At 40.2% G+C, this 985,507-nt stretch overlaps 1 protein-coding gene and 1 long non-coding RNA gene across 2 annotated transcripts; both read right to left on the bottom strand.

Annotated features, from left to right (window-relative positions):
- Positions 1-15,277: 15,277 nt before the first annotated feature.
- On the bottom strand, positions 15,278-526,881 carry SYT14 (synaptotagmin 14). Its single transcript, XM_053712745.1, has 6 exons — positions 525,912-526,881; positions 519,876-520,070; positions 236,996-237,267; positions 201,270-201,722; positions 110,617-110,806; positions 15,278-15,591 (listed from the first exon to the last, which is right to left on the bottom strand). The coding sequence occupies exons 1-6, from the start codon at positions 526,879-526,881 to the stop codon at positions 15,278-15,280; spliced, it is 2,394 nt and encodes a 797-aa protein (XP_053568720.1).
- A 252,134-nt stretch (positions 526,882-779,015) lies between these two features.
- LOC128655787 (uncharacterized) lies at positions 779,016-779,474 on the bottom strand. Its single transcript, XR_008401905.1, has 3 exons — positions 779,356-779,474; positions 779,189-779,254; positions 779,016-779,107 (listed from the first exon to the last, which is right to left on the bottom strand). It is a non-coding gene; the product is annotated as an uncharacterized LOC128655787 (long non-coding RNA).
- Positions 779,475-985,507: the final 206,033 nt, after the last annotated feature.

The raw sequence follows: 985,507 nt of genomic DNA, 5'->3' as shown, positions 1-985,507 counted from the left end.
GTAGAAAAATGTAGAAAAAATGTGTAACCTTGCAAAAAATGTGAGAATCCTCCAGTTTATGTGGCAAAAAGTGAGTATTCAAGGTGATTAAAAAAGTGTCCAATGTGATATAGTGATTTCTGTGCAATGAAGTTGTAGCTCAGTATGATCCAATCAAAAACCAAATAACATTGTGCAAAAACCTGTAAAGAAAACAAACAATACTATAATATATACAAACTGTTAAGTGGGTATATCAGTATTATGCTTACTCAAATCAGTCGACGCGTTTCGGCCACTTACTCCTGGCCTTTATCAAGACTAACATTGTGAGTAAGCTGAGAGAATTTATAGGAGCTGTTGCTAATGTTTGGGCGCCAAAAAGCTAGTAGGCCACGCCCCCTTCCTGTTAGGTGCATTGTGGGTATGGGCAAAAGTTTAGTTTTAAAATGTACTCTTAAAAGATCAAAATATTAATTTATGAGTCTTAACTATTATTGTGTTCTTGGGGCCATTTCAATTTGGGCTATTTGCTTTGTCTATGTGCCCTTAGTTGGCATCCTAAGTATGATAAATTTGTATTCCACCTACACTTCCGGTTTCGCTAGTGTTTGTCATGTTTACTTCCGGTTTTTCTAATGTTGGCTCATATCCTGTGGGTTAGTGATGCTATCATACTTCGATAGCTATCTATTTAGGTATTGACCTAACTCCCTTTGTATATCATATGGCGACTACTTTATCTTTTAGCTAAAGCTGCCTTTACTTTCATTCTTTCTCTTTATTACCTCTGTTCGGCACATATTTATACTTCCGGTTAGCGCATATTAGCACTTCCGGTTTCGCTATGTCATAGCACTTCCGGTTTCTGTTGTTTTCCGGTATCGTGATTGTCTAATACTTCCGGTTTCGATAGGTTACACTACCACACAGAGACTAATGTGAGAATAAATCTAAGCTGCCTATTAATAAGTGCTGGATATATGGCGGTATGTTTGGGTACATGAGTGAATATTGTGATGTAACCAAATCCAAGTACCTATGGTATAGTTTGTGTTACCATACTCAGACTCGAGTAAATTAGTAAAACAATTTTAAATTATTTAAAATAATTTAAAATAAAATAATATAAGATAATTAAAATATTAAAATAATCTAAATAATCCAAAATACAGTTCATCAAAAATACAATAAAAATACAATCGGGTTACATGGAATAAGATAAAATAAAATGAAATCAGGATAACACTGATACTAATAGAATGCCATATGGAACTGGCTATGGTAACACAAACTATACCATAGGTACTTGGATTTGGTTACATCACAATATTCACTCATGTACCCAAACATACCGCCATATATCCAGCACTTATTAATAGGCAGCTTAGATTTATTCTCACATTAGTCCCTATCGAAACCGGAAGTATTAGACAATCACGATACCGGAAAACAACAGAAACCGGAAGTGCTATGACATAGCGAAACCGGAAGTGCTAATATGCGCTAACCGGAAGTATAAATATGTGCCGAACAGAGGTAATAAAGAGAAAGAATGAAAGTAAAGGCAGCTTTAGCTAAAAGATAAAGTAGTCGCCATATGATATACAAAGGGAGTTAGGTCAATACCTAAATAGATAGCTATCGAAGTATGATAGCATCACTAACCCACAGGATATGAGCCAACATTAGAAAAACCGGAAGTAAACATGACAAACACTAGCGAAACCGGAAGTGTAGGTGGAATACAAATTTATCATACTTAGGATGCCAACTAAGGGCACATAGACAAAGCAAATAGCCCAAATTGAAATGGCCCCAAGAACACAATAATAGTTAAGACTCATAAATTAATATTTTGATCTTTTAAGAGTACATTTTAAAACTAAACTTTTGCCCATACCCACAATGCACCTAACAGGAAGGGGGCGTGGCCTACTAGCTTTTTGGCGCCCAAACATTAGCAACAGCTCCTATAAATTCTCTCAGCTTACTCACAATGTTAGTCTTGATAAAGGCCAGGAGTACATGGCCGAAACGCGTCGACTGATTTGAGTAAGCATAATACTGATATACCCACTTAACAGTTTGTATATATTATAGTATTGTTTGTTTTCTTTACAGGTTTTTGCACAATGTTATTTGGTTTTTGATTGGATCATACTGAGCTACAACTTCATTGCACAGAAATCACTATATCACATTGGACACTTTTTTAATCACCTTGAATACTCACTTTTTGCCACATAAACTGGAGGATTCTCACATTTTTTGCAAGGTTACACATTTTTTCTACATTTTTCTACATTTTTTCTACATTTTTTTCCCCTTTTTTTCACATTAAGTGATCACACATTTTTGGATTTTCCATTTTCTCACCATTTCAGGCACAGGACACACACTGCTTTGGAATTATTTCAGAATTGGTCACGGACAGAGACACTAATTTTTTTTTTGCCATATTGTGATTTAATTGGACAAATATAACCATAAGAACATTTACCACCATCTGGACTGTTTCTAAATAAACTACTCCAATTAGGACACGTGGCCTAATTAGGATACTTGGTCTATAAGATCAATTATTGCAAAAAGGTTTTTATTGTGCATTCCCATTTTTTGCATTTATTTTATTGTAACATGGATCCATGATTTTATATGATTGTTATTTTTATTTCTATTTTTAGGACTGTGTATGTTTTTAAGTAGATCTGAGATATTTTAACATTTTTGTGTGGATTAAACATTGATATACATTCTTAAAGTTTACAACTAATTTATAGTTATTATACTATTTGTACATATGTATTTATATGTGTACAGGGAGTGCAGAATTATTAGGCAAATGAGTATTTTGACCACATCATCCTCTTTATGCATGTTGTCTTACTCCAAGCTGTATAGGCTCGAAAGTCTACTACCAATTAAGCATATTAGGTGATGTGCATCTCTGTAATGAGAAGGGGTGTGGTCTAATGACATCAACACCCTATATCAGGTGTGCATAATTATTAGGCAACTTCCTTTCCTTTGGCAAAATGGGTCAAAAGAAGGACTTGACAGGCTCAGAAAAGTCAAAAAGAGTGAGATATCTTGCAGAGGGATGCAGCACTCTTAAAATTGCAAAGCTTCTGAAGCGTGATCATCGAACAATCAAGCGTTTCATTCAAAATAGTCAACAGGGTCGCAAGAAGCGTGTGGAAAAACCAAGGCGCAAAATAACTGCCCATGAACTGAGAAAAGTCAAGCGTGCAGCTGCCAAGATGCCACGAGTTTGGCCATATTTCAGAGCTGCAACATCCCTGGAGTGCTCAAAAGCACAAGGTGTGCAATACTCAGAGACATGGCCAAGGTAAGAAAGGCTGAAAGACGACCACCACTGAACAAGACACACAAGCTGAAACGTCAAGACTGGGCCAAGAAATATCTCAAGACTGATTTTTCTAAGGTTTTATGGACTGATGAAATGAGAGTGAGTCTTGATGGGCCAGATGGATGGGCCCGTGGCTGGATTGGTAAAGGGCAGAGAGCTCCAGTCCGACTCAGACGCCAGCAAGGTGGAGGTGGAGTACTGGTTTGGGCTGGTATCATCAAAGATGAGCTTGTGGGGCCTTTTCAGGTTGAGGATGGAGTCAAGCTCAACTCCCAGTCCTACTGCCAGTTTCTGGAAGACACCTTCTTCAAGCAGTGGTACCGGAAGAAGTCTGCATCCTTCAAGAAAAACATGATTTTCATGCAGGACAATGCTCCATCACACGCGTCCAAGTACTCCACAGCTGGCAAGAAAGGGTATAAAAGAAGAAAATCTAATGACATGGCCTCCTTGTTCACCTGATCTGAACCCCATTGAGAACCTGTGGTCCATCATCAAATGTGAGATTTACAAGGAGGGAAAACAGTACACCTATCTGAACAGTGTCTGGGAGGCTGTGGTTGCTGCTGCACGCAATGTTGATGGTGAACAGATCAAAACACTGACAGAATCCATGGATGGCAGGCTTTTGAGTGTCCTTGCAAAGAAAGGTGGCTATATTGGTCACTGATTTGTTTTTGTTTTGTTTTTGAATGTCAGAAATGTATATTTGTGAATGTTGAGATGTTATATTGGTTTCACTGGTAAAAATAAATAATTGAAATGGGTATATATTTGTTTTTTGTTAAGTTGCCTAATAATTATGCACAGTAATAGTCACCTGCACACACAGATATCCCCCTAAAATAGCTATAACTAAAAACAAACTAAAAACTACTTCCAAAAATATTCAGCTTTGATATTAATGAGTTTTTTGGGTTCATTGAGAACATGGTTGTTGTTCAATAATAAAATTAATCCTCAAAAATACAACTTGCCTAATAATTCTGCACTCCCTGTATATATCTCTGTAAATATATATACATATAAATACATATGTACACATATATAGACATAAATATATATACATACATATACATCTTTAAACATGTATATTTATGTATCTCAATGTTAAAACCCTTAGCCTGCCTGAGATCTCATATGTTTGAGCCCTTATAACATTTTTGTGCAATATTTAAAAAAAATATTTTTTATTAGATGGTGTTATTGTGAGTGTAACTGTAATTTGTAATGTATTTTTAAAGTGTTTTGTGACACTTTTTTGTTTTGCGAAAGTTAACCACAGCTCTGAGGACGCACTAACCTGATGAGCTTTAACTTGAATTGCGCTTACTTTCAACTTGTAATACGAGTGCAATTTAACCTGCATGCAAACGATTGCCAAAATCCGATATTGCTCGCGCAAACGTTTGCACTCCACTTGGCCCTAAATATTTTTGGGTAATGTTATAACAAAATCAATGAACAAATCATTATGGAATAATTAAATATTTCTTGTTTAACATGTAAATATCTGAGTTTTTTTTTTTTTTAGAACTAATGCACTTTTGAAGATGTCAGATGCACACAAAGAAATGAAAACACTTAAACCAAATTTAACACAACTGGAAACATAAGTGCATAGTATGAAATAATTGCATGACATGTGAGTAACGTGACAAGGTTTATATTTGGAGTTCTGACCCATAATCAAAAAAGGCAACAGTGCTGCTTTAGTTTAACTTGACATTACATATTGTACAATCATATGTGACAATCATAATGCTGTACATTCTAAAATGCTCAGAAACCGAACAAAAAAACACACATACTAATCAAGATTCTGACATGACTTGCCACAAGTACACCAAAAAAACTGAGTATGCTGTCTGACATGACTTGCCACAAGTACACCAAACAAATGAGAGTATTGTCTGACATGACTTGCGACAAGAACACCAAACAAATGAGAGTATTGTCTGACATGACTAGCCCCAAGTACACCAAACAACTATCTGACATGACATACCAAAAGTACACCAAATAACTGAGTGTATTGTCTGACATGACTTGCCACAAGTACATCATACAACTAAATGCATTGTTTTATATGGCTTTCCATGAGTAGACCAAACAACTGAATGTATTGTCTAACATGACTTGCCACAAGTACACCATACAACTAACAAGTGCATCAAACAGTTGAGTATTCTCTCACATGACTTGCCCCAAGTGCACAAAACAACTCAGTGTGTTATCCGACATGACTTGCCACAAGAACACCAAACAAATGAGAGTATTGTCTGACATGACTTGCCCCAAGTACACCAAACAAATGAGAGTATTGTCTGACATGACTTGCGACAAGAACACCAAACAACTGAGTGTACTGTCTGACATGACTAGACACAGGTACACCAAATAATTAAGTGTATTTCCTGACATTATACAACTGAGTGTACTGTTAGACATGACTTGCCACAAGTACATTAAACAACTGAGTGTAATGTTTACATGACTTGCCAGAAGGGCATCCAACAACCAAAGTAGCCCAAAAGTGCTTGCTATAAGTTTGGAAGTCATGATTATTTTATAACCTGTAAACACACACACACGCACACCCACACACCCCATCTGTACTAATGCAATCATGTATGTGATTAGTTCAGAACCATGTTATTTAGGCTAGGTAAATGCAACTCTAGTCAGTCATGATTGGATTTGAATATTTTCTATACAGAGATTTACAGGGACATCTATAGTAATACAATTCTCTGATGTATTGGAGCATTTTATTATTGTACTGCTATGTCCATTCAACCAAGTATATAATTAAATTACAATAAGTTAAAGACATTTGAGGACCAGTGATGTATAGTAATCATTTAGGTTATTTAAAGCTTCAAGAACTGGAAAAATATCAAGAAAAGCTTCCTAAAGAAAGTTATACAAACCTACAGCTAAGGCATTAATTTGACATAGTCCTTCATTTTGAAGGAAGCATTTAATTATTTTTCATTTTGTTAAAATAATCCTAGATCATTATCTTAAACATAAACATACAGGTTAAGGGGCCTATCTATCAAGCTCCGAATGGAGCTTGATGGCCCGTGTTTCTGGCGAGTCTTCAGACTCGCCAGAATCAGCAGTTATGAAGCAGCGGTCTAAAGACCGCTGCTCCATAACCCTGTCCGCCTGCTCTGAGCAGGCAGACAGGAATCGCCACAATTCAACACGATCGAATGCGATCGGGTTGATTGACACCTCCCTGCTGGCGGCCGATTGGTACTCTTGTGAGCTGCTGGTGCAATGCTGAATACGGAGAGCGTATTGCTCTCCGCATTCAGCGAGGTCTTGAGGACCTGATCCGCACTGTCGGATCAGGTCCGCAAGACCTTTAATAAATAGAGGCCTAAGGCTGCAGCTTTCGTTCTCTTAGATGCAAACATTGGTTTATTTCATGGTCTGGCAACCAGCATTATGCTACGTGATTTAGGCCAACTTCAAACTAACTACAATAAAACAATTATTCCCAAGAGACACATCATAAACAATTTATAACATCAGTTTTTGTTTGTGGGTGACATGACTACAAGAATAAAAAAATTGGTCATAATTTCAATACAAAAAATAAATAAATCTATATTGTCTCTCATTGTGGGATGTTTAAAGTACCAGCATGCAAACAGAATCTTTTATTTGCAAAAAAATAACTGCACATACTACCAGCAAGTCCAACCCTTGTGTGGTCAACACTGAACCATTGAGTGGAATGTGATGAGACTTACAAAATGTGCTAACAACAATATGAACTCTCTTGTACAGCACATCTACACTAAAGTGTTTCACCATTGTGCAGACAATTTTACTAAACATATAAGAATATTCTACAAAACGTGCCTGGACTGTTTAATTTACACATTCCCTAAGTATTTCATAAAGTTCTTTGAGCTCAATATAAGGCTATGATCCTGTGATGTTTCCTTGTGCTTTAAAAAAAACAAAAAAAAAACAGAATTTATGCTTACCTGATAAATTTCTTTCTTTTGCGATGTACTGAGCCCACGGATTCATCCTAACTTGTAGGATATTGTCCTTCCTGACAGGAAGTAGCAAAGAGAGCACCACAGTAGAGCTGTCTATATAGCTCCCCCCTTAACTCCACCCCCCAGTAATTCGACCGAAGGCCAAGGAAGAAAAGGAGAAACTATAAGGTGCAGAGGTGACTGAAGTTTACATAAAAAATACTATCTGTCTTGAATAGACAGGGCGGGCCGTGGACTCGGTACATTGCAAAAGAAAAATAATTTATCAGGTAAGCATAAATTCTGTTTTCTTTTGCAAGATGTACCGAGTCCACGGATTCATCCTAACTTGTGGGATACCAATACCAAAGCTTTAGGACACGGATGAAGGGAGGGACAAGACAGGAACCTAAACGGAAGGCACCACTGCTTGCAAAACCTTTCTCCCAAAAATAGCCTCAGAAGAAGCAAAAGTATCAAATTTGTAAAATTTGGAAAAGGTATGAAGCAAAGACCAAGTCGCAGCCTTACAAATCTGTTCAACAGAAGCATAATTTTTAAAAGCCCATGTGGAAGCCACCGCTCTAGTGGAGTGAGCTGTAATTCTTTCAGGAGGCTGCTGTCCAGCAGTCTCATAAGCCAAACGGATGATGCTTTTGAGCCAAAAGGAAAGAGAAGTAGCCGTAGCCTTTTGACCTCTACGCTTTCCAGCACAGACAACAAACAAAGAAGATGATTGGCGAAAATCTTTGGTTGCCTGAAAATAAAACTTCAAGGCACGAACTACGTCCAGGTTGTGCAACAGACGGTCCTTCTTAGAAGAAGGATTAGGACACAGAGAAGGAACAACAATTTCCTGATTGATATTCCTGTTAGAAACAACCTTAGGGAGGAACCCAGGTTTGGTACGCAAAACCACCTTATCAGTATGGAAAACAAGATAAGGCGAGTCACATTGTAATGCAGATAGTTCAGAAACTCTTTGAGCTGAAGAGATAGCAACTAGAAACAGAACTTTCCAAGATAGAAGCTTAATATCTATGGAATGCATGGGTTCAAACGGAACCCCCTGAAGAACTTTAAGAACTAAATTGAGACTCCATGGAGGAGCAACAGGTACAAACACAGGCTTAATTCTAACTAAAGCCTGACAAAAAGCCTGAACGTCTGGGACATCTGCCAGACGCTTGTGCAACAGAATAGACAAAGCAGATATCTGTCCCTTTAAGGAACTAGCGGACAATCCTTTCTCCAATCCTTCTTGGAGAAAAGACAAAATCCTAGGAATCCTGATCTTACTCCATGAGTAGCCTTTGGATTCACACCAAAAAAGATATTTACGCCATATCTTATGATAGATCCTCCTGGTGACAGGCTTTCGAGCCTGAATCAAGGTATCTATGACCGACTCAGAGAAACCCCGCTTTGATAAAATCAAGCGTTCAATCTGAATCAAAAGGTCCCGTCTCAGTGGCAGAGTCCATGGTGGCAGAGATGACATGTCCACCAGGTCTGCATACCAAGTCCTGTGTGGCCACGCAGGCGCTATCAAAATCACTGAAGCTCTCTCCTGTTTGATTCTGGCAATCAGATGCGGAAGGAGAGGGAATGGTGGAAACACATAAGCCAGGTTGAACGACCAGGGTACTGCTAGAGCATCTATCAGTACTGCCTGAGGATCCCTTGACCTGGATCCGTAACAAGGAAGTTTGGCGTTCTGACGAAACGCCATCAGATCCAATTCTGGTGTGCCCCATAGCTGAACCAGTTGAGCAAACACCTCCAGATGGCGCTCCCACTCCCCCGGATGAAAAGTCTGACGACTTAGAAAATCTGCCTCCCAGTTCTCCACCCCTGGGATATAGATCGCTGATAGATGACAAGAGTGAGTCTCTGCCCATCGGATTATCCTGGAAACTTCTATCATCGCCAAGGAACTCCTTGTTCCCTGATGATTGATATAAGCTACAATCGTGATGTTGTCCGACTGAAACCTGATGAATCCGGCCGAAGCCAGCTGAGGCCACGCCTGAAGAGCATTGAATATCGCTCTTAATTCCAGAATATTTATCGGTAGTCCACAAACCCTGAGCTTTCAGGGAATTCCAGACTGCACCCCAGCCCAGTAGGCTGGCGTCCGTCGTCACAATAACCCACGCTGGCCTGCGGAAACACATTCCCCTGGACAGGTGATCCTGTGACAACCACAAAAGAAGAGAGTCTCTTGTCTCTTGATCCAGATTTATCTGAGGAGATAAATCTGCATAATCCCCATTCCACTGTTTGAGCATGCATAGTTGCAGTGGTCTGAGATGCAAGCGAGCAAACAGAACTATGTCCATTGCCGCTACCATAAGTCCGATTACCTCCATACACTGAGTCACTGACGGCCGAGGAATTTAATGAAGAGCTCAGCAGGTGGTTAAAATCTTTGATTTCCTGACCTCCGTAAGAAATATTTTCATGTCCACCGAATCTATCAGAGTTCCCAGGATTGGAACTCTTGCGAGAGGAATAAGAGAACTCTTTTTCACGTTCACCTTCCACCCATGAGATCTTAAAAAGGCCAACACTAAGTCCGTGTGAGACTTGGCAAGTTGGAAAGTCGACGCTTTAATTAAGATGTCGTCTAGAAAAGGCGCCACTGCTATGCCCCTCGGCCTTAGGACCGCCAGAAGGGACCCTAGCACCTTTGTGAAGATTCTTGGCGCCATGGCAAACCCGAAGGCAAGAGCCACAAACTGGTAATGCCTGTCCAGAAAGGCAAACCTGAGGAACTGGTGATGATCTTTGTGGATAGGAATGTGTAGATACGCATCCTTTAGATCCACGGTAGTCATATATTGACCCTCCTGGATCATTGGTAAAATAGTCTGAATGGTCTCCATCTTGAAGAATGGAACTCTTAGGAATTGGTTTAGGATCTTGAGATCTAGAATTGGTCTGAAGGTTCCCTCTTTTTTGGGAACCACAAACAGATTGGAGTAGAAACCTTGCCCCTGTTCTGTTTTCGGAACTGTGCAGATCACTCCCATGGTAAAAATTTCTTCTACACAGCGTAAGAACGCCTCTCTTTTTGTCTGGTTTACAGACAATCGAGAAAGATGGAACCTCCCCCTTGGAGGAGAATTTTTGAAATCTAGGAGATACCCCTGGGTTACAATTTCTACGGCCCAGGAGTCCTGAACGTCTCTTGCCCAGGCCTGAGCAAAGAGAGAAAGTCTGCCCCCTACTTGATCTGGTCCCAGATCGGGGGCTACCCCTTCATGCTGTCTTAGTGGCAGCAGCAGGCTTTTTGGCCTGTTTACCCTTGTTCCAAGCCTGGTTAGGTCTCCAGGTTGGCTTGGATTGAGCAAAGTTCCCCTCTTGCTGTGCAGCAGGGGAAGAGGAAGCGGGACCACCCTTGAAGTTTCAAAAGGAACAAAAATTATTTTGTTTGGTCCTTGTCTTATTTTACTTATCTTGAGGGAGGGCATGACCCTTCCCTCCAGTGATGTCTGAAATGATCTCTTTCAGTGCAGTCCCGAATAGGGTCTTACCTTTGAAAGGGATATTCATAAGCTTAGATTTAGATGACACATCAGCTGACCAGGACTTAAGCCATAACGCTCTTCGCGCTAAAATGGCAAAACCTGAATTCTTTGCCGCTAACTTAGCAGGATGAAAAGTGGCGTCTGTAATAAAAGAATTAGCCAACTTAAGGGCCTTAATTCTGTCCAAAATATCATCTAGTGGGGTCTCCATCTGAAGAGTCTCTTCTAGAGCCTCAAACCAAAAAGCAGCTGCAGTGGTTACCGGAACAATGCACGCTATAGGTTGAAGAAGAAAACCCTGATGAACAAAAATTTTCTTTAGGAGACACTCTAACTTTTTATCCATAGGATCAATGAAAGCACAACTCTCTTAAATAGGTATAGTTGTACGCTTAGCCAGAGTAGAAATAGCACCCTCCACCTTAGGGACCGTTTCTGCCATGAGTCCTTTATGGTGTCAGAAATGGGGAACATTTTCTTAAAAACAGGAGGGGGACCTGGTCTATCCCACTCCTTAGTAACAATGTCCGAAATCCTCTTAGGGATCGGAAAAACATCAGTGTAAACAGGAACCTCTAAATATTTGTCCATTTTACACAATTTCTCTGGAACGACAATAGGGTCACAATCATCCAGAGTAGCTAAAACCTCCCTGAGCAATAAACAGAGGTGCTCTAGCTTAAATTTAAATGCCGTCATATCTGAATCTGTCTGAGGGAACATCTTTCCTGAATCAGAAATCTCTCCCTCAGACAGCAAATCCCTCATCCCTACCTCAGAACATTGTGAGGGAATATCGGATACGGCTACTAAAGCGTCAGAAGGCTCAGCATTTGTTCTTAACCCAGAGCTACTGCGCTTCCCTTGCAACACTGGCAGTTTATATAAAACCTCTGTGAGGGTAGTATTCATAACTGAAGCCATATCTTGCAAGGTGAAAGAATTAGACGCACTAGAAGTACTTGGCGTCGCTTGTGCGGGCGTAACTGGTTGTGACACTTGGGGAGAACTAGATGGCGAAACCTGATTTACTTCTGTCTGAGAATCATTTAATACCAAATTCTTATAAGTCAAAATATGCTGTTTGCAATTTATAGACATATCAGTACAATTGGGACACATTCTTAGAGGGGGTTCCACAATGGCTTCTAAACAAATTGAACAATGAGTTTCCTCAGTGTCAGACATGTTTAACAGGCTAGTAATGAAGCAAGAAAGCTTGGAAAACACTTTATTTAATGAAAAAAACACAATTTGCAAAAACGGTACTGCACCTTTAAGAGAAAAAAAGGTATACACAACAGTGTACCCACTAAGCTTTAGAAGGATTGCACCACAAGAAAAAAGGCAATAGACCCCCAAATGAAAAAAAACAGATTGATAAGTGTCTAAAACCGGTTAAAACCCCCTAAAGCACCTTGCCACAGCTCTGCTGTGGCCCTACCTGCCCTTAGGAAGCGATAATATGGGGTTTAAAGCTTCAATTAGTCCCTCAGAAGACTCTCAGGACCTCAGGAGAAGTTGCTTGCTGGGGCCTACACAAAACTAACAAACCCTGCCTGAAAGCCATGTGGGTTATAAACAACCCCAAAGAACCCTCAAGCAAATGTCCCATAAAACAGAAAATGTTACTCCCAGACACAAAAACGTTTGTCCCAAATTCACATAACAAACTGAGTGCCCACAAAAAATTAACCCTTTATGCAAGCTAGTAAAAACCTCTGATAACACTAGGATTGCTGCTTATCCTTCCCCTAATGGGGACACTGTCAGCCTTTCTGAGTTAACACAGTCTCTGCAGAAAATATGACTGAACATACCTCATTGCTGTATAGCAAGAAACTGTTCCTCACACTGAAGTTTTCCTGTACTCCTCAGCTCATGTGGGAACAGCAGTGGACCTTAGTTACAAATGCTAAGATCATTATCCTCCAGTCAGAAATCTTCATCTATGTCCTGCCTGAGAGTAAATACTACAACACCGGTACCATTTAAAAATAACAAACACTTGATTGAAGATAAAATAAAACTAACAGTTTAACACCTCTTCTCTTTACTCTTCCTGCTTAGAGCCAGCAAAGAGAATGACTGGGGGGTGGAGTTAAGGGGGGAGCTATATAGACAGCTCTGCTGTGGTGCTCTCTTTGCTACTTCCTGTCAGGAAGGACAATATCCCACAAGTTAGGATGAATCCGTGGACTTGGTACATCTTGCAAAAGAAAATATATTTTCTACGGTTGTGCTGAACACAACTGGTGCCAAATTTATTTCATATTTTGAGTACAATATTTTCAATACTATGATGTCTTTGTGCCAGGCAGTTGATCCAGTAATGATCCCTCATTTACACTGTCTTTTTTTCTCTCAATAGCTTGAATATCACCTAATGTATATACATTTCTGTTGGGTAACTGAGTATAAGTTGTTCACTGGAAGAACGAATAACAATCCCAATAAGTAACTCTCCATTGCTAATAAACCTGGGGACAATATATATATATATATATATATATATACATACACACAAACACATGTGCATACAGTGGGTATTGAAAATAAATCACACCTTTGAAAATAATCACATTTTGTTGCTTTGCAGCCTTAAATAAAGACATACACAGTTTTTGTTTATCCAGTTGTAATTACTCAGTGCAACTTATAACATCCAAGTGAAAGATAGAACACCAACATGTCAGGCAAACATAAATAGAATTCAAAAACAGAATCACTGAGTTGCAAAAAGGATCACCCCCTTGTGTCAGTATTTTGTTGAATCACCTTTTGCTTTAATTACAGCCTTTAGTCTGTTGGGATATGTCTCTACTAACTTTGTACATCTATACTGTGCAATATTTGCCCACTCTTCTTTGCAGCACTGCTCCAGTTCTGTTACATTTGATAGTGACCGACGTGGACTGCAGTCTTCAATTCATGCCAGATATTCAATGGGGTTTAAGTCTGGGCTCTGATTAGGCCATGCAAGAACATTCACCTTTTGTGGTCATTTTTGCTGTGTGCTTTGGGTCATTGTCATGTTGGAAGGTAAATCTTCTTGCCACGTCTGTGTTGTACCAAATACCTTCCACTTCTTAATAATAGACACTGTGCTTCTAGGCATTGATAAGGGGGCCTATATCAAGCTCCGTATGGAGCTTGAGGGCCCATGATTCTAAAGACTGCTGCTTCATAACCTGTCCTCCTGCTCTGAGGAGGCGGAGAGAAATCGCCGCAATTCAACACGATCGAATACGATCGGGTTGATTGACACCCCCCTGCTAGCAGCCGATTGGCCGCGAATCTGTGGGGGGCGGCGTTGCACCAGCAGTTCACAAGAGCTGCTGGTGCAATGCTGAATGCAGAGAGCGTATTGCACTCCGCATTTAGCGATGTCTGTCGGACATGATCTGCTGATCGGAAAATGTCGGACAGACACATAATAAATAGGCCCCAAAGCCTTTTATATTTTCTTGTCTCCATCTCCTGACTTGTGCCTGTCCACAATATTATCCGGAGATCTTTTGACAGTTCCTTGCCACCCATAGTTGGTTGATTGCTTCAGTTGCAGTTGAAGGTCAAATGGCTTTGTATGTGCCATTGAGAAGGTGATTAGCTACACCTGATTGAGTTTACAAGTAATTTTAGAAGGGGGTGATCCTTTTTTGTGATTCTGTTTTTGAATCGTCTTTATTTTTGCCTTATATGTTGGTGTTATATCTTTCACTTGGCTGTTATAAGTTGCACTGCGTAATTACAACTGGATAAACAAAAACTGTGTCTGTCTTTATTTCAGGCTGCAAAGCAACAAAATGTGATCATTTTCAAATGGGGGTGATTGTTTTCAATACCCACTGTATACTAATGTTTCCATATATATGCATATTAATCCTCATTCATATAGATCTTAGACTTTCTTTTGGCGCAACCATTTCAGTCAAAGTTTGATCCTTAAGAAACACTGCATACATTTTCTTACAAATGCAATTGTGTGGTTTTTAATATAGGTATAAAATTGTTTTAAGGCTCAGGTTTGTAATAATAATTGTCCTGTTGGTTTCTTGACTAATAATCTGGGTGTTTTTATTCTCTCTCTCAAAACCCTCGTGCGGAGAAGGGATTCATTTGTGAGACCTGTGTATCAAATAATTGTATAAACCAAAAAAGCACCTAAAGAAGTGATTTGTAACTAGAATTACAGTTCCACATGGCTCACTTCTCTTTTTACAGAGACACAAAAATATAAATTGCAGTAGTAAACATCCTCTTCTCTGGTGCACACTGAGTAGTCTCTGCATGTCAAACATATTATCTTTGAGCAGGTGGCTAAATTAGATCTGGTCTTTCAAATCAGGGATGATTTCTCTTGAGTCAGAAGAGACTCCTGAACACAATTAAGATTCCAGCAGTGTATGCCATCTACATACTTGCTGTCCTTTGGACTCTTTCATTTCAGTCCAGTGATTAAGCTCTTCATCTCCTGAGCTGTTCAGACCTAACGATATCCAGCCTATCATTTCCCTGCGTTTCATGCTGCGTTTATTATAGACAGACAATATGAGAGTCACGTCGGAGAGCTGGAACAGTGCTACTTGAAAAATGAAGGTTTCTTTGTACAAGGGATTCGGCTGGCCCCGACGGACGGATGTCTTACATTTTGACATTTCTTGTCCCATGGAATTCAGTAGAGTTAACTTTACGTAGGTATCTGCAAAATGAAATATAAAGTTTAGCAAATAAGCAAGATTTTGTGTATGCAGATATATTAACAGAAAAGGATATGATGTATACCAATTTAGTCTCAATCTCATACTGTTCAGATCTGAGAATGATAAGTTTATAATTTAAGCATAAATAAAATATGATCATTTATATGTTTTGCCTTACGTGTTTAGTATTAAAGGTATACATCATAATCCTTTTGCTTACCTTAATCTTTTGCACTAAGCCAAATAATATAGCAATACTAACACAGAGCAAGCGCTGTCTAGTCACAACACTTGAAGCATATTAATGACTTTTTGGAGAAAAAAACAAAACAAAAACAAGAGGAAATGAGAATAATTGATGTAAAGGGAAAAAAAAGAAAGGAACAACATTACGATGATGACATAAAAAAAGCGGAGGATGGTATACCAAATATAACAATAAAAGGAAATCTCTGCATGGATGTGGTTCATCTGCACAGATCTTTATTTAAAGTGATATGAAACCCAAAATCTTTCTTTCCAGATTCTAGTAGAACATACAATTTAAAATAACTTTCCATTATTATATTTGCTTCATTCTCTTGGTATCCTTTTTTTGAAGCAGCAATGCACTACTGGGAGATAGATGAGCACTTTGGGTGAGTTAATGAGCAGAGGCATATGTGTGCAGCCACCAACCCACAGGTAGCACACAGCAGTCATTGCTTATCCTGAGCATACCTAGGTATGCTTTGAAACAAAGGACCACAAGAGAACAAAGAAAATTAGATAATAAAAGTAAATTGGAAAGCTGTTTCAAATCACATGCACTATCTAAATCATGAAAGTTTAATTTTGACTTTACTGTCCCCTTAAGGAAATTTTGTCTGGAGTGAGACATCACAAGACTGTTGCAGAATACAATTGTAATGAATTTGTTTCCCATTTCAGTTTTTTTTCAGGCTGGAATACATCTAAATGTGATTATAAAAATTGGATACATATTTGACACATCTGCTGTAATTATCAAAAAGTAATTAGTAATATTCTAATAATAGTAAAACCATTAGAACAGTCAGTCGTACAACACTGATCAGTTTTCACTACCAGATTTCTCCATTGCCTACGCTGATTCATTTACCACTATATATAATAAAAAAGAAACTGGAAGACTGTAGACACCTGAATTTTGCTCACTGTCCCTACTGTATATACTGAGTTTTTATATCTAGAAGCTATCACTGGTAGGTTTGCTAAGGGAATTACATGCTCAGAAAATGTATATTTTTTAATGCTGCATTAGTGGAATGCCATTGGTCTTTACTAAGGGGACATTGTACTCAAACTTACACAGGTCAAAGATATTTAAGGAAATAAAATGTTACTTCTATTTTAATTTCAATGGAAGCTAATTCTGCAGTATTGGTTTCATACGTCCTATTAGTGCTCACTGGCTAGCACAATTACCTCTGCTTTACTGGGGGAAAGATGGACACGCCTCTTCACATATGATAAAGAAGTTATGATTTACTTAAAGGGACACTGTACCCAAATTTTTTCTTTTGTGATTCAGATAGAGCATGACATTTTAAGCAACTTTCTAATTTACTCCTATTATCAAATTTTCTTCATTCTCTTGGTATCTTTATTTGAAATGCAAGAAAGTAAGTTTAGATGCCGGCCCATTTTTTGTGATCAACCTGAGTTGTTCTTGCTGATTGGTGGATAAACTCATCCACCAATAAAAAAAATGCTGTCCAGAGTTCTGAATAAAAAAAAAAGCTTAGATGTCTTCTTTTTAAAATAAAGATAGCAAGAGAACGAAGAAAAATTGAAAATAGGAATAAATTAGAAAGTGGCTTAAAATTGCATGCTCTATCTGAATCATGAAAGAAAAAAATTGGGTTCAGTGTCCCTTTAAGACAGGAACATGAGACTTTCAAGAAAAAAAAACTGAAATATAATTTGAAATGTCCTCTTGTCAGGCAGTATTACTGGAATGAGGGGGGTAGCGCTATGTAGTATTAAGGTGCGCTATGGACTGTGCAGTTAGAGAAAGAGCTGTGTAAATTAGCACTAAAGGTAGTGTGCTTCAGAGGAAGGCTATATATGTGCAATGTGTATCAGTGGTGGCGATAAACATAGTGCAGGCTGGGAGTTTGATGATGATCCTGGTAGCCATGCTTATCTTAGCATTTTAAAGGGGCATGAAACTCAATTTTTTTCTTTCATGATTAAGAAAAAGCATACAGTTTTAAACAACTTTCCGATTGACTTATTTTATCTAACTTGCTTGGTTTTCTTGCTTTCCTTTGTTGAAAAGCATACCTAGGTAGGCTCAGGAGCAACTTCTGGGAGCTAGCTGCTGATTGGTGGCTACACATATATGCCTGTCGTCATTGGTTCACCTGATGTGTTCAGCTAGCTCCCAGTAGTGAAATGCTGCTCTTAGGGTAATAGAAGTAAATTGGAATGTTGTTTAAAAATTAAATTTATGCTTACCTGATAAATTTCTTTCTTTCTGGATATGGTGAGTCCACGGCTTCATCAATTACTGTTGGGAATATCACTCCTGGCCAGCAGGAGAGGCAAAGAGCACCACAGACAGTATCACTTCCCTTCCCACAAACCCCAGTCATTCGACCGAAGGTAATGGAGAAAAAAGGAGTAACACAAAGGTGTAGAGGTACCTGAGGTTTAGACAAAAATAACTGTCTTGAAATAAAGGGCGAGGCTGTGGACTCACCATATCCAGAAAGAAAGAAATTTATCAGGTAAGCATAAATTTTGTTTTCTTTCCTAAGACATGGTGAGTCCACGGCTTCATCAATTACTGTTGGGAACCAATACCCAAGCTAAAGGACACAGATGAATAGGGAGGGACAAGACAGGCAGACCTAAACAGAAGGCACCACTGCTTGAATAACCTTTCTCCCAAAAGAAGCCTCAGCCGAAGCAAAACTCTAAAATTTATAAAATTTGTAACAAGTATGTAAGGAAGACCAAGCTGCAGCCTTGCAAATCTGTTCAACAGAAGCTTCATTCTTGAAAGCCCAAGAAGAAAAGACAGCCCTAGCGGAATGATCCGTAATTCTCTCAGAAGGCTGCTGACCGGCAGTCTCCTAAGCAAAACGAATTATACTTCTCAACCAGACAGAAAGAGGAAAAGCAGAAGCTTTCTGACCTTAACGTTTCCCAGAAACAAACAAACAGGAAAATCCTTAGTCGCCTGTAAATAAAATATCAAAGCACTCACAACATCCAAGTTGTGCAACAAAAACATAATTTATGCTTCAAGAAAAAATGTAGCAAAGTCCCAGTTGTGGATAAATAAAAACAGAACTTTATTAGTATCGGATTAAAACATGGAAAAATGTTTGTAAAAACCTAGAAAGGTCTAACGCGTTTCGGCTAGCTCTTGCCGTAATCATAGACCATGTCTAATGTGTGTTTTACAGAGGCTTAAATAGGTGTCGAATTACATGTGAACCCAAATCAGCTGAATACTTAACCCTATCTAGCAATATGGAAAGCTGCTCTCCATGGTAGACTGTTCACCATATCTGAGATACAATCTCTCTTTATCTTAATCAATTAATTAACTCCATATATGTGTCTAGGAATATGTTACATATAAATATATACAATTATCCTTAACTCTCATATTATTAACAACGTTTACATTCTATGAGAATATATAATCAACTAATAAATTTTAGTATGTTATATATATAAATGATCTGTTGAATATTGTATTGTAGCAAAATTTAACTTATAGATATTCTTATTACAGAAAATACACTTAGATGAATATTGGAGGTTATAAACAAAACAGAACATGGGTAATAATCTACAACATAGGGGACCATATAGCATATGCAGATATGTGAACATACAGACTGGATACTTATAGTGAACTTTCTTATTCAAACAAAATTTTTGTATATACCAGTAATTATTATAGGTCTAGATGAATATACACATATCATGAAACTTTTTGTTTTGTAATTTAAATAACTATTCCCAAAAATTTACCAGATCGAATTCTGAATTAAAACCGTTAGGAATCTGGGTTTTTAGTCTAAAGATCCAATAGACTTCCTGTCTACCTAATGTTTGCGACCTATCTCCTCCTCTAGGTGGAGTTTTAATTGCTTCTATTATATTCCAACTAAACGAATGAACTGACTGGTTATGGACCTCAATAAAATGACGACTTAGCTCAGAACAGGGAATTTTGTTTCTTATATCTCCCAGATGTTCTCTGATACGTGTCCTTATATCCCGTGTAGTGAGTCCTACGTACTGACCCTTGCATAAATTACATTCTACCAAGTATATCACAAAATTTGAGCTACAATTATGACAACCATGTATCTGAAAGGTTTCTCCTGTTGTATATGATTTGAATGTGCTAGTAACATTATGGTAGTCGCAGGCTTTACAGCGAGTGCTGCCACATCTATAGCTGCCATTACATCGTAGCCATGAGCTTCCATTGGTTTGTATCTGTGTATTCTTTAGCACACTAGGTGAGAGTGAATTAGCAAGTGTATCATTTTTCTTATAGACAAATTTACATCCGTCACCAATTACTTCTTTCAATACTTCATCCCCATACAAGATAGGGAGGTATTTCTTTACAATATTGCATATATCATTGTATTGATTCGAATACTTGGTGACGAATGTAGGTCTATTATCTGTTTTGTCCTTCCTTTTAGGGGATAGTAAATCCTCTCTGTTGTATCTATCAACTTCTTTTTTAATTTTTATAACCTCAGTTTTAGAGTAACCTCTGGCTATTAGCCTATGTGCTAATTCTTCACTTTCTTTAATGTAATCATTATTAAGTGAACAATTACGTTTAACTCTCATCATCTGTCCTTTAATAATGCCTTTAAAGACATGTTTTGGATGTCCACTGGTAGCATAAAGCAGTGCATTACCTGCTATGGGTTTACGGTAAAGCGCTGTGTTTACAGAGTTGGATTTAGAATTCCCATATAGTGTAATGTCTAAGAAATTTATCTCTATTTTATTCCATTCTTTAGTGAAGTTTAATCCCATTTTATTATTATTTAGATGTTGAACAAATTTATCAGCTGATATTTCATCTGTCTTCCAAACTATTATAAGGTCGTCAATAAACCTATTATATTGAATTATATGTTCACGGTAGGGATTTGTATCACCATAAATGTAGGTTTCTTCAAACCAACCCATCACGAGATTTGCGTATGAGGGCGCAAATTTCGCCCCCATCGCCGTCCCTTGTTTTTGTATATAGTGATCATTTCCAAACACAAAACTATTATGTTCTAACAGAAACCTAATAATTTTAAGTACATAGTTTTTAAAGTCTGCATTTAAATTACCATCTTTGTCTAAATAAAACTCTATTGCTGATAAGCCTACAGAGTGTGGTATTGAGGAATATAACGATGTGGCATCTACTGTGAGCCAACTATAGTTATCCTTCCAAGTGAAGTTCTTAAAGATATTGAGTATGTGGGTAGTATCTTTTACATAGCTGTTTAATTTAAGGACATATGGCTGCAGTATGTCATCGACCCATTCGGACAAATGTTCAAGCAGGGAGCCATTGCCCGACACAATGGGTCTCCCCTTGACATTCTCAAGCCCTTTATGAGTCTTTGGTAGATGATAAAACGCAGCAGTCCTTGGATGTTCAACATATAAATATTCAAATGTGGATTGATCTATAAACCCATGTCTTCTACCTTCACTCAAGATCTTAAATAGACGTCTCTGAAACTCTATTCGTGGATTGTGACTAACTTTTTCATAGACATTGGTATCATCCAACTGTCTGTGTGCCTCAGCTATATACCAGGTTTTGTCACAGACCACTATGCTGCTGCCTTTATCAGCCCGTTTTATCACGATACTTTCATTTTTCTCTAGGGCTACCAATGCCTCTCTTTCTTTTTTTGTCAAATTGTTTATCTTATTCGCTTTCCCTGTTTTTTGCTGATGTAAAGTAGTCAGATCCTCCACAACTCTCTTCTGAAATAGTTCAAGGGGTTTACCTCTGGACTGTAAAGGATAAAATCTGGATTTACATTTAAAACCCACATGCTTATCTTTACTTTCCTCTTCGATTGAGGGTAAATTTCCTTCAGATATTAACTGTTCTAGATCATTGCATACGCAAAGGTCCTGAAAAGTTAAATTATTTATCCTGTCACTTATTGTAATATCATTCTCATTAGATCTTGTAACATTATTTTCTTTATTTTCTTTAAGAAAATGTTTCTTTAGTGTAAGCGATCTAACAAATTTATTAGTATCTAAAATAGTCTGAAAGAGAACAAAATCCCTAGATGGACAAAAATTAAGTCCATAACTCAGGACCTTACTTTCAGTCTTACTCAGACTATAACTAGATATATTAATTACTGTGTTTAGACATACTTCCGATTGCTTTTGTTTTTGTTTTTGTTTTCTCTTGTGGGGTACCTTTCTTGTTTTTTCTTCTCTACCAAATCTTGTTTTATTTGTGTTGTTAATGTTCCCCCTCCCTTGGGTATGCCTGAATCCTCCCGAAAAACCTCTGTGGATCTTTTGTCTTTAGGTTTTGCTCCCTGTTCATTGATATACAATATTGTGCCCCCTGCTTGGATATTTTCATTTAAATGAGTATTCATATCTGTTGTTACTTCTAGATTAGTACTTGACTCAATTGGTGTATTATCCCAATCGGATGCTGAACTCCCCTCTGAATTTGAAAAGTCTGTCCCTGAGGCAGAACCTTCTTCGTCAGTGAAATTACTATTATCAGTATTAAATCGTACTTTTTTCTTCCAACGTCTATTTTTCTTGTGTGTTAGTGTGCCCTCATTAGTTATATCTTCCTTTATGTGAGCTGTACTTTTGTCTTGTGTCTGTATGGAGTTTTTTAAGTTAGTCTGTATTGCCCTTCTAAACTTCCTTCGCCACACATAAACTGTTTTATTGGCATAATCCTTACTATCTCTTTGATATTTTATGTATTTAGTGTTCATTATATTGTGTTTGGTAGCTTCGATTGTCTCTTGTAGTATGGTATCAAACTTTACATATTTATCATCATGTCTGAATTTGCTTAATTCCTTTTGTAGTACACAAATTTCTTCTCTATATTTAGATATTAAAGCAGTCTTATGTTTAATTAGAAGTCCCATCAGTCTAATGGAGCACTCCGTTAGAATGTCATTCCACTCTGATATAAAGTCCTGGTCATCTGTCTCGAATGTGGGGAACTTTTGTAATCTTAACCCACGAGGTATCATTCCTTTAGCAATATATTTAGTGAATGTCCAATTGTCCATGCGGAGTCTAAGTTCTTTTAGTTTATAATCCTCAAGCATAGAAAACAGGTCACCCAGTCCAGCATTTTTAATGCAAACTTTAGATAGATCCTCCAATTCTATATCATCCAAATCCCAATCATCATCAGTGCATAAAGAATAGTATTGTTTGTCAGCTGCTAGCTCCATTTTAAAGCCAGTATGGGTTTAGTAAAGAGGCTGTTAGATAGAAAGAATATATACGTAGATAATTTCTCTTTTATCTTTAACTTTATCTATAATCGGCTGAGCATATATTTTTTGCTCAGCCGATTATAGATAAAGTTAAAGATAAAAGAAAGAGAAATTATCTACGTATATATTCTTTCTATCTAACAGCCTCTTTACTAAACCCATACTGGCTTTAAAATGGAGCTAGCAGCTGACAAACAATACTATTCTTTATGCACTGATGATGATTGGGATTTGGATGATATAGAATTGGAGGATCTATCTAAAGTTTGCATTAAAAATGCTGGACTGGGTGACCTGTTTTCTATGCTTGAGGATTATAAACTAAAAGAACTTAGACTCCGCATGGACAATTGGACATTCACTAAATATATTGCTAAAGGAATGATACCTCGTGGGTTAAGATTACAAAAGTTCCCCACATTCGAGACAGATGACCAGGACTTTATATCAGAGTGGAATGACATTCTAACGGAGTGCTCCATTAGACTGATGGGACTTCTAATTAAACATAAGACTGCTTTAATATCTAAATATAGAGAAGAAATTTGTGTACTACAAAAGGAATTAAGCAAATTCAGACATGATGATAAATATGTAAAGTTTGATACCATACTACAAGAGACAATCGAAGCTACCAAACGCAATATAATGAACACTAAATACATAAAATATCAAAGAGATAGTAAGGATTATGCCAATAAAACAATTTATGTGTGGCGAAGGAAGTTTAGAAGGGCAATACAGACTAACTTAAAAAACTCCATACAGACACAAGACAAAAGTACAGCTCACATAAAGGAAGATATAACTAATGAGGGCACACTAACACACAAGAAAAATAGACGTTGGAAGAAAAAAGTACGATTTAATACTGATAATAGTAATTTCACTGACGAAGAAGGTTCTGCCTCAGGGACAGACTTTTCAAATTCAGAGGGGAGTTCAGCATCCGATTGGGATAATACACCAATTGAGTCAAGTACTAATCTAGAAGTAACAACAGATATGAATACTCATTTAAATGAAAATATCCAAGCAGGGGGCACAATATTGTATATCAATGAACAGGGAGCAAAACCTAAAGACAAAAGATCCACAGAGGTTTTTCGGGAGGATTCAGGCATACCCAAGGGAGGGGGAACATTAACAACACAAATAAAACAAGATTTGGTAGAGAAGAAAAAACAAGAAAGGTACCCCACAAGAGAAAACAAAAACAAAAGCAATCGGAAGTATGTCTAAACACAGTAATTAATATATCTAGTTATAGTCTGAGTAAGACTGAAAGTAAGGTCCTGAGTTATGGACTTAATTTTTGTCCATCTAGGGATTTTGTTCTCTTTCAGACTATTTTAGATATTAATAAATTTGTTAGATCGCTTACACTAAAGAAACATTTTCTTAAAGAAAATAAAGAAAATAATGTTACAAGATCTAATGAGAATGATATTACAATAAGTGACAGGATAAATAATTTAACTTTTCAGGACCTTTGCGTATGCAATGATCTAGAACAGTTAATATCTGAAGGAAATTTACCCTCAATCGAAGAGGAAAGTAAAGATAAGCATGTGGGTTTTAAATGTAAATCCAGATTTTATCCTTTACAGTCCAGAGGTAAACCCCTTGAACTATTTCAGAAGAGAGTTGTGGAGGATCTGACTACTTTACATCAGCAAAAAACAGGGAAAGCGAATAAGATAAACAATTTGACAAAAAAAGAAAGAAAGGCATTGGTAGCCCTAGAGAAAAATGAAAGTATCGTGATAAAACGGGCTGATAAAGGCAGCAGCATAGTGGTCTGTGACAAAACCTGGTATATAGCTGAGGCACACAGACAGTTGGATGATACCAATGTCTATGAAAAAGTTAGTCACAATCCACGAATAGAGTTTCAGAGACGTCTATTTAAGATCTTGAGTGAAGGTAGAAGACATGGGTTTATAGATCAATCCACATTTGAATATTTATATGTTGAACATCCAAGGACTGCTGCGTTTTATCATCTACCAAAGACTCATAAAGGGCTTGAGAATGTCAAGGGGAGACCCATTGTGTCGGGCAATGGCTCCCTGCTTGAACATTTGTCCGAATGGGTCGATGACATACTGCAGCCATATGTCCTTAAATTAAACAGCTATGTAAAAGATACTACCCACATACTCAATATCTTTAAGAACTTCACTTGGAAGGATAACTATAGTTGGCTCACAGTAGATGCCACATCGTTATATTCCTCAATACCACACTCTGTAGGCTTATCAGCAATAGAGTTTTATTTAGACAAAGATGGTAATTTAAATGCAGACTTTAAAAACTATGTACTTAAAATTATTAGGTTTCTGTTAGAACATAATAGTTTTGTGTTTGGAAATGATCACTATATACAAAAACAAGGGACGGCGATGGGGGCGAAATTTGCGCCCTCATACGCAAATCTCGTGATGGGTTGGTTTGAAGAAACCTACATTTATGGTGATACAAATCCCTACCGTGAACATATAATTCAATATAATAGGTTTATTGACGACCTTATAATAGTTTGGAAGACAGATGAAATATCAGCTGATAAATTTGTTCAACATCTAAATAATAATAAAATGGGATTAAACTTCACTAAAGAATGGAATAAAATAGAGATAAATTTCTTAGACATTACACTATATGGGAATTCTAAATCCAACTCTGTAAACACAGCGCTTTACCGTAAACCCATAGCAGGTAATGCACTGCTTTATGCTACCAGTGGACATCCAAAACATGTCTTTAAAGGCATTATTAAAGGACAGATGATGAGAGTTAAACGTAATTGTTCACTTAATAATGATTACATTAAAGAAAGTGAAGAATTAGCACATAGGCTAATAGCCAGAGGTTACTCTAAAACTGAGGTTATAAAAATTAAAAAAGAAGTTGATAGATACAACAGAGAGGATTTACTATCCCCTAAAAGGAAGGACAAAACAGATAATAGACCTACATTCGTCACCAAGTATTCGAATCAATACAATGATATATGCAATATTGTAAAGAAATACCTCCCTATCTTGTATGGGGATGAAGTATTGAAAGAAGTAATTGGTGACGGATGTAAATTTGTCTATAAGAAAAATGATACACTTGCTAATTCACTCTCACCTAGTGTGCTAAAGAATACACAGATACAAACCAATGGAAGCTCATGGCTACGATGTAATGGCAGCTATAGATGTGGCAGCACTCGCTGTAAAGCCTGCGACTACCATTATGTTACTAGCACATTCAAATCATATACAACAGGAGAAACCTTTCAGATACATGGTTGTCATAATTGTAGCTCAAATTTTGTGATATACTTGGTAGAATGTAATTTATGCAAGGGTCAGTACGTAGGACTCACTACACGGGATATAAGGACACGTATCAGAGAACATCTGGGAGATATAAGAAACAAAATTCCCTGTTCTGAGCTAAGTCGTCATTTTATTGAGGTCCATAACCAGTCAGTTCATTCGTTTAGTTGGAATATAATAGAAGCAATTAAAACTCCACCTAGAGGAGGAGATAGGTCGCAAACATTAGGTAGACAGGAAGTCTATTGGATCTTTAGACTAAAAACCCAGATTCCTAACGGTTTTAATTCAGAATTCGATCTGGTAAATTTTTGGGAATAGTTATTTAAATTACAAAACAAAAAGTTTCATGATATGTGTATATTCATCTAGACCTATAATAATTACTGGTATATACAAAAATTTTGTTTGAATAAGAAAGTTCACTATAAGTATCCAGTCTGTATGTTCACATATCTGCATATGCTATATGGTCCCCTATGTTGTAGATTATTACCCATGTTCTGTTTTGTTTATAACCTCCAATATTCATCTAAGTGTATTTTCTGTAATAAGAATATCTATAAGTTAAATTTTGCTACAATACAATATTCAACAGATCATTTATATATATAACATACTAAAGTTTATTAGTTGATTATATATTCTCATAGAATGTAAACGTTGTTAATAATATGAGAGTTAAGGATAATTGTATATATTTATATGTAACATATTCCTAGACACATATATGGAGTTAATTAATTGATTAAGATAAAGAGAGATTGTATCTCAGATATGGTGAACAGTCTACCATGGAGAGCAGCTTTCCATATTGCTAGATAGGGTTAAGTATTCAGCTGATTTGGGTTCACATGTAATTCGACACCTATTTAAGCCTCTGTAAAACACACATTAGACATGGTCTATGATTACGGCAAGAGCTAGCCGAAACGCGTTAGACCTTTCTAGGTTTTTACAAACATTTTTCCATGTTTTAATCCGATACTAATAAAGTTCTGTTTTTATTTATCCACAACTGGGACTTTGCTACATTTTTTCTTGATACTTTCTTTGAGAGTAGAGGAACTCTCTTCATTAAGTCCCAGAGTATATCGGCATACAGAGGAGCATTGGCCTATTCAAAGGCACGGATTGGATACAGACCGGTGAGAATGTGAAGGAGGTTCTGACGTCACATCCGATCGGTAAGTCCCGCACACGCTTGCAGTGGAACCGGAGTTGGAGAGAGAGTGATGGTCGTGCTTCACAGCGTGACTACCCTTTCGTCTACACAGAGGTGAGCCTAGCCGAGAGAAGTGGAAGACTTCCGCCTTCACGGAAAGGTAAAGAAGGGCTAAGGTGAATGCGAGTGTGCGGGTGAAGTATGTGATAAGACCGCCGTGTCAAGTGTTTGTTACAAATTGCTAGATTGCATTAATCTCACCTGTGCATCGTTATATGTATCCTTATATGTATCCTGGTATACACTATTCCGATGCTTACAAAGTATTTTATCCACTGGGCAGCGTTATACAAACTTTGTCATAATAATTTATGCTTACCTGATAAATTTATTTCTCTTGTAGTGTATCCAGTCCACGGATCATCCATTACTTATGGGATATTCTCCTTCCCAACAGGAAGTTGCAAGAGGATCACCCACAGCAGAGCTGCTATATAGCTCCTCCCCTCACTGCCATATCCAGTCATTCGACCGAAACAAGACGAGAAAGGAGAAACCATAGGGTGCAGTGGTGACTGTAGTTTAATTAAAATTTAGACCTGCCTTAAAAGGACAGGGCGGGCCGTGGACTGGATACACTACAAGAGAAATAAATTTATCAGGTAAGCATAAATTATGTTTTCTCTTGTTAAGTGTATCCAGTCCACGGATCATCCATTACTAATGGGATACCAATACCAAAGCTAAAGTACACGGATGATGGGAGGGACAAGGCAGGATTAAACGGAAGGAACCACTGCCTGAAGAACCTTTCTCCCAAAAACAGCCTCCGAAGAAGCAAAAGTATCAAATTTGTAAAATTTTGAAAAGGTGTGAAGCGAAGACCAAATCGCAGCCTTGCAAATCTGTTCAACAGAGGCCTCATTTTTAAAGGCCCAGGTGGAAGCCACAGCTCTAGTAGAATGAGCTGTAATCCTTTCAGGGGGCTGCTGTCCAGCAGTCTCATAGGCTAAGCAAATTATGCTCCGAAGCCAAAAGGAAGGAGAGGTTGCCGAAGCTTTTTGACCTCTCCTCTGTCCAGAGTAAACGACAAACAGGGAAGATGTTTGGCGAAAATCTTTAGTAGCTTGTAAGTAAAACTTCAAGGCACGGACTACGACCAGATTATGTAAGAGACGTTCCTTCTTTGAAGAAGGATTAGGACACAATGATGGAACAACAATCTCTTGATTGATATTCTTGTTAGAAACCTCCTTAGGTAAAAACCCAGGTTTGGTACGCAGAACTACCTTATCTGCATGAAAAATCAGATAAGGAGAATCACATTGTAAGGCAGATAGCTCAGAGACTCTTCGAGCCGAAGAAATAGCCATCAAAAACAGAACTTTCCAAGATAAAAGTTTAATATCAATGGAATGAAGGGGTTCAAACGGAACTCCTTGAAGAACTTTAAGAACCAAGTTTAAGCTCCACGGGGGAGCAACAGTTTTAAACACAGGCTTAATTGTAACCAAAGCCTGGACGTCTGGAACCTCTGCCAAACGCTTGTGCAAAAGAATAGACAGAGCAGAAATCTGTCCTTTTAAAGAACTAGCTGATAATCCTTTGTCCAAACCCTCTTGGAGAAAGGACAATATCCTAGGAATCCTAACCTTACTCCATGAGTAATTCTTGGATTCACACCAATAAAGATATTTATGCCATATCTTATGGTAGATTTTTCTGGTGACAGGCTTTCGTGCCTGTATTAAGGTATCAATGACTGACTCGGAGAAGCCACGCCTTGATAGGATCAAGCGTTCAATCTCCATGCAGTCAGTCTCAGAGAAATTAGATTTGGATGATTGAAAGGACCTTGTATTAGAAGGTCCTGCCTCAGAGGCAGAGTCCATGGTGGAAAGGATGACATGTCCACTAGGTCTGCATACCAGGTCCTGCGTGGCCACGCAGGCGCTATCAGAATCACCGATGCTCTCTCCTGCTTGATTTTGGCAATCAGTCGAGGGAGCAGAGGAAACGGTGGAAACACATAAGCCAGGTTGAAGAACCAAGGCGCTGCTAGAGCATCTATCAGCGTCGCTTCTGGGTCCCTGGACCTGGATTCGTAACAAGGAAGCTTGGCGTTCTGGCGAGACGCCATGAGATCCAACTCTGGTTTGCCCCAACGATGAATAAATTGAGCAAACACCTCCGGATGGAGTTCCCACTCCCCCGGATGAAAAGTCTGACGACTTAGAAAATCCACCTCCCAGTTCTCTACGCCTGGGATATGGATCGCTGACAGGTGGCAAGAGTGAGTCTCCGCCCAGCGAATTATCTTTGAGACTTCTAACATCGCTAGGGAACTCCTTGTTCCCCCTTGATGGTTGATGTAAGCCACAGTCGTGATGTTGTCCGACTGAAATCTGATGAACCTCAGTGTTGCTAACTGAGGCCAAGCCAGAAGAGCATTTAATATTGCTCTTAACTCCAGAATATTTATTGGGAGGAGTTTCTCCTCCTGAGTCCACGATCCCTGAGCCTTCAGGGAGTTCCAGACTGCACCCCAACCTAGAAGGCTGGCATCTGTTGTTACAATCGTCCAATCTGGCCTGCGAAAGGACATACCCTTGGACAGATGGACCCGAGATAGCCACCAGAGAAGAGAATCTCTGGTCTCTTGATCCAGTTTTAGTAGAGGGGACAAATCTGAGTAATCCCCATTCCACTGACTTAGAATGCATAATTGCAGCGGTCTGAGATGCAGGGGCGCAAATGGCACTATGTCCATTGCCGCTACCATTAAGCCGATTACTTCCATGCACTGAGCCACTGACGGGCGTGGAATGGAATGAAGGACACGGCAAGCATTTAGAAGTTTTGATAACCTGGACTCCGTCAGGTAAATTTTCATCTCTACAGAATCTATAAGAGTCCCTAGGAAGGTGACTCTTGTGAGTGGGGATAGAGAACTCTTTTCCACGTTCACTTTCCACCCATGCGACCTCAGAAATGCCAGAACTATCTCTGTATGAGACTTGGCAATTTGAAAGCTTGACGCCTGTATCAGGATGTCGTCTAGATACGGAGCCACCGCTATGCCTTGCGGTCTTAGAACCTCTAGAAGTGAGCCCAGAACCTTTGTAAAGATTCTCGGGGCTGTAGCTACAAATTGGTAATGCCTGTCTAGAAAGGCAAACCTTAGGAACCGATGATGATCTTTGTAAATCGGTATGTGAAGGTAGGCATCCTTTAAGTCCACTGTGGTCATGTACTGACCAACTTGGATCATGGGTAGGATGGTCCGAATAGTTTCCATTTTGAATGATGGAACTCTGAGGAATTTGTTTAAGATCTTTAGATCCAAGATTGGTCTGAAGGTTCCCTCTTTCTTGGGAACCACAAACAGATTTGAATAAAACCCCTGTCCCTGTTCCGTCCGCGGAACTGGATGGATCACTCCCATTACTAGGAGGTCTTGCACACAGCTTAGGAATGCCTCTTTCTTTATCTGGTTTGCTGATAACCTTGAAAGATGAAATCTCCCTTGTGGAGGAGAAGCTTTGAAGTCCAGAAGATATCCCTGAGATATGATCTCCAACGCCCAGGGATCCTGAAAATCTCTTGCCCACGCCTGGGCGAAGAGAGAAAGTCTGCCCCCCACTAGATCCGTTTCCGGATAGGGGGCCGTTCCTTCATGCTGTCTTGGGGGCAGCAGCAGGTTTTCTGGCCTGCTTGCCCTTGTTCCAGGACTGGTTAGGTTTCCAGGCCTGTCTGGAATGAGCAACAGTTCCCTCTTGTTTTGAAGCGGAGGAAGTTGATGCTGCTCCTGCCTTGAAATTTCAAAAGGCACGAAAATTAGACTGTTTGGCCTTTGATTTGGCCCTGTCCTGAGGAAGGGTATGACCCTTGCCTCCAGTGATGTCAGCAATAATTTCCTTCAAGCCAGGCCAGAATAAGGTCTGCCCCTTGAAAGGAATGTTGAGTAACTTAGACTTTGAAGTCACGTCAGCTCACCAGGATTTAAGCCATAGCGCCCTACGCGCCTGAATGGCGAATCCGGAATTCTTAGCCGTTAGTTTAGTCAAATGAACAATGGCATCAGAAACAAATTGGTTAGCTAGCTTAAGCGTTCTAAGCTTGTCAATAATTTCCTCCAATGGAGCTGCATGGATGGCCTCTTCCAGGGCCTCAAATCAGAATGCTGCTGCAGCCGTGACATGCGCAATGCATGCAAGGGGCTGCAAAATAAAACCTTGTTGAATAAACATTTTCTTAAGGTAACCCTCTAATTTTTTATCCATTGGATCTGAAAAAGCACAACTGTCCTCAACCGGGATAGTGGTACGCTTTGCTAAAGTAGAAACTGCTCCCTCCACCTTAGGGACCATCTGCCATAAGTCCCGTGTAGTGGCGTCTATTGGAAACATTTTTCTAAATATAGCAGGTGGGGAAAAGGGCACACCAGGTCTAACCCACTCCTTGCTAATAATTTCTGTAAGCCTTTTAGGTATAGGAAAAACGTCAGTACACACCGGCACCGCATAGTATCTATCCAGCCTACACAATTTCTCTGGAATTGCAACTGTGTTACAGTCATTCAGAGCAGCTAATACCTCCCCAAGCAATACACGGAGGTTCTCAAGCTTAAATTTAAAATTAGAAATCTCTGAATCAGGTTTCCCCGAGTCAGAGATGTCACCCACAGAATGAAGCTCACCGTCCTCATGTTCTGCATACTGTGACGCAGTATCAGACATGGCTCTCACAGCATTTGCGCGCTCTGTATCTCTCCTAACCCCAGAGCTATCGCGCTTGCCTCTTAATTCAGGCAATCTAGATAATACCTCTGACAGGGTATTATTCATGATTGCAGCCATGTCCTGCAAGGTAATCGCTATGGGCGTCCCTGATGTAATTGGCGCCATATTAGCGTGCGTCCCCTGAGCGGGAGGCGAAGGGTCTGACACGTGGGGAGAGTTAGTCGGCATAACTTCCCCCTCGACAGAACCCTCTGGTGATAATTCTTTTATAGATAAAGACTGATCTTTACTGTTTAAGGTGAAATCAATACATTTAGTACACATTCTCCTATGGGGCTCCACCATGGCTTTCAAACATAATGAACAAGTAGGTTCCTCTGTATCAGACATGTTTAAACAGACTAGCAATGAGACTAGCAAGCTTGGAAAACACTTAAAACAAGTTTACAAGCAATATAAAAAACGTTACTGCACCTTTAAGAAACACAAATTTTGTCCAAATTTGAAATAACAGTGAAAAAAGGCAGTTACACCAACGAAATTTTTACAGTGTATGTAACAAGTTAGCAGAGCATTGCACCCACTTGCAAATGGATGATTAACCCCTTAATACCAAAAACGGAATAACAAATGACAAAAACTTTTTTAAACAGTCACAACAACTGCCACAGCTCTACTGTGGCTTTTTACCTCCCTCAATACGACTTTTGAAGCCTTTTGAGCCTTTCAGAGAAGTCCTGGAACATGCAGGAAGAAGCTGGATGTCTGTGTCTGTAATTTTTGCTGTGCAAAAAAGCGCTAAAATAGGCCCCTCCCACTCATATTACAACAGTGGAAAGCCTCCAAGAACTGTTTCTAGGCAAAATTCAATCCAGCCATGTGGAAAAAACTAGGCCCCAATAAGTTTTATCACCAAACATATATAAAAAACGATTAAACATGCCAGCAAACGTTTTAAAATACACTTTTATAAGAGTATGTATCTCTATTAATAAGCCTGATACCAGTCGCTATCACTGCATTTAAGGCTTTACTTACATTACTTCGGTATCAGCAGCATTTTCTAGCAAATTCCATCCCTAGAAAAATATTTTAACTGCACATACCTTATTGCAGGAAAACCTGCACGCTATTCCCCCTCTGAAGTTACCTTACTCCTCAGAATATGTGAGAACAGCAAAGGATCTTAGTTACTTCTGCTAAGATCATAGAAAACGCAGGCAGATTCTTCTTCCAAATACTGCCTGAGATAAACAGTACACTCCGGTACCATTTAAAAATAACAAACTTTTGATTGAAGAAATAAATTAAGTATAAAACACCACAGTCCTCTTACGACCTCCATCTTAGTTGAGAGTTGCAAGAGAATGACTGGATATGGCAGTGAGGGGAGGAGCTATATAGCAGCTCTGCTGTGGGTGATCCTCTTGCAACTTCCTGTTGGGAAGGAGAATATCCCATAAGTAATGGATGATCCGTGGACTGGATACACTTAACAAGAGAAACATTCTTTATGAGGAGAAGAAGAACTAGGACATAGAGAAGGAATGACAATTTCCTGATTAATATTTCTGTCCGAAAACACTTTAGGAAGGAAACCTAACTTAGTACGCATAATAGCCTTATCGTCATGAAAGATAAAATAAGGCAAATCACACTGTAAAACTGAGAGTTCCGACACTCTCCGAGCAGAAGAGATAGCAATAATAAAACAAAAACTTCCAAGATAACAACATAATATCTATGGAATGCAATGGCCTCTAGTTATCAAGCCGTCCACTTTCTTGCATTCAACGGCACCAATACGCTTGCCTAAGATCGCCTAACATCGCTGCCGCGGACCTGAATACGTTCGCTAAATTTATCAAGAAAGCTGTCAAAAAGCCGCGCACCAAGTACGGTGCGATGAGCAGTGGACTGTTGATAACTAACAGTCATCGGTCTCACTGCTCTTCGGTTTATTTGCAGCTTTCTTGCTATACTGTCACTAAGCACCCACACTATACTATACTGTTTTACCCCCTAAACCGCCGCTCCTGGAGCCCCCTGCAACTAAATAAAGTTATTAACCCCTAAACCGCCACTCCCGGACCCCGCCGCAACTATAATAAATGTATTAACCCCTAAACCGCTGCTCCCGGACCCCGCCGCCACCTACATTATACCTATTAACCCCTAATCTGCTGCCCCCTATACCGCCGCCACCTACATAAAGTTATTAACCCCTATCCTGCCAATCCCGGACCCCGCCGCAACTAAATAAATTGTTTAACCCCTAAACCGCCGCTCCTGGAGCCCACAGGCACCTACATTATATTTATTAACCCCTAATCTGCCCCCCCTACACCGCCGCCACTATAATAAACATATTAACCCCTAAAGTCTAACCCTAACTCCCCCCCTAACTTAAATATAATTTAAAATAAAATAAAATTACTACAAAATAAAATTACAAAATAAAATTACTACAATTAAATAAATTATTCCTATTTAAAACTAAATACTTACCTGTAAAATAAACCATAAGATAGCTACAATATAACTAAGTTACATTGTAGCTAGCTTAAAGGGACAGTATACACTCATTTTCATATAACTGCATGTAATAGACACTACTATAAAGAATAAGACGCACAGATACTGATATAAAAATCCAGTATAAAATGGTTTAAAAACGTACTTAGAAGCTTTCAGTTTAGCTCTGTTGAAAAAGCAGTTGGAAAGCCCACTACAAGTGGGAAATAAGACACTCCCCCCCTCCCCCTTCTTTTGCATATGAAAAGACCATTTACACAAACAGGAGCAAGCTGGAGAAGGTAGCTGACGGTATTCAAATAAAACTTTGGGGCTTGGTTAGGAGTCTGAAAATCAGAGCAATGTTCTTTAAAAATAAGCAAAATTATACATTTAAAAAAAAAAAAAAAACTTTATGGGCTTTATAAATAGATCATCTACAAAACATTTATGCAAAGAAAAAATGAGTGTATAATTGCCCTTTAAGGTTTATTTTTATTTTACAGGCAACTTTGTATTTATTTTAACTAGGTACAATAGTTATTAAATAGTTATTAACTATTTAATAACTACCTAGCTAAAATAAATATAAAGTACCTGTAAAATAAATCCTAACATAAGTTACAATTACACCTAACACTACACTATCATTAAAATAATTAAAATAACTACAGTTAAATAAAACTAATTACAATTAAATAAAATTAATTAGTTCAAAAACAAACACTAAATTACAGAAAATAAAAAAATAATTACAAGAATTTTAAACTAATTACACCTAATCTAATTCCCCTAATAAAATAAAAAAGCCCCCCAAAATAATAAAAATCCCTACCCTATGCTAAATTACAAATAGCCCTTAAAAGGTCTTTTTGGGGGGCATTTCCCAAAGTAATCAGCTCTTTTACCTGTAAAAAATAATACAATAACCCCAACATTAAAACCCAACAACCACAGACCCAACCCTACTCTAAAACCCACCCAATCCCCCCTTAATAAAACCTAACACTAACCCCTTGAAGATCACCCTACCTTGAGCCGTCTTCACCCAGCTGGGCACAAGTGGACCTCCAGAGGGGCAGAAGTCTTCATCCGATCCGGGTAGTAGAGGACCTTCAGACGGGCAGAAGACTTTATCCAGACGGCATCTTCTATCTTCATCCATCCGGAGCGGGTCCATCTTCAAGCCAGCCGACGCAGAGCATCCTCGTCTTCCGATGACTCCCGACGAATGAAGGTTCCTTTTAATGACGTCATCCAAGATGGCGTCCCTTGAATTCCGATTGGCTGATAGGCTTCTATCCGCCAATCGGAATTAAGGTAGGAAAAATCCTATTGGCTGATGCAATCAGCCAATAGGATTGAAGTTCAATCCTATTGGCTGATCCAATCAGCCAATAGGATTGAGCTTGCATTCTATTGGCTGATTGGAACAGCCAATAGAATGCGAGCTCAATTCTATTGGCTGATTGCATCGGCCAATAGGAATTTTCCTACCTTAATTCCGATTGGCTGATAGAATCCTATCAGCCAATCGGAATTCAAGGGACGCCATCTTGGATGACGTCATTTAAAGGAACCTTCATTCGTCGGGAGTCGTCAGAAGAAGAGGATGCTCCGCGTCGGCTGGCTTGAAGATGGACCTGCTCCGCTCCAGATGGATGAAGATAGAAGATGCCGCCTGGATGAAGCCTTCTGCCCGGATCGGATGAAGACTTCTGCCCCTCTGGAGGTCCACTTGTGCCCGGCTGGGTGAAGACGGCTCAAGGTAGGGTGATTTTCAAGGGGTTAGTGTTAGGTTTTATTAAGGGGGGATTGGGTGGGTTTTAGAGTAGGGTTGGGTGTGTGGGTGGTGGATTTTAATGTTGGGGGGGTATTGTATTTTTTTTACAGGTAAAAGAGCTGATTACTTTGGGGCAATCCCCCGCAAAAAGCCCTTTTAAGGGCTATTTGTAATTTAGTATAGGGTAGGGATTTTTATTATTTTGGGGGGCTTTTTTATTTTATTAGGGGGATTAGATTAGGTATAATTAGTTTAAAATTCTTGTAATAATTTTTTTATTTTCTGTAATTTAGTGTTTTTTTTTTGTACTTTAGTTAATTTTATTTAATTGTAATTAGTTTTATTTAATTGTAGTTATTTTATTGAATTATTTTAATGATAGTGTAGTGTTAGGTGTAATTGTAACTTAAAGGCAAGGTAAACTTGAGCGCACTCGTTAACTAACTCGTAAAGTACATAAAAAATTAGCCCAAGTTTCATTCATCATTTTCCATATATGTGTTTCTATTACCGCAATTCTTACTTTGAAAGCTGCATCCGACAACAATTTCTCGTCAGCCCGACTTTTGGTTAAGAATGATTGACAGTTGACTAATACTGTGTCCTCCAATCAGTGTTTTCTCCCCATGGTGGTCTACACAGCATATTCTACGTCATACGAGCGCAGAGCGCATGCGTCCGACTCAAATCTTATACTGTACACTATTCAACGTGCTTGTTCATGAGACGCGCATGCTCCGTGATACCTACACTGTACTTGGATCAAACAGCTGCACAGAGATCGATCTCTTTACTAGTGAGTAAACGCAATTAGATACTTGTTGCGTTTGACATGTAGATTTATAAGATAAATGAAAACTAATATTGACAGCTGCGAATATGAAAATGTAACCGTGTACGCGCAAAATGCTGACGACGATAGCAGGTGGGTCGGGTCTCTAAGATGATACACATAAAAGTGGTAGTACAAGCGGGGAGGAGTTTGAGAAGAAACTGTAGGGATAAAAAAACTTATTTTTCTAAAAAACAATAATTGGAAACATTATAAAAACTTAGCGACTGCATAGCATTGTTAATGAGCAAACTATAGGTGTTTTCATATGGAGCTAACTTTACCTTTACTTTAAGTTAGGTTTTATTTTACAGGTACTTTTGTATTTATTTTAACTAGGTAGTTATTAAATAGTTAATAACTATTTAATAACTATTCTACCTAGTTAAAATAAATACAAAGTTGCCTGTAAAATAAAAAAAAAATCCTAAGACAGCTACAATGCAACTATTAGTTATATTGTAGCTATCTTAGGGTTTATTTTACAGGTAAGTATTTATTTTTAAATAGTAATAATATAGTTAATTATAGTAATATTTATTTAGAGTTATTTAAATTATATTTAAGTTAGGGGGGTGTTAAGGTTAGACTTAGGTTTAGGGGTTAATATGTTTATTATAGTGGCGGCGGTGTAGGGGGGGGCAGATTAGGGGTTAATAAATATAATGTAGGTGGCGGTGGGCTCCGGGATCGGCAGTTTAGGGGTTAATCAATTTATTTAGGTGTGGCGGGGGCCGGGATCGGCAGGATAGGGGTTAAGAACTTTAAGTAGGTGGTGGCAGATTAGGAGTTAATAGGTATAATGTAGGTGGCGGCGGAGTCCGGGAGCGGCGGCTTAGGGGTTAATACATTTATTAGAGTTGTGGCGGGGTCCGGGAGCAGCGGTTTAGGGGTCAATAAGTTTATTGAGTTGCGGCGGGGTCCGGGAACGGCAGATTAGGGGTTAATAAGTATAATGTAGGTTGCGGCGGTGTAGGGGGGGCAGATTAGGGGTGTTTAGACTCGGGTATATGTTAGGGTGTTAGGTTTAGACATTTACCATAGGAATCAATGGGATATCGGGCAGCAGCGAACATAAGCTTTCACTGCTGTCTGACTCCCATTGATTCCTATGGCATCCCCGCCTCCAGGGCGGCGGATTGAAAACCTGGGCCGGAAAAGTGGCAAGCGTACCTGGTAGTTCTTTGATAACTTCCAAAAGTAGTCCGATTGTGCTGAACTTGCGTTCGTAACATCTGGAGTGACGTAATCATTGATCTGTGTCGGACTGAGTCCGGCGGATCGTATGTTACGTCACTAAATTCTACTTTTGCCGGTCTGTAGGGTTCGATAACTACGGCGAATCAGGCTCACCACAAATACGCTGCGGAATTACAGCGTATTTGTGGTTGACAGCTTGATAAATAGAGGCCAATGGCTCAAACAGAGCCTGCTGCAAAACTTTAAGAACAAGGTTAAGGCTCCAAGCAAGAGCAACAGATTTAAACACAGGCAACCAGGGTCTGACAAAAAAGGTTACACGTCTGCCACATCCGCCAGACACTTGTGTAGAAAAGATAATGCAGAAATCTGACCCTTCAGAGAACTGACTGACAAACCATCCTCCAGACCGTCCCGGAGAAGGGCAAAACCCCTAAGAATCCTGACCCTACTTCCAAGAGTAGTCCATGGATTCACACCAATCAGGGAATTTACACCATACCTTATGGTAAAAGTTACCAGTAACAGATTTGCAAGCCTGAATCATGGTCTCAAAGACCGATTCAGAAAAACCACACTTAGACAGAACTAAGCATACAATCTCCAAGCAGAAAGCTTCAGAGAAACGAAAACTGGATGAAAAAATGGACCCTAAATAAAAAGGTCCTTCCTCAGGAACAACCACCAAAGTGGAAGAAATGCTGTACATCTCCACTAGGTCTGAATACCAGATCCTGCGAGACTATGCAGGAACCATTAAAATACCAAAGCTCACTCCCATTTGATAAGAGTAATGACTGTTGGAAGGAGAGCAATCAGACTGAAAATCCAAAAAACCGCCAGGGTATTTAGCAGAGCAGCCTCCTAAACATAACTTGGAAGCTTGACGTATCGCCATCTCCAACTCAAGCACCCCCCATTTGAGGGTTAACCTGGAGAACACCTCCGGAGGAAGCGCTCACTCCCCAGAATGAAAAAACATAATTTATATAAAAAATAAAATAGGATGGGTCTCATAAACTCTTGCCACTATGAAAGAAATTAATTTATCAGGTAAGTTCTTACATAAATTATGTTTTCTTTCATGTAAGTGGCAAGAGTCCATGAGCTAGTGACGTATGGGATATAATACCCAAGATGTGGACATCCACGAGTCACTAGAGAGGGAGGGTTTAAAATAACTGCTAAATCAGCTGAGAAATTAAATCCAAAAAAATAATTGTTTTCTTTTAAAAATTTAAAAAAAAACTAAAATCAAAGGCACTATAATCAAACTGAGACAACTGCCTGAAGAACCTTTCTACCAAAGGCTGCTTCCGAAGAAGCAAACACATCAAAATGGTAAAATTTAGTAAAAGTATGCAAAGAAGACCAAGTTGCTGCTTTAAAAATTTGATCAACTGAAGCTTCATTCTTAAAAGCCCAAGAAGTGGCAACTGATCTAGTAGAATGAGCTGTAATTCTATGAGGCGGAGACTGCCCTGCCTCCAAATTAACTTTGTGAATCAAAAGTTTCAACCAAGATGCCAGAGAAATGGCAGAGGTTTTCTGACCTTTACTGGAGCCAGAAAAAATAACAAATAGATTAGAAGTCTTTCTGAAATCTTTAGTAGCCTCAACATAATATTTCAAAGCTCTTACCACATCCAAAGAATGTACAGACCTTTCAAGAGTATTCTTAGGAATAGGACACAAGGCAGGAACAACAATTTCCCTATTAATGTTGTTAGAATTCACAACTTTAGGCAAAAATTTAAATGAAGTCCGCAAAACAACTTTATCTTGATCGAAAATCAGATAAGGACACTCACAAGAGAGAGCAGATAATTCAGAAACTCTTCTAGCTGAAGAGAAGGCCACAAGAAATAACACTTTCCAAGAAAGTAATTTAATATCCAATGAATGCATAGGCTCAAAAGGAGGACCCTGTAAAATCTTCAAAACCAAATTGTGACTCCAAGGAGGAGAAATAGATTTAATAATGGGTTTGATACAAATCGAAGCCTGAACAAAACAGTGAATATCAGGAAGTTTAGCAATCTTTCTATGAAATAAGACAGAAAGAGCATAACATTTGTCCTTTCAAAGTATTTGCAGACAAACCCTTATCCAAACCATCCTGAAGAAACTGTAAAATCCTAGGAATTGTGGAGCAATGCCAAGAATAATTATGAGTGGAAAACCATAAAATATAGGTTTTCCAAACCCGATGATTAATTTTCCTTGAAACAGTATTATGAGCCTGTATCATAGTGCTAATCACTGAGTCAGAGAAACCTCTATGACTAAGCACTAAGCGTTCAATTTCCATACCTTCAAATTTAGAGAGTTGAGATCCTGATGGAAAAACAGCCCTTGAGACAGAAGGTCTGACCTTAAAGGAAGTGGCCAAGGCTGGCAACTGGACATCCGGACAAGATCCGTATACCAAAACCTGTGAGGCCATGCTGGTGCTATCAGAAACACATAAGATTGTTCCATTATGATCTTGGAGATCACCCTTGGAAGAAGAACCAAAGGTGGAAAAATGTAAGCAGGTTGGTAAAACCAAGGAACTGCTAAAGCATCCATAATCTCCGCCTGAGGATCCCTGTAAAGGTATCTGGGTAGCTTCTTGTTTAGACGAGAAGCCATCAGATCTATTTCTGGAAGACCCCACATCTGTACAAGATGAGAAAACACACCTGGATGTAAAGTCTGACAGCTGAGATAATCTGCTTTCCAATTGTATACACCTCGGATATGGATCACAGAAATTTGACAAGAGTTGGATTCTGCCCAAGAAAGTATCCAAGATACTTCCTTCATTGCTGAAGGACTACGAGTCCCTCCTTGATGATTGACATATGCCACTGTTGTGATAAAGTTCTCTCTTCAATAGAGGCCACATCTAAAGAGCTCTGAAAATAGCACAGAGTTATAAAATATTGATTGGTAACCTCACCTCTTGAGGATTCCAAACCCCTTGTGCTGTCAGAGACCTTCAGACAGCTCCCCAACCTGTGAGACTTGCATCTGTTGTGATCACAGTCCAGGTAGGACGAACAAATGAGGCCCCTTGAACAATAAGGTGATGGTCTAACCACCAATTCAGAGAGAGTTGAGTGTTGGGACTTAAGTATATAAGTTGTGATATCTGAGTATAATCCCTGCACCATTGGTGAAACATGCAAAGCTGTAGAGGCCTCATATGAAAACGAGCAAAGGGGATCGCGTCCGATGCTGTCATGAGACCTAAAACTTCCATGCACATAGCCACTGAAGGGAATGATAGAGCCTGAAGGTTTAGAAAAGCTAAAACTAACTTAATTTGTCTCTTGTCTGTCAGAGAAAGTCATGGACACTGAATCTATCTGGTAACCTAAAATGGTGACCCTTGTCTGAGGAATCAAGAAACTCTTTTGTAAATTTATCCTCCAACAATATTTGTTGTTTCGTGTGAGATTCTGCTAAATGATAAGATTGAGCCAAGTACCAAGATATCGTCCAAATAAGGAAACACCACAATACCCTGCTCTCTGATTACAGATAGAAGGGCACCGAGAACCTTTGAAAATATTCTCGGAGCTGTCGCTAGGCCAAACAGAAGAGCGACAAATTGGTAATGCTTGTCTAGAAAAGAGAATCTCAGAAAACGATAGTGGTCTGGATGAATTGGAATGTGAAGATAACCGTCCTGTAAGTCTATTGTGGACATGAAATGACCATGCTGAACAAAAGGCAGAATAGTCCTTATAGTCAACATCTTGAAAGCTGGGACTCTTGCAAAACGATTTAACAATTTCAGATCCAGAATTGGTCTGAACGAATCTTCTTTCTTTGGGACAATGAATAGAATTGAATAAAAACCCAAACCCCGTTCCTGCAGAGGAACTGGAACAATTACCCCTGAAAACTCTACGTCCGAAACACATTTCCGAAAAGCCTGAGCCTTCACAGGGTTTGTTGGAACATGATAAAGAAAAAATCTTCCAATGGGCGGTCTTATTCTGAAACCTATTCGATACCCCTAAGAAACAATATTCTGAATCCACTGATTTTTAACAGAAACTGTCCAAATGTGTTGAAATAATTTAAATCTGCCCCCCACCAGTTGAACTGGTTTGAGGGCCACACCTTCATGCAGTCTTAGGGGCTGGATTTGGTTTTTTATAAGGCTTGGATTTATTCCAATTTGGAGATGGTCTCCAATTAGAGCCAGAGGCCTTAGGGGAAGGAGAGGTATTTTGTTCTCCATTCTGATGAAAGGAACGAAAATGATTGGGAGCTTTAAATTTACCCTTAGATTTCTTATCTTGGGGCAGAAAAACTCCCTTTCCCCCGGTGATAGTGGAGATATTAGAATCCAATTGAGAACCAAATAAATTACTACCCTGAAATGATAAAGATAGTAATCTAGATTTAGACACCATATCAGCATTCCAAGAATTAAGCCATAAAGCTCTTCTAGTAAGAATAGCTAAAGACATAGGTTTAATATCAATCTTAATGACATCAAATATAGCATCACAAATGAAATTATTAGCATGTTAAAGTAAAATAACAATGCTAGACAGTTCAGGATCTGTTAACTGTTTAGCTAAACTGTCCAACCAAAAAACAGAATTTATGCTTACCTGATAAATTACTTTCTCCAACGGTGTGTCCGGTCCACGGCGTCATCCTTACTTGTGGGATATCTCTTCCCCAACAGGAAATGGCAAAGAGTCCCAGCAAAGCTGGCCATATAGTCATTCGACCGACGGACAGGAGGAAATATATAGGAGAAACCATATGGTACCGTGGTGACTGTAGTTAGAGAAAATAATTCATCAGACATGATTAAAAAACCAGGGCGGGCCGTGGACCGGACACACCGTTGGAGAAAGTAATTTATCAGGTAAGCATAAATTCTGTTTTCTCCAACATTGGTGTGTCCGGTCCACGGCGTCATCCTTACTTGTGGGAACCAATACCAAAGCTTTAGGACACGGATGAAGGGAGGGAGCAAATCAGGTTACCTAAATGGAAGGCACCACGGCTTGCAAAACCTTTCTCCCAAAAATAGCCTCCGAAGAAGCAAAAGTATCAAATTTGTAAAATTTGGCAAAAGTGTGCAGTGAAGACCAAGTCGCTGCCTTACATATCTGGTCAACAGAAGCCTCGTTCTTGAAGGCCCATGTGGAAGCCACAGCCCTAGTGGAGTGAGCTGTGATTCTTTCAGGAGGCTGCCGTCCGGCAGTCTCATAAGCCAATCGGATGATGCTTTTAAGCCAAAAGGAAAGAGAGGTAGAAGTCGCTTTTTGACCTCTCCTTTTACCAGAATAAACAACAAACAAGGAAGATGTTTGTCTGAAATCTTTTGTAGCCTCTAAATAGAATTTTAGAGCACGGACTACGTCCAAATTGTGTAACAAACGTTCCTTCTTTGAAACTGGATTCCGGCATAAAGAAGGTACAACTATCTCCTGGTTAATATTTTTGTTAGAAACAACCTTAGGAAGAAAACCAGGCTTAGTACGCAAAACCACCTTATCTGCATGGAACACCAGATAGGGCGGAGAACACTGCAGAGCAGATAACTCTGAAACTCTTCTAGCAGAAGAAATTGCAAACAAAAACAAAACTTTCCAAGATAGTAACTTAATATCTATGGAATGTAAAGGTTCAAACGGAACCCCTTGAAGAACTGAAAGAACTAGATTTAGACTCCAGGGAGGAGTCAAAGGTCTGTAAACAGGCTTGATCCTAACCAGAGCCTGAACAAATGCTTGAACATCTGGCACAGCTGCCAGTCTTTTGTGTAGTAAGACAGATAAAGCAGAGATCTGTCCCTTTAGAGAACTTGCAGATAATCCTTTCTCCAAACCTTCTAGTAGAAAGGAGAGAATCTTAGGAATTTTTATCTTATTCCATGGGAATTCTTTGGATTCACACCAACAGATATATCTTTTCCATATTTTATGGTAAATCTTTCTAGTTACCGGTTTTCTGGCCTGAACCAGAGTATCTATCACAGAATCTGAAAACCCACGCTTCGATAGAATCAAGCGTTAAATCTCCAAGCCGTCAGCTGGAGGGAGACCAGATTTGGATGTTCGAATGGACCCTGAACAAGAAGGTCCTGTCTCAAAGGTAGCTTCCATGGTGGAACCGATGACATATTCACCAGGTCTGCATACCAAGTCCTGCGTGGCCACGCAGGAGCTATCAAGATCACTGAGGCCCTCTCCTGATTGATCCTGGCTACCAGCCTGGGAATGAGAGGAAACGGTGGAAATACATAAGCTAGGTTGAAGGTCCAAGGTGCTACTAGTGCATCTACTAGAGTCGCCTTGGGATCCCTGGATCTGGACCCGTAGCAAGGAACCTTGAAGTTCTGACGAGACACCATCAGATCCATGTCTGGAATGCCCCATAATTGAGTTATTTGGGCAAAGATCTCCGGATGGAGTTCCCACTCCCCCGGATGGAATGTCTGACGACTCAGAAAATCCGCCTCCCAGTTTTCCACACCTGGGATGTGGATCTCAGACAGGTGGCAGGAGTGATCCTCCGCCCATTGAATTATTTTGGTCACTTCTTCCATCGCCAGGGAACTCCTTGTTCCCCCCTGATGATTGATATACGCAACGGTCGTCATGTTGTCTGATTGGAACCTTATGAATCTGGCCTTTGCTAGTTGAGGCCAAGCCCTGAGAGCATTGAATATCACTCTCAGTTCCAGAATGTTTATCGGGAGAAGAGACTCTTCCCGAGACCATAGACCCTGAGCTTTCAGGGATTCCCAGACCGCGCCCCAGCCCACTAGACTGGCGTCGGTCGTGACAATAACCCACTCTGGTCTGCGGAAGCTCATTCCCTGGGACAGATGGTCCAGGGTCAGCCACCAACGGAGTGAATCTCTGGTCTTCTGATCTACTTGAATCACTGGAGACAAGTCTGTATAGTCCCCATTCCACTGTTTGAGCATGCACAGTTGTAATGGTCTTAGATGAATTCGTGCAAAAGGAACTATGTCCATTGCTGCAATCATCAACCCTACTACTTCCATGCACTGCGCTATGGAAGGACGAGGAACAGAATGAAGAACTTGACAAGTGCTTAGAAGTTTTGACTTTCTGACCTCTGTCAGAAAAATCCTCATTTCTAAAGAATCTATTATTGTTCCCAAGAAGGGAACTCTTGTCGACGGAGACAGAGAACTTTTTTCTATGTTCACCTTCCATCCGTGTGATCTGAGAAAGGCCAGAACGATGTCTGTATGAGCCTTTGCTTTTGACAGGGACGACGCTTGTATTAGAATGTCGTCCAAGTAAGGTACTACTGCAATGCCCCTCGGTCTTAGAACCGCTAGAAGGGACCCTAGTACCTTTGTGAAAATCCTTGGAGCAGTGGCTAACCCGAATGGGAGGGCCACAAACTGGTAATGCTTGTCCAGAAAAGCGAACCTTAGGAACTGATGATGTTCTTTGTGGATAGGAATATGTAGGTACGCATCCTTTAGATCCACGGTAGTCATAAATTGACTTTCCTGGATAGTGGGTAGAATCGTTCGAATGGTTTCCATCTTGAACGATGGTACCCTGAGAAATTTGTTTAGGATCTTCAAATCCAAAATTGGTCTGAAAATTCCGTCTTTTTTGGGAACTACGAATAGATTGGAATAAAATCCCATTCCTTGTTCCTTTATTGGAACTGGGTGTATCACTCCCATCTTTAACAGGTCTTCTACACAATGTAAGAACGCCTGTCTCTTTATTTGGTTTGAGGATAAGTGAGACATGTGGAACCTTCCCCTTGGGGGTAGTTCCCTGAATTCCAGGAGATAACCCTGAGAAACTATTTCTAGCAATTTCAACAATAGCAAAATGAGATGCACAGACAGCCGGTGGTAAGTTCCAGTTTCTTTTTATTGCAAATAAAAACTCTTTGTCCCAACAAGGGTATAGGATAGAACTATTTCTAGGGATCCTGAACATCTCTTGCCCAAGCCTGAGCAAAGAGAGAGAGTCTGCCCCCCACTAGATCCGGTCCCGGATCGGGGGCTACTCCTTCATGCTGTTTTTTTAGCAGCGGCAGGCTTCTTGGCCTGCTTATCCTTGTTCCAGCCTTGCATCGGTTTCCAGGCTGGTTTGGGTTGTGAGGCATTACCCTCTTGCTTAGAGGATGCAGAATTAGAGGCCTGTCCGTTCCTGAAAATTGCGAAAGGAACGAAAATTAGACTTATTTTTGGCCTTGAAAGGCCTATCTTGTGGAAGGGCGTGGCCCTTTCCCCCAGTGATGTCTGAAATAATCTCTTTCAATTCTGGTCCAAATAGAGTTTTACCTTTGAAAGGGATGTTAAGCAATTTTGTCTTGGATGACACATCCGCTGACCAAGACTTTAGCCAAAGCGCTCTGCGCGCCACGATAGCAAACCCTGAATTTTTCGCCGCTAATCTAGCTAATTGCAAAGCGGCATCTAAAATAAAAGAGTTAGCCAACTTAAGTGCGTGAACTCTGTCCATAACCTCCTCATATGGAGTCTCTCTACTAAGTGAGTTTTCTAGTTCCTCGAACCAAAACCACGCTGCTGTAGTGACAGGAACAATGCACGAAATGGGTTGTAGAAGGTAACCTTGCTGTACAAAAATCTTTTTAAGCAAACCCTCCAATTTTTTATCCATAGGATCTTTGAAAGCACAACTATCTTCTATAGGAATAGTAGTGCGTTTGTTTAGAGTAGAAACTGCCCCCTCGACCTTAGGGACTGTCTGCCATAAGTCCTTTCTGGGGTCGACCATAGGAAATAATTTCTTAAATATAGGGGGGGGGGAACAAAAGGTATGCCGGGCTTTTCCCACTCCTTATTCACTATGTCCACCACCCGCTTGGGTATAGGAAAAGCGTTGGGGTGCACCGGAACCTCTAGGAACTTGTCCATCTTGCATAATTTCTCTGGAATGACCAAGTTGTCACAATCATCCAGAGTAGATAACACCTCCTTAAGCAGTGCGCGGAGATGTTCTAATTTAAATTTAAATGTCACAACATCAGGTTCAGCTTGTTGAGAAATTTTTCCTGAATCTGAAATTTCCCCATCTGACAAAACCTCCCTCATGGCCCCTTCAGATTGGTGTGAGGGTATGACAGAACAATTATCATCAGCGCCCTCCTGCTCTTCAGTGTTTAAAACAGAGCAATCGCGCTTTCTCTGATAAGTAGGCATTTTGGATAAAATATTTGCTATGGAGTTATCCATTACAGCCGTTAATTGTTGCATGGTAATAAGCATTGGCGCGCTAGATGTACTAGGGGCCTCCTGTGTGGGCAAAACTGGTGTAGACACAGTAGGAGATGATGTAGTATCATGTTTACTCCCCTCATCTGAGGAATCATCTTGGGCAATTTCATTATCTGTGGCAGTACTGTCCTTACTTTGTTTGGACGCTATGGCACAATTATCACATAAATTTAAATGGGGAGACACATTGGCTTTCATACATATAGAACATAGCTTATCCGAAGGCACAGACATGTTAAACAGGCTTAAACTTGTCAACAATGCACAAAAAAACGTTTTAAAACAAAACCGTTACTGTCTCTTTAAATTTTAAACAGAAAACACTTTATTACTGAATATGTGAAAAAGTATGAAGGAATTGTTCAAAAATTACCAAAATTTCACCACAGTGTCTTAAAGCATTAAGAGTATTGCACACCAAATTTCAGAGCTTTAACCCTTAAAATAACGGAACCGGAGCCGTTTACAAATTTAACCCCTATACAGTCCCAGCTATAGCCTTTGCTGAGACCTAACCAAGCCCAGAGGGGAATACGATACCAATTGACGCCTTCTAGAAGCTTTTCCAGCAAATTTCAGATCCTCACACATGCATCTGCATGCCCTGCTCTCAAAAAACAACTGCGCAGTAATGGCGCGAAAATGAGGCTCAGACTACAACTAGGAAGGCCCCCTGACTGGAAAAGGTGTCTAACATAGTGCCTGCCGTTTAATAAACGTTCCCCAAGTTTATAAATGCGAATTTTCAGCATAAATATGAATAAAATGCCCAAATAAAGCAATCGATTTAGCCCATAAAAATGTCTACCAGTTTTTTAGCCCATATTAAGCCCTTTATTCTGTTTGTTTGACTAAGAAAATGGCTTACCGGTCCCCATGAGGGGAAATGACAGCCTTCCAGCATTACATGGTCTTGTTAGAAATATGGCTAGTCATACCTTAAGCAGAAAAGTCTGCTAACTGTTTCCCCCAACTGAAGTTACTTCATCTCAACAGTCCTATGTGGAAACAGCAATCTATTTTAGTTACTGTCTGCTAAAATCATCTTCCTCTCACAAACAGAATTCTTCATCCTTTTCTGTTTCAGAGTAAATAGTACATACCAGCACTATTTTAAAATAACAAACACTTGATAGAAGAATAAAAACTACATTTAAACACCAAAAAACTCTTAACCATCTCCGTGGAGATGTTGCCTGTGCAACGGCAAAGAGAATGACTGGGGTGGGCGGAGCCTAGGAGGGACTATATGGCCAGCTTTGCTGGGACTCTTTGCCATTTCCTGTTGGGGAAGAGATATCCCACAAGTAAGGATGACGCCATGGACCGGACACACCAATGTTGGAGAAAGTTGAAGCAGCAGCAACATCAGCCATAGAAATAGCAGGTTTAAGAATATAGCCAGTATGTAAATATGCTTTTCTAAGATAGGATTCGGTTTTCCTATCTAAAGGAGCCTTAAAGGAAGTACTATCTTCCATAGGAATAGTAGTACGTTTAGCAAGAGTAGAAATAGCCCCATCAACTTTAGGGACTTTTCCCCAAAACTCTAACTTAGCCACAGGTAAAGGATATAGCTTTTTAAACCTAGAAGAAGGGTTAAAAGTAGCACCAAGTTTAGACCATTCTTTAGTAAACATATGAGAGATAGCATCTGGAATAGAAAAAACTTCAGGAGTAACCTCAGAAGTTTTAAAAACAGAATTCAAACATTGGCTATTCTTGTTATCAACAGGACTAAATTCCCCAATACCCAAAGTAAACAATACTTCCTTTAATAAAGAATGAATATATTCAATGTTAAAAAGAAAGGTTGATTTATCAATTTCAGTTCCTGAAGTAGGATCCTCTGAGCCAGAGAAATCCTCATCAGCAGAAGATACTTCAGTATGCTGTCGATCAATACAAACTTCATCAGATTTATGAGAAGTTAGGAGAGACCTTTTACGTTTATTATAAGGCAGAATAGCAGTCATATCCTTCTCTATGGCTGCAGCAATATCATTTTTCATATCTACATAAATATCATATACATTAGACTGTGAAGGATTAACAGTAGATGTATTTGTACTTCTAGAAACATTATCAGCATGTAATTATTTTTCATAACAAGTGCCACATATCTGAGCTGAAGAAGTAGGATCAGCTAATTTACAACATACACACTTAGCTTTGGTAGAATTGTGTTCAGGCAGCTTAGTTCCTACAGTAACATCATAGGCAAGATCAGTTTGAGACATCTTGCAAAATGTAACAAAAAAGAAAAAAATATCTAATTTCCTCAAAATAGTAGTTTCAGGAATGGGAAAAAATGCTTATGATACTTTTTTTATACAAAAGTAAAATCAAAAGCCCTAGCCCTCTATGAATCAAATGATAGCAGAGATCAAAAGAGGGAGAGACTTCATATAACAAAGCTTAACAAATGAAATGAAGCGACTCGCTTCATAACAGGCGCGACTTTGCGCCAAAAAAAATGCGTCCAGAAAGTCGCAAGAAATGACGCGACTCGCGTCACGGCAGATGTGACGGCAAAAAAAGTTGCAATAAAAAGTAACATTCTGCATCATCGCGAGCCTAAGCCCACGAAAATTTTGAGAAAACAGACTCCAAGTTACAGCTAACTGGAACCCCAGGTAAGCCTTAAAACTCCCATAAACATAATTTCCATGCTGAAACTGTTAGACTGCAAAGGGAAATACACAGACCTGACTCATGGCAAATATATACAATATACATATAAAACTTTATAAGATAAACTGCCAAACATAGCTGAGAGTGTCTTAAAAAATGATATATACTTACCCGAAGACACCCATTCACATATAGCAGACAGTCAAACCAGTACTGAAACATATCAGCAGAGGTAATGGTAGAGGAGTATAATGTCGATCTGTAAAGGGAGGAAGCAGATGAATCCCTGCGACCGATTTACAGAGAGTCTTAGAATAGATTTCCCATAGGTGAAAACATGGCATCATCAGGCAATACTCCCTTCACATCCCTCAAACACTGTACTTTGAGAGGAACTGGGCTTCAATATGCTTAGAAGCGCCTATCACAGAAGAAAATCAAGCACAACTTGCATCACCACCTCAATGAGAGGCAAAGTTTGTAAAACTAAGGTATGAGTGAGGTGGGAGGTGTATTTATAGGCATTTTGAGGTTTGGGAAACTTTGCCCCCTCCTGGTAGGAATGTATATCCCATACGTCACTAGCACATAGACTCTTGCCACTTACATGAAAGAAATCTGACTGTTCAAGAAGTCCGCTTCTGGTATTCACACTTGAAATGTGAATAGAGGATAAACAACAAATGTGAGCGTCAGCCCACTGAACAATCTACGCCAATCATGGCAAAAGAACTCCAGGTTCCTCCTTTCAGATGGTTAATGTAAACCACTGAGATGAAATTGTTTAACTAGAACCTGAAAAACCGGTTAAGACAACAGAAGCCAAGCCATCAAAGCATTGAAGATCGCTCTCCACTCCAAGATGGTTCTAGGGAGAGCAGGTTCCTCCCAAGTCCATAGTCACCAACCCAACAGGCTAGCGACTGTGGTCACTATTACTCAGGAAGGGCTCCGAGACAGAAGCTCCTGAGAAAACCAAAAAATTCTGAAGAATGCGAGTAACTATCCCGCTACCTCTTGCAAGCAAAGCAAGCGCTCGACCACTAATTCCCCTCTTTGATCCACAGGGAGGAATCTTAAGTCGATAGATCTAGATCTATTCTCCGAGACAAAGCCCAAGATCCCCAATTCACTATCTGAACATGCATAACAGCAGACTCTCAGATGGAATCAAGCAAAGGGATGATGTCCCATGAAGCAACCATCAGACCAATTACCTCCATACATTAAGCCACTGAGGGCCCAACAGAAGAGTGCAGAAAGAGGCAAAAGGAAAGAATCCTTGATTTTCTGATCTCTGGCAAAAAGTCAGAGACAGGGAAACTAAAATGGATACTTGGAAAACTACCCCTGTGATTGGAACAAGGGAACACATTTTCAGATTCACTTCCCATCCATGGGAATGAAGAAAAGACAACAAGATTTCAGAATGAAAGAGCTTGTTGAAAATATGGCGCCTGAATCCCTAAGGAAGGGCACTACAGCAATTCCTTGACACCTGATCACTGCTAAAATAGCCCCCTCTGAGAACCGTGGCAAGGCCAAAGGGAAGAGCCACAAACTGAAAGAATTTGACAGAAAGGCAAAACTCAAGGACTTGAAAATACGCGTCCTCCAGGTCTACTGTCACCATTAACTGATCCTCCTAGATCAAGGAAGAATGGAACCACAAGTTTCCATGTGAAGGACGGTACCCTGAGACAACTTGATGAGACACTTTAGGTCTACCATAGGGCGAAAAATTCCCTCTTTTTCGGGAACCACGAACAGGAAGGAATAGAATCCTAGGCCCTGATCACTTACAGGAACTGGCTATCATTCACAGGGCACAGAGGCCCCAAAACGCACTTCAAAAATGTCTCACTATTATCTGGCCTGCAGATAAAATGAGAGTTGGAGCCTGCCTCTGCGAGGAAAGGTAAGAATTCTATGTTCCGTAACCTATCTGGGACATCTCGTATCCATGTTTGAAGACAGAGATATTCTGTCCCCTACCTGGACCGATCCCGGTTTGAGAGCAAACTCCTTTAGGATTATTCATCCTTCCTTGTGGTAGAAAAGACCTTTTTCCACCCATATATATTAAATATTCCTGTCAGATCAGGACCAAACAGGGTCTTACCCTTGTAAGGAAGCGCCAGAAGCTTAGACTCAAAGGAAAAATCCACTGACCATGAATATAGCCACAAAGCCCCGCGGGCTAGTACAGAGATGCCAGATATCTTAGCTCCCAGCTGAAAAACTTGCATGGTAGCATCAGAAATAGAAGAATTGGCTAGCTCAAGAGCCTTAATTCTGAACTGGATCTCCTCCAAGGAGTCTCTTACCAAATAGAAAGCAGACAAGACATTGCACCAATAAGATGCCGTACTTGACACAGTGGCAATACAAACTTCCATGTAAACTTTCAGCTTAAGCAGGAAGTGGTTAGCACAGCTCACACAGGCGTCTCCAGGGACCAACAGCATACCCCAATTGGAAATATAGGCTCCACGGACTGCTGAAACGGAAGAGGTGCTCACCATATGAGGAAAGTCACTCCAATGAAGCAGAAAAAAGGAAAAGGCGACACTCCAGGCTTGTGAAAAAAACAGAATGTTTATTCCAAATACACAGTCGCTACACACTTGGACACCAAACATGTAACGGAAGAAGGGGGCTTAGTCCATTGATCCTGAAAAGAACAGCAATCCTCTCTAGGAATCGTAGTTCTCTTAGCCAGAGTAGAAAAAAAACAAACTTACTCTTAAGACACTGTGCGCCACAATATTTAATCGAGACGGAGACAGAAAAATCTTTGTAAGGACAGGGGAAGGGGAAAAAGTGAATCCCTAACTTATCCCATGTCCATGAAACATCTCCTAGCACGTACAGGAAAACACTTACACAAAGGAAGTAACCTCAGTCAACTATTTAATTTGACTAAGAGTTCTGAGTTAATAACAACAGACGTGTCTGAGTCGCTCTAATAGCTAAAAAAAACTCCTTTTAACAACACACAAGGTGATTAAGCATACATCTGAAGATAGCCCCTTCAGCATCAGATGAAGGAATTAAACTGTCCGAATCTGAGATTTTACCCTCAGACGCTACCAACATATCCTCCTCATCAGACTTATGAGGAAGGACAACCGGTGTAGCCGTAGATGGAACAGAAACCTTACTATCTGAATCTCTTATATTCCTTTTGCTATTTCCCATTAGCATAGGGAGGGCAGATAATGCTGCAGAGATCACAGAAGATACCTGAGCAAAAATAAATCTGCAAGCAAACAAGATCCTCCTGGAGACTGAGAAGGAAACGCAGGGCACTGTTTGTGACGCGATAAGGCTAGGGACATGTAAAGAGAAACTGTGGTATTGCCTAACAGTATCATCCTGAGAGACAAAATATGAGTCACCATTTGAAATAATATGGGAGCCGAGCTCAAACCAAAAATTAAAATAATGCTGACACTGTAAATGTACTAGCAATAAACCCAAGAACATGACAGACTAGCTTTAGACCTAAACCAAAACTAATAAGGTCTATAAGCAAATAAAACATAGAGCAAAAATGATATACCAATATATAGATCATTCACTGTGATATTTGGTATAAATTTATTAAAAACTTGCTCAATAAAATGTGCCTTTCAATGTAAGCATAAAAACATTGCACTTAGAAAACAGAAACGATTTCCTTTAGAAATGTTCCTGTAATAAATGCGATGGTTAATTCTATTCAACCATACAAACTGAGCCCGCCTCGATGAATAGCCCGTATCGCCTCTCCTTTCTGAGACGGAAAAAGAATCAGAGAAATGGTGTCGCTCCGATCTCCATTAGGAGAAGGAGGCGGAGTCACAAAACAAGGCGTGCAATGTCGGAGTCCTTTTACAATAACAAAGAGCTTCTTCTTTCAGAAAGGCATTCAATATACATTGAAAGTGAACTCAAAAAGTAAATAAAAACAGAGTCTTAGTCCCTTTTTCACAAAGAACTTCTGACCGCATCTGTCTTAATACCGCTCCCGGAGCGTTACTCTTTTCTGCAGAAGCAGAAATCTTAAGGGACAGCCCAAACTTATTAAAAAAACAAAACTGCTCTGCCATTCTGATCTCTTAAAGATAAAATAGCTTACAAGGGCTAGTTAAGTAGACGAACAAACTTAATTGCGATAGGGCATTAACAAACCCACATAGCAAACACACAGGTTAACCCCTTGACGATCTAACCATTATCAATGTCTCTCTCACAAACAATATAAAGTGACTGCCCCCTGCCCTGAAAGATATCCATACTAAGGATATACTATGTCCCAAAGATCTGCAGAATCTGATAAAGTGCCACATCTCTATCCTAGAAGACAGAAAGGCACTTACCTGCATCTAGCCGTCTGGCAGGATGACAGCTTACCCGGAGTGAGAGGAAGCCACTCCTCACAGAGGCCTGTAAAAAAATAAAGAACCAAGTAAACCTACTCTGTCTTATTATACTAGGGCAGCAGAGTGTTAGGAAAACACAGCAAGGCCCACCTTACAAGTTCCTAACTGATTTAAAGTCACCACTGCCCTACTGAAGAGACTGACGTGGAGTACAGCTATACCCAGATTTGAGGAGGAAAGATCAGAGTAAACCTACTCCGGCTTTCAACTAGTTAAAATCTTGCTTGAAGTAGAGAAATTCAATTTTCTTCAGACACCAAAAATGTCACCTCCTCCTTGCACCGAAGGCAAAGAGAATGACTGGGGTTTGTGGGAAGGGAAGTGATACTTAACAGTTTATGTGGTGTTGAGTGATATTCCCAACAGTAATTGATTAAGCCGTGGACTCACCATATTTTAGGAAAGAAATTATATTCTCTGTCTGAAGCATGGAAGAAAATATTTGTGTTTCATGCCCCTTTAACATTATAATTCAATAAAGATGACATATTTGAACGTTGACTGCATCCTTATTTTTGATAGTGTTTGTTAGACTTAAATATGTAATGGCCAATATCCTAACACATGATGTGCACAAACCATTATTTTAGAGTCCTTAATAGAAGCATATTAATATTTATGAATTTAATAGTCATAAATGTATATATTTCCTAAAAATCTCCAGTAGCACCAGATTTAGGTAAAGTTGCAGGGTTAAACAATAAAAGTCAGTTAGAAAGTTGGTTAAAATAGTATGCTTCATCTGAATTATTAAAGAAATTTGTTGTATTTCATGTCCCTTTAAATGATGACAATGAGAGTAATTTATTAGGACCTTCCTCTGCAAAACTTCAATGGGGCCTATCTATCAAGCTCCGTAAGGAGCTTGACGGCCCGTGTTTCTGGCGAGTCTTCAAACTCGCCAGAAACAGCAGTTATGAAGCAGCGGTCACAAAGACCGCTGCTCCATAACCCTATCCGCCTGCTCTGAACAGGTGGACAGGAATCGCAACAATTCAACCCGATCGAGTACGATCGGGTTGATTAACACCCCCTGCTGGCGGCCCATTGGTCGGGAGTCTGCAGGGGGCGGCGATGCACCAGCAGCTCTTGTGAGCTGCTGGTGCAATGTTAAATGCGGAGAGCGTATTGCTCTCCGCATTCAGCGATGTCTTGCGGACCTGATCCGCACTGTCGGATCAGGTCCACAAAACATTTCTTGGATATAGTTTCTTTTATAATAAAATATTTACTTTAACTATATTTGCTCCATATATAAGCTCTAAAAGCATTAAAGAAGTGAAAGTGCAGAAATAACAAAATATAGGCATTGTATAGCTCATCACAAAAGGCATTATGGTAACTCCTGCACCTAAGACACTGATGATAGATACAAGGAATATGTTTTGCTCAAATAAAGCAAAACATTATAAATGTTTCATAAACCCCTTGTGATAGAGATTGTAAATACTGCTCCAACCATAGGCAGGCAGCTTTATTTAATGCATTAATCATCATAATAAACATTTATTGCTGGGTACATCAGGGACATATGTCAAGTAAACAAATTTCAGTATATTTGTAATTCTTCTTGGTCATATTCAACCAATATTATACAAATGAACAATAAAATATGCCAGTTCATTTTGTACTTGACAGAAGATAATTAGGTGGAAGGATCACAATTTAGAAATATAAATATGAAACTGTAATGCAATACCTTTCATTTATCAAACTCATCATTGACATTTGACAGGTTAGAAGACAAATCTATATTTTACACATATGATCTGGCTTTAAAAACAAAATGTATGTAAAAATTATTTTTTATTGGAATGATGATGGTCCACAGTCTCCATAACATATGGGATATATTTTCTGCCACAAGGAGGAGCTCAAGAACCCATATCAGAGCATAAAATCCCTCCCACCTCCATTTTCTCTCTTAGTTTAACGCATAGCAGAGTAAAGTATAGGAAACATATAAGTAGGAAAAACAATGCAGGGTCTGTTGTGGTGTCATTAGAACTGTCACCCAAAAATTTTAACGGACAGGGCATGTGGACCATCATCATTCCAAAAGAGAAGAATTTATCAGATAAGCATAAATTTTGTCTTCTTTCGTAAAATGATGATGGTCCACAGTCCTCCATAACATTTGGGATTAATAGCTAAGCAGATGGTTTATGTTACGGAAAGGGTGGAACAATTTTTTCCTGCAGTTCCTATTTAGCTGACACTGCATGCTGAAGGACTTTCCTGCCAAAAGCTGCTTGTGTAGGAGCTAAAACATCAAAACAATAACATTTGGAAAAAGTATGCAGAGAAGACCATGTGACAGCTTTGCATGTCTGCTCCAAAGATGCATCATTTTTAAAAGCCCTCGATTTTACAACTGCTCTTGTAGAAAGAGTTATGATATGCTTAGGAGGCGACTATCTCACCACCAACTAAGCCTTGTGAATCACTTCTTTAAGCCAAGAAGCCAATGCTACCTTAGCAACAGTAGCTCCTTAGAGTTAGAAGGATCTGGACACAATGAAGGAATAACAATTTCTTGATTGATATTTTCCGTAGAAACTACCTTAGGATGGAAATCACATTTGGTACGAAGTAAAGCCTTATCCTTGTGAATTATTACAAATGGAAAATCACAAGACAGTGCTAACAATTCAGAAACTCTCCTTGCAGAAGAGATTGTTAACATAAAAAGTACTTTACTAGATGACAGAATGATGTCAATGGAAAGCATTGGTTCATAGGGAGAACCTTGTAATACGGTAAGAAATTGATTCAAATTCCAGGGTGAGAAACAGGTTTAACAACTGGCCTAATTTGAACTAACATCTGGAAAAAAGTCTCAACATCAGGAAGTTTAGCTAACTTCTTATGAAAAAGAAGCGATAAACCATAAATTTGGAACTTTAGGATACTATCGGACAAACCATTGTCAAGTCCATCTTGTAAAAATTGAAGAATTTGAGGAATCCTACTATAAGGATCAACTAGAGTGAGGATTTGGAACACAACTGCAGTACTTAAGAATTATTTGGAATGTCTCACTTAACTGGTTCAAAGTCCTCTATGAGTAAAAAGGAAGTCTTAACAGTCAAAGTGATTATGCTCAGATTGTATATATATAGTAGTCAAACCACACAGAAGATTCTGTAGGAGAGTATAGGCGATCTTATCACAGTTTTAGCCAAGAAATACTAGGACACTGAATGTCTGTATTTGTAACAGTTCATAAGGGCACAACACCTCGATATAACCGGAGTATGTGGAGTACTAATAAACTCAGTTTATAAGTGGAAAACAGCAAAGGTATTCATGCAAGCAGATAAAACAATACAGGATACAGTCGTTGGTATTGTATAGCTGTTTATCGGTACCTGTTTGTTTCCAAGTGTCAGGGATAAGCGTCTTCCTCGTGAACTGTGCACTGAGCTGTGGAACTGATGCCGGAGAAACCGGAAGTGACGTCACGCTGCAGCGGAGTGGATTAGAGCTGACAGGCAGCGTTAGCTAACAGAAGGGAGAAAAGCTGGTACAAACAGTAAGTGCGATAATCTTCAATGAAGTAGTTGAATGAATTTTACCCCACTGAGAAAGGCTTAGTAAACCTTGATTGTTTGTCCAAGTAGTGGCTGTTAGCTGAGTCCGGTGAACTTTAGAATTCGGTCTGGATGACAGAGTATAAGATCTTTGGTATCTGTGGAGAGCAGTTAGAGAAGGCTTGTTATTCTACTAAGTAACACTTCAATACTAAGCACCGCTTGAATAGTGCACAGGTGTCTTAAAGGGGCCATATCCAATCAGGAGGAAGTGGGCGTAAATGGGAGGTGTAGTAAGAAGGAGAAACCTGACAGTACCCCCTCAACAAGGGAGCTGTCCCACAGCGGCAGGACCCGGGCGATCAGGATGGCGTCGGTGAAACAAAGACAAAAGTCGGGGGGAATTGAGATTAGCAAGAGGCTCCCATGAATCCTCGTCACTGGAAAAGTTCTTCCACCTAACTAGATACTGTAAAACACCATTTGAGTATCTAGAATCTATGATAGAATCCACCTCATAATCATCGTCCGCAAGGGGAGCAGAAACGGGTGGTAGTAGGACTTGATCGTTCCTAGTGCGTATATAGGGTTTCAAGAGCGAAACGTGAAACGTTGGATGGATCCTGAGAGCAGGAGGGAGTTGCAACCTGACAGCATTGTCATTTATAACTTTCTGGACCGGGAAAGGCCCAATAAAGAGGCTGGCCATCTTTTTGGAAGGTATTTGCAGTCTCAAGTTCTTAGTGGAGAGCCAAACAAGATCTCCTACTGAGTATTGAGGGGGTTTCCTTCGTCTGAGATCGTAATAATGTTTCTGACCCTTCTGAGCTTCCAAGATGTTTTGTCGAATTGTATCAAAGTTACGTTGCAGTGAATCATGTAACTCATCAAGTGAAGGGGAGTCCAGAGAGCGAAGAGATGATAAGCTGAAATCTGGGTGGTATGCATAGTTTGCAAAAAATGGTGTCATTTTGGTGGAAGACTGGACAGAGTTATTGTAAGCGAATTCGGCCATGGAGAGATACTTAGCCCAGTCGGTCTGATGGTAAGAGCAATAACATCTCAGGTAATGTTCGAGCCACTGATTCAACCTTTCTGCTTGGCCATTAGTTTGAGGGTGAAAAGCAGTGGTGTAGCGATGATCGATCTGGGTCAGTTCACAGAGTTTAGACCAAAACTTAGAGGTAAATTGTGATCCTCTATCTGTTGTTAACATGGGTGGTATGCCATGTAGCTTAATGATGTGGTCGATGAAGAGGGTAGCTGTTTCAGATGAGGTAGGTACTTTATGGAAGGGAACAAAATGGGCCATTTTTGTAAAAAGATCAATGACCACAAGAATAGTATTTTGAGAATTAGATGGCGGTAGATCGACTATAAAATCCATGGAGACGTGATGCCAAGGTTTGGTAGCTACTGGTAAAGGCATGAGCAAGCCAAAAGGTGGTTTACGTTCAGGTTTGCAAGTGGCACAGGTTCTACAAGTGGTGACATAATCGTATACAGAGGCTTTCATCTTTGGCCACCAGAAGGTTCTACTAATCAATTCTAGAGTCCGACGAACCCCAGGGTGACCAGCTAAAGGAGAGTCGTGGTAAGTCTGTATCAATGGGGATCTCATCTCCGGAGGTAGAAAAATCTTCTTGCCGTGGTAGATAATTCCAGCAGATTTCAATAGATTAGGTAAGGGTGGTGTTGTTTGTTCTTTGCAGTAATTCCGTAACTCTGTGAGGATGGAAGTTGTGAGACCAAGGAAACAGTCGGGGGAGACAATCTCCTTTCTTAAAGGGTAGTCATTCGGTTTTTCTGGTAAACGGGATAAGGCATCAGCTTTCGCGTTCTTGTGAGCAGGCCTATAAATAATGTTGAAGTTGAAACGGTCAAAATATAGGCTCCAACGGACCTGTCTAGCAGAGAGAGTTTTGTTGGATTGAAGGTACTGAAGGTTTTTGTGATCAGTGTAAATATTAATGGGTATATTGGTTCCCTCAAGGAGATGTCTCCAATGTTCCAGAGAGCGGCGAATAGCCAGGAGCTCCTTGTCCCCAATAGCATAATTCCTTTCTGCTGGAGACATAACTTTTGAATAGAAAGATATAGGATGTAATGGTTCTGTGAGTGACTTTTGTTGTGAAAGCACAGCACCAATAGCAAAATCAGAAGAGTCCACTTCCAGGGTATATTGGTAGAGAGGGTTAGGAAATTGCAAGATCGGAGCTGTAGTAAATCTAGTTTTAAGGTACTGGAAGGCTGTATCTGCGTCAGGAGCCCAGGAGAATGTGGTTGTGGATCCAGTGAGGGCTGTTAAGGGTCTCACGATCTTAGAAAAGTCCTTAATAAACTTCCTATAGTAATTGGAGAAACCAAGGAAGCGTTGTAAGTCCTTTTTAGAGGTGGGTGTTGGCCAGTGTAGAACTGCATCCACCTTTTCTTTCTGCATTTTTATACCAGAGGGTGAAATATCATAGCCGAGAAAAGAAACCTGGTCAGTATGGAAGTTACATTTTTCAAGTTTTGCGTAAAGTTTGTGTGCTCTGAGTCTAGAAAGAACTAGACGCACATGTCTGACATGTTCTTGAGGAGTCCTTGAGTATATGAGTATGTCGTCGAGGTATATTACTAGACATATGTCTAGCAAGTCACGGAACACATCGTTGATAAAGAATTGAAAGGTGGCAGGGGCATTGCAGAGGCCGAACGGCATTACCAGATATTCAAAAAGACCGTATCTGGTCCTGAATGCCGTCAGCCACTCATGCCCCTGTTTAATCCTGATGAGATTATACGCCCCTCTTAAATCAAGTTTAGTGAATATCCTGGCCTCTGAGAGTCTTTCAATCATCTCCGGGATTAAGGGTAGTGGATAACGGTTTTTGATTGTGCACTTATTAAGTTCACGGTAGTCTATGATTGGTCTAAGAGTGGAGTCTTTGTTACGTACGAAGAAAAAACCTGCCCCTGCTGGGGAGGAGGAAGGTCTAATAAAACCTTTTTTGAGATTTTCTTCTAAGTAAAGCTTGAGGTGCTCGAGTTCTGGGTTGCTTAATGGATAAAGGTGGCCAACAGGAATCCGAGCACCAGGTTGAAGGTCAATAGGGCAATCATATGCCCTATGTGGAGGGAGGTTTTCAGCCTCCTTCTTACTAAAAACATCACTAAAATCATGGTACTGTGATGGTAAACTGTCAGCCAGTGTGGTAGAAAGTAGCAAAAATGAAGGAGGGAAACAGGTATCTTTGCAGTAAACAGAATCAAATTTTATTTGGAAAGGAAACCAAATGATACTTGGGTTATGGAGTTGTAACCAATTCAACCCCAAAACCACAGAAAAATGCGGGGAGGGTAAAACATCAAAGGACAATTTTTCTATATGACCAGAAATGTTAACCAATAAAGGAACAGTCTCGTATCTTATGGGACCGGAAAACATAAAGGAACCATCAATGACTTTGATGGGTATAGGAGTCTTCTTGAGGATCAGAGGGATTTTGTTCTTTTCACAGAATACGTGATCCATATAATTTGCAGAAGCTCCAGAATCTATTATGGCATCATCAATCGTCTGTAGGCTTTGCTCCAGCTGTAAGGAGAGAGATATAGTGCAGTAAGTAGGTTTCATTTGAGGTTGTAAGGAAGAGATTAAACAATCAGACTTACGTTTCTTGTTCTTGCAGAGAATAGAACAGTCCTGCACAGAATGGGAGGAGCTAGCGCAATACATACAGAGGTTTTTAAGCCTTCTGCGTTGTTTTTCCTCTGGTGTGAGTGGACCCCTCAGGAAACCTATCTCCATGGGTTCAACTTGAACCTTAGGACTTGGGGAGGTGGAGGGGTTTGAGGGTTGATAAGAGAGCTTTGTCTTTGAATCTGTGGCATACTTCTCTGCCTTACGTTCGCGTAAGCGACGATCAATCTGTATAGCTGTTTTCATGAAGAGATCAAGTGTTGCAGGCAATTCAATTCTGGCAAATTTGTCTTTTAATTGTTCTGACAGTCCCAAACGGAATTGGTTCCTGAGAGCAATGGGGTTCCAGAGAGAGTCAGTGGCGAATTGTTTAAAGTCTGAAATGTACTCTTCCACTGGTCTCTTACCCTGTTTGAGGTTCCTGAGGTTTGTTTCGGCAGTAAGCTGAATATCTGTGTCTTGGAACAACTCATCCATTGCAGAAATGAAATCATCCAAGGAGCCTAATATAGGATCTTGGGTCTCTAGGAATTTGTCAGCCCAGGTTCTAGGATCCCCCCTGAGGAAGGAGATAGTAGTCATGACTTTCACTCTCTCAGTGGGGTAAGTTTTAGGCCTCATAGTGAAAAGAAGGTAGCAGGCATTTTTAAATTGCCTGTAATTTTTACGATTGCCAGAAAATAAATCAGGGAAAGGAATCTGTGGTTCTATAATCCCTTCAGTCTGAGTAGCTTTTACAGCTATAGATTCTTTTATAATGTTTCTCAAAGTTGCATTTTCAATTTGCAGGTCATGCAATCCCTGAGCTAATTGATCAACTTTTTGAGTTAAGTTGTAAACAATCTGGCGTAGGTCTGCTGGTTCCATTTTGCTAAAGGGCTTAGTATTATATATTAGGATCAACTAGAGTGAGGATTTGGAACACAACTGCAGTACTTAAGAATTATTTGGAATGTCTCACTTAACTGGTTCAAAGTCCTCTATGAGTGAAAAGGAAGTCTTAACAGTCAAAGTGATTATGCTCAGATTGTATATATATAGTAGTCAAACCACACAGAAGAATCTGTAGGAGAGTATAGGCGATCTTATCACAGTTTTAGCCAAGAAATACTAGGACACTGAATGTCTGTATTTGTAACAGTTCATAAGGGCACAACACCTCGATATAACCGGAGTATGTGGAGTACTAATAAACTCAGTTTATAAGTGGAAAACAGCAAAGGTATTCATGCAAGCAGATAAAACAATACAGGATACAGTCGTTGGTATTGTATAGCTGTTTATCGGTACCTGTTTGTTTCCAAGTGTCAGGGATAAGCGTCTTCCTCGTGAACTGTGCACTGAGCTGTGGAACTGATGCCGGAGAAACCGGAAGTGACGTCACGCTGCAGCGGAGTGGATTAGAGCTGACAGGCAGCGTTAGCTAACAGAAGGGAGAAAAGCTGGTACAAACAGTAAGTGCGATAATCTTCAATGAAGTAGTTGAATGAATTTTACCCCACTGAGAAAGGCTTAGTAAACCTTGATTGTTTGTCCAAGTAGTGGCTGTTAGCTGAGTCCGGTGAACTTTAGAATTCGGTCTGGATGACAGAGTATAAGATCTTTGGTATCTGTGGAGAGCAGTTAGAGAAGGCTTGTTATTCTACTAAGTAACACTTCAATACTAAGCACCGCTTGAATAGTGCACAGGTGTCTTAAAGGGGCCATATCCAATCAGGAGGAAGTGGGCGTAAATGGGAGGTGTAGTAAGAAGGAGAAACCTGACACCTACAGGAATACCAAGAAAATAATTTTGGTAGAGCACCACTCAAAATAGGCCTTTCAAATGTTGTGATAAATCTTTTGTGTCACAGGCTTTATAGTTTGTATAAGAGATTAAATGACCAAATCTGAGAAACTTCTATGTCTCAAAACTAGGCTTTCAAACTCCACGCCGTTACATTTAGAGATTTGAGATCCTAATGGAAAAGAGGACCTTGCGACAATAGGTCTTGTCTTAGAGGTAAACTCCATGGAAGAGATGAGGACATCTGCAGTAAATCCACATACCATGTCCTGCAGGGCCAGGCTGGAACAATTAAGATAACTGATGCTGACTCCTGTCTGATCTGAGCAATGACTCTTGGGAAGAAGAACAAGCAGAGGAAACAGGTATGCTGGATTAAAATCCCATGGACATTCAAAGGTGTCTATCATGTGAGCCTTTGAGTTTCTTGATTACAAAATATATAAATAGTGGGTGCCCTTGGATAGTATCCAACCAATATATAGTCTAACAATATGTGTGGTATACCAAACCAAATTAATAATAAAAATTAAAATTCTCAATATAGTAAAATCTTATAGGTACATATCTGAAACCAGAGAGTATGTTGTTATAATATAGTGTATAATTACACTGTTAGATCAACGTCCCAAATGATGATATTAGTGGGTGTATGAGTACTCCTCAAGCGCAGTGACTAGTTGTAGGTCCAGGCAGCCATCTGTGAAGGATCAGGTCACGATCCAGGTTCAGCAATCTGTGGATAACATAGGGAAACAGAAGCGCCACATGGCCTAGTATTGTCTAACTCAATGGCAAATTCTAATGTGATATAATACACTCACATTTGATAAAGCACCTTTGTAGTGTGGATAGAGCAGGCTGGGATCAAACAGTCACCCAGCAGACTGGCCTTTGGCGAAGATTCAGTAGTCTCTAAATGAGGTTAAAGCAGAAAAATGCCAATATGGCCTAGTATTGTTTGGCTCAATGATTAATAATGATACAAGTGGAGTTTCTGCTTTAACCTCATTTAGAGACTAATGAATCTTCGCCAGAGGCCAGTCTGCTGGGTGACTGTTTGATCCCAGCCTGCTCTATCCGCACTACAAAGGTGTTTTATCAAATGTGAGTGTATTATATCACATTAGAATTTGCCATTGAGTTAGACAATACTAGGCCATGTGGCGCTTCTGTTTCCCTATTTTGAGTCTCTTGATGTTGTACAATACCTTGGAAACTTGTGAGAGGCAATCAGATCTATGTTCTGCAAGCTCCATTTGATCACTAAGGGATTAAAAGTGTCCTGATGGACAGACCACTCTCTAGGATGGACCAATTGACTGCTGAGATAATCCATCTCCCAGTTGTGAAGACCTGGTATATAAATTGCCGATAGGAAGAAATGATTTCTCTCTGCCTAAGACAAAGTCTCGAGATACTTCCTGCATGGATAGTGGACTGCAGGACCCCTATTGATGATTTATGTAGGCCACCGCTGTGATATTATTCGACTGGAAATGGATAAACTTTTCCTCCTTCAATAGGGGCTAGCTCTGAAGAGTCCGAAAAATCTCTCAAAGTTTCAGAATGTTAATTGGGTGCCCCAATGGTCAAATAAAGATTCTGTGTCCCCATGAAAAAGATTGTTTGACGGAGAAATCTAAAGCAATCTGTTATTCCAAATGAAGATAATTATTTTACCACTGAGTTAGCATAGACAAATAAAGAGATCTTCAGTGAAAAGGGGTAAAAGAAAAAATGCATCTAAATCAGTTACCATAAGAACCATAATCTCCATGCACTGAGTTGCTAATTGAAATGGAGTATTTTGTAGGGAGAGACATGCCTTCTTAATCTTTACTTTGCGAAGTTCCTTCAGGAACTAGATGCATAAGAATTGAGTCTATTATGACTCCAATAAATGCTACCCTTATAGCAGGATATAATGAGCTTTTAGGTACATTTATTCTCCGACCATTGTCTTGAAGAAAAATAGAAGCTTGGAAGTATGAGCAATAGTTAGTGACAGGGAATAGGCTTGCACTAGTATGTCGTCCAGGTACGGTGCAACTGTAATGCCCTGACTTCTTAACACCACTAAGATTGTACCCAACTCAGAGTGGCAAACTGGCAGTGTTTTGCAGATATGCAAACCTCAGGAGCTGAAAGTGATCCCTGTGTGTAGGGATGCACAGATATGCATCATTGAGGTCTATAGTAGCCATAAACTGACCCTTTTGGATAAAGGATAACATTGTCCATAATGTTCTCATTATTCACATATATAGCCTGTCATATGGCCTTACTCAGGGCCGCCACTAGGAATTTTGGGGCCCCTGACTTAACCATTGATCAGGCCCCCCCCCTTGACATGTGCAATATTTGACCAAGTGACTAAAACGTATATGCACTTTATTCTTGAGTGTCTATTAAAACTTGGAAATATTGTAAAGGTAGTAACATACAAACACACAGACACACTCACACACTGAAACACACACACACACTCACACATAGGGATTCACATATAGACACTCTAGCAGACACGCAAAGAAACACACAAATACACTCAGACACAGACACTCAGCACTTGATTACATTGACCTGACAAGTAATGAGGTAGACTACAGTTTTGTAAAAAAAAGGAGATTTAGAAAACAAAATATGGAGTTCTGATTATCATTTTGTAAAGGAAGATGCCAACTAAATGATGACAACAGCATGCAGTGGCTGAAAGGAAGGGCCCTGAACTGCTTTAAATGGTGGATTGGTGACTTCCGTAAAGGTCTCATTAGTCTCAAAGTCTATAGAAAGATGTGAATAATCAGTAGTAAGGTCAACATGTCCTAAAAAGGAACAGACAATGGACACACATACACACAAATTCAAACTTGCACATACACCCAAGGAAACACCGACAGAGACAGCCTCAGAAAACACACAAAGACATACACACACGCACACAGAGACACCCACAGAAAACACAAAAAGACATACACACACAGAGAGACAACCACATAAAACACAGAAAGACATACATACACACACCCTGAGACATCCACAGAAAACACACAAAGACATACACACACCCTCACAGCGACATCCACAGAAAACACAGACATATATACAAACACATCCTCACAGAGACATCCACAGAAAACACAGACATACAAACCCACCCTCACAGAGGCATCCAGAGAAAATACACAAAGGCAAACATACACACACCCTCGCAGAGACACCCATAGAAAAAGCTCAAAGACATATGCACATACCTTCACAGACATCCACAGAAAATGCACAAAGACATACACACCCACCCTCACAGAGGGACCTACAGAAAAAAATACATACACACTCATAGAGACACAAACCAAAACACAAAGACATAAACACAGACACCCACAGAAACACTCACAGGAGGAAACATTTATGCACCTTGCATCCCCTAAATCAACAGTGTGTGACATGCATGATAAAAAAATGCAGAAATTAAGAGATCGCTTTTTAAAGAATCATATTTGTAAATGTGTAAACAAAAATAATTCTGTGAATTCAAAATTGTACATTAATGATCTGGGTAGATGGCTCGATGAAGAAAAGTACTTTCAAAAGGTTGACATATGTTTGTTTGTTTTTTCCCCATTTTTCCCAACCAAGAGCACCACTTCAAATATAGTGTACAAATGTTCCCATCTGTCAGCTGTACTTATGGATTTTGAAAATGCTGTACTCTATATGGTCTTGGTGGAACCATAAGCTGTTGTACTCATACCATTAGATCTGGTTAAATGCAGGATTTAGGCTTGTTGGTATGTATTTCAAAATTAAGTCAGCTGTAGTGTAAACTAAACAGTTTTAAGTTAACCTGTCTCATTTCAAACACTGAGCAATCTTCTGAGTCTGAGAGTATAATATTTTTCATGCAGATGTAAAAATCTTAGCTAAAATGCATCCTTGCATCTGGAAAGTCCTTGCCTAAAGGGGCAGTAAACTGGAATGTAATTAATATATATATAAATAAAAAATGCATATCTGCGAAAAGGGCACCTACCATTTGTGTATTGAGGAGGAAACATTTCTGCATGGTCCCACCAAACAACTACTACCACACTGAAGTTACAATCTGAAATTGCACAAAGAACTAAAAAACAGAATTTATGTTTACCTGATAAATTTCTTTCTCCAACGGTGTGTCCGGTCCACGGCTTCATCCTTACTTGTGGGATATTCTCTTCCCCTACAGGAAATGGCAAAGAGAGCACACAGCAAGAGCTGTCCATATAGCCCCCCTCTGGCTCCGCCCCCCAGTCATTCGACCGACGGTTAGGAGAAAAATGAGAAACTATAGGGTGCCGTGGTGACTGTAGTGTATAAAGAAAGAAATTTTTCAAACCTGATTAAAAACCAGGGCGGGCCGTGGACCGGACACACCGTTGGAGAAAGAAATTTATCAGGTAAACATAAATTCTGTTTTCTCCAACATTGGTGTGTCCGGTCCACGGCTTCATCCTTACTTGTGGGAACCAATACCAAAGCTTTAGGACACGGATGAAGGGAGGGAGCAAACCAGGTTACCTAAACGGAAGGCACCACGGCTTGCAAAACCTTTCTCCCAAAAATAGCCTCCGAAGAAGCATAAGTATCGAATTTGTAAAATTTGGCAAAAGTATGCAGAGAAGACCAAGTCGCTGCCTTACAGATCTGATCAACAGAAGCCTCGTTCTTGAAGGCCCATGTGGAAGCCACAGCTCTAGTAGAATGAGCTGTAATTCGTTCAGGAGGCTGCCGTCCGGCAGTCTCATAAGCCAATCGGATGATGCTTTTCAGCCAAAAAGAAAGAGAGGTAGCAGTAGCTTTCTGCCCTCTCCTCTTACCAGAATACACAACAAACAAGGATGATGTCAGTCTGAAATCCTTTGTTGCTTCTAAATAGAACTTTAAAGCACGGACCACATCTAGATTGTGTAACAAACGTTCCTTCTTTGAAACTGGATTCGGACACAGAGAAGGAACAACAATTTCCTGGTTAATATTCCTGTTAGAAACGACCTTTGGAAGAAAACCAGGCTTGGTACGTAAAACTACCTTATCTGTATGGAAAATCAGATAGGGAGAAGTACACTGCAAAGCAGATAATTCAGAAACTCTTCTAGCAGAAGAAATAGCAACCAAAAACAGAACTTTCCAAGATAGTAACTTAATATCTATGGAATGCATGGGTTCAAAAGGAACCCCCTGAAGAACTGAAAGAACCAAGTTTAGACTCCATGGAGGAGTCATAGGTCTATAGACAGGCTTGATCCTGACTAACGCCTGTACATCTGGCACGGCTGCCAGACGTTTGTGCAACAAAACCGACAGAGCAGATATCTGTCCTTTTAGAGAACTAGCTGACAAACCTTTATCCAAGCCCTCTTGGAGAAAGGAAAGTATCCTTGGAATTTTAATTTTACTCCAAGAGTATCCCTTGGATCTGCACCAACAGATATATTTTTGCCATATCTTATGGTAAATTTTCCTAGTCACAGGCTTGCTGGCCTGAACCAGAGTATCTATAACCGAGTCAGAAAACCCACGCTTAGATAGAATCAAGCGTTCAATTTCCAAGCAGTCAGTTGGAGAGAGACTAGATTTGGATGTTCGAATGGACCTTGTACTAGAAGATCCTGCCTCAAAGGTAGCTTCCATGGTGGAGCCGATGACATATTCACCAGGTCTGCATACCAAGTCCTGCGTGGCCACGCAGGAGCTATTAGAATCACAGAGGCCTGCTCCTGTTTGATCCTGGCTACAAGCCTGGGAAGGAGAGGGAACGGTGGAAACACATAAGCTAGGTTGAACGACCAAGGCGCCACTAATGCATCCACCAGTGTCGCCTTGGGATCCCTGGATCTGGACCTGTATCGAGGAACCTTGGCGTTCTGGCGAGACGCCATCAGATCCAAAAAGGGAACTCTTGTTGACGGGGACAGGGAACTCTTTTCTACGTTCACCTTCCACCCGTGAGATCTGAGAAAGGCTAGAACAATGTCTGTATGAGCCTTTGCTTTGGAAAGAGACGACGCTTGGATTAGAATGTCGTCTAGATAAGGTGCTACAGCAATGCCCCTCTGTCTTAGTACCGCTAGAAGGGACCATTTTGAATGATGGAACTTTGAGGAATTTGTTTAGAATTTTTAAATCCAGAATTGGCCTGAAAGTTCCCTCCTTTTTGGGAACTACAAATAGGTTTCAGTAAAACCCCTGACCTTGTTCCGTTAAAGGAACTGGGTGAATCACTCCCATCTTCACTAGGTCTCCTACACAGTGTAAGAATGCCTGTCTCTTTATCTGGTCTAAAGATAAGCGAGACATGTGGAACCTTCCCCTCGGGGGAAGTTCCTTGAACTCTAGAAGATACCCCTGAGACACTATGTCTAGTGCCCAGGGATACGGAACATCTCTTGCCCAAGCCTGAGCAAAGAGAGAGAGTCTGCCCCCTACTAGATCTGGTCCCGGATCGGGGGCTACCCCTTCATGCTGTCTTGGTAGCAGCAGCAGGCTTTTTGGCCTGTTTACCCTTGTTCCAGCCTTGCAATGGTTTCCATGCTGGTTTAGGCGGGGAAGTGTTGCCTTCTTGTCTGGAGGCCGCAGAGTTAGGATTCGGTCCGTTGCGAAAGGAACGAAAATTAGATTTGTTCTTAGCCTTGAAAGGCCTATCCTGTGGGAGGGCATGTCCCTTTCCACCAGTAATGTCTGAAATAATCTCTTTCAATTCCGGCCCGAAAAGGGTCTTACCCTTGAAAGGAATATTAAGACATTTATTCTTGGATGACACATCCGCCGACCAGGATTTTAGCCAAAGCGCTCTGCGCGCCACTATTGCAAAACCTGAATTTTTCGCCGCTAACTTAGCCAATTGGAAAGCGGCATCCAAAATAAAGGAATTAGCCAACTTTAGTGCGTGAATTCTGTCCATTACTTCATCATATGGAGTCTCTTTTTGGAGCGAATTTTCTAGTTCCTCGAACCAAAAATACGCTGCCGTGGTGACAGGAATAATGCACGAGATTGGTTGAAGAAGGAAACCTTGGTGAACAAATATCTTTTTTAGCAATCCTTCCAATTTTTTATCCATAGGATCTTTGAAAGCGCAACTGTCCTCAATAGGAATAGTTGTGCGCTTAGCTAACGTTGACACTGCCCCCTCAACCTTAGGAACCGTTTGCCATGCGTCCCTTCTGGGGTCGACAATGGGGAACATTTTCTTGAATATAGGAGGTGGAACAAAAGGAATACCTGGCTTTTCCCACTCCTTAGTCACTATGTCCGCCACCCGCTTGGGTATCGGAAAAGCATCAGCGTGCACTGGGACCTCTAAGAATTTGTCCATCTTGCACAATTTCTCTGGAATTACCAAAGAATCACAGTCATCAAGAGTAGTTAGGACCTCCTTAAGCAGGGCGCGGACATGTTCTAACTTAAATTTAAATGTTACGATATCAGTGTCTGCCTGCTGAGAAACTTTTCCTGAATCAGAAATTTCCCCCTCAGACAGACCCTCCCTCACTGCCAATTCAGATTGATGTGAGGGTATAACTGATAAATTGTCCTCAGCGCCAACCTGCTCATCTTATGTATTTAAAACTGAGCAATCACGCTTTCTAGGGTAGGATGGCAGTTTGGATAATAGATTTGCTATAGAATTATCCATTACTGCAGTTAATTGCTGCATAGTAACCAGCATTGGCGCGCTAGATGAACTAGGTATCGCTTGCGCAGGCAAATCTGGTGTTGACACAGAAGGAGCGGATGATGAACTATCCCCACTACCTTCATTAGAAGAATCATCTTGGGCAATCTTATTAAATGTGACAGTACTGTCCTTACTTTGTTTGGACGCTATGACACAATTTGCGCATACATTAATAGGGGGAACCACCTTGGCTTCCATACACACAGAACATAAGCTATCTGAAGGTATAGACATGTTAGACAGAATTTGGCAGGCTAATAATGCAATAAAAGCGTTTTTAAAGAAAAGCGTTACTGTCCCTTTAAATAATAAACAAGCACACTTTATTTCTGATATTTTGAAAAACTATGAAGGCAATGTCCGATTTTTACAAAATTTGCACCCCAGAGTCCTAATGCCTTGAAAGTATTGCACACCAAGTTTCAAGACTTTAACCCTTAAAATGAGCAAACCGGAGCTATTTGTTCAATTCAACAATTTTAGTACACTGCAATCACTGCCACAGCCTTGCTGCGGCTTTTTACCTTCCCTGAGAGTTATTCAGCACTAAAATAAACCTTCCCGAGTCCGTTTTTGTAGCCACAGGACCCCTCACATGAAGCTGCATGCACTGCCATGGAAGTAAACTGCGCAATTGAGTCGCGAAAACGGGGCCTCTTTCCTCTGCATACCAGAGTGAAGGGGCCTTTCTGACTGAAATAGTAGTCTAACTAAATGCCAGGCGAATAAAAACGTTCCCAAAAGTGCTTTTAATTACACAAAACACTCTAAATGCCATCTAAATATGAAATAAATCAACCGATTTAGCCCGCAATAGTGTCAACCAGTATAGAGCCCATTTATAAGCCTTAATCTGTTATGAGTCTAAGAAAATGGCTTACTTACCCCTTAAGGGAAAACTGACAGTCTTCTAGCATTAACATGTCTTGTTAGAAATATGACTGATCATACCTGAAGCAGATAAGCCTGCAAACTGTTCCCTCCAACTGAAGTTCTCTGGTTTCAACAGCCCTGCGTGGGAACAGCAATGGATTTTAGTTACTACTGCTAAAATCATATTCCTCTTTAACAGAAATCTTCTTCATTTTCTGTTGTAGAGTAAATAGTACAAACCGGCACTATTTTAAAATAACAAACTCTTGATAGAAGAAATAAAAAACTACATACTCTTTACCATCCCCGTGGAGATGCTACTTGTTCAGAGCGGCAAAGAGAATGACTGGGGGGCGGAGCCAGAGGGGGGGCTATATGGACAGCTCTTGCTGTGTGCTCTCTTTGCCATTTCCTGTAGACGAAGAGAATATCCCACAAGTAAGGATGAAGCCGTGGACCGGACACACCAATGTTGGAGAAAAACATTTGCTAAGTAAGTCCTACCTCCTCTGCAAATGAAAGTGATCTGCCGTCTGACTCAGACACACACTGTACAAACAAAGTGCCAAGTCTGTCTCACACTGTGCATAGTGGTTTAGTGCACACTCAGAAATCCTCTCAAATGCTTATACTTTACTCCTTGTAATAACATTTCCCATGCTCAATTAGCACTCTGCTGTACTACCCACTGGTGGCTGTCATTGGGCCCCTGACAGGAGTCACCCCTGTCACCCCTTGATGGCTGCCCTGGCCTTACTGACTAGAGAAGCACCACATATAGACTAAGAAGTCCACAGTAGATACTTGTAAATTCATGTAGAGAATAAGCAGAAACTTTGTATACTTACAAAGTGTATACACAAGTGTATACACATTGTTAATGAAAATATTTATAATTAATGTTCAGTATCTGTTAGATAAAACGTATGGGTATATATATAAATTACTCATATAATAGGTATAAAAGAGATACCAATAGATCATATCTCTAAAGGATCTCCACTGTCAATGAAAATATTAATGATCAATGTTCAGTATTGCATAATATAACTTTTGTGCATAGATATAAATTACACATAATATAGGTATAAAAAGAGATACCTATAGATTTTATCTCTAAAATATCTCCACTGTTGTACTAAAATACAGAGAAATCCTGTATGACTGCTTTTGGAATTAAACATGCAGAGTAAAATGCATGGCAGGTATATACCTAGAGGAGCATACATTATAGTATTGTGTACACTAATAGCATAGAACATATAGTGTCTTGCATATCTACAGAGACAGACATTCTGGCGAGACGCCATCAGATCCATATCTGGAATGCCCCATAGTTGAGTTAACTGGGCAAAAACCTCCGGGTGGAGTTCCCACTCCCCCGGATGAAAAGTCTGACAACTCAAATAATCCGCCTCCCAGTTGTCCACTCCTGGGATGTGAATTGCAGATAGGTGGCAGGAGTGATCCTCCGCCCATTTGATGATCTTGGATACCTCTCTCATCACCAAGGAACTCTTTGTTCCCCCCTGATGATTGATGTACGCTACAGTCGTCATGTTGTCCGACTGGAACCTTATGAATTTGGCCTTTGCTAGGTGAGGCCAAGCCAGGAGCGCATTGAATATCGCTCTCAGTTCTAAAATGTTTATCGGAAGAAGAGACTCTTCTCGAGACCATAGACCTTGAGCTTTCAGAGAGTCCCAGACCGCACCCCATCCTAAGAGACTGGCGTCGGTCGTGACAATGACCCACTCTGGTCTGCGGAAACTCATCCTCTGAGACAGGTGATCGTGAGACAACCACCAGCGGAGAGAATCCCTGGTTACCTGGTCTACTTGAATCTGGGGAGACAAGTCTGCATAGTCCCCATTCCACTGATTGAGCATGCACAGTTGTAATGGTCTTAGATGAATTCGAGCAAAAGGAACTATGTCCATTGCTGCAACCATTAATCCTACTACTTCCATGCACTGAGCTATGGAAGGCTGAACAATAGAGTGAAGAACTTGACAAGTGTTTAGAAGCTTTAACTTTCTGACCTCTGTCAGGAAGATCTTCATTTCTACAGAATCTATTATTGTTCCCAAAAAGGGAACTCTTGTTGACGGGGACAGGGAACTCTTTTCTACGTTCACCTTCCACCCGTGAGATCTGAGAAAGGCTAGAACAATGTCTGTATGAGCCTTTGCTTTGGAAAGAGACGACGCTTGGATTAGAATGTCGTCTAGATAAGGTGCTACAGCAATGCCCCTCGGTCTTAGTACCGCTAGAAGGGACCATTTTGAATGATGGAACTTTGAGGAATTTGTTTAGAATTTTTAAATCCAGAATTGGCCTGAAAGTTCCCTCCTTTTTGGGAACTACAAATAGGTTTCAGTAAAACCCCTGACCTTGTTCCGTTAAAGGAACTGGGTGAATCACTCCCATCTTCACTAGGTCTCCTACACAGTGTAAGAATGCCTGTCTCTTTATCTGGTCTAAAGATAAGCGAGACATGTGGAACCTTCCCCTCGGGGGAAGTTCCTTGAACTCTAGAAGATACCCCTGAGACACTATGTCTAGTGCCCAGGGATACGGAACATCTCTTGCCCAAGCCTGAGCAAAGAGAGAGAGTCTGCCCCCTACTAGATCTGGTCCCGGATCGGGGGCTACCCCTTCATGCTGTCTTGGTAGCAGCAGCAGGCTTTTTGGCCTGTTTACCCTTGTTCCAGCCTTGCAATGGTTTCCATGCTGGTTTAGGCGGGGAAGTGTTGCCTTCTTGTCTGGAGGCCGCAGAGATAGGATTCGGTCCGTTGCGAAAGGAACGAAAATTAGATTTGTTCTTAGCCTTGAAAGGCCTATCCTGTGGGAGGGCATGTCCCTTTCCACCAGTAATGTCTGAAATAATCTCTTTCAATTCCGGCCCGAAAAGGGTCTTACCCTTGAAAGGAATATTAAGACATTTATTCTTGGATGACACATCCGCCGACCAGGATTTTAGCCAAAGCGCTCTGCGCGCCACTATTGCAAAACCTGAATTTTTCGCCGCTAACTTAGCCAATTGGAAAGCGGCATCCAAAATAAAGGAATTAGCCAACTTTAGTGCGTGAATTCTGTCCATTACTTCATCATATGGAGTCTCTTTTTGGAGCGAATTTTCTAGTTCCTCGAACCAAAAATACGCTGCCGTGGTGACAGGAATAATGCACGAGATTGGTTGAAGAAGGAAACCTTGGTGAACAAATATCTTTTTTAGCAATCCTTCCAATTTTTTATCCATAGGATCTTTGAAAGCGCAACTGTCCTCAATAGGAATAGTTGTGCGCTTAGCTAACGTTGACACTGCCCCCTCAACCTTAGGAACCGTTTGCCATGCGTCCCTTCTGGGGTCGACAATGGGGAACATTTTCTTGAATATAGGAGGTGGAACAAAAGGAATACCTGGCTTTTCCCACTCCTTAGTCACTATGTCCGCCACCCGCTTGGGTATCGGAAAAGCATCAGCGTGCACTGGGACCTCTAAGAATTTGTCCATCTTGCACAATTTCTCTGGAATTACCAAAGAATCACAGTCATCAAGAGTAGTTAGGACCTCCTTAAGCAGGGCGCGGACATGTTCTAACTTAAATTTAAATGTTACGATATCAGTGTCTGCCTGCTGAGAAACTTTTCCTGAATCAGAAATTTCCCCCTCAGACAGACCCTCCCTCACTGCCAATTCAGATTGATGTGAGGGTATAACTGATAAATTGTCCTCAGCGCCAACCTGCTCATCTTATGTATTTAAAACTGAGCAATCACGCTTTCTAGGGTAGGATGGCAGTTTGGATAATAGATTTGCTATAGAATTATCCATTACTGCAGTTAATTGCTGCATAGTAACCAGCATTGGCGCGCTAGATGAACTAGGTATCGCTTGCGCAGGCAAATCTGGTGTTGACACAGAAGGAGCGGATGATGAACTATCCCCACTACCTTCATTAGAAGAATCATCTTGGGCAATCTTATTAAATGTGACAGTACTGTCCTTACTTTGTTTGGACGCTATGACACAATTTGCGCATACATTAATAGGGGGAACCACCTTGGCTTCCATACACACAGAACATAAGCTATCTGAAGGTATAGACATGTTAGACAGAATTTGGCAGGCTAATAATGCAATAAAAGCGTTTTTAAAGAAAAGCGTTACTGTCCCTTTAAATAATAAACAAGCACACTTTATTTCTGATATTTTGAAAAACTATGAAGGCAATGTCCGATTTTTACAAAATTTGCACCCCAGAGTCCTAATGCCTTGAAAGTATTGCACACCAAGTTTCAAGACTTTAACCCTTAAAATGAGCAAACCGGAGCTATTTGTTCAATTCAACAATTTTAGTACACTACAATCACTGCCACAGCCTTGCTGCGGCTTTTTACCTTCCCTGAGAGTTATTCAGCACTAAAATAAACCTTCCCGAGTCCGTTTTTGTAGCCACAGGACCCCTCACATGAAGCTGCATGCACTGCCATGGAAGTAAACTGCGCAATTGAGGCGCGAAAACGGGGCCTCTTTCCTCTGCATACCAGAGTGAAGGGGCCTTTCTGACTGAAATAGTAGTCTAACTAAATGCCAGGCGAATAAAAACGTTCCCAAAAGTGCTTTTAATTATACAAAACACTCTAAATGCCATCTAAATATGAAATAAATCAACCGATTTAGCCCGCAATAGTGTCAACCAGTATAGAGCCCATTTATAAGCCTTAATCTGTTATGAGTCTAAGAAAATGGCTTACTTACCCCTTAAGGGAAAACTGACAGTCTTCTAGCATTAACATGTCTTGTTAGAAATATGACTGATCATACCTGAAGCAGATAAGCCTGCAAACTGTTCCCCCCAACTGAAGTTCTCTGGTTTCAACAGCCCTGCGTGGGAACAGCAATGGATTTTAGTTACTACTGCTAAAATCATATTCCTCTTTAACAGAAATCTTCTTCATTTTCTGTTGTAGAGTAAATAGTACAAACCGGCACTATTTTAAAATAACAAACTCTTGATAGAAGAAATAAAAAACTACATACTCTTTACCATCCCCGTGGAGATGCTACTTGTTCAGAGCGGCAAAGAGAATGACTGGGGGGCGGAGCCAGAGGGGGGGCTATATGGACAGCTCTTGCTGTGTGCTCTCTTTGCCATTTCCTGTAGACGAAGAGAATATCCCACAAGTAAGGATGAAGCCGTGGACCGGACACACCAATGTTGGAGAAAAACATTTGCTAAGTAAGTCCTACCTCCTCTGCAAATGAAAGTGATCTGCCGTCTGACTCAGACACACACTGTACAAACAAAGTGCCAAGTCTGTCTCACACTGTGCATAGTGGTTTAGTGCACACTCAGAAATCCTCTCAAATGCTTATACTTTACTCCTTGTAATAACATTTCCCATGCTCAATTAGCACTCTGCTGTACTACCCACTGGTGGCTGTCATTGGGCCCCTGACAGGAGTCACCCCTGTCACCCCCTGATGGCTGCCCTGGCCTTACTGACTAGAGAAGCACCACATATAGACTAAGAAGTCCACAGTAGATACTTGTAAATTCATGTAGAGAATAAGCAGAAACTTTGTATACTTACAAAGTGTATACACAAGTGTATACACATTGTTAATGAAAATATTTATAATTAATGTTCAGTATCTGTTAGATAAAACGTATGGGTATATATATAAATTACTCATATAATAGGTATAAAAGAGATACCAATAGATCATATCTCTAAAGGATCTCCACTGTCAATGAAAATATTAATGATCAATGTTCAGTATTGCATAATATAACTTTTGTGCATAGATATAAATTACACATAATATAGGTATAAAAAGAGATACCTATAGATTTTATCTCTAAAATATCTCCACTGTTGTACTAAAATACAGAGAAATCCTGTATGACTGCTTTTGGAATTAAACATGCAGAGTAAAATGCATGGCAGGTATATACCTAGAGGAGCATACATTATAGTATTGTGTACACTAATAGCATAGAACATATAGTGTCTTGCATATCTACAGAGACAGACATTCTGACAATCTAAAAATTATTATATGTATTACTACACATCCAATAAACAAACAACTTATAGTACATCATCTGAAGTACATCAGTGCAAATAACATTTAAGAGCATAAAATTGACAACAGTATGTAAAATGCAGACTGACATAAAAACTATCTGTTTACATCCCCTGGAAATGATGGGAGTACAATGCCTAATTGACTTATAAAGAATAATTAATGGCGCAGATAGTTATAATAAATGATAATGGCACCATATGTCATTATGTTCAGTACAATATATAATTGCACATATTATAGTAAATTGTGTACACAATAGCTCACATAAGAATTTGCTGAGGTGTACAGCTGTGTAAAGGTTATCAAATCTAAACCCTTAGTATTAACCCCAGCCTAATTTACAAGTGATATACACAAAAAAGTCCGGAGCGGCAGCAATTTAAAAGCACAAAAGTTTATTCAAAATCTTCATAAAACAACGTGAACACATAGCAACAATACATGTGCCCTTCAACTCTAGACAAAGCTTACGCGTTTCGGCAGTGGTGCCATACTCATAGCTCTATACTTCCTCTAGTGCTCATGGGCTATTTAAAGGAAATAAAAATTATTTCACAAGCTGCAGGTCATTCATTAATTAACAACCTAATTACACATTGCTCTTAAAGGTACATACAAATAGCAGTTCAATAGTATATAACCTTTATGTGTTACAGTTGTAAATTCAAGAAAATGTTATACGCTGTGACAGTATGGTCTGTAATTGCTCCAATTCTTAAACTTAAATTAACTTGTTTGGTTTGTAATACGGCTCTCAATAATGGATGGATAAACTCCTTATTTACCATTTATCAAATAACTAAAAAACATTGAAGTTCAAACTTAAACTTTCCCATAGTATTTAGTAATGGTAAATTGTGAAACGAAGGTTAGATGTGCCATTAGTAGTGCACAACCATTTGTGTGCCATGGTATAGACTTAGGCTCTAAACCCTTTGCTAAAAGATATGATATCCTCACTTTTTCATTTGGAATACAGATGTGATGCACATTTTATAGTTTGGCATTATTTTCCATACCCCTGTCTATGTTTTCTCTACTTTACTTTGTTATATACATATCTATTAGTCTTACTCACTAACTATATAGATAGTATGTAGCTAGTCCACAAATAATTAATACATCTGTTTATCCCCATAAAAATTGAGTAGCCTAAACCTATAGTTATTATTTTTCTTTTTCATTTTTTATTATTTATTATTGTTTATTACAACTTAAGTGGTAATATATTCAGAATGATTATTACTTGGTATTGAATATTGAATGGACAAATCCCCTCACTCCCATTAATTCCCAAAATTTATCAGGTCATATGAAGAGTTTAGACCTGACGGAAACCTTGTTTGTAATTGAAATATCCAGTACACCTCCCTCTTTGCCAAGGCATGGTCTCTGTCCCTCCCCCCCCTCCAACACTTACTGTCTCGATTATATTCCACTTGAAGCTTTTAGCATGTTTGTTGTGGACCCTATTAAAGTGCTGGACCAGGGGAGTGGTTAGAGTACCATTCCTGATATTTGTGAGGTGTTCTCTTATCCGAGAGCGTGTCTCCCTTGACGTCATGCCAACATACTGTAAATGGCAGTCTATACAACTTGCCAAATAAATAGTATATGTGTTCCTACAGTTCATACACTTAGGATGACTGTACGTCCTGTGAGTGGCTTCACTGCTGAAGCCCTCTCCCAATTTCAAATGTTTGCATGTTTTGTGAGTGGAATTGCTATACTTTTAGACGCCTTTGAACCTAAGCCAAGAGCTCCGGTCCTCCCTCAGTTGGGATTTAAATTGTGTCGGTGCCAGAATATAACCTACAGTAATTCCCTTTCTAAAGGCGCATTTGCACCCTTTCTGAACTGTACCTGCCAAAATATTGTCTGCTGCCAATAGTCTAAAGTGTTTTCGTATATGACAGATTTCATGGTACTGTGTGCTGTAGTCTGTTATAAAGAATTTGCCTCTACTATAATTTTCCTCTGACTTCCTTGTTTTGAATTTGCTCAGGAGATTATGTTTATCTGTCAATGTAACCTCCTTTCTAGTGCTTGTGATCACTTGTGGTTTATAACCCCTAGCCTTCAAGCGTTCAGTCAATTGGTCCGCATGTGCCTCGTACTGTTGTTGTGTACTGCAATTTCTTTTCAGCCTGACAAATTGGCCCTGTGCTACTGATCTAAATACTTGTTGTGGATGACTGCTCCTGGAGTGGAGAAGTGTATTTCCAGTGATTGGTTTTCTATAGACTTCTGTTTCCACCCCAACACCTGGTACTCCCTTGAGAGTCAAGTCTATAAAAATTATACTTGTCTGGCCAATCTCAAAAGTGAACTCTAGTCCAATGTCATTATTATTTAGCCAATCCCCAAACTCTTTTGTTGAGTCACTCGTCCCCCTCCACACCAGGAGCAGATCATCAATGTAGCGCTTGTATAGCCAGATATTCTGCCTGAAGGGGTTTCCATCCCCATAGATGCAGGACCGTTCCCATCACCCCAAAATAATTGTGTCTGAGTAAGAATTTAGCAATTCTCAGAGAAAAGTTTACAAATTCATCTGTGTAGACAGCGTTTCTGTAAAGAAAGAATTTAAGGGGCTCTAGGTATAGATACATCTATGGTTAACCACATGTCACATTCCTCCCATTGCATATCAAGCATGAGGTTTAGTACATGCGTAGTGTCCTATAGGAAACTAGTTAGATTATTAACTAGGGGTTGCAGAATGCTGTCCAACCATTGTGACAGTATTTCTAAAAGTGACTCAATACCACTCACGATGGGTCTACCTGTGACCCCTCCAGAAAAATAAGAAAAAGTAAATTTATGCTTACCTGACAAATTAATTTCTTCTATGGTACGACGAGTACACGGATTCATCCTTTACTTGTGGGATATTATCCTCCTGCTAACAGGAAGTGGCAAAGAGCACCACAGCAGAGCTGTCTATATAGCTCCTCCCTTAGCTCCACCCCCCAGTCATTCGACCAAAGGTACAGGAAGAAAAAGGAGAAACTAAAAGGTGCAGAGGTGACTGAAGTTTAAAATCAAAAAATATAATCTGTCTTAAAATGACAGGGCGGGCCGTGGACTTGTCGTACCATAGAAGAAATTAATTTATCAGGTAAGCATAAATTTACTTTTCTTCTATAAGGTACGATGAGTCCACGGATTCATCCTTTACTTGTGGGATACAATACCAAAGCTACAGGACACGGATGAATGGGAGGGACAACACAGATGGTTAAACAGAAGGCACCACTGCTTGAAGAACTTTTCTCCCAAAAATAGCCTCCGAAGAAGCAAAAGTATCAAATTTGTAAAATTTGGAAAAGGTATGAAGCGAAGACCAAGTCGCAGCCTTACAAATCTGTTCAACAGAAGCATCATTTTTAAAAGCCCATGTGGAAGCCACCGCTCTAGTAGAGTGAGCTGTAATCCTTTCAGGAGGCTGCTGTCCAGCAGTCTCATATGCCAAACGGATGATGCTTTTCAGCCAAAAATAAAGAGAGGTAGCCGTAGCTTTTTGACCTCTACGTTTTCCAGAATAGACAACAAACAAAGAAGATGTTTGACGGAAATCCTTCGTTGCTTGCAAGTAAAACTTCAAAGCACGAACCATGTCCAAGTTGTGCAACAGACGCTCCTTCCTAGAGGAAGGATTAGGACACAGAGAAGGAACAACAATTTCCTGATTGATATTCCTATTAGTAACAACCTTAGGAAGGAATCCAGGTTTGGTACACAAAACCACCTTATCAGCATGGAAAACAAGATAAGGCGAGTCGCATTGTAACGCAGATAGTTCAGAAACTCTTCGAGCCAAAGAGATAGCAACTAAAAACAGAACTTTCCAAGATAGAAACTTAATATCTATGGAATGCATAGGTTCAAACGGAACCCCTTGAAGAACTTTAAGAACTAAATTCAGACTCCATGGCGGAGCAACAGGTTTAAACACAGGCTTGATTCTAACTAAAGCCTGACAGAACGACTGAACGTCTGGAACATCTGCCAGACGCTTGTGCAGTAGAATTGATAAAGCCGATATCTGTCCCTTTAAGGAACTAGCTGATAGCCCCTTCTCCAATCCTTCTTGGAGAAAGGACAAAATCCTAGGAATTCTGATCTTACTCCATGAGTAGCCTTTGGATTCGCACCATAAAGATATTTACGCCATATCTTATGATAAATTTTCCTAGTGACAGGCTTTCAAGCCTGAATCAAGGTATCTATGACGGACTCAGAGAAACCCCGCTTGGATAAAATCAAGCGTTCAATCTCCAAGCAGTCAACCGCAGAGAAACTAGATTTGAATGCTGGAACGGACCTTGAATCAGAAGGTCCTGTCTCAGTGGCAGAGTCCATGGTGGAAGAGATGACATGTCCACCAGGTCTGCATACCAAGTCCTGCGTGGCCACGCAGGTGCTATCAAAATCACCTAAGTCTGCAATCAAATGAGGAAGGAGAGGAAATGGTGGAAACACATAAGCCAGGTTGAACGACCAGGGTACTGCTAGAGCATCTATCAGTACTGCCTGAGGATCCCTTGACCTGGACCCGTAACAAGGAAGTTTGGCGTTCTGACGAGACGCCATCAGATCCAATTCTGGTGTGCCCCATTGCTGAATCAATTGTGCAAACACCTACGGATGGAGTTCCCACTCCCCCGGATGAAAAGTCTGACGACTTAGAAAATCCGCTTCCCAGTTCTCCACTCCTGGGATATAGATTGCTGATAGATGGCAAGAGTGAGTCTCTGCCCATCTAATTATTTTGGTAACCTCTATCATCGCTAGATAACTCTTTGTTCCCCCCTGATGATTGATATATGCTACAGTCGTGATATTGTCTGACTGGAATCTTATGAATCTGGCCGAAGCCAGGTGAGGCCACGCCTGAAGCGCGTTGAATATCGCTCTCAGTTCTAGAATATTTATCGGGAGGAGAGCCTCCTCCTGAGTCCACAAACCCTGTGCTTTCAGGGAATTCCAATAGGCTGGCGTCCGTCGTCACTATGACCCATGCTGGCCTGCAGAAACACATTCCCTGGGACAGATGATCCAGTGACAACCACCAAAGAAGAGAGTCTCTGGTCTCTTGATCCAGATTTATCTGAGGAGATAAATCTGCATAATCCCCATTCCACTGTTTGAGCATGCATAGTTGCAGTGGTCTGAGATGCAAGCGAGCAAACGGAACTATGTCCATTGCCGCTACCATTAGTCCGATTACCTCCATACACTGAGCCACTGACGGCCGAGGAATGGAATAAAGAGCTCGGCAGGTGGTTAAAATCTTTGATTTCCTGACCTCCGTCAGAAAAATTTTCATGTCCACCGAATCTATCAGAGTTCCCAGGAATGGAACTCTTGTGAGAGGGATAAGTGAACTCTTTTTTACGTTCACCTTCCACCTGTGAGATCTTAGAAAAGCCAACATGATGTCCGTGTGAGATTTGACTAGTTGTTAAGTCGACGCCTGAATTAAGATATCGTCCAGATAAGGCGCCACTGCTATGCCCCGCGGCCTTAGAACCGGCAGAAGGGACCCTAGCACCTTTGTGAAAATTCTGGGAGCTGTGGCCAACCCGAAGGGAAGAGTCACAAACTGGTAATGCTTGTCCAGAAAGGCGAACCTGAGGAACTGGTGATGATCTTTGTGGATAGGGATGTGTAGATACGCATCCTTTAAGTCCATGGTGGTCATATATTGACCCTCCTGGATCATTGGTAAAATAGTCCGAATGGTCTCCATCTTGAAGGATCGGACTCTGAGGAATTTGTTTAGGATCTTGAGATCTAAAATTGGTCTGAAGGTTCCCTCTTTTTTGGGAACCACAAACAGATTGGAGTAGAACCCCTGCCCCTGTTCTGTTTTCGGAACTGAGCAGATTACTCCCATGGTATATAGGTCTTCTACACAGCGTAAGAATGCCTCTCTTTTTGTCTGGTTTACAGACAATTGAGAAAGATGGAATCTCCCCCTTGGAGGAGAATCTTTGAAATCTAGAAGATACACTGGGTTACGATTTCTAAAGCCCAGGAGTCCTGAACGTCTCTTGCCCAAGCCTGAGCAAAGAGAGAAAGTCTGCCCCCTACTAGATCCGGTCCCGGATCGGGGGCTACCCCTTCATGCTGTCTTGGTTGCAGCAGCGGGCTTCTTGGCCTGTTTACCTTTGTTCCAAGTCTGGTTAGGTCTCCAGACTGACTTGGATTGAGCAAAATTCCCCTCTTGCTTTGCAGCAGGGGAAGAGGTAGAGGGACCACCTTTGAAGTTTCGAAAGGAACGAAAATTATTTTGTTTGGTCCTCATCTTATTTGTCTTATCCTGAGGAAGGGCATGGCCTTTCCCTCCAGTGATGTCTGAAATGATCTCTTTCAGTTCAGGCCCGAATAGGGTCTTACCCTTGAAAGGGATGGCTAAAAGCTTAGATTTTGATGACACATCAGCAGACCAGGACTTAAGCCATAACGCTCTACGCGCTAAAATGGCAAAACGTGAATTCTTTGCCACTAATTTAGCCAGTTGAAAAGCGGCATCTGTAATGAAAGAATTAGCTAGCTTGAGAGCCCTAATTCTATCCAGAATATCATCTAATGGGGTCTCAACCTGAAGAGCCTCCTCCAGAGCCTCGAACCAAAAAGCAGCTGCAGTAGTTACGGGAACAATGTACGCTATAGGTTGGAGTAGAAAACCCTTATGAACAAATATTTTCTTTAGGAGACCCTCTAATTTTTTATCCATAGGATCTTTGAAAGCACAACTGTCCTCAATAGGTATAGTTGTACGCTTAGCCAGGGTAGAAATAGCTCCCTCCACCTCAGGGACCGTCTGCCACGAGTCTCGCATGGTGTCTGATATGGTAAACATTTTCTTAAAAGTAGGAGGGGGAGCGAACGGAATACCTGGTCTATCCCACTCCTTAGTAACAATGTCCGAAATCCTCTTAGGGACCGAAAAAACATCAGTGTAAGCAGGAACCTCTAGAAATCTGTCCATTTTACACAATTTCTCTGGAACTACAATAGGGTCACAATCATCCAGAGTCGCTAAAACCTCCCTGAGCAATAAGCGGAGGTGTTCTAGTTTAAATTTAAAAGCCATCATATCTGAGTCTGTCTGAGGGAACATCTTTCCTGAATCAGAAATCTCTCCCTCAGACAGCAAATCCCTCACCCCCAACTCAGAACATTGTGAGGGTACATCGGATATGGCTAAGAAAGCGTCAGAGGGCTCAGCATTTGTTCTCACACCAGACCTACTGCGCTTCCCCTGCAACCCGGGCAGCTTAGATAAAACCTCAGTGAGGGTAGTATTCATAACTGCGGCCATATCTTGCAGGGTGAAAGAATTAGACGCACTAGAAGTACTTGGCGTTAATGGTTGTGACACTTGGGGAGAATTAGATGGCATAACCTGATTCCCTTCTGACTGAGAATCATCCTGCGACATACTTTTAGTAGCTAAAATATGGTCTTTGCAATTTATTGACCTTTCAGTGCATGAGGGACACATTCTAAGTAGGGGTTCCACAATGGCTTCTAAACATATTGAACAATGACTTTCCTCAATGTCAGACACGTTGAACAGGCTAGTAATGACTACAAATAAGCATGAAAACACTTTATTTAGTGAAAAAAACAACAATCTTAAAAAACGGTACTGCGCCTTTAAGAGAAAAAAAGCATACACGTTCTGCAAAACTGCTTTAAAATTCACCAAATTTTTCAAATTTTTTATAGCAGACTCAATATGTGTAGTTAAGTTTGCCCCACAAGAAAATTTAACATTTAACCATTTATTGTGCAAACCGGATTGAATTAAGGCCTAAATCCGGAAAAAAACACCCCCAGCACCTTGCCACAGCCCTGCTGTGGTGCCTACCTGACCTCAGGGATTGTAAATATGGGGTTAAAGCTTCGATTTGGCCCAAAACATCCACAAGGGCCCTCAGGAGTTGGAGCTTGCTGCTTGCTAAGTGAAAACAACTGCGCATCTGAGGCGCAAAAATAGGCCCCGCCCATCTCACTCGATGTCTCTACAGCCTCAAAGAACCGCACCAGAGCGGTTTTAAACTAGCCATGTGGGTTCTGAGACCCAAAAAATAAGCCAAGTGTACCCTCAATAAAGTTGCCCAAAAAACGTTATTGCCCACAAAACGTTAAAAGCACTCCCAGTTCAGAAAATGTTTGCCCACAAACATTCAAAACTCAGTGTCAACCATTTTTTAATTAGCCCCTTATGCAAGCTTAGTAATGCCTTTCTATAGCTATTAGGATTACTGCTTACCCTTACCCTCATGGGGATACTGTCAGCCTTTCTGAAATACACAGTCTCTCCAGAAAAAAATGATTGAACATACCTCACTGCTATATAGCATGAAAACGTTCCTCACACTGAAGTTTCCTGTACTCCTCAGCCTCTGTGGGAACAGCACTGGATCTTAGTTACAAATGCTAAGATCATCATCCTCCAGGCAGAAGTCTTCATCCATCTGCTGCCTGAGAGTAAATAGTACACACCGGTACCATTTAAAACAAAAAACTCTTGCTTGAAAAAATTAAAAACTAATATTTTATCACCTCTTTCACTTTATCCTTCCTAGTACTTAGAGTAGGCAAAGAGAATGACTAGGGGGTGGAGCTAAGGGAGGCGCTATATAGACAGCTCTGCTGTGGTGCTCTTTGCCACTTCCTGTTAGCAGGAGGATAATATCCCACAAGTAAAGGATGAATCCGTGGACTCGTTGTACCTTATAGAAGAAAATAATAACTATAGGTTTAGGCTACTCAATTTTTATGGGGATAAACAGATATATTAATTATTTGTGGACTAGCTACATACTATTTATATAGTTAGTGAGTAAGACTAATAGATATGTATATAATAAAGTAAAGTAGAGAAAACATAGACAGTGGTATGGAAAAACCCTTTAATGCCAAACTATAAAATGTGCATCACATCTGTATAGTCCAAGTGATGATATCATATTTTTAGCAAAGGGATTTGAGCCTAAGTCTATACCATTGCACACAAATGGTTGTGCTCTACTAATGGGACATTTAACCTTTGTTTCACAATTTACCATTACTATATACTATGGGAAAGTTTAAGTTTGAACTTCAATGTATTTTAGTTATTTGATAAATGGTAAGTAAGAAGTTTATCCATCCATTATTGAGAGCCATATTACGAACCAAACAAGTTAATTTAAGTTTAAGAATTGGAGCAATTACAGATCATACTGTCACAGCGTATAACCTTTTCTTGAATTTACAACTGTAACACATAAAGGCTAAATACTATTGAACTGCTATTTGTATGTACCTTCAAGAGCGATGTGTAATTAGGTTGTTAATTAATGAATGACCCGCAGCTTGTGAAATAATTTTTATTTCCTTTAAATAGCCCATGAGGTATAGAGCTATGAGTACGGGTACTGTACGGCACCTCTGCCGAAACACATAAGCTTTGTCTAGAGCTGAAGGGCACATGTATTGTTGCTATGTGTTCACGTTGTTTTATGAAGCTTTTGGATAAACTTTTGTGCTTTAAAGTTGCTGCCGCTCCGGACTTTTTTGTGTATATCCTTGAGGTCATTTGGGAGTTTGGGCAGCACTATTTTCTGGAAGGTGTGCAAATTGACTCTTTGGAAATCCCTCGACTGGGCACTGGTTTATCACGGAGCACTTAACATCCTTGGTTTATTCCTTACCCCCTTACCAGACATACACAAACAATAAAATTGGTAGAGAAAATTCTACACTAAGCTTAAGAAAACTCCTATGACACATTATTACATGCTCTTAGGTTTCAAGTAACTCCTTGAAAGGAGAAATCGTTACAAAAATTAATTACTCATTGGGCTCCATGTACTAAGCTGTCTGCGAGGTCTTCGTGACTATTTCCGTCTAAATTTCTGCGTGCGGATCAATAACCGTATGTACTATGCCACAAATCCATTGAAAACCTTACAATAACATATGTCGAGCGAACTTGTCCGCAACTCTTGAATTCTGGTCTTTTTTGTAGCTCGAAAATACTCGCTCAACATAATCTCGCACAAAACAGTAATTACTAAACTATCTATTTATACGCTCGTGAATTTCTCCGCACCTACCTCGTTAAAAATCCCTCGCCAGCTAATAGGTGGCGAGCACCATAATAAACAATAGGGTCTATAAGATCAACGCCTACAACTGATTTAAAAGAGGTGTACAATTGAATCGTTACTCACTTTTGATCCTGTTAGCCATGGAGACACTTCTTCAACTGTATATTATTCGTCTGATGCAAATCAGGGGTAGAAGGCAAATTCGTCAACCAGTCAGCAGTAATAGGCCTAGATTTTACATAATCAAAATTGTCGCCAATAAAAATTGATTTGCCAAAATATCTTTAAATAATAAATATTTTGATAAACCGACTCTACTGGATAATTACAATATGATCATCATTCAAATTAAATAATAGTAATTAGATTAATGTTTTACCTCTTAGGTCGCTATCACAATCATCTGTGATCCCGACGATTACATAACATACGTTATTTGGTAAGCTATACAAAAATCTAGCAGTAATAGGCCTAGATTTTACATAATCCAAATTGTCGCCAATAAAAATTGATTTGCCCAAATATCTTTAAATGATAAATATTTTGATAAACAGACTCTACTGGATAATTACAATATGATCATCATTTAATTTAAATAATATTAATTAGATTAATGTTTTACCTCTTAGGTCGCTATCACAATCAATCAAGTTTGGGAACTATGCAGTCTGACAAAATTTATAAATTCTACTATATATAGTGCTGCAATATGTTCTCGCAACAAATCTGACGTTTCTGACACCTTACAGTCACGTGGGACAAACATGACTGACAAGTTGTAAGCGATTAATAGTACATTCGCAAATAGCGAGGCGTCATATGTATGAATCATTCGCCAGTGCTCGATGCGGATTAGACGCGCCATTTTTTGGGATAGTTTTTAGTATATATGGCGGACGGGCAACATCTCGCTAGCTGCGAGTTCAAGCGAGTCGAGAAGACACGTTGTCAGCGAGAAAATTGACGCTTTAGTACATGGAGCCCAAGTAGCTTTTAGAAAATACAGCCCTATAATTTCCTGAGCATATTTCTGCCTAGTAACAACCCCTGAGTGGAGAGTAAGGCCTGGGACACTAAGGGGGCGGGGCTACCACGGTAGAGAAGCCAGTTTACCTCAGAAAAAGCTTGAAAGACATTTTGAGTGTAATAAAATTCTATATTGTGCAGCAAGCATATTAAAATTATATAATGTGCACCAATCATAACAAATACTCTTCCCTCATAACAACATGCTCTTCTGCACAACCAGAGATTCCTCTATTGATAAGCTAACTGCACTGAGCAGTTAATGGTTGTCTTAAAGGGCCAGGGAACTATTTTCTAAAAAGTGCTATAAATATATCCTCAGAGTAGCTAAAGGGCTGTGAAGTGCAACAGTGTTACTTGTCCCTGATAAAAATAGGGTAGGTAGAGAATTGAAAATAAATAAATAAAAAAAGTGTGTCATGAGGAGAGCAAGCTAAGTCTCCTGGTTATGCTGTACTTGTCAGAGAACCTACAAATAGTATCTGGGCTGTGTTTGTGTTGTGTAAAGTCACTTACCTTACGCAGCACCCCTCCACTGGTTTACTAGCATGAGAAATCCTTTGCAATCCAGCTGTAGCAGTATCCAGCAAAGAGCCCATCCAGTGCAGGTATCGAGTATCGCAGGATTGCAGTAGGAAATACCTGTGTCCCTCAGGGGGAGGTTAGGGACGAGTCCCTGTGATGCCTGAGGGTAGTTATGGCTGAAATCCGTTAGGAAAATGCTGTGCACATAACATGGTATTCCTATGTACCTGTATCATTCAGCTGCTGTGAAGAGTCTTTTTTGTAAATGATACTCCTCAGGGACTCTGGGTCTCCCAATTTGTAATCTTTAAGCAAGTAGCTGGAACAACCTCTATTTTCAACTATCTCCTACAAGGCCAAGAACAAAACTGAGAGAAAGAAGGCAGGTGGGATGGATTTTAAGCTCTGATATGGGTTATTGACCTCCACCTAGTAGCAGGAAATATATTGCATATGTTATTTAAGACTGTAGACCATAATCATTTTATGAAAGAAATAATACCCACAGAATATTTATTTAATATACAGGATTTTAGTAAAAGCAAGTTTATGTTTTACAAATTGATTTAGAATCCATTATATCAATTTCCATTATGTAATAAATAGTTTAGCACTATAAACTTCAGTGTTCTCCCCAGGACCTATTTAATAGGTAAACCAACCTGCTAATTTTACTGCCCACCCGGCTAAAATTTAACCTGATGTTAAGCTAAAATGAGCTAATGTGATTTTTTTTCTAATGTCTACTGCATAAATGATCATTAAATCAATTTATGTCAAATGATGTAGTTAATTTGTGCTTTGAACAGCTTAAGTAACATTCATAAATAAAAATATATATAATATTACAGTCCCTACCCGGATAATTTATAAAGCCACTCAGCTACCAAAAAGTTCTGTTGTGAACACTGAACTTAATATTTAGCCCCAGCCTTTGATGATATCAAACTAATATTTTTGAGGTTTGACAAATTACAAGGGGCATGAAACACAATTGTTTTCTTTCATGATTCAGACATAACAGAGCATACCATTTTAAACAACTTTCCAATTTACTTCTATTATCTAATTTCTTTAATTCTCTTGGTATCCTTTGTTGAAGGAGCTGTAATGCACTATTGGGGGTTAGCTGAAAGCCAATGACAAGATGCATATATGTGCAGTCAACAATCAGCAGCTTTTGAGCATACCGAGGTATACTTTTAAATAAAGAATAAAAATAGAAGGAAACAAACTAGATTATCAAAATAAAGTGTAAAGTTATTTAAAATTGCCTACTCTATCAGAATCCGGAAAGAAAGAATTTCTATTTCATGGCCCTTCAATTATAATTTGGAAATATTCTGCATAATGTATACCATCATCCATTCACAGAAATTAGTTCTGCTACCACATTTAAGAGACATACATTTTTGTGGGGGGGGGAGGGGAATGGAATATATGGTGGACAGCTTTACTGCGAGCAATTATTCCTCGGCATGGTAACATCCAAGTTTAGCTCTAAAAACTCACCTCGAATAATATAAACCTGTCCACCTATCAAGTGCTTAAGACAACAGAACAGTCCGCCTGACAACAGAAGGTGGAAAGCAGAAAAGGAAAATAATGACAGTACTTGGGTGAGAAAGGGTTAAAGGTTAAAGTTGAACTCATTCAGCCCTAAATAGGCTTGCAGTGCAATATAAGCCTATTAGGTGATGAAAAAGATAAAAGGAAAACAAACAATATCACATTGTTGCTAGTGGAAAAAAAAGACTTTTAGGTAAAGTTGATAAAAGAAAAACCTTTCACATACTGTTAATGTAAAGATGGTAATTCAAACTAATTACAAATATTATTAGAAATATAATCATTTGATTTATCATTAACATAAAGGAAATAATAACACGTATCCTGCATTTCATATACAAAATTAGCAAATGTGTTCATGGTAGAAAGTTTAGTCAATAACTAATATCTAGTTGGAATGAGTCACCAGAATTTGAATGTATCAGATATTAACATACATTATATGCAAGTCTATATCATTTAAATTAAAGGGACACTGAACCCACATTTTTCTTTAATGATTCAGATAGAGAATGCAATTTTTAGCAACTTTCTAATTTACTCCTATTATCAATTTTTCTTTGTTCTCTTGGTATCTTTATTTGAAAAAGCATGAATATAAGAATAGGAGCCGGCCCATCTTTGGTTCAGCACCCTTGATAACGCTTGCTGATTGGTGGCTACATTTAGCCACCAATCAGTAAGTGCTACCCAGGCGCTGAAACAAAAATGGGGCGGCTTGTAAGCTTACATTCCTGCTTTTTCAAATAAAGATACCAAGTGAATGAAGAAAATTTGATAATAGGAATAAATTAGAAAGTTGCTTAAAATTGCATGCTCTATCTGAATCATTAAAGAAAAAATGTTGGTTCAGTATCCATTTAAATATCAATATGTGACAAATCAGTATTTACAATCATGCATGATGCAATGTACATTTTGGATAATTAGAAAGTCTCTTTTTTGCCTCAGAATTGACTTAATTTATACAATACAATTACAAAAAAAACCAGTCAATGTGCCAAGTAATAATTTTAGTATTAAATCAACCTCAAATTAAATTTAACTGGATGTAAATTGCGGTATTAAATTCAATGTTCTGAGTTTAAATAATTTTGTACTAGTCATGGCGCCATTTCTGTATCAGCAACACAAAAAATACGCAAAGTATTCCATCAGTTAGTATCTGTACATGGTTCCAGATGATGTTGAGTGTCACAAATAATACCACAGGGTTGAGCTCTTTAGATTAAAGGGACATGAAACACAAAATTTTTCTTTCATGATTCAGATTGAGAATACAATTTTTAACAACTTTCTAATTTACTTCTATTATCTAATCTGTTTCATTTTTTTGGTATCATTTGTTGAAGGAGCAGCAATGCACTAATGGTTTCTAACTGAACACTTACAGGCCCATTTATCAAGCTCCGTATGGAGCTTGAAGGGCCGTGTTTCTGGCGAGTCTTCAGACTCGCCAGAAACACAAGTTATGAAGCAGCGGTCTAAAGACCGCTGCTTCATAACCCTGTCCGCCTGCTCTGAGCAGGCGGACAGGAACCGCCGGAAATCAACCCGATCGAATACGATCGGGTTGATTGACAGCTCCCTGCTGGCGGCCGATTGGCCGCGAGTCAGCAGGGGGCGGCGTTGCACCAGCAGCTCTTGTGAGCTGCTGGTGCAATGTTAAATGTGGAGAGCGTATTGCTCTCCGCATTTAGCGAGGTCTTGCGGACCTGATCCGCAGTGTCGGATCAGGTCCGCAAGCCCTTTGATAAATGGGCCCCATGGATGAGCCAATCACAATCAATATAAATATATGCAGCCACCAATCAACAGCTAGAACCTAGGTTCTCTGCTGCCCCTGAGCTTGCCTAGATAAACCTTTCAGCAAAGGATAACAAGAGAATGAAGCAAATTAAATAGAAGTAAATTGGAAAGTTTTTAAAGTTGTAATATCTATCTGAATCGTGAAAGAACATTTTTTGGGTTTCATGTCCCTTCAAATCTGATAAAGAGATAGTTGAATGCATACTAGAAAAGATGGATAACTTTCCTACAACTGCCTATCAGATTTATCTTCAAAATGAAAGAAGGAAATGATGACTGGGAATCTCTACAAACACATATACAATAGATGATACCACTCAAAACATGAGGTCACCCATACGCTGTTTTGACTTTGAAAGATGGAGACAGTCTATATCACATCCCCTTTTCCAACCCCCTGGTCCGGTATCTCACCATCTTCCCCACATACCCTAAATCTAACATTCTTCCCATCCTTTTCATCTGTCACTCTACCATTTTGCTTCCTTTGCTATTTCTTTTTCTTACTTCCTTGATCACTTCTCTCTAAGTTCTATAACTGCTTTATAAGTTGCCAATAAGATATCTGAGCCAGAGATGTGTATACTGTACTTCCAGTACTTGATTTTTAGCATTGGCTTTAGTTTATGCTTCTATACTCAACTACGATGAAACATCTCTTCATTTATTATCAGAACACTAATGAAAATCATATGGCATATTAAGCAAAACATGTGGATTTCTTTCTGTATTTCTTATTTGTTTGTTTCAAAGACCAATAAAAATTATATATATATATATATATATATATATATATATATATATATATATATATATTAATTAAGGAAATGATGATTATATTCTGTTTTATACCTATCTGTCTAACATACACTATACAGTCAGGAATTTTTATTTATATATAAAAGTAGTAGAAAAAATGTTTTCAAAAACTGATTCACAATACAGAGTGGGTATATATTGGGGGAATCAACATGTAATGTGTATTTTCTACTAGTTTACATTGACAATCCAAAATACAAAAAAGCTGCTTAGCATAAAAAAAAAAACAAATAAACCCCCAACTTAAATTGTTACAAATATGAAGCTCATTTCATCAAGCATAAAAGCACAGAAAAGAGAAATTCTAATGATAGCATAAAATACATTTGCATTACTGTACTGGCAAGCGGGATGGAACACTAATATTACTTGTGTGCAATTCATATAGCTTGTATTTCTGCGCTCAACAACAAGTCATTCGTTAATACATACTGTGCAATCTTTAGTATAGTGCACGCTACAGTAATAATGATGTATAGAACAAATGCCTCTACTAGGGGCCACACTAAAGTTATCAGATAACAAAATAGTGCAAAGCTGCTTTACCGTAAAACTTCCACTCAGACAAAGGAGTTTTGTTTGTGTATTTTTTTGCTAAATATATTTTCCATGTTAGTTTAATTGTAAATATTGAATTTAACATACAGAGGATATAAAAAGTCTAAACAACCATTATGAAATTGCAGGGTTTTAAAATGTAAAGACAGAAATAATAGCAATATAAATGAAGACTTTTTCCATCTGTAATGTGAGCTTCCCACAAACAATCCTCCAGAGAAAAAACAAATAATTAATTATATGGAACATTTTAAATAAATATAACAAAAATTCACCACTTTGATACGTAAGTGCACACCCCGCCAAACTAATAACTTGTGGAAGCAGCGTTTGCATTTATTACATCAGAAAGTCTTTGTGAATAAGCCTTTATTAACTTTGCATAAAAGTTCTTTCAAATTGTGAGGGGTTCTCCTGTGTATAGTTCTCATTAGGGCGCCGATGATCGAAAGTGCTACGAGGTAACAAAATATTCCAAAGGAAAAAAAAATGTATTTTTAAAAATAAAAAACACACCCCATAAAAACGCTAACTAACCCCAAAACTCACTGTTGGAAAATCCGGCTCCTCTTGATCCGACATTGGGCCCTCTTCGTACCAACTCCAGGTGCCCATCTTCGCGCCACCTCTGTTCCGCATCTTCTTTTCTTCAGGCTCTCTTCTACAAGCCCTGGCCTTCATGCGGTCACCGCCGCACACTGAAATATATATAGGGGGTACCGCTTAGTCCTGATTGGCTGATTTTAAATCATTCAATCCATATTTTAATTCTAATCATCCAATGGAAAAGGGAATTTAGAATTTAAATTTAAAAATACTCTTGCTATTGGCTGATTAAAATCAGCCAGTAGGGATTGACTGATTTAAAATCAGCCAATCGGGATTAAGTGGTACCCTTATATATAGGGGTTCCGTGCTTCTGGAATTTCAGTGTGCATGACCGCATGAAGACCAGAGCTCATGGAAGAGTGCCAAAAAAAAGAAAATGCGGAACTGAAGTGGAGGAAGAGGCCGCCAAAATCTGCTTCCACTGCCGTGAAGACGGGTCCCCGGTGCCAGGACAAAGAGGGCCTGACATGGATGAAGTCTTTATTAACTTTGCATATCTAGAATTTGGAATTTTATCCCATTCTTCTTTGCAAAAAAAGTTCAAGTTCCTTCAATTTGTGAGGGGATCTCCTGTGTACAGTTCTCATTAAGGCCCTGATGATCGAAAGTGCTATGAGACGGCAAAATATTCCAAAGGATCCGCCGCTATAGCAGCATTGCTGAGAGGCATTTACTATACATGTCATTTGTCGGCAATGCTGGATAACACCCAGCATCACCGGCCATATTGGCAATGTATAGTAAAAAAATCCTTTGAAATATAACTACGGTGTGCCTAACCACTAATCCTAATACCCTAAACTGAAGTACCCCATGATCACAAATTAAAATTACACTAATAAATACCAAAACCACCACTAACCCACCACAAGTACCATCTTATTAACCTCTAAAGCGCCACATACCCATCACAGATATCTATAAACTTTTAAACCCTATATCGCCACATACCCACTGCAAGTATCTAAACTATTAACCTCTATACCGCCACTTACCTACCGCAAGTATCTTAATTATTAACCCCTATACTGCCACTAGCCCACTGCAAGTACTATCCTATTAACCCCTATACCGCCACATACCCTAAGGTCAAACTAACCGAACCTACTCTACCTAACAACTAACCCCCCCCTCTAAACTAAACCCCCTAACTTACTTAAAAAAAAAGTTACAAAAAATATTCAACCTAAACCACCACAACCCCAAACACAATCTAAACCTACTCTACCTAACCCCCCTCTCTAAACTAAACCCCCGTTACAATAAAAAAAAAAAATCTAAGTTACAAAAAATAATAAACTACAGTATCCAAAATAAAAACCCACCATTATACCAAACACTAATCTACATGTCCCACAAAATAAAAAACAAAAAAAAAACAAAAAAAACTCCTAAACACTAACACTAAAATAAATTAGAATAGCCCTTAAGCTCTTTTACACCGAAAATCAATTAACACCCCCCTCTACAATAAAAATAACCCCCCAAAATAACAAAATCTACCTAAAAAAAAACCTCTACTAGAAAATAAAAGTAAAAATAAAAAAAAAAACACCCAAAAAACCCCTAACTAAACCGAAAAGTTGTACTCACCGTTGGAAAATCTGACTCCTCTTGATCCAATGTTGGGTCCTCTTCGTTCTGGCTCCACTGAGGCGGATTTGGCTGCCTCTCCCATTGCCTCCGCTCTGCATCTTCATCTCTTTGGCTCTCTTCCACGAGCCCTGGTCTTCATGTGGTCACGGATGCACACTGAAATTTCCGAAGCGCAGAACCCCTATATATCCGCTGAATAGGATATACCTGGATACACAGGAGACAGCGGTGAGTTTACACTACCCCAAAGACGCGATTGTATTCGCCGAGGGGATCTAACACAAAGGAGGAGACAGAACACAAAACTAACTTACCGCCACCCTTAAACCCAAACAGGACTGTGGATCTAAGGTGAAATACAGTACACTAACCATCATACTCACCCTCCAGATTTGAAGGATTATATCTACCCAGTGCAATATCTGTACTTTTGCACACTCATCCCTTTGTAACTTGGAGACTGATTTTTAAATTGTGACTTTGTTTCATGCGCATGAACGTTTTACATATACTACATTTTAATTTCGGAGATGTCCCAATGAAGTAGTATGTTTGAAGGATGCGTGCTGTTGTAGTAACATATTAGCAATATTAAAATCATTTTATCCAATTTCTTGCATTTAGCTTAATTCAGCCAATATGGATTAATATTCACCATACAAACTAATCCTTTCTTTATACCATCTGTGCTTCTGTTAGCACTGTTTCTATGTTTGTTTTTAATATTTACTAAGTTGATTTAGAGGGGTCACTGGGAGACAGCAGGATTTGTTATGGCTGGGCGCTCTCATCCTTTTTCTATATTCACTTTATTGGCTTTGAACCAAAAAAATCTTTTACAATTTAGGCAGAGAAGTTCAACCTGCCAGAAATAACTCCTTCAGTGTTGCTGTTGGTCTCTTGTTAAACTAAGTTTTCTCCTCGTCGTCTCAAAAATGTTGGAGGGTCCCCCTGATCTCTGTGGTGCCACATTTTCTCTACTTACTGATGATGGTTTTGACAGTGCTGCATGGTACATCCAGGGCCTTCAATATTCTTTTATATCCCTATCCTGATTGGTACTTTTTAACAATTAATTCTTGCAGTTTCTTTAGCAACTCTTTGCGGACCATGGCTCTCCCAGTACGATGCAACCCCAAACATTGAGGCAAATCCTACAGCAACAGCTGACTTTTATATGGGTTTAATCAGAATCCCTTTCATTGATGGCAAGTTTATTCTATTTTCATACAGGCATGATTGAAAATGTGATTGGTTAACTGCGAACACAGCTAGTGCCCCCAATATTATGGCTTTTCAAAGGGTGTTGTATTATTGTTTTTATTCAAAATGTTCCTAATAATAAACTACTTGTTTTGTTTCTCTGGATTTTTGTTTGTTGGAAAAAGGCTAACATTTAAATTGTCGTTATGTTTGTCTTTACATTTTAAAAACCTGCAATTTCATAACAGTGTGTAAACTTTTTGTATCCACTGTACATATACCTGCATACACCCCTGAACCTTTCCCTTCCCATCCCAACTTGTGATACCTCATATGCCAATACCCTATTCCCAACTCCTAAACCTTTATTAAGCGTTAGTTCACCCTCTATCCATTTATTGCTATATCATTTTAAGGTCTAGCAGAGTGCACAACAGCAAGCTTTAACCCTTTCACTACCGGGACAACCAGACAAAAACTTGGCCAAAATATCACTCCATTTAAACAGAAATAGAGCCTTGTTTTTTTTTATTTACCTATCAAACATTTCTATATATATTATTTTTTTTAAAAAAAACAATTTTATTGAAGTTGTGAGGAAAAGTAACATACAAGATTCATCCATAAACAATAATTACATCAGAGCAAGATATACATTGCTATCACACAACGATTATCAAATAGAACAAAGGTTGTGGCTTCACATATCAATTCTATGTTCTTATAGAGGAATATGCATAGGTAATAATAAAAAGTATTTAGCTAGGAAGAGATAGGAGCCACAATTATAGGGTATAAAGCTATGTCTCATATTTTAATTGTTTGTATGAAGGTAATGGAATCTACAGTGTGAGATTAACATGCAGAAATTAAATCACAAATCGTGCCTTAATAAGGTGTAAGAAAAGGGTTTGGACTAAATAAAATGGAACTTCAGTTTATATTATATGGCAAATGTTCAGCACATCGACAGAGGTGACACTCTTTAACCTATCTAATCTAATAATGTCAAGATGTGGGGAGTTGGCTTTTGTCTTGGCCACTCTTGGGCCGTAGTATATGGGTGGGGGGGAGGTAGTTCAGCAGGCATAAGCTGCTCAAAATGGAGGGGAGGAGAGGTGGAGCCTTCTAGGATAAAACAGTAATGAGGGGAGTGAGAGGAGGGCATATGGTATGAATAGAGGGGTGGTTATTTCTAAGGATAGGCATCTGTAGAGAGGTAGAAAGACAACTTGTTATTTAAAGTAGAACCTCTCAATGTATTACCTAGACCAGAACCTCAATCAGGGCAAAGACATTGCAAACTGTCATATACTAAAATAGGATACATCTCAAGATTAGGGATCATAGAGTTATTTATACTGACATACGGAGCATGGTACATATCTAAATATAACACTAGATCTTAGAGCTGGCGCTTACAGTGTGAGATGTGGTGGGCGGCTATCTATGCATTATAATAAGTGAAAAGTTTACCTTGTAGTATATACATGTCACTGTGAAGTTATTGTATTCAACTAGACAATACAAGGATATGAAAATTGCAAGATATCTATTAAAATATATAGTAACCTATCATAACTAATACACAACTAAAGCATAATTATAATAGCTATATTTAACATATTGTTAACAAAATTATTGCTATTTAGCCCAACCCAAACTTTAAAACTGTTTGCCCCAATAAAAGTTTATCGGATCATAGGGTCATCATAAATACAGACAGTGTATTTGAGCTATTGAGAAGGAACTTTAAAAAAAATAAAATAAGGCTTAATAGTTTGGTTAGATCAACCCTATTCCAACTCTAAGGACAATGAGCCCTTCACTACTGGTGCAGGAATAATACTTAAACTGAAAGCTTAGTTGAGTACTGCCTACCTATTCTACTTCTGAGCTCAAATATAAATATATGAATCCTTAAATAAATAGAAGTATGGGAGTTTAGAACTAACCAACCTTCCTTACAAGAGTGTGATATATGGTTCCCAAAGAGTACCTAAGATAAATAAAAGATAACAAATAAAAGAACCACTAAATCATATTAAGACTATACACGTATATTCAGCTAAACGCCACATCAATCCCTGTAACCTGCTATACTGTATATAGAGTGGGCACATACAATAGTGAGGTAAGGTACCTATAGAAATAAAATAGAAAGCTAAACGTTATCTGCACCCATAAAGAAAGTTACAGTATATGTGGTAAGTAAGACTCAAGTATAACCCAGGAGAAGGTAATATTATGATTTTGGTAGCCCTATAGTTAACTTGAGCATTTTAGCTGTGTACTGGTATAGATTGGTACTAGTGAAGATACTTATATCTGTTAAGAGATATATGTTACACAAAAGGATATGAGTATCTGTTAAAAGAGCTCTCCAAACACCTGAGTTAGGTTACTATGAGCCCAAACAATTAACTAATATGTGCCTTAGTTAAAGAAAAATAGTCATATTGACAAATAATGTTTAAAGCACTGAGGATTCTGTTTTTTGGGACACAGCATGTAGAGTTATAGGCAATAGATAAAGCAGAGTCTATGTTATCAAATGGGGTTGTTGTCATAATAGACCCAAATATCCATAGTCAAGCATGGGAGACAGAATGTTAAGTCAGAGTTCGAAAGTTCTCCAGCACAACAAGTGTTAGGATCTCCCCTCCACAACTGAATGCTATGTTGATTTACCCCACTCCAGACTTGGTTATAGGTGCAGAGATTCACTGTGTGAGTAGGGGAAACATATATTCCAGTACCCTTATTGAATAGGAAATGTCTACCAAGCCCATAGCCATCTGGGACTCAATGCTCCTTCAATCTGTGATTTAGGTGTCACAATGTCGTAGGACAGTGCAGGCAAATTAAATGGTTTGTTCGGTTGAACAGGTAGATGATGCAGAAAAACTGATGGAATTCCACGACCATCCTCTGTTCCTTAATGGGAGCTTTGTCAAGTTCAAGCTCTATCCATTGTGGGTATTGTAACTCATGTGAAGCCTCATTGTGCAAATTATCTGAAGGTAATCCGGTGGCAGGCAGAAGCACATCCACACAATCTGCATGGTGCCGATCTAGGGGAACGGATAAATCATTCAGTAGGGAAATAATGTGCTCTATTTCAACTAAGGAGTCTGAGTGGGCCTGGTGAGTGGTAAGATATTTTTTGCTCTGTGCTGAGATTTTTAGTGAAATACTTATAATCCCTTTTGATTACCTGCGGTCTGAAGGCGGCTCCAGAGCTGTGTTGTAAGGTCTACTGATCCTAAGACCAGGTCTGTGTCTCAATGTGGAAGAGGAGCAAGGGTGGTGGACCCTAGGTAATGTGGGTGATGGGGCCTCTAAAAGCTTCTCTCCAATCTGGACCGTGCCAGATCACGCTATGTGTTGGGAGAAAGTAGCAATCATGTGGTTCAGGGAGTGGTAGTTGTCTCCTCTTTACTTCGTTCACAGGTACTGCAGCATGTAGAAGAATTGCTGACTCACTAGGGCACAATCGTTTGCGGCCTAGGTCATGTGATCGACTTCACCAGCTTAGGATGTAGGGAGCCGGGAGCGCTGGCCTGTGTCGGAAGGGCTGGATCAGTCTCCAAAGCGAGTCGCTATATCAGGTAAGGGTATAGAGAAGGGTGATGCGATTTCACCTATTCAAAATTACTGGAGTTTTCTTGTTTGTTGGAAGTGCGCCATCTGGGCCTGTAGGCCAGTGAGTATATAGTTGGTGTACTCGATCAAAAGAAACAGATAGAGGTCCTCAAAGTTGTCTCCACAGATGGTAGAGGTATTTCAGGCAGGATCTGGAGAATAAGTGGTGTTTGGTAGCTCTCTAGGTACGGTTTACTTAGTAATAATTACAGAGCTGTGGCAGACTCCGCCCCCTATATATATATTTTTAAGACGACACCCCAAGGTATTGATCTAGGCCCATTTTGGTATATTTCATGCCACCATTTCACCGCCAAATGCAATACAAAAAATTGTACTTTTTTCACAAACTTTGGGTGTCTCACAGAAATTATTTACATAATGCTTGTGCAATCATAGCACAAATGTTTGTAAAAGTTTCTCTGGGATCCACTTTGTTCAGAAATAGCAGACATATATGGCTTTGCCATTGTTTTTTGGTAATTAGAAGGCCGCTAATTGCAGCTGCGCACCACACTTCTATTATTCCCGGCAGTGAAGGGGTTAATGAGTTAGCTTAAAAGGTTAATTTTAGCTTTAGTGTAGAGATTAGCCTCCACCTGACATTCCCCACCCCCTGATCCCTCCCAAACAGTTCTCTTCTCTCCCCCACTGGTAACCCCCCATCTTAGGTACTGGCAGACAGTATGCCAGTATGAAAAAATAAGTCTTTTTTTTTATTAAATAATTTTTTTTTAATTAATTTTTATATTTTCTGCAGTGTAGGATCCCCACTTAGCCCCCAATCTCCCTGATCCCCCCCAAACAGCTCTCTAACTCTCCCTATCATCCTCCATCTTAGGTACTGGCAGTACCTAAAAACTGAAAAAAATATTCAATTTTTTTTAAATATTATTTTTTATCTCCCTTTCTGTAGCGCAGTGTCCCCCCACCCCACCCATGATCTTTTTGTTAGGGGACCCCCACCACCCAGATCCCCTTTTATGCAGTATAGCTGCCCCATCCCTCCCTGTCCTTTTAGTTTTATTTTTTCCGTAGGTAGGGTCCTCCCACTCACTTCTTCCCGCCTCCCCATTTAGACCGCCCACCCTCCTCCCACCTTCACCTCCCGCAGGCAACAGCAGCGATCATTTCAGACGGTGACACACACAGTGTCACCTTCTGTAACGATCAGGCATCTGTCCTCATATGAAGCCGGAACACTGATCACGCTCCGGCTCCATATTAGGCAGATGCCTGAAGCTTCAGGAGCTCCAGATCTCAGCTGTAACTTAACAGCCGAGAGTGCTGGAGCACCCTGAAGCGACGACGTGTATATATACGTTGTGCGATACAATAGCCAAAGTACCGCACAACATATACGTCGTATTGGGTGAAGGGGTTAAGAGTTAACAGGACATTTAAGTCAAAACCGAAAGGCACATAGATGAATGACATCTTTGTATAGAAACATATTTACAATACAAAGGTATTGGCAAAAATGCTTATAGTAAAAGTTATCACTGTTTTAGTGTTAGCATTTTTCTCTGCATGTGCATGTGTAGCATAGCTAGATATTCTCAGTGCACCAGCATTTTAAATAATGAAGCTGCTTAGAGAGGCAGTGGGGCTTGTATCATGTAAGCAATGATGCAAATTGAGTCATTACCAGAAGATACAAGAACCTTAGGCTTTCTGGGCAAGTGCTGTATTTAAAATTCTGGTATATGGAGCATACTTAAGTATACTCTATAAACAGCTATATAAATTCAGTAGAAGCATTTTTTCTAATACATGTATATTGCAAAAATGCATCTGTTCAAAACTGAAATGCACCCGTGTGCAATTTTGTCTGGAATGTCCCTTTAATAGAAGGTATTAAGAAGTGTTAAATGAGAAAGCACCACTTTCAAAACTTAATCAACAACTTGTAATATGAGCACAATGAGCGCTAGTACTGGTTATGCACTTGAAAGTATAGGGTGTGCTAATTATCAGCTAGATTACAAGTTGTGCGTTAGGGTAAAAAAGCAGCGTTAAGAGGTCCTAACGCTGCTTTTTTAGGCCCGCTGCTATTACGAGTCTTGAAGGTTTAGGTGTACCGCACACTTCTTTGGCCTTACCGCAAAACGATTTACGTAAACTCCATAAAGTCTTTTTTCTATGGGACTTCCATAGCGCTGATATTATGAGTCTGTCCTGGGAGGCCAAAAAGTGAGCGGTACAGCCTACCCTGTCAAGAGTCCTAAAGCATTTAAAAGTCAGTAGTTAAGAGTTTTATGGTACAACGCCGTAACATAAAACTCATAACTAAAGTGCTAAAAAGTACACTAACACCCATAAACTACCTATTAACCCCTAAACCGAGGCTCTCCCGCATCGCAAACACTATAATAACATTTTAACCCCTAATCTGCCGCTCTGGACACCGCCGCCACCTACATTATATTTATGAACCCCTAATCTGCTGTCCCCAACATCGCCGACACCTACATTATATTTAATAACAACCTAATCTGCCGCCCCCAATGTCGCCGCAACCTACCTACACTTTTTAACCCCTAATCTGTCGCCCCCAATGTCGCTGTCAACATAATAAACATAATAACCCCTAAACCGCCGCACTCCCGCCTCCCAAAATTTAGTTAAATATTATTAACCCCTAATCTGCTGTCCCTAATATTGCCGCCACCTACCTACATTTATTAACCTCTAATCTGCCGCCCCCAACATCACCGCCACTATATTAAAGTTATTAACCCCTAAACCTAAGTCTAACCCTAACACCCCCTAACTTAAATATAATTTAAATAAATCTAAATAAAATTACTATCATTAACTACATTATTCCTATTTAAAACTAAATACTTACCTATAAAATAAACCCTAAGCTAGCTACACTATAACTAATAGTTACATTGTAGATATCTTAGGGTTTATTTTTATTTTACAGGCAAGTTTGTATTTATTTTAACTAGGTAGAATAGTTATTAAATAGTTATTAACTATTTATTAACTATCTAGCTAAAATAAAGACAGATTTACCGGTAAAATAAAACCTAACCTAAGTTATACTAACACCTAACACTACAATATAATAAAATTAAATACAATTACCTAAATTAAATTAGCTAAAGTACAAAAAAACAACACTAAATTACATAAAATAATAAACAAATTACAGATATTTAAACTAATTACACCTAATCTAATAGCCCTATTAAAATAAAAAAGCCCCCCCCAAATAAAACAAAACCTAGCCTAAACTAAACTACCAATAGCCCTTAAAAGGGCCTTTTGCGGGGCAATGCCCCAAAGTAATCAGCTCTTTTACCTGTAAAGAAAATATACAAACAACACCCCAACAGTAAAACCCACCACCCACACAACCAACCCCCTAAATAAAATACTATCTAAAAAAAACTAAGCTCCCCATTGCCCTGAAAAAGGCATTTGGATGGGCATTGCACTTAAAAGGGCAGTTAGCTCTTTTGCCGCCCAAACCCTAACCTAAAAATAAAACCCACACAATACACCCTTAAAAAACCCTAACACTAAGCCCCTGAAGATCGACTTACCGGGAGACGTCTTCATTCAAGCCAGGCCGAAGTCCTCAACGAAGGGAGAAGTCTTTATCCAAGCCGGGAGAAGTGGTCCTACAGACAGGCAGAAGTTTTCATCCAAGCCGGGCAGAAGTGGTCCTCCAGACGGGCAGAAGTCTTCATCTTCTATCTTCATCCATTCGGCACAGAGCTGGTCCATCTTCAAGACATCCGACGCGGAGCATCCTCTTCATCCGACGACTAAAGCTGAATGAAGGTACCTTTAAATGACGTCATCCAAGATGGCGTCCCTTAGATTCCGATTGGCTGATTTCTATCAGCCAATTGGAATTAAGGTAGAAAAAATCTGATTGGCTGATGTAGTTAATGGTAGGAATTATTAAGATTTATTTAAATTATATTTAAGTTAGTAGGAATTATTTAGATTTATTTAAATTATATTTAAGTTAGTGGGTGTTAGGTTTAGGGGTTAATAACTTTAAAATAGTGGCGGCGACGTTGGGGCGGCAGATTAGGGGTTAATAAATAGTATGTAGGTGTCGGCGATGTTGGGGGCAGCAGATTAGGGGTTAATAAGTGTAAGATTAGGGGTGTTTAGACTCAAGGTTCATGTTAGGTGTAGACATAACTTTTATTTCCCCATAGGAATCAATGGGGCTGCATTAGTGAGTTTTACGCAGTTTTTGCAGGTGTTAGACTTTTTTTTCAGTCGGCTCTCCCCGTTGATTCCTATGGGGAAATCGTGCACGAGCACGTTACACCAGCTCACCGCTGACTTAAGCAGCGCTGGTATTGTGCGGTAATGAGCAAAATTTTGCTCAACGCTCACTTCTTGTCTTTTAACGACGGGTTTCTGAAAACGCGTAATACCAGCGCTGCATGTAAGTGAGCGGTGAGGGAAAACTGCTTGTTAGCACCGCACAGCTCAAAACGAGAAACTCGTAATCTAGCCGTATGTTAAAATGCAACTAACAACTGCCCCGAAAAATAATATGCCTTGCGCAATCAGTATCTCTTCAATTGCAATCTGGTCTTATCTATTTAACCAAAAGAGGTTAATCACATAGCTAAAGTCCTGATCTAGAGCTGCAAGGACTGATTTAGAGCATGCCATTTTTCTTTTACAATATCCCTTTAAAGTGAATGTAAATTTTCAGCAATGAGTGCTCGGTTTTTAAAAATACTTTTAAAAACGGGGGCACTTTCATTGATGAAAGTTTACATTGCACCAGATTTGTAGAAAAACTTAGGGGCCTAGTTATCAAGCCGTCAACCTCAAATATGCTGCGTATTCCGCAGCGTATTTGTGGCGAGGCTGATACGCCTTAGTTATCAAAGGCTCGAGACCGGCAAAAGTAGAATTTTGTGACGTAAGCTTCGATCCGCCGGACTCAGTCCGACACAGATCGATTCTTACGTCACTCCAGATGTTCCGCACACAAGTGCGGCACATTCTCACTACTTTTGCTAGCTATCAAAAAACTAGCAGGTACGCTCGGCACTTTTACGGCCCAGCGTACCTGGTTTTCAAAGCGCCAGCCTGGAGGCGGCGGATCCCATAGGAATCAATGGGAGTCTGACCATAGCGAAAGTACAAGTTCGCTGCTGACAGACATCCCATTGATTTCTATGGGAGCTGTCTACACCTAACACCCTAACATGTACCCCGAGTCTAAACACCACTAATCTGACCCCCCCTACACCGCCGCAACTAAATAAAGTTATTACCCCCTAAACCGCCGCTCCCGGAGCCCACCGCAAGCTACTCTATACATATTAACCCCTAAACCGCCGCTCCCGGAGCCCACCGCAACTATAATAAATGTATTAACCCCTAAACCGCCGCTCCCTGAACCCGCCGCAACCTATATTAAATGTATTAACCCCTATCCTGCCCCCCCTACACCGTCGCCACCTATAATACATTTATTAACCCCTAATCTGCCCCCCCTACACCGTCGCCACCAATAATAAATTTATTAACCCCTATCCTGCCCCCCACTACGCCGCCGCCACTGTAATAAAATTATTAACCCCTAAACCTAACCCTAACCCTAACGCCCCCTAACTTCCCTAACTGATCGGAACAGCCAATAGAATGCGAACTCAATCTGATTGGCTGATTCCATCAGCCAATCAGATTTTCCTACCTTAATTCCGATTGGCTGATAGAATCCTATCAGCCAATCGGAATTGAGGGGACGCCATCTTGGATGACGTCCCTTAAAGGAGCCGTCATTCGTCGTAGTCCGTCGGTGAAGAAGGTGGTTCCGCGTCGGCGGAAGGAAGATTCAAGACCCGGCTTGGAAGATGACTTCGCCCGGATAGAAGACCTCTTCAGCGCCTCTTTGAAGATGACATCGGCCGGATCGAAGACTTCTTCAGCGCCGCCTGGATGATGACTTCATCGGATGGAAGATTTCTTCAGCGCCGCTTGGAGGATTAACTTCTTCCGCTCCGGATGTCCTCTTCAGTTCCATCGGTGGCTCGGCTGAGTGAAGACGACTCAAGGTAGGATGATCTTCAGGGGATTAGTGTTAGGTTTTTGTAAGGGGGGTTTGGGTTAGATTAGGGGTATGTGGGTGGTGGGTTTTAATGTTGGGGGGGGTTGTATTTTTATTTTACAGGCAAAAGAGCTGAACTTTTTGGGGCATGCCCCCACAAATGGCCCTTTTAAGGGCTGGTAAGGTAAAAGAGCTTTGAAATTTATGTAATTTAGAATAGGGTAGGGATTTTTTTTATTTTGGGGGGGTTTGTTATTTTATTAGGGGGCTTAGATTAGGTGTAAGTAACTTAAAATTGTTGTAATATTTTTAACATGTTTGTAACTTAATTTTTTATTTTTTGTAACTTAGCTTTTTTATTTTTTGTACTTTAGTTAGTTTATGTAATTGTATTTCATTGTAGTTCTTTGTAGGTAGTTTATTTAGTTAATTTAATGATAGTGTAGTATTAGGTTTAATTGTAACTTAAGTTAGGATTTATTTTACAGGTAATTTTATATTTCTTTTAGCTAGGTAGTTATTAAATAGTTAATAACTATTTAATAACTATTCTAACTAGCTAAAATAAATACAAAGTTACCTGTAAAATAAATATAAATCCTAAGATAGCTAGAATATAATTATTAATTATATTGTAGCTATCTTAGGGTTTATTTTACAGGTAAGTATTTAGTTTAAATAGGAATAATTTATTAAAGTATAGTGTAGTGTTAGGTGTAATTGTAACTTAGGTTAGGATTTATTTCACAGGTACATTTCTCTTTATTTTAGCTAGGTAAGCTATTAAATAGTTAATAACTATTTAATAGTTATTGTACATGGTTAAAATAAATTGAAAGGTACCTGTAAAATAAAAATAAATCCTAAGATAGCTAGAATATAATTATTATTTATATTGTAGCTATATTAGGGTTTATTTTAAAGGTAAGTATTTAGTTTTAAATAGGATTCATTTAGTTAATAAGAGTTAATTTATTTAGATTTATTTAATTAATATTTAAGTTAGGGGGGCGTTATGGTTAGGGTTAGACTTAGGTTTAGGGGTTAATCATTTTATTACAGTGGCGGCGGCGTAGTGGGGGGCAGGATAGGGGTTAATAAATTTATTATAGGTTGCGGCGGGTTCATGGAGCGGCGGTTTAGGGGTTAAACTATTTATTTAGTTGCGGAGAGGTGCGGGATCAGCAGGATAGGGGTTAATAATTTTATAATAGAGGGCGACGGTATAGGGGGGGCAGGATAGGGGTTACTAGGTATAATGTAGGTGGCAGCGGTGTCCGGGAGAGGCGGTTTAGGGGTTAATACATTTATCAGAGTTGCGGCAGGGTCTAGGAGCGGCGGTTTAGGGGTTAGTAACTTTATTGAGTTGCGGGGTGCTCCGGGGGCGCCGGTATAGGGGGTAGAACAGTGCAGTTTAGTGTGAGTGCTTAGTGACAGGCTAGCAATAAAGCTGGGAAAAAGCCGAAGGGCAGCGAGATCGGATGAGTGATAACTGTCACAGTCCGCTGCTCATCGCCCCGCGGCTTTTTGACAGCTTTATTTGATAACTTAGGCGTATTTTTTCAGGTCCGCGGCGGCGAAGGTAGGCGAGCTTAGGCGGACGTATTGGGCCGGCGAAGCCAGAAAAGTAGACGGCTTGATAACTAGCCCCCTTACTGTTTACTTCTCCAAAACCAGATTGCCGATCTCAGCCTCAGTTCCTCTGTACTGACGTCAGAAATTACAAAACCGCCAGAGCGTCCATCTCGTGATGCTCGGCTGTGATTGAAGGAAGCCGGTTTCGTCATTGCTGTGTTTGTACAGCAGGAAGAAGGCGGCGGGGGCTCGGCGATCCGGTTTGGGAGAAGTAAAAGGTAAGTATTTCTACAAATCCTGTGCAAAGTAAACTTTCATCAATGAAAGTGCCCCTGTTTTAAAAAGTATTTTTAAAAGCCGGGCACTCATTGCTGAAAATTGACATTCACTTTACGTAATGTCCAAAATTGGTTATGGTGGGATAAATAAAACATTACTACCTAACATAATGGTTAATAGCACATTTACTAAAATACCTGCAAACACCCTAATAATCTTTTGTAAATCACGAAAAAGAATTGTAATTTTTAACTTTTGCAATTGGAATAAATTAATTTTGTTAAGCCAATATTAAGCATTAATATACCTGGCTAAATTAATTATATGTTCATAGAAATGCTAAATATTAAAAAAACACTAAACATTTGTCTTTAAATATTCAGCTACACTAGTTTACAGCATCTGAATGTCACTGGCAGGTGCTCAAATTAAATGCTTTAGTTTTACGGATGTACATAGCCAGCATTAGGCTGTATTCCTCAAAGTGCTTATTCTCATTACAGTACATGAAAACAGAAAAGGTTTTTACTCACTGGGCGGTCTGTTTGCTGACAGATTTTTGAAGTGGCTCCCTTTTATCACTTCTGCTGAGAGTCTTCCAGTGGTGGCATTATAAAGAAGGCCGATAAGGATTTCGGGAGCTGAGCCGTGGGCCAGTGATTGACAGGAGGAGGTGCTTTCTGTGCATGACATTTCTGACATGCTCATTTGAGAATCACAACCCTGAAAGAATAAATAAATCTTAAGGAAACTGCTTATAAAAGAAACATAAAATAATGTGCACAAGAAAATGAATGAAATATAATCAGATTTCTTTTAGTATCTACACTGCATAAATACCAGCATATACTGATTGTAAAACATTGCTGTATACAAGGTGTCTTATCAGCGCAGAAGAAATGTTAGATGTTTCATGAGTTGAGATATAAAAGCTTTCTGCACTGCAAGCACAATAAACACAAAACAAGGCCCCCCCCCCCAACTCAGTAACACTATTTCTGGCTTGTAATTTAAGATTAAATCACCTGCCAAATGTAAGAATACCTTGGGGCCTAGTTATCAACGTGTCTACTTTACCTGCCTTTGCCGGCCCAATACGCCCGCCTAAGCTCGCCTACCATCGCCGCCGCGGACCTGAAAAATTTCGCCTAAGTTATCAATAAAGCTGTCAAAAAGCCGCGCACCAAGTACGGGGCGATGAGCAGCGGACTGTGATAGTTATCACTCATCCGATCTCGCTGCTCTTCGGCTTTTTGACAGCTTTATTGCTAGCCTGTCACTAAGCACCCACACTAACTACACTGTTCTACCCCCTATACCGGCGCCCCCCGCAACTAAATAAAGTTATTAACCCCTAAACCGCCGCTCCCGGACACCGCTGCAACTAAATAAAGTTATTAACCCCTAAACCGCCGCTCCCAGACACCGCCGCCACCTACATTATACCTAGTAACCCCTATCCTGCCCCCCCTATACCGCCGCCACCTATAATAAAGTTATTAACCCCTATCCTGCGGATCCCGGACCTCGCCGCAACTAAATAAATAGTTTAACCCCTAAACCGCCGCTCCCGGACCCCGCCGCAACCTATAAAAAACTTATTAACCCCTACACCGTCGCCACCTATAATAAATTTATTAACCCCTATCCTGCCCCCCCTACACCGCCGCCACTGTAATAAAATTATTAACCCCTAAACCTAAGTCTAACACTAACCCTAACACCCCCCTAACTTAAATATTAATTAAATACATCTAAATAATATTTCTCTTATTAACTAAATTAATCCTATTTAAAACTAAATACTTACCTTTAAAATAAACCCTAATATAGCTACAATATAAATAATAATTATATTGTAGCTATCTTAGGATTTATTTTTATTTTACAGGCAACTTTCAATTTATTTTAACTAGGTACAATAGCTATTAAATAGTTAATAACCGCTCCGCGTCGGCTCGTCTGAAGATGGCTCTGCTCCGGATGGATGAAGATTGAAGACACCGCATAGATGAAGACTTCTATCGGATGGAAGACCTTTTCAGCGCCGCCTGGATGTTGACTTCAATTGGGTTAGTGTTAGACTTAGGTTTAGGGGTTAATAATTTTATTACAGTGGCGACGGTGTAGGGGGGGCAGGATAGCGGTTAATAGGTATAATGTAGGTGGCGGCGGGGTCCGGGAGTGGCGGTTTGGGGGTTAATACATATATTATAGTTGCGGCGGGGACCGGCGGTTTAGGGGTTAACATATTTATTATAGCTTGCGGTGGGCTCCGGGAGCGGCGGTTTAGGGGGTAAACACTTTATTTAGTTGCGGCGGTGTAGGGGGGGACAGATTAGGGGTGTTTAGACTCAGGGTACATGTTAGGGTGTTAGGTGTAGACATCTCCCATAGGAATCAATGGGATGTCTGGCAGTAGCGAACATGAACTTTCACTATGGTTAGACTCCCATTGATTCCTATGAGATCCGCCGCCACCAGGGCGGCGGTTTGAAAACCAGGTACGCTGGGCCGGAAAAGTGCCGAGCGTACCTGCTAGTTTTTTGATAACTAGCAAAAGTAGTCAGATTGTACCGAACTTGTGTGCGGAACATCTGTTGTGACGTAAGAATCGATCTGTGTCGGACTGAGTCCATCACAAAATTCTACTTTTGCCGGTGTCCAGGGCTTGATGACTAAGGCGAATCAGCCTCGCCACAAAAACGCTGCAGAATTCCAGCGTATTTGAGGTTGACGGCTTGATAACTAGGCCCCCTTGAGAGTAAGTGGCTCAAATTACGGAGGAATACTCTGTACGTGCATAATTCAGCCTGTGTGTTAAAAACAATAAACACATTTCTCAGTTCACAGGTTGATTCAGCATTTTAATTTCAGTTATGATTTTTTTATTAATATTTTTCACCACTGCAACAACAAAATTTATGCTTGCCTGATAAATTATTTTATTTCCTGGCATGGAGAGTCCACAAATCCATTCAATTACTAGTAGAAATTCAAGTCCTGGCTACCAGGTGGAAGCAAAAAACACCCCAGCAAAGCTTCAAGTATCCTCCCACAATCCCCAGTCATTCAGCCGAGGAATCATGGAAAGAGAAGAGGACACAAAGGGTATAGAGGTGCCTGAGGTTTAGAAAATGACAAAAGCAGGCTTAATATTAAAATAAGGGCAGGTCGTTGGACTCTCCATGCCAGGAAAGAAAATCATTTCTGTGAAGAAGGATAAGGATAGAACGAAGGGCCGACAATTTCTTGGTTAATATTGCGGTCTGAAACCACCTTAGGAAATAATCCTAATTTAGTCTGAAGGACCGCCTTATCCACATGAAAAACATAATTTATGCTTACCTGATGAATTTATTTCTCTTGTAGTGTATCCAGTCCACGGATCATCCATTACTTATGGGATATTCTCCTTCCCAACAGGAAGTTGCAAGAGGATCACCCACAGCAGAGCTGCTATATAGCTCCTCCCCTCACTGCCATATCCAGTCATTTGACCGAAACAAGACGAGAAAGGAGAAACCATAGGGCGAAGTGGTGACCATAGTTTAATTAAAATTTAGACCTGCCTTAAAAGGACAGGGCGGGCCGTGGACTGGATACAGTACAAGAGAAATAAATTTATCAGGTAAGCATAAATTATGTTTTCTCTTGTTAAGTGTATCCAGTCCACGGATCATCCATTACTTATGGGATACCAATACCAAAGCTAAAGTACACGGATGATGGGAGGAACAAGGCAGGATTAAACGGAAGGAACCACTGCCTGAAGAACCTTTCTCCCAAAAACAGCTTCCGAAGAAGCAAAAGTATCAAATTTGTAAAATTTTGAAAAGGTGTGAAGCGAAGACCAAGTCGCAGCCTTGCAAATCTGTTCAACAGAGGCCTCATTTTTAAAGGCCCAGGTGGAAGCCACAGCTCTAGTAGAATGAGCTGTAATCCTTTCAGGGGGCTGCTGTCCAGCAGTCACATAGGCTAAGCGAATTATGTTCCGGAGCCAAAAGGAAAGAGAGGTTGCCGAAGCTTTTTGACCTCTCCTCTGTCCAGAGTAAACGACAAACAGGGAAGATGTTTGGCGAAAATCTTTAGTAGCTTGTAAGTAAAACTTCAAGGCACGGACTACGTCCAGATTATGTAAGAGACGTTCCTTCTTTGAAGAAGGATTAGGACACAATGATGGAACAATAATCTCTTGATTGATATTCTTGTTAGAAACCACCTTAGGTAAAACCCAGGTTTGGTACGCAGAACTACCTTATCTGCATGAAAAATCAGATATGGAGAATCACATTGTAAGGCAGATAGCTCAGAGACTCTTCGAGCCGAGGAAATAGCCATCAAAAACAGAACTTTCCAAGATAAAAGTTTAATATCAATGGAATGAAGGGGTTCAAACGGAACTCCTTGAAGAACTTTAAGAACCAAGTTTAAGCTCCACGGGGGAGCAACAGTTTTAAACACAGGCTTAATTCTAACCAAAGCCTGACAAAATGCCTGGACGTCTGGAACCTCTGCCAGACGCTTGTGCAAAAGAATAGACAGAGCAGAAATCTGTCCTTTTAAAGAACTAGCTGATAATCCTATGTCCAAACCCTCTTGGAGAAAGGACAATATCCTAGGAATCCTAACCTTACTCCATGAGTAATTCTTGGATTCACACCAAGATAGATATTTACGCCATATCTTATGGTAGATTTTCCTGGCGACAGGCTTTCGTGCCTGTATTAAGGTATCAATGACTGTCTCGGAGAAGCCACGCCTTGATAGAATCAAGCGTTCAATCTCCATGCAGTCAGTCTCAGAGAAATTAGATTTGGATGATTGAAAGGACCTTGTATTAGAAGGTCCTGCCTCAGAGGCAGAGTCCTGGTGGAAAGGATGACATGTCCACTAGGTCTGCATACCAGGTCCTGCGTGGCCACGCAGGCGCTATCAGAATCACCGATGCTCTCTCCTGCTTGATTTTGGCAATCAGTCGAGGGAGCAGAGGAAACGGTGGAAACACATAAGCCAGGTTGAAGAACCAAGGAGCTGCTAGAGCATCTATCAGCGTTGCTCCCGGGTCCCTGGACCTGGATCCGTAACAAGGAAGCTTGGCGTTCTGGCGAGACGCCATGAGATCCAGTTCTGGTTTGCCCCAACGATGGATCAGTTGAGCAAACACCTCCGGATGGAGTTCCCACTCCCCCGGATGAAAAGTCTGACGACTTAGAAAATCCGCCTCCCAGTTCTCTACGCCTGGGATGTGGATCGCTGACAGATGGCAAGAGTGAGACTCTGCCCAGCAAATTATCTTTGAGACTTCTAACATCGCTAGGGAACTCCTGGTTCCCCCTTGATGGTTGATGTAAGCCACAGTCGTGATGTTGTCCGACTGAAATCTGATGAACCTCAGTGTTGCTAACTGAGGCCAAGCTAGAAGAGCATTGAATATTGCTCTTAACTCCAGAATATTTATTGGGAGGAGTTTCTCCTCCTGAGTCCACGATCCCTGAGCCTTCAGGGAGTTCCAGACTGCGCCCCAACCTAGAAGGCTGGCATCTGTTGTTACAATCGTCCAATCTGGCCTGCGAAAGGTCATACCCTTGGACAGATGGACCCGAGATAGCCACCAGAGAAGAGAATCTCTGGTCTCTTGATCCAGATTTAGTAGAGGGGACAAATCTGAGTAATCCCCATTCCACTGACTTAGCATGCATAACTGCAGCGGTCTGAGATGAAGGCGCGCAAATGGCACTATGTCCATTGCCGCTACCATTAAGCCGATTACATCCATGCACTGAACCACTGACGGACGTGGAATGGAATGAAGGACACGGCAAGCATTTAGAAGTTTTGATAACCTGGACTCCGTCAGGTAAATTTTCATCTCTACAGAATCTATAAGAGTCCCTAGGAAGGTGACTCTTGTGAGTGGGGATAGAGAACTCTTTTCCACGTTCACTTTCCACCCATGCGACCTCAGAAATGCCAGAACTATCTTTGTATGAGACTTGGCAATTTGAAAGCTTGACGCCTGTATCAGGATGTCATCTAGATACGGAGCCACCGCTATGCCTCGTGGTTTTAGAACCGCCAGAAGTGAGCCCAGAACCTTTGTAAAGATTCTCGGGGCTGTGGCCAACCCGAAGGGAAGAGCTACAAATTGGTAATGCCTGTCTAGAAAGGCAAACCCTAGGAACCGATGATAATCTTTGTGAATCGGTATGTGAAGGTAGGCATCCTTTAGGTCCACTGTGGTCATGTACTGACCCTCTTGGATCATGGGTAGGATGGTCCGAATAGTTTCCATTTTGAATGATGGAACTCTGAGGAATTTGTTTAAGATCTTTAGATCCAAGATTGGTCTGAAGGTTCCCTCTTTCTTGGGAACCACAAACAGATTTGAATAAAACCCCTGTCCCTGTTCCGTCCGCGGAACTGGATGGATCACTCCCATTACTAAGAGGTCTTGCACACAGCTTAGGAATGCCTCTTTCTTTATCTGGTTTGCTGATAACCTTGAAAGATGAAATCTCCCTTGTGGAGGAGAAGCTTTGAAGTCCAGAAGATATCCCTGAGATATGATCTCCAACGCCCAGGGATCCTGAACATCTCTTGCCCACGCCTGGGTGAAGAGAGAAAGTCTGCCCCCCACTAGATCCGTTTCCGGATAGGGGGCCGTTCCTTCATGCTGTCTTGGGGGCAGCAGCAGGTTTTCTGGCCTGCTTGCCCTTGTTCCAGGACTGGTTAGGTTTCCAGGCCTGTCTGGAATGAGCAACAGTTCCTTCTTGTTTTGAAGCGGAGGAAGTTGATGCTGCTCCTGCCTTGAAATTTCGAAAGGCACGAAAAACATAATTTATGCTTACCTGATAAATTTATTTCTCTTGTAGTGTAGTCAGTCCACGGGTCATCCATTACTTATGGAATATATCTCTTCCTAACAGGAAGCTGCAAGAGGATCACCCAAGCAGAGCTGCTATATAGCTCCTCCCCTCACATGTCATATTCAGTCATTCGACCAAAACCAGACGAGAAAGGAGAAACCATAGGGTGCAGTGGTGACTGGAGTTTAATTAAAATTTAGATCTGCCTTAAAGACAGGGCGGGCCGTGGACTGACTACACTACAAGAGAAATACATTTATCAGGTAAGCATAAATTATGTTTTCTCTTGTTAAGTGTAGTCAGTCCACGGGTCATCCATTACTTATGGAATACCAATACCAAAGCTAAAGTACACTGATGAAGGGAGGGACAAGGCAGGAACATTAAACAGAAGGAACCACTGCCTGAAGTACCTTTCTCCCAAAAATAGCCTCCGAAGAAGCAAAAGTGTCAAATTTGTAAATTTTTGAAAAAGTGTAAAGTGAAGACCAAGTTGCAGCCTTGCAAATCTGTTCAACAGAGGCCTCATTTTTAAAGGCCCAGGTGGAAGCCACAGCTCTAGTAGAATGAGCTGTAATCCTTTCAGGAGGCTGCTGTCCAGCAGTCTCATAGGCTAAACGTATTATGCTACGAAGCCAAAAAGAGAGAGAGGTAGCCGAAGCCTTTTGACCTCTTCTCTGTCCAGAGTAAACGACAAACAGGGAAGAAGTTTGACGAAAATCTTTAGTTGCCTGCAAATAGAACTTCAGGGCACGGACTACGTCCAGATTATGCAAAAGTCGTTCCTTCTTTGAAGAAGGGTTAGGACACAGTGATGGAACAACAATCTCTTGATTGATATTCCTGTTAGTAACTACCTTAGGTAAGAACCCAGGTTTAGTACGCAGAACTACCTTGTCTGAATGAAAAATCAGATAAGGAGAATCACAATGTAAGGCAGATAACTCAGAGACTCTTCGAGCCGAGGAAATAGCCATCAAAAAAAGAACCTTCCAGGATAACAGCTTGATATCAATGGAATGAAGGGGTTCAAATGGAACGCCTTGAAGAACGTTAAGAACTAAGTTTAAGCTCCACGGCGGAGTAACAGTCTTAAACACAGGCTTAATCCTAGCTAAAGCCTGACAAAAAGCCTGAACGTCTGGAACTTCAGCCAGACGTTTGTGTAGAAGAATAGACAGAGCAGAAATCTGTCCCTTTAACGAACTAGCAGATAAGCCCTTTTCTAAACCCTCTTGTAGAAAGGACAATATCCTAGGAATCCTAACCTTACTCCATGAGTAACACTTGGATTCGCACCAATATAAATATTTACGCCATATCTTATGGTAAATTTTTCTGGTAACAGGCTTCCTAGCCTGTATTAAGGTATCAATAACCGACTCCGAGAAGCCACGCTTTGATAGAATCAAGCGTTCAATCTCCATGCAGTCAGCCTCAGTGAAATTAGATTTGGATGGTTGAAAGGACCCTGAATTAGAAGGTCCTGTCTCAGAGGCAGAGACCACGGTGGACAGGACGACATGTCCACTAGGTCTGCATACCAGGTCCTGCGTGGCCACGCAGGCGCTATCAGAATCACCGAAGCTCTCTCCTGTTTGATCTTGGCAATCAAACGAGGAAGCATCGGAAATGGTGGAAACACATAAGCCATGTTGAAGACCCAAGGGGCTGTCAGAGCATCTATCAGCACCGCTCCCGGGTCCCTGGACCTGGATCCGTAACAAGGAAGCTTGGCGTTCTGGCGAGACGCAATGAGATCCAGATCTGGTTTGCCCCAACGATGAATCAGTTGAGCAAAGACCTCCGGATGAAGTTCCCACTCCCCCGGATGAAAAGTCTGGCGACTTAGAAAATCCGCCTCCCAGTTCTCCACGCCTGGGATGTAAATCGCTGACAGGTGGCAAGAGTGAGACTCTGCCCAGCGAATTATCTTTGAGACTTCCAACATCGCTAGGGAACTTCTGGTTCCCCCTTGATAGTTGATGTAAGCCACAGTCGTGATGTTGTCCGACTGAAATCTGATGAACCTCAGAGTTGCTAACTGAGGCCAAGCTAGGAGAGCATTGAATATTGCTCTTAATTCCAGAATATTTATTGGGAGGAGTTTCTCCTCCTGAGTCCATAATCCCTGAGCCTTCAGGGAGTTCCAGACTGCGCCCCAGCCTAGAAGGCTGGCGTCTGTTGTTACAATCGTCCAATCTGGCCTGCGAAAGGTCATCCCCTTGGACAGATGTGGCCAAGAAAGCCACCATAGAAGAGAATCTCTGGTCTCTTGATCCAGATTTAGTAGGGGGGGACAAATCTGAGTAATCCCCGTTCCACTGACTTAGCATGCACAATTGCAGCGGTCTGAGATGCAGGCGCGCAAATGGTACTATGTCCATTGCCGCTACCATTAAGCCGATTACTTCCATGCACTGAGCTACTGACGGGTGTGGAATGGAATGAAGGACACGGCAAGCATTTAGAAGTTTTGATAACCTGGCCTCTGTCAGGTAAATTTTCATCTCTACAGAATCTATAAGAGTCCCTAGAAAGGGAACCCTTGTAAGTGGTAATAGAGAACTCTTTTCCACGTTCACCTTCCACCCATGCGACCTCAGAAATGCCAGAACTATCTCTGTATGAGACTTGGCAGTTTGAAAACTTGACGCTTGTATCAGAATGTCGTCTAGGTACGGAGTCACCGCTATGCCTCGTGGTCTTAGTACCGCCAGAAGTGAGCCCAGAACTTTTGTAAAGATTCTTGGAGCCGTAGCTAATCCGAAGGGAAGAGCTACAAACTGGTAATGCCTGTCTAGGAAAGCAAATCTTAGGTACCGATAATGATCCTTGTGAATCGGTATGTGAAGGTAGGCATCCTTTAAGTCCACTGTGGTCATGTACTGACCCTCTTGGATCATGGGAAGGATGGTTCGAATAGTTTCCATTTTGAATGATGGAACTCTTAGGAATTTGTTTAGGATTTTTAAGTCCAAGATTGGTCTGAAGGTTCCCTCTTTCTTGGGAACCACAAATAGATTTGAATAGAATCCTTGCCCGTGTTCCGTCCGCGGAACTGGGTGGATCACCCCCATTAGTAAGAGGTCTTGTACACAGCGTAGAAACGCCTCTTTCTTTATTTGGTTTGCTGATAACCTTGAAAGATGAAATCTCCCTCGTGGAGGAGAAGTTTTGAAGTTCAGGAGATATCCCTGAGATATGATCTCCAATGCCCAGGGATCCTGGACATCTCTTGCCCAAGCCTGGGCGAAGAGAGAAAGTCTGCCCCCCACTAGATCCGTTTCCGGATAGGGGGCCCTCTCTTCATGCTGTCTTAGGGGCAGCAGCAGGTTTCTTGGCTTGCTTGCCCTTGTTCCAGGACTGGTTAACTTTCCAGCCCTGCCTGTAACGAGCAACAGCTCCTTCCTGTTTTGGAGCGGAGGAAGTTGATGCTGCTCCTGCCTTGAAGTTACGAAAGGCACGAAAATTAGACTGTTTGGCCTTTGATTTGGCCCTGTCCTGAGGTAGAGCATGGCCCTTACCTCCCGTAATGTCAGCTATAATTTCTTTCAAGCCGGGCCCGAATAAGGTCTGCCATTTGAAAGGAATATTAAGCAATTTAGATTTAGAAGTCACGTCAGCTGACCAGGATTTAAGCCATAGCGCTCTGCGCGCTTGGATGGCGAATCCGGAGTTCTTAGCCGTAAGTTTGGTTAAATGTACGACGGCATCAGAAACAAATGCGTTAGCTAGCTTAAGTGCTTTAAGCTTGTTCATAATTTCATCCAATGGAGCTGTGCGAATGGCCTCTTCCAGAGACTCAAACCAGAATGCCGCCGCAGCAGTGACAGGCGCAATGCATGCAAGGGGCTGTAAGATAAAACCTTGTTGAACAAACATTTTCTTAAGGTAACCCTCTAATTTCTTATCCATTGGATCTGAAAAGGCACAACTATCCTCCACCGGGATAGTGGTACGCTTAGCTAAAGTAGAAACTGCTCCCTCCACCTTAGGGACCGTCTGCCATAAGTCTCGTGTGTTGGCGTCTATAGGAAACATTTTCCTAAATATGGGAGGAGGGGAAAAAGGCACACCAGGTCTATCCCACTCCTTGCTAATAATCTCTGTAAGCCTTTTAGGTATAGGAAACACGTCAGTACACACCGGTACTGCATAGTATCTATCCAACCTACATAATTTTTCTGGAATTGCAACCTTGTTACAATCATTCAGAGCCGCTAATACCTCCCCTAGCAATATGCGGAGGTTCTCAAGCTTAAATTTAAAATTAGAAATCTCTGAATCCAGTCTCCCTGCATCAGATCCGTCACCCACAGAATGAAGCTCTCCGTCTTCATGTTCTGCAAACTGTGACGCAGTATCTGACATGGCTCTCACCTCATCCGCGCGCTCTGTCCTTAACCCAGAGCTATCGCGCTTGCCTCTTAATTCTGGCAATTTAGATAATACTTCTGTCATAACAGTAGCCATGTCTTGCAAAGTGATTTGTAAGGGCCTCCCTGATGTACTTGGCGCCACAAAATCACGCACCTCCTGAGCGGGAGGCGAAGGTACTGACACGTGAGGAGAGTTAGTCGGCATAACTTCCCCCTCGTTGTCTGGTGATAATTTCTTTACATGTAAAGATTGACTTTTATTTAAAGTAACATCAATGCAATTAGTACACAAATTTCTATTGGGCTCCACATTGGCCTTTAAACATAGTGAACAAAGATGTCTGTGTCAGACATGTTTAAACAGACTAGAAATGAGACTAGCAAGCTTGGAAATACTTTTCTAAATAAATTTACAAGCAATATAAAAAACGCTACTGTGCCTTTAAGAAGCACAAAAAGCTGTCACAGTTGAAATAACAATGAACCAAAATAGTTATAGCAACCAATTTTTCACAGTAAATGTATTAAGTTAGCAAAGGATTGCACCCACCAGCAAATGGATGATTAACCCCTTAATACCCAAAAACGGATAACAATTTAATAATTAACGTTTTTATCATAGTCAAAACACACTGTCACAGGTCTGCTGTGACTGATTACCTCCCTCAAAATGAATTTTGAAGACCCCTGAGCTCTCTAGAGACGATCTGAATCATGGAGGATGAAGTAGACAGATTGTGACTGAATTTTTACTGCGCAAAAAAGCGCTAAAATAGGCCCCTCCCACTCATATTACAACAGTGGGGAAGCTCAGATAACTGTTTCTATGCAGAAAACAAAGATGGCCATGTGGTAAAAATCATGCCCCAATAAGTTTTATCACCAAGTACCTCACAAAAAACGATTAACATGCCAGTAAACGTTTTAAACATACATTTGAAAAGTTATGAAGTGTTATTAATAAGCCTGCTACCAGTCGCTTTTACTGCAGTTAAGGCTCATACATTATTTCAGTATTAACAGTATTTTCAGAGTCAATTCCATTCCTTAGAAAAATATATTCAGTGTACACACACTCATCAGCCTAATACCAGTCGCTATCACTGCATTTAAGGCTGAACTTACGTTACATTGGTATCAGCAGTATTTTCTCAGTCAATTCCATTCCTCAGAAAAATAATTTACTGCACATACCTCATTTGCAGGGGGGCCCTGCATGCTATTCCCCTTTTCTGAAGTTACCTCACTCCTCAGATGAGAACAGCCAGTGGATCTTAGTTACGTCTGCTAAGATCATAGAAAACGCAGGCAGATTCTTCTTCTAATGCTGCCTGAGAACAAACAGCACACTCCGGTGCCATTTAAAATAACAAACTTTTGATTGAAGAAATAAACTAAGTTAAAAAACACCACAGACCTCTCACAGCGACCTATCTTTAGTTAGGCTGCAAGAGAATGACTGAATATGACATGTGAGGGGAGGAGCTATATAGCAGCTCTGCTTGGGTGATCCTCTTGCAGCTTCCTGTTAGGAAGAGATATATTCCATAAGTAATGGATGACCCGTGGACTGACTACACTTAACAAGAGAAATTAGACTGTTTGGCCTTTGATTTGGCCCTGTCCTGAGGAAGGGTATGACCCTTGCCTCCAGTAATGTCAGCAATAATTTCCTTCAAGCCAGGCCCGAATAAGGTCTGCCCCTTGAAAAGAATGTTGAGTAACTTAGACTATGAAGTCACGTCAGCTGACCAGGATTTAAGCCATAGCGCCCTACGCGCCTGGATGGCGAATCCAGAATTCTTAGCCGTTAGTTTAGTCAAATGAACAATGGCATCAGAAACAAATGAGTTAGCTAGCTTAAGCGTTCTAAGCTTGTCAATAATTTCCTCCAATGGAGCTGTATGGATGGCCTCTTCCAGGGCCTCAAACCAGAATGCCACCGCAGCAGTGACAGGCGCAATGCATGCAAGGGGCTGCAAAATAAAACCTTGTTGAATAAACACTTTCTTAAGGTAACCCTCTAATTTTTTATCCATTGGATCTGAAAAAGCACAACTGTCCTCAACCGGGATAGTGGTACGCTTTGCTAAAGTAGAAACTGCTCCCTCCACCTTAGGGACCGTCTGCCATAAGTCCCGTGTAGTGGCATCTATTGGAAACATTTTTCTAAATATAGGAGGTGGGGAAAAGGGCACACCGGGTCTATACCACTCCTTGCTAATAATTTCTGTAAGCCTTTTAGGTATAGGAAAAACGTCAGTACACACCGGCACCACATAGTATCTATCCAGCCTACACAATTTCTCTGGAATTGCAACTGTGTTACAGTCATTCAGAGCAGCTAATACCTCCCCAAGCAAAACACGGAGGTTCTCAAGCTTAAATTTAAAATTAGAAATCTCTGAATCAGGTTTCCCTGAGTCAGAGATGTCACCCACAGAATGAAGCTCTCCGTCCTCATGTTCTGCATACTGTGACGCAGTATCAGACATGGCTCTTACAGCATTTGCGTGCTCTGTATCTCTCCTAACCCCAGAGCTATCGCGCTTGCCTCTTAATTCAGGCAATCTAGATAATACCTCTGACAGGGTATTATTCATGATTGCAGCCATGTCCTGCAAGGTAATCGCTATGGGCATCCCTGATGTAATTGGCGCCATATTAGCGTGCGTCCCCTGAGCGGGAGGCGAAGGGTCTGACACGTGGGGAGAGTTAGTCGGCATAACTTCCCCCTCAACAGAACCCTCTGGTGATAATTCTTTTATAGATAAAGACTGATCTTTACTGTTTAAGGTGAAATCAATACATTTAGTACACATTCTCCTATGGGGCTCCACCATGGCTTTCAAACATAATGAACAAGTAGGTTCCTCTGTATCAGACATGTTTAAACAGACTAGCAATGAGACTAGCAAGCTTGGAAAAACACTTAAAACAAGTTTACAAGCAATATAAAAAAACGTTACTGCGCCTTTAAGAAACACAAATTTTGTCCAAATTTGAAATAACAGTGAAAAAAGGCAATAACACTAACGAAATTTTTACAGTGTATGTAACAAGTTAGCAGAGCATTGCACCCACTTGCAAATGGATGATTAACCCCTAAAAACGGAATAACAAATGACAAAAATGTTTTTTAAACAGTCACAACAACTGCCACAGCTCTACTGTGGCTTTTTACCTCCCTCAATACGACTTTTGAAGCCTTTTGAGCCCTTCAGAGAAGTCCTGGAACATGCAGGAAGAAGCTGGATGTCTGTGTCTGTAATTTTTGCTGCGCAAAAAAGCGCTAAAATAGGCCCCTCCCACTCATATTACAACAGTGGAAAGCCTCCAGGAACTGTTTCTAGGCAAAATTCAAGCCAGCCATGTGGAAAAAACTAGGCCCCAATAAGTTTTATCACCAAACATATATAAAAAACGATTAAACATGCCAGCAAACGTTTTAAAATACACTTTTATAAGAGTATGTATCTCTAATAATAAGCCTAATTACTTCGGTATCAGCAGCATTTTCTAGCAAATTCCATCCCTAGAAAAATATTTTAACTGCACATACCTTATTGCAGGAAAACCTGCACGCTATTCCCCCTCTGAAGTTACCTCACTCCTCAGAATATGTGAGAACAGCAAAGGATCTTAGTTACTTCTGCTAAGATTATAGAAAACGCAGGCAGATTCTTCTTCCAAATACTGCCTGAGATAAACAGTACGCTCCGGTACCATTTAAAAATAACAAACTTTTGATTGAAGAAATAAACTAAGTATAAAACACCACAATCCTCTTACGACCTCCATCTTATTTGAGAGTTGCAAGAGAATGACTGGATATGGCAGTGAGGGGAGGAGCTATATAGCAGCTCTACTGTGGGTGATCCTCTTACAACTTCCTGTTGGGAAGGAGAATATCCCATAAGTAATGGATGATCCGTGGACTGGATACACTTAACAAGAGAAAATAAGATAGGGAGGGACACACTGTAGAGCCAAAAGCTCTGAGACTCTACGAGCAGACAAAATAGCCAGAAGAAACAAAACTTTCCAAGACAACAATTTAATATCAACAGAATGCATAGGCTCAAACGGAGCCAGCTGCAGAACCCTAAGAACAAGAGTAAGGCTCCATGGAGGAGCAATTGTCCTAAACACAGGGCCTGATTCTGACCAAGGCCTGAACAAAGGATTGAACATCTGGCAAGATTGCTAGACTCTTTTGCAAGAGAATTGACAGGGTCGAAATCTGACCCTTTAAAATACTGACTGATAAACCCTTCTCCAGTCTGATAAACCAGACTTAACTCAGTTGAGGCCAAGCCGACAGAGCACTGAAGATTGCTCTTAACTCTAAGATATTTATTGGAAGAGAAGACTCCTTCTGAGTCCAAAGACCCTGAGCTCTCAAGGAACTCCAAACTGCTCCAGAGCCCGACAGGCTGGCATCCGTGGTCGGCATCTGTGGTCACAATCTCCAAAAATGATCTCAGGAAGCATGTGCCCTAGTACAAATGATCCTGGGAGATCCCCCTTGTCTGAGTGTCTAGCACTATCCTCAGAGAGGTCGGAGTGGTCTCAGTTCCATTGTCTGAGCATGCATAACTGTAGATGTACACAGTAACAGGAGCGGCCGCGCCGAGCTCACTTGTCGGCGTCCAGTAACAGGCTCAGACGGATGATGTCATAGGCGCTTCCATAGCAGCAACTAAATACTTACACACACGGTGACAGGGTGCAATGCCCGAAAAGCAACAAATCAATTGCCATAACAATCCAAGCGAAAAAAGAGAGGTCCGGCAGCACAGCAGTAAAATAGATATGCTTTATTCTTCACTCAGGGCACATAGGTACAACAAAGAATAAACGTCTATGTTGTACCTGTGTGCCCTGAGTGAAGAATAAAGCTTATCTATTTTACTGCTGTGCTGCCGGACCTCTCTTTTTTCGCTTGGATAACTGTAGATGTCTCAGATGGAAGCGAGCAAATGGAATAATGTCCATGGATGCCACCATAAGACCAATTACTTCTATACATACTGCCACTGATGGAAGGAAAGAGGACTGAAGAGAACGACAGGAAGCAAAAAGTTTGGATTTTCTGACCTCCGTCAAGAAAATCTTCATAGTCTTTGATTGTCCCCAGAAAACATACCCTGGTACTCGTCACCAAGGAACTTTTCCCTAGATTCACCTTCCACCCGTGAGAGCGGAGAATCGACAACAGAGAATCTGTATGGGATCTTGCTAAATGAAAAGATGGCGCCTGAACCAAGATATCGTCCAGGAAAGGTGCCACTGCAATTCCTAGTGATCTGGCCACAGCCAGAAGAGCCTCTAGAATCTTCATAAAGATTTGAGGGGCAGAGGAAAAACCGCAGGAACTTGAAATGTTCCCTGTGGATAGGCACATTAAGGTACGCTTCCTTCAGGTCTATGGTAGTCATGAATTGACCCTCCTGAACTAGAGGGAAAATAGATCGGATAGTCTCCATTTTGAAGGACGGAACCTTGAGAAATTTGTTTAGACACTTGAGGTCTAGAATAGGTCAAAAATGTTCCTCTTTCTTGGGAACCACAAAAAGATTGAAATAAAATCCCTGATCTGCTAGAGGAACTGGGACAATCACTCCCAGAGAAGTTAGATCCTTTACACAGTTTAAAAAAGCCTCTATTTTTATCTGGTTTACAGATAATCTTGAGAAAGATCTTGGAGAAATTTGCCCCAGGGGGACAGGATTTGAATCCTATCTTGTATCCCTGGGAGACTATTTCCAATGCCCAAGGATCTGGGACATCGCAAATCCAAGCCTGCTGAAAAAGGAAAGCCTGCCCCCTACTTGATCCAGAACTTGATCGGGGGAGGCCCCTTCATGCTGATTTAGCATCAGCGGAAGGCTTCCTGGATTGCTTACCCTTATTTCAAGGCTGGCTAGATCTCCATGAGGTCTTGGTTTGCTCAGGTTTAGACTAAGAAGGAACTAAGAAGGAACAAAAATTAGAAGTCTGGTGACCCTTGGGTCTACCCTTCTTATCCTGCGACAAAAAGGCTTCCTTTACCCCAATAACCATGGAAATGATCTCCATCAGACCAAGACCAAATAAAATCTTACCCTTAAAGGGTAGAGACAGAAGTGTCACATCGCAGATCAAGATTTTAACCATTGGGCTCTGCGGGCTAGAATCGCAAAACTAGACATTTTGGGTCCCAGCCTAATCACCTGCATGCTGGCATCACATATAAAAGTATTAGCCAGCTTTAGAGCCTTAATCCTATCCTGGATCTCCACTATAGTGGTCTCCTCTGAAATTAGGTGAGATAAGGAGTCACACCAATGAGAGTCTGCCCCAGCAACTGTCGCAATACTAGCAACTGGTTGCCATCGCAAACCCTGATGAAGGAACATCTTTCTTAAAAAAAACTCCAGTTTCTAATCCATAGGGTCCCTAAAGGAGGAACTATCCTCAAGAGGAATAGTGGTTCTCTTGGCTAAGGTGGATATAAGGCCCTCTACTTTAGGAACAGTGCGCCAACAGCAACAGTAAACATCTTTTTAAACACAGGAGACGGGGAAAAGGGGAACAGACAGCTTCTCCCATTACTGAGATATAATTTATTTAGGCAAGAGGAACAAAATTATTATTTTTTATTAAAGTACCTCCACCTTTACATCCCAGCAAAGCTGGAGAAACACACCCCACTGTGCAAAAAGAACGATCCTCTTCAAACTGCAGATCATAGAAAGCTGCAAACATCACTGAGAAGAGACAGCAGAAAAATGATCAAACACTGTAAAAATCTGCCCTGTCCCCTTGTTCACCCGGCTTCTGACAAACACAGCCGACTCAGTAACTAACCACTCAGCGGAAGTAAGCTGAGCAGTCACATGAACGCAATATTTTTAAAAGTGCGATCTGGAGGTACAAACACGGGAAAAAAGAACCGCAATACCTCTTTAAAGAAAAAGTACCCTGAAACAAACAAGAGTAAACTGTGACAAACATAACCCCATATAGCCAAAATAAAGAGTTTTTCTCTCACCTATGAGAGCAGTGCCCTGATGTGCTGCCCAAAATAAATCCCCCAATTAAAGGGATATCCAGTCCAATAAGGATCCACCTTTGTTCTCTTTATGTCCTTTAAATCCTTTTTTTTTTTAAAAGGAAATATCCTAAATGCTGCATCCTTCTCACCTAGAAGGCAAAAGCACTTATCTGTGGATCCACTGTAAGGCAGATACAGCAACAGGTGTGACAGATTCAGCTGACTTCTGATATGGACCTGTAGAGTAGACAAAGAAAAAACAGAGTAACCAACTCTGGTTTTCTATATAGGGGTAGCATAAATGTTGGAAGTTAAGCAAAGACTAGAGGTAAGAGGATTACATGGACACAGCATAGCCCCAATCCTTGCTTGCAGGGAAAAGTACCCATTAAAGGATTAACACGTTTTACTTATTCAGACACCATCTTCACACACCACCTTTGATGTACACAGGCAAAGAATTCCTGGGGATTGTGGGAAGTGGGAGGATACTTGAAGCTTTGCTGGATGTTCTTGGCCTCCACCTGGTGGCCAGGAGTTGAATTCCCACTAGTAATTGAATGGAATTGTGGACTCGCCATGACTTTGGAAAGAAAAAAGAAAGATAGTGTAGACAGAGAGATAAGCATAGTCCCCTCAATCTACCTTGAACAAGGAGTTGGCAAATATTGCTGTAAAGTCAGTGCACTTTACCACCAACTAATGGAGTGCTCCTAATGGCAATCATTCTTTAACCCTCCCTGAAGGTACACTGGTGGCAGCCCAGGGTGTCTGATGCGGATGTGGCTAGTGTTACTGCTAGTGGTGGTGCAGAGGCAGGCACCTGATGGTAAAGGCTGTGTTCCTGTAAGGTAATTCTAAGGTAGCAGTTGTACTTGACTGGTGTAGAATGACTGCAGGCAACTTCCACCACAGTGTTAAAGCACCATCTTAAACAAGATATAGTGTGAAGTGATTCCTGGTGGCATTCTAAGTTGTGATGTAGTAACACTTGTCCGGAAGCTCAAGGAGCAGCTAAAAGGTCTCATGTGAGAGCATCTGGAGAAATTCCCTACTGTGGCTACTGTGTGTGATCCAAGAAGTTAACAGAAAATTGCTGTCCTTAATAATAGCCTGGCAACTTGAGGGACAAACTGATTAGCATGGTGCATGCTGTCCAAGAAAAGGAGGGCATGCTATTTGAAAGAAAAGTGCAACAGCAGTAAACAGATTTTGCATCTTGTGCTGTGTAGCTGCATTTTAGGTAGAGGTATTAGACTGTTTGGTGGAACTAACTGTAGCCACCTCAAGAAACAAAAGTAGTGTCCCTACAGTAAAGCCACTGAGCTATTAGGATGACAATAGGATTGTGTGGCCTGCCGCTGCTGCTCCTTCTAGATTTCCCTACTGCTGTGGTGAAATTAAGCGTATTTAAAAGCCCCCTCCTTTATCTCTGCTGCCGCACTCCTAGACACCACTGCTACTGCTGCAGTAAAATCTGCAACTTTATAGCAAACCGCATAGGTCCTATATTAATGTTTTGCACTTTTTAAAAGCAGACGGCACCTTTTGGTAGCAGCCCTTTCTTGTTTTTGTGGCACAAATCAGCACAAACAAATGGTATATTTGTTTTTAAAATTGAATAACATGGGGTGCAAAGTGTGCGGGGTTTCATTAAAAAACGAACGCAATATCTCCTAAACCAAACTTGCACAAAGGTTTATTTTTGCGTCACAAATCAGCACAAACACAGCACAAACCAATGGTGTATTTGTTTTAAAATTGAATAACATGGGGTGCAAAGTGGGATGGGTTTTTAGCAATTATAATGCACAAATTTCTCCTAAACCAAATCGGCACAAACGTTCATTTTTGCGGCACAAATCAGCACAAACGCAGCACAAACAAATGGTATATATTTGTTCTTAAAATTGAATAACATGGGGTGCAAAGTGGGCGGTGTTTCATAAAAAAATAATGCGCAATTTCTTCGAAACCAAACCGGCACAAACGTGATCATGTCTAGTATAGCTGGTGAGGTGGAAATAAATAGGGCTTAGCATACCTTTAAGTTGTAGCATCCAATTTTGTTAATTATGTAATTATTCAGCTAAATTGATGCCACCCTATAAGAATATTACAAAATAAATAGAAAATGATCATGAGGTAATAAACGTGAAACTATTCACTCAATCGTTACCTATTTTAAACATAACAGAATTGGGGGAAAAACCAACACAAAAGATTGTCATTATGTAAGAACGGAACTTGCAAAGTAGATTTAATGGCTTACCAAAATGCTGTATTTCAAAGCAGCAATTGTAACCGAATTTCATTCATAGTTCACTATAAGAGTTTTTGTATACCTACAAGGTCATTAGTCATAAATCAAGCTCTGTAATGTGATGCTGGGGGGAAAAAAACATTTTATGTCTATAGCTCGATATGAGTTTTATTTTGGAAACAAGAAAACTGAACTCACTGATAACTGCCACTTTTTAATCCCACCATCATAAGAACATACTCAGTTATCTTTCTTTTTGTACAAAACCCTACTTGTTATAAAGCCGTTGATTTGCCTACTCACACAGTGTGACGGCTTTTTCTATTCTGCAGACAAAACCCTTTCAATTCATATTCAAGCTGTACATTAAGTAAAAAAAAAACCTTGTATTTACATGAAAACGAGCATGGAACAATCAATTTCCACCTTCATTTTCAGGTCTGACTAATTATCGGTTAACTTTACAGCCTCACAATCAGACCCGATTTGAAGGTATGCTAAACATTTTTTTTTGTACATCTGGATGTATTTTTTAGCCTGAAAACAAAGCAAGCTATTGTATGCACTGTGACATGTGGAGTTTAAAGAAAAAAAACTGTCCATGGGGGGTGCTTGGCTAATCTTGCATCAACATTTTCCATAAATTATTCAGACCACAGCTCTCATTTCATGTGGTTACCATACATGTTTAGATTACAAAGAGACCAACAATAATAATAAAAAAAAATCTTTAGAGTTAAAAAATAAAACTGCTACAGGCCCATTTATCAAGCTCCGTATGGAGCTTGAAGGGCCGTGTTTCTGGCGAGTCTTCAGACTCGCCAGAAACACAAGTTATGAAGCAGCGGTCTAAAGACCGCTGCTTCATAACCCTGTCCGCCTGCTCTGAGCAGGCGGACAGGAACCGCCGGAAATCAACCCGATCGAATACGATCGGGTTGATTGACAGCTCCCTGCTGGCGGCCGATTGGCCGCGAGTCAGCAGGGGGCGGCGTTGCACCAGCAGCTCTTGTGAGCTGCTGGTGCAATGTTAAATGTGGAGAGCGTATTGCTCTCCGCATTTAGCGAGGTCTTGCGGACCTGATCCGCAGTGTCGGATCAGGTCCGCAAGCCCTTTGATAAATGGGCCCCTTAGAGTTAAAAAAACAACTATTACTCCACATATTCTAAAAAAATGGTTTATTAATTCACACAAATGTACTTCCTAAATGAATATGAAACAAAAAAAAATATTTTTGTGATTCAGACAGAGCATTCCATTTAAAAAAAGTTTACAATTTACTTTGCTCCTATGATATTCTGTGCTGAAGAGATACCTAGGTAGGCATCTGGAGCACTACATGACAGGAAATAGTGCTGCCCTCTAGTGCTCCAGAAAAGGGTCGGCTCCTAAGCATACGTCTCTGCTTCTCAACAAAAGATACCAAGAGAACGAAGACAAATTGCTAATAGGAGTAAAATAGAAAGTTGTTTAAAATAACATGCTCTGTCTAAATCGTGAAAGAAAAATATTTGGTTTCATATCCCTTTAATGATTTTCTGTATGTACTTTATCAAAGAGAACAAATATCAAGGGTTAAAACAGTGTGGAGACAGAAGATTGAAAAACAAATAATACAGACAGTTTATGGCTTTACCAGCATCTATAGATCTGTGACACCATACACACTAGTATGTCACTGCATCTAGATGAGCTAGGGTTTTAAATGAGTGTGAAAATCTGTAAAACTCAACATAACCTAATTTATTATGTACATTTTTCTACTTAAAGGGACACTAAACCCAATTTTTTTATTTCATGATTCAGATACAGCATACAATTTTAAACAACTTTCTAATTTACTCCTATTATCAATTTTTCTTCATTCTCTTGCTATCTTTATTTAAAAAGCAGGAATGTGACGCATAGGAGTTGGCCCATTTTTGGTTGAGAACCTGGGTTATGCTTGCTTATTGATGGGTAAATGTAAGCCTCCAATAAGCAAGCGCTATCCATGGTGCTGAACGTAAAATGGGCTGGCTGTCCCTTGAAATGCTTTAGGCTAACTCAATACTATATTAATATATAACACTTTTCATGCATACTTATTTATTTATATTTATTTATAAACTAAATACAATTATTTCAGATATGTTAAGTCACTTGATTTTAATATTAAAGGGATATTCCAGCCTAAAGGTGCACTGAGAATATCTAGCTATGCTTCACATGCACCTGCAGAGAAAAAACATAATTTATGCTTACCTGATAAATTTATTTCTCTTGTATTGTATTCAGTCCACGGATCATCCATTACTTATGGGATATATTCCCTTCCCAACAGGAAGTTGCAAGAGGATCACCCAAAGCAGAGCTGCTATATAGCTCCTCCCCTCCACGTCATATCCAGTCATTCGACCGAAACAAGACAAGAAAGGAGAAACCATAGGGAGCAGTGGTGACTGGAGTTTTAATTAAAATTTAGATCTGCCTTAAAAAAGACAGGGCGGGCCGTGGACTGAATACACTACAAGAGAAATAAATTTATCAGGTAAGCATAAATTATGTTTTCTCTTGTTAAGTGTATTCAGTCCACGGATTATCCATTACTTATGGGATACCAATACCAAAGCTAAAGTACACGGATGATGGGAGGGACAAGGCAGGAACTTAAACGGAAGGAACCACTGCCTGTAGAACCTTTCTCCCAAAAATAGCCTCCGAAGAAGCAAAAGTGTCAAATTTGTAACATTTTGAAAAAGTGTGAAGCGAAGACCAAGTTGCAGCCTTGCAAATCTGTTCAACAGAGGCCTCATTCTTAAAGGCCCAGGTGGAAACCACAGCTCTAGTGGAATGAGCTGTAATTCTTTCAGGGGGCTGCTGTCCAGCAGTCTCATAGGCTAAACGTATTATGCTACGAAGCCAAAAGGAGAGAGAGGTTGCCGAAGCTTTTTGACCTCTCCTCTGTCCAGAGTACACAACAAACAGGGAAGTTTGACGAAATTCTTTAGTTGCCTGTAAATAGAACTTCAGGGCACGGACTACGTCCAGATTATGCAAAAGTCGTTCCTTCTTTGAAGAAGGATTAGGACATAATGATGGAACAACAATCTCCTGATTGATATTCCTGTTAGAAACTACCTTAGGTAAAAACCCAGGTTTAGTACGCAGAACTACCTTGTCTGAATGGAAAATCAGATAAGGAGAATCACAATGTAAGGCAGATAACTCAGAGACTCTTCGAGCCAAGGAAATAGCCATCAAAAACAGAACTTTCCAAGATAAAAGCTTAATATCAATGGAATGAAGGGGTTCAAACGGAACCCCTTGAAGAACTTTAAGAACCAAGTTTAAGCTCCACGGAGGAGCAACAGTCTTAAACACAGGCTTAATCCTAGCCAAAGCCTGACAAAAAGCCTGGACGTCTGGAACTTCTGCCAGACGTTTGTGTAAGAGAATAGACAGAGCAGAAATCTGTCCCTTTAACGAACTAGCAGATAAGCCCTTTTCTAAACCCTCTTGTAGAAAGGACAAAATCCTAGGAATCCTAACCTTACTCCATGAGTAACTCTTGGATTCGCACCAATATAAATATTTACGCCATATCTTATGGTAAATTTTTCTGGTAACAGGCTTCCGTGCCTGTATTAAGGTATCAATAACTGACTCCAAGAAGCCACGCTTTGATAGGATCAAGCGTTCAATCTCCATGCAGTCAGCCTCAGAGAAATTAGATTTGGATGGTTGAAAGGACCTTGTATTAGAAGGTCCTGCCTCAGAGGCAGAGACCATGGTGGACAGGACGACATGTCCACTAGGTCTGCATACCAGGTCCTGCGTGGCCACGCAGGCGCTATCAGAATCACTGATGCTCTCTCCTGTTTGATCTTGGCAATCAGTCGAGGTAGCAGCGGAAATGGTGGAAACACATAAGTCATGTTGAAAACCCAAGGGGCTGCCAGAGCATCTATCAGCGCCGATCCCGGGTCCCTGGACCTGGATCCGTAACAAGGAAGCTTGGCGTTCTGGCGAGACGCCATGAGATAAAGTTCTGGTTTGCCCCAACGATGAATCAGTTGAGCGAAGACCTCCGGATGAAGTTCCCACTCCCTCGGATGAAAAGACTGGCGACTTAGAAAGTCCGCCTCCCAGTTCTCCACGCCTGGGATGTAGATCGCTGACAGGTGGCAAGAGTGAGACTCTGCCCAGCGAATTATCTTGGAGACTTCTAACATCGCTAGGGAACTCCTGGTTCCCCCTTGATGGTTGATGTAAGCCACAGTCGTGATGTTGTCCGACTGAAATCTGATGAACCTCAGTGTTGCTAACTGAGGCCAAGCTAGAAGAGCATTGAATATTGCTCTCAACTCCAGAATATTTATTGGGAGGAGTTTCTCCTCCTGAGTCCATAATCCCTGAGCCTTCAGGGAGTTCCAGACTGCGCCCCAACCTAGAAGGCTGGCATCTGTTGTTACAATCGTCCAATCTGGCCTGCGAAAGGTCATCCCCTTGGACAGATGGACCCGAGAAAGCCACCAGAGAAGAGAATCTCTGGTCTCTTGATCCAGATTTAGTAGAGGGGACAAATCTGAGTAATCCCCATTCCACTGACTTAGCATGCATAATTGCAATGGTCTGAGATGCAGGCGCGCAAATGGTACTATGTCCATTGCCGCTACCATTAAGCCGATTACTTCCATGCACTGAGCTACTGACGGGAGTGGAATGGAATGAAGGACACGGCAAGCATTCAGAAGCTTTGATAACCTGGACTCCGTCAGGTAAATCTTCATCTCTATAGAATCTATAAGAGTCCCCAGGAAGGGAACTCTTGTGAGTGGTAATAGAGAACTCTTTTCCACGTTCACCTTCCACCCATGCGACCTCAGAAATGCCAGAACTATCTCTGTATGAGACTTGGCAATTTGAAAACTTGACGCTTGTATCAGAATGTCGTCTAGGTACGGAGCCACCGCTATGCCTCGCGGTCTTAGCACCGCCAGAAGTGAGCCCAGAACCTTTGTAAAAATTCTCGGGGCCGTAGCTAACCCGAACGGAAGAGCTACAAACTGGTAATGCCTGTCTAGAAAGGCAAATCTTAGGTACCGATAATGATCTTTGTGAATCGGTATGTGAAGGTAGGCATCCTTTAAGTCCACTGTGGTTATGTATTGATCCTCTTGGATCATGGGTAGGATGGTTCGAATAGTTTCCATTTTGAATGATGGAACTCTTAGGAATTTGTTTAAGAGGTCCATTGGTCTGAAGGTTCCCTCTTTCTTGGGAACCACAAACAGATTTGAATAAAAACCTTGCCCTTGTTCCGTCCGCGGAACTGGGTGGATCACCCCCATTACTAAGAGGTCTTGTACACAGCGTAGAAATGCCTCTTTCTTTAGTTGGTTTGCTGATAACCTTGAAAGATGAAATCTCCCTTGTGGAGGAGAAGCTTTGAAGTCCAGAAGATATCCCTGAGATATGATCTCCAACGCCCAGGGATCCTGGACATCTCTTGCCCAAGCCTGGGCGAAGCAAGAAAGTCTGCCCCCCACTAGATCCGTTTCTGGATAGGGGGCCCTCTCTACATGCTGTCTTAGGGGCAGAAGTAGGTTTTCTGGCCTGCTTGCCCTTGTTCCAGGACTGGTTAGCTTTCCAGCCCTGTCTGTAACGAGCAACAGTTCCTTCCTGTTTTGGAGTGGAGGAAGTTGATGCTGCTCCTGCCTTGAAGTTACGAAAGGCACGAAAATTAGACTGTTTGGCCTTTGATTTGGCCCTGTCCTGAGGAAGAGTATGACCCTTACCTCCAGTAATGTCAGCAATAATTTCTTTCAAGCCGGGCCCGAATAAGGTCTGCCCTTTGAAAGGAATATTAAGCAATTTAGATTTAGAAGTCACGTCAGCTGACCGGGATTTAAGCCATAGCGCTCTGCGCGCCTGGATGGCGAATCCGGAGTTCTTAGCCGTTAGTTTTGTTAAATGTACAACGGCATCAGAAACAAATGCGTTAGCTAGCTTAAGTGCTTTAAGCTTGTCCATAATCTCATCCAATGGAGCTGTGCGAATGGCCTCTTGCAGAGACTCAAACCAGAATGCCGCAGCAGCAGTGACAGGCGCAATGCATGCAAGGGGCTGTAAGATAAAACCTTGTTGAACAAACATTTTCTTAAGGTAACCTTCTAATTTTTTATCCATTGGATCCGAAAAAGCACAACTATCCTCCACCGGGATAGTGGTACGTTTAGCTAAAGTAGAAACTGCTCCCTCCACCTTAGGGACCGTCTGCCATAAGTCTCGTGTGGTGGCGTCTATTGGAAACATTTTCCTAAATATCGGAGGAGGGGAAAAGGGCACACCGGGTCTATCCCACTCCTTGCTAATAATCTCTGTAAGCCTTTTAGGTATAGGAAAAATGTCAGTACACACCGGCACCGCATAGTATCTATCCAGCCTACATAATTTATCTGGAATTGCAACCGTGTTACAATCATTCAGAGCCGCTAATACCTCCCCTAACAATACACGGAGGTTCTCAAGCTTAAATTTAAAATTAGAAATTTCTGAATCCGGTCTCCCTGGATCAGATCCGTCACCCACAGAATGAAGCTCTCCGTCCTCATGTTCTGCAAATTGTGATGCAGTATCGGACATGGCTCTCACATCATCAGCGCGCTCTGTCCTTAACCCAGAGATATCGCGCTTGCCTCTTAATTCTGGCAATTTAGATAATACCTATGTTATAACAGCAGCCATGTCTTGCAAAGTGATTTCTATGGGCCTCTCTGATGTACTTGGCGCCACAATATCACGCGCCTCCTGAGCGGGAGGCGAAGGTACTGACACGTGAGGAGAGTTAGTCGGCATAACTTCCCCCTCGTTGTCTGGTGATAATTTCTTTACAGATAAAGACTGACTTTTATTTAAAGTGATATCAATACATTTAGTACACATATTTCTATGGGGCTCCACATTGGCCTTCAAACATAGTGAACAAACAGATTCATCTGTGTCAGACATGTTTAAACAGACTAGCAATGAGACTAGCAAGCTTGGAAAATCCTTTCAAATAAGTTTACAAGCAATATAAAAAACGCTACTGCGCCTTTAAGAAGCACAAAAAACTGTCACAGTTGAAATAACAATGAACCAAATCAGTTATAGCAACCAAATTTTCACAGTAAATGTATTAAGTTAGCAAAGTATTGCACCCACTAGCAAATGGATGATTAACCCCTTAATACCCAAAACGGATAATCAATTTAACAATTAACGTTTTTATCACAGTCAAACACACTGTCACAGGTCTGCTGTGACTGATTACCTCCCTCAAAATGAATTTTGAAGACCCCTGAGCTCTCTAGAGACGTCCTGGATCAAGGAGGAAGAAGCAGGAAGACTGTGACTGAATTTTTACTGCGCAAAAAAGCGCTAAAATAGGCCCCTCCCACTCATATTACAACAGTGGGAAAACTCAGTTAACCTTCTATGCAGAAATATACGTCAGCCATGTGGAAAAAATCATGCCCCAAAAGATTTATCACCAAACTACCTCACAAAAACGAATAACATGCCAGTAATTGTTTTAAACATACATTTTAAAAGTTATGTAGTGTTATCAATAAGCCTGCTACCAGTCGCTTCTACTGCAGTTAAGGCTCATATATTACTTCAGTATTAACAGCATTTTCTTAGTCAAATTCCATTCCTTAGAAAATTACTTTACTGCACATACATTCATCAGCCTGATACCAGTCACTACTACTACATTTAAGGCTGTACTTACATTACATCGGTATCAGCAGTATTTTCTAGTCAATTCCATTCCTTAGAAAAATATTTTACTGCACATACCTCATCTGCAGGGAACCCTGCATGCTATTCCCTTTCTGAAGTTACCCCACTCCTCAGAATGTACGAGAACAGCCAGTGGATCTTAGTTACTTCTGATAAGATCATAGAAAACGCAGGCAGATTCTTCTTCTAAATACTGCCTGAGAGAAAAACAGCACACTCCGGTGCCATTTAAAATAACAAACTTTTGATTGAAGAAATAATTAAGTATAAAAACTCCACACTCCTCTCACACCTTCCTACTATGTTGAGAGTCGCAAGAGAATGACTGGGTATGACGTGGAGGGGAGGAGCTATATAGCAGCTCTGCTTTGGGTGATCCTCTTGCAACTTCCTGTTGGGAAGGGAATATATCCCATAAGTAATGGATGATCCGTGGGCTGAATACACTTAACAAGAGAAATACTAACACTAAAACAGTGATAACTTTTACTAGAAGCATTTTTGCCAATACATGTAACATATATATATATGTTTCCATTCAAAAATGTAATAAATCTATGTGCATTTAAATTATGACTGGAATCTCCCTTTAAAGGGACAGTCTAGTCAAAAAATAAAACTTTCATAATTCAGATAGGGCATGTTATTTCAAACAACTTTTCTCCAACATTGGTGTGTCCGGTCCACGGCGTCATCCATTACTTGTGGGATATTCTCCTCCCCTACAGGGAAAGGCAAGGAGAGCACACAGCAAGAGCTGTCCATATAGCTCCCCCTCTGGCTCCGCCCCCCAGTCATTCTCCTTGCCGCTCTGAACAAGTAGCATCTCCACGGGGATGGTGAGGAGTTTGTGGTGTTAGTTGTAGTTTTTTATTTCTTCTATCAAGAGTTTGTTATTTTAAAATAGTGCTGGTATGTACTATTTACTCTGAAACAGAAAGAGATGAAGAGTTCTGTTTAAAAGAGGAGTATGATTTTAGAAGCAGTAACTAAAATCGATTACTGTTACCACACAGGACTGTTGAGATGAGAGAACTTCAGTTGGGGGGAACAGTTTGCAGACTTTTCTGCTCAAGGTATGACTAGCCATTTTCTAACAAGACTGTGTAATGCTGGAAGGCTGTATTTTTTCCCTCATGGGGATCGGTAAGCCATTTTCTTAGACTTAGAAAGAATAAAGGGCTTATTATGGGCTATTAACTGGTGGACACTCTTAAAGGGACATTATACACTCATTTTTTCTTTGCATAAATGTTTTGTAGATAATCTATTTATATAGTCCATAAAGTTTTTTTTTTAATTAATGTATAGTTTTGCTTATTTTTAAATAACATTGCTCTGATTTTCAGACTCCTAACCAAGCCCCAAAGTTTTATGTGAATACGCTCGACTACCTACTCCAGCTTGCTCCTGTTTGTGCAAAGGGTCTTTTCATATGCAAAAGAAGGGGGAGGGGGGTGTCTTATTTGCCACTTGCAGTGGGCTTTCCAGCTACCTTTTCAACAGAGCCAAAGTGACAGCTTCTAAGTAAGTTTTTAAACAGTTTTATACTGGATTTTTATATCAGTATCTGTGCATATTATTCTTTATAGTAGTGTCTATTACATGCAGTTATATGAAAAACATAATTTATGTAAGAAATTACCTGATAAATTCATTTCTTTCATATTAGCAAGAGTCCATGAGCTAGTGACGTATGGGATATACATTCCTACCAGGAGGGGCAAAGTTTCCCAAACCTCAAAATGCCTATAAATACACCCCTCACCACACCCACAATTCAGTTTAACGAATAGCCAAGAAGTGGGGTGATAAAAAAGTGCGAAAGCATATAAAATAAGGAATTGGAATAATTGTGCTTTATACAAAAAAATCATAACCACCACAAAAAAGGGCGGGCCTCATGGACTCTTGCTAATATGAAAGAAATGAATTTATCAGGTAAGTTCTTACATAAATTATGTTTTCTTTCATGTAATTAGCAAGAGTCCATGAGCTAGTGACGTATGGGATAATGATTACCCAAGATGTGGATCTTTCCACACAAGAGTCACTAGAGAGGGAGGGATAAAATAAAGACAGCCAATTCCTGCTGAAAATAATCCACACCCAAAATAAAGTTTAATGAAAAACATAAGCAGAAGATTCAAACTGAAACCGCTGCCTGAAGTACTTTTCTACCAAAAACTGCTTCAGAAGAAGAAAATACATCAAAATGGTAGAATTTAGTAAAAGTATGCAAAGAGGACCAAGTTGCTGCTTTGCAAATCTGATCAACCGAAGCTTCATTCCTAAACGCCCAGGAAGTAGAAACTGACCTAGTAGAATGAGCTGTAATCCTTTGAGGCGGAGTTTTACCCGACTCAACATAGGCAAGATGAATTAAAGATTTCAACCAAGATGCCAAAGAAATGGCAGAAGCTTTCTGGCCTTTTCTAGAACCGGAAAAGATGACAAATAGACTAGAAGTCTTTCGGAAAGATTTAGTAGCTTCAACATAATATTTCAAAGCTCTAACAACATCCAAAGAATGCAACGATTTCTCCTTAGAATTCTTAGGATTAGGACATAATGAAGGAACCACAATTTCTCTACTAATGTTGTTGGAATTCACAACTTTAGGTAAAAATTCAAAAGAAGTTTGCAACACCGCCTTATCCTGATGAAAAATCAGAAAAGGAGACTCACAAGAAAGAGCAGATAATTCAGAAACTCTTCTGGCAGAAGAGATGGCCAAAAGGAACAAAACTTTCCAAGAAAGTAATTTAATGTCCAATGAATGCATAGGTTCAAATGGAGGAGCTTGAAGAGCCCCCAGAACCAAATTCAAACTCCAAGGAGGAGAAATTGACTTAATGACAGGTTTTATACGAACCAAAGCTTGTACAAAACAATGAATATCAGGAAGAATAGCAATCTTTCTGTGAAAAAGAACAGAAAGAGCAGAGATTTGTCCTTTCAAGGAACTTGCGGACAAACCCTTATCTAAACCATCCTGAAGAAACTGTAATATTCTCGGTATTCTAAAAGAATGCCAAGAAAAATGATGAGAAAGACACCAAGAAATATAAGTCTTCCAGACTCTATAATATATCTCTCTAGATACAGATTTACGAGCCTGTAACATAGTATTAATCACAGAGTCAGAGAAACCTCTTTGACCAAGAATCAAGCGTTCAATCTCCATACCTTTAATTTTAAGGATTTGAGATCCTGATGGAAAAAAGGACCTTGAGACAGAAGGTCTGGTCTTAACGGAAGAGTCCACGGTTGGCAAGAGGCCATCCGGACAAGATCCGCATACCAAAACCTGTGAGGCCATGCCGGAGCTACCAGCAGAACAAACGAGCATTCCTTCAGAATCTTGGAGATTACTCTTGGAAGAAGAACTAGAGGCGGAAAGATATAGGCAGGATGATACTTCCAAGGAAGTGATAATGCATCCACTGCCTCTGCCTGAGGATCCCGGGATCTGGACAGATACCTGGGAAGTCTCTTGTTTAGATGAGAGGCCATCAGATCTATTTCTGGAAGTTCCCACATTTGAACAAATTGAAGAAATACCTCTGGGTGAAGAGACCATTCGCCCGGATGCAACGTTTGGCGACTGAGATAATCCGCTTCCCAATTGTCTATACCTGGGATATGAACCGCAGAGATTAGACAGGAGCTGGATTCCGCCCAAACCAAAATTCGAGATACTTCTTTCATAGCCAGAGGACTGTGAGTCCCTCCTTGATGATTGATGTATGCCACAGTTGTGACATTGTCTGTCTGAAAACAAATGAACGATTCTCTCTTCAGAAGAGGCCAAAACTGAAGAGCTCTGAAAATTGCACGGAGTTCCAAAATATTGATCGGTAATCTCACCTCCTGAGATTCCCAAACTCCTTGTGCCGTCAGAGATCCCCACACAGCTCCCCAACCTGTGAGACTTGCATCTGTTGAAATTACAGTCCAGGTCGGAAGCACAAAAGAAGCCCCCTGAATTAAACGATGGTGATCTGTCCACCACGTTAGAGAGTGTCGAACATTCGGTTTTAAAGATATTAATTGAGATATCTTTGTGTAATCCTTGCACCATTGATTCAGCATACAGAGCTGAAGAGGTCGCATGTGAAAACGAGCAAAGGGGATCGTGTCCGATGCAGCAGTCATAAGACCTAGAATTTCCATGCATAAGGCTACCGAAGGGAATGATTGTGACTGAAGGTTTCGACAAGCTGCAATCAATTTTAGACGTCTCTTGTCTGTTAAAGACAGAGTCATGGACACTGAATCTATCTGGAAACCCAGAAAGGTTACCCTTGTCTGAGGAATCAAAGAACTTTTTGGTAAATTGATCCTCCAACCATGATCTTGAAGAAACAACACAAGTCGATTCGTATGAGATTCTGCTAAATGTAAAGACTGAGCAAGTACCAAGATATCGTCCAAATAAGGAAATACCACAATACCCTGTTCTCTGATTACAGACAGAAGGGCACCGAGAACCTTTGAAAAAATTCTTGGAGCTGTAGCTAGGCCAAACGGTAGAGCCACAAACTGGTAATGCTTGTCCAGAAAAGAGAATCTCAGGAACTGATAGTGATCTGGATGAATCGGAATATGCAGATATGCATCCTGTAAATCTATTGTGGACATATAATTCCCTTGCTGAACAAAGGGCAAGATAGTCCTTACAGTTACCATCTTGAACGTTGGTATCCTTACATAATGATTCAATATTTTTAGATCCAGAACTGGTCTGAAGGAATTCTCCTTCTTTGGTACAATGAAGAGATTTGAATAAAACCCCATCCCCTGTTCCGGAACTGGAACTGGCATAATTACTCCAGCCAACTCTAGATCTGAAACACAATTCAGAAATGCTTGAGCTTTCACTGGATTTACTGGGACACGGGAAAGAAAAAATCTCTTTGCAGGAGGTCTCATCTTGAAACCAATTCTGTACCCTTCTGAAACAATGTTCTGAATCCAAAGATTGTGAACAGAATTGATCCAAATTTCTTTGAAAAAACGTAACCTGCCCCCTACCAGCTGAGCTGGAATGAGGGCCGCACCTTCATGTGGACTTAGAAGCAGGCTTTGCCTTTCTAGCAGGCTTGGATTTATTCCAGACTGGAGATGGTTTCCAAACTGAAACTGCTCCTGAGGACGAAGGATCAGGCTTTTGTTCTTTGTTGAAACGAAAGGAACGAAAACGATTATTAGCCCTGTTTTTACCTTTAGATTTTTTATCCTGTGGTAAAAAAGTTCCTTTCCCACCAGTAACAGTTGAGATAATAGAATCCAACTGAGAACCAAATAATTTGTTACCCTGGAAAGAAATGGAAAGTAGAGTTGATTTAGAAGCCATATCAGCATTCCAAGTCTTAAGCCATAAAGCTCTTCTAGCTAAAATAGCTAGAGACATAAACCTGACATCAACTCTAATAATATCAAAAATGGCATCACAAATAAAATTATTAGCATGCTGAAGAAGAAGAATAATATCATGAGAATCATGATTTGCTACTTGTTGCGCTAAAGTTTCCAACCAAAAAGTTGAAGCTGCAGCAACATCAGCTAATGATATAGCAGGCCTAAGAAGATTACCTGAACACAGATAAGCTTTTCTTAGAAAGGATTCAATTTTCCTATCTAAAGGATCTTTAAACGAAGTACCATCTGACGTAGGAATGGTAGTACGTTTAGCAAGGGTAGAAATAGCCCCATCAACTTTAGGGATTTTGTCCCAAAATTCTAACCTGTCAGACGGTACAGGATATAATTGCTTAAAACGTTTAGAAGGAGTAAATGAATTACCCAATTTATCCCATTCTTTGGAAATTACTGCAGAAATAGCATTAGGAACAGGAAAAACTTCTGAAATAACCACAGGAGATTTAAATACCTTATCTAAACGTTTAGAATTAGTATCAAGAGGACCAGAATCCTCTATTTCTAAAGCAATTAATACTTCTTTAAGTAAAGAACGAATAAATTCCATGAGGATTTATCAGCATCAATCTCTGAAACAGAATCCTCTGAACCAGAAGAGTCATCAGAATCAGAATGATGATGTTCATTTAAAAATTCATCTGTAGGGAGAGAAGTTTTAAAAGATTTTTTACGTTTACTAGAAGGAGAAATAACAGACATAGCCTTCTTGATGGATTCAGAAACAAAATCTCTTATGTTATCAGGAACATTCTGCACCTTAGATGTTGAAGGAACTGCAACAGACAATGGTACATTACTAAAGGAAATATTATCTGCATTAACAAGTTTGTCATGACAATTAATACAAACAACAGCCGGAGGAATAGCTACCAAAAGTTTACAGCAGATACACTTAGCTTTGGTAGATCCAGCACTAGACAGCGATTTTCCTGTAGTATCTTCTGACTCAGATGCAACGTGAGACATCTTGCAATATGTAAGAGAAAAAACAACATATAAAGCAAAATAGATCAAATTCCTTATATGACAGTTTCAGGAATGGGAAAAAATGCCAAAGAACAAGCTTCTAGCAACCAGAAGCAATGAAAAATGAGACTTAAATAATGTGGAGACAAAAGCGACGCCCATATTTTTTAGCGCCAAATCCACATTATTTGGCGCCTAAATGCTTTTGGCGCCAAAATGACGCCACATCCGGAACGCCGACATTTTTGGCGCAAAATAACGTCAAAAAATGACGCAACTTCCGGCGACACGTATGACGCCGGAAACGGAAAATAATTTTTGCGCCAAAAAAGTCCGCGCCAAGAATGACGCAATAAAATGAAGCATTTTCAGCCCCCGCGAGCCTAACAGCCCACAGGGAAAAAAGAGTCAAATTTTTGAAGGTAAGAAAAAATGAATAATTCAAATGCATAATCCCAAATATGAAACTGACTGTCTGAAAAATAAGGAAAGTTGAACATTCTGAGTCAAGGCAAATAAATGTTTGAATACATATATTTAGAACTTTATAAACAAAGTGCCCAACCATAGCTTAGAGTGTCACAGAAAATAAGATTTACTTACCCCAGGACACTCATCTACATGTTTGTAGAAAGCCAAACCAGTACTGAAACGAGAATCAGTAGAGGTAATGGTATATAAATAAGAGTATATCGTCGATCTGAAAAGGGAGGTAAGAGATGAATCTCTACGACCGATAACAGAGAACCTATGAAATAGACCCCGTAGAAGGAGATCACTGCATTCAAATAGGCAATACTCTCCTCACATCCCTCTGACATTCACTGCACGCTGAGAGGAAAACCCTGCTCCAACTTGCTGCGGAGCGCATATCAACGTAGAATCTAGCACAAACTTACTTCACCACCTCCATCGGAGGCAAAGTTTGTAAAACTGAATTGTGGGTGTGGTGAGGGGTGTATTTATAGGCATTTTGAGGTTTGGGAAACTTTGCCCCTCCTGGTAGGAATGTATATCCCATATGTCACTAGCTCATGGACTCTTGCTAATTACATGAAAGAAATGAGTGTATACTGTCCCTTTAAGGGCTAAATAGATTGTTTATTTAAGTTTTTATTTAAAGTTTGAAGTGGATTTCACACTTTTATTGTTTGGGGAACGTTTTTTATCACCAGGCACTAGTTTAGACACCTTCCCAGTCAGGAAGGGCCTTTCACTGTATTAGGCAGAGCCTCATTTTCGCGCCATTATTGCACAGTTTCTTTTAAGTACAGTGCATGCAGATGCATGTGAGAGGGTCTGGTGTCCACTGAAAAAGTTCCTAGAAGGCTTGAAATACCCCCCTGGGATAGTTGAAGTCACAACAAAGGCTGTGGCTGGGACTGGGTTAAAATTGCAAACGGCTCCGGTTTCCGCATTTTAAGGGTTAACAGCTTGAAAATTGGGGTGCAATACTTTGAATGCATTAAGACACTGTGGTGAAAATTTGGTAAAGATTGGATAATTCCTTCATAGTTTTTCACATATTCAGTAATAAAGTGTGCCCTGTTTAACATTTATAGAGACAGTAACGGTTTTGTTTTAAAACGGTTTTTGTACTTTATTAACCAGTTTAAGCCTGTTTAACATGTCTGTGCCTTCTGATAGAGCATGTTCTGTATGTATGGAAGCCAATGTGGCTCCCCCTTCAAATATATGTGATAATTGTGCCATAGCGTCCAAACACAGTAAGGACAGTATTGTCACAAATAGTAAGGTTGCCCAGGATGATTCCTCAGATGAAGGAAGTAGGGATAGTTCTACATCTTCTCCTTCTGTGTCTATACCAGTTATGCCCGCGCAGGCGACCCCTAGTACTTCTAGCGCGCCAATGCTTGTTACTATGCAACAATTGACGGCAATAATGGATAACTCCATAGCTAATATTTTATCCAAAATGCCAGCATTTCAGAGAAAGCGCGATTGCTCTGTTTTAAACACTGTAGAGCAGGAGGGCGCTGATGATAATTTTTCTGTCATACCCTCACACCAGTCTGAAGTGGCAGTGAGGGAGGGTTTCTCAGATGGAGAAATTTCTGATACTGGAAGAATTTCTCAGCAGGCAGAACCTGATGTTGTGACATTTAAATTTAAATCAGAGCATCTCCGCGCATTACTTAAGGAGGTGCTATCTACTCTGGATGATTGTGACAATCTGGTCATCCCAGAAAACTTGTGCAAGATGGACAAGTTCCTAGAGGTCCCGGTGCACCCTGATGCCTTTCCGATACCTAAACGGGTGGCGGACATAGTAAATAAGGAGTGGGAGAAGCCAGGCATACCTTTTGTCCCTCCTCCTATATTTAAGAAATTGTTCCCTATGGTCGACCCCAGGAAGGACATATGGCAAACAGTCCCTAAGGTCGAGGGGGGCGGTTTCTACACTAGCCAAACGCACGACCATTCCCATTGAGGACAATTGTGCTTTCAAAGATCCTATGGATAAAAAATTGGAGGGTTTGCTTAAAAAGATTTTTGTACAGCAAGGTTATCTCCTTCAACCTATTTCGTGCATTATTCCTGTCACTACAGCGGCGTGGTTCTGGTTCGAGGAACTGGAAAAGTCGCTCAGTAGGGAGACTCCGTATGAGGAAGTCATGGACAGAATTCACGCACTTAAGTTAGCTAATTCCTTTATTTTAGACGCCGCTTTGCAGTTAGCGAGATTAGCGGCGAAAAATTCAGGGTTTGCAATTGTGGCGCGCAGAGCGCTCTGGCTAAAGTCTTGGTCGGCGGATGTATCTTCCAAGACAAAATTGCTTAATATCCCTTTCAAAGGTAAGACCCTTTTTGGGCCAGAATTGAAAGAAATTATTTCAGACATCACTGGGGGAAAGGGCCATGCCCTCCCACAGGATAGGCCTTTCAAGGCTAAGAATAAGTCCAATTTTCGTTCCTTTCGCAATTTCAGGAACGGACCGGCTTCTAACTCGGCAGCCTCTAGACAAGAGGGTAACACTTCCCAGACTAAACCAGCTTGGAAACCAATGCAAGGCTGGAATAACGGTAAACAGGCCAAGAAGCCTGCTGCTGCTACCAAGACAGCATGAAGGGGTAGCCCCCGATCCGGGACCGGATCTAGTAGGGGACAGACTCTCTCTCTTTGCTCAGGCTTGGGCAAGAGATGTCCAGGATCCCTGGACACTAGAAATAGTCTCTCAGGGTTATCTTCTAGAATTCAAGGAACTACCCCCAAGGGGAAGGTTCCACATTTCTCACTTATCTTCAAACCAAATAAGTAGACAGGCATTCTTACATTGTGTAGAAGACCTGTTAAAGATGGGAGTGATACACCAAGTTCCAACTGTGGAACAAGGTCAGGGGTTTTTACTCAAATCTGTTTGAAGTTCCCAAAGAAGAGGGAACTTTCAGACCAATTCTGGATTTAAAAATTCTAAACAAATTTCTCAGAGTTCCATCATTCAAAATGGAAACCATTCGAACAATTTTACCTACAATCCAGGAGGGTCAATATATGACTACCGTGGATTTAAAGGATGCGTATCTACATATTCCTATCCACAAAGATCATCATCAGTTCCTAAGGTTCGCCTTTCTGGACAAACATTATCAGTTCGTGGCTCTCCCATTCGGACTAGCCACTGCTCCCAGAATATTCACAAAGGTGCTCGGGTCCCTTCTAGCGGTTCCAAGACCAAGGGGCATTGCAGTGGCACCTTATCTGGACGACATTCTAATTCAAGCGTCGTCTCTTTCCAAGGCAAAGGCTCATACAGACATTGTTCTAGCCTTTCTCAGATCTCACGGGTGGAAGGTGAACGTAGAAAAGAGTTCCCTGTCTCCGTCGACAAGAGTTCCCTTTTTGGGAACAATAATAGATTCTTTTGAAATGAAGATCTTCCTGACAGAAGTCAGAAAGTCAAAGCTTCTAAACGCTTGTCAAGTTCTTCTCTCTATTCTGCAGCCTTCCATAGCTCAGTGCATGGAAGTAGTAGGGTTGATGGTTGCAGCAATGGACATAGTTCCTTTTGCTCAAATTCATCTAAGACCATTACAACTGTGCATGCTCCAGTAGACAGGATCACCTGTCTCAGGGAATGAGTTTCTGCAGACCAAAGTGGGTCATTGTCACGACCGACGCCAGTCTATCAGGCTGGGGCGTGATCTGGGATTCCCTGAAAACTCAGGGTTTATGGTCTCGGGAAGAGTCTCTTCTCCCGATCAACATCCTGGAACTGAGAGCGATATTCAATGCTCTCCGTGCTTGACCTCATCTAGCGAAGGCCGGATACATAAGATTCCAGTCAGATAACATGATGACTGTAGCTTACATCAACCATCAGGGAGGAACAAGGAGTTCCTTGGTGATGAGAGAGGTATCCAAGATCATCAAATGGGCGGAGGATCACTCCTGCCACCTATCTGCAATCCACATCCCAGGAGTAGACAACCGGGAGGCGGATTATCTGAGTCGTCAGATTTTCTATCCGGGGGAGTGGGAACTCCACCCGGAGGTGTTTGCCCAGTTGACTCAATTATGGGGCATTCCAGACATGGATCTGATGGCGTCTCGTCAGAACTTCAAGGTTCCTTGCTACGGGTCCAGATCCAGGGATCCCAAGGCCACTCTAGTGGATGCATTAGTGGCGCCTTGGTCGTTCAACCTAGCTTATGCGTTTCCACCGTTCCCTCTCCTTCCCAGGCTTGTAGCCAGGATCAAACAGGAGAAGGCCTTGGTGATTCTGATAGCTCCTGCGTGGCCGCGCAGGACTTGGTATGCAGACCTGGTGAATATGTCATCAGCTCCACCATGGAAGCTACCTTTGAGACAGGATCTTCTAGTACAAGGTCCATTCGAACATCCACATCTAATTTCTCTGCAGCTGACTGCTTGGAAATTGAACGTTTGATTTTATCCAAGCGTGGGTTTTCAGATTCAGTGATAGATACTCTGGTCCAAGCCAGAAAACCTGTGTCTAGAAAGATTTACCATAAAATATGGAAAAGATATATCTGTTGGTGTGAATCCAAGGGATTCTCCTGGAGTAAGATTAAAATTCCTAAGATCCTCTCCTTTCTCCAAGAAGGTTTGGATAAGGGATTGTCAGCGAGTTCTCTAAAAGGACAGATTTCTGCTTTATCTGTCTTGTTATACAAACGACTGGCAGCTGTGCCAGAGGTACAAGCTTTTGTACAGGCTTTGGTCAGAATCAAACCTGTTTACAGACCCTTGACTCCTCCTTGGAGTCAAGGGTCTCCATAGATATCAAGTTCCATAGATATCAAGTACTATCTTGGAAAGGTCTGTTTTTGGTTGCTATTTCTTCTGCTAGAAGAGTTTCTGAATTATCTGCTTTGCAGTGTGATCCACCCTATCTGGTGTTCCATTCAGATAAGGTTATTTTGCGTACCAAGCCTGGTTTTCTTCCAAAAGTTGTTTCCAACAAGAATATTAACCAGGAAATAGTTGTTCCTTCTCTGTGCCCGAATCCAGTTTCAAAGAAGGAACGTTTGTTACACAATTTAGATGTAGTCCGTGCTTTAAAGTTCTATTTAGAAGCAACAAAGAATTTTAGACAAACCTCATCCTTGTTTGTCGTTTACTCTAGTAAGAGGAGAGGACAAAAAGCTATTGCTACCTCTCTTTCTTTCTGGCTGAAAAGCATTATCTGATTGGCTTATGAGACTGCCGGACGACAGCCTCCTGAACGAATCACAGCTCACTCCACTAGGGCTGTGGCTTCCACATGGGCCTTCAAGAACAAGGCTTCTGTTAATCAGATTTGTAAGGCAGCGACTTGGTCTTCTCTGCACACTTTTGCCAAATTTTACAAATTTTATATTTTTGCTTCTTCTGAGGCTGTTTTTGGGAGAAAGGTTTTGCAAGCCGTGGTGCCTTCTGTTTAGGTAACCTGATTTGCTCCCTCCCTTCATCCGTGTCCTAAAGCTTTGGTATTGGTTCCCACAAGTAATGGATGACGCCGTGGACCGGACACACCAATGTTGGAGAAAACAGAATTTATGCTTACCTGATAAATTACTTTCTCCAACGGTGTGTCCGGTCCACGGCCCGCCCTGGTTTTTTAATCAGATTTGAAATTTTTTTCTTTTTCTTTATACACTACAGTCACCACGGCACCCTATAGTTTCTCCTTTTTCTCCTAACCGTCGGTCGAATGACTGGGGGGCGGAGCCAGAGGGGGAGCTATATGGACAGCTCTTGCTGTGTGCTCTCCTTGCCTTTCCCTGTAGGGGAGGAGAATATCCCACAAGTAATGGATGACGCCGTGGACCGGACACACCGTTGGAGAAAGTAATTTATCAGGTAAGCATAAATTCTGTTTTCAATTTACTTTTATCATCAATTTTGCTTTGTTCTTTTGGTATTCTTAGTTGAAAGCTAAACTTAGGTAGGCTCATATGCGAATTTTTTAGCCCTTGAAGGCCAATGCATTTTTACATTTTTTCACAACTAGAGGGCGTAAGTTCATGTGTGCCATATAGATAACAATGTGCTCCCGCCCGTGGAGTTACCTAAGAGTCAGCACTGATTGGCTAAAATGCAAGTCTGTCAAAATAATTGAAAAAAGGGGGCAGTCTGCAGAGGCTTAGATACAAGGAAATCAGAGAGGTAAAAAGTGTATTAATATAACTGTGTTGGTTATGCACAAGTGTGGAATGCGTAATAAAGGGATTATCTATGTTTTTAAACATTAGAATTCTGGTGTAGACTGTCCCTTTAAGAACTAGATGACGAGTGGCACGCTATCAGTTTTATGCTCGTATTACAAGTTGAAAGTAAACGTGATTGCTTTAGCCCAATTCTAGTTAATGTGTGTTGGGTTAGCACAACCTAAGAGCTCTGGTTAACTGTTTAGCAAAACAAAAAAGTGTCACCAAACATATAAAAATACATTACAAAGTACACTTACACCCATAATAACACTATCTAAAACAAATTATATTAAAAAAAAAATATGGGCCACAAAAGATATGAGCTCTCAGGTGTTATAAAAAAAAAAGGCAGACAAAGAGCTTTAACTTAGAGAGACATACAAATACATATCTAAATATTTATATGCATGTTATATGTCTATATATGTGAACATATGTATTTATGTGTATATATGTCTGTAAATATATATGTACACACACATATATATATATATATATATATGTGTGTGTGTGTGTGTGTGTGCATTGGAGCCCTTTGCAGTTAAGAAGATGAAAACATATAAAAACATATTTATGATATATATATGTATTTATGAAGAAATAGAACATTCTTTTATGTGAAGAACATAGGAATTTTAAATATTCATATTTTCATGTCGGATTAGCAAACTTGAGAATATGGTATTGGGTTTGTGCATGAGTAGGGTGTTAGGGACGAGATTACATATGAGGCGCAAGTCTAGTGGTGTATTTATGTTTTGTGCTGCCTTAGGCACTCAAAATTCTGCCTCCCCCCTTCAAAGGTTTTAGGCCTTTTTTCCACTTAATATTTTTTTGGGTCAGTGTGTAAAAACAGAATTTATGCTTACCTGATAAATTACTTTCTCCAACGGTGTGTCCGGTCCACGGCGTCATCCATTACTTGTGGGAATATTCTCTTCCCCAACAGGAAATGGCAAAGAGCACAGCAAAAGCTGTCCATATAGCCCCTCCTCAGGCTCCGCCCCCCAGTCATTCGACCGACGGTTAGGAGAAAAAAAGGAGAAACTATAGGGTGCCGTGGTGACTGTAGTGTATAGAGAAATACATTTTTCAAACCTGATTAAAAAAACAGGGCGGGCCGTGGACCGGACACACCGTTGGAGAAAGTAATTTATCAGGTAAGCATAAATTCTGTTTTCTCCAACATTGGTGTGTCCGGTCCACGGCGTCATCTATTACTTGTGGGAACCAATACCAAAGCTTTAGGACACGGATGAAGGGAGGGAGCAAATCAGGTTACCTAAATGGAAGGCACCACGGCTTGCAAAACCTTTCTCCCAAAAATAGCCTCCGAAGAAGCATAAGTATCAAATTTGTAGAATTTGGCAAAAGTGTGCAGAGAAGACCAAGTCGCTGCCTTACATATCTGGTCAACAGAAGCCTCGTTCTTGAAGGCCCATGTGGAAGCCACAGCCCTAGTAGAGTGAGCTGTGATTCGTTCAGGAGGCTGCCGTCCGGCAATCTCATAAGCCAATCGAATAAAGCTTTTCAGCCAGAAAGAAAGAGAGGTAGCAGTAGCTTTTTGTCCTCTCCTCTTACCAGAGTAAACGACAAACAAAGATGAGGTTTGTCTAAAATCCTATGTTGCTTCTAAATAGAACTTTAAAGCACGAACTACATCTAAATTGTGTAACAAACGTTCCTTCTTTGAAACTGGATTCGGACACAGAGAAAGAGCAACTATTTCCTGGTTAATATTCTTGTTGGAAACAACTTTTGGAAGAAAACCAGGCTTAGTACGCAAAACAACCTTATCTGAATGGAACACCAAAGCAGATAATTCAGAAACTCTTCTAGCAGAAGAAATAGCAACCAAAAACAGAACTTTCCAAGATAGTAACTTGATATCTATGGAATGTAAAGGTTCAAACGGAACCCCTTGAAGAACTGAAAGAACTAAATTTAGACTCCAAGGAGGAGTCATGGGTCTGTAGACAGGCTTGATTCTGACTAAAGCCTGTACAAAAGCTTGTACATCTGGCACAGCTGCCAGTCGTTTGTGTAACAAGACAGATAAAGCAGAAATCTGTCCCTTTGGAGAACTCGCTGACAACCCTTTATCCAAACCCTCTTGGAGAAAGGAAAGAATCTTAGGAATTTTAATTTTACTCCAGGAGAATCCCTTGGATTCATACCAACAGATATATTTTTTCCATATTTTATGGTAAATCTTTCTAGTCACAGGTTTTCTGGCTTGGACCAGAGTATCTATCACTGAATTTGAAAATCCACGCTTGGATAAAATCAAGCGTTCAATTTCCAAGCAGTCAGCTGCAGAGAAACTAGATTTGGATGTTCGAATGGACCTTGTACTAGAAGATCCTGTCTCAAAGGTAGCTTCCATGGTGGAGCCGATGACATAGTCACCAGGTCTGCATACAAGTCCTGCGTGGCCACGCAGGAGCTATCAGAATCACTGAGGCCTTCTCCTGTTTGATCCTGGCTACGAGCCTGGGAAGGAGAGGAAACGGTGGAAACACATAAGCTAGGTTGAACGACCAAGGCGCCACTAATGCATCCACTAGAATCGCCTTGGGATCCCTGGATCTGGACCCGTAGCAAGGAACCTTGAAGTTCTGACGGGATGCCATCAGATCCATGTCTGGAATGCCCCATAATTGGGTTAACTGGGCAAAGACCTCCGGATGGAGTTCCCACTCCCCCGGATGGAAAGTCTGACGACTCAAATAATCCGCCTCCCAGTTGTCCACTCCTGGGATATGAATTGCAGATAGGTGGCAGGAGTGATCCTCCGCCCATTTGATGATCTTGGATACCTCTCTCATCGCCAAGGAACTCTTTGTTCCTCCCTGATGGTTGATGTAAGCTACAGTCGTCATGTTGTCCGACTGGAATCTTATGAATCCGGCCTTCGCTAGTTGAAGCCAAGCCCGGAGCGCATTGAATATCGCTCTCAGTTCCAGGATGTTTATCGGGAGAAGGGACTCTTCCCGAGACCATAGACCCTGAGCTTTCAGGGAGTCCCAGACCGTGCCCCAGCCTAATAGACTGGCGTCGGTCGTTACAATGACCCACTCTGGTCTGTGGAAACTCATTCCCTGAGACAGGTGATCCTGAGTCAACCACCAACGGAGTGAGTCTCTGGTTACCTGGACTACTTGAATCTGGGGAGACAAGTCTGCATAGTCCCCATTCCACTGATTGAGCATGCACAGTTGTAATGGTCTTAGATGAATTCGAGCAAAAGGAACTATGTCCATTGCTGCAACCATCAATCCTACTACTTCCATGCACTGAGCTATGGAAGGCTGCAGAATAGAGTGAAGAACTTGACAAGCGTTTAGAAGCTTTGACTTTCTGACCTCTGTCAGGAAGATCTTCTTTTCTAAAGAATCTATTATTGTTCCCAAGAAGGGGACTCTTGTTGACGGAGACAGGGAACTCTTTTCTACGTTCACCTTCCACCCGTGAGATCTGAGAAAGGCTAGAACAATGTCTGTATGAGCCTTTGCCTTGGAAAGAGACGACGCTTGAATTAGAATGTCGTCTAGATAAGGTGCCACTGCAATGCCCCTCGGTCTTAGAACCGCTAGAAGGGACCCTAGCACCTTTGTGAAAATTCTGGGAGCAGTGGCTAAACCGAATGGAAGAGCCACAAACTGGTAATGTTTGTCCAGAAAGGCGAACCTTAGGAACTGATGATGATCTTTGTGGATAGGAATATGTAGGTACGCATCCTTTAAATCCACGGTAGTCATATATTGACCCTCCTGGATTGTAGGTAAAATTGTTCGAATGGTTTCCATTTTGAACGATGGAACTCTGAGAAATTTGTTTAGAATTTTTAAATACAGAATTGGTCTGAAAGAGTATATAAAAAACTTAAATAAAGCAATCGAATTAGCCCACAAGTGTGTCAACCAGTGTATAGCCCATAATAAGCCTTCATTCTGTTAAGAGTCTAAGAAAATGGCTTACCGATCCCCAAGAGGGAAAATGACAGTCTTCTAGCATTACACAGTCTTGTTAGAAAATGGACTAGTCATACCTTGAGCAGAAAAGTCTGCTAACTGTTCCCCCCAACTGAAGTTCTCTGGGCTCAACAGTCCTGCGTGGGAACAGCAATTGATTTTAGTTACTGCTGCTAAAATCATACTCCTCTTTTAAACAGAACTCTTCATTCCTTTCTGTTTTAGAGTAAATAGTACAACCAGCACTATTTTAAAATAACAAACTCTTGATAGCAGAATAAAAAACTACAACTAAACACCACATACTCTTCACCATCTCCGTGGAGATGCTACTTGTTCAGAGCGGCAAAGAGAATGACTGGGGAGCGGAGCCTGAGGAGGGGCTATATGGACAGCTTTTGCTGTGCTCTTTGCCATTTCCTGTTGGGGAAGAGAATATTCCCACAAGTAATGGATGACGCCGTGTACCGGACACACCAATGTTGGAGAAATGTTTTTGTTTTGTTTGTTTTTTCATAACAATTCAAAAGAAAATGGGCTAGCAAAACACTTGCATACAGGTAGGTTGAATTGCTTGCATCTCATACCCTTTTCTCCCTGAGAGAAGGGAGAGAAAAGAAGGGGAGGGGGTAAAGGGGAGGGAAAGGAAAGCAGGAAGGGAGGGAGAGAGAGAGAGAGAGAGAGAGAAGAGAAAAGTGGTGAGGAAAAGAAGGGAGGGAGTGTAACATATCTCAGCCTAATGTCACTATCCCTTTAAGAAATCCTTCTCTGACTGCTGCATTTGGGCAGTATTCACATTCAGCTTGCCTGCCTGCCTGATTAATCATTCATGCACCTGATTACCTCAGCCTCTTTTTAAGCCTTCTCAGGTCTAATGTGCCTTGCATTAACATTGAAGTTGTGATCCTGAACAACAGAGGTCTGTGACTGTTTCCTGTATGAATTTACCAACTATTTTCAACCTACAGCATTTTCTATTCCAATGCCTAAAATCATCAAATTGCAAGTATCCAAATAATTCCATTTTCTGTTTCCTGGACACTGCTACTTAACAAACTCAGAACTTTATTATAAATCAAGCATACTTTTGGTTATCATCACTCTCTAATTACAACAGCATCCTACTCAGAACTTTATAACTATTTCTCTGCTACAAGTTGTCATTGCTGAAATATCCTGCTGCAAATATGTTAACATATTCTGAACTCTGCATCTATGTGTTCAATTAAAAGCTTTCCTGTGATTCTCCAATATATGTTCAAACAGTAATTGATGCCTTAAACTTAACTTTCACCTGTGCTGCTCTGCTAATTACTGACATACAGCTCTTTATAATAATATGTACTGTGAACCTGCAACAAACCAAGTTTGCATCTAAATGCACAAACAGTAATTAATGCCTAAACTTGCAGCTTGTCTAAGTACCTGTGCAGCTGTGCTTTAACTCTGACATACAGCTTTATATAATATTATGTACTGTGAACCTGCAACAATCCTTAGTTTGCATCTAAGTGTCAATCTTTTACCAGATTACTCTGAAGCCTGAACATTCCACTTTGCTATATTTTTCTCTCATTGTATCCTGCAGTTACTTCTATTAACTAACTATAAGTCACAGTGAACTCAGAATATATTGTATACAAATGTTGCACTCTCCATTTATTCTACAATAACTTCTAGCAACTATGAATCACAGAATATCATCTATCCACATCCAGGATACTCTTCCCCGGGTCAGGGGTCGGTGTCTTCAAATCCCTACCACTGCCCCGAGGGTCTGTGTCCTGAGGGCATGTACACCGGATCATGACAGAATGTTAATGCCTAAAAAAGGGATCCGCAGTGGTAGTGGATGCACCGACCCTCAAAGGAAAATAAAAAATTACAACATATCTCAGACCCAAGCAATCCCTAAAGGAAAAACAGAAGATTTTCAAACTTTAAAAAATTTAAAGACACAGTACTCCCATTCTAGACAATCCTCTACTCATGTTCGTGGTTACCATTTTGGTGAAACTGATCCTGAATCTGACTATGAAAATGAAGAGGATTTAACCATAGCTTCAGCAGAAAAAATTCAGATTTTTAAAGATTTAAAGAGACAGAACCACTTTTCTAAAATGTCATCTGTTCCTCAATTTCATGCTTACCATTTTGGTGAAACTGATCCTGAATCTGACATTGAAAACGAAGAGGATTTAACCATAGCTTCAGCAGAAAAAATTCAGATTTTCAAAGATTTAAAGAGACAGAACCACTATTCTAGAATTTCATCTGTTCCTCATGTTCGTGATTTCCATTTTGGTGAAACTGATTCTGAGTCTGACTATGTAGCTGAAGAGGATGCATTCATAGATTCAGCAGAAAAAATTCAGACCTTTAAAGATTTAAAGAGACAGGACTACTGTTCCAGAAAACCATCTACTCCTTCTGTTTGTGATTCCTATCCTGGTGATACTGATTCTGAGTCTGAATATGTCAACAAGGAGGATGACTTCACAGACCCAGCTGAACTGGCATTAGACTGGTATGAGCGCAACTTTAATTCGCCACAAACTCAGACAAAACCTCAACCTATTGGCTATAATGACATCCTTGGTTGTTATATTTACAATATGGATGATACAGACAGCTCCCATCATGAAACCTCTCATGGGAATACTGTTCTTCCTATTTCTGATATTACAATGGATTTGTTAGATTGGACAGATTCAGAGCTGGAAGAAAAGACATCTGGTTTACAGACTGCTGTTTGGAGAAAAGGTCCCCTCAACTACTATGCTGATTTATCACATCAGAATTATGCATCCAGTGATGAAGAGGATTTCTGTTCTCAACCTTACTACAAGCCACAATGGCAACAACCTAAGAAGCCTCATACTGGGAAGAAAGATCAGTTATCTAAGCTCTCTAAGAAAAAGAAGAAGAAGAAGAAAATCTTTCAGCCTACAGAAAATCAGAAGTGCAAAGAGGAAACTCAGCCTGAATCTCCTGTTTTAGTTTCTGTTGTACCAGACCCTCTCTTGCCTCATGACACTGTCAACACCGAGCTGGATGATGTCTCTAGTCACCATCTGTCTGTTCTTAAAGCATCTAATGGTATCTCTTCTCAGACTCTACAACAACTACAAACACTATTTCCAACTATTGATTTCTTGCATCCCTCTCATGCTGCCTCAATACCTGTAAACCCTGTGCTAGAAGCAAAAGATAATTCTGTTCCAGATATACAACCTTTCAGTTTACCAGAGATAATCCCTGGAGAATTTAGCTCTGATATTCAAACTCAAATAAGAATGCCTGCTGAACTCCAGATAACTTCTCAGTCAGAATCTTGTGTCACAATTCCTCCGCATCTACCTGAGTGTGGCATATTTCAGTACACTTCACCTTCTCAAAATTCTTCTGTTATTGCATCTAAGAAATTGTTTCCCTTGGGAGATACTTTGCATCAACCTACATTTTCTACTACATCAGTTTCCTGTACAGGAATTCCTGATACTCAATCCTGTGAGGACAACTTTGAACCAAGTTCGCAAGTGGACATTCTTGAACCTGAAACTTGTACAAAAGTTCTTCAAGAAGATTCCCCTGTGCCCATTCCTGTTCCTGTTTTCCATGATTATACTACTAAACCTGACATCAAGGTGGACTCTCGTGTTTTTGACCCTGGTATGGGTATTCCTTTGTTTAACCCAGAAATGGGTGTAATAATACTTGATCCTGAAGATAGCCATGCCCTCTACTCAGAAGCGAGTATGGTTCTTGGCTCTAAAGTGGGTCTTGTTAATTCTTCGTTTATGAACCCTGAAGAAAGCCTTGCCCTCTGCTCAGAAGAGAGTATGGTTCCTGGCTCTAAAGTGGGTTCTTTTTCTTTCTCTATAGTTGAACCTTGCCCTGGCATGGGCATTCCTTCACCTGATCCTACTGAGGATATTCCTGAACCTTGCCCAGATGTGGGTACTTCTGAACATTGCCCTGGCATGGGCATTCCTTCACCTGATCCTACTGAGGATATGACTGAACCTTGCCCAGATGTGGGTATTCCTGAACCTTGCCCTGGTGTGGACATTCATATACCTATTCTTAGTGAGAACACTTTTGATTCTGAATCCAGTAAGGAGACATTTCATTTTGAATTAGAAGATGGCAAGAACTGGACAAATCTTGCACTCTACACTCCTATCTCCTATTTTGAAGAAAGCCCTGCTATTGCGTTAGAAGTGGCTATAGCTTTTTCTTTTGGAGTATATCTAATCCTCAGCCAAGAGGTTAATTCTGAGGATACTCAAATCTCTGACCCAAAGGTGGTTAATCTGGTTATCAATCCAGAATGCTGCATCTCTATTTCTGAAGCTGAGGAAAGCCTATTCATATCTCTAGGACTGGCTGCCTTTTCATTGCTATGTACATGGTCATCTATCATAAAGAACATCCACCTGTCTACCCTCAGGATGATTCTGTGGTAGGAAGCTCATTGTATGTTACGTTCATGCATTCTCACGATGACTACAAAAAAGTTGACTTCAAGTTTTGCTCTCATCATTGTCAAAATCTTTTGATACCTGAATTACATGGCCTTTACTTCGTCATTCAACTTTTTCAAGAGATCTCCAACCCTCCTTTCTTGATTTCCGATTGGACTCACTACCTCCATACACCTACTACCTATTCTCCATATCAATTTTGTTCTCTCTCCTTTTCGATTGTATTGGGCGCCCGGAGGTCGCCTTTAAGGAGGGGAATCTGTAACATATCTCAGCCTAATGTCACTATCCCTTTAAGAAATCCTTCTCTGACTGCTGCATTTGGGCAGTATTCACATTCAGCTTGCCTGCCTGCCTGATTAATCATTCATGCACCTGATTACCTCAGCCTCTTTTTAAGCCTTCTCAGGTCTAATGTGCCTTGCATTAACATTGAAGTTGTGATCCTGAACAACAGAGGTCTGTGACTGTTTCCTGTATGAATTTACCAACTATTTTCAACCTACAGCATTTTCTATTCCAATGCCTAAAATCATCAAATCACAAGTATCCAAATAATTCCATTTTCTGTTTCCTGGATACTGCTACTTAACAAACTCAGAACTTTATTATAAATCAAGCATACTTTTGGTTATCATCACTCTCTAATTACAACAGCATCCTACTCAGAACTTTATAACTATTTCTCTGCTACAAGTTGTCATTGCTGAAATATCCTGCTGCAAATATGTTAACATATTCTGAACTCTGCATCTATGTGTTCAATTAAAAGCTTTCCTGTGATTCTCCAATATATGTTCAAACAGTAATTGATGCCTTAAACTTAACTTTCACCTGTGCTGCTCTGCTAATTACTGACATACAGCTCTTTATAATAATATGTACTGTGAACCTGCAACAAACCAAGTTTGCATCTAAATGCACAAACAGTAATTAATGCCTAAACTTGCAGCTTGTCTAAGTACCTGTGCAGCTGTGCTTTAACTCTGACATACAGCTTTATATAATATTATGTACTGTGAACCTGCAACAATCCTTAGTTTGCATCTAAGTGTCAATCTTTTACCAGATTACTCTGAAGCCTGAACATTCCACTTTGCTATATTTTTCTCTCATTGTATCCTGCAGTTACTTCTATTAACTAACTATAAGTCACAGTGAACTAAGAATATATTGTATACAAATGTTGCACTCTCCATTTATTCTACAATAACTTCTAGCAACTATGAATCACAGAATATCATCTATCCACGTCCAGGATACTCTTCCCCGGGTCAGGGGTCGGTGTCTTCAAATCCCTACCACTGCCCCGAGGGTCTGTGTCCTGAGCGCATGTACACCGGATCATGAAAGGGAGAGAGAGAGAGAAGAGAAAAGTGGTGAGGAAAAGAAGGGAGCAAGGGAGGGAGGGAAAGAAGGGAGGGAGGCAAAGAAGGGAGGGAGGGAAAGAAGGGAGGGAGTTGAGGGAGAGAGTGAGATGAGGGAGGAAGGGAGTGAGAAAGGGAAAGAAGGGAGAGAGGAATGGAGGGAAAGAAGAATACACTTTGAAATAATCACTGCCCTTCACATGCAACAGCACACATTAATTACCATTATTCAAGTAATTAAACTTTTTAAGTGTCCATTTACTATTTACTCCATGGGTTCATTAATGCAGAGAAAGCTAGCTATTAGTAGCTAACATACATTAGCAATGAAAGCTTATGATTAGACATCACAAGCTGATCTAAGCAGTGCATCCAGTCTGTTAGTTACTAAGACCTGCAATAAGCACTGCGCTCGCAGACCCACCACAGCAGACAAGGGGAGGCAGCATATCGGCACAAGGTCTTCTCCTCCAGCCTCACCTTGTTAGCATATCCCCTGGCAAGTTTCTCACCAAGAACGCTTCCACTGCAAAAATGCTGGTGGCTCTAAATGAAGCAACGGTTTAAAGGAGCACTCCCTGCGAAGAGCGACCTTAATCAGCGCATGTGCTTTGTCTTCTCTGTAAAAGCCTGCACTTTATTGCTCACTGTACTGTGTGCTGGCTTTTAGAGAGATGTGCTGCCCCTCCCAAATCTGCTGACCTAGGCACCGGCCTTGTTGGCCTAGGCCATAATACGCCCCTGGGCACAACTGCTAAAACCTGCATCGCCTGTAATTTCACCTCACACATCGGGGAATCACATATATGGTGACGGCAGTTCATAAACTGCCGTAAGTCGAATAAACTAGCAATGTCCAGAAATGTGAGTAAATACATATTTCTGGAGTCGCCAGTGACTTCCGGCACTTTAAAAACTGTCGGCACATAAAAAAACAACCCCACAAAACAGTTAAATATCCATAAAATTCTAACACGCCTCCCAAAAATAAATCTGACACATCAAAACCCTTATATCCGCAATTCGCAACTAATAATAAAAGTAAACCTCTAAACCGTCAACCCCCCACAATACAATATACCTAAATGAACTATTAAATCCTATTAACCCCTAATCCGCCATTCACCCACATTGCATTATACCTTATAAAAGTATTAACCCCTAAATTCGCCAACCCCAACATCGCAAATCTTCCTAATAAATCTATTAACCCCTAAACCGCCAACCTCCCAAAACGCAAATAACTAATTAAATTACTAAGCCCCCTACCCTAACACCCCCTAAATTAACCCCAATTAGCTTAAATTAAAAAATACTAAACTACAATTAAAATAAAAAAAACTAACATTACTTTTAAAATAAAAAAAACTAAATTTAAATTAATCTACAATTACAAAAAATAAAAAAAGTCTAACATTACAGAAAATAATAAACCAAATGATCAATTTTTTTTAAATTAAACAATCCCTATCGCATAGATTACGAGTTTTGAGCGCTATAGGGAAATTAACGAACGCAACAAAAGTGGCGTTATTAAAAAGCGCTGCCATTAAAAAACAGACTTGTGCGGGCGATATGGGGTTTTTAAGCTCCATACCGCACCAAAAACAAGCGCTGATTTGACATGCTCGTGCATGCTTTCCCCATAGACATCAATGGGAAGAGCAGGTCAGAAAAAACCTAACACCTGCGATTGTGGAAAGAAAAGCTCCGTAACGCAGCCCTATTGATGTTTATTGGGAAAAAGAAAATAAAGTTTAAACCTAACACCCTAACATAAACCCTGAGTCTAAACACACCTAAATCTGCTGCCCCAGACGCCTGCCTACAGTTATTAACCCCTAATCTGCCGCTCCTGATATCGCCGCCACCTAAATAAAGCTATTAACCCCTAAACCTCTGGCCTCCCACATCATTACCACTAAATAAACCTATTAACCCCTAAACCGCCAGCCCCCGCATCGCAACAACCTAAATTAAACTATTAACCCCTACACCTACCCCTAAACCTAACACCCCCTAACTTTAACATAATTAAAATAGATCTAAATTAAACTTACAATTATTAACTAAATAATACCTAAATACATACTTATCTGTGAAATAAAACCTAAGCTAGCTACAATATAACTAAAAGTTATATTGTAGCTAGCTTAGGTTTTATTTTTATTTCACAGGTACATTTTTATTTTTTTTAACGAGGCAGACTAGTTAGTTAAAAGTTATTAACTATTTAATAACTACCTAGTTAAAATAAATACAAACGTACCTGAGAAAAAAAAACTAAACTACCTTTCACTAAAACCTAAAATTACAAAAAAAACTACCATTACAAACAATAAAAAAACCTATCATTACAAAAACAAACAAACAAAATTATCCAAAATAATACAAATTATTCCTATTCTAATACCTTTTTTTAAAAAAAAAAAAAAACCCCACCCCAAAATAAAAAATCCTAATCTAAAATAAACTACCAAGGGCCCTTAAAAGGGCCTTTTGGGGGGCCCTTAAAAGGGCCTTGTGTAGGGCACTGCCCTAAAGATAATAGCTCTTTTCCTACAAAAGAAAAACAAACACCCCCTAAAAAAATACATTACACAAAATAACAAACAAATTATTAAAAATAATACAAATTATTCCAATTCTAATACCCATTTTAAAAAAAACACCCCAAAATAAGAAACCTAATCTAGAATACACTACCAATGGCCCTTAAAAGGGCCTTTGTAGGGCATTGCCCTAAAGATAGCAGCTCTTTTTCTGAAAAAAAAAGTACTGACGTTATGTTACAGGCTAAAAGGCTTGCGGTACACCTATACCGACAAGACTTATAATGGCTGCGTTAGGGAAAATTATGCGTTATGGGCCACAATCTAAAAAAAAACTTAATAAAAAATAAAAAAAACTAACTCTAACTCCCCAAAAGTTATGTTTAAACCTAACACCCTAGCATAAAAACCACGTCTAAACACCCCTAATCTGCTGCCCCTAACATCGCCTCCACCTACATTAGTTATTAACCTCTAATCTGCCGTCCCTAACATCGCCGCCACCTACAGTACAGTTATTAACCCCTAATCTGCTGCCCCTAACATCGCCGCCACCAACCTACACTGGATGAAGATAGAAAATGCCTTCTGGATGAATATTTTTGCCTGCTTGGATGAGGACTTGAGGATGGACCCGCTCCGCGCCGGATGAAGATAGAAAATGCCTTCTGGATGAATATTTTTGCCCGCTTGGATGAGGACTTCACCGGCTGGATGAGGATGTCCAGTCTTCGAAAACTGTAAATGGATTGTCGGGGGTTAGTGTTAGGTTTTTTTAAGGGTTTATTGGGTGGGTTTTATTTTTAGCTTAGGGTTTGGGCACCGTAAAAGAGCTAAATGCCCCTTTAAGGGCAATGCCCATCCAAATGTCCTTTTTAGGACAATGGTTGGCTTAGGTTTATTTAGATAGTTTTATTTGGGGGGGTTGGGTGGGTGGTGGGTTTTACTGTTGGGAGGGTGTTTGTAATTTTATTGCCAGGTAACAGAGCTGTTATCTTTGGGGCAATGCCCCGCAAAAGGCCATTTTACGAGAAATTGGCAGTTTAGTGTAGGCTAGGGGTTTTATTATTTTGGGGGGGATTTTCTATTTTGATAGGGCTATTAGATTAGGAGAAATTCGTTTTTTTGTTTGTTGATAATTTAGTTTTTTATTTTGTGTAATTTAGTGGGGGGTTTTGTTTGTAATTTAGATAATTGTATTTGATTAATTTAATTTATTTGATTTGATTGTAATGTTAGGTTTTATTGTAAGGCAGGTTAGGTTTTATTTTACAGGTGAATTTGTATTTGTTTTAACTAGGTAGTTAGTAAATAGTTAATAACTATTTACTAACTAGCCTACCTAGTTAAAATAAATACAAACTTACCTGTGAAATAAAAATAAAACTAAGATAGCTAAAATATAACTATTAGTTATATTGTAGCTCGCTTAGGTTTTTTTTACAGGTAAGTTTGTATTTAGTTTTAAATAGGAATTATTTAGGTAATAATTGTAAAGTTTATTTAGCTTTATTTTAATTATATTTAAGTTAGGGGGTGTTAGGGTTAGACTTATGCTTAGGGTTACGTTAGGGTTAGGTGTTAATATATTTATGTAGTGATGTGGGAGGCCAGAGGTTTAGGGGTTAATAGTTTAATTTAGTATATTTCGTTGTGGGGGGCTTGCGGTTTAGTGGTTAATAGGTTTATTATAGCGGCGGTGTGGGCAGACGGCAGATTAGGGGTTCATAATATTTAAGTAGTGTTTGCAATGCGGGAGGGTGGCGGTTTAGGGGTTAATAGGTTTATTATAGTGGCAACAAGATGTGGAACTCCACGCAAGAGTCACTAGAGAGGGAGGGATAAAAAATAAACAACAGCCAAATGCTGAAAAAATAATCCACAACTCAGTTATTCTTATGAAAAAAAAGAAAAACTAAAAATAGCAGCAGAAGAATCAAACTGAAACAGCTGCCTGAAGAACTTTTCTACCAAAAACTGCTTCAGAAGAAGCAAATACATCAAAACGGTAGAATTTAGTAAATATATGCAAGAGGACCAAGTCGCTGCTTTGCAAATCTGATCAACTGAAGCTTCATTCTTAAAAGCCCACAAAGTGGAGACTGATCTAGTAGAATGAGCTGTAATTCTCTGAGGCGGGGCTTGACCCGACGCCAAATAAGCTTGATGAATCAGAAGCTTTAACGAAGAGGCCAAGGAAATAGCAGAGGCCTTCTGACCTTTCCTAGGACCAGAAAATATAACAAATAGACTAGAAGTCTTCCTGAAATCTTTAGTAGCTTCAACGTAATATTTCAAAGCTCTTACCACATCCAAAGAATGTAAGGATCTTTCCAAAGGATTCTTAGGATTAGGACACAAGGAAGGGACAACAATTTCTCTACTAATGTTGTTAGAATTCACAACCTTAGGTAAAAATTCAAATAAAGTCAGCAAAACCGCCTTATCCTGATGAAAAATCAGAAAAGGAGATTCACAAGAAAGAGCAGATAGCTCAGAAACTCTTCTAGCAGAAGAGATGGCTAAAAGGAACAACACTTTCCAAGAAAGTAGTTTAATGTCCAAAGAGTGCATAGGCTCAAACGGAGGAGCCTGTAACGCCTTCAAAACCAAATTAAGACTCCAAGGAGGAGAAATTGATTTAATGACGGGCTTAATACGAATTAAAGCCTGTACAAAACAGTGAATATCAGGAAGTGTAGCAATCTTTCTGTGAAATAAAACTGAAAGAGCAGAGATTTGTCCCTTCAAGGAACTTGCAGACAAACCCCTATCCAAACTATCCTGGAGAAACTGTAAAATTCTAGGAATTCTAAAAGAATGCCAAGAGAATTTATGAGAAGAACACCATGAAATGTAAATCTTCCAAACTCGATAATAAATCTTCCTAGAGACAGATTTACGAGCTTGTAACATAGTATTAATTAAGTATGACTTAATACTAAGCGTTCAATTTCCATACCTTCACATTTAATGATTTGAGATCCTGATGGAAAAACGGACCTTGAGACAGTAGGACCGGCCTTAACGGAAGTGGTCAAGGTTGGCAACTGGACATCCGAACAAGATCCGCATACCAAAACCTGTGGGGCCATGCTGGAGCCACCAGCAACACAAACGATTGTTCCATGATGATCTTGGAGATCAGTCTCGGAAGAAGAAATAGAGGCGGGAAGATATAAGCAGGTTGATAACACCAAGAAAGTGTCAGCGCATCCACTGCTTCCGCCTGAGAATCCCTGGACAGGTATCTGGGAAGTTTCTTGTTTAGATGAGAAGCCATCAGATCTATTTCTGGAAGACGCCACATCTGAACAATCTGAGAAAACACATCCGGATGGAGAGACCACTCCCCTGGATGTAAAGTCTGATGGCTGAGATAATCCGCCTCCCAATTGTCTACACCTGGGATATGAACCGCAGAAATTAGACAAGAGCTGGATTCCGCCCAAACAAGTATCCGAGATACTTCTTTCATAGCTAGGGGACTGTGAGTCCCACCCTGCTGATTGACATATGCCATCGTTGTGATATTGTCTGTCTGGAAACAAATGAACGGTTCTCTCTTCCACAGAGGCCAAAACTGAAGAGCTCTGAGAATTGCACGGAGTTCTAAAATATTGATTGGTAATCTCGCCTCTTGAGATTTCCAAACTCCTTGTGCTGTCAGAGATCCTCAGACAGCTCCCCAACCTGAAAGACTTGCATCTGTGATCACAGTCCAGGTTGGCCGAACAAAAGAGGCCCCTTGAACTAAACGCTGGTGATTTAACCACCACGTCAGAGAGTGTCGAACATTGGGATTTAAGGATATTAATTGTGATATATTTGTATAATCCCGGCACCATTGATTCAGCATGCAAAGCTGGAGAGGTCTCATATGAAAATGAGCAAAAGGAATCACGTCCGATGCTGCAGTCATGAGGCCTAAAACTTCCATGCACATAGCCACTGAAGGGAATGACTGAGACTGAAGGTGCCGACATGCTGCAACCAATTTCAAACGTCTCTTGTCTGTTAGAGACAGAGTCATGGACACTGAATCTATCTGGAAACCTAAAAAGGTGACCCTTGTTTGAGGAATCAAAAAACATTTTGGTAAATTGATCCTCCAACCATGTTTTCGAAGAAACAACACAAGTTGATTTGTGTGAGATTCTGCAGAACGTAAAGACTGAGCTAGTACCAAGATATTGTCCAAATAAGGAAACGCTGCAATACCATGTTCTTTGATTACAGAGAGTAGGGCACCCAGAACCTTTGAAAAAATTCTTGGAGCTGTTGCTAAGCCAAATGGAAGAGCAACAAATTGGTAATGCTTGTCTAGAAAAGAGAATCTCAGGAACTGATAATGTTCTGGATGAATCGGAATATGAAGGTAAGCATCCTGCAAGTCTATTGTAGACATATAATGTCCTTGCTGAACAAAAGGCAGAATAGTCCTTATAGTCACCATCTTGAAAGTTGGTACTCTTACATAACGATTCAAAATTTTCAGATCCAGAACTGGTCTGAATGAATTTTCTTTCTTCGGGACAATGAATAGATTTGAATAAAATCCCAGGCCTTGTTCCTGAAAGGGAACCGGCATGATAACCCCTGAAACCTCCAGATCTGAAACACACTTCAGGAAAGCCTGAGCTTTTACTGGATTCACTGGGATGCGTGAGAGAAAAAAATCTTCTAACAGGAGGTCTTACTCTGAATCCTATTTGATACCCCTGAAAGACAATGCTCTGAATCCATTGATTTTGGACAGAATTTGCCCAAACATTCTTGAAAAACCTTAATGTGCCCCCTACCAGCTGAACTGGAATGAGGGCCGCACCTTCATGCGGACTTAGGGGCTGACTTTGGTTTCTTAAAAGACTTGGATTTATTCCAATTTGAGGAAGGCTTCCAATTGGAAACAGATTCCTTGGGGGAAGGATTAGGTTTTTGTTCCTTATTTTGACGAAAGGAACGAAAACGATTAGAAGCCTTAGATTTACCATTAGGTTTTTTATCCTGAGGCAAAAAAACTCCTTTCCCCCCAGTAACAGTTGAAATAATAGAATCCAACTGAGAACCAAATAAATAATTACCTTGGAAAGAAAGAGATAGCAATCTAGACTTAGATGTCATATCAGCATTCCAAGATTTAAGTCACAAAGCTCTTTTAGCTAAAATAGCTAAAGACATGGATCTAACATCAATTTTAACAATATCAAAAATATCATCACAAATAAAATGATTAGCATGTTGCAGTAAGCGAACAATGCTAGATATGTCAGAATCCAATTCTTGTTGCGCTAAATTCTCAAACCAAAAAGTTGAAGCAGCTGCAACATCAGCCAAAGTAATTGAAGGCCTAAGAAGATGACCTGAATATAAATAGGCTTTCTTTAGATAAGATTCAAGCTTCCTATCTAAAGGATCTTTAAAGGAAGTACTATCTTCCATAGGAATAGTGGTTCGTTTAGCAAGAGTAGAAATAGCCCCATCAACTTTGGGGATCTTTCCCAAAACTCTATTGCATTTGCTGGTAAAGGATACAATTTTTTAAACCTTGCAGAAGGATTAAAAGGAGTACCTGGCTTATTCCATTCCTTAGAAATCATGTCAGAAATAGCATCAGGAATAGAAAAAACATCTGGAGTAACCACAGTAGGCTTAAAAACAGCATTTAAACGTTTACTGGTTTTAATATCAAGAGGACTAGCTTCCTCAATATCCAAAGTAATTAACACTTCTTTTAACAAAGAACGCATATACTCTATTTTAAATAAATAAGTAGATTTGTCAGTGTCAATGTCTGAGGAAGGATCTTCTGAATCAGATAGATCCTCATCAGAGGTGGATAATTCATTATGCTGTCGGTCATTTGAAATTTCATCAACTTTATGAGAAGTTTTAAAAGACCTCTTATGCTTATTAGAAGGTGGAAATGCAGACAAAGGGGGGTAGTTATCAACGTGTCTACTTTTCCTGCCTTCGCCGGCCCAATACGCCCGCCTAAGCTCGCCTCACATCGCCGCCGCGGACCTGCAAAAATTCGCCTAAGTTATGAAAAAAGCTGTCAAAAAGCCGCACACCAAGTACGGGGCGATGAGAAGCGGACTGTGAGAGTTATCACTCATCCGATCTCGCTGCTCTTCGGCTTTTTTACAGCTTTCTTGCTAGCCTGTCACTAAGCACCCACACTAACTACACTGTTCTACCCCCTATACCGGCACCCCCGGAGCCTCCCGCAACTAAATAAAGTTACTAACCCCTAAACCGCCACTCCTAGACCCCGCCGCAACTCTTATAAATGTAGTAACCCCTAAAACGCCGCTCCTAGACCCCGCCGCAACTCTTATAAATGTATTAACCCCTAAACCGCTGCTCCCGGACATCGCTGCCACCTACATTATACCTAGTAACCCCTATCCTGCCCCCCCTATACCGTCGCCCTCTATAATTAAGTTATTAACCCCAATCCTGCTGATCCCGCACCTCGCCGCAACTAAATAGTTTAACCCCTAAACCGCCGCTCCCTGACCCCGCCGCAACCTATATTAAATTTATTAACCCCTATCCTGCCCCCTACACCGTCGCCACCTATAATAAATTTATTAACCCCATCCTGCCCCCCACTACACCGCCGCCACTGTAATAAAATTATTAACCCCTAAACCTAAGTCTAACACTAACCCTAACACCCCCTAACTTAAATATTAATTAAATAAATCTAAATAATATTTCTATTATGAACTAAATTAATCCTGTTTAAAACTAAATACTTACCTATAAAATAAACCCTAATATAGCTACAGTATAACTAATAATTATATTGTAGCTATCTTAGGATTTATTTTTATTTTACAGGCAACTTTGTATTTATTTTAACTAGGTACAATAGCTATTAAATAGTTATTAACTATTTAATAGCTTACCTAGCTAAAATAAAGAGAAATTAACCTGTAAAATAAAAACTAACCTAAGTTACAATTACACCTAACACTACACTATACTTAAATAAATTATTCCTATTTAAAACTAAATACTTACCTGTAAAATAAACCCTAAGATAGCTACAATGTAATTAATAATTACATTGTAGCTATCTTAGGATTTATATTTATTTTACAGGTAACTTTGTATTTATTTTAGCTAGTTAGAATAGTTATTAAATAGTTATTAAATATTTAATAACTACCTAGCTAAAAGAAATACAAAATTACCTGTAAAATAAATCCTAACCTAAGTTACAATTAAACCTAACACTACACTATCATTAAATAAATTAAATAAATTAACTACAAATAACTACAATTAAATACAATTACATAAACTAACTAAAGTACAAAAAATAAAAAAAAACTAAGTTACAAAAAATAAAAAAAATAAGTTACAAACATTTTAAAAATATTACAACAATTTTAAGCTACTTACACCTAATCTAAGCCCCCTAATAAAATAACAAACCCCCCCCAAAATAAAAAAATGCCCTACCCTATTCTAAATTAAAAAAGTTCAAAGCTCTTTTACCTTACCAGCCCTTAAAAGGGCCTTTTGTGGGGCATGCACAGCTCTTTTGCCTGTAAAAGAAAAATACAACCCCCCCAACATTAAAACCCACCACCCACATACCCCTAATCTAACCCAAACCCCCCTTAAAATAACCTAACACTAATCCCCTGAAGATCATCCTACCTTGAGTCGTCTTCACTCAGCCGAGCAGCGATGGAACCGAAGAGGAGATCCGGAGAGGCAGAAGTCATCATCCAAGGGGCGCTGAAGAAATCTTCCATCCGATGAAGTGATCCTCCAGTCGGCGCTGAAGAAGTCTTCCATCCAGGCGATGTCATCTTCCAAGAGGCGCTGAAGAAGTCTTCTATCCGGGCGATGTCATCTTCCAAGCCGGGTCTTCAATCTTCATCCCGCCGACGCAGAACATCCTTCTTTACCGACGGACTACCGACGAATGAAGGCTCCTTTAAGGGACGTCATACAAGATGGCGTCCCTTCAATTCCGATTGGCTGATAGGATTCTATCAGCCAATCGGAATTAAGGTAGGAAAAATCTGATTGGCTGATTGAATCAGCCAATCAGATTCAAGTTCAATCCGATTGGCTGATCCAATCAGCCAATCAGATTGAGCTCGCATTCTATTGGCTGATCGGAACAATCGGATTGAACTTGAATCTGATTGGCTTACCCCAGGTAAGAAAAATATTTCTCAATATTAACTTTCCCAAATATGAAACTGACAATCTGCAAAAGGAAATACATGAACCTGACTCATGGCAAATATAAGTACAATACATATATTTAGAACTTTATATAAATGCATAAAGTGCCAAACCATAGCTGAGGTGTCTAAGAAATAAAAACATACTTACCAAAAGACACCCATCCACATATAGCAGATAGCCAAACCAGTACTGAAACAGTTATCAGTAGAGGTAATGGTATATGAGAGTATATCGTCGATCTGAAAAGGGAGGTATGAGATGAATCTCTACGACCGATAACAGAGAACCTATGAAAAAGACCCCCGTTAGGAAAATCATTGCATTCAATAGGTAATACTCTCTATGTCCCTCTGACATTCGCTGTGCTCTGAGAGGAATCGGGCTTCAAAATGCTGAGAAGCGCATGTCCATGTAGAAATCTTAGCACTAACTTACTTCACCACCTCCATAGGAGGCAAAGTTTGTAAAACTGAATTGTGGGTGTGGTGAGGGGTGTATTTATAGGCATTTTGAGATTTGGGAAACTTTGCCCCTCCTGGTAGGATTGTATATCCCATACGACAGTCACTAGCTCATGGACTCTTGCCAATTACATGAAAAAAAGTATATTGCAAATATGTTTTACTACATATAATTAAACATTTTATATTACACTCTCAAAATGTTTAATGTTCATTTAACGTCTCTTTACAATGGGATGTGGCTACTGAGTAAATTGTGAAGTAAAGCATCTTCCTTTTTTTTACATAGAGATGTTCATGTGATATTTTCTAGTCAAATAAGTAATTCGGCATTTGCGCCTTTATGGATATATGAAACCTTGTGAGATTATAGTGAAATTTGCTTATGGGTAAAGTCCATTTATCAGGTATTAAAATGTAGTAATAAAAAAGTATATGCTCTCAAAATTAGCTTTACCTGTTTATTTTTTTCCTATTGCAGAAGATAAAGCAACATTGAAAACAGTAAAACATTTCTTTGGAAAACATAATTTATGCTTACCTGATAAATTTATTTCTCTTGTAGTGTATCCAGTCCACGGATCATCCATTACTTATGGAATATATTCTCCTTCCCAACAGGAAGTTGCAAGAGTCCACCCACAGCAAAGCTGCTATATAGCTCCTCCCCTAACTGCCATATTCAGTCATTCGACCGAAAACATGTAGAGAAAGGAAAAAACCATAGGGTGCAGTGGTGACTGTAGTTCAAATGAAAAAAATTACCTGCCTTAAAGTGACAGGGCGGGCCGTGGACTGGATACACTACAAGAGAAATAAATTTATCAGGTAAGCATAAATTATGTTTTCTCTTGTTAAGTGTATCCAGTCCACGGATCATCCATTACTTATGGAATACCAATACCAAAGCTAAAGTACACGGATGATGGGAGGGACAAGGCAGGTACTTAAACGGAAGTTACCACTGCCTGTAAGAAACCCTTTCTCCCAAAAATAGCCTCCGAAGAAGCAAGGTATCAAATTTGAAAAAGTATGAAGCGCAGACCAAGACTCCGTCTTGTAAATCTGTTCCACAGAAGCCACATTTAAAAAAGGCCCAAGTGAAAACCACAGCTCTAGTAGAATGAGCTGTAATCCCTTCAGGAGGCTGCTGTCCAGCAGTCTCATAAGCTAAATTAATTATGCTTTTTAACCAAAAAGACAGAGAGGCTGCCGAAGTCTTTTGACCTCTCCTCTGTCCAGAATAGACAACAAACAAGGTGAACGTTTGATGAAAACTGTAGTAGCTTGTAAGTAAAACTTTAAAGCACAAACCACGTCCAATATTGTGTAATAGACGTTCCTTCTTTGAGGAAGGATTAGGATACAAGCATGGAACAACTATCTCTTGAGTGATGTTCTTGTTAGATACCACCTTAGGAAAAAAAACCAGGTTGGTACGCAGGACTACCTTATCTGTACGAAGGACCAGATAAGGAGAATCACATTGTAACACAGATAACTTGGAGACTCTACGAGTCGAGGAAATAGCTACCCAAAAGGAACTTTCCAAGATAAAGATTGATATCTATGGAACAAAAAAGGTTCAAACGGAACTTCTTGAAGAACCTTAAGAACCAGGTTTAAGCTCCATGGTGGAGCAACAGTTTTAAACACAGGCTTGGATCTAACCAAAGCCTGACCAAATGCCTGAACGTCTAGAATACCTGCCAGACGCTTGTGCAAAAAAATAGACAGAGTAAAAATCTGTCCCTTTTAAGGAATTAGCTGACAACCCTTTTCTCCAAAACATCTTGGAGAAAAGATAATATCCTGGGAATCCAGACTTTACTCCATGAATAACCCTTGGATTCATAACAATCAGATATTTACACCATATCTATGTTCAATTTCCCTAGAGACAGGCTTTCATGTCTGTATTAAGGTATCAATGGCTGACTCGGAGAAGCCATGCTTTGATAACATCAAGCGTTCAGTCTCCAGGCAGTCCATCTCAGATTGATTCTATTTAGAAGGTTGAAAGGACCCTGAGGTAGAGGGACCTGTCTCAGAAGCAGAGACCGTGATGGAAAGGATGACATGTCCACCAGATCTGTATACCAGGTCCTGCGTGGCTACGCAGGCGCTGTCAAAAACACCAAAGCCCTCTCCTGCTTGGTCTTGACCTCCGGAGGAAATCCCACTCCCCCAGAAGAAAAGTCTGACGACTTAGAAAATCCACCTCCCAGTTCTCAACACCTGGGATATGGATAGCTGATAGACATGAGTGAGTCTCTGTCCAGTGAATTATTATAAGACTTCTAACATCGCTAGGGAACTTCTGTTCCCCATTGATGGCTGATGTAAGCCACAGTCGTGTATATTGTCCGATTGAGTATGATGTACCTCAGAGTTGCTAACTGAGGCCAAGTCTGAAGAGCATGGAATATCACTCCCAGTTCCAGAATATTTATTAGAAGAAGGGTCTCCTCCTAAGTCCACTATCCCTGAGCCTTCAGGGAGTTCCAGACTGCATCCCAACCTAAAAGGCTGGCATCTATTGTAACAATTGTCCCATCTGACCTGCGGAAGGTCATACCCTTGGACAGATGGACCTGATATAGTCACCAGAGAAGAGAATCTCTGGTCTCTTGGTCCAGGTTAAACAGGGGAACAAATCTGTGTAATCCCCGTTCCTCTGACTGAGCATGCATAGTTGCAGCGGTCTGAAATGTAGACGTGCAAACGGTACTATGTCCCTTGCCGCTACCATTAAGCCGATTTCATTCATGTACTGAGCTACCGAAGGGCGCGGATGGGATGAAAAACACGGCAGAAATTTAGAAACTTTGACAATCTGGACTCCGTCAGGTAAATTTTCATTTCTACAGAATCTATCAGAGTCCCTAGGAGGGAAAACCTTGAGATTGGGGATAGAAAACTCTATCCTTGTTCACTTTCCACCCATGTGATCTCAGAAATGCCAGTACTACGTCCGTATGAGACTTGGCAATTTGGATGTTTGACGCCTGTATCAGGATGTCGTCTAAATAAGGGGCCACTTCTATGCCCCGCGGCCTAAGGACCGCCAAAGCGACCCCAGAACCTCCATAAAGATTCTTGGGGCTGTAGATATCCCAAAGGAAAGAGCTACAAACTGGTAATGCCTGTCTAGAAAGGAAAACCTGAAAAAACGAAGGTGATCTTTATGCATCCCAATGTGAGGATAAGCATCCTTCAAATCCATTGTAGTCCTCTATTGACTCTCCTGGATCATAGTTAAGATGGTACGAATAGTTTCCATCTGAAATGACGGAATTCTGAGGAATTTGTTTAAGATCTTTAGATCCAAAATAGGTCTGAAGGTTCCCTCACCTTGGGAACCACAAACAGATTTGAGTAAAAACTCTGTCCCTGTTCCTCTCTTGGAACTGGATGGATCTCGTACACAATGTAAGAATGCCTCCTTCTTTATCTGGAATCTTTATCTGGAATCTTTGAAATCCAGAAGATATCTCTGGGATATAAATTCCAATGCCTAGGGATCCTGGGCATCTCTTGCCCACGCCTGGGCGAAGAATGAAAGTCTGCCCCCTATAGGATCCGTTACCGGATAGGGGTCCATTCCTTCATGCTGCCTTAGAGGTAGCAGCAGGCTCCTTGGCCTGCTTATCTTTGTTCCAGGTCCGATTGTCTCCAGACCGCCTTGGACTGAGCAAAAATTAGACCTTTTTTGGCCCTTGATTTGGACCTATCCTGAGGAAGGGCATGACCTTTTCCTCCAGTGATATAAGCAATAATCTCCTTCAAACCAGGCCCGATAGGGTCTGCCCCTTGAAGGGAAGTTAAATAGTTTATTTATTAAAGTCACGACAGCTGACCATGATATAAGTCATGGCGCTCTGCGCGCCAGTATAGTAAAAAACAGAATTCTTAGCCGTTAGTCTAGTCAAATGAACAAAGGCATCAGAAAACAAAGGAATTGGCTAGCATAAGCTTGTCAAATATATTCATCCAATGGAGTCGCTAACTGTAAAGCCTCATCAAGAGACTCAACCCAGAACGCCGCAGCAGCAGTGACAGAAGCAATGTATGCAAGGGGCTGCAGGATAAAAACCCTGTTGAATAAACATTTTTTATCCATTGGATCTAAAAAGCACAACTGTCCTCGCCAGAGGTAGTGGTACGCTTAGCTAGAGTAGAAACTCTTCTCTCCACCTTAGGAACTGTCTGCCAGAAGTCCCGTGTGGCGGTAACTATTAGAAAACATTCTTCTAAAAAATAGGAGGGGAAGAGAACGGCACACCTGGTCTATCCCATTCCTTATTAAAACATTTTTTAGTAAACCTCTTTAGGTATTGGAAAAACATCAGTACACACTGGCACTGCATATTATTTATCCAGTCTACACAATTTCTCTGGCCCTGCGATTGTACACATTCATTCAGAGCAGCCAAAGCCTCCCTGAGCGACAAGTGGAGGTTCTCAAGCATAAATTTTAAATGTAGAAATATCAGAATCAGGTTAAATCATCTTCCCTGAGTCAAAAAAATCACCCACAGACTAAGCATATTGTGAGGTAGTATCATACATGGTTCTTAAAGCGTCTGTATGCTCTGTATCTACCCCCAGAGCTATCTGCTTTCCTTTAATTTCAGGTAGTCTGACTAATACTGCTGCCAGAGTATTATTCACCACCTTTGCCATGTCTTGTAAAATAAACGCTATGGGCGCCCTTGATGTACTTGGAGCCATTTGAGTGTGAGTCCCTGAAGCGGGAGTCGAAGGGTCTGACACGTGGGGAGAGTTAGTCGGCATAACTTTCCCCTCGACAGAATCCCCTGGTAAAATAAACGCTATGGGTGCCCTTGATGTACTTGGCGCCATTTGAGCGTGAGTCCCTAAAGCGGGAGTCAAAAGGTCTGACACGTGGGGAGAGTTAGTCGGCATAACTACCCCCACGACAGAATCCACTGGTGATGTTTTTAAAAAACAAAAAATGATCTTTATTGTTTAACATGAAATCAGTACATCTGGTACACATTCTAAGATGGGGTTCCACCATGGCTTTAAAACATAATGAACACAGAGCTTCCTCTATGTCAGACATGTTAAAACAGACTAATAATGAGACTAGTAAGCTTGGAAAACACTTTAAATCAAGTTAAAAAGCAAATATATAAAACGTTACTGTGCCTTTAAGAGAAACAAATTTTGTCAAAATTTGAAAAACAGTGAAAAAAGACAGTAAAACAAACGAAATTTTTACAGTACATGTAATAAGGTAACAGAGCATTGCACCCACTTGCCAATGGATGATTAACCCCTTAATGCAAAAAACAGATAAAAAAAAACAAACATAGACGTTTTTAAAAACAGACACAACAAAACTGCCACAGCAGAGCTGTGGATTACCTTCCCTATAAACGATTTTGGAAGTCTTTTTAGCCCTTTAGAAAAGTCCTGTAGTATTCATGGGACTGCTGAGGGAATCTGGATGATTCATTTTGTAATTTTAACTGCGCAAAAAAGCGCTAATTAGGCCCCTCCCACTCATATTACAACAGTGGGAAGCTTCAGTTAACTGTTTCTATGCAAAATTTAAGCCAGCCATGTGGAAAAAACTTAGGCCCCAATAAGTTTCATCACCAAACATATGTTAAAAAACGATTAAACATGCCAGCAAACGTTTTAAAACACATTTTTACAAGAGTATGTATCTCTATTAATAAGCCTGATACCAGTCGCTTTTACTGCATTTAAGGCTATACCAACATTACAGTATTATCACCAATGTACGTTAAAAAACGATTAAACATGCCAGCAAACGTTTTAAAACACATTTTTATAAGAGTATGTATCTCTATTAATAAGCCTGATACCAGTCGCTATCGCTGCATTTAAGGCTTTACTTACATTACTTCGGTATCAGCAGTATTTTCTAGAAAAATATTTTACTGCACATACCTTATCTGCAGGAAAACCTGCACGCCATTCCCCCTCTGAAGTACCTCACTCCTCAGAATGTGTGAGAACAGCAAATGGATCTTAGTTACGTCTGCTAAGATCATAGAAAAACGCAGGCAGATTCTTCTTCCAAATACTGCCTGAGAAAAACAGCACACTCCGGTGCCATTTAAAAATAACAAACTTTTGATTGAAGAATAAACTAAGTATAAATCACCACAGACTCTCACAACCTCCTATCTATGTTGAGGCTTGCAAGAGAATGACTGAATATGGCAGTTAGGGGTGGACTCTTGCAACTTCCTGTTGGGAAGGAGAATATATTCCATAAGTAATGGATGATCCGTGGACTGGATACACTTAACAAGAGAAATATTGATTGTTTTTTACCATGTAAAAAAAAGGTAAAACATTTTTCTTGCGATCTTTCATGAACATTTTTTGCAGTAGATGTATCTCAAATATCCATATTGGAAGGTGCATTGTTTTCAAATTGAAGTATCTCAAAAAGTATTCAACCAATTTCATGACTCAACTAGAGCATTCATTTTTAAGAACTTTTCAATTTACTTATATTATTAAATGTGCTTTATTCTCTTGGTATCCTTTGTTGAAGGAGAAGCAATACACTACTGGGAGTAGCTGAACAATCTGGTGAGCAAATTACAAGAGGCATATATGTGCAGCCACTAATTAGCAGCTAGCTCCCAGTAGTGCCTTGCTGCTGCTGAGGCTACCTAAGTATGCTTTCAAACAAAAGATACAAACATAAAAAACCCGCAAATGAGGTAATAGTAGTAAACTGTTAAAAAAAATATTAAAATTGCATGCTCTATTTGAATCATCAACAATTAATTTTGAAGTCACGGTCCCTTTAAATGCCACAATTGATAGAAAGTTCACATTCGTTCTATAGAAACATTCACATGGCAGAATAATTATCTGAGAAAGGACAATCAATCATATAATCCTTCATACCTTTTTTTGAGATTTTGGGGAAAGACTCAATTTCAAGAACACTTTTCCACAAAAATCTCTATAGACATTGCATAGAAAGCGTAGATGCTGAAGACAGTGGCAGTTCCAGTAACCAATTAACTGGTGTTCTAGAGGTGTTATAGGGCAGGGTCACAGGTGTTTCAGTGTGGAGTTGGGTGGTCAAGGAGCATTACTGGGAGATATGGTGCATGGAAATATTGGTTTTAGAATAGTTGTTATAATTACAAGTCAATGCTAATAACAGTATACATTGCAATTTTTTTGAAAAAATGTTTACTGTTCCTTTAATACATTTTTTGTGTAACATTCCCATAAAGTAGTGGTATCCAACTTTAAATGAGCCTTATTGTATTTTATTCTTTAATATTCCACTTTAAGCCAGACAGCAATGATCTAGTCATACAGAAGAGCTTGGAACCAACTTCTGTTGCACAAATAAACAGATGGATAAGCATTGTGAGTTAAGAACTGGGATAGACAGAAACGTCTCACAAAATGGTAAAATAGAATATAAGCAGCTTGGGGTACATGTTACCTGTGAAAGTGCTACAAAATATCTCCAAAGACCACACACGTACACAATGAAGTCTTGGGATGTGGGGAAGGCACTGTAGGGCTCTTAACACTAGGCTGGACAGACATAGGTTAAAGATCCAAAAAAGTGGCAGCAATCAGGTTTATTAATAATAAATGCACAGGTACAGAAAACAACGTTTTGGGAGTGCTCCCTTATTCATGCTATCACACAAAATGATTATCATCATCTATTTATACATAAGAACCAGGTTAATTCAAAATGGCACCTATTGGTGGCGCTATATAGATGATATCTTCGCCATATGGTTGGGCGACGTTGGAACCCTAATGGCTTTTGTTAATGACTTAAAAAGCACCACCAGTCATGTAAAATGTAAACTAACTTGGAGTAAGGAGAATATAGTCTTTTTAGACACTAAATATATCAAAACTGGTGGATCTCTAAAAGTTGATTTATACAAAAAGGAGACAGACCGTAATTGCCTTTTACGTTATAATAGTGCTCACCACCCCTCACTACTAAAAGCTTTACCCGTAGTCAATTCCTAAGAGTTTGAAGGATAATATCTGACAATAATTTGCTTAATATCAGACTTAAAGAAATGGGTAATAGATTTCTGGACAAGGGCTACCCACTATCTATCATTAACAAGTAGATGGAATTTGTTTTATCTATCCCAAGAGAGACTTTATTAAGTTAAAATTTAATACAACGTATAATTAGAAAACATTGGGGTGTTTTATTTCAAAGCTTCCTCATGCTTGCATATAAAACTGGATTGAACATTCAGCAACAACTTATTAGATCAGACATTGGCTCAAATAAAAGAATGAAGGATGCTATCCATGTTTAAGATGTTCTTGTTGTAGCAATATGATTAAAGGTTCTGTGTTTTATCATCCCACTACTGGGAATAAATATTCTATCAGAGGGTATCATACTTGTCAAACCTAATTTGTTGTCTATATGATCAAATGCCTAAGTGGGTGGAGCTATGAGGGCGAGATGTCGAGAAAATATCTGTGATAGAATAATAGAACATAAAAGCAACATTAGAACTAAAAATGAGCTAGCTCCTGTGGCGCACCGTTTACTAAAGATGGGCCATGCAATTAGTTAAGATTGCAAATTATTGACTATATTCCTAGGCCCCGCAGAGGAGGTGAAAGAAAACTCATATTTAAACAGCAAGAATCCTTTTGGATCCATAAACTAGGAACAATGTAACCAGTTGGGTTAAACAGAGATTGGCATCTTTCAGTTTTCTTTTGAATCCTTGAGAAAAAAAATTCTACAATTTTTCCTACAATTTCTTTTTTACAACTTTTTTTTATAATTTTTTCTATAGTATTTATAATGTTTGAAATATTCATAGTATCTAAAAGATTAGAATGAATTAGTCTAATAAAATCAATATGTATTGAATGGATAGTAAGATCATTTTTGCATTTCCTAAAGTGGGATAGGTAGGCTTCAATTCAAAGTAGATAGGAGAAATATGTCATCTACTTATGATTTCTTCTTGTAATTTTTGTAATTTGTCAGTGTACATTTTTGCCTTTAAGAAGGGTCAGTAAAGAGTTAATATATTGCACTTTCTAGCACCACCTAGTGGTGCTTATGTATAAATAGATTGTTAATCATTTTGTGTGATAGCATGAATAAGGGAGTAATCAGGAAATGTTGCTTTTTGTACTTGTGCGTTTATAATTAATAAACCTGATTGCTGCCACTTTCTTGGATCTTTGGCTACTTTCTGCAGGGGGATATGAGTGGTTCCCTTATGTGGCTTGCAATTGCCTAGTGTGCTGGACTGACTTCTTGATTTTCAGACATGGGTTAAAGCAATGTGAGGGACCTGGAAAGTCATTTAAACCTTATCTCATTTTCCGATTGCAGATTATGTTAATTGCATCTTTGCTGTTCTACAGCATAGCAAACATATCCTTTAACCATAAAGTATTAATGTAGCAGCTTTAGATGGGGAATATTATTTGTGTTTGCCTAATCAGTCACAATCTTGCTGCATCACTCCAGGAATAATACTGAAATTCAAAAATGATTTGATTTATTGATAGAGAATCAGTTTACGAAATTCTTCAATCCAGAATTTATTTCCTGTAGGTACACAATGAGATTCTTTTTCTGATGAATTTGAATTGATCCTTTTAAGAAACTGCATGATAACCTATGTGTTGTCATCATATCCTCTAATGGAGTCTCAACCTGAAGAGCCTCTTCCAGAGTCTCGAACCAAAAGGACGCTGCAGTAGTTACAGGAACAATGCACGCTATAGGTTGGAGAAGAAAACCTTGATGAACAAATATTTTCTTCAGGAGACCCTCTAAATTTTTTTCCATAGGATCTTTGAAAGCACAACTGTTCTCAATAGGTATAGTTGTACGCTTAGCCAGGGTAGAAATAGCTCCCTCCACCTTAGGGACCGTCTGCCACGAGTCCCGCCCGGCGTCTGATATGGGAAACATTTTCTTAAAAGTAGGAGGGGGAGCGAACGGAATACCTGGTCTATCCCACTAATTAGTAACAATGTCCGAAATACTCTTAGGGACCGGAAAAACATCAGTGTAGGCAGGAACCTCTAGGAATTTGTCCATTTTACACGATTTTTCTGGAACTACAATAGGGTCACAATCATCAAGAGTGGCTAAAACCTCCCTGAGCAATAAGCGGAGGTGTTCTAGCTTAAATTTAAAAGCCGTCATATCTGAATCTGTCTGAGGGAAAATATTTTCAGAAATCTCTCCCTCAGCCAGCAAATCCCTCACTTCAGAACATTGTGAGGGTACATCGGATATAGCTAATAAAGCGTCAGAGGGCTAAGCGTATGTTCTCACACCAGACCTACTGCGCTTCCCCTGCAACCCCGGCAGCTTACATAAAACCTCAGTGAGGGTAGTATTCATAACTGCGGCCATATCTTGCAGGGTGAAAGAATTAGACGCACTAGAAGTACTTGGCGTCGTTTGTGCGGGCGTTAACGGTTGTGACACTTGGGGAGAATTAGATGGCATAACCTGATTCTCTTCTGACTGAGAATCATCCTGCGACATACTTTTAGTAGCTAAAATATGTTCTTTACAATTTATTGACCTTTCAGTGCATGAGGGACACATTCTAAGTGGAGGTTCCACAATGGCTTCTAACCATATTGAACATTGACTTTCCTCAATGTCAGACATGTTGAACAGGCTAGTAATGACTACAAACAAGCATGAAAACACTTTATTTAGTGAAAAAAATAACAATATTAAAAAACGGTACTGCACCTTTAAGAGAAAAAAAGCATACACGTTCTGCAAAACAGCCTAAACATGCATCAAATTTTTCAAAATTTTGTATGTAGACCCACTATAGGTAGTTAAGATTGCACCACAATTTTTTTTTAACAATTAACCCCTTAATGTCCAAACCGGATCGAAAATAGGCCCAGATCCGAAAAAAGACCCCTCAGCACCTTGCCACAGCCCTGCTGTGGCCCCACCTGCCCTCAGGGATCTTAAGTGTGGGGTAAAAGCTTCGATTTGGCCCAAAACATACACCAGGGCCCTCAGGAGTTAGAGCTTGCTGCTTGCTGACAAACTAACTGCGCATCTGGGGCGCGAAAATAGGCCCCGCCCATCTCACTCGATGTTTCCTGAGCCTCAAAGAACCGCATAAGAGCGGTTATAACTAGCCATGTGGGTTCCAAGACCCAAAAGTTAAGCCATGTGTGCCCTATTAAAGTTGCCCAAAACGTTTATTGCCCACAAAAACGTTAAAGCACTCCCATCCAAAAAACGTTTGCTCACAAACATTTTACATTCAGTGTCAACCATATATGTAATTGGCCCCATATGCAAGCTAAGTAATGCCCTTCTTTTAGCTCTAGGATTACTGCTTACCCTTACCCTCCTGGGTATAATGTCAGCCTTTCTGAAATACACAGTCTCTCCAGAAAAAATAACACTGAACATACCTCATTGCTGCATAGCATGAAACCGTTCCTCATACTGAAGTTTCCTGTACTCCTCAGCCTCTGTGGGAACAACAATGGACCTTAGTTACAAATGCTAAGATCATCATCCTCCAGGCAGCAGTCTTCATCCATCTGCTGCCTGAGAGTAAATAGTACAAACCGGTACCATTTAAAAATAACAAACTCTTGATTGAAGAAATTAAAAACTAATATTTTATCACCTCTTTCACTTTGCCTACTCTAAGTACTAGGAAGGGTAAAGAGAATGACTGGGGGTGGAGCTAAGGGAGGAGCTATATAGACAGCTCTGCTGTGGTGCTCTTTGCCACTTCCTGTAGGGAAGGATAATATCCCACAAGTAAAGGATGAATCCGTGGACTTGTCTTACCTTTATAGAAGAAAGACAAAATTCTAGGAATCCTGACCCTACTCCAAGAGTAGCCCTTACATTCACACCAATATAGGTATTTACACCATACCTTATAGCAAATTTTTCGAGTAACAGGCTTGCTAGCCTGGATCATGGTCTCAATGACCATGGTACTGCACCTTTAAGAGAAAAAAAGCATACACGTTCTGCAAAACAGCCTAAACATGCATCAAATTTTTCAAAATTTTGTATGTAGACCCACTATAGGTAGTTAAGATTGCACCACAATTTTTTTTTAACAATTAACCCCTTAATGTCCAAACCGGATCGAAAATAGGCCCAGATCCGAAAAAAGACCCCTCAGCACCTTGCCACAGCCCTGCTGTGGCCCCACCTGCCCTCAGGGATCTTAAGTGTGGGGTAAAAGCTTCGATTTGGCCCAAAACATACACCAGGGCCCTCAGGAGTTAGAGCTTGCTGCTTGCTGACAAACTAACTGCGCATCTGGGGCGCGAAAATAGGCCCCGCCCATCTCACTCGATGTTTCCTGAGCCTCAAAGAACCGCATAAGAGCGGTTATAACTAGCCATGTGGGTTCCAAGACCCAAAAGTTAAGCCATGTGTGCCCTATTAAAGTTGCCCAAAACGTTTATTGCCCACAAAAACGTTAAAGCACTCCCATCCAAAAAACGTTTGCTCACAAACATTTTACATTCAGTGTCAACCATATATGTAATTGGCCCCATATGCAAGCTAAGTAATGCCCTTCTTTTAGCTCTAGGATTACTGCTTACCCTTACCCTCCTGGGTATAATGTCAGCCTTTCTGAAATACACAGTCTCTCCAGAAAAAATAACACTGAACATACCTCATTGCTGCATAGCATGAAACCGTTCCTCATACTGAAGTTTCCTGTACTCCTCAGCCTCTGTGGGAACAACAATGGACCTTAGTTACAAATGCTAAGATCATCATCCTCCAGGCAGCAGTCTTCATCCATCTGCTGCCTGAGAGTAAATAGTACAAACCGGTACCATTTAAAAATAACAAACTCTTGATTGAAGAAATTAAAAACTAATATTTTATCACCTCTTTCACTTTGCCTACTCTAAGTACTAGGAAGGGTAAAGAGAATGACTGGGGGTGGAGCTAAGGGAGGAGCTATATAGACAGCTCTGCTGTGGTGCTCTTTGCCACTTCCTGTAGGGAAGGATAATATCCCACAAGTAAAGGATGAATCCGTGGACTTGTCTTACCTTTATAGAAGAAAGACAAAATTCTAGGAATCCTGACCCTACTCCAAGAGTAGCCCTTACATTCACACCAATATAGGTATTTACACCATACCTTATAGCAAATTTTTCGAGTAACAGGCTTGCTAGCCTGGATCATGGTCTCAATGACCGACTCAGAAAACCCACGCTTAGCCAAAAATAAGCGTTCAATCTCCAAGCAGTCAGCTTCAGAGAAACGAGATTTGGATGGAGGAACGGACCCTGAGTTAGAAGGTTCTTCCTCAGAGGCCACCTCTAAGGTGGCAGTGATGACATCTTCACTAGATCTGCATAACAGATCCTGCAAAACCATGCAGGAGCTATTAGAATTACCAATGCTCTCTCCTGTGATACGAGCAATGACTCGTGGAAGGAGCGCAACCTGAGGAAACAGGTATGTTAGACCAAACAAAGTTTAAGAAATAGACAATGGCACCACCCTTATTAATTCGAGGGGACACTATATTTAGATATAAATAATTTCATATATTATCTTAATATATAGAATGTGTATAGGTGCTGAGTATGAAAGAGAAACATAGACAAGAAGAATTCCAGCAAGAAAGCTGGACAGGATACTAATCACTCTGCCCTCGTACATCTGGGCTTAGTGTATATAGGTTTTAAAACATATCAACTTTATTAGTTATATTTAAAAAGGGTAACACACAATAAAATCAGTTGCAGCAAGTAAAAGTGGATTTCAACCAAAAGAGGTAGATAGTAGAAAATTGTGATTTCTTATTTAGAATTATTATTCAGGTATTATCTACGGCATACAGGGGATTCATGGTAAACCTTAACAATGAAAGGTATGTTTATGATCTACTGTGGGCTATATCCCAGAACAATTCTACCAAGGAAATGCCTGCTCAGGAATTAAGTGAATGTGTTTATACCACTGGTCACTTTACAGTTAAATATTACATAATATAGTATGTTGGTTATATATGATACCTTACACACTGCGTGAGCTTTGCACTTCTATATACATGTTAATGAATTGTTAGTGTGCCCTTAGATCATGCTTAAAGGATATTCTCCACAGGCTAAAGGTATATAATGGCTATAATTTGTACAGCCTACTATAGAATATAAAGTGAAACGTTATGTGTAAATGGTAACATAAACTTTACCATGAATTCAGAGCATGGAGTTACTGTGTACCTAAACAATGGCAACTAACTTTGTATCAATTATCGTCAATGGATAATAAAGTTGCATGTCATTTGCCTGGTGTTTGATTTCTAAATAGCTTCCACTAGAGTATAATATTCTTAGTGGTTATAAAATTATACACTGTATATTAGAGTATTACACAGATTAATGTTATAACTGGGTATAATACTTTGTGCGCTATATATAGTATGCACCTAAATGTGAGTTGCTCAGGGAATATAAATATACCCCTGGATCAAACTCAGGCAATCATCTCCACAGGTTAGAAGTATGTATTAGCCATAATATACAGCCCAAAGTGAGATGCTAGACCAAACACCCAAGGAACCGCCAGAGCATCTATCAGAGCTGCCTGCGGATGTCTTGACTTTGAATCGTACCTTGGAAGCTTGGCGTTCTGCCGAGACGCCATCAGATCCAACTCCGGCACCCCCCATTTGAGAGTTAACCTGGAGAACAACTCCGGATGGAGAGCCCACTTCTCGGGATAAAAAGTCTGCTCAGGAAATCCGCTTCCAAGTTGTCCACTCCTGGAATGTGGATGGCAGATAGACAACAATTGTGAGCTTCCACACACTGAATAATCCGAGACACCTCTTTCATGGATAAGAAACTCTAAGTACCTCCCTGGTGGTTGATGTAAGCCACTGAGGTTATGTTGTCCGACTGGAACCTGATAAACCGGGCTAAGGACAATTGTGGCCAAGCCATCAGAGCATTGTAAATCGCTCTCAACTTCAAGATGTTTATGGGGAGAGCAGACTCCTCCCGAGTCTACAGTCCCTGTGCCTTTAACGAGTCCCAGACTGCTCCCCAGCCTAGCAGACTTGCGTCCGTGGTCACAATCACCCAGAAAGGTCTCCAGAAGCATGTGCCCTGAGACAGATGGTCTTGAGAAAGCCACCACGGGAGAGAGTCTCTTGTTGACTGGTCTAGATCTATCCTCTGAAACAGATCCAAATGGTCTCCGTTCCATTGTCTGAGCATGCATAACTGCAGAGCTCTCAAATGGAATTGAGCAAAGGGAATGATGTCCATGGAAGCGACCATCACATCAATTACCTCCATACATTGAGCTATTGACGGCAGAACAGTAGACAGAAGAGAGAGGCAAGAAGAAAGAATCTTGGATTTTCTGACCTCCGTCAGAAAAAATTTCATAGATAGGGAATCTATTATTGTCCCTCAGAAAACCACCCTTGTAGCTGGAACAAGGGAACTCTTTTACAGATTCACTTTCCATCCATGGGAACATAGAAAAGGCAACAAGATTTCTGTATGTGAGTTTGCTTGTTGAAAATATGGCGCCTGAACCATTATGTCGTCCAGGTAAGGCAACACTGCAATACCCCGAGACCTGATCATTGCCAAGAGAGCCTCCAAAATCTTTGAGAAATTTCTGGGAGCTGTGGCAAGGCCAAACAGAAGAGCCACAAACTGAAAGTGTTTCTCTAGAAAGGCGAATCTAAGGAACTTTTGATGATCCCTGTGGATAGGAATATGAAGATACGCATCCTACAGGTCTATGGTCGTCATGAACTGTCCCTCTTGGACCAAAGGAAGAATGGAACAAATAGTTGCATTTTGAAGGACAATACCCTGAGAAACTTGTTGAGGCACTTAAGGTCTAAAATGGGTCAAAAAGTTCCCTCTTTTTCGGGAACCAAGAACAGATTTGAATAGAGTCCTAGACCCGATTGACAAAACAGGGAAAGTCTGCCCCCCACTTGATCCGATCCCGGATTGGGGGCCGACCCTTCATGCTGACTTAGACTCAGCTGAGGGTTTCTTTGATTGCTTTCCCTTATTCCAAGACTGATTGGGCTTCCAAGACGACTTGGACTGCTCCTGCTTGGAAGAGGGAGAAGAAGACTTTTGACCTATGAAGTTACGAAAGGAACGAAAATTACTTTGACGTCCTTTAGGTCTGTTCTTCTTGTCTTGTGGTAGAAAATACCCTTTTCCACCTGTAATATCAAAAATTATTACTGCCAAACCAGGTCCAAACAAGGTTTTACCCTTGTAAGGAAGCGCCAGAAGCTTGGACTTGGAGGTAACATCAGCTGACCAAGATTTTAGCCTCAACGCCCTGCTGGCTAGGACGGTGAAGCCAGGCATCTTGGCTTCCAGTCTAATAACTTGCATGTTAGCATCAGAAATAAAGGTATTGGCTAGTTTAAGAGCCTTAATCCTCTAAAGCCCTTAAGAGGGCGAAACGCGTCGGCTGTGAAGGCAGGACTACTTTTTGGCATATGTGCAATACATCTACTACCTTTGGATTCCTTTAACTTAACCCGGGTTATAAGAAATTGGAACTTGTTTTCTTATTTGGAACTTTTAATATATGCTTTGTGGTTTGAATGAAGTTGGAATATTCACCACAGTGCCTACCTTTCTACAACATCTATCTACAATACCTCTATACACCCTTGCATGCATCTTAGCACTAAGTGCAGGGTGGATGTGAGAGAATAGCACCGGTGAATGTTACAATAAACGCAAAGCTCTGGCCGCTTCCCTTTGCCGGAACTCTATTCAGTGACGTCAGACGCCGAGAAACCCCAGTCGGATCTACTCGAGGGGGATACCGAACAGGGAAGGTGTGCTGCAGACGATCAGGAGATCTTGGGTAAAGTAAATTGCCAAGAACTTTAATCCTAATAACTTTGTAAATATGCTGGTCATTTATTTCTCTTGAGGAAGTGTGGAGTTTTCAGAATACATTTAACCGGCAGATCTACCTTATTAACTCTCTTTGGCAGCCTGGTGGTATTTATATTCATCAATTTCATGGGCTCTTACTGTACTTTATTTTAACTATTTGTTTTAGAGCCGATAACTTAGTGTGCAATATAATTTTATAAATTCTACATATAGCGGTTCTTATTAGGATCTCCTGTTTTATATGTCCTATAAGATTTTTTTACAGTGTCATTTGGGGAGACGTCCCTTTTATGTTATATTTATATGTTATAATAAATTGTATATATTTTTTAAGTGAGTGAGTACCTTTGGCTTTGTTTTAGCACTTCCCTTTAAACCCTTTTTCTCTTTTAAATTTCTAGATTTCCTCTTGCGCTTCCCCAACATGGGAAAAGCAAATAAAGCCGCTGATACCACAGACGATACTTGAGCAGCAAAATTTGATGGCAAATAAATTCCTCCAGGAGGTTGAGAGGAACTGCAGGGCACTGTATATGACACCACTGAGGCTTGGGACGTCTGAGGAAAAAGCTGTGGCATTGCCTGAACAGCATTATCCTGAGAGACATTAGGTTCAGAAAAAAGAAGTTTATCTTTACATTTCAATGTCTTTTCTAAACATGAGGAACAAAATTGCATAGAGATAACAATTTGGGCCTCTAGACACAATAAGCATTTATTCATAAAAGCTGACTCCTGTTCCATATCCATAAAAGACATGGTCCCCCAAAAATAGTTGGAATGACACAAGAATGAAAACTGACACTGTCACTTTAAGAAAAAAATGTAAGAATAATTTTCCCCCAGGGAATCAAACTTCAGGTTTTTTGTTAAACTGTTAAAAGACCACCTTCACACCTCAGATAGACTGAGGTGCTCTTACCTGACCCCTCTGAGAAAAACAAAATTAAACTGCAGCAGAAAGATTTCAGAGCACTCTGGAAACAGCTGAGACACAAACCGCTGCTCCGTTTATACACTGTAAGTGGAAGTGCAGCAAGTCACGTGATCGGCCAAAGGAAAACTGCTCCACACACAAAAGCGCGCGTTCCTCAATATAACTGACAGAGGTGGCAAATACCAGAAGCGTAACTCTAGATAAAAGCTTATAACTTAACGATCCTAGTGAGAATCGTTCTCTGTAAGAGTGTGCTGCTAAACTTGAAAGTGCCTAAAAAACAAATTATGCTTACCAGATAATTTAATTTCCTTCTGTATAAGGAGAGTCCACAGCATCATTCCTTACTGTTGGGAATAACTGAACCTGACACCAGAAAGAGGCAAAGACACCCCAGCCAAAGCCTTCAATACATCTCCCACTTCCTCCAGTCATTCTGCAGAGGGAACAAAGAACAGTAGGATAAATTTTAGGGTATATATGGTGCCAGAAGAAAAACATAATTTAGAGGGTCGTCCATTGGAGAACACGGGCGGGGGCCGTGGACTCTCCTTATACAGAAGGAAATTAAATTATCTGGTAAGCATAATTGATGTTTTCCTTCTTAATATAAGGAGAGTCCACGGCCTAATTCCTTAATGTTGGGAAAACAATACCCAAGCTCTAGAGGACACTGAATGATAACGGGAGGGAAAAAAAGAGAAGCGGACCCTAATCTGAGGGCACCACAGCCTTCAAAACCTTTCTCCCGAAAGCTGCTTCAGCGGAATCAAAAACATCAAACTTGTAAAATTTTAAAAAAAAGTATGTAAGGAGGACCAGGTAGCCGCCTTACAAATCTGATCCATAGAGGCCTCGTTCTTAAAGGCCCAAGAGGAAGCCACTGCTCTAGTAGAATGAGCCATAATCCTCTGAGGAGGTTTATGTCCTGCTGTCTCAAAAGCTAAGCGGATAACACTCCTTAACCAAAAAAGATAAGGAAGTCGAAGAGACCTTCTGACCCTTACGCTTCCCGGAATAGAACACAAACAAGGAAGAAGTTTGTCTAAAATCCTTAGTAGCCTGAAGATAGAACTTCAAGGTGCGAACCACGTCCAAATTATGAAGCAAATATTCCTTCGCAGAAGGAGGATTGGGGCACAAGGAAGGAACCACAATCTCTTGATTGATGTTGCGGTCTGACACAACCTTAGGAAGAAAACCTAACTTAGTACGTAGGACAGCCTTATCAGAATGGAACACCAGATAAGAAGGCTGACATTGCAAGGCAGCAATCTGGAAGCAATATCCAGTAGACAAAGAACCTTACAGGACAACAATTTAATGTCAACTTCATGAATAGGCTCAAACGGAGCCCATTGCAAAACCTTAAGAACAAGATTTAGAGTCCAAGGAGGAGCATTCTATCTAAACACAGGTCTGATCCTAGTCAGAGCCTTAACAAAAGGACTGTACATTTGGAACCTCCGCAAGGGTCGAAATCTGTCCCTGCAGGGAACTGGCAGAAAGGCCCTTCTCCAGTCCATCCTGGAGAAACGATAGGATCCAAGCAACTTTAACTTTATGCCAGGAAAATCCACGCTCTTCACACCAGAATAAGTAGGTTCTCCACACCTTATGATAGATGCGACGAGCAACCAGTTACAAGCTTGAATGAGAGTATCAATAACTCTCTCAGAAAAACCTCTCTTGGCTAGGACTAAGCGTTTAATCTCCACGCAGTCAGCCTCAGAGAATCTAGATTTTGATGAACAAAAGGACCTTGTTCCAGCAGATCCCTACAACAAGATAACTTCCACGGAGGAGATGACATCCCCACCAGATCCGCAAACCACATCCTTCGCGGCCATGATGGAGCAATCAGTATCACTGATGCCTGCTCCTGCCTGATGCGGACCACTACACGAGGAAGGAGTGGTAACGCGGGAAACGGTAAATTAGACTGAACCTCCAAGGCACTGCTAATGCATCTATTAGCCCCGTCTGAGGATCCCTGGACCTTGACCCATATCTGGGTAGCTTGGTATTGAGACGGGACGCCATGAGATCTATCTCCGGCATCCCCCACCTGTTGCATATGTCCGCAAACACTTCAGAATGGAGAGACCATTCCCCCGGATGGAAGGATTATCTGCTGAGAAAATCCGTTTTCCAGTTGTCCCCACACGGAATGTGGATCTCTGACAGCGAACAGCTGTGGGCCTCTGCCCACTCCAGAATCTGAGATACTTCCCTCATTACTAGGGAGCTTCTCGTTCCCCCCTGGTGGTTGGTGTAAGCCACCAAGGTTATATTGTCTGATTGGAATCTGATAAACTGGGACGAACCCAAAAGGGGCCAAGCCTTCAGAGCATTGAAGATTGACCAAAGTTCCAGAATTGATCGGGCCCTGCGGCTTCTTGACACCCCAAACATCTCCCCACCTTGATAGACTTGGATCCGTAGTCACAATCTCCCAGGATGGTCTTAAGAAGGATGTCCCTCAGGATAGATGATCTGGATAGAGCCACCAAGAGAGCAATTCTTTTGATCGGTTGTCCAGAGAAATCTGTTTAGACAGATCCGAATGATCACCGTTCCACTGCCGCAGCATGCACAGTTGCAACGGTCTGAGACGGAACCTGGCAAAGGGAATGATGTCCATGCTGTACACCATGAGACCAATCATCTTTATACACTGAGCTACAGAGGGCCTTAAGGAGGTCCGGATGGCAAGACATGCCAAAGCTAGCTTGCAACATTTCTGGTCTGTTAGAAATATCCTCATGGATATGGAGTCTATTATAGTACCCAGGAATTCCACCCTGGGTTTATCTTCCATCCATGAGATCAAAGAAGAGAGAATAGATTCCGAATGGTCCTCCGCCAGACGAAAAGATGGTGCTTGTACCAGAATATCTTCCAAGTAGGGAGCTACTGCTATACCCCGGGATCTGGCAATGGCTAGAAGAGCCCTAGAACCTTCGTAAAAATTCTTGGAGCAATAGCTAGAGCAAACGGAAGTGCAATGAACTGGAAGTGCTGTTCCAGGAACGCAAACCTTAAGAACTGGAAGTGTTCCTTGTGGATTGGAACGTGAAGGTAAGCATCTTTCAGATCTATAGTGGTCATGAACTGTCCTTCCTGAACTAAGGGAATGATGAACCTCATCATCTCCATCTTGAACAAGGGAACATTTAGAAATTTGTTTAAGCACTTTAGGTCCAGAATCAGGCGGAAAGTTCCCTCCTTCTTTAGGACCATGAAAAGGTTTCAATAGTATCCCAAACCTCTTTCTGCGATAGGCACAGGGACAATGACTCCTAAGAAGGACAGATCCTGCACGCACCCCAGAAAGGCTTCCCTCTTTTCTGGTCTGGAAGACAGGATTGAGAGGAGAAATCTGCCCCTGGGTGGATGAGACTTGAAGCCTATCTTGTATCCCTGAGCTTTGACCTCCAGGAACCATGGATCCTGCACGTCCCTGAACCAAGTGTCTGAAAAGAGCGACAGTCTGCCCCTACACAACCCAGAGCTGGTTCGGTGGCAGCCCCTTCATGCCGATTTAGTCTCGGCGGGCTTCTTGCTCTGCTTGGACTTATTCCAGGACTGAGCCGGCTTCCAAGTACTCTGGGTTTGCTCAGGCTTAGCAGAGGACTGCTGTCGTTGGGATTTATCAGAACAAAAGGAACGAAAATTAGAAACTTGGCCCTTAGACTTGTTCTTTTTATCTTGCGGTAGGAAGGTACCCTTGCCCCCAGTAACCGTGGAGATAATGGAGTCCAGGCCTGGACCAAATAAAATCTTTCCCTTAAAGGGGAGAGAAAGAAGTCTGGATTTTAAGTCATATCCACAGACCAGGACTTCAGCCAGAGTGCCCGACGGGCCTGAACCGAAAAGCCAGAAGCCTTAGCATTTAGGCAAATAATCTGCATGTTTGCATCACAGATAAAAGAATTAGCAATTCTCAAGGCCTTAATTCTTTCCTGGATAACGTCGATGGGACCCTTCACCTCGATTAGATCTGATAAGGAGTCGCACCAGTAGGTAGTTGCTTCAGCAGCTGCTGCCGGTTGAAACAAATATGCCGTATGTTGAAACATTTTTCTTAGAAGAGTTTCCTTTATTTTATCCATCGACTCTCTGAACGACGGGCTATCCTTAAGCGGGATAGTAGTGCGTTTGGCAAGTGTGGAGATAGCGCCATCCACGTTAGGGACGGAACCTCACAACTCCAATTGAGAGTCCGGGAATAATTTTTTTAAAGGAAGACAAAGGGGATAAGGAAGATCCAATTCTGTCCGATTCATTCTTAATAATGTTCGCCATCTTTACAGGCATAAGAAAAGTTAAAGGCACTACCCTGTCCACGTAAACTCTAATTTAGGAATTAAAGATTCATTAGGCAGCTTAGCCTCTGGAACCTCTAATGTAGACAGGATTTCCTTTAGAAGAAAAAGTAAGTGTTCAATCTTAAATCTAAAGGCTCATTCCTCCGCAGCAGGAGGCTTAGAGGGGCAGCAGACTCTGTCCCAGAAAGTTCATCCTTTGAAGCCTCAGAGTGCAACTCATCCTTGGATAACTGAGACAGAGCAGTAAATTCCAATAAATTACATGTTGAGCCTGTGGCAAGAGAGCTATGTTTAACCTTTAACTTGCGTTTAGCAGGGTGAGGTAAAGCACTGAGGGCCGCAGACACTGACGTTTGTAACTGTGCGGTAAAATCTGGCGGTAAAGTGCCCCCTAAAGATGGAGGATTAAGAGTGCTACGGGAAGCTGCATGTGTAGAAGGAGATGAATGTTGGGTATGCACCTCACGGGATGGTGAGTCCTCAGAGGTGGACGGCCCAGTGGTACAAAAAGGGTTAACCTTCTTTGACCGAATAACGTTGTCAAGATATGTGGAACATAACTGAGAGGGTGGGCATACCAAAGCCTCCTCACAATATAAACAGGTATTACTATTTGGAACAGAGGGAGTACCCTCTAATATATCAGAATCCACCATAGCTTAAGATAATAACAGAAGGACACAGAAAATAAATGATCTTTATTTTTTAAAAACGTCACCTTTATACTCCCAAAGGATGGGGCACTCACCACCTCCAAGACCCAGACAATACAGAGAAATAGCGTCTTCTCCTAAAAGCTACATGGTGCTCAAGGTAGGACCACCCCTGCTATGAGAAAAGGCGTGCCAAGCTACAAGCTGCACATCACTCAAAGTGAAAGTAAAAACCTGTGTGTTCCAGCCGCATAACAGTCTATGAGCCCAATAAAATCTCACGCATAAAGGAGCATAAAATCAAAGCATCACATTTGATTAATCCCCACTGTTCAATAATCCCCCTCAGGAGATATTAAGCCATGATTCTATTAAGATAAAAGGAGCCACACTGTGACCCTGTCTTCTAGCGTTTTCAACATATGAAAAAATGAAAACGATCTTACCAGAATCCATGCTGTGGAACAGAAACACAGCCTCTCAAGTGTGACAGTCTTGTAGCATCGCTCCTGACATGGACTTGAGTGAGAAAACAAGCAGGCAGTCAACACTGATTGCTTAGGAGTTGCTAGCAGGCAGTCTGGATGGTTTCGTAGAAAGACTCTACCTACATCTCCAGACTCTAACTTTCGTGTCACTGAGAGGCTGACAAGGCTACTTAAAACTCCAGTCCCATATCGAAGGGCAGATACCCCTCCTAAGGAACTACTCCAAATCTTCTGACACTTCTCTGCCATCCTCCTGTGACGAAAGGCAAAGAATGACTAGGGGATTGGGGAAGTGGGAGAGGTATTTAAGCCTTTGGCTGGGGTGTCTTTGCCTCCTCCTGGTGGCCAGGTTTCAGTATTTCCCAACAGTAAGGAATGATGCAGTGAACTCTCCTTATATTAAGACGGAAATAAACTGAAAGTACAGCCGTTGACACTAAAGATCAAAAAGAGTCACATGATAAAAATATAAATTAAATAGGTTAATCCTCCCCACACAATGAAAGATATTAACCATTAAGTCTCTGTCACATAAGTGCCTGTATTCTGCCAAGTTTAAATCCTTAACAAAGGATAAGTGTGTCCCAATAAAATATTGCCACCATATTCTGTGAAATGCAAGCCTCCAGTACCTAGAAGACAAAGCACTTACTGCTGTCCGGCAGGAAGACCGCTCACAAGGCGTGAAAGGACACATACTCCTTACAGAGACGTGTAGAAAAAAGAAAGAACAGAGTCACCCACTCTGGCTTTCTATGACAAAATGTTAGGAAACAAAGTAAGAACCTCCTAACTGCTTTAAAGCAACTACTACTCTACTGAAGAGATTGACGTGGACTCAGCTAAACCCAAATCCTTGCTTGCAGGGAAAAGTACCCAAAAAGGAATTAATTTCTTCAGACACCAAACTTCACCTCCTCCTTTGACAGAGGCAAAGAGAATGACTGGGGATTATGGGTAGGGGAGTGACATTTTGCCTCCTCCTGCTAGCCAGGAGTGATATGCCCACTAGTAATTGGAATTATGTAGTGGACTCTCCATATCTTAAGAAAGAAAAGGATTTTTTATTCCATCCAAGGCATCTTAAACAGATGATGCTTTGGTTCCAACCTAAATCATGTCACATATAAATATATTAACACCCAACTACATAAAGCCCTTAGGTTCCTCCTACTTAACCTTTGCACAAAAACAGAAAAATAGAAATTTTGAGTGGTGTATAGTTCACCTCTCAATTAATAGGAAGTTAATTTGTTTGTTTTTTATATTTTATGTTGACCAGGATTACATTCCCACTAGATTTATATAGGAATTAGCATTAAAACATTTGTTATTTTTTAAATAATTTACGGTTTTATGGTAGCTGCTATTTGGAGTCTTTTTAACTTTAATATCATATCTTAACGTTTACCTAAAATGGAGTACTAGGCTAAAACTTTTACCCAAGTTACTATTCAACATCTTTATCCAGATCATTTTATTTAATATCTGTGTTTCGATCCTAGACATTTACAGGCATATGTAAGTATGCATATGATGTGTTTATTTTGTGCATTAAAGATAACTATGTATTTCTGTGAGAATATATTTACCAACTACATTCTCAATAATTATTGATATATTAGCTTTTTCAAGTCACACCATGTCAGCTGTAATTTATCCAACACTTATTTACATAGTTATTCAGTTTTAGGGTAAATGCTTTGTAAATGTGTTTATTCTGCTACATTATATTTAGGTTAGATTGGAGCATGATGTGACTTTATACCCTTGTCTCCTGTGCTAGTAATAATCTTCTCTGCCTGGGAAAGCATTATTATTTTATTTGAAAATGTGTTTAAAACCTTCATACAGCTGAAAACATTCTTTACCTACAGAGTTTATTGCCTTGTAAGATCAAATGCACAACTTCCTTCAGACTTAATATACCGAAGCTTGGAATTAAGTATCCTTGAATTTGGAAGATGTTTTACTAATTGTGAAAAAAACATAGATAAACACAATAATCTAAGTTCTCAATTAAATGCGAAAAGAAGGGGAATTTCTCGGTTCAGTAAAATAACTGCAAAAGTACTTAAATTTGATAACAAAATGTTGATTATTTTAAGAAAGAAGCTCAGGGTTGACCTATTTTTTAAATTTGATTTAAGACAATTATTTTACTATAAATGTCCTACTTTTCTATAAGAATGTCTAATGCCTATATTTATCATTGCACAAGCAAATGCTTTTGCAGCCACGCCCCTTGATGTTACTTTACCTATTGTATAAGAGCAGGGCTTGTCAATCATCCCAGTCGGATCTGTCCAGGATTATTTAAATCTGCCACCATTGAGCGGGCAGAAAGGTTAAAAGGGACATTCCAGCCAAAACAGAAATCTACATGGATGCATTTCAGTTTTGAATAGAAGCATTTTTGAAATATACTTGTATTAGCAAAAAAAGGCTATAGCTACGTTTCAAATTGTATTTAATTATACATCATGCACCAGCATTTTAAACCAGCACTTGCTCAGAGAGCCTAAAGTGCTTGTACAACTGGGAAATTGCTCAATTTGTTGATAGCTGATATGATACAAGCCCCACTGGCAGTCTTAGCAGTTGCAGAACTTAAAATGCTGGTGCACTGAGAATATCTAGCTATGCTTCACATGCACGTGCAGAGAAAAATGTTAACACTAAAACACTGATAACTTTTACTGGAAGCATTTTTGCAAATACGTTTCTATTCTAAGATGTAATTCATATATCTACATTTAAATTTTGACTAGAATGTCCCTTTAATTAGAAGAGGTCTCACACAAGCCTGCACTGATGGGGCTCAAAAGCTGGATACACAGCTTAATAAATGGAGCCTATACACACAAACACTTAAAGTGACAGTAAAGTCATTAAGCTTTCATGATTTAGACAGAACATACAATTTTAAACAACTTTCCAATTTACCTCTATTATTTAATTTGCTTCCATCTCTTATTATCCTTTGCTGAAAGGTTTATCTAGGAAAGCTCAGGAGTAGCAAAGAACCTGGGTTCTAGCTGCTGATTGGTGCCTGCATATATACACCGATTGTCATTGGCTCACTCATGTGTTCAATTAGAAACCAGTAGTGCATTGCTGCTTCTTTAACAAATGCTGCCAAGAGAATTAAACAAATTTGATAATAGAAGTAAACAGGAAAGTTGTTTAAAATTATATGTTCTACCTAAATCACAAAATAGATTTTTTGGGTTTTATGTACCTTTAAGCTACACGAGTTGTGAAAGTCTTTACTAATGCATTTCTCAACTCTAGTCAAGTATGTCCTTCCTTGGGCTGTTCATTGTGATTAAATCCCTGAGCCCAGACAAGGAATTCTTCATATCTGGCCTGTTGGGGTGCTTGAAGATTAGAGAACATCTGGACGACAATCTATTGGCTAAACCATAAAATTGATACATCTCTGCAAAACGCGTAAGCCTTACTGATTAATGACAGTGATGTATTGTCTTTCCATTAGCACCGCTTAGCATAAAACAACTGTCCTGTGGACATTTCTCTATCACATATGTTTGTATCTTGTATTGTGTGTAACATAACATATAAAACACAAAACAATGGCTCCATACTACTGGATTAGGTCATAGGAGCGTGAAACCCTACACAGTACAAGTCATTTGTTTTTCACAAAGGAATGCTGCTAACAATGTATGCATATCTCTGCTGAAAATACATACATTGGGAGAAATAATCGAGCATTTAAGGATTTTTTTGTTCTATATAGAAAATAAAATTTTAATATGAAATACATGTTTTATCATTAAAAAATATTAAATATAGAACTGCTGGTGCAATGATAAATGCCAACAGCGCATATGCAGCGGACATGATACGCTGCATCATGTCTGCTCGCACTATGATAAATCTACCCCCAAGACTTAACAATGCTATTCCTGATCATTGCTTTCACAGTCGAGTGAGCCATTTAGAACTGTCCCAACTTTATCATTTACTTCTATTATCTAATTTGCTTCGTCCTCTTGCAATTCTTTGTTGAAAAAAAAACCTAGGTAGGCTCGGAAGCAGAAAGCACTACTGGGAGCTAGCTGCTGATTGGTAGCTGCACATATATGCCTCTTTTCATTGGTTTATGTTATGTGTTCAGCTAGCTCACAGTAGCGCATTGCTGCTTCTTCAACTAAGGATACCAACAGAACAAAGCAAAAATTATAGTAGAAGTAAATTGGAAGTTGGTTAAATTTGTATGCTCTTTCTGAATCAGGAAATAAAGAGTTTTGTGTTTCATGCTTCTTTAAGCAACCAATACAAAACATTATTCTGTGTATCATTCTAAAGCTTACCTTTGCTTGAAGTTGCTACTAATATTGTTGCAGACACTGCTGCCATAGAGTGCTAGAGACATGCACACTCCCAAGCTTCTTTAGCCTACCTGGGTTTACTCTAAAACAAAGTGTACCAAGAGAACAAAGCATATGTAACAATAGATGCAATCTGGAAGGTTGTGTAAAGCTGCATGCTCTATGTAAAATATTCCTATGTAAAACTTTCCTGGTCTAGGTAGAACATGAGAATTTAAACAACCTTCAAATTTACTTTTGTTTACAAACGTCTTTTGTTCTCTTGGTATCCTTTGATGAAAATCTAGGTAGGCTCATAGGAGCATGCATGTGTCTTTAGAAGTCTATAGCAGCAGTGTTTGCAACAATGTATAACTGCTAACAAACAATGTTCAAAACACTGCTGCCATGGAGGCCTATTTATTAAAGGTCTGTCGGACCTGATCCGGACAGTGCGGATCAGGTCCGACAGACCTCGCTGAATGCGGATTCAGCATTGCACCAGGAGCTCTTGTGAGCTGCTGGTGCAACACCGCCCCCCCCCCCCAGATTCGCAACCAATCGGCTGCCAGCAGGGGGTGTCAATCAACCCGATCGTACTCGATCGGGTTGAATTGTGGCGATGTCTGTCCGTCTGCTTAGAGCAGGCTGACAGGGTTATGGAGCAGCGGTCTTTAGACCGCTGCTTCACAACTGCTGTTTCTGGCGAGCCTGCAGGATTGCCAGAAACACGGGCCCTCAAGCTCCGTTCGGAGCTTGATAAATGGGCCTCATAGAGTTTGAAAGAAATGTGCACACTCCTGAGCTGCCATAGAAATGTGCACACTCCTGAGCTCCTATAAACTCTTCAACAAAAGATACAAAGAGAACAAAACTTTTGTCAATAGAAGTGAAATGGAAAGTTTTTTTTAAATGACATATTCTATCCGATTCATGAAAGTATCATTTTGATTTTACCGTCACTTTTAACTTCAGTGCCCCTTTAATTGTTGACATTATAAAGTGATTTTTAAACTACTTACGGAGATGCTGTAAGCAGAATCTAATACCACAGGGACAGACAGCTTTCCTTGAAGATTCAGCTTTGTTAGGTAGAATATTTTTTCACCAACTATCCTCTCTTTTTTCATGCGACGTACAAGATACAGTCGAAATCGCACTGCATAATTTGCAATCATTTCCGACTCTATGTGATTAAACTTGAAGGTTTCTGTGAAAATAGGGCAGGGTCCCCTTTGGATTCCAGTTTTTGCCCTTTGCTTCTTCATAGGTAACAATACAAGGTGGACTTGCCAAGAGTTACAATTCCCAGTCCTGTTATGAGTGGGCAGGTCTGTAACAGCTGTCACGGTAACTACAAGTTTCTGTTCTTGTGAATCATAGTCAAAAGTTACATCCAATGTGCCATATTTAGCTACTGGCTCTGGATCAAAAGATTTAGGAAGCTGTGAAGATGATCCTCTGGCTGACATATTCTACAGAAAAAAATAAGAATGCATGAATTTATTTATTACACTTGCTGTCAGATCTATATGGAAATTAACAGTTATTCCAGTGTGTAAGGAAATGTGCATGAAATTATTATTAAGTCTGAGTAAGTTGACAGTTTGTATTGTTAAATACATTATGTCTGAACAGTCTTAAAAACAATCGGATAACAATGACCAAATTGTAAGACCTTTGAATAAAACTGCAATCATTTTCTAAATATAGTGAAGTTTAGAATATATTATAGCATATTTTCCTTAACCTAAGAAAATGACAGATTCGACTAAGAAGACCCTAAATTTGTAATGTTGCCTCAGGAATTTTCATAACACTTGTTATTTGATGAATATTAAGCAATTGTGTGGTAGTTTAGTGAGACTGTAGTAATAGTATAAAGCTACAACAGAATCAGCCCTATTGCATGGTTTGTGTATTTTGTTCATATGTGCTATATAGTAGCTACAATTATCCTTACTGGTACAGTTGAAAAACATCTGTATTTTCATTTTTAAAATATTTACATGAAAAACATCAGCATTTCAATTTTAAAATACTTACATGCATGTATTTCAAACAGGAAAACAATTTGCTCACCCAGGCCTCGATCCGATATGCAGCGTCGCCCGCAAAAGGCGTCGACGCCAAATTTTGTGCTGGTTTGGTATTACATATACGGCGTAACATAGAAGTTACGCTCGTATATTTCTGCCTTCGGCCATAGTTTTTTGGCCCATAGACAGGTATACCAAACCAGCGCAGTTTGGTATCCAATATACAGCGTAAGGACTTAAGTGGAGAAAATGGAGAAATCTTACTCCATTTTCACCTCGCCACAAATTGCAGGCGTAGTAAGCCTTACGCTGTGTATTGGAGCCCTGTAACTCCCTAAACTACCTGCAAAATAAAACCTAACACCTAACGCATGCGCAATGTTTATCTACCTGTCAACCGCGAACTGCAAAATAAAACCTAACACCTAACGCATGCGCAATGTCTATCTACCTGCCAACTGCGATCCCCCGCCGCAATCCCTAATAAAGTATTTAACCCCTAAACTGCCGCTCCCGGACCCTGCCGCCACCTACATTAACTACCCCCTAATGTGAGCCCCTTACTCCGCCGCCACCTACATTACCTACCCCCTAATGTGAGCCCCTTACACCACCAGCTATATTAAAATTATTAACCCCTAATCTAATCCCCCTACCCCGCCGCCAGCTATATTAAAATTATTAACCCCTAATTTAATCCCCCTACACCGCCGCCAGCTATATTAAATTAATTAACCACTAAAATACTAAAATATCCCTACCACTAAACCTAAGTCTAACCCTACAAATAGCCCTGAAAAGGGCTTTTTGCGTGGCATTACCCCAAAGTAAACAGCTCTATTGCCAGCCCTTAAAAGGGCCTTTTGCGGGCCGTTGCCCTAAAGTAATCAGCTCTTTTACCTGCCCTTAAAAGGGCTTTTTGCGGGCATTGTCACAAAGTAATCAGCTCTTTTGTCTGTAATCTAAATCCCACTACACCGCCGCCACTTATAATAAATGTATTACCCCCTAATCTAATCCCCCTACACCGCCGCCACCTATATTAAAATTATTAAACCCTAATCTAATCCCCCTACACCGCCGCCACCTATATTTACTATATTAACCCTAATTATATTAGGGTTAATATAGTTAATATACGCCTAGATTTAGAGTTTGGCGGAAACCGTCAAAATCAGCGTTAGAGGCTCCTAACGCTGGTTTTTACCGCCCGCTGGTATTTAGAGTCGTGTAGGTAAGGGTCTAACGCTCACTTTGCAGCCGCGACTTTTCCATACCGCAGATCCCCTTACGTCATTTGCGTATCCTATCTTTTCAATGGGATCTTTCTAACGCTGGTATTTAGAGTCGTGGCTGAAGTGAGCGTTAGAAATCTAACGACAAAACTCCAGCCGCAGAAAAAAGTCAGGAGTTAAGAGCTTTCTGGGCTAACGCAGGTTCATAAAGCTCTTAACTACTGTGCTCTAAAGTACACTAACACCCATAAACTACCTATGCACCCCTAAACCGAGGCCCCCCCCACATCGCCGCCACTCTATTAAAATTTTTTAACCCCTAATCTGCCGACCGCACACCGCCGCCACCTACGTTATCCCTATGTACCCCTAATATGCTGCCCCTAATACCGCCGACACCTACATAATATTTATTAACCCCTAATCTGCCACCCCCAACGTCGCCTCCACCTACCTACACTTATTAACCCCTAATCTGCCGACCGGACCTCACCGCTACTATAATAAATGTATTAACCCCTAATGCGCCTCACTCCCGCCTCAATAACCCTATAATAAATAGTATTAACCCCTAATCTTCCCTCCCTAACATCGCCGCCACCTAACTTCAAGCATTAACCCCTAATCTGCCGACCGGACCTCACCGCTACTCTAATACATTTTTTAACCCCTAAAGCTAATTCTAACCCTAACCCTAACACCCCCCTAAGTTAAATATAATTTTTATCTAACAAAATAAATTAACTCTTATTAAAGAAATTATTCCTATTTAAAGATAAATACTTACCTGTAAAATAAACCCTAATATATCTACAATATAAATTATAATTATATTGTATCTATTTTAGGATTAATATTTATTTTACAGGCAACTTTGTATTTATTTTAACCAGGTACAATAGCTATTAAATAGTTAAATAACTATTTAATAGCTACCTAGTTAAAATAATTGCAAAATTACCTGTAAAATAAATCCTAACCTAAGTTACAATTAAACCTAACACTACACTATCAATAAATTAATTAAATAAAATACCTACAATTATCTAGGTTGTTAAAAGAGCTTTTCAATTTTTATTTTAGAATAGGGTAGGGCATTTTTTTATTTTGGGGGGCTTTGTTATTTTATTAGGGGGCTTAGAGTAGGTGTAATTAGCTTAAAATTGTTGTAATATTTTTATAATGTTTGTAAATTATTTTTTTATTTTTTGTAACTTAGTTCTTTTTTTATTTTTTGTACTTTAGTTAGTGCATTTATTTGTAGGTATTTGTATTTATTTTATTTATTAATAGTGTAGTGTTTAATTGTAATTTAGGTTAGGATTTATTTTACAGGTAATTTTGTAATTATTTTAACTAGGTAGCTATTAAATAGTTATTAACTATTTAATAGCTATTGTACCTGGTTAAAATAAATACAAAGTTGCCTGTAAAATAAATATTAATCCTAAAATAGCTACAATATAATTATTATTTATATTGTAGCTATATTATGGTTTATTTTAAAGGTAAGTATTTAGCTTTAAATAGGAATAATTTATTTAATAAGATTTATTTTATTTCATTAGATAAAAATTATATTTAACTTAGGGGGGTGTTAGGGTTAGGGTTAGACTTAGCTTTAGGGGTTAATAAATTTATTAGAGTAGCGGTGAGGTCCGGTCGGCAGATAAAGGGGTTAATAATTGTAGGTAAGGTAGCGGCAACGTTGGGGGGGCAGATTAGGGGTTAATAAATATTATGTAGGTGTCGGCTGTGTTGGGGCAGCAGATTAGGGGTACATAGGGATAATGCAGGTTGCGGCGGTGTGCGGTCGGCAGATTAGGGGTTAAAAAAATTTAATAGAGTGGCGGCGATGTGGGGGGGCCTCGGTTTAGGGGTACATAGGTCGTTTATGGGTGTTAGTGTATTTTAGAGCACAGTAGTTAAGAGCTTTATGAACCGGCATTAGCCCAGAAAGCTCTTAACTCCTGGCTTTTCTCTGCGGAGGGAGTTTTGTCGTTAGATTTCTAACGCTCACTTCAGCCAAGACTCTAAATACCGGCGTTAGAAAGATCCCATTGAAAAGATAGGATAGGCAATTGGCGTAGGGGGATCTGCGGTATGGAAAAGTCGCGGCTGGAAAGTGAGCGTTAGACCCTTTCCTGACTGACTCTAAATACCAGCGGGCGGCAAAAACCAGCGTTAGGACGGCTAACGCAGAACTCTAAATCTAGGCGAATATTAACTATATTAACCCTAATATAATTAGGGTTAATATATATGATATAATAAATATATTAACCCTAATATAATTAGGGTTAATATAGTTAATATATATATAATATAATAACTATCGGCTAGATTTAGAGTTTTGTCGGTAACGACCCGCATAGCTAACGCATGCTTTTTTTCCCCCGCATCTTTTAAATACCGCTGGTATTTAGAGTTCACAGAATGGCTGCGTTTTCAGTGCGTTAGGCTCCAAAAAGGGAGCGTAGAGCATAATTTACCGCCACTGCAACTCTCGATACCAGCGGTGCTTACGGACGCGGCCAGCTTCAAAAACGTGCTTGTTCACGATATCCCCATAGGAAACAATGGGGCAGTTTGAGCTGAAAAAAAACCTAACACCTGCAAAAAAGCAGCGTTAAGCTCCTAACGCAGCCCCATTGTTTCCTATTGGGAAACACTTCCTAAATCTGCACCTAACACTCTAACATGTACCCCGAGTCTAAATACCCCTAACCTTACACTTATTAACCCCTAATCTGCCGCCCCCGCTATCGCTGACACCTGCATATTTTTTTTAACCCCTAATCTGCCGCTCCGTACACCGCCGCAACCTACATTATACCTTTGTACCCCTAATCTACTGCCCCTAACACCGCCGACTCCTATATTATATTTATTAACCCCTAATATGCCGCCCCCAACGTCGCCTCCACCTACCTACAATAATTAACCCCTAATCTGCCGACCGGACCGGACCTCACCGCTACTATAATAAATGTATTAACCCCTAAAGCTAACTCTAACCCGTACCCTAACACCCCCCCTAAGTTAAATATAATTTAAATCTAACGAAATAAACTAACTCTTATTAAATAAATTATTCCTATTTAAAGCTATATACTTACCTGTAAAATAAACCCTAATATATCTACAATATAAATTATAATTATATTGTAGCTATTTTAGGATTAATATTTATTTTACAGGCAACTTTGTATTTATTTTAATCATGTACAATAGCTATTAAATAGTTAATAACTATTTAATAGCTACCTAGTTAAAATAATTACAAAATTACCTGTAAAATAAATCCTAACCTAAGTTACAATTAAACCTAACACTACACTATCAATAAATTAATTAAATACAATACCTACAAATAAATACAATTAAATAAACTAACTAAAGTACAAAAATAAAAAAGAACTAAGTTACAAAAAATAAAAAAATATTTACAAACAATAGAAAAATATTACAACAATTTTAAACTAATTACACCTACTCTAAGCCCCCTAATAAAATAACAAAGACCCCCAAAATAAAAAAAATGCCCTACCCTATTCTAAAATTAAAATAGAGAAGCTCTTTTACCTTAACAGCCCTGAAAAGGGCCCTTTTGCGGGGCATGCCCCAAAGAATTCAGCTCTTTTGCCTGTAAAAAAAAAAACCATACAATACCCCCCCCCCAACATTACAACCCACCACCCACATACCCCTAATCTAACCCAAACCCCCCTTAAATAAACCTAACACTAAGCCCCTGAAGATCTCCCTAGCTTGTCTTCACCACGCCGGGTTCACCGATCGATCCAGAAGAGCCTCCGATGTCTTGATCCAAGCCCAAGCGGGGGGCTGAAGATGTCCATGATCCGACTGAAGTCTTCATCCAAGCGGGAGCTGAAGAGGTCTATGATCGGGCTGAAGTCTTCATCCAAGCGGGAGCTGAAGAGGTCCATGATCGGGCTGAAGTCTTCTATCAAGCGGCATCTTCAATCTTCTTTCTTCCGGATCCATGGTCATCCCGCCGACTTCACCACGCCGGGAGTTTGTCGTGGAGGAAGGATGTTCCGCGTCAGCGGGATGACCATGGATCCGGAAGAAAGAAGATTGAAGATGCCGCTTGATAGAAGACTTCAGCCGGATGATGGACCTCTTCAGCCCCCGCTTGGATGAAGACTTCAGCCGGATGATGGACCTCTTCAGCCCCCGCTTGGATGAAGACTTCAGCCGGATGATGGACCTCTTCAGCCCCCGCTTGGATGAAGACATCGCACGGACAGGAGGAAGACTTCGGACTCTCTTCTGGACGGATCGGTGATACCTGGCGTGGTGAAGATAAGGTAGGAAGATCTTCAGGGGCTTAGTGTTAGGTTTATTTAAGGGGGGTTTGGTTTAGATTAGGGGTATGTGGGTGGTGGGTTGTAACGTTGGGGGGGTATTGTATGTTTTTTTTACAGGCAAAAGAGCAGAATTCTTTGGGGCATGCCCAGCAAAAGGCCCTTTTAAGGGCTGGTAAGGTAAAAGAGCTTTTCAATTTTTATTTTAGAATAGGGTAGGGCATTTTTTTATTTTGGGGGGCTTTGTTATTTTATTAGGGGGCTTAGAGTAGGTGTAATTAGCTTAAAATTGTAATATTTTTATAATGTTTGTAAATTATTTTTTTATTTTTTGTAACTTAGTTCTTTTTTTATTTTTTGTACTTTAGTTAGTGTATTTATTTGTAGGTATTTGTATTTAATTTATTTATTGATAGTGTAGTGTTAGGTTTAATAGTAACTTAGGTTAGGTTTTATTTTACAGGTAATTTTGTAATTATTTTAACTAGGTAGCTATTAAATAGTTATTAACTATTTAATAGCTATTGTACCTGGTTAAAATAAATACAAGTTGCCTGTAAAATAAATATTAATCCTAAAATAGCTACAATATAATTATTATTTATATTGTAGCTATATTAGGGTTTATTTTACAGGTAAGTATTTAGCTTTAAATAGGAATAATTTATTTAATAAGATTTATTTTATTTCATTAGATAAAAATTATATTTAACGTAGGGGGGTGTTAGGGTTAGGGTTAGACTTAGCTTTAGGGGTTAATACATTTATTATTTACAGGTAACTTGGTATTTATTTTAACTAGGTACAATAGCTATTAAATAGTTAATAACTATTTAATAGCTACCTAGTTAAAATAATTACCAATTTACCTGTAAAATAAATCCTAACTTAAGTTACAAATACACCTACACTATCAATAAATTAAATAAACTACAAATATCTAAACTAAAATACAATTAAATACACTAAACTAAATTACAAAAAAAAACAAACACTAAATTACAAAAAATAAAAAATGATTACAAGAATTTTAAGCTACTTATACCTAATCTAAGCCCCCTAATAAAATAATAAAGCCCCCCAAAATAAAAAAAAATGCCCTACCCTATTCTAAATTAAAAAGTAACCAGCTCTTTTACCAGCCCTTAAAAGGGCTTCTTGCAGGGCATTTCCCCAAAGTAATCAGCTCTTTTGCCTGTAAAAAAAAAACGCAATACCACCCCCCAACATTACAACCCACCACCCACATACCCCTAAACTCTAAACCCACCCAACCCCCCCTTAAAAAACCTAACACTAACCCCCAGAAGATCTCCCTACCTTGAGTCGTCTTCACCCAGCCGGGCCGAACTCTTCATCCAGATGTGGTCCTCCATCCCGGCGATGTCTTCATCCAAGTGGCAAAGAAGAGATCTTCCATCCCGGTGATGTCTTCATCCAAGCAGCAAAGAAGAGGTCTTCCATCCCGGCGATGTCTTCATCCAAGCAGCAAAGAAGAGGTCCTCCATCGGGGCGAAGTCTTCCTCCAAGAGGCATCTTCAATCTTCTTTCTTCCGACGCGGAACATCCAGCTGGCCCGACGACTGAAAGACGAATGAAGTTTCCTTTAAATTACGTCATCCAAGATGGCGTCCCTCGAATTCCGATTGGCTGATAGGATTCTATCAGCCATTCGGAATTAAGGTAAGAAAATCAGATTCAAGTTCAATCCGATTGGCTGATCCAATCAGCCAATCAGATTGAGCTCGCATTCTATTCGCTGATAACATTGAGGTCAGCCACGTGAAGCTCCTAGGAGTCAGCACTGATTGGCTACAAATGCAAGTCTGTCAAAAGAACTGAAATAAGGTGGATGTTGGCAGAGGCTTAGATACAAGGTAACCACAGAGGTAAAAAGTAACTTTATATAACAGTGTTGGTTATGCAAAACAGGGGAATGGGAAATAAAGGGATTATATATCTTTTTAAACAACAACAATTCTGGAGTAGACTGTCCTTTTAATATAACTATGTTGGTTATGCAAAACTGGGGAATGGATAATAAAGTGATTAACTATCTTTTTAAACAATAACAATTCTGGAGTAGACTGTCCCTTTAAGGGAGGCTTCACTCTAGAAAACGATATAAAGGTACATTAAGAAAATACCCTAATTTATTAGAACATTTTCTTATCGCCCTATTGCTTACATACAACTTTGAAGTTGGCTCCAGAGCAGCACTAGTTGTCCGCAGTGGTTGTGTTCAGTTCCAAAATCACCAGTGGGAAACATATGTAAAATCTTAGGGGCCGATTTATCATGTGTCTGGCGACCGTGTTTATCATTGCACAAGCAGTTCTGGTGTACTGCTTCTGCAATGCTGCCCCCTGCAGATTTGCAGCCAATCGGCCGCTAACAGGGAGTGTCAATCAACCCGATCGTATGCAATCGGGCAGATGTCTGTCCGCCGTCTCAGAGGCGGCATACGAGTTAAGGAGCAGCGGTTTTAAGACAGCTGCTTCTTAACTCCTGTTTCCGGTGAGCCTCATGTATTTGGCCTCATTCGGGCCATGATAAATTGGCCCCATAATGCTTTGAAGGCAATTGCGCAATAAGATAATGTACTAGACAGCTTTCCTACTGCATCTTTATGCCACTTTAAAGTGTACTCACATTTCTGCTATTATCCATACAAGAAAGAAACATTAAAACCTGTTGAAAATTTTCTTTATGCATAGTAAATGCTTTTTAAATAGTAGATTTAAGCTAATACAGCAGCATCTGCTTTATACTTTCTTCTAATTGGTTGATAGGTGCTTACTTCCTGCAAATGCTCATGATAGGTAGAATTAGCATAAGCACAATGTTCACAAATACTGCTGTATTAACATCAGGTTATATTGTTTTTACTAGGGATGGGCGAATGTTTTGCAATATTGAAAAATGAAGCTAATTTTAACACATTTGTTTGTTCATTTCCAATTTTGAATGTTTGTACAACATTCTAACATTTGTTTAATGAAATAGTATGTTGAATGCTTTCTTTAAATGTAATTTTCATATTGAATTTTTCTAATAAATCAATTTGCATTATACAATAGTCGAATTAAAAAAATTCGAATCGATACAGTTAAAATAGTATTTCTAATGCTCTCTTTAAATTTAATATTCAAATTATGCAATATTCTAATTAGAAAAATATGAACCCGTATCTATTATGTATCAATTTACTAAATTCCCTACCGCATGAACTTTAGAACTTCTAAAAAAAAGTATTTGTTAAATCGAATGTTAAATTAGAAATTTTGAAAGTAGAAATTCAATATAATTATGAATATTCGAAAACGAAAGTAACATTCATAAACCGGAAATAAAATTTGATTACAGAATTTCGATTGTCCAAAACTAATCTTCACAGGACTATTCATTTTACCAAATGAATTGCACTATCAGCACATTTGCACATGCCTATTTTTTACCTCACTGCTTTCTGCTAAGAAAAACAAAATTTATGCTTACCTGATAAATTTATTTCTCTTGTGGTGTATCCAGTCCACGGATTCATCCATTACTTGTGGGATATTCTCCTTCCCAACAGGAAGCTGCAAGAGGATCACCCACAGCAGAGCTGTCTATATAGCTCCCCCCCTAACTGCCACCTCCCAGTCATTCGACCAAAGACAAGCAAGAGAAAGGAGAAACTATAGGGTGTAGTGGTGACTGTAGTTTAAAAAATAAAAAACACCTGCCTTAAAATGACAGGGCGGGCCGTGGACTGGATACACCACAAGAGAAATAAATTTATCAGGTAAGCATAAATTTTGTTTTCTCTTGTAAGGTGTATCCAGTCCACGGATTCATCCATTACTTGTGGGATACCAATACCAAAGCTATAGGACACGGATGAAGGGAGGGACAAGGCAGGCGCTTAAACGGAAGGCACCACTGCCTGTAAGACCTTTCTCCCAAAAATAGCCTCCGAAGAAGCAAAAGTATCAAATTTGTAGAATTTAGAAAAAGTATGAAGCGAAGACCAAGTCGCCGCCTTACAAATCTGTTCCACAGAAGCCTCATTTTTAAAAGCCCATGTGGAAGCCATCGCTCTAGTGGAATGAGCTGTAATTCTTTCAGGAGGCTGCTGGCCAGCAGTCTCATAAGCTAAGTGCATTATACTTCTTAACCAAAAAAGAAAGAGAAGTTGCTGAAGCCTTTTGGCCTCTCCTCTGTCCAGAGTAGACAACAAACAATGCAGATGTTTGATGAAAATCTTTAGTAGCTTGTAAATAAAACTTTAAAGCACGAACCACATCAAGATTGTGTAATAGACGTTCCTTCTTTGAAGAAGGATTAGGACACAGTGACGGAACAACAATCTCCTGATTGATATTCTTATTAGATACCACATTAGGAAGAAACCCAGGTTTGGTACGCAAAACTACCTTACCTGCATGGAAGATCAGATAAGGGGAATCACACTGTAAGGAAGATAACTCTGAAACTCTTCGAGCCGAAGAGATAGCTACCAAAAACAGAACTTTCCAAGATAAAAGCTTGATATTTATGGAATGCAGAGGTTCAAACGGAACCCCTTGAAGAACTTTAAGAACTAAATTTAAACTCCATGGCGGAGCAACAGGTTTAAACACAGGCTTGATTCTAACTAAAGCCTGACAAAACGCCTGAACGTCTGGAACATCCGCCAGATGCTTGTTCAAAAGAATAGACAGAGCAGAAATCTGTCCCTTTAAGGAACTAGCTGACAATCCCTTCTCCAATCCTTCTTGGAGAAAAGACAATATCCTGGGAATCCTGACTTTGATCCATGAGTAACCCTTGGATTCACACCAATGAAGATATTTACACCATATCTTATGATCCTGGTGACAGGCTTTCGAGCCTGAATTAAGGTATCAATGACCGACTCGGAAAAACCACGCTTTGATAAAATCAAGCGTTCAATCTCCAAGCAGTCAGACGCAGAGAAATTAGATTTGGATGTTTGAAGGGACCTTGAAGTAGAAGGTCCTGCCTCAGCGGCAGAGTCCAAGGTGGAAAGGATGACATGTCCACCAGATCTGCATACCAAGTCCTGCGTGGCCACGCAGGAGCTATCAAAATCACCGAAGCTCTCTCCTGCTTGATCTTGGCAATCAGCCGAGGGAGCAGAGGAAACGGTGGAAACACATAAGCCAGGCTGAAGAACCAGGGCGCTGCTAGAGCATCAGCGCTGCCTGGGGATCCCTTGACCTGGACCCGTAACAAGGAAGTTTGGCGTTCTGACGAGACGCCATGAGATCCAGTTCTCTACTCCTGGGATATGGATAGCTGAGAGATGGCAAGAGTGAACCTCTGCCCATAGAATTATCTTTGAAACCTCCAACATTGCCAGGGGGCTCCTTGTTCCCCCCTGATGGTTGATATAGGCTACAGTCGTGATGTCGTCTGACTGAAATCTGATGAACCTGACCGCAGCTAGCTGAGGCCAAGCCTGAAGAGCATTGAATATCGCTCTTAGTTCCAGAATGTTTATCGGGAGGAGTGCCTCCTCCTGAGTCCACGAGCCCTGAGCCTTCAGGGAGTTCCAGACTGCACCCCAGCCCAGAAGGCTGGCATCTGTCGTTACTATAGTCCAATCTGGCCTGCGGAAGCTCATCCCCTTGGACAGATGGACCCGAGATAGCCACCAGAGAAGAGAATCCCTGGTTTCTTGATCCAGATTTAGTAGAGAGGACAAATCTGTGTAATCCCCATTCCACTGACTGAGCATGCAAAGTTGCAGCGGTCTGAGATGTAGGCGGGCAAACGGTACTATGTCCATTGCTGCTACCATTAAACCGATTACTTCCATACACTGAACCACTGAAGGGCGAGAAGTGGAATAAAAAACACGGCAAGAGTCTAGAAGTTTTGACAATCTGGCCTTTGTTAGGTAAATCTTCATTTCTACCGAATCTATCAGAGTCCCTAGGAATGAAACTTTTGTTAGAGGTGATACAGAACTCTTTCCTTCGTTCACCTTCCACCCATGGGACCTTAGAAATGCCAGCACAATGTCCGTGTGGGACCTGGCAATTTGAAAAGTCGACGCCTGTATCAGAATGTCATCTAAGTATGGGGCTACTGCTATACCCCGCGGCCTTAGGACCGCTAGAAGGGACCCTAGAACCTTTGTAAAGATTATTGGTGCCGTGGCCAACCCGAAGGGAAGAGCCACAAACTGGTAGTGCCTATCTAGAAAGGCAAACCTGAGAAAACGATGATAATCTTTGTGTATCGGGAGGTGAAGATAAGCATCCTTTAAGTCTACGGTAGTCATATATTGACCCTCCTGGATCATAGGAAGGATGGTTCGAATAGTCTCCATCTTGAAGGATGGGACTCTGAGAAATTTGTTTAAGATCTTGAGATCTAAGATTGGTCTGAATGTTCCCTCTTTTTTGAGAACTACAAACAGATTTGAATAGAAGTCCTGACCCTGTTCCTCCTGCGGAACTGGGTGGATCACTCCCATAACTAGGAGGTCTTGAACACAATGTAAGAATGCCTCTTTCTTTATCTGGTTTGCAGATAAAAGTGACAGATGAAATCTCCCTCTTGGGGGAGAGGTTTTGAATTCCAGAAGATAATCCTTGGACACAATTTCCAATGCCCAGGGATCCTGGACATCTCTTGCCCAAGCCTGGGCGAAGAGAGAGAGTCTGCCCCCTACTTTTTGGCCTGTTTCCCCTTGTTCCAAGCCTGGTTAGGTCTCCAGACCGGCTTAGACTGGGCAAAAGTTCCCTCTTGTTTTGTGTTAGAGGAAGTTGAAGCTGCGCCACTCTTGAAGTTTCGAAAGGGCCGAAAACTAGACTGTTTGGTCCTTAATTTGTTGGACCTATCTTGAGGAAGGGCATGACCTTTTCCTCCAGTGATGTCAGAAATGATCTCCTTCAGTCCAGGCCTGAATAGGGTCTGTCCTTTGAAGGGAATGTTGAGAAGTTTCGACTTTGAAGTCAAGTCAGCTGACCAGGATTTAAGCCATAGCGCCCTACGCGCCTGAATAGCAAAAACATAATTTATGCTTACCTGATAAATTCCTTTCTTCTGTTGTGTGATCAGTCCACGGGTCATCATTACTTCTGGGATATTATCTGCTCCCCTACAGGAAGTGCAAGAGGATTCACCCAGCAGAGTTGCTATATAGCTCCTCCCCTCTACGTCACCTCCAGTCATTCGACCAAAGACCAACGAGAAAGGAGAAACCAAGGGTGTAGTGGTGACTGAATTATAATTTAAAAAATATGTACCTGCCTTAAAAAACAGGGCGGGCCGTGGACTGATCATACAACAGAAGAAAGGAATTTATCAGGTAAGCATAAATTATGTTTTCTTCTGTTATGTGTGATCAGTCCACGGGTCATCATTACTTCTGGGATACCAATACCAAAAAATCAAGCGTTCAATCTCCAAGCAGTCAGACGCAGAGAAATTAGATTTGGATGTTTGAAGGGACCTTGAAGTAGAAGGTCCTGCCTCAGCGGCAGAGTCCAAGGTGGAAAGGATGACATGTCCACCAGATCTGCATACCAAGTCCTGCGTGGCCACGCAGGAGCTATCAAAATCACCGAAGCTCTCTCCTGCTTGATCTTGGCAATCAGCCGAGGGAGCAGAGGAAACGGTGGAAACACATAAGCCAGGCTGAAGAACCAGGGCGCTGCTAGAGCATCAGCGCTGCCTGGGGATCCCTTGACCTGGACCCGTAACAAGGAAGTTTGGCGTTCTGACGAGACGCCATGAGATCCAGTTCTCTACTCCTGGGATATGGATAGCTGAGAGATGGCAAGAGTGAACCTCTGCCCATAGAATTATCTTTGAAACCTCCAACATTGCCAGGGGGCTCCTTGTTCCCCCCTGATGGTTGATATAGGCTACAGTCGTGATGTCGTCTGACTGAAATCTGATGAACCTGACCGCAGCTAGCTGAGGCCAAGCCTGAAGAGCATTGAATATCGCTCTTAGTTCCAGAATGTTTATCGGGAGGAGTGCCTCCTCCTGAGTCCACGAGCCCTGAGCCTTCAGGGAGTTCCAGACTGCACCCCAGCCCAGAAGGCTGGCATCTGTCGTTACTATAGTCCAATCTGGCCTGCGGAAGCTCATCCCCTTGGACAGATGGACCCGAGATAGCCACCAGAGAAGAGAATCCCTGGTTTCTTGATCCAGATTTAGTAGAGAGGACAAATCTGTGTAATCCCCATTCCACTGACTGAGCATGCAAAGTTGCAGCGGTCTGAGATGTAGGCGGGCAAACGGTACTATGTCCATTGCTGCTACCATTAAACCGATTACTTCCATACACTGAACCACTGAAGGGCGAGAAGTGGAATAAAAAAACACGGCAAGAGTCTAGAAGTTTTGACAATCTGGCCTTTGTTAGGTAAATCTTCATTTCTACCGAATCTATCAGAGTCCCTAGGAATGAAACTTTTGTTAGAGGTGATACAGAACTCTTTCCTTCGTTCACCTTCCACCCATGGGACCTTAGAAATGCCAGCACAATGTCCGTGTGGGACCTGGCAATTTGAAAAGTCGACGCCTGTATCAGAATGTCATCTAAGTATGGGGCTACTGCTATACCCCGCGGCCTTAGGACCGCTAGAAGGGACCCTAGAACCTTTGTAAAGATTATTGGTGCCGTGGCCAACCCGAAGGGAAGAGCCACAAACTGGTAGTGCCTATCTAGAAAGGCAAACCTGAGAAAACGATGATAATCTTTGTGTATCGGGAGGTGAAGATAAGCATCCTTTAAGTCTACGGTAGTCATATATTGACCCTCCTGGATCATAGGAAGGATGGTTCGAATAGTCTCCATCTTGAAGGATGGGACTCTGAGAAATTTGTTTAAGATCTTGAGATCTAAGATTGGTCTGAATGTTCCCTCTTTTTTGAGAACTACAAACAGATTTGAATAGAAGTCCTGACCCTGTTCCTCCTGCGGAACTGGGTGGATCACTCCCATAACTAGGAGGTCTTGAACACAATGTAAGAATGCCTCTTTCTTTATCTGGTTTGCAGATAAAAGTGACAGATGAAATCTCCCTCTTGGGGGAGAGGTTTTGAATTCCAGAAGATAACCCTTGGACACAATTTCCAATGCCCAGGGATCCTGGACATCTCTTGCCCAAGCCTGGGCGAAGAGAGAGAGTCTGCCCCCTACTTTTTGGCCTGTTTCCCCTTGTTCCAAGCCTGGTTAGGTCTCCAGACCGGCTTAGACTGGGCAAAAGTTCCCTCTTGTTTTGTGTTAGAGGAAGTTGAAGCTGCGCCACTCTTGAAGTTTCGAAAGGGCCGAAAACTAGACTGTTTGGTCCTTAATTTGTTGGACCTATCTTGAGGAAGGGCATGACCTTTTCCTCCAGTGATGTCAGAAATGATCTCCTTCAGTCCAGGCCTGAATAGGGTCTGTCCTTTGAAGGGAATGTTGAGAAGTTTCGACTTTGAAGTCAAGTCAGCTGACCAGGATTTAAGCCATAGCGCCCTACGCGCCTGAATAGCAAAAACATAATTTATGCTTACCTGATAAATTCCTTTCTTCTGTTGTGTGATCAGTCCACGGGTCATCATTACTTCTGGGATATTATCTGCTCCCCTACAGGAAGTGCAAGAGGATTCACCCAGCAGAGTTGCTATATAGCTCCTCCCCTCTACGTCACCTCCAGTCATTCGACCAAAGACCAACGAGAAAGGAGAAACCAAGGGTGTAGTGGTGACTGAATTATAATTTAAAAAATATGTACCTGCCTTAAAAAACAGGGCGGGCCGTGGACTGATCACACAACAGAAGAAAGGAATTTATCAGGTAAGCATAAATTATGTTTTCTTCTGTTATGTGTGATCAGTCCACGGGTCATCATTACTTCTGGGATACCAATACCAAAGCAAAAGTACACGGATGACGGGAGGGATAGGCAGGCTCATTATACAGAAGGAACCACTGCCTGAAGAACCTTTCTCCCAAAAATAGCCTCCGAAGAAGCAAAAGTGTCAAATTTGTAAAATTTGGAAAAAGTATGAAGCGAAGACCAAGTTGCAGCCTTGCAAATCTGTTCAACAGAGGCCTCATTCTTAAAGGCCCAAGTGGAAGCCACAGCTCTAGTGGAATGAGCTGTAATTCTTTCAGGAGGCTGCTGTCCAGCAGTCTCATAGGCTAAACGTATTATGCTACGAAGCCAAAAAGAGAGAGAGGTAGCAGAAGCTTTTTGACCTCTCCTCTGTCCAGAATAAACGACAAACAGGGAAGAAGTTTGGCGAAAATCTTTAGTTGCCTGCAAGTAGAACTTGAGGGCACGAACTACATCCAGATTGTGTAGAAGACGTTCCTTCTTTGAAGAAGGATTTGGACACAAGGATGGAACAACAATCTCTTGATTGATATTCCTGTTAGTGACTACCTTAGGTAAGAACCCAGGTTTAGTACGCAGAACTACCTTGTCTGAGTGAAAGATCAGATAAGGAGAATCACAATGTAGGGCTGATAACTCAGAGACTCTTCGAGCCGAGGAAATAGCCATTAAAAATAGAACTTTCCAAGATAACAATTTTATATCAATGGAATGAAGGGGTTCAAACGGAACACCCTGTAAAACGTTAAGAACTAAGTTTAAACTCCAAGGCGTAGCAACAGTTTTAAACACAGGCTTGATCCTAGCTAAAGCCTGACAAAAGGCCTGGATGTCTGAATTTTCTGACAGACGCCTGTGTAACAAGATGGACAGAGCTGAGATCTGTCCCTTTAATGAGCTAGCCGATAAACCCTTTTCTAAACCTTCTTGTAGAAAAGACAATATTCTAGGAATCCTAACCTTACTCCAGGAGTAATCTTTGGATTCACACCAGTATAGGTATTTACGCCATATTTTATGGTAAATCTTTCTGGTAACAGGCTTCCTAGCCTGTATCAGGGTATCAATAACCGACTCAGAAAACCCACGTTTTGATAAAATCAAGCGTTCAATGTCCAAGCAGTCAGCTTCAGAGAAGTTAGACTTTGATGTTTGAATGGACCCTGAATCAGAAGGTCCTGTCTTAGAGGTAGAGACCAAGGCGGACAGGATGACATGTCCACTAGATCTGCATACCAAGTCCTGCGCGGCCATGCAGGCGCTATTAGAATCACTGATGCTCTCTCCTGTTTGATTTTGGCAATCAATCGAGGAAGCAGTGGGAAGGGTGGAAACACATAAGCCATCCTGAAGTTCCAAGGTGCTGTCAAAGCATCTATCAGAACCGCTCCCGGATCCCTGGATCTGGATCCGTAGCGAGGAAGTTTGGCGTTCTGGCGAGACGCCATGAGATCTATCTCTGGTTTGCCCCAACGTTGAAGTATTTGGGCAAAGACCTCCGGATGAAGTTCCCACTCCCCCGGATGAAGAGTCTGGCGACTCAAGAAATCCGCCTCCCAGTTCTCCACTCCCGGGATGTGGATTGCTGATAGGTGGCAAGAGTGAGACTCTGCCCAGCGAATTATCTTTGATACTTCTATCATTGCTAGGGAGCTTCTTGTCCCTCCTTGATGGTTGATGTAAGCTACAGTCGTGATGTTGTCCGACTGAAACCTGATGAACCCCCGAGTCTTTAACTGGGGCCAAGCTAGAAGGGCATTGAGAACTGCTCTCAATTCCAGAATGTTTATTGGCAGGAGACTTTCCTCCTGACTCCATTGTCCCTGAGCCTTCAGAGAATTCCAGACAGCGCCCCAACCTAGAAGGCTGGCGTCTGTTGTTACAATTGTCCAGTCCGGCCTGCTGAACGGCATCCCCCTGGACAGATGTGGCCGAGAAAGCCACCATAGAAGAGAGTTTCTGGTCTCTTGATCCAGATTCAGAGTGGGGGACAAATCTGAGTAATCCCCATTCCACTGACTCAGCATACACAATTGCAGCGGTCTGAGATGTAGGCGTGCAAAGGGAACTATGTCCATTGCTGCTACCATTAAGCCGATCACCTCCATGCATTGAGCTACTGACGGGAGTTGAATGGAATGAAGGACACGGCATGCATTTAGAAGCTTTGTTAATCTGTCTTCTGTCAGATAAATCCTCATTTCTACAGAATCTATAAGAGTCCCCAAGAATGGCACTCTTGTGAGGGGAAAGAGAGAACTCTTCTTTTCGTTCACCTTCCATCCATGCGACCTTAGAAATGCCAGAACTAACTCTGTATGAGACTTGGCAGTTTGAAAGCTTGAAGCTTGTATCAGAATGTCGTCTAGGTACGGAGCTACCGAAATTCCTCGCGGTCTTAGAACCGCCAGAAGGGCACCCAGAACCTTTGTAAAGATTCTTGGAGCCGTAGCCAATCCGAATGGAAGGGCTACAAACTGGTAATGCCTGTTTAAGAAGGCAAACCTTAGATACCGGTAATGATCTTTGTGAATCGGTATGTGAAGATAAGCATCCTTTAAATCCACTGTGGTCATGTACTGACCCTCTTGGATCATGGGTAAGATTGTCCGAATAGTTTCCATTTTGAACGATGGAACTCTTAAGAATTTGTTTAGGATCTTTAAATCCAAGATTGGCCTGAAAGTTCCCTCTTTTTTGGGAACCACAAACAGGTTTGAGTAAAACCCTTGTCCTTGTTCCGACCGCGGAACCGGATGGATCACTCCCATTAATAATAGATCTTGTACACAGCGTAGAAACGCGTCCTTCTTTATTTGGTTTGTTGACAACCTTGACAGATGAAATCTCCCTCTTGGGGGAGAGAATTTGAAGTCTAGAAGGTATCCCTGAGATATGATCTCTAGCGCCCAGGGATCCTGGACATCTCTTGCCCAAGCCTGGGCGAAGAGAGAGAGTCTGCCCCCCACTAGATCCGGTCCCGGATCGGGGGCCCTCGGTTCATGCTGTCTTTGAGGCAGCAGCAGGTTTACTGGCCTGCTTGCCCTTGTTCCAGGACTGGTTAGGCTTCCAGCCTTGTCTGTAACGAGCAACAGCTCCTCCCTGTTTTGGTGCAGTGGAGGTTGGCGCTGCTCCTGCTTTGAAATTCCGAAAGGGACGAAAATTAGACTGTCTAGCCTTAGCTTTGGCTTTGTCTTGAGGTAGAGCGTGGCCCTTACCTCCTGTAATGTCAGCAATAATTTCTTTCAAACCGGGCCCAAATAAAGTTTGCCCCTTGAAAGGTATATTAAGTAATTTGGACTTAGAAGTTACATCAGCCGACCAGGATTTTAGCCACAGCGCCCTGCGTGCCTGAATGGCGAATCCTGAATTCTTAGCCGTAAGTTTGGTTAAATGTACTACGGCCTCCGAAATGAATGAATTAGCTAGTTTAAGGACTCTAAGCCTGTCCGTAATGTCGTCCAGCGTAGCTGAACTAAGGTTCTCTTCTAGAGACTCAATCCAAAATGCTGCCGCAGCCGTAATCGGCGCGATGCATGCAAGGGGTTGTAATATAAAACCTTGTTGAACAAACATTTTCTTAAGGTAACCCTCTAATTTTTTATCCATAGGATCTGAAAAAGCACAGCTATCCTCCACCGGGATAGTGGTACGCTTAGCTAAAGTAGAAACTGCTCCCTCCACCTTAGGGACCGCTTGCCATAAGTCCCGTGTGGTGGCGTCTATTGGAAACATCTTTCTAAATATTGGAGGGGGTGAGAACGGCACACCGGGTCTATCCCACTCCTTAGTAACAATTTCAGTTAATCTCTTAGGTATAGGAAAAACGTCAGTACTCGCCGGGTACCGCAAAGTATTTATCCAACCTACACATTTTCTCTGGTATTGCAACAGCGTTACAATCGTTGAGAGCTGCTAAGACCTCCCCTAGTAATACACGGAGGTTTTCCAATTTAAATTTAAAATTTGAAATATCTGAATCCAATCTGTTTGGATCAGAACCGTCACCTACAGAATGAAGCTCTCCGTCCTCATGCTCTGCAAGCTGTGACGCAGTATCAGACATGGCCCTAGAATTATCAGCGCACTCTGTTCTCACCCCAGAGTGATCACGCTTGCCTCTTAGTTCTGGTAATTTAGCCAAAACTTCAGTCATAACAGTAGCCATATCTTGTAATGTTATCTGTAATGGCTGCCCAGATGTACTAGGCGCCATAATATCACGCACCTCCCGGGCGGGAGATGCAGGTACTGACACGTGAGGCGAGTTAGTCGGCATAACTCTCCCCTCGCTGTTTGGTGAAATTTGTTCAATTTGTACAGATTGGCTTTTATTTAAGGTAGCATCAATACAGTTAGTACATAAATTTCTATTGGGCTCCACCTTGGCATTGGAACAAATGACACAGGTATCTTCCTCTGAATCAGACATGTTTAACACACTAGCAATAAACATGCAACTCGGTTACAATTTTATCTAATAAAAACGTACTGTGCCTCAGAAGCACTAAACGATTAAATGACAGTTGAAATAATGAACTGAAAAAAACAGTTATAGCATCACTCTTAACAAACAACACAACTTTTTAGCAAGGGTTTGTTCCCATTAGTAAAATAACACTAATTAAATTTTTAAACATAAAAATTACAGAGCAACGTTTTAAATCACAGTCACTATATAAATCTCACAGCTCTGCTGAGAGAATCTACTTCCCTTCAAAGAAGTTTGAAGACCCCTGAGTTCTGTCAGAGATGAACCGGATCATGCAGAAAATATAAGTGTAACTGACTGGAAATTTTTTGATGCGTAGCAAAGAGCGCCAAAAAACGGCCCCTCCCCCTCACACACAGCAGTGAGAGAGAAACGAAACTGTCATAATCAAAACAAGCAAACTGCCAAGTGGAAAAATAATGCCCAAACATTTATTCACTCAGTACCTCAGAAATGCAAACGATTCTACATTCCAGCAAAAACGTTTAACATGAAATAAATACCTATTAAAAGGTTTAATGTACTTTTACAGAGTAATTCCGGTGAAATACCATCCCCAGAATACTGAAGTGTAGAGTATACATACATGTCATTATAACGGTATAGCAGGATTTTCTCATCAATTCCATTCAGAAAATAAAAACTGCTACATACCTCAATGCAGATTCAACTGCCCGCTGTCCCCTGATCTGAAGCTTTTACCTCCCTCAGATGGCCGAGAAACAGCAATATGATCTTAACTACTCCGGTTAAAATCATAAGAAAAACTCTGGTAGATTCTTCTTCAAACTCTGCCAGAGAAGTAATAACACGCTCCGGTGCTATTGTAAAATAACAAACTTTTGATTGAAGTTATAAAAACTAAGTATAATCACCATAGTCCTCTCACACCTCCTATCTAGTCTTTGGGTGCAAGAGAATGACTGGAGGTGACGTAGAGGGGAGGAGCTATATAGCAACTCTGCTGGGTGAATCCTCTTGCACTTCCTGTAGGGGAGCAGATAATATCCCAGAAGTAATGATGACCCGTGGACTGATCACACATAACAGAAGAAACCTGAATTTTTAGCCGTTAGTTTGGTTAAATGAACAACGGCGTCAGAAACAAATGAATTGGCTAGCTTAAGAGCCTTAAGCTTGTCAATAATATCTTCCAACGGGGTTTCAACCTGTAGAGCCTCCTCTAGAGACTCAAACCAGAAAGCCGCAGCAGCAGTGACTGGGGCAATGCATGCAAGAGGCTGGAGAATAAAACCTTGTTGAATAAAAATTTTCTTAAGGTAACCATCTAATTTTTTATCCATTGGATCTAGAAAAGCACAACTGTCCTCGGCAGGGATAGTGGTACGCTTAGCAAGAGTAGAAACTGCTCCCTCCACCTTAGGGACCGTCTGCCTTAAGTCCCGTGTAGCGGCATCTATAGGAAACATCTTTTTAAAAACAGGAGGGGGAGAGAACGGTACACCTGGTCTATCCCATTCCTTAGTAATAATTTCAGAAAACCTTTTAGGGATTGGAAAAACATCAGTGTAAGTAGGTACTGCATAGTATTTATCCAATCTACATAATTTCTCTGGGACTACAATAGTGTCACAGTCATCCAGAGTTGCTAAGACCTCCCTGAGCAATACGTGTTGGTGCTCAAGCTTAAATTTAAATGTAGACATATCAGAATCAGGTTGAAGTATCTTCCCTGAATCAGAAAAATCACCCACAGATTGAAGCTCCCCTGCTTCAGCTTCAGTACACTGTGAGGGTGTATCAGACATAGCCACTAAAGCGTCAGAGAGCTCTGTATTTATTCTAGTCCCAGAGCTGTCTCGCTTTCCTTGCAATCCTGGCAGTTTAGATAATACCTCTGTAAGGGTATGATTCATTACTGCCGCCATGTCTTGCAAGGTATACGCAATGGGCGCGCTAGATGTACTTGGCGTCCCCTGAGCGGGATTTATAGGTTCTGACACGTGGGGAGAGTTAGATGGCATAACTTCCTCCTTGTCAATTTCTTCTGGTGATAAATTTTTTAAAGCCAGAATATGGTCTTTGTAATCTATAGTAAAATCAGTGCATTTGGTACACATTCTAAGAGGGGGTTCCACAATGGCTTCCAAACATAATGAACAATGAGTTTCCTCTAAGTTAGACATATTTAAACAGACTAGTAATGAGACCAGCAAGCTTGGAAAACACTTAAACGGTACTGTGCCTTTAAGAGAAAAAAACAATCACAGAAACTGCAAAACAGTGGAAAAAGCAGTAAATTTTACGAAATTTTTTACAGTGTGTATAATAAACTGAAATAGCATTGCACCCACTTGCAAATGGATGATTAACACCTTAGTTTCAAAACCGGATAAAAAAAACATAATTTATGCTTACCTGATAAATTTATTTCTCTTGTAGTGTATCCAGTCCACGGATCATCCATTACTTGTGGGATATTCTCCTTCCCAACAGGAAGTTGCAAGAGGATCACCCACAGCAGAGCTGCTATATAGCTCCTCCCCTCACTGCCATATCCAGTCATTCGATCGAAACAAGCCAAGAAAGGAGAAACCATAGGGTGCAGTGGTGACTGTAGTTTAATTAAAATTTAGACCTGCCTGAAAAGGACAGGGCGGGCCGTGGACTGGATACACTACAAGAGAAATAAATTTATCAGGTAAGCATAAATTATGTTTTCTCTTGTTAAGTGTATCCAGTCCACGGATCATCCATTACTTGTGGGATACCAATACCAAAGCTAAAGTACACGGATGATGGGAGGGACAAGGCAGGAACTTAAACGGAAGGAACCACTGCCTGTAGAACCTTTCTCCCAAAAACAGCCTCCGAAGAAGCAAAAGTATCAAATTTGGAAAATTTGGAAAAAGTATGAAGTGAAGACCAAGTCGCAGCCTTGCAAATCTGTTCAACAGAGGCCTCATTTTTAAAGGCCCAGGTGGAAGCCACAGCTCTAGTAGAATGAGCTGTAATCCTTTCAGAAGGCTGCTGTCCAGCAGTCTCATAGGCTAAACGGATTATACTCCGAAGCCAAAAAGAAAGAGAGGATGCCGAGGCCTTTTGACCTCTCCTCTGTCCAGAGTAAACAACAAACAGGTTAGATGTTTGGCGAAAATCTTTAGTAGCCTGTAAGTAAAACTTCAAGGCACGGACTACGTCTAGATTATGCAAAAGACGTTCCTTCTTTGAAGAAGGATTAGGACATAATGATGGAACAACAATCTCTTGATTGATATTCTTGTTAGAAACCACCTTAGGAAAAAACCCAGGTTTTGTACGCAGAACAACTTTATCTGAATAAAAATCAGATAAGGAGAATCACAATGTAAGGCAGATAACTCCGAGACTCTTCGAGCTGAGGAAATAGCCATCAGAAAAAGAACTTTCCATGATAGAAGTTTGATATCAATAGAATGAAGGGGTTCAAACGGAACCCCTTGAAGAACTTTAAGAACCAAGTTTAAGCTCCATGGAGGAGCAACAGGTTTAAACACAGGCTTAATTCTAACTAAAGCCTGAGAAAATGCCTGAACGTCTGGAACTTCTGCCAGAAGCTTGTGTAAAAGAATAGACAGAGCAGAAATCTTTCCCTTTAAAGAACTAGCTGATAGTCCTTTGTCCAAACCTTCTTGGAGGAAGGACAATATCCTAGGAATCCTAACCCTACTCCATGAGTAATTCTTGGATTCACACCAATGAAGATATTTACGCCATATCTTGTGGTAAATTTTCCTGGTGACAGGCTTTCGTGCCTGTATTAAGGTATCAATTACTGACTCGGAGAAGCCACGCTTTGATAGGATCAAGCGTTCAATCTCCATGCAGTCAGTCTCAGAGAAAGTAGATTCGGATGATTGAAAGGACCTTGTATTAGAAGGTCTTGTCTCAGAGGCAGAGTCCATGGTGGAAAGGATGACATGTCCACTAGGTCTTCATACCAGGTCCTGCGTGGCCACGCAGGCGCTATCAATATCACCGATGCTCTCTCCTGTTTGATTTTGGCAATCAGATGAGGGAGCAGAGGAAACGGTGGAAACACATAAGCCAGGCTGAAGAACCAAGGCGCTGCTAGAGCATCTATCAGTGCCGCTTCTGGGTCCCTGGACCTGGATCAATAACAAGGAAGCTTGGCGTTCTGGCGAGACGCCATGAGATCCAATTCTGGTTTGCCCCAACGGAGAACCAATTGAGCAAACACCTCCGGATGGAGTTCCCACTCCCCCGGATGAAAAGTCTGACGACTTAGAAAATCCACCTCCCAGTTCTCTACACCTGGGATATGGATCGCTGACAGGTGGCAAGAGTGAGTCTCTGCCCAGCAAATTATCTTGGAGACTTCTGACATCGCTAGGGAACTCCTGGTTCCCCCTTGATGGTTGATGTAAGCCACAGTTGTGATGTTGTCCGACTGAAATCTGATGAACCTCACTGTTGCTAACTGAGGCCAAGCTAGAAGAGCATTGAATATTGCTCTTAACTCCAGAATATTTATTGGGAGGAATTTCTCCTCCTGAGTCCATGAACCCTGAGCCTTCATTGAGTTCCAGACTGCACCCCAACCTAGAAGGCTGGCATCTGTTGTTACAATTGTCCAATCTGGTCTGCGAAAGGTCATACCCTTGGACAGATGGACCCGAGATAACCACCAGAGAAGAGAATCTCTGGTTTCCTGATCCAGATTTAGTAGAGGGGACAAATATGTGTAATCCCCATTCCACTGACTGAGCATGCATAATTGCAGCGGTCTGAGATGCAGGCGCGCAAATGGCACTATGTCCATCTCCGCTACCATTAAGCCGATTACTTCCATGCACTGAGCCACTGTGGGGCGCGGAATGGAGTGAAGAACACGGCAAGCATTTAGAAGTTTTGATAACCTGGACTCCGTCGGGTAAATTTTCATTTCTACAGAATCTATTAGAGTCCCTAGGAAGGAAACCCTTGTGAGAGGAGATAGAGAACTCTTTTCTTCATTCACTTTCCACCCATGCGACCTCAGGAATGCCAGAACTATCTCTGTATGAGATTTGGCAATTTGAAAGCTTGACGCCTGTATCAGGATGTCGTCCAGGTAAGGAGCCACCGCTATGCCTCGCGGTCTTAGGACCGCCAGAAGTGAGCCCAGAACCTTTGTAAAAATTCTTGGGGCTGTAGCCAACCCGAATGGAAGAGCTACAAATTGGTAATGCCTGTCTAGAAAGGCAAACCTCAGGAACTGATGATGATTCTTGTGAATCGGAATGTGAAGGTAGGCATCCCTTAAGTCCACTGTGGTCATGTACTGACCCTCTTGGATCATGGGTAAAATGGTTCGAATAGTTTCCATCTTGAATGACGGAACTCTGAGGAATTTGTTTAGGATCTTTAAATACAAAATTGGTCTGAAGGTTCCCTCTTTTTTGGGAACCACAAACAGATTTGAATAAAACCCCTGTCCTTGTTCCGTCCGGAACTGGATGGATCACTCCCATTACAAAGAGGTCTTGTACGCAGCTTAGGAATGCCTCTTTCTTTATCTGGCTTGCAGATAATCTTGAAAGGTGAAATCTCCCTTGTGGAGGAGAAGCTTTGAAGTCCAGAATATATCCCTGAGATATGATCTCCAACGCCCAGGGATCCTGAACATCTCTTGCCCACGCCTGGGCGAAGAGACAGAGTCTGCCCCCTACTAGATCCGTTGTCGGAAAGGGGGCCGCTCCTTCATGCTGTCTTAGAGGCAGCAGCAGGCTTTCTGGCCTGCTTGCCCTTGTTCCAGGACTGGTTAGGTTTCCAGGCCTGCTTGGATTGAGCAAAAGTTCCCTCTTGTTTTGAAGCAGAGGAAGTTGATGCTGCACCTGCCTTGAAATTTCGAAAGGCACGAAAATTAGACTGTTTGGCCCTTGATTTGGCCCTGTCCTGAGGAAGGGTATGACCCTTACCTCCAGTAATGTCAGCAATAATTTCTTTCAAACCAGGCCCGAATAAGGTCTGCCCCTTGAAAGGAATGTTGAGTAATTTATACTTTGAAGTCACATCAGCTGACCAGGATTTAAGCCATAGCGCCCTACGCGCCTGTATGGCGAATCCGGAATTCTTAGCCGTTAGTTTAGTCAAATGAACAATGGCATCAGAAACAAATGAGTTAGCTAGCTTAAGTGTTCTAAGCTTGTCAATAATTTCAGTCAATGGAGCTGTATGGATGGCCTCTTCCAGGGCCTCAAACCAGAACGCCGCGTAATGCATGCAAGGGGCTGTAAAATAAAACCTTGTTGAATAAACATTTTCTTAAGGTAACCCTCTAATTTTTTATCCATTGGATCTGAAAAAGCACAACTGTCCTCAACCGGGATAGTGGTACGCTTTGCTAAAGTAGAAACTGCTCCCTCCACCTTAGGGACTGTCTGCCATAAGTCTCATGTAGTGGCATCTATTGGAAACATTTTTCTAAATATAGGAGGTGGGGAAAAGGGCACACCGGGTCTATCCCACTCCTTAGTAATAATTTCTGTAAGCCTTTTAGGTATTGGAAAAACATCAGTACTCACCGGCACTGCATAGTATTTATCCTGCCTACACAATTTCTCTGGCACTGCAATTGTGTCACAGTCATTCAGAGCAGCTAATACCTCCGCAAGCAATACCCGGAGGTTCTCAAGCTTAAATTTAAAATTAGAAATCTCTGTATCAGGTCCCCCTTATTCAGAGACGTCACCCACAGACTGAAGCTCTCCGTCCTCAGGTTCTGCATATTGTGACGCAGTATCAGACATGGCTCTTACAGCATCTACGCGCTCTGTATCTCGTCTAACCCCAGAGCTATCGCGCTTGCCTCTCAATTCAGGCAATCTGGATAATACCTCTGACAGGGTATTATTCATGATTGCAGCCATGTCCTGCAAAGTAATCGCTATGGGTGTCCCTGATGTACTTGGCGCCATATTAGCGTGCGTCCCTTGAGCGGGAGGCGAAGGGTCCAACACGTGGGGAGAGTTAGTCGGCATAACTTCCCCCTCGACAGACCCCTCTGGTGACAATTCTTTTATAGATAAAGACTGATCTTTACTGTTTAAGGTGAAATCAATACATTTTAGTACACATTCTCCTATGGGGCTCCACCATGGCTTTTAAACATAATGAACAAGTAGTGTCCTCTGTGTCAGACATGTTTGTACAGACTAGCAATGAGACTAGCAAGCTTGGAAAACACTTTGAATCAAGTTAACAAGCAATATAAAAAAACGTTACTGTGCCTTTAAGAGAAACAAATTTTGACAAAATTTGAAATAACAGTGAAAAAAGGCAGTTACACAAACGAAATTTTTACAGTGTATGTAACAAGTTAGAAGAGCATTGCACCCACTTGCAAATGGATGATTAACCCCTTAATACAAAAAACGGAATAATAAATGAGAAAAACGTTTTTAAACACAGCCACAACAACTGCCACAGTTCTACTGTGGTTGTTACCCTCCTCAAACCCGACTTTTGAAGCCTTTTGAGCCCTTCAGAGATGTCATGTATCATGCAGAAGGAAGCTGAGTGTCTCTGTCTGTAATTCTAGCTGTGCAGAAAAGCGCTAAAATAGGCCCCTCCCACTCATATTACAACAGTGGAAAGCCTCAGGAAACTGTTTCTAGGCAAAAATCAAGCCAGCCATGTGGAAAAAAACTAGGCCCCAATAAGTTTTGTCACCAAACATATATAAAAACGATTAACATGCCAGCAAACGTTTTATATTACATTTTTATAAGAGTATGTATCTTTAACATATTGGTGAAATTAAAATGGCATACGGCAATATTGCACTAAGGCGCACCAAGATGGAGAATCTGATTAAAAGCACAGCCACCCAGGAAAGCACACAGGATGACATTATACATCTTTTTGCTAGTAAGGAGAAATTGAGTATCAAAGAGTTGCGACTTTGGTGGGAAATAGAATTCTTGCAACTATATATTAATGAGAACAAAGTTCCAAGAGGACTAAGAATGAAAAAGTATCCAGCCAATGAGAGAGAGGATATAACATTCATGGATGATGAGACTCTCACCAAATGCTCACTGATACTCATGGGTAAACTACTTAATAAAAAGAAAGGAGAGAGAGAAACAGTGCTTATGGAACTAACAAATCTACAGGAAAAAATAGAACTAACCAAACATGACACAAGATTCGAAGCATTCGATAAACAATTTAATGAAACATTGGAGAAATTGGATAAAGAAATCATGGACAGAAAGATTGGCAAGTATCAACGTGATTGTAAGGACTATGAACTAAACATAGTTTACAGTTGGAATACGAGTAACAAAGGCTCTTCTGATAAAAAGAAGGGAAGAAGACAAAGATTCAAGAATAAAAAAAAGAATCAAGAAAAAGATAGAGTCACTTTTAGTGAGAGTAGCGTAAGCACAGAATGCTCCCTAAGTATAACTGGAGACCAATCGTCTGCTTCAGAGTCGGAACAGGGAAGAACCCCAGATAGATTGAACATAGTGGATAACAATGAAATTACAACCACTATTCAACATAAAAGTGAGGGTCTGGGAGCAAAACCAAAGGAGAACACACTTTTCTGATTTGGTAAAACAGGACTCTACTACATTGGCGGGTAAAAACACAGGAGCTGACCCAAGTACATCTACATCAAGATACCCTAGCAGAGCTAACAGAGAGTCAAAAAACGGGAAGAATCAGAGGGGAAGAATGTGATAAATCTTTCAAGTACACCTCTGACGAATGAACAACAAAGAGTCTTAGTTAAAGGACTTGGGTTTGCACCCACCTATGACTTTGATTTGTTTGATGTACTCCTGGATTTAAATAAATTCATGAGAAAAGTGACATTGAAAAAACATTTTTCTGAAATAAATATAAGTGAACAGATTGCCCAGTTGGATAATGATGTAGAAAGTTTGCATAGCAATAACACTGTATTTAGTGATATTGAAAATATGAATTTTGGTGAATTATGTGATTTAACTAGCTTAGCAACATTGCATAGAGATAGCATTAGATGTGGAGAGACACAACATGTCCCCAAAAGTAATATTAAATATACAAACAAACATTTCTACCCTTCACAGTCTAGAGGTGACAATATAGAACTATTCCATACCATTGTTGAACAGGAATTGACTAAGCTCTATGACTGTGAAAGAGAGAAACATCAGAAAACTAGAAGATTTGATAATAATTTATCTGGAAAAGAGTGGCGGGCATTACAAGAATTAAAATTGAATAAAAATCTGGTTATTACCAATTCAGATAAGGGTGGGTCTATAGTGGTCCAAGACAGGACTTCTTATGAAATGGAGGCCCTCACCCAATTAAATGACAGTGACACCTATAGATTACTTACGTTTAATCCCACTACTAAATTTGTCAAAGAATTAGAAAGTATCCTGGAAGAAGGGGTAAGACTGGGTATCCTTAATGAAAAAACTACAGATACACTGCTAGTGAAATTCCCTGTCATTTCTACCTTTAAACACTTACCAAAAGTACACAAAAATCCCTCTAAGCCACCAGGCAGACCCATCATTTCCACAATTGGAACGCTAGGTGAAAAATTAGGAGCATGGGTAGATGAATTTTTGCAGCCCACCGTAACTAATATGCCAGGCTATTTACGTGATACAAAACAATTGCTCAGAAAACTTGAGGGTTTAAAACTAGATGATACATGTCTCTTTCTCACCATAGACGTAGTTTCATTATACTCCTGTATTCCACATAGTCAAGGCTTATTAGCCTTGGAAGAGACATTAAAGTTTTACACAAATTTTGACATTGTCTTCATTAGTTATTTGGTTGATGTTGTTGGCTATTTATTAACCCATAATTACTTTGTTTTTGAAGGCAAGATTTATTTACAGCATAGGGGCACAGCTATGGGGGCGAAATTCGCCCCCTCATATGCTAACATATACCTTAGCTACTTTGAGTTGTTTAAAATATTTGATGACCTTAACTACTTTAAGGACAATATTACATTTTACACCAGATTTATCGATGATGTGTTGATAATCTGGCAGGGGGATGTGTCACAAATTGATGAGTTTGTTAAATCATTGAATAACAACAGCATGAATCTTAAATTTACCTATAGTTGGAGTAAAGAAAACATTAGTTTTCTAGACCTAATGATAAAAGTAGAGGGAGAAGGTAAGACAGTGGCAATGGAGGCATTTAGAAAGAAAATAGCTGGCAATACCATCTTGAGAGCAGAGTCTAACCATCCTAAACACTTAAAAATGGCCATTCCCAAAGGCCAATTTATGAGGCTACGTAGGAACTGTAGTGATATTAAGGATTATGATAAGCATGCAGATCTCCTAAAAACACGTCTTGTAAAGAGAGGGTATAACAAAAATCTCTTACTGACTACACAAGAGAATGTTAGGTTAATGGATAGGAATGACTTACTTCAGGACAAATACAAGCATAGGCCTAGAACTAAGGACTCTGAAGAGACTATTGTGTTTTCTACACAATATAGTCAACAGTATAATAAAATATGCAATATAGTCAAAAGATACCTTCCGATTTTGGAGAAAGAACCCACACTAACCAATATTTCTACCAATGGTGTTAAATTTGTTTCTAGAAGGGCTAAAACGTTGGGCCAATATGTCAATAGGAATTTTTCAGAATTAGATACACAATCCACGTCTAGTACAGAAAGCTGGCTTAGATCTAAGACGGGGACCTTTAAATGTGGAGTTAGACCTTGTAAGTCTTGTCAATATGTAAAACCAGGTGAATTTTTTGTGTCTCACATTACTAAATGTGAATTCCGAATTTTTAGACATTTTACTTGTCAGTCTGACTATGTGGTCTACTTGATCTCTTGCAAAATGTGTGGCTGCCAATATACAGGAAGAACTATAAGACCCATAGAAGATCGTATACGTGAACGTATTTTGTCATTAGAAGCTTTGGAGCCAAAAACTCCTGTGGCCAAGCATTTTGCGAGACATCGAGTAGGCCAATCATATACTAAAACCATGCTTGAACAGATTCTATCGCTTTTTCAATTTCAAGTAATTGATAGAATTCCAAAACGTAATACAGGGGGAGATAGATTAGCCAAACTGAACAAAAAAGAAGCCTTCTGGATCTTTAAATTAGAAACAGGTAGTCCTAAGGGAATGAATAAAATTTGGGATCTTAAACTGTATACTGGTATATAGACTTAATCTTAGTAATGAAGAATCACACCTTATTGAGGGCCTCCAATACTTACCCTTATCTTTAAACCTTAGTACCATTAAACCTGTAACGAAACCGTTGTGGTATAAAATAGCGTAATATATAGCGTATAAAAATTAGTACAAATAACATTGTATAAAAATCTCTGCCACTCTGTTTCATATGTGTTAAAAAAACAGCGTTAAACAGAATGTACTAAGATATTGCTATATATATATTCACTCTCTAATAAATACTAACACATATAGCTTACCCTAGTAATTGAATAGTGTAAACATTACTCCTTACTAGGAATTTAGAATTGTATATGAATGTTTTTATTTTTCATTTCTAATTATCTATGTTCTTATTTGAGTATGTAAATATGTCTCTTTGGTCGGTAATAATATGGCCCCTTTGTCCCTTAAGATAAATGGATATCTATCTATCAACAACATATCACACATTGTTGTGAAAGTTAAAATGTGACTAAGTGTCTAAGGGGTTAAATTAACTTTACCGGTATAAAGGGCAGTACAGGGAATCAGCTGCTATCCCTGATGAAGTGCTTTTTGTAGCAGGAAACGCGTCGGAGAGCAGCCTCTCCTGTGTGCTTGGGTGTATATACTATGATGTGTGCTTTATATTTTTAAACTGTATCCAATAAATTGTTGTTTTAACTATCTATCTACAGTGCAGCCTGCAATCCTTTCCATCAAATTGGTTCACTTGTATCTCTGTTAATAAGCCTGATACCAGTCGCTATTAAATCACTGCATTTAGGCTTAACTTACATTAATCCGGTATCAGCAGCATTTTTCTAGCAAATTCCATCCCTAGAAATATGTTAACTGCACATACCTTATTGCAGGAAAACCTGCATGCCATTCCCCCTCTGAAGTTACCTCACTCCTCAGAATATGTGAGAAAGGCAGTGGATCTTGGTTACTTCTGCTAAGATCATAGAAATCACAGGCAGATTCTTCTTCTAATGCTGCCTGAGATGAAACAGTACAATGCATGCAAGGGGCTGTAAAATAAAACCTTGTTGAATAAACATTTTCTTAAGGTAACCCTCTAATATTTATCTGCACAGAAAAGCACTAAAATAGGCCCTTCCCACTCATATTCCCTAGAAAAATATTAACTGCACATACCTTATTGCAGGAAAACCTGCACGCCATTCCCTCTCTGAAGTTACCTCACTCCTCAGAATATGTGAGAACAGCAATGGATCTTAGTTACTTCTGCTAAGATCATAGAAATCACAGGCAAATTCTTCTTCTAATGCTGCCTGAGATGAAACAGTACACTCCGGTACTATTTAAAAATAACAAACTTTTGATTGAAGTTAAAAAACTAACTATAATACACCACTCTCCTCTTACTACGTCCATCTTTGTTGAGAGTTGCAAGAGAATGACTGGATATGGCAGTGAGGGGAGGAGCTATATAGCAGCTCTGCTGTGGGTGATCCTCTTGCAACTTCCTGTTGGGAAGGAGAATATCACTCAAGTAATGGATGATCCGTGGACTGGATACACTTAACAAGAGAAAATGATATAAACGTTTTTAAACAGTCACAACCAACTGCCACAGCTCTGCTGTGGCCCTACCTGCCCATACAACGACTTTGGAAGGCACAAAAACCCTTTAGAGAGGTCCAATATGTTCAGGGGACTCCTTCAGGGAAGCTGGATGTCTCAAGCTGCAAAAACTACTGCACCTGTACTCACAGTGAGAGGACCTTAAAAAACTATCCCTAGGCAAAATCTAGTCAGCCATGTGGAAAAAACTGGGCCCCAGAATAAAGTTTTATCACCAATATGTAATAAACGTTTAAATACCTCAAGCAAATGTTATATCTATTCAGTAATGGGAGTAAATAACAAAAATATTACCCTTTACAGCAAGCATGATACCAGTCGTTATTAAATCACTGTAATCAGGCTTACCTTAAATAAATCCGGTATTGTCAGCATTTTCTAGCTTATTCATCTCTCTAGAAAAATTTAAAACTGCACATACCTCAGAGCAGGAGACCCTGCACGCTATTCCCCCAGCTAAAGTTACCCATCTCTTCAGTTATGTGTGAGAACAGCAGTGGATCTTAGTTACAAGCTGCTAAGATCATCAAAAACCACAGACAGACTCTTCTTCAACTTTCTGCCTGAGGCTAAAATAGTACAACTCCGGTACCATTTGAAAATAATAAACTTTTGATTGAAGATAAACTACATTAATGCACCACATCTCTCTAGCTACTTCCCTTGTTGAGAGCTGCAAGAGAATGACTGGGAGGTGGCAGTTAGGGGAGGAGCTATATAGACAGCTCTGCTGTGGGTGATCCTCTTGCAGCTTCCTGTTGGGAAGGAGAATATCCCACAAGTAAGGGATGAATCCGTGGACTGGATACACCTTACAAGAGAAACAGAAACACTAACCCCTGTAGTCAGAGACACTAGTGAGGCCTCATGTCACACTCACATGATATCAGTGCAGGCAGTGGCAGGTCAACATTTTTTATTTGAAGCTGGCCCCCCCACCTTCAAGGGCCCAGTCGCAGTTGTGTCCTCTGCACCCCCTGTAGTTTCACCCCTGTATGTACAATTTTGTTAAGCACGATATTAATACGTTCTGATAAGATCTTACTAAGTATTTGTACGTTGGTATTTTAGAGAGATATAGGTCTGTAATGGGGTCGTCTGTGGATTTATTGGGTTTCAGTACAGCATCAATTAGGCTTAACTAATTAAAACAGTGTTGAACAATATTGGGAGGTCTGGAGGGCACTAATGAAGAGTCTAGGGTGGGATGCATAGTGACATTGAAGCTGCCTGCCAGAATCAGTGTTTCATTTCTTTATTAGAGGACTAGTGAAAGGAGTCCTCTAAAGAAATGGGTCCTGTTGGTGCTGGGGGCATATACATTTACTAAGGTAACTAGTCTGTTAAACATCAATTCCACTAAAATCAGAATTCTTCCCTCCATATCAGATATCGTATTGAGAATTTGAAAAGGTAAATGTTTATGAATAAGTATTCTAACTCCATTTTTTCCTATTATATAACTTGGAAAACCTGATCGTGAATCCTCTGGAAATTAATTTAGGCTCGGCTGAATATTTTTGACAAATGGAACTCTACATTTTTACAGCTGCTGCACCGCTATATATTATTCCTGAGTTTATACATAATAATAAATAATAAATAATAAACTGAGTAAAAAACAAACTGCAGTACTGTAAAGCTTCCAATGTCTGATCTGTGAGTGTTCACCACCTGTCAAAGGTTGCAAGAATACTTAAGCTCCAAGATTGTGGTGCCCAGTATGAAGATGCAGAGCTTCACTAACCGGCACTTGTAAGGGGTTAAAACAAGATAATGGCTTTAATGAGAGCTACAGAGAGCACTGCTGGATCCGAGGAAGAAAAGCAATAGCAATGTCCCTTTCAGACAAAATCCCTGCATGCCGAATCATTTTCTAAATGACCCTTGGAAAATGCGTCAAAGTAATAAAATAAAACAACAACCACAAATCTAAGCATTAGCAAACAACCAATCATTGTAAGGATGGTAACTACAAATCTCAGGTTACTGTGCACTGATATTATTATACTTACTTCTGGACTAAGAACTGCAGTGCTATCACTGGGTACATCCTCTTCATACACTTTGTTCTGGAAACTTTCAATTTCATGCCCAGTGCTTCCCTCACTGGGACATTTAGTATAAGAGTATCTGGGGCTATTGCTACATTGAGAGAGTTCACATTTACTGTCCCCAATATCTGAGAGAGTACATGAAAGGTGAGGAGAGCCGCTGTCATCCTGGTATGGAGGGGGCTGCAGTTCATCCAATGGTGGCGTCCTCCTCATTCTCTGAATGCAGTTTGCTGTAAAATATTGAAATGTTAGCAGTCATTTCCACCAACTAGATGCAGACTGTAATTTTTAATTATATGTGTTAACTTCTATGACAGAACCAAGATACTCCCTGAAAAACAGGCTTACATTTTAATGAAAGCGTATGGATTTTCCTTGACCATATGATGGCAGCGTTTCCAAGATTCACATATGTAGAAATTAAGTGCAGTGCCTCTCCACGATCACTGAACCATTTCTGGATGTTTGCAATCAGCAGAAGCTGAGACGGCAGCCCCATAGGTTAAAGAGGAGGATCTTCTCGATTAGTCAACCTTCCCCCTTTGATTAATCTGAACCAGAAGTTATACGCAGCCTTCCTGTACAAATATGGAGGAAGGTTTTTCTGTGCATCACCACTAAGGCAAAGTCCAGCGACACTGAATGTTTCAATCATAAAAGACCTTTATTATTCATATTAGAGCCATGCCATAAACAGTGTTTCAGGCTACAAGCCCTAATCATGTATGCTTTTTCACATCTCTATTTAAATAGCTCTCTTAGCTCCTCCAAATGAGTGGATCTTTGCACTCATAGTGGTCACAATGAATTTATATACTTGTACACATGAATTATGTGGATATAAAGGGATATGAAACCCAAATTTTCTCTTTCATGATTCAAATGGAGCATGCAATTTTAAGCAACGTTCTAATGGGCTGGCTCCTAAGCTTTTATCCATGCTTTTTCAAATAAATATTTCAAGAGAACAAAGAAAAATTTAAAATAGGAGTAAATTAGAAAGTTGCTTAAAACTGCATGCTCTATCCGAATCATAAAAGAAAAAAATGTGGGTTTAGTATCCCTTTAAGGATTGATTTTGAATCTTATATAAAAATAATTTTTGCTGATTTTATATTGTATATGATTTTTACTTTGGTACCTACAGGGTTAATTCACATGTACAAGTGTATACATTCATTGTGACCACTAGATGGCAATAAAAAAATGTGAAGCTTCACTCATTCAGAGAAGCTAGGAGATTCAATGTCAAAAAGCATACATGATTAAGGGCTTGTAGCCTGAAATATATATATATATATATATATATATTATATATATATATATACTGTATATATATATATATAGCATGGCCCTAAGATTAATAATAACATTCGGTGCTGCTGGACTTTGCTGTGTGTTTCCAACATGGGCTGCCATAGTGTTCATGGACAGAAAAGCCTTCCTCCATATTTGTACAGGAAGGCTGCGTATAACTTCTGGTACAGATTAACCAAGGGGGGAAGGTTGAGAAGCACCTCCTTTTTAACCTATGGTGTTGCCGGCTCAGCTTCTACTTATTGCAAACATCCAGAAATGGTGCAGTTGAGATGGGGGGCATCCAGCAAGATCTAGTTATGCCCCTGATTTTTGCTGGCTGTTAAGTCTAATATACATTTGTCAAAACAAGATGTAATGCATGATTATTAAAGGGACAGTAAACCTTAAAAATAATGTTATATAATTCTGCACATAGTGCAGAATTATATAACATTATATTAGCCAAACCTTATAAAACCTAATGTACCCTTTTAATTTTTTTAAAAAAACGCTGTTTTACAGACCCGCTCTCTGTACTCTGCTGAGCGGGTCTGTTATATTCACACAGCGCATCGGGCCAGCTGTATAGTCACAGCCTGGCCCGACCGCGCCATAAGACTAAGTGCAGCTCGCTCCTGCTCTGTCTGACAGCTCTGACTTATGGCGCGGTCGGGCCGGGCTGTGACTATACAGCTGGCCCGATGCGCTGTGTGAATATAACAGACCCGCTCAGCAGAGTACAGAGAGCGGGTCTGTAAAACAACGTTTTTTTAAAAAAATTAAAAGGGTACAATAGGTTTTATAAGGTTTGGCTAATATAATGTTATATAATTCTGCACTATGTGCAGCATTACATAACATTATTTTTAAGGTTTACCGACACTTTAACTACTTTTGCCATTATTTCTATTTAACGGGATATGAAACCCACATTTTTTCAATCATGATTCAGACAGCGCATACAATTTTAAACACATTTCTAATTTACTTTATAAATGTTTCTTCATTCTCTTTGTATCTTCGTTGAAAATCAGGAATGTATGCTTAGGAGCTGGCCCATTTCTAGAGCACTATATGGCAACAGTTTTGCAAGAATGTTATCCATTTGCAAGAACGCTAGAAGGCAACACTATTTCCTGCCACTTAGTGCTCCAGATGGCTACCTAAGAAGTAAATTGGAAACTTTTTTAAAATGGTATACTCTGAATCCCAAAAGAAAATGTTTGAGTTTCATATCCCTTTAAGTATAATAACAAAATGATCTATTTACATCAGTAACATATACTGTAACCAAACAATAAGGTTATTTTTGAAAAGAAGAAACCCAACCTCAGAAAATATTCACCAGATACCTCTGAAACAGTGAAAAGTTCATATGAATAAATACATCACGCAAACAAATATGTGAAATTCAAGACAATGAACTAACGACAGAATACACACACAACTCTTGTTTGCATTGTCATTTTGTGCTAGCTTGAGAAAGGGGAAAGTTGCCCCGAAACCTTGCTCTTTCAATAAAGGTGTCCCATTTGGGAGTGCTACCTTATACTGTGTTCTTTGGACTCATATAACTCTTGTCATGATACCAGAAAATGAGTCAAGTTTAAATCTCTGTCTAGGCCCCTGGGGGTGTCAGAAATGTGAATAAAAACAAACAGCAATTAAAATAACATTATTATATTATAAATATTATTATACAGCATATTAAAATCCATAAAATATATTTTGTAATTGAAAACACCCAACTGCAAAACAAATTCTATAAATATAAAATATATTTTTTAATCTAGAAAGTATTTTTTTCCTCTGAACTGTGATGACTTGTCAAGCCTGCTGAGTCATGCAACTATCACTGTTGATTGGATCAGCAGCAGTCTCAGCTCATGTCCAGCAGTGCTCTGCGGGTCCTGAGCTGGATTTTAATTCTGTGGTTAACCCCTTTGCATGGCTTAAACAAAGAGCCTTACGGTGTCTCTAGTGTTAAAATGGCATGTTAATTATGCTTCCTATTTGCAATATTGAAATATATATGTTTTTTTTTATTTACTCTGCTTGGTGTGGTTAAAAATGAAAATCTGTATCCAAGGTATGCTGCAAAATGCTGCCAATTGCCAGTACCAGCTACATATTAAATAGTAATTGCTTAAAGTGAAGGTCAATTTAGATGAATCGGTGCCAGGTTTTTAATAATACTATTAAAAACCAGGGCACTTTAATTCATCAAAATTGACATTTCACTTTTTTTTCCCAAAAACGTATCTTTTAATCCTGACAGCCACTCCAGCGATTCCCCCGGTCGCCGGGAGCCTCTTCATATGTCAGAAATGACGAATCCGGCTTCCTCCAATCACGGCTTTCCCCCCAGGGGAATCATGGCCTGAGGCAACGCCGTGATTGGAGAAAGCCAGATTCGTCATTTTGGACCCGCAAAGAGGGCTTGCGACGGGCAGAGGAAGCGCTGCAGCGGCTGTCAGGATTAAAAAGGTAAGTTTTTGAAGAAAACAAGTGAAATATCAATTTTGATGGATTAAAGTGCCCTTGCTTTTAATAGCATTATTAAAATCTGGGCACGATTCATCTTAAGTGACCTTCACTTTAAAGTAGTGTACAAACTTGTATACAGTTAGACATTATAAGCCACATCTAGGGAGATAAAACAGACATCCCCACCAGGGTTTTTATGTACTTAGCACATGCAGTTATGCATATCATAAAAAAGAAGCAGTTTAAATGCTTTAAAATATTTCTAATGTGTGTAGATCTTTTGCAATTTTGTTTTCATTGCTGATACACACTATTTATATATAGAAAAAATTACTTTAAAATCATGCTGTGAGGCCTTAAATAAACTTCAGGAGTTTGTAAGCAAGATGTCTACAGTTTTATATCTTCAATAAAATTATGTAGTTTTTTCCCCATTATTTTTAAAATATGTATTCATCATGTTTACATCAATGCATTCAATTTCATGTAATTGTTTCCAGAGACTGATGGTTCACAGAATCTGAAGGGAATGGGTGACCGAGAGAACAAGGGAATCACAAGCCATACAGATGAAGTTTAAAGGGGACAGTCTAGTCCAGAATGTTTATTGTTTAAAAAGATAGATAATCCCTTTATTACCCACTAGGAAATAACCCTGACTAGAGGGCAGTCTATGTTTAAAAAATATAAACCCCCCAAGCTAAAGTTACAAAAAATAAACAAAGCTATCCAAAATAAAAATTGTAAATCTAAACTAATACCCTTATAAAAATAAAAAATCCCCCCAAAATAAAAACACCCCCTTAGCTAATACTAAACTACCAATAGCCATTAAAAGGGCCTTCTATAGGGCATTGCCCTACGTTAAACAGCTCTTTTACCTCTAAAAAATACTAAGTCCCCCCTAACAGTAAAAAAACCCCACCCACCAAAAAGAACTGCCCTTTAACATGTAAAAAATACTAAGTCCTCCCTAACAGTAAAAATCCCCCACCCACCAAACCCCCCAAAATAAAAAAAAGTAACACTAAAAAAAACTAAACTACCCATTGCCTCTAAAGGGGCATTTGTATGGGCATTGCCCTTAAAATGGCATTCAGCTCTTTTACTGCCCTTAAAAGGGCATTCAGGTCTTTTTCAAGACCCAAATAAACCTAATCTAAAAAAAAAATACCCCAAAAATTAAAAAGCCTAAACCTAATCCCCAAATAGGTACTCACTGTTCCTGAAGTCTGGAGGGAAAGGTCTTCTTCCAGACGGATCCATCATCTTCTAGCTTCATCCAGAGTGAAGGCGGCACGGAGCAGAGGTGCTGAGCTGTGTTCCTGATGCCTTGAACCTCAACGGTGGTCCTCAACGGCAGTGGTCCTTGGCAGCGGCATTGAGGCTCCTCTTCATCCGATGTCCATTGTAGACTGAAGATTAAATGCAAGGTACCGCAATCAATTTGGGGTACCTTGCATTCCTATTGGCTGAGATTTTGAAATCAGCCAATAGGATTAGAGCTACTGAAATCCTACTCGCTGTTCAAATCAGCCAATAAGATTTCAGTAGCTCTCATCCTATTGGCTGATTTCAAAATAAGAATGCGAGGTAACCCGATAAATATGGGGTGAATCGAATATATAGAGGCGCTGATCTTGAATCTCGTGTATATGGACGTACACACTGAAGAAAGAAAAACTTGGCTTGTGATTTGCAGAAGTTAACAACAAATTAATGTGCAGTATACTCACTCCGAAAAATTCAGAGTTCAGCTTCTTCGAAAGGTTTTTCTGTCTCAACTTTCCCAATTTCCACACTGTGTTTGTGTCTGTGGATAATGAAAATTGCACTGCAGGTAATTGAATCTTTTGCTTGATAAAAAGTGCAATATACTCACTCCGATAAATTTCGGAATCCGGCTCCTCAGAACGTATTGTGTAGTTTGAAATTACTTCCAAAAAGGCAGCAAAAATACTTGTTGTGGTAAAAAACAAATATTTATTAAAACATAATAAAATGCTCTTATTTATCTTGGCTCTACGCGTTTCAACGACAGTGTCGTCTTTTTCAAGAGCAGTAAAAACAATTGGAAGTGCTGCCTTTGGAGTGTTAACAGGTGTATTTATACAGGTAATCATTGTTCCTGTTCCGGTGGTAAACACCGGAATAGGACTCACAAATAAAACATTTTAATTTTGTATTTATTCCAATCCAATTGTGTTTTGAGAATGATATTTATTTATTTTGTATTTAAGCTTTTGGCGCTTAAACTCTCAATAATTTTTCAAATTGGATTGGTATAAATGAAAAAAAGCCTTTTTGGCCAATCAGAGGGGAGAAAAATAAAGTTCCCTTTCAAGTCCTGGTTTTAAGCAGTTTCTTTTCAGGTCCGCCAGATGATGCGTGGTCATATGTTCTCATCAATCGGGTAGAGAGCGTTGTTTTCAATGCTTCGTATGTAAAGGCCTAAGCTCCGGTTTGTCCAATGAGTTCCGTGTCACATGTCTCGGATTGACCAATCTCTCTGTGAGCGACATTTTACTATGTTCCATTGATAGCCAGTATTTTGGATTCTCTAGGGAGTATGTAATGAAAAGTGCAAGTCACTTTGAATCATATATATTACAGACATAGACAACTTCGTGACAATATTTCACAAAAATCTTGGGTTACAACCTTTTCAATTTCTTTTGAATATTAATTAGTGCAACATGCACTCGAATATCGATGTTGCCATCAAATGTATAAACTTTGCCATCAAATATGAATTTTAAATATAAATTTCGCCATCAAGTATAAATTTTGCCATCAAATATAAATTTTGCCATCAAATATAAATTTATCTTCACATATAATTTCTGAACAGAATCACAGTAATATTGTGTATGTAATTGGGATAAATATTAGACTATTTGAAATATAATGAAACCTAAACAGAATAAAATAATTTATTAAATATATTAAATATAAAATAAAATAAAATAAAATGAAAATAAAATAAATTATATGAACGCTGCCACTCTAATATCTTTATTTAAACCATAATGTCCATATGTTTTTAATGTGTGTATCCACCATAATTCTCTTCTATTGAGTTCTTTTTCTATCTCTCCCCCTCTCCAGTGTAATGAAACCTTCTCTATACCTATCCATGATAGATGTTTTTTATCGTATAGAGGACAATTATTATAGTGTAAAGGGACACCATGATCTTCTTTTTCTTTTTCAATTTTATTAAGGTGTTCTAATATACGAGTTTTAGCAAATCTTGAAGTTTGTCCTAAATATTGAATCTGACAATTACACTGAAGTAAATATATTATATTTTTGGTTTTGCAAGTGATGAAATCTTTTATTGTGTATGATTTATTTTTTACTGAAGAAGTGAATGTCTTATGTGTCTTTTTAGTATAATTGCATGCTTTACAATGTCCACATGTATAAAATCCTGTTAAATTGGCAATTTGGATAGGTTTAGGTGGCTTCATCCCCTTGATAAGGGAAGGTGCCAATTTTTGTTTGAAGTTTGTTCCCTTCCTGAAAGTTATCAAAGGTTTGTTTGGAATGATATTATTTAAGTATTCATCATTTTTTAGAACATTCCAATGTTGATTTATAATATGTTTGATCTGTTTGTGTCCACTATTGTATGTGGTAATGAATCTTGGAAAATTTGGATTATTGGTACTTTTTTTGTCAGTGTTCAGTATTAAAGAATCTCGATTCCTGTTTCCCACTTCAACTCTATCTTGTTCTAATGTGTTGCTGTCATAGCCTTTTTGCTCAAATCTTTCTTTAATTATCTTAGATTGGGTATTGAAATCATCTGTGGTATCACAATTTCTTCGTATACGGAGAAATTGTCCTTTAGGGATTGCTTTTAGCCAGGTTGGATGGTGTTCACTGTCTCTCCTTATATAAGTGTTCATGTCACAGCTTTTGAAAAAGGTCCTAGTGTGTATATTTCCTGCTTCAACAAAAATTGTTAAGTCTAGAAAATTAATGTGAGTTTTATTGAATTCAGGTGTTAGTATTATACCCATATTATTTTCATTCAGATAAGAGACAAAGTTATTTGATGCAGTCTCGTCCTTGTTCCAAATACATAGAACATCATCTATGTAGCGCCGCCAGGACACCAGGCCCACCCCAGCCACGCCACATGACCATACATAAGTGTGTTCAAAGTGGTCCATGTAAATATTGGCGTAGCTTGGGGCGAATCTGGTGCCCATGGCGGTGCCACATATCTGAAGATACTGTTTATTATCGAACCAAAAGAAATTATGTTTCAAAATGAACTCTATTGATATTAAAATAAATTCTAGTAATTCTATAGATAAATTTTCATCTTGTTCAAGTTTCCATTTTATGGCTGCTATACCTTTTTTGTGATCAATGATGGAGTATAAAGATGTTACATCCATTGTTAGCATGCATTCAATCTTCAGTGTGCAACGGACATTTGCATAAAGAGGAGCCCCCACGCCGACGAGGACCACCGATGAGGATCCAGGCATCGGGAACACAGCTCTGCACCTCTGCTCCACGCCGCCTTCACTCCGGATGAAGATATAAGATGATGGATCCGTCTGGAAGAAGACCTTCTCTGTCGGACTTCAGGAACAGTGAGTACCTATTTGGGGCTTAGGTTAAGGCTTTTTTATTTTAATTTTTGGGGTAGTTTTTTTTTTTTTTAGATTAGGTTTTTTTGGGGCTTGAAAAAGACCTGAATGCCCTTTTAAGGGCAGTAAAAGAGCTGAATGCCCTTTTAAGGGCAATGCCCATACAAATGCCCCTTTAGGGGCAATGGGTAGTTTAGTTTTTTAGTGTTAGGTTTTTTATTTTGGGGAGTAAGGTGGGTGGGGTGTTTTTACTGTTAGGGGGGACTTAGTATTTTTAGAGGTAAAAGAGCTGTTTAACTTAGGGCAATGCCCTACAAAAGGCCCTTTTAAGGGCTATTGGTAGTTTATATTAGGGGGTGTTTTTATTTGGGGGGGGGGCTTTTTTATTTTCATAGGGATTAGGGTTAAAAAAAAAATATTTTTGATCATTTTGTTTATTTTTTTCTGTAATGTTAGACTTTTTTATTTTTTGTAATTTAATGTAAGTTTTTTTTTAATTTTAATTGTAATTTAGTAGTAATTGGGGTTAATTTAGGGGGTGTTAGGTTAGGGGGCTTAGTAATTAAATTGCAGCTAGATTACGAGTTTTACGTTATGGGGGGTAGTTATCAAGCCGTCTACTTTTCTGGCTTCGCCGGCCCAATACGTCCGCCTAAGCTCGCCTACCTTCGCCGCCGCGGACCTGAAAAAATACGCCTAAGTTATCAAATAAAGCTGTCAAAAAGCCGCGGGGCGATGAGCAGCGGACTGTGACAGTTATCACTCATCCGATCTCGCTGCCCTTCGGCTTTTTCCCAGCTTTATTGCTAGCCTGTCACTAAGCACTCACACTAAACTGCACTGTTCTACCCCCTATACCGGCGCCCCCGGAGCCCCCCGCAACTAAATAAAGTTACTAACCCCTAAACCGCCGCTCCTAGACCCTGCCGCAAGTCTTATAAATGTATTAACCCCTAAACCGCCGCTCCTAGACCCTGCCGCAAGTCTTATAAATGTATTAACCCCTAAACCGCCGCTCCTAGACCCTGCCGCAACTCTTATAAATGTATTAACCCCTAAACCGCCGCTCCTAGACCCTGCCGCAAGTCTTATAAATGTATTAACCCCTAAACTGCCGCTCCCGGACACCGCTGCCACCTACATTATACCTAGTAACCCCTATCCTGCCCCCCTTATACCGTCGCCCTCTATTATAAAATTATTAACCCCTATCCTGCTGATCCCGCACCTCTCCGCAACTAAATAAATAGTTTAACCCCTAAACCGCCGCTCCATGAACCCGCCGCAACCTATATTAAACCTATTAACCCCTATCCTGCCCCCCCTACACCGTCGCCACCTATAATAAATTTATTAACCCCTAATCTGCCCCCCCTACACCGTCGCCACCTATAATAAATTTATTAACCCCTATCCTGCCCCCCACTACGCCGCCGCCACTGTAATAAAATGATTAACCCCTAAACCTAAGTCTAACCCTAACCCTAACGCCCCCCTAACTTAAATATTAATTAAATAAATCTAAATAAATTAACTCTTATTAACTAAATGAATCCTATTTAAAACTAAATACTTACCTTTAAAATAAACCCTAATATAGCTACAATATAAATAATAATTATATTCTAGCTATCTTAGGATTTATATTTATTTTACAGGTAACTTTCAATTTATTTTAACCATGTACAATAACTATTAAATAGTTATTAACTATTTAATAGCTTACCTAGCTAAAATAAAGAGAAATGTACCTGTGAAATAAATCCTAACCTAAGTTACAATTACACCTAACACTACACTATACTTTAATAAATTATTCCTATTTAAAAATAAATACTTACCTGTAAAATAAACCCTAAGATAGCTACAATGTAATTAATAATTATATTATAGCTATCTTAGGATTTATATTTATTTTACAGGTAACTTTGTATTTATTTTAGCTAGTTAGAATAGTTATTAAATAGTTATTAACTATTTAATAACTACCTAGCTAAAAGAAATACAAAATTACCTGTAAAATAAATCCTAACCTAAGTTACAATTAAACCTAATACTACACTATCATTAAATTAACTAAATAAACTACCTACAAATAACTACAATTAAATACAATTACATAAACTAACTAAAGTACAAAAAATAAAAAATGAAGTTACAAACATGTTAAAAATATTACAACAATTTTAAGCTACTTACACCTAATCTAAGCCCCCTAATAAAATAACAAACCCCCCCAAAATAAAAAAAATCCCTACCCTATTCTAAATTAAATAAATTTCAAAGCTCTTTTACCTTACCAGCCCTTAAAAGGGCCATTTGTGGGGGCATGCCCCAAAAAGTTCAGCTCTTTTGCCTGTAAAAGAAAAATACAACCCCCCCCCCAACATTAAAACCCACCACCCACATACCCCTAATCTAACCCAAACCCCCCTTACAAAAACCTAACACTAATCCCCCGAAGATCATCCTACCTTGAGCCGTCTTCACTCAGCCGAGCAGCGATGGAACTGAAGAGGACATCCGGAGTGGAAGAAGTTAATCCTCCAAGCGGCGCTGAAGAAATCTTCCATCCGATGAAGTCATCATCCAGGCGGCGCTGAAGAAGTCTTCGATCCGGCCGATGTCATCTTCAAAGAGGCGCTGAAGAGGTCTTCTATCCGGGCGAAGTCATCTTCCAAGCCGGGTCTTGAATCTTCCTTCCGCCGACGCGGAACCACCTTCTTCACCGACGGACTACGACGAATGACGGCTCCTTTAAGGGACGTCATCCAAGATGGCGTCCCCTCAATTCCGATTGGCTGATAGGATTCTATCAGCCAATCGGAATTAAGGTAGGAAAATCTGATTGGCTGATGGAATCAGCCAATCAGATTCAAGTTCAATCCGATTGGCTGATCCAATCAGCCAATCAGATTGAGCTCGCATTCTATTGGCTGATCGGAACAGCCAATAGAATGCGAGCTCAATCTGATTGGCTGATTCCATCAGCCAATCAGATTTTTCCTACCTTAATTCCGATTGGCTGATAGAATCCTATCAGCCAATCGGAATTGAGGGGACGCCATCTTGGATGACGTCCCTTAAAGGAGCCGTCATTCGTCGTAGTCCGTCGGTGAAGAAGGTGGTTCCGCGTCGGCGGAAGGAAGATTCAAGACCCGGCTTGGAAGATGACTTCGCCCGGATAGAAGACCTCTTCAGCGCCTCTTTGAAGATGACATCGGCCGGATCGAAGACTTCTTCAGCGCCGCCTGGATGATGACTTCATCGGATGGAAGATTTCTTCAGCGCCGCTTGGAGGATTAACTTCTTCCGCTCCGGATGTCCTCTTCAGTTCCATCGCTGCTCGGCTGAGTGAAGACGGCTCAAGGTAGGATTATCTTCAGGGGATTAGTGTTAGGTTTTTGTAAGGGGGTTTGGGTTAGATTAGGGGTATGTGGGTGGTGGGTTTTAATGTTGGGGGGGGGGTTGTATTTTTCTTTTACAGGCAAAAGAGCTGAACTTTTTGGGGCATGCCCCCACAAATGGCCCTTTTAAGGGCTGGTAAGGTAAAAGAGCTTTGAAATTTATTTAATTTAGAATAGGGTAGGGATTTTTTTTATTTTGGGGGGGTTGTTATTTTATTAGGGGGCTTAGATTAGGTGTAAGTAGCTTAAAATTGTTGTAATATTTTTAACATGTTTGTAACTTACTTTTTTATTTTTTGTAACTTAGCTTTTTTTATTTTTTGTACTTTAGTTAGTTTATGTAATTGTATTTAATTGTAGTTATTTGTAGGTAGTTTATTTAGTTAATTTAATGATAGTGTAGTATTAGGTTTAATTGTAACTTAGGTTAGGATTTATTTTACAGGTAATTTTGTATTTCTTTTAGCTAGGTAGTTATTAAATAGTTAATAACTATTTAATAACTATTCTAACTAGCTAAAATAAATACAAAGTTACCTGTAAAATAAATATAAATCCTAAGATAGCTATAATATAATTATTAATTACATTGTAGCTATCTTAGGGTTTATTTTACAGGTAAGTATTTATTTTTAAATAGGAATAATTTATTAAAGTATAGTGTAGTGTTAGGTGTAATCGTAACTTAGGTTAGGATTTATTTCACAGGTACATTTCTCTTTATATTAGCTAGGTAAGCTATTAAATAGTTAATAACTATTTAATAGTTATTGTACATGGTTAAAATAAATTGAAAGTTACCTGTAAAATAAATATAAATCCTAAGATAGCTAGAATATAATTATTATTTATATTGTAGCTATATTAGGGTTTATTTTAAAGGTAAGTATTTAGTTTTAAATAGAATTCATTTAGTTAATAAGAGTTAATTTATTTAGATTTATTTAATTAATATTTAAGTTAGGGGGGCGTTAGGGTTAGGGTTAGACTTAGGTTTAGGGGTTAATAATTTTATTACAGTGGCGGCGGCGTAGTGGGGGGCAGGATAGGGGTTAATAAATTTATTATAGGTGGCGACGGTGTAGGGGGGGCAGGATAGGGGTTAATACATTTAATATAGGTTGCGGCGGGTTCAGGGAGCGGCGGTTTAGGGGTTAATACATTTATTATAGTTGCGGTGGGCTCCGGGAGCGGCGGTTTAGGGGTTAATATGTATAGAGTAGCTTGCGGTGGGCTCCGGGAGCGGCGGTTTAGGGGGTAATAACTTTATTTAGTTGCGGCGGTGTAGGGGGGGTCAGATTAGTGGTGTTTAGACTCGGGGTACATGTTAGGGTGTTAGGTGTAGACAGCTCCCATAGGAATCAATGGGATGTCCGTCAGCAGCGAACTTGTACTTTCGCTATGGTCAGACTCCCATTGATTCCTATGGGATCCGCCGCCTCCAGGGGTGGCGGATTGAAAACCAGGTACACTGGGCCGTAAAAGTGCCGAGCGTACCTGCTAGTTTTATGATAGCTAGCAAAAGTAGTGAGAATGTGCCGCACTTGTGTGCGGAACATCTGGAGTGACGTAAGAATCGATCTGTGTCGGACTGAGTCCGGCGGATCGATGCTTACGTCACAAAATTCTACTTTTGCCGGTCTCGAGCCTTTGATAACTAAGGCGAATCAGCCTCGCCACAAATACGCTGCGGAATTCCAGCGTATTTGAGGTTGACGGCTTGATAACTAGGCCCCTTTGAGTGAAAAAGCATCGTTATGCTTCATAACGATGCTTTTTCCCTAACGCCGCTATTACAAGCCTTGTCAGAATAGGTGTACCGCACACCTTTTTGGCCGTCACGCAACGTCAGTACCGTACTTTTAAAACAGTCCTTTTTCAATGGGACTCCCATAGGGCCGGTATTACGAGTTTGCCTGGGAGGCCAAAAAAGTGAGAGGTACAGCCTAAAATGACAAGATCCGTACCGCCATCTAAAGTCAGCAGTTATGAGTTTTATGCTACAAAGCTCTAGCATAAAACTCATAACTAAACTGTTAAAAAGTACACTAACACCCATAAACTACCTATTAACCCCTAAACTGAGGCCCTCCCACATCGCAAATACTAAAATAAAATTATTAACCCCTAATCTGCCGCTCAGGACATCGCCGCCACTTAAAAAATGTATTAACCCCTATTCCGCCACTCCCCGACATCGTCGCCACTATAATAAACCTATTAACCCCTAAACCACCGCCCTCACGCATCGCAAATACACTTTAAAGATTATTAACCCCTAATCTGCCGTCCGCCCACACAGCCGCAATAATAAACCTATTAACCACTAAACCGCAAGCCTCCCACAATGAAATATAAATAAAATAAACTATTAACCCCTAAACCGCAAGCCTCCCACAATGAAATATAAATAAAATAAACTATTAACCCCTAAACCTCTGGCCTCCCACATCACTACATAAATATATTAACCCCTAAACCTAACCCGAACCCTAACGTAACCCTAAGCCTCAGTCTAACCCTAACACCCCCTAACTTAAATATAATTAAAATAAATCTAAATAAAACTTACAATTATTACCTAAATAATTCCTATTTAAAACTAAATACTTACCTATAAAATAAAACCTAAGCTAGCTACAAAATAAATAATAGTTACATTGTATCTAGCTTAGGTTTTATTTTTATTTCAGGTAAGTTTGTATTTATTTTAACTAGGTAGACTACTTAGTAAATAGTTATTAACTATTTACTAACTAACTAGATAAAATAAATACAAAGTTAACTGTAAAATAAAACCTAACCTGCCTTATACTAAAACCTAACATTACAATAAAATAAAATAAATTAATAAAATACAATTATCTACATAAAAAACAAAATGATCAAAAATTAAAACGAATTACTCCTAATCTAAATGCCCTATCATAATAAAAAAGCCCCCACCCCCAATAAAAAAACCCTAGCCTACACTAAACTGCCAATGGCCCTTAAAAGGGCTTTTGTAGGACATTGCCCCAAAGAAATCAGCTTTTTTACCTGTAAAAAAAAATACAAACAACCCCCAAAAGTAAAACCCACCACCCACACAACCAAACCCCCCAAATAAAATCCTATCTAAATAAACCTAAGCTAACCATTGCCCTGAAAAGGGCATTTGGATGGGCTAAAAAGGGTATTTAGCTCTTTTACATTGCCCAAACCCTAAGCTAAAAATAAAACCCACCCAATAAACCCTTAAAAAAACCTAACATTAACCCCCCCTGACGATTCACTTACATTTTTCTAAGACCCGACATCCATCCTCATCCAGGCGGCAGAAGTCTTCATCCAAGCAGGCAGAAGTTCTCATCGAAGCCGGCAGAAGTCTTCATCCAAGCCGGCAGAAGTCTTCATCCAAGCCGGCAGAAGTCTTCATCCAAGCCGGCAGAAGTCTTCATCCAAGGGGGCAGAAGTCTTCATCCAAGGGGGCAGAAGTCTTCATCCAAGCAGGCAGAAGTCTTCATCCAAGCGGGCAGAAGTCTTCATCCAAGTGGGCAGAAGTCTTCATCCAAGCGGGCAGAAGTCTTCATCCAGAGGGCATCTTCTATCTTCATCCATCCAGCGCGGAGCGGGTCCATCTTCAAGACATCCGGCGCAGAGCATCCTCTTCTTCTGATGGTCGCTGAAGACAGAAGTTTCCCTTTAAGTGACGTCATCCAAGATGGCGTCCCTTACATTCCAATTGGCTGATAGAAAAAAAAGAGGATGCTCCGTGCCGGATGTCTTGAAGATGGACCCGCTCCGCGCCGGATGGATGAAGATAGAAGATGTCGTCTGGATGAAGACTTCTGCCTGCTTGGATGAAGACTTCTGCCCTCTTGGATGAGGATGGATGTCCGGTCTTCGAAAACTGTAAGTGGATCGTCGGGGGTTAGTGTTAGTTTTTTTAAGGATTTATTGGGTGGGTTTTATTTTTAGCTTAGGGTTTGGGCAAAGTAAAAGAGCTAAATGCAATGCCCATCCAAATGCCCTTTTCAGGGCAATGGTTAGCTTAGGTTTATTTAGATAGAATTTTATTTGGGGGGTTTGGTTGTGTGGGTGGTGGGTTTTACTGTTAGGGGGTGTTTGTATTTTTTTTTACAGGTAAAAGAGCTGATTTCTTTGGGGCAATGCCCCGCAAAAGACCCTTTGAAGGGCCATTGGTAGTTTAGTGTAGGCTAGGGTTTTTTTTTTATTTTGGGGGGGCTTTTTTATTTTGATAGGGCTATTATTATTATTTTTGATCATTTTGTTTTTTATTTTGTGTAATTTAGTGGGGGTTTTTTATTTGTAATGTAGATAATTGTATGTTATTAATTTAATTTATTTTATTGTAATGTTAGGTTTTAGTGTAAGGCAGGTTAGTTTTTATTTTACAGGTAACTTTGTATTTATTTTAGCTAGGTAGTTATTAAATAGTTAATAACCATCTACTAACTAGTCTACCTAGTTACAATAAATACAAATTTGCCTGTGAAATTAAAATAAAACATAAGCTAGCTACAATATAACAATTAGTTATACTGTAGCTAGCTTAGGTTTTTTTTTTAAAGGTAAGTATTTAGTTTTAAATAGGAATTATTTAGGTAATAATTGTAAGTTTTATTTAGATTTATTTTAATTATATTTAAGTTAGGGGGGTTAGGGTTAGACTTGGGGTCACGTTAGGGTTATGCTTAGGGTTAGGTTTAGGGGTTAATATATTTATTTAGTGTTAGTGATGTTGGAGGCCAGAGGCTTAGGGGTTAATAACTTTAGTATAGTGGCTGCGACATTGGGGACGGCAGATTAGGGGTTAATAACTGTAATGTAGGGGCGGCAATATCAGGAGTGGCAGATTAGGGGTTAATAAGTGTATTTAGGTGGCGGCGATGTTAGGGGCAGCAGATTAGGGGTTAATAAGTGTATTTAGGTGACGGAGATATCGGAAGTGGCAGATTAGGGGTTAATAACATTATGTAGGTTGCAGCGATGTTGGGGCAGAAGATTAGGGGTTAATAACATTATGTAGGTGGCGGCGATGTTAGGGGCAGAAGGTTAAGGGTTAATAACATTATGTAGGTTGCGGCGATGTCGGGGGCGGCAGATTAGGGGTGTTCAGACGTGGTTTTTATGTTAGGGTGTTAGGTTTAAACATAACTTTTTCTGTCCCCATAAACATCAATGGGGCTGCATTACGGAGCTTTCTTTTCCGCAATCGCAGGTGTTAGCCTTTTTTTTGCCAGCTCTCCCCATTGATGTCTATGGGGAAATCGTGCCCGAGCACGTCAAAACACTGCTTGTATTTGGGTGAGGTATGGAGCTCAACGCCACCATATCGCCCATGCAAGCCAGGTTTTTAAAAACCTGTAATAGCAGGTGAAATAACGGAGGTGAAATAGCGCCGCTTTTGTGGCGCTCGTTAATTTCCCTATAGCCCTGAAAACTCGTAATCTAGCTGTTAGTTATTTGCGTTGTGGGGGGGTTGGCAGTATAGGAATTAATATATTAATTAGGGTTATTGCGATGTGGGGGTTTGGCGGTTTAGGAGTTAATTAGGTTGATTGCGATGTGGGGGGTTGGGAGTTTAGGGGTTAGTATTTTAATTATGTTATTTGCGGTTTAGGGGTTAATAACTATTATTTTGAGATGTGGGGGTTGACGGTTTAGATGTCTGTTAATACTTTGTGCGGGAGGTTAGTTTTTTTTGTTATACTTTGTGTGGGCGGGTACGTGTTTATTTTTATTTCTTACGGGTGGTTACGTGTTTTTTAGTCATTTCGTGCGGGCGGTTGCCATTTTCGGAATCCACTTGGATGCAGCATCACTGCATCCAGGTGGATTCTTTTAGCTGCGCACACAGCCAACACTCTTTTGGCTGCCTTGCAGCCAACATTCCTTTGAGGGTGAGTGCGCAACTGGCGACGGACGCGTTACAAGCACGATTATAGTATAGATGCCCCAGTTTTGCATAACCAACACTTATATTAATACAATTTTTACCTCTGTGATTACCCTGTATATAAGCCTCTGCAGACTGCTCCCTTATATCAGTGCTTTTGACAGACATTCATTTTAGCCAATCAGTGCTGATGACCTGGACCACAGAGAAACCGTTACGTCTCCCGCAAATGCCAATAAGGAAAGAGGAAGTTGAAGAGGCCACACCCAGTCACATGGAGTGCCATGCAGGACTGCCCCTGCACTATAGAGAAAATGCGCCAAAAAAAGGCTGCGTCGATCTTCATCTGACTGTTCACAGATTGCTAGAGCCTCATCTCACACATGACGTAGCATTAACACAATAAAGATATTATGCACAAATCCCCCCTGTTCAATAATCCCCTTTCCAGGGATATTAACCCTAGATTATATTAGAAAAAAGGAGACACACTGTGAACCTGTCTTCTTGCGTTATCATATGTGTATAAATGAAACAATCTTACCAGAATCTATGCCGTGGAACAGGAACACGGCCCTTCAAGCATGACAGGTTAGTAGAATCGCTCCTGACATGGACTTCAGTGAATAAAGGCAGGAAGCGAAACTCGTCAACGCTGATTGCCAAGGAGCTGTTAACATGAGTCGGGATGGTTTTGCAGAGACGAAACTCCCTGCATCTCCGGACTCTAACTTTCGTCCATGCTCTTACTAAGAGGCTGACAGGATTACTTAAAATGCCAGTCCCATTTCGAAGAGTACTACCCTCCATAAGAGACTACTCCGAATCTTCCGACACTTCTCTGCCAACCTCCTGTGATGAAAGGCAAAGAATGACTGGGGGATGAGGGGAGTGGGCGAGGTATTTAAGCCTTTGGCTGGGGTGTCTTTGCCTCCTCCTGGTGGCTAGGTTCTTATTTCCCACAAGTAATAAATGAAGCAGTGGACTCTCCTCCCATTAAGATGGAAAAAGGGATTATCTATCTTTTTAAACAATAAAAATTCTGGTGTAGACTGTCCCTTTAAATAACTCTACGGGAGTGAGCACAATGTTATCTAAATGACACACATGAACTAGCAGTGTCTAACTGTCAAAATGCACTGAGATTAGAAGTGGCCTTCAAGGGCTTAGAAATTAGCACATGAGCCAACCTAGGTTTAGCTTTCAACTAAGAATACCAAGAGAACAAAGCAAATTTGATGATAAAAGTAAATTGGAAAGTGGTTTAAAATTGCATGCCCTATCTGAATCATGAAAGTTTAATTTTGACTAGATTGTTCCATTAGTTTCCAATTTAGCAAACACAGACTGAGGTCTCTCTTCCTGGTGAAGATAATATTCAGAACATAATGAATTTGAATTTAGAGGTTCCAATCTACAGTATACATTTAAATTGCAGTATTGATAAAAAAAAAACAGTATTGGCTTAAATCTCAAACTAAATCCAAAATAACAACAGGTGCTCCTGAAAACTTTGCTGTCTTCTTTTATAAGCAGCTAAAGGATACTCAAGAATCTATCGCCTTGATTACGAGTTTTGCCGTAACAGGGGTGCGGTGCTAATTTGCAGTTTATTCTCACTTACCTGCAGCACTGGTATTACGGGTTTTTATCAACCCGGCATTAACAGGCAAGAAGTGAGCGTAGAGCAAAATTGAGCTCCACACTACACTCCAATACCAGCGCTGCTTAAGTCAGCGGTGAGCTGGTTATACGTGCTCGTGCACGATTTCCCCATAGACATCAATGGGGAGAGCCGGATTTTATGAACCCCGAGTTTAAACACCCATAATCTCACACTTATTAACCCCTAATCTGCCCCCCCCCGACATCGCCGACACTTACATTATACTTATTAACCCCTAATCTACTGCTCCGGACATCGCCACCACTATAATAAACATATTAACCCCTAAACCGCCGCACTGTCGCATCACGAACATTAGTTAAATATTAGCCCCTAATCTGCCGCCCCTAACATCGCCGCCACCTATCTACATTTATTAACCCTTAATCTGCTGCCCCAACGTCGCCGCCACTATACTAAATGTATTAACCCCTAAACCTAAGTCTAACTCTAACCCTAACACCCACTAACTTAAATATAATTTAAATAAATCTAAATAAAACCTACTATTATTACCTAAATAATTCCTATTTAAAACTAAATACTTACCTGTAAAATAAACCCTAAGGTAGCTACAATATAACTAATAGTTACATTGTATCTAGTTTAGGGTTTATTTTTATTTTACAGGGAAGTTTGTATTTATTTTATCTAGGTAGAATAGTTTTCTAAATAGTTATTAACTATTTACTAACTACCTAGCTAAAATAAATCACATACAATTAGCTAAATTACAAAAAACAAAACAAAACACTAAATTACAGAAAATAAAAAACAAATTACAAGATCTTTAAACTAATTACACCTAATCTAATAGCCCTATCAAAATAAAAAAGCCCCCCCAAAATAAAAAACCCTAGCCTACAATAAACTACCAATGGCCTTTTGTGGGGCATTGCCCCAAAGAAATCAGCTCTTTTACCTGTAAAAAAAAATACACACAACCCCCCCAACAGTAAAACCCACCACCCACACAACCAACCCCCCAAATAAAATCCTAACTAAAAAAACCTAAGCTCCCCATTGTCCTAAAAAGGGCATTTGTATGGGCATTGCCCTTAAAAGGGAATTTAGCTCCATTGCAGCCCAAAGCCATAACCTAAAAATAAAACCCACCCAATACACACTTAAAAAATCCTAACACTAACCCCCGAAGATCCACTTACCGGGAGAAGTCTTCATCCAAGCGGCAAGATGTCCTCAACGAAGTCAGCAGAAGTGGTCCTCCAGACGGGCAGAAGTGGTCCTCCAGACGGCATCTTCCGATGCGGAGCGGGTCCATCTTCAAGACATCAGGTGCAGAGCATCCTCTTCCAACGACGACTACCCGACAAATGAAGGTACCTTTAAGTGATATCATCCAAGATGGCGTCCCTTAGATTCCGATTGGCTGATAGAATTCTATCAGCCAATCGAAATTAAGGTTGAAAAAATCCTATTGGCTGATGCAATCAGCCAATAGGATTGAGCTTGCATTCAGACAGAGCAGGAGCGAGCTGCACTTAGTGTTATGGAGCGGTCGGGCCGGGCTGTGACTATACAGCTGGCCCGATGCGCTGTGTAAAAAAAAACAGACCCGCTCAGCAGAGTACAGAGAGCGGGTCTGTAAAACGGGCATATTTTAAAAAAATTAAAAGGGAAAAAAAGGTTTTATAACCATAGCACTAAAATAATGTTATATAATTCTGCACTATGTGCAGAATTATATAACATTATTTTTTAGGTTTACTGTCCCTTTAAAGGAACACTAAACCCAAAAGTTTTCTTTCATGATTCAGATAGAGAATACAATTTTAAACAACATTCTAATTCACTTCTATTTTCTAATTTGCTTCATTCTTTAGATATCCTTTGTTGAAGAAATAGCAATGCATATGGGTGAGCCAATCACACAAGACATCTATGTGCAGCCACCAATCAGCAGCTACTGAGCCTATCTAGATATGCTTTTCAGCAAAGGATATAAAGCGAATGAAGCAAGCGGAGCCATCCTGGAGTGTCCTCTTCATACCGTCACTGCCGTACACTGAAGTTGAATGTAAGGTAGCCGTTTCAAAATGGCATACCTTGCATTCCTATTGGCTAGTTTGATTCTTCAAATTCAAATCAGCCAATAGGATTTCAGTAGCTCATCCTATTGGCTGGTTTGAATCTGAATCAAATCAGCCAATAGGAATGTAAGGTACGCCATTTTGAAATGGCTACCTTGCATTCAACTTCAGTGTACGTCGGTGACCTATGCAGAGGACGCTCCATGCAGGATGTCTTCGGTTTCCAGGATGGCTCCACTCCGTGCCGCTGGGATGAAGATTAAAGAAGCCCCTGGGATGGATGAAGATATCGTCGCTAGATGAAGACTTCTCGCCGCCTGGATAGAGATGGATGTCCTGACTTCAGGAACCGTGAGTAGATATTCTGGGGTTTGTGTTAGGGTTTTTTTTTTTGTTTGTTTGTTTTTTGGGTGGTTTTTTTTTTTAGATTAGGGCTTTGGGCTATTTTAAAAGAGCTCAATGACTTTTTATTTTGGGGGGTTGGTTGGGTGGTGGATTTTACTGTTGGGGGGATTTTGTATATTTTTTACAGGTAAAAGAGCTGTTTAACTTAGGGCAATGCCCTATGGGTAGTTTATTGTAGGCTAGGGGGTGTTTTTATTTTGGGGGGCTTTTTTATTTTTTTTAGGGCTTTTAGATTAAGTATAATTGTTTTTATTTTTGATAATGTTTTTTTTTTTTAAAGCTTAGTTTCTTTCATGTAATTAGCAAGAGTCCATGAGCTAGTGACGTATGGGATATACATTCCTACCAGGAGGGGCAAAGTTTCCCAAACCTCAAAATGCCTATAAATACACCCCTCACCACACCCACAATTCAGTTTTACAAACTTTGCCTCCTATGGAGGTGGTGAAGTAAGTTTGTGCTAGATTCTACGTTGATATGCGCTCCGCAGCAAGTTGGAGCCCGGTTTTCCTCTCAGCGTGCAGTGAATGTCAGAGGGATGTGAGGAGAGTATTGCCTATTTGAATGCAGTGATCTCCTTCTACGGGGTCTATTTCATAGGTTCTCTGTTATCGGTCGTAGAGATTCATCTCTTACCTCCCTTTTCAGATCGACGATATACTCTTATTTATATACCATTACCTCTACTGATTCTCGTTTCAGTACTGGTTTGGCTTTCTACAAACATGTAGATGAGTGTCCTGGGGTAAGTAAATCTTATTTTCTGTGACACTCTAAGCTATGGTTGGGCACTTTGTTTATAAAGTTCTAAATATATGTATTCAAACATTTATTTGCCTTGACTCAGAATGTTCAACATTCCTTATTTTCAGACAGTCAGTTTCATATTTGGGATAATGCATTTGAATGAATCATTTTTTCTTACCTTCAAAAATTTGACTCTTTTTTCCCTGTGGGCTGTTAGGCTCGCGGGGGCTGAAAATGCTTCATTTTATTGCGTCATTCTTGGCGCGGACTTTTTTGGCGCAAAAAATCTTTTCCGTTTCCGGCGTCATACGTATCGCCGGAAGTTGCGTCATTTTTTGACGTTATTTTGCGCCAAAAATGTCGGCGTTCCGGAAGTGGCGTCATTTTTGGCGCCAAAAGCATTTAGGCGCCAAATAATGTGGGCGTCTTATTTGGCGCTAAAAAAATTTGGGCGTCGCTTTTGTCTCCACATTATTTAAGTCTCATTTTTTCATTGCTTCTGGTTGCTAGAAGCTTGTTCTTTGGCATTTTTTCCCATTCCTGAAACTGTCATTTAAGGAATTTGATCAATTTTGCTTTATATGTTGTTTTTTCTCTTACATATTGCAAGATGTCTCACGTTGCATCTGAGTCAGAAGATACTTCAGGAAAATCGCTGTCTAGTGCTGGACCTACCAAAGCTAAGTGTATCTGCTGTAAACTTTTGGTAGCTATTCCTCCGGCTGTTGTTTGTATTAATTGTCATGACAAACTTGTTAATGCAGATAATATTTCCTTTAGTAAAGTACCATTGCCTGTTGCAGTTCCTTCAACATCTAAGGTGCAGAATATTCCTGATAACATAAGAGATTTTGTTTCTGAATCCATCAAGAAGGCTATGTCTGTTATTTTTCCTTCTAGTAAACATAAAAAATCTTTTAAAACTTCTCTCCCTACAGATGAATTTTTAAATGAACATCATCATTCTGATTCTGATGATTCTTCTGGTTCAGAGGATTCTGTCTCAGAGATTGATGCTGATAAATCTTCATATTTATTTAAAATGGAATTTATTCGTTCTTTACTTAAAGAAGTACTAATTGCTTTAGAAATAGAGGATTCTGGTCCTCTTGATACTAATTCTAAACGTTTAGATAAGGTATTTAAATCTCCTGTGGTTATTCCAGAAGTTTTTCCTGTTCCTAATGCTATTTCTGAAGTAATTTCCAAAGAATGGGATAAATTGGGTAATTCATTTACTCCTTCTAAACGTTTTAAGCGATTATATCCTGTGCCGTCTGACAGATTAGAATTTTGGGACAAAATCCCTAGAGTTGATGGGGCTATTTCTACCCTTGCTAAACGTACTACTATTCCTACGTCAGATGGTACTTCCTTTAAGGATCCTTTAGATAGAAAAATTGAATCCTTTCTAAGAAAAGCTTATCTGTGTTCAGGTAATCTTCTTAGACCTGCTATATCATTGGCTGATGTTGCTGCAGCTTCAACTTTTTGGTTGGAAACTTTAGCGCAACAAGTAACAGATCATGATTCTCATAATATTATTCTTCTTCTTCAGCATGCTAATAATTTTATCTGTGATGCCATTTTTGATATTATTAGAGTTGATGTCAGGTTTATGTCTCTAGCTATTTTAGCTAGAAGAGCTTTATGGCTTAAGACTTGGAATGCTGATATGGCTTCTAAATCAACTCTACTTTCCATTTCTTTCCAGGGTAACAAATTATTTGGTTCTCAGTTGGATTCTATTATCTCAACTGTTACTGGTGGGAAAGGAACTTTTTTACCACAGGATAAAAAATCTAAGGGTAAAAACAGTGCTAATAATCGTTTTCGTTCCTTTCGTTTCAACAAAGAACAAAAGCCTGATCCTTCATCCTCAGGAGCAGTTTCAGTTTGGAAACCATCTCCAGTCTGGAATAAATCCAAGCCTGCTAGAAAGGCAAAGCCTGCTTCTAAGTCCACATGAAGGTGCGGCCCTCATTCCAGCTCAGCTGGTAGGGGGCAGGTTACGTTTTTTCAAAGAAATTTGGTTCAATTCTGTTCACAATCTTTGGATTCAGAATATTGTTTCAGAAGGGTACAGAATTGGTTTCAAGATGAGACCTCCTGCAAAGAGATTTTTTCTTTCCCGTGTCCCAGTAAATCCAGTGAAAGCTCAAGCATTTCTGAATTGTGTTTCAGATCTAGAGTTGGCGGGAGTAATTATGCCAGTTCCAGTTCCGGAACAGGGGATGGGGTTTTATTCAAATCTCTTCATTGTACCAAAGAAGGAGAATTCCTTCAGACCAGTTCTGGATCTAAAAATATTGAATCGTTATGTAAGGATACCTACGTTCAAAATGGTAACTGTAAGGACTATCTTGCCTTTTGTTCAGCAAGGGCATTATATGTCCACGATAGATTTACAGGATGCATATCTGCATATTCCGATTCATCCAGATCATTATCAGTTCCTGAGATTCTCTTTTCTGGACAAGCATTACCAGTTTGTGGCTCTGCCGTTTGGCCTAGCTACAGCTCCAAGAATTTTTACAAAGGTTCTCGGTGCCCTTCTGTCTGTAATCAGAGAACAGGGTATTGTGGTATTTCCTTATTTGGACGATATCTTGGTACTTGCTCAGTCTTTACATTTAGCAGAATCTCATACGAATCGACTTGTGTTGTTTCTTCAAGATCATGGTTGGAGGATCAATTTACCAAAAAGTTCATTGATTCCTCAGACAAGGGTGACCTTTCTGGGTTTCCAGATAGATTCAGTGTCCATGACTCTGTCTTTAACAGACAAGAGACGTCTAAAATTGATTTCAGCTTGTCGAAACCTTCAGTCACAATCATTCCCTTCGGTAGCCTTATGCATGGAAATTCTAGGTCTTATGACTGCTGCATCGGACGCGATCCCCTTTGCCCGTTTTCACATGCGACCTCTACAGCTCTGTATGCTGATTCAATGGTGCAAGGATTACACAAAGATATCTCAAATAATATCTTTAAAACCGATTGTACGACACTCTCTAACGTGGTGGACAGATCACCATCGTTTAATTCAGGGGGCTTCTTTTGTGCTTCCGACCTGGACTGTAATTTCAACAGATGCAAGTCTCACGGGTTGGGGAGCAGTGTGGGGATCTCTGACGGCACAAGGAGTTTGGGAATCTCAGGAGGTGAGATTACCGATCAATATTTTGGAACTCCGTGCAATTTTCAGAGCTCTTCAGTCTTGGCCTCTTCTGAAGAGAGAATCGTTCATTTGTTTTCAGACAGACAATGTCACAACTGTGGCATACATCAATCATCAAGGAGGGACTCACAGTCCTCTGGCTATGAAAGAAGTATCTCGAATTCTGGTTTGGGCGGAATCCAGCTCCTGTCTAATCTCTGCGGTTCATATCCCAGGTATAGACAATTGGGAAGCGGATTATCTCAGTCGCCAAACATTGCATCCGGGCGAATGGTCTCTTCACCCAGAGGTATTTCTTCAGATTGTTCAAATGTGGGAACTTCCATAAATAGATCTGATGGTGTCTCATCTAAACAAGAAACTTCCCAGGTATCTGTCCAGATCCCGGGATCCTCAGGCGGAGGCAGTGGATGCATTATCACTTCCTTGGAAGTATCATCCTGCCTATATCTTTCCGCCTCTAGTTCTTCTTCCAAGAGTAATCTCCAAGATTCTGAAGGAATGCTCGTTTGTTCTGCTGGTAGCTCCGGCATGGCCTCACAGGTTTTGGTATGCGGATCTGGTCCGGATGGCCTCTTGCCAACCGTGGACTCTTCCGTTAAGACCAGACCTTCTGTCGCAAGGTCCTTTTTTCCATCAGGATCTGAAATCCTTAAATTTAAAGGTATGGAGATTGAACGCTTGATTCTTGGTCAAAGAGGTTTCTCTGACTCTGTGATTAATACTATGTTACAGGCGCGTAAATCTGTATCTAGAGAGATATATTATAGAGTCTGGAAGACTTATATTTCTTGGTGTCTTTCTCATCATTTTTCTTGGCATTCTTTTAGAATACCGAGAATTTTACAGTTTCTTCAGGATGGTTTAGATAAGGGTTTGTCCGCAAGTTCCTTGAAAGGTCAAATCTCTGCTCTTTCTGTTCTTTTTCACAGAAAGATTGCTATTCTTCCTGATATTCATTGTTTTGTACAAGCTTTGGTTCGTATAAAACCTGTCATTAAGTCAATTTCTCCTCCTTGGAGTTTGAATTTGGTTCTGGGGGCTCTTCAAGCTCCTCCGTTTGAACCTATGCATTCATTGGACATTAAATTACTTTCTTGGAAAGTTTTGTTCCTTTTGGCAATCTCTTCTGCCAGAAGAGTTTCTGAATTATCTGCTCTTTCTTGTGAGTCTCCTTTTCTGATTTTTCATCAGGATAAGGCGGTGTTGCGAACTTCTTTTGATTTTTTACCTAAAGTTGTGAATTCCAACAACATTAGTAGAGAAATTGTGGTTCCTTCATTATGTCCTAATCCTAAGAATTCTAAGGAGAAATCGTTGCATTCTTTGGATGTTGTTAGAGCTTTGAAATATTATGTTGAAGCTACTAAGTCTTTCCGTAAGACTTCTAGTCTATTTGTTATCTTTTCCGGTTCTAGAAAAGGCCAGAAAGCTTCTGCCATTTCTTTGGCATCTTGGTTGAAATCTTTAATTCATCTTGCCTATGTTGAGTCGGGTAAAACTCCGCCTCAAAGGATTACAGCTCATTCTACTAGGTCAGTTTCTACTTCCTGGGCGTTTAGGAATGAAGCTTCGATTGATCAGATTTGCAAAGCAGCAACTTGGTCCTCTTTGCATACTTTTACTAAATTCTACCATTTTGATGTATTTTCTTCTTCTGAAGCAGTTTTTGGTAGAAAAGTACTTCAGGCAGCGGTTTCAGTTTGAATCTTCTGCTTATGTTTTTCATTAAACTTTATTTTGGGTGTGGATTATTTTCAGTAGGAATTGGCTGTCTTTATTTTATCCCTCCCTCTCTAGTGACTCTTGTGTGGAAAGATCCACATCTTGGGTAATCATTATCCCATACGTCACTAGCTCATGGACTCTTGCTAATTACATGAAAGAAAACATAATTTATGTAAGAACTTACCTGATAAATTCATTTCTTTCATATTAGCAAGAGTCCATGAGGCCCGCCCTTTTTTTGTGGTGGTTATGATTTTTGTATAAAGCACAATTATTCCAATTCCTTATTTTATATGCTTTTGCACTTTTTTATCACCCCACTTCTTGGCTATTCGTTAAACTGAATTGTGGGTGTGGTGAGGGGTGTATTTATAGGCATTTTGAGGTTTGGGAAACTTTGCCCCTCCTGGTAGGAATGTATATCCCATACGTCACTAGCTCATGGACTCTTGCTAATATGAAAGAAATGAATTTATCAGGTAAGTTCTTACATAAATTATGTTGTTTTTTATTTTTTGAAATTTTAGATTTTTTAATGTTTTTCTTAGAAGTTAGGTTTTTTAAAATTTGTAATTTAGATTTTTTAATTGGTAGTTATTTTAATTTTATTAGAATAGTTGCTAGGTTAATTTATAGTTTAAACTTAGTTTTTTTTTTTAATTTCACAGGTAAGTTTTTATTTATTTTAAGATAGTGATATTGTAATTTTAATTTAAAATTAGGGGGATGTTAGGTTTAGGGGTTAATAGATTAGTGTTTTGAGATGTGGGGGGCTGGCGGTTTAGGGGTTATTAGGTTTATTTAGTAGTGGCGATGTGGGGGGCTGGCGGTTTAGGGGTTAATAGGTTTATTTAGTGGCGGTGATGTGGGAGGCTGGAGGTTTAGGGGTTAATAACTTTATTATAGTGTCGTTGAGCGGCGGATTAGGAGTTAATAGCTTTATTATAGTGTCAGCAAAGACGGGGAGCGGCGGAATAGGGGTTAATAACTTTATTATAGTGGCGGCAATGTGGGGATTGGCGGGATAGGGGTTAATAACTTTATTAAGGTTTCGGCGATGTTGGGGACGGCAGATTAGGGGTGTTTAGACTTGGGGTTTATGTTACATTTAAACGTAACTTTTTTTCCGCCATAGACATCAATGGGGTTGCGTTACAAAGATTTTTCATTCCGCACTTCAGGTGTTAAAAAAATAAACAAAATTATCAAAAATAAAAAAAAATAAACCTAATCCCTACGGAAAAAAAAGCCCCACCCAAATAAAAACACCACCTAATCTAAACTAAACTACCAATAGCCCTTAAAAGGGCCCTTTGTAGGGCCCTAAATTAAACAGCTCTTTTACATGTAAAAAATACTCCCTAACAGTAAAAACCAAAACCTAAACTACCTAAAGGGGCATTGCTATGGGCATTCAGCTCTTTTACTGCCCTTTAAAGGGAAATCTGCTCTTTTACAGCCCAATCTAAAAAAAAAAGCAACCTGAAAAAAAAAAGCCTAAGACTAAGCCCCAAATAAGGCTGCTCCATCATCTTCTATCTTCATCCGAAGCGAAGGCAGCGCGGAGCAGAGGTGCAGAACTGGCTTCCCCGTTGCGCGGATCCTCAGCGGTGGTCCTCAGCGGCGGTCCTCAGCAGCGTGGAGGCTCCTTTTCATGTGATCGTTCACCGCGCACTGAAGATTGAATGCAAGGTACCCCATTTATATTGGGGTACTATGCATTCCTATTGGCTGAAATTTTGAAATCAGCTAATAGGATGAGAGCTACTGAAATCTGATTGGCTGATTTGAATAGCCAATAGGATTTCAGTAGCTCTAATCCTATTAGCCGATTCCAAAATTTCAGCCAATAGGAATGCAAGGTACCCCAATTTGAATGCGGTACCTTCCATTCAATTTTTAGTGTACGACTGAGATCGGATGAAGAAGAGCCTCCACGCCACTGAGGACCGCCACCGCTGAAGATCGCCGCTCCGGATCCCCACATCGGGAAAAGAAAATGTATGCTTACCTGATAAATTTGTTTCTTTCTTGATACGGTGAGTCCACGGATCATCATATATACTATTGGGAATATCACTCCTGACCAGCAGGAGGAGGCAAAGAGCACCACAGCAAAGCTGTTAAATACCACTCCCTTACCCACAATCCCCAGTCATTCGACCAAATGGAAAGAAAGTAATATAAGGTGCAGAGGTGCCTGAGGTTTATAAAAAAAAATTCTGTCTGAAAATACAGAAGTGTGTAAAGATGACCAAATGGCAGCCTTGCAAATCTGATCTACAGAAGCACCATTTTTGAAAGCCCAAGTAGAAGAAACAGCCCTCGTGGAATGAGTCGTGATTTTCTCAGGAGGCCGCTGACCAGCAGTCTCATATGCCAAGCAAATAATACTCCTCAACCAAAAAGAAAGAGAAGTAGCCGTATCTTTCTGACCTTTACGCTTCCCAGAAAAAACAACAAATAAAGAAGAAGACTGGCAAAAATCCTTAGTCGTCTGCAAATAATATTTCAATGCACGAACTACATCCAGGTTGTGCAACAAACGTTCCTTATGAGAAGAAGGATTAGGACACAAAGAAGGAACAACAATTTCTTGATTAATATTCTTATCAGAAACAACCTTGGGAAGAAAACCTAGAGAAGTATTCAGTACTACCTTATCAGAATGAAAAATAAGAAAAGGAGACTCCACCTGTAACGCTGAAAGCTCCGAAACTCTTTGAGCCGAAGACATAGTAACCAAAAACAAAACCTTCCAGGTTAACAACTTAATATCCAAATAATGCATAGGCTCAAACGGAGCCTGTTGGAGAACTCTAAGAACTAAATTAAGACTCCAAGGAGGAGTCACAAACTTAAACATAGGCCGGATTCTAACCAACGCTTGAAAAAAAGACTGAACGTCTGGCACATCCACCAGATTTTGTGCAACAAAATAGACAAAGCAGAAATTTGACCCTTCAGGGTACTTGCAGATAAACCCTTCTCCAGACCCTCCTGGAGAAAAGAAAAAATCCTCGGAATCCTGATTCTACTCCAAGAGTAGCCTTTGGATTCACACCAATACAGATATTTACGCCATATCTTATAATAGATCTATCTAGTCACAGACTTACGCGCCTGAATCATAGTCTCAATAACCGACTCAGAAAACCCACGCATAGATAAAATCAAGCGTTCAATCTCCAAGCAGTCAGCTTCAGAGAAACGAGATTTGGATAAAGGAAGGGCACCTAAAGTAGAAGGTCCTTCCTGAACGGAAGACTCCAAGGAGATACCAGATCCTGCGAGGCCACTCCGGAACAATGAGAATCACTGACGCTCTCTTGTCGAATCCGAGCAATGACCCGAGGAAGAAGGGCAAATGGAGGAAACATGTATGCCGGACTGAACTTCCAAGGAACTGCTAGAGCATCTATCAGTACAGCCTGAGGATCCCTTGACCTTGATCCATACTTCGGGAGCTCAGCATTCTGACGAGATGCCATGAGATCCAACTCCGGCTGCCCCATCTGAGAATCCCACTCCCCGGATGAAAAGTCTGTCTGCTCAGAAAATCTGCTTCCCACTTGTCCACCCCTGGGATGTGAATTGCAGACAGACATCAGTTGTGGGTCTCCGCCCACTGAATAAGCTTGGCTACCTCTGTCATGGCCAAGGAACTCTGAGTTCCTCCCTGATGATTGATGTAAGCCACTGACGTTATGTTGTCCGACTGAAACCCGATAAACTGGACTGAAGCTAGCGGAGGCCAGGACAAAAGAGCATTGAAGATTGCCCTCAGCTCTAGGATATTTATGGGAAGAACAGACTCCTCCTGAGTGATGCACCCTGAGCCTTCAACGAACCACAGACAGCTCCCCAACCCAGCAGACTGGCACCCGTGGTCACGATCACCCAGGTAGGCACACACAGAAGAGAATCTCTTACAGCCTTATCTAGAAAAATCTTTAGGGACAGATCCATATAATCCCTGTTCCACTGTCTGAGCATGCATAACTGCACAGGACTGAGATGGAATCGAGCAAACGGAATGATGTCCATTACGGAAACCATCAGACCAATAACCTCCATAAAGTGAACAGAATACTCCAGAGAAGCAGCAACTTAAAAGCATAAAGTTATATTCAATTCTTCTTAAAACATGAACAAATGCACAACAACAACACACGTGCCCTTTAGCTCCTAACCAAGCTTACGCATTTCGGCAGTAGTGCTGTACTCATAGCTCTATATCTCCTCTGTTACTCATGGGCCATTTAAAGAAAATAAAAATATTTCATACGCTGTAGGGCATTAATTAATAAACAACTTAATTAACGTTGCGTTTAAGGGTACATAGCTATAATGATAGCAATTCAATCATTCTTAACCCTTACATGATGTGATAGTTCATTATAAAATTTAGTATACATTGTAGCAATTTGGCCCATAGAAAACTGTTGCCTTATAAACTCAACCTAAATTGACCTGATAGACCTTACATTATATACATACAATGCTGACCTTTTGACATTTAAATAATGCAATTAAAAATTCAGAAATGCAAGCAATTACAACAAAAATTGAAGCAAGGATTAATCATACAATTTGTTGTTTCTACATTCTTATAAACCTTAGTACTGCTTAAACGTAAACTCAATTGTTATTCAGACTGTCTAACATTGAAAGTAATGTCATCTAAAACCTTTAGAGGCATTTATGTGTGATTCAAAAGCAGAACAGAATGTGCAAATGGTAACATGTAACTTATGGCAACATGATAACATGTGACTTATCATACATACAGATTACTCGATTTAAATAAAGCAGCAACAAATACTCGAAGCTGGCTCCACTGGACATAGTTCATCTACTGTAGTTGCACTTTAAATCCTGGAACACAGTCATAGTAATAATGATGCCGTTAAACCTAAATCTTGGCTCTATGTACTCCAAATTAACTCACTCATAAGAACGTGGTGTATAGTTAACAAACACTAGAGCCATTTGAATATGGCTTCCCTACTGGGGAAGCGGTAAGAGATTAACAACTAAATTTGCCAGTATGTCATATCATATTAGTAGACTGGAAAGATTACAAAGGTTTAACTATACATCATTACTATGTCTATTAATCCTCATGGTACTTGTGTTCCTTGAACCCTGCATCTTTCTATTTTTACAGATTTGATAGAGTTTTGGTTCATTCGTTCAACTCATGCTTTAATTTTATTACTCAATTCCAAAAATGTATCAGGTCATATGAGGAATTAAGACGAGACGGAAACCTAGTTTGTAGTTGGAATATCCAGAACACCTCCCTCTTTGCCAGGGCTTGGTCTCTTTCCCCCCCCTCTTCTTCCAACACTTACTGTCTCAATTATGGTCCATTTCAAACTTTTAGCATTCTTATTATGGACCCTATTAAAATGTTGCACAAGGGGGGTAAGTCAAAGTACCATCCCTGATATTGGAGAGGTGTTCCCTTATCCGTGAGCGTGTCTCCCTTGACGTCATGCAAACATATTGTAGATGGCAGTCAATGCAACTTGCCAGATATACTGTATATGTACTTCTACAATTCATACATTTAGCGTGATTGTATGTCTTATGGGTGGCTTTACTTCTGAAACCTTCTCCCACTGTCAAGTGTTCACATGCTTTACAAGTAAAATTGCTACAATTGTAAACGCCTTTGAACCTGAGCCAAGAGCTTGAGTCTTCTCTTTGTTGAGATTTAAGTTAAATCGGTGACAAAATATTCCCTATAGTGCACCCTTTTTGTACTGTATCTGCCAAGGTACTACTGTATCTGCCAAGGAACTATCACATCATGTAAGGGTTAAGAATGATTGAATTGCTATCATTATAGCTATGAACCCTTAAGAGCAACGTTAATTAAGTTGTTAATTAATTAATGCCCTACAGCGTATGAAATGTTTTTATTAGTGATGCACCGAAATGGAAATTCTGGACCGAAACCGAATCCGAAAATCCAGGATGCACTTGGCCGAAAACCGAAACAGATACCGAAAATGTATTTTTTCAAATTATTTTCAAATTATTTTTTTTTAGTTTTTTTTTTTGCATAATTAGAGCCAATAAAAAAAGCCCACACTTTTATTGAAAGTAGCACACTAAAATTGGACAAAAATATCTTAAAACAATAATATGCTACACAATAATTTTACCAAAAAAAAAAAAAACAGGCAAAAAATAATGCCATTTTCGACCAAAATGTTTCTGCGACCCAAATTTTGGTGCATCCCTACTTAAAACAATTATAAATATCAATATACTGTATTATTCTTTATTTAGTTCTATGTAACATAATCATATTTAACAGGGGTTTTTTTTACCAATTATCAAAATAAAGTATAGTCCTAGAAAACTCATTATATGCATAACAGTAAGTGAAGTAATAAACTTAAACAGCAGCTCTAGGCTAGCATCAAATTTGAAATATGCTACACAATAATTTTACCGAAACTAACAGGCAAAAAAACCGAAAACCGAAATAGCCAAAAATGCCATTTTCGGCCGAAACTTTCTGCGGCCGAAATTTCGGTGCATCCCTAGTTTTTATTTTCTTTAAATAGCCCATGAGTAGAAGAGGAGATATAGAGCTATGGGTACGGCACTACTGCTGAAACGGGTGAGCTTGGTTAGGAGCTGAAAGGCACGTGTTGTTGTTGTGCATTTGTTCATGTTTAAAAAAGAATTGAATAAAATTTTGTGCTTTTAAGTTGCTGCTTCTCCAGACTATTCTGTTCACTCTGGGGCTGCTTTGGAGTTTTAGCAGCATTGTTTTCCTGGAAGGTGGACAAAATTTTGTAATTGGAGTTCTCCCACTGGGCACTGGCCTATCACGGAGCGTTTTGGCATCCTTGACACTTGACTGCCTGGAAGCCGGCCCACGTGTGTCTCTCTGTGTCACGTCTAGAGCCAAGGAGAGTGGATCTGTATCGGCATCCGAGCTGCAAACGATTTGGGCGGAAGGTTTGTGGGAGCGGTATGACTCCAAGCCTGAACAGCCGAAAATTCCATCCTTTCTAAGCCTAGAAGAGAGGTCTCCCAAAAGGCAGTCTCGTATTGACAGACAAGAGAGTGGCCGTGAAGAGAGGAGGTAAATAGGATTTAAGTACCTTCATTATCACTACGGGACTCTATCCAATCAGTGGCAACAGGTGCATGGAAGGTCTCCCCGCACAGGGGAACATGTGTTGTTTCAATAACCTCCATACACTGGACCATCGACAGCCGAGAAGAGGACTGAAGAGCAAGGCACGAATTGAACAGTTTTGATTTTCTTGCCTCCGTCAAAAAAATACAGGGCGGGCCGTGGACTCACCGTGTCAAGAAAGAAACAAATTTATCAGGTAAGCATGAATTTTCTTTTCTTTTCTTTCTAATGACACAATGACTATTGGGAATCAATACTCAAGCTAGAGGACACGGATGATAAGGGAGAGACAAGACAGTTAGCCTAAACAGAAGGCACCACTGCTTGAAGAACCTTTCTCCCCAAAAGAAGCCTCAGCTGAAGAAAAAGAATCAAATTTATAAAATTTAGAAAAAGTGTGTAAAGATGACCAAATGGCAGCCTTGCAAATCTGATCTACAGAAGCACCATTTTTGAAAGCCCAAGTAGAAGAAACAGCCCTCGTGGAATGAGTCGTGATTTTCTCAGGAGGCCGCTGACCAGCAGTCTCATATGCCAAGCAAATAATACTCCTCAACCAAAAAGAAAGAGAAGTAGCCGTATCTTTCTGACCTTTACGCTTCCCAGAAAAAACAACAAATAAAGAAGAAGACTGGCAAAAATCCTTAGTCGTCTGCAAATAATATTTCAATGCACGAACTACATCCAGGTTGTGCAACAAACGTTCCTTATGAGAAGAAGGATTAGGACACAAAGAAGGAACAAAAATTTCTTGATTAATATTCTTATCAGAAACAACCTTGGGAAGAAAACCTAGAGAAGTATTCAGTACTACCTTATCAGAATGAAAAATAAGAAAAGGAGACTCCCCCTGCAACGCTGAAAGCTCCGAAACTCTTTGAGCCGAAGACATAGTAACCAAAAACAAAACCTTCCAGGTTAACAACTTAATATCCAAATAATGCATAGGCTCAAACGGAGCCTGTTGGAGAACTCTAAGAACTAAATTAAGACTCCAAGGAGTAGTCATAAACTTAAACATAGGCCGGATTCTAACCAACGCTTGAAAAAAAGACTGAACGTCTGGCACATCCACCAGATTTTGTGCAACAAAATAGACAAAGCAGAAATTTGACCCTTCAGGGTACTTGCAGATAAACCCTTCTCCAGACCCTCCTGGAGAAAAGAAAAAATCCTCGGAATCCTGATTCTACTCCAAGAGTAGCCTTTGGATTCACACCAATACAGATATTTACGCCATATCTTATAATAGATCTATCTAGTCACAGACTTACGCGCCTGAATCATAGTCTCAATAACCGACTCAGAAAACCCACGCATAGATAAAATCAAGCGTTCAATCTCCAAGAAGTCAGCTTCAGAGAAACGAGATTTGGATAAAGGAAGGGCACCTAAAGTAGAAGGTCCTTCCTGAACGGAAAACTCCAAGGAGATACCAGATCCTGCGAGGCCACTCCGGAACAATGAGAATCACTGACGCTCTCTTGTCGAATCCGAGCAATGACCCGAGGAAGAAGGGCAAATGGAGGAAACATGTATGCCGGACTGAACTTCCAAGGAACTCCTAGAGCATCTATTAGTACAGCCTGAGGATCCCTTGACCTTGATCCATACTTCGGGAGCTCAGCATTCTGACGAGATGCCATGAGATCCAACTCCGGCTGCCCCATCTGAGAATCCCACTCCCCGGATGAAAAGTCTGTCTGCTCAGAAAATCTGCTTCCCACTTGTCCACCCCTGGGATGTGAATTGCAGACAGACATCAGTTGTGGGTCTCCGCCCACTGAATAAGCTTGGCTACCTCTGTCATGGCCAAGGAACTCTGAGTTCCTCCCTGATGATTGATGTAAGCCACTGACGTTATGTTGTCCGACTGAAACCCGATAAACTGGACTGAAGCTAGCGGAGGCCAGGACAGAAGAGCATTGAAGATTGCCCTCAGCTCTAGGATATTTATGGGAAGAACAGACTCCTCCTGAGTGATGCACCCTGAGCCTTCAACAAACCACAGACAGCTCCCCAACCAAGCAGACTGGCACCCGTGGTCACGATCACCCAGGTAGGCACACACAGAAGAGAATCTCTTACAGCCTTATCTAGAAAAATCTTTAGGGACAGATCCATATAATCCCTGTTCCACTGTCTGAGCATGCATAACTGCACAGGACTGAGATGGAATCGAGCAAACGGAATGATGTCCATTACGGAAACCATCAGACCAATAACCTCCATAAAGTGAACAGAATACTCCAGAGAAGCAGCAACTTAAAAGCATAAAGTTATATTCAATTCTTCTTAAAACATGAACAAATGCACAACAACAACACACGTGCCCTTTAGCTCCTAACCAAGCTTACGCATTTCGGCAGTAGTGCCGTACTCATAGCTCTATATCTCCTCTGCTACTCATGGGCCATTTAAAGAAAATAAAAACATTTCATACGCTGTAGGGCATTAATTAATAAACAACTTAATTAACGTTGCGTTTAAGGGTACATAGCTATAATGATAGCAATTCAATCATTCTTAACCCTTACATGATGTGATAGTTCATTATAAAATTTAGTATACATTGTAGCAATTTGGCCCATAGAAAACTGTTGCCTTATAAACTCAACCTAAATTGACCTGATAGACCTTACATTATATACATACAATGCTGACCTTTTGACATTTAAATAATGCAATTAAAAATTCAGAAATGCAAGCAATTACAACAAAAATTGAAGCAAGGATTAATCATACAATTTGTTGTTTCTACATTCTTATAAACCTTAGTACTGCTTAAACGTAAACTCAATTGTTATTCAGACTGTCTAACATTGAAAGTAATGTCATCTAAAACCTTTAGAGGCATTTATGTGTGATTCAAAAGCAGAACAGAATGTGCAAATGGTAACATGTAACTTATGGCAACATGATAACATGTGACTTATCATACTCGAAGCTGGCTCCACTGGACATAGTTCATCTACTGTAGTTGCACTTTAAATCCTGGAACACAGTCATAGTAATAATGATGCCGTTAAACCTAAATCTTGGCTCTATGTACTCCAAATTAACTCACTCATAAGAACGTGGTGTATAGTTAACAAACACTAGAGCCATTTGAATATGGCTTCCCTACTGGGGAAGCGGTAAGAGATTAACAACTAAATTTGCCAGTATGTCATATCATATTAGTAGACTGGAAAGATTACAAAGGTTTAACTATACATCATTACTATGTCTATTAATCCTCATGGTACTTGTGTTCCTTGAACCCTGCATCTTTCTATTTTTACAGATTTGATAGAGTTTTGGTTCATTCGTTCAACTCATGCTTTAATTTTATTACTCAATTCCAAAAATGTATCAGGTCATATGAGGAATTAAGACGAGACGGAAACCTAGTTTGTAGTTGGAATATCCAGAACACCTCCCTCTTTGCCAGGGCTTGGTCTCTTTCCCCCCCTCTTCTTCCAACACTTACTGTCTCAATTATGGTCCATTTCAAACTTTTAGCATTCTTATTATGGACCCTATTAAAATGTTGCACAAGGGGGGTAAGTCAAAGTACCATCCCTGATATTGGAGAGGTGTTCCCTTATCCGTGAGCGTGTCTCCCTTGACGTCATGCAAACATATTGTAGATGGCAGTCAATGCAACTTGCCAGATATACTGTATATGTACTTCTACAATTCATACATTTAGCGTGATTGTATGTCTTATGGGTGGCTTTACTTCTGAAACCTTCTCCCACTGTCAAGTGTTCACATGCTTTACAAGTAAAATTGCTACAATTGTAAACGCCTTTGAACCTGAGCCAAGAGCTTGAGTCTTCTCTTTGTTGAGATTTAAGTTAAATCGGTGACAAAATATTCCCTATAGTGCACCCTTTTTGTACTGTATCTGCCAAGGTACTACTGTATCTGCCAAGGAACTATCACATCATGTAAGGGTTAAGAATGATTGAATTGCTATCATTATAGCTATGAACCCTTAAGAGCAACGTTAATTAAGTTGTTAATTAATTAATGCCCTACAGCGTATGAAATGTTTTTATTTTCTTTAAATAGCCCATGAGTAGAAGAGGAGATATAGAGCTATGGGTACGGCACTACTGCTGAAACGCGTGAGCTTGGTTAGGAGCTGAAGGGCACGTGTTGTTGTTGTGCATTTGTTCATGTTTAAAAAAGAATTGAATAAAAATTTGTGCTTTTAAGTTGCTGCTTCTCCAGACTATTCTGTTCACTCTGGGGCTGCTTTGGAGTTTTAGCAGCATTGTTTTCCTGGAAGGTGGACAAAATTTTGTAATTGGAGTTCTCCCACTGGGCACTGGCCTATCACGGAGCGTTTTGGCATCCTTGACACTTGACTGCCTGGAAGCCGGCCCACGTGTGTCTCTCTGTGTCACGTCTAGAGCCAAGGAGAGTGGATCTGTATCGGCATCCGAGCCGCAAACGATTTGGGCGGAAGGTTTGTGGGAGCGGTATGACTCCAAGCCTGAACAGCCGAAAATTCCATCCTTTCTAAGCCTAGAAGAGAGGTCTCCCAAAAGACAGTCTCGTATTGACAGACAAGAGAGTGGCCGTGAAGAGAGGAGGTAAATAGGATTTAAGTACCTTCATTATCACTACGGGACTCTATCCAATCAGTGGCAACAGGTGCATGGAAGGTCTCCCCGCACAGGGGAACATGTGTTGTTTCAATAACCTCCATACACTGGACCATCGACAGCCGAGAAGAGGACTGAAGAGCAAGGCACGAATTTAACAGTTTTGATTTTCTTGCCTCCGTCAAAAAAATCTTCATCTCTAGAGAATCTATAATGGTTCCCAAGAATACCACTTTTGTAGCCGGAATCAAGGAACTTTTTCCTAAATTCACCTTCCAACCGTGGGAGCGCAGAAAAGACAACAACAACTCTGTGTGGGAGGTTGCTAGTTGAAAAGATGGCGCTTGAACTAGAATGTTGTCCAGATAAGGCACCACCGCAACGCCCTGAAATCTGAGCACCACCAGCAATACTCCCAGGACCTTTGAGAACACCCTGGGAGCTGTTGCAATACCAAAAGGGCCACAAACTGAAAATGCTTGCCTAGGAAAGCAAATCTCAGAAACTTGTGATGGCCCTTGTGGATGGGAATATGCAGATAGTCATCCTTCAGATCTACTGTTGTCATGAATTGACCCTCTTTAACCAGAGGAAGAATGGACCGAATAGTTTCCATCTTGAAAGACGGAACTCTGAGAAACTTGTTTACACTCTTGAGCTCTAGAATAGGTCTGAAAGTTCTCTCACATGTCGGAAAGATCCTGAACACAACCTAAGAATGCCTTTCTTTTTATCTGGTCTACAGATAACTTGGAGAGAAGAAACCTGCTCCTGGGAGGAAAAGTTCTGAACTCTAGTTTGTATCCCTGGGACACAATATCTACCACCCAGGGATCTGGAACATCTCAAACCCAGGCTTGAGCGGACAATGAAAGCCTGCTCCCCACATGATCCATTCCCGGATCGGGGGCAGACCCTTCATGCTGACTTTGAGTCACCAGGCTTCTTAGATTGCTTTCCTTTGCTCCAGGACTTATAGGACTTCCAAGAAGGCTTGGACTGATCCTGCTTGGAGGAGGAAGAGGAAGACTTACCAGAGAAGTTACGAAAGGAACGAAAATTGCTCTGATGACACTTCTGCTTATTTCTCTTATCCTGAGGGAGAGAATGTCCCTTCCCTCCTGTAATATCAGAATCAATCTTAGCCTAATCCGGACCAAACAAGGTCTTACCCTTATAAGGGATGGATAAAAGCTTGGATTTAGATTATACATCCGCAGACCAGGACTTTAACCATAAGGCCCTGCGCACCAAAACAGCAAAGCCAGAAATCTTTGCTCCCATCTTGATGACCTGTAAAGAAGCATCCGCAATAAAAGAATTAGCCACATTTAAAGCCTTAATTATATCCTGAATCTCCTCAAGAGGAGTATCTGCTGAATAGAATCAGACAAAGCATCAAACCAATATGCAGGCGTACTGGTAACTGTAGCAATACACACAGCAGGCTGCCACTGGAACCCCTGGTGAACATACATCCTTTAAGTAAAGCCTCCAACTTCTTATCAATGGGATCCTTAAAAGAACAACTATCCTCAATAGGAATAGTGGTCCTCTTGGCCAAAGTGGAAATAGCTCCCTCTACCTTAGGAACCATCTGCCAAGATTAGTTAATAGAATCCGCAATAGGAAACATCTACCTAAAAATTGGAGAAAGGGAAAAAAGAAAATGTATGCTTACCTGATAAATCTATTTCTTTTTTGACACGATGAGTCCACGGATCATCTTAATTACTAATGGGATATTCACCTCCTGGTCAGCTGGGGGCGGCAAAAAGCACCACAGCAGAGTTGTTAAATAGCTCCTCCCTTGCCTCCCACTCCAGTCATTCGACCAAAGTTAAGGAAAGAAAGGAAAAGCCTAGGTGCAGAGGTGTCTGACGTTTATAATAACCAACAAACCTGTCTTACAAGAACAGGGCAGGCCGTGGACTCATCGTGTCAAAAAAGAAATACATTTATCAGGTAAGCATAAATTTTCTTTTCTTTTTTAAGACACAATGAGTCCACGGATCATCTTAATTTCTAATGGTATCCAATACCAATGCTAGAGTACACAGATGATACGGGAGTGTCAGGGTGCCAGGAATCATACTGAGACGAGAAGTGCAAAAATAATCACACCTTTATTAATAGCAAAAAATAATAAAAAGTCCACAAGTCAAATAACAAGCCAGGAGTCAAAACCAGAGCTGGTAGTCAGACTAGCCGAGTCAGGAGCCAAAGCGAATAGTCAGACGAGCTGGAATCAGAAACAAGGAAAACAGCAGAGTCAGGAACAAGCCAGGGATCATAAACCAGGAAGGACGTCAGGCAGCCAGGTAATAAACAGGAGCTCTCACAAACAGGTCTGAGACAACGCAAAGGCAAAGCATTCTGAACAGAGGCCCTTTAAATAATAAGTGATGACATCACAATTCTGAGACTGCATCCTGTCTCACATGGATGATGCAAACCAGTCTGGCCATAAAAGGAAGTGAAGGAAATGAGCAGCATCCCCCACAATGCACCATAGTCAGGAAGAGAGGTGAGTAAAATAGCTGCCAGCAGCACATGGCAAACACAACAGGGGAAAAACCCTGACAGTACCCTCCCCTCAATGACCCCTCCCCCGCAGAGGACAAAAGGCTTATTGGGGAAACGGGCATGGAAGGTACGGAGGAGGGCGGGAGCATGAACATCAGAGGAGGGAACCCATGAACGCTCCTCCGGACCGTAGCCCCTCCAGTGAACCAAATACTGTACACGGCCCCTGGACATACGAGAGTCAATAATGCTGCTGACCTCATACTCCTCATGGTTGTCAACAAAGATAGGATGGGGACGAGGCAACACAGTGGTAAACCGATTACAAATCAATGGTTTCAAGAGGGAGACATGAAAAACATTGCGCATAGCAGGAGGAAGGTGAAGAGTGTAGGCCACAGGATTAACCCGTCAGAGTATTCGAAAAGGACCAACATAACGGGGAGCGAATTTATTGGAAGGCACACAAAGGTTCAAGTTGCGGGAGGACAGTCAAACTCTCTCACCAACCTGGTAGGAAGGTGCGGGCAGATGCCTACGATCAGCCTGGAACTTTTGGTGCTGCATAGAACGATGAAGGCAATCCTGAACCTGCACCCACGTGGAATGGAGTTGCCGGAGATGCTCCTCCAAAGCCAGAATACCCTGATACATGAATGAATCAGGCAACAAGGATGGTTGAAACCCATAATTCGCCATGAATGGGGATAACTTGGAGGAAGCATTAATAGCACTATTATGAGCAAACTCTGCCCAAGGTAACAGTTCAGACCAATTATTGTGGTGATCTGAGACATAGCAACAGAGGAACTGTTCCAGAGCTTGATTAGACCGTTCCGCAGCCCCATTGGATTGAGGGTGATATGCCGAGGAGAAGGAAAGCTGGAGCACAAAAGGAACGCCAAACTCTGGTGACAAACTGGCTACCCTAGTCCGACACTATCTCCTTGGGTAACCCATGTAAACGGAAGACCTCCCAGGCAAAAATTGAAGCAAGCTCCTGAGCGGTAGGCAGCTTCATCAAGGGAATGCAATGTGACATTTTAGAAAAACGGTCAACTACCATAAGGATAACAGTATTGCCATTGGAAACAGGGAGCTTGACAATGAAGTCCATGGAAAGATGTGTCCAAGGACGCTCACCATTAGCAATAGGTTGAAGAAGACCCACAGGAAGACGTCGAGGAGTCTTATTCTTTGCACAAACTGAGCAGGAGGCAACATATGCAGCAACATCAGAACGAAGACCTGGCCACCAGAATTGTAAAGTGACAGACCAAATCATTTAGTTCTTGCCTGGGTGACCTGCGGCTTTAGGATAGTGGTAAGTGTGCAAAAGTTTAGTTTGAAGATTCTCAGGAACAAAACACTTACCACTAGGTTTCTCAGGAGGTGCATTGGTTTGTGCAGCCAGGATCTCTTCCCCCAAGGGAGAAGTCAAATTAGTACGTATGGTAGCCAAAATATGGTCAGGAGGTATAACAAGAGTAGGTACAGACTCCTCCTTGGACAGAGCCGAAAATTGTCGAGAGAGGGCATCAGCCCTAACATTCTTACTACCAGGCCTGTCGGGGCGACAAAAGTTTGGCTTCAGATAGATAAGTTAAATTCTTGTGGTCAGTAAGAATGAGCACTGGCACGCTAGTACCCTCGAGAAGATGCCTCCATTCCTTGAGTGCCAAAATTATGGCCAGTAATTCCCTGTCGCCAATTTCATAATTGCACTCCGCTGGAGACAATTTCTTAGAGAAGAAACCACACGAATGCAAGGAACCGTCAGGCATAGGACGTTGAGACAAGAGGGCACCTACTCCAGTCTCAGACGCATCGACCTCAAGAACGAAAGGCAGGACAGGGTTAGGATGAGCCAGAACTGGAGCGGCAGCAAAGGCAGTCTTAAGACTATCAAAGGCCTTAATGGCAGAAGGTGACCAATGGAGTGGATCATTCTCTTTACGGGTCATGTCTGTGATAGGTTTAACTAAGGAAGAAAAGTTTTTAATAAACTTTCTATAGTAATTGGCGAAACCCAAAACATGTTGAATAGACCGAAGACCAACTGGGCGAGGCCACTGCAGAACTGCAGATAACTTGTCAGGACCTAGGAAGGTTACTTGAGTCTGATGGAACTCACATTTCTCAAGTTTACAAAACAGGCCGTTCTCGCGTAATCTCTGAAGAACCCGTGTAACATCAGAACGATGAGCCTCAAGTGTGGATGAGTGTATGAGGATGTCGTCTAAGTACACCACAACACACTGTTGCAACATATCTCGTAGGACATCATTAATAAATTCCTGAAAAACAGCAGGAGCAATACATAGGCCAAAGGGCATTACAAGATACTCATAATGCCCACTCCTGGTGTTAAATGCTGTTTCCCATTCGTGACCTTCCTTGATCCTAACGAGATTGTACGTTCCTCTCAAATCAAGTTTAGTAAAGATCGTAGCTCCCTTGAGGTGGTCAAAGAGTTCCGTAATGAATGGAATAGGGTAAGCATTCTAAATGGTAAGACGATTAAGACCCCTATAATCAATGCATCGTCTTAACTCGCCACCCTTTTTCTTCACAAAGAAGAAGCCAGCCCCTGCAGGAGAGCAGGATTTGCGGATGATCCCCCGCGACAGAGCATCGGCAACATACTCCTCCATAGCACAATTCTCTGCAACAGACAGAGGGTACACCCGGCCCCGAGGAGGAATGGCTCCGGGTTGCAGGTCTATGGCACAATCGTAAGACCGGTGAGGAGGCAACGTACCGGCACGCACCTTGTCAAACATGTCTAGGAACTCTCGGTACTCCTCTGGCAATTGAGATACCGAAGAAGTGCACAAGACTTTAACTGGTTTCCGAAGACAAGTGGAAATATATTGCAGGGACCACGACAAAATTTCGGACCTGCGCCAGTCGAGACTGGGATTGTGCTTTTGGAGCCAGGGATAACCCAGAACAACTGGAAAATGCGGAGAGTTTATCACCTGGAACTGGAGGGTTTCAAAATGGAGAGCACCAACAGCCATGGACAACGGAGCAGTGTCGTGAGTAACGAGTGCGGGCTGAAGGGGCCTACCATCAATGGCCTCAATAGCAAGCAAAACGAACTGAGGCAAAACAGGAATGGAGTGCCTTGATACAAAAGCACTGTCAATGAAATATCCCGCAGCACCGGAGTCAACAAGAGCCAAGAGTGACTATGGAGGAGTCCACCCAGGGAAGGACAAGCGTGACCAAAGGTTTTTACTTAAGCGGTTCCGGGGACGAGGATAAACCACCCAAGGTCTGCCCCCGACAGGACCTTAGGTGTGAGCGTTTCCCGGCCGTGTAGGACAAGACTTCAAAAGGTGGCCCTGTAACCCACAAGAGAGGCAGAGCCCCTCCCTCCTCCTAAAGGCCCTCTCCTCCGCGGAGAGACACGTGAATCCCAACTGCATTGGCTCAGCAGTACCTGGTGACTCGGGACCAGGAGGCATGGGAGGAGAGGGAGGCATGGGTGGGAACGAACACGTAGGAGACAACGGAATAAGAGGCTTCTGCAAGCGCAAGGGCCTCTCTCTGAGTCTGATGTCAATTAGGTTCAATAAAGACACCAATGCCTCGAGATCCTCTGGTAAATCTCTGGCAGCAACTTCGTCTTTAATCGCATCAGAGAGCCCATGAAAGAAGGCGGCAACAAGGGCTTCATTGTTCCAACCTACCTCTGCGCAAGCGTACGGAACTCAATAGCATACTGAGCAACAGATCTTGTACCTTGCTGAATGGACATGAGTCGTTTAGCAGCAGAGGAGGAGCAAGCCGGAACATCAAATACCCTTCGAAAGGAAGCCACAAATTCAGGGTAATTTGAAATCACAGGTTTATTAGTCTCCCACAAGGGATTAGCCCAGGCAAGAGCTGTGTCAGAGAGTAACGAGATGAGAAATTCTACCTTAGCTCTGTCAGAGGGAAACGCCTGAGGTAACATCTCAAAGTAAATGCCCACCTTGTTCAAAAACCCTCTGCACTGAATAGGATCGCCTCCATATCGCTGAGGTAGAGGTGCAGAACCGGACATGCTCCTGGTAGGACTAGGTGCAGCAGCGGAAACAGGAGCAGCCATAACTTGCGGGACACTTTGGTCCAAATGTGCAGTGCAAGTCAGCAGGGTTTGCAGGGTTAGTGAAAATTGATCCAAGCGCTGATCCTGTACATCCATCCTGGAAATTATGGCAGGTAAAGGTGGATAATTAGAAGCATCAGGATTCATGGCCTTTGCGTAATGTCAGGGTGCCAGGAATCAGACTGAGATGAGAAGTGCAAAAATAATCACACCTTTATTAATAGCAAAAAATAATAAAAAGTCCACAAGTCAAATAACAAGCCAGGAGTCAAAACCAGAGCTGGTAGTCAGACTAGCCGAGTCAGGAGCCAAAACGAATAGTCAGACGAGCCGGAATCAGGAACAAGGAAAACAGCAGAGTTAGGAACAAGCCAGGGATCAGGAACCAGGAAGGACATCAGGCAGCCAGGTAATACACAGGAGCTCTCACAAACAGGTCTGAGACAACGCAAAGGCAAAGTATACTGAACAGAGGCCCTTTAAATAAGTGATGACATCACAATTCTGAGACTCCATTCTGTCTCACATGGATGATGCAAACCAGTCTGGCCATAAAAGGAAGTGCAGGAAATGAGCAGCATCCCCCACAATGCACCATAGTCAGGAAGAGAGGTGAGTAAAATGGCTGCCAGCAGCACATGGCAAACACAACAGGGGAAAAACCCTGACAGGGAGGGACAAGACAGAGAATCTAAACAGAAGGCACCACTGCTTGAAGAACCTTTCTCCCAAAAGCAGCCTCAGCCGAGGCAAAAGTGTCAAATTTATAGAATTTTGAAAAAGTGTGAAGAGAGGACCAAGTTGCAGCCTTGCAAATCTGTTCCACAGAAGCTTCATTTTTGGATGCCCATGAGGAAGCAACAGCCCTCGTGGAATGAGCTGTAATTCTCTCAGGAGGCTGCTGTCCAGCAGTCTCATAAGCAAATCGTATGATACTTTTCAGCCAAAGAGAAAGAGAAGTTGCTGTAGCTTTCTGTCCCTTACAAAGAAGATGACTGACGAAAGTCCTTAGTCGTCTGCAAGTAAAACTTTAAAGTACGGACCACATCCAAATTGTGTAAAAGACGTTCCTTCTGAGAAGAAGGATTAGGACACAAAGAAGGAACAACAATATCCTGATTAATGTTCCTGTCAGAAACAACCTTAGGAAGAAATCCTTACTTAGTACGTAAAACTACCTTGTCTGAATGGAAAATAAGGTAAGGCGAATCGTACTGTAACGCCGAGAGCTCTGATACTCTACGAGTAGAGGAAATAGCAACAAGAAATAAAACCTTCCAAGATAATAACTTAATATCTAAGGAATGCATAGGCTCAAATGGAGTCCCTTGAAGAACTTTGAGAACAAGATTAAGACTCCATGGAGGAGTAACTGGTTTAAACACAGGCCTGATCCTAACTAAGGCCTGACAAAAAGATTGAACATCTGGAACATCCGCCAGACGATTGTCACGGACCATGTGTTCCCAGACAGCACCTCAGAAAATGTGGAGTGAATAACTTCCTGACCGAAGCGCAAGAGAATTGGCGCAAAGTCGGAAGCACCGCCCTTCGTGGGCGTATCACATCAGCAGGAAAAACACAGTTCCGTTTTAACACCTAAGTACACTATAACTGTTAGCAAAGGGTAATTGAATAAAGTGAAACCACCAGAGCAATGATCCCCAGCCCCAGTGCCTGCACCTATATGTTGTCTCAACACTTCTCCAGAGTAGAAGAGTCCTTTGTGTCCCAATATAAGTGCCTTTCCAATTGCACTTAAAGTGTCAGTAAACATTAAGAATAATGTTATATGATTCTGCACATAGTGCAGAATTATATAACATTATATTTGCGCAACCTTTATAAAACAAAATTTCCCCTTTGAATTTTTAAAAAAAACTGCTGTTTTACAGACCCGCTCTCTGTGATCTGCTGAGCGGGTCTGTTTTTTTCAAACAGCACATCGGGCCAGCTGTATAGTCACCAGAGCAGGAGCGAGCTGCACTTAGTGCTATGGCGCGGTCGGGCCTGGCTGTGACTATACAGCTGGCCCGATGCGCTGTTTGAAAAAAACAGACCCGCTCAGCAGGGTCTGTAAAACAGCAGGGTTTTTTTAAAATTCAAAGGGGAAATTTTGTTTAATAAAGGTTGCGCTTATATAATGTTATATAATTCTGCACTATGTGCAGAATTATATAACATTATTTTTAAGGTTTACTGTCCCTTTAATAACAATAATGGTGTGCTTACTCCTTCCTGGGTCCCCCCAGAAAATATATAAAGTAGCACTTACCTTAACTTCTGCCTGACAGCTAGGCAGCTTACAGGCTTAGGAGGTCCTCTCCCTCTCATTGACCTGTGGAAAAAGAGGCATGCTGAGTAATCTTTCTCCTCAGACTAAGGCATACAGGGCAGCAAGAATATATGGGAGGCGAGAATTATGTCCCACAAGTTCCCATTGCTCTAAAGCCACCAAAGCTCTACTGAAGAGACTGATATGGATTATGGCTACACTCTAGGACAAAGCAGCACAATCTTGCACTACTTTAAAATAATAAACTCTTGGTTAAAAATCTATTCTAACACTTCACTTTACCACTTCCTATCACTAACGTAGGCAAAGAGAATGACTAGAGTGGGAGGGAGGAGCTATTTAACAGCTCTGCTGTGGTGCTCTTTGCCGCCTCCTGCTGACCAGGAGGTGAATATCCCTATAGTAATTAAGATGATCCGTGGACTCATCGTGTCTTAAAAAAGAAAAGGAATTCCAGGCTTCTCCCATTCCAGTGAAATAATTTCTGAAACACGATCTGGAACAGGAAAAACTTCCGCCATGGAAGGAACTTCAAAAAACGTTTAGTAAAAGTTTACTAGCCTTCTTGGGAGTAACTATGACAGTCGAGTCAGAGTCATCCAAAGTAGCCAAAACCTCCTTAAGTAACAAACGGAGGTGCTCCAGCTTAAATCTGAAAGAAACCACCTCAGAATCAGCAGAAGGAATTACACTACAAGAAACATTTGACATAACTTCAACAGAGTCAGAAACCTTATACTTCCTTTAGTGCTTCCCCTGCAATACAGGAAAAGCAGACAAAGCCTTAGATACAGCAGAGGATATGTGAGTAGCCATATCCTGCAAAGAAAAACCAACCTGAGACGAAACGCAGGGCACTGCATGAGAAGAGGATTGAGATTGGGATGTTTGGGGAGAAAGCTGTGCTACAGCTTGAACAGGAGACTCCTCAACAACATTCTTCTTAGAAAATGAAGGCTCTGAATCAAAATGCCTATCCCTGTAATGTAATGTTCTCTCTATACATGAGGAACAAAAAGGGATAGGAGGCTCCACATTACCATCTAGACGTAGATTGCAAGTAACAGCTTGCAAGTCCTCTTGGTCCATCTCAAAGACACAAGTCTAAAATAAAAAACATAATTTATGTAAGAACTTACCTGATAATTTCATTTCTTTCTTATTAGCAAGTGTCCATGAGCTAGTGACGTATGGGATATACATTCCTACCAGGAGGGGCAAAGTTTCCCAAACCTCAAAATGCCTATAAATACACCCCTCACCACATTCACAATTCAGTTTAACGAATAGCCAAGAAGTGGGGTGATAAGAAAGGAGCGAAAGCATCAAATAAGGAATTGGAATAATTGTGCTTTATACAAAAAAATCATAACCACCACAAAAAGGGGTGGGCCTCATGGACTCTTGCTAATATGAAAGAAATGAATTTATCAGGTAAGTTCTTACATAAATTATGTTTTCTTTCATGTAATTAGCAAGAGTCCATGAGCTAGTGACGTATGGGATAATAAATACCCAAGATGTGGAACTTCCACGCAAGAGTCACTAGAGAGGGAGGGATAAAATAAAGACAGCCAATTCCACTGATAAATAATCCACAACCCAAAACAAAAGTTTTAATCTTAATAATGAAAAAAACTGAAATTATAAGCAGAAGAATCAAACTGAAACAGCTGCCTGAAGTACTTTTCTACCAAAAACTGCTTCAGAAGAGGAAAACACATCAAAATGTTAGAATTTAGTAAAAGTATGCAAAGAAGACCAAGTTGCTGCTTTTGCAAATCTGATCAACAGAAGCTTCATTCCTAAACGCCCAGGAAGTAGAAACTGACCTAGTAGAATGAGCTGTAATCCTTTGAGGCGGAGTTTTACCCGACTCAACATAAGCATGATGAATCAAAGACATCAACCAAGACCCCAAAGAAATGGAGGAGGCCTTCTGACCTTTCCAGGAACCAGAAAATATAACAAATAGACTAGAGGTCTTTCTAAAATCTTTAGTAGCTTCAACATAATATTTTAAAGCTCTTACTACATCCAACGAATGTAAAGATTTCTCCAGAGAATTCTTAGGATTAGGACATAATGAAGGAACAACAATTTCTCTACTAATGTTGTTAGAATTCACAACCTTAGGTAAAAATTTAAATGAAGTCCGCAACACCGCCTTATCCTGATGAAAAATCAGAAAAGGAGATTCACAAGAAAGAGCAGATAACTCAGAAACTCTTCTAGCAGAAGAGATGGCCAAAAGGAACAGAACTTTCCAAGAAAGTAATTTAATATCCAGAGAATGCATAGGTTCAAACGGAGGAGCTTGTAAAGCCCTCAGAACCAAATTAAGACTCCAAGGAGGAGAAATTGACTTAATGACAGGTTTTACACAAGCCAAAGCCTGTACAAAACAATGAATATCAGGAAGATTAGCAATCTTTCTATGAAAAAGAACACAAAGAGCAGAAATTTGTCCTTTCAAGGAACTTGCAGACAAACCTTTATCCAAACCATCCTGAAGAAACTGTAAAATTCTAGGAATTCTAAAAGAATGCCAGGAAAATTTATGAGAAGAACACCAAGAAATGTAAGTCTTCCAGACTCGATAATAAATCTTCCTAGACACAGATTTACGAGCCTGTAACATAGTATTAATTACTGAGTCAGAGAAACCTCTATGACTAAGAATCAAGCGTTCAATCTCCATACCTTCAAATTTAATGATTTGAGATCCTGATGGAAAAAAGGGCCTTGAGATAGAAGGTCTGGTCTTAACGGAAGAGTCCAAGGTTGGCAAGTAGCCATCCGAACAAGATCCGCATACCAAAACCTGTGAGGCCATGCTGGAGCCACCAGCAGTACAAACGAACATTCCTTTAGAATTTTGGAAATCACTCTTGGAAGAAGAACTAGAGGCGGAAAGATATAGGCAGGATGATAATTCCAAGGAAGCGACAACGCGTCCACTGCCTCCGCCTGAGGATCCCTGGATCTGGACAGATACTTGGGAAGTTTCTTGTTTAGATGAGAAGCCATCAGATCTATTTATGGAAATCCCCAGATTTGAACAATCTGAAGAAATACCTCTGGGTGAAGAGACCATTCGCCCGGATCTAACGTCTGGCAACTGAGATAATCCGCTTCCCAATTGTCTGCACCTGAGATGTGAACCGCAGAAATTAGACAAGAGCTGGATTCCGCCCATACAAGTATCCGAGATACTTCTTTCATAGCCTGAGGACTGTGAGTCCCCCCTTGATGATTGACATATGCCACGGTTGTGACATTGTCCGTCTGAAAACAAATGAACGATTCTTTCTTTAGAAGAGGCCAGAACTGAAGAGCTCTGAAAATCGCACGGAGTTCCAAAATGTTGATTGGTAATCTCACCTCCTGAGATTCCCAAACCCCCAGCGCTGTCAGAGATCTCCATACAGCTCCCCAACCTGTTAGACTCGCATCTGTTGAGATCACAGTCCAGGTTGGAAGAACAAAAGAAGCCCCTTGGACTAAACGATGGTGATCTGTCCACCATGTCAGAGAGTGTCGTACATTCGGATTTAAGGATATCAATTGTGATATCTTTGTATAATCTCTGCACCACTGGTTCAGCATACAAAGCTGAAGAGGTCGCATGTGAAAACGAGCAAAGGGGATCGCGTCCGATGCAGCAGTCATGAGACCTAGAATTTCCATGCATAAAGCTACCGAAGGCAATGATTGAGACTGAAGGTTTCGACAAGCTGAAACCAATTTCAGACGTCTCTTTTCTGTTAGAGACAAGGTCATGAACACTGAATCTATTTGGAAACCTAAAAAGGTTACTTTTGCCTGAGGAATCAATGAACTCTTTGGTAAATTGATCCTCCAACCATGTTTTTGAAGAAACGACACAAGTCGATTCATATGAGATTCTGCAGAATGTGAAGACTGAGCAAGTACCAAGATATCGTCCAAATAAGGAAATACCGCAATACCCTGTTCTCTGATTACAGATAGAAGGGCACCGAGAACCTTTGAAAAGATCCTTGGAGCTGTCGCTAGGCCAAACGGCAGGGCCACAAACTGGTAATGCTTGTCTAGAAAAGAGAATCTAAGAAACTGAAAATGATTTGGATGAATCGGAATATGAAGATATGCATCCTGTAAATCTATTGTAGACATATAATGCCCTTGCTGAACCAAAGGCAGAATAGTCCTTATAGTTACCATTTTGAATGTTGGTATCCTTACATAACGATTCAATATTTTTAGATCCAGAACTGGTCTGAAGGAATTCTCCTTCTTTGGTACAATGAATAGATTTGAGTAAAACCCCAGACCCTGTTCCAGAACTGGAACTGGCACAATTACTCCAGCCAATTCTAGATCTGAAACACATTTCAGAAATGCCTGAGCCTTCAATGGGTTTATTGGAATGCGAGAGAGAAAAAATCTTCTCGCAGGCGGCCTTACCTTGAAACCTATTCTGTACCCTTGTGAAACAATGTTCTGAATCCAAAGACTGTGAATCGAATTGATCCAAATATCTTTGAAAAATCGTAACCTGCCCCCTACCAGCTGAGCTGGAATAAGGGCCGCACCTTCATGTGGACTTGGGAGCTGGCTTTGGCTTTCTAAAAGGTTTGGATTTATTCCAGACTGGAGATGGTTTCCAAACAGAAACCGTTCCTTTAGGGGAAGGGTCAGGCTTTTGTTCCTTATTCTGACGAAAGGAATGAAAACCATTAGCAGCCCTATATTTACCTTTAGATTTTTTTGTCCTGAGGCAAAAAAGTTCCTTTCCCCCCAGTAACAGTTGAAATAATAGAATCCAACTGAGAACCAAATAATTTATTACCTTGGAAAGAAAGAGAAAGCAAAGTTGACTTAGAAGACATATCTGCATTCTAAGTTTTAAGCCATAAAGCTCTTCTAGCTAAAATAGCTAAAGACATATACCTGACATCAACTCTAATGATATCAAAGATGGCATCACAGACAAAGTTATTAGCATGTTGAAGAAGTTTAACAATGCTATGAGTATTATGATCTGACACTTGTTGCGCTAAAGCCTCCAACCAAAAATTTGAAGCTGCTGCAACATCAGCCAAAGATATAGCAGGTCTAAGTAAATTACCTGAAAATAAATAAGCTTTTCTTAAAAAAGATTCAATTTTCCTATCTATCGGCTAGATTCAGAGTTTTGTCGGTAAGGACCCGCGTATCTAACGCTGGCTTTTTTCTGGCCGCACCTTTAAAATAACTCTGGTATTGAGAGTCCACAGAATGGCTGCGTTAGGCTCCAAAAAAGGAGCGTAGAGCATATTTAACGCAACTTCAACTCTCGATACCAGAGTTGCTTACGGACGCGGCCAGCCTCAAAAACGTGCTCGTGCACGATTCCCCCATAGGAAACAATGGGGCTGTTTGAGCTGAAAAAAAACCTAACACCTGCAAAAAAGCCGTGTTCAGCTCCTAACGCAGCCCCATTGTTTGCTATGGGGAAACACTTCCTACGTCTGCACCTAACACCCTAACATGTACCCCGAGTCTAAACACCCCATACCTTACACTTATTAACCCCTATTCTGCCGCCCCCGCTATCGCTGACCCCTGTATATTATTTTTAACCCCTAATCTGCCGCTCCGTAAACCGCCGCTACTTACATTATCCCTATGTACCCCTAATCTGCTGCCCCTAACACCGCCGACCCCTATATTATATTTATTAACCCCTAATCTGCCCCCCACGTCGCCTCCACCTGCCTACACTTATTAACCCCTAATCTGCCAACCGGACCGCACTGCTATTATAATAAAGTTATTAACCCCTAATCCGCCTCACTAACCCTATAATAAATAGTATTAACCCCTAATCTGCCCTCCCTAACATCGCCAACACCTAACTTCAATTATTAACCCCTAATCTGCCGACCGGAGCTCACCGCTATTCTAATAAATGTATTACCCCCTAAAGCTAAGTCTAACCCTAACACTAACACCCCCCTAAGTTAAATATAATTTACATCTAACGAAATTAATTAACTCTTCTTAAATAAATTATTCCTATTTAAAGCTAAATACTTACCTGTAAAATAAATCCTAATATAGCTACAATATAAATTATAATTATATTATAGCTATTTTAGGATTAATATTTATTTTACAGGTAACTTTGTATTTATTTTAACCAGGTACAATAGCTATTAAATAGTTAAGAACTATTTAATAGCTAAAATAGTTAAAATAATTACAAATTTACTTGTAAAATAAATCCTAACCTAAGTTACAATTAAACCTAACACTACACTATCAATAAATAAATTAAATACAATTCCTACAAATAACTACAATGAAATAAACTAACTAAAGTACAAAAAATAAAAAAGAACTAAGTTACAAAAAATAAAAAAATATTTACAAACATAAGAAAAATATTACAACAATTTTAAACTAATTACACCTACTCTAAGCCCCCTAATAAAATAACAAAGCCCCCCAAAATAAAAAAATGCCCTACCCTATTCTAAATTACTAAAATTCAAAGCTCTTTTACCTTACCAGCCCTGAACAGGGCCCTTTGCGGGGCATGTCCCAAGAAGTTCAGCTCTTTTGCCTGTAAAAAAAAACATACAATACCCCCCCCCCCAACATTACAACCCACCACCCACATACCCCTAATCTAACCCAAACCTCCCTTAAATAAACCTAACACTAAGCCCCTGAAGATCTTCCTACCTTATCTTTACCATACCAGGTTCACCGATCGATCCAGAAGAGCTCCTCCGATGTCCTGATCCAAGCCCAAGCGGGGGGCTGAAGAGGTCCATGATCCGGCTGAAGTCTTCTATCAACGGCATCTTCAATCTTCTTTCTTCGGGAGCCATCATCTTCCATCCGACGCGGAACATCCTCTTCTCCCGACGCCTACTAGCCGAATGACGGTTCCTTTAAATGACGTCATCCAAGATGGCGTCCCTCGAATTCCGATTGGCTGATAGGATTCTATCAGCCAATCGGAATTAAGGTAGGAATATTCTGATTGGCTGATGGAATCAGCCAATCAGAATCAAGTTCAATCCGATTGGCTGATTCAATCAGCCAATCAGATTGAGCTCGCATTCTATTGGCTGTTCCGATCAGCCAATAGAATGCGAGCTCAATCTGATTGGCTGATAGGATCAGCCAATCGGATTGAACTTGATTCTGATTGGCTGATTCCATCAGCCAATCAGAATTTTCCTACCTTAATTCCGATTGGCTGATAGAATCCTATCAGCCAATCGGAATTCGAGGGACGCCATCTTGGATGACATCATTTAAAGGAACCGTCATTCGGCTAGTAGGCGTCGGGAGAAGAGGATGTTCCGCGTCGGATGGAAGATGATGGCTCCCGAAGAAAGAAGATTGAAGATGCCGTTGATAGAAGACTTCATCCGGATCATGGACCTCTTCAGCTCCCGCTTGGATGAAGACTTCAGCCGGATCATGGACTTCTTCAGCTCCCGCTTGGATGATGACTTCAGCCGGATCATGGACCTCTTCAGCCCCCCGCTTGGGCTTGGATCAGGACATCGAAGGAGCTCTTCTGGATCGATCGGTGAACCTGGTATGGTGAAGATAAGGTAGGAAGATCTTCAGGGGCTTAGTGTTAGGTTTATTTAAGGGGGGTTTGGGTTAGATTAGGGGTATGTGGGTGGTGGGTTGTAATGTTGGGGGGGGGGTATTGTATGTTTTTTTTTACAGGCAAAAGAGCTGAACTTCTTGGGGCATACCCCGCAAAGGGCCCTGTTCAGGGCTGGTAAGGTAAAAGAGCTTTGAACTTTAGTAATTTAGAATAGGGTAGGGCATTTTTTTATTTTGGGGGGCTTTGTTATTTTATTAGGGGGCTTAGAGTAGGTGTAATTAGTTTAAAATTGTTGTAATATTTTTCTTATGTTTGTAAATATTTTTTTATTTTTTGTAACTTAGTTCTTTTTTATTTTTTGTACTTTAGTTAGTTTATTTCATTGTAGTTATTTGTAGGTATTGTATTTAATTAATTTATTGATAGTGTAGTGTTAGGTTTAATTGTAGGTAATTGTAGGTATTTTATTTAATTAATTTATTGATAGTGTAGTGTTAGGTTTAATTGTAACTTAGGTTAGGATTTATTTTACAGGTAATTTTGTAATTATTTTAACTAGGTAGCTATTAAATAGTTCTTAACTATTTAATAGCTATTGTACCTGGTTAAAATAAATACAAAGTTACCTGTAAAATAAATATAAATCCTAAAATAGCTATAATATAAATATAATTTATATTGTAGCTATATTAGGATTTATTTTACAGGTAAGTATTTAGCTTTAAATAGGAATAATTTATTTAATAAGAGTTAATTAATTTCGTTAGATTTAAATTATATTTAACTTAGGGGGGGTGTTAGTGTTAGGGTTAGACTTAGCTTTAGGGGTTAATGTTTGAAGTTAGGTGTCGGCGATGTTAGGGAGGGCAGATTAGGGGTTAATACTATTTATTATAGGGTTAGTGAGGCGGATTAGGGGTTAATAACTTTATTATAATAGCGGTGCGGTCCGGTCAGCAGATTAGGGGTTAATAAGTGTAGGCAAGTGGAGGCGACGTTGAGGGCGGCAGATTAGGGGTTAATAAATATAATATAGGGGTCGGCGGTGTTAGGGGCAGCAGATTAGGGGTACATAGCTATAATGTAGGTGGCGGCGCTTTGCGGTCGACAGATTAGGGGTTAATTATTGTAGGTAGCTGGCGGCGATGTTGTGGGGGGCAGGTTAGGGGTTAATAAATATAATACAGGGGTCGGCGGTGTTAGGGGCAGCAGATTAGGGGTACATAAATATAACGTAGGTGGCGGTCGGCAGATTAGGGGTTAAAAAAAATTAATCGAGTGGCAGCGATGTGGGGGGACCTCGGTTTAGGGGTACATAGGTAGTTTATGGGTGTTAGTGTACTTTAGAGCACAGTAGTTAAGAGCTTTATGAACCGGCGTTAGCCCAGAAAGCTCTTAACTACTGACTTTTTTCTGCGGCTGGAGTTTTGTCGTTAGATTTCTAACGCTCACTTCAGATACGACTCTAAATACCGGAGTTAGAAAGATCCCATTGAAAAGATAGGATACGCAAATGACGTAAGGAGATCTGCGGTATGGAAAAGTCGCGGCTGAAAAGTGAGCGTTAGACCCTTTTTTGAGTGACTCCAAATACCGGCGGTAGCCTAAAACCAGCGTTAGGAGCCTCTAACGCTGGTTTTCACGGCTACCGCCAAACTCCAAATCTAGGCCTATAGGATCTTTAAACGAAGTGCTATCTGCCGTAGGAATAGTAGTACGTTTAGCAAGAGTAGAGATAGCCTCATCAACTTTAGGGATTTTGTCCCAAAACTCTAATCTGTCAGATGGCACAGGGTACAATTTCTTAAACCTTTGAGAAGGAGTAAATGAAGTACCCAGATTATTCCATTCCCTAGAAATTTCTTCAGAAATAGCATCAGGGACAGGAAAAACTTCTGGAATAACTATAGGAGGTTTAAAAAACAAATTTAAATGCTTAGTAGATTTAGTATCAAGAGGACTAGATTCCTCCATCTCCAAAGCGATTAAAACTTCTTTAAGTAAAGAGCGAATAAATTCCATTTTAAATAAATATGAAGATTTATCAGTGTCAATATCTGAGACAGAATCTTCTGAACCAGATAAATCATCATCAGAAACAGACAAGTCAGAATGATGATGGTCACTTAAAAATTAATCTGAAATATGAGAAGTTTTAAAAGACCTTTTACGTTTACTGGAAGGAGGAATAACAGACATAGCCTTCCTAATAGATTTAGAAACAAATTCTTTTATATTAACAGGAACATCCTGAGTATTAGATGTTGGGGGAACAGCAACAGGTAATGGAATATTACTAATGGAAATACTATCTGCATTAGCAAGTTTATCATGACATTCATCACAAACTACAGCCGGAGGAACAGTTACCACAAGTTTACAACAAATTAACTTAACTTTGGTAGAACCAGCATCAGGCATTGTCTTTCCAGAATTAGATTCTGATCCAGGGTCAATTTGAGACATCTTGCAATATGTAAAAGAAAAAACAACATATAAAGCAAAACTTATCAAATTCCTTAAATGACAGTTTCAGGAATGGGAAAAAATGCCAATGAACAAGCCTCTAGCAACCAGAAGCAATGAAAAATGAGACTGAAATAATGTGAAAAAAAGGTGGAGACAAGAATGACTCCCACATTTTTTTAGCGCCAAAAAAGACGCCCACATTATTGGCGCCTAAAATTGTTTGGCGCCAAGAATGACGCCACATCCGGTGACGCCGACATTTTTGGCGCAAAAACGTAAAAAAATGAGGCAATCACGAACAACTTCCGTCAACAAGTATGACGCCGGAAATGACAAAAAATTTTTTTGCGCCAAATAAGTCAGCGCCAAGAATGACGCAATAAATTGAAGCATTTTCAGCCCCCGCGAGCCTAACAGCCCACAGGGAAAAAAAAGTCAATTGAAACAATTTTTAAGGTAAGAAAAAAATTGATTATTCATATGCATTATCCCAAATAATGAAACTGTCTGAAATAAGGAATATTGATCATCCTGAATCATGGCAAACATAAGTTTAAAGACATATATTTAGAACTTTATAAATAAAGTGCCCAACCATAGCTTAGAGTGTCACAAAAAATAAGATTTACTTACCCCAGGACACTCATCTACATATAGTAGAAAGCCAAACCAGTACTGAAACGAGAATCAGTAGAGGTAATGGTATATAAGAGTATATCGTCGATCTGAAAAGGGAGGTAAGAAATGAATCTCTACGACCGATAACAGAGAACCTATGAAATAGATCCCGTAGAAGGACACCATTGAATTCAAATAGGCAATACTCTCTTCACATCCCTCTGACATTCACTGCACTCTGAGAGGAAAACCGGGCTCCAGCCTGCTGCGAAGAGCATATCAACGTAGAATCTAGCACAAACTTACTTCACCACCTCCACGGGAGGCAAAGTTTGTAAAACTGAATTGTGGGTGTGGTGAGGGGTGTATTTATAGGTGTATTTATAGGCATTTTGAGGTTTGGGAAACTTTGCCCCTCCTGGTAGGAATGTATATCCCATACGTCACTAGCTCATGGACTCTTGCTAATTACATGAAAGAAATAAAAATTTTGATTTTTTTTTATATTAAAATAAAAACCGTTGTTATCCCTTTAAGAAGAAAAACTGAAATGCATTAAAACACCAAACAATGAACCCAGGACCCCTGCAGCACACCTCAACAAAACCTTTCTGAGGTGCTTACCTTACCTCCTCCCATCGAAACAAACAAATCAATCCAGACCTCTGCAGCTCCTAAGAACTAAAGGAAGAGTGCACGAAAACTCGCGCCAAGGAAACTCTACCCAACTTGGGCGTGCCTCACCACCTCCTGGCATTATTCCAAACAACCGCCGGGAGAAACAGAAAGAGCGTAACACGCTAAAAACGAGCAGGCCGTAAATTAAAAAAACAGAGCCAAAATAAGGAGAGCTAAAACAGCACTCCTAACAGAGCCGTCCTCTCACAGTGCCCTACACACAAAACAATCACTGCCATATTAAAAAACATGCACATAAACAGGAAAAAAAACTAATTAACCCCATAAGTGCCAAAAAGATTTCTGAGCTCCTCCATCAGAAAAACAAAACTAGCACTTACCTCCATCACAGTCTGCCCGGCAGCAGGGCAGCTCACAAGGTTTGAAAGGCTTCATCCCTCACATGGACCTGTGGAAAAACAAAAAAGACTAAGTAAACCTACTTAGGCTTTTGAAAATAAGTGCAGCAAAAAAACTGATAGGGAGGCACAGTGGGGATTATACCCCACAAGTTCCCAAATGCTTAAAAGCCACCACTGCTCTACTGAAGAGACTGACATGGACTACAGCTACACCCCAGGAAAACAGAGCAAACCTGCTTTACTTAAAAATAGCAAACTCTTGATTGAAGAATCAGACACCTAACTTTACCCCTTCTTGCAAATGATACAAGCAAAGAGAATGACTGGGGGTTGTGGGTAAGGGAGCGGTATTTAACAGCTTTGCTGTGGTGCTCTTTGCCTCCTGCTGGTCAGGAGTGATATTCCCAATAGTAATTATGATGATCCGTGGGCTCACCGCGTCATTAGAAAGAAAGACCGCTACACACCTCCGTGCCGCCTTCGCTCCAGATGAAGATAAAAAATTATAGAGATGCCTGGAAGAAGACCATCACCGCCGGATTTCAGGAACGGTGAGTACCTATTTAGGGCTTAGTCTTTTTTTTAGATTAGGATTTTTTGGGCTGTAAAAGAGCTGATTGCCATTTAAAGGGCAGTAAAAGAGCTTAATGTCCCAATGCTCATACAAATGCCCCTTTAAGGGCAAAGGGTAGCTTAGGGTTTTTATACAGTTTTTTTTTTTAAATTTAGGGGGTTGGTTGGGTGGGGGTAATTGGTAATTTTGTTTAGGTAAAAGAGCTGTTTCTTTTAGGGCAATGTCCTGCAAAAGCCCTATTGGTAGTTTAGTAATAGATTAGGGGGTGCTTTTATTATGGGGGATATTTTTTATAGGGGTATTAGGGTATAGGGGTATTAGTTTAGGATTACATTTTGTTTATTTTTTGTTTGTAATATTCTTTGGGGCTTGTATTTTTTTTAAAAATAGACTGCCTTCTGGGCAGGCTTATCGCCAAGTTTAAAATAAATGCATTTAATGATAATCTGTGCAATAAAAATTGAACATTTTTAATACTAACTTTAGCTTAATATTGGCTATTTAGGCGGGTGGCCAATAAAATCCGCTGGGTGGTGGACCCGCTAATAAGATCTTGGAGAGAATGCTGCATGAGGTGACATACTGAATATATCTATAGCCAATAGGCAGAGGGAAATATATTAGTAATATGCAGAATGTGTGTGTATGCCAGAAGGCATGCACTGGCACCTGGCAACACAAATGAATTTTGAAAAAATGTTTCCAGGCAACAGAAAGTTATATCATTTTAGAACTCTAAAGGAAAGATGTAATTAGGTCAATAAGTACTATAACATTATTTTTGTTACAAAAAAGTATGTTCACAATATGTTTGAGAAATGATTTTCAAAGCAAATCCCTCATGCCCCCCCCAAATAAAAAGTTAATAGTTAAAGAAATACAGTGCATCATGCACAAAAAGTAAACTTTATTCAAATGTTTTCAGATATATATAATTTAAAAGGACATTTTAGTGCTAAAGCTGCATTCTCATTTGTTAGAGATAGAGTCATTTTTGTACTGTCAATGCCCCAACTCTATACATTTAACATATGCAAAGGTGACACAAAGTTAAAGTCCTGTTTAAAAGCCACAGAGTGAAATAGGCAGCTGCATGACCCCACCAACCAATGGCTGAAGCCATCCGAATTGGGCATTAACTATGGGTTGATCACAATCTTTTAGAAAAATGTATCAAATGATTTATCTATGAATGTCTCCATAGACTTTTATGGTGTTTTTCTGTTGATAATCATTAGATAAGTTGCGCTAAAGGATTGGAATCGACCCCTATGTGTTTCACCCATTTGTGGCTGTCAAGTTGCATGTTTGAAGCTCCAACTCTATGGGCAAGATTACATATGCGGCTTCGCCCGCAAAAGCAGGAGATGCCGAGTTAATGGCGGATTAGGGGTTAATATACTTTATTAGTTATTGCGGTGGGGGATTGCGGTTGACAGGTAGATAGATATTGCGCATGCGTTAGGTGTTAGTTAATATTTTCAGGGAGTTACGGTGCTCACATACTCAGCACAAGGCTTGTTGCACCTGCCTTTGTGTGGCGAGGTGACAAAATGTCTCCAATTTCGCCGCGTAAGTCCTTGCGCTGAATATGTGATACCGATTTGCGACAAGGTTCTATGTTAGCTTATGGGAGTAAAAATTGCGGCCGATGGGAGAAATATACGTGCCGCATTTATATGCGGCACTGTATATGTGATACCAAAACCACGGGAAAACCGGCATTGCCTGCTTTTGCGGGCGAAGCCGCATATGTAAACCCCGCCGCAACTCTAATAAATGTATTAACCCCTAAACCGACGCTCCCGGATCCCACCGCCACCTACATTATACTTCCGCCCCCTAAAGTTATTAACCCCTATCCTGCCGCTCCCGGACCCCGCAGCAACTAAATAAATTGTTTAACCCCTAAACCGCCGCTCCCAGAGCTCACCGCCACCTACATTATATTTGTTAACCCCTAATCTGCCCCCTCTACACCGCTGCCACTATAATAAACATATTAACCCCTAAACCTAAGTCTAACCCTAAACCTAACACCCACTAACTTAAATATAATTTAAATAAATCTAAATAAATATTCCTATAATTAACTAAATTATTCCTATTTAAAACTAAATACTTACCTATAAAATAAACCCTAAACTAGCTACAATATAAATAATAATTACATTGTATCTAGTATAGGGTTTATTTTTATTTTACAGGCAACTTTGTATTTATTTTCACTAGGTACAATAGTTATTAAATAGTTATTAACTATCTAATAGCTACCTAGTTAAAATAAATACAAAAGTACCTGTAAAATAAAACCTAACCTAAGTTACAATTACACCTAACACTACACTATAATTAAATAAATTCCCTAAATTAATTACAATTAAATGAAATTAACTAAAGTACAAACCCCCCCCCACTAAATTACAGAAAATAATAAACAAATTACAAGAATTTTAAACTAATTACACCTAATCTAATCCCCCTAATAAAATAAAAAAGACCCCCAAAATAATAAAAAGCCCTACCCTACACTAAATTACAAATAGCCCTTAAAAGGGCCTTTTGCATGGCATTGCCCCAAAGTAATCATCTCTTTTACCTGTAAAAAAAAATGACAATACCCCCCCAACATTAAAACCCACCACCCACACACCCAACCCTACTCTAAAACCCACCCAATCCCCCCTTAAAAAAACCTAACACTAACCCCCTGAAGATCACCCTACCTTGAGACGTCTTCACCCAACCGGGCCGAAGTCCTCAACGAAGCCGGGGCAGAAGTGGTCCTCCAGACGGGCAGAAGTCTTCATCCGGGCGGCATCTTCTATCTTCATCCATCTGGAGCGGAGCGGGTCCATCTTCAAGACATCCGACGCGGAGCATCCTTCCAGGCCGACGACTACCCGACGAATGAATATTCCTTTAAATGACGTAATCCAAGATGGTGTCCCTTGAATTCCGATTGGCTGATAGAAATCAGCCAATCGGAATTCAAGGTAGGAAAAATCATATTGGCTGATGCAATCAGCCAATAGGATTGAAGTTCAATCCTTTTGGCTGATTCAATCAGCCAATAGGATTGAGCTCGCATTCTATTGGCTGATTGGAACAGCCAATACAATGCAAGCTCAATCCTATTGGCTGATTGCATCATCCAATAGGATTTTTCCTACCTTAATTCCGATTGGCTGATAGAATTCTATCAGCCAATCGGAATTCAAGGGACGCCATCTTGGATGATGTCATTTAAAGGAATATTCATTCGTCGGGTAGGCCCGGTTGGGTGAAGACTTCTCAAGGTAGGGTGATCTTCAGGGGGTTGGTGTTAGGTTTTTTTAAGGGGGGATTGGGTGGGTTTTAGAGTAGGGTTGGGTGTGTGGGTGGTGGGTTTTAATGTTGGGGGGTATTGTCTTTTTTTTACAGGTAAAAGAGCTGATTACTTTGGAGCAATGCCCCGCAAAAAGCCCTTTTAAGGGCTATTTGTAATTTAGTATAGGGTAGGGCTTTTTATTATTTTGGGGGGCTTTTTTATTTTATTAGGGGGATTAGATTAGGTGTAATTAGTTTAAAATTCTTGTAATTATTTTATTATTTTCTGTAATTTAGTGGTTTTTTTTTTTTACTTTAGTTAATTTTATTTAATTGTAGTTAATTTAGGGAATTTATTTAATTATAGTGTAGTGTTAGGTGTAATTGTAACATAGGTTAGGTTTTATTTTATAGGTACTTTTGTATTTATTTTAACTAGGTAGCTATTAAATAGTTAATAACTATTTAATAACTATAGTACCTAGTTAAAATAAATACAAAGTTGCCTGTAAAATAAAAATAATCCCTAAACTAGATACAATGTAATTATTAGTTATATTGTAGCTAGTTTAGGGTTTATTTTATAGGTATTTAGTTTTAAATAGGAATAATTTAGTTAATGATAGTAATTTTATTTAGATTTATTTAAATTATATTTAAGTTAGTGGGTGTTAGGTTTAGGGTTAGACTTAGGTTTAGGGGTTAATATGTTTATTATCGTGGCAGCGGTGTGGGGGGCAGATTAGGGGTTAATAAATATAATGTAGGTGGCGGTGGGCTCCGGGAGCAGCGGTTTAGGGGTTAAAAATGTATTTAGTTGTGGCGGGGTCCGGGAGCGGCAGGATAGGGGTTAATAACTTTATGTAGGTGGCGGCGGTATAGGGGGCGGCAGATTAGGGGTTAATATGTATAATGTAGGTGGTGGTGGGCTCCGGGAGCGGTGGTTTAGGGGTTAAACACTTTATATAGTTGTGGCGGGCTCCGGGAGCGGCGGTTTAGGCGTTAATAAATTTAATGTAGGTGGCGGCAGTGTAGGGGGGGGGGCAGATTAGGGGTGTTTAGACTTGGGGTACATGTTAGGGTGTTAGGTGTAGACATACCATAGAAATCAATGGGATATTGGGCAGCAGCGAACATGAGCTTTCGCTGCTTTCAGACTCCCATTGATTCCTATGGCATCTGCCGCTTCCAGGGCGGCGGATTGAAAACCAGGTACGTTGGGCCGGAAAAGTGGCGAGCGTACCTGCTAGTTATTTGATAACTAGCAAAATTAGTCAGATTGTGCCAAACTTGCGTTCGGAACATCTGTAGTGACGTAAGCATCAATCTGTGTCGACTGAGTCCGGCGGATCGTATGTTAGGTCACTATATTCTACTTTTGCCGGTCTGTAAGGTTTGATAACTAAGGCGAATCAGGCTCGCCACAAATACGCTGCGGAATTCCAGTGTATTTGCGGTTGACGGCTTGATAACTAGAGGCTACTGTATTCACTGGGTCTAGGTGAGAAATAAAGATAGAGGAATTAATTACCCATGATAAGTGTGAAAAGCATAGAAATTTGACCATAAGCATGGCAGATCAAACTTGTATAATGTCAATGACATTTTGCAAGAAGTGCACTGAATACCCCTACAAGTCCAATAATTACTAATTTTACATCACATTACTGACAACTTTTATTTTCATTATTAATGTGACATGAAATTACTGTCAAATCCTATTTCCTCACATTTTAGCATGGAAATGTGACACTGTTTGTGCTAGCAAGAAAGTATCTGAGATATTCATCTAAATTGGATGGTGCCCAACTCCCAGAAGCTGATAGTTCAATGTGATGTGCACACAGGAGAATTTAAAGGGACAGTGTATTGTTAAATGTCTCCTATTAAAGGGATATGAAACCCGTTTTTTGTCATGATTCATATAGAGCCTGCAGTTTTAAGCAACTTTCTAATTTACCCCTATTATCAATTTTTCTTCGCTCTCTTGGTATCTTTATTTGAAAAAGAAGAAATTTAAGTTTAGGAGCCAGACCATTTTTTGGTTAGCACCTGGCTAGCGCTGTCTGGCTGATTGGTGGCTAAATGTAGCCACCAATCAGCAAGCACAACCTAGGTGCTGGGTGAAAAATGGGCCGTCTTCTAAGCTTACATTATTTCTTTTTCAAATAAAGATAGCAAGAGAACAAAGAAAAAATGATAATAGGAGTCAATTAGAAAAGTTGCTTAAAACTGCAGGCTCTATCAGAATCATGGAAGAAAAAACTTGGGTTTCATATCCCTTTAAAAGCTAGATTACAAGTGGTGCGTTAATTTATTGCAATTGGCAGAAAACTTAATTAGTGCTCTGAAAATTAACCAGATATCAGATCTCTGGTAAATTTTCAAAATGTGCTCCAATTGCCCCCAAAATACAGTGAAGTGTAGTTAATAATAAAAAAATGTACAACTGAGGGGCTAAAGTGAGCAGGTGTGGGGTGAAAAGTGCCTTTACATTGAGGTCTATGGGGACTGTGTGTTTCCTGTAAATATATATGTATATGCTTACATACATATATGTGTATATTCACATATAAACACATCAATATGTATATATTCATATACATAAATATTTAACCTTTGCTGCCAATAGCTGCACAACTTAACCCCTTCGCTACGCTAGGTTCTCATGCCGTGTCTCAAAAAACAAATCAACCCTAAGAAAAGAGCGGGGGCTCGTTGACTCTCACCACCATGAAAGAAAGGAATTTATCAGGTATGAATGGTTTTCTTTCATGCAGGTGGTGAGAGTCCACGAGTAATAACATAAAGGGAGGGATTTAAAAAACACATATTTTTAAAATAAATCCACAACGCCAATAAAAAAAAATTGAATTCACTTAAAATAAAACAGGCAAAATGCTGCTTCAGAAGAAGCAAAAACATCAAAATGAAAGAATTTTGTAAAAAAATGCAAAGAAGAGCAAGTAGCTGCCTTGCGAATCCGATCAACTGAATCTTCATTCTTGAAAGACCAAGAAGTGGCAATTTACCTAGTAGAGTGAGCAGTAATCCGATGCGGTGGAGGCAGACCTGCCTCAAAGTAAGCCTTGTGAATCAAAAGTTTCAACCAAGTGGCCAAAGAAACAGTAGAAGCTTTCTGACCCTTCCTAGGACTAGAAGAAAAGAATCAACAAGCTAGAAGTTTGTCCTTAGTAGCATCAATTTAATATTTCAATGCTCTAACGACATACAAAGAATGCAAAGATCTCTAAGCATTCTTAGAGGGACACAAAGAAGGAACAACTAACAATCCCTCTACTAATGAATACTGCTCTGAGAGATATTAGTGCACAATAGTGGTAATATTTTTATCTACTTGTAATCTTTTCCCGATTGTATTGGAAAGTACATCTATATGTTTATTCTAGCAATTGAAAATGAAAGTTTAAAGGGACACAAAACCCAAAAATATTTCTTTCAAAATTCAGAAACATACAGTTTTAAACACTTTCCATTTTATTTCTATGATCAAATTTTGCTTCACTTTTGTTGGTATGCTTTTTTTTTTTTTTTTGAAGGAGCAGAAAAGCACTACTGGTAGATAGCTAAACATATCTCTTAGCCAATGACAACAGGCATACATGATCAGCCACCAATCAGCAGCTAGCTCCCAACTCCTGAGCCTACCTAGCTGCTAAAAGAAAACAGCAAATGAGATAATAGAAGTAAATTGAAAAGTTGTTTAAAACTGTATGCTGTATATCATTGTTTCCAGACCGTGGCCCTCAAGTAACCCCAACAGGCCAGGTTTTCAATATAGCTGAACCAGAGCACAGGTGAAATAGTCAGTTGATGGGTGAAAGCAGGTTAGTAACCATGGTTACTGATCAGCTGATTACTTCATCTGTGTACTGGTTCAGCTATTATTAAAACCTGGCCAGTTGGGGTTACTTGAGGACCGCGGTTCAGAAACACTGCTCTATATGAATCATGAAAGAAAAATTTTGGGTTTCATGTACCTTCAAGTATTGAGCTGTGTGTATAGCATAAGAGATGAGTTGGGTTTTCCAAGGGAAAAACAGCTATTTGAAATAAAAAAAAAACAGACCAGGATATAATGATGCCTACAGAGCAAGACTCTTGTGAAGTGTTGCAATAAATTAACATGCAGCCTGAGTGTGAAAGCTTTCCAAATAGTAACACCTTATTTACCACAATTGTTTTTTCAATAGCCAAACACTCCTCCACTTTGGTACCTCTACTGGGAAATGCATTTCAAGGCAAACATACACATGCTAAATCACTTGAAACTGATGCAGTATAACTGTAAAAAGCTGATAGGAAAATATCACCTGAGCATCACTATGTAAAAAAGGAAGATATTTTACCTCACAATCTCCTCAGCTCAGCATAGTAAGTTCTGTGTAAAAAGTTATACTTCACCTGCTCCCAGCTGCAGGTAAAAAAAATAAAAAAATGAAGAAATGAACAGCAGCCAATCAGCATCAGCAGTGCTGAGGTCATGAACTCTTACTGTGATCTCATGAGATTTGACTTAACTCTCATGAGAGTTCATAGTAAGCTTCCTTTACCTGATTGGTGAAATAATATGAGAGTTCACGAGGCTCATCCTTTCAGCTGTCCCAGGACAGACACACTAAAATGCTGCTTAGAAATCCTTTACAATGGCAGGTGGCTACTGAGGAACTTTTGAGGTAAAATATCTTTCTTTTTTACATAGAGTTGTTCAGGAAATATTTTCTAGTCATCTTTTTACAGCTATGCTGCATCACTTTCAAGTGTTTAAACATTTGGGTATTATGATCCTTTAAAAAGGGACATTCTAACGTCCTACTTGATATACAATAAAGAAGCTCCAATTGATCTTAACCTAAATTCCATTGAAAATGTGACCCATTTAAACAAGCAATGATAGCCCTGATTAATGTTTCTAGCCAGAAATGTATCTAAGCCATTTTTAAATATATCCAAGGTATTGGCATTCACTACCTCCTTAGGCAATGAGTTCCACAATTTGATTGCTCTTACAGTGAAAATAACATTTACGTTGCTGGAGATTAAATCTCCTTTCCTCCAGTCTTAAATTGTGACCTCTTGTCACAAACAAGAGAGCTTCTGCCAATTCTGTATATTGTCCATGAATATATTTATATAAAGTAATTATATCACTTCTCAACCGCGTTTTTTCTAGGGAAAACAGACCCAGTTTGGCTAATCTCTCCTTATAGTTTAAATTATCCATTCCCCTTATTAGTTTTGTGGCCTCTCTCTTTTCTAACTCTGCAATGTCTTTTTGAGATTGGTCCCCAGAACTGCACTCCATACTCAAGGTGAGGTTTTACCATCAATTTATATAGTGACAGAATTATGCTTTCTTCCTTTGCATCAATGCCTTTTAATACATGCTAGTATCTTATAAGCCTTAGAAGATGCTGCCCTGCATTGTGCGCCCACCTTTAGCTTACTACCTATTACTACTCACAAATCCCTTTCCTCCTCTGTTTTGCTAAGTCTAGTTCCATTTAAATAATAGGTTGCCTGCTTATTTTTTACTTCCAAATATAGAACCTTATATTTTCCATTTACCAGCCCATTCTTCCAATTTATGTAAATGCCCTTTGCAAAGCAATTTCTCCCTTGCACTGACCTAATGACCTTACATAACTTTGTATCATCTTCAAAAATAGAGATGTCGCTATTTAATCCTTGCTCCAAGTCTATTGATATCAGACTAACTGGTCTATAGCTTCCTGGATCAGCCCTGCTTCCCTTTTAAAAAAGTGGCACCACATCAGCTTTATGCCAGTCCTGGGGTACTATATCCGAGAATAATAAGTCTTGAAAAATAAAAAGTAGAGGTTTAACAGTCCTAAATTCTCCTAAAACCCTTGGGTGTATTCCATTTGTACCTGGAGTTTAATTTACCTTAATTAGGGTGGCCATATTTTGGCGCTTTAAAAAGGGGCACATATGAAAAAGGCATATGTCAGGGTTGTTTTCAGGGCTGTTTAAAGAAATGTTGTGTACAAGAATCCTAACATATGTATTTTTCATATGTGTCCCTTTTTATAGTGCCAATATGGTCAACCTAACCTTAATGTTATCCATTTTTTTCCTGATATCATCTAGAAATAACCCAGTTATTGGTATGGGCTTGTATGTTCTAGCTTGTTCAATATATCTCCCATTGGTTCCTCAGCCTTCTCCCTGTCATTGTTAGCAATGCTACCCTTTTCACAATTTACATTGTACTTATATTTTCCTTTGCAATTAATCTTCTATTTTCAATTTTGGCTAATTTGATTATTTTCTTACATGTTTTGTTACATTCTTTATATAGGGCTAGATAAGTGGTATTGTATCTAGTGCTCCCGCTTAAGAGTAAACTTCACTAGAAGTAAGCTTTTTGAGTGCGTCGGGTAGAACATGTATTACAAGCTAACTTCCAGACTTTGGATATCAGGACCACATTCACCCTATGGACATCAATGCAGAGCATAGAAGAAAAAAACACTTATTGCTTGTGTGCTAACCTGACAGGAGTTAAATATTTTATTTTTATTGTAAATACATATTTCTATATATAGAGATTTCTATATATAGCTGTTTTTTTTATTAAAGTCGTAGGCAGTGGGAATTCCCTCTGATGAATGTTAACATTTTCTTTAAAGGGAAGAAATAAAGTAATATTTATTTTTAGTTTTAATTTGGGGAATTTACATCTGATCTAGGGTCCACGCACGCAACTCTCAAGAGCTGAGTTTGCTCAACCAAAAGAGTGATTCACTCACATTTCCATTTGCACTTTGTTACATCCCCCAACTTTTGGGAAAATTCAGAGCTGACAATGATACTTGCCATATCGGGGGGAAATAAGGCAAAGTCAGTTGCTGGTTCTGGTTTACATAGGATAGTGTATAGTGTCAATGCTCTCGCTCCTCCCCTTATATGCTATAGCACCCCACTTGAGAGGCCTGCATCACACTTTGAAAAACACTGCTTAAATAGAAATATATATTTAATAATAATAATAAAAAAAAATCCTATGTAAAGAACATTTTAGGTCTAACGCAGTGTCAGGCTAGCGCACATAAAATCTTAGTTATCTTAAGGCGCATTATTGAAATATTACATATAAAATATTAAAAAATAATAATTCAATATTATTATATTTACAGTATAGTGCTACCATTTAGTGCTCTTGCAAATGGATCACATTCTTGCAAAACTGCTGCCATCTAGTGCACCTGAAATGGGCGGCTTTGAAGCTTACGCCCCTGTTTTACAAACAAAAATATACCAAGAGAATGAAGAAAAATTGATAATAGAAGTAAAATTAGAAAGTTGATTAAAATCCCATGCCCTATCTAAATTAATAAATAAAAGTGTTGGGTTTCATATTTCTTGGTTAAGTCTTGTTTGAACCCTTGTAACACTGCTTATCGCAAGCTATTTCAAACATGACTTGATCACTGTTACCCAAATGCTCTTTGACTTCTTCTATGTTTGATATTATTTCTGGATTTATTTGATAGCACTAAATACAATATAGCTTTATTTCTAAAAGGTTCCTCTGTTAATTGTGACATGAAGTTATCTTTGAGAGCATTTAAAAAATATATGATCCCTTAGCTGTATCGCTAGTTTCATTGGCCCAGTTTATTTTATTTTAGGGTAGTTAAAATCTCCCATAATTACAACACTGGTATTATTAAAAGCTTTTCTTATTTGTATTAGCAGTTGAATTTACTCCAGGTCACAAAATTTAGGGGGCCTGTAGCATGTTCCTAGTAAAAACAGAATTTATGCTTACCTGATAAATTACTTTCTCCAACGGTGTGTCCGGTCCACGGTGTCATCCATTACTTGTGGGATATTCTCCTCCCCCACAGGGAAAGGCAAGGAGAGCACACAGCAAGAGCTGTCCATATAGTCCCTCCCAGGCTCCGCCCCCCCAGTCATTCGACCGACGGTTAGGAGAAAAAAAGGAGAAACTATAGTGTGCCGTGGTGACTGTAGTGTATAGAGAAAGAAATTCTTCAAACCTGATTAAAAAACCAGGGCGGGCCGTGGACCGGACACACCGTTGGAGAAAGTAATTTATCAGGTAAGCATAAATTCTGTTTTCTCCAACATTGGTGTGTCCGGTCCACTGTGTCATCCATTACTTGTGGGAACCAATACCAAAGCTTTAGGACACGGATGAAGGGAGGGAGCAAATCAGGTTACCTAAACAGAAGGCACCACGGCTTGCAAAACCTTTCTCCCAAAAATAGCCCCCGAAGAAGCAAAAGTATCAAATTTGTAGAATTTGGACAAAGTGTGCAGAGAAGACCAGGTCTTACATATCTGATCAACAGAAGCCTCGTTCTTGAAGGCCCATGTGGAAGCCACAGCCCTAGTAGAGTGAGCTGTGATTCGTTCAGGAGGCTGCCGTCCGGCAGTCTCGTAAGCCAATCGTATGATGCTTTTCAGCCAAAAGGAAAGAGAGGTAGCAGTAGCTTTTTTGACCTCTACTCTTGCCAGAATAAACTACAAACAGAGAAGACGTTTGTCTGAAATCCTTTGTTGCTTCTAAATAGAACTTTAAAGCACGGACTACATCTAAATTGTGTAACAAGCGTTCCTTCTTTGAAACTGGATTCGGACACAAAGAAGGCACAACTATTTCCTGGTTAATATTCTTGTTGGAAACAACCTTTGGAGGGAAACCAGGTTTAGTACGCAAAACAACCTTACCTGAATGGAACACCAGATAGGGCGGATTACACTGCAGAGCAGATAATTCAGAAACTCTTCTAGCAGAAGAATAGCAACCAAAAACAGAACTTTCCAAGATAACAACTTGATATCTATGGAATGTAAGGGTTAAAACGGAACCCCTTGAAGAACTGAAAGAACCAAATTTAGACTCCAGGGAGGAGTCAAGGGTCTGTAAACAGGCTTGATCCTGACCAAAGCCTGAACAAAAGCTTGAACATCTGGCACAGCTGCCAGTCGTTTGTGTAACAAGACAGATAAAGCAGAAATCTGTCCTTTTAGAGAACTCGCTGATAATCCCTTATCCAAACCTTCTTGGAGAAAGGAAAGGATCCTAGGAATTTTAATCTTACTCCATGAGAATCCCTTGGATTCACACCAACAGATATATCTTTTTCATATTTTATGGTAATCTTTCTAGTCACAGGTTTTCTGGCTTGTACCAGAGTATCTATCACAGAATCTGAAAACCCACGCTTAGACAAAATCAAGCGTTCAATTTCCAAGCAGTCAGCTGGAGAGAAACTAGATTTGGATGTTCGAATGGACCTTGTACTAGAAGATCCTGTCTCAAAGGTAGCTTCCATGGTGGAGCCGATGACATATTCACCAGGTCTGCATACCAAGTCCTGCATGGCCACGCAGGAGCTATCAAAATCACAGAGGCCTTCTCCTGTTTGATCCTGGCTACCAGCCTGGGAATGAGAAGGAACGGTGGAAACGCATAAGCTAGGTTGAAAGTCCAAGGCGCCACTAATGCATCCACTAGAGTCGCCTTGGGATCCCTGGATCTGGACCCGTAGCAAGGAACCTTGAAGTTCTGATGAGACGCCATCAGATCCATGTCTGGAATGCCCCATAATTGGGTCAACTGGGCAAACACCTCCGGGTGGAGTTCCCACTCCCCCGGATGAAAGGTCTGACGACTCAGATAATCCGCCTCCCAGTTTTCCACTCCTGGGATGTGGATCGCAGACAGGTGGTAGGAGTGATCCTCCGCCCATTTGATGATCTTGGTCACCTCTCTCATCGCCAGGGAACTCCTTGTTCCCCCCTGATGGTTGAAGTAAGCAACAGTCGTCATGTTGTCTGATTGGAATCTTATGAATCTGGCCTTTGCTAGTTGAGGCCAAGCCCGGAGAGCATTGAATATCGCTCTCAGTTCCAGGATGTTTATCGGGAGAAGAGACTCTTCCCGAGACCATAGACCCTGAGCTTTCAGGGAATCCCAGACCGCGCCCCAGCCTAATAGACTGGCGTCGGTCGTGACAATGACCCACTCTGGTCTGCGGAAGCTCATTCCCTGGGACAGGTGATCCTGAGTCAGCCACCAACGGAGTGAGTCTCTGGTCTTCTGATCTACTTGAATCACTGGAGACAAGTCTGTATAGTCCCCATTCCACTGTTTCAGCATGCACAGTTGTAATGGTCTTAGATGAATTTGCGCAAAAGGAACTATGTCCATTGCTGCAACCATCAACCCTACTACTTCCATGCACTGAGCTATGGAAGGCCGTAGAACAGAGTGAAGAACTTGACAAGCGTTTAGAAGCTTTGACTCTCTGACATCTGACAGGAAAATCTTCATTTCTAAAGAATCTATTATTGTTCCCAAGAAAGGGACTCTTGTTGACGGAGACGGGGAACTTTTTTCTATGTTCACCTACCACCCGTGAGATCTGAGAAAGGCTAGAACAATGTCTGTGTGAGCCTTTGTCTTTGAAAGAGACGACGCTTGAATTAGGATGTCGTCCAAGTAAGGTGCCACTGCAATGCCCCTGGGTCTTAGAACCGCTAGAAGGGACCCGAGCACCTTTGTGAAAATCCTTGGATCAGTGGCTAGTCCGAATGGGAGAGCCACAATAGGTAATGTTTGTCCAGAAAGGCGAACCTTAGGAACTGATGATGATATTTGTGGATAGGAATATGCAGATACGCATCCTTTAGAACCACGGTAGTCATAAATTGACCCTCCTGGATTGTAGGTAAAATCGTTCGAATAGTTTCCATTTTGAACGATGGCACTCTGAGAAATTTGTTTAGAATTTTTAAATCCAGAATTGGTCTGAAAGTTCCCTCTTTTTTTGGGAACTACAAACAGATTTGAGTAAAACCCCTGACCTTGTTCCACAGTTGGAACTGGGAGTATCACTCCCATCTTTAACAGGTCTTCTACACAATGTAAGAATGCCTGTCTCTTTACTTGGTTTGAAGATAAGTGAGACATGTGGAACCTTCCCCTTGGGGGTAGTTCCTTGAATTCTAGAAGATAACCCTGAGAGACTATTTCTAGTGCCCAGGGATCCTGAACATCTCTTGCCCAAGCCTGAGTAAAGAGAGAGAGTCTGCCCCCTACTAGATCCGGTTTAGGTATCGGAAAAGCATCAGGGTGCACCGGGACCTCAAGGAACTGTCCATCTTGCACAATTTTTCTGGGTTGACCAGATTGTCACAATCATCCAGAGTAGATAGCACCTCCTTAAGTAATGCGCGGAGATGCTCTAATTTAAATTTAAATGTCACAACATCAGGTTCTGCCTGCTGAGAAATTCTTCCTGTATCAGAAATTTCCCCATCTGACAAACCCTCCCTCACTGCCACTTCAGATTGGTGTGAGGGTATGACAGAAAAATTATCATCAGCGCCCTCCTGCTCTACAGTGTTTAAAACAGAGCAATCGCGCTTTCTCTGAAATGCTGGCATTTTGGATAAAATATTAGCTATGGAGTTATCCATTACTGCCGTCAATTACTGCATAGTAACAAGCATTGGCGCGCTAGAAGTACTAGGGGTCGCCTGCGCGGGCATAACTGGTATAGACACAGAAGGAGATGATGTAGAACTATGTCTACTTCCTTCATCTGAGGAATCATCCTGGGCAACTTTACAATTTGTGACAGTTCTGTCCTTACTTTGTTTGGACGCAATGGCACAATTATCACACTATATTTGAAGGGGGAACCACATTGGCTACCATACATACAGAACATGATCTATCTGAAGGTACAGACATGTTAAACAGGCTTAAACTGGTTAATAAAGCACAAAAAACGTTTTAAAACAAAACCGTTACTGTCTCTTTAAATGTTAAACAGGGCACACTTTATTACTGAATATGTGAAAAACTATGAAGGAATTATCCAATCTTTACCAAATTTTCACCACAGTGTCTTAATACATTCAAAGTATTGCACCCCAATTTTCAAGCTGTTAACCCTTAAAATGTGGAAACCGGAGCCGTTTTTCATTTTAACCCCCTTACAGTCCCAGCCACAGCCTTTGCTGCAACTTCACCAATCCCAGGGGGGTATATGATACCAAATGAAGCCTTCTAGGAACGTTTTTAGTGGATTCCAGACCCTCACACATGCAGCTGCATGTACTGAACTCAAAATTAACTGCACAGTAATGGCGCGAAAATGAGGCTCTGCCTACTACAGAGAAAGGCCCTTCCTGACTGGGAAGGTGTCTTAACAAGTGCCTGGTGCTAAAAACGTGAAATACAACTTCAAACTGCATATAATACTTAAATAAAGCAATCGATTTTGCCCATAAAAGTGTCTACCAGTTTTATAGCCCATATTAAGTCCTTTATTCTGTTTGAGACTAAGAAAATGGCTTACCGGTCCCCATGAGGGGAAATGACAGCCTTCCAGCATTACACAGTCTTGTTAGAAATATGGCTAGTCATACCTTGAGCAGAAAAGTTTGCTAACTGTTCCCCCCAACTGAAGTTATCTCATCTCAACAGTCCTATGTGGAAACAGCAAACGATTTTAGTAACTGCTGCTAAAATCATAATCCTCTCACAAACAGAAATCTTCATCTCTCTCTGTTTCAGAGTAAATAGTACATACCAGCACTATTTTAAAATAACAAACTCTTGATAGAAGAATAAAAAACTACAACTAAACACCACAAACTCCTCACCATCCCCGAGGAGATGCTACTTGTTCAGAGCGGACAGGAGAATGACTGGAGGGGCGGAGCCTGGGAGGGACTATATGGACAGCTCTTGCTGTGTGCTCTCCTTGCCTTTCCCTGTGGGGGAGGAGAATATCCCACAAGTAATGGATGACACTGTGGACCGGACACACCAATGTTGGAGAAACATTTTTTAGAATTGTTTCCCCCACTATTTATTTCAACCCACAGTATCTCTACATTATCCCATCATAACTATCTTCCTTTATTGTAGGTTTAAGTTCAGGTTTAATATACAGTATATGCAAATTCCTCCTCCCATTTTATTACTTATGTCCCTCCTAAATAAAGTATAACCCCCCAAGTTAACTGCCCAGTCCTGTGAATAATCCAACCATTTTATTCCAAGTTGGTGGATGCCCCCAATAAAATAGTTTGGAAAACATTCTAACTGGACAGAGACTGCCTCACTGAAGAATCTCATAGGATTTTATAAGATAGTTGAGTGAAAATTTTTACACCATTGTCAAGTCATACTTGAAGAAGTCTCATATCAAACTGTGCAAAAGGAAGAACATCTGATACTGCAATCATTAGACCTAACAGTTCCATTCATTGAGCTACAGTCAGCAAACTGACTGTAACTTTGATCCCTGATCCGTTAGAGAAAATTGCATAATCACTGAGTCTATAATGACTCCTAGAAAAGATACTCTTGAGTAATGAGGAAGAAAACTCTTTTAAATTACTTCTCCAATCAAGTCTGCAAAGAAAACAACAGTAAAATGTTGGTATGAAATACAGCAGAAGGAAAAACTGGAACTTGAATCAATATGTTCTCCAAGTATAGAGTCATTGAACTACATTAGTACTTATTACAGAAAAGAGTGTTCCTAGAACCTTCATAAAAATTGATTTTCCTGAAATGCAAATCTCAGAAGCTGGAAATGGTGTAGGAATAGGAAGGAATGCATCTTTCAAATTAAACGTTGACATAAATTGACCTTGTTGAATAAGGGGTAGAATTGCCAAGATTGTTACTATTTTGAAAAGAGACGAGGACCAGAATTTGTCCGAAAATTCCCTCTTTATTGGGAATATTAAAAACGGAGGAATAAAATTCTTGACTTTGTCCCAAAACTTACAGCTAAAAGAATTTGGAAAGTCTTTTGGAACATAAGATAGTAGACACCTTCTTCAAAAAAGGCTTTAATGTGAAACCTATTCAGTAATCCTCGGAAACAGACTGATAGGTCTTCTAAAAAAGGCATAAGCTGCCCCCTGCCAGAAAACAATCTGGATTGGGGACATGCCTTTATGCTGATTTGGAAGAGGAAAAAGGCTCATAGAATGTTTAGCCTTGTTCCAACTGAATTACATTTCCAGGATGATCTAGAAGATTCAGGTCATTGTAAGGAGGAGGTAGATTCTTGGTTCCTAAATTGACAAAAAGAACGAAAAAGGACAAATTGTTCTATTTTTCACTTAGACATTTTCTGTGGGAGAAAAGTTAATTTTTCTCCAGATATAGTGGAAATGATGTCAAGGTCCAACAAAATTATTCCTTTAAAAGGAGAGATAAAAATCAATATTTGGACACTCTGTTTGCTGACAATGTCTTAAATCATAAAGCTCTTCTGGCCAGCACTGCTACAGTCATAAACTTAGAATAAAATTGAATTATGTCAACAATGGGATCACAAATTAGTGCATTAGTTGACTTCAGATATTTCAAACTATTAGCAAATCTCAGAAGACTGTCGAAGATTTTCATAAGACACATTTTAATACCAAAGAGCAGATACAACTGCTACACAATGCTTGCTGAAAAAGACCTTTCAATGAACGTTTACCAATGTCCTCTAAGGGAATAGTATTGTGTGCAAAAAAGAATCATCCACCACTGGAAATGTTTCCAAAAGCTCTTCATTAGATACCAGAAAAGGAAACAACCTATTAAAATTTAGATGGCACGTTAAAAGAAATTACCAGGCTTGGTCTACTCTCTGAAAATTATTTTAAAAAGAACCTCAGGAACCGGAAAAAAAACCCTTCTTGTGACTTAGCAGAAGGTTTAAAAATCCAGTTGTTTAGAAGGTTTTTCCGCAGATGAATTAGGGTCTCGGACGCCTAAAGCACATAAAACCTCTTTAAAGAAACCATTAAGATGTTCAAGCTCAAACATGATATATAAAAGATCAAATGGCTTCAGACTAACAACCTAAGGTGTCTGAATCTGAAAACTATAAGGGAATCTTAGGGTGTTCTGATTATGCAGAAGAACCTGATAATGTAACTTAAGGATGACTTTTGCGCATACTTGGTTGATAGCATAGCAGTCACAACTAAAGAGCAAACAAACCTTTAAATCCTGCAAAATAGAAAATAAAATTGAGCATACTTGGAGGAGGCATAGCCGTCACAACTACAGAGAGCACAAACCTTTAAATCCTGGAGCAAAATCTGAAGAACTCCCTTGTATTGAGGAAACAGAGAGAGGACATACTAATGTAGAGAAAAGAGCAACATTAGACTGTTAGCTGCATAATGAGATCCATTTTGAATTTTAAAGATGAGCTGGTAAAAACTTTTAATGTAAAATGTTTGGAAACAATGTAACTGGGACCTTGTACAATAAAGTCAAGGAATCAGCGGTGACTTATTTGACACAAATTAAGTGTCCATAGGCAAAATACACACCACCCCATGCTCTCTGAGTTTAAATACTGGTGCACGGGCCCTCACCGGATATGTGTGTATCCAGCTTAAAAACAGAATTTATGCTTACCTGAAAAATTTCTTTCTCTTGTGATGTATCGAGTCCACGGATTCATCCATACTTGTGGGATATTCTCCTTCCCTACAGGAAGTCGCAGAGAGAGCACCCACAGCAGAGCTGTCTATATAGCTCCTCCCTTAGCTCCACCTCCCAGTCATTCGACCGAAGGCTAGGAAGAAAAAGGAGAAACTATAGGGTGCAGCGATGACTGAAGTTTTTAAATAAAAATATACTACCTGTCTTAAATAGACAGGGCGGGCCGTGGACTTGATACATCACAAGAGAAAGAAATTTATCAGGTAAGCATAAATTCTGTTTTCTCTTGTAAGATGTATCAAGTCCACGGATTCATCCATACTTGTGGGATACCAATACCAAAGCTTTAGGACACGGATGAAGGGAGGGATAAGACAGGCTCCTTAAACAGAAGGCACCACTGCTTGTAGAACCTTTCTCCCAAAAATAGTCTCCGGAGAAGCAAAAGAATCGAATTTGTAAAATTTGGAAAAAGTATGAAGCGAAGACCAAGTCGCCGCCTTACAAATCTGTTCAACAGAAGCCTAATTTTTAAAAGCCCATGTGGAAGCCACTGCTCTAGTAGAATGAGCAGTAATTCTTTCAGGAGGCTGCTGGCCAGCAGTATCATAAGCCATACGGATGATGCTTTGCAGCCAAAAAGAAAGAGAGGTGTCTACCTCTCCGCTTACCAGAATAGACAACAAACATTGAAGATGTTTGACGGAAATCTTTGGTTGCTTGTAAGTAGAACTTTAAAGCATGAACCACATCAAGATTGTGCAACAGACGTTCCTTCTTTGAAGAAGGATTAGGACACAGCAAATGAACAACAATTTCCTGATTGATATTCCTTTTAGAAACAACCTTAGGAAGGAATCCAGGTTTGGTATGTAAAACCAACGCAGATATTTGTCCCTTTAAGGAACTAGCTGATAATCCCTTCTCCAATCCTTCTTGGAGAAAAGACAAAATTCTAGGAATCCTAATCTTACTCCATGAGTAACCCTTGGATTCACACCAACAAAGATATTTGCGCCAAATCTTATGATAGATTTTCCTGGTGACAGGCTTTCTAGCCTGAATCAGGGTATCAATGACCGATTCAGAGAAACCACGCTTTGATAGAATCAGGCGTTCAATCTCCAAGCAGTCAGACGCAGAGAAATTAGATTTGGATGCTTGAACGGACCTTGGATTAGAAGGTCCTGCCTCATTGGCAGAGTCCATGGTGGAACAGATGATATGTCCACCAGGTCCGCATACCAAGTCCTGCGTGGCCACGCAGGCGCTATCAGAATCACTGAAGCTCTCTGCTGCTTGATTCTGGCAACCAGACGTGGTAGGAGAGGAAACGGTGGAAATACATAAGCCAGATTGAAGGACCAGGGCACTACTAGAGCATCTATCAGTACCGCCTGGGGATCCCGGGACTTGGACCCGTAACGCGGAAGTTTGGCGTTCTGTCGGGATGCCATCAGATCCAATTCTGGTGTGCCCCATAGCTGAGTCAGCTGGGCAAATACCTCCGGATGGAGCTCCCACTCCCCCGGATGAAAAGTCTGATGACTTAGGAAATGCGCCTCCCAGTTCTCTACCCCTGGGATATGGATTCCTGAGAGATGGCAAGAGTGATCCTCCCCCCATCGGATAATTTTGGTTACCTCCATCATCGCTAGAGAACTCTGTGTTCCTCATTGATGATTGATATAGGCTACAGTCGTGATGTTGTCCGACTGAAATCTGGTGAATTTGGCCGCAGCTAGCTGAGGCCACGCCTGAAGCGCATTGAATATCGCTCTCAGTACTAGAATGTTTATCGGGAGGAGAGATTCCTCCCGAGACCATAAGCCCTGTGCTTTCAGGGATTTTCAGACTGCACCCCAGCCTAGCAGGCTGGCATCTGTCGTTACTATGAGACACTCTGGCCTGCGGAAACATATTCCCTGAGACAGGTGGTCCTGAGCCAACCACCAGAGAAGAGAATCTCTGGTCTCTTGGTCCAGATGCAGTTGAGGAGATAAATCTGCATAATCCCCATTCCACTGTTTGAGCATGCATAGTTGCAGTGGTCTGAGGTGTAGGCGGGCATAAGGAACTATGTCCATTGCCGCTACCATAAGTCCGATTACCTCCATACACTGAGCCACTGATGGCCGAGGAATGGAATGAAGAGCTCAGCAAGTGATTAAAAGTTTTGATTTTCTGACCTCCGTCAGAAATATTTTCATTTCTACCGAGTCTATCAGAGTCCCTAGGAAGGAAACTCTTGTGAGAGGGACGAGAGAACTCTTTTTTATGTGCACCTTCCACCCGTGAGATCTCAGAAAAGCCAACACGATGTCCGTGTGAGACTTGGCTAGCTGGAAAGTCGACGCCTGAATTAAGATGCTGTCTAGATAAGGCGCCACTGCTATACCCCGCGGTCTTAGAACCGCCAAAAGGGACCCTAGCACCTTTGTGAAAATTCTGGGAGCCGTGGCCAACCCGAAGGGAAGGGCCAAAAACTGGTAATGCCTGTCTAGAGAGGCGAATCTGAGGAATTGATGATGATCTCTGTGAATAGGGATGTGTAGATACGCATCCTTTAAGTCCACGGTAGTCATACAGTGAGTGCAGAATTATTAGGCAAATTAGTATTTTGACCACATCATCCTCTTTATGCATGTTGTCTTACTCCAAGCTGTATAGGCTCGAAAGCCTACTACCAATTAAGCATATTAGGTGATGTGCATCTCTGTAATGAGAAGGGGTGTGGTCTAATGACATCAACACCCTATATCAGGTGTGCATAATTATTAGGCAACTTCCTTTCCTTTGGCAAAATGGGTCAAAAGAAGGACTTGACAGGCTCAGAAAAGTCAAAAATAGTGAGATATCTTGCAGAGGGATGCAGCACTCTTAAAATTGCAAAGCTTCTGAAGCAAGATCATCGAACAATCAAGCGTTTCATTCAAAATAGTCAACAGGGTCGCAAGAAGCGTGTGGAAAAACCAAGGCGCAAAATAACTGCCCATGAACTGAGAAAAGTCAAGCGTGCAGCTGCCAAGATGCCACTTGCCACCAGTTTGGCCATATTTCAGAGCTGCAACATCACTGGGGTGCCCAAAAGCACAAGGTGTGCAATACTCAGAGACATGGCCAAGGTAAGAAAGGCTGAAAGACGACCACCACTGAACAAGACACACAAGCTGAAACGTCAAGACTGGGCCAAGAAATATCTCAAGACTGATTTTTCGAAGGTTTTATGGACTGATGAAATGAGAGTGAGTCTTGATGGGCCAGGTGGATGGGCCCGTGGCTGGATTGGTAAAGGGCAGAGAGCTCCAGTCCGACTCAGACGCCAGCAAGGTGGAGGTGGAGTACTGGTTTGGGCTGGTATCATCAAAGATGAGCTTGCGGGGCCTTTTCGGGGTGTGGATGGAGTCAAGCTCAACTCCCAGTCCTACTGCCAGTATCTGGAAGACACCTTCTTCAAGCAGTGGTACAGGAAGAAGTCTGCATCCTTCAAGAAAAACATGATTTTCATGCAGGACAATGCTCCATCACACGATGTCCAAGTACTCCACAGCGTGGCTGGCAAGAAAATGTATAAAAGAAGAAAATCTAATGACATGGCCTCCTTGTTCACCTGATCTGAACCCCATTGAGAACCTGTGGTCCATCATCAAATGTGAGATTTACAAGGAGGGAAAACAGTACACCTCTCTGAACAGTGTCTGGGAGGCTGTGGTTGCTGCTGCACGCAATGTTGATGGTGAACAGATCAAAACACTGACAGAATCCATGGATGGCAGGCTTTTGAGTGTCCTTGCAAAGAAAGGTGGCTATATTGGTCACTGATTTGTTTTTGTTTTGTTTTTGAATGTCAGAAATGTATATTTGTGAATGTTGAGATGTTATATTGGTTTCACTGGTAAAAATAAATAATTGAAATGGGTATATATTTGTTTTTTGTTAAATTGCCTAATAATTATGCACAGTAATAGTCACCTGCACACACAGATATCCCCCTAAAATAGCTATAACTAAAAACAAACTAAAAACTACTTCCAAAACTATTCAGCTTTGATATTAATGAGTTTTTTGGGTTCATTGAGAACATGGTTGTTGTTCAATATTAAAATTAATCCTCAAAAATACAACTTGCCTAATAATTCTGCACTCCTTGTATATTGACCCTCCTGGATCAGAGGAAGAATAGTCTGAATAGTCTCCATCTTGAAAGATGGTACTCTGAGGAATTTGTTTAGAATTTTGAGATCCAAGATTGGTCTGAAAGTTCCCTCTTTTTTGGGAACCACAAACAGGTTGGAGTAAAAATCTAGCCCTTGTTTCGCTCTTGGAACTGGGCGAATCACTCCCATGGTATGTAGGTCTTCTACACAGCGTAAGAACGCCTCTCTCTTTGTCTGGTTTGCCGACAATTGAGAAATGTGAAATCTCCCCCTTGGGGGGGAGTCTATGAAGTCCAGAAGATATCCTTGGGACACAATTTCTAAAGCCCAGGAATCATGAACATCTCTTGCCCAAGCCTGAGCAAAGAGAGAGAGTCTGCCCCCTACTAGATCCGGTCCCGGATTAGGGGCTACCCCTTCATGCTATCTTAGAGGCAGCAGCAGGCTTCTTGGCCTGTTTGCCTTTGTTCCAAGCCTGGTTAGGTCTCCAGACTGACTTGGATTGGACAGAATTCCCCTCTTGTGCTGCAGGGGAAGCTGAAGCGAGACCACCCTTGAAGTTCCAAAAGGAACGAAAATTATTTTGTTTGGTCCACATTTTATTTGTTTTATCCTGAGGGAGGGCGTGGCCTTTCCCTCCAGTGATGTCTGAAATAATTTCTTTCAGTGCAGGCCCGAATAGGGTCTTTCCTTTGAAAGGGATGTTCAACAATTTAGATTTTGATGACACATCTGCAGACCAGGACTTAAGCCTTAACGCCCTGCGTGCTAAAATGGCAAAACCTGAATTCTTTGCCGCTAATTTAGCCATTTGGAAAGCGGCATCTGTAATGAAAGAATTAGCCAACTTAAGGGCCTTAATTCTATCCATAATATCCTCTAATGGAGTCTCCACCTGGAGAGCCTCTTCTAGAGCCTCAAACCAGAAAGCAGCTGCAGTAGTTACAGGAACAATGCATGCAATAGGTTGGTGAAGAAAACCTTGATGAACAAAAATTTTCTTTAGGAGACTCTCTAATTTTTTTATCCATAAAATCTTTGAAAGCACAACTGTCTTTGATAGGTATAGTTGTACGCTTAGCAATAGTAGAAATAGCTCCCTCCACCTTAGGAACAGTCTGCCACAAGTCCTGTATGGTGTCAGATATAGGAAACATTTTCTTAAAAACAGGAGGGGGAGCGAACGGAATACCTGGTCTATCCCACTCCTTAGTAACAATAGTCACAATCCTCTTAGGGACTGGAAAAACATCAGTGTAAACAGGAACCTTTAAGTATCTGTCCGTTTTACACAATTTCTCTGGGACCACTATAGGGTCACAATCGTCTAGAGTAGCTAATACCTCCTTGAGCAATAAGCGGAGGTGTTCAAGCTTAAATTTAAAGGCCGTCATATCAGAATCTGTCTGAGGGAGAGTCTTTCCTGAATCAGAAATCTCTCCCTCAGATAACAAATCCCTTACCCCTACTTCAGAACATTGTGAGGGTATATCGGATACGGCTACTAAAGCGTCAGACGGCTCAGCATTTGTTCTTAACCCAGAGCTGACACGCTTTCCTTGTAAACCAGGCAGTTTAGAGAAAACCTCTGTGAGGGTTTAATTCATAACTGTGGCCATGTCTTGTAAAGTAAATGAATTAGACACACTAGAGGTACTTGGCGTCACTTGTGCGGGCGTTAAAGGTTGTGACACTAAGGGAGAGCTAGATGCTAAACCCTCATTTCCTTCTAACTGAGAATCATCTATTGCAATATTTTTAAGTGCTAAAATATGCTCTTTATAATTTATAGACATATCAGTGCAAGTGGGACACATTCTAAGAGGGGGTTCCACAATGGCTTCTAAACACATAGAACAAGGATTCTCCTTGGTGTCAGACAGTTTAAACAGGCTAGTAATGTAACAAGCAAGCTTGGAAAACACTTTAATCAAAGTAAATAACACTTTAAACAAAAACGGTACTGTGCCTTTAAGAGAAAAAAAGCTGCACAAACTCTGCAAAACAGTGTAAAAAAGCAGTAAACACAACAAAATGTTTACAGTAGCATCATAAAGCCTTAGTAACTTTGCACAACTATGCAAATAAACAATTAACCCCTTAATGTAAAAACCGGATTGAAAAAACTTCAAAACCGGTAAAATAACGTTCAGCACCTTGCCACAGCTCTGCTGTGGCGCCTACCTGCCCTTTATAAACGATTTGTGGGGGAAAAAACCTCTTTACAGCCCTCAAATACAGCAGGAATCTCTGGAGAAGTACCTGGATGCTTCTGAGGTAAATAAACTTTGCAACTGAAAATAGGCCCCACCCACCTCACTCGATGTTATGGGGCCTAAAAAACACCACAGAGTGTTTCTTAAACTAGCCATGTGGGTTAATAACCCTTAAACAAGCCACAAAGACCCTTTAAAGTCCCCCAAAAAACGTTTTATTTATAATTAAACCAAAACGTTTTTTCCTATTAGCGTCACCAGTAACTATGAGCTCTTTATGCAAGCTTGGATTCCTCTTTTACTGAATACAGCTTACCTTTCCCTCATGGGGATATTGCCAGCCTTTTCTAGAAATAACACAGTCTGTCTAGAAAAAAATAGACTGAACATACCTTAATGCAGTTTAGCCTGCAAACTGTTCCCCCAAGTGAAGTTTTCCTGTACTCTTCAGCCCTTGTGAGAACAGCAGTGGATCTTAGTTACAAAATGCTAAGATCATCATCCTCCTTGCAAAAATCTTCATCCCTTTTCTGGCAGAGAGTAAATAGTACACACCGGTACCATTTAAAATAACAAACTTTTGCTTGAGAAAATAAAAACTAACATTTTTGTCACCCCACTCCTCTTTGCCCTTCCTAGCAGTTAAGCAGGCAGAGAGAATGACTGGGGGTGGAGCTAAGGGAGGAGCTATATAGACAGCTCTGCTGTGGGTGCTCTCTCTGCCACTTCCTGTAGGGAAGGAGAATATCCCACAAGTATGGATGAATCTGTGGACTCGATACATCTTACAAGAGAAAACAATAATTACTTTTACTAGAAGCATTTTTGTTAATGGAAGTATATTGCAAAAATACTTCTATTTAAAATTAAAATGTACCCATGCACATTTCAATTTTGACCTTTCGATCCCTTTAACTATGTGCTTAATATCTTTACAGGGATTGAATATATGGCTGCAGGCAAGTCATGTTCATTAAGGGAATGCTCTAGCACCTTAGAATAGTTTCTTATTGCAGTCTCTAAACAAAATAATTAATCTAGCACAGGATATCCCTTTTACTAAAAATTGCAAAAAGACAAAAAGGACAAAATATATTGTATTATTTAAATTAAAACTAATTTCATAAATTTGCTAAATTTCTGTAAATTGTTATTTATGAAAATCTCAAATATTGTTCTTGCAAAACGTCTCCAAAGCAGCATGGTTGCCAATAGGCCTGTGTATTCAGCAGTTTTGTTAGAAGGTGGCCAATCGCTTTTCTGGGCCCGTGTGTTTCACTTTCACAAGAATAAATCTGGCTCCGAAAAGAGCTGAACGCCGTGAGTGGCCACATTCTTCAGCATTCGGCAGCTAACAAAGCTGCCGAATACACAGGCCTAGTTGCTAATACTCTAAACTGTATTAAGTAGAACTGTCAGACACTTAAAATTAATGAAGTGTAAAGCATTATGCTGTTCTAATTTTAATTACTCAGCTACTTAGAAAACATCAATTCATTTGAAGGTAGTGTCTAAGGATAGCAATATTGAATAACCCAGCAATGATTAAAATGGAAATACCTGTGCAAATGAGGCAGCATTAATTGACACACTGGGGTCTATTAGCTACAAAGCTATAGCCTTTAGCAGTGGTTAATGGCTATTCAAGTGAATAAGAGTCAACAATCTAGCTACTACTGTTATCAATTTAGCAAAAAACATTGTTCTGTTGGAACACTGCTTAGCAGGAAGACTACCAAAAGGCATATATGTGTAATTGAACAACAGAATTAAGTTAATTTACATACAAAATTAGGGCAAGTACATTTTCAAGGCTTTTGTTTTACGGTTTGCTTTCCACCAACTAGATTGTGGGCAACTACAAGGTTGTTTGTTTGATCATATTAAAGGGACACTGAACCAAATTTTTTTCTATCGTGATTCAGATAGAGCATGCAATTTTAAGCAACATTCTAATTTACTCCTATTATCAAATTCTTTTCATTCTCTTTGTATCTTTATTTGAAATGCAAGAATGTAAGTTTCGATGCCGACCCATTTTTGGTGAACACACTGTGTTGTTCTTGCTGATTGGTGGGTAAATTCACCTTCCAATAAACAAGTGCTTTCCATTATTCTGAACCAAAAAAATAGCTTAGATGCTTTCTTTTTCAAATAAAGAAAGCAAGAGAACGAAGAAAAATTGATAATAGGAGTAAATTAGAAAGTTGTTTAAAATTGCATGCTCAATCTGTATCACTAAAGAAAAAAATTGGGTTCAGTGTCAGTTTAAATATTAATATCAATGTAACAAAAAATAAGGTTCAGTCATATCTGTTTGTTTTTTTGTTTGTTTTTAAAACAGTTTTATTGAGGCTATATAAAAAGAAAACAAATAACATATAAGTGTCGTCCATACGTAATAATTACAGCATAGCATAAAAAAAAAAAAAAAAAATCAAAACCTATGAGAATCTTTACCAAGAACAAAAGCTATGGCTCTACAAACCATTTCAGTTCTCTCAATGAGGAGAATGTGTAAATAATAACAATAAGTGGCTAGCTAGGGAAAGCTAGGAGCCAGAGACATGGGGTATGGGTTTATATCTCTTATTCTAATGTCCAGTATTAAGTTAGAGGGGGCTATAATTTGAAATAAGTAGGTAGAAATGAAAGTGGAGATTATGCCTTAATACAATAAAGAGGAAGGGATTGGACTAAGTAAAATGGAACCTCATTTTAAATCATATTATATAATTAGTGTTCCCCACATTGACAAGGAGGTGTACTCTTAAATCTTATAATGAGGGCATGTGGGGAGTTGGCATATGGCCTGGCCACTCTTAGGCCAGAATAGGTAAAGGGGGAGGGGATTCAGTGGGCAAAAGCCGATTGATATAGAGGGGAAAGGGGGGGCGGAGCGTTTTAGAATAAGACCACGGAGTTGTGTATGGAGTGAACAGGAAGGAGAGTGATATGACTAAAGGGATGGTTATTTCTAGGATTAAGGGACAATTGTTTCTTAATGCTAAGGTGTTTAAGACATGTCAGGCAGACAGAAGAGTGGGTGCGAGAGAAACTTCTTCTAGGCTCTAAAGAGGGGCCTATCCTGGTAATTGTAGAACATTTGAGAGTAATTTAGTGACTGACTACTATACGAACAAGGTATAACACATGGGTGACACCTACAACATTCAATGTGTACCTATAAGTAAAAAGGGTTGCTAACAAGATGAGTAGCTCATGATCTAGGTGGGAAAGTAAAATAGTGATAAATATAATACAAATATAATAGAAGCTAACTTCATGACCTTAAAGGGACACTATACCCAAACATTTTCTTTCATGATTAAGGTAGAGAATACAATTTTAAACAACATTCCAATTTACTTCTATTACCTAATTTGCTTCATTCTTTAGATATACTTTAATGAAGAAATAGCAATGCACACGGTGAACCAATCACAGGAGGCATCTATGTGCAGCTACCAATCAGCAGCTACTAAGCATATCTAGATATGCTTTTCAGCAAAGAATATCAAGATAATGAAGCAAAATAGATAATAGAAGTAAATCAGAAAGTTGTTTAAAATTGTATGCTCTTTCTAAATCATGAAAGAAAAAATGTGGGTTTCATGTCCCTTTAACAATGAACATAAGGTTACAAGATGTTGTCAGAGTGAGATATTATAGCAAATAAACAATGGGACAATGCTTTACATTAGAGGCTGCTATAAAACAGTAATAACTTGCAAGGTAAGTATATAAGTTATAGCAAGAAAAATGTTTTAACGAGTTATCAGATGTCAATGATCAGACCGAGCTCATATATAGGAAACCTCATTTTTCTAATAAATGTTAGAATTGGTGTAACTACTACGCTGATCTCTTATGAGTCAGATAGGTGGGTAGTTCCATGGGTTTTGGTAGTTACGTGATAGCTACTCTTGGACCATTTGGTGAAGGACTAGGGTAATTCAGTAGACATAAGCTGCTTTAATAGTAGGAGAGTGAGGGGGGTGTTAAAGGTAAGCAATAGAATAATATTATGATTATTATGAGGCTCATGAGCGAACAGTTCTCTCCTGGGATTATAATAAAACAAGTTACATTTATAAGGAGGGGCTAGTACATGTTTAGTAGATTTACTAAAAAAAATGAATTTATGTTTACCTGATAAATTTCTTTCTCCTACGGTGTGTCCGGTCCACGGCTTCATCCTTACTTGTGGGAATATTCTCTTCCCTAACAGGAAATGGCAAAGAGAGCACAGCAAAAGCTGCCCATATAGCTCCCCCTCTGGCTCCGCCCCCCAGTCATTCGACCGAAAGTTAGGAGAAAAAGGAGAAACTATAGGGTGCCGTGGTGACTGTAGTGTACAGAAACAAAATTGTTTAAACCTGACTAAAAGCCAGGGCGGGCCGTGGACCGAACACACCGTAGGAGAAAGAAATTTATCAGGTAAACATAAATTCTGTTTTCTCCTACATTGGTGTGTCCGGTCCACGGCTTCATCCTTACTTGTGGGAACCAATACCAAAGCTTTAGGAAACGGATGAAGGGAGGGAACAAGTCAGGTAACCTAAACGGAAGGCACCACAGCTTGCAACACCTTTCTCCCAAAAACAGCCTCCGAAGAAGCATAAGTATCGAATTTGTAAAATTTGGCAAAAGTATGCAGAGAAGACCAAGTCGCTGCCTTACAGATCTGATCAACAGAAGCCTCGTTCTTGAAGGCCCATGTGGAAGCCACAGCTCTAGTAGAGTGAGCTGTAATTCGTTCAGGAGGCTGCCGTCCGGCAGTCTCATAAGCCAATCGGATGATGCTTTTCAGCCAAAAAGAAAGAGAGGTAGCAGTAGCTTTCTGCACTCTCCTCTTACCAGAATAAACGACAAACAAAGATGATGTTTGTCTGAAATCCTTTGTTGCTTCTAAATAGAATTTTAAAGCACGGACCACATCTAGGTTGTGTAACAAACGTTCCTTCTTTGAAACTGGATTCGGACATAGAGAAGGAATAACTATTTCCTGGTTAATATTCCTGTTGGAAACTACTTTTGGAAGAAAACCAGGTTTAGTACGTAAAACTACCTTATCTGCATGAAATACCAGATAGGGAGAAGTACACTGCAAATCAGATAATTCAGAAACTCTTCTGGCAGAAGAAATAGCAACTAAAAACAGAACTTTCCAAGATAGTAACTTAATATCTATGGAATGCAAAGGTTCAAACGGAACCCCTTGAAGAACTGAAAGAACTAAGTTTAGACTCCATGGAGGAGTCATAGGTCTGTAAACAGGCTTGATTCTGACTAACGCCTGTACAAACGTTTGTACATCTGACATGGCTGCCAGGCGTTTGTGCAACAAGACAGACAGAGCAGATATCTGTCCCTTTAGAGAACTAGCTGACAGACCTTTCTCCAAGCCCTCTTGGAGAAAGGAAAGAATCCTAGGAATTTTGATTTTATTCCAAGAAAAACCCTTGGTTCGCACTAACGGATATATTTGTTCCATATCTTATGGTAAATCTTCCTAGTCACAGGCTTTCTGGCTTGAACCAGAGTATCTATAACTGAATCTGAAAACCCACGCTTAGATAGAATCAAGCATTCAATTTCCAAGCAGTCAGTTGCATAGAGACTAGATTTGGATGTTCGAATGGACCTTGTACTAGAAGATCCTGTCTCAAAGGTAGCTTCCATGGTGGAACCGATGACATATTCACCAGGTCTGCATACCAAGTCCTGCGTGGCCACGCAGGAGCGATTAGGATCACTGAGGCCTTCTCCTGTTTGATCCTGGCTACCAGTCTGGGAAGGAGAGGGAACAGTGGAAACACATAAGCTAGAATGAACGACCAAGGCGCCACTAATGCATCCACTAGTGTCGCCCTGGGATCCCTGGATCTGGACCCGTATCGAGGAACTTTGAAGTTCTGACGAGACGCCATCAGATCCATATCCGGAGTGCCCCATAGTTGAGTTAACTGGGCAAAGACCTCCAGGTGGAGTTCCCACTCCCCCGGATGGAAAGACTGACGACTCAAATAATCCGCCTCCCAGTTGTCTACTCCTGGGATGTGGATTGCAGATAGGTGGCAGGAGTGATCCTCCGCCCATTTGATGATCTTGGATACCTCTGTCATCGCCAAGGAACTCTTTGTTCCCCCCTGATGATTGATGTACGCAACAGTCGTCATGTTGTCCGACTGAAATCTTATGAATCTGGCCTTCGCTAGGTGAGGCCAGGCCAGGAGCGCATTGAATATCGCTCTCAGTTCTAAAATGTTTATCGGTAGAAGGGACTCTTCCCGAGACCATAGACCCTGAGCTTTCAGGGAGTCCCAGACCGCGCCCCAGCCTAAGAGACTGGCGTCGGTCGTGACGATGACCCACTCTGGTCTGCAGAAACTCATTCCCTGAGACAGGTGATCCTGAGTCAACCACCAGCGGAGCGAGTCTCTGGTTACCTGGTCTACTTGAATCTGGGGAGACAAGTCTGCATAATCCCCATTCCACTGTTTGAGCATGCACAGTTGCAATGGTCTTAGATGAATTCGAGCAAAAGGAACCACGTCCATTGCTGCAACCATTAGTCCTATTACCTCCATGCACTGAGCTATGGAAGGCTGAGGAATAGATTGAAGAACTTGACAAGCGTTTAGAAGTTTTAATTTTCTGACCTCTGTCAGAAAGATCTTCATTTCTACAGAATCTATTATTGTTCCCAGAAAGGGAACCCTTGTAGACGGGGACAGGGAACTCTTTTCTACGTTCACCTTCCACCCGTGAGACCTGAGAAAGGCTAATACAATGTCTGTATGAGCCTTTGATCTGGAAAGGGACGACGCTTGGATTAGGATGTCGTCTAAGTAAGGTGCCACTGCAATGCCCCTCGGTCTTAGAACCGCTAGTAGGGACCCTAGCACCTTTGTGAAAATTCTGGGAGCAGTGGCTAAAACGAACGGAAGAGCCACAAACTGGTAATGTTTGTCCAGAAAGGCGAACCTTAGGAACTGATGATGATCTTTGTGGATAGGAATATGTAGGTACGCATCCTTTAAGTCCACGGTAGTCATGTATTGACCCTCCTGGATTGTTGGTAAAATCGTTCGAATGGTTTCCATTTTGAATGATGGAACTCTGAGGAATTTGTTTAGAATTTTTAAATCCAGAACTGGCCTGAAAGTTCCCTCTTTTTTGGGAACTACAAACAGGTTTGAGTAAAACCCCAGACCTTGTTCCGCTGTTGGAACTGGGTGTATCACTCCCATCTTTAATAGGTCTCCTACGCAATGTAAGAATGCCTGTCTCTTTATCTGGTCTGAAGATAAGCGAGACATGTGGAACCTTCCCCTTGGAGGAAGTTCCTTGAACTCTAGAAGATACCCCTGAGAAACTATTTCTAGTGCCCAGGGATCCAGAACATCTCTTGCCCGAGCCTGAGCAAAGAGAGAAAGTCTGCCCCCTACTAGATCCGGTCCCGGATCAGGGGCTACCCCTTCATGCTGTCTTGGTAGCAGCAGCAGGCTTCTTGGCCTGTTTACCTTTGTTCCAGCCTTGCATTGGTTTCCATGCTGGTTTAGGCTGGGAAGCGTTACCCTCTTGTCTAGAGGCTGCAGAGTTAGGAGACGGTCCGTTCCTGAAATTGCGAAAGGAACGAAAATTAGATTTGTTCTTAGTCTTGAAAGGCCTATCCTGTGGGAGGGCATGGCCCTTTCCCCCAGTGATGTCTGAAATAATCTCCTTCAATTCTGGCCCGAAAAGGGTCTTACCTTTGAAAGGAATATTAAGCAGTTTTGTCTTGGACGACACATCCGCCGACCAAGATTTTAGCCAAAGCGCTCTGCGCGCCACTATTGCAAAACCTGAATTTCTCGCTGCTAATTTAGCCAATTGAAAAGCGGCATCTAAAATAAAGGAATTAGCCAACTTTAGTGCGTGAATTCTGTCCATGACTTCCTCATATGGAGTCTCCTTATGGAGCGAATTTTCTAGTTCCTCGAACCAAAAAGACGCCGCCGTTGTGACAGGAATAATGCACGAAATTGGTTGGAGAAGGAAACCTTGCTGAACAAATATCTTTTTAAGCAATCCTTTCAATTTTTTATCCATAGGATCTTTGAAAGCACAACTGTCCTCAATGGGAATAGTCGTGCACTTGGCCAACGTAGAAACTGCCCCCTCAACCTTAGGGACTGTTTGCCATGCGTCCCTTCTGGGGTCGACAATGGGGAACATTTTCTTAAATATAGGAAGTGGGACAAAAGGTATATCTGGCTTCTCCCACTCCTTGGTCACGATGTCCGCCACCCTCTTGGGTATCGGAAAGGCATCAGCGTGCACAGGGACCTCTAGGAATTTGTCCATTTTGCACAATTTCTCTGGAATCATCAAAGAGTCACAATCATCAAGAGTAGTTAGGACCTCCTTAAGCAGGGCGCGGAGATATTCTAACTTAAATTTAAATGCCACGATATCAGATTCTGCCTGCTGAGAAACTTTTCCTGAATCAGAAATGTCTCCCTCAGACAGACCCTCCCTCACTGCCAATTCAGACTGGTGTGAGGGTATAACAGATAAATTATCGTCAGCGCCCACTTGCTCATCCTCTGTATTTAAAACTGAGCAATCACGCTTTCTGGGAAATGCTGGCAGTTTGGATAAAAGATTTGCTATAGAATTATCCATTACTGCAGTTAATTGATGCATAGTAACAAGCATTGGCGCGCTAGATGTACTAGGTGTCGCCTGCGCGGGCAAAACTGGTGTTGACACAGAAGGAGAGGATGATGAACTATCCCCACTACCTTCATTTGAAGAATCATCTTGGGCAACCTTATTAAATGTGACAGTACTGTCCTTACTTTGTTTGTACGCCATGGCACAATTTGAACATACATTTAAAGGGGGAACCACCTTGGCCTCCATACACACAGAACATATGCTATCTGAAGGTATAGACATGTTAGACAGACTTAGGCAGGCTATTAATGCAATAAAACCGTTTTTAAACAAAACCGTTACTGTCTCTTTAAATAATAAAAAGAGTACACTTTATTTCTGAATGTTTGAAAAACTATGAAGGAAATATCCGATCTTTACAAAATTTGCACCCTAGAGTCTTAATGCTTTGAAAGTATTGCACACCAAATTTCAAGTCTCTAACCCCTTAAATGAGCAAACCGGAGCTAATTGTTCAATTTACCAGTTTAAACCCACTACAGTCCCTGCCACAGCCTTTGCTGCAGCTTTTACCTTCCTTGGGGGTTATTCACCACAGAAATAAGCCTTCTTGAAATCGTTTTTATGGCCACAGGACCCTCTCACATGAAGCTGCATGCACTGCTTCCAGAAGTAACTGCGCAACTGAGGCGCGAAAATGAGGCCTCCTCCTTCTGCATACCAGAGTGAAGGGGCCTTCCTGACTAGATTAGGTGTCTAAACAACTGCCAGGCGTAATAAAAACGTTCCCAAAGGTGTTTCAAAGTCACAAAACACTCCAAAAGTCATATAAATATTATATAAATCAATCGATTTAGCCCACAATAGTGTCAACCAGTATAGAGCCCATTTATAAGCCTTCATTCTGTTATGAGTCTAAGAAAATGGCTTACCGATCCCATAAGGGAAAATGACAGTCTTCTAGCATTACTATGTCTTGTTAGAAAAGAGACTAGTCATACCTGGAGCAGAAAAGTCTGCAAACTGTTCCACCCAACTGAAGTTCTCTGGTTTCAACAGTCCTGCGTGGGAACAGCAATGGATTTTAGTTACTGTTGCTAAAATCATACTCCTCTTTTAACAGAACTCTTCATCACTTTCTGTTGTAGAGTAAATAGTACAAACCGGCACTATTTTAAAATAACAAACTCTTGATAGAAGAAATAAAACTACAACTGACACCACATACTCTTTACCATCCCCGTGGAGATGCTACTTGTTCAGAGCGGCAAAGAGAATGACTGGGGGGCGGAGCCAGAGGGGGAGCTATATGGGCAGCTTTTGCTGTGCTCTCTTTGCCATTTCCTGTTAGGGAAGAGAATATTCCCACAAGTAAGGATGAAGCCGTGGACCGGACACACCAATGTAGGAGAAATAACCTTAGGATGAAGGGGGGAGTAAAAAACAAAAAACAATGACCATTATTCGAAGCATTAAACGTACAGGAACAGCATATAGTAAGCAGCATCATTACCAGATATATAACTGGAAAGTCAATGACAGGTACAAGGGCATATAAGATATAAGATAACAGGCAAATAAACTAAAAATAGTTGTCAATCTTAAAATGCGGAATGATTTAAGATGAAGAGGGTATCCTATAGAATTCTGTACTGATGTAGATAGAAAAACACCTGGATGGTAGTTATGTGTGTGCTATGTGTTTAGTAGGAGGGAGCCATTAAAAGGCTAAACTATGATATCACATATTGTGGGGAAAAGACAGCCTTAGTTACACCTTCAGCAGTCCCATAAAGCAAGATATCTGTAGACTAGGTATGATTATATATATGACTGACTCTTAGTAAAGAGCCCGTGCTATAAGGCATTTATAACTATTAACAAGTGTGTGTTATAATTATCATGACCTTAAAGGGACAGTAAACCTTAAAAATAATGTTATATAATTCTGCACATAATGCAGAATTATATAACATTATATTAGCCAAACATTAATAAAACATAATATACCCTATTCATTTTTTAAAAAAAACGCTGTTTTACAGACCCGCTCTCTGTACTCTGCTGAGCGTCTCTGTTATATTTACTCAGCGCACTGGGCCAGCTGTATAGTCACAGCCCGGCCCGACCGCGCCATAAGACTAAGTGCAGCTCGCTCCTGCTCTGTCAGACAGCAGGAGCGAGCTGCACTTAGTGCTATGGCGCGGTCGGGCCGGGCTGTGACTATTCAGCTGGCCCTATGCGCTGAGTAAAAAAAACAGACCCGCTCAGCAGAGTACAGAGAGCGGGTCTGTAAAAACATAATTTATGCTTACCTGATAAATTTATTTCTCTTGTAGTGTGTTCAGTCCACGGGTCATCCATTACTTATGGGATATATTCTCCTTCCCAACAGGAAGTTGCAAGAGGATCACCCAAGCAGAGCTGCTATATAGCTCCTCCCCTCACATGTCATATCCAGTCATTCGACCGAAACAAGACGAGAAAGGAGAAACTATAGGGTGCAGTGGTGACTGGAGTTATAATTTAAATTTTAGAACCTGCCTCAAATAGACAGGGCGGGCTGTGGACTGAACACACTACAAGAGAAATAAATTTATCAGGTAAGCATAAATTATGTTTTCTCTTGTTAAGTGTGTTCAGTCCACGGGTCATCCATTACTTATGGGATACCAATACCAAAGCTAAAGTACACGGATGATGGGAGGGACAAGGCAGGAACATTAAACAGAAGGAACCACTGCCTGTAGAACCTTTCTTCCAAAAACAGCCTCCGAAGAAGCAAAAGTGTCAAATTTGTAAAATTTGGAAAAAGTATGAAGTGAAGACCAAGTTGCAGCCTTGCAAATCTGTTCAACAGAGGCCTCATTCTTAAAGGCCCAGGTGGAAGCCACAGCTCTAGTGGAATGAGCTGTAATTCTTTCAGGAGGCTGCTGTCCAGCAGTCTCATAGGCTAAGCGTATTATGCTACGAAGCCAAAAAGAGAGAGAGGTAGCCGAAGCCTTTTGACCTCTCCTCTGTCCAGAGTAAACGACAAACAGAGAAGAAGTTTGTCGAAAATCTTTAGTTGCCTGTAAGTAGAACTTCAGGGCACGGACCACGTCTAGATTATGCAAAAGACGTTCCTTCTTTGAAGAAGGATTAGGACATAAGGATGGAACAACAATCTCTTGATTGATATTCTTGTTAGAAACAACCTTAGGTGAAAACCCAGGTTTAGTACGCAGGACTACCTTGTCTGAATGAAAGATCAGATAAGGAGAATCACAATGTAAGGCAGATAACTCAGAGACTCTTCGAGCCGAGGAAATAGCCATCAAAAACAGAACTTTCCAAGATAAAAGCTTAATATCAATGGAATGAAGGGGTTCAAACGGAACACCCTGAAGAACTTTAAGAACCAAGTTTAAGCTCCACGGAGGAGCAACAGCTTTAAACACAGGCTTAATCCTAGCCAAAGCCTGACAAAAAGCCTGGACGTCTGGATTCTCTGCCAGACGCTTGTGTAAAAGAATAGACAGAGCAGAAATCTGTCCCTTTAGTGAACTAGCGGATAAGCCCTTTTCTAAACCCTCTTGTAGAAAAGACAATATCCTAGGAATCCTAACCTTACTCCATGAGTAACTCTTGGATTCACACCAATATAAATATTTACGCCATATCTTGTGGTAAATTTTTCTGGCAACAGGTTTCCGAGCCTGTATTAATGTATCAATAACCGATTCCGAAAACCCACGCTTTGATAGAATCAAGCGTTCAATTTCCAAGCAGTCAGCCTCAGAGAAATTAGGTTTGGATGGTTGAAAGGACCCTGAATTAGAAGGTCCTGCCTCAGGGGTAGAGACCATGGTGGACAGGACGACATGTCCACTAGGTCTGCATACCAGGTCCTGCGTGGCCACGCAGGCGCTATCAGAATCACCGATGCTCTCTCCTGTTTGATCCTGGCAATCAGTCGAGGTAGCAACGGAAAAGGTGGAAACACATAAGCTATGTTGAAAACCCAAGGGGCTGCTAGTGCATCTACCAGCACCGCTCCCGGGTCCCTGGACCTGGATCCGTAACAAGGAAGCTTGGCGTTCTGGCGAGATGCCATGAGATCCAGATCCGGTTTGCCCCAACGATGAATCAGTTGAGCAAATACCTCCGGGTGAAGTTCCCACTCCCCCGGATGAAAAGTCTGGGGGAGTGGGAAGTTTGGGATGTAGATCGCTGACAGGTGGCAAGAGTGAGACTCTGCCCAGCGAATTATCTTCGAGACTTCCAACATCACTAGGGAACTCCTGGTTCCCCCTTGATGATTGATGTAAGCCACAGTTGTGATATTGTCCGACTGAAATCTGATGAACCTCAGTGTTGCTGAGGCCAAGCTAGAAGAGCATTGAATATTGCTCTTAATTCTAGAATGTTTATTGGGAGGAGTTTCTCCTCCTGAATCCACGATCCCTGAGCCTTCAGGGAGTTCCAGACTGCTCCCCAGCCTAGTAGGCTGGCATCTGTTGTTACAATCGTCCAATCTGGTCTGCGAAAAGTCATTCCTTTGGACAGATGAACCCGTGACAACCACCAGAGAAGAGAATCTCTGGTCTCCTGGTCCAGATTTAGCAAAGGGGACAGATCTGAGTAATCCCCGTTCCATTGACTTAGCATGCATAGTAGCAGCGGTCTGAGATGTAGGCGCGCAAATGGCACTATGTCCATTGCCGCGACCATTAAGCCGATTACTTCCATGCACTGAGCTACTGATGGGCTTGGAATGGAGTAAAGGACACGGCAAGCATTGAGAATCTTTGATAACCTGGACTCCGTCAGGTAAATCTTCATCTCTACAGAATCTATAAGAGTCCCTAGAAAAGGGACCCTTGTGAGTGGTAACAGAGAACTCTTTTCCACGTTCACTTTCCACCCATGCGACCTCAGAAATGCTAGAACTATCTCTGTATGAGAATTTGCATTTTGAAAACTTGACGCTTGTATCAGAATGTCGTCTAGGTACGGAGCCACCGCTATGCCTCGTGGTCTTAGTACCGCCAGAAGAGAGCCCAGAACCTTTCTAAAAATTCTCGGGGCCGTAGCTAACCCGAAGGGAAGCGCTACAAACTGGTAATGCCTTAGGTACCGATAATGATCTTTGTGAATCGGTATGTGAAGGTAGGCATCCTTTAAATCCACTGTGGTCATATATTGACCCTCTTGGATCATGGGTAGGATGGTCCGAATGGTTTCCATCTTGAACGATGGAACCCTTAGGAATTTGTTTAAGATTTTTAAATCTAAGATTGGTCTGAAGGTTCTTGGGAACCACAAACAGATTTGAATAAAACCCTTGCCCCTGTTCCGTCCGCGGAACTGGTTGGATCACTCCCATCACTAAGAGGTCTTGTACACATTGTAGAAATGCCTCTTTCTTTGCTCTTTCTTTGCTAGGTTTGTTGATAACCTTGACAGATGAAACCTCCCTTGTGGAGGAGAAGTTTTGAAATCCAGAAGGTATCCCTGAGATATAATCTCCAACGTCCAGGGATCCTGTACATCTCTTGCCAAAGCCTGGGCGAAGAGAGAAAGTCTGCCCCCCACTAGATCCGTCTCCGGAAAGGGGGCCCTGTCTTCATGCTGTCTTAGGGGCGGAAGTAGGCTTTCTGGCCTGCTTGCCCTTGTTCCATGACTGGTTGCCTTTCCAACCCTGTCTGTAACGAGCAGTAGTTCCTTCCTGTTTTGGAGCGGAGGAAGTTGATGCTGCTCCTGCCTTGAAATTACGAAAGGCACGAAAATTAGACTGTTTGGCCTTTGATTTGGCCCTGTCCTGAGGAAGGGTGTGGCCCTTACCTCCAGTAATGTCAGCAATAATTTCCTTCAAGCCGGGCCCGAATAAGGTCTGCCCTTTGAAAGGAATGTTTAGTAGTTTAGACTTAGAAGTTACATCTGCTGACCAGGATTTAAGCCATAGCGCTCTGCGCGCCTGTATGGCGAATCCAGAATTCTTAGCCGTAAGTTTGGTTAAATGCACTACGGCATTCTAAACAAACGCATTAGCCAGCTTAAGGGTTCTAATCTTGCTCAAAGACTCATCCAATGGTGCTGTGCGAATCACCTCTTCCAGAGACTCAAACCAGAATGCAGCTGCAGCAGTGACAGGCGCAATGCATGCAAGAGGCTGTAATATAAAACCTTGTTGAACAAACATTTTCTTAAGATAACCCTCTAATTTTTTATCCATTGGATCTGAGAAAGCACAGCTATCCTCCACCGGGATAGTGGTACGCTTGGCTAAAGTAGAAACTGCTCCCTCCACCTTAGGGACCGTCTGCCATAAGTCTCATGTGGTGGCGTCTATAGGGAACATTTTTCTAAATATCGGAGGAGGGGAAAAAGGCACACCGGGTCTATCCCACTCCTTACTAATAATCTCTGTAAGCCTCTTTGGTATAGGAAAAACGTCAGTACACACCGGTACCGCGTAGTATTTATCCAGCCTACATAATTTCTCTGGGATTGCCACTGTGTCACAATCATTCAGAGCCGCTAACACCTCCCCTAGCAACACGCGGAGGTTCTCAAGCTTAAATTTAAAATTTGAAATTTCTGAATCCGGTCTCCCCGAATCAGAACCGTCACCCACAGAATGAAGCTCTCCGTCCTCATGTTCTGCAAATTGTGACGCAGTATCAGACATGGCTCTCGTGTCATCGGCGCGCTCTGTCCTTAACCCAGAACTGTCGCGCTTGCCTCTTAACTCGGGCATATTGTATAATACTTCTTTCATAACATTAGCCATATAATGTAAAGTGATTTGTAAGGGCCTTGATGTATTTGGCGCCTAAATCTCATGCACCTCCCGAGCGGGAGACGAAGGTACTGACACGTGAGGAGAGTTAGATGGCATAACTGCCCCCTCGTTGTCTGGTGATAATTTCTTTATCGGTACAGATTGACTTTTATTCAAAGTAATATCAATACAATTGGTACACATATTTCTATTGGGCTCCACATCGGCTTTTAAACATAATGAACAAGCAGATTGCTCTGTATCAGACATGTTTAAACAGACTAGCAATGAAGCTAGCAAGCTTGGAAATTACTTTCAATAAGTTCACAAGCAATATAAAAAACGCTGCAGCGCTTTTAAAAAACACAGTTGAATAACAAAGAACTAATTCAGTTATAGTCAACAATTCTTTAAATGTATTAATTAGCAGAGGATTGCACCCATTAGCAAAAGGATGATTAACCCCTCAGTACCCAAAATAACAGATATCAAATTAATATTAAACGTTTTTATCACAGTCTAACACACTGTCACAGGTCTGCTGTGACTGATTACCTCCCTCAAAAAACGAATTTTGAAGACCCCTGAGCTCTCTAGAGACGTCCTGGATCAAGGAGGAAGAAGCAGGAAGACTGTGCTAGAATTTTAACTGCGCAACAAGGCGCTAAAAAAGGCCCCTCCCGCTCATTTACAACAGTGGGAGACCTGATATAACGGTTTCTATGCAGAAATATACGTTAGCCATGTGGAAAAAAAGAAAAAATTCATGCCCAAAAGGATTTATCACCAAAGTACCTCACAAAAACGAATAACATGCCAGTAAACGCTTTTTAAAAACAAACTTCTTTTAATGTCATGCAAAGTTATCACTAAGCCTGCTACCAGTCGCTTCCACTGCAGATAAGGCTTAAGCATTATTTCAGTATTAACAGTATTTTCTCAGTCAAATTCTAGTCCCTAGAAAATAACTCTACTGTGCATACATTCATCAGCCTGATACCAGTCACTACTACTGCATTTAAGGCTGTACTTACATCATACGGGTAACAGCAGTGTTTTCTTAGTCAATTCCATTCCCAGAAAATATTGTACTGCACATACCTCATTTGCGGGTGACCCTGCATGCTATTCCCATGTTCTGAAGTTACCCCACTCCTCAGAATGTCGAGAACAGCCAGTGGATCTTAGTTACGCCTGCTAAGATCATAGAAAAACGCAGGCAGTTTCTTCTTCCAAATACTGCCTGAGATAGAAAAACAGCACACTCCGGTGCCATTTAAAATAACAAACTTTTGATTGAAGAATAATTAAGTAAAAACTCCAACTCCTCCAGCGACCTCCTTCTTTGTTGAGGGTTGCAAGAGAATGACTGGATATGACATGAGGGGAGGAGCTATATAGCAGCTCTGCTTGGGTGATCCTCTTGCAACTTCCTGTTGGGAAGGAGAATATATCCCATAAGTAATGGATGACCCGTGGACTGAACACACTTAACAAGAGAAACAGCGTTTTAAAAAAAAAATTAATAGGGTATATTATGTTTTATAAATGTTTGGCTAATATAATGTTATATAATTCTGCACTATGTGCAGAATTATATAACATTATTTTTAAAGTTTACTGACACTTTAATGAGTTAGCCTAATGAGAACCCTATTGTAGATTCTGCAGAAGTGTAAGAATCTTATGGAAACAGTACTGCAGTTACCTATATTGTAAACCTCCTTACAGTGGAGAAAGCGCTTCACTTACTCATATATATGTTACACTAGAGAGTAGTGGTAAAAACTTGGGGTATCTAGTATTTATTCTCAATGTTGAATGCAGGATATGCAGGTTATATCCAATGTTAATTTAGTAAGATAGTATAATGTACATATACCACAGTTAGGCATTAGCCTTAGTATGTATAGAGAGTGACCCAACCGAGATAGATAGTACTGCTGATTGGTTTAGCACCCAGAGAGCAGTGTAATTCTAAATATGGCGTTGTAGCAACGTGGCTTTCTGAGAACTGAGTAATATTTAGGAAAAACAGAGCTCCAAATTTATGAGCAGTACATACAGCACTTTAAAACTACAGCAGGCTGGAGGGAGGCGTGATAAAGTGCAACACATAAATGAGGAGTGCTAAAGGAAAAATATACTGATGTGAATGTCCTCTATAAATTTGAGTAAAAAGGTCAGTTCCCTTATGGGTAACATGAATAACTCAGGGATATTATAACAACCAGGTTACATTCAATGAATAACATCCTGATAGCAATAGTCCCAAACCATCATAAAAATGTATATGGGAGAGTGTGTAATATAATCCTGTTTCAGGATATCTCTATATAAACCATGCTGTTCAACTATAAAATATAGTAGTGCCTCTAGAAGTCAATAAAGCTCCAAATAAAGTAGAATACACTGGTGCACAACAAATAACTATATAATAACTTTGCATGCAACCAAACTAAATGTAAACAATGAATACACTGCACATTTTATGAGTTAGGGCGTAAAATACTGCAGTAATGCTACGATTTACATAATAATAAGAAAATGCTGTCTCTTTTATACTGGGAGTGTATAAAATGTATTTTTAAAGTCCTGCAGTATCCATAAAGTGAAAAAGAGGGTTCCTGTCAGTCTGGATTGACCCATCTTTGACTTCCAGGGAAAGCCTCCTAGATTAACCCATGCCAGAGCGGGTAGAAGCCGGGGTTCCTGACATCGTGCCGGCCAGGTGATCGAGTGACAGATAAAGTTGCACCACTATGTAGAAAAGAGTGTTAGTCGCATACCAGAAATACCAAAAAGGGCTGTGGCTAAACTTATAATTGCCGAGGACCTCCGCTCCCTCCAGACTCAACTCGGTTCCCAGCAGAGCTGGTGCCGCCATCAACAAGTTACTCTCATATTCAGGGAATGTCACACTAATTATCCACCATCCTGTGCTCTCCCTCAGGTAGGACCTGTCTTCTGAAGTAAGAGAGGCTGAGAAAGGGGTGTACACTTGCACTGGGGTTCGTGGTACTATCTCAGAAACACCATGTACAATGTTGTGCTTAGGAAGTACTTGCGTGTGAACATGAGGCTCCGCGCACTCAGTTACTGCCACATCAGACATCTCCCCATTCTCCTGGCCACTCCTGATAATAGATCTTAAGCTGTAAAAGTGGCACTCCATTCAGTGTTCTAAGTTCTCAAGTGCAGCTCTCAATTCGCTATATGAATCCTCCATGATGAGGTATCAGCGCTGGTGCGTCGTGTCTGGTTAATCTGATTTGACGTTGTGTGGAGGATGAAGACTGCAGAATGGTGTACGAGACCTCATGGCCTCACTAAAGGGTACTTGTCATATCTCCGCCTGCAGAGCTAGTTAGTTTCAGCTTTTGTAAGGTACCAGACAGATGTTATATGTCTTTAGGAAGTTATTGAAGAGAATAAATGTATTTTAGGGTTCATCTCCAATAGTTAATCCATATAATCTAGGACCCAAACCAGGAGCTGCAGTGGAACACGTCAGATCTCCACGGTAGTCGGCTCCGCCCCCCCAGTCATATCTTTTTAACCAGGCCAACTTAGGACATGACAACCCTTTGCGTTTACCAGATTCTTAGTCCTTAAATATCCATGGAATTACCTTTGAGTCAGTGCAGATTTAAAGGTGTGAAACGCATCAGCTGCTTCCTGTGTGTTTTAATACGGTTATTTTTATTTGACACTAAATAATATCCATGTTTTACCTTGATTTTAATGTCCCTTTGTTATGGGTTGGGACAAGCATTACTAATAGTTCTTGAAAGTGTTTTCTGACCTAATGAACCTTTCCTACTGTTACTGAGTAACTGAAGCAAACATGAGCTTGTGTGTGTTGTACTTAAAAAAGCCAGCTGGATTTTACTAAATATTAAAATAGCCAGCTTATTAAATATTAAAATAGATTTTTCACATTTTCGGGTATTTAACTGGAAAAGGCTCCAAAGTGTGTGTATATATATACACATGTATATACACATATATTTATATATATATATATATATATATATATATATATATATATATATGTATATGTACATACATACACACACATGTACACACATACATACAATATAGCCCTTTCCAGTCAAATACCTTGTCATATACCATTTACCTTTTAATGCTTAATAAAAAAAAGTATTAATATTTATAGTGTATATATGAGTGTAACCATTTATTTTAATTTATTTATGTAGTGTTTGGTGAACACTTTTTTTAACCCTTAGGCCCGACAGTGCGGATCAGGTCCGCCGGACCTCGCTGAATACGGCGAGCAATATGCTCGCCGTATTCAGCATTGCACCAGCAGCTCACAAGAGCTGCTGATGCAACGCCGCCCTCTGCAGACTCGTGGCCAATGGGCCGCCAGCAGGGGGTTGTCAATCAACCCGATCGTACTCTTTGTGACCGCTGCTTCAAAACTGCTGTTTCTGCAGGCTCGCCAGAAACACGGGGCATCAAGCTCCATTCGGAGCTTGATAAATATGCCCCTTAGTCTTTATGCAAGGTCTTTAGTTGCACTAACCTGATGAGTGAACATGCTAACTTTCAATTTGTAATACGCACCATTTTCAATCTAGCCGTATGTTTTTAACCCTCTGCACGACACAGTGGGTGACTGGCGTTTTCATAACTGGGTGATTAACCGTGCTCTGCAATACTTATTGGTACTTATTTATTTAACCTCTAAAAAGCCTGAGTCACTAATGCAAACACTGCATGACATAACAAGTTAGAGTATGCATTTGTGCATTAGAATGTGCCTTATATTGTAGTTTATATATATCTACAGCTCAGTCACATACATTTAACAATCTGGTAAAGTACAAAGGTCAGAAAAGCAATAGAGAGCCCAACTGTGGGCTGAGGGCCATATACTGGACAACCCTGAAGTCTGGCAACAACTTCAACGCATCGTTCTTTCAGGACGCTCACAAATAATAAGATTTTACCTCAGCGCTAACTCAGTTAATGTATAATCTACTAGTCTTTCTACCTAAAACCAGCTGACATTAAAATTTATATTTTATTACATGATTAATACAGATTTTAAAATAGCTACTGCAGTATGAGCTCTCTCACTAAGTTAATTTACATTTTTTAATAGAACAAACTATTTTATTGGTTGTATTATTGCTCCATGTAGATTGTGTTGTCTGTGTATCTCTATGACATTTCTCATTAATCTATTATAGAAATGATAGAAACAGCATTAGTTTGTCAGATCTTAACGTTGTATTAAAAATATTATCACACTCAGCATAAATAACAGGGATTAACTAGAAGTCATGAAATTGTCCAATTTGTAAACAGAATGATTATATATAATAGTTGAAGTAATCATAAACTCTGAAAACATAAAAATGAATTCCCCCTATTCCAGGCATTGACCAGGTTCTCAGATAAATATCTGAAAGATGTTCATCATATTTATAATGTTATTATATATAGTTTTAAATGATATACTAGTTATATAAAAGTTACATCTAAATATTGCAAATGTCTACAGAAATACATATAGTTTAAAACCGTAACATAAAAAAATGCAATTAGAAATCAGTTTAAACCATTAAAGGTATAGAAAGGTCAAGATTTAAATGTCTATGGGTGCATTTAAAAGGGACAGTTTAGGCAAAATTAAACTTTCATGATTCAGATAGGGCATGCAATTTTATACAACTTTCAAATTTACTTTTATCATAAAATTTGCTTAGTTCCCTTGGTGGTATTTTTGAAAACCTAAACCTAGGTAGGCTCAAACTGATTTCTAAACCGTTGAAAACAGCCTCTTAGCTCAGAGCTAAGTTTTTCACAGTATGAAAGTACTAGTTCATGTGTGTCATATAGATAACATTGTGCTTACTCCCGTGGAGTTATTTAGGCATCTGCACTGATTAGCTAAACTGCATGTCTGTCAAAAGCACTAAAATAAGGGGGAAGTCTGTAGAGGCTTAGATACAAGGTAATCACAGAGGTAAAAAGAATATTAATATAACTGTGTTGATTATGCAAAACTGGGGAATGGGTAAAAAAGGGATTATCTATCTTTTTAAACAATAAAAATTCTGGTTTTAGACGGTCCCTTTAAATGTTAAATACAAACACTTTTGCAATATACTTCCATTAGCGAAAATGCTTCTAGTAACTTATTACAGTTAGAAAACCTTTTATCCAAACTGCTTGGGACCGGAAAAGGTTTGGATTTTCATCTGTAAAATGGGACAGTTTGGAGAGGGGATAGGACCAAGTGTAAATAACAATAGCTTATGTAATTTAGGCAATATTTACTAAAGGTAGCTTTATATCATTTTTAATACTTGTATACATATTACCCTCAGAAAGATAGTACAGTAATGTAATCAGAAGGGTAATATTTGTTGTTTTAAATAAATAAAGACTAGAAAACAAACAAGAAACCAAAGACACAGGCAGAGAAGATTGTGACTTAAAATAGTAATTTTTGATAATTATTTTTTTAAAATATTAATTAAAAAGTTTGGATTTCAGAATAAGTTTGGATTTTGGAATTCTGCATTTGGTAGATCAGTACCTTTACGGTTTTTCAGAGGAATATACACATATGCTGTGATTGCCCTGTGCACCAGCATTCAAACACCACACCTTCTCACAAGATATTCAAAACTGTTAGACCGATGAGAAATTGCCTGTTTGGGTTCGCCAGGCTTGCAGTCCACCTTGTTCTGCTTATGAGAGGCGATGCGTCTCCCATGGAATATAACGGGGATTGAAAATGTCTGCTGAACCGGGCTTGTCCTTCAGATACAGAAATGAGAGATCTTTTAGTGCTGGAGGGTTCCACCCTGTTTCTTTGAGCAGTCAGTGATTTCAGACCCTGTGAAGTCTGCACTACAATTTCTCTCCAAGCAGAATAATCTTTGATCATCAGGCCCAGAGTCAGCAGTGGCTTGTATGACACAAGTTAAGTCTTTACTTTACTGACACAATACACAACAATGTGCAGGCACAGTGTTTACATCCTGATCCTCTAGTCACATGTAGCATATGTTTGTATGCTGCTGAAAACAGAAATTTGTACTAGAATTTTTATTTCATAATGGAAGTATATTCCAAAAAAGGAAAATTCATTCATGCACATTACAACGTTGACTTCTCTATCCCTTTAAGAAGAGTAAAATGATGCAGCCTGAACAGTTTAGCACCAATATCCTGGTGTTGTATATGTTCCTGTGAGTTGGTGCGCAACTGGCAGAGAGCAGAGAGCATTATGTCATTGGCTCAAAATGTGAACAGGATGTACAGGCCTGCAAGTTGTGCATTTACGTATAGGTAAAAAGGAGAGATGTTCGCTAAGCTACTTAACCAAACTCCTAGGGCCCTAATAGATCCTCTAACAATTAGGAAAAAATTAGTATAGTCAAAGAGAAATGCTTAGGAGCGCTAAATAGCTAAAGGTTAAAAAGACATTAGGAGGTGAACCAAAAAAAAAGTTATACACCACAGGCTAGTAAAAGCAATAGTTTTATATTTCTGAAATATCAGAACATAGAAACAAATGTAACAAGTGTTTAATTCTATAGTAATAAATGTTACTAAACAATTTGCAACAATAAAATAAAAAAACGGACGTCTCCGATTAGAGTAAAAATAGGATATTACGATGTATAATTGCCACCACTAAGAAAGTAGAAAAAATGTGTTTTGCAAAACATATCAGTCAGTTCAAATTTCAACCCGAATAGTCAGTTTATAAATCTGTATATCCAAATTTAGTAAGTGTAGACATATAAGTCCTTATGTTAAAGTATTTAACCAAATACCTGACGTTGCGAGTGTCACAGTTAAGGGACCACAGCTAGGTGTGTAGGCTGTTTGGCGTCAGTGTGTACCTTTTCAGCTGTTATACCATACATCACTGGTCTATTCAGCTGCTCCGGTCCTATTGGACAATCTCAATTTCAAACACTCTTTCATCTTGAAAAAGCCCTCATGGAGGGAGAAACCGGTTGATGATTTTTATGCAGTCAAAATTGTTTATAATTGTTTTAACTTCTCTGTGGACAACGGAGTTTACATTAGACTCATAGGCGTAAGGATTGCCTACGAAAAAAGGTAGATGGGTGCGCTGGGCCAAACTGATAACCACACACCCCCTTAAAAGACAAAAATCCCTGCAATTGTCTAGATTATAGTGAACAGATAAAAATGGAAATAAGGGAGGCGCTCAAAGCTAAAGGTATCAACACTAAAACAGATTTAATAAAACATATTAATGATCACAGATATAAATACAAAGGGACGTCTCCCCAAAATAAATTAAGCTAATATCCTAAAAAGTCTATTGATCGCTAAAACTAATTCAGATATAAAAAACAAACAAGATAATCGGCAGTGCCTATGTAGTAATTGTGATACAGGCAGAAATAAATGTTATTTTTAAAACACCAAAACAAATGACAGTGTTCCGTAATTGAAATACCACCAAGCTGCCTTATTTGAGAAAAGCCCATAGGTGGGCGAAACGCGTCGTATGTGTTGGCAGTGCTGTTGTTATTACCATTGGAATCTCATTTGGAGTCTCACCTAATAACCCGGGTTACATTATTGAGACATTTTCTCTTAAGGAGCAGAGCCTCTGTATTGGGGAACACTGTTTTGGATATCCATTATACCAATCTGTTTTACAGCCCCCTGCGTGCTACTAGCACTAAGTGCAGGGCTTTCCAAAGAGGACCGGGAGTACAGCGCATAGAGGGAAGCGCATGAATCGGCCTCTACCTTCAGCCGGAACACCTTTCTGTGACGTCAGACGCCAAAGCTGCAGTCAGCCCCGCTCGAGGTGAGGACCGGGCGAGGGAGTAAGACCAGCAACTGACAAGTCTACAACTTGGTAAAGTACACGGCTTTTTGGTGTTGACACACAAATATCTTACAAAGTAAGAGAACTTTGGACAACGGATTCATTTCTCTAAACACTATATTTGGCAGCTACGGCTTTTCTCAAATAAGGCAGCTTGGTGGTATTTCAATTACGGAACACTGTCATTTGTTTTGGTGTTTTAAAAATAACATTTATTTCTGCCTGTATCACAATTACTACATAGGCACTGCCGATTATCTTGTTTGTTTTTTATATCTGAATTAGTTTTAGCGATCAATAGACTTTTTAGGATATTAGCGGTCAATAGACTTTTTAGGATATTAGCTTAATTTATTTTGGGGAGACGTCCCTTTGTATTTATATCTGTGATCATTAATATGTTTTATTAAATCTGTTTTAGTGTTGATACCTTTAGCTTTGAGCGCCTCCCTTATTTCCATTTTTATCTGTTCACTGTAAGGATTGCCTACCCATATAAAGCTTGAATATAATGGAAATCTGCTACCTTTATAGCTATGCACCGGTGTTGTGCTAGAAGAAACATCTGAACTTTTTACCTAAGTCCGCTAAAGGATAGACACTGCGAGTATCCACTGCACTAAGAACAGGATACTATTTTCATTACCTGACCGAAAAAAAACCCTGGAGTGTTTGAAATTGAGATTGTCCAATAGGACCGGAGCAGCTGAATAGACCAGTGATGTATGGTATAACGGCTGAAAAGGTACACACTGACGCCAAACAGCCTACACACCTAGCTGTGATCCCTTAACTGTGACACTCGCAACGTCAGGTATTTGGTTAAATACTTTAACATAAGGACTTATATGTCTACACTTCCTAAATTTGGATATACAGATTTATAAACTATGACTATTCGGTTGAAATTTGAGCTGACTGATATGTTTTGCAAAACACATTTTTTCTACTTTCTTAGTGGTGGCAATTATACATTGTAATATCCTATTTTTACTCTAATCGGAGACGTCCGGATTTTTATTATATTGTTGCAAATTGTTTAGTAACATTTATTACTATAGAATTAAACACTTGTTTCTATGTTCTGATTTTAGCTTATTTCAGAAATATAAAACTATTGCTTTTACTAGCCTGTGGTGTATAACTTATTTATTTTTTCTGTTCACCTCCTAATGTCTTTTTAACCTTTAGCTATTTAGCGCTCCTAAGCATTTCTCTTTGACTATGTGCATTTACGTATCTCAGTGCATTAGTGAGTTGTACTGGAAAATTTACAGAGTTACAAAGCAGATGTCAAGATATTGTATATTTTAAGATATAATATCAAAGTACAGTACAGTTAGCTACTAACTATACACTAAAACAAATTGTCAGGGCATCTCGCTTCTTTTCATGGGCCTTGGGGGGGGTGGATCCATATTCCTAGATGTGCTCATGAGCATGCACTTGAATTTAGCTATCATACATAGTGCTGCCTTAGACTGCTAAAGACATGTGCACACACCTAAGCTCCTGTGCTGCCTTAGACTGCTAAAGACACGTGCACACTCCTAAGCTCCTATCAGCCTACCTAGCTTTACTCTTCAACCAAGAATACCAAATGAACAAAGCAAATTTAATATTAGAAGTAAACGGGAAACTTGTATAAAATTGCAAGCTATCTATGAATCATGAATGTTACATCTTAACTTTACTGTCCCTTTAAGGCCAATTAGTGGTAGCTGGGGAATAATGTGGGGTTCAGAGCACTGCTGTAGATATTCTACAAGTAATAAAAAGTTAAATCACTGCTTGAGTGTTAGAAGCAAGCAAGTCATTGTTGTGTATTACAGAAAACAAAGAGGCTAAATAGTTAAATCACTGTGAGTACACTATATGGCCAAAAGTATATGGACAGCCCTGCAAAATATTGAGCTCAAGTGTTTCAGCCACACCCATTTCTAACAGGTGCGCAAAACCCAGCACATAGCCATAAAATCTCCATAGACAAACATTGGCAGTGCAATGGGCTGTACTGAAGAGAGCTCAGTGACTTTAAATGTGGCACAGTCATAAGAAGCCACCTCTGTCACAAGCCAGTTCCTTGACATTCCTGCCCTACTAGATCTGCCCTGGTCAACTGAAAATGCTTTAATTGTGAAGTGGAAGCATCTAGGAGACAGAATAGGGGGCGATAGTAAGCGCTGAATAGCTTAAAAGGCTGGAAACTTAATTCTGGCGAATAATTTATTCCATATACATTCAAATTAAAATCACAGATAAAATGTTAAAACACAATGTTCATATATAAATACAGTAAAATTCTGTTCATGGATCCATGAAATATTCCAGGAATTTTGTACCTGGCTACTTTAGTTATACAAAACCTTGAATGTAGCTATCTTCAAAGTTCTTATGTGTGTTTAGGATAGATTAATAAGTCGGTTACCTGACTTTGGCGTTCTAGATATGGTTCTATTGTCAGTGGATGAAAAAAATGTGTGGACTGTGGTTCAGATCAGACCAATGTGATGTGTAACAATAAACAATAAACAATATATCAACTTTCAAATAAACATTAAAATCTCAGCACATGATGGTGTAAAAACATTTGTTCAAACTTCAATATAAAATTAAAAAAATAATGCAATAATCAAAGGCGTGTGAGATCCGTTACCGGACCAAGTGGAGGAGGGGCTGTGAAAGAGCGTGACGTTGATGCAAAAAGTAGGTGTTTAACCCCAGAGAAATGTGAATCCACACTAGCGATAGTGAGAAAAAAAGAAAAGAAAAAAAAAAAATTTCAAAAAGAAAAAAATATATAAAAAATATATAAAAATAAAAAAATATAGAAAAATATATATATAGTTCAATGTAGATCAATCTTGAACAGATGAAAAAATGTGAGACAGATGAAAATAATGTGAATCTTCAAAAATAAATGAATAATCCCCTTGAAAAATAAAACAAAATTATCCGCAATCCAAAAGTGTAAAATTACGTAAAACAAATATAAATTTTGATGGGCAAAAGTCTAAATTGGCAGAGATTCTATATAGGTGCTCCTAAACACAGAGCCGCTTCAGCACCCTAGGTGCCAGATCCGGAGGTGGTAGTTACCAACTGGTAAGTGATATTGTTAGTGCCTATGATGGAAGTCCATATAGTATATATAGAAATGTTGTTCATAAAGTCAATATCACAAAAATGTAAAAATATATAAATGACTTTATGAACAACATTTCTATATATACTATATGGACTTCCATCATAGACACTAACAATATCACTTACCAGTTGGTAACTACGACCTCCGGATCTGGCACCTAGGGTGCTGAAGCGGCTCTGTGTTTAGGAGCACCTATATAGAATCTCTGCCAATTTAGACTTTTGCCCATCAAAATTTATATTTGTTTTACGTAATTTTACACTTTTGGATTGCGGATAATTTTGTTTTATTTTTCAAGGGGATTATTCATTTATTTTTGAAGATTCACATTATTTTCATCTGTCTCACATTTTTTCATCTGTTCAAGATTGATCTACATTGAACTATATATATATTTTTCTATATTTTTTTATTTTTATATATTTTTTATAAAAAAAAATTCTTTTTGAAATTTTTTTTTTCTTTTTTTCTTTTTTTCTCACTAGCGCTAGTGTGGATTCACATTTCTCTGGGGTTAAACACCTACTTTTTGCATCAACGTCACGCTCTTTCACAGCCCCTCCTCCACTTGGTCCGGTAACGGATCTCACACGCCTTTGATTATTGCATTATTTTTTTCATTTTATATTGAAGTTTGAACGAATGTTTTTACACCATCATGTGATGAGATTTTAATGTTTATTTGAAAGTTGATATATTGTTTATTGTTACACATCACATTGGTCTGATCTGAACCACAGTCCACACATTTTTTTCATCCACTGACAATAGAACCATATCTAGAACGCCAAAGTCAGGTAACCGACTTATTAATCTATCCTAAACACACATAAGAACTTTGAAGATAGCTACATTCAAGGTTTTGTATAACTAAAGTAGCCAGGTACAAAATTCCGGGAATATTTCATGGATCCATGAACATAATTTTACTGTATTTATATATGAACATTGTGTTTTAACATTTTATCTGTGATTTTAATTTGAATGTATATGGAATAAATTATTCGCCAGAATTAAGTTTCCAGCCTTTTAAGCTATTCAGCGCTTACTATCGCCCCCTATTCTGTTACCTACTATTTAGCCTGCTAGGAGGCTAATCTGTTAGTAAGCTTAAGGCCTTTTTATAAACTTTAGCACTCGGTACAAATACCGAAGCATCTAGGAGAAACAGCAGCCCAGCCACAAAGTAGTAGACCACCCAAACTCACAAAGGGACGCAAATTGGAAAGTCTTTCTTAAGATTGCATGCTCTATCCGAATCAGGAAAGTTTCATTTTGACTTTGGCGTCCCTTTATGTACTTACTAGAGTTAAAAACAAATAAGCCTAAAGACTGATCCTGATCCTATGCCAGTCTGGAGCAATCCACACTGTGTCTAGCCCTTGTTAAAAACAATGTAGAAAGCTCAAATGAAACCACTAGTTATAAAGAGCCAAGACAAACAAGAAGGGAAAATATCTTCCTTTTTAAAAAGTCTGTATGCTATACTGGTGAAACAAGTTATCTGACCCTTCTTTCTGCAGTTTGGGAGCCAGGAACACTGTTTCATGTGAACTTTTACATAGATGGGTTCTAATAAGGACTACACACAGTGAGGATTGTTTCATACTGCTCACAGGACCCAGAAGGCACCATTCAAGATGAACAGAGATGTACTCTTTACAGGCTAATTTGTTTTTAACTCTAGTAAGTGCATTAGGTTGCATCCATAACCTCATTGTCATAAATTACTACTGTGAATTGGAGTTGAGCTTTTGTCCTATCTTTTGTTTTCTAGTTGGTGTTATTTTGGCAATAATAGACTCTAGTTGACAAAAACAAGCTGCATTATGCCAAGATCTCACCAACAACTTTACACATGCAATCAGCACCACTATTTGGAAAGTACAATCATGAAACAATATTATAACAGGTTCTGTATCCATTACAAAATAGACCTGCTGTTCTTTTTCTTATAAACAAAGGTGTCATGTTCTCAAATATCTGATTTATTTAGTATTCACAGTATGTCACTGGGACTGCAACAACTTCACTTTTTCTACAGCGCATTGTTTGTTATCCAGCAGAAGCTTTGTTTTTGAGTCAGCCTTATCTCTTGAACTATCTCTGCAAATCTTTTATATATATATATTTATTATTAAAAAAATAAAGCTCTGCCTAGATGTATTTTCTACAGCAATGACAACAAAAAGCAATGATGATGACAGTTACGTACATACATAACTAGACAGCGCTGTCCAGAAACCCATACTAAGTATTGTTCAACTCAATATTTTAGCAACACTGCAAATTGTTCAAATCTCAACTTTGTGAATGAGAAACTGCACAAAGTATAATGGAACAGCCTATGAAGAAGAAATCACCCATGCTTGCGGCTCAACAAGCTTTTCATAAGGGAAGAGACAGGCTTGTGTAGTTTTACAATTTTAGTTTTGGATACAGAGCTTTCTGCATTATGTTTGGTAAAGATATAGGGGTCAATTTATCAACATGACCGCATTTGCTGTGTTAAATACGCTCGCTGTACATCATTGACATGAATCTCCATTCAACATCCTTATTTATCAAAAACTGTCAAACTCACGCTCGTCAAGGATGATGCAAAGAGCATTGTACTGTTGATAAATATGAATCATCGATGTAGCGGATTTAACTATTTATCAAGTAATCTACCCAGAATTGTGTATGATCCACATCACATGTCCAACACAAGACTTGTGTTTTCATACAGTTTTTACTCTGTACGCCATTTTACTTTCAACATTTTTTTCTTGTCCATGAATAGGAACAGTTCTTTAATTGGTTAACTAAATGTACTTTTGTATATATATATTTTTTTTGCTTGAAGGAGTATTGCAAATGTAAAGACATGAATCGTGTTCATTGTTAATGACTGTATGAGAGGACAAAAAGCATATAACTAAACCTGTGTTGGTAGACACACACTGTTATAGTCTAGTAACATCCCTTTGATTCCTAAGGCATTCGCATGCTCAAAAGTGGTGTATTGAAAATCAGGTTCGCTGAGTCAATTGTGATGCGAGCGTAGCAGCTAAATGTTTAATACATTTTAATTGAATAGAGTCTTATGTAAAAGCAGATTACCAGTAGTACGCTCAAATAACGCGAGCTGCATCAAACTAATCTCGCTGGCGTTTATGCTAAAGCAAACTGGCCTACATTTTACTATGTTGATGTATTGTTAACGTCAGCGTATACATTTTGTGCTTAATTTGACGCAGAATTACAGCGTATTCACAGTTGAAGCTTTGATAGATTGACCCCATAGACTCATTTTGTTGCACTGGAAATTAAAAGTTCTATTCAAAATTAAATGTAATGATATACATACACACATATATTTATAGGAGGTTCAAATTAACTTATGTTTCCATTCAAAAGACTATTAAAAATAAGCAATGGATCTATGTAAACTAAGAATACTCTATTTACAGAAGGTGCTGCAATAAAATATTCTGCATTAAATAAAATCACTATGATTTTACTTTTTTAAATCAAACCATAAATCCTCGCCAAGGCAGAACATGCTGTGATCTGAGATGTCATCACAGAAAATGCAGCATGTCTGCAGAAAGAATGGGACACATGCAGGAACTGTTGGCTCTTTCGCTTTGCATCAGGCTGTTCTCTTCAAACAGCACTGTGCTCTGGCTGCACTGAGTAGGTTTTCATTAACACAGTGCATCTAGAAAAAAGTGCTGTTTGTAGAGAACAGTCAAATATGGAGCAGCGCTGCACGGCAGCAGTGCATTTATTGTTGACTCGCTCTCAGGGATTTTTTTCACAAGACATTAAAAACTTAGCAACGTTTTTTTTTTTCTTTGCAGCCAATTTGCATTGCAATTTTCAGCTGCTGCACTATATTATAATCTTTAAAAAAATGCTTTATTCTACAGTTAATCAACACATTGCAATATTGAACTGGTGCTGTAGTGTAACTCCCTAATTTAAAATTTTATTTTATTTCAAAATGATCTGCAGAGAATTTTTCATAAAAAAATCTCATTGCAGAAAGTGGAGAAAAGTTCTGCCTCTGGGTAAATCATAAAAGCATTTCTATTTATACATTTGCACATTAACTTGCAGATATGAGGGAAAAATGAGGTTCTGATTGGCATTTTAACAGTATATATTGTAAAAACACATTGCTCTAAGAGCAAAATCTAATAAATTAAAAAATTATGAATTAATCAATAAGACAACACAATTTAATTGTGGAGTACAGTATATAACACGTTTTAGATTTTTATCCCCATTGCATTTTTTTTTATTAACAACAATCACACACACAGATAATTAAGTCCAATTAAATTAAATCATTATAATACTAGATGCACTGATTTAAGAATCTCAGAGTAATACGGGTCACTGTAAGACATATGTGTGTTCTTTCTTGTAACTTGGTCAGGTTTAAATGTTGGTCATAAATTGGATCAATTTTATCAAAGACTTAGAAAACATAGCTTTAGGATGTTTCCCCTATTTAAAACACTGTTTCTATAAATACACTCTAACAGCAAAAGGTGGTAATGGAGAAAGTGTGCCTGTAACTGGAGGCTATAGTTTATAATCTACTGGACTGAACATATTTGATTGGCAAATGGTCGGTAAGACTATGTAACAGTATCTAACAAAAGCAATGCTAATAAATTGTGTTTCAGTCTAATTTGGTTGGATAATATCCAGATTTTATGAACATACTGTTAAATGTTTGAAAACTACAAAAATAATTCAGTTACATGTATGTTTTTTTTTTAAGTTCATAAGTATTTTGTAGTAATCATGTAGCTAGTAATAATCCATGTACTTTTTGTAAAAGCAACGTAACTACGCAAGTGCGCAGTAGACGCGTAAACAAAACTCAGGAATATCCTAGGTGACTATTGATAGAGAGTATAGCATAGCTGGAGCCATGTTGTTAATAGTGGTGGGTCAGCCATCATACGTGAGCAAATGTTGCTAAACTTTCTATGGGAGTACTAGACCATTTGTATTGATACCTAACAGTAGTTGTGCATATTTTTTGGCTGTAGAACAAACTTAATGTGAAAGATCATCTAACTTAGTGCCCATTAAAATGTATTTTAAGAGGCCAAAAGGTAAGTTTGGGGTTTGTTGTTTTTCTCCTGTTCAGTGAAGAATTGCCTGGTATGTCATTGAGCAGGATCAGACTGATAGAGACTGCACCCTGAGTGGCACTGGCCTTTTGAAAAACCAAGGAAGTTTTTCTAGTTTTTGTTCGGTCTCAGATGAGTGTATCTCTCTATTTTCTTGTTTGTATGCAAATTGCTCTTTGGTCTCCATAAGAGTAAAAGGGAAAACCAGACGTAGACTACTTGCACACATGCCCTAGAGATGCAACTGCAACTCATTGACAAGGCCCAAAAGAGGCCGAAACGTACGTCTGAGGTTCGTTGTTCTCTCTTATTCAGAGGAATTACCTTGTATTTTGGGGCTGGGCTGTTATGGGCAGGATCAGACCGATATGATACAGGATATTTCTCCTCTGTAAAATGTATAGTGTGCTAAAAGAGACTGCACCCTGAGTGGCATTGGCCTTATGAACAAGCAAGGAAGGTTTTCTAGCTTTTTACATCTCAGTTTAGCTTGATAACCATCTCTTTGGTTATCGTGGCGCTCTCCTATATTGTTTTTTTGTCTTGTTCCTTGTTCAGAGGCAAATTGCCTGGTATTTTGAGGCTGGACTGACCTTACTTGGCGGGATTAGACTGATATACTACAGGAAAGTTTTCCTCTGTGAAAAGCACACTGGTCTAAAAGAGGCTGCTCCTGGGTGGTAAATCGCATAGAACTAGCTGATGAGCTGTCGTTCCTGGTAGAGCGCTTCTCTCTTCGTATGCAAATATAAAAAAATCCTAACACAATGAAAAAATAAAAAAAACAACATTACAAAAAAAACACACTAAAATTAAAAAAAATAAAAAAACACTAAGATTACAAAAAATAATAAACGAAATCATCTAAAATAATAAAAATTAAACCTAATCTAATACCCCTATGAAAACAAAAAGCCACCCCAAAATAAAAACACCCCCTAAGCTAACAATAAACTACCAATATCCCTTAATAGGTCCTTTTGTATGGCATTGCCCTGAAGAAATCAGCTCTTTTACCTAAAAATAAAATAAAAAGTCCCCCATAATAGTAAACCCCCCAACCACCCAAAATGGAAAAACCTAAGTCACCTAAGTCTAAAAAAACCTAAGCTAAAGGGGCATTTGTATGGGCATTGTAAGGGCAATCAGCTCTTTTGCGCCCATAAGAAGGAAAAAAAATGAGACCTAAATCTAAAAAAAAAAAAAACAACCAAAAAATAAAACAAAAAAACCCCCTAACACTAACCCCAGAAAATGTAATCACCGTTTCTGAAGTCCAGGCGGAGCAAAGTTTTCATCCAGGCGGGGAAGATCTTCTTTCAGGGCGGCACCATCTTCTTCCCGAAGGTGCGGAGCTGTTTTCGGTGATGTGCGGATCCGGAGCGCAGGTCCTCATCTGCAGCGCAGGTCCTCTTCAGCGGAGGCGGTCTTCAGCGACGTGGATCCTCCTCTTCATGCGATCGTCCGCCGCACACTCAAGCTTGAATGCAAGGTACCCCTTTTATATTGGGGTACTTTTGCATTCCTATTGGCTGAAATATTCAAATCAGCCAATAGGATCAGAGCTGCTTAGATCCTATTGGCTGTTCAAATCAGTATTACAGGTTTTTCCTTCACACAGTGCAGTCATAGTGAAGTGCTGTTTGAAGAGAACAGTCAAATACAGAGCAGTGCTGCAAAGTGACAGTGCATTGATTGATGACTCTCTCAGGGACATTCTCAAACCCGCCCCCAAGCATTTTCAAGTCTGCAAAGCTGTTACTCCTTAATGTAAGACATTATTATGAGCAATGCACCTTTCTTATTACTGCATTTCACCTTATAATTGTGTGATGTTAGACCAAGAGCAAACAAAACAAATTTATTCAAGAGACATTTTAAAAGCTCAACAAAATGTTGTGATTTTTAACTGCTGCAATATATGATAAAACTTTAAAAATGTATTTTGGCTTCAATTAATCAACACATTGCAGTTTAGCTGGTGCATTAACGTATCTGCCTAAATTAAAATGATCTGCAGAAATGTTTTCACTAAAAAATTCTCATTGCAGAAAGTGAAAAAAAAAGTGCGCTCTGGTGATCCACAGGTTAGCACTTACTGATCTTCTGGTGGATCCTTTATTTACCCAATGGTCACACTTGCATTAGAAACAGTATTATATAAATTCATTCTTAACTTCAATTTTTTTTTTTTAAATTAACAAGAATTGTAATTCTGAGATATGAAAACTTTCAAGCGCTGCTTACAGAAATGTTGTTATGCTACAAAATAATGGTAAGTGACTTGCTGATGAGACATTTTCAATGTTGACACAATCAGTTATTTTCAGGGTTTAATTAGCAGTACATTTTCATTATCATTTAAATGAAAACTGGCCCTATACTTTACACGTGCCAGTTGTGTTTTTCTTACCGCAATCCAAATTTTCAATGCTTAAAAGCAGATATATAGGTCATTTTTTTGCCTTATCAAACAGCTAAATGGACTTGATAAACTGCAGAAAACACTTTTTGATTTATTACACCAAAAGCTTTTGAGTGCAACATTGCCCATGGTCAAAACACTATGAAATTGTTTAATCCATACTGGATGACATCACCAAACAGATTCCTGCTCAATTAATTAAAAAAAAACATCATTTATGCTTACCTGATAAATGTATTTCTTTCCGGATATGGCGAGTCTACGGAATCATCAATTGCTAGTGAGAATATCACTCCTGGCCAGCAGGAGGAGGCAAAGAGCACTATGGCAAAGCTGCTATATATGTCACTTCCCTTACCCATAATCCCCAGTCATTTGGCCGAAGGAAAAAATGGAAAAAGAAAATAACACAAAAGTGTACAGGTGCCTGCGGTTTTAGAAACAAATAACTGTCTTAAATAAAGGGTGGGCCATGGACCATATCCGGAAATAAATAAATTTATCAGGCAAGCATAAATTATGTTTTCTTTCCTAAGATTTGGTGAGTCCACGGAATCATCAATTACTAGTGGGAATTAATATCCAACCTAGAGGACACAGATGATAAGGGAGGGACAAGACAGGTAGACCTAAACAGAAGGCACCACTGCCTGAAGAACCCTTCTCCCAAAAGAAGCCTCAGTCAAGGCAAAAGTATAAAATTTATAAAACTTTGAAAAAGTATGCAAAGAGGACCAAGTTGCAGCCTTGCAAATCTGTTCCACAGAAGCTTCATTTTTAAATGCCCAGGAAGAAGAAAGAGCCCTCGTGGAATGAGCAGCAATTCTCTCAGGAGGTTACCGTCCAGCAGTCTCATAGGCCAAACGAATAATACTCCTTAGCTTCTCAGAAAAACAAACAAACAAACCAGAAGATTGACAAAAGTCCTTAGTCGCCTGAAGATAAAACTTCAATGCACGCACAACATCTAGGTTGTTCAACAAATGTTCAGGAGAAGAAGGATTATGACACAAATTAGGGACCACAATCTCATGATTCATACTCTTGTTTGAAATAACCTTAGGTAGGAAACCTAATTTAGTATGTAGAACCACCTTATCAGAATGAAAAATAAGATAAGGAGAATCAAATTGCAGACATGAGAGTTCCGAAACTCTCTGAGCAGAAGAAATAGCAACAAGAAACAAAACCTTCCAAGATAACATCTTAATATCTAATGAATGCATAGGTTCAAACGGAGCTTAAACACAGCCCTGATCCTAACCAAGGCCTGACAAAAAGATTGCACATCTGGTGCATCTGCCAAATGCTTATACAACAAAATAGACAACGCCGAAATCTCACCTTTCAGAGTACTAGCTGACAAACCCTTCTCCAGACCCTCCTGGAGAAAAGTAAAAATCCTAGGAATCCTGACTCTACTCCAAGAATAGCCTCTGGATTCACACCAATACAGATATTTACGCCATATCTTATAGTAAATCTTTCTTGTCACAGGCTTACAAGTCTGAATCATGGTCTCAATGACCGATTCTGAAAACCCACCCTTAAATAAAATCAAGCGTTCAATCTCCATGCAGTCAGCTTAAGAGAAACGAGATTTGGATGAAGAAAAGGACCCTGAAGTAGAAGGTCCTTCCTCAGAGCGACTCTCCATGGAGGTAGAGACGACATTTCCACTAGATCTGCATACCAGATCCTGCGAGGCCACGCCGGTGCTATGAGAATCAACAACACCCTCTCCTGCTTGATCCGAGCAATGACTCTTGGCAGGAGAGCAAACGGAGGAAATATGTATGCTAGACTGAAATTCCAAGGGACCGTCAGAGCATCTATCAAAAAACCTGGTGATCCCTTGACCTTGAGCCGTACCGCAGAAGCTTGGCATTCTGCAGAGAAGCCATGAGATCCAGTTCTGGCTGCCCCCAATTGAGGATTAAACTGGAAAATACTTCCAGATGGAGTTCCCACTCCCCCGGATGAAAGGTCTGTCGGCTCAGAAAATTTGCCTCCCAATCGTTCACTCCTGGGATGTGGATCGCAGAAGACAACAGTTGTGAGACTCCGCCCACTGGATTATCCGGGCCACCTCTGCCATGGCCAAGGAACTCAGAGTTCCTCCTGGTGGTTGATGTACGCCACCAATGTTATGTTGTCCGACTGGAACCTGATAAACCGGGCTAAGGCAAACTGAGGCCAGGCCAGTAGAGCATTGAAAATCGCTCTTAGTTCTAGAATGAACTGACTTCTGCTGAGTCCAAAGACCCTGAGTCTTCAATGACCACCAAATTGCTCCTCAAGCTAGAAGGCTGGCATCCGTGGTCACGATCACCCAGGAAGGTCTGCGAAAGCAAGTTCCCTGGGAGAGGTGTTTCTGAGACAACCACCACAGAAGAGAGTCCCTTGTCGCTTGATCCAGAACTATTTGCGGAGACAGATCCGCATAGTCCCGTTCCATTGTCTTAATATGCATAACTGCAGAGGTCTGAGATGAAATCGAGCAAACGGAATGATGTCCATGGAAGCTACCATCAGAACAATTACCTGCATAAAAAGAGCCACTGACGGCCAAGGAGAGGACAAGACAAGAGCTGAAGATCTTTGTTTTTCTGACCTCTGTCAGAAATATCTTCATTAGTAGGGAGTTTATTATGGTGCCTAAAAACACTACTCTTGTGGCTTGAATCAGAGAACTCTTTCCCTGATTCACCTTCCAACCGTGGAAGCGAAGAAGATCTCCATATGAGAGTTTGCTTGTTGAAAAGACCGTGCCTAAACCAGAATGTGATCAAGATAAGGCACTACTGCAATGCCCCGAACCACAAACAGATTTGAATAAAATTCCAGACCCTGTTCCTGCGGAGGAACTGGAACTATAACTCCCAGGGCAAAAAGATCCTTGATACAATGTAAGAACGCCTCTCTCTTTATCTGGTCTACAGATAATCTTGAGAGAAGAAACCTGCCTCTGAGAGGAAAAGTCTTGAATTCTATCTTGTACCCCTGAGATATAATTTCCACTGCTCACAGGTCTGGGACATCTTGTATCCAAGCCTGAGCAAATTGAGAAAGCCTACCCCCTACTAGATCCGTTCCTGGATCGGGGGCTGACCCTTCATGCTGACTTGGAGTCAGCCACAGGTTTCTTAGACTGTTTCCCCTTGTACCAAGACTGACTAGACTTCCAGGAAGACTTGGATAGTTGCTGCTTGGAAGAGGAATTGGAGGGTTTACCTCTAAAGTTACGAAAGGAACGAAAATTACTCTGATGCCCTTTCTGTTTATTCTTCTTATCCTGAGGAAGAAAAGATCCCTTTCCTCCTGTGATATCTGAAATAATTTCAGCCAAACCAGGCCCAAACAAGGTCTTACCCTTGTAGGTAATAGCTAATAACTTACTTAGAAGAAACATCCACAGACCAGGATTTTAACCAAAGGGCTCTGCGAGCTAGAATCACAAAACCAGACATTTTTGCTCCCAGTTTAATGACCTGTAAGGAAGCATCCGTAATAAAGGAATTGGCTAACTTAAGAGCCTTAATCCTGTCCTGGATCTCCTCAAGAGGAGTATATGTCTGAATAGAATCAGACAAGGCATCAAAACAGTAAGCTGCAGTGCTGGTAACAGTAGCAATACACACCGCAGGCTGCCATTGAAGATCTTGGTGAACATACATTTTCTTTAATAATGCCTCCAAATTCTTATCCATTGGATCCTAAGAAGAACAAATATCCTCTATGGGAATAGTAGTCCTCTTAGCCAAAGTGGAAAAAAGCTCCTTTCACCTTAGGAACCATTTGCCTCGACTCTTTAATAGAGTGAGCTATAGGAAACATTTTCTTAACAATAGGAGATGGAGAAAAAGGAATACCAGGTCTCTCACACTTCCGTGCAATAATCTCAGAAGCACGGTCTGGAACAGGAAATACCTCCACCGCAGAGGGAACATCAAAATACTTGTTCAGCTTACTAGACTTCTTAGGGTTAACAACGATAGTAGTATCGGAGTCATCCAAGGTAGCTAAAACCTCCTTAAGTAACAAGCGGAGGTGTTTCAGCTTAAATCTGAAGGACACAACTTTAGCATCAGTAGAAGGATACTGCCTGAATCCGAGATTTCACCCTCAGATGCACCCGAAGAATCATCCTCCTCAGACTTCTGAGATTAAATACTTTGATTAACCACTTCATGATCAGAAACCGTACTTACTGTTTCTTTAAATTTCATTTTGCTTTTTCCCTGCAGCATGGGAAAATCAGACAGCGCCTCAGATACCGCAGAGGATACCAGGGCAACAATATCTTGTAAAGTAACCCCAGACAGAACATGAGAGGAAACGCAGGGTTTGGGACTCTTGAGGAGACAGCTGCGGCACATCTGAAACAGGAAGCTCCTAAACAGCATTCCCCTTAGCTAATGATGGCTCAGGGTCAAAAAGTCTATTTCTATAAGCTAAAGTTCTTTCAATACATAAAGAACAAAAAGGTAATGGGGGTTCCCCCTGGGCATCAAAACATAAGCTATAGGTAACATCCTGCATAGCCTCTTGATCAATAAAACAAACAAAAAAAGAAGCAAATAAAAAATCTAACTTTTTTATATATATACTTTACTTTTGTTAGGCTAACAGGTCACTAATTTATTACTTGGATATATTCATATCCTGCTCTGTACTGACTTTACAACAGTTAGCTAGCTTTATGCTACTATATTATGATTTGGGATCATATTGTTGCTGTACAGGGAGTGCAGAATTATTAGGCAAGTTGTATTTTTGAGGATTAATTTTATTATTGAACAACAACCATGTTCTCAATGAACCCAAAAAAACTCATTAATATCAAAGCTGAATAGTTTTGGAAGTAGTTTTTAGTTTGTTTTTAGTTATAGCTATTTTAGGGGGATATCTGTGTGTGCAGGTGACTATTACTGTGCATAATTATTAGGCAACTTAACAAAAAACAAATATATACCCATTTCAATTATTTATTTTTACCAGTGAAACCAATATAACATCTCAACATTCACAAATATACATTTCTGACATTCAAAAACAAAACAAAAACAAATAAGTGACAATATAGCCACCTTTCTTTGCAAGGACACTCAAAAGCCTGCCATCCATGGATTCTGTCAGTGTTTTGATCTGTTCACCATCAACATTGCGTGCATTCTGCACACAGTGTATACATATTTTTATGCTTTACATTTATATTTATTTTTATGCTTATGATTTTTATGTTTATGTTCACTACCAGTGCTGGCCACTATATCTATTTTTTGGGGGTTGGGCGCACCTTCATGTCCTAGAACATTTGATTGGCTTGCATATACCTCTCCCCTGATTGGGAGCCGTAGTATTGTTGATATGGTTGCTATGATAACCACCTGCCGGCAGCAATCAAATGAAGGTATTTACAGCTTATCAAGTACTAGTATTCTATTCTTTTCATTGTTTTTTCATTGTTTTCTTTGGTTTGCAAACCAGTTCTGTGCAATGTCCTGCATGACTTCTGGTCATGCATATGTGTGATTTGGTGTTCACTATATATTTATTGTTTGGTGTCTATATGATTAGATAGTCACGCACAGTGGGGGCCCTCACCTGTTATATGCTAATTGTGGGAGTGGCATCACAGGTGTTGACCTGAAACTGTATCACTTAGGGTGGTTTAAAAGACACGGTTTGTAACAGGTGGTGGGTTGTTATTTTGTACTGTCTGACGAAGGGGGTAACACCCCAAAACGTTACATTAAATGGTAACTTTGAAAATCCTGGAGAGTACATCCCTTTTCTTCACTACTATATATATATATATATATATATATATGTATACACATACAACTTTTAACAAAGGATATCATACAGAACAAAAAACGTTCTTAAATAAATGTTCCCTTTAAATTTACCAAATCAAGAAAACATACCCCAGGCCACACTCTACACCTCAGCAGAATTACTGAGGTGCCCTACCTGTCCTGCAACCCACAGCAAACAGAGGAAAAAAAACGATCCTGTTTACAATCCGGATTCCAGAGAAGAAAAAAAAGCAAGAAGCCTTCTAAACAGTAGAGACATCTAAAATATGCACCCCTCACTCTACAGGAAGTGAAGAAAAGCGCCAAAAAAACTCTGACATCAAAGAATCAGAACCTCCCTAAAAGGGGCGGTCCTACAGTTGACAAAAAAGCCATTTTTTTTTCTTTTAAAACAACTTTATTGAAAACAGGCTTAAAAACAAACAATAAAACCTCCAATAAAAGTACATAATCCGTTACTAAAAACGGATCCTCACTGAGCCATCAATAAAATAAATAACTCCTCACACTAACAGTGCCTGCAAAAACTGCCATAAAAACCTGCGCCCTGACAGGAATAATAAAAAAACGTCCCCCTGCAGCGTTTCAGCTGAATAAGTGCCAAATCAGGCACTATAGGGCAGCAACGTTTTTTGGGAAAACGCAGCGAGGATTGTACCCCACAAGTTCCCAATTGCTTAAAAGCCACCACTGACCTACTGAAGAGACTAACATGGGCTAAGGCTAGACCCTTTCGAAAGATCAGAGCAAACCTACTCTTGCTTTTAAAATAAAAAAATCTTGATTGTAGATCAGACACCAAAACTTCACCTCCTCCTTGCACCGCAGGCAAAGAGAATGACTAAGGATTATGGGTAAGGGAAGTGACATATATAGCTCTGCTATAGCGCTTTTTGCCTCCTCCTGCTGGCCAGGAATGATATTCCCACTAGTAATTGATGATTCCGTGGACTCACCATATCTTAGGGAAGAAATATAATGTATGCTTACCTGATTAATTAATTTCTTTTGTGGTGGTAATCCTTTATTCCTGGGAATACCCCTCCCACCTTACTGGAAACTACTCTGACATATAGCCAAGCCAGAAAAAGAAGAAGGTAGAAAAATAAATTAAAGCAAGACAAAGGAGGAGCAGGGGAAAAAGAGGTGCATACTTGAACTGACGCCAGAAAAATATAGATAATAGACAGGGTCTCGTGAACTCTCACCACCATGAAAGAAATTAATTTATCAGGTAAGCATACATTACATTTTCTTTCATAAAGGTGTGGAGAGTCCATGATCCATTACTCCTAGGAAACTAATACCCAAGATGTGGAGTCCTTGAGTAATCTTGGCAGGCCCAGACTTATTATACTACTAGTTGATAAGCCTGCCCAGAGGGCAGTCTATGTGTGAAAAATGTAACCCCCTAAGCTAAAAAAATAAAAAAGTAAAAATACAGAAAAAAATAAACACTGTCCAAAATAAAAAAATAAACCTAATCCCTATGAAAATAAAAAAGCCCCCCAAAATAAAAAACACCCCCTAATCAAAGAATAAACTACCAATAGCCCTTAAAGGGGCTTTTTGTAGGGCATTGCCCTAAATAAATCAGCTCTTTTACATTAAAAATAAGTCCCCCCTTACAGTAAAACCCCACCCACCAAAATTAAAAAAAAACTAACACTAATAAACTTAAACTACCCATTGCCCCTAAAGGGGCATTTGTATGGGCATTGCCCTTAAAAGGGCATTCAGCTCTTTTTCACTGCCCTTAAAAGGGCATTCAGTTCTTTTGCAAATTGCCCAATAAACCCTAATCTTAAAAAAATAAAAAAATAAAAATAAAAAAAAACTAACACTAAAGCCCCAAATAGGTACTCACAGTTTTAGAAGTCGGGCGGAGAAGGTCTTCTTCCAAGCGGGTCAATCATCTTCATCCACAGCGAAGGCTGCATCCAGGTGAATTCTGTTGGCTGTGGATGCGTGAGCAACTGCCGACGGTGACGGACACGTTACAAACACGATTATAGTATAGATACCAATTAGATTGGATGATTAGATGTTTTTCTCAGGAAGAAAAAAAAATATATATTATACAAAAATATTTAATGCCCAAAAACAACTGCCAGAAGGACATTCCTAACAAAAGCTGTTCCAGAAGAAGCAAAAAAATCTAAATATTACAATTTAGATAAAGTATTTAAGGAAGACCAAGTGGCTGCCTTGAAAATTTGATCAGAGGCCTCATTCTTAAAGGCCCATGAAGTAGCAACTGATCTGATAGAATTACAGTAATCTGTTTACGAAGAGACTGACCTGCCTTCCAATTAAGCTTTATGAATAAAAGCTTCAACCAAGAGGTCTAAAGAAACTGCAGTAGCCTTCTGACCCTTTCTAGAACCAGAAAAAAAAAAGTTAGAGGACTTTCTAAAAGCCTGCAAATAGAACTTCAAAGCTCTGAACACATCCAAAATATGTAGAAGCCTCTCCTTAGAATTCTTTACATTATAACAAAAAGAGGGAACAACAATCTCACAATTGATGTTATCAGAAGAAACCCGCCTTAGGCAAAAAAAAAAAAAACGTAGTTCTCAAATCTGCTTTATCTTAATGAAAAGATAAGGAGGCTCGCAAAAAAGAGCAGACAGTTCAGAAACACTTCTAGCAGAAGAAATAGCCAAAATAAACAAGACCTTCCAGGACAAAAGCTGAATATCATAATTATGCATAGGTTCAAAAGGAGGAACCTGCAAAACTCTTAAAACCAAATTAAGATTCCATGGAGAAAAATGGTTTCAACAGGCTTAATCCTGACTAAAGCCTAGACAGAATTCTGAATATTTGGAAATTTAACAATCTTCTTGTGAAATGAGACAGAAAGAGCTGAGATCTAGCCCTTTAAATAATTAGCGGATAAAGCCTTATCCAAACCATCTTGAAGAAATTGAAGAATTTTAGGAATTCTAAAAGAGTGCCAACTGAATCCATGTTCCACACACCAGAAATAAAATTCTTCCAAACCTTGTGATAAGTATTCCTTGTCACAGGTTTACGGGCCTGAACTAATGACAGAATCAGAAAAACCTCTCTGCCTTAAACTTCATGACTTGGGGAATGAACGATTAGTTTTAACAGTTATTTTAGATCCTGATGAAAAAATGGACCTTGAGACAGAAGGTCATGATGCAGAGGAAGATGCCACAGAGGACAACTGGACATATGCACCAGATCTGCAAAACCAAGTCCTGTGAGGCCAAGCTGGAGCAATCAGGATTACTGATGACACTGAATGCTTGATTTTGGCTATCACCTTGGTAACAGAACAATAGGAAGCAAAAATGTAGGTGAGACAAAACACCCAAGGAGCAACTAGAGCATCCACAAACTCTGCCTGAGGATCCCTGGGCCTTGCAAAGTATCCAGGGAGCTTGTTGTTTAAACCAGATCTACTTCCCGAAGACCCCACAGGTCTACAATCTGACTAAAAACATCCAGATGAAGAGACCATTCCCCTGAATGAAAGGATTGGTGGCTGAGAAAATCTGCTTCCCCATTATTCACCCTTGGAATATATACTGCAGAAATTATGCCGGAATTGCTCTCTGCCCAAGTCAGAATTTAGAAAACATCTCTCATCGTCAGGGAACTGTGAGCTCCCCCTTGATGACTGCTGAGACATTGTCTGACTGAAAACACAGATAAGTATTTTCTTTCAGGAGATGTCAGAACTGAACTGCCCTGAAAGTTGAACTAAGTTCCAGAATATTTATGGGCAACTTCACGTCCTGAAGTAACCAAACTCCCTGAACTCTGGGACTCCTAAACTGAACCCCAACGTGAAAGACTTGCATCTATTGAGATAATGGTCCAATTTGGAAAGACAGAGGATGCCTTCAGAACAATGAACTGATGATTGATCCACCAGGAAAGGGATTAACTTGTTTTGACACCCAGAAGAAACTTCTGAACCAACTTATAGCATACAAAGCTACAGAGCCCTTATGTGAAACCAAGCAAAAGGAATAGCATCTGAGGTTGCTTTCATCAGTCCTAAAACTTATATACAAAGTACTACAGAAGGAGTAAGGATTGACTGAAGATTTACTGAAGCTGAGAGTGAGTACCGTCATTCTTCTCTGTTCTATCAAAGAAAGTTTCAACATTGGAGAAAAACAGCATACACACAACACTGGGGCATAGAGTTACAGACTTGCTAGGTCTTATCAATACTGCATAACAAAATTGATTCCAGCCACCAAAAAAAAAATTCTTAAAAGACCTTTATTCTCTCATAAATGGTGCCAAAGAAAATACAACTTTCAGGCCAACAATCAGCACTTAGTCATGTATATCATATATCAACAAACTAAAAATGCTTGTACAGAAAATCAAACCTTAGAAATTGATGATGATTTCTGTGAATAGGGATATGAAAATAAGTCATCCTTCAGATCAATAGAGGACATGAACTGCCCTCGTTGAACAAGAGGAAGAAAAAAACCCCAGACTCTGTTCCAATTCTGGAACTGAAACTATTACACCCATAGATTTTAGAACTACAATCGACTGAAAAAAGACTCTTGTTTTCACAAAATTCTTTGGAACATGAGATAGAAGAAACATTTCCTCGGAGGCCTTGATCTGAAACCTATCCTGTATCCTTGGATCTTGAACAGAAACAAAGCCCCCTGAAAAAGCTGCAACCTGACCCCTACTAGAAGATCTGGATTGCAGGGCTGCACCTTCATGCTGACTTGGTAGGGGAGACAGACTTTTTAGACTGTTTGGACCGGTTTCAATTAGGGTTTGTCTTCCAGGAAAAAAACTGTATCTAGAATGAATGAAGAGGAGTTCTGGTTCTATGATAGACAAAATGAATGAAAATGGTTAGAAGCCCTAAATGTATCTTTAGTCTTCTTATCCTGAGGGCTAAAGGCTCCTTTCCCCCACAGTTACTGTAGAAATAATGCCATCCAGACCAGACCCTAAACAACACCTTCCCTTTAGAGACAGAAGTCTAGATTTAGAAACCATGTCAACGGACCATGATTTCAACTACAAGGCCCTCCTTGTCAGAACTATTAGTGCCATATTTCTAGCATCAATCTTAATAATATCAGCAACTGCATCACAAGCTATCTTCAAGAGTTTTAATTTATTAGAAAACTCTTCACCAGCAGACTCCTCAGAGAACTGCTCAGAAAAACCCTTACATCGAAGGGTAGAGGCTTCAGCAATACAAGCAATGCTTTCTGGTCTAAAATAAAAACCTGCTTGCAAAAAAAGCCTTTCAATTAAAATAATCTAATTTCCTATCCATTGGATCTTCAAAAGAGGTACTATCCTAGTATGTTTAGCCAAAGTAAAAAGAGACCCACCCACCTTAGGAATGGTTTCCCAAAGCTCCAACTTAGACGCAGGCAAAAGAAACATCCTTTTAAATCTTTCAGCAGAATTAAAAGAGATTCCAGGCTTGAACCCCTCTGAAAATTATCTCAGAGATAGAATCAGGGACAAGAAATACTTCAGGTGACTTAACACAGGGTTTAAAAATTAAATCCAGCTTTTTGACTTATCCTAAGAAACCTTAGAATCCTGAACCCCTAAAGTACATAACACTTCTCTAAAAAAAGAATGAAGGTGTTCAAGCTTAAATAAAAAAGAGAAAGATTCTTTTTCCTGCTCAGAGACTGACTCCTGATCATCTGAAAACACTTTACCCTAAAACATTTAGCTTAACAGTCTTAGACGTACCCAGATCAGACAACCTAGTTGAGGAATTATTAGTAATCACCTTCTTACGCTTACTTGGAGGGTGAATGGCCGCCAACATCTCAGATATAGTACAGCATATAAAATATTTTAATCCTGGAGAATAATTTGAATCAACCGGCTTGCAAAAAATACCCTTAATATTAGTAGGAAAGTTTTCAGAGAAACTAGCTTCTGAGATATTAGTATTATCAGAAGAGGGGACAGGATCAGTATGCTCCAAAATAAAAAAATAATAATAATTAACTGGTAGGTAATTTGTAAATCAAAAGAAAAACAATAATTTAAACATCACAATAATAATAAAGTCAGGATAATCAAAGTATTCTTACACCCAAATAAAGCAGCTCTTGGAAGTAATAAAAATCTTAACCCCTCACCAGAGGCTTAAGCAAGCTTAAGGAGCATTACATATCCATATAGCATTAAATGATCGCTAACCAGGCATAAGCCGGAAAACTGAAGCAGGCTAAAAAACTTGACATGTATAGGTAAAATAGCGCACCTACTAGCGCATTGTGAGACGTGCAATGATGATTAAAGGTTCAAAAACAAGCCAACAAAAAAACAAGGGAGCAAAACAAATGCCAACATGCACATAAGCCAACGCGAGCTAAAGAAAACAAAAAATAAGACGCACAAAAGAAAACCGGTACACACATAAGCCAACATGCGCTAATAGTAAAAAAAATACTTAAGGCACCTCTAAGCCTACATAGTGTGAAATAAGGTACTTATATACCCATGCCATACCCAATGTCTGACAAAATGGTCCATAGGCTATGATATACCCATAAGTGAGTACCTACTAATATCCCATCTGATAGGCACACACTCTACTGGACTCACTATAAGCAGAGAATAACTGCTTCCAGTAAATAGCCAATCCAGTGCTGTGCGCGTGACAGCAGAGGATCTAAACTTGTCGAGTGTAACTTTGATATACCCAGAAGTGAGTACCTACTAATATCCCATCTGAAAGGCACACACTCTACTGGACTCACTATAAGCAAAGAATAACTGCTTCCAGTAAATAGCCAATCCAGTGCTGTACGCGTGACAGCAGAGGATCTAAACTTGTGGAGTGTAACTTTGAACCAACAGGAGGAGGCTAGGGACCGGTCCCTGCCACAACTGTGGGTGTTTTTGTGCCACTACCCATACTCTGTGGAGAAACTGGGCCTCAAATCAGTCTGAAAACTCTTCTTACAAACATCTGGAGCACCTCAATTCATCACTTTTCTCCTGCGAAGACAAAAACAACACAAGTTTTCAGTAAGGTGTGAGGGGTTTTAAGGGCTCTTGGAGTTTTGGGAATCTTTGTCTCCTAGTGGTCAGGAGTATAATTCCCAGGAATAATAATTCATGGACTTTCACCACCTTTATAAAAGAAAAATGAATAATAAGCACTTTTACACTCATAAAGCCAATTCCATAAACCAACAAACACTATACTGATAATGCCCCTATTCAAATACCTTAGACCAGGGGTGATCAACTTTGGCACTCCAGAGGTTTTGGAACTACATTTCCCATGACACTTTAAGCTAGCAAAACCTCTGGAGTGCCAAAGTTGATCACTCCTGCCTTAGAAAGAATTACACATTAACAGGCTAATTACACACACGTCACCTATTAGCATTACTACATACTAATAAAATGGATCAATCAACACACGGCCCTTCAACAAGTTATGCAATTGTATTTTCTTTGTTATTGTTTATGTGCACGTAGTTTTCCAGTTGCAAAATCACAAGATTAATGATGCAGATAACGATTTTGATTGTAATGACTGGGAAAACACACTGACAATATTGGTTCAGTAATCATTATCTGCCAAAAACAAGCACAGGATTATGATCAGCCCCTTTATTAGAGAAGATCAACATAATCTGTAAAAAACAGCGACTGAGATGGCTTTGAGACTAACCTGATACTCACTAGGTGCTGTTGTCTCAACCCTTTCATAACATCATTATTACAAGCACTGTAGCATAACCTCGACTCCTGCATAAAACATATACTGCCATAAGCAATTTCATAGAGTTCTTTCATACCGTTTTAAAAATATTTTTTATTAAAAATGTGTATAGTCCTTGTATCTCACACACAGACAACACCACATTTTGTTAATGTAAAAACACAATAGTGTCATTTTAGAGTGCATTATTTCATCAAGCTGCTAATTTTATATTCTTACATTTTCAGAAACAGAAAGTGATGACAGACATATACATAATGGTCGGAATTAACAAGGGCAATCAGGTTGATTTGTTAAGACATCATGATGTTCTACCGCACACAAAAAATGATTAAGACACTGTAATAAAAACTATATTATTGTATCTCATTTGGATACAACTAATTTAGTAAGGTAATACCTAGGAATGTCAGCTTAATTATTTTTACAGTATTTACAATACCATATTATCAAAGTTTTATAGCACAATTTGTTTTCCATCTTTAAATAAGAAAATATAACGATCAATTATTTTATTTGAATTTTTGGGTTCCAGTTAACATATATATAGCTGTGACTTACAATATATATATATTCTGATGAAGGGGTCTGTGTGAACCCCAAAACGTCAATAAACACTGGTTTATGACCCACTATTAACAAGTCCTGAGAGTGCTTTCGTTTGTTGCTGCATACTTTTCATGTTTGCACCCAGGCATTTGACCCAGGAGGACGGATTTACTTCTAGGATTGCTTAATATATATGTGTGTGACTTACACCTGTTTTTTAGTTAATAAAAAAAAAAAAAAAAAAAGAATGAATGAATGATAAAATAGGAATGAAATATGCCGCCTGATACTTCCTGCTGTGCTAATCTTTTCAGTTTTAAAAGGTCACCGTTGCTGACAGGCAATATAGAGGACTGTCAATGAATTTTTAAAAAAAAAAAAAAAAAAAAAAAATTTATGGTGTCTTAGTATTTATCTGATTTTAGAGGTTTGTGTTCTGGCACAGTTATTAAAACTAAATACATTTTTATCTGGACTTGTAGAAATATTGGGTTAGATTAAAACTGGTGCAATAAAGTTAGCGCGGGTACGGATAGGAAGTATTTCTACGCTTTTATTACAAGTTGAAAGCAAAAGGGTGCACTCGAGTGGAAACAAAATTTGCACTCAATGGATTAGCACACCTGAAGACCTAGCATAAAGTGTAATATTTACACATACACTTTGGAGCCTTTCCAGTTATTTTTAATCAATTTTAATAATAGGTTTCCACAGTGTTCTTACTGTAAATACTTTACATTCCAATGTTCTTCACTTAGAAGTAAAATGCTATCTCTATCATCTTTACACACATATATATACACACACACACATACACACAGTGTGTGTGTGTGTGCGTGTGTGTATCTATCTATCATAGTGTGTGTGTGTATCTCTCTATACACACAGTGTGTGTGTGTGTGTGTGTGTGTATCTCTCTATCATCTTTACACAAACACACACACATTATAAATATATATATATACACGGTGAAGGAAGGCACTCACTGGTCTTTTCATTAAAACAACTTTATTGAGCGTGACGTTTCGGGGAAACACTCCCCTTCCTCCTTCCTTTGTCTGAGGAAGGGGAGTGTGTCCCCGAAACGTCACGCTCAATAAAGTTGTTTTGATGAAAAGACCAGTGAATGCCTTCCTTCACCGTGTATATTAACCTGCTGGCACCCTGGCATCAGGATTTTGAAAGTGAGAGTGCTCTCTATCTACATATATATATATATATATATATATATATATATACATATACATACATACATATAATATATACACACACACAGTCATATGCAAAAGTTTAGGCACCCCTGACAATTTCCATGATTTTCATTTATAAATTGGGTGTTTGGATCAGCAATTTCATTTTGATCTATCAAATAACTGAAGAACACAGTAATATTTCAGTAGTGAAATGAGGTTTATTGGATTAACAGAAAATGTGCAATATGCATGAAAACAAAATTAGACAGGTGCATAAATTTGGGTACCCCAACAGAAATATTGCATCCATATTTAGTAGAACCTCCTTTAGCAGATATAACATCCTCTAGACGCTTCCTATAGCCTGTAATGAGTGTCTGGATTCTGGATGAAGGTATTTTGGACCATTCCTCCTTGCAAAACATCTCCAGTTCAGTTAGGTTTGATGGTTACCGAGCATGGACAGCCTGCTTCAAATCACCCCACATATTTTCAATGATATTAAGGTCTGGGGACTGGGATGGCCATTCCAGAACATTGTACTTGTTCCTCTGCATAAATGCCAGATAGATTTTAAGCAGTGTTTTGTGTCGTCTTCTTAAAATATCTAGCTTCAGCGTAACTTCAACTTTGTGACTGATTCCTCAACATTATTCTCAAGTATCTGCTGATATTGAGTGGAATCCATGCGACCCACAACTTTAACAAGATTCCCAGTACCGGCACTGGCCACATAGCTCCACAGCATGATGGAACATCCACCAACACTCCTTGTTATGACCAAATAACTCAATCTTTCTTTCATCAGTCCACAGAACCTTCTTCCAAAATGAAGCTGGTTTGTCCAAATATGCGTTTGCATACCTCAAGCTGTTTGTGGCGTGTGTGCAGCAAAGGCTTCTTCCGCATCACTCTCCCATACGCTGAATTGTTGAACGATGCACAGTGACACCATTTGCAGCAAGATAATGTTGTAGGTCTTTGGAGGTAGTTTGTGGGCTGTTTTTGACCGTTCTCACCAGCCTTTGCCTCTCCAATATTTTACTTCTGGCCTTAACAACAACTGTGCCTGTGGTCTTCCATTTCCTCACTATGTTCCTCATAGTGGACACTGACAGCTTAAATCTCTGCAATAGCTTTTTGTAGCCTTCCCCTAAACTTTAATGTTTAACAATCTTTGTTTTCACGTCATTTGAGAGTTGTTTTAAGGCCCCCATGTTGCCACTCTTCAGAGGAGAGTCAAAGAGAACAACAACTTGCAATTGGCCACCTTAAATACCTTTTCTCATGATTGGATGCACCTGTCTATGAAGTTCAAGGCTTAATGGGCTCACCAAACCAATTGTGTGTTCCAATTAATTAGTCCTAGGTAGTTACAGGTATTCAAATCAATAAAATGACAAGGGTGCCCAAATTTATGCACCCGTCTAATTTCGTTTTGATGCATATTGCACATTTTCTGTTAATCCAATAAACCTAATTTCTCTTGTAAGGTGTATCCAGTCCACGGATTCATCCATTACTTGTGGGATATTCTCCTTCCCAACAGGAAGCTGCAAGAGGACACCCGCAGCAGAGCTGTCTATATAGCTCCTCCCCTAACTGCCACTCCCAGTCATTCTCTTGCAGCTCTCGACAAGAAAGGAAGTATCAAGAGATATGTGGTGATCTAGTGTAGTTTATCTTCAATCAAAAGTTTGTTATTTTTAAACGGTACCGGCTTTGTACTGTTTTTGCCTCAGGCAGAAATTAGAAGAAGAGTTTTGCCTGAGGTTTTTGATGATCTTAGCGGTTTGTAACTAAGGTCCACTGCTGTTATCACACATAACTGAAGAGTATGGGAAAACTTCAGCTGGGGGAATGGCCTGCAGAATTAACTGCTCTGAGGTATGTTCAGTATATTTTTTTCTAGAGAGATAATAAGGTCTAGAAAATGCTGACAGTGCCTGATATATTTAAGGTAAGCCTGATTACAGTGATTTAACAAACGACTGGGATCATGCTTGCAGTAAAGGGTAATATTCATGTTAATTGCTCTTATTACTTAGTATGTAAAACGTTTGCATGATATTAAAAAAACGTTTTTTACTGAAGGTGATAAATCTTTATTGGGGCCTAGTTTTCCACATGGCTGTTTAGATTTCTCCTAGGAGTAGTTATTTATGGCCCTTTCACTTTGAGTGCATGGTGCGAGGGGCCTATTTTCACGCTCTAATTGCGCAGTAATTTTTGCAGTCTGAGACATCCAGCTTCCCTGAAGGAGTCCCCTGACATATATGACCTCTGTAAAGGGTTTTTGTTCCTTCAAAAATCGTTTTAAGGGCAGGTAGGAGCCACAGTAGAGCTGTGGCAGTTTGCTTGTGACTGTTTATAACGGTTTTATCGTTTTTCTGATTCGTTTTTGAGCCTGAGGGGTTAATCATCCATTTGCAAGTGGGAGCAATGCAATTTTAGTCTATTATACATACTGTAAAAATTTCGTAGAGTTTACTGCTTTTTTTCACTGTTTTGCAGTTTATGTGATTGTTTTTTTCCCTTAAAGGCACAGTACCGTTTTTCATATTCTGCTTTTTCACGTTTATTAAAGTGTTTTCCAAGCTTGCTGGTCTCATTACTAGTCTGTTAAACATGTCTGACATAGAGGAAACTCCTTGTTCATTATGTTTAGAAGCCATTGTGGAACCCCCACTTAGAATGTGTACCAAATGCACTGATCTTACTATAAATTATAATAACTCTCCCCACGTGTCAGAACCTATAACTCCCGCTCAAGGGACGCCAAGTACATCTAGCGCGCCTATTGCGTATACCTTACAAGACATGGCGGCAGTTATGAATCATACCCTTACAGAGGTATTGTCCAAACTGCCAGGGTTACAAGGAAAGCGAGACAGCTCTGGGGCTAGAACAAATACAGAGCTCTCTGACGCTTTAGTAGCTATGTCTGATATACCCTCACAATGTGCAGAAGCCAAAGCAGGAGAGCTTCTATCTGTGGGTGATTTTTCTGATTCAGGGAAGACACTTCAACCTGATTCTGATATGTCTACATTTAAATTTAAACTTGAACACCTCCGCGTGTTGCTCAGGGAGGTTTTAGCAACTCTGGATGACTGTGACGCCATTGTAGTCCCAGAGAAATTGTGTAAGTTGGATAAATACTATGCAGTGCCTGTTTACACTGATGTTTTTCCAATCCCTAAGAGGTTTTCAGAAATTATTACTAAGGAATGGGATAGACCAGGAGTACCGTTCTCTCCCCCTCCTGTATTTAAAAAGATGTTTCCTATAGATGCCGCTATGGACAAAAAATTAGAGGGTTACCTTAAGAAAATTTTTATTCAACAAGGTTTTATTCTCCAGCCTCTTGCATGCATTGCCCCAGTCACTGCTGCTGCGGCCTTCTGGTTTGAGTCTCTAGAAGAGGCTCTACAGGTAGAAACCCCGTTGGATGATATCCTTGACGAGCTTAAAGCTCTTAAGCTAGACAATTCATTTGTTTCTGACGCCGTTGTTCATTTAACCAAGCTAACGGCTAAAAATTCAGGTTTTGCTATTCAGGCGCGTAGGGCGCTATGGCTTAAATCCTGGTCAGCTGACTTTACTTCAAAGTCTAAGCTTCTCAACATTCCCTTCAAGGGGCAGACCCTATTCGGGCCTGGACTGAAGGAGATCATTTCTGATATTACTGGAGGAAAAGGTCACGACCCTTCCTCAGGATAGGTCCAACAAATTACGGACCAAACAGACTAATTTTCGTTCCTTTCGAAACTTCAAGAGTAGCGCAGCTTCAACTTCCTCTAATACAAAACAAGAGGGAAATTTTGCCAAGTCCAAGCCGGTCTGGAGACCTAACCAGGCTTGGAACAAGGGAAAGCAGGCCAAAAAACCTGCTGCTGCCTCTAAGACAGCATGAAGGATCAGCCCCCGATCTGGAAACGGATCTAGTAGGGGGCAGACTTTCTCTCTTCACCCAGGCTTGGGCAAGAGATGTCAAGGATCCCTGGGCGTTGGAAATTGTGTCCCAGGGATATCTTCTGGATTTCAAAGCTTCTTCCCCAAAAGGGAGATTTCATCTCTCACAATTATCTGCAAACTAGATAAAGAGATAGGCATTCTTACATTGTGTTCAAGACCTCCTAGTTATGGGAGTGATCCACCTAGTTCCAAAGGAGGAACAGGGGCTAGGCTTCTATTGAAATCTGTTTGTAGTTCCCAAGAAAGAGGGAACTTTCAGACCAATCTTAGATCTCAAGATCTTAAACAAATTTCTCAGGGTCCCATCCTTCAAGATGGAGACTATTCGAACCATCCTACCTATGATCCAGGAGGGTCAATATATGACTACCGTGGACTTAAAGGATGCTTATCTTCACATTCCAATACACAGAGATCATCATCGGTTTCTCAGGTTCGCCTTCCTAGACAGGCATTACCAGTTTGTGCCTCTTCCCTTTGGGTTAGCCACGGCACAAAGAATCTTTACGACGGTTCTAGGGTCACTCCTAGCGGTCCTAAGGCCGCGGGGTATAGCAGTAGCCCCTTACCTAGACGACATTCTGATACAGGCGTCGAATTTTCAAATTGCCAGGTCCCAAACGGACATTGTTCTGGCATTCCTGAGGTCTCATGGGTGGAAGGTGAACGAAGAAAAGAGTTCTCTATCCCCTCTCACAAGAGTTTCCTTCCTAGGAACTCTGATAGATTCTGTAGAAATGAAGATTTACCCTAAAGAGGCCAGGTTGTCAAAACCTCTAAATTCCTGCTGTGTTCTTTCTTCTACTTCTCGCCCTTCAGTGGCTCAGTGTATGGAAGTAATCGGCTTAATGGTAGCGGCAATGGACATAGTGCCGTTTGCCTGCCTACATCTCAGACCGCTGCAACTTTGCATGCTCAGTCAGTGGAATGGGGATTACACAGATTTGTCCCCTCTACTAAATCTGGATCAAAAGACCAGGGATTCTCTTCTCTGGTGGCTATCTTGGGTCCATCTGTCCAAGGGTATGACCTTCCGCAGGCCAGATTGGACAATAGTAACGACAGATGCCAGCCTTCTGGGCTGGGGTGCAGTCTGGAAGTCCCTGAAGGCTCAGGGCTCGTAGACTCAGCAGGAGGCACTCCTTCCGATAAACATTCTGGAACTAAGAGCGATATTCAATGCTCTTCAGGCTTGGCCTCAGCTTGCTGCGGTCAGGTTCATCAGATTTCAGTCGGACAATATCACGACTGTAGCCTACATCAACCATCAAGGGGGAACAAGGAGTTCCCTAGCAATGTTGGAGGTTTCAAAAATAATTCTATGGGCAGAGGTTCACTCTTGCCATCTATCAGCTATCCATATCCCAGGAGTAGAGAACTGGGAGGCGGATTTTCTAAGTCGGCAGACTTTTCATCCGGGGGAGTGGGAACTCCATCCGGAGGTATTTGCACAGTTGATTCAACTTTGGGGAAAACCAGAACTGTATCTCATGGCGTCTCGTCAGAACGCCAAGCTTCCTTGTTATGGATACAGGTCCAGGGATCCCAAGGCAGCGCTGATAGATGCTCTAGCAGCGCCTTGGTCCTTCAACCTGGCTTATGTGTTTCCACCGTTTCCTCTGCTCCCTCGTCTGGTTGCCAAGATCAAGCAGGAGAGAGCTTCGGTAATTTTGATAGCACCTGCGTGGCCACGCAGGACTTGGTATGCAGATCTGGTGGAGATGTCATCCCTTCCACCATGGACTCTGCCGCTGAGGCAGGACCTTCTACTTCAGGGTCCTTTCAACCATCCAAATCTAATTTCTCTGCGTCTGACTGCTTGGAGATTGAACGCTTGATTTTATCAAAGCGTGGTTTCTATGAGTCGGTCATTGATACCTTAATTCAGGCTTGAATGCCGGTCACCAGGAAAATCTATCATAAGATATGGTGTAGATATCTTCATTGGTCTGAATCCAAAGGTTACTCATGGAGTAAGGTCAGGATTCCTAGGATATTATCTTTTCTCCAAGAAGGATTGGAGAAGGGATTGTCAGCTAGTTCCTTAAAGAGACAGATTTCTGCTTTGTCTATTCTTTTGCACAAGCGTCTGGCTGATACTCCAGATGTTCAGGCGTTTTGTCAGGCTTTAGTTAGAATCAAGCCTGTGTTTAAACCTGTTGCTCCGCCATGGAGTTTAAATATAGTTCTTAAGGTTCTGCAAGGGGTTCCGTTTGAACCTTTGCATTCCATAGATATTAAACTTTTATCTTGGAAAGTTCTGTTTTTAGTAGCTATCTCCTCGGCTCGAAGAGTTTCAGAGTTATCTGCTTTACAATGTGATTCCCCTTATCTCATTTTCCATGCAGATAAGGTAGTGTTATGTACCAAACCTGGTTTTCTTCCTAAGGTGGTATCTAATAAAAATATCAATCAGGAGATTGTTGTTCCTTCACTATGTCCTAATCCTTCTTCAAAGAAGGAACGTCTATTACACAATCTTGATGTGGTTCGTGCTTTAAAATTTTATTTACAAGCTATGAAGGATTTTCGTCAAACATCTGCTTTGTTCGTGGTCTACTCTGGACAGAGGAGAGGCCAAAAGGCTTCGGCAACTTCTCTTTCTTTTTGGCTAAGAAGTATAATCAGTTTAGCTTATGAGACTGCTGGCCAGCAGCCTCCTGAAAGAATTACAGCTCATTCCACTAGAACAGTAGCTTCCACATGGGCTTTTAAGAATGAGGCTTCTGTTGAACAGATTTGTAAGGCAGCGACTTGGTCTTCGCTTCATACTTTTTCTAAATTCTACAAATTTGATACTTTTGCTTCTTCGGGGGCTATTTTTGGGAGAAAGGTCTTACAGGCAGTGGTGCCTTCCGTTTAAGCGCCTGCCTTGTCCCTCCCTTCATCCGTGTCCTATAGCTTTGGTATTGGTATCCCACAAGTAATGGATGAATCCGTGGACTGGATACACCTTACAAGAGAAAACTAAATTTATGCTTACCTGATAAATTTATTTCTCTTGTGGTGTATCCAGTCCACGGCCCGCCCTGTCATTTTAAGGCAGGTGTTTTTCATTTTTAAACTACAGTCACCACTGAACCCTATAGTTTCTCCTTTCTCTTGCTTGTCTTCGGTCGAATGACTGGGAGTGGCAGTTAGGGGAGGAGCTTTATAGACAGATCTGCTGTGGGTGTCCTCTTGCAGGTTACTGTTGTGAAGGAGAATATCCCACAAGTAATGGATGAATCCGTGGACTGGATACACCACAAGAGAAATAAATTTATCAGGTAAGCATAAATTTTGTTTTCAATACTGAAATATTATTGTGTCCTTCAGTTATTTGATAGATCAAAATGAAATTGCTGATCTAAACACCCAATTATTTATAAATGAAAATCCTGGAAATTATCAGGGGTGCCTAAACTTCTGCATATGACTGTGTGTGTGTGTATATATATATATATATATATATATATATATATATATATATATATACAGGGAGTGCAGAATTATTAGGCAAGTTGTATTTTTGAGGATTAATTGTATTATTGAACAACAACCATGTTCTCAATGAACCGAAAAACTAATTAATATCAAAGCTGAATAGTTTTGGAAGTAGTTTTTAGTTTGTTTTTAGTTATAGCTATTTTAGGGGGATATCTGTGTGTGCAGGTGACTATTACTGTGCATAATTATTAGGCAACTTAACAAAAAACAAATATATACCCATTTCAATTATTTATTTTTACCAGTGAAACCAATACAGGGAGTGTAGAATTATTAGGCAAATGAGTATTTTGACCACATCATCCTCTTTATGCATGTTGTCTTACTCCAAGCTGTATAGGCTCGAAAGCCTACTACCAATTAAGCATATTAGGTGATGTGCATCTCTGTAATGAGAAGGGGTGTGGTCTAATGACATCAACACCCTATATCAGGTGTGCATAATTATTAGGCAACTTCCTTTCCTTTGGCAAAATGGGTCAAAAGAAGGACTTGAAAGGCTCAGAAAAGTAAAAAATAGTGAGATATCTTGCAGAGGGATGCAGCACTCTTAAAATTGCAAAGCTTCTGAAGCGTGATCATCGAACAATCAAGCGTTTCATTCAAAATAGTCAACAGGGTCGCAAGAAGCGTGTGGAAAAACCAAGGCGCAAAATAACTGCCCATGAACTGAGAAAAGTCAAGCGTGCAGCTGCCAAGATGCCACTTGCCACCAGTTTGGCCATATTTCAGAGCTGCAACATCACTGGAGTGCCCAAAAGCACAAGGTGTGCAATACTCAGAGACGTGGCCAAGGTAAGAAAGAAGTCTGCATCCTTCAAGAAAACATGATTTTCATGCAGGACAATGCTCCATCACACGCGTCCAAGTACTCCACAGCGTGGCTGGCAAGAAAGGGTATAAAAGAAGAAAATCTAATGACATGGCCTCCTTGTTCACCTGATCTGAACCCCATTGAGAACCTGTGGTCCATCATCAAATGTGAGATTTACAAGGAGGGAAAACAGTACACCTCTCTGAACAGTGTCTGGGAGGCTGTGGTTGCTGCTGCACGCAATGTTGATGGTGAACAGATCAAAACACTGACAGAATCCATGGATGGCAGGCTTTTGAGTGTCCTTGCAAAGAAAGGTGGCTATATTGGTCACTGATTTGTTTTTGTTTTGTTTTTGAATGTCAGAAATGTATATTTGTGAATGTTGAGATGTTATATTGGTTTCACTGGTAAAAATAAATAATTGAAATGGGTATATATTTGTTTTTTGTTAAGTTGCCTAATAATTATGCACAGTAATAGACACCTGCACACAAAGATATCCCCCTAAAATAGCTATAACTAAAAACAAACTAAAAACTACTTCCAAAACTATTCAGCTTTGATATTAATGAGTTTTTTGGGATCATTGAGAACATGGTTGTTGTTCAATAATAAAATTAATCCTCAAAAATACAACTTGCCTAATAATTCTGCACTCCCTGTATAACATCTCAACATTCACAAATATACATTTCTGACATTCAAAAACAAAACAAAAACAAATCAGTGACCAATATAGCAACCTTTCTTTGCAAGGACACTCAAAAGCCTGCCATCCATGGATTCGGTCAGTGTTTTGATCTGTTCACCATCAACATTGCGTGCAGCAGCAACCACAGCCTCCCAGACACTGTTAAGAGAGGTGTACTGTTTTCCCTCCTTGTAAATCTCACATTTGATGATGGACCACAGGTTCTCAATGGGGTTCAGATCAGGTGAACAAGGAGGCCATGTCATTAGATTTTCTTCTTTTATACCCTTTCTTGCCAGCCACGCTGTGGAGTACTTGGACGCGTGTGATGGAGCATTGTCCTGCATGAAAATCATGTTTTTCTTGAAGGATGCAGACTTCTTCCTGTACCACTGCTTGAAGAAGGTGTCTTCCAGAAACTGGCAGTAGGACTGGGAGTTGAGCTTGACTCCATCCTCAACCCGAAAAGGCCCCACAAGCTCATCTTTGATGATACCAGCCCAAACCAGTACTCCACCTCCACCTTGCTGGCGTCTGAGTCGGACTGGAGCTCTCTGCCCTTTACCAATCCAGCCACGGGCCCATCCATCTGGCCCATCAAGACTCACTCTCATTTCATCAGTCCATAAAACCTTAGAAAAATCAGTCTTGAGATATTTCTTGGCCCAGTCTTGACGTTTCAGCTTGTGTGTCTTGTTCAGTGGTGGTCGTCTTTCAGCCTTTCTTACCTTGGCCATGTCTCTGAGTATTGCACACCTTGTGCTTTTGGGCACTCCAGTGATGTTGCAGCTCTGAAATATGGCCAAACTGGTGGCAAGTGGCATCTTGGCAGCTGCACGCTTGACTTTTCTCAGTTCATGGGCAGTTATTTTGCGCCTTGGTTTTTCCACACGCTTCTTGCGACCCTGTTGACTATTTTGAATGAAACGCTTGATTGTTCGATGATCACGCTTCAGAAGCTTTGCAATTTTAAGAGTGCTGCATCCCTCTGCAAGATATCTCACTATTTTTGACTTTTCTGAGCCTGTCAAGTCCTTCTTTTGACCCATTTTGCCAAAGGAAAGGAAGTTGCCTAATAATTATGCACACCTGATATAGGGTGTTGATGTCATTAGACCACACCCCTTCTCATTACAGAGATGCACATCACCTAATATGTTTAATTGGTAGTAGGCTTTTGAGCCTATACAGCTTGGAGTAAGACAACATGCCTAAAGAGGATAATGTGGTCAAAATACTAATTTGCCTAATAATTCTGCACTCCCTGTATATATATATATATATATATATATATATATATATATATATATATATATATATATATATATATATATAAACATATGCATACATATATACATACACACACACACAGTGCCCTCCCCTAATATTGGCTCCCTTTATACATATGTGCAAAGAAGGCTGTGACAAATTGTATTTGTTGTTTAACCTTTTGATCTTTTGTTATAAAAAAAATTCTCTCATGGATATCAAACAATTACAAACGCAACACAGGTTTATAAAAAAAATATATATAATCTTTGTTAAATATATGTGTGGCACAATTACTGACTACCTCCTTTTGCCAAGATAACAAATATGAGTCTTTTCCTATAATGCCTGATGAGGTTGGAGAATACATGGCAAGGGATCTGAGATCATTCCTCCATACAGAATCTCTCCTGCTCCTTCAAACTTCGAGGTTGATGCTGGTTTACTCTCCTCTTCAGTTCACTCCACAGAGTTCAAGTCATGGGACTGGAATGGCCATAACAGGAGCTTGATATTGTGGTCAGTAAACCATTTTTGTGATTTTGATGTATGTTTTGGATCATTGTCCTGCTGAAAGATCCAACCACAGCCCATTTTAAGCTTTCTGGCAGAGGCAGTCAGGTGTCCTTGATGTCATGTATCCTAACAAAATGTCCAGGTGATCATGCAGAAAAACAGCTCCAAAACATTAAAGAGCCACCCCCATATTTAACTGTAGGTATGAGGTACCTTTCCATATGGCTACCTCTCTGTGTGCGCCAAACCCACCTCTATTTTGGTTTAATCTGACCATAGAACTCGATCCCATTTAATGTTCCAGTAGGGTCTGGCAAATTGAAGACACGAGTTTTTTTTAGGATTAGAGTAGATTATTTTTTCTTGAAACCCTTCCAAACACCTTGTGGTGATGTAGGCGACGCTGGATTGTAGTTTTGGAGACTTTCTGACCCCAAGATGTAACTAACTTCTGTAATTCTCCAGCTGTGATCCTTGGAGATATTTTGGCCCCTCAAAATATCCTCTTTACAGTGTGTTGAGACAATATAGACACACATCATCTTCCCAGTTGATTCATAACATTTCCAGTTGACTGGAACTTCTTAATTATTGTCCTGATTGTGGAAATGGGCATTTTTAATGGTTTTGCTATTTTCTTATAGCCACTTTCCATTTTGTGAAGCTCCAAAACCTTTGCCGCACATCACAGCTATATTCCTTGAACTTACCCATTGTGATGAACAACTAAGGAAATTTGGCTTATGTGTTACCTCATATTTATACTCCTGTGAAACATGAAGTTATGGTTAAATAATTTCCAGTTCCTAGTCACCCAGGTGTACTAGAAAATGTAAAATATCAATGGGAATATACTTTTCTCATATAAATTCATAGGGGTGCCAATAATTGTGCCATACATATATTTAACAAAGATTATTTTTTTTTGATAAACCTGTGTTGTGTTTGCAATTGTTTGATATCCATGAGAGCAGAGAATGTTTGTGTATTTTCTTTGCTCATATTTATCAAGGGTGCCAATATTAGTAGAGGGCCCTGCGTGTGTGTATATATATATATATATATATATATATATATATATATATTGTCACACTTGGTGTTGGGTCTGGAGAATTAAGCTCATTTATAGCCACTTTCCATTTTGTGAAGCTCCAAAACCTTTGCCGCACATCACAGCTATATTCCTTGAACTTACCCATTGTGATGAACAACTAAGGAAATTTGGCTTATGTGTTACCTCATATTTATACTCCTGTGAAACATGAAGTTATGGTTAAATAATTTCCAGTTCCTAGTCACCCAGGTGTACTAGAAAATGTAAAATATCAATGGGAATATACTTTTCTCATATAAATTCATAGGGGTGCCAATAATTGTGCCATACATATATTTAACAAAGATTATTTTTTTTTGATAAACCTGTGTTGTGTTTGCAATTGTTTGATATCCATGAGAGCAGAGAATGTTTGTGTATTTTCTTTGCTCATATTTATCAAGGGTGCCAATATTAGTAGAGGGCCCTGCGTGTGTGTATATATATATATATATATATATATATATATATATATATATATATATATATATAGTCACACTTGGTGTTGGGTCTGGAGAATTAAGCTCATTTGCAGAGGCATATTCGGTTACAGGCCGTAGTTTACTGAATGGGGCTAATGTAGCCTTCTTACTTTTAGGCATAATTAGAGATTAGAAATACAGGAGCTGGTATCAGAGGAAAAATACTCGCAAGGCCAAGTATAAGGATAGCTTGAACACAGAATACAGCAGTGGCTGAGCAATGTCAGGTCACAGCAGTTCAGACAAAAAGGGGTTAAACACTTGTCTTGGCAGTTCAGGCAGGCAAAGGTTAAACACAGGCCTTGGCAGTTCAGGCAGGCAAAGGTTAAACACAGGCCTTGGCAGTCCAGACAGGCAGAGGTTAAGCAAAGGCCTTGGTAGTCCAGGCAGGCAGAGGTTAAGCAAAGCCCTTGGTAGTCCAGGCAGGCAGAGGTTAAGCAAAGACCTTGGCAGTCCAGGCAGGCAGAGGTTAAGCAAAGGCCTTGGCAATCCAGGCAGGCAGAGGTTAAGCAAAGGCCTTGGCAGTCCAGGCAGGCAGAGGTTAAGCAAAGGCCTTGGCAGTCCAGGCAGGTAGAGGTTAGAAAACAGGCAAGGAAGAAAATCCAATAGGTCAGTCCCAAAATCAGGCTTCAAGGCAAAAGGATTCTTCTTCCACAAACAAAGGCACAGACCGAGAGACTCAATGTCAGGGCAAAGACTGATTAGCTAGGCAGGTTTTAATAGTCTGTTGGTAATTGCACATTACCAACAGCTGAAAGCAACCACAACTAAAGCCCTCTGGTGGCTGGCTCAGTGGAAAGTCACTGGGATACAACATGAGAGACCAGAGTTCAAGACCCGATGGGGGCATGACAGTACCCCCCTCGCAAGGCTGACCTCTGGGCGGCTTTAGCTTTCTCATAGACTTGAAGGTCATCAAAGCGAATGATGGCTCCGTCAGAGGCTTTTACATATCCTGGAGGAAGAGTTTCCACATGCATCACAGAAAGACTGTCAGAAGATGCAGGTACAGTAGAGGTTGGAATTGTATTTTCCTGACCTTGAGTGACTTTAAGATATGCGTCTGATTTAATCTCACTAATGCAAATCGTCCTATCCTGGAGTGTGATACCATCAACAGTTAATGCCTCCTGTAGAGATCTTCGATCCTGCAAAACCACAAAGCATTTGACTTGAAATTCTCAAGTTTTGATGTCTCTGGGCAAATTAATATCTTTGATTTTACAGTTTTGCAACAGGTAATATCTCCCATAATAGTGGCTGAAGGGAGGTTTTCCAAGCAAACAACAAAGTTATGTGCTGGCTGTTCAGAAGCTGAATGAACAGAGGTTTATCCTATGCCTCTAGCGGTCAGGCTACAAACAGAACTGAAAGGCAAGGATGCTTGCTTGTTAGCTTCTACCAATTTTGAAACTGCAAAAAATGGATATACCATTCCCAGGCGAGGTGGAGGAAGCACATAATTTAGTGAGACTGTATGTGTCTAAACTGGAGATACCCCTACAAAGCCAGAAGAAGTCTGTTGATAAACTTTGGGATATTTAGATCTTCTGATAGCAGCAAGAGCAGTCTGTGGCTTACTGGTATATTCCAAAGTAAGCTCCTCCTAGTCTGATGCTTCATCAGGTGTAGAATAGCCATCAGACATTACCTTAGTAGTGCAGAACAGTAGAATAATAGGAGTTTCTGAGGAAAGAGAATTCTTAACAGCTATTTGTGTGCCACGATTTTTAACACTTTTAGCAACAGCTGCAATTACTTGTCCCTTGACTTGAGTTGAATCTCCAGAAAAAAGATTTTGACAAAGGGAAATTACAAGCTTTAGATTGACCCCTTCTCCATACAGCAGTTTTAGAAGTTATTTGTTCTGGCTCAGAGAACTCCTCAGTGGTGGAGTAGGCATCAGAGTCAGACGTGATGGCATCAGCATTACTCTGTAGTGACTGAGGACCAGGAACAGGATATTCTGGAGCTAAAGTCTGTATACAGGATTCAAAAGAGTTTGACTTCAAATCTGAGGCAGCAGAATGTGACAAAGGGCTAGATGCTTTGAGGTAATTTAGAGAACAGGTTGCGGGGACTTTGGAAATAGGCTTTTCGATACTACTCTCAAAAGGCAGCAAAATGTGGATACTCTGTCCTTAGGGACTGCATGTTGTAATCAGGGACGTAGATATCACTGTACTCAAAAAAAGGCACAGACTGAGAGACTGATTAGCCAGGCAGGTTTAAAAAGTCTGTTGGAAATTGCACATTTCCAACAGCTGACAAGAGGCGGAGCCTGAGAGAGAAAGCAGAAAACAAAAGGAAAGCATCTACAACTAAAGCCCTCTAGTGGCTGGCTCAGTGGAAAGTCACTGAGATACAACATGAGAGACCAGAGTTCAAGACCCAATGGGGGAATGACACACACACACACACACACATATATATATATATATATATATATATTTTTTTTTTAAACCATTAGATATATAGAAATATACATTTAGAAATAAAATTAACATTTTCTTCCATATAAAGAATATTTAAATGCAAAATATCCATAACTATCTTTTGGATTAGCGCACTTGGTCTAATGAGTGTGGGGTTTGTGCAAGCAAAAAGTGTTAGGTTTTTTTTTCTGAACAGAACGCTCTATTGAAGTGTAAGGGAAGAAGTTAGTGAGGTCGCAATATCGCAAAGTCCTAAAGTTAGCTTGCATAAAGTTTTGCTCACGCCCTAACTATTTACTTTTAATTTGCAATACATACGCTTATCTGCCTACAATAAAAAAAAGGATGCAGGTAAAAAAATCTGATAGTGCACCATTTGTAACCTGGCCCATTATCTCTTAGTTTAGTTCCCCATTGGAAGCAGATCAATGACAGCCAAAAACTAAACACGTTCTAAAATTGTCCTTCCATAGAAAACCATTAGACAAAGGGCTTTGCTACATGATTGTAGATATAACCATCTAGATTGCTAACTTCTTACCTCATAAGGCCACTGATCAATATTTCAGAAGACTTATTGGATAGAGTGGTGTTTATAATAAGTGATAAACAATAGAAATGTCATTTGTATAAGGGCATAATGGGTATACTGGCAATGTTTGGTCAACTATGTTTTTCAAACTTAATGGTAAACATATTTTTTTTAATGTATTTTTTTCTGTTTTGATGAGATTTTTAATCTAAAATTATGATGAACAGTATGGGGTATTAATATCCAAATTTGCTTCCACTTATGTCATCTTCTAAAACAGTATTTTAACAATTCTAAAACTGCAAATCAGGAAACCAAGTCACAAGGTTTCTCTTTGCCGTATTTTTTAAGCTGTAAGAAGATCATGGCTTCAAAACAAACACGACTGAATAGTAAAAACTCCTGATAATGACAAGGTGATTGCCAAAAGAAACTCATTCCTAATGATAAGTATACTGCACAAAAAAATCTGAAAAATGCAGAGTATTAACACTATTTATGAATCTTGCAGTCGTGATTTCCATTTTCTCATGTTTCCTGCAGATCTCGTTAACTATGCGATATCACATATCTGTCTATTAACCCCTTAAGGACCAGCGACGTACCCTGTATGTCGCTGGCCTTTTTTTGGGACTTGATTGTTTTATAGCGCTGTCTTGCCACCAGCGTTGAGACTGCTCTATTCCACAAAGCCTGCTGGAGGGAGGGCATTAATTGCGTGTTCTTGCTAGACTTGTGCTATTATGTCCTGAAAAAACCCTTAACGACCAGTGACATACAGGGTACATTGTGGTCATTAAGGGGTTAAATAAAAATACATATATCAATGTCTGTCCCACACACTACCGAGGGACTTTGCAATAATGCTGAATAGAGGTTTAACACTATATGAAGACCATATAGTGTTATATGCATCTAAAATCACATTGTACAAGATAAAAGAATTATTCCAAATTGTTTTGGAATACTCACGTTGAAAAGGCCATTTTGCACTATATCAACACCCTTTGTGTGTTGAATTTGATGTGCACATTCTGTTGCCAAAATAAAGTGCAATGCCCGTAGTGAGAATAACTGTGATCACCAAAGGAAACGCTGTCCATGTATCAGTCCCACAATTGAAGCAAATTAGATCATGGAAGTTAGACAGTTGTTTAAAATGCTTTATCTGAATCATGAAAGGATATGTTTTGACTTTACTATCCCTTTAATGCTCATAGATTCGGACCTTCAAAGCCTGTACATTATGGCTCACATCTGGCATAAGATGAATCATGTGAAGCCTGACAGTGTATGTTTTTCCTCTGTTACTCGACACAAACGTGTTGGCAACTTTCGCATATGTGAAACTAGATCTCCTGTTCTACATTAAACCTCAGATAATTATCTAGGATTATTTTCACCTGTGTTTTCTCATCTGTTTTGGCTCAGTCAATAAGTCTACTTCCTCCCGCTACTAACTGCCCGATTAGTGCATTTCCTTGGTCCTGAATCTGGACTTCTCTCTAAATTGTTTTCTTTCATGTAAGTGGCAAGAGTCCATGAGCTAGTGGCGTATGGTATATACATTCCTACCAGGAGGGGGCAAAATTTTCCAAACCTCAAAATGCCTATAAATACATCTCCCACTTCACCATTTCAAGATGGTGACTATAAGGACTATTCTGCCTTTTGTTCAGCAAGGTCACTTCAAGTCCACAGGACGCTTACCTTCACGATCTGATTCATCCAGATCACTATCGTTTTCTGAGATTCTCTTTTCTAAACAAGCATTACCAATTTGTCGCTCTTCCGTTTGGCCTTGCAACAGCACCAAAAATATTCTTAATAATTTTAGATGCCCTTCAATCTGTAATCAGAGAGCAGGGTATTGCAGTGTTTCCTTATTAGTACGATATCTTGGTACTAGCTCAATAGATTTCCAGATAGATTCAGTGTTCATGACTCTATCCCTAACAGAAAAGAGACATTTGAGTTTGGTTTCAGCTTGTCTAAACCTTCAGTTTCTTATCCTTCGCTTCAGTGGCTATGTGCATGGAAGTTTTAGGTCTCATGATTGCAGCATCAGACACGATCCTTTTTGCTTGTTTTCATATGAGACCTCTACAGTTTTGTATGTGGCACCAATGGTGCAGGGATTATACTCAGTTATCACAACTGATATACTTAAATCCCAACTATCCACTCTCTCTGACTTGGTGGTTATACTATCACCTTATTGTTTAAGGGGCCTCCTTTGTTTGTCCTACCTGGACTGTGATCACAACAGATGCACGTCTCTCAGGTTAGGGAAGTTGTTTGGGGGGTCTCTGACAGCACAAGGAGTTTGGAATCCTTGAGAGGCGAGGTTACCAATCTATATCTTAGAACTCTGTGCTATTTTCAGAGTTCTTCAGGCTTGGCCTCTATTAAAGAGAGAATCGTATATTCGGTTTTAGATAGACAATGTAACAACAGTGGCATATGTTAATCATCAAGGGGGGGACTCGCAGTCCCCTAGCAATAAAAGAAGCATCTCTAATACTTTCTTGGGCGGAATCCAATTCTTGTCTAATCATTGCAAATCATATACCAAGTGTAGACAATTTGGAAGCGGATTATCTCAGCTGTCAGGAAATACATCCGGGGAGTAGTCTCTCCATCCAGATGTATTCCATCAGATTGTGCAGATGTGGGGTCCTCCAGACATAGATCTAATGGCCTCTCGTCCAAACAAGAAACTTCCCAATTACCTCTCCAGGGCCAGGGATCCTCAGGCGGAAATGAAGAATGATCTAGCAGTTTCATGGTTTTACCAATCTGCTTACAATTTTTCACCTCTGGGAGTGATTTCAAAGATCATAATGGAAAAATCTTATGTGTTTCTGATAGCACCAGCATGGCCTCACAGGTTCTGGTATGCGGACCTTGTCCAAATGTCCAGTTGCCAGCCTTGGTCACTTCCTATAAGACCAGACCTTCTGTCTCAAGGCCCAGTTTTCCATCAGGATCTCAAATCTCTAAATTTAAAGGCATGGAAATTGAACACTTAGTTCTTAGTCATAGACGTTTCTCTGACTCAGTAATTAACACTATGATACAGGCTTGTAAGTCTGTTTCAAGTAAGATTTATCATAGGGTTTAGAAAACCTATATTTCTTGGTGTTCCCCTGATGATTTTTCTTGGCATTCATTTAAAATTCCTAGGATTTTACAGTTTCTTCAGGATGGTTTGGTTAAAGGTTTGTCTGCAAATACTTTGATAGGACAAATCTCTGCTCTTTCTGTCTTATTTCCTAGAAAGATTGCCAAGCTTCCTGATATTCACTGTTTTGTTCAGGCTTTTATTTGTTTTATTTATCTAGCCTGTCTTTTAATCAATTTCTCCTCCTTGGAGTCTCAATTTGGTTTTAAAGATTTTGCAGGTTTCTTCTTTTGAGCCTATGAGGCCCATTTATCAAATTCCGAATGGGCCTGTGTTTCTGGCGAGTCTTCAGACTCGCCAGAAAAGCAAGTTATGGAGCAGAGGTCTAAAAAACGCTGCTCCATAACCTGTCCGTCTGCTCTGATGAGGCGGACAGAGATCGCCACAATTCAACCCGATCGAGTACGATTGGCCGCGAATCTGCAGGGGGCGGCGTTGCACCAGCAGCTCACAAGAGCTGCTGGTGCAATGCTGAATACCGAGAGCGTATTGCTCTCCGCATTCAGCGATGTCTGTTGGACCTGATCCGCACTGTCGGATCAGGGTCCGACAGACATTTGATAAATAGGCCTCTATGCATTCTTTGGATATTAAACTATTGATTTTGGCTATCTCTTCTGCTAGAAGAGTTTCTAAATTGTCTGCTCTCTTTTGCGAGTCTCCTTATCTGATTTTCTATCAAGATAAAGCTGTTTTGCGGACTTTGTTTAAATTTTTGCCAAAGGTTGTGAATTCTAACAACATCAATAGGAAAATTATTGTTACTTCATTGTGTCCTAATCCTAGAAATACTCTTGAAAGGTCTTTACATTCTTTGGATGTGGTAAGAGCTTTGAAATATTATGTTGAGGCTACTAAAGATTTCAGAAAGACTTCTAGTTTATTTATTATTTTTTTCTGGTTCCAGAAAAGGTCAGAAAGTCTCTGCCATTTCCTTGGCATCTCGGTTGAAGATTTTGATTCACAAAGCCTATTTAGAGGCGGGGCAGTCTCCGCCTCAGCGTATTACAGCTCATTCTACTAGATTATTCGACACATCTTGGGCTTTCAAGAATGAAGCTTCAGTTGATCAAATTTGCAAAGCAGCAACTTGGTCTTCTTTGCATACATTTTCTAAATCTTACCATTTTGTTTTGTTTGCTTCTTCGGAAGCAGCCTTTGGTAGAAAGGTTCTTCAAGCAGCTGTCTCAGTTTGATTCTACTGCCTATGATTTGAGGGGGGTTTAATTTTTAAAAGAAAACAATTATTTTTTTTGGATTTAATTTCTCAGCGGATTTAGCGGTTGTTATTTTATCCCTCCCTCTCTAGTGACTCTTGGATTTCCACATCTTGGGTATTATATCCCATACGTCACTAGCTCATGGACTCTTGCAACTTACATGAAAGAAAACATAATTTATGTAAGAATTTACCTGATAAATTCATTTCTTTCATAGTGGAAAGAGTCCATGAGACCCACCCTATTTTTTGTGGTTATGATTTTTTGTATAAAACACTTTATTTATTCCAGTTTTTCTTTTTGTATGCTTTTTACACCTCACTTCTTGGCTACACGTTAAATTAAGGTATGGAGTGTGGTGGGAGGTGTATTTATAGGCATTTTGAGGTTTGGGAAACTTTTCCCACGTCCAGGTAGGAACATATATCCCATTAATCACTAGCTCATGGACTCTTGCCACAATGAAATAAATTAAATTATCAGGTTAAGTTCTTACATAAATTATGTTTTTCTGTATACCAGCTTTTTGGCTTGTTATTTGACCACACTGCTCACTCAAGTTCTTGACTCTAGATTACTGCCATATCCAGCTTGAGTTTGCTGATCCAGCCATGAGACTGCTTCTGGCTTGCACACAGTATTGTTTCCATATGCATTTGTAAATTTTCAAGCCACAGGAGGACAAGTTCTCAAGTACAGAACGAGTGCTCTTTTGTGCAATCCCACCCCCTGCTGTCACTCAACCAATTGCACAACAGCAGGGCCTGTCAATCACCCTGAACTTGCTCATTCACAGAGATTTATTGTGGTGGAACAACAATTGTTTCTTAAATCTGTCACAAACGCAGCTTGATACATTTTCATTTATACTTTTCTCACTTTGCAATAAGGATTTATGAAAAGAAAAACAAAATTGATGTGTCTCCAAACTATTTCTCCTTGCAAAAAAAATGATATACTTAATTTTTTAATTGATAAAACAACTACATTTCTTTTTAGGAAAGGTAAATCTATTCTTAAAATAGAACAGGTTTACCTTAACTCTTTACTGTTGGTAGTCACAAAACTTATTTTATCCTCAAAATCTCATCTAAACCAACTTTCATGATTTAGACAGAGCATGTGATTTACTTCTATTATCTAATTTGCTTTATTCTCTTGGTATCCTTAGAAGAAAAGCACATCTAGACAGGTTCAGGAGCAGCAATGTACTACTGAGAGCTAGCTGTTGATTGATGGCTGCACACAAATGCGTCTTTTTATTGGTTTACCAAAGGTATTCAGCTACCTCCCAGTAGTGCATAGCTGCTCCTTCAACAAAGAATACAAAAAGAAAGAAGCACATTTAATAATAGAAGTAAGCTCTATCTGAATCATGAAAGTAAAATATGGGGTTTCATATCCCTTTATGGAAAACTACAAAACACCAGAGAATCTCTCTAACATCTACAATAAATATAATGAGGACATCTGAGACTTTTAGACTATTTCCTAGAGGTTTAAGGACAAGCAGGCTAAGAAGGAACTCTTTTATCTCAATTTAAAACTGACCATGGTGGTTGGTCCTTGTTCTTAGATCTGGTTACTCTGACAAAAGAAGATATCCTAATTACTTTTCTGGTATTCTGGTCTTTAGTTGTATATATTTACAGTGACTTGGTTTATCAACCATTGAAGAGTGTTGTAGTCCTATAAAACCTATAACTGCAATGGTGAATTATTCTATTGTAACTTACTATTATATTGTTTAGGGCCAATGCTAAAGACAATCATCTCTCGTGCTGGACTGAGATCAAAAATAGTTCAAGTTATTTTCTAATCCTACACAGCCTGCATTGTGTGCCAGCTAATGACAAGGAGCTACGTTTCAACAAATGACACCAATAGGAATTTGTAAATTAGATAATAGAGGTGAATTGGAATGTTTTTAAAAATTGTATGACCAGAATCATGAAAGTTTAATATTGACATCCATTGTCTTTAAAGGGACATTAAGCACTAAACAAATGCTAGATAGAATGATGCAATCAAAGAAAAGTGTAAACTTTTAGGGCCAGATTACACATGGAACAGTATACACCACTAGAAGTAAGCTTCTTGCGCTTGTATTACAAGTCGAAAGTAAGATGTTTTCGCTTGCGCGATAACCTGATGAGCACAAAAGACAAATTTATAATATCGCAATCGTGTTAACATATTCTCCCATAGAAGTCAATGGAGCAAAAAAAGTGAGGGGAAAACCAACACCCTACTAGTGCACAAATACGATTGCATATTCTGAAGTGCACTAACCCGAAATGAAAATATTAATAGTTCACATTCCAATGTTCTTCACATAGCATAATATGTACATACATGATTATACATAATACATAGAACATATTCTGCTATGTGCAGAACACTAGAATGTGAAATATTTACAGTAAATACAGTATAACACTTTATAAAAATGTGAATATTGCATAAATATGCTTTTTCATGGTTTCATTTACTTAATATATATATATATATATATATATATAAAACACATAGAGAAAGTCCAGCACTCACTTACAAGCTCTCAGCTAAGATTCAAAAGCAAAAATGGAAAGGTTAGTTACCGCATTTGGCAAAATGGGACAAGCCCAGGTACCACATCAAGGTCCTTTCCAATACCTAGGACCCTAAAAAAGTCACACAATGCAAGCTCTCAAATCCAAACAAACTGGGAACAAGGGAAGGGTGCACAGGCTTATGTAATCACCCTACACATATACAAAACACGGAAGAGGACTGCACTCTCATACCGGACCGGGTACACATCCCAGGTCCCAGGTATTGGAAAGGACCTTGATGTGGTTCCTAGGCTTGTTCCATTTGGCCAAATGCGGTAACTAACCTTTCCATTTTTGCTTTTAAATCTTAGCTGAGAGCTTGTGAGTGCTGGACTTTCTCTGTGTGTTGTATTAATTTGTTTTGTAATTTCCCTATGGTTCTTGCACCCAGACCTGTCTGGGGTTAACTGCCTGTGACTCTGGGGACAGCACAGCTTCCTGTGAGTGCCAGTGGCACCCAGGGCTGAGCATGTTACAGGGTCATGGGATGTGTACCCGGTCCGGTATGAGAGTGCAGTCCTCTTCCGTGTTATATCTATATATCTATATATATATACATACACATATATATATATATATATATATATATATATATAATGAACAAGCAGAATGAAGCACTCACTGGACTTTAGACATCTGTGAAAATTATTTATTTGTGACGTTTCGGGACCTCAAACGTCCCTTCTTCTGATAACACAATAGTGAAAATGAACAAGCTTATAAAGGCCAGTAAACCCTCCCCCTAACTGTTAACCAATCATCACAGGCTGTGTGCAACTTCTGAGGACCCACACAAAAAGGTGGCCCAGCTATACAAAAAAATCAAGATTATTATAAAAATGCCCAATTGGATGTGATGGGCTAAATAAAGTGTTACATCAAGTGCTAAAACACAATACATGTTGTCAAATATCAACGGTGATACATAGTCAGAACACATTCAATCTCCCCCAGACAATAGGCTCCCCTGTTCTGCATGAAAATGGACCATGCCGTACTGAAAGACAACTGATTGGGTACAAATCAACCACGCCTCAAGGTTGGGTGGTCATAGCAACCACTAACAATAGTTCGGCCGAACCTCACAGACGTCATATATATCCATGGCAACCACTAACAACATCAAAATGAACATAGCGTAATAATATTTTATTTGTCGCTGGACTCTTGTTGCTTGTACGGCTGGGTGTTTCTTTGAATACTTGGGAGATGTGTTGGTTTGTTTCCCCTATTGCCCCTGGATGTTTAGGACTGGGTGCGTACTCGATCGAGTGGTAGCCTGAAGATTTATAGTGGTGAACATCATCAGCCTGAGTAGTAGCGTTTTGTTGCGTGACAGTGAGGTGAGATGTTTTTGATGCCGGTTGTCAGATTCGTAGGATTAATGATATCTTTCCATGATAGGAGGTGTGCCTTCACCGACCAATCAGTGTGTAGAGAGCGGTGCTCTTCTGGCGATCTCTTTTGGCCCCATTATAGGGATTGATCTGGTGCTACTTACACCTTAGATTTATGGTGACTATTTGATGAAGCAACATAATGAATTAGCACAATGCATGTTTGACGTCTTTAACTTTGAGCTATGCAGCATTTATTTATTCTCACTCCTATGTTGTCAGTGGTTGTCATGGATACATACGACGGCTGTGAGGACCGGCCGGATTGATGTGAGTGGTTGCCCTCACTGGCCAATGAATGTGTAGGGGGCGGTGCTTTTCGTGCGAGCCCTTTTTGCCCCATTATAAGGATAGATCTGGTGCTACTTACACCTTTGATTTATGGTGGCTATTTGATCGAGTAGATAATAAACTAGCACAGCGCATATCAGATGCTTTTAGCCTCTAGCTATGCGGCATTAACCTATGTTCATTTTGATGTTGTTAGTGGTTGCCATGGATATATATGACGTCTGTGAGGTTCAGACAAACTATTGTTAGTGGTTGCTATGACCACCCAACCTTGAGGCGTGGTTGATTTGTACCCAATCAGTTGTCTTTCAGTACGGCACGGTCCATTTTCATGCAGCACAGGGGAGCCTATTGTCTGGGGGAGATTGAATGTGTTCTGACTATGTATCACCGTTGATATTTGACACCATGTAATGTTTTTTAGCACTTGATGTAACATTTTATTTAGCCCATCACATCCAATTGGGCATTTTTATAATAATGTTGATTTTTTGTTTAGCTGGGCCACCTTTATGTGTGGGTCCTCAGATGTTGAACAAAGCCTGTGATGATTGGTTAACATTTAGGGGGAGGGTTTACAGGCCTTTATAAGCTTGTTCATTTTCACTATTGTGTTGTCAGAAGAAGGGACCTTTGAGGTCCTGAAACGTCACAAATAAATAATTTTCACAGATGTCTAAAGTCCAGTGAGTGCTTCATTCTGCTTGTTCATTACATTCCTCTTAAGAGCACCCTGGCAGTTGCAGGACGGTGGTGAGAGTGCACATACCTCTGAACTTTTTTGCTTTCATATACATATATGTATGTATATATATATATATATATATATATACATATATAAATGTATGTCTATATGCGTGTAGATATATATTTATGTAATATGAGAGTTTTTTTATAAACGCTGTAAGGTAATACACTGTTCAGACATTCACCAGTCTGCAAGCTACCGGCAAGGGGTTAATGCGTTAAGAGCTCTGTGCACTGTAAATTGTTAATATAGATTCATCCATCCAGCGGACAATGTATATTTGGCCAAAACATAGAGGAAACAGCATTCATGGAGACTATGTACGATATACAGGATAATATGTATTCACACCTTTTTGGGTCGCATTCAGCTTACCCTACGTGGCACAATCCTGTTGTGGTTCAGCCTTCCCCTTCATGGAAACTTGCATCCCCTTAGCTTGTTCCTAGTCCTCCACTTCCGCGGAACCGGCCATTGCAAAACAATCCACTCACTTGACTTCTACGTGCACAGGCAAAAGTACAACGCTTCCCCTTCCGTCCCGAGTCTATGACGTCACTGGATGCGCCAGATCAAGGAAAGGAGTCCCCGAACTCCGTGATAATATTCAGCAAGAAAGGAAATCCAGGCATCCCAGGTAATTAAAAATCAAAAAGCTTTACTCTTCAATTTAAAAGCGTAAATGACAGAGCTTCAAAGATTAAAAATAAAACACGGTTTAACATGTTTCAGCCATTATGGCTGTAATCATAGATATACTCCTTCTGCATAGAAGGGGTGTTTTTATAGGGCTTTTCTCCGCCCCTTTAAAATCAGTTAGTTTAACCCTTTAGCTACCAGCAAAAGGAATTCACATGTAATTTGTATACAAAAACAGGCAGTTAATTAATTATTCAGCAGACGATTGGATAAGCAGAATATGCACAATATACAGGATATACATATTGGATTAAAGCATTACATATTATAACGTATGATTTCACCACAAATTCCATATGCACACCATACTATATAAATTCATACTTCAATTTCTTTTTGTCAGAGTTTTTATTTTCTATCAAAGCACTATCCTTATAGCCTTAAAGGGACATGAAACACACATTTTTTCTTTTATGATTTAGAAAGAGAATGCAATTTTAAACATCTTTCTAATTTACTTATATTATCTAATTTGTTTTATTCTCTTGATATTCTTTGCTGAAAAGCATATCTAGATATGCTCAGTAGCTGCTAATTGGTTGCTGCACACAGAGTCCTCGTGTGATTGGCTCACCATGTGCATTGCTTTTTCTTCAACTAAGGATATCTAATAAATAATGGAAGTAAATTGTAATGTTGCTTAAATTTCAATTCTCTATCTGAATCATGAAAGAAAGATTTTGGGTTTAGTGGCCCTTTAAGGAAATGCATATACATCTTATGTTCCCATTCCTCTGTTAGATATAGAGACAGCTTCAGTAAGGAATGTTTTTTCATATATGTGCCTCATTCTATGATGAAAACAAAAAGCGTATATTATTGATATTAATTTTAATTTAAAATGTATGTATTTAGATCTCTCCATATAACATATGTGACCATTTTATTTCCACTTCCTATGACCATAGTTATATTCATTCCCAGTAATTAATCACATCAAATTGTGAGTTAAACCCTCCTGGAACCAGGGTTCTCAATTTTTAGATCCAATAGATCTCTTATCTTTCCAAAATTTTCTGTTTACTACCTCCCCTACATGGTATATGTATTGACTCAATAGCGTTCCTGTCATGAACCTTCCGTTCATTGCCGTGTCGCCGCGGCTCCCGGATCCTCTCTGTGTGGATTACGTCACGTTGCCTAGCAATGTGACGCGTCCTCTGACACTCCCTCTGTTGACGTCGCCGCTCCTGCCTTTAAACCACGGCGGGAGATCTTGCTCGGGGCCCGTTTGTTTGATACACTCCGGTAGAGTGAGTATAATTTCTGATCCTGTCTGTCTTGCTTACCTAAGACCCTCTAATTGCCTCCTGGATACCGACCTTTGCCTGTTTGACTTTGCTTATGCCTTGACCCTCAAACTGTCTCCTGGAATCCGACCATTGCCTGCCTGCCTGACCTTGCTTATGCCTTGACCCTCAAACTGTCTCCTGGATAAATATATTAACCCTTGCCTGTCTGGATCTGCTTTTGACTTAAACTTGCTACAGTATTGCTTAAAGGGACAGCTTCTTTTGTTAATTATAAATTGCTAAAAAGGAACATTTATTTGTTGCAAACCTGCTTAAAGGGACATTTCCTTTTACAAATCTGCTAAAGAGAACATTTAACATTTATTTGTTGCAAACCTGCTTAAAGGGACATTTCCTTTTGCAAATCTGCTAAAGAGAACATTTATCATTTGTTTGTTGCAAACCTGCTTAAAGGGACATTTCTTTTTACAAATCTGCTAAAGAAAAGACTTATCATTCGTTTGTCACAAAACCTGCTTAAAGGGACATTTCTTTTACAAATCTGCTAAAGAGAACTTTTATTATTTGTTTGTTGCAAACTTGCTTAAGGGGACATTTCCTTTCAGTTATTTCAAACCTGCTTAAAGGAACTTTGTTTATCTGTTGGATTCAAATCTACTTAAAGGGACGTTATCTCTTATTTGTTGCAAACCTGCTTTAAAGAACATTCATTATTTTGTATCCTGCTTTATTTGTTTCCTGAGTGGGTCACGTCCTGGTTATTTCTCAATATGCTAGCGTGTGTTTTACTTTTCACCCTAGCAGTTGGGTTACACCCTGGACTGATTCCTATACGGCTGACAGTTCCATTTACATTTTTCCACTTGTTTGTTATGTACCTGGATGAAATATCTAGATAAAGCTGAACAATGTACATCATTAGAAATATAGCCTAGATGTTCTTTGATCCTGGTACGTATGTCCCTGGTAGTTAACCCTACATACTGTTTTTTATGTTCGGAACATTCCACCAAATAGATAACACATTTTGAAGAGCATTTAACACAACCTTGAGTAGAGAAGGTTTCATCTTTTACATCTGGGTTTCCCACATTTGTAGGTACCCCCAACACCAACCATGAACTGCGTACACCTGAATCGGGTAGCATGCTTGGTGAAAGCATATTACCAATAGTTACATTTTTGGAGTTTACAAAATCATAGCCTTGCTTGACAACATGTTTTAAATCGTCATTCCCATATAGAAAATTTTGTAACAAATCTTAAACCCCTTCGTTCAGATCCTTGTTTTCTTTTACTGAATAATTGTTTCCTGTCTAGAGTTGCCACTTCTCTAGACACTTTGTCTACCATCTCTATATTGTACCCTCTGTCTCTGAATCGCTGAGTCAAATCTGCAGATTCCTTAACAAAATCTGATTCTAAGGTACAATTTAGTCTTGCTCGTAGGAATTGTCCCTTAACAATACCGCTATATACATGTTGTAGATGATTACTATGTGCGTGTAGGAGACAATTACCTGCAATTGATTTACGATGTAAAGATGTATTAACTTTCTTAGTAGCAGAATCAGAAATCAAAAGGAGGCCAGAAACACGATCTCCGACCTGTGCCAAACATGGGTGAATTATATGCCTTTATCATTTGAATTCAAATAATCCACAAATGGTTTGATTGTCACCTCATCCCCATGCCAGACAAATAGGAGATCATCAATGAACCTCCTATAAAAACAATTTTTAAAGAAATTTCCATCCGCACGTGACGTGGAACAGCTCCCACCAACCCATAAATAGGTTAGCATATATTTATGTGTTTATATTTGTATATATGTCTGTAAATACATGTAGTGTCCAAACAGGTGAAAAGCACAGGAGCACCAGTGGAATTTAAAACCTACAAATTTAATTACAAAATCATTTAAAATGATGAAGCCATCACAATGGGAACGGTGAAAGGTGCAAAATAGTCAGCAGTGCAGTCCACTAACTCATATAGCCGTACTCTTAGCTGCTAGCCATTATTAAAAAAACACTTCCTTTTAAAGGTACCTGGATAACTACCATTGGTCAATACCAAAACTAATTCCCGAAGGTGCACAAATCCCTAGAAAACATAGTGGTATTGACCAATGGCAGTTATCCAGGTACCTTTAAAAGGAAGTGGTTTTTAATAATGGCTAGCAGCTAAGAGTACGGCTATATGAGTTAGTGGACTACACTGCTGACTATTGTGCACCTTTTACCATTCCCATTGTGATGGCTTCATCATTTTAAATGATTATGTAATAAAGTATTGAAGGTTTTAAATTCTGCTGGTGCTCCTGTGCTTTTCTCCTGTTTGGACATTTTATCGACTATTCAAGTGCAGCACAACGGATCAACCCGAAGCTGAACCTCCATCAGCCCAGATAGGAGGTCGCTCCTGTGATTGGGTCTTGCTAAAGCAGGAAGTCTGAAGGAGGATGCGAGTACGGCTCTCCACAAGCGTCTAAAGCATCTCAGGTCGGTTACACTTATGGCCACGCTGGTGTGGATAAGGCATCCCGGGACCTGACGGACCACCTAGGAAAGTGGTAAGCAGGAACCCTACGTTTTCACCATATCGTAATAGGGAGGAAATTCCTGTGTGACTTGCACTCCATACACCTTAGTGATTTGGATGGAACTTTCTGGACTTGAGAGGCTATTTGCCTTTTTCCCTTCGCTCTTTTGAATCTCAGACTTTTGCCGCCTCGGCCTCCCATAGGATCTCAGGTGCTTCGGAACTGTGTAATACATGTACACACATATATTTATGTTTATATGTGTATATATAGGTTTGTAAATAGATATATACACAAATACATACATAAAAACATATGTACACACACACACATATATATATATATATATATATATATATATATATATATATATATATACACAGTATATACATACACACATATATATATATATATATATATATTTATGGTAGACATGTATATTCATGTATCTCTATGTTTAAGTACTTTGCCTGCTTTTTTTCTGATACCTGAGACCTCATATCTTTGAGCCCTTATAACTTTTTTGTGCAATTTTGTTTTTAATAATTTTTAGATAGTGTAATTATGACTGTAACTGTAATTTGTAATTTAATTTTTTATGTGTTTTGTGCAACTTTTTTGTTTTGCAAAACAGTTACCCAAAGCTCTGAGGATGCACTATCCCAACGTTCTTTAGTTTAAATTGTGTTCAAGCAATCGTGTTTACTTCAACTTGTAATACAAGTGCTACATCCGATAAATGCCTTTTTGCTTGCGCGTCACTCGTAATCTGGCACTTCTAAAGCAATGGGCGCTGCCATGTTTTAACAGGTTTCTTTCTCTGTCGTGGCCAATTAGGGACAGTTATAAATAGGTCATTAAAGTGTGCGGCCAATGGCTGTGTAAAATATAACAGTGTTCTGCACTTCCATTTTAAACAGGAACTGAAAAGCTCACAATTTCAGAATGGAATTACAGGAAAAGGGGACAAAATAAATAATGAAAGTGTATTGCAGAGGTTTTTTATGTATACAGTTTATCATTTTATATTGCCATGTCAAAGTGTTTAATGTCCCTTTAAAGAAAATGCTGTTGAACTTTAGAGTAAAACTAACATAAGATCAAATTATACCTAAATATCTGTTGCTCACTGGCTTTCAGGGATAACTTTCACACACACACACAAAAAAAAAGAATTTATTCAGCATAGGAATATACATTTTTCAAAATTATTATTATAATACATTTTAAAACACTCTTCATTAGATTTTTACAGTTTTATATTATATTAGTATATCCCTTTAAGTATTTATATTATTTTCCTTTAAGTATTTAGTTAAGGACTTAGCTAAGTACTTTACGCAGTAAAATGTTTTAACCTTTTAACACCGTTCTGACGTTCTATTCTGTCCTAACTATGCTGGGCTTTAGCGCCGTTAGGACGTCGTGAAGCCATTGGCGCTTCCAGGATGTGATCGTGGTCTGGATGGCATGCCTAGCGACCCCCTGACCCCCTGACCCGATCCCATCATTGAAATTTTGCAATCGCGTGCACGATCACGGGATATCAATTTGCTTACATAGGAACGTTGTTCCGATGTAGACAAATGAACCCTATCATGAAAGGGTTAAAACATTTCCTATATAGAAATGCATAATGTAATATAGACAACACTATGAGAGAGTAAGAAACTGATAAAGCACTGGTCATTTCACAACAATGGTCACAATTATATAAAGTATTCTGTATACCATTGAAAAAAAACTCACAAACTCTATTTTTGTATGTAACACTTCTATAGAATACTTAAAATTCAGAGCATGTTTACATTACTATCTAGCAGGCTAATGGAACAACGCACCAGACACTCATGCATAATTCAAATTACTATCCTCAGGCTTCCAAAGCTGAGTTAAATCTGCCTTCAAATTAGCTGAGGTGTGACTTCTAGTTGAATAATATGTAGCAGTCACAAGTATTCACTGTTTATATAAAAGTATGTTCTTCAAAAATATATAGAATATGTTTTTAACATTATTTTATTTTTATATGCTATAACAGTCTGCTATAATACAGTTCAAAATGCTAAATAAACCTCATGCACTTAAAAAAAAACATAAACCGCTAGTTGAGTTTGTCATGATCCTAAGGCTAACTTATTTATAGTATAACATAATAATATAATCTTTATTTTTCCTGGGTCATTGAGCAATATTCAGTCATCTAATTAATAACTCCTGATTTGCAGATCTTTCCTGGTAGTAAAAAATAGAATGATGGGTTTCTAAATCACTTTTTAGTAGAATGCTTGCCTGTGTCAGATGTGTCTTTCACTCTGATTGCTGTCATATCCAATCTCAACTTTGTGTCTATCACTTCATATGATTTTATATTCTACACAACTATTTCTATACGTCTTCAGAAGTCTATCTCTGTCAAGGTATCTGTTGATCACCTAGTTCACCCTATATGACATAAGACATATGAAGCAAACCGCATGTCAGTAATAATGTTTCTTATTAAATATCCACTATATTATTCATCTGACGCAAGTAATGTGGCAAAATATAAAGATACTATTTTTCTCTATATCTTCCCCCTCTTTTTTGCCCTCTCTCCCCCTCTCCTTTGCTCTCTGTCCCCCCCTCCTTTGCTCTCTCTCCCCCCTCTCCTTTGCTCTCTCCCCTCTCTAATTTGCTCTCTCTTCCCCCTCTCTTTTGCTCTCCCTCTTCCCTCTCCTTTGCTCACTCTCCCCCTTTCCTCTCTCTCCCCCTCTCTTTTGCTCTCTCCCCCTCTCTTTTGCTCTCTCCCCGCTCTCTTTTGCTCTCTCCCCGCTCTCTTTTGCTCTCTCCCGTTCTCTTTTGCTCTCTCTCCCCCCTCTCTTTTGCTCTCTCACCCTCTCTTTTGCTCTCTCTCCCCTCTCTTTTGCTCTCTCTCCCCCTCCCCTTTGCTTTCTCTCCCCAAGCTCCTTTGCTCTCTCCCCCCTCTCCTTTGCTCTCTCCCCCCCTCTCCTTTGCTCTCTCTCCCCCCCTCTCCTTTGCTCTCTCTCCCCCCCTCTCCTTTGCTCTCTCTCCCCCCTCTCCTTTGCTCTCTCTCCCCCCTCTCCTTTGCTCTCTCTCCCCCCTCTCTTTTGCTCTCCCCTCTCTCCTTTGCCTTCTCTCGCCCCTCTCCTTTGCTCTCTCTCTCCCCTCTCTCTTTTGCTCTCTCTCCCCATCTCATTTGCTCTCTCCCCTCTCTTTTGCTTTCTCTCCCCTCTCTTTAACTCCCCCCCTCTCTTTAGCTCTCTCTCCCCTCTCTTTTGCTCTCTCTCCCTATTCTTTTGCTTTCTCTCACCTCTCTTTAACTGTCTCTCTCCCCTCTCTTTAACTCTCTCTCCCCACTCTCTTTTGCTCTCTTTCTCTCTCCCCCCACTCTTTAGTTCTCTCTCCCCCCCTCTCTTTAGCTCTCTCTCCCCCCTCTATTTTGTCCCCTCTTCCCACCTCTTTTGCTCCCTCTTCCCACTCTCTTTTGCCCCCTCTATCTCTCCCCACTCTTTGTCGCTCTCAGACCACACCCACTCCCGGTTGACCACGCCCACTCCCGAACCGACCACGCCTCATCATGGCACTCCCGTTGGCCACGTCCCCTCCGCACGCTCGCCCACGCCCCCCGCAACGGCCGATCCGAAGTTGATCCTAAAGGCCAGGTATGTTTGTCCTTGCGCAGTCTCTACTGCACATGACTGCATCTGACAAACATACCTGGCCATTTATTATATAGGATGTTAGGAATCATTGTTGTGGACATACAGATTTATACATGTCAATGAGAAGGCCCTGTGTTTGTGTAGATATTTCAGACAAAAGCAGCCTTAAAGGGACATACAAATGAAAAAAATTCCTTCTGGAACCTAACCCCGGCGTAAACTGAGGGCTACCTGTACCAAATAGGAGAATGGTAGAGAAGAAAGTGTAAGAGAAAGCACAGTAAGATAGAGAAAACTGGAAAAAAAATATTTATAAAAATTGGTTTATTTTCAGTAATTTTGCAACTCCAACGTGTGATAATTATTCCTACCACGTCTAGTGAAACTATCTGCAAGATATCTAAAATAGTCACAGCACTGAGGAGAAAGGAGAAATACCCAGCATGGCGCATATCTGAATCATTTTCGCTGTCTTAAAGGGACAGTCTACAGCAACATTTTTATTGTTTAAAAAGATAGATAATCCCTTTATTTCCCATTACCCTGTTTTGCACAACCAACACAGCTATATTAATACACATTACCTTGTATCTAAGCCTCTACATACTTCTTTAGACAGACTTGCATTTTAGCCAATCAGTGCTGACTAAATAACTCCACAGTAGTGACCCCAATGTTACCTATATGACACACAGGAACTAACAGTGTCTAACTGTGAAAAACTGTCAAAATGCACTGCGATAAGAGGCGGCCTTCAAAGGCTTAGAAATTAGCAAATGAGCATACCTAGGTTTAGTTTTCAACAAAGAATACCAAGAGAACAAAGCAAATTTGATGATAAAACTAAATTGGAAAAGTTGTTTAAAATTTCATGCCCTATCTGAATTATCAAAGTTTATTTTTAACTTGAGTGTCCCTTTAATTAAACCCTTCCTGCCCAAAAAAAGCTTTCCTTAGTTATTTGCTTATTTAAAAGGCCAGTACCTTAAAATTGCCATATTTGCAAGAAATAGTGTCAAAGTTTTTGCTAAAGTAATATCCTCCAGGGTATGCAACACTATACTGTACAGTAGTGTAGCAAACTATAGCCTCCTGCCACATTCCTCTACCATGCACTGCATGTAGCAGACATATGCAAAAGCTATAGATGAGAAGCAGCACAGTGCATCACAAGATGTTATTCAAACAGGGTATGGGCACCATATTGGGTTAACTTATAAAATGATTGATTTATTGAGCCTCTCTTCATTTCTCGTTATAGTCTGTTAGGTTTCCAGTAATTTACATGTTTATATGTGTTAATTAACCAAATAAATTATTATCTATCGGCTAGAATACGAGTTTTGTGTTATGAGGGGTGCAGTGCTAACTTGCACATTATTGTCACTGCTCACTTACCTACAGTGCTGGTATAACAGGTTTTTATAAACCCCGGCTTTAACAGGCAAAAAGTGAACGTAGAGCAAAATTGAGCTCCATACCGCACTCCAATACCAGCGCTGCTTAAGTCCAAAAAAAACTTTCATGTTTTAAATAGGGCATGCAATTTTAAACAACTGCCCAATTTACTTTTATCACCAATTTTGCTTTGTTCTCTTGGTATTCTTAGTTGAAAGCTAAAACTAGGAGGTTCATATGCTAATTTCTTAGACCTTGAAGACTGCCTCTTATCTGAATACTTTTTGACCACTAGAGGGCATTAGTTCACATGTTTCATATAGATAACATTGAGCTCAGGCACGTAAAGTGACCTAGGACTGAGCACTGATTGGCTAAACTGCATGTCTGTCAAAATAACTGAAATAAGGGGGCAGTCAGCAGAAGCTTAGATACAAGATAATTACAGAGGTAAAACGTGTATTATTATAACCCTGTTGGTTATGCAAAACTGGGGAATGGGTAATAAAGGGATTATCTTTCTTTTTAAACAACAAAAATTCTGGTGTTGACTGTCCCTTTAAGGGCTGGTAAAGTAAAAGAGCTGTTAACTTTTTATTTTAGAATAGGGTAGGGCATTTTTTTATTTTGGGGGGCTTTGTTATTTTTTAGGGGGCTTAGAGTAGGTGTAATTAGTTTAAAATTCTTGTAATCTTTTTTTATTTTTTGTAAATTAGTGTTTGTTTTTGTAATTTAGTTTAGTTGATTTAATTGTAGATAATTGTAGATAGTTTATTTAATTAATTTATTGATAGTGTAGTGTTAGGTTTAATTGTAACTTAGGTTAGGATTTATTTTACAGGTAATTTTGTAATTATTTTAACTAGGTAGCTATTAAATAGTTATTAACTATTTAATAGCTATTGTACCTGGTTAAAATAAATACAAAGTTGCCTGTAAAATAAATATAAATTCTTAAATAGCTCCAATATAATTATTTGTTATATTGTAGCTATATTAGGGTTTATTTTACAGGTAAGTATTTAGCTTTAAATAGGATTCATTTATTAAATAAGATTTATTTTATTTCGTTAGATTTAAAATATATTTAACTTAGGGGGTGTTAGTGTTAGGGTTAGACTTAGCTTTAGGGGTTAATATATTTATTATAGTAGCGTTGAGGTCCGGTCGGCAGATTAGGGGTTAATACTTAAAGTTAGGTGTCAGCAATGTTAGGGAGGGCAGATTAGGGGTTAATAAAATTTATTATAGGGTTTTTGAGGCGGGAGTGAGGCGGTTTAGGGGTTAATACATTTATTATAGTGGCGGCGAGGTCCGGTCGGCAGATTAGGGGTTAATAAGTGTAGGTAGGTAGCGGCGACGTTGGAGGGGCAGATTAGGGGTCAATAAATATAATATAGGGGTCAGCGGTGTTAGGGGCAGCAGATTAGGGGAACATAGCTATAATGTAGGTTGCGGCGGTGTACGGAGCAGCAGATTAGAGGTTAATAATAAAATGCAGGGGTCAGCAATAGCGGGGGCGGCAGATTAGGGGTTAATAAGTGTAAGGTTAGGGGTGTTTAGACTCAGGGTTCATGTTAGGGTGTTAGGTGCAGACTTAGGAAGTGTTTCCCCATAGGAAACAATGGGGCTGCGTTAGGAGCTGAACGCTGCTTTTTTGCAGGTGTTAGGTTTTTTTCCAGCTCAAACTGCCCCATTGTTTCCTATGGGGGAATCGTGCACAAGCACGTTTTTGAAGCTGGCCACGTCCGTAAGCAACGCTGGTATTGAGAGTTGCAGTGGCGGTAAATATGCCTGTATGCTCCCTTTTTGGAGCCTAACGCAGCCCTTCAGAGAACTCTCAATACCAGCGTTGTTTAAAAGGTGTGGGGGGAAAAAGACACGCGTAGCTAACGCACCCCTTCTAACGCAGAACTCTAAATCTAGGCGTAAACGTATGTTTACATCTAACACCCTAACATAAACCCCGAGTCTAAACACCCCTAATCTTACACTTATTAACCCGTAATCTGCCTCCCCCGACATCACCGACACCTGCATTATATTTATTAACCCCTAATCTGCCGTCCCCGACATCTACATTATACTTATTAACCCCTAATCTGCTGCCCCCAACATCGCGACACCTACATTATACTTATAAACTCCTAATCTCCCGCAGCCAATGTCACCGAAACCTACCTACACTTATTAACCCCTAATCTGCCGCTCCGGACATCGCTGCCACTATAATAAAGATATTAACCCCTAAACCGCCGCACTCCCGCATCGCAAACACTAGTTAAATATTATTAACCCCTAATCTTCTGCCCCTAACATCGCCGCCACCTACCTACATTTATTAACCCCTAATCTACCGCCCCAACGTCGCTGCCACTATACTAAAGTTATAAACCCCTAAACCTAAGTCTAACCCTAACCCTAACACCCCCTAACTTAAATATAATTAAAATAAATCTAAATAAAACCTACTATTAATAACTAAATCATTCTTATTTAAAACTAAATACTTAAAGGGACACTGAACCCAAAATTTTTCTTTTGTGATTCAGATAGAGCGTGAATTTTTAAGCAACTTTCTAATTTACTCCTATTATCCAATTTTCTTTATTCTCTTGGTAATTTTATTTGAAATGCAAGAATCTAAGTTTAGATGCCGGCCCATTTTGGTGAACAACCTGGGTTGTCCTTGCTGATTGGTGGAAAAAATCCATCCATCAATCAAAAAGTGCTGTCCAGAGTTCTTAACCCAAAAAAGCTTAGATGGCTTTTATTTCAAATAAAGATAGCAAGAGAACGAAGAGAAATTGATAATAGGAGTAAATTAGAAAGTTGCTTAAAATTGCATGCTCTATCTGAATCACAAAAGAAAAAAATTGGGTTCAGTGTCCCTTTAACTGTAAAATAATCCCTAAAATAGCTACAATATAACTAATAGTTACATTGTATCTAGCTTAGGGTTTATTTTTATTTTACAGCTAAGTTTGTATTTATTTTAACTAGGTAGAATAGTTACTAAATAGTTATTAACGATTTACTAACTACCTAGCTAAAATAAATACAAATTTACCTGTAAAATAAAACCTAACCTGAGTTACACTGACACCTAACCTTACACAACAGTTCTTTCTATGCATTCCAATCTGGACTGATTTATAGACAGGAAGATCTTGTTCCAGAGCAAGCTGCTCGATAGCTCTGGTCTGGTTAAATTGATTAATTTCAGCTTGCTTGGCCTGCATTTCTTTGCTGCAACACAAGCAGACAGCTCCACCTACTGGCTATTTTAATCAATCCACCTGTATTTAGTTTTAAACAGGAATTATTTAGCTATTAATAATAGGTTTTATTTAGATTTATTTTAATTATATTTAAGTTAGAGGGTGTTAGAGTTAGGGGTTAATAACTTTAGTATAGTGGCAGCAATGTTGGGGGCGGCAGATTAGGGTTTAATAACTGTAATGTAGGTTGCGGCGATGTTAGGGGCGGCAGATTCGGGGTTAATAATATTTAACTAGTGTTTGCGATGCAGGAGTGCGGCAGTTTAGGGGTTAATATGTTTATTATAGTGGTGGCGATGTCTGGAGCGGCAGATTAGGGGTTAATAATTTTATTATAGTGTTTGCGATGCGGGAGGGCCTCGGTTTAGGGGTTAATAGGTAGTTTATGGGTGTTAGTGTACTTTTTAACACTTTAGTTATGAGTTTTATGCTACAGCTTTGTAGAGTAAAACTCATAACTACTGACTTTAGAATGCGTTACGAATCTTGCGGGATAGGCTGTACCGCTCACTTTTTGGCCTCCCAGAAAAAGCTTGTAATATTGGCGCTATGGAAGTCCCATTGAAAAAAGACTTTACACAAATTGCGTAAGTTAATTTGCATTAAGGCCCAAAAAGTTTGCAGGAACAGCTGTACCTACAAGACTCGTAATAGCAGCGGTAGTGAAAAAGCAGCGTTATAACCCATAACGCTGCTTTTTTACTCATAACGCAAAACTTGTAATCTAGCCGTAACAAAGCAAAAAAAGAGCTGCTATAAATTAGAAAACAAAAATAATGACCACAATATCTAAAAAACCCATTTGGCAATCGAGTTCTTTAAATACCTGTAGGTAGTTAATACTCACATTTCTTTAATGTTAAGTTAGTTTTTTTAGTTTTTGAAAATGTGGTTTGCTTAAATACTCACCTTCTAGATGCATTGGGGTCTGAATTACCTTGTGTTATCAATCTGGTGTCACTAACAGAAATCTTTCTAGTCTGTGAAATTCATTATAGTCCATTAACAAATTTTAAAATGTACAATATAATAACTTAATACTACAGGTTTCATCAAGGGTATAGCTCTCTTTGTATGTAGCAGGAGATGCAAGTACAAATGGTATTGCCCAATGTACCTTTTCTTTACTTTTCACAAATTACCCTGCAATGTTCTTCGTCTCTATAAAGGCTAAAATCTAAAAATGTAACTGTATTGTCAGCAACAGTAAATTTCAAACCAAAGAAACCAAAGGAATATGTCATACTCTAAAATAACAAAACATTGTCTATATAGCACCCACAAAACACTATAAGATCTGTAGTTATTTCTACCTGCAGATACTAATGTCTATAAAACAGAAAATAAGTCAATAAGTATTCCAATGCAGTTACTAAAGTTGTTACAATAGAAAGTCACAACTGTAAAACCTATCTAGTGATGCACCGAAATGGAAATTCTGGGCCGAAACCGAATCCGAAAATCCGGGATGCACTTGGCCGAAAACCGAAACTGATACCGAAAATGTATTTTTTCAAATTAATTTTTTTTAGTTTTTTTTTTTGCATAATTAGAGCCAATAAAAAAATCCCACACTTTTATTGAAAGTAACACACTAAAATTGGACAAAAATATCTTAAAACAATAATATACTACACAATAATTTTACCAAGAAAAAAAAAAACAGGCAAACAAAAATGCCATTTTCGGCCAAAATGTTTCTGTGACCAAAATTTTGGTGCATCCCTACTTAAAACAATTATAAATATCAATATACTGTATTATTCTTCATTTAGTTCAATGTAAAATAATCATATTTAACAGGTTTTTTTTTTACTAATTATCCAAATAAAGTATAGTCCTAGAAAACTCATTATATGCAGAACAGAAAGTCAAGTAATAAACTTAAACAGCAGCTCTAGGCTAGCATCAAATTTGAAACATGCTACACAATAATTTTACCGAAAATAACAGGCTAAAAAACCGAAAACCGAAATAGCCAAAAATGCCATTTTCGGCCGAAACTTTCTGCGGCCGAAATTTCGGTGCATCCCTAAACCTATCCATAAAAATGTACCAAGGATCTACATGATGTTCTATTGAAGTATATAATGATATGAGATCTACAGAGATGCATAGATATGTAAGTAACAATTCAACTTTACTCAGTTGTTTAATTTCAGATCCTGAATTTGAATCTAAGGACCAATTGCTGAAGATAAAAACATAATTTATGCTTACCTGATAAATTTATTTCTCTTGTAGTGTATCCAGTCCACGGATCATCCATTACTTGTGGGATATTCTCCTTCCCAACAGGAAGTTGCAAGAGGATAACCCACAGCAGAGCTGCTATATAGCTCCTCCCCTCACTGCCATATCCAGTCATTCGACCGAAACAAGACGAGAAAGGAGAAACCATAGGGTGCAGTGGTGACTGTAGTTTAATTAAAATTTAGACCTGCCTTAAAAGGACAGGGCGGGCCGTGGACTGGATACACTACAAGAGAAATAAATTTATCAGGTAAGCATAAATTATGTTTTCTCTTGTTAAGTGTATCCAGTCCACGGATCATCCATTACTTGTGGGATACCAATACCAAAGCTAAAGTACACGGATGATGGGAGGGACAAGGCAGGAACTTAAACGGAAGGAACCACTGCCTGTAGAACCTTTCTCCCAAAAACAGCCTCCGAAGAAGCAAAAGTGTCAAATTTGTAAAATTCTGAAAAGGTGTGAAGCGAAGACCAAGTTGCAGCCTTGCAAATCTGTTCAACAGAGGCCTCATTTTTAAAGGCCCAGGTGGAAGCCACAGCTCTATTAGAATGAGCTGTAATCCTTTCAGGGGGCTGCTGTCCAGCAGTCTCATAGGCTAAGCGTATTATTCTCCGAAGCCAAAAGGAGAGAGAGGTTGTCGAAGCTTTTTGACCTCTCCTCTGTCCAGAGTAAACGACAAACAGGGCAGATGTTTGACGAAAATCTTTAGTAGCCTGTAAGTAAAACTTCAAGGCACCGACTACGTCCAGATTATGCAAAAGACGTTCCTTCTTTGAAGAAGGATTAGGACACAATGATGGAACAACAATCTCTTGATTGATATTCCTGTTAGAAACCACCTTAGGTAAAAACCCAGGTTTGGTACGCAGAACTACCTTGTCTGAATGAAAAATCAGATAAGGAGAATCACAATGTAAGGCAGATAACTCAGAACTTTCCAAGATAAAAGTTTAATATCAATGGAATGAAGGGGTTCAAACGGAACTCCCTGAAGAACTTTAAGAACCAAGTTTAAGCTCCACGGGGGAGCAACAGTTCTAAACACAGGCTTAATCCTAACCAGAGCCTGATAAAATGCCTGGACGTCTGGAACTTCTGCCAGACGCTTGTGCAAAAGAATAGACAGAGCAGAGATCTGTCCTTTTAAAGAACTAGCTGATAAGTCTTTGTCCAAACCCTCTTGGAGAAAGGACAATATCCTAGGAATCCTAACCTTACTCCATGAGTAACTCTTGAATTCACACCAATAAAGATATTTAAGCATATCTTATGGTAGATTTTTCTGGTGACAGGCTTCCGAGCCTGTATTAAGGTATCAATGACTGACTCAAAGAAGCCACGCCTTGATAGAATCAAGCGTTCAATCTCCATGCAGTCAGTCTCAGAGAAATTAGATTTGGATGATTGAAAGGACCTTGTATTAGAAGGTCCTGCCTCAGAGGCAGAGTCCATGGTGGAAGAGATGACATGTCCACTAGGTCTGCATACCAGGTCCTGCGTGGCCACAAAGGCGCTATCAGAATCACCGATGCTCTCTCCTGTTTGATTTTGGCAATCAGTCGAGGGAGCAAAGGAAACGGTGGAAACACATAGGCCAGGTTGAAGAACCAAGGAGCTGCTAGAGCATCTATCAGCGTTGCTCCCGGGTCCCTGGACCTGGATCCGTAACAAGGAAGCTTGGCGTTCTGGCGAGACGCCATGAGATCCAGTTCTGGTTTGCCCCAACGATGGACCAGTTGAGCAAACACCTCCGGATGGAGTTCCCACTCCCCCGGATGAAAAGTCTGACGACTTAGAAAATCCGCTTCCCAGTTCTCTACGCCTGGGATGTGGATCGCTGACAGGTGGCAAGAGTGAGACTCTGCCCAGCGAATTATCTTTGAGACTTCTAACATCGCTAGGGAACTCCTGGTTCCCCCTTGATGGTTGATGTAAGCCACAGTCGTGATGTTGTCCGAATGAAATCTGATGAACCTCAGTGTTGCTAACTGAGGCCAAGCTAGAAGAGCCTTGAATATTGCTCTTAACTCCAGAATATTTATTGGGAGGAGTTTCTCCTCCTGAGTCCACGATCCCTGAGCCTTCAGGGAGTTCCAGACTGCGCCCCAACCTAGAAGGCTGGCATCTGTTGTTACAATCGTCCAATCTGGCCTGCGAAAGGTCATACCCTTGGACAGATGGACCCGAGAAAGCCACCAGAGAAGAGAATCTCTGGTCTCTTGATCCAGATTTAGTAGAGGGGACAAATCTGAGTAATCCCCATTCCACTAACTTAGCATGCATAATTGCAGCGGTCTGAGATGCAGGCGCGCAAATGGCACTATGTCCATTGCCGCTACCATTAAGCCGATTACTTCCATGCACTGAGCTACTGACGGGCGTGGAATGGAATGAAGGACACGGCAAGCATTTAGAAGTTTTGATAACCTGGACTCTGTCAGGTAAATTTTTATCTCTACAGAATCTATAAGAGTCCCTAGGAAGGAGACTCTTGTGAGTGGTGATAGAGAACTCTTTTCCACGTTCACTTTCCACCCATGCGACCTCAGAAATGCCAGAACTATCTCTGTATGAGACTTGGCAATTTGAAAGCTTGACGCCTGTATCAAGATGTTGTCTAGATACAGAGCCACCGCTATGCCTCGCGGTCTTAGAACCGCCAGAAGTGAGCCCCGAACCTTTGTAAAAATTCTCGGGGCAGTGGCCAACCCGAAGGGAAGAGCTACAAATTGGTAATGCCTGTCTAGAAAGGCAAACCTTAGGAACCGATGATGATCTTTGTGAATCGGTATGTGAAGGTAGGCATCCTTTAAGTCCACTGTGGTCATGTACTGACCCTCTTGGATCATGGGTAGGATGGTCCGAATAGTTTCCATTTTGAATGATGGAACTCTGAGGAATTTGTTTAAGATCTTTAGATCCAAGATTGGTCTGAAGGTTCCCTCTTTCTTGGGAACCACAAACAGATTTGAATAAAATCCCTGTCCTTGTTCCGTCCGCGGAACTGGATGGATCACTCCAATTACTAGGAGGTCTTGCACACATCTTAGGAATGCCTCTATCTTTATCTGGTTTGCTGATAACCTTGAAAGATGAAATCTCCCTTGTGGAGGAGAAGCTTTGAAGTCCAGAAGATATCACTGAGATATGATCTCCAACGCCCAGGGATCCTGAACATCTCTTGCCCACGTCTGGGCGAAGAGAGAAAGTCTGCCCCCCACTAGATCCGTTTCCGGATAGGGGGCCGTTCCTTCATGCTGTCTTGGGGGCAGCAGCAGGCTTTCTGGCCTGCTTGCCCTTGTTCCAGGACTGGTTAGGTTTCCAGGCCTGTCTGGAATGAGCAACAGTTCCCTCCTTGAAGCGGAGGAAGTTGATGCTGCTCCTGCCTTGAAATTTCGAAAGGCATGAAAATTAGACTGTTTGGCCTTTGATTTGGCCCTGTCCTGAGGAAGGGTATGACCCTTGCCTCCAGTAATGTCAGCAATAATTTCCTTCAAGCCAGGCCCGAATAAGGTCTGCCCCTTGAAAGGAATCTTGAGTAATTTAGACTTTGAAGTCACGTCAGCTGACCAGGATTTAAGCCATAGCGCCCTACGCACCTGGATGGCGAATCCGGAATTCTTAGCCGTTAGTTTAGTCAAATGAACAATGGCATCAGAAACAAATGAGTTAGCTAGCTTAAGCGTTCTAAGCTTGTCAATAATTTCATTCAATGGAGCTGTCTGGATGGCCTCTTCCAGGGCCTCAAACCAGAATGCCGCCGCAGCAGTGACAGGCGCAATGCATGCAAGGGGCTGTAAAATAAAACCTTGTTGAATAAACATTTTCTTAAGGTAACCCTCCAATTTTTTATCCATTGGATCTGAAAAAGCACAACTGTCCTCAACAGTACGCTGGTATGCTTTGCTAAAGTAGAAACTGCTCCCTCCACCTTAGGGACCGTCTGCCATAAGTCCCGTGTAGTGGCGTCTATTAGAAACATATTTCTAAATATAGGAGGTGGGGAAAAGGGCACACCGGGTCTATCCCACTCCTTGCTAATAATTTCTGTAAGCCTTTTAGGTATAGGAAAAACGTCAGTACACACCGGCACCGCATAGTATCTATCCAGCCTACACAATTTCTCTGGAATTGCAACTGTGTTACAGTCATTCAGAGCAGCTAATACCTCCCCAAGCAATACACGGAGGTTCTCAAGCTTAAATTTAAAATTAGAAATCTCTGAATCAGGTTTCCCCGAGTCAGAGATGTCACCCACAGACTGAAGCTCTCCGTCCTCATGTTCTGTATACTGTGACGCAGTATCAGACATGGCTCTAACAGCATTTGCGCACTCTGTATCTCTCCTAACCCCAGAGCTATCGCGCTTACCTCTTAATTCAGGCAATCTAGATAATACCTCTGACACGGTATTATTCATGATTGCAGCCATGTCCTGCAAGGTAATCGCTATGGGCGTCCCTGATGTAATTGGCGCCATATTAGCGTGCGTCCCCTGAGAGGGAGGCGAAGGGTCTGACACGTGGGGAGAGTTAGTCGGCATAACTTCCCCCTCGACAGAACCCTCTGGTGATAATTCTTTTATAGATAAAGACTGATTTTTACTGTTTAAGGTGAAATCAATACATTTAGTACACATTCTCCTATGGGGCTCCACCATGGCTTTCAAACATAATGAACAAGTAGGTTCCTCTGTGTCAGACATGTTTAAAGAGACTAGCAATGAGACTAGCAAGCTTGGAAAACACTTTAAAACAAGTTTACAAGCAATATAAAAAACGTTACTGCGCCTTTAAGAAACACAAATTTTCCCAAATTTTGAAATAACAGTGAAAAAATGCAGTTATACTAACAAAATTTTTACAGTGTATGTAATAAGTTAGCAGAGTATTGCACCCACTTGCAAATGGATGATTAACCCCTTAATACCAAAAACGGAATAACAAATGACAAAAACGTTTTTTAAACAGTCACAACAACTGCCACAGCTCTACTGTGGCTTTTTACCTCCCTCAATACGACTTTTGAAGCCTTTTGAGCCCTTCAGAGAAGTCCTGGATCATGCAGGAAGAAGCTGGATGTCTGTGTCTGTAATTTTTGCTGTGCAAAAAACGCTAAAATAGGCCCCTCCCACTCATATTACAACAGTGGGAAGCCTCAGGGAACTGTTTCTAGGCAAATTTCAAGCCAGCCATGTGGAAAAAACTAGGCCCCAATAAGTTTTATCACCAAACATATGTAAAAAACGATTAAACATGCCAGCAAACGTTTTAAAATACACTTTTATAAGAGTATGTATCTCTATTAATAAGCCTGATACCAGTCGCTATCACTGCATTTAAGGCTTTACTTACATTACTTCGGTATCAGCAGCATTTTCTAGCAAATTCCATCCCTAGAAAAATATTTTAACTGCACATACCTTATTACAGGAAAACCTGCACGCTATTCCCCCTCTGAAGTTACCTCACTCCTCAGAATATGTGAGAACAGCAAAGGATCTTAGTTACTTCTGCTAAGATCATAGAAAACGCAGGCAGATTCTTCTTCTAAATACTGCCTGAGATAAACAGTACACTCCAGTACCATTTAAAAATAACAAACTTTTGATTGAAGAAATAAACTAAGTATAAAACACCACAGTCCTCTTACGACCTCCATCTTAGTTGAGAGTTGCAAGAGAATGACTGGATATGGCAGTGAGGGGAGGAGCTATATAGCAGCTCTGCTGTGGGTGATCCTCTTGCAACTTCCTGTTGGGAAGGAGAATATCCCACAAGTAATGGATGATCCGTGGACTGGATACACTTAACAAGAGAAAAGTACCTACTTTTACAAATGGTTCCCCAGATAACCTACTTTTTGTGCCTGCCATAACTGGGCAGGTTGAGGGCTTCCTCATATTCGTATATATATCTTGAAATATCTTATATACCCAGTACAACAAGCATATCAATTAACAGATAATCAGACTCCGGAAAATTAATTACATGTCGTTTGGAAAGCAGTCTTAAAAAAAGAGTAGTAGTTTAAATACCAATGATAGTAAGTTGCTGAGAACTACTATCATTACTGAGCTGTCTGATGTATTTGACATATACCTCCCTTATCAGCCAGCATTATGACCACATTATCAAAAGAGTCAAATGAAGAACCATCTTGTATAGTCAATAAATTAAAAGCTGTATAATTTTCCTAATAGTGAAAACAATTCAGTAATTATGTCCTCTATCCCATCTCTCACCATAATTGTCATTGGTTCCAGTTTGTTAACTCACATTAGAGACATTTTTAAAGTAATTATTTTTACAAATATGTTAAAGGACCACTCGAAGCAGTAGAATTACATAATAAACAAGTAAATAATAAAAAGACAATCCAAATTTCCCCCTGCGAGGTATAGGAGTTGTTTACTCAGCCAGTAGAAAAACCACTACAACAGGTTAACAAGTGGTTAACAAATAAATGGAATTGGCTTAAATTAAAAAAACCCTGTAATAAGCCATCCACTAAGTAATGGAACTTCATTTGACTTCATTGGATTTTAAACCTATAGCAGCAGCATCCTCCATTTTAAGGTTGAAGATCATTTACTGTGATCAATAAAAACATCAATCTAAATTAAAATGTGCATTATAAAGGTTAAAGAGTTTAAAACAAGCTTGTACTGCTATTCCTGCCTAGAAAATCTGCAATCATAAATATTGTATTACATCCCCTGAAAAGTAATCTGTAAGTGAGATATTTGATTAATCTGCATTTAATTGCCACCTTTCAAAGTTTAACACGTTGAACTGAAATTTTTATTATTGATATGTTAGTAGTCCAAAATAAGTTGTATCACTTCTTGTTTTAAAATGAATAAAACAGGATATTCTTAAGTAATGTTATTAGATGACAAATGTATAAATAATTCATTTAATTCCCTTAAACGCATCTTTTTTTTTTTTTTTTTTACAAATAATTCCTGCTGCCTGACTTCATAATATTCATCCTCATTCCATGTGATTCCATTCCATCAGGATTTTCATGACTGTTCTCATTTTATCAAACTCAAGGCCATTCCAATCAATTTGTATTGTTTTCTATTAGCTTTACATCATGTTAATATTATAAAATATATCTTCGGATTCACATTGGGCTTCAATGTTTTGTTTCTGTGAAAAACCCATCGAAAAAGCTGTGACATCTGCTTCCTCGTTTCACCTAAAACTCTTTTCCTTTTACATTGTATATGTTATTTAAACAATTTTACAAATTTACAATTACGGCTTTTTAATACAATAGTTGAAATAAATTCAAGCAGCTATGGAGACATTGCACCAAACATTTTACTTCTGGTTGTTAACATTAAAGGGACATGAAACCCAATTTTTTTATTTCATGATTTAGAAAGAGCATGCCATTTTGAACAACTTTCTAATTTACTTCTATTATCTAATTTGCTTAATTCTCTTGATATCCTTTGCTGAAGAGCATATCTAGATAGGCTCAGTAGCTGCTGATTGGTGGCTGCACATAGATGCCTTGTGCAATTGGCTCACCCATGTGCATTGTTATTTCTTCAACAAAGGATAACTAAACAATGAAGCAAATTAGATAATATAAGTAAATTGGAATGTTTTTTAAAATTGTATTCTCTACCTGAATCATGAAAGAAAATGTTGGGTTTAGTGTCCCTTTAAAGGGCCACTAAACCAAAAATCTTTCTTTCATGATTCAGATAGAGAATAGAAATTTAAACAACATTACAATTTACTTCCATAATTTATTTAGCTTCATTTTTTAAATATCCTTATTTGAATAAAAAGCAATGTACATGGTGAGCCAATCACATGATGCTTCTATGTGCAGCAACCAATCATCAGCTAGTGAGCATATCTAGATATGCTTTTCATCAAAGAATATCAAGAGAATCAAACAAATTAGATAATATAAGTAAATTAGAAAGATGTTTAACATTGCATTCTCTTTCTAAATCATAAAAGAAAAAATGTGGGTGGCATGTCCCTTTAAGCTCCATTTTCTTTTTTAGGCAAAATTGTGAATTGCCCTAGACCTCTATAAAAGTTCTCTCAGATTGTGATCAGCATTTCAATTTCTTTTTCAGTGTTTTTCTTTTTTTAATTTCTAATGTTTCTAGACCTTCAATATATGGTTCTCTAAGTTAGAACATTAAAGGGCCATAATACCCAAATGTTTAAACACTTGAAAGTGATGCAGCATAGCTGTAAAAAGCTGACTAGAAAATATCACCTGAACATCTCTATGTAAAAAAGAAAGATATTTTACCTCAAAAGTTCCTCAGTAGCCACATCCCATTGTAAAGGACTTCTAAGCAGCAAATCAGTATGTCTGTCCCGGGACAGCGTAAGGGGCGAGCTTAGGTGCACTCTCATCTTATTTCCCTATTCAGTTTAACCCCTTAATGACAATTGACGTACCAGGTACGTCCTGCAAAAACTTTCAGTTAGTGACAATGGACGTACCTGGTACGTCAGTTGTCTAAGAGAGTGCTGGAAGCGATCGCAATCGCTTCCAGCAGCTCTCAGGGTATTGCAGTGATGCCTCGATATTGAGGCATCCTGCAATACCTTTTAAAAAGCATCCGATGCAGAGAGAGCCACTCTGTGGCCCTCTCTGCACCGGTAGCGATGGTGCCGTTGGTGGGAGCTTACAAGGGAGGCGGGTGATCGGCTCATCGCTCCCCGGCATCCGGTTCCTTCAAGTGCTTTGTGCACGCCGGATGCTGGGAGCGTGCAAAGGGGGGGCCTGCGGGCGCGCGCGCGTGCATGTGTGTGTGCGCACGCGCGCGCGCGCGCAGCAACCACTACCACCAATGATCATCAAAGAGAGAGGGGGGCAGAAAACGTTTTTCTTTAAAAAAAAAAAAATAGGATCTGCTAGGGTAGGGGGATGGGGTTAGGTGGGGGGGGGGAAGCTACACTACAGAAAACCGCTGTTTAAGGAAAAAAAACCAAAAAAAACCCCAACCTTTCTTTTTTGGGGAAAACTGGGTACTGGCAGACAGCTGCCAGTACCCAAGATGGTGGCAAATAGGTAGGTTGGGAGGGTTAGAGAGCTGTTTGGGGGGGATCAGGGAAGTTGGGGGCTAAGGCAGGGGTCCATCACAGATGAATAATTAAAAAAAAAATAAAAAAAAAAAAAAACACCTTTTATTTTAGTACTGGCAGACTTTCTGCTAGTACTTAAGATGGCGGGAACAATTGTGGGGTGGGGGAGGGAAGAGAGCTGTTTGGGAGGGATCAGGGGGTGGGATGTGTCAGGTGGGAGGCTGATCTCTACACTAAAGCTAAAATTAACCCTGCAAGCTCTCTACAAGCTACCTAATTAACCCCTTAACTGCTGGGCATAATACAAGTGTGGTGCGCAGCAGCATTTAGTGGCCTCCTAATTGCCAAAAAGCAACGCCAAAGCCATATATGTCTGCTATTTATGAACAAAGGAGATCCCAGAGAAGCATTTACAACCATTTGTGACATAATTGCACAAGCTGTTTGTAAATAATTTCAGTGAGAAACCTAAAATTGTGAAAAATTTTACTTTTTTTTTTTATTTGCTCGCATTTGGCGGTGAAATGGTGGCATGAAATGTACCAAAATGGGCCTAGGTCAATACTTTGGGTTGTCAACTACACTACACTAAAGCTAAAATTAACCCTTCAAGGTCTCTACAAGCTCCCTAATTAACCCCTTCACTGCTGGGCATAATACACGTGTGGTGCACAGCGGCATTTAGTGGCCTTCTAATTACCAAAAAGCAATGCCAAAGCCATATATGTCTGCTATTTCTGAACAAAGAGGATCCCAGAGAAGCATTTAAAACCATTTGTGCCATAATTGCACAAACTGTTTGTAAATAATTTCAGTGAGAAACCTAAAGTTTGTGACAAAATTTGTGAAAAAGTGAACGATTTTTTTTTATTTGCTCGCATTTGGCAGTGAAATGGTGGCATGAAATATACCAAAATGGGCATAAATCAATACTTTGGGTTGTCTTCTAAAAAAATATATATACTTGTCAAGGGATATTCAGAGATTCCGGACAGATATCAGTGTTCCAATGTAACTAGCGCTAATTTTGAAAAAAAGTTATTTGGAAATAGCAAAGTGCTACTTGTATTTATTGCCCTATAACTTGCAAAAAAAGCAAAGAACATGTAAACATTGGGTATTTCTAAACTCAGGACAAAATTTAGAAACTATTTAGCATGGGTGTTTTTTGGTGGTCGTAGATGTGTAACAGATTTTTGGGGTCAAAGTTAAAAAAAGTGTGGTTTTTTTCAATTTTTTCCTCATATTTTATAATTTTTTTTATAGTAAATTATAAGATATAATGAAAATAATAGTATCTTTAGAAAGTCCATTTAATGGCGAGAAAAACGGTATATAATATGTGTGGGTACAGTAAATGAGTAAGAGGAAAATTACAGCTAAACACAAACACTGCAGAAATGTAAAAATAGCCATTGTCATTAAGGGTAAGAAAATTGAAAAATTGTCCGGTCATTAAGGGGTTAAAGGAAGTTTGCTATGAAATTTCATGAGAGTTAAGTGAAATCTCATGAGATCACAGTAAAAGAGTTCATGACCTCAGCACTGCTGATGCTGATTGGCTGCTGTTCATTTCTTCATTTTTTTTCTTTACCTGCAGCTGGGCCGCAGTTGAGTAGAACTTTTTACACAGAACTAACTCTGCTGAGCTGAGGAAATTGTGAGATAAAATATCTTCCTTTTTTACATAGAGATGCTCAGGTGATATTTTCCTGTCAGCTTTTCACAGTTATACTGCATCAGTTTCAAATGATTTAGCATATGAGTATTATGTCCCTTTAATAATGTATACCAGAATACGGTTTGATTGACATTGATATTGCTCATCCTGATAGTCACAGTAACTCATAAGCATTATGCTACATAAAAATAGTGCTTTGTTTGCTATTTGCTGTTGGCTGCCATTTTACTTACCTCTCTCACTAAATCTGATGCAGAGTGTGTAACGCTGCTCTCTCATCTGGGTGCCCTCTGATGGCCAAACTGGTGAACATCATCAGTGTGAGACAGGTTGCAGTCCCAGGATTATGATGTCACACTTATTATTTTTTGCTTGCATTGTCATTTTTTCTTCATACTCTTGCTATCTTTTGTTGAAAAGCAAGGATGTAAGCTTAGGAGCCAGCCCTTTTCTGGAGCACTATATGGCAGCAGTTTTGCAAGGACGCTATCAATTTGCAAGATCACTAGATGGCAGCACTATTTCCTGTCATGTAGCCTACCTAGGTATCTCTTCAACAGAGAATATCATGGGAATGAAAACATTCTGATACTAGAAGTAAATTGGAAACTTTTTTAAAAATTTTATGTTCTGTCTGTCTGAGTTACAAAAGAATATTTTGTGTTTCATATCCCTTTAATGGTAACATGCTAACTGTATTTTTAACTAAAGAGTAGTGCTAACTGCCAGCAAGTACAATATTTTGAGCCTGCTACAGTTTTGCTATGCAACCACTGAATATTTTAGGTATATTCTGTGTGTAACTGACTCTGCTGGTTAGTGTTAAAGGGGCAAAACATTTTATTATTGCTACGTGTTTAACCCTTGCAACTGAGTTAAACACATAGATGTAATCTGCTCCAGGGCAGCAATGCGCTACTGGTACCTAACTGAACACATCTGGTGAGCCACTGACAAGACACATATATATGTAGTATCCAACCACCAACTAGACCCTCGTAGTGCATTGCTGCTCCTGAGCCTACCTAGATATGCTTCTCAACAAAGAATGCCAAGAGAAGTAAGCACATTTGAGAACAAAAAACATAAATTATGCTTACCTGATAATTTCATTTTCTTCCGTGGGAAAGAGTCCACAGCCGCATTCATTACTTGTGGGAAAAAAGAACCTAGCCACCAGGAGGAGGCAAAGACACACCAGCCAAAGGCTCAAATACTCCTCCCACTTCCCCTATCCCCCAGTCATTCTGCGAGGAACAAGGACCAGTGGAAGAAATATCAAGGTGAAAGGGTGCCAGAAGACTATACATGAAAAACACCTCAAAAAACGGGCGGGCTGTGGACTCTTTCCCACGAAAGAAAATGAAATTATCAGGTAAGCATAATTTATGCTTTTCTTCCTAATGGGAAAGTAATGGGAGTCCACATGCAACACCACCGAGCCAACAGGATTCAAGCGCACCATCGCCCAAAGGCAGATCCCATACACACCCCCCCATAAGGGAACCCTAATCAACAACTCTCCAAAAGAAGAAGCAAGGGATAACTAACCAGAACCCTGTCTTCCAAAAGACAGATCAAACTAGCTCGGGAGACTCCAGAAAGCCACACTAGATGCCAGAAAAAAGGGCATCATCAGCCAAATGCGACCAAGTCGAAGACCGAAAGAGAACAAAAAGTATCTCGAGAAAAAGAAAAATCGCACAGACGACTAAGTAGCACGCTATATTGCAGCCACAGATAAAGGGAAAAAAACCATTGTCCAGCTCCCCAGCTGGAGGGAACCAGGGAGTTTGTCTTAAACCAAAAAGAGACCGAGGCGCCTCCCTGCGAGAACACCGCAGCTCGGGAGAAAAGGAACCAGCAAAAACCAAGTTCCTAGACAAAACACCCCTCCATAGAGGAAAAATTCAGAGATCCAAAACCCCCTGAGAGCTCAGAGAGCACCTCAACAGGGAACCACTGCATCCAAAAGAAACAGAGGCAGCTGAAACGTCAAAAGATGACCAGAACCACAGCTTAGGGTCCTTAGATAAACAGGGACGTCCTCAACTACCGCAAGAACTGCCGTAATGAGGACCGCCCACACACGGAAAGACCAACCTGTCAACAACAGTGAAAAGTCCAGGGACAGAGTAACACCCCCCCACCCTTAACCGAGAGGGAAGAAACACCACCAGCCACCTCGAAAGAGTGCGACTAGAAACACAGGCAGAGTACCACCAGAACCAGAGGAACACCAAACCCAGAAGTCCATTCCCAAGGGCATCTCCATCCCTGAACCAGGGACAACATCTCCATCCCTGAACCAGGGACAAATAGGAACACACCCCCAGAGAGACAAAAGTCCCCCAAAGGAAGACAGAGGACAAGGAAAATCTTGCCCCCCGGACACAAAACTCGACAAAGGAGTCAAAACAAACCCAAAACGAGCCAGCTCACAAAGGAGCAGAGATTAGCCGAGGTAGCAATCCTGGGGCCCTACAACAGATACCGGTGTGGAAGATATGAGGACAAAGTGACCCTTACCAAGGCACTAAACAGGAATGCTGATGCAAGGTCAGAGCACCAGAACAATGGACCCCAAAGGAAGTCAAGAACACATTCCCTCACAGAAAACAAAGGCCCCGAGCAGCCATAAGAAGGGCACAAGGCTCTTGTTTAAAGAGAGAAAAAGAAGAACCCCTTCCAGATGCAACCCAAATACCAGAGGGAAAAACCGGGACAAGTATAGACACAGCTATACCAACACCACCCGGAATCCCAGCCCAATCCCAGATCCACAAATAGACCTGAAGAAGAGGACCCCGACCAAAATTCCAGTCAGACACTCCTCACCCGAGGAAGGAACCCGAAAAAAAGGGAACTCTAGCAAAACCCTAAGTAAAGGACCGCGAAAAAATGCAGAACCGATCTCAAGGCGATAGAACACACGACACAGAGCTAAACTCCACGACATTCAGAAACTAGGGTCCCACGTCGGCACCCGACCCTAAGAGGGTGGATAAAATTCTGTAAAAAAAGAGAACCAGAGAATGCAGGCATGAACCCGCTATGCCTCGCATACCAATCAAGCACTCCACCACTAATCCACTGAGTGGAACTATTAAAAGCGGATTGAAACGAGGTCCAGAGACCCTAGGAGTCTAAACCACCCAAAGGGTAGCAAGAAGACCAAGGCCCAAAAACCGTCCAAGCAGAGAAGGCCCCGCCCCCTTAAAGGAGAGCTAGAGCGACGCGGCGGAAGCAACCGACCAAGCCCCGGGAATAGAGTGGCATGCCCAATCTCTCCCGGTATGCGGACCCGAAGGTCCGGATGTAGATGTATAGTGTAGTTTGTGAAAACAAACAATAAAACAATAAACCAAAACACTCAAGGTCCCGCCAGACCCGCCAGGCACAACATGCGTCACTGACAACTCAACAAAGTGCACACAAACTCCGGGCCCAACAGTCCGAGAACAACTTTCAAGGAAGTAATAAAAAGCAAGTCCATCCCAGAAATTCCCTAAGGAATAATCAAATAAAAAATATCCTAACCGGATGAAAGAAAATAAGGCAGCCCAAAGGCATCCACCAAAAAAAACTCTGGGAAAGGACACGAGCGACCGTCAGGAGACGATCAACATCCCAATAGTCTAAGCACCATTCAAGGACACATTCCCCGACTGATAGAGGAGAGGGTCCCCCAATAAGTCTAAAAGATGACGGAGTAGAACGCACAGCTGTGCGATCCGATAACGAAAGGTGCAACATAGAGGAATATTCACCCCCGGAGGAAACTGAATAGACCCACCCGAAGTCTGGACACCCGGGATAATTGGGCAAGAACACAACCGCGCAGAAACCTCCGGTTCCTGCAGGCGAACCAGCGCCATCAATATATTGAAGCGGAAATGACCCGCCATCTCCAGGGGAAACAAACCACCCTGTGTGGAGGGAGAATTAACATTAGGGTTACCCGCAAATGTAGAGGAAGGGTGCTGTTGGGAATCTGCCGTTTGAGGGACAGAACCCCCAGAGGCTGATGGCTCAATAGGCCCCTGGTTCCCCAGCCCGAGTACAGAGGCGTTCTAAGAAGGTACAAGAGACAGGACTGATAAACTTGTGTCAGTGGGGCCGAAGCACCTTCCTCACAAGAGGAAGAATCGGAATCAGAAACAACGACAGTCTCAGCTTCAGAATCCTCCATGGTTAAAACCAAAGAAACCTATGACCAGATCCAAAGAAGCAGAAAGTCTTCGTCGCCACACGGTCAGGAATGCGGAAGCAAAAAAAAACCAGCGTAACAACGCCCGGTCATAGCTGAACCGTAAAGTCCAAAAAAGCGCGCCAGAAAAAGGCGGCAACTAGGCCCCACTAAATCCTTCAAGCAATTCTCCTGTCTCAGCCCCAGAGCCAATAACCACTACACAAAGCAGGGAGATCACATAAGAAACATGATTAAGGAACCCCACCCTGTTCACAAATCCCCCCTAAGGAAGGAATAATCCCATGATTCCCAGATATGTACAGAGGAGTCTCACTGAGACCCATACTTATCTGTCACATAACATTCATATTGATAAAATGAAACGATCTTACCGGAATCTACGACGTGGAACAGGAACACGGTCCTTCAAGTGTAACGGATAGTAGCGTCACCTCCGTCATGGACTTGAGAGAAGACAGCAGGTAGCGAAGTGAAGGATCGGCAACGCCAAGTGCTAGAGGAGCTGTTAATACGAGTTGAGATGGTATTGCAGAGAGAACTTCCACTGCATCTCCGGACTCACTGAGAGACTAACAGAACTACTTAAAACTCCTGTCCCATTGCGAAGAATACTACGTTCCATGAGAGACACACTAAGTAAAAAATGAATAAAAGTACTTTCTTTAAAAAATAAAACTTCTGACACTTCTCTTCCAACCTCCTGGGACGAAAGGCAAAGAATGACTGGGGGATAGGGGAAGTGGGAGGAGTATTTCAGCCTTTGGCTGGTGTGTCTTTGCCTCCTCCTGGTGGCCAGGTTCTTATTTGCCACAAGTAATGAATGCGGCTGTGGACTCTTTCCCATTAGGAAGAAAAGTAAATTAAATAGTCTTCAAAAATGCATGTTCTATCAGGACCACTTCATTTTGACCCTCATGTCCTTTTAACTATCTCTTTCTAAGATTAAAACTGTAAATTTTAGTTGACAAAAAAAAAACTAAAGCCCCATTAAGCTAATGTCAGCTCGATCCAGTCCCCCTTACTAGATCAGGGCCAACCTTAGCATTTGCAGGACCCTGGGCAAGATACATTTGTGGGGCCCCTTAGCCAAGTGCCCTTATTCCCCTCCTTTATATGCCCTGACAATTTTATGGTCCACCCCTGTGCCAACAGTCAGTGATACCTATATAAAGAATAACACAAAATATTAGACCTCCTGAAAACTAAACAATAAAAATATATAGCACCGTCTCTTAACCTCACCGCTGACATTGCTGGCCCCCCAAAGGGCGGGGCCCTGGGCAGGTGCCCCTCTCGCCCTACTCAAAGGGCAAGACTGTGCTAGATACATAAGTCATTTTAAAATGTGTTTTCCCAAGAACTGTTGAAAATAATCTACAATTTACTGCTCATCAATACAAAAGAGAATCTCTGTAAATAGACTAAAACATGTATTCTCTTTTGGCTCATTAAAGAGCGTTAGAAGGAAATGTACATAAATGAAATAAAGTAGAATTTTATGATGAGGCTTTTTACATGTGATCTTAAAGGGATACTAAACCCAAAATCTTTCTTTCATGATTCAAATAGAGCATGCAATTTTAAGCAACTTTCTAATTTACACTTATTTTCAAGAATGTAAGCTTAGGAGCAAGCACAACCAATCAGCGAGCGATATCCAGTGTGCTGAGCCAAAAACGGGCCGGCTCCTTAGCTTAGATTTCTGCTTTTTCAAATAAAGATAGCAAGAGAATGAAGAAAAATGGATAATAGAAATACGTCAGAATTTTGCTTAAAACTGCATGCTCTATCTAATTCATGAAAGAAAAAATTTGGGTTTAGTATCCCTTTAACATTATTTTATACAACACTGTGCTTTTTAGCATGGCTGTACAGTTACCATACTTTCTGATGGAAATGAGTATTTTTTACAGATGCTAAACCAATTAACCCAAAGCAGGTGGGTCTGTGTAAAAGCAGCTAACAAGAGAAAACATCTGACAAAGGCATGAAATCAAACAGATACTTTAAAAAGCAGTACATTATTTAACATCTGTCCCTCTACGGCATTTGAAATATGTAAAGTAAGACATTTCAACTTTCCTAGCAGCCTTTGCTGCTTAGTTGTATGAATGACAATATTCCGCAAGAGTCATTGGCAATGAACTTGCAAGGCGAGGTGGGAATGGGCAGCAATACACAGAACAGTCTATTGTAATATTTCAAGCTTCATATTACTTCAGTGCTCTCTGTGTCACAATAGGCTTACTAAGCATGATTGCACACAGATCATTATCTCTGTAATACTGTAACTATGCACAATAAATGCACCAGAGAGTTGATTGAAAATGAAAGATTAAAGTTTTAAACTAACAATTTCACCTAGTTAGTTTATAATTAAACAGTTGTTCTAAAACTAATAAGGTTCATTTAGAAGAACCTTTAAACCTGGCTATATATTGTACTATCGATTTTGTTTTTACACTAAATAGTTCATTAGATTTTTAGCTTTACTTGGATGTGAGAACTAATTTGCTTAGTTGTTTGTTTTTTTTAATGCATTTTCAACTTGTTTTGGAATTATTGTAGCCAAATGGATTTTTTAGTGACAAACTATTTATTAGATGAAAGTGTATTTGTGCTAATTTGCAAATGCTTCATACATAATACTTTATAATTAGTAATGGACTTTTCAATACCTCAGTGCCTAAACGTTAAACCTTTATTAGCATATTTTTTTATCTAGTATTACCAACTTGTATATCGTATTCATTATGGAAGTACAACATATTTACAATTACATTTCTTCCTTTTTATTCAAAGTGATAATATATACATTATTGCTTGGTGCTATATCCATTCTCCCAACAGTACTACCTTTAGTAGTGTGTGTGTGAATGTGTATGTATGTGTGTGTGTAGTTATATGTATGTGTATACGTATGTATGTGCATGTATATGCTTGTGTGTATGTGTGAACTGTGTTATGCTTAGCTTTCAATAAAAAAGTGTAGCACAGAACTACAAGGTGAACTTCACTACTTGAGTTGATATTTTGAGCTCCATTGGCTTGACACTTGAGCAATATCCAACATGACTTTTTACTGCAGGCCCTATCTGACATGACATGTTTGCGAGCATTAGACTATCCCTCGATAAATAAACAACTTGTAATAGGATGTGAATCATAAACATAATTAGTGTAAATTGCTGTTCATGTTTATTATTTCTTATGCTTATATTACATCTTGTAATTTCTTAAAACGCATTAATAAAGTAGGCTTTTCCCCAGATTTTTACTAGCCCTAGCTCTGTAACCAGTGGAATCGCAACTCAAGTTTCCATAGAGGACTTATATCTCTAAAAATGTCAGGTTCCTATCTGGTCCCTCACCAGGGATAACCAACCTGAAAATGAGGGGAAATGTTAAAAAAACGCACGGTCTCGCCCCCCCAAAAAATAAGAGAATTCCCAAACCTAAAATGTTCTGCATGAATACAAAGTGTACCCCCTAAAAACTTAATACTATGGTGCCTATGTATTAATGTGCGAGCGAACATGATACAATGTAGTATCATGTCCACTGCACATCGATAAAATGGGCATTTATCATTACACAAGCAGTTCTTGTGAACTCCATTTCCAATGCTGCCCCCTGCAGATTTGTGGCCAATCGGGGTGTCAATCAGCCAGATCGTATAGGATCGGGCGGATTGAAGATCGCAGCCTCAGAGGCAGCAGTTGGATGTGCCCCAATACCCCCTGTTATGTGTAACTAAAGTGGGGGACACCTAAAATGTTACTACATTTGCTACTGGCAACAGGAAAGCATTACATAACATAATTTATGTAAGAACTTACCTGATAAATTCATTTCTTTCATATTGGCAAGAGTCCATGAGCTAGTGACGTATGGGATATACATTCCTACCAGGAGGGGCAAAGTTTCCCAAACCTCAAAATGCCTATAAATACACCCCCCACCACACCCACAATTCAGTTTAACGAATAGCCAAGAAGTGGGGTGATAAGAAAGGAGCGAAAGCATCAACAAGGAATTGGAATAATTGTGCTTTATACAAAAAAATCATAACCACCACAAAAAAGGGTGGGCCTCATGGACTCTTGCCAATATGAAAGAAATGAATTTATCAGCTAAGTTCTTACATAAATTATGTTTTCTTTCATGCAATTGGCAAGAGTCCATGAGCTAGTGGCGTATGGGATAGCAAATACCCAAGATGTGGAACTCCACGCAAGAGTCACTAGAGAGGGAGGGATAAAAAACATAATTTATGTAAGAACTTACCTGATAAATTCATTTCTTTCATATTAACAAGAGTCCATGAGCTAGTGACGTATGGGATATACATTCCTACCAGGAGGGGCAAAGTTTCCCAAACCTTAAAATGCCTATAAATACACCCCTCACCACACCCACAAATCAGTTTAACGAATAGCCAAGAAGTGGGGTGATAAGAAAAAAAGTGCGAAGCATATAAAATAAGGAATTGGAATAATTGTGCTTTATACAAAAAAATCATAACCACCACAAAAAAGGGTGGGCCTCATGGACTCTTGTTAATATGAAAGAAATGAATTTATCAGGTAAGTTCTTACATAAATTATGTTTTCTTTCATGTAATTAACAAGAGTCCATGAGCTAGTGACGTATGGGATAATGACTACCCAAGATGTGGATCTTTCCACACAAGAGTCACTAGAGAGGGAGGGATAAAATAAAGACAGCCAATTCCTGCTGAAAATAATCCACACCCAAAATAAAGTTTAACAAAAAACATAAGCAGAAGATTCAAACTGAAACCGCTGCCTGAAGAACTTTTCTACCAAAAACTGCTTCAGAAGAAGAAAATACATCAAAATGGTAGAATTTAGTAAAAGTATGCAAAGAGGACCAAGTTGCTGCTTTGCAGATCTGGTCAACCGAAGCTTCATTCCTAAACGCCCAGGAAGTAGAAACTGACCTAGTAGAATGAGCTGTAATTCTTTGAGGCGGAATTTTACCCGACTCAACATAGGCAAGATGAATTAAAGATTTCAACCAAGATGCCAAAGAAATGGCAGAAGCTTTCTGGCCTTTCCTAGAACCGGAAAAGATAACAAATAGACTAGAAGTCTTACGGAAAGATTTCGTAGCTTCAACATAATATTTCAAAGCTCTAACAACATCCAAAGAATGCAATGATTTCTCCTTAGAATTCTTAGGATTAGGACATAATGAAGGAACCACAATTTCTCTACTAATGTTGTTGGAATTCACAACTTTAGGTAAAAATTCAAAAGAAGTTCGCAACACCGCCTTATCCTGATGAAAAATCAGAAAAGGAGACTCACACGAAAGAGCAGATAATTCAGAAACTCTTCTAGCAGAAGAGATGGCCAAAAGGAACAAAACTTTCCAAGAAAGTAATTTAATGTCCAATGAATGCATAGGTTCAAACGGAGGAGCTTGAAGAGCTCCCAAAACCAAATTCAAACTCCATGGAGGAGAAATTGACTTAATGACAGGTTTTATACGAACCAAAGCTTGTACAAAACAATGAATATCAGGAAGAATAGCAATCTTTCTGTGAAAAAGAACAGAAAGAGCGGAGATTTGTCCTTTCAAAGAACTCGCGGACAAACCCTTATCTAAACCATCCTGAAGAAACTGTAAAATTCTCGGTATTCTAAAAGAATGCCAAGAAAAATGATGAGAAAGACACCAAGAAATATAAGTCTTCCAGACTCTATAATATATCTCTCGAGATACAGATTTACGAGCCTGTAACATAGTATTAATCACGGAGTCAGAGAAACCTCTATGACCAAGAATCAAGCGTTCAATCTCCATACCTTTAAATTTAAGGATTTCAGATCCGGATGGAAAAAAGGACCTTGAGACAGAAGGTCTGGTCTTAACGGAAGAGTCCATGGTTGGCAAGATGCCATCCGGACAAGATCCGCATACCAAAACCTGTGAGGCCATGCCGGAGCTATTAGCAGAACAAACGAGCATTCCCTCAGAATCTTGGAGATTACTCTTGGAAGAAGAACTAGAGGCGGAAAGATATAGGCAGGATGATACTTCCAAGGAAGTGATAATGCATCCACTGCCTCCGCCTGAGGATCCCGGGATCTGGACAGATACCTGGGAAGTTTCTTGTTTAGATGAGAGGCCATCAGATCTATCTCTGGGAGCCCCCACATTTGAACAATCTGAAGAAATACCTCTGGGTGAAGAGACCATTCGCCCGGATGCAACGTTTGGCGACTGAGATAATCCGCTTCCCAATTGTCTACACCTGGGATATGAACCGCAGAGATTAGACAGGAGCTGGATTCCGCCCAAACCAAAATTCGAGATACTTCTTTCATAGCCAGAGGACTGTGAGTCCCTCCTTGATGATTGATGTATGCCACAGTTGTGACATTGTCTGTCTGAAAACAAATGAACGATTCTCTCTTCAGAAGAGGCCAAAACTGAAGAGCTCTGAAAACTGCACGGAGTTCCAAGATATTGATCGGTAATCTCACCTCCTGAGATTCCCAAACTCCTTGTGCCGTCAGAGATCCCCACACAGCTCCCCAACCTGTGAGACTTGCATCTGTTGAAATTACAGTCCAGGTCGGAAGAACAAAAGAAGCCCCCTGAATTAAACGATGGTGATCTGTCCACCACGTTAGAGAGTGCCGAACAATCGGTTTTAAAGATATTAATTGATATATCTTCGTGTAATCCCTGCACCATTGGTTCAGCATACAGAGCTGAAGAGGTCGCATGTGAAAACGAGCAAAGGGGATCGCGTCCGATGCAGCAGTCATAAGACCTAGAATTTCCATGCATAAGGCTACCGAAGGGAATGATTGAGACTGAAGGTTTCGACAGGCTGTAATCAATTTTAGACGTCTCTTGTCTGTTAAAGACAAAGTCATGGACACTGAATCTATCTGGAAACCCAGAAAGGTTACCCTTGTTTGAGGAATCAAAGAACTTTTTGGTAAATTGATCCTCCAACCATGATCTTGAAGAAACAACACAAGTCGATTCGTATGAGACTCTGCTAAATGTAAAGACGGAGCAAGTACCAAGATATCGTCCAAATAAGGAAATACCACAATACCCTGTTCTCTGATTACAGACAGAAGGGCACCGAGAATCTTTGTGAAAATTCTTGGAGCTGTAGCAAGGCCAAACGGTAGAGCCACAAATTGGTAATGCTTGTCTAGAAAAGAGAATCTCAGGAACTGATAATGATCTGGATGAATCGGAATATGCAGATATACATCCTGTAAATCTATTGTGGACATATAATTCCCTTGCTGAACAAAAGGCAATATAGTCCTTACAGTTACCATCTTGAACGTTGGTATCCTTACATAACGATTCAATAATTTTAGATCCAGAACTGGTCTGAAGGAATTCTCCTTCTTTGGTACAATGAAGAGATTTGAATAAAACCCCATCCCCTGTTCCGGAACTGGAACTGGCATAATTACTCCAGCCAACTCTAGATCTGAAACACAATTCAGAAATGCTTGAGCTTTCACTGGATTTACTGGGACATGGGAAAGAAAAAATCTCTTTGCAGGAGGTCTCATCTTGAAACCAATTCTGTACCCTTCTGAAACAATGTTCTGAATCCAAAGATTGTGAACAGAACTGATCCAAATTTCTTTGAAAAAACGTAACCTGCCCCCTACCAGCTGAACTGGAATGAGGGCCGTACCTTCATGTGAACTTAGAAGCAGGCTTTGCCTTTCTAGCAGGCTTGGATTTATTCCAGACTGGAGATGGTTTCCAAACTGAAACTGCTCCTGAGAACGAAGGATCAGGCTTTTGTTCTTTGTTGAAACGAAAGGAACGAAAACGATTGTTAGCCCTGTTTTTACCTTTAGACTTTTTATCCTGTGGTAAAAAAGTTCCTTTCCCACCAGTAACAGTTGAAATAATAGAATCCAACTGAGAACCAAATAATTTGTTTCCCTGGAAAGAAATGGAAAGTAGAGTTGATTTAGAAGCCATATCAGCATTCCAAGTCTTAAGCCATAAAGCTCTTCTGGCTAAGATAGCCAGAGACATAAATCTAACATCAACTCTAATAATATCAAAAATGGCATCACAGATGAAATTATTAGCATGCTGGAGAAGAATAATAATATCATGAGAATCACGATTTGTTACTTGTTGCGCTAGAGTTTCCAACCAAAAAGTTGAAGCTGCAGCAACATCAGCCAATGATATAGCAGGTCTAAGAAGATTACCTGAACATAGATAAGCTTTTCTTAGAAAAGATTCAATTTTTCTATCTAAAGGATCCTTAAACGAGGTACCATCTGATGTAGGAATGGTAGTACGTTTAGCAAGGGTAGAAATAGCCCCATCAACTTTAGGAATTTTGTCCCAAAATTCTAATCTGTCAGGCGGAACAGGATATAATTGCTTAAAACGTTTAGAAGGAGTAAATGAATTACCCAATCTATCCCATTCCTTAGCAATTACTGCAGAAATAGCATTAGGAACAGGAAAGACTTCTGGAATAACCGCAGGAGCTTTAAAAACCTTATCCAAACGTATAGAATTAGTATCAAGAGGACTAGAATCCTCTATTTCTAAAGCAATTAGTACTTCTTTAAGTAAAGAGCGAATAAATTCCATCTTAAATAAATATGAAGATTTATCAGCATCAATCTCTGAGACAGAATCCTCTGAACCAGAAGAGTCCAAAGAATCAGAATGATGGTGTTCATTTAAAAATTCATCTGTAGAGAGAGAAGATTTAAAAGACTTTTTACGTTTACTAGAAGGAGAAATAACAGACAAAGCCTTCTTTATGGATTCAGAAACAAAATCTCTTATGTTATCAGGAACATTCTGCACCTTAGATGTTGAGGGAACTGCAACAGGCAATGGTACATCACTAAAGGAAATATTATCTGCATTAACAAGTTTGTCATGACATTTAATACAAACAACAGCTGGAGGAATAGCTACCAAAAGTTTACAGCAGATACACTTAGCTTTGGTAGATCCAGCAGGCAGAGGTTTTCCTGTAGTATCTTCTGGCTCAGATGCAACGTGAGACATCTTGCAATATGTAAGAGAAAAAACAACATATAAAGCAAAATAGATCAAATTCCTTATAAGACAGTTTCAGGAATGGGAAAAAAATGCCAAACATCAAGCTTCTAGCAACCAGAAGCAAATGAAAAATGAGACTGAAATAATGTGGAGACAAAAACGACGCCCATATTTTTTGGCGCCAAATAAGACGCCCACATTATTTGGCGCCTAAATGCTTTTGGCGCCAAAAATGACGCCACATCCGGAACGCCGACATTTTTGGCGCAAAATAACGTCAAAAAAATGACGCAACTTCCGGCGACACGTATGACGCCGGAAACGAAATGAATTTTTGCGCCAAAAAAGTCCGCGCCAAGAATGACGCAATAAAATGAAGCATTTTCAGCCCCCGCGAGCCTAACAGCCCACAGGGAAAAAGTCAAATTTTTGAGGTAAGAAAAATATGATAATTAAAGCATAATCCCAAATATGAAACTGACTGTCTGGAAATAAGGAAAGTTGAACATTCTGAGTCAAGGCAAATAAATGTTTGAATACATATATTTAGAACTTTATAAATAAAGTGCCCAACCATAGCTTAGAGTGTCACAGAAAATAAGACTTACTTACCCCAGGACACTCATCTACATGTTTGTAGAAAGCCAAACCAGTACTGAAACGAGAATCAGTAGAGGAAATGGTAAATATAAGAGTATATCGTCGATCTGAAAAGGGAGGTAAGAGATGAATCTCTACGACCGATAACAGAGAACCTTATGAAATAGACCCCGTAGAAGGAGATCACTGCATTCAATAGGCAATACTCTCCTCACATCCCTCTGACATTCACTGCACGCTGAGAGGAAAACCGGGCTCCAACTTGCTGCGGAGCGCATATCAACGTAGAATCTAGCACAAACTTACTTCACCACCTCCCTTGGAGGCAAAGTTTGTAAAACTGATTTGTGGGTGTGGTGAGGGGTGTATTTATAGGCATTTTAAGGTTTGGGAAACTTTGCCCCTCCTGGTAGGAATGTATATCCCATACGTCACTAGCTCATGGACTCTTGTTAATTACATGAAAGAAATAAAGACAGCCAATTCCGCTGAAAAAAGAATCCACAACCAAAATAAAAAAAAATTAATTTTATAATGAAAAAAACTGAAATTATAAGCAGAAGAATCAAACTGAAACAGATGCCTGAAGAACTTTTCTACCAAAAACTTCTTCTGAAGAACAGAAAACATCAAAATGGTAGAATTTAGTAAAAGTATGCAAAGAAGACCAAGTTGCTGCTTTGCAAATCTGATCAACAGAAGCTTCATTCTTAAAAGCCCAGGAAGTAGAAAATGACCTAATAGAATGAGCCGTAATCCTCTGAGGCGGGGATTTACCCGACTCCACATAAGCATGATGAATCAAAAGTTTTAACCAAGAAGCCAAAGAAATAGCAGAAGCTTTCTGACCTTTCTTAGGACCAGAAAAGATAACAAATAGACTAGAAGTCTTTCTGAAATCTTTAGTAGCTTCAAAATAATATTTCAAAGCTCTTACCACATCCAAAGAATGCAAAGATCTTTCCAAAAAATTATTAGGATTAGGACACAACGAAGGGACAACAATTTCTCTACTAATATTGTTGGAATTCACAGCCTTAGGTAAAAATTTAAAAGAAGTCTGCAAAACTGCCTTATCCTGATGAAAAATCAGAAAAGGAGACTCACAAGAAAGAGCAGATAATTCAGAAACTCTTCTAGCAGAAGAGATAGCCAAAAGAAACAATACTTTCCAAGAAAGTAATTTAATGTCCAGATAATGCATAGGATCAAACGGAGGAGCCTGTAAAGCTCTCAAAACCAAATTAAGACTCCAAGGAGGAGAGATTGACTTAATGACAGGCTTGATACGAACCAAAGCCTGAACAAAACAACGAATTTCAGGAAGATTAGCAATTTTTCTGTGAAACAGAACAGAAAGAGCAGAGATTTGTCCTTTCAAGGAACTTGCGGACAAACCCTTGTCCAAACCATACTGAAGAAACTGTAAAATTCTAGGAATTCTAAAAGGATGCCAAGAGAACTTATGAGAGGAACACCATGAAATGTAAGTTTTCCAAACTCGGTAATAAATCTTTCTAGACACAGATTTACGAGCCTGCAACATAGTATTGATCACTGAGTCAGAGAAACCTGTATGACTAAGCACTAAGCGTTAAATCTCCATACCTTCAAATTTAATGATTTGAGATCCTGATGGAAAAACGGACCTTGAGATAGAAGGTCTGAGAACTTAACGGAAGTGGCCAAGGTTGGCAACTGGACATCCGAACAAGATCCGCATACCAAAACCTGTGTGGCCATGCTGGAGCCACCAGCAGTGCAAACAAACGTTCCATCATGATTTTGGAAATCACTCTTGGAAGAAGAACTAGAGGTGGAAAGATATAAGCAGGTTTATAATTCCAAGGAAGTGACAACGCATCCACTGCTTCTGCCTGAGGATCCCTGGATCTGGACAGATACCTGGGAAGTTTCCTCTTTAGATGAGAAGCCATCAGATCTATTTCTGGAAGCCCCCATATCTGAACAATCTGAAGAAACACATCTGGGTGAAGAGACCATTCTCCCGGATGTAAAGTCTGGCGACTGAGATAATCCGCTTCCCAATTGTCTATACCTGGGATATGAACCGCAGAGATTAGAAAGGAGCTGGATTCCGCCCATGCAAGTATCCGAGATACTTATTTCATAGCCTGAGGACTGTGAGTCCCACCTTGATGATTGACATACGCCACGGTTGTGACATTGTCTGTCTGAAAACAAATAAACTATTCTCTCTTCAGAAGAGGCCAGAACTGAAGAGCTCTGAAAATCGCACGGAATTCCAAAATATTGATTGGTAATCTCGCCTTTTGAGATTTCCAAACCCCCTGCACTGTCAGAGATCCCCAGACAGCTCCCCAACCTGAAAGACTCGCATCTGTTGAAATCACAGTCCAGGTTGGACGAAGAAAAGAGGCCCCTTGAAGTAAACGGTGGTGATTTAACCACCAAGTCAGAGAAAGTCGAGTATTGGGATTTAAGGATATCAATTGTGATATCTTTGTATAATCCCTGCACCAAAGGTTCAGCATACAAAGCTGAAGAGGTCTCATATGAAAACGAGCAAAGGGGATCGCGTCCGATGCTGCAGTCATGAGACCAAAAACTTCCATGCACATAGCTACTGAAGGGAATGACTGAGACTGAAGGTTCCGACAAGCGGAAACCAATTTCAGACGACATTTGTCTGTTAGAGACAAAGTCATGGATACTGAATCTATTTGGAATCCTAAAAAGGTTACCCTTGTCTAAGGAATCAAGGAACCTTTTGGTAAATTGATCCTCCAACCATGTTTTCGAAGAAACAACACGAGTTGTGTGAGATTCTGCAGAATGTAAAGACTGAGCAAGTACCAAGATATCGTCCAAATAAGGAAACACCGCAATACCCCGCTCTCTGATTACAGAGAGAAGGGCACCGAGAACCTTTGAGAAGATCCTTGGAGCTGTTGCTAGGCCAAAAGGAAGAGCAACAAATTGGTAATGTTTGTCTAGAAAAGAGAATCTCAGGAACTGATAGCGATCTGGATGAATTGAAACATGAAGATATGCATTCTGTATGTCTATTGTGGACATATAATGCCCTTGCTGAACAAACGGCAGAATAGTCCTTATAGTCACCATTTTGAATGTTGGTATTCTTACATAACGATTCAAAATTTTTAGATCCAGAACTGGTCTGAAAGAATTCTCTTTCTTTGGTACAATGAACAGATTTGAATAAAACCCCAGACCCCGTTCCAGAAATGGAACTGGCACAATTACCCCAGATGACTCCAGGTCTGAAACACATTTCGGGAAAGCCTGAACCTTTACTGGGTTTACTGGAAAGCGTGAGAGAAAGAACCTTCTCACAGGTGGTCTTACCTTGAAACCTATTTTGTACCCTTGAGAAACAATGTTCTGAATCCAATGATTTTGACTTGAACTGATCCAAACATCTTTGAAAAATCGTAACCTGCCCCCTACCAGCTGTGCTGGAATGAGGGCCGCACCTTCATGCGGACTTGGGGGCTGGTTTTGATTTTCTAAAAGGCTTGGATTTATTCCAGACTGGAGAAGGCTTCCAATTGGAAAACGTTCCTTTAGGGGAAGGGTCAGGCTTCTGTTCCTTATTCTGGCGAAAGGAACGAAAACGGTTAGCAGCCCTAAATTTTCCCCTAGATTTTTTATCCTGAGGCAAAAAAGCTCCCTTCTCCCCAGTGATAGTTGAAATAATAGAATCCAACTGAGAACCAAATAATTTATTACCTTGGAAAGAAAGAGATAGCAACGTTGATTTAGAAGTCATATCTGCATTCCAAGATTTAAGCCATAAAGCTCTTCTAGCTAAAAACACAATTTATGCTTACCTGATAAATTTATTTCTCTTGTGGTGTATCCAGTCCACGGATCATCCATTACTTGTGGGACATTGTCCTTCCCAACAGGAAGTTGCAAGAGGACACCCACAGCAGAGCTGTTATATAGCTCCTCCCCTAACTGCCATATCCAGTCATTCAACCGAAACAAGCCGAGAAAGGAGAAACCATAGGGTGCAGTGGTGACTGTAGTTTAATCTAAAATTTTGACCTGCCTTAAAATGACAGGGCGGGCCGTGGACTGGATACACCACAAGAGAAATAAATTTATCAGGTAAGCATAAATTGTGTTTTCTCTTGTAAGGTGTATCCAGTCCACGGATCATCCATTACTTGTGGGATACCAATAACAAAGCTAAAGTACACGGATGAAGGGAGGGACAAGGCAGGTACTTAAACGGAAGGTACCACTGCCTGTAAAACCTTTCTCCCAAAAATAGCCTCTGAAGAAGCAAAAGTATCAAATTTGTAGAATTTTGAAAAGGTATGAAGCGAAGACCAAGTCGCCGCCTTGCAAATCTGTCCAACAGAAGCCTCATTTTTAAAGGCCCAAGTGGAAGCCACAGCTCTAGTAGAATGAGCTGTAATCCTTTCAGGAGGCTGCTGTCCAGCAGTCTCATAGGCTAAGCGGATTATGCTTCTTAGCCAAAAAGAAAGAGAAAGGTTGCCGAAGCCTTTTGACCTCTTCTCTGTCCAGAGTAAAGAACAAACAAAGCAGGTGTTTGACGAAAATCTTTAGTAGCTTGTAAGTAAAACTTTAAAACACGAACCACGTCCAGATTGTGTAAAAGACGTTCCTTCTTTGAAGAAGGATTAGGACACAATGATGGAACAACAATCTCTTGATTGATATTCTTAGTAGATACCACCTTAGGCAAAAACCCAGGTTTTGTACGCAGAACTACCTTATCTGCATGGAAGATCAGATAAGGAGAATCACATTGTAAATCAGATAACTCGGACACTCTACGAGCCGAGGAAATAGCCATCAAAAAAAGAACTTTCCAAGAAAAAAACTTGATATCTATGGAATGAAAAGGTTCAAACGGAACCCCTTGAAGAACTTTAAGAACCAAATTTAAGCTCCATGGGGGATCAACAGGTTTAAACACAGGCTTGATTCTAACCAACGCCTGACAAAACGCCTGAACGTCTGGAACATCCGCCAGACGCTTGTGCAAAAGAATAGACAGTGCAGAGATCTGTCCCTTCAAAGAACTAGCTGATAATCCTTTCTCCAAACCCTCTTGGAGAAAAGATAATATCCTGGGAAACCTAACCTTACTCCATGAGTAATTCTTGGATTCACACCAATAAAGATATTTACGCCATATATTATGGTAGATTTTCCTGGTAACAGGCTTTCGTGCCTGTATTAAGGTATCAATGACAGACTCAGAGAAGCCACGCTTTGATAAAATCAAGAGTTCAATCTCCATGCAGTCAGTCTCAGAGAAATTAGATTTGGATGATTGAAAGGACCTTGAAGTAGAAGGTCTCGTCTCAAAGACAGAGTCCAAGGTGGAAAGGATGACATGTCCACTAGGTCTGCATACCAGGTCCTGCGTGGCCACGCAGGCGCTATCAAAATCACTGATGCTCTCTCCTGCTTGATTTTGGCAATCAGTCGAGGGAGCAGAGGAAATGGTGGAAACACATAAGCCAGGTTGAAAGACCAAGGCGCTGCTAGAGCATCTATCAGCGTCACTTCCGGGTCCCTGGAAATAGAGCCGTAATAAGGAAGCTTGGCGTTCTGGCGAGACGACATGAGATCCAGTTCTGGTTTGCCCCAAAGATGAATCAATTGAGCAAACACCTCCGGATGGAGTTCCCACTCCCCCGGATGAAAAGTCTGACGACTTAGAAAATCCGCCTCCCAGTTCTCTACACCTGGGATATGGATCGCTGATAGGTGGCAAGAGTGTTTCTCTGCACAGCGAATTATTTTGGAGACTTCTAACATCGCTAAGGAACTCCTTGTTCCCCCTTGATGGTTGATGTAAGCCACAGTCGTGATGTTGTCCGACTGAAATCTGATGAACCTCAGGGTTGTTAACTGAGGCCAAGCCTGAAGAGCATTGAATATTGCCCTCAATTCCAGAATATTTATTGGGAGGAGTTTCTCCTCCTGAGTCCACGATCCCTGAGCCTTCAGGGAGTTCCAGACTGCACCCCAACCTAGAAGGCTGGCATCTGTCGTTACAATTGTCCAATCTGGCCTGCGAAAGGTCATACCTTTGGACAGATGGACCCGAGATAGCCACCAGAGAAGAGAATCTCTGGTCTCTTGATCCAGATTTAGTAGAGGGGACAAATCTGTGTAATCCCCATTCCACTGACTGAGCATGCATAATTGCAGCGGTCTGAGATGTAGGCGCGCAAATGGAACTATGTCCATTGCCGCTACCATTAAGCCGATTACCTCCATGCACTGAGCCACCGAAGGGCGCGGAATAAAGTGGAGAACACGGCAAGAATTTAGAAGTTTTGATAACCTGGACTCCGTCAGGTAAATTTTCATTTTTACAGAATCTATCAGAGTCCCTAGGAAGGAGACTCTTGTGAGTGGGGACAGAGAACTCTTCTCCTCGTTCACTTTCCACCCTGCGACCTCAGAAATGCCAGAACTATGTCCGTATGGGACTTGGCAATTTGGAAATTTGACGCCTGTATCAGGATGTCGTCTAGATAAGGGGCCACTGCTATGCCCCGCGGCCTTAGAACCGCCAGAAGCGACCCCAGAACCTTTGTAAAAATTCTTGGGGCTGTAGCTAACCCGAAGGGAAGAGCCACAAACTGGTAATGCCTGTCCAGAAATGCAAACCTTAGGAACCGATGATGGATGATGGAACCACAAACAGATTTGAGTAAAATCCCTGTCCCTGTTCCTCCTTTGGAACTGGATGGATCACTCCCATAACTAGGAGGTCTTGCACACAGTGTAAGAATGCCTCTTTCTTTATCTGGTTGACAGATAATCGTGAAAGGTTAAATCTCCCTTGTGGAGGAGAAGCCTTGAAGTCCAGAAGATACCCCTGAGATATAATCTCCAACATCCAGGGATCCTGAACATCTCTTGCCCACGCCTGAGCTAAGAGAGAAAGTCTGCCCCCTACTAGATCCGTTACCGGATAGGGGGCCGTTCCTTCATGCTGTCTTAGAGGCAGTAGCAGGCTTTTTGGCCTGCTTGCCTTTGTTCCAGGACTGGTTAGGTTTCCAGGCCGTCTTGGACTGAGCAAAAGTTCCCTCTTGTTTTGTAGCAGAGGAAGTTGATGCTGCACTTGCCTTGAAGTTTCGAAAGGCACGAAAATTAGACTGGCCCTTGATTTGGACCTGTCCTGAGGAACAGCATGACCCTTACCTACAGTAATGTCAGCAATAATTTCCTTCAACCCAGGCCCGAATAGGGTCTGCCCCTTGAAGGGAATGTTAAGTAGTTTAGACTTTGAGGTCACATCAGCTGACCAAGATTTAAGCCATAGCGCCCTACGCGCCTGGATGGCAAATCCAGAATTCTTAGCCGTTAGTTTAGTCAAATGAACAATGGCATCAGAAACAAAAGAATTAGCTAGCTTAAGTGCTCTAAGCTTGTTAAGTACATCCTCCAATGGAGTCGTTGTCTGTAAAGCCTCTTCCAGAGACTCAAACCAGAACGACGCAGCAGCAGTGACAGGAGCAATGCATGCAAGGGACCGCAGGATAAAACCTTGTTGAATAAACATTTTCTTAAGGTAACCCTCTAATTTTTTATCCATAGGATCTGAAAAAGCACAACTGTCCTCGACAGGGATAGTAGTACGCTTTGCTAAAGAAACTGCTCCCTCCACCTTAGGGACCGTCTGCCATAAGTCCCGTGTGGTGGCGTCTATGGGAAACATTTTTCTAAAAATAGGAGGGGGGGGAAAACGGCACACCGGGTCTATCCCACTCTTTATTAATAATTTCTGTAAACCTTTTAGGTATTGGAAAAACCTCAGTACACACCGGCACTGCAAAGAATTTATCCAGTCTACACAATTTCTCTGGCACTGCAATTGCTAAAACCTCCCTAAGCAAAACACGGAGGTTCTCAAGCTTAAATTTAAAAGTAGAAATATCAGAATCAGGTTTCCCTGAGTCAGAGATATCCCCCACAGACTGAAGCTCTCCTTCTTCAGCTTCTGCATATTGTGAGGCAGTATCAGACATGGCTCTTAAAGCGTCTGTATGCTCTGTATTACACCTAACACCAGAGCTATCACGCTTTCCTCTAAATTCAGGTAGTCTGGCTAATACCGCTGACAGTGTATTATCCATGACTGCCGCCATATCTTGTAAAGTAATCGCTATGGGCGCCCTAGATGTACTTGGCGCCATTTGAGCGTGAGTCCCTTGAGCGGGAGTCAAAGTGTCTGACACGTGGGGAGAGTTAGTCGGCATAACTTCCCCCTCGCCAGAATCCTCTGGTGATAAATTTTTTAAAGACAAAAGATGATCTTTATTGTTTAAAGTGAAATCAATACATTTAGTACACATTCTCATATGGGGTTCCACCATGGCTTCTAAACATAATGAACAAGGAGTTTCCTCTATGTCAGACATGTTTGTACAGACTAGCAATGAGACTAGCAAGCTTGGAAAACACTTTAAATCAAGTTAACAAGCAAATATAAAAAACGGTACTGTGCCTTTAAGAGAAACAAATTTTGTCAAAATTTGAAAAACAGTGAAAAAAGGCAGTAAATTCAACAAAATTTTTACAGTGTATGTAATAGGTTAGCAGAGCATTGCACCCACTTGCAAATGGATGATTAACCCCTTAATGCAAAAAACGGATCAAAAAAACGAATTAAACGTTTTTTAAACAGTCACAACAACTGCCACAGCTCAACTGTGGCCCTACCTTCCTCAATAAACGACTTTTGAAGCCTTTAGAGCCCTTCAGAGAAGTCCTATAGCATGCAGGGGACTGCTGAGGGAAGCTGAATGTCTCTGTCTGTAATTTTAACTGCGCAAAAAAGCTCTAAAATAGGCCCCTCCCACTCATACTACAACAGTGGAAAGCCTCAGGAAACTGTTTCTAGGCAAAAATCAAGCCAGCCATGTGGAAAAAACTAGGCCCCAATAAGTTTTATCACCAAAGCATATATAAAAACGATTAAACATGCCAGCAAATGTTTTATATTGCACATTTATAAGAGTATATATCTCTAATAGTAAGCCTGATACTAGTCGCTATTAAATCACTGTATTTCGGCTTAACTTCGGTATCAGCAGCATTTTCTAGCAATTCCATCCCTAGAAAAACTTAAAACTGCACATACCTTATTGCAGGATAACCTGTATGCCATTCTCCCTCTGAAGTTACCTCACTCCTCAGACATATTTGAGAACAGCAGTGGATCTTAGTTACTTTTGCTAAGATCATAGAAAACGCAGGCAGATTCTTCTTCTAAATGCTGCCTGAGATAAAACATTACAACTCCGGTACCATTTAAAAATAAAAAACTTTTGATTGAAGACAAAAACTAACTATATTTCATCAATTTCCTCTTACTACCTCCATCTTTGTTGAGATTTGCAAGAGAATGACTGGGTATGGCAGTTAGGGGAGGAGCTATATAACAGCTCTGCTGTGGGTGTCCTCTTGCAACTTCCTGTTGGGAAGGAGAATATCCCACAAGTAATGGATGATCCGTGAACTGGATACACCTTACAAGAGAAATAGCTAAAGACATATACCTGACATCAATTCTAATGATATCAAAAATGGCATCACAAATGAAACTATTAGCATGTTGAAGAAGTTTAACAATGCTATACACATTATGATCTGGTACTTGTTGCGCTAAAGCCTCCAACCAAAAAGTAGAAGCTGCAGCAACATGAGCCAAAGAAATAACAGGCCTAAGAAGATTACCTGAACATAAATAAGCCTTCCTTAGAAAAGATTCAAGCTTCCTATCTAAAGTATCTTTAAAAGAAGTACTATCTGCCGTAGGAATAGTAGTATGTTTAGCAAGAGTAGAGATAGCCCCATCAACTTTGGGGATTTTTTCCCAAAACTCCAATCTATCAGCCGGCAAAGGGTACAATTTCTTAAACCTTAAAGAAGGAGTAAATGAAGTACCCAAACTATTCCATTCCCTAGAAATTACTTCTGAAATAGCATCAGGAACTGGAAAAACCTCTGGAATAACAACATGAGGTTTAAAAACCGAATTTAAACGTTTACTGGTTTTAATATCAAGAGGACTAGACTCCTCCATATCTAATGCAATCAACACCTCTTTAAGTAAAGAAAGAATAAACTCCATCTTAAATAAATATGAAGATTTGTCAGTGTCAATATCTGAGGCAGAATCTTCTGAACCAGATAGATCCTCATCAGAGATAGATAAATCAGATTGTTGGCGGTCATTTAAAAATCCATCTGATTTATGAGAAGTTTTAAAAGACCTTATACGTTTATTAGAAGGTGGTATAACAGACAGTGCCTTCTGAATAGAATTAGAAACAAATTCTCTTACATTAACAGGGATATCCTGAACATTAGATGTTGAAGGAACAACAACAGGTAATGGATTATTACTAATGGAAATATTGTCTGCTTTTGAAAGTTTATCATGACAACTAACACAAACTACAGCCGGAGGAACAGTTACCACAAGTTTACAACAAATGCACTTAGCTTTGGTAGAACCGACATCAGGCAGCAGCTTTCCAGAAGTAGATTCTGATACAGGGTCAGCTTGAGACATCTTGCAATATGTAATAGAAAAAACAACATATAAAGCAAAATTATCAAATTCCTTAAATGACAGTTTAAGGAATGGGAAAAATGTAAACAGAATAAGCCTCTGGTAACCAGAAGCAAAAAGAAACAAAGACTTAAATAATGTCAAAAAAACTGGCGCCAAGTATGATGCCCACAATTGACAAGTTTTTTGGCGCCAAAAACGTCTGCAACAAACACGAGCGTCATAGATGACGCAACTGCGTGAAAACTCTCGGCGTCAACTACGACGCCGGAAATGATGTAAAAAAAAAGTAATTCTCGCGCCAAAAAAGTCTTGCGCCAAAAATGACGCAATAAATTCTAGCATTTTTTGCACCCGCGAGCCTAACAGCCCGCAATTTAGAAGAAAAGTCAAATGAAAAATTTTCAGGTAAGATTTTTTTTTATTTATATGCATTTACAAAAAATTAAACTGACAGTCTGTAAGAAGGAAATATACTGATTAACCTGAATCATGGCAAATATAAGCATAAAACATATATTTAGAACTTTACATATAAAGTGCCAAACCATAGCTGAGAGTGTCATAAATAAAATAAGACTTACTTACCAAAAGACACTCATCTACATATAGTAGATAGCCAAACCAGTACTGAAATGAGAATCAGCAGAGGTAATGGTATATAAGAGTATATCGTCGATCTGAAAAGGGAGGTAGGAGAAGAATCTCTACGACCGATAACAGAGAACCTATGAAATAGATCCCCGATAGGATGACCATAGCATTCAATAGGCAATACTCCCTTCACATCCCTCTGTCATTCACTGCACTCTAAGAGGAAAACCGGGCTTCAGCATGCTGCGAAGCGCATATCAACGTAGAAATCTAGCACAAACTTACTTCACCACCTCCATAGGAGGCAAAGTTTGTAAAACTGAATTGTGGGTGTGGTGGGGGGTGTGTATTTATAGGGATTTTGAGGTTTGGAAAACTTTGCCCCTCCTGGTAGGAATGTATATCCCATACATCACTAGCTCATGGACTCTTGCCAATTACATGAAAGAAATCATGTTCGTAAAAGGCACAAAAATAACAGGAAGACTTGTCTCTTCAAGTGTTGGCATGCTTAAATCTGCAAGTGTATGGACACAGCTTGTCAGTGTGTTGGCTGCATTTGTGTGACATAGGGGCTAGGAGCTGAAATGTGTTAGTTTCAAGTGATACAGGAATAGATTTTACCTTAAAAACAAATTTCTATTGAAATATCACATATATAAGGTTACAGTTGTTGTAATGCCTTGGAATACCACAACAACCTATTATAACAGGATTAAGATCAATTCAATTAGAACACATATCAAAGGAAAATAACTATCCTCTAAAACTTGTGTCCCACCTGCTACAAACAAAATGTTTGTGATTGAAAAAGAAACTGAGCTTGTGCTGCTCTTGGAGAATCCCTTGCATCCCATATTAGGAAGATAAGTGCAGATTAAAAACAACATTCTTTTAAAGCTAAAGTAGGAAGGATTTCTGAAATTTTGAAAATAAATCTTTAAGAATCATTTGATGAGATGATTCCAGCGGAGTATAACACTGGCAAATCTATGTGCGCAGAAGAATATGACAGTATAATTGAGGCTTTTAAAGAAAAGTGTGCAGCAGCAAAGAAGACAAAGTTAAAATCCTTATGGTCCCAGAACAAAACCAAGTCACAAAATGCAGCCGCACCAGCCAATTTGTACAATTCAAAAGCTTTATTATTCCAAGACTATGAAGAGAAAAATTACAGCAACAATGTTTCAGGAGTGACTACTTATTCATGTTGCAACATGAATAAGGGGCAATTCCCGAAACGTTGTTGTAATTTTTCTCTTCATAGCCATGGAATAATAAACTTTTTGAATTGTTAAATTTAGTTGGTGCGGCTGCATTTTGTGACTTGGAAGTATATTGTTGTTGGCAGACATCAGTAGCCTACACAGACATATACTTGGTAAGTGTGCTGAACCATTCCTATGCTTGTTGCCCAGAACAAAACCAGCAAGGAATTCAATGTCGGGAAAAAAACAAGAGAAATTGGATAATCCAGAGCACTCAGTCAGATGCAATAAGTAAATTGTGTAACAGTGAGGTTTATACAACCGGGTATATATATAAAACTTAGCATTTAATAATAACAATTTATTTATTTATTAATCCATTTGGTATGTCACCAACATTTGTCACCATACTTAGATAATCACAACCCCAATAAAGTTGGCATAACTTAATAACATACAATTGGATACCATTTAATGTAAATTGATTTCTCTATACAAAATATAGAATTGTAAATCACATGCACAATACTATCGTGGGTTGTATACCAAGATGGTTAGTTTATTCCCCTTTCATAGTATTAATACCTTTATAATTCTAGGGGCTCCATGTACTAAGCCGTCAATTCATCCGTCATTTTAGACGCGGATAAACTCGCCGTTACTCGCCGCGGGCGAAATGGTGTCCGCTGTCACTATGTACTAATAATCCCCCAATAAATAGACAAGTCTAGCCCGCCGCGAGCAGTGGCGGATTATTGATAAATTTGACGCCTCGCTCGCCGCGACTAAGCTAATGTACTTAACTTTCAGTTGAATTGTCTGGCCAATTATTAACACGTGACATGCAAGGTGTCACGAACATCATAGTAGTCGCGGGAATAGAATTTTGCTCCTATAAAAGTTCAACTTATCTAAACAACTTTATTATTGTTCAAAAATTTTTGAAGAGTGATAACAGAGCGTTATTTTTGTAATATTTATTTACAATTTGGATATGGCTTCATCTGGATCTGATAATATATAAATATTAATATAAAAATAATTATAAAGATTGACAACTATACAATACAAATTTAAAATATAGATTACTCTTTAATTACAGTCGACAAATTTGGCGCAATTTATGTACATGGAAATGAGAGACAAATTAGACGCCAGTTATGCTGTACAATGCTAATATTACTGCCTTTTATATATGTCTAGACTGGCGTCTAGATTGACTTTCCTATTGTTTTGTACCTTGCCCGCCACCTAAAAGGTGGCGAGGCAAAAATAACGAGGTGGGAGCGGAAATTGTAGCGAGCGGACAAATAGATTTTTTAGTACATTCGTTTTTGGCGAGTTGGTGGTCAAATGTGTCTAATTACAGTGAAAAATGGAGAGGTAGCGAGGTTTGGCGGATAAGTACGCTCGCAATTTTAAAGATGCGAGTTTGAACATAGTTGACGACTTTGTACATATCAGTTTGCGAGTTTTGACGCAAGATTTGTTGCGGGTAGCTCGCTGACTGCTTAGTACATGGAGCCCTAAGTGTTTTTTTCGATATTTTGTTTAGGCTACTCATATTGACATAATCTGTTGGGGTGTATACTTTGGATATAGCGAATAAGCTTCATCTGTGCCGATTAGGCATACATTCAGTTACGGCGATAAGTTGGAAGACTGAAGAACATTTATCTGAGTTATTGTGAAGGTTGATTTATTCCCTTATACATACATAAAATCGGACTAATATATACAATACTATTATATCAGTGAATGTGAATTCATTCCTCCATATATAGTAAAACATCGAACTTACACGTATAGTAACTTTATTTGTTATAATCAATCATTCTAGATGTATATCTTCACAGGTTTTGATGTGTGTACAGGTCACTCCCATCAATACAATCCGGTGGAACTTATACTTTGAAATTATAGAACTGTCAGTACCGCTCAGACATACATTGGCTTACAGCGATATCTGACACTATCTCCGCCCCCTTTGATCGTCATTAGCCCATAGGTCACGGGGTAGACGGATACCCAATGAAGTGAGGACCATGACGATTGACTAGTTCTAGGGGGTGTGTGAGAATCCACATCCCTGATTGGCTCAACAATCCTTTTTAAGCAGTGAGGCTTTACCCAGTCGGGTTAGCCTTTGAAAAAGCCAGTGTATGTCGAAATGCGCATCAGGTGCTTATACTGAGAGCTCTGCTGCCTCGTCTTATGTTTTTGCTAATATTTAGGAATATGTTATATATCCTTAGGACAGGTTTATGATGGTTTATATTTAGCCCTGAGACTCTGCATTTTTGGGTGTATACCTAGCAGAAATCTCTTTGATACTCTCCTGTACAGGTGGTTTGGTTATTGCACAAACATATGCAAGGTTATTACCTGGGCTTGCTAGCTCTCTCTTGAATTTTATCACAGTTTTTAATAAACTACAATAGTAGTCCTTTTCTACTTTTTAATTGTTATTATTAAATGCTAAGTTTTATATATATACCCGGTTGTATAAACCTCACTGTTACACAATTTACTTATTGCATCTGACTGAGTGCTCTGGATTATCCAATTTCTCTTGTTTTTTTCTAGTTTAATAATACGGATAATGAGCACCCCCTAACTCTAGATACTGAAGGGTTATTACCCAAAAAGTATATAGCCAGTTCATACTGGACTATACACTATATTTGTGATTTATTTGGGGTTTGTAATAGCTAAATTAATTTACCCCCCTCTTTTGTTTTTCATAGGAATTCAATGTCTCAGATCGGTGAAACTAAGCATAACACATAGTAAAGGTAAGGGGATCCTTCACAAGACAGGAAACATTATATATTCTTCCGATAGATATGCAAGCCATCATAAAAGTAAGAAGAATTTCTTCAATCTGTTTAACCATAAGAAGGACTTTGGTATAAAAGTAAAATGGAACATCTTTGCAATGTCCCATAGCAAAAATGCACTGCACAGGGTTGGAGGAACAACTAAGTGTGAAACAACAAAATACAGTTTGTAGAGGATAACAGAGGATCAAATCTTCACTCCTGAAGAAATGTTCCTCTTTTGCAACGAGAATATTAAGGGGGTTACATATATCTATGTCAAAATGGAGGAAGTAACAACTTAATGAACTGAAACTCAAGGACAGGTTTGATAAGTGTGAGAGAATTCCAAGTACAAGAAAATTTCACTGTTTTGAGGCAGTATTAGGGATTACTTTCAGATACTTCTTTACATCTGCATTGCAATAGTTTGAAGAACATGCAGTGATGGAATTTGTCCCCTGACACTACGGAATAATCACTATGTCGCTTGCTATGATGACCAGTGTTGGTTAGGCTCCAGATTTCTACTAGCCTTCGCTCTGTGACCAGGGGAATTTCAAACTCACAATTTTTTTACAGCAGAATTTTACCAATTTTCTGTGGAACATTCAGTGGTTTTCATCATTACATTAAGACTTAAGTACTAAGTCTAAGGATCAAGAATGTAAAACATGTACCTTGTAATGTTCTTATTCTAAGGAGCTAGGACCAACCTGAGCTGAGATATTACTTTTTTCGCAAACATCTGTACAACTAAAATTTGTTGTGCACCATGACACAAAGATGGCTGCCGTGGATAAACCAATAAAGTACAAAACAAAAAAAGTATGACTTTGAAATACCAACACATATAGGTAATTGCTCAAAAAAATTGTAAAGTTAAAAACGGTCAAGCAACCAACTTTACCATTATTGGGCCACTTGAGATGGATTGACCCATTCCTATGCATCCAAAATCCCCACAATAACCCATTTATCACAACGTTTTCAAATGCATTAAGGAACAAAAAGTACTCCATACAAAGCATGGGGACAATTGACAATGGTATTTTCAAACAATATTAAAGAAAAACAATGGTCAAGCACATTTTTCCAGGATTTTTTGTCTCAATGTACAATCTGTAACAGCCTGCAATTTAAAATGGATTATCGGACCTTACTGACCAGTCTAATTAAGAATGGAATAGACCAAACAGAATGGTAAACTAGTGATATCACCAGTAGTGTTATATGTGTTATGATAAATCCATAAAGTTTCTTTAAAACCTCTTGAAAAACTATGCAAAGTGTTTTACATTGATTTCACTGGGTTTTCAAATTTAAAGGACATTCAGATCAGTTAGAAAACCTTGTTATTGTGTGCCATTCTAGTGGCTTTCCATTTCATAAACTCAACAATTCAATGAGATAATTCAATAGGGGTATTCTAATCCATAGGAACTATATAAATCTATGTACCCATAAGAAATGTTATTTCCTATGCATGGTGAATATTAATGTAAATTCTAAAATCCAATGCTAAAATATAGTCTAAATAGTTCAAGATTTTTCTTTTATTGTGGTTTAATTATTTTTGCAGGGGTTGTGTGAAAAGTGCAAAAGGCTATTTCTGAAGAAAAGGAAATTTATGCTTACCTGATAAATTTATTTCTTCTACGATATGACGAGTCCACGGATTTCCTCCTTACTTGTGGGATTTATCCTCCTGCCAACAGGAAGTGGCAAAGAGCACCACAGCAGAGCTGTATATATAGCTCCTCCCTTCCCTCCACCTCCAGTCATTCGACCGAAGTTAGGAAGAGAAAGGAAAAGCTAAAGGTGCAGAGGTGACTGAAGTTTATAAAAATAAATACATACCAGTCTTAGAATTGACAGGGTGGGCCGTGGACTCATATCATAGAAGAAATAAATTTATCAGGTAAGCATAAATTTCCTTTTCTTCTACAAGATATGATGAGTCCACGGATTTCATCCTTACTTGTGGGATACAATACCAAAGCTACAGGACACGGATGAAAGGGAGGGTCAAGACAGGGACCGAAATGGAAGGCACCACTGCTTGAAGAACGTTCTCCCAAAACCAGCCTCAGAAGAAGCAAAAGTATCAAATTTGGAAAATTTGGAAAAAGTGTGAAGAGACGACCAAGTTGCAGCCTTGCAAATCTGTTCAACAGAAGCATCGTTTTTAAATGCCCATGAGGAAGCCACAGCCCTAGTAGAATGAGATGTAATTCTTTTAGGAGGCTGATGTCCAGCAGTCTCATACGCCAGACGGATGATACTCTTCAGCCAAAAAGAAAGAGAGGTAGCCGTAGCTTTCTAACTCCTACGCTTTCCAGAAAAAACAATGAATAATGAAGATGATTGACGGAAATCCTTAGTCGCGTGCAAGTAAAACTTCAGGGCACGGACCACGTCCAATTTATGCTCCTTCTTAGAAGAAGGGTTAGGACATAATGAAGGAACAACAATTTCCTGATTAATATTCTTATTAGAAACAACCTTAGGAAGGAAACCAGGATTGGTACGTAAAACCACCTTATCAGAATGGAAGATAAGATAAGGCGAATCACATTGTAACGCTGAAAGCTCAGAAACTCTACGAGCAGAAAAAATAGCAACCAAAAACAAAACTTTCCAAGATAATAACTTAATATCTATGGAATGCATGGGTTCAAACGGAACCCCTTGAAGAACATTAAGAACTAAGTTCAAACTCCAGGGTGGAGCAAAACACAGGCTTGATTCTGGTCAGAGCCTGAAAAAAAGACTGAACGTCTGGAACATCTGCCAAACGTTTGTGTAGTAAAATAGACAAAGCAGATATTTGTCCCTTTAAGGAACTAGCTGATAACCCTTTCTCCAATCCTTCTTGGAGAAAGGACAGAATCCTGGGAATCCTAACTTTACTCCATGAGTAGCCTTTGGAATCATGCCAATAAAGATATTTACGCCATATCTTATGGTAGATCTTTCTAGTGACAGGCTTACGTGCCTGAATCAAAGTATCAATGACCGAATCAGAGAACCCCCGCTTAGATAAAATCAAGCGTTCAATCTCCAAGCAGTCAGTTGCAGAGAAACTAGATTTGGGTGTTTGAAGGGTCCCTGAATGAGAAGGTCCTGCCTCAATGGAAGCTTCCACGGCGGCAGAGAGGACATGCCCACTAGATCGGCATACCAAGTCCTGCAAGGCCACGCAGGCGCAACTAGAATTACTGAAGCCCTCTCCTGTTTGATCCGAGCAATCACCCGGGGAAGGAAAGCAAACGGTGGAAACACATAAGCTAGGTTGAACGACCATGGCACTGCCAAGGCATCTATCAGTTCGGCCTGAGCATCCCTTGACCTGGATCCGTATCTTGGGAGCTTGGCATTCTGACGAGACACCATCAGGTCCAATTCCGGTTTGCCCCATCTGAGGATCAGAGTGGCAAAGACCTCCGGATGAAGTTCCCACTCCCCCGGATGAAACTTCTGTCTGCTTAAAAAGTCTGCTTCCCAGTTGTCCACTCCTGGGATGTAGATTGCTGACAGATAACAAGAGTGAGTTTCCGCCCACCGAATTATCTTGGATACTTCTGTCATCGCTAAGGAACTCCTTGTTCCTCTCTGATGATTTATGTAAGCCACAGTCGTGATGTTGTCCGACTGAAAACGGATGAATTTGGCCGAAGCCAACTGAGGCCACGCCTGAAGCGCATTGAATATTGCTCTTAACTCCAGAATATTGATTGGAAGAAGAGACTCCTGTTGAGTCCACACACCTTGAGTCTTCAGGGAATTCGAGACTGCATTCGAGACAGGAGACTGTTTGTTGTCACTGTCACCCATGAGGGCCGCGGAAGCACATCCCTTGGGACAGATGATCCTCCGACAACCACCAAAAAAGAGAGTCTCTTGTCTCCTGATCTAGATCTATCTGGGGAGACAAATTTGCATAATCTCCATTCCACTGCCTGAGCATGCTCAGTTGTAGTGGTCTTAGATGAAAACGAGCAAACAGAATGATGTCCATTGCCGCCACCATCAATCCAATTACCTCCATGCACTGAGCCACTGATGGCCGAGGATTGGACTGAAAAGCTAGGCATGTATTCAGAATCTTTAACTTTCTGACCTCCGTCAGGAAAATCTTCATAGATATGGAATCTATTAGAGTTCCCAAGAAGGAAATCTTTGTCTGTGGAATTAATGAACTCTTTTCTAGATTCACCTTTCACCCGTGAGTCCTTAGAAAGGACAGAACCATGTCTGCATGAGACTTTGTCAGATGGTAAGACGATGCCTGGATCAGAATATTGTCCAGATAAGGCGCCACTGCAATGCCCCGTGGCCTGAGAACCGCTAGAAGTGACCCTAGAACCTTTGTGAAGATCCTGGGTGCCGTGGCCAACCCGAAGGGAAGGGCCAGAAACTGAAAATGTTTGTCCAGAAAGGCAAACCTTAGGAACTGGTGATGATCCTTGTGGATAGGAATATGAAGATACGCGTCCTTTAAGTCCACGGTAGTCATATATTGACCCTCCTGGATCAATGGCAGAATTGTTCGAATGGTCTCCATCTTGAAGGATGGGACTCTGAGAAACTTGTTTAGACTTTTTAAGTCTAAAATAGGACGAAACGTGTCCTCTTTTTTGGGAACCACAAAGAGATTTGAGTAAAACCCCTGCCCCTGTTCCAGTATGGGAATGGGACGAATTACTCCCATAGTAGAGAGGTCTTTTACACAACGTAAAAATGCCTCTCTTTATATCTGGTTTACAGACAATCTCAAAAGAAGAAATCTCCCCCTTGGGGGAGAACTTTTGAATTCCAGTTGATACCCTTGGGACACGATTTCCAGTGTTCAAGGATCTTGAACATCTCTTACCCAAGCCTGGGTAAAGAAAGAAAGTCTGCCCCCTACTAGATCCGGTCCCCGATCGGGGGCCACCCCTTCATGCTGTCTTGGTAGCAGCAGCAGGCATTTTGGGTTGCTTACCCTTGTTCCAAGCCTGGTTGGGTCTCCAGACGGACTTGGCCTGAGTAAAATTCCCTTCCTGCTTGGTGGAAGAAGAAGAAGAGGGGACTCCTTTAAAGTTCCGAAAGGAACGAAAATTATTTTGTTTCCCTCTCAGTTTAGCAGTTCTATCTTGAGGAAGGAGATGACCCTTACCTCCCGTAATGTCAGAAATGATTTCTTTCAAGTCAGGCCCGAATAGGGTTTTTTCCTTGAAAGGAATAGCCAAAAGCTTTGACTTAGATGATACATCAGCAGACCAAGATTTTAACCATAACGCTCTACGCGCTAAAATGGCAAATCTGGCATTCTTAGCCGTCAATTTGGCAATCTGAAAGGCGGCATCTGTAATAAAAGAATTAGCCAGCTTAAGAGCCTTAATTCTATCTAAAATATCCTCTAAAGGAGCCTCAGTCTTAAGAGACTCTTCTAATGCATCAAACCAGAAGGCCGCCGCAGTGGTAACTGGTACAATGCAGGCCGTCGGTTGTAAAAGGAAACCCTGATGAATAAACAGTTTCTTTAGCAGACCCTCTAATTTCTTATCCATAGGGTCTTTGAAAGCACAACTGTCCTCAATAGGAATAGTTGTACGCTTAGCTAGGGTAGATATAGCTCCCTCCACCTTAGGGACTGTCTGCCAAGAGTCCCAAACAGTGTCAGCCATGGGATACATCTTTTTAAAATTAGGAGACGGTGAGAACGGTATACCCGGTCTCTCCCATTCCCTCTTAATAATCTCCGAAATTCTCTTAGGAACCGGGAAAACATCAGTGTAAGCAGGTACCTCTAAGTATTTGTCCATCTTACACAATTTCTCTGGTGGTACCACAATAGAGTTATAATCATCCAGAGTCGCTAAAACCTCCCGAAGTAACAGGCGGAGGTGTTCAAGCTTAAATCTAAAGGACATGACGTCCGAGTCCGTCTGAGGCAAGACACTTCCCGAATCAGAAAGTTCCCCCTCAGACAGAAGTTCCATGACCCCCAAATCGGATCCCTGTGAGGGTACATCGGAAATAGCTAACAAAGCATCAGAGGACTCAGTATTCACATTGATTTATGTCCTGCTGCGATTGCCCTGTAACACTGGCAACTTAGATAATACCCCTGTAAGGGTAGTTGACATAACTGCAGCCATATCCTGCAGAGTAAATGAATTAGACGCGGTTGAAGAACCCGGCGTCGCTTGGGTGGGCGTTAAAGGTTGTGACACTTGGGGAGAATTTGGCGGCATATCCTGATTCTCCTCAGACTGAGAATCATCCTTAGGCCCACTTCCTTTACATAAAATATGCTTTTTGCATTATAAGGCCCTTTCAGTACACGAGGGACACAAAGTAAGAGGGGGTTCCACAATGGCATCTAAACACATAGAACAAGTAGTTTCCTCAAGTTCAGACATCTTAAACAGACTAGCAATAGCAATAATAGTCGTTCTTTACTTAAAATATTGAGCTCTGAGTTCAATTATATAAACAAAAATGATAAGACAAAAAAACATAATTTATGTAAGAACTTGCCTGATAAATTCATTTCTTTCATATTAGCAAGAGTCCATGAGCTAGTGACGTATGGGATATACATTCCTACCAGGAGGGGCAAAGTTTCCCAAACCTCAAAATGCCTATAAATACACCCCTCACCACACCCACAATTCAGTTTAACGAATAGCCAAGAAGTGGGGTGATAAAAAAGTGCGAAAGCATATAAAATAAGGAATTGGAATAATTGTGCTTTATACAAAATCATAACCACCACAAAAAAAGGGCGGGCCTCATGGACTCTTGCTAATATGAAAGAAATGAATTTATCAGGTAAGTTCTTACATAAATTATGTTTTCTTTCATGTAATTAGCAAGAGTCCATGAGCTAGTGACGTATGGGATAATGATTACCCAAGATGTGGATCTTTCCACACAAGAGTCACTAGAAAGGGAGGGATAAAATAAAGACAGCCAATTCCTGCTGAAAATAATCCACACCCAAAATAAAGTTTAATGAAAAACATAAGCAGAAGATTCAAACTGAAACCGCTGCCTGAAGTACTTTTCTACCAAAAACTGCTTCAGAAGAAGAAAATACATCAAAATGGTAGAATTTAGTAAAAGTATGCAAAGAGGACCAAGTTGCTGCTTTGCAAATCTGATCAACCGAAGCTTCATTCCTAAACACCCAGGAAGTAGAAACTGACCTAGTAGAATGAGCTGTAATCCTCTGAGGCGGAGTTTTACCCGACTCAACATAGGCAAGATGAATTAAAGATTTCAACCAAGATGCCAAAGAAATAGCAGAAGCTTTCTGGCCTTTTCTAGCACCGGAAAAAATAACAAATAGACTAGAAGTCTTACGGAAAGACTTAGTAGCTTCAACATAATATTTCAAAGCTCTAACAACATCCAAAGAATGCAACGATTTCTCCTTAGAATTCTTAGGATTAGGACATAATGAAGGAACCACAATTTCTCTACCAATGTTGTTGGAATTCACAACTTTAGGTAAAAATTCAAAAGAAGTTCGCAACACCGCCTTATCCTGATGAAAAATCAGAAAAGGAGACTCACAAGAAAGAGCAGATAATTCAGAAACTCTTCTGGCAGAAGAGATGGCCAAAAGGAACAAAACTTTCCAAGAAAGTAATTTAATGTCCAATGAATGCATAGGTTCAAACGGAGGAGCTTGAAGAGCTCCCAGAACCAAATTCAAACTCCAAGGAGGAGAAATTGACTTAATGACAGGTTTTATACGAACCAAAGCTTGTACAAAACAATGAATATCAGGAAGAATAGCAATCTTTCTGTGAAAAAGAACAGAAAGAGCAGAGATTTGACCTTTCAAGGAACTTGCGGACAAACCCTTATCTAAACCATCCTGAAGAAACTGTAAAATTCTCGGTATTCTAAAAGAATGCCAAGAAAAATGATGAGAAAGACAGCAAGAAATATAAGTCTTCCAGACTCTATAATATATCTCTCTAGATACAGATTTACGAGCCTGTAACATAGTATTAATCACAGAGTCAGAGAAACCTCTTTGACCAAGAATCAAGCGTTCAATCTCCATACCTTTAAATTTAAGGATTTCAGATCCTGATGGAAAAAAAGACCTTGTGACAGAAGGTCTGGTCTTAACGGAAGAGTCCACGGTTGGCAAGAGGCCATCCGGACAAGATCCGCATACCAAAACCTGTGAGGCCATGCCGGAGCTACCAGCAGAACAAACGAGCATTCCTTCAGAATCTTGGAGATTACTCTTGGAAGAAGAACTAGAGGCGGAAAGATATAAGCAGGATGATACTTCCAAGGAAGTGATAATGCATCCACTGCCTCCGCCTGAGGATCCCGGGATCTGGACAGATACCTGGGAAGTTTCTTGTTTAGATGAGATGCCATCAGATCTATTTCTGGAAGTTCCCACATTTGAACAATCTGAAGAAATACCTCTGGGTGAAGAGACCATTCGCCCGGATGCAACGTTTGGCGACTGAGATAATCCGCTTCCCAATTGTCTATACCTGGGATATGAACCGCAGAGATTAGACAGGAGCTGGATTCCGCCCAAACCAAAATTCGAGATACTTCTTTCATAGCCAGAGGACTGTGAGTCCCTCCTTGATGATTGATGTATGCCACAGTTGTGACATTGTCTGTCTGAAAACAAATGAACGATTCTCTCTTCAGAAGAGGCCAAAACTGAAGAGCTCTGAAAATTGCACGGAGTTCCAAAATATTGATCGGTAATCTCACCTCCTGAGAATCCCAAACTCCTTGTGCCGTCAGAGATCCCCACACAGCTCCCCAACCTGTGAGACTTGCATCTGTTGAAATTACAGTCCAGGTCGGAAGCACAAAAGAAGCCCCCTGAATTAAACGATGGTGATCTGTCCACCACGTTCGAGAGTGACGAACAATCGGTTTTAAAGATATTAATTGAGAAATCTTTGTGTAATCCTTGCACCATTGATTCAGCATACAGAGCTGAAGAGGTCTGATGTGAAAACGAGCAAAGGGGATCGCATCCGATGCAGCAGTCATAAGACCTAGAATTTCCATGCATAAGGCTACCGAAGGGAATGATTGTGACTGAAGGTTTCGACAAGCTGAAATCAATTTTAGACGTCTCTTGTCTGTTAAAGACAGAGTCATGGACACTGAATCTATCTGGAAACCCAGAAAAGTTACCCTTGTCTGAGGAATCAATGAACTTTTTGATAAATTGATCCCCCAACCATGATCTTGAAGAAACAACACAAGTCGATTCGTATGAAATTCTGCTAAATGTAAAGACTGAGCAAGTACCAAGATATCGTCCAAATAAGGAAATACCACGATACCCTGTTCTCTGATTACAGACAGAAGGGCACCGAGAACCTTTGTAAAAATTCTTGGAGCTGTAGCTAGGCCAAACGGCAGAGCCACAAACTGGTAATGCTTGTCCAGAAAAGAGAATCTCAGGAACTGATAATGATCTGGATGAATCGGAATATGCAGATATGCATCCTGTAAATCTATTGTGGACATATAATGCCCTTGCTGAACAAAAGGCAAGATAGTCCTTACAGTTACCATCTTGAACGTTGGTATCCTTACATAACGATTCAATATTTTTAGATCCAGAACTGGTCTGAAGGAATTCTCCTTCTTTGGTACAATGAAGAGATTTGAATAAAACCCCATCCCCTGTTCCGGAACTGGAACTGGCATAATTACTCCAACCAACTCTAGATCTGAAACACAATTCAGAAATGCTTGAGCTTTCACTGGATTTACTGGGACACGGGAAAGAAAAAATCTCTTTGCAGGAGGTCTCATCTTGAAACCAATTCTGTACCCTTCTGAAACAATGTTCTGAATCCAAAGATTGTGAACAGAATTGATCCAAATTTCTTTGAAAAAACGTAACCTGCCCCCTACCAGCTGAGCTGGAATGAGGGCCGCACCTTCATGTGGACTTAGAAGCAGGCTTTGCCTTTCTAGCAGGCTTGGATTTATTCCAGACCGGAGATGGTTTCCAAACTGAAACTGCTCCTGAGGATGAAGGATTAGGCTTTTGTTCTTTGTTGAAACGAAAGGAACGAAAACGATTATTAGCCCTGTTTTTACCCTTAGATTTTTTATCCTGTGGTAAAAAAGTTCCTTTCCCACCAGTAACAGTTGAGATAATAGAATCCAACTGAGAACCAAATAATTTGTTACCCTGGAAAGAAATGGAAAGTAGAGTTGATTTAGAAGCCATATCAGCATTCCAAGTCTTAAGCCATAAAGCTCTTCTAGCTAAAATAGCTAGAGACATAAACCTGACATCAACTCTGATAATATCAAAAATGGCATCACAGATAAAATTATTAGCATGCTGAAGAAGAATAATAATATCATGAGAATCATGATCTGTTACTTGTTGCGCTAAAGTTTCCAACCAAAAAGTTGAAGCTGCAGCAACATCAGCCAATGATATAGCAGGTCTAAGAAGATTACCTGAACACAGATAAGCTTTTCTTAGAAAGGATTCAATTTTCCTATCTAAAGGATCCTTAAACGAAGTACCATCTGACGTAGGAATAGTAGTACGTTTAGCAAGGGTAGAAATAGCCCCATCAACTTTAGGGATTTTGTCCCAAAATTCTAATCTGTCAGACGGCACAGGATATAATTGCTTAAAACGTTTAGAAGGAGTAAATGAATTACCCAATTTATCCCATTCTTTGGAAATTACTGCAGAAATAGCATTAGGAACAGGAAAAACTTCTGGAATAACCACAGGAGATTTAAATACCTTATCTAAACGTTTAGAATTAGTATCAAGAGGACCAGAATCCTCTATTTCTAAAGCAATTAGTACTTCTTTAAGTAAAGAACGAATAAATTCCATTTTAAATAAATATGAAGATTTATCAGCATCAATCTCTGAGACAGAATCCTCTGAACCAGAAGAGTCATCAGAATCAGAATGATGATGTTCATTTAAAAATTCATCTGTAGGGAGAGAAGTTTTAAAAGATTTTTTACGTTTACTAGAAGGAGAAAAAACAGACAAAGCCTTCTTTATGGATTCAGAAACAAAATCTCTTATGTTATCAGGAACATTCTGCACCTTAGATGTTGAAGGAACTGCAACAGGCAATGGTACTTTACTAAAGGAAATATTATCTGCATTAACAAGTTTGTCATGACAATTAATACAAACAACAGCCGGAGGAATAGCTACCAAAAGTTTACAGCAGATACACTTAGCTTTGGTAGATCAAGCACTAGACAGCGATTTTCCTGTAGTATCTTCTGACTCAGATGCAACGTGAGACATCTTGCAATATGTAAGAGAAAAAACAACATATAAAGCAAAATTGATCAAATTCCTTAAATGACAGTTTCAGGAATGGGAAAAAATGCCAAAGAACAAGCTTCTAGCAACCAGAAGCAATGAAAAAATGAGACTGAAATAATGTGGAGACAAAAGCGACGCCCATATTTTTTAGCGCCAAATCAGACGCCCACATTATTTGGCGCCTAAATGCTTTTGGCGCCAAAAATGACACCACATCCGGAACGCCAACATTTTTGGCGCAAAATAACGTCAAAAAATGACGCAACTTCCGGCGACACGTATGACGCCGGAAACGGAAAATAATTTTTTGCGCCAAAAAAGTCTGCGCCAAGAATGACGCAATAAAATGAAGCATTTTCAGCCCCCGCGAGCCTAACAGCCCACAGGGAAAAAAGAGTCAAATTTTTGAAGGTAAGAAAAAAATGATTAATTCAAGTGCATTATCCCAAATATGAAACTGACTGTCTGAAAAATAAGGAATGTTGAACATTCTGAGTCAAGGCAAATAAATGTTTGAATACATATATTTAGAACTTTATAAACAAAGTGCCCAACCACAGCTTAGAGTGTCACAGAAAATAAGATTTACTTACCCCAGGACACTCATCTACATGTTTGTAGAAAGCCAAACCAGTACTGAAACGAGAATCAGCAGAGGTAATGGTATATATAAGAGTATATCGTCGATCTGAAAAGGGAGGTAAGAGATGAATCTCTACGACCGATAACAGAGAACCTATGAAATAGACCCCGTAGAAGGAGATCACTGCATTCAAATAGGCAACACTCTCCTCACATCCCTCTGACATTCACTGCACGCTGAGAGGAAAACCGGGCTCCAACTTGCTGCGGAGCGCATATCAACGTAGAATCTAGCACAAACTTACTTCACCACCTCCATCGGAGGCAAAGTTTGTAAAACTGAATTGTGGGTGTGGTGAGGGGTGTATTTATAGGCATTTTGAGGTTTGGGAAACTTTGCCCCTCCTGGTAGGAATGTATATCCCATACGTCACTAGCTCATGGACTCTTGCTAATTACATGAAAGAAACGTGTACTGCGCCTTTAAATAATAAAAGCGCAACAATTTTTCTGTTAACTGCAATTATGGCAATATAGAGTTTGCGGTAATAAAAAATGCCCTTATGTGTTCCAAGAAATCTTATAATATTGCACCGCTTGTTTGGCAAGCTATTTATCAATTAATATCGACTTTTATGAAGTTTATGAATTTTATTAACACATAAGGCCTCTGCACCTCGCCACAGCTCTGCTGTGACGCCTACCTGCCCCCAAATTACGCTGCTTCGTCTTAGATAGCGATCCTAAGTCCCTCTATACCACTGGAGTACAAATCAACTTAGGCCCCACCGGAGCTCAGGACCGTGCTGCTTGTTCCGGCTGAAGACTGCGCGACTGAGCGAGCGAAAATAGGCCCCGCCCACCGTGGGCGTACTTTGAGCCGCACTTAGGCCCGCATGGGCCGAAAAACAAAACATGTCAATATTATCAATTGAATGAGAAAAACACCATGTGCCCCATATCATACACTCTTTCACAATAAAAATGTCAAAGAACCCCTAATAAAGCTTTCTCTCAGGCCTGTTATTTTGATGCTCCAAAAAAACCACCAGCCCATAGATAGCAAAACTGCATCTCCCAGCGTCAGCCCACATATGATAAGTGAAATTCAAACCACTGATAATATCATTATAACAAAAGAGGATCCAGGAACACCATTTTAATATCTATAGTGCTTACTGAGTATCCCTCCCCGTTAGGGAAAAATGTCAGCCTGTTCTAATGTGACCAGTCTACCCAGAAACAAATGACTGAACATACCTCAATGCTGCTTGTAGCATGACACGGTTCTCCACACTGAAGATATTTCTTTACACTAACTTCAACTGCTCAGTGGAAAACCAACCAGATCTTAGATCATTTTTGCTAAGATCATTAGTATCAGGGTAGAAAAATAAGATGTCTCCACTTCTCCTAGGGATTAAGTTACTAATGATTTCTCCCAGAGAAAAATAATACTCACTGGCACCATTTTAAAATAAAAAACTTCTTGATTGAAGAAACTAAACTAACACCTCACTTTACCTCTTCCTATCACTAACACAGGCAAAGAGAATGACTGGAGGTGGAGGGAAGGGAGGAGCTATATATACAACTCTGCCGTGGTGCTCTTTGCCACTTCCTGCTGGCAGGATGATAAATCCCACAAGTAAGGATGAAATCCGTGGACTTGTCATATCTTGTAGAAGAAATAACTGTTTACTTGCATTTGGCAAAGTTTCCAATCAACAAATAGAAAAAAAAATGTTTGATTAGAATAATGCTATTTAAAATACAACTACTATTTTGGTTAGAATATTTAAATGATGAAAATTTAAAGAAAAAGATTTTGATACTAAACAGTTTCACCCAAAACCTTTCTTTCTGGGGTAAATATTTTGTTTAATATTAAAGGGATATGAAACACAAAAATGTTGTATTCAGACAGAGCAAACCATTTTGAAAAAAGTTTCCAATTTACTTCTATTATTAATTTTGCTTTGTTCCCATGATATTCTGTGTTGAAGAGATACCTAGGTAGACATCTGGAGCACTACATAGCAGGAAATAGTGCTGCCACCTAGTGTTCTTGAAAATGGATAACATTCTTGCAAAACAGCTGCCACATAGTGCTCCAGAAATGAGACGGCTCCTAGGCATACGTACCTGTTTTGCAAAAGATACCGAGAACGAAAAAAAATTATAATAAAAGTTAAAGGGACAGTCAACACCAGAATTTTTGTTGTTTAAAAAGATAGATAATCTTTTTTTTTTTTTTTTTTTCTCATTCTCTCTATCTTTCCCCCTCTCTAACCCTATCCTCCTTGCTCTCAGACACCCTGCCGCCCTGCTGAGCTTTTACTCTTTGTCTATTTATCAAGGTATAACTTGCCTGGGTTCAGATAACGTATAATCCTACAGCGTCACACCCCGTGTTAGCCAATGCTCGAGGAGGTGACCTATCCCAGGCGAGGCTTAAGTAGACTCTTAGTTAATTTCTTTTAGTTCTTTTTGTTACTTCAGCTAAGAATATGATTCTTGATCCGTTCATTGACAGGGATAGGCCCTCAGGTATTAAGCACCATTGTTGGATTATAGGCCTACAGTAGGAAGTTCTGAAGCATTTACTATCCACTGTCTGTTGAAAATGAAGTTATGTAAAAAGAGGTATTATTCATGGCTAGGCAACATCCTTTCTGGATGGAACTCAAGAAATCTACATAATTCTAAGGACATGTCTGTTACTCTGGTCTGTTAAGCTTGTTTTTTTGGATGTATGTCATACAGGCATGTTGCCATGATTCTCTCATGTTAATGTACTGTTTCATATGTGAATTTACCTCAATAAAAAAGTATTTAAAAAAAAAAAAAAAAAGATAGATAATCCCTTTATTACCCATTCCCCAGTTTTGCATAACCAACACTGTTATAGAAATACACTTTTTACCTCTGTGATGATCTTGTATCTAAGCTTCTGCAAACCGCCCCCTTATTTCAGTTCTTTTGACAGACTTGCATTTTAGCTAATCAGTGCTCACTCCAGGGTAACTTCACGTGCATGAGCTCAATGTTATCTATATGAAACACATAAACTAATGCCCTCTAGTGGTCAAAATGCATTCAGATTAGAGGCAGTCTTCAAGGTCTAAGAAATTAGCATATGAACCTCCTAGGTTTAGCTTTCAACTAAGAATACCAAAAGAACAAAGCAAAATTGGTGATAAAAGTAAATTGGAAAGTTGTTTATAATTACATTCCCTATTTAAATCATTAGTTTTTTTTGGACTTGACTGTCCCTTTAATGAGAAAGATGTTTAAAATCACATGCTGTATCTGAATCATGAAAGAAAAACTTTGGGTTTCATATACCTTTAATGATCAGCAAGTTTAATAGATGCAACACTCCTGGGTTTTTCTTTTTTTCAGTTTCTAAATCTGTGGCAAATGAATACATATAATTTAACTTGGAGAAGATTTGCAACGATATATACTAGAGCCAAGACAGCAGCTTGCTTCGATGGTGTCAGTTAAGCGTCAATAAATGCATTGATGCTAAATGTGTCAAAGTCTCCAGCTGTTAAGACATTTAAATAGGATGACTTGATTGGCACACAAGTCCACCCTAAACACCAAAGTAACAAACACAAAACAAATTATAATGAATCAAAGTTTCTTTGTTGGGAAAATCGAATCTCTTCTGTTAGACAAAAAAATATATCAGTATGAAACAAAAACAATAATTTAAGTGCCAAATACTATATATTCCTTTTATATAAACCTTTTTTAATAAATATACAGAGTATATACATACTTGAATTTCACTAGGTTTGTAACAAATGTATGTTATGATACTTTATACAATCACCTACACCCTACCACCATGCTTAAAATCCCACTGTTGTATAAAGCCACTGTAGCATAACGTCACCAACATGCAACACATAGGGCTCCATTTATCAAGCTGCGATAGCAGCTTTGGAGCTTCAGCATTTCAGGTTTGCATGAGCGAGTCTAAAACATAAGACTGCAGCTACCTAAAGAGACAGTCTACTCCAGAATTGTTATGATTTAAAGAGATAAATAATCCATTTCTAACCCATTCCTAAATTTTGCATAACCAAGTAATATACAGTCGTATGCAAAAGTTTAGGCATCACTGACAATTTCCATGATTTTCATTTATAAATAATTGGGTGTTTGGATAAGCAATTTCATTTTGATCTATCAAATAACTGAAGGACACAGTAATACTTCAGTAGTAAAATTAGGTTTATTGGATTAACAGAAAATGTGCAATATGCATCAAAACGAAATTAGATAGGTGCATACATTTGGGCACCCTTGTCATTTTGTTGATTTGAATACCTGTAACTACCTAGCACTGATTAATTGGAACACACAATTGGTTTGGTGAGCCCATTAAGCCTTGAACTTCATAGACAGGTGCATCCAATCAAGAGAAAAGGTATTTAAGGTGGCCAATTGCAAGTTGTTGTTCTCTTTGACTCTCCTCTGAAGAGTGGCAACATGGGGGCCTCAAAACAGCTTTCATATGACCTGAAAACAAAGATTGTTCAACATTATGGTTTAGGGGAAGGCTACAAAAAGCTATTGTAGAGATTTAAGCTGTCAGTGTCCACTGTGAGAAACATAGTGAGGAAATGGAAGACCACAGGCACAGTTCTTGTTAAGGCCAGAAGTAAAGGCAAAGGATGGTGAGAACGATCAAAAGCAGTCCACAGAACACCTCCAAAGACCTACAACATCATCTTGCTGCAGATGGTGTCACTGTGCATCGTTCAACAATTCAGCGTATGGGAGAAAGATGTGGAAGAAGCCTTTTCTGCACACACACCACAGAGTCGCTTGAGGTATGCAAACGCACATTTGGACAAGCCGGTTTCATTTTGGAAGAAGGTGCTGTGGACTGATGAAACAAAGATTGAATTATTTGGTCATAACAAGGGGCCTTATGCATGGTGGCAAAAGAACACAGCGTTCCAAGACAAACACTTGCTATCCACAGTAAAATTTGGTGGATGTTCCATCATGCTGTGGGGCTGTGTGGCCAGTGCCGGTACTGGGAATCTTGTTAAAGTTGAGGGTTGCATGGATTCCACTCAATATCAGCAGATACTTGAAAATAATGTTGAGGAATCAGTCACACAGTTGAAGTTATGCCGGAGCTGGATATTTCAACAAGGCAACGACCCAAAACACCGCTCAAAATCTACTCTGGCATTTATGCAGCGGAACAAGTACAATGTTCTGGAATGGCAATCCCAGTCCCCGTACCTGAATATCATTAAAAATCTGTGGGGTGACTTGAAGCGGGCTGTCCATACTCGGCAACCATCAAACCTAACTGAACTAGAGATGTTTTGCAAGGAGGAATGGTCCAAAATACCTTCATCCAGAATCCAGACACTCATTACAGGCTATAGGAAGCCAATAGGATAAGAGCTACTGAAATTATATTGGCTATTCAAATCAGCTAATAGAATTTCAGTAGCTATTATCCTATTGGCTGATTTGAATTTGAAGGCTCAAATCAGCCAATAGGAATTCAAGGGACGCCATTTTTAATTGCGTACCTTGAATCCCACCGTTCTTCAGTTCCAGGCTCGCCGTTCTTCAGTTCCAGGCTCTCCGGTCTTCAGCTCCACGGTCATCGGTATTCAGATCCGCCCTCCGCTCCGCGCCCGTTGGTTCCTGGAAGAAGAAAGAAGAGGTCGCCGCTTGGAAAAAGACTTCACCGCCTGGAACAGGACCTTCTTCGCCGGACTTCAGGACAGGTGAGGACCACTTGGGGGTTAGACTTAGGGTTTTTTAAGGGATTTTTTTGGGGGGGGGGGTTATTTTATTTAGATAGGGTGGGCAGTAAAAGAGCTGAATGCCCTTTTAAGGGCAATTCCCAACAAATGTCCTTTTCAGGGCAATGGGTAGTTTAGGGTTTTTAGTGTTAGATTATTTTATTTTGGGGGGTTTGGTGGGTGGGGGGTTTTACTGTTGGGGGGGTTGTGTATTTTCTTGAAAAAGAGCTGATTATCTTGGGGCAATGCCCTGCAAAAAGCCCTACTGGTAGTTTATTAGATTGGGGGGTGTTTTTATTTTGGGGGGGGGCTTTTTATTTTCACAGGGATTAGGTATAATTTTTGTAAAATTTGGTAATTTTCTTTATTACTTTCTGTAATCTTAGATTTTTTTATTTTCTGTAATTGTAGCTTAAAGGGACAGTCTACTCCAGAATTTTGATTAGACTGTCCCTTTAATTTATACTTAGTTTATTTGTTTTTTTAAAGTAGTGTTAGTTTTTTTTTAATTTAATAGTAACTTTAGTATTTTTTTAAATTAGGTAATTTGGGACCATTTAGGGGGGTTAGGTTAGGGGGGGTTAGGTTAGGGGTTAGGCTTATTGCGTTGTGGGCTTTGGCAGTTTAGGGGTTAATACTTTAATAGGTTTATTGCGTTGTGGGCTTTGGCGGTTTAGGGGTTAATACTTTAATAGGTTTATTGCGTTGTGGGTTAATGGCGGCATAGGGGTTAATAGTTTTAATAAGTAGTTTGCGAGGTTGGGGTTGGCGGATTTAGGGGTTAATAATTTAGTTATTACTTGCGGTGTGGGTTTGATGGCAGATATAGGGGTTAATTGTTCAATTAGACTTATTGCGTTGTGGGGGGTTGTCGGTCTAGGGGTTAATACATTTATTACTAGTAGTGAGAGGGGGGATTGCGGATATAGGGGGTTTTACGTGTCAGGCTTATTTTTGGGAGGCGTGTTAGACTTTTATGGGAGATTTGTTATTTTCTTTACTTTTCTTAGGCGCCGGCAGTTTCTAAAGTGCCGTAAGTCACTGGCGACTCCAGAAATTTGTATTTACGCTCATTTCTGGACATCGCTTGTTTATCCGACTTACGGCACTTTATGAGCTGCTGGCGCTGTATATGTAATAGCCCAATGTGCAAGGTGAAATTACGGATGGCGCGGGTTGCAGCGCTTGCGCTGAAGCCTGCGCCATATATGTAATCGTGCCCCCTATCTGAATCATGTTAGTTTAAGTTTTACTAGACTGTCCCTTTAACCTCCCCACCAGCTAAAGTTTGGCGAATTTCAATCATCCGATCATGGTAAATAAAAAATCAATGATTTAAAAAAAAAAAAAAAAAAATGTTTTTGATTTTTTTCATTTAAATCAGATTTTGTTTTAGTTTAAAAAAATAAAATGCTTTCTGAGGAAAAATCTATCTACAGATAGTTTCTATTTAAGCTACATAATAATACTTTATAATCTAAAGGTTATTCATCCTGAAATATAGATTGTTTTTAATTATATAGCAATATGCTGTATATTCATGTCTGAAATGTTTTTTGGGTAAAATAATTCCATTTACAGGTTTCTGTCAGATTATTTTGAACAATTTTTCTATCATGACGATATTATCATATATTGGGCCAGGATACGAGCAGAGGATTATCTTTAAATTACCACTATTTATTTTGCACAAAATCTCAGTAATTTACGCTCCCCATATTTTCTATGGGCGGCGTTGAGTAGTAATGTCTGCTCGTATTACACGCAATCGCATTTACCGCCACATCCCCCATCGCAAAGTAACCCACAACACTATTAACCCCTAAACCCACAGGTTACCCCAGAACAGACTAACCTTTGTTAACCAATTGTGAGTTGGGGGAGGGAAGAGAGCTGTTTGAGGGGGGTTAGGGAGGGATCAGAGGGAGGGATGTGTAAGGTGGGAGGCTGTTCTCTACACTAAAGCTAAAATTAACCCTACAAGCTACCTAATTAACCCCCTTCACTGCTGGGCATAATACAAGTGTGGTGCGCAGCGGCATTTAGCGGCCTTCTAATTACCAAAAACTAATGTCAAACCCATATATATCTGCTATTTCTGAACAAAGGGGATCCCAGAAAAGCATTTACAACAATTTGTGTCATAATTGCACAAGCTGTTTGTAAATAATTTCAGTGAGAAACCTAAAATTTGTGAAAAAGTTAGTGAAAAAGTTAACAATTTTTTTTTATTTGATCGCATTTGGCAGTGAAATGGTGGCATGAAATATACCAAAATGGGTCTAGATCAATACTTTGGGTTGTCTACTAAAAAAAAATATATATATACATGTAAAGGGTTATTCAGGGATTCCTGACAGATATCAGTGTTACAATGTAACTATCGCTAATTTTGAAAAAAAATAATAATTTGGAAATTGCAAAGTGCTACTTGTATTTATTGCCCTATAACTTGCGAAAAAAGTAAAGAACATGTAAACATTGGGTATTTCTAAACTCAGGGCAAAATTTAGAAACTATTTAGCACATGTTTTTTGGTGGTTGCAGATGTGTAACAGATTTTGGGGGTCAAAGTTAGAAAAAGTGTGTGTTTTTTTTCAATTTTTTCATAATTTTTTATAAAACAATTTATAGCAAATTATAAGATATGATGAAAATAATGGTATCTTTAGAAAGTCCATTTAATGGCGAGAAAAATGGTATATAATATGTGTGGGTACAGTAAATTAGTAAGAGAAAAATTACAGCTAAACACAAACACTGCAGAAATGTAAAAATAGTCCCGGTCCCAAACGGTCAGAAAATTGAAAAGTGTGTGGTCCTTAAGGGGTTAAATCGATTTAAATTGGTCTTACTGACTAGTGATATAGATTTTGATTTAAATCATGATTAAAATCAATTTGATTTAAATCAAATCCCCCCGATTGACATCCTCCACTTGCACGCAATAGGCCGTGTGCGAGCAGGCAGCGGCAATGCCCAATGTGGGCAGGGCACAGAAGGTTCATGAAAGCGAACCTTGTCCACGCACCCGATAATAAATGGAGCCCATACTCATATCTGCAGCAACTACATAAAGTAAAGATGGCACCACCAAGAGACATCCTAATCTAAAAATTATAGAAACAAATTTTTGTATTAGAATGTCCCTTTAACAACATTTCTACTATTAGTTTATAATACTGAACTATACTTTATATAAACAAAGCATAATCCCCAATACAAAATAGAGTATTCTTATGTGAAAAATACATTAAAGCTCATTCTATGGAAACTTTTTCTATCATGCATATCAAAGAATAGCAAACACATATGCAAATACATTTGTTTTTTTTTAATAAATGTTGTTTAAACTTGAAATTTAGCTGAATACCAGGAGTAATGGCTTGTGGACTCATCACCTTATGAAAGAAATGTATGTTTGTATATAACTGATACCCAGTTGGCAAACAAAGGCACAAATCAAAAAGCCTGGAAAGAAAAGCATTATTTTTTCTGTCACAGTATCCATTTAAAAAAAAAAAACAGCTTGTAATGTATATTGAAATAGCCTAATTTTGGATAAAAGAAACAAAAGAATAAACAATTATAAAATAAACAACTACCCTGTGAATTTAACAAGAAAATGATAGAAGTCCACCATATACTATAACCAGAGGTGTCAGAAACGTGCTATGACTGGTCATCCTAAATACCTGGAGAACCAACAATAATCTAAACCAGTGGTGCTCAACCTTGGTGCTCCTGAGGTTTTGGAACTACATTTCTCATGAAGCCACGTCAGTGTATGAGCATCATGAGAAATGTAGTTCCAAAACTTCTGGAGCATCAAGGTTGAGCACCCCTGATCTAAAATATCATTGCTTCCCCAGAATGTGTGCCCATTTGAGAGGCCTTATGTCCCTTGCAAGCTTGGAGTGTCTATGTTGGGGGTCTTCAATGCTAAAACCAGTTATGTTTGGAATGGGTAGTATAGGGGGCCTGCTAATTGTGGTATCAATTAACTTGTATGGGCAGGTAAAAATGTGGGAGGAATTCACAATAACATTTTATTTATTATCAGAGGACTCCAGATTAGTCAAATAAAAAAGCATGACACTTGGGCATTTACTATTACCTTTTTACCATTAACTGAGGCATAACCTTATATTGTGAAACAGATCAATTATTTTTGTTAAAACTATGTAGCTGAAATAAAACTTCCGGTAGGTGGGTCTACAGTATGGCGGCTAGTTAGAGGACCTCTGAAGTGAAAATAAAGTAATTGCGGCTAGCACCTCGCCATCACACCAACAGACCCTGGTGGCAGAAGTTTGCCACTTGGAACGCACCTTAGTGAGGAGCATTCAACCACTCTACTAACGGAGGCAGTCTAAAGAGCAACGGAGGGCTGTGATGCAGCAGCTGCATGAGGCCCCAGTAAACTGTAGCGCAACGCTGCACCAGCACATGCGAAGGAGCCATCACAGACAAGGACCCATCTGAGGGGCTAGAGCAGGGGAGAGTTCTCAGAGGGATTGCTCAGAGTCGAGGAGACTGAGAAGGAAACAGGCAAGGGGCACATCTCCTACTAAAAATGCACTACTTCAGAGTGTACACCTAAGATACAAAGACATGAAGAAAAGGGAACACACCACTACAAATATTATTGCAGAACTGTGTATCTGTTACACATCAAGTCACAAAACGCAATTTCAAAATAGCCCTAAACATGTGCTAGGCTGCAGACTGCCTACTCCCCCCCCCCCCCACACACACACACACACATCATTCTAACAGTCTGATTGGAGGCTCACTACAACTCAAGTCCTCACAGAAAAGGGCTGAATTCTCACACTGATCACCTATTCCTATTCTCCTATTAAACCACTATTAACAACTCCCTAGAGTGTTATACAGCTGACTAATCTCTCACACAGGCATCATATTACACTGCTGGCATAGAACCTTCCTGTATGCAAAAGTATTATCACATATATAATAAAAGAACTTGCAAAATGGCTGGAAAGCAAAAGCATGCCGATAAAAGGCTTAAACACCAGGCCAAGGTTTATATAACAGAAGCTATTACTACAGAAAAGTCTGATTTGATGCTGCAAGACACACCCTATAGTATCCCAGCTCTCTGTCTTATTCCTCCCAAAAATTGAACGACTACAAACGGGAGTAGATTCTCTCTCCTCTGATTTTAAAATCTTTATAGCAAGATAGAACACAGTTGAGAAGAAAGTTGCAGATGGAGAAGTAAGGCAACATGAGATCACAACAAATGTTACGCATCTACAGAAGCAAAACCAATTACTACAAACAAAATTAGATGACCTCGAAAACAGGTCCAGAAGAAATAACCTCAGGATAGTAGGGCTTCTGGAGTCCTACCCGTTAAAATAACTTCTAAAATTCTACCACAGTTGTTGCATATACCCGATACAATGATCCCCTGCAAGCTAAAGACAAGCTACTAATCCTGTCTGCCTACAGACAAAATAACATGCTGACATTTGAAGGCAAGAGACTCTATATCTTTCAAGAGGGGGGGGGGGGGGCATTTTTCTGTTTGTGACAGCACTTAAAAGTTTAAAAGGTTTTGAAGGTTTTGAAAGTTTTTGAAAGTTATTGTAAGTTAACTGCTTAATTTGCCACAATTTAATTCTATACCTTACTCTAAACCTGAGTTACTCAGGAGAGAAATTGCACTATTTCCACTGACTCTCTTTTTGTTCACTTATATGGCCATACCAAGGATTACAACAAATCCAATTGAACTATGCGAGGGTGAATTCTTCTACAGCAGGAATTCTCTAGGGCACCAGACTGTAAATTCACTTTTCTTAATCTCTCTCCTCTTCTTTTAGCATACCACTCCCCTTATTGTCCTAACATACTTCTGACAGCATGAAGCTCATCACATGGAAGCCAATATAGCCATACTAGAGGAGATACATTTAACTATCAAAGACCATGAAAAACTAAAGTAGGGGTGGGTGGGAGAAGTAATTTGTACCCCATATTAGGCGAGAAGGGTAAGAGGAGTGGCCATTCTGTTTAGGAAAGACCTAGTATATGATATTCACCATAGTAGGAGAAACAAGGGAGGTTAGATGTCTTCCAGGAGCTACTGCTCACAGGGATAGGAATCGTATTTTGAGAATTGTTAAGGCAGCAGGAAAGGGAAGAGAGTTGGATGTGATTGTTCATTTAGGAACAAATGATCTGGCTAGTAATCATGTTGCTGCTGTTCAGAAAGTGTTTTGTGACTTAGGTAATCATTTAGAGACTGTGGCATCAACTCTATCATTTTCTGCTATTTTACCTGTGTATGACCAGGAAGCAGGAAAGATGGAGCGGATAACAACATTTAATTCTTGGTTAGATAAGTGGTGCAGGGAACGAGGATTTGGTTTTATTGGCCATTATAGCTCTGCTTGGAAAGATACTAGGTTATTTAGGAGAGATGGCTTGCATTTGGATGCTAAAGGAACAGAGTATCTGGGAGAGGAGTTCAAATACTTTATTAGAAATCATTTAAACTAATAAAGGGGGGTAGCATTAATATATCCACCTGCCCCCCACAGCATGCCAAAACTGTTAGTCCAAGTAACAATTCTAGAAATTCTAGTAGAAAAATTCTTCGTGCCATGAGCACAAATGCTCGCAGCTTAGGAAATAAATTACCTGAACTCATTTCAATAATGACTAGGGACAACTTGGATTTAGTAGCTATAACAGAAACATGGTACAATGATTTGCATGACTGGGACATAGTCATACCTGGATACAGGTTATTTAAAAAGAACAGAGTAGGAAAGAAAGGTGGAGGAGTTGCTTTGTATGTAAATGAAAATATAAAGGTTACTGAAATTGTAGGAACAAATGATGAGGTGGAAAGTATTTGGGTGACTTTGGAAATTGGAGATAAAAATGTTTTTAGAATAGGGGTTGTATATAGGCCTCCATTGCAGGATGAAAAACTGGACAATCTGTTATTAGATGAAATAACCAAAATGACCATGAAGGGTAAGGTTATAGTACTGGGGGACTTTAATTTGCCAGATATAGACTGGAAGATTCCTTCTGCTAGATCGGCTAGAAGCAGGTATATTCTTGAATCTCTGCTAGGGGAATCACTTGAACAATTAGTCAAGGAACCAACTCGTAAGGAAGCTATATTAGATCTAATACTTACAAACAGTGATACAGTTTCAGATGTGTCTGTAGGTGAGAACTTAGGATCCAGTGATCATCAATCTGTTTGGTTTAGTATTCATGTTCAGGAACTGTACACCCAGACTAAAACAAAAGTTTTAGACTTTAGGACGGCAGATTTTTCATTAATGGGAGAATACCTAAAAAACTATTTAAAGGGGAAAAATCTTATTACAGGGGTTCAAGAACAGTGGGAATTTGTGAAAGGTGCCATTTTAGATGCAACCGCACACTGTATTAGACATGTCTGTAAAAGTAAAAGAAAGCGGAAACCAATTTGGTTTTCCAAAGAAGTAGCACATGCTGTAAAGACAAAAAAGATAGCTTATAAAAATTACAGACACACACAAGCAGATGATGATATGAAAATATGGAGACTCCAACAAAAAAAGACTAAGCAGTTAATTAGGAAGGTTAAAGCTCATGCAGAAGAGAAGATAGCACAGTCAGTAAAACATGGGGACAAAACCTTCTTTAGATATATCAGTGAAAGAAGAAAAAATAAGGTAGGAATAGTAAAATTGAAATCAGTTGATGGTAGAATAATAGAAGGAGATAAGCAGATTGCAGACTGTCTCAATGATTACTTCTGTTCTGTTTTCACTAAAGATTGTGAAGATACAATGTCTACATTAAGGGATGCTATGCAAAATAGAAACAAGCTTAACAGTAATCTTTTTACAGAGGATGAGGTTTTGTTAGCATTATCAAAAATAAATGTTACAAAGGCAGTGGGTCCTGATAATATTCATCCAAGGGTTTTAAAAGAACTTCGTTCAGTGCTAACTGTCCCATTAACTGATCTGTTTAATCAGTCACTATTAACAGGAGCTGTCCCAGATGATTGGAGAATAGCAAATGTAATACCTCTTCATAAAAAGGGCAGTAGAGAAGAATCTGGCAACTACAGGCCAGTTAGTTTAACTTCAGTAGTAGGGAAATTAATGGAAAGCCTCTTAAAGGAAAGAATTATGACTTACATAAAGACAAACAATTTAGAGGACCAAAATCAGCATGGTTTTACTTCAGGGAGATCATGTCAGACTAATCTAATTGACTTCTTTGATTATGTAACAAAAGTATTAGACAAGGGAGGAGCAGTTGATGTAGCATATCTAGATTTCAGCAAAGCATTTGACACCGTCCCACACAATAAACTTATTCACAAACTATATCTCCTTGGTCTAGATTCAAAAATTGTGAACTGGGTGGAATGCTGGCTTAAGGACAGAAAACAAAGTGTCTTAGTAAATGGAGTTCATTCAGCAGAGGGGGCTGTTACTAGTGGTGTTCCTCAGGGGTCAGTTCTGGGGCCTGTTTTGTTTAACATATTTATCTGCGATATCAGCAAAGGGCTACAGGGGAAAGTATGTCTCTTTGCAGATGATACAAAAATTTGCAACAGAGTGGATGTTCCAGGGGGGGTAGACAAAATGAGAAGTGATATACAACAATTGGAGGATTGGACAAACGACTGGGATCTAAAGTTTAACACAGCAAAGTGTAAAATAATGCATTTAGGGAAGAAAAATCCAAATGTTAATTACAGACTCAATGACACTTTACTGACTGTTACAGACGAGGAACAGGACTTGGGAATTATTATTTCAGATGATTTAAAACTTAGTAAACAATGTAGTAAGGCAGCGAGTAAGGCTAGCAGAATGCTTGGATGTATTGGTAGAGGTATTTGCAGCAGAAATAGTAAGGTTCTTATGCCACTTTATAGATCATTAGTTAGGCCTCATCTTGAGTATTGTGTGCAGTTCTGGAGGCCATATCTTCAGAAGGATATTAACAAACTTGAATCTGTGCAAAGGAGGGCTACCAAAATGGTACATGGTCTAAAAAATAAAACTTACCAGGATAGGCTCAATGACCTAAATATGTATAGCTTAGAGGAGAGAAGGGAAAGAGGTGATATGATAGCAACTTTCAAGTACATTAAAGGGTTTAGTAAAACTGAGGCTGTGGGTATTTTACATAAAATGGAAAATTCAAGAACAAGGGGTCATGAGCTCAAGCTAAAGGGTAGTAGATTCAGGAGTAATTTGAGGAAGCACTTCTTTACAGAAAGAGTGATTGATTTATGGAATAAACTTCCTCAAGAGGTAGTAGCAACAAACACTGTGGGGGACTTTAAAAATGCATGGGACAAGCATAGGGCTATCCTACGAACTAGATAAGTTTATACTGTTAGGTAAGGTGGGGCAGACTTGCTGGGCCTATGGCTCTTATCTGCCGTCAATATCTATGTTTCTATGTTTCTATGTTTCTATGTAGTATTATAGATCAGGAAAGTGACAGTTGAGAGTTCTTGTATGCTGTTGGCTGGTGTCTATGGACCACACACACAGAAGCCAGACTTCTGGAAGTTAGTAAGATCTCAACTAATAAAATTCTTGGAGACAACCATCATGCAAGGGGGGGGGGGATTTAAAATTGCTCCACAGACGCCAGCCAATAGATTCCAAAATCCCCAAGTGTCTAAAACAAATCAATCACCCACTTATCACTCGAAGAGAGATACCAAAGTCCTTAATGATTTAAGAACCCAATTACAACTATGAGAAGTATGGAGAGAACGCAACCCTGAAGCTAGAGACTTTACGTGTGTATCCACATCTAAATATACTCTATCCCGTATAGACCTCTTTTTAATTTCAGACACCCTATGTCCTTAAGTTACAGATGCTATAATAGACTCAGTAACATTATCGGATCATGCACCAGTCTCCCTTTCAATCTCCCTAAACCAAAATGACCAAACTAGGCGCTCATGGACCTTTCCCTCATACCTATACCACGCCACTGACTTTCAAAGACACATAATAGGGGAATGTAACTTGTACAAAGAGAGCAATCTCCAACAAAGGGAAAACAGCATTCTATACTGGGAAACCGCAAAAGCAGTTTTAAGGGGAGTAGTAACCTCATACATATCAGGAAAACGGGCTAAGCATAGACGTAAAGAAGCCCTCTTACTGAGACAGATTCTAATGCTAGAAATACATTTTTGTGTAATCCCACAGAAAAAAACAGAATCAAATATAAAGAAACCAAACTTTTAAGAGACACCTATCTCACACAATCAGCAAACAGATCTTATGACGGACTGAAGGGGAAATTTTACAGGTATGGGATCAGAACTGGGAGACTGCTAGCCAACCTTACTAAATGGATGAGGAAACCCAACTCAATACTGACAATCAAAGAAAATGATATAACAAACACATCTACCACAGAAATACAAAACACCTTTTCAAGATATTATCACACTCTTTATCAAACACAAGAGGTTAACCAACAAGCAAAAACACAGTGCTAGCTTTACATAGAAATACCCTTAATACAAGAGGAACAATTAAATAATTTAAATGCAAAGATAATGAAGGAGGAGCTTGTTAGCGTCATTAAAAACATGCCCTTAGAAAACTCCAGGGCCAGATGGCTTGACAAATGAATTTTATAAACTACTCAAAGATGACCATGCTATTTAACCAGATCAAGGAAGGACGGGTCACCCTATCACAACGGTTCTCTGAAGCCAACATCAGTATTATACACAAGTCAGGAAGGGACCCACTACTCCCAGAATCATACTGCCCAATAGCGCTGCTAATTTCTGACTATAAATTACTTACAAAGATCTTGGCAAACAGACTAGCCTCTATCCTCCCAGACAGGATTCATTAAAGGACGGACCCCTGTTCAAAATCTACGGAAATTACAAATTATACTGACTCATTTTTGGAACGATAGTAAGACCCCCCAATGACCACACACTCCATAATCCCTGCGCCCTATTATTAGACGCCGAAAATGCGTTCAACAAAATACTTTGGGGTCACCTATTCACAACCCTCAAAAAATTTGGCATTGAGGAAGCATTTGTTCGAGCTATACAACCATTTATGCCTCTTCACACGCCTCAATCATGGTTAATAGATCAACATCTTCGCCTTTCATACTCCAGAGAGGGACGAGACAGGGTTGCCTATTATCCCCCCTCCTATTTGATCTAACTATCGAACCTCTTGCAATTAAATTACGTACACACACTGAAGGGCTTTGCATCAGTGGCGCAACTATGCACCTTTCCTTATTCGGGGATGACATGATTTTGTATCTTTGTGATCCCAGTAAAAACATCCCGAAAGGCCCTGATCTCGAAATTTAATCTGATATAGGGATATAAAATCAATGCGGACAAGTAGGAACTAGTACCACTGTAGCATAGCTCTGTACAAGCAAATTTAGACTTCCCCTTTAAATTAATCCAAAATGATTTTAAATACCTAGGTATTGTTCTATCCAGAGACCCTAAAAAATGGTACAAACTCAACTATCACCCACTTTTAAAAAAAATACAACAGCTCATCTTAAGCTGGACTAAACTCCCTATATCGCCGTCAAGAAGTGGGGCTGGTTAAAATTATCTTTTCCCCAAAACTGTTATACCGCTTCCAAAGAAACATTACGTAAAATCGACCTAAAATTCTTAAACTCACTCATACTAAACTTTGCGTGGAGAGGCAAAAAACACAGAAAAAGAGGCAAAAAACACAGAATCAGGTATTCTAGATTAACAAGCTTGGTATATAGTGGTGGACTTGCTCTTCCAAATCTTAAACTTTACAACTGGGCAGCACAGAGTAAATATATACTAGACTGGCTGATAGGCAGACCACATTTCACCATACAAGCCCTGGAAAGGCAGATGATTGCCCCTTGGTCCTTAGCTATGATTCCCCACCTAACACCTAGACTTGCTTGAAGGATATTCCACTTATGTTACACTTGCTAAAAGCATGGCACAAGATCTGTAAACTCCTTATTTACCCATATAAGATCACCAAATATCTCCCGCTACAAGGGAACCCAGAGTTGCAACCAGGACTCACGACCAGACCCTTCAAGATTTGGCACTCCTTAGGACTGAAATCTGTCCATCAGGCACTGACACAAGATGGCCAAAATATACTAACACTTAGGGAATTGCAAGAAAAATGTGACCTAACACACTCACATCAATTCGCATATTTCCAGCTGAGCCACTATGTTAATAGCATACTCACTTCCACTTTGAGGCAGAATTCCGAAGGTGAATTAAATAAAATAATTAAGATGGCAGATGGAGAAATGACTTCAATATCTGCAACCTATAAAATCTTATTAGATCCAACAAACAAACAGTACAAGACTTCACAATAAAATGGACAGACAGACTAGACAAAGTTGTAACAGACAAAAACATTTAGAATAGCCTGATCAGAGGAAGGAGGGTCACACTAGATGCAGACCTTAGGGAGGCTCACCTCAAACTGCTTCACACCGCTTATGTTGACCCAAAACTGTACCAAAAATGGGATCCCTCGACCACAGGACAATGTTCGAGATGTGCATTTCCAAAAACCGAAATACCCAAAACTTAGTAGATACTGGGGGATGATAGCCTACTGGTTCCAGACAAACTTTGCTATTTCTGTCACCCTTACATTCAAGAAAATCATCCTTCTACAGTTTGACGAACTACCAAAACCACTTAGAACGCTGGCATATAATGTGATATTACTAGCAAGACGACTTGTCTTTAAACATTGGTTAGACCACCAAACCCAGACTCTACCACAACTAAAACAGGCGCTAATACTGTACGAACAAGCGGATACCCTGAAAGACATGCCACAAAGTGTTAGACTTTTCATGAACAAATAGGAACCCTTCCTTAAAATATTGACTATACCACTACAAAAACAAATCCTTTACCCACTTAGGAATTCAAACTATTTGATGAAGGCTCAACTGAGAGGGGAATGGCAAACAGAATATTAAAACATAAAAACGTGTGATGATTTTGTGGCTCACTGACAGACTCCCCTTAACTCTCCCCATTTCTCTTTCTCTTTCCTTCACCTATTTCCCTTCCTCTCCCTGATCCCTCTGTCTTCTTCCTACCGTTCTAATACTAATTCATCCTTGAATGGTGCCCTGGAGTATGCTCTTCAACCCGATACCCTTGCATATAATGCTTTAAACGAGTGAGGGCAAATGAATGATTGCAAACCTCATACCGATTGTTAGTTTTGCTTACCCAGTCCTGGATAATGAGGAAGAGAACATTTAGCTACCCCTTAATACATAGATTGAGATTGTCCAATATACAACAGAGTACAACAGATCTGGTAAACTGACAACTTTCAGGAATCTTAAAAAATTACTGATTGATTCTCCTTTTTGCACATCACTAGAATGTTCCGATCTAGTTTTGTATTAATACCATATTATAGACACAAAAATGAGGTTACGTTGTTCAGGTAATATACTTAGAAAATCAGAAATACCATCATTTTGATGCTATATTATAATATCTGTTATTTCTTATGTTATGTAAACACAATAAATGACAATAATTTACTCAAACCTCAATAAAAAGATTTGAAAGAACTGAGGGAGAAAATGTACCTGGAACAGACGCAACAATTTTCTGGTTCTGACCAGTTGGCTAATGGTTACTGCAACAACATTTCACAGAACATAATCCACATAAACTAAAGTTTCATTCTGTACAGAGTTTAATAGCTCTTAAACGGATGGATCTGCCAGCCTGCAGAATCTGTAATACTCACTACAGATTATTCTCAGATCCCTACTGGACATTGCATATTGGCCTCTGACTTCTCAATGAATTCACTAAGAAAAATGTTTTAACCTTAAAGTGGCAACGGGTATCTTCCTATAGTATTAAAGGGACAGTGTACATCAATTTTCATATAACTGCATGCAATAGAAACTATAATAAAGAAGAATATGCACAGATGCTGATCTAAAAACCCAGTATAAAACCTTTTAAAAACTTACTTAGAAGCTACCAACTTAGCACTGTTGATGAGGTTAAGCTGGGACACCCAGTGAAAGGGACTGGGGAATCAGAAAGAGAAGACTCTCTCCCCCTCATCCTGTAAGACAAACAGGAGTAGCAAAAGTCTGTAGATCTAGGTCTACATCTGACACCTTGGTGCTTGGTTAGGAGTCTGAAAATCAGGACAATGTTATTTAACAAAATAAGCAAAACTATACATTGTTAAAAAACATTCCCAGATGGGCTATATAAATGGATTATCTACAAAACATGTATGCAAAGAAAAATCTAGTGTACAATGTTCCTTTAAGTAAGAATAAGCAATTTCATATATGGAAGTGCTTAGCAATGTCAAAGGCAAAACAAATCAACATATGATGTTGCTTCTACAGATTAATGTATTCATGTCTAGATTTGCATATGGGGCAAGATTACATAAGCGTCACCTGCAAAAGCCATCAACGCTGGTTTTTACGTGGTTTTGCTATCACATATACAGCGCCGCATATAAATGTGGCGCGTATATTTCACCCGTCGCCTGCTATTTTTACTCCCATAAGCTAACATAGAACCTTGTCGCAAATCTGTATCACATATTCAGCGCAAGGACTTAAGCGTCGAAAATGGAGAAATTTTACTCCTCTTTAACCTCGCCACACATAGGAAGGCGCAGCAAGCCTTGCGCTGAATATGTGAGCACCGTAACTCCCATAACACCCTGGAAATATTAACTAACACCTAACGCATGCGCAACATCTACCTACCTGTCAACCGCCACCGCAATAACTAATAAAACTATTAACCCCTAATTCGCCATTAACCCATATCGCAATAAACCTAAGAAATGTATTAACCCCTAATCCGCCATTCACCCACATTGCAATAAACCTAATAAATGTATTAACCCCTAATCCGCCATTCATCCAATCGCAATCTACCTAATAAAGCTATTAACCCCTAATCCGCCATTCACCCGCATCGCAATTAATCTAATTAAACTATTAACCCCTAATCCGCCATTCACCCACTCGCGATCTACCTAATACAACTATTAACCCCTAACCTGCCATTCACCCAATCGCAATCTACCTAATAAAACTATTAACCCCTAATCCCCCATTCAACCACATCGCAATTAACCTTATTCAACTATTAACACCTAATCTGCCATTCACCCACATCGCAATAAACCTAATTAATCTATTAACCGCTAAACCGCCAAACCCCTAACCTAACACCACCTAAATTAACCGAAATTACATAAAATAATAAATTACAATTAAAATAAAAAAATCCTAACAGTATTTAAAAAAACTAAGATTAAATTAAAATACTCTAAAATTACAAAAAATAAAAAGTCTAACATTACAGAAAATAATAAACCAAAATTATCAAAAATTAAAACATTTAATCTAATCCCTATGAAAATAAAATACCCCCCCAAAATAAAAAGGAAATTTATGCTACCTGATAAATTTATTTCTTTTACGATATGACGAGTCCACGGATTTCATCCTGATTTATGGTATATCGCCTCCTGGTCAGCAGGAGGAGGCAAAGAGCTCCACAGCAGAGCTGCATAAATAGCTCCTCCCTTCCCCCCCAACCCAGTCATTCGACCGAAGTTAGGAAGAGAAAGGAAAAGCCAAGGAGCAGAGGTGACTGAAGTTTGACAAAAATAAAAACCTGTCTTATAAAAACGACAGGGCGGGCCGTGGACTCGTCATATCATAAAAGAAATAAATTTATCAGGTAAGCATAAATTTCCTTTTCTTTTACAAGATATGACGAGTCCATGGATTTCATCCTTACTTATGGCATACAATACCAAAGCTATAGGACACGGATGAAAGGGAGGGACAAGACAGGAACCTAAACGGAAGGCACCACTGCTTGAAGAACCTTTCTCCCAAAAACGGCCTCAGACGAGGCAAAAGTATCAAATCTGGAAAATTTGTAAAAAGTATGAAGAGACGACCAAGTTGCAGCCTTGCAAATCTGTGTAACCGAAGCATCATTTTTAAATGCCCATGAGGAAGCCACAGCTCTAGTAGAATTAGCCGTAATGCGTTCAGGAGGCTGCTTTCCAGCAGTCTCATATGCAACACGGATGATACTCTTCAGCCAAAAAGAAAGAGAGGTAGCCGTAGCTTTCTGACCCCTACGTTTCCCAGAAAAACCCACAAACAAGGAAGATGTTTGACGAAATTCTTTAGTCGCCTGCAAGTAAAACGTCAGGGCACGGACTACGTCCAAATTATGTAACAAATGCTCCTTCTTAGAAGAAGGGTTAGGACACAAGAAAGGAACAACAATCTCCTGATTAATATTTTTGTTAGAAACAACCTTAGGAAGAAAACCAAGTTTGGTACGTAAAACCACCTTATCAGAATGAAAAATAAGATAAGGAGAATCACATTGTAATGCCGAAAGCTTGGAAACTCTGCGAGCAGAAGAAATAGCAACCAAAAACAAAACTTTCCAAGATAACAACTTAATATCTATGGAATGCATAGGTTCAAACGGAACCCCTTTAAGAACATTAAGAACTAAATTCAAACTCCAAGGAGGAGCAATAGGTCTAAACACAGGCCTGATTCTAGTCAGAGCCTGACAAAAAGATTGAACATCCGGAATATCTGCCAGACGTTTGTGTAACAAAATAGATAAAGCAGAAATCTGTCCCTTTAAGGAACTTGCTGATAACCCTTTCTCCAATCCCTCTTGGAGAAAAGATAAAATCCCAGGATTCCTAATCTTACTCCATGAGTAACCCTTGGATTCGCACCAATAAAGATATTTACGTCATATCTTACGGTAAATCTTTCTAGCAACAGGCTAACGTGCCTGGATCAAGGTATCAATGACCGAATCAGAGAACCCTCGCTTAGATAAAATCAAGCGTTCAATCTCCAAGCAGTCAGCTGCAGAGAAACTAGATTCGGATGATGGAAGGGTCCCTGAATGAGAAGGTCCTGCCTCATTGGAAGCTTCCACGGCGGCAGAGAGGACATGTCCACTAGATCGGCATACCAAGTCCGGCGAGGCCACGCAGGAGCGATGAGGATCACCGAAGCCCTCTCCTGTTTGATCCGAGCAATCACCCGGGGAAGGCGAGCAAACGGTGGAAACAAATAAGCTAGGTTGAATGACCAAGGCACTGAAAGGCATCTATCAGTTCGGCTTGAGGATCCCTGGACCTGGATCGGTATCTCGGGAGCTTGGCATTCTGACAAGATGCCATAAGATCCAGCTCCGGTCTGCCCCATCTGAGAATCAGGGAGGCAAAGACCTCCGGATGGAGTTACCACTCTCCCGGATGAAACGTCTGTCTGCTCAAAAAATCCGCTTCCCAGTTATCTACGCCTGGGATGTAGATTGCTGACAGATAACAAAATTGAGCCTCCGCCCACCGAATTATCTTGGATACTTCTGTCATCGCTAAGGAACTCCTGGTTCCCCCCTGATGATTGATGTAAGCCATGGTTGTGATGTTGTCCAACTGAAATGAAATGAATTTGGCCGAAGCCAACTAAGGCCAAGCCTGAAGCGCATTGAATATTGCTCTCAACTCCAGAATATTGATTGGAAGTAGAGACTCCGACCGAGTCCCCACACCCTGAGCCTTCAGGGAATTCCAGACTGCTCCCCATCCTAGTAGACTTGTGTCCGTTGTCACTATCACCCATGTTGGCCTGCGGAAGCATGTCCCTTGGGACAGATGATCCGGCGACAACCCCCAAAGAAGAGAGTCCCTTGTCTCCTGATCCAGATCTATCTGAGGAGACAAATTTGCATAATCTCCATTCCACTGTCTGAGCATGCTCAGTTGTAGAGGTCTGAGATGAAAACGAGCAAACGGAATTATGTCCATTGCAGCCACCATCATTCCAATTACCTCCATGCACTGAGCCACTGATGGCTGAGGATTGGACTGAAGGGATCGGCATGTATTCAGAATCTTTAACTTTCTGACATCCGTCAAAAAATTTTTCGTGGATATATAGTCTATTAGAGTTCCCAGAAAAGGAAACCTTGTCTGTAGAACTAGTTAACTCTTTTCTAGATTCACCTTCCACCAGTGAGTCCTTAGAAAGGATAGAACCATGTCGGTATGAGACTTTGTCAGTTGATAAGAGGATTCCTGGATCAGAATATCGTACAGATAAGACGCCACTGCAATGCCCCACGGTCTGAGAACTGCCAGCAGAGACCCTAGAACCTTTATGAAGATCCTGGGTGCCGTGGCCAGCCCGAAAGGAAGGGCCACGAACTGAAAATGTTTGTCCAGAAAGGCAAACCTCAGAAACTGGTGATGATCTCTGTGGATAGGGATATGAAGATATGCATCCTTTAAGTCCACGGTAGTCATATATTGACCCTCCTGGATCAATGGAAGAATAGTCCGAATAGTCTCCATCTTGAAGGATGGAACTCTGAGAAACTTGTTTAGACTCTTGAGATCTAAAATGGGTCGAAACGTTCCCTCTTTTTTGGGAACCACGAAAAGATTTGAGAAAAACCCCTGCCCCTGTTCAACGTAAGAATGCCTCTCTTTTTATCTGGTCTACAGATAATCGTGAAAGAAGAAACCTTCCTCTTGGGAAGGAATTTTTGAATTCCAACTGGTACCCTTGAGACACAATTTCTAGTGTCCAGGTATCCTGAACGTCTCTTATCCAAGCCTGGACAAAGAGAGAAAGTCTGCCCCCTACTAGATCCGGTCCCGGATCGGGGGTCGCCTCTTCATGCTGTCTTGGGAGCAGCAGCGGGCTTCTTGGGATGTTTACCCTTGTTCCAATTCTGGTTGGGCCTCCAGGTGACCTTGGCCTGAGGATAATTCCCTTCCTGTTTAGCGGAAGGGGGAACTCCTTTGAAGTTACGAAAGGAACGAAAATTACTCTGTCGACCCCTCTGCTTAGATGTCTTATCTTGAGGGAGTAGGTGACCCTTACCTCCCGTAGTATCAGAAATAACCTCTTTCAAATCAGGCCCGAATAGGGTCTTTACCTTGAAAGGGATAGCTAATAGCTTAGACTTTGAGGACACGTCCGCAGACCAAGATTTTAACCATAAAGCTCTACGAGCCAAGATGGAAAATCCTGAATTCTTAGCCGCCAACTTGGTGATCTGAAAGGCAGCATCCGTGATAAAAAAATTAGCCAGTTTAAGACTTCACCACCGACTGGAAGAGTTTTTTTATTTATTTTTTAAAGTAGGTTTTTTATTTTAATTGTAACTTAGCATTTTTTTAATTTAGGTAATTGGGCTTAATTTAAGGGGTGTTAGGTTAGGGGGCATAGTAATTTAAATAGGTTAATTGCTTTGTGGGGGGTTGGCGGTTAAGGGGTTAATAGATTAATTATGTTAATTGTGATGTGGGTTAATGGCTGTTTAGTGGTTAATAGTTTAATTAGGTTAATTGTGATGTGGGTTAATGGCGGATTAGGGGTTAATAGTTTAATTAGGTTAATTGCGATGTGGGTTAATGGCGGATTAGGGGTTAATACTTTAATTAGGTTGATTGTGATGTGGGTTAATGGCGGATTAGGGGTTAATACATATATTGGGGAGATTGTGATGTGGGTGAATGGTGGATTAGGGGTTAAAAGTTTAATTAGTCATATTGCGTTGTGGGGGTTGTCGGTTTAGGGGTTAATACTTTTATTATTAGTTGCGATGTGGGGGGGATTGCGGGTATAGGGGTTTTTAAGTGCCGGGTTTATTTTTGGGAGGCGTGCTAGACTTTTAAGGGAGATTTAACTTTTTTTTTTTATTTTATTAGGCGTTGGCAGTTTCTAACGTGCCGTAAGTCACTGGCGACTCCAGAAATTTGCATTTATGCACATTTCTGGACATCGCTAGTTTATCCGGCATACGGCACTTTATGAACTGCGGGCGGGGTTTATGTGATTCCCCGATGCGACGTGGGTTTCAGCAGTTGCGCTGAAGCCTGTGCCATATATGTAATCTCGCCCATAATATTTTTTTGTTATAAGGATGGCCTCACTGTAACATGTAAAGCTTATATTTGCTAAATAAAAACATTGACAAACAATCCTCATATGTTAATTTTAGTAAAAGAGCAAACGTTCAAGGGACATAATAGTCAGAGTTTTAAATGTGCATGGGAGCATTTCAGTTTTCAGAAGACACATTTTGCATTGCATTTAAGGTATTTTTTACACCAAATGCACAATATATTTTCAAGTAACCAAAACATCCTTAAATGAGATCTATAAACAGCATTAACATATGTCCTATTATTATTATTTATACATAAAAATGTGTGGCTAATATGAACCGCTAGATTTATTTATTATCCTTTTTTTCAGATTTAGTCACCCGTTATTAACAGTATGGTCCATATTCCAAATAATTTAGAGTTTGTGCTGAAAAAAAAAGTTCTTATTTAGTGCAGGTCATCTTGGTTTCATTTTCAGTCCATTAGTTTGACTTTGTTAAGCCGCCTAAATTAGGAGTATGCTATAATGAGCAATATGGCCCAAAGCATCAAACCTATATGACCATGTTGGATATCACGTTACAAAACCATGGGTATTAATACTGAGTTGGCCTCCCCTCTGTAGCTATAACAGTTGCCACTCTTCTGAGAAGGCTTTCCACAAGTTTATAAAGTATGTCTGGGGAAATTTATACCTATTCAGCCAAAACAGCATTTATTAGGTCAGGCACTGATGTTGGACAAGAAGATTTATCTCACAATCGGCTGTCATTTTCATCCCAAAAGTGTTCAATGGGTTCATGGACCTCTCTTTGTGCACAGGGGCAAGTGACTTGGTAAAAGGGGCATCTTATGACAGTGCAATGTTTAAAGTCACTGAGCTCTTCAGTATGTCCCAACGTACTACTAATGTTTGTCTATGGAGATTTCTTGGCTCTGTGCTGGATTTTATGCACCTGTTAGCAATGGGTGTGGCTGAAACACATGAACTCAATATTTAGTAGGAGTGTCCACATACTTTTGGCCATATAGTGTATCTCGTTCACTAACAACTGAAGTGAGCAAACATAAAAAAAGCTACATAAAACCTGCTTTTCTAATTCCTGTTTTCTTTTTATATTATATTTGTTGTTGCAGGTATCGCCACACACAAATGAGAAATAAACAGTGAATGTAAAAAGTAAAACTTGGTAGCAAACTGATTCAATATGGATAATAACTACCCAATTCATGGCTCACGTGTAATTATCAGTTTCATACCATTTTAAGCCATTTTAATTTATTAAAAACACCCAAATATTTACATGAAATAGAGAAGTTATTAAATTATCCAAACACTGTTTGAAACGTTTTTTTCTCTTTTTTTGTTTTATTAAACTTTTATTTAACCCCTTAAGGACAATGATTTTTCGAGTTTCCGTTTTTAAATGACGGGCAATTTGGGCATTTTTGCCAATGTAGCACTTTATTAAAATAAATGTTACACTTTTATTCACATACAGTACGTGCTCACTAGGAGAGAAGGAGAGGGGTCAAGACAAGCCACCGTTAATAAACAATGGCTTGTCATTTTTACATGTGATTAGTGTGACTGGCTGATACAGTGATCACATGACCATGGGGCAATTTGTTTTGGGAAATCCAGTGATAATTCAGTAAGCATCCAGCAATAGCAGCGTGTATCTCATGTAATAGGGACACCCCACCGAAAAGTATACAATCTCAGGGACACGTGGACCCTGCGATTGCTAGCCTGGGGTGGCCTCCATAGTGCTATTTCTGTAATGCCTCATATAGTGCCATTATCAGCAAGACTCGTGCTCTAACAGCCAGGACACAGCCAATGTACAAGACATCTAACCATGTATGGCTTCTGTCTTTAAGGGGTTAATGTCATTAAAAGTGATATAAAATTCCAAATTCAACTTTTTTGTGTTTTAGATAAAGCATGTATTTTTAAACAACTTTATAGTTTACTTATATTATCAATTGACCTTGTTCTTTTGGTATTCTTTGTTGCATATATCTTTTTGCACTATACGACAGTAGTATTTGCAACATCTGTAATTATGCTATACATTGCTGTAAACACTTTGCTGCCCTCTATTGCTCAACAATGTATAACTTTATAAAAACATTGCTACAAAAACTGCTGCCATATAATGTCCACACATGCACACTCCTGAGCCTATCTAGGTATGCTCTTCAACAAACTTGATAACAAAAGTATATTGGAAAGTTGTTTAAAATGACATGCTCTGTCTGAATCATAAAATTTTCATTTTGACTTTCGTATCCCTTTAACAGAGTATACAGATTTTCTCAAAAGAAAAAACAGAATTTATGTTTACCTGATAAATTTCTTTCTCCTACGGTGTGTCCGGTCCACGGCTTCATCCTTACTTGTGGGATATTCTCTTCCCCTACAGGAAATGGCAAAGAGAGCACACAGCAAGAGCTGTCCATATAGCCCCCCCTCTGGCTCCGCCCCCCAGTCATTCGACCGACGGTTAGGAGAAAAAGGAGAAACTATAGGGTGCCGTGGTGACTGTAGTGTACAGAAATAAAATTTTTTAAACCTGACTAAAAGCCAGGGCGGGCCGTGGACCAGACACACCGTAGGAGAAAGAAATTTATCAGGTAAACATAAATTCTGTTTTCTCCTACATTGGTGTGTCCGGTCCACGGCTTCATCCTTACTTGTGGGAACCAATACCAAAGCTTTAGGACACGGATGAAGGGAGGGAACAAGTCAGGTTACCTAAACGGAAGGCACCACGGCTTGCAAAACCTTTCTCCCCAAAAACAGCCTCCGAAGAAGCATAAGTATCGAATTTGTAAAATTTGGCAAAAGTATGCAGAGAAGACCAAGTCGCTGCCTTACAGATCTGATCAACAGAAGCCTCGTTCTTGAAGGCCCATGTGGAAGCCACAGCTCTAGTAGAGTGAGCTGTAATTCGTTCAGGAGGCTGCCGTCCGGCAGTCTCATAAGCCAATCGGATGATGCTTTTCAGCCAAAAAGAAAGAGAGGTAGCAGTAGCTTCTGCCCTCTCCTCTTACCAGAATAAACGACAAACAAGGATGATGTCTGTCTGAAATCCTTTGTTGCTTCTAAATAGAATTTTAAAGCACGGACCACATCTAGGTTGTGTAACAAACGTTCCTTCTTTGAAACTGGATTCGGACACAGAGAAGGAACAACTATTTCCTGGTTAATATTCCTGTTGGAAACCACCTTTGGAAGAAAACTAGGCTTGGTACGTAAAACTACCTTATCTGTATGGAATACCAGATAGGGAGAAGTACACTGCAAAGCAGATAATTCAGAAACTCTTCTAGCAGAAGAAATAGCAACCAAAAACAGAACTTTCCAAGACAGTAACTTAATATCTATGGAATGCATGGGTTCAAACGGAACCCCCTGAAGAACTGAAAGAACTAAATTTAGACTCCAAGGAGGAGTCATAGGTCTGTAGACAGGCTTGATTCTAACTAGCGCCTGTACAAACGCCTGTACATCTGGCACGGCTGCCAGACGTTTGTGTAACAAAACAGACAGAGCAGATATCTGTCCTTTTAAAGAACTAGCTGACAAGCCTTTATCCAAACCCTCTTGGAGAAAGGAAAAAATCCTAGGAATTTTGATTTTACTCCAAGAGAATCCCTTGGATTCACACCAACGGATATATTTGTGCCATATCTTATGGTAAATCTTCCTAGTCACAGGCTTTCTGGCTTGAACCAGAGTATCTATAACTGAATCTGAAAACCCACGCTTAGATAGAATCAAGAATTCAATTTCCAAGCAGTCAGTTGCAGAGAGACTAGATTTGGATGTTCGAATGGACCTTGTACTAGAAGATCCTGTCTCAAAGGTAGCTTCCATGGTGGAGCCGATGACATATTCACCAGGTCTGCATACCAAGTCCTGCGTGGCCACGCAGGAGCTATTAGAATCACAGAGGCCTTCTCCTGTTTGATCCTGGCTACCAGCCTGGGAAGGAGAGGGAACGGTGGAAACACATAAGCTAGATTGAACGACCAAGGCGCCACTAATGCATCCACTAGTGTCGCCCTGGGATCCCTGGATCTGGACAAGTATCGAGGAACTTTGAAGTTCTGACGAGACGCCATGAGATCCATATCCGGAGCGCCCCATAGTTGAGTTAACTGGGCAAAGACCTCCGGGTGGAGTTCCCACTCCCCCGGATGGAAACTCTGACGACTCAAATAATCCGCCTCCCAGTTGTCTACTCCTGGGATGCTGATTGCAGATAGGTGGCAGGAGTGATCCTCCACCCATTTGATGATCTTGGACACCTCTGTCATCGCCAAGGAACTCTTTGTTCCCCCCTGATGATTGATGTACGCTACAGTCGTCATGTTGTCCGACTGAAATCTTATGAATCTGGCCTTTGCTAGGTGAGGCCAGGCCAGGAGCGCATTGAATATCGCTCTCAGTTCCAAAATGTTTATCGGGAGAAGGGACTCTTCCCGAGACCATAGACCCTGAGCTTTCAGGGAGTCCCAGACCGCGCCCCAGCCTAAGAGACTGGCGTCGGTCGTGACGATGACCCACTCTGGTCTGCGGAAACTCATTCCCTGAGACAGGTGATCCTGAGTCAACAACCAGCGGAGTGAGTCTCTGGTTACCTGGTCTACTTGAATCTGGGGAGACAAGTCTGCATAATCCCCATTCCACTGTTTGAGCATGCACAGTTGCAATGGTCTTAGATGAATTCGAGCAAAAGGAACGACGTCCATTGCTGCAACCATTAGTCCTATTACCTCCATGCACTGAGCTATGGAAGGCTGAGGAATAGATTGAAGAACTTGACAAGCGTTTAGAAGTTTTAATTTTCTGACCTCTGTCAGAAAAATCTTCATTTCTACAGAATCTATTATTGTTCCCAGAAAGGGAACCCTTGTAGACGGGGACAGGGAACTCTTTTCTACGTTCACCTTCCACCCGTGAGACCTGAGAAAGGCTAATACAATGTCTGTATGAGCCCTTGATCTGGAAAGGGACGCCGCTTGGATTAGGATGTCGTCTAAGTAAGGTGCCACCGCAATGCCCCTCGGTCTTAGAACCGCTAGTAGGGACCCTAGCACCTTTGTGAAAATTCTGGGAGCAGTGGCTAAACCGAACGGAAGAGCCACAAACTGGTAATGTTTGTTCAGAAAGGCAAACCTTAGGAACTGATGATGATCCTTGTGGATAGGAATATGTAGGTACGCATCCTTTAAGTCCACGGTAGTCATGTATTGACCCTCCTGGATTGTTGGTAAAATCGTTCGAATGGTTTCCATTTTGAATGATGGAACTCTGAGGAATTTGTTTAGAATTTTTAAATCCAGAATTGGCCTGAAAGTTCCCTCTTTTTTGGGAACTACAAACAGGTTTGAGTAAAAACCCAGACCTTGTTCCGCTGTTGGAACTGGGTGTATCACTCCCATCTTTAATAGGTCTCCTACGCAATGTAAGAATGCCTGTCTCTTTTTATATGGTCTGAAGATAAGCGAGACATGTGGAACCTTCCCCTTGGAGGAAGTTCCTTAAACTCTAGAAGATACCCCTGAGAGACTATTTCTAGTGTCCAGGGATCCGGAACATCTCTTGCCCAAGCCTGAGCAAAGAGAGAAAGTCTGCCCCCTACTAGATCCGGTCCCGGATCGGGGGCTACCCCTTCATGCTGTCTTGGTAGCAGCAGCAGGCTTCTTGGGATTTTTACCCTTGTTCCAGCCTTGCATTGGTTTCCATGCTGGTTTAGGCTGGGAAGCGTTACCCTCTTGTCTAGAGGCTGCAGAGTTAGGAGACAGTCCGTTCCTGAAATTGCGAAAGGAACGAAAATTAGATTTGTTCTTAGCCTTGAAAGGCCTATCCTGTGGGAGGGCATGGCCCTTTCCCCCAGTGATGTCATAAATAATCTCCTTCAAATCTGGCCCGAAAAGGGTCTTACCTTTGAAAGGAATATTAAGCAGTTTTGTCTTGGACGACACATCCGCCGACCAAGATTTTAGCCAAAGCGCTCTGCGCGCCACTATTGCAAAACCTGAATTTTTCGCCGCTAATTTAGCCAATTGAAAAGCGGCATCTAAAATAAAGGAATTAGCCAACTTTAGTGCGTGAATTCTGTCCATGACTTCCTCATATGGAGTCTCCTTATGGAGCGAATTTTCTAGTTCCTCGAACCAAAAAGACGCCGCCGTGGTGACAGGAATAATGCACGAAATTGGTTGGAGAAGGAAACCTTGCTGAACAAATATCTTTTTAAGCAATCCTTCCAATTTTTTATCCATAGGATCTTTGAAAGCACAACTGTCCTCAATGGGAATAGTTGTGCGCTTGGCCAACGTAGAAACTGCCCCCTCAACCTTAGGGACTGTTTGCCATGCGTCCCTTCTGGGGTCGACAATGGGGAACATTTTCTTAAATATAGGAGGTGGGACAAAAGGTATACCTGGTTTCTCCCACTCCTTGGTCACTATGTCCGCCACCCTCTTGGGTATCGGAAAGGCATCAGCGTGCACAGGGACCTCTAGGAATTTGTCCATTTTGCACAATTTCTCTGGAATCACCAAAGAGTCACAATCATCAAGAGTAGTTAGCACCTCCTTAAGCAGGGCGCGGAGATGTTCTAACTTAAATTTAAATGCCACGATATCAGGTTCTGCCTGCTGAGAAACTTTTCCTGAATCAGAAATTTCTCCCTCAGACAGACCCTCCCTCACTGCCAATTCAGACTGGTGTGAGGGTATAACAGATAAATTATCGTCAGCGCCCACTTGCTCATCCTCTGTATTTAAAACTGAGCAATCACGCTTTCTGGGAAATGCTGGCAGTTTGGATAAAAGATTTGCTATAGAATTATCCATTACTGCAGTCAATTGCTGCATAGTAACAAGCATTGGCACGCTAGATGTACTAGGTATCGCCTGCGCGGGCAAAACTGGTGTTGACACAGAAGGAGAGGATGATGAACTATCCCCACTACCTTCATTTGAAGAATCATCTTGGGCAACTTTATTAAATGTGACAGTACTGTCCTTACTTTGTTTGGACGCCATGGTACAATTTGAACATACATTTAAAGGGGGAACCACCTTGGCCTCCATACACACAGAACATATGCTATCTGAAGGTATAGACATGTTAGACAGACTTTGGCAGGCTATTAATGCAATAAAACCGTTTTTAAACAAAACCGTTACTGTCTCTTTAAATAATAAAAAGAGCACACTTTATTTCTGAATGTCTGAAAAACTATGAAGGAAATATCCGATCTTTACAAAATTTGCACCCTAGTGTCTTAATGCTTTGAAAGTATTGCACACTAAATTTAAAGTCTCTAACCCCTTAAATGAGCAAACCGGAGCTAATTGTTAAATTTACCAGTTTAAACCCACTACAGTCCCTGCCACAGCCTTTGCTGCGGCTTTTACCTTCCTTGGGGGTTATTCACCACAGAAATAAGCCTTCTTGAAATCGTTTTTATGGCCACAGGACCCTCTCACATGAAGCTGCATGCACTGCTTCTAGAAGTAACTGCGCAATTGAGGCGCGAAAATGAGGCCTCCTCCCTCTGCATACCAGAGTGAAGGGGCCTTCCTGACTAGATTAGGTGTCTAAACAACTGCCAGGCGTAATAAAAACATTCCCAAAAGTGTTTCAAATCACAAAACACTCCAAAAGTCATATAAATATTATATAAATCAATCGATTTAGCCCACAATAGTGTCAACCAGTATAGAGCCCATTTATAAGCCTTCATTCTGTTATGAGTCTAAGAAAATGGCTTACCGATCCCATAAGGGAAAATGACAGTCTTCTAGCATTACTATGTCTTGTTAGAAAAGAGACTAGTCATACCTGGAGCAGAAAAGTCTGCAAACTGTTCCCCCCAACTGAAGTTCTCTGGTTTCAACAGTCCTGCTTGGGAACAGCAATGGATTTTAGTTACTGTTGCTAAAATCATACTCCTCTTTTAACAGAACTCTTCATCACTTTCTGTTGTAGAGTAAATAGTACAAACCGGCACTATTTTAAAATAACAAACTCTTGATAGAAGAAATAAAACTACAACTAACACTACATACTCTTTACCATCCCCGTGGAGATGCTACTTGTTCAGAGCAGGCAAAGAGAATGACTGGGGGCGGAGCCAGAGGGGGGGCTATATGGACAGCTCTTGCTGTGTGCTCTCTTTGCCATTTCCTGTAGGGGAAGAGAATATCCCACAAGTAAGGATGAAGCCGTGGACTGGACACACCAATGTAGGAGAAAAATATTATACAAAAAGAAAAAAAAGGAATCCATTGTGTACTATAAATTAATATCTCCACCAAACAGTTCTTAAAGGAACAGTGTATTGTAAAATTGATTTTCCCTTAATGTCTTTCCAATCACATTCTGTACACACACATGCTACTTTATATTATCTCTGTCTGTATACCAAAGCCCAATACATAGAGAGAACAAATGAACAATATCACTGTATTTCTCTCCTATCTTCCACTGGGAGTGAAAGTTCTTCTGATGGTTGCTCTTTAGCCTATAGGGATAACACAGACAAAAGCAGATTTTTCAAATGCTGATATAAAGGTAAAGGAGCTATTTGTAAACACTTTAATAGATCCCAGAAGGTAAAACAGATAATTGGGAGAGACAACATTAGGGTACACTGTCCCTTTAAGTAACAGTAGGTTATTAAAGTATGCAAAAAAGTCCTAATATTAATGCACAACACATGATCAATGAAACCCCTATTTAAAGGAGAACAATGTTTTTGTTTTTTTTATTAATGAACAAATGTAAAAGGCATTTGCAGAGTTTGCATAGTGCAAAGCTAATAGAAAACCACACAATAAGTAGGTTTTCAGATTGCTAAGGGATTGTAATGGCATTACATTTTCTTTTTATAAAAAGCTGTGTAAAGTGGTTTGGAATAGCCCTTTATCTTTGCATAATGTTTGTGTTTTAAAGTGTAAATTAATATGGTTCTGTTCCAAAAACAATATATGCAAAAAGCAAAATGTATGATTTAAAAATATCCTCTTATGCACTGAAGTATAAACATATCAACTACATCATTTTCTTTTGTCACACTTACAGTTTGTTCTGTATTACATTAAGTATTTTATATTAATTTATTCAAATACCAGAAAGAGATATTTGTCTGAGAAAAGAAATACAAGCTGTACACCAGTTAATATTAACAGCGTTGGCAAAACAATTCTATAGAAGCTTAGAAAGTTTTACATGCCATCTAGAGGAATCAGTCAGCAAATGCTTCAGCTAAAAATATGAAAGAACATGCCTTAACAATAGGAAGATGAAATCCCTTTGTTGCAGTTGAAAATTGAATAATAACATACACCAAAGCAAATCTCTTAAAAGGGGAAAGAAAAAGTATATTTTATTGAATAAAAATGTCTAAAAGTCATTCGGCTAGATTGATAGATAGAGTTCTGCGGCCAACGGGGTGCGTTAGCTACGCATGCTTTTTCCCCCCGCACCTTTTAAATACCGCTGGTATTTAGAGTTCACAGAAGGGCTGCGTTAGGCTCCAAAAAGGGAGCGTAGAGCATATTTTGCCGCCACTGCAACTCTCAATACCAGCGGTGCTTACGGATGTGGCCAGCTTCAAAAACGTGCTCATGCACGATTCCCCCATAGGAAACAATGGGGCAGTTTGAGCTGAAAAAAAACCTAACACATGCAAAAAAGCAGCGTTCAGCTCCTAACGCAGCCCCATTGTTTCCTATGGGGAAACACTTCCTATGTCTGCACCTAACACCCTAACATGCACCCCGAGTCTAAACACCCCTAACCTTACACTTACTAACCCCTAATCTGCCGCCCCCACTATCGCTGACCCCTGCATATTATTTTTAACCCCTAATCTGCACACCGCCGCAACCTACGTTATCCCTATGAACTCCTAATCTGCTGCCCTTAACACCGCCGACCCCTATATTACATTTATTACCCCCTAATCTGCCCCCCCCAACATCGCCACTAACTACTTACACTTATTAACCCCTAATCTGCCGACCAGACCTCACCGCTACTCTAATAAATGTATTAACCCCTAAAGCTAATTCTAACCCTAACCCTAACACCCCCTAAATTAAATATAATTTTTATCTAACAAAATAAATTAACTCTTATGAAATAAATTAATTTTATTTAAAGCTAAATACATACCTGTAAAATAAACCCTAATATAGCTACAATATAACAAATAATTATATTGTAGCTATTTTAGGATTAATATTTATTTTACATGCAACTTTGTATTTATTTTAACCAGGTACAATAGCTATTAAATAGTTAATAACTATTTAATAGCTACCTAGTTAAAATAATTACAAAATTACCTGTAAAATAAATCCTAACCTAAGTTACAATTAAACCTAACACTACACTATCAATAAATTAATTAAATAAACTACCTACAATTAAATCAACTAAACTAAATTACAAAAAAAAAAAAACACTAAATTACAAACAAAAACAAACACTAAATTACAAAAAATAAAAAAAAGATTACAAGAATTTTAAACTAATTACACCTACTCTAAGCCCCCTAAAAAATAACAAAGCCCCCCAAAATAAAAAATGCCCTACCCTATTCTACAATAAAAATTGTAAAGCTCTTTTACCTTACCAGCCCTTAAAAGCGCCTTTTGCGGGGCATGCCCCAAAGAATTCTGCTCTTTTGCCTGTAAAAAAACCCCATAAAATACCCCCCAACATTACAACCCACCACCCACATACCCCTAATCTAACCCAAACCCCCCTTAAATAAACCTAACACTAAGCCCCTGAAGATCTCCCTACCTTATCTTCACCATGCTGGGTATCACCGATCCGTCCAGAAGAGGGTCCAAAGTCTTCATCCAATCCGGGCGATGTCTTCATCCAAGCGGGGGCTGAAGAGGTCCATCATCCGGCTGAAGTCTTCATCTAAGCGGGGGCTGAAGAGGTCCATCATCCGGCTGAAGTCTTCATCCAAGCGGGGGCTGAAGAGGTCCATCATCCGGCTGAAGTCTTCTATCAAGCGGCATCTTCAATCTTCTTTCTTCCGGCTCCATCTTCATCCCGCCGACGCGGAACATCCTTCCTCTACGACGAACTCCCGACGAATGAAGGTTCCTTTAAGGGACGTCATCCAAGACGGCGTCCCACAAATTCCGATTGGCTGATAGGATTCTATCAGCCAATCGGAATTAAGGTAATTAAGCCAATCAGATTATTCCTACCTTAATTCCGATTGGCTGATAGAATCCTATCAGCCAATCGGAATTCGAGGGACGCCATCTTGGATGACGTCCCTTAAAGGAACCGTCATTCGTCGGGAGTTCGTCGTGGAGGAAGGATGTTCCGCGTCGGCGGGATGAAGATGGAGCCGGAAGAAAGAAGATTGAAGATGCCGCTTGATAGAAGACTTCAGCCGGATGATGATGGACCTCTTCAGCCCCCGCTTGGATGAAGACTTCAGCTGGATGATGGACCTCTTCAGCCCCCAGCCGGATGATGGACCTCTTCAGCCCCCCGCTTGGATGAAGACATCGCCCGGATTGGATGAAGACTTCGGAGCCTCTTCTGGACGGATCGGTGATACCCGGCGTGGTGAAGACAAGGTAGGGAGATCTTCAGGGGCTTAGTGTTAGGTTTATTTAAGGGGGGTTTGGGTTAGATTAGGGGTATGTGGGTGGTGGGTTGTAATGTTGGGGGGATATTGTATGTTTTTTTTACAGGCAAAAGAGTAGAATTCTTTGGGGCATGCCCCGCAAAAGGCCCTTTTAAGGGCTGGTAAGGTAAAAGAGCTTTTCAATTTTTATTGTAGAATAGGGTAGGGCATTTTTTTATTTTGGGGGACTTTGTTATTTTATTAGAGGGCTTAGAGTAGGTGTAATTAGCTTAAAATTGTTGTAATATTTTTATAATGTTTGTAAATTATTTTTTATTTTTTGTAACTTAGTTCTTTTTTTATTTTTTGTACTTTAGTTAGTGTATTTATTTGTATTTATTTGTAGGTATTTGTATTTAATTTATTTAATGATAGTGTAGTGTTAGGTTTAATTGTAACTTAGGTTAGGATTTATTTTACAGGTAATTTTGTAATTATTTTAACTAGGTAGCTATTAAATAGTTATTAACTATTTAATAGCTATTGTACCTGGCTAAAATAAATACAAAGTTGCCTGTAAAATAAATATTAATCCTAAAATAGCTACAAAATTATTATTATTTATATTGTAGCTATATTAGGGTTTATTTTACAGGTAAGTATTTAGCTTTAAATAGGAATAATTTATTTAATAAGATTTATTTTATTTCGTTAGATAAAAATTATATATAACTTAGGGGGGTGTTAGGGTTAGGGTTAGACTTATCTTTAGGGGTTAAAACATTTATTAGAGTAGCGGTGAGGTCCAGTCGGCAGATTAGGGGTTAATAATTGTAGGTAAGTTAGCGGCCACGTTGGGTGGAGGGTAGATTAGGGGTTAATAAATATTATGTAGGTGTCGGCGGTGTTAGGGGCAGCAGATTAGGGATACATAGGGATAATGTAGGTTGCGGCGGTGTGCGGTCGGCAGATTAGGGGTTAAAAAAAATTAATAGAGTGGCGGCGATGTAGGGGGGCCTCGGTTTAGGGGTACATATGTAGTTTATGGGTGTTAGTGTACTTTAGAGCAAAGTAGTTAAGAGCTTTATGAACCGGCGTTAGCCCAGAAAGCTCTTAACTCCTGGCTTTTCTCTGCGGCTGGAGTTTTGTCGTTAGATTTCTAATGCTCACTTCAGCCAAGACTCTAAATACCGGCGTTAGAAAGATCCCATTGAAAAGATAGGATACGCAATTGGCGTAGGGGGATCTGCGGTATGGAAAAGTTGCGGCTGTAAAGTGAGCGTTAGACCCTTTCCTGACTGACTCTAAATACCAGCGGGCGGCCAAAACCAGCGTTAGGACCCCCTAACGCTGGTTTTGATGGCTAACGCAGAACTCTAAATCTAGGCGATTATTTCTTGGTTATATGTAACCTGAAAGAATCTTTATATTGGTTAAAAAAAAAAATTTGCTGAGCTCAAATATGAATTTAAATTATTTCTCACTATGATTTTAACATCTATAACAGACTTCACCTACAACCTGAGGGCTAAAGCCCAGCACACTAACCTGGTGACACGCAGCAGGAGTGATTGATTCTGGCTGCCCTTTTTTTAGCAATCATCAGCAATGGCTACATGATCTTTATTAGCTGACAGCTGAGTACTAAGGCAGCCATACAAAAAGAAAGAAAAGTGCTCAATCAGGAATGAAACAGCTCAGCAGCTTCTTCTATGGCGAATTACCACCTGGGAGCAGCCTCTTCTAGCCCAGTTGTGCTTTTAACAGAGGAGAACGTTCCTGAATTATATCACTCTGATTCTGCCTAAAAAAGTCAGTTCAGCCGCGAAATACCAGGCAATCTTTCTTTGAACAAGGAACACGACAAGCCAGAAGATTGTTTCGACCTTCTTTGTGCCTCGTCAGTGAGATGCAGCCGCATTCCTCTAAGCACATTGGGCACAGAGTCCAATTCTGGTTTTGTTTTCCCCATCGCCCATAAGGAGACTTCCCCAGGGTCACTAAGCAAATACAAACAGAAAGAAGCACTCAACCCGGAATGAACAGCTTAGTGGATTTCTATGGCGAGTTACCCAGGACAAAGAGATAAGCAGGACAGAGAGGTCTGAAGAAAGCATAAAGTTTCCATAAAGGTGTTGTTGTGACGTGTGATCTCTGAGATCTGGTAGGACGTATGACTGGATTAAAAGTTTGATGTAGACATATGTCTAATATGAGGTCTGTTAGAACATAAAGCTGTCTTAAAGGGACATTACACACCTCAAGATATTAATATAAATTGTTTAATTACATGTAGTAAAACAACTTTGCAATATACTTTCATTATTTATTTTGTTCTCCTTTCCTGTCATTTAATTCATAATATTGTGGGCTTTCCAAATGATGTTAAACGTGGAAGTGCAGATACAACGATATTCTGCAGTCATTAGTTGCACACTCTAGCAAGCCTTTTGTAACCATTCAGCAGAAAATGTACCCTAAGTAACAAAATGGCTGTGCTGCAGTGCCACTGTGGGGGAGTGGCATTGTGGGAAATGTAGTTGCTAGGCAAATGGCCTAGAAAGCATCCAGCTGCCCCGGCCTAAATTTTAAATGCGGCTGGATACAGCAAGTGGCGGCGATCAAGGGTAAGTGTAGAGCACCCATGGGTGTCTTGGGGATTTCAGCCCAGGGTGCCAGGGCTGAATTTTAAAGTGCAAGTGGAGCCTTTTTGCCTGCATTTGTCGAGCCCTGGATTACATAATGTATATTCAGCATGTTAATAAATATCTACAATATACATTACATACTCCTTTACAAAACTATATATTATAAATATGCCCCGTTGTTACCTGTTACCATTACTTTTGTTATTTTCTTGCAAAAGGATTTTTACTTTATTATGTAAAAATAGATTCCCTGGCTCCAGACCTTTTTAAACTGCCTCCTAGAATATAAACAAATATATGAACTTTTATTAATGTTTCAATCAACAGAGAAATTGCCCATTGGCACCCCAAGGGGTAAAAAGTCAGTATGGTTCTCACTTGAGAAGGCTGGATATTCCCAATCTATATCAAGTATTTTTTTTTGACAACATATTAGTACTTATCTTCATTAAAAAGTTTTAATAAGAAATGGATGATTTGTAGGTTACAAATTGTATTTGTTATGCTAGTTAAAGAGACTTTTGCCTAGATTCAATAAAACCAGTTTGTAAAACCAATATTACACATAAAAGAACTGGTAGCAACATTGCAACAAAATTTTAGAATTCTTAAAGTTTTGTGCCCACCGCTTGTCTCAGCTGCAGGTTTCAAGCCAACATTCATTTTAATCTCATTATAATTTTGCAACTGCTAACTTCCTGGTAGACATAACAAAATCCACTGAGAAGGATACCAGCTTCACAAAAAACACCTTTAAAGCCTTACAGAACAAACACACACCTAGATTACAAGTTTTGCGCTATAGAGGGTGCGAAACGAACGCAACAAACGTTACGTTATTTCACCCTCCATAGCGCTGCCATTACAGGTTTTTGAAAAGCCACCTTATGCGTTCGATATGGTGGCGATGAGCTCCATACCACACAAAAACCAAGGGCTGCTTTGACGTGCCCGTGCACGCTTTCCCCATAGACATCAATGGGGAGAAGGTGCTAAAAATAAAAACTTACACCTGAAGCGCGAATGGCAATCGCCGCAACGCAACCCCATTGATGTCTATGGGGAAAAAAATTACGTTTAAACCTAAACCCCAAGTCTAAACACCCCTAATCTGCCGCAGCAGACATCGCCGACACCGAAATAAACTTATTAACCCCTAATCTGTAGCTCCCGATTTCACTGCCACTTTAATAAAGTTATTAACCCCTATTCCCCCGCACCCAACATCGCCCACACTATAATAAAGCTATTAACCACTATTCCGCCTCTCCCCGACATTGCCGCCACTAAATAAAGTTATTAACACCTAAACCTCTGGCCTCCCACATCATTGCCACTAAATAAACCTATTAACCCCTAAACCGCCAGCCCCCCACATTGCAAAAAAACATAATTTATGTAAGAACTTACCTGATAAATTCATTTCTTTCATATTGTCAAGAGTCCATGAGCTAGTGACGTATGGGATATACAATCCTACCAGGAGGGGCAAAGTTTCCCAAACCTCAAAATGCCTCACCACACCCACAATTCAGTTTAACGAATAGCCAAGAAGTGGGGTGATAAAGAAAGGAGTAAAAAGCATCAACAAATTAATTTGGAAATAATTGTGCTTTATACCAAAAAATCATAACCACCATAAAAAAAGGGTGGGCCTCATGGACTCTTGCCAATATGAAAGAAATTAATTTATCAGGTAATTTCTTACATAAAGTATGTTTTCTTTCATGTAATTGGCAAGAGTCCATGAGCTAGTGACGTATGGGATAGCAATACCCAAGATGTGGAACTCCACGCATAAGTCACTAGAGAGGGAGGGACAAAATAAAAACAGCCATTTCGCTGAAAAAAATTAATCCACAACCCAAATATAAGTTTATTCTAAAAGAAGAAAAAGAAAAACTTAAATCATAAGCAGAAGAACCAAACTGAAACAGCTGCCTGAAGAACTTTCCAACCAAAAACTGCTTCCGAAGAAGCAAACACATCAAAATGGTAGAATTTAGTAAATGTATGCAAAGAAGACCAAGTTGCTGCTTTGGAAATCTGATCAACTGAAGCTTCATTCTTAAAAGCCCAAGAAGTGGAAACTGATCTAGTAGAATGAGCTATAATTTTCTGAGGCGGGGCTTTACCCGACTCCAAATAAGATTGATGAATCAAAAGCTTTAACCACGATGCCAAAGAAACGGCAGAAGCCTTCTGACCTTTCCTGGAACCAGAAAAGATAACAAATAGGCTAGAAGTCTTCCTGAAATCTTTAGTGGCTTTAACATAATATTTCAGAGCTCTCACCACATCCAAAGAATGTAAAGATCTCTCCAAATAATTCTTAGGATTAGGACACAAGGAAGGAAAAACAATTTCTCTATTAATGATGTTAGAATTCACAACCTTAGGTAAGAATTTAAATGAAGTCCGCAAAACTGCCTTATCAGCATTCCAAGATTTGAGCCACAAAGCTCTTCTAGCTAAAATAGCTAAATACATATATCTAACATCAATTTTGATGATATCAAAAATGGCATCACAAATTAAATTATTAGCATGTTGAATCAACTTAACAATGCTAGACAAATCATGATCTGATACTTGTTGTGCTAAAGTTTCCAACCAAAAAGTTGAAGCAGCTGCAACATCCGCCAAAGAAATTGCAGGTCTAAGAAGATGACCTGAATATAAATAAGCCTTCCTTAGATAAGATTCATGTTTCCTATCTAAAGGATCTTTAAAAGAAGTACTATCTTCCGTAGGAATAGTAGTACGTTTAGCAAGAGTAGAGATAGCCCCATCAACTATGGGGATCTTTTCCCAAAACTCCAACATAACTGCTGGCAAAGGATACAATTTTTTAAACCTTGAAGAAGGAATAAAAGAAGTACCAGGCCTATTCCATTCTTTAGAAATCATATCAGAAATAGCATCAGAAACTGGAAAAACCTCTGGAATAACCACAGGAGGTTTATAAACAGAATTTAAATGTTTACTAGTTTTAATATCAAGAGGACTAGTTTCCTCCATATCCAATGTAATCAACACTTCTTTTAATAAAACATAATTTATGCTTACCTGATAAATTCCTTTCTCCTGTAGTGTAGTCAGTCCACGGGTCATCCATTACTTATGGGATTATATCTCCTCCCTAACAGGAAGTGCAAGAGGATCACCCAAGCAGAGCTGCTATATAGCTCCTCCCCTCTACGTCATACCCAGTCATTCGACCGAAACCAAACGAGAAAGGAGAAACTATAGGGTGCAGTGGTGACTGGAGTTTAATTTAAAATTTAGACCTGCCGTAAAAACAGGGCGGGCCGTGGACTGACTACACTACAGGAGAAAGGAATTTATCAGGTAAGCATAAATTATGTTTTCTCCTGTTAAGTGTAGTCAGTCCACGGGTCATCCATTACTTATGGGATACCAATACCAAAGCTAAAAGTACACGGATGACGGGAGGGACAGGCAGGACCTTTACACGGAAGGAACCACTGCCTGAAGAACCTTTCTCCCAAAAACAGCCTCCGAAGAAGCAAAAGTGTCAAATTTGTAAAATTTTGAAAAGGTGTGAAGTGAAGACCAAGTTGCAGCCTTGCAAATCTGTTCAACAGAGGCCTCATTTTTAAAGGCCCAAGTGGAAGCCATAGCTCTGGTAGAATGAGCTGTAATTCTTTCAGGAGGCTGCTGTCCAGCAGTCTCATAGGCTAAACGTATTATGCTACGAAGCCAGAAGGAGAGAGAGGTAGCCGAAGCCTTTTGACCTCTCCTCTGTCCAGAATAAACGACAAACAGGGAAGAAGTTTGTCGAAAATCTTTAGTTGCCTGCAAATAAAATTTCAGGGCACGGACAACGACCAGATTGTGCAGAAGTCGTTCCTTCTTTGAAGAAGGGTTAGGGCACAATGATGGAACAACAATCTCTTGATTGATATTCCTGTTAGTGACTACCTTAGGTAAGAACCCAGGTTTAGTACGCAAAACTACCTTGTCTGAATGAAAAATCAGATAAGGAGAATCACAATGTAAGGCCGATAACTCAGAGACTCTTCGAGCCGAGGAAATAGCCATTAAAAACAGAACTTTCCAAGATAACAGCTTGATATCAATGGAATGAAGGGGTTCAAACGGAACACCCTGTAAAACGTTAAGAACTAAGTTTAAGCTCCATGGCGGAGCAACAGTTTTAAACACAGGCTTAATCCTGGCCAAAGCCTGACAAAAAACCTGAACGTCTGGAACTTCTGACAGATGTTTGTGTAAAAGGATGGACAGAGCTGAGATCTGTCCCTTTAACAAACTAGCAGATAAACCCTTTTCTAAACCTTCTTGTAGAAAAGACAATATCCTAGGAATCCTAACCTTACTCCATGAGTAACTCTTGGATTCGCACCAATGCAAGTATTTACGCCATATTTTATGGTAAATTTTCCTGGTAACAGGTTTCCTAGCCTGTATTAAGGTATCAATCACTGACTCCGAGAATCCACGCTTTGATAGAATCAAGCGTTCAATCTCCATGCAGTCAGCCTCAGAGAAATTAGATTTGGATGTTTGAAAGGACCCTGAACCAGAAGGTCCTGTCTCAGAGGCAGAGACCATGGTGGACAGGACGACATGTCCACTAGGTCTGCATACCAGGTCCTGCGTGGCCACGCAGGCGCTATTAGAATCACCAATGCTCTCTCCTGTTTGATCCTGGCAATCAATCGAGGAAGCATCGGGAAGGGTGGAAACACATAAGCCATGTGGAAGACCCAAGGTGCTGTCAGAGCATCTATCAGAACTGCTCCCGGGTCCCTGGACCTGGATCCGTAACAAGGAAGCTTGGCGTTCTGGCGAGACGCCATGAGATCCAGATCTGGTTTGCCCCAACGCCGAAGCAGTTGGGCAAATACCTCCGGATGAAGTTCCCACTCCCCCGGATGAAAAGTCTGGCGACTTAGGAAATCCGCCTCCCAGTTCTCCACGCCTGGGATGTGGATCGCTGACAGGTGGCAAGAGTGAGACTCTGCCCAGCGAATTATCTTTGAGACTTCCATCATCGCTAGGGAACTCCTTGTCCCTCCCTGATGGTTGATGTAAGCCACAGTCGTGATGTTGTCCGACTGAAACCTGATGAACCTCAGAGTTGCTGAGGCCAAGCCAGAAGGGCATTGAGAACTGCTCTTAATTCCAGAATGTTTATTGGAAGGAGTCTCTCCTCCTGAGTCCATGATCCCTGAACCTTCAGGGAATTCCAGACAGCGCCCCAACCTAGCAGGCTGGCGTCTGTTGTTACAATCGTCCAATCTGGCCTGCTGAAGGGCATCCCCCTGGACAGATGAGGCCGAGAAAGCCACCATAGAAGAGAATCTCTGGTCTCTTGATCCAGATTCAGCATAGGGGACAAATCTGAGTAATCCCCATTCCACTGACTTAGCATGCACAATTGTAGTGGTCTGAGATGCAGGCGTGCAAAAGGTACTATGTCCATTGCCGCTACCATTAAGCCGATTACCTCCATGCATTGAGCCACTGACGGGTGTTGAATGGAATGAAGGACACGACAAGCATTTAGAAGTTTTGTTAACCTGTCCTCTGTCAGGTAAATTTTCATTTCTACAGAATCTATAAGAGTCCCCAAGAAGGGAACTCTTGTGAGTGGCAATAGAGAACTCTTTTCTACGTTCACCTTCCACCCATGCGACCTTAGAAATGCCAGAACTAACTCTGTATGAGACTTGGCAGTCTGGAAACTTGACGCTTGTATCAGAATGTCGTCTAGATACGGAGCTACCGAAATTCCTTGCGGTCTTAGTACCGCCAGAAGAGAGCCCAGAACCTTTGTAAAGATTCTTGGAGCCGTAGCTAACCCGAAGGGAAGAGCTACAAACTGGTAATGCCTGTTTAGGAAGGCAAACCTTAGGTACCGATAATGATCCTTGTGAATCGGTATGTGAAGGTAGGCATCCTTTAAATCCACTGTGGTCATGTACTGACCCTTTTGGATCATAGGTAAGATTGTCCGAATAGTTTCCATTTTGAACGATGGAACTCTTAGGAATTTGTTTAGGATTTTAAAGTCCAAGATTGGTCTGAAGGTTCCCTCTTTTTTGGGAACCACAAACAGATTTGAGTAAAACCCTTGTCCGTGTTCCGACCGCGGAACTGGGTGGATCACTCCCATTAGTAAAAGGTCTTGTACACAGCGTAGAAACGCCTCTTTCTTTATCTGGTTTGCTGACAACCTTGAAAGATGAAATCTCCCTTTTGGAGGAGAAGCTTTGAAGTCCAGAAGATATCCCTGAGATATGATCTCTAACGCCCAGGGATCCTGGACATCTCTTGCCCAAGCCTGGGCGAAGAGAGAAAGTCTGCCCCCCACTAGATCCGTTTCCGGATCGGGGGCCCTCACTTCATGCTGTCTTAGGGGCAGCAGCAGGCTTTCTGGCCTGCTTGCCCTTGTTCCAGGACTGGTTAGGTTTCCAGCCCTGTCTGTAGCGAGCAACAGTTCCTTCCTGTTTTGGAGCGGAGGAAGTTGATGCTGCTCCTGCCTTGAAGTTACGAAAGGCACGAAAATTAGACTGTCTAGCCCTTGGTTTGGCTCTGTCTTGAGGCAGGGCATGGCCCTTACCTCCAGTAATGTCAGCGATAATTTCTTTCAAACCGGGCCCAAGTAATGTCTGCCCTTTGAAAGGTATGTTAAGCAATTTAGATTTAGAAGTCACATCGGCTGACCAGGATTTAAGCCACAGCGCTCTGCGCGCTTGAATGGCGAATCCGGAGTTCTTAGCCGTAAGTTTAGTTAAGTGTACTACGGCATCAGAAATAAATGAATTAGCTAGCTTAAGGACTCTAAGCTTGTCTATAATCTCATCCAATGGAGCTGAGCTAATGGTCTCTTCCAGAGACTCAAACCAGAATGCCGCCACAGCCGTGACAGGCACAATGCATGCAAGGGGTTGTAATATAAAACCTTGTTGAACAAACATTTTCTTAAGGTAACCCTCTAACTTTTTATCCATTGGATCTGAAAAAGCACAGCTATCCTCCACCGGGATAGTGGTGCGCTTAGCCAGAGTAGAAACTGCTCCCTCCACCTTAGGGACCGTCTGCCATAAGTCCCGTGTGGTGGCGTCTATTGGAAACATCTTTCTAAATATAGGAGGGGGTGAAAAAGGCACACCGGGTCTATCCCACTCCTTGTTAACAATTTCTGTAAGCCTTTTAGGTATAGGAAAAACGTCAGTACACGTCGGTACCGCAAAATATTTATCCAGCCTACATATTTTCTCTGGAATTGCAACCGTGTTACAATCATTCAGAGCCGCTAATACCTCCCCTAGTAATACACGGTTCTCAAGCTTAAATTTAAAATTTGAAATGTCTGAGTCCAGTTTACTTGGATCAGATCCGTCACCCACAGAATGAAGCTCTCCGTCCTCATGTTCTGCAAATTGTGACGCAGTATCAGACATGGCTCTGTTATTATCAGCGCACTCTGTTCTCACCCCAGAGTGGTCGCGTTTACCCCTAAATTCTGGCAATTTAGATAATACTTCAGTCATAACATTAGCCATGTCTTGCAAAGTGATTTGTATGGGCCGCCCTGATGTACTTGGCGCCACAATATCACGCACCTCCTGAGCGGGAGGCGAAGGTACTGACACGTGAGGAGAGTTAGTCGGCATAACTTCCCCCTCGTTGTCTGGTGAAATTTTCTTTACATGTACAGATTGGCTTTTATTTAAAGTAGCATCAATGCAATTAGTACACAAATTTCTATTGGGCTCCACATTGGCCTTTAAACATATTGCACAAAGAGATTCCTCTGTGTCAGACATGTTTAAACAAACTAGCAACGAAACTAGCAAGCTTGGAAAATACTTTTCAAATAAATTTACAAGCAATATAAAAAAACGTTACTGTGCCTTTAAGAAGCACAAAAAAACTGTCACAGTTGAAATAACAATGAACCAAATTAGTTATAGCAACCAAATTTTCACAGTAAATGCATTAAGTTAGCAAAGGATTGCACCCACCAGCAAATGGATGATTAACCCCTTAGTACCCAAAAACGGATAACAATTTAATATAAACGTTTTTATCACAGTCAAAAACACAGTCTCACAGGTCTGCTGTGAGTGATTACCTCCCTCAAAACTAGTTTTGGAGACCCCTGGGCTCTGTAGAGACGTCCTGGATCATGGAGGAAGAAATAGGAAGACTGTGACTGAATTTTTACTGCGCAATAAAGCGCCAAAATAGGCCCCTCCCACTCATATTACAACAGTGGGGAAGCTCAGTAAACTGATTTTATTCATAAATAAATGACAGCCATGTGGAAAAATAATGCCCAAAAAGTTTTATCACCAAGTACCTCAGAGAAAAACGATTAACATGCCAGTAAACGTTTAAAAATAAAATTATGAAATGTTATTAATAAGCCTGCTGCTAGTCGCTTTCACTGCAGTGGAAGCTCAAATATAAGTTAAATGTATACAGTATTTTCTTAGTGAAGTTCCATTCCCCAGAAATACCTCAGTGTAAACATACATACATATCAGCCTGATACCAGTCGCTACTACTGCATTTAAGGCTGCACTTACATTACATCGGTATTAGCAGTATTTTCTCAGTCAATTCCATTCCTTAGAAAATAATATACTGCAACATACCTCCTTGCAGGTGAACCCTGCCCGCTGTCCCCTGTTCTGAAGTTACCTCACTCCTCAGAATGGCCGAGAACAGCAAATGGATCTTAGTTACGACCGCTAAGATCATACACAAACTCAGGTAGATTCTTCTTCTAATGCTGCCTGAGAAAAAACAACACACTCCGGTGCTGTTTAAAATAACAAACTTTTGATTGAAGAAATAAAAACTAAGTTTAACAACCACAGTCCTCTCACACGTCCTATCTATTAGTTAGGTGCAAGAGAATGACTGGGTATGACGTAGAGGGGAGGAGCTATATAGCAGCTCTGCTTGGGTGATCCTCTTGCACTTCCTGTTAGGGAGGAGATATAATCCCATAAGTAATGGATGACCCGTGGACTGACTACACTTAACAGGAGAAAGAACAAATATACTCCATTTTAAATAAATAAGAGGATTTGTCAGTGTCAATATTTGAGGCAGGATCTTCTGAATCAGATAGATCCTCATCAGAGAAGGATAAATCAGTATGTTTCTGGTCATTTGAAATTTCAGCAACTCTATGAGAAGTTTTAAAAGACCTTTTACGTTTATTAGAAGGCGGAATGGCAGACAAAGCCTTCTGAATAGAATCAGAAATAAATTATTTTAAATTTACAGGTATATCTTGTGCATTAGATGTTGAGGGAACAGCAACAGGTAATGAACTACTACTGATGGATACATTTTCTGCATGTAAAAGTTTATCATGACAACTATTACAAACCACAGCTGGAGGTATAATCTCCACAAGTTTACAACAAATGCACTTAGCTTTGTTAGAACTGTTATCAGGCAGCTGGGATCCAACAGTGAATTCTGAGACAGGATCAGACTGAAACATCTTGCAAATGTAAGAGAAAAAAACAACATATAGAGCAAAATTATCAATTTCCTTATATGGCAGTTTCAGGAATGGGAAAAAATGCAAACAGCATAGCCCTCTGACATAGAAAAAGGCAAGAGGCAAAAAGGAATGGGGTCTTAAATAATGAAAGTATTTGGCGCCAAGTATGACGCACAACAAACAGAAAAAATATTTTTTGGCGCCAAAACCGTCCGAAAACGACACACTCGCGTCATAGATGATGCAACCTTGTGAAGGTCTCAGCGTCAACTAAGACGCCGGAAATGACTAATTAGCGTCAATGAACGTAACTTCGCACCAAAAAATCTTGCGCGACAAATGACGCAATAAACTTTGTCATTTTGCGCCCTTGCGAGCCTAATTCTGCCAGCAAATTTAATAGACAGTCAATTTGAAAAAGACACTATACCCCAGGTAAGAAATAAAGTGCCAAACCCTAGCTGAGAGTGTCTTAAGTAATGAAAACATACTTACCAAATGACACCCATCCACATATAGCAGATAGCCAAATCAGTACTGAAACGGTTATCAGTAGAGGTATTGGAATATGAGAGTATATCGTCGATCTGAAAAGGGAGGTAGGAGATGAATCTCTACGACTGATAACAGAAAACCTATTAAATAGATCCCTGTGAGGAAAACCATTGCATTCAATAGGTGATACTTCCTTCCTTCACATCCCTTTGACATTCACTGTACTCTGAGAGGAATCGGGCTTCAAAAATGCTGAGAAGCGCATATCAACGTAGAAATCTTGGCACACTCCATAGGAGGCAAAGTTTTAAAACTGAATTGTGGGTGTGGTGAGGGGTGTATTTATAGGCATTTTGAGGTTTGGGAAACTTTGCCCCTCCTGGTAGGATTGTATATCCCATACGTCACTAGCTCATGGACTCTTGCCAATTACATGAAAGAAACTAAATTAAACTATTAAAACCTAACAACCCCCTAACTTTGCATTCCTATTGGCTGATTTGAATTTTGAAATTCAAATCAGCCAATAGGATAAGAGCTACTGAAATCCTATTGGCTGTTCAAATCAGGCAATAGGATGAGAGCTACTGAAACTCTATTGGCTGATTTGAATAGCCAATAGAACTTCAGTAGTTCTCATCCTATTGGCTGATTTGAACAGCCAATAAGATTTCAGTAGCTTTCTTCCTATTTGCTGATTTGAATTTCAAAAATCAAATCAGCCAATAGGAATGCAAGGGACGCCATTTTGAAAAGGCTCCCTTGCATTGAAGATTCAGTGTACGGCGGCGATCGTATGAAGAGGATGCTCCGCGCCGGATGTCTTGAAGGATGGACCCACTCCGCAATGCGGGATAAAGATAGAAGATGCCATCATGATAAATATAGAAGATGCAGCCTGGATGGATGAAGACCTCGCCGCCTGGATTTCCGGACTTCAAAAACTGTAAGTGGATCGTCGGGGGTTAGTGTTAGGTTTTTTTTTAACTTTTCTTGTGTGTTTTTTTTTTTTTTTAGATTAGGGTTTGGGCTTTCTTAAAAGAACTAAATGCCTTTTTCAGGGCAATGCAAAAGAGCGAAATGCCCTTTTAAGGGCAATGCCCATACAAATGCCCTTTTCAGGGCAATGGGTAGCTTATGGTTTTTGTTAGAGTTAGGTTTTTTATTTTGGGGGGTTGGTTGGGTGGTGGGTTTTACTGTTGGGGTCTTTGTATTATATTTTTTTTACAGGGAAAAGAGCTGATTTCTTTAGGGCAATGCCCTACAAAAGGCCCTTTTAAGGGCTATTTGTAGTTTATTGTAGGCTAGGGTTTGTTTTTTTTATTTTGGGGGGGGGGGGCTTTTTTATTTTTATAGGGCTATTAGATTAGGTGTAATTGTTTTTATTTTTGATCATTTCATTTAAACTTAGGTTTTTTTTAATTTCACAGGTAAGTTTTTATTTATTTTAAAGGGCTAGTGTCAGACAGAGCAGGAGCGAGCTACATTGAGTGTAATGGCACGATCGGGCCGGGCTGTGACTAGACAGCTGCCCAGATGCGCTCAGAGGGAAAACCAGACCCGTTCAGTAGAGCACAGAGGGCGGGTCTGAAAAACCTTTTTTTTTTAAAATAAAATTTTCACCAGCAATATTATGTTACATAAAGCTAGCACTAATATATAACATTATTATATAACATTATTTTCTAGGTTTACTGCCCCTTTAAGATAGGGATATTGTAATTTTAATTTAAGGTTAAGGAGTTGTTAGGTTTAGGGGTTAATAGTTTAGTTTTTTTGCGATGTGAGAGGCTTACAGTTTAGGAGTTAATAGGTTTATTTACTGGCGGTGATGTGGGAGGCCAGAGGTTTAGGGGTTAATAACTTTATTTAGTGGTGGCGATGTCAGGGAGTGGCAGAATAGGGGCTAATAGCTTTATTATAGTGTGGGAGATGTTGAGGTGCGGGGGAATAGGGGTTAATAGCTTTATTATAGTGATGACGATGTCGGGGAGCGGCGGAATAGGGGTTAATAAATGTTATTAGTGGCGGCGATGTCGGGAGTGGCAGATTGGGGGTTAATAACTTTTTATAGTGTTTGCGATGCTGGAGAACCTCGGTTTAGGGGTTAATAGGTAGTTTATGGGTGTTAGTGTACTTTGTAACATTTTAGTTATGAGTTTTGTGTAACAGTTTTGTTGCGCAAAACTCATAACTACTGGTCTGAGATAGCGGAACGGATTGTGTCGGTATAGGCTGGAATGCAAGCATTTTAGCCTCACCACACAGCTTGTAATACCAGCGCTATGGAAATCCCACGCAAAAATGTCATTTTTTTGAGTGCGGGATTGACGTTGCGTTACAGGCTAAAATGCTTGCAGTATAGCTATACCGACAAGACTCGTAATGGCTGTGTTACAGTTTTTACACTGAAATGGCCATTTTTTCAGCGTTAAAACCGGAATGCAAAACTCGTAATCTAGGTGACAGTGTTTAAAAAGAATCCATCTATAAAACAATGCACTGTAACATATGCAAAAAATAAAACATTTAACAGTTAGAGAAATCAAAGAAAAAAGGACAACAATTCTTTGGTTGTTAGACATTAAAAGGGGCAGTAAACACCTTGTAATTACAAGACATTTCTGTTGTGTTTCTATAGAATAATATATCAGCCAAGTTTTAAGGTTTTAAAAACAAATTAACATCCTTTTTACAGCAATTATTTTTTTCAAAATTCCCCCCACCATTTGCCTTATTTGGAGGAGCCGATCTGGGCGTTAGTCCACAGACCATTAGGTTATCCACAGTCATAAAGGTAGTATAAAATACATTGTTTTGCAGTTGTTATCTGAAAGATATTTAGCATGGTTAGCCTCAGAGGATCTGAAGCCCAAAAATGTTCTTTTGTGATTTAGACACAGCATACTATTTTAAAAAAGAGTTTCCAATTTACTTCTATTATCAAATTTGCTTTGTTTACATGATATTCTATGTTGAAGAGATACCTAGGTAGGCATCTGGTGCACTACATGACAGGAAATAATGCTGCCATCTAGTGCTCTTGCAAATGGATAATATTCTTGAAAAAACGCTGCCATATAGTGCTCTAGAAATGGACTGGCTCCTAAGCATATGTCCCTGTTTTTAAACAAAAGATACCAAGAGAATGAAGAAAAATTGATAATGGAAGTAAATTAGACAGTTGTTTAAAATCACATGCTCTATCTGAATTATGAAAGATAAAATGTGGGTTTCATATCAGCAGGGAGCATTATGATAAATAGTAAATCATTGTGATATATGGTAAATCAGGTGACGTGCACATGAAATTATCTATATTGGAAGAAAAAAAAAAGTGAAAAAATAAAGGACATTTTAATACCAATATTGTAGTAAGTCCTAAATGTTTCTGAGCACCTTCAAAAAAGGTAGTGATTACATTTTTGGATTGAATTCCTGATTTTGAATGAGCAAAACATGCTAAGTTTCCTTAAAGGGGATACTAAACCCAATTGTTTTCTTTAAGGATTCACCAATAAGCAAGCGTAACCCAGGTTCTGAACCAAAAATGGGCCAGCTCCTAAGCTTTACATTACTGCATTTTAAATAAAAGATAGCAATTTTTAACAAATTAGAATACTTTGTAAATTTCTTTGTATCTTTGTACTTGGTATTTGTTCTATGTGAAATAAACCTGATAGTTTCAAAAAATGGATGGGACAGGGAAGTTTCATGGGCTGAACAGTGGAGCTCCCAGGGAGTGTTTGACTCTCAGCCTCCTGCAGGTCACACTGATTTATGTTGCCAGCTTTAAGCAGGTGAACTTCGCTTAAAATTCACAATACTCTTATTTAACTGTCAGAAAAGTATTGTATAGTAAATTAGACACAATTGCAAGTTAAATTGTAGTGGAAACATTTCAGTAAAATTTGTAGCTACTGCAAACTGAGATTTTGTATTATTCCAGGTACTCCCCAATCAACTTTACTTTTCCCTGTAAGATTCTCTATCCCAGAAAGCTTCAGAACTTTCTATGGGAGCAACCCTCTATTCTCTCTGGGACATCCAGGTTCTGCCCCCCCCCCTTTTTTTTAGAGAGATAATTCAGTTCTGCACCTGTGAAGTCTGCACATAATTTCTCTACAAGCTGAAACATTTTTGATCTGTAACATTGGGCCAGATTCTCTAAAGCTCTCTGGGTTGGCAAGATTCTATAAGATGCCTCAGTCCCCTCAGGGATTGATTTAAAGGCATTTTACTTTGTGAACTGTGCATCTCATTAAGGAGGGTTCATTAATATCCTTTATGTAAAGAAGAGACACTTACAATATAGTGCCCAGTAAAATAAGATGACAACTTTTTGAGAATCTAGTCTTTTGTTTCAAACACAACTGCAAGCGCACACTCCTGAGCCTACCTCAGTATGCTCCTATGGAAGGGAGATACGTTTCCACAAACGATACCAAGAGAAGAAGTACTTTTGATAATACAATTTTTTTTTAATTTAACACTATCTGAACAATGAACATTTAATTTTGACTTTCATGTCCTTTAAACAAAGAGAAGAAAATACATTCTCTAATCATTATTACCTGTATAACACTTTTAAATTCTTAAGCTAAAGGATTTCAGTACAACACAGCATTGCAATCAATATGAACGACATCCATAGCTATGCCGGCCCAGGCTGACATTTATAAATTGCTGCTTCAACATGGAAATAAAATACAGTAAGATAATTTAGTGTCACTTGTTAATGTAATGAAAACCAGAAGTGAATGCACAAGATTTATCAGGTTCAGTGCACAGATGAAAAACCACTCAATAAGAGAGCAGAGACTTTCTTTAGTTATTTAAATGCATCTTTAAAGCAAAAGAGAAGATGTATTAGGGCAAATGCATGGTGTAACTTTACATGTGTTGTTAACACATTCTCCAAACCCTCCAATTATGGTATCTCAAAAAATCCATATTTATGAGAGATATTATTTTTCATGACACAACTCCAGTAGGTATTCTGGCAGCAAAATGTAATTTTATTAAATATCAAAAATGAAATGATGCTAAGGAAATCCATGATCACTATGAAATATTTTCTAAAACACTTCACAATGCTGTTGAATTTATAGACAGCAAAGGCAGTGTAAGTAATCATTTTTCAATCTAATAATGAATGTTTTCTTACCTTCATCTGCAGAGACTTCGCTGCTATAGCCCTCATGCTCGGCAGCCAAGGGGCTGTATTTCTGTCTGGTTTCCCAGTTGTAATTTGGTTGCTTATCTGAGCTAGACTTTTTGCTTTGCAATCGAGTCATTGCTTCATGGTATTTACCAAGTGCTTCATCGTCACTTTCTGAAGAGGAACCATATCGATCTCTTCCTATTTGAAAAGGATAAGTATGTTACTTAAGAATTGCCATTGTATAGTAAATCTTCCAATGTGTGCATGTTTTTCACCAATAATACGGAATAATATTACAAAAGATAAAGGGGTCAAAAATATGGACTAAAACTATTTTACAAATACTGAAAACTAAAATAAACCATGTTGGTAAGTTTAGTTTGAGGAAAGTGATAAATGGAAAAACTTCCTGCGCTAAAGGTAAGAGTTAATCTGACCCTAAAGCTAAGTCGGGAGGGGTAGTGTTAAAAAGGTAAAAAATATATATATAATAAATATAATAAAAAGGTAAAAAATATATATCAAATGAAGGTTTTAAAAGTATTCAAATTCATACGAAATATAATATGCACAGTGGCCTCTATCGCATATATTACACAATAAATTTAATAAAGTGATTCAATATAAAATGTAAAAAACAACCAAAATGCACACATAAAAAAGGATAATTGAAATAAAAGTGTTAGTACAGAGTGAGTTAGTCACAAATTCAATAATGACAATATAAGTAAAAATACAAGACATTCAGTTGATCTAAATCATAAATATAAAAATTGCTGCATTTAAAAATATTAGGTAATTGTCACACACTCAAAGTAGAACATTGCACATGATATTTACAGGAATAATGATATAGAAGTGCAGGTGCTGCAGATAACTTTGCGTAAGCAGATGCGTAAGCAAAAATGTCCATGCATAGACAAATACAACAGTTAGTAAGCAAGAGATATTATGCAGGATATGGCATTAACATGCAAGAGATTCAAAGCAGAATGGATACTGTTCACTCAAAGTAAAACCTTTTCCCTCAGAGTGAATCCTTATCCCTTGTGTCTTATTGTTATTTGATCCGCTGTTAATGTGAGCGTTATTCCTCTATTAGTTTAAAGTCCTTCATCGACAGCTCTAAAATGCAGATAGAAAAACTTTTCTCAAAAGTTTGCAAGTATAATGACTTAAGATGTATATTCTGCCCAGTTCCAGGGGTACGCAGCGTCTGGCGTCTTATTTCCAATTTCGTCCGTTCCTTGTCTCAAAAGACCGGGTAGGTGAAAAAGGTCTGAAAGTGTCAGACTACGGTGGCCTTACTTGGCCAAAAAGAAGCAACGCGTTTCGGATGTGGATCCTTTGTCAAGCTTCTGATTACTGAACTGAAGCTCCTTTTATAGCGGAGCAGTTAAGATATTTAAAGCAGTATTGAACATATATCCAAATAATTGTTGTCCATAACAAAACCCCACATTAGGTACATATATAACCTCTTAAACAATTTAAAACACCAAGGTATATAAATAAATGAATAATTGAGTATAATATGATATGAATAATTATAATTTCATAACATATATTTTTTTATATAATAGCCTAAAATTTAACGTTCTAAATATTTTAATAGAAAATAGTAAAATCATTTCTTATATAAATCTTTATAACCTAAAAAATACCTAAAAAGACCTAATAAGATGACATGTACCAATATACAGATGACCTTAGATTATAATTGGGATGGGACAGTTATAGTCCGGATGAGAAAATGTATTTAAAATATTAACACATTTTTTGGTTAAAAATTGGTTAAAAAGAAATGGGTTAAAAAGAAATTTGGTTAAAAGGAATATTGGTTAAAAGGAAGAAGTTCTGATTGATGTCATGGAGCACCAACGTAATCCAATGCAGAATCCTATACTGGAACCCTAGACGTCCATCAGAGGATCCAAAAACCCGCATATGGGACACATATGGTCACACCACGAAATCAATCCTGCAGAAAACTACCTAAATCAAAATCTAAATTCATGCCTGCAGGGGTCAGGGTTTATAAGTCAAAAATCCATTTTGCTTCTATTCTTAATAAGGCATTAGTGGGGTTACCTCCTGTCCAGTTTTTCTGTACCCTATCAATAATAGTATAACTAAAATGTTTTAAATTTCCATTATTACATTTTTTTAAATGCTTTGGAACTGGAAGGTCCTTGTTCCTCTCTTCGTCCATATACTCAATTGATGAGATATGTTCTCGAATACGGTCATGGGCTGATCTATCTGACTCTCCTATATATTGTGCCCCACAGCTACATTCCAAGAGATATATAATATGTCTGTCTGTACACCTGTATGTTCCTTTTATATAATATTCTTTCCCTGTTGTTGAGGATTTAAAAGATTTTTTCTTAGTAGCAAATTTGCAGGCCTTGCAAGAGAGACAAGGAAAGAAACCTTGCACATCCTTGCCCCACAAGTCTTTTTGATTCTTTAAACTTTGTTTCTTTTTTAAATCGTTGGGCACTAGCATAGTCTTTAGATTTTTTGATTTTTTATACACTATTTTTGGATGTTCGGGTAGGATAGAGCCTAAAACTCCATCTTTTTTTAAAATTAGCCAATACTTCTTTATGATTTTCTCTATGACCCCTCTGTAACAATTATTTTAAGTTATGAAAGGAAGAAATGATTAATTAAAATGTCATTTTTTTGTGTAATTTTTTTTACATAATAGCTGCTCTCTTGGTTTATTTTGACAGATTAAACTGTCGGCTTCATATAAGATAGTCTTCCTCATTATTACAATTCTTCCGAATTCTGGTAAACTGACTTTTTGGAATATTACTCTTCCATCGATCCAAATGACAGCTAGATGCATGTATATAATTGTTTGCATCTACCGGTTTGAAATACGTTTTGGTCAGGATTTTATTATTTACTATTCTAATGTGCAGATCTAGATGGAAGAGTAATATTCCAAAAAGTCAGTTTACCAGAATTCGGAAGAATTGTAATAATGAGGAAGACTATCTTATACAGTCTAATATTTTAATAAAAAAATTTGAAGAGAGGGGATACAATAAAGAACAAATCGAAGCCGACAGTTTAAAAATAAACCAAGAGAGCAGCTATTATGTAAACAGACAGACATATTATATATCTCTTGGAATGTAGCTGTGGGGCACAATATATAGGAGAGTCAGATAGATCAGCCCATGACCGTATTCGAGAACATATCTCATCAATTGAGCATATGGACGAAAAGAGGAACAAGGACCTTCCAGTTCCAAAGCATTTTAAAAAATGTAATAATGGAAATTTAATTTTTTTTATAGTTATACTATTATTGATAGGGTACAGAAAAACTGGAGAGGAGGTAACCCCCCTAATGCCTTATTAAGAACAGAAGCAAAATGGATTTTTGACTTAGAAACCCTGACCCCTGCAGGCATGAATTTAGATTTTGATTTAGGTAGTTTTCTGCAAGATTGATTTCGTGGTGTGACCATATGTGTCCCATATGCGGGTTTTTGGATCCTCTGATGGACGTCTAGGGTTCCAGTATAGGATTCTGCATTGGGTTTACATTGGTGCTCCATGACATCAATCCGAACTTCTTCATTTTAACCAATATTCCTTTTAACCAAATTTCTTTTCAACCAAAAAATTTGTTAATATTTTAAATAAATTTTCTCATCCGGACTATAACTGTCCCATCCCAATTATAATCTAAGGTCATCTGTATAATGGTACATGTCATCTTATTATGTATTTTTAGGTTATAAAGATTTATATAAGAAATGATTTTACTATTTTCTATTAAAATATTTAGAACGTTAAATTTTAGGCTATTATATAAAAAAATATATGTTATGAAATTATAATTATTCATATCATATTATACTCAATTATTCATTTATTTATATACCTTGGTGTTTAAAATTGTTTAAGAGGTTATATATGTACCTAATGTGGGGTTTTGTTATGGACAACAATTATTTGGATATATGTGCAATACTGCTTTAAATATCTAATTGCTCCGCTATAAAAGGAGCTTCAGTTCAGTAATCAGAAGCTTGACAAAGGATGCACATCCGAAACGCGTTGCTTCTTTTTGGCCAAGTAAGGCCACCGTAGTCTGACACTTTCAGACCTTTCTCACCTACCAGACGCGGCGTACCCCTGGAACTGGGCAGAATAAAAGAAACTTAACTGTAAGTGCGGATATACATCTTAAGTCATTATACTTGCAAACTTTTGAGAAAAGTTTTTCCATCTGCATTTCAGAGCTGTCGATGAAGGACTTTAAACTAATAGAGAAATAACGCTCACATTAACAGCGGATCAAATAACAATAAGACACAAGGGATAAGGGATAAGGATTCACTCTGAGGGAAAAGGTTTAACTTTGAGTGAACAGTATCCATTCTGCTTTGAATCTCTTGCATGTTAATGCCATATCCTGCATAATATCTCTTGCTTACTAACTGTTGTATTTGTCTATGCATGGACATTTTTGCTTACGCAAAGTTATCTGCAGCACCTGCACTTCTATATCATTATTCCTGTAAATATCATGTGCAATGTTCCACTTTGAGTGTGTGACAATTACCTAATATTTTTAAATGCAGCAATTTTTATATTTATGATTTAGATCAACTGAATGTCTTGTATTTTTACTTATATTGTCATTATTGAATTTGTGACTAACTCACTCTGTACTAACACTTTTATTTCAATTATCCTTTTTTATGTGTGCATTTTGGTTGTTTTTTACATTTTATATTGAATCACTTTATTAAATGTATTGTGTAATATATACGATAGAGGCCACTGTGCATATTATATTTCGTATGAATTTGAATAATTTTTAAACCTTCATTTGATATATATTTTTTACCTTTTTTTATATATATATATTTTACCTTTTTAACACTACTCCTCTCGACTTAGCTTTAGGGTCAGATTAACTGTTAACTTTAGCGCAGGACGTTTTTCCATTTATCTAGTCCTTTGAATATCCTTCTGGGGAATATTTATACCTTCCTGTTGTCGTGTTTGGTGTAGTTTTTTTCCCTGCATTATCAGCGCTCTCTAATTTTTCTTATCAAATTGAGTAAAGTGATGCAGTGAACATTAGTTTAACAAACTGGTCTAATAAAGCAAGTTATGGAGCTACCATTAAGATTTAAGTGGTATAAAAAACTTTTTTTTTTTCAGACAGAGCATACAATTTTAAACATATTTCCAATTTACTTAATTTATCAAATTTGCTTCATTCTCTTGGTATCTTTGTTGAAGGAGCAGCAATGAACTACTGGAGCTAGGTGAATTGAGTGAACTAATAACAAGAGGCATATATGTGCAGCCAAAAATCAACAACTACCTCCCAGTAATGCATTGCTGCTCCTGAGCCTACCTAGGAATGCTTTTCAACCAAGAGAATGAAGCAAATTAGATAATAACATTAAAGGGGAAAGTTGTTTAAAATTACACCCTCTATCTAAATCATTAAAGAAAAATGTGGGGTTTATATCCCTTTAAACTGCGGCACAATCCATTTCACACAATCCGCAGAATGATCTGAATGATAACTAAAACTAAGCTACCTAAATACATTTTTGCATTAACAAGTCTCTTTCAATTTTACTGACCTATCCCCACTATCCCCAAATTACTGCACATTCCACTAAAATACCACAGAATAATAGTTCATTAAGATAGCTCATAAATCTTCAATTCTCTCATGCATGTGCACACGCATTACTGATGACATAAGTGTACAGAAAGAAACCATGCTGAAAACAGAAAGAGGAAGTGACATAAAAACTATGCACAAAAGAGTGACCTTTATTGCCAAGTTGGTCATGGTCTTTTGAAAAAACAATGAAATTTAAATAAACCAAAACAAGGTTGTGTATACTCTTATTTTCTGTTTGTTAAAACCAAGGCACGCATTATAAAGAAAGACTAAATAAAAAGACAGCGTCAAGAAAGATTTGAAGAAAGAACAGCAACTTTAGTGATCAGATCAGTCCAAAACAGAGGGTTCTTTACCTTTCTTGTTTGCCCTCTTGTCTGTTTCTTCTGGACCCTCAGCATATTTCTCACTGCCCTTGTGCAAAGAATAATCTTTAACCCTATTGCCCCTGGTCTGTTTAACAGCATTGGGGGCATTTGGTTTGTGTCTCAGTGACTGCTCTTTATGTTGAGATTGGTTGCTATTAACATGAACATAGTCCTCTTGAGAATGCATATCACTTAGTTCAGATCTTCTTGTGTGCCTTTTCTTCTCATCTGAAGAAATTACTACATCTGTATGAAGGGACTCGTCATTAAAGCCCTTTTTATTTCTAGATAATGTTTGTTTTGTTCTTTTTGCCCCTTGTGTGCTACTGTTCTGATCATATTGATGTTCATATGTTTTATGTGACATATTTTTGGATTTTTCCATATTTTCACTGGCTTGTTGATCATGGTCAACATAATTTTTAGGCCTATTCCTACTTTTATTTTGAACATCTTGACATTTCCTCCCTTTCAAAGTGGGATGCTGGCCTCTTTCATCAATCAATGTATTTGACTGGATTCTGCAATCAGACAAGTTGTTTCCATCTTCATAATGTGTTGGTGAATTGTAGTCTCTTATACTCGAATTGCCACTAGTATATTCTTCATCATTTTGTTGTTTTCTTACTCTCCTGTTATCAGATGGTCTATCTGCAATTATATCTAATGTGGTTAACTTTGTATTCTTGTCAAAGTTATTACTTGCAGCTTCTTGTGGGTCATGATTTTCATCTTTTAATTGTGTAGTCTTCTCTTCTAGATTGTTCCTATTTCCTTCTTCCTCTGTACGCAAACCATGTATTATATTTGTTACTTGCTCTGTGACGGAGTCAGCCACACTGTAGCTGGCCTCTTCAACGGCAGTAGTGAGATCATCGACGGCACTGCTCAGAGTGTCAACAATTGAGGACATGGAAGGAAGGTTCAAACTTTGCTGAAAAGTCTTAAAGAATGCCATAGCAAAAAAGATTGTTCTTTAATTAAATAAAGCTTTTTAACTATAATTTTTAAAGTCAATGTACATGTCAAATATTTTTAAAAGCATTCTTGGAGAAATATCTTATAAATATGTTCCTGTATATTTCTTACTGAATCCACAAGCTTTATTGAGTTTAGTCTCTGAAATTAAAGTTCGGAAAATGTACAGCACTTTTTTTATTTTACTTTTTTTCAAAATTCACTCATTACTAATAAAAGATCATCCATATGAGCAAAAATTTGTGAATATTTGTAAACAAATAGCTGTTTTGTATGAATGGCCTTTAAGACATTTCCTGTAAAAAAACAAACAAAAAAGAACAAAAATTGTTTTAAAACAAAAATGTACACCAATATACACTTTTTAATGTGATTTTCTTAAGTATATGAAAACAAAGAAAAGGTAGCCACATAATATTTACAGTAGTGGCTTTAGGTTCCATTTCAATCAGTCTGTATTTGTACACAAAACTCTGATTTAAAATAAAAAAATAAAAAAAACTTGGGCTGCTATACAAAGACAATCAATAAGAGGAGCCAATTAAGAGGTTGACAACAATCATATAAAGATTACTGAATGTCTGTGGGTATTCTCAGTGTGTTTTTCCAGTGATCACAATGCAAAAATGTTTCTGCCCTTAATACCACTGCTTTTGAGGGTTTAACAATAACATTACATGTTGAAGAACCAGTATGTTGACAAATTTCTTTTAATAGTGTATAGTAATGCCAATATGGAATGAACCTGTTGTACTACAAAACCATAGAAATGTTTGTATGTCTTTTTTAAGAGATTTGAACTGGGGCATTATAAGTATTGCTGGGATCTGTGTTTGTTGTGTTATGGATTTGGCTAATTTTTATGTGTGGAAAACTACATGTATTCTCTATAACGTTTTTGGGTAATTACAGACTGAGAAAACATAATTTATGCTTACCTGATAAATTTATTTCTCTTGTGGTGTATCCAGTCCACGGATCATCCATTACTTGTGGGATATTCTCCTTCCCAACAGGAAGCTGCAAGAGGATCACCCACAGCAGAGCTGTCTATATAGCTCCTCCCCTAACTGCCACTACCAGTCATTCGACCGAAGACAAGCAAGAGAAAGGAGAAACTATAGGGTGCAGTGGTGACTGTAGTTTAAAAATAAAAAACACCTGCCTTAAAATGACAGGGCAGGCCGTGGACTGAATACACCACAAGAGAAATAAATTTATCAGGTAAGCATAAATTATGTTTTCTCTTGTAAGGTGTATCCAGTCCATGGATCATCCATTACTTGTGGGATACCAATACCAAAGCTATAGGACACGGATGAAGGGAGGGACAAGGCAGGCGCTTAAACGGAAGGCACCACTGCCTGCAAGACCTTTCTCCCAAAAATAGCCTCTGAAGAAGCAAAAGTATCAAATTTATAGAACTTTGAAAAAGTATGAAGTGAAGACCAGGTCGCCGCCTTACAAATCTGTTCAACAGAAGTCTCATTTTAAAAAGCCCATGTGGAAGCTACCGCTCTAGTAGAATGAGCTGTAATCCTTTTAGGAGGCTGCTGGCCAGCAGTCTCATAAGCTAAGCGTATTATACTCCTTAGCCAAAAAGAAAGAGAGGTTGCCGAAGCCTTTTGGCCTCTCCTCTGTCCAGAGTAGACAACAAACAATGCCGATGTTTGACTAAAATCTTTAGTAGCTTGTAAATAAAACTTTAAAGCACGAACCACGTCAAGATTGTGTAAAAGGCGTTCCTGCTTTGAAGAAGGATTAGGACACAGTGACGGTACAACAATCTCCTGATTGATATTTTTATTAGATACCACCTTAGGTAAAAAACCAGGTTTGGTACGTAACACTACCTTATCTGCATGAAAAATGAGATAAGGGGAATCACATTGTAAAGCAGATAACTCCGAAACTCTTTGAGCCGAGGAGATAGCTACTAAAAACAGAACCTTCCAGGATAAGAGCTTAATATCTATGGAATGCAAAGGTTCAAACGGAACCCCTTGAAGAACCTTAAGAACTAAATTTAAACTCCAAGGCGGAGCAACAGGTTTAAACACAGGCTTGATTATGACTAAAGCCTGACAAAACGCCTGCACGTCTGGAACCTCAGCCAGACGTTTGTGCAAAAGAATAGACAGAGCAGAAATCTGTCCTTTTAAGGAACTAGCTGACAAACCCTTCTCCTATCCTTCTTGGAGAAAAGATAATGTCCTAGGAATCCTGACTTTACTCCATGCGTAACCCTTGGATTCACACCAATGAAGATATTTACACCATATCTTATGATAGATTTTCCTGGTGACAGGCTTTCGCGCCTGTATTAAGGTATCAATGACCGACTCGGAGAAACCATGCTTTGATAAAATCAAGCGTTCAATCTCCAAGCAGTCAGCCGCAGAGAAATTAGATTTGGATGGTTGAAAGGACCCTGAAGTAGAAGGTCCTGCCTCAGAGGCAGAGTCCATGGTGGAAAGGATGACATGTCCACCAGATCTGCATACCAAGTCCTGCGTGGCCACGCAGGTGCTATCAAAATTACCGATGCTCTCTCCTGTTTGATCTTGGCAATCAGATGAGGGAGCAGAGGAAACGGTGGAAACACATAAGCCAGGTTGAAGGACCAAGGCGCTGCTAGAGCATCTATCAGCGCTGCCTTGGGATCCCTGGACCTGGATCCGTAACAAGGAAGCTTGGTGCTCTGGCGAGACGCCATGAGATCCAGTTCTGGTTTGCCCCAACGTTGAATCAACTGTGCAAACACCTCCGGATGGAGCTCCCACTCCCCCGGATGAAAAGTCTGACGACTTAGAAAATCTGCCTCCCAGTTCTCTACTCCTGGGATATGGATATCTGATAGATGGCAAGAGTGAATCTCTGCCCATTGAATTATCTTTGAATATCGCTCATCGTTCCAGAATGTTTATTGGAAGGAGTGCCTCCTCCTCAGTCCATGACCCCTGAGCCTTCAGAGAGTTCCAGACTGCACCCCAGCCCAAAAAGCTGGCATCTGTTACTATTGTCTAATCTGGCCTGCGGAAGGTCATACCTTTGGACAGATGGACCCGAGATAGCCACCAGAGAAGAGAATCCCTGGTCTCTTGATCCAGATTTAGTAGAGGGGACAAATCTGTGTAATCCCCATTCCACTGACTGAGCATGCAGAGTTGCAGCGGTCTGAGATGTAGGCGGGCAAACGGAACTATGTCCATTGCCGCTACCATTAAGCCGATTACTTCCATACACTGAGCCAACGAAGGGCGAGAAATATAATAAAGAACACGGCAGGAATTTAGAAGTTTTGACAACCTGTCCTCTGTCAGGTAAATCCTCATTTCTACAGAATCTATCAGAGTTCCCAGGAAGGAAACTCTTGTGAGAGGGGATAGAGAACTCTTCTTTTTGTTCACTTTCCCCCCATGAGACCTCAGAAATGCCAGAACAATGTCCGTATGGGACATGGCAAATTGGAAATTCGACGCCTGTGTCAGAATGTCGTCTAAGTAAGGGGCTACTGCTATGCCCCGCGGCCTTAGGACCGCCGGAAGTGACCCCAGAACCTTTGTAAAGATTCTTGGTGCCGTAGCTAACCCAAAGGGAAGAGCCACAAACTGGTAATGCCTGTCTAGGAAGGCGAACCTGAGAAACCGATGATGATCTTTGTGTATCGGAATGTGAAGATAAGCATCCTTTAAGTCCACGGTAGTCATGTATTGACCCTCCTGGATCATAGGTAGGATGGTTCGAATAGTCTCCATCTTGAAAGATGGGACCCTGAGAAATTTGTTTAGGATCTTGAGCTCTAAGATTGGTCTGAAGGTTCCCTCTTTCTTGGGAACCACAAAGAGATTTGAATAGAAGCCATGCCCCTGTTCCTCCTTTGGAACTGGGTGGATCACTCCCATAACTAGGAGGTCTTGAACACAATGTAAGAATGCCTCTCTTTATCTGGTCTGCAGATAATTGTGAGAGGTGAAATCTTCCTTTTGGGGAAGAAGCTTTGAAGCCCAGAAGATATCCCTGGGACACAATTTCCAACGCCCAGGGATCCTGGACATCTCTTGCCCAGACCTAGGCGAAGAGAGAAAGTCTGCCCCCTACTAGATCCATTACCGGATCGGGGGCTGATCTTTCATGCTGTCTTAGAGGCAGCAGCAGGCTTCTTGGCCTGCTTACCTTTGTTCCAGGCCTGGTTAGGTCTCCAGACCGGCTTGGACTGGGCAAAATTTCCCTCTTGTTTTGCATTAGAGGGAGTTGATGCCACGCTTGTCTTAAAGTTTCGAAAGGCACGAAAATTAGTTTGTTTGGTCCTTAATTTATTAGACCTATCCTGAGAAAGGGCATGACCTTTTCCTCCAGTAATATCAGAAATTATCTCCTTCCGTCCAGGCCTGAATAGGGTCTGCCCCTTGAAGGGAATGCTGAGAAGCTTAGATTTTGAAGTAACGTCAGCTGACCAGGATTTAAGCCATAGCGCCCTACGCGCTTGTATAGCAAAACCTGAGTTCTTAGCCGTTTGGTTAAATGAACAACGGCGTCAGAAACAAATGAATTGGCTAGCTTAAGCGCTTTAAGCTTGTCAAGTATATCATCCAATGGAGTTTCTACCTGTAAAGCCTCTTACAGAGACTCAAACCAGAAGGCCGCAGCAGCAGTGACCGGGGCAATGCATGCAAGAGGCTGGAGAATAAAACCTTGTTGAATAAACATTTTCTTAAGGTAACCCTCTAACTTTTTATCCATTGGATCTAGGAAAGCACAACTGTCCTCGACGGGAATAGTTGTACGCTTAGCTAGGGTAGAAACTGCTCCCTCCACCTTAGGGACTGTTTGCCATAAGTCCCGTGTAGCGGCATCTATTGGAAACATTTTCTTAAAAATAGGAGGGGGAGAGAACGGTACACCTGGTCTATCCCATTCCTTAGTAATAATTTCTGAAAACCTTTTAGGTATTGGAAAAACATCAGTGTAAACAGGCACTGCATAGTATTTATCCAATCTACACAATTTCTCTGGCACTATAATGGTGTCACAGTCATCCAGAGTAGCTAAAACCTCCCTGAGCAACACGCGGAGGTGTTCAAGCTTAAATTTAAATGTAGACATATCAGAATCAGGTTGAAGCATGTTTCCTGAGTCAGAAAAATCACCCACAGAAAGAAGCTCTCCTGCCTCAGCTTCTGCATATTGTGAGGGGATATCAGACATAGCTGTTAAAGCGTCAGAGAGCTCTGTATTTTTTGTAACCCTGATAGTTTGGACAATACCGCTGTAAGGGTATGATCCATAACTGCAGCCATGTCTTGTAAAGTAAACGCCATGGGCGCTCTAGTTGTACTTGGCGCCACTTGAGCGGGAGTCCCTTGAGCGGGAGTCAAAGGTTCTGACACGTGGGGCGAGTTAGTCGGCATAACTTCCCCCTTGTCAATTTCCTCTGGTGATAAATCTTTTAAAGACAGAATATGATCTTTATAACTTAAAGTAAAATCAGTACATTTGATACACATTCTAAGAGGGGGTTCCACAATGGCTTCTAAACATAATGAACAAGGAGTTTCCTCTATGTCAGACATGTTTAAACAGACTAGCAATGAGACCAGCAAGCTTGGAAAACACTTTGATAAATGTAAACAAGCAAAAAATAAAAACGGTACTGTGCCTTTAAGAGAAACAAATTTTGTCAGAAATTGAAAAACAGTGATAAAAAACAGTAAATCTTACGAAATTTTTACAGTGTGTATAATAGACTAACAGAGCATTGCACCCACAGCTCTGTTGTGGCCCTACCTGCCCATACAATGACTTTTGAAGGCACAAAAACCCTTTGTAGAGGTCCTAAGTGTTCAGGGGACTCCTTCAGGGAAGCTGGAAGTCTCAAGCTGCAAAAACTACTGCACGATTTAGGCCTGAAATTAGGCCCCTCCCAACCTGTACTCACAGTGAGAGGGCCATAAAAAACTATCCCTAGGCAAAATCTAGCCAGCCATGTGGAAAAAACTGGGCCCCAATAAAGTTTTATCACCAATATGTAGAAAAAATGTTTAAACACTTCCAGCAAAAGTTATCTTATTTTCAGTAATGTGAGAAAGTAATAAGAATATTACCTTTTACAGCAAGCATTATACTAGTCGTTATTAAATCACTGTAATCAGGCTTACCTTACATAAATCCGGTATTAACAGCATTTTCTAGCATATTCATTTCTCTAGAAAAATTTAAACTGCACATACCTCATAGCAGGAGACCCTGCACGCCATTCCCCCAGCTGAAGTTACCTCATCTCTTCAGTTATGTGTGAGAACAGCAATGGATCTTAGTTACAACCTGCTAAGATCATCAAAAACCACAGGCAGACTCTTCTTCAACTTTCTGCCTGAGGCTAAAACAGTACAACTCCGGTACCATTTGAAAATAACAAACTTTTGATTGAAGATAAACTAAATAAACACCACATCTCTCTAGCTACTTCCTTTTTTGTCGAGAGCTGCAAGAGAATGACTGGTAGTGGCAGTTAGGGAAGGAGCTATATAGACAGCTCTGCTGTGGGTGATCCTCTTGCAGCTTCCTGTTGGGAAGGAGAATATCCCACAAGTAATGGATGATCCGTGGACTGGATACACCTTACAAGAGAAAATATGTTCGATATTGCTATGTTCTAATTGCTATATCCATATGAAAACCTACAATGAACGATCTGGAGGTCTTGGTAAACCTCATATCTATAAATACTTCCAATCTCTAGAAAAAAGCTTCTCCCCATAACTGTAAAGCTTCAATGGCTTAACAAGCACATTTCAGGTTTGATTATGTTCACTTTTTTATGTGCTAAAAAACATAATAAGAAGGCTAGTATCACCAGACTTCAAGCACTGTTTTACAGAATGCCCAGTGACAGAGCATTCTATATAAAGATCCTAGTCTACATGGGCGGAGCCATGATTGTCAGGTTACATCTGTGTTTCACAACCTTTTGTATTTGTATCCCTAGGGTTACCTAGAGCTTTAGTATTGGGTTGCTCATTCAGCTCTCTTTCAGTGCAAAAAGAATATGTCCAAAAAAGTGAATTGGAGACTAAATCCCAACTCCAAATGTGCATAAGTGATCCTAGGGATTACTTCTCAGTGGAAATTAATGCTGCAGTCGAACTCCAAGGGTTAACCTCAAATAAAACAGATCAATGCTGCCAATGGTGAAGCCCTGTGAGACTACAGGGTTAATGTACATGTAAGTTGTATACTCACATACTGCAGAGCTTCACATCAAGCTCTAGCTATCAAACAATGGGAGACTCCAGCAGGAGCAGAGAGAAGTGAACTCAGATGAATGTTAAAACAATTTATAAAAACGTGTTAACATCACAGGGGTTTACAGAGAACAACCACAGCTAGAACATCCATATATTACACAGACTGTGGGGCCCATTTATCAAGCTCTGGATGGAGCTTGAGGGCCTGTGTTGGCTCGCCAGAAACATCAGTTATGAAACAGCGGTCTAAAGACCACTGCTCTATAACCTGTCCGCCTGCTCTGAGAAGGCGGAAAGACATCGCTACAATTCAACCCGATCGAGAACGATCGGGTTGATTGACACCCCCTGCTGGCGGACGATTGGCCGTGAATCTGCAGGGGGCGGCACTGCACCAGCAGAACACAAGAGCTGCTGGTGCAATGCTGAATACGGAGAGCGTATTGCTCTCCGCATTCAGCAAGGTCTGTCAGACCTGATCCGCACTGTTGGATCAGGTCCGACAGACCTTTGTTAAATAGGCCCCTGTATATTGTAAACAATGTCTATGATTACGGCTTGCAGTTCAGAAGGTTGGTCTCCACCCACAACATGACATCACACGCTCAAATCCAACAATTGTTTCACCAAATAATCGCTTGGCTTTCTCAAGGAACTTATCATCCAACATCACTGCCTGACCTCATAAATACTCATGGCTGAATGGGCACAAATTCCCCCAGACACACTTCAAAATCTTCTGTAAAGCCTTCCCAGAAGAGGGGTGGCTGTTACTGCAGCAAAGTGGGAACTCCATATTAATGCCCATGGTTTTGAAATAGAATATTCAACAAGTTCAAATAGTTGTGATGGTCAGGTGTCCACATACGTTTGGCAATATAATGTATCACAGAAATCAGTGTAAATTGTGCTACCCGATATTGCTTGCACGCAAACATTTGTGCTCCACTAGTAAACTGGCCCAATATCTTTAAAAATCTTTGTTCCTTTATCTAGTGAGGCAAATTACACAAAATGGATATGTATGCTTTAATTTTAGACTTCACAGTAAACTGCAGGGAAGCTGGATAGGGTGTTTAATAGGAGGTCAATAAATATTTGTGTTTCTTTTTTATGTTTCTGAGTTGTTTTTTTACGTTTGTTTATTAATTTCCCCTACTTAATAAGAAATTGATTTAATTGTGCTTTCTCCATACAGAACAAACTGCAAAGTTACATTATTTGTATTTATTTTTTTATATTAATTTTTAATTTTTTATTGAGGTTGTGCGATACAATACAACTTATATGAAATAACATATCATAAAAAAAACTAAAAATGGTACATTACAATTTGACAACTTCCATGTGGAAAAATAAAATTCACATTATAAATAATACTATGCAGAAGACTGGAACCTCTTTTTCTTTTTAACATAGTCTAAACAGAATGTGTTTCCTCACTTGACACTGAAGGAAACTCTTGTACCTCTTAAAACTTGCAACAAACTCTAAGAGAGGAAATTGAGTAATTTGAACGGTCACTTTTAGACCTATAAACTTAAATTAGATTAGCAATTAACATTTTAAGTGATAACAATGAAAGTAATATTCCTATATGGAAATAATATGATGAGATATGAAGGTATGTTATGTTAGATTCCAAAGCAAAGCGAGGAAGGGGAAATAAGGTCAAAATTATATTGTACTGCAAGAGTTACTTGTAAGAAAAGTAGTTAAGGTGCGGTATAGTCAAGATAAACCACATATTTAACCCTTCTAAGTTAGGAACTGTTTTATGGGGGGGGTGGTAGTTTGAATATGGTAAGCAAAATGTATCCATTATGTTCCATATAATGACATCTGTATATATGATGAGTACCATGAGAGCACCCACAGGGAGCACGCTTTATGTAAGCGCAGTAACTCTTCTCAAAGCTCCCAAATAGAGATCAGGGCCTGCACAATGTAAATATAATGAGGAAGAGGATCTTGCTGCCACGGCCGCCGGCAACCCGACCTCTATTTGTTAAAAGGAGATTATTGGTGCTAGCCCAAATGTGTACCCAAGGAATAAAAAGAAACATTAAACTTTTACAGCAAGCTTAGAGGCATATGGAACTTTTCAAAATATAAAAATAGCAGGGTATTCATAAATATACAGGTAGCCCTCAGTTTACGCCGGGGTTAGGTTCCAGAAGGAATGGTTGTAAATCGAAACCGTTGTAAATTGAAACCCAGTTTAAAATGTAAGTCAATGGGAAGTGAGGGTGATAGGTTCCAGGCCCCTCTCAAAGTTGTCATAAGTAACACCTAATACATTATTTTTAAAGCTTTGAAATGAAGACTTTAAATGCTAAACAGCATTATAAACCTAATAAAATAATCACACAACACAGAATATATAATTAAACTAAGTTAAATGAACAAAAACATTTCCTAAACAGCATTATAAACCTAATAAAATAATCACACAACACAGACTTAACTTGAATTTTTCTGCAAACAGTTTTTTCTATGCATTCCAATCTGGACTGATTTATAGACAGGAAGATATTGTTCTTTTGAAATCTGCTTGATAGCTCAGGTCTGGTTAAACTGATTAATTTCAGCTTGCTTGGTTTTGCTGCAACACAAGCGGACAGCTCCACCTACTGGTTATTTTAATAAATGCACTGCTTCTCAATAGCAGTCACATGACTGGAAAAAAAGGTTGTTATTCTGAAACGGTGTAAATTGAACCGTTGTAAAACGAGGGCCACCTGTACACCTATATGGAGACATCAGACAGATACCACATACAAGAAAATAAAAGTTACTACATAGATCCATATGTGGGGTGGCTATCCTAATGAACCGTAGGCCTAGATAGAGGCATATAGAAAAATAAGTAGCCACTCTTTAAAACTAATAGGGACACTATCAGCTAGATTACGAGTCTTGCGTTAGCCTTAAAAAGCAGCGTTGAGGGGTCCCAACGCTGCTTTTTAACGCCCACTGGTATTACAAGTCAGACAGGAAAGGGTCTACCGCTCACATTTTTCCGCAATTTTAGCATACCGCAAATCCCCTTACGTCAATTGCGTATCCTATCTTTTAAATGGGATTTGCCTAACGCCGTTATTACGATCGCCTGAAAAAGTGAGCGGTAGGCCCTCTACTGTCAAGACTCCTACCGCATTTAAAAGTCAGAAGTTAAGAGTTTTATGGGCTAACGCCGGAACATAAAGCTATTAAACTAAAGTGATAAAAAGTACACTAACACCCATAAACTACCTATTAACACCTAAACCGAGGTCCCCCCCCCCCCACATTGGAAACACTTAACTAAAATGTTTAATCCCTAATCTGCCAACCGGACATCGCTGCCACTTTAATAAATGTATTAACCCCTAAACCGCCGCACTCCCGCCTCGCAAACACTAGTTAAATTTTATTAACCCCTAATCTGCCGTCCCTAACATCGCCAACACCTACCTACATTTATTAACCCCTAATCTGTCGCCCACAACGTCACCGCTACTATATTAAATTTATTAACCCCTAAACCAAAGTCTAACCCTAAGTCTAACCCCCCCTAACTTAAATATAATTTAAATATATATAAATAAATTGACTACAATCAAATAAATTAATCCTATTTAAAACTAAATACTTAAAGATAAAATAAACCCTAAGCTAGCTACAATATAACTAATAGTTACATAGTAGCTAACTTAGGATTTTTTTTTTATTTTACAGCTAAGTTTGTATTTATTTTAACTAGGTAGAATAGTTACTAAATAGTTATTAACTATTTAATAACTTCCTAGTTAAAATAAATACAAATTGACCTGTAAAATAAATCTTAACCTAAATTACAATTACACCTAACACCACACTATCATTAAATTAATTAAATTCAAAGCAAGTCCTGTAAGACAAAAGAGAAGAGGCGCTCTTTGTTCAGCAAGTTCACAAACACTATACAATTTGAGCAGTGGAGGTCAGGTACTCACAAGGAACATTGCACATCCAGTGCAATAACGAACAGGCCGAAGCTTCAAAGCCGCTCGGCTGACTCTTCAAGGCTATGACAGCTGAGATCCCAAAACGAGACTCCACTTCCAAAAACGGTTTCCAATGAGGGACGCCAACAGGAACAATCCTGAGTGAAATTCACCCAATGAAGTAGACCCAACCAGGCGGGTCTCACCGAGTGTAGGTGTAAAATGTAAAAAGTCCAGAGCAAGGCTTTAAAAGATACAATTCCCTTTATTAAAACATATAAAAGTGTTGCTTAGCAACGCGTTTCTCGGCTACGTGCCGTTTCATCAGGCTATATTTTTGCTCTAAAGTCTTACTCTATTTGAACCACTCTATGGCCAATCATGAACTAAGGATTTTTACACACCTCCTATCATAGCGTATACATTGGTTAATTGAGCCAAATGCGGGCGTCCTATCATATCGTACAGAAATCACACACCTTCTCTAATCGTAAGTTTTACGCTTGCAAGATGGAAAATAATACATATATATATATTTTATATTTTATCTGTGCAATGTCAGCCATACTCTACCACAAGTTAATACGCTAAAGAGCTGAAATTTAAAGATATTAATATGTACATAAAAAATATATACATAGAAACCGGTGTAAATTTGTAGTACTCATCACATTATAAAAAAGATAATAATAAACTGACATTATAAACAAGCTTTCCAAACAAAATTGATATACTAAACTATTATAACCATCTCGCTTGCCTGTTTAGTGACAATTCATATGTAATAGGGTTCAAAATTCAGTTAAATAAAATTCATACAGTTAAAAATTCGGAGTACATACAAAGGGAATTTCATTGGCTATATTACGCTATGAAACAATTTTGATATTTAAATTTTGCGTTCACAAATACTCTATATGTCCTTCAATGCTAATACAAATATAAATGATTTTGTAAACTACATTGAAATGAAAACAAATTTGATGTTTAAAAAAAATCCCACTGATAAATCTGTATGCCATTACATAATATGCTTCTTATTTAATCCTAGTAGCGTAACAAGATATAGGGGAAATATCTTGTCACGGTGGCCTCTGTCCTTACCACAATGCACCTTATTAGTGACATAAACTCCTATTAAGTAAATCAATACCAAAGAGAGATTTATGTGAAAAGATCTGTACTAGTATGAAATAATGAAAATAATAAAAATAATAAATATATTAAATATGTTGTTAATAACTAACCTAATGATGCTGTATATAAAAACTGTTCACTATTGTTATGTGCTAGTGCATAAAGTGAATATTAAACATTACTAGAGTGCCTATATGCATTATAATTTGATTACTATAATAACATTAGTGAAACATATTATATGCCCAGTGAAATGTGACAACCCTAACTGTGTACATGTGTGTTAATAAAGTAATAATCGTATAACTAATAATAAAAAGGATTTTAAAAATAATATATATATATATATATGCTCAATAAAGGTTTGATACCCCCATTGAGCATATATATGCTCGATAATGTATTAATAAATACTAGTGTAGGAGTGGCATATGTTAATATACCACATGAGTGATAGAATAGATTCAATAATTCATAGTGATGTGTGTACCTAATAAATGTGACCAATATGGCCTATAAGAACCCAAACTATAAATGCACCAGATAATAAATAATGAATATACAAATAAGGTAAAATTATAATTAGTTTTACCCATAGGTTAATGTAAATGGGGAACGATATAGGTGAATTACCCAGCCTCCCTACAAAAAAAATCGACCTTAGAATAGACCACTATAACTGTAAAAGTGTGAGGTACCCTAATAGAAAATCTGTGAGGGTAATGTGTGAATAAACCAAAGGCTATATAATGGTAACCTATGGTAAAAATAAATAGTAAAAAGTGAAAATCGATGTACTAAGATGTATATTAATTGAAAAGGATTTATCCTAAATCGTTAGCTTACTACAGGGAGTGCAGAATTATTAGGCAAATGAGTATTTTGACCACATCATCCTCTTTATGCATGTTGTCTTACTCCAAGCTGTATAGGCTCGAAAGCCTACTACCAATTAAGCATATTAGGTGATGTGCATCTCTGTAATGAGAAGGGGTGTGGTCTAATGACATCAACACCCTATATCAGGTGTGCATAATTATTAGGCAACTTCCTTTCCTTTGGCAAAATGGGTCAAAAGAAGGACTTGACAGGCTCAGAAAAGTCAAAAATAGTGAGATATCTTGCAGAGGGATGCAGCACTCTTAAAATTGCAAAGCTTCTGAAGCGTGATCATTGAACAATCAAGCGTTTCATTCAAAATAGTCAACAGGGTCGCAAGAAGCGTGTGGAAAAACCAAGGCGCAAAATAACTGCCCATGAACTGAGAAAAGTCAAGCGTGCAGCTGCCAAGATGCCACTTGCCACCAGTTTGGCCATATTTCAGAGCTGCAACATCACTGGAGTGCCCAAAAGCACAAGGTGTGCAATACTCAGAGACATGGCCAAGGTAAGAAAGGCTGAAAGACGACCACCACTGAACAAGACACACAAGCTGAAACGTCAAGACTGGGCCAAGAAATATCTCAAGACTGATTTTTCTAAGGTTTTATGGACTGATGAAATGAGAGTGAGTCTTGATGGGCCAGATGGATGGGCCCGTGGCTGGATTGGTAAAGGGCAGAGAGCTCCAATCCGACTCAGACGCCAGCAAGGTGGAGATGGAGTACTGGTTTGGGCTGGTATCATCAAAGATGAGCTTGTGGGGCCTTTTCGGGTTGAGGATGGAGTCAAGCTCAACTCCCAGTCCTACTGCCAGTTTCTGGAAGACACCTTCTTCAAGCAGTGGTACAGGAAGAAGTCTGCATCCTTCAAGAAAAACATGATTTTCATGCAGGACAATGCTCCATCACACGCGTCCAAGTACTCCACAGCGTGGCTGGCAAGAAAGGGTATAAAAGAAGAAAATCTAATGACATGGCCTCCTTGTTCACCTGATCTGAACCCCATTGAGAACCTGTGGTCCATCATCAAATGTGAGATTTACAAGGAGGGAAAACAGTACACCTCTCTGAACAGTGTCTGGGAGGCTGTGGTTGCTGCTGCACGCAATGTTGATGGTGAACAGATCAAAACACTGACAGAATCCATGGATGGCAGGCTTTTGAGTGTCCTTGCAAATAAAGGTGGCTATATTGGTCACTGATTTGTTTTGTTTTTGAATGTCAGAAATGTATATTTGTGAATGTTGAGATGTTATATTGGTTTCACTGGTAAAAATAAATAATTGAAATGGGTATATATTTGTTTTTTGTTAAGTTGCCTAATAATTATGCACAGTAATAGTCACCTGCACACACAGATATCCCCCTAAAATAGCTATAACTAAAAACAAACTAAAAACTACTTCCAAAACTATTCAGCTTTGATATTAATGAGTTTTTTGGGTTCATTGAGAACATAGTTGTTGTTCAATAATAAAATTAATCCTCAAAAATACAACTTGCCTAATAATTCTGCACTCCCTGTATAAAATAAAAAAACAGAATTTATGCTTACCTGATAAATTACTTTCTCCAACGGTGTGTCCGGTCCACAGCGTCATCCATTACTTGTGGGATATTCTCCTCCCCTACAGGGAAAGGCAAGGAGAGCACACAGCAGAGCTGTCCATATAGCTCCCCCTCTAGCTCCGCCCCCCAGTCATTCGACCGACGGTTAGGAGAAAAAGGAGAAACTATAGGGTGCCGTGGTGACTGTAGTGTATGAAGACAAAAAAATTTTCAACCTGATTAGGAAAACCAGGGCGGGCCGTGGACCGGACACACCGTTGGAGAAAGTAATTTATCAGGTAAGCATAAATTCTGTTTTCTCCAACATTGGTGTGTCCGGTCCACGGCGTCATCCATTACATGTGGGAACCAATACCAAAGCTTTAGGACACTGATGAAGGGAGGGAGCAAATCAGGTTACCTAAATGGAAGGCACCACGGCTTGCAAAACCTTTCTCCCAAAAATAGCCTCCGAAGAAGTATAAGTATCAAATTTGTAGAATTTGGCAAAAGTGTGCAGAGAATACCAAGTCACTGCCTTACATATCTGATCAACAGAAGCCTCGTTCTTGTAGGCCCATGTGGAAGCCACAGCCCTAGTAGAGTGAGCTGTGATTCGGTCAGGAGGCTGTCGTCCGGCAGTCTCATAGGCCAATCAGATAATGCTTTTTAGCCAGAAAGAGAGAGAGGTAGCAGTAGCTTTTTGATCTCTCCTCTTACCAGAGTAAACAACAAACAAAGATGAGGTTTGTTTAAAATCTTTTGTTGCTTCTAAATAGAACTTTAAAGCACGAACAACATCTAAATTGTGTAATAAACGTTCCTTCTTTGAAACTGGTTTCGGACACAGAGAAGGAACAACTATTTCCTGGTTAATATTCTTGTTGGAAACAACTTTTGGAAGAAAACCAGGCTTAGTACGCAAAACAACCTTATCTGAATGGAAAACCAGATAGGGTGGATTACACTGCAAAGCAGATAATTCAGAAACTCTTCTAGCAGAAGAAATAGCACCCAAAAACAGTACTTTCCAAGATAATAACTTAATATTTATGGAATGTAAAGGTTCAAACGGAACCCCTTGAAGAACTGAAAGAACTAAATTTAGACTCCAAGGAGGAGTCATGGTACTGTAAACAGGCTTGATTCTAACCAAAGCCTGAACAAATGCTTGTACATCTGGCACAGCTGCCAGTCGTTTGTGTAACAAGACAGATAAAGCAGAAATCTGTCCCTTTAGAGAACTAGCGGACAACCCTTTATCCAAACCTTCTTGGAGAAAGGAGAGAATCCTTGGAATTTTTATTTTACTCCAGGAGAATCCCTTGGATTCACACCAACAGATATATTTACGCCATATTTTATGGTAAATCTTTCTAGTCACAGGTTTTCTGGCTTGGACCAGAGTATCTATCACAGAATTCGAAAACCCACGTTTGGATAAAATCAAGCGTTCAATTTCCAAGCAGACAGCTGCAGAGAAACTAGATTTGGATGTTCGAATGGACCTTGTACTAGAAGATCCTGTCTCAAAGGTAGCTTCCATGGTGGAGCCGATGACATATTCACCAGGTCTGCATACCAAGTCCTTCGTGGCCACGCAGGAGCTATCAGAATCACTGAGGCCTTTTCCTGTTTGATCCTGGCTATGAGCCTGGGAAGGAGAGGAAACGGTGGAAACACATACGCTAGGTTGAACGACCAAGGCGACACTAATGCATCCACTAGAATCGCCTTGGGATCCCTGGATCTGGACCCGTAACAAGAAATCTTGAAATTCTGACGGGACGCCATTAGATCCATGTCTGGAATGCCCCATAATTGGGTTAACTGAGCAAAGACCTCCGGGTGGAGTTCCCACTCCCCCGGATGGAAAGTCTGACGACTCAAATAGTCCGCCTCCCAGTTGTCTACTCCTGGGATGTGAATAGCAGATAGATGGCAGGAGTGATTCTCTGCCCATTGGATGATCTTGGTTACTTCCTTCATCGCTAGGGAACTCTTTGTTCCCCCTGATGATTGATGTACGCAACAGTCGTTATGTTGTCCGACTGAAAACTTATGAACCTGGCTTTCGCTAGCTGAGGTCAAGCCAGGAGCGCATTGAATATTGCTCTTAGTTCCAAAATGTTTATCGGGAGAAGTGACTCTTCCCGAGACCATAGGCCCTGAGCTTTCAGGGAGTCCCAGACCGCGCCCCACCCCAAGAGGCTGGCGTCGGTCGTGACAATGACCCACTCCGGTCTGCGGAAACTCATTCCCTGAGACAGGTGATCCTGGGTCAACCACCAGAGAAGTGAGTCCCTGGTTACCTGGTCTACTTGAATTTGGGGAGACAAGTATGTATAGTACCCATTCCACTGATTGAGCATGCACAGCTGTAATGGTCTTAGATGAATTCGAGCAAAAGGAACCACGTCCATTGCTGCGACCATTAGTCCTATTACTTCCATGCACCGAGCTATGGAGGGTTGAGGAATAGAATGAAGAACTCGACAAGCGTTTAGAAGCTTTAACTTTCTGACTTCTGTCAGGAAGATCTTCATTTCCATAGAATCTATTATTGTTCCCAGAAACGGAACCCTTGTGGACGGTGACAGTGAACTCATTTCTATGTTCACCTTCCACCCGTGAGATCTGAGAAAAGCCAACACAATGTCTGTGTGGGCCCTCGCTTTGGAAAGAGACGACGCTTGGATTAGGATGTCGTCTAGATAAGGTGCTACAGCGATGCCCCTCGGCCTTAGGACCGCTAGAAGGGACCCTAGCACCTTTGAGAAAATTCTGGGAGCGGTGGCTAAACCGAATGGAAGAGCCACGTGAAGGATGGAACTCTGAGGAAATTGTTTAATATCTTTAAATCCAGGATTGGCCTGAAAGTTCCCTCTTTTTTGGGAACCACAAACAGGTTTGAGTAAAAACCTAGACCTTGTTCCCCGGAGGGGACTGGGTTTATCACTCCCATCTTTGATAGGTCTCTTACACAATGTAAGAATGCCTGTTTCTTTATCTGGTCTGAAGATAAGTGAGACAGGTGGAATCTTCCCTTTGTAGGAAGTCCCTTGAACTCTAGCAGGTATCCCTTGGAGACTATCTCTAGTACCCAGGGATCCGGAACATCTCTTGCCCAAGCCTGAGCGAAGAGAGATAGTCTGCCCCCTACCAGATCCGGTCCCGGATCGGGGGCTACCCCTTCATGCTGTCTTCGTAGCAGCAGCAGGTTTCTTGGTCTGTTTACCCTTGTTCCAGCCTTGCATGGGCTTCCAAGCGGGTTTGGGCTGGGCCGCGTTACCTTCTTGTCTAGCGGCAGTGGAGTTATTAGCCGGTCCGTTCATGAAATTGTGAAAGGAACGAAAATTAGACTTGTTCTTAGCCTTAAAAGGCCTATCCTGTGGGAGGGCATGGCCCTTACCCCCAGTGATGTCTGAAATAATTTCCTTCAATTCCGGCCCAAAAAGGGTCTTACCCTTGAAAGGAATATTAAGTAACTTAGTCTTGGACGACACATCTGCCGACCAGGATTTTAGCCAAAGCGCCCTCCGCGCTACTATAGCAAAACCTGAGTTTTTCGCCGCCAATTTCGTTATTTGAAAAGCGGCATCCAATATAAAGGAATTAGCTAACTTTAATGCGTGAATTCTGTCCATGACTTCTTCATAGGAAGTCTCTTTGTGGAGCGACCTTTCTAGTTCCTCGAACCAAAAGGACGTCGCTGAAGTGACAGTAATAACACACGTAGCTGGTTGAAGGATGAACCCTTGTTGAACAAAAATCTTTTTAAGCAATCCTTCCAATTTTTATGCATAGGATCTTTGAAAGCGCAGCTGTCCTCTATAGGAATAGTTGTGCGCTTCGCTAGTGTTGAAACAGCTCCCTCAACCTTCGGGACCGTCTGCCATGCGTCCCTTCTAGGGTCTACTATGGGAAACATTTTCTTAAATATAGGAGGTGGGGCAAAGGGTACACCTGGCTTCTCCCACTCCTTATCCACTATGCTCGCTACCCTCTTGGGTATTGGAAAAGCGTCTTCGTGCACTGGGACCTCTAAAAATTTGTCCAATTTGCACAACTTCTCTGGTACTACTACAGAATCACAGTCATCCAGAGTAGCTAATACCTCCTTAAGCAAAGCGCGGAGATGTTCTAGCTTAAATTTAAATGCTACTATATCAGGTTCTGCCTGTTGAGAAATTTTTCCTGAGTCTGAAATTTCACCCTCAGACAGCCCTTCCCTCACAGCCAATTCCGATTGATGTGAGGGTAAAATAGATAAGGCATCGTCAGCGTCTGATTGTTCATCCTTTTTTTATCTGTATTTAAAACTGAACAATCACGCTTTCTCTGAAATGCTGGCAGTTTGGATAAAAGATTTGCTATAGAATTATCCACTACTGCTGTTAATTGTTGCATAGAAATAAGCACTGGCGCGCTAGGTGTCGCCTGCGCGGGCAAAGCTGGTGTAGACACAGAAGGAGAGGATGTAGAATTATCCTCACTACCTTCATTAGATAAATTATCTTGGGCAACATTATGAAATGTAACAGAGCTGTCCTTATTTTGTTTGGACACTATGGCACAATTATCACAAACACTCAAAGGGGGAACACATTTGTCTCTACACACACAGAACATAGGTTATCTGATGGCATAGACATGTTAAACAGATTTAGGCATTTAGGCAGGCAAACAATGCAATAAAAACGATTTTAAACAAAAACGTTACTGTCTCTTTAAATAATAAAATTACACACTTTATTTCTGAATGTTCAAAAAACTATGAAGGCAATATCCGATTTTTATGAAATTTGGACCCCAGTGTCTTAATGCTTAGAAAGTATTGCACAGCAAATATGGAGACTCTAGCTCTTAAAACAAGCAAACCAAAGCTAATTGTTGGATTTAACCGTTTTTATACACTACAATCCCTGCTACAGTATTGCTGCAGAATTTTACCTTCCTTAGGGGTCAATCATCCACAGAAATAAGCCTTCTGGAGTCACTTTCTGAGTCACAGGACCCTCTCACATGAAAACTGCATGCACTGCCTTGAAATCAACTGCACAGCTGAAGCACCAAAATGAGGCTTCCTCCCTCAGCACACTAGAGTGAAGGGGCCTTCCTGACTAGATTTAGGTGTCTAAAACATGCCAGATCAATAAAAAACGTTCCCAAGTGTATATGAGCTTATAAAACAGTTCAAATGCCATGATATTGTAATAAAAACCAATCGATTTTGCCCCTAACAGTGTCTACCAGCATAAAAATCAAAAAGGGGAAGCCTGTTATCTTTTTTGCTGAGGTGAAAGAAAAATGGCTTACCATTTTCCCTGAGGGGAAAAATGACTGTCATCTAGCATTAGCCTGTGTTGTTAGAAGGAGACTAGTCATACCTGAAGCAGATGAGTCTGCAAACTGTTACCCCCAACTGAAGTTCTCTGGTTTCAACAGTCCTGCGTGGTAACAGCAATGGATTCTAGTTACTTGTGCTAAAATCATATTCCTCTTAACAGAAATCTTCGTCACTTTTCTGTTGTAGAGTAAATAGTACAAGCCAGCACTATTTTAAAATAACAAACTCTTGATAGAAGATATAAAAAACTACAACTAACACCACAAACTCCTCACCATCCCCGAGGAGATGCTACTTGTTCAGAGCGGCAAGGAGAATGACTGGGGGGCGGAGCTAGAGGGGGAGCTATATGGACAGCTCTGCTGTGTGCTCTCCTTGCCTTTCCCTGTAGGGGAGGAGAATATCCCACAAGTAATGGATGACGCCGTGGACCGGACACACCAATGTTGGAGAAATATATGTGATAATACCCTAAAACAAGAATGGAATTAAATTAAATTAAATTAAAAGGCTGCTAGATCCACATTTAGATTCAATCCCATAGGATGAATAGTTTTAAGTTTGTGGAACCAGTATGTCTCCCTTTGTCTGAGTCTCATGAACCTGTTATATAAATGTGATACAGGGATTTCTTCAATAGGTGTAATTGTGTAACAGTTTGGATTACCACTATGTTTTGAATTACAATGTTTGATCACACTATGGGATTTCTTGTTTTTGAGAATACTGCAGTAGTGCTCAGACCACCTATGGCTAAGGCGTCTGATTGTACGACCTACATACTGGATCCCACATTCACAAGACAAAAGATAAATCACATAATGTGAAGCACAGGATAATTTACTTTTAATCTTATAGGTCTTCTTATTAACTTAAGAATGGAATATTGTTCTTCTGTCTTCAATATGGTCACACATGTTACAATTCCTAATATTACATTTATATGCCCCTATACATAGACCAAGAGATAATACTTGGACCACGGTAGGTAGAAACAACAATTACAGAAATAGTGGGAATCACAGACCACATTATAATCAAGGAAATACTACATAGCATAAGGCCCATTATGGCAATAATTCAACAAATGGCCCTACACATCATAATTATCACAACAGCTATAAACCTAATAGACCTGTTTGGCACAATAATCCAACCTTTAATGATACTGACAATAGAGATGAAGCATCCAAAAGAACCTACAATGATCAGTTCTCCATCCATAATGTGACCACATCCAACAGATATGATGTTTTGGATGACAATGTTAACTCTAACACGGCAAATGGAGTATCTTTTGTGCCACCTAACCAAGGTGATCACAACCAGGCGAGGGTTTCTGAGAACCCCCTTTTTTTAGAACAGAGACCGAGACAACAGTCTTAGTCACAACGAAAGATTGCCAGTTATCTAGAACCCCTCACTACACAGGCACTATCTAAAAAGGGCAAAAGGCCATACGCAGACGGGGGTGCAGAGGGCGTGGGACCACCGCCAAAAAAACAAGATTACAAAGACTGAGGAAAGGGATTTATAATTTATCAACTCATAATCTTACAGATGATGAAATAAGGGTATTAGGTAAGGGACTATCCTTCAGCCCTTCCAATTCCCATAATATCTTCAATTTGTTTGTTGATTTAAATGGATTCACTCAAAAACTGAACATGCAAAAATATTTTGCAGAACGAAAATTGAAAGATCTTAATGTACAACCTATTCTAACAGATTATATGGAGATTAGGATTATGTCTAATATTCCTGTCTATGAACCAGATACTCTTCTGGAACAGTTGAGTGAAGGCTTCATACAAACAAATTTCAGGAATAAGTCTAACTTCAACCCACAAACATCTAACAATACTTATATTGAGATATTCAAGGAGTTGGTATTAGAGGAACTAGAATTGCTTCCTAAAAATACAAAACACAAAAATGTATTCCCGAATGAATTAAGGGCCTTGGAGTCTCTAAAAAATAACACCAACCTGGTAATTCTGCAAGCTGATAAAGGAGGTGGCATCGTCCTTCTTGATCTTGGGGATTATGTAAAAGAAGCGGAAAAGATTTTACAAGACAAATCTTATTATTCCCTCCTGTTAGACGATCCCACCTCTGATTATCTTAAAATATTAACTGGTGGGGGCGGAGCAAGCCTGGGTCCTGAACGGTCGCACTTCACTTCAGCTCTGCTGAAAATGTTTATAATTTATTTTCAAATCGACCATCAGCCCATTTCAAATATGTTTTATGGATGTTACTAGTCCTCAAGAAGAGGTAGAGAGCCCTTGAGAAGTATAACACTAGTTGTGCAACGCAGAGGATAGCTGAATACTGGCCCGCTTAACGGCTGAACTACAGAGAAGCTATCTTTTTTTTTTCCCCACGTGGAGGTATAGGAACATGGCGTCTAACTGGGAAATAAGTGTGAAAGACTTGCTAAGTGCCCACTTTCAGAAATTGGAGCGTGAGTTAAGCCTGGCATTTTCATCTCTACATAGTAATCTGCCTCCCAAAAAATTTCAGCACCTCTCGCCAACACACCAGCTCTCACAGACTGTACCTAAGGAGCCCCAGATGGCCGCAAGACGACCGCTGCACTCGACACAGGCACCTAAAGTTTTTGGCTGGTCTAACATGGATGCATGCAGCTGCGCGAGTGACCTGAAACCCTCGCATATTGTTTTGGTCTGTGGAGAGGCGGCGCAAGATAGAACCCAGCAAGTCTGGCCGTGGTCTGACCACACAGAGAAAAGATGGTTGCCTAATCGCTTACCAGCTGGCAGCCCGGATCCTGGGGTTCGGGTGAGCTTCCTGACTACTGGATTGTCTACGCCGACTGAATGCGCTCACTCAGATGTCCCCAAGTCCTTTTCTGCAGGGACACAGCCTACGGCCAGTATAGACGGTCCTGCGGATCTCCAAATTTTGTCAGCCCTACCTATGGCTTCACAGAAGGAACAGTTGGGTGAGAGAGAAGTTTTTGCACAGTTAAGGCTAAGCAAAATGACGCTAGTCTTTCTTTCATGGCACCTTAGGCTGCGCATACTGGCAAATACAAGCCGGCTTCTACAGCAAACATTCCACATTGTCCCGGTAGCGGAGAAGGGAGCTATGGACGGACTATTATTCTTGGAAACTGAGCCAGTGATTCCTAGAGGCATCGGCTAAAAGGACCTGTACTATAACTTCTCACAACCATTAAGTTTTGTATGGGCTTACTGTTCTGGAGAACTGTTTTGTTAATCTTTTAAAGTGTTATATGATAGAGCGCTACTCCTGCTTGCTCACAGCTTTATAGTTATGCACTTCTATATTTTTTGACTCCTTAGTTTGTTTATCGTATATACTAATGCCCTTGTAGTGCTAACTTCTACCCTTCAGAGAGCCAGATACGTTTTCACTCATTGAGATATTAAGAGAATTTAAATCTGATAGCTTAAGCAAGTACTGCCCCATATCCTTGGCTTTAATTTTACATAAGTCTGTTTTCAATGTCGTTAGCTGCATGTTTAACGTTACTGCTCCTTTATGTTTATTATCTTAAAGACCTAGTTCATTATGTCATTTGATGTATGATTAAGTGAATTTTCTACTGTATTAGCTCTTTTAAAGTACAACTACCTGTTTGTCTCACTAACATATGCAGGGGATGCTTGTGTATCTGCTGAACAATGGTGGCATTACAATGAAGGTTATACATTATACCTGACTGCCTATTAGAACATTTGGTTTGGATAGGCGGAGGCTGCCACCTAGTAATTAACTCACTCACTTCCCATGATGGTATGTTTTACTTAACAAATGCTTCCCGCAACAGATGATCGTGTAGCCTAGTTGAAGTATCCTGAAATTTCCGTAAAAGTTTTCTTACCACCTCCTACCCCCCACCCCATATAATAAACCTCCTTTTACAGGAGGGTTTAGCATGCGGTTTTTCTTGCATGTACCGCACCATCTTTCCCTCCCTACTCTACTAGCAAAATCTTGCAGTTCATCAATATATATATAGCTTCATTTCTCCTATTAGTTATGCAAGATTGTCCAAATATAACTCTATGTGTGTAATAATAGTTATATATACCTATAGAATGTTCCGAAACATAAAGTGTGAAGATGTAGCTTGAATATTTCTAATTTGTTTCAGAAGCATATATCAGTTGACAATTTTATTCTAATTAACCATAGGTTCAAGAGAGACCATTTTTATCATGCTGTGTCCTCTAGACATCATTTTAGATGACAGGAGTCCGAAAGTGGCTTCTTTTATTAGGAGAGGAAAATACTATAAAGCAGAAAATGAGGTTTCAGTTTTGCCTGTTACATATAAATATAGAGATGTTGCTTTGGGTTTTCTCATGAAAAATCTCTGCCTGCATGTGACTATAGCATAGTTTTGAACTCCTGAGTAATGTCATAGTTTAAAAGAATGTTTCTGAGTACCTATGTAACATGTTTATTTGATGATATTTTGTCAATAACCTCAATAAAAATTCTATTTTAAAAAAAAAAAAAAAAAATATTAACTGGTCTGGTTAATTTTGCTCACCAATAAGGAATAGTTTCAAAAAAAGAAAGAGTTTTTGATTCCCCGTGAACCTAGCTGTGCCTTCTACTATAATCTCCCCAAAATCCATAAGGCTACTATAAAGGTCTGGTTTTTACTAGCTGTATTCATTCTGAAACAGTGGAATTTTTGGATTTATGTTTAACATTCAACGATACAAGTGGAATAGATAGTAACACTCATTTTAAAACTGTTGATAGTAACAGCTACCTGGACTTCTATAGCAATCACTATTAACCTTGGAAAAGAAACGTCCCTTATGGGCAATTTAAAAGGATAAGCCGTAACTGCAGTAAATTTTCCGATTATGAAAAACAAAATCTCATATTGAAATAAAGATTTATGGAGAAAAAATATCATTCAAGTATTATAGAACAAAGCTATCATCGTGCCAAAATGGAAAACAAAGAGGGATCTTTTCAACATAATCTGAAAAAAGTAGGAGATACATCAAAACCCCCTGAAGTTAGATTTATTACACAATTTAATTGTAATTATAACCTTATTAGTGATATCTTTAATAAACACTGGAGAATATTGAAGCGTGATCAAATTCAAAACGAATTGATAGGTGAGAAACCCTCAATAGTATATAAAATAGCACCGAATTTCAAAAATATTTTAGCCCCTAGTAAAATAGTAAAACATAAGAACATTACTAGAGTCAATCGAGCTGAGAATAGAACACATGGCCACCAGTCCACTATTATAAAAGGGGCATATAAATGTAATATTAGGAATTGTAAAATGTGTGACCATATTGAAGACAGAAGAACAATATTCCATTCTTATGTTAATACGAAGACCTATAAGATTAAAAGTAAATTATCCTGTGCTTCACATTATGTGGTTTATCTTTTGTCTTGTGAATGTGGGATCCAGTATGTAGGTCGTACAATCAGACGCCTTAGCCATAGGTGGTCTGAGCACTACTGCAGTATTCTCAAAAACAAGAAATCCCATAGTGTGATCAAACATTGTAATTCAAAACATAGTGGTAATCCAAACTGTTACACAATTACACCTATTGAAGAAGTCCCTGTATCACATTTATATAACAGGTTCATGAGACTCAGACAAAGGGAGACATACTGGATCCACAAACTTAAAACTATTTATCCTATGGGATTGAATCTAAATGTGGATCTAGCAGACTTTTAATTTAATTCAATTCCACTCTTGTTTTAGGGTATTATCACATATATGTTTTATTTTATAGTAAGCTAACGATTTAGGATAGTTCCTTTTCAATTAATATACATCTTAGTACACTAATTTTAATTTTTTACTATTTATTTTTTACCATAGGTTACCATTACATCGCCTTTGGTTTATTCACACATTACCTTCGCAGATTTTCTATTAGGGTACCTCACACTCTTACAGTTATAGTGGTCTATTCTAAGGTCGATTTTTTTGTAGGGAGGCTGGGTAGTTCACCTATATCGTTCCCCATTTACATTAGCCTATAGGTAAAACTAATTATAATTTTACCTTATTTGTATATTCATTATTTATTATCTGGTGCATTTATAGTTTGGGTTCTTATAGGCCATATTGGTCACATTTATTAGGTACATACATCACTATGAATTATTGAATCTATTCTATCACTCATGTGGTATATTAACATATGCCACTCCTACACTAGTATTTATTAATACATTATCGAGCATATATATGCTCGATGGGGGTATCAAACCTTTATTGAGCATATATATATATATTATTTTTAAAATCCTTTTTATTATTAGTTATACGATTATTACTTTATTAACACACATGTACACAGTTAGGGTTGTCACATTTCACTGGGCATATAATATGTTTCACTAATGTTATTATAGTAATCAAATTATAATGCATATAGGCACTCTAGCAATGTTTAATATTCACTTTATGCACTAGCACATAACAATAGTGAACAGTTTTTATATACAGCATCATTAGGTTAGTTATTAACAACATATTTAATATATTTATTATTTTTATTATTTTCATTATTTCAAATAAGTACAGATCTTTTCACATAAATCTCTCTTTGGTATTGATTTACTCAATAGGAGTTTATGTCACTAATAAGGTGCATTGTGGTAAGGACAGAGGCCACCGTGACAAGATATTTCCCCTATATCTTGTTACGCTACTAGGATTAAATAAGAAGCATATTATGTAATGGCATACAGATTTATCAGTGGGATTTTTTTAAACATCAAATTTGTTTTCATTTCAATGTAGTTTACAAAATCATTTATATTTGTATTAGCATTGAAGGACATATTGAGTATTTGTGAATGCAAAATTTAAATATCAAAATTGTTTCATAGCGTAATATAGCCAATGAAATTCCCTTTGTATGTACTCCGAATTTTTAACTTTACTCATTTTTAACTGTATGAATTTTATTTAACTGAATTTTGAACCCTATTACATATGAATTGTCACTAAACAGTCAAGCGAGATGGTTATAATAGTTTAGTATATCAATTTTGTTTGGAAAGCTTGTTTATAATGTCAATTTATTATGATCTTTTTTATAATGTGATGAGTACTACAAATTTACACCGGTTTCTATGTATATATTTTTTATGTACATATTAATATCTTTAAATTTCAGCACTTTAGCGTATTAACTTGTGGTAGAGTATGGCTGACATTGCACAGATAAAATATAAAATATATATATATTATTATTATTATTATACTTTATTTATTAAGCGCCAACATATTCCGCAGAGCTGTCCATGGATACAATTCATTTAGATAAAATACAAAACTTGTAAGATACAGGACAAAATTTACAAACAAATACAGGAAGGATTGAGGGCCCTATTCCCGTGGGAACTTATTATTTTCCATCTTGAAAGCGTAAAACTTACGATTAGAGAAGGTGTGTGATTTCTGTAAGATATGATAGGACGCCCGCATTTGGCTCAATTAACCAATGTATACGCTATGATAGGAGGTGTGTAAAAATCCTTAGTTCATGATTGGCCATAGGGTGGTTCAAATAGAGCAAGACTTTAGAGCAAAAATATAGCCTAATAAAGTGGATTGTATCTTTTAAAGCCTTGCTCTGGACTTTTTACATTTTACACCAACACTCGGTGAGACCCGCCTGGTTGGGTCTACTTCATTGGGTGAATTTCACACAGGATCGTTCCTGTTGGCGTCCCTCATTGGAAACCGTTATCGGAAGTGGAGTCTCGTTTTGGGATCTCAGCTGTCATAACCTTGAAGAGTCAGCCGAGCGGCTCTGAAGCTTCGGCCCGTTCGTTATTGCACTGGATGTGCAATGTTCCTTGTGAGTACCTGACCTCCACTGCTCAAATTGTATAGTGTTTGTGAACTTGCTGCACAAAGAGTGCCTCTTCTCTTTTGTCTTACAGGACTTGCTTTGAATATCTTCGTTTCACCGGAGAGAGCTGCTTTTGATTGTTGTCCGTTGCTGGAATTACTTTGACATTTAATTTGGGACTATCTTCACATTGTTTGCGAACTTTATCAGTCACTATTCATTAGTCATATTGTGATTATAGCAATTGTTATTTTATGTTTAATTAATTATTTTATATGGTATGCTTTTTATGGTCTTATAATTTTTATTATACATATATTAGTTTCTATCCACCCTATTAATTTAGTAGTGTATGGCTATTATCTAAGTGGCGCACCTCCTATATAGATACCTTTATTCTGAGTAATTTTGGTATCTAGTGGTTGTTTGTAAATTAAATACATTACCTACAATTAAATTAAATTAAATAAACTAAAGTACAAAACCCCCCCACTAAATTACAGAAAATAAAAAAATAATTACAATTTTTAAAAACTAATTACACCTAATCTAATCCCCCTAATAAAATAAAAAAGCCCTCCAAAATAATAAAATTCCCTACCCTATACTAAATTACAAATAGCCCTTAAAAGGGCCTTTTGCTGGGCATTGCTCCAAAGTAATCAGCTCTTTTACCTGTAAAAAAAATACAATACCCACCCCCGCAACATTAAAACCCACCACCCACACACCCAACCCTACTCTAAAACCCACCCAATCCCCCCTTAAAAAAACCTAACACTACCCCCTTGAAGATCTCCCTACCTTGAGCCGTCTTCACCCAGCCGGGCACAAGTGGACGTCCAGAGGGGCAGAAGTCTTCATCCGATCCGGGCAGAAGGGGACCTACAGACTGGCAGAAGTCTTCATCCATGCGGCATCTTCTATCTTCCTCCATCCGGAGCGGAGCGAGTCCATCTGTAAGACATCCGACACGGAGCATCCTCTTCCATCCGACTGCGACTGAAGAATGAAGGTTCCTTTAAGTGACGTCATCCAAGATGGCGTCCCTTCAATTCCGATTGGCTGATAGAATCCTATCAGCCAATCGGAATTAAGGTAGGAAAAATCCTTTTGGCTGAAGCAAGTTCTGATTGGAACAGCCAATAGAATGCGAGAACAATCCTATTGGCTGATTGCATCAGCCAATAGGATTTCTCCTACCTTAATTCCGATTGGCTGATAGAATCCTATCAGCCAATCGGAATTCAAGGGACGCCATCTTGGATGACGTCACTTAAAGGAACCTTCATTCTTCAGTCGCCGTCAGATGGAAGAGGATGCTCTGCGTCGGATGTCTTCAAGATGGACCCGCTCTGCTCCGGATGGAAGAAGATAGAAGATGCCGCCTGGATGAAGACTTCTGCCCGTCTGGAGGTCCTCTTCTGGCCAGATCGGATGAAGACTTCTGCCCCGCTGGAGGTCCACTTGTGCCCGGCTGGGTGAAGACGGCTCAAGGTAGGGAGATCTTCAAGGGGGTAGTGTTAGGTTTTTTTAAGGGGGGATTGGGTAGTTTTTAGAGTAGGGTTGGGTGTGTGGGTGGTGGGTTTTAATGATGGGGGGGTATTGTATTTTTTTTTACAGGTAAAAGAGCTGATTACTTTGGGGCAATGCCCCGCAAAAGGCCTATTTAAGGGCAATTTGTAATTTAGTATAGGGTAGGGATCTTTATTATTTTGGGGGGCTTTTTATTTTATTAGGGGGATTAGATTAGGTGTAATTAGTTTAAAAAAATTGTAATTCTTTTTTATTTTCTGTAATTTAGTGTTTGGTTTATTTTGTACTTTAGTTTATTTTATTCAATTGTAGTTAATTAGTTAAGTAGGTAGTTTAGTAAATTCATTTAATTAATGATAATGTAGTGTTAGGTGTAATTGTAACTTTGGTTAGGATTTATTTTACAGGTATATTTGTATTTATTTTAACTAGGAAGTTATTAAATAGTTAATAACTATTTAATAACTATTGTACCTAGTCAAAATAAATACAAACTTAGCTGAAAAATAAAAATAAACCATAAGCTAGCTACAATGTAACTATTAGTTATATTGTAGCTATCTTAGGGTTTATTTTATAGGTAAGTATTTAATTTTAAATAGGAATAATTTATTTCATTGTAGCAATTTTATTATGAATATTTAAAATTATATTTAAATTAGGGGGTGTTAGGGTTAGACTTAGGTTTAGGGGTTAATAACTTTATTATAGTGGCGGCAACGTTGGCGGCGGTGGCAGATTAGGGGTTAATACATTTAATATAGTTGCGGCAACATTGGGGGGGCAGATTAGGGGTTAATCTATAAAATGTAGGGTTCGGCGATGTTGGGGGCAGTAGATTAGGGGTTCCTAAGTATAATGTAGGTGGTGGCGGTGTCCGGAGCGACAGATTAGGGGTTAATAATATAATGTAGGTGTCGGCGATGTCAGGGACTGCAAATTAGGGGTTAATAAGTGTAAGATTAGGGGTATTTAGACTCGGGGTTCATGTTAGGGTGTTAGGTGCAGACATAAAATATATTTCCCCATAAGAATCAATGGGATTGCGCTAGGAGCAAAACGCTGCTTTTTTGCAGTTGTTAGACTGCTCAGCCCCATTGTATCCTATGGGGAAATCGTGCATGAGCACATTTTTCCAGTTTACCGCTACTGTAAGCAGCGCTGGTATTGAGGTGAGATTTGGAGCTAAATTTTGCTCTACGCTCACCTTTTTGCGGCTAACTCCAGGTTTTAAAAAAAATGTAATACCAGTGTTGTCTTAAGGGAGCGGTGAAAAAAAAAAAAGGCTTGTTAGCAACGCACCCCTGTTACCGCAAAACTCGTAATCTCGCCGTATGTGAGTAGGATGAAACACTACTGTAGAACACGGATTAGAAAGGTCTTGTCCATAAGGCACGGGTAAACAAGATATATGCATATCCAAAGGCTGTCCCAATTGCAGGTGCTCTATATTTGGCAACGGCCCAACACCTCAGTGTAATATCTTGGGTATATTTTTGCATCCTATTTATAAGGGAAGGAGACTCACCCAAAAAAGGTCTATCTATGTTAAGTTACAGGTGAAATCTCAGTAAGTCACTGCGCTCCCTAGGGGAGTATATATATCCAGCTTAGGACAGACAACAAGAAGTAACTCCCTTAACATTAATACAGGGGGACTCTGCTAGCACATATTTACAAGGGAAGGAGACTCACCCAGAAGGTCTCAGTAAGTCTCTGGGCCCTCTAGAGGGGTATATACCGGTATATACAGCTTAGAGCAGACACCAATGAGTAACTCCTTTAAAATTAATATATAGGGGGACTCTTAACAAACATAAATACAATCGGACATGTTTTAACCCTTTAAGGACACAGCTTTCAGTTTGCTCAATTGTTTTATGACGGAAAAATTCCGTCATATGTCCTTAAGAGGTTAAAGTGAGTAGCAATGGACTGTATCTGTGACTGGCCAGCCAGCCACCGCAGCAAAAGTTCCAGTGTTTAACCCATACCTGCTCTCTCAAACAGCGAGCCTGGATAGTACGAGTTATTGGTTTTAGGTACAGGTCTAGTGATGAAAAAGTTGCCAAAATGCGTGGCAAGTATATAGTGCTGTATGAATTGAGAGCAGCTATGCCTGTGGCACCAGGGAGCTAAAGTATTGTGGTAGACCATAAACTTCATTTTCCCTGAGTGTTTCTTAGCCGTATGTGTATGTTCCCTCAGTTTCGGCCCTCTAGCAGCTGTCTTGGCCCCTTGCTCAGTAAGCAGAGACACAGTAATTTCTTCCATAAAATTAGGACGTTTTATTACCAGAGCATCCATCAGATACTGTCCCTCTGTGGTGCTTTGTGCGGCCTCTGATTCCCTTAGGTCAGAGCTTTCCAAACCTTTCATGTTGGTGACACACTTTCTAGACCTACATCATTTGGCGACACAGTAATTCAGGTGCACTAGCAAACAGGAGGTTAAACTAACTTGTTTTAAGAGATACGGGCACAATCACATACATAAATTATATAATAAAGAAATGTATTTACAAGTAACAGTATGTATGTGCAAGAATTAAAAAAAGTTTAATAACACCAATAGCTATTTACTATTTTAATGGGATGTATAAGGTTGATGGTATGAACACAGTTTCTGAATATTTAGTGGAATATTAGATAAAGACACTCGCATTTCATCATCAAGCATTTTTAGGCTTCCACATCCTATCCATATTTCAGGAGCAGCAATGCACTACTGGGAGCTAGCTGCAAAAAAACAACAACACTGACCTTAGCTCAGTGTTTAAGCTTCCGCCCTAGTCCGACTGACGACTTCCGGGCTGCAAACACACTGCTGTCCCACTCACTGACTACACATACAGTCACGAGCCGATTGAGGAGACTACACGTGCAGTCAGGAACCAATGTGCCGCCAAAGCCACTAATGGGAATAGTTTCAGTTCCTACTGAGCTGCGCCAATAGGTTAAGATGATCTGTGACCCACTAGGTATCGATCACGTGTCAACCACCTTCACACTGCCGCCGACACACTAATGTGTCACGACACACAGTTTGGAAAGCACTGCCTTAGGTTGATGGGATATACAAAATTTGTAGAGAGGGCCTCATCTTCAGCATCTGGCTCTAAAAGGGCCTTTAGGTTGCGCTCCAATGCCATCAGTAGTAGCGTTGCTGAGGGCCTTGGCCGGGAGATTAGAATTAAAGGAGCCACAAACAGGATCGAGGGACACTGCAAAGGCCTTCCGGTACTGTCGTAGTAAAGAGCTAATTTCCTGCAGCAGAGCATGTGGTTCCATGATGAATAATGAATAACGGTTGCCGATAGCAGAAAGGACTATTGGTTAGGATTAAGAGTTCTGATGTCTGTGTCCAGGTTCATGGAGAAGACTATAGTACAGTAGTCTTTGTAGCATACGTGCAGGCCAAAAAACTCTACCGAAGAGAAAAAGGGCTTGAGGTGTGTGTAGAATCCAATTGATATAAGTGCAGTATACTCACTCCATAAGAAGTGGGAGTTCAGCTGCGGTGTAATGTGCCTCCAAAGTAATGTTATTCCCCGGGATAAAGGTATGGTTTCAGAATCTCTCCAGAACCTGTTATTAGGTCTGCAAGCAAATGGAGACTCAAAATGACCAAAGGTGTTCAGTAAATCAAGAAAAAAACAAAATAGTAACTTACTCCATAAATAGGAGAATCCGGCTTGTCTCAGCAAAGAAGAATATCAGCAGTCTTCCAACTTTGATAAAAAGAAATTTATTTAAGCTCAACGCATTTCAACTTTTAACAAGTCTTTTTGAAGAGCAATATAAAATCAATAAAAGCAAGTAGCTACTTGCTTTTATTGATTTTATATTGCTCTTGAAAAAGACTTGTTAAAAGTTGAAACGCGTTGAGCTTAAATAAATTTATTTTTATCAAAGTTGGAAGACTGCTGATATCCTTCTTTGCTGAGACAAGCCGGATTCTCCTATTAATGGAGTAAGTTACTATTTTGTTTTTTCTTGATTTACTGAACACCTTTGGTCATTTTGAGTCTCCATTTGCTTGCAGACCTAATAACAGGTTCTGGAGAGATTCTGAAACCATACCTTTATACCGGGGAATAACATTACTTTGGAGACACATTACACCGCAGCTGAACTCCCACTTCTTATGGTGTGAGTATACTGCACTTATATCAATTGGATTCTACACACACCTCAAGCCCTTTTTCTCTTCGGTAGAGTTTTTTGGCCTGCACGTATGCTACAAAGACTACTGTACTATAGTCGTCTGGGGTTGTCATGTTCCTTGTTCAGAGGAGAATTGCCTGGTATTTCGGGGCTGGACTGACCTTACTTGGCAGGATCAGACTGATATACTTCAGGAAAGTTTTCTTCTGTGAAAAGCACACTGGTCTAAAAGAGGCTGCTTCCGGGTGGTAAATCGCCATAGAACAAGCCACTGAGCTGTTGTTCGTTCCTGGTAGAGCGCTTCTCTCTTTGTATGCAAATTATTATGACCCTGGGGAAGTCTCCCTATGGGTGATGGGGGAAACCAGACGTGGACTCCTTGCCCAGTGTGCTCAGAGGAATGTGGCTGCACCTCACTGACGAGGCCCATAGGAGGCCGAAACGATCGTCTGGGGTTGTCATGTTCCTTGTTCAGAGGAGAACTGCCTGGTATTTCGGGGCTGGACTGACCTTACTTGGCAGGATCAGACTGATATACTTCAGGAAAGTTTTCTTCTGTGAAAAGCACACTGGTCTAAAAGAGGCTGCTTCCGGGTGGTAAATCGCCATAGAACAAGCCACTGAGCTGTTGTTCGTTCCTGGTAAAGCGCTTCTCTCTTTGTATGCAAATTATTATGACCCTGGGGAAGTCTCCCTATGGGTGATGGGGGAAACCAGACGTGGACTCCTTGCCCAGTGTGCTTAGAGGAATGTGGCTGCACCTCACTGACGAGGCCCATAGGAGGCCGAAACGATCGTCTGGGGTTGTCATGTTCCTTGTTCAGAGGAGAATTGCCTGGTATTTCGGGGCTGGACTGACCTTACTTGGCAGGATCAGACTGATATACTTCAGGAAAGTTTTCTTCTGTGAAAAGCACACTGGTCTAAAAGAGGCTGCTTCCGGGTGGTAAATCGCCATAGAACAAGCCACTGAGCTGTTGTTCGTTCCTGGTAGAGCGCTTCTCTCTTTGTATGCAAATTATTATGACCCTGGGGAAGTCTCCCTATGGGTGATGGCGGAAACCAGACGTGGACTCCTTGCCCAGTGTGCTTAGAGGAATGTGGCTGCACCTCACTGATGAGGCCCATAGGAGGCCGAAACGATCGTCTGGGGTTGTCATGTTCCTTGTTCAGAGGAGAATTGCCTGGTATTTCGGGGCTGGACTGACCTTACTTGGCAGGATCAGACTGATATACTTCAGGAAAGTTTTCTTCTGTGAAAAGTACACTGGTCTAAAAGAGGCTGCTTCCGGGTGGTAAATCGCCATAGAACAAGCCACTGAGCTGTTGTTCGTTCCTGGTAGAGCGCTTCTCTCTTTGTATGCAGATTCTACACACACCTCAAGCCCTTTTTCTCTTTGCTATATAGAAAAATATCACTTTACAGACCAGCGCCATCTATCTGCCATTTCCCATTTGTTCAAAACAGTCATAGAGGAGAGACTGTAAGAAGGCTGTGGTCTTATCTAAAAGGAGAGTATCAGTTCTTGTTGTTACATTTAAGTGTTTTTTCCATCTAGCACTGTATATTGTATCTTTTGAACCAAAAAACTCTACCACCTCGTAGTTATGCAGGATAGCCAGATTAAAGCCGTAAGTTTAACTATGGCTTTAAAACTTTTTAGTGGCACTTCATAAGAAGAGTTCTGCCAGGGTGATAGGTGCTCTTCCAAAATATTGCAGCCATTTCGTATAAAAAGTCCAACAATTAACAAATATACGCAGGAGCTCTTGCTATGTGCGTCCTATCAACCCGGCGGTTGGCTCCGCCCCCCAAAGTTACATTATTTGAATAATAAAGAGAATAAAAATACTGTATTAATTTCTTGCAACTTTTATAGCAAATGTTGTGATTTGTGAAATTAAAGGTCATTTTTGACCATATCATTTTTTGGTTAGGGAGTTGTTACTTCTTTTTTTTTGCTGATGCATTTTAAAATTTTCCCCAGCCATGGCTCGTAAAAAGCTTGCATACAGTCTCAGGTAGGTTGAATTAGCACATGTGTACACACACAGTATACATGTGAGTATGATCACTTTAGTAAAGTTGCACTGTGATCACAAAAATGCTGCTTACTTCTCCTATTTCATACAAATAACATAATTTCATGTTGTATAGCAGTACACTGCTATACAAAATGAAAATGTTATTGTATGAAATAGGAGAAAGCAGCATTTTTGTGATGAGAGTGCAACTTTACTAAAGTGAATAAGTGATCATAGAATAGCTTTTAATTGTCTGGACTGGACTCCAAATAATGTGACAAACAGAAAAGCATTGATTGGTTTGGTAATGCAAATTCCAATTCATAATATATGAAGCTATAAGTACAGAGAAACAGCTTTTTTGTGTAGCACTAGCAATTAGCAAATGAATGATAAACAAAATGTTATTCAGTTACTACATGTTGTCTGACTGACATTTTTATTTTTATCAGCTTGCTGCATATTCCACCCTCTGTATCTTTTTGTCAGAATAAAAGCAGGGCAAACAAGAAATTAAATCAATAATATCATAGAGGCTGTTTGGAACAAAGTAAGGAGGAGGGATCAGATCATCAGGGATGGCAATGGCATGGGATTCTTTAAATAAAGCTGGCTCTAAAGAAGCAGCCACTAGCACAGAATGAAGAAAAGGGTTTTTTTTGCACCATTGCACTCTGCAGTTTTTTTGAGAAATTCGATTTTGTTTGAGTTGCTTCACTTTTGTTTAGTGTTTGAGATTCACATCCCATTTTAAATAAATAAATAAATAATAAACATAACATAATAAATACTGTAATGAAATAATATACACCATTTTAAGATCATTCATCATCCTCTAACTAAGAATGCTGACTGAGCAATTGTGGGGAGCATTCTTCTTATGCAAATATTTGATGCTACTAGAATTTGTTACTGACCTTAATACAAAACTTTGTATTGAACGTTGAACCCCCATAAATAAGTTAAAGGTTGTTACACATAAAGGCCCGCTATTACAGAGATGTTGGTGTCGGATGATCATGACAGTATGAGTACACAACACAGTCACACACACTCTCTGACTTACAGTAAGTTACTCATTTTCATTTAGCTTAGAAAAGAGGCACAATGACCCAACCACCACCAATCGCAACAAAAAATACTTTTTGCAATTTTTGAACTGCGTTGCGTCTCACTCTGCAAACTGACTGCACTGCTATGTGCCGCCTGGTCACCCCCCTCCTCTCCAGTCCAGATTGTCCAGTCCTCTGTCACTCAGGCTCTCAGTCCGCTCCAAATCAATGACCGGTCCGTGACACTCACTGACTGACTGAGTCTGCAGTCTGTAGTCCATGACCGTCCAACGTCTTTTACATCTGTCTTTTTTCACACTTACCGCATGGAGTCCAATGCCCTGCTGGGAGATCACATGTGCACGTGTGTGGCTCCCTCCATTCATGTGCGGCGTGTGAGAAGACAGGAAGACGGGCAGAAGGAGGAAAGTGTCACATGACCTTGGCAAAAAGCCGGGTCACGTGACCGCCGCATTTTTTTAAAATAAAATAATAATGCCAACCTATCAGTGCCAGTGCCACCCCCTCAAATATGGCGCTCTAGGCACCAGTCTTGTTGGCCTATGCATAAATAGACCCCTGATGGGATACAATTATATTACAGAATGGTGCTGCAATAGGCCGCTCTTCCCTTTCTTATGGATTACTGTTTCTTATCTGTATAGCATTTTATAGGACACCATAAGTTTCTTTTATGTTTGATGTCAATAAACAGTTCTTCAAACAATAATAAGAAAAATATTGCACCTATTACATATTTTTCAAAATCTTGTTTATGGAAAACTATTTTATTTAATGCATTCAATTATTGTTTTGGTAAAAAAAACTGACAAAACATCACTGCTTGCTATGTGCATACTGTATACATCAATATATAAATCTTTATGTCAAATAATGTAGCAGGAAATAAGACTGTAGAAATAGACATTGCTTTGGTATATAGTACTGTATAGTACTGTGCAAAGGTTTTAGGCAGATGTGAAAAAATAGTATAAACATAAGAAAGCTTTCAAAATATAAATGTTAATAGTTTAATTTTTATCAATTTACAAAATGCCAATTGAGTGAACAGAAACAAAATCTAAATCAAATAATCAGCATCAATTCTTCTCGGTACACTTGCACAAAGTCAGGGATTTTATAGGCATATAGTTTGGAGCATGATTAAACAGGTGCGAATGATCATCAATTTAATATGTAAGCTGAAGCCCAATCATTAAATGAAACAGAAACAGGTGTGTAGGAGGAATAAAACTAGGTAAGGAACTGCCAAACCCTGATAACAAGGTGAGGTTAGAATAAGAACTGTATGACCCCACAGAGCCCTGATCTCAAAATCATTGAGTCTGTCTGAGATTACCCAAAAAGAAAGAAGCAGCTGAGACTGCCTAAATCCACAGAAGAAATGTGGTTAGCTCTCCAGGATGTTTGAAACAGCCTACCTGTCGAGTTCCTTAAAAAAACTATGTGCAAATGTACCTAGAAAAGGCAAAGGGTGGTCACACCAAATATTGATTTAATTTAGATTTTTCTTCTGTTCACTCACTTTGCATTTTGTTAATTGCTAAAATGATTAATATTTCTATTTTTGAAAGAATTCTTACATTCTACATTTTTTTCACACTTCCCTAAAATGTTTGAAACGTACTTACTGTACCTTGCTAAAAAAAAACAAAAAAACTGTGCAAACAATCTAGGCTACTTACTCCAGTTCTTCTGCTTGTATGTAGGATATATAGCTGTTGAAATATTCAACAATGATTTCTATCTAAGCGCCAACAAATTAAGCAGCATGAACAGTACAGGGATTGGAGTTGTGGTTAGTATCCATATAGGCCAAGGTGAACAAATAAATAAAGTAATTAATGGTAAGATTGTAATCTAGCCCTATGTATGTTATTATTAAATCTTATTTGACCCTTTGACCTGACTTGAGATGTTTAAATTCACAACTCAGTGAAAGACTTTCACACTTTTTCCCCTTTCTGTGTGTTTTCAAAGCATTAATCAAACTGAGCAAGTTGTGCAAAACTTTGTTTAACCCCTTCGCTACCAGGACTTTTAGAGAAGAACTTGCCCATCACTCCATTTAAACAGAAATAGGGCCTTGTTTTCTTTAAATTTTTATTTATTTACCTGTCCAAACTATACATTTTGTTTTTAAGCAGATAACCTAAGGTATTGATCTAGGCCCATTTTGGTATATGCCACCATTTCAATGCCAAATGTGATCATATAAAAAAATACTTTGGGTTTTTCACTGAAATTATTTACATACCGCTTGTGCAATCATGGCACAAATTATTGTAAAAGCTTCTCTAAGGTCCCCTTTGATCAGAAATAGCAGACATACATGGCTTTGCCATTGCTTTTTAATAATTAGAATGCAGCTAATCACACTTCTATTCATGGCAGTGAAGGGGTTAATTAGGTAGTCTGTAAGGTTAATTTTAGCTTTAGTGTAGAGATTAACCTCCCACCCCCTGATCCCTACCTGATCACTCCCAAACAGTTATCTTCCCTCCCTCACCCCCCCCCCCCCCAACTGGTCACCACCATCTTAGGTACTGGCAGACAGTCTGTCTGAATGCAGTTTATGTATTTATTTTATTAAATTATTAAGTTTTATATTTATGTTTTTCTGCAGAGTAGTGATCCTCCCCAACCCTCCCACCTCCCTGATCTCCACAAATAGCTCTCTAACCCTCCCCCTCCTACTACTTGCGGTGATCGTTAGTACTGGCAGCTGTCAGTACCTATAAAATGTTGGGTTTTTTAAACATTTTCTGTAGTGTACGGCTGCCCCTATCTTCTCTCCTCCGGCAATTGTTGTCTACCCCCTTTTTCTGTAGTAAAGTCCCCATCCCTCTCTTTCCCTTTATTTTATTTTCTGCAGTGTAGGGCCATCCCACTCCCTCCCTCCTCCGCTACTGGACACAGTATTACTTCCTGTAACTATCTGGCATCTGCCTTTATATGGAACTGGAACACATGTCCTTTTGGGTTAAGGGGTTAAAAAGAGTTGATTTAAAGTTGAGGAGATTAAAATAAGCAAAGAAGGAGATTGATAAAGAAATGTGAATGTTCCATTTTATGTTATTTATCTGTTTATTCTGTTACCTAGACCTTATTTTGCTAGCTCAGGTTCTCCTTCACTGGAGAACGGTCTTCAACTGAGCGTCCATAACCGCAAATTAATGCATTAAACTTTACCTTTTGATGCATTTAAATCTACCTTTGAATGTTTGTAACTCATATAATGCATCAGGAAAGTCTGAAATGTCCTTTAAGAGCTTCAGGAGTGGGTGTTGTATTCATGTCCATGAACAAAGGTGGGAACGCATTAGTGAATAAACAAATATGATTTTCTGCATATAAGGTAAGAAATCAGTCTTTTATTTCAAACATGGTATAGAAAAGATGCACAACAATGTTTAAGAAAACAAAACTGTTTATACTTAAGACCAGTTTTGAGGAATTTAATAGTGAATTTGTAAATAATAAAATATGATATTTATTCAGTGCAATACACCATAAAAGTCTACAAGCAAAGTGTTTGATCAAAAGTACCTTTAATTTTCAGAGGAAAAAATTTAAATAAAAGTTACGGCTAGATTACGAGTTGTGCGTTAGGCTGAAAAAGCAGCGTTAACAGGTCCCTAACATCGCGGCCACCTACCTACATTTATTAACCCCTAATCTGCCGTCCCCAACGTCGCTGCCACTATATTAAATTTATTAACCCATACACCTAAGTCTAACCCTAACACCCCCTAACGTTAATATAATTACAATAAATCTAAATAAAAATGAATATTATTACCTAAATAATTCCTATTTAAAACTAAATACTTACCTATAAAATAAACCCTAAGCTAGCTACAATATAACTAATAGTTACATTGTATCTAGCTTAGGTTTTATTTTAAATTTTACAGGCAAGTTTGTATTTATTTTAACTAGGTAGAATAGTTATTAAATAGTTATTAACTATTTAATAACTACCTAGCTAAAATAAAGACAAAAGTACCTGTAAAATAAAACCTAACCTAAGTTACAATAACACCTAACCTAACCCTACAATTAAATAAATTAACTAAATTAAAAACAATTAAATAAATTAAATTAAATTAGCTAAAGTACAAAAAAAAACACTAAATTACAGAAAATAATAAACAAATTACAAGATATTTAAACTAATTACACCTAATCTAATAGCCCTATCAAAATAAAAAAAAGCCCCGCCAAAATAAAAAAAAACCTAGCCTAAACTAAACTATCAATAGCCCTTAAAAGGGCCTTTTGCGGGGCCTTGCCCCAAAGAAATCAGCTCTTTTACCTGAAAAAAAAAAATACAAACAACCCCCCCAACAGTAAAACCCACCACCCACACAACCAACCCCCGAAATAAAATACTATCTAAAAAAACCTAAGCTCCCCCATTGCCCTGAAAAGGGCATTTGGATGGGCATTGCCCTTAAAAGGGCAGTTAGCTCTTTTGCGGCCCAAGCCCACCCAATACACCCTTAAAAAAACACTAACCCCCTGAAGATCGACTTACTGTTCTGAAGACCGGACATCCATCCTCAAGGAAGCGGCAGAAGTCTTCATCCAAGCCGGGCGAAGTGGTCCTCCAGACGGGCAGAAGTCTTGATCCAGACGGCATCTTCTATCTTCATCCATCCGACGCGGAGCAGGTCCATCTTCAAGACATCCGACGCGGAGCATCCTCTTCAAACGAAGTCTTCTTACTGAATGACAGTTCCTTTAAGTGACGTCATCCAAGATGGCGTCCTTTAGATTCCGATTGGCTGATAAAATTCTATCAGCCAATCGTAATTAAGGTAGAAGAAATCCTATTGGCTGATGCAATCAGCCAATAGGACTGAACTTCAATCCTATTGGCTGATCCAATCAGACAATAGGATTGAGCTTGCATTCTATTGGCTGTTCCAATCAGCCAATAGAATGCAAGCTCAATCCTTTAAATATCTTGTAATTTGTTTATTATTTTCTGTAATTTAGTGGGGGGGTTTTGTACTTTAGCTAATTTAATTTAATTTATTTGTTTTTAATTTAGTTAATTTATTTAATTGTAGGGTTAGGTTGGGTGTTATTGTAAATTAGGTTAGGTTTTATTTTACAGGTACTTTTGTCTTTATTTTAGCTAGGTAGTTATTAAATAGTTAATAACTATTTAATAACTATTCTACCTAGTTAAAATAAATACAAACTTGCCTGTAAAATAAAAATAAACCCTAAGATAGACGTTGGGGGCGGCAAATTAGGGGTTAATAAATGTAGGTAGGTAGGTGGTGGCGATGTTAGGGATGGCAGATTAGGGTTTAATAATATTTAACTAATGTTTGTGAGGTGGGAGTGCGGCGGTTTAGGGGTTAATATGTTTATTATAGTGGCAGCGATGTTGGGGGCGGCAGATTAGGGGTTAATAAGTGTAGGTAGGTTGTGGCGACATTGGGGGCGGGAGATTAGGGGTTAATAAATATAATGTAGGTGTCAGCGATGTTGGGGCAGCAGATTAGGGGTTAATACATATAATGTAGGTGGCGGCGATGTCCGGAGCGGAAGATTAGGGGTTAATAAGTATAATGTAGGTGTAGGCAATGTCAAGGGCGGCAGATTAGGGTTAATAAGTGTAAGGTTAGGGGTGTTTAGACTCGGGGTTCATGTTAGGGTGTTAGGTGTAAACATAAAATGTGTTTCCCCATAGGAATCAATGGGGCTGCGTTACTGCGTTTCACGGTGCTTTTTTGCAGGTGTTAGACTTTTTCTCAGAAGCGCTGGTATTGGAGTGCGGTAAGGAACACAATTTTGCTCAACGCTCACTTCTTGCCTGTTAACGCCGGGTTTGCAAAAAAACATAATACCAGCGCTGCAGGTAAGTGAGCGGTGAGACAAAACTGCTTGTTAGCACCGCATAGTCTCTAATACAAAAATCTAGCCGTTAGGTTTTTTTGTTAAGTCATAACATTCACAACTAATTATTCAAGACAACCTTACATTTTACCCTAAAGTGACATAAAAGCCCAAAAAGTAATTGATCTAATATCTTAGAACATTTTATTAATGCACTATTGTTTGCATATACCTTTGTGCTTAACCCCCGAAATGTCAGAACATCAATGCACTGCTGGGACCACCCGGAACACATCTGGTGAGCCATTGACAAGAATCATGTGTGTAGCCACCACCAGTTAGCTCACATTATTGCTGCTCCTGAGCCTATCTAGGTATGTTTTATTCAACAAAGGATACCAAAAGAACAAAGTAAATTTGATAATAGAGCAAGAAGTTAAGATATTTTTCAGTTTACTTTGATTTATATCCTAATGTTAGTTTTTACTACAGCAATATCTTATCTTAACTAGCTCAGAAATCTCTACAGTATTTTCTGTTCACAATATTGCAATGTTTTTCTTACCTTCATGTTTTAGATGAAATCCTTCGTGCTTTCCAAGCGTCATCTTCTTGTTAATGTACAGAAAAAGTAACAAGAGGAGCACAACAGACACCCCGACTGCTGAGAGGAAACCAACAGCCTCTGGTGACACTAAGAGCAAAGATAAACATCCACTTAGAGAAAACATAACATTGTAAATAAGCTCTAGGCTATTGTGAAACATTAAAAGGGACGGTCTACACCAAAATTGTTATTGTTTAAAAAGATAGATAACGCCTTTACTACCCATTCCTCAGCTTTGCACAACCAACACGGTTATATCAATGTACTTTATAACCTTTAAACCTCTAAATTTCTGCCTGTTTCTAAGCCACTAAAGACAGCCTCTTATCACATGCTTTTTTATTTGCTTTTCACAACAGGAGACTGCTAGTTCATGTGGGCCATATAGATAACATTGTGCTCACGCCCGTGGGTTGTGCATGACACAGCACTAATTGGCTAAAATGAAAGTCAATAAATAATAAATAAAAAAGCCATGTGATAAGGGGGCAGTCTGCAGAGGCTTAGATACAAGGTAATTACAGAGGTAAAAATATATTAATATAACTGTGTTGGCTGGGAAAACCTGGGGAATGAGTAATAAAAGGGATTCGCTATATTTTTAAAGAATAAAGATTTTGGAGTAGACTGTCCCTTTAAAGAGATATGAAACCCAAACATTTTCTTTTGTGAGAGTCAGACTGAGCATACGATTTTTAAAAAAAGTTTCCAATTCTTCTATTATCAAATTGACTTTGTTCCCATTGTATTCTTTGTTGAAGAGATACCTAGGTAGCTGTCTGGAGCACTACATGGCAGGAAATAGTGCTGCCGTCTACTACTGCTCTTTCATATGGATAACATTCTGGCAAAACTGCTGCCATATAGTGCATGCTCCTGAGCTAATGTCCCTGCTTTTCTACAAAAGATACCAAGAGAACAAAGGAAATTTGCTAACAGAAGTAAATTAGAAAGTTCTTTAAAATTGGATGCTCTGTCTGAAACATATCAGAACCATTTTGTGTTTCACGTCCCTTTAAACATAGGTCACTAAAATCTATACATTCATAAGCATTACACATAAGACGAACATATTGAGATCCCTGAAATGATATTCATTTAAATTATCTAAATAAAGTGATTGAATGTGAAGCCAAACATGAAAAAAGCATCTTTTCCAAAGCTACTTGTAATTACCTACGAAATATAGCCTTGAATACAATGATTGTGCATGAGATATGCAACGCTAAATGAACACACGTGAAACGGATGCCACAAGCATTCTGCAAGTCGTATTCAAACTTGAGAGTAAAGTTTTTTCACTCATGACCAAATATCATGCGTGCACAAATGATCAGATTTGTATGCAAAACGTGTTTTTCATTGTTACATTTCCGTAAGCCTACCAGCTTCATGTTAATCAAATGAAAATCACTAATCCACTGGCCCTTTAGCAGGTCGTTCCCCTACATTACAGAGGTTGTGTGAAAAGAAAAAATAGTGACACTTTTTAAATGTATTACTTATCAGTTTGAAAAATAGTGTAATTACCGACATTAAAACTATTGAACGTATTCGATCTAGCCAGGCTATAATTTCTCACTGTACAGAACTGGCTTACGTTGCAGGATCCCATTCCGTATAGTAGAAATTACAGTGTAAATTGCTAATGTATTTTCATATTTTTTATTTCAGTTACCATTATTTTACAACCTCACAAGATATTTATGAAAACTTGTACAATGGATGTTGAAAAAACAAACACCATGATGAGATTACAGAAAAAAATAGTATTTTGCAAATGGCATTACTGTAACAAAATATACTAATGCAAGAATAAAAAAAACATAATTTATGTAAGAACTTACCTGATAAATTCATTTCTTTCATATTAGCAAGAGTCCATGAGCTAGTGACGTATGGGATATACATTCCTACCAGGAGGGGCAAAGTTTCCCAAACCTCAAAATGCCTATAAATACACCCCTCACCACACCCACAAATCAGTTTAACGAATAGCCAAGAAGTGGGGTGATAAGAAAAAAGTGCGAAAGCATAAAAAATAAGGAATTGGAATAATTGTGCTTTATACAAAAAAAATCATAACCACCATAAAAAGGGTGGGCCTCATGGATTCTTGCTAATATGAAAGAAATGAATTTATCAGGTAAGTTCTTACATAAATTATGTTTTCTTTCATGTAATTAGCAAGAGTCCATGAGCTAGTGACGTATGGGATAATGAATACCCAAGATGTGGAACTTCCACGCAAGAGTCACTAGAGAGGGAGGGATAAAAATAAAGACAGCCAATTCCGCTGAAAAGCCATCCACACCCCAAAATAAAGTTTCAATTTTATAATGAAAAAAACTGAAAATATAAGCAGAAGAATCAAACTGAAACAGCTGCCTGAAGTACTTTTCTACCAAAAACTGCTTCAGAAGAAGAAAACACATCAAAATGGTAGAATTTAGTAAAAGTATGCAAAGAAGACCAAGTTGCTGCTTTGCAAATCTGATCAACCGAAGCTTCATTCCTAAACGCCCAGGAAGTAGAAACTGACCTAGTAGAATGAGCTGTAATCCTTTGAGGCGGAGTTTTACCCGACTCAACATAAGCATGATGAATCAAAGACTTTAACCAAGATGCCAAAGAAATGGCAGAAGCCTTCTGGCCTTTCCTGGAACCGGAAAAGATAACAAATAGACTAGAAGTCTTTCGGAAATCTTTAGTAGCTTCAACATAATATTTCAAAGCTCTAACTACATCCAAAGAATGCAACGATCTTTCCTTAGAATTTTTAGGATTAGGACACAATGAAGGAAGCACAATTTCTCTACTAATGTTGTTAGAATTCACAACCTTAGGTAAAAATTTAAATGAAGTTCGCAACACCGTCTTATCCTGATGAAAAATCAGAAAAGGAGACTCACAAGAAAGAGCAGATAATTCAGAAACTCTTCTAGCAGAAGAGATGGCCAAAAGAAACAACATTTTCCAAGAAAGTAATTTAATATCCAACAAATGCATAGGTTCAAACAGAGGAGCTTGAAGAGCCCCCAAAACCAAATTCAAACGCCAAGGAGGAGAAATTGACTTAATGACAGGTTTAATACGAACCAAAGCCTGTACAAAACAATGAATATCAGGAAGATTAGCAATCTTTCTGTGAAACAGCACAGAAAGAGCAGAAATTTTTCCTATCAAGGAACTTGCAGACAAACCTTTATCCAGACCATCCTGAAGAAACTGTAAAATTCTAGGAATTCTAAAAGAATGCCAAGAAAAATGATGAGAAGAACACCAAGAAATGTAAGTCTTCCAGACTCGATAATATATCTAGTTACGAGTATAGTCTATATCATAGGAGATAGAGACTGAAAGAATGCACCTTAGTAGCACTTCAGTTCCTTGTGAAAATATTAATAATGGTATGAAACTTAAACAGCCATTGTGAGCCAAAGGTTTGAAAGAAAATTAAAACATAACTTTTATTAAATCAACATTAACTTAAAACAATTGTGGTCGTGTAAGTGTGTGTACTTTAAAAACACATAGCAACTTTACTAAATATAAAGAAGTGGCACTGAATATCAAGTGGATAGATTGCCTCTATTGTAAAATATTCTGGATTATCTAAATAGTAAATATAAATCTACCCAATGAATAATTAGCTGGTGTTCTGGGGTATTCTACACCGCTGTATATTTCAAAATTCTGTCATGCAGACATTCACGTATATAGTTAATCAACCGTATTTGAAAAGTAAATAGCAAAGTACTATCAGTAAGGGTCACTTTAGTAACTGGTATACTTGAGTAGTTTTGTTTTTTTTCACTTTATGGATCTCTAAATCTCTGTATAAGTATTGTTAACTCCTTCAGGTAAATTACTGAGTTCCTGATAGTTGTAAGTTCATAATACGGTTTTAACTCAACCTTGATATATTATCCCTTGTGTTGCAGTAGATTATAATATGGGTATATATACACAGTAAAATTTTTTGAATATCAGCAGTGACTTGAATATCTTTGATATACAGTATAACTTTTTGAATATCAGAAGTGACTTGAATATCTTTGATAAATACTGTGTAATTAATCAGTTTTTGCAACGGGGTTTTATTTTTAATATCTTGGTTTAGAGTCTGGCATGTGTTGGTGCTTTGGTGTACAAACTTTAGTGGTATATACTTAGTGACGAACAGTATATCTCACTTTGTATATTATCAACTGTTTTTAGTCACTTGGCAGCCTTGGCATATTTTGCTTTTATAATATAATACATAAGAGATGGTATTCTAAATATTTACAAAAGTTTCTTTGAGTGATATGTTCTATGCAGCCTACTTGGTTTATGTATCGATAGCTTATCGCTGATAGTTACAGTATACGTATAAGTAACCAGTTATAAGTTCTGGCTGTTATAGCTTAAAGGTGTGCACACGGTATTGATCTTTACTTTATTCTAAAGTGGCTGTCTTTTGATTTCTTTTAAAGTTAGCTATTGCAATTTTCTACCGTCTAGAATGCTTGAGGTTATCTTATGGCACTGTAATTGCTAGTACCCGGCTTTTGTACACTTATACTATCAACAAATGATTGCTGCGGTATAAGTTGGAGCAGCCCAAATATGTGGCTAACAGTTATAATAGTGATCCTTAATTGGCTTTTTAAAGTTGTCACTAGCTAACCGCTATAGCTATACGGTATTATATAGTTTTTTACAATCTATATCCGTGCGATTGATTTCGCAAGTTGGCCGTTATAACTGTTATTCTATTACCCTGTAGATAGCTTTTAACGATTGCCACTAGCTGTTTTCCAAATAACCCCCAAGTTATTAGTACTGATTTAAGCCAAATGCCACTATAATAAAGCGCTACTTTTTAAAGTTAACTATGCCATTTAAAAAAGAAAAACAGGGTATTGTCAGATACCCATCCCTAACATGTTTCGCCGATAGCGTTTCGGCTTTTTCAAAGGTGACGCGGGCCGGCGTCTCAGGGTATTTAAATGCGTATGCGCAAACCCATTGGCTACATTTCAACCAATCGCGATCCTCTGAAATGCTTGAGGAGGCGTTGTTTCGGCATGATTGACGTTTGTGAGGCTGGAAACTCGATCCCATACTTGACAGCTGGAATACACTTGAGTGTGAGACGAGCATTTGAAAGCATTGAAATTATATAAAGTATATTTTAATAAAATTTAATACTGACGTGATATAACATGACGAAATTTAAAGTGCGATCATATATGGCCATCGGTTGTCATATCAGTATTTTATTCTCACCTGCTCTATGGCAGGGTATATTTGTTCACATTACTTTATTGTTAGTTTGTTGCCTGAGTGTAGTGATGTTTACGATCTTCGTTGTACTTTATACTCTGAGTCATGTTCAATACATTTTTGTACTGTGTCCATTCAGGACGTACACATCTTGCCCTCTATTACACTCAATTACAGTCTCCCTCGTAATGCGGTTTGCATCAAATACCATTAAAAATGATATTTATTATGTTTACGGGGGAAATCGAATATTGTTGCTACATTTCTGCTGTGACAAAACAAAGCCCTCAGACTGAGATTCTCTCATGGGGGGAGATGTATCTTGTGTATTAGTTTGATCAGTGTTCTAAATGTGACTTATTCAGGGGGGAGAGAGAAAATGGGTGAGGGGATGTGATATTGTGATGTAATACCTGAGGGAGGGGAAAAGTAATGGTAGTTGATAACGACAGGGGTGGTGTGACCCAGTTTGTTGTTATTACTGGAGGTGACATGGAGTGACAGAGGTGATTAGCTGATAAAAGTATCTTTTCAACCTATTTTGATTTTAAATTTACTAATGGCAAAATGTATTAAAGTAGAATGATTGAGGTGGATACAGGCAGGATTGCATTTGAGATATAAATCACTTTATTTTTATTCTTAATTTTTGCTGACGTAGTATGTCAAAATTGACAAACATACATTTAAAGATTTAATTACATGATTTTGTATTTGTTTTTAATAACAAAGTGTATCAAAATTAAAGAAGTGAGGTATGTGAGAGTGCGAGTACGTAGGGAAGTAGAAACCCCATTTCTACTGTGTTGGGGAATGAGATTAATCGAATGATATTGTTTTTGGTTTTTGATCACAAGGTGTATCAGAATTAAAAAAGGTTTGGTATGTGCTAGTGCAATTACGTGGGGGAGTAGAATAACCCATATATAATGTGTTAGGAGATGAGGATGCGATGGTGAAGTGCACTAATGTGCCCAGGAATATAAGGACGTGGGTGTGAGATAATGTTGTGCACGTTATGCTAAGTGATATTGTATAGGGAGCTAGTTAAACACTGAGAGTGATACTGGTGATGTATCGATGCACAAAAAGGGGAGGATGAAAATAAAGTGAAGAATAGTGGGTGGTGATAAATGCACACACATGGAGATATCAGTGGTGATGACAAAAAGGGGAGGATGAGAATAAAGTGAAGAATTGTGAATGGTGGTAAATGCACACACATGGAGATATAAGTGGTGATGACAGAGACCCCCATTCCCAAATATTTGATCAAGGTGTCTCTCTTTTTTAATTTCCATCCAAGAGATAAGAATTTGGGTGAGAATGGGGGGGCTAAATTAACCTGAACATTATTTTAATAGTTTTGTTACTTTTGTATTTTTATTTTAATTTGGTTGTGTGGCTTTGCATAATATTTATTTATAGTTCAGAGATCTATATTGAACAGCTGAGTCTTGAATCTTGCCCTAAATTGAATTTGGTGCTGTGGAGAGTGTTTACAACAATATTTTCTTATTATTGAATATATTACAGATGTTCGGGTTCTTCATATGAACATCGAGTAATTGTTCTGTTCATTCATGCCTTTGGGGTATACGCTATCCATTAGGTATATCCACTTTGCTTCAGCCTTGAGTAACGCTGTCTCAAGGTCGCCTCCTCTTAGTCCTAGAGATATCTTCTGGATTCCAAAGCATTTTAATTCAGATGTTTTGGATTGATGGTGTTTAAAGAAATGCGAAGCTACTGATGTAATTTTTTTGTCTTTAGATAGATCTTTCGGGGCATTACAAATGTTTCGCAAATGTTCCATCAGTCGGGTGTGTATGGTTCTTGTCGTCATACCTATATACACTCTAGGACATTTGCACTGGAGGACATAGATTACTCCACTGGAGTTGCAGTTAATATAACTCTTGATTTGATGATCTTTCCCAAATCTATCAGTGATAGATTTCTTTTTAATCATGTTGCAGCATGAGGAGCAATTTCCACATAAAAATGAACCTTTTTCTGGAGCTCTGGTAGAATTGGATTTTTGTACAAAATGACTGGGGCTCAGCATTTCCTTTAGGTTTCTACTTCTGCGATAGCTGAGTTGAACCCTTTCTCCTATTAGGTCCTTTAGAAGGGGGTCCGCTTGTGGTATGTGCCAGTTGTTATTAATAATATTCACAATTTGCTGGTTGTACGTCAATACTAGTCTGGTTTTATTGTCACCTTTTTTGTTTTTTGTTTTTAATAGTTCAGATCTAGCGTTTTTTAATGCTCTTGTCTTAGCCTTGTGAATAGATCTCTTGCTGTAGCCCCTCAGGAGTAAGCGTTTTTCCAATTCTGCAGCTCTTTTCTTAAAAGTCATGTCTTGTGAGCAGTTTCTCCTTAGTCTCAAGAATTCACCGACTGGTAGAGATTTTGTAGTATTTGGTGCATGGGCACTGGTGGCAAATAAAACATTGTTCGTGGCTGTTTCTTTTCGATACAAATCTGTGCTCAGGGAGCCATCTTCTTCCTTACAGATTAATAAGTCCAAAAAGGAGATATTTGTCCGACTTTTGTGATGGGTTAATCTGATGTTCAGATTGTTCTGATTTAGTTTTGATAGAAAGTGATCAAGATCTTCTTCCGTGCCTTCCCATAAGAACAGGATGTCGTCTATGTATCGAATCCATATCGGGATTTTATCTGAATATTCATCATTTGTGTCACAGAATACCGTAGTTTGCTCCCACCACCCTAAAAATAAGTTAGCGTAGGTGGGAGCACAGGCCGTGCCCATGGCGGTGCCTTGAGTTTGGAGGTAAAACTTGTTGTTGAAGAGAAAATAATTTTTAGTTAGCACAAATTTGAGCAAATTAAGTGTGAATTGGTTGTGGTCTGGGTTTTCATCAGATGACATATTAAGAAAGTATTCGATGGCATGTAATCCAAGTTTGTGGTCGATGCTGGTATACAGCGATTCCACCTCACATGAGACTAACCAGGTGTCTTTGGAGATGTTAATATCCTGTATTATTTGTAGCACTTCCATGGTGTCTTTCACATACGATGATAGTTGTGTTAAAAATGGTCTTAATCTTAAGTCAACGTATTGACTCGCCTTTTCTGTTAGGTTCTCATTGCCAGAAACAATGGGTCTGCCAGGTGGTTTGTGGCTGTTTTTGTGGACTTTTGGAATTAGGTAAAACGTTGCCACTTTTGGATGCGTTATAGTTAGAAACTTCTTTTCCTTAGTGTTGATTATACCATTTTTGAAGGCTGAGTCTATCAGTTTGTTGTATTGCGCATGGAAGTCTCCTGTAGGGTTACTCCATAGTTCTTTGTAACAGGTTTTGTTCTTTAATTGTAGTTTAGCCTCATCCAAATACATTTCTATGGGCCATATTACGATATTGCCGCCCTTATCGGCATTACGGATTATGACATCATTCCAGGATTCCATTTCAGTAAGGGTTTCTCTTTCAGATAGATTTTGTTGTTTAGAGATAATATCTAGTTTGTTGATACTTTGACATACAATTTGATTGAAGACTTCAATGTTAGGACATGTGTTATTAGGAGGAACGTATTTTGATTTAGTTTTGAGTGTCTTTCGCCAATTTGATCCTTCACAGTCATTCTGTTCTGAATTGAGGTCATTTAGTATTTGTAAAGATTCCAATTCATCTTCAGTCCAGTCAACAGATGGAATATCTGGTTTGTTGTTGGTAAAAAATGTTTGCGCAGAAACAATTGTATATCTTTAATAACCTCAAATTTGTCCAGATTATTATGTGGACAGAAGGATAGACCTTTTGATAACACATTTGTGTGGAGAGAGGTTAAGACCCGATTAGATAGATTTATAATTCTTAATTTCTCATCCTTATTAGGGAGAATGGGCTCGGATTCCTTTTGGGTGGTTTGTTGGTCTGTTGTTTGTCTTTCTGAATCTTTTTGTTTCTGGTTTGTCTTTTGTTTTTTCCACCCGCCTCTTCTGGTGGTTCTGAATCGGTGCTTAAATCCTCTTCTAAAAAAGCTTTTCTTTTTCTATTTTCCACTATGCTTGTATTTCTGGAAGTGGATGCTTGAGGAACTGTTTCCTGGTCTGTGTCTTCATTGTCCGTATCGGATATGTCAGTTTCCACAATATTTACTCTTCTCTGAGATCTGAAGTTTGTTATGTTGGTTTTATTTCTCCATTTATAGACTTTATCATTATTGAAATCCTGTATGTCTCTTTGTAATTTGCCCTTTTTGGTTGTGTTAATTTCATTTTCGTACTTATCCAATTCTTTTTGATATTTTTTATATGCATTTTCAAATTCTTGCATTTGCTCAAATCCAGTCTCTCATATTCTGAGGAATCGTGTTTAATGAGAATTTTCATTAATTTGGTGGAGCATTCGCTTAGGGCTTCTTCCCATTCTATACTTAGGTTTTTTTGTTTGAATTCGAATGCTGGGAAGAGTTGTATTCTTAATCCCCTAGGTATTAGGTTCCTCTGAATATACTGCTCACAGAATTGTTTGTCCCACCAGAGTTTATCTTGTTTATAGAGGTTTTTATGTAATTCTCTTAGTAGAGTATCTAGATTGTTAGGTGTAGTATCTGTACTGGTGGTTATGGGATTGTTGAAAACTTCATTCATGGATAACGTGCAAGAATTTATCCAATTTCTGTATTTGTTAATATAGGGTATATGCATATATACCTTGTGAGCTTGAGTGCTTGTGCATGAAACAACACTAGTTACGAGTATAGTCTATATCATAGGAGATAGAGACTGAAAGAATGCACCTTAGTAGCACTTCAGTTCCTTGTGAAAATATTAATAATGGTATGAAACTTAAACAGCCATTGTGAGCCAAAGGTTTGAAAGAAAATTAAAACATAACTTTTATTAAATCAACATTAACTTAAAACAATTGTGGTCGTGTAAGTGTGTGTACTTTAAAAACACATAGCAACTTTACTAAATATAAAGAAGTGGCACTGAATATCAAGTGGATAGATTGCCTCTATTGTAAAATATTCTGGATTATCTAAATAGTAAATATAAATCTACCCAATGAATAATTAGCTGGTGTTCTGGGGTATTCTACACCGCTGTATATTTCAAAATTCTGTCATGCAGACATTCACGTATATAGTTAATCAACCGTATTTGAAAAGTAAATAGCAAAGTACTATCAGTAAGGGTCACTTTAGTAACTGGTATACTTGAGTAGTTTTGTTTTTTTCACTTTATGGATCTCTAAATCTCTGTATAAGTATTGTTAACTCCTTCAGGTAAATTACTGAGTTCCTGATAGTTGTAAGTTCATAATACGGTTTTAACTCAACCTTGATATATTATCCCTTGTGTTGCAGTAGATTATAATATGGGTATATATATCCTTCTGTCCACATAATAATCTGGACAAATTTGAGGTTATTAAAGATATACAATTGTTTCTGCGCAAACTTCTTCTAAAAAGACATTTTACCAACAACGAACCAGATATTCCATCTGTTGACTGGACTGAATATGAATTGGAATCTTTACAAATACTAAATGACCTCAATTCAGAACAGAATGACTGTGAAGGATCAAATTGGCGAAAGACACTCAAAACTAAATCAAAATACGTTCCTCCTAATAACACATGTCCTAACATTGAAGTCTTCAATCAAATTGTATGTCAAAGTATCAACAAACTAGATATTATCTCTAAACAACAAAATCTATCTAAAAGAGAAAGAGAAACCCTTACTGAAATGGAATCCTGGAATGATGTCATAATCCGTAATGCCGATAAGGGCGGCAATATCGTAATATGGCCCATAGAAATGTATTTGGATGAGGCTAAACTACAATTAAAGAACAAAACCTGTTACAAAGAACTATGGAGTAACCCTACAGGAGACTTCCATGCGCAATACAACAAACTGATAGACTCAGCCTTCAAAAATGGTATAATCAACACTAAGGAAAAGAAGTTTCTAACTATAACGCATCCAAAAGTGGCAACGTTTTACCTAATTCCAAAAGTCCACAAAAACAGCCACAAACCACCTGGCAGACCCATTGTTTCTGGCAATGAGAACCTAACAGAAAAGGCGAGTCAATACGTTGACTTAAGATTAAGACCATTTTTAACACAACTATCATCGTATGTGAAAGACACCATGGAAGTGCTACAAATAATACAGGATATTAACATCTCCAAAGACACCTGGTTAGTCTCATGTGACGTGGAATCGCTGTATACCAGCATCGACCACAAACTTGGATTACATGCCATCGAATACGTTCTTAATATGTCATCTGATGAAAACCCAGACCACAACCAATTCACACTTAATTTGCTCAAATTTGTGCTAACTAAAAATTATTTTCTCTTCAACAACAAGTTTTACCTCCAAACTCAAGGCACCGCCATGGGCACGGCCTGTGCTCCCACCTACGCTAACTTATTTTTAGGGTGGTGGGAGCAAACTACGGTATTCTGTGACACAAATGATGAATATTCAGATAAAATCCCGATATGGATTCGATACATAGACGACATCCTGTTCTTATGGGAAGGCACGGAAGAAGATCTTGATCACTTTCTATCAAAGCTAAATCAGAACAATCTGAACATCAGATTAACCCATCACAAAAGTCGGACAAATATCTCCTTTTTGGACTTATTAATCTGTAAGGAAGAAGATGGCTCCCTGAGCACAGATTTGTATCGAAAAGAAACAGCCACGAACAATGTTTTATTTGCCACCAGTGCCCATGCACCAAATACTACAAAATCTCTACCAGTCGGTGAATTCTTGAGACTAAGGAGAAACTGCTCACAAGACATGACTTTTAAGAAAAGAGCTGCAGAATTGGAAAAACGCTTACTCCTGAGGGGCTGCAGCAAGAGATCTATTCACAAGGCTAAGACAAGAGCATTAAAAACCGCTAGATCTGAACTATTAAAAACAAAAAACAAAAAAGGTGACAATAAAACCAGACTAGTATTGACGTACAACCAGCAAACACAGCAAATTGTGAATATTATTAAAAACAACTGGCACATACTACAAGCGGACCCCCTTCTAAAGGACCTAATAGGAGAAAAGGGTTCAACTCAGCTATCGCAGAAGTAGAAACCTAAAGGAAATGCTGAGCCCCAGTCATTTCGTACAAAAATCCAATTCTACCAGAGCTCCAGAAAAAGGTTCATTTTTATGTGGAAATTGCTCCTCATGCTGCAACATGATTAAAAAGAAATCTATCACTGATAGATTTGGGAAAGATCATCAAATCAAAAGTTATATTAACTGCAACTCCAGTGGAGTAATCTATGTCCTCCAGTGCAAATGTCCTAGAGTGTATATAGGTATGACGACAAGAACCATACACACCCGACTGATGGAACATTTGCGAAACATTTGTAATGCCCCGAAAGATCTATCTAAAGACAAAAAAATTACATCAGTAGCTTCGCATTTCTTTAAACACCATCAATCCAAAACATCTGAATTAAAATGCTTTGGAATCCAGAAGATATCTCTAGGACTAAGAGGAGGCGACCTTGAGACAGCGTTACTCAAGGCTGAAGCAAAGTGGATATACCTAATGGATAGCGTATACCCCAAAGGCATGAATGAACAGAACAATTACTCGATGTTCATATGAAGAACCCGAACATCTGTAATATATTCAATAATAAGAAAATATTGTTGTAAACACTCTCCACAGCACCAAATTCAATTTAGGGCAAGATTCAAGACTCAGCTGTTCAATATAGATCTCTGAACTATAAATAAATATTATGCAAAGCCACACAACCAAATTAAAATAAAAATACAAAAGTAACAAAACTATTAAAATAATGTTCAGGTTAATTTAGCCCCCCCATTCTCACCCACATTCTTATCTCTTGGATGGAAATTAAAAAAGAGAGACACCTTGATCAAATATTTGGGAATGGGGGTCTCTGTCATCACCACTTATATCTCCATGTGTGTGCATTTACCACCATTCACAATTCTTCACTTTATTCTCATCCTCCCCTTTTTGTCATCACCACTGATATCTCCATGTGTGTGCATTTATCACCACCCACTATTCTTCACTTTATTTTCATCCTCCCCTTTTTGTGCATCGATACATCACCAGTATCACTCTCAGTGTTTAACTAGCTCCCTATACAATATCACTTAGCATAACGTGCACAACATTATCTCACACCCACGTCCTTATATTCCTGGGCACATTAGTGCACTTCACCATCGCATCCTCATCTCCTAACACATTATATATGGGTTATTCTACTCCCCCACGTAATTGCACTAGCACATACCAAACCTTTTTTAATTCTGATACACCTTGTGATCAAAAACCAAAAACAATATCATTCAATTAATCTCATTCCCCAACACAGTAGATATGGGGTTTCTACTTCCCTACGTACTCGCACTCTCACATACCTCACTTCTTTAATTTTGATACACTTTGTTATTAAAAACAAATACAAAATCATGTAATTAAATCTTTAAATGTATGTTTGTCAATTTTGACATACTACGTCAGCAAAAATTAAGAATAAAAATAAAGTGATTTATATCTCAAATGCAATCCTGCCTGTATCCACCTCAATCATTCTACTTTAATACATTTTGCCATTAGTAAATTTAAAATCAAAATAGGTTGAAAAGATACTTTTATCAGCTAATCACCTCTGTCACTCCATGTCACCTCCAGTAATAACAACACAAACTGGGTCACACCACCCCTGTCGTTATCAATTACCATTACTTTTCCCCTCCCTCAGGTATTACATCACAATATCACATCCCCTCACCCATTTTCTCTCTCCCCCCTGAATAAGTCACATTTAGAACACTGATCAAACTAATACACAAGATACATCTCCCCCCATGAGAGAATCTCAGTCTGAGGGCTTTGTTTTGTCACAGCAGAAATGTAGCAACAATATTCGATTTCCCCCGTAAACATAATAAATATCATTTTTAATGGTATTTGATGCAAACCGCATTACGAGGGAGACTGTAATTGAGTGTAATAGAGGGCAAGATGTGTACGTCCTGAATGGACACAGTACAAAAATGTATTGAACATGACTCAGAGTATAAAGTACAACGAAGATCGTAAACATCACTACACTCAGGCAACAAACTAACAATAAAGTAATGTGAACAAATATACCCTGCCATAGAGCAGGTGAGAATAAAATACTGATATGACAACCGATGGCCATATATGATCGCACTTTAAATTTCGTCATGTTATATCACGTCAGTATTAAATTTTATTAAAATATACTTTATATAATTTCAATGCTTTCAAATGCTCGTCTCACACTCAAGTGTATTCCAGCTGTCAAGTATGGGATCGAGTTTCCAGCCTCACAAACGTCAATCATGCCGAAACAACGCCTCCTCAAGCATTTCAGAGGATCGCGATTGGTTGAAATGTAGCCAATGGGTTTGCGCATACGCATTTAAATACCCTGAGACGCCGGCCCGCGTCACCTTTGAAAAAGCCGAAACGCTATCGGCGAAACATGTTAGGGATGGGTATCTGACAATACCCTGTTTTTCTTTTTTAAATGGCATAGTTAACTTTAAAAAGTAGCGCTTTATTATAGTGGCATTTGGCTTAAATCAGTACTAATAACTTGGGGGTTATTTGGAAAACCGCTAGTGGCAATCGTTAAAAGCTATCTACAGGGTAATAGAATAACAGTTATAACGGCCAACTTGCGAAATCAATCGCACGGATATAGATTGTAAAAAACTATATAATAATACCGTATAGCTATAGCGGTTAGCTAGTGACAACTTTAAAAAGCCAATTAAGGATCACTATTATAACTGTTAGCCACATATTTGGGCTGCTCCAACTTATACCGCAGCAATCATTTGTTGATAGTATAAGTGTACAAAAGCCGGGTACTAGCAATTACAGTGCCATAAGATAACCTCAAGCATTCTAGACGGTAGAAAATTGCAATAGCTAACTTTAAAAGAAATCAAAAGACAGCCACTTTAGAATAAAGTAAAGATCAATACCGTGTGCACACCTTTAAGCTATAACAGCCAGAACTTATAACTGGTTACTTATACGTATACTGTAACTATCAGCGATAAGCTATCGATACATAAACCAAGTAGGCTGCATAGAACATATCACTCAAAGAAACTTTTGTAAATATTTAGAATACCGTCTCTTATGTATTATATTATAAAAGCAAAATATGCCAAGGTTGCCAAGTGACTAAAAACAGTTGATAATATACAAAGTGAGATATACTGTTCGTCACTAAGTATATACCACTAAAGTTTGTACACCAAAGCACCAACACATGCCAGACTCTAAACCAAGATATTAAAAATAAAACCCCGTTGCAAAAACTGATTAATTACACAGTATTTATCAAAGATATTCAAGTCACTTCTGATATTCAAAAAGTTATACTGTATATCAAAGATATTCAAGTCACTGCTGATATTCAAAAAATTTTACTGTGTATATATACCCATATTATAATCTACTGCAACACAAGGGATAATATATCAAGGTTGAGTTAAAACCGTATTATGAACTTACAACTATCAGGAACTCAGTAATTTACCTGAAGGAGTTAACAATACTTATACAGAGATTTAGAGATCCATAAAGTGAAAAAAACAAAACTACTCAAGTATACCAGTTACTAAAGTGACCCTTACTGATAGTACTTTGCTATTTACTTTTCAAATACGGTTGATTAACTATATACGTGAATGTCTGCATGACAGAATTTTGAAATATACAGCGGTGTAGAATACCCCAGAACACCAGCTAATTATTCATTGGGTAGATTTATATTTACTATTTAGATAATCCAGAATATTTTACAATAGAGGCAATCTATCCACTTGATATTCAGTGCCACTTCTTTATATTTAGTAAAGTTGCTATGTGTTTTTAAAGTACACACACTTACACGACCACAATTGTTTTAAGTTAATGTTGATTTAATAAAAGTTATGTTTTAATTTTCTTTCAAACCTTTGGCTCACAATGGCTGTTTAAGTTTCATACCATTATTAATATTTTCACAAGGAACTGAAGTGCTACTAAGGTGCATTCTTTCAGTCTCTATCTCCTATGATATAGACTATACTCGTAACTAGTGTCGTTTCATGCACAAGCACTCAAGCTCACAAGGTATATATGCATATACCCTATATTAACAAATACAGAAATTGGATAAATTCTTGCAGGGTATCCAGACATAGTCATAGAAAAGGATACGTTGTATGCAAATAACTTAAATATATTCTCTGTATATATTAAAGTAATACACTGAGCGTTCCAATTTTACTAGTGTAGTGCTCTTGCTATTTTTTGTTAAACTCGATAATATATCTTCCTAGACACAGATTTACGAGCCTGTAACATAGTATTAATTACGGAGTCAGAGAAACCTCTATGACTGAGAATCAAGCGTTCAATCTCCATACCTTCAAATTTAATGATTTGAGATCCTGATGGAAAAAAGGACCTTGCGATAGAAGGTCTGGTCTTAACGGAAGAGTCCACGGTTGGCAAGTAGCCATCCGAACAAGATCCGCATACCAAAACCTGTGAGCCCATGCTGGAGCCACCAGCAGAACAAACGAACGCTCCTTTAGAATCTTAGAAATCACTCTTGGAAGAAGAACTAGAGGCGGAAAGATATAGGCAGGATGATACTTCCAAAGAAGTGACAATGCATCCACTGCTTCCGCCTGAGGATCCCTGGATCTGGACAGATACCTGGGAAGCTTCTTGTTTAGATGAGAAGCAATCAGATCTATTTCTGGAAGTCCCCATATTTGAACAATCTGAAGAAATACCTCTGGGTGAAGAGACCATTCGCCCGGATGTAAAGTCTGGCGACTGAGATAATCCGCTTCCCAATTGTCTATACCTAGGATGTGAACCGCAGAAATTAGACAGGAGCTGGATTCCGCCCATGCAAGTATTCGAGATACTTCTTTCATAGCCAGAGGACTGTGAGTCCCTCCTTGATGATTGACATATGCCACGGTTGTGACATTGTCCGTTTGAAAACAAATGAACGACTCTTTCTTTAGAAGCGGCCACGAATGAAGAGCTCTGAAAATCGCACAGAGTTGCAAAATGTTGATTGGTAATCTCGCCTCCTGAGACTCCCAAACCCCCTGCGCTGTCAGAGACCCCCATACAGCTCCCCAACCTGTCAGACTTGCATCTGTTGAGATCACAGTCCAGGTCGGAAGAACAAAAGAAGCCCCCTGAACTAAACATAGTAACATAGTAGATAAGGTTGAAAAAAGACTGAAGACCATCGAGTTCAACCTATACAAATTTAAAATACTTACAAAAAGCTCCAGTTAAGCTTAAATAACCCCATTAAAATGTGACCCATTTAATACTAGCAATCATATCCATGAATTTTGTTTATATACAGAAATTTATCCAGACTATTTTTAAATGTATCTATGGTATTGGCATTCACTACCTCCTTTGGTAATGCGTTCCACAATTTTATTGCTCTTACAGTGAAAAAACGTTTCCATTGCAGGAGATTAAATCTCCTTTCCTCCAACCTTAAATTATGACCTCTTGTCAGAAACAATTTTCTTGGAATAAACAGAGCTTCTGCCATCTCTGTATATGGGCCTTGAATATATTTATATAAAGTAATCATGTCACCTCTCAAGCGCCTTTTTTCTAAAGAAAACAGACCCAGTTTGGCTAGCCTCTCCTCATAGGTTAATTTCTCCAATCCCCTTATTAGCTTTGTGGCCCTTCTCTGAACTTGTTCTAGTTCTGCAATATCCCCTTTAGCAATTGGTCCCCAGAACTGCACTCTAAACTCAAGGTTAGGTCTTACCAGGGCTTTATATAATGACAGAATTATGCTTTCCTCCCTTGAATCAATGCCTCTTTTAATACATGCTAGTATCTTGTAAGCCTTTGAAGCCGCTGCCCTGCATTGTGCACCCATCTTTAGCTTGTTATCTATTACTACTCCCAAATCCCTTTTCTCCTGTGTTTGGCTAAGTCTTCTCCCATTTAAAAAATACGTAGCCTGCTTATTTTTACTTCCAAAATGTAGAATCTTGCATTTTTCCGTATTAAATCTCATTTTCCATTCACTTGCCCATAGTTCTAATTTTAGCAAATCCCTTTGTAAAGAGAGTTCGTCCTGCTCTGACCTTATGACCTTACTTAACTTCTAGGTATCAACTGCAAAAATAGAGATGTCGCTATTTAATCCTTGCTCCAAGTCATTTATAAAAATATTAAAAAGAACAGGGCCCAGTACTGATCTGTCCACCACGTCAGAGAGTGTCGTACAATCGGTTTTAAAGATATTAATTGTGATATCTTTGTATAATCCCTGCACCACTGGTTCAGCATACAGAGCTGAAGAGGTCGCATGTGAAAACAAGCAAAGGGGATCGCGTCCGATGCAGCAGTCATAAGACCTAGAATTTCCATGCATAAGGCTACCGAAGGGAATGATTGAGACTGAAGGTTTCGACAAGCTGAAACCAATTGCAGACGTCACTTGTCCGTCAAAGACAGAGTCATCGACACTGAATCTATCTGGAAACCTAAAAAGGTTACCCTTGTCTGAGGAATCAATTAACTCTTTGGTAAATTGATCCTCCAACCATGTTCTTGAAGAAACGATACAAGTCGATTCGTATGAGATTCTGCTAAATGTGAAGACTGAGCAAGTACCAAGATATCGTCCAAATAAGGAAATACCACAATACCCTTTTCTCTGATTACAGATAGAAGGGCACAGAGAACCTTTGTAAAAATCCTTGGAGCTGTTGCTAGGCCAAACGACAGAATCTCAAACTGGTAATGCTTGTCTAGAAAAGAGAATCTCAGAAACTGAAAATGATCTGGATGAATCGGAATGTGCAGATATGCATCTTGTAAATCTTTTGTGGACATATAAAGCCCTTGCTGAACAAAAGGCAGAATAGTCCTTATAGTTACCATTTTGAATGTTGGTATTCTTACATAACGATTCAATATTTTTAAATCCAGAACTGGTCTGAAGGAATTCTCCTTCTTTGGTACAATGAATAGATTTGAGTAAAACCCCAGACCCTGTTCCAGAACTGGAACTGGCACAATTACTCCAGCCAACTCTAGATCTGAAACACATTTCAGAAATGCTTGAGCCTTCACTGGATTTATTGGAACGCGAGAAAGAAAAAATCTTCTTGCAGGAGGCCTTATCTTGAAACCTATTCTGTACCCTTGTGAAACAATGTTCTGAATCCAAAGACTGTGAATCGAATTGATCCAAATTTATTTGAAAAATCGTAATCTGCCCCCTACCAGCTGGGCTGGAATGAGGGCCGCACCTTCATGTGGACTTGGGAGCTGGCTTTGGCTTTCTAAAAGGCTTGGATTTATTCCAGACTGGAGATGGTTTCCAAACAGAAACCGTTCCTGTAGAGGAAGGATCAGGCTTTTGTTCCTTATTCTGACGAAAGGAACGAAAACGATTAGCAGCCCTATATTTACCTTTAGATTTTTATCCTGTGGTAAAAAAGTACCTTTCCCCCCAGTAACAGTTGAAATAATAGAATCCAACTGTGAACCAAACAATTTATTACATTGGAAAGAAAGGGAAAGCAAAGTTGACTTAGAAGACATATCAGCATTCCAAGTTTTAAGCCATAAAGCTCTTCTAGCTAAAATAGCTAGAGACATATACCTGACATCAACCCTAATGATATCAAAGATGGCATCACAAATAAAATTATTAGCATGTTGAAGAAGATTAACAATGCTATGAGAATTATGATCTGTTACTTGTTGTGCTAAAGCCTCCAACCAGAAAGTTGAAGCTGCAGCAACATCCGCCAAAGATATAGCAGGCCTAAGAAGATTACCTGAACATAAATAAGCTTTTCTTAGAAAGGATTCAATTGTCCTATCTAAAGAATCCTTAAAAGAAGTACTATCTGCCGTAGGAATAGTAGTACGTTTAGCAAGAGTAGAGATAGCCCCATCAACTTTAGGGATTTTGTCCCAAAACTCTAATCTGTCAGATGGCACAGGATACAATTTCTTAAACCTTTTAGAAGGAGTAAAAGAATTACCCAGATTATTCCATTCCCTGGAAATTACTTCAGAAATAGCATCAGGGACGGGAAAAACTTCCGGAATAACTACAGGAGGTAATTAAGACTTCTTTAAGTAAAGAACGAATAAATTCCATTTTAAATAAATATGAAGATTTATCAGTGTCAATTTCTGAAACAGAATCCTCTGAACCAGAGAAATCATCATCAGAAACAGAATCAGAAGGATGATGTTCATTTAAAAATTCATCTGATAAATGAGAAGTTTTAAAAGACTTTTTACGTTTACTGGAAGGAGGAATAACAGACATAGCCTTCCTAATAGATTTAGAAACAAAATCTCTTATGTTAACAGGAACACCCTGAGCATTAGATGTTGATGGAACAGAAACAGGTAATGGAACATTACTAAAAGAAATATTATCTGCATTAGCAAGTTTATCATGACATTCATCACAAACAACAGCCGGAGGGACAGTTACCACAAGTTTACAACAAATGCACTTAACTTTGGTAGATCCAGCATCAGGCAGCAAATTTCCAGAAGTAGCTTCTGATCCAGGGTCAATCTGAGACATCTTGCAATATGTAATAGAAAAAACAACATATAAAGCAAAATTTATCAAATTCCTTAAATGACAGTTTCAGGAATGGGAAAAAATGCCAATGAACAAGCTTCTAGCAACCAGAAGCAAAAAAACAATGAGACTTAAATAATGTGGAGACAATAATGACGCCCATATTTTTAGCGCCAAAAAAAGACGCCCACATTATTTGGCGCCTAAATGCTTTGGCGCCAAAAATGACGCCACATCCGGTGACGCCGACATCTTTGGTGCAAAAACGTCAAAAAAATTACGCAAATACAAACAACTTCCGGTGACAAGTATGACGCCGGAAATGACTAAGAAATTTTTTTTTGCGCCAAAAAAGTCCGCACCAAGAATGACGCAATAAAATGAAGCATTTTCAGCCCCCGCGAGCCTAACAGCCCACAGGAAAAAAGTCAAATTTTAAGGTAAGAAAAATGTATTATTCAAATGCATTATCCCAAATAATGAAACTAACTGTCTGAAATAAGGAATATTGAACATCCTGAATCAAGGCAAATAAATGTTTAAACACATATATTTAGAACTTCATATAAAAGTGCCCAACCATAGCTTAGAGTGTCACAGAAAATAAGACTTACTTACCCCAGGACACTCATCTACATGTAGTAGAAAGCCAAACCAGTACTGAAACGAGAATCAGTAGAGGTAATGGTATATATAAGAGTATATCGTCGATCTGAAAAGGGAGGTAAGAGATGAATCTCTACGACCGATAACAGAGAACCTATGAAATAGATCCCGTAGAAGGAGACCATTGAATTCAAATAGGCAATACTCTCTTCACATCCCTCTGACATTCACTGCACTCTGAGAGGAAAACCGGGCTCCAGCCTGCTGCGAAGCGCATATCAATGTAGAATCTAGCACAAACTTACTTCACCACCTCCATGGGAGGCAAAGTTTGTAAAACTAATTTGTGGGTGTGGTGAGGGGTGTATTTATAGGCATTTTGAGGTTTGGGAAACTTTGCCCCTCCTGGTAGGAATTATATCCCATACGTCACTAGCTCATGGACTCTTGCTAATTACATGAAAGAAAGAAAATAGAAAAAAAAATACTTCCCAGGCATTGCATGAAGGTGTTTTCACAATGGCTTTTTTAAATGTTGAGATTGTGGTTTATGTATGTAATACTTCTGGCATTTCTATTGGTCCAAACTGGAAGTACCAGGTAATCCTTCTGTGATCAAGGAACATGGCAACCCCAGAGCCTTTAGTGAACTAGTCAGTGAGGTGCAGCCATATCTCTCTAGGCACACTGGGCAGGTAGTCCACATCTGGTTTCCCCATTGCCTTGTATTACATGGAGAGACTTCGCTTTATAGGAGGTACAACTGGGCTAAAATAGGCTGCTCCCAGGTAGTAACCCGCCAAAGAACAAGCTACTGATCTGTTTGTTAATGGTTGAGTGCTCTGTGTGTTTATTTGTATTATGACCCTAGGGAAAGTCTTCATAAGGGTGATGGGGAAACAACAGATGTGAACTCCACAAAAGGACAAATTATTGTCTACGGTTGCCATGTTCCTTGTTCAGGGGAGGATGGTCTAGGATATGTCAGGACACAATCACAGTCCTGAGTCCTGAACTATATCCGTAAGAGGCGCCTAACCAAAAGAGGCGGTAAAGGTATGTAACAGAGGGAGCAAAGAGAATATCAATAAGAGGCAAAACCAAAGCTCCAAATAAAGGACAATGTATGACAAAATAAACATATAGGGCAAAAAATCACAATTGATAAGAAACAAGGTGTATCATACACTAAGGAATATCAGAGGAAAAAATGACACAAGTGTGAATATATCGTACATAAAAATAAAAAATAAATAAATAAATGATGCACGAGATGGAGCTATTAGGACTCAGTGCAATGTTATACCAAAGTCTCTCCTAAATCCGTAGCAGTGGAAGACCAATCTCCAATCTCCAACAGACAAGGTAATACCAAAAACGTCAGGCAACTCTTCTAGTATGTCACCCCAGACAAGCAGGATTCTAAGATACAAAAGGATAGAATGCGCATTCTATCATTTTGTATCTTAAAATAGCAATATATATGCTGATGAACTATTACAAGCTCAGTATTGCCAATAATCCTACTCAACAGGTGTGCAAAAACTGGAAAAAATAGTAAACATGAATAGCTTGAATTTAACATGGAATATACACAAAAATAAACATTGTGGCATGCAGGGTCATAACCATCCTTAGGTGTGTATATATTTCAACGTATGTCATAGAATGTAGGTGCCAGGCTAGCAGCGCATTGTGGCCAACATCTTCTTTGTCAAATAAAGATAGGATTTGTCATTTAAGGCTTACAAGGAACATTTAACAGAACACCTGTCAAGGTTATTTTAAATGTTGAAGAGGTAAGTCAAACTTCGTCAACTGACTTTAATTTATGAGTAAAAATTTAAAGATGTATGTTCTATAAATAATGTTTAAAAATTATTTTTGGGTGATATTACGTACAGGCAACTTCTTTTTTGATTCTGCAAACTGGATATTCTAGGTATGCCTGGTAACGTGCTTCCAAGCAATACGAAAACATTTGTGCAAAGGCTGGAACCCAAAAGAGTAAACAACGCTTTTATATTAAAACCTTAACATCGATCTATACAGACATTCAAAGCTCTAAGAGCACTTAATCCCTCCCACCCCTCCGGTATTCCAGTCTGATCTAATGCCAAGAAGAAGTAGAAAGGTTGGAAAGGACAAACCAGGAAAAATGAGGTGCTAACTAGAAGTGCCACCATAACAAAAAATTAAGTAAAAAATTAGTTTCTCTTGTGGACACTCACCATCATAAAAAAAAAAAAAATTTATTAGGTAAGCATCAATTTTGTTTCCTTTCATAAGGAGGTGAGAGTCCATGAGCCATTACTCTTAAGAACTAATGTCCAAGCTGTGGAGTCCACAAGTAATTGGGTGGGACAAATATGTCTTCATGCAGGCACCTAATAACCAGACACTGCTGACTGAAGGATTTTTCTACCAAACACATTAAAGAAGTAGAATTTATTGAAAGTATGTTGTTGTCATGCAGATTTATTCAATATAAGCCTGATTCTTAAAAATCAAAGAATAGAAAGTAGATCTAGAAAAAACATAATTTATGTAAGAACTTACCTGATAAATTCCTTTCTTTCATATTAGCAAGAGTCCATGAGCTAGTGACGTATGGGATATACATTCCTACCAGGAGGGGCAAAGTTTCCCAAACCTCAAAATGCCTACAAATACACCCCTCACCACACCCACAATTCAGTTTAACGAATAGCCAAGAAGTGGGGTGATAAGAAAGGAGCGAAAGCATCAAAATAAGGAATTGGAATAATTGTGCTTTATACAAAAAAATCATAACCACCACAAAAAAGGGTGGGCTTCATGGACTCTTGCTAATATGAAAGAAATTAATTTATCAGGTAAGTTCTTACATAAATTATGTTTTCTTTCATGTAATTAGCAAGAGTCCATGAGCTAGTGACGTATGGGATAATAAATACCCAAGATGTGGAACTTCCACGCAAGAGTCACTAGAGAGGGAGGGATAAAATAAAGACAGCCAATTCCGCTGAAAAATAATAATCCACAACCCCAAAATAAAAGTTTAATCTCAATAATGAAAAAAACTGAAATTATAAGCAGAAGAATCAAACTGAAACAGCTGCCGGAAGTACTTTTCTACCAAAAACTGCTTCAGAAGAAGAAAACACATCAAAATGGTAGAATTTAGTAAAAGTATGCAAAGAAGACCAAGTTGCTGCTTTGCAAATGTGATCAACAGAAGCTTCATTCCTAAATTCCCAGGAAGTAGAAACTGACCTAGTAGAATGAGCCGTAATTCTTTGAGGCGGGGATTCACCCGACTCTACATAAGCATGATGAATCAACGACTTTAACCAAGACGCCAAAGAAATGGCGGAGGCCTTCTGACCTTTTCTGGACCCAGAAAAGATAACAAATAGACTAGAAGTCTTTCTAAAATCTTTAGTAGCTTCAACATAATATTTCAAAGCTGTTACTACATCCAAAGAACGTAAAGATCTCTCCTTTAAATTCTTAGGATTAGGACACAATGAAGGAACGACAATTTCTCTACTAATGTTGTTAGAATTCACAACCTTAGGTAAAAATTTAAATGAAGTTCGCAACACTGCCTTATCCTGATGAAAAATCAGAAAAGGAGATTCACAAGAAAGAGCAGATAACTCAGAAACTCTTCTAGCAGAAGAGATGGCCAAAAGGAACAGAACTTTCCAAGAAAGTAATTTAATGTCCAGAGAATGCATAGGTTCAAACGGAGGAGCTTGTAAAGCCCTCAGAACCAAATTAAGACTCCAAGGAGGAGAAATTGACTTGAGGACAGGTTTGATACGAACCAAAGCCTGTACGAAACAATGAATATCAGGAAGATTAGCAATCTTTCTGTGAAAAAGAACAGAAAGAGCCGAGATTTGTCCTTTCAAGGAACTTGCAGACAAACCTTTATCCAAACCATCCTGAAGAAACTGTAAAATTCTAGGAATTCGAAAAGAATGCCAGGAAAATTTATGAGAAGAACACCAAGAAATGTAAGTCTTCCAGACTCGATAATAAATCCTCCTAGACACAGATTTACGAGCCTGTAACATAGTATTAATTAGTGAGTCAGAGAAACCTCTATGACTAAGAATCAAGCGTTCAATTTCCATACCTTCAAATTTAAGGATTTGAGATCCTGATGGAAAAAAGGGCCTTGAGATAGAAGGTCTGGTCTTAACGGAAGAGTCCAAGGTTGGCAACTGGCCATCCGAATGAGATCCGCATACCAAAACCTGTGAGGCCATGCTGGAGCCACCAGCAGTACAAACGAACGTTCCATTAGAATTTTGGAAATCACTCTTGGAAGAAGAACTAAAGGCGGAAAGATATAGGCAGGATGATAATTCCAAGGAAGCGACAACGCGTCCACTGCCTCCGCCTGAAGATCCCTGGATCTGGACAGATACCTGGGACGTTTCTTGTTTAGATGAGAGGCCATCAGATCTATTTCTGGAAGTCCCCAGATTTGAACAATCTGAAGAAATACCTCTGGGTGAAGGGACCATTCGCCCGGATGCAACGTCTGGCGACTGAGATAATCCGCTTCCCAATTGTCTACACCTGGGATATGAACCGCAGAGATTAGACAGGAGCTGGATTCCGCCCATACAAGTATCCGAGATACTTCTTTCATAGCCTGAGGACTGTGAGTCCCACCCTGATGATTGACATATGCCACGGTTGTGACATTGTCTGTCTGAAAACAAATAAACGATTCTCTCTTCAGAAGAGGCCAGAACTGAAGAGCTCTGAAAATCGCACGGAGTTCCAAAATGTTGATTGGTAATCTCGCCTCCTGAGATTCCCAAACCCCCTGCGCTGTCAGAGATCCCCATACAGCTCCCCAACCTGACAGACTCGCATCTGTTGAGATCACAGTCCAGGTTGGACAAACAAAAGAAGACGTGATCTATCCACCACGCCAGAGAGTGTCGTACACTGGGATTTAAGGATATTAATTGTGATATCTTTGTATAATCCCTGCACCATTGGTTCAGCATACAAAGCTGAAGATGTCGCATGTGAAAACGAGCAAAGGGGATCGCGTCCGATGCAGCAGTCATGAGACCTAGAATTTCCATGCATAAAGCTACGGAAGGGAATGATTGAGACTGAAGGTTTCGACAGGCTGAAACCAATTTCAGACGTCTCTTTTCTGTTAGAGACAAGGTCATGGACACTGAATCTATTTGAAAACCCAAAAAGGTTACCTGAGTCTGAGGAATCAACGAACTCTTTGATAAATTGATCCTCCAACCATGTCTTTGAAGAAACGACACAAGTTGATTCGTATGAGATTCTGCAGAATGTGAAGACTGAGCAAGTACCAAGATATCGTCCAAATAAGGAAATACCGCAATACCCTGTTCTCTGATTACAGAGAGAAGGGCACCGAGAACCTTTGAAAAGATCCTTGGAGCTGTTGCTAGGCCAAACGGAAGGGCCACAAACTGGTAATGCTTGTCTAGAAAAGAGAATCTCAGAAACTGAAAATGATCTGGATGAATCGGAATATGAAGATATGCATCCTGTAAATCTATTGTGGACATATAATGCCCTTGCTGAACAAAAGGCAGAATAGTCCTTATAGTTACCATTTTGAATGTTGGTATCCTTACATAACGATTCAATATCTTTAGATCCAGAACAGGTCTGAAGGAATTCTCCTTCTTTGGTACAATGAATAGATTTGAGTAAAACCCCAGACCCTGTTCCAGAACTGGAACTGGCACAATTACTCCAGCCAACTCTAGATCTGAAACACATTTCAGAAATGCCTGAGCCTTCACTGGGTTTATTGGAATGCGAGAGAGAAAAAATCTCTTCGCAGGCGGCCTTACCTTGAAACCTATTCTGTACGCTTGTGAAACAATGTTCTGAATCCAAAGACTGTGAATCGAATTGATCCAAATGTCTTTGAAAAATCGTAACCTGCCCCCTACCAGCTGGGCTGGAATGAGGGCCGCACCTTCATGTGGACTTGGGAGCTGTTTTTGACTTTTTAAAAGGCTTGGATTTATTCCAGATTGGAGAAGGTTTCCAAACAGAAACCGTTCCTTTAGGGGAAGGGTCAGGCTTTTGTTCCTTATTCTGGCGAAAGGAACGAAAACGATTAGCAGCCCTATATTTACCTTTAGATTTTTTGTCCTGAGGCAAAAAAGTTCCTTTCCCCCCAGTAACAGTTGAAATAATAATAATAATTTATTACCTTGGAAAGAAAGAGAAAGCAAAGTTGACTTAGAAGTCATATCTGCATTCCAAGTTTTAAGCCATAAAGCTCTTCTAGCTAAAATAGCTAAAGACATATACCTGACATCAACTCTAATGATATCAAAGATGGCATCACAAATAACGTTTTTAGCATGTTGAAGAAGTTTAACAATGCTATGAGTATTATGGTCTGATACTTGTTGTGCTAAAGCCTCCAACCAAAAAGTGGAAGCGGCAGCAACATCAGCCAAAGAAATAGCAGGCCTAAGAAGATTACCTGAACATAAATAAGCTTTCCTTAGAAAGGAGTCAATCTTCCTATCTAAAGGATCCTTAAAGGAAGTACTATCTGCCGTAGGAATAGTAGTACGTTTAGCGAGAGTAGAGATAGCCCCATCAACTTTAGGGATTTTGTCCCAAAACTCTAATCTGTCAGATGGCACAGGATACAATTTCTTAAACCTTTGAGAAGGAGTAAATTAAGTACCCAGATTATTCCATTCCCTAGAAATTACTTCAGAAATAGCATCAGGGACAGGAAAAACTTCTGGAATAACTATAGGAGGTTTAAAAACCGAATTTAAACGCTTAGTAGATTTAGTATCAAGAGGACTAGATTCCTCCATCTCTAATAAATTCCATTTGAAATAAATATGAAGATTTATCAGTGACAATATCTGAGACAGAATCCTCTGAACCAGAAAAATCCTCATCAGAAACAGACAAATCAGAATGATGACGGTCATTTAAAAATTCATCTGAAAAATGAGAAGTTTTAAAAGACCTTTTATGTTTACTGGATGGGGGAATAACAGACATAGCCTTCCTAATAGATTTAGAAACAAATTCTTTTATATTAACAGGAACATCTTGAGTATTAGATGTTGAGGGAACAGCAACAGGTAATGGTATATTACTAATGGAAATACTATCTGCATTAGCAAGTTTATCATGACATTCATCACAAACTACAGCCGGAGGAACAGTTACCACAAGTTTACAACAAATTAACTTAACTTTGGTAGAACCAGCATCAGGCAGCGTCTTTCCAGAAGTAGATTCTGATCCAGGGTCAATTTGAGACATCTTGCAATATGTAAAAGAAAAAACAACATATAAAGCAAAATTTATCAAATTCCTTAAATGACAGTTTCAGGAATGGGAAAAAAATGCCAATGAACAAGCCTCTAGCAACCAGAAGCAATGAAAAAAGAGACTGAAATAATGTGAAAAAAGGTGGAGACAAGAATGACGCCCACATTTTTTAGCGGCAAAAAAGACGCCCACATTATTGGCGCCTTAAATTTTTTGGCGCCAAGAATGACGCCACATCCGGTGACGCCGACATTTTTGGCGCAAAACGTCAAAAAAATTACGCAAACACGAACAACTTCCGGCGACAAGTATGACGCCGGAAATGAAAAATTTTGCGCCAAAAAAGTCCACGCCAAGAATGACGCGATAAATTGAAGCATTTTCAGCCCCCGCGAGCCTAACAGCCCACAGGGAAAAAAGGCAACTGAAACAATTTAAGGTAAGGAAAAAATTGATTATTCATATGCATTATCCCAAATAATGAAACTGACTGTCTGAAATAAGGAATATTGATCATCCTGAATCATGGCAAATATAAGTTTAAAGACATATATTTAGAACTTTATATATAAAGTGCCCAACCATAGCTTAGAGTGTCAAAAAAAATAAGACTTACTTACCCCAGGACACTCATCTACATATAGTAGATAGCCAAACCAGTACTGAAACGAGAATCAGTAGAGGTAATGGTATATAAGAGTATATCGTCGATCTGAAAAGGGAGGTAAGAGATGAATCTCTACGACCGATAACAGAGAACCTATGAAATAGATCCCGTAGAAGGAGACCATTGAATTCAAATAGGCAATACTCTCTTCACATCCCTCTGACATTCACTGCACTCTGAGAGGAAAACCAGGCTCCAGCCTGCTGCGAAGCGCATATCAACGTAGAATCTAGCACAAACTTACTTCACCACCTCCACGGGAGGCAAAGTTTGTAAAACTGAATTGTGGGTGTGGTGAGGGGTGTATTTGTAGGCATTTTGAGGTTTGGGAAACTTTGCCCCTTCTGGTAGGAATGTATATCCCATACGTCACTAGCTCATGGACTCTTGCTAATTACATGAAAGAAATGAACAATAATGCATTTTGGAAAATACTTTCCCCCCTCTAAGTAAACCTTGGTGATCAAGAGATTTAGCCAAAATGCTAAAGAAATGCATGTGGCCCACTGACCTTTAAGTGGACCCAGTGTAACATAGTCTGAATGAAAATTCAGATAAGTTTCTCCTTTCACAAGAGGACAGCTCTGAAGGGACCTAATTATTACACAAAGTCTAAGATAATTATTTGTGAGATAATTACTGAGGAATCCAAACTCCCTGTGCTATCCTGATCCACCATACTGAACCCCAATCAAAGAGAATTTGCAGAAATTATTTTCCAAGTTAGGAAAATAAAGGGCGCCCCCAGAAAAAAGTTTGGAAAACTATCCAATGGGACAGAGATTGCCTCACTAAAGAATCCCATAGGATTCTAAGACATAGTTGACTGAAAAAGTTTGCCCCATTTTCGAAGCATGCAGAGTTGAAGAGGTTTCATATGGAACAGTGCTAAAGAAAGAACATCTGATGCTGCAATCATCAGACCTAACACTTCCATACATTTAGCTACAGATGGGTTGGAAATTTAGAGTAGTTGTGAGTAAACTGACTAACTTTGATCTCTGATCCATTAGAGAAAGCTGCATAGTCATGGAGTTTATAATGACTCCTAGAAAAGAGAGACTCTTGATAAATGAGAAAGATAACTATTTTAAATGAATTCTCCAACCATGTATGCAAAGAAAACAGTAGAATGTTGGTATGAAATACAGCTGAAGGAAGAAATGGAGCCTGAACCAATATGTTGTCCAGATATAGAGCCAATAAACTACATGAGTACTTATTACAGAAAAGACAGTTCCTAGAACCTTAATACAATTTCTGGGAGCTGTAAATAAAGCAAACGGAAGAGTCACAAACCTAAAGAGTTTATCCTAAAAGGCTAAATTTTAGAAACTGGAGGTGGTCAAGGAATAGAAAGGAAGGTATCCTTCAAATTAAACGTTGTTATAAATTGACCCTGTTGAATAAGGGGTAGAAATGTCTAGATTGCTACAATTCTGAAAATATTAACTCTAAGAAATTTGTTTAAAGTTAAGAATTGGTCTAAAAAATCCCTCTTCCTTGGCAATAATGGAAAAAATATGGAATACAATCCCTGGCCTTGTTTCAAAACTTAAACTACAGCTAATAAAATTTGGAAAATCACTTTCCTCAGAAAAGGCCTTGATTTGAATCCTTTTCCTCAATCCTGGGAAACTATTTTTTAGAACACAGGGATCTTGGACAGACTGTTATAGGCCTTCTAAAAAAGGCATAAACTGCCCCTGCTAGAAAAGGACTTGGAATGGGGCCGTGCATTCATGTAGATTTAGAAAAAGGAGAAAGCACATAGAATGCTTAGCCTTGTTCAAGCTGGTTTAAACTTCCAGGCAGATCTGAAAGATTCTGGTTATTGTAAGGAGGAAGAAGATTTTTCATTCTTAGACCGACAAAAGTTATGAAAAGGGACTAGTTGTTCTATTTTTCCATTAGCTGTCTTGCCCTGAGGGAAAATAGTTATTTTTCCTCCAGACTCTGTGATAATGAGAATGTCAAGACAAGGTCCAAATAAATTCTTCTTTGAAAAGGAGTGATAAGACACACCCTATTTGCTGACAATGACTTAAATCATAAAGCCCTTCTGGTCAGCACTGCTTAGTATAAAATTAAATTGTGTCAACATTGGGACCACAACCAAGTGCATTTGTCAACTTTTGAAGTTTCAAACAATTTTGAAAATCTTCATCCACAAAGTTTTCTGAGATTTCCATAGACCAATTGTCACATCAAAGAGCAGATTCAGCTGCTACAGCAGCAATGCTTGCTGAAAAATGCTTTATCCTCTAAGGGAAGAGTAGTGCGTTTGTCTACAGTGAATAGCACCATCCCCCACTGGAAAAGTTTCCCAAAGCTCTACATTAGAAGCCTGTAAATTAAACATTCTATTAAATTTAGAGGATGGATGGCCTTGGAACTGGACGGTCGCACAAAATGGCAGCTCCGACTATGTGTTTAAATAGCTGGCACTGCACCAGATACAAAGAGACAGTGCTTTTAGACTGCTATTGTGAACACGCTTGGCTGGGTGCAGCTATTTCACTCAAGTTTCAAGTTGGTTAGTACACTAATTTACTAGTCTTTGGACACTTGAATATAATTTTATAGGGAAAACATCCTTTACCACTCATGTGTAAATTCCTTTAGATCGGTGTTCAACTAATCTTTAATATTATTATATTGGTATGCTGCAATGTATAGTTTTTACAGATATCTTGGTTCTCATAGTATTTTTGCGCCAGTATTGGCCAAGCCCCTCCCAGAGTTTATGAAAGTAGACAAAGGAAAATGTATCCTATAGACCTATCCCCAACTATTATTTTAGATGTCTTATGAAACTCCCTTAACAATATTCCCCTCCCCCCTATATGTTCTCACATCATATCTACGCTTTTCAGAAGCTCCAGTCTGAGACATATAGTTATGTATAAGAAAAACACATTGAGGTTCCCTAATTGAGACCCATGAGTGGTCTCCTATGGTACATAATTACCTTCCATTACATTGATCTACTTATAAGTGCTAGGAAGTCCAAGAGTGTCCTCAGAGGAGGTATGGAGGGTATATAGTTTTGATGGCAGGAGCCATGTCATATAATAATATTAACAGTTAGCATATGAATATGTAAGGTTTTTTTTATATTTTGTTACTTTACACTGATTATATTCTGAGACAAATTTATTTTGTATGTTTGTGATATATGCAATTTGTATGCCTGGAACTGAACCTCAATAAAAACATTTTGGGGGGAAAAAAAAGAAGAAAATTTTAGAGGATGGATTAAAAGAGAAGACCAGGCTTGGTTCACTCTCTGAAATTTATTTTAAAAAGAGCCGCAGGAAAAACAGAATTTATGCTTACCTGATAAATTACTTTCTCCAACGGTGTGTCCGGTCCACGGTGTCATCCATTACTTGTGGGATATTCTCCTCCCCCACAGGGAAAGGCAAGGAGAGCACACAGCAAGACCTGTCTATATAGTCCCTCCCAAGCTCCGCCCCCCCAGTCATTCGACCGACGGTTAGGAGAAAAAAAGGAGAAACTATAGGGTGCCGTGGTGACTGTAGTGTATAGAGAAAGAAATTCTTCAAACCTGATTAAAAAACCAGGGCGGGCCGTGGACCGGACACACCGTTGGAGAAAGTAATTTATCAGGTAAGCATAAATTCTGTTTTCTCCAACATTGGTGTGTCCGGTCCACGGTGTCATCCATTACTTGTGGGAACCAATACCAAAGCTTTAGGACACGGATGAAGGGAGGGAGCAAATCAGGTTACCTAAACAGAAGGCACCACGGCTTGCAAAACCTCTCTCAAAAATAGCCTCCGAAGAAGCAAAAGTATCAAATTTGTAGAATTTGGACAGTGTGCAGAGAAGACCAGGTCGCTGCCTTACATATCTGATCAACAGAAGCCTCGTTCTTGAAGGCCCATGTGGAAGCCACAGCCCTAGTAGAGTGAGCTGTGATTCGTTCAGGAGGCTGCCGTCCGGCAGTCTCGTAAGCCAATCGTATGATGCTTTTCAGCCAAAAGGAAAGAGAGGTAGCAGTAGCTTTTTTGACCTCTCCTCTTGCCAGAATAAACGACAAACAGAGAAGACGTTTGTCTGAATTCCTTTGTTGCTTCTAAATAGAACTTTAAAGCACGGACTACATCTAAATTGTGTAACAAGCGTTCCTTCTTTGAAACTGGATTCGGACACAAAGAAGGCACAACTATTTCCTGGTTAATATTCTTGTTGGAAACAACCTTTGGAAGGAAACCAGGTTTAGTACGCAAAACAACCTTATCTGAATGGAACACCAGATAGGGCGGATTACACTGCAGAGCAGATAATTCAGAAACTCTTCTAGCAGAAGAAATAGCAACCAAAAACAGAACTTTCCAAGATAGCAACTTGATATCTATGGAATGTAAGGGTTCAAACGGAACCCCTTGAAGAACTGAAAGAACCAAATTTAGACTCCAGGGAGGAGTCAAGGGTCTGTAAACAGGCTTGATCCTGACCAAAGCCTGAACAAAAGCTTGAACATCTGGCACAGCTGCCAGTCGTTTGTGTAACAAGACAGATAAAGCAGAAATATGTCCTTTTAGAGAACTCGCTGATAATCCCTTATCCAAACCTTCTTGGAAAAAGGAAAGGATCCTAGGAATTTTAATCTTACTCCATGGGAATCCCTTGGATTCACACCAACAGATATATCTTTTCCATATTTTATGGTAATCTATCTAGTCACAGGTTTTCTGGCTTGTACCAGAGTATCTATCACAGAATCCGAAAACCCACGCTTAGACAAAATCAAGCGTTCAATTTCCAAGCAGTCAGCTGGAGAGAAACTAGATTTGGATGTTCGAATGGACCTTGTACTAGAAGATCCTGTCTCAAAGGTAGCTTCCATGGTGGAGCCGATGACATATTCACCAGGTCTGCATACCAAGTCCTGCGTGGCCACGCAGGAGCTATCAAAATCACTGAGGCCTTCTCCTGTTTGATCCTTGCTACCAGCCTGGGAATGAGAGGGAACGGTGGAAACGCATAAGCTAGGTTGAAAGTCCAAGGCGCCACTAATGCATCCACTAGAGTCGCCTTGGGATCCCTGGATCTGGACCCGTAGCAAGGAACCTTGAAGTTCTGACGAGACGCCATCAGATCCATGTCTGCAATGCCCCATAATTGGGTCAACTGGGCAAACACCTCCGGGTGGAGTTCCCACTCCCCCGGATGAAAGGTCTGACGATTCAGATAATCCGCCTCCCAGTTTTCCACTCCTGGGATGTGGATCGCAGACAGGTGGCAGGAGTGATCCTCCGCCCATTTGATGATCTTCGTCACCTCTCTCATCGCCAGGGAACTCCTTGTTCCCCCCCTGATGGTTGAAGTAAGCAACAGTCGTCATGTTGTCTGATTGGAATCTTATGAATCTGGCCTTTGCTAGTTGAGGCCAAGCCCGGAGAGCATTGAATATCGCTCTCAGTTCCAGAATGTTTATCGGTAGAAGAGACTCTTCCCGAGACCATAGACCCTGAGCTTTCAGGGAATCCCAGACCGCGCCCCAGCCTAATAGACTGGCGTCGGTCGTGACAATGACCCACTCTGGTCTGCGGAAGCTCATTCCCTGGGACAGGTGATCCTGGGTCAGCCACCAACGGAGTGAGTCTCTGGTCTTCTGATCTACTTGAATCACTGGAGACAAGTCTGTATAGTCCCCATTCCACTGTTTGAGCATGCACAGTTGTAATGGTCTTAGATGAATTCACGCAAAAGGAACTATGTCCATTGCTGCAACCAAAAAACCCTACTACTTCCATGCACTGAGCTATGGAAGGCCGTAGAACAGAGTGAAGAACTTGAAAAGCGTTTAGAAGCTTTGACTCTCTGACATCTGTCAGGAAAATCTTCATTTCTAAAGAATCTATTATTGTTCCCAAGAAAGGGACTCTTGTTGACGGGGAACTTTTTTCTATGTTCACCTACCACCCGTGAGATCTGAGAAAGGCTAGAACAATGTCTGTGTGAGCCTTTGTCTTTGAAAGAGACGACGCTTGAATTAGGATGTCGTCCAAGTAAGGTGCCACTGCAATGCCCCTGGGTCTTAGAACCGCTAGAAGGGACCCGAGCACCTTTGTGAAAATTCTTGGAGCAGTGGCTAGTCCGAATGGGAGAGCCACATCCAGAAAGGCGAACCTTAGGAACTGAGGATGATCTTTGTGGATAGGAATATGCAGATACGCATCCTTTAGATCCACGGTAGTCATAAATTGACCCTCCTGGATTGTAGGTAAAATCGTTCGAATAGTTTCCATTTTGAACGATGGCACTCTGAGAAATTTGTTTAGAATTTTTAAATCCAGAATTGGTCTGAAAGTTCCCTCTTTTTTTGGGAACTACAAACAGATTTGAGTAAAACCCCTGACCTTGTTCCACAGTTGGAACTGAGTGTATCACTCCCATCTTTAACAGGTCTTCTACACAATGTAAGAATGCCTGTCTCTTTACTTGGTTTGAAGATAAGTGAGACATGTGGAACCTTCCCCTTGGGGGTAGTTCCTTGAATTCTAGAAGATAACCCTGAGAGACTATTTCTAGTGCCCAGGGATCCTGAACATCTCTTGCCCAAGCCTGAGCAAAGAGAGAGAGTCTGCCCCCTACTAGATCCGGTTCCGGAACGGGGGCTACCTCTTCATGCTGTCTTGGTAGCAGCAGCAGGCTTATTGGCCTGTTTACCCTTGTTCCAGCCTTGCATTGATTTCCAAGCTGGTTTAGTCTGGGAAGCGTTACCCTCTTGTCTAGAGGCTGCCGAGTTGGAAGCCGGTCCATTCCTGAAATTGCGAAAGGAACGAAAATTGGACTTATTCTTAGCCAGAGCCCTCTGCGCGCCACGGCCTAGATTTAGAGTTCGGCGGTAGCCGTCAAAACCAGCGTTAGAGGCTCCTAACGCTGGTTTTGGCCGCCCGCTGGTATTTGGAGTGAGTGATGAAAGGGTCTAACGCTCACTTTTCAGCCGCGACTTTTCCATACCGCAGATCCCCCTACGCCATTTGCGTAGCCTATCTTTTCAATGGGATCTTTCTAACGCCGGTATTTAGAGTCGTTTCTGAAGTGAGCGTTAGAGCTCTAACGACAAGATTCCAGCCGCCTGAAAATAGCAGGAGTTAAGAGCTTTCTGGCTAACGCCGGTTTATAAAGCTCTTAACTACTGTACCCTAAAGTACACTAACACCCATAAACTACCTATGTACCCCTAAACCGAGGTCCCCCCACATCGCCGCCACTCGATTAAAATTTTTAACCCCTAATCTGCCGACCGCCACCTACGTTATCCTTATGTACCCCTAATCTGCTGCCCCTAACACCGCCGACCCCTGTATTACATTTATTAACCCCTAACTTGCCCCCCACAACGTCGCCGCCAGCTACTTAAAATAATTAACCCCTAATCTTCCGACCGCAAATCGCCGCCACCTACGTTATCCCTATGTACCCCTAATCTGCTGCCCTAACATCGCCGACCCCTATTTTATATTTATTAACCCCTAATCTGCCCCCCTCAACGTCGCCGACACCTGCCTACACTTATTAACCCCTAATCTGCCGAGCGGACCTGAGCGCTACTATAATAAATGTATTAACCCCTAATCCGCCTCACTAACCCTATCATAAATAGTATTAACCCCTAATCTGCCCTCCCTAACATCGCCGACACCTAACTTCAATTATTAACCCCTAATCTGCCGACCGGAGCTCACCGCTATTCTAATAAATGTATTAACCCCTAAAGCTAAGTCTAACCCTAACACTAACACCCCCCTAAGTTAAATATAATTTACATCTAACGAAATAAATTAACTCTTATTAAATAACTTATTCCTATTTAAAGCTAAATACTTACCTGTAAAATAAATCCTAATATAGCTACAATATAAATTATAATTATATTATAGCTATTTTAGGATTAATATTTATTTTACAGGCAACTGCAATTATTTTAACCAGGTACAATAACTATTAAATAGTTAAGAACTATTTAATAGTTACCTAGTTAAAATAATAACAAATTTACCTGTAAAATAAATCCTAACCTAAGATATAATTAAACATAACACTACCCTATCAATAAAATAATTAAATAAACTACCTACAATTAACCTAACACTACACTATCAATAAATTAATTAAACACAATTCCTACAAATAACTACAATTAAATAAACTAGCTAAAGTACAAAAAATAAAAAAGAACTAAGTTACAGAAAATAAAAAAATATTTACAAACATAAGAAAAATATTACAACAATTTTAAACTAATTACACCTACTCTAAGCCCCCTAATAAAATAACAAAGCCCCCCAAAATAAAAAATTCCCTACCCTATTCTAAATTAAAAAAGTTACAAGCTCTTTTACCTTACCAGCCCTGAACAGGGCCCTTTGCGGGGCATGCCCCAAGAATTTCAGCTCTTTTGCCTGTAAAAAAAAACATACAATACCCCCCCCCCCAACATTACAACCCACCACCCACATACCCCTAATCTAACCCAAACCCCCTTAAAGAAACCTAACACTAAGCCCCTGAAGATCTTCCTACCTTGTCTTCACCATACCAGGTTCACCGATCCGTCCTGGCTCCAAGATCTTCATCCAACCCAAGCGGGGGTTGGCGATCCATAATCCGGTCCAGAAGAGGCTCCAAAGTCTTCCTCCTATCCGGCAAGAAGAGGACATCCGGACCGGCAAACATCTTCTCCAAGCGGCATCTTCGATCTTCTTCCATCCGGAGCGAAGCGGCAGGATCCTGAAGACATCCAGCGCGGAACATCCATCCGGACCGACGACTGAACGACGAATGACTGTTCCTTTAAGGGACGTCATCCAAGATGGCGTCCCTCGAATTCCGATTGGCTGATAGGATTCTATCAGCCAATCGGAATTAAGGTAGGAATTTTCTGATTGGCTGATGGAATCAGCCAATCAGAATCAAGTTCAATCCGATTGGCTGATCCAATCAGCCAATCAGATTGAGCTCGCATTCTATTGGCTGTTCCGATCAGCCAATAGAATGCGAGCTCAATCTGATTGGCTGATTGGATCGGCCAATCGGATTGAACTAGATTCTGATTGGCTGATTCCATCAGCCAATCAGAAAATTCCTACCTTAATTCCGATTGGCTGATAGAATCCTATCAGCCAATCGGAATTCGAGGGACGCCATCTTGGATAACGTCCCTTAAAGGAACAGTCATTCGTCGTTCAGTCGTCGGTCCGGATGGATGTTCCGCGCTGGATGTCTTCAGGATCCTGCCGCTTCGCTCCGGATGGAAGAAGATCGAAGATGCCGCTTGGAGAAGATGTTTGCCGGTCCGGATGTCCTCTTCTTGCCGGATAGGAGGAAGACTTTGGAGCCTCTTCTGGACCGGATTATGGATCGCCAACCCCCGCTTGGGTTGGATGAAGATCTTGGAGCCAGGACGGATCGGTGAACCTGGTATGGTGAAGATAAGGTAGGAAGATCTTCAGGGGCTTAGTGTTAGGTTTCTTTAAGGGGGTTTGGGTTAGATTAGGGGTATGTGGGTGGTGGGTTGTAATGTTGGGGGGGGGTATTGTATGTTTTTTTTTACAGGCAAAAGAGCTGAAATTCTTGGGGCATGCCCCGCAAAGGGCCCTGTTCAGGGCTGGTAAGGTAAAAGAGCTTGTAACTTTTTTAATTTAGAATAGGGTAGGGAATTTTTTATTTTGGGGGGCTTTGTTATTTTATTAGGGGGCTTAGAGTAGGTGTAATTAGTTTAAAATTGTTGTAATATTTTTCTTATGTTTGTAAATATTTTTTTATTTTCTGTAACTTAGTTCTTTTTTATTTTTTTGTACTTTAGCTAGTTTATTTAATTGTATTTATTTGTAGGAATTGTGTTTAATTAATTTATTGATAGTGTAGTGTTAGGTTAATTGTAGGTAATTGTAACATAGTAACATAGTAACATAGTAGATAAGGTTGAAAAAAGACTGAAGTCCATCGAGTTCAACCTATACAAATCTAAAATACTTACAAAAAGCTCCAGTTAAGCTTAAATAACCCCATTAAAATGTGACCCATTTAATACTAGCAATCATATCCATGAATTTTGTTTATATACAGAAATTTATCCAGACTATTTTTAAATGTATCTATGGTATTGGCATTCACTACCTCCTTTGGTAATGAGTTCCACAATTTTATTGCTCTTACAGTGAAAAAACGTTTCCGTTGCAGGAGATTAAATCTCCTTTCCTCCAACCTTAAATTATGACCTCTTGTCAGAAACAATTTTCTTGGAATAAAAAGAGCTTCTGCCATCTCTGTATATGGGCCTTGAATATATTTATATAAAGTAATCATGTCACCTCTCAAGCGCCTTTTTTCTAAAGAGAACAGACCCAGTTTGGCTAGCCTCTCCTCATAGGTTAATTTCTCCAATCCCCTTATTAGCTTTGTGGCCCTTCTCTGAACTTTTTCTAGTTCTGCAATATCTTTTTTAGCAATCGGTCCCCAGAACTGCACTCCAAACTCAAGGTGAGGTCTTACCAGGGCTTTATATAATGACAGAATTATGCTTTCCTCCCTTGAATCAATGCCTCTTTTAATACATGCTAGTATCTTATTAGCCTTTGAAGCCGCTGCCCTGCATTGTGCACTCATCTTTAGCTTGTTATCTATTACTACTCCCAAATCCCTTTCCTCCTGTGTTTGGCTAAGTCTTGTCCCATTTAAAAAATACATAGCCTGCTTATTTTTACTTCCAAAATGTAGAACCTTACATTTTTCCGTATTAAATCTCATTTTCCATTCACTTGCCCATAGTTCTAATTTTAGCAAATCCCTTTGCAAAGAGAGTTCATCCTGCTCTGACCTAATGACCTTACTTAACTTAGTATCATCTGCAAAAATAGAGATGTCGCTATTTAATCCTTGCTCCAAGTCATTTATAAAAATATTAAAAAGAACAGGGCCCAGTACTGATCCCTGGGGGACGCCACTGATTACCTTTGTCCAATCTGAGTATGATCCATTTACTGCTACTCGTTGCTCCCTATCTTTTATCCAGTTATTTATCCATGAGCTAACATTTTCAGCTATTCCCAGTCCCTTAATTTTGTGCATTAATCTCTCATGTGGCACTGTATCAAATGCCTTTGCAAAATCTAAGTATATCACATCAACTGATTCCCCTTTATCTATATTTTTACTTACTTCCTCGTAGAATCTAATTAGATTAGTTTGACATGATCTATTTCTCCTAAAGCCATGCTGATTAGAACTCATAATCTTGTTTACACGAATATGCTCATCAATATAATCCCTTATAATCCCTTCAAATATCTTCCCCACTATTGATGTCAGACTAACTGGTCTATAGCTTCCTGGATCATCCCTGCTTCCCTTTTTGAAGAGTGGCACCACATCAGCTTTACGCCAATCCTGGGGTACCATGCCTGAGGATAATGAGTCTTGAAAAATTAAGAGTAAAGGTTTGTCTATAACAGTGCTAAGTTCACTTAACACCCTTGGGTGTATTCCATCTGGGCCTGGAGTTTTATTTACCTTAATATTTTTTAGTTTTTTCCTGATATCCTCTAAACAAAACCCAGTTAGTGGTATGGACTGGCATGTTCTATTCTGTTCCAAAGTATCATTCAATGGTTCCTCTCTTGTGTATACTGAAGAAAAAAACTGGTTTAGTACCTCAGCCTTCTCCCTGTCATTATTTATCATGCTACCCTCCACACATTTTAATGTACCTATATTATCCTTCTTAGACTTTTTGCTATTTATGTACTTAAAGAACCTTTTAGGGTTAGACTTAGAATCCTTGGCAATTAATTTTTCATTTTCAATTTTGGCTAATTTGATTGCTTTTTTGCATGCTTTGTTACATTCCTTATAAATATTGTATGCTGAGTCTGTACTATTTTCTTTTAATAATTTAAATGCCCTACGTTTTTTCCTAATTTCTTTTAACACATTTTTATTTAGCCATAACGGCTTAGTTTTTTTATTTTTATTTTTATAACCATATGGTATGTATTGATATGTATATTTATTTAACAAATTTTTAAATATTATCCATTTATCCTCTGTATTTTTATTAGAAAATACATTGTCCCAATTTATATTATTTAATGATTTCCTTAAATCGTTGAATTTTGCTTTCTTGAAATTAAAAGTCTTAGTTAAGCCTTTAAAACACTGCATATGAAAAGAGATTTCAAATGTGACCATGTTATGATCACTGTTACCCAAATGTTCTTTAACTTCTATGTTTGATATTATATCTGTATTGTTTGATAGCACTAAATCCAATATAGCTTTACTCCTAGTTGGCTCCTCTATTAATTGTGACAAGAAGTTATCCCTGAGAACATTTAAAAATCTATCCCCCTTAGCTGAATTACTAGTTTCATTGGCCCAGTTTATATCAGGGTAGTTAAAATCTCCCATAATTACAGCACTGTTATTAGCAGCCTTACCTATTTGGATAAGTAGTTGAGTTTCCTCCGGGTCACTAATGTTGGGAGGCTTGTAGCATGTTCCTAGTAATATTTTTTTAGGATTTTTCCCCCCACTCTTTATTTCAACCCACAGGGTCTCTACATTGTCACTTGTATCATAAATATCTTCCCTTATTGTAGGTTTAAGGTCAGGTTTAATATACATGCAGATTCCTCCACCCCTTTTATTATTCCTGTCCCTCCTAAATAATGTATACCCCTCTAAGTTAACTGCCCAGTCATGTGAATCATCCCACCAAGTTTCAGTTATACTGATAACATCATAGTCCTCTTCTGCAACTAAGAGCGTCAGCTCCCCCATTTTACCTGTCATGCTTCTTGCATTTGTTGTCATACATTTAATTTTCATGTGCTTTCTGCTGCTACTTGGTGTACTTTCCTCTATACTTTCTAATGTGACATTTCTTAAGTCATCCCTTCCTTGAGATATTAAGGGAGTGACATATTCAGACACTGATCTCTCTGTTCTATTTTGTTCTAATTGACCCTCCCCCCCTTTGCCTAGTTTAAAAGGTTCTCTAAACGTGCTACCATCCTTTCCCCCAACACACCTGCACCCATGTCATTCAGGTGCAATCCATCCTTACTGTACAATTTGTACCCTAGTGAAAAATCAGCCCAGTGTTCTAAAAAGTCAAACCCCTCATTTTTACACCATGTTTTTAGCCATGAATTAACAGACCTTAGCTCCTTCTGTCTTACTGAGTTAACACACGGCACTGGTAATATCTCAGAAAATATTACTTTGGAGGTCCTTGCTTTAAGCTTGCTACCTAACTCCCTGAAGTCATTTTTTAGGACTCTCCATCTCCCACTGATTTCTTCATTAGTACCAATATGCACCATGACTGCAGGATCAGACCCGCATCCCTCTAACAATCTATCAATACGCTCCACAATATGCCTAACACGAGCCCCTGGAAGACAGCAAACTGTTCTATGTAAAGGGTCTGGATGACAAATTACCCTATCAACCTTCCTTATAATAGAGTCTCCTACCACCAACATCTGCCTCTGGCCCTGACTTGTATGCCCCTCTTCCATGACTGAAGGACTGCCCACCATAGTATGCTCCTCTTCCACAGCTAAAGGACTGTTCACTATACTAGGCAACACGGCCCTCTCTGACACTGCCACCCCTGAACTGATATCCCCAACATCTTCACTTAATCTTGCAAATCTATTGGGGTGTACCAGCTCAGAACTGGCCTGTCTCTTCCGCTTACTTCGCCCTCTAACTGTGACCCAGCTACATCCTGGAGTCTCCTCATCTGAATCCTCCCCATTCCCACTGCTGGAACCATTAACAACCAGCTCAGTCCTATCCATTTCCCTTTCAAGTGTCTGAATTTCATGTAGTGTTGCAATTCGTTCCTCCAGATCCCCAATACGAGTTTCTAAAGAGACAATATGCTCGCACTTGCCACAAACATATAATCCCAGAAGCGGCTGCTCCAGTGATGCAAACATGTTGCAAGCTGTACACTGAATGAGATTCTCACACATTCTTAATAAAAGGTTTAACTTAAAAGTATAAAATAAATATATTTCCCCTTGGTTACCCCAAAACCTTGTTTGCCTAACTACCTTGGTTAGCTAACTATTATACTTAAACAGACAATGTTACTTTAACAGAGAATCAATACAGCAAGCCTAAAAGAGCAAGCTCACAGAGTAAATGTGCTAAATTTATAGGCTTGCAAGGCCCAAACAGGTGAAAATAATCCCACCCCTAATTACCCACACAGACAGAAAAACCAAAAAAAAAAAATTGAATGCTAGAAATAAAGTTATTTAGTTATTTCCTTTTTTTAAAATAAAAATGCAACCCTTGCAAAGCAAATAATTTATAAAATAGCTTAGTTAGCTATTATACTTAAACAGACAATGTTACTTTAGGTAGTTTATTTAATTATTTTATTGATAGGGTAGTGTTAGGTTTAATTATATCTTAGGTTAGGATTTATTTTACAGGTAAATTTGTTATTATTTTAACTAGGTAACTATTAAATAGTTCTTAACTATTTAATAGCTATTGTACCTGGTTAAAATAATTACAAAGTTGCCTGTAAAATAAATATTAATCCTAAAATAGCTATAATATAATTATAATTTATATTGTAGCTATATTAGGATTTATTTTACAGGTAAGTATTTAGCTTTAAATAGGAATCATTTATTTAATAAGAGTTAATTTATTTCGTTAGATGTAAATTATATTTAACTTAGGGGGGTGTTAGTGTTAGGGTTAGACTTAGCTTTAGGGGTTAATACATTTATTAGAATAGCGGTGAGCTCCGGTCGGCAGATTAGGGGTTAATAATTGAAGTTAGGTGTCGGTGATGTTAGGGAGGGCAGATTAGGGGTTAATACTATTTATGATAGGGTTAGTGAGGCGGATTAGGGGTTAATACATTTATTATAGTAGCGCTCAGGTCCGCTCGGCAGATTAGGGGTTAATAAGTGTAGGCAGGTGTCGGCGACGTTGTGGGGGGCAGATTAGGGGTTAATAAATATAATATAGGGGTCGGCGGTGTTAGGGGTAGCAGATTAGGGGTACATAGGGAGAACGTAGTTTGCGGCGGTTTACGGAGCGGCAGATTAGGGGTTAAACAAAATATGCAGGGGTCAGCGATAGCGGGGGCGGCAGATTAGGGGTTAATAAGTGTAAGGGTAGGGGTGTTTAGACTCGGGGTACATGTTAGGGTGTTAGGTGCAGACATAGGAAGTGTTTCCCCATAGGAAACAATGGGGCTGCGTTAGGAGCTGAACGCTGCTTTTTTGCAGGTGTTAGGTTTTTTTTCAGCTCAAACAGTCCCATTGTTTCCTATGGGAGAATCGTGCACGAGCACGTTTTTGAGGCCGGCCGCGTCCGTAAGCAACTCTGGTATCGAGAGTTGCATTTGCGGTAAAAATGCTCTACGCTCCTTTTTTGGAGCCTAACGCAGCATTTGTTTGAACTCTCGATACCAGAGTTAATTTTATGGTGCGGCCAGAAAAAAGCCCGCGGAGCGTTAACAGCCCTTTTACCGCCGAACTCCAAATCTAGGCCCACAATTGTAAACCCTGAATTTTTTGCCGCTAACCTCGCTAACTGCAAAGCGGCGTCTAAAATAAAGGAATTAGCTAACTTAAGTGCGTAAATTCTATCCATGACTTCCTCATACGGAGTCTCCCTACTGAGCGACTTTTCCAGTTCCTCAAACTAGAACCATGCCGCTGTAGTGACAGGAATAATGCACAAAATAGGTTGAAGGAGGTAACCTTGCTGTACAAAAATCTTTTTAAGCAAACCCTCCAATTTTTTATCCATAGGATCTTTGAAAGCACAATTGTCCTCAATAGGAATGGTCGTGCGCTTGGCTAGAGTAGAAAACTCCCCCTCGACCTTAGGGACTGTTTGCCATGTGTCCTTCCTGGGGTCGACCATAGGGAACAATTTCTTAAATATAGGAGGAGGGACAAAAGGTATGCCTGGCTTCTCCCACTCCTTATTCACTATGTCCGCCACCCGTTTAGGTATCGGAAAAGCATCAGGGTGCACCGGGACCTCAAGGAACTGTCCATCTTGCACAATTTTTCTGGGTTGACCAGATTGTCACAATCATCCAGAGTAGATAGCACCTCCTTAAGTAATGCGCGGAGATGCTCTAATTTAAATTTAAATGTCACAACATCAGGTTCTGCCTGATGAGAAATTCTTCCTGTATCTGAAATTTCCTCATCTGACAAACCCTCCCTCACTGCCACGTCAGATTGGTGTGAGGGTATGACAGAAAAATTATCATCAGCTCTACAGTGTTAAAATGCTGGCATTTTGGATAAAATATTAGCTATGGAGTTATCCATTACTGCCGTCAATTACTGTATAGTAACAAACATTGGCGCGCTAGAAGTACTAGGGGTCACCTGCGCGGGCATAACTGGTATAGACACAGAAGGAGATGATGTAGAACTATGTCTACTTCCTTCATCTGAGGAATCATCCTGGGCAACTTTACAATTTGTGACAGTACTGTCCTTACTTTGTTTGGACGCTATGGCACAATTATCACACTATATTTGAAGGGGGAACCACATTGGCTACCATACATACAGAACATGATCTATCTGAAGGTACAGACATGTTAAACAGGCTTAAACTGGTTAATAAAGCACAAAAACCGTTTTAAAACAAAACCGTTACTGTCTCTTTAAATGTTAAACAGGGCACACTTTATTACTGAATATGTGAAAAACTAGGAAGGAATTATCCAATCTTTACCAAATTTTCACCACAGTGTCTTAATACATTCAAAGTATTGCACCCCAATTTTCAAGCTGTTAACCCTTAAAATGTGGAAACCGGAGCCGTTTTTAATTTTAACCCCCTTACAGTCCCAGCCACAGCCTTTGCTGCAACTTCACCAATCCCAGGGGGGTATATGATACCAAATGAAGCCTTCTAGGAACGTTTTTAGTGGATTCCAGACCCTCACACATGCAGCTGCATGTACTGAACTCAAAATTAACTGCACAGTAATGGCGCGAAAATGAGGCTCTGCCTACTACAGAGAAAGGCCCTTCCTGACTGGGAAGGTGTCTTAACAAGTGCCTGGTGCTAAAAACGTTCCCCAGTGTTATAAAAGTGTGAAATACAACTTCAAACTGCATATAATACTTAAATAAAGCAATCGATTTAGCCCCTAAAAGTGTCTACCAGTTTATAGCCCATAATAAGCCCTTTATTCTGTTTGAGACTAAGAAAATGGCTTACCGATCCCCATGAGGGGAAAATGACAGCCTTCCAGCATTACACAGTCTTGTTAGAAATATGGCTAGTCATACCTTGAGCAGAAGAGCCTGCTAACTGTTTCCCCCAACTGAAGTTATCTCATCTCAACAGTCCTATGTGGAAACAGCAAATGATTTTAGTAACTGCTGCTAAAATCATATTCCTCTCACAAACAGAACTCTTCATCTCTTTCTGTTTCAGAGTAAATAGTACATACCAGCACTATTTTAAAATAACAAACTCTTGATAGAAGAATAAAAAACTACAACTAAACACCACAAACTCCTCACCATCCCCGAGGAGATGCTACTTGTTCAGAGCGGCAAGGAGAATGACTGGGGGGGCGGAGCCTGGGAGGGACTATATGGACAGCTCTTGCTGTGTGCTCTCCTTGCCTTTCCCTGTGGGGGAGGAGAATATCCCACAAGTAATGGATGACACCGTGGACCGGACACACCAATGTTGGAGAAAGGAAAAGAACTCTTGTGACTTAGCAGAAGGTTAAACAATTTAAATCCAATCTTAGAGAGTTTTTCCTCAAATAATTGAGGGTCTTGAACGCTTAAAGTACATAAAACAAAGAAGTAAGATGTTCAAGCTCAAACATGAAAAAGGTAGACTATGTGTCCAGATCAGTAAAGAAAAAGAAAAAAAACCTCCTGATCATCATAAAAAATGTATTCAGAAAACAACCTGAAGTCTCTCAGTATGAAAACTATGAGGGCATCCTAAGGTGTTCTGATCTCTGGTGATACAGAAGAACCTGCTAATATAACTTTAGGATGACTTTTGCACATACTTGGAAGAGGCATGTCACAATTACAGAGCACTAAAACCTTTTAAAGTCAAAAGCAGCATTAGACTTTTAGGGCTCCATGTACTAAGCCGTCAATTCATCCGTCATTGTAGACGCGGATAAACTCGCCGTTACTCGCCGCGGGCGAAATGGTGTCCGCTGTCGCTATGTACTAATATTCCCCCAATAAATAGACAAGTCTAGCCCGCCGCGAGCAGTTGCGGATTGTTGATAAATTTGACGCCTCGCTCGCCGCGACTAAGCTGATGGTACTTAACTTTCAGTTGAATTGTCTGGCCAATTATTAACACGTGACATGCAAGGTGTCACGAACATCATAGTAGTCGCGGGATATTTTGCTCCTATAAAAGTTCAACTTATCTAAACAACTTTATTATTGTTCAAAATTTTTTGAAGAGTGATAACAGAGCGTTATTTTTGTAATATTTATTTACAATTTGGATATGGCTTCATCTGGATCTGATAATATATAAATATTAATATAAAAATAATTATAAAGATTGACAACTAACAATACAAATTTAAATAGATTACTCTTTAATTACAGTCGACAAATTGGGCGCAATTTATGTACATGGAAATGAGAGACAAATTAGACGCCAGTTATGCTGTAAGTACAATGCTGATATTACTGCCTTTTATATATGTCTAGACTGGCGTCTAGATTGACTTTCCTATTGTTTTGTACCTTGCCCTCCACCTAAAAGGTGGCGAGGCAAAAATAGCGAGGTGGGAGCGGAAATTGTAGCGAGCGGACAAATAGATTTTTTAGTACATTCGTTTTTTGGCGAGTTGGTGGTCAAATGTGTCTAATTACAGTGAAAAATGGAGCGGTAGCGAGGTTTGGCGGATAAGTACGCTCGCAATTTTAAAGATGCGAGTTTTAACATAATTGACGGCTTTGTACATATCAGTTTGCGAGTTTTGACGCGAGATTTGTTGCGGGTAGCTCGCTGACTGCTTAGTACATGGAGCCCTTAGAATGCCTAATGTGATCCATTCAGGAATTGCTAAGCTGAACTGGCAACAATCCTGCAAAATAGAAAATAAAATTATGCATACTAAAGGTATGGCCACCACAACTACAGACCACACAAACCTTTTAATCCTGGAGCAAATTCTGAAGCAGTCCCTTGCATTGAGGAATCAGAGGGGGGACTGATTTTGTTTAGAGAAAGAGCAGCATTAGACTGTTCCATAAAAGAATACACAGACAAAAAAAAAACCATGTTATTTTACTGTAAATATATGTAAAAACAGTAAAGGTGTCACGCTCTTCAAGGGAGCACGTTCAGGTGTTGGAAGCTGTTGTGCAGAGGTGTCAGTTTCTGGGGTTAAAGTTGTGTTTTGCCTGCGTGAGTCTTTCCTTTTTGGCATAATTAAACTGGTGCAAGCTTTTAGGAAATAAAGGTGAAGGGTTAATTGATAGGTTAATTAGCAAATGCAAAGATATGCAAACTAGATAAAAGGCAAAGTCTCTGTGCAGACAAGAATACAAAGTAACTTAGTTAAGACAGTCTTAAAGCAGGCAAAAATGAAAAATAAACTATAGACAAGAAACTTGGCAATAGAAGGCAGGATACGTAGATATGCTGTAGACCAAAACTTGGCAGTAACAGGCAGGATATGAAGAAATGCTGTAATCAGGTAACTTTGTAATAACAGGCAGGATACTTGCATAGGCTGTAAACTGGAACTCGTAGTAACAGGCAGTAATGTAGATCTTTGTAATAACAGGCAGGATACTTGCACAGGCTGTAGACTGGAACTCTTTAGTAACAGGCAGGAATGCAGATATGCTCTAGACAAGTAATTATGTAACAGCAGACAGAATGTGAGGATAGGCTGTTGACTAGGACTCTGTAGTAACAGACAGGAATGCAGATCTTTGTAATAACAGGCAGGATACTTGCATAGGCTGTAGACTGGTAACTTTGTAGTAACAGGCAGGAATACAGATATTTGGAATAGAAGGCAGGATACTTGCATCGACTATAGACTGGAACTCTGTAGTAACAGGTAACAAGCAAGCAAAAGTACATGAGGCAGTCCTTAGGAAATATCAGAGAATTAGCCAAGGTCAATTGCCAGGAAATCAGTCCAGAAACGAAACACACTGCCAAGAGAAAATCCAGAAGAGTAGTCTCAAAATGAAGCAGAAATCAGGCACCAGGAAATCCAACAAATCTGTATTCAAACAGGAATCTGGACTAGGGGCTCTGTCAGAGTGCAACACTCAATGTCAAGGCCCAGAACTGAAAGCAAACCTGCCTAATATAGCAGGCTGCAGATTATATGATTTGTTACAGCTGGTAGGCAGGTGGAGCCAGAGAGCCAAAGTTGCAGCAAACAGAAAACCGATATTCTCAGCTTGTGACCAAGCCATCTGGTGGCTAAGAGGTAAGTCAGCAGGCTGGAAAAGAACAACAGCAGAAATAGAAACAGGTCCCAGGTTCAATTCTAGGTTGGATCATGACAAAGTAAATAAAATGTTTGGAAACAATGTAACTGGGATCTTGTAGAATAAAGTATGGGAGATATGAGACAGACAATCTTGGGCAATAAGTAGTAAAGGGGAAAAATCCTTAACAGTAAAAATTATAATAATGCCTTGCATAATTAATACAAAATATCTTATCCTTCAGTAATAAGACATTTAAAAAAACACAGAAACAAAGGAACTGTTGAGGAATTAAAAAAGGAGAGGGAAATAGCCCAGTTACTAACTGTAAATGCAGTGCTAATTCAGTGCACAAAACATAAAATATATAAACGGCCCCTCCCTTTGCCAAACAGTCAAATCCTTTTACTGTTTATATAACGGAGGTTATAAGGCTGCATTGAGATGTAACTACCAGGTGAATTAGATGAATAGCAATTAGAAGATACAACCACATAATAAAGTTTAAATATTTACTAGACTAAGTATGAAAAGTCTAAGTAATAAAGGTGGAATAAATTTGTTACGTGTGTATGTCGCATGGCTATGATGTACCTTAAAAAACAGAATTTATGCTTACCTGATAAATTTCTTTCTTTTGCGATGTACCGAGTCCACGGATTCATCCTAACTTGTGGGATATTGTCCTTCCTGACAGGAAGTAGCAAAGAGAGCACCACAGCAGAGCTGTCTATATAGCTCCCCCCTTAACTGCACCCCCCAGTCATTCGACCGAAGGCCAAGGAAGAAAAGGAGAAACTATAAGGTGCAGAGGTGACTGAAGTTTACATAAAAAATACTATCTGTCTTGAATAGACAGGGCGGGCCGTGGACTCGGTACATCGCAAAAGAAAGAAATTTATCAGGTAAGCATAAATTCTGTTTTCTTTTGCAAGATGTACCGAGTCCACGGATTCATCCTAACTTGTGGGATACCAATACCAAAGCTTTAGGACATGGATGAAGGGAGGGACAAGACAGGAACCTAAACGGAAGGCACCACTGCTTGCAAAACCTTTCTCCCAAAAATAGCCTCCGAAGAAGCAAAAGTATCAAATTTGGAAAATTTGGAAAAGGTATGAAGCGAAGACCAAATCGCAGCCTTACAAATCTGTTCAACAGAAGCGTAATTTTTAAAAGCCCATGTGGAAGCCACCGCTCTAGTGGAGTGAGCTGTAATTCTTTCAGGAGGCTGCTGTCCAGCAGTCTCATAAGCCAAGAGGATGATGCTTTTCAGCCAAAAGGAAAGAGAGGTAGCCGTAGCCTTTTGACCTCTACGCTTTCCAGCATAGACAACAAACAAAGAAGATGATTGGCGAAAATCTTTGGTTGCCTGCAAATAAAAAGGCACAAACCACGTCCAAGTTGTGCAACAGACGGTCCTTCAAGCCCTCAGTAATCAATAAATATACAGAGGTCAAGCTCTGACATTCAAAAATTCACATAATTAAAAAATTGGCAAATATAATATATTGCTGACAACGACAAATTGACCTATTATGATCCAGAATGGTGAATAGTTATAAACTATATGGAATATAGGAAAATAAAAGTAAACTTATTTATTTCTTTACGGAAATAAAGAGTATATATCTTTCGCAAAAGTTATAGAATATTCTAAAGACTTAAAGAAAAAGTACATTATCGGGAAATTAGAATAACATCAATGATGTAGCAAGATAGGACATAGAGTGAATATGAGGAAATACACCCACAATTAATAAATAATGTCAGTTTTTTTCCCTGCAGCGATATTTTGAAAAAACTATAACGAAGTTAGAATAAGGGCCAAGTATATGGAAATATAAGGACACACACAACGCTAGATATCCAATAAGGAAAGGTATCTGTTACACACCTCCCATGGCAACCAATCACATAAAAGTTAAAAGCAATCAGAATAACCAATCAGAACGGATAAAAATCGGACTATGAAAAAGCCATCAGAATAAGGATTTTTAATACATTTTCCCTAATGCTAAATAGCAGTAGGACCTTATAAGCCCCCAAAGTTGGGATGATATGAATAAGGAAAGGTATTTGTTACACACCTCCCATGGCAACCAATCACATAAAAGTTAAAAGCAATCAGAATAACCAATCAGAACGGATAAAAATCGGACTATGAAAAAGCCATCAGAATAAGGATTTTTAATACATTTTCCCTAATGCTAATAGCAGTAGGACCGTATAAGCCCCCAAAGTTGGGATCATATGATATCATGAAACAGAAAAAAATAGATTACACGCGAAAGTTTTAAACAAACATTTCCGGTTTGACGAAAAGGCCAACTTCCGGTCTGACGAAAAAGCCAAATTTTGACAGGGTATTTAAACTCCCTGTCCAAACTGTTAAAACCAGTCTTGAGAAAGGTCACTACTTGACCGAAACGCGTTGGCTGGTAAGTTTGATTTTGATATCTACACTTATTTGTAGCAATCTACACTATATATAATTTTTTCGGCAGAGGGACCGCGAGGTAGCAAGCAGAGGGTACAAACGCTTGAAAGGGCTGAGGGACCGAACGCTTGTGAGCAAAGGGACCCAGGGCTTACCGAAAATCTTGCACACATAGGATCGTGAGGAGGATCAAACACATTGACTTTGGCATATAAATTGTTGGAACTTATAAGTTGTTAAGCATTGCACACATTCACCCACTATATTTGTTTATTCTGACATCTTAAGGAGTATATTTATTCATTCGTTACATTTCTACATTTGATTGAACATTAAGCAAAGGATTAATCACTAGTTTATTATGCTATGATTGTCAGTCACTGTTATTGTTTTTACTGGGATTGAGCACCAAGCAAAGATCAATCACCAGATTTTACTGCAATTGTTTTTCACCACCATTATTTTACTGCAAGTGTTTTTCCACTGTGATTATTTTTTTCACCAAAAAAAATTTTTTTCACCAACTCATTTTTTTCACCATACCACATGTTTTATTAAGCTTTTGAAAAACAGTTTGTGTATCACGTTTTAGGAGGCAGTTTGTGTATCACGTTTTAGGAAGCAGTTTGCACCAACACTACCCGACAGTGTATGTATACATGTTTTATTAATAGGTTGTAAGCAGACTTTTTCAATTTGTTCTGTGTAGGATCCTTCACCAAGGGGATTTTATCTAGCTAACCTTGATTGCCAACGATTGCTGGTAGCCAATGTGAGCCTGTACATCGTTTTCAATAAATCCAATCTGACCTGAACAGGTTATCTCATCCAATAGTTTGAAAAAGGGGGTTAAGACCAAACCACCTGAAACAAGCCTCATATTGATTTTATTACTGCTCCAGTGTATGGTTAAAATAAGCTTAAGACTGTTAACATGGATCCATGAGGGAAATTAAAATTGCAATATTATTTTAATTTTATCCAATTTTATTTGTTTTAACATCCTGAATACCCAAAGGATTGTGATTTTATAATAAATTTTCTACATGCTAATTTTAGCATCCAATGTTGTATAAATACAATATTGGGTTTTAATGTGATTGCTCTAACTGTATTTTAAGACACACAGGCCTAGATTTGGAGTTCGGCGGTAGCCGTCAAAACCAGCGTTAGAGGCTCCTAACGCTGGTTTTGGCCGCCCGCTGGTATTTGGAGTCAGTGATTAAAGGGTCTAACGCTCACTTTTCAGCCGCGACTTTTCCATACCGCAGATCCCCCTACGCCATTTGCGTATCCTATCTTTTCAATGGGATCTTTCTAACGCTGGTATTTAGAGTCGTTTCTGAAGTGAGCGTTAGAGCTCTAATGACAAAATTCCAGCCGCCTGAAAATAGCAGGAGTTAAGAGCTTTCTGGCTAACGCCGGTTCATAAAGCTCTTAACTACTGTACCCTAAAGTACACTAACACCCATAAACTACCTATGTACCCCTAAACCGAGGTCCCCCCACACCGCCGCCACTCGATTAAAATTTTTAACCCCTAATCTGCCGACCGCCACCTACGTTATATTTATGTACCCCTAATCTGCTGCCCCTAACCCCGCCGACCCCTGTATTACATTTATTAAACCCTAACTTGCCCCCCACAACGTCGCCGCCAGCTACTTAAAATAATTAACCCCTAATCTTCCGACCGCAAATCGCCGCCACCTACGTTATCCCTATGTACCCCTAATCTGCTGCCCCTAACATCGCCGACCCCTATATTATATTTATTAACCCCTAATCTGCCCCCCTCAACGTCGCCGACACCTGCCTACACTTATTAACCCCTAATCTGCCGAGCGGACCTGAGCGCTACTATAATAAATGTATTAACCCCTAATCCGCCTCACTAACCCTATCATAAATAGTATTAACCCCTAATCTGCCCTCCCTAACATCGCCGACACCTAACTTCAATTATTAACCCCTAATCTGCCGACCGGAGCTCACCGCTATTCTAATAAATGTATTAACCCCTAAAGCTAAGTCTAACCCTAACACTAACACCCCCCTAAGTTAAATATAATTTACATCTAACGAAATAAATTAACTCTTATTAAATAACTTATTCCTATTTAAAGCTAAATACTTACCTGTAAAATAAATCCTAATATAGCTACAATATAAATTATAATTATATTATAGCTATTTTAGGATTAATATTTATTTTACAGGCAACTTTGTAATTATTTTAACCAGGTACAATAACTATTAAATAGTTAAGAACTATTTAATAGTTACCTAGTTAAAATAATAACAAATTTACCTGTAAAATAAATCCTAACCTAAGATATAATTAAACATAACACTACCCTATCAATAAAATAATTAAATAAACTACCTACAATTAACCTAACACTACACTATCAATAAATTAATTAAACACAATTCCTACAAATAAATACAATTAAATAAACTAGCTAAAGTACAAAAAATAAAAAAGAACTAAGTTACAGAAAATAAAAAAATATTTACAAACATAAGAAAAATATTACAACAATTTTAAACTAATTACACCTACTCTAAGCCCCCTAATAAAATAACAAAGCCCCCCAAAATAAAAAATTCCCTACCCTATTCTAAATTAAAAAAGTTACAAGCTCTTTTACCTTACCAGCCCTGAACAGGGCCCTTTGCGGGGCATGCCCCAAGAATTTCAGCTCTTTTGCCTGTAAAAAAAAACATACAATACCCCCCCCCCAACATTACAACCCACCACCCACATACCCCTAATCTAACCCAAACCCCCCTTAAATAAACCTAACACTAAGCCCCTGAAGATCTTCCTACCTTGTCTTCACCATCCAGGTATCACCGATCCGTCCTGGCTCCAAGATCTTCATCCAACCCAAGCGGGGGTTGGCGATCCATAATCCGGTCCAGAAGAGGCTCCAAAGTCTTCCTCCTATCCGGCAAGAAGAGGACATCCGGACCGGCAAACATCTTCTCCAAGCGGCATCTTCGATCTTCTTCCATCCGGAGCGAAGCGGCAGGATCCTGAAGACATCCAGCGCGGAACATCCATCCGGACCGACGACTGAACGACGAATGACTGTTCCTTTAAGGGACGTCATCCAAGATGGCGTCCCTCGAATTCCGATTGGCTGATAGGATTCTATCAGCCAATCGGAATTAAGGTAGGAATTTTCTGATTGGCTGATGGAATCAGCCAATCAGAATCAAGTTCAATCCGATTGGCTGATCCAATCAGCCAATCAGATTGAGCTCGCATTCTATTGGCTGTTCCGATCAGCCAATAGAATGCGAGCTCAATCTGATTGGCTGATTGGATCGGCCAATCGGATTGAACTAGATTCTGATTGGCTGATTCCATCAGCCAATCAGAAAATTCCTACCTTAATTCCGATTGGCTGATAGAATCCTATCAGCCAATCGGAATTCGAGGGACGCCATCTTGGATGACGTCCCTTAAAGGAACAGTCATTCGTCGTTCAGTCGTCGGTCCGGATGGATGTTCCGCGCTGGATGTCTTCAGGATCCTGCCGCTTCGCTCCGGATGGAAGAAGATCGAAGATGCCGCTTGGAGAAGATGTTTGCCGGTCCGGATGTCCTCTTCTTGCCGGATAGGAGGAAGACTTTGGAGCCTCTTCTGGACCGGATTATGGATCGCCAACCCCCGCTTGGGTTGGATGAAGATCTTGGAGCCAGGACGGATCGGTGATACCTGGATGGTGAAGACAAGGTAGGAAGATCTTCAGGGGCTTAGTGTTAGGTTTATTTAAGGGGGGTTTGGGTTAGATTAGGGGTATGTGGGTGGTGGGTTGTAATGTTGGGGGGGGGGGGTATTGTATGTTTTTTTTTACAGGCAAAAGAGCTGAAATTCTTGGGGCATGCCCCGCAAAGGGCCCTGTTCAGGGCTGGTAAGGTAAAAGAGCTTGTAACTTTTTTAATTTAGAATAGGGTAGGGAATTTTTTATTTTGGGGGGCTTTGTTATTTTATTAGGGGGCTTAGAGTAGGTGTAATTAGTTTAAAATTGTTGTAATATTTTTCTTATGTTTGTAAATATTTTTTTATTTTCTGTAACTTAGTTCTTTTTTATTTTTTGTACTTTAGCTAGTTTATTTAATTGTATTTATTTGTAGGAATTGTGTTTAATTAATTAATTTATTGATAGTGTAGTGTTAGGTTAATTGTAGGTAATTGTAGGTAGTTTATTTAATTATTTTATTGATAGGGTAGTGTTAGGTTTAATTATAACTTAGGTTAGGATTTATTTTACAGGTAAATTTGTTATTATTTTAACTAGGTAACTATTAAATAGTTCTTAACTATTTAATAGCTATTGTACCTGGTTAAAATAAATACAAAGTTACCTGTAAAATAAATATTAATCCTAAAATAGCTATAATATAATTATAATTTATATTGTAGCTATATTAGGATTTATTTTACAGGTAAGTATTTAGCTTTAAATAGAAATAAGTTATTTAATAAGAGTTAATTTATTTCGTTAGATAAATATTATATTTAACTTAGGGGGTGTTAGTGTTAGACTTAGCTTTAGGGGTTAATCCATTTATTAGAATAGCGGTGAGCTCCGATCGGAAGATTAGGGGTTAATAATTGAAGTTAGGTGTCGGCGATGTTAGGGAGGGCAGATTAGGGGTTAATACTATTTATGATAGGGTTAGTGAGGCGGATTAGGGGTTAATAACTTTATTATAGTAGCGCTCAGGTCCGCTCGGCAGATTAGGGGTTAATAAGTGTAGGCAGGTGTCGGCGACGTTGTGGGGGGCAGGTTAGGGGTTAATAAATATAATATAGGGGTCGGCGGTGTTAGGGGTAGCAGATTAGGGGTACATAGGGATAACGTAGGTGGCGGCGGTTTACGGAGCGGCAGATTAGGGGTTTAAAAAAATATGCAGGGGTCAGCGATAGCGGGGGCGGCAGATTAGGGGTTAATAAGTGTAAGGTTAGGGGTGTTTAGACTCGGGGTACATGTTAGAGTGTTAGGTGCAGACGTAGGAAGTGTTTCCCCATAGGAAACAATGGGGCTGCGTTAGGAGCTGAACGCTGCTTTTTTGCAGGTGTTAGTTTTTTTTTCAGCTCAAACAGCCCCATTGTTTCCTATGGGGGAATCGTGCACGAGCACGTTTTTGAGGCCGGCCGCGTCCGTAAGCAACTCTGGTATCGAGAGTTGTATTTGCGGTAAAAATGCTCTACGCTCCTTTTTTGGAGCCTAACGCAGCATTTGTTTGAACTCTCGATACCAGAGTTAATTTTATGGTGCGGCCAGAAAAAAGCCTGCGGAGCGTTAACAGCCCTTTTACCGCCGAACTCCAAATCTAGGCCACAGACATTGAAGTTTAAGTAATTGATCATTACTGTACTGTTTGTGTTGTAATAAACACATTTTGAAATCTACCTGGATATTTGTTTTTAGTATATTGGGGACCCTGCCTTCTATAGTTGGCGCTCTGATATTTCTTTCAATCTTGACATTTTCCTGTTGACCACTAGGAGTCAACCCATCTGAGCTAAGGGTCTTTTTTCAGCAGGCGCTTGGTGAATTGATTTAAGAACTTCATAGAAGAAGGATTAGGACACAGAGAAGGAACAACAATTTCCTGATTGATATTCCTGTTAGAAACAACCTTAGGGAGGAACCCAGGTTTGGTACGCAAAACCACCTTATCAGCATGGAAAACAAGATAAGGCGAGTCACATTGTAATAGTGACAGATAGTTCAGAAACTCTTCGAGCTGAAGAGATAGCAACTAGAAACAGAACTTTCAAAGATAGAAGCTTAATATCTATGGAATGCATGGGTTCAAACGGAACCCCCTGAAGAACTTTAAGAACTAAATTGAGACTCCATGGCGGAGCAACAGGTTTAAACACAGGCTTAATTCTAACTAAAGCCTGACAAAAAGCCAGAACGTCTGGGACATCTGCCAGACGCTTGTGCAACAGAATAGACAAAGCAGATATCTGTCCCTTTAAGGAACTAGCGGACAATCCTTTCTCCAATCCTTCTTGGAAAAAAGACAAAAACCTAGGAATCCTGATCTTACTCCATGAGTAGCCTTTGGATTCACACCAAAAAATATATTTACGCCATATGTTATGATAGTTCTTCCTGGTGACAGGCTTTCGAGCCTGAATCAAGGTATCTATGACCGACTCAGAGAAACCCCGCTTTGATAAAATCAAGCGTTCAATCTCCAAGCAGTCAGTTGCAGATAAATTAGATTTGGATGCTTGAATGGACCTTGAATCAAAAGGTCCCGTCTCAGTGGCAGAGTCCATGGTGGCAGAGATGACATGTCCACCAGGTCTGCATACCAAGTCTTGCGTGGCCGCGCAGGCGCTATCAAAATCCCTGAAGCTCTCTCCTGTTTGATTCTGGCAATCAGACGTGGAAGGAGAGGGAATGGTGGAAACACATAAGCCAGGGTACTACTAGAGCATCTATCAGTACTGCCTGAGGATCCCTTGACCTGGATCCGTAACGAGGAAGTTTGGCATTCTGACGAGACGCCATCAGATCCAATTCTGGTGTGCCCCATAGCTGAACCAGTTGAGAAAACACCTCTGGATGGAGCTCCCACTCCCCCGGAAGAAAAGTCTGACAACTTAGAAAATCTGCCTCCCAGTTCTCCACCCCTGGGATATAGATCGCTGATAGATGGCAAGAGTGAGTCTCTGCCCATCGGATTATCCTGGAAACTTCTATCATCGCCAAGGAACTCCTTGTTCCCCCCTGATGATTGATATAAGCTACAGTCGTGATGTTGTCCGACTGAAACCTGATGAATCCGGCCGAAGCCAGCTGAGGCCATGCCTGAAGAGCATTGAATATCGCTTTTAATTCCAGAATATTTATCGGTAGGAGGGCCTCCTCCTGAGTCCACAAACCCTGTGCTTTCAGGGAATTCCAGACTGCACCCCAGCCCAGTAGGCTGGCGTCTGTCGTCACAATAATCCACGCTGGCCTGCGGAAACACATTCCCCTGGACAGGTGATCCTGTGACAACCACCAAAGAAGAGCGTCTCTGGTCTCTTGATCCAGATTTATCTGAGGAGATAAATCTGCATAATCCCCATTCCACTGTTTAAGCATGCATAGTTGCAGTGGTCTGAGATGCAAGCGAGCAAATGGAACTATGTCCATTGCCGCTACCATAAATCCGATTACCTCCATACACTGAGCCACTGACAGCTGATGAATGGAATGAAGAGCTCGGCAGGTGGTTAAAATCTTTGATTTCCTGACCTCCGTCAGAAATATTTTCATGTCCCCCGAATCTATCAGAGTTCCCAGGAATGGAACTCTTGTGAGAGGAATAAGAACTCTTTTTCACGTTCACCTTCCACCCATGAGATCTTAGAAAGGCCAACACTAAGTCCGTGTGAGACTTGGCAAGTTGGAAAGTCGACGCTTGAATTAAGATGTTGTCTAGATAAGTTGCCACTGCTATGCCCCTCGGCCTTAGGACCGCCAGAAGGGACCCTAGCACCTTTGTGAAGATTCTTGGCGCCGTGGCCAACCAGAAGGGAAGAGCCACAAACTGGTAATGCCTGTCCAGAAAGGCAAACCTGAGGAACTGGTGATGATCTTTGTGGATAGGAATGTGTAGATACGCATCCTTTAGATCCACAGTAGTCATATATTGACCCTCCTGGATCATTGGTAAAATAGTCCGAATGGTCTCCATCTTGAAGGATGGAACGCTTAGGAATTGGTTTAGGATCTTGAGATCTAGAATTGGTCTGAAGGTTCCCTCTTTCTTGGGAACCACAAACAGATTGGAGTAGAAACCTTGCCCCTGTTTTGTTTTCAGAACTGGGCAGATCACTCCCATGGTAAAAAGGTCTTCTACACAGCATAAGAACGCCTCTCTTTTTGTCTGGTTTACAGACAATTGAGAAAGATGGAACCTCCCCCTTGGAGGAGAATGTTTGAAATCTAGGATATGCCCCTGGGTTACAATTTCTACGGCCCTGGAGTCCTGAACGTCTCTTGCCCAGGCCTGAGCAAAGAGAGAAAGTCTGCCCCCTACTTGATTCGGTCCTGGATCGGGGGCTACCCCTTCATGCTGTCTTAGTGGCAGCAGCAGGCTTTTTGGCCTGTTTACCCTAGTTCCAAGTCTGGTTAGGTTTCCAGGTTGGCTTGGATTGAGCAAAGTTCCCCTCTTGCTTTGCAGCAGGGGAAGAGGAAGCGGGACCACCCTTGAAGTTTCGAAAGGAACGAAAATTATTTTGTTTGGTCCATGTCTTATTTGACTTATCTTGAGAGAGGGCATGACCCTTCCCTCCAGTGATGTCTGAAATGATCTCTTTCAGTGCAGGCCCAAATAGGGTCTTACCTTTGAAAGGGATGGTCAGAAGCTTAGATTTAGATGACACATCAGCTGACCAGGACTTAAGCCATAACGCTCTTCGCGCTAAAATGGCAAAACCTGAATTCTTTGCTGCTAACTTAGCAAGATGAAAAGTGGCGTCTGTAATAAAGGAATTAGCCAACTTAAGGGCCTTAATTCTGTCCAAAATATCATCTAGTGGGGTCTCCATCTGAAGAGCCTCTTCTAAAGCCTCAAACTAAAAAGCAACTGCAGTGGTTACCGGAACAATGCACGCTATAGGTTGAAGAAGAAAACCCTGATGAACAAAAAATTTCTTTAGGAGACCCTCTAACTTTTTATCCATAGGATCAATGAAAGCACAACTGTCTTCAATAGGTATAGTTGTATGCTTAGCCAGAGTAGAAATAGCTCCCTCCACTTTAGGGACCGTCTGACATGAGTCCTTTATGGTGTCAGAAATGGGGAACATTTTCTTAAAAACAGGAGGGGGAGCGAACGGAATACCTGGTCTATCCCACTCCTTAGTAACAATGTCCGAAATCCTCTTAGGGACCGGAAAAACATCAGTGTAAACAGGAACCTCTAAATATTTGTCCATTTTACACAATTTCTCTGGAACGACAATAGGGTCACAATCATCCAGAGTAGCTAAAACCTCCCTAAGCAATAAACGGAGGTGCTCTTTCTTAAATTTAAATGCCGTCATATCTGAATCTGTCTGAGGGAACATCTTCCCTGAATCAGAAATCTCTCCCTCAGACAGCAAATCCCTCATCCCTACTTCAGAACATTGTGAGGGAATATCGGATACGGCTACTAAAGCGTCAGAAGGCTCAGCATTTGTTCTTAACCCAGAGCTACTGCGCTTCCCTTGCAACCCTGGCAGTTTAGATAAAACCTCTGTGAGGGTAGTATTCATAACTAAAGCCATATCTTGCCAGGTGAAAGAATTAGACGCACTAGAAGTACTTGGCGTCGCTTGTGCGGGCGTAACTGGTTAAGACACTTGGGGAGAACTAGATGGCGAAACCTGATTTCCTTCTGTCTGAGAATCATTTAATGCCAAATTCTTATAAGTCAAAATATGCTGTTTGCAATTTATACTCATATCAGTACAATTGGGACACATTCTTAGAGGGGGTTCCACAATGGCTTCTAAACAAATTGAACAATGAGTTTCCTCAGTGTCAGACATGTTTAACAGGCTAGTAATGAAGCAAGCAAGCTTGGAAAACACTTTATTTAATGAAAAAAACACAATTTGGAAAAACGGTACTGTACCTTTAAGAGAAAAAAAAGGCATACACAAACTGCAAAACAGGTTAAAATTGCTTCAAAAATTCCGAAATTTTAACAGTGTACCCACTAAGCTTTAGAAGGATTGCACCACAAGTAAAAAAGCAATAGACCCCCAAATGAAAAAAACGGATTGATAATTGTCACAGCTCTGCTGAGGCCCTACCTGCCCTTAGGAAGCGATTATAACAGAATTTATGCTTACCTGATAAATTACTTTCTCCAACGGTGTGTCCGGTCCACGGCGTCATCCTTACTTGTGGGAATATCTCTTCCCCAACAGGAAATGGCAAAGAGTACCAGCAAAGCTGGCCATATAGTCCCTCCTAGGCTCCGCCCCCCCCAGTCATTCGACCGACGGACAGGAGGACAAATTAGGAGAAACCATAGGGTGTCGTGGTGACTGTAGTTAGAGAAAATAATTCATCGGACCTGATTAAAAAACCAGGGCGGGCCGTGGACCGGACACACCGTTGGAGAAAGTAATTTATCAGGTAAGCATAAATTCTGTTTTCTCCAACATTGGTGTGTCCGGTCCACGGCGTCATCCTTACTTGTGGGAACCAATACCAAAGCTTTAGGACACGGATGAAGGGAGGGAGCAAATCAGGTCATCTAAACGGAAGGCACCACGGCTTGAAAAACCTTTCTCCCAAAAATAGCCTCCGAAGAAGCAAAAGTATCAAATTTGTAAAATTTGGCAAAAGTGTGCAGTGAAGACCAAGTCGCTGCCTTACATATCTGATCAACAGAAGCCTCGTTCTTGAAGGCCCATGTGGAAGCTACAGCCCTAGTGAGCTGTGATTCTTTCAGGAGGCTGCCGTCCGGCAGTCTCATAAGCCAATCGGATGATGCTTTTAAGCCAAAAGGAAAGAGAGGTAGAAGTTGCTTTTTGACCTCTCCTTTTACCAGAATAGACGACAAACAGAGAAGAAGTTTGTCTGAACTCTTTTGTAGCTTCTAAGTAGAATTTTAGAGCACGGACTACATCTAAATTGTGTAGCAAACGTTCCTTCTTTGAAACTGGATTCGGACACAAAGAAGGTACAACTATCTCCTGATTAATATTTTTGTTGGAAACAACCTTTGGTAGAAAACCAGGCTTAGTACGCAGAACAACCTTATCTGAATGGAACACCAGATAGGGTGGAGTACACTGTAGAGCAGATAACTCAGAAACTCTTCTAGCAGAAGAAATAGCAACCAAAAACAAAACTTTCCAAGATAACAACTTAATATCTATGGAATGTAAAGGTTCAAACGGAACCCCTTGAAGAACTGAAAGAACTAGATTTAAACTCCAGGGAGGATTCAAAGGTCTGTAAACAGGCTTGATCCTAACCAAAGCCTGAACAAATGCTTGAACATCTGGCACAACTGCCAGTCGTTTGTGTAGTAGGACAGATAAAGCAGAAATCTGTCCCTTTAGAGAACTCGCAGATAATCCTTTATCCAAACCTTCTTGTAGAAAGGAAAGAATCCTAGGAATCTTTATCTTATTCCATGGGAATCCCTTGGATTCACACCAGCAGATATATCTTTTCCATATTTTATGGTAAATCTTTCTAGTTACCGGTTTTCTGGCTTGAACCAGAGTATCTATCACGGAATCTGAAAACCCACGCTTTGATAGAATCAAGCATTCAATCTCCAAGCCGTCAGCTGGAGGGAGACCAGATTTGGATGTTCGAATGGACCCTGAACAAGAAGGTCCTGTCTCAAAGGTAGCTTCCATGGTGGAACCAATGACATATTCACCAGGTCTGCATACCAAGTCCTGCGTGGCCACGCGGGAGCTATCAAGATCACCGAGGCCCTCTCCTGTTTGATCCTGGCTACCAGCTTGGGAATGAGAGGAAACGGTGGAAACACATAAGCTAGGTTGAAGGTCCAAGGCGCTACTAGTGCATCCACTAGAGTCGCCTTGGGATCCCTGGATCTGGACCCGTAGCAAGGAACCTTGAAGTTCTGACGAGACGCCATCAGATCCATATCTGGAATGCCCCATAGTTGCGTCAAGTGGGCAAAGATCTCCGGGTGGAGTTCCCACTCCCCCGGATGGAATGTCTGACGACTCAAATAATCCGCTTCCCAGTTATCCACACCTGGAATGTGGATCGCAGATAGGTGGCAGGAGTGATTCTCCGCCCATTGTATTATTTTGGTCACTTCTTTCATCTCCAGGGAACTCCTTGTTCCCCCCTGATGATTGAGATACGCAACAGTCGTCATGTTGTCTGATTGGAATCTTATGAATCTGGCCTTTGCTAGCTGAGGCCAAGCCCTGAGAGCATTGAATATCGCTCTTAGTTCCAGAATGTTTATCGGGAGAAGAGACTCTTCCCGAGACCACAGTCCCTGAGCTTTCAGGGATTCCCAGACCGCGCCCCAGCCCACTAGGCTGGCGTCGGTCGTGACGATGACCCACTCTGGACTGCGGAAGCTCATTCCCTGGGATAGGTGATCCTGGGTTAGCCACCAACGGAGTGAGTCTCTGGTCTTCTGATCTACTTGAATCACTGGAGACAAGTCTGTATAGTCCCCATTCCACTGTTTCAGCATGCACAGTTGTAATGGTCTTAGATGAATTCGCGCAAAAGGAACTATGTCCATTGCTGCAACCATCAATCCTACTACTTCCATGCACTGAGCTACGGAAGGACGAGGAATAGAATGAAGAACTTGACAAGCGTTTAGAAGTTTTGACTTTCTGACTTCTGTCAAGAAAATCCTCATTTCTAAGGAATCTATTATTGTTCCCAAGAAGGGAACTCTTGTCGACGGAGACAGGGAACTTTTTTCTATGTTCACCTTCCATCCGTGAGATCTGAGAAAGGCCAGAACGATGTCTGAGTGAGCCTTTGCCTTTGAAAGAGACAACGCTTGTACTAGAATGTCGTCCAAGTACGGTACTACTGCAATGCCCCTTGGTCTTAGAACCGCTAGAAGGGATCCGAGTACCTTTGTGAAAATCCTTGGAGCAGTGGCTAACCCGAATGGGAGGGCCACAAACTGGTAATGTTTGTCCAGAAAGGCGAACCTTAGGAACTGATGATGTTCTTTGTGGATAGGGATATGTAGATACGCATCCTTTAAATCCACGGTAGTCATAAATTGACCTTCCTGAATTGTGGGTAGAATCGTTCGAATGGTTTCCATCTTGAACGATGGTACTCTGAGAAATTTGTTTAGGATCTTTAAATCCAGGATTGGTCTGAAAGTTCCCTCTTTTTGGGAACTACAAACAGATTTGAGTAAAATCCCATTCCTTGTTCCGCCGTTGGAACTGGGTGTATCACTCCCATCTTTAACAGGTCTTCTACACAATGTAACAATGCCTGTCTCTTTATTTGGTTTGAGGATAAGTGAGACATGTGGAACCTTCCCCTTGGGGGTAGTTCCTTGAATTCCAGAAGATAACCCTGAGAAACTATTTCTAGCGTCCAGGGATCCTGAACATCTCTTGCCCAAGCCTGAGCAAAGAGAGAGAGTCTGCCCCCCACTAGATCCGGTCCCGGATCGGGGGCTACTCCTTCATGCTGTTTTGTTAGCAGCGACAGGCTTCTTGGCCTGCTTACCCTTGTTCCAGCCTTGCATCGGTTTCCAGGCTGGTTTGGTCAGTGAGGTATTACCCTCTTGCTTAGAGGATGCAGAATTAGAGCCCGGTCCGTTCCTGAAATTACGAAAGGAACGAAAATTAGACTTATTCTTGGCTTTGAAAGGCCTATCTTGTGGGAGGGCGTGGCACTTTCCCCCAGTGATGTCTGAGATAATCTCTTTCAATTCTGGCCCAAAGAGAGTTTTACCCTTGAAGGGAATATTAAGCAATTTTGTCTTGGATGATACATCCGCTGACCAAGACTTTAGCCAAAGCGCTCTGCGCGCCACAATTGCTAACCCTGAATTTTTCGCCGCTAATCTAGCTATTTGCAAAGCGGCATCTAAAATAAAAGAGTTAGCCAACTTAAGTGCGTGAACTCTGTCCATAACCTCCTCATATGGAGTCTCTCTACTGAGCGACTTTTATAGTTCCTCGAACCAGAACCACGCTGCTGTAGTGACAGGAACAATGCACGAAATGGGTTGAAGAAGGTAACCTTGCTGTATAAAAATCTTTTTAAGCAAACCCTCCAATTTTTTATCCATAGGATCTTTGAAAGCACAATTATCCTTGATAGGAATAGTAGTGCGCTTGTTTAGAGTAGAAACTGCCCCCTCGACCTTAGGGACTGTCTGCCATAAGTCCTTTCTGGGGTCGACCATAGGAAATAATTTCTTAAATATAGGAGGGGGAACAAAAGGTATGCCGGGCTGCTCCCATTCCTTATTCACTATGTCCGCCACCCGCTTGGGTATAGGAAAAGCGTCGGGGTGCACAGGAAACCTCTAGGAACTTGTCCATCTTGCATAATTTTTCTGGAATGACCAGGTTGTCACAATCATCCAGAGTAGATAACACCTCCTTAAGCAGTGCGCAGAGATGTTCTAATTTAAATTTAAATGTCACAACATCAGGTTCAGCCTGTTGGGAAATTTTTCCTGAATCTGAAATTTCCCCATCTGACAAAACCTCCCTCATGGCCCCTTCAGATTGGTGTGAGGGTATGACAGAACAATTATCATCAGCGCCCTCCTGCTCCTCAGTGTTTAAAACAGAGCAATCGCGCTTTCTCTGATATGCAGGCATTTTGGATAAAATATTTGCTATGGAGTTATCCATTACAGCCGTCAATTGTTGCATAGTAATAAGCATTGGCGCGCTAGAAGTACTAGGGGCCTCCTGCATGGGCAAAACTGGTGTAGACACAGAAGGAGATGATGTAGAACCATGTCTACTCCCTTCATCTGATGAATCATCTTGGGCAACTTCATTATCTGTGACAGTACTGTCCTTATCTTGTTTGGACGCTTTGGCACAATTATCACATAATTTAGAAGGGGGAGACACATTGACTTTCATACATATAGAACATAGCTTATCTGAAGGCACAGACATGTTAAACAGGCTTAAACTTGTCAGTAAAACACAAAAACCATTTTAAAACAAAACCGTTACTGTCTCTTTAAATTTTAAACAGAGCACACTTTATTACTGAATATGTGAAAAAATATGAAGGAATTGTTCAAAATTCACCAAAATTTCACCACAGTGTCTTAAAGCATTAAAAGTATTGCACACCAATTTTCAGAGCTTTAACCCTTAAAATAACGAAACCGGAGCCGGTTACAGTTTTAACCCCTCTACAGTCCCAGCTACAGCCTTTGCTGCGACTCTACCAAGCCCAGAGGGGAATACGATACCAAATGACGCCTTCTAGGAACTTTTCCAACTATTTTCAGGTCCTCACACATGCATCTGCATGTCTTGCTCTCAAAAACAACTGCGCAGTAATGGCGCGAAAATGAGGCTCAGCCTACAATTGGGAAGGCCCTTCCTGACTGGAAAAGGTGTCTAACATAGTGCCTGACGTTAAAAAACGTTCCCCAAGTTTATAAATGTGAAATACCAGCATAAACATGTATAAAATGCCCAAATAAAGCAATCGATTTTGCCCATAAAAGTGTCTACCAGTTTTATAGCCCATATTAAGCCCTTTATTCTGCTTGAGACTAAGAAAATGGCTTACCGGTCCCCATGAGGGGAAATGACAGCCTTCCAGCATTACACAGTCTTGTTAGAAATATGGCTAGTCATACCTTAAGCAGAAAAGTCTGCTAACTGTTTCCCCCAACTGAAGTTACTTCATCTCAACAGTCCTATGTGGAAACAGCAAAGGATTTTAGTTACTGTCTGCTAAAATCATCTTCCTCTCACAAACAGAATTCTTCATCTCTTTCTGTTTCAGAGTAAATAGTACATACCAGCACTATTTTAAAATAACAAACTCTTGATAGTAGAATAAAAAACTACAACTAAACACCACATACTCTTAACCATCTCCGTGGAGATGTTGCCTGTGCAACGGCAAAGAGAATGACTGGGGTGGGCGGAGCCTAGGAGGGACTATATGGCCAGCTTTGCTGGGACTCTTTGCCATTTCCTGTTGGGGAAGAGATATTCCCACAAGTAAGGATGACGCCGTGGACCGGACACACCAATGTTGGAGAAATGGGGTTTAAAGCTTTAATTAGTCCCTCAGAAGACTATCAGGACCTCAGGAGAAGTTGTTTGCTGCTTGTAAATGTAGGCCCCGCCCACCTCACTCGATGTTGCTGGGGCCTACACAAAACTAACAAACCCTGTCTGAAAGCCATGTGGGTTATAAACAACCCCAAAGAACCCTCAAGCATATGTCCCATAAAACAGAAAACGTTACTCTCAGACACAAAAACGTTTGTCCCAAATTCACATAACAAACTGAGTGCACACAAAAAATTAACCCTTTATGCAAGTTAGTAAAAACCTCTGATAACACTACGATTACTGCTTACCCTTCCCCTAATGGGGACACTGTCAGCCTTTCTGAGTTAACACAGTCTCTGCAGAAAATATGACTGAACATACCTCATTGCTGTTTAGCAAGAAAACATAATTTATGTAAGAACTTACCTGATAAATTCATTTCTTTCATATTAGCAAGAGTCCATGAGCTAGTGACGTATGGGATATACATTCCTACCAGGAGGGGCAAAGTTTCCCAAACCTCAAAATGCCTATAAATACACCCCTCCCCACACCCACAAATCAGTTTAACACATAGCCAAGAAGTGGGGTGATAAGACAAAAGTGTGAAAGCATAAAAAATAAGGAATTGGAATAATTGTGCTTTATACAAAAAAATCATAACCACCACAAAAAAAGGGTGGGCCTCATGGACTCTTGCTAATATGAAAGAAATTAATTTATCAGGTAAGTTCTTACATAAATTATGTTTTCTTTCATGTAATTAGCAAGAGTCCATGAGCTAGTGACGTATGGGATAATGAATACCCAAGATGTGGATCTTCCACGCAAGAGTCACTAGAGAGGGAGGGATAAAATAAAGACAGCCAATTCCGCTGAAAATAATCCACACCCAAAATAAAGTTTAAATCTTATAATGAAAAAAACTGAAATAATAAGCAGAAGAATCAAACTGAAACAGCTGCCTGAAGTACTTTTCTACCAAAAACTGCTTCAGAAGAAGAAAACACATCAAAATGGTAGAATTTAGTAAAAGTATGCAAAGAAGACCAAGTTGCTGCTTTGCAAATGTGATCAACCAAAGCTTCATTCCTAAACGCCCAGGAAGTAGAAACTGACCTAGTAGAATGAGCTGTAATCCTTTGAGGCGGAGTTTTACCCGACTCAACATAAGCATGATGAATCAAAGACTTTAACCAAGACGCCAAAGAAATGGCAGAGGCCTTCTGACCTTTCCTAGAACCGGAAAAGATAACAAATAGACTAGAAGTCTTTCGGAAATTTTTAGTAGCTTCAACATAATATTTCAAAGCTCTAACTACATCCAAATAATGCAACAATCTTTCCTTAGAATTCTTAGGATTAGGACACAATGAAGGAACCACAATTTCTCTACTAATGTTGTTAGAATTCACAACTTTAGGTAAAAATTTAAAAGAAGTTCTCAACACCGCCTTATCCTGATGAAAAATCAGAAAAGGAGACTCACAAGAAAGAGCCGATAATTCAGAAACTCTTCTAGCAGAAGAGATGGCCAAAAGAAACAAAACTTTCCAAGAAAGTAATTTAATATCCAGCGAATGCATAGGTTCAAACGGAGGAGCTTGAAGAGCCCCCAGAACCAAATTCAAACTCCAAGGAGGAGAAATTGACTTAATAACAGGTTTTATACGAACCAAAGCTTGTACAAAACAATGAATATCAGGAAGACTAGCAATTTTTTTTTTTTTTTTTTTAAATAAATGTTTTTTATTGAGGATATATTTTTAACATACAGCCTTTCTCAAATATGAATATAAACAAAGTCAACATTTAACAAAGTATGAAAGTAGCATTCTTATGCACAGGGTTCTAATATTGCTGTCAAGAACTGAGAATAGAAGCTTCTTCCTGTGTAGGAATCCTCGTTTTTACAGAGGTCACCTTATGTATATACAATGGACATTTTAGAGGTATACAGGTATATATCATCAGTTTACAAAGGTGTAATCCTTAAAACCAACAAACCAGTCAGAAGAGGTAATCAATTAGCAAAGTATTACTCAGTGTGTGGTAGCTCAGGTTCCAAATGAGGTAGGGAGTTCTCCGACCCCTCTCCGCTTGCTATCTGGCAGGTAGAGCTCTGGACTACTATCACAGGTCCCAGATAGGGGAGGGGGCAGGAAGTGAGCATATGGGCCACGGGTGAGGGTGTTTGGAGGGGGTGCGTTCTTATCTATCAACCCTCCTTCCAGTGTCTAGGTTCCAATACTAGGGGTCGAGCGGGTCAGCATAGAGTCCCAGGGTTCCCAAATAACGCAATAATTGCTCAGTTGCCTTCTCTCTCTAGCAACGTAATTTTCCATATTTTTGAGGTAGTTTACGTTCTCAATTACACTTTGTAATCTGGGGGGCTGGCTCTTTTTCCAGTTTCTGGCTATAAGCAGTTTAGCAGACATGAGAATATAGATCAAGAGGTTTTGTTTAGCTTTAGGGAGCTTGTCTATGTCTAAGTGTAAGATGGCTAGGGCTGGGTTCAGGGCTTGAGTTAACTCCAGGTCTGTACAGATCTTACCTACTTTCTGCCAATATGTCGCTAGCTTGGGGCAGGTCCACCAAACATGGATGGGGGAGCCCGGCTCCCCACACTCCCTCCAGCACAGTTGTGAGTGTTCTGGGAAAAGTCTCCTTAATTTTGTGGGCACTAAGTGCCATCTGGTTATCACCTTAAAATATAACTCATATAGAGTGATACAGTGGGTCGCCTTTTTCGTTAGCTCAATGGCTTTGCCCCAGGTTTCTGCTGAAAATGTAGCTTGTAGTTCTTCTTCCCATGCATTCATATGAACTGTTTTTGGGGTAGCCCCTTCCTCCAAAAGGCAGTGGTAGTGTACCGAAAGGGGTTTGTGTAGTTGCGTATTGGTAGTCCACCGCGTCTCCCAGACAGTCAGGTCTCTCAGTGTGTCATCTAAAAAGCCCCAAGATCTCATTAGAGTACGGAGTCTCAATAAGTCAAATTGATGTTTAGAGGACAGTGTGGGCAGGTCTACCATGTCCCTGTGTGGTCGTAGCTGTCCGTTACTGTAAAAGTCTCTCACAGAGTTTAGTCCCGTAGTAGCCCATGAACTGAGATTTGAGTTAAGTAGCCCTATCAAGAGACCTCTTATTGGGTGTATTGGTGAGGGGTGTGGAGCCACAAGATTATTGTGTCTCAGCTTAGTCCAAGCATCTCGGCACCCCTTCACAATATCGTTCGCGATGTGGACCTTGGTTTGCCAATGTTGGGGCAGCCAAAGGAGATCTTCCAAGTGGATGTATGCTGGGAGCGATGCCTGCTCCAGCTCTCTCCATCTTGTTGGTGGAAGGGACTGAGCCCATGCTGTAGCGTGGGTTAGCATTGCTGCCTCGTGGTATGTTTTAATACTGGGAAGGCCAAGACCCCCTCTCTCTATTGGCTGTTGCAAGATATGCGCTGCCACCCGGGGTCTTTTATCATGCCAGGTGTATGAGTTGAAGAGGGTCTGGAACCTCCTCAGCAGCGCCCCCGGGACTGGTATCGGAATACAGCGAAATAGGTAGGTGAGCTTCGGTAGGATCATCATTTTAAGGGCTGCCACCCTGCCCATCCAAGATATATCGCAATATCTCTTTGAATTAATTTCTGAAGCGACCTTCGCTAGTAGTGTTTCAAAGTTCTCTTTGATCACCACAGTCTTTTTATGTGAGAGGAAGACTCCCAAGTGACGGATCCCCTTGCAAGACCACTTGAAAGAATAAAGGCGCTGGATTTCGTCTCTCTCATTCTGAGGGATATTGATGGAGTAAGCCTCTGTTTTGGCCACATTCAATTTGTAATAGGAGATGTCACCAAATTGTTTAAAAAGGGCCATTAAGGGAGGGAGAGATTCTACTGGGTCCGAAAGGAAGACCGTAAGATCATCGGCAAAGAGTGCAAGCTTTTGGGGGGTGTCATGCATCTGCACCCCATGGATCAGTGTCGATTCTCTAATTGCAATTGCTAGGGGTTCGATAGCTAGAACGAACAGTAAAGGGGAGAGAGGGCACCCCTGTCTGGTTCCATTACTAATTATAATTTTAGGGGAGCAGAATCCCACTCCCCTAACCACTGCGGTTGGAGTTGAATATAGTGCTTTAGTCGCGGTGATAAACGGGTCCGGCACGCCAAACGCCGAGAGTGTCTGAAATAAGTAAGCCCATCTCACCCTGTCAAAGGCCTTCTCGGCGTCAAGCGACAGGGTGAGTATAGGGAGTCCCATGTCCATTGCCTCAGAATATATATTTAAAAGGCGTCGGGTATTGTCAGTTCCCTGTCTCCCCTGCACAAAACCCACCTGATCAAGGTGTATAATTGTGTGTAGATGCTTCCCTAATCGGTTTGCCAATATTTTGGCATAGATTTTGGCATCCACATTAATAAGCGATATGGGTCTGTAACTGGAGCACAGTAGTGGGTCCTTACCCTCTTTGTGAATAGTGGTGATGTTCGCTTCCAGGAACTCCGCCAGGAAGGCGCCCCTGGTCGCTACACTCTGGAACAACCGAAGTAGCACCGGAGATATGATTGGGCCGAGCTCTCGGTAAAACGTGACCGTGAACCCATCTGGTCCGGGTGCCCTATGAGGAGCTAGATCTTTTATAGCTCCTTTGACTTCCGCTAACGTGAACTGTCGTTCCAGTTCGGCCCTAGATTCCTCAGATAGGGTGGGCACAGGTAATCTCTCCAAAAACCTGGAGATGTTAACATGTGCAGGTTCGCCAGCTGTTTTCGAGTTCCCAATGTTGTATAGGGAGGAGTAGTAATCAGCGAATGCTGATCCTATTTCTTTAGGGGAATATACTACACCTTCACTCGTTGAGATGCAGGGTATCCCTTTCTGCAGCGTGCGCTTGCGGAGCTTATTGGCTAAAAGTTTGTCTGCTCTATTGCCCTTATGGTAATACAGCTGTTTAAGCTTGTGTAGGTTCTCCTGGACCCGTGATAAGTCTCTTTTGGAGATTTCGTCTCTGATGAGTCCTATTTGAAGAGCTATCTGAGTGTTTGGGCTAGTTTTATTCTCCTGTTCTAGGGTTCGGAGATCTCCATATAATTTCGCTAAGGGTTGGCCAGCCTCTTTACGCAATCTAGCCGCTTTTTTAATGAAGTGTCCACGCAGGTACGCTTTGAGAGCGGCCCATACCATAGTGATATCAGAGAGTCCTGAATCATTATGTGTCAGAAACTCCTGTACAATCTCTTGGAGTGCAGGGAGTTCTATTTCCGATAACCATTGCTCCGAGAGTTTCCATGGGGGCCTATTAGTGGAAGCTTGCAATTTAGTAAAGTCTAGGTAGACCATGTCATGGTCTGACCACGTGCATGGTTTAATGTTGGGGTTGACAAATTGGTCTAAGGACCATGAGTCACAGAATATATAATCCAGTCTGGAGTACGAGTTATGGGCCTTTGAATGATGCGTGAAGTCTTTCACTGAGGGTGCTAAGCACCTCCAGGCATCATAGAGGTTATGCTGGTATATGAGTTTCCGGAAGGCATTGGAGATAGAAGAAGTGTTTCTCTCAGAGTGTACCGCAACAGAGGACTGTTTGTCAGTGGTTGGGTTCCAGACCATGTTGAAGTCTCCCCCTATTACTAGGTGTCCCCTCTTAATCTGATCTATGTGTGTTAAAAGTTTGCGAAGGAATGGGATCTGCTTGGAGTTGGGTGCGTACAATGATACCAACGTAAATAGTGAGTTATTGAGCGAACAGATAAGAATCAAAAATCTGCCCTCACTGTCTCTTTCGACATATTCCAATTTGAATGACAGTTCTTTACTAATCAAGATGGCAACTCCTTTGTTTTTGCTTTCTAGGTTAGAAGCAGTTTCACAAACTGGGTAGTGCTGGGAAAGTCCAGAAACACGGGGCTCCCCCATCCAATGGGTCTCTTGTAGGAACATAATGTGAATCTTGTGTATCAGAGCATATTGCTGTAATAGTTTTCTCTTAGTGGGGGAATTTAGGCCTTGCGCATTCAGCGTGGCTATGCGTATAGGGATCATTTTAGGGGTGTGGGCGAGATTCCCTGAGCTAATTGGAGTGCGAGTGTATTCTAGTTATTAATTACAGGGGTCTGGGTATATGTAGTGGGGCCTAGGGGCTCGTGGGACGTTTTGGAACGAATGGAATGGTATGTAATGATTAAGGAACTTCCGTGACTGGCTAAAAGTGGTGAGCGTACACTTTCGCAATGAGTGCACCGACTGGTCTATGCCAGTGGGGCACAACTAATAAATTGGGGGGGAGCTAAGCGGAGAGGGGTTCATGGCCCCGCCGGTTTGGAGCCATATGCAAAAAGAAGAGAAGAGGAGAAAGAGCAGAAGAGAAAGAAATAGACGAGATGAGAAGAAAGAAAGTAAAGCTTAAGAGACATATGTGAAACATGTATGTCTTATATAAGATAACAATTAACTTTGTAAACCTCTCAATATAACATTAATTTCAATTTCAACATCAACATTTTCAACAGGAGGAACTGTGGATTATATTTGATAACCTAACATCGAGTGACTAAGAGCTCTACAATCACCACTTCCCTGTTAGGTATCACTAAACTTTTCCTGCCTAATATCATACTCTATGTGCTATATAGACAGGTTCTCCCTAATGGCGGTATGGACATTCGGGTCTTAGATGATGATGATGATACGATTCACTAGGTTATAAGTCGTTAGCTAAGAGTCAGTGAACCGTATTAGCTAGGGCCTGTCATTAAGGATCTCAGTAGGGTTAGGGTAACCGTCTCATAGTAGGCCTGTAAGGGAGTGAAGTGAAATGAAATGTCCCAGCAATCTCCATATGGGATAAGGGGTTATGGGGAGAATTAAAGCATGGTCTGGTCGTAGGGCAGAGTCATCTAATGATATATCCTCTCGGGGGAGATGGTCATATTATTCAGGGGTAGGTTTGGTCTAATCTCAATTTCTGTCATGTTCGGGTATCTGGGGCGGTCAGATAGGTGAGTCTGAGGTCATTCAATTGTTTAAGTGTATAGTTCAGCACAATGGGATCAAGGATAAGCATGTGATTCATTAACAAGAGACAAACATAGCTAATTCCTATAACCCAAACAATGAATAACAGTATATATTTGGGCAATAAAAAGAAGAGAACATGTTTAGAGTCTCTAAGAAGTGTCCATTGTAGAGATAAGCAGTGGCAATACATATATGGGCAATAAGATGAAAAAAAACATGTTTAAGGTCCATGGTAATTGTCCATTGTGATAATAGACCGTAACAGTGAATGTGTGAATAATAAGATGTAAACCAAAAAAAAAAAAAAATAATTAAAAAAAACAAGCATGTCTAAAGTCTATGGTAAGTGCCCATGTAAGAAGAAAAAAAAAACAGACAAGTAAGTTACATTATGTAATAGCTTAGATCTCACCCGTCTTCATGCTTTTCAATCCATGAGATAGACTTTCAGGGGTTAGGGAGTGTTCCCTCCTGTAGTGAGTTGATTGTTTCTTTCAGGAGGTTCAGCAGAAATAGTATGACATAGAAAATATAAGACAGAAAACATAAAAGCAGGCTCTCTATGGGTCTGAATCTTGGTGTGGGCCAATAAGGTCTCTGCGCTTCTTGAAGGTCTCAGTGGAATGTCCAGCAGCGTTAGGGGGTCTTTGTGGCAAAGGCTTCCATGGTGGAGCCGACGCTCTTAGTCCAGTAGTCAATCCCGGGGCAGAAGAGTGATCCTCTCCGTCAGCAGGGAGTAAGTTCCATTTTTGGAGCAATTCACGGGCCTGTTGGGGAGTGGAAGCCATGTATTGCTGGCCGTCTCTGGTAATATAGAGGCGTACTGGGAATCCCCATCTATATTTTAACTCTTTCTCTCTCAGTATTTTTGTATAGGGCTGGTAATGTCTGCGAATCTGCAGCGTGTGAGTGGAAAGGTCTGGGTAGACCTGCAGACCGGCATATTCTTCAGGTAGGCGTTTATCTCTGGCTAAAGCTCTGAATATTTTTTCTCTGTAAGTGTAGTAGTGGAGCTTCGCTATGACGTCCCTTGGCTGGCCTCCATCTGCTGAGCGAGCTCTAAGGGCCCTGTGGGCTCTATCTATAAGGGTCTCAGAGCCTGTTGCAGGTCCCAGTACTGCTTCAAATAGGCCCTGAAGGTATTTTTCTAGGTCCTGTGGCAGGACTGATTCCGGGATGCCCTTAATACGAATATTGTTACGGCGAGATCTATCTTCTAGATCTGCCAGTTTTAACTCTAAATCTGTGATTTGGATGGCTAGAGATTGGGAGTAGCCGAGTAGGTTGGTGTGATCTATTGCTAGGTCTTCCTGTTTGCGCTCTAGCGCGTCTGTTCGCTCCCCTATGAGGCCAATATCTCTCTTTAAATCCGCATGAGACCTGTCAAATCTCTTGGTCAGGGAGTCATGGTGAGAAGATAATAGGGACTGGATGGCTTCTATCATATTATTATTGGAACTGCCAGATGTTCCCAGGACTTGTGTTGCTTTCTGTTTTAGCAATGATCCGGACTGAGTGTCTGAGGCACCACCGGTATCTGAGTATTCATCTTCTGAGCCCGGTTGGGGAGCGCTAGCATGGTGCTGGAAGTGATCAGCAACAGTTCTCTTTGGCGTGGCTTGGGGCTTCTGTTTCCTTTTGTGGGCTTGCGACATCCTATTGCTGTGAGACATAAGACTTCTTATTGGTACGGAGGTATCACTGTGGAGGGCCTGCTTGTTTCACATAAGCTAATAAAGATACATTGACCGGCGGGGCCACAAACACTTGGGGTTTAGTTACATGCTGTTAAAAGTTTTTCTTTTCAAGTGAAAATGAATGTCCTCTTGAGAGCTACGTGGCCTAGAGGTCTGCTAGTTAGAAGCATTGTCCTGCATAAATGGTTTCAGCAGTGGCAGGAAAAATAGTGTCTTCTTGTGTAATGGGTGTACTTTATGTAGTTTTTACCCCTTATTTCTGAGAGCTTGTCAGAAGGCTGCGACAGTCTTGACTATGTACCCCACTCCCCAGGGGATGCGTCTCCTCTTGACAAAGTGGGATAAGGGGATGAGGATATGACCCACCTGAGGGACCAGGTGGGAAATGGTAGGGAGAGAGGTCAAAACTCACAGTAGCTGAGTAGAATTAGTTCTGAAGTGTCTCAGGCTGATTGGGTTTATCTCAGTCTCAAAGTGCACATATAAAGGACTTTTCTTCTTTTAGGTAAAACTCTATCTCGCATATGCAGGTGGAGTGAGTAGTTAAAGTAGCAGGTTAATGTTTAGGGGGTTAAAAGTAGTATGGGGGCATAAGAGTTTTCCCAAATAATGCAGCTAGATATGGTGGATGGGTCACGCAGCATCCACTAAGCAGCTACAGTAGACCTTAATACTTTGGTATTTTATTGTATTGATTCTTTATTTCCCTCTGTGTCACACCCCTATTATCTGAGGTTACTAGGTTGCGAGGAGCTCAGTTTTGGAAGCGCTAATGCCCTGTCCTCTTAAGGAGCTGCCTGCTGGGGCTTTAAATGTCCGTATGTAAGCGTGCTGCGGACAGCGTTAATTAATTTGGGCAAAGTTCCAAGAAGACAAGATGGCGATTTTTCGCGCCACTAAATCCCCGCTCAAGCTAGGTAGTTAAAGCTCCGGAGTACTCACCGCAGCGGCTCTCCACCTCTCCCTGGCTTCCGATAGCGTGTTTCGTCGGTAAGTCCCTCAAACCCCTCTATGGGGGTACAGGCAGCGCTGTATGTAGGAGGGAGGTGCGGTGTCTCTCTCAGGTCCCGGTATGGCGGCTAGGAGTAAACTGCGGTCCGTGCACTGTTGGTCCCAGTTCAGTGTACTAATTCTCCGGTGTGAAATGCCACAAGTGTGGCTAATGTCCGGTGAACCTGTTGGGCTGTGCGTTGTCTGTGCGTTCCGGTTTGCGGGCTGTTTCGGCCTCCCGAGTCTGTGTGAGCTGAGGGCTCCAAGTACCTTCCTCTCTTTTCTTCTCAGAGGTGCTCGAAAGTCCTAGAGTAAGTACCCTCTGTTGAGGAAACGTTAGGGCAATAGAAAGGGTAATTTTCAATGTTTTGATCACTCTGTATAAAGTTTGAGATAGCTTTTTCTGCAGAGCTTCACTATGGCACGTCTGCTCAGCTAGGCAGTTAACTCCGCCGACTAGCAATCTTTCTGTGAAAAAGAACAGAAAGAGCAGAGATTTGCCCTTTCAAGGAACTTGCAGACAAACCTTTATCCAAACCATCCTGAAGAAACTGTAAAATTCTAGGAATTCTAAAAGAATGCCAAGAAAAATGATGAGAAAGACACCAAGAAATGTAAATCTTCCAGACTCGATAATATATCTTCCTAGATACAGATTTACGAGCCTGTAACATAGTATTAATCACAGAGTCAGAGAAACCTCTATGACTGAGAATCAAGCGTTCAATCTCCATACCTTCAAATTTAAGGATTTGAGATCCTGATGGAAAAAAGGACCTTGCGATAGAAGGTCTGGTCTAAACGGAAAAGTCCGTGGTTGGAAAGTGGCCATCCGGACAAGATCCGCATACAAAAACCTGTGAGGCCATGCTGGAGCCACCAGCAGAACAAACGAGCACTCCTTTAGAATCTTGTTACTCTTGGAAGAAGAACTAGAGGCGGAAAGATATAGGCAGGATGATACTTCCAAGGAAGTGACAATGCATCCACTGCCTCCGCCTGAGGATCCCTAGATCTGGACAGATACCTGGGAAGTTTCTTTTTTAGATGAGAAGCCATCAGATCTATTTCTGGAAGTCCCCACAATTGAACAATGTGAAGAAATACCTCTGGGTGAAGAGACCATTCGCCCGGATGTAACGTTTGCCGACTGAGATAATCCGCTTCCCAATTGTCTATACCTGGGATATGAACCGCAGAAATTAGACAGGAGCTGGATTCCGCCCATACCAGTATTCGAGATACTTCTTTCATAGCCAGAGGACTGTGAGTCCCTCCTTGATGATTGACATATGCCACAGTTGTGACATTGTCCGTCTGAAAACAAATGAACGACTCTCTCTTTAGAAGAGGCCATGACTGAAGAGCTCTGAAAATTGCACGGAGTTACAAAATATTGATCGTAATCTCACCTCCTGAGATTCCCAAACCCCTTGTGCTGTCAGAGACCCCCAAACAGCTCCCTAACCTGTCAGACTTGCATCTGTTGAAATCACAGTCCAGGTTGGAAGAACAAAAGAAGCCCCCTGAACTAAACGATGGTGGTCTGTCCACCACGTCAGAGAGTATCGTACAATCGATTTTAAAGATATTAATTGAGATATCTTTGTATAATCCCTGCACCACTGGTTCAGCATACAAAGCTGAAGAGGTCGCATGTGAAAACGAGCAAAGGGGATCGCGTCCGATGCAGCAGTCATAAGACCTAGAATTTCCATGCATAAGGCTACCGAAGGGAATGATTGAGACTGAAGGTTTCGACAAGCTGAAACCAATTTTAGACGTCTCTTGTCTCTCAGAGACAGAGTCATGGACACTGAATCTATTTGGAAACCTAAAAAGGTTACCCTTGTCTGAGGAATCAATGAACTTTTTGGTAAATTGATCCTCCAACCATGTTCTCGAAGAAACAATACAAGTCGATTCGTATGAGATTCTGCTAAATGTGAAGACTGAGCAAGTACCAAGATATCGTCCAAATAAGGAAATACCACAATACCCTGTTCTCGGATTACAGACAGAAGGGCACCGAGAACTTTTGTAAAAATCCTTGGAGCTGTTGCAAGGCCAAACGGCAGAGCCACAAACTGGTAATGCTTGTCTAGGAAAGAGAATCTCAGAAACTGATAGTGATCTGGATGAATCGGAATATGCAGATATGCATCCTGTAAATCTATTGTGGACATATAATGCCCTTGCTGAACAAAAGGCAGAATAGTCCTTATAGTTACCATTTTGAATGTTGGTATCCTTACATAATGATTCAATATTTTTAAATCCAGAACTGGTCTGAAGGAATTCTCCTTTTTTGGTACAATGAAGAGATTTGAGTAAAACCCCAGCCCCTGTTCCAGAACTGGAACTGGCATAATTACTCCAGCCAACTCTAGATCTGAAACACATTTCAGAAATGCTTGAGCTTTCACTGGATTTACTGGGACACGGGAAAGAAAAAATCTTCTTGCAGGAGGCCTTATCTTGAAGCCTATTCTGTACCCTTCTGAAACAATGTTCTGAATCCAAAGATTGTGAATCGAATTGATCAAAATTTCTTTGAAAAATCGTAATCTGCCCCCTACCAGCTGGGCTGGAATGAGGGCCGCACCTTCATGTTGACTTGGGAGCTGGCTTTGGCTTTCTAAAAGGCTTGGATTTATTCCAGACTGGAGATGGTTTCCAAACTGATACCGCTCCTGTAGGGGAAGGATCAGGCTTTTGTTCCTTATTGTGATGAAAGGAATGAAAACGATTATTAGACCTAAATTTACCTTTAGATTTTTTATCCTGTGGTAAAAAAGTTCCTTTCCCCCCAGTAACAGTTGAAATAATAGAATCCAACTGTGAACCAAATAATTTATTACCCTGGAAAGAAAGGGAAAGCAAAGTTGACTTAGAAGACATATCAGCATTCCAAGTTTTAAGCCATAAAGCTCTTCTAGCTAAAATAGCTAGAGACATATACCTGACATCAACCCTAATAATATCAAAGATGGCATCACAAATAAAATTATTAGCATATTGAAGAAGATTAACAATGCTATGAGAATTATGATCTGTTACTTGTTGCGCTAAAGCTTCTAACCAAAAAGTTGAAGCTGCAGCAACATCCGCTAAAGATATAGCAGGTCTAAGAAGATTACCTGAACATAAGTAAGCTTTTCTTAGAAAGGATTCAATTTTCCTATCTAAAGGATCCTTAAAGGAAGTACTATCTGCCGTAGGAATAGTAGTACGTTTAGCAAGAGTAGAGATAGCCCCATCAACCTTAGGGATTTTGTCCCAAAACTCTAATCTGTCAGATGGCACAGGATATAATTGCTTAAAACGTTTAGAAGGAGTAAATGAATTACCCAAATTATTCCATTCCCTGGAAATTACTTCAGAAATAGCATCAGGGACAGGAAAAACTTCTGGAATAACTACAGGAGATTTAAAAACCTTATTTAAACGTTTAGATTTAGTATCAAGAGGACCAGAATCCTCTATTTCTAATGCAATTAAAACTTCTTTAAGTAAAGAACGAATAAATTCCATTTTGAATAAATATGAAGATTTATCAGCATCAACCTCTGAAACAGAATCCTCTGAACCAGAGGAATCATTATCAGAATCAGAATGATGATGTTCATTTAAAAATTCATCTGAAAAATGAGAAGTTTTAAAAGACCTTTTACGTTTACTAGAAGGAGGAATAACAGACATAGCCTTCTTAATGGATTTAGAAACAACATCTCTTATGTTACCAGGAACACTCTGAGTATTAGATGTTGATGGAACAGCAACAGGTAATGTAACATTACTAAAGGAAATATTATCTGCATTAACAAGTTTGTCATGACATTCATTACAAACAACAGCTGGAGGAACAGATACCACAAGTTTACAGCAAATACACTTAACTTTGGTAGGTCCAGCATCAGGCAGCGATTTTCCAGAAGTATCTTCTGATTCAGGGTCAATCTGAGACATCTTGCAATATGTAATAGAAAAAACAACATATAAAACAAAATTGATCAAATTCCTTAAATGACAGTTTCAGGAATGGGAAAAAATGCCAGTGAACAAGCTTCTAGCAACCAGAAGCAAATAAACAATGAGACTTAAATAATGTGGAGACAATAATGACGCCCATATTTTTTGGCGCCAAAAAAGACGCCCACATTATTTGGCGCCTAAATGCTTTTAGCGTCAAAAATGATGCCACATCCGGTAACGCCGACATTTTTGGCGCAAAAACGTCAAAAAATGATGCAAATTCCCGTGACAAGTATGACGCCGGAAATAACAAAGAAAAATTTTTTTGCGCCAAAAAAGTCCGCGCCAAGAATGACGTAATAAAATGAAGCATTTTCAGCCCCCGCGAGCCTAACAGCCCACAGGGAAAAGTCAAATTTAAGGTAAGAAAAAAATGATTATTCAAATACATTATCCCAAATAATGAAACTGACTGTCTGAAATAAGGAATATTGAACATCCTGAATCAAGGCAAATAAATGTTTAAACACAAATATTTAGAACTTTATATAAAAGTGCCCAACCATAGCTTAGAGTGTCACAAAAATAAGACTTACTTACCCCAGGACACTCATCTACATGTAGTAGAAAGCCAAACCAGTACTGAAACGAGAATCAGTAGAGGTAATGTTATATATAAGAGTATATCGTCGATCTGAAAAGGGAGGTAAGAGATGAATCTCTACGACCGATAACAGAGAACCTATGAAATAGACCCCGTAGAAGGAGATCATTGAATTCAAATAGGCAATACTCTCTTCACATCCCTCTGACATTCACTGCACGCTGAGAGGAAAACCGGGCTCCAACCTGTTGCAGAGCGCATATCAACGTAGAATCTAGCACAAACTTACTTCACCACCTCCACAGGAGGCAAAGTTTGTAAAACTGATTTGTGGGTGTGGTGAGGGGTGTATTTATAGGCATTTTGAGGTTTGGGAAACTTTGCCCCTCCTGGTAGGAATGTATATCCCATACGTCACTAGCTCATGGACTCTTGCTAATTACATGAAAGAAACCGTTCCTCACACTGAAGTTTTCCTGTACTCCTCAGCTTCTGTGGGAACAGCAGTGGCCCTTAGTTACAAATGCTAAGGTCATCATCCTCCAGGCAGAAATCTTCATCTATGTCCTGCCTGAGAGTAAATAGTACAACACCGGTAGCATTTAAAAATAACAAACACTTGATTGAAGATAAAAACAGAATTTATGTTTACCTGATAAATTACTTTCTCCAACGGTGTGTCCGGTCCACGGCGTCATCCTTACTTGTGGGATATTCTCTTCCCCAACAGGAAATGGCAAAGAGCCCAGCAAAGCTGGTCACATGATCCCTCCTAGGCTCCGCCTACCCCAGTCATTCGACCGACGTTAAGGAGGAATATTTGCATAGGAGAAACCATATGATACCGTGGTGACTGTAGTTAAAGAAAATAAATTATCAGACCTGATTAAAAAACCAGGGCGGGGCCGTGGACCGGACACACCGTTGGAGAAAGTAATTTATCAGGTAAACATAAATTCTGTTTTCTCCAACATAGGTGTGTCCGGTCCACGGCGTCATCCTTACTTGTGGGAACCAATACCAAAGCTTTAGGACACGGATGAAGGGAGGGAGCAAATCAGGTCACCTAAATGGAAGGCACCACGGCTTGCAAAACCTTTCTCCCAAAAATAGCCTCAGAAGAAGCAAAAGTATCAAACTTGTAAAATTTGGTAAAAGTGTGCAGTGAAGACCAAGTCGCTGCCCTACATATCTGATCAACAGAAGCCTCGTTCTTGAAGGCCCATGTGGAAGCCACAGCCCTAGTGGAAGGAGCTGTGATCCTTTCAGGAGGCTGCCGTCCGGCAGTCTCGTAAGCCAATCTGATGATGCTTTTAATCCAAAAAGAGAGAGAGGTAGAAGTTGCTTTTTTGACCTCTCCTTTTACCAGAATAAACAACAAACAAGGAAGATGTTTGTCTAAAATCCTTTGTAGCATCTAAATAGAATTTTAGAGCGCGAACAACATCCAAATTGTGCAACAAACGTTCCTTCTTCGAAACTGGTTTCGGACACAGAGAAGGCACGACTATCTCCTGGTTAATGTTTTTGTTAGAAACAACTTTTGGAAGAAAACCAGGTTAGTACGTAAAACCACCGTATCTGCATGGAACACCAGATAAGGAGGAGAACACTGCAGAGCAGATAATTCTGAAACTCTTCTAGCAGAAGAAATTGCAACCAAAAACAAAACTTTCCAAGATAATAACTTAATATCAACGGAATGTAAGGGTTCAAACGGAACCCCCTGAAGAACTGAAAGAACTAAGTTGAGACTCCAAGGAGGAGTCAAAGGTTTGTAAACAGGCTTGATTCTAACCAGAGCCTGAACAAAGGCTTGAACATCTGGCACAGCTGCCAGCTTTTTGTGAAGTAACACAGACAAGGCAGAAATCTGTCCCATCAAGGAACTTGCAGATAATCCTTTTTCCAATCCTTCTCGAAGGAAGGATAGACTCTTAGGAATCTTAACCTTGTCCCAAGGGAATCCTTTAGATTCACACCAACAGATATATTTTTTTCCAAATTTTGTGGTAAATTTTTCTAGTTACAGGCTTTCTGGCCTGAACAAGAGTATCAATAACAGAATCTGAGAACCCTCGCTTTGATAAGATCAAGCGTTCAATCTCCAAGCAGTCAGCTGGAGTGGGACCAGATTCGGATGTTCGAACGGACCTTGAACAAGAAGGTCTCGTCTCAAAGGTAGCTTCCATGGTGGAGCCGATGACATATTCACCAGATCTGCATACCAAGTCCTGCGTGGCCACGCAGGAGCTATCAAGATCACCGACGCCCTCTCCTGATTGATCCTGGCTACCAGCCTGGGGATGAGAGGAAACGGCGGGAATACATAGGCTAGTTTGAAGGTCCAAGGTGCTACTAGTGCATCTACTAGAGTCGCCTTGGGATCCCTGGATCTGGACCCGTAGCAAGGAACCTTGAAGTTCTGACGAGAGGCCATCAGATCCATGTCTGGAATGCCCCACAGTTGAGTGATTTGGGCAAAGATTTCCGGATGGAGTTCCCACTCCCCCGGATGCAATGTCTGACGACTCAGAAAATCCGCTTCCCAATTTTCCACTCCTGGGATGTGGATTGCAGACAGGTGGCAGGAGCGAGTCTCCGCCCATTGAATGATTCTGGTCACTTCTTCCATCGCCAGGGAACTCCTTGTTCCCCCCTGATGGTTGATGTACGCAACAGTCGTCATGTTGTCTGATTGAAACCGTATGAACTTGGCCCTCGCTAGCTGAGGCCAAGCCTTGAGAGCATTGAATATCGCTCTCAGTTCCAGAATATTTATCGGTAGAAGAGATTCTTCCCGAGACCAAAGACCCTGAGCTTTCAGGGATCCCCAGACCGCGCCCCAGCCCATCAGACTGGCGGCGGTCGTGACAATGACCCACTCTGGTCTGCGGGAGGTCACCCCTTGTGACAGGTTGTCCAGGGACAGCCACCAACGGAGTGAGTCTCTGGTCCTCTGATTTACTTGTATCTTCGGAGTCAAGTCTGTATAGTCCCCATTCCACTGACTAAGCATACACAGTTGTAATGGTCTTAGATGAATGCGCGCAAAAGGAACTATGTCCATTGCCGCTACCATCAAACCTATCACTTCCATGCACTGCGCTATGGAAGGAAGAGGAACGGAATGAAGTATCCGACAAGAGTTTAGAAGTTTTGTTTTTCTGGTCTCTGTCAGAAAAATCCTCATTTCTAAGGAGTCTATTATTGTTCCCAAGAAGGGAACTCTTGTCGACGGAGATAGAGAACTCTTTTCCACGTTCACTTTCCATCCGTGAGATCTGAGAAAGGCCAGGACTATGTCCGTGTGAGCCTTTGCTTGAGGAAGGGACGACGCTTGAATCAGAATGTCGTCCAAGTAAGGTACTACAGCAATGCCCCTTGGTCTTAGCACCGCCAGCAGGGACCCTAGTACCTTTGAGAAAATCCTTGGAGCAGTGGCTAATCCGAAAGGAAGCGCCACGAACTGGTAATGCTTGTCCAGGAATGCGAACCTTAGGAACCGATGATGTTCCTTGTGGACAGGAATATGTAGATACGCATCCTTTAAATCCACCGTGGTCAAGAATTGACCTTCCTGGATGGAAGGATTGTTCGAATGGTTTCCATTTTGGACGATGGAACCTTGAGAAACTTGTTTAGGATCTTGAGATCTAAGATTGGTCTGAACGTTCCCTCTTTTTTGGGAACTACGAACAGATTGGAGTAGAACCCCATCCCTCGTTCTCTTAATGGAACAGGATGAATCACTTCCAGAAGATAACCTTGGGAGACTATTTCTAGCGCCCAAGGAACCAGAACATCTCTTGCCCAAGCCTGAGTGAAGAGAGAGAGTCTGCCCCCCACCAAATCCGGTCCCGGATCGGGGGCCCGCATCTCATGCTGTCTTGGGAGCAGTGGCAGGTTTCTTGGCCTGCTTTCCTTTGTTCCAGCCTTGCATAGGTCTCCAGGCTGGATTGGCTTGAGAAGTATTACCCTCCTGCTTAGAGGACGTAGCACTTGGGGGCTGGTCCGTTTCTGCGAAAGGGACGAAAATTAGGTTTATTTTTGGCCTTGAAAGACCTATCCTGAGGAAGGGCGTGGCCCTTGCCCCCAGTGATATCAGAGATAATCTCTTTCAAGTCAGGGCCAAACAGTGTTTTCCCCTTGAAAGGAATGTCAAGCAATTTGTTCTTGGAAGACGCATCCGCTGACCAAGATTTTAACCAAAGCGCTCTGCGCGCCACAATAGCAAACCCAGAATTTTTCGCCGCTAACCTAGCCAATTGCAAGGTGGCGTCTAGGGTGAAAGAATTAGCCAATTTAAGAGCACGAATTCTGTCCATAATCTCCTCATAAGAAGAAGAATTACTAATAATCGCCTTTTCTAGCTCATCGAACCAGAAACACGCGGCTGTAGTGACAGGGACAATGCATGCAATTGGTTGTAGAAGGTAACCTTGCTGAACAAACATCTTTTTTAGCAAACCTTCTAATTTTTTATCCATAGGATCTTGGAAAGCACAACTATCTTCTATGGGTATAGTGGCGCGCTTGTTTAGAGTAGAAACCGCCCCCTCGACCTTGGGGACTGTCTGCCATAAGTCCTTTCTGGGGGTCGACTATAGGAAACAATTTTTTAAATATGGGGGGAGGTACGAAAGGTATACCGGGCCTGTCCCATTCTTTATTAACAATGTACGCCACCCGCTTGGATATAGGAAAAGCTTCGGGGGGCCCCGGGGCCTCTAGGAACTTGTCCATTTTACATAGTGTTTCTGGAATGACCAGATAATCACAATCATCCAAATTGGATAACACCTCCTTAAGTAGAGCGCGGAGATGTTCCAACTTAAATTTAAAAGTAATCACATCAGGTTCAGCTTGTTGAGAAATTTTTCCTGAATCTGAAATTTCTCCCTCAGACAAAACCTCCCTGGCCCCCTCAGACTGGTGTAGGGGCCCTTCAGAAACAATATCATCAGCGTCCTCATGCTCTTCAGTATTTTCTAAAACAGAGCAGTCGCGCTTTCGCTGATAAGTGGGCATATTGGCTAAAATGTTTTTGATAGAATTATCCATTACAGCCGTTAATTGTTGCATAGTAAGGAGTATTGGCGCGCTAGATGTACTAGGGGCCTCCTGTATGGGCAAGACTGGTGTAGACGAAGGAGGGGATGATGCAGTACCATGCTTACTCCCCTCACTTGAGGAATCATCTTGGGCATCATTTTTACTAAATTTTTTATGACATAAATCACATCTATTTAAATGAGAAGGAACCTTGGCTTCCCCACAGTCAGAACACAATCTATCTGGTAGTTCAGACATGTTAAACAGGCATAAACTTGATAACAAAGCACAAAAAACGTTTTAAAATAAAACCGTTACTGTCACTTTAAATTTTAAACTGAACACACTTTATTACTGCAATTGCGAAAAAGTATGAAGGAATTGTTCAAAATTCACCAAAATTTCACCACAGTGTCTTAAAGCCTTAAAAGTATTGCACACCAAATTTGGAAGCTTTAACCCTTAAAATAACGGAACCGGAGCCGTTTTTATATTTAACCCCTTTACAGTCCCTGGAATCTGCTTTGCTGAGACCCAACCAAGCCCAAAGGGGAATACGATACCAAATGATGCCTTCAGAAAGACTTTTCTATGTATCAGAGCTCCACACACATGCAGCTGCATGCCATGCTGTTCTCAAAAACAAGTGCGCCATACCGGCGCGAAAATGAGGTTCTGACTATGATTAGGGAAAGCCCCTATAGAATAAAGTGTCTAAAACAGTGCCTGCCGATATTATTTTACAAAAAATACCCAGATTAAATGATTCCTCAAGGCTAAATATGTGTAAATATGATCGATTTAGCCCAGAAAATGTCTACAGTCTTAATAAACCCTTGTGAAGCCCTTATTTACTGTCTGAATAAAAATGGCTTACCGGATCCCATAGGGAAAATGACAGCTTCCAGCATTACATCGTCTTGTTAGAATGTGTCATACCTCAAGCAGCAAAAGACTGCTCACTGTTCCCCCAACTGAAGTTAATTCCTCTCAACAGTCCTGTGTGGAACAGCCATGGATTTTAGTAACGGTTGCTAAAATCATTTTCCTCATACAAACAGAAATCTTCATCTCTTTTCTGTTTCAGAGTAAATAGTACATACCAGCACTATTTTAAAATAACAAACTCTTGATTGAATAATAAAAACTACAGTTAAACACTAAAAAACTCTAAGCCATCTCCGTGGAGATGTTGCCTGTACAACGGCAAAGAGAATGACTGGGGTAGGCGGAGCCTAGGAGGGATCATGTGACCAGCTTTGCTGGGCTCTTTGCCATTTCCTGTTGGGGAAGAGAATATCCCACAAGTAAGGATGACGCCGTGGACCGGACACACCTATGTTGGAGAAATAAAACTAACAGTTTAACACCTCTTCTCTTTACCCTTACTGCTTAGAGCCAGCAAAGAGAATGACTGAAGGGTGGAGTTAAGGGGGGGAAGTATATAGACAGCTATGCTGTGGTGCTCTCTTTGCTACTTCCTGTCAGGAAGGACAATATCCCACAAGTTAGGATGAATCCGTGGACTCGGTACATCTTGCAAAAGAAATGTCTTTCATGATTCAGCCAGAGCATATGATTTTAAACAATCTTCCAATTTACTTCTATTATCTAATTTGCTTCATTCTCTTAGCATCCTTAGTTGAAAAGGATAACTAGGTAGGCTCAGGAGCAGCAATGCATTACTGGAAGCTAGCAGCTGATTGGTGGTTGCACACAAATGCATCTTCATTGGTTCACCAGATGCGTTCAGCTAGATCCCAATAGTGCATAGCTGCTCCTTCAACAAAGGATACCAAGAGAATGAAGCAAATTTGATAATATAAGTACATTTGAAAGTTGTTTAAAATCACTTGCTCTATCCGAATCATCTATGTTTCATTTTGGGTTTCATTCCCCTTTAACCCTTAAAAAGATGCGGGCTATGTCCTCTACCTTCAGCCAAAATGGTCCCTTACAAATTTTTTATTGAAAATCTTAACAAATGATTTAGAGAATTTTGAAGTTGACTGGCTGTAACTGCCTCCCCTTATTGTGATTAGTCCAATCCCAGACAATAAAATGGGTTTATTTGAGCCAAATGCCAGCCAATAAGTCTCTGATTAATGGTGTAATTTTAGAGTTTAAGAATGATAATTGTAAACAGGTCTGATTAGCTGATCAGTAGGACTGGAATCCAGGCCAATGTGTGCAGTGAGTAAAGATTACAGGTTTGTGGAGTTTTCATGGATGCAGATAGGGAATTGCAGACTAAAGGAAAACAAAATACATTCTTGAAGTTTTATTGATTAGTGACCATTAACCAACTGTAGTTGAATATAGTACATCTACTTTACTAAAGAAAAATCTACTCCTTTATAGTCTCTCTCTTTTTTTCAACCGATACGTTGAACTTCCTGTTTAAAATAAGTTCATTTCAGGACATTTCAGGATAGTTAAGTGCAAATACAGATAAATAAAAAAGTGCAATTAAGGGAAATATTATGCAAAAGAAAATGCCAGTACTCAAAGCCCTAACACACAATGTGATGCTGGAACTATATAACTAAATATACAAGATGACAATGAACACACTCTGCACCATTTGAAGAGCTTTTAAAAAAATGTTAAAGAATTACAACAAAGGCAAATTTAGTAAAGTAGTGCTCCAAAGTGCATGAAAAGCCATTTTCCCTTCCTTAAACTCTAACATTATGTTCCTATGTTCCATGCAGACTCTACTATTAAGTAAAATTATGCACTTGATATTTCAAAAGATTGGGCGGCAGACAAAGGTTGTCCAGGAAACTTTTTTTTTTAAAATTAGATATATTACAGTACGTGGAACTGCCAATGAATATGTATAAAAGGCTTTAAAATGAAGACTAGCATCTGCTTAAAATCAATCATGCTACGCCAAAATAAAACCTTCTCAGTCGCTGAAATGTAAAATTAGTTTAGTTGCAATTATTTCAGTGAAATTAGTCACTAAGATATGCATCTAAATTACTGTTTTCTTAAGATCACCAACTGAATTTGCTTAAAAGTACTGGTATGGTTAAATAGGTCACTTACTCTTGGTTCAGGTAACATATTAAATATTTATATTGATTTTTTATTGGGCTGCAATTATCCCTGTGTATGTGTTAAACACTTAAACACAGAGAAAATTTTATGCTAAACAATTGTGATACAGTTACAGTCTATATATTATGTCTGATCCTTCCAATTATAAAAAAGTAATAAAAAGCCACACAAAGTACACACATTTTTATACATAGAGTTATTTATAGCAATTAAAGGGACATTAAACCCACATTTTTTCTTTCATGATTTAGAAACAACATGCAATTTTAAAAAAACTTTCTAATTTACTTCTATTATCTAAATTGCTTCATTCTCTTGATATCCCTTGCTGAACAGCATATCTAGATGGGCTCAGTAGCCGCTGATTGGTGGCTGCACATAGAAGCCTTGTCTGATTGGCTCACCAATTTGCATTGCTATTTCTGCAAAAAAGAATATCTAAAGAATGAAGCAAATTAGATAATAGAAGTAAATTGGAATGTTGTTTAAAATTGTATTCTCCACCTGAATCATGTTGGGTGTATTGTCCTTTAAATTTACATGAGGATACAAAAAAATGTTTTTAGAATTAATAGGTTATCACTTTTAACAATGAAATAGACTTCAGGCTCAAACAAAAAACACTGAATGAGTATCTCAAAGAAACAAATAAACAGCACCCAGCACCAACGACTAGGTTAAACTCTCACTATATCCCCTATGAACGTCTCTCTTAATTTACTGGATTCCCTATCGGTGAGACTCACAAGCTCACTTCTAATAACAGCTACTATTGGGTCTAATTATTGTCACCAAAGGAAACATTTATTGTACATTACTAAAATGTATTGGCGTTTCAAAGCGTAAAGGGATAGGAAAGTAAAAAACAAACTTGCATGGTTCAGATAGAGCTGGTCATTTTAAGACGCTTTTAAATTCACTTCTATTTTCAAATGTGCTTCGTTCTCTTAGTATCCCTTGTTAAAAAAATGAATACGCACATATCATACACTAGTGGGAGCTGCTGCTAATTGGTGCCTGCACACATTTGTCTCTTGTGATTGGCTAAATAGATATTTTCAGCTTCCTGTCAGTAGTGCAATGCTGTCCCTTCAGCAATGGATAACAAGAGAATGAAGAACATTTGATAAAAGAATTCAATTGGAAAGTTGTTTAAAATTGTTTGTTCTATCTGCATCATAAAAGAACATTTTTATTTTATGATTGAGACAGAGAATGCGTTTTTAAACAACTTTCTAATTTACTTCTAGTATCAATTTTCATTTCTTCTCTTGGTAACTTTTGTTGAAAAGCAGGTATGTAGCTTAGGAGCCGGCCCATTTCTGGAGCACTATATGGCAGCAGATTTGCAAGAATGTTATCCCTTTGCAAGGGCACTAGATGTCAGCATTAGTTCCTGTGATGTAGTGCTCCAGATGCCTACCTAGGTATCTCTTCAACACAGAATATCATGGGAACAAGGCAAATTTGATAATTGAAGTAAATTGGAAACTTTTTGTAGAACAGTATGTTCTGCCTGAATAATAAAAAAAATTTTGGGCTTCATATCCCTTTAAAGAAGATAGCAAATACGCGTATACAAAACATCCAGATGTAGATTTACTGTGAACGTTATAAAGGGGATCAATAGTATTTTATTCCAATGATTCCTGTGCATTATCTCCTGCTCCTGGTCTTCACTACATATCTGTATTCGCTTCATTTAAAAAAAAAAGATGCAAATTTTCAATTCAAATAAATATATTTAAAAGAATATGAAAACAAAAATTAAGTTCAGCAATTAAGTGATTTTTCCATACAATAAAAAAGCTATGAAAACTTAAGAGTGAACACATCATCTTTATCTCTCACAAACACAGGGCTGAAACCTAAAACTACAATTTACCAGTTAGGGGTGAAAAGTCACTAGTTCATGCCATACTATTTCCTACTTCTTCACTGCAGTTTTGTACTAGTCCCAGAGTAATCCACCAGTTACAATTCCCAACCCTACATACTGTGCAAATTATAGACACACCTATAACTTATATTGTATCTCTAACAATAAAAAAACCATTGAAACATTATTTTGAAATTGTGTGATATTCAATTTAAATCTAAAAACAAATGTAATAAGTCACTGTTTTACTTTAATTACTATGTATTAAACACATTAGCTAAGCATTAGAGCACCAGCATTACTGCTATATCTATAATGGTACAACCTTACCATTTATACCGGGAAGTCTGTGGCTCCTGGAGAAATGACTATACACAAGAATAATCCCTTGTATGAACAGCAAAACACCAACTGTAAACTTCTAGATTATCTCAAACAAATTTGTCCCTTAAAAAAAAAGAAAAATTCCAAATTCCATTGAATTCCGTGGGTATTTAGATATTATGCTTTGTACAGCCACAGAAGTTTTGTGCTTTACTACCATATGGCTACCTTCCTATATGTCAATGAGCGTCAATTATTAATTTAATTACTGCAATCCTATCCCACTGAGGTACAAAAAAGGATGTCACGTGAGAAGCTCCATAAAATCATCTGACTGTTTCTTATGTGTGTACCAGTATTTTAAACACCATTAAACCCTTACACTTGCTATAAAATATGACTTGTCGGCTGCTGATGTTTACTCAGGGTTCTTTCATAACAATTTTTTGTATTTGCAAAATTTTTTTAAAAAAAAAAAAAAAAAAAAAAAAAAAAAAAGATACATTTTCAACCATATTTAAATAAGCACTAAGGGCTAGATTACAAGTGAGGCACAACAGGTTTTATGCTGGCGCAATCTCCTTTTCTTGAGCCATTTTCATTCCGCTGATATTACAAGTGAAGCGCAATTGGGATTCCGCTATCACAATCACCCTTTACGCTTCAATCCTTACTGCAATCTCAGAGCTGTGGTAAACTGTTTAACGAAAACACTTCAAAAATGCATTACACAGTACAGTTACACTCATATTAACACTGTCTAATAATAATGATTTTAAAAAAAATTCGCGAAAAAAACTAAAGATTGGAGATCTGGGAGGTGTTAGAAGAAAAAAAAAGGCGGGCAAAGGGCTTTTAACATTGAGACACATACATATGCATGTTTAAAGATGTATTTGTATATATATACACACACACCCACATATACAATAGTCCTAAAGCCTGTGTACACGGGCCATTTTTTTCAGTACAGCGGTCCCACCCCTTGCTCTCTCTCTCCCCCTCTATTTTGCACTCTCTCTACCCCCCTCTCTTTTGCTCTCTTTCTCTCCCCCTCTCTTTTGCTCTCTTTCTCTCCCGCTCTCTTTTGCTCTCTTTCTCTCTTTCTCTCCCCCTCTCTTTTGCTCTCTTTCTCTCCCCCTCTCTTTTGCTCTCTTTCCCTCCCGCTCTCTTTTGCTCTCTTTCTCTCCCCCTCTCTTTTGCTCTCTTTTTCTCCCCCTCTCTTTTGCTCTCTTTTTCTCCCCCTCTCTTTTGCTCTCTTTCTCTCCCCCTCTCTTTTGCTCTTTCTCTCCCCCTCTCTTTTGCTCTCTCCTCCCCTCTCTTTTGCTCTCTCTCTCTCTCTCCCCTTCTCTTTTGCTCTCTCTTTTTGACCTTTCCTACCTTTCTATTGATCTCTCTCTCCCGTTTGCGCACAACCGTAACCACGTGCCCTGACACGCCTGTCCCTGTCCCCACAACGCCCAGTCCCGTCCACCATTCTGGCTGGACACTGGACAGTTGGACACTGCAGAAGATCAGGCAGACTCTAAGGCCAGGTGTGTTTGTCCTCGCGCTGCCTCTACTGCGCATGACAGCTTCAGACAAACACACTTGGCCTTTTATATTATAGGATATATATATGTGTGTACATATATAAATGTATTTATATGTGTGTATATGTATTTACAGTCATAAAAAAGAGAATTTATGCTTACCTGATAAATTTCTTTCTCTTGTGATGTATCGAGTCCACGGATTCATCCATACTTGTGGGATATTCTCCTTCCTAACAGGAAGGGGCAAAGAGAGCACCCACAGCAGAGCTGTCTATATAGCTCCTCCCTTAGCTCCGCCCCCCCAGTCATTCGACCGAAGGCTAGGAAGAAAAAGGAGAAACTATAGGGTGCAGAGGTGACTGAAGTTTTTAAAATAAAAATATACTACCTGTCTTAAACAGACAGGGCGGGCCGTGGACTCGATACATCACAAGAGAAAGAAATTTATCAGGTAAGCATAAATTCTGTTTTCTCTTGTAAGATGTATCGAGTCCACGGATTCATCCATACTTGTGGGATACCAATACTCACGGATGAAGGGAGGGACAAGACAGGTACCTTAAACGGAAGGCACCACTGCTTGTAGAACCTTTCTCCCAAAAAATAGCCTCCGAAGAAGCAAAAGTATCGAATTTGTAAAATTTGGAAAAAGTATGAAGCGAAGACAAAGTCGCCGCCTTACAAATCTGTTCAACAGAAGCCTCATTTTTAAAAGCCCATGTGGAAGCCACTGCTCTAGTAGAATGAGCAGTAATTCTTTCAGGAGGCTGCTGGCCAGCAGTCTCATAAGCCAAACGGATGATGCTTTTCAGCCAAAAAGAAAGAGAGGTAGCCGTAGCCTTTTGACCACTCCGCTTACCAGAATAGACAACAAACAATGAAGGTGTTTGACGGAAATCTTTGGTTGCTTGCAAGTAGAACTTTAAAGCACAAACCACATCAAGATTGTGCAACAGACGTTCCTTCTTCGAAGAAGGATTAGGACACAGTGAAGGAACAACAATTTCCTGATTGATATTCCTATTAGAAACAACCTTAGGAAGGAATCCAGGTTTGGTACGTAAAACCACCTTACCTGCATGGAAAACAAGATAAGGTGAGTCACACTGTAAAGCAGATAACTCAGAAACTCTTCGAGCCGAAAAGATAGCTACTAAAAACACAACTTTCCAAGATAGAAACTTAAAGGGACACTTAACACCTGCCTGCTAAAATCCTTAAATCTTGCTCCTTCTAATCAATCAAAATGAAGTTAGCATGAATGTCTATGCCCACTTGTCATCTTACCCCAAATTGTTAAAAAAAAGTGTTTTCAATAACAATGGTATACCTGTGCTCTATGGGTGTATGCATGCCGCCATATTGTGACGTGCGTTACACACAGGTACACCAGTCACATGATATGCACGCATAGTGTTCTATTATGTATTTGCTACTTAGAAGGAATCACATCTGCAGCACACGCTCACTGTGATGCATACAACAGCAGCACATGTGATTCTTGCAGAGCGTGTGCTGCAGTGTTTGTGGAGATAATCTAATAGTAATAAGAATTTTAACACAGCAATACATAAGTTAGTAAATGCGGCGTCATGAACAAGAATTGAAAGTAACAAGCTCTGGGAAGGAAGGGGGAGATCAGTCCAGAAATAAACGATACGTCTTGCATAGGAAAATACAAGCTCCGGTTATATACAATGGTTGCTAAGCACTCCTGACCCTGCAGTGCATAATACTGCACTGGGAGATCCTTACCCTTCCAGCCCGAATGTTAGATTACACCTTGGGCTCAAAGCATGACTCCACACGCCCGCTAACAAAAGGCAGCCTCCCAGTTCTCTACCCCTGGGATATGGATTGCTGAGAGATGGCAAGAGTGATCCTCCACCCATCGGATTATTTTGGTTACCTCCATCATCGCTAGAGAACTCTGTGTTCCTCCTTGATGATTGATATAAGCCACAGTCATGATGTTGTCCGACTGAAATCTGATGAATTTGGCCGCAGCTAGCTGAGGCCACGCCTGAAGCGCATTGAATATCGCTCTCAGTTCTAGAATGTTTATCGGGAGGAGAGTTTCCTCCCGAGACCATAAGCCCTGTGCTTTCAGGGAGTTCCAGACTGCACCCCAGCCTAGCAGGCTGGCATCTGTCGTTACTATGAGCCACTCTGGCCTGCGGAAACACATTCCCTGAGACAGGTGGTCCTGAGACAACCACCAGAGAAGAGAGTCTCTGGTCTCCTGGTCCAGATGCAGTTGAGGAAATAAATCTGCAAAATCCCCATTCCACTGCTTGAGCATGCATAGTTGCAGTGGTCTGAGGTGTAGGCGGGCAAAAGGGACTATGCCCATTGCCGCTACCATGAGTCCGATTACCTCCATACACTGAGCCACTGATGGCCGTGGAATGGAATGAAGAGCTCGGTAAGTGGTTAAGAGTTTTGACTTTCTGACCTCCGTCTATTTCTACCGAGTCTATCAGAGTCCCTAGGAAGGGAACTCTTGTGAGAGGGAAGAGAGAACTCTTTTTTATGTTCACCTTCCACCAATGAGATCTCAGAAAAGCCAGCACGATGTCCGTGTGAGACTTGGCTAGCTGGAAAGTTGACGCCTGAATTAAGATGTCGTCTAGATAAGGCGCCACTGCTATGCCCCGTGGTCTTAAAGGGACCCTAGCACCTTTGTGAAAATTCTGGGAGCCGTGGCCAACCCGAAGGGAAGGGCCACAAACTGAAAATACCTGTCCAGAAAGGTGAATCTGAGGAATTGATGATGATCTCTGTGAATAGGGATGTGTAAATACATAAGTCCACGGTAGTCATATATTGACCCTCCTGGATCAATGGCAGAATAGTCCGAATAGTCTCCATCTTGAATGATGGTACTCTGAGGAATTTGTTTAGAATTTTGAGATCCAAGATTGGTCTGAAAGTTCCCTCTTTTTTGGGAAACACAAACAGGTTTGAGTAAAACCCTAGCCCTTGTTCCGCTTTTGGAACTGGGCGGATCACTCCCATGGTATGTAGGTCTTCTACACAGCGTAAGAACACCTCTCTATTTGTCTGGTTTGCAGACAATTGAGAAATGTGAAACCTCCCCCTTGGGGGAGAGTCTTTGAAGTCCAGAAGATATCCCTGGGACACAATTTCTAAAGCCCAGGAATCGTGGACATCTCTTGCCCAAGCCTGAGCGAAGAGAGAGAGAGTCTGCCCCCTACTAGATCCGGTCCCAGATCGGGGGCTACCCCTTCATGCTGTCTTAGAGGCAGCTGCAGGCTTCTTGGCCTGTTTACCCTTGTTCCAAGCCTGGTTAGGTCTCCAGACTGACTTGGAGTGACTTTCAGCTCTAGTGAAATTAGCTGAAATTCTCTCAGGAGGCTGCTGTCCAGCAGTCTCATAAACCAAACGCATTATACTACTCAACCAAAGAGAAAGAGAAGTAGCTGAAGCTCTCTGACCTTTACGCTTCCCAGAGAAACAAACAGCAAACTGGTGACAATCCTTAGGTCGCCTGTAGCTAGAAAATAAAAGCATGCAAAACATCAAAGTTGTGCAACAAATGTTCCTTATGAGAAGAAAGATAAGGACACATAGAAGGAACAACAATTTTCTGATTAATATATCTATCCGAAACCACTTAGGAAGAAAATTTAAATAGTACGAATAACCGCCTTAACTGCATGAAAGATAAGATAAGGCGAATCACACTGCAAAACTGAGAGCTTCGAGACTCTCCAAGCTCTCACTAATCTTATCAAGTAGATTATTTTACACAAGTTGACAAATAACCTCTTACTAATCCCGTCATGCATTTGAATCCAGCACAATAATATTTCTCAACTACAGTCCTCCAGTTTTCCTAACAAGCCAGAAATAAAGGGACAGTATACATAAATTTCCATATAACTGCATGCAATAGACACTACTATAAAGAAGAATATGCACAGATACTGACATAAACATCCAGTATAAAACCTTCTAAAAACTTAATTAGAAGCTGCCAGTTTAGCTCCGTTGATAAGGTTAGTCTGGGACAACCACATAAAGGGGCTGGAAAAGCAAGAAAAGCAAACACTCTTTCAACCCCCTCCCAGCGTATGAAAAGAAAGATAACAAACAGGAGCCAGCAGGAGTCCGTAAACGCATGTATACATCTAACACTATGTGGCTTGGTTAGGGGTCTGAAAATCAGATGGGCTATATAAAAAATGTATCATCTACAAAACAGTTATGCAAAGAAAAATCTAATGTACAATGTCCCTTTAAAGGGCCATTATAGAAAAAAAAATGACATGCTCTAATCCGTTAGAGCATGTCATTTTAAGACTATTGACCCTAGACAACTTTGTATTTAATCCCCGCAAAGTGGTTAAACACACAGTAGAAATACCGCTTGGGACTCACAGACCACTGCAGATCCCGATCGAAAAATGCTGCTGATCCAATCAGCAGCGCTAGTTCCACATCTGAGTTGTGCGACTAGCATGACTAGTTCCTATAAAGTGATGGGTGCCACCATGTCTTGTTAAAAAGCCTGCTCCTCTCACCTAAATCTCTTCAGCTGAAGTCAGAGACAGTTATACATGAGCTAAAACATAATCTCAAAGGGTTTAGTTTCAAAACAATCTCAAAGGGTTTAGTGTTCCATTAAAACAAAAATTGTATAAATAAAATCAGTGTAAATTAATCTCTGTAAAACACACCTTACTCAATAAGATATAAATAAAAAGCATCAGAGATTAGATTTTTTTTTAATAATATATTTTATTATCAGCCAATGCTTCAAAAGTTTTCTTGAGATCAAATTTCATTCTTTGGTTGGTCAACCAAGGCTGCAGGAGCACATTAATCCTTTGTGCTCAGTGGCTAAACGTTACGCATCGTATGTTTCATTCATAATCCTATGGTTCATTACACAAAGCAGACTGTAATGCTCGGCTTTTATCAAGGATCTGCAACTACTCGTAGAATGGCAATGAGAGTGGCCCACTCCATTAAGCACAACATAAAGAATAGCATATCAGCAGGAGATGTGAACAGAACATTTTATATTCCAAGTACTTCTTCAAGAATATACATAATTAAAGATAAGGTAGAAACTTATGCCAAGAGCAGCTGTGGACTTCTTTTCTAAGCATTATGCTTATTCATTTCATAGCTACTTAGGAAACAAAACTGTATCCGTATATAAAAAAGGATAAATTCAAATGCACAGAAAAGTTGCTGTCCATGGTGGCAGTATTGAGTATGTTAGATCAAGAGAAAGCTTTACATGGAAGCATAGATTATCAAGTCTACAATTATTTACTTTGTTATGTCTAAGCTTAGTTAGTTCTCAGGAAAGCCATCTGCATATCCCAGGCACGTATGAATTCCATTACAGTATCTGGCCTTACCAATTGTAAAGACTACTTTTATCGACTGCTTCCTGTTTGTAGCTCAGTAGATGTTGGTAACACAGGCCTGTTATCCACAAAGAGAAAGCATAAAAGAGCAGTTGAAGAAGATCACAGAATAATGCTGTATTGTCTGGAACTAGCACAGTGAGGTCTGTTAAAAAGGACTTTGTAACATTTAAAAGGGACATGATTCAGCTAGAGCATACACTTTTAAATTTAGGTCAACGTTGATGAATGAAAGCCCGGTTTTTAAAAATACTATTAAAAACAGGGGCACTTTCATTCATCAAAGTTTAGAAAGCAGCCGTTTTGTTTAAAAACTTACCTTTCTGCCCCTGTTTTTAATAGTATTTTTTTTTTTAAAAACGGGCTTTCAAAGTTTACCTTCACTTTAAGTCTATTATCAAATTTTATCAAATGTTCTTTGTTTTCTTGGGATCTTTTGTTAAAAAAAAAGGGACGTAAACGGGGAAGCAATGTACTGGCGCTCCAGCCAGATTTTTATGAAATACCATTTATGATTTGTGTCCACTTTAGCTATGTTTAGTTATTGTTATTATTGTTTGTTTGTTGTTTACTTTCTTAAACCAAATGGATAACTCACAACTGCACCAAAAAGAAAGACTTATGGACTTTTTAAAACCAGACAGGTGGTGAGAATAATATATTACAGTTATTTAAAAATAAATCAGCCAGTGTATACACAAGAGGAGCTGCGTCTCCACTCCTTGTAATCGAAACCCTTTTGAATATAGAAATAAAGCTGATTTGAAGAAAGAAAAAAAAAAAAAAAAAAAAACTTTCTTTTCTACTACTGCTCCAGACACCTACCTAGGTATCTCTTTAACAAAGAAAGCCATGGGAACAAAGCAAATTTGATAATATAATCAAATTGAAAACTTTTTAAAAATTGTATGCTCTTTATAAAATATGTATAAAAATGTTCTATCATACAAAAGAGTAGCATTTAAAATAACTTACTTTAAATAACAGTATCTGTGTTTAAAAAAATGAATCAATTCAAATGTTCGGAAATGTTGCTGTCCAATCACGAGATATTGTGCATTTCTGTGGCAACATATTTTCAAGACAATAAACACAAATTCCACCAAGTCTACACATATTTGCTTCTTATTTTTTTACTTAAAGGGACACTTAACCCAAATGTTTTCTTTTGTGATTCAGATAGAGCATGCAATTTTAAGCAACTTTCTAATTTACTCCTATTATCAATTTTTCTTCATTCTCTTGCTATCTTTATTTGAAAAAGAAGGCATCTAAGCTAAGGAGCCAGCCAATGTTTGGTTCAGACCTGGGGGTCGATCCGATAAAAATCGTCGCCCGCAAAAGTCGGCGACGCCAATATTTGCGCGGGTTTGGTATAACATATACGGCATAACCTAGAAGTTACGCGCGTATATTTCTGCCGTCGCCCGTAGTTTTTTGGGCCATAGGCAGGTATACCAAACCAGCGCAGTTTGGTATCCAATATACAGCGTAAGGACTTACGTGGCGAAAATGGAGAAATCTTACTCCATTTACACCTCGCCATAAAAAGCAGCCGTAAAAAGCCTTAAGCCGAGTATTGGAGCCCCGTAACTCTCTAAACTAGCTGCTAAATAAAACCTAACACCTAACGCATGCGCAATGTCTATCTAACTGTCAACCGCGATCTGCTAAATAAAACCTAACACCTAACGCATGCGCAATGTCTATCTCCCTGTAAACCGCGATCCCCAGCCGCAATCCCTAATAAAGTATTTAACCCCTAAACCGCCGCTCACGGACCCCACCGCCATCTACATAAACTAACCCCCTACTGTGAGCCCCTAAAACCGCCACCATCTAACTGATCTATCCCCTAATGTGAACCCCTTACACCGCCACCATCTACCTTATCTATCCCCTAATCTGACCCCTTACACCGCCGCCACCTATATAAAAAATATTAACCCCTAATCTAATCCCCCTATACCGCCGCCAGCTATATTAATATTATTAACCCCTAATCTAATCCCCCTAAAATAATTATCTCTATTACCAGCCCTTAAAGGGCCTTTTGCGGGGCTTTGCCCCAAAGTAAACAGCTCTTTTGCCCTATAACCTGCCCTCCCTACACCGCCGCAACCTATATTAATAGTATTAACCCCTAATGTAAGCCCCTTACACCGCCGCCATCTATATTAAAATTATTAACCCCTAATTTAATCTACCTACCCCGCCGCCAGCTATATTATCTATATTAACCCTAAGTATATTATAGTTAATATAGTTATTACATTATATATATTAACTATATTAACCCTAATTATATTAGGGTTAATATAGTTAATATAGGCCTAGATTTAGAGTTGGGCGGTAGCCGTCAAAACCAGCGTTAGAGGCTCCTAACGCTGGTTTTTACCACCCTCTGGTATTTGGAGCCAGTCATTAAAGGGTCTAACGCTCACTTTCCAGCCGCGACTTTTCCATACCGCAGATCCCCTTACGTCAATTGCGTATCCTATCTTTTCAATGGGATCTTTCTAACGCCGGTATTTAGAGTCGTGGCTGAAGTGAGCGTTAGAAATCTAACGACAAAACTCCAGCCGGTTTATAAAGCTCTTAACTACTGTGCTCTAAAGTACACTAACACCCATAAACTACCTATGTACCCCTAAACCGAGGTCCCCCCACATCGCCGCCACTCTATTAAAATGTTTTAACCCCTAATCTGCCGACCGCACGCCGCTGCCACCTACGTTTTCCCTATGAACCCCTAATCTGCTGCCCCTAACAGCGCCGACCCCTATATTATATTTATTAACCCCTAATCTGCCCCCCTCACCGTCGCCTCCACCTGCCTACACTTATTAACCCCTAATCTGCCGAGCGGACCGCACCGCTACTATAATAAAGTTATTAACCCCTAATCCGCCTCACTCCCGCCTCAATAACCCTATAATAAATAGTATTAACCCCTAATCTGCCCTCCCTAACATCGCCGACACCTAACTTCAAGTATTAACCTCTAATCTGCCAATCGGAGCTCACCGCTACTCTAATAAATCTTTTAACCCCTAAAGCTAAATCTAACCCTAACACCCCCCTAAGTTAAATATAATTTTATTCTAACAAAATAAATTAACTCTTATTAAATAAATTATTCCTATTTAAAGCTAAATACTTACCTGTAAAATAAACCCTAATATAGCTACAATATAAATTAGAATTATATTGTAGCTATTTTAGGATTAATATTTATTTTACAGGCAACTTTGTATTTATTTTAACCAGGTACAATAGCTATTAAATAGTTAATAACTATTTAATAGTTACCTAGTTAAAATAATTACAAAATTACCTGTAAAATAAATCCTAACCTAAGTTACAATTAAACCTAACACTACACTAGCAATAAATTAATTAAATAAAATACCTACAATTATCTACAATTAAACCTAACACTACACTATCAATAAATTAATTAAATAAAATACCTACAAATAAATACAATTAAATAAACTAACTAAAGTACAAAAAATAAAAAAGAACTAAGTTACAAAAAATAAAAAAAATATTTACAAACATTAGAAAAATATTACAACAATTTTAAACTAATTTACACCTACTCTAAGCCCCCTAATAAAATAACAAAGCCCCCCAAAATAAAAAAAATGCCCTACCCTATTCTAAATTAAAAAAGTTCAAAGCTCTTTTAACTTACCAGCCCTGAAAAGGGCCCTTTGCGGGGCATGCCCCAAAGAATTCAGCTCTTTTGCCTGTAAAAAAAAAAACATACAATACCCCCCCCCCCCAACATTACAACCCACCACCCACATACCCCTAATCTAACCCAAACCCCCCTTAAATAAACCTAACCCTAAGCCACTGAAGATCTTCCTACCTTGTCTTCACCACACCGGGTCCCGATCTGTCCAGAAGAGCCTCCGATGTCTTGATCCAAGCCCAAGCGGGGGGTTCAGCCAATCGGATTGAACTTGAATCTGATTGGCTGATTCAATCAGCCAATCAGATTTTTCTACCTTAATTCCGATTGGCTGATAGAATCCTATCAGCCAATCGGAATTCGACGGACGCCATCTTGGATGACGTCATTTAAAGGTACCTCATTCGTCGTTCAGTCGTCGGCCGGGATGGATGCTCAGCGTCTGTGGAGCGAAGAATGAAGATTGAAGATGCCGCTTGATGGAAGATGCTGCCCGATGGAAGAAGACTTTGCTGCCGCTTGGATAAAGAAATCGCCGGGATGAAGACCTCTTCTTTGCCGCTTGGATAGACATCGCCCGGATCGGATGAGGAGTTCGGCCCGGCGTGGTGAAGATAAGGTAGGGAGATCTTCAGGGGGGTAGTGTTAGGTTTATTTAAGGGGGGTTTGGGTTAGATTAGGGGTATGTGGGTGGTGGGTTGTAATGTTGGGGGTGGTATTGTGTTTTTTTTATTCAGGCAAAAGAGCAGTTTTCTTTGGGGCATGCCCCCACAAAAGGCCCTTTTAAGGGCTGGTAAGGTAAAAGAGCTTTGAACTTTTTTTAATTTAGAATAGAGTAGGGAATTTTTTTTATTTTGGGGGGCTTTATTATTTTAGTAGGGGGCTTAGAATAGGTGTAATTAGCTTAAAAATCTTGTAATCTTTTTTTTATTTTTTGTAATTTAGTGTTTGTTTGTTTTTGTAATTTAGTTTAGTTTATTTAATTGTATTTTTAGATAGATATTTGTAGTTTATTTAATTTATTGATAGTGTAGGTGTATTTGTAACTTAGGTTAGGATTTATTTTACAGGTAATTGGGTAATTATTTTAACTAGGTAGCTAATAAATAGTTAATAACTATTTAATAGCTATTATACCTAGTTAAAATAATTAACAATTTACCTGTAAAATAAATATAAACCCTAACATAGCTACAATGTAATTATTAATTATATTGTAGCTATCTTAGGGTTTATTTTATAGGTAAGTATTTAGATTTAAATAGGAATATTTTAATTAATAATATTAATATTAGATTTATTTTAATAAGAGTTTAGTTAGGATGTTAGAGTTAGATAGGGTTATTATACTTAATATATATATATATATATATATATATATATATATATATATATATATATAATATAATAACGATATTAACTATATTAACCCTAATATAATTAGGGTTAATATAGTTAATATATATAATATAATAACTATATTAACTATATTAACCCTAATATAATTAGGGTTAATATAGTTAATATAGCTGGCGGCGGTGTAGGGGGATTAGATTAGGGGTTAATACATTTATTATAGGTGGCCGCGGTGTAGGGGGATGTAGATTGTAGGCAAAAGAGCAGTTTACTTTGTGACAAAGCCCCGCCAAAAGCCCTTTTAAGGGCTGGCAAAAGAGCTGAATTCTTTGGGGCATGCCCCGCAAAAAGCCCTTTTAAGGGCTGGCAAAAGAGCTGTTACTTTGGGGCAATGCCACGCAAAAAGCCCTTTTCAGGGCTATTTGTAGGGTTAGACTTAGGTTTAGTGGTAGGGATAGTTTAGTATTTTATGGGTTAAATAATTTAATATAGATGGCGGCGGGGTAGGGGGATTAGATTAGGGGTTAAATAATTTAATATAGATAGCGGCGGGGTAGGGGCTCACTTTAGGGGGTAGGTAAGGTAGATGGCGGCGGTGTTAGGGGCTCACTTTAGGGGGTTATAGATTTAATATAGCTGGCGGCGGTTTAGGGGTTAATAACTTTATTAGGTTGCGGCGGGGTTTGGGAGCGGCGGTTTAGGGGTTAATACATATTTTATTGTTAGGATAGAGAGGGGGGATAGCGGATAGAGGGTGTTAGACAGTGCAGGTGATTTAGACTTTAGTCAGGTTTTGTAGGCGCCGGCAGTTTCTAACGTGCCGTAAGTCACTGGCGACGCCAGAAATTTGTACTTGCGCAGATTTCTGGACATCGCTGGTTTATCCGACTTACGGCACGTTAGCATCTGACGGCGCCGTATATGGGATAGCTCGAGTTGCGAGCTGAAACTGCGGGCGACGCGGGTTCCCTCGCTTGCGCCGCAAACTACGCCGTTTATCGGATCGCGCCCCTGGACAGCAATTGTTTATTGGTGGGTGAATTTATCCACCAATCAGCAAGAACAACCCAGGTTTTTCACCAAAAATGGGCCAGCATCTAAACTTACATTCTTGCTTTTCAAATAAAAATACCAAGAGAATGAAGACAATTTGATAATAGGAATAAATTAGAAAGTTGCATGCTTAATCTGAATCACGAATGAAAAAAAAAATTGGTTCAGTGTTCCTTTAAAGGCACAGTAAAGTCAAAATAAACTTCCATGTAATTGTGTATTTGTAAACAACATTTCAATTTATTTCTATTATCAAATTTGCTTCTTATCCTTTGTTAAGCAGCATACCTAGGTAGGCTAAGGAGCAGCAAAGCACTGCTGGGAGCTAGCTGCTGATTAGAGGTCACACAGATGTCTCTTGCTATTGGCTCACGCAATGTGTTAGCTAGCAAGTAGAGTACTGATGCTCACGAGCCTACTTTTCAACAAAGAATACCAAGAATACCAAGAGAATGAAGCAAATTTGATTACAGATGTAAATTAGTTTAAAATTGCATCCTCTATCTGAATCATTAAAAATTAATTTTGACTTTACCGTCCCTTTATTTTTCAAGAAATGCATGTATTTCCCTGGTATGCTTGAATTCTGTTACAGTATCTGTCCTAACCACTTCTGTTGGAAGTCTATACTATTTCTACCAAAATGTTAGTATTGTGGGTACTGTGATTTTATATTTGTTTTTAACTTGTATATGTGTGAATTGTATGAACAAATATGTACAATTATACGTGCTTGTATAAGTATATGTGGAGTCTGTAATTGATTGAGTTTCAGGCCGCCATTCAGCTCTCTATGTTAGAATCCTTACGGCTATATATGGAGAATTTCTTTCATTTTTAGAAACAGCTATATTAACCATCAATAAACAGGCTCACATTTGTTGCTTTTTGCACATTTACACACAATATACTGCATGATACTTTGCAACTTCGAGTCTCCTGGAAATATACACATTTGATCCATGACTGACCGAGGCACACACTGACTGGAAGGCATGTTAAGGTCCAGACTGCGTTTTTTTTGCACTAATACAGTGCTTCACAATTTGTGAGTACCTTTGCGTTTGATATCATTCATATCCTATAATAGTACTACACGATTTGGGGGCGCCCTTCTCTCTTTTTTTTGTTATCCACAAACTGTAAACATATAAGAGCATTTTAAGAAGATTACGGTCAATAAATAATGTTAATCCTACAAACAAGCAAAAAGAAGGCGCCCATAGCGTAATATATTCAAATAGAAACAGAGGGATAAATATGTGAATAAAATGCACTCACATTTAATAAAGCACTATCAAGTGCTGTACTGAAGGCTCTACTATTCAGGGACGCTTACAACCTGCACTAACCTTCCTATCTCCACTGCTATCCCCTAAAACCCCATAGCATGTAAGCCTATGAGCCCAGCTGTTTGTAGTTCCATTCCATAAGAGCCGACAACAACAGTGCAACTCTTGGCAGGACACTCTCTCCCCATTTTATCCCCCTAATCATTTTTTATATACCACCTATGTACATAGCGCTGTGGAACCAGTTGGCGCTCTACAAATACCTGATGATAATAATAATAATGATAAACAAGAAGATAGTGCTGTATTAATATTATTCAATAGAAGGTGAAGGCACGAGCGAGTCTGGTGATCCATTCTTTATTTTCACACACACATCTTAAAAGTGGCTAATCTTTCTCCTCCAGTTTGTAAAATATATCACGGCTCCCGGATCACATGTTTGAGGAAAACAAATTATGCTTACCTGATCATTTTCTTTTCTTCTGACGGGGAGAGTCAACAGCTGCATTCATTACTTTTGGGAAATACAGAACCTGGCCACCAGGAGGAGGCAAAGACACCCCAGCCAAAGGCTCAAATACCTCGACCACTTCCCTCATCCCCCAGTCATTCTGCCGAGGGAACAAGGAACAGAAGAAGAAATACCAGGGTGAAAAAGGTGCCAGAAGAATAAAAAAATACGGCCACCCCATAGATAAAAACGCGGGCGGGGAGCTGTGGACTTTCCCCGTCAGAAGAAAAGAAAATTATCAGGTAAGCATAATTTAAGTTTTTCTTCTTAAACGGGGAGAGTCCACAGCTGCATTCATTACTTTTGGGAAAACAATACCCAAGTTATAGAGGACACTGAATGCAAAACGGGCAGGTACAAGAGGTGGCCCCTTTTGAAGGCACCACAGCCTGAAATCACCCAAACCCGACGAAAAAACTGCTTCATCAGAAGCAGAAGGACCAAACAAAAATGGAAAGGACCAAGTAACTGCCCATCATTTAAAATCAACAAGGCCCTTGCAAGAGACCGCCCAGAATCACTAAACTCATCCGAGCACAAAGGCCTCCAAGGAGACCAGCAGGCTCCGAGCCCACACAGAAATGCACCCCCGACCCGAGGGAAGGGTGGACCTCCCCATTCTCCCAGAAGGGAAGAAGAATAACTCAGATATGAGAGTCCAAAAGGACCACCGGACAAACAACTTGGGCAATAAAGAACCCCAAGCATAACTCCAAGAGAGCAACCAAGGTTGCAACAGGTCAAAAACCGCATAGAAAATTAACCCTACCGACCGAGCAGAGAGATGGGAGGAAAAATCCCAGACCCCTATCTGCATGGAAGTCCAAGGGGCCAAGTAACGCCCCAATCCTGGAAACCTAGAGGGACAAGATAGACCCCCTCCCATACACAGGGTGCAAACCCGCACTAAGGATAGAGCAACCAAAGAATAAAACCACCCTCGGGAACCGCTAAAAACAGCACCATAATATCTAAGTATGCTCCAGGTGAAGCCACAGGCTTCCCTCAGCAAAAGAGGTCTCAGCGGATGCAAGCCGTCAACACTAGCTAAACAAAAGCTAGGAATCTGCACCAAGACTCTCCCAGAGGAAAAACTCTGAAGAAAAAAGTGCAGAGCAACTCCCTTCTAAGGAAACACAGCAAAACCTCCCACCTAAGGAAGGCCCAAATAATCTATCAATGATACGCGGTCAAAGCAAAACAGGTCCATCAGATCCCTGACCTCCACTCTGAGGTAACGGACCCAGCACCAAAGCGATTGGCAATGTCCGAAAGGACAAGGGAATTAAAAGTTCCCCGAACCACCAAAACCCTCAGGAATGAAAAGGAGGGGATCCTGACCCCCTAAGGACGAGCTCGGGTTCCAGAACCCAGACACAGCTCCCTTCCCAATAGAAGGGGCACTCCCAACAAAAGGAGACCCCATACTGAGACTACAGAAACAGCATGACACCAGATCCAACCCGTCACATGACATCCTGCACACAAGGCAGGGAGGACCTCACTGAACAGAGGAAGAGAAGGACCTCCGGGGCACCAGGCGGATACTGTTGTATGCCCAGTCCTCCCCCAAAAGGAGGAGAAACGCAAACATAGCCGCTCACCCCCCAACAGGCATGGAGCGTAAAGCTGTAGACGGACGTCAAAAGGACAATACCAATTGACAGGAACCATCCGGCCACTACAACCGGCCCAGAAGAATTCCAATTTTAGGTTAAAAGAAAGAAAACCCTGCCGAAGAGACAAGAAAACTGGGCCGTCCAGATCCATCTAAGATATCAGGACAGAGAAAAACCCAAAAACGTCCAATCAAAGACAAGGATCAGGGCCATAAAATCGTACACCCGGAACCGGCTTCAAAATAATAACCCGAGGAACCCACGGGTTTCCCGATACGCAGAAGACCTTGAACTATAGGTGATGCATTCACAGCCGCATTCAAGGGACCTTGGACACTGAAGTTCACGTAAGTATCCCAGAGACAGGGAGCTTAACCCCTAAAGGTTCGAGGGACAATAAGTCTAAAGACTAAAGAAAGCTTACAAGAGAACAGCGCTCAAAACCTAGAAATCTAGATCGAGAAGATTAATAGTCTCCAAAAATCTTCTCAGGATTAATCTCCCGGAAACCTCTACAGCTCAAGGATTATACGAATGAACGAGCATTCCAAGTACTAACCATGCCCAACCCTGCTTATCTCCTGAGACCAGACGAGATCGGGCGCATTCAGGGTGGAGTGGCCATAGGCAACCTAAACGCCTAGCAGGGGCAACTGCAGGAAAAAGAGACAACACAATCTCCAGAGCTCCAAAAATATGGAAGCAGACAAGATACCATATGGGGAAACAAAGGATCAAAAACCAGAGCTTCCAGAAAACAGATGACCAGAAAACCAGCCCCAATGAAGGGGAAAAAGCGGTATAGTCGCCAAGGGTTCACAAAGGACATTTCAAGAAAAAGAATACCAATAGAGGAGACGAGAATCGCCACCCAAACTGATACCACGGATATCCAAATAGTCATCTGAACTTCCAACCCCATCGGGAAGAGAACTCTAGCTCCGAGGCCAAAGGACCTCAGGAACCCCCAGAGTAAACCTTAGCAGGATCCGACCACGGTAACCTCGACAACAATCAGAAACAGGACATTGAGGACTGAGCACAATCCCCTCTGATGCCCCACCCAAAGGAATAACGAGGACCAGTCTAACGTCTAGGAACGAAAAGGCCTCCTATAACATATAAAATCAAGAATAACAAACTCCTCACCAGAGTGAGCAAACTCGACACCCCAACCGGTCCCGCCAGCTATAACGGGCACCACTTGGATGATATAGACATCAAGGAACAGAAAAACTAGTTCCGGACCAGGACCAGCCTGATATATAGGGCACCTCATAACTATCCAAGGCCACAGAAAAGTCAAATCCCTAGTAGGGATAGACAAAACAAACGATAGACATATCAATGTGCTAACAAACAATACCAGGCTGCTACAGGCAGGGAGTTCCGGCACAATCCATATGCAGAGGCGGATCCAGGCAGCTAACAGGTAACAGGGGTTCTAAGCTGTGTAAAAACGGCCGGTGTAGCCAAAAATATAGATTCAAAAAGCATATACAGCAGCACTGAGGCAAAGGAGTAGCAGGCCAATCCAATAGTTAAAAAATATAACTTTTTTTTAAACATGTGTTAAAAGAATACACAGCTCCAAACTCCCTGACTAGTTTCGTGCCCTATAGGCACTTAATCATAGGGCACGAAACTAGTCAGAGAGTTTGGAGCTGTGTATTCTTTTAACACATGTTTAAATAAAAGTTATGTGTTTTAACTATTGGATTGCCCTGCTACTCCTTTGCCTCAGTGCTGCTGTATATGCTTTTTGATTTTATAACAATGTGCTAACACTTATTATCATATTTCCGCGAAAGTGCTAAAGCGACCACAAAATCGCAAGTATCAAATTCCAGAAAATAAATGTTTTCCAAAACTGAAGTTTTCTGGTACTCCTCAGTCCTGTGTGGGAACAGCAGTGGATTTTAGTTACAACATGCTAAAATCATTTTCCTCTCAGCAGAATTCTTCATCACTTTTCTGCTAGATAGTAAATAGTACAAACCGGTACCATTTAAAAATAACAAACTTTTGATTGAAGATATAAAACTACAAATCTAACACCATATTCGCTTTACCCTAGCGGTAGAGAGACCCTAGTGCTTAGAGCCGGCAAAGAGAATGACTGGGGGGTGGAGCTAGGGGGGGAGCTATATGGACAGCTCTGCTGTGTGCTCTCTTTTGCCACTTCCTGTAGGGAATGAGAATATCCCACAAGTAAAGGATGAATCCGTGGACTGGATACACCTTGCAAGAGAAACTGACATTTTTGTCACCACACTCACTTTACCCTTCCTAGTTACTTAGAGTAGGCTAAGGGATGAGCTATATAGACAGCTCTGCTGTGAGTGCTCTCTTTGCCACTTCCTGTAGGGAAGGAGAATATCCCACAAGTATGGATGAATCTGTGGACTCGATACATCTTGCAAGAGAAATAACTTTAAAGCAGTTTCCAGTGCTAGGCCCTCAGAAGGCCATTAGGCCAGGGTCCGGCCATAGATTAGTGATTGTGTGAGGAGGGAGTGCCATGAACTTTGTGCACTGTGGTAATATAGTGATGTATGTGTTTTACAGTTAAGTGGTACATAGCTGCCGAATATGTTACTAGCAATAAAGGAGATACAAGAACATAAAAATCTCTACATTACATAGTTCCAACTACATGGAAAATGCAGAAAACACTGCTGCATTTGGTGTTGTGAATTGCCCGGCGAATGCAAATGATATATTGGCTTTATGTAGCTGTACAATAATTTCTGCATGTGTTACTGGCAATCAAGAGGAAAAATCACTGCTTTGCATTTACTTTTGCCAATCTAGACGTTAAATCAATGTTGTTAGTGACATTGTCAATCAAGGGATTAAAACACTTGTATGTTTAGTTGAAACCAATAGGCAAAATCACATTGCTCTGAATCCTTTGTTTGCTGCAAGTGATAGGGTGGCTGCATTGCAGCAAATCAACATAAAAAAATGCTACTTACTCTAACTTCTGTCAGCAACTAATCAGCACATAAGTCCATTGCAACTGCATGAAAATAACCTTATAATTACTAGAAATGCTTACGGAGCAGATTAACCGGTATGTGGCATTAATCTGGATTAATTCAAGGGCTAAAGATATTTAGCACTCTGGGAATTATAGTTCCATTTTTTTTTAACCAGAAAGAAAATGTACTACCAAATTCTGTCTGGTTCACTGTTTCAAAGCTGTGCAAGACACTATGCAGAATAATAAGATAGTTTATTTAAGTATACTCTACACTAAATATGGCTCACAATACTAAAATAGCTAATGAAGATGTAAATAAGTCATGTTTCTGTCACATTTGTGCTGGTATCATGGGTAAATAGTTAGTTTTTTAATGTAAGATGCTAATGGTACTTGTCTGCTTTTATGCGTATTATTATGAGTTTATTTAAGGTACACTCAAGTCAAAATTAAACTTTAATGATTCAGATTGAGCATCAATTTTAAACAACTCTCCAATTTACTTCAATTAACAAATTGTGCGCAGTCTTTTTAGATTTACATTTTTTGTCAGCAGCTTCTACTGAGCATGTGCAAGAATACACAGTATATACGTATATGCATTTGTTATTGGCTGATGGCTGTCACATGATAGAGGAGTGGAAATAGACATAACATTGAAATTTGTCAGAAAAAAATCTACTACTCATTTGAAGTTAAGACGAAGTGCAACTGCATTGTCGTTTTATCATGCATTTGTTAATTATGCAAATCTACTGTACTGTTTAGTGGTCATATCAAAGAAGACAATGGTGGATACAGCAGACACCTTACTGGACAAATGATTTGCACCCAAAACTCTGAACTCCAGCTGGGTTGGACATAGGCCCAGACTGGGTAAGAGGATGGAATAAGCCTGTGTAAACTGTATAGATGCACAAAAGCAAGGTCAGCCAGGCCAATGTCAATAACTTCCATACAAAAATAAAACCGAATCAACAGCAAGAGGTCAAAATACCAGAGTATCAAAAAAGCCAGGGAACACAACAAAAGGGAAGAACCAAAGAGGCCCATTTACCAAGCTCTGAATGGAGCTTGTGGGCCCGTGTCTCTGGCAAATCTTCAGACTCACCAGAAACAAGAGTTATGAAGCAGCGGTCTAAAGACCACTGCTCCATAACACTGTCCGGACAGGAATCACCACAATTCAACCCGATTGAGTACGATCGGGTTGATTGACATCTCCCTGCTGGCGGCCGATTGGCCGCGAGACTGCAGGGGGGGGCATTGCACCAGCAGCTCTTGTGAGCTGCTGGTGCAATGCTGAATACGGAGAGCGTATTGCTCTCCGCATTCAGCGAGGTCTTGCGGACCTGATCCGCACTGTCTGATCAGGTCTGCAAGACCTTTGATAATTCGGCCTCAGAGTCTGAACAGCAGTCCTGGTCCAAAGTCAGCAGAATGGTTAGCAAGTTACAGAGAGATTATGGCTCAGTGTCTGGTCAGGGAGTGGTTTGAAGGGTAGCCTTAAATAGTCTGTAGTTGGTGACAGAACTGCCAACAGCTGGCAGGCAGGTGGAAGCAGAGAGTAAATCAGCACAGACTTTAGGGTCTCAGATGAAAGTCCAGAGCCAGAGCCCTCCACAAGACAGCAGTGCAAAAAGACCCAGGATCAATCCTAGGTACAGGTGTGACAGTTTTCTTGCAATAACAAAAAGCTTGTCAGATCCAAAGGTCCTAAATAATTAATGCACAGAATCACTAAGCCTGGCTTACTTTGAACAAAAGGTTTACTTTTGTGAACTGTATTTTTACAGCCACTTGCAATTCACAGCTTATTTAAGAGGGACTGTGGAAGCATCCACAGCTTAATAAACGAAGCAGCATACATCATATGATTGGCAGTTTTTAGCTGCCTGTGACAGTGCTCTTAAACACACACTGGATAGGTGCTAGTCCCAAGACATGCAAGGGAGCGTACATCTAGCATGTGCAGGCAGATACATTTGCCTCCTCAATTTAAGGATGTTTACTATAGAATCATCATGCAGATGACAGGAAAAAAAGAGTAGCTCTGGACCACAAATCACTTACTCTGGTAAGATGAAGAAAGTGTTTTTACAGAGATATTTTCTTATCAGCTTTTTACAGATATGCAGCATCACTTTCAAGGGATTTAGCATATGGGTAACATATCTGCATACAATCTGCACTCTAACTCTAACATACTTTGTGCAAGCACAGATGTTCTTATATCCAGGTAGGACACATTTATATTGTGTGGTTCAGTAGTACATGCTTTGTTGGGCCTATATAACCTTTCCTAACAGAATGCATGCTCCAGCCTCTCTCCCTTTTTTAAGCATTATTTAAATGGGATGGGGGAATATATTATTATCAATTGTTGGTAATGTTGTTTCAATAAAGTTGTCCCATACAAAAGGTCCCACACTATTATATCAAGTGAAGTTGATCTATTATTTACAAGCAGACCAATATTACTTGATATTAACCCATATGATGCATAATATATATAATATTGGAACCTTGATGGCTTAATGTATGATTGTTTTATATGATATAATTAGGTGATGTATAACTATTGGTCTTTGTATGTATGTATATATATATATATGTATGTATATATATGTATATATATATATATATATATATATATATATATATATACACACACACATACGCACTATTTGGGAATGCAATTGTTTAGACTATAAATTATGTGTTGTAAGGATGGGAGACTAAGGTCTACGACTAAGGCGGCTTACAGCCGAAACGCGTAAGATCTAGTCTCCCTACTTATTGGCTTTATGTGCTTTTACTGTTGTGTGATGGTTCCTTACTTTTCAATAAAGTAACCCATTTTATTTCATCCGAACGTACTTTTCTTTACTTTATGGGAGAATATATTCCCTTGGAGACTTAGCAGACAATAGCATTTCACTGGACGCTGCATGCAAAAGTGTGGATTTAGGAAGGCGACTAAATGAGTGCGAGACAGAATTACCAATGTGCTACAATGCAAGCTTTATGCAGGTGGTCATAGTTGGTAAGAATACTGATCACTCTGTCAAAAGCTGAAGCAATAGTTGATCCTGGCAAACAGGGCAGCTGTTCCAGTATAGGGTGTAGCCACATCCAGCATGTACTGCAGGTGTTTCAAGGAGGGGCCATTTCTCATCAGAAGAGAAATAATTGGGCTTAGTGATTGAAATGACACCAAATATAAAAACAGAGACCTCGCTCTCACTTGCAGTCAGCTGGCCACTGTGAGTCAGATGAAGATTTTTGAGGCAATGTGCCTTGTGCAAGATCCCAAGTTTTAGTCATCATGGAGACCTGGTGCTTGGTGTGCGTGTGTATGTGCATGCACGTGCATGTGTGTATAAATCTATTAAAACGGTCTAGAGAACAATATACTAGATTTATAAAAGAGCAACTCTTAAATTTGGAAAACATATAAAATATGCATTTTAACGCTCTATCAGTATGTGTTATCAGCAGAACACCGGTGCACTAGGTCACAAATAGGCATCTGGTAGTTTGTGGGGTGTGTGCAACTTTGAGGTTTCCTTTTGAGTTCAGTCATGTAATTTACAGCAGTAGCAAATCCACAACTTCAAGTATGAGCAAATGCCACAAAACACTCACACTTATTGTCCACTCCCCTTTTCGATTGTCTCCCTAGCAAACAATGCATATTAAATGTTGTTCCTGTGAATCCATTGCAATAGTTATAAGTAGTCTATGGCCATTCTGATGAATTGGTGGGCTGTGTCTATAGAAATGTGAGTTTTATACTGGTTATCTAGCAGTGCTCAAGATATTTCCTTCTGTCATGTAAACTCTTTTGCTATGGATAAATAAAAACAATATGCCTTAATCCTGGGTTATATGACTTCTGATTCATTGTATTACCTACTATAAATTGCATTTAGTTTTATAAATGTGCAAGTCTAAAGATTTAAAATTGTTATTTTAATAGCAAAAACAAAATGTATGCTTACCTGATAAATTTCTTTCTTTCCAGGCATGGAGAGTCTACAATTTCAATCCAATTACTAGTGGCAATTCAACTCCTGGCCAGCAGGAGGCGGCAAAGAACACCCCAGCAGAGCTGTTAAGCGTCACTCCCATTACCCATAATCTCCAGTCATTCGGCTGAAGGAAAATGAAAATAGAAGATGACACAAGGGTATAGAGGTTCCTGAGGTTTATATAAAAAACTGCTGTCTTAAACATTAATTAAGGGCGGGTTGTGGACTCTCCATGCTAAGAAAGAAAGAAATTTATCAGGTAAGCATAAATTTTGTTTTCTTTTCTATGGCATGGAGAGTTCACAATTTCATTCCAGATACTACTGGGAACCAATACCCAAGCTAGAGGACACAGAATGAAAGGGAGGGAGAACAAGACATGCGGACCTAAACAGAAGGCACCATCGCTTGAATAATTTTTCTCCCAAAGGAAGCCTCAGTCAAGGCAAAAGTATCAAATTTGTAGAATTTGGAAAAGCTATGCAATGAAGACCAAAATGCTGCCTTGCAAATTTGTTCCACAGAAACTTAATTTTTGAAAGCCCAGGAAGAAGATACAGACCTGGTGGAATGAGTCGGAATTCTCTCAGGAGGCTGCTGTCCAGCTGTCTCATAAGCCAACCTGATAACACTTCTCAATCAGAGAGAAAGGGTAGTAGAAGTGGCCTTCTGACCCTTATGCTTATCAGAGAAAACAACGAACAGGGAAGATGATTGCCTAAAATCTTTAGTTGCATGAAGGTAAAACTTAAGAGCACTCACAACATCCAGGTTTTGCAACAGGCGTTCCTTCTGAGAAGAAGGATTAGGACAAAAAGGAGGAACAACAATTTCCTGATTGATATTGCGATCCGATACTATCTTGGGAAGGAATCCCAACTTAGTACAAAGAACTGCCTTATAAGCATGAAAAATAAGGTAAGGGGAATCACACTGCAGAGACGAAAGTTCGGAAACACTGCGAGCAGAAGAAATAGCAAGGAGAAATAAAACTTTCCAAGATAACAAGGGAATACATAGGCTCAAACAGAGCCTGCTGCAGAACTTTAAGAACAAGATTAAGGCTCCAAGGGGGAGCACAACAGGTTTAAACACAGGACTGATTCTGACCAAGGCCTGCACAAAGGATTGAACATCTGGCAGATCTGCCAGACACTTGTGCAAAAGAATAGACAGTGCAGAAATCTGACCCTTCAGAGTACTGACTGAAAAACTTTTTTCCAGGCCATCCTGAAGAAAGGATAAAATGCGGGGGATCCTCACCCGACTCCAAGAGAAACCCTTAGATTTGCACAAATACAGGTATTTGCACCATACCTTATGGTAAATCTTATGAGTAACAGGGTTACAAGCCTCAAGCATAGTATCAATGACCTTCTCAGAAAAACCACGCCTAGCCAAAACTAGGCATTCAATCTCAAAGCAGTCAGCTTCAGAGAATCTAGATTTGGGTGGAGGAATGGACCCTAAAGTAGAAGGTCCTTCCTCAGAGGCAACCTCCAAGGGGGGAGAGACAACATCTTCACCAGATCCGTGAACCAGATCCTGCGAGGGCAGGACTCACACAGACGCTCTCTCCTGCTTGATTCGAGCAATGATTCGAGGAAGGAGAGCAAACGGGGGGAACAGGTACGCCAGACTGAAGTTCCAAGGCACCGCCAGAGTGGCTTGTGGATCTCTTGATCTTGAACCGTACTTTGGAAGCTTTGCGTTTAGACGTGATGCTATCAGATCCATCTCCGGAACTCCCCCCACCTGAGGGTTATCATTGTGAAAACTTCTGGGTGAAGAGCCCACTCCCAGAGATGAAAGGTCTGCCTGATCAGAATTCCGCTTCCCAGTTGTCCAGCCGTGGGATGTGGTTGGCAGAGAGTAGACAATCGTGATCCTCCGCCCACTGGAGAATACAAGTCACCTCATTCGTGGCTAATGAACTCAGAGACCCTCCCTCGTGGTTGATTTATGCCACAGAGGTGATGTTGTCCGATTGAAATCTGATAAACCGGACCAAAGTTAGTTGAGGCTAGGCTGTTAAAGCATTGTAAATTGCTCTCAACTCTAGGATGTTTATGGGAAGAGAAGACTCCTCTCGAGTCCAAAGACCCTGAGCCTTTAAAAAACCCCAAACTACTTCCCAGCCTGAAAGGCTGGCATCCGTGGTTACAATCACTAAGGATGGTCTCAGGAAGCATGTACCCTGAGACAGATGGGCCTGTGAAATCCATCAAGATACAGAGTCTCTTGTTAGGGGATCCAAAACTATCCTCTGCGGTAGGTCCGAGTGGTCTCCGTTCCATTGTCTGAGCATGCTTAACTGTAGGGGTCTCAGATGGAACCGAGCAAAAGGAATGATGTCCATGGAAGCAACCATCAGACCAATTACTTCCATACATTGAGCCACAGATGGACGTGTAGAGGACTGAAGAGAAAGTCAAGAAGCAAGAAGTTTGGATTTTTTGACCTCCGTCAGAAACATTTTCATGGACAGAGAATCTATAATTGTTCCCAATAAACACACCCTGGTGTCTGACACCAGGGAACTCTTCTCCAGATTTTCTTTACACCGGTGGGAACGTAGAAAAGACAACAACATCTCTGTATGAGATCTTGCTAACTGAAAAGATGGTTCCTGAACCAAGATGTCGTCCAGGTATGGAGCCACCATTATTCCCTAAGATCTGACCACTGCCAAAAGGGCCCTTAGAATCCTTGTAAAGATTTGAGGAGCCGTAGCAAGGCCAAAGGGAAGTGCAACATACTGTGTCTGCATAGAAAGGCAAACCGCAGGAATTGGTGATGTTTCCTGTGAATGGGAACATGATGAAACGCATCCTTCAGGTTCATGGTGGTCATATACTGACCCTCCTGAACCAAGGGAAGAATGGAACGAATAGTCTCCATTTTGAAGGACGGAACATTGAGGAATTTGTTGAGACACTTTAGGTCCAATATGGGTCGGAAAGTTCCCTCTTTCTTGGGAACCACAAAAAGGTTTGAATAAAATCCTTGACCCTGTTCCGCTACGGTACCTGGAACAATGACTCCCAGGGAAGATAGGTCCTTTACGCAGTTTAAGAAGGCCTCTCTCTTCACCTGGTTTGCAGATATCTTTGACAGGATTAATCTGCCCCTAGGGGGGCAAGACTTAAATCCTATACTGTATCCCTGGGATACTACTTCCACCGCCCAAGGATCTGGGACATTGCGGATCCAAGCCTGCCGAAAAAAGAAAGCCTGCCCCCACTTGATCCAAGACTGGATCGGGGGCGGCCCCTTCATGCTGATTTAGAATTAGCGGAAAGCTTTTTGGTTTGCTTCACCTTATTCCAAGGCTGACTGGATCTCCATGAGGACCTGGATTGCTCTGGCTTGTATTAGATCTCTTAGAAGTCTTAGCGACAGTAGAGTCAGAGTCCTCCAGAGTAGCCAGGACCTCCTTTAAGAGCAAACGGAGGTGCTCCAGCTTAAATTTAAAATTTACCTCCTCTGGATCTGCAGTACTAGCCACCACAGTCTCAGAGTCAGAAGATTGACTAACGCAGATTTAGCTGAGTCAGAACCTTTAGCATGATATATGTTCTTAGATTTCCTCCTTCTCTTATCAGCCATAGGGAAGGCTGATAATGCTGGAGAAACTGCAGAAGTGATTTGCGCAGTAAGGTCTCCTGGTAAATAAACACCCCCAGGAACTTGTTGAGAGGAACCACAGGGCACTGCATGTGAAACTGCTAAAGCTTGGGACGTTTGAGGAGAAAGCTGAGGCATGGCACGGACATTATCCTGAGAGACAGATGGCTCTGAGAGCGGCTCTATATTCTTAGACGATAACATCTTATTTAAGCATGTGGAACAAAGCTGCACAGGAGGAACAACCTGAGCCTCCAAGCAGTGCAGACATTTATCAAAAGATAAAACTAGATTAGTCTCAGGGCCAATATTAATGTAATTGGTTCCCATTAGAAAATAAAAATAATCTATGCTCAAACACAGAACAAGTTCTGTACCTTTAAATAAAAAATACTTTCCTCTTTTATTTACAAATTGCAGCACAAAAAAAAACTAACACCGCTATAACCTCAGCTTCTGCTGAGGGCTTGCCCCACCAGTGACCAGAGAGATTCCCACTGTAAAGGATATCGGTATTGGCCGCAAGTAAACAGAGTCAGGAACGCTCCTTCAAAAATCTAACTGAGACAGATAGCTCTGAGTTTCGTCGACAGCAAAGACTCTGCTCTCCGATCGGAAGTGAAGATTCTGACAGAGCCAAATCGGACAAGCGGAGAGTGGTCATCTGACCGCAGATAAGAAAAATTAAGTGCAACATAGTAAAAAGCGTGCAAAATATGCTGCGCTACCAAAGAGAGGAAAAATAAAAATATAATGGCATCCTCTGAACTGCCGCAGGCCGTTTTAACCCTAAAGTATAAACACTGATAACGTGTCCCCTGTGTGCCCTGTAGATGAGTTCCACTCTCAAGCCAGCCTCATAATAAAAGGGAGATAAAATGAACCCCTTAAATCCTCCACAGTTAAAGTGCCTGCAGTGCTGCCCTCATATAGATCCCTGTATAAAGGGATTATAGTGTCACAATTTCAATCCACTTAGGTTAATTCTTAATGTTTTTACCCCTGAAGTGCTTTCCTTGAAACCTAGAAGGTAAGAGCATTTACCTGTGGATCCAGCTGCAGGGCAGGAACAGCTTCTTAGGTGTGACAGATTCACTTACTTCTGACAGGGACCTGTAGATAAAGAAAAACAGAGTAACCAACCCTGGTTTTCGCAGGGTTAGCCTTGATGTTAGAAGTTAAGCAAAGACCACCTTGCCACCTTCTAACTGCTAAAAGCCACCATTACTCTTACTAAAGAGAATCACATGGACACAGCTTGACCCCAATCCTTGCTTGCAGGGAAAAATACCCATCAAAGGATTAAATATCTTCAGACACCATCTTCGCACATCCTCCCGTGATGAAGGCCAAGAATGACTGTGGATTATGGTTAATGGGAGTGACACTTAACAGCTCTGATGGGGTGTTCTTTGCCTCCTCCTACTGGCCAGGAGTTGAATTCCCACTAGTAATTGGAATGAAATTGTGGACTGGAAATAAATGTGCATTATTTTGCATTCCAAGGCCATATTCCTTGATTAAGTCTCTTAACATATTTGCTGTGACTGATAAGGGGTGAGTATAAATGAGATCCTGCACTGATCATGCAGTGACTGTAGAATGCTGCCAAGAGGAAATTTGAAAAAAAGCACAATATTTTGAGGTAAACTACAGAAAAAGTAGGCAAAGTAAATAAGGTAACTATATTGCAAAGTTTTCAGGGTTTTTACTCCACATAAGCATTTAATGCAGTATTGTTGAGGTTAGTGCTACAACTTTTACTACAAATATAAAGATTCTTACCTTTTCTAATACAGATCAGTTCATGAACTCCACAGGTACGCTCTCCACCTGAAAAATAAATAAAATAATTTTGCCCTGAGATTATTTATTTATATTATATTATATTTATAGAAATAGGTAAAAAATGCAAATACTTCCAACAAAACAATTGATGTATAAAAATCAACAAAATTTAAAATAATTGTTTTTAGTAAATGTATTTAATCATAATTATTACCAAATACAGAATATAATCTAATTTTTATTATTAAAGGGACACTGAACCCAAATTTCTTCTTTTGTGATTCAGATAGAGAATGAAATTTTAAGCAACTTTCTAATTTACTCCTATTATCAAATTTTCTTCATTCTCTTGGTATCTTTACTTGAAATGCAAGAATGTAAGTTTAGATGCCGGCCCATTTTTGGTGAACCACCTGGGTTTTCCTTGCTGATTGGTGGATACATTCATCCACCAATAAAAAAGTGCTTTCCAGAGGACTGAACCAAAAAAAAAAAGCTTAGATGCCTTATTTTTCAAATAAAGATAGCAAGAGAATGAAGAAAAATTGATAATAGGAGTAAATTAGAAAGTTGCTTAAAATTGCATGCTCTATCTCAGTCACGAAAGAAAAAAACTGGGCTCAGTGTCCCTTTAAGCATATGGGGGTTGATTAAATGTATTGTCCGATTTGTGGGTTTTCATCCCCAGGAGGACACAATAGTTTCCTGATGTTTCTCTGTGCTGCAATTGTGTTTTTGATTTTTAACATGCAGCTGAAATTTTCTCAGAGATCACAATACAATTTCTCAATACTTTTGAACAGATTTTTTAGACCATTTTTACACTTACCAAATTGAACACCTAAAGGCACTTGTTATAGTCCTGAAATGGCCTTTTTGACATTTTTACAAGATAACTTTAAATAATTATATCATGTTGCACGTATGCAAGACACTGTAAAATTAAGGTGCAAAATCTAGGTTCATTAGCGCTCTGTTTATCACTATTGTATAGAACGTCTGCAGTGGGCAGGGCACACATTTACAAATGTAAATGTAAATTTACATATGTATACGTATTGAGTATGTGACATCTTGTACAGCTAAGGGGATCTCCAGGAAAAGCGAGCTCAGGACCCAACATCTAGAAATGGTATGTTTCTTATTCACTTGCATTGTAAGTATTGTCACATTCAGTTCAGGGGTTTTCATAAACGTGGTTTTCGAATGGTATTAATCGTTTGTATTTGTAATTTAAAGGAACAGTGCCTTTACGACCGGGGTTCCAAACGAGATCCTAGCTTCATGACCGCAAAGGTAAAACATGTTCACGACAGTGCAGTTTCCAATTTTTATGGCTACATTATCAAAATCATAGTAAAAAAGTGCAATGCTGTTTGAAATCCTGGTCAGAAAGGCGCAAACCTGTTTGAAGGACTGGTCACGAAGGTGCAATACAGTTTAAAAGCCTGGTCACTAAGGCATAACAACATTTGAAAAACTGGTCACGAAGGCACAATCCAGTTTGAAAGCCTAGTCATGAAGGCACAATCCAGATTGAAAGCCTAGTCATGAAGGCACAATCCAGATTGAAAGCCTGGGCACGATGGTGCAATCTCATTTGAAAGCCTAGTCACAAAGGTGCAGTTCCTTTTGAAATCACGGTCACAAAGGTACAATCCGGTTTATACAACATTTTTACAGCTACAGTATTGCAATGAAACAGTTTTACAGTTTATAGTCACCTAGATTACAAGTTTTGCGCTATAGAGGGTGCGAAACGAACGTAACAAAAGTTGCGTTATTTCACCCCCATAGCACTGTCATTACAAGTTTCTAAAAAGCCGCCTTGTGCGTGCAATATGGTGGCAATGAGCTCCATACCGCGCAAAATCCAAGGGCTGCTTTGACGTGCTCGTGCACGCTTTCCTCATAGACATCAATGGGGAGAAAGTGTTAGAAAAAAACTAACACTTGAAGCGCGGAATGACGATCGCCGTAACGCAACCCCATTGATGTCTATGGGGAAAAAAGTTAAGTTTAAACCTAACACCCTGACATAAACCCCAAGTCTAACCACCCCTAATCTGCCCCCCCCCCCCCCGACATCGCCCACACCTAAATTAATCCCTATTCCGCCACTTCCCGGCATTGCCGCCACTATAATAAATTTATTAACCCCTATTCCCCCGCACCCTAACATTGCCGACACTATAGTAAAGCTATTAACCCCTATTTTGCCGCTCCCCACATCGCCGCCACTAAACAAACTATTAACCCCTAAACCTAACAACCCCCTAACTTTAAATTAAAATGACAATATCCCTATCTTAAAATAAATTAAAAAAACTTACCTGCGAAATTAAAAAACCTAAGTTTAAACTAACAATTAACCTAACATAACTATTATACTAAAATTAAAATAACTACCAATTAAATAAACTAAATTACACATTTAAAAAAACACTACTAAAAAAAAATCTAAAATTCCAAAAATAAAAAATACTAAATTACAAAAAAGACCAAACGAAATTATCCAAAATAAAAACAAATTACACCTAATCTAATAGCCCTATAAAAAATAAAATAGCCCCCTAGCCTACAATAAACTACCAATAGCCCTCAAAAGGGCCTTTTGTAGGACATTGCCCTAAAGAAATCAGCTATTTTCGATGTAAAAAAAATACAAAGACCCCCCAACAGTAAAACCTACCACCCAACCAACACCCCAAAATAAAAAACCTAACAAAAACCTAAGCTACGCATTGCCCTAAAAAGGGCATTTGTATGGGCATTGCCCTTAAAAGGGCATTTAGCTATTTTGCATTGCCCTTAAAAGGGCATTTATGTCTTTTAAAAAAGCCCAAACCACAATCTAAAAAAACAAAAACGCCAAAAAAAGTTACACAGACATCCAGGCGGCGAGAAGTCTTTATCCATTTGAAATTCAAATCAGCCAATAGGATGAGAGCTACTGCAATCATATTGGCTGATTTGAATAGCCAATAGAATTTCAGTAGCTCAAATACTATTGGCTGATTTGAATAACTTTTATTGGTGGTGGCAATGTCGGGAGTGGCAGATTATGGGTTAATAACTTTATGTAGGTGTTGGCAATGTTGGGGGCAGCAGATTAGGGGTGTTTAGACTTGGGGTTTATGTTAGGGTGTTAGGTTTAAACGTAACTTTTTTTTCCCCATAGACATCAATGGGGTTGCGTTACGGCGATCCTCATTCCGCACTTCTAACAACTTCTACCCATTGATGTCTATAGGGAAAGCGTGCACGAGCACGTCAAAGCAGCCCTTGGATTTTATGAGGTATGGAGCTTATTGCCACCATATTGCACGCACAAGGTGGCTTTTTAGAAACTTGTAATGGTAGCGCTATAGAGGGTGGAATAACGCAACTTTTGTTGCGTTCGCTTCGCACCCTCTATAGCACAAAACTTGTAATCTAGGTGAGTGAAAAATAAACAGTTTTCCCCATATCGTCCAAAGCAATAAACAGGTTATCAAGAGCCATTATCGGAAATATTGTGATCGATCCCTTAGTTAGCACTGAATTTCTTATATATATTCAAAAAACAATGATCCTTTCAAATTATATTTAGTTCTTTACTGGACACACATACAAAAACGCACCCAGAGTAAGCTTTTGCTGTGAAAATAATAGCTTAAAGGGACACTGAACCCAAAAATTTTCTTTCGTGATTCAGATAGAGCATGACATTTTAAGCAACTTTCTAATTTACTCCTATTATCAAATTGTCTTCATTCTCTAGGTATCTTTATTTGAAATGCAAGAATGTAAGTTTAGATGCCGGCCCATTTTTGGTGAACAACCTGGGTTGTCCTTGCTGATTGGTGGATAAATCCATCCACCAATAAAAAAAAGTGCTGTCCAGAGTACTGAACCAATAAAAGCTTAGATGCCTTCTTTTTCAAGTAAAGATAGAAAGAGAACAAAGAAAAAATGATAATAGGAGTAAATTAGAAAGTTGCTTAAACGTGCATGCTCTACCTTATTCACAAAAGAAACAATTTGGGTTCAGTGCCCCTTTAAGAGGTGACTTAAAGCATATAGTTCTGATCTGCAAAAAAAAAAAAAAAAGTAAAATAGGACTTTGCACTTGCACTCAGGTCAGCACTCATTAAAAGGGATATGAAACCCAACATTTTTCTTTCAGGATTCAGATAGAGAATGCGATTTTAAACAACTTTCTAATTCACTATTATCCATTTGTCTTCATTCTCTTGGTATCTTTTGTTGAAAAGCAGGGACGTATGCTTAGGAGCCGGCCTATTTCTGGAGCTTTATAAGGCAGCAGTTTTGAAAGAATGTTATCAATTTGCAAGAGCACTGGATAGCAAAACTATTTCCTACCATGCAGTGCTCTAGATGCCTACCTAGATATCTCTTCAACACAGAATATTATGGGAACTAAGCTAATTTGATAATAGAAGTAACTTGGATTTTTTTTTCTTTTTAAATGGTCTGCTGTGACTGAATCACAAAATAATATTTGTGGGTTTCACACCCCTTTAATGAGTCAGAGTAAATACACGCTTCTAATTCATTGTGAAGAAAAGTGTTCTTACCATGCCCATTGAAAAATCTGAATGCAATGTTTTTGCATCCCCGTGTATATGCTTGTACAGTTATAAAACCCTTTATCCAAATTGCTAGGGGCCAGAAAAGGTTTGGATTTCTGGATATTTGCATCTGTAAAATGTGACAGTTAGATAGGGGATGTGACCAAGTGTAAACAACAATATCTTATGTCATTTAGGCAATAATAACTTGCCATAAGGCAGCTTATATATGCAACTTAAAGGGATAGTAAACCTCCAAATTTTATTGTATGATTCAGATAGACCATACCATTTAAAACAACTTTCCAATTTAATTCTATTATCAATTTTTTTTCATTCTCTTGTTATCCATTGCTGAAGGGACAGCATTGCACTACTGACAGGAAGCTGAAGATATCTATTTAGCCAATCACAAGAGACAACTGTGTGCAGGCACCAATTAGCAGCAGCTCCCACTAGTGTATGATATGTGCGTATTCATTTTTTAACAAGAGATACTAAGAGAACGAAGCACATTTGTAAATAGAAGTGAATTTAAAAGTGTCTTAAAATGACCAGCTCTATCTGAATCATGCAAGTTTATTTTTGACTTTCCTATACCTTTAAGGGTAGTTTTATCATTTCCAATACTTGTGTACACAGAGGCAGAACTTTTTTTCATTTTCTGCGATGAGATTTTTTTTAATGAAACATTTTCTGCAGTGTCTTTAAGAAGCTGGTGTTGCTGTGTTTGTTGCCCTTACTCTGTGTGCATGAGGACAGGTTCATGTACAGACTGTGTATACACCATATACACACCCACACCATACACACACCCACACCATATACCATATACAAACACACACATACCATACATACACACACACACACACACACACACACACCATATACACACACACATACAACATACACACACACCATATATATATATATATATATATATATACACACACACACACATACCGTACACACACACACAAACATACAAACATATACACATACACACACCATATACACATACACACACACACACACAACATATACATACACGCACACACACACCACATATACATACACACACACACCACAAACACCATATATACACACACACACACACCATATATAACGAAATTTATGCTTACCTGATAAATTTATTTCTCTTGTGGTGTATCCAGTCCACGGATCATCCATTACTTGTGGCATATTCTCCTTCCCAACAGGAAGCTGCAAGAGGATCACCCACAGCAGAGCTGTCTATATAGCTCCTCCCCTAACAGCCACCTCCTAGTCATTCGACCGAAGACAAGCAAGAGAAAAGAGAAACTATAGGGTGCAGTGGTGACTGTAGTTTAAAAATTTAACAAACACCTGCCTTAAAAAGACAGGGCGGACCGTGGACTGGATACACCACAAGAGAAATAAATTTATCAGGTAAGCATAAATTTCGTTTTCTCTTGTAAGGTGTATCCAGTCCACGGATCATCCATTACTTGTGGGATACCAATACGAAAGCTTTAGGACACGGATGAAGGGAGGGACAAGGCAGGTGCTTAAACGGAAGGCACCACTGCCTGTAAGACCTTTCTCCCCAAAATAGCCTCCGAAGAAGCAAATGTATCAAATTTGTACAATTTAGAAAATGTATGGAGTGAAGACCAAGTCGCCGCCTTGCAAATCTGTTCAACAGAAGCCTCATTTTTAAAAGCCCATGTGGAAGCCACTGCTCTAGTGGAATGAGCTGTAATTCTTACAGGAGGCTGCTGGCCAGCAGTCTCATAAGATAAGCGGATTATACTTCTTAACCAAAAGTAAAGAGAAGTTGCTGAAGCCTGTTGGCCTCTTCTCTGTTCAGAGTAAACAACAAACAATGCCGATGTTTGACGAAAATTCTTAGTAGCGTGTAAATAAAACTTTAAAGCACGAACCACGTCAAGATTATGTAATAGATGTTCCTTCTTTGAAGAAGGATTAGGACACAGTGACGGAACAACAATCTCCTGATTGATATTCTTATTAGATACCACCTTAGGAAGAAACCCAGATTTGGTACGCAAAACTACCTTATCTGCATGGAAGATCAGATAAGGGGAATCACACTGTAAGGCAGATAACTCTGAAACTCTTCGAGCCGAAGAAATAGCTACCAAAAACAGAACTTTCCAAGATAAAAGCTTGATATCTATGGAATGCAGAGGTTCAAACGGAACCCCTTGAAGAACCTTAAGAACTAAATTTAAACTCCATGGCGGAGCAAAAAGTTTAAACACAGGCTTGATTTTAACCTGACAAAACGCCTGAACGTCTGGAACATCCGCCAGACGCTTGTGTAAAAGAATAGACAGAGCAAAAATCTGTCCCTTTAAGGAACTAGCTGACAATCCCTTCTCCAATCCCTCTTGGAGAAAAGAGAATATCCTGGGAATCCTGACTTTACTCCATGAGTAACCCTTGGATTCACACCAATGAAGATATTTACACCATATCTTATGATAGATTTTCCTGGTGACAGGCTTTCGAGCCTGAATTAAGGTATCAATGACAGACTCGGAGAAACCGCGTTTTGATAAAATCAAGCGTTCAATCTCCAAGCAGTCAGACGCAGAGAAATTAGATTTGGATGGTTGAAAGGACCCTGAAGTAGAAGGTCCTGTCTCAGCGGTAGAGTCCATGGTGGAAGGGATGACATGTCCACCAGATCTGCATACCAAGTCCTGCGTGGCCACGTAGGTGCTATCAAAATCACCGAAGCTCTCTCCTGCTTGATCTTGGCAATCAGACGAGGGAGCAGAGGAAACGGTGAAAGCTTGGCGTTCTGACGAGACGCCATGAGATCCAATTCTGGTTTGCCCCAACGTTGAATCAACTGTGCAAACACTTCCGGATGGAGTTCCCACTCCCCCGGATGAAAAGTCTGCCGACTTAGAAAATGCGCCTCCCAGTTCTCTACTCCTGGAATATGGATAGCTGATAGATGGCAAGAGTGAACCTCTGCCCATAGAATTATTTTTGAAACCTCCAACATTGCAAGGGAATTCCTTGTTCCCCCTTGATGGTTGATGTAGGCTACAGTCGTGATATTGTCCGACTGAAATCTGATGAACCTGACCGCAGCAAGCTGAGGCCAAGCCTGAAGAGCATTAAATATCGCTCTTAGTTCCAGAATGTTTATCGGAAGGAGTGTCTCCTCCTGAGTCCACGAGACCTGAGCCTTCAGGGAGTTCCAGACTGCACCCCAGCCCAGAAGGCTGGCATCTGTCGTTACTATAGCCCAGTCTGGCCTGCGGAAGCTCATCCCCTTGGACAGATGGACCTGAGATAGCCACCAGAGAAGAGAATCCCTGGTTTCTTGATCCAGATTTAGTAGAGGGGACAAATCTGTGTAATCCCCATTCCACTGACTGAGCATGCAAAGTTGCAGCGGTCTGAGATGTAGGTACTATGTCCATTGCCGCTACCATTAAACCGATTACTTCCATACACTGAGCCACTGAAGGACGAGAAGTGGAATAAAGAACACGGCAAGAGTCTAGAAGTTTTGACAATCTGGCCTTCGTTAGGTAAATCTTCATTTCTACCAAATCTATCAGAGTCCCTAGGAATGAAACTTTTGTTAGAGGTGATAGAGAGCTCTTTTCTTCGTTCACCTTCCACCCATGGGACCTCAGAAATGCCAGAACAATGTCTGTGTGGGACCTGGCAACTTGAAAAGTCGATGCCTGTATCAGAATGTCGTCTAAGTAAGGGGCTACTGCTATACCCCGCGGCCTTAGGACCGCTAGAAGGGACCCTAGAACCTTTGTAAAGATTCTTGGTGCCGTGGCCAACCCGAAGGGAAGAGCCACAAACTGGTAGTGCCTGTCTAGAAAGGCAAACCTGAGAAAACGATGATGATCTTTGTGTATCGGGATGTGAAGATAAGCATCCTTTAGGTCTACGGTAGTCATATAGTGACCCTCCTGGATCATAGGAAGGATGGTTCGAATAGTCTCCATCTTGAAGGATGGAACTCTGAGAAATTTGTTTAAGATTTTGAGATCTAAGATTGGTCTGAATGTTCCCTCTTTCTTGGGAACTACAAACAGATTTGAATAAAAGCCCTGACCCTGTTCCTCCTGCGGAACTGGGTGGATCACTCCCATAATTAGAAGGTCTTGAACACAATGTAAGAATGCCTCTCTTTTTATCTGGTTTGCAGATAAAAGTGAGAGATGAAATCTCCCTTTTGGGGGAGAGGTTTTGAAGCCCAGAAGATATCCCTGGGACACAATTTCCAATGCCCAGGGATCCTGGACATCTCTTGCCCAAGCCTGGGCGAAGAGAGAGAGTCTGCCCCCTACTAGATCCGCTTCCGGATCGGGGGCTGCTCCTTCATGCTGTCTTAGAGGCAGCAGCAGGCTTTTTGGCCTGTTTCTCCTTGTTCCAAGCCTGGTTAGGTCTCCAGACCGGCTTAGACTGGGCAAAAGTTCCCTCTTGTTTTGTGTTAGAGGAAGTTGAAGCTGCGCCACTCTTGAAGTTTCGAAAGGGCCGAAAACTAGACTGTTTGGTCCTTAATTTGTTGGACCTCTCTTGAGGAAGGGCGTGACCTTTTCCTCCAGTGATGTTAGAAATGATCTCCTTCAGTCCAGGCCCGAATAGGGTCTGTCCTTTGAAGGGAATGTTGAGAAGTTTAGACTTTGAAGTCACATCAGCTGACCAGGATTTAAGCCATAGCGCCCTGCGCGCCTGAATAGCAAAACCTGAATTTTTAGCCATTAGCTTGGTTAAATTAACAACGGCATCAGAAACAAATGAATTGGCTAGCTTAAGGGCCCTAAGCTTGTCAATAATATCTTCCAACGGGGTTTCAACCTGTAGAGCCTCCTCTAGGGGCTCAAACCAGAAAGCTGCAGCAGCAGTGACTGGGCAATGCATGCAAGAGGCTGTTGAATAAAACCTTGTTGAATAAAAATTTTCTTAAGGTAACCCTCTAATTTTTTATCCATTGGATCTAGAAAAGCACAAGTGTCCTCGACAGGGATAGTGGTACGCTTAGCTAGAGTAGTAACTGCTCCCTCCACCTTAGAGACCATCTGCCATAAGTCCCGTGTAGCGGCGTCTATAGGAAACATCTTTTTAAAAACAGGAGGGGGAGAGAACGGTACACCTGGTCTATCCCATTCCTTAGTAATAATTTCAGAAAACCTTTTAGGGATTGGAAAAACATAAGTGTAGGTAGGTACTGCATAGTATTAATCCAATCTACATAATTTCTCTGGGACTACAATAGTGTCACAGTCGTCCAGAGTTGCTAAAACCTCCCTGAGCAATATGCGGAGGTGTTCAAGCTTAAATTTAAATGTAGACATATCAGAATCAGATTGAAGTATCTTCCCTGAATCAGAAAATTCACCCACAGATTGAAGCTCCCCTGCTTCAGCTTCAGTATAATGTGAGGGTGTATCAGACATAGCTACTAAAGCGTCAGAGAGCTCTGTATTTATTCTAGTCCCAGAGCTGTCTCGCTTTCCTTGCAATCCTGGCAGTTTAGATAATACATCTGTAAGGGTATGATTCATAACTGCCGCCATGTCTTGCAAGGCATACGCAATGGGCGCGCTAGATGTAGTAGGCGTCCCCTGAGCGGGATTTATAGGATCTGACACGTGGGGAGAGTTAGACGGCATAACTTCCTCCTTGTCAATTTCTTCTGGTGATAAATTTTTTAAAGCGAGAATATGGTCTTTGTAATCTATAGTAAAATCAGTGCATTTGGTACACATTCTAAGAGGGGGTTCCACAATGGCTTCTAAACATAATGAACAATGAGTTTCCTCTATGTCAGACATGTTTAAACAGACTAGTATTGAGACCAGCAAGCTTGGAAAACACTTTAATAACTGTGAACAAGCAGAAAATAAAAACGGTACTGTGCCTTTAAGAGAAAAAAACAATCACAGAAACTGCAAAACAGTGAAAAAAGCAGTAAATCTTACGAAATTTTTACAGTGTGTATAATAGGCTAAAAGAGCATTGCACCCTGCAAATGGAGGATTAACCCCTTAGTTTCAAAACCGGATCAAAAAAACGATATAAACGTTTTTAAACAGTCACAACAAACTGCCACAGCTCTACTGTGGCCCTACCTGCCCATACAACGACTTTGGAAGGCACAAAAACCCTTTAGAGAGGTCCTAAATGTTCAGGGGACTCCTTCAGGGAAGCTGGATGTCTCAAACTGCAAAAACTAATGCACAATTTAGGCCGAAAATAGGCCCCTCCCAGCCTGTACTCACAGTTAGAGGGCCTTAAAAAAACTATCCCTAGGCAAAATCTAGTCAGCCATGTGGAAAAAACTGGGCCCCAGAATAAAGTTTTATCACCAATATGTAATAAACGTTCATACACCTTCAAGCAAACGTTATATCTATTCAGTAATGTGAGTAAATAATAAAAATATTACCCTTTACAGCAAGCATGATACCAGTCGTTATTAAATCTGTGTAATCAGGATTACCTTAAATAAATCCGGTATTGTCAGCATTTTCTAGCTTATCATCTCTCTAGAAAAATTTAAAACTGCACATACCTCATAGAAGGAGACCCTGCACGCTATTCCCCCAGCTGAAGTTACCTCATCTCTTCAATTATGTGTGAGAACAGCAATGGATCTTAGTTACAACCTGCTAAGATCATCAAAGACCACAGGCAGACTCTTCTTCAACTTTCTGCCTGAGGCTAAAATAGCACAACTCCGGTACCATTTGAAAATAACAAACTTTTGATTGAAGATAAACTACGTTAATGCACCACATCTCTCTAGCTACTTCCTATCTTGTCGAGAGCTGCAAGAGAATGACTGGGAGGTGGCAGTTAGGGGAGGAGCTATATAGACAGCTCTGCTGTGGGTGATCCTCTTGCAGCTTCCTGTTGGTAATGGATGATCCATGGACTGGATACACCTTACAAGAGAAATATATATATATATATATATACACACACACACATACCATACACACACACACACACACCATATACACACACACACACCACATATACAAACACACTATATATATATATATATATATATATATATATATATATACACACACACACACACACACACACACACACAGCACAACCATATACACACACACACCATATACACACACACACACAACATACACACACAACATATACACACACACACACACAACATAAACATATTAAAGAACAAAAAAAAAATCTGTCTAAGTATTTTGGTTGGCTCCTACACTCCTATAATACATTTGTTAAGCCCTGACTTACCTTTTCTGCAATGTGCTGTTACCCTGTACCGCACTGGAGATCAGGAAGTGAGAGGAAATTGAAAAGAGAGGAACATAGCAAATATTTCCATTGAAATAGAACAGAACAGTGACAACTGCAGGCAGAAATTAAAAGTGCAGGCAAAAAATAATTTTATGCAATAGAAGTTTTTTTACAATGGCACTATTAAGGCTGACCCCACATTAGTTGTATCAAGGTATCTTATATTACCTAGGTATTTGTGGTGGGTTGGTGCTTGTGCATAATTTAAACTAAACTATACTTGGCTATACCTATTACAGTAATTACACGGGAAATATACTCATTGATTGTGATGTCAGATTACTGACATCATGGTACTTGATCATTAACTGAACTCTATCTGGACATTTGGTTTTTAACTATTTCAGTGTTTTTTTGTGTGTATCATTTAATTTTATTGATAACAATAATAAAAGTTATATTTTAATTTCCAACCACGAAGCCCAACCCTCAGTCTGGGCTATAGAGTGCTACAAGTGCATACGTGGAGTGAAACGTCTTGATCGCACAGTGTTCTGCCTTGGGGCTTGTGTATACATTCGGGTCTATTTATCAAGCTCCGAACGGAGATTGATGACCTGTGTTTCTGGCGAGCCTTCAGGCTCGCCAGAAACACAAATTATGAAGCAGCGGTCTAAAGACCGCTGCTCCATAACCTGTCTGCCTGCTCTGAGGCGGCAGACAGAAATCAACCCAATCGAATACGATCGGGTTGATTGACACCCCCTGCTAGCGGCCGATTGTCCGCAAATCTAAAGGGGATGGTATTGAACCAGCAGTTTACAAGAACTGCTGGTGCAATGATAAATACCGATAGCTTATTCTGTCTGCATTTATCGATGTGTGGCGGACATGGTTCGCTATAGCGGATCATGTCCGTCTGCACAATGATAAATGGGGGCCATAGTGTTATCAGAAAGACAGCATAGTACAGTAATCAGAAAGGTAATAGTTGTACTAAATAAATATTGAATTTGTATTTAAGTACACAAAAACCGAACCAAATATGAAGTCAGAGAAGACTGTGACACTGACAGGAAGAATGGTTTTTAAAACAATAATAATGAAAAAGTCTGGATTTGGGAATTCCGGATTTGTACCTTATTTTAGGGGGAAAGTGCTAAGTCTCTTTTAATCTTTCAATTGCTGCCCTTTTAGACAACTCCCTCCTTTCTGAAATCTGCTTTTATTTTCTTATGTCTAGCATTATTTTTCCCATATAACAGAGTATAATGAAGTAATACAATCAGAACTTTCTGTAGTAAATCCATGCAGATGCAAAAACATAATTTATGCTTACCTGATAAATTCCTTTCTCCTGTAGTGTAGTCAGTCCACGGGTCATCCATTACTTATGGGATTATATCTCCTCCCTAACAGGAAGTGCAAGAGGATCACCCAAGCAGAGCTGCTATATAGCTCCTCCCCTCTACATCATACCCAGTCATTCGACCGAAACCAAACGAGAAAGGAGAAACTATAGGGTGCAGTGGTGACTGGAGTTTAAGATAAAAATTTTTAGACCTGCCGTAAACAACAGGGCGGGCCGTGGACTGACTACACTACAGGAGAAAGGAATTTATCAGGTAAGCATAAATTATGTTTTCTCCTGTTAAGTGTAGTCAGTCCACGGGTCATCCATTACTTATGGGATACCAATACCAAAGCTAAAAGTACACGGATGACGGGAGGGAAAGGCAGGATCTTTACACGGAAGGAACCACTGCCTGTAGAACCTTTCTCCCAAAAACAGCCTCCGAAGAAGCAAAAGTGTCAAATTTGTAAAATTTTGAAAAAGTATGAAGTGAAGACCAAGTTGCAGCCTTGCAAATCTGTTCAACAGAGGCCTCATTCTTAAAGGCCCAAGTGGAAGCTACAGCTCTAGTAGAATGAGCTGTAATCCTTTCAGGAGGCTGCTGTCCAGCAGTCTCATATGCTAAACGTATTATGCTACGAAGCCAAAAAGAGAGAGAGGTAGCCGAAGCTTTTTGACCTCTCCTTTGTCCAGAATAAACGACAAAAAGGGAAGAAGTTTGACGAAAATCCTTAGTTGCCTGCAAATAAAATTTCAGGGCACGGACGAAGTCTAGATTGTGCAGAAGACGTTCCTTCTTTGAAGAAGGGTTAGGGCACAATGATGGAACAACAATCTCTTGATTGATATTCTTGTTAGTGACTACCTTAGGTAAGAACCCAGGTTTAGTACGCAGAACTACCTTGTCTGAATGAAAAATCAGATAAGGAGAATCACAATGTAAGGCCGATAACTCAGAGACTCTTCGAGCCGAGGAAATAGCCATTAAAAACAGAACTTTCCAAGATAACAGCTTGATATCAATGGAATGAAGGGGTTCAAACGGAACACCTTGCAGAACGTTAAGAAATAAGTTTAAGCTCCACGGCGGAGCAACAGTCTTAAACACAGGCTTAATCCTAGCCAAAGCCTGACAAAAAGCCTGAACGTCTGGAACTTCTAACAGACGTTTGTGTAAAAGGATAGACAGAGCTGAGATCTGTCCCTTTAACGAACTAGCAGATAAACCCTTTTCTAAACCTTCTTGTAGAAAAGACAATATCCTAGGAATCCTAACCTTACTCCATGAGTAACTCTTGGATTCGCACCAATGTAAGTATTTACGCCATATTTTATGGTAAATTTTCCTGGTAACAGGTTTCCTAGCCTGTATTAAGGTATCAATCACTGACTCCGAGAATCCCCGCTTTGATAGAATCAAGCGTTCAATCTCCATGCAGTCAGCCTCAGAGAAATTAGATTTGGATGTTTGAAAGGACCCTGAATCAGAAGGTCCTGTCTCAGAGGCAGAGACCAAGGTGGACAGGACGACATGTCCACCAGATCTGCATACCAGGTCCTGCGTGGCCACGCAGGCGCTATTAGAATTATCGATGCTCTCTCCTGTTTGATCCTGGCAATCAATCGAGGAAGCATCGGGAAGGGTGGAAACACATAAGCCATGTTGAAAACCCAAGGTGCTGTCAGAGCATCTATCAGTACCGCTCACGGGTCCCTGGACCTGGATCCGTAACAAGGAAGCTTGGCGTTCTGGCGAGACGCCATGAGATCCAGATCTGGTTTGCCCCAATGCTGAAGCAGTTGGGCAAACACCTCCGGATGAAGTTCCCACTCCCCCGCATGAAAAGTCTGGCGACTTAGGAAATCCGCCTCCCAGTTCTCCACGCCTGGGATGTGGATCGCTGACAGGTGGCAAGAGTGAGACTCTACCCAGCGAATTATCTTTGAGACTTCCATCATCGCTAGGGAACTCCTTGTCCCTCCCTGATGGTTGATGTAAGCCACAGTCGTGATGTTGTCCGACTGAAACCTGATGAACCTCAGAGTTGCTAACTGAGGCCAAGCCAGAAGGGCATTGAAAACTGCTCTTAATTCCAGAATGTTTATTGGAAGGAGTCTCTCCTCCTGAGTCCATGATCCCTGAGCCTTCAGGGAATTCCAGACAGCGCCCCAACCTAGCAGGCTGGCGTCTGTTGTTACAATCGTCCAATCTGGCCTGCTGAAGGGCATCCCCCTGGACAGATGTGGCCGAGAAAGCCACCATAGAAGGGAATCTCTGGTCTCTTGATCCAGATTTAGCATAGGGGACAAATCTGAGTAATCCCCATTCCACTGACTTAGCATGCACAATTGCAGCGGTCTGAGATGCAGGCGTGCAAAAGGTACTATGTCCATTGCCGCTACCATTAAGCTGATTACCTCCATGCATTGAGCCACTGACGGGTGTTGAATGGAATGAAGGACACGGCAAGCATTTAGAAGTTTTGATAACCTGTCCTCTGTCAGGTAAATTTTCATTTCTACAGAATCTATAAGAGTCCCCAAGAAGGGAACTCTTGTGAGTGGCAATAGAGAACTCTTTTCTACGTTCACCTTCCACCCATGCGACCTTAGAAATGCCAGAACCAACTCTGTATGAGACTTGGCAGTTTGGAAACTTGACGCTTGTATCAGAATGTCGTCTAGGTACGGAGCTACCGCTATTCCTCGCGGTCTTAGTACCGCCAGAAGAGAGCCCAGAACCTTTGTAAAGATTCTTGGAGCTGTAGCTAACCCGAAGGGAAGAGCTACAAACTGGTAATGCCTGTTTAGGAAGGCAAACCTTAGATACCGGTAATAATACTAGTTTTGGAGACCCCTGGGCTCTGTAGAGACGTCCTGGATCATGGAGGAAGAAATAGGAAGACTGTGACTGAATTTTTACTGCGCAATAAAGCGCTAAAATAGGCCCCCCCCCACTCATAATACAACAGTGGGGAAGCTCAGTAAACTGATTTTATTCAGAAACAAACGACAGCCATGTGGTAAAAATCATGCCCATAAAGTTTTATCACCAAGTACCTCAGAAAAAAACGATTAACATGCCAGTAAACGTTTTAAAAATAAAATTATGAAATGTTATTAATAAGCCTGCTGCTAGTCGCTTTCACTGCAGTGGAGGCTCAAATATAACTTAAATGTATACAGTATTTTCTTAGTGAAGTTCCATTCCCCAAAAATACCTCAGTGTAAACATACATACATATCAGCCTGATACCAGTCGCTACTACTGCATTTAAGGCTGCACTTACATTACATCGGTATTAGCAGTATTTTCTCAGTCAATTCCATTCCTTAGAAAATAATATACTGCAACATACCTCCTTGCAGGTGAACCCTGCCTGCTGTCCCCTGTTCTGAAGTTACCTCACTCCTCAGAATGGCCGAGAACAGCAAGTGGATCTTAGTTACGACCGCTAAGATCATAGACAAACTCAGGTAGATTCTTCTTCTAATGCTGCCTGAGAAGAAACAACACACTCCGGTGCCGTTTAAAATAACAAACTTTTGATTGAAGAAATAAAAACTAAGTTTAACAACCACAGTCCTCTCACACGTCCTATCTATTAGTTAGGTGCAAGAGAATGACTGGGTATGACGTAGAGGGGAGGAGCTATATAGCAGCTCTGCTTGGGTGATCCTCTTGCACTTCCTGTTAGGGAGGAGATATAATCCCATAAGTAATGGATGACCCGTGGACTGACTACACTTAACAGGAGAAAATGTGTTTGTTCTTTCTTGTACATGAGTATATGGGGAGTCCAGAAATCTATTTTTTATTTTTTGCTATAATCATTTAGTATATTATATATTATTTTATGTACAAAACAGGCTCCAAACAGGCTCCTAAGAAAAATCCCTGGTGGGTTTAAAAGTATGGGTTTCTCTTAAAGGGACATGAAACCCAATATTTTAATTTCATGATTCAGATAAAGGATACAACTTTCCAATTTACTTCTATTATCTAAGTTGCTTCATTCACTTGGTATACTTTGTTGGAAAAGCAGCAATGCACATGGGTGAGACAATAAAATGGAGGCATATAGCAGGGGTGGAGCCGGCCACAGAAGAACATGGCCGCAAGACCTTAGAGCTCCGTAGCAAGAATTTCAGATGGGTCAATAAAACAGCAGGGAAATCAGGTTAAAAATAATGTGCAGGTCTCCTATTTACTGGTAACCACCCAGAGAGCTCGCATGTGAAGAGAGAGTCCGGATCACCTGAGGAAACTGCCAAAATCGGCACGGCTCTATCTTATCGCTGCAGGCCACAAGGACAGACCGCTTGGAGATGTGGTCTCCGGTAACTACGCAGTCCAGGATTGGGGAGATCTCAGTGACCATTGGAAAGTGCAGGGTGAGGAGTAGTGGTGCTGCGGACAGGGTAAGAGGAGCATAAGAGCCTACACACCAACCATACACAGGGTGGCAACACACAGAGTTAATAATAAATATAGTTAATAAATACGGTGTCTAGGAATGACGCAAGGGCTATAGATACCAGCAGGATTGTATGTCTGGATTCACTTGAATAACATAGGTAACATTATTTGGGTGGAAACCAAAACAGGCCATTTGTAAAAACCCGCCATCTCTGATTTACCGCTACATCACAGAGCAAACGGTCAAGTTACTACAAATTGAACTCCTTGGAGCTCTCAAGGGACAGCTTGAATAAACGATTTCCCCGTCCAGATAAAAACTCTAAAGGGCTGACTACTAATGGAGGGAAATTGAACAGCTTTTCAAGCCCTGTGAGAATGTATTAACAGGAGACCCTGACACGGCCTCACAAGATATGGCGAACGCAATAGAAAGCCTCACACCGGCCGTAAGAGACAATAATGCCCCTATAACTAGGGCAGACTTGAAAGCACTACCCACGAAAGAGGACTTTTCTTCCTTTATGCTACAGGTCAGTAAATTAATCAAAGATGGCTTAGCAGACATTAAAAAAAGATGTTGCTGACTTGGGAAATAAAGTAGTACAAATAGAAGAACAGGTTGAAGATAACACCCAAACAGCTATGTCAATGACGATTGCCCTACAACAACATAACTCTGCAATAGTCCAGCTACAAGAACAGGTCAAAGACCTAGACAATAGGGGTCGCCGCCAAAATTTACGAATTTGCGGAGTACCTGAAAACATATCGGCTGCCCAGATCCCCTTGTACCTCCAAAACCTGTTTAAGTTTCTACTGGGAGCTGAAGGAGAAGAGAATGTCAGCTTAGATAGGGCGCATGGAGCACTAAGGCCTAAGCCTGCAGCTTCAGCTCCCCCCAGAGATATTGTGCACCGTTGTCACAGATATTCAGACAAGCAAAAGAACACCTATAATCTTCGGAGAAGACTCACTCCAGATATACGCTGACCTCAGCCCTACTACGTTGGCGAAAAGAAAAGAAGCCCGATACCTCACCCTCCACCTGAAAGATCTGGGAATTCCTTACAGATGGGGGTTCCCCTTCTCTATCAGAGTCACCAAAGAAGATAAGACACTCATATATAAAGATCCTGAGGACTTAGATCACTTTTGTGAACAACTGGACATACCGCCTCCCTCACTTCCTAAGCTCATGGAAGATCCTAGAGGTACTAATCCATAAAAGAACCCAGCACCCAACGTCAGGAGTGGTCAATGGTTGCAAGGAAGAGCAAAAGCTCCTTTGCACCCCTGGCAGCGTCACCTGTAACCTCACAGGAACCACCATGAATCCCAAGAACTGCACAAACATGGAGACAACAAGTTCCACTTACTGTTCTCGCTAGATGTGAAATCAGGATCATTATTCCTGCATAGTTTAACATTGTATTTTTAATTTTCAATTAGCCCATCTTGAGAGACTGGCAATGAGAACTGCCTATTACCCCCTCAACTTACATTTACCCATGACTACAGCAGATAATCATGATTGTCTGCTGGTTTGTTTACTCAGTCATGAGACAGTTTTTTTTTGGTTATTGCAATGTTTTGTTTGATGTGTTATTATAATTGCTTAATTGTATTTTTCAATTCTGTACTCACCTATCACAGTGTACCACTTGAGGAAATCCTCTGCTACCTTATTACCTTCATGCATATCAGCTACTGGCTTACTTTCCATTCTTTTCGGGAAGGGATCTCTGGGACAGGACAGGTAAGACAGCACCATAAACAAAGCACTTTTTATAAATACCACAAATATGGCTAATCCCACAATCACAATAGTATCACAAAATGTGAAGGGGCTCAACTCTCTGACAAAGCGCTCCATAGCCTTGAGGACATTAGCAAAACATAGGGACTCCATTGTCTTCATTCAAGAGACTCATTTTTTAGCGAACAAAGAACCCAGACTGAGGTCCAGGGACTTCCCTATAGGGTATTTTAACTCTCACAACATAAAAAAAAAATGGGGTGGGAATATTGATCCACAAGCAACTTCACTTCCAACTCCTAAACAAGGTCGCAGACTCTGAAGGAAGAATCCTAATTTTAGTAGGCATACTCTACAGGGAGTGCAGAATTATTAGGCAAGTTGTATTTTTGAGGATTCATTTTATTATTGAACAACAATCATGTTCTCAATGAACCCAAAAAACTCATTTATATCAAAGCTGAATAGTTTTGGAAGTAGTTTTTAGTTTGTTTTTAGTTATAGCTATTTTAGGGGGATATCTGTGTGTGCAGGTGACTATTACTGTGCATAATTATAAGGCAACTTAACAAAAAACAAATATATACCCATTTCAATTATTTATTTTTACCAGTGAAACCAATATAACATCTCAACATTCACAAATATACATTTCTGACATTCAAAAACAAAACAAAAACAAATCAGTGACCAATATAGCCACCTTTCTTTGCAAGGACACTCAAAAGCCTGCCATCCATGGATTCTGTCAGTGTTTTGATCTGTTCACCATCAACATTGCTTGCAGCAGCAACCACAGCCTCCCAGACACTGTTCAGAGAGGTGTACTGTTTTCCCTCCTTGTAAATCTCACATTTGATGATGGACCACAGGTTCTCAATGGGGTTCAGATCAGGTGAACAAGGAGGCCATGTCATTAGATTTTCTTCTTTTATACCCTTTATTGCCAGCCACGCTGTGGAGTACTTGGACGCGTGTGATGGAGCATTGTCCTGCATGAAAATCATGTTTTTCTTGAAGGATGCAGACTTCTTCCTGTACCACTGCTTGAAGAAGGTGTCTTCCAGAAACTGGCAGTAGGACTGGGAGTTGAGCTTGACTCCATCCTCAACCCGAAAAGGCCCCACAAGCTCATCTTTGATGATACCAGCCCAAACCAGTACTCCACCTCCACCTTGCTGGCGTCTGAGTCGGACTGGAGCTCTCTGCCCTTTACCAATCCAGCCACGGGCCCATCCATCTGGCCCATCAAGACTCACTCTCATTTCATCAGTCCATAAAACCTTAGAAAAATCAGTCTTGAGATATTTCTTGGCCCAGTCTTGACGTTTCAGCTTGTGTGTCTTGTTCAGTGGTGGTCGTTTTTCAGCCTTTCTTACCTTGGCCATATTTCTGAGTATTGCACACCTTGTGCTTTTGGGCACTCCAGTGATTTTGCAGCTCTGAAATATGGCCAAACTGGTGGCAAGTGACATCTTGGCAGCTGCACGCTTGACTTTTCTCAGTTCATGGGCAGTTATTTTGCGCCTTGGTTTTTCCACACGCTTCTTGCGACCCTGTTTACTATTTTGAATGAAACGCTTGATTGTTCGATGATCACGCTTCAGAAGCTTTGCAATTTTAAGAGTGCTGCATCCCTCTGCAAGATATCTCACTATTTTTGACTTTTCTGAGCCTGTCAAGTCCTTCTTTTGACCCATTTTGCCAAAGGAAAGGAAGTTGCCTAATAATTATGCACACCTGATATAGGGTGTTGATTTCATTAGACCACACCCCTTCTCATTACAGAGATGCACATCACCTAATATGCTTAATTGGTAGTAGGCTTTCGAGCCTATACAGCTTGGAGTAAGACAACATGCATAAAGAGGATGATGTGATCAAAATACTAATTTGCCTAATAATTCTGCACTCCCTGTATAATAGACCGATCACTCTAGTAAACGTCTACGCTCCTAACAGCAGACGACATAGATTTTATCTACGCCTTTTAGCACTAGTGACAGAACACAAAAAGGGACTGCTTATAATGGGTGGAGACATGAATGTGACAATAGACCCAATCCTGGATACCTCCACAGGGTCCCCTCTTTCCCAAACTAGACCCCCCAATGCTGTACTTAAGTGCATAGAAAACCTAGGACTGGTGGACACATGGAGCATACAACACACAACTCAGAGGAATTATACCTTCTATTCACATCCATGGTCAGTTTACTCACGCATTGATCACCTATAACTGGACAGGGCATATTTGTCGCAACTTAAAGACACTGACATCCAGCCCACGGTCTGGTCAGACCACTCAGAAATAACACTACAGTTAGACTGGCCAAATAAGCCACACGCTTCACTTCCCATCCATCTACGCCAGAAAACAGAATTTATGCTTACCTGATAAATTACTTTCTCCAACGGTGTGTCCGGTCCACGGCGTCATCCTTACTTGTGGGAATATCTCTTCCCCAACAGGAAATGGCAAAGAGTCCCAGCAAAGCTGGCCATATAGTCCCTCCTAGGCTCCGCCCACCCCAGTCATTCGACCGACGGACAGGAGGAAAAATATAGGAGAAACCATATGGTACCGTGGTGACTGTAGTTAGAGAAAATAATTCATCAGACCTGATTAAAAAACCAGGGCGGGCCGTGGACCGGACACACCGTTGGAGAAAGTAATTTATCAGGTAAGCATAAATTCTGTTTTCTCCAACATTGGTGTGTCCGGTCCACAGCGTCATCCTTACTTGTGGGAACCAATACCAAAGCTTTAGGACACGGATGAAGGGAGGGAGCAAATCAGGTTACCTAAACGGAAGGCACCACGGCTTGCAAAACCTTTCTCCCAAAAATAGCCTCCGAAGAAGCAAAAGTATCAAATTTGTAAAATTTGGCAAAAGTGTGCAGTGAAGACCAAGTCGCTGCCTTACATATCTGATCAACAGAAGCCTCGTTCTTGAAGGCCCATGTGGAAGCCACAGCCCTAGTGGAGTGAGCTGTGATTCTTTCAGGAGGTTGCCGTCCGGCAGTCTCATAAGCCAATCGGATGATGCTTTTAAGCCAAAAGGAAAGAGAGGTAGAAGTTGCTTTTTGACCTCTCCTTTTACCAGAATAGACGACAAACAGAGAAGATGTTTGTCTGAAATCTTTTGTAGCTTCTAAGTAGAATTTTAGAGCACGGACTACATCTAAATTGTGTAGCAAACGTTCCTTCTTTGAAACTGGTTTCGGACACAAAAAAGGTACAACTATCTCCTGGTTAATATTCTTGTTGGAAACAACCTTTGGAAGAAAACCAGGCTTAGTACGCAAAACAACCTTATCTGAATGGAACACCAGATAGGGCGGAGTACACTGCAGAGCAGATAACTCTGAAACTCTTCTAGCAGAAGAAATAGCAACCAAAAACAAAACTTTCCAAGATAATAACTTAATATCTATGGAATGTAGAGGTTCAAACGGAACCCCTTGAAGAACTGAAAGAACTAGATTTAGACTCCAGGGAGGAGTCAAAGGTCTGTAAACAGGCTTGATCCTAACCAGAGCCTGAACAAATGCTTGAACATCTGGCACAGCTGCCAGTCATTTGTGAAGTAAGACAGATAAAGCAGAAATCTGTCCCTTTAGAGAACTCGCAGATAATCCTTTATCCAAACCTTCCTGCAGAAAGGAAAGAATCTTAGGAATTTTTATCTTATTCCATGGGAATCCCTTGGATTCACACCAACAGATATATCTTTTCCATATTTTATGGTAAATCTTTCTAGTTACCGGTTTTCTGGCCTGAACCAGAGTATCTATCACAGAATCTGAAAACCCACGCTTTGATAGAATCAAGCGTTCAATCTCCAAGCCGTCAGCTGGAGGGAGACCAGATTTGGATGTTCGAATGGACCCTGAACAAGAAGGTCCTGTCTCAAAGGTAGCTTCCATGGTGGAACCGATGACATATTCACTAGGTCTGCATACCAAGTCCTGCGTGGCCACGCAGGAGCTATCAAGATCACCGAGGCCCTCTCCTGTTTGATCCTGGCTACCAGCCTGGGAATGAGAGGAAACGGTGGAAACACATAAGCTAGGTTGAAGGTCCAAGGTGCTACTAGTGCATCCACTAGAGTCGCCTTGGGATCCCTGGATCTGGACCCGTAGCAAGGAACCTTGAAGTTCTGACGAGACGCCATCAGATCCATGTCTGGAATGCCCCATAATTGAGTCAACTGGGCAAAGATCTCCGGGTGGAGTTCCCACTCCCCCGGGTGGAATGTCTGACGACTCAGATAATCCGCTTCCCAGTTTTCCACACCTGGGATGTGGATCGCAGATAGATGGCAGGAGTGATCCTCCACCCATTGTATTATTTTGGTCACTTCTTTCATCGCTAGGGAACTCCTTGTTCCCCCCTGATGATTGATATACGCAACAGTCGTCATGTTGTCTGATTGGAATCTTATGAATCTGGCCTTTGCAAGCTGAGGCCAAGCCCTGAGAGCATTGAATATCGCTCTTAGTTCCAGAATGTTTATCGGGACAAGAGACTCTTCCCGAGACTATAGTCCCTGAGCTTTCAGGGATTCCCAGACCGCGCCCCAGCCCACTAGACTGGCGTCGGTCGTGACAATGACCCACTCTGGTCTGCGGAAGCTCATTCCCTGGGATAGATGGTCCAGGGTCAGCCACCAACGGAGTGAATTTCTGGTCTTCTGATCTACTTGAATCACTGGAGACAAGTCTGTATAGTCCCCATTCCACTGTTTGAGCATGCACAGTTGTAATGGTCTTAGATGAATTCGTGCAAAAGGAACTATGTCCATTGCTGCAACCATCAACCCTACTACTTCCATGCACTGAGCTATGGAAGGACGTGGAACAGAGTGAAGAACTTGACAAGTGCTTAGAAGTTTTGACTCTCTGACATCTGTCAGAAAAATCCTCATTTCTAAGGAATCTATTATTGTTCCCAAGAAGGGAACTCTTGTTGACGGAGATAGAGAACTTTTTTCTATGTTCACCTTCCATCCGTGAGATCTGAGAAAGGCCAGAACGATGTCTGTATGAGCCTTTGCTTTTGAAAGGGACGACGCTTGTATTAGAATGTCGTCCAAGTAAGGTACTACTGCAATGCCCCTCGGTCTTAGAACCGCTAGAAGGGACCCGAGTACCTTTGTGAAAATCCTTGGAGCAGTGGCTAACCCGAATGGGAGGGCCACAAACTGGTAATGTTTGTCCAGAAAGGCGAACCTTAGGAACTGATGATGTTCTTTGTGGATAGGAATATGTAGGTACGCATCCTTTAGATCCACGGTAGTCATAAATTGACCTTCCTGGATAGTGGGTAGAATCGTTTGAATGGTTACCATTTAGAACGATGGTACCCTGAGAAAATTGTTTAGGATCTTTAAATCCAGAATTGGTCTGAAGGTTCCCTCTTTTTTGGGAACTACGAACAGATTTGAGTAAAATCCCATTCCTTGTTCCGTCATTGGAACAGGGTGTATCACTCCCATCTTTAACAGGTCTTCTACACAATGTAAGAACGCCTGTCTCTTTATTTGGTTTAAGGATAAGTGAGACATTTGGAACCTTCCCCTTGGTGGTAGTTCCCTGAATTCCAGAAGATAACCCTGAGAAACTATTTCTAGTGCCCAGGGATCCTGAACATCTCTTGCCAAAGCCTGAGCAAAGAGAGAGAGTCTGCCCCCTACTAGATCCGGTCCCGGATCGGGGGCTACTCCTTCATGCTGTTTTGTTAGCAGCAGCAGGCTTCTTGGCCTGCTTACCCTTGTTCCAGCCTTGCATAGGTTTCCAGGCTGGTTTGGGCTGTGAGGCATTACCCTCTTGCTTAGAGGATGCAGAATTAGAGGCCGGTCCGTTCCTGAAATTGCGAAAGGAACGAAAATTAGACTTATTCTTGGCCTTGAAAGGCCTATCTTGTGGAAGGGCGTGGCCCTTTCCCCCAGTAATGTCTGAAATAATCTCTTTCAATTCTGGCCCAAAGAGAGTTTTACCTTTGAAAGGGATGTTAAGCAATTTTGTCTTGGATGAAACATCCGCTGACCAAGACTTTAGCCAAAGCGCTCTGCGCGCCACAATTGCAAACCCTGAATTTTTCGCCGCTAATCTAGCTAATTGCAAAGCGGCATCTAAAATAAAAGAGTTAGCCAACTTAAGTGCGTGAACTCTGTCCATAACCTCCTCATATGGAGTCTCTCTACTGAGCGACTTTTCTAGTTCCTCGAACCAGAACCACGCTGCTGTAGTGACAGGAACAATGCACGAAATGGGTTGTAGGAGGTAACCTTGCTGTACAAAAATCTTTTTAAGCAAACCTTCCAATTTTTTATCCATAGGATCTTTGAAAGCACAACTATCCTCGATAGGAATAGTAGTTCGCTTGTTTAGAGTAGAAACTGCCCCCTCGACCTTAGGGACTGTCTGCCATAAGTCCTTTCTGGGGTCGACCATAGGAAATAATTTCTTAAATATAGGGGGGGAACAAAAGGTATGCCGGGCTTCTCCCATTCCTTATTCACTATGTCCGCCACCCGCTTGGGTATAGGAAAAGCGTTGGGGTGCACCGGAACCTCTAGAAACTTGTCCATCTTGCATAATTTCTCTGGAATGACCAAGTTGTCACAATCATCCAGAGTAGATAACACCTCCTTAAGCAGTGCGCGGAGATGTTCTAATTTAAATTTAAATGTCACAACATCAGGTTCAGCTTGTTGAGAAATTTTTCCTGAATCTGAAATTTCCCCATCTGACAAAACCTCCCTCATGGCCACTTCAGATTGGTGTGAGGGTATGACAGAACAATTATCATCAGCGCCCTCCTGTTCTTCAGTGTTTAAAACGGAGCAATCGCGCTTTCTCTGATATGCAGGCATTTTGGATAAAATATTTGCTATGGCGTTATCCATTACAGCCGTCAATTGTTGCATGGTAATAAGCATTGGCGCGCTAGATGTACTAGGGGCCTCCTGCGTGGGCAAAACTGGTGTAGACACAGTAGGAGATGATGTAGTATCATGTCTACTCCCCTCATCTGAGGAATCATCTTGGGCAATTTCATTATCTGTGGCAGTACTGTCCTTACTTTGTTTGGACGCTATGGCACAATTATCACACAATTTTGAATGGGGAGACACATTGGCTTTCATACATATAGAACATAGCTTATCCGAAGGCACAGACATGTTAAACAGGCTTAAACTTGTCAATAAAGCACAAAAAAACGTTTTAAAACAAAACCGTTACTGTCTCTTTAAATTTTAAACAGAGCACACTTTATTACTGAATATGTGAAAAAGTATGAAGGAATTGTTCAAAATTTACCAAAATTTCACCACAGTGTCTTAAAGCATTAAAAGTATTGCATACCAATTTTGAGAGCTTTAACCCTTAAAATAACGGAACCGGAGCCGTTTACAAATTTAACCCCTATACAGTCCCAGCTACAGCTTTTGCTGTGACCTAACCAAGCCCAGAGGGGAATACGATACCAAATGACGCCTTCTAGAAACTTTTCCAACTACTTTCAGGTCCTCACACATGCATCTGCATGTCTTGTTCTCAAAAACAACTGCGCAGTAATGGCGCGAAAATGAGGCTCAGCCTACAACTGGGAAGGCCCTCCCTGACTGGAAAAGGTGTCTAACATAGTGCCTGACGTTAAAAAACGTTCCCCAAGTTTATAAGTGTGAATTATCAGCATAAACATGTATAAAATGTCCAAATAAAGCAATCGATTTAGCCCATAAAAGTGTCTACCAGTTTTATAGCCCATATTAAGCCCTTTATTCTGTTTGAGACTAAGAAAATGGCTTACCGGTCCCCATGAGGGGAAATGACAGCCTTCCAGCATTACACAGTCTTGTTAGAAATTTGGCTAGTCATACCTTAAGCAGAAAAGTCTGCTAACTGTTTCCCCCAACTGAAGTTACTTCATCTCAACAGTCCTATGTGGAAACAGCAATCGATTTTAGTTACTGTCTGCTAAAATCATCTTCCTCTCACAAACAGAAATCTTCATCCTTTTCTGTTTCAGAGTAAATAGTACATACCAGCACTATTTTAAAATAAACTCTTGATAGTAGAATAAAAAAACTACATTTAAACACCACATACTCTTAACCATCTCCGTGGAGATGTTGCCTGTGCAACGGCAAAGAGAATGACTGGGGTGGGCGGAGCCTAGGAGGGACTATATGGCCAGCTTTGCTGGGACTCTTTGCCATTTCCTGTTGGGGAAGAGATATTCCCACAAGTAAGGATGACGCTGTGGACCGGACACACCAATGTTGGAGAAATTGCCTGTCAGCACCTTATTGATTTAAGGTGCCACTTCTCTTGTGAGTAGCTTATTGCACACTTTTCACTCCCATTTTGTGTTTAAATGATTCACACTATGTTGGCGCCCCTTGTTTTTGCTTTATCCTAGACACCTGACCCATCACACCGTGGATACAAGTGGAGCATGCCAAACATCAAAGCACCATAGGATTGCTATTTTTCAGATTTGGACATTTATTTATTTTTAGTTTTATGGACACTGACACAAACTTTTCTTCATTGTTATTGTAATTACGATTTATATTATTTCATCTTGCTTCCCTACACATTTATGTATGTACAATTTGTACTATTTGTAATCTGATTTATATTCTTGTTTTCACCACTCACTTATAGTCCCCTATCCTTGAGGACATTTTTAAATAGGTCACATTATTTCATTTGACGTATAACAGCGCATCCTCTTAGTATTTTCCTTCTCAGGAATTACTTTTTATATAAGCACCCAACTCAGAGGAATTATACCTTCTATTCACATCCATGGTCAGTTTACTCACGCATTGATCACCTATACCTGGGCAGGGCATATTTGTCGCAACTTAAAGACACTGACATCCAGCCCACGGTCTGGTCAGACCACTCAGCAATAACACTACAGTTAGACTGGCCAAATAAGCCACACGCTCCACTTCCCATCCATCTACGCCAGAAATGTCCCCAGACTGTCTGTGGGAGGCCCACAAGGCAGTGATCAGAGGGGAGTGTATCAAACATTCGGCTTACAGGAGGAAAACCTATAACGCAGGCGTAAACCGACTCACTACCCATATACACTGACTAGAGTAACAACACAAAAATATGCCAACAGACCAGACAATATACACACACCTTGCAAAAGCAAGACAAGACTTAAACTCAATACTGATGAAGGAAGCTCAAAGAAAAGCACTTTTCCTTAGGAAGACATTCTTTTTTTAAAGTAACAGATCAGGACCTTTCCTAGCAAAATTGCTGAGGGCCCAGACTCAGATATCCCAAATACACAAACTCCTTACTCCTGATAACCAAGCAATATACGATAGTAAAGGAATAGCTAATCTTTTCGGTAGCTTCTATTCGAAATTATATAATCTAGACTCGGACTCCACTCAGGAACACCTAAAACAGATGAGGGAATATATCGCGGATGCAAATCTCCCTAAACTAGACCAAGCCCAAAAAGATAAACTAGAAAGCCCTATAACCAAGCAGGAGATACTGAAAGTGATTGCTGAACTTCCCTCTGGGAAGAGTCCTGGCCCAGATGGCTTTACGACCGCCTATTATAAGATGTTCAGACACATCTTAGCCCCACATCTCTTAAGCCTGTTTCATACAATTGATGAGGCAAAAGAGCTACCTAGAAACATGCTATTAGCACTTATTACTGTCATACCCAAATCTGGTAAACCCCCCACTGACCCAGGCAGTTATCGCCCAATCTCCCTCCTGAACACAGATCTCAAAATCTTAGGGAAGATATTGTCAAAACGGCTTAAAGAGACTTTACAAGACCTAATACATACAGATCAGGTGGGATTTTTTCCGAAGAGAGAGGCAAGGAACAATACCATCAGGGTTTTAACTTTGATGAATTATGCTAAGCAACACAAAATCCCAGCTATACTTTTAGCGACCGATGCCGAAAAAGGCGTTCGATCGCATAGATTGGGGATTTTTAAAAGAAACACTGATAGCAATAGGATTAGGACCCACAATGATTTTGCGAATACTCAGTTAATACACACGTCCCTCGGCTCAAGTTAAAGCAAATGGAATGTTGTCCAATATATTCAACATTAGCAACGGAACGAGACAGGGGTGTCCACTTTCACCAACGCTATTTATACTTACGATGGAAGTACCGGCAGCCCGAGTTGGAAAGAACCAAATTTTACAAGGCATAAAGATAGGCCTCACGATTTTAAAATCGCTTTGTATGCGGACAATGTCCTGTTCACGGTGTCCTCCCCCTTACAATCGATCCCAGCCATACTAACAGAAATTACAACATTCAGCCAATACTCAAATTTCTCGATGAACAACATATCACAAATTTCTCGATGAACAACATATCACTGCCACAACAAACATACAGGGGTTTGACTGAAATCTGCCCGCTCAAACTACAAACCAAAACACTAAAATACCTGGGCATTAACCTATCCGGACAAAAAAAATCTTATTTGACAACAACTATCTTTCCCTACTAAATTTGATACAACAAGACTTACACACTTGGGCGACTAAACCCATCTCATGGTGGGGGAGGATTCAAAGTATCAAAATGACCACACTCCCTAGAATATTATATATTCTACAGACGCTCCCTCTGACTCTCCCGAAATCATATGGGGACAAAGCAAACCTAGGATAAATAGAGAATCTATGTATAGAGCGACAGCAGCTGGGGGCTTAGGGGTGCCTTGTATATCGGTATACCTGGAAGCAGTGACATTACAAAGAGTGTTAAACTAGAACAGAGCACAAAATACTAAGGCTTGGGTAGCTCTGGACTCTCATATCTTGCAGGTTCCCAAGGTAGGAGCTCTATGCTGGATCCCAAGACACTTAAGACCCCCACAATGCCAGCATTTAGAGATACACAAACAGGCCTTTGACTCTTGGGATAGGATAATCGGGAGTAGACCACACATAACGGCCACTAGATCCCTATCCCAACAAACGCTGAGTTGATAGGAGGACTAGACAGTGGATATCAATGCCTAACAGAATGGGGATACACAACGCCCCTTACAGACTTTATAACAATGGGAAACTCAAAAGCAGGGAAGAAATTACAGACATAGCTAATAGTAATTACTCAAGATGGCTTAAATACTATCAGTTAGCCCACTTCATTCTTACGTCCCCACACAAAACAGATTACTTAAGAGATTTGACAGTCTTCGGACAGTTATGCACCAGAAACGAGGCAACCTCACACTCCCTCTCCATATCTAGGAAACTGATCCAAATGACTCGGACCTCTTAACTCCCTATATACACCACTAAGTGGCAGGAAGACCTACGACTCATGATAGACACAGAAGACTGGGCAAAGATTTTCAAACATTCTAAAAAATCCTCCACCTCCCCACAGATTCCTGAGCTTAATTTCAAAGTGCTGAAACATTGGTACCTTACCCCAGTGGGACTGCACTCAATATACCCAGGAGCCAGCGATAAATGTTGGAGGGGTTGTGAGGAAAGGGGAAATTACATACACATGTGGTGGGAGTGTAGCAAAGTCAAACCCCTCTGGAAGGGAGTGGAAGCGCATTTCAAGGGCATAATGACAGACAGTTTCAGGTTGACCCCTAGAATAGCCCTGCTAAAATGATCAACCACACTTTGCATGCAAACTGAGACTTACCTTATTACAAATAGGCATAAATGGAGCAAAATCACTGATAGCACATAATTGGAAGTCTCCAAACATACCAACTACACAGGCGTGGAGAGTTAAGATCACAGATTTACTATCCCTGGAGAAGTATGGATACCTTAAAAGACAACAGTTAAACATTATAGCAGATATAAGATTTTTACACAGAATCAACCCATGCTAAGTTTCAAGAAGCTCACTAAATAGAAGATTGTTTATAGTGGAATAGATCTGCACAAGGACCTAAGTGTGAGGAAATAGGGACAAGCATTATCCAATACTGCTTCTCCTTATTACCTTGCATGGCAGACTGTGGTTAAATGTCCACAATGGATGAAACGGTGCCCTGCTACACATCAAAGAGTCCAATTAAGAATCCAAAAAAGGAGCACCGGAATCAGTCAAATTATATTTTATATCTTGAAGAAAAAGTGTGCAACTTGTCAGTGAAATGGATAGTGAACTGTTACAAACACTGGCAACCTGGGTTAGAGACAGCTTATGCATTTAAGCATGTGTCATACTCATAGCTGCTCTACATAAAACTTCATAATAAGCACAAATAAACACATAACAATGACTCGCGTTGGTTGCTGCCAAACACAGCCCGTGTTTACCCTTTAACATTTGGCTCAAAGGGGATAGATTCATTTCAGCCCTTTATGGGACAGATAACGAGTGGCGTGTCACAAAACACATCAAAGATACATTTAATACTACAGTTACACTCATAACACTATCTAATAAAAATTATTACAAAAAAATGAATAAAAAAGTTAAAGGCTCAGGTAAAAAAAAAAGGACTGCAAAGGGCTGTTACACATAATACATACATATACATGTCTAAATATATATGTGTGTGTGCCCGCGTTTACAAATATATTTATATGTGTATCTTTATTAAACACATAAATACATATGTGCTACCCGACATGCGCAAAAAAGCTTACTTCTAGCAGTTAAAACGCAAGCGATAAATAGAGCTCCACTTGTAATCTAGCCCTATGTAACTAGTTGTTTGTTCGATGGGTAAGAGGATGTAAAAAATAAAATTAGGAAAAACATAATTTATGCTTACCTGATAAATTCCTTTCTCCTGTAGTGTAGTCAGTCCACGGGTCATCCATTACTTATGGGATTATATCTCCTCCCTAACAGGAAGTGCAAGAGGATCACCCAAGCAGAGCTGCTATATAGCTCCTCCCCTCTACGTCATACCCAGTCATTCGACCGAAACCAAACGAGAAAGGAGAAACTATAGGGTGCAGTGGTGACTGGAGTTTAATTTAAAATTTAGACCTGCCGTAAAACAGGGCGGGCCGTGGACTGACTACACTACAGGAGAAAGGAATTTATCAGGTAAGCATAAATTATGTTTTCTCCTGTTAAGTGTAGTCAGTCCACGGGTCATCCATTACTTATGGGATACCAATACCAAAGCTAAAGTACACGGATGACGGGAGGGACAGGCAGGACCTTTACACGGAAGGAACCACTGCCTGTAAAACCTTTCTCCCAAAAATAGCCTCCGAAGAAGCAAAAGTGTCAAATTTGTAACATTTTGAAAAGGTGTGAAGTGAAGACCAAGTTGCCGCCTTGCAAATCTGTTCAACAGAGGCCTCATTTTTAAAGGCCCAAGTGGAAGCCACAGCTCTGGTAGAATGAGCTGTAATTCTTTCAGGAGGCTGCTGTCCAGCAGTCTCATAGGCTACGAAGCCAGAAGGAGAGAGAGGTAGCCGAAGCTTTTTGACCTCTCCTTTGTCCAGAATAAACGACAAACAGGGAAGAAGTTTGTCGAAAATCTTTAGTTGCCTGCAAATAAAATTTCAGGGCACGGACTACGTCCAGATTGTGCAAAAGTCGTTCCTTCTTTGAAGAAGGGTTAGGGCACAGTGAAGGAACAACAATCTCTTGATTGATATTTCTGTTAGTGACTACCTTAGGTAAGAACCCAGGTTTAGTACGCAAAACTACCTTGTCTGAGTGAAAAATCAGATAAGGAGAATCACAATGTAAAGCCGATAACTCAGAGACTCTTCGAGCCGAGGAAATAGCCATTAAGAACAGAACTTTCCACGATAACAGCTTGATATCAATGGAATGAAGGGGTTCAAACGGAACACCCTGTAAAACGTTAAGAACTAAGTTTAAGCTCCATGGCGGAGCAACAGATTTAAACACAGGCTTAATCCTGGCCAAAGCCTGACAAAAAGCCTGAACGTCTGGAACTTCTGACAGACGCTTGTGGAAAAGGATGGACAGAGCTGAGATCTGTCCCTTTAACGAACTAGCAGATAAACCCTTTTCTAAACCTTCTTGTAGAAAAGACAATATCCTAGGAATCCTAACCTTACTCCATGAGTAACTCTTGGATTCGCACCAATGTAAGTATTTACGCCATATTTTATGGTAAATTTTCCTGGTAACAGGTTTCCTAGCCTGTATTAAGGTATCAATCACTGACTCCGAAAATCCACGCTTTGACAGAATCAAGCGTTCAATCTCCATGCAGTCAGCTTCAGAGAAATTAGATTTGGATGTTTGAAAGGACCCTGAACCAGAAGGTCCTGTCTCAGAGGCAGAGACCAAGGTGGACAGGACGACATGTCCACTAGATCTGCATACCAGGTCCTGCGTGGCCACGCAGGCGCTATTAGAATCACCGATGCTCTCTCCTGTTTGATCCTGGCAATCAGTCGAGGAAGTATCGGGAATGGTGGAAACACATAAGCCATGTTGAAGACCCAAGGTGCTGTCAGAGCATCTATCAGAACGCTCCCGGGTCCCTGGACCTGGATCCGTAACAAGGAAGCTTGGCGTTCTTGCGAGACGCCATGAGATCCAGATCTGGTTTGCCCCAACGCCGAAGCAGTTGGGCAAATACCTCCGGGTGAAGTTCCCACTCCCCCGGGTGAAAAGTCTGGCAACTTAGGAAATCCGCCTCCCAGTTCTCCACGCCTGGGATATGGATCGCTGACAGGTGGCAAGAGTGAGACTCTGCCCAGCGAATTATCTTTGAGACTTCCATCATCGCTAGGGAACTTCTTGTCCCTCCCTGATGGTTGATGTAAGCCACAGTCGTGATGTTGTCCGACTGAAACCTGATGAACCTCAGAGTTGCTAACTGAGGCCAAGCCAGGAGAGCATTGAGAACTGCTCTTAATTCCAGAATGTTTATTGGAAGGAGACTCTCCTCCTGAGACCATGATCCCTGAGCCTTCAGGGAATTCCAGACAGCGCCCCAACCTAGGAGGCTGGCGTCTGTTGTTACAATCGTCCAATCTGGCCTGCTGAAGGGCATCCCCCTGGACAGATGTGGCCGAGAAAGCCACCATAGAAGAGAATCTCTGGTCTCTTGATCCAGATTCAGCATAGGGGACAAATCTGAGTAATCCCCATTCCACTGACTTAGCATGCACAATTGTAGTGGTCTGAGATGTAGGCGAGCAAAAGGTACTATGTCCATTGCCGCTACCATTAAGCCGATTACCTCCATGCATTGAGCCACTGACGGGTGTTGAATGGAATGAAGGACACGGCAAGCATTTAGAAGTTTTGTTAACCTGTCTTCTGTCAGGTAAATTTTCATTTCTACAGAATCTATAAGAGTCCCCAAGAAGGGAACTCTTGTGAGTGGCAAAAGAGAACTCTTTTCTACGTTCACCTTCCACCCATGCGACCTTAGAAATGCCAGAACCAACTCTGTGTGAGACTTGGCAGTCTGGAAACTTGACGCTTGTATCAGAATGTCGTCTAGGTATGGAGCTACCGAAATTCCTCGCGGTCTTAGTACCGCCAGAAGAGAGCCCAGAACCTTTGTGAAGATTCTTGGAGCCGTGGCTAACCCGAAGGGAAGAGCTACAAACTGGTAATGCCTGTTTAGGAAGGCAAACCTTAGGTACCGATAATGATCTTTGTGAATCGGTATGTGAAGGTAGGCATCCTTTAGATCCACTGTGGTCATGTACTGACCCTTTTGGATCATAGGTAAGATTGTCCGAATAGTTTCCATTTTGAACGATGGAACTCTTAGGAATTTGTTTAGGATTTTTAAGTCCAAGATTGGTCTGAAGGTTCCCTCTTTTTTGGGAACCACAAACAGATTTGAGTAAAACCCTTGTCCGTGTTCCGACCGCGGAACTGGGTGGATCACTCCCATTAGTAAAAGGTCTTGTACACAGCGTAGAAACGCCTCTTTCTTTACCTGGTTTGCTGACAACCTTGAAAGATGAAATCTCCCTTTTGGGGGAGAAGCTTTGAAGTCCAGAAGATATCCCTGAGATATGATCTCTAACGCCCAGGGATCCTGGATATCTCTTGCCCAAGCCTGGGCGAAGAGAGAAAGTCTGCCCCCCACTAGATCCGTTTCCGGATCGGGGGCCCTCACTTCATGCTGTCTTAGGGGCAGCAGCAGGCTTTCTGGCTTGCTTGCCCTTGTTCCAGGACTGGTTAGGTTTCCAGCCCTGTCTGTAGCGAGCAACAGTTCCTTCCTGTTTTGGAGCGGAGGAAGTTGATGCTGCTCCTGCCTTGAAGTTACGAAAGGCACGAAAATTAGACTGTCTAGCCCTTGGTTTGGCTCTGTCTTGAGGCAGGGCATGGCCCTTACCTCCAGTAATGTCAGCGATAATTTCCTTCAAACCGGGCCCGAATAATGTCTGCCCTTTGAAAGGAATGTTAAGCAATTTAGATTTAGAAGTAACATCAGCTGACCAGGATTTAAGCCACAGCGCTCTGCGCGCTTGAATGGCGAATCCAGAATTCTTAGCCGTAAGTTTAGTTAAGTGTACTACGGCATCTGAAATAAATGAGTTAGCTAGCTTAAGGACTCTAAGCTTGTCTGTAATCTCATCCAATGTAGCTGAGCTAATGGTCTCTTCCAGAGACTCAAACCAGAATGCCGCAGCAGCCGTGACAGGCGCAATGCATGCAAGGGGTTGTAATATAAAACCTTGTTGAACAAACATTTTCTTAAGGTAACCCTCTAACTTTTTATCCATTGGATCTGAAAAAGCACAGCTATCCTCCACTGGGATAGTGGTGCGTTTAGCCAAAGTAGAAACTGCTCCCTCCACCTTAGGGACCGTCTGCCATAAGTCCCGTGTGGTGGCGTCTATTGGAAACATTTTTCTAAATATAGGAGGGGGAGAAAAAGGCACACCGGGTCTATCCCACTCCTTGTTAACAATTTCTGTAAGCCTTTTAGGTATAGGAAAAAACGTCAGTACACGTCGGTACCGCAAAATATTTATCCAGCCTACATATTTTCTCTGGAATTGCAACCGTGTTACAATCATTCAGAGCCGCTAATACCTCCCCTAGCAATACACGGAGGTTCTCAAGCTTAAATTTAAAATTTGAAATGTCCAGAGTCCAGTTTACTTGGATCAGATCCGTCACCCACAGAATGAAGCTCTCCGTCCTCATGTTCTGCAAATTGTAACGCAGTATCAGACATGGCTCTATTATTATCAGCGCACTCTGTTCTCACCCCAGAGTGGTCGCGTTTACCCCTAAATTCTGGCAATTTAGATAATACTTCAGTCATAACATTAGCCATGACTTGCAAAGTGATTTGTATGGGCCGCCCTGATGTACTTGGCGCCACAATATCACGCACCTCCTGAGCGGGAGATGAAGGTACTGACACGTGAGGGGAGTTAGTCGGCATAACTTCCCCCTCGTTGTCTGGTGAATTTTTCTTTACATGTACAGATTGGCTTTTATTTAAAGTAGCATCAATGCAATTAGTACACAAATTTCTATTGGGCTCCACATTGGCCTTTAAACATATAGCACAAAGAGATTCCTCTATGTCAGACATGTTTAAACAAACTAGCAATGAAACTAGCAAGCTTGGAAATACTTTTCAAATAAATTTACAAGCAGTATAAAAAACGTTACTGTGCCTTTAAGAAGCACAAAGAAACTTTCACAGTTGAAATAACAATGAACCAAATTAGTTATAGCAACCAAATTTTTACAGTAAATGCATTAAGTTAGCAAAGGATTGCACCCACCAGCAAATGGATGATTAACCCCTTAGTACCCAAAAAACGGATAACAGATTAATATAAACGTTTTATCACAGTCAATAGCACAGTCTCACAGGTCTGCTGTGAGTGATTACCTCCCTCAAAACAAGTTTTGGAGACCCCTGAGCTCTGTAGAGACGTCCTGGATCATGGAGGAAGAAATAGGAAGACTGTGACAGAATTTTTACTGCGCAATAAAGCGCCAAAATAGGCCCCTCCCACTCATACTACAACAGTGGGGAAGCTTAGTAAACTGAATTTATACATAATAAACGACAGCCATGTGGAAAAGTAATGCCCAAAATTTTTTATCACCAAGTACCTCAGAGAAAAACGATTAACATGCCAGTAAACGTTTTAAAATAAAATTATGAAATGATATTAATAAGCCTGCTGCTAGTCGCTTTCACTGCAGTGGGGGCTCAATACAAAATAAATGTATACAGTATTTTCTTAGTGAAATTCCATTCCCCAGAAATACCTCAGTTTAAATATACACACATATCAGCCTGATACCAGTCACTACTACTGCATTTAAGGCTGCACTTACATTATAACGGTATTAGCAGTATTTTCTCAGTCAATTCCATTCCTTAGAAAATAATATACTGCAACATCCCTCCTTGCAGGTGAACCCTGCCCGCTGTCCCCTGTTCTGAAGTTACCTCACTCCTCAGAATGGCCGAGAACAGCAAATGGATCTTAGTTACGACCGCTAAGATCATACACAAACTCAGGTAGATTCTTCTTCTAATGCTGCCTGAGAAAAAACAACACACTCCGGTGCTGTTTAAAATAACAAACTTTTGATTGAAGACATAAAAACTAATTTTAATAACCACAGTCCTCTCACACGTCCTATCTATTAGTTAGGTGCAAGAGAATGACTGGGTATGACGTAGAGAGGAGGAGCTATATAGCAGCTCTGCTTGGGTGATCCTCTTGCACTTCCTGTTAGGGAGGAGATATAATCCCATAAGTAATGGATGACCCGTGGACTGACTACACTTAACAGGAGAAATTAGATAAAATAAAATGTTATCATGAAAACAAAGATTAAAGATTACATTCAATCCTGGGACACTATACCCAAATATTTTCTTTCATGATTAAGGTAGAGAATATAATTTTAAAACAACATTCCAATTTACTTCCATTACCTAATTTGCTTTATTCTTTAGATATGCTTTAATGAAGAAACAGCAATGCACACAGTGAACCAATCACAGGAGACATCTATGTGCAGCTACCAATCAGCAGCAACTAAGCATATCTAGATATGCTTTTCAGCAAAGGGTATCAAGAGAATAAAGCAAAATAGATAATAGAAGTAAATTAGAAATATGTTTATAATTGTATGCTTTTTCTAAATCATGAAAGAAAAAAATTGGGTTGCATGTCCCTTTAATCTTAGTACAATGTTAAATGACCTTACTCCTTTTTAATTATTTTTGTTGCAAGACACGAACAAATTAACTACCCAGGAACAAACAACTTGGCACGCTATATTTTACTTTGTAAGAACCTCAATCAAAACTAATCTTGTAAAATCAAGTGCTGTTCATATGCCTCAAAACAGAGGAACAATAGGGGTTGGTAAACAAATATTAAAATTACTTAAATTACTTAAATTATTTATTAATTATTAACAATGGAGTAATTTAATTAAATGGAATAAAATAGGAGGCTCGCAAACATGGAACTCTAACCAATGGATATATTCATTAGTTAATTATTATCCTTGTTTCATTCTGTTGTAGCAATAATCCTATTGTCTATCACCCCTTCGCATCCCTTCAAATCCTACAATTATTGCCTGCTTGATTTTTAATGTCACATCTTTTAGTATATAGTTATGGTATGTCCCATGGGTTACATCATGTTTCATGTCTCTCACTAGGGTGAGATTAGCATATTAATTAAACCTTTAATATTAATATTACTAGGAAAGTTACATAAAATACACTAAAGTTGGATGGACAAGCAAAATACAATTACACTATACAAATGTATTAGAAATATTATACTACGCCATATCTCCAAAATTCGTCCGTTTCTGAGTGCTGAAACTACTAAACAGCTAATCCACTCCCTGGTAATTTCTCGACTTGACTACTGTAACAACTTACTAACCGGCCTCCCTCTCTCTTGCCTCTTTCCCCTCTAATCCATCCTAAATGCATCTGCCAGGCTAATCCACCTATCTCGACGCTCTGTTTCTGCTGCACCTCTCTGTGAGTCCCTTCACTGGCTCCCCATTAATAACAGAGTTAAAGGGCCATAATACCCAAATGTTTAAACACTTGAAAGTGATGCAGCATAGCTGTAAAAAGCTGACTAGAAAATATCACCTGAACATCTCTATGTAAAAAAGAAAGATATTTTACCTCAAAAGTTCCTCAGTAGCCACCTCCCATTGTAAAGGATTTTTGAAGCAGCATTTTAGTATGTCTGTCCTGGGACATCTGAAGGGATGAGCATCGTGCACTCTCATATTATTTCACCAATCAGGTAAAGGAAGCTTACTATGAAATCTCATGAGAGTTAAGTCAAATCTCATGAGATCACAGTAAGAGTTCATGACCTCAGCACTGCTGATGCTGATTGGCTGCTGTTCATTTTTTTTTTTTTTTTTATTTTTACCTGCAACTGGAAGCAGCTGAGTATAACTTTTTACACAGAACTTACTCTGCTGAGCTGAGGAAATTGTGAGGTAAAATATCTTCCTTTTTTACATAGAGATGCTCAGGTGATATTTTCCTGTCAGCTTTTTACAGTTATACTGCATCAGTTTCAAGTGATTTAGCATATGAGTATTATGTCCCTTTAAATTCAAAATTCTCACCCTGACCTACAAAGCCTTCACCAATGCTGCACAACCCTACCTGTCCTCACTCATCAACAGGTAGGGTGACCTGCTTATTGCGTCCTCTACCATCACCTCCTCTCATGCTAGACTACAGGACTTCTCTCGCGCGGCACCAACCCTCTGGAACACACTTCCTCAAGCTGTCAGACTTCCCCTAGCCTCTCCTTTAAAAGTCCCTAAAGACCTTTCTGTTCAGGGAAGCTTATCACCCGACTTATTAACAAACTAACTTCACTTAACTAACAGTTACCCTCTATATCCTATTCTCACCTTTGCAGTCCCCACCTCATGTTTCCCATCCTCCTACCCCTCTAAATTGTTAGTTCCCACGGGAATATGGCCCTCAATTCCCCCTGTATTTGTCTGTAAAATGTTGTATTTTATCGTATTGTTTCTCCATTGTACTGTTATCCACCCATGGGCAGCGCTGCGGAATCTGTTGGCGCTTTATAAATAAAGAATAATAATAAAAAATACTTGCCATGTAGTCATCCCTCTGACATTTCATTCTTTTCATAATTACTAATTCTAATTACTAGGCACCAGCACTTGTAGAACCTTTCTCCCAAGAGACGCCTCTGCTGAGGCAAAAACATCAAATCTATAAAATATTGTGAAAGTATAAAAAGAGGACAAAGTAGCAGCCTTACATATCTGTTTGACTGAAGCCTCATTCTTGAAGGCCCAGGACGAAGACACTGCAAGTGTAGAATGGGCAGTAATTTTAGATGGAGGTTGTTGGCCCGCTTCAATATATGCCAAGCGGATGAAACTTCTGAGCCAGAAGGATAAATAAGTACAGCAGTGGCTTTCTGACCTTATAAGGATAAATAAGGAAGAGGTTTGACGAAAACGCATGGTAGCATGAAGCTTGAACATCCAGATTTTGCAACAACCTCTCCTTAGAGGTAGAAGGATTGGGACAAAGACAGAACCACAATTTCCTGATTAATATTGTGAGTTGAAAAAAACCTTAGTTAAAAACCCCATCTTAGTTCTCAGTAAGGCCTTAACCGAATGAAACACTGGATAAGGCGGGTCACATTAAAGGGCAGACAATTCAGACACCCTTCAGGCAGAAGAAATAGCTAAAAGAGATAACACTTTCCAAGAAAGTAACTTAATATCAATAGAATGCATAAGCTCAAACAGAGCCTGTTGAAGAACTAAATTAAGGCTTCACGGAGGAGCAACAGGTTTGAAAACAGGAGCTTGAACAAACAACTGAACATCAGGCAAACTAGCCAACTTTCCTTTAAGAGACAGGCCCTTCCCTAAACCTTCCTGTAGAAACTGAAGACTGTGCAGAATCTTCACCTTATGCCAAGGATAACCATGATCTGCACACCAAGACATATAAACCTTCCATACCGTGTGGTAGATACTTTTGGTAACAGGCTTTCTAGCCTGAATCACAGTATCAATCACTGCAACAGAGAATCCTCTCTGGGACAAAACTAAGCGTTCAACCTCCATGCAGTCAGCCTAAGAGAGCCTAGATTTTAATAGAAAAACAGACCCTCAGATAGAAGGTCTGGTCTCTGAGGTAACCTCACTCGATCTGCTTACCAGGTCCTGCGTGGCCACGCAGGAGCTAACATAATAATTGAGGTTCCCTCCAGCTTGAATCGTGCTATTACTCGAGGAAGAAAGACAATTGAGTGAAAAAGTTACTGAAGATCGAAATGCCAAGGAACTGCTAGAGTGTTTACCAACTCCGCCTGAGGATCTCTCAATCTCAACCCGTATCTCGGAAACTTGGCATTGAGATGGGAAGCCATGAGATCTATCTCTGGGTACCCTCACCTGCAGCTCACAGAACACCTCCTGGTTTAGAGACCATTCCTCCAGAGTGTAGAATCTGTCTGCTCAGAAAATCTGCTTCCCAACTCTTTACTCGTGTAATGTGGATAGCCAATACGTCTCTGCACATTGAAGGATACAAGACACCTCTCTCATTGCCAAAGAATTGTGGGTTCCGCACTGGTGGTTGATGTAAGCCACCGTCGTGATGTTGTCCGATTGAAATTGAAAAAAACAGACATAACGTAACTTGGGGCCATGATTGTAGAGCATTGAAGATGGCCCACAATTCCTGAATGGTGATTGGAAAAACCACTTCTTCTGGACGCCAAATGCCCTGGGCTCTCCGAGAACCCCAGACTAACAAACTTGCATCTGTAGTTAGGATCTCCCAGGTAGAGCGTAGGGAACTCATACCCTGAAGGCCTGCTCCTTGAGACCGCCACCAGGACAGAGACTCTCTTGTCACTGAGTCCAGATAAATTTTCTGAGACAAATCCTGATGATTTCTGTTCAATTTACTGAGCATACATAACTGTAGAGGTCTCAGATGAAAGCAAGCAAAAGGAATAGATTCCGAGGCTGCGACCATGAGCCACCAGAACTTTCGTAAAGATTCTGGGAGCCATAGCTAGACCAAACGGAAGCGCTACAAACTGGTAATGTCAATCCAGAAAGGCAAAGTGAAGATACTGGTAATAATCTCAGTGAATAGGGATGTGAAGGTAGGTATCTTTCAAATCTATAGTGTTTATAAATTGACCCTTTTGCACGAGAGGAAGAATGGACCTGATGGTTTCCATTTTGAAGGAAGGCACCTTTAGAAATTTCTTCTCAAGAGGTATAGTAGTGCACTAAGCCAAAGTGGAAATGGCCTCATCCAATTTGGGAACAGTATTCCACACCTCCAAATGGCTATCTGGTACTCGGAATATCTTCTTAAATTTTGGAGAAGAGAACCCAGGATTTCTCTGGGAACCCCAGGTTTCTCCAACTCCTTAGATATAATGTCTGCCACAAATGACGGCACTGGGAACACTTCAGGGGTCTTCAACTTAGGTTTAAACACTATATCTTACAACTTTGAACTCACTGCCATAAACAGCTGAACATATGGCTCTCTGAGCTTTGGCTCTATGGCCCTGTGTTTCTAAATGGCCCGGTGTTACAAGTGGCAGAGTTACTCACTGAAGTTAGAAACTGGAGAGGGAAACTGCAGTCCCACTAACAGTTAAAACTTACTAACTATACCCCTGCATAATGCTCTCCATGTCTTTTCTGCTCTGTCTGCTCTTCTCCTAAAATTCACTGCATGTCCCCATAACAATAACAACCCCCACACTATCCATATCTCACCCTCTCTTCTCTCATCCCCTATGGTGTCCTCTCATGAACTACTCTGTCACCTTAGAAACACTTCCCCATGTAACTCTCCTGTGTATAATCATACCTGCTCCTACTGTCACTCACACTCCTACTACTGCTTGCTGCTAGCGACGTCTCTCCTAACCCTGGCCCTGCAGCAATCACCAAACTTCCACACTTTCGCTCAGTCTCCCACTGCAAAAACTCTAGGTCACGCAAAACTAACAATCTTATCTCCATTAACCCACAGCGCTTATCCACCCTCTTTTCTTGTGCTCTCTGGAACGCACGCTCTGTCTGTAAAATAACTTACAACTGTTCACGACCTGTTTGTTTTCAATGCTTTCAACCTTTTAGCAATTACTGAAACCTGGCTAACTTCCTCTGACACTGCTTACATTGCTGCTCTCACACACGGTGGTCTCCACTTTAGCCACACACCTAGGCCAGGTGAGAGACATGGTGGCGGTGTTAGGATCTTACTTTCCCCCTCCTGCTCCTATCAGTACCTATGTCTATTTCCATCTCTCTCTTTTTCTTCCTTTGAAGTCCACTGCATTTACCTGTTCTCCCCCCCCCCTCTCTCTCTCTCTCTCTCTCTCTCTCTCTCTCTCTCAGAGTGGCAGTTATCTAGCACCCCCCTGGACCCACCTCCTAATTCCTTGATAACTTTGCTGAGTGGCTTCCCCACTTTCTCTCTACAAATACACCTACAACATACCCATTGATAACACATCTGCCCCTGCTACCTCAAAACTCCTCTCACTCACTAACTCCTTTGGCCTCTCACAATCCACCTTATTCCCTACTCAATGTAATGGATACTCTTTTGATCTGGTATTCTCCTATCACTTCTCTCTCTTTGATTTCCCCTGTCACCCATTTCCCATCTCAGACCACCATCTGCTCACCTTTAATCTTAATATACAGGCTAAACCCACTTCACCCCCTCGCCCCCACACCTGTAGAAATCTGCACACTGTGGATCGTCAACAACTTTCCAACCTTATTCAAAAACTCCTCCCCCACACTTCAACGATATCCTGCCCCAACCTTGCTACAACCCACTATAACTATTCTCTCTCCTCTGCACTTGACACTCTTGTTCCTCCACAAATATGCAAAGCCCCACGTCATCAGTTCCAGTCGTGGCATTCCTAGCAAACACGCCACCTACAAAAATACTCTTGCGCTGCTGAACGTGCCTAGAGGAAATCCAGCTCTGAGCCTGATTTCATCCACTATAAGTTTATTCTTTATTCTTACATCTCTGCTCTTCACTTAGCTAAGCAAACTTATTTCTCTTCTCTTATATCTACTCACATGTCAAACCATAAACGACTCTTTTCCATTTTCTACTTTTTCCCCTATACCCACCTGCACCACCCCTGTCATCTGCGTTTAGTGCTCAAGACCTGGCTGACTACTTTTTCAATAAAACACTCACCATCCGAAGCAACATCCCAACACAAGCCTGCAATCACCCAACTTCACTCCTAGTCACTCTCTCTGCCACTCTCTGCTCCCTCCCCCCCAACAACTTTGAGTGAAGTGGGTTCCTTATTGTCTTCCTCACACCTCACTACCTGCCCACTTGACCCTATTCCTTCACATCTAATACCTTCCCTGTCTTCCACCCTTACTCCATCTCTTACTCACATATTCAACCTATCCCTTTTTACCGGTTCATTCCCATCTTCCTTCAAACATGCAAATGTCACCCCCAAAAATATCCCTCAACCCCAACTCTCCTGCAAACTACCACCCCATATCACTGCTTCCGCTAGCTTCAAAAGTCTTTGAAAAACTAGTTTTCGATCACCTAACCCACTCCCTGTTCTCCAACTCATTGCTTGACCCCCTGCAATCTGGCTTCCATCCCCAACACTTAACTGAGACTGCCCTCACCAAGGTTACTAACGATCTCCTTTCTGCTAAAAACAAATGTCCAATACTCTATACTCATCTTACTTGACCACTCTGCTGCCTTTGACACTATTGACCATCACCTCCTCCTACAGACTCTCAGCTCTTTTGGACTCTGTAACACTGCTCTCTCCTGGATTCACTTTTATCTCTTTAACAGATCCTTCTCCATCTCTTTTGCTGGTGACTCCTCCTCTCCATTGCCTCTGTCTATTGGAGTACCTCAAGGCTCTGTTCTGGGTCCTCTACCTTTCTCTACACTTCTTCACTGGGTAAACTTATCAACAGCTATGGCTTTAACTATCACCTATATGCTGATGATATCCAGATCTACCTAACCGCCCCTGCACTCTCTCCTTCTGTCAATTCTCACATCAGCGACTGCTTATCTGGCATATCCTCCTGGATGGCCTCTCACCACCTAAAAATAAACATGTCCAAGACGTAACTACTTCTAATCCCCCTCTAATTCTACTCCAGTTTCTAATTTTTCTATCACGGTTGGCGGCATCACTATCTCCCCATCAACCCAAGTCCGCTGCCTTGTAGTCACACTAGACTCAAATCTGTCCTTCATTCCCCACATCCAATTGCTCTCTTCATCCTGCCGCAACCACCTACGCAATATCTCCAAAATTTGTCTGTTTCTAAGCGCTGAAACTACTAAACAGCTAATCCACTCCCTGGTAATTTCCCGACTTGACTACTTTAATAACCTACTAACTGGTCTCCCTCTCTCCCCCCTTCAATCAATCCTAAATGCTTCTGCCAAGCTAATCCACCTCTCCTGACTCTCTGCATCTGCTGCACCTTTCTGTGAGTCCCTTCACTGACTCCCGATGCACAGCAGAATTAAATTCAAAATTCTCAACCTGACCTACAAAGCCCTCACCAATGCTTCCCCACCCTACCTGTCCTCCCTCATCAACAAATATACTCCAGCCCCCCCTAAGATCCAACAATGACCTGCTCATTGCCTCCTCTACAATCACCTCCTCCCATGCTAGACTACAGGACTTCTCTTGCGCAGCACCGCCCTCTGGAACACACTTCCTCGAGCTGTCAGACTTTCCCCTAACCTGTTCTTCTTTAAACGCTCCCTAAAGACCTTTTTGTTCAGGGAAGCTGATCACCTGACTCTTTAACAAATGAATTTCACTTAACCAACAGTTGCCCTCATCTAACTCCTCACTAACATTCTCACCTTTGCAGTCCCCACCTCCTGTTTCCCATCCTCCTACCCATCTAGATTGTAAGTTCCCATGGGAATAGGGCCCTCAATGCCCCCTGTATTTGTCTGTAAAATTGTGTCTTATATTGTATTGTTTCACCATTGCACTTATATCTTTGTACCCATGGACAGAGCTGCGGGATCTGTTGGCGCTTTATAAATAAAGAATAATAAAAAAGGATATATATGCTTACCTGATAAATTGATTTCTTCTACGATACGACGAGTCCTCGGATTTCATCCTTACTTGTGGGATATTATCCTCCTGCTAACATGAAGTGGCAAAGAGCACCACAGCAGAGCTGTATATATAGCTCCTCCCTTCCCTCCACCCCCAGTTATTCGAAGGTTTAGGAAGAGAAAGGAAAAGCTAAAAGGTGCAGAGGTGACTGAAGTTGTAAAAATAAAATATAATCTGTCTTAAAATTTCCTTTTCTTCTACAAGATACGACGAGTCCACAGATTTCATCCTTACTTGTGGGATACAATACCAAAGCTACAGGACACGGATGAAAGGGAGGGACAAGACAGGAACCTAAACAAAAGGCACCACTGCTTGAAGAACTTTTCTCCCAAAAACAGCCTCAGAAGAAGCAAAAGTATCAAATTTGGAAAATTTGGAAAAAGTATGAAGGGACGACCAAGTCGCAGCCTTAAAAATCTGTTCAACAGAAGCATCGTTTTTAAAGGCCCATGTGGAAGCCACAGCCCTAGTAGAATGAGCCGTAATTCTTTCAGGAGGCTGCTGTCCAGCAGTCTCATATGCCAGGCGGATGATACTCCTCAGCAAAAAAGAAAGAGAGGTAGCCGTAGCTTTCTGACCCCTACGCTTTCCAGAATAAACAATGAATAATGAAGATGATTGACGGAAATCCTTAGTCGCCTGTAAGTAAAACTTCAAGGCACGGACCACGTCCAGGTTATGTAACAGACACTCCTTCTTAGAAGAAGGATTAGGACACAAGGAAGGAACAACAATTTCCTGATTAATATTCTTATTTGAAACAACCTTAGGAAGAAATACAGGTTTGGTACGTAAAACCACCTTATCAGAATGAAATATAAGATAAGGCGAATCACAATGTAACGCTGAAAGCTCAGAAACTCTTCGAGCAGAAGAAATAGCAACTAAAAACAGTACTTTCCAAGATAGCAATTTAATATCTATGGAATGCATGGGTTCAAACGGAACCCCTTGAAGAACTCTAAGAACTAAATTCAAACTCCAGGGAGGAGTAATTGGTCTAAATACAGGCTTAATTCTAGATAGAGCCTGACAAAAAGACTGAACATCTGGCACATCTGTCAAACGTTTGTGAAGCAAAATTGACAAAGCAGAAATTTGTCCCTTTAAAGAACTTGCTGATAACCTTTTCTCCAATCCTTCTTGGAGAAAGGACAGAATCCTGGGAATCCTAACTTTACTCCATTAATAACCCTTGGATTCAAACCAATAAAGATATTTACGCCATATCTTATGATAGATTTTTCTAGTGACAGGCTTTCGAGCCTGTATCAAAGTATCGATGACCGAATCAGAGAATCCTCGCTTAGATAAAATCAAGCGTTCAATCTCCAAGCAGTCAGCTGCAGAGAAATTAGATTTGGATGTTGGAAAGGACCTTGAATGAGAAGGTCCTGTCTCAAAGGAAGTTTCCACGGTGGCAGAGAGGACATGTCCATTAAATCCGCATACCAAGTCCTGCGTGGCCACGCAGGTGCTTTCAGGATTACAGAAGCTCTCTCCTGTTTGATTTGAGCAATCACGCATGGAAGGAGAGGAAACGGTGGAAATACATAAGCTAGGCTGAACGACCAAGGCACTGCCAAGGCATCTATCAGTTCGGCCTGGAGATCCCTGGACCTGGATCCGTAATGTGGAAGCTTGGCATTCTGACGAGATGCCATCAGATCCAGTTCCGGTCTGCCCCATTGGCGAATCAATGAAGCAAACTCCTCCGGATGGAGTTCCCACTCCCCCGGATGAAAAGTCTGACGACTTAGAAAATCCGCCTACCAGTTTTCTACTCCAGGGATGTAGATTGCCGACAGATAACAAGAGTGGGCCTCAGCCCATCGGATTATCTTGGATACTTCTATCATCGCTAAGGAACTCCTTGTTCCCCCCTGATGATTGATATATGCCACAGTCGTGATGTTGTCCGACTGGAATCTGATGAATTTGGCCGAAACCAACTGAGGCCATGCCTGAAGCACATTGAATATTGCTCTCAGTTCCAGCTCCACCTGAGTCCATACACCCTGAGCCTTCAGGGAATTCCAGACTGCACCCCAGCCCAGAAGACTGGCGTCCGTTGTCACTATCACCCACGAGGGTCTGTGGAAACATGTCCCCTGGGACAGATGATCCGGCGACAACCACCAAAGAAGAGAGTCTTTGGTCTCTTGATCCAGATTTATCTGAGGAGATAAATTCACATAGTCCCCATTCCACTGTCCGAGCATGCACAGCTGCAGTGGCCTGAGATGAAAGCAGGCAAATGGAATAATGTCCATTGCTGCTACCATTAATCCAATGACCTCCATACACTGAGCCACTGATGGCCGAGGAATGGACTGAAGTGCTCGGCAAGCATTTAGAATCTTTGTTTTTCTGACCTCCGTCAGAAATATTTTCATGTCTACCGAGTCTATCAGTGTCCCCAAAAAGGGAACCCTTGTCCGTGAAACTAGTGAACTCTTTTCTATGTTCACCTTACAACCGTGAGTTCTCAGTAAGACAATACTATGTCCGTGTGAGATTTTGTCAACTGATAAGTTGACGCCTGAGTCAGAATATCGTCCAGATAAGGCGCCACTGCTATGCCCCGCGGTCTGAGAACCAATAGAAGAGACCCTAGAACCTTTGTGAAGATTTTGGGTGCTGTGGCCAACCCGAAGGGAAGAGCCACGAACTGATAATGTTTGTCCAGGAAGGCAAACCTTAGGAACTGATGATGATAATTGTGAATAGGGATATGAAGGTATGCATCCTTCAAGTCCACGGTAGTCATATATTGACCCTCCTGGATCATTGGTAAGATTGTTGGTTTAGACTCCATCTTGAATGATGGAACTCTGAGAAACTTGTTTAGACACTTGAGATCTAAAATGGGTCTGAAAGTTCCCTCTTTTTTGGGAACCATGAAAAGATTTGAGTAAAACCCCTGCCCCTGTTCCAGCTTTGGAAGGGGACAAATTACTCCCATGGTAGAGAGGTCTTTTACACAGCGTAAGAACGCCTCTCTTTTTATCTGGTCTACAGATAATCGTGAAAGATGAAATCTCCCTCTTGGGAGAAAATCCTTGAATTCCAGTTGATACCCGTGGGTCACGATTTCCAGTGCCCAAGGGTCCTGAACATCTCTTGCCCAAGCCTGAGCAAAGAAAGAAAGTCTGCCCCCTACTAGATACGGTCCCGGATCGGGGGCCGCCCCTTCATGCTGTCTTAGTAGCAGCAGTGGGCTTCTTGGATTGTTTGACTTTATTCCAAGCCTGGTTGGGTCTCCAGACTGACTTGGATTGAGCAAAATTCCCTTCCTGCTTTGTGGAGGAAGAGGAAGCAGAGGGTCCTCCTTTAAGGTTTCAAAAAGAACGAAAATTATTTTGTTTACCCCTCATCTTAACAGACTTATCCTGAGGTAGGGCATGGCCTTTACCTCCAGTAATGTCAGAAATGATTTCTTTCAATTCAGGCCCGAATAGGGTCTTACCTTTAAAAGGTATAGCTAAAAGCTTAGATTTTGATGACACATCAGCAGACCAAGATTTGAGCTATAACGCTCTACGCGCTAAAATGGCAAATCCTGCATTTTTCGCCCCTAGTTTAGCAAATTGAAAAGCGGCATCAGTAATAAAAGAATTAGCTATCTTGAGAGCCTTAATTCTATCCAAAATGTCATCTAATGGAGTCTCAACCTTCAGAGACTCTTCTAGAGCATCAAACCAAAAAGCTGCTGCAGTAGTAACTGGAACAATGCAAGCGGTAGGTTGTAAAAGGAAACCCTGATGAATAAATAATTTCTTTAGAAGACCCTCTAACTTTTTATCCATAGGGTCTTTGAAAGCGCAACTGTCCTCAATAGGTATAGTTGTACGCTTAGCCAGGGTAGAAATAGCTCCCTCCACCTTAGGGACCGTTTGCCAAGAATTCCGAATGGTGTCTGATATGGGAAACATTTTCTTAAAATTAGGAGGGGGAGAGAACGGTATACCTGGTCTATCCCATTCCTTTTTTACAATTTCCGAAATTCTTTTAGGAACTGGAAAAACATCAGTGTAAGTAAGCACCTCTAGATATTTGTCCATCTTACACAATTTCTCTGGTGGTATCACAATAGTATCACAATCATCCAGAGTCGCTAAAACCTCCCAAAGTAGCAGGCGGAGGTGTTCAAGCTTAAATTTAAAGGACATCACGTCCGAATCTGTCTGAGGTAACACATTTCCTGAGTCTGAAAGTTCTCCCTCAGACAGCAATTCCTGACCCCCAACTCAGAGCACTGTGAGGGTACATCGGAAATAGCCAATAAAGCATCAGAGGATTCAGTATTTACACTGCTAATTTAGATAATACCTCTGTAAGGGTAGTTGACATAACTGCAGCCATCTCCTGCAGAGTAAAAGAATTAGACGCACTAGAGGTACTTGGCGTCGCTTGTGTGGGCGTTAAAGGTTGTGACACTTGGGGAGAATTGGATGGCATATCCTGATTCTCTTCAGACTGAGAATCATCCTTAGGCACACTTTCTTTACCTAAAATATGCTTTTTACAATGTAAGTCCCTTTCAGTACAAGAGGTACACAATGTAAGAGGGGGTTCCACAATGGTTTCCAAACACATAGAGCAATGAGTTTCCTCAATGTCAGACATGTTGAACAGACTAGTAATAACCACAATAGTCGTTAAACACTTTATTTATTGAATTAAACAATTTTTTTAAAAACGCGTACTGCGCCTTTAAGAAATAAAAAACCGCACAATTTTTTCCAAACTGCCTAAAAACGTTAAATAACGCTATCTAATTAGCTACACATATACAATAGTGCCAAAAATTATTGCACCCTAAGAGCAAAAGGGTAAAATTAACCTCTAAAAGATTTTTATAGCAAAAAATTTATTTGATTTCAAAAAACGAACCCTGCACCTCGCCACAGCTCAGCTGTGGCGCCTACCTGCCCCCAGGGTACTGCAAAAAGACTCGACAATGATCCGGTTAACAGGACATCAGTTTAGGCCCATCCGGAGCTAATGCCTGCTGCCTTCTCAGCCAGAGTAACTGCGCATCTGAGCGCGAGAAACTAGGCCCCGCTCATCGTGGACGACGTTAACCTCAGCCTGTACAACCGCATGGGAAGTGGTTTAGCCATAAGCCATGTGGTCCCCAAAACACAACCTCATAAAACAGCCATATAATTGTTTGTTATCTACAAATAAAAACAAAACCGTTAAGCTGCCTCTCCCAGTGTCTCTGATATATGCTGCAATAAGCCCTTTGCTGCATTAAGCCCAGTACTATGTTAATAAATAATACACACATGTTTTTCAGTAATACCCTCTGTTTCAACAGGTCTACTGCTTACCCCTTCCCTTGCAGGGAAAAAATGTCATTCAGTTCTGATACACTAAGCCTCCTTAGAAATAAAGGTCTTAACATACCTCAGTGCTGCTTGTAGCATGAAACCGTTCTCCACACTGAAGATTTCTCCTGTACTACCTTCAGAAGCTCTGTGGGAATCAACATGGATCTTAGTTACATCCGCTAAGATCATCAACCTCAGGGCAGAATTCTTCTTCCATATCCTCCCTGAGGAGGTACCATTTAAAATAAAAAAACTTCTTGATTGAAGAAACTAAAACTAACACCTCACTTTACCTCTTCCTAGTACTAAACACAGGCAAAGAGAATGATTGGGGGTGGAGGGAAGGGAGGAGCTATATATACAGCTCTGCTGTGGTGCTCTTTGCCACTTCCTGTTAGCAGGAGGACAATATCCCACAAGTAAGGATGAAATCCGTGGACTCGTCGTATCTTGTAGAAGAAATAATAATAATAAAAATAATAATATTAATAATAATAATAATAAATACATCCAACTTGTTTACCTGTTTGTCCTCTGATGGTTTAGGCTCAGATACACCCAGGGTGGATAAGACTTCCTTAAAGGGCCACTGTAGTCAAATATACACTCTTTTTGTACAAATAGTATACAAATAAATAAATGTTTTTTCAAAGTACATCCTATTCCAAATCTTTATCGTTTGCTATATATCAGTTTTAGAAATTTCACCTGTTTCCAAACCCACTAATTTTTAATCCGTAACTCTATTCCAATCCTGGAGGACAACTCCAGTTGGAAGATGGCGACTACCGGACACAATGCGCATGCGCGATTTCATGCAACATCATCGCCAACTTCACCATCCTAGGGCTAAGAAGACACGCTCTATCGATCCAGCTTCAGATGCGTATGCTGCGCAGTTCACATAAGTATCTAGCGTGTGAGCGCTTAGAGAATTGCCCTAGATTTAACAAGCAACAACAAATTGTAACAGTTAAAGGAATGTAAATATCGACTGTTTGAGGATTTTAATTGTGTGCGCTCTATAATGATTGAATATTAAATAGAATCTCCCTACGATGAACGAGCAATTTTCTATTTATACAACGGTGGTTAAAACTTTGGGGTTATTATAGAGATTCACAATTGATTTATGTAAATCAATGTATTATACAAATTCAGAATATATATATATATATATATATTATATAAAGCAATGCATTATATAAAGCAATGTAATTCTTTTTTTACTTGTTAAAATTTTTATTTGCACTCCTATTATAAATAGATCATAATTTTTTTTGGGATGTGCCCATCACATATAATATTTTATCCATTTTCTTTATTTTTCAATCCAAAAAAAGAAGCCCAAAAAATTGTTTATATTTACATTATGTATACTGCACTTTGCACATTCTATATTTTACATTGTACCACTTCAAAAGCAATTGAAGAATGCTACTCTGTATATATGTCATCAATTTTATTATGTGCAATATTGTCCATGTAAAATTAAAAACATTAATGAATATATCCCCCTTATACATTTAATAATTACAGTGCCGAGTAATATATACATTAATGATGTTTAAATATTAAAAGCTGATATTGCATATAGCATTGTAATACAGGACCGCTCTCATTGAAATCCTTTTGACAGTAGAATGGCTGGATTTCCGATCGCACAGATTAAAAAACAATGTGTGCATGCGTTATTTTCTTTCTACTGTCGGTGATATCGGCTTCTCTGCCGCAATATGAGCATGCGATACTATAAGAAAAGGATTGCACATGCGTTGGCTGACAAAATTATATTTTAATTAGATGCTAATACTGGGCATACGATTGGCTAGTATCTTATTGCTTAGACGGCCCACATTTGAGGGCTGGATAACGTGACGTTACTGACATAAAATAAAAGTTTATTTTTCTGGTGAAGGGAACTTTGTTTTTCAAAATGAAAAGGTAGATTTAATTTACATTATTATTGCAATGTGTAATGTTGATTGCGTTTTGCCTAAAGTTAGTAATCCTTTAAGCAAATAATCTCAAATGTTCAATTTTTAATCTAAAATTCATGTCCTCAAGAGTCCTGTACCAACTCACCGGAGGGGTTAGAGGATGAAAGTTCCCCTTCACTGGTCCTAGAATCAGAAGAAGTATGTTTAACCTTCCTCTTCTTCTTGCCTGCAAGTGGCATAGCACTAAGGGCATATAAAAAGGACGACTAATTGTGCTGCAAAATCATGAGGAAAGATATTAACCCCTGCAGAAGTATGAGGGATCGGGTCGCAGGGGATAGTTTGTGTAGGGACAGAAGGAGCCAGTTGAGGGTCTAATACCGGCACCTCAGGACAAACTGATATCTGTGATACAAAAGAGAATCCAGAGATAGATTGATTTGGTGTGGGAATTTCAAGTGTCTGGACACTAGGGCCCCCTGAATGAGACTGAAAAAAAGTAGTAAGGCAAGAGCTTCATATTGAGCAGGGGTGCACACTGTGCTTACCCTGCAAAGCATGCACTTAATTTCAAATAAAATTATTAGGGCAAACTCCCTCTTGACTAAGCTCTGAAGTGGAGTCCTCCATATTAGCGCTCTACAAATGTGTGAATCTGATAACACAGAGCACTATATAGAAAATCTCAAATAGCTCAGCCCCAAAATGCTTCACTTGAGATGTCTTAGCTCCCGCAAAGTGCTAATCTACGGTGCTGTTGCTCCAGTAGACAGGCGTAGTATGCAGGGCATGTGGATTGCCGAAGCAGGTTGGAATAGAACAAAAACTTCTCCTGACATGAGCAAGGCCACCTGCGAACCTCCGGCACGCCCCCCCTGCTGGAAAATATATGTAGGCCCTTGTCATCTCTATTACTGCAAGAAAAACTGCACCAAGTACACACCGTGCCTTAGAGAGTTACTAAGGGTTGACAACGACAAGGGTATCAATGTCATCCAAATAGCTAAAACCTCCTTTACCAGTACACAAGGTGTGCAAGCATACATCTGAAGTAGACCACTTATCAACAAATGAAGGAATCATACTATCCGAGTCTGAGATTTCACCCTCAGAAGTTACCCGTGAATCCTCCTGACCAGACTTAAGAGACAGTTTCTCTTAGCCAGAGTAGAAATGGTCCCTCTACATTAGGCACCATGCTGATATTTAATGGAGACAGCAACGGAAACATCTTTTAAAAAACAAGGGACGGGTAGGAAGGGAATCCCCGACATTTCCCATTCCTGTGAAAATCTCCTAGCACGGACAGAAAAATACTTCCAAAAGGGAAGGAACATCAATTAACTATTAAAATGACTAATATTCTGAGAGTTGACAATGACAGGCGTGTCAGAGTCGTTCAAGTAGCTAAAACCTCCTTTAACAATACACAAGGTGATTAAGCATACATCTGAAGGTTACCACTTCAGCATCAGAGAAAGGAATTATACTGTCCAAAACTGAGGTTTCACCTTTAGAGGCTAACGACATATTCTCCTCATAAGACCTATGAGTGAGGGCAACCTGAGTAGAAGCATGCGGAACAGATACCTAACTATCTGAATCTCTAATTTTCCTCTTTCGAATGCCCTGAGTAATAAAAACAGATAAAGCTGCAGATACTGTTGATAATACCTGAGCTGTAAAATCTGCAGACAAATAAATACACTCCTCCAGGAGATTGAGAGGAACCGCAGGGCACTCCATGTGACGCCTTTGAGGCTTGGGACGTTTAAGGAGAAATCTGTGGCAACAGGCTATATATACATTAAATAGCATAGTCAAAACAAACAGCAGAGAAATTATCCAAAATAAGTTCTGAGGAACAGAAGGCTCAAACAAAAAAACACACCCAAAAAAAAAACACACCCTAACTCAAAGTATTTATTTTAATATAAGGGACTAAAACGTTTTCTCAAACAATTGTCCACAAGAGCCATTAAGTATCCCTGTTCCAGAACCCAGGCCAAATGAATATCAACCACTAACAAAAGTGGAATCTAACATTAAAAAAAGTTTCCAATTACGTCTTATAATCTTATATTATATGGCACATATACATAGAAACTTAGATAAAAGTTTTAACCTCCCCAAGTAATGCACTTGACTGCCGCTCCGTTCTCATAATGTCCCCTGCCGGGGAACGAAGCGGGATAAATATACACATTGACATAGAACGCCAAAATGGCGCCGCTCCGCTATGGAGAACAAGGAAGCGGGAACATACACTCGGCAAGGAAATGAAACACCCATTACGTAGCGCTTCATTCAGCCGAGATAAATAGATTAGATAAGTAAAGGCTGCAACACAATGAAGAAGGCAGTATATAATTATACATAAATAAATAAAAATTAATCCGATATAAAAAGTACACATCCCACCTTAATGATAACCTCCTTTCGCCCCGAGACATGATCACAAGGTTTGCCCTCCCTCGCCACTTTGAGTTTGACTATATGAGACTCCGATCCCTTATGAAGGCGTGGGGATTCCTGACTGATAAGATCAGGACGCCCACCATCTGGGAGATTAGATGGAAGGCGGGCCTGCAACTATATAAGCCTCTTGCCACTCATTACAAATCCCTTCTAGGACCTCCCACCCTTGTAAAAACAAGACACATGATCTCCTGGGAAACTGAACTGTGACAAACCCACACAACACTTGACTGGTCTAAGGCTATACAACTAGAAAAACTAATTGTATAAGGAATACAATAGGATTCACAGCAGAGATTACCACAGATTTAGTATCATATAGACTCCAAATAGAGGATTCAGATAAGGATTATATCAAATATTTAAAATGTTCCATATCATTCATACCTTAATATCTTTATTAATATACCTAGGAACCAACATTCACACAAAAGTAGCGAAGAAAAAGTTAAAAACACTTAAACCCAGTCTTGAAAAATTAATATGCTGAGAGATCATATAGTTAACAAGTGCCTGCTGGCCAATATCTAAAGTAAGCTAAGCTAAGCTGATTAACTTTTAACTTATATTCTAAGCAGGCACCAAAAGAGCAATTATTTGAAAACAATGTCAGTTAGACAAGGGTAAGCAAGTTAAAAACGGCAGACAGGAGAGACAGAGCTACTCCTGCTGGACCCCTGACGCGCGTTTCACAGAACGCTTCCTCAGAGGGGGTGCGGGCCGCCGCTACTCGGCGTTACTTAAGATCATATTGAGCCCACCTTCCTAACACAATAGGTTGCCCATTACCGATGCAAGGTATCTGATTTGTTCAAAGATCCGTCAGTCAGTGCTGTTTGTTCTGACGTGTATGATCTCATCATGTGACCGGAGGGCGTGAATAGTAAGAAGTATCTTCAGTGACAGTTGGCCAATCACGGATTGTATGCAGGGGGCGTGTAAGTACTGCTTAGGGACAATTGGATGATCGCAGAGCAGTATAAACAAAGGACTGAATATCGTATATTGATCTAACTTATGATGATATCGATGACTTTGTTTGATATACATACAGATCTAATCATAAGACCATATTGTAAAATCAAGAATGACGATGTCAATGGCTCATAAAAAGTATCAACAGATCACAAAATGATCGTAAGTTTGGGTTGGAACAAAAAAGGTATCTCATAAATATGCCGTTTGGACAATATTATAGTATTGTAATCATAGTAACTTGGTGTGTACAAAGTGAATAATATCAGTAAATAAGATGGAGTAATAATGATTATTCAGGATATACATATGGAATTATAAGAATAAGGATTCTCAAATATACTCGTCTGTTTCTGTATCAATTATTTATACATATATCAGAGTACTACAAATAATTTATACTTTAAGTTATAGACAGTGCCATAATAACAAGTTCTCGTCTAATGATTTGATTATTGTGGGGATTAAATTATTACAAGCCGAGGAACACATTGAATAAACCGATTTGATATGGTATATTATGAACCTATGGCTCATTATTCTGAGACCATTATTTATAAATTATATAAAATTAAATGACAATGGATATTAAGATATTACTAGTTATATATTCCACTAGAATTTGAAAATCAGCGACCTAGTGACAAGTGATAAGAATGATCAAGTGTTAGAGTGCAAGATGTGTGGTATGATGCTTCACAATGAAAAAAGCGAGAAAGTGACAGCATTGCTACATAATGCTTGTATGTGGATATCATAGTGATATTAAATAACCTGACTTCATATTTAGTTTATAACACAAAAGTGAATAATTTCAATATATAGTGAATAAAAGGGATAAACAAAAAAGGGAAGGGAAGGTAAAAAGGTGCAATGGGGGTACATTAGAAAAGCCAATGATGGTGCAAAGGGGACAACACCTTTCTAAAAATGGTGTTCTAGTGACCCTAAGTATTATTAGGATTCTAATAGCGAATCATAGAATCATAATGTGACACTATAGTAATGTGTTTAAAATGCCAGTGAATGGAATATATTTTTATTCATAAATTCAACTTAAAGTTCATACTCTGTATATATCTTAATGTATAAGGTATTCCCAATATGTTTGATGGAAACACGTAGGTTTTACGTGATTTTACATACAGAAGCTAAATGCCTTAGTTATTAGAATATCCAATCCGGTATTAGATTATAAGTATACAAAATAATTATTAAAGTCATTCATACCAGAGGGTTTAACAGCATTTAGAGAATAGATCCACTTACATTCAAGTTTCAATAAAGATTTTTCAATGTTGCCACCTCTTATACCAAGAGATGCTTTCTGAATTACTGTGTATTTTAGATCTTTCGGTGAGCCATTGTGATGAATCAAAAAATGTTTTGCGACTGAGGTGATTTTTTTACCTTTGTCTCTGTCTCTCTGAGCATATTTAATGTTATAGACATGTTCTAGGATACGTGTCTTGACCTCCCTTGTGGTCATACCTACATATGCCATCTGGCATGAGCAATAAAGTACATAAACCACTCCTATAGTTCTACATGAGAAACGTGCTTGGAGTTTGTATAATCTTCCAGTTTTATCAGTTATTGTTTTCAAATAATTGCTCTTTTGGTGCCTGCTTAGAATATAAATTAAAAGTTAATCAGCCCTCGGATTGTAAGGGCTTAGCTTACTTTAGATATTGGCCAGCAGGCACTTGTTAACTATATGATCTCTCAGCATATTAATTATTCAAGACTGGGTTTAAGTGTTTTTAACTTTTTCTTCGCTACTTTTGTGTGAATGTTGGTGCCTAGGTATATTAATAAAGATATTAAGGTATGAATGATATGGAACATTTTAAATATTTGATATAATCCTTATCTGAATCCTCTATTTGGAGTCTATATGATACTAAATCTGTGGTAATCTCTGCTGTGAATCCTATTGTATTCCTTATACAATTAGTTTTTCTAGTTGTTTAGATCTGCTTCCTGAGATCCCACACCAGATATGGATCCCATTTGGTAATATTTTATATAACATATAAGTACATATATATGTGTTGTAATTCTAATATAAGGGACCATTTCTGTTATTATTTAACTCCAATTATCCCCCATAACCTCTAATTCTATGGTCTAAGGCTATAACAATGACCAAATCTGCACTACACTGTGTGACAATGTATGAACTCTATTTCAAAAGTATTACTAGATGGCACCTTGTACTGACTAAGCTACAAACTCTGTACCCTGGGCACTCACCTATGTGTTGGAGAGACTGTGGGGCAATAGGCACTTCCCTCCATGTGTGGTGGTCATGTGACAAACTCCGACCGCTTTGGTCTAAACTATGCGTGGCTTGTACAGCCTTAGAACTACCAGCCCCAGATAAACCAAGCCTGGCCCTACTCCATATTGGAATTAAAAAATTGCCTGTCCATAGGAGATATTTATATATCTATTTACTGACCTCACTTAAAATGCTGATAGCCAGAAACTGCAAGAAAACGCAACCTCCAAGATGGCAGGCTGTAGTTGACTACTTACAATACATCAAATCCATGGAAGACTGTCTTTCAGATGAGAAACCAGTCAGGAACATCTAGCCTAATATGGGAACCCTGGGAGACTTACTTGAAACAGAATTCATAATTTGGCCCACCCCCTTAGAGCACTACCAGCCTATTTCTGGCGATTATTCCCCCCCCCCCGGCCCCAGAGGGCGCACCTCACTGTGAATATCCCGAGGTGCCCCTCGTCAATTGAAGAGAATTTCCCTCATCATTATTACCCTACCCCTCCCCCCCTGGCGCTCTCCTCCCCCCTACTCCTATCTCCCTCCTCCTCCCTGCGCTCCCCCCTCACCACACGCATTCTTTATGGAACATAGTGTAATTCAGCCCAACAACACAATATCTGCCCGCATATACCGCATATACCACATATACCATATACCTTTACACCTCGGTATTGATATGTGTTCTTTAGCTGTCAGTGTTTTTGAATATGGCATCACCTGCCATATATCTCTCTATTATAAAAATCTAATTTTTTCCAGAGTACCAATATATAACATTATAACCACTCATGCACGCACTAGAAAGACCTTTAATGTAATAAATGACTCCCATACCGTGATCACAGATCTACCCCTGATGTCATTTGTTTCCTGTTTAACCATATGCACTATCGTTACCAATTGTGTACAAAAAAGAGTATTGTTATGTTGTTATCATAATATTGTTTTCAATAAAAATCTATTTAAAAAAAAAGTACACATCCCATAGAAGTGGCGCCTCTAAGAAAGAAAAAGCACGCCCTCCTAACAGTCTCTGTGCAGGACACTGAAAGGCTGCCTAAATTCAGATATCATCAATGCAGCCAAAGCACACATATGAATCAGAGTATGAACACCTTATGATAAACGTTTCTACTCCCAGAACATTGTTCCAAATTATATAAAACCAGAAAATAAATTTTAACTGAGCCAACAAACAAAAAAGTTAACGACTTCCTCTCCATGTCACATATCCTAGAAATGCCTGTCCCTGCCAATAAACATCCTTCCTTAAGGATGCAGAGTCCCACATTAAGTACAGAGGGTTCCTTAACCCCTTCAGTGCCAGCCTCCTAGTTCCAGAAGAAACAAATGCACTTACCTGTACATCCAGCTGTCGGAAAAAAAAAGAAAGAAAAAAAGAAAGAAAGAAAGAAAGAAAGAAAGAAAGGAGAAAACCTACTCTGGCTTTCTATACAAGGGCAGCAAACATGTTAGGAAAACGCAGCAAGGCCCACCTTACAAGTTCCTAACTGCTTTAAAGCCACCACTGCGCTGTTGAAGAGACTAACGTGGAGTACGGCTATACCAAATCTTGAAAGGAAATATCAGAGCAAACCTACTCTGGCTTTCAAAATTTATAAAATGTATAAAAAAAGAAAACCGATTCATAAAATGCTGCATGAAAGCTCTCTAAATGTTGTCTGAGAACACTAAATGAGTTGGGGGTGGAGCTTATAACTGCAATTTTGTCGGGAATTTTTTTTGCGCCAAACTGACATAAATAGCATCATCAAGTTCTCTGTCCCTTCTCCCTATGTATTTTTGCTATATTTTGCTGTATTTCGCGGTATTTGTCAGCGCCCCGAACACACCCAACACCACGAACCGTGGCTCCAAAAACTGCCGCCACTACGACGCCAGAACCCTCCACGCACTCAACACCGGCAGATCGTCCTCCTGCCACCATGCATCCCCTGACCAACACCTTCGGACCTTTCACCTGCCGCAACTGCCCCTTCCCCTCCCTCCGGATCACAACCCAACCAACTAACCCACCCAAAACAGCCGCAATTACCTCAACTGCATCCTCCTCAACACCCGCTCCATCCACTAGCATGCCCTCAAAATCTGGAACCTGCTAGACTCCACCTCCCCAGACGTCGCCTTCCTCAACGAGACATGGCTGAACCCCGCATCAGCGCTGGACATCGTCACTGCAATACCCGGCAGTTACAAGATCTGCCACAAAGACCGCAGCAACCGACATGGAGGAGGCATCGCCATCATCCACAAACACACCATCCAAGTCACAATCAGCTCCGACAACCACTCACCAGGCCTAGAACACCTACACTTCAAGATCCAGGTCAACCCCAACACCATCCTCCACGGCACCCTCATCTACAGAACTCCCGAACCTCGTCTCGCCTTCTGCAACTATCACCGACCACATCACACCCCATGCCCTCGCCTCAACGGACTACATCCTCCTCGGTGACCTCAACTTCAATCTTGACAACCCCAACAATCACAACACCTCCACCCTCCTGGAAAACCTCGGAACCATCAGACTGAAGCAACTCGTAAACCACCCAACCCACGCAGTCGGCCACACCCTCAACCCAATCTTCTCCTCAGGCAACCACATCTCAGTCAATCACATCACCGAACTCCTCTGAACTGACCACCACTGCATACACTTCTCCTTCAACAAACCCACCACCCACCTCCGACAGTACCACCCGCCCAGCAGAACCTGGAACAATATCACCCAAGACCAACTACACCGCACCCTAAACAAATCCTCCCCACCTACCTCCACAGACGCCAACTCCTCCTCCCACAATCTCTACCGCTGGATTACCGACTGCTCTAACACCCTCGCCCCCCTCAAAAAAAGTCCAGCCGCCAAACTATCAACAAGGCCAGCTGGTTCACCCTGGCCCTCCAGGACTCCAAACGCCACTGCAGACAATTAGAAAGCACCTGGAGATCCAGCTGGACCCTTCTGGAAAAAGCTGCCTTTAAGGAAGCAATCACCACTCACCACCACAAAAACAGCCATCCAAGACAGAATCAACTCTAACGCACACAACAGCAAGGAGTTGTTCTCAGTCATCAAGGAATTCTCTAAACCCAACAGCGACACCACCAACAATCCCACCCTCCCAGGACCTCTGCAATACACTCGCTGCACACTTCCACCGCAAGATCCTCGACATCTATGACAGTTTCACGCCTCATAACTCAACCTCCACCACCTAACCCCATACATCCAACGACATACCTCCCAAATTCCCCCCCCCCACACACACACACACACTATCTGGAGCCACCTCACCACAGAGGACACCCTCAGAATCATGAAATCCATCCACTCCGGCTCACCCTTGGACCCATGCCCCCATCACATATTCAACAAAACAAGCGACACCATCGCCCCTGAACTCCACTGCACCATCAACTGCTCCATCAAAACTAGCACCTTCCCGGATGTCTGGAAGCACGCGGTACTGAAACCCCTGCTGAAGAAACCCTCGACAGACCCCACGGACCCGAATAACTACCGCCCCATCTCACTACTCCCCTTCCCAGCCAAAGTCATAGAGAAGTCCATCAACTTGCAACTTATTGACCACATTGAGGCCAACCACACCCTGGATCACTCCAAATTCGATTTCAGAAGTAACCACAGTACCAAGACCGCCCTCCTCACCGCCACACATGACATCCGCGCCATGCTCGACCGAGGAGAAACCGCCGTCCTCATCCTCCTAGACCTCTCAGCAGTTTTCGACACTGTCAACCACAACACCCTCCGCACCCACCTACACGATGCCGGCATCAGCAGCAAAGCCCTGGAATGGATCACCTTCCTCACGGGCAGGACCCAGAAAGTCAGACTCCCTCCCTTCTCCTCCAAACCCACACCAGTCAACTGCGTTGTACCGCAAGGCTCATCACTGAGCCCCACCCTCTTCAACATCTACATGGCCCCTCTCCCCAACATCGTCCGACGCCACAACCTCGTCTCCTATGCCGACGACACCCAGTTAATCATCTCACTCACCCGAGATCCCACCACCGCCAAAAAGAACGTCCACGAAGGCCTGACAGCAGTCGCCGCCTGGATGAATGACAACCGGCTCAAACTGAACACAGACAAAACCTACCCGGCTTGTCAGCCTTTGTCAAGACAAACTGAAACGCGATTAACATATTTGCATTGTCTAAACAGTATTTAAACAGATTAACATATTGTTTGCTGCAATAAAAAACACACTATGCAATTATTCTTCAGTCATATATGGCAAATGTGCAGCCACCAATCAGCAGCTAGATCCCAGTAATGCATAACTGCTCCTGAGCCTACCTATGTATGTTTTTCAACAAGGGACACCAAGAGAAGGAAGCAAATTAGATAATAGAAGTGCATTGGAAAGTTGTTTTAAAAAAATGCATTTTCTACTTGAATTGAGAAACTTTAATTTAGATGTTCTGTATCTTTAATCCCATCCTTCCCCTGCAAATCTATGTACCCAGAATCAACCCCATACTAAGGGCCCGATGATCAAATGTATGCACCAAAAAAGTTAAAAAAAACAAAAACGGGGGCAGAGCCGACCAGCAACGCTAATGGTCGCACTAACTTAGAGCTCCATGACACTGAACCCATAAGGGAGCTAAATGCACATTTAAAAATCGTATATATATCACCCAAGAGCCAGCTGTACACTAGGTCTCGAAGTGCTGCATGTCAGGGAGGCTGCTGGTCATACAGGTTGCGGAACGGACCCAATCATTATCCTGAGGCCTATCACCGGGTGCAGCAAGAGGTACACAACAAACGAAAATACAGCCCCACAGTACCAGCTCCTACACAAATACAGGCCTGCACAAACCTTAGCTTAGAAATTTGTGTCACTGCTGGCACACTGGACAAGAGGTAGCTCCGAGGGACGGGAGTGAAAAGAGCTGCGCCATCACATAACCCCACGTGCGCGTCACACGCAGCACAGACTCCATAGCAGTCACAGGCATCACAGTTAGATACACCGCACTTTGCCTAAGCATATAAGAGCAGCTGTGACCGGATTCCACAGAGGTTGATTAGGTCCGGAATATAACAAAAGAACTAACCTTATGCCATAGCCTACCCTCATACCACGATACCTCCAACAACAGACCAATTGTAGCATGGCATCCAAGCATAAATCTAGGCCTGATAAAACGCCTAAATCTTCCTCAACAGCATCAGGGAAACTAAACTCCTATTTTAAAAGCCCTGACCAGCAACACACTAGGGGTGAGGAGTCTAATCAGATTGGGTCCTCTGAGTCCTTTGCACAGCAGGAAAATGAATTGACTTCAGAAGACAGGCCAATCACTAAGGTAGACCTGCAAATATTACCAACAAAAGCCGACCTTAGTACTCTAGTTGCCCAGGTAAATAAAACCTTAAAAGAGGGCCTCGCTGAGGTAAAGAGAGAGATAAGCGAGCTGGGCAACAGGGTTTTGGAGCTAGAAGATCAATTAGAGGAGACCCAGAAACAGTCCGATAACGCTACAATGGCGCTCCAGTATCAACATTCAGCTATTGAACAGCTCCAAACGCAGATGGAAGATCTGGACAATAGGGGACGTATTGAACTCTTACTTGCAGAACCTGTTTAAATTCTTACTGGATAAGAACGGTGACCCCATCCCCTTAGATAGAGCTCATAGGGCTCTGAGGCCCAAGCCATCTAACTCTGCACCTCCTAGAGATATTGTGTTATGCTGCTATAGATTTATGGATAAAGAGAGAATTTTGCAAGCTGCACGACAGAAATCACCAATATGTTTTGAAGAAGACCGCCTGCAAATTTATGCCGACCTAAGCTCTATAACACTAATGAAAAGAAGGGAAGCGAGATACCTAACTCTCCACCTGCAGGACCTAAACATACAATATAGATGGGGATTTCCCTTTGCCATCAAGGTAATGAAAGAAGACAATGTCATCACGTATAAAGGACCAGATGACCTGGAACTTTTTTGTACACAATTGGGCATATCTCAACCCGCCTTACCAAGGCTTGATGACAACACAGACAGCAAACGCAGGCAACAGCCAGCTCCGAAACAACAAAGATCGTCATGGAACACAGCAGCCAAAAAAAGGAAGGCCACAGGTGCCAATCACCAACCAACAAGACCTGACTCAGCAGAGCCACCTTGACATCCACCCTACACCAAAAACTCTGCCGAGTTTAACAAGTTTGCAGCTTGAGATGAAAAGTAGAAATAGTGACTTTTTAACAAGCTGGCTTCAGCAGAAAAAAGAAAGACTTTCTAACACTAAAACGATGTGACATTCTTAAGTATATCCCAGTTTCCCATGTGGGTTTATCGACACACCACCTGTCATGATTCCCCCCCACCTCCCTTCGTTTCTCTTCCCTATTTTCCTAGGAAGAGAAGCCAAATCCCTAACGTTCTAGGGACACAAGGAAAACTTTTACATGTTGATATATGGTTTATTCAAATGTTTGACTATGAGTTTCATTTTCTTTTATGTTTTTGTTATGCTTTGATGTTGTTCATGATGCAGACTGCAACCTATAACCACAGTTTTCTGTACCCTAGGATAAACAACAGTAAATATTCTCTCAAATCCCAGCCTACTAGCTGGAACAGAAACGCCAATATTGCTATGTCCACAGAAGATTGCTGCGTGGATCTTCTGAGACCTCGGCTGCCAGGTAAGAATAAGACACACCAGACGACACAGACCACTAACCACTACCAATATGGCCTCTAGACTCCAGATTTTATCGCAAAATGTCAAGGGACTTAACTCCCCAACTAAAAGGTCTGTAGTATTAAAGAGTCTAGCTAAAAACATAGACTCTATAGTCTTCCTACAGGAAACACATTTCCTGTCGGGAGCAGAGCCACGTCTATCCTCGAGGGAGTTTCCCATGGGTTATCACCATTCATTTACAAAAAAAAAAACGGGGGGTGAGCACCCTTAAACATAAAAACCTGCACTTCCAACTTGAAAATAAATTTACGCGGGGGGTAGAATGATGATTTTGGTGGGCCTCCTTCACAATGTACCAGTTACTTTAGTAAACTTATATGCTCCACATACTAATAAACATAGATTTTTTCAAAAAGTGTTTTCAATACTGGCGGAACATCAAAGGGGAATACTGATCATGGGAGGAGACCTGAACACTACACTAGACCCCACAATAGACACATCCACGGGCAATGTTAGACCTGGAAATAGGGCCCCAAATGCACTATATACATGCTTAGATCAGCTGGGACTTATAGACGGGTGGAGGATACAACACCCAGAACAACGCAACTATAGCTTTTTCTCATTTCCCTGGGCAACCTACACACGAATAGACTACCTGTTTATTGATAGAAATCACCTGTCCTTGCTATTAGACACCGATATTCAGTCTACACCGTGGTCAGACCATTCAGCTATCAGCATGTCCCTGAACTGGCCTGATAAACCGATTACCCCATATATATGGAAATTGGACGAATCTCTAATCCACTATCCTGAATCGAACTAAGCCATAAGCAAATCCCTCACAGAATACTTCCAAATTAATGGTAACACAGACACGCAACCTACATTTATTTGGGAAGCCCACAAAGCAGTAATCAGGGGGGAATGTATAAAGCTCAGGGCCCTTTGGAAGAAAAACTATAATCTAGCTATGACAAATTTGACCTCACAATTAAATAAAGCTGAGCTCAAACATAAACAATCACCTAAGGACCGTACCTTATTGTCATATGTCACTAGACTTAGATTAGAATTAAATACTCTACTTACTAGAGAAGCTCAGCGTAGAGAATTAACTCTGAAAAAAAACTTATTTTACGAAGGCAACAAAATTGCCCCACGACTAGCTAGAGCCTTGAGAACGCAGACAGTTAAAACTCAGATAGGCAAACTGATCACCTCAGATGAACGCCACTTACTAGATAGTGTAGATATAGCAAATCACTTTGGTTCCTTTTATAGTGAACTATATAATCTTCCACAACGATCCCAACAAGACGCTAGACCAGACATGATAGAGTACATAAAAGCAGCTGATCTTAATAAGGTTACACCCACAATGATCAAGGACTTAGAATCCCCTGTTACTTTACAGGAGGTCCTATCGGACATAGGGAGCTTTCCATCGGGGAAGAGCCCCGGACCTGATGGTTTCACTAACTCTTATTATAAAAAATATAAATCTGTACTAGCCCCCTATCTACTTAAGATGTTTCAAGCCTTAGACGAAGAAGCGTTGCTACCAGAGACGCAATTAGCACACATCTCTGTAATCTTGAAACCCAATAAAACACCGACAGACCCCAAAAGTTTTAGGCCCATTTCATTACTAAACTCTGACCTGAAAATTTTAGGCAAGATACTTACCAAAAGACTGAACAAAATCCTCCCAGATATAATACATGTCGATCAGGTGGGATTTGTCCCTCGCCGTGAGGCTAGGGACAACACCATCAGAGCCTTAACACTTATGGCTTATACAACACACCACAAAATCCCAGCAGTCTTCTTGGCAACAGATGCCGAGAAGGCCTTTGATCGGATCAATTGGCAATTCCTAAAAGAGACACTTATATCAATTGGTATAGGCCCCAAAATGATTCATAGAATATTCGGTCTTTATACTTGTCCAACAGCTCAAGCAAAGGTGAACGGCCTCCTCTCCTGTCCATTCAAAATTAGTGGCACATGTCAGAAAAAAACAACAGATTAAGGGCATAGAATTAGAATAGCGCTTTATGCAGACGATGTCCTTTTCACCGTCAGAGATCCACAACACTTAGTCAGAGCAATAATGATGGAACTGAAGGAATTTGGGGAACACGCGAACTTCCTAGTAAACCCGACCAAATCGGAAATACTTAACATATCCATGCCCACTGAGGAGTTTATGTCCCTGTCACAGATATGCCCACTACAGCTCCAATACCAACACATAAAATATCTAGGAATATATCTAACACCTAAACCTAAAGAACTCTTCCAAGCCAATTTTGTCTCTCTTCTACATAGTGTACAAAAAGATCTAAACACTTGGGCAAATAAACCTATCTCCTGGTGGGGAAGTCTGCAATGTATAAAGATGATGACACTACCTAGAATCCTGTATATTATTCAGGCCCTTCCTATCTCCCTCCCAAATTGGTGGTTGAATCAGATACAAAGACACATTAATGCGTTTATTTGGGGAAATAGCAAACCGAGGATAAATAAGACTATAATGCATAGGCCCAACTTAATGGGGGGACTGGGACTCCCTCTTATTAGAACATACCTCAACGCCATAGTCTTACAGAGAATACTGGACTGGCACTGTGCCGGAGAACATAAAGCTTGGATTGCTATAGACTCCATCATTTTAAAAGCTCCATCAGTGGGAGCGTTGTGTTGGGTCCCTAAAAGCAACACTTCAGGTACATAGACACTTTTTTGATTCCTGGGACAGCTTAATTACACGTAACAGGCATATCACGGGTCTCAGGTCTCCCTTATTCCCAATTCCAAATAACGCTGAGCTTACTGGAGGATTAGGAGAAAACTATCAAGGAGTACTAGAATGGCCATATACTACACCGCTAGTTAGGTTTACAGGGGCAGGTAGATTATTAGAAAGTAACCAACTAACAGAAGTGGCGGGAGGGATATATTCCTCTTGGCTAAAATATATGTAGTTATCACACCTACTCTCTGCATCAGCATACAAAACTGACTTCCTTAGACCCCTTACCTCATTTGAAAAATTGTGTCTGAATGGCATACCTCTTCCCCACTCACTGTCAAAGATGCGATCTCTGTTACAGGAGCCACAGCTTGCCATTCTTCCATCCTACGCGATAAAATGGCATGAAGAGCTTGACACATCATACACAATTAAAGAGTGGGAATCCATGTTTCGCAACACTCAAAAGTCCTCTACCTCACCCAAAATAGTAGAATTAAATTATAAGGTTCTAATACGCTGGTACTTAACCCCCACCCGTATACACTCAATCTATCCATCAGCCAGCGTCCTCTGTTGGAGAGGTTGCGAGGTGAGAGGAAGTTTCAAACATATGTGGTGGGACTGCACTCAATTAAGACAATTATGGACACACATTGAGACCCACTTCGGTAAAATACTAACAAATGACTTTAGCCTGACACCTAGTATGGCCCTAATGAACAATGTATCATCTGTCACCTGCCGGATTAGAAGACAGTTACTACAGACTGACCTAAATGGAGCCAAATGTTTGATAGCCTTAAATTGGAAAACACAAAAACCTCTAACCAGCCAGATATGGGTGGAAAAAGTAAAGGAACTAATAGAATTAGAAGAATATGGCCACCTTAAGAGACACAAACTCCCTTTCGCGCACGACATGAAATTCTTGTGGGAAGACTCCCTACACAATACTACCGCCACCTATGATGGTTCACATGACAGGACTGAGACAGTTAACTTGGCAGCCGAGGAAATTCACGTATAACAATGATTCATCAATATGGGGTACGCCTTGCCTTGTATAGTATACGCACGTCTAACTGGTCATACATTTAGAGAGGATCTCTCAGGACATAAGATGAGAGTGAGCACAGAGCAATTGTTCCTAGCAGCCTTATTAAACTGTAAAATAATTTGGCTAGGTTGAATTAATGTTAGCTTTTCAATTAATCTATCTGTTACAATTATCTTTGATTTAGTTTTAATAGCTCTATATTGATAGTCTAATGTGTTTATATCAGAGCTTAATTAACAAACCAGTCTGAAGCAGAACGAAGATTCAGATGATGAAGAAAAACTTAGATGTCCTTTGTTATTAGGTCCGCTTGAAATGTATATACTTCAAAGACATGTATGAAAAGAAGGAACCTCAGGGCTCCAAATTTTCTCTTTTTGATGTTGCTATTGTTTTTCTTAAAAAATGAAAAAAAGCTTTGAAACAAAAAAAAAAAAAAAACACGTTTAACCTCGCAAGGATGGTTGGTGCAATTGTCAAAGAAAAGGGGCCGTCCCTACAAGTGGCAAGCTGTATCCCATAGAAATAATAAGATCTCTCTTCTAGGTAAAAGTTCGCAATGGAGGACGAAGTACACAGGGACATACAGTGCCCTCCACTAATATTGGCACCCTTGGTAAACATGAGCAAAGAAGGCTGTGAAAACTTGTCTCCATACTCTGCTCTCAAGGATATCAAACAATAGCAAATACAATACAGGTTTATCCAAAAATAAAATCTTTGTTTAATATATATATGTGACACAATTATTGGCACCCTTTAAGTCAATACTTTGTGCTACCTCCCTTTGCCAAGATAACAGCTCTGAGTCATCTTCTATAAAGCCTGATGAGATTGGAGAATACATGGCAAGGGATCTAAGACCATTCCTCCATATAGAATCTCTCCAGATTCTTCAGATTTCAAGGGCAATGCTGGTGGACTCTCCTCTTCAGTTCACCCACAGGTTTTCTATGGGGTTCAAGTCAGGGGACTGGGATGATTGAGTATATTGAGTTGAAAAATGGGTGACAGCAGTGGGTAAGACGAGATATGGATAAAGTCTGGATATGCCTGTTCTCTCCCCACCCTGAAGACCAGAAGACCCAGAGCTCTCATTGGTAGAACCATTATTATTATACAGCTGTCAGGAACCAAGCCTCCAGATTAAAAAGAAAAAAGAAAAGGTCTGGGAGGCATTCTGCTAAGAAGGGCTGTGTGGGGATTTGAACCTGTGGCTCTGTGGTTACTATTCCTGTGTGCTTGCAAGTCGGTTTGCTTGTGTGTTGAGCCACAGCCAGTTCTAGGAATAGCAAGGAACTTAAAAGATCTGATAAATAACTATTTGCCTTACTTGTTATTACACCTGTGCAACACACAGGTGTTCTCAATTCTGGAATTAATCAGAACCAACCCTGTGCAAAACCTCCCTATTTAAGGATGGTTTTTAGCCTGCATTGGTGTCTTCACATTGGATCTGTTTTGTCAAGTCAGAACCTGTTTCCTGCATTTATTTGGAGAAAGATTTCCTTTGCACCTGTTTACAAGGTATTACCAGGAGAAAGCCTTTACCTTTAAACCTGTTACCAATCTACAAGTTTGTTTCCTGCTTTATGCAATTCCTGCACTTGGCCATTGCCAGGAGAAAGATTTCCTTTGCACCTGTTTACAAGGTATTACCAGGAGAAAGCCTTTACCTTTAAACCTGTTACCAATCTTCAAGTTTGTTTCCTGCCTTGTGCATTTCCTGCACTCAGCAATTACAAGGAGAGAGACTTTACCTTTAAACCTGTTACCAGTTTGCAAGTTGTTTCCTGCATTGTGCAATTCCTGCACTCAGCAATTACAAGGAGAGAGACTTTACCTTTAAACCTGTTAGCAGTTTGCAAGTTGTTTCCTGCATTGTGCAATTCCTGCACTCAGCAATTACAAGGAGAGAGACTTTACCTTTAAACCTGCTACCTGTTTACAAGTTGTTTTCTGCCTTGTGCAAATCTTACATTTCAGTTATTACCAAGAGAAAGACTTTCCTTTTTGAATCTGCATCTCTGCTTACTAGTTTTCTTTATTTTCACTCCTGCTGTATGTGGTCTTAACATACCTGAGTAGCATATTTAAATATTCTGCAAGTATTTGCTTAAACAAAGTATTTTGTTGTTTAAATAAATTTGTTTTCATTTTCAATCAGTATGGCTTCTACTAATCTTCCTTTAAAGCAACTGTTCCAGACAATGAGGCTCTCACATGATATCCTGAGACAGAACATGACAACAGCAGATGATTATTATCTCATAATGGAGTGGCTAGATGTCAGTATATATGAGTCTATAAGAATCAGGATATTTGGGGTTGTATTAGACTGCATGGATACAGTGTTATTCTTTTCCTCAAAGACTATAATAGCTCAATCACTGTGCCTGTATTACAAAGTTGTCAATTAAAGGGACAGTAAACATAAAAACGAATGTTACATAATTCTACACGTAGGCTCTTCTGATCAGGTCTTTTTTTCAAAAGCAATTTGCAGGCGCTGTCCAATCACAGTGTGTCTGATCGGGCTATTGAACTAAATGTAGTGTGCTCCCGCTACCAGACCAGAGGGGGAGCACGCTACATAAAGTTAAATAGCGTAAACGTTTGCACGCAAATTGCTTTTGAAAAGAAGACCTGATCAGAAGAGCATGGAGAGAAAAGTAAAATTATGCTTACCTGATAAATTAATTTCTAATATGGTACGACGAGTCCACGGATTCATCCTTTACTTGTGGGATATTATCCTCCTGCTAACAGGAAGTAGCAAAGAGCACCACAGCAGAGCTGTCTATATAGCTCCTCCCTTAGCTCCACCCCCCAGTCTTTCGACCGAAGGTACAGGAAGAAAAAGGAGAAACTACAAGGTACAGAGGTAACTGAAGTTTAAAATAAAAAAAAAACAATTTATGCTTACCTGATAGATTTATTTCTCTTGTGGTGTATCCAGTCCACGGATCATCCATTACTTGTGGGATATTCTCATTCCCAATAGAAAGTTGCAAGAGGACACCCACAGCAGAGCTGTAATATAGCTCCTCCCCTAACTGTCATAGCCAGTAATTCGACCGAAAACAAGCCGAGAAAGGAGGAGCCATAGGGTGCAGTGGTTACTGTAGTTTAAATTTAAAAATTACCTGCCTTAAAATGACAGGGCGGGCCGTGGACTGGATACACCACAAGAGAAATAAATTTATCAGGTAAGCATAAATTGTGTTTTCTCTTGTAAGGTGTATCCAGTCCACGGATCATCCATTACTTGTGGGTTACCAATACCAAAGCTAAAGTACACGGATGAAGGGAGGGACAAGGCAGGAACTTAAATGGAAGGAACCACTGCCCGTAAAAACTTTCTCCCAAATATAGCCTCCGAAGAAGCAAAAGTATAAAATTTGTAAAATTTTGAAAAAATATGAAGCGAAGACCAAGTCGTCGCCTTGCAAATCTGATCAAAAGAAGCCTCATTTTTAAAGGCCCAAGTGGAAGCCACAGCTCTAGTGGAATGAGCTGTAATCCTTTCAGGAGGCTGCTGTCCAGCAGTCTCATAGGCTAAGCGGATTAAGCTTCTTAGTCAAAAAGAAAAAGAGGTTGACGAAGCCTTTTGACCTCTCCTCAGTCCAGAGTAGACAACAAACAAAGCAGATGTTTGACGAAAATCTTTAGTAGCTTGTAAGTAAAACTTTAAAGCACGGACCACGTCCAGATTGTGTAACACAAGGATGGAACAACAATCTCTTGATTGATATTCCTGTTAGAAACCACCTTAGGTAAAAACCCAGGTTTGGTACGCAGGGCTACCTTATCCGTATGAAAAATCAGATAAGGAGAATCACATTGTAAGGCAGATAGCTCAGAGACTCTACGAGCCGAGGAAATAGCTACCAAAAAAGAACTTTCCAAGATAAAAGCTTGATATCTATGGAATGAAGAGGTTCAAACGGAACTCCTTGAAGAACCTTAAGAACCAAGTTTAAGCTCCATGGTGGAGCAACAGGTTTAAACACAGGCTTGATTCTAACTAAAGCCTGACAAAATGCCTGAACGTCTGGAACATCTGCCAGACGCTTAACTAGCTGACAATCCTTTTTCCAAACCTTCTTGGAGAAAAGATAATATCCTAGCAATCCTGACCTTACTCCATGAGTAACCCTTGGATTCACACCAATAAAGATATCTATGCCATACCTTATGGTAAATTTTCCTGGTGACAGGCTTTCGTGCCTGTCTTAAGGTATCAATAACTGACTCGGAGAAGCCACGCTTTGATAAAATCAAGCGTTCAATCTCCAGGCAGTCAGCCTCAGAGAAATTAGATTTGGATGGTTGAAAGGACCCTGAAGTAGAAGGTCATGTTTCAGAGGCAGAGACCATGGTGGAAAGGATGACATGTCCACTAGATCTGCATACCAGGTCCTGCGTGGCCAGGCAGGTGCTATCAGAATCACCTGGAAACGGTGGAAACACATAAGCCAGGTTGAAAGACCAGGGCGCTGCTAGAGCATCTATCAGTGTCGCCTTGGGATCCCTGGACCTGGATCCGTAACACGGAAGCTTGGCGTTCTGGCGAGACGCCATGAGATCCAGTTCTGGTTTGCCCCAACAATGAATCAGTTGTGCAAATACCTCCGGATGGAGTTCCCACTCTCCCGGATGAAAAGTCTGACGACTTAGAAAATCCGCCTCCCAGTGCTCTAGACCTGGGATATGTATAGCTGATAGGTGGCAAGAGTGAATCTCTGCCCAGCGAATTATTTTTGAAACTTCTAACATCTCTAGGGAACTTCTCGTTCCCCCTTGATGGTTGATGTAAGCTACAGTCGTGATGTTGTCCGACTGAAATCTGATGTACCTCAGAGTTGCTAACTGAGGCCAAGCCTGAAGAGCCTTGAATATCGCTCTTAGTTCCAGAATATTTAATGGAAGGAGAGACTCCTCCTGAGTCCACGATCCCTGAGCCTTCAGGGAGTTCCAGACTGCACCCCAACCTAGAAGGCTGGCATCTGTCGTAACAATTGTCTAATCTGGCCTGCGAAAGGTCATACCTTTGGACAGATGGACCCGAGATAGCCACCAGAGAAGAGAATCCCTGGTCTCTTGGTCCAGATTCAGTTGAGGGGACAAATCTGTGTAATCCCCGTTCCACTGACTGAGCATGAATAGTTGCAGCGGTCTGAGATGTAAGCGTGCAAACGGCACTATGTCCATTGCCGCTACCATTAAGCCGATAACTTCCATACACTGAACCACCGAAGGGCGCGGAATGGAATGAAGAACCCGGCAGGAATTTAGAAGCTTTGATAACCTGGATTCCGTTAGGTGAATTTTCATTTCTACAGAATCTATCAGAGTCCCTAGAAAGGAAACTCTTGTGAGTGGGAATAGAGAACTCTTTTCCTCGTTCACTTTCCACCAATGCGACCAATGCCAGTACTACGTCCGTATGAGACTTGGCAATTTGGAAGTTTGACGCCTGTATCAGGATGTCGTCTAAATAAGGGGCTACTGCTATGCCCCGCGGCCTTAGGACCGCCATAAGCGACCCTAGAACCTTTGTAAAGATTCTTGGGGCTGTAGCTAATCCCAAGGGAAGAGCTACAACTGGTAATGCCTGTCTTGAAAGGCAAACCTGAGAAACCGATGATGATCTTTGTGTATCGGAATGTGAAGATAAGCATCCTTTAGATCCACTGTAGTCATATATTGACCCTCCTGGATCAGTGGTAGGATGGTACGAATAGTTTCCATCTTGAACGACTGAACTTTGAGGAATTTGTTTAAGTTCTTTAGATCCAAAATTGGTCTGAAGGTTCCCTCTTTTTTGGGAACCACAAACAGATTTGAGTAAAAACCCTGTCCCTGTTCCTCCTTTGGAACTGGATGGATCACTCCCATAACTAGGAGGTCTCGTACACAGTGTAAGAATGCCTCTCTCTTTATCTGGTGTGCAGATAATTGTGAAAGGTGAAATTTCCCTTTTGGGGGGGAAGCTTTGAAGTCCAGAAGATATCCCTGGGATATAATTTCCAACGCCCAGGGATCCTGAACATCTCTTGCCCACGCCTGGGCAAAGAGTGAAAGTCTGCCCCCTACTAGATCCGTTCCCAGATAGGGGGCCGTTCCTTCATGCTGTCTTAGAGGCAGCAGCAAGCTTTTTTACCTGCTTACCTTTTTTCCAGGTCAGGTTTGGTCTCCAGACCGTCTTGGATTGAGCAAAAGTTCCCTCTTATTTATTATTAGAGGAAGTTGATGCCGCACCTGCCTTGAAGTTTTGAAAGGCACGAAAATTAGACTGTTTGGCCCTAGATTTGGACCTGTCCTGAGGAAGGACATGACCTTTTCCTCCAGTGATATCAGCAATAATCTCCTTCAACCAGGCCCGAATAGTGTCTGCCCCTTGAAGGGAATGTTAAGTAGCTTAGATTTTGAAGTCACGTCAGCTGACCATGATATAAGCCATAGCGCTCTGCGCGCCTGTATAGCAAAACCAGAATTCTTAGCCGTTAGTTTAGTCAAATGAACAATGGCATCAGAATAAAAGAATTGGCTAGCTTAAGTGCTCTAAGTTTGCCAAGTATGTCATCCAATGAAGTCGCTACCCGTAAAGCCTCTTCCAGAGACTCAAACCAGTACGCCGCAGCAGCAGTAACAGGGGCAATGCATGCAAGGGGCTGTAGGATAAAACCTTGTTGAATAAATATTTTCTTAAGGTAACCTCTAATTTTTTATCCATTGGATCTAAAAAAAAAAAGCACAACTGTCCTCGACAGGGATAGTAGTACGCTTTACTAGAGTAGAAACTGCTCCCTCCACCTTAGGGACTGTCTGCCATAAGTCCCGTGTGGTGGCGTCTATTGGAAACATTTTTCTAAAAATAGGAGGGGAAGAGAACGGCACACCTGGTCTATCCCATTCCTTATTAAAATTTCTGTAAACCTTTTAGGTATTTGGAAAAACATCAGTACACACCGGCACTGCAAAGTATTTATCCAGTCTACACAATTTCTCTGGCACTGCAATGGTATCACAGTCATTCAGAGCAGCTAAAACCTCCCTAAGCAACACGCGGAGGTGTTCAAGCTTAAATTTAAATGTAGAAATATTAGAATCAGGTATCTTTCCTGAGTCATTAACATCACCCACTGACTGAAGCTCTCTTTCCTCAGCTTCTGCATATTGTGAGGCAGTATCAGACATGGTTCTTAAAGCGTCAGTATGCTCTGCATTTTGTCTCACCCCAGAGCTATCTTGCTTACCTCTAAGTTCAGGTAGTCTGGCTAATACCGCTGACAGTGTATTATCCATGACTGCCGCCATGTCTTGTAAAGTAAACACTATGGGCGCCCTAGATGTACTTGGCGCCATTTGAGCGTGAGTCCCTTAAGCGGGAGTCAAAGGGTCTGACACGTGGGGAAAGTTAGTCGGCATAACTTCCCCCTCGTCAGATTCCTCTGGTGATAAATTTTTTAAAGACAGAAAATGATCTTTATTGCATAAAATGAAATCAGTACATTTGGTACACATTCTAAGAGGGGGTTCAACCATGACTTTTAAACATAATAAACGAGGAGTTTCTTCTATGTCAGACATGTTTATACAGAATAGCAATGAGACTAGCAAGCTTGGAAAACACTTTAAATCAAGTTAACAAGCAAATATAAAAAACGGTACTGTGCCTTTAAGAGAAACAAATTTTGTCAGAATTTGAAAAACAGTGGAAAAAAGCAGTAAATCAAATGAAATTTTTACAGTGTGTATAATAGGCTAACAGAGCATTGCACCCACTTGCAAATGGATGATTAACCCCTTAGTTCAAAAAACGGATAAAAAAAACGAAATAGACGTTTTTTAACAGTCACAACCAACTGCCACAGCAAGCTGTGGCCCTACCTTCCCCAATAAACGACTTTGGAAAGCCTTTGGGCCCTTTAGAGATGTCCTATAGCATTCAGAGGGCCTTTGAGGGAAGTTGGATGTCACAGTTTGTAATTTTAACCAACTGTAACTTTTATACTACAACAGTGGAAATTGTTTCTAGTCAAAATTTAAGCCAGCCATGTGGAAAAAACTAGGCCCCAATAAAGTTTTATCACCAAAGCATATATAAAAACGATTAAACATGCCAGCAAACGTTTTATATTGCAATATCATAAGGGTATTACCTCTGAAAGTAAGCATGATACCAGTCGTTATTAAATCACTGTATTCAGGCTTAATTTACATTAATCCGGTATCAGCAGCATTTTCTAGTGTTTTCCATCCCTAGAAAAAATTATAACTGCACATACCTGATAGCAGAATAAACTGCAGGCCATTCTCTCGCTGAAGTTACCTCATCTGTGTAATCCCCTCAGACATATGTGAGAACAGCAATGGATCTTAGTTACAACCTGCTAAGATCATAGAAACCTCAGGCAGATTCTTCTTCTATTTACTGCCTGAGATAAAATAGCACAACTCCGGTACTATTTAAAAATAACAAACTTTTGATTGAAGAAAATAAACTAGCTATATTTAACCACTCTCTCCTACAACGTCCTTGCTTGTTGAGAGTTGCAAGAGAATGACTGGCTATGACAGTTAGGGGAGGAGCTATATTACAGCTCTGCTGTGGGTGTCCTCTTGCAACTTCCTGTTGGGAATGAGAATATCCCACAAGTAATGGATGATTCGTGGACTGGATACACCTTACAAGAGAAATATAATCTGTCTTAAAATGACAGGGCGTGCCGTGGACTCGTCGTACCATAGGAGAAATTAATTTATCAGGTAAACATAAATTTACTTTTCTTCTATAAGGTAAGACGAGTCCACGGATTCATCCTTACTTGTGGGATACAATACCAAAGCTACAGGACACGGATGAACGGGAGGGACAAGACAGACGGTTAAACAGAAGGCACCACTGCTTGAAGAACTTTTCTCCCAAAAATAGCCTCCGAAGAAGCAAAAGTATCAAATTTGTAAAATTTGGAAAAGGTATGAAGCGAAGACCAAGTCGCAGCCTTACAAATCTGTTCAACAGAAGCATCATTTTTAAAAGCCCATGTGGAAGCCACCGCTCTAGTAGAGTGAGCTGTAATCCTTCCAGGAGGTTGCTGTCCAGCAGTCTCGTATGCCAAACAGATGATGCTTTTCAGCCAAAAAGAGAGGTAGCCGTAGCTTTTTTACCTCTACGTTTTCCAGAATAGACAACAAACAAAGAAGACGTTTGACGGAAATCTTTTGTTGCTTGCAAGTAAAACTTCAAAGCACGAACCACGTCCAAGTTGTGCAACAGACGCTCCTTCTTAGAGGAAGGATTAGGACACAGAGAAAGAACAACAATTTCCTGATTGATATTCCTATTAGTAACAACCTTAGGAAGGAATCCAGGTTTGGTACGCAAAACCACCTTATCAGCATGGAAAACAAGATAAGGCGAGTCGCATTGCAATGCAGATAATTCAGAAACTCTTCGAGCCAAAGAGATAGCAACTAAAAACAGAACTTTCCAAGATAGAAGCTTAATATCTATGGAATGCATAGGTTCAAACGGAACCCCTTGAAGAACTTTAAGAACTAAATTCAAACTCCATGGCGGAGCAACAGGTTTAAACACAGGCTTGATTCTAACTAAAGCCTGACAGAACGACTGAACGTCTGGAACATCTGCCAGACGCTTGTGCAGAAGAACTGATAAGGCAGATATCTGTCCCTTTAAGGAACTATCTGATAGCCCCTTCTTCAATCCTTCTTGGAGAAAGAACAAAATCCTAGGAATCCTGATCTTACTCCATGAGTAGCCTTTGGATTCGCACAAATAAAGATATTTACGCCATATCTTATGATAAATTTTCCTAGTGACAGGCTTTTCTGAATCAAGGTATCTATGACCGACTCAGAGAAACCCCACTTGGATAAAATCAAGCGTTCAATCTCCAAGCAGTCAGCCACAGAGAAAATAGATTTGGATGCTGGAACGGACCTTGAATCAGAAGATCCTGTCTCAGTGGCAGAGTCCATGGTGGAAGAGATGACATGTCCACCAGGTCTGCATACCAAGTCCTGCGTGGCCACGCAGGTGCTATCAAAATCACTGAAGCTCTCTCCTGTTTGATTCTGGCAATCAAACGAGGAAAAAGAGGAAATGGTGAAAACACATAAGCCAGGTTGAACGACCAGGGTACTGCTAGAGCATCTATCAGTACTGCCTGAGGATCCCTTGACCTGGACCCGTAACAAGGAAGTTTGGCGTTCTGACGAGACGCCATCAGATTCAATTCTGGTGTGCCCCATTGCTGAATCAATTGTGCAAACACCTCCAAATGGAGTTCCCACTCCCCCGGATGAAAAGTCTGACGACTTAGAAAATCCGCTTCCCAGTTCTCCACTCCTGGGATATAGATTGCTGAAAGATGGCAAGAGTGAGTCTCTGCCCATCAAATTATTTTGGTAACCTCTATCATCGCTAGAGAACTCTTTGTTCCCCCCTGATGATTGATATATGCTACAGTCGTGATATTGTCTGACTGGAATCTTATGAATCTGGCCGAAGACAGCTGAGGCCACCCCAGAAGCGCGTTGAATATCGCTCTCAGTTCTAGAATATTTATCGGGAAGAGAGCCTCCTCCTGAGTCCACAAACCCTGTGCTTTCAGGGAATTCCAGACTGCACTCCAGCCCAATAGGCTGGCGTCCGTCATCACTATGACCCATGCTGGCCTGCGGAAACACATTCCCTGGGACAGATGATCCTGTGACAACCACCAAAGAAGTGAGTCTCTGGTCTCTTAATCCAGATTTATCTGAGGAGATAAATCTGCATAATCCCCATTCCACTGTTTGAGCATGCATAGTTGTAGTGGTCTGAGATGCAAGCGAGCAAACGGAACTATGTCCATTGCCGCTACCATTAGTCCGATTACCTCCATACACTGAGCCACTGACGGCCGAGGAATGAAGAGCTCGGCAGATGGATAAAATCTTTGATTTCCTGACCTCCGTCAGAAAAATTTTCATGTCGTCCGAAATCTATCAGAGTTCCCAGGAATAGAACTCTTGTGAGAGGGATAAGTGAACTCTTTTTTACGTTCACCTTCCGCCAACATGATGTCCGTGTGAGACTTGGCTAGTTGGTAAGTCGACGCCTGAATTAAGATATCGTCCAGATAAGGCGCCACAGCTATGCCCCGCGGCCTTAGAACCGCCAGAAGGGACCCTAGCACCTTTGAGAAAATTCTGGGAGCTGTGGCCAACCCGAAGGGAAGAGCCACAAACTGGTAATGCTTGTCCAAAAAGGCGAACCTGAGGAACTGGTGATCTTTGTGGATAGGGATGTGTAGATACGCACCCTTTAAGTCCACAGTGGTCATATATTGACCCTCCTGGATCATTGGTAAAATAGTCTGAATGGTCTCCATCTTGAAGGATCGGACTCTGAGGAATTTGTTTAGGATCTTGAGATCTCAAATTGGTCTGAAGTTTCCCTCTTTTTTGGGAACCACAAACAGATTGGAGTAGAACCCCTGCCCCTGTTCTGTTTTCAGAACTGGGCAGATCACTCCCATGGTATATAGGTCTTCTACACAGCGTAAGAACGCCTCTCTTTTTGTCTGGTTTACAGACAATTGAGAAAGATGGAATCTCCCCCTTGGAGTAGAATCTTTGAAATCTAGAAGATACCCCTGGGTTACGATTTCTAAAGCCCAGGAGTCCTGAACGTCTCTTGCCCAAGCCTGAGCAAAAAGAGAAAGTCTGCTCCCTACTAGATCCGGTCCCAGATCGGGGGCTACCCCTTCATGCTGTCTTGGTGGCAGCAGCGGGCTTCTTGGCCTGTTTACCCTTGTTCCAAGTCTGTTTAGGTCTCCAGACTGACTTGGATTGAGCAAAATTCCCCTCTTGCTTTGCAGCAGGGGAAGAGGTAGTGGGACCACCTTTGAAGTTGAAGTTTGGTCCTCATCTTATTTGTCTTATCCTGAGGAAGGGCATGGCCTTTCCCTCCAGTGATGTCTGAAATGATCTCTTTCAGTTCAGGCCCGAATAGGGTCTTAACCTTGAAAGGGATGGCTAAAAGCTTAGATTTTGATGACACATCAGCAGACCAGGACTTAAGTCATAACTCTCTACGCGCTAAAATGGCAAAACCTGAATTCTTTGCCGCTAATTTAGCCAGTTGAAAAGCAGCATCTGTAATGAAAGAATTAGCTAGCTTGAGAGCCCTAATTCTATCCAGAATATCATCTAATGGGGTCTCAACCTGAAGAGCCTCCTCCAGAGCCTCGAACCAAAAAGAAGCTGCAGTAGTTACAGGAACAATGCACGCTATAGGTTGGAGAAGAAAACCCTGATGAACAAATATTTTCTTTAGGAGACCCTCTAATTTTTTATCCATAGGATCTTTGAAAGCACAACTGTCCTCAATAGGTATAGTTGTACAATTAGCAAGGGTAGCAATAGCTCCCTCCACCATAGGGACTGTCTGCCACGAGTCCCACATGGCGTCTGATATGGGAAATATTTTCTTAAAAGTAGGAGGGGGAGCGAACGGAATACCTGGTCTATCCCACTCCTTAGTAACAATGTCTGAAATCCTCTTAGGGACCGGAAAAACATCAGTGTAGGCAGGAACCTCTAGAAATCTGTCCATTTTAGACAATTTCTCTGGAACTACAATAGGGTCACAATCATCCAGAGTCGCTAAAACCTCCCTGAGCAATAAGTGGAGGTGTTCTAGTTTAAATTTAAAAGTCGTCATATCTGAGTCTGTCTGAGGGAACAACTTTCCTGAATCAGAAATCTCTCCCTCAGACAGCAAATCCCTCACCCCCAACTCAGAACAGTGTGAGGGTACATCGGATATGGCTAATAAAGCGTCAGAGGGCTCAGCATTTGTTCTCACACCAGACCTACTGCGCTTCCCCTGCAACCCAGGCAGCTTAGATAAAACCTCTGTGAGGGTAGTATTCATAATTGCGGCCATATCTTGCAGGGTGAAAGAATTAGACGCACTAGAAGTACTTGGCGTCGCTTGTGCGGGCGTTAAGGGTTGTGACACTTGGGGAGAATTAGATGGCACAACCTGATTCCCTTCTGACTGAGAATCATCCTGCGACATACTTTTAGTAGCTAAAATATGTTCTTTGCAATTTATTGACCTTTCAGTGCATGAGGGACACATTCTAAGTGGGGGTTCCACAATGGCTTCTAAACATATTGAACAATGACTTTTTTCAATGTCAGACATGTTGAACAGGCTAGTAATGACTACAAACATGCATGAAAACTCTTTATTTAGTGAAAAAAATAACAATCTTAAAAAACGGTACTGCGCCTTTAAGAGAAAAAAAGCATACACGTTCTGCAAAACTGCTTTAAAATGCACCAAATTTTTAAAATTTTTGCATGAAGACTCAATATGTGTAGTTAAGTTTGCCCCACAAGGAAATTTGACATTTAACCCTTTAATGTGCAATCCGGAAAAAACACCCCCAGCACCTTGCCACAGCCCTGCTGTGGCGCCTACCTGCCCTCAGGGATAGTAAATATGGGGTTAAAGCTTCGATTTGGCCCAAAACATTCACAAGGGCCCTCAGGAGTTGGAGCTTGCTGAGTGAAAAAAACTGCGCATCAGAGGCACGAAAATAGGCCCCGCCCATCTCACTCAATGTCTCTACAGCCTCAAAGAACCGCACCAGAGCGGTTTTAAACTAGCCATGTGGGTTCTGAGACCCAAAAAATAAGCCAAGTGTACCCTCAATAAAGTTGCCCAAAAAACAATATTGCCCACAAAACGTTAACAGCACTCCCAGTTCATAAAACGTTTGCCCACAAACATTCAAAACTCAGTGTCAACCATTTTTGTAATTAGCCCCTTATGCAAGCTTAGTAATGCCTTTCTATAGCTCTTAGGATTTCTGCTTACCCTTACCCTCATGGGGATACTGTCAGTCTTTCTGAAATACACTGTCTCTCCAGAAAAAATGACTGAACATACCTCACTGCTATATAGCATGAAAACGTTCCTCACACTGAAGTTTCTTGTACCCTTCAGCCTCTGTGGGAACAGCATTGGATCTTAGTTACAAATGCTAAGATCATCATCCTCCAGGCAGAAGTCTTCATCCTTCTGCTGCCTGAGGGTAAATAGTACACACCGGTACCATTTAAAATAAACTCTTGCTTGAAGAAATTAAAAACTAGTATTTTATCACCTCTTTCACTTTACCCTTCCTAGTACTTAGAGTAGGCATAGAGATTGACTGGGGTGGAGCTAAGGGAGGAGCTATATAGACAGCTCTGCTGTGGTGCTCTTTGCCACTTCCTGTTAGCAGGAGGAAAATATCCCACAAGTAAAGGATGAATCCGTGGACTCGTCATACCTTATAGAAGAAAATAAGGTAAGTATAACTTTGGAAGCAAAAAATTCTTAAATCTTTTGGGTTTTTTCAAGCTTTCGCCAAGATAATGTTACATAATTCTGCACTATCTGCAGAATTATGCAACATCAGTTTTTACATTTACTGTCCCTTTAAGTTTTGGGCTGGTTTGCAACCGGAAATATTGCTTTCTCTTTTATTGCTTTTTAGAACTGGGATTATATATTATTTCTTCATTAATAAACTGGAAATGAAGGGTTAATAGAAATGTTTGAGGTGTTGGGAAAGGGGTATAGAGATAAGGTATATAAGGGAGGGTTAGGAAGGGAAAGGATCAATGTATATGTGTGTACATACATGTATGTATGTATGTATATATGTATGTATGTACTGTGGGCTCCATTTATCATTGTTTGGAGAAATCCGACTTTCAGTTCTCCAAGAAGTTCTCCGCAGCTCGCCCTCTGTGAGGCGCACTTGTGCGCCAATATTTATAAAAAAACTGGTCGTATTATACCGCTTTTTTCCAAAGTCGAGATGCGGCGTGTTAATGATAAATCTCGACTATATTTACCATTCCATCATCGTAAAAAAGCGCATATTTTTGGTATTTTCCTTTTTTATTACTGGATATAGCCATTCTTTTTATTAATGTTATAATTGTTGTAATTTAAGGTTATATAAACATTTATATTTGTAATATGAATTGAACAAATTTCTATATTATTATTCTTTTTGTGTTTTTTTTACAAACCACAACCTTTTACTACTATTCCACGTTATTTTTAACAGATGGCTTCCATATTACAAAGTAATTTTTTTTGGTTTATCTACTTAACACACCGCATGCAGACCTTTTTCTACTATTCAACGTTATTTTTAACACATGTCTTACTTATTACAAAGTCATGTGTTTTGGTTTCTCTACATTACACACCCCATACAGACCTTTTAGGCCTCCGTTTATCATGATAAATGGAGCCCATACTATTATTCCACGTTATTTTAACACGTTTCACATATTACAAAGTCCTTATTTTTTGGTTTATCTACTTTAGACACCCCATACAGACCTTTTACTATTATTCTACGTTATTTTAGCACATGTCTTACAAAGTCTTGTTTTTTTGTCTTTTGTTTAGCTATTTTAGACACCCCATGCAAACCTTTAACTATTATTCCTTTTGATTTTCAACACGTCTTTTATCTTTACCAACTAATTTGTTTTTCTCTACCTACTTTACACAACCCCTCTAGACATTTCACTACTATTCTTTTCAAATTAACGTCTTACATTGACCTAATCTTACACTTTCATTGATAAGATGTTTCAATTCATTGATAAGATGTTTCAATATATATTACACAATAACGACAATTGTTTATATTTGTTAAATAATATATGCATTTATTCTGTATATAAAATAAAATTAAAAAAAATGTTGCTAGCACATTCATAAATTTTTTAATAACACATAAATGAAAAAGTTACATTTTTTCATATTTCAGCCTCATTTTCCTGACTGCTGAGTAACTGCTTATCAGTCCAGTTTCAGCTTTAAGCAGGACTTCAAGGAGCTCTTTTTTGCTTATTACAATTTTTTCATCATCCGGAACTAAAAAATAAAAAATATATATATTTATATTAAACATATATTTTGATTATTTTGAATAGCATTTATAGACATGAGAGTAAAAAAAATATCTGTCAATGGAATTACCAACAGCAATAACATATATTTATTCATAAATGCTATAACACTTACCCCAGTTATAATATTGAGGTGACTGAGAGTCTTCATCGTGTACCTCTAAGTTTATTAAATTTTGTTGAGTTTCTTCAAAAAACAAAATTTTGATTACAATGTATTGATAATGTAATTTTAAAATATATCTATCTTACACAATATTTTTCTCTCTATCTATGTTATCTTTCAATTAATTTTATTTCTATATTTAAATCTGTCTTTTTTGATCTATATACATATATCTATCTGTCGATATATATATATTACATATATATATCTATCTATCTATATATATATATATATATATATATATATATATATATATATATATATATATATTGATCTATATATATATATATATATATATATATATTGATATATATAAAAAAATATGTGTTTGTGTTTTTATATATATATATATATAGATATATATATATAGATATTTTTTTTTGTTGTTTTTAAAAAAAATATATACACATATTAATAAAATTGATATATATATATATGTGTATATATATATATATATATATATATATATATATATATGCATACATATCTATTGTTTTATATATATATATATATATATATATAGATATATATATATATATATATATATATATATATATATATATATAGATATATATATATATATATATATATATATATATATATATATAGATATATATATATATATATATATATATATATATATATAAATATAATGTTTGTAGAATAGATATATCACCAGAAAAAAAATAAAAAATCACCTGATGTTCCTTGATGAACCTCATCTTCTTCATGGCCCTCCTCGTCCTCTTGTTCCAAATGTTCTTCATCTTGTTCCAAATGTTCTTCTGACTCTGTAGGCTCTACATGTCCTAAAATTATTATTACAAATAAATTTATATTTATAAAATATATATGTCAAAGAAATCTCAAAGAATTTTTTTTTAGATTACCTTCAATGTTATCGATATCTTCTTCTCCTTGCTCATCCATTGCATTATTATTTGGAGTGCTATTATCTATAGCATTATAAAAAAAAATAGTTAAAAGATAAATTTACTTTAATACCTGGCTTTGAATTTTTTTTTTTTTCTCGAAATTACAGTTACATTTTTTACACCTGTGTCTTGAGTCCTATCTTTATCCATAAAAACTGTGGGCAATGGGTCTGATTCCCCTTCAGAACTAGAATTGGTATCAATGGGAAGAAGGTACCTTGGAGCTCTTCTTCTTTTGACTATTAAATAATATAAAATACAAAATTAGTGAAAATATATTCTTAAAAATCCAAACACACAAAAAATTTGTCTGAAAATCCTATAAAAACTTGATTCATTCACACTTATCTGCAGGCAATGGTAATCTTTTAATCCTATTATTGTTTAACTTGTTTATCTTATTGAAAATATTCCAATTAAAAACTATACATTTTTAATACTTAAGATTATATAATTAAACTATATTTATATCTATATTGCTTACATTTTTTAAGATAACTCTTTATCAAAGTGCGCATTTTAGATTGCCTCCGGTACAAGTCGTTATATCTTTTCAGACATTGTTTCCTCGTTCGTTTTTGCCCAGAGACTCTCCTTACTCTTCGCACCATTTCACAGAGAATTCGGTTTCTTGTGTCCTGGTCCAAAGTGAAAATCCCTTTCCTTTTTTTTGGAAAATATTTATCCATAGTGTAAGAAATAATCAATAATTCTCCAATAGAGAACTTCTTGGATCGTGGCATTTTCTAAATATTATTCAATCTCTACTCACTGACGGGACTAATTTTTTTTTTTTAAATGCGCAATTTTGTAAGCTAATACCTATTTTTACAAATAGCACTCAATTTGGATACATATTTTGTAAAGTATTATCAAGAATCGTATTTTAGTATACAACTTGATGTTTTTTTTTATCCATTTTAATAACAATGAAACATTGTATAGAACTGCGCCACAATAGCACTATTTTTTTGGCAACATTAACAAATGTTACATGTATCCGTTGATAAGGTGAAATAAAATTAAAGATACATATAACAATGTAATGATATTTAAATTTAATATTGTTATTCATAACCAAATTATCTTTATTTACATGTAAAATTGTTATTAAAAACAAAAATGGAAATCCAGGTATTCCATATGAAAAATAAACTGCGACATATCTTTCCAGAACATCAGACAGTATACGCCCATTTTCATCAACTACATTTAGATACTTTTTTGGAAACCGTTATAAAAGAAAACTTTATTTAGTTTGTATCAACACTTTAGTTATTTTTTGCGCTCTATTGTATCACATTTTTACAATGGCATCTTCCCAAGCTGGAAAGACCAAAAGCGGGAGAAGTATCATGTTCACTCATCGGCAGAATTGTATTTTGGTCGAAGCTGTTATCGAACACTACGATGAAATCATTGGGTACCAAGCAAGAACTGTAAACCCACAGAGAAAGAGAACAATTTGGACACAAATCAGTAGATCTGTTTCAGCTGAAGGAAGTTTTCCTAAGGATGTGCGGGCTTGTCGGAAGAGAGTAACTGATATTAGAAAAAACATAAAGAAAAAGGTTTGCAGGGAAAAGCAATCTGCCAAAGGAACCGGTGGAGGCCCTGGATATAGGGCCGAATTAACGGACTTTGAACAGATGCTTTATGCACGGATGGGTGATGCCGTTGTGGTTGGCCTGGATGTCCCAGCAGACACTATGGATTTTAGAGGTAAGTTAAATGTAAACGACACCCAAATTTTGTTGTTCATGATTTAAAAAAAGAGAATGAAAAACTATATATCTTTATTATTGAAATCTATTATGTAATTATTTCGATTCAATAGATATTCCTTTATGGAAAGTATATGTAGATATGCTCACTATCTCTTTAATTTTGTAGATTTCTGCTATTGGATATTAAAATTGTGATTAGTTTACATTTTTATTTGTCAGATAAGGATTATGGAGAAAATGGAGACATGAACTATAATAAAAGTAATCTAGTCAGTGTTATAACTATCTATTGTCTATCTAAATCGATCTAAATATTTGAAATTGTGTTTTTATCTATAATTATTGAAATTTAATACAAGTATATTTATATTATTTAGAGCAAGAAGATGAGGGACGTCAGGAAGAGGAGATTGATGCACAAGAGGATCAACCTTTGGAAAATGAATTCACCTCACAAGACCAAGAACCCTCCACATCCACAAGAAGGGGAGAGTAAGTTATTTGTAAAAAACAACCAATAGTTGTTATATATTTTAATAATAATTAACAACCAGATGAGCACTGATGATAACTTGTGGTCTAATGTATATTTTGATTGTATAAATCGATGCAGTTGATATTCTAATATTATTTTTATGTTGTTGTAGGTGTTCGTGCTTTACTACAATCGATGCAGGACAATTCTATATTACTATTCGAGGGTAGGTTGTCTTCTAATTTAATTGTCATGTTAATTTTTTGTTTTTTTAAGAATGTAACCTATTAATAATACATATTTTCCATGTCATACAGAAGATCAGGTTGAAATCAATTTGGAACCTCTGGTTGAGGATTCTGTATGTCCAGAAGATGAGGATGAGACTCAGGTTGAGGGACAAACATCAGAGGGACCAACACCACCAAATCTAGAAACTCCTCAGAATATCATGGTCAATGACTCTGAAGAAGATGAAAGACCAGAACAATTGATAAACCCAGAAGATGTCACAGGCAGGGGAAATGATATACAAAACCTCACAGACATGGCATTGGGGTTCAGGAATGAGCAAAGTGCATTTTTTAAAGAACTGATCAGATTACAAGAAGAAAGAAATGCAATTTTAAAAGCTGATTCAGAATTTAAGAGGGATTATTCCAAAAAGAAATTAGAAATTTTGAATCGAAGATTTCCTACTCAATAATTAATTATTAATATTTCTTGTTTTTGCACTTTAATGTTCAAATTTTTTTCATGTTGAAAAGTTAAACACTAGAATTTGGTTACAGTTTAAGTTATTTTTGAAAAAATGTTACATGTTTCAGTATTCAAGTTTTTGTTATTACAATAAAAATGTTATTTAAAATACAAAAAAGAATTAAGGCTGTTTGTTCAAAAAATTTTTATTAAAAGAAGAAAAACAAAAATTTTTTATTAACAAATAAACACAACTTTTTTTTTCATCTGTCTGATTATATAACAGTAGTGATGATTGTTATTGTCCAATTTTCAAACAACTCCTGTGTTATCCATGGTTTCTGTAATACAATGTTAAAAGATAATTAGCAATCCAGAAATATAATACTAATTCTTTGCCCCACCCCCACCCAAAAAAAAAAAAAATTACTTACATGAAAAATATCTCTCAATAATTTCCATACGATTTTGAACACCGGCCCTAGTAGTGTGCCTGTTTAATATTTGTTGGGGGACATAGATGTCATCTGGTTGATCCTCAAGACACAAATCATCTTCGTTAACTTGAGATATTGCAATATTATGTAACATGCAGCATACTAAAATAATGTCATTGCACTTCTCTGGTGAGTATTGCAAGTCTCCCCCTGACCTGTCCAACACACGAAATCTCATCTTCAACACACCGAAGGTTCTCTCGATAGCACTTGTACTACGGTGTGACTCGTTGAATTTGATCTCTGCACGTGTATGGGGTGATGGTACTGGTGTCAGAAGCCAAGGCCTACACGGATAACCACTGTCACCTACAAATAAAAAAATTAAAAGAATTATTACATTGGAATAACAATCTATATGCACTTTTAGCAATACAGAAATTAATGAAATAAATAATAACATAAATGAAAAGATCATAAAATTAATTTTCACAAAAAAAAAGGTATAAAGTGTATATACATCTAACTAAAAATCTATGTCCTTCAAAGTTGAAAACCAAAATTAAACATAAAAACAATAACAACAAAAAATATGAAGTTAAACTCACCCAATAGCCAACCATGGGGCATGTCTCCACGTTCAAACGATGTAAATAATGCTGATTGTTTGAGGATATGGTAATCGTGTCAGGAACCTGGAAATCCTGAACGCACAGCCCAAATTTTGAGGTTGGCATCACAAACAGCCTGAACATTCAGTGAATGGAAGCTTTTTCTATTCCTGTATTGCTCCTCCCTTAAAGCTGGTGGTCTTAAAGCTATGTGTGTGCAATCAATTGCACCAAGAACATTAGGCATACCAGCTACTTAATAAAAAGATGCCTTAACTGTGTGCCATTCTTGCACATTCCTGGGTACAAAAATAAACTTCTTAAGATGTTTCAAAACTGCTTTTAAAACAATTCTTAGATGCCTGCAAAATGAAGGCTGGATAATGCCCACCACAGCACTAGAGACTGCCTGAAATGAACCAGTTGACAAGAAATGCAAAACTGCTAATAATTTTAAAAGTCCAGGTATCGCCCTTGTTCTTCTTGTCCTAGGGTCTATGTCATTTTGGATCAGAGAGTAAAGATTTATAATACTCTCCCTATTTATACGAAATCTTTGCTTTATCTCCTTATCAGACAATGCCTGTAGTCCACACCGGGGTAAAAAAACTCTAGGCACTCTTTGGCGTCTCCGTATGGGCATATTACCATCAGCAAGACGATTTTCACGGGCCCTTGCCAAAGAAATAGCAGACAACAGCAGAAAATATTCCATCTTCTCTCTCACAAAAAATGAAGTAAATGAAATGTTCTCCTCAGTGGATATGGAGAACTTTGGAGGGCGTAATTGTAGGAGAATATTAGGTTCTCCCATGGCGCAAAATAGTGATAAATATGAAATTTGGCGATCTGTTAGTCGATTTGATGAAAATACGACCGAAAAAGCGCTGTTTTAAGCTTCAATCGGCGCACATGTGCGCCTTGGCGAGATAGAATAGAGTGGTCGGATTTTTCGATCGAAAATCAGTTTTTTTGGTCGTATTTTGTTTTAATACATAGGAGAGAATTTACGCCGGCGTATTTATAGGCGTAAATGTAGGAGAATTGCAATGATAAATGGAGCCCTGTATGTGTTTATGTTTAGATGTAAAGTCTAAAATGTGTACTTAAACTAACATGGATAATAATATATACCAAAGAATTAAAGTACCTGAGAGAGTGTTGCGATAGAGCAGCCTTGCATATTTGCCTTATTCACCATGAATAATTTCAGTGTGGGCACTAATATAAATCTATTAGCCGTGAGAAATTAACATGCTTTTATGGCTTTTCTTTTCTGTGCTGACATGATGACTGTAGCGGCACCATACTAACACTCACATGATAAATATTAACCAATGACTTCTAAAACCAGTGCTATGGATTGTGAGCCTGATGCATTTTTGCACTCGAGTAGTAATTTGCCCCTATATGTTTTGCCATGTGAACCAAATATGTTCAAAAATTCTAACAATGCGAAAAAAAAGTCATGTAAACCGACAAAAATGCCAATCTAAAGCGGAAAAAAGCACTAATTAATGCTCCTGCTCAAAAGTTAATTGCACTAGAAGTAAGTTTTTTTGCGCTTGTCGGGTTGCACTCGTATTAGGAGTTGAAAGTAAACTGTTTTCGCTCATGCGTTAACCCGAAAAGTAAAAACAGCAGAACTTACAATATCGAGTCCACGTTCACCCCGCTCTCGCGCAATCCCAATCACATATTCTCATGTGCGTTAACCCTACATGTTCTTCACATACATGAATATATGCTATTTATTCTTAAATATATATAATGTTTTTTTAGTACAATATATACCTATACATATATACATGTATAAATTAAAGCTCTTTTTTTCTAACACCTGAGACCTCATATATTTGAGCCATTATAACTTGTGAGCAATATTTTTTTTTATATAATTTTATTAGATAGTGTTATGAGTGTAACTATACTATTTTAGCTTTGCAAAACAGTTAACCAGAGCTCTGAAGTTGCGGTAATCATTCTAGTGTAAATAGCGATTGAGCTCAAGGGATCCTGTTTACTTTCAACTCGTAATACAAATGGTAAGCAAGATGAGCGCAAACACGAGTGATAAACCCCTTATCACTGACATGATTAAGAACCAGGTTGTGGTTTGAAACGTTGTTTGTATGATGGACCCTGTAAAGAGAAAATAAAGGTCTTTTAATCTTTTACTGGATGCTGGAAAATCATTCATTTGGACAGCAGTCTCATACGCCAGACGGATGATACTCTTCAGCCAAAAAGAAAGAGAGGTAGCCATAGCTTTCTGACCCCTACGCTTTCCAGAATAAACAATGAATAATGAAAACGATTGAAGGAAATCCTTAGTCGCCTGCAAGTAAAACTTCAAGGCACGTCCAGGTTATGCAACTTACGCTCCTTCTTAGAAGAAGGATTAGGACATAATGAAGGAACAACAATTTCCTGATTAATATTCTTATTAGAAACAACCTTAGGAAGGAACCCAGGTTTGGTACGTAAAACCACCTTATCAGAATGGAAGATAAGATAAGGCGAGTCACATTGTAACGCTGAAAGCTCAGAAACTCTACGAGCAGAAGCAATAGCAACCAAAAACAAAAAAACTTTCCAAGATAACAGCTTAATATCTATGGAATGCATAGGTTCAAACGGAACCCCTTGAAGAACATTAAGAACTAAATTCAGACTCCAGGGTGGAGCAATTGGTTTAAACACAGGCTTAATTCTGGTTAAAGCCTAACAAAAAGACTGAACGTCTGAAACATCTGCCAAACGTTTGTGTAGTAAAATTGACAAAGCAGAGATCTCTCCCTTTAAGGAACTCGCTGACAACCCTTTCTCAATCTTGGGAATCCTAACCTTACTCCATGAGTATCCCTTGGATTCACACCAAAAAAGATATTTACGCCATATCTTATGATAGATCTTTCAAGTGACAGGCTTACGTGCCTGAATCAAAGTATCGATGACCGCATCAGAGAACCCCAGCTTAGATAAAATCAAGCGTTCAATCTACAAGCAGTCAGCTGCAGAGAAATTAGATTTGGATGTTGGAATGGACCTTGAATGAGAAGGTCCTGTCTCACTAGGAGTTTCCACGGAGGCAGAGAGGACATGTCCACTAGATCTGCATACCAAGTCATGCGTGGCCACACAGGCGCGATCAGAATTACCGAAGCTCTCTCCTGTTTGATCCGAGCAATCACCCGGGGAAGGAGAGGAAACGGTGGAAACACATAAGCTAGGTTGAACGACCAAGGCACTGCCAAGGCATCTACTATTTCGGACTGAGGATCCCTCGACCTGGATCCGTATCTTGGCATTCTGTCGAGATGCCATCAGATCCAATTCCGGTCTGCCCCATCGGAGAATCAGTGAGGCAAAAACCTCCGGATGGAGTTCTCACTCCCCCGGATGAAAAGCCTGTCGGCTTAAATAGTCCGCTTCCCAGTTGTCCACTCCTGGGATATAGATTGCTGACAGATAACAAGAGTGGGTCTGCGCCCATCAAATTATCTTGGATACTTCTGTCATTGTTAAGGAACTCCTCGTTCCTCCCTGATGATTGATGTAAGCCACAGTCGTGATGTTGTCCGACTAGAATCTGATGAATTTGGCCGAAGCCAACTGAGGCCACGCCTGAAGCGCACTGAATATTGCCCTCAATTCCAGAACATTGATTGGAAGCAGAGACTCCAACTGAGTCCATACACCCTGAGCCTTCAGGGAATTCCAGACTGCACCCCAGCCCAGTAGACTGGCGTCCGTTGTCACTATCACCCATGAGGTTCTGCGGAAACACGTCCCCTGGGACAGATGATCTGGCGACAACCACCAAAGAAGAGAGTTTCTGGTCTCTTGATCCAGATTTATCGGAGGAGATAAATGTGTATAGTCCCCATTCCACTGTTCGAGCATGCACAGTTGCAGTGGTCTGAGATGAAACTGAGCAAACGGGATGATGTCCATTGCCGCCACCATCAATCCAATTACCTCCATACACTGAGCCACTGACGGCCGAGGATTAGACTAAAGGGCTCGACAAGTATTTATAATTTTTGACTTTCTGACCTCCGTCAGAAAAATTTTCATTGCTATAGAATCTATGAGGGTTCCCAAGAAGGGAACCTTTGTCTGTGGAATTAGTGAACTCTTTTCTAGATTCACCTTCCAACCGTGAGTTCTCAGAAAGGACAACACTGTGTCTGTATGAGACTTTGTTAGATGTTAAGTCAACGCCTGACTCAAGATATCGTCCAGATAAGACGCCACTGCTATGCCCCGCGGCCTGAGAACCGCCAGAAGGGACCCTAGAACCTTTGTGAAGAGTAATGAACTGAAAATGTTTGTTCAGGAAGGCAAACCTTAGGTACTGATGATGATCCTTGTGAATAGGAATATGAAGGTATGCATCCTTCAAGTCCACGGTAGTCATATATTGACCCTCCTGGATCATTGTTAAAATTGTTCGAATAGTCTCCATCTTGAACGACGGGACTCTGAGAAACTTGTTTAGACTCTTGAGATCTAAAATGGGTCTGAAAGTTCCCTCTTTTTTGGGAACCACGAAAAGATTTGAGTAAAACCCCTGCCCCTGTTCCAGTCTTGGAACGGGACAAATTACCCCCATAGTAGAGAGGTCTTTTACACAACGTAAGAACGCCTCTCTTTATCTGGTCTACAGAAAACCGTGAAAGAAGAAATCTCCCCCTTGGAAGAAATCCTTTGAATTCCAGTTGATACACATGGGTCACAATTTCCAGTGCCCAGGGATCCTGAACATCTCTTGCCCAAGCCTGGGCAAAGAGAGAAAGTCTGCCCCCTACTAAATCCAGTCCCGGATCGGGGGCTGCCCCTTCATGCTGTCTTGGTAGCAGCAGCGGGCTTCTTGGGTTGTTTACTCTTGTTCCAAGCCTGGTTGGGTCTCCAGACGGACTTGGCCTGAGCAAAATTCCCTTCCTGCTTTGTGGAGAAAGAGGAAGAAGAGGGTACTCCTTTAAAGTTCCGAATGGAACGAAAATTATTTTGTTTACCTCTCATCTTAACAGACTTATCCTGAGGTAGAGCGTGACCTTTACCTCCATTAATGTCAGAGATGATTTCCATCAATTCAGGCCCGAATAGGGTCTTACCCTTGAAAGAAATAGCCAAGAGCTTTGAATTAGATGACACATCAGCAGACCACAATTTTAACCATAACGCTCTACACGCTAAAATGGCAAATCCTGCATTCTTAGCCGCCAATTTAGCAATTTGAAAGGCGGCATCTGTGATAAAAGAATTAGCTAGCTTGAGAGCTTTAATTCTATCTAAAATATCCTCCATCTTAAGAGACTCTTCTAAGGCATCAAACCAGAAAGCCGCTGCAGTAGTAACTGGAACAATGCAGGCTGTTGGTTGTAAAAGGAAACCCTGATGAATGAATAACTTCTTTAGAAGACCCTCTAATTTCTTATCCATAGGGTCTTTGAAAGCACAGCTGTCCTCAATAGGAATAGTTGTAAGCTTAGCCAGGGTAGATATAGCTCCCTCCACCTTGGGGACAGTCTGCCAAGAGTCCAGAATGGTGTCTGATATGGGTTACATTTTCTTAAAAGTAGGAGGAGAGAACAGTATACCCGGTCTGTCTCATTCCTTCTTGATAAACTCTGAGATTCTCTTAGGAACCGGAAAAACATAAGTGTAAATGGGTACTTCTAGCTATTTGTCCATTTTACACAATTTTTCTGGTGGTACCTTAATAGGGTCACAGTCATCCAGAGTCGCTAAGACCTCCCGAAGTAGTAGGCGGAGGTGTTTTAGCTTAAATTTAAAAGACATGACGTCCGAATCTGCCGGAGGTAACACACTTCCCGGTTCCGAAAGTTCTCCCTCAGATCCCTGTGAGGGCACATCGGAAATAACCAACAAAGCGTCAGAAGACTCAGTATTCACATTTATTCCTGTCCTACTGCTTTACTCTGTAACTCTGGAAACTTAGATAATAAACCTATGTAAGGGTAGTTGACATAACTGCAGCCATATCCTGCAGAGTAAATGAATTAGACACGGTTGAGGAACCCGGCGTCACTTGGGTGGGCGTTAAAGGTTGTGACACTTGGGGAGAATTAGGCGGCATATCCTGATTCTCTTCAGACTGAGAATCATCCTTAGGCACACTTTCTTTACATAAAATATGCTTTTTACATTGTAAGGCTCTTTCAGTACAAGAAGTACACAAAGTAAGAGGGGGTTCCACAATGGCCTCTAAACACATAGAACAAGGAGTTTCCTCAAGTTCAGACATGTTAAACAAACTAGCTAAAACCACAATAGTCGTTTTTTAACCTTTTTAATTGATTAAAAAAAAATTCAGAAAAAGGAAAATTTATGCTTACCTGATAAATGAATTTCTTCTATGGTAAGACGAGTCCACGGATTCATCCTTTACTTGTGGGATATTATCCTCCTGCTAACAGGAAGTGGCAAAAAGCACCCCAGCAGAGCTGTCTATATAGCTCCTCCCATAGCTCCACCCCCTAGTCATTCGACCGAATGGAACTCTTGTGAGAGGGATAAGTGAACTCTTTTTTACGTTCACCTTCCACCCGTGAGATCTTAGAAAGGCCAACACGATGTCCGTGTGAGACTTGGCTAGTCGACGCCTGGATTAAGATATCGGCCAGATAGGGTGCCACAGCTATGCCTCGTGGCCTTAAAACCGCCAGAAGGGACCCTAGCACCTTTGCGAAAATTCTGGTTGCTGTGGCCAACCCGAAGGGAAGAGCCACAAACTGGTAATGCTTGTCCAGAAAGGCGAACCTGAGGAACTGGTGATGATCTTTGTGGATAGGGATGTGTAGATACACATCCTTTAAGTCAACGGTGGTCATATATTGACCCTCCTGGATCATCGACAAAATAGTCAGAATGGTCTCCATCTTGAAGGATGGGACTCTGAGGAATTTGTTTAGGATCTTGAGATCCAAAATTGGTCTGAAGGTTCCCTCTTTTTTGGGAACCACAAACAGATTGGAGTAGAACCCTTGCCCCTGTTCTGATATCGGAACTGGGCAGATCACTCCCATGGTATATAGGTCTTCTACACAGCGTAAGAACGCCTCTCTTTTTGTCTGGTTTACAGACAATTGAGAAAGATGGAATCTCCCCCTTGGTGAAGAATCTTTGAAACCTAAAAGATACCACTGGGTTACGATTTCTAAAGCCCAAGAGTCCTGAACGTCTCTTGCCCAAGCCTGAGCAAAGAGAGAAAGTCTGCCCCCTAATAGATCCGGTCCCGGATCGAGGGCTACCCCTTCATGCTGTCTTGGCGGCAGCAGCGGGCTTCTTGGCCTGTTTACCCTTGTTCCAAGTCTGATTAGGTCTCCAGACTGACTTGGTTTGAGCAAAATTCCCCTCTTGCTTTGCGGCAGGGGAAGAGGAAGAGGGACAACCTTTGAAGTTCCGAAAGGAACGAAAATTATTTTGTTTGGTCCTCATCTTATTTGTCTTATCCTGAGGAAGGGCATGGCCTTTCCCTCCAGTGATGTCTGAAATGATCTCTTTCAGTTCAGGCCCGAATAGAGTCTTACCCTTAAAAGGGATGGCTAAAAGCTTAGATTTTGATGACACATCAGCAGACCAGGACTTAAGCCATAACACTCTACGTGCTAAAATGGCAAAACCTGAATTTTTCGCCGCTAATTTAGCCAGTTGAAAAGCGGCATCTGTAATGAAAGAATTAGCTAGCTTGAGAGCCCTAATTCTATCTAGAATATCATCTAATAGGGTCTCAACCTGAAGAGCCTCCTCCAGAGCCTCAAACCAAAAGGACGCTGCAGTAGTTACAGGAACAATGCACGCTATAGGCTGGAGAAGAAAACCTTTAATGAACAAATATTTTCTTCAGGAGACCCTCTAATTTTTTATCCATAGGATCTTTGAAAGCACAACTGTCCTCAATAGGTATAGTTGTACGCTTAGCCAGGGTAGAAATAGCTCCCTCCACCTTAGGGACCGTCTGCCACGAGTCCCGCATGGTGTCTGATATGGGAAACATTTTCTTAAAAGTAGGAGGCGGAGCAAACGGAATACCTGGTCTATCCCACTCCTTAGTAACAATGTCCGAAATCCTCTTAGGGACCGGAAAAACATCAGTGTAGGCAGGAACCTCTAGAAATCTGTCCATTTTACACAATTTCTCTGGAACTACAATAGGGGGACAATCATCCAGAGTCGCTAAAACCTCCCTGAGCAATAAGCGGAGGTGTTCTAGTTTAAATTTAAAAGCCGTCATATCTGAGGCTGTCTGAGGGAACATATTTCCTGAATCAGAAAACTCTCCCTCAGCCAGCAAATCCCTCACCCCCAACTCAGAGCATTGTGAGGGTACATCGGATATGGATAATAAAGCGTCAGAGGGCTCAGCGTTTGTTCTCACATCAGACCTACTGCACTTCCCCTGCAACCCAGGCAGCTTAGATAAAATTTCTGTGAGGGTAGTATTCATAACTGCGGCCATATCTTGCAGGGTGAAAGAATTAGACGCACTAGAAGTACTTGGCGTCTCTTGTGCGGGCGTTAATGGTTGTGACACTTGGGAAGAATTAGATGGCATAACCTGATTCCCTTCTGACTGAGAATCATCCTGCGACATACTTTTAGTAGCTAAAAACAAAATTTATGCTTACCTGATAAATTTCTCTCTCTTGTGGTGTATCCAGTTCACGGGTTCATCCATTACTTGTGGGATATTCTCCTTCCCAACAGGAAGTTGCAAGAGGACACCCACAGCAGAGCTGCTATATAGCTCCTCCCCTAACCCCCACCTCCAGTCATTTGACCGAAGACAAGTAAGAAAAAGGAGAAACTATAGGGTGTAGTGGTGACTGTAGTTTAAAAAATAAAAACATCTGCCTCAAAGTGACAGGTCGGGCCGTGGACTGGATACACCACAAGAGAAAGAAATTTATCAGGTAAGCATAAATTTTGTTTTCTCTTGTAAGGTCTATCCAGTCCACGGGTTCATCCATTACTTGTGGGATACCAATACCAAAGCTTTAGGACACGGATGAAGGGAGGGACAAGGCAGGCACTTAAACGGAAGGCACCACTGCCTGTAAGACCATTCTCCCAAAATTAGCCTCCGAGGAAGCAAAAGTATCAAATTTGAAGAATTTAGAAAAAGTATGAAGCGAAGACCAAGTCGCCGCCTTACAAATCTGTTCAGAGGCCTCATGTTTAAAAGCCCATGTGGAAGCTTCCGCTCTAGTAGAATGAGCTGTAATTCTTTCAGGAGGCTGCTGGCCAGCAGTCTCATAAGCTAAACGGATTATGCTTCTCAGCCAAAAAGAAAGAGAAGCTGCCGAAGCCTTTTGGCCTCTCCTCTTTCCAGAGTAGACAACAAACAATGCAGATGTTTGACGAAAATCCTTAGTAGCTTGCAAATAAAACTTTAAAGCACGAACCACGTCAAGATTGTGTAAAAGACGTTCCTTCTTTGAAGAAGGATTAGGACACAGTGACGGAACAACAATTTCCTGATTGATATTCCTATTAGATGCTACCTTAGGAAGAAACCCAGGTTTAGTACGCAAAACTACCTTATATGCATGGAAGATCAGATAAGGGGAATCACACTGCAAGGCAGATAACTCTGAAACTCTTCGAGCCGCAGAGATAGCTACTAAAAACAGAACTTTCCAAGATAAAAGCTTGATATCTATGGAATGCAAGGGTTCAAACGGAACCCCTTGAAGAACTTTAAGAACTAAATTTAAACTCCATGGCGGAGCAACAGGTTTAAACACAGGCCTGATTCTAACCAAAGCCTGACAAAACGCCTGAACGTCTGGAACATCAGCCAGACGCTTGTGCAAAAGAATAGACATTGCAGAAATCTGTCCCTTTTAGGAACTAGCTGACAATCCTTTCTCCAATCCTTCTTGGAGAAAGGATAGTATCCTAGGAATCCTGACCTTACTCCACGAGTAACCCTTGGATACACAGCAATGAAGATATTTACACCATATCTTATGATAGATTTTCCTGGTGACGGGCTTTCGAGCCTGAATTAAGGTATCAATGACCGACTCGGAGAAACCACGTTTTGATAAAATCAAGCGTTCAATCTCCAAGCAGTCAGCCGCAGAGAAATTAGATTTGGATGTTTGAATGGACCTTAGAGTAGAAGGTCCTGCCTCAGCGGCAGAGTCCATGGTGGAAAGGATGACATGTCCACCAGATCTGCATACCAAGTCCTGCGTGGCCACGCAGGTGCTATCAAAATCACAGAAGCTCTCTCCTGCTTGATTTTGGCAATCAGACGAGGGAGGAGAGGAAAAGGTGGAAACACATAAGCCAGGCTGAAGGACCAAGGCACTGCTAGAGTATCTATCAGTGCAGCCTGGGAATCCCTTGACCTGGACCCGTAACAGGGAAGCTTGGCGTTCTGATGAGACGCCATCAGATCCAGTTCTGGTTTGCCCCATAGTTGAATCAGTTGGGCAAATACCTCCGGATGGAGTTCCCACTCCACCGGATGAAAGGTCTGCCGACTTAGAAAGTCCGCCTCCCAGTTCTCTACTCCTGGGATATGGATAGCTGAGCGATGGCAAGAGTGTACCTCTGCCTATAGAATTATCTTGGAAACCTCCATCATTGCCAGGGGGCTCCTTGTTCCCCCCTGATGGTTGATATAGGCTACAGTCGTGATATTGTCCGACTGAAATCTGATGAATCTGACCGCAGCTAGCTGAGGCCAAGCCTGAAGAGCATTGAATATCGCTCTGAGTTCCAGAATGTTTATCGGCAGAAGGCCTTCCTCCTGAGACCACAAACCCTGAGCCTTCAGGGAGTTCCAGACTGCGCCCCAGCCCAGAAGGCTGGCATCTGTCGTCACTATTGTCCACTCTGGCCTGCGGAAACTCATTCCCCTGGACAGATGGACCCGAGATAACCACCAGAGAAGAGAATCCCTGGTCTCTTGATCCAGATTTAACAGAGGAGACAAATCTGTGTAGTCCCCATTCCACTGATTGAGCATGCAAAGTTGCAGTGGTCTGAGATGTAGGCGGGCAAACAGAACTATGTCCATTGCCGCTACCATTAGGCCGATCATTTCCATACACTGAGCCACTGACGGCCGGGAAGTGGAATGAAGAACACGGCAGGAAGTGAGAAGCTTTGATATCCTGACCTCTGTCAGAAAAATTTTCATTTCTACTGAATCTATCAGAGTTCCTAGGAAGGAAACTCTTGTGAGAGGAGAGAAAGAACTCTTTTCTCTGTTCACTTTCCACCGGTGAGACCTCAGAAAGGCCAGAACAATGTCCATATGGAACTTGGCGATTTGAAAAGTTGACGCCTGGATTAGAATGTCGTCTAGGTAAGGAGCCACCGCTATGCCCCGCGGCCTTAGAACCGCCAGAAGGGACCCTAGAACCTTTGTAAAGACTCTTGGTGCCGTGGCTAACCCGAAGGGAAGAGCCACAAACTGGTAATGCCTGTCTAGGAAGGCGAACCTGAGGAACTGATGATGCTCTCTGTGAATTGGAATGTGGAGATAAGCATCCTTTATGTCCACGGTAGTCATATATTGACCCTCCTGAATCATAGGAAGGATGGTTCGGATTCTCTCCATCTTGAAAGATGGGACCTGAGAAATTTGTTTAGGATCTTGAGATCCAAGATTGGTCTGAAAGTTCCCTCTTTTTTGGGAACTATAAACAGGTTTGAATAGAAACCCTGCCCCTGTTCCTCTCTTGGAACTGGGTGGATCACTCCCATAACCAGTAGGTCTTGAACGCAACGCAAGAATGCCTCTCTCTTTATCTGGTTTGCAGATAGTTGTGAGAGATGAAATCTCCCCTTTGGAGATGAACCTTTGAATTCCAGAAGATATCCCTGGGAAACAATCTCCAGTGCCCAGGGATCCAGGACGTCTCTTGCCCAAGCCTGGGCGAAGAGAGAAAGTCTGCCCCCGACTACATCCGGTCCCGGATCGGGGGCTACTCCTTCATGCTGTTTTAGAGGCAGCAGCAGGCTTTTTGGCCTGCTTCCCTTTGATCCAAGTCTGGTTAGGTCTCCAGACCGGTTTGGACTGGGTGAAATTTCCCTCTTGTTTAGCATTAGAGGAAGCCGAAGCTGCGCCACCCTTGAAGTTTCGAAAGGAACGAAAATTATTCTGTTTGGTCCTTAACTTATTGGACCTATCCTGAGGAAGGGCGTGACCTATTCCTCCGGTAATGTCAGAGATGATCTCCTTCAGGCCAGGCTCGAATAGGGTCTGTCCCTTCAAGGGGATGTTAAGAAGCTTAGACTTTGAAGTAACGTCTGCTGACCAGGACTTAAGCCATAGCGCCCTACGCGCCAGAATGGCAAAACCTGAATTCTTAGCCGTTAGCTTGGTTAAATGAAAAACGGCGTCAGAAATAAAGGAATTAGCTAACTTAAGAGCTTTAATCCTGTCTAAAATATCATCTAACGGGGTCTCCACCTGTAGAGCCTCCTCAAGAGATTCGAACCAAAAAGCCGCTGCAGCAGTAACTGGGGCATGCAAGAGGCTGGAGAATAAAACCCTGATGTATAAAAAATTTCTTAAGGAGACCCTCCAATTTTTTATCCATAGGATCTAGGAAAGCACAACTGTCCTCTACGGGGATAGTTGTACGCTTAGCTAGGGTAGAGACTGCTCCCTCCACCTTAGGGACCGTCTACCACGAGTCCCGTATGGCGGCATCTATGGGAAACATCTTTTTAAAAGCAGGAGGGGGAGAGAACGGCACACCTGGTCTATCCCATTCCTTAGTAATAATTTCCGAAAACCTCTTAGGGACTGGAAAAACATCAGTGTAAACAGGCACTGCAAAGTATTTGTCCATCTTACACAATTTTTCTGGGACTGCAATGGGTTCACAGTCGTCCAGAGTCGCTAAAACTTCCCTAAGCAATAAGCGGAGGTGTTCGAGCTTAAATTTAAACGCTGTCATTTCAGAATCAGACTGAAGCAACGCCTTCCCTGAGTCTGAAATGTCACCCACAGATAGAAGCTCACCTGCCTCGGCTTCTGAGTATTGTGAGGGTATATCGGACACAGGTATTAAAGCGTCAGAAAGCTCTGTATTAGTTCTAGCCCCAGAGCTGTCTCGCTTTCCTTGTAACCCTGGCAGTTTGGACAATACCTCTCAGAGGGTAGCATTCATAACTGCCGCCATGTCCTGTAAGGTAAAAGAATTAGACGCGCTAGATGTACTTGGCGTCACTTGAGCGGGAGTTATAGGTTCTGACACATGGGGAGAGCTAGATGGCATAATCCCCCTTTTTTCAGTCAGAGAATCCTCTGGAGATAAATCTTTAAGCGCCATAATATGGTCTTTATAGTTTATTGAAATTTCAGTACATTTGGTACACATTCTAAGAGGGGGTTCCACAATGGCTTCCAAACATATTGAACAAGGAGTTTCCTCCATGTCAGACATGTTTAAAAGACTAGTAATGAGACAAGCAAGCTTGGAAAACACTTTAATAAAGGTGAAACAGCAATTAAACAAAAACGTTACTGTGCCTTTAAGAGAAAAAAACTAGCACTTAAACTGCAAAACAGTGTAAAAATAAAGTAAAGTCTTTGAAATTTTTACAGTGTGTGTAAGGGACTAAAGCAAGATTGCACCCACTTGCAAATGGATGATTAACCCCTTAGGCCCCAAACCGGATTTAAAAAACGTTAAAAGACAGTTGAGCACCTTACCACAGCTCTGGTGAGGCTCCTACCTGCCCTCAAACACGATTTTGTGCAGAAATAAACCCTTTGTAATTGTCCTCAGAGGCCAGAGGACTCCTCTAGGGAAGCTGGATGTCTCAGTATGAAGGAAAACTGCGCATCTAGAGAACGAAAATAGGCCTCTCCCACCATGTACTGGATGTCAGAGGGGCCTTAAGAAAATACTCCTAGGAGTATCTAACTAGCCATGTGGAAAACTATGCCCTAAATAAAGACTTATCTCCCTCAGAGAAAAAACGTCCTATTTATGAAACATGTAAAACGTTTTGTCACTAAGTAATATGAGTATTAACATGAGTATTACCCTGTTTTGTAAGCATGATCCCAGTCGTTGTTAAATCACTGCATCTAGCTTTCCTCAAATACACAATGCTCTGTCAGCATTTTCTAGAACTTATTCATCTCTTTAGAAATAAAAATACTGAACATACCTCAAAGCAGGTAAACTGCAGACCGTTCCCCCAACTGAAGTTTTCCCATACTCTTCAGTTATGTGTGAGAACAGCAATGGACCTTAGTTACAAACCGCTAAGATCATCAAACCTCCAGGCAGAATTCTTCTTCTAATTTCTGCTTGAGAGAAAAACAGTACAACGCCGGTACCGTTTAAAAATAACAAACTCTTGATTGAAGGTAAAACTACACTAAGTCACCACATATCTCTTGATACTTCCTATCTTGTCGAGAGTTGCAAGAGAATGACTGGAGGAGGGGGTTAGGGGAGGAGCTATATAGACAGCTCTGCTGTGGGTGTCCTCTTGCAACTTTCTGTTGGGAAGGAGAATATCCCACAAGTAATGGATGAACCCGTGGACTGGATACACCTTACAAGAGAAACAAAACGTTTTTTTCCTAACAGTGTCACCAGTAACTAATGAGCCCTTCAAGCAAGCTGAAATTCCTATTAAAGTATCTGAATACAGCTTACCCTTCCCTCATGGGGATATTGCCAGCCTTTTCTAGATTTAACACAGTCTGTCTAGAAAAATATAGACTGAACATACCTCATATGCAGCTTTGCCTGCAATCTGTTCTTCCAACTGAAGTTTTCCAATACTCTTCAGGCCTTGTGAGAACAGCAGTGGATCTTAGTTACAAAGTGCTAAGATCATCATCCTTCTTGCAGAAATCTTCATCCCTTTTCTGCCAGAGAGTAAATAGTACACACCGGTACCAAATAAACGTTTGCTTGAGAAGTAAAAAACTAACATTTTAGTCACCACATAGCTCTTTGCCCTTCCAAGCAGTTAAGCAGGCAGAGAGAATGACTGGGGGGTGGAGCTAAGGGGGGAGCTATATAGACAGCTCTGCTGTGGGTGCTCTCTCTGCCACTTCCTGTAGGGAAGAAGAATATCCCACAAGTAAGGATGAATCCGTGGACTCGATACATCTTACAAGAGAAATTAGCATTCCAAGATTAAGTCACAAAGTTCTTCTAGCTAAAAATAGCTAAAGACATAGATTAAACCTCAATTGTGAAAATATCAAAAAAATGACGACACAAATGAAATTATTAGCATGTTGATCAACTTAACAATGCTAAAGCAAATCATAATCCGATACTTGTTGCACTAAAGTATCCAACCAGAAAGTTGAAGCATTTGCAACATCAGCCAAATAAATTGCAGGCCTAAGAAAAGGACCTGAAATAAAATAATTTTCCTTAAATAAGATACAAGTTTCCCATCTGAAGGAAAAAAATAAATACTATTTTCTATAGGAATAGTAGTATGTTTAGCAAGAGTAGAGATAGCCCCATTAACTTTGGGGATCTTCCTCAAAACTTTAAACTAACTGCCGGCAAAGGATACAATTTAAAAACCTGAAAGAAGGAATAAAAGAAATCCCAGGCCAATTCCATTCCCTAGTATCATGAACTGGGGAAAAAACCTCTGAAGAAACCACAGGAGGTTAATGAGCAGAATTTAAATGTTAGCTAGTCTTAAATCAAAAGAACTAGACTCCTCAATATCCAATATAATCAACACCTTTTCAACAAAGAATGTACTCTATTTAAAAATAAAAAACAGAATTTATGCTTACCTGATAAATTACTTTCTCCAATGGTGTGTCCGGTCCACGGCGTCATCCTTACTTGTGGGAATATCTCTTCCCCAACAGGAAATGGCAAAGAGTCCCAGCAAAAGCTGCCCATATAGTCCCTCCTAGGCTCCGCCCACCCCAGTCATTCGACCGACGGACAGGAGGAAAAAACAGGAGAAACCATAGGGTGCCGTGGTGACTGTAGTTAGAGAAAATAATTCATCAAACCTGATTAAAAAACCAGGGCGGGCCGTGGACCGGACACACCGTTGGAGAAAGTAATTTATCAGGTAAGCATAAATTCTGTTTTCTCCAACATTGGTGTGTCCGGTCCACGGCGTCATCCTTACTTGTGGGAACCAATACCAAAGCTTTAGGACACGGATGAAGGGAGGGAGCAAATCAGGTTACCTAAACAGAAGGCACCACGGCTTGCAAAACCTTTCTCCCAAAAATAGCCTCCGAAGAAGCAAACGTATCAAATTTGTAAAATTTGGCAAAAGTGTGCAGTGAAGACCAAGTCGCTGACTTACATATCTGATCAACAGAAGCCTCGTTCTTGAAGGCCCATGTGGAAGCCACAGCCCTAGTAGAGTGAGCTGTGATTCTTTCAGGAGGCTGCCGTCCGGCAGTCTCGTAAGCCAATCGGATGATGCTTTTAAGCCAAAAGGAAAGAGAGGTAGAAGTCGCTTTTTGACCTCTCCTTTTACCAGAATAGACGACAAACAGAGAAGATGTTTGTCTGAACTCTTTTGTAGCTTCTAAATAGAATTTTAGAGCACGGACTAAGTCTAAATTGTGTAACAAACGTTCCTTCTTTGAAACTGGATTCGGACACAAAGAAGGTACAACTATCTCCTGGTTAATATTTTTGTTGGAAACCTTTGGAAGAAAACCAGGCTTAGTACGCAAAACAACCTTATCTGAATGGAACACCAGATAGGGCGGAGAACACTGCAAAGCAGATAACTCAGAAACTCTTCTAGCAGAAGAAATAGCAACCAAAAACAAAACTTTCCAAGATAACAACTTAATATCTATGGAATGTAAAGGTTCAAACGGAACCCCTTGGAGAACTGAAAGAACTAGATTTAAACGCAACAAAAATTATTACAGTTAAACAAAAACTGTACTGTTTAATTGTACTTTTAGCATCACTATTAACTGTACTTTTAGCATCACTACTATTGGGTAAATTTACCATAATCAAATAAAGGATCATATTTATTTCTTAAATAGTTTCGACATCCATTTTTTTCCAAAAGAGAATATAAAATTAGGACTCATCAAAACATTAACATATATTGAGCCCACATATTATCACACATATTTACAGTAAGACACATTGGGAATAGCAACTTGTTTTGCGCCACCTACTACAACTAACTATAACTCTTTAAACTTTGGGATAAGTTTACTTCAGGTGTGCTAGATTCCCCACCAGCTAGACAGTCTAAACCTACCAAACATCCACTTTTTCAGGATGCACAGTTGTAATGGTCTTAGATGAATTCGCGCAAAAGGAACTATGTCCATTGCTGCAACCATCAATCCTACTACTTCCATGCACTGAGCTACGGAAGGACGTGGAATAGAATGAAGAACTTGACAAGCGTTTAGAAGTTTTGACTTTCTGACTTCTGTCAGGAAAATCCTCATTTCTAAAGAATCTATTATTGTTCCCAAGAAAGGAACTCTTGTCGACGGAGACAGGGAACTTTTTTCTATGTTCACCTTCCATCCGTGAGATCTGAGAAAGGCCAGAACGATGTCTGTGTGAGCCTTTGCCTTTGAGAGAGACGACGCTTGTATCAGAATGTCGTCCAAGTAAGGTACTACTGCAATGCCCCTTGGTCTTAGAACCGCTAGAAGGGACCCGAGTACCTTTGTGAAAATCCTTGGAGCAGTGGCTAACCCGAATGGGAGGGCCACAAACTGGTAATGTTTGTCCAGAAAGGCGAACCTTAGGAACTGATGATGATCCTTGTGGATAGGAATATGTAGATACGCATCCTTTAGGTCCACGGTAGTCATAAATTGACCTTCCTGGATTGTAGGTAGAATCGTTCGAATGGTCTCCATTTTGAACGATGGAACCCTGAGAAATTTGTTTAGGATCTTTAAATCCAGAATTGGTCTGAAAGTTCCCTCTTTTTTGGGAACTACAAACAGATTTGAGTAAAATCCCATTCCCTGTTCCGCCGTTGGAACTGGGTGTATCACTCCCATTTTTAACAGGTCTTCTACACAATGTAAGAATGCCTGTCTCTTTATTTGGTTTGAGGATAAGTGAGACATGTGGAACCTTCCCCTTGGTGGTAGTTCCTTGAATTCCAGAAGATAACCCTGAGAGACTATTTCTAGTGCCCAGGTGTTACGGTTACCCTTAGTCTCGCTGAGAGATGGACCGCTTAGTAGCCTGGATCCCTATTGCTAAAGAGGGGAGAAGCTGCTTTCCATAGTATTCTATATGAGTCTCGCAAATATAGAATAATCTCCCTTAGCTGTAGTACAGCTAGGATACCCTTCTGCCCACAAAAACGAGTCAACGCTGCGATTGAGGGTCAAACAAGAACTCAGCACTGGGATGCCCAGCCTGCTTTTTATTAAGGTTACATGCACACAGGGCACTCCCAGGGGGAGAGGGGGGGGAAGCACAAAATCCCCATCACACATTTAGATAGAGAGCACTGTCCTTTGACAGGCCACAATAGGATTACAGTACTTAAGATAACAAGTTTACAAGTTCATCTTATCAATTAGCAGTCTGGCTCCAGAGGTTATTAGACAATGGGATTGGTTATCCCTAAACTTAGAGCTGAGGCCAGCAAAAATGTGTATTTAGGCAATAGTTTCTAAAAGCTGAAAAAAAAGAGTTAACTCTTTATGAAATGATACTTGTTACGGTTTTCTTGGAGCCCTTCTTAGGCGCTGGCTTGCTGGTTCAGGCATTGCTGCTGGGAAATAAGCTCTTCACAACAAAATAACTAATGCTTCTGTAACAGTGCTCCCTTTCTGTGGAACACTCTGGCAGACACGGTCTGACCCCTTTTCGGGGCAGACTAAGGCTGTCCAGACCGCTGGTTATGCGGGGCTGAGGTCTGTTTGTCTGGACAACCCGTCGGCGTTGCCATTCTGTTTCCCAGGTCTGTAAGTAATGGTGAAATTGAAGGGTTGCAACGATAAGCTCCAACGTAATAGCCTGCCGTTATCTCCAGAGACCCGGTTCAGCCACACCAACGGGTTATGGTCGGTGACCAGAGTGAACTCCTGACCATATAAATAGGGAGTCAATTTCTTTAATGCCCACACCAAAGCCAAACACTCCTTTTCGACCGCTGCATAGCTGACTTCGCGGGGCAGGAGCTTCCGGCTGATGTAGGCAACTGGATGCTCCCCTCCATCTTCGCCTACTTGGCTGAGGACAGCTCCCAGCCCGAACATGGAAGCGTCTGTATGGACGATAAAACGTTTGTTAAGGGCTGGGGCCGCCAAGACAGGAGCGTTAATTAGAGCATTTTTGAGAGCCTGGAAAGCCGTTTCACAGTGGGGAGACCACAGGACCTGTCGAGGTAAGTTCTTCTTGGTCAAGTCAGTCAGGGGTTTGGCAAGTGTGCTGTAGTCTGGTACGAACTGTCTATAGTACCCTGCCGTGCCCAGGAAGGCTAGGACCTGAGTCTTAGTGATGGGGGTGGGCCAATTGGCGACAGCTTCTATTTTGGCCGGCTCTGGTCGCTGCTTTCCACACCCCACCCGGTGACCCAGGTACTGTACCTCGGCCATCCCAAAGTGGCATTTTTCTGGCTTCAGAGTCAGGCCAGCAGCCCGGATCTGATCCAGAACCATTCCCACATGAGCTAAGTGGTCCTCCCAGGACTCACTGTGGATCGCTATGTCGTCCAGGTAGGCGCAAGCAAAACTCTGGAAGCCATCCAGGAGCCTATCCACCAAGCGCTGGAATGTAGCTGGGGCATTCTTCATCCCAAACGGCATTACCCTAAACTGATATAAGCCGAATGGGGTGACGAATGCCGACTTGGGGATAGCCTCCGGGGCCAGGGGAATCTGCCAGTAACCTTTGCAGAGGTCAATAGTGGTCAGGTAATTTCCCCTGGCTATACGATCGAGTAGCTCGTCTACCCTGGGCATAGGGTAAGCGTCCGTCACGGTATTTTCATTGAGCCTCCGATAGTCTACACAGAACCGGGTGGTCCCATCTTTCTTGGGCACCAAGACAACTGGGGAGGCCCATGGACTATCGGAGGGCTCAATTACCCTGAGCTGGAGCATCTCATCGATCTCCTTCTTCATTCCTGTCCTAACTGCTTCGGGGATTCGGTACGGAGCCTGGCGCAAGGGAGCTTGTCCCGGAGTATCTACCTGGTGGGTGGTTAAAGTAGTGTACCCTGGCTTCGGGGAGAAGGTGAGGTGTTTGGACTGGAGGAGTTGGTTGAGCTGCTCCCTTTCAGTGGGGCTAAGTCGGTCCCCTATCTGAACCTGCGCCACTATACCTGTGGGGAGACTCTTTTCTAATAGGTCTGGAATGGGTAAACTGTCGGGGTCTTCCTGAGGGGAACAACATACGGCCGTCACGTTCTCTGGTCGCTCAAAATATTCCTTGAGCATGTTTACATGGAATGTCTTTCTAAGATTGTTGTCATGGCAGCTAGCTATCACATAAGTGGTGTCTCCCCTTTTCTCTACGATCTGGTAGGGACCCTGCCAGGACGCCTGCAATTTGTCTGTCTTCACCGGCTTAAGTACTAACACCGTTTGTCCTATGGTGAAGATTCTCTTTCGGGCCCCCCGATCGTACCATACTTTCTGTCTTCTCTGGGCCAACTGGAGATTAGCCCGCACGGATTTGGCTAATTGCTCCATTCGGTCCCTGAGTTCCAGCACGTATGGCACAATGGGGACACCGTCAGCCTCCATCTCTCCCTCCCAGTGCTCCCGGATCAGGTTTAGGGGTCCCCGTACCTTTCTTCCGTAGAGCAACTCGAAGGGAGAGAACCCTGTCGTTTCCTGGGGCACCTCCCGATAAGCAAATAGGAGGTGCGGCAGGAAGCGTTCCCAGTCTCGGTATTCCTGAGTGAACGTCTTGAGCATTTGCTTGAGGGTCCCATTGAACCTCTCACACAGCCCGTTCGTCTGGGGGTGGTATGGGGAGCTCAGGAGGGACTTAATTTTGCAAACCTGCCAGAGTTGTTGGGTTAATTCAGCCGTAAATTGGGTGCCTCGGTCGGATAGGATTTCTTTTGGAAATCCTACCCGGGAGAACACCTGTACTAGTGCATTCGCTACCGTATCCGCTTGTATGTTGGATAGGGCGACAGCCTCTGGGTACCTGGTAGCGTAGTCCACTACGGTAAGAATGTAGCGCTTACCGGAGGGACTAGGGGTAGCCAGTGGTCCCACTAGGTCAATAGCAACCCGGCTGAAGGGTTCCTCTACAATGGGCATATTTACTAGCTGGGCTTTAGGGTGATCGCCTCGCCTTCCTACTCGTTGACACACATCGCAGGTGTTACAGTAAGTTCTAACGTCAGCGTGCACCCCTGGCCAAAAGAACGTGTGAGTAATGCGGTGTAGGGTACGGGTAACGGCTAGGTGGCCTGCTAAGGGGATGTCGTGGCCTATTTTGAGGATTTCTTGACGGTATTTGTGGGGCACTACCAGCTGTCGCCTACGCTGTCCCCTTTTCTCTGTCCAGCGGTATAGTTTCCCTTTTTCCCATAAGAATGTTTCGTTATCTGCCCCGCCCCCTCCGGTCTCTGCTCGTTCCCGGTACTTTTGTAAGGTCGGGTCAGTCTTAGACTCTGCCTCGAAAGCATCTGGGGTGTCCCAGGGTATGGGGCCTAACCTGTCAGGCAAGGTCGGGGTAGGTCTTACCTGTGTCTCCCGCACTGGTGAGAGCTCTCGCTCCGTCCGGGCTTGGGCCCGTGTAGTCACTGGGTCCGCCTCGTTGTTGCATACTGGAGCATAGGCAGAAGTCATGGGGCCCAAATCGTTGCCCAGTAGTACTTCGGCAGGTAAATTATCCATTAGGCCCACGTTCACAGCCCCCTTTCCCGCTCCCCAATCAAGATGCACTTTAGCTGTTGGAATTTTGTACACATCCCCCCCGCCACTCTAACGGCCACAGTCTGTCCGGATCGCTTGTGCTCTGGCACCAAATGACTCTGTACCAGCGTGATAGTAGCCCCTGTGTCTCGCAATCCCTCGGTAGATCGCCCCTCGAGCCATACCCTCTGCCGATGGTGCTGGCGGTTATCTGAGGCAGCATATACAGGGTCTGCCTCGTGAAGCGGCCCCACATATCCCTCCATAGGGGCCTCTTGGTTAACACAGAGGGCCCGGGCCGGACGATAGGACCCAGAGGGGTAATTGTAATTCCTGGGTGTCTGGTGCGTATTAAGGGGGCAGCTAGCCATGAAATGCCCTGGTTGCTTGCATCGGTGGCAAGTCGGTCTGTGACGCTCAGAGCTGTTATTGGGTGGTCCTGAGTGTCGGACGGGCCCTGTGGGCACCGGGGCTCGGAATTCAGCACGAGGGGGTGCACGGTAAACCTCTCTGGGTTCGACCCGTGCTGGAGCTCGGTAGTTCATGGGTTCGTGAAGACGGGAGTCATAATGTTCATCGGCCAATTTGGCTGCTTCTTCTAAGGTAGAAGGCCGCCTGTCTCGCAGCCATTCCTTCCCTTGCTGTTCCATGCCATTATAAAAATGTTCTAAGAGAAACAATTGTAAAATTTCCTCCCCAGTCACCGCTTTACTTCCGCTCAGCCAGTGATTTGCCGCTCTCCGCATTCGGTGCGCCCATTCCATATGGGTATCGTTAGGCTTCTTTTCCGTGCCCCGAAACTGTCGGCGATACGTGTCCGGAGTTACAGCGTACCGTCGCAACAGTGTCTCCTTAACTAGCTCATACTGTGTCACTTCCTTAGCACCCAGAGTACGAAAGGCTTCCAGGGCTCGCCCGGATAGTTTCCCAGACAATATCGTGGGCCACTCTCTGTTGGGAATCTGGTGCAGGGCACATTGCCTTTCGAAGTCCGCCAAATATTCATCAATCCCTGTCTCGCTCTCTAGAAAGGGTCGAAATGCCGTATAGGGTATCTTGGGCCTCCCAGCATTTTCAACAGGGATGATTACCTGCGGGGCTTCAGCATTGCGGTGTGCGTTCGCTAGGTTGAGTTCGTGGGCTCGAGTCTCTCGTATATCCTCGTCCGCCTCCGCCATCAACTGCTGTACCAATTCCATGGAGGGGTTCGGCCCGTATAATGAGAGCCTTTCCCGAACAATCCTGGTTTTTTCGTCACTAATCGTGGTCGGTGTTTCCGCCATTGTGAAGCTCTGATCCAGTTCGTTCAATTCTGCGATCAGCTCTCTCCTCGGCCGGGTTGCTGGCGTACCCCCCTCTGCTTTCAAGTAAATCCTTTAGGGTTGTACGCTTCAATTTTTCGTAAGCGCTCTCCATCCGTTCTGTACCTCTCCTAGGAAATCCAGGAAAATCCCGCCGCTGCCGCCAAATGTTACGGTTACCCTTAGTCTCGCTGAGAGATGGACCGCTTAGTAGCCTGGATCCCTATTGCTAAAGAGGGGAGAAGCTGCTTTCCATAGTATTCTATATGAGTCTCGCAAATATAGAATAATCTCCCTTAGCTGTAGTACAGCTAGGATACCCTTCTGCCCACAAAAACGAGTCAACGCTGCGATTGAGGGTCAAACAAGAACTCAGCACTGGGATGCCCAGCCTGCTTTTTATTAAGGTTACATGCACACAGGGCACTCCCAGGGGGAGAGGGGGGGGAAGCACAAAATCCCCCATCACACATTTAGATAGAGAGCACTGTCCTTTGACAGGCCACAATAGGATTACAGTACTTAAGATAACAAGTTTACAAGTTCATCTTATCAATTAGCAGTCTGGCTCCAGAGGTGATTAGACAATGGGATTGGTTATCCCTAAACTTAGAGCTGAGGCCAGCAAAAATGTGTATTTAGGCAATAGTTTCTAAAAGCTGAAAAAAAAGAGTTAACTCTTTATGAAATGATACTTGTTACGGTTTTCTTGGAGCCCTTCTTAGGCGCTGGCTTGCTGGTTCAGGCATTGCTGCTGGGAAATAAGCTCTTCACAACAAAATAACTAATGCTTCTGTAACACCAGGGATCCTGAACATCTCTTGCCCAAGCCTGAGCAAAGAGAGAGTCTGCCCCCTACTAGATCCGGTCCCGGATCGGGGGCTACTCCTTCATGCTGTTTTGTTAGCAGCAGCAGGCTTCTTGGCCTGTTTACCCTTGTTCCAGCCTTGCATCGGTTTCCAGGCTGGTTTGGTTTGTGAAGCATTACCCTCTTGTTTAGAGGATGCGGAATTAGAGGCCGGTCCATTCCTGAAATTGCGAAAGGAACGAAAATTAGACTTATTCTTGGCTTTGAAAGGCCTATCTTGTGGGAGGGCGTGGCCCTTTCCCCCAGTGATGTCTGAGATAATCTCTTTCAATTCTGGCCCAAAGAGAGTTTTACCCTTGAAGGGGATATTAAGCAATTTTGTCTTGGAAGATACATCCGCTGACCAAGACTTTAGCCAAAGCGCTCTGCGCGCCACAATTCCAAACCCTGAATTTTTCGCCGCTAATCTAGCCAATTGCAAAGCGGCATCTAAAATAAAAGAATTAGCCAACTTGAGTGCGTGAACTCTGTCCATAACCTCCTCATACGGAGTCTCTCTACTGAGCGACTTTTCTAGTTCCTCGAACCAGAACCACGCTGCTGTAGTGACAGGAAAAATGCACGAAATGGGTTGCAGGAGGTAACCTTGCTGTACAAAAATCTTTTTAAGCAAACCCTCCAATTTTTTATCCATAGGATCTTTGAAAGCACAATTATCCTTGATAGAAATAGTAGTGCGCTTGTTTAAAGTAGAAACTGCCCCCTCGACCTTAGGGACTGTCTGCCATAAGTCCTTTCTGGGGTCGACCATAGGAAATAATTTCTTAAATATAGGAGGGGGAACAAAAGGTATGCCGGGCTTCTCCCACTCCTTATTCACTATGTCCGCCACCCGCTTGGGTATAGGAAAAGCGTTGGGGTGCACCGGAACCTCTAGGAACTTGTCCATCTTGCATAATTTTTCTGGAATGACCAGGTTGTCACAATCATCCAGAGTAGATAACACCTCCTTAAGCAGTGCGCGGAGATGCTCTAATTTAAATTTAAATGTCACAACATTAGGTTCAGCCTGTTGAGAAATTTTTCCTGAATCTTAAATTTCCCCATCTGACAAAACCTCCCTCATGGCCCCTTCAGATTGGTGTGAGGGTATGACAGAGCAATTATCATCAGCGCCCTCCTGCTCTTCAGTGTTTAAAACAGAGCAATCGCGCTTTCTCTGATATGCAGGCATTTTGGATAATATATTTGCTATGGAGTTATCCATTACTGCCGTCAATTGTTGCATAGTAATAAGCATTGGCGCGCTAGAAGTACTAGGGGCCTCCTGCGTGGGCAAAACTGGCATAGACACAGAAGGAGATGATGTAGAACTATGTCTACTCCCTTCATCTGATGAAACATCTTGGGCAATTTTACTATCTGTGGCAGTACTGTCCTTACTTTGTTTGGACGCTATGGCACAATTATCACACAATTTTGAAGGGGGAGACACATTGACTTTCATACATATAGAACATAGCTTATCTGAAGGTACAGACATGTTAAACAGGCTTAAACTTGTCAATAAAGCACAAAAACCGTTTTAAAACAAAACCGTTACTGTCTCTTTACATTTTAAACAGTGCACACTTTATTACTGAATATGTGAAAAAGTATGAAGGAATTGTTCAAAATGTACCAAATTTTCACCACAGTGTCTTAAAGCATTAAAAGTATTGCACACCAAATTTCAGAGCTTTAACCCTTACAATGAGGAAACCGGAGCCGGTTACAGTTTTAACCCTTCTACAGTCCCAGCTACAGCCTTTGCTGCGACTTTACCAAACCCAGGGGGGAATACGATACCAAATGAAGCCTTCTAGGAACCTTTCCAACTACTTTCAGATCCACACACATGCATCTGCATGTCTTGCTCTCAAAAGTAACTGCGCAGTAATGGCGCGAAAATGAGGCTCAGCCTACAACTGGGAAGGCCCTTCCTGACTGGAAAGGTGTCTAACTCAGTGCCTGACGTTAAAAAACGTTCCCCAAGCTTATAAGTGTGAATTTCAAACATAAACATGTATAAAATGCTCAAATAAAGCAATCGATTTTGCCCATAAAAGTGTCTACCAGTTTTATAGCCCATATTAAGCCCTTTATTCTGTTTGAGACTAAGAAAATGGCTTACCGGTCCCCATGAGGGGAAATGACAGCCTTCCAGCATTACACAGTCTTGTTAGAAATATGGCTAGTCATACCTTAAGCAGAAAAGTCTGCTAACTGTTTCCCCCAACTGAAGTTACTTCATCTCAACAGTCCTATGTGGAAACAGCAAACGATTTTAGTTACTGCTGCTAAAATCATCTTCCTCTCACAAACAGAACTCTTCATCTTTTTCTGTTTCAGAGTAAATAGTACATACCAGCACTATTTTAAAATAACAAACTCTTGATAGTAGAATAAAAAAACTACAACTAAACACCACATACTCTTAACCATCTCCGTGGAGATGTTGCCTGTGCAACGGCAAAGAGAATGACTAGGGTGGGCGGAGCCTAGGAGGGACTATATGGGCAGCTTTTGCTGGGACTCTTTGCCATTTCCTGTTGGGGAAGAGACATTCCCACAAGTAAGGATGACGCCGTGGACCAGACACACCAATGTTGGAGAAAAGTAGATTTGTTAGTGTCAAATATCTGATGAAGTATAGTCTAAATGAGAAAAACATCATCAGAGAAGGATAATTCAGTATGTTGTCGGTCATTTAAAAATTCATCAACTAAATGAGAAGTTTAAGAAAGACCTATAAATTTTATTAGAAGGCGGGATGTCAGACAAAGCCTTTAGGATAGAATCAGAAAAACATTCTCATAGATTCCTAGGTATATCTTGTACATTAGATGTAAAAAGAATAGCAATAGATAATGCATAAATACTAATGGAATCTGCATGTAAAAGTTTATCATGATAACTTATTACAAACCATAGCTAAAGATAAAATTCATAACATTAAAATAAATGAACTTAGCTTTGGTAGGACTGATATCAGTCATCAGAAATCCAACAGTATTTTCTGATACAGGAACAGTTTTTTGAACATTTTGCAATATGTAATAGAAAAACAACATATAAAGCAAAATGATCAAATTCCTTAAATGTTTCAGGAATGGGAAAAAATGCAAACAGAACAAGCCTCTAGAAACCAGAAGCAACTAAAAAGTGAGACTTAAATAATGTAAAAAAACTGGCGCCAAGTATGACGCCCACATATTTTTTGGCGCCAAAAAACGTCTGTAATAAACACGAGAGTCAAAAATGACGCAACTACGTGAAAACTTCCGGCGTCAACTAAGACGCCGGAAATGACGTCATTGACGTCAGACAAACGTCAATCTCACGCCAAAAAAGTATTGCGCCAAAAATTACGCAATAAATTCTAGCATTTTTTGCACCCGCCGGAAATGACGTTATTGACGTCAGACAAAAGTCAATCTCGCGCCAAAAAAGTCTTGCGCCAAAAATGACGCAATAAATTCTAGCATTTTTTGCACCCGCGAGCTTAACAGCCCGCAATTTAAAGGAAAAAAGTAAATTGAAAATATTAGGTAAGAAAAATATTTCATTCATATGCATTTTCCCAAAAAATGAAACTGACAGTCTGAAAGAAGGAAAATAAACTGATTGACCTGAATCATGGCAAATATAAGTATAAAACATATGTTTAGAACTTTACATATAAAGTGCCAAACCATAGCTGAGAGTGTCATAAATAAAATAAGACTTACTTACCCAAAGACACTCATCTACATAAAGTAGATAGCCAAACCAGTACTGAAACGAGAATCAGTAGAGGTAATGGTATATAAGAGTATATCGTCGATCTGAAAAGGGAGGTAGGAGAAGAAATCTCTACGACCGATAACAGAGAACCTATGAAATAGATCCCCTAGAGGAAGACCATGGTATTCAAATAGGCAATACTCTCTTCACATCCCTCTGACATTCACTGCACTCTGAGAGGAAAACCGGGCTTCATATCAACGTAGAAATCTAGCACAAACTTACTTCACCACCTCCATGGGAGGCAAAGTTTGTAAAACTGAATTGTGGGTGTGGTGAGGGGTGTATTTATAGGCATTTTGCGGTTTGGGAAACTTTGCCCCTCCTGGTAGGAATGTATATCCCATACGTCACTAGCTCATGGACTCTTGCCAATTACATGAAAGAAATCCTGTATAAAGGATTTTAAAAATGTCCCCATCTACTGCATATGAAATATTATTCTGAAGTGCAAGTCTCCAAAACCTAGAAGACAAAAGCACTTACCTGCAGTCTAGCTGTCCGGTAGGAAGACAGCTCACAAGGCGTGAAAGGACACATACTCCTTACAGTGACCTGTAGAAAAAGAAAGAACAGAGTAACCAACTCTTGCTTTCTGTACCATGGGCAGCAATGTGTTAGGAAACAAAGCAAGGACTACCTCACAACTTCATAACTGCTTAAAAGCCACCACTACTCTACTGAAGAGATTGACGTGGACTCAGCTAAACCCAAATCCTTGCTTGCAGGGAAAAGTACCCGAAAAGGGAATTAATTTCTTCTGACACCAAACTTCACCTCCTCCATTGACAGAGGCAAAGAGAATGACTGGGTATTATGGGTAGGGGTAGTGACACTTAAAGGGACAGTATACACCAATTTTCATATAACTGCATGTAATAGACACTGACATAAGGAATAAGATGCAGATACTGATCTAAAAATCCAGTATAAAACTGTTTAAAAACTTACTTACAAGCTTCCAGATTAGCTCTGTTTAAAAGGTAGTTGGAAAGCCCAATGCAAGTGGGAAATAAGACACACCCTCCCCCTTCTTTTGCATATGAAAAGACCCTTTACACAAACAGGAGCAAGCTGGAGTAGGTATCTGACGGTATTCTCCTAAAACTTTGGGGCTTGGTGAGGAGTCTGAAAATCAGAGCAATGATATTTTAAAATAAGCAAAACTATACATTTAAAAAAAAAAAGAAAAAAAAAAGGGGGGCTATATAAATAGATCATGTCCCTTTAACAGCTTTGCAGTGGTGCTCTTCGCCTCCTCCTGCTGGCCAGGAGTGATATTCCCACTAGTGATTGGAATTATGTTGTGTACTCTCCATATCTTAGGAAAGAAATCTAGTTGTCAAGAGAAACAAATATGTCAACATTCTGGAACATCAAAGCTCATGTACAGGTAACTTTATGTAGGTCAGACACTATGATTGCAACCCTATTGACAAAGCATACAGAATGCAAAATATTGGCATGTCTCTGACTCAAGGGAATCACACATGCAATACTTAATCTAGGATGTCTATAGTAAAATTATTAGAAATAGTCAAACTATGAATAACAAATACACAAAATAAAAAACAGATTATTCTTAGGTAAAGCCTTAAACTGCAAAATGTTTTCTCTTTTAGTTGTTATGGAATGTTAAGAAACAATAATCCTCTGTAACAGTAATTATTGAGTCGAAAGAAATTGGCTTGTGTTTATTGATCTTTTTTTACATCCATAGTATGCGATGACCTCATAAACTTTATGGTTCCTTAGATACTGTGAATGTCAAAAAAAATCTATAACACACACACTCCCTAACCATTATTCAAATTTTCTCTCCCACACTACATGTGATACATTTATAATGCTTTGTTCTGCACTGACAGAGGATTTTTAACAGCCTCACACTAAAATATTGAGAAATAAAAAAATAGACACCAACATTTTTCATTTTAATATGAAATGTAATGAGTCTCTGTGTTAACACAAACAAGGTATATGTGACAATGTACAAATGGGAAAAATAATGAGCAATATAAGATATGTCCCCCCCCGATATAATGGCATATGTTTGTCATTAACGTCTAGACTGCCATGTGGTTAAAGGGACAGTGCACTGTAAAATTGTTTTTATATGAATGCATTTTCAATTACTTGTTATACTAGCTGCAGAGTATAAAATGTATGAGAAATTGCATTTTCAGGTTTATTTGTGTATATTAAGTAGCTGGTATTGTGCTTGTAAACCACAGCCTACTACAATGGGTTGAGCTTCAGGTAATATCAGATCTCATTATGTTATCACTTTTATGTACACACACTTGCTTCCTTATCTTTTATTTGTCTGGAAAACTAAAACTCAATACTTAGAGAGAACAATGGAAAATTATCATTTTATTACTCAACTATGCTGCACCCCACTGAGAGTGTAATCTCTTCTGCTGGCTGTGTTTACTTAGGCTATTCAATAGCATATACTCCAGTATAGAAACGTTCAATATAGGTTTGGATACCACAGGCTAAATCAGCTTTTTCAATTGCCAAAATAGAGGTAAAGGAGCTACTTGTAAACAATTTAATACACTCCAGCAGGTAAAATGAATCATTGGGAACAATTTAAAGAGGAGAATTTTTATGGGTGAACTGTTCCTTTAAATACCAAAACTAATTCCTACCATTTCAAGCAAACCTATTTCAATTGAAACAATATCTTTAAAGAAGCCAGTTGTCAGCTTGAACAAATAAAACTGCACAACATTTATCAATTTTACTTCATTCCCCTTGTATCTTTTGTTGAAAAGCAGGGATGTGTGCTTAATAGCCGGCCCATTTCTAGAGCACTATATGGCAGAACTATTTCCTGCAAATGTAGTGCCCCAGATGCCTAATTAGGTAACTCTTCAACACAGAATATCATGGGAAGAAAGCGTATTCTCTGCCTGAATCACAAAATTACATTTTTGGGGTTACATATTTCTTTAAAATGTTATCAATTTTGTAGGTCAACATAAACTCACTTCCAAACATCACAAAGGGGTTACAATGAGTTAGATCTTTTAGTACTTTATATTTGTTAAAACAAGTTTGTAAACTATAGAGCGTTAAAAAAGGAAATTATTATATTTTTGTCAATGCTTTGGAGGAATACTTATTATTGAACTGCTGATTGCTGTATTTCTGCTTTTCATATTGCACAGTTGGATGATAAAAGTCTTCATAATTTTGTTTTTTATTCAAATGATCATAATCTCACTAAAAATAAACCAAAAAGACACTTAATTGTGTATAAAGCCGGCTGTACTGGGAATGTTTATAAACTGTAGTTTCCTTTTAAGGAACATGATAACCAATGTTGAAGCACTTGAAAGTGATGCAGCGTAGCTGTAAAAAGTTGACTAGAAAATATCACCCGAACAACTCTATGTAAAAAAGTAAGATGTTTTACATCAAAATTTCTTCAATAGACACATCCCATTGTAAAGAGACTGTAAGCAGCCAATCAGGATGCTAGCCCCAGGACTTACACGGGAGTATGCATCTGGCATGTGCAGTCATGTTATTTTCCTATTCAGTTTAAGGAAGTTTACTATGAAATCTCATGAGATCACAGCAAAGCCAAAGCGTGAACCCAGCACTACTGATGCCGATTGGCTGGGTTTTTTTTTTTGTTTTGTTTCTTTTCAACTTACAGATGGACAGCAGCTTAAGTATAACTGTTCACAGAGCACTTAATCTAGTGAACTGAAGAAATTTGTAGGTAAAATATTTTCCCTTTTTACAAAAAGAAGTTCAGGTGATATTTTCATGTCAGCTTTTTATGTACCTTATTATGTACCTTTAACCCCTTAACGACCACAACGTACTCTGTTAAGGGATTGCTTGGGTATAATAAAGCAGGTCTTGCTGCGAGAGTCAAGAATGCTCTATAAGACACCCCCCTCCTCTTCCTGCAGGCTTGCTAAAATAGTGCGGTCTTGCCACTGGCGACAAGACCGCACTATTGAAAAAGTCACCCCCACAGTAAGACCAGCGACGTACAGGGTACATCGCTGGTCATTAAGGGGTTAAGATTCAAGCTTGCAGGTGTTAACATTAAGCTCAGAGTGAAAACAAAGCACAACCACACAGTAAAATGGCAGAGAAAAGTTAAAACAAACCATCCCACAATGGGCTGTACTCCCATTCCTATGAGTTACTTATTTTGTTACTTCTTTTATAAAATTTGCTTCATTTTCTTGTTATCCATTGTTGAAGGAGCAACAAAGCACTTCTGGGAGCTAGTTAAACACATTGGGTGAACCAATGAAAAAAGGCATATATGTGCATCCACCAATCAGCTGTTTTCTCCCAGTAGCGCATTGCTGCTCCTGAGCCTATCAAGGTATTCTTTTAAAAAAGGATAGAAAGAGAACAAAAATAAAATAAATTAACAGAAGCTATTTTGTAATTTGAATGCTCTGTCAGAAGCATGAATGAAAAAAAAAAACATAATTTATGCTTACCTGATACATTTATTTCTCTTGTGGTGTATCCAGTCCACGGATCATCCATTACTTGTGGGATATTCTCCTTCCAAACAGGAAGTTGCAAGAGGATCACCCACAGCAGAGCTGCTATATAGCTCCTCCCCTAACTGCCATATCCAGTCATTCGACCGAAACAAGCCAAGAAAGGAGAAAGCATAGGGTGCAGTGGTGACTGTAGTTTAAATTAAAATTTAGACCTGCCTTAAAAAGACAGGGCGGCCGTGGACTGGATACACCACAAGAGAAATAAATTTATCAGGTAAGCATAAATTATGTTTTCTCTTGTAAGGTGTATCCAGTCCACGGATCATCCATTACTTGTGGGATACCAATACCAAAGCTAAAGTACACGGATGAAGGGAGGGACAAGGCAGGCTTAAATGGAAGGAAACACTGCCTGTAGAACCTTTCTCCCAAAAATAGCCTCCGAAGAAGCAAAAGTATCAAATTTGTAAAATTTTGAAAAGGTATGAAGCGAAGACCAAGTCGCCGCCTTGCAAATCTGTTCAACAGAAGCCTCATTTTTAAAGGCCCAGGTGGAAGCCACAGCTCTAGCAGAATGAGCTGTAATCCTTTCAGGGGGCTGCTGTCCAGCAGTCTCATAGGCTAAGCGTATTACGCTCCGAAGCCAAAAAGAAAGAGAGGTTGCCAAAGCTTTTTGACCTCTCCTCTGTCCAGAGTAAACAACAAACAGTGTAGATGTTTGGCGAAAATCTTTAGTAGCTTGTAAGTAAAACTTCAAAGCACGGACCACGTCCAGATTATGTAAAAGGCGTTCCTTCTTTGAAGAAGGATTAGGACACAATGATGGAACAACAATTTCTTGATTGATATTCTTGTTAGAAACTACCTTAGGTAAAAACCCAGGTTTTGTACGCAGAACTACTTTATCTGAATGGAAAATCAGATAAGGAGAATCACATTGTAAGGCAGATAACTCAGAGACTCTCCGAGCCGAGGAAATAGCCATCAAAAACAGAACTTTCCAAGATAAAAGTTTGATATCAATGGAATGAAGAGGTTCAAACGGAACCCCTTGAAGAACTTTAAGAACCAAGTTTAAGCTCCATGGGGGAGCAACAGGTTTAAACACAGGCTTAATTCTAACCAAAGCCTGACAAAAAGCTTGAACGTCTGGAACTTCTGCCAGACGCTTGTGCAAAAGAATAGACAGAGCAGAAATCTGTCCCTTTAAAGAACTAGCTGATAATCCTTTTTCCAAACCCTCTTGGAGAAAGGACAATATCCTAGGAATCCTAACCTTACTCCATGAGTAATTCTTGGATTCACACCAATAAAGGTATTTACGCCATATCTTATGGTAGATTTTCCTGGTGACAGGCTTTCGTGCCTGTATAAGGGTATCAATGACTGACTAGGAGAAGCCACGCTTTGATAAAATCAAGCATTCAATCTCCATGCAGTCAGTCTCAGAGAAATTAGATTTGGATGATTGAAAGGAGCTTGTAGTAGAAGGTCTTGTCTCAGAGGCAGGGTCCATGGTGGAAAGGATGACATGTCCACTAGGTCTGCATACCAGGTCCTGCGTGGCCACGCAGGCGCTATCAAGATCACCGATGCTCTCTCCTGTTTGATTTTGGCAATCAGTCGAGGGAGCAGAGGAAACGGTGGAAACACATAAGCCAGGTTGAAAAACCAAGGCGCTGCTAGAGCATCTATCAGTGCCGCTTCTGGGTCCCTGGACCTGGATCCGTAACAAGGAAGCTTGGCGTTCTGGCGAGACGCCATGAGATCCAGTTCTGGTTTGCCCCAACGATAAACCAATTGAGCAAACACCTCCGGATGGAGTTCCCACTCCCCCGGATGAAAAGTCTGACGACTTAGAAAATCCGCCTCCCAGTTCTCCACAACATCGCTAGGGAACTCCTGGTTCCCCCTTGATGGTTGATGTAAGCCACAGTCATGATGTTGTCCGACTGAAATCTGATGAACCTCAGGGTTGCTAACTGAGGCCAAGCTAGAAGAGCATTGAATATTGCTCTTAACTCCAGAATATTTATTGGGAGGAGTTTCTCCTCCTGAGTCCACGATCCCTGAGCCTTCAGGGAATTCCAGACTGCACCCCAACCTAGAAGGCTGGCATCTGTTGTTACAATTGTCCAATCTGGCCTGCGAAAGGTCATACCTTTGGACAGATGGACCCGAGATAGCCACCAGAGAAGAGAATCTCTGGTCTCTTGATCCAGATTTAGCAGAGGGGACAAATCTGTGTAATCCCCATTCCACTGACTGAGCATGCATAGTTGCAGCGGTCTGAGATGTAGGCGCGCAAATGGCACTATGTCCATCGCCGCTACCATCAAGCCGATTACTTCCATACACTGAGCCACCGAAGGGCGCGGAATAGAATGAAGAACACGGCAAGATCTTAGAAGCTTTGATAACCTGGATTCTGTCAGGTAAATCTTCATTTCTACAGAATCTATCAGAGTCCCTAGGAAGGAGACTCTTGTGAGTGGGGATAGAGAACTCTTTTCCTCGTTCACCTTCCACCCATGTGACCTGAGAAATGCCAGAACTATGTCCGTATGTGACTTGGCAATCTGAAAGCTTGACGCCTGTATCAGGATGTCGTCCAGATAAGGGGCCACTTATATACCTTGCGGTCTTAGGACCGCCAGAAGCGATCCCAGAACCTTTGTAAAGATTCTTGGAGCTGTAGCTAACCCACAAATTGGTAATGCCTGTCCAGAAAGGCAAACCTTAGGAACCGATGATGATCTTTGTGAATCGGTATGTGAAGGTAAGCATCCTTCAAATCCACTATGGTCATGTACTGACCCTCCTGGATCATAGGTAGGATGGTCCGAATAGTTTCCATTTTGAACGATGGAACTCTGAGGAATTTGTTTAAGATCTTTAGATCCAAAATGGGTCTGAAGGTTCCTTCTTTTTTGGGAACCACAAACAGATTTGAATAAAAACCCTGTCCCTGTTCCGTCAGTGGAACTGGACAGATCACTCCCATAACTAGGAGGTCTTGCACACAGCGTAAGAATGCCTCTTTCTTTATCTGGTTTACAGATAATCTCGAAAGGTGAAATCTCCCTTGAGGAGGGGAAGCTTTGAAGTCCAGAAGATATCCCTGAGATATGATCTCCAACGCCCAGGGATCCTGAACATCTCTTGCCCATGCCTGGGCGAAGAGAGAAAGTCTGCCCCCTACTAGATCTGTTACCGGATAGGGGGCCGTTCCTTCATGCTGTCTTAGAGGCAGCAGCAGGCTTTCTGGCCTGCTTGCCTTTGTTCCAGGACTGGTTAGGTTTCCAGCCCGACTTGGATTGAGCAAAAATTCCCTCTTGTTTTGTAGCAGAGGAAGTTGATGCTGCACCTGCCTTGAAGTTTCGAAAGGCACGAAAATTACACTGTTTGGCCTTTGATTTGGCCCTGTCCTGAGGAAGGGTATGACCCTTACCTCCAGTAATGTCAGCAATAATTTCCTTCAAACCAGGCCCGAATAGGGTCTGCCCCTTGAAGGGAATGTTAAGTAATTTAGACTTTGAAGTCACGTCAGCTGACCAAGATTTAAGCCATAGCGCCCTACGCGCCGGGGTGGCGAATCCAGAATTCTTAGCCGTTAGTTTAGTCAAATGAACAATGGCATCAGAAACAAAAGAATTAGCTAGCTTAAGTGTTCTAAGCTTGTCAAGTATTTCAGTCAATGGAGTAGCTGTCTGAAAGGCCTCTTCCAGAGACTCAAACCAGAACGCCGCAGCAGCAGTGACAGGCGCAATGCATGCAAGGGGCTGCAGGATAAAACCTTGTTAAATAAACATTTTCTTAAGGTAACCTTCTAATTTTTTATCCATTGGATCTGAAAAAGCACAACTGTCCTCGACAGGGATAGTGGTACGCTTTGATAAAGTAGAAACTGCTCCCTCCACCTTAGGGACCGTCTGCCATAAGTCCTGTGTGGTGGCGTCTATTGGAAACATTTTTCTAAAAATAGGAGGGGGGGGGGGGGAAACGGCACACCGGGTCTATCCCACTCCTTATTAATAATTTCTGTAAACCTTTTAGGTATTGGAAAAACATCAGTACACACCGGCACTGCATAGTATTTATCCAGTCTACACAATTTCTCTGGTACTGCAATTGTGTCACAGTCATTAAGAGCAGCTAACACCTCCCCATAGCTATGTTGAGAGTTTGCAAGAGAATGACTGGATATGGCAGTTAGGGGAGGAGCTATATAGCAGCTCTGCTGTGGGTGATCCTCTTGCAACTTTCTGTTGGGAAGGAGAATATCCCACAAGTAATGGATGATCCGTGGACTGGATACACCTTAGAAGAGAAATGTGGGTTTCCTTTTTAAGATTGGAGTTTCTAAACTCCTGTATACACTGGTACTCTTCTTAAAAATGTTTTCAGAACATAAGTTAAAAAAAATTAGACATAAAATCAGGATGTAAAAGACTCCTTCCTCAGTCATCCTTCCCAGTGAAGTATCATCGCAGACTACAACACACGTTTCACAGCTCAAAGGCTACTTTTTCAGGGATTACAATTGAGCCACAAGTGACAATAAAACTAAACTTCTTTAAGTTCTTTTTTGTTACCTCTTGTCTATATAACAAACTATATTCCTTCCCCCATGCACTGCATTCATTAGCCCATCTCTTGTCATCACCTCACTTTTGCCCTCATGAGCTTCACACATTATTAAACTCACCTTAAAGACACTCTCAGTACTGCAAATCTATATGTCATCATATGTCACTCCCCCCTTGCTCATACTAGCGGCTGGTGACATCTCTCCCCATCCTGGTCCCCCACAACTTCTTAATCTTCCTCATTGATGTATGCCCTTCCATAGACCTAGAAACCAGTACTCTAGAAACCTTCCTCAAATTCTTTGTGCATTCACAGCAAACAACTCCTTCACTTGTGCACTCTGACCCACTCCCTCAACCCTCTGGCTCTCTCCCTCAGACACTACCTTCCCTGCTGCATTGTCACATGGGGGTCTCCACTTCAGCAACACCCCTAGGCCTGGAAATAGACAAGGTTGTGGTGCAGGCATTTTACAATCCTATCATTGCATCTTTCAGCAAATACAAGCCATCTCTTCCTTTACATTTCTTTCCTTTGAAAGCCACATGATTTGCTTGTTCTCTCCCCTCTCTCTACGTGTTGCGTTTATATATATATTGCCCCCCAGGCTCCTCATCTCTCTTTCTTGATAATTTTGCTGCCTGGCTACCTTATTTTCTCCCCTAAGACACATCTGCCTCATTCTTTGGAGCTTCAACCTCCCATTTGACAAGTCTACTTCCACTAGAGCAAAACAACTTCTCCAGCTCACTTCATCTTACAGTCTGTCACAATGGACAAACTCTCTCTATCACAAAGATGGACACTGCCTTGATCTGATTTTCAGCTGTCGATGCTATCTCTCAAACTTCACAAATTCCCCATTTCATATTTCTGACCATCATATCCTCACTTGCAATACCACAGCTCTTCCTATTACCCTCACCCAAATCTAACCTCATACCAAACTCCACAGAAGCATTAAAAGGGACAGGAAAGTCAAAATGAAAACTTGCATGATTCAGAAAAAGCATGCCATTTTTAGACACTTTTAAATTCACTTCTATTTTCAAAATATGCTTCGTTCTCTTGATATCCCTTGTTGAAAAAGAATATGCACACATTTTACACTAGTGGGAGCTAGCTGCTGATTGGAGTCTGCACACATTTGTCTTTTGTGATTGGCTCACTAGATGTGTTCAGCTAGCTGCCACTAGTGCAATGCTGTTCCTTTAATCAAAGGATAACAAGATAATGAAGCCGTCCAGCTCCATCGATTCCCCCGGCCGTCGGAAGCTTCTTCTTACGTCAGAAATGACAAATCCAGCTTCCTCCTATCACGGCTTTCCCCCCGGAGGGGATCATGGCCTGATGCAATGCTGTGATTGGAGGAAGCCGGATTCGTCATTTTGGACCCGCAAAAAGGACTTGCGACGGACAGAGGAAGCGCTGCAGCGGCTGACAGGATTAAAAAGGTACGTTTTTGAAGAAAAGAAGTGAAATTTAAATTTTGATAAATTAAAGTGCCCTTGTTTTTTATAGGTTTATTAAAAACAGGGCACTAATTCATCCAAATTGACCTTCACTTTAAACTCCTATTATTCTGCCTTCAACTTCCCTAAGCATAATTACTTCACTAGTACTCTACGTCTGTTCTCCACTTTCAATACACTTCTCCACCCACCCGCATCTCCTATTAACACATCTCTCTCAGCTCAAGATTTTGCTAGCCACTTCAACAACAAAATTTATTTAATCAATCAGAAACAAAATAATCTTTCACACTTCCAGTCTCCAACAACCCAACATTCACAAACATCCAAAACTCACAAAGCCACACATTCAGCAATTTTGTCCCTGTAACTTAGAGGGAAAGTGTTTGCCCTTATATCTTCCTCTCATCTTATTACCTGTCCCCTCAATCTCATCCCCTCACAACTACTGCCCTCCCTCTCTCCTTCTCTTACTCCAATCCTCAAACATATTTTTAGTCTCTCCCTCAGTACTGATATTTTTTCCTTATCCCTTAAACATGCACTAGTCACACCTATCCTCAAAAAACCTTATCTTTATCCAAGCTCACCATCCAGTAACCGCCCTATTTCTGGAGAGGCTAGTTGATAAAGGTTTAAAAACTTCCTCACATTAAACTGCCTCCTTGATCCATTGCAATCTGGATATCACGCCCAACACTCCACAGAGACAGCAGTTATTAAGGTTACTAATGATCTACTTACAGCAAAATCAAAAGGCCACTTCTCTCTGTTAATCCTTCTCGATCTGTCTGCAGCCTTTGATACGGTTTACCACCCTTACAGTCTTTAGACATTTGTCACACAGCCCTCTCATGGTTCTCCTCTTACCTGTGCAACCGTACCTTTAGAGTAGCCTTCTCTGGCACATACAACTTTACAACTTTCTTCTGGGGTACCACAAGGCTGTCCTTGGTCCCCTTCTCTTCTTAATTAATATATCTTCCTTAGGTTCCTTAACAAAGTCCCATGGGTTTCAATATCATTTGTATGCCAATGGCACCAAAATCTACCTCTCTACACCAGATCTATCCCCTTCCTTGCTAAGCCGTGTCACTAACTGACTTTCTAATATTTTACCCTGGATGTCCTCTCACTACCTTAAGCCAAATCTCTCCGAAACTGAGCTCCTAATTTTTCCCCTTTCTTCTAAAATCTCTATCCATCATCTTTCTTTAACTGTTGATAATAACATAATTACCCCAATCCCAGATGCCGATGTCTTGGAGTCACACTTGATGCAGATCTTTCTTTCACTCCTCACATCCAGTCTTTAGCATGTCATGAAACCAAAAGGAGCACAGCCCGCTGTCTACTAGCCCCACTCACAGTTCACAGATAAGTGGACAAAGAGGTCAACTCACAGCTGCATCTGTACCAAGCAATCAAGGGGCTAAAACATTGCTGTAAGTCTTAGCAGCAGTGGGTTAATTACTTGATTGCCATTTGTGGGATCTTGGCATCCAATGAGTTAATGCAAATGTATATATTTAAAGTTCACTAATATATATATATATATATATATATATATATATATATATATATATATATATATATATATATATATATATATATATATATATAGTGAGCAATTGGAGTCCAGCACCATATATTATAGATAATTTCCAAACTGTGTGCTCGTCACTGTGGAGCATCAGCAAAACTCCAATGTATACAGTCCATGCACAAAGTGTGACAGCACCACAGTACAATTTTTTTCTTTAAAGGTGAAAAATTCTCTCTTTATTAGGATATCACAACCTTAAAAAAGCGACGATGCATGATTAAGGACCATGTAGGTCCAAAATGTCGTTTTTTTACGGTTGTGATATCCTAATAAAGAGAGAATTTTTCACCTTTAAAGAAAAAAAATTGTACTGTGGTGCTGTCACACTTTGTGCATGGAATATATATATATATATATATACACACACACACACACACACATACGTTTTAAATGGATGGGCAGTGCTTTCTTACTCATGTTGCTGAATTGTAAATATTTAAATTATATAAGTAAACTAAATTATTCCAAATACAATTTAATTAAATGTCATAATGATAAAATACAGGTAAAAACTACAGACATGTTGGATGCTTTTGCTTGAAAATTCCTCTCTCTAAAAATATGCTGTAAAGTGTAATGAAATGTTTATATTATCCAAAGCCAAGCACAATACACTTGAGGGAGTAACAGGCAGGGAGTACTAGAAATAAACAAAGTAACACCATCTGGGCAGAGAATAGATGGGCAGGTGCAGTGACACAGCAATGCCCAGATGAATGTACAGTAAAACTCTCCCTGTCACATCACAAAGCAGCTCATATAAATAGTTTGAGTTAGATTTGTATTTTAACAGCTATTCTGCAGCTACTGACACAAACATACCATTTCAGAGCAGAACCTGTAACTCATTAAAAAGGATTCATATTATCATATGGACATAAAACAACCTGCAACCGTAACATTTTTCTGCAGTCCTACTATAAATTAACATACTAGGTATGTGTGATTTTTTTAATACACTTACACCTTGTTTGCAGTTACTGTTTTTCAATAGCCAAATCCCATTTATGACTTGCCACGTTATTTGGAAGACCCAATCCTAACTTGTTACTGGTATATACAAGACTTGTCATTGGAGTTCTAGTGCAGTTAACGCTCAAGCAGTAGCGTTAATTAGCGCTCCACTTGTAATCTGGCCCTCATTTTGTACATAGATATTTTGCAATGTAGCGCTTCATCGTTGATACTACACTGCACACATTAAAAACCAATTTAATGTCCCTTTAATTAAAGTAAATGTATTTTATTTAACAATATTTATACCATTTATAAAATTAAGATTAAGGTTAGACATGAGGTGCAGAAAATATTTGTAATTGGTTTTCAAAAAAACAAACATAACTTATTTTTATTAATGATACAAGGCCAAAATCTGATACAGCTCAATCAATTTATCCTCAAATAATTACTCTTCTACACATTTTGCAACAATGATTTTAAGGTGACATTTTACCCATTATTTTCTGTTCGCAGTTTGATTGATATATTTACAAGTTTTATGCTCTTCATCAAAACACAAAAAGGATGCTATATCATGGATGCATTAATTGTGAATATTATTAATTTAAGATGTTCATTATGATAGGTGGATATATATTTTTATACATATATATATATATATATATATATATATATATATATATATAGTACAGTAAATACCCATAGAAAATGACAATGGTGATACAAAAAAACCTAACCTAAAAGTTAGAAGAAAACAGATAATATGATGAGATCTTGACTAATCGAAAACTATTATTAGTATGAAGAGAGCTGTTATTTGCTAGTAAATTCTATGCATCAGTGTTACCATGCGACTCATGCATGACTCACTGACCTAGCTGACAGATAAAGATGTGCCTAAAAAGGAAATTTATGCTTACCTGATAAATGTATTTCTTTTACGATATGACAAGTCCACGGATTTCATCCTTACTTATGGGATTACTCCTCCTGGTAAGCAGGAAGTGGCAAAGAGCACCACAGCAGAGCTGTATATATAGCTCCTCCCTTCCCTCCCACTCCAGTCATTCGACCAAAGTTAGGAAGAGAAAGGAAAAGCCAAAGGTGCAGAGGTGACTGAAGTTTAACAAAAATAAGTAAATACCTGTCTTAGAAATAACAGGGTGGGCCGTGGACTCGTCATATGGTAAAAGAAATAAATTTATCAGGTAAGCATAAATTTCCTTTTCTTTTACAAGATATGACGAGTCCACGGATTTCATCCTTACTTATGGGATACAATACCAAAGCTATAGGACATGGATGAAAGGGAGGGACAAGACAGGAACCTAAACGGAAGGAACCACTGCTTGAAGAACCTTTCTCCCAAAAATAGCCTCAGGTGAAGCAAAAGTATCAAATTTGTGATAAAAAGTGTGAAGAGACGACCAAGTTGCATCCTTGCAAATCTGTTCAACAGAAGCATCGTTTTTAAATGCCCATGAAGAAGCCACAGCCCTAGTAGAATGAGCCGTAATTCTTTCAGGAGGCTGCTGGTCAGCAGTCTCATATGCCAGACGGATGATACTCCTCAGCCAAAAAGAAAGGGAGGTAGCCGTAGCTTTCTGGCCCCTACGCTTCCCAGAAAAAACAATAAATAAAGAGGAAGATTGACAAAATTCTTTAGTCGCCTGTAAGTAAAACTTCAGGGCACGGACCACGTCCAAGTTATGCAACAAACGCTCCTTCTTAGAAGAAGGATTAGGACACAATGAAGGAACAACAATTTCCTGATTAATATTCTTGTTAGAAACAACTTTAGGAAGAAAACCAGATTTAGTACGTAAAACCACCTTATCAGAATGGAAAAATAAGATAAGGAGAGTCACATTGTAACGCTGAAAGCTCAGAAACTCTGCGAGCAGAAGAAATAGCAACCAAAAATAAAACCTTCCAAGATAACAACTTAATATCTATGGAATGCATGGGTTCAAACGGAACCCCTTGAAGAACATTAAGAACTAAATTCAAACTCCAGGGTGGAGCAATTGGTCTAAACACAGGCTTGATTCTAGTCAGAACCTGACAAAAAGACTGAACGTCTGTAACATCTGCCAAACGCTTGTGTAGTAAAATCGACAAAGCAGAAATTTGTCCCTTTAAGGAACTTGCTGACAACCCTTTCTCCAATCCTTCTTGGAGAAAAGATAAAATCCTGGGAATCCTAACTCTACTCCATGAGTAGCCCTTGGATTCGCACCAATAAAGATATTTACACCATATCTTATGGTAGATCTTTCTAGTGACAGGCTTATGTGCCTGAATCAAAGTATCAATGACCGAATCAGAGAACCCCCGCTTAGATAAAATCAAGCGTTCAATCTCCAAGCAGTCAGCTGCAGAGAAATTAAATTTGGATGATGGAAGGGTCCCTGAATGAGAACGTCCTGCCTCAATGGAAGCTTCCACAGCGGCAGAGAGAACATGTCCACCAGATCAGCATACCAAGTCCTGCGAGGTCACGCAGGCGCAATGAGAATTACAGAAGCCCTCTCTGTTTGATCTGTGCAATCACCCGGGGAAGGAGAGCAAATGGTGGAAACACATAAGCTAGGTTGAACGACCAAGGCACTGCCAAGGCATCTATCAGTTCGGCCTGAGGATCCCTTGACCTGGATCCGTATCTTGGGAGCTTGGCATGCTGACGAGACGCATCAGATCCAATTCTGGTCTGCCCCATCTGAGAATCAGGGTGGCAAAAACCTCCGGATGGAGTTCCCACTCCCCCGGATGAAACGTCTGCTTAAAAAGTCCGCTTCCCAGTTGTCCACTCCTGGGATGTAGATTGCTGACAGGTAGCAAGAGTGAGCTTCCGCCCACCGAATTATCTTGGATACTTCTGTCATCGCTAAGGAACTCCTCGTTCCTCACTGATGATTGATGTAAGCTACAGTCGTGATGTTGTCCGACTGAAATCGGATGAATTTGTCCGAAGCCAACTAAGGCCAAGCCTGAAGCGCATTCAATATTGCTCTTAATTCCAGAATATTGATTGGAAGTAGAGACTCCGACCGAGTCCACACCCCCTGAGCCTTCAGGGAATTCCAGCCTGCACCCTAGCCTAGTAGACTGGCGTCCGTTGTCACTATCACCCAAGAGGGTCTGCGGAAGCACGTCCCTTGGGACAGATGATCCAGTGACAACCACCAAAGAAGAGAGTCTCTTGTCTCCTGATCCAGACTTATCTGAGGAGACAAATTTGCATAATCTCCATTCCACTGCCCGAGCATGCACAGTTGTAGCTTTCTGAGATGAAATCGAGCAAACGGAATAATGTCCATCACCGCCACCATCAATCCAATCACCTCCGTGCACTGAGCCACTGATGGTCGAGGATTGGACTGAAGGGCTCGGCATGTATTTAGAATATGTGACTTTCTGACCTCTGTCAGGAAAATTTTCATGGATATAGAATCTATTAGAGTTCCCAAGAAGGGAACCCTTGTCTGTGGAATTAGTGAACTCTTTTCTAGATTCACCTTCCACCCGCGAATCCTCAGAAAGGACAGAACCATGTCTGTATGAGATTTTGTCAGATGGTAAGACGACGCCTGGATCAGAATACCGTCCAGATAAGGTGCCACTGCAATGCCCCGCGGCCTGAGAACCGCCAGAAGGAACCCTAGAACCTTCGTGAAGATCCTGGGTGCTGTGGCCAACCCGAAGGGAAGAGCCACGAACTGAAAAAGTTTGTCCAGGAAGGCAAACCTTAGGAACTAATGATGATGATCCTTGTGGATAGGAATATGAAGATATGCATCCTTCAAGTCCACGGTAGTCATATATTGACCCTCCTGGATCAATGGTAGAATTGTTCGAATAGTCTCCATCTTGAAGGATGGGACTCTGAGAAATTTGTTTAGACTTTTTAGATTTAAAATAGGTCGAAACGTGCGAGTAAAACCCCTGCCCCTGTTCCCATATTGGAACGGGACGAATTACTCCCATAGTAGAGAGGTCTTTTACACAACGTAAGAACGCCTCTCTTTTTATCTGGTCTACAGACAATCGTGAAAGAAGAAACCTCCCCCTTGGGAGCGAATTTTTGAATTCCAGTTGATACCCTTGGGACACGATTTCCAGTGTCCAGGGGTCCTGAACATCTCTTACCCAAGCCTGGGTAAAGAGAGAAAGTCTGTCCCCTACTAGATACGGTCCCGGATCGGGGGCCGCCCCTTCATGCTGTTTTGGTAGCAGCAGCAGGCTTCTTGGGTTGTTTACCCTTGTTCCAAGTCTGGTTGCGTCTCCAGACGGACTTGGCCTGAGCAAAATTCCCTTCCTGTTTAGCAGAAGAAGAAGAGGAAGAGGGGACTCCTTTTGAAGTTCCGAAAGGAAAGAAAATTATTTTGTTTCCCCCTCAGTTTAGCTGTTCTATCCTGAGGTAGGAGATGACCCTTATCTCCCGTAATGTCAGAAATTATTTCTTTCAAGTCAGGCCCGAATAGGGTTCTTCCTTTGAAAGGAATAGCCAAAAGCTTAGACGTAGATGACACATCAGCAGACCAACATTTTAACCATAACGCTCTACGCGCTAAAATGGCAAATCCGGCATTCTTAGCCGCCAATTTGGCAATCTGAAAGGTGGCATCCGTAATAAAAGAATTAGCCAGCTTAAGAGCCTTAATTATATCTAAAATTTCCTCTAAAGGAGTCTCAGTCTTAAGAGACTCTTCTATGGCGTCAAACCAGAAGGCCGCCGCAGTTGTAACTGGTACATTGCAGGCCGTCGGTTGTAAAAGGAAACCCTGATTAATAAATAACTTCTTTAGAAGACACTCCAATTTCTTATCCATAGGGTCTTTGAAAGCACAACTGTCCTCAATAGGAATAGTTGTACACTTAGCCAGGGTAGATATAGCTCCCTCCACCTTAGGGACTGTTTGCCAAGAGTCCTGGACAGTGTCAGATATGGGATACATTTTCTTAAAATTAGGAGAAGGTGAGAACGGGATACCCGGTCTTTCCCATTCCTGCATAATAATTTCCGAGATTCTCTTAGGAACCGGAAAAACATCAGAGTAAGCAGGCACCTCTAAGTATTTGTCCATCTTACACAATTTCTCTGGTGGTACCACAATAGAGTCACAGTAATCCAGAGTTGCTAAAACCTCCCGAAGTAACAGGCGGAGGTGTTCAAGTTTAAATCTAAAGGACATGACGTCCGAGTCCATCTGAGGTAACACACTTCCCGAGTCGGAAAGTTCCCCCTCAGACAGAAGTTCCCTGATCCCCAATTCAGATCCCTGTGAGGGTACATCGGAAATAGCCAACAAAGCATCAGAAGTCGCATGGGGAGAAAATAGCGGCATACCCTGATTCTCATCAGACTGAGAAGCATCCTTAGACACACTTTCCTTACAGAAAATCTGCTCTTCACATTGTAAGGCCCTTTCAGTACATGAGGGACAAAAAGTAAGAGGGGGTTCCACAATGGCATCTAAACACATAGAACAAGTACTTTCCTCAAGTTCAGACATGTTAAACAGACTAGCAATAGCAATAATAGTAGTTCTTTACTTGATATATTGAGCTCTAAAGTCAAATCATGTGGTCAAAAAAAATGCAACTAAAAAGTGTACTGCACCTTTAAATAATAAAAGCGCAACAATTTTTCTGCTATCATTTGCCTATGATACACACATAGGTCATTAAAACAATGTTTGCAGCAATAAAAAAAGTGCCCTTATGTTCCAAAGTAACTTAACAATATTGCTCCGTTTGTGTGGTTATGCTATATAACAATTTATATCACATTCCAGGCCCCTGCACCTCGCCACAGCTCTTCTGCGGCGCCTACCTGCCCCCAGATCACACTGATCCTCCTTGAGTAGCGCTCCTAAGTCTCTCTGTACTCGTTTACAAACTGACTTAGGCCCCACCAGAGCCCAGGACCTTGCTGCCGATCCTGATGAATACTGTGCGGCTGAGCGCGCGAAATTAGGCCCCGTCCACCGCGGGCGTAACTCGAGCCATACTGAGACCCGCATGGGAAGAAAACAACATGTCAGTTTCCCAACTTAACTCACTATGAAAAGCCCTGTGGCCCTCTGATACACACTTTAATAAAGCGCAACAAACATTGAAAATTGCTCTCTGCCAAGCCAGTTATAATGACATAATAACGACAGCCCTTAAGCAGCAAACCACATCTCCCAGCGTCAGCCCACACAGTATAATGCAAAAGTGAAACACCAAACACACTGATATTCTGTCCTGCAGTAATTAAAATAAAAGGGAATTCCAGGTACACCATTTCCTTACATATAGTGCATACTGATTACCCCTCCCCAGTTAGGGAATAATGTCCGCCTGTTCTGATGCATCTAGTCTCCCCAGAAAAAAAATGACTGAACATACCTCAATGCTGCTTGTAGCATGACACGGTTCTCCACACTGAAGAAGTTTCTTTACACTACCTTCAACCACTCTGTGGGAACCATCAAGATCTTAGATAATGTTTGCTAAGATCATCAACATCAGGGCAGAAAATAAAATGTCTCCACTCCTCTTGGAAAGTTATTGACTGACGATTTCTCCCTGAGAAGAATAGTACTCACTGGCACCATTTTAAAATTAAAAAAAACTTCTTGATTGAAGAATCTAAACTAACACCTCACTTTACCTCTTCCTATCACTAACACAGGCAAAGAGAATGACTGGGGTGGGAGGGAAGGGAGGAGCTATATATACAGCTCTGCTGTGGTGCTCTTTGCCACTTCTTGCTGACCAGGAGGAGTAATCCCATAAGTAAGGATGAAATCCGTGGACTTGTCATATCTTGTAAAAGAAAAAGACAAATTCAGGGTGTCAATAAGCACCCTGAAGATGTGACAAGGTAAATATGCTCAAAAATGGTCAAGTTAGGCACTATTGCAATACATGAGGTATTATTTTACACACAAAAATAGATTTAAACAACAATAGTATGAAAATATGTTTTGTTATTAATTATAAATACATTAACCAGTCTTAAATTGTAATATAAATACGTAATTATATTAAGTTAAAAAAAAAAAACCTTTGCAATATACGTTCAATATTTTTGTTACACCCCTTTCCAATTCCTGTTAAAAGCGCAAACACAGACTAAAGACTTAACACTGCTATATTCCTTACAGTCATTGGTTGTACACTCTAGTGACCCATTTATAATAGACCCTAAACGGCCTCAGAAAGGAAGGAAACCTTAGTTACAACATGGCTGTACCATTTGGTTTATGGACCCAAATCTTTACACTTATTTCTTAATAATTAAACAACTAATATAATGTGAAAAAGAACATCTGCAGATTATTCTCAGGATAATATTGCCTTTGAATACATCATTTTACCTAGCACCTAACGTCCCTTTAATATGATAATAATTCATTATATTCAAGTATGCATTAGCAAATATCAATAAACATAAGCCTTTCACAGGTTATAGTCATACGGCATACTCTTAAAGGGACATTGTAGTCCAAAAAAAATGCATGCTCTAATTTGTGGCAACTGATAGGCACAGCACCCGTGTCTGCTTGTAACCAGCAGTTAGGGGTTATGTGTTTAACTCCTGCAAATCCTTTTTTTGCTTGGGTTAAACAAATAGAGGCTTTGTCTCTTGGATGACAAGGGGGTGAAACGTGTGTCGACATTGGCTGACAGGATCATGTGACGTCACTACACTGATAGCAAGCTTGTGTTTGTGAGAGGTAATTGGAACTGCATGCATTATGGCTTACTCAACAATGGCTCTATGAATTACCAACTGACTCCATACTCGCTGATGAGACCCGAAGATATGCGAGTTGTAAACAGCTGCTTGATTACAGCTTCGTCTGACTGCAAAAGGTTTACTTTGCCATACCATCATTAATGAGAAATGTCAGCTTTAAGAGTGATTGTGACTACACTTGGTACTTGAAAGTACACTCTGCTTCGCACAAATATCTTGCCTGCTCTTGATTTGCAAAATTTACCTGGGAATCCTCCTGCAGGTGTACTATCTTTGCTTTTGAATTTGCAACATTGGATACATACTATTCCGTTGTTCTCCATTTGCTGTGTTGGAGTCTACTAAGTAGTAGGACACAGGACTCACTACTATACCTTTCTCCATTAATGTGCCGCTACCCTGGATCCAGTCCCAACTAATATATAGGACTTTAACCCCTTAGGAACCACAGCACTTTTAAATTTTCTGACCGTTTGGGACCAGGGCTATTTTTACATATTTGTGGTGTTTGTGTTTAGCTGTAATTTTCCTCTTACTCATTTACTGTGCCCACACATATTATATACCATTTTTCTCGCCATTAAATGGACTTTCTAAAGATACCATTATTTTCATCATATCTAATAATTTACTATAAAAAAAATATGATGAAAAAATGGGGGGAAAACCCCCACACTTTTTCTAACTTTGACCCCCAAAATCTGTTACACATCTACAACCACCAAAAAACACCCATGCTAAATAGTTTCTAAATTTTGTCCTGAGTTTAGAAATACCCAATGTTAACATGTTCTTTGCTTTTTTTGAAAGTTATAGGGTAATAAGTACAAGAAGCACTTTGCTATTTCCAAACCATTTTTTTTTCTTCAAAATTAGCGATAGTTACATTGTAGCACTGATATCTGTCAGGAATCCCTAAATAAACCTTCACATGTATATACAGGTGGCCCTCGTTTTACAACGGTTCAATTTACACGTTTCAGAATAACAACCTTTTTTTCCAGTCATGTGACTGCTATTGAAAAGCATTGAGAAGCAGTGCATTTATTAAAATAGCCAGTAGGTGGAGCTGTCCGCTTGTGTTGCAGCAAAGCGAAGCAAGCTGAAATTAATCAGTTTAACCAGAGCTGAGCTATCGAGCAAATTTCAAAGGAACAAGATCTTCCTGTCTATAAATCAGTCCAGATTGGAAAGCATAGAAAGAATTTTTTGCAGAAAAATGCAAGTGAAGTCTGTGTTGTGTGATTATTTTATTAGGTTTATAATGCTGTTTAGCAAATGTTTTTGTTCATTTAACTTAGTTTAATTATATATTCTGTGTTGTGTTATTATTTTATTAGGCTTAAAATGCTGTTTAGCATTTAAAGTCTTAATTTCGAAGCTTTAAAAATAATGTATTAAGTGTTACTTATGACAATTTTGAGAGGGGCCTGGAACCTATCTCCCTCATTTCCCATTGACTTACATTATAAACTGGGTTTCAATTTACAACGGTTTCGATTTACAACCATTACTTCTGGAACCTAACCCGGCGTAAACTGAGGGCTACCTGTATTTACTTTTAGTAGACAACCCAAAGTATTGATCTAGGCCCATTTTGGTATATTTCATGCCACCATTTCACCGCCAAATGCAATCAAATTTAAAAAAAAAAAAAAACATTAATTTTTTCACAAATTTTAGGTTTCTCACTGAAATTATTTACAAACAGCTTGTGCAATTATGGCACAAATGTTTGTAAATGCTTCTCTGGGATCCCCTTTCTTCAGAAATAGACATATATGGCTTTGGCATTGCTTTTTGGTAATTAGAAGGCCGCTAAATTCCGCTGTGCACCACACTTGTATTATACCCAGCAGTGAAGGGGTTAATTAGGTAGCTTGTAGGGTTAATTTTAGCTTTAGTGTAGAGATCAGACTCCCACCTGAGACATCACACCCCCTGATCCCTCCCAAACAGCTCTCTTCCCTCCCCCATATATATATTTTTTAAATATATATATTCTGCTGTGTAGGATCCGTTCTTATTCCCCAACCTCCCTGAATCCCCCCAAACATCTCTCTTTTTTTAAATATAAAAGCTATTTTTCTGTAGTGTAGCTGCCCCCCTCAATAACCTACCCCCTCCCAGACCCCTTAGATGTAATTTTCCCCCTCCTCTCTACCTCCTTCGCTTAACACTAGTCTCATAGTGTAGCGTTCCCACCCGCTCCCGCCCCCGTGCTTGACCGCCCCACCGGGCCGTGCGCACTCCCGGCTCCCCCGCACAGGATCCCGCCTCCCTCTAACAAAAATCCACCATCGATTGCCGCCAACCTGCCTCCCTGCAATGGCTCCCACCAACAATCGGCACCATCGATGGCCAATGCAGAGAGGATTACTGAGTGGCTCTCTCTGCATCGGATGCCTAAAAAAAATGTTTTTGCAGTATGCCTCAATATCGAGGCATCACTACAATAACATTAAAGCGGCTGGAAGCTATCAGGATCGCATCCACCGCTTGAAACCCCTGACAGCGTACAGGGTACGTTGTTGGTCGTTAACGACCGGTTTTTGCACGACGTACCCTGTACGTCGTTGGTTGTTAAGGCGTTAACTGTGGCTATTGAATATTCACCAAGTTTTGTTTTTTGCCCACATTGAGCCTATACACTATAACTTGGCTCTGAAGTCCCATTGTACATGCTATATGTATTGTTGGTTTTGCATACTTATAAGGATATACGATTGTGGACAACTTGGGAGATTCTGTGTGCTGTTTGGGTGTAGTTGGTCCACGCATTGTCTCTATCCTTACATCTTGACATGTCACCTATTTATGCTGCTAGTGCTGTTCACATGACCGGTCATTGTTTTTAATGTTGATGGATGTTGTTTGGTATGTGTGTTTGGATGATGGTTGCTTGTTCTGCAGTCATTTCCCTTTGTTGGCTGCTTTCCTTCAGACTGCGTTTCTAATCTATACATACCTATTTTTTTTATATAAGTAACACATTTATATATCTGTTTTTGCTACTTAAATTTTGTTTGGCTGTTCCTTTCATAAAGAGTGCTGAACTCCCTGTCTTTTGATAAGAATGACACTTACTGTGTAATTCTGTCTCTCTTTCTCTTGCTATTGTATCATTTTTATATAAGGGTCTGCACCACTGGCCTCATATAGGTCTTTGCTGGAACTAGTATTTATTATAGTGCCTTTTGTTCTGTCATAACAGCCTTAATACAACTAATTTGTTATATATTTGTTTCAGCATTTTTTTCTATCCACATAATTTTTTCATTTTCTTACATTTAAATTTGGTTATAATAACTCAATGTATTATTTGAGATGTGCCTGTTTTCTTCAAATGTCCAAACTAGTTTACAACGTCCTATTAGTATCATAGAATGTATACACCAATGACAATGAGCTGTTGTAGCCTTGCAGTACTACAGAGCAAGTACAAAATCAATGGTGCACCATTAGATACTACAAATCTCCCCTATCATTCAGCAGTAAGCACATCAGCTTGGAAGTTTTAACAGGGGAAATCTATCACTTGGTGTATTGAACTGGAAGCTAGAAGGCTACAGGAATGACCAGAAATTGAGATGTTCTAAAAAAATGATTATAGTAATACAATAAATATTTTAGTAATTTACACAAAACTGGCAAACAAAAAACACTCAAAGCAACAATGACAATGTTTATTGCTTATAGAAATAAAACTTTATCGACAATTATGTACTTTACATCTTGTATTAGTCTAACTTCAACCAAATACTCCAGTATAAGCCTGATTTTTATATACTTAACAGGATTACCAAAACTGAATGAAATTAGGCGCGTATTCAAATTCTCAATTACTGCAACAGTTGATCCCATAAAGTAGTTTGAGATTTTTAGCGTTTAATAAAAGCTGTTTTGATGGGTAACGACAACAGGAAAAACCCTACAATTTTGTATTGAGTATTGAAGGAGATTTAGGTGTCTAGTTGGTAGTATTTTATAAAATGATATAAAACCGAGCAGTACTTTTCTTTTTTTTTTTTTTTACACATTTACTGTATTACAAAGGTTTTTGTACTTGAGGCCTTTAAAAAAATTCCCAAGTGTTTTCTAATAATATTTAGATTTATAAAAATTCAACAAACTTGACACTGTGAAGATTTTTTTCATAAAGTTGTTTGTATGTTTACTCAAACTTGTGTTCCAGTTATACGTCATTAAAGGGACACTGTACCCAAAAATTTTCTTTCGTGATTCAGATTGAGCATTACATTTTAAGCAACTTTCTAATTTACTCCTATTATCAAATTTTCTTCATTCTCCTGGTATCTTTATTTGAAATGCAAGAATGTAAGTTTAGATGCCGGCCCATTTTTGGTGAACAACCTGGGTTGTCCTTGCTGATTGGTGGATAAATTCATCCACCAATAAAAAAGTGCTGTCCAGAGTACTGAAACAAAAAAAACACTTAGATGCCTTCTTTTTCAAATAATGATAGCAAGAGAACGAAGAAAAATTGATAATAGGAGTAAATTAGAAAGTTGCTTAAAATTGCATGCTCTTTCTGAATTACAAAAGAAAAAATTTGGGTTCAGTGTCCCTTTAATCATTTGGCAGTTTAACAGATACAAATATTTAAAAAAAAAAATGTATAATGGATTGGAAGCTAAAAACCACAGAAGTTCAATACAAAGTTTTCGCGTAACAAACTCTAATATGTTTGAATGGAAACCAAAATGTGTAAAATGTAATTTCAAGAAGTAAATAAGGTTGAATTAAGAAACTGCCAAAGCCGTGCTCAAAAGGGACATTAAACACTAAACAAATGCTAGATAGAATGAAGCATTCAAAGAAAAAGATTAGTCTGAGAATAACATGATGTATTTTTTAAAGTTCATTAGCTGTTTAAATAGTGACAAAATAAGTGTAAAGTGTTAGTGTCTATAAAACACTGGCAGCTGCCATGTTGTAACTTAGGTTACCTTCTCTGTTGTGGCCATTTGGGGACAGTTATAAATAGGTCACTAGTAGGGCTGGAACAACTAATCGGTAAGTTTGATCATAAAAATAGTTGTCAACAAATCTCATTATCAATTAGGTGGTCAGCGATTAGTTGGTCAGTTGCACAGCACCAGCTGCTTTAATCTGATGATCTACTGCAACTAAGATTGTGCAAAAAAAAAATTAATGTATTATTTTTTTCATTTTTTTTCTATCCGATTAATTGGACAATAATCCGATTAATCAGATAGAAAAAAAAATAATAAATAAAAATGTTTGCACAATACCATGTGCAGGAGTTCATCGGATTGAAGCAGTTGGTGCTGTGCAATTAACCAACTAATCGCTGACCACCTAATTGATAATGAAATTCTTTGACAACTATTTTTATGATCAATCTTACCGATTAGTTGTTGCAGCCCTAGTCACTAGAGTGTGCAGCCAATGGCTGTGTGGAATATAACAGTGTTCTGCACTTCCATTTCTAACAGAAACTGATAAGCTCACAATTTCAGAATGGAATTACAGGAAAAGGGGCAAAATAAATAATGAAAGTATATTGTAGAGGGTTTTTTTTATATATATATGTATGATTTATCATTTTATATTAACATCTCAAAGTGTTTAATGTTCCTTTAACTCAGGCAAAAAGTATTTTCTGGCAGATTGGAATGTGGTTTATAAGAAGATTTCAGGGGACAGTAAACGCCTTGTGATTAAAAGATTTGTCTGCAGTCTTAAAAGGGCAGTAAACACTTTCTAATCACAGGATTTGTGTGACTTCTTGCAATAAATTAACATACTAGGTGAGTGCGTAGGGTTCTGGAAACACCATTTTGCTGGAATTAGTTTAATAGGGACAGTAAAGTCAAAATGAAACTAAAATTTACTGAACAGAGTATGACATTTTAAACAACTTTCTAATTTTGATATTAATTTTGCTTAGTTCTATTGCAATCCTTTTTTAAAGAGTAGTGCTAGGTGAGCTCAGGAGCGTACACATATCTATAGCCATCTGGCAGCGGTGACTGCAACATTGTTTGTTGCAGTGTTATACAATGTAGCAAATACTTCTGCCATTGACTGATAAGGACACGTGTATGCTCCTAAGTTCCTGTCAGCCTACCTAGGTCTATATGCTTCAACAAAGGAAAAGAGAACAATTTACAAACGGAAAGTTATTTAAAATGAAATGCTCTATCTGAATGTTTAATTTTGACTTTACTGTCCACTTTAAACTCCACCCCCACCACACACCTTTTTTTGAGGAGCCAATCTGGACTGCATACTGACGTAGACACAACTAGCCACTGTTATCATGCTACCAATGTTTGTACTGTTTTGCAGTATTTTATGTTATCACACCTACTGAGGCCAATTAAGGACAGATATGTAGCATGGTTAGAACTGTGAAGTCTGCAGTGTGTACTTAAAAGTAGTAACAACAGGAAAAGGGAGCAAAAAAACACATAATGGAAGTATACTGCAAAGTTGTTGTACTGTGTATAATTAAACATTTTATATTACAATCTCAAAGTGTTCTCCCCAGACAATTTCGATAGCCAGGTGGCATCATGAAGTAGCCGGGTGGGGGCAGTGAAATAATTTATATGTTTTATCATTTTCTGGTATCCAAAGCACAAATTAATTGTTGCATAATTTAACAAATGTATTTAATAATAATTTGTACAATCAAACTTGAACACAGCTTGAAGGGAAAGTCTACTTGAAAAATTGTATTATTTAAAAATAGATAGATAAATCCTTTATTACCCATTCCCCAGTTTTGCATAACCAACATTGAAAAATGTATACACTTTTTACCTCTGTGATTATATTGTAATTAAGCCTCTGCAGACTGCCCCCTTATCCTAGTTCTTTTGACAAACTTGCATTTTAGCCAATCAGTGATGACTCAAATAACTCAATAGGAGTGAGCACGGTGTTATCTTTATGACACACAAGAACTAGCACTGTCTAACGTTACAAATAACTGTTAAAAATCACTGAAATAAGAGGAGGTTTCAAAAGCTTAGAAATCAGTTTATGAGCCTACCTAGGTTTAGCCTTCAACAAAGAATACAATTAAATACTACCAAAAAATGGAATAGGTATCCTTAACGACTTTTGGAATAATACATTTTCTATTACATGCTTTTAGACTTTCCTTAGTCCAGGGGGTGGCAAGCTTCTTTGGAACTTAGGAGCCATCCAAACCAGTGAGGAACCAATCACCAATTTTCGAAGCCAGACAAAGGATTAATAAAAAGGATGTATATAGAAGACTCTAAGAAGCCAGGAGCTATAGTTCTAAAAGACACGTCTACCAGGATTTCTCAAGCCCTGATTTAATCATATAATCCAACAATAGCCAATTTACCAGCGGCCAATTATCTGTCAAAAACCCAAAGCTTCTGAAGAGAGTAGGCTAAAACTTTTTAAGTGTGGAAAAAAAATCAATTTAAATAATGAATATATTATCATAATTATTATATTTGTTATAGTTTGCTACATATACAACTGTAATGTTGCTGCTAAATATCAAGAAATGTCATACTGGTTCAATTTCTAATGCTACAAACAACTAATTAGCAGCTGTTGTAATTGTAGCATTACCCTCTCAATAATGCACTAACCCTCTTAGTGAAAACTTTCCACTGGTGACGGTTTTTAACTTAATACTGAGATTGTGTCAAAAGTAATGACTACCAAAAGCATTTCTCCTAGGGATTGCTTGAGTGAAGACTGAACGTGGCCTGTGCAAGACCCTTCTTACCTATTGTACAAGCATATGTTTAGCTTAGGTTATGCAAGGCATTACACTGTGCAATACGATGGTGCATTATAAATAAGTAAACGCCTTATAAATAAGTAAGAAGATTGACATACCAACAGTTGTTGCTCCTGCAATACAAAACACTGTCTGTGAAATTGGTGATGTTCTGTAAATACACAAAACCAATTTACTCCAATGCCCAACACAAACCATAATCATAAGTAAAAGGATGTTGTTCAAAAGAAATAAAACTAAAGTTGGCCTTTTATTTACAGAGCATTGGTTCTTAGGAAAGAAAATGTATAGTGAATATGGTGTTTATAAGGTAAATGGGAATATTGTCACAATGGTTTAAAAAGAGGCTTTTCCATGACAGTAAAATGAATAATAGAACACAGAAATAACAACATGTTGATGAATTGTATTTCCTGAAACTTCTAAAAACTACAGTACATAGGTTTTCACCAGGAACTAAATATTTAGCTGTATACAGCAATACTGAGCTTTAGCTGGTCTCTTGCTGATTGACAACAAACAAATAAATGAGTAATTCATGCCAAAATCGTCTACAATTTCTTTCTTGAACTTTAAACCGTATCAACAGTTAACATCAAAACAAGAAATAAATAAAGCTTGGTCATAATTTTATTTGGATAAGGCATTGTTTCTAAACTGCGGTCCTCAAGTAACCCCAACAGACCAAGTTTTCATTATTGCTGAACTAGAACACAGGTGAAGTAATAAGCTGATAGGTGAGAGCAGGTTAGTAACCATGGTTACTGATCAACTGATTACTTCAATAGTGCACTGGTTCAACTATAATGAAAACCTAGCCTGTTGGGGGTACTTGAGGACCACAGTTGAGAAACACTGGGATAAGATACATTGCAGCAGTATTAGGATAAAAGGGAAATGAAACCCATAAACTTTTTTTCCCACTATTCAGATAGAGCATATCATTTTAAACAACTTTCAAAATTAACGTATATTATCAATTTTGTTTTATTTCATTGGTATGCTTTATTGAAGGAGTGTCAATGCACTACTGAGAGCTAGCTGAACACATCGGAAATCTAATAATAAGAGTTATATATGTGCAGCCACCAATCAGCAGCTAGCTAGCTCCCTGCTCCTGAGCTTACAAGTTATGCATTTCATCAAAGGACACCAAAAGAACAAAACAAATGAGATAATAGATGTAAATTGGAAAGTTGTATGCTCTACTTGAATCATTAAATAAAAGTTTGAAGTTTCATGTCACCTTTTATATGAATGTCTGTACTGGGAATACCTGAGAGATGAGAGGCTACTACTGTATTAAAGCCAACAGACATCAATAAATAGGTGATATACAAAAGTATGTAATAAGCACAACAGTATCACGGTGCAAATATTTCAAGATTAAAAATGGAAAAATAAATTTTAAAAAAAAGCATGGATTGAATTAGATAATGTACTTTCTGTTGCAATGTGTAAGCTCACACTGGTGTGTCACATGGTTCAGCTTAGTGTGTTACATGAAATTAGGCTATAAGGTGATCCATCTTTGCCAAATAGCTACCCCTCAAAATTTTCTGCACTTTCCCAAAATCATGCTACCTTAGGCACAGGTCTAGTTGGCATTCTCCAAAATACACCCCTGGGTGAAATCTGTGAGTGGCAGGTCAGTATAGGAAAGAGCTAATCCAACCTAATAATTACAAGCGACCATAAAGAGAAAAAAGGTAAATAATAAGCAACATGGATATGGAACTAATATTTGGACACAAATTACAAATATTTTAAAAATGAAACACGTAAAAGGAGCTGAAAACGGGAAAACTAAACAAATATGTAAGGTTCAGTCTCAAAAGCATAATGATTTGTAGCAGTGTTTGACCTACCCCTGTATATTACCTTGTTCTGACTGTAATATACAGTGGTCAGCCAATTCAGTCATTCCATAGTAACATTTATGTATATATTTTACATTATAGATACAAAGTATGTCATAAAACAATGTTGGAAACAACACCATTGTGCAGGATAACTTTACATACAAATATGTATGAAAACAAATACAAAAAAAACAGTTTAAAGACAAAAAGATGTGAATTTTAACCTAGCAATTAATAACACTTACACTACAGACTTTAAAATGAATATACAACATATAATATATTACATTTATGTAAGCCCAAAGAAGATAAGACTCAGAACAATACAGTAGTTAAATATTTCTTTTATTTGTAAAGTTATTTTTTTTTTATGTTTTTTCCTTACATGACATCACATTTAACCCTCTCCACAGTAAAGACAATTTAACTAGAATAGAAATACAGCACACTGATATTTGCCCTCATAATTGTCATATAAATCACTAGAGACAACGATCATTTGCAGGGATCTCATAAAACTTCTGCACCAGTGAACTGCATATGACCACACAATAAAGTCCCTTGATAATTTCTCTTGAGTTGTGCTACTCTGATATCACTACTATTCTGACATTTATGTTGGTTTCCACTCAATAATAAATACATAATTAAAAATATTATCAACATGTTTTTCTCTTTGCTGTAAAGATTAGAATATAGTTAATTATGTTACAATCACAATAACCAAAGCAGTCATTAGCATGAAGCTCCAGCTGAGTAAAAGTTAAATGACACTAGGGAGCTGTCCTTTCAGCACCACTTATCATAGCACAAAAACATTATAGCCAATCTGTATACCTGCTTCATGCCACAACGAAATACATTATACACTGATATTATTATTATGTTTTATCTGGTTTATGGTAATTATATATATATATATATATATATATATATATATATATATATATATATATATATATATATATATATATATATATATAACACCCTTTCTCTGGGTCGGGCAGATGTTGACACAGAATACCAGTCTCCCGCCGCGAACTTATTAATGAGCCGATCAGCAGACGGTTATTGGCCTACTTACCATCAATCGCCATGATGCTTTCAGGATGGAGCGTACCAAGGAAACCGTTTAGGGGGAGGAGTGAGTGTAGGAATGACTGACAAGGAGCGAGGAAGAAACCACCACAAGCAGTCGCGAGCACTAGTTTCGCTTTTCATTTGTTTATTGGGCGTGAAAAGGTGGGGGTTGATGGGTGAACAGGATTCGTCCGGTGCCCACGCGCTGCTGGTGACGGTTGGCGCCGAGTTTTAAACGTTTGAGGCGGGAAGCGGGAGTTGCCAGGTGAAGTAGGGAACAGTCAGATGTTCTGTCACTGGCTGTGAAAGGGACATGAAACCCAAATTTTTTCTTTCATGATATAGAAAGAGCATACAATTATAAACAACATTCTAATTTACTTCTATTATCTAATTTGCTTCATTCTCTTGATATTCTTTGCTGAAAAGCATATCTAGATATGCTTAGTAGCTGCTGATTGGTAGGTGCACATAGATCCTTCCTGTGATTGGTTCACCGTGTGCATTGCTATTTCTTCATTAAAGTATATCTAAAGAATGAAGCAAATTAGGTATTAGAAGTAAATTGGAATGTTGTTTAAAATTATATTCTCTACCTTAATCATGAAAGAAAATATTTGGGTATAGTGTCCCTTTAAGCTAAGTGCCAGTGCGCTTGCCAAGCCCCATCTCTAGCCTTGCCAGGAGTGCACTTGCAGTCACAGAGACTTCTTGCGGCTCTTGAACAAGTTTAGAGCAAACATGAACATAACTATACTGTTCTGATAAACTGGCAATTAACTAATAATTATTTTTTACATTTAAAGTGATATAAAGGTTTTAATCCTATAGAGCGTGTCATTTTAGCACTAGTGACGTTTGGAAGTCTATTGGACACAATGATCAAAAACTCTCCACCTCAGAGAGCAATCACACAAAATATTTGAGATTTTTTAACATTTTAAATTCTAATATAGGAGTCTCTTCTTCATATACAGAACCCTGCAGAGTGATATTTCAAGGTAACATTTGTGTTTCTAAAATTATTTCAGTGACCTTGACATATTGGGTTCAATTAATCAAGTTGCGGTGTACAGGGGTGCACAAACGCACCCCTGTCTGCTGCAGCTCGATTCTGGCGGGCTGAATTCTGCTGCCGGAATTCAGCATTGCACAAGAACGCAATTTTGCGCTCTTTTGCAACGTTACCTCCCTGCCCGCGCATAGCCAATCACAGAGGGCATGAGCTGTCAATCTTACTGGTCGGACGAGACCAGGGAGATTAAAATTTCGCCACCAAAGAGGTGGCGAAAGGTTAGGGATGACTGCTGCTTGTTAAATACGAACTGCAGGTTCTCTTGTGAGAACCTGCAGTCATAGGCAGGCAAAGCCTGCCGAAGGGTTTGATAAATCGACCCTATTGATGAGACTTCTTAGCTCATCCCACCTGAGAGGAAGAATATTATTTAAAGTAATGCACATGACCTGAAAAGAACTGCTGGTCAGTGAGCCAATCAGCAGAGACAATTGCATTGCAGGCTCTACAACTGCTGATTGGCTCACTAGCTGTTTGCTCAGGAGTATGAATACTCTACAGCTCAAAAGCAGTACTTTAAAGGGAAATAAAACCCTTTTTTTTTTTCTTTAAAGGGACATAATACTCATATGCTAAATCACTTGAAACTGATGCAGTATAACTGTAAAAAGCTGACAGGAAATTATCACCTGAGCATCTCTATGTAAAAAAGGAAGATATTTTACCTCACAATTTCCTCAGCTCAGCAGAGTAAGTTCTGTGTAAAAAGTTATACTCAGCTGCTTCCAGTTGCAGGTAAAAAAATTAAAAAAATGAAGAAATGAACAGCAGCCAATCAGCATCAGCAGGTCAACTCTTACTGTGATCTCATGAGATTTGACTTAACTCTCATGAGATTTCATAGTAAGCTTCCTTTACCTGATTGGTGAAATAATATGAGAGTGCACGAAGCTCATCCTTTCAGTTGTCCCGGGACAGACATACTGATTTGCTGCTTAGAAATCCTTTACAATGGGAGGTGGCTACTGAGGAACTTTTGAGGTAAAATATATTTATTTTTTACATAGAGATGTTCAGGTGATATTTTCTAATCAGCTTTTTACAGCTATGCTGCATCACTTTCAAGTGTTTAAACATTTGGGTATTATGGCCCTTTAACCAATTAGATAGAGCATGCAATTTTTAGCAACTTTCTAATTTACTCCTATTATCAATTTTTCTTCATTCTCTTTGTATCTTTATTTGAAAAAGCATGAATGTAAGCTTAGGAGCCGGCCCATTTTTAGTACAGCACTTTGGGTAACACTTGCTGATAGATGATTACATTTAACCACCAATCAGTAAGCGCTACCCAGGTGCTGAACCAAAAATGGGCCGGCTCCTAAGCTTATACATTCCTGCTTTTCAAATTACGTTACCAAGAGAACGAAGAGAAATTTATAATAGGAGTAAATTAGAAAGTTGCTTAAAATTGCATGCTCTATCTGAATCATGAAAGAAAAAAATTGGGTTTCATATACCCTTTGGCTGCTAAGACATTTCCCACCTGGGTGCTAAGATGGTTTTGAGCTTTTTTTTATTTATTTAAAAAAAAAAACGTGAAGCCCCACTATACAGGGTGGGAGCCCCCAGATTGCCCTCAAGGTGGGTGAGTGCTAGCGACAGCTCTGAGCTGTCGTCAGCACGTTGATAAATAACCAAATAGATTGAGAAGCGCTAAAAAAGCTGAAGACACAATCATTCACATTAATATAAACACAATTTATTTAAATACTCTATGTTATAAGATGTTTGATATATAAAACCCTAATAACAATTCATACACTCACAAATTAGTTAATACAATAAAATTAGTTCTAAGAGTGCGCACTCCACATAAAATACATTAAAAAAAACTTAACATAATGAGTTGATAATTAGCTGTATATTGCTCTTTAATCACAATGCCATTTCAATGATGCCTTGGAAATCACATGTCCTGTGTTGTAGAATACACGTTACTGATGATTTCAAAATGTAACAGTTTTTCTTCTTTATTGTTGTATCCAAAAACACAATGTCACAATATAAAGCGCTTTATATATATATTAATGATTTCTTACTTGCAAATGGTGCTGATCTTGAGAAAGGCTCAGATAGAGCTGAAACGCGTTGATGTATGATACTACAAGTATCCTGTGACCATATATTGAAAAGAAACAAAATTAAATTGCTGCAAAGAAAAGTAAAGTTTTGCAAGTCGACAGCTGCTCAAAGTGGAATCGTTGCAAAGGAAAACTTGGCAAGTAACAGCTGCTATAGGCCGTGCTGTAATCATCTGTGCTGCAAACGCTGTGAAGCTACAAATGCCGGGAGTGCAAGTGGACACAGCCGCCTGAAGTTTACTACCATAAAGCTCTGTGCGAACCCTGCAGCTCGAAGGGAGATCTGACAGCCTGGAGACACGCTACAGCTACAGAATAGTGTCATCGGAAGGCAAGTAAATTCAGATCTTAGAATACCGAGGGCTAAAGCAGAGGCGAAAGCATTTTGGAGTACAAGGTACTAACAGAGACACAGTGATTATATGACCATAGTTACACAGCACCATTTGCAAGTAAGGATCGACATTCTGTTCATAATTTTTTTGAGAACAGTAAAGAAATCATTAATATATATAAAGCGCTTTATATTGTGACATTGTGTTTTTGGATACAACAATAAAGAAGAAAAACTGTTACATTTTGAAATCATTAGTAACGTGTATTCTAGTTTCCTATTGGCCAACACAGGACATGTGATTTCCAAGGCATCATTGTGATTAAAGAGCAATATACAGCTAATTATCAATTCATTCTTTTAATTTTTTTATGTATTTTATGTGGAGTGCGCACTCTTAGAACTAATTTTATTGTATTAACTAATTTATGAGTGTATGAATTGTTATTAGGGTTTTATATATCAAACATCTAATAACATAGAGTATTTAAATAAATTGTGTTTATATTAATGTGAATGATTGTGTCTTCAGCTTTTTTAGCGCTTCTCAATCTATTTGGTTATTTACAAAGAGTATTAACTGTAATACAGGTACAGTGTTTTGAGGAGCTTGACACTTTACATTCCTGCTACCGTATATTATATACTGTCGTCAGCACCTGACTGGGACAGTTTGCGATGGCTCATAGCCGTCATTAGCACTCAAAGGGTTAAAGGGACAGTCTAGTCAAAATTAAACTTTCATGATTCAGATAGGGCATGTAATTTTAAACAACTTTCCAATTTACTTTTATCATCAACTTTGCTTTGTTCTCTTGGTATTCTTAGTTGAAAGCAGAGGTAGGCTCATATGCTAATTTCTAAGCCATTGAAGGCCACCTCTTATTTCAATGCATTTGACAGTTTTTCACAGCTAAAGGTCAGTAGTTCATGTGTCCCATATAGATAACATTGTGCTTACGCTTGTGGAGTTACTTATGAGAGGGCACTGATTGGCTAAAATACAAGTCTGTCAAAAGAACTGAGATAAAGGTGCAGTCTGCAAAGGCTTAGATACAAGGTAATCACAGAGGTAAAAAGTATATTAATATAACCGTGTTGGTTATGCAAAACTTGGGGATGGGTAATAAAGGGATTATCTATCTTTTTAAACGATAACAATTCTGGAGTAGACTGTTCCTTTAACAACGTGTTTAATCCCTTGCAGAAGTTAAACACATAGATTTGTAGTCTTGCTAATGCTAAAATGATATGCTCTGTAGATGTGTTTTTTTTTTTTTTTATTTCTGCAGTGTAGGATCCCCCAAACCCTCCCACCTCCATGATCCCTCCCAAACAGATCTCAAAACTCCCCCCCCCCCCCAGAATAGTCTCCACCATCTTAGGTACTGGCAGCTGTCTGCCAGTAGCCAGTTCACATACGTTTCTTTTTTCATTTTATGTATTTATTTAAAAATAAATGTTTTTCTGTAGTGTAAACCCCCCGTCCAAGCGATCATTTTGTAGGGCTCCCCACTATAAGCCCCTTTGCCGTGTAGCCCTGAGCCCTCCCTGTCTCCAAATCATTTATTTTTTGTAGGTATGGAACCCTCCCCTTCCTCCCCTCCCACGATGCACCACCGTTTACCTTCCTCCTTGTCTCCCACACCACCCCCAGCATTACTGCAAGCCAATACAGAAAGGTGACACATAGTGTCGCTGTCTGTATCGGTGATCTGCCTTCATATGATACCATCAATTATTCCTTACCATAGGAAGGCAGATGCCATCTATCTCTGGCTGCAGTCTTCGCTGTCAAAGCTGACAGCGGGGACCGCAGCATGAGGCAGAAGGTTGGACGTAGGTAGTACGTCAACAGGGTACACTAGGCAAAGTACGCTGTGACATAGTACCTACATCCTACACAGAGGTAAAAAGTATATTAATATAACCGTGTTGGTTATGCAAAACTTGGGGATGGGTTATAAAGGGATTATCTTTTTAAACAATAACAATTCTGGAGTAGACTGTTCCTTTAACAACGTGTTTAACCCCTTTGCAGAAGTAAAACACATAGATTTGTAGCATTGCTAATGCTAAAATGATATGCTCTGTAGATGTGTTTTTCAACCCCAGTCCTCAAGGCATATCAACAGGTCAGATTTCATATCTGAAAAGAGCACCAGTATCTGAACTAGAAATAATCAGCTGATCAGTAACCATGGTTACTAACTTGCTCTCATCCATCAGCTGATTATTTCACCTGTGCTCTTGTTAAGATATTTTGAAAATCCATCTCATTGGTGTGCCTTGAGGACTGGAGTTAAAAAGACACTGCTCTGTAGAATTAGTGTGTAATTTATACACTAGAATGTCCCTCTTGTCATTGAATCATCAGATGTCTTCAGCTAAGCCCTAGTATTGAATTGCTGCTCCTCAGCCTACTAAATTATGTTAGTTTCTAGCTGACTTTAACCTTTGCAGAGGTTAAAAACATAATTATATACAAACAGTAGTGCAAAAGTAAAATTATTTTAACATTTGCACTTTTATGTCCCTTTAACCCTTTGGCTGCTAAGCCATTTCCCACCTGGGTGCTAATATTTTCTTTTGATTTTGTTATTTTTGAAATTTCTGAAATTTATTTTTTTTTAAACTTTTTTATTTCTTTTTACAGACGTGAAGCCCCGGCGATGCCTGTCACTCTACAGCAGCAGTAAGGAGCCCCCAGATCTCCCTCAAGGTGGGAGAGTGCTCATGACGGCTCTGAGCCGTCATTAGCACCAGAGTGAGAAACTTAGCACTCAAAGGGTTAAAGGGACACTGAACCCAATTTTTTTTCTTTCGTGATTCAGATAGAGCATGAGATTTTAAGCAACTTTCTAATTTACTCCTATTATCAATTTTTCTTTGTTCTCTTGCTATCTTTATTTGAAAAAGAATGCATCTATGCTTTTTTTCTTGGTTCAGAACTCGGGACAGCACTTTTTTTTATTGGTTGATGAATTTATCCACCAATCAGCAAGGACAACCCAGGTTGTTCACCAAAAATGGGCCGGCATCTAAACTTACATTCTTGCATTTCAAATAAAGATTCCAAGAGAATAAAGAAAATTTGATAATAGGAGTAAATTTCATGCTCTATCTGAATTATGAAAGAAAAAATTTGGGTTCAGTGTCCCTTTAACCACTTTGAGATGGTAATATAAAATGATAAATTGGATATATATAAAAAAACTCTACAATATATGTTCATTATTTATTGTGTCCCCTTTTCCTGTAATTCCATTCTGCAATTGTGAGCTTTTCAGTTCCTGTTAGAAATGGAAGTGCAGAACTCTGTTATATTCCACGCAGCCATTGGCTGCACACTGTAGTGACCTATTCATAATTGGCCACAGCAGAGAGAGTAACCTAAGTTACAAATGGCAGCTCCCATTGTTTTATATACATTAAAACGTATGCCAATATTTAAGCAACTAATTAAACCTAAACAAAAATACATATACAGAGAGTGCAGAATTATTAGGCAAATGAGTATTTTGACCACATCATCCTCTTTATGCATGTTGTCTTACTCCAAGCTGTATAGGCTCGAAAGCCTACTACCAATTAAGCATATTAGGTGATGTGCATCTCTGTAATGAGAAGGGGTGTGGTCTAATGACATCAACACCCTATATCAGGTGTGCATAATTATTAGGCAACTTCCTTTCCTTTGGCAAAATGGGTCAAAAGAAGGACTTGACAGGCTCAGAAAAGTCAAAAATAGTGAGATACCTTGCAGAGGGATGCAGCACTCTTAAAATTGCAAAGCTTCTGAAGCGTGATCATCGAACAATCAAGCGTTTCATTCAAAATAGTCAACAGGATCGCAAGAAGCGTGTGGAAAAACCAAGGCGCAATATAACTGCCCATGAACTGAGAAAAGTCAAGCGTGCAGCTGCCAAGATGCCACTTGCCACCAGTTTGGCCATATTTCAGAGCTGCAACATCACTGGAGTGCCCAAAAGCACAAGGTGTGCAATACTCAGAGACATGGCCAAGGTAAGAAAGGCTGAAAGACGACCACCACTCAACAAGACACACAAGCTGAAACGTCAAGACTGGGCCAAGAAATATCTCAAGACTGATTTTTCTAAGGTTTTATGGACTGATGAAATGAGAGTGAGTCTTGATGGGCCAGATGGATGGGCCCGTGGCTGGATTGGTAAAGGGCAGAGAGCTCCAGTCCGACTCAGACGCCAGCAAGGTGGAGGTGGAGTACTGGTTTGGGCTGGTATCATCAAAGATGAGCTTGTGGGGCCTTTTCGGGTTGAGGATGGAGTCAAGCTCAATTCCCAGTCCTACTGCCAGTTTCTGGAAGACACCTTCTTCAAGCAGTGGTACAGGAAGAAGTCTGCATCCTTCAAGAAAAACATGATTTTCATGCAGGACAATGCTCCATCACACGCGTCCAAGTACTCCACAGCGTGGCTGGCAAGAAAGGGTATAAAAGAAGAAAATCTAATGACATGGCCTCCTTGTTCACCTGATCTGAACCCCATTGAGAACCTGTGGTCCATCATCAAATGTGAGATTTACAAGGAGGGAAAACAGTACACCTCTCTGAACAGTGTCTGGGAGGCTGTGGTTGCTGCTGCATGCAATGTTGATGGTGAACAGATCAAAACACTGACAGAATCCATGGATGGCAGGCTTTTGAGTGTCCTTGCAAAGAAAGGTGGCTATATTGGTCACTGATTTGTTTTTGCTTTGTTTTTGAATGTCAGAAATGTATATTTGTGAATGTTGAGATGTTATAATGTTTTCACTGGTAAAAATAAATAATTGAAATGGGTATATATTTGTTTTTTGTTAAGTTGCCTAATAATTATGCACAGTAATAGTCACCTGCACACACAGATATCCCCCTAAAATAGCTATAACTAAAAACAAACTAAAAACTACTTCCAAAACTATTCAGCTTTGATATTAATGAGTTTTTTGGGTTCATTGAGAACATGGTTGTTGTTCAATAATAAAATTAATCCTCAAAAATACAACTTGCCTAATAATTCTGCACTCCCTGTACATGTTATTCTCATACTAATCTTTTCTTTGGATGCATCATTCTATCTAGCATTATTTAGTGTTTCATGAACCTTTAGATAAAAAGTCTTAGAGATCACAAGAAACATTCATTAGGTTAGTTGTGTTTAAAAGTTTAACTGGCACTGTATATGCAAAGCATAAACCTAAATTGTAATTGGGCATTGTATCTGCTGCAACTCTCTGCGAGTCCCTTCACTGGCTCCCCATTCACAGCAGAATTAAATTCAAATTCTCACCCTTTACTACAAAGCCCTTACCTACACTGCCCCCCCACCTCTCCTTGCTAATCAACAAATATACTCCAGCCTGCCCCCTGAGAATCAACACTGACCTGCTCCTTGCATCTTCTACCATCACCACCCATGGCTCCAGGCTGGGTTAATATTGCTGACTAAATAGTGGCCAAGGATCACTGTTCCCTCTAAAGTGTGTGAACTTGATTTGTAATGCTCACAGGCTTGTTTCCTGAGCTGGGAAATTTGTCTTGCATTGAAATTAAATAAATGTGGGAAGATAAATCTAAGTGCACAGTATATCTGTGCAAGTTCTACACAACTTCTCCCAGCAAACAGGCCCCTCCTGTTCTTGTAGGAGACTGCCTGCATGCCAGCAATTTCACTTACAGAGTGAGACAGAAGTCTTATTGTGGGGGCTTTAATTGGTGTAGTCAGGGAAGGTACAGTTCCTGTTTTGGTTAAAGTTATTGTAAAGTTGAATGATTTAAAGCCCATTATTTAAAAATACTCCTAAAAACATGGGCACTTTAAGTCATTAAAGTTTACAATTACGCTTCTTTTTTAAAATACCTTTTTGTTACGGTAAACTTACCGCCGATCCTCTGCCCGCATCTCCTTCAGTATTTAGCATATCGATGAAGATCTGGCTTCCTCCAATCGTTGTGTGCCTCACGAGCTTGATGCCAAAGGGGGCCTACAACAATTAAAGGAAGCCGAATTCGTCATCAATCTGCTCAACATTGAAGGAGATGTTGGCAGAGGATTGTCGGTGTGTTTATAGTAACAAAAAGGTATTTTAAAAAAGAAGTGTAATTATGACTTAAAGTGCCCATGTTTTTAAGAGTATTTTTAAATACTGTGCTTTAAATAATTCAACTTTACAATCACTTTAAGATATACAACAATAAGTAGAACACACAGATGAAATTCAAAGAAAACAAAATAACTTTAATTTAACCCCTTCAGGACTCGGAATTTTTATTTGTATTTTAAATTTTCTGCTGTGTAGGATCCCCCAAACCCTCCCACCTCCCTGATCCCTCCCAAACAGCTCTCAATCCATCCCCCTCAGCATGGTCTCCACCATCTTAGATACAGGCAACTCTCTGCCAGTAGCCACTTCACATGTTTCTTTTTTCATTTTATGTATTTATTTTAAAAAAAATGTTTTTCTGTAGTGAAAACCCCCCTCCAAGCGATCATTTTATTGGGCTCCCCTCTATAAGCCCCTTTGATGTGTAGCCCTGAGCCCTCCCTCTCTCCTAATCATTTTTTTTATGTAGGTATTGACCCCCCCCTTCCTCCCCTCCCATGATGCACCATGTTCACCTTTCTCCTTGTCTCCCACACCACCCACAGCATTACTGCAAGCCAATACAGAAAGGTGAAACAGCCTTCATATGATACCATCAGTTATTCCTTACCATAGGAAGGCAGATGCCATCTATCTCTGGCTGCAGTCTTCTCTGTCAAAGCTGACAGCGGGGACCGCAGCATGAGGCAGAAGGTTGGACGTAGGTAGTACATCAACAGGGTACACTAGGCAAAGTACCCTGTGACATAGTAACTACATTCAAATGGCTTAAGGGGTTAAGGAAAGGACTCAGCCTGCCTCAATCTCTCCTTTTTCTGAATTTTGAACTTGTGTAAGAACACAGCGGCGCTGACATCTCCTCTGGACTTCTCCACCAAATTATGTTTTCTCTTCTGCCTCAGTACCCTCAAAGGGAAGAAAACATCTTACTAAAGTGTAGTACATATAGCAAAACGGAGACGCTAAAAGGAAGGTTCTCACAGACAGCTTAAATGGATATTCAATTCATATATTTATTGAAGAACTCTAAGACAAACACTATCTGCTAGATTACGAATCTTGCGTTAGCCTTAATAAACGATCAGAAGAAAATATGCACCAATGAGGCGTAGTATCTGCTGCAGTAGAAAATGTTTATTGTACAATCCAAAAGTAGTGTACAGACAAAGTCACAGTGGAGAACGCCTGACGCGTTTCGCGCATGCGTAGATGCGCTTCATCGGAGGCTAATTAGAATCTGAATGTGACAGCTTTTAAACAAACATTCTACCAATCATATGTGAGTTTGAATATGAGCCAATGGTGTGACTGCCCAGTGCAGCTGTTATAAACATCAATCAGTTCAATAATGAACGGAATATGTTATTTTTATTACCACAAATTATAGCCGCACTGGGATGTCAGACCTGAAAGAATTCTTCTTCCTTGCTCCTATTAGACATACTTATATGCATATTAAATATTCAATATATTAACAAAAAATGTATACATTCTAAGATATCCGATAGTGACAGGCAATGAATCTCTAAATGAAATTAACATATAGGCTAAAGACATATGATGAACAATTGTGTATAGTATAAGTACTTATGCTTAACGTGAAACACTTACTGTCTTAGATGATTACTTCATAATGTCTGCCTAAGAAATGACTAGTCACTGCTAGTAAAGCAAAACGGAAAAAATATAAAGGACATCTTATCATGAAAAATAAATAAATAAATAAAACTAAATACATGTACATCGCTCATATACAGAAAAATATAAAAAGCAAAGAATAAAAAATACAAAATACAAATAACGTTCAAATGACTCACTAATTGGACATTCTATTCCTACACTCAATCATATAATACCCTAAAGATGATGTTTCCCTTGTCCTATATAGTTAGGGCAAAATTCACTCTGATTAAGCTATTTATTATTGCCCAGTAGCCTAATAGGTTGGAACTTAGTCTAATGTCGATATCTAAGGTCAGCTAAACAAGGGGTCCTGGGTAGTCATCTCGAGTAAGTGTATACTCAATAATAGAGGCTAGTGGATAGGAAAATATAAAAATAAATATAGGGAGTGGATAAAATAAAATAAAATCTAAATATAAAATGTAAAAATAGAATGAATAATAAAGGATAAGGCAAAATAGTTCAGGGAAGGGAATGAAGGAATAAAGCATAAAATATGTCGTAGAAAACAAAGAATAAAAATAAAATTTAAAATAAAGCTAGGAATGGAGTTTAAAATTCAAATTCAGACTTCAAAGGGAAGACCCTAAGTTGTAATATGGTATATCAATAGTAATGTACTCTTCTGTGTATGTAACATTCTAGAATCGTATTGTGTGTTTTCAGCTTATATTGAGTGGAAATAGGAGGGATCATAGAAATAAGAAAATGGACACTAAGATTTAATTGAACTAGCCAGACTTTGTCCAATATACAGTATCATTAAATGAGATTGTATGATTGGTAGTGTGTTATGTATTCTATTTTTAAGTATTCTATTTTTAAGTTTATGGTAATATTCTCAGAGGTATTACTTATACAAATAGGTCTACATCTAATCTCCTATTTATACCGTGAGGGTATCTAGTATCCAATTTGAGTATCCAAAATACTTCTCTTTTAAGTAGTTTAGCTGTCTTATCCCCTCCTCTTGCATTGTTTATGATTCTCTCAATGCCAGTAAATGAGAAATAATCAGTGCCTATACCATGTTGGCGAAAGTGTTTCGCTACAGGGGTTTTTGGCTCTTTTTCAGTTAAGGATAAAAGATGCTCCCTAATTCGATCTTTTAATGAACGTGTCGTAATCCCAGTATATTGCTGAAAACAATATTGGCATGTGACCAGATAAATGACATATTGTGATGTGCAATCTATCCTCTGTCTAATATTATAAGTTTCTTTTGTATTCATTGATGAAAATGTGTTAGTTTTTTGTGTGTATTCACAGCTTTTACATGGTCTGTGACCACATTTAAAGAAACCTGGGTTTGGGGTTAGCCAATTGTCTGTAGGTTGTGATTTTTCTGAAAATTTCTTGCTAGTTATGTCAAATTTTAAATTTTATTTTTATTCTTTGTTTTCTACAACATATTTTATGCTTTATTCCTTCATTCCCTTCCCTGAACTATTTTGCCTTATCCTTTATTATTCATTCTATTTTTACATTTTATATTTATATTTTATTTTATTTTATCCACTCCCTATATTTATTTTTATATTTTCCTATCCACTAGCCTCTATTATTGAGTATACACTTACTCGAGATGACTACCCAGGACCCCTTGTTTAGCTGACCTTAGATATCGACATTAGACTAAGTTCCAACCTATTAGGCTACTGGGCAATAATAAATAGCTTAATCAGAGTGAATTTTGCCCTAACTATATAGGACAAGGGAAACATCATCTTTAGGGTATTATATGATTGAGTGTAGGAATAGAATGTCCAATTAGTGAGTCATTTGAACGTTATTTGTATTTTGTATTTTTTATTCTTTGCTTTTTATATTTTTCTGTATATGAGCGATGTACATGTATTTAGTTTTATTTATTTATTTATTTTTCATGATAAGATGTCCTTTATATTTTTTCCGTTTTGCTTTACTAGCAGTGACTAGTCATTTCTTAGGCAGACATTATGAAGTAATCATCTAAGACAGTAAGTGTTTCACGTTAAGCATAAGTACTTATACTATACACAATTGTTCATCATATGTCTTTAGCCTATATGTTAATTTCATTTAGAGATTCATTGCCTGTCACTATCGGATATCTTAGAATGTATACATTTTTTGTTAATATATTGAATATTTAATATGCATATAAGTATGTCTAATAGGAGCAAGGAAGAAGAATTCTTTCAGGTCTGACATCCCAGTGCGGCTATAATTTGTGGTAATAAAAATAACATATTCCGTTCATTATTGAACTGATTGATGTTTATAACAGCTGCACTGGGCAGTCACACCATTGGCTCATATTCAAACTCACATATGATTGGTAGAATGTTTGTTTAAAAGCTGTCACATTCAGATTCTAATTAGCCTCCGATGAAGCGCATCTACGCATGCGCGAAACGCGTCAGGCGTTCTCCACTGTGACTTTGTCTGTACACTACTTTTGGATTGTACAATAAACATTTTCTACTGCAGCAGATACTACGCCTCATTGGTGCATATTTTCTTCTGATCGTATGTTTCCTTAGCGGTTGGGCTTACCGCTTCTTTGCACCAGCTACCTGCTTTAGCCACTCTTGGGATACAGAACCGGCTCCTTGTCCCTCTGGTTTATACCTCCCCCCCAGGAAATACCAGTTGGTTTAGCCTAAGCAACGTCACGGGTGACGCATTAAGGAAACGTCTCTACGTTGGATCTCTCTGAAGCACGCCGAGAAGGGAAACACAGACTGCACCCCCTAGGAAGGGTTTCATCGACCCATTCGAGGAGAAGTACGGAAGTGTTCCCAGGCACCCCACCAACATAGTGGAGGGTAAGAGTTGATCTAATAACATTGTGAACTGGCATTTCCACCCGTGACTACTAGGCTCTGGGACATACTTTAAACACTTTGAATGGGATTTTACCTTTTCCATGGGACAATGGACTCTGTACCAATTTGAGTGACTTTCTATACTGACCGAGGTCCAAAATATTGATACACAGATTATTGGGACCTGAATTCCCCATCTTTATGTGCTTCGATACACGTTTAGAGCACTTGGGGATTTTTGTTCTGAACACACTCTTGCTTTGATGATTATTTAGCCTTAATAAGCAGCGTTGAGAGGTCCCAACGCTGCTTTTTAACTCCCGCTGGTAGACAGGTGTACCACTCACTTTTTTTTTTTTTTGATCTTCAATCCTATTGGCTGATCCAATCAGCCAATATGATTGAACTGGCATTCTATTGGCTGATTGAATGCAAGCTCAATCCTATTGGCTGATTGCATCAGCCAATAGGATTTTTTCTACCTTAATTCCGATTGGCTGATAGAATTCTATCAGCCAATCGGAATTGAAGGGACGTCATCTTGGATGACATCATTTAAAGGAACCTTCATTTTTCAGTTGGACGTCGTTTGAAGAGGATGCTCCGCGTCGGATGTTTTGAAGATGGAGCCGTTCCGCGCCGAATGGATGAAGATAGAAGATGCCACCTGGATGAAGATTTTTTCCCGTCTTGAGGACCTCTTCTTCCTGGCTTGGATGAAGACTTCTGCCTGTCTGGAGGACCACTTCGCCCGGCTTCTTTGAGGACTTGGGCCCGGTTGGGTGAAGACTTCTCAAGGTAGGGTGATCTTCAAGGGGTTAGTGTTAGGTTTTATTAAGGGGGGATTGGGTGGGTTTTAGAGTAGGGTTGGGTGTGGGGGTGGTGGGTTTTAATGTTGGGGGAGGTATTGTACTTTTTTTTTACAGGTAAAAGAGCTGATTGATTTGGGGCAATGCCCCGCAAAAGGCCCTTTTAAGGGCTATATGTAATTTAGTATAGGGTAGGGCTTTTTATTATTTTGGGGGGCTTTTTTATTTTATTAGCGGGAATAGATTAGGTGTAATTAGTTTAAAAACTTGTAATTATTTTATTATTTTCTGTAATTTAGTGGGGGGGTTTCATATTTTAGATAATTGTATTTAATTGTGTTTAGTTTAGGGAATTAATTTTATTATAGTAAGTATAGTAAGTAGTGTTAGGTGTAATTGTAACTTATGTTAGGTTTTATTTTACAGGTAACTTTGTATTTATTTTAACTAGATAGCTATTAAATAGTTAATAACTATTTAATAACTATTGTACCTAGTTAAAATAAATGCAAAGTTGCCTGTAAAATAAAAATAAACCCTAAGCTAGATACAATATAACTATTAGTTATATTGTAGCTATCTTAGGGTTTATTTTATAGGTAAGTATTTAGTTTTAAAACAGGAATAATTTAGTTAATTGTAGTAATTGTATTTAGATTTATTTAAATTATATTTAAGTTAGGGGGGTTAGGGTTAGACTTAGCTTTAGAGGTTAATAACTTTAATATAGTGGTGGCGACGTTGGGGGTGGCAGATTAGGGGTTAATAAGTGTAGGTAGGTTACGGCGACATTGGGGGCGGCAGATTAGGGGTTAATAAATTTAATGTAGGTGTCGGCGATGTTGGGGTCAGCAGATTAGGGGTTCATAAGTATAATGTAGGTGGCGGTGGTGTCCGGAGCAGCAGATTAGGGGTTAATAATATAATGTAGGTGGCGGCGATGTCGGGGGCTGCAGATTAGGGGTTAATAAGTATAAGATTAGGGGTGTTTAGACTCGGGGTTCATTTTAGGGTGTTAGGTGTAGACATAAAATGTATTTCCCCATAGGAATTAATGGGGAAATCGTGCACAAGCACGTTTTGCCAGCTCACCGCTACCGTAAGCAGGTTGAGGGAACCGCGATGGGCACGAGATTCGCACCAAGCTATGCTAATTTATTTATGGGAGAGTGGGAACGAAGTTTCCTGTCCCATGCAGAGCTCGGTGCGAATCTTGTGCTATTTAAAAGATATATCGATGATATTTTCATTATATGGAGTGGTAGTGAAGAATCACTTAAGGACACCTTTGGTCTAATGAATAACAACGATAGGGGATTGTCTTTTACGTATCAAATTAGTCGAGAAAATATATCATTCTTAGATTTGGAGATAATGGCGGATAGGAATAAATTGGTCACTAAAACATATTTTAAGCCTACTGATGCGAATAACTATATACATGCCACTAGCTGCCACTATTCCAAATGGAAGAGTAACATACCGGTAGGCCAAAGCCTCAGAATAAGAAAAAACTGCACAGAGTTAAAAGACTTTGAAGAACAAATAAAAACTGTGGAGAGAAAATTTAAAGATAGAGGCTATAAGGATGAAAATATAAAACAAGCAGTAGTAAGAGCGAGAAATATGGATAGGGCCTCACTCCTAAGCTATAAAATAAAAAATCAACAAACAGGATTTCAGCGTACCATTTGTAACAGAATTTAGTGATAATCACAACATGATTAGGAAAATGTTACGTAAACATTGGCATATAGTAAAAAATGACCCCATATTAGGGGATAAACTCCCTCCCTACCCCAAAATAGTGTATAAGAAAACAAGGAATTTGAAAACAATGTTGGCACCGAGCGAGTTTAAGAGAAATAAAGGGGGTCTGAGCCAAGATAAAGACTTATGGGGGAAAGAGCTAAGGGTTTTTTTCCCTTGTGTAACGTGTAGATCATGTAAATACAGCTCAAAAAAGAAAATCTTTAAAGTCCCAAGGAATAATATAGACTTTGAAATAAAGGATACTATTAGGTGCAATAGCAAGGGGGTTATTTATGCGATACAATGTTCTTGTGATATGGTCTATGTAGGTGAAACTACCAGAATGCTCAGGGATAGAATGAGGGAGCATTTGTGGAATATTGAAAAGGGGAAACTAGAAACCCACCTCTACCAACATTTTAGAGAAGTCCACCAAAATAATCTTAAAGATTTTAAATTCTGTGGTTTATGTAAAGTGAAAGGTGATTGGAGAGGAGGGGATTATGAAAATAAACTGTTAAGAAAAGAAGCAGAAATGATTTACAATTTTAATTCATTGTATCCCCATGGGTTAAATTCAGAAATAGAAGTCACACCATTCTTATAAATTTAGAAGCTTAGATTATTAGCCCCCTCTTAGATAGGTATACCCCGTAGCACAATACATTTGTTTTTAATGAGGAACATCTTTTAATCTTAATATTTTAAAATAACCGATTTTAGCCTTAAATCCCAATTTGTTATAATCAGAGGCCCTGAAGAAAACATCCGATTCTATTAAAAAATAAACTCTTGAAAAAATAAGCTTCAGATATATATGGTTTATAAAACTTTTTTGTATCATTTTGAAATTTTTTATAAATTAATTTTCTAGATTTTTAAGAGGAACAAGTTTTAATAGAAGCTAAAGTAACTTTAAAGACAAACCCCTATAGATAAGATCAGATACATTGATTACACAATATATAATTATTATAAAAAAAAATTATTTCATATATATTTTATATGTATTGGCTAAATTATTGAATCAATTTATTTTAAATTTTCTTAGGTTGTAATTGTAATGTCATTGAGAGTTTTTTTTTTTTTTTTAATGATATGTGGTTGAAGAAGTTTTGATTAGCTATAAATTTTTTACTTAGTTTTAGACATACAACATAGAGAGCAATTGAATATATTGTTTGATGTATTTATATGTGAGAAGGAAGGATATAAATATGGAAAGAAATCCAAATACTAAAGAAAATAGTTTGGCTTTTAATGGCAAAAAACACATAAGGTTCCCACAAAATGAAGCCTTGGGAGAGGAAGTCAATCTGCTCCAATTTGCACCGGATCTAGAAACAGGTATTTAAGAAGCAGGTGAGAGAGTAAACAGTATCTTGAGAAAGCCCAGGTTTAAGTGGGTGAAACGCGTAGAAATACTGAATACTGAACACTTGGTATAATTTGCAGAGATTTATATTTGCGTAACAGAAGGAAGAAGGATTTTTTGAGTACAAAGAACCTCTGCTTACAGAGTACCAAGAGCAGAGTGTAAAGTCGGAAGACCGTCAGAAAGATTACTTGCGCAAGTACATCAGAATCCAATATATTCCACAGCTGAGGGTAACCGGTGACGTCAGACGCTAAGCTAGCAGCGTGAAGAATCCCGGTGAGTGTGAAGCTGTATCTGTCGAGACCTGCAAGAGCGAGCAGCAAGCAGATTTCGAACCAGGGCGGTAAGAGTGCCTTTGTGGACTGACAACAATTTAATCTGAAGGTAACATTTACTACTATTTTCTACAACATTACGGAATATCACTCCGGGTGCCCTAAGGCTTGGGGATCTGATAAAGGACTGTACCTGAATATTTAAAACAGTCATTCTGAATACAAAAGACTCAAGTTTAAAACCATGGTCAGAAAAGCCAACTATTAGCTATTGCCAAAAGTACTCCGCAAGAATTGGAGTTAATACTAAGACTTTCCTTGTACTTGTTTTATACATATAGCTACATTGTTTTTAAGACAATATTACAATTTGGAAGACCAGTTAGGTTATTTATATGTCTTTTAAAAAGGTTTTTTATGAATGAGAGTATGAATGTGATGTGAAATGTATTACTAGTAGTGTGTATTATAAAATTGTAATAAATAATTTTTATGCAATATTTTGTCCCTGTTGGTAAAGAGATTATTTTCTATATATTATTTAAATTTTAAGCACACTATTATTGCTGTAAAGTCTGTGATCAAACCTGAAGTTTTGTAGAGATCAATGTGATAAAATATTTGGTTTTTAGGACTAAATACCCACAGCTGTAAGCGCCTCTACAATATACTCTAATTTATTCCCTACTTTAAAACTGTCTTGGAAGGAGACAGTAACCGTAGAAAGGCAAGGTGGGCACAGCCTAGCGCCTCACACACATTAAATTTTAAAATGGTGTTAGGTGTAGACATAAAATGTATTTCCCCATAGGAATTAATGGGGAAATCTTGCACAAGCACGTTTTGCCAGCTCACCGCTACCGTAAGCAGCGCTGGTATTGAGGTGAGATGTGGAGCAAAATTTTGCTCTCCGCTCACTTTTCTGCGGCTAACGCCGGGTTTGTAAAAACCCGTAATACCAGCATTGTCTGTAGGTGAGCGGTGAGCATAAACTGCTCGTTGGCACCGCACAGCCTTACCGACAAAACTCGTAATCTAGCCGTATGTTTTATCGTCAAGGATACATTCTTTACTTTAAATCCCATGATTCTGTACAAAACCTATTTTTATAAATCTCAAAGCATTTCAACAGTTTCAACTGTCTTTTTCAAGAGATATAAAACTTTCTATAAAAGAGCTATGATCCAAAAAGTATTGCTACATTTTATATCGTTAAAAAGGTTCTTCCCACCAATTTGCCACCTATGTAACACACCTGTGGCAAAAAAGGTTCACAATCTATGGTATCCTTTTACACTTTAATTTGAAAGGGATAAACATATATTTAACTATATTAAAATAGAAAAAATAAAATAAAAATATATTCATCGCAGGTAATTAACATTTGTTTCTCCTTTCACATTAATGGACTTAATCAGTACATTTATATATTAATGGACTTACAAAAATCAATACATTACAATACAATCATTGGTATATTCATACATTGTATTTTCATTATTAAAAATGAATCTAAAAATATAATACATTTGTATATAAGAACAGCAACTTATCGTGTTCAATCTAAAATTTAAAACAGCCAATTATTTCACATGATTGGGTCAATCAATCCAAATTTTCTAATATTGTAGTGTTTCTCTCCACTTTTTCAAGATAGATAAACCAGTCCCCTTTCACGTAGTCCAGATTCTTAAGCTCTCACCAAAGTTCGCTTTTTTTTTTTTTTAAAGTGATAAAAAGGAATTCTATTAGGGGTGTGAAAGTTCAACACACTAAGAACTGTTCCTAGTGTGTTAAACTTTCACAAGAATAAATGTGGCTCCAGAAAGAGCCAAATCCCACGTGCTTTCCGCCTTCTTCCACATCCGGATCCTCGCTTAGGATCCAAACGCACATCCTAATCAAAGTTGTTTTATTTATAACATACTATATATGGGCAATAAAAGTATTAGTGCTTCACACCCACTTAATTCTCTCTCCCTCACACAGAGCTCTCCTCACCCCCTGTTACACACAGCCTCCTTTTTTTCCCTCTTACCTTTTCTTTACAAACAGCTGTTCTTATTCTCTTAGCTCAATGTCCCTCGCATGCCAGCCCTTGCTCATTCTTTTAATTTATATTTCTGCACAAACTGTATATATACACAAACAGATGTATATAATTTTCACTAGTGACGTCAATGTTGATGTCATCAACAATGTTAGATACATATAATAGTAATACAGAGCCAAATGATACACACAAGCTCTCAAAAATGAGATCACCTAACTAGTTAGTTAGTTAGTTAGGTCATCAACAATGTCATTAGGGGTTAAACACACAGGTGTGTAGGGTAGATAGCCTTAAAATGACATCTATCGACTGAGGCTTTTTTAGATCTTTTTCTGTCTGAAAAGGCCACTTTTCAATTTGATGCAATCATTGTAGCACATTTTTGGCGGTTTTCCTCACCCAAGATCGCAGATTCTCGCTAAAAGCCCTATTTCTCTTGTAAGGTGCATCCAGTCCATGGATCATCCATTACTTGTGGGATATTCTCCTTCCCAACAGGAAGCTGCAAGAGGATCACCCACAGCAGAGCTGTCTATATAGCTCCTCCCCTTCCTGCCACCTCCAGTCATTCTCTTGCAGCTCTCGACAAGCATGGAAGCAGTTAGAGAGATGTGGTGTAATTTAGTTATTTTTCTTCAATTCAAGAGTTTGTTATTTTCAAATGGTACTGGAGTTGTACTATTTTGGTCTCAGGCAGAAAATAGAAGAAGAATCTGCCTGTGGTCTCTAATGATCTTAGCAGGTTGTAACTAAGATCCATTGCTGTTCTCACACTTAACTGAAGAGAGAGGTAACTTCAGCTTGGGGAATGGCGTGCAGGGTATCCTGCTATGAGGTATGTGCAGTCTAAATTTTTCTAGAGAAATGTATATGCTAGAAAATGCTGTTGATACCGACTAGTATCATGCTTACAATTAGAGGTAACACTCTTATTATTTTTTCAAGGTACTGAAATATTAAACGTTTGCTGGGAGTGCTTAAACGTTTTTTTATATGCCTTTTGGTGATAAACTTTATTGGGGCCCAGTTTTTTCCACATGGCTGGCTTAAATTTGCCTAGAGATAGTTTGTTAGGCCTCTCACTGTGTAGACAGGAAGTGGGAGGGGCCTAATTTCGCGCCTAATTGCGCATTAGCTTTTGCAGACTGAGACATCCAGTTTCCTTGAAGGAGTTCCCTGAATGCTATAGGACCTCTCTGAAGGGTTTTGGTGCTTTCTAAAGTCGTTGTATGGCAAGGTAGGGCCACAGCAGAGCTGATCCGTTTTTGAAACTAAGGGGTTAATCATCCATTTGCAAGTGGGTGCAATGCTCTGTTAGCCTATTATACACACTGTAAAAATTTTGTTTGTTTTACTGCTTTTTTTCACTGTTTTTCAAATTCTGACCTTTTTTATTTTTCTTAAAGGCACAGTACCGTTTTTATTTTTTGCTTGTTAACTTTCTGTAAAGTGTTTTCCAAGCTTGCTGGTCTCATTGCTAGTCTGCTTAAACATGTCTGACATAGAGTAAACTCCTTGTTCATTATGTTTAGAAGCCATGGTGGAACCCCCTCTTAGAATGTGTACCAAATGTACTGATTTCACTTCAAGTTATAAAGACCATATTATGTCTTTAAAACATTTATCACCAGAGGAATCTGACAAGGGGGAAGTTATGCCGACTAACTCGCCCCACGTGTCAGAGCCTTTGACTCACGCTCAAGGGACTCACGCTCAAGAGGCGCCAAGTACATCTAGCACGCCCATGGCGTTTACTTTACAAGACATGGCGGCAGTCATGGATAATACACTGTCAGCGTTATTATCCAGACTACCTGGGTTACGAGGAAAGCGAGACAGCTCTGGGGTTAGAAGAAATACAGAGCACTCTGACGCTTTAGTAGCTATGTCTGATACCCCCTCACAATATGCAGAAGCTGAGGAAGGTCCCTAAGGTGGAGGGAGCAGTGTCTACCCTAGCTAAGCGTACTACTATCCCCGTCGAGGACAGTTGTGCTTTCTTAGATCAAATGGATAAAAAGTTAGAGGGTTGCCTTAAGAAAATGTTTATTCAACAAGGTTTTATTCTACAACCTCTTGCATGCATTGCCCCAGTCACTGCTACGGCGGCCTTCTGGTTTGAGTCTCTGGAAGAGGCTTTACAGGTAGAGACCCCATTGGATGATATACTTGACAAGCTTAGAGCACTTAAGCTAGCCAATTCATTTGTTTCTGATGCCACTGTTCATTTGACTAAACTAACGGCTAAGAATTCTGGTTTTGCTATTCAGGCGCGTAGGGTGCTATGGCTTAAATTATGGTCAGCTGACGTTACTTCAAAGTCTAAGCTTCTTAATATTCCCTTCAAGGGGCAGACCCTATTCGGGCCTGGTTTGAAGGAGATCATTTCTGATATCACGGGAGGAAAAGGTCATGCCCTCCCTCAGGGCAGGTCTAATTAATCAAGGGCCAAACAAACTAATTTTCGTGCCTTTCGAAACTTTAAGGCGAGCGCGGCATCAACTTCCTCTAATACAAAACAAGAGGGAACTTTTGCCCAGTCCAAGTCGGTCTGGAGACCTAACCAGGCTTGGAACAAAGGTAAGCAGGCCAAAAAGCCTGCTGCTGCCTCTAAGACAGCATGAAGGATTGGCCCCCGATCCGGTAACGGATCTAGTAGGGGGCAGACTTTCTCTCTTCGCCCAGGCTTGAGCAAGAGATGTCCAGGATCCCTGGGCTTTGGAAATTGTATCCCAGGGATATCTTCTGGACTTCAAAGCTTCCCTTCCAAAAGGGAGATTTTTACCTTTCACAATTATCTGCAAACCAGATAAAGAGAGAGGCATTCTTACATTGTGTTCAAGACCTCCAAGTTATGGGAGTGATCCACCCAGTTCCAAAGGAGGAACAGGGACAAGGCTTCTATTCAAATCTGTTTGTAGTTCCCAAAAAAGAGGGAACCTTCAGACCAATCTTAGATCTCAAGTTCCTAAACAAATTTCTCAGGGTCCGATCATTCAAGATGGAGACTATTCGTACCATCCTACCTATGATCCAGGAGGGTCAATACATGACTACAGTGGATTTGAAGGATGCTTATCTTCACATTCGATAAACAAAGATCAACATTGGTTTCTCAGGTTTGCCTTCCTGGACAGGCATTACCAGTTTGTAGCTCTTCCCTTTGGATTAGCTACAGCTCCAAGAATCTTTACGAAGGTTCTGGGGTCACTTCTGGTGGTTCTAAGGCCGCGGGGCATAGCAGTAGCCCCTTATTTAGACGACATTCTGATACAGGCGTCAAATTTCAAAATTGCCAAGTCTCATACGGACATAGTTCTGGCATTTCTGAGGTTGCACGGGTGGAAAGTGAATGAAGAGAAGAGTTCTCTATCCCCTCTCACAAGAGTTTCCTTTCTGGGAACTCTGATAGATTCTGTAGAAATGAGGATTTACCTGACAGAGACCAGGTTATCAAAACTTCTAAATTCTTGCCGTGTTCTTTATTCTACTTCTCGCCCTTCGGTGGCTCAGTGTATGGAAGTAATCGGCTTAATAGTAGCGGCAATGGACATAGTGCGGTTTGCCCGCCTACATCTCAGACTGCTGCAACTCTGCATGCTCAGTCAGTGGAATGGGGATTACACAGATTTGTCCCCTCTATTAAATCTGGATCAAGAGACCAGGGATTCTCTTCTCTGGTGGCTATCTCCGGTCCATTTGTCCAAAGGTATGACCTTTCGCAGGCAAGATTGGACAATAGTGACGACAGATGCCAGCCTTCTAGGCTGGGGGGCAGTCTGGAACTCCCTGAAGGCTCAGGGATCGTGGACTCAGGAGGAGACCCTCCTCCCAATAAACATTCTGGAACTAAGAGCGATATTCAATGCTCTTCAAGCTTGGCCTCAGCTAGCGACAATGAGGTTCATCAGATTTCAGTCGGACAACATCACGACTGTGGCTTACATCAACCATCAAGGGGGAACAAGGAGTTCCCTAGCGATGTTGGAAGTTTCAAAGATAATTCGTTGGGCAGAGATTCACTCTTGCCACCTATCAGCTATCCATATCCCAGGTGTAGAGAACTGGGAGGCGGATTTTCTAAGTCGACAGACTTTTCATCCGGGGGAGTGGGAACTCCATCTGGAGGTGTTTGCACAATTGGTTCAACGTTGGGGCGAACCAGAACTGGATCTCATGGCGTCTCGCCAGAATGCCAAACTTCCTTGTTACGGATCCAGGTCCAGGGATCCCAAGGCAACGCTGATAGATGCTCTAGCAGTGCCTTGGTCCTTCAACCTGGCTTATGTGTTTCCACCGTTTCCTCTGCTCCCTCGTCTGATTGCCAAAATCAAGCAGAAGAGAGCATCAGTGATTTTGATAGCGCCTGCGTGGCCACGCAGGACCTGGTATGCAGACCTAGTGGACATGTCGTCCTGTCCACCGTGGTCTCTGGCTCTGAGACAGGACCTTCTAATTCAGGGTCCTTTCAATCATCCGAATCTAATTTCTCTGAGACTGACTGCATGGAGATTGAATGCTTGATTTTATCAAAGCGTGGCTTCTCCGAGTCAGTTATTGATACCTTAATTCAGGCACGAAAGCCTGTCACCAGGAAAATCTATCATAAGATATGGCGTAAATATCTTTATTGGTGTGAATCCAAGGGTTACTCATGGAGTAAAGTCAGGATTCCCAGGATATTATCTTTTCTCCAAGAAGGATTGGAAAAGGGATTTTCAGCTAGTTCCTTAAAGGGACAGATATCTGCTCTGTCTATTCTTTTGCACAAGCGTCTAGTGGATGTTCCAGACGTTCAGGCATTTTGTCAGGCTTTAGTTAGAATCAAGCCTGTGTTTAAACCAGTTGCTCCGCCATGGAGTTTAAATTTGGTTCTTAAAGTTCTCCAAGGGGTTCCGTTTGAACCTCTTCATTCCATAGATATCAAACTTTTATCTTGGAAAGTTCTGTTTTTGATAGCTATTTCCTCGGCTCGTAGAGTTTCCGAGTTATCTGCCTTACAGTGTGATTCCCCTTATCTGATCTTCCATGCAGATAAGGTAGTTTTGCGTACCAAACCTGGGTTTTTACCTAAGGTGGTATCTAATAAGAATATCAATCAGGAGATTGTTGTTCCGTCATTGTGTCCTAATCCTTCTTCAAAGAAGGAATGTCTATTACACAATCTTGACGTGGTTCGTGCTTTAAAGTTTTATTTACAAGCTACTAAAGATTTTCGTCAAACATCTGCTTTGTTTGTTGTCTACTCTGGACAGAGGAGAGGCCAAAAGGCTTCGGCAACTTCTCTTTCGTTTTGGCTAAGAAGTATAATACGCTTAGCTTATGAGACTGCTGGCCAGCAGCCTCCTGAAAGGATTACAGCTCATTCTACCAGAGCTGTGGCTTCCACATGGGCTTTTAAAAATTAGGCTTCTGTTGAACAGATTTGCAAGGCGGCGACTTTGTCTTCGCTTCATACTTTTTCAAAGTTTTATAAATTTGATACTTTTGCTTCTTCGGAGGCTATTTTTGGGAGAAAGGTTTTACAGGCAGTGGTACCTTCCGTTTAAGTACCTGCCTTGTCCCTCCCTTCATCCGTGTACTTTAGCTTTGGTACTGGTATCCCACAAGTAATGGATGATCCGTGGACTGGATACACCTTGCAAGAGAAAACATAATTTATGCTTACCTGATAAATTTGTTTCTCTTGTGGTGTATCCAGTCCACGGACCGCCCTGTCATTTTAAGGCAGGTATATTTTATTTTTTAAACTACAGTCACCACTGCATCCTATAGTTTCTCCTTTCTCTTGCTTGGCTTCGGTCGAATGACTGGAGGTGGCAGGAAGGGGAGGAGCTATATAGACAGCTCTGCTGTGGGTGATCCTCTTGCAGCTTCCTGTTGGAAAGGAGAATATCCCACAAGTAATGGATGATCCGTGGACTGGATACACCACAAGAGAAACAAATTTATCAGGTAAGCATAAATTATGTTTTTTACTGAGCCAAAAAGTACTTCACAATCACAATCTATTTTGAGAGACTTTTCAACACCTTTTCAAGACTAGTTTTGCGTTTTCAAATTCAAAACCTCAAGGTACTTGATAAAGCACCAGATTGGCATTTTGGACATCTTTGCAACTATTACAATACTATTTGAAAACAGTCTTGCACATGTGCAAAACACTCTGCATGGGCTAAAGGAGACATTGTAGAGGTGTATTAGCATATATGGTATTTGGACAAATCCTGTAACTTATTCTTCCATTTTGCTCTCAATCTAGCTGTGTGCTTGCAAGAGATTGCCAGACTTTCTATGTGTTAATTATTTTGTTTTTCCTATGGGCTTTGCACCCAGGCTGGTCTGGGGGCAACTGCCTGAGTCCCTGAAGCTGTGCAGCTGTCTTTGTGTGCTGGTGAGCACACAGGGCTGTGAGTTTTGCAGGATTATAGGATGCGTACCCAGTCCAGTTTGAGAGTGCAGTCCATTTCTTTGTTTTTGTATATGTCTAGTGAAATTTCAAAGGGTCTGTGCTACCCTTGTTTGTATCTCAGTGTAATTGTCTGCTATAGACAGTGCGTAATAGTGGGCCTCCACTGGTTCCTCTTCTTCCATGGACATTTTCTCTTTAATCTCTTCTTGTATTTATAATACTGATGCTTAATTTTGGCTTGTAGCCTATTCCACCCCAACCAACATACTGACAGGCTTATCTACTCCCACAGATATAGGTTTGCTCATTTCCCTATCCACTATACCTCTGCTTTTGCCATTCTCAGAGGTAACAGAGTGTCACAGCTCATTACTATTACCTGGTGTTGAGGAACTGTAGCTTTAAGGGGCGGATACATTATCTAGTTTTTTTACTATAAAAGCTAATGTCACGCTTTAATCAGTGCTTGGTAGTTCATAGCATATGCTGTCCTGTCCAGGACCATCTCTGATTACTCAGCCCTTTGTGTACTTACTAGTACCTACCTTTTGAAGTTCTTATGCTCTATCTTTTGTGTCTGCTGTTCTCCGGTTTCTGCTGTGAATACTCTGCCGGAACTACAGGATTACTCCGCGGTGACGTCACACGCCGAAAGAACCGTTCCAACTGACTGCTCGTCCTCTCTGCTCTCAGCTGATCGCTGCTACACTAACCATCGTATCTCACAGAACCTGCATCCAGGACTGTTCACTAGCCATCTCTGCTGCCGCACAGTAAGACTGTTTACCAAGTTATATTCTACCCATGTTCCTTGATTTACACTGCTATGTTACCTTGCAACCAGGTGCCAGCCCTGTATTCTCTGCTGTATTATGTTTGTGTACCAAATACTAACGCAGGGACTTTGCTTCACTCTTATGTTAAATGTGCATAACTTGTACTGGTGTACTATCTTGAAGCAGAGATCCTACTACACATTAAAGCTGCAGGTTCATATATGTGTTATCTCTGTATTCCACAGTTGGGTTCTATAATTATCATAGCATTCTCCCTTTTTCCTAGGGATTGGCTATACCCTGTAATAATTGTGATACAGAGGTACACATGGATAACCATTAAAGGGCCATGATACCCAAATGTTGAAAGACTTGAAAGTTATACACCATAGCTGTAAAAAGCTGACTAGAAAATATCACCTGAACATCTCTATGTAAAAAAGAAAGATATTTTACCTCAAAATGTCCTAAATATCCATACCCCATTGCAAAGGATTTTAAGCAGCAAATCAGTATGTCTGATAGGGAGTGAGCCTCATGCACACTCATGTTATTTCCCTATTCAGTTTAAGGAAGTTTACTATGAAATCTCATGAGAGTTAAGTCAAATCTTATAAGATCACAGTAAGAGAGTTCATGACTGGTGAGCTGAGGAAATTGTGAGGTAAAATACCTTTTTTACATAAAGATGCTCAGGTGAAATTTTCCTGTCAGCTTTTTACAGTTATACTGCATCAGTTTCAAGTGATTTAGCATATGAGTATTATGTCCCTTTAAGTAACCTTGACCAAACTCATGATCCTAACTTTCCAACGCCATTTTTCATTAGTCATTCACATAGTTTTTGACACAAATGATGCTGCGCATTCACACTGGTTTTTAGATAAGTGTCACCAGTTCACACCATTGTTGCACAACCACATGCTGTTAATTGTTTCCTAAGTTTTTCCTATGTGCAATTTATTTGTATTTGTTTCCTACTATTTCTATATTGAGTGATCATACCTTTCTACCAGTGCTGTCCCTGAGGCCTGAACTCTCTTAGCCCCCTTTCATTTTTTGTATATACCTGCTTTGGGATCTCTCTTTTCCCCCTAGGTAGAACAAACCCACCTATTCCTATGATTCTTCACTACATCACCCTTTAACAAACCCCTCTTCTGACTAGCTAAACTGCTTTCCCATACTCTACAAAGAAGTATAGTAAAACACATCTAAGGAGTCCTGTCTACTGATATATATGTGTGTATGCATATTATTGTGTTCGTATGTAGATATATGCATGTATGCTTATGTATGTAGATATAGTATCTCACAAAAGTGAGTACACCCCTCACATTTTTCTAAATATTTTATTATATCTTTTCATGTGATAACACTGAAGAAATGACACTTTGCTACAATGTAAAGTAGTGAGTCCACAGCCTGTATAACAGTGTAAATTTGCTGTCCCCTCAAAATAACTCAACACACAGCCATTAATGTCTAAACCGTTGGCAACAAAAGTGAGAACACCCCTAAGTGGAAATATCCAAATTGGGCCCAATTAGACATTTTCCCTCCCCGGTGTCATTTGACTCGTTAGTGTTACAAGGTCTCAGGTGTGTTAAATTTGGTGTTATCGCTCTTACACTCTCTCATACTGGTCACTGGAAGTTCAACATGGCACCTCATGGCAAAGAACTATCTGAGGATCTGAAAAAAAGAATTGTTGCTCTACATAAAGATGGCCTAGGCTTTAAGAAGATTGCCAAGACCCTGAAACTGAGCTGCAGCACAATGGGCAAGACCAGCGGTTTCACAGGACAGGTTCCACTCAGAACAGGCTTTGCCATGGTCGACCAAATAAGTTGAGTGCACATGCTCAGCATCATATCCAGAGGTTGTCTTTGGGAAATAGACATATGAATGCTGCCAGCATTGCTGCCGAGGTTGAAGGGGTGGGGGGGGTCACCCTGTTAGTTCTCAGACCATACGCCGCACACTGCATCAAATTGGTCTGCATGGCAGTTGTCCCAGAAGGAAGCCTCTTCTAAAGATGATGCACAAGGAAGCCCGCAAACAGATTGCTGAAGACAAGCAGACTAAGGACATGGATTACTGGAACCATGTCCAGTGGTCTGATGAGACCAATATAAACTTATTTGGTTCAGATGGTGTCAAGTGTGTGTGTCTTACCTACAGTCAAGCATGGTGGTGGGAGTGTCATGGTCTGGGCCTGCATGAGTGCTACAGGCACTGGGGAGCTACAGTTCATTGAGGGAACCATGAATGCCAACATGTACTGTGACATACCGAAGCAGAGCATGATCCCCTCCCTTTCGGAGACTGGGCCTCAGGGCAGTATTCCAACATGATAAATACCCAAAACACATCTCCAAGACGACCACTGCCTTGCTAAAAAAGCTGAGGGTATAGGTGATGGACTGGCCAAGCATGTCTCCAGACCTAAACCCTATTGAGCATCTGTGAGGCATCCTCAGACGGAAGGTGGGGGCATGCAAGGTCTCTAACATCGACCATCTCTGTGATGTCATAGAGGAGTGGAAGAGGACTTTGAAGCTCTGGTGAACTCCATGCCCAAGAGGGTTAAGGCAGTGCTGGAAAATAATGGTGGACACATAAAATATTGACACTTTGAGCCCATCTTGGACATTTTCACTTAGGGGTGTACTTTTGTTGCCAACGGTTTAGACATTAATGGCTGTGTGTTGAGTTATTTTGAGGGGACAGCAAATTGACACTGTTATACAGGCTGTACACTCACTACTTTACATTGTAGCAAAGTGTAATTTCTTCAGTGTTGTCACATGAAAAGATATAATAAAATATTTACAAAAATGTGAGGGTGTACTCACTTTTGTGAGATACTGTATATGCGTCTATGCATATGTACATTGGGTATTGAAAAGAATTACCCCCCTTGAAAATCATCACATTTTGTTGCTTTGCATCCTGAAATAAAGACAGACACAGTTTTTGTTTATCCAGTTGTAATAACTCAGTGCAATTTATAACATCCAAGTGAAAGATATAATACCAACATGTCAGGCAAAAATAAAGACAATTCAAAAACAGAATCACTGAGTTGGAAAAAGGATCAATATTTGCCCACTCTTCTTTACAGAACTGCTCCAGTTCTGTTACATTTAATGGTGACCGTTTGTGGACTGCCGTCTTCAAGTCATGCCACACATATTTGATGTTGTTAAAGTCTGGGCTCTGACTAGGCCATGCAAGGAAATTCACCTTTTTTATCCTTCAACCACTGTGTGGTCATTTTTGCTGTGTGCTTTGGGTCATTGTCATGTATGTTGAAAGGTAAACCTTCTTCCCATTGACAAGATCCTGGCAGATGGCAGCAAATGTTCTTCAAGAATTTGACGGTATTTTGCCCCATCCATTATTCCTTCTATCCTGACAAGTGCTCCAGTGCCTGCTGCAGAGAAACACCCCCATAACAGGATATTACCGCTTCCATGCTTTACTGTATGTATGGTGTTATTTGGGTGGTGAGCTGTATTGTATTTCTTCCAGACATATCATTTGTTGCTGAGGCCAAATAATTAAATATTAATCTCATCTGACCATAACACCTTTTTCCATATGGCCTCAGAATCTCCTAGGTGTGTTATGGCAAAGCTTAGTCGTGACTGCATGTGGCCTTTCTTGAGGAGTGGCATTTTTCTTGCAACCGTCCCATGCAAGCAACATTTGTGGAGAATTTGTGATATTATTGTCACATGCACACAATGACCACTCTTTGTCATAAATTCCTGAAACTAAATTCTTGGTAGCCTCTCTGACCAGTTTCCTCCTGGCTCTTTCATCAAGTTTGGAGCGACGTCCTGATCCAGAGAGGGTCTGTGTTGTACCAAATACCTTAAACTTCTTAATAATAGACTTCACTTTTCTTCTAGGCATTGATAAAGCCTTTGATATTTTCTTGTATCCATCTCCTGACTTGTGCCTGTCCACAACATTATCCCAGAGACCTTTTGACAGTGCTTTGATACCCATAGTTGATTGTTTGCCTCAGTTGCACTACCAGGGAATAAGATGCTCTAGGAAAGCTCTTTTCATGCTGAGCTAATCAATATGCCCACAGCTGATCACAGTTGTAGGTCAAATGGCTTTGTGTGTCCCGTTGAGAAGGTGATTAGCTACACCTGATTGAGTTGACAAGTAATGTTAGGAGGGGTTGATCCTTTTTCCAACTCAGTGATTATTCTGTTTTTGGATTGTCTTTATTTTCCCCTGACATGTTGGTGTTATATCTTTCATTTGGATGTTATAAGTTGCACTGAGTAATTACAACTGGATAAACAAAAACTGTGTCTGTCTTTATTTCAGGCTACAAAGCAACAAAATGTGATTATTTTCAAAGGGGGTGATTCTTTTCAATACCCACTGTATGTAGATGTATGTGACTGTGTATGTATATGCAAATGTATGTATTTAGATATATGTGTGTATGTAGATGTATGTTTATGCATCTGTATGTATGTATGTTTGACATGTTTTATACTTAAATTTTATTTAAATAGTATAGCCAGAACTACATGAAGAACCATCAGCTTAGCGCTTGACATGCAATATAAATTGTATCGTAGAGCATCCCTGTTATCTGACATGCAGATGTTAGCGTACCCTAGAACATTGAGCAGTCACTAACAAAATAATTTTGGACTTGTAATTTGAACTCAAAAATAGAAGTGCTATTGATTGCACTCTAGCAATGTTAAAACACAATTTGACTTATATGTTTGTGCTGCAGTTACCTAGGCATACTTGTTTAAAAAAAAAAAAATCTAGGGATATCAATACCATAACATTCATTAGTTAACCCTCTGGGAACTGACCCATCAATAAATTCTGTAACAGAACTTGTTATATAGATAGATAGATAGATAGATAGATAGATAGATAGATATGTCAGTGCATTATAACTAAAGCTTAGTAGTAACTATTTCTAACTCAAAAAAAGTTTTCTGTGAGCAACAAGGAATAGATTACAGATATACTCCATTTTAGTGCTGTTACAGTTAAATAAAAAATAAAAAAATCCCACTCTGTACAAGAGTGAACAAATCCGTTCATGCATTTAAAGTAATTCTTGACATAATAAGACCACAATATTCTGAGGTCTAAATTGCCAGCAATTGTGATGCTGCTCAGTAAAAAATAATACATTTTCATTCTTTTGTACAATCAAGCTATTTTGTATTAAATATATATATATTTGTACTGAACCCTCTGTGCTTTTTTAAAAGAAGATCAAAAGCAGCTGGTAAAAGTAACACAAAGAATGCTCCAATTCCATATTAATGTTAAACCTCAAATTGTTTATTAATTCTATTTCAGACAGCTTCACAATGAATACATTGAATAAAGCCTTTTATGACAATTGAGATTTCAGTCTCCTTTGTTTTCATCATGAAGTTGTCATGCTGGAAAGCTTTTGAATAGCAAACTTCTGCCACATTCTTATTACTGTGAACAGCAATTATTAAAAACTAAAGGGCTAATCACCTATGTTAAATAGAAGGGGATACCTCATCCATAAGGACATTTTACCGCTTCAGAAAACAATTCTTATGTGAATTAGTTACAACTTCAATCATTCTTTGCATTGAGACAATCAGATTGTATTGTAGTATATTGTATAGGATCATTTACAAGCAAATCAGTCCTTGGAAATGTCAAGACAGAAGTGATTATGCTTAAAGTTGATTCAAGCCCAGTAATCAAAAACTGAATGTTAGCCCCGTTGTGTCAATTATTTTCAGGTATGTTAGTATTTTTTTACTTGAAGAAAAAGTCAATGGTGAAACATAACATTATTTCTCATTTTGTATGCAACGTTGGAAAAGCCTCTCTGGGATTGAAATCAGAGTGCTGTTGAATTGTTTCCTTTTTTATATTTTAATGGGTTTCAAGAAGATCTGAAAAAACAATTCTAGCTGTAATGAATGTTCTTATATTGAAATAGTTTTTTTAGACATTAAAGCTCGGTGTCCTATGGAAGTGTAAATGCTGGTATCGCAGATTTGGGTAAAAATACAGATAACAAAATATATTATATGCAAATGTATGATTCTGAAAAAAAAAGTAGAATAACCACACTGTGTTCCAGATTACGAGTGGCGCATAATCTGTCCAAGCAATAAGTGGTTTATCGCAGGTGTTTGCACAAATTGGAAGTAGCGCGCATATTGCGAGTTGAAAGTAAAATTGTTCGCTCAAGTGCAATTTAATTTAACGCATGTCGGGTTATCGAGACCTCAGAGCTCTGGTTAACTGTTAAGCTCAAAGTGTAAAAAAACACATAAAAATACATTTACAGGTACACTCATAATAACACTGTCTGATAAAAATGATTTTTTTAAAAATTGTATGAAAAAGTTAAAAGGGCTCAAAGATATGAGGTGTCATGGTGTTAAATTTAAAAAAAAAAAAAAAGGCATGCAAAGGGCTTTAACATAGATACATACATACATACATATACATGTTTAAAGAAAAAATGATATGTAATATTTCAATAATACACCATAAGAATCATAAGTTCTCATGTGCGCTAACCCAACCACATTAAGATATAAATTTAGAAACACGATTCGCAAAACGCATATTTTTACATTTCTATGTTCTTCACATAGAAAATAATGTACTTTTTATTAAATATATATATATATATATATATATATATATATACATATGCATGCATATCTAGACATATATAAGTGCACTGGAGCCCTTTGCAGATAAATAGCTTAAAACAAAATCATAAAATCATATTTATGCATTATTCATATTTAATAAAGTGTAACTATGGCATCTATTTATCAAGCCGTCAACCGCAAATACGCTGGAATTCCGCAGCATATTTGTGGCGAGCCTGATTCGCCTTAGTTTTCAAACCCTACAAACCGGCAAAGTAGAATTTGGTGACGTAACATACAATCCGCCTGACTCAGTCCGACACAGATCGATGCTTATGTCACTACAGATGTTCCGAACGCAAGTTCGCCACAATCTGACTACTTTTCTAAGTTATCAAATATCTACCAGGTACGCTCGCCACTATTCCGGCCCAGCGTGCCTGGTTTTCAATCCACCCCCCTGGACGCTGCGGATGCCATAGGAATCAATGGGAGTCTGAAAGCAGAGAAAGCTTATGTTCGCTGCTGCCCGATATCCCATTGATTCCTATGGCAATGTTTACACCTAATACCCTAGCATGTACTCCGAGTCTAAACACCCCTAATCTGCCCCCCCTACACCGCCGCCACCTACTTTATACATATTAAGCCCTAATCTGCCATCCCGCCACCGCCACCACCTAAATAAGTTATTAACCCTTATCCCGCCGCTCCCGGACCCCGCCGCAACTAAATAAACTTATTAACCCCTAAACCGCCCCTCCCAGAGCCCACCGCCACCTACATTATACTTATTAACCCCTAATCTTCCGCCCCCTACACTGCCGCCACCTACATTATATTTATTAACCCCTAATCTGCCCCCCCTACACCGCCGCCACCTACCTACATTTATTAACCCCTAATCTGCCGCCCCCAACGTCACCAACACTATATTAAATTTATTACCCCTAAATCTAAGTCTAACCCTAACCCCCCCTAACTTAAATATAATTTAAATAAATCTAAATAAATATTCCTAGAATTAAATAAATTATTCCTATTTAAAACTAAATACTTACCTGTAAAATAAACCCTAAGATAGCTACAATATAACTAATAGTTACAATGTAGCTAGCTTAGGGTTTATTTTTATTTTACAGGCAACTTTGTATTTATTTTAACTAGGTACAATAGTTATTAAATAGTTATTAGCTATTTAATAACTTCCTAGTTAAAATAAATACAAATATACCTGTAAAATAAAACCTAACCTATGTTACAATTACACCTAACACTACACTATAATTAAATTAATTCCCTAAACTAAATACAATTAAAAAAAATTATCTAAAGTACAAAAAAAACCCCACTAAATTACAGAAAATAAAATAATTACAAGATTTTTAAACTAATTACACCTAATCTAATCCCCCTAACAAAATAAAAAAAGCCCCCCAAAATAAAAAAAGCCATAGCCTACACTAAATTACAAATAGCCCTTAAAAGGGCCTTTTGCGGGACATTGCCCCAAAGTAATCAGCTCTTTTACCTGTAAAAAAAAAATTACAACCCCCCAACATTAAAACCCACCACCCACACAACCAACCCTACTCTAAAACCCACCCAATCCCCCCTTTAAAAAACCTAACACTAACCCCCTGAAGATCACCCTACCTTGAGAAGTCTTCACCCAACCTGGCCGAAATCCTCCACGAAGCCGGCAGAAGTGGTCCTCCAGGCGGGCATAAGTCTTCATCCAGACGGCATCTTCTATCTTCATCCATCCGGCATGGAGCGGGTCCATCTTCAAGACATCCGACGCAGAGCATCCTCTTCTTTCGACGTCTTCTTGTTGAATGAATGTTCCTTTAAATGACGTCATCCAAGATGGCGTCCCTTGAATTCCGATTGGCTGATAGAATTCTATCAGCCAATCGGAATTAAGGTAGGAAAAATCATATTGGCTGATACAATCAGCCAATAGGATTGACGTTCAATCCTATTGGCTGATAAAATCAGCCAATAGGATTGAGCTTGCATTCTATTGGCTGTTCCAATCAGCTAAATCTTAGCTCACAGCTAAGATTTAAAAACACAACTGGAAAAGTTAGTTACCGCATCTGGCCAAATGGGAAAAGCTCAGGCACCTCGTCAAGGTCCTTTCCACTGCCTGAGTCCCTAACACAGCCACACAATGCACGCTTACAAAGCCAAACAAACTGGGAACAAGGGAGGGGTGCACAGGTATATGTAATCATCCAGAGAAATACAAGACACGGAAGGAGACTGCACTCCAAGACCGGACCGGGTACATATCAAATGACTCTGCAACATCCCAGCCCTGGGTGCTTAAATAGCACTCCCAAACAGCTGTGCTGTCACCAGAGTCACAGGCAGTTAACCCCAGTCCGAAATGGGTGCAAGAAACATAGGGGGATTACAAACAAATAATAATACAACACATTTAGATACCCAGCACTCACCAGCTAGCTCACAGCTAAGATTTGAAAACACAACTGGAAAGGTTAGTTACCGCATCTGGCCAAATGGGAAAAGCTCAGGCACCTCGTCAAGGTCCTTCCCACTGCCTGAGTCCCTATCACAGCCACACAATGCGCGCTTACAAAGCCAAACAAACTGGGAACAAGGGAGGGGTGCACAGGTATATGTAATCACCCAGAGAAATACAAGACACGGAAGGAGATTGCACTCCAAGACAGGACCGGGTACATATCTGTGATATCCCTTTAAGAACAACTATCTATCAGCACTTCCTCCCTATTTAAGGAAGTGCTTTCCCATCACTCAGGGCCTGAAAATTAAAGTGGATTCTCACAGTTTGTTCTTCTCTAAACAATTTATCTTAGTAATCTCTTTTCAGGTCCTAACCTACTCTATGCCGTGCTGCTCTTGTGGCTGAGTTACTGCACTACTTCCCTAATTGCACCTGGACTGCAATTCCAACTTCGATTCCTACGCCTACCGGAACTACTTGCATACGCGATCCGAAGTCACGCTTACACAAGCTGCTACCGGAACGCCGCTACCAGCTCAATCTCCGGTCAAGCTCTCTACTAGCTGGTATTACCGCTCTCCACGCCACACCATCACCCTTGGGGGAATCAGGATCCGCTCTCCACGCTACTTTGGGTATCGTAGCATAATAATAAGAGAAACTGCACAATTTATCTAGTTACGTTTGTCTCTCTATCTGAGGTGTATTTTCCCTGATTTAACCTCCTCCTTGCTGGGCAATATCGTGTGTATGCTGGAACTGTGTATATATTTTAGTATGTTTGTGTGAGTGTGTGAACCTTGAGGAAATTATATTGAACATTTATACCGGATTATATTTATGAAAAACATATTACTTATCCTGAATATTAAGGAACTATCTCAGTTTTGCAACATCACTCTTTTGCTCATATTTACATATAACTCTGAGTCTAAAATTATTTCACAATTATAACGATATTTACCACCTTTTCATATGAGTTCTACCATACTATAGAATCAATTACAAAAGTAAAAGCTCACCTTGTGCATGTCAGTAAAACAAGTTATTTTTACTTGCTGTTAACAAGAATAGAGCAACATTACCATTATTTTCTATATACTATTGATTTAATTATTTGAAGTGAGACTGTATATCACAATATCCAATGACTCTGCAACATCCCAGCCCTGGGTGCTTAAATAGCACTCCCAAAAAGCTGTGCTGTCACCAGAGTCACAGGCAGTTAACCCCAGTCCAGAATGGGTGCAAGAAACATAGGGATATTACAAACAAATAATAATACAACACATAGAGATACCCAGCACTCACCAGCTAGCTCACAGCTAAGATTTAAAAACACAACTGGAAATGTTAGCTACCGCATCTGGCCAAATGGGAAAAGCTAACAGAGATTCCCTAAAAATCAAAACATGTCTCCAAGAAAGCAATCTCAGAAGGAGAAAATAAATAAAAAGGGCATGAACACACAAGCAGAATCTCCAGCATTGTCGCCTAGGTGAAGAACAACGCCATAATCCGCTGAAACTGAGTGAGAAAAATCTTTGATCACTGTACATAAATCTGAATTATCTTCAATTCCGTCAAAACAAGATTTCACCTTACTCATCACACAAGTGAAATAATGCATAAAAGATTAAATCGCTGACTTAAAAAAAGACATACAAGAAATTGGCAACAGGGTAGATAAGCTGGAGGAGGATTGGGATGTTCATAGTATGGAATCTACAAAAATGAAGAACCAATTAGAAGAACAAGATGTCTCCATTCAATAATTGGAAGATAAGATGCCAATGAGTTTTTCTTGCCAACTCCGCTAGGGGTAACAACTCAGACCAGTTGGTATGGAGAGCGTTGACAAAGGCTCTAAGATAAGCCTCAAGATCCTGGTTTACTCTCTCAGTTAGACCATTGGTCTGAAGATGGTAGCCAGAAGACAAGGAAACAGTGGTTCCAATGAATTTAAAAAGGCTCTCCAAAAAAGTAGAGATGAACTGTGGACTTCTGTCGGAAACAATATTCACAGGAATGCCATGAAGTCGTACCACATGTAGAAGGAAAAGAGATGATAATTCTTGGGCAGAAGGCAGTTTGGTTAGGGGTACAAAATGAGCCAGTCTGGAAAAGCGATCCACCACAACCCAGATAACCGTATGGTGGTCAGAAGGAGGAAGGTCCACAATGAAATCCATTGTTATGTGCGTCCATGGTCGTTTGGTAATGGAAAATGGTTGGAGCAAGCCGGGAGGCAAGAACCGGGGAGTTTTGTTGGCAGCACAAGTTATACAGGCTTTTACATAATCCTGAGCGTCAGCCTTCATAGTAGGCCACCATACATGTTGGGAAAGACGCTTAAAAGTCTGTGTCAAACCAGGATGTCCTGAGAGTTTACTGTCATGAGCCCAGGACAGTACTGGAGTGCGTAGGTTCAGAGGTGCAAAAAAGATATTAGAAGTCACAGGGGCTTCAGGAGGATTATTGGACTGGGCATGTTGCAGTCTTTGAGGAAGGGTGGTATTCAGTTGAGCAAACCACACAGGAGGGTATGATATGTTCAATAGGGGCTTCAGAGGAATCACTTGAGTGAGGGAAAGGGCATCCGCCTTCTTGTTTTTGGTCCCAGGAAGATAAGAGACCACAAAGTTAAAGTGGGAAAAGAACAAGGCCCACCTGGCCTGTCGAGGATTGAGTCGATGAGCAGTCTCTAGGTAAGTCAGATTCTTGTGGTCGGTGAGAATCTGAATGGGATTAGCTGTGCCTTCCAACCAATGACGCCATTCAATCCGTTCACGATAACCCACATCATAATTCCTCTCTGCAGGAGTAAAACATTTAGAGAAAAAGGCTACAGGGTGGGACTTGGAGGTTAAAGGATCCCTTTGGGTTAGAACTGCTCCAGCCCCTATCTTGTATGCATGAACCTCTAAAGTGAACTGTAGGTCAGGATCAGGATGGCGGAACACAGGAGCAGAACAAAAAAGCCTGTTTAAGACGAGTAAAGGCATACATGGCCTCAGGGGGCCAATGTCTACAGTCTTTGTTCCGTTTTGTCAATTCTGTGAGTGGAGCAACTGTTTGGGAAAAGTTCTTTAAAAACTTGTGGTAATAATTGGAGAACCCCAAGAATCTCTGCAATTCCTTTGATGAAGTAGGTTGGGGCCACTCTAGGACTGCGGTGAGTTTAGCAGCATCCATGGCAAAACCTTCTTTCGAGATGATATAGCCAAGGAACTGGATCTGAACTTGGTCAAACTCACATTTTTCTAGTTTGGCTACTAAAGAATTGTCCCTGAGACGTTGAAGTACCTGTCTCATGTGCTTATGATGCTCTACCTGAGTGGAAGAGAAGATAAGGATGTCATCAAGGTAGACGATGACAGTGCGATTGAGTAGGTCACGGAAGACATCATTGGCAAATGCCTGGAAGACTACAGGGGCGTTACACAGCCCAAAGGGCAGTACAAGGTATTCGTAATGCTCTGATCTTGTGTTGAAGGCGGTCTTCCATTCGTGACCTGGGAAGATACGGATCAGATTGTATGATCTACGTAAGTCTAACTTGGTGAAGAAGCGAGCATTCTGGAGTGAGTCATAGAGCTCGGTGATCAAAGGAATGGAATATCGGTTCTTGATAGTTATATTGTTCAAGGTCCTGTAGTCGATGCAGGGCCTGAGCCCACCATCCTTCTTACTGACAAAAAAGAAGCCTGCCCCAGCAGGAGAGGAGGAGGGGCAAATGAAGCCTTTAGCTAGATTCTCTTGGATATACTCCTTCATAGATTTGGTTTCAGCTTTGGAGAGTGGATAAGTCCTCCCTTTAGGAAGTGGAGCTCCGGAAAAGAGGTCAAATTTGCAGTCATAAGGACGGTGGGGTGGTAGCATGTCGGCTGCCTTTTTCTCAAACACATCTGCAAAGTATGTATATACTGAGGGAAGGTTTGGAGGATTCTGTATACTGGCTATGGGGATACGGAGTAGAGGAGTGACTTTAGCAAGGCAGGAATTGAAACAGGAGGTACTCCAGGAGGCCAGTTGTCCTTCAGCCCAGTTGAACTGTGGAGTGTGTATAGGAAGCCAAGGAAGACCAAGGATGACAGGCTGTGCTGGGGAATCAATGACCTTGAACTGCAGCTGTTTGGTATGAAGGACTCCCACAGTCAGGGGTGCTGACTCAAAATGGATCAACACTGAACCAAGGGGGGGGGGGGTGCCATCCAAAGTAGTTATTTTGAAATAATGTCTTTTCTGCAGAAGAGGCAAGCCAGCTTGAATCATAAAACAGTGATCCAGAAAGTTTCCAGCTGCCCCTGAATCAATGAAGGCTTGAGTGTGGACAGTATTCTGAAGGAAGGTAAGGGTTACAGGTACCAGAATCCGAGTGGAGTGAGGGGATTTTCGTAGGGATTATGCTTAGGGGTACCCCAATATATCCTCTAAGCATTGGCTTTTCGCGGCCGAAGGTCACAGTCCTTAAGTTGGTGGGTGTTAGACCCACAATAAAAGCATAGTCTCAAACTCCTTCTCTGTCTCTCAGATTCTGAAGGTTTGAAGGAGGAGAGATCCATGGGTTCCTCCACTGAGGTAACTGAAAACGTTGAAGGGGAAGAGAATACTGCTGAACTCAGACAAATAGGAGGACGGGAGGGAAGCACCCTCCTAGTTCTGTCTCTTTCGGCTTGTCTCTACTCGAAGCAAGAGTCCAAACTGATACAAAACGTTATGAAGTCATCCAAAGAAGAAGGAACATCACAATAAGTGAGTTCATCTTTGATGCGTTCATGCAGAGCCCTCCTAAAGGCTGCCTTTAGAGCACTGCCATCCCAAGTGGTTTCAAGGTGTGAAACTCGATGGCGAATTGTGCCACAGTTCTATTGCCCTGGCGGCGGTCCAGGAGAGAAAATTCTTTAGCAGAGGTACTGCCAGAAGTCCCAAAGACAGAAGATAATGCAGAAATAAAAGCATCATCAGCATGCAGGAGTGGAGCGTTCTGTTCCAAAAGGGGAGAGACCCAGGCCTTGTTTTTAAGGAAATGATAAAGGTGACCCTTGACTGGTGAGACTGAAAGGTGTGAGGATCATTGAGGATTACGAGTTTTGCGTTATGAGGGGTGCGGTACTAACTTGTACGTTATTGTCACCGCTCACTTACCTACAGCACTGGTTTTCCTAAACCCGGCGTTAAAAGGCAAGAAGTGAGCGTAGAGCAAAATTGAGCTCCATACCGCACTTCAATACCAGCGCTGCTTAAGTCAGCGGTGGGCTGGTTGTACGTGCCCGTGCACGATTTCCCCATAGACATCGATGGGGAGAGCCGGCTGAGAAAAAGTGTAACACCTGCAAAAAAGCAGCATAAAGCTCCGTAACGCAGCCCCATTGATTCCTATGGGGAAACTAAAGTTATATTTACACCTAACACCCTAACATAAACCCCGAGTCTAAACACCCCTAATCTTACACTTATTAACCCCTAATCTGCCGCCCCCAACATCGCCGACACCTACATTATATTTATTAACCCCTAGTCTGCCGCTCCGGACATCGCCTACACCTACATTATACTTATTAACCCCTAATCTGCTGCCCCCAACATCGCCGACACCTACATTATATTTTTAACCCCTAATCTCCTGCCCCCAATGTTGCCGCAACCTACCTACAATTATTAACCCCTAATCTGCCGCAGCCAACGTCGCCGCCACTATAATAAACATATTAACACCTAAACCGCCACACTCCCGCCTCGTAAACACTAGTTAAATATTATTAACCCCTAATCTGCTGTCCCCAACGTTGCCGCCACTATACTAAATTTATTAACCCCTAAACCTAAGTCTAACCCTAACACCCCCTAACTTAAATTTAATTAAAATAAATCTAACTAAAAATTCCTATCATTAACTAAATAATTCCTATTTAAAACGAAATACTTACCTATAAAATAAACCCTAAGCTGGCTACAATATAACTAGCTTAGGGTTTATTTTTATTTTACAGGCAAGTTTGTATTTATTTTAACTAGGTAAAATAGTTACTAAATACATAGTAACATAGTAACATAGTAGATAAGGTTGAAAAAAGACTGAAGTCCATCGAGTTCAACCTATACAAATCTAAAATACTTACAAAAAGCTCCAGTTAAGCTTAAATAACCCCATTAAAATGTGACCCATTTAATACTAGCAATCATATCCATGAATTTTGTTTATATACAGAAATTTATCCAGACTATTTTTAAATGTATCTATGGTATTGGCATTCACTACCTCCTTTGGTAATGAGTTCCACAATTTTATTGCTCTTACAGTGAAAAAACGTTTCCGTTGCAGGAGATTAAATCTCCTTTCCTCCAACCTTAAATTATGACCTCTTGTCAGAACCAATTTTCTTGGAATAAAAAGAGCTTCTGCCATCTCTGTATATGGGCCTTGAATATATTTATATAAAGTAATCATGTCACCTCTCAAGCGCCTTTTTTCTAAAGAGAACAGACCCAGTTTGGCTAGCCTCTCCTCATAGGTTAATTTCTCCAATCCCCTTATTAGCTTTGTGGCCCTTCTCTGAACTTTTTCTAGTTCTGCAATATCTTTTTTAGCAATCGGTCCCCAGAACTGCACTCCAAACTCAACTATTTACTAACTACCTAGCTAAAATAAATACAAATTTACCTGTAAAATAAAATCTAACCTGTCTTACACTAACACCTAACCTTACACTACAATTAAATAAATTACCTAAATTAAATACAATTAACTAAATTAAATACAATTACCTAAATTAAAAAAAAACCCCACTAAATTACACAAAATAAAAAGAAAATTACAAGATATTTAAACTAATTACACCTAATCTAATAGCCCTATAAAAAAAAAAAACCTAGCCTAAACTAAACTACCAATACCCCTTAAAAGGGCCTTTTGTGGGGCATTGCCCCAAAGAAATCAGCTCTTTTACCTGAATAAAAATACAAACAACCCCCCCAACAGTAAAACCCACCACCCACACAACCAAACAACCCAAATAAAACCCTAACTAAAATAACCTAAGCTCCCCATTGCCCTGAAAAGGGCATTTGTATGGGCATTGCCCTTAAAAGGGCATTTAGCTCTATTGCGGCCCAAACCCTAAGCTAAAAATAAAACCCACCCAATAAACCCTTAAAAAAAACTAACACTAACCCCTGAAGATACACTTACAGTTTTGAAGAGCCGACATCCATCCTCAACGAAGCCGGGAGAAGTCCTCAACGAAGTGGCAAGAAGTCCTCAACGAAGCCGGGAGAAGTCTTCATCCAAGCCGGGAGAAGTAGTCCTCCAGACGGGCAGAAGTCTTCATCCAGATGGCATCTTCTATCTTCATCCATCCGGCGCGGAGTGGATCCATCTTCAAGACATCCGGCGCGGAGCATCCTCTTCCAACGAAGTCTTCTTCCAAAATAAATGTCTCTTTAAGTGACGTCATCCAAGATGGTGTCCCTTAGATTCCGATTGGCTGATAGAATTCTATCAGCCAATAGGAATTAAGGTTGAAAAAATCCTATTGGCTGATGCAATCAGCCAATAGGATTGAGCTTGCATTCTATTGGCTGTTCCAATCAGCCAATAGAATGCGAGCTCAATCCTATTGGCTGATTGGATCAGCCAATAGGATTGAAGTTCAATCCTATTGGCTGATTGCATAAGCCAATAGAATTTTTTCAACCTTAATTCCGATTGGAATTCTATCAGCCAATCGGAATCTAAGGGATGCGATCTTGGATGACGTCACTTAAAGAGACATTCATTCTGGAAGAAGACTTCGTTGGAAGAGGATGCTCCGCGCCGGATGCCTTAAAGATGGACCCTCTCCGCGCCGGATGAATGAAGATAGAAGATGCCATCTGGATGAAGACTTCTGCCCGTTTGGAGGACCACTTCTCCCGGCTTTGATGAAGACTTCTCCCGGCTTCGTTGAGGACTTCTCCCGGCTTCGTTGAGTATGGATGTCGGCTCTTCAAAACTGTAAGTGGATCTTCAGGGGTTAGTGTTAGGTTTTTTAAGGGTTTATTGGGTGGGTTTTATTTTTAGCTTAGGGTTTGGGCCGCAATAGAGCTAAATGTCCTTTTTAGTTAGGGTTTTATTTGGGTGGTTTGGTTGTGTGGGTGGTGGGTTTTACTGTTGGGGGGGTTGTTTGTATTTTTTTTTTCAGGTAAAAGAGCTGATTTTTTGAGGGCAATCCCCCCAAAAGGCCCTTTTAAGGGCTATTGGTAGTTTAGTTTAGGCTAGGGTTTTTTTTTACTTTGGGGGGGCTTTTTTATTTTGATAGGGCTATTAGATTAGGTGTAATTAGTTTAAAATATCTTGTAATTTGTTTTTTATTTTGTGTAATTTAGTGTTTGTTTGTTTTTTGTAATTTAGGTAATTTATTTAATTTAGGTAATTTATTTTATTGTAGTGTAAGGTTAGGTGTTAGTGTAACTCAGGTAAGGTTTTATTTTACAGATACATTTGTATTTATTTTAGCTAGGTAGTTATTAAATAGTTAATAACTATTTAGTAACTATTCTACCTAGTTAAAATAAATACAAACTTGCCTGTAAAATAAAAATAAACCCTAAGCTAGCTACAATGTAACTATTAGTTATATTGTAGCTAGCTTAGGGTTTATTTTACAGGTAAGTATTTAGTTTTAAATAGGATTTATTTATTAATACAGATGGCCCTCGTTTTACAACGGTTCAATTTACACCGTTTCAGAATAACAACCTTTTTTTCCAGTCATGTGACTGCTATTGAAAAGCATTGAGAAGCAGTGCATTTATTAAAATAGCCAGTAGGTGGAGCTGTCTGCTTGTGTTGCAGCAAAGCCAAGCAAGCTGAAATTAATCAGTTTAACAGACCTGAGCTAGCGAGCAGATTTCAAAGGAACAAGAACTTCCTGTCTATAAATCAGTCCAAATTGGAATGCTTAGAAAGAACTGTTTGCAGAAAAATGCATGTGAAGTCTGTGTTGTGTTATTATTTAGTAGGTTTATAATGCTGTTTAGCAAATGTTTTTGTTCATTTAACTTAGTTTAATTATATATTCTGTGTTGTGTGATTATTTTATTAGGTTTATAATGCTGTTTAGCATTTAAAGTCTTCATTTCAAAGCTTTAAAAATAATGTATTAGGTGTAACTCATGACAATTTTGAGAGGGGCCTGGAACCTAACTCCTTGACTTCCCATTGACTTACATTATAAACTGGGTTTCAATTTACAACGGTTTCGATTTACAACCATTTCTTCTGGAACCTAACCCCGGCGTAAACTGAGGGCTACCTGTAGTAGGTTTTCTTTAGATTTATTTTAATTATATTTAAGTTAGGGGGTGTTAGGGTTAGACTTAGGTTTAGGGGTTAATAAATTTAGTATAGTGGCGGCGACGTTGGGGGTGGCAGATTAGGGGTTAATAAATGTAGGTAGGTGGTGGCGATGTTAGGGGTGGCAGATTAGGGGTTAATAATATTTAACTAGTGTTTGTGAGGCGGGAGTGCAGAGGTTTAGGGGTTAATATGTTTATTATAGTGGTGTCGATGTCGGGAGTGGCAGATTAGGGATTAATCATTTTATTTTAGTGTTTGCTATGCGGGAGGGCCTCGGTTTAGGGGTTAATAGGTAGTTTATGGGTGTTAGTGTTCTTTTTAACACTTTAGTTATGAGTTTTATGCTACGGCTTTGTAGTGTAAAACTCATAACTACTGACTTTAGAATGGGCTACGAATCTTGCGGTATAGGCTGTACCGCTCACTTTTTGGCCTAAAAAAAAAGCTTGTAATATTGGCGCAATGGAAGTCCCTTTGAAAAAAAGACTTTACGGAAATTGCATGTTAATTTGCGGTACGGCCAAAAAAGTGTGCGGGACAGCTGTACCTACAAGACTAGCAGCAGTAGTAAAAAGCAGCATTATGAGCCTTAACGCTGCTTTTTTACTCATAAGGCAAGACTCGTAATCTAGCCGCTAGTTATTTAGTTTTGTTGATTTTGTTGAGGGTTGAATTCTTCATATAACTTATTTCCCTTGAATCAGGGAAATGAGATATCAACACTATAAACTCCATCACTTTAAAAAAAACTATAAAACTTGAGATACACCTAAACTCAGTTATAGGTTAACTACTTATATTTCAAAAGATGAACTTTCTTTTTTATTTTATTTTTTTTGGACTTATGGAACTTTATCAAACCTATAATTTAAGTCAAAGACATGAGCAAGAGAGTCATCCATACAAAGATCTGTTCTTCGTACAATTCAGATCTCCAAATTTGTTATATTTCATATTGACCGGTAACAAGGTAGAGATTTCAAACCTGTATTGTTATGTGATATATATTTTTGTATGTTTTTCTTATTTTTTAAATTAAAATTAAAATAAAAAAAAATAATAATTCATGTCGGGGGAATACCTTAACACAATCGCAATGTTGTAAGTTCTGCTTTTTGCGCACGTTGGTTTAGTGTGGGTTAGTGTGCGAGCGAAAACTTTTTACTTTCTACTTGTAATACGCACGGTATCCGATGTGCGCTGAAAACTTCTAGCGGAGGTAGCGCGCAATCTGCAGCAATAATTACCATTGCATCTGGACCTATGACAGCATGACGAAATTGGAAGAAAACCATAAATGAGAAGGTAGGAGTCATAAGCCATAATGCATAGGTGACAAACCTTTTTTATCTTCTAAAACAATTATCTTAAATACCCTTGGTACTTGGGATGCTTAATTCATTAAAAATGTATTTTCTTTTTTACACATTGATACATCTACTGTCGTATATCACTTTGTAGATTGAAGCCCAGCCATGAATGGAAGTAGCCCTAAGCAGTATGCCAGCAAAATGCTTTGTTGTGACCCCTTGTGCACCAATGCTTTAGGTGCATCACCACTTCCATAATGCACAGTGGGCAGACATACAGCATAGAGGTTTCTAGTCATGAAGTCAAATAGATGGCCATCACATTATAGGGCCTATTTATCAGCATAGTAGTCTAGATAAAAAAATTGCCTAGATTCTCTACCATAACTAACCCCTAACCAACACAATCCCCCTTAGCAATTAATGCTACATGTCTCTTTTGGCATGTTTAGCGTTTCACATGCACATTAAGAGTCATCTCAAAACATTTGATAATTCCAACTAGAAGCATTCTTGCAAAGCATGTAAATTCAAATGTCATAGCTCATTTTATAACTTACTTTCATGCCTCTTTAAATGTGGACAGAGTGCAGCTGTATTATAATAGATCTTCGTATTATGAGCAATACAGGCGATGTGAGGGTCATTAAAATGTAGCTGCTGGTTAGTCAGTATGATAGATAAGAGCTGCTAAAGATAGGCAGTATAGCCCTGGTACCTATGTTATATTGGTACCAGTGTTATCTTGTATCCCTAACTGTGACAAGGCTCTCATCTTAACAGTGGCAGGCCACCGCCATTTAAAAAAGTTTGTGGAAGTTCCTGGTTCTAACAACTATTGCATATTTACAAAAAAAAAAGTGTCTAGCTGTTCTGGATATAACTCCTACATAACTATTTTAGATGGTTGTCACGCCTCTCCGCTCTAACCATTGCCAGGGGTGTGGCGTCTCCTTCCCTGCTCGTTGCCAGGGGTTGTGTCGGGTCCGGATGTGTGCAGCGCTGACGTCATCGCCGCACGCTCCTCTCTCCATGATGCCGGTCCGGACGCCTGTGGCACGAATCCTGTGCCTATGTAAGTCCTGTCAAAATGATCTATCACTGCCCAAGTATAGGTGTTACTTTGTGTGCTCCTGGGTGTGATAGATCGTTGCTTCCATTAGCTTATTCGTGTATGAACCCTGCCTGTATGACTACTCTGCCTGTTTAATCCCTAAATTGCTGGATTGATTACTGCTGTTGAACCCTGTCTGTCTGACTACTCTGCCTGTTTAACCCCTAAATTGCTGGATTGTTTACTGCTGCTGAACTTTGCTTGTCTGACTACTCTGCTTATTAACCCGTTGTTTTGGACTGCTTTACTGTTGCCAAACCCTGCCTGCCTGACCATTCTAGTGGTTTGCCCTTGGACTGCTTTATTGTTGCCAAACCCTGCCAGCCTGACCATTCTAGTGGTTTCCTCTTGGATTTCTTTACTGTTGCCAAATCCTTCCTGTATGACCATTCTAGTGATTTGCCTTGGACTGCTCTGCCGTTGCCTCTGGGGACTGTCCTGCCTGTGGTGAGTGCCGCCTTCCTCGTCTTACTAACTTTCTCTGCTCTGGGATATTCCCTATCATTCCGGCTCGATGCCGGGATAACAAGACTACTGGCCGAGTTCGGCCTGATAGAGGAATATCCCACGGGCATTACATTATACTTGGGCCATGGAGCCAGATGAGGTGGCACAAGCTATTTATCTTCAGTGACAGATGTTTGGAACCCATACCACACAGTTGCAGAATATGGATTCCAAGCTAGAGGCTATTACTGCTTAACTCTCCTTACTAGTTACAGCGAGAAATACTGCTCTTGTTGTCTTACCGCCAGTCCCTACTCCTAGTACTGCGACTTCTTCCTCTGCTTCTAGAAGTATACCCCGGATACCTATGCCTGACAAGTATGAAGGTACTACTGATTGCAGGGGTTTTCACCTTTTGGAACAGAACGCTCCACTCCTGCATGATGCTGATGATTTCATTTCTGCATTATCTTCTGTGTTTGGGACTTCTGGCAGTACCTCTGCTGCAGAATATTCTGTCCTGGACCTCCGCCAGTGCAATAGAACTGTGGCATATTTTGCCATCGAGTTTCGCACCTTGGCACTTAAAACCACTTGGGATGGCAGTGCTCTCAAGGCAGCCTTTAGGAGGTGTCTGCATGAACGCATCAAAGATGAACTCACTTATTGTGATATTCCTTCTTCTTTGGATGACTTTATAACGCTTTGTATAAGTCTCGATTCTCGCTTTCAGGAGAGACAAGCCAAGAGAGACAGAACAAGGAGGGTCCTTCCCTCCCGTCCTCCTATTCGTCCGGTTTCGGCAGTATCCTCTACCCCCTTAGCAGCTCCAGTTACTTCAGTGGAGGAACCCATGGAACTCTCCTCCTTCAAACCTTCAGAGTCTGAAAGACAGAGAAGAAGGAGATTGAGACTATTCTTTTATTGTGGTTCCAACACCCACCAACTAAAGGACTGTGACATTCAGCCGGGAAAAGCCAATGCTTAGGGGATAATAATGGGGTACCTCTAAGCATGATCTCTACCAAATCCCCTCACTCCTCTCGGATCCTGGTACCTGTTACCCTTACCTTCCTTCAGAATACCGTCCACACTCAAGCCTTCATTGATTCAGAGACAGCTGGAAACTTCCTGGATCACCGTTTCATGATCCAAGCTGGTTTGCCTCTTTTGCAGAAAAGACATTGTCTCAAAATAACTACTCTGGATGGCACCCACCTTGGTTCAGGGTTGATCTATTTTGAGTAAGCACCCCTGACCCTGACTGTGGGAGTCCTTCATACCGAACAACTGCAGTCCGAGGTCATTCATTCCCCAGCACAGCCTGTCATCCTTGGTCTTCCTTGGCTTCGGGTACACAATCCACAGTTCGACTGGGCTGAGGGACAACTGGCCTCCTGGGGTACCTCCTGTTTCCACTCCTGCCTTGCTAAAGTCACTCCTCTGCTCCGCATCCCCATAGCCAGTATACAGGCTCCTCCAAATCTTCCTTCAGTATATGCAAACTTTGCAGATGTATTTGAGAAAAAAGTAGCCGACATGCTGTCACCCCACCATCCTTATGACTGCAAGATCGACCTCTTTTCCGGATCCCCACTTCCTAAAGGGAGGACTTATCCACTCTCCAAAGCTGAAACCAAATCCATGGAGGATTACATCCAAGAGAACCTAGCTAAAGGTTTCATTCGCCCCTTCCTCCTCTCCTGCTGGGGCAGGCTTCTTTTTTTGTCAGTAAGAAGGATGGTGGGCTCAGACCCTGCATCGACTACAGGGCCTTGAACAGCATAACTATCTATAATCACTATCCCATTCTATTGATCACCGAACTGTATGAATCGCTCCAGGATGCTCGCTTTTTCACCAAGTTGGACTTGCGTGGGGCATACAATCTGATTCGTATCTTTCCAGGCCACGAATGGAAGACTGCCTTCAACACAAGATCTGGGCATTACGAATACCTTGTAATGCCCTTTGGGCTGTGTAACGCCCCTGCAGTCTTCCAGGCATTTGTGAACAATGTCTTCCGTGACCTCCTCAACCGTCATCGTCTATCTGGATGACATCCTTGTTTTCCCTTCCACTTTAAAGGAGCATCATAAACACGTGAGACAAGTTCTTCTACGTCTCAGAGACAATTCTTTGGTAGCCAAGCTAGAAAAATGTGAGTTTGATCAAGTTCAGATCCAATTCCTTGGTTATGTCATCTCGAAAGAAGGTTTTGCCATGGATCCTGATAAACTCACCGCAGTTATAGAATGGCCTCAACCTACTTCATTAAAGGAATTACAGAGGTTCTTGGGGTTCTCCAATTATTACCGCAAGTTTATAAAGAACTTTTCACAAACAGTCGCTCCTCTCACTGAATTGACAAAACGGAACAGAGACTGTAAACATTGGCTTTCTGAAGCCATTAATGCCTTCTCTTGTCTGAAAAAGGCTTCCTGTTCTGCTCCTGTGCTCCGCCATCCTGATCCTGACATACAGTTCACTTTACAGGTTGATGCCTCCGAGATAGGGGCTGGAGCAGTTCTAACCCAAAGGGATCCTTTGACTTCCAAGTCACACCCTGTATCCTTTTTCTCTAAACACTTTACTCCTGCTGAGAGAAATTACAATGTGGGTAATCGCGAACTCTTAGCCATTAAGATGGCTTTGACTGAATGGCGTTATTGGTTAGAGGATACTGCCAATCCTATTCAGATTCTCACCGACCACAAGAATCTGACTTACCTAGAGACTGCTCATTGACTCAATCCTTGACAGGCCAGGTGGGCCTTGTTATTTTCCCATTTTAACTTTGTGGTCTCTTATCTTCCTGGGACCAAGAATAAGAAGGCAGACGCCCTTTCCCGTCAGTTCCTTCACTCAAGTGACTCCTCTGAAGCTCCTATTGAACACATCATACCTCCCTCCTGAGTGGTTGCTCAACTAAATACCACCCTTCTGTAAAGATTGCAACGTGCCCAGTCTAGTAAACCTCCTGGAGCCCCCGTGGCCTCTGATATCCTCTTTGTACCTCTGAACCCACGCACCTCTGTGCTGTCCTGGGCTCATGATAGTAAACTCTCAGGACATCCTGGTTTGACTAGGACTTTTAAGCATCTTTCCCAACATGTATGGTGGCCTACTATGAAGTCTGATGCTCAGGATTATGTAAAAGCCTGCACAACTTGTCCTGCCAACAAAACTCCCCCATTCCTTGCCTCCTGGCTTGCTCCAACCATTGTCCATTCCCAAACAACCATGGACACACATAACAATGTATTTCATTGTGGACCTTCCTCCTTCTGACCACCATACAGTTATCTGGGTTGTGGTGGATCGCTTTTCCAGACTGGCTCATTTTGTACCCCTAACCAAACTGCCTTCTGCCCAAGAATTATCGTCTCTTTTTCTCTTGCATGTGGTACGACTTCATGGCATTCCTGTGAATATTGTTTCCGACAGAAGTCCACAGTTCATCTCTACTTTTTTGGAGAGCCTTTTTAAATTCATTGGAACCACTGTTTCCTTGTCTTCTGGCTACCATCCTCAGACCAATGGACTCACTGAGAGAGTAAACCAGGATCTTGAAGCCTACCTTAGAGCCTTTGTCAACGCTCGCCATACCAACTGGTCTGAGTTGTTACCCCTAGCTGAGCTGGAAAGAAACACTCATTGGCACTCTTCTCTTCGATGTTCTCCATTTCAAGCTGCAGCAGGGTATCAACCTTGTGTATTCCCTCTTTCTGCTCAGTCCACTGGGGTTTCTGCTGCAGACCAACACGTCACTGGATTCACCACTCATTGGCAACGTATTCGCTCTCAGGTACATTCAGCTGTCTCTAGATATAAGAAGTTTGCTGATCGTCATAGAACTTCTGTACGTGCCATCCCAGTGGGTGAACATGTTTGGATCTCTACTCGATATATTCGTCTACATCAACCCTGTCACAAATTGGGGCCTAGGTTTATTGGCCCTTACAAACTCCTGTTGCCTACAAAGTGGCTTTGCCCAAAACCCTGCGCATACACCCAGTCTTCCACATCTCATTACTCAAGCCTTACATCAAGAATAGATATACCCGGCTCCAAGCTCCTCCTCCTCTGCTCCTGGTCCGTGGTGACCCTGAATATGAGGTAGCTAAGATCCTGGACTCCTGATACAGGCGCAGACAACTGCAGTATCTGATACATTGGAAGGTTTACTATGTGGCAGATCATTCCTGGATTCCTGCCCATGATGTGCATGCCCCTTCCTTAGTCTCCAGATTCCATGCTGCTCATCCTTTGAGGCCAACTCTGGTTCCCGGAGGGAACCCTTGAGAAGGGGGCTATGTCACGCTGCGCCACTCTAGTCATTGTCAGGGGCGCGGCATCTCCTTCCCTGCTCGTTGCCAGGGGTTGTGTCGGGTTCGGATGCGTGCGGCGCTGACGTCATTGCTGCACGCTCCTCTCTCCCTGATGCCGGTCCGGACGCCTGACCATTCTAGTGGTTTGCCCTTGGACTTCTTTACTGTTGCCAAATCCTGCTTGGCTGACCATTCTAGTGGTTTGCCATTGTATTGCCTACTGTTGCCAAGCCCTGCCTGTCTGACCATTCTAGTGATTTTTGTTGCACTGCTCTGCCGTTGCCGCTGGGGACTGTCCTGCCTGTGGTTAGTGTCGCCTTCCTCATCTTACTAACTATCTCTGCTCTGGGATATTCCCTATCATTCCAACTCAACGCCAGGATAACAAGACTACTGGCCGAGTTCGATCTGATAGAGGAGTATCCCACGAGTATTACAATGCTGTTATGATGTATTACAATCCCATAGGTAAGAAGGCAAAACAAAATACTCAGGTAAAGTCTAGGCACAAATCTATATTTTAGTCTGATGAATATTTTTAAGCATATTCCTATGACTTTCTCTTCAAGAAATTCCCTTTTCCTTCCTAAGATAAGGAGAGGCCACAGCTTCATTCCTTACTGTTGGCAAATACAACACCTGGCCACCAGGAGGAGGCAAAGACACCCCAGTCAAAGGCTTAAATATCCCTCCCACTTCCTCATTACCCCAGTCATTCTTTGCCTTTTGTCACATTAGGAGGTGGCAGAGAAGTGCCAGAAGATTCAGAGAGTCCTGAAAAAGGGTATCTGCCCTTCAAGATAGGACTGGAGTTTTAAGTAGTCATGTCAACCTCTCAGTGAGAGTATTGATGAAAGTTAGAGGCTTGTGCGAAACCATCCAGACTACTGCTAACTGCTAACAATCAGTGTTGACGAGTTTCACTGCCTGCTTTCTCTCACTCAAATCCATGTCAGGAGTGCTGCTTTAAGACTGTCACACTTAAGAGGCTGTGTTCTGTTCCACAGCATGGATCCTGGAAGTAAGATTGTTTCAATTTTTACACGTAAAACGATAACAGGGTCACAGTGTGGCTCCCTTATACTTTGATAGGATCCAGGGTTAATATCCTCTGAAGGGGGTTTATTGAACATTTTGGGGTTAATTAATCAGTGTATTAATTATTTACATGCTGCTTTGTGTGATTTTTTTCCTGGACTGATAGACTGCGTGTTTTTTGCTGGAACAAACAAGATTCACTTTTAAGTTTCACTTTCGTTTTTTAAAATGTTGCACAGTTTCTATTACTTGCTGTTTTTGTAATAACAATGGAAGTACTGTCTTGCACTCCATGTGACCGGATTTGGTCTAAGTTAATTTCCTCCATTCTGGCTGAGACTTGAACCTGAGGAGAGCATGTCCTCTTTTAACTGTCTGGGTCTAGGAGGTGGTGAGTGCCCCAGCCATTGGGAGTATAAAGGTTCAGTTTTCTATAATTAAAAAAAAAAGTTTTTATTTTTGTCCTTCTGTGGGTATAACCTGAGCTATGGAGGACTCTGACATGTTAGAAGGTACTCCTTCTGTACTAAATCATACCTGTTTATATTGTGAGGAGTTAATATCCTCTGAAAGGGGTTTATTGAACAGTTGGGGTTTATTAATCAGTGTATTAATTATTTACATGCTGCTTTGTGTAATTTTTTTTCTGGGCTGATAGACTGTGTGTTTTTGGCTGGAACAAACAAGTTTCACTTTTAAGTTTCACTTTCGTTGCACAGCTCCTATACTTGCTGTACTTGTAATAACAAGAGAAGTACTGTCTTGCACTCCATGTGACCGGGTGTGGTCTATGTTCATTTCCTCCATTCCGGCTGAGGCTTGAACCTGAGGAGAGTGTTTCCTCTGTTAACTGTCTGGGTCTAGGAGGTGGTGAGTGCCCCAGCCATTGGGAGTATAAAGGTGCAGTTTTTATTTGTGTCCTACTGTGGGTATAACCTGAGCCATGGAGGACTCTGATATGTTAGAAGCTACTCCTTCTGTACTAAATCATACCTTATTGTGAGGAGGCCATGGTTTTTCCGCCCACTCAATTTTGTTCCACAATCCTTAACACCGTTATAAAGTCTAAGAAGGGAGACAAGCCTGCTAAGGCTCTTAGTCCCTCTGAGCCGTCTACCTCTCAGGACTCGGCATCCCGTGAGATTACTACCCTTGCTACATTATCCACTCCACATGCAGTTCCCCGTAGAACATCTAATCCTCCATCAGGAAGGGGTCTTCTTCCTGCGGACTTTGCTACGCAGTTACAAATGGCGGTGTCTGCGGCCCTCAGTGCATTACCTCGCTCTAACAAATGCAAGAGAAAGGTTAAACATAGCTCTCCTGACCAGAAGTCATCTGTCATCTAAATATTTATTGGATTTAGCTATTATGTCCCAGTTATCCGATGATGAGTTAACCTCTGTAGCTTCAGAGGGTGAACTTTCTGGGTCGGAGTCCTTAGTGTCTAAGCTTCCTGCTGCGGAGGAACCGTCCTTTAGATTTAAAATTGAGCACTTGCATTTTTTATTAAAGGAGGCTCTGTCTATGTTAGAGGTTCCAGAGGCGGCGCTGCTTGAAGAACCTATGATACCTAAATTAGACAGAGTTTACGAAGACAAGAAAGTTCCTTTGACTTTTCCTGTGCCAGTTAAGATGGCGAACATTATTAAGAACGAATGAGAAAGAATTGGTTCTTCCTTTTCCCCCTCGTCTACTTTTAAAAAGTTGTTCCCGGACTCTCAACTGGATTTGTGGGGCTCCATTCCTAAGGTGGATGGCGCTATCTCTACGCTTGCTAAACATACTACTATACCTCTTGAGGATAGTTCTTCGTTCAGAGAGCCGATGGATAAGAAAATGGAAACCTTTCTGAGAAAGATGTTTCAACATATGGGATTTTTGTTTCAATTGGCGGCTGCAGTTGCCGCGGTTGCCGGAGCGGTTATCTACTGGTGCGACTCTCTGTCGGAACTCATTGAGGTGGAGTCTCACCTCGAGGATATTCAAGACAGAATTAAAGCTCTGAGAATTGCTAATTTTTTATCTGTGATGCGGTCCTAGCCCACTGGGCGGACTGGTTGAAGTCTTGGTCTGTGGATATGACTTCTAAGTCCAGACTCTTTCTCTTCCCTTCAAGGGAAAGATTTTATTTAGTCCAGGCCTGGACTCCATTATTTCTATAGTTACCGGAGGCAAGGATGCCTTCCTACCGCAAGATAAGAAGAACAAGTCTAAGGGACGACAATCTTCAAATTTTCGTTCCTTTCATTCTGACAAATCACAACGACAACAATCCTCCTCCAAGCCCGAGCAACCCAAGAGTACTTAGAAGCTGGCTCAGTCCTGAAATAAATACAAGCAGAATAAGAAGCCCACTGAAAACAAATCAGCATGAAGGGGCGGCCCCCGATCCAGGATCAGATCGTCTAGGCGGCAGACTGTCTCTTTTTTCCGATGCCTGGTTTAAGGACATACAGGATCCATTGGACCCAGGGGTGGTATCTCATGGATACAAGATAGGCTTCAAATCTCATCCACCAAGGGGCAGATTCCTTCTCTCGAATCTGTCGACCAGACCAGAAAAGAGGGATGCCTTTCTAGGGTGCGTTCAGGATCTATCCTCCTTAGGAGTTGTTGTCCCGGTGCCTATCGAAGAAAGAGGTTTGGGGTTTTATTCAAACCTTTTTGTGGTTTCAAAGAAGGAGGGAACTTTCTGCCCAATTCTGGACCTAAAGTGCTTAAACAAATTTCTCAGTGTCCTTCCTTCAAGATGGAGACGATAAGGTCCATCCTTTCTTTAATTCAGGAAGGCCAGTTTATGACCACTATAGATCTGAAGGACGCTTACCTTCATGTTCCAATCCACAGGGAACACTTTCAGTTCCTGAGGTTTGCATTCCTGGACCAGCACTTCCAGTTCATTGCCCTTCCATTAGCTACTGCTCCCAGAACTCAGGGTATTGCAGTAGCCCCATACTTGGACGATATTCTGGTGCAAGCACCATTTTTTCGTCTTGCGGAAGAATTCTTGGAGTCCCTTCTCAGTCTTCTTCGATCACATGGATGGAAGATAAACTTGGAAAAGAGTAACAGGCTGGAATTCCTGGGTACTATAATAGACTTCATATCCATGAGGATATTTGTAACAGACCAGAGACGTTGCAAGCTAACTTTGGAATGTCTTGGCCTCCGGAACTCCTTGAGTCCCTCTGTGGCTCAGTGTATGGAGGTGATTGGTCTCATGGTGTCCTACATGGACATCATTCCTTTTGCCAGGTTCCATCTCAGACCTTTATAACTGTGCATGCTGAGGCAGTGGAACGGCAATCATTCAGATCTGTCTCAACAGATTGTATTAGACAGCCAGTCGAGGGAATCGCTCTCTTGGTGGCTCTGTCCAGATCATCTGTCCAGAGGGACATGCTTCTTAAGACTATCCTGGGAGATTGTGACTACGGACGCAAGCCTATCTGGATGGGGAGCAGTTTGGGGGTGCCAGGAAGGCACATGGGTTGTGGACTCAGGAGGAGTTCTCCCTCATGATCAATATTTTGGAACTACGGGCAATCTTCAAGGGCTTGAAAGCTTGACCACTTCTGGATTTGTCCCAGTTTATCAGATTCCAATCGGACAAGAAAGTTCCTTTGACTTTTCCTGTGCCAGTTAAGATGGCGAACATTATTAAGAACGAATGGGAAAGAATTGGTTCTTCCTTTTCCCCCTCGTCTACTTTTAAAAAGTTGTTCCCGGACTCTCAACTGGATTTGTGGGGCTCCATTCCTAAGGTGGATGGCGCTATCTCTACGCTTGCTAAACATACTACTATACCTCTTGAGGATAGTTCTTCGTTCAGAGAGCCGATGGATAAGAAAATGGAAACCTTTCTGAGAAAGATGTTTCAACATATGGGATTTTTGTTTCAATTGGCGGCTGCAGTTGCCGCGGTTGCCGGAGCGGTTATCTACTGGTGCGACTCTCTGTCGGAACTCATTGAGGTGGAGTCTCACCTCGAGGATATTCAAGACAGAATTAAAGCTCTGAGAATTGCTAATTTTTTATCTGTGATGCGGTCCTAGCCCACTGGGCGGACTGGTTGAAGTCTTGGTCTGTGGATATGACTTCTAAGTCCAGACTCTTTCTCTTCCCTTCAAGGGAAAGATTTTATTTAGTCCAGGCCTGGACTCCATTATTTCTACAGTTACCGGAGGCAAGGATGCCTTCCTACCGCAAGATAAGAAGAACAAGTCTAAGGGACGACAATCTTCAAATTTTCGTTCCTTTCATTCTGACAAATCACTACGACAACAATCCTCCTCCAAGCCCGAGCAACCCAAGAGTACTTAGAAGCTGGCTCAGTCCTGAAATAAATACAAGCAGAATAAGAAGCCCACTGAAAACAAATCAGCATGAAGGGGCGGCCCCCGATCCAGGATCAGATCGTCTAGGTGGCAGACTGTCTCTTTTTTCCGATGCCTGGTTTAAGGACATACAGGATCCATTGGACCCAGGGGTGGTATCTCATGGATACAAGATAGGCTTCAAATCTCATCCGCCAAGGGGCAGATTCCTTCTCTCGAATCTGTCTACCAGACCAGAAAAGAGGGATGCCTTTCTAGGGTGCGTTCAGGATCTATCCTCCTTAGGAGTTGTTGTCCCGGTGCCTATCGAAGAAAGAGGTTTGGGGTTTTATTCAAACCTTTTTGTGGTTTCAAAGAAGGAGGGAACTTTCTGCCCAATTCTGGACCTAAAGTGCTTAAACAAATTTCTCAGTGTCCTTCCTTCAAGATGGAGACGATAAGGTCCATCCTTCCTTTAATTCAGGAAGGCCAGTTTATGACCACTATAGATCTGAAGGACGCTTACCTTCATGTTCCAATCCACAGGGAACACTTTCAGTTCCTGAGGTTTGCATTCCTGGACCAGCACTTCCAGTTCATTGCCCTTCCATTAGCTACTGCTCCCAGAACTCAGGGTATTGCAGTAGCCCCATACTTGGACGATATTCTGGTGCAAGCACCATTTTTTCGTCTTGCGGAAGAATTCTTGGAGTCCCTTCTCAGTCTTCTTGGATCACATGGATGGAAGATAAACTTGGAAAAGAGTAACAGGCTGGGATTCCTGGGTACTATAATAGACTTCATATCCATGAGGATATTTCTAACAGACCAGAGACGTTGCAAGCTAACTTTGGAATGTCTTGGCCTCCGGAACTCCTTGAGTCCCTCTGTGGCTCAGTGTATGGAGGTGATTGGTCTCATGGTGTCCTACATGGACATCATTCCTTTTGCCAGGTTCCATCTCAGACCTTTATAACTGTGCATGCTGAGGCAGTGGAACGGCAATCATTCAGATCTGTCTCAACAGATTGTATTAGACAGCCGGTCGAGGGAATCGCTCTCTTGGTGGCTCTGTCCAGATCATCTGTCCAGAGGGACATGCTTCTTAAGACCATCCTGGGAGATTGTGACTACGGACGCAAGCCTATCTGGATGGGGAGCAGTTTGGGGGTGCCAGGAAGGCACATGGGTTGTGGACTCAGGAGGAGTTCTCCCTCATGATCAATATTTTGGAACTACGGGCAATCTTCAAGGGCTTGAAAGCTTGACCACTTCTGGATTTGTCCCAGTTTATCAGATTCCAATCGGACAATATAACCTTGGTGGCTTACATTAACCATCAGGGGGGAACAAGAAGTTCCTTGCCGATGAAGGAAGTATCTCAGATTCTGGAGTGGGCGGAGGCCGACTGCTGTTCACTGTCAGCGATCCACATTCTGGATGTGGATAACTAGGAGGCGGATTTTCTCAGCAGGCAATCCTTCCATCCAGGGGAATGGTCTTTCCATCCTGAGATGTTTGCAAAAATATGCAGCAAGTGGGGGACACCAGAGATAGATCTCATGGCGTCCCGTCCTAATACCAAGCTACCCATGTACGGGTTGAGGTTGAGGGATCCCCAAGTGGATCTAATAGATGCACTAGCAGTGTCCTGGAGGTTCAGACTCATATATCTTTTTCCTCCATTACTGCTTCTTCCTCGAGTGGTGGCCCGCATCAAGCAGGAGCGGGTATCAGTAATCTTGATTGTTCCATCGTGGCCGCGAAGGACGCGGTTTGCGGATCTAGTGGGGATGTCCACATCTCCTCAGTGAAAGTTACCTTGTCGAAGAGAACTGCTGATACAATGTCCATTTATTCATCAAAATCTAGATTCTCTGAGGCTGACTGCCTGGAGATTGAATGGTTAGTCTTAGCCAAGAGAGGTTTCTCTAAGAATGTCATTGATACTCTTATTTTAGCTCGTAAACCAGTTACTAGGCGTATCTACCACAAGGTGTGGAGGACCTACTTATTCTGGTGTGAAGAGCGTGGTTTTCCTGGCACAGAGTTAGGGTTGCCAGGATCTTATCTTTTCTCCAGGATGGGCTGGAGAAGGGCCTTTCTGCTAGTTCCCTGAGGGAACAAAGTTCGGCCCTGTCAGTTTTATTGCACAAGAGACTGGCTGAGCTTCCAGTCGTGCAGTCCTTTGTTAAGGCTCTGATTAGGATCAGACCTTTGTTTAGATCTGGGGCTCCTCCTTGGAGCCTAAATCTTGTTCTTCGGTTTTTGCAACAGGTTCCGTTTGAGCCTCTGCATTCCGTTGACATTAAATTGTTATTTTGGAAGGTTTTGTTTTCATTGGTTATTGCCTCTGCTCGCAGAGTTTCTGAGATCTCTGCTTTGCAATGTGAGCCCCCTTATCTGATTTTTCATGCAGATAAGGCAGTTTTACATACTAAATTAGGTTTTCTTCCTAAGGTTGTGTCAGATCGCAACATCAATCAGGAGATTGTGGTTCCTTCGTTGTGTCCTAATCCTTCTTCATCGAAGGAACCCTTATTTCACAATTTGGATGTGGTTCGCGCCTTGAAGTTCTATCTTCAGGCTACTAAGGCGTTTGTTGTCTATTCAGGGAAGCGTAAGGGGCAGAAGGCTACTTCGACTTCCCTATCTTTTTGGTTAAGGAGTGTCATCCGCTTAGCTTACGAGACAGCGAGACATTGTCCTCCTGAGAGGATAACGGCTCATTCCACTAGAGCAGTGGCTTCCTCTTGGGCCTTTAAGAACAAGGCCTCTATGGGTCAGATTTGTAAGGCGGCTACCTGGTCATTCTTACATACTTTTTAAAATTTTACAAGTTTGATGTTTTTGCTTTGGCTGAAGCAGCTTTCGGGAGAAAAGTTTTGCAGGCTGTGGTGCCCTCAGAATAGGGCCGCCTCTTCTTTTTTAACCCCTCCCGTTATTGATTCAGTGTCCTCTGGAGCTTGGGTATAGTTTTCCCAACAGTAAGGAATGAAGCCGTGGACTGTCTCATCTTAGGAAGGAAAACATAATTTATGCTTACCAGATAAATTGCTTTCCTTCCGGATAGGGAGAGTCCACGGCCCCCGCCAGTTTTTTCTTGTCTATGGGCGTTCCCCTATTATTTATTATTTTATTCTTCTGGCACCATTTATACCCTAATGTTTCTCCTACTTTTCCTTGTTCCCTCGACAGAATGACTGGGGTAATGAGGAAGTGGGAGGGATATTTAAAGGAACAGTCAACCCAAAAAATACTATTACTTATTTAAAATAGTTAATTAACAATTTTTACAGCCAACTGTAGCCCAATTTTCATCTAAATATACTTTGCCAGTAAAAAAAACTTACTAGTTCTCATCTGGCCGTTTGGAAATGGCCGCCTGCTGCCTTCGAGGTGGGCGGAGCTTGACAGGCAGCTTCACTGTGATCAGGATCATGAAGCGTCTACTATGAGCAAGTAACTGTCCCAGAAGAGTTAATAAGATTAATAAAGTGCTTCCCCCATGCGGTGCCACTTTCTGCATGTCGCAGGGTGGGGGAGGCTGGGTGCAGAGTCAGTCGTTTGCTGCTCGGGGAAGCATTGGAAAAACTTCAGAACTTTTTGAGCATCAGTCTTCAGGCAAGGGACGTTTTTAATAATGGAGGTTAGGGGGGATTAGAGGATTTGTGGCATTTAAGCCAAGTGCTGAATTAGACACTATGGCATATCAAATTAATTTTAAAAAGAATAACACTTTATTTAACATATATACAAACTAACACCTAGATTACGAGTTTTGCGTTAGAGGCTGTGCGGTGCTAACAAGCAATTTTCCCTCACTGCTCACTTACCTGCAGCGCTGGTATTATGAGTTTTTACAAACCCGTCGTTAAAAGACAAGAAGTGAGCATTGAGCAAAATTTTGCTCATTACCGCACTCCAATACCAGCGCTGCTTAAGTCAGCTGTGAGCTGGTCGTATGTACTCGTGCACGATAACACCTGCAAAAAAGAAGCGTAAAACTCAGTAACGCAGCCCTATTGATTTCTATGGGGAAATAAAAGTTATGTCTACACCTAACACCCTAACATGAACCCCGAGTCTAAACACCCCTAATCTTACACTTATTAACCCCTAATCTGCCGCCCCGACATCGCCGACACCTGCATTATATTTATTAACCCCTAACCTGCCGCTCCGGACACCGCCGCCACCTACATATAGTTATGAACCCCTAATCTGCTGCCCCCAACATCGCCGACACCTATATTATATTTATTAACCCCTAATCTGCCGCCCCCAATGTCGCCGCAACCTACCTACACTTTTTAACCCCTAATCTGCCGCCCCCAACGTCGCCACCACTAGAATAAACATATTAACCCCTAAACCGCCGCACTCCCGCCTCACAAACATTAGTTAAATATTATTAACACCTAATCTGCCGGCCCTAACATCGCCGCCACCTACCTACATTTAATAACCCCTAATCTGCCGCCACCAATGTCGCCGCCACTATATTAAAGTTATTAACCCCTAAACCTAAGTCTAACCCTAATACCCCCTAACTTAAATATAATTTAAATAAATCTAAATAAATATTCCTATCATTAACTAAATTATTCCTATTTAAAACTAAATACTTACCTATAAAATAAACCCTAAGCTAGCTACAATATAACTAATAGTTACATTGTAGCTATCTTAGGGTTTATTTTTATTTTACAGGCAAGTTTGTATTTATTTTAACTAGGTAGAATAGTTATTAAATAGTTATTAACTATTTAATAACTACCTAGTTAAAATAAAGACAAATTTACTTGTAAAATAAAACCTAACCTAAGTTACACTAACACCTAACAATACAATATAATTAAATAAATTAACTAAATTAAATACAATTACCTAAATTAAATTAAATTAGCTAAAGTACAAAAACCCCCCCACTAATTTACAGAAAATAATAAACAAATTACAGATATTTAAACTAATTACATCTAATCTAATAGCCCTATTAAAATAAAATAAAAAACCCCCAAAATAAAATAAAAACCCTAGCCTAAACTAAACTACCAATAGCCCTTAAAAGGGCATTTTGCGGGCATTGCTCCAAAGTAATCAGCTCTTTTACCTGTAAAAAAAAATACAAACATCCCCCCCAACAGTAAAACCCACCACCCACACAACCAGCCCTCCCAATAAAATACTATCTAAAAAACCTAAGCTCCCCATTGCCCTGAAAAGGGCATTTGGATGAGCATTGCTCTTAAAAGGACAGTTAGCTTTTTTGCCGCCCAAACCCTAACCTAAAAATAAAATCCACCCAATACACCCTTAAAAAAACTAACACTAACCCCCTTAAGATCGACTTACCGGGAGACATCTTCATCCAAGCCGGGCCGAAGACCTCAACGAAGCCGAGAGAAGTCTTCATCCAAGCCAGGTGAAGTGGTCCTCCAGACGGGCAGAAGTCTTCATCCAGACGGCATCTTCTATCTTCATCCATCCTGCGCGGAGCGGGTCCATCTTCAAGACATCCGGCGCGGAGCATACTCTTCATCCGGAGTCTTCTTACTGAATGACGGTACCATTAAGTGACATCATTCAAGATGGCGTCCCTTAGATTCTGATTGGCTGATGCAATCAGTCAATAGGATTGAAGTTCAATCCTATTGGCTGATCCAATCAGCCAATAGGATTGCGCTTGCATTCTATTGGCTGATTGGAACAGCCAATAGAATGCGAGCTCAATCCTATTGCCTGTAAAATAAAAAGAAACCCTAAGATAGCTACAATGTAACTATTAGTTATATTGTAGCTAGTTTAGGCTTTATTTTATAGGTAAGTATTTAGTTTTAAATAGGAATAATTTAGTTAATGATAGGAATATTTATTTAGATTTATTTAAATTATATTTAAGTTAGTGGGTGTTAGGTTTAGGGTTAGACTTATGTTTAGGGGTTAATAACTTTAATATAGTGGCGGTGTATAATGTAGGTAGGTGGCGGTGATGTTAGGACCGGCAGATTAGGGGTTAATAATATTTAACTAATGTTTGCAAGGCGGGAGTGCGGCGGTTTAGGGGTTAATATGCTTATTATAGTGACGGCGGTGTCCAGAGCGGCAGATTAGGGGTTAATAATTATAATGTAGGTATCGGCGATGTCGGGGTGGCAGATTAGGGCTTTATAAATAGTATGTAGGTGTCGGCGATGTTGGGGGCAGCAGGTTAGGGGTTCATAAATATAATGTAGGTGGCGGCGGTGTCTGGAGCGGCAGATTAGGGGTTAAAATTTTTATTATAGTGTTTGCGATGCAGGAGGGCCTCGGTTTAGGGGTTAATAGGTAGTTTATGGGTGTTAGTGTACTTTTTAGCACTTTAGTTATGAGTTTTATGTTACAGCGTTGTACCATAAAACTCTTAACTACTGGCTTTTAAATGCGTTAGGACTCTTGACAGGGTAGGGTGTACCGCTCACTTTTTGGCCTCCCAGGACAGACTTGTAATACCGGCGCTATGGAAGTCTCATCGAAAAAAGACTTTACAAAGTTTACTTAAGTCGTTTTGCGGTAAGGCCAAAGAAGTGTGTGGTGCCCCTAAACCTGCAAGACTCGTAATACCAGCGATGCTGCTTTTTTACCCTAACGCACAACTCGTAATCTAGCCGTAACAATTTTCCATACATTGGATCAATAAAGAAATGGGTATTTCACTTCCATTTCTAATAAATTGTAATGTTTGTGATCCAACAATAATTTAAAAACAATAAGGTTAAAAAAAGGGGCTATGTGGCCTGGATAGGGTACTGTAGGGAGTGAGGAGAATGAGAAAGGGATAACGGTGTAAACGATCATGCAAATCACACAGACTAAGTGCTCAAAGCCGTCCTCCTGCCTGTGTACTGTTGAGATTTAACCCAGTCAGCCAATTTCTAACTGTTTCCTTATAGTTTTACACACCATTCAGAGCTTACAGAGTCTCAAAGCGCTAGTCTCTTTATCTATATCGTCTAATAAAGAGAGTAACTATGTAGCAATTGATCCCTATCTATCATTCACTCATTATGCTTGCTTAATCTGAGATTCAATATCACAACGTGAGAAATTATACTACATACTCCACATTTGTCATACATGTACAGTGTAGTGGGTAACGATCAAAACCCTCTCTGTGTGTACGTGGTTGTAGTGTATCACCTCAACAATGTATCCATTTTAACAAAAGGACCAACAAGTAATTAAGTTTAAGTGTAAAGCAAGCCGTTATTATCTCCCACATTAAAGGGACAGTCTACACCAGAATTTTTATTGTTTTAAAAGATAGATAATCCCTTTATTACCCATTCCCCAGTTTTGCATAACCAACACAGTTATAATAATATACTTTTAACCTCTGTGATTATCTTGTATCTAAGCCTCTGCAAACTGCCCCTTTATTTCAGTTCTTTTGACAGACTTGCAGTTTAGCCAATCACTGCCTTCTCCCAGATAACTTCACGTGCACGAGCACAGTGTTATCTATATGAAATACGTGAACTAACACCCTCTACTGGTGAAAAACTGTTCAAATGCATTCTGAAAAGAGGTGGCCTTCAAGGTCTAAGAAATTAGCATATGAACCTCCTAGATTAAGCTTTCAACTAAGAATACCAAGAGAACAAAGCAAAATTACATGCTCTATCTGAATCATGAAAGTTTATTTTGGCCTAGACTGTCCCTTTAAAGCACCTCTATCTCAGGCCACGCCCACCGATGCGTTTCATCACTAGTGCGTGACTTTGTCAGAGCATATGGCCGGCCCAGCCATTCAGTCCGCCTGATATAGTCATAGGTTGCCATGGTGATGGCATGTGTTTACTGAAGTACTAACCGCATACATATTATGGCGATCACATTTATCAAATAGTATTCAACTCTTGTAAGGCATTAACATATTTTGTTATCCACAGGTTTATTAGTCAATAAATCATATTCTTATAATATTTTATTGTGCGCTGTTTGTTGGTATCATTTAGCCATACAGAGTCACTTGTATGGGTTACCTTAACCATAATGTTTTTACTGATCACATTACTCCTAGACTGGTTTATAAAACCCATTTTGATTTTACAGTATATACCTTGCTTAGTTAATACAGAATGAATCTTACCAACTCATATATCCATGCATATTCCCCCCAGTATATTTCTATATTATGATGCCAGTCATATATTGGTCAGATTTATAAAGAGCCTATTTAGGTATTCCTATATTGTTATTTTCTCAGGATTCTCCTAGAACTGAATCTTTGTTAAAGGATTTTAAAGTGATGGTAAACTCACTTAACGTAATTTACATAGTATGAAAGCACTTTTAAATATATGCATATTGATGCTAGTATTTTTATTAAACACACACTATAGCTATTGTTATACCCATTTTTATGCGCCTCTGTTCCCTGCTTCTATACTGCCTCCGTATCTGAATTTTTTATGCTTTAGTGTGACAGGCAGCTGTTACATCCAATAGGAGCTGCACCATACGCCCTATGTTACCTATTGCCAGCACGCTCCCGTGCTGGTAACTTCAAGCCGCATCTGTTTGAGGTAGAACTACGCAAGTGCAGTTCACTATGCTCTTTGCGCTGCTTAAACAGTGAATCTGCTTCACCGTAGAGATTCACTGTTTGCTGCAGGGACACGATCGGCACATGTGTTTGCTTTTTTTTTTGCGAGTAAGCAGTGCAAAGAGCGTAGTAAACTGCACTTGCGCAGTTCTACCTCAAACAGATGCGGCTTGAAGTTACCAGCACAGAAGCGTGCTCGCAATAGGTAACATAGGGCGTATGGTGCAGCTCCTATTGGATGTAACAGCTGCCTGTCACACTAAAGCATAAAAAATTCAGATACGGAAGCAGTATAGAAGCAGGGAACAGAGGCGCATAAAAATGGGTATAACAATAGCTATAGTGTGTGTGTAATAGAAATACTAGCATCAATATGCATATATTTAAAAGTTCTTTCATACTATGTAAATTAACTTAAGTGAGTTTACCATCACTTTAATGTACTCAATACCTAAATCATTCTATTTTTATTGTTATCATACTTTGTATAAAATTAAGGTATTAGTACATATGAACTAATTAACAATTATTAGATCATAGTTTCAACAGTTATTTTGTTATATCTCATAATCGCTCATAATTATATACTAAGGGAGATATGTTTCACATTCCTAAATGAGAGAGAGAATAATGTATGTAAAAGTAACAAAAATGGTTGCTTAAAATTATGATTACATCAAGGTATAGCATCCACAGATGGCATACGGATGTTATAAACATGGGTTATAAACAGTAATGCTTGATTTTAAAGGAAACTCTTATAGGAGATTGCTTCATTCAAACCTTTTGGGGATGCAGACTGTAGTTCATGTATCCATCTGCATTCTTTTTGTAGAAGCATTTTATTAATGTCACCCCTTCTACCTTTCATTTTCAATTGTTTGGTTGCAAAAAAATACACTTCATATGTATTATCTTTATGTACTGTGTGCATATGTTGTGCCACTGGCACATTACGGTTCCATTTTATATCTCTCGTGTTCAAGTACTCGTTTACGTAATTCTCTAGACGTTTCGCCCACATAGATCAGGGGACATTTGCACATGGCGACTTATATGACTCTATTTGTTCTGCAGTTCATAAAGTCAGTTATTTGGTATTGTTTGTTTTTGGATGTTCAAAGTATTTTTTGGGGGACATATTCTTACACGCCTGACAGCGTCCACATTTGAAGAAGCCTTTTGTTTCTTGCAACCGAGTCCTAGGTTTTGTTTGGGAGAAATTACTCTTTGTCAGGATATCTTTCAAATTCTGAGATCTCCTATTTGCTATCATAGGATTATCTGTGATTACTTCTGTGAGATCAGAGTCCTCTTGTAATACATGCCAGTGTTTCTGGAAGATGTTACGAATTACGTTTTTACACAGTGAAGCTGCCTGTCAAGCTCCACCCACCCAAAGGCAACTGGCCAATCAGAGAGTGCAGCATGTGCTGTGAATGAAAACAGTAGAGACACGCACACAAACACATAGGCAGAAACACACACCCTTGGTGCAGAAGGGTTTGGGGCAAAACGTATGCAAGATTAACTAATGAAATAAGCACCCACATCCCACTGACTGCATATGAGGGTTCTTTTGCTATAAGGAGGGGAAAACTTTTTTGCATCTATTTTACTTCAGACTTTGTCTGACTCTGGATCAACATTACTGGACACATCACTGTAGAGTGCTAGAAAGCCCATACTTTTTTTTGCACGTTTCATCCACCCCTGTAAATGTACGGATGACTTGTGTAGCTAAGGCTTGTTCTAGTATAATACGGCTTCTAACGTTGTAAAAAAGCATATTGCTATGGAAACATACCCCTTTTCCGTCTCATTGCGCATGCGGGAGACATAGGAACGCGCAGGATTGACAGGATCCTGTAGTGGAAGCTTTGGGAGAAGTCAGAGAAAGAAGGGGTCAGGCGACCATTTCAAAACGGCAAGATGAGAACTAGTAAGTGTATTTACTGGCAAAGTTTATTTAGATGAAAATTGGGCTACAGTTGGCTGTAAAAATCGTTAATTAACTAATCTAAATAAGTAATAGTAATTTTTGGGTTGACTGTCCCTTTAAGCCTTTGGCTTGGGTGTCTGCCTCCTCCTGGTGGCCAGGTGTTATATTTCCCAACAGCAAGGAATAAAGCTGTGGACTCTTCCTATCCGGAAGAAAAGGAAATTATCTGGTAAGCATAAATTATGTTTTCACTGTCAGGGTATGCAGATATACTAGCACTCTGGTAAATGATCTTACAGAACTCTTGTATGTTTCCCCAGAGTATAATTAGTATAGTATAATGCTAGTGGTAAATTATAAGTGAGAACACAATTTATTAAAAGTAGTGAACCACTAATAAAATCATAGAAACATGCATCTTCTATCTTTAACCACAGCAAAGGCGACGTGTAGCGGAGGTGGGGAGGGGTCTTCCCAGATGTGGCGGTCCTCAATGGCGGTCCTCTGTATTGGCGCTCCTTGGCGGCATGGAGGCTTCCCTTCTTGCGATCGTCCGCCGCACACTGAAGATTGAATGTAAGGTACCCCATATTTTTTGGGGTATCTTGCATTCCTATTGGCTGATATTTTAAAATCAGCCAATAGGATCAGAGCTAATTAAATCTTATTGGCTGTTCAAATCAGCCAATAAGATTTCAGTAGCTCTCATCCTATTGGCTGATTAAAAAAATTTCAGCCAATAGGAATCCAAGGTACCCCAATAAATATGGGGTACCTTGCATTCAATCTTCAGTGTGCGGCAGATGATCACATGAAGAGGAGCCTCCATGCCGCTGCGGACCACCGCCGCCAAGGATCACAACATCTGGGAAGTCCGTTCCGCACATCCGCTCCGCGCCGCCTTCGCTGTGGATGAAGAGAGAAGATGATGGACCCGTCTGGAAGGAGACCTTCTTCGTCGAACTTCAGGAACTGTGAGTACCTATTACCTATTAAGGGCAGTAAAAGATCTGAATGCCCTTTTAAGTGAAATGCCCATCCAAATGCCCTTTTAGGGGCAATGGGTAGTTTAGGTTTTTTAGTGTTAGGTTTTTTATTTTGGGGGTTTTTTAAATTTTAGTAATTTTAGGTATTTCTTTGGGCCTAGATTTAGAGTTCGGCGGTAAAAGGGCTGTTAACGCTCCGCGGGTTTTTTTCTGGCCGCACCATAAATTTAACTCTGGTATCGAGAGTTCTAACAAATGCTGCGTTAGGCTCCAAAAAAGGAGCGTAGAGCATTTTTACCGCAAATGCAACTCTCGATACCAGAGCTGCTTACGGACGCGGCCGGCATCAAAAACGTGCTCGTGCACGATTCTCCCATAGGAAACAATGGGGCTGTTTGAGCTGAAAAAAAACCTAACACCTGCAAAAAAGCAGCATTCAGCTCCTAACGCAGCCCCATTGTTTCCTATGGGGAAACACTTCCTACGTCTGCACCTAACACTCTAACATGTACCCCGAGTCTAAACACCCCTAGCCTTACACTTATTAACCCCTAATCTGCCGCCCACGCTATCGCTGACCCCTGCATTACACTTTTAACCCCTAATCTGCCGCTCCGTAAAACGCCGCCACCTACGTTATCCCTATGTACCCCTAATCTGCTGCCCTAACATCGCCGACCCCTATATTATATTTATTAACCCCTAATCTGCCCCCCACAACGTCGCCTCCACCTGCCTACACTTATTAACCCCTAATCTGCCGAGCGGACCTGAGCGCTACTATAATAAAGTTATTAACCCCTAATCCGCCTCACTAACCCTATCATAAATAGTATTAACCCCTAATCTGCCCTCCCTAACATCGCCGACACCTACCTTCAATTATTAACCCCTAAACTTCCGATCGGAGCTCACCGCTATTCTAATAAATGGATTAACCCCTAAAGCTAAGTCTAACCCTAACACTAACACCCCCCTAAGTTAAATATAATTTCTCCAACATAGGTGTGTCCGGTCCACGGCGTCATCCTTACTTGTGGGATATTCTCTTCCCCAACAGGAAATGGCAAAGAGCCCAGCAAAGCTGGTCACATGATCCCTCCTAGGCTCCGCCTACCCCAGTCATTCTCTTTGCCGTTGTACAGGCAACATCTCCACGGAGATGGCTTAGAGTTTTTTAGTGTTTAACTGTAGTTTTTATTATTCAATCAAGAGTTTGTTATTTTAAAATAGTGCTGGTATGTACTATTTACTCTGAAACAGAAAAGAGATGAAGATTTCTGTTTGTAAGAGGAAAATGATTTTAGCAACCGTTACTAAAATCCATGGCTGTTCCACACAGGACTGTTGAGAGGAATTAACTTCAGTTGGGGGAACAGTGAGCAGTCTTTTGCTGCTTGAGGTATGACACATTCTAACAAGACGATGTAATGCTGGAAGCTGTCATTTTCCCTATGGGATCCGGTAAGCCATTTTTATTCAGATAGTAAATAAGGGCTTCACAAGGGCTTATTAAGACTGTAGACATTTTCTGGGCTAAATCGATTCATATATTAACATATTTAGCCTTGAGGAATCATTTAATCTGGGTATTTTGGTAAAATAATATCGGCAGGCACTGTTTTAGACACCTTATTCTTTAGGGGCTTTCCCTAATCATAGGCAGAGCCTCATTTTCGCGCCGGTATTGCGCACTTGTTTTTGAGAGGCATGACATGCAGTCGCATGTGTGAGGAGCTCTAATACATAGAAAAGACTTTCTGAAGGCGTCATTTGGTATCGTATTCCCCTTTGGGCTTGGTTGGGTCTCAGCAAAGCAGATACCAGGGACTGTAAAGGGGTTAAAGTTAAAAACGGCTCCGGTTCCGTTATTTTAAGGGTTAAAGCTTCCAAATTTGGTGTGCAATACTTTTAAGGCTTTAAGACACTGTGGTGAAATTTTGGTGAATTTTGAACAATTCCTTCATACTTTTTCGCAATTGCAGTAATAAAGTGTGTTCAGTTTAAAATTTAAAGTGACAGTAACGGTTTTATTTTAAAACGTTTTTTGTACTTTGTTATCAAGTTTATGCCTGTTTAACATGTCTGAACTACCAGATAGACTGTGTTCTGAATGTGGGGAAGCCAGGGTTCCTTCTCATTTAAATAAATGTGATTTATGTGACACTGAAAATGATGCCCAAGATGATTCCTCAAGTGAGGGGAGTAAGCATGATACTGCATCATTCCCTCCTTCGTCTACACAAGTCTTGCCCACTCAGGAGGCCCCTAGTACATCTAGCGCGCCAATACTCCTTACTATGCAACAATTAACGGCTGTAATGGATAATTCTATCAAAAACATTTTAGCCAAAATGCCCACTTATCAGCGTAAGCGCGACTGCTCTGTTTTAGATACTGAAGAGCATGAGGACGCTGATGATAATGGTTCTGAAATGCCCCTACACCAGTCTGAGGGGGCCAGGGAGGTTTTGTCTGAGGGAGAAATTTCGGATTCAGGGAAAATTTCTCAACAAGCTGAACCCGATGTGATTACATTTAAATTTAAGTTGGAACATCTCCGCGCTCTGCTTAAGGAGGTATTATCCACTCTGGATGATTGTGAGAATTTGATCATCCCAGAGAAACTATGTAAAATGGCAGACAGTCCCCAAGGTCGAGGGAGCGGTTTCTACTTTAAACAAACGCACCACTATACCCATAGAAGATAGTTGTGCTTTCAAAGATCCTATGGATAAAAAATTAGAAGGTTTGCTTAAAAAGATGTTTGTTCAGCAGGGTTACCTTCTACAACCAATTTCATGCATTGTCCCTGTCACTACAGCCGCGTGTTTCTGGTTCGATGAGCTAGTAAAGGCGATCGATAGTGATTCTCCTCCTTATGAGGAGATTATGGACAGAATCCGTGCTCTCAAATTGGCTAATTCTTTCACCCTAGACGCCACTTTGCAATTGGCTAGGTTAGCGGCGAAAAATTCTGGTTTTGCTATTGTGGCGCGCAGAGCGCTTTGGTTAAAATCTTGGTCAGCGGATGCGTCTTCCAAGAACAAATTGCTTAACATTCCTTTCAAGGGGAAAACGCTGTTTGGCCCTGACTTGAAAGAGATTATCTCTGATATCACTGGGGGCAAGGGCCACGCCCTTCCTCAGGATAGGTCTTTCAAGGCCAAAAATAAACCTAATTTTCGTCCCTTTCGCAGAAACGGACCAGCCCCAAGTGCTACGTCCTCTAAGCAAGAGGGTAATACTTCTCAAGCCAAGCCAGCCTGGAGACCAATGCAAGGCTGGAACAAAGGAAAGCAGGCCAAGAAACCTGCCACTGCTACCAAGACAGCATGAGATGTTGGCCCCCGATCCGGGACCGGATCTGGTGGGGGGCAGACTCTCTCTCTTCGCTCAGGCTTGGGCAAGAGATGTTCTGGATCCTTGGGCACTAGAAATAGTCTCCCAAGGTTATCTTCTGGAATTCAAGGGGCTTCCCCCAAGGGGGAGGTTCCACAGGTCTCAATTGTCTTCAGACCACATAAAAAGACAGGCATTCTTACATTGTGTAGAAGACCTGTTAAAAATGGGAGTGATTCATCCTGTTCCATTAGAAGAACAAGGGATGGGGTTCTACTCCAATCTGTTCGTAGTTCCCAAAAAAGAGGGAACATTCAGACCAATCTTAGATCTCAAGATCCTAAACAAGTTTCTCAAGGTTCCATCGTTCAAAATGGAAACCATTCGAACAATTCTTCCTTCCATCCAGGAAGGTCAATTCATGACCACGGTGGATTTAAAGGATGCGTATCTACATATTCCTATCCACAAGGAACATCATCGGTTCCTAAGGTTCGCATTCCTGGACAAGCATTACCAGTTTGTGGCACTTCCGTTCGGATTAGCCACTGCTCCAAGGATTTTCACAAAGGTACTAGGGTCCCTTCTAGCGGTGCTAAGACCAAGGGGTATTGCAGTAGTACCTTACTTGGACGACATTCTGATTCAAGCGTCGTCCCTTCCTCAAGCAAAGGCTCACACGGACATTGTCCTGGCCTTTCTCAGATCTCACGGGTGGAAAGTGACCGTAGAAAAAAGTTCTCTATCTCCGTCAACAAGGGTTCCCTTCTTGGGAACAATAATAGACTCCTTAGAAATGAGGATTTTTCTGACAGAGGCCAGAAAATCAAAACTTCTAAACTCTTGTCAAATACTTCATTCTGTTCCTCTTCCTTCCATAGCGCAGTGCATGGAAGTAATAGGTTTGATGGTAGCGGCAATGGACATAGTTCCTTTTGCGCGAATTCATCTAAGACCATTGCAACTGTGCATGCTCAGTCAGTGGAATGGGGACTATACAGACTTGTCTCCGACGATACAAATAGATCAGAGGACCAGAGATTCACTCCGTTGGTGGCTGTCCCTGGACAACCTGTCACAGGGGATGAGCTTCCGCAGACCAGAGTGGGTCATTGTCACGACCGACGCCAGTCTGGTGGGCTGGGGCGCGGTCTGGGGACCCCTGAAAGCTCAGGGTCTTTGGTCTCGGGAAGAATCTCTTCTCCCGATAAATATTCTGGAACTGAGAGCGATATTCAATGCTCTCAAGGCTTGGCCTCACCTAGCAAAGGCCAAGTTCATACGGTTTCAATCAGACAACATGACGACTGTTGCGTACATCAACCATCAGGGGGGAACAAGGAGTTCCCTGGCGATGGAAGAAGTGACCAAAATCATTCAATGGGCGGAGACTCACTCCTGCCACTTGTCTGCAATCCACATCCCAGGAGTGGAAAATTGGGAAGCGGATTTTCTGAGTCGTCAGACATTTCATCCGGGGGAGTGGGAACTCCATCCGGAAATCTTTGCCCAAATTACTCAATTGTGGGGCATTCCAGACATGGATCTGATGGCCTCTCGTCAGAACTTCAAGGTTCCTTGCTACGGGTCCAGATCCAGGGATCCCAAGGCGACTCTAGTAGATGCACTAGTAGCACCTTGGACCTTCAAACTAGCTTATGTATTCCCGCCGTTTCCTCTCATCCCCAGGCTGGTAGCCAGGATCAATCAGGAGAGGGCATCGGTGATCTTGATAGCTCCTGCGTGGCCACGCAGGACTTGGTATGCAGACCTGGTGAATATGTCATCGGCTCCACCATGGAAGCTACCTTTGAGACGAGACCTTCTTGTTCAAGGTCCGTTCGAACATCCGAATCTGGTCTCACTCCAACTGACTGCTTGGAGATTGAACGCTTGATCTTATCAAAGCGAGGGTTCTCAGATTCTGTCATTGATACTCTTGTTCAGGCCAGAAAGCCTGTAACTAGAAAAATTTACCACAAAATATGGAAAAAATATATCTGTTGGTGTGAATCTAAAGGATTCCCCTGGGACAAGGTAAAAATTCCTAAGATTCTATCCTTTCTTCAAGAAGGTTTGGAGAAAGGATTATCTGCAAGTTCCTTGAAGGGACAGATTTCTGCCTTGTCTGTGTTACTTCACAAAAAGCTGGCAGCTGTGCCAGATGTTCAAGCCTTTGTTCAGGCTCTGGTTAGAATCAAGCCTGTTTACAAACCTTTGACTCCTCCTTGGAGTCTCAATTTAGTTCTTTCCGTTCTTCAGGGGGTTCCGTTTGAACCCTTACATTCCGTTGATATCAAGTTATTATCTTGGAAAGTTTTGTTTTTGGTTGCAATTTCTTCTGCTAGAAGAGTTTCAGAATTATCTGCTCTGCAGTGTTCTCCTCCTTATCTGGTGTTCCATGCAGATAAGGTGGTTTTACGTACTAAACCTGGTTTTCTTCCGAAAGTTGTTTCTAACAAAAACATTAACCAGGAGATAGTCGTGCCTTCTTTGTGTCCGAATCCAGTTTCAAAGAAGGAACGTTTGTTGCACAATTTGGATGTTGTTCGTGCTCTAAAATTCTATTTAGATGCTACAAAGGATTTTAGACAAACATCTTCCTTGTTTGTTGTTTATTCTGGTAAAAGGAGAGGTCAAAAAGCAACTTCTACCTCTCTCTCTTTTTGGATTAAAAGCATCATCAGATTGGCTTACGAGACTGCCGGACGGCAGCCTCCTGAAAGAATCACAGCTCATTCCACTAGGGCTGTGGCTTCCACATGGGCCTTCAAGAACGAGGCTTCTGTTGATCAGATATGTAAGGCAGCGACTTGGTCTTCACTGCACACTTTTACTAAATTTTACAAATTTGATACTTTTGCTTCTTCTGAGGCTATTTTTGGGAGAAAGGTTTTGCAAGCCGTGGTGCCTTCCATCTAGGTGACCTGATTTGCTCCCTCCCTTCATCCGTGTCCTAAAGCTTTGGTATTGGTTCCCACAAGTAAGGATGACGCCGTGGACCGGACACACCTATGTTGGAGAAAACAGAATTTATGTTTACCTGATAAATTACTTTCTCCAACGGTGTGTCCGGTCCACGGCCCGCCCTGGTTTTTTAATCAGGTCTGATAATTTATTTTCTTTAACTACAGTCACCACGGTATCATATGATTTCTCCTATGCAAATATTCCTCCTTAACGTCGGTCGAATGACTGGGGTAGGCGGAGCCTAGGAGGGATCATGTGACCAGCTTTGCTGGGCTCTTTGCCATTTCCTGTTGGGGAAGAGAATATCCCACAAGTAAGGATGACGCCGTGGACCGGACACACCGTTGGAGAAAGTAATTTATCAGGTAAACATAAATTCTGTTTTTTATCTAACGAAATAAATTAACTCTTATTAAATAACTTATTCCTATTTAAAGCTAAATACTTACCTGTAAAATAAATCCTAATATAGCTACAATATAAATTATAATTATATTATAGCTATTTTAGGATTAATATTTATTTTACAGGCAACTTTGTAATTATTTTAACCAGGTACAATAGCTATTAAATAGTTAAGAACTATTTAATAGTTACCTAGTTAAAATAATAACAAATTTACCTGTAAAATAAATCCTAACCTAAGTTATAATTAAACCTAACACTACCCTATCAATAAAATAATTAAATAAACTACCTACAATTACCTACAATTAACCTAACACTACACTATCAATAAATTAATTAAACACAATTGCTACAAATAAATACAATTAAATAAACTAGCTAAAGTACAAAAAATAAAAAAGAACTAAGTTACAGAAAATAAAAAAATATTTACAAACATAAGAAAAATCTTACAACAATTTTAAACTAATTACACCTACTCTAAGCCCCCTAATAAAATAACAAAGCCCCCCAAAATAAAAAATTCCCTACCCTATTCTAAATTAAAAAAGTTACAAGCTCTTTTACCTTACCAGCCCTGAACAGGGCCCTTTGCGGGGCATGCCCCAAGAATTTCAGCTCTTTTGCCTGTAAAAGAATAAATACAATACCCCCCCCCCCAACATTACAACCCACCACCCACATACCCCTAATCTAACCCAAACCCCCCTTAAATAAACCTAACACTAAGCCCCTGAAGATCTTCCTACCTTGTCTTCACCATCCAGGTATCACCGATCCGTCCTGGCTCCAAGATCTTCATCCAACCCAAGCGGGGGTTGGCGATCCATAATCCGGTGCTCCAAAGTCTTCCTCCTATCCGGCAAGAAGAGGACATCCGGACCGGCAAACATCTTCTCCAAGCGGCATCTTCGATCTTCTTCCATCCGGTGCGGAGCGGGTCCATCTTGAAGCAGGCGACGCGGATCCATCCTCTTCTTCCGATGTCTCCCGACTAATGACGGTTCCTTTAAGGGACGTCATCCAAGATGGCGTCCCTCGAATTCCGATTGGCTGATAGGATTCTATCAGCCAATCGGAATTAAGGTAGGAATTTTCTGATTGGCTGATGGAATCAGCCAATCAGAATCAAGTTCAATCCGATTGGCCGATCCCATCAGCCAATCAGATTGAGCTCGCATTCTATTGGCTGATCGGAACAGCCAATAGAATGCGAGCTCAATCTGATTGGCTGATTGGATCAGCCAATCGGATTGAACTTGAATCTGATTGGCTGATTCCATCAGCCAATCAGAAAATTCCTACCTTAATTCCGATTGGCTGATAGAATCCTATCAGCCAATCGGAATTCGAGGGACGCCATCTTGGATGACGTCCCTTAAAGGAACCGTCATTAGTCGGGAGACATCGGAAGAAGAGGATGGATCCGCGTCGCCTGCTTCAAGATGGACCCGCTCCGCACCGGATGGAAGAAGATCGAAGATGCCGCTTGGAGAAGATGTTTGCCGGTCCGGATGTCCTCTTCTTGCCGGATAGGAGGAAGACTTTGGAGCACCGGATTATGGATCGCCAACCCCCGCTTGGGTTGGATGAAGATCTTGGAGCCAGGACGGATCGGTGATACCTGGATGGTGAAGACAAGGTAGGAAGATCTTCAGGGGCTTAGTGTTAGGTTTATTTAAGGGGGGTTTGGGTTAGATTAGGGGTATGTGGGTGGTGGGTTGTAATGTTGGGGGGGGGGGGTATTGTATTTATTCTTTTACAGGCAAAAGAGCTGAAATTCTTGGGGCATGCCCCGCAAAGGGCCCTGTTCAGGGCTGGTAAGGTAGAAGAGCTTGTAACTTTTTTAATTTAGAATAGGGTAGGGAATTTTTTATTTTGGGGGGCTTTGTTATTTTATTAGGGGGCTTAGAGTAGGTGTAATTAGTTTAAAATTGTTGTAAGATTTTTCTTATGTTTGTAAATATTTTTTTATTTTCTGTAACTTAGTTCTTTTTTATTTTTTGTACTTTAGCTAGTTTATTTAATTGTATTTATTTGTAGGAATTGTGTTTAATTAATTTATTGATAGTGTAGTGTTAGGTTAATTGTAGGTAATTGTAGGTAGTTTATTTAATTATTTTATTGATAGGGTAGTGTTAGGTTTAATTATAACTTAGGTTAGGATTTATTTTACAGGTAAATTTGTTATTATTTTAACTAGGTAACTATTAAATAGTTCTTAACTATTTAATAGCTATTGTACCTGGTTAAAATAATTACAAAGTTGCCTGTAAAATAAATATTAATCCTAAAATAGCTATAATATAATTATAATTTATATTGTAGCTATATTAGGATTTATTTTACAGGTAAGTATTTAGCTTTAAATAGGAATAAGTTATTTAATAAGAGTTAATTTATTTCGTTAGATAAAAATTATATTTAACTTAGGGGGGTGTTAGTGTTAGGGTTAGACTTAGCTTTAGGGGTTAATCCATTTATTAGAATAGCGGTGAGCTCCGATCGGAAGTTTAGGGGTTAATAATTGAAGGTAGGTGTCGGCGATGTTAGGGAGGGCAGATTAGGGGTTAATACTATTTATGATAGGGTTAGTGAGGCGGGTTAGGGGTTAATAACTTTATTATAGTAGCGCTCAGGTCCGCTCGGCAGATTAGGGGTTAATAAGTGTAGGCAGGTGTCGGCGACGTTGAGGGGGGCAGATTAGGGGTTAATAAATATAATATAGGGGTCGGCGGTGTTAGGGGCAGCAGATTAGGGGTACATAGGGATAACGTAGGTGGCGGCGATTTGCGGTCGGAAGATTAGGGGTTAATTATTGTAAGTAGCTGGCGGCGACGTTGTGGGGGGCAGGTTAGGGGTGAATAAATATAATACAGGGGTCGGCGGGGTTAGGGGCAGCAGATTAGGGGTACATAAATATAACGTAGGTGGCGGTCGGCAGATTAGGGGTTAAAAATTTTAATCGAGTGGCGGCGGTGTGGGGGGAGCTCGGTTTAGGGGTACATAGGTAGTTTATGGGTGTTAGTGTACTTTAGGGTACAGTAGTTAAGAGCTTTATAAACCGGCGTTAGCCAGAAAGCTCTTAACTCCTGCTATTTTCAGGCGGCTGGAGTTTTGTCGTTAGAGCTCTAACGCTCACTTCAGAAACGACTCTAAATACCGGCGTTAGAAAGATCCCATTGAAAAGATAGGCTCCGCAAATGGCGTAGGGGGATCTGCGGTATGGAAAAGTCGCGGCTGGAAAGTGAGCGTTAGACCCTTTAATGACTGACTCCAAATACCAGCGGGCGCCCAAAACCAGCGTTAGGAGCCTCTAACGCTGGTTTTGACGGCTACCGCCGAACTCTAAATCTAGGCCTTGATTAATTTAGATTTTTCAATCATTTAAAATTTTAATTTAATTATGGTTAAATTATGGGGGTGTTAGGTTAGGGGGATAGTTGTTAGAAAAAAAAACTTTGCGTTTTTGGCAGTTTAGAGATTAATTATTTTTTTTCTAAAAATAATTGCGATTTTTTTTGCGGTTTAATATTTTTAAAATATAAATTAGTTTTTTTGCGTTTTATTTAAATGGCGGATTAGGAGTTAATTTATAAATTAGATTTTGATCTTTGTGTTTGGCGGTCTAGTGGTTAATAAGTGTATTAGTTAAATTGCGATGTGGGGGGTTGTCAGATTAGGGGTAATTCATTTTATTATTAGTTGTGGTTTTGGGGGTATGGTGTTAATATGGGTGGTTTTGCGGTTTAGTGGTTAATAACTTTTTTTAAGGTAGATTGCGATGTGGTGGGCTCTCAGATTAGGGGTTATCAATTTTAATTATTAGTTGCGATTTTTTGGGGGATGGTGGAAATATTGGTTTAGAAGGTTTATTATTCGGGAGGCGGCTCAGCCTACACATTGTTTATACACTCACTATGCATAGTGACTGTATAAGTAATGTAGAAACTGATACTACAGTAATAAGCAATTCATATATATATATATATATATATATATATATACAGGGCTCAAAATTTCCACTCTTTACTAGCCATTGGCGAGTGGAAATTTAATGGTGGCGAGTGAAAGTTAGTGAGTTTATGTTGAATCAATATTTACTCACTGTCCGAAGTATGGTGGCATGTTGTAAGTAGCAAAGTTATCACATTTGCAAAATGTACTCTCCTATTGCAGCATTGATAAACACACATTCTGGTACAATGTGCTAACAATATTATCTGAAGGTATATTATATATCCTAGAAAATGTAAGGATATGTTATTCATCTAGGGCTGTAGGAACACCATTAGTGCTTAGACTGTTACTTGTGAGAGTGTAAACGGGGGAAGAGAGAGAGGATAGATTGGAGAGGAAAAGTAATAGTGGAAAAGAAGATAGCTTTACGAGAGAGTGGAGAAAAAAAAGTAAACAAGATATGAGAGAGGGTAAAGAAAGAGTGTAAAGAGAAGATATGGCATGAGAGATAAGGGAGAGGGTAAAAAGAAAGATTGAAGAGAGGAGGGAGGGGAGAAAGACAGTTAAGAAAGAGAAGGAAGAGATGATAATTATTAAAAGAAAATCTCCATGTCTGCTATGACCTTCCATGACTGTCAGAATTCTTAAAAAAATATTAAAAATGACTGCACAATAATGTGTTTCACAATGGCTAAACATATGCAAAGAGGGGGTGGAGAAGTGGATGTGGTGTGGGCAGGTAGTGGGTAGGATCAGAAGTGGCGAGTAACATTTTGGCCCGGCTAGTAGCTTACAACCTGAAATTTTGAACCCTCTTATATATATATATATATATATATATATATATATATATATATATATATATAATGTACATACTGACACTTTATATAATTTAGCCTTATGTACCGAATTAATTGTATGTATAAGTGTCAGTGTGTACATAATATTTAAAACTGCTTAAAGGGCCATAATACCCAAAGGTTTAAACACTTGAAAGTGATGCAGTATAGCTGTTAAAAGCCGACTAGAAAATATCACCTGAACATCACTATGTAAAAAAGAAAGATATTTTACCTCAAAAGTTCCTCAGTAGCCACATCCCATTGTAAAGGACTTCTAAGCAGCATATCAGTATGTCTGTCCCGGGACAGCTAAGGGGTTGAGCCTTGTGCACTCTCATGTTATTTCCCTATTCAGTTTAAAGGAAGTTTACTATGAAATCTCATAAGAGTTAAGTCAAATCTCATGAGATCACAGTAAAAGAGTTCATGACCTCAACACTGTTGATGCTGATTGGCTGCAGTTCATGTCTTCATTTTTATTAATTTTTACCTGCAGCTGGGAGCAGCTGAGTATAACTTTTTACACAGAACTTACTCTGCTGAGCTGAGAAGATTGTGAGGTAAAATGTATTCCTTTTCTACATAGAGATGCTCAGGTGATATTTTTCTGTCAGCTTTTTACAGTTATACTGCATCAGTTTCAAATGATTTAGCATATGAGTATTATGTCCCTTTACTATGTTAGTGTCAGTGTGTACATTATTTATTCTTTTACTATGCATTTTTTACTGTATAAATAATGTGTGGGTGGAGTTACGGAAATTGCTGATCATAATTTGCGGCAATCTTTTACGGGGGAAATTTACATATTCGGCATGGTCAATCAAACACTGTACGTTTGAGGAAAGCCACTCCTCTCGCTCGCAGCAACTCACATGTGTAGCTTGCGACTAACCACGCCCCTCCTTGTGCCGTTTAGTCATTTAAAATACAGTATAAAGTTTTCAGATTATCTGCCGCAGTTAGGAAAAAGCAGTCTGTGAGGAGAGTTGCTGTAGAGAGAGATCACATTGTTTAATAGCGGAACATCATCTTTTGTTTAATTTTTCAGCATTATTAGCTAGTACATCCTAAAAGCTTTTATAAAAGCTATAGAAAAGCCTGTTGTTTTTTATTTTTAACAGCTTTTTTCAAAACTTTAGTTGAGATAAAAAAAAAACGGATTGTATATTTCACCTCAAAAGCTTTTTTGAAAGCTACAGAAAAGTAAGTTAATTAATTGTATAAAGCTTTTCTTAAAGCTATAGTACTTTAAAAAAAAAAAAAAAAAAAACATTTATTTACAGATTAGTGTGTTGCTACATAAGTAGCTAAGTTATATAAAACATTTTTTATATATATAAGGTATACTCTATGTATAAGGTATACTATTTAGAAAAGTAGTTTCTGCAAATTAGTTGATATTTCAACGATAGTTTGATTAATATAAGAAAGACCTTGCAAATAGGTGTTGCTTTGCTATTAATCAAAGCAGTTGTGTTAAATGCAGTGTTGCTACATCTGTAGCTTTATTATATAAATAAACATTGTTGCTACACCTGTAGCTTTATTATATATAATATATTTTGGATATATTTAAAGGGACAGTCTAGGCCAAAATAAACTTTCATGATTCAAATAGGGAATGTAATTTTAAAAAAATTCCAATTTACCTTTATTACCAATTTTGATTTGTTCTCTTGGTATTCTTAGTTGAAAACTTAACCTAGGAGGTTCATATGCTAATTTCTTAGACCTTGAAGGCCACCTCTTTTCAGAATGCATTTTAACAGTTTTTCACCACAAGAGGGTATTAGTTCATGTATTTCATATAGATAACACTGTGCTCATGCACGTGAAGTTATCTGGGAGCAGGCACTGATTGGCTAAACTGCAAGTCTGTCAAAAGAACTTAAATAAAGGGGCAGTTTGCAGAGGCTTAGATACTCACAGAGGTTAAAAGTGTATTAATATACTGTGTTGGTTATGCAAAACTGGGGAATGGGTAATAAAGGGATTATCTATCTTTTAAAACAATACAAATTCTGGTGTAGACTGTCCCTTTAAGACAACAGTCCATCCAAATAAGGTTGTCAGTATACCTGTTGCTTTTATATATATATATATATATATATATATATATATATATATATATATATTAAATAAGTCTGGCCAAATAGGGTTTGCTAAACGTGTAGATTAATTATATAATATAGGACACCAGTTCATCCAAATAGGGTGTCACTACACCTATAGCTTCATTTATATATATATATATATATATATATATATATATATATATATATATATATATATAGATAGATAGATAGATAGATCAAAATACAGTGTTGCTACATCTGTAGCTTTATTATAGAAATAAATATTGTTGCTACATCTGTAGCTATATATGTAGCTTTATTATATGTAATATATTTTGGATATATTTAGGACAGCAGTCCATCCAAATAAGGTTTCCAGTATACCTGTCTGTTATTTATATATATACAGGGAGTGCAGAATTATTAGGCAAATGAGTATTTTGACCACATCATCCTCTTTATGCATGTTGTCTTACTCCAAGCTGTATAGGCTCGAAATCCTACTACCAATTAAGCATATTAGGTGATGTGCATCTCTGTAATGAAAAGGGGTGTGGTCTAATGACATCAACACCCTATATCAGGTGTGCATAATTATTAGGCAACTTCCTTTCCTTTGGCAAAATGGGTCAAAAGAAGGACTTGACAGGCTCAGAAAAGTCAAAAATAGTGAGATATCTTGCAGAGGGATGCAGCACTCTTAAATTTGCAAAGCTTCTGAAGCGTGATCATCGAACAATCAAGCGTTTCATTCAAAATAGTCAACAGGGTCGCAAGAAGCGTGTGGAAAAACCAAGGAGCAAAATAACTGCCCATGAACTGAGAAAAGGCAAGCGTGCAGCTGCCAAGATGCCTTCTGCCACCAGTTTGGCCATATTTCAGAGCTGCAACATCACTGGAGTGCCCAAAAGCACAAGGTGTGCAATACTCAGAGACATGGCCAAGGTAAGAAAGGCTGAAAGACGACCACCACTGAACAAGACACACAAGCTGAAACGTCAAGACTGGGCCAAGAAATATCTCAAGACTGATTTTTCTAAGGTTTTATGGACTGATGAAATGAGAGTGAGTCTTGATGGGCCAGATGGATGGGCCCGTGGCTGGATTGGTAAAGGGCAGAGAGCTCCAGTCCGACTCAGACGCCAGCAAGGTGGAGGTGGAGTACTGGTTTGGGCTGGTATCATCAAAGATGAGCTTGTGGGGCCTTTTCGGGTTGAGGATGGAGTCAAGCTCAACTCCCAGTCCTACTGCCAGTTTCTGGAAGACACCTTCTTCAAGCAGTGGTACAGGAAGAAGTCTGCATCCTTCAAGAAAAACATGATTTTCATGCAGGACAATGCTCCATCACACGCGTCCAAGTACTCCACAGCGTGGCTGGCAAGAAAGGGTATAAAAGAAGAAAAATCTAATGACATGGCCTCCTTGTTCACCTGATCTGAACCCCATTGAGAACCTGTGGTCCATCATCAAATGTGAGATTTACAAGGAGGGAAAACAGTACACCTCTCTGAACAGTGTCTGGGAGGCTGTGGTTGCTGCTGCACGCAATGTTGATGGTGAACAGATCAAAACACTGACATAATCCATGGATGGCAGGCTTTTGAGTGTCCTTGCAAAGAAAGGTGGCTATATTGGTCACTGATTTGTTTTTGTTTTGTTTTTGAATGTCAGAAATGTATATTTGTGAATGTTGAGATGTTATATTGGTTTCACTGGTAAAAATAAATAATTGGCAGACTTCCAGCACAAGGGGAAGGTGAGTCAATCCCACCTTAAGCACTCACAGTCTGGAGGTTATTTTAGAAGGATGCCCACCCCCCCTTGCCCTCATCCTGCCTCTCCTGAGGCCACTTATAAAATGGGCTACTTGCTAGTATCTTGCCTGGAGGACCCCAAGACCTACACATCCTAACATACTTAGGCCCTTCTGTAGCACCACAAGGCCCATAGGGCTATAGCCCCTCTCTTTGCTACTCTACAGTGGCCCTGCCTGTGCCGGAACATTCTACACCCAGTAATGCTGCATTCACCTATGAGAGCATAAGTAAGCTCTACACTTTAAACTGTAACTGCTCCTACTATCTAAGTAACACCCTCTCTGAACCTGTTCTATTGCATCTCTGGAGACTGCTTCATTCTGCCTACAAGGAAAAGAGCACAGCATAGAACCCCAGGACCTAAAAAGTTCAGGACACTGTGACCAAGTTACTCTCCCCAGTTCTCCTGTCCCCCTGACAGGTAGCCCTACTGTGCCCTGCTGCTTGTATCCTCAAGCTAAGAAGAAAACTCTACATACCTGAGGGGCTGCAGTCACAGTAAACCTACTTTCCCAACTCTGCCTAAAAGTGTCCTTAGTGTGGTCCTCTGAACACATTAACCTGTCCCATTAATTGGTGCCACTGTTGCTGCGTCAGCCTATGTGCCTTTGGGCTCTATGCTCAGAGTGGAGTGTTGTTACTTCTATCTGCCCTACTAATGCTGGCTTTTCTTCACAGGTTCTATTTACTGTGTTAATTTATGTGGATGCCCTCTGTTTGTTAAGCACATGTCTATTTAACTCATCTTTGTTGCTCTCAACCTGTATCTCCATATTTTATATTGATACTGTGGTTTTAGGTTATACTCAGGAACACACTTAAACCAGCCTAGCAGTTAGTGTACTCTCACATCCCTGGCCCACCCCAGTGGCGCACTGGTCATTTTCACCTATCATTTACCATAAAACACTCCCCCCCCCCAATCTAAGCTCAGTGATAGCCCATTAGCCTTGACCTCTGAGTGCTTAACCCCCAACACTCGAGGCGTAGGGCTCCCCATCATTTTTATACTAGTTATCTGTTGGGGCCTTTGCTACCTAGAGTTGACCTGAAACTTTAAAGCATATTGCTGTGTGTACTTATTGCTCTGTGTTTGGGTGTTAGTGCTGTGGGTCCCGCTGTACGGGACGGGCTGCATTGACCCCCCCCCACGCCTCCTCCGCTCTGACCCAGCCTGTCTGGGTTGGTCACCTCCACTTCCCCTTTTCCCTTCCTACTGGTCGTATCCCCCTCCCTGAGGTGCGTGGGGGCTCTTTGGAGTCATCAACACTGCTGAGGTGTAGTATTATGTGCTAGGTGTCATCCCTCATGAGGACAGTGCGAGCCCCGCTCTTACAATATACCATATATTGCTAATGTCTCACCCAGGTATTGAAACTTAACCCTGCTTTCTCCCTAACTTTAGTCCAAGGTCTCAATGACTTCTCTATAGATACGTGGTCAGGGTGGGCCTTGCCTCCACCATACCGACATACTCCTTGGTTTCTTTTCACCATCAATCATGTCACACTCATCTAGAAAAAACACTAAGTCCCAAGCGGCCTCGAAGCAGACTGTCCTAGACCATTTCTCTCAGCCGTGCAAGAAACCTCCCTCTGTGAGTAAGGACATTAGCGACCCAGAATCTCAAGATGAGGGTTCGCAATCAAGTTCTCAGTCTGTTGCACATCTCAACCACTACATCACCGAAAGTACTCTTCAGAAACTCCTCGCAGCTCAGACTAAATCTATCACTTCTGAGATTCAGAGAAGTTCGGCTGAACTTAAAAAGGAAATTCAAGAAATAGGAGATAGGGTTGACTCCCTTGAGCGACAACAAGACGATCTGGCTACAGATAATTCAAACCTTCTGGCCTATGCAGAAAATCTAGCCGAACAAATCTCCCAGTTGGAACTGAAGCTGGCAGATGTGGAAGACAGAGCTAGGAGGAACAATATAAGATTTAGAGGCATACCTGAGACGGTAAACACGGGAGGTCTACAGGAATTTCTCACAGCTTTGTTCACCGCATACCTTGGTCCCCTAGAGGGTAACATGCATGCTATGGAAAGGGCCCACAGGGCTCTCCGGCCACGTTCAGTATCATCAGATAGGCCGAGAGATGTGGTTGTCTGCTTCCACTATTTTACCTTCAAAGACCGGCTGATGCAAGCAGCATACAGCAGACCTACTCTGCCTGATAACTTCAAAGACATCCAACTCTTACCTGACCTCTCCTCACATACCTTACAACAACGAAAGCTCTATGCTCCAATCACTACTCAGCTGAGGAAGGCAGGGATCAAATATAGGTGGGGATTCCCCACCAAGCTGATTGTGACTAAGGACAATCAAACCCACACAGTTTCTTCACCTTCTATGGGAGGCACTCTACTAGCCAACTGGGGACTCCAAGCTGCCCCCAGCAACCAGCAAGAGTCTCACTCCAGATTAAGGGTTTCAGCCCTGAATGGTCTGTCAGAGAACAAAGACCAAAGCGGCCAAAACCGAACCCCCCTGACCACACCCTGAGGCCTCAAGCCTCACCCACTTGAGACTGTTGGCATACATTTCAATACCGCTGCTTGGTTCATATACTGTGATTTGTTTTCATCCCCAATATTTGTTGTAACTATTCTAGGTTAGAGTTCCAGTTGATATATATGGTTAATTAACTAGTTACTGTGTGTTTTTCTTGCAGTTGAGCGGGGCTAATTGCACTAGTCCCTTTGTCTTTTAGACACGGTTAACCCCCCCCCATTTCTGGTGCCCATCCTAGGGTCCCACATAGGTGGACTACTTCCACTTGCTAACCCTCATCCCTCATCCCCTACTCCAACTAACCTTTAACCCTACCCTTCTCTTCTCCCCCCCCCTCAGGAATCCTAAATGGCCTCCCTTAGATTCCTCACTCATAACGTCAGAGGCCTCAACACTGTAGGCAAGAGAAGCCTTCTATCACGTTCCATCCGCCACCACGGAGCGGACATAGCCTTCCTTCAGGAGACGCACCTTCTAGCGGACTCCCCCCCCATATCTCCAAGGACTTCTCAGTATTTGAGGCGGCTTCCTTCACAAAGAAGGCCAGAGGAGTGGCCGTCCTAATCCACAAAAGAGTAGCTTACGAGCCCCTCTTCATTTTCAGAGATCCTCAGGCTAGATACCTCATCCTTATATGTAATTTAGATCATGTCACATATACCCTTGTTTCGGTCTATCTCCCAAACTCGCTTCAACCCAGATACCTCAGGAAGGTCCTCCTCCATGTGGAGAAGGTTAAACAAGGCAGAGTTATCCTTGCTGGTGACCTGAACATGGTATGGGATGAGAAGATAGATAGGAAAACAGGCCCCTCTAAGAGACTTCCCCCCAATCACGACCCTACCAGTCGTAGGTTCCGGGAACTTATTTGCCAGTTCACGTATTTTGACATTTGGAGGTCCCTGCATCCGCTAGATAAAGATTTCACCCACTTTTCCCACCCTCACTCTACACACTCTAGGCTAGATTACTTTTTCTGCCACCCAACTGTCCTAGATCTGGTCCGCGCCGTAAATATACACCTTACCCCGTGGTCAGACCACGACCTTATCACCTTAGACATTGACTCTAGTCACACTACTAAAACCAGAGCCCCTTGGAGACTGCCACACCATCTCCTCTCGGATGTCCCGTTTAGAGAAGAGATCAGGAAAGAGATCTGCTTCACCCTCCAGACCAATGATACCCCAGAAGTTAGTGAGAATACTATATGGGGGGCATTTAAGGCTACACTACGAGGCCTTTTCATCCGTAAGCAGGCTCACCTCAGGAGACAGGCAGGCCTTTCCCTCTCCCAAGCACATAGCAGACTGCGGGTACTTGAAACCCAAAGGCGGGCCCCTGACATGGTAACCCACAAAACTGAGGTGGAAGACCTTAGGCGGCACATTTGCCAATTAGAATTCCGTAAAACACAATCCAATCTCCTTCGGCTGAAACACCTCCTATATTCCAAGGGCAATAAAGCAGACTCTCTACTAGCCAATAAAATCAGACAGCGTGCAGGTGCCACTCGTATTCATGAAATCAAACAGGGCGGACGTTCAGTCCGACTTCCTTCCCAGATTGGCCAACAGTTTCATCAGTTCTACTCTGAACTTTACAACATTGGCAAGACAACGGCGATAGGGAAAGCCCCCTCGGAAAACATAGACTCCTTTCTTCACTCCCTCAAGCTTCCCACCCTTGATGACTCCCATAAAGAGTGCATTGACTCCCCGATTACTAGCCAGGAGATTAAATTGGTTATTAAAAAACTAAAGTCTCTTAAAGCCCCTGGACCTGATGGCTTCACGGCCATCTTCTACAAGACATACCTAACAGAACACGTCCCCATGCTTACCAGATTCTTCAACAAGGCTATGTCCACAGGGAAATTTGACAGGGAATTCCTTGAGGCCTCCATCATTACCATTCCCAAACCCAATAAAGATCCTACCCTTTGCGCTAGCTACCGACCCATTTCACTCAGGTCGGGTTCATACCAGGGAGAGAAGGCCCAGATAACACCAGGAGGCTACTTAACATACTCCTAGAGGCCAAGAGACTGAATAGGCCACTTGCGGTGCTCTCTCTAGATGCCGAAAAGGCCTTCGACCGCGTCAGATGGGAATATCTCTGGCGGGTCTTAGAGAACTTCCAGTTCCCTACGCGTATTATTCTAGCAATCAAAGCGTTATATTCCTCCCCAGTGGCTTTAGTGAGAGGACTGGGGTTTGACCCCACTCCCTTTCCTATATCTAATGGCACCCGTCAGGGTTGCCCCCTTTCTCCGATTTTGTTCGCACTGGCCATGGAGCCTCTGGCTGCGGCCATCAGGACAGATAACGAGCTTCTGGGAATCACCCTACACGGTACGGTCCATAAAGTAGCCCTATTTGCAGATGATACTACCTTATTCTTTTCTAGACCCTTACGAGAGATCCCACGACTCCTGTCTCTCCTAGAGACATTTAGCTCCCTGTCGTACTATAAATTAAATCACTCGAAATCCGAATTATTCACCTCTGGGTTCCCCGAGGAGGTCTCCAAAAACTTATGTAAAAAATATAAGTTTATCCCCAGCCATAAGTATGTATCCCATCTCGGTGTTAAATTATCCAATTCTCTCCCCCAAATTCTTGAAGATAACCTCAAACCACTTTTGACCGAGCTAAGGTCACTGCCCTCACGTTGGAACTTCAAATGTGTATCCTGGTTAGGACGCATAGCAGCTCTAAAAATGAGCTATCTCCCTAAACTCACATATGCCCTCCGCTGTCTGCCATTAAGAATTCCTAGAACTCTTTTAGTTCAGTTCCAGAGCGCTTGTACAAAATACATTTGGCAGGGTAAACCCCCTAGAGTTGCTCATAATGTCCTGCAATACCCTAAAGCACATGGCGGGGTCGCTTCTCCCTCCATTTTTAGGTATGCGGATGCCGCTATGCTCACTCATATCTCTCAATGGGGTGTCAAGGACTCAGACAGCAAATGGAAGTCTATTGAGCAAGCCTCCCTACCATATAACCTTACGTTAAGGGACCTAATATGGACGCCACCCCATTGCAGAAGGAACCTGGGTGCCTCTAACTTGATTATAAAGGAATGCCTGGCTGCCTGGGACCGCCTAAGGCATAACCCCAAGGTAGCCCCTCATCCTTCCCCAATTACCTCTGTAACTGGCCTTCTGTCCGGCTTACCGGACTCCCATCCGAACGCTTGGGCTCGGTTAGGTATTATGAAGGTGGGGGACCTATGGTCAACCCCGCCACATACAACTTTTACCCCCTACACCCAACTCAGTATAACTCCAACTACGCCTTTGTATATGAAATTTGAATACTCCAGAGTTACTAGTTTCTTATTAAGGTGGGGTTTAAAACCATCTCTATCTCGACAGCTTACCATCTGGGAAGCTAGATGGCAACAGGGGCTCAGATTGGGCAAACCGATGTCCTTACACTATTCCCTTATGGAAGGCGCTGCCCCAGCTGACAAAGCCCAGCATATTCTGAAATGGGAACGGAAGTTGGACTTTACGACATCCTCTTTAGAGTGGCAACGCACGCTCCTTTTCACAAAGAAAACCCTTCATTGCATCACCATCCTTGAAACCTACATTAAAGTGCTCACACACTGGTATTATGTCCCAGCTAGGCTGGCGAAAATCTTCCCAGAGGCCTCCCCCACTTGTTGGAGAGACTGCTCGCACATAGGAGATATGATCCACATTTGGTGGAGCTGTCCCAGACTTAAACCTCTCTGGAACAAATGTTTCTCTACACTAACCAGTTTTGGTATTAACCTACCCAGAACTCCTGAGACGGCCCTGTTTCACTTAGGTGTTTGTAAATTACCCAAACATTATGGTGCACTTTGTATTTACCTTTTATCAGCAATTAAGCTTAATATAGCAAGATCTTGGAAAAGATCCCTTCCCCCAGCCTGGTCGGATATTATATCCACCATGGCTTACATGTACTCTATGGAGAAGAGTATCTACTATGCCTCGGGTAGGACCGATTTCTTTGAACTGATCTGGTCCGACTGGAAAAACAGTTTTGATACCCTCTGGCTCCCCACCTTCGAAACCTAAATGGCAGTACACCCCTAAACCACATGTGCAGTAGATCTGACCCCACCCTTACAAATTTGTACTAACCCCCCCTCTTGAAGTCCTCTTGGTATATCTTCCTACCCTTTGCCCCCTTCCTCCTCCCCCCCCCTTTCGGTGATAGCCTATGTCCTGTCAGGACGCTGACTCACTTTCCATTGAAATTTACTTCATGTCTGTATAAATTACGTAAATGCTATGATATTTGTTGTATTTGTACTTGATGTACGATTGTCTCGTACAGTTGTTGTATCTATTTCACTTTTATTTTATCAAAAATCAATAAAAATTACAAATAAAAAAAATAAAAAAAATAATTGAAATGGGTATATATTTATTTTTTGTTAAGTTGCCTAATAATTATGCACAGTAATAGTCACCTGCACACACAGATGTCCCCCTAAAATAGCTATAACTAAAAACAAACTAAAAACTACTTCCAAAACTATTCAGCTTTGATATTAATGAGTTTTTTGGGTTCATTGAGAACATGGATGTTGTTCAATAATAAAATTAATCCTCAAAAATACAACTTGCCTAATAATTCTGCACTCCCTGTATATATATATCAAGTAGGAGAAGGCACTCACTGGTCTTTTCAAGTGTACTTTATTTCAAAAGCGTGATGTTTCGGGGAGGACACTCCCCTTCCTCAGACCTGAGGAAGGGGAGTGTGTCCCCAAAACGTCAAGCTTTTTAAATAAAGTATACTTGAAAAGACCAGTGAGTGCCTTCTCCTACTTGATATATTTAACCGCTGGCACCCTGGTAGTTGCCATTAAAGGGACATTAAACACTAAATACATGCTAGATAGAATGATGCATTCAAAGAAAAGATTAGTCCATGACTAACATGTAGATGTATTTTTTAAAGTTTCATTAGTTGTTTAATAAGTGACAAAATAAGTGTAAAGTTGTAGTGTCTATAAAACACTGGGAGCTGCCATGTTGTAATTTGTGTTACCTTCTCTGCTGTGGCCAATTAGGGTCAGTTATACATAGGTCACTAGAGTGTGCAGCCAATGGTTGTGCTGGATTTAACAGTGTTCTGCACTTCCATTTCTAACAGGAACTGAAAAGCTCACAATTTCATAATGGAATTACAGGCAAAGAGGACATAATAAATAATTAAAGTATATTGCAGAGTTGTTTTATATATAGAATTTATCATTTTATATTACCATCTCAAAGTGTTTAATGTCCCTTTAAGGTAAGAGTGCTCATTATTATCATATATATATCAGGGTCGTATTAAGGCATAGGCCAACAAGGCTGTTGCCTAGGGCGGCAGAATTTTTAGTGCCTAGGGCCACTCTACTGCGTTTGTCTATTTTTGTTCTAGCTATAATGACGAGCATGGGGTACATCCAACACCCTACTTAGTTTGTTACAATCTGAGTACAGAGGAATAGCAGTTATAACACAAACACTGTAAAAGTAAACCAATTTCCAATTGCTGTTTTCTTGCAGACTGCAGTATTACTTTGGCTTCGTATTGTCCCTTTAAATAATCATAGTTTGGGCGGATTTCGGCCTCCTCCTAGCTCTGTGACATATTTCCACGCCCGACTATAAGGCACTGCAGTGCGCCGGGAATGGGACACGCGTGGAGCTTTGACCCGGTCAGTGTGTTGTGTACTGAGCACATCTCTACAGTTGAATTGTAGTGCTTAGTGTGGGAATATTCCTCAGTAGCTATCTCTTTTGCCCAACTCTGTTATTGCCCTATACACCACAGCAGGCATTTTGTGCCAAGTGCACGTCCGCAGTTACACTCTTTAGGCTCCCAAGTACTCTTGTCCTTTTATGAGCCGTGCCCTTTTCACTCAAATCTGCCCATTTGCCCACTCACAACAACTCATTGACACCACAGCCATTGGACTAATGTTATTGTCTGTTACAATAATAACTTTAACTGTTTTTGTGAAAAGGTTAGCTCATTGCCACGTTCTGGCAGTCGATAGGTTAAATAGCTACCAGAATATGAGCCTTTAAACTACTGCATGGAAGCTAAACACTATGATGTTTATTGTTTATCGTGGGTGTGTATTTGTATTCTATGAAGTCATTATTCTGTGTGTATATATATATATATATATATATATATAGAGAGAGAGAGAGAGAGAGATATGTATATATATATATATATATATATATATATATCAATACACACATATAAATATATATATATATATATAAATGTGTGTGTGTGTGTGTGTGTGTGTGTGTGTGTGTGTGTGTGTGAGACCAAAGTGAATGCAAGCCCTGGTGAACATCTACTTAAAAAGACATTTTTTTATTTATTTTTTTACACCCTGCCCAAAAAATATAATGTCTAAAAAAAGGCCTTAAACCTGGGGGGGGGGGGGGGAGCGGGGGGGGGGCAGCAGAATTTTGAGTGCCTAGGGCAGCACAAAACCTAAATACGCCACTCTGCCCAAATAGGGTTTTGGTATACCTGTAGATTAATTATATAATATAGGACAGTAGTCCATCTAAATAGGGTGTGACTACACCAGTTGCTTAATTTATATATAGATCAAAGCAGTTTTTTTTTCAATACAGTGTTGCTACATCTGTAACTTTATTATATAAATAAATATTGTTGCTACACCTGTAGCTTTATTATATATAATATATTTTGGATATATTTAGGACAGCAGTCCATCCAAATAAGGTTGTCATTATACCTGTTGATAATATATGTATATATGTATGTATATATATATATATATATATATATATATATATATATATATATATATATATTTATTTATTTTTTAAGTCTGGCCAAATAGGGTTTTGCTACACCTGTAGATTATTTATATAATATAGGACAGCAGTTCATCCAAATAGGGTGTCATATATTTAGATATAGATCAAAGCAGATTTTTTTTTAAAAGCTTTTAAAAAGCTTTATTTTAAAAGCTTTATTATATAAATAAACATTGTTGCTACACCTGTAGCTTTATTATATATAATATATTTAGGACAGCAGTCCATCCAAATAATGTTGTCAGTATATCTGTCGGTTATATATATATATATATATATATATATATATATATATATATATATATATATAGATCAATTTAAATTAGTCTGGCCAAATAGGGTTTTAGTATACCTGTAGATTAATTATATAATATAGGACAGTAGTCCATCTAAATAGCGTGTCACTACACCTGTATCTTAATAAATTATATATAGATCAAAGCAGTTTTGTTAAGTAGAGTGTTGCTACTTTTGAAGCTTAATTATATAAATAAAATATTTTGCTACACCTGTAGCTTTATTATATATAACATATTTTGGATATATTTAGGACAGCAGTACATTCAAATAAGAGTGTCGCTACACCTGTAGGTTTTATATATATATATATATATATATATATATATTATTATTATTTTTATTATTATTATTATTTTTTTTTTTTTAAATCTGTCCAAATAGGGTGTTGCTACATATTTTGGATATATTTAGGACACCAGTCTGTCCAAATAGGGTGTCGCTACATTTGTAGCTTAAATTTAAAAAACATCCCCCTAAACTAATGTTTTCTTTAGAAGAACAATCTGATGCAAAAAAAGAGGCGAAATGAGAGACTTAAAAAAAGAAAAGTAATTTGACTTATAAAGAAAGGGCCCGTTTACGGAAAGCAAATGCAGAACAGAAAAAAAAGAAAGAGCAAATAAGACAGAAAATCAGAGACTTCAAGAACAAGAAAGAAATGCATTGCGCAAATGTCTTCCAGTGATGCACTCAGATGCGTCAACAAACTCCTTCAAGAGTTGATGAATAACAGCGAACCTTTTGGAAGAAAAACAATTCTGCTCGGTGGTGATTTCAGACAAACTCTTCCTGTTGTTGCACATGGAAGTAGATCAGCTATAGTTGAAGCCAGCATAAAATTCAATCCACTCTGGCATATGTTTAAAGGGACACTGAACTCAAATTTTTTCTTTTATGATTCAGATAGATCATGCAATTTTAAGCAACTTTCTTATTTACTCCTATTGTCAAATTTTCTTCATTCTCTTGGTATCTTTATTTGAAAAGCAAGAATGTAAGTTTAGATGCCAGCCCATTTTTGGTGAACAACCTGGGTTGTTCTTGCTGATTGGACAGAACCAATAAAAAAGTGCTGTCCATGGTCTTGAACCAAAAATTGGCTGGCTCCTTAGCTTAGATGTCTTCTTTTTCAAATAAAGATAGCAAGATAATGAAGAAAAATTGATAATATAAGTAAATTAGAAAGTTGCTTAAAACTGCATGCTCTATCTACATCATGAAAGAAAAAAATTGGGTTTAATGTCCCTTTAAGGTTTTGAAGCTGACAAATAATGTAAGATCTGTTGATCCTGAGTTTAGCTCTTGGCTTTTAAAGCTTGGAGATGGAATACTGACAAACGAGCATGGCTTTCATGAAGATATCTTTGAAATTCCATCTCAAATGATCTGCAAAGACTCCATTGTAAAGGAGATTTTTGGTGAACAGTTAAAAGATTCTGATGCTTTTAAGTTTGCCAAAATGGCAATTTTATGTCCAAAAATAGTGATGTTGACAAGATCAATGAAGAAGTTCTTAGTTTGTTAGAAGGTGAAACCTCTACTTATTTAAGCACTGATTCTATTGATCATGAAACACAGGAAGATAGGGATAATTATCCAGTTGATTTTTTAAATTAATTGGCTCCTTCTGGAATGCCAGTTCATAAACTCAATCTTAAAATTGGCAGTATTATTATGCTTTTGTGTAACCTTAACACCAAAAGAGTGTTTTGTAATGGTACCTGATTGGTTGTGAAAGCTTTGTGTCAAAATTTAATTATTGCTCAAGTATTAACAGGTACAGCTGAAGGGCAAAATGTCTTTATTCCTCGAATAGACTTAGCCCCAAGTAATACAGAACTTCCTTTTGTATTACGAAAAAGACAATTTCCAGTTACATTGGCTTTCGCTATGACCATTAACAAGTCTCAAGGTCAAACTTTAGATAGAGTTGGCATCTATTTCAGCCATGAACAGCTATATGTAGCTTTCTCTCGGGTAAAAAGCTTTGCTAATGTAAAAGTTAAAGTCATAGACGGACAAGAACAAAGCTACTTATTAACTGGAAGTGATGCCTGTTTTACTAAAAATTTTATTTACAAAGAAGTATACTCAAAATAGACATAATTTGAAGAGCAGCAATTTTGGATATATTTAGGACAGTAATCCATCCAAATAGGGTGTTGCTATACCTGTAGTTTGTTATATATATATAAACTATTTTTGATATATTTAGGGCAGCAGTCCATAAAAATTGTCAAGGTATTACTGAGTGACATTGGATAAACTGTGCATAGACTGTTAGCAGTGTGGATGGTGAGACTACATTGCTGCTTGTCTGTTGCCACCTATAGTTCAAAAATGGTATTACAACCAAAAGGTATTTGGCTGCTCAGGGAGACATTACTTAAATAACCAATGATATGTTCAGATCTGAGGGCCTATCAAATTCTTGTGGTAATGATTAAAGAAAAGAAAGAGGGGTTTATCTTGAATAAGAACACACACACACTAGACAAAGAGACAGACTCAAAGAAGCATAACTTTTTGAGAAAGATAAACACACAGATTTGTGCTAAGTACCTCTCTACAAATTTGGGGACACTTTCTTATAATAGAAAGATAACAATTTTGAGTCCTGTATCCTTGCAATAGTGGACTAAATCCTTATTATAGGACCCACAAGAAACCCTGGAAGCTGACACTCATCTGGTTATTTGGTAAAGTACAGGTAGCCCTCAGTTTACGCCGGGGTTAGGTTCCAGAAGGAATGGTTGTAAATCGAAACCGTTGTAAATTGAAACCCAGTTTATAATGTAAGTCAATGGGAAGTGAGGGAGTTAGGTTCCAGGCCCCTCTCAAAATTGACATAAGTAACACCTAATACATTATTTTTAAAGCTTTGAAATGAAGACTTTAAATGTGAAACAGCATTATAAACCTAATAATATAGATTGTATCATCATCAAACTAAGTTTAATGAACAAAAACATTTGCTAACAGCACCTAATAAAATTATCACACAAACACAGACTGTATCATCATCAATCTAAGTTTAATGAACAAAAACAAAATAATCACAAAACAGACTGTATCATCATCAAACTAAGTTTAATGAAGAAAAACGTTTTTTTTACTTGCATTTTTCTGCAGCTAAGGGAAGTGGCTGCTAGATCTTGTTGCTTTAAAAACGGCTCCATTGCTCAGGTCTGGTTATACACTGATTCATTTCAGCCTGCCTGTGTTTAATCACACAACAGACTGTATCATCATTAAACTAAGTTTAATTAAGAAAAACGTTTTTCACTTGCCTTTTTCTGCAAATAGTTCTCTGCATTGAGTCTGCAGCTAAGGGAAGTGGCTGCTAGTTCTTGTTCCTTTGAAAGCTGATCCATTGATCATGTCTGGCTTGCTTTTCTTTGCATGTGTTTGCTGCAACACAAGCGGACAGCTCCACCTACTGGCTATTTTAATGTATGCATGTGCTAATGCTTTCAATAGCAGTCAATGCTTTTCAATAGCAAAAAAAAGGGCGTTATTCTGAAACGGCGCAAATTGAACCGTCGTAAACCGAGGGCCACCTGTATACGCAATTGTTAATTATATATAGTATTTAAATCAAAGGTATTCTAAAGCTATAGTTAGATTGCAACTGGTAATTTAAATAACATGTGGGAGGTGCCAAAGGCAGTCTGTTTAAGGTTGAGAACGTTAAAAAATATATGGAAAAGTATTAAACCCAAATTAATCAATTCCCTAGGCAAGAGAGTTTAAAATTCAATTCAGAATTATATCAATAATTTATTTCACAGAACATACTTAGAGCAAACTACACATATACTATAAAGATCATTTTTATTTTTATAAGTATTTTAAAACAACTGATTCTTTTATATGATCTGCGTTAAAAATCTAACGACACCGGTGTCATATATAAACTACTAGCAGCTGTTCTACATTCAGAATGTTAAAAGTGCCAACATAAATTAACCCTTAGTTAATTGGTTTGGTAATGCTTACACTCAATATAGATTCTTATCAAAAGATCACAGAAAACAGGAAAAGATTTTAAAATTAATGGAATAATGCGGTGTTTAGATACAAATGTGATAGTTATAAAATGCGATTGCAATCTAATGTATTTAGGTCAAACTAGTAGAAAACTAAAGGACCCCATGAGAGAACATATTTTAAGTATTGAACACTATAGACAGGACACTGCACTTTACAAACACTTCTATGAAATTCATCAGGGGAATGTTAGTAGTATGAAATTTTGGGGTATTAAAAAAGTAATGCATGATGGAAGAAGGGGAAGTATGGAGAAAACCCTACGTCAAGAAGCAGAATTAATATATGACTTTGGAACCCTATTTCCAGCAGGTCTTAATAGTGAACTAGCTTTGAATCATTTGATTTGATGAAAAAGTCCAAGAATCTAACAAATATTAGGAATAATACAACTAAATTATGTGGACCATGTTAACTTAAAGAAAAAATAACTTTAGAGGAATGTTCACTGGACAGAGAATTATAAAAGTTGTCTCTAATAGATTGAGAATTATAAAACGTTATACTGAAGGGTATATGAATATACTTTTGTAAAATAATTTATTTTTATTTTATTTTTAAAATTAAAATACATATTTTAAAATTGTCTTTTAAGTTAATATTAGTAGAAAACTCAAACACTAATTTAACTTTATGCAGGAGGGTTTAATATTTTCATTGTAAATTATAAATTGATTTCTAATCCTCTATATATTAAAGAACCCTATATTACAAATGAATTATATTAGTGTTTAAAAGCATTTATACATATGATTTTATATAGTATTAAATGTAGATTCTAAATGTGAATGAGTTACTATCAAACAAAAGAAGATAATAATAATAATAACATATGTATAAAAATCCCAAAGGAAAATGTGATAAAAGCTGTCATTTTGCACTCAGCATAACCAGGAGAACAATGGGTTAATTATATTGATATAAAAAAGGGAGGAGCAGCCAAGCCTAACTATCTTGACAAAGGCTCTATGGGAGCCAATACGCGTTGATAACTGTCTGGAGCTGCAGAAATACAGGACTGAAGTGCAGAGGTCTGAATCGATAAAGAGAAGAAAAAGCCTATTTCTCCAACATTGGTGTGTCCGGTCCACGGCGTCATCCATTACTTGTGGGAAATGTTCTCCCCCACAGGGAAAGGCAAGGAGAGCACACAGCAAGAGCTGTCCATATAGCTCCCCCTCTGGCTCCGCCCCCCAGTCATTCTCCTTGCCGCTCTGAACAAGTAGCATCTACCACGGGGATGGCGAGGAGTTTGTGGTGTTAGTTGTAGTTTTTTATTCTTCTATCAAGAGTTTGTTATTTTAAAATAGTGCTGGCTTGTACTATTTACTCTATAATAGAAAAGTGATGAAGATTTCTGTTTAAGAGGGCTATGATTTTAGCACAAGTTTCCCCCTTCGAGTGTTTGTGATAATTGCGCCATAGCGTCCAAACAAAATCAGGACAGCTCTGTTATTTTTCATAATGTTGCCCAAGATGATTTATCTAATGAAGGTAGTGGGGATAGCTCTACATCCTCTCCTTCTGTGTCTACACCAGCTTTGCCCACGCAGGTGACACCTAGCGCGCCAGTGCTTATTTCTATGCAACAATTATCAGCAGTAGTGGATAATTCTATAGCAAATCTTTTATCCAAACTGCCAGTTTTTCAGAGAAAGCGTGATTGTTCAGTTTTAAATACAGATAAAAAGGATGAACAATCAGACGCTGACGATGCCTTATCTATTTTACCCTCACATCAATCGGAATTGGCTGTGAGGGAAGGGCTGTCTGAGGGTGAAATTTCAGACTCAGGAAAAATTTCTCAACAGGCAGAACCTGATCTAGTGGCATTTAAGTTTAAGCTAGAACATCTCCACGCTTTGCTTAAGGAGGTATTAGCTACTCTGGATGACTGTGATTCCATGGTAGTACCAGAGAAGTTGTGCAAATTGGACAAATTTTTAGAGGTCCCAGTGCACGACGACGCTTTTCCAATACCTAAGAGGGTAGCGAACATAGTGGAAAATGAGTGGGAGAAGCCAGGTGTACCCTTTGCCCCACCTCCTATATTTAAGAAAATGTTTCCCATAGTAGACCCTAGAAGGGACGCATGGCAAACGGTCCCGAAGGTTGAGGGAGCTGTTTCAACACTAGCGAAGCGCACAACTATTCCTATAGAGGACAGCTGCGCTTTCAAAGATCCTATGGATAAAAAATTGGAAGGATTGCTTAAAAAGATTTTTGTTCAGCAAGGTTTCATCCTTCAACCAGCTACGTGTGTTATTACTGTCACTTCAGCTGCGTCCTTTTGGTTCGAAGAACTAGAAAGGTCGCTCCAGAAAGAGACTTCCTATGAAGAAGTCATGGACAGAATTCACGCATTAAAGTTAGCTAATTCCTTTATATTGGATGCCGCCTTTCAAATAACGAAATTGGCGGCGAAAAACTCAGGTTTTGCTATAGTAGAGCGGAGGGCGCTTTGGCTAAAATCCTGGTCGGCAGACGTGTCGTCCAAGACTAAGTTACTGAATATTCCTTTCAAGGGTAAGACCCTTTTTGGGCCGGAATTGAAGGAAATTATTTCAGACATCACTGGGGGTAAGGGCCATGCCCTCCCACAGGATAGGCCTTTTAAGGCTAAGAACAAGTCTAATTTTCGTTCCTTTCGCAATTTCAGGAACTGACCGGCTAATAACTCCACTGCCGCTAGACAAGAAGGTAACGCGGCCCAGCCCAAACCCGCTTGGAAGCCCATGCAAGGCTGGAACAAGGGTAAACAAACCAAGAAACCTGCTGCTGCTACCAAGACAGCATGAAGGGGTAGCCCCCGATCCGGGACCGGATCTGGTAGGGGGCAGACTATCTCTCTTCGCTCAGGCTTGGGCAAGAGATGTTTTGGATCCCTGGGCACTAGAGATAGTTTCCAAGGGATACCTGTTAGAATTCAAGGGACTTCCTCCAAAAGGAAGGTTCCACCTGTCTCGCTTATCTTCAGACCAGATAAAGAAACAGGCATTCTTACATTGTGTAAGAGACCTATCAAAGATGGGAGTGATAAACCCAGTCCCCTCCGGGGAACAAGGTCTAGGGTTTTACTCAAACCTGTTTGTGGTTCCCAAAAAAGAGGGAACTTTCAGGCCAATTCTGGATTTAAAGATATTAAACAAGTTCCTCAGAGTTCCATCCTTCAAGATGGAAACCATTCGGACAATCTTACCAACAATCCAGCAGGGTCAATTTTTGACTACCGTGGATCTGAAGGATGCGTATCTGCATATCCCAATCCACAAATCTCATCATCAGTTCCTGAGGTTCGCCTTTCTTGACAAACATTACCAGTTTGTGGCTCTTCCATTTGGTTTAGCCACCGCTCCCAGAATTTTCACAAAGGTGCTAGGGTCCCTTCTAGCGGTCCTAAGACAGAGGGGCATCGCTGTAGCACCTTATCTAGACGACATCCTAATCCAAGCTTCGTCTCTTTCCAAAGCGAGGGCTCATACAGACATTGTGTTGGCTTTTCTCAGATCTCACGGGTGGAAAGTGAACATAGAAAAAAGTTCACTGTCACCGTCCACAAGGGTTCTTTTTCTGGGAACAATAATAGATTCTGTGGAAATGAAGATCTTTCTCACAGACGTCAGAAAGACAAAGCTTATAAAAGCTTGTCGAGTTCTTCACTCTATTCCTCAACCCTCCATAGCTCAATGCATGGAAGTAATAGGACTAATGGTCGCAGCAATGGATGTGGTTCCTTTTGCTCGAATTCATCTAAGACCATTACAGCTGTGCATGCTCAATCAGTGGAATGGGGACTATACAGACTTGTCTCCCCAAATTCAAGTAGACCAGGTAACCAGGGACTCACTTCTCTGGTGGTTGACCCAGGATCACCTGTCTCAGGGAATGAGTTTCCGCAGACCGGAGTGGGTCATCGTCACGACCGACGCCAGCCTCTTGGGGTGGGGCGCGGTCTGGGACTCTCTGAAAGCTCAGGGCCTATGGTCGCGGGAAGAGTCGCTTCTCCCGATAAACATTTTGGAACTAAGAGCTATATTCAATGCGCTCCTGGCTTGGCCTCAGCTAGCAGAAGCCAGGTTCATAAGATTTCAGTCGGACAACATAACGACTGTTGCGTACATCAATCATCAGGGGGGAACAAAGAGTTCCCTAGCGATGAAGGAAGTAACCAAGATAATCCAATGGGCAGAGAATCACTCCTGCCATCTATCTGCTATTCACATCCCAGGAGTAGACAACTGGGAGGCGGACTATTTGAGTCGTCAGACTTTCCATCCGGGGGAGTGGGAACTCCATCCGGAGGTCTTTGTTCAGTTAACCCAATTATGGGGCATTCCAGACATGGATCTAATGGCGTCCCGTCAGAACTTCAAGATTCCTTGCTACGGGTCCAGATCCAGGGATCCCAAGGCGACTCTAGTGGATGCATTAGTGGCGCCTTGGTTGTTCAACCTAGCATATGTGTTTCCACCGTTTCCTCTCCTCCCCAGGCTCATAGCCAGGATCAAACAGGAGAAGGCCTCGGTGATTCTGATAGCTCCTGCGTGGCCACGCAGGACTTGGTATGCAGACCTGGTGGATATGTCATCGGCTCCACCATGGAAGCTACCTTTGAGACAGGACCTTCTAGTACAAGGTCCATTCGAACATCCCAATCTAGTTTCTCTGCAGCTGACTGCTTGGAAATTGAACGCTTGATTTTATCCAAGCGTGGGTTTTCAAATTCTGTGATTGATACTCTGGTCCAAGCCAGAAAACCTGTGACTAGAATGATTTACCATAAAATATGGAAAAAATATATCTGTTGGTGTGAATCCAAAGGATTCTCCTGGAGTAAGATTAAAATTCCAAAGATTCTCTCCTTTCTCCAAGAAGGTTTGGATAAAGTATTGTCAGCTAGTTCTCTAAAAGGACAGATTTCTGCATTATCCATCTTGTTGCACAAACGACTGGCAGCTTTGCCAGATGTACAAGCTTTTGTTCAGGCTTTGGTTAGAATCAAGCCTGTTTACAGACCCATGACTCCTCCTTGGAGTCTAAATTTAGTTCTTTCAGTTCTTCAAGGGGTTCCGTTTGAACCTTTACATTCCATAGATATTAAGTTACTATCTTGGAAAGTTCTGTTTTTGGTTGCTATTTCTTCTGCTAGAAGAGTTTCTGAATTATCTGCTTTGCAGTGTGATCCACCCTATCTGGTGTTCCATTCAGATAAGGTTGTTTTGCGTACTAAGCCTGGTTTTCTTCCAAAAGTTGTTTCCAACGAGAACATCAACCAGGAAATAGTTGTTCCTTCTTTGTGTCCGAATCCAGTTTCAAAGAAGGAACGTTTATTACACAATTTAGATGTTGTTCGTGCTTTAAAGTTCTATTTAGAAGCAACAAAAGATTTTAGACAAACCTCATCCTTGTTTGTCGTTTACTCTGGTAAGAGGAGAGGTCAAAAAGCTACTGCTACCTCTCTCTCTTTCTGGCTGAAAAGCATTATCCGCTTGGCTTATGAGACTGCCGGACGGCAGCCTCCTGACCGTATCACAGCTCACTCTACTAGGGCTGTGGCTTCCACATGGGCCTATAAGAACGAGGCTTCTGTTGACCAGATATGTAAGGCAGCGACTTGGTCTTCTCTGCACACTTTTGCCAAATTCTACAAATTTGATATTTTTGCTTCTTCGGAGGCTGTTTTTGGGAGAAAGGTTTTGCAAGCCGTGGTGCCTTCTGTTTAGGTAACCTGATTTGCTCCCTCCCTTCATCCGTGTCCTAAAGCTTTGGTATTGGTTCCCACAAGTAATGGATGACGCCGTGGACCGGACACACCAATGTTGGAGAAAACAGAATTTATGCTTACCTGATAAATTACTTTCTCCAACGGTGTGTCCGGTCCACGGCCCGCCCTGGTTTTTTTTAATCAGGTTGAAAAAATTTTTCTTTATACACTACAGTCACCACGGCACCCTATAGTTTCTCCTTTTTCTCCTAACCGTCGGTCGAATGACTGGGGGGCGGAGCCAGAGGGGGAGCTATATGGACAGCTCTTGCTGTGTGCTCTCCTTGCCTTTCCCTGTGGGGGAGAACATTTCCCACAAGTAATGGATGACGCCGTGGACCGGACACACCGTTGGATAAAGTAATTTATCAGGTAAGCATAAATTCTGTTTTATCCACCGTTAAGACTCCCATAACCGCAACACCAAAGTAACAAGAGCTGTTATACACTGATACAAACGCTAGTGTACAGGTGGAGCAGTAGGAGTATTCAAAAAAGTGCGCGCACCAACGGATGAAACATTCTATCAGCTGATAAAGCGGAGGTTTGTGTCAGAGGCCGGAAGATTGAACTGAATCGAGCTACTATCTCTGACATATCTGAACCACTGTTAGCGGTGTCAGATACCAGAGGATCACACGAACAAAGGTACCGAGTTGGAAGCACTGACACTCTTAAAAAACCTGCAGGTACGATTTATACCACTACTTATTTGGGAGCTATTAAGCAACTAAATTTGAATTTGAGACTATGAATCCAGCAAGAGTTGGGATAAACAACTAGTAATTACGCTGCTGAGTAAACGTTGATGCATTAAATTATTGGGACTTCTACGAATTTACACACATTGTGCTCTATATATTTATGTACATTGTTCTAGAACAGTGCTTTCCAAACTGTGTGTCGGGACACACTAGTGTGTCGGCAGCAGTGTGTAGGTGTGTCCCTGCTTCAGCACAATTTTTTTTAAATTTATTTATTTTTTTGAAAATTGTTTTTTGGTTTCTGACTTTCCACCTGCCTGCTACGCATATCACATGGTTAACACGTGATTGATACCTAGTGGGTCACAGATCATCTTAACCAATTGGCACAGCTCAGTGGGACCTGAAACTATTACCATTGGCGGATTTGGCGGCACATTGGCTCCTGACTGCACGTGTAGTCTCCTTAATTGGCTCCTGACTGCAAGTGTAGCCAGTGAGTGGGACAGCAGTGTGTTTGCAGTGCGGGCAGTAGTCAGTCGGACTCACAGAGCTCTGAGGGCGGCAGCTTAAACGCTGAGCTGAAGTCAGTGGGGGGTTTTTGCAGCTAGCTCCCAGTAGTGCATTGCTGCTCCTGCTCTTGATATATGGATAGGAAATGGAAGCTTAAAATGCTTGATGATGAAATGCGAGTGTCTTTATCTAATATTACACCAAATATTCTGAAACTGTGTTCATCCCATCAACCTCATACATCCCATTAAAATAGTAAGTAACTATTGGTGTTATTAAACTTTTTTTAATTCTTGCACATACATACTGTTACTTGTAAATACATTTAGTTATTATATAATTTATGTATGTGTCCGTATCTCTTAAAAAACAAGTTAGTTTAACCTCCTTTTTGCTAGTACAACTGAATTACAGTGTCGTGAAATCATGTAGGTCTACAAAGTGTGTCACCAACATGAAAAGTTTGGAAAGCTCTGTTCTAGAAGATACAAAGTATCACATATGAAAAAACTTTTTAGAAACAATTTTAAGAACATAATTTTTGATAAGAATCTATATTGAGTGTAAGCATTACCAAACCAATTAACTAAGGGTTAATTTACGTCGCACTTTTAACATTCTGAATGTAGAACAGCTGCTAGTAGTTTATTTATGACACCGGTAACGTTAGCTTTTTAACGCAGATGATATAAAAGAATCAGTTGTTTTAAAATACTTATACTATAAAGATCATTTTTATTTTTATATGTGTAGTTTGCTCTAAGTATGTTCTGTGAAATAAATTATTGATATAATTCCGAATTGAATTTTAAACTCTCTTGCCTAGGGAATTGATTAATTTGTGTTTAATACTTTTCCATATATTTTTTACAGTTCTCAACCTTAAACTGCCTTTGGCGCCTCCGACATCTTTTTTAATTTTTTTGTTTTGAACAATTGGGTTACATCTTGTGAGAACAATTGGGTTACACCTTGTGAGAAGTGTGACTGCTGGGATAGGCTAGTGCTGTTTGACCGAGTTCCTAGACAATATATATTAACTTAACAATTTAAATAACATATTTGGTGTTTAAAGTTTATATCCATAGTCCTGTGTAAATTAGAACCAGTCATATTTAGTGCTAAATAATTTATTTGCTAAACAGAATTTTGCACTGATTTATGTCAGTCATTATTTTGAACTCTTTCAGAACTGTACATAAATTGGTTATTGTGGTTAAATATCTGGTAGTTATTAAATAAAGGGACAGTCTGCTCCAGAATTGTTATTGTTTAAAAAGATAGATAATCCCTTTATTACCCATTCCCCTGTTTTTCATAACTAACATGGTTAAATTAATATACTTTTTTCCTCTGTGATTACCTTGTATCTAAGCCTTTGCAGACTGCCCCCTTATTTCAGTTGTTTTGTCAGACTTGCATTTAGCCAATCAGTGCCCTCTCACTTGTAAATTCAGGGCGTGGTCACAGTGTTATTTATATCAAACACATGAAAATGCGCCCTCTAGCTGTGAAAAACTGCCAAATGCATTGAAATAAGGGGTGGCCTTCAAGGTTTTAGAAATTAGCCTTTCAACAAAGAATACCAAGAGAACAAAGCACATTTGATGATAACATTGAATTGGAAAGTTGTTAAAAATTGCATTCTCTGTATCATGAAAGTTTAATTTTCACTAGACTGTCCCTTTAAGAATTGTTAAGCTAATAGTCAATATTCAGATATTGGAGTGAACTAAGCTGGATAATTATAAGTTGTTCTAGTAGAATTAATTTGTGGTATTATTAATGAGCAATTCATTGTAAGGTTAATTTTAGAGACATATTTTTATGATCTGTTTGGTATAGAATAATGTAACGGAATAAGCGTGTATAATTGATTCATAATCTAGTTTCTACATAAATATATTTCAAGGTGTCTATAAAGCTAACTAGTCTAGAATTAAGGAATAAATATTGATTCTAATAAATATATTGTTAAGTGTATATATATATATATATATATATATATATATATATATATATATATATATATATAGATATATATATATATATATATATATATATATATATATATATAGATATATATATATATATATATATATATATATATATATATATATATATATATACATTTTAATTGGAGGTTACTTTAAGGATAATAATAAATAAATTATATTGTAACCCTGGTATATACCGACAAAATACAGTATTACTATACCTGTAACATAAATATTTATATAAAAGCAGACTTACAAAATAGGGTGTTGCTACATTTGTAGCTTAACAAATAAATAGACTGCCCTTTGGGCAGGCTTATCGTCTAGTACTACATAATGTGGTCATATTAATACTATTGGCAAATCCATTCCATAATAAAAAGTAATATAGCAATAACTATCGTTCTTGCATTACTTGGATTATTCAAGATAAAATATAGAGAAAAAGTATTTGTAATTAATTTATAAAAAAATAAAACAATAAATGCTTAAGGGCTATTTAGAGAAATGTTTAAATAATGGTCCATTATAAGAACCTTGACATATGTTTTTTTCATGCCCCCCCCAGTGGCAATATGGCAACCCTAGACATAGGCATATAACCAACAGAGGCTGCAAGGCCATACATATAACCTGATGTCGGCATATAACTGACATGGGCTGCTGATAATGGGGTCTGATCTGAGGTACAAAGTTGTCATAAAGATAGCAGGCAGGTCCAAGGGGTGTGATCTTATGTTTGATCACAAACCCACCAAGCAATCTCCCCTTATCCACACCATTCTGCATTTTAGTGCATCACAGTTGACAAACCTAAAATAAGTTTTTCTCCTCCAATTATTTTCCACATTGTCACAGTAAAGCTTCTAATCAATAATAAATAGACCAGAGCAGTATAAATATGGGAGGTGAAATTACAATTTGCACAAATTTCTACTGTTAATCACTATTTTATACATTTATATAAACAATTATTAAAGGGACACAAAATCCATCATTTTGTTTCATGATACAGATAGAGCAAACAATTTTAAAACAACTTTCCTATTTACTTCTATTATCTAATTTGCTTTTTTCTCTTGGTGTCATTTGTTGAAAAGCATACCTAGGTAAGCTCAAGAGCAACAAACTACTACTGGGGAGCTAACTGCCTACTGGTGGCTGTGCTATCGGAATCATTAAAGGGACAGTCAACACCAGAATTTGTATTGTTTAAAAAGATAGATAATGCCTTTATTACCCATTCTCCAGTTTTGCATAACCAACACTGATATATTAATATACATTTTATCTCTGTGATTACCTTGTATCTAAGCATCTGCAGACTGCCCCCTTATTTCAGTTCTTTTGACAGACTTTCATTTTAGTTTAGCCAATTAGTGCTGACTCCAAGGTAACTCCACGGGTGGGAGCACAATGTTATCTATATGGCACATATGAACTCACGCCCTCCAGTTGTGAAAAACCATCAAAATGCATTCAGATAAGGGGCGGCCTTCAAGGGCTAAGAAATTAGCATATGAGCCTACCTAGGTTTAGCTTTCAACTAATAATACCAAGAGAACAAAGCAAAATTGAAGATAAAAGTTAATTGGAAAGTTGTTTAAAATGACATGCCCTATCTGAATCATGAAAGTTTATTTTTGACTAGACTGTACCTTTTAAAGAAGAAAATTTGGGTTTCATGTCACTTTAATATCACTGATCAGTTTTTAATAGAAGACCTAATAACCTAAACATTTTAGATTATTGTTTTCAATCGCAGTTTTGCCAAGTGTTCCTAAATAATTTACTTATTTTAATCTTTACTATTTTATACATTTATTTCCATAATCCATCCAGTGGGTGGAATATCCAAGCTCCACTTTCATTTTACACCAATTAGGAAAGTGTAATCAAGTGAGTGGATAAAGCAACATGTTATTCCATTTGACACAATAAGATCATTTTATTAGCTGCAGGTAATCTGCCTTAGTCTGCAGCCTTATGTAAGGTGACCTATTAAAGCCATTCTGTTTCACTGAACAGAGGTCAAAGCCTGAAACCTGAAATGTGATAATATAAACCCTGCACTTGTAAGATAGAAAGCAGTGGGTGTGAGATGAAATGTCTCTTCAATAAAAGCTGTTGAGCAGTTGTTCACCTGCCCTGAGCTTAACCCAAGCTAGGACAAAATAAATTGTAACATACACTGCTGTCCTGATATGTGACATTAAACTTGTGTATACAGACTGGGGCACATAAACTAAAGCAAAATATTCATTATTCATAATCATTGTCATTAGCTAATTTCTATAGATTTATCTTCTGGGAATATTTTTATTTTTCTAAAATATCCACCAAAAAAAAAAAAAAGGGATAAACATACAAGACCCATAAATATGTTGCTGTATTTGCTGTAGTTATTCATTGTTAGGGTACATATACTTGTATCTACCTATGGGCTTTTTTTTCTTCTTCCAAAGCTCTGTAACTGGGGGATTGTATAGTATATAATATGTATGTAAACTGTAAGCGTGATCGAGTCCTTAGGCGTGTATTTTTACTTATTTTAAGATTGCTATTGCCTGTTCTCAATATTCATATTTCCATTATATTGTGAACACACAATCGCAATATTCATATTTCACAATATTGCTATTGAGCACTGAAGATGGAGAGTGGGAAGCAGCAGCTACAAAAACATAATTTATGCTTACCTGATAAATTCCTTTCTTCTGTAGTGTGATCAGTCCACGGGTCATCATTACTTGTGGGATATTAACTGCTCCCCTACAGGAAGTGCAAGAGGATTCACCCAGCAGAGTTGCTATATAGCTCCTCCCCTCTACGTCACCTCCAGTCATTCGACCAAGGACCAACGAGAAAGGAGAAGCCAAGGGTGTAGTGGTGACTGGAGTATAATTTAAAAAATATTTACCTGCCTTAAAAAACAGGGCGGGCCGTGGACTGATCACACTACAGAAGAAAGGAATTTATCAGGTAAGCATAAATTATGTTTTCTTCTGTTAAGTGTGATCAGTCCACGGGTCATCATTACTTGTGGGATACCAATACCAAAGCAAAAGTACACGGATGACGGGAGGGATAGGCAGGCTCTTTATACAGAAGGAACCACTGCCTGAAGAACCTTTCTCCCAAAAATAACCTCCGAGGAAGCAAAAGTGTCAAATTTGTAAAATTTGGAAAAAGTATGAAGCGAAGACCAAGTTGCAGCCTTGCAAATCTGTTCAACAGAGGCCTCATTCTTAAAGGCCCAAGTGGAAGCCACAGCTCTAGTGGAATGAGCTGTAATTCTTTCAGGAGGCTGCTGTCCAGCAGTCTCATAAGCTAAACGAATTATGCTACGAAGCCAAAAAGAGAGAGAGGTAGCAGAAGCTTTTTGACCTCTCCTCTGACCAGAGTAAACGACAAACAGGGAAGACGTTTGTCGAAAATCTTTAGTTGCCTGTAAATAAAATTTAAGGGCACGAACTACATCCAGATTGTGCAAAAGACGTTCCTTCCTCGAAGAAGGATTTGGGCACAAGGATGGAACAACAATCTCCTGATTGATATTCCTGTTAGTGACTACCTTAGGTAAGAACCCAGGCTTAGTACGCAGAACTACCTTATCCGAGTGAAAAATCAAATAAGGAGAATCACAATGTAAGGCTGATAACTCAGAGACTCTTCGAGCCGAGGAAATAGCCATTAAAAATAGAACTTTCCAAGATAACAACTTTATATCAATGGAATGAAGGGGTTCAAACGGAACACCCTGTAAAACGTTAAGAACAAGGTTTAAACTCCATGGTGGAGCCACAGCTTTAAACACAGGTTTAATCCTGGCCAAAGCCTGACAAAAAGCCTGAACGTCTGGAACTTCTGACAGACGCTTGTGTAACAGAATGGACAGAGCTGAGATCTGTCCCTTTAAGGAACTAGCGGATAACCCCTTTTCTAAACCTTCTTGTAGAAAAGACAATATCCTAGGAATCCTAACCTTACTCCAAGAGTAACCTTTGGATTCGCACCAATATAGGTATTTACGCCATATTTTATGGTAAATCTTTCTGGTAACAGGCTTCCTAGCCTGTATTAAGGTATCAATAACTGACTCAGAAAAACCACGCTTTGATAAGATCAAGCGTTCAATTTCCAAGCAGTCAGCTTCAGAGAAGTTAGATTTTGATGTTTGAAAGGACCCTGAATCAGAAGGTCCTGTTTCAGAGGTAACGACCAAGGTGGACAGAATGACATGTCCACCAGATCTGTATACCAAGTCCTGCGTGGCCATGCAGGCGCTATTAGAATCACTGATGCTTTCTCCTGTTTGATTCTGGCAATCAATCGAGGAAGCATCGGGAAAGGTGGAAACACATGAGCCATCCTGAAGGTCCATGGTGCTGTCAAGGCATCTATCAGGACCGCTCCCGGATCCCTGGATCTGGACCCGTAGCGCGGAAGCTTGGCGTTCTGTCGAGACGCCATGAGATCTATCTCTGGTTTGCCCCAACGTCGAAGTATTTGGGCAAAGACCTCTGGATGAAGTTCCCACTCCCCCGGATGAAAAGTCTGACGACTTAAGAAATCCGCCTCCCAGTTCTCCACTCCCGGGATGTGGATTGCAGACAGGTGGCAAGAGTGAGACTCTGCCCAGCGAATTATCTTCGATACTTCCATCATTGCTAGGGAGCTTCTTGTCCCTCCCTGATGGTTGATATAAGCTACAGTCGTGATGTTGTCCGACTGGAACCTGATGAACCCCCGAGTTGCTAACTGGGGCCAAGCCAGAAGAGCATTGAGGACTGCTCTCAATTCCAGAATGTTTATTGGAAGAAGACTCTCCTCCTGATTCCATAGTCCCTGAGCCTTCAGAGAATTCCAGACAGCGCCCCAACCTAGTAGGCTGGCGTCTGTTGTTACAATTGACCAGTCTGGCCTGCTGAATGGCATTCCCCTGGACAGATGTGGCCGATAAAGCCACCATAGAAGAGAATTTCTGGTCTCTTGAATGGAATGAAGGACACGGCATGCACTTTGAAGTTTTGTTAACCTGTCCTCTGTCAGGTAAATCTTCATTTCTACAGAATCTATCAGAGTCCCCAGGAAGGGAACTCTTGTGAGTGGAAAGAGAGAACTTTTCTCTTCGTTCACTTTCCATCCATGCGACCTTAGAAATGCCAGTACTATCTCTGTATGAGATTTGGCAGTTTGAAAGCTTGAAGCTTGTATCAGTATGTCGTCTAAGTACGGAGCTACTGAAATTCCTCGCGGTCTTAGTACCGCCAGAAGAGTGCCCAGAACCTTTGTGAAGATTCTTGGAGCCGTAGCCAGTCCGAATGGAAGAGCTACAAACTGGTAATGCCTGTCTAAAAAGGCAAACCTTAGATACCGGTAATGACTTCTGTGAATCGGTATGTGAAGGTAAGCATCCTTTAAATCCACTGTGGTCAAGTACTGACCCTCTTGGATCATGGGCAAAATTGTTCGAATAGTTTCCATCTTGAACGATGGAACTCTTAGGAATTTGTTTAGGATCTTTAAATCCAAGATTGGCCTGAAGGTTCCCTCTTTTTTGGGAACTACAAACAGATTTGAGTAAAACCCTTGTCCTTGTTCCAACCGCGGAACTGGATGGATCACTCCCATTAATAAAAGATCTTGTACGCAGCGTAGAAACGCTTCCTTCTTTGTTAGGTTTGTTGACAACCTTGACAGATGAAATCTCCCTCTTGGGGGAGAGGATTTGAAGTCCAGAAGGTATCCCTGAGATATGATCTCTAACGCCCAGGGATCCTGAACATCTCTTGCCCAAGCCTGGGCGAAGAGGGAATGTCTGCCCCCCACTAGATCCGGTCCCGGATCGGGGGCCCTCAATTCATGCTGTCTTAGGGGCAGCAGCAGGTTTTCTGGCCTGTTTGCCCCTGTTCCAGGACTGGTTAGGTTTCCAGCCTTGTCTGTAGCGAGCAACAGCTCCTTCCTGTTTTGGTGCAGAGGAAGTTGATGCTGCTCCTGCTTTGAAATTACGAAAGGAACGAAAATTGGACTGTCTAGCCTTGGCTTTGGCCTTGTCCTGAGGCAGGGCATGACCTTTACCTCCTGTAATGTCATCAATAATCTCTTTCAAGCCGGGCCCGAATAAGGTCTGCCCTTTGAAAGGAATATTAAGCAATTTAGATTTAGACGTAACATCAGCTGACCAGGATTTTAGCCACAGAGCTCTGCGTGCCTGAATGGCGAATCCTGAATTTTTAGCCGCAAGTTTAGTTAAATGTACTACGGCATCTGAAATAAATGAATTAGCTAACTTAAGGAATTTAAGTTTGTGTGTGATGTCATCTAGTGTGGATGATTGAAGTGTCTCTTCCAGAGACTCAAACCAAAATGCTGCTGCAGCCGTGACAGGCGCAATACATGCAAGAGGTTGCAATATAAACCCTTGTTGAACAAACATTTTCTTAAGGTAACCCTCTAATTTTTTATCCATTGGATCTGAAAAAGCACAGCTATCCTCCACTGGGATAGTGGTACGCTTAGCTAAAGTAGAAACTGCTCCCTCCACCTTAGGGACCATTTGCCATAAGTCCCGTGTGGCGGCGTCTATTGGAAACATTTTTCTGAATATAGGAGGGGGTGAGAAAGGCACACCGGGTCTATCCCACTCCTTAGTAACAATGTCAGTAAGTCTCTTAGGTATAGGAAAAACGTCAGTACTCGTCGGTACCGCAAAATATTTATCCAACCTACACATTTTTTCTGGGATTGCAACTGTGTTACAATCATTCAGAGCCGCTAATACCTCCCCTAGTAACACACGGAGGTTCTCAAGCTTAAATTTAAAATTTGAAATGTCTGAGTCCAGTTTATTTGGATCAGAACCGTCACCCACAGAATGAAGCTCTCCGTCTTCATGTTCTGCAAACTGTGACGCAGTATCAGACATGGCCCTTGCATTATCAGCGCACTCTGTTCTCATCCCAGAGTGATCACGTTTACCTCTTAGTTCTGGTAGTTTAGCCAAAACTTCAGTCATAACAGTAGCCATATCTTGTAATGTGATTTGTAATGGCCGCCCAGATGCACTTGGCGCTACAATATCACGCACCTCCTGAGCGGGAGATGCAGGTACTGACACGTGAGGCGAGTTAGTCGGCATAACTCTCCCCTCGTTGTTTGGTGAAATATGTTCAATTTGTACAGATTGACTATTTTTTAAAGTAGCATCAATACATTTAGTACATAAATTTCTATTGGGCTCCACTTTGGCATTAACACATATAGCACAGAGATATTCCTCTGAATCAGACATGTTTAACACACTAGCAAATAAACAGCAACTTGGAAATACTTTTCAAAGTAGTTTACAAATAATATGAAAACGAACTGTGCCTTTAAGAAGCACAGAAAATATTATAACAGATAAAATAATTAAGTTATAGCATCAATCTTTGTCAGAATATACAGTTTTAGCAAAGGATTGTTCCCCTCAGCAAATGATAACTAACCCAGGCAGCAGAAAAAAATACACAAATAAACGTTTTTTATATCACAGTCAATACAATCAGCACAGCTCTGCTGTATGATTACTTCCCTCAAAAAAGACTCTTGAGATCCCTGAACTCTGTAGAGATGAACCGGATCATGCAGGAAGAAAATGAACCTCTGACTGAGTTTTTCTGATGCATAGTGAAAGCACCAAAATGGCCCCTCCCCCACACACATAACAGTGAGAGAGATCAGTGAACTGCTCTAATTTAAATCAAAACTATTGCCAAGTGGAAAAAAAGTGCCCAAAACATTTTTTCACCCAGTACCTCAGAGAAAAAAACGTTTTTACATGCCAGCAAAAAAACGTTTTACCTCAATAATTAATTGTCATTTAAAACCTATTGCAAGTCCCTGCAAAATAGGTTAAGTCTATGTATACAGTTTAAAAGCCAGAGAAGTACCATTTCCCAGAAAAATGAAGTGTAAAATATACATACATGACAGCCTGATATCAGCTACATCTACTGCATTTAAGGCTGAGTTTACATTATAACGGTATGGCAGGATTTTCTCATCAATTCCATGTCAGAAAATAATAAACTGCTACATACCTCTTTGCAGATTAATCTGCCTGCTGTCCCCTGATCTGAAGTTACCTCTCCTCAGATGGCCGAGAAACAGCAATATGATCTTAACTACTCCGGCTAAAATCATAGAAAAACTCAGGTAGATTCTTCTTCAAATTCTACCAGAGAAGGAATAACACACTCCGGTGCTATTATAAAATAACAAACTTTTGATTGAAGATATAAAAACTAAATATATCACCATAGTCCTCTCACACATCCTATCTAGTCGTTGGGTGCAAGAGAATGACTGGGGGTGACGTAGAGGGGAGGAGCTATATAGCAACTCTGCTGGGTGAATCCTCTTGCACTTCCTGTAGGGGAGCAGTTAATATCCCACAAGTAATGATGACCCGTGGACTGATCACACTTAACAGAAGAAATGTGTATGCGGAAGGGCAGAGAAATAAATACTGCAGTGAATCAGAAGGTGGCAGAGCAGAGATGCTGAAACTAGAGAGGGGGAGACAGAGACAGAAAGAGAGGTCTAGGGGAGGAGGGAAAGGAGATGCTGCTTCAGGAGAAGATGAAGAAACGAGTAAGGATGATGCAGGGCTTTTCTGATAGACATCGAAAGGAGGGAGCTAAGAAGAGAGGGAAGAGGTGGTTAAAGAGGAAGATAGAGAGAAGAAAAGCATCAAAGGAAAATTGGAAGAGGTGTAAAACTATTAGGGTATTGGACATAACTGGAGGGTATATGCTAGCAGGGGGCAAGTAATAGACTGATGGTGAAAAGTAGGTTAAAGCTTATCAGTGAGAGTTACTAATTATAGCAATCTTGATCTTTGATAAACATTGACAACACTGATGCAGTCTTACATGTATATTACTCTATGGGACGGTTGTCATTAGCTGGAGAACTCAATGGAAATTATGTGTAGAAATATTGAGAATGAACATTCAGCGATTAATTTGTGCTGCTTTGTATTATTATGTTTGTATTACAAGTCAAAGAGTAAACACACACACATGCACATATTTTTGTAATAGATTATTAGCTCCTGTGCCAAGTACTTCTCCAGTATACTAATGCAGATGAAGACATACAGGCACAGTCACTCCTGGAAACTTATAAAGCATGAATTTCTTTTACAAGATATGACGAGTCCACGGATTTCATCCTTACTTGTGGGATTTATCCTCCTGCTGACAGGAAGTGGCAAAGAGCACCACAGCAGAGCTGTATATATAGCTCCTCCCTTCCCTCCCAATCCAGTCATTCTCTTTGCCTATATTAGTACTAGGAAGAGGTAAAGTGAGGTGTTAGTTTTATTTTCTTCAATCAATAATTTTTTGTTTTAAAATGGTGCCAGTGAGTACTATTTTTCTCAGGGAGAAAATTGACAGTTCTTTACTTCCCAAGAGGAGTGGGGACATTTGTCTAAGATCCATGATGGTTCCCACAGCGACTGAAGGTAGTGAAAGAAAATCTTCAGTGTGGAGAACGATGTCTTGCTACAAGCAACTTTGAGGTATGTTCAGTCGTTTTAGTTTCTGGGAGACTTGATGCACAGAACAGGCTGACATTTTTACCTTATGGGTAGGGGTAAGCAGTATACATTATGAGTAAAGTGTTACTGTACCTGGAATCCCTTATTTTTCTATTTATTTGACAAAGTTTGTAAAATGCTCTTTGTTTTTATCATGGGCTTGTTTTAAGACGCTGGGAGTTGCGGTCCTATTTAAGGTTGTTGGTGTTATGTATACACTGGCCGTGGGTGTACAGTGTTTAGGTGGTACCTGATATTATAGAGGACACATGGCTTGTATTAACGGACATGTTTTGTTTTTGTAATTAAGACCCATGCGGGTCTTGCTGAGCTTGAATGATGCCCATGGTGGGCGGGGCCTTCTTTTGAGCGCTCAGACGTGCGGCACAACCGGATCGTGTGGACGTTAGAGTCCTGATCTATTGTGGGGCTTAAGTTATCCGGAGTTACTAAGGACCTGAAAGGCTTCTCGAACATCAGCTGACTTCATTCCGGGGGCAGGTAGGTGCCACAGCAGAGCTGTGGCGTGGTGCAGAGGTTTAATAAAGTATTATACTCTTTTTTTCATTAAAGATGTTATTTTATTGATCTGTCATACTCTGCAAGCTATACAATACTGTTAGAGAGTTTGGGACACATATAAACACATTTTTATTGCCATAAAACCGTTGTGTTGAAGTTTTCAGAAAAATAGTTGCGCTTTTAAGATTTAAAGGCGCAGTACAGTTTTTTGCTGCATTATTTTTTGGCTATAATATAATTCAGATATAAAAGATGGTTTTATAAACGACTAAATTTGAGATTGCTAATCTGTTTAACATGTCTGACTCTGAGGAGGAAACTCATTGTTCTATGTGTTTAGATGCCACTGTGGAACCCCCTCTATCTTTTTGTCCCTCGTGTACTGAGAGGACCTTACAATGTAAAGCACAGATTTTATGTAAAGAAAATGTGTCTAAGGATGATTCTCAGTCTGAGGAGAATCAAGGTATACGGCTAACTTCTCCCCAAGCGTCACTACCTTTAACGCCCACCCAAGCGACTCCTGGTTCTTGAACCGCGTCTAATTCATTTACTCTGCAGGATATGGCTGCAGTTATGTCAACAACCCTTACAGAGGTATTATCTAAGTTGCCAGTGTTACAGGATAAACGCAGTAGGACAGAGGTCAATTTGCATGAGTCCTCTGATGCGTTGTTAGCTATTTCCGATGTACCCTCACAGGGATCTGAATTGGGGGTCAGGGAACTTCTGTCTGAGGGGGAGCTTTCCGATTCGAGAAGTGCTTTACCTCAGACGGACTCGGACGTCATGTCCTTTAAATTTAAGCTTGAGCACCTCTGTCTGTTACTTAGGGAGGTTTTAGCGACTGTGGATGACTGTGACCCTATTGTGGTCCCACCAGAGAAATTGTGTAAGATGGACAAATACTTAGAGGTACCTGCTTACACTGACGTTTTTCCAGTTCCTAAGAGCATTTAAGAGATTATTAAGAGGGAATGGGGCAGACCGGGTATCCCGTTTTCACTCTCTCCTAATTTCAAAAAGATGTATCCTATATCTGACACTGTTCGGGACTCGTGGCAAACAGTCCCTAAGGTGGAAGGAGCTATATCTACCCTGGCTAAGCGTACAACTATTCCTATTGAGGATAGTTGTGCTTTTAAAGACCCTATGGATAAGAAATTGGAGGGTCTTCTAAAGAAATTGTTTATTCATCAGGGTTTCCTTTTACAACCAACGGCCTGCATTGTACCAGTTACTACTGCGGCGGCCTTCTGGTTTGATGCTTTAGAAGAGTCTCTTAGGACTGAGACTCCTTTGGAGGATATTTTAGACAGAATTAAGGCTCTTAAGCTGGCTAATTCTTTTATTACAGATGCCGCCTTTCAGATTGCCAAGCTGGTGGCTAAGAATGCCGGATTTGCTATTTTAGCGCGTAGAGCTGCTGATGTGTCATCTAAGTCTAAGCTTTTGGCTATCACTTTCAAAGGGAAAACCCTATTCGGGCCTGACTTGAAAGAGATCATTTCTGACATTAAGGAGGTAAGGGTCATCTCCTACCTCAGGATAGAACTGCTAAACTGAGGGGTAAACAAAATAATTTTCATTCCTTTCGGAATTTTAAAGGAGTCCCCTCTTCTTCCTCTTCTTCCGCCAAGCAGGAAGGGAATTTTGCTCAGGCCAAGTCCATCTGGAGACCCAACCAGGCTTGGAACAAGGGTAAACAACCCAAGAAGCCCGCTGCTGCTACCAAAACAGCATGAAGGGGCGGCCCCGAATCCGGGACCGGATCTAGTAGGGGGCAGATTTTCTCTCTTTGCCCAGGCTTGGGTAAGAGATGTTCAGGATCCTTAGACACTGGAAATAGTGTCCCAATGGTATCAGCTGGAATTCAAAAGTTCTCTCCCAAGGGGGAGATTTCTTCTTTCATGATTGTCTGTAGACCAGACAAAAAGAGAGGCGTTCTTACGTTGTGTAAAAGACCTCTCTACTATGGGAGTAATTCGTCCCATTCCAAGACTGGAACAGGGACAGGGGTTTTACTCAAATCTTTTCGTGGTCCCCAAAAAGGAGGGCACGTTTCAACCCATTTTAGATCTAAAGAGTCTAAACAAGTTTCTCAGAGTCCCATCCTTCAAAATGGAGACTATTCGCACAATTCTGCTATTGATCCAGGAGGGTCAATATATGACTACCGTGGACTTGAAGGATGCATACCTTCTTATTCTTATCCACAAGGATCATCATCAGTTCCTAAGGTTTGCCTTCCTGGACAAACATTTTCAGTTTGTGGCTCTTCCCTTTGGGTTGGTCACAGCTCCCAGGATCTTCACGAATGTTTTAGGGTCCCTTCTGGTGGTTCTCAGGCCGCGGGGTATTGCAGTGGCGCCTTATCTGGACGATATTCTGATCCAGGCGTCGTCTTACCATCTGGCAAAATCTCACACAGACATGGTCCTGTCCTTTCTGAGGACTCATGGGTGGAAGGTGAATCTAGAAAAGAGTTCATTAATTCCACAGACCAAAGTTCCCTTCCTGGGAACTCTAATAGATTCCATATCCATGAAAATCTTCTTGACAGAGGTCAGAAAGTTAAAGATTCTGAATACATGCCGAGCCCTTCAGTCCAATCCTCGGCAATCAGTGGCCCAGTGCATGAAGGTAACTGGATTGATGGTGGCGGCAATGGACATCATTCCGTTTGCTCGTTTTCATCACAGACCGCTACAGCTGAGCATGCTCAGACAAATTTGTCTCCTCAGATAAATCTGGATCAGGAGACAAGAGACTCTCTTCTTTGGTGGTTGCCTCAGGATCATCTGTCCCAAGGGACGTGCTTCCGCAGACCCTCGTGGGTGATAGTAACGACAGACGCCAGCCTTCTAGGTTGGGGTGCAGTCTGGAATTCCCTGAAGGCTTAGGGTGTGTGGACTCAGTCGGAGTCACTTCTTCCAATCAATATTCTGGAATTGAGAGCAATATTCAATGCGCTTCAGGCGTGGCCTCAGTTGGCTTCGGCCAAGTTCATTCGCTTTCAGTCGGACAACATCACGACTGGGGCTTACATCAATCATCAAGGAGGAACAAGGAGTTCCTTAGCGATGACAGAGGTATCCAAGATAATTCAGTGGGCGGAGGCCCACTCTTGTTGTCTGTCAGCAATCTACATCCCAGGAGTGGACAACTGGGAAGCGGACTTTTTAAGCAGACAGACGTTTCATCCGGGGGAGTCGGAGCTCCATCCGGAGGTCTTTGCCACTCTGATCCTCAAATGGGGCAGACCGGAGTTGGATCTGATGGCATCTCGTCAGAATGCCAAACTTCCAAGATATGGGTCCAGGTCAAGGGATCCTCAGGCCGAACTGATAGATGCCTTGGCAGTACCTTCGTCGTTCAACCTAGCTTATGTGTTTCCACCGTTTGCTCTCCTGCCTCGGGTGATTGCTCGGATCAAGCAGGAGAGGGCTTCAGTAATTCTAATCGCGCCTGCGTGGCCTCGCAGGACTTGGTATGCCGATCTAGTGGAAATGTCCTCTCTGCCGCCATGGAAGCTTCCATTGAGGCAGGACCTTATCATTCAGGGACCCTTCCAACACCCAAATCTAGTTTCTCTACAACTGACTGCTTGGAGATTGAACGCTTGATTTTATCTAAGCGGTGGTTCTCTGATTCGGTCATTTATACTTTGATTCAGGCACGTAAGCCTGTTACTAGAAAGATCTACCATAAGATATGGCGTAAATATCTTTATTGGTGTGAATCCAAGGGCTACTCATGGAGTAGAGTTAGGATTCCCAGAATTCTGTCTTTTCTCCAAGAAGGATTGGAGAAAGGGTTATCAGTGAGTTCCTTAAAAGGACAAATCTCTGCCTTGTCAATTTTACTACACAAACATTTGGCAGATGTTCCAGACGTTGAGTCTTTTTGTCAGGCTCTGACCAGAATCAAGTCTGTGTTTAGATAATTTGCTCCACCCTGGAGTTTGAATTTAGTTCTTAAGGTTCTTCAAGGGGTTCCGTTTGAACCATGCATTCCATAAATATTAAGTTATTATCTTGGAAAGTTTTGTTTTTGGTTGCTATTTCTTCTGCTCGTAGAGTTTCTGAACTTTCAACGTTACAATGTGACTCGCCTTATCTTATCTTTCATTCTGATAAGGTGGTTTTACGTACCAAACCTGGGTTCCTCCCTAAGGTTGTTTCAAATAAGAATATTAATCAGGAAATTGTGGTTCCTTCATTATGTCCTAATCCTTCTTCTAAGAAGGAGCGTCTGTTGCATAACTTGGACGTGGTCCGTGCCCTGAAGTTTTACTTGCAGGCGACTAAGGATTTCCGTCAATCATCTTCATTATTCATTGTGTTTTCTGGAAAGCGTAGGGGCCAGAAAGCTACGGCTACCTTTCTTTCTTTTTGGCTGAAGAGTATCATCCATTTGGCATATGAGACTGCTGGAGAGCAGCCTCCTGAAAGGATTACGGCTCACTCCACTAGGGCTGTGGCTTCCTCATGGGCATTTAAAAACGATGCTTCTGTTGAACATATTTGCAAGGCTGCAATTTGGTCGTCTCTTCACACGTTTTCCAAATTTTCCAAATTTGATACTTTTGCTTCTTCTGAGGCTGTTTTTGGGAGAAAGGTTCTTCAAGCTGTGGTGCCTTCCGTTTAGGTTCCCGTCTTGTCCCTCCCTTTCATCCGTGTCCTATAGCTTTGGTATTGGTATCCCACAAGTAAGGATGAAATCCGTGGACTTGTCATATCTTGTAAAAGTAAAGGAAATTTATGCTTACCTGATAAATGTATTTCTTTTACAATATGACGAGTCCACGGCCCACCCTGTCATTTTTAAGACAGGCATATTTTTATTGTTATTAAACTTCAGTCACCTCTGCACCTTTGGCTTTTCCTTTCTCTTCCTAACTTCGGTCGAATGACTGGATTGGGAGGGAAGGGAGGAGCTATATATACAGCTCTGCTGTGGTGCTCTTTGCCACTTCCTGTCAGCAGGAGGAAAAATCCCACAAGTAAGGATGAAATCCGTGGACTCGTCATATCGTAAAGAAATAAATTTATCAGGTAAGCATAAATTTCCTTTTTCTTACATCTATATTAGACTTATCCCTTTATATTTGTTATCAACATTTCTTACTGAAAATGCTGTTATCATTGCTGTATGGGGGTTAAGAGGAGGCCCATGCCACTCCCTCCCCAAAATGCTTTTCTGATCCTAGGGATAGACAATTAAAGAGACTCAGCCTCTTGACTCATTGAAAAGAGGAGGCTTTCCCATTGCAAATTATGGAAAACAACTCACTGATTATTACAAGCACCCCTCCCCCATGCTAGATTCTGCTTACTTTTCTTTTAGGTGAGGTTGGTACAAATTTTGTTCTTAGGGATGTTGGGGTGGAGAGCAAAATTGCATGGGGGGGCAAGAAAATGTTTGCACAGGGTCGAATCAATATTAAAGACGGCCCTGCGTGTTATACGTTGTATACCCTGAAATTGTAGCAATTAACTGTTTGTATTATGATAATTGCGAAAGTGAAGGGCAACTGGGGTATCAGAGTCTGGATCTTCTATTGAACGTAAATGTTTTAGGAACCGCTTTTTTAGGGGCCTTGTCATTTGTCCTACATACTTCATATTGCATCCTTTGCACGTAAGTATATAACATAACTAGTATTACACTTTATGTAATTCCTCATTTTAAATCCTTTCTTACCATCTGTCAGGGTTTTTTTCCCTGTTTTGTGTGCCATGTGCTGCTGGCAGCCATTTTACTCACCTCTCTTCCTGATTATGGTGCATTGTGGGGGATCCTGCTCACTTCCTGCACTTCCTTTTATGGCCAGACTGGTTTACATCATCCGTGTGAGACAGGATGCAGTCTCAGAATTGTGATGTCATCACTTATTATTTAAAGGGCCTCTGTTCAGTATGCTTTGCCCTTGCGTTGTCTCAGACCTGTTTGTGAGAGCTCCTGTGTATTACCTGGCTGTCTGACGTCCCTCCTGGTTCCTGATCCCTGGCTTGTTCCTGACTCTGCTGTTCTCCTTGTTCCTGATTCCGGCTCGTCTGACTACTCGCTTTGGCTCCTGACTCGGCTCATCTGACTACCAGCTCTGGTTTTGATTCCTGGCTTGTTATTTGACTTGTGGACTTTTTATTATTTTTTGCTATTAATAAAGGTGTGATTATTTTTGCACTTCTCGTCTCAGTCTGATTCCTGGCATCCTGACACCATCAAAGGATGTAAACTTATTGCCCACAATAACATGTGTGCAGGACTTACACTGTTTACTTCCACACTTAAAGAAACCCTGTTTTAGAGGTAACCAATTAGTGTTCTCTTTTTTGGGTAACATTGATGAAGATAATATATGTCCTTGATTTTTTGGTTACAAATTGGCAACCATTTTCGACAATCTTACCCAAAACCTCATCCACTTTTAAAATTGGTAACGCCTTTATGATGATATCACAAATTGATTTGTTTTCTCTACTATAGGCAGTTATATAAACAAGCTTTCTTTGGAAATCCTCCTTATCATGATGCTGTGGTCTTAGTAGAGCTTTTCTCTCCATTTCATCTACCGGTCGTTTGACATTATCTAAATGTTGTAATGCATATCCTCTCTCCAAAAACCTTTCTGTGGATTTCTTAGTGTGTCTCATATGTCTCTTTCGTAGTGCAATTTCTCTTTGTTCTCATATATTGTCCTTTTTAAAGGAATTACCTGCCTTCATTTTCCTATAAAGTTCTACTTCTAAATTCTCTTTATGTATATTTGGTTTGAAGACTACATCCAAAAAAAGGAATACTTTGCTTACTGATTTCCATATGGTTCAGACTATTCTGTTGTAAATAATCAAAAACATTTATAAACTTCCTCTTCTCTTCCTTTATAGATGAACACCAGGTCATCTATATATTGAAAATAGTATTGAATTCTCTGCCTGAAGGGATTTTCATCGCCAAAAACACTGGTCAGCTCCCACCAGCCTAGATATAAATTGGTGTAGGTGGGGGTGAACTTCGCTCCCATGGCTGTCCCTTGTTTTTGGCGAAATAAATCACCCTCAAACATAAGAAAATTATGTGTTAATAAATATTCCAATGATCTTAAAATGAATTCTTTATTATGTGCATAATTGGTGAAGGATTCTAAGAAAAATTATATTGCCTGCAATCCTTTATTGTGAGGAAGTGATGCATAGGGGTCGATTTATGATGCTGCTTCCGACCCCCTCCGCTTCAGGTCTGCCTGAAGTGGAAGTTAAAAAGCAGAGGTCCTAAAACCGCTGCTCCTTAACTCGTCCGCCACCTCTGAGGTGGCGGACAGCAATCAGCCCGATCAGGTTGATTGACACCCCCTGGCCGCGAATCTGCAGTGGGCGGCATTGCACCAGCAGTTCACCAGAACTGCTGGTGCAATGATAAATGCCGACAGCATATGCTGTCTGCATTTATCGATGTGCGGCAGGACGAACATTATACGATACAGCGTATCATGTCCATCCGCACCTTAATAAATTGACCCCATAGAGTGAAACAACATCAATATTAACAATATAATAATCCTCCTACCGTTTGATTTTTTCACTCTGTGTGATCAAATCAGTCGTATCACTAATGTAACTCTTAAATTGACAGTCTAGTCAAAAATAAACTTTCATGATTCAGATAGGGCATGTAATTTTAAACAACTTTCCAATTTACTTTTATCATCAAATGTGCTTTGTTCTCTTGGTATTCTTAGTTGAAAGCTAATTCTAGGAAGGCTCATATGATAAATTCTAAGCCCTTGTAGGCCGCCTCTTATCACATGCTTTTTGATTTGCTTTTCACAACAGGGGAGTGCTAGTTCATGTGAGCCATATAGATAACATTGTGATCATGCCCGTGGCTTGTGGCAGACATTGCCCTATTTGACTAAAATGCAAGTCAATAGATAATAAATAAAATGTCATGTGATCAGGGGGCTATCAGAAGAGGCTTAGATACAAGGTAATCACAGAGGTAAAAAGTATATTAATGGGGCGTGTCTCTGGGTAGCACCTTGAATGGTAGCAATATTGGTAGCTCCGTGTGGATCACTGATAATTTGCCTGTTACCAGTGAATTAAATGATCATCTAGTTATATCATCCTAAAACTCAGACTCTACTGATCAAGATAATTCGACAGCTGAACTTTTTGAGAGAACACAACAGTAGCACACCAATCTGGAGCGTTGAGGCCTAAGGCAAGCTCTTAACTGAGTGGCTCTTAACACCCCCCCCCCCCAGGTAATATTACAGGCCGGTGCATAGTCACTGTAAAAACGACTTCACTTCAAACCAACATTACCCGTGATTATTTAGTACCGTACATGCTATACGCTACAGATAGGAGAATTGAGAGCCTTTTCAACCACGCACGCACCTATCAAAGATGGCGTCTGTCGCCAACATACTACTTGAGGCTGTGGCAAGCTTATTACATGAGCACCATGAGAAGATACTGCAAACCTGGTCTGCTGAATGGAGTAACCTCCGTGCGCTAACTCAGCAAATTGGGCATCGACGTCTGATTCCAAACGAGTCACCAGAGCAACCCGACAAAGCTTCAATTGTTCAGAAGCTCATCCCCGGCCTGCCAAATCCTCCACCCCAAGACCAGGTTCAGGTTAAGGCAACTCAGAATTTTAACGTACCCGTAAACAATTCTCGAGCTAATTACCCAGATGGCAGCTACACCCCTCCTTCCCTAAGGGGAGAATGGAGTCATCTCACCTCTTAATGACTCCCACACCTCTCATCCCTAACCCCTTTCTCCCCCCCCCTCAATTTTTTTTTCTCTCTCTCTCTCCTCTCCTTTGCTAGACCATCAAGGTAACTGAGACCGAGCAATTAATTGATTATATGATAATATAATATAAGAGTTGGGGTATTTTAATTAGATAGTATTCCCGCAAGGTTAGCCTTGTGGGCTAGTTTAGTTTAGGATAGACAGGAGAGAAGTTTTAATCTCTCCATAAAATATAAAATGTGAGAGTTGTAGGCATGTGAGTCTTGTGACAACCGAGTAAAATGTACTGCATACATTACTGATCTCATGTTAAAGATAAAATTATTCAAACCAAAGATTGTCAGCAGCAATGTTCCAAATGTGGTGATGTATTGTATAAATAACATTTCTGAGATTCATGATGTATTGCTGGGGTAACTGTTTGTACTCGCATGTTTATTTTCTCTCCTAATAAAAAAAAAAAAAAAAAAAAATACACCCCTCCATGAAGCAACTGATGACAAGAGAACCGGAGACTGATGTCATAGCGGGTGCGGGTGTCACACCCCTTGACCTAGAGGCGACTCACCGTTCCCTGAACCTCAGAGACACAGTCTGTTCCAGGAGCATGAAGACTGGGGGTTGATGGTCCTGCAGAGCTACATACCATAGTCGTGCAGTCCACTGTTGCGGAGGAGGAGATGGTGGCCAGGGGAGAGAACCCCACAGGTTTCGCTTTACATGAGATGAAACCGGCTTCTACTCTGAAGCATCTCAGGTGGTACACACTAGAGAAGACTGGCCAGATAACTGGGTATGGTTTGATCCCTAAGGCAAATCCGAAACCTGTGAGAGAACCCACAGTACGAGACACTTACACCTCCTTAATTCCAAGTGGCTCACAGAGAGATCGGCTTTTTAGGCGGACCTGCGGGATTGCATTGAACTTCTGCAGTGTTAATGGGTTAACTGGGCAACAAATGCGAGTCGACCCCTGAAGACACGTTTTGTAGATGCTGAGGTGGCCAGCTTGACTCAGAGATGCGGAGTGGGTTAAGACATATACATTCTGAAAGTCTCATTAGACATACCTTGGGTGCTGCTTTTTTTGGACTCTTTATACTTTTATTTCTGTTATCTACATAAGGGTCATGAGTCAGTCAGACCCAGTAAAAGTTTATATATTTTTTTTTCCATCCCTGCTAAACATCCAATATCTTATCCGGTGCTTATGTTTATATTACCTAGATATGCTGTTTATATTCATATCGCTAGCACATTTACTATATGCTGGGCTATATACAATTTATATGCAGCTATATAATACTCCATGCAGAGCCGCGTTAATTTTTAGCCATATTAACCCAAATCCAGTATGCATAGACAGGTATGTAATGGTAACATAAGGCTGGGATTACATGTCACTCATTATATACAGGGAAATGGTTTCTACACAAGGATATTATAGTAATCTTATAAGCACGCTACTAAACTACCTGTGGCAAGGCAGTCATACTAGCTAAAGATGACTAAGATCTTAAGTACTGAAACCAAGAATAAACTAATAAACAATGCTACCCCAAATATATCTGAAACAGATGAGGCAGCCTTATAGCATATTTATGAGTGTCTACTGTTAATGTTTGATTTTTATGTACATGACTTTATTCTTTTACTAGCCTGTTAACCTATTTATCCTTGATATGTGGTTCAGTATATTTTGCAATAGTACATTTTAGCAGCTACGGCTAGGATATTTGATACTAATGTACCCTTAAAAAGTAAAGGGAACTCTAATCTATAGCTATGTTTATTATATTACAGAGCGCCCCCCACTAGAGCTCCCCCCACTAGGGGTCAGCAAAGATTTCCCCTGCTTTTGGGTAAAGTTTGTGAGAATATTTTTATGGTAGCACTCACTATGGGTATGCTGTGCTGTATGGGTACTAAGTCTTTCCACTAGATGACAATGTAGTTTCAATCATAAGATTTGCTAGTGAAACAATATTTACCTAGCCTTTATGAGACATAAGACTTGCGTATTCCTGTTAGACCTGCGCCTTTCTCCCCACACAGTCTTTTCTGTCATTTACTAATAGTTAAGAACATATCCTCAGGCACTATCCTTACTTATGGCTCAATAGCAACTGGTACCTGTTTTAGTAACTCGCCATACTTAAGTGTTGGTTAATTACCATTCTAAATCACATCTCAGGTCCAAGAGTGGACTATTTTATTATTTTCCTTCCTCCTCATTGCCCCCACTATGCCATACTAATATTCTAGGGGGTCCAAGAGTGGCCTCTATATTCCTCTGGGGGTAAACGCTATATTTTGTATTTTATCATATTCTAAGGGGAGCTCACTAGAACAGAAAACATGAGGTTGAATTTTTTTTTTTTTTTTCATTTGCATTTCTAAATAACATTTGTATTCCTTTCTAGTCTTGATTGTGTTTCGAGATTTTGTGCAAGTCAATGTTTTTTCTTTTTCTTTGTCATTGATATGATCTCTTCTTCTTGTATTTGCATGTTATGCGAATTATTGCCTAATGGTTATTGTATGTATTAAACCTCAATAAAAATGTTTATAAAAATAAAAAAAAAGTATATTAATATAACAGTGTTGGTTGTGCAAAACTGGGGAATGGGTAATAAAGAGATGATCTATCTTTTACAACAATAAAATTACTGGTGTAGACTGTCCCTTTCAGTTCCAATACAATTGGTTGTAAATATGCATCTATCATTGCACATAAGGGTTCATTCAAAGATCCTATTCCTGCCACTGTTGGACGACCTGGAGGAGAGATTAAACTCTTATGTATTTTAGGTAGATAGTGAAAGATTGGCCTTATAGAATGTTCAACTAATAAATATTCTACATTTTCTTTAGTCAGTGTTCCACACATAATACCCCAATCCAGCAAATCATAAAGAATGTGTCTATATAGAAATGTGGGATTGGTATGCAACTTTTCATAAACATTTAAATCCAACAACTGTCTACATTCTTCAGCCATATAGTCAACATGATTGAGCACAACATCCCCCCCCCCCCCGCTTTATCTAAATTTCGCACCACTATTGATTGATTAGAGCCTAACTGTTTAACTGCTATTCTCTTTTCTCCAACATTGGTGTGTCCGGTCCACGGCGTCATCCTTACTTGTGGGAATATCTCTTCCCCAACAGGAAATGGCAAAGAGTCCCAGCAAAGCTGGCCATATAGTCCCTCCTAGGCTCCGCCCACCCCAGTCATTCTCTTTGCCGTTGCACAGGCAACATCTCCACGGAGATGGTTAAGAGTTTTTTGGTGTTTAAATGTAGTTTTTTATTCTTCTATCAAGTGTTTGTTATTTTAAAATAGTGCTGGTATGTACTATTTACTCTGAAACAGAAAAGGATGAAGATTTCTGTTTGTGAGAGGAAGATGATTTTAGCAGACAGTAACTAAAATCGATTGCTGTTTCCACATAGGACTGTTGAGAAGTAACTTCAGTTGGGGGAAACAGTTAGCAGACTTTTCTGCTTAAGGTATGACTAGCCATATTTCTAACAAGACCATGTAATGCTGGAAGGCTGTCATTTCCCCTCATGGGGACCGGTAAGCCATTTTCTTAGTCAAGCAAACAGAATAAAGGGCTTAATATGGGCTATAAAACTGGTAGACACTTTTATGAGCTAAATCGGTTGCTTTATTTGGGCATTTTATACATGTTTATGCTGATAATTCACATTTATAAACTTGGGGAACGTTTTTTAACGGCAGGCACTATGTTAGACACCTTTTCCAGTCAGGGAGGGCCTTCCCAGTTGTAGGCTGAGCCTCATTTTCGCGCCATTACTGTGCAGTTGTTTTTTGAGAGCAAGACATGCAGATGCATGTGTGAGGATCTGAAAGTAGCTGGAAAAGTTTCTAGAAGGCGTCACTTGGTATCGTATTCCCCTCTGGGCTTGGTTAGGTCACAGCAAAGGCTATAGCTGGGACTGTATAGGGGTTAAATTTGTAAACGGCTACGGTTCCGTTATTTTAAGGGTTAAAGCTCTGAAAATTGGTGTGCAATACTCTTAATGCTTTAAGACACTGGTGAAATTTTGGTAATTTTTGAACAATTCCTTCATACTTTTTCACATATTCAGTAATAAAGTGTTTTTTGTTTAAAATTTAAAGAGACAGTAACGGTTTTGTTCTAAAACGTTTTTTGTGCTTTATTGACAAGTTTAAGCCTGTTTAACATGTCTGTGCCTTCGGATAAGCTATGTTCTATATGTATGAAAGCCAATGTGTCTTCCCATTTAAATTTGTGTGATAATTGTGCCATAGCGTCCAAACAAAGTAAGGACAGTGCTGCCACAGATAATGAAATTGCCCAAGATGATTCCTCAGATGAGGGGAGTAAACATGATAATACATCATCTCCTACTGTGTCTACACCAGTTTTGCCCACGCAGGAGGCCCCTAGTACATCTAGCGCGCCAATGCTTATTACCATGCAACAATTGACGGCTGTAATGGATAACTCCATAGCAAATATTTTATCCAAAATGCCTACATATCAGAGAAAGCGCGATTGCTCTGTTTTAAACACTGAAGAGCAGGAGGGCGCTGATGATAATTGTTCTGTCATACCCTCACACCAATCTGAAGTGGCCATGAGGGAGGTTTTGTCAGATGGGGAAATTTCAGATTCAGGAAAAATTTCTCAACAAGCTGAACCTGATGTTGTGACATTTAAATTTAAACATCTCCGCGCACTGCTTAAGGAGGTGTTATCTACTCTGGATGATTGTGACAACTTGGTCATTCCAGAGAAATTATGCAAGATGGACAAGTTCCTAGAGGTTCCGGTGCACCCCGACGTTTTTCCTATACCCAAGCGGGTGGCGGACATAGTGAATAAGGAGTGGGAAAAGCCCGGCATACCTTTTGTTCCCCCCCCCCTATATTTAAGAAATTATTTCCTATGGTCGACCCCAGAAAGGACTTATGGCAGACAGTCCCTAAGGTCGAGGGGGCAGTTTCTACTCTAAACAAGCGTACTACTATTCCTATCGAGGATAGTTGTGCTTTCAAAGATCCTATGGATAAAAAATTGGAGGGTTTGCTTAAAAAGATTTTTGTACAGCAAGGTTACCTTCTACAACCCATTTCGTGCATTGTTCCTGTCACTACAGCAGCGTGGTTCTGGTTCGAGGAACTAGAAAAGTCGCTCAGTAGAGAGACTCCATATGAGGAGGTTATGGACAGAGTTCACGCACTTAAGTTGGCTAACTCTTTTATTTTAGATGCCGCTTTGCAATTAGCTAGATTAGCGGCGAAAAATTCAGGGTTTGCAATAGTGGCGCGCAGAGCGCTTTGGCTAAAGTCTTGGTCAGCGGATGTGTCATCCAAGACAAAATTGCTTAACATCCCTTTCAAAGGTAAAACTCTATTTAGACCAGAATTGAAAGAGATTATCTCAGACATTACTGGGGGAAAGGGCCACGCCCTTCCACAAGATAGGCCTTTCAAGGCCAAGAATAAGTCTAATTTTCGTTCCTTTCGCAATTTCAGGAACGGACCGGTCTCTAATTCTGCATCCTCTAAGCAAGAGGGTAATGCTTCACAACCCAAACCAGCCTGGAAACCGATGCAAGGCTGGAACAAGGGTAAGCAGGCCAAGAAGCCTGCTGCTGCTAACAAAACAGCATGAAGGAGTAGCCCCCGATCCGGGACCGGATCTAGTAGGGGGCAGACTATGTCTCTTTGCTCAGGCTTGGGCAAGAGATGTTCAGGATCCCTGGGCACTAGAAATAGTTTCTCAGGGTTATCTTCTGGAATTCAGGGAACTACCCCCAAGGGGAAGGTTCCACATGTCTCACTTATCCTTAAACCAAATAAAGAGACAGGCGTTCTTACATTGTGTAGAAGACCTGTTAAAGATGGGAGTGATACACCCAGTTCCAATAAAGGAACAAGGAATGGGATTTTATTCAAATCTGTTCGTAGTTCCCAAAAAAAGAGGGAACTTTCAGACCAATTTTGGATTTGAAGATCCTAAACAAATTTCTCAGGGTACCATCGTTCAAGATGGAAACAATTCGAACGATTCTACCCACTATCCAGGAAGGTCAATTTATGACTACCGTGGATCTAAAGGATGCGTACCTACATATTCCTATCCACAAAGAACATCATCAGTTCCTAAGGTTCGCCTTTCTGGACAAACATTACCAGTTTGTGGCCCTCCCATTCGGGTTAGCCACTGCTCCAAGGATTTTCACAAAGGTACTAGGGTCCCTTCTAGCGGTTCTAAGACCGAGGGGCATTGCAGTAGTACCTTACTTGGACGACATTCTAATACAAGCGTCGTCCCTGTCAAAAGCAAAGGCTCATACAGACATCGTTCTGGCCTTTCTCAGATCACATGGATGGAAGGTGAACATAGAAAAAAGTTCTCTGTCTCCGTCAACAAGAGTTCCCTTCTTGGGAACAATAATAGATTCCTTAGAAATGAGGATTTTTCTGACAGAGGTCAGAAAGTCAAAACTTCTAAGCACTTGTCAAGTTCTTCATTCTGTTCCACGTCCTTCCATAGCGCAGTGGGAAGTAGGGTTGATGGTTGCAGCAATGGACATAGTTCCTTTTGCACAAATTCATCTAAGACCATTACAACTGTGCATGCTCAAACAGTGGAATGGGACTATACAGACTTGTCTCCAGTGATTCAAGTAGATCAGAAGACCAGAGATTCACTCCGTTGGTGGCTGACCCTGGACCATCTATCCCAGGGAATGAGCTTCCGCAGACCAGAGTGGGTCATTGTCACGACCGACGCCAGTCTAGTGCGCTGGGGCGCGGTCTGGGAATCCCTGAAAGCTCAGGGACTATGGTCTCGGGAAGAGTCTCTTCTCCCGATAAACATTCTGGAACTAAGAGCGATCTTCAATGCTCTCAGGGCTTGGCCTCAGCTAGCAAAGGCCAGATTCATAAGATTCCAATCAGACAACATGACGACCGTTGCGTATATCAATCATCAGGGGGGAACAAGGAGTTCCCTGGCGATGAAAGAAGTGACCAAAATAATTCAATGGGCGGAGGATCACTCCTGCCACCTATCTGCGATCCACATCCCAGGTGTGGAAAACTGGGAAGCGGATTATCTGAGTCGTCAGACATTCCATCCGGGGGAGTGGGAACTCCACCCGGAGATCTTTGCCCAACTAACTCAATTATGGGGCATTCCAGACATGGATCTGATGGCGTCTCGTCAGAACTTCAAGGTTCCTTGCTACGGGTCCAGATCCAGGGATCCCAAGGCGACTCTAGTAGATGCACTAGTAGCACCTTGGACCTTCAACCTAGCTTATGTATTTCCACCGTTTGCTCTCATTCCCAGGCTGGTAGCCAGGATCAAACAGGAGAGGGCCTCGGTGATCTTGATAGCTCCTGCGTGGCCACGCAGGACTTGGTATGCAGACCTGGTGAATATGTCATCGGTTCCACCATGGAAGCTACCTTTGAGACAGGACCTTCTTGTTCAGGGTCCATTCGAACATCCAAATCTGGTCTCCCTCCAGCTGACGGCTTGGAGATTGAACGCTTGATTCTATCAAAGCGTGGGTTTTCAGATTCTGTGATAGATACTCTGGTTCAGGCCAGAAAACCGGTAACTAGAAAGATTTACCATAAAATATGGAAAAGATATATCTGTTGGTGTGAATCCAAAGGATTCCCATGGAATAAGATAAAAATTCCTAAGATTCTCTCCTTTCTACAAGAAGGTTTGGAGAAAAGATTATCTGCAAGTTCTCTAAAGGGACAGATCTCTGCTTTATCTGTCTTACTACACAAAAGACTGGCAGCTGTGCCAGATGTTCAAGCATTTGTTCAGGCTCTGGTTAGGATCAAGCCTGTTTACAGACCTTTGACTCCTCCCTGGAGTCTAAATCTTGTTCTTTCAGTTCTTCAAGGGGTTCCGTTTGAACCTTTACATTCCATAGATATTAAGTTACTATCTTGGAAAGTTTTGTTTTTGGTTGCTATTTCTTCTGCTAGAAGAGTTTCAGAGTTATCTGCTCTGCAGTGTTCTCCACCCTATCTGGTGTTCCATGCAGATAAGGTGGTTTTGCGTACTAAGCCTGGTTCCTTCTTTATGTCCGAATCCAGTTTCAAAGAAGGAACGTTTGTTACACAATTTGGACGTAGTCCGTGCTCTAAAATTCTATTTAGAGGCTACAAAAGATTTCAGACAAACATCTTCTTTGTTTGTTGTCTATTCTGGTAAAAGGAGAGGTCAAAAAGCGACTTCTACCTCTCTTTCCTTTTGGCTTAAAAGCATCATCCGATTGGCTTATGAGACTGCCGGACGGCAGCCTCCTAAAAGAATCACAGCTCACTCCACTAGGGCTGTGGCTTCCACATGGGCCTTCAAGAATGAGGCTTCTGTTGACCAGATATGTAAGGCAGCGACTTGGTCTTCACTGCACACTTTTGCCAAATTTTACAAATTTGATACTTTTGCTTCTTCGGAGGCTATTTTTGGGAGAAAGGTTTTGCAAGCCGTGGTGCCTTCCGTTTAGGTAACCTGATTTGTTCCCTCCCTTCATCCGTGTCCTAAAGCTTTGGTATTGGTTCCCACAAGTAAGGATGACGCCGTGGACCGGACACACCAATGTTGGAGAAAACAGAATTTATGCTTACCTGATAAATTACTTTCTCCAACGGTGTGTCCGGTCCACGGCCCGCCCTGGTTTTTTAATCAGGTCTGATGAATTATTTTCTCTAACTACAGTCACCACGGTACCATATGGTTTCTCCTATATTTTTCCTCCTGTCCGTCGGTCGAATGACTGGGGTGGGCGGAGCCTAGGAGGGACTATATGGCCAGCTTTGCTGGGACTCTTTGCCATTTCCTGTTGGGGAAGAGATATTCCCACAAGTAAGGATGACGCCGTGGACCGGACACACCGTTGAGAAAGTAATTTATCAGGTAAGCATAAATTCTGTTTTCTTTTGTTAGATTATCATGTGTATAAACATCATGATTTTGTATTGTGACATCATGCAATTGTAATTCTTTTTCGACGGTCTTTTGAAAGACCTCTATACTGTTGTTATGAATATGCGTGGGATACAAGGAAGATTTCTTTTTGAACGATTTTAAATTAACAGCTTCATTACTGACAATTAACTTCACATGTGCACTTTCTCACTCTAAAGATAATAAATCTAACTTGGCACATTTGTCTATAAAAGTAGAATTATCATTTCTTGCATTAATGTCATTTGCTATAGGCTCACCCTTCTCAAAACTTATTGAAGTAGAATAAAAAAAAACATTTCTCTTGTTAAGTATAGTCAGTCCACGGGTCATCCATTACTTATGGAATATATCTCTTCCTAACAGGAAGCTGCAAGAGGATCACCCAAGCAGAGCTGCTATATAGCTCCTCCCCTCACATGTCATATTCAGTCATTCTCTTGCAGCCTAACTAAAGATAGGTCGCTGTGAGAGGTCTGTGGTGTTTTTTAACTTAGTTTATTTCTACAATCAAAAGTTTGTTATTTTAAATGGCACCGGAGTGTGCTGTTTGTTCTCAGGCAGCATTAGAAGAAGAATCTGCCTGCGTTTTCTATGATCTTAGCAGACGTAACTAAGATCTACTGGCTGTTCTCATCTGAGGAGTGAGGTAACTTCAGAAAAGGGGAATAGCATGCAGGGCCCCCCTGCAAATGAGGTATGTGCAGTAAATTATTTTTCTGAGGAATGGAATTGACTGAGAAAATACTGCTGATACCAATGTAAAGTAAGTTCAGCCTTAAATGCAGTGATAGCGACTGGTATTAGGCTGATGAGTGTGTGTACACTGATTGTATTTTTCTAAGGAATGGAATTGACTCTGGAAATACTGTTAATACTGAAATAATGTATGAGCCTTAACTGCAGTAAAAGCGACTGGTAGCAGGCTTATTAATAACAATTCATAACTTTTCAAATGTATGTTTAAAACGTTTACTGGCATGTTAATCGTTTTTTGTGAGGTACTTGGTGATAAAACTTATTGGGGCATGATTTTTACCACATGGCCATCTTTGTTTTCTGCATAGAAACAGTTATCTGAGCTTCCCCACTGTTGTAATATGAGTGGGAGGGGCCTATTTTAGCGTTTTTTTTGCGCAGTAAAAATTCAGTCACAATCTGTCTACTTCATCCTCCATGATCCAGATCGTCTCTAGAGAGCTCAGGGGTCTTCAAAATTCATTTTGAGGGAGGTAATCAGTCACAGCAGACCTGTGACAGTGTGTTTTGACTGTGATAAAAGTCAATCTTTACATGTAAAGACATTATCACCAGACAACGAGGGGGAAGTTATGCCGACTAACTCTCCTCACGTGTCAGTACCTTCGCCTCCCGCTCAGGAGGTGCGTGATTTTGTGGCGCCAAGTACATCAGGGAGGCCCTTACAAACCACTTTGCAAGACATGGCTACTGTTATGACAGAAGTATTATCTAAATTGCCAGAATTAAGAGGCAAGCGCGATAGCTCTGGGTTAAGGACAGAGCGCGCGGATGAGGTGAGAGCCATGTCAGATACTGCGTCACAGTTTGCAGAACATGAAGACGGAGAGCTTCATTCTGTGGGTGACGGATCTGATCCAGGGAGACTGGATTCAGAGATTTCTAATTTTAAATTTAAGCTTGAGAACCTCCACATATTGCTAGGGGAGGTATTAGCGGCTCTGAATGATTGTAACACGGTTGCAATTCCAGAAAAATTATGTAGGTTGGATAGATACTATGCGGTACCGGTGTGTACTGACGTGTTTCCTATACCTAAAAGGCTTACAGAGATTATTAGCAAGGAGTGGGATAGACCTGGTGTGCCTTTTTCCCCTCCTCCCATATTTAGGAAAATGTTTCCTATAGACGCCACCACACGAGACTTATGGCAGACGGTCCCTAAGGTGGAGGGAGCAGTTTCTACTTTAGCTAAGCGTACCACTATCCCGGTGGAGGATAGTTGTGCCTTTTCAGATCCAATGGATAAGAAATTAGAGGGTTACCTTAAGAAAATGTTTGTTCAACAAGGTTTTATCTTACAGCCCCTTGCATGCATTGCGCCTGTCACTGCTGCGGCGGCATTCTGGTTTGAGTCTCTGGAAGAGGCCATTCGCACAGCTCCATTGGATGAAATTATGAACAAGCTTAAAGCACTTAAGCTAGCTAACGCATTTGTTTCTGATGCCGTCGTACATTTAACCAAACTTACGGCTAAGAACTCCGGATTCGCCATCCAAGCGCGCAGAGCGCTATGGCTTAAATCCTGGTCAGCTGACGTGACTTCTAAATCTAAATTGCTTAATATTCCTTTCAAAGGGCAGACCTTATTCGGGCCCGGCTTGAAAGAAATTATAGCTGACATTACGGGAGGTAAGGGCCATGCTCTACCTCAGGACAGGGCCAAATCAAAGGCCAAACAGTCTAATTTTCGTGCCTTTCGTAACTTCAAGGCAGGAGCAGCAAAAACAGGAAGGAGCTGTTGCTCGTTACAGGCAGGGCTGGAAAGTTAACCAGTCCTAGAACAAGGGCAAGCAGGCCAAGAAACCTGCTGCTGCTCCTAAGACAGCATGAAGAGAGGGCCCCCTATCCGGAAACGGATCTAGTGGGGGGCAGACTTTCTCTCTTCGCCCAGGCTTGGGCAAGAGATGTCCAGGATCCCTGGGCGTTGGAGATCATATCTCAGGGATATCTCCTGGACTTCAAAACTTCTCCTCCACGAGGGAGATTTCATCTTTCAAGGTTATCAGCAAACCAAATAAAGAAAGAGGCGTTTCTACGCTGTGTACAAGACCTCTTACTAATGGGGGTGATCCACCCAGTTCCGCGGACGGAACACGGGCAAGGATTCTATTCAAATCTATTTGTGGTTCCCAAGAAAGAGGGAACCTTCAGACCAATCTTGGACTTAAAAATCCTAAACAAATTCCTAAGAGTTCCATCATTCAAAATGGAAACTATTCGAACCATCCTTCCCATGATCCAAGAGGGTCAGTACATGACCACAGTGGACTTAAAGGATGCCTACCTTCACATACAGATTCACAAGGATCATTATCGGTACCTAAGATTTGCTTTCCTAGACAGGCATTACCAGTTTGTAGCTCTTCCCTTCGGGCTCACTTCTGGCGGTACTAAGACCGCGAGGCATAGCGGTGACTCCGTACCTAGACGACATTCTGATACAAGCGTCAAGTTTTCAAACTGCCAAGTCTCATACAGAGATAGTTCTGGCATTTCTGAGGTCGCATGGGTGGAAAGTGAACGTGGAAAAGAGTTCTCTATTACCACTTACAAGGGTTCCCTTTCTAGGGACTCTTATAGATTCTGTAGAGATGAAAATTTACCTGACAGAGGCCAGGTTATCAAAACTTCTAAATGCTTGCCGTGTCCTTCATTCCATTCCACACCCGTCAGTAGCTCAGTGCATGGAAGTAATCGGCTTAATGGTAGCGGCAATGGACATAGTACCATTTGCTCGCCTGCATCTCAGACCACTGCAATTGTGCATGCTAAGTCAGTGGAACGGGGATTACTCAGATTTGTCCCCCCTACTAAATCTGGATCAAGAGACCAGAGATTCTCTTCTATGGTGGCTTTCTCGGCCACATCTGTCCAAGGGGATGACCTTTCGCAGGCCAGATTGGATGATTTTAAAAACAGACGCCAGCCTTCTAGGCTGGGGCGCAGTCTGGAACTCCCTGAAGGCTCAGGGATTATGGACTCAGGAGGAGAAACTCCTCCCAATAAATATTCTGGAATTAAGAGCAATATTCAATGCTCTCCTAGCTTGGCCTCAGTTAGCAACTCTGAGGTTCATCAGATTTCAGTCGGACAACATCACGACTGTGGCTTACATCAACCATCAAGAGGGAACCAGAAGTTCCCTAGCGATGTTGGAAGTCTCAAAGATAATTCGCTGGGCAGAGTCTCACTCTTGCCACCTGTCAGCGATTTACATCCCAGGCGTGGAGAACTGGGAGGCGGATTTTCTAAGTCGCCAGACTTTTCATCCGGGGGAGTGGGAACTTCATCCGGAGGTCTTTGCTCAACTGATTCATCGTTGGGGCAAACCAGATCTGGATCTCATGGCGTCTCGCCAGAACGCCAAGCTTCCTTGTTACGGATCCAGGTCCAGGGACCCGGGAGCGGTGCTGATAGATGCTCTGACAGCCCCTTGGGTCTTCAACATGGCTTATGTGTTTCCACCATTCCCGATGCTTCCTCGTTTGATTGCCAAGATCAAACAGGAGAGAGCTTCGGTGATTCTGATAGCGCTTGCGTGGCCACGCAGGACCTGGTATGCAGACCTAGTGGACATGTCGTCCTGTCCACCGTGGTCTCTGCCTCTGAGACAGGACCTTCTAATTCAGGGTCCTTTCAACCATCCAAATCTAATTTCTCTGAGGCTGACTGCATGGAGATTGAACGCTTGATTCTATCAAAGCGTGGCTTCTCGGAGTCGGTTATTGATACCTTAATACAGGCTAGGAAGCCTGTTACCAGAAAAATTTACCATAAGATATGGCGTAAATATTTATATTGGTGCGAATCCAAGAGTTACTCATGGAGTAAGGTTAGGATTCCTAGGATATTGTCCTTTCTACAAGAGGGTTTAGAAAAGGGCTTATCTGCTAGTTCGTTAAAGGGACAGATTTCTGCTCTGTCTATTCTTCTACACAAACGTCTGGCTGAAGTTCCAGACGTTCAGGCTTTTTGTCAGGCTTTAGCTAGGATTAAGCCTGTGTTTAAGACTTTTGCTCCGCCGTGGAGCTTAAACTTAGTTCTTAACGTTCTTCAAGGCGTTCCATTTGAACCCCTTCATTCCATTGATATCAAGCTGTTATCCTGGAAGGTTCTGTTTTTGATGGCTATTTCCTCGGCTCGAAGAGTCTCTGAGTTATCTGCCTTACATTGTGATTCTCCTTATCTGATTTTTCATTCAGACAAGGTAGTTCTGCGTACTAAACCTGGGTTCTTACCTAAGGTAGTTACTAACAGGAATATCAATCAAGAGATTGTTGTTCCATCACTGTGTCCTAACCCTTCTTCAAAGAAGGAACGACTTTTGCATAATCTGGACGTAGTCCGTGCCCTGAAGTTCTATTTGCAGGCAACTAAAGATTTTCGTCAAACTTCTTCCCTGTTTGTCGTTTACTCTGGACAGAGAAGAGGTCAAAAGGCTTCGGCTACCTCTCTCTCTTTTTGGCTTCGTAGCATAATACGTTTAGCCTATGAGACTGCTGGACAGCAGCCTCCTGAAAGGATTACAGCTCATTCTACTAGAGCTGTGGCTTCCACCTGGGCCTTTAAAAATGAGGCCTCTGTTGAACAGATTTGCAAGGCTGCAACTTGGTCTTCACTTCACACTTTTTCAAAATTTTACAAATTTGACACTTTTGCTTCTTCGGAGGCTATTTTTGGGAGAAAGGTACTTCAGGCAGTGGTTCCTTCTGTTTAATGTTCCTGCCTTGTCCCTCCCTTCATCCGTGTACTTTAGCTTTGGTATTGGTATTCCATAAGTAATGGATGACCCGTGGACTGACTACACTTAACAAGAGAAAACATAATTTATGCTTACCTGATAAATTTATTTCTCTTGTAGTGTAGTCAGTCCACGGCCCGCCCTGTCTTTAAGGCAGATCTAAATTTTAATTAAACTCCAGTCACCACTGCACCCTATGGTTTCTCCTTTCTCGTCTGCTTTGGTCGAATGACTGAATATGACATGTGAGGGGAGGAGCTATATAGCAGCTCTGCTTGGGTGATCCTCTTGCAGCTTCCTGTTAGGAAGAGATATATTCCATAAGTAATGGATGACCCGTGGACTGACTACACTACAAGAGAAATAAATTTATCAGGTAAGCATAAATTATGTTTTTTAGCAATAGAGATCTAACAAATTTGCTCAAAACAATGATTGTCTGAAAGAGATTAAAATGAGACGTTAAGTGCAAAGTTCAAGCCTAAATTCAAAACCTTAATTAATGTGTGCTTCATTTAATTCAACTGTAGACAAATTAATCCCATTCTTAGACTCTAAACATATTTCTAACCCTGAGCCTTCCTCTGCCTCCTTGGATAGAGATCTTGTCTCTCTGCTCTTTCTCCCCTGTTTAGGTTTGTTCTTACTTCTTCCTCTTCTATGTATCTTTTTCATATTTTCTTTACTTTAGAATGAATCATACCACTTTGTTTTATTGAAATCCTAGAGATGGAAGCTACTGTTTCATCACTGACTTTAGGGGTCTTTAGTACAAAGGTGGCACTACCGTCTGTTCTACTAGTTACTTCTAACATATTCTCAAAATCTAATGGATCTTTGTACTCTCAGTTCTATTTGGTACTCCTCTGAGGGGCCTATTTATTATGGTGCGAGCGGATCATGTCCACTGCACATCGATAAATGCCGACAACTTCTGTTTCCAGTGAGCCCCTTAATCTTTTCCATCCCCTTGTATGTGTCCACTTATATACTCTGCCTTTATCATTATCTTCCTTATCGCTAGAGATTTTGATTTTCTTAAAATGCCATAGCTTATCCTTAAACTCCCTTATCGCCTTTTTGTAAGGCTTTATTTATTGCCAACAGGTGGTACAATAACAAGTGGTGCAACCATTTCACACCACACAGGGTGTATCATAGAAACACATTACCAAAGAAAAAAATAAAATAAATGACAAAAAGATTGTATAGAACAATATACTTTTAACAACAATAAGATCAATCTACTCAGAACATATTTGTTGCTTTGAAA

This window comes from Bombina bombina, chromosome 4 (genome assembly GCF_027579735.1).
Source record: "Bombina bombina isolate aBomBom1 chromosome 4, aBomBom1.pri, whole genome shotgun sequence".
In the NCBI taxonomy this organism is placed as follows: Eukaryota; Metazoa; Chordata; class Amphibia; order Anura; family Bombinatoridae; genus Bombina; species Bombina bombina.
The sequence above is the reverse complement of the archived record's forward strand: the minus strand, read 5'-3'. Positions and strand labels throughout refer to the sequence as shown.

Bases quoted from the DNA above. Each gene is read 5' to 3' on its own strand.
- SYT14 (XM_053712745.1), bottom strand. From the start codon at position 526,881: ATGGCATTCTTTAAGACTTTTCAGCAAAGTTTGAACCTTCCTTCCATG. The intron at 520,071-525,911 runs GTAAAGAACCCT...CTTTTCAAATAG, and splicing joins CAAGAGGGCAAACAAGAAAG to GAAGAGATCGATATGGTTCC. The intron at 237,268-519,875 runs GTAAGAAAACAT...AATATTTTACAG, and splicing joins CGAAGTCTCTGCAGATGAAG to CAAACTGCATTCAGAGAATG.